General features: G+C 44.7%; 1 protein-coding gene across 2 annotated transcripts; it reads left to right on the top strand.

The window, feature by feature from the left end:
* Positions 1-300320: 300320 nt before the first annotated feature.
* DCDC2 (doublecortin domain containing 2) lies at positions 300321-941731 on the top strand. 2 transcript variants are annotated; one of them, XM_086965151.1, is made up of 10 exons: positions 300321-301817; positions 367964-368015; positions 581478-581554; positions 581677-581808; positions 605669-605815; positions 648595-648649; positions 658567-658768; positions 743193-743293; positions 906279-906689; positions 937838-941731. In XM_086965151.1, exons 1-10 carry the CDS (start codon positions 301516-301518, stop codon positions 937910-937912), a joined length of 1554 nt encoding a protein of 517 aa, XP_086821277.1. In that variant the 5' UTR covers positions 300321-301515; the 3' UTR covers positions 937913-941731. The 2 variants fall into 2 exon arrangements, with proteins under 2 accessions (XP_086821277.1, XP_086821276.1); XM_086965150.1 differs by lacking the exon at positions 937838-941731 and having other exon boundaries at positions 906279-906793.
* The last annotated feature ends 18122 nt before the right edge of the window (positions 941732-959853 follow it).

Below are 959853 nucleotides of genomic sequence, written 5' to 3'. Positions count from 1 at the left end.
TCACTCCGTCAGAAGGACCCTCAAAGAGTGAGGCTGTTAACCTGCAGGACACTCAAAAATATTACAAAGGTCAAGGACTGTGATAGACGATTAATCCTAATGCCACTTTATGGAGGAGATAAATGTTAGTAAATAAATACTCAGATTTGTGTAGCGCAGCTGGCAGATTATCACAGGTGGGGGTATCCAGGAGCTATCTAATTTGTGATTTGCCCAGAATCACAGGATGCGGAGCCAACGCCGAGACTCAAACCTGGACCCTCCGCGAGCCAGGTACGAACATCCAGGTCCTTAAGCCATCTTAGTTACTTATCACCTTTCTTTAAGAAACAATATTTAAAGCCAGCATAAAAATTGCTTTGAAGTTCCAATAGGTAAAAAAATCTACATTTTCATGGGAATTTTAAAAAAGGTATTGAAATAAGGGTGATTTTAAATTCCCTAATGTAAGCAACCGTACCCTCCTTTGTTTCACTTTGACACAGTAGTTCGATTTATTTGGAATTGAATGTAATTGGATAGAAATAGAGTCTGGTACTGAAACCTCTCTGTATAGATGAAGTTCAATTTAAGACAAGATGGTAAATAAATAAATGAATAAATGCTCACCAAGGATGAATTGGCCAAATCTAGTGTTGCAAGTTCTAAACTTTAGAAACAAGCACTGAAGCAGTTGAAGCAGGAAGTAGAGATCTTCATAAGGAATCTATCATCTCTAGGGGCCCCCTAGACCCTGCACATTAAGGTAGGCGAAGGAGTGCAGTAGGGGCATTAAACGAAGCACAACAGCACAAATGGGGAAGTCAGGACTGGAGTATTCGGGAGAACGGGTGTGAGTGTGGCAATCTACCGTCTTTAATCTGAAGAGGGCTTTGCTTATGCAGATTGTCAGCTAAGTACTGCTCTTCTGTGCATTAGAAAGCTCTACTGCACCAAGGAGTTGACTCTTTGACCTGAAGAACCCCGACAATCATCATGGTGTGGTGGTGGTGGATGGTGGAATGTGTGTTGTCTTTGGTGTTAGCTTCTATCAGATGTGTTTTCGGTCGTGTGTGAGTGATGAGAGGTGCATATTGTCTTAGGGCGCTGTGTTGAGCGGTGAAGGATGACAGGTGTGTGAGCGCGAGGCTCGCCCTGGACGTGTTGGCATCTCTGATTGACTCCGCACATTCCATTATTAATAATTTCCAGCTGTGTGATGTGTCAAGTAATGAATGGTCTGACAGCATAGCTACTCGGACCCTGCAGGAGTGGACAGTCTTAGAGTCCATGGTGGGTGAAGAAGCATCACTCAGCATGTTGCACCATGTGGCGACAAGTGGTAAAGCCAGTGCGACAACAGTGAAGCCTGCACAACAGATGCAGGAACTCATGTTTGGGGACTGTGATTTATTGTTTGACACAGGGAAAGTAAGGCAGCAACGGGAGAAAGAGAAAGAAAAGTGGAGAAACGGCGCAGAGGCAGGACACATGCACGGAAATGTATCTGTAACCGTCACCGTGAGATAAAGAGTTAAGTCATTCGAGTCGGAGTTTCTGTGAATCTGCGATGCAGCCAGCGCAGAATTATATATTTAAAAAAAATGCTATTAAAATAGTATTTGCCTTATTTAAGCAGTTTCACCCCCCTTACCAGAAGCACCTTCTTAATGCTTGCAATAGTGTCTGAGAGAGCAGTTCTCATCTTATTCCCAATTCCCAAATAATGTGCAATGCTTATTCTGTTGCTTACAGTTACAGAACACAAAATACATTGAGTTCGTGTCATGTCTATTGAGAAAAATACAGCGCTTGTAATCTTTATTCCAGTTACAGGTTGAGTCTCTATTGATTAGTTCTTCTCGGTATTGGCAGTCCCCTGCAGTTGCTGAATCTCAAGATTATTGGCTGCAGACTTGACTTTGCAGTCTCCCTCTATATATGTGGGTACCAAGTAAAATGAATTAAAAAAAATGCTAAATCAATTATTAAGATGATTTGGGGCACCAGTGTGATGCATATCCAAAACCATCAAGAAGAAGCTGTTTAATCTATCACATATTTTATTTGATAAATGCATGTATCTACCTTTCATATATTTTATATATTGTGTGTGGTTATAATCCCATACAAGCAAGCAGGGGCGTAGCCTCAGGAGGATGTTTGGCGTTGGGAACCCTCCAAATAAATGCATTTTGGGCGTGTTACTTGGGTCTGCTAGCCCTGAGTTTGGTCCACTAATAAGACAAACAGTGACTTTTGGAGAAACAGAGCGAGCGAGAGGGTGAGGGTGACGGAGAGGGCGAGAGAGAGGGAGAGAGAGACAGAGAGGGAGAGAGAGAGAGAGAGAGAGACACACATCTGATGGCCAAATCTCAACACATAAAATCAGCTAACGTGCAATACCGGCTTCCCGGCTTATCCAAACTGTGTTATCCTAGGCAAACATTTTATTCCACAGAGCCTCCTTTTTAGGTCGAAGCCTACCAGACGGTGCAGCTATTTGGTTTGCTCACAACATCGTGGGGAAATTCTGAAAGCTTCTCTGGGAATACATTTCACCTATTGCTTACCATTGTCTTTGTAGTTTGTAACTCACAGTTGCCTGCTTTCTGTTATCTGGTTTTAGTTGCTTTGGGCTGTCCAGCTTCAGTACATCTCTCTCGTGGGCATTCCTTGTTTACTGGATCTTTCCGAGTCCTGCCTCTCTGTAAACAGGGCTTCAAATCTTATCTTGTACATGTACCTGATGCAGATCGCAACATGTGCATATGATGTAAATCGGTCAGTGAGTCACTGCTTTTGTCAGAGAGATCCTTTTGTTACTTGCGGTTTGTAAGATAAAATCCTAACATACAACTGCGAGCTAATAACATTCATCTAATAGGACGGAATGTATGAAGCTCTGTGGTTATACTGAATAAGCAGCTACCTATGTTATGCCATCTATTAATGTAATAACTGCACTTTCACAATTGCTTTATTAACCTTCCTGCTTTCTCAAATTTGCTTGAAAATGCACGATTTTTCTTCTTTTTTTTCAAAATGTTCTTGGGGGGGTAACTCCCCCAAACCCGCCTTTTGGGGTTCGGGCTCGCTCGATGCGCTCGCTCGCTACGGTGCTGTATGCAAATCACTTTGCGCCTCACCACTTTCAAATGTCATCCACCGCCCCTGAGTCACAATCCACCATTGCACCAACTAAAACAAAATTCACTGATTGAATTAACCAATTGAAGGTTTTGCAACATTATTGCAAAATAATGCATTTCGCAGATGCTCCCAAGTCAGTGCTTCGCCACTTCAGCTGTGTGTTCTTTGGCCAGGCTGGGCAGGATGAGCACGGGCTGCAACAGCAGTGGCATTTGAAAGGTGTGTCTGAACCTAGTTCGGACTGGCTATTGAGCAATCAGGTAGTACCTGAATGTCTATTCTGCCAGGTCATTGTGTACGCTGTTTTTTCTGGGGCTTTTAGTGGGTCTGATCGGTGGTCTGCTGGGCCGGTTTTCACTCTTGTTTTCCTTTTCATTAAAACAAACATTGCCTGCATTAAGCTGAAATTCAATCACTTTTCTATTCCTTGAAAAACACTTGCCCAGCATGTCTTTACATGTTGAAACCTGCCACAATTTGCAAACATTGGTCTAATAGGGGCACTTTTATTACTTTTATTTTGGAGCCCAGCCTATTTTCTGCCCCAGTTCAACTCTGGTCTGAGCGGAGAGTTACAGGCAGCATGGTCTCTCCTCGCTGTGAAGTGTTAATTATCCGGCTGGCGAAATCCGGTTTCTGCAGGCGGGGAAAGACAGTACAGAGTAGATACACCCCAGGCCCATCTCAATTTTACAGCCTGAGTCAGCTGAGCTCAGCTCGTCGCGGCACCAGCCCAAGGTAAGCAGTGAACTACTTACAGGCTCAGGTTGTAAATTATATTTAAATGTTCTTATATATTCACCATAGTGAGTCATGACTCACACAGACCTGAGTCGCAGCAGCGACGAGTCTTGCAGCACAGCACCAGAGGCAGTCAGATCTTTTGTAATCATGATCCTCCCTCTGCAAGGATGACTGTGTGACATCTCATCTCCTAATAAATGGTCGCACATGACGAAGAATTAATTGAACTGGCAGGACTGCACGGGAAGTGGTGTGGGCAGCGGCAAACTAAAGAAACATAATTCCACTTCCACCGCAGACCGCCTAACTCAGATAGTGATATCTGTAGTATATTTGTGCTTCCTTCAATATGGCTACTTGGTGTCAGTAGACCTTCATTTGTGTTCCTACCTTCCCAGCCTCCCAGAGTACCTGTGAGTGTTCTAACTTGTATGTGAAAGTTCCAGTCTTGTCAGTTGATGGTCTGGTTAGCTGGCGAGGTGTACTGCTCTGCTGTGCTATCTTAATAAATCTATCTTGTAACCTGAAGACATGTCCTGCTGCCTACCTAACCTACTTACAACAATATCCTGTCAGCAAATGGACACACTGACTATGTGATTATTGTTCAAGTCATGTGATGCTGCTAGGGCCGGTCTAGGCTGAGACTCAGCAGCAGCTGTGATCATAATGAATGCTGCCAATATAATAGGAGAGGGCCCATGTACCAAAGGGACAGGGCTATATATAACTGAAGAAGAATAAATATTCCTTTTGGTGATTTGGTCATATATTTTCTTTTGGAAAAACCTCATACACTCATACTCCACACATGTTACAGCCCAACAGGTCTATAATTGTAGTGCCGAAAATACTCCCATGGTGAGAAAATATACTTTATTAAGGTTTAATACTTTAAAGAATTGTATAATACGATCAGTAAATAATGAATTTGAAAATATTGCCCCACACATAAAAACCATTTCATATTTATAACATTTTCCTAATATGATACATGATTATAAAAAAGTCAGAACAGACAGCAAATATAGCTTCAATAGTTTATACAATCCATTAAAAAGCACTGTAATTGCAAACAAGGAAGAGAGATAAAAAAGAAGTGTTAAAAAAGAAGAGAGACACAAAACATATACGACAATACACTTCTTTAGAGTTCATGGACTAATCCATAAAAGAAATCAGACAGCAGGCATTTCATTTCATAAGGCTTTATTCGGAGCAAAAAACAATGTCCATAAAAGCACACATATAATAGATAAGATTCCATTTACAATTACAATACAATTAGACAGCCAATGTTTAAAAAGAAACATAATATACAGGCGAGGACAGAATAAATATTTAAAAACTCATACTTTTCCTGACATTAATCGCTTTAAGCAGGAAAGTGGCAGTAAAAAAACAGACATCAGGATGCTGCAAGTTAAAGAGCAATTTCTTAGAATCATGTACTGTCCTGACACCAAACTTAACAAAAATAGGTTTTAAAAAAGCTTTGCGGAAATTCCCATACGATTGACACAGCAAAAGAAAGTGCATAGTGCTTTGTGCTGAGATATTGTCACATGGGCAGGGACCAGCAGGGTGCTTGTTCAGGGAAGGGAAAGCAACCAGATTATGCACAATCCCCACCCTTAATCTTGTTAGAACAAACTGGTGAGAAACTCTGGTCACTTGGGTCAAATATGGTTGATAGCCCGCTGTTTCGTTCATACTACTGTAAAACACACAGGTGGATAGATAGCCTTCGTTACAGGTCCGCCTCTCTGATTTACAATTCAAAAAGATGTTCTTCATTTCAGACTTAGAAATGTCTTAGGCCCCATATCTGTCAGTTTTTAAATTAAGGCCATAGAACTCCTGAAAGCTGTTGATAATATATTTAATCCATGGAATCTTTAAATGGTTTTCAACAGTGAGATAATCGTTAATGATGGCTCTGTTTAGGGATGTCTCTTCTTTCAGCCAAATGGAACGCCACAACATTAGTGGTCTCAGGAGAATCAAATCATTTAAATATTGAATTCCGAGTTCTCTATGGACTAAATCATTAGAGGCAGATTTCGGCAGACACAAAAGTCTTTTTAAAAAGACATTCTCCTCCACCTGTAGGCTCCCAGCCGGGGACAAACCCCAAACCCCTGCCCCATAGAGGGCAATGGAGAGACATCTAGACTGAAAGATCTTAAGCATGTCTCTTATCCGTTTGTCCCCTAATTTGGTGGCAAAAGTAAACGCCCCATTGGCACTCCTCATCATCTTAGCCCTAACATTCTTATGCTCACTGACCCAGCTGCAATTCTTAGAAAATGTAATGCCAAGATAGCAAAAATTGTCAACTTTTTGGACCCTTTGTCCTTCTAAATAATAAGAGTGGGGCTTGCTCAGCCCCGGCCCACACTCTATGATATAGGTTTTAGTTTTGTTAATCACAAGTTTTCTACTTTTGATAAACTGTAAAAACCCACCCATCAAGCGTTGAAGGCCTATCGGGGTCCTGGACAGAGGCACGGCATCGTCCGCGTAGAGTAATACCGGGACGTTGATATCATTAACTCTAGGAGCGTCTGCCACTACTGTCTGTAGAACGGTGTCTATTTCATTAATGAAAAGTGTAAAAAGCAAGGGAGCGGGAACACACCCCTGCCTTATACCCCGCCCGATCTTAAATTTGGTGGTACACTCCCCATTAGAACCATATCAAACGCTGGTACGTAGTTTGACATAGAGTCGGCCAAAAAAAAGACAATACCCTCAGGGGCCCCCATTTCAATCCATTTTGCCCAAAGAATTGCATGGTCCACCATGTCAAAGGCGCTGCTCAAATCTGCAAAGCAGAGATAAATAGAGTCCTTTTTGGCCTGGGTGTATTTCCCGATCAAAAGTTCGAGATTTAAACATTGCTCAATCGTCCCACGCCCTTTTCTAAACCCATACTGGCAGTTTGCCAGGATACCGTTGGTTTCTGCCCATTCTTCCAGCCTAACCAAAAGTACCTGGCTCATTATTTTTACTGAGGAATCCAACAAGGAAATGAGACGGTAGTTCTTCACATCCCCCCGATCACCTTTCTTGAATATGGGTATAATAATTGATTCCTCCCAGGTTGGGGGTATCCCATGACAAACAGCTGCATTAAAGACTTTTGCCAACATTGGTCCCCATTCCTCGGGGACTATCTTATAAACATCAATGGGCACCCCATCAGGACCCTGAGCCTTTCCCCCTTTGCTAGCGCTAATGCTGTCTAAAACCTCAGTAATGGTAATATCCAAAGGGACAATGGGCCAACAGTCCTTTCGGTTACCCAGGGCTTTGTCCGAGTCAAAAATAGTAGAAAAGTGAGAAATCCATGTTTCCATATTGACCTTAGATGTTAATTCTGGTACTTTCACATCTTTAAGAAACAGGCAATTAACAGTAGCCCAAAATAATGTACAATTTTTCGTCTCTGTAGCCTGTGTCAATTTATCCCAGGCCTCATGCTGTAACTCCGTCTTCCTTCACTTTACTATTGTCTTATAATTTATTCTAAGCTGGGACACCTGGCTCCTAGCTCTAGGTTTGGCTGCCAGTGCCTCTTTAAGCTCTTTTAGCGCAATAGTACATGCGTGGTCGAACCATCCCCTTCGTTGGTCGGACTTACGCTCAGCTAATTTAGTAAACTTTTTGTCTATAATGGAATTAATTCCGATAAAATGTCGAATAGGATCGACAGTGACGTCAGCATGCTCAAGGATCGCAGTAATTTCTGATAAGCAGCTATTTATAATTGAATCAGACGTCATTCAGCTTTATCCCCTTTCCATCTTAGCCTAGTACCGTTAGGTCTATGGGGTTCGATGTTAACAATAGCACCCAAATCATGTACAGGGTTTTCTTTCCAGAGAGTGGCCTCAATAATAACACAATTATAGTCGCTAAGCATGATATCCACGACCCTAGGGGCCAAACTCCAGGGGATAAGATTAGATGACATACATATAAAATCAATAGTATTTGCCCCCCTACCTGAAAAAGTGGGGATACTCTCACCTAAATGTTCTTCTCATTCGCCAATATTCCATATCATGTGCCGCTAGGAAGTTATTCAGGGATTCCCCGTACTTGCTATGAGGGATATGGAGATCGGCATCCCCAAAACGATTGGTGACCCCACACGTACTTTGGTTGGAGAGGAGACAAACTGCAATATTAAAATCCCCCGCCAAAATAAATTCAAAAACAACATTCGATGCCGGTCCGTCAAACTCAGGCAGTATAGATGTTCCTTATACCTCTGTAATGAGTACTCATACACGAGGTAGAGTGAAGCGTTGTTTCTTTTATTTCTCGTGCGCGTGGTCTCCCGTCTTAGTCTTCCGATTCTCACAGGGGATGTGAGAATCGGAAGACTAAGACGGGCAGTGCAGCTCAGAAAAAGACCAAGACTCCGAGTGGAGCAAGGTCTACAAGAGGCTGTCCTATATATACACAGTCCTGATGAAGACCCGCCCCTGATGCAATAAATCACCGCATCTCTCCCCAGGGTCGAAACGTCAACGCAATCCCTTCTTACTCGAACCAACTATTCAAAATCTGTTAGTAACCAAGATTAAATTGATGTACCTATCAGATGATTGTATATATAGTTGTCGTTGCCAATAAGTATATGAATTAACAATTTTACTTGTTGTTTTAATCGTGTATCATTGCTTGCACAAAATTGATGTGTCATATATGTTTTAATTATGTTTTAGGGACAGCAACTGAAGTAATTTGTGTTTCAAAATATGAGAGTTTATGAGTAAAAATGTACTTTCATTTTTCACTTTGTGGTCAGTGTGTTTGATTGTGCTGATATTAGTATCATTATCTTTGTATCCTGATTAGGGACGAAGTTTAAAAGAAACCCCAGGAGCTCAAGGCGATCTGGTGGCGTGAGTGCTGCGCGCCTCCCTGGGGCAGCTGGGAAGGGTAGTTCGGCGTGTGGTTGCTGCAGCCGTTCCCCTCACGGCGTGGCAAGTAGCGGACAAGCTGTTCCCCTCACGGCTGGCGGTCCGGTAAAATGTTTGGCATATGATTAGTACAAACTTCCTTATTAATTATGCCAGCCTATTGAATGGATTGAGTTATTTCAGTGCGTCGACGCGTTTCGGCGATGTTATTATAAATCGTAATCACTATTTTCAAGAAAGAATATTTCTATGCTTCTCTTTAAAAAAGCCTTTTTCAATATGACTGATCAAACTCATACAGTTATCTTTAAAAGTGGAATCCTTAAGGGTATATGAATCCTTTGCTGGGCCTCATAGCTCCATCCCCACAATGCGGGGCTTCAATTACATATATTCATCTAATGTTCGCAGATAACCGTTTGGAAATATATGTGTCAGGTCTTTCACTAATCGTAATTTGTGTGCAGCAATATTTTAATTCATGGTTTACTGATTGTATGATACAATTTTTTAAGTATTAAATCTTAATAAAATATATTTTCTCACCATTTGAGTATTTGTGACACTAAAATATAGAACTGTTGGGCTGTCACATGTGTGGAGTATGTGTGAATGAGGTTTTCAAAAACAGAATATATGACCAAATCACCAAAGGGAATATTTTTCTTCAACATAATGAATGTAGCCAGCGCAGCTAAGCACCCAGGCCGGAGCGACCCTCTCTATTCTGATGAGTAAACTTTTCAACTGTACCAGGTTGGTACTGCACAGTGTGCAGTCAGTGCAATCACACTCTGCCGGGTCAGCGTGTGGTCTTCTCTGCATGCTCAATGAGTGCTTCTGAGAGGGCAGTGCTCCCGTCTCGCTTCTGTCTGCCTCAACGCTGGTGGTGTCAGGAGGCGCTATGTATTTTTAGTATGGTGATGCAGACCACCACACTAAAATATGTCCATTTAAATCCTGATGCGTGGTTCATGGCAGGGCTGCAGCCATTAGTTTCTATGGATGTGTTCCCTTCAGGCATTACTTGCACTGCATTGTAAAATTACCATACTTGCAAATAGACCCTATTCAGGCGGGAGACTCCTGATTTGTGAAACCAAAAATGGTCTCATTTTGGCTGTATCCCACCTGAAATTGCCTCTCATTCAATAAAAGTAAAATTTTGGAATGTATCCATGAATACAGGGCTTACTACCACAATGTAGGGTCAGAAGTGCTTACCTACATGGGCATGGGCCACAAGTAGCACCCCTCCTGACCAGTTTTCTACCCTCACCACTTGTATTTTGATATCTTAGCCAGAACAAAAATAAGCAAACTCACCTAAAGCCAGTGTTTTTAGGCTTTGTCTGTACATACTTCAAGCAGAAAATATAAATAGAAAACACTTTTAAATATGTTGTATAGCTGCAATATTTATCCATGACTAAAGTAAAGTAAACATCAACAGAAAAGTAATGTTACAAATGAATAAAGAAGATTTTGTTAGCAGTCCTATTTAGTATCACATCCAGGCCAAGGCAGATCTTTAAAACAAAAAATGTATGATATTTTTCTCTTGGAAAGGTGGCAACCCGACGAATAAGGTATGTGGTAGAGGTGGGCGAGCAAATATATTTGGAGGGAGAGAGGAGCCTGAGTCGATCCAAGGGTCTGGGGCGGATCTTATATCCGATGCACAAGCAGAGCCCTAACAAATGTTTGCTGTTGAAATCACACTATGAGCATCCTGTAAAATATGATAAAGTTGCTTCCGAATAAACAATAAATGTATTTCTAGAACATGTGAAGCTTTCACATTAATAAGTTACACTATAGCACTGCACTGAGAAGTACTTACTGAAAGTGATAGTTTTTAAACATAAAGAAGTAGTGCACTAACAGGCAAGACAATTGTTATGTAAACCCTGTAAGTGGCCCAGATTAATGTAGAGCAACATTATGGTCTATTAAATCAAGCACAGATTCCCAACATTCTCATGTGCATCATAGCTGCAGCATTCTACAGACTGGGCTAGTGGTGGAGAAAGCATGTATATAATATAAACAAGGTGCAAGGATACTACATTATCCCCTTTCTTCCATAATGAAAGCAAAAAGGAAGGAACACTGGTCAGAAATAACCAAATAAGTGAGTAAAAGGAAAAAAAACATAAGCAGCACAGAAAATGTGAAGAAATGGAAAAACATACAGAAGAACCTACCCATCCTCCTTTCCATAAATAACAAGAGAAAAGAAAGAACACAGCAATCCTCGTTGCCATAAATAATGTGGTATTCACGTCCACACACGGTAGATGAGGTTAAAGATGTTTATTTGAAGATATATGAATCAAGTGGAACAGCCCCACCAGGAGCATCCAGCATGATGCTCAGCCCAATGACAACTGAAGGCCTCAGCCCACAGATTCCCAACATGCTCATGTGCTTCATAGCTGCAGCATTCTACAGACTAAGCTAGTGGTGGAGAAAGCATGTATATAATATAAACAAGTTGCAAGGATACTACAAAAGTGCTTTTATACACAATGATCACACAATTTCAGCGTTGAAGCTATGATTTATTCAGGTTTTCTGGTTTCACTTTTTACAAATCAGCCAGGAAGTGAGTATCTTTTTGTCTCTTCTTATGTTAAGGATTTGTTTTTACCTCTTTATGCAATTTTTGAGGTTTTTATGTAGCATTAACTCGACCCAAAGGCAAGATTGGAGCGCTTTACATGAGCACCAGGTACATCACACATGGGCACATTCATTGCTTACAGACATTAAGCAATTTACCCAGAATCACAGTATTTTGTGCTGACGGCGAGACATGAAACTGGTTCCCCAGATCCAAAGTCAGCAGCACTGGCCCTAACCAAATCATGAGTAGAAGAAGGAAGGCAGGCAAAAGTCATATGAAAGCTTGGTTCGATACGGGCTTGAGATTTTAACAGGACATCAAGTTGAGCAAGAACTAGGATTCAGGCACAAGCCTGGCCGGAGATTTCAGTGGCTCGCCAACCTCTAGTGTGTGTTTGGCAGAGTGTTGTCTTTGTTTTGAAGTCATACATGTCAACATTTTAGAAAAGGAAAGTGGGATATTTCCCCCACAAAATCAGGAGTACGTTTTTTACCCATTGACTTCTATTGAAGCAGAGGCATTTTTAGTTGAGACACAGCTAAAATATGGCCATATTTGGCTTTAAAAATCAGGAGTCTTCCTTCTGAATTGGGTCTGTGGGCATGTATGTCGAACCAATGGTGGTGGGAGATTTAATTGCATTGCTGACCCCTCCCTGGACATGTAGCATCGCCCCCACCCATCTCACGAAAGTACACGGTGGCAATGGCCTTCAGAGACTGGCCAGGGAGTTAGGCCTGGTAGGCGTCTGTAGAGAGCATAATCCCCAACAAAGGGAATATTCCTCTTACTCAGGTGTGCACAACCTCTTCATGCGGCTGAATGTACTTCTTTGCTGGAGTTCACTGAGTCACAGGTTTCTGCACACAGAATACTTTGCCAAAACAGATTGAGATCATAAACCATTTCCACTTGCTCCCCACTCGCATACCCCTGGCCACCTATCCCCACCTAGCGGCTGTGTATAGAACTTCTTGAAGACCCTGTGTTTGGTGAGCAATTGAAATCCGTTTTCCGAGACAATTTTCCAGAGAACAAAGGAAACATCTCCCCGCCCCTAGTGCAGTCAAATCACTGGCTTAGGGTAAGACCCTTGGAACAGATGGTTTGCCTGTTTAATTTTATTATAAATTCAGCGATATCTTGACACACTGGTTAACTTAGATCTATAATACTGTGTGGGAATGGGAGAGCCCTTACTGCAACATTGCTAGAGGCCCATCTAATACCTCTCTTAAAACCTGGGAAAGATGGGGAACTTGTTTTCTCCTATAGGCCACTCTCCATCCTGAATGTGAATTATAGAAACCTTGGCAAAGTATTGGTTGCTAGACTTCATCCCTACCTACTGGAAATTATGCTGCCAGTCTGGATTCATCCTGACCCTCCGTACCACATTGAACTGTGAACATTGAACATTGAATGTGTTGGACCTAGATTACCCAAGCCTACATAAGGTAGCTTGGCACAGTAGTGGCTACAGCTAACTCAAGGCGTTGGCTAAGTACTTACAAGTCTCACCCACAATTACTCATTGATGAACCACTAAAATAAAGACACAACACCACTGTTTGGAAAAATACTGTTACCTTTTATAAAAATAATATGTCTCTTTGGGTTCAAATTACACAGGTTACAACATTAGTTTCTTTCAGGGGTAAACATTACACTTTTGCTTTGAGAAATTACTTTTCACTCTTCCTGCTGTGGAAAAAGGGCAGTAAACCACATTCTTTTGTCGAAGATTCAGTAATGAATAAAGGTAACTCTTTGGATGATTAAGAGAATCTCATTAGCTTCACACTCTGCAGGGTTACTTTACATTAATACACAAGGTCACAATACTACACCAATAAATTTACAGAAAGGAAGATGCAGACTGACAGTGCAATACGTTTTTAAAGGCTCATTAGCAGGTACATTACCCCACAGCTCTTCAGCACTGCTTAACTCAACAGAATGACCTGGTTGTAGACCTTCACAGCATTACCCACCAGTAATGTGGCTAAAAGGGGGGACACAATAATATTAGCCAGGTACCTCTCACTCTAATTTAAAGGCACACCTAACCAGTAGGGGTTCTACTTCTCCAATTATCAAGAAACTGCATGGGTTTTTACCCAGGAACCCTGTGATTCCCTACACAACTTCCTCCTCTTTCCTCCGTGCCACTTATGGGATATTTTAGTTAGAATTAGGCAGTACACTAGCCCGCTTTCTCCAGTCAGGCTTCCCTGGACAGTTCAGTTAATGGTCCCAGACGCAGCCCCACTGTCCTGTCTCCTTCACCCGGTGCTGATGCCTCCCGTCCCCACACTACCCGGCTTACTTGCAGGATTCTGGACGTGTTGCGAGTGTTTCCTCCACTCGCGCTGCAGCCTGGCAGCAGTCGGCTGTTGGGAAAGGTCGAGGGAGGCTCCCCTGGCCCCAAGGCTCCTTACTGTAACGTCCGCTGTGGCGCTTCTGCCTCCTCAGGATGGGGGAACGGCTACCTGAAGCTCCGACGCGATCGGCTCTCCTCCGGCGGCACTACTCCGCTGGGCATGCGCGGAAGCGCTCGCTCTTCTTCCGCCTCTGCGCGCCTGCTCCCAAGAAGGACGCCGTTCTCCACAGAGACGCTGCTCTGTTTCTTCTGGGCCTGCCCGATCCTAGGCCCCTCCTGCCTCCACAGAAGCGTTTACACGCCGGTCATGCGCGGAAGCGCCTACCTCCTCAATTGACGCGGCCGGTGCCCCCGGGGTCCCGACGCCGATCGGAGCAGCGCCGCTGCTTCTCCTCAGACACTTCTCACTCCGGCCTCACAGGAAGGATGTGCACACACGGCGCCCTCGCTCCTCAGGTCGCCAGGAGGCCACAGTCTCCCGCCTTCACTTCAGTTGCTCCACAACACCGGTAAGCACAGCGCTGGGTATGGACAGTCAGGAATACCCTCAGTTAAGGGTGTTCTGAGTGGATTTACTGGGGCTCTGAGATAGAAGGGTCTTCTTCCTCAAGTAGCTCGATTTCTTTGTCAGTAGTTGTTGTCTTGAGAGAGGGATCGGTCAAAGGTTGAAGGGGGAACAATCCTCTGAAGAAACTGTCAGCCTCAGAGACAAACTAGCTGCTCTCAGTGTGTCCACCTCCTCTCACCACTGCCTCACTCCTCTACTCTGGGGTCAGCACAAAATGGCTGCGGGTCACTGGCCTTATATAGATTGGCCTGAGACCTGCAGAAGTCTCTAGTTGATTCCAGAAAGTTCCCTAATGTTATCCTATGGACCTGTCCTCCAGTAGTGTCCGTTATGGCAGTTGGTGGACACCATTTTAGGTCTCTGGAGATCCCTAGATTTTCAAGGGGCTGACTAGGCCTCACAAGTTATGAGGGAAAAATGGCGTCATCGCCAAGGAACACCTAGCCCCCTGACAGCATTAAAAATTCCTGCTGGACACATGTAAAAATAAAAATAGAAACTCTGGGAGGCTAAGGGGGACAAAAATAAATCATAATGGTTAGAGTCTCCCCAGAAGCAGACAGGTCTAACACGCGTCCCCCCCAGCTGAAAGTGGGGAGAACTACCCAACCCCTTGGGAGTCCTCATCACTAAGGCGGAAATACCTGGATAGACCGTCTGCGTTGGCATGGTCCGCCCCAGGTCGGTGTTCCACCCTAAAGTCCATTCCCTGTAGGGAGATGGACCACCTTAGCAACTTGGGATTCTCCCCCTTCATTTGCATCAGCCAACGAAGGGGGCGATGGTCAGTCTGAACTAGGAAGTGCGAGCCAAACAGGTATGGCCGCAGCTTCTTCAGAGCCCAAACCACCGCAAAGGCTTCTCTCTCAATTGTACTCCACCTCCTTTCCCTGGGGAGTAGCCTTCTGGACAGGAAGACCACGGGTTGATCCAAGCCCTCATCATTTAGCTGCGATAACACTGCCCCAATGCCATGTTCTGACGCATCTGTTTGGACAATGAATTCTCTAGCAAAATCAGGGGCCTTGAGAATGGGAGCGGAACACAATGCTTGTTTCAAGGTCATGAAGGCTCGCTGGCAAGCCTCCGTCCAGACTACCCGTCGGGGTTGCTTCTTAGAAGTAAGTTCAGTGAGGGGTGCCACGATAGTGCCATACCCCTTCACGAAGCGACGGTAGTATCCAGTGAGGCCCAGGAAGGCTCGGACCTCTGTTTGAGTCTTGGGGGGCTCCCAGGCGATGATAGCCTCAATCTTTGCCTGGAGGGGCTGCACCGTCCCTCTGCCCACCAAGTGACCTAGGTACACCACCGACCCCTGTCCGATCTGACACTTGCTGGCCTTGATTGTCAAGCCAGCCTGTTGCAGGGCATGAAGAACAGCTTGCAGATGCTGCAAATGGTCCTCCCAGCTGCTACTGAAGACAGGTATGCAGCAGAAAAAGCTTCCATTCCAGAAAGGACCCTGTTCACCAGCCGCTGAAAAGTGGCAGGGGCATTCTTGAGCCCAAAGGGCATCACACGAAATTGGTAGTGTCCCTGAGGTGTAGAGAAGGCTGACCTTTCCTTCGCCTCCTCGGTAAGGGAAATCTGCCAGTACCCTGAAGTTAGGTCAAAGGTACTTAGGTATTGAGCAGCTCCCAGCCGGTCAATAAGCTCATCCGCCCGTGGGATGGGATGTGCATCAGTTTTGGTTACTGAGTTCAAGCCTCGGTAGTCCACACAGAACCTCAATTCAGGTGTGGTGCCTGGTGGGGCAGCTTTTGGTACCAAAACCACCGGGCTAGACCAAGGGCTTCCAGAAGGTTCAATCACTCCCAGCTCCAGCATCTTGGCGACTTCACTCTTGATGCTGGCCTTCACCTTGTCCGACAGCCGGTAGATTTTAGACTTCACAGGTGGGCTGTCTCCTGTGTCCACGTCATGGGTACACAGGTGGGTCCTACCCGGGACAAGGGAGAACAGAGAAGAAAATTGCTCCAGGATCTGGCGGCAATCACTCTGCTGTTCAGGAGTTAGGGATGGCGAGAGAATTACTCCCTCCACCAACCCATCCTTTTCTTGGGACGAGAGAAGATCAGGGAGAGGTTCACTTTCTTCTTCCTCTGCTCCATCGGTTACCATCATCAAGACAACCTCGGGCCTCTCATGATGTGGCTTGAGGCGATTGGCATGCAGCACCCTGTGGGGCTGCCTCGGGGTCTTAAGATCCACCAAGTAGGTGGACTTCCCCTTCTTCTCCAAAACCTCAAAGGGGCCTGTCCAACGGTCCTGGAGGGCATTTAGCTCTCCAGGTTCCATCACCCACACCTTCTGTCCAGGCTCCAGTTCCACTGGGTGAGCGTTGTGGTCATACCACTCTTTCATAACTGCTTGGCTGGCCTCCAAGTTGTCTGAAGCTTGCTTCCACAACTTAGCCATTTGGCTCCGGAAGGCCAGCATGTAGCTCACCACGTCCTGGGGAAGCTTCCTGGGAGTCCGTTCCCATCCGTCTTTCACCAGGCTGAGAGGTCCCCGTACAGGGTGCCCGTACAAAAGTTCGAAGGGGCTGAAGCCCACTCCCTTTTGCGGCACTTCCCTGTAAGAAAACAAGAGACAGGGTAGGAGGATGTCCCATTTCCTCCGCAGGCTCTCAGGTAGACTCCGTATCATACCTTTCAAGGTTTTGTTAAACCTTTCCACAAGACCATTGGTTTGTGGGTGATAAGGAGTGGTAAACCGATAGGTAACTCCGCACTCCTTCCACATAGCCCGCATGTACGCTGAAAGGAAGTTAGTCCCCCTGTCGGACACAACCTCCTTGGGGAAACCCACTCGGGTGAAGATCCCCATCAGGGCCCTTGCCACCACAGGTGCAGTGATGGTCCTCAGAGGTATTGCCTCTGGGTACCGTGTGGCATGATCCACCAAAACCAGTATGAACCGGTGACCAGCTGAAGTTGGTGGATCCAATGGCCCCACAATGTCGATGCCCACCCTCTCAAAGGGGGTGCTAACGACAGGAAGTGGTTCCAGGGGAGCTTTAAGCTTCACTCCTGTTTTCCCACTAGCTTGGCAGGACACACACGTCCGACAATATGTATCAGACGCCACTTTCATTCGAGGCCAGTAGAAGTGGGGGACAAGCCGGGCAAAGGTCTTGTCCTGTCCTAGATGTCCTGCCAATGGTATCTCATGAGCCAGTTCCAGTAGAAAGGCTCTAAAGCATTGAGGGACCACCAAGGCTCTGGCTGAACCATGGCCAGGTGCCTTGGGCTCACTGTAGAGGAGTCCATCCTCCCAGTAAATCCGGTAGCTCCCTTCAATGTTTCCTGCTGCCTGGGCGTTGGCCTGTTGCCGCAGCCCCTCGAGAGTAGGATACTCTTTCTGAGCTTCACAGAATTCTTCCCGGGAAGGACCTCCCTCCACATGCCATTCAGTAGGGATGGGTAGGTTTTCCAAGGAAGCAACATTCTCCCCTGTGGACTCCAGATCCACCTCCGCAGGTGGTCCATCCGTCTCACGAGGTGGAGATGTCGAGGCAGGGTCCTCCGGCCTCCTGTCCTTCTCCTCTCTGGCAGCCGGCTGGGCCATTGTTCCAGGCTCCCGCATAAGTGAACTCCCCCTTCGGGCAGTCGCTGACCTTGTGCTGACACAAGTCCAGTCAGGGGGTCCCAGCATCTCAGAGTGAGTCTGGTACTCCACCCTCCTCCAAGCATTGTGCTCCATATCATTCCCTAACAGGCAGTCAACAGGCACGGCAGGGCTTACGGCAACTCGAAGTGGACCTGCAACCCCTCCCCACTCAAAGGGAACCTCAGCCACAGGGTAGTGGCCCAATCTGCCGTCAGCCATTACGGCGGGATGGAGTACATCTGGGATGACCTGCTCTGGAGACACCAGCTGACTCCTTACCATCGTCATGCTGGCTCCTGTGTCTCTCAGAGCCTCCCCTCTACGGCCATTGATGGTGACCCACTGCTCATACTTAGTAGTATTAGAGGGCAGTTGGGTCTTTGGAACCATCTCCTTATCTCCCAGGGACACTAAGGTGACACCCACCCGCTCCCCTCCATTAACCAAAGGCATCTCCTCCCCGAGCACTACACTAGTGATTCCCGGGGCTTTTCCTCCAGTGGGAGGGGGTGGTCTTTTTGGGCATCTCACATCTCCTTTATAGTGTCCCACGCCACCACACTCAAAACAATGAACAACCCTTGGCTGCTGGCTCTGGCCAGGGGTAGGGTTGCGAGGGGGGTTACTCTTGGGGATGAATCCTCTGCCCCTTCCTTGCGAAGTATTTTGTGGCCCTTTTGAGAACTCCCTCTTAGTTTCCCCTCCCTCTTTCTTCTGGGGGGCGCCCTGTCCTTGCTTCTGGGAATTCCCCCCAGTCCCCTTAGTCGACACCCGGGTACTAACCCAGATGTCCGCCTCCTCAGCAAGCTTCCTGGGGCTGGTCAGCTTGCTGTCCACCAGGTGCTGTCTTAGTTCGGGAAGACACTTCTCGAGTAGGTGTTCCTTGAGTATGAGGTCATATAGTCCCTCATAGTCTCCTACTTCGCTGCCCCTTACCCAACCCTCCAGGGCCTTCCTGGAGTAGTCCAAGAAATCTACCCAGTTTTGCGTGCCCAGCTTGTAGCTGCCCCGGAACTTTTGCCTATATTTCTCAGGGGTCAACCCAAACTTCCTGAGCAGCGCTGACTTCATAGCCGGGTAGTAGGTCTGTTCACTCTGATCAAGGGCCAACAAAGTATCCCTGCCAGTGGGGGGCATGTATTTGTATAACCCACCTCCCCAGTGGACTTCCAGAATCCCATGGGCCCTCAGCGAGACCTCGTAGGCGGCTAGCCATTTAGCAATGTCGTCACTGGGTACATAACAAGCCATAATATCTTTTGGTAGGTACGGTCTAGGTTCCCTGGTGTTGGTCTGGATATCGCTGCCACCATTCTCTGGTTTGGGGGTTCGTAAATTTAGGGCTTGCAAATCCATCTCTTTGATGGTCCGCTCATGCTCCAACCTCTTTTCCTCCCTCACCATGTCCATCCTGGCTAGTTCTATTCTCATCCTCCTCTCCTCCCTCCTATCTTCTAACTCGGCGTCGGTCAGGCCCCTCTCTGACACACTACTGCCCACTCTGGAAGGTGTTCTAGGACCTGTTACAAGGTTCTCCCCTCCCGCCTGGTACAGTGTTGCGGTCTCCAGGACAGTGTCCTTGTCACTCTCCTCAGGATCTACCTCCTCCCCGGAATGAGCCTCTACCCATGCCCGGATACTGGTCAGCAGCTCAACTTTTCTGGCGCCTTTCTTGAAAAACACCCCCTGCTGCTGACACCATTCCTTCAATTGGGTCACAGTATAATTTTCTAGCTCTTCCACATTTATCTCCATTTCTATTTGGAGTATAAACTGCTACACAGGAGAAATCCACACAGTGACCTGAGGTCAACCTCCACCCACCACCAGTAGTCAATTTAGAAAAATCAAAATTTAAATTAGGAGGGCCGCAGGGAGAAAACTCCAGGTGAGGTCTCGTGGTTGGCACTGTGTTACTAATAAGTGAGTGTAAGTACAAATCCGTTATCCCACCGCTGAAACACCAATTATGTTGGACCTAGATTACCCAAGCCTACATAAGGTAGCTTGGCACAGTAGTGGCTACAGCTAACTCAAGGCGTTGGCTAAGTACTTACAAGTCTCACCCACAGTAACTCAGTGATGAACCACTAAAATAAAGACACAACACCACTGTTTGGAAAAATACCGTTACCTTTTATAAAAATAATATGTCTCTTTGGGTTCAAATTACACAGGTTACAACATTAGTTTCTTTCAGGGGTAAACATTACACTTTTGCTTTGAGAAATTACTTTTCACTCTTCCTGCTGTGGAAAAAGGGCAGTAAACCACATTCTTTTGTCGAAGATTCAGTAATGAATAAAGGTAACTCTTTGGATGATTAAGAGAATCTCATTAGCTTCACACTCTGCAGGGTTACTTTACATTAATACACAAGGTCACAATACTACACCAATAAATTTACAGAAAGGAAGATGCAGACTGACAGTGCAATACGTTTTTAAAGGCTCATTAGCAGGTACATTACCCCACAGCTCTTCAGCACTGCTTAACTCAACAGAATGACCTGGTTGTAGACCTTCACAGCATTACCCACCAGTAATGTGGCTAAAAGGGGGGACACAATAATATTAGCCAGGTACCTCTCACTCTAATTTAAAGGCACACCTAACCAGTAGGGGTTCTACTTCTCCAATTATCAAGAAACTGCATGGGTTTTTACCCAGGAACCCTGTGATTCCCTACACAACTTCCTCCTCTTTCCTCCGTGCCACTTATGGGATATTTTAGTTAGAATTAGGCAGTACACTAGCCCGCTTTCTCCAGTCAGGCTTCCCTGGACAGTTCAGTTAATGGTCCCAGACGCAGCCCCACTGTCCTGTCTCCTTCACCCGGTGCTGATGCCTCCCGTCCCCACACTACCCGGCTTACTTGCAGGATTCTGGACGTGTTGCGAGTGTTTCCTCCACTCGCGCTGCAGCCTGGCAGCAGTCGGCTGTTGGGAAAGGTCGAGGGAGGCTCCCCTGGCCCCAAGGCTCCTTACTGTAACGTCCGCTGTGGCGCTTCTGCCTCCTCAGGATGGGGGAACGGCTACCTGAAGCTCCGACGCGATCGGCTCTCCTCCGGCGGCACTACTCCGCTGGGCATGCGCGGAAGCGCTCGCTCTTCTTCCGCCTCTGCGCGCCTGCTCCCAAGAAGGACGCCGTTCTCCACAGAGACGCTGCTCTGTTTCTTCTGGGCCTGCCCGATCCTAGGCCCCTCCTGCCTCCACAGAAGCGTTTACACGCCGGTCATGCGCGGAAGCGCCTACCTCCTCAATTGACGCGGCCGGTGCCCCCGGGGTCCCGACGCCGATCGGAGCAGCGCCGCTGCTTCTCCTCAGACACTTCTCACTCCGGCCTCACAGGAAGGATGTGCACACACGGCGCCCTCGCTCCTCAGGTCGCCAGGAGGCCACAGTCTCCCGCCTTCACTTCAGTTGCTCCACAACACCGGTAAGCACAGCGCTGGGTATGGACAGTCAGGAATACCCTCAGTTAAGGGTGTTCTGAGTGGATTTACTGGGGCTCTGAGATAGAAGGGTCTTCTTCCTCAAGTAGCTCGATTTCTTTGTCAGTAGTTGTCTTGAGAGAGGGATCGGTCAAAGGTTGAAGGGGGAACAATCCTCTGAAGAAACTGTCAGCCTCAGAGACAAACTAGCTGCTCTCAGTGTGTCCACCTCCTCTCACCACTGCCTCACTCCTCTACTCTGGGGTCAGCACAAAATGGCTGCGGGTCACTGGCCTTATATAGATTGGCCTGAGACCTGCAGAAGTCTCTAGTTGATTCCAGAAAGTTCCCTAATGTTATCCTATGGACCTGTCCTCCAGTAGTGTCCGTTATGGCAGTTGGTGGACACCATTTTAGGTCTCTGGAGATCCCTAGATTTTCAAGGGGCTGACTAGGCCTCACAAGTTATGAGGGAAAAATGGCGTCATCGCCAAGGAACACCTAGCCCCCTGACAGCATTAAAAATTCCTGCTGGACACATGTAAAAATAAAAATAGAAACTCTGGGAGGCTAAGGGGGACAAAAATAAATCATAATGGTTAGAGTCTCCCCAGAAGCAGACAGGTCTAACAGAATGCCAAATGATACATGTACTGCACTCTCCACCCTTAACAAGGCCTGAGGCGAGGGGTGCTAGAGAGCCCGGCAGCAAGATGGCTGCCGCAAAGAGAGGCTCTGCCGGCTGACCTAATTTTCGGGCAATAATGTGTGGCATCAGGGTGCCAAATACTACAAAAATGGACTGATGTCATGCTCCAGCTGAAGCTGGTATATTCCATATAGGTACCCTATATAGGTGCAGGTAACACTGCAACCTTTCACCTATATCCTTCCCTACATTACATACATAACGGTTCTTAGGCACTGACCTTTTACCTAGATACGACACTGGATTCAGAATGCAGGTTTTCCCTAGTTCGAATCTCATACATTATGCATGAGGTGTCTTGGAAACACAGCAGGATGACCATCTCCTGTATAATATCTCTGTATAAAGTTCAGGCCTGACGTCATCGTTTAGGCCGACACAGTAAAACAGCAAGGTAGGACCCCTGGGGAGACCAATGGGTATATATACATCATGTCTTGCTTAGAAAGACAGAGGAGACCATGACTTCCCGGCTGACACACTGACCAGATGCGCTGAGGTTCATGTATGTAGACACTCCAACTCGTAGTGGTCTAACATTCATCGCGGGTTTTTCAACTCAAGACCAGGACAGGGTCCCATATTCACTCATTCTCAGGTAATGGGGTTGACTAGATCCTAGAGGGATTCTTGGCATTAACACCTACATAGATGCTAGGTACATTTAGGTACACCTAGTTAGGGAGACAAAGTAGGAGTACGCATTTTATCATATGTTTTATATATTTGTATGTATTCATGATTATTGCAAAATGGTAGAACTGTAACATCCCTTTACTTTAGTCGTACTGCTAATCATATATCTCTGCTACTGTCTACTGGTTGTTACAGCTCATCTATTCTACACTAGTATAACAACCGTTCAATAAATTCTTATTGAAATGCCCAGACTATTTATTCTGTGTATCACTGAGACCAACTAAGTGAGCATGAGTGACCGAGCGAAAGGTAGTATATTGTTTCCACGATTCTGAGGGATCAGGGATTGCATTGTTCTGAGTTTGCCAGAAACTATTCTCTCCCCGATAGGAGGAGATTCTAGTGGCACTGTGAGCTAGCTGATACAGACAGGCCAACATATCCGGTGGGGATGCACGGAACCAGTCTGTCAACAATCCCACAGTTTATGGTATCCAAACGTGCAGATCCTGTATAGGGTATTGATGAAGCAAGGTTTCACACGCACAGAAACTTACTAGTATTCAACCCTCTTGAAATAACATATAATATATTAATCAACATGTTTTGTCCATTAATATTTGCATTACACTACATATTTAAAAAGCTGGGGAAGCTTGCGTATGTGCTTTTACTAACAGTAACCCGAGTGTCTTAAAATGGCCGCCGTAAACGTGGGAACTTTACTGCACATGCGTCTGCCACATCTACGTGGTGTGACGTATCTGTGCTTTTGGGGGGAAATTCTTGCTTCTGCGCACTAGTGCCAGAAATGGCTGCTTCAAACCTCACATGCTAATGCTTATGATGCTGCTTGTACTAAGCTTGTTCGTTCTGCTTAACTATTAATGCAAAAGTTAAAATAAAGTAATGGGGTTAGAGTAGAAATACGTGGTATACAGTGCATTCATTTATTTTTGTATTCTATTATGTTTCTCTTTGACTTTTTTGATAGCTCGTATTTGGGCCTGAGGGGTATCCTGAAACACCATTTTGAATATACACAGCGCATGTGCCGGGAGAACTGAAAGACCTCGAGCTGTGGCATTGAAACAGTGCCAAGGACTGTTTTACCCGCGATGCCCCTGGGAACCTCACCCCATGACCTGGGAAAAGGAAGACAACTTACAAAGTTGTACAACATTGTATGCTAAAATGAAATGATATTGGTGGGCAGAATAAAGTCATGGGAAAATAAATTGTCGGTGGAAACTTGATCAATATAAGTCAATTGAAATGACCTCATCTTAGTATGGTGTGATGACCTCTCCTGCACTTTCAGACCAATCACTGAAGAGGAACACATAAATTTGCAACATTTAGGGGTGGTACTTTGCCCTGGAAATGGTATAACCAAGTTAGGTTTAGATAGAGAAATTGTCCGACTTGTCAGAATAGCTGACCTGTCGCTGACCCAACGCATGCTATAGGAGATCAAGAGCAGAGGTGCTGGCGGAGCACTCTGTCAGAAAATTTGAGGTGTTTGTGGGGAAATTATCGATTACCCAATCGGGGTACTTTGAATTGGCTTGCTGAGAGAGAGGGGTGTGACGCTGGCATTGCACTTAGCGGAGGTCACCTGTCTTGAACTGTACTTGACTTGACCCGTGGGCACCTGATTAATCGGGAGCCTGGTCTTTTTGCCCCAGCCCGTGGCCAGGATTGTTCCTTGCACCATTCTAAGTAAATATAATCCATGTGGGATGTCTTGTGCTATTTCCCTTTCTCACCCTTCCCAGGTACCAATGTCTAAAGGTGTTACTGTGATTTCTTGCAAACTTTATATCTTATTGATCACATTTCAGTTATGAAATTTATGGTCTCTGTAATTTGGCTGAAGACTCACTTAAACTTGCATAGATAAAGCATTTTAAACTTTCCCTGAGTCTATGGTTATTACAAGAAAGGTAAAACTGTTTGAATACTGCCTGTTTATTCTAACTTCCTATTCAATCACTAGGTCTTATATCAAAGTTGACAAGGATTGGTAAATCATGGTAAAGACAGGCCCGCTAGTTCAAAGTGTGAATGTTTTTGGGACCCAGGTGAGTATGGTAAAATTGAGATAGTTGTCCCGCGCGCTATCAGGTATATAGGAACTACACGACAAAGCAGAAGTTGGAGATGCCAATATTTTAACAGTAGTCACTGTGGTAGCCTTAATATCGCCACACCTGGCCACGGCTTGCATCGCGGAATTGAGCAATGTTAGGGCCTCTCCCCATCCGGTGGCAAGATAGAGGAGCACGTTGGGCTGCGCTCTGCTGCTGGGAGGCTGCAAAAGCCTGGCCATGGCCCGAATCCCAGGGGTACAGGAGATCATGAATCCCATGCTGGCTGGGCCCTCGTACTAGGGTTGCCGATATCCTGGGCTAGATGGCGCAACGTCGAAGTTTGGCCCGCCTGGACTGGAAACTTTTCAAAAAAGTTATGATGCCTTGATCCGCCTGGCGGTTGTGGCCTGAGGCGAGTGAGCTCAATGCACTTGGAGTTCCGTGCGGCTGTCCGATGCCTGGATAGTGCTTGCCTCACCCGTGGCCTCGAGAGGCACCCAATTGATAGTGGCCTACTGAACACCTGTGAACTCCAGAGACGGGGACCACTGTCCGCTGACATCCCAGTGTGACCTGTTCTGGACACGCCCTCAACAGGGGCCTGCTATGCCCTGGTGCAAGAAGTGACGCTTAGGATATCCCCCGAATTCTGAATGGCATGTTGCCCATCTGCCCAGGACAGGTGAGAGCTGGGGACCTGAACACCAGTCTGGACTGAAAGTCTTGAGACAGGTACAGCAGAGGCAGATGCCAGGCCCTCCCCTCTGACATCCAGCACTGGGAATGCTTGTGCTCCCAGTCTGTCCCGGCTGATGTTGGGGTGAGGCAGGGCCCTAGAAAGACAACAGCAGACTGCAAACCCTGTTGTCCACATACAGCTCGCCAGTTAGGACAAAGTGGCAGTCTGTGGTTGTGCTGGGGGAAGCCTAACGGTCTCCTTGCCCTTACTCGCCGACCTCTCTGATGCAGTATCAAACTGCTGCTCTGACCTATGCCCCGGCACCCTTGGAGTATGGGACCAGAGGGTGACTAACTATAGTGCAGATCTCCTCCCCACCACCTGTACATTATGGGGAAACTTGGAGCTCGCCAGTTCAAAACTGACATTCGAGGGGAAGCACCAAACATGCCACACTGACCACAATAGAGACACTGACCCCCCCATGAACTCAAGCCAAACTGTAAATGTACAGGACGGATCACTGAAATAATATCGAGGGACAAAATATCGACTTGCAAAAATATCGTGGACAAAATATCGACAGACAGAATATCGAGTTTGTATCTACAAACAGGTAAGTACAAAAATATCGAGTACAAAATATCGTTTACAAAAATATAGTTTTAAAAAAAATCGACTTTATTAAAAACAGTGTTAAATTAAATTAATATTAAAATTTAATTACTAAAATATACTTAAAAATACTTACATTAACTTATAATAATCAAATAAAAAATGAAATTAATAAAAATAAATTTTTACAATCATATTTGTTAAAACTATATATATAGTAACATACTATAATTAAATAAGATACTATTATATTACCGTACGATAGCAAAAGTGTAAAAAATACTATTCCCACTCCAAAGAGTGCAAGCGTAGGGAAAGCATTGGATAGCGTAGGGGTTAAAATTACTATTCCCACTCCAGTGAGTGCAACAGTAGGGAAAGTGTTGGATAGCGTAGGGGTTTAAATTACTATTCCCACTCCAGTGGGTGAAACAGTAGGGAAAGCGTTGGATAGCGTAGGGGTTAAAATTTCTATTCCCACTCCAGTGAGTGCAACAGTAGGGAAAGGGTTGGATAGCGTAGGGGTTTAAATTACTATTCCCACTCCAGTGGGTGCAACAGTAGGGAAAGCGTTGGATAGTGTAGGGGTTAAAATTACTACTACCACTCCAAAGAGTGCAACAGTAGGGAAAGCGTTGGATAGCGTAGGGGTAAAAATTACTATTCCCACTCCAGTGGGTGCAACAGTAGGGAAAGCGTTGGATAGCGTAGGGGTTTAAATTACTATTCCCACTCCAGTGGGTGCAACAGTAGGGAAAGCGTTGGATAGCGTAGGGGTTAAAATTACTATTCCCACTCCAAAGAGTGCAACAGTAGGGAAAGCGTTGGATAGCGTAGGGGTAAAAATTACTATTCCTACTCCAGTGGGTGCAACAGTAGGGAAAGCGTTGGATAGCGTAGGGGTAAAAATTACTATTCCCACTCCAGTGGGTGCAACAGTAGGGAAAGCGTTGGATAGCGTAGGGGTTAAAATTACTATTCCCACTCCAGTGGGTGCAACAGTAGGGAAAGTGTTGGATAGCGTAGGGGTTAAAATTACTATTCCCACTCCAGAGAATACAACATTAGGGAAAGTAAATACTTCATAAATAATTAAAAAATGTATTATAGAATATCTATTAATAATTAATTAAAAATAAATAATATTTGTATACAATATAATAATTATTATATTAAATTTACTAATTAACAATAATTATTTCTATTGATCACCTATTAATACTAATTAATAAAAATATTTACAATTAATTATTTAATAATGAAAAAGTACTTAACAATTATTTGAAATTAAATAAATATAAATAAATGTAATTAATTAAATATTTATAATTTAATCACTTCCCACCCAATTCCCCTATAAACTCACAACCTGCTACAAAAATAATTTGTTAAAATTTACATAATTACCAATTAATCAATTAATAAAAATTAATTACCAATTAAAATTTAATTAATTAACTATTATAAATTAATTAACTATTAATTTAAATTTACTATCAATAAATACATTTAAATATTTAATTAATTATAATTAAAATACTTCCCACCCTATTCCCCTATAAACCCACAACCCGCTACAGAATTAAATTACGCAATAATTATAAAACAAAAATCATTAATAAAAATTAATTATAACATAAATACACACTTTTCACACATATTATACCATAAAAATACACTATAAAAAAGTAGATATTATTAAAAAATCGATATTTTTTACTATCTATATTTTTAACAGTCGATATTATATCACTTACCTTAAAAACGATATTTTGGTCATCTATATTCTGTCCTGTCGATATTTTGTCCAGTCTATATTTAAAAGTCGATATTTTGTCCAGTCGATATTTTGGAGTCGATATTATGTCTGTGCACCGTACAGGACCTATACATCAAAGAGATGTTGTTAGATATCAGAAATAGTCTCCACACCATCAGTGCCAAAATAGATCTCCTAACCAGTCGCATTGACCTCATAAAGGAGAGAGTAGATGGGCACTATGACCGCCTAGACCAACTAGAGACCCACATATCAGACAGGGAGGACATGCAGACTGCCTTAGATGGACACCTCCTCCAAATGGACAAAATTCTAGAAGTCATACAGCAGAAAAATGAGTATCTAGAAACAAGCTCCAGATGCAACAATCTTTGCATTATTGGGATACCTGAACCCATCGCAATTAAAGACTACGTAGAGCGCTTGCTACGGTAGCTGTTTGGGGATGCCTTATTGCCAATTGCGGAATGAGCTCACCGATCACTTGGCCCTGCCCCCCGGGATCACCAGCACGATTCATAGTTGCAAGATTACTTAATTATAGAGATCGCATCATGGTCCTTCGACTTGCATGTGAGTGCCGCACGCTCCAGTATCAGGGAAACATACTCTCATTCTACCCTATTTCACAATCACAGAACTGGCAGCCTAGTGCAAATTTCTCCCTGCTGAACGAGTACTCCAGAAAGTAGAGGTCATCCACTCATTACTATATATATTCTATATTTATTATAGCTTTATTGCGATTGTTCATCATCAAAGACAGTGGTATCTAACATTGATATATACATACCAACACTTAAAATACACCATTGTAATAGAAAAGATAAACCTTAGTTCTGTACACATCATCATAAATTCATAAATAAATATAAATACAAGTATATTTTAAAAACAGTTCCTTAAAAAGAGATTACATTAGTGAACCAGCATACAGACTTAATTCAACAACAATTGTTTTACAAGGGGATGCGTCATCTTCCAAGCTCAACTCATCCCCCTAAGATAGATCCCATCTTACATTATGTACAACTACTGACCAACCCCCTTTTTGTTGCGTATGGCCCATGCCCAACTTAGAAATTTTGACACTCCAGTCACAACTAGATTGGTAGTGTCTGATTTAAGAATTCTCCTGGCAACCATCACTAATCTTGTGTTCATGAGCAGGCACACTGGTTTAAGCCAGGTTATCCTAGGCAGATGGTAAGCTGGTCATACAAATAGGAAGTGATCTATGTTCTCACTGTGGTCTTGACAGAAAAGGCACTTGTCGCTACCAACGGGGTTTCATTTGCTTGTACAACAGCGTAGCAGCAGTGTGCCTATTCTGAACTGTTGGTAGAGCTTACGATCACGCGGCTTAGTGATAAGATCCCAATATTCTTCCATATTGGCTTTGTCCTTAATGTCGAGGAAAACCCTCATCAGAGACTGGTTTGTATGGGAAGAAATCCTCTTAGTTTTAACCAGCTCCCAATATGCTGCTCAATAGGTCTTCTTAGGCGGAAAATCCGCAACCTCAGGATGTTCCCATAAATTAATCATCCCCATTTCAATCAGCAGGGACCTTATTGCAGTTAACCATGGGATGATCGGCTCAATCTCCTCACTTCCGACAAGGCCTTGGCATACAAGGAGAGTTCCGGAGTAATCCAGAGTCTCCTCCAGAATGCCAATGGTCTATAACGTGCTACATCTTCAATAGCATAACAACCCAAATCAAGGAGAAGGGGTAATAGGGGGGATGATTGTGGTAGACCAACTATAGATCTCATACACTTGTTTTATGCCTTTGAAAGAGGAGCTAGGTTGCTAAAACCCCATATTTCTGCGCCATATACAATGGCTGGACTTACTTTAGTTGGATATAATTTTAATATGGGTGCAATTGGTTTACTTTGGGACAACCTATGTGCCTTGATCAGGGCGCCAGCCAACTGAGCATGTTTTAGCGCCATCATTTCAATTTGGGGCTTCCAGCTTAATTTTTCATTAAATGTAACGCCCAAGTAGGTAAACATATCTGTTTGCTCTAGTAAGGTGCCATCCATGTATATTCTAGCTTTGATGGCCTTGGTCCCATGGAGCACCATAAGCTTTCTCTTTCCTACATCAACCACTAACTCGTGTTCACGGCAGAACACCTCAAAGCGAGACAGTGCCGCCTGCAGCCCTTGTCTCGTTTTGGATATAATCAAGGTGTCGTCAGCGAACATGAGCAGTGGTACTTTTATGCCGGCTAGCGTTGGCACATCAGTTGGGTGATTTACAAAGTACCGGACCACCCCGTTAATAAATAAAGAAAACAAGATGGGGGCCAGCGCACACCCCTGTTGGACCCCTTTCGAAACTTATTGCTATACCCAGCTGAAATATTGATCCAGCATGATGGCAAACCTCACTATTTTACTGACCCCAAAGCGGCAATGAAGGTCTCCCAACAGATAACTAGCTCCAAGATTGGCCCTAAAGCATGACCTGCCTTGCACGATGATAGCCCCTTGAGAGATAATGAATGACCAGCCCCTTGAGGCTGCCTGAGTCAACTTGGCCACCCAGCGGAAGATTCGCTAGTCTCCATACTTTCATTTATCACTTCAACCTTGACTTTCACGTTTGGACCTTGCTGCTGCGAACAATGTAAGATATGATTCAATGTGACTCAGGAACATTCATGGTTGTGCCCACCCGACCTCTGCTAGGTGTCCTTCCACTGCCTGTCAGCAACCCAGTTATACCTCAACTAGATTGTATGACTGGCTCTCTGTTGCCTCACGGGATGATTCCCCATTTATTTCGCTACGGTTTGTGGTTGCTTTGGGGGAGGGTGAATAAAGTCTTTCAGTGGATTTGGAGTTTGAAGTGGGAGGGGGTGGATGTGATGGACTGTTTGCTCTTTCCTGTTTGTTCTCTCTCTTACCCATGCCTGGCGAGATACCACAATACCGCACTGTCCCTAAGGGCTTGCATGCGATGCATCTACCACCCAAAATGCAACACACATTTCCCCCCTAGACAAGGGATAACCACCATATGCTATCTGCCTTGGAACCCCAGCGACCTAAACGATAGGCGGAAAGCCTGGCTGGTACACGCACACCTCAATAAACCTTGCGTGGATATCTGCTTCCTGCAGGAGCTTCACTTAACACCCGCCACTGCTCCCGTCTCCGTGCTGGAGGGATTGCTGAATCCCATGCATCGCTATACTCCAGCTATGCTTGGGCAATGGGCAACAGCCATACTCATTCACAGAAAGTTGCCCTGATGCATGCAACAGACACTAGGCGACAAGGACAGGCGCTATGTTATAGCTGCCGGTGCCTTACATGCACACCCAATCATATTAGTTGCTGTCTATGGACTCAATACCAACAGCCTATAATTTTTCACAGAGGTCTGGTGCCAGTTAGCCACTATGGGCCCTGAAGCCATTATGTGGGGTGGGAACTTCAGTGTGTTGCTTGATCACACTGCAGATCACTCTAGCATCTCCAGAAGGCCCACCCCAGGGCCACAGCATTGCTCCATGGCGAATGAAACACGCTGATAGAATGGAGGGCACCTGCATAACAACTTCTTATGATGCCTCTTCCAGAATAGACTTCTAGCAGCTAACCCACAATACCCTCACCTGGGCCACGAACATAGAGCATTTACAGAGCACCTTATCAGACCATGCCCCTGTCCTGCTAGACATGAGCCCACTGCTGGCCCCCGCATGCCTTCACCTGGTGCTTAGCGCCTAATGCTTTCCATGATCCGGCCTTCCCAGATGAAGTCAGAATTGCGATTATTCACTACTACGCCCAATATGAGGGCTGTGTTGCCTCTCTGCCGATGCTTAGAGAGGCCTTCAAAGTCGTAATCCACGGAGTCTGCATCGCGAAGCAATCAGGAATACTCAAAGTGATATGAGTGCAATTAGGTGCCCTGTAGAGGAAGTCCGCGCAAACAAATTATACTTCTATGCTACACGCAATACAAAGGCCCTAATGCTATTAGAGAGATACTATTTACCTACGATGAGGTAAGCCTGCTACCTCAATCGGGAAGCAACTGTGCAGCGATGTGGGGAGGGCTAACAAACCAGGAAGACACTGGCAGCTATACATAATAAACCCTGGGCTATGTGGTGGAGGTTGTTTACAAACCATGACATTGTTTTATTCTCGCCTTGACAGCGCCACTTTAATGCAATGGCCTGGCCGCTTATCTAGAACCGATACAGCTGTGTGGCTCAACCCAGTCCATTATGGAAGGGCTATGGCCTGGCTTGAGGAGCGAGTTCCGGCCCCGAGCAGACTACCCATCTCCATGGTTGAGAGGATAGTCATTGCTAAAATGTTGTCCTGCCCAAATTCCTATAGCTCTTCCTCAACCTCCCACACCTGCTCACTACACAGTTTCTAAAACGACTTCGCTCAAATCTGCTCTCCTTGGGCTGGGTGGGCAAATAGCTGCAAATTACATGGGAAACACTCACTTTGCCATTACAAGAAGGCGGCCTGAATGCACCTGACATGTGCTTATTTGCATACTGAGTACAAGCCCAATACCTACATTTCGGGCTCTACTCCACTTGGTTCCAGCCCCATATGGCAGAGGAGGCAGGCCAGGCAGCTCTTTCCCCCTTGCCAGTGCACTATATCAACCCTACAAGCCCCCATGCATGGCTATCGATCCAGTGGGGTGTGGGATGGCTTCCACTGATGTGCCAAACTTCCTTGTGTATTTGCTCCCTCTATGCCACTCATGCACAATCACATGCTCCCACCACTACAAGATGAGGGCAACAGAAGGTGAGCCCACCAGCACAATCTCTTCAACTTTGGCCACCTCTGCCCGATGATCACTACCTGCTCTTTTCAGGCAGGTGATGACCCTAGACACTCTGCGCATGATACCCTCCTATGCCACCAGCTTCCTGCTACATGTCACTAGTTACACAGCATGTTCCAACGCCTCCCCCATCCTACATGTGTTGGAACACATCCCCCCTGAAAATCCACAATGCAGGACAACAGTCGGTGTGTGCCACTGTGGCACGCAGGGCATGGGAGCTGGACCTCCATCCTCTTACTACAGACATGCAGTGGCTCTACTCCTGAAGTTAGAGGGTGGCTCTGTCATCTAATTACAGGCTCCAGCTCATTCATTTCAAGTATCTGAACAGACTGTACCACACCCAGTACACATACATATATTGGCCTGTTCGAGGAGGTGAAATACCTGAGTTGTGCTGCCCCACATGCCACATTCCTACACCTTGCCTGGGAGTGCTCGCACATGGCCAGCTATTGGACAGACATCTATGACGACATTGCCCAGATCACCAGTCACTCGCCTGCAAAAGTCCCACTGGTAGGACTCATGGGATATGTTGAGGATATCCCCTTGATGCTTAATACCTCACGGCAATGCTATTACTACTCGCTAAAAGGCGGATGGCCATCCATTGGGGGCAGACAGCCCACGCCAAGGGATGCCGTTTATTATTAGGAGCAGCTCTATCACTATTTGGACCTTCTGCCCCAGCGATCACAACTGAAAGACATTTGGGAATCGCTGATGTCTTACCTGTGACATTGAGACTATGGAGCTGTCTCGGACACAGAGGGGGGTCAGTCAGACAGGGCGATTGCCCGCTCACCTGATGTGGTGCCTTACTCTTGGATCACTTGGCTTCCATGCAGTTGCCAGTGGGATTGGCGAGCTCTGCAACATCCACAGAGTGCATGCCTACTTGAACTGGAAAACGCTGTGAACATATCAATTGGTTTATGCTGAATGTCTTCTACTTTCCCTTTTCCCCTCTAGTCTTTCTTTTCTGTGGTTGGTTTCCCTGTTCATGGTCTTCTAAATACCAATAAACACATTTTAAAAGAAAATAAACAAGCCCTAATGCCCTGGTAATAGCTGTGGAGAAAGCCTTTGATTCCCTGGGTTGGGAATATTTATATATTGTCATGACTTGCATGGGGCAGGGCAGAGGTTACCTCATGTGGGCCAAACGTCTCTATACTGACCCTACCACCCTGGTGACAAGTAAAGGCTACGTCTTGAATGCCTACCATATTGAAAGGGGCACCAGACAGGGATGCCCCATATACCTGGCTCTTTTTGCCTGTTATATGGTTCATATGAATTTATTAGGACTTGGTATTTAGAGCAATAAAACTTCATAATACAGAGACTTAGGGCCTGATTTACATCTTGGCATACGGGTTACTCCATCACAACGGTGCCAGATAACCTGTCTGCTGAAATGTGAATCCCGTTATATCGTATGGGATATATATTTCGGCAGATGGAATATCCATCACTGTTGAGACGAAGCAACCCTTCCACCAAGTTGTAAATCAGTCCCTTAGTCTTCTTATATAAACAGCCAATGTTGTTATTTTGTTTGGCAAGCTCACAGAACCACATCTAAACTACTAACAGAGTTATAGATGTTGTCTGTAACCTCAAACATGCCCACTCTGATTCAGAAGGAATTCTTGGAAACAGATCTTATGCTTTCATTTGTCATTTTCACATGCCCAAGTTGTCACAAAGAAAAGATACGATAATTAATTTTCAAATGATTATTGAAAAGCTCTAATATTTGTAAAAAACATGAACTGCAATTATCAGAAAGATGAGACACATCATTGTTATAAGCATTATTAGAATGATGAAAAATACAAACAATTCAACTATGTTAATTGTTCGTAATGTTACTAAGATTACTCCTATCTATCATTGCTTTCTCTATGCTGAAGAGAGCATTAATGAATGAAACCCCGTCTGAGTGTGCTGGCCTGCACACTTCTCTTGTGTGGCAAGCTTCCTTCTCAGGAAGATTAGGGACTGCATCTCAGGCAGATCACTACAGCTTCCATGATAACCTCAGTGGGAAGTGACCCTCTTACTGACTTTAGCATGGATGCTGTTTTTATTTTGAAACGGCAAGGCTTATGACACTGTGCAAGAGGTACAGAACAATGCCTTTAATTTGTAAGGGGACAAATAGTTGTCTCCTATGAGCAGAAAATAAAACAATGCTTTGTGTTCTAAGTTGTGCGACCCTGGAACTAAATGTGCTGACTACAGGGCGACAATGTGTATCAGAATTAAATGCATTCATGGCACATTTCTAACTTAGGAAAAACATATGAACCCCCGTTATAGAAAGATGCTTGTGTCCGGTCCAGGGAGGACCTGCCTTGGCAGTTCGGTCTGGAATGTTCCCATGGGGCACAGGGTCAAGACTGATTTGCATATGGCTTGGTCCAAACTGGAGTGGGCAAAAGAACAATGGATTTAACCCAGATCTCTTGAATGGTGGAGAATTTTTGAATCATTCAGCATTCCGTCCATCATTTGTTGCAGTTACACCTTTCGCCCTCAGTGGGATAGGTATGCCCAGACGTGGGTCCCTTGCTCACTGTGCCACTGGATTCAAGCTAGCCTGGCTGATGAAGGGTAACATACCCTGAAACCAGTCCCAGGATGCTTCAGGTCCAGGGAGGACCTGGCCTGGCAGTTCGGGCTGGACTGTTCCTATGAGGCACAGGATCAAGACTGATTTGCATATGGCCGGGTCCAAACTGGTGTGGCGTGGTAGGCAAAAGAACAATGGATTTAACCCAGATCGTTTGACTGGGGGAGAATGTTTGCATTGTCAGCATTCCACGCATCATGTGTTTGCTGTAACACTTTTCGCCCTAAGTGGAATGGGTATGCCCATACATCGGTCCCTTGCTCACTGTGCCACTGGATTCAAGCTAGCCTGGCTGAAGAAGGGTGATATACCCTGAAACCGGTCCCAGGATGCTTGTTTCGGGTCCAAGGAGGACCTGGCAATGTGAGAAGTTGGCCTGGTATATGATGTTTACTATTCTAGTGAACACCTTGCACCAGTCCAAACAACCCTTATGGTGATGGTTGTAAAGTCAACCTTATAGACCAGCTATCCTAGTGGTAGCATGGACAAAGCAGTCTTAGGCTAATACTTCAGAGAGCATGTGAAGCCAATTGTTTCACCAATTATAATGCATGGAATACCAAATGAAAGGACACCACACAAGGTATATATCAAATATATATGTATTTATTACTAACACAACCCCTCTGCACTCTTTATGAGGTCAGAGTTCGAGATACAGCACAAGTTACTCAATAAGCATACTATAAGTTGCACAAATACAATTCTGCCCTAGGGGCCTCACGAACCATATACTAAAGAAGTGGTATAAGAACCACTTCAGGAAAGGTGAGTAGGCCTAGGGCCTAGGAAATCACTGGGGCTACGCTGATCAACCAAAGGAAGGGAAGTAGGAGACCCACAGGATGCGTGTGCAGTGTCTAAACACACACGCGAGTTACTATAGAGAATCAATGGGAACATAAAAGTTACAAAGTAGTTGATTTCGGACACTTCCGGGTGGACTACGGGAAAACCCAGTTAAACTAGGACACTTGGATAGTTGTTACCCACAGGAGCACCGGAGTACTCGAGTTACCTCACCCAGGGGAACCGGGTGCATAGGTGTTCTTTCGTTTCGGGTTTCGCCGATCAATCCTATGGAAAGCTGCAAGAAAGTGCTGCAGGCGGCCAGGAGGAAGATGTCCGGATGGATCCAAGGGTGGATCGGAGCAGTGAAGAACCTGAAAGCAGAGGGGACAGAGTCTGGGTCACTAGCCAGTGACCAGGAAGGAACCAGGACGGAACCAGGCGATGTCGAGATGCAACCAGGTGAGGATGTGAAGCTTGTCTCTGCAGCCACGTGGGCCAGGAGGCGTCAACGACGACCAGGAGCTGGATACGGACTGTCCCATGAAGGATCTAGCTGTTGGCGGTGTCGGTATCCGAATTGGACCCAACAAGCCTTGGCAAAGGCAACCCACACAGGAAGAGAAGATCGGCTTCCGTTCAGACCAGCAAGGTCTGGGGAGCTTCCCCTTTACAGGAAAGCAGGAGCCAGCCCAGAGCAACTAGGCAAGTGGTGTTGTTTCAAAAGGATGTCTTCAGGAGGGCCAATAGCCAACGGGCTAGCAACCGTGAAGACACGTTGAGGAGAAATGCAGGCGCAGGCCCCACGCGGCAGTCATGGAGTGTGGAGGGCTGAGCTTTGGTGCACTTACTGCTCGGGGTTGGGGCTTCTCAAACCCCAATGCACAACTTCGAGGACGCTTCAGAAGCTGCACTGTTAGAAAAAAGCAGGTACCGCAGGGTGTCCGGTCCCACATCTCTTGTGTCCGCCACGGGTCTTAGCTTTGAGGTGGATGTGGGTCAGAGTCAGAGAAGTCTGGAAGTCCAGAGGCTGCATCGCTAAGTCTTCGGGATCCGGCTGAAGCGTCGACAAAGCAAACCAGCAAGTTACTGGTGGTGCCTGTTAGCACAGGGTGGTCACTCCTTGACCACAGGGAGATGTCTTCAGTCTTCCAGTCGAAATGGAACGTCGAAGGTCCAAGAGTTTGTTTCAGAGTTTCTTTCCAGGATAAATCTAAAGTCTCTAGACTCAGCTCTTATCTTTATACCACATTAAGGAGCTGGATTACCTGCTAGGTCCCTCCTGTGGGTGGAACCTGGGAAGGGGGTGGTTACACCCCTTTCCCTTTGTCCAGTTTCGTGCCAGAGCTGGGGCTGGAGTGCCCTAGCAACTGGTTTGAACGGAGCTATGCGTGGAGCACCTTGTGTGCCCCAGGCAGTGTCTCATTTCTTTCAACCCACCCTGCCCCAATACACTAAAGTCTGTCTGGGGAGGTGCTAGCCCCTACCAAGGCAGGAAACCTATTGTCCAGGCCTCCCCTGCCGGAGTTTCATCCAGCAGCAGGAGGTTAGACTCGTGGCTGTGGCAGCAGCATCCATTTTGTGATGCTGAGGCTCTGTTTAACTTTAACCGGGTAAAGCTAGAACAACATGTCTTCTCCCTCTAGAAGGGTGGAATGCTACCCCCGCTGCCAGAACTGGTGGGGGGGGGGTAGTATTCTAAAGCATATAACACCTTACACGACATGTTTTGATAAAGCCAAACCAAAGTTAGCAATAACCGCGAGGATTATAATGCACTTAAGAGTATATATATGGTATGGCTATATCATAGAACAGCTATAAGGACATGGTTCGGAAAGCTGCAGACAGGCTCAGCTCATGCTAGAGCACCATCTCACATAAAACCAAGCACTCTGCCTCCAGGATCGTTAAGGCTTGCCATAGGAGTGACTTATAGGTATATATGTGTCTATATATAAGGGTAGATATTGTATGTATGTATGTATGTGTGTTCTTATATAGCGCTCGATTTTACCCTTGGGCATCTCGGCGCTTGCCTTGGGAACCCGTCCTGGTTTTTCCCTGTGAGATCACCCGTGCTGGGCATCCCCAAGGTGAAAGCTAGGCATCCCGCCGCGGGGGGGGGGGCGTTGTGGAGATTAAGCAAGCTTGTTGCCCAGAGCTGCATAGTGTGAACTCGTGCTTAGAGTGGGCACCGAAGCGAGAATTCTCGAGTCCGTGGACAATTGGGTTCAGGACCCTGTCGCGTCGGGAATCGAACCCTGGTCCCGGGTCTGACCTCAGCTTCAGGGTATGCCTCCTCTAACCAGTGAGCCACACTTCTCCACTCCATATTGGAATACTATATCTAAGCAAGGGGAGATTACACGACCTTGCCCAAGCTGAGTGATCAGCCTGGGGTGTCAGGTTGGATGGCCAGCCAGGGGTGGCATAATAAATGCTGCAGCCCCTGGTAGGCCTTGGATGCACCTATGCCCTGGGTATCTATGGTACACTATACAGGGACTCACAAAGGTGACCCAATACTCAATTGGATATGTACCTAAAGTACATGGTATGAATTTAGAGAGAGAACAGCTGGGCTGTGGGTCTGATTAGCAGGCCCACAGCCACACTAAAGTTGAAAATCCAGTGAATCAGGGCAAAAAGTGGGGGTGACCATAGGAAGCAGACCCTACTCTCCTACAGGTAGGCCCAGACATGGGTCCCTTGCTCACTGTGCCACTGGATTCAAGAAAGCCTGGCTGATGAAGGGTAACATACCCTGAAACCAGTCCCAGGATGCTTCTGGTCCAGGGAGGACCTGGCCTGGCAGTTCGGCTGGACTGTTCCTATGAGGCACAGGATCAAGACTGATTTGCATATGGCTCGGTCCAAAGTGGTGTGGCGTGGTAGGCAAAAGAACGATGGATTTAACCCAGATCATTTGACTGGGGGAGAATGTTTGTATTGTCAGCATTCCGTCCATCATTTGTTTGCTTTAACACTCATTGCCCTAAGTAGGATGGGTATGCCCATACGTCGGTCCCTTGCTCACTGTGCCACTGGATTCAAGCTATCCTGGCTGAAGAAGGGTGATATACCCTGAAACCAGTCCCAGGATGCTTGTTTCAGGTCCAGGGAGGACCTGGCCTGGCAGTTCGGTCTGGACTGTTCCCTTGAGGCACAGGGTTAAGACTGATTTGCAAATGGCTGGGTCCAAACTGCGGTGGTGTAGTGGGCAAAAGAACGATAGATTCACACCAGATCTCTTGACTGGGGAGAATGTTTGAATCATTGAGCATTCCGTCCATCATTTGTTGCAGTTACACTTTTCGCCCTAAGTAGGATGGGTATGCCCAGACGTGTATCCATTACTCACTGTACCACTGGATTCAAGCTAGCCTGGCTGATGAAGGGTGACATATCCTGCAACCGGTCCTAGGATGCTTCTGTCCGGTCCTCGGTGAACCTGGCTTGGCAGTTCGGGCTGGACTGTTCCCATGAGGCACAGGGTCAAGACTGATTTGCATATGGCTGGGTCCAAACTGGGGTGGCATAGTGGGCAAAAAAACGATGGATTTAACCCAGATGTCTTGACTGGGGAGAATATTTGAATCATTCAGCATTTCGTCCATCATTTGTTTGCTGTAACATGAATATGTTTAAGGACTTCAGATAAAACAGCAATTGAAGGAGTCCCATGGGTAATGGTGTAGATTGCAGCAAATACTGTAACCCATGTATTACACCCCTCAACAGGGAAAACCATACCAAGTGGAAGGCGCATAGTGAGAATTCTAAATTTATCTTGGAGTCCCATATAGGGAAACACCTCCTCAAGCTAATTTTTTTGTGCCATCCAAAACAGAATTTCATCCGTTTGGTAGGGACTTTACCCAAAATGGCATTACTAGTATTAATAGTAATAGGACTAATTGTAGGCACAGCTACAAAGCTTTCAAGGTTTCAGATTGCTAATGTGTGACATTTTCATATTTTCAGTGTAATTATGAGTGACATTCAAAGACTATGAGTGACACTTTCTCACAAACAAAAATCAGGCAATAAAGACGAGGAAAACCTATAAATATCAGAAATGAAACCCATTTCAGCACTGAGAAACTCTAAGAAGATATTAAAACTGCTGCAAAGCACAAGAAATGGAAGGACACTAGCAGAAGTCTCATAGCTGCTACATTTTTGTATTGCATATGTATGACATTTACATGGTTTTAGTGTACATAGGAATGTCCTTCTGCTGACTAATGTGTTACACAATGAGTGACACTTGTTCGCCAGTAAAACTAAGCAATGAAGTCCCAATAAAAAGCTAAATATTACAAATAGCCATCTTTTGAGCAATGAGAAACACTAGCCTGACTATGCGGTCCATTCTAACATTATTAACACTCATCTGAAGTAGCCCAGCCCAACTCAGTGCATCCTGAGGTTCCGTGAATTCTGAACCTGGGTCATAAAGGTCGTGGTTCTGTTACGAATTTGGTAACAGCGAACCGTAAACAGTGAGTTCAGCAAGTATGAGTGTTTTCATCATGTTACACCAATGGATTCACTGTGTATTTGAAGATTTCGTTCTGAACCATGGGTTCCATTTTGTGCATAGCAGCCATTTTGTGGTTGCCCTCACATAGGCTTATGACTGTGGCTGAACAAGTCTCTGGGACACATGCACCTTAGCTTGAGATTGTGCTGACTTCTGTATGACCTGAACGAACTGACTCCCTTGCCCGAGGCTGACCTCGTTGTGCCAGTTCCTTGTTAGGCAGCTGGTCAGATAGAGATCAAAGGGCAGGACATTGCTGAGTTTATGGTACATGCACACACCCCTCTATCTTACTTCTCATCTGTTTCTGTTCCCTCTTTTTATGACCTGTTTACGATATGGGTTTGTCCAGATTGTGTAAGAAGGTATGTTGGGTTTTTTGCATGCTTGCATAAGCTAGGACTGCCCCTTACTTTTTTACTGAGTCATGTAACCCTAAAACATATATAAGGCCTCTGTTATCTGTATTCCTCAGACTGCCTCATTCAATTGCTAAGGCAGCTGGGTGATGTAGCCTCACTTAATTAAGTTTAATAAAGATGTCTTTTTCATATTTCAGCTTCTGTGCCAAGTTCTTTATTGATATTAGAAAGACCCCTGAGAATGAAAAATTATTATTTCCTCAATCCGAACTCCATTGATACCATCTGCATCAGGCCTCCAGCATCAGACACAGCTAACCCAACCCCGTGTTTAACCCCTACACAATTCCTGCAGGTCTACCCCTGCTCAATGCACTCTGGGGCTTTACATCCTTCAGAGCCAGCCCATCCAGTTTAAAGCAACTCTAGACACATTCACCAGAACAAATTTAGCCCTTTAAAGTTCATTCTAGCCCCGTTAACCCTCAACAGAACCAGCCTGGTCCTGTCCAGTCCCCAACCCAACCTGAACATGCCAGACCTCTGCTGTTCTCTTCATACGTCATAAATATTCACACAACCCTGCCAGTTCAAGCCATTCTAGCTGCATGTACATCCACCAGAACCAGGCAATAAGGTTCCTAACTGGGTGTTCTTTTATTAACCTGACCAGTATATTAATGTCCTAGTATTAAAATCTTAAATCACTTAAAGCCTGTACTTTTCTCTCATGTCAGTGCAGATTTAAAACTGAAAACATAAGTGTAAAGCACATTAAAATGTGCCCCAGGGCTGCTTTAATGATCTGTGGCTGATAAAATAAAGTAAACAAAGGAAGAAAAGCAGTGTTAAAAAGTGAATACGTGCGACTTTGTACAAAATCCAGTTCATCATGTATGGGTCTAACTAAGAAGAATTTTAAAACATGATTCACTGGGAAAGGAGGCGAGCCTACTGGCCTATCCCACTTCACCTTGACCCATTCACAGCACAACTCGCCAGTGATAAGCGCTGCGCCTGGAACTTACTGCCAGGATGAGAGTCAGGGTGTCTTCATCGGGCTGGGTGGGGCTGAGGGTGACAAGCGGTGCTCTGCAGTGATGAATACTGCAGAATACATGACCTCCCTTCCTTTGGCATATAGGGTGATCCGTTGCTGCTGCTAGAGCAGGTTCCGAGCCCTCAGGCAGGCTGAACTTTTATAAGCCTATATTCGTACGGCCAGCCTGGACTTTCAAGGACAGTGGTGCATACTTACACCCAGCCATGCGTGTCACAGGAATGAAGGGAGGACAGGTGATGATGCTGCTATTTTGCTTAGCAAGCAACCAACATGCAACGCTCTGATCATGCCCACTAGACTGTAGCCCCGCCAGTGAGCACCTATGAGCCTGAGAATGCTTACATTCAAGTGGCTGCAGCCTGCATGTTTACGATGCACAGCTCAGCAGTCCAAGTTTTTGGCGAGCTCTTCTCAGAGGCTGCAGCTTTCTTTTTCTTAAAAGCATAATGAGTGTTAAAACAACTTAGCTGGGGCCAGGCTGTTCCTATAGCAACTAGTCACCTTTGCCCAGCCTGGGCCAGGCAATTTTTGCCAGAGGGACCAGCACACAGCAAGCTCTGGCTGAATATAGTATTAATCAATAGAGCAGTATCAAGTGCCTCAAGTCCCTCTGCTAGGAGCTACCAATTAAGTGTGATTAAGCATTTAAGTGTGGTGCTGCGGACACCAGCACTAAAATGCGTTTGACTCACACCTGATGCGTGGTACTTGGCAGGACTGCAGCTAACTGAGCCTGACCAGCTTGAGGATCTCTTGCTAGGGCAGTAGTTAATGTATGCAAATTATACTGCATCAGATGTTGATACAGCCTAACCAAATGGTTCAAGAGAGAAAGTGTATCACGCTGGTTTAATACCCGTGCATTTGGATATGGTGTATAGTGTGCTAAGACTGGCCCGGTTGCCCCATCATTGCTGAGAGGACCTAGTCTGACATTGTTAGCTGTGTGTGGGAGGGTGCCTTGGAACCAAATATGGTGTTCCTGGTAAGTAATGTTTTTTCTTTCTGTTCATAATGTCGATATGCAGCAGGAACTGCAACCTCAATGTATGTGTGAATTGGCGTAGACTGCAGGAAATTCAGCCAGGAATACAAAACTTTACATTTGTATGCTTCATGTGCCTCAACCACAAAGGTAACTTCTCCACTGCCATTAGTGAGCCCATGTCTAGTTAAGTGATTAGTGACAGAATAATTGCGGGTTGGCACATATTTAATGAACGGAATTCAAAGGAAGGAAAATAGTATATGGGATAATCTTTTTAAGAAAACAAGCTTGATAACCTACAAACATATATAGGTGCTTCCTATTAAGCTGACGAGGATAAACCCTTATCATTATGGATGTCTCCGTATAGAGGTAATAAAAGAGACTTCGGCACACACTAGTAAACTATAGAGAAGACCCATTAAATAGGTAACAAACCTTAAACGTTGGTGGTGCCATGTTATACTGTCTATGGCCAATAGTCTGTCTGAGTTCCGCCGACTCTGCGGACATTTGCAAAAACGGTAGTCGGGGGGAGTACAGCCAATATTTCTACTGGGTCAATCACAATGTGCCTTCCAGCTGACGTAACTGTGGCAGGTAAACCTCCACAACATAGAAAATAACCTTTTCTTTTTTGTCCACTTCCTTTTCTGCCATGAACCTGATTGTCCAAGACCTTCCTTTGCTGCTGCTACTATCATGAAGCAAATCAACCCTGTTGCTGCTGAAATCGAAGATACACTTCTTTTTTTTACTTGTTTCTGTCTGAAAATTCTGTGCACTTTTACTCTGGACTCGTGCATTACAAACAATACATTTTCATTTTGTGATGCATATGTATGTAATTTTGCCATCTCAACAAATTTAAAGAAACACACCTGCATTCATTTTTTAGAAATATCGGTTTCAATTCCAATTCAGCTGATTGAGCCAGTGTAAGAAAGTGCCATCTTTCTTGCATGGTATGCCCCCACTTTTTGCTGAATTGCTGATGTACTTTGACTGAGTGTGCCCTGGGCTCCTGTCAATCAGGTACCCAGGGCCTGTGTTCCTTCCCTAAACTGTATTGAAACCTAAACACAATTGGCATCTCTGGCCACAGGTAAGCCCCTGGTAAATGGTACCTAGGTACCCAGGGCATTGTGACCAGAGAAGGCCCCTAAGGGCTGCAGCACTTATTGTGCCACCCTTAGAGGCCCTGTACCCTAACACACACACACTGCCTTTGCAGGCTGAGTGTCTTGGTGCAGAACTAAACAGAGAGTCGACATGGCACACATCCCTTTGTGCCATGCCCACAAACACACTGCCCTGGCATACCTCAGTCACCCCTCCAGCTGGGTGCACTATGCTAGTGGTGTGGGAACCGGTGCATGAGCCCTGTGCCCCTACAGTACCCAGGGCCATTCCTGGGCACTGTAAGTGCAGTGATGCCATTAAGAGTATATGGTCTGGGAGGTTGTCATTACTAACTCCACAGCACCATAATGGCTACACTGAAGACTGAGAAGTTTGGTATCAAACTTCTCAGCACATTAAACCCACACTGATGCCAGTGTTGGATTTAATGTAAAATGCACTACAGAGGGCATCTTAAAGATGCCCCCTGAAACCTAACCAACTCCCAGTGTCTTGACTGCGTGGCTACCGAGGCTGCCACCACCAGACATGTTTCTGGACCTCTGCTCTCGGGGGCCTGAAACAATGCACATTCTGGGATGAGGTGCCAAGCCTCCTACCCCAGGATGGGCAGGGGAAGCTTCAAAGGCATGCCGCCTTTCGTGAGCTTCCCCAGGCCAATTGCTGTAATCAGCAACTGCCCCCCACCGATTCTAACCCCACTCTGGTGGGAAGACAGGCAGGAAACCCTAAGTGAGGAAAGGGGGTGTGCCAGCCTCTGCCAACCCCACCCCTCAGGTACGAGAGACGAGGTGAAGCATAACTACGGGCTTCCGCCATCTTGAGGATGGGGAGCCCTAGCCAATAAGAGACAGGCTCCTGCCCCCCTCCCACAGGAGAGGACCAGGATAGGGGGGGTACTCACCCCAGGACAGGGACCCATTGGTCCCTGCCCTTGCCCCACCTGTAACGCCCCTAAATTTAGTATTTAGGGGCACCCTGAACGTTCCTTCCTCAGATCCCGATTCTGATACAAGAAAGAAGAACAAGAAGAAGAAGACCTGCCGTGTAGCGGCTAACAAGAGGACAACATCACCTGACTTGGCCCGCGCCCTACAGGCCTGTCGATCCTTGAACCTGCTCCTGCTAAATCCTGGCATCTCCTCTGGTCAGCAACCTCGGAAACCCACGAGAACCTGGCTGCCTTGCTCATCTAAAGACTAGGACTCCCACGAGCAAAGGTTCTGCTCAAACAAATCAACAGCAATGGTGACAGCCAGGAACCGCGAATCCAGCACACTCTGCACCCGCCGAGCCCGGCCTGTGCCTGAGTGAACAAAGACCACAAGGACGTCCCCCCGGCGAATGTGACCTGAAATCCAGTGCCCACGGACCCTCCTAGATGCTCCTGATGACGCCTGCAGCCTCACAACAAGGGACCCCTCCAACCGCGACCAGCTGAGGGTAAGATTTCCCTGCACCCAAAGACACCCCTACACTCGGCGCCCCTGCCCCCTGTGCCCAACTCCTGGGTGGCAACCTAATATACAGCTTCCCAACTTACCTCTCGAAGTGGTGGTCACACCTGAAGAATCTCCGTCCCCGAATCTGCAGCCTTTGTTCAACATGCAGCCTTCCCGTTGAAATATATTGTACTCCCGACTGTCCAAAAGCATCCTGTACCCAGTCGCCTGAGTGCCACTGAAAGCGCAGCATCTGTCCTATCCTACTTCCCCACTTGCCCTGTGTAAGTGACCAGGAGCTCAGCTTCCACAGCCGCGTGGCCTGCCTGCTAGCAGCCACCAACGGAAGGCCCCCTATCCTCCATAGGATAACATTGGGCCTACTCACTCTGCACCCGGCTGCCCCTGTGCCGCTGAGGGTGTAATGACTGTACCTACCTGACCATTTAAGACCCTTGAGTCTACCCCAGAACTTTAACTCTGCCAGATGAGTACTTACCCAAGACCGATAACTTGATTTTCTCTATAGGGTAACATTGTCTGGGTTTCACTCAGAATTTCTTCTAAGTGTCGAATTTAGCAAGTTTAAAATATTCACAAAAAATGGTCCGATCAACGAGAACAAATTTTCTCACCTGTTATCAGGAGAGATCCCAGTGCTGGATCTTGGTGCCCAGCACTGACCCTAAAAAGTAATTATAACTGTGACTTACTGTTAACTTGATTTTCCTCCATAGGATTACATTGCTTGGTTTTGACCAAAATGTCTGTGTTGATTTTCAAAACATACAAATATTCCCTAAAAATCGCCTGTGTAATAAAAACGATTTCTTTCAACTGTTTACAGGAAATGCACCAGGGCTGAATCCAGGATCCAGCCTGAGTAAGAAAAACATTTGTAAAGTGATTTTATTGCATTTACTTTAAACTTCCCATTGAGCTCAATGTTATTATAGTGTTAAGTTTATGTTGCATATTGCAACAACTGTAACTATCGCATTTAAAAGTCAACTGCTATTTGAAAGTATTCAATTGCAACATCTCATTCTGAGAAAGTATTTATGATGCCAACTTGTGGTTCTAAAATAAACAACTATTTATTTTTATATACAAAACAACCAGCAGCCCGTCCCGACGTTGTCCGGGTATGAATTGCCGCCGGCCAGTAGTATATTGTTTTGTAGGATTTCGTTTTGATTGCATTTCTTTTCTGTGACAGGCCTGTGAAACGCTCCGATTCACAGTGCACTGCTGATGCACTTAAGAGTGCGCGTTCAGTAGTGTGTGAGCTCGAGTTTCCCTACTTTATTTTTCCTTGCAATATTATATAGCGCGAACTCGACAACATGGCATGAGCACAATTTACATTACAGAAGAACACATTCATAAATGTAACATCTCCCCTTGTCTAGTGCTTTTCCTGCATTTTATTAAATATAAATTTCCTTTTTTTAAGGTGTGGTGTATATGTATTTTTTCACTTATTAATTAAAAGAAACACAGCTGTATTGACACTTAAAAATACAAATTCCAATTTCTTTTGGTGTAGGTGTCTATTATCATGATGAATGCATACATCAAAAATGTAATGGCCATTTTTTGTTTTTTATAACTAATATTTGGACTTTACAAATATGTAATTTAAAAAAAACTTTTTTCTATTTTCTTTCATAAATGTAAGAATATGTATTTCACATTTTCATCATTAACATATTCAATAATCAATGAATTGTAAATGGATAACATTAATGTTAGGAGAAACTCTGTAAAATGTGTAATAATAAATGAGATATTTTTCTCATAACTTTTACTAAAACAAAAATAAAGAATTTCCCACAATAACAGCCTGAGGCTTTTTTGCCCATAACGTGTCTCCTAAGCATATTCCACAGGGTAGCCTCCTCAGGAAGGGGCATCTATTGGCCACAGAGCAGGCACCTCAATGTTTTTTCTTGGGAAGGGTGGGTTTATGTTTGGAAGGGGACATGGACAGATAAGATAAAAAAAATCATGAGGAGAAAGGGTAGGAGGGGTGATAGATGATTGGGTTTGGGAGGTAGAGGGAGCTAGAGTGAGTCATGTGGTGTGTCAGTGTGTTTGGCAGTTGCATGTGGGTTTGTTCTGTATGTTTGGATGTGTGTGTTTTTGGCTGGTGTTTGATACTCCGGTGAGTGTGCACATTTGCTTTTGGTTAGTGTTGTTTTGTGTGTAGGCGTTCTTTTGTCTGAGTGTGTCGCTTCTGACGAGTGTATTGTTTTGATGGTTGGTGTGGTTGTGGTTTTGCAAGTGGTTGTGGTGTCTGTTGGTGTACTGGTGGTTGTGGGTGTGCTGGGGGTTGTGGTGCTTGTGGGTGTGCTGGTGGTTGTGGGTTTTGGTTGTGATGATTGTGAGTGTGAATGTGGTTGTGGGTGTTGTGCTTGGGGTGCCTGTAGGTGTAGTCTCAATAGTGTGTGTATGTTGTGTGTTTGTGTTTCATTGTGTGTTTGTGCTTATGTGTGTGTGTGATTGTGCTGCTTGTGTCTGTTGTAGCACATGCCTGCAAAGCAGTATGTGTGTTTGGGATTGGGGTGGGAGTTTGGATTGGGCTTGAGAAAGGGTCCTGAGTTGGGGCAGAAGATTTTAGTGACACATTCAAAAGTATAACTTACCAGTCTTCACTTCACCAGGGATTCCTGTCAAGCCTTCAGGATGTAGGATCTGCTAGACCTTCTCGTCCCAGGGAAATAGTTGTAAGGAGGGGCTGGGAGAGCCACCACCAGTCCTCTGGACCTTCAGGTGTTGTTTGGAGGCCAGGGAACGTCAAATTTCCCCTGTACGCTCAGCTTGCTTGCGACAGCATTCACTCTGTTAACTATTTTGGCCAACATTAGCCTTTTCTTAGATATAGTTGTATTTTGTACTTGGGCTCCAAACAAATGTGGCTCTATTCTAATTATTTCATCCACCATGACTGACAATTCTCTTTTGGTAAAACATGGATTTCTCCACCCTGCCATTATCAAAAAATAAACTTAAATACATTGTTTAACCCACAAGAATATATATGAAAGAAGCAAAAATAAACAGGAAACAGAGAAAGCAAAAAAAACCTGACTTCACTGAAAAACATTTTCCTTAACAATGTTCTGCTCCATTGGAATGGTAAAGGATCATGGTCTGAAATGGAGTGTGTTTTATAGTGAGGTATACACGTGAATACAGTTAGCCAAAACACATGAGGTTTGTGATCCTAGCATCCATCCAAAAGCCACAGGAATAATACAATGTTGAACGTTTCCCGTGGTAATGTTAGTCAGCAGAGGAGTCCACCTAGTCAACAGCATTGAGCTGCTTAAGCGATGGAAAGCACTCTGTCAATACGGACGGACGATCAGCCAGCCCACATCTAAGTATAGCGGGCAGAAGTCCATCAGCTCGATTGAGTACTTGTAAATGCCGCCAAGTAGAGATGACAGGAGTTCCAGCAATTTCTAAATCAGGACCTTAGTCTTCCTATATAATCAGTATGTTGGTTTGTTTGTTTGGCTAGCTCACAGTACCAGATCTAAACTCTTGATCTTACAGAGTTATATATGTTGTCCGTAACCTCAAACATGACCACTTGATTACCAAGGAATATGAGGAAACATATCTTACCCTTTCATTTGTCACTTTTGCATGCCCAAGGTGTCGCAAAGAAAAGATACAATAATGCATTTTCAAATATTCATTGAAAAGCTCTAGTCTTTGTAAATAAAACATGACCTGCGGTTATCAGAAATATGAGACACATCATTGCTATACGAATTATTAGAATGATGAAAAACACAAGCATTTCAACCATGTTACTTGTTCTTAATGTTACTTAGATTACTCCTTTCTATCACAACTTACTCTATGCTAAAGAGAGCATGTTGGGGAGTACCCACCTGTCAGGTCCATTAGAATGACCCAACTGCATCTTAGTCACAATCACGCTGCACCTTCATTGAGAACTTCAGCAGGAAGCAAACCTTTCACCGACTTCAGCATGGACGCTGTTTCCATAATAAAACGGCAAGCTTATCACACTGTGAGAGAGGTGCAGATCAACATCTTTAATTAGCCGAGGAAGAAATAATCATCTCCTATGAGCAAAAAAATGAAACAATGAAACCTGGAACTAAATGTCTATCATAAGTAAATGTGTGCATGGCACAGTCCCAAATTAGGAAACAGGTGAACTACCATTTGAGAAAGACGCTAAGCAAGAAAGGGGAGCCAAAATGGAGTCTAACTGTAAACTATACAACATGCCATGGAAGTATAGTTGAACCACTGGCCCTCAGGCTCTGGTAGGGCCAATCATGCTGGGGTCTTCCAATGGAAAATAGAACACTTTATATTTCCTTGTATGCAGATGACATGCTTCTCTATCTTCACGGGAGCCCTCAGACATGGATGGTGCCATGTGCTCACAGAGTTTGGCGTATTGTCATTGCTGGTGTAAATTGGACTAAATCATATTTATACACCATTCAAGCTCAAGAAAGTGAAAAAAGCCCACTAGACATAGCAGAAAATGTAATTTAGAGACCCCACACTTTTCGGTATTTAGGAGTTCAAATCTATTGTACAGAAACTAAATTTTTCTAAAATAATATACAACCCATAATCGCTTCACTTTGCCATACAGTAGCATTTTGGCATTCACTTCCACTATCGGGTAATGGTTGTGCCTCACTGGATAAAATGGTGATGCTGCCGCAACTACTGTATTTTTTCTCTACACTCCCGATCTGGGTGCCCTATCACATATTCTGGGAAATCAGCAACATATTATTGTCTCTGCTTTGGGGGACACGATGCCACAGAATTTCACTTACAAAACTTTGGCTCCAAACTACAGAGGGCAGCCTGGCAGTCCCCAACTTTAAGCTATATTATTTGGCTTATATAATCCAAACAGTAGTTCAAGAAGCAAGTTACTCAAACAGGGCAGTAATTACAAACAAATACACATTACAAACAAATAATAATTCATAAAGATTGAAAAAAGAGGAAAAAGAAAAGCAAGAACAGAGGGGACCCATATACAAAATATTTATAAAAAAATATACACATTTATTACAATTAATATACGCTAAAAACAGCTAAGATAATGGCGCTCAATACAATGTGCTGGTACAGAAAGACAATATATATTACAAACCAGACAAGTGGAAAACGGAAACAACATGAAACAAAATACTGTGTCCTTCATTGATTTTCTGGCCACAAGTGCGTCAACGGTGTTTCGACCGCTTTATAAGTATGAGGTCATCTCTGTGGACTGAACTTATCTAAACTTTTAAAAGTGATAACTGGGTTTGGGTATGATTTTTTGTCACTTTGGTCTTGTTTTATTTAGATGAATATTGGCCATTTTCTAAACTGGTGTGGTGTCCTTTTGCACTAAGGGGGTGAGCCAGGGTTATTTTAGCTGTGTAATCCTTTTATCCTAACTAGAGTGAGGGTCCCTACTTGCACAGGGTGCAAACCACTGCCAACTAGAGACCCCAGTTTAACACTCCCTGGTTGCTACCATCTGGAAAGATCTCAGAAGCCAGGTCCTTCTTTCACAGGCATGGAGTTCAATACTGCTGAACTGCCCCAAGATTGTCAGTACAGGGAGAATTGCCTTCCTTCCAGGTAATGAAGGAGATAGTGAAGACAAAATAGGATCCTTTCCGGATGGAACTTGATTTCTGCTCTGCATATCTGTTAGTTGATTCCCTGATCCCCTTCCCAGGAGCTACACTTGATACCCCAGCAGAGTCCAATACATACATTCTCCTTTATAGGGGACATATTTTGCACTGTTCATGACACCCTAGCAGGCAACCCATAGTTCCAGATTACGTTTTTGTTTTTCCTTTCTATCTCAACTCTGTGTTGCTTTCCTTGTTAATGCATAGTGCATATTTACAAATGCAATTATATGTGTAGTTGTACACCATAGTTTTGCACCACGGACTGTGATTCGGCCCGCTGTGCTGGCCGCTTCTTCCTCACGGTTCGCGATACAGCCCGCAGCGCCACCCTCTTTTCTTCAGCCACTTCGCGGTGCAGCGCTGTGGCCCGCTGTTGCCGTTTTGGTGTCACAGGTGCGTCCCATTGCACCTGTTCTCTTTCTGTGTCGAGCACAACGCATAGCTACGCAGCGGCCCGTTTTCTGACAATTTGCATGACAGAAATGCCTCATCTTCGGTTTTGGAACTGCAGCTTCCTATTTTCACATGTTGGGGCACTATATTCTTGCCTTCCTTTCACCGGATATATATTTCTTTCTTCATTTCTTCTTGGGGCCATCTTGCCTTCCCATGATTCCATAGTCTTCTTTCCAGAAGGCCTTGGGAAGTGTCCGATTTAGCAATTCAAGATGGCGGCCTTACTATTCCATTCACTATCCTTTTCCTTATCGAAGATGGTGGTTACATGGGTCCTGTTTGGTCAGTTCCTGTTACTGTTTGGTCACTTCCTGTTTCTGTTTGATCACTTGCTATTCATAGGTATTTAAAGGGCTGAATCCTTAATTTCTTTGCGTTGCAACACTCTTTACTCCTGCTGGTGTGTCCTCGCTCCTGTTGGTATCCTGTGCTCCTGCCTGGTGTATCTATGATTCCTGCTGGTGTTCCTTGTTCCTGATTATAGTCTTCTATTCTGGTTTGGATTGCTTGCCTTCTAATTCCTCTTTACTGGTAGCTTCTTTACTTCCTTTTCATTCCTGGAGTCCCCACTTCCATCAGAGGTGCTTCCCTATGGATTTCTTTCCTCTTGGGACTCATTTTGGAAGGCACGGTCTGCTTTGGCTGTTTTCCTTGTTGGCAGCACCGTGGCTACCAGAAGGGGTCGCCCTTACCTCGGACAGACCAGAACCCTCAGAACCGAAGTCGAGAATCTCTCCAACATGCCAGAACTGGTAGAATACCACAAGTCATGACACATAGACTGTGACCACCCCTACACCATCCTAATTAGACTGACCTGTCACTGGAATAATCTGAAGTCTGTTGGTGGGGAGAATGTTTTTTCTCTATACGGATGATAATGCTGATATATGTTACCCATAGTATGTGGATGGACGTAAAAGTACATGATGTCACAGTGGTAAACATTGTAACTATCTTGCAAAATAATAAAAATTATGTTACGAAATAACTCTATGTCATAGGTACGTTTGCCACTTGGCCGGTTCAATACCGCAATGACTGGTATTCTAATGTCCTCGCCAGAAAAAAAATGAGAAAAATCACCTGAAGCCAGTATTTCTTCCTATTATTAGTACATACTTCAAACAGTAAATGGTAGAAGAAAACACTTTAAAATGTGTTCTACAGCTGCCCTTATGAACCCTCACTGATACAGAGACAGAAAGGGGATGTTAGTGCAGACAATTTCATATACAATTCTACCTAACCTGACCAGTGTTTTTCTCTAAGAAAAATGACAACCCTAGTCTTGCATGATGATTACTGAGGTGCAGTTATCACACACATGCCAACATTGGGGAAGCAGAAAGAGGGAGATTTAAAACAAAAAATCGGAGAGATATAATTTCTCCATTGACTTGAACTGAACTGGCACAATTTCAGGCTAGAGAAAGGTGAATTAAAGCCATTTTCAGCTTAAAATTCAGGAAACTCCTACCTGAATGGGGTCTGTGGGCAATTATGTTATCATGTTATGGGACACAGTGCTTAGCGATGTGATTGATGAATAAGTGGGAAAGATAGGTCCACCGTTTTTAGTTTCGATCAGCTCAGAACGCCCATTTATAGTATTTCTTATAATCACAGTTCACTAAGCTACTTACGGCAGAGGGTTGTTCATTCTCAGATTCTCGTTTATGTTTAGTGTCCTGAACAGGCATAGGTTTGAGGGGGAGATCATCAGTATGGTGTGTCCTGGTGCTCCCATTAATGACACAGACATTTGTGTCTGAATCATGTATCCAACTGATGATCATATGTGCCATGGCTGTATTTATTTAACCCCTGACTCCACAACCCAGCATCAGGATGCATGCATGTCTGTGTTATGCATGTGCCGGTTGGCACACTACATTTCTCTCAACATTAAAGGCATTATTTTTCAAATTTTAAAGATACGCTAACCTATTTTTAGTTCAACCTGCGGTTATCTGGAACTACCAAGCATAGTCTCTGAGCTGTCGCGATGGAGGGGGATTCTGCTTGAGGTTATAGCATCCTGTTTGTAGTCCATGAGCATATCATCATCATCTTTTGGTGGTGTGACACTGTGACTGGTGGGCTAATGCAACGCATTGTCCAAGACCCCCTGCTGTCAAGTTCAGATGGCCTCCCATGGTTTGATCCAACCCGTCTTTATGCCACTGGTGATCATTTTCTTCTTGGGATGACTCTGTTCCAGGTACTCCTCTTGCCACCTTTTGAACAAAGCAGTGTTTTGGGTGCTGGTCTCAAACACTCTTTTGACCGTGATCATGGTGCCTCGCTTGCATGTTACTATCCAATCGCTGTGATTTGCTGACAACCTCTTTGTTGTCGTGCCGTTATCACAGCCAATCTATGGGATCAAGGGGTTCAGAAGACCACATGTCAGTGTGGGGAATTACATAATTGATAGCCCTCCTGGGTTGCAAAGCAACAAAGGACCGTTTTTTGGTACAGTGAGGTATGGATCCTTAGATCCTCAAGAACTGTTGAATGGCCAGTTCAATGTCCCCATTTTGCTACAGACAGATGTGGATCACTTTGATAAGGGTTCTCTAGAGGTTTTCCACCTCTCTGTTGGCTAGAGGCAGCGGAGAGTTATTTTCCCGTGGCTGATTCGAACTGATTTCATATGTAAAGTTATTAGCACTCTGAAACAGTGGTCCATGTTCTGTCTGTGTTCTCCTAGGTAGTGCAAAAGTAATGATGATCTTTTGTAATTTGGCGCATGCATGCTCATAGGCCGTGAATGCCGGGAATGTGGAATGGATGTCTGAGATGCAAGCTTATATCTGCCTTCAGGGAGGGAGCTGAAGTATGCACTGTCATCTTGCCATGGGCCATTTCTGGGACCTTCAGTAATCACTGGTGTGGGTTTGTTGGCATTACTGGATGCTTGAAATTGTTGGTATTCAGCCATCACAGAGTCAACTATGGTATCCACCCAATTGACCTATACTTTTTCACACAGCCTGGCTTTAGTTTTGGAAGCTCCTTGGTGACCTTGATATGCCAGATGTGTCATCCAACATTGATGAGACTGGTAATTGGCAATCCGGTAATTTCTGAGGATTACGTACCTCGTGGTGCCACACAAACAAGAGCATTCATATATATTCTGATGATCAGGATTCATTGAATGAAGGTGGGGGCGTGGCTACCTGGCGATGATAGCAGTCGGGTACTGCTAGAGCTCCGGGACTGTCGGGGGCATTATCCTGATTATCGGCACCCTGGGGCCCCCCGGGGACAAGGCGACGGCCGGGGGAACACTAGCAGAGCCCACCCGTGACTTTGTGATCAGCTGAGGGATGAGGGAGGTCCCGTATAATTCAACGCTGTTCGCGCGGGCCTGTTGGGGAAGTGGCTGAGCTGAAGCCGGGAACCACAGTGGAGGACGAGGCCGACACACCCGAGCTGGAAGAGACCGGAAGTGCCCGGATTGGGGACCATACGGCACAGCAACGTCACCGGTAGAGTCCGGACGCCGACCTGAGAGGTGTAAATACTGACACCGAAAGGCGACGGGTGGATAAATTGCCCAGAGTTGCCGAAGTGAAAGTGAGGAGCGCATCGGCATATCACGCTGCGGAGGCCCACCGCGGGACCGATGCACTGCGTGATGATACCGGCTGAAGGCAAGAGGCTGACGGACTGGGGCAAAGGAGCGGCACAGTAAATACTGACGCCCCCCCCTCGATTTGATTGCTTGCCATCTGCAACGGAGCTGTGGGGGGTCCGGCCAGGTGCGGGGAACCACGGGAGGGACCTATTCCCCCCCCCTCCTCGACACAGCCACAGTTCAGGCCTACCCCACAAGATAGCGGCACCACTGGCCCCATGAAACACAGTGGGATCTGAGAAAGCGTGTTATCAGCGCAGAAGAACTCGAGGCCCGGATCGGGGCGGAACTTTGGGAGGTGAAGTATACGACATCGCAAGAGAGCACAGAGGCCTGAGCCCTGGACCGCGGGGGCCCGGGGGACCCCCTTTCTAAACCGGCATGCAGGACGTCCGGGAGAGGCGGTTTACTCCCCAGTTAGGAACACAATCGGACTAAGGTGGGGATTGTGCAAAAGGACCCCCAAATATCTTAACTGGTAGGGGTGCCGTTTATCCTACCTGAACCCACTGGCCCCGACTGACCGGGGAACCGCCGTGGAGTGCTTTCTGGGACGGATTCCTCACACAAGCTTGATTTCTGGGATGGAGGGCCAGCCCCGGAAACTCCTACAGGACCAACTGCGCGAGGACCACGAATACTGATCACCATGGTCTGCAAGGGAGTGAAAGCGACAGAGAGCTTGGGTGGTCCCACGATGGTTAGACTGCTGGAGGGGGACCCTCTCGGAGGCCTCCGTACAACACCAGGGAGGTGAGCAACAAATGGACAAACTGGACATAATCCTGAAGGAAATACGTGACTCCAGGGTGGCGCTAGAACAGCAGATGGGCACCCTGGCCACGAATTTGTCCCTGTTGAAAGCAGACCACAACCAATTGACAGATAAAGTCAAGGGCCAGGGCCTAGCTATAGCGTACCTTACGCCAGCGGTAGCGGACCATACTACCTCTATCCAGCAGCTCCAGCAACAGGTCACCTCTCTCATGAATCGGGTGGAAGACGCGGAAGGCCGTAATCGCCGCAATAATATCCGCGTCATAGGTCTTCCAAAATGAAGTGAGGGAGCCCATGCCGCAGACTTTATGGAACAATGGTTCCGGGACCATATCACAGCGGAAGGCCTCTCGCCACATTTCTGCATAGAAAGGGCACACAGGATCCCGACTGGACGGCCCAGACCAGGTCGTCCCCCATGCCCTCTCAGTGTGCGGATACTTAATTATTGAGACAGGGATGTGTTGCTGCAGAAGGCGCACCTCTCAGTGTGCGGATACTTAATTATCGAGACAGGGATGTGTTGCTGCAGAAGGCGCAGGAGAAATCCCTCATCCATTACGACAATCAAAGGATCACCCTTTATCCGGACTATACCAACACAGTCCAGAAGCAACGCAACTCGTACATGGAGTCGAAGAGGAAGTTACAAAAGGCCAAGCTTCAGCACGCACTCCTCTTCCCGGCTCGTCTGAAAATTATCCATGGCAGAAAGACACACTTCTTCGAGAGTCCTTCGAATGTCGAGGAGTGGCTGGAGGTGATGGGCATTGATGGGAGTCAGGAGGTCACCCAGGAGTCGGCGAACAGCGAATCGAGGGATAGCCAGGCACGGGACGAGTCGGGGTCCTCGGAACCGAGACGGGAGGCGAGACGACACTGCGTTTCGTGGGAACAACAGAAAGAGGACCAAAGGGACGCCCTGGCGATGGTGGGCACATTTCGGGAAGACTCCGGAAAGAACGCAACGGACTCAGAAGATAGCACTGTCCACTCGGATTCGGACCATAGCGTAATCCTATTCCCTACCGTCAGGCCTCGAGCGGCGGATGACCTGTTGGACAATTGAGAGTGAGGAGGGTCCCGATGGGAGCGGACTAACTGCAAGACAAACGTATTGTATCCTTTACATCTTTGATCTTCCTTTATGACTCAATGTTTTAACACACTGAAGGGGATGGATGTAACTTGAATCGTGTATTTATTGCTGTTTATTGATGGGTAGCCTGTATTTCTTTATCTGGCTCGAGCAGCATCCCCTCCTGTGTGAACGGGGGCCCCCCGCACATCCCCCCTTTTTCCCCTCCCCTCGAGAGAGCACAACTTCACTGAGACTGGGGAAGGGTCCTACCGGGGAGTCAATAAACAGTAAATGGGAGTCAAACCTTTTTCTTTTTGTAGTTTTGCCCTTAGGGACAGTGTACCGTTGAGCCAGCAGTACCCAGTAGGGATGACAAGATGACTGGATTGGTGCTAGGCCACCCCCCCAAAGGCGAATGCACCGGTGTTCGAGATATTTTGTTCCTTGTTCTAATGTTGGGCCCAGCACTGTTGTTATGCTGCGCTGTTTCTGTTCAGTTCTTCAACTGGGAATTGGGGTGGGTAGTCTCCTGGTGGTTAGTAAGCAGGGATCATGTCAAGGGCCTCAGACCATTCCTGAGTTGGACTACGAATGAGTATGGCTGACACTGTAGGATCTTATAGGTTTACTACTTGGAATGTGCGGGTTCTTGGGGCAATACAGAAGCGACATGGGATACATTCCTTCCTACTTAGACACCACATGCAGATCGCTTTCCTTCAGGAATCCCACCTCACTGCATCAGAAGCTCTAAAGCTGGAGAGGTACTATTTACTCTACGACATATTCTGCCTTTTCCAGAGGGGCGACTATTTGGGTCAGACATGGTACGCCGTTTGAGGCTAGAGCGAATGATGGATGAGCAGGGCCGCTTCATACTGGTGAAGGGCACCCTAGATGGTACACTGATAGTGATTGGCTGTATTTATGCCCCAAATTGTGATCAGATCAATTTTTAACGTCGGTAGGCATGGCGCTCGCAGACTGGGCGGGGATCCCCTGGGTCTTATGAGGTTACTGGAACATGGTCCTGGACTTAGGCTGGGACAGATCACACCCCCCGCTACAAATGGCCGGGGTCTCCCGACTGACAGAGTTGTTCCGGACGTGGGTGGAAGGATGGGGCCTGACAGATATTTGGCGAGCCCTACACCCGGAGCTAAAGGAATATTCATATTATTCACATATACACTTGTTGCACACTAGGATCAACAGATTCATGTGTTCTGGGTCATTGGTCTCGAAGGTAGGGAACCCGGAGTATTTAGCCAAAACCTTTTCAGATCACAGACCTCTGTCGTTCAGCCTCCATTGTGGCCGAGTTCGGACCCCGGTTCCTACCTAGCGATTAAACCCACTCCTCCTGGAGGACGGCCCTTCCGGACGACCTTGTCTGATACTCTGAGTAAATATTTTATGGAAAATTGGGACTCCGCCACCTCCAATCTGGTGGTGTGGGGCACCTTGAAGGTTGTGGTGCGGGGTGCGGCAATAGGCCAGCTGGTGGGAGCCCGACAGGAAATTCACCAAAAACTCTGCGGGATAGAAGATCGGTTAAAGACACTCAAAAGGGAAGCGAGTGAAGACCCTGAGAAGAGAGAGGAGTTGCAAAAAGAGAATATATATCATGCCAATACGTTGGAAACGTTGAGGGTCATAGACCACAAAGAATATCTACGCTGACAACATACGGAGGCGGACAGGTCGGGGGCGTTACTGGCCCGCCTAGTGCGAGACCAACTCGACCCTCCGGTGATAACACAAATACGTGCACAATCGGGCGACTTGGTTCGTACACAATTTGAGATCAACAGAGCGTTTCATGACCATCTGAAAATGTTATATGCCCCCTCTGGCCGAGAGGATCCGGACTGAGTGTCCGACTTCCTTTGTGACCTCCCATTCCCGGCTTTGACGGCTGACGCCCAGCAGGAACTAGGAGTGGTCCATCACACAGCGGGAAATACGGGCTGCCATTAAATCCCTTAACCGCAATAAAAACCCGGGTATCGACGGGCTCCCGGGGGAGTTTTATGCGACCTACTCCGACACCCTGGTGCCTGTTCTGGAAAAAGTATACCAGACGACGCTCGAGGAGGGACATTTGCCTGAATCGACGATGCAGGCATTAGTTATCTCTATACCTAAACTTGGCAGGGATACCTTGGATATGACAAATTATAGGCCCCTGTCGATGCTCTCCACGGAGTATAAAATACTTAGCAAGGCAATTGCCTTGCGGCTATAAACTTATCTTCCTACCCTTGTCCATCGCGACCAGTGTGGGTTCCTCCCGGGACGGAGCACCTCCTTGAATACACGGAGGTTGCACGCACTCATGACAACTACACCGTGGGAATACCCCAGGGCTGGCTGCACAGCGCTGGACCTCAGGCAGGCATTTGACTCTTTGTCTCGGTTTATGTTTGCAACCCTGGAAAGGTTCGGGCTCCCAGATTCCTTCTTGGCGTGGATCAGACTGCTTTATACAGATCCTTCGGCTAGGGCGCGCACTGGACGGCATGTCTCCGATATTTATTCAGTACACCGAGGCACCCGGCAGGGCAGCCCCCTGTCCCCACTCTTATTTGTCCTCGCCCTTGAGCCCCTGGCTATTGCCTTGCGTGCAAGGGGTGAGCAGATGGGCATCCCGATTAGAGGTACACATAACCTGATATCAATCTACGCAGATGATATCTTACTATACTTCAAAGACCTGGAGGCGGATCACACTGCTATATACAAGATCTTTAACCGCTTTGAGATTTCGGGTTTGGCTATTAACCCAGACAAGTCGCACAGCTTTTATTTCAGGGACACGCCAAGCCCTGTATCCATGCCTTTTGGAGCCTATCTAATCCCGGTGGCCCAGACTACATTTAAGTACCTGGGGATTCAAGTATATAGGTCGCCGGACGATCAAATTGACGGGAATAATAAAACGAGCTATTACGCGTCTTCGTAATTCTGTGGGCTTCTGGACTTCTCTGCCCTTATCCGTAATGGGCAGAGTTACGATATCCAAGATGGTAATGCTCCCCCGCATGCTGTATTTTTTGTTAATCTCCCTGTAATCCTACCCCAACAAATATTTGATACACTCAATGCACTCTTAATTAGCCTCATCTGGGGTGTCCGTAGGAGACGGATTAGCCTACGAAAGCTGCAACTGGGGACTAGATCGGGGGGACTAGGGGCCCCAGATTTCCGAGGCTATTATTATGCTAGCCAACTCCAGTGGTTTTCCTACTGGACGGCAGGTCGGAATCTCTACGAAATTTACTACACACTGGAGAGGCTGGGACGAGGAGAACTACACGCCCTCCTACTACCAAGGAGCCGAATTTCCACAGATTGTCATCCGCTTTTGCACACGGCTTTGATGTGTTGGCGGAAAGCCCTGGCATACACTTCATCGACTGTATCGTATGCAGCAAACATCCCCCTACTGGGAATCCCAATGCCCCTGAGAGACGGCCAGGATAACGGGAGTGGGCGCCTTTTTTGGTGACGGTAACCTACTAGATCATGACACCTTCTTGCAGGTCATGGGCGCCCCCCAGACTCTACCTGTTACACGCCACTGTCACGCACTACATCAGAACCATCTGGGCGCCACAACGACTCCAACCTGCACAGCATGAACTGGTTCATTTATTATACTACATGGGATCAGAGGGACATTTAGTCCATTGACTATATACCGGGATCAGAACGCATGCATCAGTCTCGTTCACGACACTCAGGAACACCTGGATCCAAGATACAGGCACAATGCTAACAGATAAAGAGTGGCAGATGATTCTGGAACACCCTAGGTGGATTTCACGAGACGTTAAGTTCAGATTTATACAGGTGATGGTCCTGCATAGAGCCTATTTGACCCCCAAAAGGCTACACAAAATGTTTCCGAACTCCCCCCACTGTTGCCCACGTTGTGGAGAGAACGAGGCTGGGTTCCTACATATGGTCTGGAGCTGTACACGCTTACGGGGGTACTGGTCGGAGGTACGCCAGACACTACGGACGGTCACACATTTGCCAGTACCAGAAGAGGCACTGCCCTGCCTAGTGGGGTTTCGTAGGCGACCTAAGTCACTGAAGGCCCAGTTGAAATTCCTTGATCTGGCACTCCTGCTGGCAGTCAGAGCATTAACAATGAGATGGCAATCCCCCAGACCACCGGGGACACCATTATGGCAGGCAGAAGTAGTGAAATGGGGACGAGCAGAGGGGATGGCTCTCTGGAGGGAGGAGGCGCGGGATCAAAGAAAATATCCTATATCACAACATTGGGAGATTATGTTAATGGCGCTGGAAGAAATGGACCTAGTCCCGCCACCCGAGCAGGGAACGCAGGGACAGTGAACACTATAGAGGTCACTCTAGCAAGATCTGTTAGTTCCCGAGTAAACGCACGACTTACTAAGATTCAGCACATGACAGTGTACATATTAGATATAGTCGGTTGGAGTTAGCTCGAGGAGGATTCCGTTACCACCAGGAGGAGGGAGGGATAGACCATGTAAGGGGGTTGGGGGAGGGGGCGGGAAGTTGGGTGTGTTATTTTGTTCTCTTCCTACTGTATTACAGGACAATGTAGCAGATATACTGCTGATTTGTACTAAGAGCCGGAAAGATGTAACATGTTAGAGACATTCAAGGACATTATATTACTCATCACACTGTACGCGTCTCGAGGGATACCCTGAAGCTAAGGGAAGATAAGATTTGGGGAGAAAAACGGAAAAGGTGGTTGATGCACACATATGTTGAAAATGTGACTGTCTTTCTCCTGATTTGCACAGCTATGAATAAAGAGTTGAAAAAAAAAAGAAGGTCTTGAAGGCATGCCATCTATTGGTTGTGCTCAGTAGACAGGATTGTCATCTTGAGAGAGGGATCTAAGGAATTGGCTGTTGCGATGTCATGATGTCAGCAATGGACTTGTCATAGTATTCCGACGTAGATGGACAAAGGCAGTGTGACAAATTGTCTGCTCATTATTGCACCCTGGTCGGTAAGTGACTATGAATTGGTTCTCTGTAGCTGGAGGTCCCACTTTTCAATGCCTGGTGGGGGGTGGTTCCAGCGAATAGTGGCAACAGGGATTTGTAGTCCTTTGTTACCTTAAAGAAATAGCCACAGAGAAAAAGGTGCAAGCCATTTAATAGCTATAGCCTTCTTTGCAATCTACAAGTATCACTTCGGTGTCCGCGAGCACTTAATTGGTGAGAGCGATGGTTTTGATTTGTCTCTTGTGTGGTGTTCCATTAGCAGAGCTCAGAGGCCAATGGGGCTGGCATTGACAATTAACTCTGAATCTTTGAAGGGGTTGAAGAACCCCATTGTGATGTCATGAAGAAGCAGATGCCACTGTTGTTAAGTTTCTCAGTGGTCCACAGATTGTGGCAAGGTTTGGGATGAGCCATCCTCAGTATTTAGATAATACCATGAAGTTGGGGACTTCAGCTGCCGACTCACTAGGGGGTGCTTCTTTGATATGAACACCTAAGAAGGGTCTGTTTGGATGTCATCTCCTGAAAACACATATCTGTAGAATTGCACTCCTTGTTTGAGATATTTAGATGTGCTCCTGTGGAGTGGGAGACCAATGGGGGCTAACCTTTGCTGTGTGGCCCTCAGCCTCATGTGCTCCTGGCATTATGCGTGCAAAGACCTAGATGTCTTGGCTGTGGTTTCTGATGGCATAAAAGCCAGTTAGGCCTTCTTTTATGGTGGTCTGAAACACTTCAGCAGCAGAAGAGACTCCAAAATTCAGCCACTGATAACACCAGAGGCCTACATGGGTTTAGAAGGTCATTATGTAGCAACAGTATTCTCTAAGTACTAGCTAGTGGAATCCTGAGTTCAACTCAAGCTTAGATAACCTTTTGGCTCTGCTAAGGCCAGCAATGTGGTCATCGTTCGTGGGGACGATATGCCTCTCTCTTTTTATGACTTTGTTAGGCAGCTTCATATCAACACAGAGGCAGATTACCCATGGTTGTTTGGACTTGCTAGCAACAAACATGGGTGACACCCATACTGTGGGGCCAGATACTTTTTCTATGATGCCTCACTCTTTGTGTTTATCAAGCTGCACTTCCATTGCAGGATGGAGGTAGAAACATAACTTCTGATGGAGGGGGGCATTGGGCTTGTTGGTTGATACGCCTGCACAGCACCTACAACTAGAGCTGTTGGAGTGCCAAACTGTGGATACTGGCTGCATTATGGTTGTTGCCCTCCATTGCTACATGATCTTTGAACTGTGGGAGCAGTGATGGATGAAGATGTCCAAGTCAGTCTGGTCTTCAGAATGTTCCTCTTCTTTTCTTCTTGTTTTTTTTTTCTCACCTGAGATGAGCCTTATGTTTCACCTTTTTGTATCCCTCATTCATCAGTGGTGCTGGAGGCCTCTGTGTCTCTGTGGAAGTGATTATCTACTGTGTGGGACCATGCGGGCATCAGCAGAGCCCGGGTTCTTGTGTTCCCATTAAGCGGCAGGGTGAGGGCTGAGCTTTTCTATGGAGTGCTCTCTATTTGTTCATGTGTAACTGCACCTCTCTGATGAGCTGTGATGAGCAGGCTTCTGCCACTCAGGAGTAGCCTTACAGCGAGAGAACTTCACACCAAAGGTACAGATACTTGGATCTGCATGGCAAGCATGATGGTCAGAAGGACAGGGCACCATTTTTACCTGTTTGCCTCGACAGACTGGTGTAGTGATATTTAGCTGCCTGAAGGTTGGGGCGAGGCCACGTGGGATCAGGAGCGGGCTTTGTTGTTGCCAGTTTGCTGTGCCCGGGGGCCTCCAATAATGACACAGACAACTGTGTTGGTGGCTGCTATCCAACTGACACTTGTGTGCACTAGAGCTATACTTATTTACCGCCTGATGCCGATTCCCCAGGTCAAGATACTTGCATGCATGTCTGTTTTGCACATGTGCCCGGTGGCACACTACAGTCAGGACATTTGCTAGGATGGACTTCATCATGGTTTTTATAAGATGTCAATAAACAACATAGCCAGTAGTTAATAGGGAATTGCATTGGTGGACTAAATTAGAACCTTCTGTTGGCCTATTGTATGTGGCTGTGTGTGAAATAAGCCAAGGAAGTGACAACACGAAGCTCACTGAAAGTTGCCAGATTTATTTAGTAAACACCTCAGCCCCAGTCAGGAAACTGCCAGGATTTACTCAAATATACACAGAAAAGCAACTTAATATTGTAGGAAAGTTGATTTTTATGAGGTGTGGTTGTGAGACTTCACCATGTAATAATGTCACTATATTTACCAGGTCTAGTTAGGTTTTTTAAAGAAAACCCTGAGCTCAGTCCTGGGTCGCTGTGGCACAGAGCAGTCATGCTTAATCAAATGAACAAATCTACTGGATTTAGAAGTACCAAATCAATCAACAAGTAAGAGACACAATAAAATCTGACACCAATTTATAAAAATAGAATCTATTTTATCTTAATTTGACACCAAAACAACAAAAATCTCTTGAGGGAAACTGGAGATGTGATTTTTGAAAAGTAAGTAAACTTCATTAATTTTAATCTTTTATGTGCAATAAATCATTGCAAGCGGCTTGTAGCCTGCGGGATAAAACATATGTTAGAATTCTTTTAGACAAACCACAGTGAGTTCAGGGTCAATCACATCAACCACTCATGTCCAGTTGGTAGGTATCTGTTGCTGTCAACAGTCTTATGGTCCTCCGTTCCCTTTTTTCTTTTTCTTCAGCCAAGAAGTGGTGCTGATGCTGGGGATGAAGGATGCTGAAGGGATTCTGAATGAATGCAGTGAGTTTTCTAGGGGCCACCCTGGGGTCCAAAAGCTTTAGGAGTTGTCTCTGGCCTCTGGACTTGATGCACCACACTGCAGTACGACAGTTAAGAGCACTGGTCAATTTGTCTCGCAGTTACAGGAGTCTCAGCAGTTCTTTATAGGTGAATAAACTTTCTTCTTTGGGGACTTGGGCGACTTTGGTCACGGGCCAAATGGACTTGGGAGCACCTCATAATGGTCAGGACTTGGTCACCCAGAAGGCACATCATCGTCATTGTTCGTCCTGCAATACTTGACAGCTGGGATCGTGAGGGGTGTCCGCTTCTTTAGTTTGTTCTGGTCCTGAAGCTTAGCAGGGAGCATGCCAGCTAACCCCTGGAGTATTTTTTTCAGCCCTGGTACAAACGTGGAGCTCTTTTCCACAAGTAGTACAGGAAGCACAGTCCTCTTTGCTCAGGTGCAGTCCAGTCTTTGGTGCAGCCTATCTTTGCTGGTTCCAGGGAGCAGTAAGGCAGTCCATCTTCTGTCTTCTTTCCAGTCCAGTAGAGATCTGAGGACTGGGTGCCAGGTGTGCCACTTTTATGCCAACTTTGTATTTGTGGGAAGGGAGTACTCACTAGTCAATGGGTCAACAATTTTCACAGGCCAAGCTTTTCCACTAGACATCACATTGGGTAAGTGTGGCATCAAAATCTCCCAGAAGGCACTATACTGCTCCTTACCAACAAGCCAAACTCTCCCTTTCCTTTGTAATTCTTTAGCCCAACCCATAGGTGTGGTTACCTGGGGGCTACACTCCCCTTGCCAAACCGGTCTGGCAGTGGGTTTTCTTCTCCTTCTGTGATTCCAGCCTATCTGCCTGAACAAAAGAGAAGTCCCTGACTAGAGTGACTTGTATTTGCTCAACAGAGGTGGCTTCCCCTTTGAAGCTCCTCATCTGTTGCTCACACCCCTGTGGCTATCCTCTTAGGAGGAGTTTGCACCTCCTTCTCTCTGGAAAGGTGGTTTGCTTCCTTTCCTGAGAGTCATTCACACCTCTCTACAGGAGAGCAGCTGGCTTTCTCAGGGTCAGCAGTGATCCAGCGCTCCTAATGAAAAACTGTCTCACAAACGCTACCAATCTCCACAATACTCACCATTAACCATGAATCACTACCAAGGCCCATAAACTAACGAGACAATTTTTGAGCGACGGAATCATGTGACCTTATTAATCAGGAGTGTTCATAATCTATTTACATCAATATATACACCTGCAGTTTACCTCTTCTTACCATGGTTTTATATCAATATAACATTTAATTAAGTCACATAAGGCGAATGGATCTAATAATGATAACTAGACCATGAACAAACAAGACCAGCTTGTCACTTCAAAAATCCAATTTATTAGCTTTAATATTTCAAAGAATGAGTATTTTTTATCTAAATCATTATTTTATTAGCATAGAAAGCATCATTCGAGGAAAGGGTTATTAGACTGTCATTTTATAAGTAAATCAATTGACATGAATTTAAGCAAATAAAGTTCCCATTCACTAAATCTATTTCCCTATCTAACTTAGCTTCACCTGTAAAGGAAAGTAAATTCAGCTTAATCTTATGTGCGCCAAAAGTCCAACAGCACGTCATTCAGGAATCGGGAAACAGGCACATCAGCACCCCTCCTGACCATGGGGCCAGGATTTATACCTTTCTATCTAACTAAGTAACTAAATTCTGTATTTCTCCTAAAGTCCAGCCTCATTATTGGCTGAGCTGTGTCAGTCCACCATCGTGTCACTCATTCCTGACCCAGTCCGGGGCACATCATAAGCCCTTATTGTTCTTAAGTTCCATCCTTCTAGCTTCCTCAGAAAAGAAACATTTGACCGAACGTAAAACTTTTACTTCCTAATCTTGGCAGGCGATTCAGGCTCTTTGTCCTTGGTGCTCTCTCCAAGAACACGTACAACTCGACCAAAACAGTTCTGCTTATTATTCCATTGTTTTAGCAAGAAACTCTTTTTTTCTGCATGTGAGTGAAGGCTTCACTCTGGTCAAGTTTTGCATTTTCCAGCACTGCCATTTCTTAGGCCCACTTGAAAACTAGTATTTAAACAAACACAAGACAGTAATTAATTAGAGAATTGAGACCCATTCTGTTACCCTCCCCTTTGCTAAATATTAACCCATTAATTATGTTACCTAGCAAATCACAAATAAGCAGTGTGTATAATAACCTTCTTCTTTCAGGCCTCCAGGATTCTCCATGAGCCTTTGCCACAGAAAAGACACGACAAAACATATGCTCACGAATATAGCAGATGCCATTAATAAAAACAGCCGCATTTAATACTGACAACAACAATAGACAAGGTTAGTTTATTATTTTTCACACACTTGCAAGTGCTACATATAAGCACATTAGTCCCGCGTGTAATGTATGCAGTTTTAAACTAAGTTGATTAGTTATTTCAACACATGCTATTAATACTATTACTTTGATTATGGAAGTTTAACTTTGCGAGCTTGAACTAAATTTCATTCAACATCTCGCTCCATCAACTCCCTCATCTGGTGATTTCTAAATCACCAAACAACACCCAAACATTTTCAGCAAAAATTTTAATCTCATGAATATGTTTTGAACTTTCACCATATTAGTTTTTCTAAAGCTTTGATTCAGCAGTTTGTCTACTACTCTCATATTGAGCTCTACGAAACTCTTCTAGTTCTATTTCCTTCTCCTGTTCTTTTCTGAGCTTATAAATTCTCTTCTTTTCCTTCACAAATTTATTTCTCTTGTGTATCATGCAACTAATTTTTAACATTAGTATCACTATGGCTATAACTATTACAGGATAAAGTATTTTCCCAATGATTGAACTACCAATCTCTTGGAACCAATTTTTAATTGCTGTGAATCTTTTAGCCAAGCGCTCGGTAAAACTGTCATCTTCAACAGGTTCAATTTCAGCATGTAATTCTGTTAAATTCTTTATATACATTTCTATATCCCTACTCTTATTAGGTATAAAGGTACAGCAGTGTTGGACATGTAATATCCCACAAACTCCTCCCTCTTTTGCTAGCAGAATGTCTAACGCAAGACAGTTCTGCATTACCATAGATCTCATGGCAACAAGTTCAGTGTCAACTAATTGAAAACCACTCGCAGTGTCTGTTGACAATCTGTCAACAATTGTAGATACTTTTCTGATTTTATTTGCATTCAGGGTAATACCCACCATAGGTATTATTGCACCAAATATATCACCTATAATTTCTGAAAAACTATCTCTTTTAAATCTACTCAAGTGATTACCAATTCGAATGAACCCTTTGCATTTCTATCTACATGGAATATCTTTGGAAAAACTAAACCAACAAAACAGGTCCCATACCAATGGTCTGGGAGACTGTAATAAGCTTTATTCCCAAAAATGTAATAAATTCCAGGGAAAATTGGATCCTTGCCCCCTTTAAATCCCCAACCCCCTGTAATACGATAGGTGTCTTCACATTGACTTGCCCCCACAAAATAATTGTCATAAAGTGTATTATCTCTTCTAATGCAAAGCTTTCCACTAACAGGTTTATCTATGTTAATAGCAACATTTACATTTCTACCATTGAGCTTTTCATCCTCAACTTGCCAAAACTTAGACTTAACATGCTTTGACAACGCATTCCTTTTGTAAATTGCCCTTCTCTCTTCCACCATGTCTAATAATGACTTCTCCTCCGATCTCAGCTTGCATGTTAGATTATTCTTAAAGGCGTATTCATATATAAGTTCACTAGTCACTAAGAAAAATTCCCTCATCTGTTTCGCAGGTCTCACTTTGTTTAAGCTATTTACAACTTTTAGATTTGCAAAAATTTCATCATAGTCAGAATAATAATATTCTAACCGACCAGTCTCATAAAACAAACTAGCCAATACGCTACAGGTTATGCCATAAGTAAGAGGTAACATATTATAAGTCACCCCCTCTGACACAGAAGACGGCAATTTCATGCAAAGATAACAATCTTTAGCATTCATCACCTTTACATATTCAGTTAAGAGTCTAGAGAAGGTATTACTAGAAAAATCACCAACAGATCTATCTTGGTGGATCTCTGGTTTGTGATCAATAACTCTATTAGTCTTACCTATTACATCATGATTAACTTGTTTAGTCTCAACTTTACTAGTCATATTAGCTTTGTACAATTCTTTGTCAATTCCAAAAGGGAAAATGACAGCTAAAATTAACCAAACCAAAATTATTAAAATCACACAAATAGAAGACATTTTGCAACATCTTCTTAGAATAGAGCATCTTGAATTACTATTAGAGCTAGGCATCTTTACTCGAGACAAGAGCCTTTCAGAAAAAACAAAAATAAAAATTTAAAAATCACTAAACACCCCCCTTATTTACTTTTTTTTTTAAAGAATCCACTAACAGCTTTTCTTCGACCTTACGTCTTACAATGTATTTTTCCAGCTAACACAATTTCTTCGACCTTGTGTCACCTAACACATTTTCTTCGACCATATGTCACCTACAAGTTTCAACCTTAAATGAAAATAAAATCAGTCATTATCACTTGTGTCATCAATATCTTCTTGGCTACTACTGCTTATTTCCACTACTGGTGGTATGATAATATAAGTCCATTCAGGCGACTTATACTTCTGATTAGGCCTTAATGCTCTCTTTGCTCTGCCACTAATTACTTCTATTTTCTTTCCTACTTGATTTTTATTATCTAAATCACTTTTCTGATTTGAAATTTCATTAATCTGTTCTTTCGACTTGTTCACTAATTTGAATTTCAGACCCTCATTTTCATTTGGCCAATTATCTCCTTTTCTTGAGATTTTCTTCTTTGGCTCAGCTTGATTGCATTCAGCTCTCCAAGCTCTTTTTCCGAATTCTCTCACTTTAGATTCTTCATCATCACTTTCATCAGTTTCACTTTCTGAAATTTGAATTCTAGATTCAGGTACTTCTTTACTCGGCAGCTTCACTCTGTTGGGAACATCATCCTTATAGCTGGTACTTGGTAATTCGTCTTCTTCTTCTTCTTCTAGAATTACTTCTAATCCACCAGTTTCAGTATTTTCATTCCTTGTTTCAGAGCTTTCAACCCGCTTTTCAATACTCTCCTGATCTTTATTCTTTTCTTGATCAGACTCTTTTTCTGTTTCTTTGTCTAGCAGATCTTCATCATTTTCAGAGTCTAGTATCACAATTTCTAGATCTTTTTCATTCAATGCCTGATTCGCATTTGAATTTTCCAGATGTCAACTTTCTTGTCGATCTTCATAATCTGGATTTCTTTCAGGTTCTTCTTCAGAATCTGAATCAGTTATTGTATCACCTTCTTTGTCAGAATTTTCAGGTGGTGGTACTCGAATAGTATGACTAGCATGTATCCACCTTTTCAGACCTCTACACTTTACTGCATTTGTTGTAACAAGAATCACTTGTCTTGCTTTTTGCCACCTGGGTACCAGACAATTTCTTCTTCGATGTACCTTTGTCCTCATCCAATCTCCTGGCAATAGATCATGAGCCTGTTCTTTTTCTTTTGTAAGTACCTCAGTTCCCACCTGATGGAACACAGAAGTCACTACGTCAGAAAGATTTCTACAATACTCCATAACTGCACTATCATTAATGCACAGAACTTTTTCAACTGGAACAAATGCTTGTCTTATAACTCTGCCCATGAGAATTTCATGAGGGCTTAAACCAGTTTTCTTATCTGGAGTACTTCTCAAAGACATCAAAACAAGTGGAAGTGCATCAGTCCACTTCATTCCTGTATCCAAACACATTTTAGCAAGCCTATTTTTGATAGTACCATTGACTTGCTCAACAACTCCTGATGCTTCTGGTCTGTAAGCACAGTGTAGCTTTTGTTTTATACCAAGTGCTTCACAAATCATCTGTAACAATCTGTTTTCAAAATGTGTGCCGCGATCAGTCTCAACCGTCACTGGAAAACCATGCCTAGATATGATCTCTCTCAAAAGCAATTTTGCCACAGTAACTGAATCATTGTGACGAGTCGGAAAGGCTTCCACCCATCTTGAAAACAGACAAATTATCACTAAGACATATCTTAATCTGTTATGGGGAGGCATGTCAATGAAATCCATCTGTAACATGGTGAAAGGACCACCCTCCCGTCCTATGGTTCCCAGGCTCATAACTGTTTTTCTGTTCGGATAAATCTGTTGACAGATCAAGCACCTTTGGCAAAAAGATTCTGCTATTATCCTGAATTTTGGATTGTACCACGTTTGTCTGAACAACCTAATCATCGAGTCTCTGCCTAAATGTCCTGGACCATGATACATTCGAGCCATGTCAGCAATCATGCTGTGGTTCTGTAATTCTCAAACCTGACTCGATTTTAGTCTTGCCCTCACGTAGGCCTGTGAAGTAGGCCCAACAAACAAGTGGCCTGGCCTTCTGAGTTCGTGCATATATTAAATTGGGTTTTTCTGACTCTGAATGAACTGCAGAGAGAGTGACCCTTTTCACCTGAAACTGACCTTTTGCAAAACCAGTTTCACTAGCTGATCGTTGTCTGAGTTTTTCAATCACTGTTCAGGACCTCGTTAACCTTTAGTTTCCTTGCACATATCTTATCCTAATCAATATCTAAATTGTTTCTTTCCTTACGACTTTCTTTTCTAAACATGGGTTTTTGCCATGCGTCGTGACTGCCATCTGGTGTTGCCTTTTACGTAGGCCTCAGAAGTTAGTCTGCGAGCAAAGCAGTCTGACCTTTTGTGGGTCATGTATACATTAACTAAGGTTTTCTTCGTGCGCTGGAGTTAATTTCAGAAGCTGGCCTTTCACCTGGAATTGACCCTGCCAAGCCAATTTCTCTGCAAGATCGTTATTCACTTTCCCAATCACCATTCAAGACATTTGTTAACTTTTAAGTTTCTTTACGTTTCTGTTATCTTGCACATTATCTGAAACTACTTTTCTTTACTGTTTCTTCATTTCATGGGTTATGCTTTCAATTAAGGGTTTGTCCGGGCCTTCCAGATTATTATTTAGATATGCCTAAATATTAACTTGTGGGTTGGGACACTGTAAAATGAGCTTTACTGTATGATGCTGTGTGATGTCATGTATTTTCTATTGGTTGAATTTTGGTGCAGGGGCGTGCATTTTAAATGTACCTTTTTGTGTATAAATAGGGATGTCTCGCCTTAGTAAAATTGAGCAGTTTCTTGAGTTGTACACTGTGTTGTATTGTTGGGATTTTTGCTACTAGCTGCAGCTAATACATTTGATCTCTGACGCCACCTAGAAGTATTCCGTGTCTCTGTGTACCAAGGCAAGGGAACCCAGAGGACTTTGGGCGTGTCCCTGGCGCCGCTGGGTATTTGATATCCCAGTTCTTCAGTTGGCGCAGCCAACGTGGGACGACTTCAGTGGTACTGGTCCAAGCCCGAAGATTGCGAGGAGTCACGTGAGGACATTCTGGAGGAGGGCCCCCACTTCATCGACCCCTGAATGTCGACGTGGACCAAAGGTCTTTTCTGCTGGACTTCCCGCTTTCCAACGGCTACGAAGGACTGCTGCCCTGACTGTCGCCTTGTCTTGGACCCTCCGATTGATGTTTGTAAAGCGAGACGATAGACGGCTGTTAGACCTGACATCATTGGCTTGAGTCTCTCCTCCATTTTTTCTGTTTGCCTCTACTGTGTTACGATGTTTTGCTGGTACATGCTTTGGGCGCCGTGTCACTGCTGATCAGTGCCATAGCGCAAGTGCTCCCGCTGTTAAAATGATGTATCTATTGTATCCATGTTTGGCTTATTTGGTTTACTGTCAGTCCCTAGTCTAGTGCACCAGGAGTGCCAGGGCTTGTAAATACCAATGCCGCTCGTGGGCTTGCAGCACGTGTTGTGCCACCCACAGGAGCGGCCTTGTAAAAGAATGTCTACGGGTCGGTCATTGCGAGACCCACGTGCAGTCTTGCACTGTCACGTCGGCTGCGCAGGTATACCTACCTGCCAGCCCTCCAACCTTCCCTTAAATTCATGTTAGTCACCCCTATGGTAGGCCGTGGGCAGGGTGCATTGTAAGTGTAAGGTAGGACAAGCCTGACCAAGTTGGCCTGTCCTGATAGTGAAGTGCCGCCCTCTTAGGGCTTCACTATTGCGAGGTAGCCTGCTCTCCGTTGGATAGAATGGGCCGCCGGGATTATTAACGCTATAATCCTAGCCGGCTCGGGGAGCATGGTGCAATGTCGAGTTTGGTATCCCTGAACTCTGGGTTTAATTACGCATCCGTTGGTGTGGATGGTTTTTGGACTCTGGGTTCGAAAATAGCACTTTTAGAAAGTGTCTATTTTCTTGTCTAACCATATCTGGTCTCTGCTGGTCTTGCGTGTATGTGACAGGAGCTGGGTGGCTCCAAGAGGTCTGGATGAGTCAGTGTGGGATGAGTGGGACATTACGTTGAGAGTAGGGGGAGAGTAGTTGTTGATAGCCTGCCTTGCCTGATACAATGCTGGCTCCACCTCCTGCCGAGCGACTGATGGCTCTGTACCTGCCATGGACGATCCTAGCCCCACCTCCTGCCAGGAGGGCGATAGCTCTGCTCCTGCCAGTGTCAATGCTGGCTCCACCTCCTGCGGGGCGTCTGAGCACCCGGCCCGGCTCAATGAATAGGCCAGGTGCTACTGCCTAGCTCCACCCACCACAGACCCAGGGTGTTGGGAAATCCCCGGCATAGACAAAGGGATCAAAGACGAAAAGGGGTATAAGAGGAGGACCCCTGAACTAGGAAATCAGATCACTTCTGACAAGGAACCCTGTAACCAAGGACAAGAAGCCTGCTGATCTAAAGGACTGCTTACCCCTTCTGCCAGTGTGCTGTTGTTGGGGGAATCCTGCAGTGCTTCTTTATTTTTGCCAAGGAACCAGGAGAGAGGAACTTTGTGTGTACTCTCACGCTTGCTAAGGAAATCTCCAAGGACTGGAAGAGTGCCAGTCTCCTGCCGAAGTCACAGGGCTAAAGGACTTCACCTGCTAAAAAGTGCTATTCGCTGGAAGTGTGAATCCAGCACCTCTGAAAGAGCCAGCAACCACGACGATCGGACGCTGGGCCCGACCGACGCCAGCAGCAACGCCAGTGAGTAGGAGTACGGCTCTAACTCCAGAGGACCTCGTGTCTGCCCCGCTGCTGATCGCATCAACCGTGTGCCCCTCGACGCCGTGAGCGCTGCTCACTCTGTGCAACTGCATCATCGACAACGCCTGCTGAGGCCTGATCGACACCGAAGACGCGACGCCGGATTGCTCGACGCCGCTGATCATCGTGTGCTTCATTTTCCTAAGGTACTGTGTTGTTGGGGGGTCCGTGTGACTCCAGGCCCGACGCAGCGCTCCTCGCGGTCGACGCCGAACCTGTGGATTATCTCTGCCCAGCGTTGTGTAGCTCCCGTGTGAGTTACCCTGTTGCTAAAGAACTGTGTTTCCAAGAAGAAGATTTGCTTGATATAAAAGACTCTTGTGCTAAAGAAGAAACTACCTTTGAACTATCCTTTTTCCTTCCTAAACGTATTTATTCCGATTGTGTACAGTTTTGCCGTTATTTTGGTCTTGTGCTAAGCCTTATATAAAAATACTTATTTTTATAATACTACGGTGTCGTGTCCATTTGTAGTGTATTCACTGTATTACTGTATGTGGTCGTAATTGCTTAACACACAGCCTCTGAGATAAGCCTGTTCTGCTCTGCCAAGCTACCAAGGGGGTGAGCAGGGGTTATCGAAGGGTGTGATCCCCTTGCCCTGACTAGAAAAGGAGTGTCCCTATTTGTCAGAAGTGTATACCTCTGCCAACTAGAGACAGCCGGTTCTAACATTGGCGGCAGCGGTGGGATTTGGACCTTGCATTTATGACCCATATACAGTGATTAGTGTGCGCTACGTAGTGAAAGCAGACCATAACGCAGTCACAATCTGATCCGGAAGGATCCTATTTTTGTTCTCCGCTTTTCTGAAACTTGATTTTCTGAACACTGCCAGTTTCATCATGAGTGACAACGGAGTCACTGCCCCTGCTATCGTTGTTGTTGAAGAGTTCGAGAGGAGTAAGCTAAAAAGATACAAGAAAGATGAGCTGAAACACTTTTGCAACCAGTTTGAAGTTCCTACCACCGGCCTCTCGAGAAAAGATGATTTTTATAAAGCATTACAGGCCTGGTGGGAATCCAGAAATCCCTCTGATGTGGTGGTGGTACCCACAGAGGAAGGGGATGAGGAGGTGCCAGTGAATGGACCTGTGCCCTCTCCCGGAAGCAGTGTTTCCTCCAAAGGTCTTTCCCCCGAAGAAAGAGAAGAAAGGGCGAAAGAGCGAGCTTACAACATGGAGATGGCAAGGCTAAAGATAAATGGGCAGTTGGAGTTAGAAAATGCAAGAGGTAGAAGGGAAGCTGATTTAGAGATCAAAAAGTTGGAGTTTGAACGAGAGAAGTTAGCTTTGGAGCGTGAAGCCAGGTTGAGGGAACTGGATATCCAAGCTAAAAAGTTAGAGTTGAATCCCTCTGGTGGCAGCATTCCATCCGAGCCTGCAGAAAGTAAGTTTTACTTCCCGAAAGATGTGATCAAAGATTACAATAAGAATGAAGATATTGGTCAATGGTTTAAAGCATATGAGTTAGCATTGTTGGCCCACCAGGTCCCTGAGAAGAATTGGGGAGCGGGGTTGTGGGGTCGCTTTGTGAATGAGGGAAGAGATACCCTGTTAGACATGCCTGTTGCGGATAGGATGTCGTATGCTCATATGAAAGATGCTTTAATGTTGCGATATGGTTTAACCCCCGAGCAGTACAGACAAGCTTTTAGAGAATGTAAGAAGTTGCCTGGTACGACGTGGGTTGAATATGTGTCTTATTTTTGCAGAGCCATGGATGGTTGGGTAAAGGGCAGCAAAGTGGAAAGTTATGAAGCTCTCTATGATTTGTTTGCGTGGGAGCACTTGTCTAATAACTGTTTTCCAGAGCTGCGCCAGCACCTGATTGATAGCAAGATATCTAACCCTAGAAAACTTGCTGAGGAGGCGGACCGCTGGGTCAGTACCAGGGTCCACAAGGGTCCAGTGGGAGACTCAGCCAAAGGTGGGCAGGGTCCCCAGCAGAAGAGTGGGGGGGACAAGGGTAAACAGAAGGAGTCTCAGAAAGGGCCCCAAAGTAATCCCCAAGGGAACCAAGGGAAGGGTTCCCAGCCTCCCCCTGAGAAGAAGTCAGGGGCCCCGACGGGTAAACCTGTTCATAGGGGCCCCCTAACCTGCTACGGTTGTGGGCAGGTGGGACACCGGTTTTATGACCCCCAGTGTCCCAAGAAGGATTCGAATGCACCGCCGCGTGCACCCCCTCGTCAGTTGGCAAGTGTAGCCTTGGGAGGGGAGGAGATGGTTGTCCATGGTGGGAGGGGTCCCGCAGAAATGTCCCTGGTCTCACTAGGAGACATGCAAATGGTCCCTCCACCCCCTCTGCCTAGTAACACTAGTAAATATAGGCAGTGGGTGACCATTAATGGCCATAGAGTGGAAGCTCTCAGAGACACCGGAGCGAGTGTGACAGCTGTCAAGTGTCACTTGGTGTCCAGAGAGCAGGTGGTTCCCCACGCATTCTACCCCGTGATAGCTGCCGATAACTCCCAGAAAGAGTGTGAGGTGGCTCAGGTTTCCTTTGAATGGGGGGGAGTTTCAGGTACTCTTCAGGTTGCTGTGAGGCCCGCCATGCCTGTCGACTGTCTCCTGGGCAATGATTTGGAAGACTCCCCTTGGGCTAAGGTGGAGAGAGCGGCGCACTTGAAAATGTTGGGTGTGCCAGAGTGGGTGTGTGCAACCACTCGATCCATGACAGCGAGTAAGGGTGTTGATGGGGTCCCGGAGCCTGGAAGTACGGCCCAGGACCCAGCTGTGAAGAGAAGAGGCAGGAGGCGCGGGAAACCGGCCCCCGTTGTTCCCGTGGTCCAGAAGGAGGTAGACCCTGAGGGGGATGCCCTGGAGCCCACCGGGGAACAAATTGCCGAACTGGGAGATCTGCCCGAGCTGACCCATTGGCAGCAGGATGGTGGTCCCTCCAGGGAGGAATTCTGTGCGGAACAGAAAGAGTGCCCTTCTCTTGTGGGCATGAGGCAGCAGGCCTCAGCCCAATCCTCAGGTGATCAGTCAGGGTCACATTTTGTGTACTGGGAGAACGACCTCCTGTATAGCGAGCCTAAGGCTGCTGAGCCTGGGTCAGCCCGTGTGCTGGTGGTACCCCAGCGCTTCAGAGCCTTCCTACTGGGTTTGGCTCATGACGTACCGTTAGCTGGACATCTGGGGCAGGACAAGACCTATGACAGGCTTGTCACCCATTTCTATTGGCCTCAGATGCGTAGGGATGTAGACATCCATTGCAAGACTTGTCGCACTTGCCAGGCAAGTGGGAAAAGCGGAAGGAAGCAGAAGGCTCCCCTCCAACCTTTTCCGGTGGTCAGCACCCCCTTTGACCGGGTGGGTATTGACATTGTTGGGCCCCTGGACCCCAAGACAGCCCTAGGCAACAGGTTCATCCTGGTCTTGGTGGACCATGCCACAAGGTACCCGGAAGCCATCCCTCTCAGGACAGTGACGGCCCCCGTGGTGGGACGGGCACTGATGGGTGTTTTCTCCCGGATGGGGTTCCCCAGAGAGGTGGTGTCCGACCGAGGCACCAACTTCATTTCGAACTATATGAAGTCTCTGTGGAAGGAGTGTGGGGTAACCTACAAGTTCACCACTCCTTACCACCCGCAAGGAAACGGGCTGGTTGAGAGATTCAACCGGACCCTGAAAGGCATGATTATGGGTCTTGAAGAACCAATGAGGCGGAAATGGGACGTCCTCTTGCCATGCCTGTTGTTTGCTTACCGTGAGGTGCCGCAGAAGGCTCTAGGGTTCAGCCCCTTTGAGCTCTTATACGGTCACCCGGTACGAGGACCTTTGAGTCTGGTCAAGGAAGGCTGGGAGCAATCTCCCAGGAAACCTCCCCAGGATGTATACAGCTACATGCTGGCCTTTCGGAACCAGACTCGGCGCTTCAGAGAACTTGCTCAGGCAAATCTGGAGGCCAACCAGGAGGAGATGAAGCGATGGTACGACCGGAATGCCACTCTGGAAGAACTTCAGCCTGGTCAGGAAGTGTGGGTCATGTCCCCTGTGGAACCTTGTGCGCTCAAGGACAGGTGGACTGGACCGTTTAAGGTTGTGGAGAAGAAGAGCGATGTCACCTACTTGGTGGACTTGAAATCTCCCAGGAACCCCTTGCGGGTCCTGCATGTCAACCGTTTGAAGCCCCACTTAGAAAGGTCCGAAGTGGGCATGCTCTTAGCGACAGATGATGGAACGGAGGAGGAGAGTGAGCCTCTTCCTGACCTCCTGTATGCTAAAGAGCAAGACGGGTCAGTGGATGGTGTGGTCCTCTCTGACACACTGACCCTTGAGCAGAAACAGGATTGTCGCCACCTATTGGGACAATTCCCGGATCTGTTTTCCTTGGTTCCGGGTGTCACGCATTGGTGTGTCCATGACGTTGACACCGGAGACAGCCCTCCTGTGAAGCACAAGGCTTACAGGGTGACTGACAAGGTCAGAGCGTACATTAAGGAGGAGGTCTCCAAAATGTTCGCGTTAGGGGTGATTGAGTCCTCTAGCAGTCCTTGGGCCAGCCCAGTGGTCTTGGTCCCGAAGGCTGCAGCGCCTGGTGCTTCACCAGAACTCCGGTTCTGCGTGGACTACCGAGGGCTCAATTCAGTCACGAAGACTGACGCGCACCCCATCCCCAGAGCTGATGAGCTCATCGATCGGTTGGGGGCTGCCCGGTACCTTAGTACGTTTGACTTAACGTCTGGGTACTGGCAGATCGCCTTGACTGATGGGGCAAAAGAGAGGTCAGCATTCTCCACACCAGATGGGCTATACCAGTTCCGGGTGATGCCCTTTGGGATGAAGAATGCCCCCGCCACCTTCCAGAGGTTGGTCAACCAGGTCTTGGCTGGACTGGAGGAATTCAGCGCCGCCTACCTGGACGACATCGCAGTGTTCAGCGCCAGCTGGGAGGAACACTTGCGCCACCTCCAGGAAGTGTTGTTGGCCCTGCGCGGAGCAGGCCTCACAATCAAGGCCAGTAAGTGCCAGATTGGGCAGGGCTCTGTGGTGTACTTGGGGCACCAAGTAGGGAGCGGTAAGGTGGCCCCCCTGCAACCCAAGATTGATACCATCCTGGCTTGGGCAACGCCCAAAACCCAAACACAGGTGAGAGCCTTCTTAGGACTCACGGGTTACTACAGGAGGTTTGTCAAGGATTACGGTAACATTGTGCACCCCTTGACGTCGCTGACTTCCAGGAAGCAGCCACGAAACGTGATCTGGACTGATGCCTGTCAAACGGCCTTTGACACCCTGAAAACTGCAATGTGCACAGCACCTATACTCCAAGCACCCGACTTTTCGAAAGAATTCATTGTTCAGACGGACGCTTCAAAGCATGGCGTGGGGGCTGTTCTAGCTCAGGTGAATGAAGAGGGCCGAGACTTGCCTGTAGCCTTCATCAGTAGGAGGTTACTTCCCAGGGAAACGAGGTGGAGTGCGATAGAGAGAGAAGCATTTGCTGTGGTCTGGGCACTGAAGAAGCTAAGACCCTACCTATTTGGGACTCACTTCCGGGTTCAGACAGACCACAGGCCCCTCAGATGGTTAATGCAAATGAGGGGTGAGAATCCAAAACTGTTGAGGTGGTCCATTGCTCTACAGGGGATGGACTTTACGGTGGAACACCGCCCTGGTACGGATCACGCCAATGCTGATGGTCTGTCCAGATTTTTCCGCCTTAGTGATGAGGACTCCCTAGGTTAAGGGTAGTTCTCCCCACATTTCAGCTGGAGGGGACACGTGTTAGACCTGACATCATTGGCTTGAGTCTCTCCTCCATTTTTTCTGTTTGCCTCTACTGTGTTACGATGTTTTGCTGGTACATGCTTTGGGCGCCGTGTCACTGCTGATCAGAGCCATAGCGCAAGTGCTCCCGCTGTTAAAATGATGTATCTATTGTATCCATGTTTGGCTTATTTGGTTTGGTCCCCGGTAGCTTGTCTCCTTCCCAGTATAAGAATTGGCTTGGTAGTTTGGTTTGCCCTGTTCCCATCATGCACTGGGACAGGAACAGACCAATTTGCATATAGCCAGGTTCTGAAGCTGGGATGGTGCAGTGAGCTAAAAAACGGTGATGGATCAAGCCCTGATCTCTTGACTGGGTAGGAGTATTCTGCATCATTCAGAAACTCTGTCCATCACCTTTCCCAAATTGATTTTATCCACACTATGTGTGGGAGGGTATACTCAGACGTGAGTCCCTAGCTCATTGCACCATCAGGATTCAAGCAAGCCGGGCCGACGAGGCTGAAATGCCAGAAACCGGTCCCCGGTAGCTTGTCTCCTTCCCAGTATAAGAATTGGCTTGGTAGTTTGGTTTGCCCTGTTCCCATCATGCACTGGGACAGGAACAGACCAATTTGCATATAGCCAGGTTCTGAAGCTGGGATGGTGCAGTGAGCTAAAAAACGGTGATGGATCAAGCCCTGATCTCTTGACTGGGTAGGAGTATTCTGCATCATTCAGAAACTCTGTCCATCACCTTTTCCAAAATTGATTTTATCCACACTATGTGTGGGAGGGTATACTCAGACGTGAGTCCCTAGCTCATTGCACCATCAGGATTCAAGCAAGCCGGGCCGACGAGGCTGAAATGCCAGAAACCGGTCCCCGGTAGCTTGTCTCCTTCCCAGTATAAGAATTGGCTTGGTAGTTTGGTTTGCCCTGTTCCCATCATGCACTGGGACAGGAACAGACCAATTTGCATATAGCCAGGTTCTGAAGCTGGGATGGTGCAGTGAGCTAAAAAACGGTGATGGATCAAGCCCTGATCTCTTGACTGGGTAGGAGTATTCTGCATCATTCAGAAACTCTGTCCATCACCTTTTCCAAAATTGTCGTAATTGCTTAACACACAGCCTCTGAGATAAGCCTGTTCTGCTCTGCCAAGCTACCAAGGGGGTGAGCAGGGGTTATCGAAGGGTGTGATCCCCTTGCCCTGACTAGAAAAGGAGTGTCCCTATTTGTCAGAAGTGTATACCTCTGCCAACTAGAGACAGCCGGTTCTAACAACGGCCTTCTGGTGGCGTGACAGATATTTGGTTAAGTATAAGTGGGTCGCTCCCACGACTTTGTTTGGTTCCTTGGTTTTGATTTGGTTGCTGGAGTACCCAAAGCCAAAGGGCTTGTATATTTACGAGTGTATCATTTTTTGATTCCCTTTGAAGTTTGAAGCCAGACTAGTGAGCAAGATGCCTGGTCTTGGTAAATTTGGTAATTGGTTTGTTTGTGGTAGTAATAGGGATTCCCGATTGGAGGATTCATGTCCGATACCTCCGGTTGGAACTCCAACTTATGAGCTCTATTCTAAACACGGAGTGGGTCCCATTACTTATAATGAAGTATGGGTCCGCTACACGAAAAAAGATGGTGTTTTGCAATGGCCCCCACATGGTAGTTTTGAAACAGAGATTTTAGACAATCTAGAAGTTAGGCTATTTAGGAAGAAAGCCCGGCCGGCAATGTTTGACTCTTTCCGCCTTTGGTGTAAGGAAGCCAAACAGCGAGAAATTAAGCAAGCAAAGAGAGATAGGAAAGATAAGAATATGTCAGTACTACAAGCTGCTAGACAGTTTAAGGAAGATGGAGAAGAGCGTGCGAGTGAAGTCTTAGATAGACAGCGTTGCATGGCCATAGATAAATGTTATCCGGCCTTGCCATCTTCTCCTCCGAAAGTGATGGAAGACCTTGAAAAAGATCCTTTGATGTCTCATTTACTGAGATTGCCTCCTTCCTATGTGCAGGGTGCTACTGCGCCTCTATTACCCCCAGTTGTTCCACCCTTTGTTGTTCAACCTCCTGCTGTTTTTCAGCCACCCGGTGCTCCACAGATGGTTTTGCCTCCTCCTGCGCAACCCATTCTAGGGTCGACTTGCTACCAGCTTTGCCTCAAACTCCTTTGCCTTCTGCTTCTGCATCTTCGACTTCTACTGTTCTTGTTCCTACACCTTCCTTGGCTCAGAATACTTATTCTCCTGTTCTTATGTCTACTTCTTCCCCTTCTGCTCGAAAACGAATGACCGAGACTGTTGTTAATCTGTTGTCACCATTGTTTGGGTCACTGAATATGACCCCTGTTTCGGAACGTAAACAGAGTCGTAGTCAGCTTCCTAGTTCTGAAGAACGGAAAGTGTTGGATTTGTTGGCTTGTAGGTGGATTTTAAATGCTCCGAGGTATGATTTGCCAGCAGTCATGGATGTTTTCTTTCAGTGGGAACCACCTAAGCAAAGGTATGTTTTTGATGTAATGTGCACTTTTCTGCGTCAGGAATGGGAAGATAATGAGTTGGGTCCGATTCCGCAGGATGTGCTCAATGTTCAGTCAGATTTTGCTAAAGGGATGATAGTGAAATCTGATGTTACAAATGCCGTAGAGACAATACTTGCTTTCAGATCTAGACTCTCGCCTCAGACATTGTATGAACCTGATTCCTCTGTTAGGAGGAAAGTGAAACAGTACCCTATGAGAGAAGTTCCTCCTGTATGGAAAGAAGCAGTTCAGGCCAATGTAAATCAGGGTATTGTTGCCGCTCCGGCTCATTTTCAGCGAATATGGGTACATGTCCCTTGGAAGAGAGCAGAGGTCTTGGCTCTTAAGCAGACCTTACCTGACCCTCGTAAGAATCCTGCTGGTTATTACAAGGAGTTGTCCCAGACAGTTGAAGCGTGTATTATGAATTTAGCTGACATCGATATGTTGATGGGTAATGTAGTCCCTCAACCCTTGTGGGCGAAGATTCGTCATGAAAATCATGCTGCTGAATTAGGTGACACCTGGGCGAATATTGTTGCTGCAGATGGTAGTCAGGAGGGAGGTGCTAAACCTGAACCTTTAGTTTCAGAATTACCAGGTAGAATTATTAATTTGATGAAAACAATGATGCCTGCTGTACGAGTGAATTGGGATAAGTTAGCAGCATGTAAGCAAAAGAAAGCCGAGAGTGTATCTGATTTCTTCACTAGGTTTGAAGAGACGTTTATTGATCATAGTGGTCAGGATATGAGTACGGAGGGTGGTCAAAGGTTGTTTGTGGATACGTTTGTCTTTAATTTGCTTCCCGAACTTTCTAATAAGTTAAAAGACTCTGAGAGTTCATGGGCTGTCTCTTCGTCGGCCCAGATATTGGCTACTGCACAATATTACGAGAATAGGGATAAAGATGAGAAGGATAAAGTGGAGAAGAAAACTAAAGAGTTAAAGACGAAAGTTCTTTTGCAGCAAGCTTATCCGCCTCGTCAGAATCAGCCTCAGTTTCAGCAACCTCCACAATTTCAGAGATTGTTACAGAAGCCTGAGCCTTATGTTCAGCGATTCTTTCCTGGCCCTAATCAGTGTGCTTATTGCAGAGAGGAAGGTCATTACAAGAATAGTTGCCCGGCTTTGTTACTGCGTGCGAATGGTGTATCTGGTCAGAGAGGTCGTGGTAGTTTTCAGCAAGCTCCTAGGGGTAGGGGACGTGGTGTGATCCCTCAGAATGAGCGTTCCTCTTCCCTACAGAATTCTGCGAATTATTTTGACAGACAGAATGTTCCGAGTGGTTAGTCTGCCCAGTACTATGTTGAGGATTACTATGTCGAAGGTGAGAGTTCTGGTTATAATGATAACTAGGACAGCCAAGGACAAAGTGAGGGAGTAGTGTCAGTTCCAGTAGATCAGAGTGGACCTTATGTTGAAGTGATTACATCAGGTGTGGCAGAACCTTTTCTTTTGGATACTGGTGTGATGAAGAGTTCTATTATGCACTATAAACTTCCTGGCGCACCTTTGTCTGGCTTGACCAATGTTTCAGTAGGATTTTCAGGCGCCCCAGTTCGTAATCCGGTTTCTAGTCCTTTGTCCCTTTCCATTGGCCCTTGTGAATTGGAAGCTCCACTTATTCTAACGACTGGTTGTGGTGAGAATCTGTGGGGTTTGGACCTGCTGAAAAGATTGTATGCAACATTACATTGTTCTCCTTCAGGAGTACAACTTACCCTCGGTAAGAAAGTGATTTCCCCAATGTATTTGTCTAAGGATTGTTTGCCACTGGAATTGCGTTCGCTTCCTGATACACTTTGGGCTACAGGTCCAAATGATGTTGGTCTTTTGCAGATTCCACCTTATGTTGTCACCCTTAAGTCAAATGCTAGGCTACCTCGTATTCCCCAATACAAGATCTCGAGTGATGGTGAGAGAGCTCTTTTAGCGATTGTCTATGATCTGGTTGAGAAGGGTGTAGTTGAGGAAACAAGAGGTAATGTTTGTAACAGTCCTGTTTTGCCTGTCCTTAAACGTACTGATGCTTCTCAGCCACCTGTGTACCGCTTTGTGATCAACCTTCGAGAGGTAAACAAGATTGTCGTGCCACAGTTTCCTGTGGTGCCTGATATTACTGCTTTGTTGACTTTGATTCCTGCTTTGGCAGCTTGGTTTTCTGTCATCGATTTGAAGAATGCTTTCTTCAGTATTCCTATTGCTGAGGAGAGCAGGGATATTTTTGGCTTCTCATTAGGAGGCCGAAGCTTCCGGTTTAAGAGAGCTCTCCAAGGTTATTGTGAAAGTCCCTCGATCTATAGTCAGGCGTTGAAAACTCAGCTTGACGGTTTTGTGCTACCTGTTGGTGCTACTCTTATTCAGTACGTCGATGATTTGTTGATTACTGCTGATGATGAAAAGATTTGTAAAGAGGCTACTCTTTCTTTGTTGCGATATTTGTCTGACCTTCCTCATAAAGTGTCACCTTCAAAGTTGCAATATTGTCGCCAAGAAGTGACCTACTTAGGTCATCTCTTGTCGAAGGAGGGAAGGAGATTGACCCCAGAACGAATTCAAGCGATTGCGCAAATGAGTGTGCCATCCACACAGAGAGAAGTGCGTGCCTTTTTAGGTATTACATCGTATTATAGACAGCGGATCCCCAATTTTTCACTGTTGGCGAAACCTATGTTAGCATTGACTCTGAAAGATACTCCGCATCCTCTTCCTTGGTCTGACGAATGTCAGAAAAGTTTTTCTGGACTACGCGATGCATTGTGTTTGGCTCCTGTTTTGGGTACTCCAGACTATAGTAAGCCTTTCACGTTGTACGTGCACGAGAGAGAAGGTTGTGCGTTGTCAGTGTTGACACAACCATTTGGGGACAAGCAGTGTCCATGTGCGTATTTTTCAGCAACGCTAGACCCAGTTGCTAAGGCGTTGCGGAGTTGTCTGAGAGCTACAGCTGCAGCGGCTGTTTCTATCCGACAGTCTGCTGGTTTGGTATTGGATAATACGTTGATTGTGATGGTTCCACATGCAGTGGATACCTTATTAAACAGGACTAAGACACAGCACCTTACTAGTGCACGTCTGTCAGGTTACGAGTTGACATTGTTGGCTAATCATGTGCACATTAAAAGATGTAATGTGTTGAATCCAGCTACGTTGTTACCGATCTCTACAGAGACGGATCCTCAGGAACAGCATGATTGTTTTCTTCGTACAGAGGAAGAAACGAAGGCTAGAGTTGACCTGAGGGATACTCCCCTTACGGATGTTGATGGTACCCTATGGGTAGATGGTTCGTGTTTTAAGCTTCCGAATGGTGAAACGACCGCAGCGTATGCTATTACAACTTTACATACAGTTGTTGAGACAGCACGCATACCACAGAACTCTGTGCAAGCAGCAGAGTTGATTGCACTGACTAGAACGTGCGTGTTGTCAGAAGGAAAGCGAGTGAATGTTTACACCGATAGTCAGTATGCTTTTGGTGTTGCCCATAGTTTTGGGCGTTTGTGGACAGAGCGTGGGTTCCTTACTTCACATGGGACAAAAATACAGCATGGGCAGTTGGTGAATAAACTTTTGGAATCTCTCACTCTCCCAAAGCAGATTGCAATTATGAAGTGTAGTGCGCATAAGAAAGTTGTGGACGATGTTGGTCGAGGGAATGCGTTTGCAGATGAAGTTGCGAAGGAAACGGCGAAAGACATGATGAGCCGTATGTATGTTGCAGGCCCAGCTAATTGGGTTATGGCTGGTGGAATGTGCGAAGACACAATAGAAAGTGTGAAAATTATTCAGGCTGAAGCGACTGAGAAAGAAGTGAGTGTTTGGAGAGAGACTAATGGTATGTTGAATTCAACAGGTTGTTGGGTTGAGTTGTCAGAACACCAGCGATGGCTGTTGCCAGATGCGTATGTGCTCCCAGTGGTTACAATGGCTCATGGAATGGCTCACATAAGTTCGAAGGGAATATGCAAGTTGTTGGCTCCAGTTTGGCAGAATGCTGGAATTCCGAAATGTGCAGAGAACGTGGTGAAACATTGTATGATTTGTCTGAAGTAAAATCCTGGTAAGGGAACTCCAACTCCAGCTGGTCATTTTGCTCCTCCGACATATCCGTTTGAGGTGATACAGCTAGATTATATACATATGGAGAGATGCAATAATTTGAAGTATGTCCTTGTGGTTGTTTGTGCCTTTTCCAGGTGGATAGAGGCCTACCCCCTAAAGGATAATACTGCCTTGTCTACAGCAAAGGTTTTGCTGAGAGAGTACTTTCCTAGGTATGGTTTGCCGAGAATTGTATGGTCGGACAATGGGAGTGAATTTATGGGTCAAATCATGAAGAAAGTATGTGCTGGTTTGGGAATAAATCAGAAGTTCCATGCAGCGAATCACCCCCAGTCTGCTGGACTTGTTGAATGTTACAATGGTACCTTGAAGCTGAAATTAGCTAAGGTACAAGCAAGCACTGGTCTTACATGGCCGGATGCCTTGCCGTTGGATCTTTTGTCAACAAGGACGACTGTGCATTCTCGAGTGGGACTTAGTCCATATGAAATTGTTTTTGGTCGTCCTGCGAATGTTTGGGGTGTGCCTCATCCTAAAGAATACAGCAGTATTGAGTACCCTATGTTGGTGGATTACTTACATGACTTGACTGCTAAATTACATGTTCTCCACCAACAGGTCTATGACAGTTTGCGGACAGCTACTACAGATCCAGGGCACAGGATCCAACCTGGTGATTTTATCTTGACGAAGAATTTTCAGCGATCCAAGAATTTGGAACCGAGATGAACTGGTCCCTATTTGGTATTGCTGGTCACTAGAACTGCTGTTAGAGTAGCTGGTAAAAAGAACAGGGTGCCTGCCACCCATACGAAAAAAGTTCCTTTGCCTTTACCGTATGATCAGTGGGTGAGGGATGGTATAGCTGACACAGATTGCAAGAGAGTCCCCACATTTGTGCCCTTTAGTGATGCTCATTTGACATGGACACGGTCAGAATGCGAGGATGATGATGTTCTGCAAGCTGCTGTGCCTCCTCATCTAAAGATTGACACCACCAATCCGGAACTTTTATTTAAGGATCCAACTGTACCTGATAAAGAACGCTACGATTTGAGCACAAGAAAGCCTGTTGCTATGGACAAATAAAACCGAATTTTTCATATAGTGAATTACACCTTGTCAGATCAGGAGACTTTTTTGCTTTTTCCTTTTTCGAGTCACCATCCGGACTCAGCTGCAGGGTCACGGTAGGAAGTTCTTAAGGGGTGAGCCGCGTATTGACACAAGGTCTGTGGTTCAGGGTTGTTAGTGCGATATTGGCGCACACTTAAGTGAAGAAGGAAAATTTCCGTGAGCAGCACGTTAGAGGATGGAGTTTCTTGAGTCTGATAAATGTGTTAGGAAAGTGGATTCTAAAGTCCGAATATGTATATTGATTCGTAGCAAATGTTTTTTAATAATGTGTTTTCTTATGCTTGTGAATATTACGTTAGCTTGTGTGGGTTGGATTTTCTATGCCACACAATTGCCACTTACTTCTACCTCCCAACCTACTCTTTCTTTTTCTACTGTTTCTCCACATGAGTTTCATACGTTACCTGAACATGAACAGACACGAAGATCAGAATTTGTGAACAATTCGTTTATACAGATGTTGCATCAGCATCAGCTAGTCATACATACCACGAATTGTTGGGTGTGTGGTCTTATGCCACATACTACAGATAAGGGAATGCCATATTTGGTTTTGCCTTTTTCGCCCAACGGGTCAGTTTGGGCACTCCAATCAATGTTTATCTATGCGAATGAAGCCTCTCCTGTACGTTCCGTCAAAGATAATGCAAGTAATAATGCCTTGATACGGGGAATAGTTGATATGATTAGAGATATCGATGCGTATAACGCTATCCCTAGAGATGAGGTACGAGCATATGTCGGTTGGAATAAGATGACATATAGTGTTAGCTTGACGGAGAAAGAAAGGCAGCGAAGGTCTCCTCCTATTTGGATTATACCCCACCGAGGTCATCTCTGTTTGCGAGGTAATGGTCAGAATCCGAGAGCTCAGCTTGGTAAGAGTGTGTGTGTTCACACATACGTTTATACGTCCCAGAAATCTCCTCCGTTCGTGCCAGCTAAAGGCACGTATTTTGTTTGTCACGATAGAGCATACACATGGTTGCCATCTGATTTTTCCGGCACATGTTACGTGGCATTTTTGCTTCCCCCTACATACACTGCTGTTTTCGATTACCATAAGACAAGATATGGTAGAGGTATAATCGATGCGAAAGATATTGTCGCACAAGAAGCTGGAGACTTCTTCAAGGGTTTCCTACGCTTTTGGGGTCCTATGGCTAATAGTAGGAATATTCGTCAGCTTACGAGAGTGGTTGAGGCCACTATAAATGAGACTGCAGGTGCCCTTAGCAATATTACAGCTAAGCTTCAAGCGGATCGCCTTATGACATTACAGAACCGTTTTGTTTTAGATATTATACTTGCAGATAGAGGTGGGGTATGCAAATTGATTAGATCTAGTTGCTGCGTTTTCATACCAGATAATGCCCCGACAGTGTACCAAGCCATCTCTAGACCACATAAGATCTCTGAGTCTATTCATGTGGACGAAGGTAACTGGTCGTTGATGGGATGGTTATGGGAATCGCTGTCCAAATGGGGATGGAAGATTCTGATGTTCCTTGGTATGGCGTTAGCTATCCTTTTCTCGTGTTGTTTATGCATCCAGTGTGGTCCCGCCATTTGTAGTCTTTGTGCTACGATCTGTGTGAGAAGACCAGTCCCGAGAGAAGTGAAGGATAATAAGATGATGTTACAGCAACACCTTGATGACCTGATGAGAATAGATATAGACCTAGATTCAGATTGACATGAGTTTAGGTTATTGCCTACGTAATGGCAAAAGGAGGGTCTGTGGTTCTGTAATTCTCAAACCTGACTCCATTTTAGTCTTGCCCTCACGTAGGCCTGTGAAGTAGGCCCAACAAACAAGTGGCCTGGCCTTCTGAGTTTGTGCATATATTAACTTGGGTTTTTCTGGCTCTGAATGAACTGCAGAGAGAGTGACCCTTTTCACCTGAAACTGACCTTTTGCAAAACCAGTTTCACTAGCTGATCGTTGTCTGAGTTTTTCAATTACTGTTCAGGACCTCGTTAACCTTTCGTTTCCTTGCACATATCTTATCCTAATCAATATCTAAATTGTTTCTTTCCTTACGACTTTCTTTTCTAAACATGGGTTTTTGCCATGCGTCGTGACTGCCATCTGGTGTTGCCTTTTACGTAGGCCTCAGAAGTTAGTCTGCGAGCAAAGCAGTCTGACCTTTTGTGGGTCATGTATACATTAACTAAGGTTTTCTTCTTGCGCTGGAGTTAATTTCAGAAGCTGGCCTTTCACCTGGAATTGACCCTGCCAAGCCAATTTCTCTGCAAGATCGTTATCCACTTTCCCAATCACCATTCAAGACATTTGTTAACTTTTAAGTTTCTTTACGTTTCTGTTATCTTGCACATTATCTGAAACTACTTTTCTTTACTGTTTCTTCATTTCATGGGTTACGCATTCAATTAAGGGTTTGTCCGGGCCTTCCATATTATTATTTAGATATGCTCAATATTAACATGTGGGTTGGGACACTGTAAAATGAGCTTTACTGTATGATGCTGTGTGACGTCATGTATTTTGCTATTGGTCGAATTTTGGTGCAGGGGCGTGCATTTTAAATGTACCTTTTTGTGTATAAATAGGGATGTCTCGGGTTAGTAAAATTGAGCAGTTTCTTGAGTTGTAAACTGTGTTGTATTGCTGGGATTTCTGCTACTAGCTGCAGCTAATAAATTTGATCTCGGATGCCACCTAGAAGTATTCTGTGTCTCTGTGTACCAAGGCAAGGGAACCCAGAGGACGTTGGGCGTGTCCCTGGCGCCGCTGTGTATTTGATATCCCAGTTCTTCAATGCAATTTGGCATTACTGGTCTGTCATCTTTGTAAACCCAAATCTCATCCTCTTCTCGCTGTCTGCAACCTGCTTTTAGCCATGTGTCTTTCTCCTCATCAACTGCCTCATCTTGTAAATCCTTCACTCCTTGCCATGTCTCAACTACAGATGTTAGTATAAGTGAGTTCAAAACATGTTCATTGTTTTTCTCCCGATTAATGGACATATTGTTTTTCGCGCAAAAGTTTGCGATTTCATCAGCATACGCATTTCCCTTGGTCATATAATCATTCCCCTTTTTATGGGCTGTACATTTTACTACAGCAATTTTCTCTGGCAGTTGAATGCCATCAATCAACCTTTTTATCAATTTAGCATTTCTGATTGGTGTTCCCGCAGAAGTTAAATAACCTCTTTGAGACCAGAGCTGGCCATAGTCATGGACTATGCCATACCCATACTGACTATCAGTCACTATGGTAATTTTCAATCCTGTTGCTCTTTCACATGCACGAATCAAAGCAATCAATTCTGCTATTTGAGCTGAAGAATTCCTTTGAGACAAGAAGCTTCAACCACATCTGCAACTGTACAGACAGAGTATGCTGCACTCAGCATGCCTTCATCCGTCCTCAAGCATGATCCATCAACAAAGTAAACAAAGTCTGATTCTGACAGCGGAACATCTTTAATATCCTGCCTAGGTTTTGTACAGTATTCTAAAACATCCAGGCATTCATGATCAATGTCACTTTCATTTCTAATTTCTGTCACAACACCATCAGGCAACAATGTAGATGGATTTAGATTCACACATCTTGCAATAGAAACATTATCTGATGCCAGAATAACTTTTTCATATTTTGTTCATTTATTGCTAGTTAAATGTTGAGTCTTGCTTCTAGTGAGAAGAATCTCAACTGAATGGGGCATATATACTTTTACAGGAAACCCCATAATGATCCCTTCACTTTGCTCCAGACTTACACTTGTTGCAGCCACTGCTTTTAAGCAACCTGGCAATGCTTTTGCAACCGGGTCAAGAACTGCTGAGAAGTAAGCAATTGGTTTTCTCAGTTTCCCATGTCTCTGAATCAAAACAGACAATGCACATCCTTCCCTTTCACTGCAATACAGCTCAAATTCCTTCTCATAGTCAGGCATTCCCAACGCCGGAGCTTCACACAAACTCTTTTTTAACTGCTCAAAAGCCTCTACCACAGTTTCTGTTAGTGTAATCGGGTCTTTTATGTCTGCTTTTGTCAGTCTCTACAATGGTTTTGTAATTACTGAAAACCCACTAATCCATTGACGACATAACCAACCATTCCTAGAAACATTCTAACCTGTCTCTGTGTTTTTGGAGGTTGCATTGCTTGAATCATTTTTATTCTATCAATTGTCACTTTTCTGATTCCTTTTGCAATCCTGTGACCAAGATATTTGACTTCTTGTTTGCAAAACTGTAATTTTGCAGGAGACACTTTATGTCCTTCATCAGCCAAATGGTTCAAAAGAGTAATGGTATCTGTCACACAGTTATCTCGTGTTTTTGCAGCTACAAGGAGATCATCAATGTATTGCACCAATGTCGATTTTCCAGGCAAATCTAGATTTTCCAAGGATTTCTTTAACAACTGATTAAAAATAGATGGACTCTCTGTATACCCCTGAGGGATACGACACCATGCTAAGATACGCTCTTGGAATCTGAACGCAAAAATGTGTTGACTTTCTGGATGCAATGGAACTGTAAAGAATGCATTGCATAAATCCATAACTGTATACCATTCTGCATCATGCGGAATCTGATATAAAATCACCGCTGGGTTTGGTACAACTGGGCAACATGGAACAACTATTTGATTAACCTTTCTCAGGTCCTGAACAATTCTGAAAGTTCAGTTTGGCTTTTTGATTCCCATAATCGGTGAATTACAAGGACTGCTCTCAATTTCTTTTAAAACACCTTGTTTTATAAATGTTTTCAATTACAGGAATTACACCCTCAATTGTCTCTGCCTTCATTTTATACTGAGGAATGTTTGGATAATCTGCTCCTTGTTTTACCGTAATTTGTACTGGGTCTACATGTTTAATTAAACCCATTTCATCACCAGATAAATCCCAAATTTTAGAATTGACTTTCTCCTTTAGCTCTCCAGGTAAATCATTTTTGTCAAAAGCAGGAAATAATGTACTTTCTTCTGCTTCAACCATTAACATTGTTAATTTATAAAAGCCATCCTCTTCCGGTGTTTGCAGCTCCATACCATCCGGTGAGCAATATATTTTGCAGTTCATTTTACAAAGGATGTCCCTTCCTAACAAGTTTACTGGACTGCTATCACAAACCACAAATCTATGTTTGTCCTTAAATTTACCAATTTCAACTTTAACTGGTTCTGTTAAATCTGTTTTATCTGTTTATTTGGTACGTCAACTACTCGGATGGTGTCCCCAGAGAGAGGTAGGTTTTCTATTTCCACTGATCTAACAGTAGAACGGGTAGCACCTGTGTCCACTAGAAAAGTGATTTCTACATCATTCACTGTACCATTAACAAATGGACCAGACTGATCTACCTCAAGAGTGGCTCCAAGCACACACTCTTCCTCCTCTCTCAGGCACAGTCATAAGTAATCTTCAGATTCGCTTCCATCACTTTCTTTCAACCAATATTGCTGAGAAACATTTGACACATTCACTCTTGGCGATCTGTTTACCTGCTCACCTCCAGAGAATCCTGTTTCTGTATTGTATCTCTGTATATTAACACAATTAGGAAGAGGCGGTTGTGGAATCTGACTCTGCTGATTCACTACCTGTCGCTGTAGCTGTTGCTGCTGATTAAACTCATTTAACTGTCGCTGTAGCTGTTGCTGCTGATTTATCTCATTCTGCATCTGTGGATTTAATGATTGATTTTTAAAATTTCTGGGCGGATTCTTACACTCGCACTTCCAGTGTCCAATTTCGAAGCAATTAAAACAAGGCAGTTTCTGCTTTAATTCTTCAATATTACCCATTAATTTTAGCTTGTTAAAATTACCCTTAAATTTTCCTTAATTCTGTTGTACATTTTTGTTTTCTAAAGTTGCAATTTGTTGTTCAGCCACTTTTACCTGTACCCACATATCTTTTTCTTTCAGCTTCTTCTGTTTAGCGTCTATCTCATCACTGCAGTATTTTGCTTTTCTCAGAATGTCATCAACTGTGAGAGACTGCCAACCAGCTATTCCTGATCTAATCATCTCACCAATTTCAGGTCTCAAGCCATAAACAAATCTGTAAATAAAATGGCTCATATCCTTCTCACTCAGCTTCTCATAACCACTGTATTGTTTAAATACCAGCAGTAATCTTTCATAAAATGAATGTACTGATTCTTTTGGTTCCTGATTTGTTCTGTCTATTTTAACCCAATCTACTTCTTTTGGGGGAATCTTGTTTCTCAGCCACACAATCACTTTATCGTATAGTTTTGTAACTTCAGGTGAAGGTGCACCTGTTACTTTATCTCGAATAGGTTCTTCTTTGGGCCAATCTATAGAAATGTTACATTCTGTCCAAAGATCTGAAGGAACAACAATGTCAAAGAATCCATCAAGATCAATCCACAGAACTTTTGAGACTTTAACAAATCTGTCTACCTGACGATACCATTCCACAGGTTTTTCTCTCAGACGTGGAAAATCATTTGTAAACAGTAAAATGTCCTGTCTTGACCATGTAACATGAACATACCCTCCACCAGCTATTTCTCTCATAGGAAACTCAGTTGCTATTTCTCCTCTTTCTCTTTTTTCTTACTCTCTTTTCTTTGTCCATTTCACTCTCCATTTACTTAATTCACCTAATCTTTTTTAAAACACTAATAATTCTTTTACATCAATTATCCTTCCTGTGGTGTTCATACTTTCGATATCTTTTTCAGAGAAATCCATTCTGTAATGTTTCTGCAAATTTTTCTGTCAATTCAAATCTATTTCTAATTCAGCAGCCATTTCTTCTAGCTGATCATATTTGGTTTTCGTTATCCATTGTATACTTTTACAAATAAACAATAATTCATCATCCTGATATAGCTTTAAACTGTCAGGTCCAATTGTGCCAATAATCAATTCCTCCAAATCCGCTTTTAATTTTGCAACATCAAGTAATTTAAATTCTGGGGGCTGTGGTGTCTGTGTTAAGTCTGATTTATTTATACTCTTTTCTGGAGTTCCAGAATCAAATCCTGCAACAGATGGAGTCTGACCATTTGAAAAGCTTTGATTAAAAGTTAAGTCTGGCATCTTTTTCTCTCGTATTTAATGGAATTGTCAGAGCTGAATGTCTAATTTCTTTTTGATCAAAAACTGGAAGAACAGGTCCAATAGTTACTGGTACCATTACTGCTTCCATGCCTTTAGTTAACTGCTGTATTAATTCTTCTTTTGATCGGATGTATTCTGCATTTGGTATTTCTGTCCTCATTACATTTCTTGGGATTTCATTCCTCTGAACTGGGGTTTGAACTGAAGTTTCAGCATAATTTCTACTTTCTCCAGATGTGCTAGAATTAGTTCTTGTTTCTACTCTCTCAGGAAATTTTGCATTATTCTGATTTAACCTAAACGGAGTTTCATCATTTTCCCTAGGAGCACTAGGAGAAGTTCCTTGAGGAATTCTCGGGGTAGACCATGAACAAACTGGTTGATAGGGTGGCGGTATTCGGTTTGTTAGCAGCTTGTATTTCGGTAACGCTTGTGAAAAATAAGGCACAAACGTGACACCTTTCTACATTTGCCCTCCGTTGACAAGTTACCTTAAATCTGTCTCCCGCAGTGAGCCAAGTTTAATATTACAATTCATTTGATACCTTTGAGTACTACCTGTGTTAGTTCCAATTCGAAGTTAGCACTTAGTGTGGTACCTAGTGTAACTCCATGTTACCCATTGGGGTATCAGCTTTACTACAGTGCAAGCAGCAATTTCAAGTTTTCACTGTCAGAGTATGCTAAACACAAAAAAAACATGCGTTTCATTTAAATATTTAGCACCCTGCATTGTGGGCTTCAAATGCCTTCCCTAGGGGTGACCAATTAAAATTAAATAAAAGGTTTTGACCTGGCAAAAGTGACTTATTTTTTATGGTGGTCTGCAGTTTGAAGCTGCCCAGCTAAGACTGTAGTGGCAGGCCTATAGTCACATTTTCAGCCCTGCCAACTTTGCCATGTTCATGCATGATGTTCTGTTCCATTCCAGTTTCTTTTCTTTGAATTCTGGAACTCGTAGTCTTGTTTATTCCATTATAAGATAGGACTACAAGAATTCAAAGAAGAAATGCCTTGAGGAGAGAAGTAAATCTGCCATGGACCTGCAAAACATGCCAGGTATGCATTTTCACCTTGTCACACTAGTGGTGGCACAGTCAAGTGCTGCAGTCCACTCATGCCATTTACTTTACTAGCCCTAGGTACCTCTTGTACCACATACTAGGGACTTATAAGTAAGTTAAATTAGCTAATTGTGCACATACGTTGAATGTCAGAGAACATGCACTGCACTGGGGCCTGGACAGCAGGGCCCAGTGCACTACAGAGTCGAAAAACCAGCCCCTAGATCATCAAAATTGGGCAGGACATTGAGGGTTAACCTGCAAAAAAGCCATTTCTCTCCTTGCATTCTAGAAGAAATTGAGGTCATCATGAGCATATTAACCAAGAGGGAGATACTAACCTGAAGGAAGATACCTATAATTCCTTTTTTAACATAGAAAATATAACCATACAATGAATACGAAATATCAGAGTGCACAATAACAATAGACAACTTAATGAAAAACTAGTGCAACAGGAAAGTAATATTGACAACAAAACTGAGAAAACAATGGGATACAGTTATTCGAGGAAAGAAATATTTACAGTGAAAAACTGAGCAAGCACGTAGAACTATAACCTGGAGCTGATTTGTTATAATCTTGCAAAAATACTGCAGCCCGAGTACCCTCCATCAGCAACCACCCTGGATTCTCATGCTCCTTCAGGGGAAATATCAGGCAGAGATAGATTGGCATTCCTCCCATCCTTCACTTCAACACCCTTCCACTGAGCCCAAATTCGCCAATCTTCTGTTTGCGCTGTATTGCTGAAGATCTTTACCACCTTCATTAGTTTGATAAATGTGTCTTTATCCATGGGAGTTCTTCTTTTCAACAAGACATGAACCACCACTTTAAGCTTTGTTGGCCCTATGGCGATTATCATATATCACTTTTCTTTTCTTCTGTAAAGACAGTTCCCTTTCCTCCAATAATCCTCTACATTAACCTACAACCATCTTTTCTACCACTTCATTCTGCCAAATACCAGCTTTGAATCTGTTTTTCTTTGCCTTAAAAGTTCAAAAGGGGTTTTGCTGGCAAAAGGGTGTGTGGGCAGCTGGAATGCAACCAACCACTCCCTCATTTCTCTCATCCATTACAACCCATTCATGCTCACAAGCTGAATTCCTTCTTTGAGTGTGTTATTAAAATGTACAGTATCACCTCTGGGCTCGGTATAGTACAAGGTACATTCGCAATGTCTAATACCAGTCTTCCTCAGAAAATCTGCTTTGTCCCTATTTATCCTCCAAAGAATTTCACAACACTGCTGGTACTAATCTCCAGCATGCCTTTCACCTCTGGACAAGGGGGAGAAAAAGCCTATGAGCACTAACAAGCAAGATATATTCACCTCATCCGACAGCAGACCCAATGTCCAGGACAATTTCTTCCAACGATCTGTCTGGAAGTTTCCTAAAATACATTCTACAATACATACATTGGTGAGTTACTGGTTATTAGCACACACCCTTTAATATCTCTTTCCACCTGGAAGTCAACTCTAGACTGCCAAAGATCTTACCCTAACATTTTCCTTTTTCTTACAAACACATGGGGGTCCTTCATGTCACAATGTTATGATTCTCTCCCTCACCATCTCTGGTAGTACTATCCCAGTTCCACGGAACAGAAAGGAACAGAAAGCCATCCTTCACAGCTAGTTAACCCTTTACCATCCTAAAGGAACCAACTATCTCCTCTGACCTTACTTTTATCTCATCAATCTCATTATCTCTACCAAAATTGTATCTTTCTTTAATTTGTTCTCCCATTCTTCCACTTCCACAACTGATACACATGTTTTTCGTGGCCCACTCCCTTTCCATGCATGCCACGCTTGACTCTTTGTTATTGTATACATACACAAGTCTTGGCAAGTGCTCTGCTGCAAAGTTTCTAATCCCTGGAATGTATAATCCATTAAGTGTGTGTTCCTGAAGAGCTGTAATCAACCTGCAAACCCTTTCAGAGATTGCCTCCAAAATTCCAGAATTTGTTCACTGATTAGTGAATAGTCAAAGCCTCTTTCTATGACTGACAAACTGAGCTCTTAACCATGTAGGAACCTGAAGCTAAAGGTGATCATCACCTCCCCTGTCTTAGTTTTTTGCAACAGCACAGCTCCAAGGGCCATATGCATAATTATTGGAAATAGCGATTACCTAATTGTGATTATCTGTGAATTGCAATTAGGTAATTGTTATTCCTAATGTAGGAAACTCCATGAGTTTCATTTAGCGATTCCTAGTGGTTTGCAAATTGACCTACCTCATGAATATTAATGAGGTAGGTTGCAAGTTGCGACTCATTAGGAATCACTAAAATCACGGGGATGGTCATCAGACCACCATGCCTGTGATTGCTTTTAAATAAATCAATATATATATATATATTTATATATATTTAAATACAGCCCGTTTTCCTTCATTTTTTAAGAGCAGGCAGTGGTCCTCTGAAAAAACGTTTTCTCTACCCATCACCAAGTGGAAGGGGTCTCTTCAGGACCCTTTTGCATTTGTGAGTGGGTTACCACCTACTTGAAGTCAAGGGGGAACGACCTGCCTGTCACCACCCCCTTTTCTGTATCGTTTTTGGCCACTACAGGTGTGGCAGGGTATACTCAGACATGAGTCCCTTGCTCACTGCACCACCAGGATTCAAGCAAGCCGGGCCGACGACGGCTGAAATGCCAGAAACCGGTCCCCGGAAGCTTGTCTCCTTACCAGTGAAGAATTGGCTTGGTAGTTTGGCTTGCCTTGTTCCCATGAGGCACGGGGTCAGGCTAATTTGCATATAGCCAGGTTCTGAACAAGGGTGATGCAGTGAGCTAAAAAACGGTGATGGATTAAGCTCTGATCTCTTGACTGGGTAGGAGTGGTCTGCTTAATTCAGACACTCTGTTCATCACCACCCCCTTTTCTGTATTGTTTTTGGCCACTACAGGTGTGGCAGGGTATACTCAGACATGAGTCCCTTGCTCACTGCACCACCAGGATTCAAGCAAGCCGGGCCGACGACGGCTGAAATGCCAGAAACCGGTCCCCGGAAGCTTGTCTCCTTACCAGTGAAGAATTGGCTTGGTAGTTTGGCTTGCCCTGTTCCCATGAGGCACGGGGTCAGGCTAATTTGCATATAGCCAGGTTCTGAACTGGGGTGATGCAAGGAGCTAAAAAACGGTGATGGATTAAGCCCTGATATCTTGACTGGGTAAGAGTGGTCTGCTTAATTCAGACACTCTGTTCATCACCACCCCCTTTTCTGTATCGTTTTTGGCCACTACAGGTGTGGCAGGGTATACTCAGACATGAGTCCCTTGCTCACTGCACCACCAGGATTCAAGCAAGCCGGGCCGACGACGGCTGAAATGCCAGAAACCGGTCCCCGGAAGCTTGTCTCCTTACCAGTGAAGAATTGGCTTGGTAGTTTGGCTTGCCCTGTTCCCATGAGGCACGGGGTCAGGCTAATTTGCATATAGCCAGGTTCTGAACTGGGGTGATGCAGTGAGCAAAAAAACGGTGATGGATTAAGCCCTGATCACTTGACTGGGTAAGAGTGGTCTGCTTAATTCAGACACTCTGTTCATCACCACCCCCTTTTCTGTATCGTGTTTGGCCACTACAGGTGTGGCAGGGTATACTCAGACATGAGTCCCTTGCTCACTGCACCACCAGGATTCAACCAAGCCGGGCCGACGACGGCTGAAATGCCAGAAACCGGTCCCCGGAAGCTTGTCTCCTTACCAGTGAAGAATTGGCTTGGTAGTTTGGCTTGCCCTCTTCCCATGAGGCACGGGGTCAGGCTAATTTGCATATAGATAGGTTCTGAACTGGGGTGATGCAGTGAGCTAAAAAACGGTGATGGATTAAGCCCTGATCTCTTGACTGGGTAAGAGTGGTCTGCTTAATTCAGACACTCTGTTCATCACCACCCCCTTTTCTGTATCGTTTTTGGCCACTACAGGTGTGGCAGGGTATACTCAGACATGAGTCCCTTGCTCACTGCACCACCAGGATTCAAGCAAGCCGGGCCGACAACGGCTGAAATGCCAGAAACCGGTCCCCGGAAGCTTGTCTCCTTACCAGTGAAGAATTGGCTTGGTAGTTTGTCTTGCCCTGTTCCCATGAGGCACGGGGTCAGGCTAATTTGCATATAGCCAGGTTCTGAACTGGGGTGATGCAGTGAGCTAAAAAACGGTGATGGATTAAGCCCTGATCTCTTGACTGGTAAGAGTGGTCTGCTTAATTCAGACACTCTGTTCATAACCTCCCCCTTTTCTGTATCGTTGTTTCCAGACAGGTCGCTCCCCCACGCGGCGCAGCTCCACCTAACTGCACCCGTGTCGCAGCCCAGCTGCTTCTGCTGAGGAAGTTCGAGGGCCGCCACCACCCGCAGGCTACCACCTGCGCCTCATCTCTGGTGGCCAGTGGTAGGCCTTAGGTTTGCTTTTGCCCACTTCAATTGCGCTCTGTAACTGCATTCTTACACCTTGTTTTGTGACCGTTATTTTGTTTCAGTGCCTGTTTTTCCTGCCTTTGCCTGTGCTTGTTTTGTCTTCTCCCGGTGCCCGTCCCCTGCAGCCGTGCCCCTCTTAGGTCTGCTCTTCCGACTTTAATTGTACTCTGTGACTGTATCTTGTATCCTGCTTGTGACCGTCATTTTGTTTTTTCAATGCTTGTCTCCGGCCTTTGCCCACGCTTGTGCTTGTTTTTCCTTTCTCCTGTGCCCGTTCCCCGCTGCATCTCTGCGTCCCTGCGGCCCCGCCCCCCGCTCCCATTCGTCCGTTCCCCCCTCCCAGCTGCTCCTCCCTCCCACCTGAGATTCTTATGGCGGCCGCTGCGCGGGAGGGAAAGCGACCCTTGACCCTGTTTCCAGGCAGGTCGCTCCCCCACGCTGCGCAGCTCCACCTAACTGCGCCCGTGTCTCAGCCCAGCTGCTTCTGCTGAGGAAGTTCGAGGCACGCCACCACCCGTAGGCTACCATCTGTGCCTTATCTCTGGCGGCCAGTGGTAGGCCTTAGGTTTGCTTTTGCCCGCTTCAATTGTGCTCTGTAACTGCATTCTTACACCTTGTTTTGTGACTGTTATTTTGTTTCAGTGTCTGTTTTTCTTGTCTTTGCCTGTGCTTGTTTTGCCTTCTCCAGGTGCCCGTCCGCCTCCTGTCCTGTCGCCACTACGTCCCCTGCGGCCCCGCCCCCCCGCTTTGGTCTGCTCTTCCCGCTTTAATTGTACTCTGTGACTGTATCTTGTATCCTGTTTGTGACCGTCATTTTGTTTTTTCAGTGCTTGTCTCCTGCCTTTGCCCGCGCTTGTGCTTGTTTTCCTTTCTCCTGTGCCTGTTCGCCGCTGCGTCCCTGCATCCCCGCCCCCCCGCTCCCATTCATCCGTTTCCCCTCTCCCAGCTGCTCCTCCCTCCCACCTCCCATTCTTATGGCGGCCGCTGCGCGGCAGTGAGAGCGACCCTTGACCCTGTTTTTCAGGCAGGTCGCTCCCCCACGTCGCGCAGCTCCACCTAACAGCGCCTGTGTCTCGGCCCAGCTGCTTCTGTCGAGGGAGTTCGAGGCCCGCCACCACCCGCAAGCTACCACCTGCGCCTCATCTCTGGTGGCCAGTGGTAGGCCTTGGGTTTGCTTTTGCCCGCTTCAATTGAGCTCTGTAATTGCATTCTTACACCTTGTTTTGGGACTGTAATTTTGTTTCAGTGCCTGTTTTTCCTGCCTTTGCCTGTGCTTGTTTTGCCTTCTCCCAGTGCCCGTCCGCCTCCTGTCCCCTCGCCGCTGCATCCCCTGGGGCCCCGCTTAGGTCTGCTCTTCCCACTTTAATTGTATTCTGTGACTGTATCTTGTAACTTGCTTTTAACCATCATTTTGTTTTTTTCAGTGCTTGTCTCCTGCCTTTGCCCGCGCTTGTGCTTGTTTTTCCTTTCTCCTGGGCCCGTTCGCCACTGCTTCCCTGCGTCCCGCCTCCGCTCCCATTCGTCCCCTCCCCCCTCCCAGGTGCTCCTCCCACTCACCTCCCATTCTTATGGCGGCCGCCGGGCGGCCGTGCTGCTGCCTGTCTGCGCCCGTCCCGCCTGGACCGCGCCCAGCGCCAGAACCCCTGGTCCCCGCGCTCGCAATGACACCCGACTGAACTATGATGCCAGCATCCTCCATGCACTCAGCACTGGCCGAGAACACACCTGCTACCAGGCCACCCCGAAGCACACCCAAGGACCCTTCTCCTGCCGGAACTGCAGCTTCACCAGCATCCGGCCAGCCAAACCACCAACCAAGATACCCAACTACCTCAACTGCATCCTCCTCAACGCCCGCTCTGCCCGCAAACACACCGTTGAACTCTGGGACCTTCTCGACTCCACCTCGGACGTCGCCTTCCTGACAGAGACCTGGTTGAACCCCATCTCAGCACCCGACATCGTCATAGCCATCCCGGAAGGCTATAAGATCACCCGCAGAGACCGTACCAACGGAGTAGGAGGAGGAATCGCCATCGTCCACAGGAACACTCTCAGAGTCTCGACCAACACTGACAACACCCTCAGCACCGCCGAACACGTGCACTTCCCGATCCACACCGACCCCAACACTACCCTCAGAGGAACCCTCGTCTACAGACCCCCCCGGACCCCGACCGCAGTTCAACAACTCCATCGCCGACTTCATCAGCACGCACGTCCTTGCCTCCACAGACTACATCCTCCTAAGAGACCTGAACTTCCACCTCGAGAATAACAACGATGCCAACTTCACCACCCTGATCGCCAACCTCGCCAACCTGGGACTCAAACAGCTCGTGACAACACCTACCCACACCACCCCCATCTTCACCGCAAGCCCCCGCGTCTCCTTCAACCACACCACCGAACCACAATGGACAGACCACCACTGCATCCACTTCACCTTCAGGAAGTCCACCACGCACCACCGCACTCAACAGAGGCCTCGATGCTGCTGGAGCAAATTCACCGAAGACCAGCTTCCCGCCACCCTCACCCAGAACCCGCCCGCAGACTCCACCGATCCCCACACCATCGCCTGCAACCTCAGACAATGGATCGAAGACTGTGCCAACACCCTCGCCCCGCTCAAGTCACCCTCCAACAGCCACACCAGCAAGAAAGCCACCTGTTTCACCGAAGACCTCCAGGCCTCCAAACAAACATGCAGAAAATTGGAGAAGAACTGGTTCCGCTAACGATCACCGGACATCTACACAGCCCACAAGAACACGACCCGCAGGCACCATCAAATCATCAGAGCAGCCAAGAGGGCCTCCTTCAAAAAACACCTAGATAACAATGCACACAACAGCAAAGAGCTCTTCAACATCATGAAGGAATTCTCCAACCCCAGCTTCAACACCAACGACATCCCGCCTTCGCAAGACCTGTGCGACTCACTGCCCACCTTCTTCCACCGCAAGATCGCCGACATCTACGACAGCTTCAGCGCCAAAACCACCCTGACCACCACCACCCCCACAACCACCACCCACACCAACCACCTGCTATACTGGACCAGTGTCAACGACGAGGACACCAGCAAGATCATGAACACCATTCACTCTGGATCACCATTAGACCCATGCCCTCACCACATCTTCAACAAAGCCAGCACAGCCATCGCACCCCATCTTCGGAGAGTAATCAACATCTCCTTTGAGACAGCAACCTTCCTGTAGAGCTGGAAGCACACTGAGATCAACGCCTTACTCAAGAAACCAAGGCAGACCCCAAGGACCTTCAGAAGCTCTGACCCATCTCCCTGCTTCCGTTCTCGGCGAAGGTCACCGAGAAAATCGTCAACAAACTGACCCGCTACCTCGAGGAGAACAACATCCTGGACCCATCCCAGTCCAGTTTTCGCAGCAACCACAGCACCAAAACCGCCCTCATCTCTGCCACCGATGACATCAGGACCCTGCTTGATAACAGAAACAGCGACCCTCATCCTCCTGGTCCTGTCAGCCGCCTTCGACACAGCAGCCCTCAAAGTTAGACATAATTCCCTGAATTTACTCAACACTTCTTTCACTTGTCTAGCATGCTCTTTACGATTATTGCCAAATACCAAAACATCATCCTGATAGCCTGCCTAGATCACAGGATGTTGTGGTTACAAAGTGAGTACTGTGTCTGAAGGTGGGGTTTCCTTTTCTTGACCAGTTAGATGAGAACATACTTGGCATGTGTGAAGTATGCCAGAGCCTAAACAAAGACAGTGTTCATGAGCCTCTTCAAATATTTAACATGCCAGAATGTATATGAAAAGATAAGGCCTTGTATTTCTTTGCTCAGTTCCCTCGGGCAGCACTCACCAATGAAGAATGAGTGTTACAGAGTTCCTGAAGTCATACCGAAGTGCAGTACCGAAGTAAAAGTTGTCAGCTCTGCGCTAAACTGAATTTTCTCAATGTATACCATACCTCATGTTGTGAAGTCACTCACAGGGCTTGTGCTCAATCAGTGGCGTAGCTAGACCTTTGACTGCCCGTGGCAGCCCCTGCGCTTGCCACCCGGAGGCAGCCATATGTGAGAGCGTGGGGGAGTGCTGACGATTACGCCCAGTCACAGCTGCAGGTAAGGGGGGAGGCCACCGCACCCAAAACTCGGGCCACCAGGGGCGGACTGACCTCCCAAACCCCCATTTAAAGATTTTGTGTCAGACACTCAGAGACTATTGTGACACTCCTTACAGCACAACTGAGAAATCACCTCCAGAGTTGGTGGTTGGGAAAACATATGAACTCGTGCACATGAGACAACATCAACAAATCCACAGAATCATGAAGAGATTCATTTTTCGTCAGAGAGATGATAGCAAGAAAAGACATATGAAAGAGCATGAGGACAGGAGGAGAAGAGCCAAACTGTCTCACTAGCCTTAAGGGAACATGGTAGCAGCCTAGTCAAAAACAACTGACAAGAATCAATCACCTTTTAACTCTCTCCCTTATTGTTCCACTGATATGAAGGGGGGTCTCTGTGTGGAGGGATGGTCACATAATCCATCCGTATGAGTGAACATTTGACCCCAACTGGCAAGTAACAGGAGTTAGATGCTCCAACCGAATAATGTTGATGTTTACTTTCATCTGAATATTTCTACTGAAAGCAGCCAAAATCTCCAGGTGAAAGTCTAAGGCAAAATTATGAATTATCAGGGGGTTGAGGACGGGGCAAGATGGCGGCCGCTTGAGTGGCCGGTGCAGAGCGAGGACGCCAACATTGATGAAACCCACGGTGTAGCGCACAGCAGAGCAAGCCGCTCGATCGCGTAAGGAGAAAGAAAGGCTCATGCATACCTGATCCTGAGGCTCATTCCGGCGCTGGAGAAAAGCAATGTGGATGACTCTCGCCCAATACGGGTCCTCGAGGCAGCTTCTCAGGGTAGCGGTGCAGGCGCTGGAGGCTGTCATTCCCGGCTGCTACGCTCCGAGAGGTGGGCGGAGCCAGCTGCTGAATCGGAATCGGAATCAGCCGCGGAGATTGACGCGGTGCCGGCGGAGCCGGGAGAGAAAATGGAAACAGTGCTTGGAGTGCACTGGGGATTGCAGTTGGACTGATTATCGGCAGTGGAGGTGGCTCCAGGGCGGAATGGCTCCTAAACAAAATCTCAGTTCGAAAACGGGCAATGCCAGAAAAAAAGCGCCTAAAGAGGTGGCTGAGACGGAGATATTGGACGCAGCTCGGGGAGAAGAGTATCCCCCGCAAGATCAGCAAAGGAAGAGGCAGCAGGGAGCCCCCAAGACCTGACTGGCTACCACCTCTGTTTTGGACATGCTGGTTAAGGCGGGTAATTAGAAAGGGCATAAGGATTTGGGAGAGGGTATTCATATGGATGTGCAAAATGCATCAGGAAACTATGTTGTACCCCTCCCGACTCAAGTACCCGTTGAAGGAACTCTGGGTGAAGGTGTTTGTGTAAAGGAGGTGCTACCCAATAGTAGGGAGAACTTGGTTCCGGATTTGGGGACCACTGTGTCCCCCACAGAGGTGGAACAGCCTGCTATAGTTTCAAACTCGTCGACCTCGAGTACTGGGGAGACAAAATCTGTTGGAGTAGCAGGACTACCTGGCTCATTAGAAGTCCCACTAGAACCCCCAGTTGTTGAAATAGAAGATGTAATAAATGGGGCAACAGTGGGAGCCACTGGTGAAAAGGAGAGTGAACCAAGTATGGCCTTCTTCTCTGTTTCTGATGGTGGGGGAGAATGGTCGGAAGAGGAGGAAGAACATAGCTCATGTGAGGAGTCAGATACCAACCCATAGAACGACTTGCCAGCCACCGCTATGAAAGCTAAGAAGGCCGTCTTGGGGCAGGAGCTTGTGCCAAGTGAATTAAGTTGGGACCACTCTTCCACCCAGCCCCTAATAGGCAGTCCCCTATTGGAACAGACACAATTGTCCCTGCTAGAGTCGATACACCAAGAGATTCTAGCACACAGAGAGGAGACGCGCCAGGATAGTCGGAAATCGCAGGCTGCGATGAGGAAAATGCAGGGAGTGGTGCGGAAACTCTTTAAAGCTTGTGCCACCACGGGGGACAGAGTGTCAAACTTGGAGGAGCGAGTGGTGGCAACGGAAACTGAGGTGGCAGAAGCAGTATCCAAGGTCGAGGCTCAACGCTCTCAGGTGACAGATATACAGTGGAAGCTGGAAGAGATGGAGAATAGGCTTCGAAGAAATAACCTGAGAGTTCTAGGAATCCCGGAGGGGGCTGAAGGATCAGACATAAGGGCTTATACCATCAAGCTTTTTCAACAAGCCTTTCCGGAGATGTCTAGCTGGGACTGGCCAAAAGAGCTACAAAGAGTGCACCAAACTCCCTTCAAGTTAAGAAGGAATGCTAAGGAAGGGGACAAACCCAGGGCAGTACTGATTTTTCTTGGTAACTTTGTCTTACGACAGGCGATTGCGTACAAGGCGAGACCGGATGCCAGGAGAAATGTAGATGGGGTATCGTTCTTTGTCCGCCCGGACTTTTGCCACGTGACTGTGGAAAGACGTTGGTGTCTTAGGGGGCTGATAAAACCCTTTCAGGATAGGAAACTTCAAGCCTATTTGATTAACCCAGCACAGTTAAAAGTCATTAATGAAGGGAAGACGATGTATTTTTCCTCAGAAGTCAAGGCTAAGGATTATCTAGATAGCCTAGGCAAATAGATCCAGATAATCTGGCGGACTATTTTATATTACAAATGGTATAAATGTTATAAATTGATGCATCGGTAGGTCACTGGTAGATGTTCTGTGTGTGCAAAACTTTTGAATGTATTTTTTTGTTCTCTCTTTATGGGTTTCTTTGGTCTTTTAGGTACATAAAGGTATTTCTAGCCGTCCTTGCTGTAAACACTGCACTTCCATCACATGCACAGACTAGATCTGTGCGCCTCACAGAGTGGGGGGTGGGGGGCTGAGGTAGGTGGGTTGGGGGGAAGGGGGGGTGGATGGGGGGAGGGGGAGGAGGGGGAGAGGGGGTGTGGAACGATGAAAATGGAAAATGGGAAGATAAAATGCATTATTGTTGTTGTTGGTTTATCCGGACAAAAAGAGCAGATAATTAAAATTAACAGATTCAAGTGACAGGGCTCACAGGGGCGTCAAACCAAAAGTCAGGATGCTAGATATTAGAATCTGCACATTAAATGTGGGCGGCCTAAATGACTGGAGGAAGAGACAAAGACTGGCCCACTTTGTTAAATTTAATAAGATCGATGTGCTCTGTCTCCAGGAGACGCATCTCCCTTGGGCGAAGGGGAACCGTCTGTTCTTAAACGGCTTTGAGCTGGTCGTCTGCTCTTCACAATCTACAATGATCAGGGGGGTCGCCATCTTGGTTAGGAAGTCCTTGGGTGGTGTTAAAAGGGTGAAGGCAGATAGTTACGGGAGATGGGTTATCTCAGAGTTGGAAATTGGTCCTACTTTGTGTGTAATTTATGGTTCTAACGGGGATGACCCAGAGATTTTTGATTTTGTGGAGCTTGAATTAGCCGGCTGGACGGGACCTTTAATAGTTTGCGGAGATCTAAATATCTCAGCTAACTGGGATGATAAAGTAATATATGTAGGTCGAAAACCCAGGGTTTTCAGGGCGATCAAGGCACTTATGGGATCGATGGCTTAGTCGATGTTTGGGGTACCAAGGAACCACAAAACCCTGGCTTTACCTACTTCTCAAACCCAGCCCAGAAGCACTCTAAATTGGACTATCTGTTTATTTCTTCATCAGAAATCAATAGAGTTGCCATCTCTAGGTTACCGAGAGTACTTTCGGATCACAACTCTTTGGTAATCCAGTATAAAAGGGTTGGTGGTGAAAGATTGAGATTCTCTTGGACCTTTGAGAGGAGACTATTGGAAGATCCTAGATTTGTAGCCCATATCAAGAGGTGGTCGGAAGACTTTTTTTCTGCCAATGGATACAGCGCTTCTCGTAATGCAGTATGGGAATCTTTCAAAGCTGCTTTGAGAGGCGAGACTGTTAGTTTTTCAGTAAAATTGAGGAAAGAAGATAGGATGGTGGAAACTCAACTTCTAGAGAGGTTAACAATTATTGAAGAAGAGCATGTTAAGATTATAGCATCAGGTGGGGATGAGAGTAATAGTTATAATGCCCTCCTTGCTACTAAGGCAGAATTACAGAAATTGGTTACCCAGAAGGCGATAGGGGAATATCAGGCTACTAGAACCAACCGTTATGAAACAGGAGAACACGCCGGTAGAGCTCTTGCTCTCCGTTTGAGGCAAGAGAAGTCCAAAAACGTAATTACAAAGATAGTTAAAAGGGGTAAAGAATATACTGAAGCTAAAGAGATTTTACATGTTTTCAGAGATTTCTATCAGAGACTATATGATGAGGAGGCTAGGGATGGAGAACAGCAGGATAGCGTTTACGACTCAGGACCGCGCCTTGATACCTTACTACAAGAAGAACTTGATAAGGATATAACCGAACTGGAGATCAAGACTGCCCTACATGAGTTGGCCTCGGGGAAGGCTGCAGGCCCTGACGGCATTCCCTTGGAGGTCTACAAGAGCATAGAATCTGAAATCATTATTCTGCTAGTAGATCTTTTTAATGGGATTGTTTGCTCTGGGCAGACTCCGGACTCATGAAAAGAGATGAACATCATTATATTCCATAAAAAAGGGAAAGCCAGTGAGAATCCGGGGTCATATAGACCTATCTCGCTTATTAACTCTGATACTAAGCTATATTCTAAGATCTGGGCTTTGAGGTTGGGCAGGATCATAGGCGGTCTCGTTTCCCCCTGGCAGCATGGGTTCATCCCCGGACGTGGCACGACGGATCATACCAGCAGAGCTATAGCTCTGTTTGACGCCTGTGCTGCCACGGGAGGGGGAGATGGCCATGATCCTGCTCGACGCAGAGAAGGCTTTTGACCGGGTGGTCTGGAGCTTTCTCTGGGACATCTTAGCAGGAAGAGGGTTCGGGCAGAAAACCATTAGAGCATTAAGGGCGATGTACCAAGATCCTGTTGCTAGAGTGACGGTTATGGGAGAGAAATTGAATTTGTTTTCTATAAAGAGAGGAACCCGTCAAGGGTGCCCGTGCTCCCCGATTCTTTACTTCCTTTATATCGATCCGCTAATCCAGGCCATATTAGGGTGCCCCAGGTTAAGACCAGTGGTTTTTAATGGATATGAAAATAAAGTTTTAGCATACGCGGATGATATCGCGGTATTCTCGTCCGATCCCCAGCAGGCAATGGAGGTCTTGTCAGATCTGACAAAACAATTTGGTGCTAGTTCAGGGTATTTATTAGATGAAGCGAAGACCCAGATTATTTGCGCGAAAAACATAGGGAAATCGGATCCTAGATTTTTGGACGCAGCTGTATATCTAGGGGTGATAATTAATGCCTCTGTTGATAAAATTGTGGAAGAAAATTATACACCGCCTATTAAAACAATTGAGTCCGATTTGAGAAGGTGGGACGGGCTACATTTATCATTGATTGGGAGAGTGAATGCTGTCAAAATGACAATGTTTCCAAAGGTACTATATTTATTTCGGGCCATACCATTATTTCTCGAGGAGAAAATAATTAAGAACCTAGAATCAATGTTTATTAAATTTATTTGGCAATTTGGGAAGGTAAGGCGGTCCACTAATTTGTTGTCTCTCCCGAAAGAGAGGGGGGGTCTGGCTTTGCCTAACCTAAGATTGTACCATTGGACCTGTCTTCTGACTCAAATGACTGTGCTTTTCCAGTCAGAGACTTATCATAATGACTTAATTATAGAAATTGAGCGTCCCCCTTCTATATTCGAGTTACTGCTAGGAAGAAAGGCGTTGGGTTTAATGTTATGCGAAATTGACCGCAGATTTTATAAGAAGGCGAGGTATAAGATTATTGACGGTGTCTGGCGAGTATGGAAGGCCTGTGGAAAGTTCTGTAACATTCCCAAAATTAATCCATATTTACATATTTATAACTTGAGCTTCCTCTCAGCGATAGAAGCAGATAGGACTTTTAAAGTATGGGGAGGGTTGGGCATTAAAACTTTGTGGCAATTAATGGATGGAGAAGGGATTGTAAGATTTGATGCCCTACAAAATAGTTTTGGAATCCCAGACAACCATTGGTTTGTTTATACCCAACTGGTACGCTCATTGAAGGCTCTGAGACCAAAACCGCCACCTCCTGTTATTAGCCCCCTATTGGATGCACTGACTAGAGGGTGTAAAAAAATTAGGATCCTGTATAACATCCTTATCTCAGAGATCCAAGACGATGTTGATAAGACCGAGGTAGCTTAGGCTAGAAAATTGGGAAACCCAGATATAGATGTTGACCAGGCCCTATTGTTGAATAAAAAGATTTTTAGAGCCACACACTTAAGGGCCCAGCATTACAAAACGGTATTCAACCTGTACTATACCCCGGCGAAATTATTTGCATGGGGGGTCAGGGCTGACGACACGTGTCCAAGGTGTGGTTAAGCAGACCTATTGCATATGTTTTTTAACTGTAACCTTTTAACCCCAGTTAAGAACGAGATTGAAAATTTTTGGGAGGGGCTGCTAGGTCATAAGATCGATCTATCCCCTACTCTAATGATCTTGGGCACGGATTCTAATCTAAAATTGGGGAAAGAGGAAGAAGCACTGACTTTTATATCTGTGGCGGTGCTCAGGCTGCTAATTTCGGCAGGATGGAAGGATGTTGCGGCCCCGTCCTTCCAAATGTGGCTCTCTAGGTTGCTTGGAATTCATAATATTGAGTCCTGCCTGTATGAACAAAAGGGATTAAAAACACAGGACTTTGGAAGAAGGTTCTGGGCCCCTGTCACTGACTGGAGGCAGTCTAAGTTGTAACAGTCTAGATGAAATCCTTCTTTTTTTATGGGCTTTTATCTCCAGGCGTATCTTTTTAAGATCCTACTATTATGAATTGTAAATAAGATGAATTTGGTCCTGTTTTATTTTCTGTCTGAGTATTTATGTATCGCTGCATTATCTATTGTTTGTATATCTGTATTGAGCCTGTTATCTAAGAATTGTTGTTTTTATGTCCAGATTAATTCAATAATGTTTTCTATTCTTGTAACTGCACTTATATTCCCAATAAAAAAAAAAAGAATTATTAGGGGGTTGATCAGTAAAAGATCCCCCTCTAATTCTTCATTTCTTAATGGGCCGTCAGGATCCAACTTGTAATGGGCCAGCTTTTCCCTGACCCAGAAGTACATTTTCAAAGCTTTATTCGACATTTTGTCATAAAAGCATTACCTCCCTAATCATTATACAAATAAATACTACGTCTAAAAATAATCACAGTAAAATACTTATTAAACAATTGACAGTCGAAAACACTTTACAGATAAAATACTTGCTTATTTCATAAAATTTGTTACAACAATGTGAACATGATAGCCATATTTCATTATATCACCTGACCCAGAAGTAATCAGTACTCCTGGAATTGGAAAACTCTGGAGATTGGAGTAACACTAACCAATTTCTTGGTCATTTGGGTAATCAGGGACAAAGGAGGAAATTAGTGCAACCAGTCCATGGATGGGCTTGAGGGTTTGTGAAGCTGAGCAGCTCTGCTCATAGATCTCTCTTGTCAGGATGTAATTAAAATCTACAGCTCAAGCAGATAACTGTAAAAAAAAAAAAATCTTCTAAATGTATTTATAAGAAATGTTATAAGGGGCTACATGTCTCCTTTCAGTGACAATGCACAGGACTTCATAACCTGTGTAAGTGAGCCACTTTATTTAGGAGCCTTTGCTGAGGTGATTCTTTTGCGAGTATATATCTTTATTTGATCAGTTATCATTGTAGATTCTGGGCCTGATTACCAGGCTTGCTTTTGATTGGGTGCGATAAATAGCTGCTGTGGCGAGTTTCTGGGGAATAACATTCGGATTTTGTTTTTTAAAAAAATCTGCATGATACAGTAAATACTTTACGTTTTTCATTGCAAATTTTCAGCAGGGTTGACTTGCCTAGATAAAATGAAGGTTGGATTATTTAATGCATCCGATATAATTTTCAGATGCATTAAATACTTTCACATTCGTAATTGTGACCGAAACAGTAGTTTATGCATGGGTCATAACATTAAAAGGAACTCGTAGTCAGACCCTGTAAATTTATAGAACACTGTGATCTGTGTTCAGGTACAGTTTGTGTTACAGTGGAAGGCAGTGTATAAAGTTAAGAGTTGTGATATAGCAACCCATAATCCAACATGTGCTAGATTGTTGTTGTCCCCCTTGTATGAGATGTGAGCGCATTTTGTTGGATAATGACAACTCTGATAGAATCAAGGGTTTGATAACAGCAGAGGGTGATACATATGTCCACATCACATGTTCTTTGGATGTTTAGGGTTCCCTACATGCTTCAGTGCCTAAAATCTGCTTTTTGGGCGTTTTAGGGTGCCAGTAATGGATGGGTTTGCTCAGTGATGCCAACAGTGTATCCAGCGGTGGCAGAATATTTGTCTTTAAAGCCGTAGTTGTCTCTCACTGTAAAATAAGTGGTATTGGTTCAACATGTTTGGCTTTTGTTCCAGTTACCTATGATTTGCCAAACAGTTACCTGGAACACGTCATGGACATGACAACTACATGTTGGAATGATCAATGCATAGAAATATAGAGCCTTCATAATTTCAGCATTGACGTGGTGGTGCAGATGTTAATGCTGGGCTATGAGTCATGCAGGATTAGTGAATGTAGTGGCATGGAAGGTGTCCATGAAGTGATCATCTGAGCATCCGCCATATTGAAAGATTGGGGATGTTATGTGGTCTTTTGCCTCCCCTTATTGTTACTTACCGATAGTTATTCTGTACAAAACCGGGCCAAAATCAGGTAATTATAAAAATTCGATATAAATTGAGAGCAACAATTGCAAGATTAACTTACCTCGAAAGTAATATAGCGCTATCTATCTGATCAATAATTGATGTTTGAGGTAAATAGAGATGATTTGCCATGTTTTTAAATAATTCAGGGAATTTTTTAACCATCGTCTCTTTGCTCTTTCAGAATCTAGTAAAACGTACCAACGGACAGTAATTTTGTCTGAGAAAGGTAGCAACCGCATGTGCATGTAAACAGGACTTCCTGCTTTTCAAGTTATATTGACCGTGGGATCTGTGAATGATGTACTTCGTAAAAAATGTAAAACGTGCACACGCTGTTTTTATTATTCTCCTTAACACCTTTTTTAAAAAAAATACCAAATGTATCTAAAAGAGGGCGTAAGTAACCCAACACGTTAATCATTCATCACGCATAACAAAGGCACGTTTTACCGAAGTACCTTGCTTGTGTTCTTTTATTTCGTGATCATAGTCGTCGTTGCAAAGCGTATTGCAAATAACTTCATTTTGGTGCAGCTGCATTCTATAAATTGGACACTAGATGGCAGAAATTCAAAACATTTAATACTTATTGAACTATAACACATTCTCTTCCTTGGTACTGTATTCCAGCACTTGTTATCCGAGCATTTTAATCCCACACTCTACAAGCACACTGTTTTGAAATGTGTTTAAATAGATTGACGGAGGAATACCAGGATTTCCCTTCAGGTTTTTTTCATTCATGCATGAGCCTTCACGTAGATGGCTTTTTAGATCCAGCAGTAGCAGCTTTTTAGAACCACAAATCAATGGCATAACGAAACTTGAGGGGGCCACCCTGCAAAACACATGGATGCCTACTCCCCGCTGTCCAGCCCACCACTTTGCCCCACTGGAAATCTGGCATATTTTGATTTGAAACCTCCAACATTTAAATGAAATGCCTCTATATTGCCTTTCTCAAAGTTCTAATGAGAAAGTGGGAAACCTTCTTAGCATATAAGCTACGCCAATTGTAAAAATAATGTCAAAAGCAGATTATTTAACTGAGGCAGCAATCAGAACAATGCCAAGGAGCGGTCCTATTTTCTCAGGAACTGCCTATGGCTGAAGAATAACTATGAAGGGTCTGAATTAGAATTTACATTCATGGACAATAACATGAAACGTTGAAAGACAACACTAACCTGCAATTCCATAAAAACTCGACTGACAATCAGTGGTGGCTAGTGACATTTGAAAGTGGTGGGGTGTAAACGTTCTGTGGGAGAGCACAGTGGCGAGCGAGCACAGCGAGCTTGCCCGAGGAAATAAAGGAGGGTTGGGGGGGTTTCCCGCCTGAAATAATTTTGAAAAAAGAGTGGGTAAATGGTGCATTTTCAAGCAAATTTGAGAAGCAAGAAGGTTAATAAAGCAATTGTGAAAGTGCACTTATTAGATTAATAAAGGGATGTCATATAACAACACAGTTATAAACAGCTTTTAAGGTCAGGCGGGATTTGCACAGGACATAACCCCACAAGCGACCAAAGTCTGCGGAAATATCAGTATCAGTGCTTAATTTGTGCCAGAGCTTTCCGGTGCTTAGCACCAGCACTTATTACTCAGGGACAGGCCTATAAAATACCTGCCAAACCATATGATGGTTGTCTCTCATTTTAGACCTTCATAATCGTGACATCAAACCCCCTGACGTTTCTCACCTGTGCGTAAACTTTAAAAATTCTATGCTGCACCGAGGCTGCCCTCCTTATCATGAGGCACAGACACACACCACCAGAAACTGCGTGGGTCCCTGCCTCAGTGTAACAGCCTGATGACAGGTCGCGTAAACATAGTTGTGCAGCGCTAGTACGATACAAATGACCACTCACGCTTGCAAAACAAATTTAGCCCGTCCCTCGTTGGCGTTGAATCGTCAAGTCAGGTGTCCTGACTTGGACCAATGCAGACTATGTCTACACTTTTCCCTGCCCCAGCATACTGCGCAGCCGCAGCTCAGTTGATCAAAGCAATCAGTGGTACGGACTCGGGCTCTGGACTTTTGAAGCTGCAGCAGGCCTCGCGCTTCGGATTAATTAAAGGCAATGTTATGCCAGTAAGTATTGATTTTGTAACACACTGATAGTGTAAATTAATGGAGCGTAAAATGTACCATGACTATTTTCTGTGAGATCACATGGTGGCAACGTGGGTCAAGCTCACTGTATAAAACTCATTAAAATGACATTCTCATTTGTGTGGGAAAAAGCAGTGACAGTGTGCGTGCCCGCCGCGCTGCAAACTTTCTAAAATTCAATGCCTCACCACAGCTTCCCGCCTTATCATGAGGCACACACACAAACTGCCTGTAACTAACCTGCCCCACATCTTGGCTTCGGGCTCTATTCTTGCATAGCTGTCTTGCCTGGAGGAGTTCAGTCTTTATTCTCCCATAGGCACCAGGCCTCCGTGTCAGGGAGCCTGTGATCTATTCCTTCACAATGGCGCAGCTCGGTCTCTAGTGCCGGGCTATGGTCACTCATAGACGCCTGGCAGTTGTTTGAAGTCAAGACTCTGCCCTCTCATTACCTCCTGGCTTCGAGGCTGGGCTTCGGCCTCCATTCCAGCGAAGGCATCACGCCACGCCAGTGACTGCAGTCCGGGCTCTGGTCTCACATAGCCGCCCGGTAACTAGGTTCGCACATAGCCGCCCGGACCTTGTCTCATACAGCCGCCGGGTCCAGCTCTATGTCTGATGTAGGGCTCTGTTCACCCGCAGCTGCCCAACTCCCACCTGAGAACCGAGAGTCCGAAGAGCAGAGACGTAGCTCCCATTAGCAGGGGCAGCAAGTGCTGTGGCACCTGGACACAGAGGCCTGAGGGTCCTACCTAAGCCATGGTTGTTGCTGGGCTGTATAATTAAAACTGCATCCAGGGCCCTATTTCCATCCTTGCTCGAGGGTCCGTGACGCGCTGGCCACACTACTGCTCATTTGTGCAACAGGTGCAGGCACCCAGGTTCAAGAATGAAGGAGGGTATTTCTCTGTATAAATGGTTGGATTTTACTCTTGGGCACCTTCCCCGCTTCCTTTAAGGACCATTGTACGTCGCTGCACCACTGCTGGTGAGGGTTGCTGGATGTCACAGCTTGAAGGAGACGGGTTAATGAGGGGCGGGAGCTGCCTTGTGGGGCGCACCTGTGAAGACAACCTCTGCCTCACTGAGGCAACCGGGCCTATCTGTAGCAATCTGTCCTTCTCGGGGAAAGCATGGGGAAGAAGGCACACTAACTACCTCCCCCACCCACCCAAGGGGGCACTTCATGGGACCAGAGTCAGTCAGAGCAGAAGGGAAAGGATTCGGCATTTAGCAGTGTCACATGAAGACGAGGGTGGTTGGGGGGTGGGGGTCATTGCTGCAGATGGGACAGTGGTGCACAGAGATTTGACACCAAGCTGCTCGAAGCAGCACAGTCCTGTGAGGTTGTTAACCTGTCAAAAAAGTGTGACATCATGTGCCAAACAACATCTTGTAGACTGCAGTAGAGCCAATATATGCAGCACAGCGTTGATTAAATTATGTGACAAGAAAGGGCAAATGGCGCTGCATTGTGCGGCAGTGCACACAATTTTATGTATGACTACCTCAATTCCAGCTGAAATTTAATTAGAGGCAGTGAGGCACCCTTGGATAATTCTTAGGAAGCTGTTTCATTCACTGATGTGATATGCCATGCTGTGAAGGACCTGCAAGACAGTCAAATGGCAGCACAGAAGGGGGTAGTATCTTAATGGGGTAGTATCTTAAGAGGGAGTTTGGCTGTTACATTCCCCTTCCTTATGTTACTATATCACTGTATCTTATGAAAATATCGAGAATCATCAATTTTCATCTGCGATGAGCCAGACAACAGTGGCAGATTCAGAATTCCTCCATCTGTCCAGAAATAATTCAGATCTGTCTTTTTCTCCACACTGTGTGCACCGGGCTCAGTGAATATTTGCAACAGGCCCTTTAGACATGCCTGCACGGGGCCAGCTGTAGGGCAGAGTGACCATCGACATAGCACTGGATGTTGACTTAGGGGGCAGGGGGATCGGGGGTGCCATTTTCTCAAATATATGATGGAGTTAAAAGCACCTGCTACAGTGTTCCTTGCCGCCAGCAATTTTCTGGCAAAAATAAAACTGTCAATATAACTAGTGATCAATGGAGCTGATGGACAGAGAATCGAGCTTTGTCTAGTGGAAGTTTACTTTTGACTCATCATAAGGTAGCGCAGAGTGTTTATGCTTCAAAGCACGTGCACCATGCAGATCACAATGTGCGTGCCACAAATAGTTCAGTGGGATACTGTTTTCGTGGGGGGGGATCCTTTTATTACTTGCAGTCAATAAGTTAAAATACTAATATAGAATATTGAGCAACTATGTCTACCTGTCACCAAGAGCTGCATGTAGAAATGCATGTGAGAGGGTGCATTAAGGAGATGTGGGACAATAGAGTAAGTAGGTGGAGCCAGAGGTGGAAGTGGGTGGAGCTGAGGAAGTGGGGGTGGCCTCCCCGCAAAATTTGAGGACCTACACTTAATATTTTACAAATTAAGCACTGATCAGTATGACACCAGAGGCTTACCAACTTAAATTGAACACCGGGAAGACAGAGCTCCTTCTCCCGGGCAAGAGCTCCATCCACTGGGGTCCGCACTTCTGGCCGGCAGAGCTTGGCCCTCCCCCCACCCCTGTGGCCTCGGTGAAGAGTCTCGGGGTCACTATTGACTCCGAGCTATCCCTCAAGCCCCAGATAGGGATGGTGGTCTCTTCCTGCATGTATCAGCTGCGCAGGATCAGGAAGGTGGCCTATCTCCTGACTCCCGAAGCCCTGATTCAAGTCATCATGGCTCTTGTCCTCTCCCACCTGGATTTCTCGAACTCTATCTATCACGGTCTGCCTAAGACCTTTCTCCTCAGATTACAGTTCGTCCAGAACCAAGCGGCGAGACTGGCCTTCGGGATCCCGAAATGGCAATCCGCTAATCCTTTCCCCACCAAATTGCATTGGCTTCCTGTCATTTCGAGGGTAGCCTTCAAGATCGGCTGCCTCACCTTCAAATCTTTAACCGGTCCCTGCCCTGCCTTCCTGAAATCCCTTATCAGTCCCTACTGCCCTTCACGCAACCTCAGATCTTCTCACCTCCACCTCCTGGTTGTCCCCTCTATCAAACTCTGCAGATCCGGAGGTCGGAGATTCGCACATTTGGCCCCTAAATTTTGGAACTCTCTCCCTCCCTTGCTTAAATCCTCCAATTCACTCATTCAATTCCGCAAATCGTTAAAAACATGGCTCTTCCCACAATCTAGCTAATCTCCCTTGCCCCCCTCAGCACCAGATCAGCGCCAGGAAACCCACGGTGACAGAGCGCTTTATAAGCTTACCTTAACATAACATAACATAACATAACATAACATAACATACAAAGGAGTAGAAAAACAGCATCTCCAAGCAAAGCCTATCCAACAGAGTACATTGGTCTCCCAAATCTATTCGCGAGCAGTCCGCCCAGTCCAGGATTTTCTTTGCATTAATTTACTGCAATCCTTGAATTTTTATGTGCTACAAGTGCCAGCATTTAAATGTACCTGACATTGCTCTGCCCACAGGTGCAGAACATTTAGGGGAAGGCGGGTAAGGCTATCTTTGATATAATCTGAGAACCAATCACGCTCACCCCACTTGTGGTGCTTCATGATGAAATGGCCGTTGCTTGTTTGAAATTTCACGGCCCTGGGAAAGATGCCTCAGTTTTAATTGTGCTACCAATGCGCATGACAATGGCATTGATTGGTCACCAGCCCCACTCTATACTGGCCCCACACTGAAGACCGCACGTGCAGCCTCGGAGACAACTGCGCACGTACCATTTAATTTTGAAGAGCTGCGGGGCCCCCGTGGTGTGGGGGCCCCTGGAGCGCAGGGGCCCCCACACCACAGGGGCTGCGGGGACATGTTTCACGCCCCTGCCACAAATCAGTAATCTTGTATAAGGTTGGGAAGGAAGGAGCCAAAGTGACAAGAAGGAGAGCATGAGATGGAAGGTGGAAGAGGGAAAGAGGTAAAAATCGTGGTTGGCGGGGGCGAGAATATGGTGCTGTCACTTCCTTTGTAGGTACCTTGGGGCACACAATTCAAAAACGTAGGAACGAAAAAAACAGTAGGCACCAGCTGGATATCAACGAGCAGGGCACAAGTTCATAGAAAAGATAGAGGTGGACTAAGTAACATAGGTACTGTGCAATGATGTCACATGGAGTGACTTCACATGAAATAACGCCAGGGCCTTAGCATCCTTTACTTTGAAGGTAATAGCCTTACCTTACAGTCAAAGTTGAAAAACAAAGTTTGCTATGTAGGATGTTGTAATATAAATATATGTTTATATTGTGCTCATTGGTTACAGTAAAAACCGTAGTGTGAGAGTAAATAAAAAGTATCAGGTGGATTTTTAAAGAGTTGTTTATTGTTTCTGCATTTTTTCCTGATGGTTTGTTTAAGCAACCAGCATGAAAGCACCAAAGCATCACCTTTTCCCTTTGTTAAGGAACAAGGGTGTTTGTGTTGGACAGTTCCCTGCTCATAACCCCCTCATGGTACATTCTCATTGGTAAGGAGGATGGGGCATTAGGGCAGAAACCGTTCTCTTAGGCCACATCAATGCAAATGAGTACATAAAAAAAGTTATATTGAATTGATTAAGCGCCTACTATCCTTCATGAGGTGTCAAAGCACTTTACGGCAAGTATCAATCTACCCGGGAGCCCAAAGTTAGTGGTCAGTCCATTAGTTATTGGGGTTAGTATTGCATTCTCATTCCATGCATTCACACCAATTTGTTTGTTGTACATTAGTGACACACAGATGTGACCATTAGAGGGGCTATGTGAGGAGCAATTGCTTGCTGGAATTAATGAGGTAGGTATGGTTTCGAAAAAGAGCTTAAGATGGATAGGCATGAGATTTAGAGTAACTCATATACAGAAGACAAAAGACACACAGATGATGGACGGAATGCAAAGCAAATCAAACATTCACCTCCAGTCAATAAATCTGGGTTAAATCCATCCTTCTTTTGCTCACCATGCCACCCCATTTTAGATCCAGCCATATGCAAATCAGTCTTTACCCTGTGCCTCAGAGGAACAGTTCAGTCTGAACTGCCAAGCCAGGTCTTCCCTGGACTTGAAACAAGCATCCTGGGACCAGTTACGGGCATCACCCTTCATCGGCCAGGCTAGCTTGAATCCAGTGACAAAGTGAGACTTTGACCCACGTCTTGGCATAACCGGCGCAGTTAGGGTGGGAAAGCAAAAGACACACAGATGATGGACGGAATGCAGAGCAAATCAAACATTCATTCTCAGCGCCTAGACACCCTCAGGCATTCAAGCGCTATACAAATGTTCAAATCAATCAAATCACTCCCAGTCAATAGATCTGGGTTAAATCCATGATTCTTTTGTTCACTATGCCACCCCAGTTTAGACCCAGCCATATGGAAATCAGTCTTGACCCTGTGCCTCATGGGAACAGTCCAGCACAAACTGCCAAGCCAGGTCCTCCCTGTACCCGAAACAAGGATCCTGGGACCGGATTTGGGGCATCACCTTCATCAGCCAGGCTAGTTTGAATCCAGTGACACAGTGAGCCTGGGACCAAGTCTGGGTATACCCGGCACACTGAGGGTGAGAAAGCAAAAGACACACAGATGATGGACGGAATGTAGAGCAAATCACACATTCACCCCGAGCAAAAAAAACATTGGATTTAGGCCCAGATCTCTGTACTGGGGTGAATGTATGACATTGTTCAACTTTCTGTCTATCAATTGTTCTATTTGCATTTGTCACCCCGAGTGGGACAGGTATGCCCAGATGTGGATCCGATTGCTCTCTATGCCACTGGAGTCAAGCTAGCCTGGCTGATGAAGGGTGAAACCCCAAAACCGGTCCTAGGATGCTTGTTTCCAGTCCAGAATGGACCTGTCTTGGCAGTTTCAGGCTGGAATGTTCCCATAGAGAACAGGGTCAAGACCGATTTGCATATGGCTGGGTCTTAACTGGAATTTCGTGGGGAGCAAAACAATGATGAATTTAGGCCCACATCTCTGTACTGGGGTGAATGTATGACATTGTTCAGCATTCTGTCCATCAGTTCTTTTTGCATTTGTATACAGAAGAGACCAAAGGAAGAAAGGGAAGCGGTGGTGCACTGTGGATGGAAGGAAGTAATTCAAAGTTTGATACAAATGTCAATTCGGCTTCTAAGAAATGTAACTTGCACAATCTTTCTAGAGGCACTTAAGAGGTGAAACGGATACTTTCAACAGTAAAAAAAGCCCAGTACTTGTTGTCCCCTTTAATTTCAAAGTACTGTGACAAATAATCACATTTCAGAGAGACCCCTTTTGCATACCTGCTAAAGCAGTATAGTTAATACTATGAAGAATCATTATAGTTTATGCAAAACGTGTGCACTATATAAAAACTATACATATAATATGAAACATATATTATGGAAACACCCATCAACTTTAAATATAACAAAGCAATAGATAAACAGTTTGCAGCAATCATTAGTAGGCTCAGTCCATGTTTCTGACTCATTCAGTACCTTGTTCAGAAGGTACAGACCATTACATCCACCTGAAGAGCACTCCCACGGAACATACACCATGTCCAGCAAAATGAATTTGTCTGAGGTCACCTTCACCTTCCAGCATCCACCCTGCCTCGTAGTTGAGCACACCTGACCTACAGCGCGAGCAATCAATCAATCAATCAATCAATCAAAGCATTTATATAGTGCACTACTCACCCAGAGGGTCTCAAGGCGCTAGGGGAGGGGGGTGCGCTACTGCTCGAACAGTCAGGTCTTGAGTTGCTTCCTGAAGGCGAGGTGGTCCTGGGTCAGGCGGAGGTGGGTCGGAGGGAGTTCCATGTCTTGGCGGCGAGGTAGGAGAAGGACCGTCCCCCTGTGGTGGCTCTTCGGATGCGGAGGACGGCGGCGAAGGCGTGGCCGGTCGATCGAAGCTGGTGTTTGGGAGCGTAGAAGTTGTGGCGGCTGTTGAGGTATCCTGGGCCTTGGTTGTGTAAGGCTTTGTGTGCGTGGGTGAGGAGTCGGAAGGTGATTCTCTTGTTGACCGGGAGCCAGTGCAAGTCTCTCAGGTGTCCGGAGATGTGGCTGCGACGGGGGATGTCCAGGATGAGTCGTGCTGAGGCGTTCTGGATCCGCTGAAGTCTCTTCTGGAGTTTGGCGGTGGTTCCGGCGTAGAGGGAGTTGCCGTAGGCCAGACGGCTGGTGACGAGGGCCTGGGTGTCTGTCTTCCTGGTCTCAGTGGGGATCCACCGGAAGATCTTACGTAGCATGCGCAGGATGTTGAAGCACGACGAGGAGACGGCGTTGACTTGTCTGGTCATGGAGAGGGAGGAGTCCAGGATGAAGCCCAGGTTGCGTGCGTGGTCTGTTGGTTTGGGTGCGCTGCCTAGGGCGGGAGGCCACCAGGAGTCGTCCCAGGCGGAGGGTGAGGATCCCAGGATGAGGACTTCCGTCTTGTCCGAGTTCAGTTTCAGGCGGCTGTTCTTCATCCATTCGGCTACCTCTTTCATCCCTTCGTGAAGGTTGGCTCTGGCGGTGGCGGGGTCGTTGGTGAGGGAGAGAATCAGCTGGGTGTCGTCGGCGTAGGAGATGATGTTGAGGTTGTGCTGGCGTGCGATGTCCGTGAGGGGGCTCCACCAGATTTACTATCACCACCAGATTTACTATCAAGGTGATACCACCAGGTTCAGTTTCTAATACAAGTGACACTTTTCAGCCTCCCCCTGCCTCAAGCTAAGGGGAAAAGGGACATCCTATCCCTAAAATTAGTGAGTGTACTCCATACATCCACATGCACCCGTCTTGTCCCCTGCCAAAGAGAGTAGATATGTTCTGACGCCAATCTCCCAGCCATGTGGTACTGATTACTTTACTGGTACATGATTCTAATTTGTAGAATAAAGCAGAGGCCGTGGCTGAGCCTGTGATCACTGGTGCACTGCAGGGAGGGATGGTGCTCTTGTAGTGGGAGGAATCAAGGCCTGACTGATAGAAATCATGGTTGACTTCTCGGTGGGTATTGGTGAAAGCCATAGAAAGTCTAGGGAAGATGGGGACTGCCCACTGCCATGTTTTGCAGAGTGTTCTCTGATGCTGACTTTGCCTTATTGGAACCCTTACCTATAGGCCGACAACTGAGAATAGAATTAAAGGGAATGAGGGAGAGATTGAGGCTTCTAGGACCACTACCCTTTATTTACCTTGGTGCATGGGCTTCTGGGATGGCAGATACATAAGATTTTGAGGGTGAGCAATCCACATGATGCTGAAGGTGAGGCAGTCACCTTCTTCAGAATGGCCAAGACTGGGCTGGCACAGTTCAAGGACTCACCGTACATTTCCTAAATGTAGGACCATAGCCGCGGGGGTGTTAAGCTTCTGGCGGGTCCTGTCTCCCCCAAAATAAAGCTTGTCCTTCCTAAATGCAACTGGCAGTATGTCAGAGATTGTTTTCATAATAAAATCTTTACTTATGTTAACACTCCTGTGACCAATGAATACATTCAGCATGCAAAGTAAAAGTGAACACCTTTCTCTGCATTCAGAAACAAGCTTCAAACACTTTATTTACTATTCACATGACAAGTAAAAGGGCTCCTGCATGGCCAGCTACAAATATTGGCATGATGTCAAAGATAATCCTAATTCTGCATTATTAACTGTAATGTATGCATTAGTAAAATGCATATTTTATTTGTAATCCCTACCTTTTTGAAATAGGCTTCTCTCTCACCAAAATGTTATTTCACAACTTTTGCAAATTGCCTCTCCTAAAACACCCATCACCTCTGATACATTTCTTAGAAATACCAGGGGCCTTATTACAGTAAGTGTCCTGGGGACACTTTGGTATTATAGAAGAGTCCACAGATTAGATGCTTGAAGGCACCTTCTATAAAACATATCATTCCAGTAGAAATTCTCGCCACTTACATCACACAGGGGCATTCCCTCAATGGCATGGGTGGGTGGCCAAATACAAATGAGGAAATACTTTGCCTTACGGCCTGTTCCATATTACATATGCTGGTGCAGAGGCTTCAGAAGGCTCACTAACTGTGTCCCACATATGGGTGGCACACAGCCACAGCAACCCCAGTGGTCAACCCTTGGTATACGGAGAAGGAGATCCCTGGACTCCCCAGACAACCTCTTGCAGGTTGGCATAGTCGCTCACTGCACTCGCCTGCAAAGGGATCTGTGTCCTGCCTTTGAAATTCAGACAGTGCTACACAGTGAAAAGCAGACTGGTGGTTTCAAAGAGCTGGCCTGTCTTTCATTAATTCACTTTTAACAGTGCAGGAACGAGTTTGAGCATGTTCTGGGAACAATGGATTAAGTATAATAGGGTGCACTGTCCCAGTCTGAGCTGAGTCCAAAAAGGTGGCCCTCTGTGCAGAGCAGGGCGGTGTGCCCAATTTATAATACATTATAATATAATTCAGACATGGCCATATGCAAATCAGCCTTGACCCTGTGCCTCATGGGAACTGTCCAGCCCAAACTGCCAAGACATGTCTTCCCTGGACCGGAATCAAGCATCCTAGGACCGGTTTCTGGCTATCAGCCGTCTTCAACCAGGATAGCTTGACTCCAGTGGTGTGGAGAGCAAGGGACTCACATCTGAGCATACCCGTCCCACTCGGGGTGACAAATGCAAAAACAACACTTGATGGACAAAATGCAGAACAATGTCATACATTCACCCCAGTACAGAGATCTGGGCCTAAGTTCATCGTTTTATTGCACTCCACACCACCCCAGTTCAGACATGGCCATATGCAAATAAGCCTTGACCCTGTGCCTCATGGGAACAGTCCAGCCCGAACTGCCAAGCCATGTTTTCCCTGGACTGGAATCAAGCATCCTAGGATCGGTTTCTGGCTATCAGCTGTCATCAGCCAGGATAGCTTGACTCCAGTGGTGTGGAGAGCATGGAACTCACGTCTGAGCATACCCGTCCCACTCGGGGTGACAAATGCAAAAACAACACTTGATAGGCAGAATGCAGAACAATGTCTTACATTTTTTTTTTTGTATGTTCTTATATAGCGCTCGAATCACCGGGGAGGTATCTCGGGGCTTGCCTTGGAGACCCGTCCTGGCTTTTCCCTGTGAGATAGCCCCTACAGGGCATCCCCAAGGTGAAAGCCAGGCATCCCGCCGCGGGGGGGCCGTTGTGGAGATTAAGCAAGCTTAATGCCCAGAGTTGCAGAGTGTGAACCCATGATTAGGTCAGGCACCGAAGCGAGAATTATCGAGTCCATGGACATTTGAGCTCAAGACCCTGCCGCATCGGGAATTGAATCCTGGTCCCGGGTCTGACCTCTGCTTCAGGGTCTGCCTGCTCTAACCAGTGAGCCACACTTCTCCAATTCTCCACATTCACCCCAGTACAGAGATCTGGACCTAAATCCATCGTTTTTTGGCACTCCACACCACCCCAGTTCAGACATGGCCATATACAAAGTAGCCTTGACCCTGTGCCTCATGGGAACAGTCCAGCCCGAACTGCCAAGCCATGTCTTCCCTGGACCGGAATCAAGCATCCTAGGACCGGCTTCTGGCTATCAGCCGTCATCAGCCAGGATAGCTTGACTCCAGTGGTTTGGAGAGCACGGGACTCACGTCGGAGCATGCCCGTCCCACTCGGGGTGACGAATGCAAAAACAACACTTGATGGAAAGAATGCAGAACAATGTAATAAATTCACCCAAGTACAGAGATCTGGGCCTAAATCCATAGTTTTTTTGCACTCCACACCACCCCAGTTCAGGCATGGCCATATGCAAATCAGCCTTGACCCTGTGCCTCATTGGAACAGTCCAGCCCGAACTGCCCAGCCATGTCTTCCCTGGACTGGAATCAAGCATCCTAGGACCGGTTTCTAGCTATCAGCCGTCATCAGCCAGGATAGCTTGACTCCAGTGGTGTGGAGAGCACGGGACTCACGTCAGAGCATACCCGTCCCACTCGGGGTGACAAAAGCAAAAACAACACTTGATGGGCAGAATGCAGAACAATGTCATACATTCACCCCAGTACAGAGATCTGGGCCTAAATCCATCATTTTTTTGCACTCCACACTACTCCAGTTCAGACATGGCCATATGCAAATCAGCCTTGACCCTGTGCCTCATGGGAACAGTCCAGCCCGAACAGCCAAGCCATGTCTTCCCTGGACCGAAATCAAGCATCCTAGGACCGGTTTCTGGCTATCAGCCATCATCAGCCAGGATAGCTTGACTCCAGTGGTGTGGAGAGCACGGGACTCACGTCTGAGCATACCCGTCCCACTCGGGGTGACAAATGCAAAAACAACACTTGATGGACAGAATGCAGAACAATCAATCAATCAATCAATCAAACAAACTTGTAAAGCGCGCTACTCACCCGTAAGGGTCTCAAGGCGCTGGGAGATGGGGAGTCGCTACTGCTCGAACAGCCAGGCATTGAGTTGTTTCCTGAAGGAGAGATGGTCCTGGGTCAGCCGTAGGTGGGTGGGGAGGGAGTTCCATATCTTGGCCGCCAGGTAGGAGAAGGATCTTCCTCCGGCAGTGGCTTTGCAAACTCGTGGGACTGTGGCGAGGGCGAGGCTGGCGGATCGTAGCTGGCGGGTGGGTGTGTAGAATGTGAGGTGGCTGTTGAGATATTTGGGGCCCAAGTCGTGGAGAGCCTTGTGTGCGTGGGTGAGGTGTCTGAACCTGATCCTCTTGCTGACAGGGAGCCAGTGCAGGTCTTTCAGATGGGCGGAGATGTGGCTGTGACGGGGGATGTCCAGCATGAGTTGTGCCGAGGCGTTCTGTATGCGTTGGAGTCTTTTCTGGAGTTTGGCTGTGGTTCCAGCGTAGAGGGTGTTCCCGTTGTCCAGACGGCTGGTGACGAGGGCCTGGGTGACCATTTTCCTGGTTTCGGTGGGGATTCACCGGCAGATCTTTTGGAGCATGCGCAGGGTGTTGAAACAGGGTGACGAGACGGCGTTGACTTCACTTGGTCATTGTGAGGGAGGAGTCCAGGATGAAGCCCAGGTTGCGTGCATGGTCCGTTGTCTTGGGTGCGGTGCCCAGGGCAGGGGGCTACAAGGATTCGTCCCAGGCAGAAGGGGATGGTCCCAGGATGAGGACTTCCGTCTTGTCTGAGTTCAGTTTCAGAGAGCTGAGCTTCATCCATTCTGCGACGTCTTTCATTCCTTCCTGGAGGCTGGCTCTGGCGGTGGCGAGGTCGTTGGTGAGGGAGAGGATAAGCTGGGTGTCGTCAGCGTAGGAGATGATGTTAAGGTTGTGTTGGTGTGCGATGGCTACGAGGGGGCTCATGTAGACGTTGAAGAGGGTGGGGCTGAGCGAGGATCCTTGCGGGAGGCCGCAGATGACTTCGGTGGCCGCGGAACGGAATGGTGGGAGGCGGACTCCCTGGGTTCTTCCAGCGAGGAACGAGATGATCCACTCCAAGGCGGTTCCTTGGATTCCGGTGTTGCTGAGGCGCTGTATCAGGGTGCGGTGGCATACAGTGTTGAAGGCTGCTGAGAGGTCCAGGAGGATGAGGGCAGCTGTTTCCCCGTTGTCGAGCAGGGACCTGATGTCGTCGGTTGCTGCGATGAGGGCAGTCTTGGTGCTGTGGTTTGCTCAGAAACCAGACTGCGAGGGGTCGAGGGAACCGTTTGTTTCGAGGAAGGTGGAGAGTTGTTTGTTGACGGTCTTCTCGATGACTTTAGCCAGAAAAGGGAGGAGCAAGATGGGGCGGAAGTTCTCGAGATCCGTGGGGTCCGTGGTGGGTTTCTTCAGGAGGGTGCTGAGCTCGGCATGTTTCCAGCTCTCCTGGAAGGTGGCGGATGTGAAGGAGCTGTTGATGATGTCCTGGAGTTGGGCTGCGATGATGTAGTCGGCTTTGTTAAAGATGTGGTGTGGGCATGGGTCAGTAGGGGAGCCTGAGTGGATGGTGTTCATCGTGCGGGTGGTATCTTCTGTGCTGGCCAGGGTCCAGGTGCAGAGGGTGGTGGTTGGGTGTGCTGGTTCGGCAGTTGGGTGCGTGGTCTGTGCGCCAAAGCTGTTGTGTATGTCAGCAATCTTGCGGTGAAAGAACCAAGCGAGTGAGTCGCAGAGGTCTTGTGAGGGTGTGATGTCGTTGTTGCAGGCCCTGGGGTTGGTGAGCTCTTTAACGATGCTGAAGAGTTCCTTGCTGTTGTGGGTGTTGTTGTCCAGTCCTTTTTTGAATGTTGTCCTTTTGGTGGTGCGGATCAGCTGGTGGTGCTTGCGGGTGGCCTTCTTGAGGGCTGTCATGTTTTCTGTTGTTTGGTCGTGGCGCCAGACTTTCTCGAGGGTGCAGCAGGTTTTCTTGGAGTTTTTGAGGTCGTTGGTGAACCATGAGGCTTCTTGCTGCCGGGTCTGCTGGGTGGGTTCCTCAGTGGTGCGAGGTCGTCGGCGCAGTTAGTGAGCCACTGTGTGAGGTTGCGGGCTGCTTCGTTGGGGTCCGTCGTGTTAGTGGGAGGGTTCTGGCTGAGGGAGGTGGTGAGCTGGTCGGCAGTGATCTTGCTCCAGCTTCTGCGGGAAACCTGTTGCGGGTGGTGGTGGGTCGTGGTTCTCCTGAATTCGAAGTGGATGCAGCTGTGGTCTGTCCAGTGTAGTCCGGTGGAGTGGCTGAAGGAGATGTGCTTGCTGGAGGAGAAGATGGGGTCAAGCGTTTGGCCGGCGTAGTGGGTGGGGGTATCCACCAGTTGCTGTAGTCCAAGGTTGGCGAGGTTATCCAGCAGGGTGGTGGTGTTACTGTCATTGTTGTTCTCCAGGTGGAAGAACAATGTCATACATTCACCCCAGTACAGAGATCTGGGCCTAAAACCATTGTTTTTTTGCGCTCCACACCACCCCAGTTCAGAAATGGCCATATGGAAATCAGCCTTGACCCTGTGCCTCTTGGGAACAGTCCAGCTCTAAATGCCAAGCCATGTCTTATCTGGACCGAAATCAAGCATCCTAGGACCGTTTTCTGGCTATCAGCCGTCATCAGCCAGGAAAGCTTGACTCCATTGGTGTGGAGAGCACGGGAATCATGTCTGTGCATACCCGTCCCACTCGGGGTGACAAATGCAAAAACAGCACTTGATGGAAAGAATGCAGAACAATGTCATACATTCACCCCAGTACAGAGATCTGGACCTAAATCTATCGTTTTTTGCACTCCACAACACCCCAGTTCAGACATGGCCATATGCAAATCAGCCTTGACCCTGTGCCTCATGGGAACAGTCCAGCCCGAACTGCCAAGCCATGCCTTCCCTGGATCGGAAACAAGCTTCCGAGGACCGGATTCTGGCATTTCAGCCGTCTTCAGCCCGGCTTGCTTGAATCCAGTGGCAAAGTGAGCAAGGGACTCACGTCTGAGCATACCCTGCCAACATATGGCGAACAAAGTGGTACAAAAGGGGGTGGTGATGGACGGAGCATCTGAACCAATCAAACACTCACACCCAGTCAACAGATCTGTGTTTAATCCATCACCGTTCTTTAGCCCACTCTGCCACCCTAGTTCAGACATGGCCATATGCAAATCAGTCTGATCCTGTGCCTCATAGGAATAGTCCAGCCCGAACTGCCAAGCCATGCCTTCCCTGGACCGGAAACAAGCTTCCGAGGACCAGTTTCTGGCATTTCAGTCGTCTTCAGCCCGGCTTGCTTAAATCCAGTTGCAAAGTGAGCAAGGGACTCACGTCTGAGCATACCCTGCCAACTCATGGCAAACAAAGTGGTACAAAAGGGGGTGGCGATGGACGGAGCATCTGAACCAATCAAACACTCACACCCAGTCAACAGATCTGGGTTTAATCCATCACCGCTCTTTAGCCCACTCTGCCACCCCAGTTCAGACATGGCCATTTGCAAATCAGTCTGACCCTGTGCCTCATGGGAATAGTCCAGCCCGAACTGCCAAGCCATGCCTTCCCTGGACCGGGAACAAGGTTCAGAGGACTGGTTTCTGGTTTTTCAGCCGTCTTCAGCCCGGCATGCTTGAATCCAGTGGCAAAGTGAGCAAGGGACTCACGTCTGAGCATACCCTGCCAACTTATGGCAAACAAAGTGGTACAAAAGGGGGTGGTGATGGACGGAGCATCTGAACCAATCAAACGCTCACACCCAGTCAACATATATGGGTTTATTCCATCACCGTTCTTTAGCCCACTCTGCCACTCGGCCCAGTTCAGACATGGCCATATGCAAATCAGTCTGACCCGGTGCCTCATGGGAACAGTCCAGCCCGAACTGCCAAGCCATGCCTTCCCTGGACCGGAAACAAGCTTCCAAGGACCGTTTTCTGACATTTCAGCCGTCTTCAGCCCGGCTTGCTTGAATCCAGTGGCAAAGTGAGCAAGGGACTCACGTCTGAGCATACCCTGCCAACTTATGGCGAACAAAGTGGTTCAAAAGGGGGTGGTGATGGACGGAGCATCTGAACCAATCAAACACTCACACCCAGTCAACAGATCTTGATTTAATCCATCACCGTTCTTTAGCCCACTCTGCCACCCCAGTTCAGACATGGCCATATGCAAATCAGTCTGACCCTGTGCCTCATGGGAACAGCCCAGCCCGAACTGCCAAGCATTGCCTTGGCTGGACTGGAAACAAGCTTCCGAGGACCGGTTTCTGGCATTTCAGCCGTCTTTAGCCCGGCTTGCTTGAATCCAGTGGCAAAGTGAGCAAGGGACTCATGTCTGAGCATACCCTGCCAACTTAGGGCGAACAAAGTGGTACAAAAGGGGGTGGTGATGGGGTGAGTGTTTGATTTGCTCAAACACTCCGTCCATCATACCCTTTTGTATCGCTTTGTTCGCCCTAAGTTGGCAGGGTATGCTCAGACGTGAGTCCCTTGCTCACTTGGCCACTGGATTCAAGATAGCCTGGCTGATGAGGATTATGAATCCGAAACCGGTCCCAGGATGCTTGTTTCAGGTCCAGGGAAGACATGGCTTGGCAGTTCGGGCTGGACTGTTCCCATGAGGCACAGGGTCAGGCTGATTTGCATATGGTCATGTCTGAACTGGGGTGGCTGAGTGAGCTAAAGAATGGTGATGGATTAAACCCAGATCAGTTGACTGGGGGTGAGTGTATGATTTGCTCAAACACTCCGTCCATCATACTCTTTTGCATCGCTCCTGTATAGCGAGCCAAAGGTTGCTGACTTTGGGTCAGCCTGTATGCTGATGGTACCCCAGCGCTTTGGAGCAGCCTTCCTACTTGGTCTGACTCATGATGTGCCACTGGAAGGGCATTTGGGGCAGAGAAGACCTTTAAAATGGCTTGTCACCTACTTTTACTGGCCCCAAATGTGTAAGACCTCTGACAGTCATTGCAGGACTTGCCAGACTTGCCAGGCAAGTGGAAAGAGTGGGAGGAAATGCAAGGCTCCTCTCCAACCTTTCCCTGTGGTCAGCACCCCCTTTGAGAGGGTGGGTATTGACATTGTGGGGCCTCTGCATCCCAAGATAACCATGGGCAACAGGTTCATCCTGGTCTTGGTGGACCATGCCACCTAGTACTCGAAAGCCATCCCTCTCCGACTGTATCTGCCCTCCATGGAGGGTCATGCATTGATGGGGATTTTCTCACATGTGGGGTTCCCCAATGAGGTGGTGTCGGCATGTGGTACCAACTTCATATCTAAGTACATGAAGTCCCTGTGGCAGGAGTGCGGTGTTACTTACAAATTTACCACTCCTTACCACCCCCAGGGTAATGGCCGGGTTGAGAGATTCAACTGGACCCTGAACGGCATGATTATGGGTCTTGGTGAGCCCACGAGGCATAAGTGTGACGTTCTCTTACCATGCCTTTTGTTTGCTTACAAAGAGGTACCGCAGAAGCCTTTAGCTCAAAGTCCCTTTGAGCTCCTGTATGGGCACCCTATAAGAAGACCTCTAAGTCTGGTCAAAGAAGGCTGGGAGAAAGCTCCCAGTAAACCTCCCCAGGATGTATATTGCTACAACTAGCCCTTGGAGTCACTCCGGTGGCCCAAGGTTCAAGATGCAGGTTCATTCCTTTTTACTTAGGTAGCAGGGTGGCAGCAGAGTAGCAGTCCTTTTTGCAGCAGAGCAGTACAGCAGTCTTTCTGAGTCTTTCACAGGTCCAGAGGTGTACGGAAGAGTTGGATCTCAGGGTCCAATATTTATACTTGGTGCCAGCTTTGAAGTAGGAGGAGGGTTTAGAGGTGTCCACCCCAGGAGTCTTTGGAATTTCCTGCTCCCTGCCCTGGCCCCAGGTTGTCTGGGGCTACAAAAGACTAATGTCAAACCCTTTGAGAGTGTTTTCAGGCAGACACTTTGTGATAGGCAGGTGTGGTAGGTGATAGCTCCTCCCTCTATCAAATCAGAAATTGTCCATCCTGTCAACATCTATGCCCCTTAGTCTAACTGTCTGGAATCAATACTCAACTACAAACTGCAGCTATACCTCGTAATGTGACCCAGGATAATGGCTGCAGGTACAAAAAGGTTAGGACAAGAGAATGCCAACTTTCTAAAAGTAAAGTAAGCATTTTCGGAATTGTGACTTAAAATCTGACTTTACCATTGAAGAGGCTTTTTAATTGCAATTCTTTAGAAGCCAAACTCAACATTTCTATTTGCTCCCAATGAATAGTCATCACTTAATACATGTAATAAGGTAACCCAATGTGCTCTGGTAGAGGTAGGCCTTGCAGTAGTTCAAAAAATGAATTTAAGAGTTTTCACAACCAGGACATGCATATCCAATTTTTTAAATACACTGCACAGTGCATTATGGGCTGCTTAGGGCCTGCCCTACGGGTGACATATGTATTTAAAGGAAAGTTTAGAACTGGCAAAAGCTTTATTTTGCAAGGTTGAAATGGCAGTTTAAAAATGCACACACAGGCTGCAATAGCAGGCCTGGGACATGTTTAAAAGTCTACTTAAAGGGGTGGCACAATCAGTGCTGAAGGCCCACTTGTAGAATTTACAGGCCCTGTGCACATGTAATACTGCTTTACTAGGGACTTGTGGATACATTAAATGTGCCAAGTGGGTGTAAGCCAATGTTACCATGTTTTAGGAAGTGAGCACACACACTTTAGCACTGGTTTGCAATGGTAAAGTGCACAGAGTTCTAAGGCGAACAAAAATGAGATAGAGGTGTAAAGTAAAAAGTGTCGGGGAAGACCACCCTAAGGCTGACAGACCTATTAGTCCCCTCTCTAGTTTTGTAAAATAGAGATTCCCTAGTGAACGAGTGCATATTGCCAATTATCATCAAAATGTCTTTCCTTAGTCCAAAATAAATTACCTTTAAGGATAACCTCAGGCGCTTGACATACATAACATGTGTATTTGTAAAGCACACAATCACCCAGAGGTCTCTTGGCACTGAATAACAGATGTTCATTGTTACCCAATTCAATGATACTCATTTTATCGACCTCAGATGGGTGAAAGGCTGAGTGGACCTGGCAGGATTTGAACCTGTGATCATGAGGTCAAGCACAGGACCCTGCAATGGATGCATTAGTTCATTGAGCCACCAGACAACATCAACACACCTATCGGTGCCTGCATGTATGAAGGTAGTTGCCTGCATGCATGCAACACACACACACACACACTGCAAGCCAAAGACTTCTGTGATGAGACTCATTGCGAAATGAGATCTGATATGTTTTCATTGGCACATGGGATGTCTCACACACTTGACGTTTTTACTCTTTGTATAATGTTTTTCACCCCAGAAATGAACCACAATAACTTCTGGTCCGCTTAAGGGAATTCAAACATGCAAATCAGCAAATTGCCTGTCTGATCTTGGCACATGACCAGGAACAACAGTCGTTGTGTTAAAAACTCGAGAGGATGGCTTTGGCAAAAAACAAAATAACTCTGCTCTCCTTTGGGATCTGTTGGCAACCAATCAAAACGGAACAGTTAGCATAGCAAACACTTTCATAAACAAATCCTCTGGGACAACTTCAACGTGAGCCATGCACATTTACATTGGCCATAAAAGAGTGCTCCAAGGTTAGCCTATCATCTCAGCTGGGTTCAGATGTTACTTCAGCCTATTAGTACTCAATAGGCCATACCGAATAACTAACGATAGGTATCCTGATGCAAGAACTTGCTAATTGATGCAATTCATGCAAGGTGAAACTTCCACTAAACTTAATTCTGCTAGGACGGATACCTCAGAATGAATTAAAGGTTTGCATCAAAGGCATTTTTCTACATTTTTTTTAATACAAAAATAACTTCCTAATTTTTAAAAATGAGATACTCAAAATATAAACCAGTGGTAAGTGTTTGATTCGAAACCGGTAAATATATTAAGGAAATCACAGCATCAATGTCAGTTGATGCATTTCCCCAGACTATTATTTATTTCACAGAGTTTTATATAGCGCGAACTTGACCTGAATCGGGTATCAGAGCGTTTTACATAGCACCGGCTGTATTACATGAGGACGTATTCATTTGTGTTAGGCATGGGGAGATTAAGTGATGTGCCCAGAATCACAGGATGTTCGGCGTCTTTGCCAAGACTCAAACCCAAATCCCCAGATTCGAGGTCGACCGCCCTAGCCCTTAGGCCAACTCTACTATTGTTTTTTTTTTTAAAAATCACACATGATATACATGCAAAGAGGGGGCTTTTGGCCAGTGGGCTTTAACCACTGGTCTGTTAAACTGCCATTCACATTTTGGTTCTGTCCACTTGTTGCGTACTTCATGAGGCAATGGTTCAGCCCATTTAACTCACTGACTCCCTCCTCTGAGTAACTGCAAAAAAGCATGCGTACTTTGCTCCTTTCTCTTTTGTGCCAAACCAATTTCAAGGGGTGCTTTATCTATGTGTCCTGTTAAATTTAAATTCTTATTTTAACAAAATGTTGTTGTTTTATGTACGTTGCACAGCCGTTTTCACTCCCTATTTTGGTTCCACATAGAGACGACAATTCAAAACTGAGCACTATAGTGATAAAATCCAGGGGGCACATCATACATTTGGCGCATTTTCCTTCGTTTGGCTGGGCGCACCTTTTAAAAGGTATGCCCAGCGCAATGAATGAAAATGCGCCACATTGTGATAAATGCAGTGCTCCTATGGCAGCCGCAAACATGGGCAGCACATTCATGTGAACAATGAAGTGGCTGCTTTTAGCAGCCTGCCCATGTTTTCACAGTGCAGGTGGCAGTCTCTCTGCACTTTAACCGAGGATTAGAGATCCCCCTGTAGACAGTCCCCCCCTGCAAGGACATGTCTGGTGGGTTCATGGGACTCCCTTCACCTCCACCAGAGGGCTGCCATCAGGGGGGCGCAGTGATAGTGCGCCACCCTTTTGGTGGCAAACTGTCGGTCCGCATCCTGAGAGCTTCTTTGCCTCTGCGCCTGCGTCTATAATACGGCGAGGGCGCAGAGGCAAACAGATTCCCTCATTTGCCTGGGGCAGGCTCCCATACAAATGAGGGAACGCCCTCTGAAGATAGCGCTGGCTCTTTGTGTGCGCCAGCGCTATCGGTATTTCAGAAAGGCCTGCACAAGTGTCTGTGGCCCCTTCTGTAATACCAAATCGCCACAGGGCACACAAAGCGGGCACAAATGCCCATTGCCCCCCTGGGGCACTATGTATAATATGACTCAGGAGAGTAGTCCTTACCTCCATGCCCATTTATTGAACTCTACCGTGCGGACGCACAGCCAGCAAGTGACCATAGACAGAATTGAATTTTTATTGAAAAGTTTTAAGCTGTTTTGGTTGTTCTGTATGTGTACTGGGGGAGTGCTGGGAGTACAAACTAACAGCTAAAGTGTTTAATTTGTTGATATCTAACAGATGTTGGTGTGGATTTGACTTTAATAAAATGCTGTTGGTTTTTGTAAGTTGCTGGGCCACAGCCGTTTTTGCTCCCTATTTTCGTTTCACCTAGAGGCGCCATTTTGAAATCGAGTGCTTTAGTGTTGGATACCAGGCGAGAAATCCTTACATCCCGGCCCAAATAATGCACTCGCCGGTGCTGCAGAGTCAGGCCAGTGGCAAGCCCATCTGCGTCCGTCCACGCCTGGATTACGTCCAGCAGGAGCAATGCTACCTATATTCGAGCTCAAAAAAGGGGGAAGATCTCTATCAGCAGAGAGTCATTAAAGGGCTACAAGGGGAGTAAATGTTGTGACAGCACTATCAACTTACTAGATAATACTTAGGCATTTATATGTCATCCGCATCACTTCAATATCAAGCCTATGTATGGGCTAGTCTATTTATGGGCAAGTTGAGCATTTAGGTAAAAAGGAAGGGAGAAATTAGGGAAAGTAAACAACTTGGGGAGACACATCGCAGGACCTCATTTGAGAGCAGCCTGCTTAATAAATTTAAGATCATAGAGCCTTTTGAATGACAATATTTTGGGACGTTATGTTTGTTTCTGAAACATAGCTTGGAATGGCACCTGGTCCCGATAATGCCCTAGCCGTAGCTGATGGCCGTTCTATTTTACAATTGAATCGGGGTAACAGAGCGCGAGTTGGGGTTGCTTTGATTTACTGCTCAGCTTTTGTTTGCACAATAAGGAATTTGGAGGGTTTGGATAGGGTCTGGATATGACTGAGGGTCTTATTTTTTTTTACTTGAAGCTATTTGATAATTTTTCATTCTCAGGAGTTTTGGTCTACTGCCCGCCTGAATATTATTCCAACTTTGGAGAGCTGCTTGGTGATGTTCCTTCACTTAGTGCAGAAAAACATACCCACTGATATGATCAAACAGTTTTTTTTATCCAATATACCTTGTTAGTACCGGGAAAGTCTCTAATAGCAACCAAGTCAGTTATACCAACACAGTTTTGGCACAAAATTATTGAGTTAAATTTAGCTGATACTACATATCAAACAGGGATTACTCTGGGTGAAAGCATGGAAGTAGTGGATAATGCCCCAAGAAGATCTTTTAGATAATTTTGGTCCTTTATAACTCTAGCCATATGGAAACAAAATATCATGGGGACATAATCACTATGTGGCAAGCTCTCAAAATATTTCCATGACAATGTGGAGGACATTTACTCCAATTTTGCTAATGGTAAAAGAGATTTGACCTGCGGTCTGAATTCGATGGAGCAGATTAGGAGAGAAGGTGCGGAACTGGGATCCCCTTGCAATGCTGGTATGTTACTTTTTCCCATATTAAAAGTGATGCACCGCGGCGCAGGAGGCTTGTAAATAAGTCTCTGAATGTCTTTGAAAGTATCTTGTTAGGTGATTCAGAATTGGCTATCCTCAATGTGAGGCCAGGGTCTCCCCTTAATCCGTGACCCCCTAGTGTTCTAAAATGTGCTGTTTCAACTTTCAACAAACAGATTAATGCAATGTTATCTATATATATCTGGAATTAGGATTGCCCCTTCCTGGAAAAAATGATTTAGTGGTACTGTTGTGTGCTGGGGATATGGGCACTTTGGGCCGTAGGCTGCCCTACAAGGTAGCGCGGAGGCTGGCAATGCTCAGCGCAGTGACTCAGCCCGACACAGTAGTGTTAGTCGGAAGGGACGTGCACGAGCGCCTGTCCTCCTTTTATTCAACCCCGCAGGCCACGCCTGGCCTGCGGATGTGGGGATGTGTGTGTGCGTGCGGCAACTAGACCGTTGCTAGCATTACATCCCTATCCAACTATATATTTTTTTCCAACAAGGAATGAAAACAGTCCTGAGTTGTAGAACAGTTCAAACAAAGATGCCTAGGTACTTGCGTGTCCCTTTATGACAGCTTCAGGGTCTCAGCAGGCAGGCATAGTCTTTCAGCTTTTGACTCGGTGGTGGGTTGGGCCACAGGTTGTATCTCCGGGCGTTGGCCCTACCACCTTCAGCACCTTGATAAGCGTCTCTGACCGTGACCGGCGGTGTTTGAGACACCGACGCGGATTCAGGCCCCTCCGCATGGCTCTCTGGAGGTGTATTATCTTCTTCCCCGGGAGTCGTTGTCACGTGTGGTACGTTGTCCCTCTCTGCTACCTCCGGGCACTGTCTGGATCCTGGTGGTATGGCCTTGAACCACAAGGCATTTCTTGATACTCCCTCTTCCCCTTTTTGGGCGGTGACCATGGTGACTTTTGTAGATGTTACTGGCCAGGTGCCCGGCTCATATCGAGTTTGGAATTTCCCCCCAGGGCGTCTGTTCCGTATGATCACTCGGGTCCCCGGGCTTAAACTTCCTGGGGTGGCTCTCCTGCACCGGCTGGCTTGCTGGTTTCCTTGTCGTCTCCGTTCCTGTGCTTCTTCGGTGGCAGCTGGAGATAGTGTCCAGCCCGGGGCATTGGGAAGAAGATCTCTCCATGGTCCTTGGAAGATGAGGGTCCATGGGCTACTTTGCGTGGTGCAGTGAGGGGTGCCCCTGTATTCCCGCAGGAATTCGTGTAGTCTCTGCAAGGGGTCGGCCTGTTCCACCATTGCTATCCGGAACACTTTGTTGAGGGTCCGCATGAATCTCTCAACGTCCCCATTTGCCTGGGGCCACTGAGGTGTGATGCGACGGTGCTGGATCCCCCTTTTCCTGAGGAACGTGGCAAATTCAGCCCCTTGGAAGGGTGGTTCGTTGTCACTCCGTATCTCAGACGGATACCCGAACATGGAGAATATCTTTTCCAATGCTGGCCCTACGTGTGTGAATGCAGTGGAAACAACCCTCTCCACTAGTGGGTATTTCGAGTAGGAGTCGATGGCCACTAGCGTGTGTCCTTCCCCCGGGAAGCTCCCAAAATCTATGCTGACCTTGGTCCAGGGAGACGTGCAGGCTTCTTCAATGATCACCGGTGCGGGTCTCTCAGGGTCACTTGTCAACTGGCAGGCCATGCAGTTCCTCACGTATTCCTCCACCATGCTCTCCAGCCCCGGGAACCATACTTTTTCCCTCATGCGCGCCTTCATCTTTGTAGTGCCTTGGTGGCCCCCATGGGCGAGTTGTACTGCACGGTGCCTCAGGCTCTGGGGGATGACCAGACGTGACCCTCTCAATAATACTCCTTCTTCAGTAGCACTTAGTTCATGCCGGACTCGCCACACCTTCGTGAGGGATTCTTTATCTTTAGCGGACCAGGAATTGGGTGGGCGCAGGTAGTCGGCCCACGAGCCTTCTCGAACTGCCTGCAGCGACCTCAGATAGATGTTGTCAGCGGCGGCTGCTTCTTTAATGTCTTCTATCGTCATACTTTGAGGGCATGACGTGAGTGCCACCCACTGGGCATATTCCTCGCAGACGTCGCCCATTGATTCTGGCTCCGGTTGGGAGGGATGGCGCGATAGGTAATCTGCGGGATTCTTGGCCCCTGGGCGGTATATCACTTCCATCTCGTATGGTTGTAGTGTAATTACCCATCGTTCAATGCGAGGTGGCGGGTGTGGAGCTGTTCCCTTGAAGAGGGACACCAAGGGTTGGTGGTCGTGACCATGACAAAGGAGTGTCCTCGTAGATATAGATGAAAATGGCCACAGGCCCATTTAAAAGCGAGGGCCCCCCCTCTCGATCTGGGCATACCTGGTTTCAGTTGGAGTTAGGGCTTTGCTGGCGAAGGCTAACGCCGTCCACTGGCCGGGTTCATGTTCCTGGGTCAAGACCGCGCCGAGGCCCACCGGGCTGGCATCGACGATCACCTCCGAACGTTTCGTGGGGTCAAAGTATGAAAGAGTGGCTTTCTCCAGGAGAGCATCCTTGATTCCCTGGAATGCTTTGTCTTCTTTCGGGCCCCACTGCCATGTGGTATCCGTCTTGGTCAGCGCTCGTAGCGGTTCGCTCCGAGTGGCTAGGCCCGATATGAACCGGCCACAGTAGGTGGCCATGCCGAGGAAACTTCTTATTTCCGTCGGGGACTTCGGCGCTAGGGCGTCTTTATTGGCCTTGGACTTCCTCGGGTCTACCTGGATACCCTCCTGGTTAAAAATGTATCCAAAGAATTCTATAGATGGCTGAAAGAATTGACACTTTTCTTTGTGGAGTGTCGCTCCATGGGTACTCAGTCTCTTTAGGACATCCCGGAGATGTTTGTGGTGTTCTGACGCGGTGGCGGAGTGTATCAGAATGTCATTGCTGACATTTATTACCCCAGGCAGTCCGGCCAGGAGTTCCCTGATGGTGTTCTGGAACACCTCCGCCGCCGAGGAGATGCCGACATTTAAACGCTTGTAGTGTCGGAGGCCAAGATGGGTGCTAAAAGTGGTGATGAACCGACTTTCCTCCGCTAATGGCAGTTGGTGGTATCCAGCGTTTAGATCTATTTTTGAAAACCACTTCGACCCGTTCACGTCAGCAACGATATCGTCCATAGTGGGGGTCAGGTGTCTCTTCCTCCGGATTGCGGCATTCGGTTGCCGCATGTCGATGCACAGGCGGATTTCGCCTGGTTGCTTAGGTTTTTCCACAATGACCATTGGTGACACCCACGGGGTGGGCCCGTGACCTTTTCTATGACGCCTAGGCTTTCCAGTTTTTCAAGTTCTTTCTCCACCAGTGGACGTAGGTGAAATGGTATCCGACGGTGACGCAGGGCAGTGGGAACAACAGATCTATCGATATGTATTTTGATGGGTTCACACTTTATGCAGCCCAGGCCTCGGACAGTTCGGGGAATCGTCCCAATAGTTCATCTACTTGGTGTGCTCTGATGCGATTGGCAAATGCTATTAGTTTTAGGTCTTCAGCTGTGTGACTACTTATCAGAGTGTCGGCCTCTCGGTTGATTATGTGAACTGTCGCCATCACCTCTGACTCGTCGGCCTGGATAGGTATTGTGATTTTTCCTTTGAGGGGTAGCGGTGTGTCCGCTCCATAAGCGAATATCCTCGTTTTGGACGGCAATACCTGGGGCCGCGGGCGTAGCTTCTTGAACTGCTGTAAACCCATTACATTTACCGTGGCGCCTGTGTCAATTATGGCCTTAACTTCATTTCCCGCCATCTGCACAATGCACGTCGGCTGCGGCCGCCGCCGTTGCTTGAGCTCTAGTGCGAACGAGACAATGTAGGCCTCTTCATCCTCCGACTCTGAGTCGTCATACACCGTGGGTAGATATCTCTCTGCCTTCGATGGCGGTGGATCAGCCAGCGACAGTTGTCAAACAGCTTTGGTAGGCGTCCGTGATTTCTTGAGGGTCTTTGACGTGTTCCTTCTGCGGCACACTGTTGCAAAATGGTTTGGAATTCCACAATTTGCGTAGGTTTTGCCCTGGGCTGGGCAGTCCTTAGCCACGTGGGGTTCATGTCCACAATATCCACATCGTGCTCGGGCGGGTCTTTCCGATACTCTTTCTGTGGTGGTCCACGTGGTTGGGTCCGCACCGCATCTGCCCGTTCAGTCTTGACGGTTTCTGCCTTGATTTGAGGTTTGTGGTTTGTGTAGTGCTTGTTCCATCGCGGTGGCCCTGACATTTGAGAGATCGTGAGATCTGGCCAGGATTAGGATATCTTGGTTTACGTAGAATCGATCCTCTCAGCGCCTCGTCTCGACATCCTTGAATAATCTGTCTCCTTATGGCTTTCGGTTGATCCTCGTCGGTACACGAACTGGCTAGCTCCCTGACGCGGGCATAGAATTGGTCCATCGTCGCACCTTCCCTCTGGCGGGCCTGTCCCAACTTGAAGACTTCGAAGTCCAAATTCAGCTGTGGGTCAAAATGGCCGTTGAGGGCAGCAACTGCCGCGTCGTAATTTATCCGCCGCCCCCGTATTGGGCAAGTGTTTGCACAGTCTGAATATTTCATCCCCTGCATAGTGTAATAAGAGCGACCTTTTCACTGCTTTGTCTGTCTCTCTCGTGACCACAAAGTAATTTTCTAGTCTTTCGAGCCATATCTTCCACCTTGGTGATGCTGTGGACGGGTCCTCCGTTTCACTGAATGGGGGTAACACCCCAGTAGCGGCGTGTTGAAACGGGATGTTAATAGTGGCTGCTGGCGCGTCTTTGTCTGCCATGGTGGCAGTTCGTCGGGATGACTTTCTTTTTCTTTTCTTTTGCTCACGATTTTGTTGGGGATTGCGCGCTTTTGCCGACTGTCCTTCTCAGTTGCGCCAGTTCTGTGACACCACGTGGCAGCTGCACGGCTCACCTCAGCTCCGTCGAGCGTCCTACCGGCATCCGTTTGCGTGAGGGCGTTCGGGTTCTGGTTGTGGTCCTTCTCAGAGCTGCGTAGCTGCATGCACTCCCTCCAGGGCGCAGTAGAATACACCCCCGGCCGTTTTCCACATCTCAGGCGCAATGCGTGAGCATTGGCAGGGCGTTTTCCCGCGTCTCATGCGCAATGCGTGAGCATTGGTAGGGCGTTCCGCGGATCCGCGGCTCACGCGAGATGCGTGAGAGATAGCATCCAGTCGCGTCTTCGGCCCGGTGTAGCGCACCACTGCGCCGCGTCTTCCAGGCAGCCACAGGATCCTCCAGGGTCCAGGCGTGAGGAGGCAGGGGTGAGTAGGCAGGCTCAGGCTCCACAACAGATAAGACACGCGGTGGGCACCGCGGAAGGGAGCAGGCTGCTCCGACTCAGCCACCGGTGCACGGGCGAGGGTTGGGCCCCCTCCGCTCGTCGCCAATGTTGTGTGCTGGGGATATGGGCACTTTGGGCCGCAGGCTGGCCTACAAGGTAGCGCGGAGGCTGGCAACGCTCAGCGCAGTGACTCGGCCTGACACAGTAGTGTTAGTCGGAAGTGACGTGCACGAGCCCCCGTCCTCCTTTTATTCAACCCCGCAGGCCACGCCTTGCCTGCGGATGTGGGGATGCGTGTGTGCATGCGGCAACTAGACCATTGCTAGCATTACAGGTACCACTGTTAAAAAAAGAGTCCAGTGCAGATCCACTTAGTATGAGCAATTACAGACCCATTCCCTTCCTTCTAGCTTTGGGTAAAATGCTGAAAAAATTGGAGCGCTCCCAGTAGTCGGAAAGGAAGGGGATCTTACATCAAACATAATAAGGCTTTGGCCCCAGTTTCACCATGGTTGTTGCACTCCTAGAGGTGGCTGACTTTCTCAAGTTTAACCTTGACCAGGTGTGGGAGGAACAGGAGGAAGTAGAAGGTAGGAGGCTTGATATGCTTATACATTTTTGATTCTCTATTCACAGAATAACATGTTATAAGTCCTTCCTTTTTCTCGCTTTGATTATTCTTCTCACGTTCCTTCTTCTTTTTTCAGGTCCCCGTCTTCAGGTGGAAATCCCCAGGAGGCTCGAGGAAAGAAAAGGGACTGTGAGTATCTTGAGGTTGGTATGTTCTGACTTGGATTTGGGATAGCGTCCTCCACCACCCCAAGAATGAAAAGATGGGGGTTCACACACTCCTTAGGGTCTGGTGCAAGGTTAGAAGACTAGAAGTGGATACGTCTTGACCATTTTACCCCCACTCTCATTCAACTTTACCATAAAATAAACAATAGGGGAATTTCCTCTTGCGGGCGAATCAACATAAATGTATCGGAGAGAGCGTCCTGTGTTTAGCCCACTAAGATTCTCTGCCTTATTTTTTAACTCGGATTTCACCCCCATTCTTACCTGGCAATGCCTCTGTATAACTAAATAAACTAAAAAGAAAATGTAGCATCACCCAAACACCCAAAATGCCTCGACCGCTTTGTATCGGAAGTACAAGATGCCCTTTGCTATTGGACGGCTTTCTACCGGTATGCAGTTCGACATGGCAGAAAGAAAAAAAAGAAAAGAAGGGAAAAGGTGCAATGTAAGTAAACTAAGAACATGCATTCTGAAATGGGATTTTCTCTTGCAGTACGTTCACTCTATAGAGTAAGTTAAACAAGACATCTATAGAAAGAAAGAAAATAGTAATGAAGGACAGCCTACCTTTTTGCTGACAGGATTTTGCATTTACAATGTTTATTTGCACATAATGGGGTGTACTTGTTGGTATATGCTTTCATCGAAAACGGGACTGCCATTGTGAGCTCAAAGCGTGTGCTGGTTAATATTCTAAGAGCATAGATGTCATTGTGAAAGCGTTTTTTTACCAGCACTGAAAGGAAGACGAAATGCTGTGTAACCTATTTATTTGGTTAGGGATATCTATCTATCTATCTATCTATCTATCTATCTATCTATCTATCTATCTATCTATCTATCTATCTATCTATCTATCTATCTATCTATCTATCTATCTATCTATCTATCTATCTCCCTCACTCACTCTATCTATCTATCTATCTATCTATCTATCTATCTATCTATCTATCTATCTATCTATCTATCTATCTATCTATCTATCTATCTATCTATCTATCTATCTATCTATCTATCTATCTATCTATCTATCTATCTATCTGTCTGTCTGTCTGTCTGTCTGTCTGTCTGTCTGTCTGTCTTTCTGCCTGTCTGTCTGTCTGCCTGTCTGTCTGTCTGTCTGGCTATCTATCCAGTCACAAAACATAGTTGAAGTTAAGTTATGGTCACAAAAAAACTAAAAAACACTGAAATTCATCAGTCACAATCTCTAACTTGCACAACAGTCAGCCATGCAAACCATAACTAGCACACTGTAAAATAGGTGCCTGTCAGTGGCTGTGAGGGACAAGCTGGAGCACAGGAGGTGTTTTGCACAATGCAACCTAAGGAGCACATTCGGCTTAAGAGAAACAAATGCAGCGCCGAGACACCCTAGGGTATTTGCGCGCTATACAAGTTGCGTAAACATAAACATAAACATAAACAGAATATGCCACCTTCTATTGAACAAACTTGGATGTGTTAATGAAAACCATACTGTGGTGTTTATTTCGTCCATTATGAGAATTTCAAAGTTCTCACATATTGTCAGATTAGCAGACTGAGGCACATGGAGAGTATGATTTGTCCAAGATTATAGTGCCCACACCGCCAGCGCTCCCTCTACCTTGCGCCCCATACCACATCCATACCAAGGAGACTCATGAGACATAATTGTGGGAAACGGTGGTGCAGGTTTATTTTGCATAACAAGTAGCAGATAAGGTGGGTCATCTTACAGGCGATCCAATGCGGCAGCCCCTCGCTGACCCGCATGCCTAATTAGCCATCTTGCACGGTAAGTCGATGCTCTTGACGGTGCAATACGTTAGTACTTTACTACGGTTTACTCCCGCCCCCCCTGTCAGGGCGGAGCGATGAGGCACACCCCCGGTCGGTTCAGGCCCCCCGACCGCCCGAAGGACTAACGGGGCGCCGACGCTGTTTCCTGGGCCCCCTCGGCTCCAGGTTGTTGGCTCGGGCACCCCTACTGTGCCAGGCAGAGGTATTTGACTGTATCCTTATGCCGCAGAGGTACCCTTACTGTCCATCTGCTTCCAGATCGCCCTGTGACTCCGCCTGCAACACAAAACAGACCATTAATTTGTTCACAATTCGCCTGCCGCTCTGCTGCTGGGTCAGGGCCAGGGTGGGAACAGCGCAGAGCAGCCCAGGAAACGCGGCAGAAAAAGACCGAGCAAGCTTGCTCTCCCCATTATAAATCCCGTGAGTCCGCCCCCAGCTTGCACAATCTCGCCACCGATTGGCCGTTCCAAAAAGGGGCGGCTCCCGGGCCGGCATGCTGGTAGTGTTCGCGCGGCATGTGGCACTAAGACGCTGTCTCGCGTTATCTCCCCTTCGTGTCGCGCGGCCAGCGGCAAACAGTCTGCTAAAGTTGGAGATGCAACACTACTTTACTACTTGCTCAGAAGTCCATTAATTTATGACCATATTGCATTTTTATGAATAAAACCATGAGCCTGGGCATTCCTCCTAATCCCAGGTAATATCCAACCCAGTACTTTTTAACCATTCACTTACTAGCAGCTTTAATAATGTTTCTAAGTGCTTCCAATATTTTGAAAACAGACAGGAGAGTAATATGTTTAAAAAGTGATGGTTCAAGAGCACACAATCTGCCAAATGGGGAGGCCGGTATTAGGACTGCATGTCATCTGGTTCCACAGTTTCCAACTAGACCACCAGACCACAACTGCGTTGGTAGGGAATCTGGTGGCAAGGGAAAGAGACTAGACTTCCGAGGAAAATGTCCTTGTCTCAATGTTCCTTATAGCATGTGCTGCCTGATTTGTGTATATTTTTAAGCTATCCCAAAATGTTCATAGAATTGAAAAAGATATATGTAAATTCTGAGAACTTTACTTTGGGTCCTGAAGCAGTCGTTGGTTACAGGGCTGTATCCCATGTAGATACTGAGTTTTACCATTGGTGTGTTAGGGTTGAAGACTATTCGTTCCATTTGGATAACAGAGTTAACTGTTGTTGAAGGCATATTATCTACAATAATATACATTTGGAGTGGGCTTTTCATCTGCCCACGGCTTATCTTTGGTTCACTTTATTGCCAGTCTCACTTGCTTGTGTTTTATTCAATGGCTCTGTTATGTTTGTCCATCCCCTAGAGTGTAGTTTTTGCCAGCCTTTTCGATTGGTTTCTTCCACACCTCACATCAGGAAACTACTGATTTCCTTGTGCTTTCTGCACCATGGGAGTGCATATGTTTTCTTGCTCTCTTCACCTTTCTCAATGTGCTGGTTTCCCACTCACATCCCCTCCTCCACCCCCTGTGCTCTTCCGTTTGCTTTAACCACCCTCCCTGTCCCGCTCTATTTTTTTATAAGCCTCCTCAGTTTCTTCCATGCCCTTCCTGCCACATCACTGCCGCTTGTTGTCTTTTACTGCCCCTTCCCTCTCTTTTTTTATGTGATTTAAAAAAAAAAAGCCTTTTAGGGTGGCTCAGCGGCTGCAATTTGTTACTTGGCCACACATTTCTGCAAATTTTTTTTGGCATACTTATTTTTCTTTTTTTTCAGTCACTGCTCTGAGATTGGTTTCCCTCATCTTCGAACATTAAATTAAAAAAAGAGTCAAAATGGCTGCTGCTTCATGATGTATGCATTCACATATGTAATCACTGTGTAGGCATCGGCTGTAGCATTATGGTGCATAAGAATGCAAGCATGGTAATGCATGTACGTTTATACATCGTCATGCAAAGCTTTTTTTGGCCCATGAGCTTTACTATTGCAATAACTGTTTTGTTTTCTTATTGCCTTTTTTGAGCATGTGAGAAATTGGGTTTTGGTTGAATGGGGGATGGCCCCTGTTTAAGCAACAGCCAAAAACCCCAGTCAGGGTGAACCCCAAAAGCCACTATAATATTATTTTAATAAATTATTTGACACCAAAATGAAACAAAAATCCAATTAGTAGAACCGTAGTTATGAACTTTTAAAATTGAAGGTAAAAACTAACACCTAAAAGATCAAAGTGTCAACCACGGACATCAAGTTGCATGAGACTGGGTCAAAGTTGAAAAATATGGCAGACCACAATAGAGCCTGGGTCAGATACAAGAAGTGGATTGGCCCCGGTTTGTGCTTACCTTAGAACTTAGAAGAAATTTTGAAAAAAATGTTCTGAGAAGGCAAAGTTAAGTGCGGCAAGGCTGCAGACTGTGTCTGTGGAGGCGTCGTCATCGGGGATCTGCTGGACGAAGTCGTGGCCCAGATTTCAACTTTGGTACTTAGCCTTTTTTAATTATTTATTTATTTATGCATTTTGTAGAGCGCACAAATACCCGAAGTTGTCTCGGCGCTGCAGAACAACAAAGCAGAGTGGACAAGATGGATCATTGGTTAAAGAGCCAGGTCTTTATCTGTTTCCTGAAAACAAGCAGAGAAGGGCTAGTCTTAATGTTGGAGGGAAGCCTGTTCCAAAGTTTGGTGGTGGCATGTAGGAATGATCTGTCACCCCATGAAGCCTTTTTTGTCCGTGGAACGGTAAGAAGATTAGTGCTGGATGATCAGAGTTGTCTGGAGGGGATGTAGGGGCAGAGAGACTGCCTGAGAAAATTGGGACCTGTTGAGTGGATAGATTTATAGGCAATGCAGAGCGCCTTGAATTTGGCTCTGCTTCTGATCGGGAGCCAATGGAGCGGGTGAACCATTTTGGAGATTGGTGCAAATTTGGGGGTGCCTGTCAGGAGTCTAGCTGCCGCATTTTGAATTAGCTGGAGTTTATTATGCACTTTTCCTTGTGCATTGATCAGTTGTCCATTGCAGTAATCTACTTTGGCCATTACTAATGTGCTGATCAGTGTTTAAGCAGCTGAGACTGGGAGATAGGGAAGGAGTTTTTTTATAATTTTGATTGAATGAAATGCGGATGAGACTAAAGAATTGGCATGATGCATAAAGGTAAGTTTGGTGTCAAAAATGACTCATAAATTTCTTACTTTAGTGACTGGGAGACGGGGTGGTCCCAGATTGGATGGCCACCAAAGGGCTGACCAGGCCGGGGTCAGATTACCGAAGATCATGACCTCAGTCTTACTAGAATTCAGCCTCAGTGAATTATCTGCCATCCAGGAGCTTATAGCCAGCATTCCATTCTGAAAGTTGGCTGCCACCCTATCACCCTCGTTGTGTATGGCTAACACAAGTTGGGTATCATCAGCGTAGGATGTAAGGGCCAGATTATAGGATTTTATGGCCCTCGCCAAGTCCAGCATATAGATGTTAAATAGTGTTGGACTTAACGAGGATCCTTGAGGGACCCCACATGGGAATGAGAATGGGGGAAATGTGAAACTACCTAGCATAACAGATTGTTAACGATTGGCCAGAAAATACGCTAGCAGAGACCTAGCTCTCTGTCCAATTCCTAATGCAGTGACACGGTCGATCAGAGTGGCATGATCGACCGTGTCAAATGCTGCTGAAAGGTCAAGCAGGACAAGAACCGCAGCTCCTCCGTTATCCATTATTTTCCTAATTTCATCTGAGGCTTTGATAAGTGCGGTTTCTGTGCCATGTCCCTTTCTGAAACCGAATTGCGTATCATCAAATAGTAAATTTTGCTCGATGAACTGGGTTAGTTGAGTGTTCATCACCTTCTCAGCAATTTTTGCTGAGAAGTTGAAATCTGTAGCGTGCCAAGGCTGGAGGCTGTAGCCTATGAGAGTTCCGGAAGGACGGATACCCCTTTGGCGCAGAACAGCTGCACAGGAGTTGCTATTCTGGAGAAGAATGTAGCGGGAGCAACTGGCAAACTTCCATTGAATTTGTAGAAGTTTCTGACTCCCCCTTCCAGACTCCAGGCTGGCTGCAGGGACAATACAGTGGACGCAAGCCCTTTTGTTTGCTGCAGATCAAATGGGGATATGCACAGTTCCCCCCAAACCTGCCAGTTGAAGGCTCATACTGACACACCTAACTCCCCTATTGTGTGCCTTTCTGGTAAGTACTGCCAACTACACCCAGTCATGGGACCCAGGAACAGGCTGCAGGCATCAAATGCTTAGGACAAGAAAATGCTAACTTTCTAAAAGTGGCAGTCTCAGAATTGTGACTCTAAAATCTGATTTTACCATTAAAGAGTGTTTTAAATTACAATTCTTCAGAGAGCAAACTCGACATTCCCACCTGCTCCCAATTGAAAGTTATCAATTGAACATGTGCGCAATCAGGGGAGTGACCGTGGATAACCGCCTAACAATGCAATGCCAAGTAAACAAAGTGGCAGCCATCTGCTTCACCATTCTGCGCTGGTTGAACAAAATTCTCTGGATGCTGCCACCTGACACCCAGAAATCCGTAATTAATGCCTTGATAACTTCTCGGTTGGATTATGGAAATGTACTTTATTTAGGGGCAACCAAGGCAGTAACAAGACATCTCCAACTAGTTCAAAATGCTGCTGCACGCTTGCTATGCAGCAGTCATAGAACTGATCACATCACGGGGCGCCTTCATGATCTCCACTGGCTTAGAGTGGAAAATCGAGTCAAATTTACAGCCTTGAGTTACATGTATAAAATAAAAACAGGCAGTGTACCTAGCTTTTTACAATCTCTTGTTAAAGCCTACATACCTGCACGCTGTCTCCGTTCCTCATCACAAGGCTTCTTTTGTGTGCCCAAATACAGACTTGCAAGAATGGTCGGCAGGTCCTTTTCCTTTTTGGGTGCTAGACTTTGGAATTCCCTTCCTCTCAACATACGCTCAGAGATCAGCTATGTCCGTTTCCGTAGAGCTATTAAGACCTGGCTCTTCAACCAATAATTCCTCAGCTGTCGTTATCCCTTTGCCTTTCTGGTTTACAGTCTTTTTTAGCGCTGGGAAACCCTTGCGGGTAGCTGTCGTGCTCTATAAGCTTAATAAATAAAATAAATAAATAAATAAATATCACTTATTAAATGTAATAAGTTAACCCAATGCTACCCAATGGGGTAGGCAGGCCTTGCAGTAGTGAAAAACAAATGTAAGATTTTTTAACTACCACGACATGTAAAAGTTAAAAGTACATGTCCAAATTTTAAATATACCTCACCCTGTCCTTTTGGGTGTTCAGGTCCCAACCTATGGGTGATAGATGTATTACAAAGGAAGGTTTAGGCCTGACACATGATGTATTTTGCCTGGTCGAAATTGCTGTTTTAAAACTGCACACAAGAGCTACAACGGCTGACCTGAGACATATTTAAAAGGTTACTTAAGTAGGTGGCACAATCAGTGCTGCAGTCCCAATTGTAGCGTGTAATGTACATGCCCTGGGTACGCATAGTGCTACTATACCAGGGATTAACATGTGAATTAAATGTGCCAATTGGGTGTAAGCCAATGTTGCTATCTTTAAAGGAGACATCACAAGAACTTTAGCAGTGGTTAGCAGTGGTAAAGTGTAGAGAGTCTTAAATGCAAAAAAGCAGGTTCTGTAAACAGGAGGGTGATGGCAGAATGTTTGGGGATGATCCTGCAGAAAAGGCCAAGACCAACGGAGCAGCAATGACAAAAAGCAATGGGATATCCAAAAGGAGAGACCTATTGGCTTTGGTAATGCTTGTGTAAAATGATCTAGCAAAAGTGGCAATAGCGAACTGTCAAGACTTCCTCCAGCAGGTGTTGAGGGGTCTGGAACTCTAATGTAGTATGACAGTCATCACACTCAATATACGGCCAGTTGTATCTGATGGTCTGATTGGAGAAGGGGATGAAGCCCCAAATGTGTGCTCTGACTCATAGTGCCGAGCTCCCCAATAAACGTCTTCTGCTGTGTCCACTTCGGCAAAGTGTTCTGGGAAGTGATAATGGAAAGGGCTCCACCCTAGAATAGGGATTATGATTTACATATCAACTCAAGTTGTGCTGACACTTCTATTATGTTATGTGTAATGCACAACTTTAATGATTCTAAGCTGTTCACATCACAGCTGAGCAGGAAGAACAAATGAAAAAAATAACATTGAATTAAGCATCAAGACGAGTGTCGCTCCATAGGCGCGGCAGGTTAGGCCACAATGGCTGAACAGGGGTCATGCAGACGAGATGTTTTGAGGCATGGGCAAACTGGGCTCTAGTCCAGGGCCCCAGCCTTTCAGGGGGTCCCCTGATAAAGCCAGCTCTGCTCTGCAGAGAGTCTTGCACTGATGACCTATACCAATTCTGATACAGATTATTTTAAATACCATTTTCCTGTCATTTGTTTTTATTGTGGGCGATATGTGAGAGTCTATTACAGACATTTTGCAGAGAAATGTGTTTATGTTTCATGTAACATCCATACAAAACATTTTCTTTTAGATCAAAACAGGACCTCACATGTAAGAAATGCGATGGTGTCTCAGAGATTATTTGCAGCAATATTAGTGAGCTACTGTCGTGTTACAATATTGAAAACACACATCAATATCTTTGAATATTTGATGTAAACACATTTAGAATTTGGACGAGTGTGCCTGTTAGTGATCTGTCCAAAGATTGCATGAAAGAGCTGAAATTAAATCATGAATTGAAAACTGTTCCCAAAAGGCGCCCCCACATACGGCCCATGGCCCCAAAATTCTTAAGATGTCCCTGCAAGCAAGATGATTAACTGAGGCAGCCACCGGAGACACCAATGACCCTGATAATCACGCGCGACAAATGTACGCAACCGGACACCGTAGCTTTCGACAGAATGCGGTGTGCGTTACCTCACCACCCCCTTCTGAACCGAGTTTTTGTAATGTTTAATCCATCTGTTCCCGGTTCCTCGCAGCAGGAGGTGCATTCCCGGCGCTTAAGCAAAGATAAACGTGTTCCCTTGGCGTATCGCCCTGTAGTTTGAACTTGCTCCAGAATCAGGCGACTTCATTAAGCACATCAGGGAATACTACGCCATTGTTGTTTGGCCTTGGGACGTGTTGTTGGCAGTATTGGGCGAGGGGAGCTGAAAATATCAATCAGATAAGGATGAACGCCTTTTTTCTGCTGCTTTTTTGTTTCCACGCTTGTCCGCTTGCTATGACAAGACCTGAGTAAACCTTGAACGTGACAGCAGCAAGACCTCAAATTAACTGAAGCCAATAGCAAGTACTTGATTAACCACTGTTTTTTTCCACAAATATAAAAAAAAAAAAAAAAAATTTGTTGCCACACTTTTCATTCCACCATGCAGATTTACGAAGGCTGCTGTCCCTCTTCATTCTAACATACGTCCACATATATGTAGTCCATGTAGATAGATGGGCAACAGGAAGCCCACCAACTGCTGATTTTACTGGTACAATAAACACATCTGTAAGTGTTAAACTCCCCAAATTGCTAGGGGTGTGCAAAGTCTCATATATTTTGCCTCACAAAGTATGTGTAATCCCCCCAGAATTATGGAAACCTTGACACCTATTTACAGTTAGGCAAGACAAGTGCTACCCCATGGAAAATTGTGAAAAACGTTCAAAGTGTTTTTTATTTCGCACTTCTAGAATATTGTGATAAACTATCTTTCAAGATTTGAGCACACACCATAACCTAGATACTATGAGGTCCTTTGCGTGCAGCATGGGTGCGGCTAAGGGATACCCATTTAATAAATTGTAGCTGAACGATTTTACCCAGAGGCTATGTGGTGAACCCAGGTGTGGTATAGATGCAATCAAAGGAGACTGCAGCTTCCTCACACGGTTACAATAGTGAGATCGTAAGACAAAGTTCACCCTGGAGTGTCCTTTGGAAGGTGCAACTTTCTAAATCCAAAACCATCCTCGGAGTTCTACACTAAGTTTATGAGTCCACCCAGGAGTGGTGTAAATGTGATCAAGGTAAAATGTTGGTCCGATTGTACAGATCCAGTGATACACTTAGGAGCAGCGTATTGTGAACAAGGAAGAGTGCAACTTCCCAAATACCAGCAGAACATCGTCGCTGAGGGATATTCAGATCCATCCACAATCAGCGTGGTTGCCTTTAAGTGAAGATATAGTTTCACAAATCCTTGCAATAGTGTATTATGCAGAGACATGTGCTGAGCTCACAGGTGGTGTAGTTGCCATCATCGCAGGGTTCAGTTTACTCAGCTGATTAAAACTGTAATACCCAGTGGCCATGAGGTCCATCAAGGTGTGGCAAACACATGACCAAACGAAGATGCAAATTCCAAAATTCTATCATAGCAATATTAACAACAGATTATGAGTTCACTAAGGAATGTCATGGGTGAAACTGAGGGAAGGTGCAGCTTCATCACTCTATTACAACGTTACCCAGATACTATGAGATCCACTTGGGAGACACATTCATGCAGTTAGAGAAAGTACTGCTTCCCAGATCTTAGCAGACTACAGTTACAATGATGTCAGCCTTGACGTGCTGTCCACACGATTTAACACAGGAACAGAGAGATCCGGCCAGGAGCACCTTGGATGCAAACTAAGGAAGACACAAATTCCTGAATCCTATAATACTATGCCAGAAACTATAATGTCTACCCAGGAGATGGGCAGCTGTGGCCACTGGAAGAGGCTTCCTAAACATTTGCAAGACATCATATCCCATGAACTATGAGGTCCAGCCAGTAGGAGCATAGATGAGACCAAGGGAAACCAATGCTTCTTCACACAATTGGAACTGTGCTATCCAAAGCTTATGAGCCCCAGCTTGGAGTGGCATAGCTTTGATCAAAGGGAAGGTTTATCTTCCTCACAATGTCTCATCAATCACCATGTGTCTCGTTACATGGTCCCCAGATGTAGGTGCAATTCCCCACTCACTGAGTTATCTGTCTAGGGGAATTAATCAAGAGTATGGGTTGAAGCATGAGATTCCCCTTAGTAATCAGGAATAATAAATAATGAGGAATTATCAGTGAATGAAAATTGGGGCAATTGGTTATTTTGGGTCTGATTCTCCCGATCAGTTCTAATTAACCGTCGTAGCTTCCCCTCGAGATTTTGGCTGTTTTGAACAGTCGAAATCTTTGTGGGATACATGGAATATCTGTGGTAGCTCCTCTGATCTCATCATTCCCAATGGGGTCAGTAGAAGAAAGAAAAAGCCTCTGTTAAAAAGAATGTATGAGGTTTACCCGGGAGCGGAGTTAGAGTGACCATTGGGACAAGACAAATGTACAAATCACAAAACAAACATATTAGCCATAGATTGTGGATCCGCCAATGAGTCCCATAGATGCAACCAAGGAAAAGTGAAGCCAGAAACCAGGAGCCTTGTTTTGTGAATCCCAATACAGATGTGGCAAAAATCACCAATTTACAGCTGATAACCTTAACAAAAGCCCTTTCACTCCTTAAACAAAGCATCAAATTGATCTCACTACAGAATGCAGTAATCAAATGCGGTATTTGTAGGAGCATCAATGAAGAAGATCTAGATGCTCTAGACGTCCCAAAGGCAAGCAGCAAGGGTATGTACAAATTTGACATAATTTGATCACATCCCACCCACCTCTGAAGATATTCCATAAACCTCCAGTGCAGCAAACATTAAAATTCAAGAATCTGTGCACCAGTTATAGAGCCTTTGTGGGTAAAGAATACCGGCAAAAGCTGATCGACCACTCTATTTCTAGCTATGCACTCCGTACATGGAGGGTGTCAACCTCAAACTTCACAGCAGCAAGTACGGAGGAAAGCAGTCTTTGAGGAACCTACCCAGCCTATCATCCTACAAAAGAGCTTTGAGGTCACACCTATTTAATATGGCGTTTGACTCTTTCTTTACCCCCACCACTGCACACTTTATTAAAAAAGACAGGACCCTTTCAGTTGAAAGCAAGATTCCACACACTATTTACACCCAGATCAGGGTCAGTAGATCCACTGAAGATATTACCTGATCCAGTTTCGAAAAAATGGAAGTCATGTTCTTGTTTCACATCAACGCACTGCCAGGTAGCCAGAAACCGGTCCTAGGATGCTTGATTCCGGTCCAGTAAAGACATGGCTTGGCAGTTCGGGCTGGACTGTTCCCATGAGGCACAGGGTCAGGGCTGATTTGCATATGGCATGTTTGAACTGGGGTGGTGTGAAGTGCAAAAAAACGATGAATTTAGGCCCAGATCTCTGTACGGGGGTGAATGTATGACATTGCTCTGCATTCTGTCCATCAACTTTTGTTTTTGCAGTAGTCAGAAAGTGTCATGTTGATCATTTTCAATGCAAATAAATAAACAAGTAAATAAATAAATATCTTCATTATATTTGTGAGGGAGCATATGGATCTCTTACCTACTCTATTGGCTAGAGGCCACCAGAGAGTGGTGATTCACTGGTGGACACCTGGGGTTTTTACATTTTGATTTCACAACGAAATCCATGGGTAGTGAGTAACCACTCTAAAGAGGGGCGCACCGCCTTGGTGGATGTAGTTTCCAACAATCAAACCTCTAGGAAGCAGATGCACCCCCAAATTCAAATATGCACGCATAGGTGGCCAATCCATTTCAGTTAAAGCAGCCTCTGCCTGGAATGCTCTCCCCCTTTCTCTCAGAGCCTCGCCAACCATTGCTGTGTTTAAAAAAGATCTCAAGACCCACTTGTTCAATGCCCCTCTCTTGTAGTTCTTCCAGACTTTGTTTCAGTACTTCTGTTCTCAAAATTCACTCACCGCGCCAGGATACCCCGTGGTAACAGAGCGCGCTACAAAAGTTTTAATAAACATAAACATAAACATAAGATGCACCCATCGACTTAGATCAGTACTTGTTGCCACTTGTGCATGCTACAAACGGTAAGGCTGAGTTTTTACAACAGTGGTGTGAGAAAATCCTCTACTCGCATGGATTCCAATGCTGAAGCCTGGCACATTATGCAGCAAATTATAAAACTCCTTTGGTGAAAGACTGAGAAAGATGGATGTTTGCAGCAGCTACCCCTGACGAAGGGCCCGAGTGGCCTGAAATGGATTGGGTTTTTAATAAACTGCTATGATGAACTTCGCGCTTGTACGTGTTCTTGCTTAGAGGTTCGGATGGCCCAACTAGAACATGAGAATCTTTGGAAAATGCATTTCCTTGCATGCAGATTTGAACAGCTTCGAACTGAACAATGTATGGATGATTTTTGGGGAAAAATGAGCATAATGAAAATAATGGATAAATGAAATGATGCAGAGGCGGAATTGGCTGTGCCAGTGATTTGGAGTGAAATGTCACCCCATTATAATGTTGCAAGGAATATCCAGCCATCTCTGTAAACTACACATGCACCCTGAGCAGGGCCTTCCTCTTAACTACCCTGTGATGCCAAATATGCACTAGCTGTATGTCCTTCCTCTCAAGGGTGTTCACTGTTCCTCAGTCATGCAAAATGATTCTTTCTTTATATTAGGGGTGGGCGGAACTCGTGGAGTTTCACTCCGCGGAATGTCGTGGAGTTTCCTAAAAACTCCACAAGATTCTGTGGAGTTCTGCGGGTGGCAGAATTTTGGCACACCGTGCTGCTCGCGCTGAGTGTTAGCACCAGGATCTTATTCTGAACCACATGGCACGCCAGAGGGTGCTGCTTCTCTGCTGCTGCTTGAGTAGAATTTCTACTCGAGTGGCAGCCTTGTTACCGTAAGCGTCAGCTTTCTCAATGTGAATGGTAGCATCTGCCATGACTGCCCGCGTTGCAAAATCTCGCTGGGAGATATTCAAGTGCTCAAAAATATGCTACAGGACGCAAAATCTCACTCGCACTCAGCAATGTTAAATTCACTACCGCTCACGAGGAAAAACTCCCCCATACAGTGGTTAGCGAGTTTTGCCTGAACACCGCGTTCCAAGTGGAGCATGGAGTGGCCAAAACTCCACGAACTCTGCTAATGGAGCGTAGTTTTTCTCACACCCCTAGTTTAGATACCTCCAGCACTTGTTGAATTTTACACCTCCAATGAGTCTGCTATGGGCCTTGACTTGGAGACATCTGCCATCAGCTGTTACTGGTAGAACATCATTAAGCATGAGGGCTCTATTTTTGCAGCCTTTACAATTGTATTTACATATACTTCAGTGCATTCAGGGTCTACCTGCTCAATTGCAATGGCAGAGCAATTATGTGAGAAGTAATCTAGGCGATTTTTAGGGCAAAGGTAATACTCAACAGTGAAAAGATTCTACTGAATGTGCAGAAGGCAATTCTTGATGTACTGTAAAGGATAGGGAGAAAATCTGTGGAATAGCACTAATGACCATGGAATGGTGTCTGAGCATATATATGTGTTTACTGCCATATAGCTTAGCTATTGCTTCTTGCTCTCCTTGAGGGAAACGTCTTTCATAGGCATCAGGCTCCAGATAGAGTATGCAGCCAGTGGCACATATCAATTCTCATTGGCCTGGAGCAGAACCTTTCCCAGCCCACATAGGTTGCCATCCACCAACAGTTAATTAATTCTCTTTGTGATGATCAATGTATGCAATAATTATATCAGCCAGCAAGGTATCTTTCATGACCTGGAAGGATTGCTTTTGTCTCTTTCCACACAACTACTGACCGTCATGTGTCAGAAGTTACCCTGTAGTGGCTTGGTTTAAGTTTACAGGTTGGACAAGAAGGCCCCTCAGCAGGTGACCATCTTGAGAAAAAGTATAGAGCGCAGAAACATTTGGGGGTTAGCGCCAATTTTGCATCTTGCACCTTTTGAGTGCGGGTCATCACACTCTCCGTTGAGAACTAGGTGCAGGTGATTTCTTTTTACATAAGCATAATCTTGAGTGAATTATATAATCTCGTGTGACTCCTGAATACTGGGTTTGCGAATATAGCATAATTTCTATTTTTTCCTCACATATTTTTTGCATGTGAGAGACTGATTTGAGTAGAAAATGCATACTTTAATTACAGTTTTCATGGTGATGACCTCTCAATTCATTTTTGTGTGAAATTCTTACTGAATGACACATCTCGTGGACAATTTTCACTCAGATGACTGACTAATAGCAAAAAAGATACAGGGACTCATTTACAATATTTTGAGGCATGGCAGCTCTGCAAGCATCTAGAAGATACACATTCCTGTCCTTCCAACCAGCGCCGGTGCACAAACAGTAGCTGTGAGCCAGTGCAAAAACCCTAGCGTGCCTGCACTGAAGGGATGATTGGGACACCTTCATGCATAAAAACAATCATTAAATTAATTTTCCTCTTTCTATGCATGCTGCAGAATGCAGCCCAAATAGAAAGAGGAAAAAACGAGGAGAAATAAAAGTATTTCTCCTCCTTGCACTCCTTACGCCTCCCTTGGAGTGGCACAGCATTTTGATGCATTCCCAGGTTTCCAAAATGTTGTAAATCTGGGAATGCGTAAAGTTCCATGGATGTTGCACCGGAATACCCACAGCAACACTCATGGAATGCCCCTTTCAAGCAGAGTTATGCGTGAAAGGGAAACATATTTACAAGGCCATGAAAAGTCACAGAGAATGACTTTACATGGCCTTGTAAATATGGGAAGCCCATTGGCTGCCCGTCTGTCAATATAAGTGACGTACCGGCAGCACAATGGGCTTGTAAATAAGCCCCTGAGTGAGGAAGATGTTTATACATTGGGTGCCTTATTTACAAGCTCATTTCCCTGCCAGTGCGTCACTTTTATTTACGCACCGGCAGCACAATGCGCTTCCCCATATTTACAAGGCATTTATGAGGGGTTTGTAAAACAATATGGACCTAGCTGGTCACAGTCTCCTGGCAGGATACAGATCAGCACAGCAGGGAAGTAGTCCTTCAGATCAGCAGTCCAGCAGTGTGATCCTTGTAGCAGTACAGCAGTTTTTCTTCCTGTCAGAGCATCCACAGTTCCAGAAATGAACTGAAGAGTTGGGGTTTGAGGTCCAATATTTTACCTAGTGCCCTTTCTCTAGAAATTCCCTTTGAAACCCACAGGTATCATGCCTTCCCTGTCCTGGCTTCAGACTAACTACAGGGCTATTTAGCCTTTGGGTGGAGGCAGGACACAGCCTATTCATGTGTAAGTAGGACTGTGCCCAGCTCCACCCTCCCATCCAGCCAGTGATGACCCATCCAGGCACACCAAACCTCTCTATTGTGTGTAGCTGTCTAGGAGGAATACACAAAGCCAAATTGTCAGCTACACCCAGTCATAGAACTCAGAGACAGGCTGCAGGCACCGAATGGCTCAGGCAGGTAAATGGCAAGTGACATTTTCAAAATTGTAATTTAAAATCCGACTTCACCATAGGATTTTCCATTACAATTCCAAAGACACTAAACATGAACTGGTTACCTGTTCCCATTTGGAAATTACAGCTTATTAAATGTAATAAGGTAACTCAAATGCTATCCCATGGGAGAGGTAGACCTTGCATTAGTGAGAAACAAATGTAAGAATTTTTCCCTACCAGGACATGTAAAACTAAAAAGTACATTTCCCACTTTTTAAATACACTGCACCTTGCCCTCTGGGCGGTCCAGGGCCTAACATAGGGGTGACTTATATGTATTAAAAGGAAGGTTTGGGCCTGGCAAAAGGGTTATTTTGCAATGTTGAAATGTCAGTTTAAAAACTGCACACACAGGCTGCAAAACAGGCTTGAGACATGTTTAAAGGGCTACTTAAGGGGTGGCACAATCAATTCTGCAAGCCCACTAGCAGCATTTAATTTACAGGCCCTGGACACATGTAGTGCCACATACTAGGGACTCTCAAGTGAATTAAAAATGCCAATTGGTATAAGCCAATTCTATACGTTACGGAGGAAGCCCAAGCATTTTTGCACTGGTTCTGTGTGACTTTATTTGCATTCCGTGCACCATCCAAACACGTTTTCTAATTGTTTGTTCATTTTCATATTTGTACTCAATATTGTTGGCTTGCAGTTTCTGTCCTCTTCCTCTGCTTCATTACTATGATTGATGCTCGCTCTTTCCTAGTATAGTCCACTGCCTGCTAGTATACAACTATACGTCACAACCCCACCCTTTCTCAGATCTCTCTCTACCTTACAGGGTAATTTACAATGATCTCCATGGTAGGCATCAGGTGTCTTTGTCTGTTGACAGCACAAATAGGGGACCCATATCCACATAGATGTACACTTGACTACACAGTTTGGTGGCCCACAGATCCACTGAACCGCCGGCACTTTGTATGTCTAATCTACCAACTGTGGAGGCTGGCATGTACCGAGGGTGATGGGATGGGGGGACACAATAAATAAATAAAATACACTTACCTTCCTGCACAACACAATGTCCTCCTCCTTCGGTCTTCTCTGAAGGCAGGCTTCAACACGGGACCAAGCCAACTCCTCTAACCAATCCTGATGCTGCTCTCACCAGCATGAGTGGAATTGCAACAGAGGATGGACGGAATGCTGAATGATTCAAACATTCTCACCAGCATGTGAGCCGCACCAGGATTGGAGGGAGCTGCCTCATTCAGTGCTCTCAAGAGTACTGAAGGCCTGCACTTTGTCTAACCCAGCTGTCTTGGACAGCTAGGTTAGAGAAGTTTAAATGCACATTTCTGGCTGGCCATCGCAAGATGGCGGGCCAAAGAGACATGCACATTTTAAAGTGCACAGCTCCCTGCTGCCACCCAGCAGCACTGGCCCTTCCCCAACACCCAGTGCAGGGCGAGTCAGTTGCTGAAAAATAAAACGGTAAAATAAACTTTATTACCATTTTATTTTTCAGATCTTGCCTGGGGCTTTTTTTGTGGGGCGACGCTCCACCGCTCAAATGGAGGAGCCGCCCCTGTCTATCTATTTGCAGTTGTGAAATGATTTTCACTTATACCAGGGAGCAACGTGTTGCACAGAAATGTCAATTTGTGGATTTAACGTTTTGTTCTTCAAGCAGCCCATCCCCTGGAATATTGAGATTGTAGTTTTCTGGTGTCTGGAAGCCCAGCAAGGTTTCTGTGCTGAACTGTCACTAATACCTGCGGGTCGGTCACTGACTACTCTTGTAAAGACTCCCATCATCACAAGAGAATATACTCCGTATGTAGAAGCACAGCAGGTGGTTTGTAGATTAGATTGGGGTAATAGAGCTTTGTAGCAAAACACTAAGAGAGAGTAAGGGTATTTCACTTCAATGTGAGGTGGGAACTCCTAGTCCCCTGTAAGAGATTATAACAAAACAAATGGAGGAGTACCCCCTAAAGGCATAACAGAGAAAGTCTCTGTGCCTAAAGCTTAAGGCTTAATCAAGCACTTGTGCCCAACCTTAAAGTAGGACATAGCATGTGTTTTTGAAGACCCCTCACTCAACAACCTGGTTGGTGACATGCTTCATCATCGGGGTCCCACCCGAAGGCCGAGTGCCAACAGGGTGTGCTACGACACCTGATTACAGTGGAGCGGGTATTTTTTCTCTTTTTATATGTGCAGTGATAAAAAGTGGTAAGTGATTTAAAAAGGGGCCAGGTCTACTCACTTCAAGACTTTGGGGCAGATGTATCAAAAAACCATTTTGCGAGTCCGTAATTGCGATTTTTTGCGAATCACAATTGCGGGATCGCAAAATGGTATGTAAGAAGAATTCTGCGAGAAATTAGCGATTTCTTAAAAATCGCAGAATTATTTGCGATTTTTTTGCGATTTCTAATTTAGCGAATTTCGCAATTTAAGAAATCGCAAAAACGGGAATCATGCAATGCAGGAACAGCCTGATGACATCACAACCAGGAAGTTCCAGTGATTGCTTGCACCTGCTACCCAGAGCCACACCCAGTGGCAGTTGGAAGAGTGTGCTGAGCCAGAGCAGACCTGTTTGGAGAGCAATGGAGTCACAGAAGGCACAGGAGGAAATGGCGTTGGAAAAGAGGAAAAGAAAGCAGAAGTTTTCTGAAAAGGAGCAAGAAGTGCTAATTGAAGAAATGGTGTGTAACCATGAGGACCTGTTTGGCAAAAAAGCATTGAAAGTACCTGACTCCAGGAAAAGAAAAATCTGGCTGGAGATCCAGGAGAAAGTGAACTCTGTAGGAGTCACCACTTGCTCCATTGAGGAAATAAAAAAAAGGTGGTATGACATGAGACTTAGATCCAAAGAAAGACTTGCTGAGAGGATCAAAGAGGCAAACCAAACAGGTGGTGGAACTTCTGCTGTGGACCAACCCACACCCCATGAGGAACATATTGAATCCACACTGTTACCTGAAAGTGTGAGTGGAGTGGCTACCATTGATAGCTCAGAACCCACAGCAACTACACAAGGTAAGATGAATGCAAATTGCATCCATGTATGTGTACAAAGAATGTGTGTGTGTGCTGTGCATGTCAGATAAATAGTAGTCAACTTACACTGTAAAACAAGAAGTGAGCAATGCATTATGGGAGTGGTAGTCCTATTGAGATAGTAACACTCTCAATCATAGTAACTCATGTTATTTTTCAAAGTAGTACTTTGGTATGCTGAAGCAGTGTAGTACAAGTAGCAGTCTGCTATGAAAAAATGTATTTATACATGAACACAAATTCATATTTTGCACTCTACATCCACAGAACATACAAGTGAGTCCAGGACAGAGAATGATTTTGAAATTTCTCCACCTCATGTGACGTCCGAAAATGAAGATGAAGTCACTAATGCCCCTGTGCAACATCTAAACATACAAAGGAAGCGCAGACGTGTTCCACCTATAGAACCAAAGGGACAGGATGAAAATTCTGATGTTGAATCAGTCCCCAATGAGACAGTTACAGTGTCCTCCCAAGACGCACAACAGCAATCCCAAACTCCAAGGAGGGCACGCTCATTCCGTCTGGAGGCATCTAGGAGTAACACAGGACAAAGTGAAGGAGGCATAGTGTTCGCAGGCCTTGAGCAGAACATGCTTCAGGTGCAGCGCCTACAACATAAGGCACTGAGAGCAATTAATAGGCAGCTGCTAAAATCAAACAAAAACCAGGAAAGCATGGCTGCTTCAATTGACAAACTCTGCGTGACACTTGTTAAAACTGTAAAGGCACGAAACAGGGCTGCGCAGGATAGAATGCATACATACACCAAGGCCATCAACAGGCTATGTGCAGTCACCAGCAATTTCACACGTCGCAGTATCAACATGCAGCGAGAATTAAGTGACTGCACACGTGCAGTTGCAAAGAGTGTGGACAAAATGACATTGGTCTTGGAAAGCATGCAAACCACCCACTCAGGTGCAAGCGCTCTCCTCTGCTCTGGAGAAAGCGAGGACAAATCCAGTAGGAGTAGTAGCAACCCTACCCCAACTAACATAATGGTACAACGCAGAATTGGAAGGCGTTCCACTACCGGAGCTGAGCATGAGGCCATGCCTCCACAGGAGCAACATGCTTCCACCCACCAGCGTAAAAAATGACTTTGTGTTCAATAACCTATGCAGCAGAAATGCATTGAGACAGTTTTTTCTTTTCTTTACAACGTATGGACATTTTAGTTTACAAAAATTTGAAGAAATGAGTCTAACATATAGTACAACTGTTTGCATGTTGTGAATTAAAAGAACAATAGCAAACTTCTATTGGTGTTTAGTATTTTTTCTTACCTAAAAAATAATTACGTGTAATCTCTGCCCTTCTTTGACGGCCAGCCATGGCTCCTACTCCTGCCACTGCCAATCTTGGTGGAGGGTTATCATCATCATCAGATGTGTCAGAGTCACTCACTTCAATTTCTGTGCCTTTGCGAATTGCCATGTTATGCAGCATTGCACATGCTGTCACAATTTTGCAACATTTCTCTGGATTGTATTGCAATGCACCTCCAATTTTGTGTATGCATCTGAAACGGCTTTTCATGATTCCAAAAGTACGTTCAATTACCCCATGTGTGGACTGGTGTGCCCTGTTGTACCGTCTTTCACTTGCATTTGCAGGATTTAAGTATGGGGTAAGTATGAAATCACGCACTGCGTAGGCACTATCACCTGCAAGTTAGAGAGAAAAAAGTAACTGTATGTTCCATTCCATATTGATGGATGGATGGATGGATGTTTGCATGTGTATTACTTACCTAGCAGGTATCCATCTCCAAACTGACCAGCACTGAGACGTCTATGAATTGCGCTATGTCTGAAGATGTAAGAGTCATTTGTACTCCCTGGAAACTTTGCTACAATGTCATTGATAATGTTTTTTGCATTGCATATGATCTGGATGTTTAGCGAGTGGTAGATTTTTCTATTCCGAAAAACATATTCTATGGCTGCAGGTGAAGTGATGGCAATATGGGTTCCGTATATGCATCCAATCACATGTGGGAATCTTGCAATTTGATAGAAATCCAACTTTGTTTCCTGTATGGCTTGCTGTGTATTTGAGAAATATATATGATGATGGAGTCTACTTATCATTGCTTCCAGGAAGACATGAAAAAAAACGTGATAGGGCACTCTGAGACACTCCACCAACCTCTGCAATTACAGTTTGAAAGGAGCCAGAAGCCAAAAGGTGCAGTGAGCACAATACATGCACATGTGTTGGTATTGATTGTGTTCTGCCTGTTGGGTGTGCCAAAAAAGGTTCCAATTCATTTATCAGGTCAAGAATGGTGTGAGGATGTAGCCTGTATTTTTCATAGATCTCCTCCTGAGTCTGCTGGAACAGCGTAATGCGTATTCTAAAGATTCTCTCCTGCCTTTGTCTTCTCTGGGCAAGAGCTTGAATGCGCAGCCTCCTGGCAATCAGTTACAGCCCCGCCATTTTGGAGAGAAAGAAAATGCATTCTGGGAGCATTTTTATGTGATTTTTTTTTTTAACACCTGCTTCTACTTGGTGTTAATAGCGATTTCTTAAAATGCGATTTTAGAGAAATCGCAATTTGCGTATTTTTCTTACATATCGATGCGTTTTCTTGCCTTGCGATTTCTTATTTGCGATTTTCGCTAACTTAGGAAAATGCAAAATTAGAAATCGCTATTTATTCTGCGAAAAATCACTTCTCGCACACTAAGAATACGCAAAAATGCGATTTCTTAATATGCGATGCGATTTCTTTGATACATGCCAATTGCACTTTTTCATGTCGCAAACGCTGCGAAATTGCGATTTACAGCATTTGCGACATGCAAAACACTTGATACATCGGCCTCTTTATTCCTGAGTGACTGGACACCCTAATAAAAGAACTGTGACACCTATGTCTAATTAAGTAGACTCCGGTGTTGAAGACGTGTAGTGTTAATAAAATAGCGACGTGTGCTATGTGATTTAAAATATAGGTCATAGGTCTACATGTTTCAACCTCTTGCGATTGTGGGTTTTCGTCAGGACCAATGGAAAAAAGAGGGACCTGGGTGGTACGCACATGCTAAGGCGCGCCCTACCCTAGATCCGTGATAAATGGAAACACAAAATTGTGTCCCTTTACAAAATGTTGTCTTCTCCCCACTCTGGAAGAAAAACTCATAGAGCGGTAAGAATCCGCTTCCATAGACGATACGCCCCGTGGGATCCCACGGGGCGTATCGTCTATGGAACCAAGTAGGTTACCAGTTCGAGGAACAGAAGCCGCAAATTACGCGAGCATCGCCTTTGGAACACGGACGCCCATGAAGCGGATTCGCAAGAGGTTGAAACATGTAGACCTATGACCTATATTTTAAATCACATAGCACACGTCGCTATTTTATTAACACTACACGTCTTCAACACCGGAGTCTACTTAATTAGACATAGGTGTCACAGTTCTTTTATTAGGGTGTCCAGTCACTCAGGAATAAAGTCTTGAAGTGAGTAGACCTGGCCCCTTTTTAAATCACTTACTCCTTTTTATCACTGCACATATAAAAAGAGAAAGAAAACCCGCTCCACTGTAATCAGGTGTCGTAGCACACCTTGTTGGCACTCGGCCTTCGGGGTGGGACCCCGATGATGAAGCATGTCACCAACCAGGTTGGTGAGTGAGGGGTCTTCAAAAAGGACATGCTATGTCCTACTTTAAGGTTGGGCACAAGTGCTTGATTAAGCCTTAAGCTTTAGGCACAGAGACTTTCACTGTTACGACTTTAGGGGGTACTCCTCCATTTGTTTTGTTGTAATAGAGCTTTCACCATTCTGGATGCTGAGATGTTAGATTGCCCCCTTATTCTATAGTGGGTACTACTTCAACCAATTGATTCATCACAATACTTGGAGTGTCTTTACTTCTGCTGCACATCTGCAATATTACATTGACTTCTTCACCTTCCAATTCTTCTATGCAGGATTGTTGATAGGGTTTTCCTGGATTGCTGCACTCCACTTTCAAATTGCCTTTTAGGAGCATATTTATGACTGGGATTGAGTCGCTCTAGTGCCACACAACTTGGTACATGCACAACGCAATCCCAAAATGCACTTTATGAAGCAGCGCAAGGCCACCTTCCGTGGCCCTGAGTGGCTTTATAAATCCAAAGTAACGCAACACAGCACAAATTGCTGCATTGTATTACTCGGCCCTGGGAAGGTGTTCCAAGAGCGTTGAATGGGTGTGCCCACACAACTCCCATGGATGTTGGCGCTTTCACAGATTTACCATTGCTGGGAGACCTGGAAATGTGCCAAAAAGATATGCCTTCTCAGGAGAGGCGTAATGAAGAGAAATATCTTTATTTCGCCTCGTTACTTTTTCTTTCTATGTGTGCTGCTTTCTGCGGTACACATATAGAGGGGAAAATGCCTCAGAGGATTGTTTTTGTGCAGGGAGGTGCCATTCCTCCACAAAAACAATCCTGCATGCAACACAGGCACTTTTACACCACGGTGCAAGGATGCCTACAATGGTGGTAGGCAGCCAAAACGGCGCCAGTACAGGGACAAAGGCAGAAATGCTCCATATTCTTTTTAATACAGGCATTCCTGCCCTTTCTCTGTCACACACCGCAGCAAGGTGACTTTCTCATAAATATGCCTTAGTGTGTGTCTCATCCTTTTTTGCTTCAAATGATTGTGCTAAACTGCCACACTTTTCGAAAATGGTTGAAATTCTTTTACAGATGGAGCGCAGTCATTGCCTTTCACTTTTATCACTGTGACCTTTGACTCTCACTATGACCTTTGACTCTCCTCTGGCTTGAACTTTGGGAAGACCTCTTTCATGTGTGCTGCTCAGTCTTTAGAAATCTCACAATCTCTAGGCTGTTGTTGAGTAGCATGTGTGGCTTCCTCAGGGTTACATGGTACACTTTAGAGGAGGTGCAACCTTGTAAGATTCAAGTTTCTCCCCCTTTCTTCCACGTCTGTTGCTTTGCAAGGGGGATTTCTGATGCAAACAAAGACCACATACTACGAAAAGTACACATGCATTATTGAAAATGTATTCTTTTTATCTTTGCTGTTTACTTTGTACAACTCTTAACGCCAATACATTAGAATGTATCCTTGTTTAGAACATTAAATATGTCATTTATGATGCATAAGATAAAGCTATGTGCAGTTCCCTATGGAATTGTGTCCTCACACCTTTTCTTCCAATGCCAAAAGGGTGCCTCCTTTCAAGTGTGTGGTATCTGGTATTTGCATGCAAGGGATCATTCCTATCTACATATTGTGACCATCTCAAACATTTCTTTGGAACCTCTACTTGTGTATGTTTCATTGGAATGAATTGGTATGAATAGTGACAGGAGTCTGACCTGGATGGCCGGCTGGTATGTTTCTCCTATGACATTTACTTAATAACCATGTTAATCAACTTCTTTACTTTGGTGTTTCATCTTCATTCCTGAGGACCAACGTTGTTACACTGGTGACGAGATGAACTTGGAAGAGCGCAAATTCAGGGAGAAGATATCTCAACATTTGGTCTGCTGTGTGGCACTTTTGCAACCCGTTTGGAGGAGTGACAGATGTAAGGACATTTTGATCTGTGTGCAGCGAGATGCAGCTTGTGGTGTACACAGCCTAACATAAGGATTAGGGTGTTAAGAAAACCAATTTTCAGATAATAGATAAAGGAAACATGAATACGGGCTCACACCCACATATGCTCTTACTGTGTCAGTTGACTGCCCGCGCTTTTCCACGTCAGATTTCCACGGGCTTGTCGGTGTGCTTGAGCACACACACAGATTTCGAGGAGCCAGATTGGTGCCCCCAGTTGTACTGAGGTAGATGTTACTCACAATGGCACATGAAAGTCACTTGAGTATTTCTAAGACTAAGGAGAGGTTAAGAGTGGTCTACTGATGGCCGGGTATGGACATTGATGCTGAGAGGTTAGTTCTGGAGTGTGTTCAGTGTATGTTGAGTGAGAAATTTTTGAAGCCAAGGACGCAACCAATGGTAATGAGGCACCTCCCTAAAGGTCCCTGCGATGAGATTGCTCTTCACATTTTGGGGGGGCCTTCATGATCAAAACGGTACAAAAGGGGGTGGTGATGGACGGAGCATCTGAACCAATCAAACACTCACACCCAGTCAAAAGATCTGGGTTTGATCCATCACCGTTCTTTAGCCCACTTTGCCACCCCAGTTCAGACATGGTTATATGCAAATCAGTCTGACCCTGTGCCTCATGGGAACAGTCCAGCCCGAACTGCCAAGCCATGCCTTCCCTGGACCGGAAACAAGCTTCCGAGGACCGGTTTCTGGCATTCCAGCCGTCTTCAGCCCGGCTTGCTTGAATCCAGTGGCAAAGTGAGCAAGGGACTCACGTCTGAGCATACCCTGCCACACTTATGGCGGCCAAAGCGGTACAAAAGGGGGTGGTGATGGACGGAGCATCTGAACCAATCAAACACTCACACCCAGTCAAAAGATCTGGGTTTGATCCATCACCGTTCTTTAGCCCACTCTGCCACCCCAGTTCAGACATGTCTATATGCAAATCAGTGTGACTCTGTGCCTCATGGGAACAGTCCAGCCCGAACCGCCAAGCCATGCCTTCCCTGGACCAGAAACAAGCTTCCGAGGACCGGTTTCTGGCATTCCAGCCGTCTTCAACCCGGCTTGCTTGAATCCAGTGGCAAAGTGAGCAAGGGACTCACGTCTGAGCATACCCTGCCACACTTATGGCGGCCAAAGCGGTACAAAAGGGGGTGGTGATGGACGGAGCATCTGAACCAATCAAACACTCACACCCAGTCAAAAGATCTGGGTTTGATCCATCACCGTTCTTTAGCCCACTCTGCCACCTCAGTTCAGACATGGCTATATGCAAATCAGTCTGACCCGGTGCCTCATGGGAACAGTCCAGCCCGAACCGCCAAGCCATGCCTTCCCTGGACCGGAAACAAGCTTCAGAGGACCGGTTTCTGGCATTCCAGCCGTCTTCAACCCGGCTTGCTTGAATCCAGTGGCAAAGTGAGCAAGGGACTCACGTCTGAGCATACCCTGCCACACTTATGGCGGCCAAAGCGGTACAAAAGGGGGTGGTGATGGACGGAGCATCTGAACCAATCAAACACTCACACCCAGTCAAAAGATCTGGGTTTGATCCATCACCGTTCTTTAGCCCACTCTGCCACCTCAGTTCAGACATGGCTATATGCAAATCAGTCTGACCCTGTGCCTCATGGGAACAGTCCAGCCCGAACCGCCAAGCCATGCCTTCCCAGGACCGGAAACAAGCTTCCGAGGACCGGTTTCTGGCATTCCAGCCGTCTTCAGCCCGGCTTGCTTGAATCCAGTGGCAAAGTGAGCAAGGGACTCACGTCTGAGCATAACCTGCCACACTTATGGCGGCCAAAGCGGTACAAAAGGGGGTGGTGATGGACGGAGTATCTGAACCAATCAAACACTCACACCCAGTCAAAAGATCTGGGTTTGATCCATCACCGTTCTTTAGCCCACTCTGCCACCCCAGTTCAGACATGGCTATATGCAAATCAGTGTGACTCTGTGCCTCATGGGAACAGTCCAGCCCGAACCGCCAAGCCATGCCTTTCCTGGACCGGAAACAAGCTTCCAAGGACCGGTTTCTGGCATTCCAGCCGTCTTCAACCCAGCTTGCTTGAATCCAGTGGCAAAGTGAGCAAGGGACTCACGTCTGAGCATACCCTGCCACACTTATGGCGGCCAAAGCGGTACAAAAGGGGGTGGTGATGGTGATGGATGGAGCATCTGAACCAATCAAACACTCACACCCAGTCAAAGGATCTGGGTTTGATCCATCACAGTTCCTTAGCCCACTCTGCCACCCCAGTTCAGACATGGCTATATACAATTCAGTGTGACCCTGTGCCTCATGGGAACAGTCCAGCCCGAACTGCCAAGCCATGCCTTCCCTGGACCGGAAACAAGCTTCCGAGGACCGGTTTCTGGCATTCCAGCCGTCTTCAGCCCGGCTTGCTTAAATCCAGTGGCAAAGTGAGCAAGGGACTCACGTCTTAGCATACCCTGCCACACTTACGGCGGCCAAAGCGGTACAAAAGGGGGTGGTGATGGTGATGGATGGAGCATCTGAACCAATCAAACACTCACACCCAGTCAAAGGATCTGGGTTTGATCCATCACCGTTCTTTAGCCCACTCTGCCACCCCAGTTCAGACATGGCTATATACAATTCAGTGTGACCCTGTGCCTCATGGGAACAGTCCAGCCCGAACTGCCAAGCCATGCCTTCCCTGGACCGGAAACAAGCTTCCGAGGACCGGTTTCTGGCATTCCAGCCGTCTTCAGCCCGGCTTGCTTAAATCCAGTGGCAAAGTGAGCAAGGGACTCACGTCTTAGCATACCCTGCCACACTTACGGCGGCCAAAGCGGTACAAAAGGGGGTGGTGATGGACGGAGCATCTGAACCAATCAAACACTCACACCCAGTCAAAAGATCTGGGTTTGATCCATCACCGTTCTTTAGCCCACTCTGCAACCCCAGTTCAGATATGGCTATATGCAAATCAGTCTGACCCTGTGCCTCATGGGAACAGTCCAGCCCGAACCGCCAAGCCATGCCTTCCCTGGACCGGAAACAAGCTTCCGAGGACCGGTTTCTGGCATTCCAGCCGTCTTCAGCCCGGCTTGCTTGAATCCAGTGGCAAAGTGAGCAAGGGACTCACGTCTGAGCATACCCTGCCACACTTATGGCGGCCAAAGCGGTACAAAAGGGGGTGGTGATGGACGGAGCATCTGAACCAATCAAACACTCGCTCCCAGTCAAAACGGTACTTTCTATGGGCTGGTGTTAATTGATTTGTTTTCACGAAGACATAAAATAACTGTTTGAAACCAGACATGTGGTTGCATTATTTTTTGTGTTGCAATTTTTTTTAAATGAAAGATGCAAGGGATACAGCAGGAATCATATGCAATAAGTAACCTGAAGGATTTGCATACAACATTACCTGATAAAGAGTATAGAGAGAACTAAAAAAAGAAGGGGGTGGGGAGTTGGGGCTAGTGAGGGGAGGAAGGGTTGCCTTCCTTAGTCAGGAGGGCACAAATGCTTGGGGGACTGGAGAGAGGAGATACGCAAGAAAGTGTGTGGGTATCATTTGACCTAGGCATAGTAGCAGCGAAAAGATTAATCACCAAAAGGTGGAAAGCACCTGACCCCCCACACATACAGGCATGGAGGCATTCCACTCTTGCTTGGGCTAGGGCAGTGGGTTAGCGATCCGGCGTGAAGAAATCATGGGCCTCAGGAAAATACCCATATCCACCAGTTGGGAGGCAATCCTGGCGACACTGCAACAAGACACGATCTACCTGTCCAGACCATGCATAGATGTGGCCCAGTAGAGTGACTCGGCGCATGCGTCCCACACCCTTACAATCACTTATAAACACTAGAATCGTTGTCTTTTAACAGTGAATTGATTTTCTGGGGTGACCACGTTTCGGTCACCAACCACCACGGCAATAAGCAGGGGCACAATAACCGACACGCACACATGCAGAAACTGTCAGCTGTGGGACGCTACACCAGCTCTTTTCCAAGTTCTGTAACCCAACTACCCCATGTGTTATTCTCCCCCTTTCTTTATTGAACGCACAATATGTCAGACGTACCTACCTTGAGCTGGAAATGGCATAATGTTTACACAATTGAACAGCAAATACTGTAATGTGATATATGCGATGTGGCCAGATAGTTGTAGCATGTACTTGCTGATGCATTATCCTAGCTACTGCGTAACCTTATACAAGGTACATCATATATGTAAGAAACTACGAAAAGAGATGAGGACTGTTGCTACGTGTTTGTAGCAGTATATGTTTTACTTTCTGAAAGTCCAATGGTAAAACCTGCAAAATCAATAAAGATATTAAAAAAAAAGAATGCTATAAAGACCACGGACACAAGGCTGTAGAATCTCAATAGAGTTATTGTTGTGAACTATGGAGCATCTGGCAAGATGGGAAAAGAGGCAGTTGTGTGCACTGCATCGCGTTTGGTGATGCAGTGCACACAACGAAATTCGTTTTATTTATTTATAAGTTTACTTACCTGTTATAGTCCGTAATCCATACATTGCAACCCCCCATCCTGCCGCTCCCCCTCCCTATGTCACTGCCCTGCAGTTACACCTACTACCGGCCGTGGCTGGTAATGCCTTTTTCTTTCGTGCTTCTGATGTAGATTGACCAATCGATTTCCGTTTGAGGGTCATAACTGTCGACGATGCTCGCAAATTCACTGTCTATTTCAGTATTCGAAAGAGCATGAGGGCCCTGGGGGGCCGATTTGAAAAATAAATATTTGACAGAAACCTTCGCAGAGTTTCATGTCGATCAGATGAATGGTGTAGTAATGCATAAAGGACAAACAGACATACTTTCGTTTTTATATATATATATATATATATATATATATATATATATATATATATATATATATATATATATATATATATATATATATATATATATATATATATATATATATATATATATAGATATTATGGAAGGGAGGGTGTGTGGTATCTGGTATTTGAATGCAAGGGATCTTTCCTATCTTTGTAGTGTAACCATCTCAAATATTCCTTTAGAACCTCTACTTGTGTATGTTCCATTGGAATGCATTGGTACGAATAGTAACTGAAGCCTGACCTGGATGGAAGGCTGGGATGTTTCTCCTATGCCATGTACTTAATAAACACATTAATCAACTTCTTCAGTTTGGTGTTTCATCTTCATTCCTTAGGACCTACTTTGTTACAAAGGGCTGCATGAAGCATCATATAGTGGTGTAAACTTGTCATGGTGACCAAGTCTTTCAGTGAGATCCACTCTTTCCCAGCAGTAGGAGCTGTAGCACTTAGCCCACTCCAGACATTTGTCTGTCAAAGACTGTGAACCTGGAAGGGATGCTGTGGCTGGTGAAGTTGTGATCAGAGACAAAGATAGGTCTGGAGAGGATTTTGGTGTTGTTCGAATGATAAGATCACAGAGCCATACCCAGTATGGTCTTTGGTCACCTGTAATTTCTCATCGGCCAGTCTGCCTCCCAGACTTTTATTTCTGACCCCTGTCTGCTAACTCCATTCTTCATTATGCATGGTGTTGTTTGCCTATCCTTCAGCTACAGTCTATATTCCTACCCAGCTATCATGCTAATTTATCCACTTTTTTCCCAGCACCTGTCTCTCTTCACATGAACATTCTGGTTCACTATTATTCAAGGTATGGTACCATCAACATGGCAGTGTAAATCCATCCTATTTATCTGACAGTGGGCATTTACTCTTTTTTTCCAATCGTGAAGAGTCCCAAATATTCTACTTTCCTAGACATTTTCCATTCATAATCATGATATTTTAAAACAATACAAACACCAGATAGTGAGCCTTTATTTCATTCTGAATTCTTCAATCTATCACTGTATACTTACAGAGGTAAACTCCGACGTTTTGTTTTTGATTAATGGCAAACAACGCAATAATTGAGAGGTTAAAATATTAATTTTTGACATTTTTGCAATAACATTTCAACAATGGGGTTACGTTCTATGCCGGTGAAGTGGCATTATGTGAGGACTCATGGTACTCGAACCCAACCACCTCACATGAAAGACGGCCTTTGTTTTCGAAGCCAGTGACAGCCAAACAGGAAGTGTTTGACAGCCAAACAGGAAGTGTTGCTCATGGAGCAGATGGAGGTAAAGCTAACAGTTGTAGCCTGGGTGAGGCAAACACATCCAAGAATGATAATTACAGAGTACCAGGCATTCCATTGTAAACTTTGTTTTACGGTAAATGGGACTCTGAGAGAGATGCCGCAAATGGACAACTCGAACATCAACGCCAATCTCCAGTCCAGGATCTTGCAGTTAAAAACCACCAGCATTCTAAGATTCCGATGACGTATTAAAGAACTCGGAAATGTATGTCAATTATGAGAATGAGAAATAGTAAAATGTGAGATCCGTGTTCATAATGAAGTACGAAGTGGGAAAGAGTGAGTTGAATCCAGTGGCAAAGTGAGCAAGGGACTCACGTCTGAGCATACCCTGCCACACTTATGGCGGCCAAAGCGGTACAAAAGGGGGTGGTGATGGTGATGGATGGAGCATCTGAACCAATCAAACACTCACACCCAGTCAAAGGATCTGGGTTTGATCCATCACAGTTCCTTAGCCCACTCTGCCACCCCAGTTCAGACATGGCTATATACAATTCAGTGTGACCCTGTGCCTCATGGGAACAGTCCAGCCCGAACTGCCAAGCCATGCCTTCCCTGGACCGGAAACAAGCTTCCGAGGACCGGTTTCTGGCATTCCAGCCGTCTTCAGCCCGGCTTGCTTAAATCCAGTGGCAAAGTGAGCAAGGGACTCACGTCTTAGCATACCCTGCCACACTTACGGCGGCCAAAGCGGTACAAAAGGGGGTGGTGATGGACGGAGCATCTGAACCAATCAAACACTCACACCCAGTCAAAAGATCTGGGTTTGATCCATCACCGTTCTTTAGCCCACTCTGCAACCCCAGTTCAGATATGGCTATATGCAAATCAGTCTGACCCTGTGCCTCATGGGAACAGTCCAGCCCGAACCGCCAAGCCATGCCTTCCCTGGACCGGAAACAAGCTTCCGAGGACCGGTTTCTGGCATTCCAGCCGTCTTCAGCCCGGCTTGCTTGAATCCAGTGGCAAAGTGAGCAAGGGACTCACGTCTGAGCATACCCTGCCACACTTATGGCGGCCAAAGCGGTACAAAAGGGGGTGGTGATGGACGGAGCATCTGAACCAATCAAACACTCGCTCCCAGTCAAAACGGTACTTTCTATGGGCTGGTGTTAATTGATTTGTTTTCACGAAGACATAAAATAACTGTTTGAAACCAGACATGTGGTTGCATTATTTTTTGTGTTGCAATTTTTTTTAAATGAAAGATGCAAGGGATACAGCAGGAATCATATGCAATAAGTAACCTGAAGGATTTGCATACAACATTACCTGATAAAGAGTATAGAGAGAACTAAAAAAAGAAGGGGGTGGGGAGTTGGGGCTAGTGAGGGGAGGAAGGGTTGCCTTCCTTAGTCAGGAGGGCACAAATGCTTGGGGGACTGGAGAGAGGAGATACGCAAGAAAGTGTGTGGGTATCATTTGACCTAGGCATAGTAGCAGCGAAAAGATTAATCACCAAAAGGTGGAAAGCACCTGACCCCCCACACATACAGGCATGGAGGCATTCCACTCTTGCTTGGGCTAGGGCAGTGGGTTAGCGATCCGGCGTGAAGAAATCATGGGCCTCAGGAAAATACCCATATCCACCAGTTGGGAGGCAATCCTGCGACACTGCAACAAGACACGATCTACCTGTCCAGACCATGCATAGATGTGGCCCAGTAGAGTGACTCGGCGCATGCGTCCCACACCCTTACAATCACTTATAAACACTAGAATCGTTGTCTTTTAACAGTGAATTGATTTTCTGGGGTGACCACGTTTCGGTCACCAACCACCACGGCAATAAGCAGGGGCACAATAACCGACACGCACACATGCAGAAACTGTCAGCTGTGGGACGCTACACCAGCTCTTTTCCAAGTTCTGTAACCCAACTACCCCATGTGTTATTCTCCCCCTTTCTTTATTGAACGCACAATATGTCAGACGTACCTACCTTGAGCTGGAAATGGCATAATGTTTACACAATTGAACAGCAAATACTGTAATGTGATATATGCGATGTGGCCAGATAGTTGTAGCATGTACTTGCTGATGCATTATCCTAGCTACTGCGTAACCTTATACAAGGTACATCATATATGTAAGAAACTACGAAAAGAGATGAGGACTGTTGCTACGTGTTTGTAGCAGTATATGTTTTACTTTCTGAAAGTCCAATGGTAAAACCTGCAAAATCAATAAAGATATTAAAAAAAAAGAATGCTATAAAGACCACGGACACAAGGCTGTAGAATCTCAATAGAGTTATTGTTGTGAACTATGGAGCATCTGGCAAGATGGGAAAAGAGGCAGTTGTGTGCACTGCATCGCGTTTGGTGATGCAGTGCACACAACGAAATTCGTTTTATTTATTTATAAGTTTACTTACCTGTTATAGTCCGTAATCCATACATTGCAACCCCCCATCCTGCCGCTCCCCCTCCCTATGTCACTGCCCTGCAGTTACACCTACTACCGGCCGTGGCTGGTAATGCCTTTTTCTTTCGTGCTTCTGATGTAGATTGACCAATCGATTTCCGTTTGAGGGTCATAACTGTCGACGATGCTCGCAAATTCACTGTCTATTTCAGTATTCGAAAGAGCATGAGGGCCCTGGGGGGCCGATTTGAAAAATAAATATTTGACAGAAACCTTCGCAGAGTTTCATGTCGATCAGATGAATGGTGTAGTAATGCATAAAGGACAAACAGACATACTTTCGTTTTTATATATATATATATATATATATATATATATATATATATATATATATATATATATATATATATATATATATATATATAGATATATATATATATATATATATATATATATATATATATATATATATATATATATATATATATATAGATATTATGGAAGGGAGGGTGTGTGGTATCTGGTATTTGAATGCAAGGGATCTTTCCTATCTTTGTAGTGTAACCATCTCAAATATTCCTTTAGAACCTCTACTTGTGTATGTTCCATTGGAATGCATTGGTACGAATAGTAACTGAAGCCTGACCTGGATGGAAGGCTGGGATGTTTCTCCTATGCCATGTACTTAATAAACACATTAATCAACTTCTTCAGTTTGGTGTTTCATCTTCATTCCTTAGGACCTACTTTGTTACAAAGGGCTGCATGAAGCATCATATAGTGGTGTAAACTTGTCATGGTGACCAAGTCTTTCAGTGAGATCCACTCTTTCCCAGCAGTAGGAGCTGTAGCACTTAGCCCACTCCAGACATTTGTCTGTCAAAGACTGTGAACCTGGAAGGGATGCTGTGGCTGGTGAAGTTGTGATCAGAGACAAAGATAGGTCTGGAGAGGATTTTGGTGTTGTTCGAATGATAAGATCACAGAGCCATACCCAGTATGGTCTTTGGTCACCTGTAATTTCTCATCGGCCAGTCTGCCTCCCAGACTTTTATTTCTGACCCCTGTCTGCTAACTCCATTCTTCATTATGCATGGTGTTGTTTGCCTATCCTTCAGCTACAGTCTATATTCCTACCCAGCTATCATGCTAATTTATCCACTTTTTTCCCAGCACCTGTCTCTCTTCACATGAACATTCTGGTTCACTATTATTCAAGGTATGGTACCATCAACATGGCAGTGTAAATCCATCCTATTTATCTGACAGTGGGCATTTACTCTTTTTTTCCAATCGTGAAGAGTCCCAAATATTCTACTTTCCTAGACATTTTCCATTCATAATCATGATATTTTAAAACAATACAAACACCAGATAGTGAGCCTTTATTTCATTCTGAATTCTTCAATCTATCACTGTATACTTACAGAGGTAAACTCCGACGTTTTGTTTTTGATTAATGGCAAACAACGCAATAATTGAGAGGTTAAAATATTAATTTTTGACATTTTTGCAATAACATTTCAACAATGGGGTTACGTTCTATGCCGGTGAAGTGGCATTATGTGAGGACTCATGGTACTCGAACCCAACCACCTCACATGAAAGACGGCCTTTGTTTTCGAAGCCAGTGACAGCCAAACAGGAAGTGTTTGACAGCCAAACAGGAAGTGTTGCTCATGGAGCAGATGGAGGTAAAGCTAACAGTTGTAGCCTGGGTGAGGCAAACACATCCAAGAATGATAATTACAGAGTACCAGGCATTCCATTGTAAACTTTGTTTTACGGTAAATGGGACTCTGAGAGAGATGCCGCAAATGGACAACTCGAACATCAACGCCAATCTCCAGTCCAGGATCTTGCAGTTAAAAACCACCAGCATTCTAAGATTCCGATGACGTATTAAAGAACTCGGAAATGTATGTCAATTATGAGAATGAGAAATAGTAAAATGTGAGATCCGTGTTCATAATGAAGTACGAAGTGGGAAAGAGTGAGTTGAATCCAGTGGCAAAGTGAGCAAGGGACTCACGTCTGAGCATACCCTGCCACACTTATGGCGGCCAAAGCGGTACAAAAGGGGGTGGTGATGGTGATGGATGGAGCATCTGAACCAATCAAACACTCACACCCAGTCAAAGGATCTGGGTTTGATCCATCACAGTTCCTTAGCCCACTCTGCCACCCCAGTTCAGACATGGCTATATACAATTCAGTGTGACCCTGTGCCTCATGGGAACAGTCCAGCCCGAACTGCCAAGCCATGCCTTCCCTGGACCGGAAACAAGCTTCCGAGGACCGGTTTCTGGCATTCCAGCCGTCTTCAGCCCGGCTTGCTTAAATCCAGTGGCAAAGTGAGCAAGGGACTCACGTCTTAGCATACCCTGCCACACTTACGGCGGCCAAAGCGGTACAAAAGGGGGTGGTGATGGACGGAGCATCTGAACCAATCAAACACTCACACCCAGTCAAAAGATCTGGGTTTGATCCATCACCGTTCTTTGGCCCACTCTGCAACCCCAGTTCAGATATGGCTATATGCAAATCAGTCTGACCCTGTGCCTCATGGGAACAGTCCAGCCCGAACCGCCAAGCCATGCCTTCCCTGGACCGGAAACAAGCTTCCGAGGACCGGTTTCTGGCATTCCAGCCGTCTTCAGCCCGGCTTGCTTGAATCCAGTGGCAAAGTGAGCAAGGGACTCACGTCTGAGCATACCCTGCCACACTTATGGCGGCCAAAGCGGTACAAAAGGGGGTGGTGATGGACGGAGCATCTGAACCAATCAAACACTCGCTCCCAGTCAAAACGGTACTTTCTATGGGCTGGTGTTAATTGATTTGTTTTCACGAAGACATAAAATAACTGTTTGAAACCAGACATGTGGTTGCATTATTTTTTGTGTTGCAATTTTTTTTAAATGAAAGATGCAAGGGATACAGCAGGAATCATATGCAATAAGTAACCTGAAGGATTTGCATACAACATTACCTGATAAAGAGTATAGAGAGAACTAAAAAAAGAAGGGGGTGGGGAGTTGGGGCTAGTGAGGGGAGGAAGGGTTGCCTTCCTTAGTCAGGAGGGCACAAATGCTTGGGGGTGAAGTGTGGGCGGTTTACCCTCTATGTTGAGCTCCTCTGCACACTGCCCCAGGTGACATTGGTGACCATGGGTGTGAGGTTATGTGGTCTGGAGACCCCGGTGACCCCTCATAGGTGGAACGTTGCCAGATGCTCCTCAATTCACGCCCCCAAAGGTGGGTCGTCCCTCCCTGTACATCCCCAGGGACCTCCCGAGTGGTCACTATCCTCAGGCTCAGGGGGAATAAGGGGGAGCATGCCCCAAAGATGGCAACCTTAGCCACAACAGTAACAGGGGGAGCAACAGTGATGGTGAGAGTCTTGAGGCCATCTGTATTTGCGGGGATACGAGGGTTTGGAGACTGAATGTGTTGTGGGACGTATAGATGGGCTGGGGATGGTGCTAGCCGTAGGGATCGTCCTTTTATACTCCCTTTAATGCAATGTCCATTGGCAGCGATAGGAGTGTATGAAGTTGCCAGTCTGGGTGCAGGCAATAGAGGTTGGGCAAGTGGGTATGTGGGGGGGTGGGACAGAGTTAACGGAATTACTTGGCGGCAGAAGCTATCTTCTGCTCCGGCCTCAGGGTGGGTGGGCGGCCCGTTTGTTGTGGGTCTAGTGGTCTGCTCCTCTTTGTGGCCAGCGGGAGGGGAGAGGATGGAACAGGAGGGAGGGAGGGGATGGAGCTGAGCTGTGGGGGGGAGTAGGGTGTGGTAAGTGGGAGGTCATAGAGATGGGTGTATACTTTTAGAAAATTAAGGGAGAGGAGAGAGCACACTACGCGGGGGATGAGAGAGGGTGTGGTTGCATTCTTAAAAGAACTTATTGATAGTTAGGGCGTGCCTGATAAATTGTTGACTGATAACAATGTGCAGGTGGTATCAAGTGAAAAGGAGGGATTTTTGTCTGAGAAGGGTATTTTGCATGCTAAATATGCTTTGTATCACAGAGAAGCCAATGGTGTTGTGGAGCGCTTTAACATAGTGTTAAAAGAGACAATTTGGATGGCTAAAGACAATTCTGTGGACTGGAGAGAGGAGATACGCAAGAAAGTGTGTGGGTATCATTTGACCCACCCGTTCAGTGACTGGGAAATCACAGTTCGAACTATTCAGGAAACAAAGAGCTAATAGCTTAATTTCACCAGGATCAGTTACTGAGAGGTGTGAAGGGAAGGTGGATAAGATGACTGTGCAAGATAGTAAAGAGATGAAAATGGAAGTGAGAAAGAAACTGTTTGAAGAAAGAAAGTGGGTTAAATTTACTAATGCGAAGGTTAGAGACGGGTTGAGGATTAAATTGCCGGGGAGTTGTCGGAGATTCTCCGAACCCATTCGTGTTGTGAAGCTGTTTAAGCTATCGGTAAGGCTCACTTAGTTTGTACGCTACGCTAGTGTCTGACGAGGTACTCCTCTTTCCCCGGTCCCTGATAACTACACTTTCAGCGAAATGGGGATATCTTGCAGTAGAACTGCAAACACATCTCAGAGTACAATATTTGCATGTCATGGGACGAGGTCGACACCTGATGCAGTGGTTTGCGGCTTTGTTGCGGCAGCACGCAGCAGTAAATTTAACCCCCCTTCCACACAAATGGGAACATGACTTGGGCCGACAACTCACAGATAAAGAATGGGAGCGAGCGTTTGCTAGCCCAATAAAAATCCCTAGAAATGCTAGGTCTAGACAAATTCAATATTACATCACACAAAGAGCGTACCTCACACCAGCCAACATCAAGAGATACTTTCACCGCACCGACTCAGCCTGCCCCTGGTGTGCCACTGTGGACGCGGACTTGGTGCACATTCTTTGGGGCTGCACCAGACTGACTGTGTACAGGGAGGGAGTGGCGAACATGCTCTGCGCCTGTACTGAAAGAGAAATACCTTTCCACTGGCCAACTTATTTGCTGCACATGTTCAGTAGGAGGCGCAGCACCAAAGTCACCTCCAGATTCCTGGACCTAGGCATAGTAGCAGCGAAAAGATTAATCACCAAAAGGTGGAAAGCACCTGACCCCCCACACATACAGGCATGGAGGCATTCCACTCTTGCTTGGGCTAGGGCAGTGGGTTAGCGATCCGGCGTGAAGAAATCATGGGCCTCAGGAAAATACCCATATCCACCAGTTGGGAGGCAATCCTGGCGACACTGCAACAAGACACGATCTACCTGTCCAGACCATGCATAGATGTGGCCCAGTAGAGTGACTCGGCGCATGCGTCCCACACCCTTACAATCACTTATAAACACTAGAATCGTTGTCTTTTAACAGTGAATTGATTTTCTGGGGTGACCACGTTTCGGTCACCAACCACCAAGGCAATAAGCAGGGGCACAATAACCGACACGCACACATGCAGAAACTGTCAGCTGTGGGACGCTACACCAGCTCTTTTCCAAGTTCTGTAACCCAACTACCCCATGTGTTATTCTCCCCCTTTCTTTATTGAACGCACAATATGTCAGACGTACCTACCTTGAGCTGGAAATGGCATAATGTTTACACAATTGAACAGCAAATACTGTAATGTGATATATGCGATGTGGCCAGATAGTTGTAGCATGTACTTGCTGATGCATTATCCTAGCTACTGCGTAACCTTATACAAGGTACATCATATATGTAAGAAACTACGAAAAGAGATGAGGACTGTTGCTACGTGTTTGTAGCAGTATATGTTTTACTTTCTGAAAGTCCAATGGTAAAACCTGCAAAATCAATAAAGATATTAAAAAAAAAGAATGCTATAAAGACCACGGACACAAGGCTGTAGAATCTCAATAGAGTTATTGTTGTGAACTATGGAGCATCTGGCAAGATGGGAAAAGAGGCAGTTGTGTGCACTGCATCGCGTTTGGTGATGCAGTGCACACAACGAAATTCGTTTTATTTATTTATAAGTTTACTTACCTGTTATAGTCCGTAATCCATACATTGCAACCCCCCATCCTGCCGCTCCCCCTCCCTATGTCACTGCCCTGCAGTTACACCTACTACCGGCCGTGGCTGGTAATGCCTTTTTCTTTCGTGCTTCTGATGTAGATTGACCAATCGATTTCCGTTTGAGGGTCATAACTGTCGACAATGCTCGCAAATTCACTGTCTATTTCAGTATTCGAAAGAGCATGAGGGCCCTGGGGGGCCGATTTGAAAAATAAATATTTGACAGAAACCTTCGCAAAGTTTCATGTCGATCAGATGAATGGTGTAGTAATGCATAAAGGACAAACAGACATACTTTCGTTTTTATATATATATATATATATATATATATATATATATATATATATATTACCTACTGGCGGTCGCCAGTAGGTAGTTATAGTTAGGATTTTTTTCAATGTTAAATCTCAAAATTCTATTTGGAATAACTTTGGCACCGGTTGACGAATCTGCCTGAAAATTTCAGGAAAATGGCCTCGTCGAGCTCCGGTCCTTCCCTGAAAGTTTGGCGGGGATACAATAAGCGGGGGCCGAGATAAAAGGGGGGTCCCAAAACGCGTTTTCCCCATGTTAATTTCCATAGGGCGGTCGATTTCACTTTTAGCCCGAACGGCTGAATGGATTTACACCAAACTTGGCAAAATTGTAGGGACTGGTAGCCCGATGTGCCTTTGCTATGTCTCAAGATATGTGCTCCAGTGGATTTTGAGTAATTTAGGTCCAAAAAAATATATATATCTATAGCAGCGCACAGGTGCGCGCACCGGAGTGCGCTCCAGGCGCGACACGCGAGGTGCGCATGGAAAGCTGATTGGCTCTCGGGTGTCTGTAAACATTCCAAACAGTCCAGAGCGGTCGCCATCTTGTGTCTCGGTAAAATCGAGACATAAGAGGTGGCTAAAACAAAGTGGGAACTGAACATAAGGCGTCAGGGATAGACCCCTTTGACCCCCTAGGTTTGATGTGGGGGCTATAAAAGGGCCCCGCGGGGCATTTAAAATATTTTTTTTTTTTTCGTTTTGCGCGGGGGAAGCGCTCGGTGCGCGCACCAGGTAGCGCACCGGGGAGCGTAAAATGAGGGAAAAAGATGACAGAGTTTTAAAAAAATGAAGTTTTCATTTAGAAATTGGAGGTAGTTCTTAAAAGAACTTTTTTTTTTCTTCTTTTTGTTGTTTTATATTTTTTTTGTGTTTTTGGAACTTTTTAAACTTTTTTTGGCTTTTCAAAACAGTTTTATATTTTTTTTGTATTTTTTAGGGGGAGAAACAAAAAAAGGGAATTGAAACTGGCTCAACTGGAGCAAAAAAACAAAAAACCCAAAAAATTATTTCTTTTTGGGGCACTTGTGATTATCACCTGCAAGGACGATGAGCTTAACACTTTGTTCCCCATAGGAGATAAGCTTGCCACAAGCCTTACAAGTAATTTTAAAATCAGCAAATCTTGGCTGAATGCAAGGCATCACCTCAGATGTTTCTGGTTGCGAGGAAGAGGGTTGTTTTCTTTGGGAGGGGGTCCTTGATGACTGGGGGAGGTTACTGGCCAGTTCCCGGAACTCTGCGCGAGAGTAGTTGTTTGGATGCTTTCTTGTCATGTGCCGAATCATGGTATAGTTACCAAAAGAATATTTCTTATTTGGGTTGCCCCGTGAAAGTTCATCATTGCAGATGAGGCAAGTGACTTTGGGCGCATTCACCTTTTTTTGCCCCTCTGGGATTGAAAAAAACTGCCAAATGAAGTGTGGTTTGGGTTTATAAGGTGTGTTTTCTTCAGGCAGCCATCTTCGTCTCCCCTCCTCCTCTTCCTCTTCCTCCTCCTCCTGTTCTTGACCACCAATATAATTTGGAGCTGGTCCTCTTGGTGGTGGTGGTGGTGGTGGTGGCTGAGATGCACCTGCTGCTGCTGCTACTGAAGCCATTTTAAAGTACAAAAAGGTACAGAGAGTTCCAAACAGATCTTCCTCAGTCAAAGGACAAAGTCAGAATAAGGAAAAAAGGTGGGGGCTTTCATCATTTGGAAAACAAAACTGTCCTGAACCAATGAGAAGTGTTATTTTCAGGTCACAAGACCAGGGGCTTCATCATTATGAAACTAAAACTGTTATGAACCAATGAAAAGTGTTATTTTCTGCTCACATGACCCGACGCGCTTACGCTACGCGCACGGGGGCGCGCAGCGTAAGCGCGTCGGAAGTTTACGTTTTGCGATCGTATTCGTTCGAGTACTTCCGGGTGCGCTTACGCCGTGCGTATCACGCGGTCGCGGCTACGCGATACGTCACGATCATGTTTTCGTTTGCGATATTGGCGCTCACAAGACGCTCCCCGGAGCGCGCCCGGGGGCGCTTTTCAGAAATACGCTTTTCGGGGCGCACTCCGGGGCGCGCTCTGGGAGCGCTCCCCCCAAAAAAAAAAAAAAAAAAAATGGGATAATTGTAGAGACAGATAGCCCTATTCTGAAGTGGTTTGTAAAAAAATTAACTTTATAAAAATATGTATTGTGCTACATTGGGCTTAATATATGTTAGAGCCAAAATGTAGCCCAAATGTAGCCCAAAGTAGCCCAATGAAGCCCAAAGATGGCCACCAGAGATCAAAAATTGTAAATGTAGCCCAAAATTCAACTAGATGTAGCACAACTGTAGCCCAATGACAGAATGTACCAGAGTGTTAAAAAGAACAACTAGAGTGCTAACAGTCTTATTTATAAAGTGAAACTTATAGTAAGGAATTAGCATTTAAAAAACCTATGAAATTCACTGAAAAAAACCATAGGTTTCACACCAGTTATAGTTAGGAATTAGCATTTAAAAAACCTATTAAATTCACTGAAAAAAACATAGGTTTCACACCAGTTATAGTTAGCTGGAAATTTTACTGATATAAAACCATTGAAATTCCCACGTTATAGTTAGTCGGACTCACTATAACTTGCGCGTGCAATGCACTGCTGATGACATCACATATTACATCACTCATGACATGGTCAGTGACATCACTCATGACATCACTGATGACACCATCCTTGTGACACAGTGACAGACCTCCTTTCAGTGTAATGTAACCCATGAAACACATATTCAAAAATAGAAACTAATATTTTCAAAAAAGTGGATATACCCATACCAGTTACAACAACCAATTCAGTAATACCACCATCTAATACACATCCACTCATGTGTATGTATATGGGTTATTAGATATTTTTATTAGTATCAGTATGAGTGTCTATATGGTTTGGTGGGGGTATTACTTAGCACATAGATGCATGAGTGACTGACTCTTTGTTTGTATGTGTTTTGAAGACAACATATGTACAGGACTGTATGGGTGGATGAGTGTCTATATGTGTTTGTTAGTGAGTGAATGACTGTCTCACTAGTGTCTTTATCAGTAACTACATATGTTTTAATCTAGTATATATGAATATTGATGTATATAAGTGAGTATATGTGAGAGTAAGAGATTGTAAGAGTTCCTGTTTAAATAAGTATGTGTTTCTATAAGTGATTGTTTAAGAGAATAAATATGTGTAATTTTAAATAGAAGTAAGGTGGAAGTGTGTGTATAACTCTATATTCAAATAAATGGATGTCCAATAGTTTATTTGCACGTGTGAATATGTGTGTGAGTAACTTTTGGATGAATGTCGGTGTGTAACAGGATGTATAGGTGTATCACTTCATATGATGAGTGAGTATATGTATGAGTGACTATATAGAACTGTTGGTGAATGAGTGGATGTGTATATAGATAGTGGAATTACTGAATTGCTTGTTGTAACTGATATAGGTATCTCCATTTTTTTAAAAATTTCAGTTTCTATTTTTGAATATGAGTCTCAAGGGTTACATTATAGTGAAAGGAGGTCTGTCACTATGTCACAAGGATGGTGTCATGAGTGATGTCACTGACCATGTCATGAGTGATGTAATATGTGATGTCATCAGCAGTGCATTGCACGCGCAAGTTATAGTGAGTCCGACTAACTATAACGTGGGAATTTCAATGGTTTTATATCAGTAAAATTTCCAGCTAACTATAACTGGTGTGAAACCTATGTTTTTTTCAGTGAATTTAATAGGTTTTTTAAATGCTAATTCCTAACTATAACTGGTGTGAAACCTATGGTTTTTTTCAGTGAATATATATATATATATATATATATATATATATATATATATATATATATATATATAGATATTATGGAAGGGAGGGTGTGTGGTATCTGGTATTTGAATGCAAGGGATCTTTCCTATCTTTGTAGTGTAACCATCTCAAATATTCCTTTAGAACCTCTACTTGTGTATGTTCCATTGGAATGCATTGGTACGAATAGTAACTGAAGCCTGACCTGGATGGAAGGCTGGGATGTTTCTCCTATGCCATGTACTTAATAAACACATTAATCAACTTCTTCAGTTTGGTGTTTCATCTTCATTCCTTAGGACCTACTTTGTTACAAAGGGCTGCATGAAGCATCATATAGTGGTGTAAACTTGTCATGGTGACCAAGTCTTTCAGTGAGATCCACTCTTTCCCAGCAGTAGGAGCTGTAGCACTTAGCCCACTCCAGACATTTGTCTGTCAAAGACTGTGAACCTGGAAGGGATGCTGTGGCTGGTGAAGTTGTGATCAGAGACAAAGATAGGTCTGGAGAGGATTTTGGTGTTGTTCGAATGATAAGATCACAGAGCCATACCCAGTATGGTCTTTGGTCACCTGTAATTTCTCATCGGCCAGTCTGCCTCCCAGACTTTTATTTCTGACCCCTGTCTGCTAACTCCATTCTTCATTATGCATGGTGTTGTTTGCCTATCCTTCAGCTACAGTCTATATTCCTACCCAGCTATCATGCTAATTTATCCACTTTTTTCCCAGCACCTGTCTCTCTTCACATGAACATTCTGGTTCACTATTATTCAAGGTATGGTACCATCAACATGGCAGTGTAAATCCATCCTATTTATCTGACAGTGGGCATTTACTCTTTTTTTCCAATCGTGAAGAGTCCCAAATATTCTACTTTCCTAGACATTTTCCATTCATAATCATGATATTTTAAAACAATACAAACACCAGATAGTGAGCCTTTATTTCATTCTGAATTCTTCAATCTATCACTGTATACTTACAGAGGTAAACTCCGACGTTTTGTTTTTGATTAATGGCAAACAACGCAATAATTGAGAGGTTAAAATATTAATTTTTGACATTTTTGCAATAACATTTCAACAATGGGGTTACGTTCTATGCCGGTGAAGTGGCATTATGTGAGGACTCATGGTACTCGAACCCAACCACCTCACATGAAAGACGGCCTTTGTTTTCGAAGCCAGTGACAGCCAAACAGGAAGTGTTTGACAGCCAAACAGGAAGTGTTGCTCATGGAGCAGATGGAGGTAAAGCTAACAGTTGTAGCCTGGGTGAGGCAAACACATCCAAGAATGATAATTACAGAGTACCAGGCATTCCATTGTAAACTTTGTTTTACGGTAAATGGGACTCTGAGAGAGATGCCGCAAATGGACAACTCGAACATCAACGCCAATCTCCAGTCCAGGATCTTGCAGTTAAAAACCACCAGCATTCTAAGATTCCGATGACGTATTAAAGAACTCGGAAATGTATGTCAATTATGAGAATGAGAAATAGTAAAATGTGAGATCCGTGTTCATAATGAAGTACGAAGTGGGAAAGAGTGAGTTAACTACAGGGATTAAGAAGATTTGTAATAGAGGCAAAGAAGAAAGTACATTTTAAAATGCAAAGTTTAGGCCTGAAAGTCACGCCTATTGACAAATCGACGAATGGATTGTTGTAAACCAGGACAATTTGTATTTCGTAATTTTAATTTTGGGTGTTTTGTTGTTGAAAGCACATGCACTGGAAAATGTGTCCCTCTGCTGATCAACATATCCATTTGATTGAACGCCTTTCATATAAAAAGGGCGACAAACACAGTAATGGGTTGGTGGTTTGGAGGTCGAACAGAAAGAACACCTCGCAGAAGACCAGCAGAATAACTCACAGCAGCTGACTGACGTACCCAGGCCACGCTCTATTTCTCACTTTTTTCCAGCCTAAGGTCGGCCAATGAGAGGAGGTGGCAGTCTCAAACCTCCAGGAACCTCAGAGTCTTTCCTCCTGCTTACCCGAGTTTACCACTGCAGCCCGGTAATAAAAAAAACCACAATTTTTAGTATGTGTGCATGGGTGTATGTGTGTGACTGTGTGATGTTTGTGTATTAGTGCCTGCATGCTGTGAATAGTGTACGCATGTGTATGTGCTTGTGAATAGTGGGTGTCTGTGTGCATGCTTGTGAAAGTATGGATGTGAGTGAGTGCGCAAATATATAGGTCAGTGTGAGTATTTATATGTGTCTGTGAGGTCTGCCTGGTCCCCCGCCTGTTCAAATTACTGGCTGCCATTGGCTCACCATGTCGCCTTAGACAAGAACCAGCTATATCAAAATCAGCCTTGGTTCTGCTCAAAGAAGAGCCGTCTGGTCCACATTTTCAGGCCAGGCCCCCTCCTAAAAGGCAGCCCAAGACCAGTTTCAGCCTATTCGGGCTACTTAAACGATTTAAAAGGATTGCAGCAAGAATTTACTTCAGACAGAAGAAATATGGTCTAATTTGCCTGCTCTCCATTCTCTAAACTAACACCCATTTCAGAAGAGTGATTTGTTAAGGTACTTTTGTAGATCCATGAACACTTCTTTGATTCATGGCCCAATCTCTCTAGGTCTAAATTTCTAAAGTAAATCATCAGGCTCTCATTGAGAGCCTCTTCAGTTAGCCTTTTGCTCATTCTGTGAGAGTTTTTTTTATTTGAGTGCTACTGATGGAGCTAGGACTCGTAGAAAAGAGACTTGCTCGGAAGCAATCCTCTCATTTAACTCCCTAACATGTTACTAATTAAGCATTGTGTAAAACGAATGCGCACTACATAAAAACGAGGGTTAGTGAAGCTTGCATATGTGTTTACTAATGTGAATAATTCAAACAAATTCCTAAAATGGCTTTAAACGGGAAATCTTAATTGCACATGCGTCAACTGCATCTACGCAATATGACGAGCTGTCGCTTGGAAGGAAATTCTTGTGCATGAGCAGAAGGTATTAATATGGAGTCTTGAAGACTCACATGCTTTGCATCTGCTTGCTTGAAACTAAATTGAGTGAATTTACTAATGCCAATGCGGGGAAAGTATTAATAAGTAAAGGGGATTAGAGTAGAGATGGGTAATATAAAGTGAAATCATTTATTTTTTAAAGTAACATCTGTCTTTCTGACTTTATCACTAGTCCGCATTTGGACCCCTCGTGTATGTCCGAAGTGAGCTGAGTCACATGGGTTTTACGCATGACAACTGAAAATTAGCCCGGAAGAATGACATGTGGGTCAAGAAGAGTACAAGGTAACAGCCTGCCTGAGGCCTGAGAACCGGCAGTGAAGAACCTAAATGAATGAGACCACATGTTCAAATCAAACATTTGTTGCAGATGTAATGTGAATGCGGGTGGGAAATAAAATATGAATAAAAATGAAGGGGATGTGTTTATTAACAAATGGCTAACTGAAAAACGTGATATGTAACCATGGGGTGATGATCTTCCCCCCTCGCTCGAGGAATCAGAATTAGTATTTTTACAATATTGAAACTTTAGTGGGTGGTACAGGAGGAATGAAAAGGTTTAATTGGAGTAGTTTTTAGTTAGTTAGGGTGGAAAATTTGCAGAGATGCTGTGAGATGCTGATGAAGAATCAAATACAGAAACCTCTATCCTAGTGTCATAGAGGGGTGCGACGCAACCGTCGGTGTTAGAGAGGTCATCTGTCACATCCTGAATCCTGTCCTGAAGTCTTTGTCTCCTGAACTATCCCGGGGGCTCTTACCAGCCCTTTGGCCAGGGGCTGGTAAGAGCCCCCGGGATTCAAACCATCCTAGGTAATTATAATTTTGTGAATTTGCAGATGTTCTTTTCTCTCTGTCCTCTCCATTCTGAGCATCAGTCATTGCAAGTTTGAATTATGTGTTGATGATTTTATTTTAATTGAATCTTCTCTCCTATGAGTGACAGTGATCATACTGTACTTTGAAGTGATCATACTGTACTTTGAAGTGGTTCACATGAAATTAATTTAGATAAAGTCTTAAAACTTATCACAGTCTGTGGTTATTTACTTTAAGGTAAAAAGGTTAGAATTACGTTAATTTTCACCATCAACTTGTTCCACTAATGGTCCACCGGCCAGAGGAAATAACTTTTTGATCAGTGAAAGGTTGGTTAAGGGTAAGAAATAGGGGAGGAGCTACGCGCGGATCCAAGATAGACGCGTGAGCACAGGGCTCCCGAGACCCTTTCCGCCTCCCGCATCTATCCTGCTAAATATCCTGATTTGAACGACGGGTCATATTAGCTGATGCCCTGCTGACATATTATCGTTTTTCAGAAATTGATTTGGCCGCTGGGAACCGGTTTCTCTGCGCCTTTGAACTTTGTGGCCTACACCGACGGACCTCCGCGGCCTTGAGTCTCTGAAGTACTCAGGTGGCAATTGAACAACAGCGGCCTTTGAGATCCATCTGTCGCCCCTGTGGTACTTTCGGTTTCGCTTTTGGTTCATCATCCACTGGGATTCACCGTCTGCTGCGACTGTTGATCTCGCTCTACCTTTGTTGGTTGGTGTCTTGGGGAGCCATTCTCACCAGATCTCGAAGGGCCCGGCTGGGCTCGCTAACTGGTATGGCGGGCAGGTCGGATAGTGAGAAGAGAGCCACCAGGGGGACATTCCGAAGAGGTGTAGCCCAGTCTAACACTATTGACCGCTTCGCCCGCCCAAAGGGATCCCCTGGTGGAGTGGGCAAAGTTTCGGAAGAGACTGGAGATGGCTCTCCTGGAATGGAGGACATGACACTGCGGGATGTCATGGGTGCCATTGCCGGCGTTTAGACTTCAACGAGCCAGCAGTATGAGACCCTGGTTTCAAAAATAGACACGGTTGCGATTGAAGTCAACCTTATAAGAACGGACCTTGCGAAAACCAACGAGCGCGTCAAGTCGCTGGACATTAAGACCGCAAGCCTCACGACGGATGTATCGGATCTACAGGCGGAGGTTCGTACTCTCCGATCATCAAATGACTTGTTTGCCCGCTGGCTGGACGATTTTGAAAGCCGTGCCAGGCGTAACAACGTTCGTATCATTGGTGTTCCGGAAAGTTCCTCGGAGATCTCCATGGACCTTTTGGTGGAGGATCTAGTGCTGAACCATCTCGCGCCTAAGGGACTTACAGCCTGATTCATCAAGCTGAAATCGGCTCGCAAAGGGTCAGATTCTGAGAATCTGGCCCTTTGCGAGCGCTATTTTTGCATTTGGGATTCATCATCCCAAATGCAAAAATCGGTAATTGCTAATTCGCTAAATTGCGAGGAATTACATTTAAGGAATCTCTATTTGAGATTCCTTAAATGCAATTCATCAACCATTTTTAAATTGCTAATTCGCAATTTCGGGCCGCTATTTACCGAGAGGTCAGACCTCTCGGTAAATAGCAAAAACTTAAAAAAATGCTTTTAAAAGCATTTTTCTAAGCTGCATGTTGCGCACACACATGTCCTTTGGACATGTGTGTGTGCAACACCTGTGTGAAATTTCATTTGAGGGGTGCTACAGGGTGTCCTGTGGACACCCCTGGCACCCTTCAAATCGCAATCTTATTTGCGATTAGCTAATTGCTAATCGCAAATAAGGAATACTCCCCATTCATTCCTATGGGCCTTTTGGCCCATAGGAATGAATGGCGAGTTATTCCTTATTTGCGATTAGCAATTAGCTAATCGCAAAGAAGGAATTGTAAGGAATCGCATTTTTATTGCATATTCCTACATGAATCCCGTTTTGCGAGTCCTTAATAGCGATTCGCTATGAATCGCTATTAGGGCCTCGCAAAACGGGAGCATGATGAATCAGGCGGTTAGCAACTTTTTCACTGTGGAGCGTGCTCACAGAGTCCCGGGTGGTAGGCCTAAACTGGGCGCCGCGCCGAGGCCTATTATTGCCAGGATTTTTTACTTTCGAGATAGGGATGCTATCCTGCAAGCATCACGTACCAACGGACCTATGAAATTTGATAATGCATCAATCAACTTCTACCCAGATTTCACGCAGGCGGTGCAAAAACAGCGTATGAGCTTCACTGGTGTTAAAAGGCCCCTCAGGGACATGGGACTAAAATATGCCATGCTCTTCCCGGCTCGCTTGAGGATCTAGTACGAGGAGCGTGTGCTTTTCTTTAACCGCCCGGAGGTTGCAAGTGACTGGCTCGACACTTTACCGACACACCGTGATGGACAAGATCGGTCGACGGGTGCCGAAGGTGGCCTGGAGGAACGGGTGGAGTGAGCCCTCACCGGCGGGCCATCTATTTAGATTTTCAGCGGGGGGTTGATTATTATTTTGTGTATGACCTGTTGATTGCTAGGGGGCGGGAGGGCTCGGGATTCTTCCTCCTCTAAGGGGTCTTTCTCTCTCTTTCCGTAGATTAGTTCAATGGGGCGACAGGCACACTGCAAGTTGGGGTGGCTTTCGGGTCTAACGCAAGGGTGCAGGGTGGGGGTGTGTGTTTTGCGGGTTTCCTGGGGGGTGGGGGGGCTTCTTGTCTATTTGTTTATCCCAAGGGTCTGTTTTGCTGCATACTTCCATCACTGTGTCTGTTTTTTTTGGGGGGGGGGGCCTTGCTCATGCTCTGGGAAGGGGGGGTAGGGGGCTACGGGTGCTGAGTTGGAATGTTAACGGTCTGGGTGACAGGATAAAGCGGGGGATTGTCTTACAGTATCTGAAACATCTTTCACCTGATGTAGTATTACTGCAGGAGACACATCTTATAGGAAATGCTTGCCAGGCAATGAACAGAAGGGGATACCGCTTGGTGGCGCATTCAGGATTCACTACTGGATCGAGGGGGCGGGTGTCTTGGTTAGGAGTTCCCTCCCCTTGGAGATAGACGACACTGTGTTAGATGAAAGAGGCCGGTACGTGGCCATTACAGGTCGCTGGGAGGGGAAGATGATCTCTATTCTTTCTGTATATGTCCCACCGGGTTTACAGTCCGTCACATTTGCTGATCTGGGTAGGGTGGTGCTGAATTTCCCACTGGGTATGATGGTGGTTGGTGGGGATTTTAACTCAGTTGTTTGTGGTAGCGAAGATCGTCACCCCCCCCCCCCCCGGACTCTTTTGAGGTCGCAGTTATGGATGAGTGATTTCCTCAATGCATTGGGTTTGGTAGATTGCTGGAGGCACTTACACCCTGGGCAGGCACAATATACTTTCTATTCAGGTGTACACGGAAGTCTCTCTAGGCTCGATTATATCCTATTGCCAGCGGCGCAGATGGTCTCTGTGAGGGAAATTCGCCATCTTGCTCGGGGGATCTCGGATCACTCGCCTCTCTGGCTTACGATAGATGTACAATTAGAAGCCGGAGGCCGTGTTGCCCCAATTAACCCCTGGCACCTACGTCATCCGAAAACAAGGGCTGAGGTAGTTAAGTGTGTAGACCATTACTTTGTGGAGAATGCTGTCCTCTTCGGTTTCCCTGTGGGAGGCCTTTAAGACCGTTGTCCGGGGCCAAGCCCTTTCTCTGATTGCTAGCGCGAGAAAGTGCAAGAATGAGGAAGTGGTGAGACTGGAGACTGAAATTACGTCGTTGGAAGAGGAGTTGGGGTCTGAGGTCACACCTGAGGGTTTGCATGTTTTGGCCCTTAACCCCTTCGAGGCTGATGACGAGCTGGGCTCGTCATGGTGTAGCCTCCTCAAACACTGATGACGAGCCCAGCTCGTCATGAACAATGGGATTTTCAATTCTGCAGCACAGCAGGAGAATACCATGAGCATCGATGGTGTTAAACAAGCAGATTACAAGGCGCTGGTGACAGATGCGGCGAGGATGATGAGTCGTGAGCAACAGGGGCGTTTGTACAATGTCGGAGATAAGGCTGGGAAGTTGATTGCGTGGCTGGATAAGAGAGAAAGGCTGAATCGTGTGGTGCCTGTTGTGGTGCGTGAGGACGGTGAACGGGTCGTGGACCCGGATTGGTATAGTTGCGGTGTTTGCTCAGCACTTTCAGAAGGTTTACTCGCCGGTTTCCGACAGGCCAGAGGAGGATTCACACTTACTACTTAGGGATATCGCGTTGCCTAGCCTCTCGGAGTCTGATAGAGAGCTTATGGAGGTGGATTTTTCTACTGATGAAATAGCGCTCGCTATTCGCTCCCTTCGTTCAGGGAAGGCCTCTGGTCCAAATGGTCTCCCGATAGAGCTGTATAAATTGTGTCCAGATAAAATAGCGCCACACCTTCGCCAAATGTTTCTGGAATCGCGCGATCTTGGGCTTTTTCCCCGAGATCAGAGATTGGCTTCTATTGTAGCTATTCATAAAGATGGGAAGCCTTGTGATCAATGTTCTTCATACCGGCCGATTTCACTCCTGAACGTTGAACCCAAGATTTTGGCGAAACTCCTGTCGAATCGTTTGATCACGGTTATTAGTGATCTGATACACCCAGATCAGTCCGGGTTTATTCCTCACCGGAATACGGCTCTCACTTTACGCCGCCTTCATGGTGTGCTTGCAAGGGCGGGGTCTCTTTGCGAGTCGGCCATCTTGGTTTCGTTGGACCCTCGATGGCCTTCGACACGATTGAATGGCCATATTTGTGGGCGGCACTTGCTAAATTCGGCTTCGGACCTCATTTTATCGGCTGGGTTAAACTCCTTTATGAGCAGCCAATGGCCCAAGTGGTTGTAAACGGTAGGGCTTCGGAGCCTTTCGTCCTTGGCAGAGGCACACGACAGGGATGTCCACTATCACCGCTCCTTTTCTCGCTTGCTCTCGAGCCCCTGGCAGCGTGGCTTAGGTGGGAACCGTCGCTAAAGGGCATTAGGTGGCCTTCTGATTTTGAGGACCGTATATCCCTATACGCGGATGAAATCCTGTTATATCTCACTTCCCCTCGTAAGTCCCTGGGAGTGCTGTTTGACGTATTGCGCTCCTTTGGAAGAAACTCGAGTTTGGCCATCAATTGGTCTAAATCCTGTATCTACCCGCTCACTGCGGAGATGCTACTGTTGCCCCGTTTCTGTCCGATACCAGTATCGCGTGACAGCTTTAAATACTTAGGGATTTATATCTCCCTGGACTCAGCCATACGATATGAGAAGAATCTGCTCCCGCCACTCCACCGGCTTCGATCCGACGTTACAGCATGGTGCGGATTGCCGTTGTCCCCGGTTGGGAGAGCGGCCTTGTTTAAAATGATGTCCCTCCCTCGCTTTTTATATGCCCTTCAGAACACGCTTGACCTGGTGCCTGCAAGCTAATTCCGGGAGATCGAGGGCCTCCAGAGGAAGCTGGTATGGGGCGGGCGACCTCGCATTGCGTTGGCGAAACTGACCCTACCCTGGTACGACGGTGGTATTGCGTTGCCTGACATAAAAAGGTATTACTGGGCGTCGCAACTGAGTGCCATCAACCATGCAATGTATGGCCCGGCCCCTAACCCGGCTTTTGAGATGGATAGATGGCAGCTCCCGGGAGGAGACTATAACAGGGCGCTGTACTCCAGGTCGGCGGGAAAGTATTTAACCGGGCCTACCAGGGTTGCGGTACAAGTGTGGGGCGCGGCGACTGCTGCTACGGGGTGGACAGATCGGCTGACCAGAGCCACTCCGCTTTATGCGGCTGAGAGACTGGGCTGTCTTTGGAGAACGAAGGGGTTTGACAAGTTGGATCTCATAGGGATTAGCAAGGTAGGAGACCTCTGGATCAAGGACAGGATCAAATCCTTTGTGGAACTCCAACAAGAATATAGACTGGGCGATAGGGAGCACTTCCGCTACTTGCAGGTTCGTCACGCACTTGTATCCGTTTTCCCTGTTGGTACTGATGTCCCAGAGTCCTCTCCCTTGGAAGACAGGGTGCTTGACGGGCATGTCCCGGACAGCACCATCTCCCTTATTTATAAAAAGCTGATTAATAATCGCTCAGATCTTCTTGTCCTGCTTCGTGAGGCCTGGACTGGTGATGGGCTGGAGCTGGACGATGAAGATTGGCAGGCTGCGATATCCTCTCCTAAGGAAGTAGCGATCCTGGTGCGTCTCCGACTGGTGCAATTGAAGATCCTACACCGTGTGTATGTTACGGGTCCACCTTTGCTGCGCATGGGTTATTCTCTAGACGGATTGTGTAGGCGCGGCTGTGGTATGCTTGCTACTTTTCTTCATATTCTGTGGGAATGTCCTGATGTGGTGTAGTATTGGAAACGAGTGCATGAGGTTATGGATGAAGTCACGGGTGTTTCGCTTTTGCCGGAGGCCAGGAGATGTCTGTTGAATGTGTGGGAGCCGAATGACTATAGCGTAGCGCAGACTCAATGGGCCACCCTCGGCTACATGATTGCGAAAAGAGACATCGCCCAGCTGTGGGGATCTCCACGTGCACCCCTGGTTTCCACTTGGGAGGACAACATGGACTGGTGCATATTCCGAGAGAAAACTGTGTACATCGCCCGTGTACGACCTAAGAAATGGGGAAGGATATGGGGTCAATGGAACTCGTATCGTGGAGAAATCTGTACCCCCCCCTTTGTAGAAACGACTGGCGTCCTTCAGTCCTCGTGACCGAGCATTCCATACGTACATGTCCTGCTGTATTTCACCTGGTTGTCTGACCCTGACCCCTTCATTCCCCCCTTATGTTTTCATATCCTTTAATAGTTGTCTTCTTAAGTCGCTCCCCCTGCTATTTGAGACAGTCACACACCCTCTACATGTCACCTCTGGATTAGGTTGTTTTGTTTGCTTTTCAAAAAATAATAAAACATGTGAAACCTTTCAATGATCCTCCTTCCATCACAAGAATATCGTCTGGGTGTATTTTATCGCTGCCGGACCCCCGGGTTGCCGGCTGATGAGCTGTGTATTACTTATGGAAGTTGTTGCTAGCTGATACTGACCGGCCCCTGTGGTTGTAGGTCTGTATTTGTATTGCACTGTCGAAATAAAGGTTTTTAAAAAAAAAAAAAAGAGTAAGAAATAATCAATATTAAAGTGTAAAAAATCATAAACTTTGACTACAGCGGTTTACTCAATTTGTGTGTGATTATGGGCCCATGTGAGTATATGGTATTGGAGTATCTGTTGTTGGTATGCCACTGGACCGCTACTGTGATGTAAATGTGAATGTCCAGTATTTGGAAAGCACAAACATTTACCGAGGGTGTCAATGCGCTGGGGGCCGTCTGTAAGATTAAGCAAGCTATTGCCCAGAGTCACATGGTGCTGGGCTGATCTGCTGCCGGAGATCGAACAGTGAGCCCCCAGGTTCCGGAGTCAGCCGCCCTGGGCTCTGTGCCACACCTCTTCCCTGGACACTAGGCCTTTTTAATTGCTGATGTTAATTATAGTACGACGCTGTATCGTCTCTGACATTTAAAGCCTCATTTTCATGCTTGGCTATAGTAAGCGACAATTCTCAAATAGCTTCCTCACATTACAATTTTTTAATCATTTGGAAGGTCGACTGTGCTCTCATTCTCAGGTTTCATCTACACATGCATTTCTCTTTATATTTCAGTTTCATCCATGTGATCTCCATTAAACCGTTTTGTGTATAAAGATTTAAACGCATTTATGAACCAGTGTGATTAAGCATTTTATGCTCATTGGGTGCAGGGGGATGTTCTTGTCATCAAACTCTATTATTAACAGAGCTATAATCCATTTTCGCTAAATAAACTTGCTCAGACTTTAAGCATGCGTTTGAGCAGGTTTCTTCTTTCATTTTGTGGGAATGAGCTGTCATGCTTAGGAGTTGAATACTGAATATTCATAACAACTATACTGCATACTTATTTTCATAATAGACCTTTACTTCCTGGTTATGGTGAGCACTTCCAGGGTAAGAGCATTAGTGGCAGCATTTAATTCCATTGAAATACAAGTTAGGTGCCTGACAATGTGTTATGTTATTGCTGAAGTTTTCCTGCTTTCGTTATAGTTTGCACCTGAATTTGTTCCCACACACACCTTTTTTGGTTTCCTCCATTCTCGGTTTCCAATGGTTAGGGCGCCAACACCATAAGTCCTTTGGACTCTTGTGGGCTCATTTACAAGCTCCTTGCACCACCGGTGCCTCACTTTTTTTTGACGCATCGGCGGCTCAGTGTGCTGCCCCATATTTACAATGCCACGCAAAGCCACCCTGCGTGGCTTTTCGTGGCCTTGTAAATACGGCCCATGTTCACGCATCGCTTCGCGTGAAAGAGGAGTGCCATGGGTGTTGCTGTGGATGTTCCCACGCAACACCCATGGATTCTGTCGCATTCCTAGATTTACAGTATTTCGTAAACCTGGGAGTGCGTCATAACCCTACATCTCCCCAGGGGAGGTGCAAGGAGGCGCAACAAGGAAAAATACTTTTATTTCTCCTCATTTTTTACTCTGTCCATGTGTGCTGCAATCTGCAATCATTGATGGTGTTTTCCTCTTTCTATGTGTGCTGTATTCTGCAGCACACATAGATAGAGGAAAACACCATCAATGATTGTTTTTGTTCAGGAAGGTGTCCCTTCCTGCACAGAAACAATCATAACCGCAACACAGGCACCCTTGCGCCTTGGTGCAAGGCTGCCTGCGTTGGCCCATGGCAGCCAATTGTGCGCCAGAACAAGGGAAAGAACAGGGATGCGTCATATTGTTGTAAATATGATGCATGCCTGTTCTTTTAAAATGACGCAGCTCAGCGCAGCAAAATGGCTTGTGGCACTGCGCAATTTTGTTGTAAGTTAGACCCTTGTTGTTTTGACCTCTGTTATTCTTTAGTGGTTACCTGTCATTTGCTCTGGCATCCAGGGATGTCTGCTTCATATCCTAGTCTGGCCAGTACTCATCGCTGCACCATCTACCAGAGAAATGGGTAAGCCTTTCCCTTCTCTACTTCACGGCTGTATTGGACATACTTCCTATTGTGACCATCCTGCAAAAAGGGGTTGCTTGCAGCATTGAGACGATTCCAACACTAGAAAGTCCAGTCCTGGTTTTCTCCTGCCCTTGTTTTTGCTCTCCTTCCCTGTTGTCCCTAATATCTCTCTGTTGGCGTTTTGTTCAACAACGTTGCATGGCGGAGGGGTTACAGGACAGCAACGGATTGCCAGCAGGTCTGCCTTTTTGGAACCTGACAGTTTGCCAGGCCTAACATGGACCTGTCTGAGAATCCTCCACAAACTATGGCACAAGTCATTTACAAAATCCAGGAGGATCTAGAAATTTCTTGCCAAGATAGGGAATTTCTGTTAACTTTCATTAACCAGATAGTGGTACCAATTTTTACGTCTAGACCTCCGATGACTCTAGGCATCTCCCCAGCAGCTATAGTAGAGCTGCAGAATATGGTCTATTCACCAGTGTGACAGAAACTCATGTTCCCTTCAATTCCTTACCACTAAGCGCCGAAAATGAAGTTTGGAGGTTACCCGCTAATGTACCAAGGATGTTTAGCTCAATGCCAATTCCATTTTCTAGTCCTGCCCACATTGTTTGCAACTAATTCAGGCAATGTAGCTTTTATACTTTTGGTATCTGATTCAAAATGGTATGCCTTGGGCGCCGCCCCCCCCCCATTAATTTGGAATCAGAATGTTTGTTTAAACCATTGAGATCAGTTTTAACCCAGGTTTGCATCCATTTTAGAAAACAACACACCAATCAGGAGGCGTATTTGGGCTCACTAACCTTAAGAGAAGGTCACACCGTCCTTCTGCTTATATCAGTTTTTTTCCACAGTTGGCGTCATAAGCTGGTGGTTGGGTGAAGCAGCAGCAGTCACATTCTGTCATGGACCTTAAAGACAAAGGGGGATATTTACAACATAATTTCGGAGCACAGTGTTATTCCAAAATCGGTAACGTTGTGCTCCAACATTTTTAAAATGCAGGGAAGCGCCATATTTACAAAAATAGGGTGCAGTCCTGTGTTTTCCCTAGCTCTGATGCTAAAAAAGCTGCCTAGCGCCAGCACTGACACCCTTGCGCCATGTTGCAAGGGTTCCTGCACTGCAGGGGCGATTGTGTATATAAACAATCTTAAAAGGCGATTCGCTCTTTCTATGTGTGTTGCAGACTGTAGCACACATGGAAAGAGCAAAATATGAGTAGAAATGACTAATTTCTCCTAATTTCGCCTGTCTAAGACCAGGTATTTCCTGGTCTTAGTTCTTGGCACTGCCCCAGACTTGTAAATATGGTGCAGCATCAAAAAGCAATGGGCATTGCGGCGGAGCGCCCACTGCAACATCCATTGCACGCAGCTTTTACTCCAAGCGAAGAGTGAAAATGGGTCTTATTTACAAGGCGACATAAGTGGCTTAACACCGCTTTGTAAATAAGCAGAAAGAAGATATCGCCACCAGAATGTCACTTTCAGATTTGGGGCATATTTACAAGGGGGTATCGCCAGTTTCATATTTGGGGCATATTTACAAGGGGATATCGTCCCCTTCTGTGGGAGGGATGGTGGCGGACCTTGAGGCCCTTCAATTGTTCCAGCTGGTCTCGGACCCCACTCATAGTGGTGGCCACACTCTGGACCCCTTTTTTTCTAACTTAGAAGGGGTTACAGTTGCCCCCCCGTCCCCCTGACCTGGTCAGACCACTCACTCGTGACCATCCACTGTCCTCTTGACGAAGCCCCACTTAAGGTGCCACTGCGAGCCATGCCCAGACGGCGCTGGAGCAAATTAAAGGCGGAAGATCTCCACCGCCTTCTCACTGACGACCCACTGGGTGCAGTGGAGAACGTGGAGTCTGGTTATGACCATTTCTGCGGATGGGTAACCAGGGCCCTCGACTCCCTTATCCCGATGGTTTCCAGTAAGTGTGGCTCCCGCGCCCCCAGTCCCTGGTATGATGGCAATCTGAGGGCTCTGAAAAGTGTCTGCAGACGTGCAGAGAGAGACTGGAGGAAGAGGTACGACAGCAGCAAAAAAACCCTGTATATGGCTGCGGTCAAGTCTTATCACCGCGCGGTTTGTAGAACTCGGTCTGAATACTACGGTCTGGAGTTTCGCAATAGTGGGAATCCTGTTAAAACCATCTTTAAGGCCCTTAAAGACCTTGTGGCAAGGAAGCCGGCCGGTAACTCCATCAGCTCCAATATTCATTGTGAAGCGCTGGCGGCTTTCTTCCTGGAGAAGGTCCAGACCATATATAGGGCCTTCCCCTCCTCCACTGCTCAAACCAGTATGGGGCCTCCCATCCGGCTGGATCAGGTGGTGCTAGACTCTCTCCCCTCTCTCTCTTTGGAGTCTTACACGGCCTTGGCTCTCCGAGTTAAGTCGGGGTCGCCCGACGACCCGCTCAAGCCACCTATGTTCAGAGACCAGGTTTTTGCTCGCCCGGTTTGCGACTTAATCAACACGTCGCTAGCATCAGGCCAGGTGCCTTTGAAATGGAAGCATGCGGTAGTAATGCCCATTTTGACAAAACCATCTCTCGACCCTACAAAATCGGAGAACTACCGCCCGATTTCGCTTCTCCCGTGGCCAGCCAAACTCGCGGAGGCGCATGTCAACACCGCCCTCACTGGTCATCTGTCGCGTGCCAACATTCTGGACGACACCCAGAATGGTTTTCGGGCTGGCCACAGTACGGAGACAGCACTGTTATCTATGGTCGAGCACCTTCGGGTAGTTCTGGATGCAGGTCAAACGGCGGCGCTTGTTTTGTTAGACCTTAGCGCCGCCTTTGACACGGTCTCCCATGACATTCTCCTGCAACGTCTTGAGGAGATAGGGGTGATCGGCACTGCACACCAGTGGTTCCGTTCGTTTCTCAGGGATCGTTCCTTCTGTGTGGCGTCCCCGCCCTACCAGTCCAAATGTCATCCTCTGTCTCTTGGGGTCCCACAGGGCTCCTCACTGAGCCCCACATTGTTTAACATCTACGTGAGGCCGCTGGCTGAGGTTGTGAAGCTCTGTGGTATGACCATGGTGTCGTACGCAGATGACACCCAGCTAGCGGTCACGATCAGCGGGGACTCTGGGGTGGATGCCCCAAGATTCAGAGAAGGACTCAGGGCGGTGGCTGGTTGGATGACGTCCAACTGTCTCCAACTAAACTCCAAAAAAACGGAGGTGATGATCTTTGGGAAGCGGACGGACCTATGGGGAGATACTTGGTGGCCCTCTGAGCTGGGGCCGACCCCCACTCCGGTTGCGGAGATCAAAAACCTTGGTGTTTGGCTGGACCCTTCCCTCAACTTCGTTGGCCACACCAAAAGGACGGCGGCTTGCTGCTTCGGCATCCTGCGCAATCTGCGCCCTGCCCTTAAATACTTCGATGCCGCAACTCGCCAATTGGTGGTGCAAGCAACGGTTTTGGTGCGGTTGGACTATGCCAGCTCCCTTTTTATAGGATTAAACCAGGCTGAGTTAACTCGACTTCAAAGAGTGCAGAACGCTGCGGCCAGAGCGATCGTAGGTCTTCCTAGGTTTTGCTCGGCCGGTCCATCTTTGCGAGCCTTGCATGGTTACCCGTTAGGCAGCGGATCCACTTTAAAGTTTTGTGCCTTTCCTTCAAAATTCTGAAGGGCCTATCACCTCCCTTACTGCACCAACTTTTGCGCCCTTACATCCAGGGCCGCACTCTGCGCTCGCTAGACCAAGAATTAGCGGTAGCCCCTCGGTTCAAACTCAGTCGGGTGGGGGGCCGCTCTTTTAAGGTGCGGGCAGCCGCACTCTGGAACGCTCTCCCTTTGAAACTCCAGACCTTTGGTGACCTGCTCTCCTTCCGCAAGGCCGCTAAAACTCATTTATTTTCTGAGCTTTGTTAAATCCTTCACTCCCCAATTTCTTAATAATTATTTCTGTTCCCCAGTTGTGTTGTGTTCGCCACCTTGTCGGTGCGCCGGGACGCTCCTTCGCTGGAGCAGCCGTGCGCAATACAAATAGCACTAACATAACATAACATAACATAACAAGAACGTCACTCTTTGTGACGTTCTGATAGCGCTATCCCCTTGTAAATATGCCCCAAATTGATATTGACTACTACCTGCACAGCAATTATTAGTTAATCTCTGTAAATTAATGTCCAATTAAAAAAAAGACGATGTGGAGAAAGAAGGGGAATTGAGAGACGATATTGGAAAACGCCATTGACGGGAACAGCTGAAAAGATTATGGAATCACTGACACTAGTTGAAGGATCTAAGAAAACCCTCACTTAGTAAAAGAAAAAAGGAGACATAAGGCACGATTATGTCTATCGTGACCAGAAAGCCATTTTGTAAAAGCTTGTGCTCAGCTTTTAGGAAACACACTGGATTGTTCCTAAATAACGGACGAGGAATGGACAAAGTAATGGACTCAGACTATCGTGGGGAGACGTGTCCAAGGAAACTATTCTTCTGTTCCTGGCTACTCCAGAAGGACATGTGGAACAGATCAAATTCAGTTTAATCAGTTCGCAATTTGTGCAGCCATTGTGGTTCCCAGACAGGTGGTCCTTACACTTGAATGCACCTGTTTTTTTTTTCAAATATCTTTATTCAGATTTTGCAGCAACTGCATTTTACACCGCACACTCCACCCCCCACCCTCCCGGACAGACAGATAAGTGTGCAATTTTAAAACAAGAGTTATTACACAGCGAAAAAATATACACAATATACAAAAACTTACATGAAGGTGATAGAGCGCGGGCTCACCTGCTCGTTTCACCATAATCACTTGGGCCCATAAAAACATTACACACTTTGAACAGGTAAACCTACGCTTAACCAGATTTGTTTGGACCATTCAGGACTATACCATTTGACTTACCAATCCTAGTCACCAGTACCTAAAGTCCTAAGGGATCAAGGGTGTTAGCATAATAGGCAGTGAATAAACATTTGTACTCATAAAATAACCACAAACTCTGGAAAAGGTTTAAACATTTTATCTATGTCATTTTCTTAAATGACAGGGTCCATACTACATTTTTTGCAACTTGAATAATTAGCAAGAATATATTTAAAGTGAGATAATGTGAAATGTATTATGAGAATTTCAATAAGCATTGAAACATGGGAAAGGGAAGAAAAGGAAAACAGTTCAATGATTTTGTTAACCCCATTTCATATTTACCTAGAATGGTGTGAAGACCAACCCTGGCGACGGGCTGGGATAAAGAACAGGAGACCCCCGATAGTGCAGGTGCCAACAGGATAGAACAGGTGCAGGCCAGAATCAGGACAGGTACGGACCAAATTGGATCAGGACAGGACCACCGCAGGTCAGGACCGGCACCCACAGCTAAAGTGCAACGCCTGCGTCGGCACCCTCTCTGCAGCTAACAGCCGGACCCCGATTCGGTTATCGAATCTTCTGACAGAGTGCTCCGCCAGCACCTATGTTCTCGATCGCCTATTGAGTGCGTTGGGTCAGTGACAGGTCAGCTATTCGGAGAAATCGGACAATCTAACTAGCTAAGCCTACCTTAGATATACAATTTTGCAAGTTGTGTATTCCCACAATCTGATTGGTCAAAAGACGAGGAGAGGTCATCACACCATACCAGTTATGAGGTTACCTCATCCATATATTCAAATTAATGTTTCCTCCCATAACTTTATTTTCCCATGCACTTTTAATCCACCCGGCAGTGAATGTATCAATAACAAATACAATGTATTAACATTTTATAATATTCTCTTCCTCTGGAGAGTTCATCAGGTCAGGTTCTCAGAGTTTTAACAGTCAAGTCTGATGCTGGCATGGGTTCAATGCCATGGCTTGTGGACTCGGGTGAAGTCAGCGCATGTTCATTTCAGAAACCAAGATGGAGCAACATTGATTTTGAATGGTCCAAATACGAGCTAATAGCAAAGTAGAAGAGAAACAGTTTTAGAACAAGAAATAAATTAATGCACTGTATACCACTTATCTCTACTCTATTCCCATTATTTTATTATAACTATTGCATTAGGATTTAGGCAGAATGAACAATTTAATAAAAGCCGCCATGTAAGCATTAGCTTGTGAAAACATAGAGGAGCCATCTTAGTTTTAGTGCACAGAAGCAAAAGTTTCCCACCAAGCGGCGAAATACGTCATGTCACGTGAGTGTGCCATATGCATGCGCAATAGAAAATCCCGCGTTGCGGCGGCCATTTTAGTGCATTTGGATTACAGTTAGTAAAAGCACATAGGCAAGCTTCCCCTAGATACTAGAAATGTTGTGTGGTGCAATTATTAGTAAACAAAACATATTGGTTAGCACATTAATATTATTTCGAGAGGGCTAACTACAAGCAAGTCGCTTTACGTGTGCAACCTTGCTCCATCAAAGGGATACATGATAATATACAGTAGGCAGTTTAGTGAAACAAAAGCAAAGAACCAAGAGAACAAACCTACCTGTCTTGGGGTGTCAATATCTAAATATCTTTTAGTCTTTTAAGCATTTGACTCACTCTATGAAGCCTAGAGTTTGACGCAAAGCTATCAGGGGAGTCCACCTTTTTAGGCTTTTTTTCCACTGTTTCCTACCTTTGCGTTTATATTTGGCAATTTTGACGTTTGCAAAAGCAAGGAATCTGGCTAACCATTGTTGAAACGATGGAGCATTGTTATCCCGCCATGCAGAGGCAAGGCAAAGCCTGAAGACTGGCATTGCAATAAAGATGAGTTCATGGCCTACATTGGGGCTTTCAGGATCTGCGGCCTCCAGTAAGATGCTCCCATTGGATAGTACAATTGTATTGTTTAAAATTGTAGAAAGGAGGTTCCAGGCGGGGAGTTTACTAGAGCATTGTATGCTAGGCGCTGGCGTTTTCCCCTCGTGGGACCGACAGCGGTTGCAGTGCAGGTCTGGCATGAGGCCAATCGCTCCTTCAAGTGGGAAGGGAGGATTACATTGGCTACACCCATCTGGAACGCTGAGCGCCTGGGGAGCTTATGGAAGTCCAAGGGTTTTGATAAATGGGACCTCATTGGGATCTCCCGAGTAGGTGACATGTGGGGTAAGGATGGGGTCCTCCTGTTTGAAACGTTGCAGGAACGATATCAACTGCAAGGGAGCGAGAAGTTTTGCTACCTCCAGATTAGGCACACGTTGCGGGCCAGGATTCCCTGGGACGTAACGCTCGTGGAGACATCCCCCTTAGAGGATCGAGTGTTGGACGGGCATCTTCCAACAAAGAGGATCTCCTTGTTTTATAAAAAACTTGTTAATCATACGGAGGATCCCCTAGTGGTTCTTAGAGACCAATGGACTGCTGATGGATTGATCCTCGAGGATGAGGACTGGAGGGAGGCGGTGGCCTCACCAAGGGTCGTTGCAATTCCAATGAGACTTCGGCTGGTTCAATTGAAGATCCTCCACCGCTGCTATGTTACTGGCCCACGGATGGTGCGAATGGGCTTGGTGAGAGTGACATGTGTATGAGAGGATGTGGGGAGGCTGGAATGTTTTTCCATATCCTGTGGGACTGTGCTCTTCTGACAGGGTATTGGTCCGCTATTCATGACAAGGTGCAGGAGGTGTGGGGGGTGAGTTTAGAGTTGGAGGAGCGGCGGTGCCTCTTGAATTTCTGGGAGCCATCTGACCTCTCTCCCCATGGAAAGGTGTTGGCCACATTGGCGTGCAGGGTGGCTAAGCGTAATATCGCTCAACTGTGGGGGGCGACCCAACCCCCTATGATTGGGAAATGGATGGAAGATTTGGATTGGTGTATGTTTAGGGAACGGGCGGTGTATGTGGCCAGAATAAGACCCAGGAAATGGGGCAAAATCTGGGGGCCATGGAATCAGTATAGGGGCGATATATGTGCTCGTCCAGAGTTGCCAGATGACCCGACACGGTCGGAAGATCCCTGAAACCATTTGTTGTTATCATAGCTGTACATCTTTGATCAGGAGGACGTCTCTATATGCAAAGTGAATTACAATGCAACCCAGTGTATTTATTGTATGTGTTTATGATTTCTTTTTGTGTGCATTAATAAAAAGAAATACAAAAATAAAAAAATTGTAGAAAGGAATTTTTCTATTTCTTGTTTAACCGATTTTAATCCTTCGCAGGTGGAGAAAATATGCATGCAATCAGCACTATAACGTTTACACCTAGGGCAGCATGTGCTCACACTGGACTCCCATTTTTCTATTCTATCTGGTGTGTATTATAAAAAGAAGCATGTTTTAAAAAATTATGCCTGGAGTTTGTTAGACATTAAGGGGCTCATTAGGATGGAGGATTTTGCGCATCCTCCGGGCCGGCGGAAGCCACCGCCGGCCTGGAGGATGCGGAAAATCCTCTGCGGACCCACCAAGACCCACCGCCACATTAGGATGGCTGGTGGGTCCTGATTTCCGTCCGCAGCTTTTCCTCCGTGGTTGGCTTACAACCGCGGCGGAAAAGCTCGGATATGGTGATGGTGTCTCTCAGACACCGTCAGCCAGATTACGATGTGCTGGGAAACATGCTTTTCCGCGGCGGCTTTTCCGCCGTGGAAAAGCATGTGTAACTTCACTGCGGGGGCCCGTTGCGGGCCCCCTAGGTGAAGGGGAGGTGGGGGGTGCACATGGGGGGTACCTATGGAACCTGCCTGCATTTGCGTGCACAAAGCAGCAGGCACCACGCGGTGCCTGCCGCTTTGTGCACGCAAATGCTGTGCATGCATTTTTAACATTGCGGCGGGTGCAGCTTGAAGCTGCACCCGCCGCAATGTTAAAGATATAGGATGTGACCGCCACGCTGGCGGTCACATCCTAATCTGCACAGAGGGAACGCCGCAGCCCATGCGGATGTTCCCTCCTACTCAGGGGTCGCGGATGGACTCAAGTCCGTCCGCGATCCTAATGAGCCCCTAAGATAGTTTGCCACATTTCAAAGGCATAATCAAACTCATTATCCAATATGTCTGCTTTTTCTAGCCATTTCATAGATATTTTTTCCATATCGTCAGGAAACATCGCAATAATGTGTAGGTATATGCCCCCAATCTTATTCCTTATACCAGATACTAGTGTGTTTATTAATTTTATTTTGCCCGTACCCCCCTTCCCACCTGTCTTTCGCGTCAGAAAATCTCTGATTTGGAGGTATTTAAAAAAGTCGCACCAGTCTAATCCAAATTTCTTTTTCAATTCTTCAAAGGAGTGTATCCCCACAGAGGAAAAGAGGCAGCCTACTTGACTAATCCCTGATTCGTACCATTTAAGCATGTAGTTGTCATTAAAAATTGCGGGCAGATCAGGGTTGTTTTTTATAGGTGTGTAGAATGAGAGTCTTCCTATCCCCACCATTTTCCTGATTGTTTTCCATACTTTAAACCTGTTAAATAGTGTTTTAAATTTAACTGTTTTGTGGTAGCTTCTGTGTATATGTCTTCACCAGTACCCACTGCTCTCCCTATCTAGCAACAATTGGAAAGTAGATGGTGTGTATGCATCCCCTTCTCCATTTTCCCCGTTATTCCCCAGCAGTTCCTTGCTGTATAGGAGAACAGTTGCCCAATAATAAGCTTGTAAATTCGGGAGACCTAGCCCGCCACAATCTTTCTGGATGGTAAGGAGCTTCTGGGCACGCCGTGGTTGGGAATATGCCCAGATAAAGCTGGAAAACTTGCGATCAATTGATTTCAGCCAGAATGCCGAAAATTCTAAGCAGATAGCTCTCAGTAGATATAGAATTTTGGGGGAAGAAGACCATATTAATCGCATTTACTCTGCCTATAAGAGAGAGGTGTAAATTATCTAGGTGTTTAAGATCTTTCTGTATTACAGCGGTTATCGGTTTAAATTAACATGGAAAAGGTTTTCGAGATCGGATGTAATACAGATGCCTAGATAAGTTGCTTGTTCCGCCACCCGGTCATACCTCATCACACAATTTTTATTTAGAACAATCTGGGTTTTCCCCTGATTAAGTGCATATCCAGATAGTTCTCCAAATTGCTTTGCCTCTTCCTCTATTGCAGGCATAGCCATATTTGGATCGACTGTTACAATAGCGATATCATCCGCATAGACTAGCATTTTGGTGGGAAAGCATTTTAAAATTACTGGTCTAATTGCTCTATCGTCTTCTAGTCGCCTGATGAATGGATCTATATAGATCGCGAAGAGCAGTGGAGAGCACGGGTAGCCTTGTGTTCCACGCGATATTATTAGCTCTTCTGTTAGACTGCCATTTACCATCACTACGGCCCTAGGATTTACATACAGTTTTTTAACTGCCTGGATCCCAATTCTAGACATTGCAGCCCAGAGGAAGTACCAGGAGACCCTATCAAAAGCTTTTTCTGCGTCACGCAAAACCAGCGCTATAGGGTCCCCTGCCACCTTCATACCATCAAACAAAGTGATTACCTGATGAACGTGGTTAATGGTAGATCTACCAGGACTAAAACTGTGCTGGCTTGGCGAAATTACTTTGAGGATTAAGGGGGCAATTCTATTGGCTAGAACTTTCACATACATTTTTTAATCTGAGCTGAAGAGGGTTAAGGGGCGATATGACCCAAGCTGTTCGGGGGTTTATTTTTTGGGGAAAGATGATTATTTTTGCCCGGGACCAAGAATTCGGTGGGGTGCCTCCTTTAAAGATATGCATGATAAGGTCCACCAGGACCTTTTTAATCTGATTTATGAATAAAGCATAGAATTCTGATGGGATGCATTCTAACCCCGTAGCTTTCCCACCAGGTACATTTTTAATTACCCCTAGGATTTCCCCCTCCCAGGGCAGTTCCTCTAAGCTATTTGCATCCTCTATATCAAACCTAGTAAGCCTGGAGTTATCCAGGTAATCCTCAATGTTTGTCTGATCAGCCTCCCTAGTTCCAGAATATAAGTCTTGATAGAACTGCCAAAAAGCGTATTTTATGAATTTGGGATCCTTTACCCGAGACCCTTGGGGATCCTGAATTTTATGGATTAAGTTTGAGGTGGCCTGTTGTCTCATACGCACTGCTAGCTGTTGTCCAATTTGCTCATTGACTTCATAAACCCTCTCTTTTTGGGCTAGTGCTTTCTTGCTTTTTCAGTAAAGACATTCAATATTTGAGCTTTCGCGATTGCCACTTGATTCTGCAGTTTTACAACTTCTTCTTTCCTGATTAGGCTACTGTCCCTTGTACTGCCTATTAGCTCTTCCTCATCCTTCCTCAGATTGTCTTGCAACCCCTGCATAACTACCCAACCTTGTTTATTAGTTTTTAAAGAGTATTGAATAGTCTCCCCACGGATCCCTGCTTTTAGCGTGTCCCAGATAACTTCAATTGAGGCACTTTCCTCATTATCAGATAGAAAATTTGGGATCCACTCCGTCATATGACTACAGTAATTCTCATCTAAAAGCAGAGATTTCCCGAAGGTCCATGTGTTAGGTATATTATTTCTAGTGTCCACCTCAAGAAAACAAATGAGAGGATTATGATCCGACAGGATCCGGGGAAGTTTTATTATCTGGCATTTGAATTTAATTGAGTTAGAGGTTAAGAAGTAATCTAATCTCGCATGGGTAAGATGTGGGTTGGAAAAGTATGTAAACCCTGGATTGTCAGTATTTGAAGTCTGCCAGCCATCAACCCGGCCACGACTCCAGCACAATTGTTTCAATGCCTTAAAAACCTTGGGTTTACCCCCTGTGTAGTGCCACTTCTCGTTTAGGGTCTAATTGTGAGGCAGATTGATATTGAGATCCCTGCAAATCATTAGTGGCAAAGGCCAATGCATTAATTCATTTGAGATGTCCTCAATAGCAGAGGCCTCATCCTGATTGCTTCCATAGATAGCTAATAGGGTCAGCTTCTGCCCACTCCCATATTGACATTCTGTCATTACCCAACAGCCAAATTCATCAGCTTTAGAATGATTAAAGATTAACCCCTTTCCCCTGGCTAAAATAGCAACCCCCCTTACCCTAGCTCCTTGTAAGGTGGCACATATCAGCCGATATCCTAGAGAATTAATAATATGCCTTTGAGACCCTTCAACAAACAATTTTTGTCCCCCAGGCTTGCAGTGCTACCATCACTGTTTGTCTTTTCTTAACATCATTTACCCCACAAATGTTCATAGATAATATTCTTACTAGACCCATCTCATTGTATTAAAGTGTTCCATGTGATTTACCTTCCCTTCTTTCTCCTTCTTTCTCCACCCCAACATTCCCCATTTTTTTCCTTTTCTGTACCCTTTCCTGTCTGCCCTCCCCACTCCCCACCGTCCACCACCTTTGGAGGTTACCTGGCCGAGCCAGGGGTGTGACATCCGACGTGCAGAGCCCTGCGAGCCCGCTGGCCCCCCCTACACCTATATTTTAACCTATTCCACACATTTATATGAAAGAAGCAAATCTCTTCAGGTAGCAATTATCTCCCCACAAGGGAAAGAAGAAAAAAAAAAAAAAGAGCAACCAAACAGAGAAAAAAAAATACATCAAGCTTGAAAGCAAACCCCGTCGCCCTTTTTTAAAAAGAGAGAAGAGAGAGAAAAGAAGCTCTGATAGAATGACAAGAGCAATACGCCAAATCCAGCCCTTGGAGCCCGTCTAACTGTTGACAACTTATTTTAACTTTAAATAAGGCATGACTTCTTAAGTCAGCTTGTTTTTTTTGCCCCGCCAGTTCCTCAAGATATTTTTGTGCCTGTATTTCGGAGACAAAGCTGCGGATGGCCCCCTTGAAGACTATTTTCAGCCTGGCCAGTGTCTACAAATACACTTCGGCCCCTAGTTTCAGGAATGGATCAAAGAGCTGTTGGAGCCTCCACCTCCTCTCTACAGTGGCGTGGGCGAAATCGGGTCTGGTAAAAAAGGTTATTCCCTCAAATGTTTGTTTCTTTGTTGGCCTGGCAAGGCCAAACAAGGTTTGGTGGAGGATAAAGTTCCCAAAGAATAGAAGCATGGCTCGAGAATGTTGTGATGCGGATGCATGCTTGCCAGGAAACAGGGTAAATCTATGGGCTCTTTGAACCTCCCTGTCCAGGTCCCACAATTGCAGCTCTGGGAAGGCTCCTTTTAGCAAGCAATCATGAATTTCCTAGGATCATCTTTTTCTGCGCCTGCCGGGATCCCTAAGAAGCGGAGGTTGTTGCATCTCTGACGGTTTTCTTTTCCTCCATCTTCCACATCAGGTCTTTTACCAGCCCCTCATGCTAATCGTGCTGTGTCTGAAATGTAGATACATCCTTTTCCAGCTGTTCCGTCCTGCCCTCCACCAAGGACATTCGATCAGCTATGTCGGCACAGGTTTTCCCCATCTTTCTGACAGCTTTTTGGCAGCCATGCGGGATCGTCGGCTATCTGCCTTGACTTAGTCTTGGAAACTTTTTATAGTCTGACAAAGCGGCTTCGCCATGTTCTTTCGCCTTATTGTTGCCACTACCACCACTCACTGGGTTGTTGTTGTTTTTTGGAGTAGCCCCCGAAGCCAAGGAAGGGGTTGGGACCAGTGTGAGGGGGGTGCTGTTATAGTCCCATTCCAGCTCACCAGTACTCTCATTCCTGACAAGTCATTATCTCTTTGCGTCCGGTCACTGTTTCGCTTTTTGTGTAGCCTTTTAGTCCCTGATCCGGATCTATGACTGCCTGGCTGCTATACCATTTCTTGCCTTCTTCCCCGCTTGACAAGGAAATACTACTGTCTGTTATTTCAGATTCCTCAGTTACTGAGAATTCATTGTCCTGGTTGTCTGGCATGGATCTGGCTCCAATCTAAGAGTGATTGGGCATCGTGCAGCACTGGAGGGGGGAGGGTAGTACTACCAGTAGCGCCTTTAGCCGGGGTTATGGAGTTCATTTGTGAGGCAGGACTACTGTGTGTGCTTGCCATATTACTTTTGGAGCCATCAGTTTCCACTGCGAATACAGTGATTGTCTCCACTGAACCATCCCCTGCTTGAGTATCTGAGCCTGCCTTCAGGTCGCCGCAGACAACCTGTTTACTGCTCCTGAGGCCTCCAGCTACTGCAAATCTGCTGGAGATTAAAGATTGAGAATTGTCAGTCTCTTTGGGAAATCTTGTGTTAGTCTTTTTTCCCATGGAGTTAGTGGTTAAATCCTTCTCCTTCTCTTGCAGAGTTTTGCGCATACTTTCCCCTTTCTTGCCCCCTCCTTTGCTTCTTGCACTCATGCTCGAATTCTCCAGCTTCTTACCCAAGCGTGTAGCTACGAGTGAAGTGTCTGGTTAAGCTGCGCCTGGCTGTAAGGATAGAGAAGCGGTCTTGCCCTTGCCTCCTCTCACCCCTTTGCCGGTCATCCTTACTTGGGCAGGCTGCTGGTAGACGTACTGGATCCAACAAAGTATTGCGGTCCTGATACAGCTTCTCAATCCGATGTCGTCTCTGCTCCTGAATCGGGTGCCGTGCAGGGTCCGTAATTGTCTCCTCTGCACCGCATGGAGATCAGCCAGCTTGTTTGACAGCCCTCAGTAGTGCTGGCATGCCAGGAGAGAGCCGCGCAGGTCAAGCCCCATCCAGGAGCACCGAGCGGATGCTGCGTCCTTGCGGCTGGAAAAGATTGCGGCGATGAGGAGCATAGATGAACTTTGCTTGATCGCGGCTTTCAACGCATTGATCACCCAGGTCCCAGTGATCAACGCATTGATCGCGGCTTTCAGCCGCATTCTTCCCTCTGACTTTAGGTGAGTTCATCAATCTCATCTGCTACCTAGAGATTATGTATTTGGCATCTCCGTTCACAGGTCTCAGTTCAAATCTTAATTCGAGGGAAAACTCAGCAGAGCCACCTCACGGCGATGTCAGTCGGTCGCCATCTTGCCTACCCGAATGCACCTGGTTTTAATGCATTTATTTTTATTTTCAGGATTATTCTTTTTGTATGTTAAAGAGTGTGTATGTGTGCATGTGTGTGTGCGTGTGTGCACGTGTGTGCTGTGTGTGTGTTTCCAAATACTAACATCACTTATTAATGTAAGGAACAAGTGGAGAAAGTGATCCCAATAGTAGTAACAGAGCTCAAGTCCCTTTGGTGGTGGTACCATGTCCCACCAGGTCATATTCCACCCTGACACACTTCAAAGTGATACTCCTGCTTCCACAAGAAATGGCAATTGGCCCACCGTGGTTTCTCTGTAGTTAAGGGCACTTGAGAATTAGAATGGCACCAGTCCAATGAAGAGCCTATAGAAAGCAACTTGTGCTTCACCCTATGGACACTAACCCATCATACTAGGCTGCTTCCTATGGCACACATACACTGAACTACATTGTGCTCTGGGAACACTAATCATGCACACTTTTTCTATACTATGAGCACTATCAATCTGCTGCACTGCATCATGAAGACACACGCCCCCCACAATGCCCATGATTACTAACCCACCACTGTATCCTGCAATGCACCCTGGGGCACTAGCCCAAATCATTCAAGGAACTCTAGCCCGCCACAATGCACTATGTAAATTAACTCATTACACTCTCTTACCTCCCAGAAACCCATCCCACTGCATTTTAAGGACTTTTTTCCAAGTTTTTAAAAATCTTTATTTTTGAGTTTTATTTAAAACATATAAATGTAACAATCTTGACACAACCACAGTACTGCTCAATTATAGTGTACATATAGCACAGTATAAGGCACCAAACTTCCATCAGCATAAAATAACTCTGTCATCATGTACATATCAAGGTTCATACTGGGTACCACTTCTGAGGCCCAGTTCCAATTTTAGGGTGTATTCTACTGCCCCCATTTTGGTAATATCAGGTTCCATCATCATCTGCTGTTGTGGCTATGTCGTTAATTAGACTTGCCCATACAGCATATCTCAGGTGCTTTGGCCTCCCTCGCTGCGGCGTAGCGCGGGTTGGCAGCATCCGGGGCAAGGCAAGTATTGCGCCCCTGTCCCATGGACCATTAGCATTTCCTGGCGCAAAATTTTAAAAGAAAAAAAATGAGTAGTACTATTTTATTTCCTTTTTAAATTTTGCACCCCCAAAGAATTTTGCACCAGGGGAAACTGACCCTCTGCCCACCTCCCAGGCTGCACCACTGCTCCCTCTTAATTGTTTTCAATCATACTTCCTCTGCTGTACCCCACTCCGCCATGTCCTTTTCCCAGGCCTTCACGGTGTGAGCTTTACGACTCAGCCAGTGAATGGTGTTTCAGCATTTTGCTAACACTAATCCCAATGCAGCAAAGTTATGTTGTTCTGCAGATTTTAACCCATTGTTGTCACACTCGGCAGACACTGCTTAGGTGTACACTCTAGTGATAAAGTCATCTTGCGTGAGGAGCTGGGACAGGGACACCAGTCGAGCGCTAGGCCCCTCCCACCCTCCCACCCTCGGCCACTACAAAATGGAGCTCATATCCCGGAGGCGCAGCGGACGGACGCAGCGGGCGCGCCGGCGGCGCGCCAAAGGCAAGCCCGTCTTCGCCCGTCCACGCCCGCCCGGGCCCAGGGGCCAGGAACCCTGGCCAACTCACCACCTACTCAGCAACTGCACTTAGGGAACTGCAGCATCCTACCCCTCCGGTTCCACCAGGTGTGTCTGAACGCGCTGCGCTCCTGGACATCTCTAAACATCCACCGGGCCCTCATACCCTAACTGTCCATAGTACCAGCCACTCCCACTCAACAGCGCTCCCACAGGTATCAAGCACTGATACACATCTCCGAGTATTCTACCTTAACACTCGCTCCATGGTGAAACATCAGTTTGACCTATTCCTCTTGCTCACCACGGATAGACCTGATGTATTACTACTCACCGAGACATGGCTCACTCCGGACTCCCATCCTGACATCTTAGCTGCCCTCCCTCCAGACTATTACATCCTCAATGTCAACCGCCCTTTGAATCGCCCTGGAGGCGGAGTCGCGGCTATCATTCATAAAAAGTTCAGATTTCTCACCTCCGCCTCACTTACCCTACCTGGGACAGATAACATAGTCATCAGTCTGGAAACTGGAGGTGGTGCCCTTGCACTTGTACTACTCTATCATCCCCCCCTGTCGATGCCATCCTTTCCTCTATCCTTGAGTGAACAGGTAGCTGACCTGCTTACGCACAACTCGAGAATCGCCATATTTGGCGATTTCAATTATTGGTACGACAGCGACCTTGCAGGGCCTCATGCTACGGAGCTTTTTGAAACCCTGACCAGTCTGAACCTTACACAACACATTACCTTACCTACCCACTCCAAAGGCCATATTCTTGATCACGTCTGGACCCACAACCTTGCCCTGTCCCGCCCCAACATTTCCCTCTGTCTCTGGTCAGATCATCACCTGATTGAGGTTACCATCACCATTAAAGGGAGCATCAAGGCCCCTACCCTTCCTGGTGGACAATGTCGCAAATGGAACTCCTATGATGCCCAGGGGTTTCTCGACTTTGCAGCCAACACCTGCCCCACCATCAACCTAGCATCCGGTATCGATTCTATGGTAGGTGCAATTACCACCTGGCTGCAAGCGGCCAGCGACAAATCTGCCCCTCTCACCAGATTCGCTCACACGAGGTGTGGCAACTCCCACCGCTAGTTTTCTGAGGAACTTAAAGCTCAAAAATTGAAGTTACGCCACCTTGAACGCAAATGGAGACGGGGCTACTCCACGGAGGACCGCGCGGAGTATGTGAAGGCCCGCAATGAATACAAAAGTGCTATCATGAAAGCTAAGGCTTCACATATCTCCGAAAGAATCAACTCAGCCTCTAACAAATCCAAAGAAATCTTTAAAATCATGAATGATTTCTCCTCTGATCAAAGAATTCTTCCCTCCCAGGCTCCAACCCAAGACACTTGCAATGTGCTCAATACTTATTTTGTCCAGAAAATCGCTGACATCAAGAACGCCATCTCTCCGTCCATTCCCTCTAGTTCCTCAGACTCCTCCCCTCTCAACCCCTTCACCTTCACTCAGTTCCCAGCTATTACTCCCAGTACCTTTACCGAGCTTACAACTCGTATCAAATCAGTTTCTCCCAAGGACTGTTGTCCCCCCCGGTCCTTAGGGCAGTTTTCTCAGCTTTACCCGACAGTATTCTCCCCCTCCTGAACACCTCCCTAAGTACTGGTACGGTCCCCTCTGTGTTCAAACAGGCCATACTGGTTCCCCTTCTAAAAAAAGCCGGAGCCGACCCTGCCAACCCCGCCAATTACAGGCCCATCTCCCTTTTACCTTATTCTTCTAAACTGTTGGAGGCCCATGTGACAACCTGTCTATCAGCATTCATAGAAAGCTCTGGTTTCCTGGAACCTAACCAGGCAGGCTTCAGGCCAGCTCATTCTACCGAGGCAGTTATTCTAAAAGTCATCGACACTCTCCGGGAGAATGCCGATAGAGGGTCCCCACAGGCACTTGTTCTTCTGGATCTCTCGGCCGCGTTCGACACGGTGGACCATGACATCCTCCTCCACCGTGTCATCCAGGGCCCTGCACAGGATTGGTTTAAGTCCTTCCTATCTGGCAGAGTGCAAACAGTCCACCTAGGCCCCTTCACTGCAACCCAGGTATCCACCACCTGTGGAGTCCCCCAGGGATCCTCCCTCTCACCTCTACTTTTTAATTTATACCTCCGCCCGCTAATTCACTCACTCAGTAACTGGAACTGCACTGTCCTCAACTACGCAGATGACATGCAGATCATCTTCCCTTTAGACATCCCGGATGCGGCATCTAATTTCCAGGCATTAATGCTGCACATCCAACAATGGATGATTTCTAATCAGCTTAAATTAAATCCGGAAAAAACTGAACTTATCCTGCCTGGCACTAGCTCTGCACACTGGGGACCTCAATTCTGGCCAGCCGAGCTGGGCACTGCCCCTACTCCGTCGAGTGCAGTAAAAAGTCTGGGTGTCACCATTGACAAAGACCTCTCCCTGAAAACCCACGTCGGAGCCATCATCTCTGCTAGCATGTTCCAGCTACGCAAAATTCGAAAAATTTCTCACCTGCTTTCCCACGAGGCCTTGGTGCAAATCGTTATTTCCCTTGTCCTTTCCCGCCTCGACTTCTCCAACTCCCTTTACTGGGGCCTACCCAGGTCCCTGCTCCACCGCCTCCAGGTGGTGCAGAACCAGGCAGCGAGACTTATTTGTAAAGTCCCCAAATGGCAATCTGCTAGACCCCTTCTGGCCCAGCTGCACTGGCTGCCCATTGAACAAAGGGCTGCCTTCAAAATTGGATGCCTAATCTACAAAGCCAGGCATACCAAATGCCCGGCCTTCCTGAAATCCCTCATCAATCCACACTGCCCGACTCGCAACCTCCGTTCTGCCCATCTTCACCTTCTCACCTCCCCAGCGATCAAGTTAAAAAAACTGGGTGGCCGGAGATTCAGCTTCCTGGCACCCAAGCTGTGGAACTCCATCCCCCTACATATCAAAACCTCTGACACCTTGCTGAGTTTCAGGAAAAGCCTAAAGACCTGGCTCTTCTTGAACTCCCACTAGCTCTCTTTCCTACCCCAATTTCAATCATAGCGCCAGGAAACCTCCGGTGTCAGTGCGCTCTACAAATGCAGCCTAACTTTAACCATAAACACTTTCAAAACAACCACCCAATAGTTGGTTAATCCACCACAAGACCATGTCATGTGGATGAATGACACTCCAAGACTTTAACACCGCGGGCAGGAGGGTGTCATTTCCGTTTATATATTTTTTAAAATTTTTAATTAGTCGGGATATTTATGGCGCAATATGTTGAAACTAATTAATTAAAATTAAGCATTGCTCTAGACCTTCCTCAATGCAAACAATCATTTGCCTATTCATCATCCATGATGGGTCCTGGATCTCACCATCCCATTGTTGCTTCACCTCTATGGCATATCTGACTTTAATGCTATTCAGTTTAATGAGACTGGTCCACGACCCTGAACTATAAACAACCTCTAGTTCATCTGAGATAGCTCAGGACATGTGGGAATTCCATCCAGATCTCCCTAGTGTTCCCGCTTGCACGGTAGGCTGCAGGAACTGAACGGCTGTTCCCTCAAAGGCTCCCTAAGCCTCAGGTAAGGCAGAAAATGTACTCCCTTGTTATAAACCCCATAAGACGGCACAACAACATGCTCTCTAATGCATTACTGACGTACCTTGGGATATACATTTACATTTTACAGCCACCAGATCTCAATTTCTCTCAATGGGGGTTTGCACGGGACCTTCTTAACTGCTAGTTCCCATGCAATCCCCACGTGTCCTATCAAGTATGAGTAGCCAGATGGTATGTTCCCCTCTCTCATAAGGGCCACAGGGAAGGATTAGAAGCCAAATTAACTCTGCAGTAACCTTTTTTCCAACTTGTCATCTGGCAAGCTCCACTTCGTTCCATGTTGCAGTTGAATTGTCACATCATATAGTTCCAAATCTGGGACCATAAGCTCCGATGCTCCCTGTCTAGCATACATGTATTTAGTTTAACTCTCCTGTGCTCCCAGCCCATATCAGAGTCATTAATAATCTATCTAGTTCCCTAAAACACTCCCTAGGGATGGCACCCATAGTGTTTTGTAACACATACTAGCATCTGGGCAGGAATACCATTTTGGCCAGCGCCATCACTGACTCTGGAAGTATCCTCCAGAACTAGACCAATGATATCCATCTTTGTTTGATCGTTCACATTTTTTATGCATATAACTTAACCTCAGTGTGAGCATCTTGCAAACCTAGGTATCTGAATGCATCTATCTTCCACCTAAGTCCCAGCTCAGGGAGGCTGTCACAGTCTTAGAGTCTCATTTACAACCCCATTGCGCCGTAGATGCATCACTTTTTTTTTATGCACCGGCAACGCAATGGGCTTGCCCATATTTACACAACCACATAAAGATGCCATGCTTGACTTTTCATGATGTTGTAAATATGGGCCCCTTTTACGCATTATTCTGCATGAAAGGGTGTTGCTATGGGTGTTCCCATGCAACATCCATGGAACTGATGCATTACCTGGTTTACAACGTTTTGTAAAGCTGGGAATATGTAAGAATCGGCGTAGGAGTGGTGCAACAAGGAAAAACACATAAACAGACAGAAAATATTTCAATGTCTTGATCATGTCAGTCTGTGTCACTGCTAGTGCCCCGTTAGTTTTTTTTTATATAACCAGTGTGAGTGGAATGATAGAAATGTACCTGATTTGTGGTCCTTCCAGTTTAAGTGTTGTCTATAGTCCCTAAAATAGAGTCTATGTAGCACATCCCATCTTTCCCCTAGCTTCTTCTTGCATCAGTTTGATATTGCTTTGGAGTCATGTGCAATTGGAACAATTTATTTTCATGCATTCTCAGGACATTCTGGCTTTCCTTCCTCACACTGTAGAGTTGTGACACAAAGGGCCCTACCAATATCATCTCCATTACTTTTTGTTTGTTGCCCCTTGTGTCGGTGAATCCCCAACTATCCTAATAATTTATTGAATGTGTGCCACTCAGGTCTAAATTCTGTAAAGATGCAAGGTTTCGTTTCTAGCTGGTTAACATAGATGGTGCTCTATCAAGTTAGGAGGGGGGAATCGTCCGACAAATATTGGTACAAGTATTGCACCATCTCAACATTTTGGCTAATGGTTCAGCAAGGCAATATACTGTCTAATCTGCTATAGGTGTTATGTGTGGCCAAGAATCCCCTAGCATTGAGTTGGAGCTCTCTCCAAACATTCATACCTCCCCACTCAAACATGACTTCTAGAAGCACATCAGACAACCTGGCTTAGTGTGCAGTCCAGGGAGATATCTATCTTCATCTCCCTCCAGCCACTAAGCATTAAAAGTCAATCACCCAAATCATTGGAACATGTAACCATGGGATCCACAACTCTATGATGTACCACAAGAAGGATTTGTCAATCGGATTCAGACCATATATACTTAGTAAGCATATCTCTCTGCTGGCCAGCAATCTAAATAGTAATACGAACCTTCCCTCCACATCTACATAGGAGTACGGATGCTGGAAGGGTACCCAGGGTGCCACTCATTTTGAGGCTCCCCTGGCATAGCCTGAATATGTGGCTAGGAACAAATGTCCTCTCCTCTTTTGCTTGACCCTTAGCTCCTCTACAACTGTTAGATGCATCTCTTGTAAAAAGTCTATACCTGTAGGCTATTGTTGTAAAAATGTCTGCACCATATATCTTTTGACATAGAGTTTGAGACTGTTGAATGTTCTCCTAACATACTTAATAACTATACTCTTCGTCCCATAGCGGCTTAGGTCTCAATTTACTGCATGTCTGCAAGAACCCATCGATAGGCTTGATCACCTCTGCCTGCTGAAGGTTATGTAAAATCCACATGTGCGGTCTCCTATTTACACCTGGAAAAAATCCCCATTACCCCACCCGACCTTGGGAAAGCAAAATGCACGATGAACTGTTAGTGAAACCCCATTGCAAAAAGTAAACACGAGTAATTAAAAGAGATTAAGGAAATCTTCTACTTTCAGTAAACAGTAATACAGCTAAAATTACAATCCAACTAAATGAGATTTTATCATGGAGGATTATCAGCGGAGTACCCCACCCAGACACTAACACAGCTCAGACGAGAGACCATCCCCAGCATCCCTAAACTAGCTCTGTGGAGCTAATCCACCGCAACAGGGGTGGCGCCTGGTTGACACCAAATGGACCTCCCTCAGATCAACCAACGCCCCTGCACAGTCAACCGTCACAACTTCTAAAGTTGCTTATCCCCATTACTGGTGTCTTCTAACAATGACTAATTCCATATCCAAAGTGCTCCCTGTGAGGAAACTGCTCTTGGTAGCTACAAGTAGTGTGATTTTTCTGGACTCAAAATTACTATGTCTGAACACATGACCTGGTTTTACCAGGTGCAGGTCCACATCCAGTAAAACCCTGGTTAGCGATGGACAAGATCAGTTGCAGAAACACAGCCCAATCCCTCGACTACCACTTCAAGCACCAAGCAGGAAGCATACAATACTCCCTCCAAAGAGACCACTTCACCTCTCGGACTCCTTCTCTACCTTTGCTCAACACTCCCTGGCCTTCACGGTTCCTTTTGCAGATATTTATCATCTGCTTAGGAAAGGTGGTATATATATGTCTCAATCTCTCTGGAAGTGGGGAATACTTGCATTAAAGGACCAGTCATTGTAGGTCCTGCAGGTGGTTCCCCATTCTAGGAAATTAAAATCATGTTTACTCTCAATTCACGGGGAGATACAGGTTGGAGTCCTTAATTCCTGTCGCAATGCCTTTCCTTCTGAGTTGACGAGGAACTCAGAATTGGAGGCCATTGGCATTGATCTTCGCACAATGGGAAATGGATACTCCTGTGCAAATGTACATGGTTTTTTCTGCAGGTAAACTTTTTTTCCCTTCAACAAAGCTCTTCCAGAACACCCCAGCAGCAAATCTTGGGTGAGCGGTTCCCTCCCTATTCTGTAAGGGGCATTGCTCCCAGTGCTTAATTTGTAAAAACATAAGTGCCAGGAGACTTGTTAGGGGGGCACTAAACTCTCACCACCCATTGCCCCTGCCAGTGCTGCCACTGACAGTACCAGCACGTTTGCTAACCATTGTGGTGGTGTGGGTCTCCTCTTGCCCGGGGATCCCTTAAGGGTAGCCCTTGCTCCCACTGTCCCTCACAACAGACTTGAACATACAGTATTGCATTGTCAGAGTGAGACCACAAGAGGCCCACTCCCTTTGACTTAAAGCCTCTGGCCATGCCTGGTCAGATGATGTAGAAGGTTTACATCCGGGTGGTCTTTAATGAGCAGGACCGCTAACCTGCTACATCCCTTCTCAACTTGGTCTTGAAGGTTAAAGTTCATTTGACATGACATTCAAAGTCTTTGAGCCACTGGCTGGGTTGAGGATTGGGTCGAAGTCTGTACCAGTGGTGTTGGGTGCGACTGAGTGGATCACAGTTTGGAGAGCCAGATCGTATGTTGGTACTCAGAGCCCCTTTGGCACCCAGCCTGCACTGGTCTACGGAGCCTCTTTCTACATTGATGCCCTCTTCGTATCGACGCCGCAAAGGTAACACTGGCAAAGAGGGGAGCCGGACTCAAGCTCCCGCCCCTGCACACTGATGAGGACTGGCCGGCAGAACAACGCGGCCCGACAACGGCCCATACCACGCCACCTGCAGCCAAGTGGTCGCTGCCTGCCATGAACCAGGCTCAAACAAGATGCCATCACATACCCGGGCAACAGCTGGATCACCTATTTCATAGCCTCCAACTGCCGGTAAGGCACAGCCCCTGGCCCCGCAGCAAAACCCATGCGCAGCAGCCTTCCCCCAACTGCCTGCCTATGTGGGCCCTGGATACACCGGGCACGCAGCCCATGAAGAGCCACCGTGGTTGACCCCAAATTGGGCAGGTCGCACACCGCATGGTGCTGCTTGAGCCCAAAAGGGGGGAGGAACAGGACAACTTCGCCACAGACCACCAATGGCTCACTCACTTATCGCCACAGCGGCAGCGAGCCCTCTGGAGAGTGTACACAGGAGGCACCAACCGTGAGCACGGCCTACCAACCACGTCACACATATTGAAGAGGAAATGGGAGACAATGCAGATGGCCAGCTCAGGTCTGTGTCTTCACTCAGCATGCGCCTACAGGCATACTACTCCCGTTCAGTGAAGCGGCTGACCCTACGACGGCGTCCCCATGTTGGAAGGCATGGCTGCGCCGATTAGAAAATTACTTTAAAGCTACCAGGGAGATGGACAGGGCTGGCAAGCATTCGCTCCTACTTCACTATGCAGGGGAGGAAGTGTACTTACTATTCAAGCACCTCCCCGGCACTGGGGCCCAACTGACTACGAAGCGGCAGTCGCAGCACTCAATGCGCACTTCATATCCCAACTGAATCCAGACTATGAGAGATTCAAATGGCCCAAGCCAGACAACTGGAAGGGGAGTCTATCGACACCTTCAACACAAGATTGAGGGAGTTGGCGAGCACGCACCTAGTCAACAGAAGGGCCGCGGAGGAGATTTGAGCCCAGCTATACAGGGTGTGCGCCACAAGATCCTACAAAGACTCATCCTGAGGCAGCCGAACATACCCCTAAACGACATACTGGCCATGGCCCGGTCACACAACTTGTCAGCCGCCCAAGCAGGCGAAATGGACCTGCCATTTACGCGCACAACCGAAAAGAGCGCAACCATCAAAACGGAGGGAGCCGACGCCATCACAACGTGGGACAAGAGGAGCAGGCAACGCGACCACCTGCCCCAGACTCCGAGAGGCCAGTGCGGGTACTGTGGGCACATGGAATATCCATCACACAAGGGAAAATGTGCACCTACTGCGGAATTCAGAACCATTTTGCGTCCCTGTGCGCAGGCGGACAGGCCTGCGAAAGGAGAACAGGGGAGCCAGGCCCATGCCCGAACTCGTGAGCCAACTGTCAAGCGTGTCTTTGGCGTCATCCCAATGGGGAAGGAAGAACGCGTGAGCCACCTACCAAGTCGAAGACTCATCCACCGAAGACGACGAAGGAGAAACATACATTGTGTCATTCACGCAGGCACTAAAGAAACATAGAAGGCCACAGCCCACATGCACAGTGAAGATCGCTGGGTCAGAATTAAGCGCGTTAATCGAAACCTGCGCATCAGTAGATGTCATGGGTATCCAACAATATAACCTGCTGAGGCCCAAACCAGAGCTCAAACCATCTAAGACAAAAATATTTGCGTATGGGAGTTATTCACCCCTGCCACTCCAGGGCAAAATGACAGTACCCATACAGTCAGAGGACAATGAAATCACGACCAACATTCACGTCATCAACCAAGAGGCTGAGACTCTACTGAGCAACCATGCAGTGGAGGATCTGGGACTAGTAATATTTGCAAGAAGTGTACAGGCGAACCAAACCAAAGAACTATCAGACCAATTTGCAGGTTTGTTCCAAGGCCTGGGTCGGATCAGGAAGGCACCTGTCAAGTTGCACATTGATATATCAATCAATGTGGGCTAGCTAGTTTAAGGGGAGGGAGTATTTAGGTGACTCAGGTACGTCAGCAAAATAGATGAGGAAAAAGCACTGTTTTCCTTAGAAAGCCCTCACCCACCGACCTAGTCGGTGGCATGCTTCATCATCGGGCCCACCACAGTGGCACCGAATGTGCCCCGGGTGTGCTGCAACGCCAGGTGACTGCGGAGCTGGTATATTGCTGAGTGTGCAGTGAAGGGGTGTGAAGGTGAAGAATTAAAATGCTATCCAGGAGGTCCCAGCACCCGAGGGTTTAGCAATATTTAATGAACTGGGCCTCTGTTAGCAGGTTTAAAAAGGCAAGAGGACGTTTAAAGGAGAGTTACGATGACCTCCGGCGTCCAGTGTGGTCTACATGTTTCAGCCAGTGCCTTTTATTCTAAGCTGGCTTTCCTCAGGACCAAAGAAAAATGTGAAAAAGTGCAAAATTATAATAAACTTAATTTTAAGTGTGTGTTGTTTTTTCTATGTGTTGCGCACGCTAAGGCGCTATAACTGTTAGAGGGGGATTCCCTCAAGCTTTTTCTGTTATTTCTTAGTAAAAAGCCTCATTGACCCATCAGTCACACCTTCGGCAATACAATACCGAAGGATCCCCTCTCACCTCAGACCCCTAGTGGAACAGGAACTGAAAAAACTAGAGGACCAAGGGGTCATCGAGAAGGTCTCTTTACCCACACCGTGGGTCTCCTCCGTGGTGATAGCCAAGAAGCCCAGACATAGACATGCGCCTGCCCAACAAGGCTATAAAGCGCAAACGTCTCATCACACCAACGATGGATGACATAGTGGCTGACATCAACTGGTCTCACTGGTTTTCTAAACTAGACCTGAACGCAGCTTATCATCAGCTAGTTTTAGCCAAAGAGAGCTGCTACATAACAAAGTTCAGGACCCACCTTGGACTATGAAGATACAAACTACTCTACTTCGGGAAATCGTCCCTAGCAGAGGCATCCAGGGCGTACTGAGGGAGATCCTAACTGGCTTACTTGGGTGCTGAATGTGAGTGATGATATCCTCATCCACTCGGACACAGCTGATGAGCACTACTGCCACCTGAGGGCAACACTAAAGGGGCTTCAAGACCATGGTGTTACCCTACACAGGGGAAAGTGCCTCTTTTTCCAGAAGCAAATAGAATTCTTCGGCTACCTGTTTAATCAGGAAGGCATCCAAGTGGACCTGTGGAAGTACCAAACAATCAAAGACGCTCCAGCCCCAGTGACAGTATCCGAAGTACGAAGCTTCCTGGGGATAGCCACATACTGTGGCTGGTTCATCCCGACTTGACTACCATTGCGGAGCCACTCCGCAACCTCTCCTGGGCCGAAGCAATGTGGAAGTGGTTAACTCTGGAAGAAACAGCATTCTAGAGGATCAAGACCGCCCTACTAGACCGCACCACCCTGGTGTACTTTGACCCTGCCAAGCAGACGGAAATACTCATCGACGCAAGCCCCATAGGCCTAGTACTTACCCTAGAGCAAGTACCGAGTAGGTAGGCGGCCCTAGCATATGCCAGCAAGGCGATCTCGCCCACTGTGAGGTGCTATGCACAAATTGAGAGGGCGGCCATGGTCATCAGGTGTGTGTGCTGTCACTTCCAGTTGTACATCTGTGGCCAGCCGTTCAGGGTTATTACCGACCACCAATCCCTAGTGCTGCTGTTCAGAGGGTGTGCACCACACCCACCCCGAGGATCGAACTGTGGGCCATCAGACTCCAGCAGTACGAAATGGAAGTGGCCTACCGCCCCGGCACCAAAAACCCTGCTGACTTCCTCTCAAGACACCCAGCACCCCAAGACGAACAAGGAGATGAGTCGTCGTTGATGCACTGGAAGCCCACCCAAACATGATTTCTATGATCACGTGCCCAAAAGCCCTGACCTTGGAAGACATTACCACGGCCGCAGAAGAAGATCCTGTACTGTCCAAGGTGCGAGCAGCCGTCCAAGGGGGACATTGGCACCAATTCCTGCAATCAGTCAACAACCTGAGAGGGAATGTCTCTTGAAAATGTGGAGAATCAGGAACGAGCTGAGGTGTGTTACCGCTACAACGCATCTTTTACAACGCGTTCCGTTACAACGTGATTTTTACATCGCAAATACCATTACAATGCATGCCATTACAACGCATGGCATTACATAGCAGATGCTATTACAACGCATGGCATTACATCGTAAGTATTGGTAAGTATTTAATTTTTTTTTTATTTTATTTAATATTTTATAATTGATTTAATTATTATTAATTATTTAAAAATATTTATTTCGTTTTTAAATATTATAAATTAAATATATTAATTTAAGTATTTTTTAAAATAAGTATGAGTATAGGAGTATATGTTTTGGGGTACTGATGTATATGTTTTGGGGTGTTTGGGTATTTTTAGGTTTTAGGGCAGTGTTTGGGTTTTGGGGTACAGGGGTGTTTTTAGGTTTTAGGGCAGTGTTTGGGTTTTGGGGTACAGGGGTGTTTTTAGGTTTTAGGGCAGTGTTTGGGTTTTGGGGTACAGGGGTGTTTTTAGGTTTTAGGGCAGTGTTTGGGTTTTGGGGTACAGGGGTGTTTTTAGGTTTTAGGGCAGGGTTTGGGTTTTGGGGTACAGGGGTGTTTTTAGGTTTTAGGGCAGGGTTTGGGTTTTGGGGTACAGGGGTGTTTTTAGGTTTTAGGGCTGGGTTTGGGTTTTGGGGTACAGGGGTGTTTTTAGGTTTTAGGGCTGGGTTTGGGTTTTGGGGTACAGGGGTGTTTTTAGGTTTTAGGGCAGGGTTTGGGTTTTGGGGTACAGGGGTGTTTTTAGGTTTTAGGGCTGGGTTTGGGTTTTGGGGTACAGGGGTGTTTTTAGGTTTTAGGGCTGGGTTTGGGTTTTGGGGTACAGGGGTGTTTTTAGGTTTTAGGGCAGGGGTTGTCTTTTGGGGTACAGGGGTGTTTTTAGGTTTTAGGGCAGGGTTTGTCTTTTGGGGTACAGGGGTGTTTTTAGGTTTTAGGGCAGGGTTTGGGTTTTGGGGTACAGGGGTGTTTTTAGGTTTTAGGGCAGTGTTTGGGTTTTGGGGTACAGGGGTGTTTTTAGGTTTTAGGGCAGGGTTTGGGTTTTGGGGTACAGGGGTGTTTTTAGGTTTTAGGGCAGGGTTTGGGTTTTGGGGTACAGGGGTGTTTTTAGGTTTTAGGGCAGGGTTTGGGTTTTGGGGTACAGGGGTGTTTTTAGGTTTTAGGGCTGGGTTTGTTTTTTGGGGTACAGGGGTATTACGACTTTATATAAATTAAATTAATTAAATTAATTTTATTTAATTTAATTAAAATATTAACTATATTTACAATTATTAATTTAATTGTATTAATAAACGATTATAATTAAATTATATTATTTAAAAATGTTTAATTAATTAAATTCTTTTAATTTTATTAAATATAATTATATTATGTATTTTTTATTACTTAATTAAATTAAAATTATATTTATTGTTATTAATTACATTATATTATTTTCTATTTATAAACTTTTTATATATCATTAATTATATTATTTTAAATATATTACATTAATATCAATTTTAATATTAATTAAATTACTATAATTAAATTAATTACTGTTTTAAAAATGTTATATTATTTTTATTATTTTAAATTAATTTAATTATCTTTATTACATTTTTTTTTAAAAAGATATACTTACCTATACTTACGATGTAATGCCATGCGTTGTAAAAGTATCTGCTATGTAATGCCATGCGTTGTAATGGCATGCATTGTAATGGTATTTGCGATGTAAAAAACGCGTTGTAACGGAACGCGTTGTAATACATCGCGTTGTACTGACACCAATCCCGAGCTGAGCATAACCTTAGAAGGAATTCTTTTAAGAGGGTCCCGGATAGTCATACCGTCCTCTCTACCACATCAAGCAACCCAACTGGCTCACAGAGGACACCAAGGAGTCGAGAGGATAAAGGCCTTAATGTGAGAAAAGGTGTGGTTTCCGGGGTTTGAGATTCAGAGAGAAGAAACCGTGAAGAGATGTCCGGCCTGCCAGTTGACCAGTGCCTCAGAGAGACCAGCACCTGTCCAGACAGAAGAGCAAGGAAAAGCCCCATGGGAGAGAGTGAGCATCGACTTTGGGAGTTTCCTTGACGGGCGGGCGACTGTAGTGATGATCGACAGCTACTCCAAGTATCCCCTAGAACAGGTGGTCAGCTCCACTCCTTTCTCCTGGGTTGCCCCAGTACTTGAGAAGACCTTTGCAATGTTCGGATGCCCAGAGGAGATCAAGAACGACAATGGGCCTCCTTTCCAAGGGAATGAGTTCCATGACTTCATGCAGCACCACGGCATACAACATCACCGCATCACCCCACTATGGCCACAAGCCAAGGGGGAGGTTGAGAGGTTCATGAGGACCCTCAACAAGGCCTTATGGATCACTGTGGTGGAGAATGTAGACCCTCAGCGACATCTACAATCATTCCTCCGGATGTACAGGAGCACCCCCCACAGTACCACCCGATGCACACCATGGGCGCTAATGTTCAATGGAGTCCGCCGAGATACACCCCAAGTCGTCCAGGATGGACCCCGCCTCCATACTGCGAAGAAGATGTACTAGACCGGAGAAAGAATTGGAATCTCGCCGCCAGCAAAACCTGGGGGCAACACCCAGAGAACTATGAAGAGGAGATTCCGTGATCATGAAGGACAGGAGGCTGGGGGGAAAATTCCAGACCAGGTATCAACCGGGCCACAGGTCGTGGTCAACGTAAAAGGGACCATGCTAACAGTGATGAACGGAGGAGAGAAAGTGACACGGAACATTTCCTGGTTCAAAAGAGTGCCTGAAACTCGCTCCATTCTGGAAGCCGACAACACCCAGGACATCGGGGAGCACCACAGAACTGAGGGAGAAGAACCCTCTGTGAGTACTGGGTCACCAGCAACCCCAACTGCACACCGTGAGGTGTACCAGGAGCTGGAACCACCGACCACTGAGAGCTGTGTGATGACGACGACAAACCCCGAGGGATCGGAGTCATGCATTGCTGCCCGGGGTGATCACCCCCGGTACAGGTTAAGAGAGAACCCCAGAACAAGCTCCTGCCTGAAAGTCTGTGCCTGTCAAGTGGTGGAGCGACCAAGATCCAGCAGAAGAAAAAGAGACTGAGTTGGGATTTGATGTAACAAGTGAGCGGTCTAGATGCTACCGGCCGCCGTCGGGTGTGTCGCACTCACGCGATCCCGCCGGCAGACGGAGCGTGGATAATAAAAAGAAGGGGCGTGCCTGCTCGGGGGCAGTCCACACCCACAAGTTTACTGGTGTGTGTGTCCCAATTATTGTGCAGCGCGCCCCAGCATATTTTTCTGCTAGCACAGCACCGCAAAGGTACAACCACCCTTGACACCATGGTGGTGGTGTGGGTCCCCTCCCTTTTATTTAAAGCCTCTGGCCACGCCTAGCCAGAGGATGTAGTGGGTTTACATCGGGTGGTCTTTAATGAGCAGGACTGCTAACTTGCTACAACCATCACACTCTTATAAGTGTGACAATTCAAACTTCTCCAGGCCACCCAAAGCTATAATAAAGGCCTGGGCAGCTGGTATTAGTCATGTTTAATGTTTATTCAGTTATTCAACAACTGTTGTGCTCAACCCAAAATTAGACAATCAGCGCCACCATATGGAGGCCCGTCAAAAGTGCCAGTGTTGATAATTACATGTTGAGCACAGGAAACCACGGCTCAAATTAAGCACTGATGAATCCAATCCTTGGTTGAAGTAAATGTACCACCATTGTCAGGGTCCAATGAGTCAGAGAGCAATTTGTGAATGTCCACAAACGAAACGTACACATTTTTGCACATCCCCAAATTTTCATGTCAAGCCACACCTTGGAATGATCACTTCACCATGCTTGAGTGGCACCTACTACTGCAGACTTCTCTGCACTCATGAGGGAAAAATCCACAGTAGTAAATGTACTCCCGCCAGCCAAGAATCACCTTATGGGTTCTTCGCAGGTTAAAAAGAGCAATTTTCGGTCCTAAGTTTACGTTTACAGGATAACTTTACGTTGTTGCTTTGTATGGACGTTTTTAATATTGTGTAAACATATACATGCAAACATTTTATCGTAATATGATACCTTAGATTTAATTTATGATGATTTATGAGTTTTTATATTCACTTTGACTTGACTAAACGTAGTTAATATTGAGAGGTGCTCTCTGTGACTGGGCAGCTCGGCAAAGCAGTGGACTATTTGTCTTTGGTGAAAATATTTTACGAACACGTCTGACAATAATTTGTAGTATCCGAAAATAGAAATTTCAATCAAGCTTTAAGCTGTTGGACTATATGGTTAATGTCCAGACACTGGGAATTCAACAGAAATCCCTGGCATGGCCCCCTGCCTTCTGGGCTTTGGAGGTGGGACAGTAACATAAACATCTGCTTTGTGTTACTCTTTCGTTCGTTATCTTCGCACGAGCCGTTTGTTTTGGTTCTTGGCACAAGCTAGGCCCCTGCATTCCTGTTTGCACGCTCGCGCGCAGGGCCCGTTGTATACCGTCTCTACTTACCTCTTGAAATACACCACCAACTTAAAATACACCACCAACTAATGCCTTAGTAACGGTACCCTGGGCCCTAACACAAGCAAAGAATACCGACTCTTCTGCTCCACAGTTGGGCAGTAGAAACAGCCGCTCTCTGAGTGAAGTGGGCCCCACAAACTACTGGGCGCTGGTGCCACTGCACCTGCTGTACCAACGATAGCTGTGCCTCTGCGACCAACTAAAGATTCTGTAATCCATGAAGGAAAGCGCTACGATAGCACTGTGACATACTGATTTCTATACAGCCTGCTACACAGCTAGCAATGTCATGATGGAATATTGTAAAAATATAGGATAACATTGGGAAGTATTAGCTTGCACTTCTGTGTTGGTGAACCATGTGTTGCTACTGCTATCTTATGTTGGGTCTTTGTGTCAGAGAAGGATGCATTGTTGCTGTAGGCCTGTGCACTCGATATATGTTATTTGGCATTTGTATAGCGCATGACCTGCTGTTAGTAATTCATTGCAGCGCTTATTCCCGGGGACCTGAGGTTTCCAACCTCAAGAGGCAGATTGATTCGGCTTTTGGAGCTGTGCAGTCAGTGCAGTGAATGACTTTGGGGCTAATTTACAATGAAGTGGGAAGGCACAGTGTTAGCCTCCTTGGCTCCACCACTTCAGAAGCGCAGGGCTGCACCATATTTACAAGAATATGCTGAAGCTCTGCGTTTTCTCCTGCACTGGCGCTAATTCAGCTGCCTAGCACCAATGCAGGCACCCTTGCACCAAAGTACAAGGTTACCTGCATGCATGGGAAGATTGTTTGTTATGTGGGCCTCTTAATGCAGCCCACATAGAAGCTGCAAAACATTAAAAAAAATTGTTGGATTATTTATGGGCAGGAAGGGTCACCTTCCTGCACATAAAGAACCAATGGCAATTTGCTGTTTCAATGTGTGCCTCGTATTTATGACCCCCTTGTAAATTGGGGGGGGGGAGCTTCAAAATCAATGTGTGTTGCAGTGGAATGCCCACCGCAACACCCATTGCTCTCTACTTTCACGCTAAGTGTAACTTGAAACGGGGCCTTATTTACAAGGCAGCGTTGAGCCACATTAAGTGGCTTAACGCTGCCTTGTAAATAAGGCGAAGCCCCTTTTGCCACCACAACGTCACTAAAAGTGACAATGTGGTGGCGAGACAGGCTTGTAAATCTGCCCCTTTGTGTTTAAGTTAGGTGAGTATTTCAGCATTAAATAGTTGGGAGTTTGAAGGCTGAAACCTGGTATTAAGTCGCTGATGATACTGCTTTGTCACTGTGCATACCTAGTGCCTGGCAGATGTGAGTGTGTGGTAGGCAGATGGTTAAAGGAAACACTTTTGGGAGTTGTATAGCCAGTTAGTGGCTTTTTTTTGTTGCTTGTTCAGAATAATTTGATTGAAGTTTTCAAAACGTGACAGAAATAGAAAATGCAGAAAAATATACGATATATCAGTAAATTACAATTAAATGAGTAAGAAAAATTACTAGTAGCAAGCATAAATGAATGAAATACAATAAGGAATAGTCTATAGTCTATCATAGGAAAAACTAAAATCGAGGAAAGAAGGAGGGAGGGGAAGGGAGGAAGGGGCGGGTATATAATATATCATAGTACAATAGACCTGAAAAATAGAGTTACCATTAATTTAACAAAATTGAAGATAGCAATTAATGAATAAAACAATTAACAATGAATAACAAGAATCATAGCATTAAATAGGAATCAATAGGAGACCAAAAAGATTGATAAAAGAGTGAATTATGATTGACGCCTTGTAGAGACAATTGAGCACCTCTTCTTGTAAAGATAATCCAAGACCACCAAGTATGAACTGAAAGAGAAGTAACGTCCTTCCAACAAAAAGTGATTGATTTTAACGCAGCTGAAAGCAAGAAATTAAATAACTTTGCCTCAGCATCATCAAGAGGGTGCGTTAGAACAACTGATTTGCAAATTAACAATTTATAAGAAAGCACATCATGAATAGGCAACATTTTCAATATTATATCCCAAACTTCTGACCAAAATTTCAGAATAACAGGACATTCAAATAACATGTGACGTAATGACCCAAGAGTTGATTTGCAGTGCCAACAGACATCTGATGGAAGCAATTTAGCACGAAACAATCGTAATGGGGTCCATAAGGAATTGAACAAATTGTATGCATTTGTTTGATAGAGTGACACTGGTAACCACCCAGAAATACTATTGGTCCAAATTAATGACCAAGAGTCATCAGATAGAGAAATTGAAAGTTCAGTATTCCAAAAGGCTGAAATTGCATCAGCGTTGGTGCCCATTGAAGTGGTGAATTTTTTATAAAAAACAGAAACTGCCTTAGAGGACGCAGAAACAGCATTGAGGTAAATCATCAAATCAGTTGTTATCGTAGATCGAATACCATTCGGAAAAGAATCTAAAATTGAGTTACACAGAAATTGATATTTCAGCAAATCAGACTCTGGTAGGTTGAAGTGCAATTGAAGCTGAGCAAAGGGAATAAAGGCACCATCAGAAAATACATCTCTAAGATATAAAATGTCTTTTGTAATCCAGGAGGACCAGAAATTTACATTTCTGTTTTATTTTATAAGGGCACTGTGCCATAGGGTTAAATGCACCGTAGAAAGTAAAGGAGAGGCAAAATTAGAATCTAAATCAATAAATAGTAATCTGGATGATTTGATTATGGACGAATAATGTACAACCTTAGAGGTATTAGACATTGTTAATAAGGAGGGCAATGGGAAAGGATCCACAAGTGATTTTTCTATATTAAACCAAATAGGAGGCTTAACAACAGGAGAGGCAGTAAACCATAATGAACTCTGTTTTAATATGAAAGCCTTATGGTACAGATAAAAGTCAGGGAGGGCAAATCCTGCATGGCATTTAGGGATTTTCAATTTTTTGTAAGCAATACGAGGGGGCTTATTGTTCCAAAGACATTGGGACAATAATTTATCAATATCTTTATAAAACTTTAGCGGAAATTGAGTGGGGATCATAGCAAGGGAGTAAAAGATTTTCGGGGCAATATTCATTTTTATAGATTCCATTCTCCCCCATCAGGTGAGGTGGAGGGAAGACCATTTAGAAGTTTTATTTTTGACAAACTCAGATATAAAATTACAATTTACTTTTTAACGTTGCATGCAATGATGATGAAAATAAAATGCCAAGGTACTTCAACTTGGTGTTTTGCCAAATAATATCAGTTGTAGGTAACATATCGGAGGTACAAAGAACATTTAAAGGGAAAAATTCAGTTTTACTAACATTTAATTTATACCCTGAGACGACAGAATATTTGGCAATAATATCTAATAAGGACGTAACAGAAGAAATTGGGTTACTAATAAACAATAAAACATCATCCGCATAAGCTAAAGTTTTAACAGTAACATCTTTAATTGTGATACCCTGGATGTCCCCACAACGACATATGTAATTAAGAAAAGGCTCAATTCCTAATAGGAATAAGAGAGGGAAAAGGGGACAACCCAGCCGTTTACCTCTAAAAAGGGAAAATTGAGTAGAAATTTGGCCATTAATAAACAATCGGGCAGTGGGAGCGTAATATAAAGCAGAAGTCATACGAATAAAAGAGGGACCAAAATTGAATGACAACAAAGTTTTAAATAAAAACTGCCAATGAATTTTATCAAAGGCTTTTTCTGCATCTAAAGCCATAACACCTGGAGGGACAAGAAGGGTAGGGCTCTGTTCAATGACATGTAATAGTGTTCTAGTGTTATTAGCAGAGCATCTATTTTTCATAAAACCAGATTGATCTGGGTGAATAATAGAATGAAGGACAGGAGCTAATCTAGAGGCAAGGATTTTAGCATAAAGTTTACAATCTTGGTTTATTAGGGATATGGGACGGTCATTAGAGACTAGTGTAGGATCTTTATCAGGCTTGGGGAGCACAATAATTAAAGCTTCCGAAAAAGAGCCTGAAATGGTTCCAGAGGAACCAAAATGTGAAAAAAGTTTAAATAAATAAGGTAAAAGATGAGGTTGGAATTCTTTCTAGAATTCAGCAGAGATACCATCAGGACCTGGAGATTTATTCTTTGGGAGTGATTTGATGGCCTTCAGGATCTCATCATTAGTGATTGGCAAATCTAATCCAAGTCTATCGGAAGGAGAAATGTGGGGTAAATCACAAGTGTTTAAAAAAGTATCAAGTAAGGAATTATCACAAAGATCTGGCTTGTTATATAAGTTGGAATAAAAATTAAAAAATTATTGGACAATATCATTATGGGAGATTGCAACCTTACCTTGAGGGCCATGAATGGAAGTTATTTGCGTTTTATCCCTTTTAATGCGCAAGTAGTTTGCGAGGAGTTTCCCAGACCTATTGGAGTTAAAGCGGAATCTAGCGTTTGACTTAGCGAGTTGAACCCCAGCCCTAATACTAAGGATAGCATTAAATTCATATCAAAGTTTTTGTAGTTTAAGTTTGTATTGAGGATCACTGGAAGTAATAAATAATCGCTCAAATTTAGCTATTTGTTTCTCTAGGAGTTTAATATTAGAGTTGAATTGTTTGTTCTCATGAGCCATAATAGAAATTGTAGTACCTCTAATGTAAGCTTTAAGCGCGTCCCATCTATTGACTATAGAAGTAGAATCTTCAGGATTAAACAAAAATTAATCTTGAATAGCTTGTAATAATTTAGGTTTATGAGTGTCATTGAGGACAATACCAGTATTCATACACCATCTAGTTTGTTTAGTGAAAGTGGATGATACATTCAAAACAAAAGATATTAAGGCATGATCTGATATATCAATGGTACCAATGACAGGGTTAGTTGCAAATTGAATAAGAGATGGGGAAAGCAAAAAATCATCAATCCTGGAATGGGAATTATGAGGGTTGGAGAAAAAAGAAAAACATTTGTCAGTGGGAAAGTGTAGCCTCCAAATGTCAGCTAATTTGGTGGTATGAGTAAAAGCTTTAAAAGCATGAAAAACCTTGGGAGGCCGGAATCTGGTAGTAGATAACCTATCTAACAATGGGTCAGAGCAATAACATTAAAATCCCCCCAACGATCAATGGAACTTTACCCAACTTTAAAACTTCAGTAGTAATAGTAGACCAAAACACGGGATCATCCGCCATAGGGCCACAAATATTAAACAAAAAGAAAGTAGAATCATGAAGTTTGATTTTGACTATAATATATCTACCTTCAGAATTTGAAATCTTACTGAGAATTTGACAATGTAATCTGTTCGCAAAGAAAATAGCGACCCCATTTTTCTTACCTTTAGCAGGTGAGGAAACAATAGTATCAACCCATTTTTTATTCATTTACTGTAGGATCTTATCCTCAACATGTGTTTCCTGAACAAAACAAATATCGGCTTTACAACTACCCAGGTAATCCAAAATTTTTGTGCGTTTAATTGGATGTCTCAAACCTTTCACGTTAAGAGAAACAATTTTAATATTATGAATATTAGCCATTAGAAATTAGAAGGAAGGAGAAAAAGGAATCAGAACAAGAAGAAAGAAGAAACAGCCAAGTTAAAATAGCAACTCTAAATATGAGATATGAATAGGAAAAACAGAAAAGAAAGAAGAAGGAACAAACAAGAAACATAAATAGAGACATGGAAACGCACACCCGTTCCACAAGCATGGCCAGAAACCGTTGAAGCCCATGAATATAAGAATATGCAGGTATGTGTCAAGTGAAGTCAAACTAGAAGAACTCAAGTGTTAGGATCATGAGTGTCCATTGATGGTGAGGCTTGTTGTTCAAGAAATAGCCTTAGATCTTCAGGTCGTTGAAAAGATTTGGAAACGTTGTCTTTCCATATTCACATCGTAGAAGGATCAAAAAGTCCATATTTAAATCCAAGGCTCCTCAGCTGCGAGCGATAGGTAGAGAACTCTTTACGAATAGCAACTGTTTCTTTAGCAAAGTCCTGATGAATAAAGATTTTGCTACCATTCACTAATAATGAGGGAATTTCTCTTGCAGCTTTCCTGATGAGAACCAGATGATGATGACGCAGGACCTTGAATATCATTTGCCTGGGTTTAGTATGTCGAGGATTCCGGTGCGAGGGGACTCTATGGGCTTTATCCACCTCAAATTTGTCTGGAAATTTAATGTTCAGAAGACCAGGATGTAAAAGGGTGGCTAGACAACCATTGACCAAAAGACCCTTTTGTGTTGCCCGGCGGTGTCGCCTCTATTACGCACAAAATATTAATCAATGAAGAAGCAGGCGCTGGAGACTGAAAGGCAGGAAACAAGGGTTTATTCTCTCCGGAGGAGAACACATCAATTCGGACAGCAAGTATCGTCACGAGGTGCTCTAACCGCATCTCTGAGGCCTGGCCTCTTATACACAGGTTTATTGCTTTATTACATGAAACACATATTTGTCAATACTTTGATGTACGGAAAGGCATCCTAGGAATCCCCGCTTCAAGCCCGTTCCCACACGTTTACAGTTGAAATCCCCACCCCGGTCACAACAGGTGATGATTATCGCGCAGCTGGACATTCCGCCGATTCACGGAATGTGTGGAGTTGATCGGATCTCATGGGGTGAAGGGTGTTCGATCGACTCGAGGGTCTTTTGATGGGGGGGGAAGCTTCCTACTGTACGGGGGTGTGATAAACAGTATCCGCAGGGCCAGGTGGCGGCCTGGGAACAAGGGAGACAAACGGGCACACAGGAAAAGGGGGTTTGTATTAAAGGACTTGGGACCATGAAAGGGATGAAGGGAGGTGTCGCGCTGGGAACAGGATGGGATTCCGAGGCAGAGCTGCGCTGAAGAGGGGTTTATGACCCAAGGCATGTGAGAACGGGAGGGGGTTGTCAGCGTGCGGGGGATGCCTGCGAGGTTAGGAGGGAGAGAGACGCGCTGGCTATCAGCGAGGGCAGGGAGGCCATGGTGCTTAAAATGGCTGCCGCTTACGCGCACGAATGGGCTCGAAAAGAGCAAGATGGCGCCGATAATGTTGACGTTTGCAGCCTAACTTTTAACAGTCCTCCCTTTTCAACATATCTAGCCAACTTGCCTACTCAATGTCAATTTTCATCAAATTCCTAACCTCAGCATCATATAATGCTCTCATGCGTTCGTTTCCAAAGTCCACAGTCTTAGGGCAAATACAATTTGCACATAATGAACACAGAGGTTGCAGACATTGAATTCCTAAGCATAGACCACATATTACAACTACAGGAATCAGGATAATGGTGAACAGTCTCCAGCCCCAGTTCTTAACGGTGTTCCAGAACCAACCACCAAGCGACCATTCTTCTTGTTCCTGGTGGACTTCTGAAGAGAGTCTGTGAAGATGTTCGATGGCTTTGTACACTGAGGGTGAGTTGTCCGGTATGTATGTACAGCAGCTAGACCCAATGATGCGACATGCTCCACCACGGTCCGCAAGAACCACATCTAGGACAAGGCGGTTCTGGAGGGCCACCAAGCGGACCGCTTGAAGCTCGGCGGTGTTATTAGCAAGGATACCAGCTGTGATGTTCATTGTTGTCTCAACTGCCTGGGTCAGATGTCGGATGGCACGGCTGTTTGCCATCGGGCCCCAGAGTGGAACGAGTCCCTTCATCGCATCGAGGAACTGTGCTCCTGTCGAGTCGGCTTGTTCAATGTCCCTGGCTCGTTTTTGTCTATGATGATTCGCTGGAGCCACATAAGTCGGAGGAAGGATGAAGGAGATGAAACAAGTGCCCCCCCAGCCCTTGGGGAGCCAGGTGTAAGCCTTCGTGCCACAAACGAAATACATATTCGGAGAGGATACAAAGGAAGGCGGATCGGTGGAGTCCAAAGTTCTGGTGAAACGGCAGGCGCTGCGGCCTACCAGCTGTGTCCCAAGCCCTTCTATGCACATGTGGCCTGTGACGTTGATGACTGACAGGGCCACAGTCAGGGTGGCAGCCGTTCGTTTCCGCAGGTAGGAGAAGGTGGGTCTGGTTGGATTGTTGAACACCTGCATTTCAATTCGCTCTTTAGCAGGAATGTCCATGTGGATTGAGTCGTTGGAGGTCTGCGGGCAGAAGTGTGTCTTCGTTTTGTTTCGCCAGACCCCGTGGTAGTAATGCGTTACAGTTTTGCTGGAGGTGGCATTGTCCTTAAAGCTTTCTTGCAGAAGGATCAGCCAAGCAAGGCAGGAGCCGTGAACTGAGAAAGGTGAAGGGATGAATGGTATTGAGTGTCCAGTGGCGTGGGGTAGCAACCCACAGATCCAGCAGTTAGTGGCATTGGTGGCGAGGTTGTGCTGGTGAAGTAGCTGTACGAAAGAGTTATTCCAAAACTCCTTTCGCCTCTCTCTGAGTTGAGGGGAGAGCGAAATCAGATAATGTTCCTTCATGGTGGTAGGCTGAGCAGTGGTCAGGAATGTTTCGTGAGCAGGCGCATTTTCTTCCACAATCCAGAGTGTGGTCATGAGGAGAAAGCAGAAAAGGATTGTGATGAAGAGTGCAATTGTCTTTGAGCTGTGGAGTCTGTCTGCTCTTGGGTCTCTGTAGTGGGTATTTCCTGTTGCTTCCATCATCTTCAAGGTGCTCGGTAGCGGGCAGAACCACAGACTTCGTTTAGCTTCTCTTTGGGGTGACCCTTGGTGGTGTTTAGGTCACCGTTCTGAGATTTAACACAGTTCGTGGTCTACTTAGTCAGAGCTCCCTCCCTTTTGACGCAGGAAATACCCTTCTCTGGATGGTACAGTAGGATTTAGAGGATGTTGAAAGTTCAGGTGGAGGGAGGGGGGTGTGTGAGTAGTCCTTATGGTAGGTCGGAGGAGGAGGGGATGGAGCAGGGCCAGATCGGGAACAGACCAGGGGGACGGAAAATTTTTAGACAGGTGGGTCCATAACCAGGTTCAGAGAGCGGGGACTTTTCGGCACATGTCGATCATAAAGCAGGGGCCTCAGGTCAGCCCTTTCCTTTCATTCTGTCAGAATCAGTGCCTCGTCCTGCGACTCCTTACTGCTGCGGTCTCGCCTTGGCCAATGTCGCTTGATGTTCCACGATCTGCAGTCAGGCCGCGTGCTCCCACATCCGGTCTCTTTCTCCTCCGACAGTGGTACCCTTAAATGAGTTTGAAAAGACAGTCTTTAGAGATTTTGCAGAGGAAGGCAATCACATAAATCTATTTCTCTCCCAACACTAAGCAACTGGGTAAGCATCCGTTACATTGAGGTTTTGCAGCCAACGTATAAATAATTGATGATAGGTTTGCTGGGTTCCCTACAGCTTTCCTTCGTTACTATTTCTTTGGCGTTTTGTTGGTATTACATTCATTGTCGTGGAACGAAGTCTGATACTTATTCATTGCATTTTATCACAGTCACGTCAATTCTTCTGGCAGAGACCCACTTTCCTAGTACGAGTCCTACGAAGCTTATGCCGTTCTTCAGGGCTTTGTATTTTACGAAAAAGTGCAACGTGCTATTCACCATGGTCTGATAGGTATCTTTCTGAGGAATGAACATAGGCTAAACGATTTTTCATTATATCAATGCATCCTATCTTTCGGCTAAACATTTTACTTTCAACAGGGTTTACTTGCAACAAGTTCTTTCATTTTTGACTTAATTCTGACTTCGCAAACATTATTCTAAATTCTACATAGTTTCTTACAACCTGGCTACTTCATTAAAAAACTCGGGGCTTGCGATGACTATTCAACTCATCCTTGGGGTGGGCAAGGTCTAATGGAAAACAACTAGGAATATAGCGAACTGGGGCAAGGGACATTTTTCAAACTCTCGTCCAGGGCAGCTGATACAAAACTGGGGGCATTCTGGGAAAACGGGGATGTCTCGATCACTTTTACTGTTTGGGTATTGAGATAATTTCGGGACGGGGAAGGTCGCGTTTACCAGAGACATTTTTTATCGTGGATGACACTGACAAGTAGTTCCCTCAAAATGGGTCAGATTAGGGAACCTTAGTCGTCTTACCTGTCCCTTTCCTTTCGGCCAATCTAGGTTTCATCAATATTTAGCAGAAAGGGAGAGGTAGTAACGTGGTATCGATGTAATTTTTATTTAAGACAAATTTGCGCAAATACTTGTGGTATTTGGAGCCAATCAGGTGGTGCACCAGGGGTAGTGGTTCGCCAATTAGGTGCCAGTCGCTAGGAAGAGTGAAAGCGTGGAGGAGAGAGAGAGAGAGAGAGAGAGAGATCAACAATAGGCTAAATAGTACACATGTGACATGGAGAGTGGCCGTGTACTATTTAGGCTATTCAGTGCATTACCCAACATGAGACATTTTGGGTTTGTGTTAGAATGTAGAAAGCATGCAATTTGGGACGGAAGAGCATTAGGCCGGGTACATAAGGACATGCATTGAGTTGGGTGTTTTTAGGTGCCATCTTGCAGTGTAGGTCCGCTTCATGTATCGGACATGGCGTGGCTCCAGATCTTTACTATACCCTAGTCGTGATTCCAATGTAACCTGTAGAGGGAGAAAAATGAAGAAAGGGAGGGGGAACAACATTCGAACATATCAAAGGTACGGGCACGAAAGTTCTTTACTTACCACATACTCGTCTTAACCCCTCGGGATATAATCCCTAGGGTCTTGGTTTCTGAAGTCAAGGGGGGCGGGCAGTGTGATAGGTTGTTCATGGGGGGGTCCGAGGGTGGCATTATAGATCGTGTGTAGAGAAACGCTAAAAAGAAATCAGGGGCGCCTAGCGCAAGGTATCCGGTTTGTAGATGTATCTAGCTATCGGGATCCTTAAATCATTCCCAACACTGTGATGTTCTAAGGCATATCAGTTCTTTGGCCAACCCTGTTCCTTAGTACCTTCGAGTACCCTACCTTTATAACATTCTAACATTCACACCACTTCACTTTACCCATTCTCAGAAGTCGAGGTCCTTCTTCATGCGTTAGTTCCTGAGCTTAGTGGCACATTTGGAGGCAGCGTATCATACCTTAGATTCGATCATCAATCCGGGGCCGAACAACCATTTTCTAATAACCTTAAAAAGAGAGCAAAACGGTTGCGCACAGAATAGCCCTCCTGCCAATTCCCACATTTACAAAAGTATGCGATACCTGTTCATAGTTTGGAAAACCTTTATTTGCATAATCGTTCAGTAAGTAAATATGTGAGTGCAATCGTATTTGGCCGGACACGGCGATGGCTGAAGCACATACAGTAGGGGGGCTATTTTGCAGCATTTTAAAAACATTGAAAAACGTCTACTTAGTTATTTGCAAGAAACTAAAAACGTCTATTAATAATTGAGGGATCAGAGGGTATTTATTTCATAAATTGAAACACAATCAGACTAATTGCAATCACATTTCCTAGATGTATACCGTGGGCGTGCGTCATAAGCTACGTCATGTATCGGTTACAATAAATATCATAATAAATCGTACATTGAAATCAACATTTTAACGGGATCCTTTCAAATGTTCACCAAGTGAACCCTCCTCCCTTTTTCGTCAAGTGTACAAAGGTTCACATACATATCTCAGAACATCAAGTCTTGTTAGCTAAAGAACACCACGAGGTGTTCGTAAGTTCCTATTGATACCGGCGCCATTTTGGGCGATGCCGGGTTGGTTGCACCAGAGTCCCTTTCGGCAGTTAAAAAACCTGTGCTAACAGAGGGGCTGGTAATGTGGACCGTCAATCAAAAGGGGAGGGAGGTAGAATCTTCCCTACCGGGTCACGTTGAGGTTCAGCCGGAACTTACTCAAATTCGCTAGTCCACAATGTTTCTGGATGGTTCGGACTGAAGCTGGTGCTGACACGAGAGCACCACCATCTTGTGGCTACGTCGTGATCGTTTCGCTAGTGATCAAGGCAGTTGTTCCCCACCGGAAGCCTGTGGATGCCGAGGACTCCTGGGACTTTGGTAGAATCTTCAAAGCTGTGGGGATGTTGTCGGAGGTGGGGGCTCGTGCCCAGGCGGGCAAGCGCCCGAGTTGCAATACCGGACAAAGTTACTCCAGCGGCCTAGACCCGCCTTCCAGGGGGCCCAGACGCCATCTTGAGACCCTGCAGCAGCCGCCCTTCGTCGTGTCTTCAAGAGTGGCAGAGACTTCTTTGGGGCGAAAAAAAATGGAACACCGTGCCGTTGGAGCAGGACATTGGCTCGGGGCGCTAGGATGCAGCTGTGGCGCCTCTACCTGGGGAGGTGAGGGAGGCTCGTTCGCGCCGCCTCCCTCTCCCAGTGCACCCCACGCCGTTCCTTCGAGTCAGGGGTGTACATGATGACTACCCTACACCCCTGACTCTGCGAGTACTCTGGAGGACCATTGTATGTTCAGTGCTGCGCAAGTATGCCCGTCGGACATTGTATGTTCTGTGCTGCGGAAATAGGTCCGTCGGACATTGTATGTTCTGTGCTGCGCAGGTATATCCGTTGCCCGGCTGGAGGATTTCGGCGCCGGGCCGGGGCTGGGAAACCTCTTACCTGTGGAGGTGGGAGAGGCTCGTTCGCGCTGCCTCTCCCTCCCAGCCCACCCTGCACCAGTTCAGCGGAGGAATTTGCGATGGCCGGACCAGGAGATACGGGGGAGGGGGTCATCTGCATCCGCCCCCTCCCTACTCGTGGCCCGGGGGACGCCGCCCCAGGAAGGAGAGGATGGGAAGACCATTTCATGCCGGGCCCGTGGAGCCTCCTGTACATTCTCGCCGGCGACCTCTTTGGTCTATGGCTGTCGGTAGGCCCCGCCCCACACGCTGTGTGTTTCACCTTCCGGATGGGCCGGACCGTTGACCTGTTACATTTTGGGAACTACCGGAGTGAGCGTAATATGTTCTGTATTGTTCCTATTAGTACAGTTTTACTTTAAAGAATGTTTTACTAGTTTTTCTATTTATCGTTGGTCGTGTGTTATCTTTACCATAATTAAATCTTAAATTATATAACAGAGACTTGACTTCCTTGAGTCCTTTTTCTAACGGGGCGTTGTCTACGCAGGCCTGTAATTGCTTTTGTTTTTCAGAGTGGGGGGGTGGGGGGACAGAGAGTAATCAGTCCCAGAACTCAAACATGTAGTTGAAATCGGTCTGACGAAATCTGTGCCATCGGGCATAATCAAACGTGGTGGTTCTATCCGTCCTATCCGTGTTAGTCTGATTCGTCTTTGTTTCGCGCCTTTTCCCTTTCTGCCGGCCTGTTATTTCTGTCGGCCCTCCGCTCTTACCTATGTTCCGTAGAGTCGGGCATTGGGCTTTCCAGTGCCCGAGTCTTTTACAAAAAGCACATTAGTTTTGCCTTAAGTCTGTTCGTCCTGCGCGTAGTGTCGGGGGGTTACTTTCGGGTCGTTGTGTCTCGGGGTTGTCCTGTCGGTACGTCCCTTTACACTGTTCCCTTTTTGTGTCTAATCCTTGGAACTGTGTTGTCGCTGCCCCTTCCTTTTGCCTACCAGACGCTTGGAAGGTCGCCTGTCGCGTTTCTTTACCTACTCTGACTTCGTCTCTTTCCTCTCGTTGCATTGCTTCTTTGCGCCACATACCGAGACTGTCGAGCATAATAGGCGTTGTCTTGCTACTACGAAGGGCTATTTCTAACGTTTCTATTTTGTCAAGATCGAAGGATCCTACCAGTGGCCACTGTTTCTCTTGATTTGCTTTGGTATACTTGTGCCATAGCTTACTATAGGCTATGGTAATTAATCCATACTTTGTGAACATTTCTTTATTAGGGGTGCCTTCCAGCGGAGCTAGATGGTCCACCTCTAATAAACGGTCCGGGCTGAACCAGCTACCAATCAGTGGGGAGAAGACAGGCATGACGGGTCACAATGGGGACAATAGTCAGCACTACCTATCTTATCACTGTGTGCAAAGACTAGACAGAATATTTCTATTCTACGTTGTTTGCAGGCAGTGAATACCTCAAGAACCAATATAAAAAAAAATGGTCAATGGGGAGAATAAGTAGGCCCGAAAAAAGGTCTGCGTCACCTACCCTTTCGCTATCTGCAAAGAGGGAACCTATTCTTTCCTGTTTGCAGACAGAGAATCTCCAGAAAATAATCTGTAACAGTTAATCAATGGGGGGGGGCAATTAATCAGTGGGGGAGAAAGATAGGTACGACGGGTGCGTTACCTATCCTTCACTGTTTGCAAAGGGAGAGCCGGTTGTTTCTCCGTTTGCCGTCAGCGAAACTCCAAAGAAATCAACAAAGGGTAATACTAGTATTTTTTTACAATCAATCAAACAATTATTTCGTAATTCGTCGTGTCTACACGACCTTACCCGGACCGTATGGACAGTTTCTTGTCTTCCGAATCCAGCGCCCGATCGTCCTCTTTTCTTCGTAATCCTCGCGGCACTCCTGATGGTTCCCAGTCAGGACCGTGGATCCCTCGAGAGAGGTCTGTTCGGAACCAGTGAAGTTCGGATGATCGGCTGTCAGACGAGGGTCTATCGGACAGGGTACCTCCCGATCGTTGCAGTCGTTCACTCTGTCGTCAGGACCTCTCCCACTGGATCCACGAGTCGCTGATGGGCCCCACGTTTGGGACGCCAATTTGTAAAAGGGTGGCTAGACAACCATTGACCAAAAGACCCTTTTGTGTTGCCCGGCGGTGTCACCTCTATTACCCACAAAATATTAATCAATGAAGAAGCAGGCGCTGGAGACTGAAAGGCAGGAAACGAGGGTTTATTCTCTCCGGAGGAGAACACATCAATTCGGACAGCAAGTATCGTCACGAGGTGCTCTAACCGCATCTCTGAGGCCTGGCCTCTTATACACAGGTTTATTGCTTTATTACATGAAACACATATTTGTCAATACTTTGATGTACGGAAAGGCATCCTAGGAATCCCAGCTTCAAGCCCGTTCCCACACGTTTACAGTTGAAATCCCCACCCTAATTCACGGAATGTGTGGAGTTGATCGGATCTCATGGGGTGAAGGGTGTTCGATCGACTCGAGGGTCTTTTGATGGGGGGGGAAGCTTCCTACTGTACGGGGGTGTGATAAACAGTATCCGCAGGGCCAGGTGGCGGCCTGGGAACAAGGGAGACAAACGGGCACACAGGAAAAGGGGGTTTGTATCAAAGGACTTGGGACCATGAAAGGGATGAAGGGAGGTGTCGCGCTGGGAACAGGATGGGATTCCGAGGCAGAGCTGCGCTGAAGAGGGGTTTATGACCCAAGGCATGTGAGAACGGGAGGGGGTTGTCAGCGTGCGGGGGATGCCTGCGAGGTTAGGAGGGAGAGAGACGCGCTGGCTATCAGCGAGGGCAGGGAGGCCATGGTGCTTAAAATGGCTGCCGCTTACGCGCACGAATGGGCTCAAAAAGAGCAAGATGGCGCCGATAATGTTGACGTTTGCAGCCTAACTTTTAACAAGGAAGTAGAGATTCCAGATATAAACTACAGTTAGACCCCTCAACTTCTTCAGGCAGATTAAAAATACGAAGGTTGTATTGCCTATTACGATTTTCCATGTCCAACAGCTGAGCATGCATTGGACCTATTTTAGCCATTAAAGGCGTGAAAGCTTCTATTTTGTTTTTATTATCTTGAATTTTGATAGAAATATTAGAGACCTTCATTGACATAGAGGCCATATCTTTACGGACGTTTTTAACTTCTGAGGCAATAGTATCAGTATTTAGACGCAATGCTTGAATTTCCTCCAAAATTAATGCAAGGAAAGGTTCTGAGGATTCCACCACTTTAGATTTGTTTGGAGGAGGAGAAACTTGCTGCTTCCTTTTATTATTAACTGAATTCTTTGAATCCATTTTGAGGTGAAAAAATTCACAACTAGGCGTGAATAATATACAAATGCGAAAAACAGCCTCAAAATGTGAGATAAATGAGGTAATTATTGAAGAAACCACCAAAAATCTCTTCAAAACTACTGGTGCAGCAGCTAAATTGGACTTTGGGCGTGGCTAGGCCCAAGCCGGGCCCTGTCTTGAATATTACTCCGCCCCCTAAGCACACAAAGCCGGCAGTACCTTTAGGAGAGGCTGGGAGCAGGAACCATGGAGCCAGAAAGAAGACCTCCGCCTTTCAAAATCGTCCAATATTCACCAATACAGGTATGAAATAGCATAAACATGCAAGCGCCGCTATTTTCGCCGACTTTGTGACACAAAACTCGTCGTTAATTAAAAAATCGGGCTGTTGTATTCACGGAGCTTCGGTGGCGGCGGCCATCTTGGTTGACGCGCTCCTAATGTACAGTTTTAAGACGTTCCGTTTTAGGATAGGGTATGATCTGTTTTGGTGGCAGCGATGTGAGCATGTTGCACTATGTATAATGTAATATCAGTGTATTGTTTCGTTCACCACCACCACCACGGATCTACAGAACCGTCCGACCACCTATAGTCAAATGGGGGAAGCTTTCACTTCTGCTGTATGTGCTGTATCTGCTTATACATGGTTCAGAATTATGAGTTTTAAGGTATTTAATGCAACCGATAACATCAGATGTGTTAAATAACTTAACCCTCTGTGAACTACAGCAGATCAAAGCTGCTGAAATTTAACTGGGGAAAAGCATCCAGTATTTACCGTATCATGCAGATTTTGGGGCATTAAACACCCCAATCCTCATGCTATTCCCCACAAACTTGTAATAGGTGTTACTTATCGCACACCAAATCCAAACAATATGTTGTTGCGTCGTGGTCTGTGATCAATTTATGATGTAATCAAATTACTGTGAGTGGTTTTGCACATAAAAGTTTCAATTACGTTAGGATAATATCCCACCACTGCCACCAAATGTTGGAAGCCGGAGTCCCCGTCCCGCACCACCATCACCAAATGCGAGACCCGGGACTCCTCACTCAATGTTAGGCCAAGTAAGGACACCGTTTGAGATAGCCCTGCTCACCCCCTTAGTAGCTTGGCACAAGCAGCCAGGCCTATCTCCATGGCACGAGTGTACAGAATGTGCAACCACGCCCACAGCAACCCCCTGATGACACCACAAATTAACTCCACACGAGTTTGATAAAAATGAGTATAAACTTTATACAAAAAGATATACTATCAGACCACATGCTACAAAAGCCAACATATAATAAAGGGTAATATTTGTTCCGGCTGGCTGGTAGGTTCAAATCCCAGCCACTATTTTCAAAATGCTATGCTGGTGGTAATGCTAGAATCACACATGTTGCAATGGACAAACAATAGTGACTGCGTAACAATACTATCCTGTGCTGGGCATAGAAGAAATATTACAATGCGTAATGATCCACCCCGGTACCTTGCAATGTGAGAAATAATGCAATGCGTACCGCTATAATCATGTACTGCGCAATGAAGGAATAATGCAATGCGTCACACCCCAATCACGTACTTTGCAATTAAGGAATAATGCAATGCGGGGTGCTACAATCCTGTACTTTGCAATGGTGAAATAATGCAATGCAGGGTGCTACAATCCTGTACTTTGCAATGGAGAAATAATGCAATGCGTAGCGCTACAGTCGTGTACTTCGTTATGCAGAACTAATGTCAGGCATCATAAGACAGTCTGGCAGTTCGTTAGCAGCGATATTGGCAATGTGTATTACGACAATCAGCCTCTTCGATAACAGTTGCCCCCACATGTATCAACGATGAAATAAAATACAGCTTCTTACTCTGGCCCCAGTACTGCCACTTCTTTCATCAGTACGGGCCCCAATCTGAGCCGAAGCAAAGGCTCATGCTGTCAGAATGACTGAGAGGCCGAGAGAGTGTCGCTCCGAGCCCACACCCGCCCAGGTAGTGATCCACGTTACCTAGGGCACAGGACCTGTACGCCAGGAGGGGCCACCATAGCAAGGGTAATCGCCTAAGAAGAGTTGGTGACCTGATCATGAGTACTGCTGTTGAAAATTGGCAGCAATCAAAGTTAGCATTTAGCTGAAGCCATCTTGTTTCCGGCAGCCATATTGTCTGCCATGTGCTCACCATGTGCTCTGTCCTTCTTTACTGTCATTTACCCTTGTGCTCTGCTTATGGACTGACTATATTTAGGCTTTGCTATTTGTAACTGTTCATACACATGTTCTAGTCTGTAACTGTCAGGTTAATTTTACCGGAGTCAGCAGACTGCTAGCTTCTCCTTACTGTTGACTGTGCATTTCTGTATGACCATTTATGTACATAAACCCTCCTATGCGTGCTTGTACCGCCTTCTTTTGAGCCCCTGCGTGGGTATAAAAGACTCATGGTCCTTCTACTCAGTGTGCTACTTCATACACTACTGAAGGGTGTTGTGTGAATGTAGTTCCACCTCATGAGGTCTAATAAAACTCTTGTTTTACATTTCAGTTACTGTGCCAACTTCTATTTATTGGTCTGAGGACTTATGTGCAGAGAAGGGCGAACCCCTACCACTTGGAGGCCTGGCTGAGGCACACCTCTATACTACGGCAATCCCATATGCCAGGAGGAGCTGCCCGTACCTCTTTGGCCTAGAGTTTGGCCGTCGCTCCTGACGGAAGGGAATTGTTTTGACTAGTGGGTCAAGCCTGCAGGTCGTAATCTGCACCTGATGAAGTCACTGAGATTCTGGCAAGTACACCCTCGTTGAAGTACCAGTCAGAAGCTGAAGGATCCCACCAGCAACCTCCACCCACCTGCTAGCGGAGCAAAACTCTTGTTTTACATTTCAGTTTTCGTGCCAACTTCTATTTATTGCTCTTAGGACTCATGTGCAGAGAAGGGCGAACCCCTAGCACTGGTACGCCTGGCTGAGGCCCACCTCTACAGATTGGCACCCAACCAGTGGGGCTCATCGGCAACTCGGATGCCCAAAGTAGTGGTCAAATCCAAGGATTGGAATCTCGCTGTGGTCGATCAATGCCCGAGGAGACCCGTGTCTTGGCACCCACAGCGTTTTTCCTCTCTTTCTGATCTGACCCTCCAGGTAGTGTCGGTCCTCGACTGAGATCTCTTCTGTTGCTCACCGTGCAGTGAACATTTGGTCGATACAGGACTTGGCAGTTGTAATCTGGAGACTTGTGATTGGTAAGGTCATTTGATATGACACTTTTGGAATTGTATATGCATTGGCCTATGTTTTGGATTTGGATATATATAAATTGGAATTTATATAGGTAGGTAATATGGAGATTTTTCTCTACTTTTTATAAACTTTGAACAGCACATCGTAATTTAAGTGCCACTTTGCGTATAATGCTGTGTATATTGCACTATTTTTGGCATGCCTGTTCTTAGCACACTTTGTGGAATGTGTTGCTTTTATAGTGGTACCAGTTTGGAACTTGACAGAAATCAACCGGCTCCCCCGGAGGGGACACCGAATAGGGATATGTATATTAAATATGGTATTTCTTCTATAATGTACAGCACGTTATGGAATAAATATACTAGCAAGGATCCTGAGTTGTGTTGGCCTATGCATGGGTCATTTGATCTTCGAAAGGTTCAGTATGTGTAACGATGTATGTTTAAGTGATAGACTAGGCAAGACATGTTTGGACTGTGTACGAATGTGGGAGAAAGAAGTGCGTGAACAAATGAGACGAGAGCAAGCTTTGCTCGATAAGGAACAACGTGAAAGTATTCATGCGAAAGCACTGGAATTGAAAAATAAAGAAATGAAGGAGATAAAGGAGAGAGAGGATGGGGAGTTTCATTTACAGGTAAATGGCCAATACACTATTCGGCGCCCCCTCTATCCTTTCCTCTTTTGCTAGACCGTTCTCCGCCTCCATATACTTTTCCCTCTGCTCCTGCCTGTGACTCTGATAGTGATGATCCTCCAGTGGATCAGGATAAGTTGCGAGAAACTCGCTCTATGCTGACCACTGACCGTGGGGCTGGCCTTAGATCCCCTGCTTGTAAAGCTGCTCGTGATACTATTTCTGCTTCTGATCTTTTAGCTGATGTGCAACACTGGCAGGACAGGGAGCAAATATATTTTACAGAGGTATTTACTATGGAAGTAATTGAACGGTTTAGGAAGTATTCCACAGAGTTAGAGCCTGATGATATAGCAAGGGATTGTAAGCAATTGCGTGACGTTCTTTTTCTCCTCTCCCAAGTGGACGACTTAATTAGACGCCTGGTTAAATTGCGAGCCGATGCATCCCGTTTGCGAGAAGAGCAAAAGGCGGCTGCCGCAGCTGGACATACACTTCAGACCACTAAGTTGCATGCTGATGGTTCCAAAACAGATAAGAATGTGGTAGTTAATGGGAAACCTATGCGGGAAGCCGCACCTTTGTATGTGTCTCCTAAGGGTGCGGGTACAGATGATAATAAGGATTCCACTGATGGGAAGGGTTATTTTGTTTATAATTGGGTTTACACTCCTTGGAGTAGAGCGGATGTAATGGCTCTTAGAGCTGCTTTGCCCGATCTATGGAAAAATCCTGCTGATTTTTATGAGGAAGTTGAAGGAGCCATTAGTTCTTTTACCATGACTCTGTCTGGTATCGATCTGCTCTTGGGTTGATATTACTCCCTGATATGTGCAGAACTATTCGTAGAGTTGATGACCGTACGAATTTTGGGGAAGTTTGGAAGGCATTAGAACAGATTGATGTAGAAAGGGAACCTGCAAAGAAACAGCACCAGATAATTTTAGACCTTCCCAAAGCTATAATAGTTAATTTGAAAACAATCATTCCTCCTAAAAAGAAAGACTGGACTGTATTAGCATCTTTTAGGCAAAAGACAGATAAATCAGTCTCTTACTTCTTCACACGTTTTGAGGAGGCATTCCTCGACTTTAGTGGCCAGTCATTGACAGATGACACAGGCAGGCATCTGTTTGTCAACAAATGTGTTGCGAACATGTTGCCAGGAAAATCTAGTCGCCCTAAGGCCAGCTAGAGTTCATGGACTACCTCTTCCCCAGTTTCTCTTTAAACTATGGCCCAGTATTATGAATGGCAGAAATTGGAAGCTGAGGGTAATGAGGATAAGAAGACTAAGGAATTGAAAACAAAGATATGTTAGCTCAACCTTATGGCCCGCCTTCTAGAGGTGGTGGCAGAGGCGGACGTGTGTCCTATGGTCCGTCTTTTCCTACTTATGCTCGCCCAACTTTGTCTTCTGGTCAGTGTGCGTATTGTAAGAAAATTGGACATTGGGCTGTTGATTGTCCAGCATTGCGTGCTCAGCAGTATCCGCGTGGACAAGGGCAAATGAGAAACCGTCTGGGGTATTCGAGGCCTAGAGGAAGCATGGATGACCGCGCTAGGTTTGATACTGTTATGCATGATCAGAATGCTTTCAATACTTTTGATAGACGGAACCAATATCAAATGTCTGATTATTTACCATCTGATTTAAAAGATTCTGCTTACGCATAGGACTGCCTAGGATGGGGTAAGGAATCAGTTGAAGTTCCAGTAGATCAGAAGGGTCCCTACGTCCAAGCACATGATTTGGGTTCTACTGATCTGTTTCTGGTTGATACAGGAGCTACTCGTAGCACCTTGTCTAAACAATTGGTTCCAAGGGCTCCCCTGGCTGGCTTAACCATTACATCAATAGGTTTTGATGGGACACCTTCCCTTAGCCCACTGTCACAACCACTTGCATTCCATGTTGATAAATTTACTGCTCCATGTCCATTTCCGCTTTCCCCTAACACACTGGACAATCTTGTCTTGTTAAAGAGGACATTGCATTAGCTTCACTCCCTAATACTTTGTGGGCCACTTCGGACACTGATGTAGGGCAAATGGTTATTCCACCAGTACACATTAGGAGGGAACTTCATTGCCGAGATTGCCTCAATACAAAATTTCTCAAGAAGGTGAAGAGGCGCTTGTACTCTTTGGTCATGATGTTTTCAGAGTGGGGGTCTAGGAAGAAGTTCCTTACAGTATTTGTAACAGCCCTATTCTTCCTATTTTGAAAAAACTACTGATACTAGGATCTACAGGTTTATCATTGATTTGCGAGAAGTTAACAAGATCGTAGTGCCACAATACCCGGTAGTTTCTGATATCACGACACTTCTTACTTTGGTTCCTCGGACAGCGACTACCTTCACTGTGATTGATCTGAAGAATGCCTTCTTTTCAATCCCTATTCATCCTGATAGCCGATATTTGTTCGGCTTCACTTTGAATAATCGATCCTATAGATTTTGTAGAGTTCCTCAGGGGTATACAGAGAGTCCTAGTATTTACAGCCAAGCATTGAAACGACAGCTTGATTCTTTCCCTTTGCCTGCAGGGGTGGCTCTCATACCATATATCGATGACATCTTGTTGGCAGCTGATATGCCTGAAAAGTGCGAAAAATGCACTTTGTTCTTGTTTTCCTTTCTTGCTTCGCACCACCACAAAGTGTCATGGAAGAAATTGCAATATTGTAGAACGAAGGTTAACTATTTAGGTCACCTTCTGTCTAAGGAGGGACATGCACTTACACCATATCGTATTCAAGCAATTTTAGACACACCAGTGCCCCGTACTCAGAAAGATGTCCGTGCATTCATTGGTCTTACTTCTTTTTGTATGCAATGGATATTAGGCTTTTCACACATTGTTAAACCTTTGTTGGCGCTTCTGACTAAAGACACTCCAATGCTCCTTCCATGGATGGATGAATGCCAGAATGCTTTTCATCAGTTACGTCAAGCTCTTTGCTCTGCACCAGTGTTAGGCACTCCAGATTACACAAAGGCTTTTACACTCTATGTACACAAGAGAGATGGGTGTGCATTGTCAGTTTTAGTACAGACACACAGTGACAAGCAGCGTCCCTGTGCATATTTTTCAACTGTTCTTGATCCCTGTTGCTCGCGCATTGCCTGGGTGCTTCCGCTCTGTTGCAGCGGCAGCTGTGTCTAAACGTCAGAGTGAAGGGATAGTCTTGTCACATAGATTGTGGTGTTAGTACCCCATGCAGTTGATGCCCTTTTGAACCAAACCAAAACACAGCACTTAACTAGTGCTTGCTTGACAGGATACGAACTGACACTCTTGGCCCCTCACATTACTTTGAAGAGATGTTCAACTTTAAACCCAGCTACCTTGTTGCTGTATCCAGTGACTCAGCCTCAGCCTCAGTCACAGGAGTCTCATGATTGTATATTCCTTACTGAGGAACAGACAAAGGGTTGCGTTGATTTACAAGATACGCCCCGCTCAAACGTAGATGGGGAACTATGGGTTGATGGGTCTTGTTTGAAGTTACCAGATGGCACAACCTCTGCTGCATATGCAATTACAACACATCAGACGATAGTGGAGACAGCTCGTATACCACAGAAGTCAGCTCAAGCAGCTGAGTTAATAGCTTGGACACGAGAGTGTGAACTTAGTACTGACTTGTGTTTGAACATCTTTACAGATAGCAGCTATGCTTTTGGAGTGGCTCATGATTTTGGCCTACTCTGGAAGGAAAGAGGTTTTCTTACATCCCACGGGATGCAAATAATGCATGGGGAATTGGTGCATAATCTTTTGACTGCCCTAACATACCTGAAGAAAATAGCCATTGTTAAATGTAGTGCACATAAGAAAGTGACTAATAAGACAGAACAAGACAACGCCTTTGCAGATCACATAGCCCGTGAGACTGCGATGCACCAAAGCACTACATCCATGTACGTAGTGAGGTCACAGGCTGAAAGTTGGCATGATGCTGGACAAGAAGTGTTAGACATACAGAGATCTGATTCTGTGAAAGATTTTGAGCAATGGTCTAAGGAGGGAACTTTGGATGATGAGGGCTGTTGGCGAAATAATGTAATGAATTATGGAAAATGCCTATAGCTTATTTACAACCTATGGTTCATATGGCACATGGGCCGGCACATATTGGAGCCTCCACAATAATGAAATTCCTCACGCAGGTTTGGGAGCATACAGAAATTGCCGGAACGGCTAAAAAGACAGTACAGACCTGCTTTATTTGTTTGCAGCCCAATCCTGGTAAAGGGACACAAACTCCTACAGGAGTGTTTGCTACACCAACCACACCTTTTGAAGTTTTGCAAATGGATTATATCCAACTTGAACGCTGTAACAACTTAAAGTAAGTTCTAGTGGTGGTATATGCTTTCAGTAAATGGATAGAGGCATACCCTACAAAGGATTATACAGCTCTCACCACAGCTAAGGTGCTTTTGAAAGAATTGTTTCCTACATTTGGTGTTCGCAAACTTTTATGGAGTGATAACGGCCCCATTTTATTGAGCAAGTTGTCGAGTACGTCCTGAAAGGATTAGGGATCAAACAAAAGTTTCATGCAGTCTTCCATCCACAATCAGCAGGGCTAGTGGAGAGATATAATGCTACCCTAAAGTTGAAGATAGTGAAAATACAGGCTTCTACGTCTTTGAAATGGCCTGATACGCTACACTTGGCATTGCTGTCCATTAGATCAGTGCCACACTCACGATCTGGACTTATACTATATGAGGTGGTATTTGGAAGAACTATTAACATTTGGGGAATTCCTAAGCCACGCCCCATACATGATGTACCATGCATTTTGATGAGTGACTGCCTATCACAGCTGACTGACAGTTTGATTTCTATTCATCAACAGGTTCGAGAAGCTCTTCCTGACAGGTCCACAGGTGAGGCCCATGAACTCCGGCCATGTGACCACGTGATGGTTAGAGTCTTCGAAAGGTCGAGCAGCTTGGAGCCCAGGTGGTGAGGACCGGAGCAGGTACTCCTAGCCACGAGGACTGCTGTTCGAGTGACCAACAGAAAGAACTGGGTGCACACCACCCACTGTAAGAAGATGCCATCTACCTTGGTGGAACTCGCTGCGCTGAGCGATCATCGAGAGATTCTGGATACGAAGAAAGGCCAAGCCATATCACCTGACGAACCTGAGGAAGTCTTCCTGGACCACACAATCCCTGGTGTATCTTGATACCAACTGAGACCCCAGAAAGAGCCTGCATTGTTGAAAAAGACTGGTTGAGCTACCGTCCTGGGTTTGTGAAAGGGAGCTGATGTGGCAAGGTAAGAAACCAACAGCTGCCCAGGACTTTAGAGCTCCAACAATTATTTCAGCAACAAAGCTATCATGTCTGTGGGGTAATCAACTGTTGCCAAGATTTGTAACAAAAAAGACCATATGCTTTGCAGGATTTGTTATCATTGTGGTTGCTATGGCAGTGATAACTTTGGGTGTCGAGGAAGTGGTTCCTGCTCGGCGACTGCTGATTGCCAGTACTTCAGTACCAGCTGAACACCATTACTTTACTCTTCCATATCATGAGCAAAAGCATAGACAATCTTATTTAAACAACACGTTTATTCAGATGTTACATCATACTCACAATGCTACGAACACTACTGACTGTTGGGTGTGTGGGATGATACCTTCTAACCAGAAAAAGGGAGGACCACCTTTCATTCCTCTTCCCTTCTCCCACAATGGTTCTTGTCAAACCTGGTTTGCACTTTTAATTGCCTGCGAAAGAGCTAACATTACTAGAATGACTGTAGGGAGAATAAACTATCATCTCAATAAAGTGTGTTACCCAGATGAAGATGGTTATCCCCAAGCTGAAGGGACTAAATGGAAATGGGAGGAGTATTGACCTGGAAATAGTTCTACACCTTATGCCTTCCCAAATATGCGAACTATCAAGGGTAATAGACCATTTGTAATATCTGTTACTAGAGCCTGAGCAGACTTGTGCATAAGCAGTGTTGGGAAAATTCCAGTAGGAAGAAGTGAGTGTACACTGGTTTTGACCATTGAAGGTGCAAATAACAGCAGTTTCACATCTTCACATAACACCTACTTTGTCTGCGGTAACAAGGGATATTACCATCTACCTGTTGGATGGTCCGGAGTATGCTATGTTGTGGAAAAAGGGTATGGCAATGACCTTTTTCAAGATTTGCCCGGCGCTAATCGCCTTTGTACCATTCAATTTATCAAGCAATGAGGCAGGCGCCGGAGACCAGAAGGCAGGAAACAGAAGTTTTATTCCGACGGAGCAGAACACATCAGATCAGACAACAAGGTATCGTCTCGAGGTGCTCTCTCAGCCTCTCTGAGGCCTGGCCTCTTATACCCTGGTTTATGACATGTGAGCATTCTTTATTGCATAAAAGACTCTTTAAACTTACGCAATGACATCCCCATAATCCTCGTGATAAACCCGCCCCCACATATATCCACAATAGAGGTTCTCACCCTGCTGATAACAGGAGGGGGTTATCACGCGGTTGAGTGTTCCGCCGATTCTTAGGATGTGTGCGCCTGATCGTATCCCATGGGGTGGGGAGGCCATGATCAATAGTGGGTCCTTTGAAGAGGGGTGACTCCATACAATAAGGGGCAGTAAACGGTATCTCCCGGCTTAGGCGATGGCCTCGGACCTGTGTGGTCAGTCGGACTCGGGGGAAGGGGTCATCAAAGGAGGGGTATTCATGCCGCGTGGACAATCAAGCGCGGAGGGATGGTTTATCAACAGAGGGGTTTTCATGGAAGGAGAGGAGGTGCTGGTCAGGCGCGGGCTTGACTCCCAAGGACAGGGTTATCCTGGAGGAGAAGGGTTATGCTCATGTGAGGGAGGGAGGGGGAGCCAGGGTGCGCGGAGGATGCTTGCAGGGTCAGAGGAGCGTGCTGGCGATCGATCGTGGACAGGGAGACCATGATACCTAAAATGGCTGTTGTGCTCGTTGTTCGTGGGTGACAAGCTGGCGCAGATGATGTTCAGCTCGTAAACTAAAATTCCACAGTCCTCCCTTTCAACATGTCTCGCCAACTTGTCAGTTCGGATTTATCCCCATAAGGCCACGTATTTCTACTTCATAGAGGGGGCTCATGTGCTCATTTCGAAAGTCCAAAGTCTTTGGGCACATACAGTTGGAAACAAGGCCGAATAAAGATGGCAGACATTGGATACCCAAACAACACCCACATAATATCACAACAGGTATCAGTATGAAGGAAAACAACTTCCAACCCCAGTCCTTCAAAGTGTCCCAAAACCAGCTCCCAAGCGACCATCCTTCTTGTTCTTGGTGAACCTCCGAGGAAAGTCTGTGGAGGTGCTCAATTGCTTTGTAGACTGAAGGCGAGTTATCTGGCACGTAGGTGCAGCAGCTAGATCCGATGATGCGGCATGCTCCTCCTCGATCGGCTAGAACCACATCTAGAACAAGGCGGTTTTGAAGGGCCACAAGGCGGACCGCCTGAAGCTCAGCCGTGTTGTTAGCGAGGATGCCAGCCGTGATGGTGATCGTTGTTTCTACTGCCTGGGTCAGGTGTCGGATAGCGCGGCTGTTTGCCATTGGGCCCCACAGGGGAACGAGTCCCTTTGCTGCATCCAAGAACTGTGCTCCAGTGGAGTCGGCTTGTCCAATGTCATCTGCACGCCTCTGCCGGTGATGGTTAGCAGGGGCTACATACGTGGGGGGGAGAACGAAGGCAATGTAGCAGATACCCTTCCAGCCTTTCGGGAGCCAGGTGTAAGCTTTGGTGCCACACACAAAGTACATATTTGGAGAAGCAACAAAGGAAGGGGGATCAACTGAGTCCAATGTTCTGATAATTCGGCAGGAACTGTGACCCACCAGCTGTGTTCCCTGGCCTTCGAGACACACAAGACCTGTGACATTGATAACAGACAGAGCCACAGTCAGAGTGGCGGTAGTTTGTTTTTGCAGACAGATGAGAGAAGGTGGATCTAGCTGGGTTGTGGAGCACCTGTACTTCGACACGTTCTTTGGCTGGAATGTCTTTAAGGAAGGTGGCGCCCGTGAGCGCAGGACCCAGGGGAGCAGAGGTCTTTTCGGTTTTGTTCAGCCAAAACCCAGAGTAGAAGCGCGACTCTGTCTGACCGGAAGTGGCGTTATCCTTGTGGCTCTCTTGCATGAGGATCAACCAGGCAAGGCAGGAGCCGTGAACTGAGAAAGGAGAAGGGATGAAGGGGATGGAGTGTCCAGTGGCATGCGGGAGCAACCCGCAGATCCAGCAGTTCGTAGCATTTGCAGCAAGGTTGTGTTGGTGCAACAGTTGCACGAAGGAATTGTTCCAGAATTCCCTGCGCCTTTCTCGGAGCTGAGGCGACAGGGAGATCAGGTGATGCTCTTTCATGGGGGTCGGTTGTGCAGTGGGCAGCAATGCCTGATGAGCCGGTGTGCTTTCCTCCAGGATCCAGAAGGAGGTCATGAGGAGGAGGCAAAAGAGGAAGACAATAAAGAGGGCGATTGTCTTCGATTTGTGCAAATTGTCAGTCTTTGGGTTCCTATAGTGGGTATTTCCTGTTGCTTCCATCATCTTCTGATCTGGCGCTTCCATCATCTTCAAGGTGCTCGGTAGCGGGCAGAACCACAGACTTCGTTTAGCTTCTCTCCCGGTAACCCTTGGTTGTGTTTAGGTCACCGTTCTGAGATTCAACTAAGTCCGTGGCCTACTTAGCCGAAGCTCCCTCCTTTCGACACAGGAAATACCCTTCTCTAGTTGGCACAGTGGGATCAGAGAATTTTGCAAGTTCAAGTGCCTCAGTATCGGGATAACAGTTCAATGTTGGTCGATCTTTGTTCAGGAGCTCTTCTTGGGTGTTGACGTTGTCTGTCGTGGCCAGGGTCGAGGAGATCTTCCTGCAGTGGTGTGCGTGCAGCCAGTGCCGCTTCCCCTCCACTCGAAGCGCTGTCCGGGTGGTGATAAGCACTTGCCAGGGGCCCGTCCACCGGGGTTCCAGGCTCTTGGTCCGTTGGAAATTTCGGACTAGAATGAAGTCCCCCGGTTGAATGTCGTGGCCTGGGCCCCTGGAAGCATCGGGGATGGCCTGCTGCACCTGTTGATGAATGACAGACAATGTTTTAGTTAACTTGCACAAATAATCAGACAGTAGGACGTCCGGGACGTCATGAATGGAAGTCGGTTTGGGGGCAGTCCAGAGGTTCATCGGTCGCCCGAATACAACCTCGTAGGGAGTCAAATGGTGTTTGGTGGGAGTGGAGCGCATCGATAGCAAAGCCAGTGGGAGGGCATCCGGCCATTTAAGTCCGGTGGTGGCCACTGTTTTTGACAATTTCAACTTCAGTGTGGCATTATGGCGCTCCACCAGGCCAGCGGATTGGGGGTGGAAGACCGCATGAAATCTCTGTTTCACCCCCAACCCCTTTAGGATTAGTTGGATAACCTCAGCTAAGAAGTGGGGGCCATTGTCGCTCCACAAAATTCGACAAAGGCCGTAGCGAGGAAAGAATTCTTTCAGTAGTACTTTAGCAGTAGTCATGGCAGTGTTGTCACGGGTTGGGTAGGCCTCTACCCATTTGCTGAAGGCACATACAATGACTAGTACATACTTCAAGCCTTGGCATCTCTCTAGCTGGATGTAGTCCATCTGAAGGACCTCAAAGGGGTGATTGGGGATCCCAAACCCTCCCCGGGGTACCACAGTTCCTTTCCCGGGGTTGTGTTGTAGACAGATAAGGCACTGCTGGACTAGGCGTCTGGCTGAGTCGGGGATTTTGTCGTTGTGCCAGACTTTGGAAATGAGTTCGATCATGGGTGCAGATCCTATGTGTCCGGGGGAATGAGCCATTGTCAGTATGGGGATCAGGTATGAGTCAGGCAGCAACCATTTGTTTGCATCTTTTGTTCGCCAGCAGCCCTCATCATCCTTCAAACCCACCCCTGCCCATTTAGTCAGTTCGTGAGGGGTGCTGGTCGACTGGATGTCTCTGATCATTTCCCTTGCGTCAGTCCATTTCTCTGCTTGTGACCTGGTCACATACATGCGTGTCACCGTCCTATTCTCAGCTGTGGTTCGTGCAGTGATGTCGGCCAGTGCATTCCCTTGTCCGACCAAGTCTGTCACCTTCTTGTGTGCCTGGCATTTGATCACTGCTAGTCGTTTGGGGAGGAGAACCGCTTCAATCAGGGCAGAAACCAGATCTCCGTGAAGGATGGGGGTGCCGTGGGACGTCAGGAATCCCCTTTCCCTCCACAGGAGCCCAAAATGGTGAACCACCCCGAAGGCATACTGGCTGTCTGTATATACGTTCGCGGTGGTCCCTGTGGCTATGATGCATGCTCGTGTGAGGGCTATCAGCTCCGCTGCCTGTGCAGATCGTTGTGTGATGCGGGCTGTCTCAACTACTGTTCGGGCTGTCGTTACTGCATAGGCAGCTGAAGTGGTGCCATCGGGGAGTTTGATGCATGAGCCGTCTACCCATAGCTCTCCATCGGGGTCTGTGAAAGCAGTGTCTCGGAGGTCAACTCTACTCCTAGTTTGTTCGTCCGTGAGGGTTACACAGTCGTGTATGGGAGGCACGTCGGGGTCATTTTCAGGCAGGGGCAACAGTGTGGCAGGATTCAAAGTCGTGCATCTCTCTAGTGTGATGTGGGGTGCAAGTAGCGTCAATTCGTACCCTGTCAGTCGTGCGCTAGTCAGGTGTTGAGTCTTGGTTTGGTTCAGAAGGGTGTCGACAGCATGGGGTACTAACACGGTGAGAGAGTTTGAAAGTACGATTCCTTCGCTCTGACGGAGAGAGGAGGCAGCTACCGCTCGAAGGCAGGCAGGCAAAGCTCTGGCTACAGGATCAAGAGTGGCGGAGAAGTAGGCACAAGGGCGCTGCTTTGGACCTATAGACTGAGTCAGGACAGACAATGCACACCCCTCCCTTTCGTGGGTGAAGAGGGAGAAGGGTTTGGAGTAATCCGGGGTTCCCAGGACGGGCGCTGAACAGAGGGCATCTCGTAATTCCTTAAAGGATGCTTGACACTCAGGGGTCCAAGGGAGCGGGAAGGAGGCATCTTTGGTCAATAGGGCAAGTAGGGGTTTCACAATGAGGCTGAAATTAGGTAACCACTGTCTGCAAAAAGAGGTTAGGCCAACCAAAGAGCGGACTTGCTTTTGTGTTTTTGGGACGGGGGTGTCTAGGATGGTTTGGATTCGGTCAGGTGTGAGTTTCCTCCCTTCTTTGAACAGGAGATGGCCTAGGTATGTCACTTGTGGCTGGCAGAACTGTAATTTCTTTTTGGAAACTTTATGGCCATTTTCTGCAAGAAAGTGTAGGAGTTGGACAGTGGCTGTGATTGCAAGTGGGGTGGTGTCGGCCGCCAAAAGGATATCATCGACATATTGGATCAACACCACTCCATCCGGTAGCTGGACGGCGTCCAGCTGTCTTTTGAGGGCCTGGCTGTAAATACTGGGACTTTCAGTGTACCCCTGGGGAGCTCTACAAAATCGGTACGAGCGGGATTTCAGGGTGAAGCCGAAGAGATAACGGCTGTCCGGATGGATGGGGATAGAGAAAAACGCATTCTTGAGGTCGATAACAGTGAAGGTGGTGGCAGTGGACGGGATGAGGGTCAGGATGGTGGTGATATCTGAGACTACGGGGTATTGGGGTACAACCACTTTGTTAATTTCTCGCAGGTCGATGATGAAGCGGTACGCTTTCTCATCTCCCTCGCCTTGCTTCTTGACAATGGGTAGGATAGGGCTGTTGCAGACATTGCTAACCACTTCTTCGACCACTCCTGCATCCACCAGAGACTGAATGATCGCTACCAGTGCCTTCTCACCCTCGGGCGATATCCGATACTGCGGGAGTTTCGGGAGCATAACGTCCTGTCTCACAGTTATATGAATAGGGTCAATCATCATTCGTCCCACATCAGAGTCATTTTTGGCCCATAGGTACGGAGGCAGGGTATCAAGCAAGGACAGGTCAGCATCAGTTATGGAGCACATGTGTCGTGCAGGGCAAGATTTGGGTATGTCTGGGTTATCGTACAGGATGACTCGGACTCCATCCGGGGAACACCTAATGGTAGCTCGAAAATGCTTCAGTAAGTCAATGCCCATAATGGCGTCAGGGGAGTTGGAGGAGAGCAGAAAGGTTGTGTCAGTGGTGTTGCTTTCTAGGTCAAAGGTGACAGGTACGGACAGGGGGTTAGTGGAGGGCGTCCCATCGAAACCTATCGATGTAATGTGTGAGCCAGACAAGGGTGCCCTTGGAATCAGTCGTTTCGATAACACACTACGTGTCGCCCCAGTGTCTACCAAAAATGGAGACTCTGTACCCAGGACCTTAGCAGTGACATAAGGACCTTGCTGGTCAACACAGAGCTCGACTGGATCCCTCCCTTGCCCCTGGCAGTCCTATGCAAAATCGGGGGCATTCTCGCCGTCGGATAGTTGATACTGGTTCTGTCGGGGACGGTCAAATGTGTTCGGTCTCCCTGATCTGTCATTGTTAGTGTCGTTTGTGTGCCCTCGTCCTTGTCCCCTATTTCTCGGTCCACCCGCTACATCCTTGGGGTCCCTGTTCCTGGTCATTTCTAGCAGAACCGGACACTGGGATTTCCAATGGCCGAATCCTTTACAGAAGGCACATTGGTCATCGCTAATGTCTCTTCGTCCAGTGTGGGGTGTTGGGGTGTGATCTTTAGGAGGTGGATTTCTAGGGATGGTCGATTGGTAGTTCCCCCTTTGGGGTTCCGGTCCGACCGCTATACCTTGTATCTGGGCTATCATTACCCTTTCTTTCAAATCTTTCTTCTTTTTCTCGGACGCCCTATCATTCTCATTTTTCTGGTGCTCGTAATACTGAGCCATCTGAAGGATAGCTGCGGGTTTGGAGGACCCCCAACTACTCTCACTCGTCTGCAGTTTTTGGGAGACCTCTTGTGATAGGCCCTTCACATAGTTTTGTACAAACAGGTGTTGTCCGGTTGCGGTGGTCATGTCTTGGCCACTGTAGTCGGAGAACACTGTCTCGAATCGGGAGAAGTATTCTGATACATCTTCCTGGGGTTTCTGACGACAGGCCGTGACTATCGACCAATCTACCTTTTTCTCTGGGATCAGTGTCTTTAATTTCTGGACTAATTTGTCTGGGAGTTCTAATATGTCCTTTACTGGTTTCCTTCCAGGCTCTCGCTGTCTATCTAGTTCACTGAGTTGGTTCCAGGTATGCCCAAACAGATCTGTGTGGTCAGCCTTCCGGATTTGCTTCCACACGTCAGCTGGCAGGCATAACCCGAAAAACAAGTCAATGTCCGCTAAAGTCATTATCGTCGAACCCAAGGCTGTGGCCAATTCGGTATAGAATGCGGTCGGGTTCTTTCTTAAATCGGGCAGAGTTTGCCTAAAAGTTAGGATATCTTGTCGGTCCCATGGTTGGTAAACCCAATTGTACACAACCCTCCCTTTTGCATCTGCGTGATTAATATCATCGTTTGTTCCCAGACCACGTGGCGGAATCCAGTAAGGGGCCGCTTCTCTGATGGGCATCATAGTATTGGCTACCTCCACTGAGGTCGTTTCAGGGACTGTAACCTTGGCTTCTGGTTTTTGTTCCATGAGGTGGCGGAAGACCTCAAGCATTTGCATGAAGAGCTCCGTCGCCTCACATTCAGTCCCATCTCCAACATCGACCTTCCTATATAGCGTTGTCAGGTTAGCAGGGCCCTTACTTTGATACCTATCCTCATATGCGTTCAGGGTGTGGTAGCTGAAGCGCAAAATGAAATGCCGTCTATGGCTGTCGGCATGCGAGTTATACATGTTCATTGTGTATTCTTCAACCTATTTGGTCTGGCTGGTGGGTGCTTGCTAGCCTCGAGGTCATCAGGTGGTGCTGCTAATGTGGCTGGTGCGGAGGCCGTGAGGGCTGGTGCACTAGCGCTAAGGTCGTTCTCGTTCGCACTCAGGGCCTGTAGGTGTTGTTGGCAGGGGGAATACGGAGGGGGCATGTAGATGATTGGGGGACCTAGTAGTAACTCATCGTTCGCCCGCTGTTTGGAGGGCAATTCAGGGTAGAGAGCAGAGGGGGTCCTAACGGGACATTGACCTGTCGATCCTGATTCTTGGTTTTGTGTAGCTTCCTTTCTTGCTTTTATTTCTTCTTCTAGTTGCTTAGCGGCTAGGTGGGCTGCCTTTCGTAATTCTTTCCCTATTTTTGCTTCTTCTCTTTTTCTTCGCTGTTCCGTTTCTTTGCGCCACATGCCGATACTATCGAGCATAGTGGGCGTAGTCTTATTTTTCTGGAGCGCTATTTCTAATGCTTTTATTTTATGATCATCAAAGGAACCTATCAGTGGCCACTGACTTTTGTGGTCCGTTTTTGTGTATTATGCCATAACCTAGTATAGGCAATAGCGACTAGTCCATGCTTAGTGAACATGTCCTTATTAGGGGTGCCCTCCAGTGGAGCTGGATTGTTCATCTCTAATAAGCGGTCCGGGCTGAACAGGCTACCAATCAGTGGGGAGAAGATAGGCATGACGGGTTACAACGGGGACAAAGGTCTGCACTACCTATCTTATCACGGCGGGCAAAGACTAGACAGAATATTTCTATTCTCCGTTGTTTGCCGGCGGTGAATACCTCAAAAGAACCAATATCGAACAATCAATGTTCGATCAATCAAACAATCAGTGGGGAGAATAAGTGGGTACGAAGTGTTAAAGGTTTGTGTTACCCACTCTTTCTCTACCTGCAAAGAGAGACCTTGTTCTTCCCTGTTTGCAGACAGAGAATCTCCAGACAACAATCCACGAACGGCAGTTCGGGAAAACAGTGGGGGAGGAAGATAAGCACGACGGATTACAATGGGGACAAAAGTCTGCGTTACCTATCCTTCACTGCTTGCAAAGAGAGAGCCTGTTGTTTCTCCGTTTGCAGACGGTGAATCTCCAGAGGGATCAACAAAAGAGTAATACTAGTATTATCCAAATCTAACAATCATTTTCTCAATTTGTCGTGTTTACACGACCTTACCCGGACCGCATGGACGGTTTCCTGTCTTCCGAATCCAGCGCCCGATCGTCCTCTCTTCATGGGCGAATTTTGCGGATCTCGCGTTCGCGAATTTTGCGGATTTGCGGATTCGCAATCTGCAAAATCCGCGAATTCCCGCGAATTTGTGGATTTTTTTTTTTTTTGTGTTCGCCCGTGTTTCTGCCAGTTCGCGAGGGTTTTTACAATTTCGCAATTTGCGAACTTACCTGTCGGGTCGCAAGTTTTGCGAACTTGTTGTTTCTACATGTCCAGCCTGTTTGGGACACTCTTCTTCATCACTGCCACTCTCTGTCACCACTGCCACTCTCTGACTACTCATACCACCCTCTGGCCCACCCATGCCACCCTCTGTTTCATCACCACACCCTCTGGTTGTCCAGTGTACATTATTTTCGGCAAAGCAAAGCACACCTTCCCTGCCTCAAGTGACCTGAATTAATTTGGGGCTGATTAATGTGTCACAGAATATTTTTTTAGCTGGCACCTGCTTCCTTAGTGCGCCCTGATTAGTGATCTTTTGCACTTGCTAAGTGCTTTCATTGTTGCAAAATTAGTTACAACACCTGCCCTGCCCCAACTGACAATAATGAATTAGGGGCTAATTAATGTGTCACTGAAAGAATTTAAAGTTCCAGCCTGGCACCTGCTTGTCTGCTCCTTTAGCTGTAAATCAGGACCTTTGTGGCATACAGTTAAGGTCAGAGCAGGGTCACACAATAGTTGCAAGCAGGCAACCGAATTCTGGAGGGCCCCCTCAGGAAGCACTACAAAGAATCGTTACAAATCATGAGGTTGACCTTTTGCACCTGCTCATTGCTTTTGCTTTTGCTGAAATCGTTTTTCGGTTTTTTTCGCGCTATTCGCGGGGCGCGGCGTCGTGCGAAACCGACCGCGGAAGCCGCCAATTCGTGCGAATGAGCATTTTATTTTTTTGCGGCTTGTTGTTTCGCGAGTTTTTTTGCAGTATTCGCGAGCCGCTTGCAGCGCAACACGCGAATTTACCCCAAGGTCGAGTACGGGCGCGGCCATTTTGTTTGCGTGACGTATTTCCGTTTCCGCCCGCTATGTATAATCTCGCGCAGTAAGCGCATTGCGAGTAGAGGTTCGCACGAGATCGCGCGGGAAATCTAGAGGTTCGCACGAGATCGCGAGGAAAATCTCGCGCGAACTTACTTTCGCGCTCGTGAACGGGCGCCGGCCATCTTGTTTTTCATTCATTTCCTGTGTCTGGGCATGGTGTTTAATCCTCTTGGTATCTTTGCCATCCTTTGCTTGTTTTCAGTTTTTTTTTTACGATTTTGCTTCTTATCTATCCCTCTCTTTTCCTAGCTGTATATTTTTGTCTTTTCTGCTATTTTTCTTTACTTTTAAACTACTTTTTTAAACTCTTTTCTTTTCTTCTTCCCTATCCTATTCTTTCTTAATTTTCTACTTCTTCCTACCTTACCTGCCCAGACCATGGTCAAGCCAGGCGCCGTGAAGCTGCCCAGGCACTTGAGGGCCGCAGCGGCGGCGGGGAGTAGTGCTGGACCCAGTGGCAGGACAGCATGCGGGAGATTGAGGGGGGAGCAGGTGACGCGACGGGAGATATTCAGCCCGGAGGAAGTGGGCGCGCTGGTCTACTTCGTCCAGCGCCGCCTGCCCAGGACCATCGCGGGAGGCGGCAGGATCGCGGCCGGCGGCTACAACATGCGGGAGCGCCGGAAGCGGTGGGAGAAGGTGTGCTGGGCCATATCCCACCTCTACGGGGTCCAGCGCACCTACAGCCAGGTCACCCATCGCTGGACGGACCTCCTGGACCGCGAGCGCGACCTGCTGGACCAGCTCGGCTTGGAGATCCCCGGGCTTGGTGAGTAGTAGTAGCCATTTAATCACTCACTACTATGATGTTTTCTCCTGCTCTGTGTTGTTGTATTGCAAATATTTGTTTTTTACATGGAGCAAGCCAATAATGCCGCTGATGACGATTACATTGTAGTTAAATTATATTTCAAAATCTTCTGTGCATTTCAGGTGCACTGCTCTCCTTCTCAGTGGCGTTGCTACTATGCTTATTTGTTTTCTATTTCGTGGTCTCATTGGCCTGAGTAACTATTATGTATGAGTGTACTTTACAGAACTGCGTAATGCTAGACACTAGGGGGGCAGATTACATTTACAAGCCCCTTGCGCCACGTTTACGTTGCCTTGCGTGACGCAACAGCGGCGTAAACGTGCCGCATCCCTGCGAGTCATTTACAGCATGACGCATCTAGGGAGATGCGTCACGTTATAAAGCCATGGGCCTGCACCACAATGGGTGCGTTCCTAGTACGCAGGGTGGGCGGTCCAGCGGCTGTGCGCCTCGCAAAATTGCCTGCGTGAAATGTACAAGATTTAACGCAGGCACTTCTGCGACGCTGCTACGTCAATTCAATTCCTTATGTCTGCTCGAAGCAGGCGAAAGGACTGACACAGCATGTTAAGTATTGGGTGGCCCTGAGCATTACTGGAGTTGCATTGCGTTGGCGACGTGACTCCAGCGATGCGCCGCTCTTACGTGACGAGATGCGTCACGCAAGTGCCTACCCTTGCGCCAGGGCGCGCCGCATTGTAAATGAGGCACATCTGCCGTGTCGCAAGGGTAGTTTTGCGTGACGCATTTGATCTGGCGCATCTCTGGAGATGCGCCAGAACGCGTAAGTAAGTATGCCCCTAAGGGGCAGAATTGCAATTACCGTCGCATCCCTGCAAAGTAGCAGGGATGCGCCATTAATTGTGCGGCCCGCTACCACCACCAAACATGGTGCGCCGTATTTGCAATGCGGCGCACCATGGGCCCAAAACGCCACCGAAGCTTTACTGCTGGAGTTGCGTCGCAACGATGGCGCAGCTCCATCAATGCTCTGGGGTACCCTATCTCCCCAATGCTGGGTCAAGCCGTACGTCTGCTTCAAGCAGGTGCAGGGTTTGTGTGACGCATCATTGTCCTAAAGGTGACTGATTGATATTTTGTAGATTTCCCTCAGCCACTATTAGGATGTGTTCCAGCGCAGGAATGCCCTCCCTTGCGCCGGAACGCACCCTGATGGCGCAGGGCTTTATAACGGGATGCATCTCCCAAATGCGTCACGTTGTTATAATATTATACGCCGCACCATGGCGCCCTTTTTTGTTTAGCTGCTGCGTCACAAAAGTCACGCAAGAACGGCGCAAAAGAGCCGCAAGGGCTTAAATCTGCCCCTTCCTTTGTAACCCTGACAATAAGAAAAATAGTGGCGGTGGATTGATAGTTTGACTATTTAAATGACTGGTAATGTAGCAGGCAACTGTTAGTGTTGTCACTGATCTGACTGAAATCACAATGGAGTTTGTCTGTCACTTTGCGTCTTGCCTGCGGACTGCGGACTGCCAGTCCTAGGTGAACGTTTCAGTACTTTGTTTAGTGAGTTACGTGACTTTCGAAGTCACAGGTCCGCAAATAAATGAAAAGTAACCATAATCAATATAATTTCGCGGAAATATTTTGTTATTGTTCTTTTGAAATGTTTGATTTGGTTGACATTGACAAGCAACAATCATCCATGTTTTCTGTTCTTTCTTTCATGTTGTACGTCAGCTCCCCCCAGGGGCGAGAGGAGGACACAGGAGCAGCAGGCGGCGGATGCTGTTCAACAGGGCCAGGATCGGGCAGGCGAGGGCTCCTCTGCTGGCCCCAGTAAGTTTTCATTTTAGACTAGTACCTATTTTTCCTAGCGTTCCTCATTTGACTTTTTTCAAAATTGTCTTTGCTCTTCTTGTAGACTGTATCTAAATTCTTATCCTGCCTCTACTATGACTCCCTGTGGTATTACTAGATTATTCTTATTAGTCTGTCTGTGTAGCTAACTAAGATTGCACGGTTGGCGAAACTCCCATGATTCTAGTCAGCAATAGCTCTATCAACTTAGTGCAGTCCTCTGGGATTGTCCATAATGTCTTTTGAAGTGTTCTATCTGGACTCATGCTTGCAAAAATTGCAAAACCTTTCGCTCAGTCACTCTAGTCTGGACCAAAAAACACAGATTGTATTTAAGTTTAAAAGCTTTATTAAAAGTAAACACATTTATCAAAATGAAGTCATAATAAAACTAAACGTTTAACTGATAATGGAAAAGTGGTTAGTGCTGACGATTAATTGAAGACATTTCTTGTGGTCGAGCCGAGCTCTCACCTGGTTTCAACTTGATCTTGTTGTTAGAAGTCCATCTTCTGTCTGTGTGGAGAAAAATGGTGCGTGTTAAAAAAACAGCCTTCATCAGTTGTGCCAAAAAGTGCAGCAAGACAACCTTCCCTGGAAAAAGGGACATTTTTTTTAACTTTAACGTAGACAGTCACAAATTACATTGTTTTCACATGTCTTCATTCCTAGACCAAATACTAGTGACTAGTGAGTGCTTTATTCTAACATTGTTAAATGTACTTTGTAGGTGGAACATCTGGTGGCGGGGCCAGTGTGGAGGTGGTGGTGCTCGACACGGAGGCGGAGGCCGATTCTTCAGGGGAGGAGGCGGCGGCGGCGGCTGTGAGAGTTGAGACGGTGGTGGTGGCGGCCAGAGGTAAGCTCTTATATATTCCTTACTTATTGAGATTGAAGACTAGCTGGGAAGGCAAGAATATGAGATGCATGGCTGGGTGAATGATGAAGCAATGATGGGTGGAAGGACAACAGCCTGGGTGGGTGACACAGAAACTGTATGTGTCCATATACCTGGATCATGCTACTATCTGACTCTTAGATAGCATATGTGTATCTAGAGCAGGGGTACTCCTAGTACGGCCAGCGGGCCGGTGGTGGCCCGGCAAGCCTTCCTTGGCGGTGCGCAGACCTTGCAGACAATCACTGCTCCCCCGGCCCCCACAGAGCAGAGGCTTTTTTGTATTTCACCTGTTAGCGCCCCTGCATCTCCACTCTGACAATCACTGCTCCCCCGGCCCCCACAGAGCAGAGTGGAGATGCAAGGCCACAAAGAGGTGAAATAGAACAAAGCCTCTGCTCTGTGGGGCCGGGCAAGCAGTGATTGTCAGGGTGGAGAAGCAGGGGCGCTAAAACAAACAAAGCCTCAATAATATGTTAATGGTCTTTTAAAGACCTGTTAAGTACTTTGGTGTTGTTGTCTGTGTGTGCGCGTTGAGGAAGCGGTCTCAACCCGGGCTGAAGGCTGACACAGATAGACACACACACAGTGATGACAGAGGGGGAGGGAGAGGGAGGGCAGGAGGGAGAGAGAGATGGAGGGAGGGCAGGAGGGAGAGCAGGAGGGAGAGAGATGTATGTAAATGCTGGGTCTGGTGGCTCAGTGGATGAGGGCATCTGCTGCAGGGACCTGTGTGCAACCTCATGGTCACAAGTTATCGTTTTGCTTTAGCCCCGCCCCCTCTGACTCCGCCCCCACCAGTGCGCCCCTCGGCCCCAAACTACACTGTAAATGTAGCCCCTGAGAGAAAGTTTGTGAGTACCCATGATCTAGGGAGAGTAGACGGTCAGTGGATGAACTAAGTGTAACTTTGAAGAGCATGTAACACTGCACCCGCACGTCCGTTCCAGTGTAGGAAAGGCAAGGAAAAGAACTTTTAATTTTGTCCAAATACTACCATAAATAGTAGCAGTAGTTTGTATTGCAAGCACTGCATAGATCCGGTTATTATGGTGGCCACTCCCTACCTCTCTTAATAAGTTTAGTAGTACTCAGTCATTCATGTGTGGATGTATCACTGGTCACTCAATAAAAAGCAAAGCACCTAAAGTCATCCCATATATAAGCAAAAACATCCCATGTGAAGTGATAGATAATCAGATTATTTATCTTCTTCAATTTTCCATTTCTAGTACTCATTTCCACTGTAGGGTGAAAGTTAAATTAATTAAGCAGTAGCCCTTGAGTTGTAACAGAGTATTCTCAGTGCCACCCGTAATAGAAAAGTAAGAGCTTCACCACCTGCATGTACTGGACGGGTACAGTAACGCAACGGCAACGCAAGTCTAGGTCACTCCTCATGGCGTGCGTCTCTTTTTCTCGGGTGCAAGTTTACTGCGCTGGCATTATGCCGGCTTGCAGAAAATAACGTACCAATTTTCCAAAACAAGAGATAAGAAGAAGAATAAGACTGGTGTACTTTCATAGTCGACTCCAATGGAAGTCCACAGTGCTCGTAGAATTTGTTCCTTAAACTCCCACTAATGTTAGAGCAAGGATGAAGAAGTATGAGGTTAGATAGATACTGGCCTCAATAGTTATGTAATGCGCTTGCAAGTTGCTAGTTGTACTGCAACACAAATTTCTGCTGAATGATTGAGTTAATCTTAAAGAGCATTGGTTACAGACTATGTCTTTCTTTCTTCATATAGGTTCTCCTTCCAAACGAACAAGGAGGAAGGAGCTGGCTAGAGCGGCCCGGCAACGGAGGATCGAGGCCACTGTTGCGGAATATCGGCGGCTGGTGGCCCTGGAGGACGTGGAAAGTGTGCAGTCGACAACTACAACAACGTCGTCTGCATCGGCCTCCGTGGCCCCACGGGCTGCCACCCAGCACAGTGGTCCACCCAGACTGAGCCGGGCTGCCAAAGGCAAACGCCACCGCCGAGCAGCAAGGCCAACAGCTGCCTCTCACAGGCATTGCACCTGCAAGGCAGTGAAGGCACGCCTGCGCCGCACTACCCTGATGGTGTCCCGCCTTCAGCAGGAGCTCGCCTTGCTCCGCGAGGAGCATGATGCCCTGGCCCAAAAAGTTAACAGCATCCACCCATAGTGTCCCTTGCCCCTTTTTTAGAGACTTTTGGGGGGTGGGAATTGGGAGTTGGGTTTTTGGGGACTTTTGAAGGACAATCGTTGGGGTTAGGGAGGGTCTTGCGGGAGATTATTTTGTTAGGGATATAAATATACTTTTTCAAACTTTATCTGAGCATACCTGTTTTTTACTGCTTGCCTGGTGGGTGGGGGTTTAACGTTGACTGTTTTCCTGAAAGTTTAGTTCCATTTTCTTCCTTTAAGTGTAAATGCCCAAATGTTTTCAACACTAAGTGCCTCTCACAGACTAAGTGAAGTGAATCCAAGAGTCCTAGGACTTTAGTAGTACTACCTTCAGTCTCTCGTCTCTAGTACTAATACTCCATTATACCCCCAAACCACCAAACGCTTATCTTACCTGTAATTTGTGTTTGAAAGTAGGGCTAGACCCAGGGCTGGCTCCACGGGAAACACCGAATAACGTTGGCAATCTTGGTCGGATAAAATTTCCTCATAGCGGTGGTACTAGTGGTGTGACACAGTGGCAGTTGCATGCCTATGAAAAAAAAGAAAATGAAATCTGGTTTGTCCTCCTGAGCAATTCAACGGTACAACTGAGAATATAGCAGGTGACACAAGTACAGTAGAGCAGTGCCACATTGTAGCCTAACAAATGGTAAAGTATAACTACTAATTCGGTTGAAGTTCTTTCACATTAGCAATGGTTCTTTGTCAAGCAGAGTAAGAATATATCATCGACAACTGTGGAAAGAAAGAATGCGACAGTACAGGGCCTGTGTGGAATTATTGATAACGATATTCAACATAAGGTCTCTGTAGCCAGATACCCGAGAGCCTTGCTGGTCACTATAAATCCATTCACAACAACACTCAATGGGGTTGGTCTGGAAGGTGTCAGGTTTACTCCCCGTGATCCAGTCGATGCAAATATGGTTCCACCTCCAAATGTCACCAACACCCAGAAGTGTAAACACAGGGTGTTCGAGCCATTAGGCGGGGGAGAAAAATAACAAACTAAAATAAAAAATGTGGGATGGGTAAAGGTAGGGTCAGCAGGGAAAGGATACCTGTAACAGAAGACAAGACAGGCATCAGTGAAGTGCTGTCCTAACATACAAGGGTACTCTCATATAGTCTCACTAAATAACCAAGGAAGTAGACAAGTACCTGAGCACCAAGAAAACATGACCTTGGATAGGAAATACTATAGCCCTTCTGCCACAATCTGTGAGGAAGGCCTAAGAAACACATAAACATATAGTTAACGAACACACTCCTGTCGCACCAAACACACTCGCGTTATACTAAGACATCAAACCCACTACTCACAACATACCACAAACTTGGTAGAGGACTCAATGTACAAAGGGGGTTCCAAATAGTCAAAGCAAAGATGTATGGTCCAACAAAAAGGAAGAGGGAAACGGTAGTGTGTAGGAAGCAAGAACTACAACACTGCGCTCTCTAAGTAATGACCCAGTAGAGAATCTTTGGTGAAGGTCAAACAGAAAAACGTAGTTGCGACCACCACTGAATTCTGCCAACAACACACCCCACGGTGCACTACACAAAGAGAACTGGGGTAGCCTGTAGTTACCTCACTACATGCCCAGTTATGGAGGTCCTTTGAAATACACAGTTATACAACGGAGACGCGTAGTTGTCCTTACTACCGCGCTCCGTTTTAATAGTACAAAAACGATCCCCGATGTGAACGCTAACACGTGGTATAGACCGCCACTGTGCTCCGCCACACACAATTCAACCAAACAGGAATTCATCAAAGGTAGAATTCTGTTAGAAAACAGTCACAGAACCTCCCTTAACAATCCGTTCAGGCAGTAATCAGCTGACCGCACGGGCGGCCGAAGAGTTTAGAGCGGCTTTACCTGAAGACGCGTGAAGTCCGTCTACCGCCAAGGACAGAACACGGAAGCGCTCCCCACTGAGCCTCAGGGGGGGGGGGGGAAGGTGATAGTCCACAGGAGACACGATAGAAAAGCATGCAGAGCGTCCGCTCTCATGCCGGTGCAGAACAGAAACCAGAATAACGCGCAACAGGAAGCGCGTCTGTTCCCCAGATAAACTTCCTGCAAGTCTCCCGCCTACTCATGGGAAATGTAGTTTCATAGTACGGTAGGCGCTTAGGGGCTGCGTAACCTGACAGAAGGTATAGTAGATAGAAAAGGAGAAATTGCTTTTTTTCTAGGTGTCCCCTCACTCACCAGGGTTGCCCCTTGGTGACATGCTTCATCATTGGGGCCATCCCAGTCCTCTACGGCCTGGGGCGTGCTGCGACTTGCGAATTACGTAGGAGCACTTACAAATGACTATGTGTGGTGCAGATGTGATAGTGGAGTGGACTAAGTGATGTGTTAAGGGATCAATTTAGAAGCCTAGAGAGAGCCAAGAAATGCAGTCACAGTCAGAGAAAAAGGCAAGGGATACTGTATCTATGTGGTTGTAGTGGTCCTGTTGGAAGTGGTAAGTAAGTTGCCTGCAGAAAAAAAATCCTCCTATTAGCGGCACTCCTCCATTGCAGCCGACGCTTCGTCCATCGATGTTGGTCACCAGAAGACACCCTGTAAAAAAAAGCACAGCATAGACAAACAATTGAACATAAACAATTCTTTGGGTACAAACCTATCCATCAATCTTTGAAAGTGCATGCACTACTGCATGCATGTCAGTGAAAAGTAAGTAGTACATTCGACAACTGTGGAAGAAAGAATGCAACAGTAAAGGGCCTATGTGTAAATTATTGATAACGATATTCAACATAAGGTCTCTGTAGCCAGATACCCGAGAGCCTTGCTGGTCACTATAAATCCATTCACAACAACACTCAGTGGGGTTGGTCTGGAAGGTATAGTAGATAGAAAAGGAGAAATTGCTTTTTTTCTAGGTGTCCCCTCACTCACCAGGGTTGCCCCTTGGTGACATGCTTCATCATTCTGCGACTTGCGAATTACGTAGGAGCACTTACAAATGACTATGTGTGGTGCAGATGTGATAGTGGAGTGGACTAAGTGATGTGTTAAGGGATCAATGTAGAAGCCGAGAGAGAGCCAAGAAATGCAGTCACAGTCAGAGAAAAAGGCAAGGGATACTGTATCTATGTGGTTGTAGTGGTCCTGTTGGAAGTGGTAAGTAAGTTGCCTGCAGAAAAAAAATCCTCCTATTAGCGGCACTCCTCCATTGCAGCCGACGCTTCGTCCATCGATGTTGGTCACCAGAAGACACCCTGTCCACTGCCTGCCTGATGCTGAATTGTGGCTCGCTACTGTGAAGCCTGACTCCATCCTTTTTTCCCCATTGCAGAGACTGAAACCCGGCCTGTAATTATTCAACGAAAAACAGGAAGTGATATAATATTACAACACCACTGATAAATAAATATAAGGTATGTAGGCTGTGGAGTGCAAAAAGTCACAATTTGTTTTTCCTAGTAGACAGTACAATATTTTTGAAAGTGCGTACTCTGAGTCACCTTTTGAAGGATAAATAAGTATGGGCAAATTAATGTAGCGGATCTTGCCCCTCAAGCTAGGTGTACTGTAAACTGTGTTTTAGAACAAAATTAGATCTTCCTAGCAGTGCTCCCACCCAGACCCTTACTAAAGCCAGTCGCAAAAATGTAGAAGACCCCCAATCAAATCTCAAAAAACGAGGCCTAGCAGAAAACTGGTGACAAAACTTACTTTGAAAGTAAAAGTAGGCCGAAGTACCCTAATTACCCATTACCCACCGTGGATTGCATTCAAACCACTTGCAAGCAACCAAGCAAAAGTAGCCATAGCCAGCATCGCTCCAAGACTCGAAATCCCCCCCACTCAAACACATGCAATAGAAATACTGCTAACCCTAACGAACCCTAAGTTAAGAATAGTGGCAAAGGCTTTCTTTAACTATGCCAAATCCCCCCTTTCCCACCATGGATTTTCTTCAAATGACTTGCAACCAAAATTACACATTCTCACGAGTGCTCTAAGACCCCAGAACTCAGTTGGAAAAATCTAGAACACCCCGAAACACATGCAATCCTGCTGCTAGGGCTAACCCTAACGAACCCTAAGTTACAAAAAGTGCCAAAACTAAAGGCTTTTCCGCGCGGATTTTGTCCCAACCACTTCTACCCGGTATTAGACCTTCCCAGGAATGCCCCAAGACCCGGCAACCCACCCGCCAAGAAGCGTAACATCCCCAAACAGGCCAAAAGCAAAATCTCATACTTGCAATATTTCTGGGCCTTCGGTCCAAACGCGCTGCGTAGCTAGGCCATAAGTCGGGGTTGGCACGACGGATTTCCTGAAAAGCAAATGCAATCAAGATTAGAGTGTCCCAGCAGTGCTCCCGGACCACGAAACTCACCCGCAAACAGACGGAACCCCCCCTAAGAGCACCTCAAAGGCAAGCAAGTCATCAAAAACACAAAAAAAATTCCGCCTGGGATTTGGTCCAAAACACTTTTATCCGGTATTAGAGCTTCCCAGCAATGGCCCCAGAGCCGTCAACCCAGGAGAAAACGAGTAGAAGACCCCCAAACAGCCAAAGAGCAAAAGTACAAAAATGGGGACTTAGTCAATTTTTCACAAATTTCCCAAATCACTCCGCGCGCGCTCTGCAGCTAGGCCCTAAGTCCCCTCTGCCACCATGGATTTGCTTCAAACCTCTTGCAAAGTAAAGTATATATAGCCAGCAGTGCTCCCAGACCACGAAACTCACCCACAAACACCAGGAAGCCCCCCAAACAGGCCCCCGAAAACGCTACATAGAGCAAAATGTCAGAAATAGCCAAAAAAAAATCGGCCTGGATTTTGTCCCAACCACTTCTACCCGGTATTAGACCTTCCCAGGAATGCCCCAAGACCCGTCAACCCACCCGCCAAGAAGCATAACACCCCCAAACAGGCCAAAAGCAAAATCTCATACTTGCAATATTTCTGGGCCTTCGGTCCAAACGCGCTGCGTAGCTAGGCCATAAGTCGGGGTTGGCACGACGGATTTCCTGAAAAGCAAATGCAATCAAGATTAGAGTGTCCCAGCAGTGCTCCCAGACCACGAAACTCACCCACAAACACCAGGAAGCCCCCCAAACAGGCCCCCGAAAACGCTACATAGAGCAAAATGTCAGAAATAGCCAAAATAAAATCGGCCTGGATTTTGTCCCAACCACTTCTACCCGGTATTAGACCTTCCCAGGAATGCCCCAAGACCCGTCAACCCACCCGCCAAGAAGCATAACACCCCCAAACAGGCCAAAAGCAAAATCTCATACTTGCAATATTTCTGGGCCTTCGGTCCAAACGCGCTGCGTAGCTAGGCCATAAGTCGGGGTTGGCACGACGGATTTCCTGAAAAGCAAATGCAATCAAGATTAGAGTGTCCCAGCAGTGCTCCCAGACCACGAAACTCACCCACAAACACCAGGAAGCCCCCCAAACAGGCCCCCGAAAACGCTACATAGAGCACAATGTCAGAAATAGCCAAAAACAAATCGGCCTGGATTTTGTCCCAACCACTTCTACCCGGTATTAGACCTTCCCAGGAATGCCCCAAGACCCGTCAACCCACCCGCCAAGAAGCATAACACCCCCAAACAGGCCAAAAGCAAAATCTCATACTTGCAATATTTCTGGGCCTTCGGTCCAAACGCGCTGCGTAGCTAGGCCATAAGTCGGGGTTGGCACGACGGATTTCCTGAAAAGCAAATGCAATCAAGATTAGAGTGTCCCAGCAGTGCTCCCAGACCACGAAACTCACCCACAAACACCAGGAAGCCCCCCAAACAGGCCCCCGAAAACGCTACATAGAGCAAAATGTCAGAAATAGCCAAAAAAAATCGGCCTGGATTTTGTCCCAACCACTTCTACCCGGTATTAGACCTTCCCAGGAATGCCCCAAGACCCGTCAACCCACCCGCCAAGAAGCATAACACCCCCAAACAGGCCAAAAGCAAAATCTCATACTTGCAATATTTCTGGGCCTTCGGTCCAAACGCGCTGCGTAGCTAGGCCATAAGTCGGGGTTGGCACGACGGATTTCCTGAAAAGCAAATGCAATCAAGATTAGAGTGTCCCAGCAGTGCTCCCAGACCACGAAACTCACCCACAACAGACGGAACCCCCCCTAAGAGCACCTCAAAGGCAAGCAAGTCATCAAAAACACAAAAAAATTTCCGCCTCGGATTTGGTCCAAACCACTTTTAGTGCTTCCCAGCAATGGCCCCAGACCCGTCAACTCACCTGCAAAGAGGTAGAACAACACCCCCACAAGTGCTGAGTCTTTCTTCATTGGGCGTAAACCAGCCCTCTGCTTTGATGGAAATAGGAGTCTGGAGGAGGAGGATAGAGGAGCATGTTCTTCTGAACTTGTGAACCTGAGGAATGCAGACTGCGGCACCTTCAAATAAATTAGCAAACAAGTGAAGACAGTTCTGCTGATGGGCTTGTTTTTGTGATTATCTGATTAAAGTTTGAATTATATTAACTGTGCACAACAAAGAAAGACAGACACACAGGAATAAAAGTGAATAAGGATGAAAAAGAAAGTTATTGATTCGTTGTCTCATTTTCAGGGCTCGAAGTCGGTATCACGGTCCAGGAATAAGAATAAGGCTTCGTCATCATACTCTGCAAATTCAGGCAGGGTGAGCTCAGTGTCACCTGACAGAGTAGAAATTCCCTCATCTATGTTGCTGGCCACCTCCTCTTCATCCGGCACGCTCTCTCGTACTCTGAAATCTGGTGGTATGAGGTGCTGATTCATCTTGATCATTGTTAACCTCTCCACATTTTTGGGCGAGAGGCGGCTCCGTTTGGGAGTTACAATCCCACCAGCCGCACTGAAAACCCGTTCAGAAGACACGCTTGCGAGTGGGCAAGACAAGTAGTTTAAAGCCAGGTTGGTGAGCTGTGGCCACAATTCTTTTTTCCCATGCCAATACGCCAATGGGTCAGAATTAACATAGACCTCTGTTGAGTCATTCAGATAGTCCTTCACCATCGACTCAAGGTCCTCATCCAAGGTGCCTCCACTTTGCTTAGCTCTTGCTGTGCCTCTGACCTTTTGAGAACCAAACCCACGCAGAGCTAGCCAATCCTCTTCAGCCTCCAATGTTTCTGTTGTCTTTCGTGCAGATGATCCGGTTGCCGGTGTCTTTAACGGCTGAGAGGTCACTTGTGCCACAGCCACAGGTGCAGAAGTGGATTGTTTTGACTGGGGATGGCCTGCTGATGTACTGCCATTTCCTTCAATTTCCAGCCGTTCTGTTTCAAACTTCTTGGCTGACAAGGCTAGCCAACGTTTGTACTTTAGAACATGTTCATCATCAAAAGGAAAGAATGCTTGGCCTGCCAGCGCCTTTTTGTAGCGTGGATCCAGAATAGTAGCACAAATGTAATGCTGTTCTGAGTGGATCTTTTTAAGACGTTCATCACCTTGTAGGAGCTCTAATAATTGCTCGGCCAGAAGCAAAGAGTCTTGGTTTTTATCTTTTCTAAACACAGAACACACCTCCTTCAGTTGGTCCTCCAGCATGTACAACAATGGGATAGCTTTTCCCAAATTAGAGTCCTCCTTGCTGACTGCACGCGTGAAGAACTCAAAAGGACGAAGCATGCGTGTCAGGCTTTCAACTATGTTCCATTGCGGCCCACCCATCCTCAGCTCCTCTGCACCCTCTTTAAGGAAATATTGATCGAGTTCCGTATACTGCTCATACAGACGCTCAAGCATGTAGAAGGTTGAGTTCCAACGTGTTACCACCTCCTGGATGAGTGCTTTCACTGGCATTTGATGTTGATATAGCAGGCTCCTCAGCTGCTTCCGGGCCTTAAAAGAATGGCTGAAATGCTTGCACATTTTTCGGCAGGTGTCCAATACACCGTACGCTGCACTGCCTTTATTACCCAAGAATTTTTGGACAACCAGGTTTATACAGTGCGCCAAACACGGCACTCTGAAATAGTAACCGTCCCTCATGGCCTTAACTATATTGGAGCCATTGTCCGTGGAAACATAACCAACCTTGCGTTTTAGTGGGGACAGACAGTTAAGGACCTTTGTGTTAAAGACATCCAAAATGTTTTCTGCTGTGTGACGTTTCTCCAAACCAAACATGGCTAGTGTTGCATGTTTCCGAGCACCTTTAAAAACAATGTTAGTGTCAACACCTGAGTTTAGCTTTGCTTTAGCCCCTGAAAAAGAGACCCAGTGTGCAGTGATGCACATGTAATCAGCGCCTGCGCCACTGGTCCACATGTCTGTTGTCAGATGTATAGTGTGAACAGCACTCTTCTGCAAAGCTGCCCCAATCACCTTCAGAACATCTTCATGTAGTGCTGGAACCGCAACTCGTGCAAAATAGAACCGGCTAGGAACCTTCCATTTAGGGCAGAGCGCTGTCACTAATTCTAGAAAACCAACCCCTTCTACAAAAGAAAAAGGGAGAAGGTCCAGAGCTAGCATTTTAGCCAGCTTAGTGTTATACAGACGGGTCATTGGGTGGTTGCGTTCATATTGCGCTTCTGTAAACAACATCTTTTTAATGTTGCCCTGGACCAAGGATTTACGGGATGATGATGATCTCTTCGACCCAGTTACGCTCGCTGATGAACTTTTCCGCATTGATGTCTCACTCTCTCCCACACTCTTAGTGTGGCTCCCATGGGGTGTGCTGCTGACAGGGGAACTGGGTGTAAGTGAAGTGTTTGAATCGTCTTCTACCTCCTCGTCATCACCAGATGAAAAAACAACGTTTTCATTGCGTGCAATTGCGGCTTCCTTGATCGTGTGTAGGTGCGCAAACCATTGGACATCGTGCGTTCTCCTAAGATGACCTCTCTGGCCTCCGGTACCATAGTTGGAACCCAACTTACCACGACTAACTCGAAGCTTACAAATGCTACAAATGGCTACGTTTTCATTTTTTGGGCAAACACTAAAGAAGTCCCAAACTGGAGACTTGAAATGTCTTCGGGGGCCGGAGGAGGCGGCGATACTGGTGGTGGTGGTCCTGCTGCTAATGCCAGATGAAGTGGAGGATGTGGATTGCCGAACTTCAGTACGTTTTGCACTTTCACCACCACGAATTGAGGTCGAGGACGAGGTGGGTACCTTCTTGCGAAGAAATATGGAAGCGGTAGGTTTTGGTGTACTACTTAACTCCAAATCTAATGATTCCATTTCCATTGCCTCCTCGCCGACATCATCATCACGCTCAGCAGCTTCTCGGGATAGGGTCAAAATGTCTCTTTGCTGCATGCCCGGTGGGGCTGCAGTGACCTTTGTGATGACTGGCTCGTCGTCATCGTGAGAGGCTTCATCACCAGCAGTATCTGTCACTTCTTGTTGAGCCTCATCACACTCCATAGGTTTGAGTTTTTGGACGACCTTCCTTTTACGCTTAGGTACCGGTGTCAGATCATGGTGTGCCTCACTCTCAGGCTGCCGTGGTGGTACCCATTCGTCATCCAGATCATCAGAAGGCGGTGGGCTTGAAGAAGATGTAGACACCCCCCTTGATCTTTTCCTTGCTAGGGATGTGGAAGACAATGAATGATCATCAGGAAGAGTGGCTTCCAATGATACCTCGGCTTCATTGTCGATTTCCTGATGTGCCCCTACTTCGGGAGGAACAACTATTGTGGGCACTTGTGAACCTCCATGCACCTTTGCTTGCGCATCTCCTTTTGCTGCCTCTCCTTCCACATGTACTTGGGCGTGTACTTGCACATGGTGTTGTTGTTGCGGCTGTGTTGATTCAGGGACATTGCTGCTACTTTCTTGCGATGAGCCAACATCACTGGTCGATGGTGATTGGAGAAGTACACTGACTGCCTCTGAAGCACTCAAGGGCTTTGACTTAAGTTGGCGTGGTGGTGGAGGCACTGAACCCAATGGAGCAGGGGTGCTGCTCCCAGCTTGGTCCCCAGCAGAACCTGCTGCAGCAGGCGTACTTTTTTTTTGCTCCCAAAAAACGTGGCGGGTGGCACACCAGCCTCCTTGGTACCTTGCTTCTTCTGCTCCTTACTAGCAACTTTCTTGCTAGAGGAGCTACGGAGAACTTTCTTTGGGGGCGGGGCCATCTTCTTCAGAGCAGGTCAGACAGCAGGCCGCAGTTGCACGAATTGTAGAGTTGTCTGAGGCCAGACGTGACGTCGCGTGACGTTATGCTGCACACACACACCGCTGCAGGACTTCTTCCTGGCACTGGTGGTTCTCTTGAGTCTTGTGCACCTAAATAAAATGGAAGACAGAGGAACATCAGTTCAGTTATAGAGCACAAAAAAAATCGAAAAACACTGCAAAATCAGCACAATCCCAATCCATCCATGCCCTCCATAATGTTTAAATTCAAGACAACCCACAGAAAGACTAGGCCCATGCAAGACTCACTAGTACCCCTGGGCATAAATAAAGGTTGAAAAGTAGGCAAAATGGTTGGAGGCCTAACAACAAAGCCTGCATTCAAAATGGCCACTTGCCTGCCAGCACATGGCCAGTGCCTGTAGCTGCACTCAAAATGGCCACCAGCCACATGGCATGTCCCTCCCCATGAACACCCCCAAAAATCGAAAAACACTGCAAAATAAGCACAATCCCATTCCATCCATGGCCTCCATGATGTTTAAATTCAAGACAACCCACAGAAAGACTAGGCCCATGCAAGACTCACTACCCCTGGGCATAAATAAAGGTTGAAAAGTAGGCAAAATGGTTGGAGGCCTAACAACAAAGCCTGCATTCAAAATGGCCACTTGCCTGCCAGCACATGGCCAGTGCCTGTAGCTGCACTCAAAATGGCCACCAGCCACATGGCATGTCCCTCCCCATGAACACCCCCAAAAATCGAAAAACACTGCAAAATCAGCACAATCCCATTCCATCCATGCCCTCCATGATGTTTAAATTCAAGACACCCCACAGAAAGACTAGGCCCATGCACCACTCACTACCCCTGGTCAAGGCCCCAACAACAGGTCAAAAATCGAAAAACACAGAAAAATCAGCACAATCCCATTCAATCCATGCCCTCCATGATGTTTAAGTTGAAGACAGCCCACAGAAAGACTAGGCCCATGCTAGACTCAAATACCCCTGGTGAAAAGGCCACAAGTACAGGCCCAAAAAACGAAAATCACTGAAAAATCTGCACAATCCCATTCAATCCATGCCCTCCATGATGTTTAAGTTGAAGACAGCCCACAGAAAGACTAGGCCCATGCTAGACTCAAATACCCCTGGTGAAAAGGCCACAAGTACAGGCCCAAAAAACGAAAATCACTGAAAAATCTGCACAATCCCATTCCATCCATGGCCTCCATGATGTTTAAATTCAAGACAACCCACAGAAAGACTAGGCCCATGCAAGACTCACTACCCCTGGGCATAAAAAAAGGTTGAAAAGTAGGCAAAATGGTTGGAGGCCTAACAACAAAGCCTGCATTCAAAATGGCCACTTGCCTGCCAGCACATGGCCAGTGCCTGTAGCTGCACTCAAAATGGCCACCAGCCACATGGCATGTCCCTCCCCATGAACACCCCCAAAAATCGAAAAACACTGCAAAATCAGCACAATCCCATTCCATCCATGGCCTCCATGATGTTTAAATTCAAGACAACCCACAGAAAGACTAGGCCCATGCAAGACTCACTACCCCTGGGCATAAATAAAGGTTGAAAAGTAGGCAAAATGGTTGGAGGCCTAACAACAAAGCCTGCATTCAAAATGGCCACTTGCCTGCCAGCACATGGCCAGTGCCTGTAGCTGCACTCAAAATGGCCACCAGCCACATGGCATGTCCCTCCCCATGAACACCCCCAAAAATCGAAAAACACTGCAAAATCAGCACAATCCCATTCCATCCATGCCCTCTATGATGTTTAAATTCAAGACACCCCACAGAAAGACTAGGCCCATGCACCACTCACTACCCCTGGTCAAGGCCCCAACAACAGGTCAAAAATCGAAAAACACAGAAAAATCAGCACAATCCCATTCAATCCATGCCCTCCATGATGTTTAAGTTGAAGACAGCCCACAGAAAGACTAGGCCCATGCTAGACTCAAATACCCCTGGTGAAAAGGCCACAAGTACAGGCCCAAAAAACAAAAATCACTGAAAAATCTGCACAATCCCATTCCATCCATGGCCTCCATGATGTTTAAATTCAAGACAACCCACAGAAAGACTAGGCCCATGCAAGACTCCCTACCCCTGGGCATAAATAAAGGTTGAAAAGTAGGCAAAATGGTTGGAGGCCTAACAACAAAGCCTGCATTCAAAATGGCCACTTGCCTGCCAGCACATGGCCAGTGCCTGTAGCTGCACTCAAAATGGCCACCAGCCACATGGCATGTCCCTCCCCATGAACACCCCCAAAAATCGAAAAACACTGCAAAATCAGCACAATCCCATTCCATCCATGGCCTACATGATGTTTAAATTCAAGACAGCCCACAGAAAGACTAGGCCCATGCACCACTCACTACCCCTGGTCAAGGCCCCAACAACAGGTCAAAAATCGAAAAACACAGAAAAATCAGCACAATCCCATTCCATCCATGCCCTCCATGATGTTTAAATTCAAGACACCCCACAGAAAGACTAGGCCCATGCAACACTCACTACCCCTGGTGAAAAGGCCACAAGTACAGCCCAAAAAAACGAAAATCACTGAAAAATAAGCACAATCCCAAGCCATCCAGCCCCTCCATGATGTTTAAATTCAAGACACCCCACAGAAAGACTCAGTCCACCCACCACTGAGTACCCCTGGGCAAAAGGCCCCAAAACAGCCCAAAAATCGAAAATTCCAAAATTTTAATTGCAGCAACTGTATTGCCCCAAACAAACTTACTTGTAAAATTTCTAATCCAACAGTGATCCAAAGAAAGTCAAAAAGGCCTCAAATCCAAATATCCAGCAGCATCCACAAAAAGTAATCCTTCCAGCTGCACATCCAAATGAAAAGTGACCAGGAGATGGACAAAGCACTGGGAGGAGCCTGCTGAACAGGAACAGGAAGTTGAAGACTATGGGGCACTTCCTTCCTCCCACCCCCCTGCACCCCTCCCCAAAATGGACTCCTCGCTAAAAAAGTGCAGGCAAATGTCAAACTAAGGAGTTATTCACATAAAAATCATCATTTCTAGAAGGTTTATGCTGCTTGCTGGTGGATTTCTTGTGCAGAATTGCAAATTTATATTTTCGCTCGCCGCATCTCAAATCTCGCAATTGCGAAGTACCGCGAGACGTGATCTCGCCGTACTCGCGTTGACAAACTATCGCTGGCAAGCCGCGATGACGTAATCGCGCTCGCCAATTCCCGCGGGATCACACAGCAAGATCCAAAATGGCGCAGCACTCGCAAACTATCGAAAAAAACAACTCGGCAAACGATGATAAACGCCGCGCGCCGACAAAATTGTATCACCAACGCCGCGCGCCGCCAAAAAAATCCGCTGCGTGCGAATTTGCGGATTTTGCGGGAAATCCGCAAATCTCGCGGATTGCGGATTTCCCGAAAATCCGCAAAATCCGCGAGCGTAACGGATTTTCCGCCCATGCTTAGTTCGTGATGTTCGTGGCACTCCTGATGGTTCCCAGTCAGGACCGTAGATCACTCGAGAGAGGTCTGTTCGGAACTAGTGAAGGTCGGATGATCGGCTGTCAGACGAGGGTCTATCGGACACGAGCTCTCCCGATCGTTGCAGTCGTTCACTCTGTCGTCGGGACCTCTCCCACTGGATCCACGTGTCGCTGATGGGCCCCACGCTTTGGGACGCCAATTGTGGAAAAAGGGTATGGCAATGACCTTTTTCAAGATTTGCCCGGCGCTAACCGCCTTTGTACCATTCAATTTATCAAGCAATGAGGCAGGCGCCGGAGACCAGAAGGCAGGAAACAGAAGTTTTATTCCGACGGAGCAGAACACATCAGATCAGACAACAAGGTATCGTCTCGAGGTGCTCTCTCAGCCTCTCTGAGGCCTGGCCTCTTATACCCTGGTTTATGACATGTGAGCATTCTTTATTGCATAAAAGACTCTTTAAACTTACGAAATGACATCCCATAATCCTCGTGATAAACCCGCCCCCACATATATCCACAATAGAGGTTCTCACCCTGCTGATAACAGGAGGGGGTTATCACGCGGTTGAGTGTTCCGCCGATTCTTAGGATGTGTGCGCCTGATCGTATCCCATGGGGTGGGGAGGTCATGATCAATAGTGGGTCCTTTGAAGAGGGGTGACTCCATACAATAAGGGGCAGTAAACGGTATCTCCCGGCTTAGGCGATGGCCTCGGACCTGTGTGGTCAGTCGGACTCGGGGGAAGGGGTCATCAAAGGAGGGGTATTCATGCCGCGTGGACAATCAAGCGCGGAGGGATGGTTTATCAACAGAGGGGTATTCATGGAAGGAGAGGAGGTGCTGGTCAGGCGCGGGCTTGACTCCCAAGGACAGGGTCATGCTGGAGGAGAAGGGTTATGCTCATGTGAGGGAGGGAGGGGGAGCCAGGGTGCGCGGAGGATGCTTGCAGGGTCAGAGGAGCGTGCTGGCGATCGATCGTGGACAGGGAGACCATGATACCTAAAATGGCTGTTATGCACGTTGTTCGTGGGTGACAAGCTGGCGCAGATGATGTTCAGCTCGTAAACTAAAATTCCACAATGTGTCCTTTCTTTTACCTCCTGTGTTCTTGGCACCTGCATCATATCACAAAGACTATCGACTGTTTAATGATATCTCTAAGAACAGATATAAGAGGACAATAAGCACTGAGGAAGTGGACCAGACTGACACTGCATTACAACAAAATGATGATTTTAATTTGGGCCTGTTCTTCTTTGTTGGTGCTGCACTAAACAGCAGGAAAATCAGACGATTGACTCGTGTTGTGGAAGCTGTTACTAACCAGACATCCATGGCACTTGGGAACATTACAGAGGAACTACAAATTGCAAGGATTGTGGTGCTTCAAAATTGTATGGTCCTAGATGTGATTTTGACTGATCGAGGTGGTGCATGTCGCATCATCAGGAGTAGTTGCTATGTCTACATTCCAGATCATTCCCCTTCAGTTTTTGATGCAGTCTCCAAACTGCACAAAATTGCTGCTGAAATCCACCCAGACTCTGGCACGTGGACTTATGCCAGCTGGTTCTGGACATTGTTTGTCACCTGGGGCTGGAAGCTATTAACCATCCTGTGTATAATACTTGTAATTTTATTTACATGCTGTGTATGTATACAATGTGGTCCAATGCTTTGCTCCGTCTGTATCACTGCCAGTACACCTGCTAAACAGAATGGTGTGAAAATGAATACCCAGCATATGCTAAATAAGGAAATTGATAATATGATGCGGATTCACATACAATATGTACATTCAGATTATCCTAAATCATAAATGTCTTCAGCTAATGTTAAAAGGGTCATCTGTTGAAAATTGGCAGCGATCAAAGTTAGCATTTCACTGAAGCCATCTTGTTTCCGGCAGCCATATTGTCTGCCATGTGCTCACCATGTGCTCTGTCGTTTTTTATTGTCATTTACCCTTGTGCTCTACTTATGGACTGGCTATATTTAGGCTTTGCTACTCTGCACATGTGCAGAAGGAACTGTAACTGTTTATACACATGTTCTAGTCTGTAACTGTCAGGTTATTTTTACCGTAGTCAGCAAACTGCTAGCTCCTCCATACTGTTGACTGTGCATTTCTGTATGACCATTTATGTATGTAAACTCTCCTATGTGTGCTTGTACCACCTTCTTTTGAGCCCCTGAGTGGGTATAAAAGACCCATGGTCCGTCTACTCAGTGTGCTACTTCATGCACTACCGAAGGGTGTTGAGTGAATGTAGTTCCACCTCATGAGGTCTAATAAAACTCTTGTTTTAAATTTCAGTTTCTGTGCCAACTCTATTTATTGGTCTGAGGACTTATGTGCAGAGAAAGGCGAACCCCTAGGACTTGTGGGCCTGTCTGAGGCCCACCTCTACACTGCGTCAATCCCATATGCCAGGAGGAGCTGCCAGTACCTCTTTGGCCAAGAGTTTGGGCCGTCGCCCCTGACTGAAGGGAATTGCTTTGAACAGTGGGTCAAGCCTGCACGTCGTAATCTGCACCTGATGAAGTCACTGAGGTTCACTGAGATGCCGCCAAGTACATTACAACCTCGCTGAAGTACAAGTCAGAAGCTGAAGGATTCCACCAGCAACCCCCGCCCACCTGCTAGCAGAGTAAATTTTGCAACCGACTAGCGGTAAGAGCTCCAAATCACTACAAACCAGCTGGCAACGCTGCTCAACAGGAAGAGCCAATGCCGCCGGGTGCTGACATGTCCATCATGAGCAGCCTGACTTTGCCGTACAGGATCTGGGCTGGGGGTCGCCAGAGGAGAGGGCCCTTGCTGCACCGCTAAACATGTTCGTACCGCCAGAGCAGGTAAGACTGAAACTGGGCCATGGGCCATTTGTGGTCCAGGGGGACCTGTGTCTAATGGTACAGTGGCAACCTAGACACTTGACTAAATTTCTACAAGGCCAGAAGGGGGAGCTCTTGTGTACGGCTTAATAATTTGCATTCTCTGATGCAGACACCAGTGAATGGGGAATAACCCTGAACACGTTACATGAAGGAGGGTGACACAGGGGTTTGCCTGACAACTACTAGAGCTCCGGCCTCAAGTGGGATTGTAATATTGCATTTGAATCTCGCATCTCTTTCCCTGTGCAGAGTTAGAAATGATATACTACTTTTCTTATGAAAATAAGTATTTGGCTGCACATTGATTTATTGGTCATACTGCTTCAATTTTGAGTTATGTGTCATGTTCACTCACCTGTACCAACATTCCCCTCGAAAGAGAGAGCCTTGACGGCTCGACCACAGCTACTACTGAGAGTCAAGTGCAGGAGGGTTACTTAGCTCAGTTGAGCGGGATCCATAGTAGGTCAGGCCCTGGGACATCAGGAGTAAAATGCCTTCCTGCACAAAACAATCCTGCAGCTGGGCGCAAAGGTGCCTGACTTGGCACTGGGCAGCACACAGTGTTCTAGTGCTAGGAAGGAGCAGAAGTGTGTTATAGATTTTGTGACAAATCTCAGTAGGTCAAACCTGTCGATATTTATCAGGCAAAAATGCCCGATATAGATAGGAACATGTGGAGTTTTTGTGCTTGTAGCACCAAAAACTCCATGTTATTCCCCAAAACGAATTAATGGGTGGCATTTATCGCTCCTGATAAATTCCTGCATGGCAGAGTTGGATTTTATCAGGTCCCATCAATATTACACATTGATTGGGCCTCTCGTAGTGAGGACCTAAATGTTTCTACAAAATAAAATATAGCCTGATATTTTCTGATAGCATCAATTCAAGCTTAACACAATCACACACACACAAACACACACACGAGAGCGCACACACCTACCTACCGAACACGAAAGGCACAGAAGCAGTACAGAATGGATCGAACCATGGCGGCTGAGGCCAATCCAAAGAGGCATTTTCATCTTTCTTGTGAATGCATCATGCATACAAAGCGAAAGTAGGGAGGAGAAACATGATTTTTCTCCTCATTTGCCATCCTCTATGAGGCTCATTATTTTGCAAAATATCCCAGATTTACAAACCTTTGTATAGCTGCAATTGTATCAAAACCATGGGTGGATGCCGGGAAACGCCCATTAGGGTTGGCTTTAGCATTGGTGGCACCTGGTGCGACAATCTTTGTGGCCCCCATCAAACTTTTTTTGTTTGTTGAACATATGTATGTGAATATTGTGTAGATATAAGTGCATGTATGGAATCCTCCGCGTACACATTTGGCTGTGTTTGAGAGTGTGTGTGTGGGGACAGTGGTGTAGTTTGGTTGCCATGGGCCCTAGTGCAAGCAAAGTAAATGGTTCAAAACTTACTACCATTCTCATACACACACTATTGTATTGTATTTCCACTGCCTTCATTGCATTTCTACAAGTCAAAGCCATAACCTTAAAAAGCATTACCAAAGCCAATATGTTTGGCCATTGTAAGGTGCATGTATACAAAGACATACACACACTACTTCTCTCACGTAGGTACAACCCTTACGCTGCACTCACACAGGCATACACCTCATTCTGCATTCACACAGGCACAACTTTCAACATGTGACCACTTACCAAGTTCTCACAAAAGACAATGTTAAACCTGCATTCACACACTCACAATGCATTCATGAAACATAGTGGGTAAGCTGCACTCACACAAACACACTGCTCAGGCACAGGTACACTGCTCACTAGAAAGGAGCAGAGTTGTGACAGATGATGGCATAGGATGCATGTCCACTAGTGCAATTCAAAGATGTTGAAGGAAGCCACACCGAAGCCTGAATGTCCACTGAGGTTATCTGGTCTCCCATCAGCCACACTATGACTAGCACCGAAGACTACGTGAGTCTGATCTTTGTGAACATTTGCAGGGAAGAGTTTTGGAATAAAAAAGCCTCACTTGCCTTCTAAAAATCAAAGTGGGGGGTTTCTTTGTAAGAAGAAAAACAAGAAGAAGAAAAGAAAAACACTAAAACAAAACATGGCAAACAAATGGGGAGGGCATGTGATTCAATAATTTTTTTTAAGTAAAGCCTTTAAACTGGTCTGCCATCTTGGAACAGTTAAAAATGATAGAGTATAGACAATACAGTTTCAAGATGGTGGCATGCTTTTGAAGTTTGCAGCAGTGATGCCTGGGGTGTTCTACATAAGAAATGTGTGATCCTGTAGCAAAGGCAGGGGAGTTGCTAGTACTTTAATCACCCAATTAGCACTAGTCTGCAGTTGCAGCTGAACTACTGGAGGATGAACTAAAGGAAATATTTCCTGAGGTCGATCTCCTTTGAACGCAGAGTAATACAGAGTCAGCAGGTAAAGTGCTATTACTCAAACTACCTGACATCCTAATGATCAGTGGTTGTCTACTCAGCGGAGACAAACATTGGCAGCAAGGCCAGTGGCTGAAGAGGACCACTGCCCAGTTGCATGTATGCTGTTCTGAAGGGCTGAAGCAATATGTGTGTGACACTCTTTCAGATGAACAATTTAGATGGGATTACCAAAAGCCTGTTTTCTCTAGGCGGGATTATGTATTACATTTGAGGTACCATGAGGCTGGTGAGACAGCCAAAACAGTCTTTTGGTCAGACATAAAACACACAGTAATAGATAGAGTACAGGGAGTGCAGCAGGTCCTTGGCTCACATACATAAGATATAGAGCACTGGTCAAGAGCATCACAATCTTTCCTGAAAGGGAACAATTGTGGTACTGCAGAACCATTGCAAGTATCCTTCAAAGACAAGGAACAAGTGTGAGACTGCAGTGACAGCTAGTGCAAACATTCTTCAAAGACATCGAACTAGTGTGGCACTGGGCAGTACCATTTACCGCCTCCCTGAGATACAATGAAGAAGCAGCATTTTAGATTTGGTACAAGTGTAAGGAACAAGTCAAGCAAACTTGATTCACACACAGACCAAGATTTCCACACACACAAAACATGTGCATGCTTCCCTTAGACCCACAGAACATATATTGATCGGGCCAGGAACAATGCAAGCTTCCCCAGCATGCACAGAAGATGGACAGTATTTACAGCAGCAGTCCAAGCCTGTGTGTAAGTACATACAGAACATGTACAGCATTTGGCAACAGAATAAATCCCCCCTCACACACAGCATAAACACTATATAGTCAGCAGCAAAGCAAGCTGATATCCACACATACAAAATAGATATGACATTGGGGTATTAGGACAAAATATTGAGTAAACAATTGATGCAGAAGTATCACTTTTTAATATCGTGATCCTCAAATATCATGATGAAGGAATATCGTTGACAAGAATATCGATTTTCTAAGGTAAGTAATATTGATGTAAAAAATCTATGTTTTTAATATAGTTTACAAAAATATCTATGCTGTTAATATCAATGTTAAAAATATCTATGTTGTTATTATTGTTTACAAAAATATTGCTGTTAATAATATTGTTTTAATTATCTTTATGTATTTTAGGATATGTTTTATTTGTATACGTCATAAATTCCTTGTAAAATTAATGTTTTTTGATAACATTTGTAAATGTTTTTTTTTATTTATTGTAGTTATTTATTGTAATTTTTAGTGTTGTAGTAGCTTGTACAGGTTGTAGGGGTACAGGATGGGAAGTAAATTAATTATAATTAAGGCTCCCTGTTTTCCATTTTAACAGATTTTTACAGATAAATACAGACTGAAAACAATGTGCTTTCTGTCTTCATTTATTTTTAAAAGTGGATACATACAGAAAATTGTACTTCTTTTAAGTGACTCTTCGTGCTCTCTTTCATGAATTATAGCCCAACAACTGAGCAGATGGATAGCATGGGAAATTAAAAAATAGGATGAAATTTCTTTAAATAACTGAATGTGTCAACATACATTTGTGGTATAATTCTAATATTTACCAGTGGATGTACTGTTATATAATATTTGGCAGCTTAAATAGCTCAAACACCTCATACCTCAAAGTATGAGTGCGCGTCTATCGGTTAAATAAATATGGAAATGTACAGTTTTACAACTTTATTTATATGTAAACATAAAATAAATATGGATAAATACAGATAAAATGGTCAAAAAAGAAATATGTGTAAATACAGACAGAAATGTTAAAAAAATAAATACCATAAAACCGGAGCCCTAATTATAATTAGTAATGATACATGTTTAATTATTATTAATTATTTGATTGATAATTTAATATGTACATTTTGTAATTAATGTTTTTTTAAAGTTATGCTTTAGGTGCTGTTTGGGGGGTTCATAGAGGTGCAGGCTGGGAAATAAATATTTACAGTAATAAAATATGTATTTGTAATTGTTAATTATTTAATTGATAATTAATTATGTAGATTGTGGAATTAATTTATTTTTTGTTATGTTTTAGGTGCAGGTTGTGGGGTGTCTAGGGGTACAGGGTGGGAAATAAATGAATTATATTGAATTAATAATTATTTTTTAATCATTTAATTGATCATTAATTATATAAATTGTGTAATTAGTTAATTTTTTTAGATATGTTGTAGGTGCAGGTTGTAGGGTTTGTAGGGGTCCAGGGTGGGAAGTAAATTAATTATAATTAATTAATTATTAGCTATTTGTTATTCATTGTTTTATTGGTAAATACTCATGTAAATGGTATAATTATTATAATTTTTAATATATATTGTCGGTGTGAGTTGTATTTTTAGGGCATCAGGGTGCGAGGTTAATTAAAAATTAATTTATTGATAACTAATTATTACTTTATTATTAATTATTGAATTGATAATTATGTTATTTGGGAAATTGTCATATTTATTAAGTTATATATTAGGCATGTGTTTACTTTGTAGAGGAATAGAGTAGAAAGTTATTTAAGCAATTTTAAATTAAAAAATATGTATTCATTTATAAAAAAAAATTGTTAATTATTTAACATGTTAATTCTGGTTTTCTTTGTTTATTTACATTACATTTTAATAATTGGCTTTTATGTTTGTGGGAATATAGTATTTTAATTATATTAATAATGTTTGTTTTAATTGATAATTATTAAAAAAATCATTATTTATGTTATTTTTTATTAAAATGTAGACATTTATTTTTAAATGTAGAATTTTATATTTTTGGGCATTAGTGTAAAATGATATTGTTTTGATATTTTTGTTCTTATCCTTATATGTATGGAAAAATAATATTTTTGGGGTCGATATTTTGACATGATATTTTTGTATCACAATATTTTTTGTTTCGATATTGTGTCAGAGAACTGACACTGGAAGAGGCATCTAAGCTTACTTCAGGCACAGACTACCTTGAGTAAAGTATAGAGGTGGGTGAGCCACTGGAGGTTAGAGCCAGATACAAAGAAAAAAAAAAGCCACGCAGTGCATGACTTCTTTTTTGATCTCTGCATGAAGCAGACAGCTATGGCCGAATAGTACACTCTGCATTTACAATTGTGAGCATGTGCAATGTTTGGCCATCCAGTGAACGTGAAATGATACCTGTGCAGTGCCCCTCAGGTGCTTCATTGGATTCTGCTGCTTAAAATCTGACTCCTGCAGCTGAGGGAATGGGAAAGAGGTAACAATTTTCAGACAGGTGGTGCTGCCTTCAAGTTTACATCACTGAGGCCAGATTTACTACCTACTCATGCAGCACAGTTCTGCAGATGTAAATGCTGTGCTGTGTGAAAAAGAGAGAGACGGATAGCGCCATATTTACAAAATTATGGCACTCTCCTCCCATTTCCTTAGAGCCAGCGCTGAAATCAGTTAGCATGCGCCACTTAGACACCTTTGCGCCATAGTGCAAGGGTGTCTATGTGAGTCTAGCATAGGTTTTGTACTTGATGGATAGGCTTCCAAGACAAAATACTATGCTTAGACTTTAACCCTTTTCCCTCTTTGTATGTGTGTCTGAAAAGGAAGGAGAAATGAAAGCATTTTTTTCCTTGCACCTACTTCAAAAGGGCGCAGTATTATGATGGTACACCCTGTCTGCTTTATTTAGTAAATAGGGGTTGGAGTCAAAAACCTTGGTTTGTTGCATGGGAATGTCCATTCACCACCTTTGGTATGCTTCCTTGGTGCTAAGTAATGCAAAGCAGTTCTACGCTGCTCAACGTTACTTTCACATTATTTCCATAGCCCTGGAAAGTAAATTGGAAAAAAAAACGATTTTGCGCCAATGTGCATCACTTTTATGATGCAGACAAAGTATAAAAACGTGGTAATTCTCCCCTGAGTTGGTAGTGATACTGAAACATCCAAGTATCAAGCAAAGAAAATGTGTTGTAAATTACTCTTGTTCATTCAGCAGAAGAGTGTTATGGGTGTGGTATGAAGTTGGTGTTATATTTAGCAGTACAAATATCTTACTAAAGAATGGTATGGTAGCACACTGTAATTTACAGACCACGCATTTTTCATTTAAATGACCCTTAAATATGCACAGACACACAGTTCTATTGGTAGTGTGTGGAAATTGGGTTTCAGCTAATATTTATCATTTGTTGATCACTAAGTGGAGTGCCTTCATGTGTTTTGACCCTGTTAAAATCTTAGGACCTGATTAAGACTTTGGCGGTCCTGCGCCAGTTTTGTGCAGACACAGAACTGCCAAAGCCATGCAAAGACTGCCCGCCTGATTATGAGTTGAACTCATGCAGCAAGACAGTCCTTTTGCCTTTTCCAAAGTGGTGCCCTGAAAAAAGGCACCACAATAGGAACAGCAAAAATGTTCCAGCACGGCATGGACTGTGAAATCCGTACCGTGCAGGAACTGGGGGGTCTAAGCAAACAGGCAATGCACCCCCCATGGCGGGCTCACAGGCATGAAAACGTTGGGGGTGGAGGACCTCGAAATATCCAGGGATGAACTGCACCCCTGCTTTTCTCAATGCAGGCATGCATTCCGCTCGGAATGCATGCTTGCATTGTGAACTATACGAATTCGACCGAATAGGGTTCGGTCGCATCGTACTAGCAGGGCCGTATCCGACCACAGCAGGTCTGTCGGTTACGGCTCCTGACCGATGTCGGACGGACCTGAGTCCGTCCGACATCAGAATAGGCCTCTTAGGGGCTGATTCCGATCCTGGAAAAACGCTGTACAAACCGTGGTATGGAGCGTTTTCTCCATACAACTCGTACTTGTAAGGAGGCCCCTACAACCTAGGAAGTACGATCCGTACAAATAGACGCACTCCATACAAATTGTAAAAAAGACCATACAACTCGTATATACAAGCGATTCCGATTCGGACTGCTCTGTACGCGACGTTCCCATGTATTCCCGGCAGCAGTTTACAACCCGGCAAGTACGATTCGTACAAACGGCATGCGGTACGGCTCTTTTTTTACAAGAGCCAAAAAGTGCGGGAAAAGCCTTGTACGCCCCTAAAACAGTACGAGACAGACCCCTCCATGTACGCGTCGTACACCCCATGAATACAGGGGTACGGTGCGTATGCACAGTGCGTACGGATGACACGGAAAGTGGGGTACGGTGCGTACATACGCGATGAAGGGGTACTGGTCGTGTACGCACCGTACAAGCACCGTACCCCAAAATCACCTGTGTACGAACCGTACCCCAAAATCTCGTATGTACCCACCGTACCCCAAAATCGGCCGTGTACGCATCGTACCCCAAAATCGCGTATGTACGCACCGTACCCCAAAATCGGCCGTGTACGCACCATACTCCAAAATCGCGTATGTACACACCGTACCCCAAAATCGGCCGTGTACGAACCGTACCCCAAAATCGCATATGTACGCACCGTACCCCAAAATCGGCCGTGTACGCACCGTACCCCAAAATCGCGTATGTACGCACCGTACCCCAAAATCGGCCGTGTACGAACCGTACCCCAAAATCGCGTATATACACACCGTACCCCAAAATCGCGTATGTACGGTGTGTAAATGCGCGATGTTGGGGTACAGTGCGTACACAGGCGATTTTGAGGTACGGTGTGTACATACGTGATTTTTGGGGTTATTCATGAAGAAACATTTAAGTAAAATGTTACTACATTCTTGAATACTTAGATATACCTAAGGTCAGTATAAATGAAAAAGAATATATACGTTTATAAGCATTTCTAACTTAACATGGGCAGACATGGACGCCGAGTGCTTCCATTTGCCTTTTATTTAAATGTGACATTTTGTTTTAGGCCTACACGTTATTTCTATAAGTTACTTGCATTAATTTGCATTTATAAAAACACTCTGTCAGTACTGACTAAGAAAATGCTCATAATACTGTGAAGAAATGTTGCATCCTATGGAAAATAATGAAATCAGAAAATTGTATCAATAATGTAATGCTACAGAGTGAATTATATTTCTGCATTATAATTAGGGCTCCCGGTTTTATGGTATTTATTTTTGGGCCATTTCCGTCTGTATTTATCCATATTTATTTTTGGGCCATTTTATCTGTATTTATCCATATTTATTTTGTGTTTGCGTATAAATAAAGTTGTAAAACTGTACATTTCCATATCTATTTAACTGACAGACGTGCACTTATACTTTGATGTCTGTTGTGTTTTAGCTATTTAAGCTGCCAAATATTACACAATACATACACTGGTAGATATTAGCACTATACCATAAATATATGTTAACATATTGTGTTATTTCAAGACATTTCATCCTGTTTTTTAATGTTACATGCTGTCCATATGCTCAGCTGCTGGCCTATAATTCATGAAAGAAAGCACAGAGAGTCCCCTAAAAGAAGAACAATTTTCTGTATTTATCCACTTTTAAAGATAAATGCAGGCAGACAACACATTGTTTTCTGTCTGTATTTATCTGTAAAAATCTGTAAAAACTGAAAACCAGGAGCCTTAATTATAATGCCCCGTGAGGACTGTGCACCAGACGAATTCTCCATAAAATTCTTAGGTAGTGGAATAATGTCTCAGAGAGTAATGTACAAAGACACTCACAGTACTTACTGCACGACACAAACAAGTCCTGCAAGAATACTGTTGCAGAGAGCAATACCATTGAAAATCAGGTGGCCGAATAATAACAATGATCAGAAAATAATGTGCCCACTGGAAATCCCACAAAACCGAAACATATATTCCCTTTAATAATATTGTCCTAAATATTAAGATTGACCAACTGTGATACATATGATTGTCCCAAGTCTGTAATGGCACAGAAAAGCTAAAACCGGTGGAATTATAGGCATCCGAACAATAGCAGTGGTTCGATTAATTTTAAATATTTTCCCCAGCCAAATTTCATTCCAGAAAGACATGTTTTGCGGTGCCTGGCTATGTTGGAATGTTCTCTGTCTGGTACATGCAGCCTCCCTGGAGTTGCTTAGATAAGAGGATGGAGAAGACGAATGCTTGTACCGGTGGGAGTGTTTGCATTGCCCCCCGCTTGCGGCCTTCCGTTCACACCTCTCTCCTGGCGTTGCCTGTTGCTCAGGTGACATGGCCCTCCTGGGTCAGAGGGGAGGGAGGAGGCGACGCAGAGCCGTCACCTGCCCTGCTTCTACCCGCGGAGTAGGTCCGTGGAGTGCTGCCGGAGAAGCCTCCGTCAAGCTCTCCTGCTCGAGCGGCAGCCTCGAGGGGGTTGCTACGGAGACGGAAAAAATAACAAAAGTTTCTCAGGGAGCTGCTCCCCGAGCAACAGCCCGCGCCTCCTTCCCCCAGCAGAGGCAGGCACAGGACGGAGCCGGGGAGAGGCACACGCTGAGCACCTCCCGGAGCCGCCTGACCGAGACCAGCACCTGCCGTGCCAGCACCGCGCCCGGGCAAACCTCCCCTGCGCCCGCCTATCAGGACCTGCCCCAGCACCCGTCCGCGCGGCCACTATTCTGGACCTCTCGCCTGCCCTACTTTTTAAAGATGCCTCTCCCGGGCTGCCATCACCTTCGCGGCCCCCGCGCCTGCCTGTAAATCCGGGGAGCGTTGACTTTTTTCTTTTGTTTTAATTGATTTTCCAAATCACGTTTACAAGTCAAGCTTTTGGCTGCTCTTCTGTGGATGTGAACTCTTCAAGACAAAAACGAATAAAGCTTTTTGGATGGATGGATTTAGGAAACCCTAGAAAAGGAACTCAAACTAGACAGTCCATCTTCCTTAATGGTCATCTTTCCAATCAAACCACCCTTTACGAAAAATATATTTATTATCTTTCAACGGTGGTGTGTTTTTCCCGTTTCCAGTGAGAGCAGTGAGGAACGCATCTCTTTATTTATTGTTTTTATACTTTATTTTTAATATTGATTAACACTTCTCGCTGGTTCTCCCTAGTTCCGCCTGGCAACCCTAACTAACCAGGTGCTTACCGTTTAGATCTGCCCATCTGTTTACATGCAGTTTGGTTTAATTTCTTTTATTTTTGTGAAGATTTCCAGCGGCAGCTTGGATTTTGCCCTCAACCATTATTGGAATTTCTTTATGATTACAGCAACATTGAAATAAACAGATGTTTCCTTACTGACTATAGCACCTTTACCCTAGTACTGTCAGTTCAGTAAGTGCATTAAACAGCTTCTACTTGCTAAGTCACAATTTCAAAGGTGCTGCACACCTGTGCGTCTGCTGCCTGATCACTTCCCTTTTCTCTAAAGTTGCTCTCAATCTTCTCCCCAAAAGGATCCCACTGCCTTGTGTCTACAGGTGGAATATTAAAGGCAGGCTAAATAGACTTGGCTTAGAGATGGCCATGAATGGTGGGACCCGCGCCCCTAGTCTGTCGCAGCAGCCAGCAGTGAAGAGTGTGACAGTATACCGCAACGGAGACCCCTTCTACCGTGGCCGCCGTATGCTCATCCACGAGAAAAAGGTGGGCAGCTTCGAAGTCTTCCTGCGGGAGCTATCCGGTGGAGTTGGGGGCCCTTTCGGTGGGGCCGTGAGGAATATCTACACTCCCCGCGCTGGACACCGCGTCAAGTCACTGGAGGACCTGCAATCTGGCGAGCACTATGTGGCGGGTGGTGGCGAGTGCTTTAAGAAGATTGAGTGAGTCGATTTACTGAAAAAAAATAACATGATTGGTGTGATATACAGCTCCCTACTGTATTGGTGTTATAAACTAAATGTATGCCATGTCTTGCCACTGCAGTTCTTTGTTCTATTTTATATCCTACCATACTATGCTATACCAGAGCCCAAACCATGCTAACTTCCTCTATCCAACTTTATCCAATATTCCAATATGAGACTCTAACTTAACAGACTCAGCCTTGCTTTTTCAGGGTATATCATAGCCAATCAACAAGGAGCATTCATAGGCTATAATTATGTATTTCTCTCCAGTAGGGAACAATATCTTGGTTAAATTACAGTCACCCTTCGCGCAATTGCCAATCCTACACCCCTTAAAAAAATATTTCAATTATAGATGGCAAGTTCTTTTTCTCATTGGTTGTATTTCCCTCAGAGTATCTTTCAAATGATGGTTTTCTTAACGCGAGCATGCCATTTTTGTAAGTCATAACGTAAGTGCTTCTTGTATCATTCCACCTTGGTGAGCAAACTCAGGTAATACCGGGTTTACCAGGATTTCTAATGGGGAAGACAGTAGACACTTTTAGATAGAATAACTTATGGAATCTTTTAGTGTCTTAAAAAGATATCGCAATATATAATTTTGGAGGTGTTCATGTAACAAACCCAAAAGACGACGGAATCTGAAGTCGCTCAATGGGCTTGACTTCAGTCAATGTCCAGGTCTGCTACAAATCAGTAGCCAAGCAAGGGTATTATGGGCCCTTATGCAAGCAAGGACAGTGGGTCCCAAGCTATTGTTTGGTTGTCAAAAACAGATATAAGTGGGATGCGGTGGTCCTCTTAAATCACTGGGGTTGGTGCCACTGGACCTGCTGGACTGTTGATAGCTACGCTACGCCCCTGCTTTAAAGTCCTTTGCATCATCATGAATGCGTCCAAGGAAAGTCACAATGATATAGGAGCAGATCCAGGAGTCAGTGTTTAACTGGTGCAAATAACATGTGAAAAACAGTGCACAAGCGGTTATATATGGCCAAAATGGATTCAAACTGTTTGCTCCCACAATTCCCATATAAAAATGACCATGTGTGGAAACACATTAGCTACCCAGCACTAATGTTATTTGCCCTGATGTAATAGTGCGCTGGTTATGATTCCATGAGTCTCAGTTGTGTAATTTGTAGTTGATTCACGGACCCACATAAAGAGCTAGGGCCATATGTATGAACACATTTTCCCATAGACACAGAATGGGTAAAACCCTTTGATACATCTGGCCCATAGTGTCCTGTTAACACATGCACTGAGTGAACCAAAGTAACTTTCTGTCAGGAAAAAAACAACTTCCCCCCACTGCTTCAGACAGAAAACTGTTTCTGGCATTCAATTTGTTGGGTTGCACTGCAAAATTGTTATTGTTTATTCGGTTTCGAATTCATTCATTCATTCATCCATTCATTCATTCATGTAAGTATTCATTCGTTTATTAATCTATCAATTACTGTTAATTAAGTTAAAGAAAAACAGTTGGCACAGAAAAGTTGCTGGGGGGATGGGGGAGGTACGTGCTTGGTATTGGGTAGGTGTCATTTTGCAGATGTGTTGAGACTCAATGTGTGTGATATTCTGCTTAGTGTACCGAAATGAGCTGCTTCAGTGCGTTAACAGATCCACTGATCTGGCCATCATATTTTGATTTATAGTTGGCACTTTCACTTTTTAGAATGACAGAGTACATTAAAGAACAATAATGCGAGTACAATGCACGGTTGATTTACATCTTCAGCTTCTGCCCATCTTCCATGTGCAGTGGTGTTGTAACGAAAATTAGAGTTTTTAAAATTGTCCTCCCAAAACGAAATATTGACCACTATGATATCATGAAGATAAGTTTATAAAGGTTAACATAGATTTATTACTATTAATGGCAAATACATGTACCTTGAAATGGTGCATGTATATGTATATTCGACTTACATAGATGTGGAGTTAAGAGCAACAAATATATACATACACACAGATATATTCACTTAAAAAATCTATCTATCTATCTATCTATCTATCTATCTATCTATCTATCTATCTATCTATCTATCTATCTATCTATCTATCTATCTATCTATTGCCCTCACTCAATCTATCTATCTATCTATCTATCTATCTATCTATCTATCTATCTATCTATCTATCTATCTATCTATCTATCTATCTATCTATCTATCTATCTATCTATCTATACACAATTTTCTTTTGCCTGTGATACTTTGGCAGGACGATATCTATGCCCTCACTCAATCTATCTATCTATCTATCTATCTATCTATCTATCTATCTATCTATCTATCTATCTATCTATCTATCTATCTATCTATCTATCTATCTATCTATCTATCTATCTATCTATCTATCTATCTATCTATCTATCGCCCTCACTCTATCTATCTATCTATCTATCTATCTATCTATCTATCTATCTATCTATCTATCTATCTATCTATCTATCTATCTATCTATCTATCTATCTATCTATCTATCTATTGCCCTCACTCAATCTATCTATCTATCTATCTATCTATCTATCTATCTATCTATCTATCTATCTATCTATCTATCTATCTATCTATCTATCTATCTATCTATCTATCTATCTATCTATCTATCTATCTATCTATACACAATTTTCTTTTGCCTGTGATACTTTGGCAGGACGATATTTTTCAACTATATATTTTGACATACAGCTGCGTGAGTTCCATGTGATAAGTTCCACCTTGATATGCTTCCATAGGTCATAGGTCAACGTTTCTGATAAACTCTTGTGGCTGGGTTTCTATGACTGCTTCTGCTTAAAGTACATGAGCTGGGGGTGGGGTTATAATAACTGTTAAAAACTGCTAAACGCATCTCAGATTTCCTTCATAAATGCTACCCTGTTCCAGTTTAATGAAGCTCAAAATGTGTCTAAATCAGAAGGATAAAAAAGGCGGTGTTGGCTGTTTAAGGGCTCAAACTCGTGACCTGCCCGCCACGCCATGTGTCAGCGACAGGGACTTCACTCCACCAAGCAATCGTGAGAGCTCACAGAAATCTGTTTCTGACAGGGAGCTAACTGGAGAGGTCTTGTAGCATGACTGATCTTGTCTCTTCTATTTGTCTGAAAGTAAGTAGCACCGCAGCGTTTCCTTGTCGCTCTAATCTTTTAATCAGGCATGAAGGGAGCCTTGCATATATATAGTATTGCAAGAAAAGGCTGAAGTTTTCACAGATGGTTTGTGATTGGCCGAGTGCAGAGGTATTTGATGAAAACATTGCACTTACGTGGTGGCCAGTGGTTAATTTGTAAAAAAATAAGTGCCAGGGCTCTCGTCAGGAGGAAGCTTGCAGCAGCCCTTTTCTCCTGTTAGCACTGCCTAAACCAGAACCAACTACTAACCATGAAAGTGGGGAGAGGACGTGGCCTAATGGCCAGAGCTGCTGACTTTGGAGCTGGGGAACCAGGTTCGAGTGCCGGCATCAGTTCAACATCTGTGATTCTGGGCAAATCACTACCATAAATTAATGTGTGCTTAACTGGTGGTCATGAAAAGCACTGGTTTTGATGATTAAGTGCCGGTGCTGAGCACCGGAAAACACAGGCTCAAACTAAGCACTGGTGGTAGACCATGGATAACTTGATATGAGAGTAAACATTTAATAGTCTGAAGGGGTAGCCTTCCTGTGGTCCCATTTGCAATCTGCTCAGTAGTGGATCTGTTGAAATGTATGCCAATATCCCGGGTATTGTATTGATAAATTTGCCCACCGCAAATGGGAAGGAAACTTCTAGTTATAGATCCAAGCATTCTGTGAATTGATCAATCATATCCTTTATGTCATTTTAACATTCTCTAATGGGGATCTTAGAATGGCGTTGACATACCAAAGGACCCAACTCGTCACCTACCCCTCTTGAATTAGACATGCCAGTTACTGAACTGTTAGGTATAGGTAGGGCTACCAAAATTGTGTGGCAGGAAAGGTATGTTTTTTGGTGATTGGTTGACTTATTTATACACCAAGAAAAGAAACATTATGCAGCATAATGTGGAATAATTTGTGGCTGCATTGTTTTATTATTTTAATACATATTAACACAGTTTGGGCAATGATTTCAACTAAATATAGCAATAAGCGTTAACTTGTACAAAGTGCCTGGCACTGAGCAAAAACATGTGGCACCGTTTTTGGTAAATTTTGATCAATTTGAACTAGAAACAATTATTTTTTGTTAAAATCTGCAAATCATGCTGCAGGCAGTGGATTATGTAGCAAAAGCAGAAAATCCAAAATAATGCAGAAACGCCACAGCCACTGAATCACATAATTCCAGTGGCCTTAGCCAGAGGCATGAAAGTGCCATGAGTAATACATGAGTGTCCTTAGCCAGCTAGTGTCTCCATGCCTCTAATATTGTTTTTTACTGACATGTTCGAAAGAGCAACGGATCTAAATTTCGATTGTGCAAAACATGAAAGCATCACATTTTGCATGTCCTCGTTGTTTTGTCCAGATAATCAGATTCCCTTAATTTAACATGGTTTAAATTAATTAAACTCAGCCACGTGGTGGCCAGTTGTAGAGTTTCTGAGGTCAACTTTGCTAGGGGCAAAGTTTTATACTAAAGTCCTGCTAAGAGGAAGACAGAGCACAAACAAAGAAGGCGGTGAACAACGAGGCAGCTGGGAAATTACATACATCGGAGGGCGTGTGGTGAGATTGCAGAACAGTGGGAGCAATGGAAGAGAGAGGTGGAGCCTTGTGAATAAGAGTGTGCACATTTTCAACTTCATCCGTGTAATTGGGCGAAATTGAAACATTTTAGCTTCATGAAGTTAGGTCGAGTTTTCCATCTTTACTGTAGTCAAGGTTTTTTATCATCATCTGTTCACAGTGGCTGAAAGTCACTCAGGACTTGTGCGTGCAAGGAATTGCCGCCTGCTGTCAACCATGCAGTGCTTAATTTGATCTGGTGGTTTCCGGTGCTATGTACCGGCACATAATTGTCCACACAGACACTTATGACAGTCTGCCACATGGTAGCTTTGTTTGACTAATTTAGAGCTAAGAACAATCACAGTTGTTTATAATTCAGTATACATTAAAAAGGACTGATACCTACCGACCAAGTCATTCTTAAAGCTTTGGGGACCTGTAATAGTCTGAATTGTCACACTTGTAGGAGCGTGATTTTATTTATTTATTATTTTAAAAGTTTTATATAGTGCGAACAAGACCCATGAGGGTATCGAAGAGCTTTACAGGTGAGCGAAAAAGAGAGGAGACCTAAAAATCAAACAACAGGGTGGTCGGAAGTGCTAGGGCATGGAAACTCTATGTCGACATGTGGCATACATAATCATAAACAGTCTAAGGCATGGAGAATAAAGGAACAAGAATAACTGGAGCATGTTACAAAGTCACAAAGGGGGAGCTGGGGTAAAACTGAGAATGCAATGAGTTCAAAAGTACAAAAGTGCATCTGATCAATTACAATAAAAGACAGGTAAAAACAGAGAGGAGACGAGTCTTTGAGTTCGTCTTAGGCAAGGGGACTCTAGGGCAAGAATGTGTTCATCAGAAGCGCTTTAACTTCCTTTTTGAAAATAATAGTAGAAGGGATCGTCCTGATTTACGGAGGCAGGGAGTTAGTTCCAGACTCTCTGGGCGATACCCGAGAAGGCTCGATCATACGTTTTAGTTTTGCAGAATTTCTGTGGCTTCAGCAGAAGGGTGCTGGCACTTCTGGAGGACCTGCAGCCACCAGATAGTACAAGTATTTGTGTGAGGTATAGTGGGGTGTTGTAGTGATGGTTAGTAGTTGTGTTGGTAATGTCATTGGCAGCGCTGGCAGGGGTAATGTGTGGTACATGCTGTGGTGGCCTCCTCAAGAGGGCCCTGACATTTATATTTTTACAAATTAAGCCCTGGTTAAACTGCATGTTCTACGTCAAATAAGTTGTTACAGAAATGTTATTGTAGATCATCTAATGTTATTCAAGGTATTATTTTTTGGATTCTTCTAAGTGGGTTTTCATAATTCATAATTCATAATGGGATTTATTCATAAAAGAAGTGTTCATACAAAGACCGCTTCCAAAATGACAGCTATGTTACAAAATAAAATGAAAAGGCATATATTTATATATGTGCGTATATGTGTTAGTGCGAAACAAGGTACCAAATCGCTTTGGAGGGTGCTACAGTTTTTTAAATTGAAGACAATTCCAGCATCCTCAAAACATCGAGTTGTGACTTTATGCTGACAGCCTTTGAGATTCTTTGATACTTCTGCCCACTTTGATACTTCTGCCCACTTTAGTAAGAAATCTTACACCCCAGGCTGTCCCTGTTAGAGGTTTCAAAGACCAGTGGCAAATACTGATATTGTCAAGCAAAATTGATCATTCACAAGCGAGAAACTCCATTCAAGTCCACAGGGAGTGCACGCATGGTCAGGTGGAAAGCTGCATTTCAAGGTGTGAAACTCAAGCCCAGAGCTTCGGAATAGAATTTCTTATCTATTGCCAGTAGCGTAGCTAGCTCTAAGGGTGCCCGTGGCGGTCTCAGCGTTTGTGGCCCGCGGCGACCACAGTGAAGAGCGAGGGGGGGACGGGCGAATATTTTATCAATTTTCCGCTCCCCGGTGGCAAAAACATTGAGGAGTGGGGAGGGAGTGGGGAGGGAGGGGGCGGTGGGGGACAGCTGCCTCCCCAAGATGGCAGGTGATAGCGGAGGAGGCCCCCGCCCCCAAAACTCGTGCCGCCCAGGTACAAGGTATACATATATATATATCACATTTGGGAAATGGAGTGGCTAGACTTATGTATTACACCTTCACCATAGTCCAGAGCTGTTACATTACTAGGCTTCACATGGTCCAGTATGTGGAGAGGTACACTGGTATGTTTGCTTTTGGACCATCAACCGTCAGGGGAAAATTTACTAGATTCTCATGGAGTGCAGTGCGGCAGCTGCAAATGCTGCACTACGTGAGCAGGTGAGAGCAGGAGAGCACCATATTTACAAAAATATAGCTTTCTCCTCCCCTCTACCTAGCGCCGGTGCAGAAATATGCTGCCATGCACCACGGACACACCCTTGCACCATAGTGCAAGGTTGTCTGCTTGAGTCTAACATACGTTTTGTACTCGAAGGATACCCATCTAGTACAAAATACCATGCTTTGACTAACTTTAAACTTTCTCCCACTTTGTATGTATAATGTACAGTGCAAGACACATACAAAGTCAGAAAAGAAAGGAGAAATGAAAGCCTTTCTCCTCCATAGTGCCTATTTGAAATGGGCGATATTTTCTCATTCTAAATGCTGTCTACTTTTTTAAGTAAGTAGGGCTTAGCGCCAGAAACCTTGGGTGGTTGCATCTGAACACCCATGCACCAGCCATGGTACGTCCCCCTGGCGCTAAGTAATTCAAAGCAGCTTTATGCACTGCTTTGTGTTAGCTACGAGTGATTTTCCAATGCCAACAAGCTTAGCGCTGGAAAGTAAATGAGTAAAAAACGATGTAGCTTCAATTTGCGTCACTTTTGTGACACAAACACGGACTAAAACTTAATAAATATACCCTACAAACTGCATTTTACAGACAAATGGCGCAAAGAGAGTCATGAGCTGAAAATAGCCATACCAGGATGCTCTTGATTCAGAAAGGATATGGTTGAAGAAAAAAAGGGTGGAAGTGCTGTGGGATTTTTATGTCATGGCATGAATGCAGAAATGGTGCACGAACATCTGAGAGAAACAGGTGCCCTCTTGAATATTTTAAAACTGGTGTTGGGACTATCAAATTTGCAGGCGATCTTCGCAGAGACGATAGAAAATTGATAAGGAAAGCTGTGCTAATGATAATTGTGTGTTAAACTTGTCTAAAGTGTACAGGACCATCACAGATGATTCTATGAAGAGAAACTGTCATAAAATAGACAGATGAATAGGCCAGACCTCAAACTAGTAATGGTGTCAACCTGAAACGGCGCTATTTTAGACCAATAGAGTTCTGCATGCAATGACGTTTGGGAAGAGCCAGAATCAAGAGACCAGCAGTAGCAGAGTCAATACATACTAATGCAAGGCCTAACTTTTAGGAGACTTGCTTAAAATGGTACTTCAAACACTTAAACCACATAAATTGTCCACCCACGGACAAGAAAGTAAAAAGAAGAAAAATAGGACCCCGACTGATCTCACACTAATGAAATATCTCCACATACATAACACACAGACAATTCTTCACTTCAGCCAAAGCCTAGTACCATGCCAACACATCAGTGACGCTGCAGACAAAAGCAAAACCCTCTTCACAACAATGCGATGACCCTCAGGTTTCCATCTTGTTTTCTTCATCTTCAACAGCTACATGGAGCTCATAGGTATTCTACTTACTGATGACAGCATGTGAATTCCCTAATATCCAGATGACATACAACTATATCTGAAACTCTCCTCTACTCAAGATATCCAGTGCATTAAACACTACTTTCACCTCAACCATACCTGAATCTCCAGCCCTTACCAAGAGATTGAACTCACTAGAACAGAATTCCTGCAATTTACCAAGAACAAGCAATAACTATTCCACTAATGGCTCAACAGCACAAACCAACTTTCATATAATGGCAGGCCACTTGGATTAAATTTGCACATCAATCTCACCCTCAGGAATGCAACATCAAGTAAACCAAGACGCCCTAGTAGCAACTCGCTCGACTAAGGAAAGTGAAACCATTCGTCCAAAAAGCAACTGAAGAATTGCTATGCAAGCCATCATGCTCCTTCTTCTAGATGGACACAGTGCCCTGCTCCAAGGCCCACTGTAACCACACCGGCACCATCTGAAAACTCTGCTGCATCATCTACACATCCATCATACCGGACCTCCCTGCTTATCTGTGTCACAAGCACATCTTTTTCGATGTCTCTCGACACACCTGCAGCCAGAACACCATTAGGCTGGTTTTTAACCCCTTCAGTGCTGATGACAAAGCCAGCTCGTCATGGGCTTTTCCTGCCCTGTGCTTATGACGAGCTGGCTTTGTCATGTAAAGTGGGATTTAGTGAATGGCAGCACCCAGCGGGAAAACCCCTAGCAGCCAAGGTGTTAAAGACATGCTAAAAAGAACAAAAACAAGGCAATAGACCTTCTCTATCTATACACCACTCAATAACATCTTTGTATCCTTCATCAGTGCCCAAACCATGCTCAGATGTAGCGAAGAGTTGGAGTCGCAAATCTTTACAGATCAATATATTATGATTAGAGCTCCCGGTTTTACGGTATTTCTTTTTTTGACATTTCCGTCTGTATTTATCCATATTTATTTTTCGGGCATTTTATCTGTATTTATCAACATTTATTTTTGCCACAAGCTGAAGGCAACACTGCAGCTAGTATTTTTCCACATTTATTTAATTTGACAATGCACACATGCACTCAGTTGTTATTGGTCGACAAAATGGATTCATCTGAAAGCTTTGCCATTCGCAGAATGTTCCAAATACGCTTAAAAGTGCTATCACAAGCCATTTGTCTCAGAGCCTTGCAGTCTCTGTCATAGAGTGCTACATCCTTTCCCCCACTGAACTCTGAACACCGTACTGCCCCAATGAGAGAACTCACACCGCCTTCAGCTACAACCCAATTGTGCCCACTATCAACACCTGGAAGCAACTCAATTCAAACTATGCACTAGACAAGAGTAATTTGCTGCCTGAAAAAAGTAACAACATTCTGGAAAAAACAAAGACTGATGGGGAGTACAACTTAAAGCTTTTACACTCATTACTCAGAGAGCTAAGGACATGAAAAGAAAAGTAGCGCTTCACTGGTAAACTCTGTAAGGTGGCGCTAATGTGTTTAAGTGTGAATAAAACCAATCTGGCCACTTGCGACTACTCTGTCTTGTTTTATTTAGTTATGTATTTATTGTTCGTATTATAAAACCTTTTATCTCTCCTCCTAAAGTCGCGTTTTGGAACAGAATAATTTCAGAAAAAGACATTTGCAAGAAAAGGGTTTTCTCTTTTTTTGGATCCATTTCACTGGGGAACCAAGAAAGAACAGTCACAGTTTTCTGCAAGTGAGGAGGAGCGCAATAGAAAGAGAGGGAATAAGAGCAAGAAAGTGGGGGAGAATCAGAAGTAGACACTGTCCTTGCCTTGTCCGGGCAAGAAGGAAGAAACAGCAACGGTTATGGGCTATGCAGTCCGGTCACAAACTCTGCGAATACTCTAGTCAGTGGCGTAGCAAGGCTTTGCCGAGTTTGTGGTCGGACTGTTCTTTCAGCAAATGTACCCAGTGTACAGCTCTCAGGCCCGGCCACAAACTTGACAATCACTACACTGACGTAGCTAGGCTGTGCAGCCTCAGGGAGCTGGCATCAGATTCCTACTTTTGCAACCCCCAAAACTGCATACGCCACAGACTCCAGCCCCCCCTCCCCCAGCACTTACATTTGTTTTGAAATGGCTGGCCAGAGCTCACTCGAGAGGCAGAGCGGAGCCCCGGACATGGCTGGGGCAGCTAACAAAAGGCCGACAGGAGTTCAAAAAGACCCCTCATTGGAAGAAATTTCCAGCAAAACTGAAGCTGGTGTTTCGCGTTACTGTAGGCAGCTACAGCCCTAGAATCAGGAAGAGGGTGTGGCGAGGCAACTCTGCTGGAGCACAGCAGCGCCTCAAAATGTGCTAGTATTTTCCCGTTTTTACATATAAATACAGATAAAGGAAAACTTGTTTTCCGTCTGTATTTATATGTAAAAATCTATATATAGCTACATAGGGCCCGATTCACAAAAGTAATCTGAGACAAAATCCTAACTTTACGACTTTCGGTATTCACAAAAGTGCATATAGCCCTTTGTGAATACAGAAAGTCGTAAAGTTAGGATTTTGTCTCAGTTAAACTAAAGTTTTTGTCTTAAGTTAACCAAAATTTAAGTTTAACTGAGACAAAATCCTAACTTTACGTCTTTCTGTATTCACAAAGGGCATTTAGGAGTAGTAAAGTTATGATTCCTAACTTTACTACTCCTAAATGCACCTTGTGAATACTGAAAGTCATAAAGATAGGATTTTGTCTCAGATTACTTTTGTGAATCGGGCCCATAGAGCTGTTTCTCCCACCTACAGCACATCACCACTCTCACACTCTTCTCTGAACCCAAACCTGATTAGTGTAGGGACATGTAACACTATCAACAGACAAATTCCTGTATCTACCTTAATTTGTGGCATGGTCAAAGCCTGCTTTTCATATTGTTGCTCCTAGACCTCCAGACCATGCCAGATAGAATAGACATAAGTAAAATCCTTTTTATGACAATACCAATGAAACGTAATTATTAATATTATAAAATGGGGTTGAAGGGGCTGTGAAAAATGACAAAACTCAAGTGTCTGACATATATCAGCCATATTTTGAGTTTTAAAACTTTAATCCTTGACCGGCAATTAAAGCCAGGAGGAAAAAAGTTATTATCACACTTGAGATGGGTGGCTATAAATATAATATTGCCCAGGAGAGACTCCTTTATTCAAATTGTCTACAAATGCCTGGCAGTATTGACACAGTGACTCACTGCTTCTTTGCTAAGACCCACTACCCCCGAGATAGTGCCGGGTGGATTATGTTTTTCAAACAGAATAAGTAAGTTTCAGATTTCCCTTATTGCGATTGCAGACTCCTGACACTATTTATTCTGAGGCCATTTCTCATTCTAAGGCCAGTGCATGTGAGTAGACTGTCTCTAATCTTTTTTTATTTCTCTGGTGCTTAGGCAATGGAAACTCATGTGTTCCTGTCAACCTTCTGATGGTCTCAGCCTAGGATTGCTTTGTCTAGCTATCATAGAGTATCTGATCTAAGTTAACATCAAATAACCCTGGGGCATATTTACAAGCCTCTTATGCAGCTAGTGCGTCCCTTTTTTCCAATGTTAAACCCAGTGTCTAAATTGCCTCTTTAGCTGCTGCTTATTTATACAATGATTCATATATGTGCCTTGATATGAGCTCAAGATGTTTGCTACTCAGCTCTTGGAAATCCCAATGTCAGGTTTTTCCAAAGTGGAGATAGACAACCGTGTGGGGTCTGAGCTCATCCGCATACCTGAAGGTTCTCCCACCTATTTCCATATTGTCCATTGCTGGAGCTCCAGTCTTCTTTTGTTAGTAAATGGTACCTCAGAGGAATTCTCCTGACTGTGGGGTGTGATATCATCAAAATAGCTATGACCTCCAAGCCGTGCAAGTCGTTGCCATTTTTCATATAACAGCCGCACTAGTACACCGACAATATTCTTCTTGTAAACTACCTCTTTCATTCCACGTTTACCTTATCTCGAGGATATCTCAGCTATGTCCCAAACCCTTTCATTGCTGAGTGCTCTTCCGCCATGTACTAATCCTGTTTACCTGTCCTTCTGTTCAACATGGTCTGAGTTACCCCAACCTTTTTTAAAGAAACTACTGTTGTCAAATTGAAAAAAACATCTTTGAATGTTGGCAGTAACCTGGACTATGAATTCAGTATCTCTTGAAATCACTGTTAGACCTGGCAGCCTTGGCGTGGTTTCCCCCTATCTTTTTGCCTCTACCTCCTGTACTTTTGATGCTGTGCTGGATTTCGTTTATGCTGGTTTAGATGCTTTGGACACTCTGCCACTGCTAATCAGTGTCAGAGTGTAAGTGCTCCCTGTGTAAATTGTTATTGTGATTGGATATACATGATTGGCATATTTGTATCACCAAGAAGTCCCTAGTAAAGTGCCCTGGGTGTGCCAGGGCTGGTGATGACAAATGCTACTAGTGGGCCTGCAGCACTGATTGTGCCACCCACATTAGTAGCCCTAAAATGGTGTCTCAGGCCTGCCACCACAGTGCCTGTGTGCAGTCTATGAACTGCCATGTCCTCCTGGTCAGTGTCCCCACTGACCAGGCCTAACCCTTCCCTTTCTGTGCACATTGGTCACCCCTATGGAAGGCCCAGGGTACCCCTCTGGGCACGGTGCAGTGTATGTGAAAGGTAGAGCATGTACTAGTGCAGGTGACAAGCTCTGGTAGTGAATGGCTGCCATTTTCGTTTTTCACTATTGTAAGGCTACCTTGCCCATAGGCTATCATGGGGAATGCTGGCTACAGTGGCTACCAGCATATCTTCCCATAGGAGCAAGGTAGGACATAAAAGTCTGGTATCCCTGAACTCAGAATTGTGTTTGAGAACAGCACTATGAGAAAGTTGCTGTTCTCTTGTCTGACCTTTCTGTGTGCCTTGGCCTGTTTGTGAATTGACTGTCTGGTTTGAGAGTGACAGAGGCTGGGGAGCCCCCAGGAGGCTGGCTGGGTCAGCCCTGGACTGAATGACTGCATTTGCAACTTGAGTGGTGGGAGGAGATAGCACCTGGGCCTGAATAGGGCTGTGCCTGCCTTCCACAATGCTGGCTCCACCTCCTGCTGGGCAGCTGACAACCCTGCCCCTCACTCTGAAAGGAAAGGAGAAGCCAGGAAAACAAAGTGCTCAAGGAACACCCAGAAATGGTGCAGACCGGGCTCAGGGCCCACTTGCACAAAGAGAACAAAGACTTTTAGGGGTAGAAGTACAGGACCCCTGACAACAGAAAACTAGATCATCCTGGAATCAAGAAGGAACCTCTGCCAAGGAGAAAGCTGAAACTGAAGAAGGAAGACTGTCCTGTTTTTGCTCTGATGGACTGACCTGCTGTTGCTTTGCTGCTAAGGAGAGGGGAAGGACTTTGCTTTGTGCTGTGTCCCCTTGCTTGAAGGAATCTCCAAGGGCCTGAGAAGAGCTGGCTCCCTGTTATGAAGTCCCAGGAACAAAAGGACTTTTCCCCCAGCGTCCCTGAACTCTACTGAGAGAGTTCTGTCCTTCCTGGAGTGTGTGGCCCCTGTGTGGTGCCTCTAGGAGTTGTACCTGTGTTAGGAAGCTGGAAACCAAGCTTTTAAAGACTTTCTGCAAGTTTTGTTGCGTCGCTCGCTTGCGGATCGCATCCCTGACAGTGCGAGGAAATTCCCGCCACTACAAAGGTCGAGATCGTCGCAGCGCCTGTTGCCGCTGCCAGAGCCATCGCATCCTTCTTTTTTTTTCACCAGACCAGTGCGGGAAGATTACCATTGCTGCGAGTGTCATCGCAGAGCCTGTTGTCGCTCGGTGAGATCGTCGCACCGCTTGATTGCAGACCGCATCACGTCGCTGCGAATGTCGTCGCAGAAGCTATCGCATCGAGGAGCTGCGAGAGGAAGATCACCGCTGGTCCGCGCATCGTCGCCCCGGAGAACGTCGCAACTCCAAAGATCATCTTTGCGAGAGAAAACTTCCTACGGAACCTACGCACCGGAATCCATACAAGTCGGCCTTCTTCCCCATACAGACCACGCCCGCTGCTGCAGCAGGGCTGTCGCATCGCCTCCCCAGGGTCTCAGGAGCAACGCATAGCTTGTTTTCCACTGCACCAGCTTCTGCTTTGGAACTTTGTGGCTTTTAAAAGGTACTGTTGGCAAAACGTCACGCAACTGTGAACTTTTCACGCAACTGTGGTTTATTTTATCACAACCTTAAGAACTCTTTTGTAACCATATTCTTGAACTGTGTATGTTGGATTTTTGTCGTTTTGGTCTTGTGTAGTTTAGATTAAATCCCTTTATTTTTCTAAACTGTTGTGGAGTCGGTTTGTGGTGTTTTCACTGTGTTACTGTTAGTGTTGGTAAAAATACTTTACACATTGCTTTTGGATAAGCCTGACTGCTTGTGCCAAGCTACCAAGGGAGTGAGCAGAGGTTATCTAAAGAGTGTTTCCTCCTTACCCTGACTAGAAGCAATGGTCCCTATTTGGAGAGTGGTACCTACCTCTACCAACTAGAGACCCCCAGTTCTAACAATCACCCTGAAAGGAACTGGACCCCACTCCACCACTGGTACCCCCTCCCTCATTCCTTCTGTTGTCTGGCCCCCACCCCAGCAACTGAGAACTTTTGATTCTCTTTTTTTGTGCTTCACTCTGGAAATACCTGTGCTCTTTAATGGAGTACAAACATAGCAACTTTTCTCCACTACTGAAAACGTCATTCTTCCTTTTGATCTGCCAGGCATAATCTTCAGCTTTGTGCTGTTGCATGGACAAACAGAATGTTAGATGTCTGTAGTGCTCTGTAAGCCACCATGAATTAAGTTCGGAACCCCCTCACAGCTCCTGCTCTCTTCCTTACCTCTTTTTTCATACTTTTTATCATTAGATACTGCTGCTGTTCAAAGCAATAACCATTAAATATAAGCTTTATTGCCACTAGGTTAAAATTCAAATGGGCAATTACATTGATTTCTGTATTTTTTCCACTCCTGGGTTGGGTTCCATGCTGGTGAAAATGCCAAGGGCATTGGGCGGAAAAATGGCAGGCCAGTGGCTGGCAGAATGCCCTTGAAGACTGTGCTGCAGAAGGGCCATGACATCCTCTCCACTTATCATCTATAGAAATCCAGTCGGCTCCTCTTACATCAGCTTCCAGCTGCCGCTTTGTGATGGGAGGTGTCAAATGAATAGCGGAGCCACCTGAGAAACCACAATTCAACCCAGGTTTCCACCCGAGAGGCAGATTCAGCGGCATGGTGTTCGTCCTTTATCTTAGAAGAAACCCAGAGTGGTGCAGATCAAGACAGTGTTTTGCTCCATATTCTCAGTCTTGGAAGGCACTTCTTTGTTGAAAGTGCACCTGTAATTCAGATCTTGCCGCCTCTTTTGAAAGGATTGTAGAGAGAAAGAATTTAAAAAAAACTCTATGCCACACACATTTGTAGTGCATGCAAAATTGCACAATTGCGGATAATGTACATGCAGTTAGACCTTCACATATGGAACTGATGTACTCACAATGATGTGAAGCCACAAATCACAAGAGATTATGATCATGAAAAATGATGCTTTTAATGCACAATAAAAGGCTACCCCTGTTGCTGTCAGTGGTCCTGCCTGAGCCATGTTGTGCAAAGGAGCATCTCTGAGCTCTCTGCCTCCTGCAGGCTAGATGTCAGAAAGCAAGGCAAGACAAGTCTCCTCCCCTCACCCCCAACACCGAAACATCTTAAACGATTTAATTCCCTAAGCACTTGGGTTCAGTGCTGTCAACCTGTGCATAGATTAAACCATCAACAAATAAGGGAGGTCAAAGACTTTTAGTTGCATTTAGGCCTCTTCTACTGAGGGAAACAATATTCAGGGTACTCGCAGCATCCTGTGGCAGCATCCTAGCATGCTCTGCCACCGCCTAGGCAGAGGCGACATATCTCACTCACGCGAAGCCCCAAGACCCACCAAGGAGTTGGTGGACATTGTCCACTAGAGATCAGCTTTTGGGAGTTGGGCTCATTTCTTCTGAATGTATTAGAGCTGAGATCTCAGCACAAAACACAAAATGTCCAGCAGAGTGAAAATTGCAAATGTTTGGAATAGACTTTTCTCCTTGCTGTACTTTATGTCTATATTTACAAAGATTTATGTAGCACTGACCATGTCGCGCTTTGGCCTCCTAACAATATTTTGTTACACAAAGCTCTATAATGGCTATTAAGTGTGGTTTGGGGAAAGTATAGGATAACATTGATATGGGGAAGTCAGGATTTGTTGTATGTCGAAGGCCAAAGGTCTGGCTGGCTATGATTGGAACCAGGACCGGCTTTAGCACTGGTGCGCCTGGTGCAACAATCTTTTTTGGTGCCCCCTACCCGTGACCTCCTCCTCGGACTCCCTCACTACCACCCAGCAAACGTGACCCTTATCTCTCCATAGCCCTTCACATACATTTCATTTGTTTTAAGGCACTGGTTTAGCCGGGTTTTACTATCCACTCAGCTGTTCACAAACAATACAGCTCTGATCTTTGCAGCAGGCATATTAACCCTCTGCACAACTTTATGGCGAGTCAATACTGCTGTGGAACATTAATCTCAAGAGTTATCTTGACATTTTTATTGCTGCCTGAAAACTGGATGCACAAGGAGCTCTGCAGCAGGTGCTTTTAAATCATAAGGTATTGCTAAACACAGCACCCCCGTGAGATCAGTGCCACCCCCCCAAGTTGCGCGCAGTGCAACCGCACCAGTCGCTCCTCCCTAAAGCCAGATGACTGTTTTCTAAACTGCATATAATTTGGTTCCAGGGGAAGAATCTTGCCCCAGCACCAACATTTATCTTCCCTTAGCAATGCATGTTGGGCTGCATGTATGTTGGATGACATCATTTCTTGATTGCTTTCTTTTGACCCGAGTGCCCATAGGCGTTCTGTCCACTTTTTCCAGTACAATCATACAAATTTGTAAAGTTAGTTACAATAACAATGGTCAGAGTCTATTGATTCAGAAAACAATAAATGTTAAACAAGCAATCGATCAGGTATAGAGCAAATTAAAGTTATATCCAGAGTGTGCGTATATTATTTATTCATTAATTCCAGCACAGTATTTGACAGGTACCTGGTTCAATTCAATGGGTACCTGAGCATAGGGAATGTCATTACATGCAGACAAAAGAAGTATACTTGTTCAATTTGTGTCATTGAATCTTATACACGTTAGTGGGCATTTAGTCTCATATGATTATACCACTTAGGAGCATCAATTAGAGAGATAGAACAGACATTTTACATCATTTGTCTACATAAATGTCGCGCTCAAAGTGATAGAGGTAGGGAGACAGTTAGGTAGGATAGGTGTGATGGGAAACACGTGAGGACTGGGTAAAGGTGGTTGTGACTAGAAGCAATCACAGTGGGATAAAAATAAACCCTTTACAGTCTGTAGTTAGATCTGAAGTTCCAAATATCCACATATACATAGGAATCGTGTTATTCTGTTGATTAATCCTATGATTGGCGAGCGGTTGTGATCAGGTCTACGTTTCGACCCCCAGGTTAAAGGGTAGGTTTGATCCTCAAATTGGGGTCTTCATCAGGACAGGAGAAAACTGGAGCGCCTAAGAATAACAATTTTAATTGAGTGTATCATATTTCTAAAGAAGCTAAAAAACACACTAAGGGAGCATATCAAAAGTGGGGAATGGCTTACTTTAGCAGGGGCCCTTACGTGGCCATTGTAGTAGGACCATCAAGGGTTCCTTTCTATTGGAGTGGGTATCCCGCCTTCATCTGAAAGGGGAATAATTAGTTACTAGCACAGATAGTTGTAGGCGTGGAGCACGCATTACTCGTCTAAAAAATCTTAAGGGGGTACTTACTGGGAATGTGAGCCTTCCATCCAAGGGGTTGTTTCTCTAATCCAGCCAAATCAGCGTTTGTGCGGACATAGTTCACGCACCACACGCGGTTCTGGAGGGGGAGGAATGTAACAAAGTCTCGTGTTAATGCCAATCGCCTAGGATTGGGAGAAGCATACTTTTATTGTTTTAGTTTTTTAGGATTTTTAAGAAAGCGGTCTTAAGATCAGTCCTTTAATTAAAAGAAAAGATCCCATCATAGTGAATTGGCGCTACAATATAGCGCTGGAGTGACCGCCAGATTGGTTACTGGCATTTACGCTTAGGAATTGTCTCAAATCTTAAAAGAAGAGATCCCATCATAATGAATTGATGGAGTGACCGCCAGATTAGTTACTGGCATTTACGCATAGGAATTGTCTCAAATCTTAAAAGAAGAGGTCCCATTATAATGAATTGGCGCTACATCGTGGCGCTAGGCATGGCATATTGCTGGCATTTACGGATAAGTACTGTCTTAGTCAAAAAGGGTAAAGCGCTGTTATGCAGCGCGCAACACATCTCTGCAACCGCTGGGGCTACATCGTGGCGCTAGGCATGGCATATTGCTGGCATTTACGGATAAGTACTGTCTTAGTCAAAAAGGGTAAAGCGCTGTTATGCAGCGCGCAACACATCTCTGCAACCGCTGGGGCCGCGTCGAGGATAGATAGTTACTTCAAGAATGTATGCGAAGCTCACCGTTAGTTAAGACAGCAGAGGCTGTCTGCAAGATGCTCCGTGCTCGCTTGCCGGTCAGGTCTGCGCCGCGAGGTGCAGCCGCCGGATACTTCCCAGGGGCTCGACTGCTAGGGGCCAATCAGAGCGTCTTGGTATTCAGGGAGCGTGTCTGAAGTCCCGCTGTAGGCTATTCACGTTAGGGGCCATGTAAAGGTTGTGTAGTGCTGTAAACGGACAGAACAGTCCCTCTAATCACTACTGCTTACTGGCGAAATGAAATTGGGCCCGATCTTTAGATCTTTATAATGAGGTTGGGTTAGAGCAAAACAGCGCTACGTACACTTTGAAGACTGTCAGAAAATGCGATAATAGCAACAAAAAACAATTCTAATCGCATGCTTGTGTTATTTATAAGGTACTGACATAAGTATCACATATTATGTACAAACGCATCGTTTCATTAGGGCCACATAGTTAAACCCTTTGAGAAGAATACCCAACTCCTTGTAACAATGGACATTGTGTCACTCTACACGAGTATCCCTCAACTACCAGCCTTGACTACAATACAAAGAGCATTATCTACCAGGCCCCAACCAGCGGAGGTACCCACAGAATTCCTGATTGATCTTCTGGAGATCGTGATGACGAAAAATTTCTTTATATTTCAGGACAAATACTACATGCAATGCAAGGGAGTGGCAATGGGGGCAGCTTTTGCTCCTGACCTAGCCATTATATATATGAGTGAATTTGAGCAGAATTACATCCTCTCATCGCATAATCCGTTTGCCAACAAAATCAAGGAATATCGTAGGTACATCGACGATATCATAATGATTTGGAATGGACAGAAGGAGGATCTGGATGAATTTACCCAATGGTTGAACACCCAATCAAATGATATCCAATTTACCAGCAGCAGCAGCAACCACTCAATTGACTTTTTAGACATTAGCATCAAGGAACACGAAGGACTACTATATACTACACTCTATAGGAAGCAGTCCGAACGCAACACATTGCTAAGATACTCAAGCCACCATACCAGGGCCCTAAGAGATAACCTTCCCTTCGGACAATTCCTCCGGATCCGGAGGAACTGTACCATGAAAGATGACTACTTTGCAGAGTCGGATGACCTTATCTCTCGACTAATCAATAGAGGATATCCTAAGAGACTGGTGAAGAGAGCCCGGAAGAGAGCTTGGTTCAGCGACAGAGCAACCCTACTTATACCCAAAGAGCGCAGATCTCCTGAAGACAAGATGATCTGTGTAACCACATAATGCAGCAAGAGCAATGAGATCCGTAAGGCAATTAACAAACATTGGCACGGGAGGAGCCAAGATGGCGGACGGACAAGACGTCTGAGCTCCCGGCTCCGCAGCCCGTCTGCTGTTTACATGACATCCTGATCTTTAATCCTGCCTACGGCGCGAGCAAATGTAATCACGAATGCGCTGATACTTTCCGCATTCCTCTGATGTCCCCGCCGGCTTTTTTGGTCGAGGATTTATAGAGTTTGCCGACTTTGGACTTTGCCCACGCACTCTGGCCCGACCACCGCCACCGGACACCGCTGATCACGTACGGTGAGACGACCTGGGGCAGGACCGGCGTCTGGGGAAATGTTACCAGCGGTCAGAGCGGTATCCATTTTAGAGCGCCTACCACCCGCATTGCTATACAGCCGCGGGCTCTCACATCGTGCGAGCCCCGTATTGCGAGCAGTATCTCTTCTTGCCTTAAATGTTATCCCTCCGCCCTATGGAGTCGCCCTCCCCCCTCCGATGTGGGCTGCCTGCAGAGATGGTGACGGCGCCGGTCTACCTCGCCGAAAAGACGGAAGCCTCCATATCCCTGACGCAAGCTGCCCTGCCTACTGTCGAGCTGGAGGGTGCCCCGGTGGCGCCTTTGCATACTGCTGCCATGCTGAAGCGGGGAGCTGACCTGACCTGTGGTGATATCCTTCTAGCCCTGGAAGACTTGAGGGCGACATGGTGGCAAAACACTCGAGAACTGGAGCGGAAGATTGATGTCGCTATGCCATCCAGGGAACTACTGCGGTTGTCTGACCCCCCAATGCCTCTCATTCCCTTCGAGGTGGATACAATGTGGCGACAGGGGGATACTGTGGAACGTCCTCTCCATGGCTACAGTGTCGAGTGTTCTTTTACTGACAAAGCTGCAGATACAAAGTTCCCTTCCACTCTAAAAGCTGAGACTCTGCCTCTGCAAGTGTTGCCACGGCTTCCTCAACATCTCCGGAGTGTGTGCCGTTCTGTGGGAAAAAATGTGTTTGTCACTTTGGACATGGTGATGGTCGATGATTGGGAACTCTCGCTTCCTCTTCTTCTGCTTCTTCTATGCCGGGAGCGGCCATCTTGCTCCTTTGTTCTGCCTGAAGTACATTCCCAGCGGTGGCCATGCTTGGAGGGGTTTCAGCGTTCAGGCCAGGGCTGATGTTGCCTCCCTTGATGATCCTGCCTGACCGCCTGGCATGACCCGGACTAGAATGCTTGTCGATGTCTTTGATGTGCCACATGCGTGTAATCCGCTATTGTAGATTGCGGGGGTGGATATGTGGGGCCACCTAAGATTGGGCCAGGGCTGGGCGATTTCCTTTAGTGTGCTGTACGTATTGGCGGGCGGGGACTAGGATGGGACTGCTTTTTATCGGATTTATTCGCACATTTGGAACTGAGTCTTCCCACCTGCTGTTTTGCTTGCTACTTCAGTTGTGCTGATGATAATTAGGGTGGGGGATGCGTACGGGGCTGGTGGTGACCGGGAGTATGTTATACTTTCCTCCTCCTGCCTTTTCTGGGAGTCGGAGACTGGGATGTTCTTTCCCACTCTCCAGACTCTCTTTCCCACTTGGGGTTCTTTTGGGGCGACAGGCATGCCTATTGGGGGGGGGTGGGCCGTGGCCTTCCGCTGGTATGCAGGGTGGGGGGATGGGATGTGTTCTATGTCTTTTCTTTGTCTCTATGGCCCTCTTTCTCTTTCTTTCTCTCCTCTTCTTCGGTTTCTTTCTCTTCTATGTTTCCTTGGGGTCGGGGTTCAGTGTTAGTAGGGAGCTTATTGTGTTCCATCATTCTGTGGTATAGCGTTTGCTCTTAGTTCCTGGATGGTGGCCACTTGTTTCCTTACAAATGCCTTCCTCTATAACGCCTCCTTCTGGGTGCTCCTTGAACGGTGATGTCTATCCTGGTCAGTGATTAGCTTCGACTCTTTTCGTAGTTTACTACATGTACTCGACAAAATCATAAAATTAAACCTTTTCCTATCCTGACATTATTGTTCTATGTTCTACCTGACACTTCTCACTCAGAGATTGCTTTAACGGCGTTCTGCCCTATTGTTTTTTTTCTTTTATCCTTTTCTAATATGTCATAGCGGCCGGCCTCGAGGGGTTGTAGGCAGACGCTGTGTATTGTGCATTTAACAAAATAAAGGTTTAAAAAAAAAAAAAAACCAAAAAAAAAAAAACAAACATTGGCACATCATAGCGGAGACAATAGAAACACCCAACCCTCCGATGCATGCATTTAAAAGAGCTAAAAGTGTGAGAGACTATGTTGTCCGTTCATTACTCCACACCCCTCCGGCACCAAGTATACAGACCATGTGGAATCTCCCCACTATAGTGGGTAATTACAAATGCACCAAATGCAAAGCCTGTGCGATGTGCATGGAAACGAAGGCAATCACACATAACAACCTGACAATCCACCTGAAGACATTAACCAACTGCAACAGCCAGGGAGTGATTTATGCCATTTTCTGCCCATGTGGGCAGATATACATAGGTAAAAACCAAGCAAAGGGTGAAAAACCGGATACTACAACACTGCAGCAGGATAAGGTGTCAAACTACAGGAGCACCCCTAGTTGAACACTGCATGGCATTGTCCCACACACCGGAATCCCTCCGATGGGTGGTCATCGAGAAGATCACACTTGGTACCCGGGGTGGAGACCTAGACTCGGTCATGAATTTACGTGAATGCAAGTGGATGCAAACGTTTGATTCTGTCCAAAATGGTTTGAATGAACAGGATGCAACTTTCTCTCAAATGGCATTACTCAGCTAACAGGCGCAGTATAGGCAAAAATGTGGACTTTAGCTGTTTACTAGAACACTTGTTTTCCCTATGCTCAGGGGTTGAAAGTCTTTTTCTATAAAGACCGGCTGACTAATATTATCTGTTGTGTATCATCTATGATTGCTCTTATGTTAAACATATGACAACGTCTTTTCTTTAAACGTTTAACTATGTGGCCCTAATGAAACGATGCGTTTGTACATAATATGTGATACTTATGTCAGTACCTTATAAATAACACAAGCATGCGATTAGAATTGTTTTTTGTTGCTATTATCGCATTTTCTGACAGTCTTCAAAGTGTACGTAGCGCTGTTTTGCTCTAACCCAACCTCATTATAAAGATCTAAAGATCGGGCCCAATTTCATTTCGCCAGTAAGCAGTAGTGATTAGAGGGACTGTTCTGTCCGTTTACAGCACTACACAACCTTTACATGGCCCCTAACGTGAATAGCCTACAGCGGGACTTCAGACACGCTCCCTGAATACCAAGACGCTCTGATTGGCCCCTAGCAGTCGAGCCCCTGGGAAGTATCCGGCGGCTGCACCTCGCGGCGCAGACCTGACCGGCAAGCGAGCACGGAGCATCTTGCAGACAGCCTCTGCTGTCTTAACTAACGGTGAGCTTCGCATACATTCTTGAAGTAACTATCTATCCTCGACGCGGCCCCAGCGGTTGCAGAGATGTGTTGCGCGCTGCATAACAGCGCTTTACCCTTTTTGACTAAGACAGTACTTATCCGTAAATGCCAGCAATATGCCATGCCTAGCGCCACGATGTAGCCCCAGCGGTTGCAGAGATGTGTTGCGCGCTGCATAACAGCGCTTTACCCTTTTTGACTAAGACAGTACTTATCCGTAAATGCCAGCAATATGCCATGCCTAGCGCCACGATGTAGCGCCAATTCATTATAATGGGACCTCTTCTTTTAAGATTTGAGACAATTCCTATGCGTAAATGCCAGTAACTAATCTGGCGGTCACTCCATCAATTCATTATGATGGGATCTCTTCTTTTAAGATTTGAGACAATTCCTAAGTGTAAATGCCAGTAACCAATCTGGCGGTCACTCCAGCGCTATATTGTAGCGCCAATTCACTATGATGGGATCTTTTCTTTTAATTAAAGGACTGATCTTAAGACCGCTTTCTTAAAAATCCTAAAAAACTAAAACAATAAAAGTATGCTTCTCCCAATCCTAGGCGATTGGCATTAACACAAGACTTTGTTACATTCCTCCCCCTCCAGAACCGCGTGTGGTGCGTGAACTATGTCCGCACAAACGCTGATTTGGCTGGATTAGAGAAACAACCCCTTGGATGGAAGGCTCACATTCCCAGTAAGTACCCCCTTAAGATTTTTTAGACGAGTAATGCGTGCTCCACGCCTACAACTATCTGTGCTAGTAACTAATTATTCCCCTTTCAGATGAAGGCGGGATACCCACTCCAATAGAAAGGAACCCTTGAAGGTCCTGCTACAATGGCCACGTAAGGGCCCCTGCTAAAGTAAGCCATTCCCCACTTTTGATATGCTCCCTTAGTGTGTTTTTTAGCTTCTTTAGAAATATGATACACTCAATTAAAATTGTTATTCTTAGGCGCTCCAGTTTTCTCCTGTCCTGATGAAGACCCCAATTTGAGGATCAAACCTACCCTTTAACCTGGGGGTCGAAACGTAGACCTGATCACAACCGCTCGCCAATCATAGGATTAATCAACAGAATAACACGATTCCTATGTATATGTGGATATTTGGAACTTCAGATCTAACTACAGACTGTAAAGGGTTTATTTTTATCCCACTGTGATTGCTTCTAGTCACAACCACCTTTACCCAGTCCTCACGTGTTTCCCATCACACCTATCCTACCTAACTGTCTCCCTACCTCTATCACTTTGAGCGCGACATTTATGTAGACAAATGATGTAAAATGTCTGTTCTATCTCTCTAATTGATGCTCCTAAGTGGTATAATCATATGAGACTAAATGCCCACTAACGTGTATAAGATTCAATGACACAAATTGAACAAGTATACTTCTTTTGTCTGCATGTAAGGACATTCCCTATGCTCAGGTACCCATTGAATTGAACCAGGTACCTGTCAAATACTGTGCTGGAATTAATGAATAAATAATATACGCACACTCTGGATATAACTTTAATTTGCTCTATACCTGATCGATTGCTTGTTTAACATTTATTGTTTTCTGAATCAATAGACTCTGACCATTGTTATTGTAACTAACTTTACTGACCCAGGTCAGAGGTTTCTTAGGGTGTACCCCATTGAAACCTACTACTCTATGTGCAAGAGCTGTCTTGCGAGGGTTTCTCTTCAATTTTTTGCTTAGAATTATACTGTTTTAATTGAGGGTTATATCATGTTTGAGTCTGAAACCCTCTCTTATAGTGAAGACCATATCAGAGATCTTATTGGGGGGGACGCTGGGTCCACCTTCCTTTCAACCAATACCACCACTGTTGATTTTTCGCTTAACGAAAAACTTAATAAACTAGAACGTCTAGAAAAGAAATTAGTACGCACCAAACTACATGGCCATCTTCTTACAGGGTACCTCAGAGCTAATGTAATTCCAACAGGCCTACAGGTTCGCAATGAACCAGCAATATTTGTGGACAATCCGAAGTTTAAGGAAGGGTTCAGCTTTGTAGCGAATAACTGTTCTCGCCACTGGATGGTGCTAGGGGTGGAGACAGCACGCGACCAGGTTGAACAGTTAACCAAAGAAATCACTGATTTAAGAGCTGAAATAACAAGCCACTCAGCATTTGCAAGTGCCAAGGAAACACTAGAGAGATTGAACAAAACTCTCAAAGACTTTGACGTCGAATCTCAAAATAAAAAACTTGAGAAATTGGCAAAAGACATTCAGTATTACAACAAAAAAAGAACATATCCCTATTTGGCTGAAGATTACTTCAAGCAAGATAATCAGGGCCGCTTTTTCAATAGAGGAAGAGGAGGGTACAGAGGTGGCCAGCGCGGGGGCAGAAGGTACACGAATTTCTCTGACTCTTCGTACAGTGGAAGCAGTGACAACGAGGGAGCAGGAACCAGTGGGAACTATCAGAATCAAGACCAGTGGTACCAATCACCCCAAGACCCACAGAGCAGACAACAGCCTTTTTTAGAAGACAGCTCTTGGAGGCCCCCTCGAGGGAGAGGAGGCGGATGGAACAGATGCCCGACCAGAGGCCAAAACCAGGAAAACCCCAGGAATTGGGACGACTCATGACAGCAGGGATACAGCAACAAGCAAGTGAGATTCCAACCGGACAACCACGGGGAGATAAACACCAGGAGGAAAACCTACCGTTGGTGAACAGAGAGAACCCCATCATGAATCTATCCTGCCAAACGCTGTCACAGGAACAGACGAAGATTATGAGCAAGGGCCTATCATTCGTCCCCACGTCCCATGCGAATCTGTTCAACTTGAAAACAGAATTAACAAAATTCTTCCGCAAGATAAGACTCAAAAGCTTCTTCATGCACAAAACCCCCTTTTCGGATAGATCATTCACCGGCTTAAGACCACCTTCCACCTTTACTCCTTACACAGCAATGACTGATCACCGGATCCTGACCTATGAGAATCTGGTCCTCAGGGATGTCCTCAAGACCTGTAACAACAAACAATACGTGAAACACAACGTTACCAAGAAAGAGCGAGCAGCCCTGGAAGAACTCAGGGACAATAGAACGTTGGTTATCAAACCTGCTGATAAGGGGGGAGCGATAGTCATTATGGATGTTGATGACTACAGACAAGAGATTAACTCCCAACTAAGTGACAGGACAAGCTACCGGCCGGTAGCCGCAAACCCCACAACGGAGATTCGTCGCCAAATCCAACTGCTTACCGAAAAAGGCAAGGAGATTGGCTTCCTGACTGAAAAAGAATATGCCTTCTTAAACGTGGACCAACCTCGTACCCCGACCATCTATGTACTACCAAAGGTTCACAAGAACCCCACCAAACCACCGGGAAGACCTATTATTTCAGGGTGTGGATCCCTCCTAGAACCACTCTGTAAATATGTTGACGTTTTTCTGAAACCCTTGGCAGAGGCAACCCCAACCTACTTGAGGGACACCATGCAGGTCATCAACCTCATGGACCAACAACCCTTTGAGAAGAATACCCAACTCCTTGTAACAATGGACATCGTGTCACTCTACACGAGTATCCCTCAACTACCAGCCTTGACTACAATACAAAGAGCATTATCTACCAGGCCCCAACCAGCGGAGGTACCCACAGAATTCCTGATTGATCTTCTGGAGATCGTGATGACGAAAAATTTCTTTATATTTCAGGACAAATACTACATGCAATGCAAGGGAGTGGCAATGGGGGCAGCTTTTGCTCCTGACCTAGCCATTATATATATGAGTGAATTTGAGCAGAATTACATCCTCTCATCGCATAATCCGTTTGCCAACAAAATCAAGGAATATCGTAGGTACATCGACGATATCATAATGATTTGGAATGGACAGAAGGAGGATCTGGATGAATTTACCCAATGGTTGAACACCCAATCAAATGATATCCAATTTACCAGCAGCAGCAGCAACCACTCAATTGACTTTTTAGACATTAGCATCAAGGAACACGAAGGACTACTATATACTACACTCTATAGGAAGCAGTCCGAACGCAACACATTGCTAAGATACTCAAGCCACCATACCAGGGCCCTAAGAGATAACCTTCCCTTCGGACAATTCCTCCGGATCCGGAGGAACTGTACCATGAAAGATGACTACTTTGCAGAGTCGGATGACCTTATCTCTCGACTAATCAATAGAGGATATCCTAAGAGACTGGTGAAGAGAGCCCGGAAGAGAGCTTGGTTCAGCGACAGAGCAACCCTACTTATACCCAAAGAGCGCAGATCTCCTGAAGACAAGATGATCTGTGTAACCACATATTGCAGCAAGAGCAATGAGATCCGTAAGGCAATTAACAAACATTGGCACATCATAGCGGAGACAATAGAAACACCCAACCCTCCGATGCATGCATTTAAAAGAGCTAAAAGTGTGAGAGACTATGTTGTCCGTTCATTACTCCACACCCCTCCGGCACCAAGTATACAGACCATGTGGAATCTCCCCACTATAGTGGGTAATTACAAATGCACCAAATGCAAAGCCTGTGCGATGTGCATGGAAACGAAGGCAATCACACATAACAACCTGACAATCCACCTGAAGACATTAACCAACTGCAACAGCCAGGGAGTGATTTATGCCATTTTCTGCCCATGTGGGCAGATATACATAGGTCAAACCAAGCAAAGGGTGAAAAACCGGATACTACAACACTGCAGCAGGATAAGGTGTCAAACTACAGGAGCACCCCTAGTTGAACACTGCATGGCATTGTCCCACACACCGGAATCCCTCCGATGGGTGGTCATCGAGAAGATCACACTTGGTACCCGGGGAGATCTAGACTCGGTCATGAATTTACGTGAATGCAAGTGGATGCAAACGTTTGATTCTGTCCAAAATGGTTTGAATGAACAGGATGCAACTTTCTCTCAAATGGCATTACTCAGCTAACAGGCGCAGTATAGGCAAAAATGTGGACTTTAGCTGTTTACTAGAACACTTGTTTTCCCTATTCTCAGGGGTTGAAAGTCTTTTTCTATAAAGACCGGCTGACTAATATTATCTGTTGTGTATCATCTATGATTGCTCTTATGTTAAACATATGACAACGTCTTTTCTTTAAACGTTTAACTATGTGGCCCTAATGAAACGATGCGTTTGTACATAATATGTGATACTTATGTCAGTACCTTATAAATAACACAAGCATGCGATTAGAATTGTTTTTTGTTGCTATTATCGCATTTTCTGACAGTCTTCAAAGTGTACGTAGCGCTGTTTTGCTCTAACCCAACCTCATTATAAAGATCTAAAGATCGGGCCCAATTTCATTTCGCCAGTAAGCAGTAGTGATTAGAGGGACTGTTCTGTCCGTTTACAGCACTACACAACCTTTACATGGCCCCTAACGTGAATAGCCTACAGCGGGACTTCAGACACGCTCCCTGAATACCAAGACGCTCTGATTGGCCCCTAGCAGTCGAGCCCCTGGGAAGTATCCGGCGGCTGCACCTCGCGGCGCAGACCTGACCGGCAAGCGAGCACGGAGCATCTTGCAGACAGCCTCTGCTGTCTTAACTAACGGTGAGCTTCGCATACATTCTTGAAGTAACTATCTATCCTCGACGCGGCCCCAGCGGTTGCAGAGATGTGTTGCGCGCTGCATAACAGCGCTTTACCCTTTTTGACTAAGACAGTACTTATCCGTAAATGCCAGCAATATGCCATGCCTAGCGCCACGATGTAGCCCCAGCGGTTGCAGAGATGTGTTGCGCGCTGCATAACAGCGCTTTACCCTTTTTGACTAAGACAGTACTTATCCGTAAATGCCAGCAATATGCCATGCCTAGCGCCACGATGTAGCGCCAATTCATTATAATGGGACCTCTTCTTTTAAGATTTGAGACAATTCCTATGCGTAAATGCCAGTAACTAATCTGGCGGTCACTCCATCAATTCATTATGATGGGATCTCTTCTTTTAAGATTTGAGACAATTCCTAAGCGTAAATGCCAGTAACCAATCTGGCGGTCACTCCAGCGCTATATTGTAGCGCCAATTCACTATGATGGGATCTTTTCTTTTAATTAAAGGACTGATCTTAAGACCGCTTTCTTAAAAATCCTAAAAAACTAAAACAATAAAAGTATGCTTCTCCCAATCCTAGGCGATTGGCATTAACACAAGACTTTGTTACATTCCTCCCCCTCCAGAACCGCGTGTGGTGCGTGAACTATGTCCGCACAAACGCTGATTTGGCTGGATTAGAGAAACAACCCCTTGGATGGAAGGCTCACATTCCCAGTAAGTACCCCCTTAAGATTTTTTAGACGAGTAATGCGTGCTCCACGCCTACAACTATCTGTGCTAGTAACTAATTATTCCCCTTTCAGATGAAGGCGGGATACCCACTCCAATAGAAAGGAACCCTTGATGGTCCTACTACAATGGCCACGTAAGGGCCCCTGCTAAAGTAAGCCATTCCCCACTTTTGATATGCTCCCTTAGTGTGTTTTTTAGCTTCTTTAGAAATATGATACACTCAATTAAAATTGTTATTCTTAGGCGCTCCAGTTTTCTCCTGTCCTGATGAAGACCCCAATTTGAGGATCAAACCTACCCTTTAACCTGGGGGTCGAAACGTAGACCTGATCACAACCGCTCGCCAATCATAGGATTAATCAACAGAATAACACGATTCCTATGTATATGTGGATATTTGGAACTTCAGATCTAACTACAGACTGTAAAGGGTTTATTTTTATCCCACTGTGATTGCTTCTAGTCACAACCACCTTTACCCAGTCCTCACGTGTTTCCCATCACACCTATCCTACCTAACTGTCTCCCTACCTCTATCACTTTGAGCGCGACATTTATGTAGACAAATGATGTAAAATGTCTGTTCTATCTCTCTAATTGATGCTCCTAAGTGGTATAATCATATGAGACTAAATGCCCACTAACGTGTATAAGATTCAATGACACAAATTGAACAAGTATACTTCTTTTGTCTGCATGTAATGACATTCCCTATGCTCAGGTACCCATTGAATTGAACCAGGTACCTGTCAAATACTGTGCTGGAATTAATGAATAAATAATATACGCACACTCTGGATATAACTTTAATTTGCTCTATACCTGATCGATTGCTTGTTTAACATTTATTGTTTTCTGAATCAATAGACTCTGACCATTGTTATTGTAACTAACTTTACTGACCCAGGTCAGAGGTTTCTTAGGGTGTACCCCATTGAAACCTACTAATACAAATTTGTAAAGCGCACTACTCACCCTCTAGGGTCTCAAGGCGCTGGGAGGAGGGGGCAGTCTATACTGGTCGAACAACCAGGACTTGAGTTGTTTCCTGAAGGAGAGGTGACCTTATGTACAGTGCAGAGGATCATAACAGGCGCTTGGAGACCGTTAAGCAGCTGCATGGTATGTTTCGCGTGTCCTCACTCCCCTAGGTCCAGAAAGGACGTCTGCACTAGTTGCAACCAGTCAGACAGCTTTTAAGGAGCCTGTGTCTAATAGATTGCAAGTGTCCATAGATAAATTAGATTTTAATATAATCAGGGCGACTGGAATTATGCAGCAGGGGAGGACCAAATTATGCAGCAGGATTAACTGCATTATGTGGCACATTTTGTGATAGTACTACCAAATTATGTTGTCATTGCTACACGGTAACCTGCGCCAAGGTGTCAACTCAATAGTGCCAGTCCGACACCCAAATACAGCAATAAACAACAGAAAGATGACCAGTCATCCTATGTCAAGAACCTTCCACTGCGAAGTCACACATGTTCCCTCGTTTTAGTAACTTTTGTTCTGTGTGAGGTAGAAACAATTTATTTAGCAAAATCTGCAGATTATGCAGATGATGATGGATAATGTGGCAAATGCGGCGAATCCATATTTATGCAGAGAATGCTGTTGGCGCAAAATGGCATGATTCCAATGGCCCTGGGTTTAATGTCATTTTATGAAACATGGACAGTTAGCGTTATAGACTACTGCATACTTATGGGTAGAAACTCAGGTTTGATCATGATCAATGTTTTTGCTAATTAGGACCTCATTATAAGTGGTACTCTAAATTGTGCTGGCAACAGGCGCTACTAGCCGAATCATGATTATAATATCCATGGTAACTACGGGTCAGGTGTGGTGTATTTTACCCAGAGACTTCAGCTGCTGAATGTCTGCAGCTGAAGACTATTGGTGTAGAAACACCAATTCCTGCATTATTCCCAAATTCCATAATCAGGCCGTGCCCTGCCAGAGTTAACAATACCCCTCAATCAGAAACAGTCGGGAGAAGGGGGGGACGCATGACTAGTAGTGCGGCCATTACTGGAACTGGGACTGTTAAAATTAAGGACTGAATTTAGAAAGACTGAGAATCAACATCAGTGCATGCCAATTCCATAATCTCATTTTTACACTCAAATTTGTGTGTTTAGTATTGTGCTGGAATCGCCCCATGCAGTCACTTTAAAAACCTACAAGATACCTTGTGCGTGACAGCATGGTATATAATAGTGAAGTGTGTGGATACACGCGTGTTGTATGATGTGGTGACTATATACTTCTGCTCAAATTTTGGGTATGGTTTAAAATTCAGCGAGTGAAAAATGAATAGAGTTGAGTGAGGTCTGACATCCAATTTCCAGGAAGAAGGCAAACACACCACTATCTTAAACCAAGCCTGGGTCTTTTGCACACGTGTTTCGGCTGTCTTGCAATTATGTTCCTCTTAGGGTCTCAGAGTGCCACCGTCTTAATTCTCTTTATGCTGGCGATCCCTCATTGTATGCTGGGTGTGATGACATTACCCTCCGGTTTAGGATTAGGGCTCAGCACAGAGGCAGATTTTGGAGATATACTCTGAATTTAAACATGACTAAGGCTTAATGTGTTTCCTGTCTGTATCTATTTTTAAAAGTGGAAAAATACTGAAAATGGTACTTCTTGTGAGAGACTCTCTGGCTGTCTTTCATGAATTCCAGGCAACAACTGAGCAGATAGACAGCATGGAGAGTTTAAAAACACATGCATAATGTAGGATGGGTTATCCTTAAATACAATCATATTTTAACATAAACTTGTAGGATAGTGCTACATGCACCCGTGAGTGTAGTTTTTTGTTATATGTGGCTCCTTAATTTGTTAAGACATGACAAGAATCCATGTATGAATGCACATCCACAAGTTAAATAAATGTGGAAATACGCCATTTTATTGCTCCATTTGTTCTCAAATCATAAATTCAGATCTAGGATGAAATGTAAGAGTTCTCTTGAATGATTGCTTGTCTCATTAATTCACATAGGCCCTAATTCCAACAGAACTGCCAGGGGGTGTGGTGCTGTCTGTGTTCAGCCTGGTCAAGAAGTGAGATCTAATACTGGGTTTGTGGCTTATGGTCAATAATGGATAAGTGATTAATGAGTGGTCCATTCACAATGGGGCTTCCACTATTGGTTTTGTAGCACCAATGTTATGAGCAAATACTAAAATCAAACATAGTCCAGACATCCATGCTTTTTACTATCCTGACAGTACTTTATTTTAGGGTTAGTCCACTCTCAAACTGAAATTAACGGATGTCGCAATTGTCTTGGCTATTTTGTGTATCCCTAATCCTCGTTACCAATATCCTAGCAACAAGGCATCACGTGATGTGTGTGGTAAATTGCTACAGTGATGATAGAGTTATTAAGGCTTACTGTGTGGCAGGTGACAATAGTCATGATGGTTTGTATGTTAATATATGCCTGACCTCCGAACAATTCAGATCAAATGAGCCTTGTAGCAACACTTAACCTCCGCTTTTAGTTTCTCTTTTTTTGTGAAGGATCTTGCAACTTTTGGATAGGACCAGTGTATAATTTTGCTACATTCACTGTGATTCTTTCACTCCAGGTTGTCAGTCGGTCCTTGCATGTATGTAACCTATGTTTGACAGATGTAATAACTTCTGTCAATACAGAGCTGTAGAGGGAACACAGGAAACAGGTCGCCCTCCTCTCAATTCATCAAGTACACACAAGACCTGTTCCCTAAGGCTTGTCAAATATCAAATGTGGACGTAGAAATATTTTCTTTATATCTACGTTGATCACTCCTTCATGCTTTACAAGGTAGTGTCGCACCACTTCATTTGCCTTCTTTTTATACAATGGTGTCTTTTGTCAAATGACAGTAATACCCCATCAATTTTTAGATGACGGGCAACCATGGTATATATCCCCAAAAAAACACACACCCATAAATGTGTTTTAATATTTCAGAAATAGTGAAAAAAGCAAAATGGCACCTCACGTGCGCCTCACAAGTCGAGCTTGCTGATTGGTACTCACCAGCTATGCTCACTTTTATCATCATTGGCAACCATTTTGCTAAAACTTATAAGTGTCCCCAAAAAAGTGATCAAATGATTAAAAAAAATAAAACACACCCTATGTGTTTTTGCGACTACCGAAAACAAAACAAGACCCAATGCAATATAAAACTGAAATAAGACGCACAGATTACCAATTTTATTCTTTTCTTGTGCGCTTAATCAGGAATTTAAAACCGATTGCATACATGCAAACCACCTCTTTTCTTAGCCAACATGTTTCATCGCCATTAAATCTTTCAGGCAATTTCGTCAGGGCAGGGTCATTCGTCGTTACTGTTAGACACTGGTGCAATTTTCTTAAAATGACTGTCAAATGACAAAACAACACAATGGCCAGGTTACCAGAACACACAATGTCTCACAACCCCTTTTGAAAAAAAGGGGGGAACGGCATACACACATCACTCAAGGGCGCTTCATTACCACAAGGGAGCCAGGGTCAGTCGTACCAGCTCTCCTTATTGTTAGGGGAAATCCTGTTGTGAGATCCTCCCTTCAAGGGCATATCCTACATTAGGTTCCTAGATGTAGAGATGTACAAGTATTAGTGCAAACATCATCCTACACCATTACATACTCCTTCAAGGTCGTCTCTACCTATTCTGTAAAGACTCCCTCAACTTCCTATGTGATAGTAATTATCCTCTATCTTTACCATCAAGGAGGATATTACAACTTCATTAGTCAGTTTCTCCTCTCGCACAAGAAAAGAATAAAATTGGTAATCTGTGCGTCTTATTTCAGTTTTATATTGCATTGGGTCTTGTTTTGTTTTCGGTAGTCGCAAAAACACATAGGGTGTGTGTTTTTTTTAATCATTTGATCACTTTTTTGGGGACACTTAAAAGTTTTAGCAAAATGGTTGCAGATGATGATAAAAGTGAGCATAGCTGGTGAGTACCAATCAGCAAGCTCGACTGGTGGTGCGCACGTGAGGTGCCATTTTGCCTTTTTCACTATTTTTGAAATATTAAAACACATTTATGGGTGTGTGTTTGTATGGGTATATATACCATGGTTTCCCGTCTCCTAAAAATTGATGGGGTATGACTGTCATTTGACAAAAGACACCATTGTATAAATAGAAGGCAAATGAAGTGGTGCAACACTACCTTGTAAAGCATGAAGTAGTGATCAGTGTAGATATAAAGAAAATAATTCTACGTCCACATTTGATATTTGACAAGCCTTAGGGAACAGGTCTTGTGTGTACTAGATGTAATAACTTACCTGGATGCAGGACTGAACTAGTAATCAGTCACTATCAAGTCGCTGTCCAAGTCTTTTCTTAGTTATGTCTGCCATTGGCTTCACATGGTATGATGTCAATATTGTAATGTTACCACAATGTGAAGAACTGTGCATACAAGTCATTACATCCTATCCATGAAATCCCTCATAGCAAAAGGGAAGTTACAGGTTTGCCCTTTTTTCAAAGACAAGTATCAGTCCTTTACTCATCTTTAGAAATTATTTAAGTTTGTATCTTTTGAAATTTAACATCCAAACACCTGGAACTATGTGTAGGCATACTTTTCTGTTGGGAATTATTTGTATGAGGACTTAGAAGCGCATTTGAGGTGGTGGTTGCAGATTAGAGGCTACATGTTATATTTTCTGGTGTAGGTGGTTTTCTTTATGTAATGCTTATTTTGCTGTGTGCTGTATTTTGCACGAGGCTCTCAGCGCCATCTATACTGACGCATGATGTCTGCCACTGGAACAGCTGCCGCCTGGCTGCCTAGCCTTCTTTTCAAGTTCCCTGTGTCCAGATGCAGGCAGTAAGTCAAGTGAGGACAATACATCTGGGATGCTTGTGAAAGCCTGACAAGAGAATTGCCCACTCATTATTTACCCAAGTTGTTTGACACAGAGGAATAAACACCACTGACAATCTCTAATACAGGATAGATTGAGGGATCAATGCATATTCCACAAGTCTTCCTAAAAGGATGGGTTCAGGGAGACAAAGCTCTTTTTGTACTGAACATTGTAGCTTAGGTCCTCTTAGAACCACCCCTGAATATAGCACCGCCAGGTGAGGTGTTGTGCAGGACCATTGTGTCTGACACTGTACCGGCAACTTTGGCAACTTTGGCAACTTTGGAAAGGGACGGCTTTCACAGGTCTTTTGTCTTGCATAATATTCAACGTGTTCAATTTCGAGAGTTCTGTAGTTTTGATGTGATTTACCAATGCCTGGAGATTGGGTTGAGGACTGTAAGCAGGCCAAACCCGACGGGCATTTATAGTGATCCTTCCTGCATTATTCTGAGGCTCTGTGTGAGCAGCTGCTAAGGTGTGAACCCTGAATACTGAAATCAGAATATCAAGGGATGTAGATATAGGTGTCAAAATATCGATATATACATGTATGTATAATATATATATGTGTATATATATATATATATATATATATATATATATATATATATATATATATATATATATATATATATATATATATATATATATGTGTATATATATATACATGCAAATATTATATATGTTTATATATAGATTTGTATATATATATGTGTGTATATATAGAGATATTTAGTTTGAAGGTATGTAACATTAGGAATGGTAAATCTATACTTCCCTATATGAACCTACCTTTCGATATTTTGACCATTGATATTCTGTACACTATATCTTGGATGTCAATATTCTGAGGGTCGATATTCAGTAGTACAGCTGCTGCTGGTGGATTAAAACCTCCAGAAACCAATTACACAGGGCAACTCTGTGCAAATCACACATAAAAGACACATTTTCTGGCTTGTGGGCAAGGCCTGTAGGGATCCTCTGACGGTTGACCTGGTGAGATTGGAGAGCTGCTCTCATGCAGTGACTGAGAAAGTGCCACGATGACTAAGTTCATTTTTCGACCAAATCAGCTACTTATAGTGGAAACAAGTAAAAGTAAGTAAAAAGAGACACTTGCTATTGTGTCAGACTGTGATGCATTACGAGCTAACAGATGAATTTCTCAAAATCACGCACTTCAACAAGAAACTTCATCGAGAAAAGTCACCATTTGGCGGAGAAAGGAACTAGATTGACCCTACCAGTTTATGTTCCCTGAAAGTGTTACCATAGAACATTTTTATTTATATTTTTTGTTTTTCCCTAACCTCTTTATTGTTTTATTTAATTGAATAAATAGTACATCATTAGAAATATTATTTTCCATATATTGTCATCACACATTTTCTTTTACTACTTTTCCACCCACACACGGTGGACTGAACCCTGAGCCCAAGTGTCTTTATGACCAGGATTCCAACTGAAAGAAAAGGAATCCTTGGCTATAAATGAATAGCTGGCCACCAAAACCCTTGTATATATCTGTATATATGAAATTGTTTGCACTGTATATATCTTTCACCTTTTGAGCACCAAACACACTTGTCACTCAATTGCACCTTGCCACTTATGCTGACAGTCTACCTATGTATTGTATGACATCATTGAATGTCCTAATTCTGATAAAAAGATACAATACAAACCAGTCGCTCTTATGACTTATTTGCTAAGTACTAATTTCTGAAGACAGTGTGTAGAGGAGAGCTTCCGTCCTAGATTGCATTTACTAGCATTGTCAAAAGTAATTTTGTTTTACCCAACAGAACCGCTTCTTTGTTTGACCATTAATTACCCAGGTTCTGAGGGACACAGGGTTACCCCTTTTTCTTTAACCCCTTATCCATGCCAGCCATCTCGGCCTGGTTCACCTCTCCAGCAGGTCTCCAGTAGGTGTTTGTTCCAGGGATTCTTTTGGGAGTAGGCGCCTGCTTTGTTTCACCTTCTGATGTTAGGCGGACCTTGCCAACAAGGTGCTCACCTCCTCCTCTGAGACTATTTTGCCCCGGTAGGCATGGCATCTGTTTTGGCGAGTACAGAATGCATCAATCCTCCATCATCCTTCTCTGTGTCACAGCTCTCTCCTCCAGTGGCTGATTATTCTGGTCGTATCAGGCTGACCCATCTCCATCTCACTGGTTGTTTTTGGTTGGAGCCAGGTGCATGTAGCAGGGAAAATTATACATTTATTGAGGATATCGGTTAGAACCTTACAGTGGTATAACTGGCATCAGGGCCCTTCAGGCCACACACCCCATTTTCAGAAGCATTTAATGCCACTAAAAACTTTCATATCTTTATCACTTTGTCTAACTTTGTGTTCATTTTTAAGACAGATAGCATATATTTTATATGCTGTCATGAACTAATCCTTTTAGCTTTTTCTGTATTCTAGTTCGGTTTTAACAATGATCTATTTTCCTACTTTCTTTGAGTTACATTTTTATTGATTTGCTTTTGCTAAGAGTCAGCAAGGTCTTCAATTTCTTTCCACAAGTGATCAGACCTGATCCTTTGAATGCTAATTTCACCCATTGCTTTGATAATCTGCTTTGAGCTCGAGTTCCTGCCCAAGGCGACTTGCAACCTCGCCTGGTCTCCAAGAGCTTAGCACAAATATTATGTACAATTAACAGGCAACAATTACCTTGCTTAATGGAGTCTCTTGGGGATAGCACCACACTTTCTGTTGAAGGCATTTTGAGAGAGTACCAAATGTACTCCTCTGTGCTGATGATAGTTCTGTGTGTGCACAATACAGCGCAAGCGTCCCTTGCATAAGGCATCACCATGGAGGCTATATACTCCCTTCCATTCCAGTAGAAAAATACACAATGCTGCCTGCATTTATGTTCATCACTCACACGTTTGCAATGTGAAGAGAATTTCTGTACTTACCTTAATGTCAGGTACCCCCAAATGTCTCAGCAGGGACCTGTGCAGAGCGTGTTAGGTCGATTGAAATAAACCTTTCCTTAACGTATAATAATGGTAGTACAGTTAAATAGGTTTTGCATGCATTAATGCCGGTTAGTTATTAATTTGAGGGTTTTGTGCAGTGCTGACCATTGGCTTTGACATGTGACCTATTGAAGGCACCATGATACAGTGTTCTTGTAGATGATTGCTTAGCGTATAGTAAAGCAGCAAGTGGTTAAGCCATATATAAATGTGTTAGCAAGATGTGCTGATATATAATTAACAGGGACCCTAAGGCGGGACTAAGATTCATTAGGTGGGGGAGGGTACCTTAGGAGAGGTTTGAGGGCCAGCCACACTAGTGGGAGGTAGATGCATAAAGTAGTTTGATCTGTAACCTATGTGGTGCACCAATCTAGCATTCTTAGATCGATGGAATGTACAGCATCCTCACAGGTATGGTAAGGTTACGATGTGAGATTAGTTCACAACTAAGCATGGGCGAATTTTGCGAATCTGGCGTTTGCGAATTTTGCAAATTTGCGAGCTCGCAATCCGCAAAATCCGCGAATTCTCGCGAATTTGCGGATTTTTTTTTGTGTGTTCGCAAGGATTTCTGCCAGTTCGCGAGGGCTTTGTACCAGTTCGCAATTGCGAACTTACATGTCGGCTCGCAACGGTCGCGATTATGTTGTTTCTACGTCTGGTTCATCATCAAAGGTTCCCAGCACCCTCTGTTTCACCCCTGCCACCCTCTGTTTCACCCATGCCACCCTCTGGTACATCAATGCCACCCTCTGGTTCATCATCACTGTAGATTATGGGGGGAAAAAGCAAGCACACCTGCCCTGCTTCAACTGACATGAATTAATTTGGGGTTGATTTATTAATGTGTCACTGTTTTAAAATTCCAGTCTGGCACCTGCTTCCTTATCTGTAATTTGCTTTCTGTTGCAGTGCAATTTTTTTTCCAGGACCTTTGTGGCCTACTTGTAGCTATTCTATGAGCCTGCTGTGAGGGTCAGAGCAGGGTCATACAATTGTTGCAACTAGCAACTGAACTCTGGAGGGGCCCCAGTCAGGAAGCACTACAGGGAATGGTTACTAATGATGAGTTTGAACTTTTGCACCTGCTGAATGCTTTCACTTTTGCAAAACTCGTTTTTCTGCAGAACAGCATTACAGCAACTGTAATGCCCCAAACAAGCTTACTTGTGAAAGTTGATTTCTAATCCAAAAGTGATCCAAAGAAAGTCAAAAGGCCTCAAATCCAAAAAAGTGCAGGAAAATGTCAACCTGAGGAGTTATTCTGATAAAAATCATCATTTTCAGAAGGTCTATGCTGCTTGCTAGTAGATTTCTTGTGCAGAATTGCAATTTTTGTAATTTTGCGAGTGCGAGATTGTTGCTGCCCGCTGCACCTACATGTTCGCAATTGCGAACTTACACCGCACGGCGCAAAATTGTATCACCAAGAAAAAAAATCCGCTGCGTGCGAATTTGCGGTAAATTCCCGAGCGTTCGCGGATTGCGAATTTACCGAAAATCCGCAAAATCCGCGAGCGGAACGGATTTTCCGCCCATGCTTATTCACAACACCTCGCCCTCACTAGTCCCATATAGAAAAAAGTGATATGTTGATTGTTTGAATCAATCTCAGTCATCGCTTTTTACACATGGCTGCATTCCAGTCCATTGTTTTCCTGCCCAGTAGGCACTCCAAATATAGATCAGGCATACACAAGCAACTTCAGAGCAGCTTTGGTCTATTAGGGGCTCTTGAGTAAGGTGCAATAGCACAGGGAGTAAGATGCCCACATCTGGGCAAATCTGTTCAAATTGGGTCCTCTCAGATACAAATTCAAAAGTGATTGGTAAAATACTTGAATTAAACTTGCCAATGGTTGCGACTTGGGGCTGCATTCCAGTTGATTGCGTTCTTTAACCCTTATACCACTCCAGACACAAACCAACCATGTGCAAACCATTCTTGGACCTGCACCAATAAGAACAGATAAGCCCAAGCTGCTAGACCAGGTTCCCACTAACCTTGAACACAAACAACCATAGACTGGTTTTAGTCTGTTGTGGGCTCATCAGTCAGGTCCAGCTTAAGTTTAATGGAAGAGTGAGCAGCAGACCCAAGTATGGCCATACTCGTCACACTTAGATCATGCCAATTAATTAGACAAACAAAAACAAATGATCAGTGAATTCCTTGAACTAATCTCAGCCACTGGTAATTAGTTGGGGACCTATTCCAGTTCTTGTTTTTTTGCCAACTATGCCCTGCTCTATACATAGACGAGCCATATGCAAATCCGTCTTGGCCCTGCTCCAGGTCCCCAACACTTTGCAGCATCTGCATTGTTTCCATCATTCTATGTGTAGGACAACAAGAGTAAATGACCTAATCTAGTCCAAGCAATGGGGAGGTTGGTACATCTGTCATACAACCACTGTTCTCACATTAGTCTTGCTGGCATGAATGTCTTGCAACATGTAGATGGCGGTAGTAGTTAGTGGAGGTATTTACTTTCTGTTGACTTGCACAACAGGGCTGTGGGATCATTATCACAATAGAAGCAAATGATGGAGAACAATGGTTGTCCATCCAACCACTTCCCCGAAGTATGTAAGCATGCATGGGAGGGCTTGACATTTACCATACTTGCAGGATTCCCATAAGGATGTAATGGGGCATGGGAAGTCTACTTTCTTTATCATTAGGTACCCTGGTAACGGTTGTCCTGCAGTCAGAGTTAATCTCACATGTTTTTCTTTCTCTGGATCAGCCTTTGGTATAGAATCATACCTAAAGCATTGCCCATCGTCTGGTGATATTGTGTGTCACGTATGCTGCTGCTGTTTCCAATGTATTGAAACAGAAGGTGTCCATCTTCTGTAAATATGTTGGTGGTCTGCCTAAACCCACACCTCTTCTTTTTATGAATTTCTAAAGTTATTTAAACAAACTTCTTTTAACTTGCAAAAGTCTGCATGCCTGTATACCTCAGCTGAAATGACACTTTCATATGCTCCAGTTACATATGACGCTTGTTTAGTGATTTATTAATTTTACTTATAAATATATATATGTATATATGTCAAATGAGCATAAAGCACTGGCTTTTGTTGGATCAGAGTAGTAGTCAGTGTTGCCTCGTTTAACCAATCACTCTTCCTAAAGATCCCATTATAAGATTAACAGTCTATCAGAGTCCCTCTCACTAGTTGAGGAGTGAGAGATTAGAGCAATGCAGCTCCTGAGTACATGCTCAGGACGGGTGAGAGAATCTGGAAACCTATTTACCTTTTGCCCCCTTCACAGGAAGTACTGGGAGCAAAGCCTTGGGGGTAGGAGAGATAACATTACGCGTATTGCATAGCAGCTGGATGGTGACTGGATGTACCTGGTTGTTAATATGCATGATGCATACATGTGAAAGGAGAATGTTTGCATGGAGCGGCCCTGAATCTGGATGGCGACATGGGGCAACAGATCTAGGAATAGGTCCGTAAGTGGGCAACAGGTCGGGAGCACCACACTTAGGGGCTGATTTAGATCTCAGCAGACGGGTTACTCTGTCACAACGGTGGCGGATATCCCATCCTCCGAAATATAAATCCCATAGGATATAATGGGATTTATAGTTTGGCAGACAGAATATCTGTCACTGTTGTGACAGAGTAACCTGTCCACCTAGATCTCCATCGGCCCCTAGGACACCACTGGTTATACTTCCGATCTAACTTATGTGGCATGGTGGCTTGGCAAGGACTCGTAGCTGGGCATAGATTTACTATGGCTGTGTGCCAACGCAAAGTGATGCAAATAGCGAAAAGTAAAGCATGTGTATTTATTTTCCAATACAAATGTATTTTGCACTAGAAAGTTGTCCTTTTCTCAGCAAAAAAAGCCCTTTGCGCTCCTTTGCATTGCTATGAGCCGCTTTACTTCAGGGGGCGTTACTATCATTGCCAACATCAAAAGGTTTTGGGCGAAAGCTTGATCAATTAAGAGAACCTACCAGGCTTTTTGTCACAAACTAATGTCATCTTGTAGCAGGCTTTACTCTTCTTAAAAAAAAAACTGCACACTACACTTGTGCTGAAGTTTAGCGCGCACATGCAATGTCCGGGGTTCTTCTGGGTTTATTTAGACATAAGAATTTGAACAGGAAGGCTATGTATGATTCCAGGAGAAATCCTAAGCTACACTGCACACACTCTTCTCTGCACCTTGGTGCAAGCCTTCATGTTGCAAAAACAAAGCCTAATTAGAGTACTAACTCAGGGGATTCCAGCGGTAGCAGGCCTATCGTACAATATATGGCTCTGCACTGTGTTTCCCACTTTGCACAACGCAGTACAGCAAATTTGGTTGCTGTGTGGCATTGTAGGAAAAATGAGTAAACCTTCCCTCTAGAGAGTTCTGGGTGTCTTGAAAGTGCATGCTTGGTAGGAACTCTTGTATGGGATTAAGGAGGCAAAGCTTTTCAGGCCAAACATTTAAGGCCATTGGTGGAGCACGGGCATTTGAACCTCAATCTCTAGGTGAAATCATCAAACAGAATCCCCACCGGTTGTATGGACCTTTGGATGTCAACATAAAGCACTGAGAGGGAGCTAACATCGGAAATACATTTCAAATACAGTGAACCCAATAGGCTTCACAATGACGACAGTGAGGATGATATTCCAACCATAAAGGTTTATTTTCAAGTTATTAGTCAATCATCAAACAGCAAATTTGGCAGTGGTTCAAAAAGCATATTAAGTCAGCCAAAATATTATTGTGCTGAAGTATTCTAAATGTAAGTATTATAGAAATTAACAATATGTAAAGAATGCAAAATATCCAAATAATGTGTTCTGTTAGAAATGGGATTTCTGGTTGACTAGGGAAAGCGCCTAAGCCAGGCAGATGCCACCACTCTAGTCAGGGCAAGGGAGTTACACATCAAAGATAACCCCTGCTCACCTCCTTGGTAGCTTGGCAGAGCAGTCAGGCTTATCCCAGAGGCAATATGTAAAGCGTTTGTGCAACACACTCACACAGCAGCGACTCATTAGGCAAACCACAAAAGAAACCCCACACTAGGTTATATAAAAAAATAGCCACTGAATTGCTCATAAAACACCTCAGAGCATAATCACATACATACACCGTGTCACCTGGCACTAGGTACTACTTTACAGAAGATTATATACATTCAACATATCACCATTAGTGAAAGAAACCAGTAACCACTGGTAAAGGTGCTCTTAGCACCACACATTAGGCATAAATATCCTGTCATCACCTTTGACCTGGTAAGGAGCATAATGCATACATCATCATTAGTAGCAGTGTGCTACAGTAATCAGGGCGCACATGGGTGCTCAGCATAGCACCTTATGCCTTAGAAGCGAAAGCAGTGCACCAAAGTAAACACCTGCAAAGTGCACACCTTTATACAACCCCTATCAAGGGGCAAGCTGCTACATAGGGGTGCCCTGGTGCCCCGTCCTGGGCTCGCCCCGAAAAATGCTCCTTTTCTGTACAAGGCCTCCAAACTGGCCCCCCTAGCTGCTGATGCAGCAGAAAGAACGTTTGCAATGCAAGGGGGGTGGGGTGCAACTCACCCTTGTCTCCTTCACTGGAGAATGGCCCCCGATGCTGCACTACGTATGCAGCTGCCCACAATCATGCGGCGCAGCTCCGGCCGTGCATAAATGTGGAGCAATCCTGCTCAGGGACCTCCGCCGAGGCTTCACCCCGAGATGCCCACAATACCGCAATGAAGAACGAATGAGGGAGGCATCCGTATTGCTTCTGCACGGCGGGAGCCTTCCTCTCCTCAACGGCTGGTCACCTTCTCTCTGCCAGGCTTGTCTCCCTAGCATACCACAGGAAAGTTCCGGTCTGGTCTCGCTGGTCAACACAGCGACGTCTCGCCCCATCGGCCGCTCATTTCCTGGGATGCGGTCCCCTTCAGCTCCGCCCAACAACTAGGCAACCTTCGCGGCCCTGCACTGCCTGGCTTCTGGGAGCTCGCCTCGCTCAAGGTGGAAGACGGGAAGAGGCAGGGGGGAAGAACCTGTAAGGCTCCAGTTCTCTCTCTCTCTGGCCACCTGCAGACAGGCTCGGAGGCCAGCCGGGTTCACTACAGCGACACTGGAGGCCCGCCCACAACCAGGCACAACCTTGCCTGACTTCCTGTCTTAAGCATCACAGGGCGAAGTCTCTGTTGATTCTGCAGCCCCCTTTGCACGGCGTGGCAGCACCCGTTCTCGGTAGGCTGGTGCACCCGCCCAAGGCTCAGGGAGATGGCAGCAGAGGCGCACAGTACATGAGCCCCCACTCCGAGTAACCGGCTCCGTAAGCCCGTGAAAGCAATGTGCCCTGCTCCAGGGCAGAGACTAAGTAGTCCCAAGCTCCTTCCCTGCACTCAGCCCCAGGAGCAGAGATCGTGGAGCGCTTTACCAGCGCTAAGCCCAAAAGTCACAATTGGCAGAGCTGGGCCCAGGCAGGCCAGCTCACTGGGCCCTCTAGCAGAGGGGAAGTCCTTTGTGGCGGTTCCTCCTGGCGCCCAGCAGTCCTTCCTTCAGATGCGAGTAAGTACTACTTTACATGGGGTAACAGTCCCAATACTTATACAACATGTCTTCTTTGTTCTGCCCTAGCACAGGGCTTGGGACCCAGTTCAAACCAGTTCTGGGGTGCACTTAACAAGTGTACAACAGTCCCCATTGACAGTGTAGGTCCTGACTCCATACACACCGCAGGGAGGCTGAGACAGCATTGTACAAGGCAGGCACAGACCTATTCAGGGTCAGGGGCTGCTCCTCCCCCTACTCCAAATACAGATAAGGCCCATTCAGCCTAGTGCTGACTCACCCTGCCCCTTTGGAGCCACTGCACCTCCCCAGTCTCTGTCACTCCAGAGCCAGACATGCAATGCACATCAGGCAGGCACAAAGACACATAGCACACAGAAAGGCCAACTTCTAAAAGTGGCATTTCTAATAGTGATAATAAATCTGTGAACATCATTACACAGCATTTATTACTACTATTCGAAACATACCAAACTCGATCACACCACTTCTTTCATACAAGGAATTACCATTAAAACCCATATCAGGGAATCCCCAATGCATTTCTATGAGAGGGCAGCCTCACAGTAGTGAGAAACCAAAAATGGCTATTTGTCACTACCAGGACATGCCACACAGTTAAGGCACATGTCCGACCTTTTATCTACAGCGCACCCTGCCCACAGGGATAGCTAGGGCCTACGTTAGGAGTGACTGATATGTAGAAAAAGGAGAGTCACAGAAGTGGCACCCATTTTATGTGTCACATCACAGCGGCAGTAAACTGCGAGCGCATGCCCTGCAATGGCAGAGGCCTGAGACAGGTTTGAAAGGCTCCTTTGGTGGGTGGAGCAAGCAGCGCTGCAAGCCCACCAGTAGCATTTAATTTACTGGCCCTGGGTATATGAGATACCACTTTACAAGGGACTGATAGGTAAATTAAATACGCCAAACAAGTGTAGACTAATCTTACCACGTTTACCATGGAGAGCATATGCACTTTAAACTTGACAGCAGTGATAAAGTGCTCAGAGTCCTAAAACCACCAACACCAGGCCAGGAAAAAATACTAGGAGGAAGGCAAAAAGTTCAGGGATGACCCTGCAAAAAGGGCCAAGTTCAACATGTTCCATAAAGAAAACCACACTGTCTTAGTAGAAGCTCAGAGGGAAATGAAAGAGTGTCTAGCATCAAGCTACAGAAAGGTCGGTTCAATTACGACTTTGGCATTCGGACCTCCATTACACCACCGTGGTCGCCAGGGAACCGCTGTTCCCTGGTGGTGGCATGGTGGTCAGGGGCTACGGAATATTCTGGTGGTGCCGCTGTGGCACCGCCATGCATATTAAAAGTTTCAGGACTGCCGTTGATGTCATGGAGGTATTTCCTCCATGAAAAGGCTGGCATTCCTGAAACAAAGGGGGCCCTAAAGGGCCCCATGTTGCCCATGTGCATGGGGATGCATGCAGGGAGGCACAAAAAAGTGCCTCCACGTGTGCATGCACCCCAGATACTGCACAGCATTGACAGATGTTTAGAATAGCTTCAGGCAATTAGCGACCTGTCCCTTATTATAATTTGGAGAGGATGTGTTGACATAGTAGATAATATAAGCATACAAGATTTGCACTAGTGGAGCCAAGTATGAGTAGAAGAGGCATAAAGAAAGAATAGACCCAAAGTGAGATGAAACGAGTCTGTGACTGGAATGAGCCCAGCTTCACTCAGGTGGAACTACTGCAAACACACAGATTCATAGCCTCAAAAATCTGAATTATCCAAATGGCTTAAATCACAAACTATACGACACATGGAGTTTTCATACTTTAACATCATGTGTTATAGGGCCAGATGTAGGTCGCCAAATACCGGTCGGTAACGGCCGATTTCGCCTGTTACCGACCGGTATTTGGGATTTGACATGTAGGGGGCCTCATATTTACAGAATCGGTATATTTACCGATTCGGTAAATTTACAGAATCGGTAAAATACTGAATCAGTAAATTTACAGATTCTGTAAATCCATATGTAGGTGGCACTGTAATCAGTGCCACAGGCCCTTACCAAATCGTTATTTACCATGGAATACTATTCCATGGTAAATAACGAATTCGAGTGTACATGTACACCTGTGCATGTACACCTGTGCCATGTGGCACATAGACATGCCCTAAGGGCATGTATGTGTGTCACATGGCACACAAGCCAGAAACAGGGGTGAAACAGGGTGTCAAAGTGACACCCTGTCCCCCTTATAAAATCGATAAAATTACTGATTCTGTAATTACCGAATCGGTATTTGCTATGGAATCCTATGGGCTTCAAGGCCCATAGGAATCAATGGCAAATACAGATTCGGTAATTACCGAATAGGTAATTACCGAATCTTACCGATTCGTTATTTTTACCGAGTATTTTACCTACATCGCAATTACCGAATAGTGAATACCGAATCGGTAAAATTCGGTATTTACCATTCAGTAATTTGCTATTACCTACATCTGGGCCATAGTGTTTAGTTTGGTTGAATCAAATGCAGCTCAACCTGATTGCTAAAACACATACCAGATCCCACATGAATCAGTAATGTCACTTGAGGATTTAGTCCATTCACTGATTATATGCTGATTTGTAAACGATACTGCTAGGTCCACCGAAGAGAACAAACAATAAAGCAAGCACCTGAAGGCATGTGAATGAATACAAAATATGGTATGCTGGGTTGCTAGGGAAGAGCTGGGTTGCTGGGAAAGAGACCGACGAGTTGAGTGCTCCCTTCCTGGAAACTGCTGGGTTAGAAAGTTAGGGCCTTATTTAAAAGATTTTGCCATAGGACAGCGCTGCAGGCCTTCCTGCTGAACTACCCTACGGCAAAAGAAGAGGACAGGAATGTGCTGTATCTATCAGATACAGCGCATTCCTGTCCTTTTCCCTGCAGTGGCGCACATTGACCTGCAATGCACTGACGCAGGCACCTGTGCTCCATGGTGCAAGGGTGCCTGCGTTGCAAGGATGATTGTTTTTGTGCAGGAAGGAAATACTTCCTGAACAAAAACAATCACAAGAGGCTTTTTCCTCTTTCTATGTGTGCTGCATTTCATTGAAAAATCAAAAACAAGGAGAAACAATAGGTATTTGTCCTTGTTGCGCCGCCCTTACGCCTCCCCTGGGTAGGCATATGCTTTTGGCACTGCCTCAGGGATACGATTACTCGTAAATCTGGGGCAGTGTCAAAAGCCATGGGAATGCCCCCAGCAACACCCATTACATGCCCCTTTAACACCATCGATGCGGTGCAGATTTACGCTGTCCGCTGACCGCAAACGGAAACCTATGCGTTCATGACGAGCTCAGCTCGTCATGAGTGTACAAGAGGTGTACCTCATGACGAGCTGAGCTCGTCATGAGCATCGAAGGGGTTAAAGCAGAAAACTGTGTTAAAGGTAACGATATTCACAAGGCCTCATTAAGCCACGCAAAGTGGTTTAGTGCTGCCTGGTAAATATGGTGCAGGCCCCTGCGCCAACGCAGCGTCGCAAAAAGTGACGCTCCAGTGGCGCAGTCACACGGTAAATGAGGCCCTTCGTGTGTATTCAGTCGATACTGTAAAGCCCTGAAAGTCATGCAAATTAGGCCTCAGGGTGAGTAGATGATACAGAGACGGGTTAAATAGGCACCCAACTCAAGGGGAATACAGGTTAGGTGTACACACAAGAAAAAAGATAACATTGAACATGAGTTGTGGCTGTGGCTGGGACCACATTTATTAACAAACAGACCATAGATATCGTTTATGGGTGGTGCCAGCTTGATCACATATAGGCCTGAGGGCTACCTCAACTGCTTGCCAAGAGGTCTGAAGAAATCCACAAACATACATAAGGTTACTCCAGCTCTGGCCTGGGGAGCCCTCTGCTGCTCACAGTTGCAGCTTTTGCCACTCTTGCTTGGGATATGGAACTAGGCACTAGCCTGTGGCTGGCATTTCCACCAGGGAGTATCAGGAAAAAATAAGTGCTGGCCAAATATTCTTGTTAAACAGTGATGAGGGTAAAGCCTTAAGACAAACCTTTCTTCCTCTGATTCCAGTATTTTTTGATGATTTATTTTGACAGATATCTCCATAATTTCGAAGACGACTTCTCTCTTGGAAAGAACCAGGTTGCCGGAGACTGCAATTGAAACAATGTATGCTCTCTCTCTCTCTCTCTCTCTCTCTCTCTCTCTCTCTCACTATCTCTGTTGCCTATCACATTCACTTGCACATCTTTTTCTGTTTCGCTCTCTCATTTTCTCATTCAACTGCTTTATAAGTGGATCTCTCTTTCTCTCTCTCTCTCTCTCTCTCTCTCTCTCTCTCTCTCTCTCTCTCTTTCTTTCACTCTCTCGCTCACATTTCTATCTCCGTCTATATATTTCTCTCTTCCTCTGTTCTTGTCTCCTTTTGGCTGCAGTGTCCATGAATGTGAAGATGCTTCCATGGATCTGCCTAGGGGTACTTTTGAAAATAAAGGATTTGTTCATCAGAAGTGCAGCACGTGTTTGGGATACAGATGTAGTGCTTAGCCTCCAGTTACTTACACTGCATAAATTAAAATTTTCTGCTAGATTATTTGTGACCTCAAACCGTTCTCGATTCCCTTGTTCTAATTGGTTCATTTTCACATTTCAGCCATTTGCAACTATACATTTCGTTATAAGTCTAGCATCGCTGCTGAGGGAGCAATTAGAAGAGAGGCCTTCCTATCTAGACGCCTCTGGCCATGCAATAAAATCCCCTTATAATGAGCTCTTTCTCAGTGTGTACAAAAGAGTTGAGGATTATGTGACCTTGTTATGTGATGGTGATAGAAGTTCGTGGTTTGCATTGAAAAAGTTCCAGGAAACATTACAGGTTTCAAATTCGCCTGCTCTCCTCCCTGTTTGATTGAACGGTCTGCCCTGATGCCAGTGTCTTATATTCTGAAGGTAGCAAAGGTCCCCACTTGCTGATTTTAGTCCTGTGGAGCGTAGACTAGTAAATCCACCTCGCCCAGGGTAGTGTGTTGTACTTGCATCAGTGGCGTCATGAAAAATGATGGGGCTAACCCGCAAAATGTGGAGAGGGGCCCCTGAGTCTCCAATGCCTCACAGAGATTCAGTGGCCAGAAGCCAGGTCTGGTAGTAGCTTAGTGGAACAATGCGTCCGCTGTAGGGGCCTGTGTTCGACTTCATGGTTACAGGTTCAAATCTGAGCAGATCCACTCAGCCTTTTATCCTTCTAAGGTCGATAAATGAGTAACATTGAGTTGGATAACAATAAGCATCTGTTCTTCAGCACCAAGATACTCTTGATGCTGAAGAACAGCACCTTCTGGGTGAACATGCGCTTTTACAAAGACACATGTTAAGGTTAAGGCCTTGGCCGCTTGGGGGCTTCGTGAAGGATTGTGGGCTTTTTGGAGTGTTGGGACCCCGTATGCTGCAGGGTTCTGCGTTGCGTCCCTGGCTTATAGGCTATATATCCTCCCAAAGCATATTACCTGCACAATGTATTTAAAACATCAGTAACCTGGCAGGAAACCTACAGACCCATGAGAGACTGTTACAGGCAAGTTTTATTCTGTAGCACGTTAAATATATGGATTGAAGGTAACCTTTTTCCTTTTACTGTAAGATGGAAGAGTGATCTTAGAAGCAAATTGGTCTTAGAAGCAAATGCTGCCCTGGACTGACAAATGTAATGCCAGCTCCCATAATGAGGCATAGGGTCAAGACTGATTTGCATATGGGCATGTCTGAACTGGGGTGACTTGGTGAGCAAAATAACGATGGATTAAACCCAGATCTGTGACTGGGGGTGAATGTTTCGCCATTGTGCAACATTCCGTCCATCATCTTGTGTGTTTTGCAGCTCCCATAATGAACCAGAACAAGTGAGTTGGGCACTGTGAATTACTATTTGAGAGGTAAGGAAGCAAATGTTGATACAATTGGATACAGTGCAGCATTTTTACTTCCGGCTCTCCCGCATTACACAGTATTTCTATGGAGGAGCAAAACCGGACAGCACATAGCAACCCACTGGCAAATCTCCCCCTTACCAATGCCCTATTGAATTATTAGAAATCACTGTGCCACTGGATTCAAGTCAAGTCAAGTCAAGTCAAAGAATCTTTATTCGGTGATTAAAAAACACCATAAAAGCCCACACATATATACATAGTAAAAAGTCATTAAACATTTCAAGGTTCTTTGTACAGAGAATTAACAGAACATAAATACAACAATGTAACCGTGTATAACACTTAAAAGGGTTAAAATTAAAAACATTTCAATCTTCTCCTCTAGTAAGCCTTAAACGGAGTGCTACCTTAATAAAATTCATAATGCTACACAGTATTAAGGGTTCCGCGGCTTTCTGTAAAAATACTAGTGCCTCCCTAGCGTGGACCAATTTAGCTTTTTTTAAAAGGTTTACAAGGAATCTGCGTCTGGGCATTGAGTAAAAAGGGCAGAGTAAAACAAAGTGAAGGGAGTCCTGCGGAGACCTGTTGTCGCAGCCGCAGGGCCCCTTCTGTTCAATTGATGTAGCAAATCCCGCTGGTGATGCCAACATAAATGGGAGTAGGTTCAATCTGAAACGGCACATCAAGAACCTATCCTGTGCATTATACATGAGGTACAAGTATGGCTCCATACCCTCCACGCTCTTCACTAGGTGATGGGCCCTCACTGTCTTTTTGCACCCTTCAGCCTCATCTCTGCGTAGGTTTTCCCGCTCTAGAAAAATTCTCCCTACTTGCAGTTTGTTCTGGGCTACAATAGTTGCAGGGTGAGTAAAGAGGTTCCCAAAGCCTAGCTCCTCTAGGGTGTTCTTCACATAAAGGAGCCAGGGGATGCGCATACACTTGTCCCTCTCTAAGCAGTCCGATAAGATTTCTCTACTAAGTGTCGCATCCGGATTGACCCAGATTTTTATCCAAGCAATAATGGGCCTCAGTTTTATCAGATCTTCTATATATGGTCTCCCTAACTCCCTGTGGGCAATCAATCCAGCAGTACTTTGGGGTGCCCTCAAGAGTGATTTCAAATATTTATTTTCTTCTCGTTGGATTCTAGTGGTATTGACAAAGCCCCATACTTCTGCCCCATAAATTACCTTGGAGCATGATACAGAGCTGTACAAGTTTATCACCTGTTCCGGGGACCATCTTCCTAGCCTCCTGCCATAGCTAGCTATTGCCCCGTTAGATGCAATCATTTTATCACAACGTTCCTCCACCAAGGAATCAAACCGCAAGGCACCATCAAATGTTACACCAAGGTAGGGAAACGTTTTGACCTCTTCTACAATGTGACTCCCTATTGTATATGTGAATTTAGAGGTAGTTTTTTTCCCCGCCAGGAGCACATAAGATTTACTCAGGTTAACAGAGAGGTCCAGGGCACCCATGAACTTAACAAATCCATCAATCAAGATTTGTAAGCTCCTTGGTGTGCGTGCAATCAATACTGCGTCATCTGCATAAAGCAGAACAGGAATATGACGCGACCCAACCCTTGGGCAATCTGCCTTCAGACCTAGCAGAAACTGCTCCAGATTATTGATATAAAGGGAAAACAAAAAGGGGGCAAGAATGCAGCCTTGTCGGACTCCACTCATACATGGAAAAGAGCTAGTCAGTCCCCCCTCCCTATTGAATCGGACCTTAGCAGTGGTGTCACTGTGCAGTTCCCTCAGTATATTAATTAGGCCACTCTCTATCCCCATACTAAACATCATACCCCACAATTTCTCCCTATTGACGTGGTCGAATGCCGCTGCCAAATCCATGAAACCCATGTAAACGGATTCATCACTAGCCATGGTATACTTGGCAGTCAGCATATAAAGGTTCAGGCATTGGTCACTAGTGGACCTCCCTGCCCTGAATCCGTATTGAGTGTCCGAGAAGATGTTTTTTTCTTCGGTCCACTCGGACAGTCTATTAAGAATTGCCCTCCCCAAAAGTTTTGCTGACACGTCGATCAGGGAGATCGGGCGGTAACACTTTGGGTCATCCCTGTTGCCCTTCTTAAAAATCGGCACAATTACCGCCGTGGACCAAGACGGGGGCAGGCCACAGGTAATAGCAGTGTTAATGACCCTTGTCATTAGGGGGGCCCAGAGTTCAATGTTACTCAGAAACAAATCTGGGGGGATTCCGTCAGGCCCCGGAGCTTTATTTTTGGTCAGGCCCTCAATCCCTGCAGTGATCTCCTTAATAGAGAATTCTACCAATGGAGCCTCAGATGGAATAGCCGATAGCTCTGCAATAGAGCCAGGCTCATGATTATACAGGCTCCTATAGTGGGTGACCCACTGCTCTGGGAGGATGTTAGCCCCTATGTCCGGGATATCTTTTTCCTGGAAAGTTGGGTTATTAATTATTTTCCAGAAGCCTGCTAGATCCTTTCTTTCCCCTGCTTCTCGTAAGTCTGCCCACGCTTCCGCCTGCAAGGCGAGTTTCCTCCTCTTAATCTCCTTTTTATAATTTTCTCTACACACCTTAACTTTATGGGGAACCCTTGGTTTAGTTTTAAGGCAGCTTTTCAGCTCCAGGTCTAAAGACGGTGTATGACTCTACCGGTGACTGTGTACTTATATCGTGCCTGTGTGAATAGATGTTGTTGTAAACGGAGTACATTGAGAACAGATTGACAACAAGTAAAAGACAAAAGCTATATCAAATCCCATCAGACCACCCCTGTGGTGGATTTTACGTCATGTGGGACTTGACTAATCATACCTTCCGACCATATAGTGCCAGCATAGGTATGAATAACAGTAATGTAATTATAATGTACATCCTGAAGTGATGTTTAAATAGAAAGGTGCAGTGCTAAAGTGACAGTGATAGATAAAATTGACTACACAAACTTATTGGGACGTTTAGAAAAAAGTCCATGTGTCAAGGATTAAAAACACGCCAAGTAGTATGACTACCCAGTGGCGCAGTGCAGAACGGTCGACATGTTTCAGCCAAAGGGGGGATTGCCCCGGCTTTCTTCAGGACCTAGAACATAAAGTGGCTACTGCAACTGTATTAAAGAGAAAAGTACTAAGAATGTACTACAAAAACGTTAATTGTCTACCAGGAACTTAGATACTTAAGTGTCCACTGGAGGGAGAGCAAACGTCTTCTTCCTATCAAAAACAAGAAAACAGAAAAAACACATTGACAAACAGCATTGGCTTGTACACAAACAACCACACGAGTGCACAGAGACCGTTTCGCCACCCCTGCAAGAATAATTTACATTCTGCGTTTATAAGAAGCATACTAGCTTAATCACCCCAAGGCATTTCCTTGAAGTGGTACTCACCCAGCTTTGTGTGGGTGAGGACCTCACCTCACCCGGCGACCGCTCGGGAGTATGAGGCCCCGCTCTAAAGTGTAGAGAAAGAGGGCACAGTGAGCACACAACTTTACTGTACCCAATCCAATGGCTCTACACATATAACCCAACAGACGTGTGATAGTGGCCCAACTACCAAACCCGGGTACCTGACACCACCAAGAACAAAAACAACAACATACTGTGCAAAGAGACCGCACATCTTCCGATGTTACTCATGCCTCAGGACATAGTATAAACACTCATGTGCGGCTCCAAATAGTTTCTCCTTAGAAAATAAATATAAACTACAAACTTTACTCAAGACCACAGTGCATTGGTATAAGTGAAGGGTACTGGCAGGTGCCCGTGGAAATATGTCATAGACAATCCTCAAACAGAAGCTCATTTAGCTATTGAGGAACCTGAAACAATGGAGTCCCCACCTCAAGCCAGAGTATTAATGTTATGTTATGTTATGTTATAAACCGTTTTGTAGCGCGCTCTGTTACTGGTGAGTATCCTGGCGCGGGGGAAAGGATCAGAACGGCAGATAACAAGACAGCGAAGTGTCCTCCTAGCCTGCACTCGTGAATAGGTGAGTTTTCAGATGTTTTTTAAAAGCAGTCACTGTCGGCATGGAGCGTAGATGGAAAGGGAGGGCATTCCAGGCCCGAGCCACCACAACCGACAGTGACTGACCACCCAGTCTGGCTCGTTTGAAACGGGGAAGAAACAGTTTAAACAGAGAGGCAGATCTCAAGGTGCGTGCCGGAATGTACCTTGTGAATCTTTTTTTCAAGTACGAGGGGCCTTGGTCATGAATTGCACGAAACGCCAGCACCAAAGATTTAAACCGAATACGTTGTGCTACGGGAAGCCAGTGAAGCGAGCGCAACTCCGTGCGGACGCTCTTCCACCTGGGGATGTTAAATAATAGGCGTACAGCCGCATTCTGAATAATTTGGAGGCGTTTGACCAGGTATGCCGGAATGCCACTAAACAGTGCATTCGCGTAATCGAGGCGAGCCAGTATGAGCGCTCTGGCAACCGACTCTCTGGCCTCCCTGGGGAGCAGGGGGAAGAATTTACGGAGCATTTTCAGAGTAGCAAAGCAGGTGCCGGTGAGTTTTTTGATGTGGTACTCAAATCTGAGATCCTCCGTAAACCAAATGCCCAAATTTTTTGCAGGTCTCCCCATCTCTGTTGGGCAAGGAATGTTAGAGGGCCAGAGTGTGCTCTTAAATGAGGGGGGGAAGGAGCCGTAAAAGAGCACCTCGGACTTGTCCTCATTGCACTTCAGCTGGGCCTGTGTTAACCAGCGAAATACTGAGGACAGACACAGGTGAACTGTAGATGTGTCCAGATTATCATCTGGCCAGGTAAACAGCAATTGGGTGTCATCAGCATACCCTAAAATTTTAGCCCCGAACTGTTCAGCTAGAAATACCAGAGGTGTAATGTACACATTGAACAGTAAGGGGCTAAGTGTGGACCCCTGCGGGACCCCTGTAAGCAAAGGTCTTTGCTCCGAAGCATGCGGAGGCATCCAGACCTGCTGGGTCCTATCAGATAAAAAAGAAGATAGCCATTCCAGCACCACTCCCCCAATACCAATGTCAGACAGCCGACCGAGAAGGAGATCATAGGGGACAGTATCGAAAGCGGCAGAGAGGTCCAATAAAATTAGGACCGCTCTGCCACCTCCATCTAGACACTCCCGAATGGCCTCGGTCATCTCCACCAGGGCCGTCTCGGTGCTATACGCAGCCCTGAAGCCCGATTGGGCCGGGTGGAGGGCATTAGATGTTTCAACAAAGCTCTCCACTTGTTGAAGAGCTGCCTTCTCACAGATTTTCGTGAGAGCAGGCAGAAGGGAGATGGGCCGATAGTTTCCCGGGACCGACACATCTAGTCCTGGTTTCTTCAGGAGTGGAAGGAGTTTGGCGTGTTTCCAAACCTGGGGAACCACACCTACGGCCAGGGAAAGGTTCACCAATTGCGTAATCTCACTGCAAACAGTCTCCGCCACCTCCGAGAGCACTCGGGCAGGGCATGGGTCGACCGGAGAGCCCGATTTAAGGGACTGAAGAAGATGAAGAACATCATCTTCCGTAACCTGTACGAAGGTGGTAAGTTGGTGCCCAGGGAATGAGGGAGAGGGTGAACTGGGGCCAGCTACAGAGCGATCGACAGGAAGTGCCTCTAAAAGGCCCTGCTGGATCTTCGCTATTTTGGTTATAAAAAAAGTGGACAGCTCCTCACACCATTGTGCAGAGGACGGGAGGGGCATAGCTTCCGCAACAGGGGACACAAAGCTTTTGACGATCGCAAAGATCTCTCTGCTGTTGTTATTGGCCTTGTTAATGCGCCCAGCGTAATAGTGACCTTTTGCGTCCCTAATGGCTCCATAATAGCTTTTTTGAGCAAGTCGAAGGGCGGATTTAGCCTCGGGGCTGTACTCTCTCCTCCATAAGCGTTCTAATTTCTTACAGCCCTGTTTCAACTCTCTTAATTCTGGGGAAAACCAGGGTTGGGAGGGCGCGCGTCTGGCTCTGGTCAGCACAGTTTGTTTAGTAGAGGCAGTCGCCGCCTGCTCTATCCATTCATTAAACTCCCCCACCGCATCGTCCAAACATCCCTTGAGATGTGGACGAGTGTTAGACAGGGCAAGTCTGAACGCAGGTAAATTAATTTTTTGACGATGACATGTAGGGGGCGGGGGGCTGGGCTCTGCCAACTCCCAGCTGAACCTGACCAAGTCATGATCAGACCAGGATGTTTTTTCCACAGACACTGGCTGGATGGGGAAGTTCGTACACACCAGGTCAAGTAGATGGCCACCCACGTGCGTAGGACCAGACACCCATTGTACTAACTGGGCAAGCTCAAGAATTTCCCCAAGCCTACGAGCTTCGGAGGAATCAGGGGTATCCATGTGAACATTTAGGTCCCCGACCAAAAGAAACTTAGGAAAACCTAAGGCCCGTGGGACTAAGTATTCCTCTAAGGAATTGAGGAATTGGGTGGCCGGGCCCGGGGGCCTGTAAATCAAAGATCCACCTAAGGTAAAATGGGGAGAGGTTTTGATGGAGAAATGGAGAGCCTCACCCCCTAGATTCTCAGTCAGAGGCTCAGTTTCGAAGCTCCATCCCTCCTTGAACACCACTGCTAGTCCGCCCCCTCTACCCAGGGGGCGGTCCGCTCTAGCTATCTTGAACCCCCTGGGGATCGCAAGTTCAACACTAGGAGCGGAGGTACAAGTCAACCAAGTCTCCGTGAGGAACAGCAGCTCCAGTTGGCCGTCCGAAAGTAGTTCAAAGATATCAGCCGCATGCTTAACCGCCGATCTTGCATTAATCAGTCCCGCCCTGATGTTAGTAGTGGTGGCGTTGCTGACTGAACGTGGGGGGGGGAAAGGGTTGGGGCTGAAATGCACACGTAGTACATCTGCCCAGAGCATTGGCTAGGTTTGCGCGCGTGCAAGGCAAGCCGTTGCTATGAGGGGCAAGTCTCAGGAGATCAGCGCGCGAGTATTGCAGCGTCGCTGAGCTAGTCAGCACCAAAGGAGGCCGGGCAGGGTGACTGGCCCTGGGCCCGTCCGGGGCACGGACGGGCACAGACGGGCCCTCCTTTGGCACTCCTTCGGCGCGCAGACGGCGTGCCCGCTGCGCGCGACCGCTGCGCGCGACCGCTGCGCGCTCGAGGGCACATCGCTATTTAAAGCCCAAGCCCCTCCCCGAGCTGGACTGCTAACTCGAGTCCAGCCGGGAACCGGGACTACCAAAATGGCGCCCGACCTGGCCCTCCACTTCAATCGGCACTGGCAAGCCGCGGTGGACCGGGGCCCAGGGGGACCGGTAAAAAGCACACGCACACAGCGGTACAGCAGGTAGGGGTTTAAAAACACAAACAGCGCAATTTGGCAATCAATTGGAGGTGTATTAAGAGGATACCAGGCCAAACTTGTTCCTTCTAATTCTATTTCTTCAGCATTCATGAAGATATCCGATCTCATATGCAGGGACTAGCAGGTACTAAATAGAACCAAACAGGGCTGAATGGTGGCTCACCTCTCCGTCGGTGCCCCCGGATTTGCGACGAGCGGAAGTGGAGGTGTTAGTAAGACCGCCCTATCTTCTTAAATAGCCTCCAGAGTCATACACCGTCTTTAGACCTGGTCTGCTCTGTTATGTGTATTGTAATCTTGATAATAGGGGTATGAGCAGACAGGTCGTTAAATATTCCCCTCGACCCTCCACACACATTTTTGTTTTCATAGTATTTAGAGCAACTTTTCAGTTGCGGGTCGATTTGATATGGATGCAAACGCAGTTTTGTTTGCACATTCACAGCTCACCCAACAAAATTGTGTGTGTTGCACCCTCTGCCTACCTTTCCTGACACCCAAGGAAGACAGCACCATCTGTGTAAAGTAGATTAGAAAAAAAGATATATATATATAAATAAAAATTATTCGTAGTGGGGCTCAGCCACGTTCCATCTAACTACGTCTAAATTATAATATAGACCCCTGGTAAGTATCAGTGCCGGTCACAGATACCTTCGGTTTTTCCTTTCTAAAAATAGTTGGCTGTGGAGTCACCTCAGTAAGCGTGTCCCCTAGTTCACCAGACACCTACACACGCCAGGAGGCACTTTTCACTCAGTACAGGTGCCCTCTCATTTAAAATGATCCATGAATAAAACTGTTGGGGCGTTGCTAATACGCAATGATAATGATGGAGGAACACCATCAATCCCATAATGCATCGTTCGTTTCCTTTACTGAAAGATGCACGTCTGGACTTTAGAATACAACAATTGTCAGTTGGACACGGTTGTGAGCCAGGTCCTGCCGTACTTGTCCGTAATGACTTAATATGTAAGCTCTTAGTGTTCAGGGCATTGCCAATATGCTTTGATATTGATGGAGTAACACCGTCAATCCCCTGATACATCATTTTTTTCCCGTACCGAATGATGCACGTTTGAAATTAAAATACACCTGTCAGCTTGACATGGTTGTGAGCCGGGGACCCGTTGTACTCACTCGCTATGATTAGGTATGCATACAACGGCGGTATGCAGTATGCTATAACTATGCCTTTTTTCCTACCACGCATGCGCTAAAGAACAGTGGTTTCGAGTTACTACGCATGCGCGTAGAAGCGGTGGTTTCCGGCGTACTTCCGGGATTCTCTCGATCCTTACACAACAATACGCGCAGACGAGTTAACGGAGGCTATTTAAGAAGATAGGGCGGTCTTACTAACACCTCCACTTCCGCTCGTCGCAAATCCAGGGGCACCGACGGAGAGGTGAGCCACCATTCAGCCCTGTTTGGTTCTATTTAGTACCTGCTAGTCCCTGCATATGAGATCGGATATCTTCATGAATGCTGAAGAAATAGAATTAGAAGGAACAAGTTTGGCCTGGTATCCTCTTAATACTCTGGCTTGAGGTGGGGACTGCATTGTTTCAGGTTCCTCAATAGCTAAATGAGCTTCTGTTTGAGGATTGCCTATGACATATTTCCACGGGCACCTGCCAGTACCCTTCACTTATACCAATGCACTGTGGTCTTGAGTAAAGTTTGTAGTTTATATTTATTTTCTAAGGAGAAACTATTTGGAGCCGCACATGAGTGTTTATACTATGTCCTGAGGCATGAGTAACATCGGAAGATGTGCGGTCTCTTTGCACAGTATGTTGTTGTTTTTGTTCTTGGTGGTGTCAGGTACCCGGGTTTGGTAGTTGGGCCACTATCACACGTCTGTTGGGTTATATGTGTAGAGCCATTGGATTGGGTACAGTAAAGTTGTGTGCTCACTGTGCCCTCTTTCTCTACACTTTAGAGCGGGGCCTCATACTCCCGAGCGGTCGCCGGGTGAGGTGAGGTCTTCACCCACACAAAGCTGGGTGAGTACCACTTCAAGGAAATGCCTTGGGGTGATTAAGCTAGTATGCTTCTTATAAACGCAGAATGTAAATTATTCTTGCAGGGGTGGCGAAACGGTCTCTGTGCACTCGTGTGGTTGTTTGTGTACAAGCCAATGCTGTTTGTCAATGTGTTTTTTCTGTTTTCTTGTTTTTGATAGGAAGAAGACGTTTGCTCTCCCTCCAGTGGACACTTAAGTATCTAAGTTCCTGGTAGACAATTAACGTTTTTGTAGTACATTCTTAGTACTTTTCTCTTTAATACAGTTGCAGTAGCCACTTTATGTTCTAGGTCCTGAAGAAAGCCGGGGCAATCCCCCCTTTGGCTGAAACATGTCGACCGTTCTGCACTGCGCCACTGGGTAGTCATACTACTTGGCGTGTTTTTAATCCTTGACACATGGACTTTTTTCTAAACGTCCCAATAAGTTTGTGTAGTCAATTTTATCTATCACTGTAACTTTAGCACTGCACCTTTCTATTTAAACATCACTTCAGGATGTACATTATAATTACATTACTGTTATTCATACCTATGCTGGCACTATATGGTCGGAAGGTATGATTAGTCAAGTCCCACATGACGTAAAATCCACCACAGGGGTGGTCTGATGGGATTTGATATAGCTTTTGTCTTTTACTTGTTGTCAATCTGTTCTCAATGTACTCCGTTTACAACAACATCTATTCACACAGGCACGATATAAGTACACAGTCACCGGTAGAGTCATACACCGTCTTTAGACCTGGTCTGCTCTGTTATGTGTATTGTAATCTTGATAATAGGGGTATGAGCAGACAGGTCGTTAAATATTCCCCTCGACCCTCCACACACATTTTTGTTTTCATAGCTTTTCAGCTCCCTCAAAGCTTTGGAGCAGTCTTTGTCGAATCATCGAGGGTTCCCGTGGTTCTTTAGTGGAACACTGGTCTTTAGTAAACCATCGACCAGATTAGCGATCTGGTCGAAAGCTTCCATTATCCTCGATCCGTGGACTTCTGTGTCTAAACAGTCATTGATGGCAAGTTTGCCCGCGTCCACCAGGTCCTTGTAGAACTTTTCCCCATCCATTTTGGCCCATTTTAATCTCCTGCCCTGGTCTGTTGCCCTCTCAGTAAAAGTGCGTTGGACTCTAATACTTGAGCCCACCCTGTACAACAGCTCCAAGACAAGAGGGTTATGGTCACTAAAGCCACTCCATTCAATCCCTGCACTGGTTATCTTATTTACCAGGGATCTAGAGACCAGGATATAGTCTATGAAAGATGAGCATCCTCTACCCTTAAATGTAGGGGGGAGTGTGCCATCCTCCTGCGTCCCTACCATGTTAATGGTGTGTTCAAGGTCATACTTAAGCCGGAACGTTCTAAAGGCTGAACCTAACGGCGTATGAGAGAAGTGCGGTCCCTTCTCCATGGGGCATTGGGACCAGTCTGTATTTATTTGGACCAAAACCGGGCACAGGTGGCAATTATAATCTCCCGTAACCACCAACCCATGTGAGTGCCCCTTTTTTTGGTCTGTTATGTCCTGGCCCAGCCTATGATCTAATTCAGTAACAAGAGAGATGTTGGATCCCGCTGTCTCATTGTTGTAAATATTTACTACAACAAATCTGAGCCCCTTCCCAGAGAACCTGACTGCCTGAATCCTGTGGGAATTCCAGTCAAGACAAGTGCAACTGCCCGGAAGGCCCAGATCTATATAAATAGCTAAACCTCCCATGGCTCTCCCTGATCTTGATTTTTGAGCGGGTACAAAGAAACACTTGTACCCTTGCAAATGAAAGTTATTCTCCTGGGCCCAGGTCTCCTGCAGACAAATTACATGGAATTTTCTGATATAGTCAAGCCACTCATTGTTATTAAATTTTCCAGCCAGACCAGCTATATTCCATGAAATAATTCTTAGTGCCTCACCCCCCTGAACCCCTCCTCCCTGGGGCCCTCTTTGTGATTCATACCCTGGCTTTTCCATATCCGGCCCCTGTGCCCCTCCTATACATGCAATATCTGCAGCCCTAGGTTCATCCAGCACATGCATCCGGGCACAACTCGATGACATTTGCTTTGCCTCAGGGCTGTGCTTCTCCGGCTCATCATTCAGAACCCCTATACCCCCTACTCCCCATGTACCATTATCTGTTTGTCAATCTACCCCCTCAAGGCCCTCTAGGCAATGAAACCGATTAAATGTATGGAGAGGTGGCTCTGGGTGGTTAAATAATGGCCTGGGGTTGAACTTGTGGTGAACACCCCTCCGACCCACCCTTTCCCAGTTGCCATATGATCGGGTCGCGTGTGCAGGGGCAGGGATGGGGGAAAGAAGAAGGACACATGGAGTGTTTGGATTGTTGACACCTGTGATCTGTTCTTTCCCTGGCATATGTGAGCGACAGTTCCAGCGTCCCTGAAGCTCACCAATATGCAATCCCCTATGATGGATTTGCGTGTTCTCCCCACCCAAGGCACCCTTCTAACCATTATGATTTCATTGCTTAAGTGTACTGGTAAGGGTCTATTCAGATTTAACCACTTAATTACCCTGCTTTTTAAGGCACAGAAATCCTCAGCTTCACCCACCTCTAGCGGTGGAACACCCGCCATGACTACTGTAAAGTCATTTGCCTCTGGTGGTAGATTGGGTCTACGTGGCCTGGGGGGAAGCTTCATTAGTGGAGTTGGTGCAACACTATCTATGGGCTGTGCTGGAGGAGCAGAGTTTGCAGGGGGGGGTAGATCCTATGGGGTTAGATGGCTTCTTTGGGGCAAGGTTATTCCTCTGAGTTTGTGGTGGGGCGGCCGCAATTGCAACCTGTGAGGGGGCAAGATGCGTAACGCTTTTTGGGGGCTGTTTCGGGGCTGTTGGGGTGGCAGTAGGCTTAGGGACCCATTCATGAGAATTGGCCGGGATTTTCATACTACTTAGTGTAGCCTCAAGAATGGTTAGTCTGATTTCCACCTTTTTGATGCTTTCACTAATTGGTAACAAAAGTGACCTGAGCAGGAATTCCAAGTTACCCAGCGGGGCAACAGAAAGGGGGGCATTAACAATATTGCTAGCAGTCTCTTTAGTCAGGGCGGGGGCCAAACCATCCTGTGCAGCAGGTTTAGGATGTAAGTCATCCACTGTTGTCACAGTCAGTATGGGGGGTTTAAATGACTTCCCAAACTCAGAATGGGGGGTCTTGGGTTTGTTTTTTCCCTGGGCACACCTCGTCTTCCTCCTACGTTTGTTTGGGGGGGGGCCCGAATACCCCTTGTGCTGCAGCTAGCTTGGGTTTGGCTTTCCTGGGTTTCGATGCAGGAGGAGGTTGAGAGATTAGATCAATCGTCCCCCTGCTTGGGCTTGTGCTACTCACTGGGGTTGAGCTCATAGGTAACGTTGGGGGCGTTTTTGTACAATCCCTAAGCAGGATCGGGACATCTTCAATTAGGGTCAAATCTTCGCTGGGTGTGGGGGGATAATCTCCTAGAGGTCTACTTTTCAAATTATCTATAGAGCGTCTCCGCTCAGCCATGAGCCGGTTTAGTGTGCTCTCCTTGTCCACATCTCCCCCAGCCCGAGGGAAGTAATTCTCTAGAGTCTTATTTTTTGCTCCTCCCTGCCTTATGGGGGTACATTCCCTTGCCGGGGATGGCATGGCGTCTTAGAGTGTGATAGTAGCTATAGGACAATTTATCAGCTTGTTGTGCTAGGGACTTGATGGCAAAAGGCAGAACCAAGAGAGTAGGCCCAGCCCAGCCTACTCCGGCCTGTGACGGCCTTGGACGGTCCCGCCCTTGTCCCGGGCTTCTCCCGGCCCGCTCCCGCGAAGCGGTAACCCTAGGGACTATTATTCGCTATGCCGTTCTGTGATAGGTTGATAGGCGGGGGGGCGTGGCCAGCGGGGAGAGCAGCCCAGGTGTTACGAGTTGGGCGCGCAGGGACTCCTGGACACTGGAGTCCCTGCCTGGAAGCTCGCAGCCCCGCCGACTCACTTGCCTGCCCCGCACTTTCCTCATCCAAGGTCCAGGCACTCGGTCACAGTTCAGGGTGTTTCACAAGCGCTGCGGGACCCGCGAAGCGGGTCCAGCGAGGCGCTAGGCGACTCCTTTACAACGAGCAGGACACAGCAATCCGCAGACTTCTAACGAGCAAAGGTCAGTTCCACACGGCTCCCAAAGGGTCCCAGTAAGCAGTGGGACGGGTCCGGTTTTACTCAGTATCCTGGCTGAAGAGGGGTGACACACCGAAACCGGTCCTAGGATGCTTGTTTCCGGTCCAGGGAGGACCTGGCTTGGCAGTTCGGGCACAGGGTCAAGGCTGATTTGCATATGGCCAGGTCTAAACTAGGGTGGCATGGTGAGCAAAAGAAAGATGGATTTTATGATGGATTTAACCATGATCTCTTGACTGGGGGTGAATGTTTTGATTTGTTCTGCATATTGTCCATCAATTGTGTGTCTTTTATTAATAGAAAGATAACTTCAGTTGGGTATTATATTATCTGAAAATACCAAAGAAATCAACAGTTTGACCATGTTCCCTCATTTGCTTTAGAATCAAAGTAGATAACTCGACAAAGGGACAGGTGCACTTTATCCATACTAGAGACCACCAGTGCACAGTGCATGCAGTTGCGTAGCTAGGGGTTAGGGCGGTCCGCCCCGGGCGGCACTGTTTTTCAGGGTGGCGGAGGTGAGCAAGTCATGTCTGTCGACTACCACCATCCCCCTGCCCCCTGAGAACAAGTCGCCCATCGGACGCCTCCCTCCCTGAACAAGTCGCCCGCTGGTTGCCACCCCCGCCCTACTCCTACCGGCACCTGGCGGCAAACTTAAGGGCCGCCCCGGGTGGCAGTAGGTCTAGCTACGCCACTGAGTGCATGTGAGATCTCAGGCCAGAGTAATGCGATTCTCGCCAGCATAGTATTTCTGTCTCGTCAAGACCTGTTCAGCCAATTAGACAACGTCTGTATGTCAGAATATTAACTAAAACGTTGTGGTGCCAAAATATCATAACCAAAATATCAATTTTCAGAATATTGTGAATGTAAGCATAAAAAACATAGGTTTTATAATGCTAACTCCACATATACGTACCTTGAAAAGATATACTTATAATCAAGATATCTCCTGTATGTGGAGTTAGAAAAGTTTATCAATGCTTACCTTTATATGCCCACTTCACAATCATTGTTGTAATTGGTATTTTGATGGCAATATATTGACTGGATGACATTTTAATAACTCGATATGCCCGCAAAATACCTAGGCAGCTTTCCACATGTTCTGCTAATTACAGTAACACATCTTTCTCTTATTTCCAGCTATTTGGAAATTGGACACGTGAAGAAAAAGCCAGTGGATCTTTATTCTCAGGTAATGCATGTTGGGTTGATTTTTTTAGTCCTGGGCATTTCTTTTTCATTTCATGTGGGAAAAGCAGCCATTTTCTTGTATCTTTATCATTGCCTTTGTTAATTTTGTGAACATTACTGGCCAATCTGCACATACAGTTGTTAAAAAAGTTGTTTAGTCTATCAAGTATTATAACTGCATATCAATGTTTACTGCTGCCTACTATAGATCGCATTGGTTTGTGTGAATATTATGTATTTTGGTCTCCTCTGGGTTCCTTTATGGTCACTCTAGGGATTTTGCATTTTTCATCTGTTTGTTTGTTTCCACTTTTTTTCAATTTAGACAGAAATTGAGCTCATGTAGATAATTTCCCGAGAAATGTGAGAGTCAATTTTGATTCAAAAAGGCTCAATGGAAAATTCCTAATTTTCCATTTAACCATATTTCCCTCCTACCTATATTTTATTTTTGTACTTGCTGTGTGCTGATTATCAAATACTAATGTGAAGTAACTAGTGATATCTAATATTAAATTCAGAATTGCATGTACATCTTTGTCTTAGCACCTTTACGTAAGGGCCGGTATGTTATACTTACAGTTATATCGATATTTTCTTATGATCTGCCATTTAGATTACCAGTCGTTACTCTGAGAAATGTAAGTTTTTTTTGTTCAAGGGTCTTGTATAGGTTGAGACATGTTGGAAATACATAAATACAATAGAAAAGAAGCATTAGCAAACGCCAAATGTCTGCTTCTTTTCTATTGTATTTATGTATTTCCAATATGTCTCAACCTATACAAGACCCTTGAACTGTAAAGAGTTTTGTCACTTAAGAAAGAAGAACTCCCCCTTTTTCAGAGCTACCATTTCATTAAGCCCAGAAACTTTAAAATCTGCTGAGAAGTGGTTAGAAATTTTTTCTAAGGTTTTAATCAGCCTGATTTTTATGGTGTGTTAGAACATCAAAGTAGTGACGTTTGACACGGAGGGGGTCTCTACAGTTTCCAGACTCAATCCCATGTCAATAAGTGGCTAATGCACTACGGATGAGTCAACTGGGTAAAACCCCTGGTCTCTAGGCGTCTTTAAGGATAATATCCTCCTACGTGCTCCGCTGCTAATGTAAAGAGGGGTTTAATCCAGTCGGGGTTCATGGATTTATCAAGCGCGTTTGATACCATGAATCTATTCAAACTGTGGTCATTGATGGAAACCACGGGGTGGAAAAACCATTAGTCATGTTGTTGAGGAGGTTGCACTAGAACTCGTCTGCTAGGGTTTGTTTTGGTACTAATGGGGAATAGACAAATAAAGTAGGCCTGTCAAGAGGGGTTAGACATGAATGTGTGCTAGTGCCTTTATTTTTTTTTTTAACTGTCTACATTTTTTGGCCTGGAAAATAATTTTATCGCTAGTGGATTAGTTTAGTCAGAGCTAGGAGTTGCCCCGTACCTGTTCTACTCTACGTGGACGGTGCTATACTGCTTTCAAGGATGGCTAACAGCCTTCAATCACTGCTAGATCCTTTGCTTTTTTTATGAATGAATTAGATCTGAAAATTAATCAAACAAGATATTTTGTTATGATTTTGGCCTAAAAGCCACCAAGGCCAGTATCCATTATTGGCAATTCAGTGTTTGGGAGAGTCACCCGTTTCACATATCTGGGTTTGCCATTCACATCAGTCCTTGATTGGAGGCATTTGTTAACTATTAGAACTCAGCTATTATGGATTTCCTCGGCAGAAGTTCACAGATTTGTGGTCAAGCAGGGAGACAAACCACTTAAAGAAATATTGGAGATATACCAGTCAAAATGTTTCTCAGTGGGATTTTATGGAGCTGGAGTTTAGAGGCACTCAAACGCAGAGCCCCTGCAGAGGGTCGACAATGATTGTATCCACCCCCTCCTGGCAGTACCAAAATCCTGCCCTACTTCTATTTGTCATTCTGAGAATGAATTAGTGTACATTAACAATTTAATAAAAATTGGCCTAATATTGTTATGGGTCTCAAGTTGAGCAAAATGTGAAACAGCCTTTTGCAAGGTGATAATTAAGGGCTATTTGATAATGTGAAAGCAATGCCCCAGCTGATGTAAGTTAAACAGACTTTTGATGTATTGGGAATACTTGAATTATTGTACCAGCCAGAATGTATTGACAGCACAACTAAATTGAGAGTGAAAATCAGTTTTTTTGAGTATTTAGATACCGAGCGTGCATTGAAAGAACATTCCAAGTCTGCTGTAATGTACCATCTAGCCCTGTGAACTACCCCCAGGAATTGAGTTTTATCTAGCATTTACTCTAAATGTACAAACTTGATTTTATCGAATGCACCTTAGACTGAACATATTACATTTTCTATTTGCTTTCCCTGTTACAAGTACCTAGTTTCAAAATATTCCTATTTGCCTATGTAAAATTGTATTAGAGCAAAATACTTTCGCACACTTTGTATAGCTTTCCCCGAAATCGGTTCCTTGTTCCTCTATTTAATGCTCTAAATATTAGAAAGTGTTGTGCAGCCATTCTTTTAATCCTATACAGCTGTATTGCTGAAATTAGTTTTATCCAGTCGTCATGAAAATTAGAAACATTATGGCATTGATAGGACAGTGGTTGTTAAGAATTATTGAGTCGAAGTGGTGCATTACTTAGTTTGGTTATTGCTCTTGAACCTAGTGCATGTAATAATGTGCTTTTATGGCTTATTCTTGGCTGAATACATGGGCCTATTATCAAGGACTGGTGTTAAAATTATCGCCGTTTTATCGGCAGGAAACTGCCGATAAAACGGCGATAATGGGCTTGACAATACGCACTTGTTAATTCCCATAGAAGCCTATGTTCTGATGTTAACATGGGCTTCTATGGGAATTAACAAGGGCGTATTATCAAGCCCATAATCCCCGTTTTATCTGCAGTTTCCTGCCGATAAAACGGCAGAACTTCAGAAATGATGCCCCTTTTGTACTACTGTCTGCGAATCGGTCTGTGTTAGAAATGGGGTTATCAAGTTGACAGTGGTCTGCACCTTGTCCAAGTAGGGACCATTCTTCCTTGTCAGAATGAGGAAGTTACCCTTCTAAACTAACCCCTGCTAACCCCCTTGGTAGCTTGGAATGAGCAGTCAGGCTTGTCTCAGAGGGAATGCATAAAGCATTTGCACATAATTCACAGTAATATAGTGAAAACACTACAAAAGGACACCACACAATGTTTAGGTGAATAGCTATTATTTATCTGTGTAAAACAAGACAAAAACGATAAAAATCCAACATACAGTCATTCAATATCAATAATCATCAATAGACTTGAGAAATAGTTCCTTGAAGTGGATAGCTCCATTCGGAGCTACCATGGTGGTGTGAACCAACAAATCTCCTGGTTCCGGCTGTCCGCGGTTATGCGGCCCGGCTGCGGTGTCGGAAGACCCTCAAACAGTACCTGTTGTTCTGACCGAGCGTGGCTGTGCGGACCGACTGCGATGGAAGTCGAGGCTGCAGTGTGAATGGAACGGTGTAGCATGCAGTGCCCTCAAGTCGCAGTGCAGGCAGCGGCTCGGTGGCAGTAGTCCTTTGGCATCGGTGAGAACAGGGCTGCGGTGCAAAGTGGGGCGGTGCTGACAGTCACAGTGCAGGCCACGGTGTCCGTTGATGCTCAGGGTCCGAAAGGGCTAGCGTCGGTGGGCTGAGACTGCAGTGTAGGATGGGGCGTTGCTTCGTGCAACTTATGAGCGGTGCCCCTAACCATGATGCAGGCAGCGGCGGCAATGTCAGCTTGCAGTATCGCCGTTGGTTAGACCGCGCCAGCAGAGTGAACTGAGGAGGTGCAGAGTGCGGTGCCCAGAGGTTGGGATGCAAGCAACAGCTCGGTGGCGGTAGTGGACTTCGTCGTCGATGAGACCAGTATTGCGCTGCGAAGTGCGTTGGCACACTCTGCAGTGCCTTCAGGTCATTGAACAGCTGGCGGTCTTGGTGACGGCATCAGATTGTGGGTTCCCTCTGTGGCAACTGAAACACGCGGTGCCAGAGGCGATACCCAGAGGAAGGCAAAGTATTTGCTGTTCCTGAAATTTCTTGAACAGGGGCCACGCTCTACTTCAAGCCCTTGGAGATACTTGCATAAAGAAGTTTTGTAGAAAGTTCAGTCCAGTTCTTTCACTGCCCAAGACAGAAGCAACCACTATAGGAAACAAAGCATTCAGCAAAGCGGCAGTTCCTCCTTACAGCTTCTTGGGCTCTGCTCCTTGGTAGGTTTCTTGATCCCAAAGAGTTCTAAAGACCTGGGTCAGGACCTCAAAATTTATACCACATTTCCCTTTGAAGTTGTTTAACTGGCATACATAAACCAGTTCTGCCTGGCTCGGGCCAGGCTCACTCCAGGATGGAGAGACAGCTTTGTGAAAGGCAGACACTGTCCATTCAGGTGCAAGCAACAACTCCTCCCACTTCTCTAAATGCAGCCAGGTCTATTCAGCATGGATATGAGGCACAGAGGAAAGGCAGGACACACCTCAACCCTCCCCCCCCTTGTGTCTGTCTAGTGTGAATACACATTCCCTGCTCCTGTCACACTGAACCCAGACAGGGAATACACAAATGGCAGAATCACTAGGGATTGTTAAGCCAGAAAATGCCCACCTTCTAAAAGCAGTATTTTCAAACACACAATAGAAAAATTATCTTTACTAAAAGATGAATCTTTACATTCTGAGCTCAGGTAGCCTAAACTCCAGCTCTCTATCGTGTCCCAATGGGAAGTTATGCTTGTCAGGTGTTACAAGGCAACATCCATGTTAACCTATAAGACAGATAGCCTTGCAATAAGGAAAAAGAAAGTGCAAAGCACTTCGCTTAAAGGACATGTATCGCACACCAGTACATGTCCTACCTTTCACATACACTGCACACTGCCAATGGAGGTACCTTGGCCTAACTTAGAGGTGCCTTTCATGTAAGAAAAGGGAAGGTTTGGGCCAGGCAAGTGGGTGCACTTGCCAGGCCGACATGGAAGTAAAAACTGCTGGCAGACACAGCAATGGCAGGTCTGAGACACATATGAAAAGACGACTTCTGTTGTAGGTACAACCAGTGCTGCAGGCCCACTAGTATCATTTGATTTACTGACCATGGGTATACACAGTGCACTGAACTAGGGACTTACTAGTAAATTACATATCCCAATCATGGAAATGCCAATCCATAAAGACAATTTACAGTGGTAGCACTTGCACATTAGCACAGAATAGCAGTGAAAAAGTGCACAGAGACACTAAACCAGCAAAAACGACGTCCAGCACACCATAAACTAGGAGATCAAAAAGCAAAAAGACAGGGAAAACACGCCAAAAGATAGCAGGTATAACAGTCCGTTTCTGACCACAAATATGATTTGTACACATGTTTTGGGCTTGGCCCTTTCTGCAGGGTCGCCCCCAGACTTTTTGCGTTCCACCTCCTATTTTTGCCAAATTCATTTTGCTGGCCTTAGGATTCTGTGCACTTTACCACTGCTAACTGATTGTGCCCTCTCCTTAAAAGGTTGAATTGGCTTATACCCAGTTGGCATATTTAATTTACTTGTACATCCCTAGTAAAGTGGCACTACCTGAGCCCAGGGCCTGTAAATTAAAAACTACCAGTGGGCCTGCACAAAAAGAACAATTGATGGACAGAATGCTGCACAATGTCAAACAGTCACCCCAGTACAGAGATCTGGGCCTAAATCAATAGTTTTTTTTCTCCCCATGCCATGCCCTGCAACTGGTCCTAGGATGCTTGTTTCCGGTCCAGGGTGGACCTAGCTTGACAGTTGGGGCTGGACTGTTCCCATAAGGAACAGCGTCTAGACTGATTTGCATATGGCTGGGTCCAAACTGGGGTGGCGTGGTGAGCCGAAGAACAATGGATTAAAACCAGATATTTGTGACTGGGGGTGAATGTTTGTATTGTTCAGCATTCTGTCTATCATTTGCTCCTTTTGCATTTTTGCGCCCTAAGTGGGAAGGGTATGCCCAGATGTGGGTCCCATGCTCACTGCACCACTGGATTCAAGCTAGCCTGGCTGATGAGAGGTGATGCCCCGAAACTTTTCTCAGGATGCTTGTTTCCGGTCCAGGGAGGGGGTGGCTTAGAAGTTCGGGCTGGACTGTTCCCATAAGGAACAGGGTCAAGACTGATTTGCATATGGCTGTGTCCAAACTGGGGTGGCATGGTGAGCAAAAGAACAATGGATTAAACTCAGATCTTTGTGACTAGGGGTGAATGTTTGCATTGTTCAGCATTACGTCCATCATCTGCTCCTTTTGCACTAGTGGGCCTGCAGCACTGATTGTGCCACCCATTTAAGTAGTCAAAAAAGTTATGTGTAGGGAGCTACCCTTTCTGTCAGGAAAAGGACTGGGTCAATAACTCTAAGAAAAAACAGGGTGCCTTTTCCTGATTGTTATGCCTTGTAGGTATGCCGCTCCTGCTGGAGGTGGCAACCTATGTGTGAACAGGAATCGTGCAGTCTTATTTAGGTTACCAAATTTACAACCTGAATTAACAACCTTTCAGTGTTATACGGGACCACATATAAAGCATAGAAAGCATAGAAATGTTTAAAATTTGTAGTGCATTTATTCAAAAGAATTTTTTGTTTAAAAAGTCATGGTATTACAAAACTGTTGCATTAAAAACTCGTTACATGGTATATATTCAATGTATATAAACAATATTAATAACACATTTCTTAAAAGACAATATCATTTATTTTTAAAAAAAAGTTCTCCTTTATACAGTATTGTTTCCAAAAAACATATTTGTAAAAAGATAATAAAACACAAATGTTAGGAACAAAAATGTCGACGCGGCGTTTCGGTGCCCCTGATGTTCTTGCAGCTTCTTCAGGACTTGTTCCCTGATTGGTCACATCTACAAAGACATATATCATAATATGTTTCATTAGGTCCCATCTACTAGTTTCAGTTACATATACTCAATACAACATTTGATAAACCTAACATTTGGTAACCTCTAAGGTCTCTTATGCACATCCCAACTTAAGATTTGTTACAACGCTGTTGTTATACTTTCTACATTTATCTATAAATTGATTAACTTCTAGGCTTGGTGGTGGTATGGTGATATTCTTTTACACCAGTAGTAGATGACTAACTCTGTTTCATATTTCCTCTGCTGGACAGTCCCTTATCCCACTCCTTTCTGAGATCTTACTGTCGGTCATTTACATATAACCCTGAGGTCTGGAATAGGATTCATTTCCCTTTTGCTCTGTGGTGATCTTTCAATTGTATCCCACTGTCGGTCATTTAAATGTAACCCTGAGGTCTGGAATGAGATTTCTTTCCCTTTTCCTCCCAACCAGTTTAGTTATCCAACTTACCCAGGTGGTATTCCCTGGACCCTTTTGATCCTATGAGTCTGTTTAGCATCTGCTCATATTTTCGTTCCCTTTAGCTATATGGGATTTCCTCTCAATCAATGTTCTTAGTTTTTCCTTGGAGACTTTGGAAATTAACCACTTCAGTACTATAAAGTAAAGAGAAAACATTTATATATCTTCACTTTTTTCCTTTTTATGACTAACTCCTGTTCAGTCTAAAAGTTAAATATATGCTCCTCACCGGTTTTTATTTCCAATTCTTACTTTAGTTGTAAGGAGGATGCCTCTGGGAGCTCCCTTTCTTATGGGTTGGATACTTCACGCCCCTGCTCCGTCTAAGGATGGGATAATCTTTGTTAATGTATCTGGATTGCTCCTTAATTTCACCTGAATTATCACCTTCCTATTCTTTTCCTTACCTTATTGGATATTTTGGAGTTACCATTAGTTTACTTCACTCATGGGGATGTTGATCTTTAGGTAGATGCCTTTTGACTTGGCTTGTATTTCTAGGAAGGGATAAATTTTAAGGCTGAGTTAGAACAGTCTGTTTCCTTTAAAGAAACATTTTTCTCCTAGCAGCGCTAGCATAACCCTATTTTTACTTACTTGGTGAAGGGAGCTGAGCTGCGTGGCGTCCTCCTTGCCTCTTGAGTCTTTTCCATATAATGAAACTACCTTGTGTCTGGTATTTATACTGTCACAGATTGGTTCATTGTTTGACTAATCATTGACACCTGGTTACTGTTTGTAGGTGCAGGTACAAGGTGACCCGATTGTGGCCGCCATCTTGTAGTGGGTTAAAACCCTATTTCTCTATTTGCTTTTTTTTTTTTTTTTTTTTTTTTACATAGATTATTTCTGTTCTATCTCTCTGTGCATTTTATTGGTTTCCTCAATGTATACCTCCTTCTACCTATTTACCGGACTCTGCTAAGTTTTTCCGCTGTTAACTTCATATGTTATTTTTCTTATTTAAGTGTCATGTTCGTACCGCGTTTATTTTACGCTGGGTCATCGCTTGCTATTTTTTCTATTTTAGCGAGCACACCTCCTTCACACGTTTATAGATCGAAGGGTTTAGAACCTGATTAAACTCCGCTCATACTGCGAGCGCCATTTTGGATTGGGAGTACTCGTGATTTTCTAAACTCCATAGTGGTTATCTGTTTTGGTCCCTTGTTTTCACTCGAATGTTATGAGTTATGGTATTTTATGTTTGGTCCTCGCCTGCTATTATTTCTAATTTAGCAAGCACATATCCTTGGCATGTTTATAACCCGATGAGTTTACGACCTGATTGTGTTCCGCTCATACTATGAGCGCCATTTTGGATTGGGAGTACTCGTGATTTACTGAACCCCTTAGTAGTTATGTGTTTGGGTCCATTATTATCACTAGAATCACATCGCCTGCTGTTATTTCTAATTTAGCGAGCACACATCATTCGCACGTTTATAACTTGATCAGTTTACAACCTAATTGAAAACCGCTTATACTGTGAGCGCCATTTTAGATTGGGAGTACTCGTGATTTACTCAGCCCCTTAGTAGTTATGTGTTTGGGGCCATTATTATAATTAGAATATTATGAGTCCTGTTGTTTGTGAGGGCTCCTTATTCCTGTTTATGCACATGGCAAAATTGCCCACATTGCGTATACTAACACCTAATGGTCTCCGCCATTTTAGAATGGGAACCGGGGACCCTTTTCGGTATTTCAATTTAAATAGTCCCGTCTATCTCTCATTATAACTATGTATTAGGATCTCCTACTCATTATTGTGCAAAGCATTTTTTTGGGGCAAACAATTTTTTGACCTGGTAAACCTACTTTTTTAAAAATACTTTTTTAAAAAAAACTTTTAGACAGCTTATTACGACCCTCTTAGTTATAGAATTATTATTTATGTGTTCGACATCATCTGTATACACAGGTACACAATCTATCGTCCAAACTTTTCTAAAGTGGATCAAGGATCCCATGTTTCAAGGTGTGTACGCTTTGTTGTTTACACTGCTGCTTAAGAGTCTATCCATACATATTACCCTATTCCTACCTTACCTATGCCTGTTTTTTAGGTTTTCTCTAATACTTATTTACAGTCCAAAGTTTTACTACAGTATTCTCTCCCAGTCTTCTTTGTTGTTCAGACCTATTTTATGGGAGTTGAACTTGGACATGTAGTATTGTTCTCTTTGTCTTCGTTTTTTAGTTAAGTCTCCTCCTCTTTTATTTATCCTGACTTGTTCCACCACACACCATCGTATGTCTTCCACTGTGTGGCCCCTTTCTATCCAATGGGCTACCAGGGGAGCTGTCAATTTCTTGGTACGGATGGCTGACTTGTGTTCTGTTATCCTTGTCCTGATTTCTCGTTGGGTTTCTCCTATGTATACTTTGCCACAGGGGCAATTGATCATATATATAACATTGCTGGTTCTGCAATTAAATAGATCCTTGTGTATGTGTGTTGTTTTACCAATGGTAATATTTGGACCTGGTATTATAAGAGGGCAATTTTTACAATTACCGCAAGCATAGTTGCCTGTTGGATTTGACCCATCTAAGGTCCTAATGGAGTTCCTTCTCATCTTATCCGGGTACGTTTTAACTAAACAGTTTCTTATTGTGCGGTTTCTCCTGAAGGCAAATATCGGTTTGGGGATTGGTGTTTCGCCTGGATCATTTAGCAGCTTCCAATTACTGTTAATACAGTTTTTCAATTTATTGGATACACACGAGAAGTTTGTAACAAATACAATAGGTTTTGTTTCATTGTTAGGTCTGGTTTTTGGTTCAAACAGACTTTCCCTGTTGTAATATTTTGCCCGTTTGTAGGCTTGTTTAATCATTTTCTTCGGATAACCTCTGTCGGCAAACTTTTTCATTAGGATATTTGCATGTGTATCATATTCTTTCATAGTGGTACAGTTTCGCCGGACCCTTAGGAATTGCCCGAATGGTATGTTATTTTTTTGGGTAGCCGGATGGTGACTGTTAAAGTGGAGCATTGTGTTGCGGTCTGTCGGTTTTGTGAAAAGTTCCACTCCTAAGACCCCCTCCATGTTTTTTATTTTGATGTCTAGCACTTTAAACAAGTCTCAGACCTGCCATTGCAGAGCCTGTTTGTGCAGTTTAGAACTGCCATTTTATCTTTGCAAAATACATCTTTAGCCAGGATGAAACCTTCCTTTTTAATACATCTAAGTCACTCCTGGAGTAGGTTCTGCACAGCCCAGAGGGTAGGGTGCAATTTATTTAAAACATTGGACAAGTACTTTTAAGATGTACATGTCCTGATAGTTAAAAACTCCTAAAGTTGTTTCTCAGTACTGCAAGGCCTACCTCTCCCACAGGATAACATTAGAGTTACCTTGTTATATTTTATAGGTGTAATTTCCAAATGAGGCCAGGTAAATTCATCACGTTTGGTATCTTTCAGACTGAAAAAGACATATTAAATTCAGGTGTAGTCAGATTTTTAATCACAGTTTTGAAAATGCCACTTTTAGAAAGTTGGAATTTTCCTGCATTAGCCATTTATTGCCTCTAGCCAGTTCCTGGGTCACCTGGCAGGGTGTACCTGACAGTTCAGCTTTGAATATTCCTCCTAGACAGCCGTACTCAATTGAGAGATTATATGTACCTGGATGGGCTAGCACTGGCAGGATTGGGGGAGGAACTGGGCACAGGGCCACTTACGGTTGCAATTGAATTCATAGAAAAACCATTTAATGGAATCCATTACTGAGAAACCATTTAATCTAAACCTTTCAATGAAAATTTTCAGAATGAATGTCATTTACCTTTTTGAAGAAACCAATTCATAGAATGTATTTTTGGTCGAAATTTGTTTGAATGCTTATTTTCTTAAATGTAAATACAATGGTTGCAGACCTTACTTTCAAAAACAGATTTGTCAGAGATATTTATTTCAGTGCTTTACTTCAGGGGACATTATTTCATATTTATATCTTTTACACTGTCAAACAATTACTTTGGCTGCTTTTAATTTGCTGAACCATCACCACCCATAAAAACCATCCATCCTCACAACCCCTCAACACCACCTATTTCCGATCCCTAAAAAACCACACCAGACCTAAACTACACTCATCCGTGAAGCCTAAAAGTTATTTCTACCCTAAACATCCACCGACTCTGAACTATAAAATCACTCACTACCCCTAACTCTACCCATTCCTGAACCCTAAAAAAACCTTTCTACACCTAACTCCTCTCATCCCACATCACTTAATATGAGTCAGCACACCCAAACTCCACCCATCCCCAAACCTTAAAAATTCCTCACCACCCTTACCAGCCATCCATGACTCATAACAACTTCTAATCACTCTAAAGTTCTCATCCCTGAACCCTACTTACCCTTTTCATCATCTACATTCCACTCACTCATGAATCCTTAAAAACCACTGAGACTCCAATTCATCCCGAACACAAAAAACTCTTCACCACAACAGATGCTACCCATAATTGAACCTTAAAAACACGCACCAGCTCTAAACTCCACCCCTCCTTGCAGGATGCTGGGGACTTCATAGGGAAACCTCTAGAAGCTTTCCCCACTACAAAGGCACAACTGGCTATGAAGATTGGACCTTAGACACCAACTCATAAGTACACTTGTACTTGTACACATGTGGATACTCGTACAGAAAGAAGGACTGCTGTGCTGCTGAAAGGACTGCCACTCTGCTGGACTGCTAATCTGAAGGAACTGCTTCCCTGCTATGCTGACCTGATGTCCTCTTGCCCAGATAGGAAGAACTGGACCTGTAACTTCTTCTTGAACCCAGGACTGTGTGAATCCAAGGGCTAGTCTACTGGCCTCCTGATCTGAGCCTCAGGTACATAAAAGGCTCCCTTAACATCCTGCACTAGCCCCTTTACCAAGCTGCAGCGAGTTCCTGATCCACAAGTTGTACACCTCAGGTTCTGGACCTTTGTGTGGTTTATGTTCGCTGAATTCAAGTTGTTGGGCACTTCGCAACCACTAGCGAGGCCATTGGCACCCAAACCTTGCCGTTTGCACCGAAATTCAGTGCAAAGCTTCGTCAGCCCGACTCGTCACACTGCACCATCGACCTCTCATGGGCAGCGTCAACGCGAAGCTCCAGCAACGCCCGCTTGCACACCTTTCGTGCTCTTCACACTACACTGCTAGCTACCCTCAAAGCTCTCCCTCCTTCCTTGCGGCCCCCTCCAATCCGAACAGAACTCTTGACATGGACTTTGAGAAGTTAAACTTCAGTGGACCTAATCTGGTGACTGTATTTTACCCGCAATCTATCGCAGTCAGCCTGAAACTATGACTTTTACCCAGTCTAGCACAACCAGATATCGCCGGTTGGCGCTTTATGCTTTTAGGCACTATTTTAACCGAAAAAACTTTCAAAATTCATAACTCCAGTTCTACTGATTGGATTTTTCACATTTTCATCTAGTTTTATTTTTTAGATTTTGCTCTATTATTCTAACGAAGTGTGGGGTCCTTTTGGAGGGTGTTTTCACTGTGTTACTGTAATGTATTGCACAAATACCTTACACATTGCATGTAAGTCAAGCCTGATTTCTCTGTGACAAGCTACCAGATGGGCGCGCACAGGTTAATTTGGGGTTTGCTTGTGCCTTACCCTGACAAGGATTGTGATTGCTGCTTGGCCAGAGAGCAAGCACTAGTCACCCAGTAACTACATTTCTTACATTACGACAATTAGTCTTTTTTGAATTTCCCCATTTCCCCATTTCCACAAACAGCTGAGAAAGCAGTTTCTCATGATTTCTGCCCCACCCATTTGTGTTTCGTGAAAAGGTCTCATGAATTCTTTAACACTCGTGTGGCAATGCACAGTCTATTTGAAGGCAATAAAAATGTCCCATAAGGAGGCTTTCTGTTGGATTTATTCCTTGAAAGAAGTGCTTAAATCGCATACAAAAGCTGGATCACTCTTTAAATCCTACTGCAAATAATTCCACAAAGGGAAGTGACATGCCATGTCGAATCTTTTCTGTGTCAGTCATTCAGCTTCTAAGCTTTATATATACTCAACCACTGGGCCATGTTGAAAAGAAAGGGAAGAGCGTAACGTGGAGTCTTTGTGTGCCTTGCTGTTTGTTTAACGAGCTGAAAACAGAGAAGCAAAGGTTTAACCAGCTGAAAACAGAGAAGCAAAGAACCAAACTTCCCGTCGTTTGAGCCGCAAAATAGGTTGGAAAGGATTAATGATTAGTGACGAATATGGTTAAATAATGGAGGGATTCTAAAATGCGTTGAAAACGTACCTGGCAATTATACGCATAACAAAAGCAGATAATTTAGAGTATTCCTCCTATAATTCGCTTCTCAAAGTGTGGCGCAAAATTAGTTCCACTTCAACTTTCACCAACTGAGAAGATGCTAATAATTAGTAGTTTCAGTGCCGAAAAAACAGTACAAATACCGTCAGCGCAATTTGGAAATAAAGCCAAGCTGTAAAATGTCACCAATCACAGAACGTGTGATGCTCCACTCCAACCCTCAGCAAAACGACGACACCTGTGCCTAAATGACGATGATTGGTGCTTTCATCACTACTGCTGCTAGACGTATCGCCATTGGAGAGCTCCACTTCAGGAAGAAATTCCACCCAAAATGGTGGATGGTTACACAGTCTCATTCCAGGGTATGTCAATGATCAATTTGAGAAACTATTCGGTGTCTATATATGAGATCTTTTGTCAGCATTGTGGGGTAAGCCTTTAGGAGTAACTTGGAGGCCCCACTGATATCTGTTCCCACCATGACATGAGTGACAAAAGAGGTTACAGACTGCCTATTCACACAACTCTGTTTTATTTTTCTATATCAGAGCACTAGTTTTCAGTGAGATGTTTGTCTGTATTCTTCGGGGAAATGCTCATCTTTGAAATGTCTTGCTTCCCTCTTGACATCCATTCGAACACCCACAAGGAACTCTTGACCACAGTTTAAAGACTATTGATCTAGAACTAAACTTTTGGGTGTAAAAAGAAGGGAGGAAATATTAGAATTTTGCAGGAGAACAGCACAAATCATAGAAGAGAGTTTTGCAGATTAATACGCATATTGAATGTGCAATGACATAACAGGACTCAGCCTGGTCGGAGTTCGCAGAGTGACCAAAAAGTGGAAGAGTGCGTTAGGTTGTGCGGGTGGTGCTGATTTTTAGAGCTGGGTATTTGTCCTGCACTGGAAAATTAGCGTGCACATCTTCATGTGCAGCGCAAGAGGACGCTGCTTCTTTCTACCACTCAAGTAGATATTCTCCTCGAGTGCCAGCTTCCTCAACGCAAACAGAAGGTTTCTCAACGCTAGCGGATGCAGCCATCGGCGACCTCCCGTGTTCGGAACTCTTGGCAGGAGGTGGTCTGGAGTAAGATTTTCCTTGCTCACGTTTGCCAACTTAACGTTACTGAGTGCGAGCGAGGAAAAATCTCAGTATCGTGGAGCAGAGTTTTTCAGAACTCCGTGGAGCAGGGAGTGCAGTAAACTCAGCAAACTCTGCAAATTGAGCCGAGTTCACAACCCAGGCCTAAAAAGGACACCATATGGAGTGATTTTGCAACACTATCGCACTCCTTATAAAACCTACACTTTACAGGTTCAGATCTTGATATCCTCAACTCTTCCAAGGATTATCATAAATCTGAACTAAATAATACACTTCAAACAATGGTTATTCTTAGTGACAAGAGAAAAAACGGATAATGGCAACATTTCTCCCCAGAGTTCAAGTATTATCAACATTTGTTTACATAGAGTATTATAGTCAAGCTACATTTTTAGTTCTTGGCTACAGGCGGTTTTAACTGACTGCTGGCAGACCAATTGTTTCTAACACTTACCATATGCTTAGATTGAGGTTTGGGTCAACCCCTTGCTCATTAATGGATAGCTTTGCTGTTTATCTTAGATGTCTGATTTTGATTTCATGTCTTTCCTCCTTACTCTAGTGTTTGTCAGGCCCAGGATGAGTTTGGTCTCACAGTGTTTTGATTGGTTGAGTTGTATCCTTCCAATGCCGACTCGATGGGGTACCTTTTTTATTTTACCTTCAGCACTACATGAGGTTGCATGTATTCTTTGCTCTCTGCCCAGCTTGCTCTCCTTCCCCCTCACACTCTCTTTTTACTCCCCATCTCATTTCCTGCTTCCCGCTCCCCACTTCCACCCTTGCCCTATAATCTTTACCATTCCTCTCTCCTCACCCCCATGCTTCCCATCCTAAACCCCATGTTCGCTTCCCATCTCAAGTATTATTTTTGTATTATCTTATTTTGCTTGCAGCACTCCATGGAGTGCATGTTACCTTGCTCTCTTCCTCGCCTGTTGCTCTGCACCCACTGTGCTCTCTTTTCAATTCCGTCTCCTTCCGCTCTTTTCAATGCTACCAGTCTTGCTTTCTGCTTTAAATAATGTTTTTTTTTTGTGCCCCATGCACCACTTTTTCACTACCTTGCCCCTCCTCCACTCCCTGTACCACCCGCTTCCAATTAAAATTTTCCAAAAATTATATTTATTTCTTTTTTTATGTGGGAGCAGTAGCTGCAAAATGCAACCAGGCCCCTTGCTTTCTTTTTTTGCTCTCATTCATTCTTTGTTTTTCATTTTTTTGCTTTTAATTCACTGTTCTAAATTGGCAATCCACAATATTTGAACAGTAAACTAAAAATGGATACCTTGTGTTACTACACATGCACATGCATGCGTCATGACATATGTGCCCGCATCCATCACAATACATTGATATGCATGGTCTGATATCTTGGAATGGCTTCTCTTTAATAGAAAAAAGCCATTGCAAAATTGCCAGCCATCAGTACTCAACTTGTAACATAATTAAGTGAACGAGCCCAAAGATTTTCTCAGAAGCCCGCGGCTGGCACTATTGAAGGTTGGTTATCAAATACCAAGTCTGAGAAGTTTTGATTCCACCTCATGCCTCTTTATTGCACCCCTAGCCATTCCCTGTCCCTTTAACTCATCCTTTCAAGATTCTGCTTTCCCCCTTTCTCGTGTTTTGTGGTATATCTCTTCCTCTTTCTTCAGTTTTGTGGGTTTTTCACTTTGCATCTCCGTTTCACCCAGAGAAGAAAAAGGTGCTGGTTCCCAAAAATGAATGCCAGTGGGCCTCATGTGTTGTCCTTGCATGCGAAAGGTAATAAACAAGCATTGGTTAAACCAATAGCGAGCCCTATCACAGCTGAGACACATTGGCTTTCCCAATGCTTGTTCTTCTAGTATCTATATTGCCCATCGCCTGCCTGGGTGATCAACGTCCAGCCATAATTGTGCAATGTTTGCACTCTGAGGCTTCCGGTGAGGCAGGGCAGGCTGAGGCCACCTGTTTTGAAGGACCCCATTAGCATTGCTGACTACACATTGGTAGACTGGTTTACAGTCTCATAGGACCCCAAATATCAACTAGTCTGATCAAAATTGACATTTGGAGTTTATCTACTGTATTATTCTTTCACCCCGGCCTTCCATACAGTGAACGCAAGTGCACTAGGGCCACATTGTTTTATTTCAAGCAATTGGGTTAAACATTATACCGGAAAGACGTGGGTGTTCTGTCTCAGGATAATTATGTATGTCAATACCATGTGCATAAAACAACTCTTCCACTTGTCTTTGGTGCACATGCAAACGTGGCCTTGCAGAGGGTACCTCAAGTGGTCAGATGCCCCTTCATATGTTTGACACCACCCTGAAGGATTTTCATCTAACACAACATGTGTTATAGTCCCTGGAGCAGGACAGAGGGCAAATACCATTTCACGCCAATGTGATGTGTTATAAACGTGCCCTAATCCCCAGTAAGGGCATGAGGGGGAGTTTGATGCACCTTTAGGATTCCCAGAGACAGATTGTGCTGTGAGGCAAGCACCTTTATCTTTGCCTAGGACGGGGCTTGCTGCAAAACATCACAGTTGCTGTCCTCCTCCCTGCGAATGCTTCCTTTCAATCATCACTTCTTTGCTTTTCCATCATGTGAGAAGTTGGCCTGATATATGATGTTTCCAATTCTGGAACCACCTTGTATCAGTCCAAACAATCCCTTATGGTGTCTGGTTGTAAGTCAACCTTGTTAGACGAGCTATCCTAGGGGTAGCATGGACTAAGCAGCCTTAAAGGCTTAACTTAAGAGGTCGTGTTAAGCGAGCTGTTTTACCACATACAATCCTGTAATATCAAATGAAAGGACACCACACAAGTATATATTAAATATATGTGTTTATTTCTAAAATAATCCCCAGTACTCTTTATGAGCAAAGGGGCACAAGCGTTAAATCAAAAGCACAGTATAACATACAAAGTTGCACAATTATGGATGAGGGCGGGTGGCCACTCAAACCATATATTAAAAAAGTGGTATAAGAGATACCAATCGAACAGTGGTAAGGCCTAGGGCCTAGAGAATCGCCGGGAGCAGTCTGGACTAGCAATGCTGAAGTCGGGAAAAGCCCGCGGGATTCGGGTGCAGCACGTAAAGTGCGGCTTGCACCAATGCAATGTCAATGGTGCATGAAAGTTACACAAAGAGAGTTTAAAGATACTTCCGCTGAACCTAGAGGAACAAAACTTAAGACACAGACCCTACAGGTGTGTACCAGTGTGGGAACACCGGCGTTGCAATGTTACCTCACCCACAGGAAGCGGGTGCATAGGGTCGAAGTGGCGTCGGGTTTTGACACGCAGGCTCTTGGTGCTTGGAGCTGAAGATGCTGCAGGCGATGGGAAGCAGAAGTGTCCGGTGTGATCAAAGGGTGGATCGAAGTCGAGAAGTATCTGAAAGCAGAGGGGACAGAGTCTGGGTCACTCAGCAGTGACCAGGGTGGAACCAGGACGGAACCAGGCAATGTCGGGCGCAATCAGATGGTTGTTGAGGAGCTTCTCTCTGCTGTCACGTGGGCTCTGGGGCTTCTGCGATGTCCAGGAGCAAGTCACAATCTGTTCCACGCAGGCTCTCGCCGTCAGCGCTGTCTGCTTCAAGATTGGAGCAAACAACACTTGGCAAAAGCAATCCACGCGGAACCGGGAGATTGCTTCTCACTCACACCAGGAGGGTCAGAGCGGGTGCTCCTTTTCACAGGAGCTGGTGCAAATCTGAAGCAACCAGAAAAGCAAGTCGGTTTAAGGTTTTCGTTGGCACAGGGGCCACAAGCCAGCTGGCAAGTGACCAGGCCAACGCATCGAGCCAACACAAGCAGAAGGGCCCCACGCAGCACTCGTCGAGTGTGGAGGGGGTAGCTTCGGTGCAAGAGTAGCTCAGGGTTGGGGCTTCTCAAACCCCGGTGCAGAGCTTTGAGGGTCACTCGTGGGCTGCACGGTCAGCGTCTCGTGGCCTTTTCAAGATGGCGTGCCCCACGCTTCCCGTCGCCTCCACGGGTCTCAGCTCTGCAGGGACTGTGGATCGGGCTGGAGGAAGGCAGGCAAGCTTGATCTTGTTGATCTCTGTTGCTCGAGTTCCGGCGGGAACTGCAACAAAGCAAGGGTCGAGGTGCTAGATGGTGCCTGTTTGCACAGGGTGGTCACTCCTTGACCACAAGGGAGATTCTTCAGTCTTCTACGTTGAGTAGGATGTCGAAGGGTCCAGAGTTTCATTTCTTATGTTTCTTCAGGATAATCTGAGTTGCATTGGCACTGCTCCCACTCTTATTCGAATCTGGTGGGCTGGATTACCTGCTAGGTCCCCTCCTATGGGTGGGACCCAGGAAGGGGGTGGATACACCCCTTTCCTTTGATCCAGGCTGCGCTGGGACTGGGGCTGGTGTGCCCCAGAACCGGTTTGGCCGGATTATGCAAGGGGCAGCCTTGTGCTCCCCAGGCAGTGTCTGGTTTCTTTCAAACCTCCCTGCTACAATCCACTATCTCCTGTCTGGGGTGGTGTAACACCGCCCTGCAACAGGAAACCCTTTGTCCAGGCCACCATCTGCTGAGTTTCGGTCAGCAGCAGGAGGCCAGACCAGTGTCTGTGGCAGAGGCATCCATTTTGTGGATCTGAGGCTCTTTTAAAATCAACCGCGTTTCAGCAAAGTAACATGTCTTCTCCCTCTAGAGGGGTGGAATGCTACCCCCGTCGCCAGAACTGGCGAGGGGGTAGTGTTCCAATTCGTATGACACCTTACACGACATGTTTTGATAAAGCCAAACCAAAGTTGCTATATAACCGCGAGGATTATAAGGCACTTAATAGTACATGGTATGGCATTATCCCGGAACAGCTTAGGGAGTTGTTCCAGACAGCTGCAGACAGGCTCAGCTCATGCCAGAGCTCCATCTCACATTAAACCATGCACTCTGCCTCCAGGATCGATAAGGCCTTCCATAGGAGTGGCTCACAGGTTTATATGTGTCCAGATATAGGTTTAGATATAGGTATACAATATCTAAGCAAGGGGTGATTACACCCACTTGCCCCAGCTGAGTGATCAGCCAGTTGTGTCAATTTAAGAACCAGCCAGGGGTGGCAAAAGATATGCTGCAGCCCCTGGTAGGCCTTGGTGGCACCTATGCCCTGAGCACCTATAGTGCATGGTACAGGGGCTGACAAGGAGTCCATTTCCAATTGTGGTATGTACCTAGGGTACATGGAATCCATTTTACAGAGAGAGCAGATAGCCTTGGGCCCTTATTAGCAGGTAACCAGGCCAACTAAGTCGAAAACCAGCTAAACACAAGGCAAAAAATCTGGGGTAACCATAGTCAGGTAGCCACGTTCCTACACATCACCACTCTCCTATAGCACCAGTCATAGAAAACTGTGCCCAAATTCCATTCCCTACCATCCTACAGGGCTTTTTAGTAGACACTTCTCGGCTAGCATTTACCATTCCTACCTCCTCTTCAGTAGCCTTTCAAGGATGTCAGGGGCCCTGGTGCAAGCAAGAAAAATTGCCCCTTTGCTGTTGGGTAGTCAGTATAGCAATTATCAGATTGAAATGGGCCCTCAGGACTCTGTTAACTGAAGCCACTACACCTGCTGCACCAATGAAAGGTACGCCCCTGCTCCTTTTTAATCTGTTCCTTATCTGTCTGAACTGGTCAACTCCTCTATTGCTTCCAGTGCCACTACTGTTTTAACCCCTTAGCTGCGGCGGCTATTCAGCTGCAGTGCTAGACACAACACAAGACACATACATCTAGGGGGAGGGGGGCCGCGCGGCGCTCCCGTACTCGTGACGGAACCGCTCCGTCACGAGCCTTGGGTGTCCTGTGCTTGTGACGGAACGGTTCCGTCACCGCCCGCCCGCTCAATAGAACGTCCAGCGCAGGCGCGGATTTCGCGCCGTGCAGGCGCAGCGAGCGGGCCATGATGGAACCGTTCCATCACCAGCACAGCCCACCCGAGGCTCGTGACGGAACGGTTCCATCACTAGCACGCAAGGGTTTAATCAACACTTGTGTTTTAGCTTTCCTTGCCATGGTGTCTCTTCTACCGTTGAGTTAGTCATACTGTGGTTGGATTTTCTTTCTTTTCTTGGGAAAACAGCACAGTTTTCTGTACTCTTGTGCACTTCCATGGAAACAGCTATCTTTGTCACAAGGGTTGGCAAATTTTATTTATAAAGTTTCATAGCCTCCTATTCCTCTTTGTCTATATGACAAGACTGGAAGCATTATCTGTCACAGCAGCAGCCTGGTGTTAAGGTTCCCCTATGACCCTAACACAGTGGCTGCTGTGAGACCGCCACAGCCCCACTATTTGTGTGTACTTCAGCCTGCTCCTCGTGACCCACACACAGAAACAGCAAGTAGCCTATGTAGTGCACCAGTTGGAGGAATTAGCCTCCTCTCGCTTGAGGGAGTCTTTCTACACTGGGGGATTTTTATGGGTCGAAAATATGCTCTCAAGTTTCTTAGAATTATTCATAGAATCCTTTTTAGGATGGCCAAACCAACATGCGCACTTAGATTTCTCCAACCCAGCTGTGTTGGACAGCCGGGTGTAGTGAGCATCAGACCAGCCTGCTTAGGCCAATCCCAGCACTTCTCACCTGCTAGGTATAGCATGAGAGCAGGATCGGGATTGGGTAGGATCCTGTGCTGTGTGGTCCTTGGACTGCCAGGAAGAGAGGAACACCGAGGTGCCCGGCAGAGGCAGATAGTATTTTTTTTTATGTATTATTATTTCCCTACCCCCAACACTCTTTCCCATGTAGCCCCACCACTTTAGATTGGCGGCAGCCACCACTGTCCTTAACCCTATCTCTGGGGAGGATTCTTCACTAGAGAACTATGGATACAGGTAAATAGCTTTTCCTTACTCCGTAGATGTTAGTGTGAATTGGGAGGAGAATAGGAGGAGGGCTACAAGAAAAGAGCAATAGTTTCAAATGGTGGATGAAACAGAAAAGCGCGTAAAAAGGTACTCATGTTTGACAGGAAGTGAAATGTTAAAAATCACAGACTCCTTAGGTAGATCTTGCGATTCCACGTTTCACTGTTTTGCAAACTGTTTATTTCTCTTTGTAAGCATTTTTACAAGACGCACTTGAACAAAATGTTGGGTTTGACGATTAAACCACAGTTGACATAACACTAATTTGTCACCATATATTATTAGATTAGAAGTTTCTCCCATAATGTGTTTTATTGTATCTAAAATGCAATACATAAAAAAAATACACTTTTATCAAAGTAGGAAGGCACACTGAACTATTCATGTGTTATTTTGAACTCATATTTAACTCCTTGGCAAACAAAACACCTGTGGCAAACTGATATCTCACAGCAACAAAAGCTCACCAAGGAGATCACGGCCGCTAAAATTAGCTTTGTTTTTCCACTCTGTTTATACATCACAGTGTTTGCCAACTTGACATTCTCTTCTGTTAATTACAGCCTTCACATTGCATCAGTGCATGGGCCGTCCTACGCTCCCAACCACCCACCTTCTTGCTTTGTATGGACTATAGGAAATAGTTCGAAAAGTTGACGGCAACACACAAAGCCGTGGAACCACTTTCCTTGTGGCATGCTGCTTATTACTTGCTGGTGTCAGTTTTCTTGTAGAGCAATTGCGATGTGCATACTTGGTGCACACAGAGGAGCGCAACATAGAACTATTTTGTAACAAAGGCGTTCTTTAGTTCTGGCCTTTTATACAGCTTTCGGTTCTCCCCTGCCGATTGTTTTAAATTTGTTAAACATTTATCTATAATGTACATACATTTAGAGGCATTTGGTCAGTGGGCTTCGTCCATAGGTTGTTAAATTGTCATTCACATTTTACTTTGGCCCACTATAACATGGGGCAATGGGTCAACCAGCTTTACTCATTGGCTCCCTTCACCTTGTCTGACTGATATGATTGGCCGCAGTTATGCATATCTTTTTTATCTTTTTAATTTTTTGGCATATGCTTTGTAATAAAAATAAAAAAAGTTAAAACCATATCACAAGTTTGAAATGGCCAGAACTTCTGGCTTTGCCTATGCTTGTTTCAATTCAGTATTTAGGAATGCCTCCAAAAATTTACAATGAAACATTCACTTTTCCATCTGTGATTCAGCTTAAAAAGTTTGTAGTATTTAGTAAGTTTTACAGAGACAACTGGTTGGCTAAACCAACTTGTTTTCGATTGCCTTAACTGGGTTATAAACCCACCACACATTAAAGTATTGGCACATATTAATTAACCTCATGCTACACACTGGGGGACAGAGTTATCATTATTTCTTGCAGCACAGCAAGCTATCTTCCTGTGCTGTGTGAAGGGTAACAGGCTGGAATGCACTGTATTTAACATGATACGGCACATTCCAGTTCTTTCCTTGCACTCACTCACAATGTACTGCCTAGCACCAGTGCAAGCACCCAGGAGTCATGTTGCAAGGGTGCCTGCATTTCAGACAGGAAGGAAGACCTTCCTGCACAAAAACAATCCTCTGAGGCATTTCCCTCTTTCTATGTGTGCTGCACACATAGAAAGAGGAAAAACAAAGAGAAATAAAGATATTTCTCCTCGTTACGCCTCGCTTGTGGAGGCGTAGCATTGTGACACATTCCCAGATCTACCAGTAATGGTAAATCTGGGAATGCACCATGATTCATGGGTGCATGCGTGGGAACACCCACCTCCACCCTTGGTACACATGCCAGGGGCAGAGTAACACAACGCAGCGACCTGCGTTGCGTTGCGTTACTCTACATTTAGCAAGCCACACAGGGTCGCGCAACTTGGCTTTGTGCGGCTTGATAAATCTGACGTTGATATATCTGACTTAGCAATTGCGTCGCCCTTATGCCCTTTTGTGTGGCACAAGGGCGATGCAACCCAATGATAAATCTGCCTTTGGGTGTGATTTTTGTGCCTATGTTTGGATGCTCACTCATGCTTTTGCGTAGTACAGGATTATTTCCAGCTCATATCAAGCAAACGTGGTATACTATAGACTACTGGGCTGAGGAGCAACACAACCCATTAAAAATCACACAATGATACACAATAGTCGTCTGATCCAGACTCTGGTATTGACCATCTAGATGCCTGGATTAGTCAAGCCCTAGAGGCTCTGGCTCCACTTAAATCTATTAAAACCTACAGGGCTACACCTTCTGCACCATGGTACTCCAACGAGCTTCGTCAGAAAAAGGCCGCATGCAAATCTTTCGAACGCTTATGGAGGCAGAACTATTCCCTGGATAGTAAAACCATCTATAAGACAGCCCTCAAAGAATACCTCAGAATGATCGAGGAGCACAAAAGGGACTACCTGGCTTCCAGAATTAAACACGCTAATAACGGTGCCAGGGAGATCTTCAGCATAGTTAGGTCCTTTACAGACCCCAACGCGCTGACTCGGATTCAGCCTGCCTCCCAGTCTTTGTGCGATAAACTCTCACAATTCTTTGAGGAAAAAATAGAGACCATCTATTCCACTTTCCCAATTTCCTCCAGTGAAGGCCCGAAAGAGGAATCCACTTCTCACATGCCCCAGTCCCCCTCGCTGACTGACTTTTCAGTCATCTCCGAAGCCGACTCTATGGCAGAACTACTCAAATGTAAGTCTGGCTCGCCCAATGACCCTTGGCCAGCCAAACAATACAAGAAATATGCTCCCCTGCTCAATCCCTACTTGAACCATATCTGGAACGAATCCCTAAGAATGGGCTGCTTTCCCGCCAAATGGAAACATGCCTCCCTGATTCCCATTTTGAAAAAAACAAATTTGGACCCTGACAACCCCAGTAACTACAGGCCGATTTCTCTTCTGCCTGCCCCAGCTAAGATCCTAGAAAAACTGGTACATTCCCAGCTGGCGAATTACATCGAAACCAATGGGCTCCTACATGACTCTCAGCACGGCTTTCGGTCAGGCCACAGCACGGAGTCAGCCCTTGTTGAAATGGCTGACTCGGTGAGATGGTCGCTGGACCGGGGGTCGAGGGCGGTGTTAGTGCTGCTAGATCTTTCAGCGGCATTTGACACCGTCTCTCATAAGATCCTGCTGAGAAGACTGGGAGACCTAGGCATTGGCGGAACGGTTCTTAAGTGGCTCGCTTCTTACCTATGTGACCACACACAGCAGGTATATACCTCTCCTTACACCTCCTCAGCTAGACCACTCAAATGGGGAGTCCCCCAGGGCTCATCCCTGAGCCCGCTTTTGTTTAATGTCTATTTTACCCCCCTAGCTAAATTGATTGCGCGAACTGGGATTAAATCCACCTCCTATGCTGATGATATTCAGTTACTTTTTACCTTTGAGACTCCCTCCGCTTCTGCCTTTGATCCGCTGAAATCCTGTCTCAGAGACCTCTCTAGTTGGATGGACTCTAATTCCCTCCGACTCAATGCTGGAAAGACAGAGATCCTGTTTTTTAACTCTCCATCCCCTTTGGATTCCAATCTGTGGTGGCCAGCTGACCTGAGCCAAGCCCCCACGCCCAAAGACTCGGTGAGAAACTTGGGAGTGCGCTGGGACAATCAGCTTAGTTTTAACGCTCAGGTCCAAACAGTAGCAGCATCCTGTTTCGCAAAGATCAAGACGATTAACCGGCTTATCAACTATCTGCCGGCAGACTGCCGTAAGACTGTGGTACATGCACATATAACATCTCACCTTGATTACGCCAACGCACCATATCTTGGTATCACAGCAGGCCTTTGCCACAAATTACAGACTGTCCAAAATGCTGCCGCCCGGCTGGTCGAGAGAATCCCAGCCAGACAACACATCTCTCCCCTCCTCCGAAAACTACATTGGCTACCGATAGCCAAGAGATGTGTATTCAAGGCCATGACGCTGGCCTTTCGTGCTTCCAAGGGCAATGGCTCAGCCCACTTGAAAAGCACTCTGAAGCCGTACGTCAAGGCCAGGACATTACGTTCTAACTCCCTTCTTCTCCTGGAAACCCCAAGATTCAAACGTTCTCGTACTGGAGGGAAAACCTTCGAGGTCTGTGCCACTCAGTGCTGGAACAAGCTTCCGATTACTCTACGCGCATGTCAAACTGAAGTGGCATTCCGAAGGTCACTAAAGACCCACCTTTTTTCCTCATAAGGTTATCCTCTTTTTCCTACCCTCACTGTCTCCAAGTTTTACCAGCGCCGGGACACCCCGTTGGGGCAGCTGTGCGCTTTACAAAACACACAAATAAATAAATAGTAATTCAGTTATACTCTGAAGCTTTGCTCCGTACTGAGGGAGGTCCATTACCACCTCATCTCCTTTGTCGTTATATTTGATCTTGTCTATCCTGGGCATTCTGCTGCTTGAGTTACATGTGCTAAACAATTAATGAAAATGTTGAACATGCATGGTTCATATGACGCATGTTTGGTTTATAATATTAGAAACCTATGAGAATATGTTTGCAATCTTCTACCTAATTGCTGACTGCTTCATTATAACGTTACCTTGTTATTAATTTCCATGAGTTTCAAGAAGGTTGATACGTATGCAGTTTGTTTTATTCGCTATTCGAAAAAACTCTGGGGCATATTATCAAGAAAGGGCCTTACATTATCGCCGCTTTTATCGGCAGGAAAATGCAGATTAAGCGGATAAACCAAATAGACACCTTGTTTGCTTACCACCTACCCTTAAGATACGAGTACAAATAGGGACAGCTGTTCTGTAAGTGGCAATCTTTTGAATGGGTCTCTTCTACCTCTTACCTATGGGACATTCTGGGGCAGTTCCGAGTACAGAGTCCAAGGCAAGAAGTGGTCAGTCACCCGCGAGCCAATGCGTACAGAGCTTGCGGAGAGGCACAGCGGTTCAGGGTAGTTAGATGTCTCAGAATGCTCTGGTGCCTGGACACGGCTGTAATCAGCTGTTATGAAGTTTGCAGATGGCGGTGCTGTGATGTTGTGGGGTCCATCCTCTTATGGCCCTTGTGATTAGTGGAGGTAAGAAGGTTCACCAACGAGTATAGAGGTTCAGTGGCGCTAAAGGTTGATATTTGTTCAGTGACCATGTCTGATTTAGACGCAGTCTGTAAGAAGCTCAACAAGAAAATGAAACTTAGAAGACTGTCCTCTTCTTCCCAAGAAACTCAAGCTATATATACATATATAAGGATAATATTATTATTAGGATAATATTTAAGGACAGTGATTATGAAGAGAGTGAAAGGGTTAATTACTTTATTGCTGTCAGGTAACCTTTTTCACACCTATAAAAAAACCATTGTACTCTTCTTCCCAATTTATCTCTCTGACTCTGACACAGAGAGGTGCTGCATGTGTAGATAAGGGGCATTTTGGGAAAAGGGATGGCACTATTTTTTGTTCTTCCTTAAATGAAAATTAATTGGGTTAGGTAATAGTGGTTCCTCTTCCTGGAGGTGAACATAATTTCACATCAAGGAATAGTAAAGAAGCAACCCAGGTACTCTACACTCATTCAACAAATGTTACCAACACCTTTCATCTTCTTAGAAGAGTACTCAATTGCACACAGATGCGTTGCGGGTTGTGCCTATTGGTTTACATAGCCTGAAAGCCATTTGCAAATTTTCATCCATTGAGGTATGGCTATAAATATTTATTTGAAGTTGGAAGAATGTCCTATGCTAATAAAATATGGCAACGCGTGGACATTTTTGCAATTTTCTGTTTTGAAACTGTGTTGTAAAGATCCCACTGTTCTGAAGCAGCCAATAATCTTTGGCATAATTCTTTATCCAGTGTGAGTATGCATTTTGTTGGACAATGGGACTAAACAGAATCCAAGATATATGGGTCAAGAATTCCCAGAGTTGGGTTTGATTTCTTATCCTCCAGTATACTGCTGACTATTCTTTGATATGCTGAAAGCCCCTACAGCCAATCGAATGCAATCTAATGTGGTATAGTATCCCACAAAGGACCTGTAAGCAATTGTATATTAGTCTTTCTTAAATACTAGTGTTTTTCTAGAATTTTATTAAGTTTCAGAAGTAAGTTTCAGATGTAGGTGTCACCACTTACCTCCTTGTTCGTAGTTCAAAGTAAATATGAAATTTGGTGCAAAATCTCTTTGTGCTGATTTCACATTCCAGGTCGAGCTGAAACTGTCACAGGTGTTATGCAATACAAATACATCCAAATAGCGCCTGGGGAAAGTTGTACAGAGAAAATGAGTCTAAAATTATAATCAATACTGTTTTGCAGTCAGTACAAGCAAAAACTCTGTTATTCGACGTTCCAAACCATGAACCTGAGAATCAGGCAGTTAAACCACCCAAGTAATAAGGAGATCTTAATGAATGTAACATGTTGGACCTGGCCATCTCTCCATGGTTATCCCCAAATGTTTTGCTCCCTCCACCTATTTTCTAAACTATTTGTTGACTTTAGAACTCTAGGCACTTTACCACTGCTAACCAGTGCTAAAGTGCAAGTGTTCTCTCCAGTAAAACATGGCATGATTGGTCTACACCTGATTGGCATATTTAGTTTACTTGAATGTCCCTTGTAAAGTGATATCCCAGATAACCAGGGTCAGGTATAAATTAAATGCTAGTAGTGGGGCCTGCAGCACTTGGGCCTGCAGCACTGCATGTGCCTCCTAAAGAAGTAGCCTTTGAAACCTGTCTCAGACCTGCCACTTCAGGGCCTGCATGTGCAGTTTACTCCCACTTTGACTGGGCATTTAAACTGCTTGCCAGGCCTCAAACTCCTCTGTTATTACCCATGGGTCACCCCTAAGGTAGCTTCTAGATAGCCCTATGGTCAGGGTGCTTTGTAAGTAAAAAGTAGGGCATGTGCCTTTATGTGTGACATGTCCTAGTAGTAACGAACAGCCTATTTTGTTTCTCACTGTTCTGAGTCCTCCTCCTCTCATAAGCTAACATTGGAAATTCCCTTATATATACTTTTAAGTGGTAATTCCTGATCTCAAAGTAGTATCACTGGCATGTTTGGTATGTTCAGAATGATGGTGCTAAATCCTGCTTACTGGTGAAGTTGGATTTTACAGTACTATTTTAATAATTACACTTTTTTTAACCCCTTCCATGCTCATGACGAGCTCAGCTCGTCATGAGGCACGGTTGAGCTGTGCTGATGACGAGCTGAGCTCGTCATGAACAGTGGGGTTCATCCAGGATCAGCACAGGAGGGGAAAACACCTAGCAGCCAAGGTGTTAAGTGGGCATTTCCCTGTGCTTATGACTCTTTGTGCTTTGCAGCTTAACTCCACTTGATGTCTGTGCCTAGGTGACAGCTACTCTTGTGCATACTTTCCAGACATCCATCACACAGGAAGGGATGGGTGTGACAGGGATTACATTGGCATTAATTTCATTCTGATGCTCTTCCTGGGCTGGGAGCTGGAGGGTTCGTTCACACTTTACAATTGTATTGGTTGTCTCCTGCCCACACACATAGGGCTGATTTACCCCCTACTGAAGTCTGGAGCCAGGGTTGCATTGAAAGGGATTATTGCACACTTCTAAAGGTTTCCCTTGAAGTTCTGCCTTGAACAACAACATATTGGAGTATAAGTAAAGGGGCTCTGACCCCATGATTTTAGACACTGCGTGGGACTTGTAACCAGACGTTGCTGGCTCCTCATTCTGCACATTACCAGATGAATGGTTGGCTGCCAGGAGGACCAGCCATTAGGACTACCCACTTTGTTGTGCTGGCCTGCTGCCTGTTGGGATGCTGGAGGGACTGCCACTCTGCTCAAGACCTTCATGTGATGGTCTGCCTGCTACTTCCCGTGTTCCCCCCAAGTGTTCTCCAAGTAGCTCATCGAGTAATGAGCGCTGGGTACTGCGCATGGCTTTTGCCTTGTGTCTACACTTCTGATCCCAAAGGACAGCGCATGGTGAGCGCTCCTCTTTTAAATCAGCATGGTTGAAGCAATGTATTTGGTTCCAAATATATGACCTGGAAGGTGTGTGCATCATTGGGAGGAAGTCTTCTGCCAGCACATGCCGAGTGCTGCTTATATCCCCCAGCAGCACGGATTTAAGACTTCTGATCATACAAGGAGGCTGGTGTTTGTTCCTGGTACAGCCCTCAGCAAGGGGACCGCAATGTATAGTGCCTGGTGGGAGAGGTGCCGTCCAGTGACACCATCTCCCTCTCTGGGGATACATTCGCTGGCTCTATGTAAACTTCCACAGTGGGGCCCCTTCAGCGGGGAAGCCACCGTGTTGGAGAGGAGGCATGCCCGAAGGTTGGGATGGCCATCTTAACTGTCAGGATCGAGCTCCTGCCTGATCCTGGAGAGGGCTCTTACTGCCCTGTCCTTAGCAGTGTTCCTGCGGCCATCAGGAGTTGAACCGCTGGGGAAAGACCTCCAGGGACATGGGTCCCGACCTCTGCTGTTTCCCAAAGGGAAGATACTGGGACAAGGGTGGCCATATGTGCTTCTTTTATGGTGTTTATTTGCTCCCGACTCTGTGGAGGGTCCTGGTGGAGCTGCACACGCAACATGCGTTACCAGCGTTTGCGGCACTGGTTTTCTTCCCCCATCCCAAGGTCACGGCCTGGTGGCCTCGGAGGTGCATTAAATAAAAGGGGAATTATTTCGGCCACGAAGTAGGGATTGAACCGCCAGGTGGATTGCCAATGCCTCACTGAGCCCCAGTCTCTTGGTGAGCCCACAGAGAAATTACCCCTAATTGCTACAAAGAGCGCAGGTGCTCCTGTACTGCTTTTGGTTGCCTTAGTCCATTAAAATGCTTGTTCCTTCGCTCTGTAGTTATATATTGTGGTTCAGGTGTTTTGCTTCTAAGCAAAGTTACAATACTTGTACTGATGTGGTGATTCATCTAACTTTTCTCAATCTGCTGCATTTCATGCCGTGATGATTTCTAATGTATATCATTTTGATTCTTGCATTTTCATGATAATGAGTACTAGCTCAGGGTTTGCATAGTATGCACAGTGTGATTCATGTCATTTTGTTCTATGTTATGTACAATATACTATATATTTTTATATAATCCTGTGTGGAGTCTCTTTTGTGATGTGTTCATTGTGTTTCTGTGTGAGTGTGTTGTGCAAACACTTTAAACATTGCCTCTGATGATAAGCCTTATTGCTCTGTGCCAAACTACCAGAGGGTGAGCACAGGTAATCTTTGGTGTGTAACTTACTTGCCCTGTCTAGCGTGGTGGGCTCTGCCTGGCTTAGGTGCATACTTTAGCCAACCAGAAACCCCATTTCTAACATGACAGTATTAGTCTTGGGTGATTTTATCAGCCCATATTTCCAGTTAACCCTTTCGGTGCTCATGAGGAGCTCAGCTCGTCATGAGGCATGGTGCTCGTGTGCTCATGACGAGCTGAGCTCGTCATGACCACACCCAATTTCATTATGGCCCAGCACAGCAGAGGAATTTCCTGCGCAGCCAAGGTGTTAAGTCTCTGAGACGGCAGTGGCTATGGTTGAGTAAGGTCTCTAAGTCTGCCTTCCATATGTGGGATTTCCGCTTGTGGAAGCTTCACAGACTTAGCAAAAATATCTTTAATCAATTGCATCAGGCCTAAGTTTGTAGCTGTAGTGAAAGGAAGGATAGCTAATTAGTGTGCAACTTATACAGATAATTGAGTGCATCAAGCTATGCTACCAACATTAGAACCCTTCCCAATGCATACATAACACATTTATAAAGAAAGGGCTCATCTCCTGTGGTACGTCAGGTTTCATTGGCTTCGCACACCATTAAAGGACACATATATTTAACGAGTGCCCGATCATTGGCAGATTTGTACATAAAACATGTTTTAAAATGCACTCATTGACACATTCTTTCCCAACATATTATTCTGGGTACATCCCCATACCCTCAAACTCATTCAAAAGAGCTCTGGTACATTTGGTAGGCTCAGTACAATTTAGGGCAAGTATCGTATTACATACACCCCATAATCTTCAAAAGTTATGTCAGCACCCTAATATAGGTGGATCCAAAAGAGACACTTGTGTTGTATTTTTTTATTAATGAGACAGTTGTAATGTCATTTTGGGGATGCCAATTATTGTGATTTCTTCCTGGTTAAGGTGAAGTCACATCTTTTCATGTGACGATTCAGGAGCAAATGTCATATGATGTCACTTCCTTTGATGTCAACAATGCCAAAGGGTGTGTGATGTCTCTTCCACTACCCCTGGCATTTTAGGCGAAACGTCGACCATGATGTTCTCGTCACTTTCCTGGAAGGTGTATGAATTCTCATATGAAAACCCTAAGTACATGGCCTGGACGGAAAGTGATTTCAGTGTCATTAAGTTAGGGAGCGAGCAGAACGTTTACAAGGAACTTGCTAATCTGTTAAATAAAACAGTGGCCGTATCTGAAGGAGACAACGCAGAGTTGTAAATCACATAAATTATAGAAGGCAAAAGCTTTATTGAAGAGTATCTGAGTTATTTGTGAGGGCTTCCTATAATGGCATGCTTGTACATGTTTCTGGAGCTGCTTGTAATTCAAAGACAATGTCCACTGAGCTTGGCAATTTGCTCCCTACGATATGAAAGTTTAAGGAGACACCCTTATTGTCGAAAAGGGAATGCGTATAAGGTCAGTTGAAAAAAGAAAAATGTCCCTTTCCCTGGTTATGGAGTATAGATCAGACTGTAGGGACAGTCCTACTACTGTATAACCTACTTGAGGTATAGTTTAATATGAGGCACCCCACATGGTAACAAATTTACAAATAAGACTAGAAGATGTAAATAAATGATACAGGTATCACAGTATTTCCACAAGATTTCAACAAAGTTTTGTATAGAAAAAAGCAAGAGGTTAAATAATCATATACTAGAATTATGTTGATTAAAATTATCACATTTATTGTAATTATATTAACAGAAAATTCATACATTCATTAACATTTGATAAAAACAAATCATTACATTCAATTTATTAAAACATGAGAAAGAAATACATTTGATTAAAAGGAAAAAAAGCACAATAACTGTCGACGCGGCGTTTCGGTGAACTGGCTTGAACACCTTCGCTCCCTACACCTCTGATAAAGCCAGAATCCTCTGATATTCCAGATGCCGCTCTCTGAATAAGACTTACAACCTGTGCTGCACTGCAGTACAAAAGAACTAATCGAGATGCACTCTAAACTCTCTCCAGAATGTGCAGTATCTTCAAGCCTCACTCCTTGGGTTCGTATTTATTATCCGTCTTCCAAGCAGTGACATGACACTCAGTTTAAAGGCAGTGGTGGTGAAAATCATTTATCGAGCACTGAGAAAGAGTCTTAGCAGCATTATAGGCCCCCGGGCAAAGCCGTGCCGGGGCACTGCCTACACAACCACTCACAGGAATAAAAATGTTTAATGGAAAATGTTTTACATTCTGGTCTGCAAGGGGCCCCTATGCTTGTGGGGCCCCTGGGCAACTGCCCAGCGGGCCGATGCGTTAATGCGGCACTGGTCATAAGCGCTGAAACATCTACTCTAGTCCAGCTCCACACACTGTATCTCTGATCAGAAGAGACAAAGTCGTCAGTCCCAATGTTTATGCTGTGTTCTCAGAAAAAAACACTAGTCTGTTACATTGGGAATGGTCCTGGTCCCAGAAACCTATTAGCAGGTATAACTAGCAGCCTATCAGGATATAAAAGCATATCAGACATAAAAATGTGTGCGGACCTGCCCCTTTCACCGGAAAAAAAAGGATAACTGTAGTAACATTATCATCATCATCATAAATAACTTTATTTCAGCATAGCCATAAAAGTAGACAATAAGGGAAACAGCCTCAACAGCGACTCCGGAACTACGAGTTCCGGAGTCATGCAAGTCAGACGACTTGCCCAAACAACGACTTAGCCTTAACCATGTATGTGTGTGGCTAAGTAGGTCTAGTGTTAGTGAAGGGCGGAGTTCAAGAAGTGTCGGACAGGAACAGGTAAAACGAGGGTGGAGGGGGGTTTGTGTTAGTTTCTTGAAGGTGGCGGGTTCGTGTTAGTTTTTAAGGGGGTGGGAGGGGTTCGAGTTTGTTTTTTAGGGGGTGGCAGGGGTTGAGTTAGTTTTTAAGGGGTAGGGGGCTCAAGTTAGTTTTAAGGGGTGGGGGTTTTGGTTAGTTTTTAGGGTGTGGGAAGGGTTTGAGTTAGTTTTGAGGGGGTGAGGGAGTTTGAGTTAGTTTTTAGGGGGTGGGAGGGGTTCGATTAGTTTTTAGGGGGCGGGGTTCGAGGTTATTTATAGGGGTGGGAGGGGTAAAGGTTAGTTTTTAAGTGGTGGGGGTTTGGGGTAGTTTTAAGGAGGTTGGGGGTGTATTTAGGGTTCAAGGGGAGAAGGAGGGTGTCTAAACTCAGCCACAGATAGCTGTTTACCATGCATGCCTTTACCACGAAAAATCATGGTAAAGGAATGCGTGGTAAAGCTAGTTATGGGTAAGATGCGGTCGTAGTAGAGACTGTGTTGTCAGGTAGGCATTGTAAAGGAACTCCTTGTTCCGACATACAACCAGACAATAAATATTCATATTTCTTACACACAGTACCACCCACAGTAATAACAGGTAATCACATTAAACAGCTTATTTATGACCATTTCAGGAAACAATCACTTTTCACTTAAAATACTCCCATTACAAATGATATTCCCTATAAAATATAGTTAAAAGTCATGATATAAGTCTACACAATCAATTAAAACCTTTAAGAACCTTTGACATTATTTAGCTGCAATGTCAGCCCTCCTTTTCACACACATCAGGCCCAAGAATTTGGCAATGGCACATACACACAACGAAGATGGATCTGTACTTAAAATTCTTAATGCTACAAGGTAGCTGGCAGTGCCTAGCTGTCTACAAACGGGTGCAATCCAAGCAGACTGGAGCTTAGCATACAAAGGGCAAAGAAATAACACATTCGGAATTGACTCTATTTATCCTTCACAGAATGTACAATCCACACTATCAGCACCCTTCCATTTTACAGTAGACACCTTTATAGGGAGTGTGCCCACACAAAACTGATGATAGAGCTTTCTATCAAGCGGGACAGTTAGCAAATCCCAATACTTCTCATACCTGTGAGCCGGCCTAAAATTTGAAAATTCGCTAGTAAGTGAGGCATTCCTAACTCTCCCCTTTTCCTTCTGTAGTATGTAGGCCCACATTTCTTTTCATAACATGCTTCAGTGGAATTCTTCCAATCTCATTGTGGACACCAAGCTCGCCAAGGCCAATCACTGTTTTGCTGAGATCAACCATGGTACTTTGTTTGATTCATCCAATTTGATCATTTCAAACAATGCCGCTGCATAATGCGCTAACTCCGGAGTAACTCAAATCCTACGCCAGAACAATAAGGGGCGCAACTGGGTTTTCAAGGCTACCTTTTTCATGCCAACATCCATGAGTAAAGGCAACAAAGGTGTGTTCACTAGGAGGGCAACCATCCCTCTAGCATAGTTATACTCGGATAACATTGTAATACAGCACATTCAGCTGTACCTGACCATAAACAAATGTAGGGCTGATACATCCCTTAGACTTGCTGGACTGTATCCTGTAACAAAGGGCCCTAGCACAGACTGAAAACCAATTAAAAAGAGCTAAACACATAGTGATCATTACACTGGCAGGTCACTACTAGATCCCCTTTTATCTAAAGAAATTGGGGGAAAGGTGTTTAGGAGTCTTTAACAATATACATTGATTATAAAAGGTTATATATAACTTTTATTTATAACTATAGATGAACAAAGTGCTTATAGTGGAACAATATGTTTATAAACATTTACTAATCAGTACCATTTTTAGAAAGCATAATTGGGAGTTATGCAAAGCTGAGCTTGACTGATGCAAAGCTCTACCTTATCTTTATGACATTCACCGAACTGACCCAGCCCTTGAAAGTTAATGCACCTGGTAGAGATCTGTGTCGCATGTTCAGATCTGAGCAATGATGAGTAAACCTTTCTTTCTGAAGTGAAGACAATGATTATCGTGAGAAATAAATGAATAATGCCTACTAATAAAGTCACCAAGCCTATTAATATTTTTATTTGGTAAGATACTTGGAGAGCAATTGTTTCAATATATAATCGGTGGACAGCTTTGAAACTATCATGTTTACAAGATTCAGGGGAGTAAAATCAGTGGAGCAATTAAGAGAAAAATAACAGCCATTGATCAAGAACTGGGGATATCAGACAGTGATGAGCATGGTACCCTTTTGTCCATAGCAACTTGCCCACAACTGATGCAGCCACTAAGAGGAATAATAAAGCAGACCCGAGAAATGAAGATTCAGGTTAAAAAATGTAATTTGAGACAAAACTGGAATTGCACTTCTTCACAGCCTTGCTGATTGGTCAATCCATGTTGCCCAGGCTGTTCTACAGTTCCAATCCAAATGTGGATCTTTGGACTTGTTACCCCTGTCTATAATTTTTTAAGAAAATGTTAACAACAATAAGGTGTGTTGATTCCCGTGACAAAAGTAAAAATCAGTCCTATAGCAAAACGTTTGTATTAAGTCTGAAGCTTCAGAAGGGATTTCAGTAAGTAACCTGTGGGAGTCAATAGCCATTAAGGCAACTGCATGATTATCTAAAAAACACAGAAATTCTGTGAAAAAAACAAAGATAAAGTTAAAATGAAGTTATGGTTAGAATTAGTTATTAGATCTTAAAGTATGTTTTACAAAACTCTGAAATTCACTTGAAAACCGACTGTTAGAATTCAATCATAGTTACCAGTAAAAACTGAAAAACCACTGAAATGCACTAGTTATGGTTAGCTTCACAATCCATAGCTCACACAACAGCCATGCAAAGCATAAGTCCCACTTACTATGTATGGCTTAAGTCCCACTTCCTATGTAAAGCTTATGACCTCACATAATTTATAGCAATAAATACCAACACCCTAAAAGCAGCATAATTAAATAACAGTACATGAACAATTCAATAAGTAATACTATATTCAGAAATCTGTCATTTGTAGTGTTTATGGTAACGTGATACATGATCTCTCTTGGAAGATGGGCTAGGCCATTCGCAATTGCATCTGTCATATCAAGGGTGAGGCCCAGAGCATAACATTTGGTGTGTGCAGATGAGAATGGCTTCAGGGCCTACCATTAAATGTGTCCCTCACATCTCAGATCTTGATCTAGGACTGTTTTCCTTGTGTAGGTACCATCTGTTTAAGGCTTATTGATAATTCAGTTAGCTGCATAATTTCTGTTTCTCGGCACTTCAAGGTTTACTTTTTCCTGAGTGATACAGGCCAACAAATTCAAACTTTAAGTCTTATATGTTATGCAGCAGACCGTGGTGTGACACATATCTTTACTTGGTTGACCTTCCATTTCGTCAAGAAGTTGTTCCAGCAACCCTTTTGAAACTGCCTTCAAAAAAGTTAGGAAGGTATTTCGTAGAAGAGCATTAACTTATGTCCCTCCAACTTGAAATACTGATGTCCAGAAGGTCTAGATAGATTTTATCCCAGTGAAAAGGATTCCTTCCTTTTTTGTGCTCTTGTGTTTGCAATTGGTACACAACAACAGCGGCTGGTATAGGTAAGCACTGTGGGGTGGGGCGTGGAGATGTCTACACGCAACAGAATAGGATTTATCTATTTACTTAATTTCCCCTATTCCGTCTTCTGTCGACTACCCCCCTACCGCCCCGGCCCCGCCCCACTCTGCTTACCTGCACCGGCCGCTGCTGGTGCACAAATCACACCCACCGAATAAAGAACTATGGAACAGGGGGATACTGCACAGTCAAAACTGGTTATATATTTATATTGGGAGAACATTGTACTTAGGACACCCTTGACTGCACAATGCACAATGACAGTAGTATCATCTCTCCGCGTCAGGTTGACCCTCCCCACGTTAGTCCATGCTAGGTTAACAGGGAAATACATCCGGCTGAGTGGCCATCATTGCAATCAGGGAACAAAGGGTAGCAAGGGGCTACACTTGTATGAGGTTGTCATCCTTGAAATTCATTACCTGTTTTTTTTTTTAATAGGAACTTTTAAAATGAGGGAAGACACACATATCTATTGTGTGGAAAAGGCAGCAAGTTAGAATTTCCCCAAAGCATATTTTTCAAAGTACTTTTACAAAACCATGTGCCTCAAAGGCTACATTTGATATTTATTGAGATGTGTGTAATCTGACTATTTTCAGCACTGTGTATAGTAAAACTCTTATAATTTAGCCACAATAATAATCTAACACTGGGAATTTAACGGTCTCCTTAGTTTTTAATTGCTTAAAGTATTAAATGTGATTGAGGAGTTGTGGCAATTTGCGTTCTGTACCCGTGGTTTGTTCTGTGATTTGTACAATTTGCACTAACACTCCACGGGTGAAGGACAAGCAGTATGGAAGGCAATGTAAGCTTCTCAATAAAATAGCAAGTGAGATGATGCTGCTGCCCTATCGGGAAGCTATGTGTTGCTCCCAAGTGGTGTTGCTGTTACCATGGTTTTGGGACCTGAGGGACCCTACTGTGTCAGTGGCCAATGTGCTTCAGTCCCTTTGAGGAAGGTGTCCTTCACTCAACGCTGTTTCTAATTATTGCATTCGTTTGACGAAGATAACCAACGTACATTGTTTAACCCGGAAAATCTGAAAGATAGATTTACTATTAATTGGTGCCCAAGCAAACGGATGTAGTACAGCAGTATCTCAAGATACATGTTTTTCCAAATTACATTTTCTGTGCGCACCGGTGCTCTATTAATTGTACAATCAATTGGCTTGCACCTTCCACTGAGATGGTGTGGTACACAAATCTGACAGTAACGCGCAGTTGTATTCTGTATCAGTCCACACTTCTTTTTTCAAACAGACTTTTTATGTTTCACACAAACAGCTTGGGTAATATGCATATTCTTTCATGTTTGTGGGCCGCTACCTTGGATGTGTTCACAACTGTTTTCTTCCTCTTTCATAGAACTGTAGACCTGATGTATGAAGCCCTTTCTCAAACTTGTAGGGGCAAAATCAGTTGCATTGCAAAATGTACAATCGGACAAGGTCGCAAAACCTCCTACATCTTACATGGTCAGGAGGCTTTTTGTGGTCTCTTGTGAATGCTGGGGGGGGGAGGGACAGAAGTTCACCATTCATTATTTCATATTACAATATTCTCAGGGACACTGGCTGCTTTCTGGCTACTACTTGTTAGCGTGAAAGAAAGGACACTGGTGGGGACAAGCAGTGCTCCCCTGGACCAATGCATGCCCCCCATGAGGCTGCTAAACACGATTCCCAAAGGGCAAGATGTCCTAAGAAGGACAGTGTGCTGTTTGCAAAATTGTTAACACCCCAAGTCAGGTGTTGGTAACTGATCATAGGTTTGCAATTGCAATTTGGGATGCAAACCAATGATACATTAAATTGCAACTCATACATAGGAGAGGGCTGCCCCTTTGTGGTTCATAATAGGTTACATAGCAATATTCTGGACATTTTTGCCATCATTAGATGGGGCCCAGGTGGAGAAACAACTGGATACATCCCAGTCAGATGAGGTATTCGCCAGGGACGCGTCCTAGCGCCCACTATATTTCTGTTATTCATTAATAGGTGTATTGCCAATCTCTTGGTTTGCCTGAACGACTTCCCTATAATGGCTGGGTCCCGTGTCTGCTCTTTGCAGATGACAACCTTTGCTTTCTAAAACACTGGAGAGCTTAGAAACCCTCCTGGGGAAGTTTAGCTTATTCTGAAAGGTCCACAGCCTAGAAATAAACCACAAGAAAACAAAATTCATGTAATTCAGCTATCAGAAGAAAATCAGGGGGACGGTAGTCCCAGAGGGAGACAGCCTTGAAAGGGTCCATGAATTCGAGTATCTTGGTGTGAGACTCAGCGGCTCCCACAATCGGATGGCCTAGATTGAAAAAAACACATTGACTCTCAAACATAGAGCCGGATGTATGGTAAGGTTTGCTTATAGGGCAGCTTCATACCAAATCTTTTCAGCATTAAAAATGTACAAGGTCCAAGCATGTGGGGCAGCTCTATATGGAACTGACTTGTGGGGCTACTGTAAACTAGATTCCCTTGTTAGAAGTGAAACTGCCTTCATTAAATCCCTGCTGAGGCTACCAAAAAGTGCCTCACTATTACCACTGAGGCTTGACTTAATTCTTAGACAAATCTCAGATACAGCCTCCCTTAAAGCTATATTATACTGGATTAGGCTCTGAGCTAAAGAGGATTAAAGACAATCTGCTGGAGATGGTAGTCATTCACCCTGCTTCTACGATCCCCTGGGTTTCCCCTGTAAACACCTGTTTGACCAGGTTAAGGTTAAATGAATATTGGCTGGACCCTTCTTCAATATCTAAAAGTGCGAGATGTGGTTAAACAGTGCTATTTGAACACTATTATTTGTAATAGAATGTCGACTGTACCCCCTGGTAGCCTGACTGACTTCTAACTGTCCACAAATGTGCATCTCAATTTGAGGAATTCGTGGACTATGTGAAAGCTCCACTTACAAGATCCCTGTTCATTAAATTTAGGCCACAGATCTTGTCGAATGCATCGTTTACCTGCTCTTTGAGCAAAAATAATGATATTCGCTAAAACTTATGTCCGCATATGTTCCTCTTTGTCGAGTCCTCCAGTTAGACAATGGACACACTGCCTTAAGAATCTGTAAGTCAGATAATAGATGCAACGTTGTTTATTCAGTCTCACATTTTTTACTTTCAGTTTGTCAAAGGTTGGGAAAAATATTTCATTTTAATGATGATTTTTAATTTCTTAAATGTTTTAGTGATTTTAGAGCCCACTTGATGTTTGTACTATGCATTTTATGTTTACAAACATTAGATGGTGCCTGAATATCTCTGAAATAGTATGCACTGCTGGACATCACGGCTGGCATATCTGTCCCTCTTAGATCTTTTCTGTATTTTCCTTTTGAGGTTTTTTGCCTTTCTGGAATTTGTCATAGCAAAGAGACACTCTAGTGTGTCATATCGTAAACAGATGCAACATGTAATTAAACTATTTAAAATTGGTTGCTTGTAATTAATTGTGTATTTGTACTCCTGAAAATTGTCGCAGTATGGAGCTGCCCCATTGTGCTCTATTGTATCCTGGTGCAATATGACTTTAACACATTTTTATCCCGCTTATACAGTGAAAGCAGCGATGTGTCACTTCTCTGTGCGCACTCCCTGCAACATTCCTGATGCGTCATATTTAATGTGTGACGCATCATGTCGCAAGGAGTTACCGGTACGTCAGTATTTCTGACGTATCTGTAAGCGCAAAAGTGACGCGTTGCTGGAGTGTGTCACAAAAGTGACACAACTCCAGCAATGCGTCGTTTCACATGGGGAAAGCCCCATGTGAAAGGGCCTGCGTCAGTCTTACACCTACTGTGAGGCAGGCGCAAGATTTTGACGCAACGGCGTCCTAAAAGTGATGCAGTGAAATCTCATAGATTTCACTGCGTCACTTCTACGACCCTTCCTTAGGTCAATACGCTCCCCTTGCATACATTATACCTGGCGCAGGTATAATGTGGCGCAGGGGTTTTCAAAGTGACGAATCTACCTAGATGCGTCACTTTGTAAATATGGCGTAACAAGGCGCATTTTTTACGCCACTGGTGCGTCACAAAAAGTGACGCACCGGCAGCGTAAAAGTGACGCAAAGCCTCATAAATGAGGCCCTGTGTCTTTTTTAATCAACATGCATATTGCCTGTATTTTATCTATGATTCTTTGCTACGGTGTATTTTTATGGTTCTCTGGCCCGAAAAAAAGTTGTTTGATGAAAAGGTTGCAAAGCTTTGCAACACAGAAAGTAACTCTAGCACATTGTGACTGACCAGGTGTAATCCACAGGACGTAGTATGTACCAGTGTTTTTAAACAGGCACCTAGTTACCACCTGTAGTTAAAGTATGGATGGTCTCTGGGCCATAGAAATAATAGGATGTCTTTTTGAAGAGAAGACCAAATACTAATCAGGGACGCTACACGACAAAAGATGTTGCACTGACAGTGATTAGTAGTATGTATTAACTACTAAATTGGGCTAACAAAAAAGTAGATGGACAGCCCTTCACTACCACATGCATAGGAGTACTCCTATGATGAGAAGACCATGACTCTGGCATAAAAATCCAATGTGCTATCTCAGCCACTTACGTGAGGTGCCCCCTTTTTTACAGTAATCACCGCTGTTCACTGCTACAATTGCGAGCACTCATAACTGAACCAGATGGTGATTGCTCTAATACACTTGTTGTTTGAGTGATGGACAAACGGTTGCGAATATAGGGCCTGATTCACAAAGGGCTTCCACACTCATAGCAGAGGCCCAGCAGTCGTAGGATGGTCTCCATCTCGGGTCAGAAGCTCCCTAATGAGATTCCACCCATGTACGGAGACACTCCAACAACTGCGGGCTCCTCCTCCGCGAGTGCGGAGGCCCTTTGTGAAGCCGACCCATAGTGTAATAAGCTGGGTGGGGGATCAGGGGTTTTTCTTTGGTTGACGAGATTATGGAACCTGCCAATCCATAATGTCTATGACATTATGGAAATGGTCAATGTGTTCTTCAGGCATTATGAAAACTATCAATGTGTGCATTCTAGCACTTTATGAAATGTCACAAAGTACTCACATTGGAGCATTTTAGTAGCTTATTCTCTTCAGGCTATGGTAATAGAGAAATGTAAATGTTTGAATACAGTGGTATTATGAAAAGTGACAGGCTGGAATGACTTTGGTTTTATAGAGTCTGACAACCTGTGCATGCTGGGGCATCATTGAATTTAACACTGCGCTTCTCCAGCCATCATGAAACTGACATTAGATGCATACTTGAGTGTTCTATGGCAAATGGAAACGTCCTCCTGCTGACAAAATAATGAAACACTGAAATGTCTGAATTCAGAGGCATTCTGGAAATGGAAATATTAGAGATTTCTAGATGTTGGCAGTGTGTGCCTTTTGGAACAATGGTAAAACTGTACCTGTATGAATATCGTAAATTGAAGAAAACGTCTCTCTCTCCTAACATGGTAAGAATAGAAAGTGCCAATTTTTGCATATAGGGACATTTCTGGAATTGCAGAGCCTGCGTTCATATGAATTATGGAAACTGGTAAATGTGTGATGTATGTTAATTGGTATATTTTGAAAACTGGCAATGCCCACTAACTGGGGCATTGCTGAACCTGGCAATTTATGCTATTAGTGACATTATAAAACTGGCAATTTGTGCTACATGGAATGTGATGGGAATTTAAAAAAAATGTTTGGTTATTAGGGAAATTGCAAGTGTATGTTTATGTATGAAATATGGCATGTGCACGCTAGAGCATTATTAAAACTGGAAACATGCATTCAGGAGTGGCATAAGGCCAGCGGAGGCTGGCACGGATCGGAGGTGATGGGCGGGTGGAGGGGAGGAGGTGTAAAACAAGCATTTGCAATGCAATCGGTCTCGCCTTTGGGACCTTATATGTATTTAGCTATGCAGCACATTAGCCTGGGTGCTGAAACATCTACTGTTCTTTAACATGGAGGGAAAGTAAGCACCAAATTGTGTGACATGCCAGGTATGGGAACACATGGAGAGAAATATTGCCTTTCAGCAGGAAATGGTAAAGTCCAAAGGTCTGTTTTTAATATAAAGGGCCTTTGGTGGTCATATCACTGAAAATGCAAGATTTGGAAAAAAAATATTGTCTACAGGTGCTCGTGGAGGACAATAGACAATTCCTGTGGACTGGAATCTAGAGAATGCTAAAGTGATTCTGGTATTTTACTGACCTCTGCTGGTTGTGTTCTATCAAGAAAGTTAAATAGAGGCAGTTGCCATAGCCAGAAACATAGAAAAAAGAAAGTCCCTCAGCAGAAAGCAATTCTGGTAGGTTACTGATCTCTGCTGGTCGTTTTCTATCAAGACAGTTAAATAGAGGCAATTGAACTGAAAAAAAATCCCTAAGCGGAAGCAGACAAGTACTAGGGCTGATCTCCAGAGCCCACAAAGTACATACACATATAAGCATATACTAAAGTATATAAGTATATACTAAAGTATATACAAGAGGTCTTGAATGCTCGACCTAAAAAGAAAAAAAAATACGTACCTTGTCGCTGTGTCTCTCCTCTGCGTCAGGCCAGTACCGGAAGCACCCATCTCTCCAAAGCCAATCACAATGCTGCAAAGCAGCGTTGTGATTGGTCTGAGTGCAGTGGTTCAGATCTCAGCAAGGGAATGGGAGCCTGGGCATGTTTTCCACCCAGGCTGTAATGCAGCCTGAGGGAAGAACATGACTGCTTGGCCGGCTCCAGACTGCCTGCCAAATAGTCATGCGCACTTGCAGTGCCACCACGCCTCCCCCTGTTCCTCTGTCCTCAGAACAGCCCCGCCCAACCCGCCCACAAAGCTGTAGTAGCAGGAAAAAATAAAATGATAATAACCTCGAGTTTTATTTCCCCTTTATTTCACTGCTGTAAAACAGTGGGGTCACGCTCCTCTGCCTCAGTGGAGGACTCGCCACTGCATAAGGCATCGAATTGTGCGCATACCGGAGCTTAAACCTGTCAACGTGAACTAACTGGGAAAAAATATAAAAATCTGCAGTTTCTGACCCTCAATCCTTTATGGAAACTGAAATCCTGGAAATAGTTGACCATTTTCAAGGCTGTGAATGTGTACAACCTTAGCCATTAGCGACATTAGCAAGATCTCCTTGCTACACAATTATGGGAATTGAAAAGCTGTCATGATGGAAACTGGCAATGTGCCTTTATTAGGTTTTGTTTGTTTTACAATGGTGCTGGATTAATACAAGTGAGGTCTTGGGACTCTAGTGACTGCCAGTGTTCACCCTTGGACAGTGCTCCAGTTTTCCAAACTGTAGAAATTCAGATACTTGCCATCACAAGTGAATGAAAGATTAGGTTAAATCCTGCAAGTGTGAAATAAGCGTAGTCTTTTGAAAAACAACAAGGATTAAGGTCTATCTCATCTTCAGTTTAGCTCCTAAACTGCTGTTTAGTGAATTACTCACACAGTTCCATCGTGGAGCCATCTATACGATGTTGAAGAACATATGGCTGCTCGTGGATATGACATGACACAATTTTGGGCATGTTTTCAAGTCTTACACCATAACGAACTTCAACAAGTCTACTGGCTCCAGCACATTCTGCATAATGTGAAAAATGCACTCATGAAGTACTGCTGATTTCAAACAAGGGTGCATGCATTCCACAACACTTGCCATACAAGATGAACTCCAGCATTTTCAGGTTCCTTTTATACATTGGCTATGGCCCTTTTGCCTGGCATCCTGATTTTCTGCCAGGCGTGATATAAGCTTGAGGTAGTTGTAACATACCCTTTCACCATCACTCTTTTGAAATTCCCTGTGTTCTGTGTCATTTCAAGGGTAATCATAGGGTCTCCATAAGACTCTATGGGCCTGATTGTTTATGAGTTGAGGCGTTATTTTTCTCCTCTGATATCTAATGATACCACGGGGTACGTTATTTATCAGGTGTGATAAATAACACCTATTTTGTGTTTATGGGTAATTACATGTGGATTTTGGTGTACAAGGCACCAAAATCCACATGATATGATAATGACTGTATGTTTTCCCCCGTTAATTTTTGGTAGGTCCTGCCGAAATTTAACAAATGTGGGTTATTTTACAAATCCAATAATTATCGGATTTGTTAAATAAAACCAAACTCGTAACTCTGTCCCATGCATAAACATCGATTTACGCACGGGACAGAATTTACAAAGCCACTCTTAATTTAATTAGGCCCGTTGGTTAATATGGTCAACCCCACAATGATTGGGACTGAGAAACATGCTTTAAGTCTAATCATGAAGCTATAGATAATCAAGGTATGGTATATTTTTGCAGGACTAATATGCGCTCTAAAAGACTTGTGGTTTTCTGTCTTTAATAGTTTGGCCAATAGAAAGGAAAATGTGTCACTGATGATTCTTGTCTCGTGTGTCCTCTTTAATTCAAATAGAGATTTGTTCTTCAAACACCAGGTCAAGCACAGGAGCAATGGTGGTGAACCTATTGATAGAAGGATAGGGGGCAGAGTTCATGATAGGCAATAAGGCTGTGGTTAGTGCCAAACCTTGAATACAAGAGTCAATTGGAAAACATCTAGTTTCTCGTAGATCTGGTGTAACGTGCCCACTATAGTCAATTCACTAGAGTCTGCTAGAGTGTGGCTATAATTGTTTACCCTACAGTGCAACAAGACATGTACTGCAAATCAAAAGTTGATTTTCATCATGAAAAACCTTACAGCACTTCTCCCAAGCTTCTCTAATTGTATTTGCCATTCTGAACAGGGGGTCCCATATATCACAGAAAAGATTAACATGGCCCAACTTTTACTTTGGCATTCTAATGGTCACAAAAGGACGGGGGTCTGAATAAAGCGCTACTCAGGGATTGTTTGACCTTAGATCATACTTTAGAGATGCCATGGTTGGCATCGTAAAAAAATGTTGTGAAGAGGAAGGATCTCACTGGATGGCGCAGCAAAACACTACAGACACCAGTCAACCAGACTTCACAAAGGGATATTGATTGACCAAACCCCTTGAGGCCAAATCCAGTGAGATCCTTCCTCTTTCCCTTTTCTTCTTCTTTTCCTTTTTCTTCTTTCTTCTTTCTTGTCTTCTGTCCTCTTTCCTTTTCTCTTTCGCCTTTATCGTTCTGTTTTTTAAATAATGATGCCACTCATGGGTTCCTATGATTCCCTAATGCCACTTTGTTTCTTGATTTTTATTCTTGTTTTACGAGATATGAGTTGTGGCAATTTATTGGCTATTATTTCATATTCTGATGAGTTTGTGGATCTTTCCTTATTTTTCATATTGGTATCATTATGAACTGTACCTAACTGTTTTTATCTTCTTAAAATGTTAATAAAACTATTGAACTTAAAAAAAACATGTTGTGAAGAGATTGGCCCCCCGAATCTCTTTAACAAACCTGATTACTGTAGAATGCTTGCAAAGAGCAAGCAGAAATATCTTGTACATGTAAAGGCACAGAGGAAAAGAAGAGACATTGAGAGTATAAAGACATCTGTTGCCTCTTATGCTGCAATGCGTTCCAAGAGGGTTGAAATTTTTACCTGACCCTTGATCAGAACTTTCAGCAATGCTTTGTTTTGATCAGATTCAGGGTCAATCTTTTGCCTTTGATGGTGAGTTATCTCTCAAATTGCCATTATTTCTCAGGTCTCTCCCGTGCCCCTGTGATAGTGTTTCCTCCCAAACAAATCTGCATATTGTATTTTTCTGTCCGTTTTTTGATTTGGCTAGAAGAAAATTGGCCCTCCCCCTTTTTTTAAATGTTTAATGTAAGACAGTGTAGACCAGCCCTATTATTCCTGCAACAATTGAATAATCTGTTGCTCTGCAGTGCTATGGCTTCTTCTATATGGCAAAGTTTTAAAAAGTTGGAAAAGTGTGATGCTGGATCTCGTCTAAATGAAATGCTGTTTTGAATGGTTTAAGCTTTTAATTCTTCACATTTTTTTTACTGGGATGGCTTATTCTTTTTTGTGATTTTATGTATTAAAATACTTTTATTTTACCGAAGAGTGACAGATAAAGTTTTTTTTTCTGACTGACTGATTTTCATTACAGACTTGCTCATATTTAGTCCTTCCCAGTCAAAGACATATACAATTGACATGACTTCAAATTATATCAATTATACCTTCTCATACACATTCTAGATTTTAGGAACCAGATTTTTTGACCTGGAACAGAGAGAAAGTGCTTTGAAATAAGCATACCTCATTGGGTCGCTGAATGTGAGAGATGGCATGAGCAAAATGTGGCATTGCAGCACATTGTGTACTACCTTTCAAAGCAGTCTGAATCCAGTCCAAGGTGCAGTTATTAAGTCAACCTCTCAAAAGTGGTGTAGCTACGTCTCCCCAATGATGATGTCAAAGGTTGCTGACAGATTAAGGGAAATCAGGGCTCTGACCACACTGTCATCTGTCACCTGTCTAGGTTGTCCACAGTTGCCTCTAATGCCAATTGTGTTTTCATGCCTGGTTTGAACTACACTTGAAACATGGGTAGGAGTCTGTTTTCAATGTAATATTGCAGCATCTAGAGAGTAAATTTATTTTCTATCGATTGTCAGATATTATAAAGACTTGGGAAAGAGAGATAATTCATAGAATGCAGACTGCCCATTATTTGTTTTATTAGGGTAATAATAATGGCTTTCTTAAACTGGTCTGGAATTAGACCTATTGATAATGAGAGCTTAACCAATTTTTCAGGACTCGAGTTTCAGTGTTAGCAATCAAAGTCGAGGGCATAAATCCCTGACAGAAAGATTACAGCAGAATTTACATTCTTTGAACTCTTAACCTTTTGGCTGAGAATCAGAGCTCCAAACCACTCTGCCATGAGTGGAGGTCTCTTGAACTGGGTTAAAATATAGTTATGAAATAACCTAGAAAATAGAATTAATCGATACTCCACAGTTGACTACAAGTTGTCTTCTTCCATTACCAAAAGCTGTGGTTGTATCTGTTTGCAAAACTCAAGCTGTAGACCTCGCGAGTGAGCCCGTCACAGAGCATCCATTTCATCCACCCCTCTTTATAACCTAAAGGCAAACTGTCAATTAGCAGGTTTTAACATTTAGACTAAAATGATAGCTCTCAGAGTAGTGAGCAAAACCACTATCTGCTTGAAATCTAGAGTGAGTAGTTATAAAATGTAGGCAGGTGTATGTGTTGTCTTCGAAGCTATGAAAAACAGACTTCTAGAAGTTCAGTAGTCTGGTTGATTAAATGACAGAGGTTGCAAATCAGTCACATGGGCCGCAGTGCTTAATTTGAGCCAGTATTTGCAGGAGGGCCCACCAGCACTTATTTATCCAGACCAACACTATCTTCCCCATGAGACTTTAATCCAGAGCAGGAAAGAGGAAAACACAAAAAGAAGGAGAATGAGAGAATATTTATTTTTATTTATTTATTGAGTATATGATTTGGAACTCCTTAGAGATCCACATATAATAAAGTAACAAAAGAGCAGTATGAAAGTAAAACAACTTATTAAAACAGATTGTTATTAACATGGTTTTACAAATTTTCGTGCAAATTATTTAATACAATTCTAAAAAGCATTTAAAAAAGTTAAAAATTCTATTGCAAAAAATTTCATTGGGAGGACAGAAAATTGCATCAATGAGAGATCTTGCCGATAAAATACCCAATTGCATACAAACTGGTCTCACCCACAGACGACAACCATTAGTGCAGGACAAACTAACAAAACATGTACGGTGTCTTGGACTGAATTATTGCAGAAAGTGCAAAAGTTGGGTATACCGTACCATTTGGCCAACAACTTATTCAAAGGAAGGAGATCCTGCCTTAAAAGTAGCCAAAAACGGCGCAAACCATGGGGCATATTCCAGGAGACATACGGTTGTAATTGTCTAAACAGGTAAGAATTAACAACTTGAGTAACCCCCTTCTTAAGTGTAATAGAGTTGCAGTCCCTTTCGAAGCTGAACTTCCATGTTGCCTGTTTTAATGTAGATTTTAGCTGATGCACAGAAAGGTCAGAGAGGGTTGCTTCCTCCAGATCCAAGAGTGTAATAGCCTTCCTAAAGTTCTTTATGAGTAACAAATACTCTTTTAGGGGGCCCATTAGCTCTTTTTTAATGAGAGATCTTAATGTGGCTGGATTTCCTTTAATCAAGCAGGCGACCCAGCGAATAACTCCTGCCAAACCCTGTGCCCAGCTACTTCTTAATCCAAATTCTAATCGAAGGGATGCTGCAGTGCAACTGTTATTGACAGAAATTAGGTTTCTCAAGAGGGAACCCTCAATGGTGTCCAAAAAGCCCCATTCACCTAAATCGATAAGTTCTATGCCGTAGAGCAAAGTCGCAGGGATTTTTGCCCAGAATGCTTCTAGAAGATGCATAAAGTGTCTTTTACCGGTTGATTTATATAAGGCTCTCAGCCCATTTCCCTGCGACTTTGCTCTGCGGGAACTATTATCTATATGGGGTTTATTACTCAAGTTGCTACTAACTATTTTACCTAAAAAAACATATGATTTTACACTTTCCAATTTTTGACCTCCCAGCTCCCAACTAATGTGACCTAATTTCAGTTTTTTCTTCCCCTCCAAACACATTACCTTGCTCTTAGAAATGTTTATTTTCAGATAGTGTGCTTCGGAGAATAAGTGTAGGGCATGCAGACGATTATTAAGGCATTTTGGGGTAAGGTCTAGAACTAGTATGTCATCTGCATACATTAAACAGGAAATGTAAGTGTCACCCAAGCGCGGAGCAATTCCTTCACTGAGGGATATAGTGCGGGGGAGGTCACTAACATAAAGGGAGAACAAAAGGGGAGCTAGTAGGCAGCCCTGTTTGAGACCATTGGCAGAGGGGATAGGCCGGGACAAACCCCTTTCTCCCCCAATAGTACTCTACACCATGTATTATCATGCAAATCCTGTACCAAGTGTAGAAGCCTAGGTGGCATTCCGAGAGCAGATAGTTTTTTCCACAGCAATCGACGATTGACCTTATCGAATGCTGTGGAAAAATCTATAAATACCACATAAACTCTCCCTTTTCTGGCTCTGATATATTTATCGGTTATTACCTGGAGGGCTGTTAAATTATCCATAGTACCATGGTTCTTCCTGAAACCGGTCTGCTCAAGTGGGAGTATGTTTGCGTGATCCACCCAATCATTTATACGCTTCAGCAAACATCTTGTAAAGACCTTGCCGATTGCATCCAACAATGCAATCTGGCGGTAGTTTTGAGGGGACAAGCGATCACCCTTTTTAAACAATGGAACTAGGATGCTGCCCTTCCAGGAAGGTAGAACCTTGCCTCCCAATAGGCAAATGTGGAATACAGGACAAAGTAATTTACTCCATTTGGCACCACTTTGCTTTAGTATAGAAATGGGCAATTCGTCGGGGCCCATTGCCCCAGAGCGCGGCATTTCTCTGATGGCTAGATCTATGTATTTTTCTAAGAATGGTACCAGCGGCAAACTAGTCTCCTCTGGCCATACTTGTGGAGCCACAGAGCTGTTACTTGCATAAAGATTAGAAACAAATTCAATCCATATTTGTTCCTCAATTGGGATGGGTGAAGGTCTTGTTCTCAATCCACACCCCTCGCCTATAAGAGACCAGAACTGCCTCATTTCCCCATTAATAGAGGCTTCTCTTATTTTTATCCAAATGGCATCCTCTTTTTCTTTACGTATTGTGAATGATAACCTCCTCTTTTTCCTTTTTAATAATGATATTTTTCGTGCTATATCAACAGATCTAACTAAATATTGAGCCCTTACTAATTTGTTAATTTCTTTTTTTTTTTAGTTCACAAAAATTTTTTATTGAGAGAGATGAGCAAGCATTACAGACATGAGCATATATCATGCATGGTTCCTGCATCAACAAGAGCAAGTACACAAGTATACGAGCATAACAAAAACAAAGGAGGGGTAAATTAAATTAAGATAATCTGAAATAAATCAATAAGCAAATCAAAACATATCGTAAGGAAAGAAAGATAACACAGGCAGTGCATCAGTACATTTTCAAGGATACAGTCATAGGTGGAGCAAGATGACCACGTAAGTCAATGAGGTCAGCCGTTTGGACAGGTAGGCAAACCGGACTATGGACAGGGTGTACATGTGCATTTGTTAATTTCTATATTAAGCAATCTCAGGGGGCTTGGGAATATTCTAGCAGACTTTTTCTTATTGGAGTTTTTAGCCACCGCTATTACTGCCTTCATGAACAAAGAAAAATTTTCAGTTTCCAAACCGTGCCAGGAAGGAAGATCATGTATTGCTGCATCGAGCATTCCCTCCAAATTTCGTTGAGCTCTTACATTCCAATGACACCTTCCTGATTTAACGCCAAAATTTACCCATTCACTATTTAGAGACCAAGAAGGAAGAAAGAGGAAGACAAAGATAGTTAAAGAGCGACAAATGGGGTAAGCAAGGATGAAAAAGAGTAGTAGAGTTATATAAAGGAGCAGGGACTGCCTGGTGGTGGATTAAAGAGGCAGGTGGAATCAAGACTACGCAGCCTTGGTATGCAGCACCCAACCCTTCAATTGCACCGGCTATGGGCTTCTAAATAAAATGTAGGGCCCTGGCACATTCTTTTACAAGTTATGTACTGATGGCACAGCAAAAGGAAAGCAATAAAATAATAGATTTTTCTTTCCCAAACCTAATAATTTTGTACTTAAAAAAAAAAACTTATTTAAGAATCGGTCATATTTGTGAATGACTTTTGTATTTGGAATTTGGCTGGGAATACTTCCCAAAAGCCTCACTTCAGGTTCGATACACATGACTTAGATGATGAGAATTAGCCATTTCAGTGTACCTTTCTTCTTTGATCTATTTAAACAACCATTTTTGTTACCCTTATTACAGATATGCTGTTAACACTCAAATGAATTGTAATTTAAAATCATCTTTAATGGCGAGGTTGCATTTTAAGGTAAAATTTGCCCTGCGGTTTATTCACCAATGTATTCGCACTCCTTATTTCAGCTGCGTTGCACAAAAAGCCATTTCTAAGGGTATATTGCCCAGTCTTGATCCCCAAACTGTGATTTGGGAAATGTAATTTTACTCTGGTAAATGGCAGTTGCAAAAATGAGAAATGTCATCAGTATTAACGAATTTCTAGATAAAGGTGGGGTTGCTGGCTGTCTGGAGTGAATTTCCCTTCAAAACGATGTGAGTACACACAAGTTCATATGTTTGTCATTCTGCACATACCCCTTGCAACTAGTTTTCCACCATGGAAATTCATACAGATGTTCACTTGTCAAGGGACAGGATAAGCATGTTTCCAGAGTGTGAATGGGAAGAGAACACCCTCAGAATCATTTGGAGTGTAGGAGAGGTGGCTCCATCATGGTGGAAAAATAAATTTGGGAATCCAGATTTACATCAAATGTATGCATCTGACTTTCTACGTTGTGTAAATTCTGCATCCACATGTTATAAGAATATGAGAACTGTTTCTACTACTGGCGAGTTGAGATTTTCTACCAATCTTTTAAAATTCCCAAAGTAGTCATTATCCTGTAGGCACACATGTCTCACTTTTTGTGCAAGCACTTTGTGAATGGCTGCGCTTTTGTGAGCTAAACAAGCGTATGATTTAAGGCAGGCTGTGTCCCTTTTTCCCATTGTCAATTTTTCAAGTTCTCTAAAGATGTATCAGTTATTATCATGAAAAAATATTTTAGAAATAAAGCAATCTATGCTCCAATGACATAGAAAGGTTGCTAAGGAGCAATATGTAAGCAAAGAAACAGGCCTCCTTGTTTAACGCCCATATAGCCCAGCCGCTCCGCCTCTCCATAATCTCCTTCAGCATAATCTGTTTCCGCCGCCGCCTCATTAACTTGCAACAAAGTATATATCCATGACTGTGAAAAACCCATGATGATTTTACAAATAAGAAAGCAGTTTGCACAGAAGCGAATTATTAGCTACATTATTTCACTTATCTCTCAGTAACACACATTGCACATTTGTTCTGTTATACATTGTCTTCCCCTACTATGAACATCTATCCTTGTGTGCGTCTGCATTCACAAATGTAAAACTGAGAACAAAGAAAAAAAGAAAGTAGAGGAAAATTAACTCGGATAATGTTTCCATAGCTTTAAACATTATCAGATACTTTTAATGTCCTGATTACATTATCTGCAATGAAAAATTCACTTTTGATACTTACACTCCACATTAGCCTCTTTTGATGATATTGAGCTCCAGGGAGCGTTCAGTAGGCTTAAGCACCTGCTGCAGAGTTTTCTGAAGAATCTGTAGGTCACATGTTCAAAACTCATAAGATCTATCACAGCTTCATTTCTACCTATTAAAAAGTGGAGCCAGATGTATCAAGCTAATCAATTCTCACTGATAACTTTATAGGACTGAGAGAATGCACATAAGGGTCCCCCGAAAACGAATTTTATCTGCCCAGTTATCTTTTCCAGGTATGCAAATAATTCAGAAGATAGATCTAAAAATGCTTGAAAATATTTTGTTTGCACTTTTCACTGTATCGTATAAGAAGAACATTTGATAGGGGAGGAGAAACGTTTGATTACCCTCTTTAAAATGCCCATGCAGGAGGTTTGAGGATCACAGTATGTGTTCCGTCACTTGTACAGGCTTGAATATTGATGGAAGACAAAGATGATCAAATGGCAAATACACATTAATTGTAAGAAATAGTTCTGTCAGAATAATCCACAATTAGAGGAGAGGATTGGGAAGAGGATGTGGCTTACTGACTAAAGAGGCCCACCTTGAAGCTAGACAACCAGTTTTGAGTCTGGCCGGAGGCTTAAATAGCTTGTAATTCTGGGCAAATCACTTAATCTTGCTGTGCCTAAAAAAAAAAATGAATGTAATATATGTAATTTAACCTTTTTGGTGCTGCGTACGGCCCCCAGCCGTCCTACGTGACGGTGGGTGTGTGCGGAGGATGGCCAGGGGCCCTCCGAATCCCCCCCAACTGATTAAATTGCCCGCACCGCAGTCAACAGGTTAATCTAACTGGTGCTCATGTAAAGTGCTCTGATACCTTTGGGTGGAGTTTGCACTGTATAAAACTGCACAACAAAAAAGGGGTAATGGCTAGCTATTTAAAAGTCATAAATAAAAGATTATTTGCCACATATCAGGTTATTTTCTTTCAAAGTGATTGATTCATCAGTATTTTACCTGACATTCTTTCCATGTTATTCCCCCAAACGTATTTGCCTTCATCCATCCTGTTGCTGAATTTGTTTTTGTTGGCTGTTTCTGTGCACTTTACCACTGCTAAACCTGTGCTAAAGTGTGTGGGCTTGCACCTTCACAAATGGTAAATTTGGCCTATACCTAATTGACACATTTACTTGTAGGTTCCTTGAAAATGGTACTACATGGTAATCCACTTATATTACATGTACCCAAGGCCTGTAAATTAAATGCTACGAGGGCGCCTACAGCACTCAATGTGCCACCTACTTAAGTAGCACTTTAAAATGATGTATCAGGCCTGCTACTGCGGTCTTTAGTACAGTTTTAAACTGGCATTGCTCTCTGGCAAAATAACCCTTTTGCCTGGCCTAAACCTTCCTTTATAACACTTACAAGTCACCCCTAATGTAGGTTCTAAAATCTCATAGGGAAGGATGCATTGTATTTAAATAGTAAGACATATATGTTTAAGTTTTACAGGTCCCGGCAATGAAAAACTTCTAAAGTCATTTTATACTGTTGTAAGGCCTTGCTCTCCTATTGACTAACACAGGGGTTAACTTACTACATTTAACAAATGTTAACTTTAGATCAGGAGCAGATATCAAAATGCTGTTTACACTCAAATGAAATGTAATTTAAAACCTCTTTCTTGGTGAAGTTCGATTTTAAGTTAAAATTTTGAAAATGCCACTTTTAGAAAGTTTCAGAAAAGGGGGTGGTGATGAACAGAGTGTCTGAATTAAGCAGACCACTCTTACCCAGTCCAAAGATCAGGGCTTGATCCATCACCGTTATTTATCTCACTGCACCATCCCAGCTCAGAACATGACTATATGCAAATCAGTCTGTCCCTGGCCCAGTGCATCATGGGAACAGGGCAGACTAAACTACCAAGCCAATTCTTCACCAGAAAGGAGACAAGCTACCGGGGACCGGTTTCTGGCATTTCAGCCGTCTTCGGCCCGGCTTGCTTGAATCCTGATGGTGCAGTGAGAAAGGGACTCATGTCTGAGTATACCCTGCCACACCTATAGTGGCCAAAAACGATTCAGAAAAGGGGGTGGTGATGAACAGAGTGTCTGAATTAAGCAGACCACTCTTACCCAGTCCAAAGATCAGGGCTTGATCCATCACCGTAATTTATCTCACTGCACCATCCCAACTCAGAACATGGCTATATGCAAATCAGTCTGTCCCTGGCCCAGTGCATCATGGGAACAGGGCAGACTAAACTACCAAGCCAATTCTTCACCAAAAAGGAGACAAGCTACCGGGGACCGGTTTCTGGCATTTCAGCCGTCTTCGGCCCGGCTTGCTTGAATCCTGATGGTGCAGTGAGAAAGGGACTCATGTCTGAGTATACCCTGCCACACCTATAGTGGCCAAAAACGATTCAGAAAAGGGGGTGGTGATGAACAGAGTGTCTGAATTAATCAGACCACTCTTACCCAGTCCAAAGATCAGGGCTTGATCCATCACCGTTATTTATCTCATTGCACCATCCCAGCTCAGTACATGGCTATATGCAAATCAGTCTGTCCCTGCCCCAGTGCATCATGGGAACAGGGCGGACTAAACTACCAAGCCAATTCTTCACCAGAAAGGAGACAAGCTACCGGGGACCGGTTTCTGGCATTTCAGCCGTCTTCGGCCCGGCTTGCTTGAATCCTGATGGTGCAGTGAGAAAGGGACTCATGTCTGAGTATACCCTGCCACACCTATAGTGGCCAAAAACTTTAGAAAGTTTACATTTTCTTGTCCCAACTAACTGTGTCTTTCTGCCTGTGTCCTGACTCACATGACTGTGGATGACTCGGCTGTTATGGTTTATGTATTGCTTCCAGACAGTAACACAAAAGAGGCTTAGGTGTGGATAGGATTGGCCTTCCTGAGAGGTTGACTGAGGAGGAGCTGCACCCAGCCCCACTTATACTTCAAAAACTTTGCTTACATCATTATATTGTGTGATACATCATGACAAGCGCTTCTTGCTTTAGAGAGCTTCTCTGCCTATTTTCACATCTGTGATCTGTGTTTCTCCACTTCTGTTCATCCAACATGCTCACATCTTTGTATATCTTTGTACATGGAATCTGTGTTCTCAACAGGGAAAAAGGCAACTGTCTTGTCGCAGTATGTTTTATTGTCCTATTGTTGCAAGGCATTTTTCCTATTTTGTCATGCTACTCTAGACCAGAAATCCATTGCATATTCTCCCACAAAGCAATTAAAACACTGGAGAAGACCGGTGTCATGTGTGTAGTATTATGGCATCCTCTAGTGCTAAACACCAGGTTTTTTCTTTGCTCAGAAGAAAAGTGGGCACCCTCATGTCTCACTATATATTCCGGGAATCCTTCCCTTTCAGAAACATCCATCATGAATAGTTTTACCCTTGTTATGGTCATATTCATCAAAATCATGACGTTGGACTATTCAAAATAACGATCCACCATCATAATGGGATATTTTCCTGGAATAATATATATATCCACACCAATCTTCTGCCAAGCTTTTTCAGGAAACTCACACAGCATTACCTAAGCTACCTGAATTTTTTGGGATTCACCACCCATGAAGCATGGTATGCAATCCCCAACAAACGGTTGTATTTGGTAATCTATCATGGGCCTCCACAAATCACCAGTAGCCTTCCTAGCTTATCGCTCAGTTCCTTGGGACTACTGGCTTGTCTACTCCATATGATATTCTAATTGCTTCTACCTGCTCCGACCATACCATTGCATAGGTTTCCATCAATATATTTCCCCTTCCAAAATTCTCCAATCTTTGATCAGGTAATCTCAGCATCCTGTATCATCTTGTCCTTCCACTCCTCTTCACTTAGGACAACCTTCCCTAGCACTAACTGATACGACTGGCCAATATTCTACTTCCATTGCGGCCTTGCCTTCTGCCAGCAGCTAGGGAAGCAAGTCCATATTTACAGTTTGACATCCTGGCACTTTCGCCATATAAAAATAAAATTCAGGCAAAAAGTATATTTATTAATGCAAACGTGCTGTAGTTATATTAGCGCCCTAGGTTGAAAAGATGATCACCAGTGGTTTGTGATCATGCACATTTCAAATTTTGTGCCCCACACAAATGCTTTAAAATGCTTTACTGCCCACCTGCATGCAAGGACTTCTTTCCCTATCTAAGAATAGAAACTCTCCACACTCTTAAAGGCACGTGTGGGAAACACAACCACCAGTTCTAACCCAACCCATTTTTTTCAATCAGAACAGCCACATCTGTATGCACTGACATTGCTAACTACTATTGTTCAATCTATCGTGTCATAGGGTCTGATTCACAAAGGTAAACTTACACTTTTTTGTATGTTTACATTTGTTTTGGAATTCACAAACTCCGATTTAGCAGTACATTTACAAATGCGGACGCTCCACAGTCTAGGAAGAGAACTCTGTGCATAGAAAGATACCACAAGCCTGTCTTTTATGTGCAGAATTTGATTGTGGAGCCTTTGCTGTCATGAAGTTACTATTAAATTGGAGTTTGAGAATTCCAAATCAAATGTAAACTTACACAGAGTGTAAGTTTATCTTCGTGAATCAGGCCCATAAAGTTTAAGGGCAATAGCATGAATGACATTCTTGTTCACTTCATGAGCTATGTAATTCCATTTCACTGTCCACTCAAGTTTCACATCTGATGTCCTTTCCTCATATCGTTTTCCCTAAATACACCACCTCTTCTCTTGTGAAGTTGCACTTCTCAGCCCCTTTTTTCATCCAGCATTGCACAGGGTGCACAAATAATCTCTGCATCAAGCGTTGAAATACTGCAGATGTAGAGGCCAACCCAGAAGGCATCCTAATAAATTGGTATAACCCTCTGGTGTAACAAATGGGGTCAGATGCTTTGATTGTGGATATAAGTTACTCTGGAAGCATACATTATACTGATCCAGCACAGTAAATGTGTTCTTTATCTTAATAGTAGCTAGCTTATCATTTATATTTTGGAATGGGTGTTTAACAATCAAAATACACTTGTTAATGTCTTAAGTCAATACACATCCTTACTTCACTTGACCATTTAGATGCTTCTAGGTGTTCTATTGTTCCACTACTGTTTAACGTTTGCAACTCCTTTGTTAATGCCCTCTTAATGCAAATAGTGCACCTCTCACACGGCTTGGCACTACCTATTAGTACGATATGATGAGATAGGGAAACAGTCAGAACAATTAAGGCTCAGCCACGCGTGCTCTGACAATGCAAGCACTTCCATACTTGCCTTAACTACTCCTATGCCTTAACCATGCATATGCATGATTAAGGCCATGCAAGATCAGCTGCTGCTGGGTGGAAGCAGGAAGGATTAGGAGAGCCGGAGGTTGGGGAAGTTTTTAGTGCTTAGGGGAGTGCGGGTGGTTTTTAGGGCTTAGGGTGGCAGGGAAGTTTTTATGGCTAGACGGGAGCGAGTTGGTTTTAAGGAGGGAGGGGGTAGTTTTAGATGTTAAGGCAGGGTAATGGGGGCCGTTTTAGCGTTTAGGGTGGGTGGCAGGGATTGCGGTCGTTTTTGGGGCTTAGGGGAGGGCAGGGTAGATTTTAGGACTCGGACGGGTGGAGGTTGGTTTCAGGAAGAAGGGGGTAGTTTTAGGACTCAGGGTGGGTGCAGGGGTCGGGGGTGTAAGACTTCCAGTCAAGTCTTAACCAGGGATATGTCTTTGCCATACTTGGCTTAACAACGTATATTTCATTGTAAAGAAATGCATGGTAAAGGCATATGCGTATTTAAGACATATAGTTGAGACCACGTGGAACCGGCATGCACGGTTCCATCACCCAACCGATGTAATAACACTGAAGAAAACCTAATTCCTTACAGAAAACTTCCAGAAACTCCTGTTTTCACTTAACCAGCTCCTCCATTCCCCTTACCAGATTTTTTTCCTGGTGATTGGAATTTCATACCACACCAAGCTTTATTTGCTCTTTCCTTCTCAACAAGTTTCTTACCTTTTATTAAACCATAAATTGCACAGTTTGCTTCCCTTAAATATTATGAATGTTTCACATCCAACTGAAATTGGCAGCTTGGCACACTTCTGTAATTTTCAACACTACCCCTTCCAATGTATTAAATGTCTGCGTATCTATCAATGTGTAAACTGAACAAGAGTCTGCCCATATTGAACTTCCTTCTCAGCCAGTCTGACCTGTGCTCTAGGTGTTCTGTAGCAACCTATCACATTGTGTATTCTTGTGTTAATGCTCACTGCCAGTACTTCTTCCTCACTGCTGCATTCTTTCCTCTCAACCATTATAGCATTCACACTCTTGGAATTACTTAAATCTGTATGTATTACAATAATTCAGTGCTGGACAACTATTTGATGTGATTAACTGCTTCAAGCTTCAACCACTGATACCTTTGAGATTTTCATTCACGCTCACATTACTTTCTTTTGTTTTTCAGTTAATTCAATACAGCGCAATATTCACGTGTTTCACTCTTTGCAACCACATGCACACCAGTAGTTGCTGAACCATCGTCGTACTTCTTATATACATCTTCACTTAAAAAATACTTTGATGTGTGTTTTTCCTTACATTCTGCAATTTGAACAGTTTTGTCCACAAAGAATTAACTAACTCTTCATTATCAACTGGATCTCTATTTCTTTTTTGTATAAATCTTACACATCACTGCGTGTAATCCATTCACACATTGTTCAATTGTCTCTCCTGATAACTGCTCTCTCAAAAAGAATTTGTCTCTCTGCTACAGTATTAACAAATGCTTTGAAATTATCTTCAGTCCCTTTCATCTGCATCATCATCATCAGTATTTTACAAGTCCATATCATCTTCTCCATGGCCACCCCTGTGCAGGTAGCTGTTTCAATGCCGGTCTGCACTCTACACTCTACACTCCCACCCAAGTTACTGCATACTAGCATCAACTTCCTTTTGTAACAAAAATATTTCCCCTGCCCACCACACCTTCGAGATCGGTTTCAAATGCATCTACAGTCTTCCCATGCAGAGTGGGCTCTCCCGGGTTTTCAAGATATGTGGGTAGTGGTACCACAAATTACGTGTTGCAGTAAGAAAGGATGTTTGTTGTCTTCTATGCAGGCAGCTATCAAAATACAAAAGTGGACCCCACTATCAGAGGAGCAAGCAACACAAGATACTGAAATAACTAAAGTGGTCATCATTGTCCTGGATGCACAACAAAATAAGTTAAAATGTTTAAATTGATAATTGTGGTTTAATCCAGCTAAGATCAGGAAAACATGCCCACCCACTCAACTAGCATGCTTCAGTCAGACTACATTTAGGGACAGACTACGAAGACATTTAGTGGTGGAAAGCCTGCGCTTCATGAAATCACAGGGTTTGTGACCACTAAATTGCTTTTACAAATGTGCTATACCCATTTTGTGATTCAGTAACTGTTTTGGTCTACACCTACCATAATCTCTGGTACAGCCACACTATTACAATGCAGGAAGTCAAGTGGAACTTGTTGGACTGCGGGGTCGCCTGCTCTGTAATATTGAACTCTGTGAGAGGAATACCAAACTGTCTCACCTCCAGGAACGCGTCCCTTTTCAGCCAAGCCACCGGACACCAACCTAACACAGTGTGACACTTCAACCTGCATTGTGCATACTGACTCGGAGACTGTTTCAAGGGACTCCTGTATATCTAAAACAATGTTTAAAAGTGTTTCACCCCACATGGTCTCTTTGGTTTTCAGGCAACTTTTGCTTATCCCCCAAAAGGTTTAGAGGCAGTAATTTTGCTGCAGCCTCAAGCTTAATTTCATGGCCTCCGTATAGGCCTCAAAGACATGTAAGTTCTTTCGTTTAGGAAGGCCCTGGCAACTTAAATTACTTTCTATTTACCAGCTAGAAAGTGCTGTTTATAAACTGAACGGGATGAAAAGGAAGACGTACGGCAAGAATGTATGGGCACCAATTTCAAATTGGATTTCATTTTCTTCTTTTGTATGATTGATTATCTTTCACATTCATAATGTTACTTATGTATTTTTAAGATATTGTTTGTAAAGATTATTTCTTCTGTCCCGGAATGCGGGAATCTCAATTCTTATATTTATTTTTATTTCAATATGCTTTTTTGTGTTATCTTTCTGTATTTCTTTATAACTGTCGGTTGACACAAAATATTAAAAAATAATAAAAAAAGAAGGAAGGTCCTAAAATAAAGCTTTGATTAAACTTTAAAAACGAATGCCTAATTGCCCTATATATACATTTTATAAGCTATATAAAAGAACCTGATTGATTGAATGATTGAGACCAAGTCTGGCACATAGCTGGCCCCACAAAGACCTTCCAATCACGCCTCCTCTTTGCCACTGTTATTCCCCAAAGACCACCATACAATTCTCCCTTGCTGGTTTGCTAGTAACACAGAGATTAATTTACAAAAGGATTGCTCTGGTATTAAAGCTTACTTACAAATGTCAAAAGTCCATCTACCTGTTTTTTTTAAGTATATGGCAAGGGATGAGACCATGGGTACTCAAAAGGAACAGCAAGAGTAGGGGGATGGTTTGGGACTCTGAACAGAAAGTTGCCTTATGAATTGAGCCCAACATGTGAAAATCTAAGTAAATCAGGAATGGAAAAAACTACATGTGAATTTTCACATTTCATTTTGTGAATCAGGCTTATGATCCTTACCAGTGTATCACTCACCGTAGGCCTTTCAATCAACAATCCATACTTCAACATAGTTAATGATGAAGTGTGCTAAGTCAACAGTAAGTCTTGTAAGGCGGCAGATTTGCTGTCTTACAAGACAAATGCAATACATTAACAATAATATTCTTTTTTTTATTCCGAACTCGGGCACTCTCTTCCCTACCTGCTCCTCACGTTGCCCAGTTGCAATGTAGCTTAGCTCTCGCTACAACTCAAAATGTGGTTGGTATTTTTAAAGGGGCTTCTAGCACAATATAACATTTTTAAAAATGTCCTGCAAAATATTGTGTAAACCATATTGCTACCACAGTATTGTGAAGGTAAGTTTATATAGGTAAGAGACATTGTCAACCCCACACCCCCTACTTTCGCAGCTATAGCAGGGGTGGAGTACATGATGGGCCTGTTCTCTCCGCAACTCAGTAGACAGAGACTCACAAACAATGTGAAAGGGTTGAGTGAGTGAAATGACGGATGGATAGGTGTATGAGTGAAACAATAGATGGGTGAGGAAAAGGGTGGATACATGAGTTAAACAATGGATGTAAGGATGGAAAAGTGAAATAATGGATGGATTGTGAAAGAAGATGAATGATGAATAAAAGGGTGGATGGATGAGTGAAAGAATGAATAGATAAGTTACCGGGAGGGTTAATGGATCGATGGATGATTGAAAGCGAGGGTGAGTGGATGTATGGTGAGTGAGTGGCTGGATGGATGAGTGAAAGGGTAAATGGATGGATGGATGAGTGGATGAGTGGATGGGTGGACGTGTGGAAGGATGAGTGAAAGGGTGGGTGAGTGAAAGGGAGGATGGGTGAATGGAGTGAAAGTATAGATGAATAGATGGATGAGTGAAAGGGTGAATGTATGGATGAACTTCTGAAAGGTAGGATGGCTCAATGGATAGATAGATGGATGATGGATAGGTTGGATGGATACGTTTGGAGATGGATAGATAGGTTGGATATGGCTGGGTACACGGATGGAGGGATAGACATAATGGTGAAAGATTGAATGAATAACATAACGTAAAGATGAAATTGTGTTTATCAGCAGGTGGATGGAAGGATGAACGGATGGAAGAGACAAGGGGGCTCTTCTAGGGAGGGAGCTAACTACCTGCTTCTTTCGCTTGGTGCCATAAGAGCTTTGGTTTGAAGTGGGGGAGTATTTTATTTTTTGGTTACTCCCTCGAGTATCCTGTATTTGAGGCATTCATTTCTAGCTGCGCGTACCACCACGAGGTTCTGCAGGTTGATGTTTTTTGGCATGCAAACAACGACTGAAATAGCTACTATTCTCAAACATTCTACAGTCTGGGCCTGCAACAAAAATTGACTCCCCGTGTACCTGTGGCGGCGTCCCACTGGCTACGGATGAGCACACGCCGGAGGTTTTAAACATCAAAGGCAGGCCCGAAGTCATTTCTTGAGTGACCGTGCACTGTAGCGTGACGCCATCTCCTCCTGCAAGCAACAAGCAATTTAATTAATTATTAAACACGCACATTTCAACTTGGTTATCATTCACCCTGCGCCACGGCTTCGCCGCCTGTAAACAATTTGCGCTAATTCCCGTAGTACTGACACATTTAGAAATATTCGACTTTTCCTGTTTGCTCACTTTGAGTTAATCATTTCTAACGGACTGATTCATTCTGCTGTCACCGAGAGGTCTGGCTTGTGGGTGAAACACGATACGTTTTGTTGATTTACGTGACAGGGTGTAATTGTGGCGTTTGCTCTGAATGCCCAGAGCGAGTAAGAGTTTGGTCAAACATTTGTAGGATGTATGCCGGGTCCGCCATGTTAGGTAAACAAATGGAGCTGCTTGGGGTTGGTCGGGGTTGGTATCATTAGTTCCACAATATGTTGTTGATAATTCCTTACACACACATGTATTTATTTATTTATTTGAAAGTTTTAATACAGCGCGAACAAGACTCATCGGTGTAGCAGAGCGCTGTACATTGAGGTTGAGAAGTACAGAAATTGTCACATTCAATGATAATTGACAGCAATAATCGCTTAATCTGCATTTAAAGCACAACCACCTATATTTTACTAGTGTCAGTGAAAATGGATGTGGTTGAACAAAAGATGTTCTTGAAAACTAGTATAATTACAAACCTGCATTCACACATTTATCAGTAGAAGGCAGAAGTCAAATCCCATGCTAATTTCATAGAGCAGTTCGAACTCTCTAGAAAAATAAACTGGGCCCATCGTCTCAAGGTGCGTTTAATTAACGTTTACCTCATTAAATGATTGAACCGCTTACCTGCTGAGTCTGGTTGAATGCTTTGTTTGTGACTTCCACACCTAAATAACTCTAGCGGCCAAAACCATAACAGCAGAGTCGCTGTGAGCACTGTGGCATGTGCGTCCATTGTTAAATGAAGGGAGGGACGTCATGGCCCTGTTTAGGCTCCAAATCTCGTGAGGTATGCATCTGTGCCCACAGTCGTAGACCGTGTCAAATAGTATCATACACTCTACTCGTCTGCATGCCGAACTCACCAAGAGTCTACAATTCTAAGGTTGATAGAAGCGCCAATAGTGCCATCAGCCGAAAACCAAAAAAGAAATGTTATTCCCAGCTTGTAGTACACCTCCTTAAACTTATCTCCCACCCTGTACTAACCTAACCATGATTCCCACACCCACCGTTACTTGTAAAAGAAGGTGCATGCTGATAATTGCAAGAGTTTGTATGTTTTTATCTGAACGGGTAGGGAATGTGATACTGAAATAATGTGGCAATTGCTCTTTCATTCAGTTTTTTGTGGGTAGGTAAAGTGTCTGATATTGAGGACTTGAATTGTTGTTTTGCTATTATGGTTATGAGGTGTTATTGTATGGTATAACAGTATATGATAGTACCTAGGGAAACCATGGCTGCAATACCAGATGATGTACATTTTGTAATGTGGTGGTTTATGTATGAAAACATATTTAGCGTTGGTTAGAGTCTACGGAAGTGGTATAAACCTTAGCTTAAGAATTACATATCCTTTGAGGTTTTGTGCTGTAGTCACCATTAGACCACATTGACTATAGCCTCCTTTTTATTTCAGTTTATGATTAGTATCGATCATAGGGGCATATTAACAAGAGCTTTATCTCCACTTTTTTGGCTTTAAAAGCCAAAAAAGCGGAGATAATAGTATCGCTGTATCTACAAGATGATGCTTACATGCATTAGCGCAAATTAGCAGGCTTTTCCCCGATGCCGCAGTCTTCATATCTAATGAAATGCAAAGTGGGCGTCACTGGGCGTACCTCACACAGGGGGACTTGTAAAATATCGCTACATGCACATTGCAATGTTTACAAGGCGGCCCACAGCATTTTAGCAAATGTTAGCGCCAAAAAATAACGTCTGTTAAAATCCTGACTAATGTATGTGTAACATGGGAGGTGGATTATTGTGTCACGACCACAGGGTCGTATCATCAAGCATATTGCCATTTTGTAGGGAACATCAATGAAAAACAAGCGATGTTTCCTGCAAAACGGCGATTTCCCCAGCTATTGCTGGAATTTATATCGCCATTGCGCTATGCGTTGTTAATACAGCGCAAGCATGGCGATAAATTTCAGCGATAGCTGGCGTTAACAAAAACCGCTCTAAGCACGGTCAGCGGTAATTAACGCTTACTCTTGTTGATATGCCCCATAATGTCTAAGACCGGCGATGAATGTGACTAGTAATATTTGCAAACAACTGGGCTAGGTAGGAACAGGTGGATGTACCAACGCATACAAAATGGCCTCAAGGTGCGTACTTTGTACATGATTGTTGTTCATACAACTTGTCAGCATGCAGCACACTGGTGCAGGAGCACCCAGCACTTGATTTTTGCTTAATAACTAAAAAGTGGCTAGAAAAATTGTTTCCAATTAAAAAAGGTGCTAAATTGAGCTAAAGAACTACACACCTGTAGAACAACACATACTGTCATATATCAGTTTGTGCCGAAAGTTGCATATCGAAAGTCCCATATTATTTGGAAAAATCACTGCATTATGGATCACTATTATATCTTTTTGCCAATCGGCACTGTTAGACCTGACATCATTGGCTTGAGTCTCTCCTCCATTTTTCTGGTTGCCTCTACTGTTTTACGATGTTTTGCTGGTATATGCTTTGGGCGCCGTGTCACTGCTGATCAGTGCCATAGCGCAAGTGCTCCCTATGTTAAAATGATGTATCTATTGTATCCATGTTTGGCTTATTTGGTTTACTGTCAGTCCCTAGTCTAGTGCACCAGGAGTGCCGGGGCTTGTAAATACAAATGCCGCTCGTGGGCCTGCAGCACGTGTTGTGCCACCCACAGGAGCGGCCTCGTAAAAGAATGTCTACGGGTCGGTCATTGCGAGACCCACGTGCAGTCTTGCACTGTCACGCCGGCTGCGCAGGTATACCTACTTGCCAGCCCCTCAAACCTTCCCTTAACTTCATGTTAGTCACCCCTATGGTAGGCCCGTGGGCCGGGTGCATTGTAAGTGTAAGGTAGGACAAGCCTGACCAAGTTGGCATGTCCTGATAGTGAAGTGCCGCCATCTTCGTGCTTCACTATTGCGAGGTAGCCTGCTCTCCGTTGGATAGAATGGGCCGCCGGGATTATTAATGCTATGATCCTAGCTGGCTCGGAGAGTACGGTGCAATGTCGAGTTTGGTATCCCTGAACTCGGGGTTTAATTACGCATCCGTTGGTGTGGATGGTTTTTGGACTCTGGGTTCGAAAGTAGTACTTTTAGAAAGTGTCTATTTTCTTGTCTAACCATATCTGGTCTCTGCTGGTCTTACGTGTGTGTGACAGGAGCTGAGTGGCTCCAAGAGGTCTGGATGAGTCAGTGTGGGATGAGTGGGACATTTACGTTGAGAGTAGGGGGAGAGTAGTTGTTGATAGCCTGCCTTGCCTGATACAATGCTGGCTCCACCTCCTGCCAAGCGACTGATGGCTCTGTGCCTGCCATGGACGATCCTAGCCCCACCTCCTGCCAGGAGGGCGATAGCTCTGCTCCTGCCAGTATCAATGCTGGCTCCACCTCCTGCGGGGCGTCTGAGGACCCGGCCCGGCTCAATGAATAGGCCAGGTGCTACTGCCTAGCTCCACCCACCGCAGACCCAGGGTGTTGGGAAACCCCCGGCATAGACAAAGGGATCAAAGACGAAAAGGGGTATAAGAGAAGGACCCCTGAACTAGGAAATCAGATCACTTCTGACAAGGAACCCTGTAACCAAGGACAAGAAGCCTGCTGATCTAAAGGACTGCCTACCCCTTCTGCCAGTGTGCTGTTGTTGGGGGAATCCTGCAGTGCTTCTTTATTTTTGCCAAGGAACCAGGAGAGAGGAACTGTGTGTGTTCTCTCACGCTTGCTAAGAAAATCTCCAAGGACTGGAAGAGTGCCAGTCTCCTGCTGAAGTCACAGGGCTAAAGGACTTCATCTGCTAAAAGTGCTATTTGCTGGAAGTGTGAATCCAGCACCTCTGAAAGGACCAGCAATCACGACGATCGGACGCTGGGCCCGACCGACGCCAGCAGCAACGCCAGTGAGTGGGAGTACGGCTCTAACTCCAGAGGACCTCGTGTCTGCCCCGCTGCTGATCGCATCAACCGTGTGCCCTTCGACGCCGTGAGCGCTGCTCACTCTGTGCAACTGCATCATCGACAACGCCTGCTGAGGCCTGAGCGACACCGAAGAGGCGACGCCGGATTGCTCGACGCCACTGATCATCGTGTGCTTCATTTTCCTAAGGTACTGTGTTGTTGGGGGTCCGTGTGACTCCTGGCCCGACGTAGCGCTCCTCGCGGTCGACGCCGAACCTGTGGATTATCTTTGCCCCGGCGTTGTGTAGCTCCCGTGTGAGTTACTCTGTTGCTAAGAACTGTGTTTCCAAGAAGAAGATTTGCTTGATACTAAAGACTTTTTTGTGCTAAAGAAGAAACTACCTTTGAACTATCCTTTTTCCTTCCTGAACGTATTTATTCCGATTGTGTACAGTTTTGCCGTTATTTGGTCTTGTGCTAAGTCTTATATAAAAATACTTATTTTTATAATACTACAGTGTCGTGTCCATTTGTAGCGTATTCACCGTATTACTGTACGTGGTCGTAATTGCTTAACACACAGCCTCTGAGATAAGCCTGTTCTGCTCTGCCAAGCTACCGAGGGGGTGAGCAGGGGTTATCGAAGGGTGTGATCCCCTTGCCCTGACTAGAAAAGGAGTGTCCCTATTTGTCAGAAGTGCATACCTCTGCCAACTAGAGACAGCCGGTTCTAACATTGGTGGCAGCGGTGGGATTTGGACCTTGCATTTATGACCCATGTACAGTGATTAGTGTGCGCTACGTAGTGAAAGCAGACCATAACGCAGTCACAATCTGATTCGGAAGGATCCTATTTTTGTTCTCCGCTTTTCTGAAACTTGATTTTCTGAACACTGCCAGTTTTAACCATGAGTGACAACGGAGTCACTGCCCCTGCTATCGTTGTTGTGGAAGAGTTCGAGAGGAGTAAGCTAAAGAAATACAAGAAAGATGAGCTGAAACACTTTTGCAACCAGTTTGAAGTTCCTACCACCGGCCTCTCGAGAAAAGATGATTTTTATAAAGCATTGCAGGCCTGGTGGGAGTCCAGAAATCCCTCTGATGTGGTGGTGGTACCCACAGAGGAAGGGGATGAGGAGGTGCCAGTGAATGGACCTGTGCCCTCTCCCGGAAGCAGTGTTTCCTCCAAAGGTCTTTCCCCTGAAGAAAGAGAAGAAAGGGCGAAAGAGCGAGCTTACAACATGGAGATGGCAAGGCTAAAAATAAATGGGCAGTTGTAGTTAGAAAATGCAAGAGGTAGAAGGGAAGCTGATTTAGAGATCAAAAAGTTGGAGTTTGAACGAGAGAAGTTAGCTTTGGAGCGTGAAGCCAGGTTGAGGGAACTGGATATCCAAGCTAAAAAGTTAGAGTTGAATCCCTCTGGTGGCAGCATTCCATCCGAGCCTGCAGAAAGTAAGTTTTACTTCCCGAAAGATGTGATCAAAGATTACAATAAGAATGAAGATATTGGTCAATGGTTTAAAGCATATGAGTTAGCATTGTTGGCCCACCAGGTCCCTGAGAAGAATTGGGGAGCGGGGTTGTGGGGTCGCTTTGTGAATGAGGGAAGAGATACCCTGTTAGACATGCCTGTTGCGGATAGGATGTCGTATGCTCATATAAAAGATGCTTTAATGTTGCGATATGGTTTAACCCCCGAGCAGTACAGACAAGCTTTTAGAGAATGTAAGAAGTTGCCTGGTACGACGTGGGTTGAATATGTGTCTTATTTTTGCAGAGCCATGGATGGTTGGGTAAAGGGCAGCAAAGTGGAAAGTTATGAAGCTCTTTATGATTTGTTTGCGTGGGAGCACTTGTCTAATAACTGTTTTCCAGAGCTGCGCCAGCACCTGATTGATAGCAAGATATCTAACCCTAGAAAACTTGCTGAGGAGGCAGACCGCTGGGTCAGTACCAGGGTCCACAAGGGTCCAGTGGGAGACTCAGCCAAAGGTGGGCAGGGTCCCCAGCAGAAGAGTGGGGGGGACAAGGGTAAACAGAAGGAGTCTCAGAAAGGGCCCCAAAGTAATCCCCAAGGGAACCAAGGGAAAGGTTCCCAGCCTCCCCCTGAGAAGAAGCCAGGGGCCCCGACGGGTAAACCTGTTCATAGGGGCCCCCTAACCTGCTACGGTTGTGGGCAGGTGGGACACCGGTTTTATGACCCCCAGTGTCCCAAAAAGGATTCGAATGCACCGCCGCGTGCACCCCCTCGTCAGTTGGCAAGTGTAGCCTTGGGAGGGGAGGAGATGGTTGTCCATGGTGGGAGGGGTCCCGCAGAAATGTCCCTGGTCTCGCTAGGAGACATGCAAATGGTCCCTCCACCCCCTCTGCCTAGTAACACTAGTAAATATAGGCAGTGGGTGACCATTAATGGCCATAGAGTGGAAGCTCTCAGAGACACCGGAGCGAGTGTGACAGCTGTCAAGTGTCACTTGGTGTCCAGAGAGCAGGTGGTTCCCCACGCATTCTACCCCGTGATAGCTGCCGATAACTCCCAGAAAGAGTGTGAGGTGGCTCAGGTTTCCTTTGAATGGGGGGGAGTTTCAGGTACTCTTCAGGTTGCTGTGAGGCCCGCCATGCCTGTCGATTGTCTCCTGGGCAATGATTTGGAAGACTCCCCTTGGGCTAAGGTGGAGCGAGCGGCGCACTTGAAAATGTTGGGTGTGCCAGAGTGGGTGTGTGCAACCACTCGATCCATGACAGCGAGTAAGGGTGTTGATGGGGTCCCGGAGCCTGAAAGTACGGCCCAGGACCCAGCTGTGAAGAGAAGAGGCAGGAGGCGCGGGAAACCGGCCCTCGTTGTTCCCGTGGTCCAGGAGGAGGTAGACCCTGAGGGGGATGCCCTGGAGCCCACAGGGGAACAAATTGCCGAACTGGGAGATCTGCCCGAGCTGACCCACTGGCAGCAGGATGGTGGTCCCTCCAGGGAGGAATTCTGTGCGGAGCAGAAGGTGTGCCCTTCTCTTGTGGGCATGAGGCAGCAGGCCTCAGCCCAATCCTCAGGTGATCAGTCAGGGTCACATTTTGTGTACTGGGAGAACGACCTCCTGTATAGCGAGCCTAAGGCTGCTGAGCCTGGGTCAGCCCGTGTGCTGGTGGTACCCCAGCGCTTCAGAGCCTTCCTACTGGGTTTGGCTCATGACGTACCGTTAGCTGGACCTCTGGGGCAGGACAAGACCTATGACAGGCTTGTCACCCATTTTTATTGGCCTCAGATGCGTAGGGATGCAGACATCCATTGCAAGACTTGTCGCACTTGCCAGGCAAGTGGGAAAAGCGGAAGGAAGCAGAAGGCTCCCCTCCAACCTTTTCCGGTGGTCAGCACCCCCTTTGACCGGGTGGGTATTGACATTGTTGGGCCCCTGGACCCCAAGACAGCCCTGGGCAACAGGTTCATCCTGGTCTTGGTGGACCATGCCACGAGGTACCCGGAAGCCATCCCTCTCAGGACAGTGACGGCCCCCGTGGTGGGACGGGCACTGATGGGTGTTTTCTCCCGGATGGGGTTCCCCAGAGAGGTGGTGTCCGACCGAGGAACCAACTTCATTTCGAACTATAGGAAGTCTCTGTGGAAGGAGTGTGGGGTAACCTACAAGTTCACCACTCCTTACCACCCTCAAGGAAATGGGCTGGTTGAGAGATTCAACCGGACCCTGAAAGGCATGATTATGGGTCTTGAAGAACCAATGAGGCGGAAATGGGACGTCCTCTTGCCATGCCTGTTGTTTGCTTACCGTGAGGTGCCGCAGAAGGCTCTAGGGTTCAGCCCCTTTGAGCTCTTATACGGTCACCCGGTAAGAGGACCTTTGAGTCTGGTCAAGGAAGGCTGGGAGCAATCTCCCAGGAAACCTCCCCAGGATGTATACAGCTACATGCTGGCCTTTCGGAACCAGACTCGGCGCTTCAGAGAACTTGCTCAGGCAAATCTGGAGGCCAGCCAGGAGGAGATGAAGCGATGGTGCGACCGGAATGCCACTCTGGTTGAGCTTCAGCCTGGTCAGGAAGTGTGGGTCATGTCCCCTGTGGAACCTTGTGCGCTCAAGGACAGGTGGACTGGACCGTTTAAGGTTGTGGAGAAGAAGAGCGATGTCACCTACCTGGTGGACTTGAAATCTCCCAGGAACCCCTTGCGGGTCCTGCATGTCAACCGTTTGAAGCCCCACTTAGAAAGGTCCGAAGTGGGCATGCTCCTAGCTACAGATGATGGAACGGAGGAGGAGAGTGAGCCTCTTCCTGACCTCCTGTATGCTAAAGAGCAAGACGGGTCAGTGGATGGTGTGGTCCTCTCTGACACACTGACCCTTGAGCAGACACAGGATTGTCACCAACTGTTGGGGCAATTCCCGGATCTGTTTTCCTTGGTTCCGGGTGTCACGCATTGGTGTGTCCATGACGTTGACACCGGAGACAGCCCTCCTGTGAAGCACAAGGCTTACAGGGTGACTGACAAGGTCCGAGCGTACATTAACCACTTGGATGCTATGCATCTTCTGGTGCTTCAATGTAATTTCCATTGAAATCAATGGAAACTCCATGACGAGTTACCCTTGTCATTAGCGCTGAAGGGGTTAAGGAGGAGGTCTCCAAAATGTTCGCGTTAGGGGTGATTGAGTCCTCTAGCAGTCCTTGGGCCAGCCCAGTGGTCTTGGTCCCGAAGGCTGCAGCGCCTGGTGCTTCACCGGAACTCCGGTTCTGCGTGGACTACCGAGGGCTCAATTCAGTCACGAAGACTGACGCGCACCCCATCCCCAGAGCTGATGAGCTCATCGATCGGTTGGGGGCTGCCCGGTACCTTAGTACGTTCGATTTAACGTCTGGGTACTGGCAGATCGCCTTGACTGATGGGGCAAAAGAGAGGTCAGCATTCTCCACACCAGATGGGCTATACCAGTTCCGGGTGATGCCTTTTGGGATGAAGAATGCCCCTGCCACCTTCCAGAGGTTGGTCAACCAGGTCTTGGCTGGACTGGAGGAATTCAGTGCCGCCTACCTGGACGACATCGCAGTGTTCAGCGCCAGCTGGGAGGAACACTTGCGCCACCTCCAGGAAGTGTTGTTGGCCCTGCGCGGAGCAGGCCTCACAATCAAAGCCAGTAAGTGCCAGATTGGGCAGGGTTCTGTGGTGTACTTGGGGCACCAAGTAGGGAGCGGTAAGGTGGCCCCCCTGCAACCCAAGATTGATACCATCCTGGCTTGGGCCCCGCCCAAAACCCAAACGCAGGTGAGAGCCTTCTTAGGACTCACGGGTTATTACAGGAGGTTTGTCAAGGATTACGGCAACATTGTGCACCCCTTGACTTCGCTGACTTCCAGGAAGCAGCCACGAAACGTGATCTGGACTGATGCCTGTCAAACGGCCTTTGACACCCTGAAAACTGCAATGTGCACAGCACCTATACTCCAGGCACCCGACTTTTCGAAAGAATTCATTGTTCAGACGGACGCTTCAGAGCATGGCGTGGGGGCTGTTCTAGCTCAGGTGAATGAAGAGGGCCGAGACTTGCCTGTAGCCTTCATCAGTAGGAGGTTACTTCCCAGGGAAACGAGGTGGAGTGCGATAGAGAGAGAAGCATTTGCTGTGGTCTGGGCGCTGAAGAAGCTAAGACCCTACCTGTTTGGGACTCACTTCCGAGTTCAGACAGACCACAGGCCCCTCAGATGGTTGATGCAAATGAGGGGTGAGAATCCAAAACTGTTGAGGTGGTCCATTGCTCTACAGGGGATGGACTTTACGGTGGAACACCGCCCTGGTACCGATCACGCCAATGCTGATGGTCTGTCCAGATTTTTCCGCCTTAGTGATGAGGACTCCCTAGGTTAAGGGTAGTTCTCCCCACATTTCAGCTGGAGGGGACACGTGTTAGACCTGACATCATTGGCTTGAGTCTCTCCTCCATTTTTCTGGTTGCCTCTACTGTTTTACGATGTTTTGCTGGTATATGCTTTGGGCGCCGTGTCACTGCTGATCAGTGCCATAGCGCAAGTGCTCCCTATGTTAAAATGATGTATCTATTGTATCCATGTTTGGCTTATTTGGTTTACTGTCAGTCCCTAGTCTAGTGCACCAGGAGTGCCGGGGCTTGTAAATACAAATGCCGCTCGTGGGCCTGCAGCACGTGTTGTGCCACCCACAGGAGCGGCCTCGTAAAAGAATGTCTACGGGTCGGTCATTGCGAGACCCACGTGCAGTCTTGCACTGTCACGCCGGCTGCGCAGGTATACCTACTTGCCAGCCCCTCCAACCTTCCCTTAACTTCATGTTAGTCACCCCTATGGTAGGCCCGTGGGCCGGGTGCATTGTAAGTGTAAGGTAGGACAAGCCTGACCAAGTTGGCATGTCCTGATAGTGAAGTGCCGCCATCTTCGTGCTTCACTATTGCGAGGTAGCCTGCTCTCCGTTGGATAGAATGGGCCGCCGGGATTATTAATGCTATGATCCTAGCTGGCTCGGAGAGTACGGTGCAATGTCGAGTTTGGTATCCCTGAACTCGGGGTTTAATTACGCATCCGTTGGTGTGGATGGTTTTTGGACTCTGGGTTCGAAAGTAGTACTTTTAGAAAGTGTCTATTTTCTTGTCTAACCATATCTGGTCTCTGCTGGTCTTACGTGTGTGTGACAGGAGCTGGGTGGCTCCAAGAGGTCTGGATGAGTCAGTGTGAGATGAGTGGGACATTTACGTTGAGAGTAGGGGGAGAGTAGTTGTTGATAGCCTGCCTTGCCTGATACAATGCTGGCTCCACCTCCTGCCAAGCGACTGATGGCTCTGTGCCTGCCATGGACGATCCTAGCCCCACCTCCTGCCAGGAGGGCGATAGCTCTGCTCCTGCCAGTATCAATGCTGGCTCCACCTCCTGCGGGGCGTCTGAGGACCCGGCCCGGCTCAATGAATAGGCCAGGTGCTACTGCCTAGCTCCGCCCACCGCAGATCCAGGGTGTTGGGAAACCCCCGGCATAGACAAAGGGATCAAAGACGAAAAGGGGTGTAAGAGAAGGACCCCTGAACTAGGAAATCAGATCACTTCTGACAAGGAACCCTGTAACCAAGGACAAGAAGCCTGCTGATCTAAAGGACTGCCTACCCCTTCTGCCAGTGTGCTGTTGTTGGGGGAATCCTGCAGTGCTTCTTTATTTTTGCCAAGGAACCAGGAGAGAGGAACTGTGTGTGTACTCTCACGCTTGCTAAGAAAATCTCCAAGGACTGGAAGAGTGCCAGTCTCCTGCTGAAGTCACAGGGCTAAAGGACTTCATCTGCTAAAAGTGCTATTTGCTGGAAGTGTGAATCCAGCACCTCTGAAAGGACCAGCAATCACGACGATCGGACGCTGGGCCCGACCGACGCCAGCAGCAACGCCAGTGAGTGGGAGTACGGCTCTAACTCCAGAGGACCTCGTGTCTGCCCCGCTGCTGATCGCATCAACCGTGTGCCCTTCGACGCCGTGAGCGCTACTCACTCTGTGCAACTGCATCATCGACAACGCCTGCTGAGGCCTGAGCGACACCGAAGAGGCGACGCCGGATTGCTCGACGCCGCTGATCATCGTGTGCTTCATTTTCCTAAGGTACTGTGTTGTTGGGGGTCCGTGTGACTCCAGGCCCGACGTAGCGCTCCTCGCGGTCGACGCCGAACCTGTGGATTATCTTTGCCCCGGCGTTGTGTAGCTCCCGTGTGAGTTACTCTGTTGCTAAGAACTGTGTTTCCAAGAAGAAGATTTGCTTGATACTAAAGACTTTTTTGTGCTAAAGAAGAAACTACCTTTGAACTATCCTTTTTCCTTCCTGAACGTATTTATTCCGATTGTGTACAGTTTTGCCGTTATTTGGTCTTGTGCTAAGTCTTATATAAAAATACTTATTTTTATAATACTACAGTGTCGTGTCCATTTGTAGCGTATTCACCGTATTACTGTACGTGGTCGTAATTGCTTAACACACAGCCTCTGAGATAAGCCTGTTCTGCTCTGCCAAGCTACCGAGGGGGTGAGCAGGGGTTATCGAAGGGTGTGATCCCCTTGCCCTGACTAGAAAAGGAGTGTCCCTATTTGTCAGAAGTGCATACCTCTGCCAACTAGAGACAGCCGGTTCTAACAGGCACACAATGGGGCACAATGAAACAACTATTTAAAGGTTGTTTCTTCTTTGTTTAAATTTGGTTAAGTGGTTGAGGGAAAAATTATTAAGAGTGCAAAAATGAAACAATGCTTCATTGTCAATTTGGGGCACAAAGCCAGGTAAAGAGTAGAAGAAAATCTAAGGAGAAGAATGAACAGGACCTAGGGCAAGGAGGAGGAAGAACTAAGATGAATGGGGGTAAGTTGGAAAAAAAGGAGTGCAAGAATGATTGTGAAGAGGCATTTGAATGAGGAAGAGGAAGATGAGTTAAAGGAGGGACGAGGTAGAGCAAAAGAGACAGCAACTGCTGGAGCAGGAGAAACCACCACTGTTGTTGTGTATTTGCTTGATGTCCATGAGGCATTCCTAGGGGCAATAAATAATGGTCTGCTTTAAGGGTAAATGAAGTCCAGGTAGCCATAGAGTAGATTGTAAAAGATGGTTTATTAAGACTTAGTTACAGGGTATCAAGATGGCAAGTCGGTGAGTATATAGAGATAGCCTCACCAGGAGCAGCCTCCCTGCTGCTCAACCTGCATGCTTAAACTGACACTTAGCACCTCACTAGGCAGCCAAACATTCCATGACATCACCAAGCATTCAGCATTCCACTGCATCACCAAGCACACATCCTGGCTGAGCAGGAAGGTGTACCTAAGTAAAGAGTGTATGGCAACACCCGAGACACAAAATGATATATGTTACTGCAACCTTACTGCTGACTCTAAAGGGCATCTAATACCAGCTTCTGGGGCTGATTTAATATATTGTTCTCGATCAGGGTGACGGAGTAAACTACTCCATAACCCTGACGCACTGCCAGCCTGCCAAACTTAGAAATGTCAGTCAGCCCTACGGACATTTCTACCATTTACAGGAACCGCCATCAACGCAATGCTGTGAATGTATTGGAACTTTGAAAATACGGCTCATCAGTGTTTGTGTATGATGGCCCGCAACCATACTTAGTGATGATTATTTTTTTTTAAGGGTGAAAAAAATAAAAAACTTTATTTTTTCAGCAGAATAAACAATACTTCCCCCCCCCCAACATTGGCATCAAGGTATAGAAAAAACATGTGTACGCAGTTCACACCCCCAGCACGGCTTCAACAGTTGCAGATAAAACAGGAGATGCAAGAATCAGATCCACGGGATACAGTGCAAGTACAGAGAAACTGACATAAGGAATATGTGCGTAGTCATCAGGGTAGTACCCCAGCCCCTACTCACCCTCCCCATCCCCCGCCACCCCTTCCTCAGGTTCGGATTCCTCGGACGAGAACAATGCAGCACTAGTAGCATCAGAGTCGCTGGCAGTCGACCCCCCCGCACACATCATACGCCATGCAAGCAAGTCCTCCTGTAGCCGCTCATCCCTGCGCGTATGTTGCATGTGCGTTTCTTCAGCCAATGTCCATTCCCCCACATCCCGAAGCAATAATGTCATATCTGGCGCCCTTTGTCCCATCCAGGTTATAGCCACCCGCCGTCTAGCCAGCACTAAGAGCAGCTGCAGCATTTTATATGATAGGTTCCTCTGCTTAGGTTTGGGGACTAGGGCTAACAAGCAATGGATCGGGGACAGGTCAAGGCGCAGTCCCGTGACTCTCCGGATGTAGGCTACCACAACCCTCCAGAAGTCCCCGACTAGTGGGCACTCCCAAGCTAAATGGAGAAATCCGGCTCCTACTGAACAACACCGAGGACAGGCATCCGATTTGTCCGGCGCAATGCGGCGCAGAGCAACTGGGGTTACGTAAGTGCGGTGCATGAAATTAAAATGGATTAATTTAAAACGTGCGTTACACGAAACCTTCTTGGTGAGCGTCCCAATCCGCCCCCGCTGTCCCGGGTCCAAGGCAACCCCTAAGTCTGCCTCCCACGCCGCCCAGGACGGAGACAACGGAGGCGCCGAGTCGCTTCTCATCGCTGTATATAAAAGCGTTATCAATCGCCGTCCCGCGCCGCACGATAGCACGATATTCAAAGTATGGGACACCTGGGGTGCCTCAGGGAACTGTGGCCACGTCGCTCTCGCCATGTTCCGCAGGCCTCCATAGTGAAGGTATTGGCCCCCAGTAAGACTGAAGGCCTCGATGGCTCTCTCCAGGGTCGCAAAGGACTCGTCCGGGTATAAGTCTGCCAATGTGTCGCAGCCACCCTCACGCCATTCCCGAAACGACATGTGCTCCTCCATTATAGTGACCGGTGCCAATAACCATATCGGCAGCTCCCTATGAAAAGGGGCCCGTCTCAGCACTCTCTCCACCACCCGCTGCCAGATCCCCGCAGTATGCCGAACAATGTACGGCAGGTTGCCATCCGCTCCTCTGCCACGCATCAGAGCCAATTGCAACGCCCTCTCATCTACGCTACCAGCCTAGAGTCGCAATTCCCAATTGTCCGCGAACCAGCGCGCAGCCGGTATAAGTTGGGCCGCGTAATAGTAGAGATCAAAGCGTGGGGCCTCCAAGCCCCCCTCCTCCCAGCGTCTGACCATCGTACGCAGCGCAACTCTGCTGCGTCTGCCTGCCCAGAGCAGGGAGGTAAGCATCATATTAAGCTTGTTGAAAATTCGAGGAGGAAGAGGACAGAGGGTATTCTGTAGGATATACAATATTCTAGGCAGCATCACCATCTTTGAGACGGCCAATCGTCCCATGAGTGAGAGTGGCAGCGTATTCCAAAAGGATACAGATTGTTGTATTGAACTGAGCACACGGTCGGCGTTGCGGGCCAGCAATTGTTCATCAGAGACAGCCACCTGAATGCCCAAATAGCGGAAGGCCTCCATCTCCCACCGCAGCCCCAGGGGCGGGAAACCCACACGAGGGTCTTCACCGCATCCCGCAAGGGGAAAGATCAGGGATTTCTCAGGATTAAGACGCAGCCCCGAAGCTGCACCAAAGCGATCCAAGTGGTGTAACAGGATCGGCAGCGACTCCCGCGGGGAGGTCAGGTAGAACAACGCATCGTCCGCATAAAGCGAAACCAGGTGTACCACATCCCCCACTCGTATTCCCCAGGGCGCCATCTCCGTGCGCAGTGTCACTGCAAGGGGCTCAATCGCCAGAGCGAACAGGAGCGGTGACAGGGGACACCCCTGACGGGTGCCCCTGCCCAACCGCCACTCCTCCGAGCGGGCCGCTCCGAGCCTGACCCTGGCCGTAGGCGCACTGTAAAGGATACGAATCCATTTGCAGAAAAGGGGTCCCATCCCCGCTAACCGAAGCACCTCCAATAGGTACCCCCAGCTAACTGTATCGAAGGCTTTAGCCAGGTCTATCGAGACCAGGACCTGAGGACCCTCCCTATCACGCACCTCATGTAGAATGTGGTTCAGACGCCGAAGATTCATGGCGGTGTTGCGGCCCGGAATGAACCCGCACTGATCATGGTGAACCAGGTGCGTCATATGTGGGGCCAGCCGGGTGGCCAAAATCTTAGTAAGAATTTTGGCGTCGGTATTGATTAAAGTGATCGGCCGGTAGGCCGCAGGATCACAGTCATCCCCACCCGGTTTCAGGAGCATGCAGACCTCACCCTGCTGCATGGTGGGCGGGAGCGCGGCTCGCACCATTGCTTCATGGTAAACCTGCAAGAGATGGGGCGCGAGGGTATCAACAAACGCCTGGTAAAACTCACTTAGTGATGATTATTAAAAGTATATTGAACTTGATATGCATAATATAGAGATTTTATTTTTTGCTGCTGAGGTCCTACTTTGACCTTTGTTAAAATACACCTTGGAAATTCCCAGAACAAAATTCAGGTGAAAAGACAATACGATCCAAAACCTAAAAAAAGATGTAAATTACGTTTAGCTGTATAATTATAATTCCTCCACTCAAGTTCATCTGCTTGCGATCTCTGATGGAATCACAGATGGCATCAGAAAGAATACCATCAATGACATCACAGAATTGATCACATATGGATGTTTCTTTCAATGTCTTGAAGGTGGTTATGCATTTGTGCTCATGTACAATAGTTGAAACAGAAAATAAAGAGGAATGGCCGGTCATAAAATGCTTCTTTGAAAAACATTGGAAGAAAGCAGTAGGCTAACATATCAAAATAGTAAAGTCCGAAAGTGTCCAGCTGTAACTGTTGGAACGCTTTGACCCGAAATGTGTTCCATTGTAGGATCAGTCGAATACAAGTAATGTCTGACAGGGCTCATAACTTTGAAGGACACAGAGGCCTCAAGTGCCAGAGGTTGTATGATAATTCCGAGGTGCAGGGTTGACAAGCCTTTCTGATTTTTTTTACTCTGGAAGCCAGATTTACAATGTGAATTCGTGTTTCCGCACTGATTCCCTCCTATCTTTTTTCCTTTCTCATGCCCTGTCCTGAACATATTATATAGGGTTAAAATGTGTGTGTGGAAAGGAACTCCGAAGTACGGTTGCCCTGTATTCTGTTTTTAGAGGATGCGCAAGGAAATCAGGCTAAATAAGTAATAACAATGGGTGGTAGAAGTGGTAAAATCTTTAGGGCATATTATCAAGGGGGCTTATCTCCGCTTTTTTGGCTTTAAAAGCCAAGAAAGCAGAGATAATTTTATCTCCCTATTACCTAGCTGTCGCTAACACCAGTTAGCGACAGCTAGTAGGAGATAGCGACCATCTTGGGCCCTGCTTTGCATGTCAGTGATATTTATCACTAATGACATGCAAAGTGGGCGTGCACAAGATGTTAGCGACTGGAAACAGTCGCTAACATCGCTATCTCCTATTACCAACTTTTGGAGGTATTCACACTAAGCGCGAATATCTCCAAAAGCTAACACCTACCCCTGAGCAGTCCTTAGCCATGTTATCCAATGGTAGGTGGATAACATGGCTAAGAGCATTAGCTCGGTAATGCATGAATATCGCTGACTTTTCAGCGATATTCATGCCTTTCGGCCAATTTTTATCGCTTAGGAGATAAACCTTGATAATAGCAAGGTTCCTAAGCGATAAAAATCGCCGCAGCTCGGCGATAAAAATATCGCAGCTAAACCAACATAGCGATAATTATCGCTAGTTGTTGGTAATATACCCCTTTATTTTATGTCCATTGAAGGAAAGCAGTTGATTTGCATCCAATTATAAAATTACGTCAAACTGAATTCCACCGGAGCTCCTGAAATACTTCTTCCAATTTAATGTGTTGGAAGAATTTGATTATAGAAGTGGTGGACAGTCTGTTGATTTTGCCAAATGTGAATTAGCAACGCCATGTCGAATTTATCAACAACTGTGAGAGGGCTAGTTATCAAAGTTGTCGACATTTGATGGCGATTGGAACCAAGTTGACAATACCAGGGCCTTTCCAGGGCAACACAGGTCTGATTGTGCACTGTTATTGGATAAGATGTCTGCACCAAAATGTGTTTATTAGGTTTGGCCCGAAGACAGCTTTAGCTGTCCTGTCAACCTCATATTTTCCCAAAAATATCAAACAAAAATACATACAAATATAGGAGGTCTCAAGCAACACTCTTTCCTCATTGATCTGTTCACATTTCACTCAAATTTTGCTACTTCCCTCCAGAACACAAAATATACGGCAACAGGCTAGCCTACTTCATCCATTCAGTGCTTTCACTTAGAGCTATCTTTCCAGATGTATACATATTTGATAAAAAAACAAACAACCTCCAAGATTAGAATGTTTTAGACACTTGTACTTCTCAGTGTCTGCTAATCCCTCTATATAGTAGGGTGACATGAACTATTTCCATTACACCTAAGACAGTTATTATTTATAACTAGCAATGTTGACTCGTCACTAGAAACCGGCTTTCGTATATTCATTTGTCCTATAGAAAACCAGGTCAAGTCATTAGAGAAGCAACTGTGTATATGGAGATTTCTAGGGTAAAGCCAAACACCCTCAGAATTGTGATAGACATTTCAAGTACTTGCATCTGACTTGAGAGGGATATCTTGTAGTTAGTTATACAAGATACTTAAGCTTCATGAAAGAATTTCCAGACTTTTTCTAAATCGAGAATGACCTCTAGTAACCACTTGAGGAACTGCAGCTTTGTAAATATCTGTACGTGAATAAAATACAATTTCCTTGAATATCTTTATGTATTCTGTTGCACCAATGACATGTTGCGTCATCCAACCATGGTACAAAAGGGGGTGGTGATGGACGGAGCATCTGAATCAATCAAACACTCACACCCAGTCAAAAGATCTGGGTTTAATCCATCACCGTTCTTTAGCCCACTCTGCCACCCCAGTTCAGACATGGCCATATGAAAATCAGTCTGACCCAGTGCCTCATGGGAACAGTCCAGCCCGAACTGCCAAGCCATGTCTTCCCTGGACCGGAAACAAGCTTCCGAGGACCGGTTTCTGGCATTCCAGCCGTCTTCAGCCCGGCTTGCTTGAATCCAGTGGCAAAGTGAGCAAGGGACTCACATCTGAGCATACCCTGCCACACTTATGGCGGCCAAAAGCAGTACAAAAGGGGGTGGTGATGGACGGAGCATCTGAATCAATCAAACACTCACACCCAGTCAAAAGATCTGGGTTTAATCCATCACCGTTCTTTAGCCCACTCTGCCACCCCGGTTCAGACATGGCCATATGCAAATCAGTCTGACCCAGTGCCTCATGGGAACAGTCCAGCCCGAACTTCCAAGCCATGTCTTCCCTGGACCGGAAACAAGCTTCCGAGGACCGGTTTCTGGCATTCCAGCCGTCTTCAGCCCGGCTTGCTTGAATCCAGTGGCAAAGTGAGCAAGGGACTCACGTCTCAGCATCCCCTGCCACACTTATGGCGTCCAAAAGCGGTACAAAAGGGGGTGGTGATGGACGGAGCATCTGAATCAATCAAACACTCACACCCAGTCAAAAGATCTGGGTTTAATCCATCACTGTTCTTTAGCCCACTCTGCCACCCCAGTTCAGACATGGCCATATGCAAATCAGTCTGACCCAGTGCCTCATGGGAACAGTCCAGCCCGAACTGCCAAGCCATGTCTTCCCTGGACCGGAAACAAGCTTCCGAGGACCGGGTTCTGGTGTTCCAGCCGTCTTCAGCCCGGCTTGCTTGAATCCAGTGGCAAAGTGAGCAAGGGACTCACGTCTGAGCATACCCTGCCACACTTATGGGGGCCAAAAGCGGTACAAAAGGGGGTGGTGATGGACGGAGCATCTGAATCAATCAAACACTCACACCCAGTCAAAAGATCTGGGTTTAATCCATCACCGTTCTTTAGCCCACTCTGCCACCCCGGTTCAGACATGGCCATATGCAAATCAGTCTGACCCAGTGCCTCATGGGAACAGTCCAGCCCGAACTGCCAAGCCATGTCTTCCCTGGACCGGAAACAAGCTTCCGAGGACCGGTTTCTGGCATTCCAGCCATCTTCAGCCCGGCTTGCTTGAATCCAGTGGCAAAGTGAGCAAGGGACTCACGTCTGAGCATACCCTGCCACACTTATGGCGGCCAAAAGCGGTACAAAAGGGGGTGGTGATGGACGGAGCATCTGAATCAATCAAACACTCACACGCAGTCAAAAGATCTGGGTTTAATCCATCACTGTTCTTTAGCCCACTCTGCCATCCCAGTTCAGACATGGCCATATGCAAATCAGTCTGACCCAGTGCCTCATGGGAACAGTCCAGCCCGAACTGCCAAGCCATGTCTTCCCTTGACCGGAAACAAGCTTCCGAGGACCAGTTTCTGGCATTCCAGCCATCTTCAGCCCGGCTTGCTTGAATCCATTGGCAAAGTGAGCAAGGGACTCACGTCTGAGCATACCCTGCCACACTTATGGCGGCCAAAAGCGGTACAAAAGGGGGTGGTGATGGACAGAGCATCTGAATCAATCAAACACTCACACCCAGTCAAAAGATTTGGGTTTAATCCATCACCGTTCTTTAGCCCACTCTGCCACCCCAGTTCAGACATGGCCATATGCAAATCAGTCTGACCCAGTGCCTCATGGGAACAGTCCAGCCCGAACTGCCAAGCCATGTCTTCCCTGTACCGGAAACAAGCTTCCGAGGACCGGTTTCTGGCATTCCAGCCGTCTTCAGCCTGGCTTGCTTGAATCCAGTGGCAAAGTGAGCACATGACTCGCGTCTGAGCATACCCTGCCACACTTATGGCAGCCAAAAGCGGTACAAAAGGGGGTGGTGATGGACGGAGCATCTGAATCAATCAAACACTCACACCCAGTCAAAAGATCTGGGTTTAATCCATCACCGTTCTTTAGCCCACTCTGCCACCCCAGTTCAGACATGGCCATATGCAAATCAGTCTGACCCAGTGCCTCATGGGAACAGTCCAGCCCGAACTGCAAAGCCATGTCTTCCCTGGACCGGAAAAAAGCTTCCGAGGACCGGTTTCTGGCATTCCAACCGTCTTCAGCCCGGCTTGCTTGAATCCAGTGGCAAAGTGAGCAAGGGACTCACGTCTGAGCATACCCTGCCACACTTATGGCGGCCAAAAGTGGTACAAAAGGGGGTTGTGATGGACGGAGCATCTGAATCAATCAAACACTCACACCCAGTCAAAAGATCTGGGTTTAGTCCATCACCATTCTTTAGCCCACTCTGCCACCCCGGTTCAGACATGGCCATATGCAAATCAGTCTGACCCAGTGCCTCATGGGAACAGTCCAGCCCGAACTGCCAAGCCATGTCTTCCCTGGTCCGGAAACAAGCTTCCGAGGACCGGTTTCTGGCATTCCAGCCGTCTTCAGCCCGGCTTGCTTGAATCCAGTGGCAAAGTGAGCAAGGGACTCACGTCTGAGCATACCCTGCCACACTTATGGCGGCCAAAAGCAGTACAAAAGGGGGGGGTGATGGACGGAGCATCTGAATCAATCAAACACTCACACCCAGTCAAAAGATCTGGGTTTAATCCATCACCGTTCTTTAGCCCACTCTGCCACCCCAGTTCAGACATGGCCATATGCAAATCAGTCTGACCCAGTGCCTCATGGGAACAGTCCAGCCCGAACTGCCAAGCCATGTCTTCCCTGGACCGGAAACAAGCTTCCGAGGACCGGTTTCTGGCATTCCAGCCGTCTTCAGCCTGGCTTGCTTGAATCCAGTGGCAAAGTGAGCACATGACTCACGTCTGAGCATACCCTGCCACACGTATGGCAGCCAAAAGCGGTACAAAAGGGGGTGGTGATGGACGGAGCATCTGAATCAATCAAACACTCACACCCAGTCAAAAGATCTGGGTTTAATCCATCACCGTTCTTTAGCCCACTCTGCCACCCCAGTTCAGACATGGCCATATGCAAATCAGTCTGACCCAGTGCCTCATGGGAACAGTCCAGCCCGAACTGCCAAGCCATGTCTTCCCTGGACCGGAAAAAAGCTTCCGAGGACCGGTTTCTGGCATTCCAACCGTCTTCAGCCCGGCTTGCTTGAATCCAGTGGCAAAGTGAGCAAGGGACTCAATTCTGAGCATACCCTGCCACACTTATGGCGGCCAAAAGTGGTACAAAAGGGGGTTGTGATGGACGGAGCATCTGAATCAATCAAACACTCACACCCAGTCAAAAGATCTGGGTTTAGTCCATCACCATTCTTTAGCCCACTCTGCCACCCCGGTTCAGACATGGCCATATGCAAATCAGTCTGACCCAGTGCCTCATGGGAACAGTCCAGCCCGAACTGCCAAGCCATGTCTTCCCTGGTCCAGAAACAAGCTTCCGAGGACCGGTTTCTGGCATTCCAGCCGTCTTCAGCCCGGCTTGCTTGAATCCAGTGGCAAAGTGAGCAAGGGACTCACGTCTGAGCATACCCTGCCACACTTATGGCGTCCAAAAGCGGTACAAAAGGGGGTGGTGATGGACGGAGCATCTGAATCAATCAAACACTCACACCCAGTCAAAAGATCTGGGTTTAATCCATCACTGTTCTTTAGCCCACTCTGCCACCCCAGTTCAGACATGGCCATATGCAAATCAGTCTGACCTAGTGCCTCATGGGAACAGTCCAGCCCGAACTGCCAAGCCATGTCTTCCCTGGACCGGAAACAAGCTTCCGAGGACCGGGTTCTGGCGTTCCAGCCGTCTTCAGCCCGGCTTGCTTGAATCCAGTGGCAAAGTGAGCAAGGGACTCACGTCTGAGCATACCCTGCCACACTTATGGGGGCCAAAAGCGGTACAAAAGGGGGTGGTGATGGACGGAGCATCTGAATCAATCAAACACTCACACCCAGTCAAAAGATCTGGGTTTAATCCATCACCGTTCTTTAGCCCACTCTGCCACCCCGGTTCAGACATGGCCATATGCAAATCAGTCTGACCCAGTGCCTCATGGGAACAGTCCAGCCCGAACTGCCAAGCCATGTCTTCCCTGGACCGGAAACAAGCTTCCGAGGACCGGTTTCTGGCATTCCAGCCGTCTTCAGCCCGGCTTGCTTGAATCCAGTGGCAAAGTGAGCACATGACTCGCGTCTGAGCATACCCTGCCACACTTATGGCAGCCAAAAGCGGTACAAAAGGGGGTGGTGATGGACGGAGCATCTGAATCAATCAAACACTCACACCCAGTCAAAAGATCTGGGTTTAATCCATCACCGTTCTTTAGCCCACTCTGCCACCCCAGTTCAGACATGGCCATATGCAAATCAGTCTGACCCAGTGCCTCATGGGAACAGTCCAGCCCGAACTGCAAAGCCATGTCTTCCCTGGACCGGAAAAAAGCTTCCGAGGACCGGTTTCTGGCATTCCAACCGTCTTCAGCCCGGCTTGCTTGAATCCAGTGGCAAAGTGAGCAAGGGACTCACGTCTGAGCATACCCTGCCACACTTATGGCGGCCAAAAGTGGTACAAAAGGGGGTTGTGATGGACGGAGCATCTGAATCAATCAAACACTCACACCCAGTCAAAAGATCTGGGTTTAGTCCATCACCATTCTTTAGCCCACTCTGCCACCCCGGTTCAGACATGGCCATATGCAAATCAGTCTGACCCAGTGCCTCATGGGAACAGTCCAGCCCGAACTGCCAAGCCATGTCTTCCCTGGTCCGGAAACAAGCTTCCGAGGACCGGTTTCTGGCATTCCAGCCGTCTTCAGCCCGGCTTGCTTGAATCCAGTGGCAAAGTGAGCAAGGGACTCACGTCTGAGCATACCCTGCCACACTTATGGCGGCCAAAAGCAGTACAAAAGGGGGGGGTGATGGACGGAGCATCTGAATCAATCAAACACTCACACCCAGTCAAAAGATCTGGGTTTAATCCATCACCGTTCTTTAGCCCACTCTGCCACCCCAGTTCAGACATGGCCATATGCAAATCAGTCTGACCCAGTGCCTCATGGGAACAGTCCAGCCCGAACTGCCAAGCCATGTCTTCCCTGGACCGGAAACAAGCTTCCGAGGACCGGTTTCTGGCATTCCAGCCGTCTTCAGCCTGGCTTGCTTGAATCCAGTGGCAAAGTGAGCACATGACTCACGTCTGAGCATACCCTGCCACACGTATGGCAGCCAAAAGCGGTACAAAAGGGGGTGGTGATGGACGGAGCATCTGAATCAATCAAACACTCACACCCAGTCAAAAGATCTGGGTTTAATCCATCACCGTTCTTTAGCCCACTCTGCCACCCCAGTTCAGACATGGCCATATGCAAATCAGTCTGACCCAGTGCCTCATGGGAACAGTCCAGCCCGAACTGCCAAGCCATGTCTTCCCTGGACCGGAAAAAAGCTTCCGAGGACCGGTTTCTGGCATTCCAACCGTCTTCAGCCCGGCTTGCTTGAATCCAGTGGCAAAGTGAGCAAGGGACTCAATTCTGAGCATACCCTGCCACACTTATGGCGGCCAAAAGTGGTACAAAAGGGGGTTGTGATGGACGGAGCATCTGAATCAATCAAACACTCACACCCAGTCAAAAGATCTGGGTTTAGTCCATCACCATTCTTTAGCCCACTCTGCCACCCCGGTTCAGACATGGCCATATGCAAATCAGTCTGACCCAGTGCCTCATGGGAACAATCCAGCCCGAACTGCCAAGCCATGTCTTCCCTGGTCCAGAAACAAGCTTCCGAGGACCGGTTTCTGGCATTCCAGCCGTCTTCAGCCCGGCTTGCTTGAATCCAGTGGCAAAGTGAGCAAGGGACTCACGTCTGAGCATACCCTGCCACACTTATGGCGTCCAAAAGCGGTACAAAAGGGGGTGGTGATGGACGGAGCATCTGAATCAATCAAACACTCACACCCAGTCAAAGGATCTGGGTTTAATCCATCACCGTTCTTTAGCCCACTCTGCCACCCCGGTTCAGACATGGCCATATGCAAATCAGTCTGACCCAGTGCCTCATGGGAACAGTCCAGCCCGAACTGCCAAGCCATGTCTTCCCTGGACCGGAAACAAGCTTCCGAGGACCGGTTTCTGGCATTCCAGCCGTCTTCAGCCCGGCTTGCTTGAATCCAGTGGCAAAGTGAGCAAGGGACTCACGTCTGAGCATACCCTGCCACACTTATGGCGGCCAAAAGCGGTACAAAAGGGGGTGGTGATGGACGGAGCATCTGAATCAATCAAACACTCACACCCAGTCAAAAGATCTGGGTTTAATCCATCACTGTTCTTTAGCCCACTCTGCCACCCCAGTTCAGACATGGCCATATGCAAATCAGTCTGACCCAGTGCCTCATGGGAACAGTCCAGCCCGAACTGCCAAGCCATGTCTTCCCTTGACCGGAAACAAGCTTCCGAGGACCGGTTTCTGGCATTCCATCCGTCTTCAGCCCGGCTTGCTTGAATCCAGTGGCAAAGTGAGCAAGGGACTCCCGTCTGAGCATACCCTGCCACACTTATGGCGGCCAAAAGCGGTACAAAAGGGAGTGGTGATGGACGGAGCATCTGAATCAATCAAACACTCACACCCAGTCAAAAGATCTGGGTTTAATCCATCATTGTTCTTTAGCCCACTCTGCCACCCCAGTTCAGACATGGTCATATGCAAATCAGTCTGACCCAGTGCCTCATGGGAACAGTCCAGCCCGAACTGCCAAGCCATGTCTTCCCTGGACGGGAAACAAGCTTCCAAGGACCGGTTTCTGGCATTCCAGCCGTCTTCAGCCCGGCTTGCTTGAATCCAGTGGCAAAGCGAGCACGGGACTCACGTCTGAGCATACCCTGCCACACTTATGGCAGCCAAAAGCGGTACAAAAGGGGGTGGTGATGGACGGAGCATCTGAATCAATCAAACACTCACACCCAGTCAAAAGATCTGGGTTTAATCCATCACCGTTCTTTAGCCCACTCTGCCACCCCAGTTCAGACATGGCCATATGCAAATCAGTCTGACCCAGTGCCTCATGGGAACAGTCCAGCCCGAACTGCCAAGCCATGTCTTCCCTGGACCGGAAAAAAGCTTCCGAGGACCGGTTTCTGGCATTCCAACCGCCTTCAGCCCGGCTTGCTTGAATCCAGTGGCAAAGTGAGCAAGGGACTCACGTCTGAGCATACCCTGCCACACTTATGGCGGCCAAAAGAGGTACAAAAGGGGGTAGTGATGGACGGAGCATCTGAATCAATCAAACACTCACACCCAGTCAAAAGGTCTGGGTTTAATCCATCACCGCTCTTTAGCCCACTCTGCCACCCCAGTTCAGACATGGCCATATGCAAATCAGTCTGACCCAGTGCCTCATGGGAACAGTCCAGCCCGAACTGCCAAGCCATGTCTTCCCTGGACCGGAAACAAGCTTCCGAGGACCGGTTTCTGGCATTCCAGCCGTCTTCAGCCCGGCTTGCTTGAATCCAGTGGCAAAGTGAGCAAGGGACTCACGTCTGAGCATACCCTGCCACACTTATGGTGGCCAAAAGCGGTTCAAAAGGGGGTGGTGATGGACGGAGCATCTGAATCAATCAAACACTCACGCCCAGTCAAAAGATCTGGGTTTAATTCATCACCGTTCTTTAGCCCACTCTGCCACCCCAGTTCAGACATGGCCACATGCAAATCAGTCTGGCACAGTGCCTCATGGGAACAGTCCAGCCCGATTGATTCAGATGCTCCGTCCATCACCACCACCACCACCACCACCACCACTTCCGAGGTTTCCGGTCCATTCCCTGGACTGGAAACCTCGGAAGCTTGTTTCCAGTCCAGGGAAGACATGGCTTGGCAGTTCGGGCTGGACTGTTCCCATGAGGCACAGGGTCAGACTGATTTGCATATAGCCATGTCTGAACCGGGATGGCAGAGTGGGCTAAAGAACGGTGATGGATTAAACCCAGATCTTTTGACTGGGTATGAGTGTTTGATTGATTCAGATGCTCCGTCCATCACCACCCCCTTTTGTACCGCGTCATCCAACCATAGCATACCGCACAGGGGAGTGGGCTTTAATATAAGAGACAGTGATTAGTGCCGCATATGCATAGCGCCTCTCAAAAACCACTTTTCTAATAATAAGGTTGTAGGAAATTGAATTTATCAGCGACTGCTAGTGCCTTATACTAGACTGTTCTCACAAGGGTTTTATAGTGATCAAAACATTGATTGAAGGTTGCCAGTCTGGTTCTTTCAAGAAACAAATCATAATAAAAATATGCACATATAAAGAATTAGTCAACAATTTTTATCCATTACACTGCTCAATTGCTATTCACATTTTGGTCCCTCCCATTGCATCACACACAGTAGGTGAATGGACTAGTCCACTTCATCCATTGAGTATATTTACTTCAAGTCGACTTTTGAGTTGCATGCTCCTTTAAATCCACCCACATATAGACACATAGCTACTTAAAGGCACTTGTGCTTACCAGTAGGAATGTGCAAAACTCATGTATATTTTGGGCGCAAATACGCAAAAGTTTCACAAAATGATTCTGTTTTACGCGTAATTATGTAAAATGTATATCTGCCATTTGTGTCCGATAACATGAATTTGTATGTCAAGTTTTGTCACAATTGCGCATTTAAACAAATGCATCGCAAACAAAAGCCACTCGCGTTCTGTTGTTCCCTTGTGTTTACTGTAAAATGTTACCGCAAATGGCACACAATTACCCAAGGTGGTGTTATGGTGTAAATCCAGAAATTTGCTCTAACAAACATAACGTGAAATCTCTGAAATTGCGCAATTACTCTAGCCAACGTAAATTTTGCCCAGGCCTACTTACTGACACTGAATCTATGCCTGGGGATTTGCTGTCCGTTTGATCGACTCCCCAGTGGAACTGTATGATTGGTGCTTCTAGCTTCGGAAGAACAGGGTGTTGGGTTTATAACAATGAAAGGTTCAATAAATATGATGTTATCTTATGTTCTTTTCCTTTCCTGACTGATGCTGAACACTGTCTTGTACAAACAATTGCGCACAACAAATAGGCATTTCACACTCTTTCCAACCAACAGAAAGCGGATAGACCTACAACACTGAAACCTGTTGCGTCCAGGTCATTCCTGGAGTATTAAAAGCCTGCTAGACAAACTGAAGAGAGGAGCCGCCCTCAAGACAGCCAAACAATATAATGCCTTCAAGAGGCCCATCTCCTGGGGAACAAATACCCCTTCAACATATAGTATGATTTTGACCATATGTTTCATGCTGGATTTGACAGGGCTTCCATGCGATGGCCGTCCTACTGCAGAACAGGTTCCCTTTTACACATACATAGAAATGGCATGATGACCACGGGCAATATATATTACAGTTACCAGGTCTATGGGCTCATTTTCAGTGTCACTCCTTTTATTGGCTGTTTTTCTGGCCAATGCAAAAAAATTGCTTTAGATCACAGTAGATAAAGTTATTGTAGAGCTAGAGACCCAAAACCAGCAAGTTCAAAACCAGGTATTCCACTGCAGCATTGAATATCACTCTACTAGAATATAGCAGCTTCTGCTGGAGAAGTAAGGAACACCTTGATGTCCTTTCAGAGCATACTCTTGTAATGGGGGAATACGGCCTCTAGACATCTTGACTGGCTGTACAAGCAGAGGGACGCACTCAAACATATCACCACAATCTGCTCTGCAAATGGCATACTAGTTGCCGGCAAACAGGTAGTGTGGGAATTTAGAGTCCATTACTCCTGTCTCTAGCAGAGCGCACAGTGATCAGTATAATTGCATTGGATTAGATCATTCATGATCTACCAGCACCAGCTCTCTCAAGGACACTGAGGACGCAGCTGGAGGCAAGCATTACAGAGGGAGAACTAACAGAAAACCTTTCATAGTTTTGGGGGAGGGGGATATATCTGGGCCCCAAGAGGTTAATGATTGAGGTCTTCTCACTGCCTCTCACTCCATAACGGCCATCAGGGCAAAATTGAATGTAACTGTGGAGAGCAGTACATTACTTCATGATCTCTGGCTTGCTGTCATGATCCCCAAGTCGAGAGCCCCACCAGATGGTTGTATGTTGGAACAAATTTGTTCCTCAACAACCAAACCCATAAACCATGCAGTCTGTACTACAACCGCGTCTCAATCATTAATTTTTTTACCACACATTCTTTTACCACAAATCTTCGTGGAAAAGGAATGCATGGTAAACCCACCCCCTAAAATCTAAACCGAATCCCTCCCACTCCCTAAAAACTACCCCTTACCCCCCACCTACCCCCCTAAAAAACTTACGCAAACCCCCAACCTCCTAAAAACTAACACTAACCCCTCCCACACTCCTAAAACTAACACAAACCCCTCCCACCCCCTAAAAACTAACAGAAAGCCCTCCCACCCCTAAAAACCATCGCAAACCCACATCCCCTAAAAACTAATATGAACTCCCCCACTCCCTTTAAACTAACTCAAACCCCTTGCACCCCCTAAAAACTAACACACACACCTCTGACCCCTAAAAATGAGCCCAAACCCCTAAAAACGAATATGAACCCCCACCCCCTTAAAACTAACTCGAACCCCTCCCACCCCCTAAAAACTAACACATACTCCTCTCACCCTGTAAAAATGATCACAACCCCAAACCCTAAAATCTAACACGAACCCCACACACTCACCCCCTAAAAACTAACACAACCCCCCACTACCTAAAATCTACCTTGAACCCCACCCACCCCCTAAAAGCAAACACCCAAGCTCCCCCACCTCAACCCCTCTTACCTGTCCTATCCCTCCGATGCTCCACTCAACCTCTCCCATCCCAAACACTAGACCGTCTTAGCCTGAACCACAAACATGCGTGGTTCAGGCTGTCGTTGTTAGGGCAATTCGTTTTTTGTCTTGCGTGACTCCAGAACTCGTTGATCCAGAGTCGTTGTTCAGGATGTACAGTATAGTCCTTTCTCCCTCATTCATGTTGAGGTGGAACTGAAAGTCAAGTTCATAGCAACCAGGTTTCTGACAGTAATTGGTGTGCAGCAATTGGTCCCACTGGAGGCTTGTTTGTAACAGCGCTAGGGGGGTGAGTCGTAGGGGGGGGGGGGCATGAAGAAAAATTTTAAATAAACACATGTCTGCCATGTGCCGCCGCCGGCTCCTCTCCCTCTTCACCCACTTCCAAGGCAGGAAGCAGGAAGCATCGGGCTCCTAGCTTCCCGATAACCAATTACAACGCTGCAATGCAGCGTTGTGATTGGTCTGAGCACAGTGGATCAGCGCTCAGCCAGAGAATGGGATGCTAGGCTTGTTCGCCATGCCGGCTGTAATGCTGCCTGCATGTAGCACATGAAAAGTGCGCATGGCGGTTTGACCAGCCCGAGACGGCTGGCCAAAATGTCCTGCACAGAAGTGCAGTGGGCAAACCACTCCACCCCTGCCTTACTCTGTAAGCAGAGCAGCCCAGCCCCTACCCAGATGAGTAAGCGGAAAAATAAAATGATAATAACAATGAGTTATTATTATTTTATTTTTTCATCTTTGACCTGCTCATTGAGGCAACGCTCCTCCGCCTTACTTGAGGAACCGCCACTGATTTGCCAATGGCACCCAATGTAGGTTTATACCGGGAGGCTGCACATAACATAATATCCAAAGACTTTAGAGTGCCCTGGCACTGACTAGACATTTCCAAGGCCCACTAGCGCTTCTCATGGTCAATTTCAAAAAGGCCTTTGATCGCTTGAAATTACTTATTGGCGAGCTTCAATAAAGCCATCTTTGGAGATAATTAATTGCGTCATGACCACCTCCGACCTATGGGCCAATTTTTGGGTAGGTGCCCAACTCTCTGACAAATTCCTGATAGAGGTCCAAAGCAGGGATGCTCTCTCACCTCTACTGTTCACCCTGGACTTAGAGGCTCTTGTAGTGTGGCTTCGAATAGATGCGCTAATCCAGGGCTTTCAATGGATGGACAAGATCTTGGAAAGAGCCTCACTATACACAGATGGCCTGCTGGTATTTCTTCAGTATCCAGCAGATTCTCAACCGCAGGTACTCCATATCCTTAAAACATTCAGGGAATTCACCGACCTCACTGTATCTAAATCACACATTTATCCTATCAGGACAAACCCGTTTAACTTCACCTAGGGCTCCCGCCTGCAGATATTGAGCGATTACTTAAAATACTTAGGAGTATACATCATGGAGAATGAAGAGAGGGCTTAGGAAAAAAACTTATTGCACTAAGAACCCAGAATGCAGACAGATATAGCATTCTGGTCTTCTCTCTCTCTCTCTCTCTCTCTCTCTCTCTCTCTCGTAGAACTGCCCCATCTTTAAAATGGTTTCACTGACACAACTCCTCCATCAACTGCAACAGTACCTGCATTAAATCCCAAATGCCTTCTTCACTCAACTCACAGCTACTATACACTCCTTCATAATGGCAGGAGGGGCACTCATATTTCAACGAGCAAATGCTGCAAGTGACCATACGATAGGAGCTTAGACACGGCAGATGTACATTCCTCCTATACAGCGACATATCTCTCACTGACAGACTTCTAGTTACACTCCTCTCAGTTGGACCCGGCGTTTACGACTGAAAGATGGGTAAAGGTTGACATCCATTTTTTCCACTATCTATACTGAGCTCACCCTCTTGTGTCATCGCCACTGGTGATGAGATGGGTTCTGGACCTCTGGCCAGCGACTCTCAAACACTTGGGGTCACACAGTCGTCTCACTCAGGAGATGCTGCTGTGTATGTACACCATCTAACATGATGTGATCTCCCTTCAGGGATTATGGGATGGTAAGTCCACCCTGATAGACGTAATAAATGGGACACAGATGGTTTCCAATTGTACACCCACGCACTTCCTTAGGCATACATAAACAGCAATTTAGCGTAAACGTCAACTTCGTTATGCCTTGCATCCGCCCCGAACATAACCCTTTGGAGATCCGCCTCCTCACAGGGCAGAGTCAACCCAGAGTCTCTCTCATTTAATGAACCTTTATGAACAATTCACCTAACACTTTTGGTCTTTTATGGATGGCTTGGGAGAAGAACCTTGGTGACCTCTCTGAGGAGAAGTGGTGCGATGCCAGAAAAGCCATGCAGTTATGGGCGATCCATCTGCAGATACTACACAGAATATATATCACCTGCACCGATTGTAGTTCTTTTGTAGGGCCCCTTCCCCTGTCTGCATCGGGTGTCTGTCGGCAGGTGGTGACTTCCTTCACATCCTGCCCCTCTATCCAACTATTCTGGGGTGGAGTGATGAGGACAATGAATGAGGAATTAGACCATCCATTACAGACTAAACCCACACACACACACTGCTGCACCTCACTGATGAGCTGGATCTCAGTAAATATCAGTTAACTTCCCTCCACATGTGTCTTATAGTGGCAATGAGGTACATTGCAAGGGACAGGGGCAACACGACCTGCCAGTCATTAGAGCAGTGGGCTAGGTAACTAGACCAGTGCATGATACTGGAACTGCTGGTATGCGAATCTAGATCTGGTTGAGTTGGTGGGAATACAGGGCATTCATCCATATGAGAGGGAAGATGTTTGCGACAGCTACCAAGTCGAGACCTGAGGGTATATTTTTCTGAAATGGGGTCTCAAATTGCACCTACCTCATGAATAATAATGAGGAAGGTAATTTGCGACCCCATCAGGAATCGCAAAGTGTCTGAGACACTGTTGTAAATTCCATTTTACTAGTCAAAAATTGCAAGTTGCAAAATAACGCAATTTACAAGTCGCAAATTAGAAGGGTTGTACATCTGGCCCTATATTAGATGCAAAATTAAAAGGGGAGGCTCAGCAACACTCAGTGGAGATCGCTAGCAAAAACATCTGAAATGGATGCCACAGAATAGAAAACAACGCTTTTTTCTCTAGTACCGTTTTCAGATACTCTTGCCTGTGTTTAATGCTAGGCAAACAACCATTGGCAAAGACAGTGGGCGTAATGTTGGACAGCGTGTATGTGCCGATCCATATACACATATCAACCATTTGGGTTTGCCAATTCCTGCTTATTTTAAGCATTTGGCAAATATTGCCCCTGCCCAAAAAGGTATTGATTAGCTTGGCAGTGAGAGGGCCATTGCAGTCACGCTCAGATAACTCTGTTTGAGGAATCTCCTGGGGTCACAAGTGCACTTTCTTGCAGGTAAGTTGATCCGAAATTCATTGGCGTGGAACAGTGACAGAGATGGCTAGAGGTCAGAATAATAATGAATCCTATTTTGGGCAGGGAGCTCTGCACTTGTCTGTCTACCATATGTCATGTTGTGAGCATCAGCCGTTGCACTTTTAGAATTTTCTTTTACTTTCTGCTTCATGTCAGCACATTTTCTTTTTTGTATTATGCTTAGGATTTTTCTCTGGTGTACTACATTTATTTTCCCACTATTCTTTATGTATAGCAAAAAACATTGCTAGCCTTCTCATTACCTGATCCTTGCTTGAATGTATGCTGCTCTGAGATATACCATACCATATCACGTTGATTAGCGCATATGCCTACATACGGCCTCTTCAATGCACTATGGTCAAAGAAAAAATAGTTCTTGAACACTTAGGGGCAGATGTATCAAGATACCATTTTGCACTTCTCAAATAGCGATTGTTAAGGAATCGCTATTTGAGAAGTGGAAAATGGTATGTATGTAGAATTTCGCTATTTATTAGCGATTCCTTAGAATTCCTTAATTGCGATTAGCAAATTGCTAATCGCAATTAAGGAATAATTTCCCATTCATTTCTATGGGCCAGGAGGCCCATAGGAATGAATGTAAAATTATACTCAATTTGCGATTAGCAATTAGTTAATCGCAAATTGAGAATAATTTCAAGGGTGCAAGGGTGTCTTAAGGACACCCTGCTGCACCCCTGAATTTGATATGTGTACGCATATGGCGCACATATATGCCCTAAGGGCATGTATGAGCGTCATATGGCACCTTTAGAATTTAAAAAAAGTGCTTTTTGAAAAGAATTCGCAAGTTACCACCAACTTCAAGTTGATGGTAATTTGCGAATTCTTAGTCAAAAATCGCAACACTGAAATGCTTGATACATTTCAAATATTAAATCGCAATTTGCCATTTCTTAAAAGCCTCGCAATGTTAAGGAATCGCTAAATTAGAGATTCCTTAATATTGCGAGGCTTTTTGAATGATACATTCCAAATCCCGTTTTTTTTGTCGCAAACGCTGCTATTTTCCGAATCGCAGCGTTTGCGACAAAAAAAACGGATGATACATCAGCCCCATAGAGGCTTTAGTGGCCTTGTTCCACATTTTTGCCTCAATTTTAGCAGAGAATTCACGATATCAAGCAGTGAAAAAACATTTGTACGGCGGTAATGTGTATTATTTTTACTGTGCTACTCATTTAACAACTCTCCCTCACTGGGTCTACTTCCAATGTGTGTTACTTGGGTTTCTTTTGAGTTCCACTACAAACTTCAGGGCGAAGCTGATCCTGCCCTTTAATTCTTGCCTGCCTCTTTTAGCCGCCCAGGTAAACTTTCAAACATAGAAAAGGACTCTTGGTAACTATGAATTGGATAGATATAAGTGCTTATAATAAGACATAGGGGCATGTTTACAAGCCGCTTATGCCACCAGAGCGTCACTTTTTCTGATTCTCCTGTGGCGTTGTGCCATTCTCCATATTTACAAGGAGGCACTTAACGTGGCTTAACGCCACCTTGTATATATGCCCCTTTCCGCAGCAGTTCGTTGGGGCAAAGGGGCGGGCAATGGGTGTTGCTCTGGACGTTTCACCACAACACCCATTGCTTTTTGGTGCTGCCCCAGATTTATTAGGCTGGGGCAGCGCCAACAACTAAGGCCAGGTAAGACCTGGTCTTAGGATGGAGATACGAGGAGAAGTTATTAATTTCTCTTAGTTTTTTTTTTTTACTTTAAAGAGAAAGTCTCCATGAATTATTGTTTATGTGCAGAAAGGTGTCCCTTCCTGCACATAAACAATGTCCCCTGCAGGGCAGGCATCGTTGCAACATGGCGGCAGGTGCTAGGCAGCTTTTTTATCACAAGAAGTAGGAGAAACGCAGAGGTGTGCCAGATTTTTGTGAATACGGCGCATCTCTACATTTTGAAAATGTCAGAGTGCGCATTGCCAAATTTCGAGTAACATTGTGCTTCGGCATTTTCTTGTAAATATCTCCCATAGTCTATAATACTTAAGCTCATGGCATAGACCAGTTTAACGCATTGTACATAACTATAGGACTTCACTACAAAACACCACACACCAATCATCACTCTGAGACCCAAATGTATTCATTTTTCACACAGTGCAATGCAGCATTCATGTTTGTTATGCTGTGTCGTGATTGACCAAGGGGGATAACACAGTGCAGCTATAAACACTGGCTTGCTGCTGTTGTCATTGCGTGTCCTACTCCTCAAACAAAGGCATCTTTTGCAACACACAGCCTCGCACTATGGTGTAGACAGGTCTGTGCACAACTTAGTATAGTATTTGCAAGGCCGGACTGGCCGTTGCGGGCACCGGGCAATCCCCCGGTGCACCGCAAGGGTGGGGGCCGGTTTTGAGCCCCTGGGGGCCGTTTTTGTTACCGGACAGTTTTTGCAGCATAGCTGCAAAATCGGCCCTGTAGCAAAATCGACTGAAAACCGGCCCCGGCAAAGAGCTCGGTCACACCCCCAACCTCCCCTTGGGGGGCCGGCCGAGCACTTTGCCAGGTCCGGTTTTGGTTTATCTCAGCCACAGGGAATCCCTTGGGCCACATCCAAATCCATAATGTTTTGCCTACTGTGTCACCTCATTTTGGAACCAACCATATTCAAATGAACTTTGACCATGCTCCTCATGGGAACAGTTTGCCTGAACTGCCAATCCAGGTCCCCCATGCCCTGAAACACAAGCAGCACAAGACCTGTTTTGCCCTTATTAGGGCTCATCAGCCCGGTATAACTTGGTTGGATTGGCACAGTGTACCAAGAGTCAACGTCTGGGCATACCCGACGCATATAGGGCTTAAAATGCAAAATGCAACACAGTAATGGATGGAATGCTTGAATTAATCTCAGCTCTAGCAGTCTTTCAAGCTGAATCCCAATCCATTGTTTTTTCCCCCCATGTCACCTCAGTTTGGACCCAGCCATATGCAAATCAGTCTTAACCCTTCTCTTCATGGGAACAGTCCAGTTCCAACTGCCAATCGAGGTCTCCCTCGTATGGAGGCATTTGTACCACCTTTGGGTGCTGAACTGCTTTACGTGACCTCTTTGAAAATCTGGGTTTGTGTGTTGAAATCTGTGGGTGTTTACGTAAAGCAGAACAAAAAGTTTTTGCGGTATGTAAAGAGCACCTTTAAAATGCAAAAAAACTTTTGAGCTTGATAGAAAATACCATGTGGTGCTTTGCACCACTTTACATCACACTAGCACCTCCATAATGCCTTAGTAAACCATTGCCTGTGTTTTCTAGTAATGAATCTTTAAGCTTCTGGAGGAAGTGCTCAAGGTGGAGGCAAATCTACTATTTGGAATTCCCTTCAATCAAGGAAACTAGATGACTTTCCATTACAACACAACTCTAACTCAGACTCATAACTCTTATGTTTCCACTGTGGTAGCTACATGGAGCTGATTCATTCAACTATTGTGTGAGCGCAGCATGCAAGAAGCAACAAGTATTGGCAAAGCCAACAGGTCTCTCCTTGCAAGCGCAAATATTTTTTGGGGACAATTAATTTTTTTGACAACTTTTTCTGGACCTATTTTGTTTTAAATGTTTTGGAGTCTGCCTAAACTGTGCCAACTGACACAGAGAGGGACATACGCATTGTTGTTAAACTAGATTTGCATGTAGATAAAGTGCTGGGCATGCACAAGAGCTACTTTGAACATATGCCCTTTTTAGCCATTTGAGTGTAAAGAATTTTGTCTTGGAGAACATTCAAAAAAATGTGAATAACATAGCCATAGCAAAATATGATACAAGAGACAAAAAAAAGAACTTGTACAATAATGATGATGGGAAGAGTGTTATGTCTGCTGCCCTGGATATGTTTCTGGTATTGTGCAAGTGGAACATAGAATGTTGGTGTGTGCCGCCTGTGGTGAGTGGAGCGTGTAACGGAATGTATGGAAGGAAGAGTGCGGAGACAGTTGGAAGGTGTACGGGTCTTTCTTTCGACAGTTGCCTATAACCATACTACCAATAATGAGTCTTGCTGATGAAACAAAGTTGCCGGCATTTTTTCCACATAACCCACTAGTGACGAGTTGACGGATTTCCACATTGTGTAGGTCTGCCAACTTCCTCAAAGTGGAACTAAGGAACAAGCAGCGACAAACATGTTTCTCAAGTGGTCCTACACTACAAGCATTGGGCATGGCGAAACAGGCAGCTGTTGATAATTCCTGCAGCGCTTTTCTTTCAGTGGCATTTTCATTTAGCGTTAGATACCATTTTCCCATTGTACGCATTGTATTCCTCAAATGCTTGCCTAACATGACACCTTTTTGTTGACTGGCCTTGTCTAGAAGTAACAGGCAAGCAACATGTTCTTATGGTAGCATACAGCTTATAGTTCTGTAAATTTCTAATCTTACTTTATTGCAAGCAAAACACTTAACTCTGACAAAAACAGTTTTTTTCTTTACTTTATTGTCAAATTCCATTCATTCATTGCATCTCTCTTCCACCACCATTTCTACAATTCCCTGGAGAGCCACCTATACTCTGGAGAGATTGGTTTAGAGCTTTCAACACATTTCTAGGGGCAATTGATGGTTTTAAGTTTAAACCAGGTAGAACTCGGTGGATTTTGGAACATTCTGGGGAGATGGAGGGTGAAAATAGTTTTGCGTATTTACCACCAATCCTAAGTGATGTGGATGACAAAGAACTTGATGAATATGATGGGGGGGGGGTGAAATGCTCAGAGAATCCCTTTTCCAAACTGCCTAGCTTTTTAGTGTTGAGGCATAATTTTTATTTTCCAGGGAACAACATGTCACAGAAATTGTGGATATGTATGTGGTGGTATTAAGAGTCCTTGCTGGAAAGTGTGACTCATTTGCAATTGTAATTATAATTGCATTTATATAGCTCTTACTAGCCCTGATGAGGCATTGAAGCGTTTTTCGGCAAGTAGCACACTACTCCAGAACAAAAGGGTTTGTGGTGGATTAGGGAAATATACGTTTTTCATTTGAGCAGTGGACATGTGAGTATCTTAGTTTGGTTGACTAAGATAAAGGAGGAATAGAGGAGGGGAGAATCTAGATAGTGTTATTTGGGAGATCATATTAGAATAGGTTTTGGATGAGTCAAAAAAGAGATAGAGGAGGGTAGATTCTAGAAAGGGTTATTAGGGAGATCATAGTTCTAAAATGAGGTTTGGTATAAGTCAAAGGAGGGATGCAGGAGGGAAGAGTATAGGAAGTGTTTTTTTTTTAGATCATAGCAGTAGACTGATGTTTGGGGTGAATCAAGGAGGGATTAAGAAGGTAAGAGTCGATCTATAGTTATTATCAGTGCTTATGTTTTGTTAGAGACTTAATAGCGGCAGTATGTCTTCACTTTTTAACTGTCACATGACACATTACGTCACTGTGAGGGGGTGTTCCCTTCTAACTTTGCATTTAAAAAAAGCATTGTGTCTTCATTACATGTTGCAGCGTGATCAAGGGCATAATTTGCCAGAAACGCGTAGCTGCTTTCTGTGTATCAAATAAAATCTTTCTGATGCTGAATTCCCGTGGTCCGTCTTCCTTCTGTTTGCTGGCGTGCAAGCTTAAGACGCCGAGAGATTCGGAGGAGTTACGTGGTGAATATATATATATATATATATATATATATATATATATATATATATATATATATATATATATATATATATATATATATATTACCACAGCTTCTTCTTTCTACGGTTAGTAGACCAAAGACACAGCACAGCAACAGAGAATTTTCTTCGCGTTTTTTATTTACACACCAGTGCAAAAAAGAAAGTGCATCAAATGGACGGTCTACGCGTTTCGGCTCCTGCCTTCCACTGTTCCACTGGACCATATATATATATATATATATATATATATATATATATATATATACCCAAAAAGAAACAGCGTTCCTTCAAAGACGCAGCCCGGGCCACACCAAACATGCTTGAAAAGATTCTTTATTTCAAGACTGGCATTACTCGTTTCGAGTCCTACGACCCTTAATCATATGATCCTTGCTGTTTCGTCAGTGGGTTTGTTCGTTCTTAAGTAACGTGACTACTAAGACATCAAAGAGGGACTCCGTCCATTCTCCCAGTTAAAGGTGCAGTTCATAATTGTTCTTTAAATCACCATTTGTCGGTAATGCAGCAAAGGTAAGTACAAGCTTTTCTCTAAGGTTTCCTTTAAACCCCCAAGGTGGCACTATATCCATGTATTCCTTTGTTGCAAATTACATGTTAATCCATTGCATTACATGTGGGGACTTCAATTCCCAAAATGCATCGTAATTGCACCTTTTCTATTTCCTGTTGGTCTTCGAGGTCGATTTTGGCAAAACCGCACTTATATAATTGCAATTGAGTGCAACATTTGCTTCAAAGGATAATACCATAACTCCGTTGCAATATACTTAAGTAATGTCTTGCTACCACTGAATCATTAAAACAGCCATAGTTCGTCTTTCTACGTCATTACCCAAAGCACGAAGTGCACAGGAAAATTCCTCTCGAAAATCCTAGCTGCTGACAAGTTCATTCCCTAAGTTTTTATAAGTTTTATTTTATTTCCGTAAATATTTGAACAGTGAAGCACTTATAGATACAATTGTTGAGATCATATTTACATATTATGGTAGATAAATAAATAGAGATCAATAATCATCTAATCAAATAACATATATGTATACTATGCGGTGACCTGTATACATATTAAGCATAAATGTATACATGTGTTAAATGGACCTAAAGAATATCTGTATATTTTTAGACCATGAGTAGTATACATTTTGTACCAAGAAATGCACATATCTAACTACATACATCTAATCAAATTATACATATTTATTTACATGTACAGGCATATGCTGTTTATTTGTGTTTGAGTGTGGTGGTCATGTAGGAAAGAGCTAGCTCTTGAGTAGTCTCCCGAAGATAAGATAGTTAACTGTGACTCCTATGTTTGGGTGTAATAAATTCCATAGTTTGGCTGCTTGAATAAAAGAAGATGTATCACCCTTGTTTATTTTCTTTGTATGCTGGGGGTTTGAGGCGAGGTTCCAATCTTGAGCAGAGGTTCCATTGTTGTATGTATTTGGTGATTTTATTCTTGAGAAAAAGTGGTTCTCTTCCATGCATTGCTTTGTGGGCAATACAAAGAAGTTTGAAGGTGGATTTTCTGGCAACCAATGTAGAGCCCTCAAGGCAATGGAGATGTGGGCTTGCAGCTTTACACGTTGGAGTAGTCAAGCAGTAGAGTCAAGAATTCATTGTAGAACTTTAATAGTTGATCAAGATAATCCACAGTAGAGGCCATGGGCATAATCAAGTTTAGACAGTACAAGAGTGATAGTAGCCTTGACCTTGTGGGTAAATCCCAGGTGTGGGAAGATGCGTAGCAGAGTTTTCATGGTTAGGAAGCTTGATCTTACTAACTTATCCTTTTGGGCATTCGTTGATAATTTGGAATCCATGGTTATTCCAAGGTTTCTTACTACCTTGGATACTTTAGGAGGTAGTCCCAGATAGTGAGGCTGGGAGCAGAGTGGTCATAATTTTTCCATTCACCACATGCGAGTATTTCTGTTTTGGAAGCATTCAGTTTGAGGTGGCTCCATATGTTTTAACCCTGCTCGCCTCACCTGTAACTTCAGCTTGGCAGCATATGAAAGCACCTTCTCCTTCAAAGCTTTTCACATGCACGTAATTCCATTGAAATTCACATCCTAAAATCGCGAATTCACTCTATATCGGCTCGAACTACGTTTGCAATTTCAAACCTCTCTGTCAGTGGCTTATGCAACTGCATTATAAGCCCTGCATAAGGGTTGTTTGGGCCTCAAGTATCCTGGTTACATAATTAGCACAACACACCACACAAAATAGCGCTACGGTCAGTGTTAATAATGAAACCAATACCGAGAGGAAAAGTCTGTGAAATGCGTGACCCAGTTGCGATCATCATCAGCCCCCTCTATGTTGGTTTCGTAGAGTCTTTGGATTGTAGTGTTATGGTCAACTGTTCGAAGGTAGCTGAAAGGTCCAAGAGAAATAGTGCAGCAATCCTGTTATGGTCTACGGTGTTTTTAAGGTCATCCTAGATGCCAATGAGGGCAGATGCTGTGCCGCTTTCTGGACAGAATACTGTTTGGAAGACAGAATGTATGGAGTTATAGTCAATAAATTGTGAAATCTGGGTGATTGCTGCTCCCTTTATCAGTTTGTCCAGCACAGGTCCATTTGTAATTGGCCTGTAGCTGTCAGGGTCATGCGGGTCCAGGTTTCTTTTCTTTAATAATGGATGTATGTATCCCTTTTTAAGTCTTCTGGAAAGATTCCTGTAGTTAATGAATTATTAATGCTTTTTCTTACTGGTGTGGCAGCAGAGGTAGATAGAAGAATGTCTTGAAGATTTATGGTGGACAAGGGTTAGAAGGGCAGCCGGCTGACCTGATTACTTTGACCAGAGCCATAAATTTAGGTCACCAAGGATGCATTAGGTAGGAGTGTAGTGTCATAAGGTTTGAAACTGAGTCAAGAAATGTGTCTGGGAATGTTGCATTACTAGGTGGTGGTCTGTAAAGAAGGAGGAAGTTGGTGTAGGGTTGTATCTGGACATGTTGCCAGCTTTTGTGAGTTTAGTTGTTTCCTTGAATATAACAGCTAGTCCACCTAACATGTTGCTGAAGATAAATCAAAGAAGGGCATTTGAGCATGACTTTGAATAAAAAATGATTGAGAGAATTGTACTGGTGGCCAGCTCTGCATACTCTGATAATGAATGTTACAGATCCCCAGGCAGAGTTTGAGAAAAATCTAATATAGATCCAACGTATATCTTGTTAAAATACTGCACTCCCCTTGGGTCTTAATCCTGTTGTCTTAGTGGCCACGAGGGGAGTGCAGTATTTTTTACAAGACATACGTTGGATCTACGGACCACACATAAAAATCGATTTTAAAAACAAACGAAAGGCACAAGGATGATTCTTATCAACTATAAAGAAAGCATAAGTGATTAAGGAACTGCCATGCAAAATGAAGAATGACGGAAAGTGGATAATAAGCAAACGCATAAACCCAACAACTGAGGAGAGCGAAACCAGAAATGAGATTTGAGAGAACATAATAATTTTGTCTTGATAAAGATGGGAATATAAGTGTAAAACATCGAAACGCGTCGACTCATCTGCAGGCACAATCTAAGGATCAACATAGACTTGTAGATGCATAACAGATCAATGTATCACTAGCTGTGTTTTAAAGTTATAGTTCCACATGTTGTGCAATAGTAAATTACAAGGTGTTTTGTCTTACATATGTTGTTGTCTCTGTTATGCTGGTCATAACAGTATTTGTAATTTGAGCTGATCAATTTCCCTTTGTATTGTATGAATTGTTTTTTAAAGTGTTATTTTGATCATAATTGTGATTTGATATATTTTTTAGGTTTTAAAGTAAAAATATTTTTAATAAAATACTATTTGACTGCACAAATTGAATATGGTATTTCACAATCAATAATTTGACGAATTGTGGGGGTGTTTAAATATGTAAAAGGCATAGTGTAATCATTGTGCATTTAAAACATATTTCTGGTCAAGGGGATTAGCTCTTTTCTTGTTGAAAGTACCTCCTTTCCCTTGATACTAAAACATTTTGAACAAGTTTAGATATTTTGGGGAATTACTGCGGTAAACTGTTTCCACCCATTATTAGGGCAAGCCTCACTGGCAGGAAGAGATATGTCAAATATTTTGTTCCGCGGTACTGGGACCTCTTCCGATAGAACTGCACATTCATAACCACAACTTTTAAAAAATCCTCTCCGGAGTAGAAGGCTTTAAGTGGCCCTCTAAGATGCAAATTAACTATTTCTTGATAGTCCCCCATGTTGGTTATTTATCCAGGAACAAATTTGCACCGCCTTTCTCGGATCGAAAGAGTAATGCACAAGGCCCTTGAAGATTAAGGTGTGTACTCTCAAATCCTGGTGTTACGCAAGCGTACTTTACCTGGTGTTACAAAAAATCAACAAACTAAATCACAAAGGATACTCAATGCTGAGGTGTCCCTTGCAGCCGGTCACAGGAGTATAGAAGGAGCTAGCAGGATACAAGACAAATCTTGATTGTCTCCCTGTAGAAATCAGTGTGAAGTACAAATCCTAGCTGCCAACCCACAGGGTGTCACTCACTGTGTGACACACGATATCGGCTCCCATCACACGGTCACCCGTTAAGGCGCCAATATCACATGGTGGTAGAGAAAACGAGCTGAAAACCACTGTAAATAGTGGTTTTCAGCTCGTTTTCAGAGGCTTTGAACTGCAGACATGCATTAAGGTCATAAGCACCAGCCTTAGTAATCTATTTTTGGGGGGAGAAGGGGGCTTGGTTCAAAAGTGCCTCTTAGGTACTTCTTGACACGAATTCCTACCTCCTCCTCACACTTAGATTTTTGTTCAGGTTGGCAGGTATGACAAATGTTTGTCCATTATTTTCTGATGACACTACGCGTAGGTATTAATCCATTCCCAATACAAAATCAGCCCATGCTGGCCAACAGCAGGTGTAAGTTTTTTGGTATCTTAAGGTTCAGTGTGGAACCACATTGTTTTAACCCTGCTCGCCTCACCTGTAACTTCAGCTTGGCAGCATATGAAAGCACCTTCTCCTGCAAAGCTTTTTCATATACACGTAATTCCATTCAAATTCACATCCTAAAATCGCGAATTCACTCTATATTGTCTCGAGCTACGTTTGCAAGTTCAAACCTCCCTGTCAGCGGCCATGCAAACTGCATCAGAAGCCCTGCATAATGGTTGTTGGGCCTTAAGTATCCTGGTTACATAATTAGCACAACACACCACACAAAACAGCGCTACGCTCGGTGTTAATAAAGAAACCAATACCGAGAGGAATAGTCTGTGAAGTGCGTGGATTATGTGTGAGAACAATAAACGGGCCTCTGGTTTCCACACTTCCTGTGCTCGGCTGTAGAATATAATTAATTGGTGTTGTGGCCGACAGAGGTTTCAGATAGTCTAAGGCTTTGGACCTTATGTTACTGTAGCCAGTTGTTTTGTCTGCTGTCCTATTTGCTTACTGCAGACTTGCTTTGAGTGAGCAGGAATTAGCCGGGTGTCCAGTTATACAAACAGTCTGTGTTTTTTATAAACACCAAATAAAGGAAAATGATACAACTACACACCCAAAAAGAATTTGTAGTTTTCTTGTCATGACAACTACATTCTGTTTTCATTGCCTTTCTTCTTACAAAACTTATCCCGTTCTTCAGCAGCTAAAAAATCAGCAGTCCAGGTTCGAGTAATATATACTGCTTGTGTGGTGTGAAAGAAATCAGAGACTTGAGAAATCTCATAGAAGTCAAACACGTATTAAGTACAAAAATAGCAAGCAAGCTTCAAAGTGCAATTTGGCATTTCATTGGTTCTGCGGTCCACCATCTGTCTAATCAGTTAAAGCATGTAATGCTAAATCTATAAATTTGAGTGCTACCTTTATAAATCTTGTTCTAAATGCAGTAATTGGAGGACAGGCCATGTGATCAAACAGAAACGTCAGAAAGACTGTTAGACCTGGCACCATTGGCGTGGGTCTCCCTTCCATTTTTGCTGTTACCTCATGTGTTTTTGCTGGTGTTAGATGCTTTGGGCACTGTGCCACTGCTTCCACTGCCACAGTGCAAGTGCTCCCTATTGTACATTAATGTATGAATTGGTGATTCCATATTTGACTGGTTTGGTTTACCTGTCAGAACCTAGTACAGTGCACCAGGAGTGCAAAAGGCTTGTAAACCAAATGCGGCTGGTGGGTTTGCAGCACTGGATGTGCCACCCACAGAAGTGGCCTGTAAAAATGTGTCTAAGGTCTGCCATTGCAGTGCCTATGTGCAGTCTGGTACTGCTATGTTGACTGGGCACGTGCACCCACTTGCCAGTCCCTAAACCTTCCCTTTTCTTCATATCAGATACCCCTTTGGTAGGCCCAAGGGCAGGGTGCATTGTAAGTATAAGGTAGGACATGCTCTTGTTTGTGTGGCATGTCCTAATAGTAAATTACAGCCATTTTCGTTTTTCACTATTGCAAGGCTACCTGTTCTCCATTGGCCACAATGGGCAGTTAGATTATTACATCTTATAATCCTAACTGACTCAGGGAACATGGTAGTAATTCGAGTTTAGTATGCCTGAACTCAGAATGATAAAATACATCTTTTAGTGAAGTTGATTTTAACATTCTGTGTTTGAAAATACCACTTTTAGAAAGTAGGTATTTTCTTGTCTAACTATCCAAGCCTGCCTCTGCTAGGTTATGTATTCCTTGTCTGGAGCTTGAGTGACAGGGCTGGGGAATTCCAGGAGACAGAATGAGTCAGCCCAGTGGTGAATAGAGAGATGTGCATCTAGATGGGAAACAGCCATTACAACGCGGGCTTTACACAGCGCTAACATTACAACGCAGTAATCACAATGCAAGTCGTTACAACGACTTGCGCTGGAAGGCGCTATATACTAAGGAATAGCATGATTTACTATTGCAACACCTTCCCTACTGTTACGTGGGCTGGAGTGGGAATAGTAAATTATACTATTCTTAAATCCAGCACCTCCAGCGCAAGTCGTTGGAACGACTTGTGTTGTGATGGCTGCGTCGTAATGGTAGCGCGGTGTTAAAGCCCGAGTTGTAATGACATACATCCCATCTAGATAGGAGGGAGGAGTTGCACCTGGGTCCTGAATAGGGCTGTGCCTTTCCTCCACAATAATGCTGGCTCCACGTCCTGTGGTGTGGCTGATGTCTCTGCCCTGCACTGTGAAAGAAGAGAAGGAATCATGTCAACAAAGTGCTCCAGGGCTGTGCTTTCCCTCCACAATGCTGGCTCCACCTCCTGTGGGGCATCTGATGTTTCTGCCCTGCACAGTGAAAGGAAAGAAGGAGTCATGTCAACAGAGTGCTCCAGAACTGGTTTGGAGTGGGCAAAGGCCCCGGTGCCCTCAGAGGACAGAGGATTTTGGGGCATAAATATTGGGACCCTGATCCCAAGAAATTAGATCACTTTTAGACAACAAGAAGAAATCTTTGTGGAGGAGTGGAACCAGAAGAAACTGAGGAGAGACTATCCCTAAGCTGAAGTGCTGCTTGGGGGATTGGCCTGTAGTGGTTGCCTGACTGCCAAAGAGGGGAGAAAGGGACTTTGCGTACTTTCATCAACTTGTAAGGATCTCCAAGGGCTTGGAGCAGAGCTTGCCTCCTTCTGAAGTCTCAGGGACAACAGACTTCAACCCTCAGCTTTCCAGATTTCCTTGGGAAGTGCCTTCTGCTGTTTTGGGCCTTCTGAGGGACTGCGTGTCACAAGGAGCTGGAAGACTCAAGAGGATGAAGCGTGTCGCCAGTGCTGCTGCTGCCGTCGCATCCTGGATGTCGCTGCTGTAGCTGTCGTATTGCACCGCATCGAGAGAAGCATCTCGCAACAAAGAGGAAGCATGTCCCTGTCGCTGCTGCTGCCGTCACATCTTGGATGTCGCCGCTGTAGCTGTCATATTGCACTGCATCAAGAGAAGCATCTCGCAGTGAAGGAGAAGAGTGTCGCCATCGCTGCTGCTGCTGCCGTCGCATCTTGGATGTTGCCGTTGTAGCTATCGTATTGCACCGCATCAAGAAAAGCTCCTCGCATCAACAGAGAAGCGTGCCGCCATTGGAGCTGCTGTCGTCGCATCTTGGATGTCGCCGCTGTAGTTGTTGCATTGTTTGGAAGTGTCTCGCAACGTCGGAGAAGAGTGTTGCAGCCAAAGCTGTTGTCGTTGCATCGCGGAACAAGGGTGTCGCCGCTGCAGCTGACGCATCGAATCGAGACTTCTCCCATCATCGGAGCAGCGTGCCACATCTGGAAGATCTTCACAACTTTATTTCTTTGCACCGGACACTTTAAAGTATCGCATTTTAAGAACTGATTAGAACTAAGCTAAAACTACCCTTTTAAGTACAGTATTGTGGATTTTTATTGTTTGTGGTCTTGTGATAAGTCTATATAAAGAATACTTATTTTTTTATATAAAACCTGTGTGGTGTCCATCCGTAGTGTTGTCACTTGATTACTGTATGTGGTCACAAATGCTTTACACACTGCCTCTGAGATTAGCCTGTCTGCTCGTGCCAAGCTACCAAGGGGGTGAGCAGGGGATATTTTAGGAGTGTATCTCCTTACCCTGACTAGAGGCAAGGGTCTGTATTTTTCACAAGTACCTACCTGTGCCAACTAGAGACCCCCAAATCTAACACAGACCTAACAGGCTGGTGCCAGGCCCAACAACTAAGGGAGTAGGTGGAAAATGTAAATACCCCCCAATTAAGCCATACCTCTACTCACACAGAGCACATGAGGAGAGAAAACCCGACCCTCCTTAGGAGAGTTAACTGTACCCTTTGATCTTCCATCCATAAGTCCATTCATACAATCATCTTCTTATGAATCCACACATCAATACATCAGTGAATTCATCTATACATAATTAAACTGATCCATCCTTTCACTCTTCCCCTTCTTTCCATTTATCATCCTTCCATTCATTCATTCTTTCCCCTATCAATAATTTCACGGTTCCATCCAACCTTTCATGTTTTATTTATTTTATTTTTATTTTTTATTTTATTTATAAAGTTTTATATAGCGTGAACCAGATCCCGAAGGATATCAGAGCACTTTACATGAGGATCAATTGAATCACAAGTTACATATTACATCCAAGCATAGTAAAACACAGGAATAGAGACAATGTAACAATATCATTACAAGCAGTAGTTTAGAAGTGCACACAGCGTTTGGAGAAACTTCTGTTTACCTCTCCGAAGAGACTCCTGAGCTGTGTAACCTTCCTCACACGGAGAGCGCTGACAGCTTAACCTATTGAATCACAATGGGAGCTTGGGGGTGGCATTCAAAGAATGTCCATCCCCGGGCAACTATTTCTATGCCGCTCCTGACATTTTTATTGGCTCTGTGGGCGCGCTAATTGATTGTAAACGATGGCGGAAGCGCAATTCGTTGCTTCACCCTTCAATCCTACCCATCACCTTTTCTTCCTTATACTTCCTTATATTCGTTCATGTTCCCTTCCTTTCCCCTCTCCTTTCTTCTTTTTACCTACCGTTATATGTCTCTCATCATACTTTTATTTTTACGTTTCTCTCGCATGATTCATTTTATTATCTGTCCCTTTTTCTGTTTTCCCATTTTCATAATTTCTTATTCTCTATTTCCTTTGCTGTGCATTTCCTACCACACCCCTCTGCCATGGTATGGCTTGACTGTTTTATTGATGAGTGCTTTGCAGGCCTGCAGACTGTAAAGATCCATAACCAACTAACTAATGTTTTGTGGACCCCAGTCATCAGCTGATGGGCCCAGTGGTGGCCCCGCTTAAGCTGCTTAAGTGGGGGGTTCCTTATGCCAATACCAACATCCTGTGGAAAAAGGCTGACTTCACTAAATCTGCAGCTCTTGCTTCATGGTACCAACATCGGAATGAGGCTACACTTATCTTATACTACTGAAATAGCACTACCAGTCTGGACTAAGTTACTACAACTTATTTGAGCAGTCAGGGTACATGTGCAATACACAACACGGGCTAAGAAGATGTCAGTGGGAGACTGGCAAATCAAGCAATAACAATATCAGTCATTAGGGATTTTGCTTAGATGAAAACAAGGGTACCACTAGGGCAGGAGCATTGAAAGCTTACCTAATACAAGGAACAGGGCAGGTGTTGCCAGTAGCAGTGCAAGACTGATGTGTTTGTATAAGAGAGGTTCAGAAGCAGCAGGTGCAGACGTAGGCCAAACATTTCCAGCATACACAGACCAGTCACAGCACATGCAGCAGTGTCCTTCCTCACACAAGAGCAGTGCCTAATTTAAGCTGGTGGTTGCTACCAGCACTCATTTTTGGGAACAGCACTTATTTTTCTTCATCAGTCATTTCCCAAGTGCAGGAGAGGGAAAACACACAAACAGGAGATAAGGATGAAGAGGAAGACGGAAAAATTGTCACCAAGGGAGAAAGTGGGAACCTGCAAGCGTGGGATGATAGGGCAAGAAGTCTCTGGTGGTGGAATAAAGAGGTCTAAGGTGGATTCAAGACTACACAGCATTTCTCTTCCGTGTGCTGACATTTAATAGCCCCTGCCACAGGCCTCTGAGCAGCGCTTTGGGCACTGGCACTCATTATTTTACAAATTAAACACTGACTAACAGTTGCATAATCATCAACAGTTCAAATTTGCCACACGTACCTAGGATAGGTGTGTGTGTGTGTGCATGTCTGTGTGTTTTCCATGCCCAATTTGCCCCCGCCGCTATACACAGCCCACCAGCTTCCACCTATGCAGGATCCAGCAGAGCAAAGGATGTACAGATCAGAAGGGAGAGGGAAAGAAATTAGAACAAAGCCCACAGGTCAGATCCTCTGCACGAACAATCATCAGATCGAGAGAACGGGTACGCAAAATTCTCAGAGATCGTAGGGAATACAGAAGACATGAATCCTGTAACGTTGTGGCACTAAACATTCCTGAAGAGGTACTGCCTTGGGAGAATAAATCTAACAAGAAGAGTGATATACCCGATAATCCCATTCGAGGAGTTCTCTTCCCACCAAAAACGAGTGGAAGTGCAAATCTATATATGCCCCAAAATATTGGGATTCAAAATGAAAAAAAATATCTCGAGAACCACCCTGATTAGTATGAAAAAGAAAATGGTGGAATAAAGTAATAGGCCCAAAGATAAACTTCTGTTCTAAATATCAAGTTATATCCATCAAAATGCTGTGTCTACAATCTGTGATACAAATGTGTAACAATTAGTACATTTTATTACACTGTTTTTAATTATATATTTGTGTTTTTATACTACATTTTATTGAAGGATGAGGTGTATTGATGTGGTTTCTATATATGGAGCTTAAGATATTTTTATTATGATAGAATTACAGAAAGAATATTTTGTATTAGAAAGTATTCATTTTAAATAAATGAGACATCTTTACATATAACTGTGTTCTGTGTTTAGACAGTGGATTGATTGGAATCAAAGATAAATTGGTACGCAAACATCCAAAATCAGTTTAAATGATTGGTAGTAAGAGTGAGTGACACAGAAGGGACCCCTGCTTGTTTTTATTATCAGACCCACATGTTCCCTTTATGTTGCAAGGCAGTAACAGGCATTAGGTGAAATTGGAAGAAAAAAAACAGACTACATACACATGCCTCTGTACAACAGAAAACAATGGAAATTGGGAGTAACATGTAGCACACCAAGCTCATTCACTGGATAAAGTTGGAGAATGGGTATCACAGGCCAGACACACAGCTCCTGCCTTCATCCAGTAGTCCGTAAATAAAGAGTTACAGAAGCTGGGGTAGCCGGTGATTTAAGATGATGATATGAGAATCAGAGCAGGTGGGTTTAAGACATTGGACCACATTCCACTGAAAGTGACTCTGTTTTGGTGATATATCTCCTTACCAGAAATAATTCTGAAGAACGAGCTCCCCTTGTCACTGGGTGGCCTAACATAGGAAGTTTTACATCTAGTAGCACAGTTGAGAGGGCCTTTTACAAACAAGAACACCTATTTTGCAAACTGCTTCTGCATCTAATTAAGCGATTTGCCAGATTAAGTTGTAGGCTAATATATCATCTTTTTGAAATGTGGTGGCTTAATGCAGCACCGTTTCAACAAATATAATAATAATAATAATAATACTGTATTTGTAAAGCGCAAGCTACCCGTAGGTTTCCCGGCGCTGGGGGCCGTCGGGAAGATTTAGCAAGCTATTGCCCAGAGTCACATGGTGCTGGGCAGACGCCGGCCACCGGTGATCGAACCGTGATCCCCAGCGTCCGGCATCATTCGCACTGGCCGCTGCACCACACCTCTTCCACACATACACCTCACTGTCCATGCAGATCAATGGAAGTTGGCAAGAATGATCAGACCTAAGCAGAAGCTAGCACTTCAAAACAACACACACATTATGCAAGTGGTGACTTGAAATACATGTTGCACTGTACACTAGCTCCTAATGCCACACATAACAACACTGAAACTTAGCTTACTGGAAAACTGACCAGTGGACCAATGTTGAGTCAAGAGATTCCTGCACTGACAGCCTAAGAATGATCCAGGATTATAGAAACTCTACCCATTTCATTACTCATTGACAACATTTCTGTAGTGTAACCAAAAATGAAAGTACCTAAATATGCGTCACTGTGAGTTAGTGTAAGTATCCAGGTTTACATATGGCAATCGGTACATGCCTTTAGCCTGTTTTTGGCCACCACAGTGTTGACAGATCTGAAAACTGAGTTAGCACAGAGAACTCAGTCATTCATATTCCTGAAGTTGATACAATGAGTATTACTGAGTTGGGAATTAATATTAGCCATGATGTGAATCTCTTGCGATAACTCCGTTTTTGATATCTACTATATAAATAGCGATTATTGAAAATAATTCTGAAAGTAAAATGACTATATGTATTTACTTCTCAGTCAAATAAAACAAAAAAGACATGTACAGAGTTCACTGGTATTAACTAAGTACCATTGATCATGTTTCTCAACAACAGGTCTATATATCTGCCAACTTGACATAGAAAAAAATTATGAACCAATTGCATGTGCCATACGTATTACGGGAGTGGCAGAGTTCAGCGTGCTGTATATTCACTGCTTTGAGCTACATACCCTTTGGTAATGCTGTACAAATTAGCCTATGAGGTGTGAGGTCATTTTCGCCTTACTGTGCTCTTATTTCCTTCCCTAATTTGGATTCCAGTGCACACATCTTTGAGAATCAGACAACAGGAGGTTATCTATTAAATAAAAACCATCCTACAAGATCTAAAAGTGACTCAGATAATAAGGCAGTCTTGATCATTACTTAATTGCCTTAGATATACCATAGTACACCCAGTTAAAACAATTTAAACTCTCCGAAATGAAGACGTCACAGATAAAACATGACAATAATAAGACACCTCGGAAGTCTTCTAGTTCTAACAATGAATTACTGAAAGTGTTCTAGAAGAATATTTCCATTTCAGCATGCATGCTTATCTTAGACTGTTATAAACTAACAGAATTTCTTCTCATCGCTCTTTATTACGTAGTCAATTTTGTCTGAGTAATTTCAATTCAAGAATTAGCTTATGCTGATCAAGGATTGAGTAATGGCGTGTTTTCCAACCATATACATTTAGGATGAAGTTTTGTTTTGCTGTTTTATCACACAAGACCAATATCTATGGCTAATATGGTGCATTTCTCATTATCCTGATGAAGGCCTCTCGGTTCAAAGCGGCTGAAACTAATTTATCACTATTCATATGGGAAGAATTGGGAAAAACCTATAGGTCTGGCCGTGGTAAGCTGATGCAATGGACATTTCATTATTTGCATTGAAAGCAACTGCCACAAAAATAAAAAGAAGAAAGAAGAAAACATACTCCCACCTAAACCAAGTCGCCACATGATTGCAATACATTACATTTTTTAACAAATTAACCATTGCATATAAATATAGCAGAACACTAAGGGTACTTTTATCAGGCAAGAGTGCTTAACCCCTTCGATGCTGGTGACGGAACCATTCCGTCATCAGTCACGGTTGAGCTGTGCTGATGACGGAATGGTTCCGTCACGACCACACCCTGTTCTGGAATGTGCAGCACGGGAGGGAAATCGGGGCCGCACGCAAGGTGTTAAAACAGAATCTGTTTATAATTTTAATGTAAACACAATTAATATTCCTTGCTAGGAAGTCAGAAGGACATGTTTTCAGGTCTTCGTGTGAACAGGACGGATGTTCCATGCTTTTTCATTGGGTCCCTCCTGGCACCTGTCATCAAGATCCAGGATTCGCTATATAATGGAGCGCTCAAGGTGTTTTCGAATGCCAGGGTGCCAAGTAATTAGTCAGCTAGTCTTGAGTGTAGGGATCTTAATGCAGAGGGAAGTGCAAGGGTTTAGTTAAACTGCCTCTTGGGGGACATAATAATTATTTACTGTGTCCCCAAATTTAAGAGTAAAAGGGGAGTGAGGATTAATTCGACCTATCAGGAAAGGTCAACGTGTTTCTGCAATTTAAACTGCAATTCTTCACACATAATTTTTGTCTTCGAGTATTTCACCCATCCACTTTATAAATATACATATCCCACACTACTATTGTTAAGTTGTAGTTTACATACAATGCAGTTATACTTTATTACTATTCAAAGCATCATTCCTGTTTGTAAAAAGAAAAAAATATTTCCAGTCTTGGGGAGTTGCTTCTCTACACTTGTAAAGCCACATCTTTTTTGGTATAAGCTTTCGAACTGTTCCAGATCCTGGGAAACCTTTAAACATAACTCTGTCCAGTGGTGCATTAAATGTGCCTAATGTACCATATTTTGTCACTTGGAGGGTATAGGGAGTGGGTACGTCCCTAGCATAGTTTCTCGTCTCCTTCCTATAGTCTGTCAGAGGCGTCACCTTCTCCATCTGTGGTTGCCTCTGTGTTCCCTTGCTAATTATTCTGTTCATTCTTTCCACTTGCCCAATGTCTCAATATCTCCGTCCATAACTCGGATATCGGACGCTTGAGAAGGCCTGTACAGGCCTGTTCCCATGTTTGTATTGGGGGGCCTTTCAGCTCTTTCCAGTTTATTCTGATTTGTCTATGAGCCAAAACTTGATCCATGTCTATGAATCTAGAGCCGACTTTCTTTGCCTTCGGTCGGGGAAACAATCCCATTAGGCACACATCAACTGTGCACTCAAGCTGTCTGCCCAGAGTCAGTTTTACCTGGGCCAGTACCACTCTCCAGTATTCCTGCAGTAGCTCACATCCCCACGTCATGTGTGTGAACCCCACATCTTGCTGCCCGCATCTAGAGCATTCTCTTGTTTACCCTCCATGCACAGCATTCAGCCTATGAAGTGTGAGATAAACCCTATGCACGTAATTGAATTGGATGAGTTTTAGAGCAGCATTCCTAGAGAGATGATCATTCTTGATTTGCTTGAGGTATAAATACGATAAAAGTTCAAAATCACACCCTGATGAAGTCCACAGATAGTTGGCTGCTGGCTGTTTTATGTAATTCCTGGGAGAAATAAAGATTACCTTGGATGCAATTTGGATGAAATTGACTTATTCGCTGTCGAAACTGTTTTTTGCCGTGCACTTCACATTCATGTTTTAAAGTATATTTAAATGTTTACATTTTTGGTAGTAATATATATTTTAGCAGAGGTTCATGGTTTTGCAGGGAAAAAGGTTGGCAACATATTGGAATTATAATATTTGTTAAAGTAATTGTTAATATTATATAATTGACTAGCAGCCCGTCCCGACGTTGTCCGGGAGCAATTAGGCTTCAGGGCCCCCGCCCGCCCCGACGTTGTCCGTGGGTCCCCCAGAGCCTTCCTCCATATATTGCAGTATTATACCTCTATGTTTACTTTGTACGCTTTTGTAACCTGCACACATAACTTTTTCATCCTGTAATGCACTGTTTGGCTCACTCTTTAATGCTCCGTTTGCTTCCTCTTGCTACCTGCACACGTCACTTTTTCCTCCTATACCTCTATGTTTACTTTCTACGCTTTTGTAACCTGCACACGTAACTTTTTCCTCCTGTAATGCACCATTTGGCTCACTTTTTTAATGCTCCGTTTGCCTCCTCTTGCTACCTGCACACGTCACTTTTTCCGCCTATGCCTCTATGTTTACTTTCTACGCTTTTGTAACCTGGACACATAACTTTTTCCTCCTGTAATGCACCGTTTGGCTCACTTTTGTAATGCTCCGTTTGCTTCCTCTTGCTCACGATGTACACTTTTGTAACCTGCACACGTAACTTTTTCCTCCTGTAATGCACCGTTTAGCTCACTTTTGTAATGCTCCGTTTGCTTCCTCTTGCTCACGATTTTCATTTTTGCTTCATTTTTCCGCCGCTCACCGCTCCTAAATAAATAAATAAATAACCTACCTCATCCGCCGCTCACCGCTCCTCACCGCCTGTCCGCCGCTCCTCACCGCCAGTCCGCCGCTCCTCACCGCCTGTCCGCCGCTCCTCACCGCTCCTCCCCACGCCATGTCCTCCGGTCCTCCTCGCTCTCCTGGACGCCGCTCCACCCCGCACTCTTCATGTTGGGCACCCACGTCGCGGCCGGCGCTTTTTCCAAGGGACTACTTTTTTTTCTGTAAAGTTTTTTAAATAACGTATATTTATTACGTTTATATAGCCTATGTCCATCTGTACACCCTGACGATTACAACGATGTATCGGGTGTGTGGATTGGCGCTGTGGTTCCAGAGTTTACCCGCCTCAAAGGTTCAAAGTTCTTCCTTTATAATAGTAGTATAGATTATTGAATAATTGATAATTACTTATGTTTTTTCGTTGTTTGAAATGTTATGGATATTATTAGTTACATTTCACAATTTAGTGTTAACTGTTTTTATAAATAATGCTGGTACCAGTTATTTTTTAAATCTAATTAAAATGTTTGTATTAAAGAAATATTGAAATAACATTGTTAATTTTATTATTTAAATGATTATTTTTGGTGTTCCTGTTTTCTTGTGGTAGGTAAGTGAATTTTTTTCAAATTTTAAGTTTTTAATTTTGCATTATAAATTTGACCTCTAAGGATAAAGGCCTTAGGCTCAGATCGAAAAGCATGGACATTTCACTAGTAGCATCTAATGTTGTCAAAGCAAACCTGGGTTAGATTATAAATTATCTTATTAACTCAAGATTACTCATCCTCGGAGGTTATCACCTCTTTTGAAACAGTAAACAGTTACAATAAATGTTTTTTCACAGGTACAATCAAATGCTAAGATACCATTAGCCCAGGCTGGTTTGATAAGGAATGTAGAGTCTGCTAATCAAAACCTGATAGACGCCTTTAATTATAGGCCGAGAAATCAGAATATTATATCTAAAGCGAGATCCTACTATAAGTTTACCATCAAAAAGCACAAAATGTCTCTGAAGGAGAAACTTGAAATGGACTTCTTAGTTGCTATAAATAAAAGAACTCTAAACTATTCTGGGCCATTGACAATGATAAACGACAGCCAACACACATACGTGACATTCTGGGCTCAAATATTAGTGCCCAGAATTGGGTTGACCATTTAAAGCATATTTATTTCTTTGGTGAACAATTGGTTCCTGAGTCTGATGAATCCCATCACTTTTTTCATTAACAATCAGGTTCAGCCTTGAGGAGGTCATGAAAGCCAATTCCACTAGCCCCTCTAAATAAAGCTCTGGGCCCGGATAGGGCTCCCATGGATATGTGCAAAGAAAATACTACTGCACTGACTCTTGTGGCATCCTGTAAGATTCTTAGACTCCTGTCAGCAGGCCATTATAGTACCAATCTTTAAAAAGGGTTTAAGACAGGATTTCACTTTTAGATTCTACGTTAAGGGGGCAGGCCGGATGATTTTACATAGTATGGAGGACTGGGACAAGCGGAATGAGATCCTAAGCAGGGCCCAATGCAGATCTAGTAAAGGCCTGCTGGAGCAGGAACAATGTCTTAATCTTAGCCTAATAGCAGAAAAATACACAATTACAAAGAAAGGATTGTTATATTTCTTCTCTGGGCTTCCATTTGGAGTAATAGCTCTTTTAATTGTGAATTTGTAGTGGATTGTTTGTCCTTAGATCATGGCTTAAGAACACCCTTGTTGAATTATATAAAAGAAACAGCAGAAGTAATTGGAAGACCAAAGCTATTCTCTCAATAGCATGATATTCTATTGGGGGACATCGGAAATATTAAAGACTTGTTTCTGAGCAGGGCACCGTTTGACAGAGAAGGCTGCAAGACTATGGAGGTATGCTAATGATGCAAGGGACAGGTCATTGATAACAAACGTTTGTGTAGGAACCATATGATGTAATTTAAGTTTTCCTGTTGGCCAATTGATGCTAAGTCCATTCTGCTTTGCCCTTGTAATGAGTCACCCCTCAAACACTGGATTACTTTATGTTCTTTTGTCAGTTTTATAAGGAAGTTAGAAGGACATTTTTATTACCATTCTTAAAGAACATTGGGTTTAGTCAATATAGACCTGCACTTTATTATCAAATTCTCCCATATCATGATGGTTGTTACTCTGTGGGAGCTTTTCTGAAAAATGCACATTATTGGCATGCGTCTACTGCTTTTTAGATACAATGCACTGGTCTTCTAATCTTCTTTTGAGAGTACTTTTCATCTGCTATTCGGATGACATGGATTTCACTGCGACCCCAAATAGGGGGAGTGTTTTTATGGGGAACTGAAGAGTTGCACTATTTTAATGTCATGGGGCTCATTACGATGTCATGTGGAATAACTCATCCCCCGACGCCGTCTCGGTCATGGGACAAACCGACATCTGGTCGTCAGTCCTGGCCCCCCATTAGGATGCTACCAAACACTGTTCGGTCGCATTCCTATATTTCACTAAAGGAGCATGCATTCCAGCCGTAACCGGCTATAATGCATGCTCCCATAGTAAAATGGGAGCTGCAGTTCATCCTAGCACCCCGTGGCAGGCACCTCAAGGTACCTGCCACAAGGTGCAGGGATCAACAGGGGACACCATAGGTGCCCTCTTGGCCTCCAACCGGAGGCCGTGCATCAAAGGGGGCCCTGCTGGGAGCCCCCAAAAACACTTTCCGGCATGGTTTCCATGTCATACAGACCGGCATGAGAACCATGCTGGAAGCCGTCATCATAATCACAAGTGCGGAAAGGCCCGCCCCTAAGATTACTGATGGAATTCTCCGAGCCCGTGAGAAACAAGCCGGAATGAGCGGTCCGTTTCCTTTCTGATCTCCTCCATTGCGATGAGGCAATTCAAGTCCATCCACCTAGCAGCCTCTGCAAAGCAGAGGCATAGGAATGAGGCCATGTGGGACATATTCTGGGACAATCTAAAGCGCTGTTTTATTTACATATGAGATGATGGTAAATCCATAATATTCGATGATCTTCATTAGCGGTCGCATGTAAAAATTAAACAAAGTTGACTCTAGGAGGAGCCCTGCGGCACTCCTTGTTTCAGTGGAAGATCTTCTGACTGGTAGGGTTTTTTGTGACACCTGAAATGTGTGCCCCTGCAAAAAAGAGACAATCCAGCTCAGCGCTTTATGGCCCACACAACAGTTACAAAGTCTTTAGATCACGATGCGGTGGGTCACTGTCGAATGCGGCACTGAGATCCAGTAATAGCAGTGCCACAGATCCGCCTGCATCCAACATCTGACATACATACTCTGTTGCCAGCAACAAGGCTCACTCAGTGCTGTAGGAGGGCTAAAAACCCAATTTTGTCTTGTGCAGTAAGTCATGGCTCTCTACAAAGCTTAAAAGCTACAACATTGTATTTTTCTTTTTTTTGTAGTATATAATATGCATTTAATTTGTATTTGGTTTTAGGTATTTACATATTTTGTATGAAATGATTAGGAGGTGGAGCATTTCTATTAGTTCTCTCCAAAATCCTAAATTTTCAGTACTGTTGGTGTGCAACCCTTTCCCTACTGTATTGTAAATCTAACACCAACATTGTCTAAAACAGGGCTGGTCCTAAGACTTTTGGGGCCTGGGCAGAAAGGGAATGTGTGGGGCCCTTCTAATTTACATACAGTGTGAAATCACAGGAAATGACATTACAGGAAGTCCCATCAATTGACTATCGTGGAGGGGCTTTGGATGAAGCAATTTTCTTAGTGCGCATGACAGTAAAACAATAAAACATAAATATTAAAACTAATAAAAAAAGTATACTTATTTTTAAGTTCTATATATGGAAATACTTTATATTAGTTCTTCGGTACAAGTCCTGCTTCCCAGTTGTCATATTAGCAAATGCTGGCAACCTCTGTATAGTGGTTGTTCCCAGAGTCAGTGCTGTGGCATACCACTGGGATGGGCTGCCCTAGGTTTTCCAGCTCATCTATTTGTGTTGTAGCACCTATTGATTATCCAGCTTGCCTATACCAATACCTTGGCAAGCAAAAAAAGTTGGAAATTTGGCATCCAGCCTGAGCTTGCAGTAGGATCCAGGAGAAACATCTAAAATGAAGAACAATCCTGCACACTGCCACTCTGCTTTGATAGGCATCAGAGCACTGGGCCATGGCTGTGAGCTCCAGGCGAGAGGAGGCAAGGTAAATTGTTCTTTCCCAATACTCTCTGGTCACTGACTGTTGCTTGTAGTTAATGAATTATTGATGATTTTTCTTACTGGTGTGGCAGCAGAGATAGTTATAAGAATGTTCTTGAAGAAATATGGTGGATAAGGTTTAGAAGAGCAGCCGGCTGGCCTGCTTGCTTTGGCCAGAGTCATATGTTTAGGTCACCAAGGATGCATTATGGTGGAGTGTAATGTCATAAAGTTTGAAACTGAGTCTAGAAATGTGTCTGGGTGTTACTGTGGGTTCTCAAGCTAAGATTGTAGCAGCCACAGCATCAACATCTAAGGCAACTACATCTAAGCAGGCAGTCACTTCTGGGCCCAATGTGTAATTTTAGATGGTTCATTTTAAAATTAAAATTGTAATCATGTTTTGTAATTTAAAATGTATACTTTTATGATTCTCTGTTTGAATCGAATAACGTTTTTGAACCGAACCGTGTCTGGGTGGTGGTCTGTAAAGTAGGAGGACGTTGGTGTCGGGTTGCATCTAGTAACGAGGGCCTCACAAACTTGTATGGACATGTTTTCAGCTTTTGTGAGAGTAATTGTTTCCTTGAATATAACAGCTAGTCCAGCTCCCAACACAGGAGCCATGTTGCTGAAGATAAATAAGGAAGGGCATTTGGGCATGACTTTGAATAAAAATAGATTTAGAGAATTGTACTGGTGGCCAACAATGGAAAATGATGTGGAAATGATGGGTGGCAAGTGTGTGATGTTGGCTGCCAATGATATGGGGTGGGAATATGTCACTCTGACAGTGAATGTTACAGATCCCCAAGTCAGAGTTTTTAGAAATGTTGAGGATAGATTTTCTTGGCTCATTTCTAATGTTACCTGCTGTTCAATGTTTTGCCTTAGTTTTAGATGATTAATTGTCTAAATGGCTGCAAGTAAAATGTGTTTATGAGTCAAGTACAAAAAGTATCACCACATTCCTTATGGATGTGTTTATCAGGGAAGGATTTCCTTCTGTTTTGGTATATGCTAATGGGTAGCAGATGACATCACTAGAAATGCAGAGATTTTTTAACGGAGGCTGGTATCAAACATGGGAAATGTAGCTTATATCATCTACAGGGGAATGGTCAAGTTGAGAGGGCTAATCGTATGGCAAATGAATGTGTACTTGGTGCAGTGTTTAAGAGGGTTTATGTGACTGAAGCTGCATGTGCCATCTTGTGGTCTATCCGCAACACCCTACACAGTGTTACAAGAGTCTAACATTTCAGAGCTTTTTGAGGTAGACATACAAAGGTTTGATTAGGTTTTGGATGAATGACTTGGCCAAACATAAGGGTATGGTTAGGATCATCCATGGAGAAGAAACTGATTAATGTTCTCACTTTGGTATACTCCTTACTCAAGCACAAAATAAGAAAAGAGTTTATACTAGCAATTGCACCAAAGCTAGAGTGTTTAAGAGAGGTGAGTTGGCTTTAGTTAAATTACCAGAGTAGAGCATTACAGGGAGAAGTTAAGTTCACTCTGCTGTGTCAAATTGAAGAAGTGAGTGAGATTGGGTCTGCTGTGAGGCTTATTAATGACCAATAATGGAACTGTTCAAGGGGGATCAAGGAAGCCCCTAAGTATGTTTCTGTGTCTGGTGTGGGAACGGAAGGCGATGAAACAGCTTAGTTTGGTGTTCACCAGCTACATGATGTAATCACCAGTAATATGATAACACAGTCAGTTCTTGTAGTCACTTGCAAAATTGTATTTGTGTCAGTAAACTGCTAGTTAAATTTCAAGATGTCTTTGTGTGTTGGTGCCATATATTGCATTGTTTTGTTTCAGCTGGGGTGTTGCATTCTTGTGAAAGATTCAAGAGCTTTAGTATTTACATTTTTGGTTTAAGTATTTGTAATCTGTTTCTAAATCTTGTGTGTTTATATTTATTTAGTTTCCTTACTGCTTCGAGGTCACTGAAGGTGGAAGGTGTGTGGTGTCTGCTCTCATAGATGTGTTTCTGGCAGTGTGTGAGTGGAATATAGAATGTTGTTATATTAGGCGTGTGCTGAGTGGAGACTGGAACAGAATGTGTGGAGAGCAGAGTGGGGAGACACATGGAAGGTGTATGGGTCTTTCCTCTGACAGCTGCCAGTAAAATTGTACTATCAATAGACTGTTGCCAATGAAAAGAACTTGCCTGCATTTTTTCCCGCATACTGCAAAAAGCCTCATTAAAAAATCCAATGCATAACATTCCTCAGCGGTCTTAGGTGATTGTATAAGTAAGTGTAGAAAATATCTGTATGCTATTGATATAATCAAAATATTTTATAATATTAAAAATTAAACTGCAAAACACATTAAAACATCTTCAATGAATAACAAAAAAAATCATGGAATAATCACATTCAAATGCATTAGTCAGCTCAAAGGCAAGTCCACTTAGAATTCATTGATTTTTTTGATTTGCAGGTGCTAAAAGAAGGAACTTCATTGCCCAATCAATTGATTGCATGAGTAGACAATCACATCTCAGTGTATGTAATGTATTTTGCACCTATGAGACGCCTAAATGAAAGATCTGCTTCAGTGTCTGAGGAGTCAGAGACCTTGTGACGCTGAATATATCTACGCAGAAGAGGTCCGGCATGGACAGTATCTGATTATCAATATGAATGTAGTTGATGGTGAATGTTTATCCCATCTGCCTTCAAGTTCAACGCCTATATCAATCCACTAGAAGAGTAAATTAGAAAACTGCTGGGTATTTGAACCACGAGCTGATAATTTCCATATTTTTGTTCAAAATCATGGTACTATCCAACTATTCTAATAGAGATCTTGGTTTTCTCACAGACATTGGCTGAGCCTTAGGTGACTGAAGTAAATTCTATGAAGGCCCCAAAGTAGAACTTGTTTAAAAAATGTTTTGAAAGTCACAGATCCACTGTTAACATTGCCAGCAGCCAGTTCTGCAACATTTTGAACAACTTTAGATATTTTGTGGAATTACTGCAGTGAACAGTTTCACCCATTATTATCGCAGGCCTCCTCTGGCACGAAGAGATATTTAAAATATTTTGTGCGGCAATACTGGGATCTTTTCCAATAGAACTGCGCATTCCTACTGCCCCCCAACTTTTAAAAATCCTCTCGGAGTAGATGACTTTCAAGAGTCCCTCAAAGAAGCAAATTAACTATTTGCACACTCAAGTAGTGCTTACAAAACAAAAGCAAATCTGCAGTCATATCCTCTAAAAAAGAGAAGTTCACCAGGCATAGACATTGAAACACCTAGATGTTTACTTCAATGAGACTTTCTTGATAGTCCTCCATGCTGATTATTTATTCAGAAACAATTTGCACCACCTTTCTCGGATTGGAACAGTAATGCACAAGGCCCTTGAAGATTAAGATGTGCACTCTCAACTCCCGGTGTGACGCAAATGTACTTTACTTACCTGGTGTTACAATAAATCAAAAAAATAAATTACAAAGGGTGCACAATGCTGAGGTTTCCCTTGCAGCTGGTAACAGGAGTATAGAAGAGTTGGCAGGATACAAGAAAAATCTTCATTGTCTTCCGGAAGAAATCAGAGTGAAGTACAAATCATACCTGCCAACTCGCACGGTGCCACCGCATGACACATGATATTGGCTACCATCACACGGTCACCCTTTAAGGCGCCAATATCACATGGTGGCAATTTTTCAGCTCGTTTTCCGAAGATTTGAACTGCTGACGTGCATTAAGTAGGGTGACCAACCGTCCATAAATTTCACGGACCGTCCGTAAAATGGACCTCACGTCCGTTGTCCGTGAGGATCCCTTTACGGATGCCTTTTGTCCGTAAATTTGGCCTTGGAGGGAGCATCACTGCTCCCCTGTGAGAAGCTTCAGCCCCCTGATGGGGCCGCCTCGCACTCTTCCTAGAGCACAAGAACAGCCCCACCCTGCCCATTGTCATTCTGTATGTGGCTGATGATTGCCACATACAGAATGACAGTGAGGCAGTCTGGTTTGTTGTGGTGGCCTCCTCCTGCCTCAATGTACAGTAGGGAATTTTGTAAGAAAGATAAAAGGTTAAACACCCATGCTGCAACGTGAGAATACAGTTAACATAAAGACGCCTGTGAAACAAGTAAAGATCTATATCATATTCAACAAAGCCATGTTTGTTGCTTTTTTATTTTAAGCAATAAACAACCATTGACAAAGCCAATAGTCCTGGTTTGTTGTTGGTGTAATAATACTTGCCGTATTATATATCTGGATGCAATGACCAAAACAGCATAATACCTATTGGGCGGAACACTATGCTAAGCACAGATTTTTAGTGTAGATGTTTTAAGCCATGCTCTTAATTACATCGAACACCCCCTTTGAAGACACCCCCTCAGTTTTTTTACCTCACTTAAAGTCCTGGAAACACCATCATGTCACAGTCACCTCACGTCCTGGCAGTTTGCATCATGCATGACTCATGACTTCTAAGTTTTCAGGGGCATAGTAAACCCTCAACCACTGCACCCCTTGCTTTCGTAAACTATAGCAAGGGTGAAGTTCTTGATGGGCCTCTTCAGCTCATAATGTGAAAAGTTGGGTAAGTAAATAAGTGAAGTAATGGGTGAATGGCTGGATGGATTAGTGAAAGGATGAATGATAGGGTGAATGGATACGTAATGAAAAAGGATGGATTGATGAGAGAAAAGGTAAATAGATGGCGGTATGGGTGGAAGGGTAGATAGGTGAGTGAATGGGTGGATGGATGAGTGAAAGGATGGATGGATTGATGGATGAGTGAAAGGATGGATGGATTGATGAATTGATAAGTGAATGGATGGATGGATAAGTAAAAGAGTGGATGTAAGGATTGATGAGTGAGTGAAAGGTGGTAGACAGACAAAAGGATGGATAGCTGAGTGAAGAAGTGAAAGGATAGAAGGATTTGATTTGATTTTTAAATTTATAGAGCGCAACAAATGCCGGGAGGCTTCTTGGTGCTAGGACTCAGCAACGTGTCGGGCTAGCATGTGAGTGAACATTAGAGGTCAGATTGGAATAGCCATGTTTTTACTGCCTTCCTGAATGTTTTGAGGTCTGCGTGTTTTTAATTGCTAATGGGAGAAGATTTCAGGATTTGGCAGACCTCAGCAGGAAACTCCTACCTCCCTATCATCCTTGTTTGAACCTAGAGATTTGCAGCAGTTTTTGTTGTGAAGATCTGAGGTTTCTAGACGGAGCGTAATATTTTATGCGCGATGTCAAGTACGAGGGGCCTTTTCCCTGAACTGCTTTGAAGGTGATGCACAAAGCTTTAAATACTATTCTTTTCTTAACTGGCAGCCAGTGCAATGTATCTAGCTCCCGGGAAACTGACTCATGTTTAGGGAAATTCAAAATCAGTCTTGCTGCTGCATTTTGCAGTCGTTGTAGCTTTTTCAAGAATTGAGTTTGGATCCCCCAATAAATTGCGTTGCCATAATCCAACCTGGAGATGGCAAGGGCAGTTACCACTGTTTTTAGAGCCTCAGGAGGAATGAAGGCGCGGATCTTCCTAATCATTTTGAGGATAGCCCAGAAACGGGAAGTAAGGCAGTTAATTTGCCTGTCAAACGTCAGCCTACAGTCAAAAGTAATACCAAGGTTTTTTTGCCTTTGAGACTAGTGGAGAACATTCGCCCAGCTCTGAAGGCCACCAGTTCGAAGACCAGGCCATGGGGTTGGCACCCAGCAGCAATAGCTTGGTCTTGCTGCCGTTAAGTTTAAGACAATTGGATTGCATCCAAGAGTTAACATGACGCATGCAGTTATTAAAGCGATCAGCAGTCTCCTCCACTTTATTGGTTACTGAGACGACTACCTGCGTGTCATAAGCATATGACACTACAGAGAACCCATACTGTTTCATCAGAGTGGCCAAAAGTGTCAAGTGAATGTTAAATAACTTAGGGCATAAAGACAAGCCCTGCGGTACTCCACATTGCAGATTAAAAGTTTGAGAGCTGGATTCATTAAGTTTGACTCTAAAGGATCTCTCAGTGAGGTAAGATGTTAAAAGAGTCGTGGCAGAATCTTGAATGCCCATATCAGACAATTTGAAGATTAAGATGTCATGATTAACGGTGTTGAAGGCTGCCAACAGATCTAACAATATCAGGGCTGCCTTCCCGCCTTCATCCAGTGTCTTCATAAGCTCTTCGTATGCAGTGATTAAGGCAGTTTCGGTTCCGTAGCCCTCTCTAAACCCAAATTGTGAATGGTCGAGTAAATTATTGGTGGAGACATAAGTCGAAAGCTGGATGTTCAGCAGTTTCTCCAGAACCTTAGAAAAAACTGGATTCTGGAGATTGGTCGATAATTATTGGGTTCGCAGGGTCCAGATGAAATTTTTTCAGCAATGGTAGTACAGAAGCTGTCTTCCATGCTTCAGGAAACTTCCTGTGAAGTATGATCTCAGAGAATAGCTCAATTAATTGTTCACTGAGGATATCTGGAAAAAGATGGAGAATTTTTGGGGGACACGGATCAGACGGTGCCCCAGATTTAGTGCCTAATATAGTTTCAGTGATCTGTTCTCTGGTTGGCGGTGAGAAGGAGAATCCAGAAGAACTCGGGGCAAGGTCACTCCTACTAGGGGGTGAATCGTTGGAGAGATTGGAAAAAGTTCTGTAGACCAGCTCCACCTTGTCCACAAAAGCCTGGCCAAGAATGTTGCAAAAGTCTGGAATGTTATCACATTAGATTTTGGACAGCATTTTTGCTAATTTTCTGACGGTAGAAAAGAGCTCTTTACTTGAGTTTTTAGAAGCCAAGATTTTCGTAGTAAAATAGTTACTTTTTTCCTCTGTGATCAGTTTTTTATAGGTGGCTGGTGGCTAGTGCCTATGCGTAATCCTTTTTCAAATCTTTACTATAGTTTTGTCTCCATTGTTTTTCTGTTCTCCTACAGAGCTGTTTTTGTTTCCTTAGTCTATCGGAAAACCATGGCTTGGAAGGTTTATTCCTTCTTGAAACAGTGTTTTTTTGAGGGGCTTTGGTGTTGGTTGCATTGGTAATTCAAGAGGTTATATTCTGTACTGCCAAATCGATTTTAACCTGTAGATTAGGTTTATTTGTCAGTATAGATGCCTGAATGTGGTCAGAGTCAATTTTTGCTCAATCTCGGTAGGTGTGTGCCGCTGATAGATTAATCCCTGTCTTCGCCTGAGGTGCGGCCTTGATGGTAAACACAATGGCTTTATGATCTGACCATACCACTGGTAAGACCTCCTTTATTTTGATGTTGGGGCTGGAGGTAAAAAGGCCGTCCAGTGTATGTCCAGTGCTCTCTTTGACCATTTGCTCCATCCGTAGACTTGACATGGTGTCAAAAAGTCCAGCGTTCTTAGAGTCCAGAACGTTCTCTAAGTGGTGATTGAAATCGCCTAATATGGTAGAATGTGCATAATTGATGCTGGTTTCTAGATAAGGAGTGAGTTTGTCCACCAGAGGGGTCTGAACTCTGGGTGGATAGTAAATTAATATACCATTCCAAGAGTCATTAGGACTGAGTTGTATCTGAAAAGATAGCAATTCGCAGTCCTTTGTGGTCCCTAATGAAGATGTTGTTATAGATATACCATCTTTAAAAATGATGGCTAGTCCGCCTCCTCTTTTGTTATTTCTATCTGCTCTAATGATCTGGAAACCAATAGGGAATGCTTGTAATAAATCTGGGTCAGATGCATCATTGGCCCAAGTTTAAATTACAAAAACTAATACAAGTGATGGCTTTCTAACATCTCAGCCATCTCTAAATTGTGTTTGATTAGAGAGTGTGAGTTGAGTAACATGGATTTTATTTATCTGTCAATTTCTAACTGTTTTACTGTTTTACTTTGGTATGGATGAGAGAATGGATGGATGGATGAATGAAAGGATGGATGAATAATAGGGTCAATGGATGGATTAATGAATGGATAGTAGATGGGTGGGTGGAAGGATGAATGATTAAATAAGGGAAAGGGTGATGGAGAGAGAAAGAGAGGATGAATGACTGAAAGGGTGAATTAGTGGAAGGCCAAGTGACTGGGTGGATGATTGAGTAAGTGAAAGAATGGCTGGATGGGTGAAAGGGTAAATCCCTGGATGGATGAGTGAATAGATGGATGGGTGGAAGAGTGGATGGATGAGTGTAAGGATGGATGGGGTGAAAGGGTAGATGGATGGATACTGGACGGATGAGTGAAAGGGTGGATGGAAGGATGGATGAGTGAAATGATGGATGGAAGGATACATGGTGGATAGGTTTGCAAATGGTTGAATGTGTTTGGATATAGATGGGAACACAGATGGAAGGACAGAATGAATGGTGAAAGACTGAATGATGGATGAAAGAATAACATCTTATAGCACCCATTATATTAAGTAACATTTCCTATACATTGACTTTCACATTTATGTGATTCATTGTCTCTATATAGTGTGTGTGTGTGTGTGTGTGTGTGTGTGATGTATCGCACTCTGACACCCTGCCCTACATACTTGGGATGAGTAGCACTATAAAAGAAATTAAATACGCATGAGAGTCAGTCTATGTGAAGACGAGAGGTACCATTAGAGGGAGTGGTGGCAAGGCCGAACTGTCCGGATCGGGGATCGGGTGTTTCCCTTGGAGGCTCAAAAGGGGGGTGGGGCGGTTTAGTTACTGGGGGCTGCCACTGCAAAGTTCCTTGTATATCCAGTAGTTTTCAATCATCAACAAAAGCGGCCTCACATATACAGGTGTGGTTCACCATTGCCTGGTGACTAATGTACCTGCTGGAGCGAGATGCGAGTTTTGAATCGTCTAAGGTAGCAAGCTGAGGGCATACTGAAAAACCGTGAAGTGCAAGATTGACTCAACCTAATATACATTTATTTTGACTTGTACTTAAGTGGTTGTCTATTTACTTACTTATATACTATTGTGTGACATCCTCTGATGTGTTCAGAAAACGTACCTTTTGTACCGATGATATGTCCTGAATTTTGACCTCCTGTCCTGAATTTTTGTACTGAATTTTGACCCATGTCCTAAATTTTTACACTCACCGTCCTGAATTTGCACCCATGCCAGTTGGTCACCCTAGCATTAAGGTGAGTGAAAATACTGCAGGACATCAGCACCAGCCGCAGCAGGCTCTTTTTTTTGGAGGAGCCTTGGGGGCGAGGTTGAAAAGTGCCTCTTAGGAACTTCTGGGCTAAAGTTCCTCTCCCCTCCAAGGCACCACGCCCTCCTCACACTGTAAGATTTGTATTCAGGTTGCCAGATATGACAAATGTATGTCTATTATTTTCTAATGAGACTACGCGTAGGTATGAATCCATTCTCAAAACAAAATCAGCCCATGCTGGGCAGCAACAGTTGTGAGGTCCCTAGACAAAAACCTGTGTACTCAGAGACACTTCCGGTTGACAAGGATTGTCCGGTGAGTTTACTGATTTTCTTTAGACTGCTTGACAAAAGTGTTAGGTGCTGGTAAGTTTATTGGTATCTTAAGGCTCAAGTCACCACATTGTTTTAACCTTGCTCACCTCACCGGTAACTTCAGCTTGGCAGCACCCGAAATCACCTCCTGCAAAACCATTTCCATTACATATAATTCCATTCCCTCTATATTGGCTCGAACTAAGTTTGCAATTTCAAACCTCTCTGTCCGCGGCCTATGCAAACTGCCTTATAAGCCCTGCATGAGGGTTGTTGGGCCTTAGGTTTCCTGGTTACATAATTAGCACAACACACCACACAAAACAGCGCTACCGCTAGTGTTGATAATGAAACCAATACCGAGTCTGTGAAATGCGTGGATTATGTGTGAAAACAATAAGCGGGCCTCTGGTTTCCACACTTCCTGTGCTCGGCCGTAGAATAGAACAACTAATTGGTGTTGTGGCTGACAGAGGTTTCAGATAGTCTGAGGCTTTAGACCTTATGTTACTGTAGCCAGTTGCTTTGTCTGCTGTCCTATTTCCTTACCGCAGACTTGCTTTGAGGGTTTTGTGTGAGCAAGAATTAGCCGGGTATCCAGGTATACAAACAGACAGTCTGTTTTTTTTATTAACGCTAAATAAAGGAAAATGATACAACGCCCACAAAGAATTTGTAATTTTCCTGTCATGACTACTACACCTATTCATTGCTTCTCTTCTCATTACAAAACATATGCCGTTCTGCAGCAGATAAACAATCAGCGGTCCTGGTTCAAGTAATTTATACTGCTTGGGTGGTATGAAAGAAATCAGAGACTTGAGTAATCTCCTCGAAGTCAAACACGTATTAAGTACAAACATAGCAAGCAAGCTTCAAAGTGCAATTTGGCGTTCCAGTGGTCCACCGTCTGATCAGTTTGAGCATGTAATGCTAAATTCTATACATTTTAGTGCTACCTTTATAAATGTTGTTCTCAATGCAGTAATTGGAGGACAGGACATGTGATTGAACAGAAATGTCAGACAGACCTAACAGGGTCGTGCCAGGCCCAACAACTAAGGGAGTAGCCAGAAAATGTAAATACCACCCAATTAAACCATACCTCTACTCACACCGAGCACTTGAGGAGAGCAAACCCGACCCTCCTTAGGAGAGTTAACTGTACCCTTTGATAGTCCATCTATCCATCCATCCATTTATACAATCATCCTAATATGAATCCACACATCAACACGTCAATGTATTCCTCTATCCACCATTTTACTGATCCGTCCTTTCACTCTTCCCCATCTGTCCATTTTTCATCCTTCCTTTAATTCACTCTTTCGTCTATCAATAATTTTACTGTCCCATCCAATCTTTCATTTTGTTCATTAATTCGTTGCTTCACCCTTCAATCCTACCATTCGCCTTTTCTTCTTTATATTCTTTCATGTTTCCTTCCTTTCACGTTTCCTTTCTTCTTTTTAGCTACCCATTTTATGTCTCTCATCAATACCTTTTTTTTTACATTTCTCTCGCATGATCACTTTTACTACCAGTCCCTCTCTCTGTGTTTTCCCATTTCCATAATTACTTATTCTCTGTTTCCTTTGCTGTGCATATTAGCCCACCTACCACACCCCTCTGCCACAGTATTGCTTGACTGTTTTATTTATGAGCGCTTTGCAGGCCTGCAAACTGAAAAGGTCCATAAACAACTAATTACAGTTTAGTGAACCCCATTCATCAGGTGATGGGCCCAGTGGCTGCCCCTGCTTAAGCTGCTTAAGTGGGGGGTTCCCTGCGCCAATATCAACAACCAATTGCAAAAGGCTGACTTCCCTAAATCTGCAACTCTTGCATCGTGGTACAAACAATGGAATGAGGCTAGACTTTTTTGAGCCATCAGGGTGAAAATTACAAAAAACAATTTGATGGACAGAATGTAGATCAATGTCTTACATTCACCCCAGTACAAGGATCTGGGCCTAAATCCATCGTTTTTTGCACGCCACACCACCCTGGGTCAGATAATGGCTTTATGCAAATCAGCTCTGACCCTGTGCCCCATGGGAACAGTCCAGTCCGAATTACAACAGCCATATCTTTTCCAGACCGGAATCAAGCATCCGAGGACCGGACCGGTTTCGAGGTAACACCTCTCATCAGCCCGGCTAGCTTGACTCCAGTTGTGTGGAGTCTCTGGGACCCACGTCTGAGCTACCCCAGTACACTCAGGGAGAAAATTACAAAAAACAATTTGATGGACAGAATGTAGATCAATGTCTTACATTCACCCCAGTACAAGGATCTGGGCCTAAATCCATCATTTTTTGCACTCCACACCACCCTGGGTCAGATAATGGCTTTATGCAAATCAGCTCTGACCCTGTGCCCCATGGGAACAGTCCAGTCCGAACTACAACAGCCATATCTTTCCCAGACCGGAATCAAGCATCCGAGGACCGGACCGGTTTCGAGGTAACACCTCTCATCAACCCGGCTAGCTTGACTCCAGTGGTGTGGAGGCTCTGGGACCCACGTCTGAGCTACCCCAGTAAACTCAGGGAGAAAATTACAAAAAACAAACGTGCAGGGTAAACGTGCAGTGTACAGCACTGGCTAAGGAGATGCCAGTGGTAGACTGACAGACCAAGCATTAACAATATCAGTCGTTTTGGATTTTTCTTAGAAGAAAATATTTTTTATGAAGCCTTATTAACACTGTGCAAGGGTACCTCTAGGACAGGACCATTGAAAGCTTACCCAATACAAGGAACACGGCGGGTGTTGCCAACAGCAGTATAAGACTCACTTGCTTGTAAAGAAGAGGTTCAGAAGCAGCAAGTGCAGACGTAGGCCAAACCTTTCCAGCATACACAGACCAGTCACAACACATGCAGCAGTGTCCTTCCTCACACAAATGCAGTGCCTAATTTAAGCTAGTGGTTGCCGGTGGGGGCTACCAGCACTCATTTTTGGGGAACACCACTTATTTTTCTTTATCAATCATTTCCCAAGTGCAGGAGAGGGAAAACCTACAAATGGTGAATAAGGATGAAGAGGAAGACGGAAAAACTGTCACCAAGGGAAAAAGTGGGAACCTGCAAGAGTGGGATGAAAGGGCAAGAAGTGTCTGGTGGTGGATTAAAGAGGCAGGACTACACAACGTTTCTCTTCCATGTGCTGACATTTAACACCCCCTGCCGCTGGCCTCTGAGCAGCGATTTGGGCACAGGCACTCACTTTTTTACAAGTTAAGTGCTGGAGAACAGTTATAAAATGGTCAACAGTTCAAACTTGCCTCATGTACCTAGGATAGGTGTGTGTGTGTGTGTACATGTCTGTGTGTTTTCCATAGCCCAATTTTCCCCCTGCCGCCATACAAAGCCCACCAGCTCCCTCCTATGCAGGATCAGGCAAAGCAGAGTACGTACAGATCAGAAGTGAGAGGGAAAGAAATTAGAACTAAGCTCACAAGTCAGACCCTCTACACGAACAATCACCTGATCGAGAGGACGGGCACGAAAAATTCTCAGAGAACCTAGGGAATACTGAAGACAAGAACATGCAACATTGTGGCACTAAACATTCCTGAATAGAAGGAGAGAGGTGCTGCCATGAGAGAATAAATCTAACAAAAATAGTGATATACTCGTTAAACCCATTGGAGGAGTTGTCTTCCCGCCAAAAATGAGTGGAAGTGAGAATCAATATATACCCCAAAATATTGGAATGAAAAGGATAAAAAATTAAAAAATAATATCTCGAGAACCATTCAGAATAGTCTGAAAAAGAAGGTGGTGGAATAAAGTAATAGGCCTAAAGATAAACTTCTGTTCTAAATATCTTTTCCTGATGCCTAAAGGTGGAGGTTTCAAGTTATATCCACCGAAACGCGGCGTCGACAATCTGTGCTACGAATGTGCAACAATTAGTAAATTTCATGATATTTCTTTTTAATTATATTTTTGTGTTTTTATACTAAATTTTATTGATTGATGAAGTGTATTGATGATGTTTCTATGTATGGAGCTTAAGGTATTTTTATTATGATATAATTACAGAAAGAATATTTTGTATTAGAAAGTATTTATTTTAAATAAATGAGACATCCTTACATATAATTGTGTTCATTGTTTAGACAGTGGAGTGATTGGAATCCAAGATTTATTGGTAGCCAACCATCCAAAATCAGTTCAAAGGATTGATAGTAAGAGTGAGTGACACAAAAGGGACCCTTACTTGTTTTTATTATCAGACCCATATGTTGCCTTTATGCTGCCTGGCAGTAACGGCATTAGGCCAAATTGGAAAACAAAACAGAAGATAGATACACATACCTCTCTGTACAACAGAAAGCAGTGGAAATGAGGAGTAACATGTAGCAAACCACGCTCATTCGCTGGAGAAAGTTGGAAAATAAGTATCACAGGCCGGACACACAGCTCCTGCCCCCATCCAGGAGTCTGTATATGGAGAGTTACAGAAACTGGTGGTAGCCGGTGGTTTAAGATGAAGATATGAGAAGCAGAGCAGGTGGGTTTAAGACATTGGTCCACAATCCACTGAAAGTGACTCTGCTTTGGTGCTATATCTTCTTAACCGCAGTAGTTCTGTATAATGAGTTACCCTTGTCACTGGCTGGCCTAACACAGGGAGCTTCACTACTAGTAGCACAGTTGAGGACCCTCTACAAACAAGAATGACTATTGTGCAAACTACTTCTGCATCTGATTTACGATGGGCAAGATAAAGTCATAGGCTAATAAACCATCTCTTTGAAGTACGGTGGCTCAATGCAGCACCATTTCAACAAATGTCCACTTCACTGTCCATGCAGATCAATGGAAGTTGGCAGGAATCATCAAACCTAGGCAGAAGCTGGCACTTCTAAGCAACAGACAGAATCATTGCAAGTGGTGACCTCAAATAAATGTTGTACTGTACACTAGCTCCTAATGCCAATCATAACAACACTGAAACTTAGCTTACTGTAAAAGTGACCAGTGGACCAATGTTTAGTCAAGAGAGTAATGCAATGATGCCCATAGAATGATTCAGGATTACAGAAACCCTTCCCATTTCATTACTCACGGACAACATTTCTGTAGTGCTACCAACGATGAAAGTACCTATATATGTCAATGTGAGTTAGTGTAAGTGTCCAGGTTTCTATATGGCACTCGATACAGGCATTTAGCCTGTTTTTAGGCGACCACAGTGTTTACAGATATGAAAACTGAGTTGTCACAGTGAACTCAGCCATTCATACTCCTGAAGTTGATAACATGAGTATTACTGAGTTGGCAATTAATATTAACTATGATGTGAATTGAATTTTTGGTATCCACTATATAAATACCGCTTATTGAAAATAATTCTGAAAGTAAAATGACTAAATATAATTACTTATCAGTCAAATCAAACAAAACAGACCGTTCACTGGTATTAATTAAGTGCAGGTCTTCCTGTTTCTCAACAACAGATCTATATTTCTGCCTACTTGACAAAATATAATTTATGAAACAATTGCATGTGCCATAAATATGTGGGGAGTGGCAGGATACATTTTGCTGTGTATTCACTGTTTTGAGCTTCACACCCTTTGGTAATGCTGTATAAATGAGACTATGAGGTTTGAGGAACTTTTTATCTAACTGAGCTCTTATTTGCACCCCTAACTTGAATTACGGTGAACAAAAGCTTAGAGAATCAGGCAATAGGAGGTTATATTTAAACTAAAAAACATCCTAAAAGATCTAAAGTTGACACAGATAAGCAGACACAGTCATAACTTAATTGTCTTAGATTTACCACAATAACCCCAGGTTGAAAATGTAAAACTCTCCAAAATAAATATGTCACTGATAAACCCTGACAATAATAATACACCACTAAAGTCTTCTAGTTCTAACAATGAATTACAGCAGGTTTTCCAGAAGATCCTTCCCATTTCAGCATGCATGTTCAGGTTAGACTGTTATAAACTACTAGAATTTCTTCTCATCGCTCTTTATTTTAAAGTAAATGTTGTGTGCTTAGTTTTTTATTCAACAATTGGTTTATGCTGATCAAGGATTGAGCAATGACTTGCTTTCCAAGCATATACATTTGGGATGAAGCTTTGTTTTACTATTATATCATACAAGACCAATATCCATGGGTAATATGGTGCATTTCTCGTCTTCCAGATAAAGGCCTCTTGGTCCCAAGTGGCTGAAACTAATTTATCACTAATCATATGAAAAGCATGGGCAAAACTAATAGGTCAGGCCGTGGTAAGCTGGTGCAGTTAATTTTTTTTGTATTGCATTGTAAGCAACTGCCCAAAAAAATAAAAGAAGAAAACATACTGCCACTTAAACCTAGTCACCAAGGGCCATATGTAGGTAGGCCGTTACCGATCGGTAACGGCCGAAAATACCGATTTTGGGCCCTTACCGATCGGTATACAGCCATCGAGATGTAGGGCAAAGAAAAAAGTCAAAATCGGAGCGAAAACCGATTCGGAATGAGTACCGAATGGAAAAGAATCCGATACGTACATACCGAAAATCGGATATGTAACGAATCGGTAACACACCGAATCGGATGCAAACACCGATTCGGTCCATGTACCGAATCGGTAGTGACACCGATTCGGAAAATAACCGATTCGGTCCATGTACCGAATCGGTAGTGACACCGAATCGGAAATTATCCGAATCGGTCCATGTACCGATTCGGTAGTGACACCGATTCGGAAATTATCCGAATCGGTCCATGTACCGAATCGGTAGTGACACCGAATCGGAATCAAGCCGATTCGGTCCATGTACCGAATCGGTAGATACACCGATTCGGACATAAGCCGAATCGGAGAACCTACCGATTCGTTTGAATCACCGATCGGGAAATTCCCCGAATCGGACAGATGGGGAGATGTAGGGAGGCACAGAAACACCGATTTCGGCTCAAAATCGGTAGAATTCACTCGGTATTTACCATGGATTACAATCAGGTGGTAACCAACTCCAACCCATAAAAACAGCCCCAAAATGCATTGCAACTTGCAGGATGGCAGCTTTTTATGTCATTGCGAGGCGGCTACGGCTACAGCAGGAAGGACAGAGGGAATGGCAAAGAAATGAACAGGTCTACAGACAGAGGATAACCCTGTTCATGCTCACAGAGGCAGAGATCCTACAGAGATACAGGCTGGACTCTGACACCATTCTTGAGCTCATCAGGGACCTGAAACCATTGTTGGACCACCCCACCCCAAGGGCACACGCCATTCCAGCACACGTCCATGTGCTATGCAGCCTACACCTGCTTGCGTCTGGCAGCTATCAAAGTGGAGTTGCAGCGGCAGGAGGGGTGACCCAGAGCAGGCTGTCAAGGTTCTTCCACACATTCCTTGACGCCATGATACACAGGATGGACCAATACATCTCTTTCCCTGCAACCCACGCAGAACTGCTACAAACTAAAGCTGACTTCTACCAGATGGCACATTTTCCCCAAATCATTGGCTGCATAGATGGCACGCACATTCCGATTTGCCCACCAGCGGACACAGAATACATATACCGCAATCGGAAGTCTACGCACACCATCAACGTGCAGGTGATCTGCAATGCGAAGTGCACCATCACAGACCTGGTAGCAAAATTCCCAGGGAGTACCCACGACTTCTATATTTTCCAACAGAGCGGCATCTATGCACGGCTGATGGCTGGCGAATTTGGTGAAGGATACCTCCTAGGTGAGACACATCATCAGACCCCCATAACACAAAGTAGCTAGGTGTAATACATGTATGCATGTGTGTAATGTTACCCCTTTCCCTACCAGGCGACAGTGCATATGCCCTCCGCTCATTCATACTCACCCCCTACCTCAACCCCTCCACACCCAGCCAAAGGAGGTATAACCGGGCCCACAAAAGCACAAGGAATGTCGTCGAACGGACCTTTGGCATCTGGAAAAGTAGATTCAGATGCCTGCACAAGAGTGGAGGTGCAAGGCAGTATACCCCCATCACCTGCTGCAAGATCATAGCTGTATGTGCAATGTTACACAACCTTGCGGTGAAGAAGGGCACTGAGGTGGAGTTGTCTGACTACGAGGACCATGACGACGACGAAGCTGTGCCACTAACACAGCCCGCTGGGGTGTCTACGCCAAGTGATGGCAGATACAGACGTGAGGAGATTACAGAAAACTATTTCTGAGTGAGTACAGATGCACAGACAGGTAAATGGTTGTGGTGAAAAGCAAATTTTAATACTGTTGCAACACAGTTACTGCACTGATGTGCAACAAAAAAAAATGTAATAGCTAAGAAAACAAAAGTCTAAGGTCCAGGTTGCCTCACCCGCCCTTGCAAGCCTACTTCTTTGAGCGCTTGGCAGCCCCACTGGGGTGTCCCTCACCCCCTTCAGAATGTCCTGCAGCTTCTGCGGAGCGCCTGGTGCTCCTGCGCGGCTCTGACGCAGCGCTGGCCGGGCTGCTGCGGCTGCTGCTGTCCCCAGCATCCCCAAGGTCCAGGGCAGGATTTGCGGCAGTGTTTGAGATAATCATGGCCTCCTTTGCTGTAGTGATGCGGGCCATTCCCCTGGTTATCTCGGCGGTGTTTTGGGTGAGACTTGACTCCATATTGGCACCGCGCTGACAGAGTTGCGCCATTGCAGCAGCAAGGCGGCTTATGGAGTGGTTTTGCACGCGGGCATCCCGCCTGCGCGAGAGCTCATGCTCCTCTAGTCTGCCGCATAACTGGGTAATGGCAGTGGTTAGCCTGCCTAGACCTGCTGCTACCTCCTTGTTGGTATCTACAAAGGCCTTGAAACCTTTCACCATCTCCCCCATCTGCAGGTTGTGCTGCTGGAGCTGGCGTTGGCAGGCCATGATGGACTTCGCCTGCTGCCTTTGGATTTTCACCATATTCCCTTCAAGGCCCAGGAAGACACTGCCCTCCGGTGCTGGCGCTGCAGTGCTGGGAATGGCACGGCGCCGGGTACTGCTGCTGCCGGCCTGCTGAGTGGGCTGGGGTGCCACTGGTGTGGGTGTGGTGCTGGCCTGGGCCTGAGCCCCTGCTCCCAGGATAGGGTTTACTGGAGCCACAGCCATAATCGTGGCAGGAGCTGGTGTAGGTGGATGGTGGTCCCTTGTCGGGGAGTTCTCTGGGGAGAACAGCAAGGGGGGTGTGCTCGGCATTTGTGGGGAGTGAAGTAAATCATAGTCAATTGCCAGGTCTCCCTCAATACCCAGCCCAATGGTGTTGTCCTCCTCCTCCTCGGCATCCTGACTCGTGCTAGGCCCTGCGACTGCACTGGTAGTTGGTGCTGCTGCCTCTGTTGCCTGTGGTCCTCCGCCTGATGGTGCCCCTAGGTATAAAGAAGCATTTGTAAATTGAGTGCCGATGTATTACAGTCAGTACAATTAAAGCATTCCACATGTCCTTGCATCTCCTTAGAATGTGTTCCACTGTTTCCTATCTTGTGATTCTGCACTGCCATATTTTGCTAACTTCTGCTGACTACATATACCATGATGCTTGTCTCTTGTATGTTGGTTACAGTACTGGGCTGGGGTTTGGCTGTGCATTGTGTCTAATGGGGAGGTGTCTGGTAGGGTGTGTCATGATGCGCATGCTTCTTACCTGTAGCTGTAGCTCTGGCTGAGCTGTCCAGGGTCCCAATTCCGGTCACGCTCTCCCTCTCAATGGTGCTGGACACCAGTTCCTCCAGCTCTGTGAGGGGTGGCGCCGGGTTCCTGCCTCCACCTGTCACTCCAGCTTGCCTCTGGATCTCAGCCATCTTACGTTTGGTCAGGCTGCGGATATCGTAGAAGCGCTTCTTCAGCTCATCAAGGGACCTGGGGGTGACACCTACAGCATTGACCTTTTCGGCGATTTCACTCCAGAGCCTCCTCTTGGTGCTCTCCGGCACAGTGAGGGACAGCTTCCCGAATAGCTGCCTGTGCACCCTCACCACCTCCTCAACCAACACCTGCAGCTCGATGCTGCTGAACTTTGGCTTCCTCTTCTGGCTGGACTTCTGGCTCTCACTGGGGTTTGCCATCTTGCTCTGAACAGTTCTCTACCTCCTACTCCCACTGCTGCTAACTGTGAGTGTTCAGCTTAGGCTGGCTCTCCAGAAAGTTCTTAATTAGCTGCACCTGCCAGGGTTGCCACTCCCTGTTTGGGTGGGGGAGGGGGGATCCACCTCATTGGCTGAATCGGCTTTTACCGAATCGGCTTTTACCGAATCGGATTTTACCGAATCGGATTTTAACGAATCGGTAAAATCCGATTCGGATTTTACCGATTCGGTTTCTTCAATGCATTCCTATGGGCTTTTTGCCCATGGGTGTGTTTTCATACCTCCGATTCGGTAATTGCCGAATCGGATTTTACCGACTCGGCTATTTCCGATTCGGTGGTAGCCGATTCGGCTATTTCCGATTCGGTGGTAGCCGATTCGGTACTTTCCGATTCGGTCCGTGCCGAATCGGTACGTAGCGATTCACATTACCGATGCCGACCGATTCGGTATTATTTCGCTGTTTGTTTGCTACATCTTGTTTTCCGATTTCAGAATACCGATTCGGCCCGCCTCTGTATTTTGAATTCGGAAAATCCCTTTTACCTACATCGGGCCCCAAGAGTGCAATAAATTAGATTTTTTTAACGAATGAACAATTGCATATAAACATAGTGGAACTGTACAGGTGCTTCTTATCAGGCATGAGTGCTTAAAACAGAAACTATTTTTAAATTTATTGTAAACTCAATTAATATTCCTTGCTAAGAAGTCCGAAAGACAGGAGAGATGTGCCATGCTTTTTCATTGGGTCCCTCCTAGCACCTGTAATCAATATCCAGGTGTAAGCTACTACCTATATAAGGAAGCTCACAAGGTGTTCTTCAATGCCAGGGTTATATTGGTTTACAAATATTTAGTCAGCAAGTCTTGAGTCTAGGGATCTTAATGCAGAGGGAAGTGCAAGGGTTTATTTAAATTGCCTTTTGGTGGACAAAATAATCTTTACTGTGTCCCCACTGGTAAGATTAAAAGGGGAGTGGGGATTAATTCGACTCACCAGCAGAGGTCTACCTGTTTCTGTCCTAAGATCACCCTCACATGAGGTGTAGGGACTTTCATCATGACCATTGACCCTCTCTGTTGTGAAATGTGAAAAGGTGAAGACATTTTGCCAATGGGTGGTTTGTAGATGTATCTGCTGGGTCAGTACCTTAGCCCCAAGTCTAATGACGTTTCGACAAAACATTGAGGGCCTCATTTATGAGAATTGACGCATCGCTGCATGAAAGCAGCGATGCTTCACTTCTCAGTGCGCACTCCTTGAGACATACCTGATGCGTCATATTTACTGTATGACGCATCATGTCGCAAGGAGTTACAGATACGTCAGTATTTCTGACGTATCTGTATGGCGCAAAAGTGAAGCATTGCTTTGCTGGAGTGTGTCACAAAAGTGACGCAACCCCAGCAATGTGTCCTTTCACATGGGTAAAGCTCCAGGTGAAAGGGCTTGCGTCAGTCTTATGCCTGCTGTGAGGCAGGTGTAAGATTTTGACACATTTGAGTCGTAGAAGTGGCGCAGTGTAATCTGGTAGATTTCACTGCGTCACTCCTATGACCCTTTCTTGCGTGGGAACAACCCCCCTGCATACATTATACCTGGCGCAGGTATAATGTAGCGCAGGGGTTTACAAAGTGACTTATCTACCTAGATGCGTCACTTTGTAAATGTGGCGCAACAAGGCACATTTTTTACACTGCTGGTGCGTCACAAAAAGTGACGCACCAGTGGTGCAAAAGTGACGCAAGTGCTCATAAATGAGCCCCTGAGTTTTTAATGATACAAGCATATCATGCCAAAAATATCATATAATTAGTTCAGAAATATACTGTTACAGAATATCGTTGTCAAAAATATTGTTTCTTTGCTATATCATTTTATTTCAAATAACATTGTTTTATTTAATATTGTTTATTTAAATATTGGATCAAAAAATATTGCTTTTGTCTACCTTAATAGATATTAGTTAAAATATGAATGTTAGGTATTAGTATTCTTAGTATAATTGTAAATCATTTTTATAATATACTTTGTATTTTAAAATGATGAACATTTTAATTAATTTAATTTATAACGTATTTTGTTGTAGAATCTTAATAATGTAATAGCAGGTTAGGGGAATATGAAGCAAAGTCATTTAAATTACAATTAGTTTCATGATAGTGTTAATTATTCTAATGTAAATTAAACATTTAATTGATTTATAACAATTTAAATTGTATAATAGTTATTTTATGTATTACAGTTGTTATTTTTAAAGTGTGCTTATATTTTAAAATTTTATTTTGATTTTGATTATTGGCATGTTGATTTTTGTTGCAGAATAGAGTGGGAAGTTTTTTAAAGTACTAATCATTTTATAATAATATTAATTCGTTTTTAAATGTTTATTGTAAATTGATACTTGTATAGCGCACTACTCACCCGCAAGGGTCTCAAGGCACTAGTACGAATACCGATGTAGAACCCATCCTGGCTTTCCCTGTGAGGTGTCCACTCCTGGGCACCCCCAAGGTGGAGGCCAGGCATCCTTAGCGTTGTGGGGGCCGTTGTGGAGATTAAGCAAGCTATTGCCCAGAGTTGCAGAGTGGGACTCCATGATTGGAATAGGCACCGAGGCGAGAATTATCAGGTCCGTGGAAGTTTTGAGCCCAAGACCCGCCGAGGCGGTGAATTGAACCCTGGTCCCGGGCTAGACCTCTGCATCAGGGTCTGCCGCTCTAAGCATTGAGCCACACTTTTATTAAATATAGAATTGATTAATATGATTTATGTTTTTAATTGTTGCTTTTTTGAATTGTACAGTATATTTGAATGCTTTTGTTTTTTTGTAATTTATGTTTTAGTAGCGGATTGTTGGTTTTGCAGAAGAATAGTGTTGGAATTAATAAAGTACAAATAGTTGTATTTTTATACTAATTACTTTTCAATTAATTCATCTTGTGATTGATTAATATGTAAATAGTTTTATTTGGTAATTGTTCTATTAATTTATTCTTTTTCAAATGTTACAGTATATTTAAATGATTACATTTTTGGTAGTAATATATATTATGGTAGAGGTTATTCATTTTGCAAGCAAAAATGGTTGGAAATGTATTGGAATTATATTATATGTTAAATTAATTGTTAATAACATAATTGATTCATTGAATAATTGATGATTACTTATGTTTTTTCATTGTTGGAAAAGTTATGTACATTATTAATTTAACTTAACAATTAGGAGCCTGATTACGATGACGGTGCAACTGCCACTGACAGCCTGATTCCCGCCCTCCATATTAGGATGGCAGGCGGTTGGTGGCCGGTCGGAGATACCGACTTCCACGGAGCCCGTCGGCCCATCGGAGGGACTTGTATTTCCTACAACAGTAGCGATTCCTGCCAGGCAGACAGGTCACTTTAGATTACGACGTTCCTTCCCGTCGGTCGTTTCATGGTGGTTTAACCCCCATGAAAGGCAGGCAGAAAGGGTCATTTGGGGCCTGTAGCAGGCCCCCCTTGCCTCCTGGCCCTCAGTCATGGGCCCTGGAACGCACCCTTCATATCCCTACATCATGTGGCAGGCACCGCATGGTGCCTGCCACATAGTGCAGGGATATGAAAGAAGTGTATTTTTTGTACGACAGCATGTGCTGCAGCTCGCACTTGAAGGCAGTCGCATTGTAATTACCTTCCCCGATATATGGTGGCGGTCAGACTTTCGTCCAACCGCCATTAATAATGAGGCCCTTAGTGTTAACTTTTTTAAATAATAATGTTGGTACAATGTATTGTTTTTAATTTAATTAAAATGTTTGATGTGTTAATGTAATATTGAAATAATATTGTTGTTTTTATTATTTAAATCATTGTTTTTGGTGTTCCTGTTTTCTTGTGGTAGGAAAGTAAATTGTATTAAATTTATTTTAAGTTTTTTATGTTGTATTATAAATTTAGCCACTAAGGATAAATGCCTTAGACTCAGATGGAAGAGGTTAGGCATTTCACTATTATCATCTAATGTTGTGAAATCAAACTTGGGTTTGATTATGAATTATCTCTTAACTCAAGATTACCCACCCTCGGATGTTGTTACCTCCTTTGAAACATTAAACAATGACATTTGGGGACTCATTGCGAAGTTGGTCAGAAAGCATTCTGACCGAATCGTTGTCAAAATAGTTTCCGACCGACTCGGGTTCGAGGAGTCTGACCGACCTAGTACGATACTACCGAACACCGTTGGGTCGGACTCTCATAGACTTCAATGGGAACCTGTGTTCCAACCGACAACACAGGCTCCCATTGATTAAAGGGGTAGTTGCGGCAAACTTTGCACCTTGTGGCGGGCACCCCATTGTGCTTGCCAATTGTGCATGGTTGGAAAGAGGTGTCCCATGGGTACCCCCACAGGCCCCAAACGGAGGCCTCCAGGTGAAATGGGGGGCCCGCTACGGGCCCCCAAACTAAGTTTACGGACCGACCAACTTTGAAAGGCTGTCTGAATCCGACATCATTATACACGGGCCATAGACCTGTGCATTTCCGCTCCGACCGACTCGGAGTGCCCGAATGCCAGTCGGAACAGATTCGGACAGACCAAACGGTAACTTCCTATCGTACTCGGTCGGAAGTGTTTCCGAGTCGGTCGGAAACATAGGTTCGGACACGAGTTAGGAAAATCCGAATCCCATTCAGAGCCTTTCCGACTGACATTGTAATGAGGCCCTAAATCTTTTCTCACAACTATAATCAAACACTCAGATACCATTAGCCCAGGCTAGTTTGGTAAGGCATGTAGAGCCCCTATTCAAAACCTGAGAGACGCCCTTAACTCTAGGCAGAGAGATCAGAATATTATATCCAAAGCAATATCCCACTATAAGTTTACCATCAATAAATGCAAGATGGCTCTCAAGGAAGAATCTTGGAATGCACTTGTTAGTTTTTATGTTTGGAAATTAAAGAACAGGATAGGAATTAGCTCACTGTAAACTGACAAAAGACTTTAATGTGCATCCTCTATTACCCGAACTCTGCTCCACATAAAATGAAGGAACATAGTTTTGAGGCCTAAAACAGTGTACTAAGGCAGTGGTTCCCAAACTTTTTACTCCTGACGACCCCCAGTAAGTCACTACTGGAAGCCGGGGACCCCCAAGCAATTTGTACTATTTAAATTTTAAATATTAATACAGAAGTCCGTGAAAAATACAAAAAACAAGTGCACACCAAACAAATACTCTAAAAGCTAAAGATTTGATTATTTTACATTGGCAAAAATCAGCAAAAATGTAAAGATTTTAATGGGAAGGTTGGTGCTGCACCTCAGCGACTAACTTTTCAATGTTTGCTTTTATTTTGCAGTATGAGCCTCCTGCTTCTGGCAGGGCTGTACTGGAAACCCAAGGCAGCCCTGGCAAATGTTCTCAGAACAGTCCCTCCACTGTCCGCACCAAGTGTAGCAAGTGAGCCTGACCACTACAAAGGGAGCTTTGGGGGGGCTGTCCCCCCCCACCCCCAAGAAAATTTGGAAAAATTGTGCATTTCACATACATTTGTCATTATATATTGAATTGTAATAGCTTTTAAAGCATAGTAAATGATGTGTTGAAATGTTAGATTTGAAATGCTTCGATACGCTTGATGTGGATTTTGATGTATGTATTGGAGGCGGAAAGTATTATGTTCGTGGACGACATAGCATACAGCAAATGTGTTGTTTTTGCCAAAGTTTGAGGTTTTGCAGTGCAGCATTGGTAAGCAAATGTAGTGGGAGCCACACTCGCTACACCACCAGGGACACCCCTGACTTCGTAGGATTCTCTGAGTAGCGAGTGAGTCTAGGCCCAAATAGCACTGCTTCCTCATCACCAAAATGGGCGAATTCTGATAGTGAAGAACTAGCTGTCTCTGCATTGTGTTTTGGGGCCTTTCCTGTAATGTATGATAGGCTTAGCCACACAAATGGATTACCATTTTTAAAGAAAGAAGTGTGGTAATGCTAGTCAGTAGAATCCAGAACTTTTCATCAAAGAAATGTGAAGACATTTTTTGATTTTAGGCAGTCTGATGTTTGCAGGACAGTCTGGCTAAGAAAGCTATTTAGATCCCTCTAAGTTAAACCACCCTGGACTCCCCTATGTCTTTAGTTTTAGAAAATGTCTGGCTTTAGTAGGGTTCCCTGGGTGGCAGCCAAGCCCAGGCTAAAATACCACTTTTTTTTTACAACTTTGTTTGTTCCTGAATGCAGGGAAGATGGTGACGTGAGCACAGCAAAACTTTTTAGAAGAAAAATATGATTTCTTGCACAGCATTTTCTTCCATTTAAAAAACAAAAATGCTAATTTTTGACTATTTTCTTTGTTCCTGCCATGTAAATTCAGAAACCCTGGATACCTATAGAATGTTCAAGATGGAAAAAAGAGGCAAGTTTGGTGTGGAAACATTTGTGGGATAAGTCATGGTGTGTTCTCTCTGCTCTTCTCTGTCACAACAGGTTCCCTGCTATTCCTTCTATCATCAATTTCGAACACATATGAGTAATAGCCGCATATGGCTCCATGTCATGAGGGACGATACATTCCAGTCCTCGAATTCCCTTTTCACAAACCATTGGACTTTATTCACAAAGAAATCGCTCTGGCTTAATCTTGGCCTACTACTGAATTCCAGGAACAAACCAAGTGACCATCTGGCCTACTCCTGGAATTTAGAATCAGGCCAGGAGCATTGCAAGAGTAAGTCACATATATCTACAGCAACATCTTTGTGGATTGGGCTCAATGTTTTGAGATATTTTAGCCCGTTTGGTTCTAGTTGAAATGAACCAGAACTGCAAGTACCAGAATGTACAAGTTTATTAAAGTAACGTTCAAGACGTGTCCTTTGTGACACTGAGTCATCAGATGAGGTTTTACCTGATGCCATAAAAACTCTCCACACATTGTTCTCTAAAGCTAAACAGCCCCTACCGCCAATCCTCAAATAAAATAAGTGTTTCAAAGGCTGCCACTGAGAAGCGACTGATGTGTGCGACGTGTAGGACACCTACTGGTGGCAAAGTGGAAATGCATTTGTGTTGAAATGTTAGATTAGAAATGCTACGATGCGCTTCATGTGGATTTTGATTTATGTATTGGAGGCGGAAAGTATTATGTTCGTGGACAACATAGCACACAGCAGCTCTCGCCCATTTTTGATCACTCAGGAAAAATGTTGCGCCTGGAATGCATGTTGGAGCCCAGTGGCTTAGAAAAGGGTTCTTGGGCCCCACTGCAAGCAGGGAATTCGAGATACTTTATCTGCTGTTTTAGTAGTGAAATACAACACATTTCAAGGTACACTGGGTCCCTAAGGTCTCTGAGCCCTGGTGCCACTGAACCTGAGTGCTGGATGTTCCAGGACTGGATTTCCCTGGTTCCTTTGGTAACAACACCCACAGACTCTAGAATTTGTGGGCATTCTTAGTGTTTTTTCCGTACTCTTACTGATGAAAATAGTCAAAGATTTACTCCTACCAAGTGCAGGAGTAAATCATTTCCCAGCATGGGTAAGGAAATGGTAGCCCCCCGAAAGTAGTGGGAAGAGTTTGTCCATAGTGACATTATTTTTCAATTACTGAAAAACAAATTGAAAAATGTCATTACACAAATCAATCACATTTCAGAAGCTGTAATTGCACACTGCGTATAGTTTAAACAACATAAATACACTATAACTTTCCTATCTAGTGGATCGTGTGACTGGCACTGCTTTCCACACTCACTTTGTGAAACTTTGGTAAATTTCAAAAACTTCTAGGACCCATGCAGGCCGCCTTGTAAGCGTTTGAAACATGATCTACACTACGCCTCCCTTGCTCTTTTTCCAAAGGTTAACAAAGGCCATCAACCAAACCTCCAAGCATATCAGAGTACACATTTGTCCATTTATTCTACTTATGCAAGGGCAGTCCTTCGTTTGTTTGAATTTGGGACTCCCAACCCAAACTCACATAGCAGAATACGTGGGGTAATTAATGCATTTGCTAGAAATAAAGTCACAAAATATGTTACCTTCCTACAGTAAACTTTATGAATATGTTTTGTTTGGTATGGATACAAGTAATCTACAAACTATTGCCTTTATGAATGGCAAAAGACCTTTCATCAAGCATACTGAAGGAAGTGACCCGAAATGGTATACACCCGTTACAACGAAACTTTTACAACGCACTACCATTACAACGCGGGCATTACAACGCAAACCATTACAACGCATTGCACTGGGGGGCGCTCTAGGATAGGGAATAAGTTTAATTTTCTATCCAACACCTTCCCTAGTGTCCACGGGGACTGGTGTTGGAATAGAAAATTAAACTTTTCACTATCCAACACCTCAAAGCGCTATGCGTTGTAATGGACTGCGATGTAAAAACCGCGTTGTAAAGGGATGCGTGGTAAAAGTATGCGTTGTAACGTCATACATCCCCCGAAATGGGCCACCCGGGTCACTCGCGACCACCTCTCCGCCTTCTCAGAAATGAAGAGTCGGGATGACAGTGGAGAATACAATTCTAACACTTTATTAGTAAGTACACTTCAGTGGAGTCCAGTCTGACCAGCCTCATGGGATGGCTGTCGAGGGACTGACTTTAGAACACTTAGTAACACAAAATAAGCTTCCCAACACATCCCAAGTCCCGGCCCTGGTCGAAAAATACCGCTTAGGCGGAGGCTGAACAAAGAATGCGCAGAAGGATGAGCTACCACCTGCAGAATAGGTAAACGTGATCAGGCTCCCCAGGTCATCTTCCTTGGTCTCAGCTCTCTTTAGTGTGGGAGCATAACTATGACCAGTGATAGGCATGCGAAAGCAGAATAAACTATTCATTTAGTACATCTGGATTTCAACCTTGAATATGATAAGATGGAACAACTGAACAGCAGCTTTCTGGCAAGCAGAGAGGGACACAGAGGCCAGGTTTAGATCACAGCATAACATGGCGGTTACGTGACAAAAAATGACATCTTAGATGCTAACTTTAGCCTGCATGATGTTAGAAGGAACTGGTCACACACATTTGCAATAGCGATCAATTATAAAATAGCTACATGAATGCTAACATAACACAGTATACGGTATAGAGGATATGGCAATGACGCGTTCACGTCTATGCCCCTATTTATAAAAAGCGCGATAAAGAATAAAGAGTGATAAATACCAATATTCCAGAGAATCATTAGAAAATTGTGACTGATCTATACTCACTCCATCTCATCACTGGGGTCTTGAAAGGGCCTTTTTAGGGTGATCAAATTTCTTCTGATTGCTCGCTTGCTCACTCACTCACTCATTCACTCACTCACTCACTCACTCATTCACTCGTGTACTCGCTCACTCACTCACTCAGTCGCTCACTCAGGTGCTGGTTTATGTTTGTGAATCTTCAGCTTTCATTCATATTAGGAACCCATGAAACAAAAAGGCCAAACAGCAAACAAGTAGGTTTACGACAAGTGTTAGAACTGAAAACCCAGGTGATGCACATTAAGGGAATACAAAATAAAGGCAAACCCCCATGCACAATATTCAATGCATACGCTTTAGTAAATCTGGCCATACAGATGCCTAACAGCCTTCATCATTAAGAACATTTTCTTAAAACAATTCTAATAGGCCAAAGACACACGGCGTGATGACGTCAGATCTCACAACATGTATGTGACTCCATATCTTCACATCTTCAGGTAGTCTGTGACCATCAAGCAGCACCAGACTTGTCACATTTGTGATGCTCAGTATGACTAGTTGAGGCATTGATGCTGAGGTGCCAATGGCATGTTCTTGATATCTTATGTGTAAAGAGTCTCTCCTGATAGGACCTGTACCCCGGTTTGCAGAGCAGATAACACCATATGTCCAAAAGGGGTTATGGCATTAGGGACTTCAGGGCTTCCCACAGGATTTTTAAATGCCCTAAAATAGAGACAGAGAGGCTGTCACCCTTGTTGAGATGGTGGGTCCTACCCTGAGCTTAATTTATAAAAGAATAAGTTCTGTGGGCGGCACAAACTCTTCTCAGAAGCAGGGCAGTACAGCACAGCTGCTAAATGTCGAGGTTGCTGAATACGAAAACTGTGTATAGTCTTGATTTCGCCATATGCCTATTTATCCACCAACATACTCTCTCTAACCCTTTGTCTCACTTTTCCAGGTTCCGTTCCCCCCTTGTTTTCACCCTTTGTCACTATTTTTCTGTCTTTGTCTTTCTCCTTCTTTCCCCTCAGCTGTTTTTCTCTCTTGTTCTTGGTCAAAGTCTTATGATTAATAATATGCCCCGGTCTCCAAACAGAGCGTTGGTGGGCCCCACAAGCAAACACTGGCTCAAATTAAGCACTGGCGCCACAGCTTCCCTTCTGCCGCTATAATCCTTGGTCACTGAGTTTAGAAAAGGACACTGACAACTGATGCCGAAGATTTTAACCGGAATACGTACAGCATGTTATCACTTGCTGAATATGCGCCAGAGAAAGTAATTTTTTTACACTTATTTAGCTTTATGAACACAAGAATATCATGGCAAAAAGACTGGGGAAAATCAGTAGTCAAGAAAAACACAGTCTACAATTGATGATACTGGTAATGCTTTGATAATAAATATATTAAGGAGGATTTGCATTAATTTATAGGATACTTTAAAAACAGAGATTGAATGTAAGCAAATGTCTACGTTGAGAAGCTTAACTTCACCGCAATCTTCCCAGTGGAGGTAATGTGATCGGGGCTCTAAACCTGTTAGAATAGAAGAAAATTATCAGATAAAACCCTGGCAGTTAAATGTGTATGACTGATAGACAAAAATCTAGAGAGTTTTCTCAGTTATTGTTTCCTGTAATTTGTTCTTATTCAATCACATTTTAATCTTAATCAGGCATGATATATATATGCATAAGCCCTGAACCATGTTGGTAACCTCTTCTTCATGGGAGACAATTGTATATACAAAATTCAACTCACGAAGGGCTAACCAATGAGATGAAAGCAGCTAATACTTTCAAATGCGAGCAGTCAATGCGCCAGTTGTACCAAGCTGCCCATGAAAAAGAGGTGTGAGACCTCGAAACGCGTCGGCAAACAAATGAAAAACGGAGGACTGAGGCGGATCGAAGTGTGAAGCCGAAGGGCGGCGACCCGTCGTGTGCCTTCTCAAAGCTTTCGGGCCATTGCACAAAAAAAAAAATATATATATATATATTCAATCGCGCTTGCTCCTGCTGTAACTTCCTGCCGGATTCACAAAGAAGACAAGGCAGACCCAATTTGGTGCTTTGATTTTATTTTTCAGACACCACCAAAGCCCTCACGACGCGTTTCGGCAGATCCCTGCCTTGATCACATGACAGCATCATCGTGAAGCACACCTCTATTTAAAGTGCAAGTGCTACATTAGTATTACAATAGACATAAAAGACATATTTGACTTTACGTAGTCTTTCTTACTTTTCAATGTACATCACAATTGAATTTGATTATCATGAATGTAAAATACCAGATTTATAAACGGGTAATAAAATCCCGTTTTGATAAAGTCAGGGTAAAAAAGAATTATGCTTGTAAAATACATTTTGATGACACAAAATTCTTGTAAAATACTTATTCGGAACACTTTACAGCATAAGTAGGTCAAAATGGTAGTGAAATACATGGTTTTTGTATTGTTATTGCATAAATGCTTTTTGTATTCTGGGCCATCATCATATACCAACCTATGCCTTCATTCCTTTACCCTTTATTTCACTAGGGAATTTCCCCCCATAATCCTATGTCTATTGACTAATATTCGTGATATGCTTCTACTTAAAGAAACCCAATATAACACCCTATTGGTGTATTATGTGAATATAAAGTGCTAAACAGTGCAAAAGAATATACAACCCAAATTAAACAGGAACACCTTCCCTATGTGTGTTTCCCTATATCTATAATTTCTAAGACTTTGTGCAATATTCAGAATTTCATTCTAACAGTAACTTTCGGTACGGTTTCCACAGATAAATCTTGTAAATATCATTTTCTAGTATTCTAGACATGATTCCCACAATCGGTTAAAACAACTTTTCTGCTTTAAAACAGTATGTTAAAAAACCAATTCATGTCATCACTATAAAATTTACTATATACAAAAGGAATATGTACATGGAAACACATATATAAATAAATAATCAATAAATACAAGTTTTAGTTAAATGATTTGTATCTCCTCTAAAATGAAGCAGAAATGTTTATTATTGTCAAAATTAGCAAACTAGCCCAATCTTTACGATCCTTTAATTGGAACACATATTATTAATTGTCTGGATTCTTAAGTGGTGTGGCTACGTGTATCATGTGGGTATTATCCCCTATCAACATCTCTAGATATAGCTGAAATATATGTATGAAAGAGATTTAATCAACTTGTTTAGATGAGTCTACGTTACTCTAGGCACGTATAAAGATCTTCCCCCATGTTCAAACCGTTCGGTTGTTTACTATCTAATAGTAAAATATAATGGGTCTCTAGGCGCCGTAGCATCCACTCTATATCCCCGCCCCTTCTTTGTATGGGGACACTATCGATCATATAGTATTTGAGATCATTGGGCTTCCCTCCATGATGTTCCTTGAAGTGGCGGGCCACCGGGTAACTAGGGTCGTTGTTATTGATTGCCCTAATATGCTGAAGTATTCGCTGATGTCCCGGCAGTTTGGTACTTCCAACATATCTAAGCTTGCAGCTGCATTCCAAGACATACACAACACATTCACTTTTGCATGTCAAGTGCTGTCTAATCAATTGAGGCTTTAAACTAAAAGCTGTTACAAACTCTTTCCTATTGGTACCATATTTGCAAGCTTTACAGCTAATACATTTAAAGAACCCCTTTCTTCCCGTTAACCATTCTGTGGTAGTTCTACATTCGGGACTACTTGTTACTAGCACATCTGCCATTGATGTAGATTTTCTAAATGTAATGGCTGGGTGAGCTGGAAGAGAGCTGCCAATGATCGGGTCATCCTGTATTATATGCCAGTTGTTTTTAATTATTTTACGTAAGGCTTTATGTTGGCGATTGTAGGTAAGTATTAATCTAGGTGCTTCTTCTCTTGTTGATGTCGTATCCTGTTGGGATTTAGGGAGTGCATTAGCAACTTCTAAAAGTTCTTCCCTTGCCTTCATCCTAGATTTTTTAATTGCACTATTAATGGTCTTTACACTGTATCCCCGAGCCATAAACCTTAACTTGCTCTCTTCCTGTACTTTAACAAGCTCCACCTCACTACTGCAGATTCTGCGCAATCTTAACATCTCCCCATAGGGGATGCTGTGTATGAGATGAGACGGATGCGCACTACTAGCATGCAGTAGGGTGTTACCAGAGGTTTCTTTTCTGAACAGGGTGGTACATATTTTAAGATTTTCTATTTTGACTAGGACATATATAAACATAATATTAATAAAATATTAACAATATTTAAACCGTAGGATAGCGGAAAGTGTAAAATTGACTATAACCACTCCATTAAGTGCAACAGTAGAGAAAGCGTTGGATAGCGTAGGGGTTAAAATTACTATTCCCACTCCAGAGAGTGCAACAGTAGGGAAAGCGTTGGATAGCGGAGAGGTAAAAATTACTATTCCCACTCGACAGAGTGCAACAGTAAGGAAAGCGTTGGATAGCGTAGGGCTAAAAATTACTATTCCCACTCCAAAGAGTGCAACAGTAGGGAAAGCATTGGATAGCGTAGCGGTAAAAATTACTATTCCCACTCCAGAGAGTGCAACAGTAGGGAAAGTGTTGGATAGCGTATGGGTAAAAAATGTACTATTCCCACTCCAAAGAGTGCAACAGTAGGCAAAGCGTTGGATAGCGAGAGGGTTAAATTACTATTCCCACTCCAGAGAGTGCAACAGTAGGGAAAGCATTGGATAGCGTAGCGGTAAAAATTACTATTCCCACTCCAGAGAGTGCAACAGTAGGGAAAGTGTTGGATAGCGTATGGGTAAAAATTACTATTCCCAGTCCAGTGAGTGCAACAGTAGGGAAAGCGTTGGATAGCGTAGGGGTAAAAAATGTACTATTCCCACTCCAAAGAGTGCAACAGTAGGCAAAGCGTTGGATAGCGAGAGGGTTAAATTACTATTCCCACTCCAGAGAGTGCAACAGTAGGGAAAGCGTTGGATAGCGTAGGGGTAAAAATTACTATTCACACTCCAGAGAATGCAACAGTATAGAAAGTGTTGGATAGCGTAGGGGTAAAAATTACTATTCCCACTCCAGAGAGTGCAACAGTAGGGAAAGCGTTGGATAGCGGAGGGGTAAAAATTACTATTCCCACTCCACAGAGTGCAACAGTAGGCAAAGCGTTGGATAGCGTCGGGGTTAAAATTACTATTCCCACTCCAAAGAGTACAACAGTAGGGAAAGCATTGGATAGCGTAGGGGTAAAATATTACTATTCCCACTCCAGCGAGTGCAACAGTAGGGAAAGTGTTGGATAGCGTAGGGGTAAAAATTACTATTCCCACTCCAAAGAGTGCAACAGTAGGGAAAGCGTTGGATAGCGTAGGGGTAAAAATTACTATTCCCACTCCACAGAGTGCAACAGTATAGAAAGTGTTGGATAGAGTAGAGGTAAAAGTTACTATTCCCACTCTAGAGAGTGCAACAGTAGGGAAAGTGTTGGATAGCGTAAAGGTAAAAATTACTATTACCACTCCAGAGAGTGCAACAGTAGGGAAAGCGTTGGATAGCGTAGGTGTAAAAATTACTATTCCCACTCCACAGAGTGCAACAGTATGCAAAGCGTTTGATAGCGTAGGGGTAAAAATTACTATTCCCACTCCAAAGAGTGCAACAGTAGGGAAAGTGTTGGATAGCGTAGGAGTAAAAATTACCATTCCCACTCCAGTGAGTGCAACAGTAGGGAAAGCGTTAGATAGCATAGGGGTAAAAATTTCTATTGCCACTTAAAAGAATGCAACAGTAGGGAAAGCATTGGATAGCGGGAGAATTAAACTTACTATTTCCACTCCAAAGAGTGCAACAGTAGGGAAAGCGTTGGACGCGTAGAGGTAAAAATTACTATTCACACTCCAGAGAGTGCAACAGTAGAGAAAGTAAATACTTCATATATGAATACAAATAAATTAAATATTAATAGCAAATACAAATTAAATAACAATAATTAACAATTTTATATAATATAATAATTAATCAATTAAAAATACAAAAAAATAATTATTATAAATAATTACCTATTAATACAAATTATTTACCAATTAACAATTAATTAATTAACAATTACACATTTATTAAAAATTACAACAAAACAAAACCAATAAATAAATAACAATATTTATTTATTCACAATTAAATTACTTCCCACCCTATTCCCCTATAAACCCACAACCCACTACAGAAAATAAATTAATAAAATTAATATGATTAACAATTAAACTATTAATTAAAATTAATTATCAATTATCTTTTAATGATTTACCAATTAAAAATGTATATATCAATTAATTCCAAATAAATACCAAACAATAAATTAAAAATGTAATTAATTATAATTAATTTACTTCCCACCTTTTTTCCTATAAACCCACAACCTGCTACAGAAAATACATTAAGACAATTTACATAATTATCAATTAATCAATTAATTAAAAATAATTACCAATTATATTTTATTTAATTACCAAAAATGTTTTTAATATCAATTAATTCTAAATAAATACCAATAAATACATTTAAACATTTAAATAATTATATTTAAATTTCTTCCCACCCTATTCCCCTATAAACACACAACCCACTAAAAAAAAGCATTAATACAATTTAAATAATTATCAATTAATCAATTAATTAAAATGAATTACAAATCATATTTTAATTAATTACCAATTAAAAGTTTAAATATAAATTAATTCAAAATAAATACCAATAAACACATTTAAAGATTTAAATAATTAAATTTAAATTACTTCCCACCCTATTCCCCTATAAACCCGCAACCCGCTACAGAGAATACATTCATAAAATTAACATAATTATCAATTAATCAATTAATTTAAATAATTAACAATTATATTTTAATTAATTACCAATTAATTATCAATTAACAATTATTGCTAAATAATTACCAATAAATACATTTGCATATCTAATTAATTATAATTAAATTACTTCCCACCCTATTCCCCTATTAACCTACAACCCGCTACAGAAAATACATTAATAAAAGTAACATAATTATCAATTAATCAATTAATTTAAATAATTAACAATTATACTTTAATTAATTACCAATTATTTATCAATTAACAAATAATTCTAAAGAAATACCAATAAATAAATTAACATATTTAATTAATTATAATTAAATTACTTCCCACCCTATTCCCCTATAAACCCACAACCCGCTACAGAATTATATTATGCAAAAATTGAATACCATAAAATTAAATTATTAAAATAAATTATCAAATAAATATACACTTTCACACATACTAAAATAAAAAATACCTTAAAAAATGTATATTAACTTACCTCAAATTCAATATTTTTGTTGTCTATATTCTGTCATTCTATATTTTTGTTGTCTATATTCTGTCCATTCGATATTTTGTCCATTCTATATTTTTTGATTCGATATTTATGCTATGCTATTAGATATTTTTGTAGTCTATATTCTGTCCATTCTATATTTTTAACCCGATATTAATGTAACTCGATATTAAAAACTCGATGTTTTGACTGTTTACCTAGTGATAGTAACCATAAGTAGACATATTCATTGGTTAATATAGTTTTGGTTATTTTCCAACCATAAACACTCTAGCATACGTTTTTAAGGGAATTTCCAGGATTTAGTACTCATAGATTTAGTGTTAATTTTCTGTTCCCTGCCGTGAATATGTATTCATCGCAATGACTATAGTGGTGAAAATGAGTTTCCGGAGAACATGCGAAGAATGTAGTACCTATTTGTGGGTTGTCATAAAACCATCAGATAAAATTTGTTTACTTGATACCCCTGATAAAAAATAGAAAATAACAATTACCTGTTTACTGTCACAGCGTTTCTTCCATCTTCTTTTCGTCCTGGCTCTTGGCAGCACACAGGCTCCCCATAGGCAATCACAAAACTGCTGTCACCAACATGACAGCAGCGTTGTGATTGGTCTGAGCAGTATGTTTGGCCTCTCAGACAGTGCCTGGGAGCCTTGGGACTGTTCTTCACCTAGCTGTGAAACACAGCCAGGTGGAGATGCTAAGTGCGCATGACTGTTTGGTCAGCCCGAGTATGCTGGCCAAACTGTCATGCGCACTTATGGTTCATAAACCACTCCTCCGTCCTGTGACCCCACCCCCACCCTGCCCTAACATAGCCCGTAGCCAGTACGAAAAAAATACCTTGATAATAATGTTGGTATTATCATTTTCTTTGTTCTTTTTCTACTGCTCTGAGAGCAGTGGAGTGACACTCCTCCTCCTTAGCGGAGGAGCCGCCGTTGCCATAAAAATCCGCACCCTGAGGTCCCTTCTAATATTCGTGAGACATTTAAGGTAGTGTTACCCTACTTGAAAACAGAAATAACATTTTTTATGTTGTACTTAACTGGTGCTGCTTCCTCGTTTATTGCACTGAAATATTAGTGTATAGCCTGAAATAATACTCTGTCCATATTAATATCAATTGATATTATTACAATTATTTGCAGGCCCGATACTCATGCTTCGGCTACGAATTACTCTTGAGAAAAATACAAATATATGTAGATCACTGCAGTCATATACTAATGTTGATATTTTAGCAATTCCCGCTGTGAAAAACCAAAACATAGGAAGCCAGTTCACAAGCTATGTATACAAGACTTAGTACTACACAAGTGCTTTTTTACGCTTTCTTTCATGCCGTTGCGAATCAGCCTCAAATGTCCGACTCCCTGTTAGCAAAAGTGCAAAGTGGACATGGTCCTCTCCAATCGTACTAGTGGTATGTAAACATTTCCTGAATATTCCCCTTTTAGAGGTTTTGGTGCCATTTTTAAAATGTATGTAAGAGTACCACATGAGAGCTACTTCACATACCCCCAAAATACCTTTATGAAGCCGCCGCAGTAAAATGGAAATCTTATAGGGCCCAACATTCATCTGTTGTTGCCCACTCACTAGGCAAATGAAATCCCTCTACTCACGACTCAAATGAAAATATACGAAACAATGAGGGGCAGATTTACAAGCCCCTTGCGCCACTTTTGCGTCACTTTTAACAAGGGAAAAGTGACGCAAAAGTGGTGCAAGGGGCTTGTAAATCTACCCCTGAGTTCTTAACTTTGACATTTGTGCTTAACAGATCTGTGCTTGCTTTGTTTCAGTTTTTACCAGATTATCTTTTCCCCTGTACCATGGACATTTTTTTCTTCAAAGTCATAGTCACTGAACCTCCTGGGTGGATGATTCAACATTCGCATGGCCTTTTCTTAACCCACACTGTTCTCTTGGGTGAGACATATTTTTGGCTCTTAATGGACCTGAGCGATATGTTTAACAAAAGACCTTTGTGTTGAGTTTGGCTGTGTTTACCCTGTCTGGTAACAAGTTAAGAATGTGATATCTGAAACCGTATAATTAGTTTGGGTGGCAACCCAATGATTTATGCAGAGCAGGCATTGTTATCTTTAGATATGTTGTCATCACAACTACCCAGTCCTTACTCCATTGGGCACTGGTAGAAATGCAAGGATGTGTCTCTGACTTAGAATAAAGACAGCGTAGTGGTACATGAATGCAAACAAGATGGAAATATAGCATGACCAATTCACAAAGATTTTGCTGTGAGTACATATCACTTACTCTCGTAGTACCTCTGGTTTACTACTGAAGGCAAGCTGTAAACCAGGAATACGCCTAGCTTACTCCTGAAATGCTATCCAAGAGTAACCTACGGCAAATTATTACAGATGGGTCCCATGGACTTTGTCGTGTAATGAAATAAAAAACGGTATTTGTTTTTTATTATTTAAATTTCGAAAACACAACGGACTGTCACAGAAAGTACAGGAATCATAGGTATACTCGCTTTCAGGTACCTGTAGGTAGAAATAATTACTATTAAACCAGTTAATTTAAAACAAATAACATTTGTCAAAGATATTGTCATTAAAATCAGAATGTACAGTATAATTGTGTTCCTGGTTGTTTCCTTCACCCTAAAAATTTGAACATTTTTACCATTCCCACTTAGATTTCATAGCAAACTCTTTTGTGTCCTCCATATTAGGCCTTGGCACAGTGTCAATTACGCAGGAGTAATCCGAGAAATTCTTTAATTCTGTGTTTACTCTTTATCATGGAATTACCGATAGTTATGCAATTACTGTATTGTCTGCATGCGATAGTTGCCGTTTCTGGGCAGGGAAATAAATTACCAGAACTCTGTCGGACCACTGGCGTAATGAAACTTGAGGGGGCCCCCCTGTAAAGTACGTAGAGGGGCCCCCTCCGGACTCAATCAGGAGCTCTCCAGCCAGAGTATTGTGCAGAACGGTACCCATGGAGCTTGGGGCCCGTCCCACACCACAGGGGCTGCGGGGGCCTGTGTTACGCCACTGTGTCGGATTAAAAGTCACTGGATCAGTGGCCATCGCACATTTAACATGCTGTGCTGTGCAGCAGGCCCTGACTGGCCATAGCGGGCATCGGGCAATCCCCCGGTGCGCCGCATAGTTGGGGGCCGGCTCAGTGGGGAAGGGGGGCCGGCCGAGCACTTTGCCAGGGTCGGTTGTGGTTCCCAGTCCGGCCCTGCTGTCCAGTAGTGTGGGACGTGCTGGTTGTTGCTTCTGGACAGGGACTCCATTTCCCAGAACTCTATCAGCCTCACAGTCACTGGCAGAAGAGCAATTGCACATTTAACGTGCCTGCTGATCCTCCGTGTGGGGTGCACTAGTTGCTGTTTCTGGGCAGTGACTCCAATTCCCAGGGCTCGTCAGCTTTACAGTCACCGGAGGAGGGACCTTCACACTTTTAACTCACACAGCTGACAAGCAGTGAGGGGTGAACGGCTTTCTGCTTGTGGCCAGAGACTGCAATTCCCATAACTCTGTCGGCCTCACAGTCAAAGGAGGAGAGTCCATCACGTATGTAATGCGCACTGCTGACCCGCAGCGGAGGTTGTTGTTTCAGGGCAGGGACTCCAATAGAGAGAACTCTATCGACATCACAGTCACTGGAGGAGGGGCATCGCACATTTGACATGCCCTGCTGACCTACAGCGAGGGATGCACCTGGGTAAAGACAGGGCCAAGACTGGCCCATCTGCTTCCGATCCAGACTGAAGTGGGCCTCACCTCTTTCACCTGCCTAAAGGCACTGTGGGGGATATTGACAACAAAATGCCGGAGCGTAGTGTTACGCCAAATTTGGCAATGCCACACTCTTATATTTCAAAATGCAGGGATATTCTGTATTAAACAAAGATACAGTGCACCCTTGTGTTTCCTCTAGTGCTAAAAAAGCTGCCTAGCACCGGCGCAGGCACCCTTGCACTAAGTTGCAAGGGTGCCTGCGCTGCAGGGGTTATTGTTTATGTGCAGGAAGGGTATGCGACGTTTACAACGCAACCGTTACAATGCCGTTCCATTACGACGCGGTCATAACAACGAAAGTTGTTACAACGAATTGGGCTGGGGGGCGCTCAAGGATAGTAAATCATTTAATTTACTATCCCAACACCTTTCCTACTATCCACGGGGACTGGTGTTGGAATAGTACATTTTTTTTTTAATTTGCGCCCCCCCCCAACGCAAGTCGTTGTAACGACTTGCGTTGTTACAACCGCGTTGTAATGGAATGCGTTGTAAAAGTGTGCGTGGTAATGACGTACATCCGCAGGAAGGGACAGCTTCCTGCACATAAACAATCAATAATGGCAATTTGCTATTTCTATGTGTGCTGCAAATGCAGGACACATAGAAAGAGCAACAAAGGAGGAGAAATTAATAATTTCTCCTTGTATCGCCATTCTTAGATCAGGTTTGACCTGGCCTTAGTTTTTGGTGCTGCCCTAGCCTTATAAATGGGGGGCAGCCTCAAAAAGCAATGGATGTTGCAGAGGACTGCGGCAGCAAGGGGCATATTTACAAGGTGGCATTAAGCCACATTAAGTGGCTTAGTGCCACCTTCTAAATATAGGGAATGGCGCAATATCCCACGGGTATACTGCCTCTTACCCCCACACTCTAGCAAGACCAGGTAGACAATATAGGGCTGGGGGCCATCTAAAGGGATTAACCCAGTGATGTTTTTAGTTGATGAATCTCACGAGGAGGGACAAGGGTTTTGAAGATCCAGCATACAGGACCCAACCAATAATGCAAAACAAATCAGTATGTTGTTCCGAAGGGTAATGAAGGGAAAAGGAGGGAAAGGAGATGGGTGTGAAGTCCAGGCACTAAATAGAGAGTGTGTAGTAGCACTGGGAGTGCTCCAATAAGGAGCAAGGGACCTCAGAGACCCCAAGGGGTGTCATGCTTCATCATAGGGCTGCTCCTTGTTGGACGGGCGATGCAATGCCCAACGGGCCCCGCGGGTGGGCTCTTTGCCGTAGTTCTTTTCTGGTTCCCGTCGTGAAGCTAGGTATTATGAGGGAGCTTGTGGGTCATGAGTAGAAGTGAAAGAAACTGTTTGTGATCTGAAAATGGCTACAAAAGACTCCAAGGGTAATTTTATTCGCTGGCTTCTTGTGCTATATGTTAAATACGACTGTTAAATCGTGGACTGAAGGGGGGAGATTATACCTGCTTTGGTCTAGAGACATGTGTGTAGTGTGTGAATGGTCGACATGTTTCTTGCCCAATAGTGTCCAGACTGATCTAGGCAATTCTTCAGGAACTAAGATACATCTACTACTCGTAGGGGAAGGCTATTCCTGAGTTTTGTACAAAAGTCACTTCCCCTGTAGTCTGGATTCAAAGGTAATCCCAAAAGTTTAAAAGTATGAGAGCTCAAAATTGGTCTACCTTCTTGTGGACAGGCGCCTAATTGAGGAATATGACTGCCCAAACCGTGGAATGCCAGGGTAATCGCTAATTAAGCGATTGAGGAAACTTGACTGAAGTTTCCTGTCTGTACAGGACCTACCTGCACCTGGCTCTCATTCGATGAGGTTTTTGGTTGATGTCCATCAGTCAATACTAAAAATTTTCATTACATGGAAAGCTTTCTGTATCCCGAGCTCCTGGCCATCAAGGCGAAAAAGAAAGTGATCATACTGCCGAAATGTATGACTAACAAGGCTCCTCGCATCTCCAATCTGAGTTGCGGAGTGGAGCCAAATATTATCGGCGAGACTTCATTTACCACTGTTTGAGAACATGATTTCTAGATTATAATTCCTGGTCAAGAAATCTTTTGAAGACTGTTTTAAAAGGATCAGTGCTATCAAAAATGTATTGTTGACTGCCTCCCTGACAACAGCGAAACTCTGCATTCTGCGAAACTGGAGGTCTCCTGACAGTCTGACTATAGCAGATTAGATGGAGACAATGGGTATGCTGGATTCCTTGGAGAAGTGATCTATAAACTGAACAATTGGATTTTGGCATTTGAAGCTGTCAGATCACGTTTCCTTGACATTTTAGTGACACTGTGAAGAGCTCTGAGGACTACAGTGGGTGGAAGGTATCTGGGATTGTGTTTCCTGATATGGTACTTTAGCACATACACCACCAATGGGGGCTCACTTTAAAGGGCTGTTTTATGCTCACACATATATATGTCTGCCTTGAAAGATGAAGCAGATCCCCAAAATGGTACAAGCATGGGTAAATCGATTCACAGTCATTGTACCGCATTGCTATCGATCTTCTGCCTGATGCCACACCTCATGTTGTAGTTTTAGGAAATGTACCCCCATTACAGAAGGGGTTCAGGGAATATTACTTTCAATTGAAAAAAAGGTTACGCATTGATTAGGGAAATATGTTCTTGGGGTCCGTCTAACCCAACATATCAACATGGCTAGAAGAGTTGGATAGATAGAATCTTATCAAAAATGTCTTGATGGTGATTGTGTTGTGGTAAATTTCAGTCGACTGAAGTGGCAGCCCGGATATTGACACCACCAGCTTTAATGATTCCTTGTAAATGATCTCGGTGTTACAGTTTGGGTTTTTTCTTTACAAACCCGGCTCAGTACTTGCTTCTCTCATTCCCCTCTTTGGCTACACTGCATTTACTTGGAGATGTCAAGATTCACCCATATGAGGGAATATAATATAGGTCCAATTTGAAATTCAGATGCAGTAACAGTAATGCTCTGTATTTGGAACACACCAGAAGGAGGAAACAGTCTTCTTCATCAATTGGATTTGGGACTTTTTGCTTGACAATATATGATATATGTACAAGTAGTGTATACTACGTGAAAAGGCAATATAGTCCTGCACAAGATACAATAAAAAATCCTTAAAAAACAAATTGCCATATAGAATACCTAGTGGGTTTTGTATCTTGTGCATGACTATATTGCCTTTTTACGTAGTATACACTACTTGTACATATATCAAATTTATTTATATATGCACTCACATTGTATTACTTAATCAACATTGTCTCTACAGTTAAGTGAGAACAGAAGGGAACTTTTCTCTGTCCTGAGAAGATGCCTTGAGATTCGAAACATGTTGACATATACAGGAGGGATCGCTCATTAAAGCAGTATACCTCTGACCCACGCTTTTAACAGTACCAGCTCGAAGGAATATAAACTTTTCTAGTCTGCAGGATCTAGGTATTTTTTAAATCAGTGCTTCCACGTAGTCGTAGGTCGTAGCACGTCCCGTCCCGTAGCGGGGCGGGAAGACCTCTATGTTGAAGCATGACACCAAGGGCCCTTTTGGCGTGTGAGGGGTATTTAAAGAAACACTATGTACTTCCAACCACTGTAGGAAATGCACATGACCTGTGAGTACATTATTTCCGTAATCTATCTAAGGGTGAATCTATATGTTTTTGAAACATTTCTAGAGGAGGACCTATCCACCTCCAGTGTTCCTTTTGGACACTACCTCTTTACTCCCCTCTTTTTTCTTCGGGGTTTCAAATTAGTCTTCTCATTAGAGGATGTTCATGATGGTATCTATTGTTCATTGAACAAAATAAAACCTGAGGTCCTGATGGGATTCCGCCTGATCTTTACCTTGGTAAGCCTGAGGGTGGACCCCTTTACATACTCAAACTTTAAATGCAGCTGTTAAAGAGGGGTCCTGTCATCATGGTCCAAGTCAGTTATCATTGTAGATTTTAAGAGGGTAACAAAGAGGACCCTCAGTACTTTCAAACAATCATACTTATTAACTCTATTGTAAAGGTCTTAGGGCTGGTGGTGCTTAATAGATACGCTTATCGGGCTGAGGAGAATCATATCCTATTTGACCTGCAAAATGGGTTTAGACCTGGTATGGGTTCAATTGATCAGTAGCTGAATACGTGTACTTTATTATCAATCAGTATACACTAGTCAAACCTGGCGTTATCCATATGATCTTTATGGATTTTACATAGGGACAAATTGTGGAACATGCTCTTGTCCATGAAGGTGGACCCAGCCATTGTTTAATATCTGTGTGGTTTACCCATGAACATATCCAAGGTTATATGAAACAACAATGAAGGCTCCTATGCTGAGGATTTTTGGATATAAGGGGGAGGGGTTCACCAAGGGTGTATATTGGTCCCATTTTCGTCCACTTTATGTAAAAATTATCTATAAAAAACACCTGGTAAATAATGGTTTGGACTTTTCCCTTTGCCCCCTCTCAGTATTACTTTATGTAAATGATACTGTTATTCTTGCCAGAACTGTATTAGATCTGAAAAAGCTCCTGGATTTGTTTGTAGCTTTCATGGATGGCCGGGACCTAGGACCTAGTCTTTTGTGAAAGTGGCTGGCCCCAGTCCCACCAGGCCCAGGGTATTTGTGTTCAAGGGCATGCATTAGCCAGAGTCAACTCTTTATATTATTTGGTAGTCTAGTCTGATTTGCGGCACATGCTCCCCATTGATTAATACTAAGAAAAATTAGTTTATGAGGTCCATTGTATCAGGTGACATGTATATCTGTAGTTACTTATGACAGTGATATTTGGGGTTATATTAACTCTTATACTCTTCAGATAGTTGAAAATAAATACCTCAAATGCCTTTTGAGGGGTTCCCAGTGAACCCCTCGTATATAGTACACCAATAGTTGAGTTAAGTTATCTATCTGCCACATTTGATTTCTATCCCCTTTTAAAAGGAATTATAATTTGGTTAAGGCCAGAGATGATACTAAATCGGGAGGAATTACGGGATTGTTTAGCTCTTTGATAATTCACAGTAGATTCCTTAGCAAAGTTTTTAAAAGATTTCCTTTTCCTCAATGAGTCACAGTGATTTGTTTGACTGCAGTGAGTTGATCAGGAAATCTGACCTAGAGTGGACCCAGAAGACCGTACATCTCTGTGTCTGACGGTTAGGAAAGGCCAGGAAGTATCTAAACCTTCGTTTAATGCGTGTATTCTCTTACAAACAGTATAGCTCATGAAACCCTACCTTACTGTCGTGAGCATTAGCACCCATCGTTTTTTTCACTCTGTTTTGGCTGATCTTACTTCATTGGTTGTTAGCAGTTCTCAAATGGTCGGAATGAAGTAAAATAATGTGGACCCTTATTGCTGCGACCAAGTGTCTTCACAAGTCACAATCCATTTTGTTATGTTTTGTGGTTTTTATGTCCAGGCACATAATGCTTTAACTGATTCTGCACAACTGTGATGTTTTTACAATTATCTAAATAATGATTTTTATCTATTATTCTATCTCATGTTTTTTATCTACTGCTGTTAAAATAAGGTGGTCTTTTGACAAATGATTTTAGATTAGTAGTGTTAGGTATTTATGTGATCCCTGTGATTTTATATTTCTCTTCCAGGGGATCCTCATCAAAGTCATAAGCATTAGAATATTCCCGCCCATGCGCGGGACCCCGGAAACACTATATTATATGTGCCCCACATATATATATACATATATATATATAAATAATATATATATAAAAACAAGCAATAGCAGCCAAATCACATTAGAGCTGAAAATGCTGTGAAGAATTTCCACCATACATGTATAATAAGCATTAGAAACATGAGAAACAACACCAAAGATTGTTTAGAAATTGTTTTAATGCTCAAAAAGCAGTAGAAATTCTTATAACTCACTGGAAGCATAGGAAGCTCCCAGGCTGCATTGCAAACACACAGTCTAAAAAGACTGAAAAGCTAACCTGTAGCTGAATAGCAATAAACTGACACCGTGCCTTTAAGGCACTCATGAACCCCAGTATCCCATCATGCCCCAGGGGTGACAGTTAGGTCAGTTGTTCTTTCCGGCTCCTTCAGTGAAGGACCCTGGTTACACAGCTCCACTATTTTTCTGATTTTTGACAGAAAAATTGCTTCTTTTTGACAACTTTTGCTCTTACTTCGACGTCTTACATCTAGTCAAGTAAGATACTGCTTGTTTTCAGCAGTTTGGTGAGCATTTTCCTCTGAAAATGCCTTCACTCTTTGATAAATGCCCTTCTTGTGGCAACAAGAAGGCCAAATCAGACAGCCACGACGTCTGTATCCTTTGCCTGCCTTAAGATCATGATCCAGGCACCTGTCCTCATTGTGAGAACCTGTCAGGAAGGACTCTCAAGGACAGGGAGAGAATTCGAATTTATGGCCTGGCTCACAGAGCTTCGAGAGGGAGATCTCCAGTGAAGAAGGGCTCCAAGAAGACTCATGCCTCTTCAAAAAAGAAGTCTTCACACCCTTCAACTTCAGCGTCGAGCTCAGCGCTGAGAAAAGATCCACAGGTGGAGTTTTCCTCTTCGAAACTTCTGTCGACGGCGGGCTCGCCGTCGAGAAGAAGACCAGGTACGTCGACGACGTCGAAAGAACCAGCTCCGTCGTCAAAATCCCCTCCGCCGTCGTCAACCGGGCAGCGATCGGCGTCGAGGAAGGCTACTCCGCCGCCGTCAACCGGGCGACGGTCGGCGTCGAGATCCATTACCCCTCCGCCGTCGTCAACCAGGCGACGACCGGCGTCGAGGGAGGTCACTTCGCCGTCGTCCACCAGGCGACGACCGGCGTCGAGAAGTGTGACCCCTCCGCCGTCGACAGTACCTCGTCGATCGGCGTCGAGGACGCTGTCTCCGTCAGTGCAGCAGCAGCGCTCGGCATCGAGGGTGCCCAATACCCCTCCGCCGTCGTCGCACAGGCATTCGACGTCGAGGCAGCGATCTCCGTCGACGGCTGGCCATCGCCGTTCGACGTCGAGGCAGAAAGCTCCGTCGACGACAGGACGAGGTCGTTCGACGTCGAGAGAGAAGCTTCCGTCGACGACAGGACATCGTCGTTTGACGTCGAGGCAGAGGTCCCCGTCGACGGCCGGACACCGCCGTTCGACGTAGAAGCAGAGGGCTCCGTCGACGGCTACTCATCGCCGCTCGATGTCGAGAGACTACAGAACCTCTCATGGACATTCGAGGTCGAGAATGTTTGATCCTCCGACTCCTCGAAGGCGTTCGACTGCGAGAAAGGAACGCTCGATGTCGAGACACTCGGATACGATCATGGTGACAGCATCTGCTTCTCACCATTCATCTTATCGGTCCTCTGGCTCCTCTACTGAGCATTCAAGGTCCAGAAGCCCTATACACAGAACTCCGGAGCGTCGTCCAGATCCTTCGGCAGGGCGCATCAGGCTGTCACCTAGATGGTACAGATCCTTGGACCATTGGCAAGACGCTGGGCCTACCAAGCGTATGCAGGAGTATGCCAGTCCAGACCACAGGTCTCCTCTCCAAGACCTGGTGGAGGAGATGGACAAGCGTAGCCCTCCCAGGCGCACATCCCCTGTGGCGCTGCCCTCCAAAGCGCCAAGAAGATCCCGTTCTCCTACAAGGGAACCTAGACTGGAAGGTCGGAGAAGGTCTCGATCTCCTACAAGGGAACCTAGACTGGAAGATCGGAAAAGGTCTCGATCTCCTCGGGGCAGATCTCCTGTGCGATCGCCTGCCAGATCCCCCAGGGCATCCCGATCCCCAAGAAGGGAACATCGGACAAGAGATCGGGTCAGATCTCGCTCCCCTAGACGGGAGGAGCGTTCAAGGAGGTCGCGGGAGCGAAGACTCAGTACTCACCATAGACATAGACGTACTCCGTCTACTTCCTCAACTTCTTCTACCAGATCGTCCAAGAGGGACTACTCCCCGACTTTGACGGACAGTCCAACATCCAGGTCCTCCCCAGTGGATGATATTGGCACGTATCTGGATGTTCTGCAGAGAGGTGCGCTTAAACTGAACATCGAAATGTCTGTCCCTCAAGTAACGACGACAGTCATTTTTGACACCTTACACAAGAAGGCCATCTCCAGACCTCTGCTGCCTTTGGTACCAGGGATTATGGACCCTGTCAAGGAGGTTTTCCTAACCCCAGCAGCAATCAGAGCAGTCCCGGCACGCATTCAGAAGAAGTACAAACCGGCGGCTTCTGACCCGGTGTTTGTGAAATCTGACCCTCCAGCAGACTCTGTCATCGTGGCAGCGGCGAGGAAGACACATGCGGTTGCTGGTTCATCTTCAGTCCCGCCAGATAAGGACAGCAAAACCCAAGACTCCTGGGGTCGGAAGGTTTGCAACTCTGCTGCTTCCACTCTTAAGGTCGCCAGTGCAGCTGCGCTCCTGGGTCAGTATGACAGAGCCTTATGGGACTCGATGGAAATATTCAAAGCCAAGCTACCGAAAGAGGACCAGCAAGACTTTGAAGAAACTGTTACGGAGGGATGTCTGGTGGCAAACCAGATGATAAGCACGGCCGCGGATGGGGCGGTGCTTTCGGCTCATTCCTATTCCCATGGAGTTTGTGCCAGAAGATCGGCCTGGTTGCGCCTTACAGGTCTAAAACCGGATGCTCAGCATCGGATTCTAAATCTTCCCTTTTCGGGTTCCGCTCTCTTCGGTGAACATGCGGACGAAGAGATGACCCGAATGAAGACTGAGCTGGACACGGTGAAGGCAGTGGGCTTGGAGAAGAAAAAGGAATTTAAGCGCCGCTTCAAGACCAACAGGGGGAGAGGGGCTCAACAGAGGGTTCAAACCCCTCAGTGGTCCCAAAACAAAACTCAAGGGAAACCCCAGTTTCGTGGCAAGCCCAGCAGAGGAAGGGGAGGTCACCAACAGTCCTCCAACACCACGAGAGGAGGAAAGGCCTGAACAGTGGCTTCCTCTGACGCCGTTGCCCACTCCAGTGGGAGGAAGTGCTTCACAACACCTGGCAGAGTGGGTCAGCATCACAAGAGATCAGTGGGTGCTGAATATACTGCGCAATGGATACAGGATACGTTTCCGTGCTCTTCCAAAGAGCGTCCCTCCGAAGAGCTCTTGCCCTCACCAACTAAGCTTGCTCCGACGAGAGGTAAAAATCCTGCTGCAAAAAAGAGCGATAGAGGAAGTTCCTCTCGCTCTAAGAGGAAAAGGAGTTTACTCCAGATATTTCCTTGTCCCCAAAAAAGATCAGGAGGACAAGTTCAGACCCATACTCGACCTACGACTCCTAAACAAGGTTATCGTCAAGGAAAAGTTCCGCATGTTGGCGCTTCACCAAATATGTCCTCATCTACAAACCGGAGATTGGATGTGTTCGGTTGATCTACAAGATGCGTACTTTCACATCCCGATTGCGCAACAACATCGCAAGTACCTAAGGTTTGTTGTGGGAAACAAGCATTACCAGTACAAGGTGTTACCCTTCGGTCTCAAGTCCGCACCACGAGTCTTCACCAAATGCATGGCAGTGGTGGCGGCTTTTCTTCACAAGAAGGGTCTCTTCATTTACCCATATCTGGACGACTGGCTCCTAAAGGGTCCATCTCCGGTACGGGTAACACAAGATCTGCATCTGTGCCTGCACCAGCTTCACAGGCTCGGCCTCCATGTGAACCTGGAGAAGTCAGTCCAGCGGCCTACGCAATCCATCCACTACCTAGGCTCCGTTCTGGACACAAGCGTGGGAAAAGCGTTTCCTTCGGAGGAGAGACTTTCTTCCATGAACCTGAAATGTGGGATTCTGCTAGAGTCTCGGCCTCCAACAGCACGACAAGTAGCGTCGCTACTGGGTTCCATGGCGTCCTGCATCTTTCTCATCCCAAACGCCAGGCTGAGAATGCGTCCTCTACAACAGGCTCTGGAGGATCAGTGGGACCAGGCAACAGGACGTTGGGAGGACCGAATCCATCTTTCCCAGACGACAAAAGAGTCCATCAGATGGTGGACTCGGAGACACAATGTGATGGTGGGAGTGCCGTTTCACCAGCCCATTCCATCCCAATCTATAGTGACGGATGCCTCCCTGCAAGGCTGGGGAGCACACATGGGTCCGCTTCAGATTCAGGGCCAGTGGTCTGCGCAGGAGCAGACCACATCAACATGCTGGAACTCAGAGCAGTATTCCTGGCTCTCAAAGGTTTCCTGCCAGCGATTACATCCAACTCAGTCCTGGTTCAGACGGACAATACGACAACCATGTTCTATCTGAACAAGCAAGGAGGCACAAAATCTCGCCCACTGCCTCGAGATGCTCAAGCAATATGGCATTGGCTTCTCGCTCGAGGTCTCACAGTAGTGGCGGTGCATCTTCCGGGCGAGTTGAACGTCAAAGCAGACGCACTCAGCAGGCACTTCGAAGATCAGCCAGACTGGGTGCTAAGCGAGGAAGTAGTGGAAGAGCTTTTTCGTTGCTGGGGACGTCCATCCATAGACTTGTTTGCAGACGACGAAAACACCAAGTGCCACGCCTTCGCGTCCAGGTTCCACAGGCCAGGGACGCAGGGGAACGCTCTTCTGTTGGATTGGGCAGGGATGTTCGCATACGCGTTTCCTCCCCTGGCTCTGATTCCGAGAGTGGTTTCCAAGCTCCTCAGGACGAACATGGAAATGATCCTGATTGATCCAGACTGGCCTCGGCAGTGGTGGTATCCGGACCTTCTACATCTGTCTGTGTGTCCACACAAACGACTCCCTTGCAGACCGGACCTGTTGAGCAAAATGAACGGGAGGATAATGCATCCCAACCTCCCCTCATTGAACCTAACAGCATGGCTCCTGAGGTCCTGCAATACGGACATTTGAACCTGCCTCCAGAATGCATGAACATTTTAAAGGAGGCTAAGAGACCGTCCACGAGAGCATCTTATGCCTTCAAGTGGAAAAGGTTTTACTTGTGGTGTAGGGATCATCATTTGGATCCGATTAAGGGGCAGGAGGACGTCATCTTACCATACCTCCTTTCCCTCGCAACAGCTGGTTTAAAGTACGCTTCCATTCGAGTGCATTTGTCAGCTATTGTGGCTTACAGGAAGTCACCTGACCAGGTGTCTTTCTTTCAGGTTCCAGTGGTCAAGGATTTCCTCCAGGGATTGAAGAAAGTTTATCCCCCTGTGCAAAATCCTTCTCCTCCGTGGGAATTAAACCTAGTTCTATCAAGGTTAATGTCTCCACCTTTCGAGGCCATCCACAAGGCTTCCTCACAACATCTCTCTTGGAAGGCAGCTTTTTTGGTGGCAATTACCTCTGCGCGCAGAGTCAGTGAGATACAAGCGCTCTGTGCAAAGGAACCTTATACTGTATTCCACCATAACAGAGTAGTCCTAAGGGCTCACCCATCCTTCTTGCCTAAGGTCATCTCTGATTTTCATATAAATCAGTCGATTTCCCTCCCTTCCTTTTTTCCAAATCCTACGACCCCGGCCGAGCGGTCACTTCACTCCTTAGATCTTAAAAGAGTGCTTAAGTTTTATTTGGAAAAGACTAAAGGGATTAGGAAAACGGACCAACTGTTTGTGAACTATGGTGCAATGAGAACTGGCTTTCCAGCAGCAAAGAGGTCCATTTCCAGGTGGATTGTCTCTTGCATTAAGTTGGCCTATCAACTAGCAGGAAAACCTTTGTTGATGTCTCCAAAAGCGCATTCCACTAGAGGGAAGGCGGCTACAGTGGCTTTCTTGCATGACGTTCCCATGTCAGAAATATGCAAGGCTGCAACCTGGAAATCAGTGCATACCTTTACGAGGCATTACTGCCTCGAATCTGATTACAGGACCGATACTCAAGTAGGGCAAGCCTCCTTGAGGAATCTGTTTGGGTAGTCTGTTTGTCTACTCAAGCTTCTTGATGAGATTTCTGTCTTATCTTTCCTTTGCCCGCAGGGATGAGGAGAGGCTCGCTATTCTATTCTAATGCTTATGACTATTGATGAGGATCCCCTGGAAGAGAAGGATTAGTTACTTACCTGTAATCCTAGTTCTCTTCCAGGGGTATCCTCATCAAAGTCATAAGCAACCCTCTCGCCTCCCCGGGCAAAGGATACTCTTTAATAAGGAGATATTGTTAACCTATGTGTTATTGGGTTTGTTTTCAGTCTCCGAAAAGAACAACTGACCTAACTGTCACCCCTGGGGCATGATGGGATACTGGGGGTCATGAGTGCCTTAAAGGCACGGTGTCAGTTTATTGCTATTCAGCTACAGGTTAGCTTTTCAGTCTTTTTAGACTGTGTGTTTGCAATGCAGCCTGGGAGCTTCCTATGCTTCCAGTGAGTTATAAGAATTTCTACTGCTTTTTGAGCATTAAAACAATTTCTAAACAATCTTTGGTGTTGTTTCTCATGTTTCTAATGCTTATTATACATGTATGGTGGAAATTCTTCACAGCATTTTCAGCTCTAATGTGATTTGGCTGCTATTGCTTGTTTTTATATATATATTATATATATATATATATATATATATATATATATATATATATATATATATGTATATATATATATATATATATATATATATATATATATATATATATATATATATATATATATATATATATATATATATATATATATATGTGGGGCACATATAATATAGTGTTTCCGGGGTCCCGCGCATGGGCGGGAATATTCTAATGCTTATGACTTTGATGAGGATACCCCTGGAAGAGAACTAGGATTACAGGTAAGTAACTAATCCTTATTGAATGATGATTCTATTTGATTCTTTATTGCCTATATTTGTAGATGCGGCTGCTATAACTATATAGTCTTCCGATTAATGATTTTATTATAGCAGTTTTATTGATTCATGTGATCCTTATGGATTTGCATAATTAATAATTAATAAAGATTGCTATCTATAGCTATTGTCTGTACCACAAGTACACACCCTACAGACTCACTTAATAACCAATAAGCTCCAAAATCATCGAATATGGCAAACATAATTAATTATTTTTTGTTGTTACATTAAGATTTGTTTCCTTGTATGATTGATTATATATTGATTCTTGTATCTCAAGTGGCATCTCAAATTGAAATGCTGCTGCTCTAGCCTTGCTTCTAATGAGCTCCTTCTTTGGTTTTAATCTTAAGAAGGAAATTTGAACAAAAAGAGACAGTTTATATTCTAGAGCTATTTTGGAAACACTAAGAGGGCATATTGTATTCTTTGCTTTGGAGACATTATCATTTTGTACAATATTTCTTACTTCAGAGGGTGGCCTTCAACTTTATTGCATTCAGTAAAGAAATGTACACAGTGGAATACTCTCAGCTAATGAAGGTACTGCTGAGGTTCCAAATTTGCGTCATATATGACACTGCAGAGTTGAAAATCTAGCACTTACAATTCATAGCTTGCGGGATCACTTCACAAAGACTTAGCTATACTGGTTCTTTTAGACCCGTCTGCCACTTTTGACACCATCTCCCATGTCATTTTGTTACAGCGGCTCTGGGAGATGGGGGTCCGAGGGAAGGCCCTGGACTGGTTTAAAAATTATCTAAAGGACCGCTCAACCACCGTGCATCGAGGTTCATTGGCTGTGTGTAGCAGACCAGTATGTATTGGAGTTCCCTGGGATCAATCTTGAGCCCTATGCTGTTCAATCTGTATGTCACCCCATTGGCCAAGATTATCAGGTCCTACGGGTTTGAGGTTGTCTCGTATGCAGACGATATCCAGCTGCTGTCCACATTTGGCCCTGACCCTTCTAACACAATGGTCCAGCTTAAAAAATGTATGACCCACATTGACAGCTAGATTGGCCAAAAGAAATTACAGTTAAACAACAGCAAAACCGGGATCATTGGTCATGCAGCTGGTGGCCCCAGACACTCGGCCCCTGTTCATCACCAAAACAAACTGTCTGTAATCTGGAAATTACCATCAACAATAGGCTTTCCATGAAAGCCCATGTGAACCGAGTACTGGGCACCTGCTATGCCATCCTACGGAAATTACGAAAACATTTCAAGTGGCTAGCGATTAAAACCCGGAAGCCACTGGTGCAGGGCCTTATTGTAGGGTCGCATGGACTACGGAAATGCCTTATTGGCCTCTATAAACGAAGACCTTTTCTCCTAATTACAGATTCTGCAGAACATCCAGCCAGATTAAGTAGTGTGGCTCACTGGTTAGAGGAGGCAGACCTGGAAGCAGAGGTCAGCCGGGGACCAGGGTTCCATTCCCGGCTCGGCGGGGTCTTGAGTCCTAAAATGTCCATGGACTCAACAATTCTCGCTCCGGTGCCTACTCGATTCACGGGCTCACACTCTGCTACTCTGGGCAATAGCTTGCTTAATCTCCACAAGGGCCCCTCGCGGCGGGATGCCTGGCTTTCACCTTGCGGATACCCTGCCAGGGTTATCTCACAAGGGAATACCAGGACGGGTTCCCTAAGCAAGCGCTTAGAAACCGCTCGGTGATTTGCGCTATATAAATTCCTGTACATTTACATTAATCTTGGATCTGCCTCCTAGATCGCCGTCCGGTCCCAATTTAAAACACCTCCACTGGCTTCCAATTAGGAAGAGAGGGCAGTATAAAATCATGTGTTTAACACATAAAAGCTTCTATAGCAGGGGCCCTTGTTATCTTGGAAAAACACGGATAAAATATCAGCCCACCAGAACCCTGAGATCTAGCTCTAACCCTCTTTTCATTCCTCTTTGAGTTTGCACTGTGTGCAATGGTGGCCGCTCTTTTTCCTATCTTGCACCCCACCTCTGGAATGAGCTTCCTCCCTACCTCTCATCCATCCCAGACTACTGACGCTTCTGAAGAGAATTAGAGATCTGTGCGCTATACAAGACTCTCTGACTTTGACTTAGCTATGAGTAAGAGTGACTTACCGTTCTAGTACTCAAGAATTAGAGGGATTTGATTCACAAAGATTTTCCTGTGAGTTCATGTCACTTACTCTTGTAGTACTCCTGGCAAACTCCTGAACACTAAGAGTAAGCCAACAGTGTTATTGGTTTACTCCTGAAATTCAGAAGTGTGCCTAGACTACAAGGGCAAGTCAGAACAAAATGTACGTGAATCAGGCCCATTGAGTTTTCCAGAAGTAATACACAAATAAGTCACCTCAAAATCTTTGGGAATCAGTCCCATGGTGACTAAAGCACTGTTATGATTGCTTAAAATAAATGATGGACCATAAAGAAGCAGTGAACTAGTGGCTGATGCACAAAGGTTTTTCTGTGACTTACTCTCCTGTTACTCCTGCCTTATTCTTGATTTCCAGGAGTAAGTCTTGATTGAACTAGGAGTACTCTCTGCTTTTTCCTGGAAATCTGTAGAAAGCAAAGGTTACTAAAAGAGTAAGTCAAACCTGTAAAAAGCAAAATCTTTGTGACTCAGGCTCACTGTGTTAAATTTATTTAGTCCATTGGTAACAGAATTTGGTCTCTGTTTCTGTTGAAGTAAGTGAGCTAGCAAAATTAGGCACTTTATTATTGCCCCTAAGTAATTATACTGTTTAGCATGATCTAACTTGAGTTTGGCCTTGTGCAAAGCATATTTGGACTGGCTGAAGCTGAAAGCAATACTTGTTTTTATAGTTAAATATCCTTTTTTTCAATATTCAAGGCTTTTTTTCCGAAGTTTAATATAGCGTGTACTCGACCCGAAATTGGGCATCAGAGCACTTTACATGAGCACCAGTTGCGTTACATGAGGTCACATTTGTTTTTGTTAGGCACAGGGAGATTAAGTGATTTGCCCAGGATCAGAGGATCAGAGGATGTTGAGCGTCCACTTGAACCTGGTTCCACAGATTTGAGGTCGACTGCCCTAGCCGTTAGGCTACATCCTCTCCATTTGTTTTTAGCTTTCACTGTGGTCTGCTATGAATAATGCTTAATAAAAAGCGATCATGCTACCAGTTGACTTCCTTTTTTAATCATTTTTTGATACTTATTTGTAGAGTTAATCAAATAAAGAACTTGTGGCAAAGTCTTGTAAATCTGCACACTTTTAGAAATGTCTATTTGCATGCCACTTGGAGCTGAAGTGTTAGAAGACCTAATTCCACAAATCTGTCTAGTAACTTCTGCCCAGATCATATTCCGCCTTGCTGTCACCCAGGTGGATGCTGTTGAAAATTTGGCTCCAGATGTTAAGTGGCATAAATGATTATTCCTTTTCCATGTTTCGTGCCATTTACTCATATGCTAGGTCATTTTATGTGTTGCTGAACTTTAGGCTGCATAAGGATTCCCCTGTGTCCTTGCAGTCAGTTCCTCACTGAAAACTGAGACACTGTTTTTTATAATATCTGTAAGAAATTCGAGTTTTAGTTCAAGGGTGTATACCGCCTCAAATATTAATCACAATCCTTGTCAGAGTGAACAACAAAAGTCACTAAATAAATCTGTGCTTAACTCTATCGTAGCTTGGCACTAAAACATTTAGGCTCAACTCAGAGGAAATGTATAAAGTATTTATAGAGTACTCCATCAGTACTAAAGTGAAAAAAACACCACAATAAGACTCCCTAACCAATTTAGAAAGATTTAGTAAATATTAATAAATACAATGATACCAAAATGTCAAAACTCCCTTCAGTAGTAAGAGAGTTATTAGGGTTTAGTTTCAGGTAAAAATAGCCCTAAAAGGAACAAAGTGCCAATTGTGAGAATCTGGTAAAGTCTGACTGAGAAAAAGTCATGAGTTCAGGTCAACCACAAGGGAGCGAATGGCTGGACACAGAACCAGGTTCGGCCACTGGATGTTTTACCTTCTCAGACTGTGTGAACTGTCTGACTCAATCCTGCGGGACTCAGAATCGCTCTGTGTTGTATCCAGCAAGACTTTTAGTCAGGAACTACACAGATTTGTGGGACTCAGTGTCACTTGATGCTAGACCTGGTGAAGCCTTTTGGCGAGGAGCTGTGTGGGGCTGCTATGCGGGATTCTGCATTGCTCTGTGTTGGATCCAGTGAGTCTTCAAGTTGGGAACAGTGTAGCACAGCTCTGCTGTTGCTTGGTGTCATATCTAGTGAAGCCTTTGGTTAAAAGCAGCATATTTCTGCACGGCTCTGCATTGCTCTGTGTCAGATTTGGTGAAGCCTTCAGTTAAGCAGGTAGAAGTGCACTCTGACTCCAGTCAAGCATCCAGAACCTCAATAACAGCATTTGGGAACCATCAACCTCTCTGAAAGAGGCCAGTAGAGGGGACTAGGTCAGTTTCCGTTGGGCCTAGCCAGTTAGGAAGCAAGAAATGCCTCTGGAACTTGTTGTGTTCTTGTTGTTCTCACAAGATGTCAGCCAACTGACCATCGGAGTCACCTCTGGGATTATGGGTTCAAAGAAAGCAGGACCAGTTTTCTTTCAGGCTTCAGACCGCAGGGCAGTCCATCTTCTGAGTTTTCACAGGTGCAGGAGTGTTCTAATTTCAGGTTCTTGGAATGCCAGTTTTATGTCCTGTGCCAGGCTGTGGGTGAGCCCTTTGTCTAACTCTGAAAATGGATCTGGTCAGTTCTTCCCTTTCTCCTTAGTTGCGCTCTAGCCTGACCAGTGAAACAAAGGGCAGGCAGGCCCAGGTGTGAGCTGCATCTGCCAGTAACAGGGTAGGCTTCTTCTGAATTCAGGAAGGACTGGGTACAGCCTCAAAGCTACCCTTTGAAATTCAATCAGGGCAGGGACAGAGCTCCTTCCCAGACATCCTATCAGGAAGACCCTCATCTCTCCAAACCCAACTCCTTTGTCTACTGTCTGAAAGGAATACACATCACACTCAAGGAGAGCAATTACCAGTCAGGTGATCCTAGACACCGGCAAAAAGGAACATGTGGCTTAGGCTTGAAAAAGGCAACTTTCTAAAAGTGACATTTTCAAAATATTAATGAAAAATCCGACATGACCATTAGGTTGGAATTTAAATTCCTAATTCAAAGAGTCCTCAAACCATTTTCCTTGCTACACACAAACTGAAGTTATACATTGTGAGGAGTTATAATGTAGCCAAATGCTATTCCAAGGGACAGCCAGCCATGCTACCGTGAAAAATGACTTTTGTGAGGTTTTTCACTGCCTGGGCATGTAAAATTTAAGTACATATGTCCTAATTTTAAATACCATGCACTCTTTTCTTCGGGCGTTATGACCTGCCCCAAGGAGAGACTAATAAGTTTTATAAAGGAAAGTTTAGGCCCTGCAAAAGGTTTTCTTGCCAGGTCGAAATAGCAGTTTAAAGCTGTACTACAGCCTACAAAGGCTTGATACATGTGTTTCAGTGCTACTTTAGTGGGTGGTACAATGAGTGCTGCAGCCCACTTGTAGCACTTAATTTATAGACATACATATAGTACCATATACTAAAGACCAGGGGGGTTGGCATTAATGGTCGAAATGGGCGTTGCCCTCCCACCTTTTGGGAGAAAGAAAAAGAGGATGAAAAACAGCACTGGGCAGCTTAAAATAAAATTTACATTTGAAATCTGTTTGAATATTTGTTTTTCTGAGGGGTAAGTGACAATGTCTGAATGAATGGCCTGTGACGATCCTACACTTGGCCCGGCGAGGTCTTGCTCGCCCTGCAAGCATAAGCTTGAAATGTAACGTCAATAGTGGTGGGAGTGGCGATTGTTCATTTCGAGATTCAAAATTCAATTTGGACATTCTTTGCAATGGCCCAGGGCGTGTCGGAGCTAAAGTAAATGGCCAGGGGCTGGGGAGGTCTAACAAACGAAAGGCTGGGCGTGTCACTGCTGGCCTCTGCAACTGCTGTTTCTCACTTTGATTGGCGTGTCGGGGCCTACTGAAGGAAAAGCCACGTCTTAGCAGCGTGTACGTGTGTTTCGAATCGAAGAAAATAACCAAACTGCAGATTTTAGTAAATCAATGGCCCAAGACAGCACGCTAGTTGTCTCACCCTGCGGAGCATTTTGGATTACTGCTTGGGCCTTCCAAGCTCTCTGTCCTGCCAGCCTTGAATGACTGAAGTGCCAGCCAGTTCAAAAAAGACGAGCCACAGAGCCAGGGCAGCTAAAATGCACCTCTAGCCCACCCCTCTGACTCACCCTGAAAATAAAAGTATGTTTTATTACAGTATGTAATGTTTATTGTGCTGCATAATTTGTTTTAAATAAAGGAGTGTGCAGAGTTTGAGTAAATGAAAGTTAATTGAATGTTCATGTTATTTCTACTAAGCCTCCTTTCAAGGATAAGTCGCCTTTCCTGTCCTGCTAGCCAGCCAGCCTTTTCCCAGGTGTTTAGTCTCTTCTATGGCTTCTGCTACCTCCAGCAGAGGTCTTAGCATAATACAGATAAGTAAAATGAGCTAATTAAAATAAATGAATCTGCCTGGTCAGCGCGAAAAACATGCATTATTCTTTTAAATCCAAATGAAACAGGAATCCCAATTTTAAATAAACATAAGTAAGCACTTGGGGGCAGATTTATGTTGGACTTGCGCCACGTTTGCGTCACGCAACGGCGGCGTAAATGTGGCGCATCCCTGCGACCCATTTACAACGTGACGCATCTAGGCATATGCGTCACGTTGTAAAGCCCTGCACCACATGTGGGCGTTCCGGCGCAGGGTGGGCGTTCCGGGGCAGGTGCGCCTCGCAAAAGTGGCTGAGTGAAATCTACAAGATTTCACTCAGTCACTTTTAGGCCAATGCTTCGTCAATACCCTGCGCCTGTTTGAAGCAGGCGTAAGGCTTGGCGCAGCATTGGGCAGATAGGGCACCCCCGAGCCTTGCTGGAGCTGCGTCGCGCTTGCGACGCAACTCCAGCAATGTGCCACCTTTACGGCACAGATGCGTCACGCATCTGTGCCATTTTTGCCCCATGGTGCACCGCATTGTAAATGCGGCGCACCATGGGTGGCGGAGCTGCGGCGCACAATAACTGGCGCATCCCTGGGGATGCGCCAGTTATTGTAAATCTGCTCCTTGGCATGCATATTGTGTCATAAGATAAGAAGCGTAAGTGGCTGAGGTTTTTAACTCGTCATGTGTTCATGGTCACTGAACTGGAGTCCATCTACTACTACTAGTCTGTGAGGTAGTGTTGTGATTTAGGTGAGCACGACCTGTCCAGTATGGATTTGTGGCTGACGCAGTATTTTGAGCTTGGTATGCGAGTATGCAACATGTTTGAAATGCGTGCAAAGAAAGCTTTATGTGTATGTACATGTAGTGGGGTTTGCTATCAGGTTAAGTGTTTCTTTGTGTGAGTTTTTGGCTGTTACGGTGCATACACATTTGAATTTATTCGATGTGTAGGTTTCTGTGGGTCACAGGTGCAGGGTTTCAGCTCCACCATTGAACACATCACTGTGCACAAACAGTTGAGTAGCCAAAAGAAGACTGCAAGGTAAAAGTAACATCTTACGGTTGTCTTGCTCGCACAATAAAAATATGAACAATCCGATAATTTTCAAAACTGTATTTATACTGCGATGCCAATCTCTTGTTAATCAGAAAACCGTGTACTTTAACATTGGATTTCGGCATCTCAGTGATGTAAATTAATATTGGAGTCATAGCTATTGGTTGTTATTCACTGTTGAAAGCATGCTCAAAACTATATGTGAATGATAGAGGTGAAAAATCAGCTGCAATTCCACAGAAATTCTTTATTGGTTCAAAGGCTTCATATGGCCGGGATACCCGTCACCCCCTCCCAACACAATCCTCAATGATGGGAGACGAACGCAGTTCTGAACTTTTGGAAGGCGGGAGGGAGTTACCCTCCCGGCCGTATTTATTAAAATATGAAACAAAATTAAAACATTAAATAAAAGTTTCATATCATGTACAATTTTCATTTATTACATTTCGAAGAAGACATGTTCAATGGCTAACCTTAACAAATCTCTAATACAAAGGTTTTCCTAGCCGAGTCCAACACCCTGCAAATGCATACTTTCTAAATTAAAATTGTACATCCTAGCATTACGGGCCAACGGCAAGGTCGCAACCGGTGTCAGATCCCTACTACCAAAACTCTCGTCCTCACGGTGTGAGTGGCGCATGTGCAGAGGACTGTACCCTCTGTGCCAACTCCAATTTCCCTTGTCTTGTTGGGGGCCCCCCATTTAAACTCGACGCCATCTTAAAGGTCTTCCGAGGACCTGTGTGAGGTGTCTGTAAGAAGGCAGCGTGGACTCCCCCTCCCACCCCACACTGTCTATCACATCCGCCGTCGCGGATATCCGGGCCCCGGGAAATTCGTAGGAGGAGCATATAGCCGCCTCCTCCCCTGGAAGGGGTCTATGGCCGTCTTCCCCTAGGCGACCCACACTTAGTGGGTGCCGCCTCCCCGTGGGAGGGGCCAATGGCCGCCTCCCCCCAGGCGCTCCCATCCATAGTGGGTGGCGCCCCCCTCTAGGGACCTTGAAATTACTGCTCACCGATCATGACCTTACCGCCCGACCAAAAAATAAATACGACATTGATTACCTACTAAGGGAAAAAACATCATCTTGTCTACTTGCATGTTTTGTCTATGCTACAAGAAAATTAGTACCTTCAGACAGAAATTATATCATTAAACTAGATCTTCATACATCGCAACACCTGAGGGAAGAAGATGTTTATCAAAGAAAAAAGACTTTATTGCAGAAAAAACATTGCCATAAGGGGCTGGTGGGTGGGTCAAAATTGCTCCTTGTTCAGTCGAGGGCTCACTAGCAACGAGTGGGTGCAGCTTCCAAGCACAGGAACAAGAGGATGCTTCCTTGGATTCCCGCTCTCTTTATTCCTCGTCGGGAGGGCGTGAACCCTCCGCCGGTACGCCTACTGGGCGTGGCCATCGGTGTAGGTGTCTAGGACAACCCCTCTTGGGCGGGAAAAGGCGCGCCGCGGCTACGCCGCTTTGGGCATACCAGCCGGGACACGCCCCCCGCCCAAGATGGTCTCCCGGGAGGATCTGGTTCCCCTACCATACGTTCGGGGGGACCGAATGGTCGCCCCTTTCCATATGGCCGGGATACCCGTCACCCCCTCCCAACACAATCCCCAGTGATGGGAGACGAACGCAGTTCTGAACTTTTGGAAGGCGGGAGGGAGTTACCCTCCTGGCCGTATTTATTAAAATATGAAACAAAATTAAAACATTAAATAAAAGTTTCATATCATGTACAATTTTCATTTATTACATTTCGATGAAGACATGTTCAATGGCTAACCTTAACAAATCTCTAATGCAAAGGTTTTCCTAGCCGAGTCTAACATCCTGCAAATGCATACTTTCTAAATTAAAATTGTACATCCTAGCATTACGGGCCAACGGCAAGGTCGCAACCGGTGTCAGATCCCTACTACCAAAACTCTCGCCCTCATGGTGTGAGTGGCGCATGCGCAGAGGACTGTACCCTCTGTGCCAACTCCAATTTCCCTTGTCTTGTTGGGGGCCCCCCATTTAAACTCGACGCCATCTTAAAGGTCATCCGAGGACCCGTGTGAGGTGTCTGTAAGAAGGCAGCGTGGACTCCCCCTCCCACCCCACACTGTCTATCACATCCGCCGTCGCGGATATCCGGGCCCTGGGAAATTCGTAGGAGGAGCATATAGCCGCCTCCTCCCCTGGAAGGGGTCTATGGCCGTCTTCCCCTAGGCGACCCATACTTAGTGGGTGCCGCCTCCCCATGGGAGGGGTCAATGGCCGCCTCCCCCCAGGCGCTCCCATCCATAGTGGGTGGCGCCCCCCTCTAGGGACCTTGAAATTACTGCTCACCGATCATGACCTTACCGCCACAGGCCGGATAGTTGACCGGCTATCCGCCCCCCCCACAAACTCCTCCTAAAGGTCATGCTTTCTTAAACCCCTTAGCCATGCTATGAAGTCTCCTATGAGTAAGACATTCCCCTCCCGGGACAAGTGAACCCCATCCTCGAGATACATGTGATCACCCCGAATACACCCATGCGGAATACTGTGCAACTGCGCTGAGCGAAACAACCTACCAATTTTGTTGTTGACCTTTTTTACTGAATGGTTCAGTGCTGACACCGAAAGGCCCCCCCCGCCATACTTTCCTGGGAATCATATGGGACCATGCAATCGTGCACCCCGGGATCCTTTTCGCCAGCCAGCTAACAGTGGACAAAACTCGCTCGAGTAATACTCGCCTACCGAGTGTCACCATGTCGTTGCCCCCCAGGTGTACTATGATTACAGACGGCGGTGACCCCTGCCGCCCTAAGAGTCCCTCGACAAAAGATTCGAACTGGTCAATACAGAGCCCGCCCCTTCCGTGGAAGGTCACTCTGTACCCGTATTCCCCAGCTGCCTGAGTCGCGTCACCTGCTTTGAATACGTCCCCGGCCCGCCTCACGTATGAGTGGCCCACGACCCACACCACTTTCTCCTCAGCCGGTGATATCTGACCGCTGGTCCCCAGGTGCCAGGTCGACTGCAAATTCCGCCCCGCATAACATGCTCGCGAAACTGTAAATCAAACAGAAGACAAGAAGTGTGAGTGCATGTAACTTGACTTCACAACATGTGCAACCGCACATACCTTTTGAAACAATTCGAGGACCATCGTCCCAACAGTTTCACCTCCTCAGCACTCTGACCCCTGGCTGTAGCCTCAGTAGCAGCCCCTATCCTGAAGGAGTGGGTCCCAAAATCGCCCGGGTCCAAGCCCGCCGCTGCGATTGCCAATGTTAGCACCCTCTGAAACTGAAACCTCGTCAGTGGGGTGGCATCGATGTGCCTCAACAGACTCTCACCCCATGTATCCGCCCTCAGCGCCAGATATTCCTCAATGCACTTTACCGGGCACATGGGGGACCCTTGCATGCGCTGGACCACAACACTGTCTCCCATAGCTGTCTGGTCAGTCTTGGATTTAGCTATTGTAACCACCATTGAATCACCCCTAATCAGGATGTGATTCCTACACAGACCTCCCTCCACATCGTTCTTATTCTTTGCTACCAGTTCGCTCACCCGCATAGCCCCATGGAATGCTAATGCAAAAGCGGCCCAGAACAGAACTGCCTCGAATTGGGAGGAACACGTTGTGGGTAGTATCGCCATGAGCAGGGACAACCTCTCTAACCCAATCGGGCGCCTCTCGTCTACTCTCCGACCCTCAAGGCGCTGCCAGCCCCGAAGGGCTTTCTTTGCCAAAAAGGAAGATGTTGGGTCCTTGACGCCATGCACCTGCGCCATTAATTAAATGGCCGCCCGATGCCTATTGGCCGTTGCCACTGATCGGCCTTCCCTATGTAATGCTACCATAAACCTCAGGAAGCAATCCTCCTGACCCCATGTCTGTTCCCCTGCCGGACCCAAAAATGCACAATAGGAACGAAAGGCTCCTTCGTATGCCTTCCTTGTCCTGGGGGCTAGGCTTGCTGCCACGAGGTCTTGTAATCCGTGGCACCGAGTAGCCAGAGTACTTCGGGGAATGGTGCCGCCGCTAGGTCCGCAGAAGGTAGATAACCCCTGAACGCCTGCATATGTGAACGAGAGAGTGCATCAGCAGCATGATTCAGTACCCCCGGCACATGCTTTGCCCTGAATTGTACATTTAGTCTCATGCAAATTAGTACAATTTCTTTCAGCAATCTCAATATCCACTTGCAGCGTGCTGCCTGATTATTTATACATTCAACAACAGTCAGACTGTCAGACCAAAATACCACCGAGCGATCTCTGAACTCGTCTGGCCATGCCCTCAGAGCCACAAATATAGGGAATAGCTCGAGGAAACCAATGTTACTTGTGAGGCCGCTGGTGTGCCACCATGTCGGCCATGTTTGCGCCGACCATCGATTGCCGAAAATGGCGCCAAATCCCACGCTCCCTGCTGAGTCAGTCCACAAACCTAGCTCGTCCGAAGACACTGGCGGCTTGTTCCACACTACTCGACCGTTGAAGTCCGCCAGGAATGCTAACCAAATGCGCATGTCCTGGCGAACCTCTGCAGACAGTCTCGTGCGGTGGTGTCCTTCTTTGAGACCGACCATAGCCTGTGCAATAGAGCGTGAAAAGGGGCGGGCCATTGGTATCACCCTCAGGGCAAAGTTAAGCTGACCCACTGCCTGTTGTAACTGATGCAGGGTCACTTTCTCCTTACTAAGGCACAGTTCCAGGGAAGCCCTAAATTTCGCTATTTTCCCTACTGGCAAACGGAAACATCCCTCCACGGAATCGAGCTCAATTCCCAGAAACTCGAGTGAAGTAGATGGTCCCACCGTCTTACCTGGTGCTAATGGCACCCCAAATTCCCTCATGAGGATGCAAAACTCCTGTAGCGCCTGTGCACATGTTGTGTCGCCGGCTGCCCCCAAGAACAGAAAATCATCTAAGTAATGCATAACATGGCTATGCCCAGTGGCCTCAGGGAACGCCCTCTCCAAAAAACAGCTGAATTTCTCAAAATAGGCACAAGAGATGGAGCAACCCATTGGCATGCATCTATCCATGTAGTAACGTCCTTGGAACACAAAGCCTAACAGACGCTGGTCCTGTGGGTGTACCGGGAGCAACCGGAACGCCGACTCGATATCTGACTTCGCCATCAGCGCTCCGGGCCCCAGGCGATTCAACATGGTGACGGCATCATCGAAGGATGCGTACCGCACCGAACAAACTTCTGAGTCAATTGCTTCGTTCACCGAGAGACCCTTCGGTGCTGACAAGTTATGGATCATCCTAAACTCCCCTGGGTCTTTTTTGGGGACTACTCCCAACGGGGAACAGATAAAATTCGCCACTGGAGGGTGCTGATATGGGCCCGACACCCGGCCTAGTAAAACCTCTTTTCCAATCTTCTTCTCTACCACCGCTGGATTATGCCGAGCCGATAATTGGTTTCTACAAAATGATTCCCCACGAAAATCCCCCGCCGGGATGCGGAAACCATATAAGAATCTGTTCCTCAGCACCCCAGCGGAGACATGATCAGGGTATTTGTTTAGCCAGGGGGTTATTGCCATGATATCAACGGGGGTAGGTAACGGTACACGGTGACCCTCCTCAGTCTTGTTTGGACCCTCCCTTACCTCCCGACCCGCCATTTTTGGATCTGCACGAACTTTCCGGGTGCGAGGAATTCCCACAACCCGCACATGCATGCCTGAACTTACATGTCCCTTGCGGTCTGGAGCAGTTGCCCCTATTAAAGCTCCAACAGACCCCCCGCTTTCCCCCATCCCCCCGGACCTTGATTGGTGATCGCCACCGGCGCCCGCTCGAAAGGGCACCGCGGGCTGTTGGCGGGAAAACCCCGACCCATTCCCACCTGGCGAGGACGTCTTCGTCGCGCCCGGCAGGAGCTGCTTCTGCCAAGAAATTGAGTCGAGACAATCCCACGTCCGAGATGAATCGAACTCCTTGGCTTTACGGAACTTCATGTCGTAACCCATCCATTCATTACCTTCATATGTTTCATAAAAATCCATTATTCGTGCCTGGTAGCAAGACAATTCAGGCAAAACCTCGGGCTTACGTTCCCCAATAATTGCAGTAAACATCGCAAAGGCCTTGGCCCAATTTGTTATTGTTTCATCCACCCTGAATCCCGCCATCTTGGCTCGCCAGACACTCGGGTGCCACAAATCTTTCTGCGTTTTAGCATACTCCATCTCGCGATGGTCAGTTAACAGAGAAAACATATTAACATACTTGTCTGCCCAAATTAACTCTTTCGTGGCCAACGGGATATGTTGAACCACTTACTCCCGTCTTGAGGGCAATGAGCCCCCCCCGCAAGTGGCAATGCCTGCTTACCCAGTTCGGTTGATGTTCCTGCTGTTTTTTCCACGCCAGCTGCCGGTCCTTCCGAGGCTACCTGTGGGGGGACAAGAGGGAGATTCGCCTTTGCGGCATCTCGCGACTGCCGCAACTGCTGCATTAGTAACCTGGCCTCTGCGGCCGTGTCTCCAGGTGCCGTAGCACCCCCCGTTTTCTTGCCGAGCCATGCGGCCAACTGGGCGGCCAATTCAGGCGGCATGTCCTCCTCGCTAGCGGGCGTAATCACAACCGGTATTGGCTGACCCGCGTCTGGGAGTACCGGGGCCTCGACCGGAATGGCAGGGCTCACCGGGGGTACCTCGGGGACGGGGACCTCCCCCCCTGGGGCCCTATTCCTGACCCGCTTCCCCCTACCCTCCGGGACAACACCCGGCAATGCCGGGCCTATTACCTTCTTTGGTTTACCCGTATTGTTCATCGCAGCCATCTGCTTCTTCATGTTCGCCATATCTCATCCTACATTTCGTTCCATCTTCGTCATTCTGTTAACCAACATTCGGAGCATCTGGTCAGTCTCGGACTTCTTTCCTGCCTTCTTGCCAGACATTCTCTTCGAGTATTCACTCTAAGATGGTCAGAAACGGTCCTAGGTCTCTTAGCCTTGAAGTCGCTGAAAGAGAAACACAAGAATTACAAATTCTCAAAATTGCTCCTTGTTCCGTCGAGGGCTCACAAGCAACGAGTGGGTGCAGCTTCCAAGCACAGGAACAAGAGGATGCTTCCTTGGATTCCCGCTCTCTTTATTCCTCGTCGGGGGGGGTAAACCCTCCGCCGGTACGCCTACTGGGCGTGGCCATCGGTGTAGGTGTCTAGGACAACCCCTCTTGGGCGGGAAAAGGCGCGCCCCGGCTACGCCGCTTTGGGCATACCAGTCGGGACACGCCCCCCGCCCAAGATGGTCTCCCGGGAGGATCTGGGTCCCCTACCATACGTTCGGGGGGACCGAGTGGTCGCCCCTTTCCAGAAACCTTTTGTTTCTAGGACTGCAGCATGTAGCTCAAAAACTTTTGATGGCAAGTCTTGTCGTGTGTGCATTTGATTACTCTGTCTACACACCGCTGCATGCCTGTGTGTTTCGGCTTCATTGTGCGTGCATAGTGACTTGAGCTTAATGCAGCACACATAGAAGTTGTAAAACGTCATTTTTTTGTGGATTGTTTATGTGCAGGAAGGGTCACCTTCCTGCACATAAACAATCAATGGCAACTTGCTGTTTCTATGTATGCTGCACAACGCAGCACACATGGAAACAGCAAAAACGTGGGGAAAAAAAGCATTTCTCCTTGTTTCGCCTGTTTAAGACCAGGTTTTCCCTGTTCTTAATTTTGGCGCTGCCTCCTATTTACAGCACCCTTGGGCAGCGTCAAAATCATTAGGTGTTACTGTGGAATGCCCACCACAACACCCATTGCCCACCCATTTCTCGCCAAGTACAGCGGGAAAGGGTGCCTTATTTACGAGGCAGGGTTAAGCTACATTAAGTGGTTTAATGGTGCCTTGTAAATAAGGCGATGCCCCTATCGCTACCACAACGTCACTAAAAGTGATGATGTGGAGGTCATAGGGGTTTGTAAATATGCCCCTTACTCTCTGATTAAGAATGTTTTGGAAAAGTAAGACCTCTGCACAAACCCCTTGTCAGTGCAGGGATTATAATTTTGGGGTGCACAGACTTTAACTACTGGAACTAACAGATTATGGTAGTGTAAGCACCAAAATCTGTGTTTTCCCCATTTTTGGGGAAACCCCAGAATTGGCGCTAATTATTGTACCCAATAAATTAGGTAAACATAGGTATCAGGCTTTATCTATTATGATAAATGTGATACACCTATCCGGACAATCACAATTTTGTTTTTTACGTTTGCAAACTTCACGAAGTTTTGCACAGTTTTACAGAAACACATATTTACAAACGCCTCTGCTCAGTGTTGGTTTGTTGCAAAAATGTTTCTGCAAGAGTATTCACGCACAAATATTTTTTTATGCGTGAATTTTCTCCTGCAGGGTACTTAGGGAAATGATGCTAAATTTACAAGCTGAATGAAGAACATGATTTGCCAACTTCACCTAGCTACCATGTAAAATAGGAAAGCTTTGTTCACCTCAGTTGTATGTAAAAGACCAAAATGGTGGTTTGTTTACGGAAACAAGAAATCATCATCCCTGATGGAAATTTTCTTTCCTAACTTGGGGAAAATTGTTTTTCCATGTCCACTATACATGTGGCGAATGATGGTCATCATCAAGTTAGCGATAAATTAGCATGACTTTACAAGGGCATTTTCATGCCATTTTTACTGGAGCCTCTCTTCCACGGAGGTGTTTCTGGTGTAGAGTTGATGGAAGCTCCACCCTCAGAAACATACAATTTTCCCACATCTAAATGGGGTAGATGAACTGAGAGCTAAGATGACAGAACATTCATCAATTTCATCCAGATGTCCAACTACAGCCCTCTTCTAAATGAGGGCATAAGTCACTGTTGAACATGCATACAATACATTTATATGAATGCATTATGGCACTTCAATGCGAATAATTTACACATGAATTACCCATCTATAGCCCTCATCACCAGTGGCCAGGAACATGGTGAAATATTTATCGTACATGAGAATATCAGACTTAGAATTTATCAGGTGCGATAACAATTCCAGTTTTTTGAGGACAAACAAGCTGTTGTGCTTACCACACCACATTCTGCATAGCTTGTTCAATTCTAGCCTTTACCCAATAAATATCAGCAAATTTGACCTGCTACTATTGATCAGAAAATCCTTAATTGTGATACGTGAAGTAACAGTAGTTACCAAACATATTGTCATTACCCAGGCCACTCGTAATGAAGACTAGTATGTTCACATGATTAGCTGTCACATTTGTGTAGTTCACCCTTGGTTTGTTTTCCTTAATCATATCATAGCAATGTGATGTGTAAAGTGCAGATAGAAAAGTTCCAAAGACAAGTTATATTGTGTATGAAGTTCTTCAATATACTGGTATATTCTTTTATATACAGGTATATTCATACAGCACTATCTAGATTGTGTTTATAATGTGGTTACTGATAGCTGTTGTGGGTATTTAACGTTTTACTTTATTGTTGTTTTGTCAATAGCTTTCAAATGAAGATGTAAGTATAACGTGGCTGCCACTTTTTCCTGTGGTGTCTAGATTTTTGTTACTTTATGTAGAAGGGTCTATTCAGCACTTGTGATATCTCTTGAATCTGAGCAGAAGGCTTAGGAAAGGTTCCTCATTCAAACATGCGCAATGTTCAGTGAGCCACATTGCTTTAAAGTAGTAAAAGTACAGTAAAAAGTACAGTACAGCACAGTACAATAAAATAATACTGACACCGAAACAAAATCCCTCCTGTCCATGAAAAACTGTGAATCTTCAAATAATCTGAGAAGATTGGCACGACCAGGTCCCCGGAAGTACGCAAAGTCCTGCTGACACATGCAGAAAATTATCTATTTTTTTACCAGTGCTAAACAACTGTCCATCATTAGGCAGATGAAGACACTGGACTTCCCCGTCAAGGCTATCCTGAGGACCTGACATTGGCCCTTGTGTGAAAAGTTGGTCTTGAGTTGCATTGTTGTGTTGTCTTCTTCATAACTGGCCATACTGTAAGACAAAATTACAAATTGTCCCTACCGTAAGACGTCATCAGATGAATCAAGAATGCAGTGCCTACTTGCACAAACCGTTCACCCGAAGGAAATCGGGACAGTGATTACAGGCAAAACAAATTTTCTTTTTAACAAGTGTACAGAGATAGATTGACTAGATTGCTCCGGACAGGTCTGAGTGGAAAAGAAGACTCACAAGCAACTTTATTTGTCAGTTCTTGAAATGAAAAGGTCCATTATGGGTGGCCAGCTTAAACAGCATACCACTGGAGCTAAATCAGTCAGGGGGGCACTTGCTTCACTCCTGTAGATGGTGTCCCATAAACTGGCTGCATTTTAGATGCCCCCAGGTTGCAAACTCTAATGAGTGAAAGGCTGAGTGCAAGGTATCACTCAGGCTTATTTCCAGGTGCTTTATGCTCTGGAATGGCAGGCAATTCGGTGAGACAGGTTTGTTCACTTGGTCAGGCACAGTGTCTGCAAAAGGCAAGTCCTTGTGACACTTTGGGGCAGATTTATGTCGGACTTGCGCCGCCGTTGCGTCACGCAACGGTGGCATAAACGTTGCGCATCCCTGCGACCCATTTACAACGTGACGCATCTAGGCAGATGCGTCACGTTGTAAAGCCCTGCACCACATGTGGGCGTTCCGGCGCAGGGTGGGCGTTCCGGGGCAGGTGCGCCTCGCAAAAGTGGCTGAATGAAGCAGGCGTAAGTCTTGACGCAGCATTGGACAGATAGGAGACCCCCGAGCCTTGCTGGAGCTGCGTCGCGCTTGCGACGCAACTCCAGCAATGCGCCGCCTTTACGGCACAGATGCGTCATGCATCTGTGCCGTTTTTGCCCCATGGTGCGCCGCATTGTAAATGCGGCGCACCATGGGTGGCGGAGCTGCGGCGCACAATAACTGGCGCATCCCTGGGGATGCGCCAGTTATTGTAAATCTGCCCTTTTATTTTTTGTGTGCTTTGGGCATTGACCAAACAGTAAATGGTGGAATTTCAGGTCTTACAGTCCCAGAGGGAGGGTAAAGTAGCTTTAAAGGGCCAAGCCCTGAGGGCTGAGGGACCTCCCAGTTTATATTCAGTGTAAAAAGGCAGTTCATGGGTGACCGATAATAGGTGCCCTTTAAGCTAACACTTCTCGGAAATCTTGGGCACGTGAGCTGGGGGTCCTCCCATGCAGTGTTTTATGGATGACTCCCTGTGTTTTGAATTGGTTGAATTGGTGACTGGTAGCCATTGAAGGATCTTTAAGGCTGCAGTGATGTGCTCAACAGCCTGAAGATGAGGCGTACAGCGTGTTTTTTTTCCCTTCTTTCTACTTTACAAATGTGTTTTTCCGGTGTGAGCCCAGAGGTTGCCACAAGAAAGGATTAGTGCGGTCTGGTGGTGAAGCATTAGCATAGACCCAATTCGCTTTTCTATAAAACTTTTGCAGAGTTTTACAGATGTGCTTTGAGGATGTAGGGCTCAGTGTTGTTTTTTAATAGCAAAGACCTAGCTTTTCAAGCAGTATTTAAACTTAGAATATAAGAGCCTCGCCCTAACAGTCTCCAGTGTAAAAATCTCATAAGTTTGCAGATCACGTGATAACTGGCAGAATGAATACAATCCCTTGGATGAAAGATTACTAAAGAAATTTAATTTATATATGAAAAAACCTAATCTAAAGAAGGCTACTAAGATTTTTTTTGAAAGCAATCATTGTCAACTTGTTTTGCCCTGGATTCTTTTACATTTTCAGTAAGTAGCATTTCCAAGTGCTGAATAGACTACATAGTGAATGCTATCATTTTTTATATTATTTTAATTTAAAAAGCCATTGAATAATCCAAATATAATCAACATTCTACCTTAAAAGTGCTTGCTCCTTTCAAACGGCTTCACAGTGCTTACCAAAAAGCCACATGCAGTGCAGTATTACATCTGATATTTGGGGTTATATGCCCTTTAGAGGAGTTTCTTAAAATCTGTACTCATGCAAGTGAGCTTTGTTCGTGAGTACTTTTCGTACAAAGGTAATTTGAAATGTAGACGCTTAAAAGAAGCTCATGTTTCGGCTAATAAAACTGCGGTACTGCCTGTAACAGGTGATCATGGATCTTAGATTCTTGAAATTTTTTGAAAATTTAGCTTCTCCTAAAACATAAATATATTTGAAACAGTATTTTAAACGCTAACATAGAGACATGTGGTTTGCATGATTGATATAGAGTATATTAGACAGCTAGCATTTAGCTTTAGTTCCATGTAGCTCTGCAGCCTTGTATGTCTCTGCAACAAATTTTCTAATATCTGTGTTTCCTCCTCAGAAGCCCTCAAAATTTACTAATGATTTACTTTCTTAAAAGACGTCCAAGGGTAGTGCACATACAGGTGCTTATTTACAAGACCTTTACACCGTTGGTGTGTCACTTTTAATATGGGAAAAAATGACGTAACAGCGGCGCAAGGGGCGTGTAAATAAGCCCCACAATTATTACACTCTTCATATCACGTTGTCATTTCCCTCCATTCTTCTCCTGGGAGCTATCAACAGTGATGTGGTGTGAGAGTATGAATATAGCATGGTAGGACATGAGTTATGGTTTACGCAGTTAACCAGAACAGGGAAATTTCAGTTTCTTTTCTCGGTAGTCTTAATGTCACTTTGGTTGTGTTTCCTTAAGGGAAAGTTTGAGGTTTTTACGCCTGCGTGGTCATTTATTATGAGCAGAGGCAACCCTAAATTACATTTTACAGACATTTTTTTTTCACTGAAAGTAATTTTTGTTTTGTTTCCTTTCTAATATTCACAATCCTTATGAGAGTTGGAGACTAAGGGGGTTATTCACAAGCCCTTTGCGCTGCTGGTACGTCACTTTTTCCCATAATAAAAGTGAAGCACCGGATAGCGAAAGGGGCTTGTAATTAAGCCCCTACGAATGTCGGGCCTCATATACTATATTTGTATGCACAGCAGCGCAGCAAGCCTTTGCTGTTCGCAGTGCGTCAAAATAAAAGGGCAGGAATGCGCTGTATCTACAAGATAAGACACATTCCTGTTCTTCTTTCCTGCGCCGGTGCACAAACAGCAGCTGTATGTCAACACAGACACCCTTGTGCCATGGTGCATGGGTGTCTGCATTGCAGGGATGATTGTTGTTGTGGAAGAACGGACACCATCCTGCACACAACTAATCACTAATGGCGTTTTGCTCCTTCTACGTGCGCTGCAGAATGCATTCTTGCAGCCCACATAGAAAGAGCAAAAAACTGGAAGAAATAAAAGTATTTCTCCTCATTGCGTCACTGGTACACCTCCCCTGGGGAGGCATAGGATTCTGACGTATTCCCAGGTTTACAGCACTCTAAATCTGGGAATGTATCAGGTTCCAGGGATGTTGCGTGGGAACACTCACAGCAAACACCCATGGAACGCATCTTTCAACCAGAGTAATGCATGACAGGGGCCCCTATTTACAAGGCCATGAAAAGTCCCACAGGGTGACTTTACGTGGCCTTTTAAATATGGTCCGTTGCATCAACAAAAGTGATGTACCGGTGGCACAATGGGCTTGTAAATAAAAACAATTGCGAGAGGTGTTTCCTCTTTCAATGTGTGCTGCACATAGAAAAAGGAAAAACAAGAAGAAGTAAAGGTAATACTTCTCATTGCACCTTTCTTACACCTTCCCTAGGGAGGCGTAGAAAACTGACGCATCCACAGGTTTACGAAACCTTGTAAATCTAGGAATGCGTCAGGTTCCATGGATGTTGCATGGCAACACCCATGAAATGCCCCTTTCACGCAGAGTAATGCTTGAAAGTGGTCTATATTTACAAGGTCATGAAAAATCATGCAGGGTGGCTTTACGTGGCCTTGTAAATATGGACAGGCACACTGCGCTGCCGGTGCGTCAAAAAAAGTGACGCACCGGCGGTGCAATAGGCTTGTAAACAGGCCCATTTGTGTGTTCACCATCAGGCTTGTGGTAAACTTAGTAAAGTAGTCAAAATGGGATTTCCCATCAGGTGAGGACTCAACCTTAATTGCATTGAACTGCTGAAAATTCTTGAGCTAGGGTGCCCAACACAGCTATTATTTTCCCAAAGCACTGCTCATGACTTTAGGAATAAATGGTCATTGAGCCTAGAACAAAATTCTGTGACAATAAACATACCAGAGGCGGAGAGCTTGGGCCTTGTCCAGGCCCTGGGTTCAACCTGCTTACTCCAAGTGGAGACTGGCCATGACCTTTGGCCAGGCACTGCATTATAATTCGGAGTGCTCCATCTTCCTTTTGTCCACACTAGTTCTAGACAGCTCTACTTATAGAAGTAAGGTCCCAGTGCGGTGACTTTCCTATAATTAAGCCCTGGGCTTCAGTCCTCAGCAGCTGGTGGCGGGAAGGGAGGGTTAAGGGTGGGTTGCTCACCATAGCTGGCACACTTCAATGGTTTTTATGTTTTGGTAGTGTAGTTATGTTACAGACATTAGTTAAACATTTAGAAGTACTCGTTTATTTCATTAGTTTATTTTAATAAGCACTAATTTAAAATATACTATTGCTCTCATGTCCCTTGTTTTAGATTTCATTTGTCATCAACTGCTTACAAAGTATTTACTGAATATTTCATAAAGAATGACCCTTCTAAACAAAATCACTCTCAACTAAATATGTTTCATGGAAAAAAGTAACCATAACATTACAACATATCAGTAGTTCAACAAAGCACATTTACAGCTCAACATTTAACATGGCAAAGTGTTCTAACAACTTCTATAAAGCATGCATTTTTTACGCTGGCTCAACTAGAGTACTGAATTTATAATGTAATAAAAGACCCATTATCATAGAAAAACAAATTATTAGAGACTTATTTATGAGAATCAAAATAATCAAAAACCCATTTAGACGAAAAACATAAATGGAAGTAAAGTTTGGTCAAACAAAATAGGAAAAGAATCTAGAGACAGTTAATACTAAATTACTTAAAACAAATAAAACTACTTTCGAAATAGTAAATAGTTGTGGGCCACATGTTGAATATAACAACAACTTCATACATTTCTTTAAAGGCAAAATAATTGCATGTTTTTTAGAGTATTTTTTCAAAGAAGGGAAGTTATATAAAAAAGTTCTAAAAAAGTATTTAGAATCGTGGTTGTCCTTTTTCAGTTACTATCATAACACTGTAAAGGGCAGAGAAAATAAAAGAAGATGAATGATGTAAAAGGAGGAGAAAAAGTGGTAAGGAGACAAGGGCAAAGCAAGGCATGTTAGAGAAAGGGATAAAATAAGGGAACGTGGATATTAAAGCAGGCCTACTTACAAAAAAGGAAAAAGGGTTAGAGGGGGAGTTGGAAGTGTGCCTACCCACAGAAAAAAAGAACATAAGGGGTAGGGAGGATCGAGGAAGAGGCTGAAAAAAGTAATGGCAGTGTTGTGAAATATTGAAAGAGGTGGTATGCACACCGTTTTTCACTAGAAAGTCATTTTTTTAGTCCATATATGTTTTGCCAAATTATACATTTTGCGTGCATTGTAAAATAGTCATACAGAGAAATGGGCTCTGGGCAAAACCTCCAAGAATACCCATTCAAGAAAAAAAAGTAAAACCTAAACATCACCCACTAACAGGACATAGTAAAGGAAGGAGTGTGAAGGGAAATTGGATATATGCAGTCAGGGCCGTACTGGGACTACAAACCAGACCTGGGGGATGGGAGGATGCGAGGGGGGGTGCTAGTGTGAAGCACTGCTACCGCTTCTGTTACAGGGGGCTGATATTACAGCACGACTACAAAACTGGCCCCCGGTAACAACAAAAACGGCACCCACTACTCCAAAACCGGCCCCCCCTTCCAGTGTACTGGGATAACGCCTCATGCCGGCTATGGCCCAGTCTGGACATGTATGCAGTCCTTGTGGAAACAACAATAGAGAGAACCAAGTTCACAAATAATGACATTCTCTACATTAAAAATAAACTAAATATAGGGAACTAAAATCTAAGAATCGGTTTCTGGCAAATGATTGATACCATCCAATCTCGAAGACTCTGATTAAACAGGTTAGTTGAATGGGGTTCTCACAACTGAAGAACCGGGTTTTCAAATACCCAGCGGCGCCAGGGACACGCCCAAAGTCCTCTGGGTTCCCTTGCCTTGGTATACAGAGACACGGAATACTTCTAGGTGGCATCAGAGATCAAATTTATTAGCTGCAGCTAGTAGCAGAAATCCCAGCAATACAACACGGTGTACAACTCAAGAAACTGCTCAATTTCACTAAGGTGAGACATCCCTATTTATACACAAAAAGGTACATTTAAAATGCACGCCCCTGCACCAAAATTCAACCAATAGAAAATACATGACATCACACATCATCATACAGTAAAGCTCATTTTACAGTGTCCCAACCCACAAGTTAATATTTAGGCATATCTAAATAATAATCTGGAAGGCCCAAACAAACCCTTAATTGGAAGCGTAACCCATGAAATGAAGAAACAGTAAAGAAAAGTAGTTTCACATAATGTGCAATATAACAGAAACGTAAAGAAACTTAAAAGTTAACAAATGTCTTGAATGGTGATTGGGAAAGTAAATAACGACCTTGCAGGGAAATTGGCTTGGCAGGGTCAATTCCAGGTGAAAGACCAGCTTCTGAAATTAACTGCAGCGCACAAAGAAATCCTTAGTTAATGTATATATATATATGAAATAGCAATAGGTCAGACTGCTTTGCTCACAGACTAACTTCTGAGGCCTACATAAAAGGCAACACCAGATGGCAGTCACGACGCATGGCAAAAGCCCATGTTTTAGAAAAGAAAGTCTTAAGGAAAGAAACAATTTAGATATTGTTTAGGATAAGATATGTGCAAGGAAACTAAAGGTTAACGAGGTCCTGAACAGTGATTGAAAAACTCAGACAACAATCAGCTAGTGAAACTGGTTTTGCAAAAGGTCAGTTTCAGGTGAAAAGGGTTACTCTCTCTGCAGTTCATTCAGAGTCAGAAAAACCCAAATTAATATATGCACGAACTCAGAAGGCTAGGCCACTTGTTCTTTGGGCCTACTTCGCTGGCCTACGTGAGGGCAAGACTAAAATACAGTCAGGTTTGAGAATTACAGAACCACAGACCCTCCTTTTGCCATTACGTAGGCAATAACCTAAGATGTTGCTGTAACATCATCTTATTATCCTTCACTTCTCTCGGGACTGGTCTTCTCACACAGATCGTAGCACAAAGACTACAAATGGTGGGACCACACTGGATGCATAAACAACACGAGAAAAGGATAGCTAAAGCCATACCAAGGAACATCAGAATCTTCCATCCCCATTTGGACAACGACTCCCTTAACCATCCCATCAACGACCAGTCTCCTTCGTCCACATGAATAGACTCAGAGATCTTATGTAGTCTAGAGATGGCTTGGTACCTCGGTGGGGTACAATCCAAATAGGAGGAGACCTTCGCTGCCTTTCTTTCTCCGTCAAGCTAACACTATATGTCATCTTATTCCAACCGACATATGCTCGTACCTCATCTCTAGGGATAGCGTTATATGCATCGATATCTCTAATCATATCAACTATACCCCGTATCAAGGCATTATTACTTGCATTGTCTTTGACGGAACGTACAGGAGAGGCTTCATTCGCATAGATAAACATTGATTGGAGTGCCCAAACTGACCCATTAGGCGAAAAAGGCAAAACCAAATATGGCATTCCCTTATCAGTAGTATGTGGCATAAGACCACACACCCAACAATTCGTGGTATTTATGACTAGCTGATGCTGATGCAACATCTGTATAAACGAATTGTTCACAAATTCTGATCTTCGTGTCTGTTCATGTTCAGGTAACGTATGAAACTCAAAAAGAAAGCATAGGTTGAGAAGTTGGTGCAGACGTCAATTGTGTAGAAGGAACAAACCAGAATATAGTAGCTAATAGAATACATAAAAGTATTAAAATAGATAAAGCTATACCACACTTGGAGAACAACATTCTATAATATCGGTTTTCCATCTCTTACCTTTTATCGTCATTCCTCAATACAATCTTCATTTTCTAATGTTGCTCACGCAATCTTGACAGAGTACTTCAGCTGTGATTATTAGCAGGTCGTAGGGACACCGCAAGTCCTGCAGACCTATTGCCACTACTCAGGTCACAAACTGAACCGTTGGTACTCCTACGTGACCCTGCAACTGGCAAATGGTAACCAATCAAAAATTTAACAGAAAACCATAATACAATTTCAGAAAAAGCAAGAGAAAAAAAAAAAAAAGTCAAATGCAAAATACTCGAAGAAATTGTCTCTTTTTGATCTCAGTGTGGAAAAAAATAATGTTCAAAGTCTCTTTATTTACTCCGAGATCGGAGGTTGTAACGTGATTTAGACGGCACAGTTTGGTCTGTAAACAAAAGTTCAGGTTTGGTAGTGCCCAATCTCAAACGTGGAGGAACAGCTTCTTGCAGCACATTGTCATCCTCGCGTTCTGACCGTGTTCATGTCAAATGAGCATCACTAAATGGAACAAATCTAGGAATTTTTTCACATTCAGAATCGGCTATACCTCCCCTCACCCACTTGTCATATGGTAAGGGCAATGGAACTTTTTTGCAATGGGTGGCATGCACCCAGTTTTTCTTGCCAGCTACTCTAACAGCAGTTCGAGTCACTAACGCGGTCCAGTCCACCTCGGCTCCAAATTCTTTGTTCGTTGAAAATTCTTCGTGAGAATATAATCGCCGGGTTGAATTGTGTGTCCTGGATACGCAGTTGCTGTCGGTAGACTGTCATAGACCTGTTGGTGAACACGTAATTTAGCAGTCAAGTCATGTAAGTAATCCACCAACATAGGGTACTCAATACTGCTGTATTCTTTAGGACGAGGCACACCCCAAACATTGGCCGGACGACCAAACACAATTTCATATGGACCAAGTCCCACTCGAGAATGCACAGTCGTCCTTGTTGACAAAAGAGCCAACGGCAAGGCATCCGGCGATGTAAGACCAGTGCTCGCTTGTACCTTAGCTAATTTCAGCTTCAAGGTACCATTGTAACATTCAACAAGTCCAGCAGACTGGGGGTGATTCGCTGCATGGAACTTCTGATTTATTCCCAATCCAGCACATACTTTCTTCATGATTTGACCCACAAATTCACTCCCATTGTCCGACCATACAATTCTCGGCAAACCATACCTAGGCAAGTACTCTCTCAGCAAAACCTTGGCTGTAGACAAGGCAGTATTATCCTTTAGGGGGTAGGCCTCTATCCACCTGGAAAAGGCACAAACAACCACAAGGACATACTTCAAATTGTTGCATCTCTCCATATGAATATAATCTAGCTGTATCACCTCAAACGGATACGTCGGAGGAGCAAAATGACCAGCTGGAGTTGGAGTTCCCTTACCAGGATTATACTTCAGACAAATCATACAATGTTTCACCACGTTCTCTGCACATTTCGGAATTCCAGCATTCTGCCAAACTGGAGCCAACAACTTGCATATTCCCTTCGAACTTATGTGAGCCATTCCATGAGCCATTGTAACTACTGGGAGCACATACGCATCTGGCAACAGCCATCGCTGGTGTTCTGACAACTCAACCCAACAACCTGTCGAATCCAACATACCCGTAGTTTCTCTCAAAACACTCACTTCTTTCTCAGTCGCTTCAGCCTGAATCATTTTCACACTTTCTATTGTGTCTTCACACATTCCACCAGCCATAACCCAATTAGCTGGGCCTGCAACATACATACGGCTCATCATGTCTTTCGCCATGTCTTTCGCCGTTTCCTTCACAACTTCATCCGCAAACGCATTCCCTCGACCAACATCGTCCACAACTTTCTTATGCGCACTACACTCCACAATTGCAATCTGCTTTGAGAGAGTGAGAGATTCCAAAAGTTAATTCACCAACTGCCCATGCTGTATTTTGGTTCCGTGTGAAGTAAGGAACCCACGCTCTCTCCACAAATGCCCAAAACTATGGGCAACTCCAAACGCATACTGGCTATCAGTGTAAACATTCACTCGCTTTCCTTCTGACAACACACACACTCTAGTCAGTGCAATCAATTCTGCTGCCTGTGCAGAATTCTGTGGTATGCGTGCTGTCTCAACAACTGTATGTAAAGTTGTAATAGCATATGCTGCAGTCGTTTCACCATTCGGAAGCTTAAAACACGAACCATCTACCCATAGGGTACCATCAACATCCATAAGGGAAGTATCCCTGAGGTCAACTCTAGCTTTCGTTTCTTCCTCTGTACGAAGAAAACAATCATGCTGTTCCTGAGGATCCGTCTCTGTAGAGATCGGTAACAACGTAGCTGGATTCAGCACATTACATCTTTTAATGTGCACATGACTAGCCAACAATGTCAACTCGTAACCTGACAGACGTGCACTAGTAAGGTGCTGTGTCTTAGTCCTGTTTAATAAGGTATCCACTGCATGTGGGGCCATCACAATCAACGTATTGTCCAATACCAAACCAGCAGACTGTCGGATAGAAACAGCCGCTGCAGCTGTAGCTCTCAGACAACTCGGCAACGCCTTAGCAACTGGGTCTACCGTAGAGGAGAAATACGCACATGGACGCTGCTTGTCCCCAAATGGTTGTGTCAACACTGACAACGCACAACCTTCTCTCTCGTGCACGTACAACGTGAAAGGCTTACTATAGTCTGGAGTACCCAACACAGGAGCCGGACACAATGCATCGCGTAGTTCAGAAAAACTTTTCTGACATTCGTCAGACCAAGGAAGAGGATGCGGAGTATCTTTCAGAGTCAATGCTAACAGAGGTTTCGCCAACAGTGAAAAATTGGGGATCCACTGTCTACAATACGATGTAATACCTAAAAAGGCACGCACTTCTCTCTGTGTGGATGGTACATTCATTTGCGCAATTGCTTGAATTCGTGCTGGGGTCAATCTCCTTCCCTCCTTCGACAAGAGATGACCTAAGTAGGTCACTTCTTGGCGACAATATTGCAACTTTGAAGGTGACACTTTATGATGAAGGTCAGACAAATACCGCAACTAAGAAAGAGTAGCCTCTTTACAAATCTTTTCATCATCAGCAGTAATCAACAAATCATCAACGTACTGAATAAGAGTAGCACCAACAGGTAACACAAAACCCTCAAGCTGAGTTTTCAACGCCTGACTATAGATGGAGGGACTTTCACAATAACCTTGGGGAGCTCTCTTAAACCGGAAGCTTCGGCCTCCGAATGAGAAGCCAAAAATATCCCTACTCTCCTCAGCAATAGGAATACTGAAGAAAGCATTCTTCAAATCGATGACAGAAAACCAAGCTGCCGAAGCAGGAATCAAAGTCAACAAAGCAGTGATATCAGGTACCACAGGAAACTGTGGCAAGACTATCTTATTTACCTCTCGGAGGTCGATCACAAACCGGTACACAGGTGGCTGAGAAGCATCAGTACGTTTAAGGACAGGCAAAACAGGACTGTTACAAACATTACCTCTCGTTTCCTCAACTACACCCTTCTCAACCAGATCATAAACAATCGCTAAAAGAGCTCTCTCACCATCACTCGAGATCTTGTATTGGGGAATACGAGGTAGCCTAGCATTTGACTTAAGGGTGACAACATAAGGTGGAATCTGCAAAAGGCCAACATCATTTGGACCTGTAGCCCAAAGTGTATCAGGAAGCGAACGCAATTCCAGTGGCAAACAATCCTTAGACAAATACATTGGGGAAATCACTTTCTTACCGAGGGTAAGTTGTACTCCTGAAGGAGAACAATGCAATGTCGCATATAATCTTTTCAGCAAGTCCAAACCCAACAGATTCTCACCACAACCAGTCGTTACAATAAGTGGAGCTTCCAATTCACAAGGGCCAATCGAAAGGGACAAAGGACTAGAAACCGGATTACGAACTGAGGCGCCTGAAAATCCTACTGAAACATTGGTCAAGCCAGACAAAGGTGCGCCAGGAAGTTTAGAGTGCATAATAGAACTCTTCATCGCACCAGTATCCAAAAGAAAAGGTTCTACCACACCTGATTTAATCACTTCAACATAAGGTCCACTCTGGTCTACTGGAACTGACACTACTCCCTCACTTTGTCCTTGGCTGTCCTAGTTATCATTATAACCAGAACTCTCACCTTCGACATAGTAATCCTCAACATAATACTGGGCAGACTGACCACTCGGAACATTCTGTCTGTCAAAATAATTCGCAGAATTCTGTAGGGAAGAGGAACGATCATTCTGGGGAAACACACCACGTCCCCTACCCCTAGGAGCTTGCTGAAAACTACCACAACCTCTCCTACCAGATACACCATTCGCACGCTGTGCCGGGCAACTATTCTTGTGATGACGTTCCTCTCTGCAATAAGCACACTGATTAGGGCCAGGAAAGAATCGCTGAACATAAGGCTCTGGCTTCTGTAACAATCTCTGAAATTGTGGAGGTTGCTGAAACTGAGGCTGATTCTGACGAGGCGGATAAGCTTGCTGCAAAAGAACTTTCGTCTTTAACTTCTTAGTTTTCTTCTCCACTTTATCCTTTTCATCTTTATCCCTATTCTCGTAATATTGTGCAGTAGCCAATATCTGGGCCGACGAAGAGAGAGCCCATGAACTCTCAGAGTCCTTTAACTTATTAGAAAGTTCGGGAAGCAAATTAAAGACAAATTTATCCACAAACAACCTTTGACCACCCTCCTTACTCATATCCTGGCCACTATGATCAATAAACGTCTCTTCAAACCTAGTGAACCTAGTGAAGAAATCAGATACACTCTCGTCTTTCTTCTGCTTACATGATGCTAACTTATCCCAATTCACTCGTAAAGCGGGCATCATCGTTTTCATCAGATTAATAATTCTACCTGGTAATTCTGAAACTAGAGGTTCAGGTTTAGCACCTCCCTCCTGCACCATCTGCAGCAACAATATTCGCCCAGGTATCACCTAGTTCAGCAGCATGATTCTAATGACGAATCTTCGCCCACAAGGGTTGAGGGACTACATTACCCATCAACATATCGATGTCAGCTAAATTCATAATACACGCTTCAACTGTCTGGGACAACTCCTTGTAATAACCAGCAGGATTCTTACGAGGGTCAGATAAGGTCTGCTTAAGAGCCAAGACCTCTGCTCTCTTCCAAGGGACATGTACCCATACTCGCTGAAAATGAGCCGGAGCGGCCTGAATACCCTGATTTACATTAGCCTGGACTGCTTCTTTCCATACCGGAGGAACTTCTCTCATAGGGTACTGTTTCACTTTCCTCCTAACAGAGGAATCAGGTTCATACAATGTCTGAGGCGAAAGTCTAGATCTGAAAGAAAGTATCATCTCTACAGCATCTGTAACATCAGATTCCACTATCATCCCTTTGGCAAAATCTGACTGAACATCAAGCACATCCTGCGGAATCTGACCCAACTCATTATCTTCCCATTCCTGACGCAGAAAAGTACACATTACATCAAAAACATACCTTTGCTTAGGCGGTTCCCACTGAAAGAAAACATCCATAACTGCTGGCAAATCATACCTCGGAGCATTTAAAATCCACCTACGAACCAACAAATCCAACACTGTCCGTTCTTCAGAACTAGAAAGCTGACTACGACTCTGTTTATGTTCCGAAACAGGGGTCATATTCAGTGACCCAAACAATGGTGACAACAAATTAGAAACAGTTTCTGTCATTTGTTTTCGAACAGAAGGAGAAGAAGCAGACATAAGAACAGGAGAATAAGCATTCTGAGGCAAGGAAGGTGTAGGGACAACAACAGTAGAAATCGAAGATGCAGAAGCGGAAGGCAAAGGAGTTTGAGGCAAAGCTGATAGCAAGGCTGGCGACCCTAGAATGGGTTGCGCAGGAGAAGGCAAAACCATCTGTGGAGCACCAGGTGGCTGAACAACAGCAGGAGGTTGAACAACAAAGGGTGGAACAACCGGGGGTAATAGAGGCGCAGTAGCACCCTGCACATAGGGAGGAGGCAATCTCAGTAAATGAGAGATCAAAGGATCTTTTTCAGGGTCTTCCATCACTTTCGGAGGAGAAGACGGCAAGGCCGGATAACATTTATCTATGGCCATGCAACACTGTCTATCTAAGACTTCACTCGCACGCTCTTCTCCATCTTCCTTAAACTGTCTAGCAGCTTGTAGTACTGACATATTTTTATCTTTCCTATCTCTCTTTGCTTGCTTAATTTCTCTCAGTTTGGCTTCCTTACGCCAAAGGCGGAAAGAGTCAAACATTGCCGGCCGGGCTTTCTTCCTAAATAGCTTAACTTCTAGATTGTCTAAAATCTCTGTTTCAAAACTACCATGTGGGGGACATCGTAAAACACCATCCTTTTTAGTGTAGCGGACCCATACTTCATTATAAGTAATAGGGCCAACTCCGTGTTTTGAGTAAAAATCATGAGTCGGAGTTCCAACCGGAGGTATCGGACATGAATCCTCCAATCGGGAATCCCTGTTACTACCACAAACAAACCAATTACAAAATTTACCAAGACCAGGCATCCTGCTCACTAGGCTGGTTTCAAACTTCAAAGGGAATTTAAAAAAATGATACACTCGTAAATATACAAGCCCTTCGGCTTTGGGTACTTCAGCAACCAAATCAAAACCAAGGAACCAGACAAAGTTGTGGGAGCGACCCACTTATACTTAACCAAATATCTGTCACGCCACCAGAAGACCGTCTATCGTCTCGCTTTACAAACATCAATTGGAGGGTCCAAGACAAGGCGACAGTCAGGGCAGCAGTCCTTCGTAGCCATTGGAAAGCGGGAAACCTCACAGAAATGACCCTTGGTCCACGTCGACATGCAGGGGTCGATGAAGTGGGGGCACTCCTCCAGAATTTCCTCACGTGGCTCCTCGCAATCTTTGGGCTTGGACCGGTACCACTGAAGTCGCCCCACGTTGGGCGCCAACTGAAGAACCGGGTTTTCAAATACCCAGCGGCGCCAGGGACACGCCCAAAGTCCTCTGGGTTCCCTTGCCTTGGTATACAGAGACACGGAATACTTCTAGGTGGCGTCAGAGATCAAATTTATTAGCTGCAGCTAGTAGCAGAAATCCCAGCAATACAACACGGTGTACAACTCAAGAAACTGCTCAATTTTACTAAGGCGAGACATCCCTATTTATATACAAAAAGGTACATTTAAAATGCACGCGCCTGCACCAAAATTCAACCAATAGAAAATACATGACATCACACAGCATCATACAGTAAAGCTCATTTTACAGTGTCCCAACCCACAAGTTAATATTTAGGCATATCTAAATAATAATCTGGAAGGCCCAAACAAACCCTTAATTGGAAGCGCAACCCATGAAATGAAGAAACAGTAAAGAAAAGTAGTTTCAGATAATGTGCAAGATAACAGAAACGCAAAGAAACTTAAAAGTTAACAAATGTCTTGAATGGTGATTTGGAAAGTAAATAACGATCTTGCAGGGAAATTGGCTTGGCAGGGTCTATTCCAGGTGAAAGGCCAGCTTCTGAAATTAACTGCAACGCACGAAGAAATCCTTAGTTAATGTGTATATATATATATATATATATATATATATATATATATATATATATATATATATATAAATATATATATGATCCACAATAGGTCAGACTGCTTTGCTCACAGACTAACTTCTGAGGCCTACATAAAAGGCAACACCAGATGGCAGTCACGACGCATGGCAAAAGCCCATGTTTTAGAAAAGAAAGTCTTAAGGAAAGAAACAATTTAGATATTGTTTAGGATAAGATATGTGCAAGGAAACTAAAGGTTAACGAGGTCCTGAACAGTGATTGAAAAACTCAGACAACGATCAGCTAGTGAAACTGGTTTTGCAAAAGGTCAGTTTCAGGTGAAAAGGGTTACTCTCTCTGCAGTTCATTCAGAGTCAGAAAAACCCAAATTAATATATGCACGAACTCAGAAGGCAAGGCCACTTGTTCGTTGGGCCTACTTCACTGGCCTACGTGAGGGCAAGACTAAAATTCAGTCAGGTTTGAGAATTACAGAACCACACAACTGGTATTCTATAAATGTATTTTTTCAATACGTTCATATATTTCACATAGAAGAGTCTTTTTACATTGTTGATCTTTCCTGCTACCGATGTTTTCAGTGTGTAGTGCTCAGATGTAAATGTCAAGCATTCACTCTGCTTCCACAAGCTGGATTTGTCAAACCGCTCCCGCTTGCTTGGAAGCAGTGTTTTCATCTCTTTCCCTTCGCACGGACATGTGGGCAGGGAAAGAGATGAAAGTATTGCTCTTTCACACAGGGAGCTGCATTTCCAACAGCTTCCTGTGTGCGAGAGCAATTCCAGCTCCTGCAGAAGGCTAGGAGCTGGCTGGAACCGTGGAGGCCTTGAGGCTCCTCCTGCGCTCCACAACATGCAGACTGGTTGGAACCAGGGCACCCAGAGAGACATGGAAGGGCCCCGGGATGGGGTCCCTGGGGCCAAAACTGGCCCGGGAAAGGGGACCAGGTGACCACCCTCCCACATTAAAGATTGGCTGGGCCCCAGGGATGGTGTCCCCGAGGCTAGGGTGCTGCTCGACTCCCCTCCCCTTCTAGTAATTAGCTGGGCCTCCCCCGCCCACTTTAGTAGTATGCAAAGGTCTTCCTTTTTTTGCCAGGATGATCAACAGCTTACCAAAAGACCCCCCCAGTGTGTTTCCTATGGATTTATGACACGTTCTTCCTGCTGAGGAATATGAGGACATCTCCACCAAACAAGGAAACACTTACTTCATATAGCTAAGAGGAAGTACCCTTGTTTGGTGGAGATTTACCTCTTTGTTTTCTTGTTGTTCTCTCTATAGGAGGATTCATGTTACCACAGATTTCTGGATAAAGTTGCAGAAGGAAAAATCACATTACCAAAATGCACACAAGGTCACCAGAGACATTTCCTTGTGGTCCTTTAGACAGATGTAGTGTAGAAAACGCACTGCACATTTACCCAATGTGGTAGCAGTTACTAGTTAACCAGAAGAAAGTACCCCACTTGAGTAGATATTTTGTGCAAAACGGTGGACTCTCGTTGGGTAAAGAGGCAGGTGCAGTTCCATTGTGGCTCAGTCACTCACACAGCTACTGACACAGACACTTAGACACCCTTTCACAGACTCTGGCACTCAACACGCCCACTGACAGACCCACTCAGAACCTGATACACCCACTCACAGACCCACTCAGACACTTAGGCACCCACTCTCACACTGCTCACAGCCCTACTCAGACACTTTCACATAAACTCATAGACCCACTCAGACACTCATTTACCCACTCACAGAGTGACTCAGACATGTGCACCCACTCACAGATCCAGTCAGACACTCATGTACCCACTTACAGAACGACTCATACTCTCTAACTCCCACTCACAGACCTACTCAGAGACTCACACAGCTACTCATAGATCCACTCAGAAACATACACACACACACACTAACAGACCACTCAGAGACTCACACCCACTCCAGACCCATTCAGAGACTAATCATACCCACTCACAGACTCGGTCACACAAGCACTCACAGGCTGACTCACACACTCATGGAGGCACTCACAAACCCACTTAGACCCTTTTTCACCAACTCACAGACCCACTCAGACACTTACTCACGGACTCATAAAGCAACTCACAAACCCACTCACAGACCCATACAGCCACTCACACCCACAAAATCAGTCACACACCCAGTCACAGACCCATGCAGGCACTCACACATCAACTCCCTGACACACACTCTCCAAGTTAACAGGTAATACATTTTTTTTTAAACCTTAGAAATTCACAAATCAAACAAAGGTTACAGGGACAATATAGTTAGGAATTAACATTAAAAAACCTTAGAAATTCACTAAAAAAACAAAGATTACAGGGACATTATATTTAGGAAATAGAATTAAAAAAACTTTAGAAATGGACTGAAAAAAACAAAGGTTACAGGGACATTATAGTGAGGCTCATATTTAACTTGTACAAAACCATAGCAATTTAGCAGTTATAGTTACCTGAGCTAACTATAACTTACGCCCCTGCAATGCACTGCATATGACCTCTCATATTGTATTGTATTGTATTGTAATTGCATTTATATATTGCTTACTACCTCTGACGAGGTGTCAAAGCTCTTTCTCGGCGAGTAGCACACAACTCCAGAAACCATAAAGGATTAGTGGTGAATTAGTATAGTAAAATATGAAAGTAATTTGAGTGGTGAATATGTTAGTCAGTTATTTGGATTGAGAAGGATAGTAGGGGGCTAGAGGAGAGAATAAAGTTTGCATTTATATAGCGCTTGCTTTCTCTGATGACATGGTTAGTGACATCACTGATGACATATCAAATGACATCAGTAATTTCAAATTGAATACATGAGATCGATAGTGACAAGTCTCTAAATTGTTGTAGATTACTGTTAAAGGGGATATAATCTACCAAATACATCCATTCTGTCTTCATATCTATATTTGAAGTCATCATGGATATATGAACCACATGGCAAATTAGACCTCTTTGTAGTGTAGAAACACAAACACACATACCCACGCACACAAACACACACACACACACCCATATATGTATGCACACAAAATATATACATGCATATACATGCACTTCGTATAAGGGCGCTTTCTGTTTTGCTAATAACTTTGGAGCCATTTGACAACTTTTCACAAAACTTTCCAAAACAAGGTTAATCTACCCCAGCTCCTTCCTGCAAAGTTTCGGGGTGATCTGTCAAATGGAGGTTGAGAAAAGGGGGGAACCAAATCACTTTTCCCCCAATTCTTTTTAATAGGAAAACGTAGGCAATGATACAGGACTGATACAGGACAGATGGCTAAACAGAATTGCAACACATTTTGCAGAAAGCTAGATCTTAACTTTTTTTTGTGATTTGGTGTAATTTTATTCTGCCATTTTAGAGAAACTGGTTCAAACTGTATAGGTATCTGTCAATAAAATCGTGCAGTATGACGGGACACTGGCTGGCATGACCAATTAAACTGTTTTATTTTGAAGCACAGTCTTGTGGGACACATTGTGCCACTGGAGGCAACCTATCCCCAACCTATAAACCATAATAATGGTGAAAACAGTATTGGGTTGTTTTTGCTCTGGTTCAGGAAGGACCTGGCCTGGCTGTTCGAACTGGACTGTTCCCATTGGAGAAGGTTCAAGACTGATTTGCATATGGCTGGGACCAAACTTAGGTGGAAGGTTCTACAAAATAATAATGGATGGAGATGTGTCCCCAAGACATTACCAGTGGCTGTTATAAACTCAAGCATTCTGTCCATCAGTTATTCTATACTACAGTGTGATGCTATTAATGAAAGGAGCATCAACCAACAAGACATGGAGCAACGTATGCAAATCATCCTAATCTCAGCTCACATTGCTAAACAAATGTCTCATTTAATAAAGATATCATTAAACTGTAGGTGCATCTCTTCCTTTTTGGGCATGGTTGATCCTTACCTGGAGGCCTGCACACTACCTCAGGCTGCTCAACCGACAATTGAAATTTGGGGATGAGGCACAAGCACATGGTTCCTAAGTCATAGGGCCTTTATTTGTATGTTTTCCGAGAAGGCTTATCTTTATGCTCTTTAAAGAAACTCCAGATAATAGCATCATTGGCTTTGTATGTAGTCCTCCTGAATTATGTCTGTTTATTAATACACCTCATCTCTTGCTTTTCTGTGCAGCCATGCCTTTAAAATATATTCAAGATGGTGGAGTCCCATACGAAGAATAGCATTTAAAAGTAGTATGGATTGAAATAAATTGTTCTTAACTTCTAATGATTTTGATTCACGTCCTCTTACACGCATAGTGTGAATGTCTTTCGTGGTTTGGTTAACACAGCTCTAATTACTCAAATGTAAAGAGTCGGGCAGAGGTAGACGAACTGTGGAGACCTTGTTGGTGTTCTGGGCATGTCTGAATAGAGGGTATATGTTTAACAAAGGATGTTTAAAAAAAGAAGGCAGGTCCTAGGGAATTTTCCACACAGTAGTGCCTTCTACCAGGAAGTGTAGAGAATTCAAAAAAACACTGTCACAAGAAAAGTGTTACTATTGTTATTATATACTACACTGCGAAAAAATGTTGCATGTGAACATTTTTATATTTTTCTGATCTATTCCAGGTGAAGCCTGTGAGCCACAGTAGAATCAACGTATCAGCACGCTTCCGGAAACCAATTCAAGAGCCCTGCACTATATTGTGAGTATATAGAGCATCTGATATCAGTTATGAAGAACAACAACATTGTAATTACTGCATCACTGTGGTGAATTAAATTATGTGTACACAGTTTTTAATGACACAACTTGCCTTTTCCACAGCGTGATTGCTAATGGAGACATTTTGAACCCAGCAGTGCGTTTGTTGATTCCCCGCAAATCTGTAAACCAATGGGATCATATCCTTGCTTTGGTAACTGACAAAGTACACCTCAGAACTGGTGCTGTTCACAGGTATGATATTCTTTGAAGTAAGTGGTCTATGTGTTATCTTATTTGCAGTTAATATTGCAAGGATCAACATGGGCTTTCAATTAAGAAGTTACCAGCATTATGGGAGTTGTAGACCTTCTTTGACTTAATTATTTGTACCAATAAATGAAATTTGAAACAAATAAATTAACACCACTATTTTTGAGAAATTAAAAAATGATACGCTAAAATAGTTTTGTGAAAAGGAATCATGTACAAAACCCCCAAAAAGAGGAAGTTGGGGAAGAAGAGAAACAGATTGGGAGAGTAGAGAAGGGTAAAGAAACCAGAAGGGGTGATTGTCGGATGTAAAAAGGAGGATACAACAAGGCAACTGTATCATAAAAACAGCAAAAAATGGAGAAAAGAAGAAGATGTGGACTGAACTGGAAGAGTAGAATGAGCCAGCAGGAAGAAAAAAGGTTATCTGGAGATATCTTCTATTCTTGTCAAAAACAGAAGACAGTCCAAATGTAGATTCAAATCAAATGATTTAAGCCAATGTACTTTTCATTGTGAACGCTCATTGCTAAACTATTTGCATTTGAACAATTTGGTTCACATTAAATATATTTCAAGCTTACAGACTAATGACATAGATTAAAATCAGTCAGACTGAACTCGATTACAATGGTTTGCAGAAGAAAAAAGACTAACTACAGAATGGCAATTATGATGGCAAGGAGTTCCTGAACTCTTCTTGAACCAGGATTGTAAGAAACTAAGAAAGACCCCCATTGGCGTCCTTTTATAGACCCCTTATAACTTCCTGTGTTTATTCACACTTACACTGAGTTCCAAAATAATTTCATTCCAAAGTATGTATTTAAACTCTGGCTCCTTGCAAAGGTATTCTAGGTTAGTCTGTAAGTATCAGATACAATTGTATTAGCCTCTTCATAAAAAATCTAGCAATGCCTAGGTTATAGGCGCCACTTGATTTGCATTTTCTAACAAATGAGATAGATATGATTTGGATGACCAGTAGCAGTCCATCCATTTTTAGAGCTAAATTCACAAAGCTTTTGCAGTGTCTCATTCTTAAATTACACCTGGCTTACTCTTGAATTTCAGAAGCAAGCCAGGCTTATGCATACCTTGTTTCACTTATTGTATTGTATTGTAATTTTATTTAAATAGCGCTAACTACCCCTGACGAGGCATCAAAGTGCTTTTTTGGGGAGTAGCACGCTACTCCGGAACCTATAAAGGATGAGTGATGAATTAGTATAGTGAAATATAAAAGTAATTTGAGTGGATGGATATAGCTTATGGAAAGACTATTGCTAATGGAGCAAAACCAGAGATAGATAAAGGATGTTTGTAATTTATATGCTCGTATTTGCTTAATTATTATGCCCTGCTGCTGTGAGTAACTTGCTCTTCCACTAGCTCTCTGGTTATACCAGATTCACCACTTGCAGAGAGGTGACCATTGAAATGTCTAGTTCCTAAAAATAATCTTCTTGCTAGCGCTTTCACAGTAGAAATCGGGGCCCTATTCACATCATCTCCTCACAGGAGCTCAAATATTCTTGGGAACAATTATAAACACACATAATCCAGACTAATGTGAAATAAACATTGTAAGAATTTTTTCTAAGGACCGCAATATCCTGTCAAAATCACACATGTTTATGTGTGTGTGTGTGTGTGTGTGTGGGTGTGTGGGTGTGTGTGTGTGTGTATTTATTGAACAGATATAGTTTGAAGTTCAATGACTTTTCTGTGTGAAGCCATACCCACTGGCAGTTTTACAAGGTTAAGTTTGATTTCCTTAGGAGCACTATCTTACATTTGCTACAATGTGGGATGGCTGAATTTTCCATTGCCTGCCTTCGGGTATCAGGTTCCACAAGTAAAGCACTGATTACATCTCCAGATCATTCCCTCTGAATAAAGATACAGGGAAGATACAGGGATAAAACAGTATAAAAATGCAAGTGAAGTAGGTTTGCATTGCATGTATAAGGTTGGGATGCTGGTCTGTGGAATCAAAATTAGTGGAATTAGTTTGCTTGATATCACGAACTGCACACAAATTAAATTTCATGTTTCAAAAAACCTTTTCCTCACTGTTTGAACAGTCTGTAAATGTATTTCTAGCAATCCTACCACCTCATTAAAATGTGGGCAGCAACCCACCTTTTAAGTCCAGCAATCAAACTTCCACAAGTACTGCCAAATGTGCTGCTTCTGCCACTGCCTGTGCAATCCTGCCACTAGTGTTACACTTAGCAAGCTATAAAATGTGTTGCTTAATAAAGTAACTTCCTAACTTGAATAGTGATTGTTAACATTCAGAGGCATAGGATTTTTTTGGTGGCTTCGGCTCAAGAGACATATCTAAAGAAACATCCCATCCATAGATTAATCCTAAGAGCGGAAAGGTTTTAAGGCATTGGCAGAGTGGGCTCTGGCCCAGGGCCCCCGGTTTTCAGGGGCTTCTCGAAGGGCCTTCTCAACTGTATGCCTGAGCCAGCTGTTCTCTGCAGACACCCCTGCACTGATGACTTTGTATGATCCTTAAATGTAGCTTGCTTTAAATACAGTGTTCTTTTAATTTATTTTAGTAAGATTGAGGGAGTCATTAGAAATATTTTGCAGGAAAATATTCTGCTTTTGTTTCTTAAAGCAGTGCAACGTTCATAAAAATATTTAGCTTAAATCGAAACAGTACATTGCGTATGAGAAATATAAGGGGGTCACACCGATTATTTTCAATGCCATTAATGAGCTGCTGTTGTATCCCACTATTGTATATGTCACTATACTGCCTTATAGCACACTTATTCTGACTATTAGTTGTAAACATATGTAGAACTTTCATTTTCATCCAATGTGTGGCACAAAGATATGTATTTTTCTTGATATATAACATCTCAAATACTTTGTTTCAGCACATTTTAAAATTAATACAGCTGGCAAATGGTCTCTACTGTCATAAGAGCTTCCTAAACAAGTTATTTCTGAGAGCACCTTCCTCTACAAGTTCACTTTTGTAATAATATATTCCTACAAGGAAAGAAATACAGTCTTGTGCAGGGTCTACATTCCACTTTGAAGCGCAGTTTCCTGCAGCTTTGCTCTATTTTTTGAAACGCTCTCACTTGTGTGAGGGAAGCTTGCTTGGTGTCTTTTAATGTGTGGAAAGAGCTGTGTGTGTGTCGGTGAAGATAGTTTGCAGTGCTGCTGCCCAAACTGTATCTGTGAGAGTGAGTCTGCACCTGCTTCTGCCTATCCTGAGTGAGGGATGCTTGAACTCTTGGTGCATCTTCCTTGTTTTAGGACATATGCACATGTTACTGGTCTGTTATTCCCATGAAGGGAGCTTGAAACTGTTATGCCTCCTTTGGTTGGTAAAATTATTATCAGAAACAGTGGTTCTTGTGGAATAATACAACAAGCTATTCTGATGTAGGAATGCACAATCGTAATGGGAAGGGTTCGGGTAATGTCAAAAGGAGAAGTGACCGCATACATCTTTGTTTTTTTGTCAGTCAAATATTCTTTATTTTGGCATAGGCCATAAAAGAAGCAGCAAGAATATAACATTTACCAAACATTTAAAATCGTTAAAACCCAAAAACAAGGAACAAGGGGACCTTACTCATATGGAACCAGGGTAGTCAAATTATTATCAGAAACAGTGGTTCTTGTGGAATAGTATAACAATCTATACTGATGTGGGTATGCACAATCACAATGGGAAGGGTCAGGGTAATGTCAAAAGGAGAAGAGACCAAATACACCTTTGTTTTACTTTGTCACAATAGTTTTTTTTTAATTGAATATATACAAAAAGAGATATGGACATTAGTGCGAGGTGTCCCCAGTGAAACTGAAACCTAAAACATTAGTGATATATTTGTGACAATTGTGCTAGGTTTCCAAAGTGTTATAAAGTCGACCATTTTAAAAATGTACATAGAATAGACCACAACTATATACAATGATACACGTTGGTTAATGGTTTGCTTTAGTTCTGTGTCGACGACGTTTCCTGCTACAGGTATTTGTAAGAAATTGAAGTATTAGTTGTGAGGGGTGACAACCCACTTCAAATAATAATCACAGTCCCTGTCAGGGTGAAAGACAAAAATCACTTAATAAATGTGTGCTTAACCCTTTGGTAGTTTGGCAGAAAGTAGTCAAGCTTAAAATAAAGACAATGTGTTAAAGTATTAATGCAGTGCTCAAACACTGATAATGTGAAACATAAGAAAAGTGCCAAACAAATTTAGAAAAATAGAGAATATTTTCATAAATAAAATCACACCAATAGAACAACGTTCCAATAAGTAGAACCGCATGTATCATTTTTAAAAATGAAAAATAGCGCTAAAAAGCACAAAAAGGCATCTGATTGCATTAGACCTGGCCAAACTCAAAAGTTAAGTTAGACCACAATGAAACATCAGTCAGATACTGGAACCAAGTTTGTCTCTGTAGAAAGTTTACCTTCTGACTTAGAAATATTTCTGGATGAAAACTGGTCGTCGACGAGACGTTGGTGGGGCAAGCTGCAAACCAAATCCGAAGCAGGGGTCGAAGATGGTGGGTTAGTGGAGAGTGGGACCCTGGCTCAGTCGTTGAGAAAGGCGGGAAAGTTCCAAGCAGGTGAAGTCCACGTGGGTGCCCAGGAAGGCCTCAACGATGATGGGTTGCTGCTTGCCATCGGTCCGATGAAGTTCTCCACATTTAGACTTAAAACGTTTCTGAAAGCCAGATCTCCTTCAGTGGGGAAAACCAGTAACATGAATCCAACTGATGATTCGATGTCGACAACTTCAACTCAACGGTGGCCCTGGTCTCCCACCTGTTGCCTGGAGAAAAAGTTGGCAAAAAATATTTATGTTTCAGTTTCTGTTTAAAGGAAGAGCAGAACCAATATACCACTGGTTAACAGGAGTAAAGCATGCAGAGTCCTATGGCCAACAAAAATGGTTACAGTAAAAAAGGCACAAATCTGGGGAAATCTAACAGTTTAACTATGATGCAATTTTAACCCCTGACAAAGGGCGCAATTCAGTTTGAAATGCATAGTGGTTTCGGGAGCTAAGCATTTGCAACAAAAAAATGGGGAAAGCCCCATGTGAAAGGGCTTGCGTCAATCTTACGCCTGCTGTGAGGCAGGCGCAAGATTTTGACGCAACAGCATCCTAAATGTGACGCAGTGAAATCTCATAGATTTCACTGCGTCACTATTACGAGGCTTTTTGCGGGGGAACGCCCCCTCTGCATACATTACAGGTATAATGTGGCGCAGGGGTTTAAAAAGTGACGCATCTACCTAGATGCGTCACTTTTTAAAAATATGGCGCAACAAGGCGCATATTTTACGCCGCTGGTGCGTCACAAAAAGTGACGCACCGGCGACGCAAAACTGACGCAAGGCCTCATAAATAAGGGCCCTGAACTTTTAGCATTTCATCCTCCAGTCAGTTGGGTCTCGATATGTCTGAACAGTGAGTTAAATCTGAGCCAGGCAGTTTTGACTGATAGCATGAAACTAAAAAAGGCTTCCAGTATTCCATGACTCAGCTACGTTAAATCCTCATTGTCCAAACTTGGTCACTCTGAGCATTATAGTTTGCCTGAGCAGATTGTTCGAAAGGGATCTATTGTAGGTTAAAAGGCGATTTTTAACTGCTGCACAAGTCAATAGAGAGATGAAGAAGATGAGTAAACCTAGCGTACATGCCCATACCACCTTGTGCTTGTTAGTAACCCACGTCATCCGTTTCTTTTTTGGACATTTTTGGCTTAACCTTACCAGCAGAATCGGCGGGTTGGCACTGAGTTGATAAGCTAGGCCATGGGTACTCACAAACTTTCACTCGGGGGCCAAATTTACAGTGTGGTTTGTGTCCGAGGGCCGCACCGGTGGGGGCGGCGTCAGTGGGGAAGGGGGCGGGGTCAGTGGGGAAGGGGGCGGGGCTAGAGCAACAAAAAAACTGCAACCATGAGGTTGATCACAGGTCCCTGCAGCGGACGCCTTCGTCCACTGAGCCACCAGACACAGCATACACACATCTCTCTCTCTCTGTCTCCCTCCCTCTCTTTCTCACTCTCCCTCCCTCTCTCTCTCTCTCTCTCTCTCTCTCTCTCTCTCTCCCTCCCTCCCTCTCCCTCCCTCCCTCTGTCTCTCTCACTCTGTCTCTCTCACTCTGTCTCTCTCACTCTGTCTCTCTCACTCTGTCTCTCTCACTCTGTCTCACTCACTCTGTCTCACTCTCTCTCTTTGACTGTCTCACTCCCTCACTCTGTTTCCCTCTCGCTCACTCTGTTTCCCTCTCGCTCACTCTGTTTCCCTCTCGCTCACTCTATTTCCCTCTCGCTCACTCTATTTTCCTCTCCCTCACTCTATTTCCCTCTCCCTCACTCTATTTCTCTCTCCCTCACTCTATTTCTCTCTCCCTTACTCTGTCTCCCTCTCTCTCCTTCTCTCTCCCTCATTCCCTCTGTCTCCCTCGCTCTCCTTCCCTCTCCCTCTCTCTGAGGTCTCCCTCTCTCTGAGGTCTCCCTCTCTCTGAGGTCTCCCTCTCTCTGAGGCCTCCCTCTGTTTGCCTCCCTCTCTCTGCCTCCCTCCCTCCCTCTCCCTCCCTTTACCTCCCACTACCTCCCTCCTTCTCCCTCTGCCTCCCTCTCCCCCTCCCTCTGTCTCCGTGCCTTTCCCTCCCTCAGTCTCCCTCCCTTTCCCTCTCACCCTTGCTCTCCCTCCCTATCCCTGCCTTTCCCTACCTCCTTCTCGCTCTCCCTCCCTTTGACTCCCTCCCTCCGTCTTCCTACCTTTCCCTTCCTCCCTCTCCTTCACTTCATATGGTCTTGGTACTCTGGGGTGCCTTGCAATATCCTTTTAATGCAAATCACAGGGTACTTTATTTCTTATAATATATGGTGACTCCATCACCCTTCCCACACACTGCTTAAAGTCCTTGGGTTGTTGCACTTTCATATGAAATCGATAGTATGTTTGCTGACCTGATGAATAAAAGTCACACCTGTACCACAAAATTAAACACACCAAAGGGCAGTTAGACTTTTTTGCAAAAAGATATTGGAATCAGTTTAATACATGTCAGATTTTTTAAAAATGTTGTAGTGCAGAAGCAATATGCATGGACAGAAACAGAGATGATATATTTTTCCAACATTTCCTAATGCATGCATGCAAAAAAAATATATATATGTTGCCATAAATGTCTCCGTTCTACAGATCATCGTTCATTCAGAAAATGCGAGGTTTCGTTTTTGCATGTTTAAATTGCAGCTTTAATAGTGCTCCATGTCCTCCCTTTCACCTTTGCCGCTGGCTCTGGCAGCGGGCGTGATGTCGGAGCTCAGCTGTAATAAGGCATTACAGTTGATCAGCTATGTCAGTTCTTTTTCACAGGCGACTAGAGATGTCACAAGTCGCCTACCGTATGGAAATCAGAGACACGCTTTAATATAGGGATTCCAGTCTCTCCTATATTATAAACGCCCTTTTAATGTTATACTAATGTTGTACAAAATGAGCGGGCGCATTAAAATCCACCCCCTGCCCCTCCCATCTTCCCCCTGAAATCTGCTCATCATAAATAAAGTGCAGGTTCTGAAATACGGCTGGCGAGTTATTATTCAACATTAAATGTGCTCGTCAAAATGCTGCCTGATGTGATCCGAAAGTGGGCCCTGTCACAAAGATAGCACCAAGTAGAACCACTGACCTTTTGCAGGAATACACTCACTTCTTTGTAGGGTACTGCAGTGGGTCTACATTAGCCAGTGCACAGAGGGTGCACAACTTCAGCCAATGGTGAGTGGGGTTGCGTTACAGCTGACAGGCTGAGGTACTTCAATTTGTATGAGAGAAAATTTATTTGCGTACCTAAACCCCAATTTTGTGGGTTATAGACGTGGCTGATCGCTAGTCAAAAAGGTTACTTTGCTTGTAAGCTGAATTTAAATACTAAAACATCCTTAACTATCAGATTAGGCAAGCACTAGTTAACGAACTGGTGGTTGAATATAATGCAAAAACACCCAAGGGCAACAACAGTACCTTCTCGCTCCAACAGATGTTTCAACAACTGCTCTTATTTTTCAGGAGTAAGGTTCAGAGCTTCATCTCTGCGAACAGCTCTCCCCGAGAATTAGGGATGAATTGTAATTACACCAAACGCAAAGGGCGAGCTGTCCCCATAGACAGCCATCCATCACACCGCAGATTCCCACAGGGACACAGAGGTCAAACATTGGTCACGGGCCTTACTCTGTCCCAGGTGGGACAGTGGCACCACATTACTGAAAATGCTGAAATAGCATTGGGTAGGGTCGGCTTTAGCGTTAGTGGCCTCCCATTGCGAGAGCCTTTGTTGCCCCCCCTTCCCGCCTTCTCTAAGGATGCCTTCACTATTTCCTTTCAGTGCTTCCCCTCATTTCTTTATAGCCACCCTCTCGCAGTGAATTGTTATTATTGTGATGCCCATTCTAATGTAGGCTCACAGAGCGCTTTACATAAAACGCTCATTATTCAGTCAATGAATCCTACAAGAGAGTAAATCCTTCTCCTTCCCTTTCCCTCCCATTCGCTTCTTTCCCTCCGTGTCTGCCTCCCTTTCTCTCCCGCCCTCCCTCCCCCTCTCTCCCTCTGTCTCCTCACCCTTGCTGTGTGTGCCCAGGCTGTGACAGCTTCCAGGCGCAGGCCCACACACACACACAGCCGCACCCGAGCTCTTGACAGATCCTTAATAGACGATTAGCATGTTAATTATGCCTTGATCACCTCTCAGCGCCCCTGCAGCCCCACTCGGACTACGGCGGGAATCGCCCGTCCCCCACAGAGCAGCAGAGTTGCCGAGTGGCGCTCTGGTTGCAGACAGACTTAAAAAAAAAAAAACTCGGGTACGATATTTACAAGGTCCGCAGGCCGCCAGGGAAGGCTTGCCGGGCCGCCACTGGCCCGCGGGCCGTACTATGAGTACCCCTGAGCTAGGCCCTTGCAGCTGTGATTCTTTTTCTGATCAAGTTATCCTGCACGTTACCATGTTTTGTTATCACTACAACATGCTCTGGATACTGTTCTTGTTTCCTAACTTGAGAGGGCTCCAATTAACCCAAATGAGACCCGCTTTAACTTTTTTGCAACTACGGTCCAATTATTTTGTATGTTTACAATGTGGCTAGTTTTTACTGGGTGCGTTGAGGCTCAGAAGATGCAGACACTTCTCAATTGAATGATGGCTGCAGAGAACAAACATACTTACCATTCTGGTAGTCAGTATTATTAGCTGAGAGTTTTAGACACAATCAGTTTTTGAGAAATGAAATTAAAAATAAGGAATCGTGGGGCATATTACCAAGCAATAGCGACAAAAATTTACCGCGAGCTGCGGCGATTTTTACCGCAAATAAACCTTGGTATTACCAAGGTTTATCGCAAATGCGATAAAAATCGACGCAATGCATGAATATCGCTGAAAAGTCCGCGATATTCATGCATTACCGAGCTAATGCTCTTAGCCATGTTATCCACCTCCCATTGGATAACATGGCTAAGAACTGCTTAGGGCAGGTGTTAGCTTTTGGAGATATTCGCGCTTAGCGCGAATATCTCCAAAAGTTGGTAATAGGAGATAGCGATGTTAGCGACTGTTTTCAGTCTCTAACATCTTGGCACGCCCACTTTGCATGTCATTAGTGATAAATATCACTGACATGCAAAGTGGGGCCCAAGATGGTCGCTATCTCCTACTAGCTGTTGCTAACTGGTGTTAGCGACAGCTAGGTAATAGGGAGATAATTTTATCTCCGCTTTCTTGGCTTTTAAAGCCAAAAAAGCGGAGATAAACCCCCTTGATAATATGCCCCGATATTATTCTTCAGAAAACACATTAAAAAAATAATCAGTTTAGGAATGATTGGACTATATATAATAGGAGAAATGTCGCTTAGCGACATTTCTCCTATTATTTTGCTCTGTAACGCCCACTTTGCATTTCATTAGAGATGCAAAACTGAGCATTGTTGAAAGGCTCGCTAAATCAGCAAAACACGCGATAGCGTGTCTTTGCTGATAAGGCGATGAAATCATTGCCGCTTTTCGGCCGAAAACGGCTGCAAAAGCGGCGATAATTTCATATCGCCTCCTTGATAATATGCGCCCCAGTTCCCCAGATTCGAGGTCGACCGCCCTAACCGTTAGGCCAACTCCTCTCCCATACTAATAATATCTGCAAAAGAAGCTAAAAATCTCATATGACCGTAAACAATATTCAGCAGATGTCAACCAAGAAAACGTTTGTGTATCATGAAGAAAGCCACTACTTGAATTCCTCAGTTTTGTGTGCATGATTAATCATAACAAGCTTTGTGCAGAGTGTTTCTTAGCAATAAGACCTCTTTTAATTGTGGTTTACTATTAACCATATTAATTTAGTGAGTGTTGCGCCATAGAGGGAACCTTTTTTTGCTGGTCAGAGTTGCCAGTGTTCTTTAATATGTAACAAGTTAACAGATACATTTGTAATAATAGTTCTAGCCCGCTTGACTGGGAGGTCTGTTCCCGTCAGTCTTTGCTGCTTCAGTATTTAATAGCTTCCTACACATTATTGGAGATCTCATGTGAGACAGAACCCTTACGTCATTCATGAATATTTATCATACTTAGAATGGATTCATACATCAAGTTCTTTGTTTGTCATCTTGTTTCTTTTTCTTACCAGTACCAGAAAACTTGGCAGTTTCATCCAGCAAGGCCATGGTTGAATTTTATTTTATAGTAATATTTTGGAATATATATAGTGCTTTCCAACACTTACAACTCCAAAGTGCTGTTCGGTGATAGAGTAAAAGGCTACTTGGTTTCTTGTACTTGAGTGGTAGAGTGTGAGTTTTTCATATGTTCTATGTCGGAGCATTGTTGGTGCTGTGCATACGATTCAGCGGTAATGCTCCAATCTTATAACAGCCAGCTTGTAGCTGTGCCTAAACATGGTGTTTGGAAATGGAGGCAGAACCCAAGGAAACAGTACAGACAGCACAGTACTGGGTCTATAGGGTCGACCTAGAATCACTGCAGGCAAAACCCAAGGTATTTATTTAAAGGTAGAGGACAAGCACTTTATCACTGGTTAGCAGGAGTAAAGTGTGCGGAGTCCTATGGCCAACAAAAACAGGTTCGATAAAAAAGACAAAAATCGGAGGGGATTGCATGCAAATGATGGTCATTTCCATCACGTATACCTTAAAAAAATTATCAACACAACAAAAACATAACAGGGCAACGCACAACATATCAGTCAAACAGAATGCAAAGCAGCACCCGCTGTACATGGTCAGTGACGGCTACCGCCCCTCTCCCTGTATACCCACATCAACCCAGAACACATCGACACGGAACATGATTTGTCTTTGGAAGGCGGGGGATCGCAAGACCCCCCTGCCGTATTTATTAAGATACAAAATATTAAAATTGTTAAACAAAATATAAAAATGTTTATGCAAAAATATTCAGGAACATTTAGATACATTCATATCGACAAGTGTGATCGGCTAGCCTTAACAAGATTCTAATACAGCTTGTTTCCTAACCGAATCTAACATCCTCATGTGAAAATTTTTGCATACTAACATTTATGGCGATATGGCAAGGTCGCTAACCGGTGTCAGGTCTTACAAGCTGCACCCTTACCGCAGGTGCGCATGCGCAGCCGGGCCCGTTAATTACCCGGTCCACCCCTGCAGCCGAGCCCGTTAATTACTCGGTCCACCCATGCCGCAGAGCCCGTTAATTACTCGGTCCACCCATGCAGCCGATCCCGTTAATTACTCGGTCCACCCCGTGAACTCCATTTAACCACTGAAGGAGGGCCCTAACTTGCGTGACCAGTTATTTATTTTATTTTATTTATTTATTTTATTTTTGACATTTATAAAGCGCGAACAAATACCCCCAGGCGTCTCGGCGCTAAACAATTCACAAACTTCAAGTAAGTGTTAAAAAACTGGTAAAGGAATTGATGAATGTTATTGGTCAAACAGCCACGTCTTTAGCTGTTTGCGGAACTGAGGAAGTGAAGGGCTCAGCCTGATGTTTTGAGGCAGAGTGTTCCATAATTTGGGTGCTGCCACTAAAAAGCGGCGGTCACCCCAAGACACTGTTTTGGATTGTGGGATCACTAACTGGTTTAGGGTGGTAGAACGAAGCTGTCTACAAGGTGTGTAGGGTTTCACTTGGTCCTTCAGAAAGTGAGGTCCTTGATTGTTGAGTGCCTTATACACTATACAAAGTGATTTAAACTTAATTCTGTTCCGAATCGTCAGCCAGTGGTATTCCTTAATAGTTTCGGATATGGCCTCAAATTTGGGCTTTCCAGAGAGCAGGCGTGCTGCGGCGTTCTGGATTGACTGTAACTTCATCGTGACCCTGACCTGGGCGTTAAGGAATAGGCCGTTACAATAATCGAGGGTCGATAGAACTAAGGAGCTGACCAAAGTTTTGGTCGCTGCCTCTGGGAGGAAGGGGCTAATTTTTCTAATCATTCTAAGCTTGTAGTGGGCTGTGGTTGCTACTTTATTTACGTGATCCATAAAATTGAGACCATCGTCAAAAGTAACTCCCAAATTCCTAACCTTAGCTGTCGGCGTGGTAGGTGTTCTGAAGGCTGGTGGCCACCAGCATGATGACCAAGCTGGTGAGAGGGGTCCAAAAATAACTCTCTCAGTTTTTTCTGAGTTCAGCTTGAGGCAATTTGTTGCCATCCAATCTCCGATTTCCAGCATTCCATTTTGGAGGCCTTGTGCCACCTTTCCTCCGTCACCTTTGATGGCCTGTACCAATTGCGTGTCGTCCGCATAGGAGGTTAGGCTCATCCCATGTGCTTTGATAACATTAGCAAGGTCCGACACATAGATGTTAAATAGTGTCGGACTGAGGGATGAGCCTTGGGGAACCCCACATGGCAGCGAGAGTTGTGCAGATTGGTAAGGTCCCAAGGTGACCGCTTGTGTTCTGTCAGCCAAAAAGGATGCAAGCAGGTCTCTGGCAGAGTGACAGATGCCCAGCCTTCCGACACGGTCGACCAAGATCTTATGGTCGACCGTGTCGAAAGCTGCAGATAGATCAAGTAGTACTAGAATTGCTGTCCCGCCTTGGTCCCGAATTGCTCTGACGTCGTCTGCGGCTTTAATCAGGGCAGTTTCGGTCCCGTGATATTTCCGGAAGCCGAATTGTGTGTCGTCCAGCAATCGGTGTTTCTCAATGTATTCCGATAGTTGAGAATTCATGGCCTTTTCGGCCACTTTATCTAAAAAAGGGAGACTAGCAATAGGCCTGTAGTTTTTTAATTCGTTTTTGTCAAGGCTTGGTTTCTTTAGTAGGGGTTTCAATAAGGTATTTTTTAGCGAGTTAGGATATGTTCCGGATAGCAGTATGGAGTTACAGACTTGTGTAAGCACTGAAATGATGGAGTCCATCACTGGTGGGAGGACTGAAAAAGGACAGGGATCAAGAGCGGATCCTGTTTTAATTGTTGAGACAACGGTCCTTATGTAATCACTTGTAAGTGCTTGAAAGCCGGTGAAAACAGTTGTCGGAGGTATACTGGGGGAGGTAGCGTTTACTGTGAATGCTTTGGAGGTAAAGGCTTGGTATATGTCATCCACCTTAGTAAAAAATAATTTAGCCAAGGCGTCGCACATTGCTTGTGATGGGGGAGGAGTAAGATCGGTGGCATTGCCTGACAGAGTCTTAGTGATCTCATATAATTGCCTGCTTGAGTTTTTGGCTTTGTAGATTTGTTCAGAATAAAATAGTTTTTGCCCCTGAAGTTCTAGGAGGGGCCAGTGACCCCTCCTCCCCCTGGGCGGACACCTCCAAATGATGATGCCGCCCCCTCAGACCTTAAAATAGCTGCTCACCGGTCATGACCTTACCGCCACAGGCCAGCATTGTTACCCAACGATCTGGCCTCCCCCTTCCTACTCCTAAGAAAGGTCATGTTCACCTTGCAAATCCCTCTAGCCATGCTAATATGTTGTTCGACCAGAGGACATTCCCAGCCTCAGTCAAGTGCACCCCGTCCCGCAGGTAGAAATGCTCCCTCCAAATACACCCGTGAGGAATCGTCTGCAACCGGGGGCTCGAAATAACTTGTCCAGCTGTGTGTTGATCCTCTTTACCGAGTGATTCAACGCCTTGACAGAGTCCCCCCCTCGCCACTGCCAACGAGGAATAAGATGCAACCAGACTACCGAGCAACCCACGCATGTTCTAGACACCCACACCGCTGTGGATATGATTTCGTCTATCAGGATGCGTCTCCCTAGTTTGGTCAAATCGTTCTCCCCCAGGTGAAGTATCACCACTGACGGGGGAGCGGGTTGCTGAGATAATAATTCCATGAAGTAGTCCTTGAACTGTCTAATGCCTAGGCCTCCCCTCCCGAAGAAGGAAACGGAGAACGCTCTTTCCTCAGCCCTTCTCGCGCCGAACGTAAGAGTGGCCCACAATCCAAGTCACCAATGTCCGTTGATCTTCTTGTTGCTTGTGTTGCGAAGCTGATGTTTCTTGCCGACATTCGGCGAGTTCCTCTCCCGCGTGACAGGTTCGAGAAACTGTAATACCAAGAGATACCAAGCGTGAGCCTCTGTTCATCACAACATGTCAATACGTACCTAACGTTTGTAACACTCAGAAGACCATCTCCCAATCCTTTTAACCTTTTCGACTGGGAGTCCCCTTACAACTGCCTCAGTTGCTGCCCCAATTCTGAAAGAATGGGTGCCAAATTCCGTGGGATCCAGGCCTGCTTTTGCAACCGCCAGCTCCAGGACTCTCCTAAACTGATACCTGGTCAATGGTGTACCATCCGTGTGACACAATAGTGCCCCCCAAGCGTACCCACCCTCTGCCTTCTAAAAGCCTCTACATGCGAGACTGGGCCACAAGGGTTGGTCCGAGCCCGGTGAAGCACTATGGTATCCCCCCTTCCCTCCTGGTCGGTTTTCGATCTTTGAATTGTCACCCACATTGTATCATCCTGGATCACCACACAGGCCACTTGAAGGCCGCCCATTTTGTCACTCTTTGACGCAGCTACCAGCTCGCCTATCCTTAGAGCTCCATAGAACGCTAGTGTGAACGCCGCTTTGAAAAGCATCACCTCCCATGTTGAGCTACAGACGCCCTGGAGTGCTAACAACAGGGCTGTGAGCCTTACCAGCCCAATCGGCTTTCTCGAATCTGTCGAGTGTCCCTGTATGCGACGCCAGCCCCTCAACGCCTTGCGCACTACAAAAGTGTTCGTAGGGTCCCTTATGCCCTTGGCTTGTGCGAAGAAGGAAACTGCCGCCCTGTGCCTGCTTGCAGCTGCCACTGAGCGCCCTTCCCTGTGCATCAACTCTAGGTATGCAGCAAAACTGTCCTTCTGTGCCCAGCTAGCCTCCCAATTGTGCCCTAAGAAAGTACAGTAAGACAAGAACGCCCCTTCGTATGCTGTCTTGGTCCTGGGGGCTAAGCTGGATGCCACGAGGTACGGTAGTCTGGGGCACCAATCCGCCAGAGAGCAACCGGAAAAGGTGCTGGCGATGGGTCTGCTGCTGGAAGCTGCTCCCTGAATACCTGCATTTTAAAGCGAGAAAGGGCGTCAGCTGCATTGTTGAGAATGCCTGGCACATGTTTAGCTCTGAACGTCACATTCCATTTCAAACATTGTAGCACAATCTCCTTTACCAGGCGCAGTATGAATGGCCACCGTGCCGCTTGCTGGTTAATGCATTCTACCACGCTCATGTTATCTGACCAGAACACTACCGATTGATTGTTAAGGTGCTCCGGCCAGACCATCAGTGCTACCCATATCGGGAATAGTTCCAGGAATCCGATGTTGGTGGTCAATCCCCATGACCCCCATTCCTCAGGCCATTTCTGGCCGACCCACTTGGTCCCCAGGATGGCGCCAAAGCCCACGCTACCAGCAGCGTCTGTCCATAAGCCCAACTCTGCTGATGTTGTGGGGGGGGCCATGCCACACTATCCTGCCATTGAAGTACTCCAGGAATGCCGTCCATATCCCCATATCCTGGCGAACCTCGGCTGACAACCTAGTGCGGTGATGTTTCTCTCTCAAACCCTTCATGGCTTGGGCGATCGACCGAGAGAAGGGGCGTGCCATAGGGATGACTCGCAATGCAAAGTTCAATTGACCCACCATCTCCTTGAGCTGCTGCAAGGTAACCTTATCCTTGAGTAGGCACTGGCGCAGGGCCGCCTTGAACTTAAACACTTTGTCTTTGGGTAACCTGAAGCACCCTTCCAATGAATCAATTTCGATACCCAAAAATTCCAAACAGGTGGACGGGCCAACCATCTTCCCAGGCGCAAGCGGAACCCCGAAAGCCCGTATGAGCACGCGAAATTCCTGCAATGCCCAGGCACACTCCCGAGTCCCCGCCGCTCCCAGGAAAAGGAAGTCGTCCAAATAATGCATGACCTGTTCGTGGCCCGTGGACTGTCTCATGACCCACTCTAAGAAAGAGCTAAAAGTCTCAAAGTATGCACAAGAAATCGAACAACCCATAGGCATGCATTTGTCCATGTAAAATTTGCCATCAAAAGCGAAACCAAGGAGGTAGTGGTCCAAAGGATGCACCGGTAACAGACGAAAGGCAGACTTAATGTCCGATTTAGCCATGAGAGTGCCCTGGCCCAGCCCCAGCAATAGCTCCACTGCTTGGTCAAAAGAAGCGTACTTCACACTACAAATACCCTTGTCTATCGCATCATTCAAGGACGCCCCTCTTGGTGCCGATAAGTTGTGAATCAGTCTAAACTCGCCCTTCTCCTTCTTGGGGACTATACCCAATGGTGAACACACAAAGTCGGGCACTGGGACCTCCAGAAATGGCCCAGCTATCCTGCCCATGGACAACTCCTTTTGAATCTTAGCAATCACTACTGCAGGATTATGCTGTACTGATAACTGATTCCTACAATGTGCTCTGCCTCTGTATCCCCCTGCCGGGATCGGGAAACCTTGGGAGAAACCTTCCTGTAGTAGGGCAGCCGCAGCCTGGTCTGGGTATCTGTTCAACCATGGGATCATTGCCAGGACATTAATGGGGGAGGGGCCAACCGTGCATTCTACGCTATTCTGGTTTCTTTCCCCCTCTCTGATACTGATTACCATTTCTCGATCTGCATGTTGTCTCGGGATGGGAGGTGTGAACGCAGATTGCGCAGGCATGCCTGAATCTACATGTGCCGGCCGGCCTCGTACAGGAGCGCTTATTAAAGTCCCAACACGCACCCTTCCTTTCCCCGCCGCCCCCCCTATTCTTCCCCGGGAACTCATTCCCCAGTGCTGCACGAAAGGGCTGCTGGGGTTTAGCAGGGAACACACTGGGTACACTAGTAGGCTGGGCAGGGGCCGTGTTCCCCGAGAACTGCTTATGCCACGACAGCGAGTCAACCTTGTCCCATGCCAATGACAAGTCAAATTCCTTAGCTTTCCTGAAATTTACATCATATTCCTTCCATGCCTCCCCAGGGTACTGCTCGCTCCACCCTGCAATCCTGCTCTGATAGCAAGCCATTGCCGCCTGTACATTAGGAAAGCGTTCAACAGTGATAGCCATAAGGATGGAGAAGGCCCTGATCCAATTGCCCAGAGTTTCCTCCACCCTAAACTTCGCACACTGTACTCTCCATTCACTAGGGTGCATCCATTCGTTAAGCATTTTGACATTCTCCATTTCCCTGTTGTCCAATAACAGAGAGAAAATATAAATATACTTTCCCGCCCAAATCATTTCTTTCACCGCCCGAGAAACATGTTGCGCTAAATCTTCACTCCTAGACGGGATCGTGCCGTCCCCTAAGAGAGGCAGGGCCACCTCTTTACCATTACCGGACACTGGGGCCGGTCCCGCGTCCCTTCCATTCGGTCGAGCGGCATCCATACCTGCAGAAGAAGGAGAAACGGAGCCCGCAGCCCCACTCGCAACTGTTGCTGGCCTAATCTTTTCCACCATCTTGGCCGCCTCAGCGGCATGATCTAGCGTTGAGGGCATCATACCCCCCTTCTGCAGCAAAGGAAGTAAAGCCGCTACCTGCGCAGTTAGCTCGGGTGGGATTGGAGCTTCAGAATCTTGTACTGCTACTGGCACCGCCGTCGGGGGGGCCTATGGGTGCAGGCACGGGAGGCAACAGAAGTGGGCAAACAGGGGCAGGCAGAGCAGACCCGACAGGAGGGGCCCCTGATGGCAAGGCAGGAGCCGGTGCCATGGGAGCCGGGACTACCGGCTCGGGGTAGTGGGAACAGCCACAGGTGCAGGAGCGGGTGCACCGGGCCTCGATCTCTTGGTCTTGCTCCTTTTAGGCGAGGAGTCAGAATCCCCATCAGGCAAAGGCGCAGCAATCTGCCGCTTGGGTCTACCGCATGGGCCTGTGATATCATCAATCCTCTCCATCACGCGAGCCTCTAGGCTATCAACCTTATCCAATCTCTTATCCATGGCATTCATTTTACGCATCATGGCCTGCAACATCATCTCCATTTTTGTCGTCTTAGCACCCTTAGCTCCCGGCATTTTGTCTACTGACCGACTCGCTTACTGCTCGGATTCGCAACCCGTGCACCCTGTACCTTCACCAGAAGGAGGATACGCAGGGGGCTATAAGCACCACGCAACTGCGACCGCAACACCGGCTATTCCGATTGTTAGGGGTGGCCAAACTCTAACGTAGACCCACCCGGCGGCAACACGAAGCAATGAAATGCGAGCCCCCCGCTCTCCTCTTACCGTCAACGTCCTGCGTGTGCTAGGTCCCGTACTCCACACATCCACTGAACACCGGTATACCAGGTGAACGCTTCGGCACGTACGATCCATGTTCCGTCTGTCTGCTTCTAATGTCGCGCTACCACACACTCCAGCAGCAGTCCTTGACCTGAAAGATAAGAACCGAAAATTAGGAGCCCCTAACGACCTCCTTTATTCCTGGGGACGCGGGGAGAGGGCAGGCCGTCCCCTCCCCCCGCCCCTCGACGCCCACCCTTTTGACCCGGAAGACTGCACCACATCTTCCGGATCAGGGATTGGGCGCCGGCCGACCAGTGGTGTGGCGCACACCTCCCGCGTAATCATTGGACGCCGGGAGATTACGCCCCCACACCACCGGGAGGCAAGGGGATGGGGATCGCCGCACCGCCATGCGGGCGGGGGAGCCAAGGCCCCCCCTTTCAAAAACACAAAAATAGCACAATACAGTAGTGCAGTACAATAACATGGAAGCACAAAAAAGAATCATCACCAAAAAAGGCAACGCAAATATCCTTTCTGGGTACACAACACACTTTCAAACACATAGGAATACTCTCCTGTAATGATGGAAGCACGACCTCCATTGCAGCAGGTCAATTCCAATAGAGGCCTGCTTGCTAAACACCCATATATCAAGCTGTGGTCCACTGTCCTCTTGCTTTACCTCTTCTTTCCTGGTTGGTCTATCCTCTTCTGCCCTCTTCATTAAACCACTCAGCATTTTTCTGGCACGACACTCACTGTAACAAGAACGATTTTAAAAACTAGTTATAGATTTGACAATTTGCTTAACATGAACTGCAGGCATTCAGCAGAAGGCCAGTTGCAGTGGTGAAAATAGAGATGTGGTGGGTGAGGGATTCACAGGCCCTCCTCCCACATTGGCCACCATTGTCACAAGTGTGGGGGTAGAGGGCCCAGACCCAGAGAACCATGACTGATGCTTGCTGAATAACACTGAGAAAAGGTAGAGGAAATAATTTACCTTCCTGAATATCCAATGACCCAAATACAGCTGGGCTGGGGCTTGGCACAAGAATACTCCTCAAATGTGGCTTTCCCCATGTCTGGGGGCCCAAACTGCAGGCTTCAGTCCCACGACTAGTACCACACATAACAGCTGCTAAAAACCTGCTGTGCGGTTTGCTGTTGTGATGATTGGAGATAGACTCTTTTCCTTCTGGTTGCTCAGCATGTGATGCAGAGGATGTTAAAACACAAACAAATAGGCAAAATCTGATCACTCACAAAGGCTATTCTATGGGCTGACCCAAAATGGGACTCGCACTTCAAACTGAGCAATTGCTGAAGGGGACTGATCCGTTGCCCCCCTCTGTTTGCTGTACAGTGGGCTTATCCAAAATGTGAATGGCTGGCACTCCAGCAGAGTAACGTCTTAAGGCGCTTAACTTCAAGTGCCTCTAAGCATTATTTTATGTTTTAATTATTCTAAATGATAAACGACTAACAGATAACTGTAGCTATGTCTAAGCTATACCAAAAAAGAAAAAAAAATGTTTTTCAGAAAGATAACCAATTACACTTTCACTCCATATTCGTAAAATACATTGGTTATGGAGTGAAACGGAGGCTTTGAACGGCTGTAAGATGTCATTCATAGTGGATAAATCATTGTCCTAATAATGGGTTTGTTGAAAATGTGCATAATTGACCATAGTATGCTTTTGTGTATGGATACAATATAAATTTAACAAATCCTGCGTGGTCAGGCTTTTGTGCTGTGCTGATGATATTAGCTATACTGGAAAATAAAAAACTGGGGCCCGGACTTACTAAGATTTTACTTCAGGGTTGCGTCACTTTTGTGGCACAGCCATGGTGCAAACATTTTTGGGGCATTTACTAGACCACTCAAAGTCGATTTGCGTGGCCTTGCGTGGTTTTATAAATACAAAGTAACACAAGGAAGCGCATAGTGCTGCCTTTCATTACTCTGCATTGGGTAGGCGTTACATGGGTGGAGTATGTGTGATTCCATTGATCCACCCATGGATTTTGATGCAAACCCAGATTTACAGAAATGTTTGTAAACCTGTGTTTGTGCCAAAATGGTGCACCTACCCAACAGGGGCGTAACAAGGAGAAATATGTATGTATGTATGTGTGTTCTTATATAGCGCTCGACTTACCCTTAGGCATCTCGGCGCTTGCATTGGGAACCCGTCCTGGCTTTTCCCTGTGAGATAACCCATACTGGGCATCCCCAGGGTGAAAGCCAGGCATTCCGCCGCGAGGGGGCCGTAGTGGAGATTAAGCAAGCTATTGCCCAGAGTTGCAGAGTGTGAACCCGAGATTTGAGTAGGCACCGAAGTGAGAATTATCAAGTCTGTGGACACTTGGGTTCAGACCCTGCCGCGTCAGGAATTGAACCCTGGTCCCGGGTCTGACCTCTGCTTGTATTTCTTCTTAATACTTCCTTTTTCCATGTGAGATGCATTCTGCAGCGCACATAGAAAGAGGAATATTCATCTAAGGATTGTTTTTGTTCAGGGAAGTAACCCCTCATGCACACAAACCATCCTACCATAGCTCAGACACCCTTGCATTAAGGCGCAAGCATGTCTGAATTTGAGCTAGGCAGCCACAAGTGTGCCAGTACTTAGAGCAGAGGTCTTCAATCTGTGGGGCGCGACCCCCAGGGGGGTCGTGGAGTCCTTGGAAGGGGATCGCAGATTCTGTCAGAGCATGCAGATCCTGGCGTTGGGCTGATTGAGGGTGCTCACGACAGAGGCCTAATTCACACCGAGGTGTGAAAAACATCAAAGCCTCATTAACAAGTAAAAGGTCTTTTAAAGACCTGTGAGGTACTCAGGTGTGGCTGTGTGTGTGTCCCTGAAGCTGTTTCAGCCGGGCTCACGTACACAAGCTGGGGGGGGGGGCTGTAGTGTAGCCCTTTGAGTTCAATGGACGTTGTGCGCCTGGAGCTGTGGGTCCCGTGACACTTCCCTTAAATCATTGATTCAAGTCCCAGGAGCCCTCATACCTGGCGCCTGTGCGGGAGAAATGTGCCTGAGAGTCTGTTCTTCATGGTGAGATGTTATTACAGCCTATCTGCCCCCTCCCCCCCCCGCCCCCAGCAGGGAGGCACAGAGATGCCCTCCCATGAGCGGGAAAGAAGGAAGAAGACGCAGAGAGATACTGACCCTCCCCCACCCCCCACCCCCCATGAGAGAGGCACAGAAAAGGTGGGTGGATTAATGATGGGTGGATGGATGGATGAAAGGGTGGACTGATGAAGGATGGATGGATGGATGTGTGAAAAGGTGGGTGGATGAATGATGAGTGGATGAATGAAAGGGTGGATGGATGGATGAAAGGGTGGATAGATGAAGGATGGATAGATGGAAGGATGAAAGGGTAGATGGATGAAGGATGGATGTATGGATGGATAAAAGTTGCATGGATGAATGGTGGATGGATGTGTGTAAAGATGGGTGGATGAATGATGGGTGAAAGGGTGGACGGATGAAGGATGGATGTATGGATGGAAGGATGAAAGAGTGGATGGATGAAGGATAGATGTATGGATGGAAGGATGAAAGGGTGGAAGGATGAAGGATGGATGTATGGATGGATAAAAGGTTGCATGGATGAATGATGCATGGATGGATGTCTGAAAAGGTGGGGGGATGAATGATGGGTGGATGGATGGAAGGATGAAAGGGTGGATGGATGAAGGATGGATGTATGGATGGATAAAAAGTTGCATGGATGAATGATGGATATATGTGTGAAAAGGTGGGTGGATGAATGATGAGTGGATGGATGGATGGATGGATGGGTAAAGGATGGATGTATGGATGGAAGGATGAAAGGGTGGATGGATGGATGTAAGGATGAAGGATGGATGGATGTGTGAAAAGGTGGGTGGATGAATGATGAGTGGATGGCTGAAAGGGTGGATGGATGGATGAAAGGGTGGATGGATGAAAGATGGATAGATGGAAGGATGAAAGGTTGCATGGATGAAGGATGGATGGATGGATGTGTGAAAGATAGGTGGATGAATGATGGGTGAATGGATGGATGAAAGGATGGATGGATGAAGGATGGATGTAAGGATGAAAGGGTGTATGGATGAAGGATACATGTATGGATGGAAGGATGAAAGGGTAGAAGGATGAAGGATGGATGGATGGATGGAAGGATGAAATGGTGGATGGATGGATGAAGGATGGATGTATGGATGGATAGAAGATTGCATGGATGAAGGATGCATGGATGAATGTGTGAAAAGGTGGGGGGTGAATGATGGGTGGATGGATGGATGAAAAGGTGGGTGGATGGATGGATGAAAGGGTGGATGGACGAAGGATGGATGTATGGATGGAAGGATGAAAGGGTGGATGGATGAAGGATTGATGTATAGATGGATAAAAGGTTGCATGGATGAATGATGGATGGATGTGTAAAAATGTGGGTGGATGAATGATGGGTGGTTGGATGAAAGGGTGGATGGGTAAAGGATGGATGTATGGATGGAAGGATGAAAGGGTGGATGGATGAAGGATGGATGTATGGATGAAAGGATGAAAGGGAAAGGGTGGATGGATGAAGGATGGATGGATGTGTGAAAGTGTGGGTGGATGAATGATGGATGGATGGATGTGATGAGGTCTAACAGGCGCATTTATGGTTGTCAAAAGTTGATGATGAGGACTACCAGCTTCTAGAAACTTTTGTCGGAAGGGGGTCCTTACGCCTAAAAAGGTTTTACAAGGGGGTCTCGGCATCAAAAAGTTTGACGACCTCTGACTTGGAGGAATCTGAACAGTGCAATGTATTTGTAAATATGGTAGTATTCAGCACTCTTCCATCCATGCAACACAGCACCACAACTTACCTTGCTGCTCTGCCTTGAGTGAATTATTGGTAAATATCCCCATAGTTCGTAAGAAACGTAGTTAATTTTTGGGGCTTACACTTTAGTAGGTATGGCTTGCAGTTTTTGTTATATAAATTAATATTTACTGTTTCAACACTTAACTGTTTGTGATTTGTATTTTTTCAGACTTTACACACTGGAAGGGAAGCTTGTACAACATGGATCAGAACTAGAAAATGGACAGTTCTATGTTGCAGTTGGTAGAGACAAATTAAAGAAGTTGCCCTATGGTGACCTTATTTTCAGCAAGTCTTCCATGAGAAGACCTCATGGGTAAGCGTGAAAATACTTTATGATGTGTAAGCAAATTTGAATATGTCTTATGAGTTTGTATGAAAGTCAAGAGCCAAAAGTCATTACTAATATCCTTGTACATGTCAGTCTCTTTTACATTGTATTTCATGATTAGGCCTATGTATAGATCTCCCCCCCCAAATGCAAGATATGTGCAGATGTAATTATGTGGTTTATATGCAAATCTGGGAAGGACTGAGTGGAGCGGCTGGAAAAAGGGTAATACAATAAAGAGGAGGGATTAAGGGAAGAGTAAAGAGGGGTTTAGGGAAGGTTAATGAGGGGTTTAGGGATGGACATATACCCTCCTACACCCAAAAGAGTAAGCCCATTGCTATTCACAAGCTGCCCTTCTATAGTTACTACAGCCAAAAAGGAACCAAAACTGTCATGAATATACTCAAGTTCAGAGCTGGCATAAGTCCAGCACTGGCCAATTACTGGTACTGTAACACCCTCCTATAAAAATAATGCAAAATAAATCTAATTATTGACACTATTTAAAAATATAAATACACTTTGGGGCCGATTCCAATCCTGGAATAAAAACTTCCGTACGATTTTCATCAGGAGCCATCGCCATACGATTCGTACCCGTCCATCCGAGTCGCGTAGTACGATCCGTATTCCGTCAATCCGTCCGAATCGTCGTGATCCGTACGTATTGCAAGGCTGAAACAGTGAAACGTACGACTCATACACATGCTGTACGACCCGACGAGTACGATCCAGACCTGGGTATGAGGACGCGATTCGTACGGTCCACGTTAGGTAAAGGGCGATTCGTACCGAAAAGCACACAATCACTTACACACCGTACGGTGCGTACACCCCATGATATCAGGGGTACGGAGCGTACCCCTGCGATCTTGGGGTGTACGCACCATTCCCCGCGATCACTGGGTGTACGCACCGTACACCCAGCGAACATGGGGTACGGTGCGTACACCCCGTGATCGCAGGGGTACACACCATACCCCTGCGATCATGGGGTGTAAGCACTATACCCGGGGGGGGGGCGTTCCGTACCTGTTTCGGGGCGAACTCTGCTTTTACGGCTGTTTTCAGCTCCCGTAGAAAAAGGGTCGTACGGTGCGTACCCGACACAAATCGTACTTGCCGGGTTGGAAATAGCAGCCGCGAACCGTACAGATGTCGCATACAAAGGGAGATTTGTACGGAGACTCGAGTCGTACGGCCTTTGTATGATTCGTACAGAGTCCTGCTCCTGGTACGAATCGTACTTCGTCGTACGTACGGGGGACGTTGCAGGGTATGATTTGTACGGGAAAAACGCTTCGAACGGTTATTCGGAGCGGTTTTTCCCGAATCGGAATCGACCTCTTTATGTCATGTTAAAAATTTGTCTCAAAAGCATAATTATTATTTTAAGATCTTTCATTACCCTTTATTAAACGTAAATATTAATGTATTTTTAATATTTATTAAACATAATAAAGTTACTTTTATTTCATTCTATATATCACTTTTGCTATGTTTATTAAATCATATATATTTTTTAATTTTAGGTGGGGAATTGTTTTTAATTTAATTCTCATAAAAATATTTTTTGAGATGTTCAAAATAATTAGATGTATAATTTTAAAATTAAGTTATTAATGCCTTAACATTTTTCTATCTATTTTTCTACTTCAATAAAAAATATAGAACTATTTTACTAGTATTCAACATAAATTGTTTTTTTTTTTTAAAGGTTTTGTAAACGTTTAAAGTTTTCTCTTACTTTGTCATGAGGAGATCTCCACCAGGATTGTGGAGGCTTCTATCAAGTGTGCAGATGTAAATTACAGTCATAAAGTCACTACTAGTAGGAAATTAACAGTCACCCTGTATTTCAGGAGGTGGGTACATGTAAGCCTAAACTTTTGAGTAACTTTACACTCATAAATGGTGAACACACAAAAGTAGTAAACTTACTAAAAACTGCAGGATTACATTTACTTGCAGTAAATATACAGATGTAGATTCACCTTTGTGAAGAGGGTCATTAGTCTCTGCCATTCACCTTTGGTGGCCCCAACTGTTCTATAGTTCTATCAACAAAGGTCAGCTTTGGAGAACGTGCTCCTCACAGAAGACAGTTTGTCTATTTGCTTACAAGACCCTGAATACTCTTTCTTTTAAATCCTTCTTTTGGCTGCAAGACATAAAAGAGCAATAAATCGTAGTATAACACATTAAAATCAATCAAGCATACACCAAAAGAAAGTGATAAAACATGCTTTTGATAAACATGCATCATAAAATATTCGATAAAATCGATGAAGCCAAAATATTTCATAAACTTGGTAAAAAGAGTCCCTGATTACAGTTCATGCATTCATCACAGATGAAAATTGGGCAGCTAGTATTTATTGTTATGTATGAGCACTGCACTTAGTGGGTGCATTACTTGCACCTGATTCCAAGTTGCTTCCACAAGAGTGAGGAATTATGCACGATATTGCATGTATTCACCCAGGCAAGGGGTGCACAAACATACATTATGCTCAATGTGCACATGCAATTCTCAGTACTTTTCACACATTGAAAATTATGAGGGCAGACTCCTACATCAGATGCAATTTGTGACTGAATTGTAATCCCATTTTTAGCATAAAACTGAAATTTGCATCCTCCACTGGATTACTGGCAAAACCGTAACCAGAGAAAAAAAGCCTCATTTCAAATTTTAGAGTTTGCAGTGAACTGAAACTCTTCCAATTTCTGTAGTAAACTATGCATTCACAGCGCAATCCACCAGCTGAATTTTCTTCATCCGAGTGATATTTTTATGGAAGAAATTCAGCCAGTGGATTGCACTGCATATTTAGACCTTCTTTCAGAAACTGGAGGATAGTCATTCCCCTCCAAACTCTAGCAGAGGCCATAAAAGGATTTCAGCATATTGGATATAGTTCACTACTCCTGATATCTTTTTTACTTCCTAGAAAGAGATTGCATATTTTGGCTTTTAACTTTAGTCTTAGTACTGATTTCCTGCTCATATGAATCTAAGAAGACAGACAAGGTGTTTAAGTGACCCTCAAGCAATATTTTAAAATGTAATCTGATATACATATCTCATGCAGCTACATTGAACCACATTCACGAAATCAATTAGTTGAGTTATTTTCTTACACATTGTGCCTTAAAATTACATAATGTATAAAATAAATCATAATCATAATCAACTCAACTCAAAATCCTTTATTCGATTTTACTCATCTATACTACTATTATACACACACCCGATACATCGTTGTAATCGTCAGGGTGTGCAGTTGTACATAGGCTATATAAACGTAATAAATATATGTTATTTAAAAAATGTACCAAAAAAAAGTAGTCCCTTGTAAGAAGCGCCGCGACGTGCGTGCCCGACGTGAGGAGCGCGGGAAGAAGCAGCGTCCAGGAGCGCGATGAGAATTGGCGGACATGGTGCGGGGAGGACCGGTGAGGAGGGGCGGACAGGCGATGAGGAACGGCGGACAGGCGGTGAGGAGTGGCGGACAGGCAGGGAGGAGCGGTGAGCGGCGGATGAGGTAGGTTATTTATTTATTTATTTAGGAGCGGTGAGCGGCGGAAAAATGAAGCAAAAATGAAAATCGTGAGCAAGAGGAAGCAAACGGAGCTTTACAAATGTAAGCCAAACGGTGCATTACAAGAGGAAAAAGTTACGTGTGCAGGTTACAAAAGCGTACATCGCGAGCAAGAGGAAGCAAACGGAGCATTACAAAAGTGAGCCAAACGGTGCATTACAGGAGGAAAAAGTTACGTGTGCAGGTTACAAAAGCGTAGAAAGTAAACATAGAGGTATAGGAGGAAAAAGTGACGTGTGCAGTTAGCAAGAGGAAGCAAACGGAGCATTAAAAAAGTGAGCCAAACGGTGCACTACAGGAGGAAAAAGTTAAGTGTGCAGGTTACAAAAGCGTAGAAAGTAAACATATAGGTATAGGAGGAAAAAGTGACGTGTGCAGGTAGCAAGAGGAAGCAAACGGAGCATTAAAAAAGTGAGCCAAACGGTGCATTACATGAGGAAAAAGTTACGTGTGCAGGTTACAAAAGCGTACAAAGTAAACATAGAGGTATAATACTGCAATATATGGAGGAAGCCTCCGGGGGACCCACGGACAACATCGGGGCGGGCGGAGGCCCTCCTGAAGCCTAATTGCTCCCGGACAACGTCGTGACGGGCTGCTAGTAAGATCATAAAAGTGTTTACAGTCACAGTTTATAAAAGACATAGCAAAAATGATCATAAACCCAGGTTATAGACTTAATGCAAACAATCAATATATCATAAAATCTAATTCATTAATATAAATAAAATAAAAACATGATAAGCCATCCTGCTATATCTTAAGGGCCCAACTGCTTTCTCTTTTTGGGACATGCCCAGAGAAATGAGGCTAGAGAAAAACAGACATAAGAGGTTTGCAAGGATTTGAGGAAAAACAGAGCTACACTGCAAAATTACAATTTTTGACTCTTGCAAATTGGTACAATAAATTTGTGTCGTTCTTGACAATAAAAAACACAAAAAAACAAAATGTAGAGCTCATTTTGTGGGGACTTGTTGTCACAAGGACATACTGAGAGATCGGAATGTTTATATTGCTTCCCTGGGAAAACCTATCATCAACGAGATAATATTTAAGCAAAATCTCAGTAAATTGTATTTGTGGTGTGAGTGTGACATCAGCCCGATACAGAAAACTTCCCTCCATCAACACTGTTGTTAGTTCATACAGACAAGCCGTCTGGGTGTGGGAGTTTTTTTCATTTCTCAGATATTGGCCCTCAAAATGAATATCTCAACCAGTTTTTGCTTAGACATGGACTTACAAGTAGAGGGGTCTTTAAAAAGGCGGCTTAAACCAATGGCCGAGATTTCCAACTCCACATACTCTAGCCACTTAACCCTACTGTAATTATCTGACTTTAGAATGAGTGTTATCAAGTTGTGTGTGAGAGGAACTGTCACCCTGCGCCAGATAGAATGCCACAGTAAGAGTGGTGTCATTTTAATTGTGTCAATGATGTATGGTAAAGCCAATTCCATATGTAAGACATAGTTTGAATATGACTGTGGAACGGAAGTAAAAGACTTAAAAAAATTGCTCTCTATGGACTGCAGAGTATCACAGGGAGCCATCCCCCATATAGCTGTACCATATACTGCTACCGCCTTAGTTTTAGCATGATGCATTTTTTTAATTGGGATCAGAAGTTTGACTCCCACCTTTTTAAAGAATGTTTTCCGTGCCATAAGGTTTCTCTGCATGCCCAGTGCTCTTCCCTCTAGAAATTTAGACCATGATTGGTTTCTATCAAAAGGACTCCTAAATAGGGGAAAGAGTCGACCACCTTAATCTTACCGGAGTCCATAAAAAAAGAAGGTCTGTTGTGTCCCACCCTCCTCAATGATAATAAAAGATTTGCTCTGGTTGACCTTTAAATCTAATGATCCATGAAAGTTGCATAGGCAGATATAAGATACAGGAGCCCCCTCCCTGTTCTTGCCATCAATACGGCGTTGTTCGCATATGCTAGCATTGGTAACCGCTGATGGTTACCAAGTACAGGGACGTCCAAGGCTGCACCCTCGAGATGTTTTCCCACACCATTGGTGTAGATAGAAAATAAAAATGGTGCCAGGATGCAGCCTTGTCTTACCCCTCTCATGATCTTAAATGAGTGGTTACACTCCCCATCCCTCTTATAGCGGACTGAGGAGGAGGCATCAGAATACAACTGCCTGATGAAGTCAACTAAATCCTGATCTATTTCCATCTCCTACATTATATGCCAGAGTTTAACCTCATAGATGCTATTAAACATTCCTCCCAAGTGCTGCGCTGTCCATTGGAACTAGTGCTGAATGGACGTCCAATGGTCGTGGGCAGCACTGGGGAGGTAGTGCTGCCGTCGGCCAATGCACCGAGGCAGCACTTAAGGGGCTAGGGTGGGACACGCAGTCGAAAGCTGGGGATAAGTTCATGAAGGCAAGATAGATCTTCCCATCATTGGCTCCGACATATCTATCAATGATCAATGACAGATTCACACATTTGTCTTTTGTTCCTTTTCCCTCCTGGAATCCATATTGGGACTCCATTAAGCTGATTCGCCCATGCCTCTAGTCTCATTAAATTAGGCGGCCCATATGTTTGCCCGTCGTATCGATCAGCGAGATCGGTCGAACATTTTTGGGATTATTTTTGTCTCCCTTTTTATGAATGGGGATGATAATACTTGTTTTCCTATACTTAGGGGTGCCCACTGTGGCGATGTTATTAAAAACATTAGTTAAAAAGGAAACTCATATATCCATGTTCTCAAGGAAGAGATCCAGTGGGACACCATTGGGCCCCGGTGCTTTTCCATTGCTGCATGCCTCAATCCCATTTCTGAATTCATTATAATTAAATGAAAGATAAATCTCAGAGGTAAAGGTTACTGATGGTGATACGTAATCATTTGGGGAGAAAATGCATTTGAAATGAGCCACACAATCCTCCTCCCCCACATTAACATCAAGGACTGGGTCATTTGGAGTTATAAAATGCGGGCCATTTATTATTTCCCAGAACTCCTTCTAGTTGCCTGAGGCCGAGGCCTGCTCTAAATTAGCCCAGATTTGTATTTTTAGTTCATTTTCCCTGTTTTTACTCACTGCCTCATATTCCCTTCTAAGTATAGAAATTTGTGACATATTTCTAGGCTTGACCCCTAAGCTCTTTTTTTTTTGGGAACAAATAGAATCAAAAGAGCCCTTCCCCCTTTTCAGCTTGTTAGTGCTGTTCTTGACAAGTGATGTCCTTCTACATTCTAAAAAGTCTACAAAGGAAGATACCACAGACTGGGGGTTGATGTCAAGATCTAAACAAGTACTAATGGTGAGAAGGGCACTCCTGATAATTTTTGTTATGACCTTTTTTTTATCAATTTTTGGCCACTTCAGTTGGTATCCATTTCGCCTTGCTAATATTGGTTGACCAATTATCTGAGGGTTTGTCGCAGACTTCTGGATACATTTAATTTCACACATTAAAATCGCATGATCACTAAAAATATCGAATTCATTAGTTACTTTACTACACCTGATATTTAAAGGATTTGAAACCAGTATAAAGTCAATAGTTGATTCCTGGTGAACCCTACGAAACATTGGCAATAGGGTATCCTTACTAGAGGCTAAGTTGTTGACCATAACCATATTTCTTATTGATTAAGGTATTGAGAGAGTTTCCATAAGTATTATGCGAAAAGTGATGGACAGGATTGCCCCTCATATCCCCCACACCACAAACCCTCTTTAAATTGTGTTTGCACGGATGTAGATTAAAGTCTACCAACCAAAAGGGCCTGCAACCCGCCCCAAGCCAACCTCCTTGGCGATCTTTGTGGCGGCAACCGCCAGGTTGCGCTGAACTGACAGTTGGTTCTTACACGAGGGGGCCCCCCGAAAATCACCCGCCGGGATCCTGAAGCCATATGAGAAGCCATCTCGCAGGATCCCGGCGGACTCATGATCAGGGTATTTGTTCAGCCACGGGGTCAAAGCCAGGATATCTACGGGCGATGGTGTTGACTTCCGCGGTGCCGTATCAATCCTGCTTTGTACCCCCTTTACCTCCAGTACCATTGGCTCTGGATCGGCAGCTAGTTTCGGGGTGTGAGGTGTTCCCACAACTAGAGCACGCATGCCTGAACCTACACGTTCCTTGCGGCCTGCTACACGTCCCCTTATTGAAACCCCAACACACTCCTCGCTTATTTTCGTTCCCGTCCGATCTGGGCTGAGACTCCCCCCCGTAGTTTGGTCGAAAGGGCTGAGGCTGTTTCTGTGTAAAGGCCCTGGAGCTGTTTGTGCTCGACCCTGAACCACTTGCTGATCCCGGCAAGAGCTGAGCATGCCACGATACAGTATCCAAACAATCCCAAGTCAGTGTTTCATTAAACTCTTTCGCTTTTCTAAAAGCCATGTCATACCCTTTCCATTCTTCTCCTCCATACTTCTCCATCGGTGGTCCGGGCATGTTGGAATAGGAATACGTGATAGCAAGGGCACATTTGTCTGATGATTATATTGTTGATAAATAGTCGATATTTGATTGGGGAAATAACTAGGCATAATGTCGCGTGGAGAATGTTTTTACTCATGTTGAAATATATACACAAACCTTTGACAATAAGTGACGACGCACCTTCACAATTGGTTGGAGGTGTTTTTGTGATTAAGTCTTGTATAGAATATAACCATTCAGCAAAAGAGGTGACACTAATGCTTTGTGATAAATTGACTAACTTCATGCAATGATGATAGATGATGTACGAGACGTTTCCCACAGCTTGCACTGACCCTGGTTTACTTAGAAAATGGCACTGACAAGTGTGATTAGAGTATATACACAAAAAATGGCCCAAAATTAATTTAATTGCTGAACCAATTCTATTGAAATAGATGCTATACTAAAATGTCTCTTGACAAAAGGATAATGTGAATGCAGGCACTTTGTACATATGAAATACTGAATGCTTCATGTGACAATTTGAATTTCTCAATGCTGCATCAATTGTGTTTTAATGTGGGCACTGTAATGTTGCAACTTTTAGATATGTATATGTTGTCTTTCGTGGCACTTATAGTGTCATTTTTGTATGTCTTTTTTCTAAACTCACAGCCCTGAAGAAGTTCTGGTCACAGAACGAAACGCGTTGGCTGGTGTCTTGTCTATAAGTGGATCATTAAAAGAACATTGAATTTTGTACATCACGACTCAGCGTCTATATAAGAGGATATTTGAAAGATTTAAAAGTCTCCCATGATCGGAGGAGACCCACCCTTTTAGCGGTGCTTTTTCATTCAGGACAAAAAAAAAACTTCTCATGGAAGCTCGTGATCCTGCTCTGGTAGCAAGCCAGGTCACTCAACCGTTCCGGTGTTCGTTCAGCGATAATCGCTACAAAAATAGAAAAGGCCCTGATCCAATTCATCATGGACTCTTCGACCCTGAATTCTGCCATTTTTGCCCGCCATACACTGGGGTGCCATAAATCCTTCTGAGTCTTGGTATATTCTAACTCACGGTGATCAGTCAACAATGAAAACATGTTTATATATTTATTAGCCCACACCAGTTCCTTAGTGGCTATGGGAATATGTTGAGCCAAGTTTTCCCGCCTTGAGTGTACCGCGCTCTCCCCCATCATTGGGATTGATCTCTTACCGGCTTCCGCCGCACCTCCAGCCGTGTCCGTCGACTTATTCTGGTTTTCGACAACGACCACCTTTGCCACCTGTGGAGAAATAGAAGGCACGTTCGCTGTCCCAGCACCCCATGTCTGCCTTAGCTGCTCTATAATCAGCCTAGCTTCATCGGCCGGGTCTTCCACAGCCGCGGATCCCTCTGCTCCCTTCTTCAACCAGAGTAACACAGCCGCCAATTGAAGCGCTAGTTCGGGAGGCATTTGGTTGTCATCCAGCGGTGTGATAACCACAGGGATTGGCAATCCCCCATCCGGTGTGGGTACCGGCTGGACGCTGGAGCTACTGGGACCAGTGGGACCTCCATCGGGACTGGGGCCTCGCTCGGAACCGTTTCCCCTTCCTCTTTTTCCCCTTATCCCCCCGGGGTAATGTTTGGCAAAGCAGGCCCCACGATCCTCTTTGGCCGCCCTGAGGGGCCCGCTTGGGCCTCCACTTGTTTCCGGAGGGCCGCTAAGCCACGACCCAGCTGATCTACTTTACCGAATTTTCTGTCCATCGCTGACACTTGGTTCACCAATGTGCGCAGCATTCGTTCCATCTCGGAGCTCTTTCCACTCTTCTTGCCAGGCATGTCTGCGTACAGCTTTTACCTCTGCCTGTTATCCAGCCGTGACTCGAACCCCAGCTACGCCTTGACGACTGAAACAGAAAAAACAAGATTACACGTTCAAAAAACTGCAGAGTGTTCCCTTGAGGGCTCACGAGCGACGAGTGGTGCAGCCTTCAGAGAGCAGGAACAAGAGGACGCTTCCCTGGATTCCTGCGCCTTTTATCCAGCAGCCGGAAGGCGGGGCCGTGACCCCATCCCGCCCATAGGTACCCGGATTTCCGGGCGGGTGTTTAGGACAACCCTTTTTAGGCGGCGGGGCGTGCTCCGACCACGCCGCTATGGGCATACCGGCCGGACACGCCCCCCGCCCGCAACGGTTTCCCGGGGGATTGGGGCACCCATCCATTCGTTCGGGGTGACCGAGTGGTCTCCCCTTTCCAAATGTTATGGGCTGCCTTTTTTTTAAATAAAAACAGTTGCCTTGTCAATAGCACAATTCACTTTATCCACGATGAAAATTATTATTATTAAAATGTATTAAAAGCCATTGATCTCGGCTCGTAAACTCTAAGATCATGAGATGAAAATTTGGGGAAGTTCCTTCCATCATCTTTACTTTTACTGATAGTGTATTTGGAATTACGTTGATTACCCCCCCCCCCCCTTTGCTCTTCCAGATGGTGACGGAGTGGCTCCTATCTGGAAAGAACGGTAACCATTTACAAAGATATCTTCTATGACCCAGGTCTCCTGTACACAGGTGATGTCATGGTCCTGCCACAGACTGAGCCATTGGGCATCCCCAAGTTTGTTTACAAGACCTGCAACAATCCAGGATGCTATTCTTATTACCTCTGACAGCTTTCTTATGGTGTTACTAGGGGTTACAGTCACTTCTCCATTAATTTCATTTGTGAGACTTGTTTTGGGAGGTACCACCTGCCTCATCTCTCTGCTCTCGGGAAGTCAATCGCACTGATCTAACCCTGAAAGGGGGGAAAATCTATTCTCCAACGGGATGCCCTGGTTGCTCATTTCATTCAAATTTCCTAGGTTTTTCATAATATGAAGTGACGGTCCCAACACAGGAATTAAAAATGCCCTATAAAAATAAACTAGCAAAACTGCGATAATCTGCGTTCCAACGGGAGGAAATCTGGGCAAATGATCAAAAATAAATCTTACACCATAGGAATTATTAAAATTAATCACAATGCAATCACCAAAAGAAGTTTTCTGGGATGCGCACAAGCACCCTGCCCTTCTGGCCATAATGATTTGATTCGCTAGGTATGAGACCCAACTACTAGGGCCCGCTACATAACAATTCAGCCAATGAAGGGACTTGTCTATCATCTGCAAAGTAGTTTCCGCATGACCCTCCCTCAGAGGTGGGACATTTCTCAGTACTATTACTAATGGTATTGCTGCCGGGGGAATATGGACAGGGTGGTTCTCACTATTCATATACTGTCTTTGATTAACCGCTTTATCACCACCCCCCTTTGATCCAGTTGGGGATTAGTAAAAAGGAGTAAGCCTAGTGGAAGCTGCAGCCAAGGGTAAATTCTGCTGGTCCTTTCTGGATCCTAGAGTTTCACCTTGTGTGTTATTAATATTATTAGTAATCAGTGCAGCTCCCTTCGTTGTATGGAGAGCCGACCCCACTGTGGACATGATGGTCCAGAAGACTGGTGAGAGACATGGCTATCTGACTCCGGGCTAGGGAATGTAACTATGGAAGGAGTAGCCTGTATTTGTGCCTTCACCCCCTCTGTTGCATTGGCCTGGGATCTATAATCATGGGTGCTGTGCAATCTGGAGCCAACCTCCAGTAATGCCAACCTTTCTTCTATTCTAGTTAGTTTATGCAAGACAGGGTTCAATAAAACGGAAACCATAGTCTCTATCCATTTAAAAAAAGTCCTCCTCATGTGATTTTATAAGGTATAGCGAGAGTGTCAGTGACCCTCAAATTGACAGGCTGTAATTGGCCTGCATCCAGATCGTCTGTCCTAGATCGTTTCCCAGGACAGGATCCTTTTGAAAGTTTTTGCTTGGTGGGGCTGCCACCCCTTCTTCTCTTGACTGGGGGTCCACTTTGACCAGGGTCCAGCTGAGGTGGTACTGACTTGGCCCGGGTCACTATAGTACCAGGTGGTATCGCTCCGGGGGAGGCAGAAGGGGCAGGAGGGACAATAGAAATATCAATGGCCGAGTTGGAGGCCAGCTGCTTTGGCGAACTCACTAATGGAAGCACTAGTGGAAGCACTGTACTGTCAGTATTAGATGTGCTAGCGATACCAAGGGAGGAACACTTTTGTAGGATGTCCAAAGACAGCTGTCACTCCATCAATTCTATTTCATGCGATAAGACAGTCTCATCCCTCGTGAGAAAAGTGTCCAATGTACCTATAACACCACCCCCTGGCTTCTCTTTTGTTCCTTTCCATTTTCTCATTTTGGGAAATGAAGTCAAAAGTCAAAAAGTATAGACAATGAACATAGTACCTTCAAGGTTTGTTGCCTTTTATGGAGCGGGCCTAGCCCAGCCTCCTTCTGGCTCAAACGGGCATGCTGTGGGAGCCCTGGCCTTCTTTAGTGTGCCTTTAGTGTGCCTCCTGGCGTGTATGGTGATAGGTATGGCGTGCGCGCCGCTAGGGCTGGTGTAGTCCTCAGGTCTCATGGCACCAGTAGAGAAGGTGTGGGCGGTAAAGGAGACCAGTTCCGAGTGCTGGTGGGCGTTCTGGCCGGAGAACAGTAGACAGTTAGATGAGAAAAAGAGAGAAAGAGCTCCCGCACGGGAGCCCTGGCCTTCTTTAATGCACCTTGATGCCGAAAGCTAGAGCCGCAGCGGCTCCGCACAACATCTCCACACAGACACTTTACATACTGCCTGAGTGTGCCTGACGGGACAAATGGAGCACTCCGACTGTATTCCACAGTCTTCCCTCCCGGGGGTCTCAGTTCACTCCTTGTTGCGGCCACAGTTCTCGCTTTTGCGACTGAGCTCACTCTCTGTATGTCACGGAAATGCTGCTCCTGCAGGTTCCCTATTGGGCCCTACCTTGGACCCCTGCCTTGGTTTTTACAGTGGATACGGTGAGCGGCGGCACACTCATTAGTGCCCACGGACGCTCACACTCTCCCTCTGACCGCTCCAACACTCAGCTCTGCCGCCACCACTCAGCCTGACTTCTGCATAAGCTCCGCCGCATTCCTGACCCTCAAGCAATATTTTCAAATGTAATCTAATATACATATCTCATGCATCTACATTGGACCACAATAACAAAAACAATAAGTTTGAGTTATTTTCTTACACATTGTGCCTTCAAATTACATAATGTTTAAAATAAATCATAATCATACAGATGATACTAAAGGAAAAGATGAAATCAACACATTTGATCCATCATATTTGGACTAGGAGCCCGATTATAAGTTTGGTGGATTTATGCGCATGGATAGCGCCTGGCTGGAAATAATGTTTTCGGTCAGTATGTCAGAGAATAAATCTGGGTATTACAAGTTACTTTTCATCGAAGGTGGAACAACTGTGAAAATCTGATGTTTTCCTGGTGAAAGCAGGTGGTAAATGGGAGTGGTAGGTGGCGGTGTGTGTTTGCGGATGGGGAGAGCGAGTTGTGAGCTTAGCCAAGATCAGAAAAGATAGTAGTGTAGAAAGGAGGAACCTTGAAAGCTCTTTCTGTTGCTTAGAAGAGTGTTTGGTGGGGGCAAGGTTGCAATTGCAGCCTAAGCCTTTAGCAATTTTACCAACTCGATGGCTGTTAAAATTGGTTCTGATGTTCCTACACCCATGAAATCAGGGTGTGGAAACACTGTGTCACTGGGGATACCGTTCATAATCTGGGCATACATTTCCTCCAAATTGGAGCACCAGCTCTTTGTAGAGTTGCAATGCCTGTCATGACTTAATCACAAAATATTGACCTCAAAGAAAGCCCCAGAAACTTTAGGAAAACGATGAGCTCAGTTAGATTCACAGACACCACACTGGAAACTAATAAGGTTGTTCACGTCTAGGTCCCTTGTTTAATGACATTCTGCATGCGTGATGTAGGCACTGTTCCCTTTCCATCTTTAGACATCATGATGCCAGTTGCTTCAAATGTGATGGATATGGATCCTCTCCTCTCCTCTCACAAATACCATTAGGTAGAATCAGATTCGATGTGTGTTTTAACTTTTTATGTATATTCGCTGCCCAAATAAAAAATAAATGCATTGGTGAATTTATAAACATATTTGTAGTACTATCTTACTTTGATTAAAGAGTCGTCCTAAACTTTGAGGCCATATTTGATAAACTTTCCATAATGAAAAAAGGCGTATCTATGTTCCACTATTTTGTTGCTAATGCAGCCTCGGAGTAAAACCCTAAGCAGGCAAATTTTCCCTTGAAAGCAAATACACATGTATAATGCTATGAATAGACAAATATCTAGTATTTTCCTTATTTTTTGTTTGCAGGTCAGGGCATATTGTATCTCACAAAAAAAATGCATTTTACAGAATTTACAGGCATCAGATCTGATTTTTAAATAACAGAAATGCAGATGTCCTCCTCCTATATTTTAACTCATTCTTTTTGTTAATTTGGTTTATACAAATTTGACACACCTATTTCATTACCCCTTCAGAAAATCTGTGTTGTAAAGCACACCTTTACCACATGGGACACCTTGGTGTTGAATAACAGGTGTTTGTTTTTCCCAGCTCATTGGCACTAATTTTGACAACATCAGAAGAATGAAAAGCTGAGTAGACCCACCTGAATTCGAACCTTTGCCAATGAGGCCAAACACAGATTTCTGGAGTGGATACATTTAAAAATCCCATTATACACTTTTCTGCTTGTTTCATTGTAGTTCTTTTTATTACTATAATCTATGCTTCCATATGTTTTCTATTTCTTCCTACATTCTATGAAATTCAAATTGTTCAGACCACTTTATACACTTTTCACTTAACTTATGCCTTTTTAATCAAGGTGCAAGCTAGGTATTTCCAAAAACTATTGCAAGTGCCTTTCAAAATCTTTGGAGACTTTCTAACATCTGCTTTGTAGCAATCAAAAAATTGGGTTGCATATCCTTGACTTTAGTGGTCTTTTTCACAATTTCACCTGATGAACTTCAAACCTCTTCTCAGTTACACCCAAACCACTCATGCATCTGTTACATACTATTTGCCTAAATTAAAGGTACATAACTTAGGCATTAAAAATGTCCACCTGCTTAATTTACACATCTTTGGCTGTGTCAATCACCTAAATTGCTTGTGGGTAAATTTAGAACTTTATCGACCATCAAGTTGTAACTCTTAAGAAAAGGTTTATGGATAAGCTCCAAGTTGTTGTCCCCCAAATCCTACAGGAACACTTCAGCTAGCAGGTATCAACTCATCGAACCACGTTGGCTGCGCTGAGATACCATGATCGTGATCATGGTTAGCGTGGAAACTTCATTTGATTATAGATCAATGTGCCTTTGTAGGAATCAATGTTACAGTGAAACTTACAGCAGCTGCTTTCCTCTTTTAAGAGTTTAAGTCAGTTCTCAAAAATAAAGTCCAAGTCACAAATGTCTGTTAGGAAATATCGGATATCTGCTGCCTTAGGGTTGTTCCTGTACTCATTTACTCTTGGAAATCTATGACAGTCATTAATTTCTAGGAGAAGTCTTCCTTCACCAAATTTACATGTGCCTACTTTCAGCTGGGTGGAAAATGTGCAAGAGTAAAACCTGAGGAAATGTAATATTTTCTCTTGTATATTATAATGCAATTTTATGCTCTTCCTGTCTTTTTCCGTATAGAAGTTACTTGCTTTTCCCTGTCGCAGGACTACATTTGGCTGCGTTTCCACTTAGGGAAACTTCCTCTGGGCCATATGTGGATACCCCAAAAACTATGAGATTTGCATCTTGCAAAGCCACTCTCCCTGCAGTGCCCACCAAAAGCACAAAATTACAGTCCTGAGTCTGTGAATCAGAATGTGAAATTTATTTTCATAACTGCTTATTTTTACCTGTGTCTATGTGAAAAGTGAAAATTACAGTGTCCTGCTTATGGCACTGCATCGGACCTTACGGTCAATAAATGAAGTATAGGATGCAGTTCTAAAGGGATGGCGCTGGTGTTGGAAATTGAACTAGCACTAAAAATGGCTGCCTGGAGTTACCAACATTTAAGTCATCGTAGCTCACAAACAGCAGTTATCTGTAAAATATTTCAGTGGTTAATCTATACACAAGACTAGGGTACTCAATGGATTAATGGTTCCCAGTGTAACAGGGAGTAGCTCTGGATTAAGGATATAGTGATATTTCTAGAACTGTGAGGCATAAAGGAGATTTTCCAACACTTCAGATATCAGGGAAGCCAGCCTTCGGTGCATCCCACTGGTTTAGGCTTGAAGGTAAAATCCCTTTGTCTCACTAAGTCATTTGATCCCAAGGAATTGCTAGTTCATCAACAGGCATAGTCTTTCAATGATCCACATGTCTCCAAACTGTAGGTGATGCAGACATCAGAAGACTGAACACACTCATCAAGGTGCAACTCCTCATGACTGTATGCCAGCATAACATCTTTGATCAGTCCACCAGGTGGAAATATATCAGTCTGGCCTAGTGCTGGTCTCCTCTACTGGGCAGTTAGCAGCTTTTCATCCAGGCATCATACAGTGGCGCAGGTTCTCCAGTGTGACAGATTTAGTCCCACACAAGCCAATAATTTCCAGACTCTTCATTGTCATGTGTATCTCACAGCACATACTGTAGATCTTTCTATGAAGACCTATAGATACAAAATACTAGAGGTCCAGTATTGATGCAAAACTGTTTGTCTTCTTTCAAACCGTTGGGCAATCATAATGTACCATTTGTTTTCAAGCTATATTTCCAACCATCCAGTTCAGAGCACATTTCTTAGACTTGAGCGGGCAGGGTTAAAAGGATGTGGATTAGAAAGACATAGTGCAGAGTTCTTCATACAAGGGTCTCCGGTTTCACAACAACTCCATGTGCTATTTGAGGGGGAAGACTGCAGAGGGACATCAATCACATCTGCTGCGGATAGTCTTGCCCACATCGTAGAACAATTCTGGACAGTGGATGGTTCTGATGAAATTGGCTGGCCTCACAGAATGTGAATGTGGATATGCACAGCCTTCTCAGGCTTTTCTTAACAGTACTGCAACTGTTTTTAAGTCCATGTAAACCTTTACCATCAACATGCAAAATTAGGAAGTGAGAGCCATTTGCCAATTCAATAGGCAAACTAGCCCTTGAGTGTACCATTTTCCTAGTTGTGGGTGATTTGAAATTTGGTCTGAGATACTGTCTCTCACAGTTAACCTGCTCTCTCTCATGGAAGTAGTCAGTATTGGTGGGTTCATGGTGGTTCAACCCGCATGTTTTTACTGGTAAACATCATTTACACTGATGTTTACACATTGCATGCCATTACAACGCAGTTGTTACAATGACTTGCTGTAGGGGGCAGTTGCAGAGACTGGAGTTGGATTAGTAAATTATACTATTCCAACATCCAGTGCCCCCCCTACAGCAAGTCACTGTAATGACTTGTGTTGTATTGGTATGCTATGTAACAAGGCAGTTGTTGTAATTGCCGCGTTATAATGGCAGGCATTCTAAACGTCTTCAGTGTAACATGGCCTTTTCTTGGAGTAGGTCTTCCATAGGCAGGGACTATACATACTGGTATTCTGCCACTTTTACCTTACCTGTACCATCCCTTGTGGATTTCGACTCAAAAGGACTGCAGGGACATCTCTCAGGTATCATTGGCTTGTTCTACCAGGCGAATATAGGCCCTAAAGTGGAGGAGATTCTGTCACTTGTATCAAAGTAAGAAGTACCACCCACTATCATCTTAGCCCAAATATTTTCTGCCATACTTGCTTCTCCTATAGCAATACACAAGTGGTATACCCAAATCACCTTCGTATACCTGGGTATGAACCACTAACACATGAAAGAAAAAATAAGTGCGGAGGAATTAATATCTCATTTTCTTTTATCATAGGGAACACTCAATTACCCTATCATCAGTCTACAGTCCTCAAAAATATATTTTTTCTTTCATGTGATACTTGCTTCCCCTGGCATGCACCAACCTCAGGTACTTTTCTGTCAGAGTAAAAATTGCCATCATATCATAGTATGAAAGAGAGACAAGAGCTCTTGTATGTTTGTGCATATGTATGTATGTAGTCGGTATGTGAAATATTTTGTTTCCGTTTTTTCAGGACAGAGAGCTGGAATCATACTGCCCTGGTTGTCTTGATGATGTTATCTTTGAATGTGAGGTCTCTCTTTTGGGCGAATCTAAGTAATGTTGCATTATCTATCAGCTAAATAGTAAAGTGTCTAGGTTCATGTCAGACAGTGAAGCGTGGATCTGTGTTATTCGAGTAATAGGTGAAGAGGAGTAGGAAATCAGTATTTCTTGGGTGAGCTTCAGATACATGTTTGACACCTAATCCTGAACTAGTTCAAAGCCACTTTTCAGTCAATTATTGTCATTGTTTGAAGAGACTTTAGGGAGAGTTGAGTGTTTTTGATAACTATGTCCCAGAGAGTTTCCATGCACATTGAAGATGAAAGTACAGAAAAAAGAACCTTGGGGTACTTCACAGGAGACAAGGAGTTTCTTCAATCTGGCAGTTCCTATCTGTATGAAGTGCTGGCAGTTGGTGAGATGGGGGTTACCCATTGCAGGTCTCTGTTAGAGAAACTCATGTAAATTGTATTTATGTGTCGCCTACTGGCCCTGACGAGGCATTGGGGCACTTTGCAGCAAGTAACACGCTACTCCAGAATCTAAGGTCAGAGAGGAGAACTTAGTAGAATAGTAAATTAATTTGGTTTCCACGAGGATTAGTGTGGTAAGTGTGTTAAGTTAATGTTGAGACCTCGTCCATTTACTGTATTGTTCTGAAATGGATGGAACAATTGAAGTGGATTATTAAAGGGAAGAAGAGAGCTATTGAGAGTGGTGGAACTATGCTCCTGTTAGTTGATTGAATTGGATCAAGGAGGAAGGAGTTTGGAAAGGGTGTGTCAGAGTCTATAGCAGTTGGAGAGGTATGGGATGAGTCAGAGAGAGGAGCTATGGGCAGAGGCTGAAAGAGATTCACCCTACCCAAATAAGTAGAATTTATACAAATATGAATTGACATAAATACACATCAAAATATATACATTATATAGCAATATGCATACATGCATACAAATATAAACGCATTATATATAGGCAAGTTTATATACAAGACACAAACTCCACTATATAAACATTTACATGTACATAATGTAGTAATATTTACATGCTCAGAAATTCCCTTATGTGTTGTTTATAAATACACATATAGGTTTTATTTATCTAAATAAATTGTAAAACACTACTTGTGCCTTAAGTGTAATCATATTTATACACTGTGACTTATATGTATTGTCATAGAAAAAATACAAACCCATAGACACACAGTCATTTATGTGCATGTTATCTGCATAATATGACATACCAATAAATATTAAGTAGATATACATGTTTACTGAACTTTTCTCAATGTATGTATATATGTTTAAAAGCAATACATGTATACAGACAAACCCACATAACTAACAATATACATATAATTATATGTATAGAAATATACATGCACACATGTATGTACAATGAATTGATCCCTAAATTTACTCATCTGTACGTACGTGTACTATGGGTATTTCTAAGTTGTGAGTCACAGCTTGATGGTCGACTGTGTCAAAGGCTGCAGAGGGTTTAAGCGGGATCTCGGAGTGATGTTTCTGTCATTGTTAACTACTTTGAGGGTACCTGCTAAATGCTGCTTCAGGGTAAGAAGCTGGATTGGTGGCCCTGTAGAAAATATTTCATGCTGATTTGCTCCTGCATTTGGAGAGTGTCAATGATGTGGCAGGAGTTGTCAAGATCATCTGGGTAAAGTTGAGTTTCTTCACAAAGGGAAGAACAGTTCCATCTGAGGTCCTCCACAAGTATTGCTTCTCCTCATAGAGTTTTGACAATTGATGGTGAGAGAATGTCATCGGTTTTTGAGGTGGCGGTGAGGATGCACTGGATGTTTAGCAACTTCTTTGTGTGAGAGAACATTGAAGGCTATCCACTTGAGGGTTAAGTGGGAGGTAGAATGATTTTTGCACATTTGGAAAATATGGTCTAGTTATTTAAAAACCCTAGAACCTCTGACCAAAGTACTAGCTGAAAGCCAACTTACCAGGTTGAGACAGGGGAGTCAATGTACTGTTAATCCTGGACTCCTTATGCATTACATGAGCATAGCACATTCCAGACAGTAATCAATCCTGTGAAACAACAGGATTATTTGTTTATTAGTGAGTTCGGAAACACCTTTCACCATCGATGGCCACATTAGAAACCACACCTTCTAAAGGCTTTATTAAAACTAATGTCCTAATCTAGTGCTGATAATCTTTATAGTAATAACTATAAAAAAGAACACAGTATTGGTAGTGATAGCAATTACATCATTGTCACGGTTTTTAAATATTGGCTGATCTACTCATCCTAAATTCAATACAGTGAGTAATGGTAAAACTCTATTGCTCAGTGCTGACAAACCTTTTTGGGTGAATGTTCACTTTACAAATACACATTATTATACACATTTTATATTATAGGAAATTTCTACTGCCCTTATATGCTTACCATGACAATATAGTCTATCTGATATTCAGGAGTTAATATTTTAGTGGGGTGTAATTTATAACCTCGATATTCTGATTCTAATATAACTGATGCCAATTTTGTGTTTTTGAACTGGGACCTGATTTTATTTTGTCTTGTCAGTGAAGAAGTGATACATCACTTGGCACTTATAGATTTACTGAGGAATTAGAGGATCTGGGAGGGGATTCATGCAGAACTTGACAGCCTTGAAGAGTAGTTTGTTTCTATTAGCCGCTTGGCTTAGTAGTTCTATAGAATGTGGCCTTGGTAGAGGTAATCAGAGTTTTGTATCCAGAGCTGAGCTGTATGAGAAGTTCTCTTAGTGGATTATCAAGCAATTCCTATAAGGACTCATCAGTACTTTCCTGTCAAAATCAAAGGCAGTGCCTATTTCAGTCATTATTTAGAAAACATCACATGGGACTTATTTCATGTCAGAGCTATCATCCAACAGGTATGCAGGCTCTGAATTTCACTTTTTCATTTCCAGTATAAAGTTAATTTAAATCATAATCCTTCTTCAGTGCCAACTCATGAATACTGACACACAGAGCTTCAATATCAATGTCAATAAAAAATTCTGGACAGGAAGAATTTCCGTCATACATATATTCTTAACCCGTTCTGTGCTTATGATGGAATCACATCATCATGAGCACCTTCTAAACATTTACGTTGTTTTTGTTGAAGTTTCAATCCCAATCTATTTGAGGTGTCTCCTCAGGATGCCGTCATCCACCTCCCACACCGCCATGGTGTTGAAGTATCCAATCTCCAATGTGTATTCCAATGCAGTTAAGGGACCAGGTAAAAACCTCAACTAGCGCGGATAAATTACAGTTTGTATTTAGCAGCGGCAGGATACCTCCGTACTTCTCAGCCCAATGTAACCCCTCGTAGGGGGGTCCGAAAAACCTCAACTTGCCCGTTTAAATTACCATCCTTCTTAAGCTATCAGAGTTCTCCATATCCTTCAGTTCAATACCTACACACGTCTATAATGTGTCAAACCCCATTTGAGTGCATAGCATGGCTCTTTCCAAGCACTGTAGATCCCCTCAGCGCTGCTTGCTGTGAGGTCGCTCCCCAGCCTCCCTGGAGACCTGGTATCGTTGTGCTGCATCTGTGCTGCTTTCAAGCTTCGTTTTTACTCTGTAATAGGCGCTGCTTCGCCTCGCTCCTGACATAGTTGAATTGTATTGCTGAGTATTCCTTCACTTGCACTGTTGCGCATTGACCGCTGCTTCGCCTCACTTGTGTTTACATTCAGTCAAGTGTGCTTGTTTGACGATATTGCGCTGAGCGCTGCTTAGCCCTGCCTCCGCTGCTATCACCAGAGCCTTAAGTGCGCGTTTACCCCCAGCGCTGTGCTCTGCCCTCCCCCACGCTGCCATTTTGTTTATTGTGTTGTTGTTGGTCTGCGTCCTCGTGAGCCCGCCCCGCCTCCCAGCTGAGACGCCCTCGCCCCTCCCCCTCCACTATCCATATATGACAGGAGTTCCCACGCGCAGCGTTTACGCGCAGCAACCGCGCCCAACCCGCGCCGAAGGTGCGCCAAAGGTAAGCCCGTCTACGCCCGTCCGCGCCTGGACCGCGCCCAGCGCCAGTCCCCCTGCCCCTCGCGCTGCCCAGCCCTCCCGCATCACCTACGATGCCGCCACCCTCCTAGCCCTTAACCCCGGTCGCGCCCCCAACTGCGTCCAAGCCGCTCCTGGACACACCCATGGACCTTTCTCTTGCTACTCCTGCAAATTCAGCGGCACCGACAACATCTCCGCTACGACCACACCACAGATCCCCGACCCCAACCACCTACAATGCATCCTTCTCAACACCCGCTCGGTCCACAGACACGCCATTGACCTATGGAATCTACTAGACACCATCTCTCCAGACGTCGCCTTCCTAACAGAAACATGTATGAACGCCTCCTCCGCCCCTGACATCACCATTGCCATCCCTGAAGATTATAAGATCATACGCAAGGACCGTACCGGCCACACAGGAGGAGGAATCGCTATCGTCCATAAGAAATCAATCCGCATCTCAACCAGCTCTGACGCCAACCTCGCCAACTCCGAACACCTTCACTTCCAGATCCACATCGACCCCAAGACCACACTCAGAGGCACCCTCCTCTACAGACCACCAGGACCCCGCGCAAAATTCAGTGAAGACATCACGGACTTCATCACTCCACACGCGATCCCCTCCAAAGACTACATCCTTCTGGGAGACCTCAACTTTCACCTTGAAAAGATCAACGACCGCAACACCACCACCCTCTTGGACAACCTCGGACTTAAACAACTGGTCACTTCCCCCACCCACATCGCAGGTCACACACTCGACCCTATCTTCACCTCCAGCAAACATATCTCCTTCAGCCACACTACGGATCTCCTCTGGACTGACCACAGCTGCGTTCACTTCACCTACAACAAGCCAAAACCCATCTACCACCTCCAACCAACTCTGCAAAGAAACTGGAACAAAATCACCATCGACCAGATCTCCTCATCGCTCCTTCTAAACACCCCAGCCCACTCTTCTAACCCAGACCAAGCCGCCACCAACTTCACCCTATGGTTATCCAACACCGCCGACACCTTAGCACCACTGAAAAAACGTCAAAGCAAACCTGGCAACAAGAAGGCCTCATGGTTCAACGATGATCTTAAGAAGTCCAAGAAACTCTGCCGCTCCCTTGAAAAGGCCTGGAAAAAAGACCCAACCACTAGCACCAAGGACGCCTTCAAAAACGCCACCCGCACACACCACCAACTAATCCGAAAGGCCAAGAAAGCAGCATTCAAGGATCGACTTGACAACAACGCCCACAACAGCAAGGAACTTTTCAACATCGTCAAGGAATTTTCCAATCCCTCGGCCAACTCCAACGACATCACCCCCTCTCAAGCCCTCTGCGACTCCCTAGCCTCATTCTTCCACAACAAGATTGCAGACATCCACAACAGCTTCGTCAACCAACCCGGAGACCAACCCACCCAACCACATGCTGAACATTCTCCCCCCGTGAACACCCTTAACGACTGGAACCCAATCTCCACTGAGGACACCATCCGCTTGATGAACTCCATCCACTCAGGATCCCCCACAGACCCATGTCCTCACCACATCTTCAACAAAGCAGACTCCGTCATAGCACCGCACCTTCGAGACGTCATCAACTGCTCCTTCACCTCTGCTACCTTCCCGGAAAGCTGGAAACACGCTGAACTCACCGCCCTTCTAAAAAAAACCACAGCGGACCCCACCGAACTCAAAAATTACCGCCCCATCTCACTTCTTCCATTCCCGGCCAAAGTAATCGAGAAAGCTGTCAACAACCAGCTCGCCGCTTTCCTCGAAGCCAACAAATCCCTCGACTCCTCACAATCTGGCTTCCGAGCAAAACATAGCACTGAGACCGCTCTCATCGCAGCAACAGACGACATTCGAACTCTACTGGACAATGGAGACACAGTCGCCCTCATCCTCCTCGACCTCTCTGCAGCATTCGACACAGTCTGCCACAGCACCCTTTTACAACGCCTCAGTAACATCGGAATACAAGGAAAAGCACTTGAATGGATCACCTCGTTCCTCACCGGAAGAACCCAGAGAGTCCGCCTTCCACCATTCAAGTCCGAGGCCACTGAAGTCATCTGTGGCGTACCACAAGGATCCTCACTCAGCCCCACCCTCTTCAACGTATACATGAGCCCCCTCGAGACCATCGCCCGCCAACACAACCTCAACATCATCTCTTACGCGGATGACACTCAACTAATCCTCTCTCTCACCAATGACCCCAGCACCGCCAAAACTAACCTACACGAAGGAATGAAAGAAGTTGCCGAATGGATGAAACTCAGCCGTCTGAAACTGAACTCTGATAAAACAGAAGTCCTCATATTAGGTACATCCCCCTCTGCATGGGACGACTCTTGGTGGCTGGAAGCCCTTGGAAAAGCACCCATCCCGACTGAACACGCACGGAACCTAGGCGTCATCCTGGATTCCTCACTCTCAATGAACAGACAAGTCAGCGCCGTATCCTCATCCTGCTTCAACATTCTTCGCATGCTCAAAAAAACATTTCGCTGGATCCCCACCGAAACCAGGAAAACAGTCACCCATGCTCTGGTAACGAGCCGACTGGACTACGGAAACACCCTCTACGCAGGTACCACCGCTAAACTCCAGAAGAAACTCCAACGAATCCAAAACGCCTCAGCCAGGATCATATTAGACATCCCGCGCAACGAACACATCTCTGGTCATCTGAAAGACCTCCACTGGCTACCCGTCAATAAGAGAATCACTTTCCGACTGCTAACCCACGCACACAAATCACTCTACGACATCGGACCAGAATGCCTCAACTCACGACTGTCCTTCTACACCCCCTCCCGCCAACTACGTTCTTCCAGCCAAGCCCTCGCCACTGTACCTCGCATCAACAAGACCACCATGGGAGGCAGATCCTTCTCATACCTGGCCGCTAAAACATGGAACTCACTCCCTACTTACCTTTGCCTTACCCAGAACCACCTAGCATTCAGAAAGCAACTTAAAACGTGGATATTTGACAAATAATCCTCCTCCCCTTCCTAAGCGCCTTGAGACCCTCTGGGTATGTAGTGCGCTATATAAATTCTGACTTGACTTGACTTGACCTTTTGAGCCCATCCACAAAGCCGCCATGTTGATGAAAGGCAGTATCTTGCTGCCTAAATACCCTCTTTGTTTGAATTCATTCTACATACACATCACAAATACACTCAAAAAGTGCTGATGAAGTTAGCAAACCAATAGTTATTTCTAGATTTGTTCTGAACCTATCACATTTAGCTGTGAAATCCCTCATTCCATTTTGGTGAAAAATTGCCAAAAATGTTACATCTCTATCTTTCTTACACAAACACACATATACACAAAATCAAAACCACACACACACTGTAACAAAATAACATACTTCTTTCTTCACCTTGAACTTTAGGGGGAAATATTGTGGCTTCCAAGTGTAAACTTCTGCTGTCAAATTTGCAAACAAGTCACATTAAATACAGTGCATAAAATAGCTTAATCTGATGAATTTGAGATGCTTGTATTTCCATTCAGTGCTCAAAGACATGGCCTTTGCCTTAACCATCATGCTAGCCCTTGAACTTAGCAAGTTACAAAACCTTCAGTATGCATCACTATATATAGTTCTGAAATATTCTTTGCAATGTTCTTCCTAATGTCCAGTGTTTTGTAGTTAATGGAAAACGAGGCACCACGTTGATATGGCATGTGATCTCAGGTACTTCATTGACTAATTAGTTTAGTTACATTTGTTGATTGTGCATTATAATTTAATTAGACCTGGTTGAGTAGCTTCAAAGACTTCCATTAATATTCTACATTGATCTGCATCATATCTTGCTCATACGTTACATTCTCTAACTGTGATCATCATTCTATATTGATGTACTTTCTTTCAATAATCTCGGAATATAGTAATTGACAAAGTGCATTGTAATGGTTGTATGGAATTACCACCTACGATAAAATCAGCTGGGGAAATTACTGTTTTTCAAAATATTTTATTTAGAATTTTGGGCATTAGGTACATACACAATGCAGTGAGGTTTCAGTAATTAGACATCCTCACAGTATTTTACATATGTTGACAGTTAACAAAAGTGTCATACCTCCGGTTGGTATGCCTACAAAATCCTTGCAATACATGAATCAGCTCTCCAAACAATTATCATCAGCTAGCCATTCAAGGCCTACATACTGCATTATATAGCATACAATAGTAAAGAATTATTATAAACCACTTTGACTAGATAAGTATGCTCCACACATCCATAAGGTGTGATGTTTTCAGGAGACAGGAAGCAGAGACTCTTGATTGTGCATTACACATACCTAATTCTTTGAGCCATTCCTTAAAATGACTTGTTAATGTTCGACTGGGAACATTAAGGCTCTCATAATCCCTGGGACCCTCGTAAAAGAGTCTTACCAGATGAACTACTACCGTGCGCTTGGCCCTGATACCCTCAATTCTAGATCACCCTAATTACTTGTATTAACGGCTACCAGACGCGCCGTGGACCTGTCTTCAAGCACTCATTCAGGTTTCACGTAGCCGGTGACTGGTTACCGGACATACAGCTGAACCACCTCCTGAATGGATCCCGCATAAGATCATCAGATCTCCACTAAGGAGCGATCGTCCAACACGACGCACTTTGGAACCGATACCACGTCCTCAATTGAGGCAGTCCAGGCTTGCAAATTCAGGCAATGCAATGTTAGTCTGATGATGATCCTTTATTTTTAATAGGATCGAAACACCGTCGACAGTTTATGTAGTCACACACTAGTTTCCCACTGTGTTACCCAATTGTGTTTACTACAGGAGTACAGCTAGGCTGATCTATTATTTTTACTAGCGTCTCACTATTTCTAAATTGCCTGCAAAATACCCTACCCTTGTAAATCCTCGTTTTGTCTTGCCTTGTTTTATGTACTGGATACAGGACTGTATCCCACTGTATTATTGTTCACTTCTATTTGTTTAAACCTTGCCATTGATTAAACCAGTGTCCGGCTGGAAACATTTTTCATTATAGCGCAGATTGTTGCCTATAAATCATTTAAGTGTTTCCTAATTGTTTTCAGTCAAGGACCTTTGTTGCTTGATAATTTCTTAAACCAAGGCAGTGACCATCTCCCCCAGTTTATGTCAACTCTTTCCTTGCCCAACAGCATAGTTACTGCGACCCTGTGTGATTGAGGGATTTTTTTCACTTAAAGAGTGCAACAAACGGATCTAACTCCAAACTATTCGATGTCATTGTATTTACTGTCTCATTAACTCATGACCACATGTCACTAATTGGAGGAAATTTCCAGGACAAATGCATGAAGCCTACATCAGATGTAGCATTAAGCAAAAGTTTGAGTACTCAACTGTGCCATACTGTATCATACCAGTGGGACTCTAATAAGCTCTGTTAAGCAAATTGATGTCTATTAACTTATATTTTCCATTGGAGGAAACCTTGAATGTATGCTGATAATAGAAAGACCACTGGCTTTCCGATATTTTGTATCCCAGATTCTTGATCAATTTATACCTAACCTGGCTGTAACAGGCACCGGACAGTTCACCGGTGGGCGTGAGGGGTGGGGGCTGGTTTTGTGCCGACTGGGACAACTTTTGTCTCTGGGGGCCGGTTTTGCAGAAGTTCAAAGGGCTGGAAGCATTCCCCTTTAGATCCATATCTAAGCACGTCTATCAGGCCACTATGTAGGTCTGTCATAAAAGAAACAAGTGACTGGTCCACCCCCAATGACTCCAGCTCAGTCCTGAGCATATCTATGTTAACACATTCAAAGGCTGAGCTGAGGTCCATAAAGGCCAAGTGGACTGAACGCCCCTTTGCCCTGTTGTATTTAAATATTAAGAGGTGCAGATGTAAGTTCTGCTCAACTGTGTTTTGCATGGGCCTGAACCCGTATTGCAGGAGTCAGATTTACTACTCCCACTCCCACATAAGCAACAGTAGGGAAGGGCTGGGCTTTGGTAGGGTCAAATTTACTCTTCCCACTCCAATCGAACCAAAGGCAGAGACAGTATTGGACTTTATAGAGATTAGATTTACTATTATTTACTATTCCGTCTCCAATGTATACGACAATAGAGAGAGTATGGAGGGGCTAGAATTACTATTCCTACTCCATTGTGAGCAACTGTAGGGAAAGTGATGTACTTTGGAAAATTTACTATTTCACACTAATATGAGCAACAGTAGTGAAAGTGTTGAGTTAGAAGAGGGTCAGATTTACTATTTTCACTGCAACACAAGCAAATGCAGGGAAAGTATTGGACTTTGCAGACGTTAAATTTGCTATTCCTCCTCCAATCTAAGAAAAAGTAGGGAAAGAGGTGGACTTTGAAGGGTTCATATTTACTATTTCATCTCATTAATGTTTTTCAAAAAACATTTAAATATAGAACAAAATATTTTTTTTACATATTTAAAATAAACAAATATTCATAAAATGAATCAATTAAATTAAATTCTAAAAATGTATTGTTAAGATTACTATTAAATAAAAAAACTATGGAAAAATATATATATATGAAATAAATACACTCTACGCTACACTAACTAAAAAAATACAAACAATTGAAATTAATAAAAAAAATTGAAAGAATAAACACTATTAAAAAAAGAAATTGAAATTAAAGCACTTGACACATGTAAAATTCATTTAAACAATTTTATAACTAAATACACGTTACGCTTAACAACCAATCAGCAATTTACTTAAAACAGCAAATAATTTAATAACAATTAAACAATACATTTACATAAAGAATTTTCAAGTAATAAATCAAGGTATATAAAAAAGAAATTATAAATTAAAAACAATCATTTAAACTTTATATTTAACTTTTCACCTTGAACTGTTACACACCGAACAACCTGCTACTAAATTAAACATTTATTATTAGATTTAAAAAATAAATCACATTAAATCACAAACTACACTAAAAAATAAATACAAAAATGATTATAATAGTGATAGTATATGATACAATAAGTAATATTTATCAAATTAATTAATATATTTTATACATCTAATATATAGAAAATTATATTATATACAGCGATATTTTAAAAAAACATTATGTAATTAAAAAACAATATTCTTGCCATCTGTAGTCTGTACCACAATATATCTGAGTTGAAAATATTTTTGACTTAACCATTTGTGTATTTCAGTATTTTGTCCACAATATTCTGGTAAATCTCCCTCTTATTGGGGTTGCGCAGCTCTGTCGAGTTAACAATACACTCCTGACCGTCTCAGTGCAGCAAATTATGTTGCTCCAACGTTTTCAAGGATCCCTCACTAGACCGCACCACTATTGTCAAGGAGATTTGGCCCACTAGTGGTGCTATCTCACATAACCCATCAATGCCACAGCTGGCTTTAAAGTGCCATAGAATGTGCCGGAACGTGCCCAGCTAGTCGACTGCTGTAGTGGTTGCGTCAAGTGCTGCAGGATATCTCCAATGTAGGTATGTGTATTTCTTCTGCAGCAGTCCAGGACCCAGCTAAGTGCACCATATTCCCCAGACAGCCAGTCATGTCAGGATAAAAGATACCCTTCACTACTAATTCTTAAGTCCTGTGTTTTGCAATGACCACAGTTTGGAAAGATGCTCACCCTCAAGCATATTCTAATGGAATAATGTGGCGTCCAGGGATGATGACGGGTGGGACCAGGAATGCCTGCATCTTTGCTCCTGCATGGTCATGATTGTCCAACCTCGCAAAGCCATGCATATCATGCTCTTGCATCTCAGTAGCTCACCTTGATCACATTGCAGGGCTCCATGGAGTCCGGCTGTCCCGGATTTCTATCCTGGTTGCTTGCACAATATACCGCTGGCAAAAGTTCTCAGTGGGGCACTGCTTGTCCGTAAGTGCCTCAGCAGCTGAGATTCTCATGGTGTCTGCAAGGGATACACAGGCCATGAGAGCAGGTGAAACAGCCTGAGCCCCTCAGCTCAGGCCTCCTGCAGCGGGGGGAACTGCCAAACCCACCACTGCATTCTCTACTTACCCCGTATAATGGAACAGTAGACCTGACTGTGTCTAGGATGATGCTCTAGCGCTCAAAGGCACATTTTCCATCACTATTCACTTGGAAGTTGGATTCTGGAACAATTTGTTCCTGCAGTGTGAGCTATTCTTTGAAAGGTTGCTACCTGGTCTGTTCTGAGGAAGATGCCTGCTTGAATTGTGTGGAGGGTATCTAAACGTTGATATACACAAATTTTGGGCGCGCCAACTTAGCACTTGATCTTCAAGCCTGAATTTATATAGGTCTGTTTTCTGCAAACTGGATCATAGTTGACACACTTTCTTTTTCTTACACTCACCCGCAAACTTATTCACTATTATCACTAAGCACTATCACTGCGCTGATCTGTGGAGCACCTATTTGCATTTGGGAAACAGCCTTTACTCTGAAGTTTTTCTAGTACATGTTCCACGCATGTTTTAGATCGTACAGACTGTTAGCACGCAAATCTTTACATCCCAATACAAAACCACGCATTTTAGGATAATTAAACAAGCATTTGCAATGCAATCGGTCTCGCATTTGTTTGTGTTAGAGCGTTTGGCATTGCAAATGGCAATGTTTTTTTTTACCCATGTGTTATGGAGTGTATGTATGTGCTGTGGAATTATGTGGGTTGTATTAGTTATTTGTGGAATTGTGTGGCTTGGAATTGCGTGTTGTGGAGTGATAGAAGTGGAGTGGATTTGTGTAGTGGAATTATGTGGCATGGTGTGATGTGAAATTATGTGGTTGGTAATTACATGGTATTAATTGTACTGGAATTATGTGGACTGCGATTGTGTGTTATGTAGTGTAATTAAGTGGAATGGCATTTTGTGGAGTGGTATGCACTAGAGTTTAATTATGTAGTGTGCTGTTTAATTTTGTGGCATGTAGTGGGATTGTGGGTTGTGGATTGGATGTATGTGGTGTGTTGTGACATTGTGTTGTTGAGTTGAATTATCTGGTTTTGTGTTGAATTATGAGGTATGGATTGGAAATGTATGGTGTTGAAAAGTGTGGGCTGGAACTGTGTGGAAAGATTTGCCTTTTTGGAGATTGCTACTATCGATTCAAGCTCTCAAATGAAGGTTAATGCAAATGAGAAATTAAACATTGATCAAATGTTGGCATCTATGCATAAATAAAGGGGATTTGCATACCTGGTGGTATGGGCATTAGGCCGGTGCAAAATATGGCTAGGATGGACCATAAACCTGGTATATAACAGTTGCACAGCTCATGGCTGAAGGCAGCTGGTATTTCCACGTATGTTCTAGTAACTCATGTTCTGCATGGGACAGGCTATTGCTTCATGGGCAGCCCGCATCCCTAGACAATTGCAGGATTGGGGGCAGGTGCAGATGGTGGTCCGCAAGTTTCCAACACGTTTCTGATTTCAGCATAGAGGCCCAGTAGAATAGTAGCGGCTCTGTACTCAAGAGGCATTTAAACCACACACTCTGACATGCCATGTCAACTGAAGGCCGGGGAAGTGGAAGAATACCCATACAGTAGATACAGCATGTCTTGAGAGATTGCCCATGCGCGCTACCTAGGCAAGACCTAAAAAGGACGAGATCTCCCTGAGCCCACTCCTTTCCTCTGTAATTTGCCTGCAAATTATTTTATTTCCTCCTATTTAACAATAAGGGTTTTCATGATGATCCCAGGAATACAGCCTACCACCCTGCAGCACAAGCTTTTCAAAGCAGAAAAGCACCGAAAAAAGCATATTTTCTCTTCTGCTCCTTAAAGGTGGCCACTTCAACCAGCAGCAGACATATCAATTAAGCACCAGACGCTGCCTAGGACAAATAGAGTTTTATCTGGTCATGCTTTAGTACATCTTCGGTTTTGTCTTTTCCTTCTAATCTGTTGTGTACAGGAAAACTGATAATACAGGTGTAGGCAAAATCGCTGCTAAAACACCAGCGGAAGGGGTGGGGGAGGTATACAGTAAGCTAGATAACGATTAGGTAAATATAAAGAGCTAAATATATGCGTAGGGGTCAGAAGAAAATCGGTCATGAATGAAGTGAGAGATTTTCTACATGCACACACTTTGTTCTAAGAAACAAAATCCTGAGAGTTTGACAGCAGCTAAATTTCAAGAGAACATATCAATGGGTACAAGTGCAGTAGGGTAAATTACTAACGATTACTAAATGAACATACACCAAAAAAACAGCAATTGTGAAGTAAATATACGGTAATTAAAAAATACAATAGAATTACGGTAGGATGACAGCAACAATAAATCATACAATAAAAGAACCAATAAAACAGCACATTGTTCGCTGTATTGAAGGTCTGTGTAAACCAGTCTTTTTAAGTGCTTTACCTACATTTACAAAACCAAATCTATTAGTGCAGCCCCATCTTTTGGAAAACCTGGCAAGTAACTAACTATTTAAAACAAGTTTGTGATGCAGTAGCCACACTAGATGGGCCTGCTGGTCAGTGAAACTGTCATAAACCTCAGATTTCTAGGTTTTCAACTGAGGTGTTATAGATTTCATACTAATTACTGCGAACACATATTCTAAAATTATTAACTAGTTTTGTTAACAATAGTGTGGCAGTCTGTAGTACTACAGCACTGGAATAAGTTGTAATTATCCAAAGCAATTATGCTCACATCACCAGCTCCAAATATTGAAAAGTAGAGTTAGCCCTGATGGAACTTGTATCCTATGAGGGGCATGGAGATCACTTCAAAAAGTGTGTGTATCAACATAGCTATCATAAAATAGTAAAATTCCCCTAAGTACCAAAACATTTAACTTTGCTTTTGTGGGCAGTGACAAGATTTTCTTGTCATGCTCAACAAACATATCTCCTATAACAATAAAAAAAAAATGCCACAGAATATAAAAAACTGCAACTGCTAAATTCCTTTAACTGGTTTTCTTAAGTACTCACACCTGCAAGCCCGGTTGACCAGGATCGTCATGCAAACGTGAAAACAATTTACACAATTGTAATACTTTTACCCCGGGTTAACAATGTCATTTCCATCTACCAATAGGTTATATAGTCGTTGTTTCTATAGGACTGATATATGTTGGCTCAGTATCGGCCAGGCGAAACCAACAAAGGGAAGTAAGTGGCTTTGAACAAAATGTAATGCAAGATTCAGGCGACCAGTTTTCAAACGCTAAACACGGAAACCAGAATAAAATTCCTCTCTCCACCTCGGGGTCTTTCAAGACCTGACCATGAACGCCAAAAACCGCTAGACTTTAAACTTGCTACAGTAATTTCTCTGTGGAGTTTTCCCATGCAAACACTGCTAGGTGGAAGCTGATTGAGAGGTGTGTAGATAGTCATAATATACACACTATATCTACTCGACTTCTCAATACAATGTGTGTTCTCCGTGTTTTTATTTTTAGAATTGTCAAGAAAACTTACACATTTTACAGTAGTTCAGAAGAACAGTCAGGTGGATTCCTGGCTATTTTCAAACCGTACATTTTTACTCTTCAGTTTACGGACTTTCATTTGCATTATTAGATTACTGGCGCCAAGGCCATTTCTGTAATTGAGTTACTGTTTTATACTTCGCTACCACTGCTTGCAGATGTGCCTACACATTACCAGTCCTTCATGCATTCTGTTGTGATTCAAAACTAAGTGTGCCTACCACCACCAAAGGACAGGGGCGCTTCAAAAGAGGACATCCGGAGAGGCTACTTACTTGAAAATCTGTACTCATCCTCCCGTCTTCTGATCTCTAACTCTACAAAGAGAGGATGGAAATAGGATATATATAAATAGAATATATTATTTAGAGTTTAACTACCCAACCTCATGCCCTCTTAAAGAAAGAAGCATGTATATTTAAGCTCCTCCTTTGTCCAGGACAACACTATTTAAAGCTTTTATGAGGCAGCTTCCTTTCGGGTCAATGGCTCAGCTTGAACTCCTCATATTCCTTTTATTTCAGTTCATGCTATCGCAAATCTGTGAATGGTCAAATGCCCCCCCCCCCCCAAAAAAAAACTGTATTCACGTTGCTGAAACTAAGCAGCAGACAGAGCTAAGAGCCACAAAAACAGACACGCTACAGAACATCCGTGTATTTTTGTCAAGTGGAAGACTGGACGGGAATAACATTTTAAAAGTAAGTAGAGTGTTAACGATAATGTACTCCTAGTGAGTTTAACATGGCTTTCCTCAAAAATCCATAGGTCAAATGCACTACGGAAGGAGCAACAGTCTTTTTTTAATTAATTTTTTTAACTATCAGCAGCAACTTTCAAATGATCACAGAAAGTAAACTGAATAGGGAAATAGGATCAGTCGGACACGTCGAGTCTGTCGTGGCAAATATGCTAATTAATTTGAGTATACTATTTTAATTTTAAATAGAGGCCTTATGCTTTCTGATTTTTTTTGCATTACTAGTGTTTTTACTTTTCTATATGGTTTGCAATGCGATTGATATACTACGTTGCATCCACTACTAGCAAGGAACTTATTTACATTCACTAATTTCACTTCTGAATGAAAATAATGCTATATTCCTAATGAAACTCCCAAAATATTCCTCTAATGTTTATTAATAGTTTATTTAAATCAACTATCCTTCTAGAATGATTACAATCCTGAAGAAGCTCGTTCCTACTGGGGTTGCGGTTGTTACACAGTTCTCGTGATACTCGATCCACCTCCCTTATTTAGAATGACCCCCCCATGTACATGGAGTGCGCCAGCCTTCAAAAAACGGACCTTGAATCCCAACCTGGGGATCTCAAAACGTCAGCCTCGCCCCCCCACCCCCCTCCCACTCCGCACCCGCCCACTCCCACCCCAGTGCTTCTCCTTCCCTCCTTTTATCACTGACTAAAGAAACGAGGGGGCTGGTTGAAATTCTGCACTTGAGACGCCACGTGAGCGCTCGTGCCGATTCAGCCACATGCACCAGCATCCTTCCACCCGCTCACGCTGCACCCACTGCTTGGTGTAGGCTCCCCTATTCCCACGTGCACCCAATTTATTAAACCCCACTCGTAAGACGCAGCGGGGCCATAGAGTGCCAACCATACGAGCTCCTTTGTCAGGAATCAAAGTTGGTGCCTGTTGTGGGCACGGTGCCAGTTGTAGGTGGCACAGCGCCTGTGCCCACCGCTCTAGTTTCACGTCTGTACTGACACACGAATAAGCAGATGTGCTGCACTGTAATGGCCTTTAATTTAAGAGCGGTACAGATGGCATTAACTCGGGCTCCCTGGCATTAGGAACGAGCCGGCCTGCAGTGAACACACCTCGCTGGACAGTTCAGGTGGCATCACCTCCATGTTATGTAAAGTGCCGAATAAAGGGGCAGGGTGGCACCAGCTCTCTCCGTGTCCTGCTCCCAGCGCACTTATCGCACTACTGAGGGGGCTGAAAGGTTCCTTTTGAACCATTTCACAAGCACTGCAATACATACATTGTCGCCCCTAAGGTGCATGGGGTTGTATGCAGTTTACTCGACATTCTCGAATGCAGTATTTTAAAAAACCATGCTCAAAAACATGTGTCCTACTTAAGGCGAATACCCGATTCTGCCCCAAACTTGCAGTTATCTACTCAACAGAGAACCATTGTTTACATTAGATCATTTAAGCACACCGCGTAATTCATGCATGCGATACACATCATTTTTAACACACAGCACTATACATGCATGGGTTTATACATCATTTGTGCAAACAACAGTATTCATGCATGGGTTTTTTTAGTGTACCACATCCCGCGTAAGCTAAGAAAATGTAATTGTGAATACAGGCACCGAGGATGTGATGAATATTAAATACAGGTCAGCTTGAGCGTACGCCTCACGAGAACGGAAGTGCAGCATGTATGCCGTAAACGAGGGGGTGCACGGACGCTCTTACATGGAAGGCCCACACTTAATTTTAATCCGGACACGATATTATGCTATTGGCTGATTAGCGCTGGTGCCTGAACTGCATTCCTTATCAGACGGCTACGTTCAACAATGCTCTCTCTCTTTTAGCCGCCCCCCCCCCTCCGTTACACCCGCACAAAAGATCCACAGAAAATATAATCTCAGAAATGGCTTACTGCCTCCGAATCTCCAAATCCATGCATGTACAAATTATCGTACATGGAGGTTTAACAGCCCAAAACACGGCGTAATGCAAAACCAGTTTAAAGCTACAGCTCCGCTGCCAAATGTCTCCACCCCCTCGAAAGAACTCTTCTGGAAACCTCCTTCCAATTCAACGCACAGCAGCAAGCACGCGCACGTATATTACGAGCGCAGGCGAGAGAGGCGGGCTCTGCTTTGAAAGGCAGGAAAGTTCTTTTGAACCTGCGAGGTTCCGGGAGATGCCCCGCCTCTGAGCCAGGCTCGCGGTGATGTAGCTTGTCCGGAGCGGGCACCTTAGAGGCAGAGGGGTGTGGGTAGCGGAGAGCCCAGAAGAAAGCAGGGATCCCGGGAGTGCTGGCGTTCTCGGGAGACAGCAGGAGGAGAGAAATCCGGTGATGCGATGGAATGAAGGAGCCAACGACAAAAGAGCCCAGTAAGTGGTGCGGAATGTGTGTGTGTGTGTGTGTGTGTGCGTGTGTGTGTGCGTGTGTGTGCGTGGGCGTGTGTGTATGCAGTGTGTGTGTGCCTGCGTGTGTGTGTGCGCGCGCGCGTGATTGTAAGAGGCTGTAAATGTGGAGAAAGATGTGCACGGCTGGGGGGAGGGGGGGGCTGGGCGTGCGCGGCCACGATGTGCAATCTGCGCTCGTACCCAGATCTAAGTCCCTTGAGGCCCGACTCCACAGCAATAGGTCTCGAACGAGACCTAAAAAGGGGACTTTGGGGTCTCCCCCAAAAAATATATCATTTTAAATGACTAACAAATGTGTAAACGACAAATGGACTTAAAAACATGTATTGACTTAATGTATACATTTTTAACAGTAGGTGGGAGTGTTACGTTCTGATAGAATTTTTCAGAGGCAGTAAGCATGGTAAAAGTATGCGTGGTAGTGGAATGTGTGGTGAAGGTGTTTGTATTGTGAATGAATTTAAATGCGTGGTAGTGGTATGCGTTGTGAAATGTGCGATGTAAAGACGTGCCAGGTGAAAGAAGGCTTGGTAATGCCATAGAACCTTTGCGCATATATATATATATATATATATATATATATATATATATATATATATATATATATATATATATATATATATATCTCCTGCTCCTGGGTCTGCCACACAAATAAGGGAACACTCGAACAGCTGCCAAAGGTATGACCCTTAACCTTTTATTCCCTGGTAGAGATTGCACTCGCACGCAGACAGGATAGCAGTACCTTCGTCATGCCTGTGTGGCAGACCCAGGAGCAGGAGATTAACACGGCAGCCTAGCCGTGAGGTGAACACCACCCTGTGTAATACGGGGGCCACAGGAAAGGGGGGCTTATCCAGAGCTTGGACTCCTAAAAGAGCAGCGGTTAAGAAATTGCGTCCATCAAAGGGAAATAAGGACTTCAACTCCCATAACGCAGTGAGCACGATATGGCTCAATAAATCAGCGTGTGGGAGTGTGCACGTAACCTCCGTCGCTAAGCCTCTGAGAAAGAATTAATTGAAACCCGTCAGGCATGACGAAGGTACTGCTATCCTGTCTGCGTGCTAGTGCAATCTGTACCAGTGAATAAAAAGTTAAGGGTCATACCTTTGGCAGCTGTTCGAGTGTTCCCTTATTTTTGTGGCAGACCCAGGAGCAGGAGATTAACACGGCAGCCCAGCCGTGAGGTGAACACCACCCTGTGTAATACGGGGGCCACGGGAAAGAAATTCTACCTACCCTGAAGTGGAGCAGCTGTCGCGGATAAGGATTGAAGGCGCACTTGGGGGCTCATCCAGAGCTTGGACTCCTAAAAGAGCAGCAGTCAAGAAAGTGCGTCCATCAAAGGGAAATAAGGACTTCAACTCCCATAACGCAGTGAGCAGGATATGGCTCAATAAATCAGCGAGGGGGAGTGTGCATGTAACCTCCGTCGCTAAGCCTCTGAGGAAGAATTAATTGAAACGCATCAGGCATGACGAAGGTACTGCTATCCTGTCTGCGTGCGAGTGCAATCTGTACCAGTGAATAAAAGGTTAAAGGTCATACCTTTGGCAGCTGTTCGAGTGTTCCCTTATTTGTGTGGCAGACCCAGGAGCAGGATATATATATATATATATATATATATATATATATATATATATATATATATATATATATATATATATATATATATATATATATATATATATATATATATATATATATATATATATATATATATTCACGCTCCAAAGTCCCACCTCAAACCGCTGAACTCCAAGGGCGGGTGCTGCCATATGCGAGGGTGAGGTCTCGCAATAAATGTACGCTCTGTTCCACGAGGAATTGGAGCACTCTCGGGGTAAAAGCAATTTATTAAAAGCAGTCCTCCAGATGCATTTCGACATGGTGCCTTCGTCAGTGTATGAACTGCTTAGTCTGTGATACCTTGTGTCCCATTGGCTTATATTTCAAAACCCCAGGTCTCATTGGATGGTTCGAAGCCAATGGAAGGACTGCAACCCTTCCTGGATGTTCCTGGCTGTGGCGTGTTACCATACTTACGTTGGTATTCTGGTCTAGTAGATTTTGCGTTTTGACCTGTATGGCAACTATTGATCAAGCCCGATAGGCCGATATAATGCACAAGTGTAGCGTAACACGCTCAAAATGCCGCTCCGGTATGCAGTCCCTGTTGGCCCCACATTAGGGGCGGTGTATACTTCATACACAAGGTTCCCCCTCCATCGCCAGCCGCTGGAAGGATAATGCTGCAGGCGTCTCTCATATTGATTGGCGTCCCTGGGCTTGTATAGCTCACGACCTGGCTTGTCAGCAGAATAGTCCAAACAGCGGCGGTTCGAGCGGTTACATTGAATTCACGCTCCAAAGTCCCACCTCAAACCGCTGAACTCCAAGGGCAGGTGCTGCCATATGCGAGGGTGAGGTCTCGCAATAAATGTACGCTCTGTTCCACAAGGAATTGAAGCACTCTCTGGGTAAAAGCAATTTATTAAAAGCAGTCCTCCAGATGCATTTCGGCATGGTGCCTTCGTCAGTGTATGAACTGCTTAGTCTGTGATACCTTGTGTCCCATTGGCTTATATTTCAAAACCCCAGTTCTCATTGGATGGTTCGAAGCCAATGGAAGGACTGCAACCCTTCCTGGATGTTCCCGGCTGTGGCGTGTTACCGTACTTACGTTGGCATTCTGGTCTAGTAGATTTTGCGTTTTGACCTGTATGGCAACTATTGATCAAGCCCGATAGGCCGATAGAATGCACAAGTGTAGCGTAACACGCTCGAAATGCCGCTTCGGTATGCAGTCCCTGTTGGCCCCACATTAGGGGCGGTGTATTCTTCTTACACAAGGTTCCCCCTCCATCGCCAGCCGCTGGAAGGATAATGCTGCAGGCGTCTCTCATATTGATTGGCGTCCCTGGGCTTGTATAGCCCACGACCTGGCTGGTCAGCAGAATAGTCCAAACAGCGGCGGTTCGAGCGGTTACATTGAATTCACGCTCCAAAGTCCCACCTCATACCGCTGAACTCCAAGGGCGGGTGCTGCCATATGCGAGGGTGAGGTCTCGCAATAAATGTACGCTCTGTTCCACAAGGAATTGAAGCACTCTCGGGGTAAAAGCAATTTATTAAAAGCAGTCCTCCAGATGCATTTCGGCAGGGTGCCTTCGTCAGTGTATGAACTGCTTAGTCTGTGATACCTTGTTTCCCATTGGCTTATATTTCAAACCCCCAGTTCTCATTGGATGGTTCGAAGCCAATGGAAGGACTGCAACCCTTCCTGGATGTTCCCGGCTGTGGCGTGTTACCGTACTTACGTTGGCATTCTGGTCTAGTAGATTTTGCGTTTTGACCTGTATGGCAACTATTGATGAAGCCCGATAGGCCGATAGAATGCACAAGTGTAGCGTAACACGCTCGAAATGCCGCTTCGGTATGCAGTCCCTGTTGGCCCCACATTAGGGGCGGTGTATTCTTCTTACACAAGGTTCCCCCTCCATCGCCAGCCGCTGGAAGGATAATGCTGCAGGCGTCTCTCATATTGATTGGCGTCCCTGGGCTTGTATAGCCCACGACCTGGCTGGTCAGCAGAATATTCCAAACAGCGGCGGTTCGAGCGGTTACATTGAATTCACGCTCCAAAGTCCCACCTCAAACCGCTGAACTCCAAGGGCGGGTGCTGCCATATGCGAGGGTGAGGTCTCGCAATAAATGTACGCTCTGTTCCACAAGGAATTGAAGCACTCTCGGGGTAAAAGCAATTTATTAAAAGCAGTCCTCCAGATGCATATCGGCATGGTGACTTTGTCAGTGTATGAACTGCTTAGTCTGTGATACCTTGTGTCCCATTGGCTTATATTTCAAAACCACAGTTCTCATTGGATGGTTCGAAGCCAATGGAAGGACTGCAACCCTTCCTGGATGTTCCCGGCTGTGGCGTGTTACAGTACTTACGTTGGCATTCTGGTCTAGTAGATTTTGCGTTTTGACCTGTATGGCAAATATTGATCAAGCCCGTTAGGCCGATAGAATGCCAAAGTGTAGCGTAACACGCTCGAAATGCCGCTTTTAATAGATTGCTTTTACCCCGAGAGTGCTTCAATTCCTTGTGGAACAGAGCGTATATATATATATGTATATATATATATATATATATATATATATATATATACATGTACACCAAATACCTCCAAAATTCTGAAGTAAACCAGGACACACGGAGTTCGTTGCAAAATTTAATGGCAGAGTGAAAAAGTGCGACGCGTTTCGCCGATAAGGCTTGCTCACGCTCGTCTAACAAACAATGACGGCCATTTTTAAAGTGCTGAAAACACACCCCCAGTGTAAACATATCTTCACCAAGGTATTGCAGGGCTGCCATATTGTACTAATGTTGATAACACTGATTACTGTCCCACATGATGTACAATAATGCATAGTATAATACTGGGGCTGAAAATGTGAGTTATTACATGTTGCACAACAATTACCCGCATGAGCGCGACAATAACGCTGCGTACAATTTTGTTTTGAATGTTGTCATGTAAAACACCAAATCAATTCGTGAGGCGTTAAACATGATTGAACAAATGCATATAAAAATTAAATGCAAGTATATTAGACATACACATCTCGTCTAAGTTCTGACACGAAAATTGCGATCACGTGTTACCTTTCAGCACGTAATCTAAGCGTTCATTTGATGCTGTAACGCTGACACATGCAATGCCTCATTTGATTGGATCCCGTTGCTGGGAAACGAGATATCAACAATCCACTGGTTGTACCCGTGTAACCAACTGAACAAAGCCCAAGTGGGCATGTGCTGTCGGTAAACATCACAAAAATGTTATGCCTGCACAAAGTACTCGCCCGAGTGGGCTATTGCCAAAGTAAATTAACAAACCGAAATATGAATATAAATTAAACTGGTGCCGCCCCAGTGGGCTATAATAAGTCTCTGTTCATTCAAAAGTTGGTTGAGTTTTTGTTCAGAAAAAGTCCCAGCCCAAGTGGGCATGTATAACATACATCCAAATTGTGTCCCATTGGAAACAGTGTTCAGGTTCAAATAAATTCATTGTATCCAGCAGTACCCCACACGACCTGTGAAAAAAATTTATCTATAAAATTAAACTGTTAACATTTAAAATGATTAAAATACAGACATGCAATGTGATGACTATTCATGTACTGGTGATTAAAGGAATGCTAATGTAGTACATAGGTTGCACTTCTTTCACAGTTCTGAGGTGAGTACTTAACAGTATTTTCCAAAGAACTGCTGTTTTCCTGATTCTACTTGTTTACCCACGTTCCCAGAAATACCAGGCTGCCCTTATTTTCTGAAATTTGGATGTTGGGCATGTAGTTAGTGAAAAAGATGATTCTATTTGACTGATTTGATCGAAACATGACACCAGCTACTAGAGTGCTTTCAGAATGGGGCCATCTTGGTGGATGCTCTCTGTCAACCCTTGCAAGGACAATTTCTGTTCTCAATTTAATAATCTCCTGGTAATGGAAGAGAATGAGTCATATAGAAGTAAGTGGATTCATTTTTACTGCCATAAAATGTAATACTTTTGGTCAATAGGCTGCACTCCTTTTCTGAAATCACTTGAAACTTATACCTATCATTAGTGAGACTACAAGAGTATGTGCTCAGATCAATCACACAAGTGTAAGCTCCCTCAATCTTCAACATTATTAACTGCTAATAATATTTTGAAACAGTTATCACATGACTTTATAATGGGAAAGACCTATAATCTAAAGGTTGCAAAGCTACTAGGGGGTAAGAATGTTTTTTAGTTTTGTTCAGAGAAGCTTCTTTAGATGCATCAAGGTGTTCACCACACATTAAATGGAAAGCATTTAAAATTCACCTTCTTTGATAACTGTTTAGATCTTTTTGTTTTGCAGCCCGAAAGCCTCTTCTCTTCCACCAATCAATGGATCTAGAAAGTACAAGGAGGGTGTAAGTAGACCATTTATATACATATTTTTTAATCTGTGTTATTTCATATCACAAAAAACTAAAATTGCTCTCAGGATTATCCACTTCACATTGGGTAGGGTTGTTCTTTTTTGTGTAGAGCAGTGTAGGAAAGTGGGTGATTAGTAGGTGGAGGTATTCACCCTCAGCTAGTAATAATACCAGTCACTAGTAGGCCCAGTCAAGTCTCAGCAAATAAAACCTTCACAACAATTAGTAGCTTAGCATACAAGCAGTTTGGCTTAATGTAGGATACTAGTATATGTAAAGCATTTAATATCACCAAAACAGTAAATAAGTAAAGGTCACAACAGAATGAAAATCCAGCACCACTTTATAAACATAGAGAATATTTGTATCCTCAAAACAACACTGAAATGACAAAACTCTGATGTAGGAAACTGGAGTTATGAATTTACAAAGATTAAATAAAAATTGTGCATTCTAGTTAACCCTGGGCGTAGTGTGCGTAGTGGGGCTACGCGAAGCTACGCAAAGTGGGCGAGAAACTACGCCCACCTGCGCACTTCGCGGAGCCCCACTACGCACCGCATGCCCCTCTCCAGAACATAGCTAAATTAAATTAAATGGGCAAAGATAAATACATAAAATACACTTACCTTGTCCGCGGCGTCCCGGGTCTCCCTCTGCTCGTTCACGGCGCCGTCTTCTGACTTCGCGAGAAATGCACATGTGCGGCCGCCCGCGCATGCGCATTGGTTAGAAGACGGCGCCGTGAATGAGCAGAGGGAGCCCCGGGACGCCACGAACAAGGTAAGTGTATTTTATGTATTTATCTTTCCCCATTTAATTTAATTTAGCTATGTTCGGGAGAGCGGGAGGGAGGCGGGTGGCGGGCAACTTCGCTACGCCCAAGGAGTGGGCGTAGTGTTGCCTACTTCACCTACTTTGCAAAGGGCAAAGTAGGCGACACTACGCCCACTTCGTGGGCGTAGCGAAGTTGCCCGCCCAGGCTTAATTTTAGTGCCAAAAAGCTTAAAGCACCACTTGCAGCTATCTGGTCACACTGGACCGGGACAAAGTCAAAGTTTTAAGCTGACCGTGATGGAGCATGGGTCAGATAGGCTGAGGGCTAGATCCCTGTCAAACGATTACCTTCGGACTTAGGGGTATATTTACAATGGGATAGTGCCACCAGAGCTTCACTTTTAACATCGTTCTGGTGTCGCTAGGCCCTTCTCCATATTTACAAAGCAGCGCTAACCTACTATGAGTGGCTTAATGCCACCTTGTAAATATGGCCCCTTTGCTTGAAAGGGGCATAGAATGGGTGTTGCTGTGGGCATTCCACCGCAACACCCATTGCATTTTGAGGTTGGCCCAGATTTACAAGGATGTGTAAATCTGAGGCAGCGTCAAAAACTAACATAAGGGGGTAAAGTTAGAACAAAAGTGCACCGGGTTATGTGCCTGGTAGAAAAAGGGGAGGAAAACTCAATAACTAATGACTGAAAACACTCTAGTGTTGATTTATTGTGATATTTTATTTTTGTAACATCTTTTTTTCTTAGCAATTGTTTTTCTTAATTCATTATACGTGCAAATTGTTATAGGTAAAAAAGACAAAACATGTGCAAATGGTGTAAGACTGGACAACTTGATTGATTATTAAAAAATACAGAAGTGCATTCCTTTTCAACGCGTTTCGGCGTGAGCCTTCTTCAGGAAGTCTGTATTTATGCACCAATATCTGCTGGCGAATAAAGCACAAGCGGATGTGAGTGTACTGTCGTTTGATAAAAGAAACAGTCCACCTGCTGGTATGTAGTTGTCTTGAAAGTATTCAAGACAACCTTCAGGCGGACCCGGCTGACGGACGATCAGGATACGGACGGACCCTTAGAATTTGAGATGGAGTCCTCCCTGGATCCATGAGGGTGCACACGTTACCTGCATTAAACTAGTGTCTTCTGATCAATGGTACCATACACCTTCATATAGTTAATATATTGGAGCGAACACCACGCAAATCTACCGATAAAATCAGTGAACATAGAAGCTCCGTTCGTTCACGCATCAATAGACCACCGCCAGATAGAATACTTTCAAGACAACTACATACCAGCAGGTGGACTGTTTCTTTTATCAAACGACAGTACACTCACATCCGCTTGTGCTTTATTCGCCAGCAGATATTGGTGCATAAATACAGACTTCCTGAAGAAGGCTCACGCCGAAACGCGTTGAAAAGGAATGCACTTCTGTATTTTTTAATAATCAATCAAGTTGTCCAGTCTTACACCATTTGCACATGTTTTGTCTTTTTTACCTATAACAATTTGCACGTATAATGAATTAAGAAAAACAATTGCTAAGAAAAAAAGATGTTACAAAAATAAAATATCACAATAAATCAACACTAGAGTGTTTTCAGTCATTAGTTATTGAGTTTTCCTCCCCTTTTTCTACCAGGCACATAACCCGGTGCACTTTTGTTCTAACTTTACCCCCTTATGCTGTTTCCTTGCCAGGGTTCATTCGATTAGGCAGGGGCCCCTTACTTTCCTAAGCTAGCGTCAAAAACTAACACCATGCAATAGCATGCATTAGAAATGCGCAACGAGGAGACATACTTTTATTTCTCCTCATTTTTGCTTTTACTACATGTGCTGCATTCTGCTGCAGACATGGAAAGAGTAAAACACCATTCCTGCACACAAACCATCATTAAATAATGACGATTTGCCACTCCTATGTGTGTTGCAGAATGCAGCGCACATAGAAGTAGCACCTCACCATTATTGATTGTTTCTGTGCAGGAAGGGACAGCTTCCTGCACATAATCAAATATTCCCTGGAAAAGTCAAAGAGGTGTTTTAGTGCAATAATTACTTTTCAATGTGCTTCTTTCCCTGTTCTTTTGGCATTGGAGGGCTTTTCTTTGTGAGGTTATGCATTATGCATACCACTTGCTCGCTGTCCAACATTTGACAACACAAAAGCACTAAAATACCTTTTGCCACCATACAAAGTACTTAGACCTCGCAACTCAACTCTTCTGTTCATGGAACCGTGATCCAGGATTCAATTATGTCAGACTCCTCATCTGGTCTCTAGGGATATTTACATCAAATCTACTTGGGAAGTTTGTTTGCTTGTGAGAAGACTTTTGGCTTTTTGGAATTGTGTCTGTGAGAATGTCCTGTGTGCCCAAAAGAAGCTGCTAACTTGTGCTGACTACCCAGTTAATATGGAGGGTTGGGATCCTGAAACGAGCTACACTCAGTTGTCTGGGACAGCCTGGTTCCTCCGCGGGACAACCTCCAAACCTTTCCTGTTAGGTCCTTAGAGAAAACAACTTGCAATAACTGTGTTATCGCTAAAAAGACATGTTCATCGAGTTAACTGGATTTGCCAAAACAAGTCCATTTTCTAAGGCATCATCACAGATTGTGAAACTCTCAAAGCAGCACAGAGCTTGTCATGATAAATACCTACAGTTAGGCCCTGTAGCATTGCGGGTGCTGAAGTCCTCTCATATCTCTTTTATTTTTTTCAAATTCGAGTTTTTTATTAAAAACATTTTTGGTTTGGGCCCTTGCATTTCATATAATGATATAACTTGAGATACTTTCATCACAAATTAAAAAGCGGATATGAAACATTTACTGATCTTAAAAACAGGCTATAAAAAATGTTGTGAAAAAAGCCACACCATGGAAACATAATGTGCAGGAAAAAACATCCATTCCATGCAGAGCCGCTACATAATTTAAGGTAGCACAGAAAGAAAAAATAATATGTAGAGAACACTGCTGTAGTCTTCCTCCTTTTTATTATTTTCAGGGCATCGTGGAGGAAAGTAAATGCCCTGGTAATTGTGTTAGACCTTTGGTGTCCTAAAACAATACTATAATTTCATTCTCCTTACATATAACACTGACAATGATGAATCTCTGTAGCCATTTTCCGTGTATCTTATCACATCTTGGATACATTAAAATGAAGTTTTCAAACATTTCATTTGCTTCAAGAACATTTTTATCCTTTTGCCACTCTCCAACTGCTTTGGTCGAGCCTTCCCTCTCTAGTTATTGTTTATTTCTGCCATGAACAAAACCATGTCTTATTTTTGAAATGTACAAAAAATAGAACATTCATTTTCTTTTTCTCCTGAAGCAAAATTGCAGCTGTTGAATTTCACGTTTTAAAAGACTAGCTTTGTAAATGCTTGTTATCTCTGAAATACTTTTCTGCATTGAAAGAAAAGGGCAGACACCTGAAACAAGATTGCTGGAAATATTTGCAGTTAGATAGGTAAAGACATTAAAGCAAGTAACTGTCAGGTTGCCCTAAACTTGTGCAAGGATCCAACTAAAGCAAAGCTCTTTTCTGTTTATCAACGGTCCCACCAGTGACCACATACACTGGGAAGTGAAGGTCAGTGAGAGAAGCAGGGACAAGGGAATGTGATAGGAGAGATAACAGAGACAAAGGACTCCACACTCTGCCACATCAATTCTGCATCAAGAAGCAGGCTGTAGAGGATCTCTACAAAGGAAGAGCTATCCTAAGTAACTTGTCATCAGAATACTAAACGAAACTGGAATCAGGAATGGATATAAGTTTGCAGTATATCTGTATAACCAACTCCCTTTTCTTAAAAATGAAATAGGAATTTCCTGAAAAATAAACATCTGTCAATATAAATATCACAGAAATACATGTGCATCTCTTACTGTGTTTAGAATAACTACCCCAAGATTCGTCACTGTACACTGTTTTGTGGAATATGAGGATAGCTTCTATTTGGCTTTTGCAGAACTGCAAAATAAGGAATACCATTAGTATCCTATTATACCCTAGAACTCTTAACCCCTGTGTTTAGAGGGCAGATACAACTAACAGAGTCAAAAGAGTCCACATTAATATGCAAGCAATAACTCAAAAGATACTTTTCTTTATACATGACTTCAAGATACTTCACTGTAATTCTAAATAGCCATTGATTAGTCTATTAGGAAGCAACAGGTCTTGCAAACTAAAATCTGAGATCTGTGAAGCGAGGTCCTGCCTGTAACAAGATCCTAGCATAAGGCACTATCAAAGGATGTTCTGAAACACAAGGAAATTCATACCTAAGGATACAAGATGACCACCTTCTCTACAGACATATAAGAGTTCATGGCCGGTTGAGAATTGTAGTTCACTTGCAGTGAACTGCTTCACAGTCTGCACGTAAAAACCTGAATTCAGTCAGAGCTAGCATTCAGCGATGACTGCCAACCATTACCTCACGGAAACACACTCAGTGTGAGTAGCTTCAAAGTGCTGATTTACTGCAGAGAGAACCCACTAACCAGTAACTTCACCTTCCTGATGACAGTTACTTCACGGTATCGTTGTCATAGGACGACTAGCCGCATGTCATACTGTCATGTAGCACAGTCTGATGACAATCTACCACTCTTACCAGAATGGGGTTCTGACAGTATTTGGGCAAATACTATAAGCAGAGCAAAATACTGGAGGGAAGGGGGCATGAGATGACGAGGGATAGGAGATAACCTAGGGGCCATACTTATCATCATCACCATTTGCGATTTCTAAATAGCGATTTTTAAGGAATCGCTATTTAGAAATCGCAAAATGGTATGTATGTAGAAAATCGCAATTTTTTAGCGATATCAATTATTCCTTATTTGTGAATTCGCAATTTGCGAATTTGCAAATAAGGAATCATTTCCTATTCATTTCTATGGGCCAGGAGGCCCATAGAAATGACTGTGAAAAAATTCTCAATTTGCGAATTTGCAATTAGCTAATCGCAATTTGAGAATTATTTCAAGGGTGCAGGGGTGAGTCAAGGACACCCTGCTGCACCCCTGAAAATTACATGTGTGTGCATATGGCGCACATACATGCCCAATGGGCATGTATGTGCGTCATATGCCACCCTCACAAATGCACAATTGTGCATATTTACAAGAAATCGCAAATTACCACCAACTACCAGTTGGTGGTAATTTGCGATTTCTAAACCTGAATTCGCAATTTTGAAAAGCTTCATACTTAGCATTTAAGGAATCGCAAAATTGCGATTCATTAAATGCTTAAGCAAAATAAGGAATCGCAATTTTTTGCGATTCCTTATTTTGCTAATTTTTCATACATTTCAAAATCCGAAAAAAGGCTGTTTGCGATTCGCTAAGGCCGAAATTCTGCGAATAACGAATCGCAAAAGGCTTTTATACATATGGCCCCAGGTCTTTATAGTCTTGTCACTGGCAGTTGTCTCTGAGCTCGGGTTTTTCAGAGTAGGAATATCACAGTCTGGTGTTCTCAAACATGTAAGCACACCCTATTACAGAAGTATGTATAAATTGTATTAGTCCAATAAACAACCATAAATATGTAATTATAGTGTCTGAGGTACAACGCATGTTTTTCCTAACTGGTTGGCAAATGGCAGGCCACAGGGAACCTAAGCCACAGATTGAAGAGGGAAATTGGTTTAACAAACATATGAAAGATCATTGCTAGGCCCATGGACAGCAAGACTGCCTCCAGCAATAGCTGTAGGTTACAAAGACTCTGATGTAGCTGCTTCTGTCACACACATGCATGTGGTTAGCAGCAGATATTAAAGATATATGAGGTAATGCTTTTGGGCATCAGTACTTGGTTTTCCTAACCTGCCCCAGACAACACTGAGTTCAATTTGATGGCAGGAATATCAATACATTTTACAGGTTTTGATCAAAAGCATTTTGTTAGAGTAACACTCCTGGAAGTAAATGGTCAGAAAGGCAAAAGCATAATGCCAAAGGCAAAACAAAAACAATATCTGTATATTGTGGTAAAACAAGTAGTGCGAGGGAGGAGGAATTTATGAATGAACTAGGATGCCAATAGGTAAAGCCAGTTCAATGTGGGAATTTGCCTGGCACTGTCCCAGGGACTAGTATTCTAGGAAGCACTGTTGCCTACAGTGACCCGGAAATCTCAAACCCATTCACCTCTATTCTGCCTAGCTGTCTTGGTGCCTCAGCTGCCCCAGCTGCCACAGACCAGTCCACCCTCACTTTGCAGGAATATGGTTCCCAATCCTCTTCTTCGACATTCCCAGTCCCATTCTGAGACCCCAAGCTTTTTTGCTTATTCCAGACACATACTCCGGGCTATATTGAAATGGAGTATATTTTTGACAGTATGCCAATCTAATATAGAGTGAGTTTTCCTGTCCATTTGCTTTGACAGGAATGTGTTTATGCATCTAATACATGCTCCATATAGCTGTACTCCATATGTGTTAAGAGTTTAGCGCTTAAATCCTGCATATATGTTTTAGCACGCCTCAATGAACTAGCTACTCTATGATAGGACCATTGTGTTTCCTGCACAGGGCCGGTTTATTTTACAGAATTTTAAACTCCTGAAAGGTCTATGAAACTACTACTAGTTGGGTTGGTTGATATTAATTGCAAACAATAATATTCTGTATGGAGTACAATTCCTATGAACTTTGACATAGTATTATTAGAGCTCCAATGTCATCAGATATGTTTAGCAAATTAAATAAGCTAAACTTTAGCATCAACGAAACTTAAAATAACCCCCAAAGTAAACAGGAGGAACGAAATAGCTAAAAAAAACACATCACTAATTAATGGCTGAACTATTGACCCACACTATTTTTTCAGAACCAAAGTAAGGGGTCGATTAGGATCGCCGACGGACTTGAGTCCGTCCGCGACCCCTGAGGAGGAGTGATCGTCCGCATGGGCTGCGGCGTTACCTCCGTGCAGATTAGAATGTGACCGCCAGGGTGGCGGTCACATCCTCTATCTTTAACATATCGCATTTGCATGCACAAAGCGGCAGGCACTGCGCGGTGCCTGCTGCTTTGTGCACGCAAATGCAGGGGGGCACCATAGGTACCCCCCATGTGCACCCCCCACCCCCCTTCACCCAGGGGGCCCGCAACGGGCCCCCGAAGTGAAACTCCGTATGCTTTTCCACGGCAGAAAAGCCGCCGCGGAAAAGCATGACATTTACATCATCCTAATATGGCTGGCGGTGTCTGAGAGACACCGGCAGCCATGGTATAGCTTTTCCGACGCAGTCGGAAGGCGACCGCGGCGGAAAAGCTGCGGACAGAATCCCAGACCCACCGCCATCCTAATATGGCGGTGGGTCCTTTGAGGCTCCGCAGAGGATTTTCCGCATCGTCCGGGCCGGCGGTGGCTTCCGCCGGCCCAGAGGATGTGGAAAATCCTCCATCGTAATCGACCCCTAAATCTGTATTCTGCAGAGGTGGGTTGGAGCGGCTGCACTCACAGTGACAGGCTCCTGAGAGGAGATAGATTGTTCAGAATAGGATTGCTAATCTATCCCACTGAGAAAGCAGATCACTACTGTGGTGAAGTAGTAGGGCTCTAGAAGAAGAAGAGGTATTCAACTTTCTTCATAGTAGACATGCCTCAGCCATCAATGCATCTTCAGGGCAGGTCCACAATGAATATTTCTTTAAAAGCATTTCCTTACGGGTTCAACTGCATCATAACTTTTGCTCATGCTCTGAGTCAAAGTCTGATAGTGACAAATAGGTCCTGGTCTCAAAACATAAGATCTAGTGCCCACCACCTGCACAAATTAAGTACTGCTGACAACAAACTGTGCCAGAACTTCTATTGTGGTGATGGTGACATCCTTGAAAGAGCAAACCAGAGAAGAATAGAGTGTTTTTGAATGGCTCTGCCATGTAAGTAAGACACACCCTCTCTTATGTGTAGAAGACTGTTTTGGGTACAACTGTTGCAGACAAGGCTTTTGTAAACGAGGCATGTACTGCTCTGGGTGATGCTTGATTCATTTATCAGACCTTCATCCTTTCCTATTGGCTAAAGAACTCACAAGCAAGCAGTTCATAAACTGACAACCATTTTGTTTATCATGGATTCAAGGAGAAAGAAACTGCGTTCCAAGAGTTCTTTCTCATCTTTCGGATTCTATTTGAAGATCACTCCAAAAACACTGATGTATATTCAGATCTTTGGGGCATATTACCAACAACTAGCAATAATTATCGCTATGTTGGTTTAGCGGCGATTCTTTTATCGCAGAGCTGCGGCGATTTTTATCGCTTAGGAACCTTGCTATTATCAAGGTATATCTCCTAAGCGATAAAAATCGGCCGAAATGCATGAACATCGCTGAAAAATCAGTGATATTCATGCATTACCGAGCTAATGCTCTTAGCCATGTTATCCACCTCCCATTGGATAACATGGCTAAGAACTGCTCAGGGCAGGTGTTAGCTTTTGGAGATTTTCACGCTTAGCGCGAATATCTCCAAAAGTTGGTAATAGGAGATAGCGATGTTAGCAACTGTTTCCAGTTGCTAACATCTTGGCACGCCCACTTTGCATATCATTAGTGATAAATATCACTGACATGCAAAGCGGGGCCCAAGATGGTCGCTATCTCCTACTAGCTGTCGCTAACTGGTGTTAGCGACAGCTAGGTAATAGGGAGATCATTTTATCTCCGCTTTCTTGGCTTTTAAAGCCAAAAAAGCGGAGATAAACCCCCTTGATAATATGCCCCTTTGTTCTTTATTCATTCTCATATCCAAATTCATAAAGTTAGATTAGGCCAACCAACGTGTTCTGTTCCTTAAAGAAACTTCCTCAGGGCACCTATAATAGAAAGTCGTGTATGTGGAATGCAGAGTTTCATCCATAGGTCAAAAAGAGTGTAAAGGCATGGTTGCCAAATCCAAGTTGTAGAACGTGTGTAGGTTGGAGTATGGGAATGTATCGAATTCATACCACATCTACCTTTGTATATTAGTGTATATGTTTAAAGAAACAAGATGGTTGTTTTTAGTCTCACTTTAAAGGCGAATTTTATCCATATTTTTCTTTTCTTTTCAGGTGACTGATCGACAGTCTAAATCTACTGAAGGATACACTGACTCTGCAGATGCCTTACTATCCCCTCAGCCTCTGAAGAGAAAAGTGGGGAAACAGAGGGCAGCCAGTCAAGAAGAAACGCTGTTTCCCAATAAACCTGTCAAAGTAACACACAGCACCAGAGCGGAGAACTCAAACTCTGTCTTTATTTATCCAGAGAACGGTAAGGGCGTGGCTGATGCATTATTTAATTCATCCTAGTAGGTGGCATACATTGATGGAGGCAACGGAAATTAATATAACATACATCTTAAAATTTCTAATAATATGTTCAGTTTATGCTGGGCACACATTTTAAAGTGAAACACGCTGTTTAATTTGTGTGACTATGAGGTTGTCACTAGCTAGCCCTATGGCTGCCCGTGGCGGCCTCTGCTTTTGCTGCCCAAGGCGGGTCCATGAAGAGCGGGGGGAATGGGTGCTGGTGAGTTTAGGCAGAGTTTGGCTCCCCTCAACTGCTGTGGGGGGGGTGTAGGGAGAGCGATTGTCGCCCTTTGAGACAGCAGGTAAGAGCAGGAGGAGGCCGCTCCCCCCAAAGCTTGTGCCGCCTGGGGCGGACCGCCCCCTCCCCATCCCCCCTTGCTACGCCACTGTTGTCACTGGTTTTCTGAATACAAACATATTAGTTGGTTGGTATCATTCAGCTAATGGGACATTTTTAACCAAAGCACTTTATGTGGTTTTAAACAATGTATGTATTTATATGTATATATGTATGTACTAGGCCTGGGTGGAGTTCGAGTGACCAAAAAACTCTGCTGCACTATTCAGAGTTTCACACGTGGCAGAGTGCATTAGGTCACATTGTTCGTGCTGATTTTTAGCACCTGGTGTTTGTCCCTCGGAGGAAAATCAGCCTGAATGGCACCATGCACAGTGCAAGAGGACGTTGCTTCTTTCTGACGCTCGAGTAGACTCAAGCAGCAGCTTCCTCAACGTGAATAGAAGGTTTCTCAATGCAAGCAGTTGCGACCATCCGCAACTGCCCACATTTAGAAATCTTACAGGGAGGTAGTCTGGAGTAAGATGGTCCTCGCTTGCAAAAAACTCTGCAGGGCTATGCACAACTTAACGTTGGTGAGAATGGAAAAAACTGCTTTGCGGGCGGATATTTTCTGAACTTCACGGGCTACACGAAGTGAGAAAAACTCTGCAAACACCGCAAGCGGAGTGGAATTTCACACCCTAGTATGTACCAGTCTTTCTATAGCACAAAACTAGCCGGCTGGCAGCAGAGCACTATACCAATGGCAAGCCAAAGTAGGGATGCCTCGGAGAAGGGGACAGAGAGGTGAGGTAGAGCTAGTGGAAGCTGTAACATTTTTGTAACTTATTTGCTTTTCTTTTTGTGCAGCTATTATACTACCAAATAGTATTCAATGTATCGACCTTGATGGGTTAGTTTGAATACTCTAACCTGGTGATAGCTTAAACATCTCAGCAGCGAGCATTTAACGCAAAGAGTAATCTTACCACCTAAAAAGATCTTAATGTAAGAAAATAACATTAACATGCAAAACAGAGAGAAACATTTAGAAGAGCTTCAACTAACAGAAATAGAATGAATGGTTTTTAAATTTTAGGTAGCACTGTATTCTTTATTGTGTTGCGAAAATGGTGCAGGTGTTCCCACTTACAGAATAGTGAATACAAGTTTGTTGCAGAGGCCAATGGCTATGCAGAGCAAGAATTGGCAAAGCCAATAGATCACAGCTTTTGGCCCAGTGCTTTTTGCTGATGGCGTGCAGCATATGCAAAAATAAAAAAGATAGAAGGAGGACTTATCACGCAGGGATCATCACGCAAGCACACACCTAAGTTGTGATGCTGGTGTCATTATCTTTTTTTAAAAAATATTTACACATCCAATAAAAAATGGCATTTTATTAACATAAAATAACTTTATACAACGCGAAGCAGCCTAGTACAAACTGGCAGGTACCAACACTCCAGAAAAAAAATAAGAAAACATTTTATGTATTCGACTGTGATGGATGTGGAAGCTGCAGAGGAGTTGGTGAGGAGTAGGACGAGGGAGCATTGGAGGTGTACGAAAACGCTTTGTGGAATATTTAGTAGCCCATCAGCATTAAGCAGTTGCCAGGCCCTCTATCACACATGGAAGTTAAAACATTTTAAGTAATGGACCTGCAGGAGTAGAGGAGCAATAGGAAGAGGGGGTTGGTGTGGGTAAAGAGAAAGCAATGGGGGTGGAAATTTGAGGGGGAAAGGGGCCAATGTGAGAGCAATAAAACACACACATTCTCATGCAGTGCCTAATTAAATAGAAAAAGTAGTTCCCTAAATGTGAGCAGTGGAAGGATACAAGTCAGCTAATTATAAGGATGGTAAAGAGGTTATGCTTAAAGGGAGTTAAGAACTAAGAAGAGGAGCATAACACTACGATCACATAATCCCCACTCTGATTAAACTAGAGTTGCTCCATTCACAGGCGGAAACTAAAATACTTGTCATGAACTATCAAGATGAGGAAAGAAATACACCGCAGGGCGCTACACTACTACTGATACTGCCCAAAACTCAAGAAGGAAGTCTCCCATGATCGATCCTTTTTGGGGATTGCAACCAGATCTGGAACTCCTTGACTCCTGAGATATGCACTAATCCGTCTTTAAAGAGCTTCAATATGTGAAAAAATTGATAGCACTACTTCTAGATAGATACCTATGCTCCTCCGGACATTATATCACCTCCCAAATGCACATTATCTCTTACATAATCTAATATTATTCCATGGAAACTGGCGAGAACAACAAACATCCAAACAATATGTAGGTTTTCTCTCACTACCATCCAGCCCGACTTATGGAAAGCCTATTCTCATGGCAGGAATCCCTGTTATCTGTAGTGTTAGAATCAAATGTTGCTGAAATGGTGTCTTAATCATTGTGGGGTATCACAGTTCTCTTCAATCCACTACAGGAGTCGTACGGGTAGAAACTTATCTAGAGAATTGTCTCCACATTGGGAATTGGACAGAATGCATGCAGATGAGAGTATTCCCAGTTTGGAGGAAGTGTGCCAGAGGGTAGGCAACTCGGTAGCTGTTAGTAAAAGTGCATATGACGATCTCAAGAATGTGAAAGAAGGGAACTTTCTGTTTTATGATCTGGTGAGGATTAAGAGAATGCAACCCCAAGCAATGGGAAGTCAGCATTTTACCCCAACACAAGTGTGGTGAAAGTATCCAAACATGCTAGTTTGGTCAAGAGTGACAGGCGGTGGAGCAAGCGAAGTGCAGACTTAGTTAAGGATGAGTTTGCTGTCAAGTTGCAAGATGCTACGAGGGTTACAAGTGAATATTCGCTGGATGTTGACGTGGATGCTAGGGGCTTGAGGCAAAGTGGAGATAATGCTTCTATGAATGTTGCTGTTTCCCCCACTATGTCTTCTGAAATGACAATGGAGATTGGGGTGCATTGTCTTTTTGTGAAATCTCAGACAATGACAATGGAGATTGGGGTGCATTGTCTTTTTGTGAAATCTCAGAACTGCTTCCAGTGACATCATCAAGGCAGAGTATTAGTTTGGGGAGGGCTAGACCTAGCAGAAATGCCGAAACTCCCAAGTACTTAAGAGATTATGTTTCATCTTGAACAGGTGGACTTACTAGACTAGTTCATGCATTGAATTTATGTATTTTTGTATGATGCAATAGGAACAAATATAAAAGGTTGTACCGTAATAAATGTAAACACAAACTTTTTTCTAACCCCCAATGATTTTTTGTGCCCAATAATGACACATCTGAGAATGAGGCACTAATGGCTATGCCTCTTTACCTCAGTTTTCTGACGTTTTCATAGGATACAATGGTTCTTTGCTGTATTAGTTAGCCGTTCTCAAACAAGACCATTTGAACAGGGCAATGCTTCATTATGTCTTCAAGACCAGCTCCATGTTATAGGATTTTTTACATCCCTTACATGAGCCTACTGGGCTGCATTAATTTATATTACCACTCTCACTTCATCCCGGCGGTTTTATATCAAATTAGAGGAGGCTTTGTACAGAAGAACTTGGCTGTTTTTTTCTAGACATTCCAAGACACCACCTACTAAGGCTGAGTAGAATGGAGACATATTAGCAGACATCACTAACTTTAGTGGGGCAAACAAGAACGCAGTTGGTCTAAAGCAGTATGTAAAACAGCCTGACTACAGAGACACTAGGAAGCCAGAGGAATTAAAGAAGTTTCTGGATTCATTGGAATCACCAGCAATAGTAATGGCTCGACCGAAACCTCTAAAGGAAGCTCAAACTACTAGGCCATCCTCTTCAAGAGCTGAACTGCTGGTACACAATGAAAGAACAAGGCTGGAAACTGTCACATGAAATTCAGTAAGTGGAGGAAGGCTCAGAGAGGGTTTCAAGAGGCAAATCTACATCACCACTCAAAGACTCCTAAACAATGCTTTGTATTTGCATTGTAGGGTTTGAGTGTTTTACTGACAATAACCTAATGACACTAACAAAACTGTAGACTTCCATAGCAGCACTTTTTTCTTTAATTTCTTTACTATTCTCTTGTTACAAGATCAGTTGGTCTGAATGTGAAGTGTTTGCACTAACGAGGAAGATGGATGCTACCACATCTAGCCATTTTGGACAATTGAGTATTGAAAATATGGACCGAGATTATCTGAACCTAGAAATACAAAAAGCAATATATGAATTGTTGGTATGGTCTAAATGACATATTTCTATGTCTGTCAGGTTTCAAATTATAAAACTTAAAGTCGCCCCTAGATTCAACTACATTTTGCACCCACTAAGAAATCCTCCAGATTTCTTAAAATTAATTGCAGAAAAGATAATTGCTTTTGTGTGAGGACGTTAAGCGTAGCTTAACCCCTTCGACGCTGATGACGAGCTCAGCTCGTCATGAAGTACATCTCTCGTACGCTCATGACGAGCTGAGCTCGTCATGAACCGCAGGATTTTTAAAAGTTCAGTGGGAAAATGCGCCGCACAGATAGTGTTAAAAGCTATGAAATCATGTGTCTCCATATCTATGGGTGGGTGGGAATCTAAGACTGCAGCGTATAGAACTGTATTGAGTTGCACATTAGTGAGCACCTGTGCTTCCCTGCTACCGTTCCCAAGAGAGGTCTGTGTGGGTACACATAGAGAGAAACATCTGCCTTTCAGACAGGGTGGGGGCTGTGGGGAAATCCCCCATGCTTTAGCATGTGGACAGAGTTCATAAGAAACTAGGGATAAATAGCAGAATACATGCATGTGCTCCATATAGCAGAATGGGCAATCTTTATTGGAGGTAAAAACTACATTGGAAAAGATGGATGGCCAGAGTTATTCTGATAACTGATATGCTACTACCTGATGGTGTCATAACATAATTTGATACACTGAAACAGGATTTCTAACTCCTCTTGTCTTAATAGTACCATCAATAGTCACTCAGCCTTAATCAGGTGATGAACACACACCAGACTATGCTCCATTTCTCAGCCATCTTTCAATACTAGTCCCAAACACTCTTTTTCAAGTGTTTTGTTTTACAGTATATGCAAGAGATTTTATAGCATCCCTGGAGCAGGCCATGCCCTCTAAATGTGTTAGCTATGCAAACCTTACCCTACTAGGCGACTTTACCATACACCTGGGCAAGGTGGATGACCCTCTGTCCATACACTTTATTGAAACCTTAGCTATATTTCACCTTACACAAGCTGATACTGGTCCAACGCATAGGACAGATCATGCCATTGATAGCATCCTGCCTAATGTAGCGGTACAACGGGAGAGCCTAGATCAGTTGGTCTTATCATTTTCTACTCACGTTTTCTTGGCCTTTCGCAAACCCTAAGGAAAGTAGATCATCCCCAAAGGAGCAAGGGAAAAGAGCGTGGAAAAGATATATTTACCAGACCTCAAGGAAATCCTGAATGAGTCTAGGCCAGTGCTGTCAGGCATGATTAAAGATATCAATACCTGCCTCATGAAAGCAGCAGACACAGTGGCTCTCGTAAGGGAGTTACAGCCTGATCGGCCCGCTGGTTTTCTCAGGAACTGGCCCTAGAGAGAACATTGTGTGAAAAGCTGGAGAGACCTTGGCATCACCACTAGCAGGAGACCGACAAAATAAGATACAAACTTGCCCTTAACGCATATCACAAAAACATAAAACAATCATGTTGCACCTTCTATTCGTAATGCAGTAAAGAGACCAACAATAATGGGAAGATCACAAGATCACGGCCCGCTACCTGAGACCAATAAAGTCTTATGCTCAAAACTGACTTCTGAAAGTGACTTCTTTTATGATAAAATCTCCAAAATGTAGGCAAACTTGGTGGTTTTTAACAATCTGAATCATGTTCCAGGGTCTGGAGACATATCTGGGCCAACAGCAGAAATAAAGCTGAAACGTTTACTACCACCCACGATAGAGGAGTTGAAGACACAGTTTGCAAACTGCAGATCTGGGTCCCCTGATGACTCATTTCCACCACACATCCTGAAGGCTTTTGCAGATAATTTTGCTCCCACTTACATTGTTTAATTCTCTGTCTCACTTCAAAGAGGATGTATGGTCATCCTGCTGGTGGCCAGACTCATTAGGAGCCTGTCCCACCCCCACCTCCTCAGCAAAAAATCTGGGGGTTATGATGGACCTTGCCCTTGACATGAGTAAGCAGGTCAGCCGAACCATCTCCACCTGCTGGGGCATTATCCATGTCCTGAGGAGGATTAGGCATTACCTATCCTTACAGGCAAGGAAACAGCTTGCTGTTGCCCTTATCGGCTCCAGAATGGACTACTGTAATGTGCTGTATGCGTGCATGAAAAAGAGCCTACTGCAGCGCTTACAGGTAGTCCAGAATGCCGCTGCAAGGTTTGTGTTGGATCTTCCCAGGCGCACCTCAGCCACAGCGGCTAGAAAGCTGCTACATTGGCTACCTGTCGAGGCGCGCATTCATTTTAAGACCTTATGCATGACATACAGGGCTCTGGCTAGAAATAGTCCCACTGGTGTGGGATCTATCCTGTCCCGCTACACCCCCGTTAGGGATCTGCGATCTTCCGGCAGGCTCCTGCTATCTGCCCCCCGTTTCAGGAGAGTAAAATGGGGTGGCAGGGCCTTCTCCACCTTAGCGCCCAAGTGGTGGAATGCTCCCCCTCTGGAAATAAGATCGGTACCCACCTTTCAGGCATTCAAAAGGGCCTTAAAAACACAACTTTTTGTGCAAGCGTATCTGCAGTGATGTAGGATTTCTCTTTTGATCTGTTTTGTTAGGCGCCTTGATGCCTTCGGGTTATTGTTTTGCGCGTTATAAATTGTATTCATTCATTCTGGTGTTATAGCAGACTCTCGGAAAAGGGCAGACATAATTCCCCTTCTCATAAGGCATACTTGGACCTTGAGGTGCTAGTGAACTTCAGACCAGTCTCACAACTATCAGCGGCGTCAAGATTTTGGAAAATGCAGTGTACTGCTAGCTCACAACTTTTCTCTTCAATCTGGATTCAAAGCACGACAGAGCACTGATATATCACTACTGGAGGTCTGGGAATCCATTAAGACTAGCCTTGATTCAGGACTCAATGTTGCACTGGTGTTGTTGGACCTTTCAGCAGCATTTGGCATAATCGAACACAACATCTTGCTACATAGGTTGGAACACCTGGGTGTGACTAGATCAGCCTTAGTCTGGCTAGGCTCCATTATGCAGAAATGAAAGCAGGTAGTCTAAAGGAAGCCCTTTTCCTCCAGAGCTAAACCTTTGAAATGAGGGTCCCTCTGGGCTCTTCCCTGAGCCCCACTCTTTTTTATAGATATATGACCACAGTGGTATTTCTGGTTGAGTCCTTCGGCATTGATGTCACATCATACCTGTAGGATAGGCAGCCCTTGCTCACATACGAAGGTGACTCGGCGATCGCAAAATAAATGTTTGCACTCTGCATGAAGACATTTCTTGACTGGCTCAGGGCAAACAAATTGCAATGCAACCCAGATAAAACTGATATCTTGCTGTCTGAGTTGGACTCTCTCCGAGGATGAACAGGAGCTTGGTTCAACAGCATCCCCCTTTTGCCCCCCCCCCCCCCCCGCCCCCCCAATGGTGGTGAAAATAAATCTGGATATTATGTTTAACTTCCAACTTGCCTGAAGAGCCCAGGTTTCAGCTGTAGTGAAATGAATTTGGATTCTTCATATGCTCAGGACATTCCTGAACCTCCTTCTTCATGAAGCACAGATCACAGTGGTCAGGCTTCGGATTTTACTAAGGCCGGAGTTGATCAATCTTCTGTTCCTGTGTATTAGACTTGATATCTTGGCATGGTTTGCCCTGACTTTTTGCTTCTACCTCCTGAATTTTTTAACTGTGTGATGGACTTCGTTTTAGCTAGCTTAGATGCTTTGGACACTTTGCCACTGCTGATCAGTGTCAAAGTGCAGTGATCCCTGTATAAATTGTAATTATGATTGGTTAGCCATAATTGGCATATTTGGTTTACTGGTAAGTCTCTAGCAGAGTGCACTGAGTGTGCCAGGGCCTGTGCCAGGGCCTGTAAATCAAAAGCACTCATTGTACACATGATTGGCCCTGTGAACCTGTCTCAGACCTACCACCTTTGTGTATGCGCATGCAATTTGTAATCCCTCGGTGTGGCCCCATGTACCCCCTTGGGTGTATGTGAATGGTAGGACATGTACTGGTGTGTTTTACATGTCCTGATTAGGGGTGAGCGGAATTTGCGTAATCGCGTTACGCAAATCTCTGCGAAATGGTAAAAAATCTCTGCGAACACGAAGAAATTCCGCGAACACGCAGAATTGCTTATTCGCAATTCTTTTTTCCTCTTCGCAATTGCTGTTTGCATGCTCGGGGGAAGTAGCTCGCAAACAAGCATTTTGAGAACACGAACAAGAAAAAACTTTCGCAAAGTCTGGAACGCAGAATTTTGAGGCAATTTCGCATTCTCCGCGGAACGCGAAATTACTCAAATTCCTCAAGCCGAATGGAATTTACCGCCCAAGCCTAGTTCTGAAAATGAAATGCTGCCGATTTCGCTTTTCACTATTGAAAGGCTTCCTGCCTCATAGGATAGCATGGGAGCCGCATTGTAACAACTTACAAGTGTAATCCTTCATGGGGACAAGATCAAGGAATGGAGTTTAGGCTCTCTGAACACATTTTTTAGTGAAGATGGGTTTTAAATTGTGTGTTTGAAAATGCCACTTTTAGAAGTGGGCATTTTCTTGTTTAACCATTCTGTGTGCTTCTGCCTGTGTGTGTATTCACTGTATTGTTTTGGAGTGACAGGAGCTGGGGATGTGCATTTGCTCTAGACAGTCCCAAAGAGGAGTCAAGGTGCGTAATGCATTTCCTGGGTGACTCTTCTATCTTTTCTTTAATAACTTTATTCAGAAGTATACAATACATCTATAAAAGCATTTTCACAAAACATACCTAAGTATTCAATTCATACCGTTAGAAGAAGATATAAACATAAGCAGAGCTACATTATCCACACAGGCTAAAATAATTAAACAAATAATTACCAATTTTCAGTCAAAGTAAAAAATGTATAAAAAAAGTATTACAGTTATTGAAGTGCACTGGTACAATGATGAAATATGTTACACATTGTGTACCACGTTCTCTTAGTCACACAGATCATTCTACCAAGACACTTTAGGTATAAATGCGTTTTACCCCCTTTTAGACTCTATCTGATGACATTTTCTTCCTTGCATAAAAAACGGCCCATAAAAAAGAAGACATTCAACAATAAATCTCCAACGTAGGGAATGATTGCAGAAATAGATATGCAGTGTGCACTTTGTACAACCTAATGGTCTAATCATCGGTAATACATATTGTTTCCTAAATTGACTAAAAAATGTACAGAACAAAACCACATGCATGGTATTCTGGGATATCGTTATGTCGCATGGGCAGTTTGTCAATTTTATTGACCAATCAATCATTCATATTTGGGAAACTGGTTAATAGATTAAATATATCCAATCTTAAACGAGTCAAAACGAACCTGTGTCGTGAATTTAAAACAGTTCAAAGATAAGGTTGCAGATTAAAAGTAGTTAAGAACAATAGATTTTTGTAACCGCTGGATTTAGGGGCTTCAATCGTCAATCTAAGACTTTCCAAATGTGTCATTCCTTTCTTTTTTAGAGGATTTCTACTGATAGACTCTAGCATTTCAGGGTTCTCAAAGTATTCAGGGTGGCCCATGTCATGAAGGTATCACTGTCTATAGGCCAACCAGGGGATTCTTGGAGATTCATAGGGCTGAATAGATATGGGCTGTATTTAGTGTAGTGGGAGGAGTTTCACTAGCACCTGCAATGATTGTGTCTCCTGTGCTCATGTAGTGAAAGTGGACCAGAGAAGACAGAAGTGGTTCTAAGAGACCCTTGCCACAAAAAGAACAAAGAGAAACTGGGGTGTAAGTATTGGACCTTAACCCCCAATAAATTAGATCACTTCTGGGCTCAAGAGGAACCTCTGCCAAGGAGAAGAGCTGGAGAGCTGTAAGGAGGAGTAATGCCCCTTTGCTGTGTTGGTTTGCTGGGTTGGCTTGCAATTGCTGCTTCTGCCAATGAGAGGACAAAGACTTGACCTTTGCTGTGAACCTGCTTGATGAAGAATCTACAAGGGATTGTGTGTACTTACCTCCTGTTCTGAAGTTTCAGGGCCAGAGAGACTTCACCTGCAGCCACTGACCCCCACCTGGACTACTATGTGGACTCCTGATTTCATAAGGACACAAATTCCAGTTCCTGGTCCCTGAGAATCATCTGGTTGGTGCTGCAAAACAAGAAAAACAACTCAGATGCTGTCAGCGTCACCACTAGGGATGCCATGACCTGCACCGAGGCCAGGGGCACTGCTCATGAAGTGCATGATGCACCGCCCCGCCTGCACCTCAGTTCCAACACCCTTCGGTGCCTGCAGTTATCGGCCTTCCCAACGCCAGCACTCGTAACAACTCCGTCACTGCCAGCGCCAGCATCATGTTCAAAGAAGCACACATAAAGTATGGATCTTTTAAAAACCTACATCAATGGGACAAGTCATCCACTCACAGCTTTGTGTCACTGCTGTATGCTGGAGATATTTTGTGCTTAAATGTGACGCAGTCCACATTGTAAGGTAGTGCTCTCACTAGAACAATATTGGATAAAGGTCTGGGGAGAAAAAGTTGAATTTGATACTAATATCCCCCTTTCTGCAGAATTATGTATGTTACATGGCACCTCTCACATTCCAGATACTTTGCACATTAGGTATTTTTCTATCACACTGGCAGAAGCCAAAGTGGGCATCCTGTGACTGAATGGTGGTGACTTAGAAGATGTGGTTATTGGGCTTGTTAACTGTAGTTACAAATGAAAGATACATTTAGTGCCTGAATGACTAAATGTTTAAATTTGAAGTGATTGGGTAGGTCTTTTGTGTCCTAGTACTGATTGTGGATATGCACGCACACATGTCTTTTCTAACAGGCAGTATATTGATAATATGTCCAGTTTAAAGAAATTGAATGTGAAACAGAATAATTAAAATATAAAGTAAGGGTCAGATTTACTAATGGTTTTCAGTATCACAGAGTGATGGCGAGTGATGCAAAGTGTCACAAAGTGTTGCATTGCTATTTGTTTTCTAACACTAAAGATAGTTTGCACTAGAATGGTGCCCTTTTTCTCAGCATAAAAAGTGATTTGTCACTTTGCAACAAGGAGTGTCACAGGGACATTACTTGGCCCCAGTACAAATATTATACAAAACTGGGCACACTCAATTCATCACCAAGGTGTGAGCCTATGCATTGCACCAGGGAGCCAAACTAGAATGACACTGCAGAGAATGAAGGTAGCAGCAGGCCAATTTTAGTAGATATGGCTCTGCCCTTTGTTTCGCCCCTTTTACAACATAGCACAGAGAATGTGGTTGCTGCGCTACATTGTGTAAAAAATTGGTAAACCTGGCCCCCCATCCCCAATTTTACACTCTACATGTGTGCTCCAAAAGAGAAATTGGGCAAATATACATGAAAATATCACACCGTGGAGTCGCATGCAATTTTGCTGCACTGAGCTGTGTCAAAATGCAGAGATGCGCCGTATTGACAAGAATACGGCGCATCCCTGTGCTCACCCCTGCACCGGTGCTAAAAAAGTTGCCAAGCACCAATGCAGGTACAGGGATGATTGTGTTTGTGCAGGAAGGGACACCTTCCTGCACAAAAGCAATTATTAATGGTGTTTTGCTCTGTCTATGTGTGCTGCCGAATGGAAAAAACCTGGAGAAATAAAATAGTTTTTCCTTGTTGCACCACATTAATGGAGTTAGTTTTTGGCGCTGCCTCATATTTACAGAGCTTTGTAAATCTGGAGCAATCTCAAAAAGCCATGAGTGTTGCTGGGTATGCCCAAAGTAACACCCATTGCATGTCCCTTTGCCACAGAAAACTGCATTGCAGAGGGTCATATTTACAAGGCTGTGTTAAGTTACACTTAGTGGCTTAGCGTGGCCTTGTAAATGTGGGCTAGCACAGAGCGCCAATGGAGCATCAAACAAAGTGATTCTCCGGTGGCACTAGGGGCTTGTAAATATGCCCCATAGTATGAATTGCTGTAGTCTTCAATACATCAAAGGAATATGCTTCATATGTAACACCGGGTAATGCACTGAACCATAATGGACTTGACAACTGGGGCACAGCCGCTCATGAGGACACTCCAGGGAGCGATCCATGCATGCCAGTTCAGTGCTAGTCTGGGTGTTAATTTGTCATGGGTACCTCAATAATGGATGGCTTGGAGAATAGGGAAAGCTTCCTTCTAGGTAGGATAGTCTTTCATTCTTACATTTGGTGTGGTACAGTCTGAAACTTTTTTCCAACACCTGCATGTCAGGATATTTTCAGAACCGCTGAGATGTAGAGATCAGTCTGTTTATTTATTATATGACTGTACATTGGATATTTTTTTATCACCATCACTCTCCCACACGTGTGCATGGTGTACAATTGGATATTCGCCAGCATCTGGTGTATTATGCCTGATTACACTGACGATAGGCTGGTAGTCGATATTGAGTTGGTGCAAGTGCAGGTTGATAAAAAAGCTTGATATTTTGATAAAACCCTTTCCCGAGTGGTTTCTGTGAACTGACTGTAGTGCATCCACTGTTTCCCCAGGCCTTTGGCTGCATTTAAAATGTACTAGAAATTTCACAAACTCAAAGTTTGTGGGTATTCAAAAACTTTATTCTAAATCATCTCCATCCTGAAAATACCTAGAAAAGTACTCCACTCAAAGGCAGGTGATGGATCCCACTCCAAAGTAGGTAGTGGAAGGGACTATCTCCACAAGTCTTTGGGGTAAGAGAAGGGGTTCCTCTTTGGGGAAACGTATTTAGATGGAGAAAATACAAGTATTGTTGCACAAATACCATTGCATTTCTACATGTGCCGTTTTAGAGTTTGTTCAGGCATAAACACGGAGGGGTAGACTTACTAAGATTTTACACAGTGTTTGCATCACAAAATGATGCAAATCAGCATTAATTTTCCGATTTACGAAGGTTAGCGCTGGAAAAACATGAAAGTAATGCAAATCAGTGCATAGCTCTGTTTTGATTTACTTCGCGTCAATGGGGGCGTACCATGGGTGGAGCATGGGCGTTCCTATGCAACCACCCAAGGTTTTTCACGCTAAACACAATTTACTAAATAAAGTAGACAGGGTTTTACATCAGAAAACTGTGCCCTTTTTTAACCACATCCATGCGGCGCAGATTTCCCCCCGGTGCAAGGCCCTAATAAAAACGGGCGTGGTCATGACGGAACGGTTCCGTCATGAGCACAGCTCGACCGATGCTCATGACGGAACCGTTCCGTCATGAGCATCGAAGGGGTTAAGTAGGCACAAGGAAGGAGAAATGCTTTTATTTCTCCTTCCTTTTCCGACTTTGTACATGTGCTGCACTTTACAGCACACATACAAAGAGGGAAAATGGTTTATATGCAAATAATTTAGTATTGGAAGAGTATCCTTCTAGTGCAAAACCTATGTTAGACTCACGGAGACACCCTTGCACCTTGCATCATGGCGCAAAGGTGTCTGCAAGGCACACTGCACCTGATTTCAGCACCGGCGCTAGGGAAGGGGAGGAGAGTGCCTTCTTTCAGTAAATTTGGTGCTCTCTCCGTCGCTCGTTTTCACGCAGCACAGTTCAGAATAGCATTTGCGGCTGTTGCACTGTGCTGCGTGAAAAAGTGGTAAATCTACCCAGAGAGTCCTTCGCATAGGCGTAACTGGGCATTCGGATGCACTTGTGTCAGGATGTAACACACATGGTGTAGATTTACAAATGTCCTGGTAAAACAGCCTCCTCCTCTCCCACCACATAAAATGTAAGCAGTCAAGAAGCACACAAGCCATACGGCCACTTCTCATAGCCACTGCTGGTGGGAATGGTCACTGATATACTTCTGTCTGGACTCTTTTAATCGACTATTTACTGCTGTTTACACCCTCTCAAGGTCTCCACACAGTACACTGCAACTCCTTTTGTATTATTGTTTTATGAATTTAGCACGTAATTAGGTTTTGAAGTGCAAATTAATGTTACACGAATAGATTAAGATAAAGTGCTTGATGTGCACATGCAGATCTTGGTGGAGAGAGACACTGAAATGCCTCAAAACTACAGAACATTTTTTGCTAGGAATAATTTGGGTCGTTGTAATGGCTCAGTGTGGTAAACGCGTGTTGCTGCCACCTGCAGGTCACGAGTTTGAATCCCCGCAAGAACAATCCAGACTTCCATGTTACAAAGGCTGGTGACAAAAATACCATTAAATTAAAAAATGGTCAATAATAACACCGGTTGTTCACTGGTTGTATAGATGGCGGTAATGTAGCATAAAGTGCACTATGTAGCAAACTAGTTATTATTAGATGACTCGTTGTCAACGAGCGGGCACTATATTGAGGCCTACATAGGCTAATGTGACTTTTCTGAAGTTTAAACAATAGGACATCAATATGTTTTGATCAATTAAAGCAAACATGAAGTTCTGTTGGTTGGTCATTTCAACCTCAGAAAATATTTTGCATTGCATTCTCAACAAATTATTAAATAACACAAAATCACTTTTTGGTATTCTTCGGTGAAATGATCTATAAATCGTGTGTAGGCTAAGGCGCACCAGGCTTACAACGAAGAAGTAAAAAAAGGGAAAATACGCACTTTAAAAGAACTCAAAACTCATCTTTTGAAGGAACACTGTATCCACCATAGATACTGACCTGCCCTCCACCTGCACCTTGGCATCCATTAAAAAGAAACTCAATTTACCCTCTTTTGACGCTAAGTCAAACCGGTCTCAGTCATTCCTTATCCTCTTGTACAGCACGTCATCGTCTCTTAGGAAATTTTTATACATGCATACATACAGACAACCTCCCGTGGATGGGTGTATGCTGTGAGAATATTGAAGTTACTATCGTACAGATGCTCCGTGGACTCATCTGAACGGTTAGTATTAACATGCAGTTGCTGTTTTAACACCTCAGGGCATGAACATGAACCCTCCTGCCCTCAGTGTATGCTACAAACACTACACGCTGAAATTGCGGCTTTATAAAACATCGTATATAAATAATATTATGCAGCGAAAAACTAGAGCTGCAAAATCTAAAGGGCAGTTCTCGTAGCTGTCTGAAGATGGCACTGTGTACTCATTCTCCAGAATACTTTTGCGGCACAGGAGAACATTAAAGTAGACAGTGCCATATTTCGTCAAGGAAACAGCTCATTTCCGCCTGTTATCCAAGATGTAATGCAGGACATGGCCATGACTGATAAAGCCCAATGTGAATTACATCTTTACTGCTCCATTTGAACACCATCCTGATTGGTAATCTGTACCGGTGCACTGTGAAGCAATGGTCGGGACGGAACAGAGTCCTAAAATGCACCAACAGTAAAAATAAATATAAATAGAACTTTTGGCTACATAATCACGCTCACCTTAAACAACGCGAATGGTAAAGAAGGGAAAATAGTGTTGCTCGGATATGAATTCACCTTAAAGAAATGAAGGGGCATATTATCAAGGGGGTTTATCTCAGCTTTTTTGGCTTTAAAAGCCAAGAAAGCGGAGATAAAATTATCTCCCTATTACCTAGCTGTCGCTAACACCAGTTAGCGACAGCTAGTAGGAGATAGCGACCATCTTGGGCCCCGCTTTGCATGTCAGTGATATTTATCACTAATGACATGCAAAGTGGGCGTGCCAAGATGTTAGCGACTGGAAACAGTCGCTAACATCGCTATCTCCTATTACCAACTTTAGCGCGAATATCTCCAAAAGCTAACACCTGCCCTGAGCAGTTCTTAGCCATGTTATCCAATGGTAGGTGGATAACATGGCTAAGAGCATTAGCTCGGTAATGCATGAATATCGCAGACTTTTCAGCGATATTCATGCATTTCGGCCGATTTTTATCGCTTAGGAGATAAACCTTGATAATAGCAAGGTTCCTAAGTGATAAAAATCGCCGCAGCTCGGCGATAAAAATATCGCCGCTAAACCAACATAGCGATAATTATCGCTAGTTGTTGGTAATATGCCCCGAAAAGACAAAGATTCGTTTGGCAAAATAGGAACAAGTTGGTTTAATTAAACGCCGCAGGAGAGTCTTGGCAGAATTCGTCTGATGAAAGTCTCTTTGTGTACAATGTTTTGGCTTACATTATATACATCTGTGAGATACAATAAAGTAATGTCTGCATTCCTGAAAAAGCATCTCAGTCATACATTTTCAAGTTTGGGCATCTGATAAGGACACAGATGTCTCTCAACCTCGGGGAGAGCGAATGTGGGCCAGTGTGTATGTGTCCAGATGTCCGACATGAAGAGCGTGTGATCAATATGTGTGGTGTGCATGTCATGGCCTGTGTTCCTATCTACATGTGGTATCTAGCATTGTGGTATTTTTGGGTGATGTGAACCTTTGGCCAAACATGTTTTTTTGTGGACAACTACCTTGGACCTGTTTGTGGTGCAACTATCTAAATGTCTGGGTTTTCCCTGTGCGTGTGTTTGTCTATGGGTTAAGAGAGAACCCACATGTGACCTGTTATTCGATAAGCGTGGGGTGTGGGTCACAGTACCTACCTGACCGCGTATCTCTGACTCGCAGTTGATGGGGTGGTCACCTTGGGCAAATCCGAAAGCAATGATATGAGTTCATTTGAACTCTTGAAAATAACATGGCAGTCACTGGGGTCATTTTTATCAACATTCTCCACATTGCGTACACAGTTGTCACAGCATACATCGATATTGTCTTTACTGACATTGGCATAGTTATGCATTCCTAGATCATGGTGTACAGCAACATTGTTTTTACTCTTGACAACATTGTCATTCGTGCATGGATTATGGCATACATTGACATAGTTACTGCTGTTATAAACACAGTTGTACTGGCACAGGTGATGACTTATGTTGGTTGAAAATGCAGTTACTGGTATTGCTGTTGTCAGGTCTGTAGTTGACATGATATTTATCAACATCGTATTTACCCATTCCAACACTAGCTAATGAAACACAATCCTGGTATTGTGTTTTTACATATAAAACTGGATCAATTGCTTTAAAAATATTTTGAACAAAAAATATTTTTTTTATTGAAGCCTGCTCTCTTCACAAACAATACACCATTTTAGATCAGCAGGGAAATTAATGTAAGTTGGGCGAAGACACAGATTTTTAGGTTTCACCTATGCAGCGCGCTTGCGCTGAATAGGAGGGCCTTTAGCCGTGCCCATGCTCATTTTCAAGCACACACTCGTGCTTGTGGCGGCAGCCACCTTGCGGGAGCGAGCAGGTGCGCGCCACAAGCATGAGTTTAGTGCTTGAAAATAAGCTGACTGCTCTACCAAGCGTGCGCGCCTCTCTCCTCGCCCACACGTTCCGGCCACTCACTCGTTCTGCCTTCTTTATCTCGCGCTTCTTGTTTGTTTTTGTCTCCTTACTCTAGGCGAACCATTGCTCTTCTCTAGCTTTATTTCCATCCCTGTCTTTTCACTTTCTCCATTCCTCCCTACGATCGAACCTCTCACTCCATTCATTTTCATTTTTCTCACTGCTTTCATTTAAATTCTCTCATTTTGCTCTCTTCCATCCCCCTGCTTTTATAACACTTTCTCTTCCTTTGTATCATTCTCCCATCTCTCACCTTCCCTCTTTCTAATTTCGCCCCCAACCCTCTTCCCATGCTTCCACTGTTCTTTTATTATTTCTCTCCTCCCTCTGATTTCCCTCTGATTTCTCCCTCTCCAATCCCTGTCTGTCTTCCCTCTTTCCCTTCCTCCCTATCTCCTTTCCACCGCCCTCATGTCTACTTCCCTCTGTAACCTCTTCGATTTCCACAACTTTCCCTACTTCCCTAACCCCCACACCCGTCCCTCCCCATGTGCTATTTTTCCTTTCACTATTACCGCCTCCAAAACCCTCTTCCCCTACCACCACTTCAATCTTCTTTCTTCCCCACTACCACATCTTCCCCTTCTCATTTCACTCTACACTTTCTCACCCCTCGTACCCACCTACCTCCAACCTGTATTTTTCATCCCTCAAACTTCACCCCTTTCTCCCTGGCCCTACATTTTGTACTTTCGCTTCTCGCACACTATGCCTCTCTCTCGCGCGCGCCTCCCTCCCGCCTGTCCGGGTTTGGAACGATGACGCCGCTTGGCTGGTGGATTCCCCTTTGAAACTAGAGACTGGATTACGGGCCACACTTACCACATCTCCTTTTATCGGAGGATAAAACACAGCTGTGCTCAGGAAGGGGCCACCCCTTACCTTGCCAATCACTTTGAACAGTTTAAGTGGGCAGATGAGAGCACCGAGTAAGTACAGAAAAGTCACTAAAATTGGGCCTTGAAAAGGTGGTTTTGCATTACAAAAAAGGTAGGTGTTGGACCTAAAAAAGTGTGCGCTGGGTCTAGGAAGGTAGGTGTTTTTTTGTCAATGTCCGGATCCTGGCAAGACAATATAGAACAAGCATTTGCAATGCAATATGTCTCGCAGTTAGGCAAGTTTGAGCTATTGGCATTGTAAATGGCTATGCCTTTTATTATGGTATTGGTTTTAAAAACATGAATGACATTGTCATTTACAATGGCAATAGCTTAAACTCGCGTAAATGCGAGACCTATTGCATTGCAAATGCCTGTTTCTTTAGTTCGTGCAGCAGGCCTCTAGGTATGGCAGTGCTGTGGTTTTATTGAGCCAATGAAAGAACACATATTTTCAATCTCTGACTAGCTGTTGGCCCTCCTGCATCTTAAATGTAGTGCTTCTGGTTTTATGGTATTTTTTTTTAACATTTACATCTGTATTTATCCATATTTATTTTTGGGCCATTTTATTTGTATTTATCCATATCTATTTGTGTCCTAAGCAAAAGAAGACGCTGCATCTAGTATTTTTCCACATTTATTTAAATAGACATGCACACTGGCACTCGGTTGTTATAAGTTGTTAGAGCTGTTTTTGAAATTGTAGCCTCTGCTAAGTGCACTTTACATATTGGGAGCAAATGTCTTCCCAGTCCTCTAAGGAAAGATGTGTGAATTAGTGGTATTGATTAGGTCTCGGGTGCACAATTGTCTGGCAAAAATTCAAAGCATTGCTCCCTTTTTTACTCACATTTTACAAGCCATCACAGAGAGTGTCTGCTTGAAGAAAATCTGGTCAGACTTAGTGTGCGCTAGAAGAAGACCTACCCCAACGAGGCATTGTAAATCAACAAAATACATAAAGAATCCTTCATATTTATATATACAGAACAGTGTTCTGATATGGACACTACAAATAATTCCTCAAAATAAAGGAATACCATGCAAAGCACATATAGTACACTATGGACAAGACGTATGACCCTTACAATTTGTGACTCGCAAAATGAAATGTACAACAGTGTCTCAGTCACTGTTTGCGATTCCTAATGGGGTTGCAAATTGCATGCCTCATTAATATTCATGAGGCAGATACAATTTGCAACCCCATTGGGAATGGCTAGCACTCCCTGGGATGGTGGCTTGCTGGGGTGAGCAGACCACCATGTCTGTGACTGCTTTTGAAATAAGCAATTTTGTTTTAAAAAATGCATCCCTTTTCCTTAAATGAAAATGGGATGCATTTAAAAAAGAAAAATGAAACATTTCTGTTTAATTTTTTAAGAGTAGGCAGTGGTCTGTGGGACCCCTGCCTGCTCTTAAAAAATATTTTTGCATCCATTCACAAAGGGGACAGGATCCCCTGGGGACCCCTTCCGTTTGCGACTGGCTTACCACCTACTTGAAGAAGGTAGTAAACTGTGAGTGTTTTGCTACCGCAATTGCAGTTGCAATACAATCATACATTGAAGTGTAAGTCACTATTAGGAAGGGACATCCTTGGTTCACCCCTACCTAATAGCGAGTCACAAACCCTACTTTGCGAGTCAGTAATAGGTTACAGAGTCGAAAAATAGGGTTTGTACATGGGGCAGACCAATTTTGCAGTCGCAAACGGGCCGATTTCCCATTTGCGACCACAAAAAAACAGTCGTACATCTGGCCCCATACCACTATTTAGAATATATTGTTTTATATGTTATTTAGAATAGCAGTTTTTGCGTTTTACAGATCTTGAGCTGCATTGTGACCCGAGTGGACCCGAAATTCTTGGTACTCTAATTCTATTTCTGATTTCACTGGGGTTGGAATCGTGCTGTTTTCTGGTGGGTTTGGGGACCAATGACTGTTTGTTACTGTTTGTGACCGCTGAAACAGGAGTTGTGGTTTCAGGTCACTGAGTTGTTCAGAATGAACTCCGACTCAGAGGTGGTTGAATCAGACAGCAGACAAATCATAGGACAACATGGCTTCCACACAGTATATTCTTATAATTCCTACAAAACCAGCTAGTGAATACAAAGAGGTTCAAATCGTGAGTGCATGTGAATGAAACCCTAACAGATGTACACAGGCTTTCTGCTGATAGCTGTTGGAGGCACGTCTGCCCCCATCGACCTCCTTCCTCCTCCCATATATAAAAAATAAACAAAAAAGTTGCTAAAAGTGCAGCTGATGTCCTGGAGTATGTGTTCACACATCTTATTGGACATGGACTGCTTGCAATGCTCCAACAATTTACCTTCGTAAGCAACTGCGGCCCGGGGTGCTGTAGAGTCTCTTCAGACATGGCGCTCCCAGCTGCACTTGTTCACCCCACTCCAGTGCGGCAGCTTGAGGACAGCACTTTCTGATTTCTTTCCGCAGCCCCTGTGCACCTCAGAAACAGATTTTACAGAGTTGTACAGAGGCAGCAGGAGCATTTGTTTTGTCAGTATTTTTCCATTTCCATATATAAATACAAAGAACAAAACGTTTTCTGTCTTTATGCATGTGTAAAAATCTGTTGAAATGGAAAACTGGGAGCCTTTCCTAAAAGTCACATGGGACATTTAGTTGCCCTCTAACATGGAGAGGCACATTCTTGAAAACACCCCACTATCCAGAAGTAATTCCACCTTAATTTAATTTGTTATTTTTATAGAGAAATCCTAACCACACGCAAAGTATGTGTGTGGGGTGGAGCAGAGCTGCATTCTTCCACAATATTTTCTCAGTGATCTACAGTTATATCGACCACAAAATGTTGACCACCAACATATTATCAAGGAAAGTATATGGTTAAAATAGGGCATCTGTACTACTCTATATCATACATGCCAACATACATGATTCAAGCAAGAGACTCCTGATTGTTAAAGCAGAAAAAAATGTTTTTTTTAGCTGTTTCCACTGAAAATGTACTCTGTTTCAACATTGGTCAAAGGGGAAAATAAACTCCACAATTTCATTTACCTGTTTTGAAACGTTTGTATGTAATCTCTATATGCATACCTTGATAATATTTTGGTAGTGAATACTGTGGAGCTGATGTATATGCTGGGCAACATTACTGACCTCAATGTATTGTGTTGTACAACCAGGGTTGGGGGGATTATCTGAAAGAAAAGTTATACTAAGCGGCCTTAAGGAGCATTTATTCTCCATCAATCTCTTAGCACTAACAGAGATTTCCGTATGTTAAAAAGCGAGCTTGCCCAAGACGTTTAAGACAGCGTGAGATGGGAATAAATCTAGGGCTTGTGATGTTTGTTTTCATAAATGTTCAGTTCTTTTGACAAAGAAAGAATTCCATATTTCAGCCTGTTAGAAATTGGGTTTTTGTTTGGCAGAGGTATGCACCCTGTTGAAGCAGGAACCTGAATTCTAGTCAGGGAAAGTGTAGTACACACTTAAAGTTTACCAGTGCACACCCTCTAGTTTAGCCTGACTGCTCGGTGCCAAGCAACTAAAGAATATACACACAAACACACACACACACGAACACACCCTTTTAGAAAAATAGTCAATATTTATCTACGTAAAACAAGACCAAAACAACAAAAATCCAACATGCACAACTCAATATATGAATTTTGCACGATTAAATCAAAATGCAGTGCTTAGAAGTCAATTCCTCCAAATAGGGATATCTGGTCACGCTTGATCAGGGCAAACGTACAAGTTCAGTAGAACCACGATGGAGCGCAGGCCGGATACAGGTGTCATGCAGACCCGCTGACAGTACCATGAATGTGTCGAAGCTCGGGACGATGCATTGAACAAAGGAGGGGATGTGTCACTGTCGAAGCTGATGCATCATTTCCGAAGTTGGGCAACGTCGTTGAGGTGTTCATGTTAATAGCACTGTGCATCAGGCTGAGGCGTCAATGTCGAACAGCAGGGCTGTATCTGTTGGCTTGAAGCCCCGCAGGGCTGAGAATGCGTCGGGGATGGTATATCACAGAGGTCAGCGATGCAGTGTCCAATACTCATGCAGCAGTGCTGATTGGGCGGCACTGTGTCGGCAAACTCAGGGTTGTTGTGTTGTGCAGTCGGTGAGTGGTGTCCACAGCTTCGATACAGGCAGCGGTGTACATCGATATCAAAAAGAAGTTCGCCGGTTCCAATCAACAATTCGGTGTCGATGCGTTGGTTGCTTGGGTTGCAGTAGCAAACATTCACTTCCAAGGGCTTAGTACTGGATTTGGCATCACTTGGCAGAGCAGAGAAGCCCAGGTGCAGGTAGCAAGATGCAGGTGAAGTCTTTAATATCCCTGAGACTTCAGAGAAAGAGGCAAGCCCTTGGAGAACATTTAGGGATGCAGGATGTACAGAGTGAAGCCCAGTCCTCTCACTCCCAGGCAAGAAGCAGCCGGCAACATGCCAATTCAGCAAAGCAAGCAGCAAAGAGGCAGTCCATCCAGGTAGCACAACAGTTGTTCTTCCTGGTAGAAATGTACTCAGTTACAGAAGTGTTCTAAGTATATGGTTTCCGAGGTCCAGTATTTATACCCATTTTAGCCTTTTAAGTAGGGAGACTCCAAAGAAAGGTCTTTGTAGTGCAAAATACCCTGCTCTTCCTTGCCATGACTCCAGACACACTACAGAATGATATGCAACTCTTTGTGTGGGGACAGGCACAGACCTATTCAGGTGCAAGTGTCAGCTTCTCCAATCTAGCTCAGGAAGATGCATAAGCCTAGCGATGGGCCATCAGAATATTCAAGACACACCTCAGCTCTGTTTTGAGGGAATGCACAAAACCTAGCTGTCACCCAACCCAGATGTGTATTCCAGAAACAGGCAGAGGCACAGACTTGTTAAAGTAAAAAATGCCAACTTTCTAAAAGTGCAAAAAGACACGTGCTGAAGTGCCACTCAGTCGTACTGCGTGATGCAGGAATTGATTCTTACAGTTAACAAACAGACATCTTGTACTCCATTTTTAGTTCAAATTTTAATCCAACTTTTTGTAGTAATATTAGTTCAAAACTTTATCCATGATTTACATTCACTGAGCCGACAGCGTCATTCCACTATTATTTCAATTTTTCAAATGCCCACAGCTTGCCCATCCAAGGATAAACTGCGACATGTAGGAATGAACAGTTCATGATGGGTCGTCTCATGTAATTCCACCCACTGCATTTCGGGCTACAATGCCCTTCATCAGGGGTAAATGAAAAAATTGTAAAAACAACATCTAAAACATATTTTCAAAGCAAAATTTCCATAACATTTGCTTGTAAAGAATATCCTCTGTATTTTACCCTTAGTCAAACCCATCCTCAAAGTGTGTGAACCCTCATGAAACCAGCCTTGTGTGAACCTAGTATTACTGTTCCTTTAACACCCATGCAGAATAAACAACAAAAACTGCGAACCCCGAAAACCGAGTTTACTCCAAACCACGAACATTAGTAAACATAATAGTGCCAAACTAATAATAAAACCCCTTTTAACCTGCTGCACAACCCACTGTGTTAAAAAAAAAAGAAAACGAGTTCGACGCTCAAAATAAAAGTTAAATATAAATAAATAAACTGAGCTGGGTGTCCCTAAAGCGGGCGCCGCACTCTTGATACAAATATAATAAAATAGCATCCGCCATTGTCCCCATAAGTGCCCATCAAAAAAAAGTGCTGACCCCTTAGATAAAGCTGACTATGTAACGAGCCTAGCAAAAGGTCCAGTCGTCATGGGCGGTAACAAATGGTGACAAGGCGGTAACAAGAAGGGACTAACAAGCATCATAAGGAATCAGAAGCCAGCATATACAAAGGACAATGACATCAACCAATGAAAAGTATGAGCGGAGAGTGGGCAAGGCTTTTACAGCATACTCAATTACTGCATGCCTCGCAGAGCGGGCAGAGCATGCGCTGCAAAAAGCACCAGCACTCTCCTTGAAAATGAAACAGAGCGCCCACGAGGCGATAAAGCCCCCTACAGTTCCAGGGCAAAGACTGGACCCATGCAGGCCAGCTCTCAGGGCCCGCCAGAAGGGAGGCAGTCCCTCGTGGCTGTTCGTCCTGAGGCACAGCAGCAGCAGGTCTCCCCAGTAGCACAGGGAAGCACAAAAAGCACAACACTACATGGGGTCACAGCCCCAAATATTATACAACCTTTTCCTTTGTCTGCCCTTGGCATAGGGCTTGGGGGAACCAGCCTGAACTGGTTCTGTTTTTTTTTTAGCATTCTGTTTACAGGGCTCCTCTTCCCCATTGTCAGGTGGGGGCTCGGTCATCAGATCACCACAGGGGGCTGGAGCCAGCATTCACCCAGGCAGGCACAGACCTATTCAGGGTCAGGGAACTACTACTCCACTAGTCCAAATGCAGCTCTCCCATTTAGCCTAGCGCTGACTCACCCTGCCCTCCCTGCTGTCTCACCCTGCCCTCCCTGGAGCCTCACACACCTCACCAGCCCCTGTCACTCCAAAGCCAGACATGCAATCCACATCAGGCAGGCAGACACATATCACACATAAATGCCAATTTCTAAAAGTAACATTTCTAAAACAGTGATAAAAAATCTGCACACAGCATTGCGCAGCATTTATTATTACCATTCCAAATATACCAAACTTGACCATGCTGCTCCTCTCATATCAGGAATTACCACTGAAACATTTACCAGGGAATCCCAATGCATTCCAATGGGAGGTCACCCTCCCAGCAGCGAGAAACCAAAGTTGCTGTTTGTCAATTCCAGGACATGTCACACAGTTAAGGTACATGTCCTACCTTCTACCTACAATGCACCCTGCCCATAGGGCTAGCTAGGGCCTACCTTAGGGGTGACTGACATGCAGAAAAAGGGGGGGGGTCACAGACAGGGCACACACTTTAAGTGCCACGTCACAGCGGCAGTAACCCAGCACGTGCAGGCCCTGCAATGGCAGAGGCCTGAGACAGGGTTGAAAAAGCCTCTGGGTATCTCAGATACCCCTTTACATGGGACTGACAGGTAAATTAAATTTGCCAAACAGGTGTAGACCATCTTACCATGTTTACCACAGAGAGCACACACTTTACGCTGGACAGAGTACTAAAACCACCAACACCATGTCAGAAAAAAGGCCACGAGGAAGGCAAAAAGTTCTGGGATCACCCTGCAAAAAGGGCCAAGTCCAACAACATTTAATCCAAAAATGTAACTTACTTTTGGATTTTGTGAATAGACAAAACATAGTAAACTTACTCAAAAGTGTAAATTACTCAATAATGTATGCCCCTCTTCAGTTTGGTGGAGCCATGGGTTACGCTTTTGAAGTAAATTTACACTCTTATTTTGTGAGTAGCCAAAAAGGTAGTAAGGTTACTCAACTGTGTAAATTACTCAAAAAGTATAAGTTGCCTTTGTGAATGAGGCCCCATGAGTCTTAGTTATAGTTGAACAGATGCCTGACTTCACCCAAAAGGGAAGGATGTTCGGTTTACCTTCTTAAACGGGCACTGATGTAAATGGCACTCTAAATATGGCTGGCGGGACATCCTCCACATTTTGGCCCTAGTTCAGCTTCAAATGCAAAAACAACAGTTGATGGACAGAATGCAGAACAATGTCATACATTCACCCCAGTACAGAGATCTGGGCCTAAATCCATCGTTTTTTTGCTCACCACACCTCCCCAGTTCAGACATGGCCATATGCAAATCAGCCTTGACCCTGTGCCTCCTGGGAACAGTCCAGTCCGAACTGCCAAGCCATGTCTTCCCTGGATCAGAATCAAGCATCCTAGGACCAGAAAACGGCTTGGCAGTTCGGGCTGGACTGTTCCCAGGAGGCACAGGGTCAAGGCTGATTTGCATATGGCCATGTCTAAACTGGGGTGGTGTGGTGAGCAAAACAACGATGGATTTAGGCCAGATCTCTGTACTGGGGTGAATGTATGACATTGTTCTGCATTCTGTCCATCAACTGTTGTTTTTGCCTAGTTCAGCTTCAGACAAACACTAAGTAAGGCCCTTTTTAGGAAAAGTTTAAGGTCCATAACTTGATGTATATTTCTCTTGTAGATGTGAGGCTCTGAGCTTTGATTTACTTCCACTGGTGCTGCTAGAGCTACAAGTTTAAAGAAACTTTTACCTACAGCAACATACTCATTTCAGTCATTTATTTTGCTAACATATTCCCCCACTGCCAATTCCACTTCCTTACAGGCTGTCACATTCCACTACAAAGTTCTTTCAAATCATTTTCAGGCTGTCACTTACCGTTACAATTATTCTCATTTCCTTTCAGATCATCACATTTCTTTAGAGGCATTTCAATTCCCTCTCGATATAACAAATTCTCTTTCTGTTAGTTCTGCTCACTGACAGCCTGTCACTTTCCCTGCGAGACTCTAATTTCCATTTCTAGTCAGGTTACTGCATTTTCATAATCCTTTTGTTAATCTGAGATATGTGTATTTGTGTAGAGCACAAGCTCCCATTATGACGGCACTCTATTGCTTTCTGCCATCCACTGGTACTTCCGGGTTGGTTCAGAAGTTTTAATGGGAGAGCAGAGTGATTCAGCTTGTGAAGGATGTGACGTCATCAGTGTGAATGGGACTGTGCTTATCTTCGGTAAATGCACAAAGTTATGTGACATATGTATGAATAAATCGTGGTGTTTGATGAAAGAGAGTGCTGCTCCAAATACCTATAGAACAGTTGCCATGTCCAATGCCCCACAGATGTTTGTAGGTCAATTGGTGGTTACAGGTGCTTTGAGTGCAATGGCTGTCACGTTTTATTCCTCCATGGTGTCTTTTATATTTGCTCCCACATCACATTCGCCCACAGGCACTCAGTCCTATTTCCTCTCAGTGTTCGGTTGAGTTTCAGGTGCTGAACTGATTCTCCCTGCCATCAAGGCTTATCAACAGACTACATTGAATCTTAGTTCAAAACGTTCGCCTCACTTAAAAAGAAATCCTGCAGCATATCAGCATTACATTTTTTGAAACAATATATTTTCCAGAATATGGCCATTTACTAATAACCACCCCTCTGGAAAAAATGTTTTGATGAGTTGCGTTTAGCCAACCACATGCAACACTTTGCATTCTGGGACATGTAGTCCACATTTTCTAATAGGATGCTGGAGTTTCTTTTCTCAATGACAAGTGGCAGCCAGGTGATTGATTCGCCATTATAGAAATTTGTTATTCAGTGCCCAACTTACTTTGCTTAATATATTTTCAAACGTGTTGTGCGATGTGAACAAGTATTCTAGTCATCGTTTCACCGACGCATCACAGCACTCTGGCAAGTTTTTTGCCCTTTCTTACCGGTGCGTAAAACTGGAGACGGTATAGAGAAAGAAAGCAAATAGGGGTCAGAAGGCTGCAAGAGGGGGTGTAGGCAGATCAAGTTAAATCGCGTAACACAGGGACCAGGGAGCCGCTAGAAAATGTAAATACCCCCCACACACTTTGAATCAAAGCACCGATGGCACCAAACAAGCGAAGCAAGTGAGTCTGCCCCCTTGTCTCTGCTATCCAAGCATCTAACCATTCATCCTTTCATCTTTACATTCTCGTCCATTAATTCTTCCATCCATTCATCCATCCTTTCACCTATCCACCCTTTCACACATCCTTTCACCATCCATGCTTTCACCCATTCACCCACTCATGCTTTCCCATACATTCTTTCACCAATCCATGGTTTTATCTGTCTTTTCCCCCCTACAAATCATTTCCCCCATTCCCCCTTTCATCCATTCTTTCAGCCACACATCCATCCATTCACCCACCTACCTACCCTTTTCTCATTCTTTCATCCACCCATGCATCCCTTCACCCACCCACCCTGTCTCTGATCCTTTCATCCATTAGTCAATGCTTTATTTTAATATTTCATCCTTCTTTCCATTGTCTAACCACCCATCTTTCTTTAGCGTAATTCATGAGCTTCGGTCTGGCAGTTATAGGCTTTTCAGTAAGAAAACTTTATTTGGTTAGTTAGTTATAACCATAAAAGTGTACCGTATACTTAAAATTACTATTAAAACAGTTAAAGGCAGAAGAGCCTCATAAAGAACTTCCCCCAGCTGTAGCTGCTCAGCGGATGGTTCAAGACTCACTTGCACAGGCCCCTGCAGTCCTTGTGGCACAGGTCCCTTCAGGGAGCCCCAGTCCCTCTAGGGGATCCCATTCAGCCAAGGCCCAAAAAATTCTGTGAAACAGAAAAAACTTAGGTGCCCCTCATCATATTTTGCCGAAGGGGTGGCATCATTTTGTGTCACCTAACTGCCGATTTAGCAACATATTTACAGGAATTGTGGTGCAGGGCAGCACAGACCGTTACCTTGCTGCGCTGCCCTGCTTCACAGGGAAAAGGCAGGAATGCGCCATATTTATCCTATACAGTGGATTCCTGTTCTTTCCCCCTATGCTGGCGGCATTTTGGCAGACGAGCGTCAGTGTCTGCATTACAGGCAGGATTGTTTTTGTGCAGGAAGGGGCACCTGCACAAAACAATCCATAGAGGCGTTTTCCTCTTTCTATGTGCAGCACACAAAGAAAGAGGAACAAATGAGGAGAAAATACCATATTTCTCTTCGTTATGCCTCACCTGGGAAGGTGTAAGAATTAAACATATTCTCAGGCTTACAAATCTTTGTAATCTGGGAATGCATCAAAACCATGGGAGTTGCATGGGAACATCCACGTCAATTCCCATGGAGGGCCTCGCTTGAGCAGAGTAAGGCAACACCGCGATTTGAGCTACGTTATATTACTCCATATTTGTGAAGTCATTCAAAGTCACGCAAAGTGACTTTGCATGGATTCATAAATATGACTGAGAGGTTTGTGTCGTGCATTTACCACATTGCATGGTGCAAGCATGAGGCAAAGTCCTCATAAACATACCTCATAGTCTATTCAGCCTGAGCAGCTCTAGCCAGCATTATGCAATCCTGCCTCTAATATGCAGGAAGATGTATGACAGCCATCTCAGATTCATCTTAAGAAGATCATCAATAGAAAAAAGTGAATAAGGAGTTTTGTTTTAGCATGTATTGTATTAATCTACATATTTACATGTAAGATTTGTATGATTCGAAAGAGCACTGATGAAGCAATCAAATAAACATAAATATGATTTCAAAACAATTTGACATTTCTACTTGCGCGACCTTGCTTTGGTTTTGTTTCAATATACAGATGCCTACTGGATGGGATGAATACACCTGACAAGAAAAACTTTTCAGTTGGTGCTGATTAGATCATATTACTTTGCTGCAGAGAAACACACTATCCTTTAGTTAGCAGAAGAAACATTTGCACAGGGCTTTCTTGAGATGCTCAATGAAAGCGTTGCTTCTGCCAGGATTCTAAAGATAATAATTTTCTTTTGAAATAATATGTAACAGAATTGAGTGGGTGCTGCGGCACCTGTCACACCTCTACTTCTAGCACTGGCTGAAGCTACTGGTCAGAGCACATGCTCAGCCTCACGTGAGCATGGGCACGAATACAGCACACCTAAAGTGAGGGTGAGCCAAAGCTTGTGGTCTGTGGTGTGCTTAATAAGGGAGTCAACAGCCCTACCCTGAACACCTAAATATTTGATGGGCCGGTGTTATGTGGTCACATTATAGGCTGGTTAGAAACACCACGATTTTACATGCTCACGTTTTTAAGTTGCCTTCTTTTCTTTAACACAATGACATTTGACACACATTCGTTGGCAATCCTGTGTAGGATAATATTCTCTGAACTACCTTTGCATATATTTCTACTACGTAGGCTCATTAACAAATTCCTTGAACATTCTTTACAAGGCCTAAGTTTATTACACAAAATGTTGTTATTGGCTGATCTGCCGCAGTGTTATCGTAATAGAATAAACAATAGCCGTCTGTCTAGGGCTTCGGCATGGCAACATGGATGATGTTTATTATATAAATGACATCACTCCTCTGTTTAGACTGAGGAGCATTTTGCAGGCACTGAGAGGTCGTATAATGCGAAATGTCAGTCCAGCTGATTTCTTTGTACCTCTTGTGTGGTATGCTGCCTAGCTCTCTGCCAAGATGGGCAGCCTGATGTCACTTACCCACAGCAAACAGGGAGTTGTTAGATCACCTTACAGGGATCTGGCAGATTCATTCACCCTGGGCACACTTGGTTAGGATGCGCTAGGTAGGATTACAATATATTACAGTACTTCTATGCAAGCATATCTTCTCTGTAATAACAAAATGGTCAAACCGTTTGCCTTCTTCACCATTCTTGTTATGTTGACAACATTGTTCTGTTTCCTTCTATTGATTATTGCAGCGTACATATTTTATTCAATGTTAGACCTGGCACCATTGGCGTGAGACTCCCTTCTATTTTTGCTGTTGTCTCCTCTGTTTTTGCTAGTATTAGATGCTCTGGGCGCTGTGCCACTGCCATTCAGTGCCACAGCGCAAATGCTCCCTGTGTAAATAGGCTTGTGAATTGTTATATCCCTGAATGGCTTATTTGGTTAACCTGTTAGTCCCTAGTAGCGTGGACTGTGTGCCCAGGGCTGGTAACCCAAATGCTGCTGGTGGGCTTGCAGCGCTGGTTTGCGCCACCCACAGAAGTAGCTTGTAAAGTGTATCTCAGGCCTGCCACTACAGTGTCTGCGCGCAGTCCAGAACTGCCATCTTGGCTGTGAAGTGCCCGCACTTCCCAGCCCCTGACCCTTCCCTTAGCCTCATGTCAGTCACCCCTATGGTAGGTGCATTGTGTGCATAAGGTAGGACATGGCTTGATGTGTGTAGCATGTCCTGGTAGTGAATCCCCCTCCATTTTGTTTTTCACTGCTGCAAGGCTACCTGTTCTCCATAGGCTAGAATGGGCAGACTGGCTATTACATCCTATAGTCCTATCTGACTCAGGGAACATGGTAGACAATCAAATTTAGTATGCCTGAGCTCATAATAATAAAATGCATCTTTTAGTGAAGTTGGTTTTAATATTCTGTGTTTGAAAATACCACTTATAGGAAGTAGGTATTTTCTTGCCTAAGCCTCCAGTGTGCTCTGCTGTTATGTGTATTGGCTGTCTGGGTTTAGAGGGGTAAGGCAGGCTAAGTCAGACCTGGGTTGAATAGAGAGATCTGCATTGAGTACTGGGAAGGGGTAGTCCTGAATAGGGCTGTGCCTGGCAAGGTGAATGCTGGCTCCGCGTCCTACTGTGCGTCTGATGGCAGACCCCCTCTTTCTGAAAGGAAGACTGCAGCCTGGTAAACAAAGTGCTCCAGGCCTGAGCAGAACTGGTTCTGGCTGGGTTTAGCAACTAGAGACTTCTGAAAACAAAGACTTTTGGGGTATAAATATCTGTGCCCAAACCCCTACATATTGTATTGCTCCTGGATGTCAAGAGGAACCTCTGCCCGTGTTACTGAAGGAATCTGCAGGGGAGGACTGTCCCTGTGCTTGTGTGCTGTTTCTTGGCCTGCAGTAATTCCCCTTGGACTTGGAAGAAGAGGGAAAAGGACTTTTATTTTTGCTAAAGCAATCACCCAAGGGCTAGAAGAGAGCAAGCCTCCTGCTGGAGTCACAGGCACATCTGACTCCGACACCAGCCTCCTGATTCCTCCCAGTGAGGATTTCTATCTGCAGGTGAGGCCCCTCCGAGTTCCAGGGCCTCTAGTCCTACTACAGAGAAAAGAGAGCTGAAAATCGTCGCTAACATCTGTGGCGAGCCGCTGCAGCTGAAGAGCGTAAGAAAAATCCACGCGCCGTAGCCGCTGAGCATTCGCAAACCAAAGCTTGCGGGCCCCAAAGTGCTCTCTAACCTCAGAGATCATCGCATCGCACGTTTGCTGGCTTTTCGAAGGCTCGCTGACCCCGGATCATCGCAGTGCAGATGCCGTGCGTCCGCCATTTTCCTCGCATCGCACCCGGATCGTCGCTTCCTCGCGGAGCGCCATTTTCTTTCATCGCAACTAGATCGCACACGCAACAGGATCAGCGCATCATCCTCCCTCACGGCAAGGATTCAACACATCGCTGGCCTAGCGTGAGGAAACCTGTCGCTTTGTCCCGAATGCACCCGCAAACCGGCGCATCATCTTCCCTTGTGGCCAGGATTCAACGCATTGCCGGCCTAGCGTGGGGAACATCATCGCTACAGCTCCTTTGCGACCTTTTCTTTGTTTTGCAACGAAATTCAGGTACTTTGTGAGTAAAAGGGTCGCAGAGACCCCTGATTTGAACTGAACCCGATTTGAACACTTTGAACTCTTTTTCCATCCTTTCAAGAGTAACCCCCTTTTTCAGTATTGTGGCTTTTTACCGTTATTGGCCTTGTGTTAAGTCTATATATAAAGATACTTATTTTTTATAACTACTTGTGTGGTGTCCCTTTGTAGTGTCCTTCACTGTGTTACTGTGTATGATCATAAATGCTTTACACACTGCCTCTGAGATAAGCCTAACTATTCGTGCTACGTTACCACAGGGTTTAGCAGGGGTTATCAAAGGGTGTAGCCCCCTTACTCTGACTTAGGAAGAAGGGTCCCTGCTTGGACTGTGGCCAGCCCTGCCAACTAGAGACCCCCATTTCTAACATTGGTGGTCAGCGGGGAGGATCTTGACTTGCATTTGTGATCGCATACAGTAATTATAGTGTACACTACTAATGAGTGCAGGCCATAACGCAACCACATACATTTTTGAGATTTTTGATTCAATTTTTGAGTGATATCGCTAGGTATTTCTACAATGGGCAAGCCCAGATCCAATGCCTCGGAGGATCTCTCCTGGGAAGAAGAGAGAATAGATACCTACAATGCCTAGCACCTCAAGCTCTTTTGCAAAAAGTTCACAGTCCCTATCACAGGCCTCACTAAGAGAGAGGAGTTTTACAAAGCCCTGAAGGCCTGGCTAAAAGCCAGGGAGGCTCCTAAGAATGTGGGAGGGCCTGGGGAGGAGGGTGAGAATGTGGGAGAGCAGCAGGTGGAAGTGGTAGATTTGGTTGGTGAAAAAGCGCTGTCTAGCCCGGGCAGAAGTGTGTACTCGAGGGGTCTGTCTCCAGAGGAGATGGAGGACAGGGAGAGAGATAGGAGACATAATATGGAGATGGCTAGGCTCAAGATGGAAGGTCAGAGGGACCTAGAGAACAAGAAGTTAGAATGTGAGATGATGAAGATGAAGTTTGAACATTAGAGAGTATTGAGGGAGTTGGAGATCAAGGCCAAGAGTGTAGAGATCTCCCCTTCTGGTGGCAGCATACCGGTAGTACATAATGAGAGTAGAGTGTACATCCCCAAAGAGGTTATTAAGGATTTCCACAAAAGTGGAGATATTGGACAATGGTTTGCAGCGGTGTCCCACCGGGTCCCTGAGAAGGATTGGGGAGCGGGGTAGTGGGGACGCTTTGTTAGTGAGGAGAGGGATACCTTGTTGGACCTACTCCAAGAAAGTAGAATGGTTTATGCCTACATGAAGGAGGCTTTGATGACCCGCTATGGTTTAACCCCTGAAATGTATAGGCAGAGGTTTAGGACCTGCAAGAAGTTAGAGGGTACCACATGGGTTGATTATAAGTCTTTTTTTTGCAGAGCAATGGAGTGCTGGGTAAAAGGTAGCAAAGTAGAAACCTTTGAGCAACTGCATGATTTAATTGCCTGGGAGCATTTATCTAGTAACTGTTTTCCTGGGCTACGCCAGCACCTGATTGATTGCAAGCTAACTAACCCTAGGAAGCTTGCTGAGGAGGTGGACCGCTGGGTGAGCACCAGGGTTCGCAAGGGTCCAGTGTGAGACTTCGCCAGAGGTGGGCAGGGTCCCCAGCAGAGAAGTGGGGGGGGACAGGGGTAAACCAAGGGAATTTTCAAGAGGGCCCCAAAGTAATCCCCAAGGGAACCAAGCAGTGGTTTTCCAGCCTCCCCAGGAACAGAGGTCAGGTCCCCCGACAGGTAGGCCTGTTCAGAGGGGGCCCCCTAATTGGTTGCTTGGTTGATAACTAGTTCATGGTTGCTGTCTTTGGAAGTGTAATGAGAAATCCTCTTTCAAAGTGAAGTTGTATTTTCAATTACAATTTTGAAAAGTCCAGTTTTAGAAAGATGGCATTTTCCTGCCTTAGCCATTTAGTGGCCTCAGCCTGTCTCTGAGTGACATGACAAGGTGTAGCAGACAGTTGGGCTGATTGCATTCGTCCCAGACAGCCACCCACAATGGAGAGCTTAGATGTGCCTGGATGGGCCATCATTGGCAGAATAGGAGGGGGGAGCTGGGCACAACCTTACTTTCACTGGAATAGGCTGGGTCCTTCCTCTACACAATATGCTGCATACCCCTGTAATTAGTGTGGAGCCGGGGCAGGGAAGGCAGGAAGCCTGTGCACTTCAAAAATATTTTCTAGAAGCTTCTCCTACCTTCCAGGGGAAGGACACCAGGTATAAATATTGGACATCAGACACCACCTCTTTGGTACACTCCTGAACCTATGGATACTTTGCCAGGAAGATCTGCTGTGCTACAGTAAGGACTGCTATTCTGCTGGACTGCTGCTCTGGATGAACTGTTGGCCTGCCGTGCTGACCTGCTGCCCTCCTTCCTTGGTGAGAAGGACTGGACCTGATCCTGTTTGACCCAGGACCACAGAGTTCCTCCAAGGGTTAGTTGTCAGACCTCCTGACTACAACCTCAAGGATAGAAGGCTCCAACAACCAGAATTCACAACACAAGCCCTCATCAATGTGATCCTCAACGAGCATGCAGAACCTCGCATTGTATCTCCCAAGCTCCTCAGAAACAACACATCTCTTCAGCTGTGCGAAATATCCTCAGTGCGAGACCTTGCAACACTTTGTAACCAGGACCTAAGGTACACAGTTCTGCCGGCTACCTAGATCCCTGTAGCAGGTTCACTATCCATCACAGTCTGCTTGAACTTGGGACTTTGTCCTGGCCTGGTGCGATCAAATATCCACAGTTGGCGCTTTGAGATTTTTGGCCCTATTTTCTAAAAAATCTTTATTATTGCATATCTCAGGATCTACAGATTGGATTTTTGCCATTTTGGTCTTCTTTTATTTATTAGACAATAATCTATTTCTCTAAATCTGGGGTGGAATCCCCTTATGGTGTGTTTTCACTGTGTTACTGTTTAATGTGTTGCACAAATACTTTACAGAATGCCTGTAAATTAAGCTCCGTGCCAATCTACCATAGGGTTGAGCTCAGGTTAATTTGGAGTTTGCTTTTGCCTTCACCATGACAAGGATTGTGATTTCTTTTGAATAGGGTTTTACCCCCCACTATCTGAATCCAAATCTCTAACAGAATCCTAAGCAGCTGCAAATCCAAAATGCCCAGGCTAATGCAATAAAATTGAATCAAAACCTGTGTGTTGACTCTTGATATTCTTCCATTCCCTTGCATTACAGTGCTGTACTGTGTATTCATTGTAGGTTGTAGGAATGGTGCCTTTTGAGACAGACTTTGCATGATTGCTTGGTGTTCTGATAACTTGTGTAATTTCCAGGTTGAGCTACACTCAGCTGCAACTGAGACTCTGCACTTGTGGGCAGCAACTGTTGCGTTCTTTAGTTTTAGTTTTGTGGCGCTACGTCATATTCCAGAGAGGGACTAACCTGTCAGTGGGAGCTGTGCATGTCCCACGTGAAAAGAAAACATGGTTGTTGTTTACATTAAAGTTGACTAGATTAGAGCACAGAAAGCTGTGTCAGGGGATAAAGACTGATACACTGTCTTGATCGCCTGGAAGGGTATTCAAATGTCAGCCAATTATGTTACATGCTAGGGTATGTCAAGCAGTGAATCTAGAGGACTAATCCTGCTGCACTGTCTTCAAAGTACTCATGTTTGAGGGACTCTATTGAGTGTGCTATTCAAATGGAAGTGACCATGAGAAACTGGGTTGAGCAGAAAATATCTTATGGGTACTCTAAAAAATTATGTCAATGAAAGATGAGTCATTTTCTGCTTAAACCAGTCTATTGCTTGCGTCAAACATGATTTTTTGTATCCCTGGTAAGCTCTGATGGACAATTTTCCCATGTGATACAGCCAAAGTACATTTCTTGTAATATGCGTTATAAGAAGCAATGTTCAGAAAAATCAATCATGCACATTTTGTTTGTGAACGATCTTGTAATTTCACCCACCTCTTAGAACAGACAAACATCCTTACAAGACACTCCTACACACCCTTTATGGAGACATTAAATCTCAAATGTTAACATATGTTCCAATACAACATGGTTCGGAAAAGGCTACTCTGCATAAAGCACAGGGCTATTGGGTGTAAGGAGATATATCACAGGAGAATATTTGGCAGGTTGATGACTGAGTCAGCAAAAGCTTATCTCGCGTGTCTATGCGATAGTTAAATTGTAATGAGAAGATGAATACAGGTATCATTAGAGGGTGGGTGGAATTCCATTCTGCTTGCGGAATTGGTGGAATTTTGTGCCTCCGTGTTAATCTTGTAACACAGAGTTCCAGCCAAGTTCCACCAATCACCATGTAGCAGAATCTTTTCTCATGAACTGCTCCAAAACTGTAAGCTTGGAAGCAAGATTTAGCTCCCCCTAGTGCAATTTTCGGTCACTAGGAGGACATCCAGGAGATTTTTCTAACGCGGGTGGTAGCAACTGTTTGTGGTCAGAAGTCTGCTGCTCGAGTAGAAAATATACTCGAGCGGCAGGTAAATCAACAAGAATAGCTGCGCACTCTGGCTCACCGTGTTGTGCTGTTTGTGCTAATTTTTCAGCACAGTAGATGCTACCGGCACTAAATCACATCGCGAGCAGAGCGATGTGCCAGTTTCCTCCTGTTGGCGGAACTCTGAGGAATCTCTCAGAGTTTTAATGTAACTTGCAGAATTCTGTGGAGTCAAATTGTATGGGTTCCGCCCACCCCTAGGTATGATATCATAACGCGGGAGCAGTTGATGGTTGTAATTTTGGAGTGGCACGAGAAGTAAATGATGAGTAGAGAATTTATGGATTTTTGGTGTGGAATCGATTACTTTAATATAATTGAGGAACATTTGGTGAGGGGGCTGGATTTGGTTCCACTGATGGAGTTGATAATTTGGAACTCGCCTGTAGGCACCAATTATGGAAAGTATGATGAAAAACAGACTATATAGCAAGTGCATTTGTGGATGACCATAGACAGAGCTGTGGACCATAGAGTAAGTTGTTTTATGGCAAATTAACCTAATAATAAGGTACGCAAGTGTGCAAGCTACACATTGTCTCCTGTAGTTGTTGCTCGCAAACCATGGCATAAGTTAGCATTAAATATTACCAGCACATTAGACATTTGGAAGTCAGCGGTAGATTGATACTGGAACTTTGAAAGTGCAGTTCCAGAAACATTGTCATAAAACCGATAGGAGCGGTGACAACAAAGTGCGTGATTGGGTTCATAAGGAGTGTATTTGCTGACGGAGGTAACTACTGAGGTAGTGATTGAATGTGGCACAAATTTGCTCTGCACAAATGTGTTAGCTTCTTTAAAGCTGTGTTGAAAACATGACACAACGGCATTGCTTCACCTACAAGCCATTTGACTTGTTCATAAAATTAACAGAAAGGTGTAGGAGACATTAGGAGAAATTAGCAGTGAGTAGAATTCAATTTAAAAACTCTTTAATGAGTGTTCATTGATGGGTAGGAGCAGAAGAGGCTTAGAATTGACTGTTTACGATAAAATCAAGTGCACTTCTCAAATTCTACAAATTATTTCCTGTGAAGACTGATCCAGAATCTGTTAACAATTATTTTAGGTAGCTCATTCATGTACCAGTAAATCATACTTTCATAGAACTAAACTAAAAACTGCCGGAGAAGTGTGGCTCACTGGTTAGAAGCGGCAGACCCCGAAGCAGAGATCAGGCCCGGGACCAGGGTTCAATTCCCGATGCGGCAGGGTTTTGGGCTCAATGTCCGCGGACTCGATAATTCTCTCGCCTTGGCGCCTACTCTAATGATGGGTCCCGCGCTGCAACTCTGGGTAATAGCTTGCTTAATCTCCACAACGGCCCCTACAATGCTGGGATGCATGGCTTCACCTTGGGGGTGCCCAGGAGGGGCATCTCATAGGGAGAGCCAGTAAGGTTTCCACAGCGTTATACAGCGCCGGGACGCCCCGTTGCTGGGGCAATTGTTCGCTTTACAAGTAGACTACATTTTTCACAGTTGGTCTACATTTTGTACTGATCTCCTGAACTCTAGGATCAAGAATTGCATCACATATGTTCACTCAGAGTCACAATAGCTTAGGAGATTTCTCCTCCAGCTCACATTTTCAGTGACCTACTTACTCATTGGAATAACTCGTCCTTGATTCAAGTTAACTGAATTGTAGGGGCTGTAAGTAGATAACGGACCTATTCTGTACATTGGTTTTCAACATGGCCCCGAATTTCCGCAAATGGCTCCAATAATTTAGTTTGTCGTGAATCCCGATAATTAATATTGATTGAATAAACAAATGTTGAGATAGGGTTGTGCAAAATTACTGAAAACATTTTGCAGAGGTAACAAACCCTGTGTAGTTGCAAAATGTATCACACCCACAAGACGTTCGATCGAATAAACAGATAAATTGTACTACAAAAGTTAGGTCTTGCAGTTTTTTCTCACGCACAGCACTGCACTTTTTACTTTACTCCTACTAAATAATTACTACGTTGGCAAAACCCAACTTTGGAAAATCCGTACACCTCTGAAGGTTTGGCGCATAAGCTTCATGTGACATCACACCAAGTATGCAATGCAGAATGAAATGCAATGCAGCAAGAAACCTTGCTGCACTGAGTGAAAGAAAGAGTGCAGGAATGCGCTGTATCTATTAAGCTATAGGTATTCCTGCCCTCTGCCTGCATAGGCGCACACATGGCTGCCTAGCGCCAATGCAGGCACTCTTCCATGGCGCACCACTTAAGGACACTATTTGCCCTAAAGAAGCACCATATAGACCCTACACTGGAAGCAGTGGCTATCCTTCTGGATGTGTCCAAAGCCTTCAGTACCCTGGAATGGGAGTACCTCTTTGCTGTCTTACAACGTATGGGTATCCCACAACCTCTGTAAACTGAATATGACTGCTGCACATGTCCCGACCTCTAGGATATGACTGGGCGGCTTTTTGTCAGAGCCATTCTCAACTGAGTGTGGTACAAGGCAAGGCTGTCCACTGTCCCTCATACTATATGCACTCAACGCGGAACCGTTGGTGTGTGCAATCCGACAAATACATGGGAAAAGAGGGCTTGCCTTTTCATCCCAAAATATAATAGTTTCGCTCTATGCGGATGACATAACGTTATACCTGGCAAATCCAGCACGCAACCTAAGCCCTGTCATATGAAAATTCACTCTCTTTCTGGCAGTCTCAGGGATAGAGATAAATTGCAATAAATCTACTACATTACTGCTCAACCTCGCTACGATCCCGAAAACAGTAGACTTCTCTCTGAAACTTTAACTTGAGCCATAAGTTCAATCAAATACTTGTGGATGGACCAGGATAAAGAAATGTTCATCAGAGACAGTTACTGCACCGTCATGGTCCATATTGAGGAACAGGTCCACCGCTGGGCAACTGTTCCGCTCTCCATAATGGGGCGGATTGCTCTCAACAAAATGGTCATACTACCCAAACTACTTTACCTGTTCATTAACTTTCCCATATCATTGAACAAGCACTTCTTCAAGACTCTCAAATCACATCTGGCAACAACAGCCTGGGTGGGTCGACAGCACCAAGTACGCTGGAAATGGCTGGTGCTGCCATAAGACAGAAGAAGCTTGGATGCCCCTGATTCTGAATGCTATTATCTGTGCTGCAAGAGCAATTGGCACACTTCTGGCACAACCTTCTCCGTACATGGCACTCATTGCATTACAACGTGATAGCGTACACCCCACCCCACTGGAGGCACTCTTGGGCCAGACTCCAATATCTAAACAAGCAGAGATAGACACAGTAGCTAACACACAAGTAGCCTTGATAAAGATCCCGAAATGGCTAAACTTCCTGATCCTCTATTCACCTAAACAATCGCTCACTCAATTCCAGGTGATAACCCTCACTTGATAACAGCCCACTACTCCAGCGGATCAATAAATGGGTAAGAAAAACGATGACCTCTATCCAGAGGGCTCATTTATTGCCTGCCCAACTGAGGCAGATGGCACTGCACCGTCCCCACTGGATATCTGTACAGATTACTGCCTTTGCGCTGCATGTAGAGATGGCTTTTCATCCTACCTCCAAGAACCACCGGTATCCACCACACGATCGATGTTCCTGGCTGTCCCACTGATCAGACAAAGGGTGACAAAATTATACTACTTTATCCAAACACAGGTCTTGATGTCCGTATTAAACACCCGAGAACAATGGAATGCTGATTTGGAAACTGCAATATCAGATGTCGAATGGACGGATTGCTGTGGACACCTAGGGAACTTTCCCAGAAAGGTAGATTGTGCGACATTCACTTAAAATATCTACACAAGATATACCATACTCCCCAAAAACGTGTTTCACTTAAATTAAGAGAGGACTCCTGCTGTTTACAATGTGGGTTGGCAGGGGCGATCTTTATTATCCTCGGATGGCACTGCTGCAAGGTGGCTGAATACTGTAGCGACATAGGCAGACTACTCCCGGATATGATCAAAATCTACTACACCATGATATCATCCACAAATCGCCCCAAAAGATATTTGGACCCCTCTGCAGTCCTACCATCTAAACTATAACCTAGAGCAAGAGGAAAGATCCTGGGTGGGTGGCATGGCTGGGGGCGCATGCATGATATTCCCATGAGTCGTGTGGGGTGGGCATGCTTGAGACTTGAAGCTGGCCCATGTGACCAACTGCTGGTAGTCTTCGACCGGCCCCTGGTGGATACTCGCACTGGATGGACAGACCCCACCTCCCAGAAAGACTGACTGATAACCACTGAGAACCCAATCATATGGATACCTAATGTGCCCTGTATACATTACTATGTTATGCTGTTATGGTATGGTTTTGATGATCGTTTTCTTTTGTTTAACCTGTATAACTACTAAATACCAATTTGAAAAAAAGTGTTTATGATCTTCAATGAACATCCGCCATTGTGCCTCAAATTGGAATAATATTGGGCTGAATGAAACTCTTAAGTGTAAAGCAATCTTATAGAGTCAGTGACTCACAATAGAGAAAAGAATATGGCTTGCGCAAGACCGAGGCAGTGATATAAATATTGGAGAATTATATGAGCTGACACTATGGTGTAATATGAGCACTAAAGAATCTGAACTAACAGTCTAGTCTTTTTTACACCTAAAAAAATAACAGTAAATAATTATTTTATTATTTAAAAAGTTAAACTTATTTTGGTTAAAAAATAACTATGAAACTTTTTTTAAATGGCAAATACATTTTAAATTATTGTTTCTTATATTTATGAATTAAAGTATTAAATAGAAATGCATGTATTACATAGTACACATTCAAGTTGAGGAGTTAACGTGCTGAAGAATTTTATTAGTTCTAGGTTAAAAAAATATATATATATTGTGTATTTATATTTTACATTACTATTATTTTTTAAAATAATAAACTTTCTTAATTTTCCACATAACTTCCCAAAGAGAGATCTCGTCCATGATATGAAAGGTTGAGGACACTTAAGTCTGAAACCCAAGTTTAAAGATCACAAATTAGCGTGTGAGAAATAAACATTTTACTGAGTCATGATGCTTTCATACCTCTTTTAGCCAATTGCAATACAATTTTACAGACCATTCTCCCAGCTCCTTCTTGCATTTTGTATTAAATAATTGCCCATGAGTGGCATAAACTCCTTTAATAAAATGCAAAATGTGCCTTTAGCAGCCACAAAAAACGTTGTCACTGCAGAGATTTCATATGCGAAATTAACAATTTAATTACAAATTATGTTCCTTTAAAATTGGACAGCTGTTAAAAGGACACATCACTGACGTTTGTCAGAATGCAAAGTAATTATAAATGTGCCCCTGAACACCAGATTGTCCTCGTAGTAGGCTCTCATATCTGCCAGAACTAATAATACAATATCTGAAATAAGCCACGGGTATGGCCAGTTATCTGTGATTCAAGAAAACAAAATGAGCGCACATTCAGTGTGACATTTCAGGCGCCCAGCTGCAGCCTACCACATTGTTAAATAGTTGAATAGATTCGAGACCTTTAATATATTCCCCCGTCTCGAGATTGCCATCACTGGAATTCATTTGCATTTTTTTGGACCGAATCATCATTCAGAATTTGATATTTATTCTTCTAATGCTCAGTGAAACCTTAAACCAAGGGTGTCAGGGCTTAAACGGCCCTGGCAGCGATAGCGACACCGCGCATGTTCAACGAGGCAAGGCAAATTAATCGTGTGCGTTTTTTTTTTATTTAAAAACAGACAAGTCAGTAGCTCACCTCTTCTTAGTTGGTGTTCTGCGCTGGGAAGATAATAGCCGAAAAAGATATGAGCCTTTTTTTCCCAAGAGAGGCTATTAAGAAGAGAAAATCACGAGGTGATGGATTTTTACAGTTTCTAATGTAAAATTAGGACTTTTGCTTATCTCTGTTACTTTCTAATATCGAATATTTTTTAAGGGATTTGAAAATGCTGTAGGTCTTGGCGTGGTTTGTTCTGGCACCAGTTTTATCTTATTTTTGAAGCTTTATAAAATGAAAGGATTTGCCGCCTTTGGGAACAAAAGCAGCAGAGCATATGAGGAGGCCACTAAACATTCAGAGATCAAAGTTCACCTCTTTGACACAGCGTATAAGAAAAAGAAGGAAAAAGAGCAGCCCATAAAAACGGCTCATGCTGCACATATAACTCAGTGGTTCTTTTTTTTTTTACTTTTGCTTTGTGCTCATAGCTGTAGTGCTAACTCACAGAAGCACACTGCCAGTGCCCTTTGGTCACTGGTTTGGACTGCTGTGTGGAGCAATATTGTCTGGAATTTCTGAGAGCAGTGCTGCCTCCCAGAGGCCCCCGCGCGCTGTCTGCCTCCTTTCTCTTTAATGCAAAGGCTACTCCCTGTGGGAATAGAGCAAGTGCGGATCTTCAATTAGCCAATGGCTGTGGAGACCAATCTCGCTTGAGCTGCTGGAGGCAGCGTCTGATTTGCTTCCCCACGGTGTCATGGCAGCAATTTGGAAATGCAATAATAAATGTCCACTTTGAGAAATTGCCTCCCGCCCCTTTGGCATGGGAATGTTTTATGGCTAGAACAATGTCCACCCATACAGATGTTGTGGAGACACGTTTCTATTGCTGTTCTTTTTCTTATCAGCTTTGGTAAAAAAAAAAAAAAATGTTAACGCAAAGCAATTAATATCTGTCAGTGAAAATAAATTACACTTTTTATAGCATCTGACATTTACCCAACTGCTGTTTGAATGTGCCATAATTATGCATCAAGCTATATAATTCAGGCGCATGGCTTGACAGTGTTTTATGTGCATGTCTGGACTGGTAAATCACTTCTGTGTAAAAGATGCTTCTTCTAAGACCAGGCCATTGAAGAAGACACTTGGAAGTTAGGACTTCTAAAAGGCTATGGGCAAAGTTCCAAGACAGTCCTTGGACTTGTAGTGATATTTCCGTGTTCAAAGAATATAATAAATGCACCCCAACCAGACAGGGAAGAAAAACAAAAGAAAATTAAACTGCCCCACGGTGGGGCGAGGAGCGAGCCTGGGAAGCGCGGGCACAAAGAGGCCGCTTCCCGTGCTCCCCAGGCTCTTAAACCCCTCGTAGCCGTGGCCCCGCCCCCTCGGCCCGGAAGTGCCCAACTACTTCCGGGGCAGGGGCGGGGGCAAGCCACCACGAAGGGACCGGGGAAATATGGGAGGGGCCGGGCCCCGCCATGCGTGCGTGGGGGCCGATTGGCCCCCCCTTTTCTGATACGCGGTGACAACGTGGTGGGTATTCATCAACATAACCATTGACTGTTCTCATCCTTTTTCCAAACATAAGGTCAGTCATGAAAATGGATTAAGAACATGTGCTAAATAATCATGAGGTGTGCCCTTCAGTATGGGCTGGGTAGAACTGAGGCATCTCCCCGACAGAAGAGACCAACAGCAGGGTATGTTTGTGTCCCACTCACTTCCTTCAACCATCCAACTTGACTAGTTCGAGGCCTGGGGAGGGGCAAGCTGCCTCCTCTTCCTTCTTCTCCTCCTCCTCCTCCTCCTCTGCCTTACCGAAGGACTATAGTGATGATTGTATTTTACCTTGCCGGACTTGCCAAAGAGCCATAGGTAGAATTATGTGCACCCCGTCCTATACCTGTGACCTTTTCTAAATCAGGAGGGACCAGTTGCCCCTTTGGCATTTTTGGGGATCAAACATGGCTCCTTACCTCCAGCGCCAAAGACCTTGACTCACACTCCGTGCCCATGGTCCGTGGGCTCAGGGACTATGGGTATTTGGTTTGGGTTTTGGCAATAGCGCACGCTGCCCAGAGCTCTCTGCACTTGGTACCAAGATGAGAGCAGCTACGTTTGTGGGCAGTGCTCCTGAGCACATGGAATTTATTCCCAGAGGTTACACCCTGCACCTCAGGAAGTGTGCAGCTACCTCTTCCACTGCAGTGCTACATTGTTCCGTGCACCACCCTTGCCTCCCTGCTGCCAGCCGCATCTCTCCTTTTAGATCCTGGCTGCATCTCCTGGATTAACCTCTACCCTCACATATGCACCTATGGTTCTGTCCACCAGTAACTGCATAGATGGTGGCCACAAATCCCTAACCTTGTTCCTTGTTGGGGGGGGCTGGGCAGGGGCGCCATCAGTGTGCCTCTGTGTGTGTGTTTGTGTGGCAGGTCGAAGCAGGGCTTCTGAGCCCTGTTTATATCCTTGTAAGGGTTATGTTCCTCTGAGCCCTTACTGTTCCTCTTGATACAACTGTTTTGTCAGTCTATAAAATGAGGCCACAAAAACAGTACCTTGCCGCCCAGCCGTATAGTGTAATGGTGAAACGTATCTTTGGTCTTCCTGTTCCAGACTCTGGGTCTGCTACATTTAACTTTCCTGCTTGACTATGCCTAATTCACATTTTTTTAATTACAGTTTCCTCTTACTGCCTGGATAGTACTGCCTACTACTGTGTCATTATAGATGGGTTTCTATTTTAGGTGAAACTTGTTCGGGAACTTTTTGGAGGCTTAGCTTCCAAAGGTACTCCAAGTTAAGGTCAGGTCCGGTTTAGTATAGTTTGGGCAGCATTTCGTAGAACTATGGTTCTTCTAGGATTCCTTTGATTATGTTATTTTTTATTAGTTCTTAACTCTATTTCAACATGGGAATTCATTTTTACATGATACTAAAGGTTTGAAAAGGGATTGTTTGGTGGCGCTAGAGGGCACACAGCAAGATGGCCGCGCCTCTGTGAGGCTCTGCTCGCCCAACATCCGCTACATCACGCGTCGGTGAAGCTGCCTGAAGCACAGGGGGGAATTGTACAATCCTGCTGTGCCTATCGCTGTGTTTCCTGCCCCTCAAATCCCTACCTGTGCCGAAGGAAACGCGACTCCGGATCTGACCTGCGCTGCGCACATAGAGGATGGCGGCTGGTGGAGTCCGGTAGGCCGCTGGGCGAGGAGGCGGTCTGGGCTCTGACTTGTGCGGCGAAGAGGTGGTGGCGGTCCTTGATTGGTGCGTGCGATGACCCTCTGACTGGGGGGCCCTCCGGCGCCATGAGAAGACCTGCGTCCCGTGTGGCTGGGGACGTCGGCGGTCGGGGCTGGTGTGCGGTGGCGTCCGGACTCTGCGGCCCGCACATAGGCCCGCCTCGCGCTGCGGCAGGAGCGGCTGCGGCGCGACCCCAGCGGGGGCAACAGGAGCGATTGCTGGGGATCTGGAGCCCGCCTGGCAGAGCGGGTGACTCGTGACGAGACGGGAGGCCTTCTGAAGCTGCTGCCTGCGAACTTGGGCATTGCACGCCTGAGTGCCCTCTTGACTGAAAACATTCAGATTCGCATTAAAAATAATGTGAGAAAGGCTAAAGTATTTTATTCTGAATTTGTGTTAAATATGTATACACTGTATGTAGTGTGTGGCCTCAGGTCATGCCCTACACCCAGATATTGCTAAGCACATTCAGAGAATCTGTAATCAAGGGAGTTGAGTGCAGGGCATGAAATGAGTGTCACTCAAGGCCTAGGGGCATATTTACAAACAATTAAATCAAAAAGATACACCACAAAGGTCTGACTGTGTTCAGGGAAGTGTGTTTCTCATCCTGGTGTGGATGCACACAGTTTTTGCTTAAATACCCCTCATACACCAAAAGGACGGACTCTGAATTGTGGGGGTTACGTACAGCCTTATCGAGGCACAATGGTCGTTATATTGATGAGCTCTACAGATGTACTATCTGTTCTGAACATATGAATTATTGTTACACAAGATAATTTATTTCGGAGTCAGCTGTCCCATCGGGTTTATTTTTTCCCTTTTGAGGATATCTAACGAACAGTACAGACTGGGACACAACCTCATGCAAGTAATTACAAAAGGTATTGACTTGAGGTTATGGAATATATGAAATTTTGAGTGGCATTTCCGACTCTTCATGTATTACCTGTAACAATCTAATACTTGGTTTTACTCAAGAATTCGATACAGAGGATTCTCCATTGTTTTATCAAGAATTCTCTGGCGTTTAATCACCCGTTTTCTATATCAATATCGGGTGAAGATTCTTTGTATCTTGGATTATTGTGACCTACTTAGACCATTGACTCCGTATATCTAGATCTCACGATACAGTATATAAGCCCTGACGAAGTACCATCAGTACGAAACGCCTTGGCTGATGCTGAGGTTTGTAAAAAAAAGGAGATTCCGAACAATAAAGTATTTCCAAAGACTTCTGGAGACTGACTGAACCTTATTTACTTTGTTGTGCACCGTCCTTTTTGGATAAAACATTGGCATCTGTGAAAACAGTGGAGCTAAAGTGTGGCAAGCTCCGGACGTGTGTTGCACTACTCTTGGATGGACTTATGAGAACTTAGAAATTGAGGTGCCTTACTAGGGTCAGCTGCACTGTTTTTTGTTGTAATTCATTTTTTAGAAAGTCATTCTTATCATGGTTGCTCCAAAGAAAGTGCAAGAGAAGTGTTCATAGAAGTGCTCATGTGCATAGTGATCAGAAAGGGAAAACATTAATGATAATAAAAAAAATAATCTATTTATTATAATTTTCACCAATGGCTTAGAAAACTCAAATTAGCCACAGTCAATACCCTGTTTGAAGAGATTAATTCCTTCACTAGATGCCAACAGTCCTTATTTCTAAAAGGGTGGTAGCTGAATCATAACACACCGCACATGGGGATGTATATATTCAATACAGGCTAAAAACGTATTGTTAATATTTCGACCCGACTGCTGCATGAGGTGAGTAAAGCCCTTGGATGAAGGTCTTCATCAGGACGGTAAAAAAGGAACGATAGGGCAACCTAAATAGGTGCAGCCGCTCCGTTGGTGGGTGAAGGGGCTCAACCTAGATACACCCTTTTCTCACAGTCAAAGGCTTATGATTTAATCAGTACACCAATTCAAGCTCACCATAAACAGCTGATTGGAAGGATTCAGCTTAGTCAGTAGCAGATTCCCAAATTAAAAGTCCATTGATGAAAAAGATGGTAAGAGCAGGCCTTTTTGCTCCTTATGCAGAAACTAATTCCTGCGTGCCAGCAAAGTAACAATCCAATCAGAATGATTTCTCTCTGGGTAATCTGGCCCCAACTGTCAATTCGGAAGTTTTGATGTCCCAGACAGAAATCAATGGACTTTGAATTTGGTAGCCTACCCAAACTGTGACATATTTGTATTTAAAAAGAAGGTTTAGGTGAGGCAAAACGTTAATTTTGCTAGGACTAAATGGCAGTTTAAAACTGCATACTTTGGCCGAAATGGGAGGCCTGGGTCATTTTTAAAAGGGCTATTTAAGTGGGTGGCACAATCAGTGCTGCAGGCCCACTAGTAGCATTTAAATTAGATACCATGGATACATGTATTACCACTTTACTAGGGGCTTACAAGTAAATTTAATGTGCCAATTGGGTGTAGGCCAATTTCACCATGTGTAAAGGAGAGAACACACACTTTAGCACTGGTCAGCAGTGGCAGTGGTACAGTGCACAGAGTCCTAAGGCCACCAAAAACGAGATCAAAAATCAAATGGAGGTGTATGGCAAATGGGGAAAGACCATCCTAAGACTGACAGGACTACCAGCAATTTATTTAAATTTGAGTGAAAATAATTATTTTCCAAAAGAATGGTGTCTGGAGGTTTTTAGTTACTAAGGTATAGATCATTTACAGCAATTTTGTCTCTAATAAAAACATTTCAAACAATTGCACAACCCCCTCCTGAAGAAAGAGGCAAAGTTGCAGGGGTCATGCCCATTTTCTTATATATGGTGCATTAGACAGATGTTTTCTGTGACACTGATGCACACCATATAGCATCTGATAAGAATGGAGCGAAAACTGAATTCCATTCATATTCCTGAGTGCTCCCTGGATTTGACACTGAACATTAATTTGATATGGATTATTTGGATAAAAAAGAGAGAATGTTAAAATCCTCAAGCAAAATAATTAAATAGAATTATCTAGAAAACTCATGCATACATGTCCCAGTTTTTAAGCACTTTTGCATGCTTCAGTCTACTTGTATAGTACTTACACTGTCTATCTTAAAGAGGGTGAGCAGCATCCAGGACTCTAAGACGGGAGGCCATCTGAGCCCTTTATCATTAAACGTAAGCTGTTTTTCTACAAAGAGTAGACCTGACAAATCCAGAAAGTATACCCCTTCTCCAGGACTGGAGTGGCCTAGCATGTACCCTTTCTATAACATAAATATTCCAAGAGCAGAATCACTATAAAGAAAAAATATATATAAATACAAATAACCCCACTGATTTGGGGACAATTATTAGTGAAATCTCTAGGCCACACCTGGTGCAGGCTCAGTAAGGCTCAGTAAGGAAATCAGATGTTAGATTCAAGAGACCAAGCAGTAGTGAATGTGTACCTCTAGAGGGTGGAATGATCTAGAAAGTAACATCAGTCTCACTTGCCCAGAGGACCACTTGTGCAGATGCAGGTTCAGATGTATGAAATGATTTTGCGGTGGCAAATCCTGCAGTTCACAAAATCACAAGGTTTGCCAGTGTAAAATCCCTTTGTGTAATGTACAGTACTCATTCTAAGAGTTAGAAATAAATTCTCAACTCAGAAAATGGGCCTGTGACCCACACCGAATCACAATTTGGAAGGGGTATGAAGTAGCATCCTTTCCCAACTGCAAATTGGTAGGGTATCATTCAATGATTTGTGATCGCAATTCCAGGCGCAATACCATTGACAAGTTACTGACTCCTCAAAGAAGGTAGTAAATGATCTACAGGGATCTCTTCCCTTTCGGGAACGAGGGTGACAGTGTTAGAGGGAGATAACTGCCTGCTCCCCATTAAGATTTCCAAAATATCATTAAAAAAATGTAAGTAGCACCTACCTATTCCATTAAGAAACATTAACTGCATTAAAAGGAAAAAAATACTTTCCATTTTGGAATACAGTCTCAGGGTTGGTGATCTGCTTTCCCTAGCAGACTGCGGGGCATATTATCAAGACTGGGTGATAAAATTATCGCCGCTTTATCGGCAGGAAACTGCCGCTAAAGTGGCGATAATGGGCTTGATAATATGCCCTAGAGAATTCCCACAGAAGCCCAGGTTAGATGTTTAATTTTATCGCCCAGTCTTGATAATATGGCCCTGCCTTCCTTACGATGGCAACCTATAACAGGAGGCCACAAATTGCAACCTGCCTATTGAATATTCACCACGAAGGCCATTCTGTGACACCCTGCAATTTATTACTTTGTGAAATAACTTATTAGTGTATAGGTTGTTCCAAAATCCAATTCTATTCGCAAAAATTCATTGTACAAATTACCACTTTTTGGGGGAATAGAAAAGTAGTACATCTGGTCTATAATCACTTCCTCACCTGTTGCTATTGGAATGAGCTTGCCTATGCTTGCAAAAACAGCGACATCCCTCCGATACTAGGAATGATGAGAATAAGAGAGGATGTAAAAAACGGGACCTCATAAAGACTAGAACAGAATAATAGCTGGATGTGTGTAACAATCTACTGAGCAATGGGTTGGCAAGTAAACACAAAAACAAACACACAGAATCCCAGTTAACTCTGAGTCACTCACGCACTCACTCACTCGCTCGCTCACTCACTCGCTCGCTCACTTGCTCACTCTATTAAAAAACACAGTATAAAATTAACTGCCATATACCACTCCAATCAATTGTTGTGTGGCATTAATCTTTCTCGGAGTCATTTTTCATTCTGTGACCAGGCAATATTTCTTCAAACTTGCAGTAATTTCCAGGTTTTTCTGGACCTCAACCATCTAAGCAGAGATGGATTGAGAAAATGATATTACAGATGTGTAATCAAATTAAATAAGTCCCACCTTTTAATTGGCTGGGCACAGTGACTGCCAGCAACCAGCAGCGTAATCATCAGAAAGCAGTTCTTGAATTCACTTGGACTCTTGGCACTGAAGGCTGGTGGAGATCAATATGGCCAGGTGTGCACATGTAGCAATGTACTTGGGCCCTGATTTTCTAAGATTTCATGGAACATAGCAAAGCAAGGAAGGTTGTTGTGCTTCGTTGCATGAGAGGGAGAGAGCAGAACTGTACCATAGTTTCAAATATATGGAGAAGTTAATCTTTATCTGTGCTGGTGCACGCTTGGCTGCCAGTGCCAACACATACACCCTTGCTCCATGGCATGCGGGTGCCCGTGTTAGGGTGAGGATAGTTTTTGTGCAGTAAGGCATACCTTCCTGAGTAAAATCTCTCCTTTGAGCATAATTCCTCTTTGCATGTGTTTTGCAGAATGTAGCATGCATGCACAGAAGAAGTAACAGATAGAAATAGAGATAATGTTCTTCTTTGTGTTAGCCTCAGGATGAGTTGAGTTTAAAGCAGTTTTTTTTATCCATGTAGCAACATCAGACATGCAGGTGGTGAAGTTGGTCGGGTGTTCAGAGTTTTGTTACAGTGGATGAGCTGGGTGTTTTCGGCATAGGATTTACCATTGATGGTGTGTGCACAAATGCTGCTGGTGAGTGGGGCCATGTCAGTGTTGAACAGTGTGGAACTTAACCAGGATCACTTTGGTACTCCGCAGATGAGGTTGGCGTTGGCTTAGGAGTAAGGAGTCAGATGACCGACTTGGCATGGCCTGAAAAGAAGGAGCAGATCCAGCGGAGCATGGGTCCTTGAAAGTTAACTGTGAGCAAGTGTTGATAGCGGAAGGGGTAGGAGGCAGTGTTGAAGGTGGAAGACAGATGCAGCTGTAGGAGGATAGCAGTGCCTCCTCTGCCCATGATCAGTCAGATGTCATCTGTGGTGGCGATGGGAGCGGTCTCAGTGTTGTGATTGGATATGAACCTGATCCGGATTGAGTGATGTCAAGGAGGTGGTTGTCACTGAGGTGAGCGATTAGACATTTGTTTATGATCTTCTCCGTGGCTTTCACTCGGAAGGGTAGCAGGGAGATGGGTTAGTAGTTGTGAAGCATTTATGGTCCTGCTGAGCATGTCTTGAGGAGGGGGAGAACTGCTGGATGTTTCTAGTCATCTGGGAAAGTGGCTGTGTTGATTGAATTGTTCACAATTTGGGTGAGAGGTGTGCTGGTAGGGTCCAGACCTATAGTGAAGATGTGATGAGGGCAGGTGTCAGAGGGTGCTCTGGAGTGTATGGATCGCAATGGTCTCTGATGATGTTTGAGTGTTGATGGTGGGGCCAGTTGTCAAGGTGTTTGGCTGTGTGTTGGAGGTGATGAGGTTGGCTGTAAGGGTGAAGAAGCCTGGTTGGGACTCAAAGTTGTCATAGATGTTGTTAATCCTGATACTGAAGAATAGGTACAGTTGGGTGAAGAGTGTAGCTGGGAGCAATGTTGGTGGAGCTTGCTGCCAGAGAGGTGGAGTATTTCACAACAGCAAAGATTTTCTGGCAGTGTTGGTGCTGCTTTCAATGTTCTCTGAGAGAGATGAGAGTTTCATGACTGATTTGTAGATGGTATCGTCTGTAGATACTCTTGTCGGTATCATCCTAGCTTAGTCTTCAACGTTGTTGTAGTTGCTTTCAGTGCCGTTTGGTGATTTGGAGCTATCTTTTTTATCACACTGTTTATGGACTGGTTCTCATGTCCTTGGTTGTCTTGCATGGGGCTAGAAAGTCTGTGCAGGAGGTGATCCGGTTGGAGATGTCTCTGGGGAGGTCAGTGATGTGTGAGGTGCCACTCATGATGTAGCTGAAGGTGATGTGTAGTTTGAAAGTCAGGTTTTCTATGTTGCTGTTGGTGTTTACTGAGGTAATGGGGCACTGAATGTGGTATTTAAAGATGATGGCGAGGCTGCATCAATGTCTGCTAATCCTATCCTGCCTTTTGTTCTAGTATCCGTGGAGGATAGTTGTGGCTATGTTAGGAGCCGATGTGTGAATCAACCTGGGTTCTGTCAGGTAGAGCAGGTCCAGTAAGTTGTTGTACAGCAGGACCCGGATTCTGAGGTTGAGTGGGTGTTGAGGAGGAAGAGGCAGGATAGGGAGGGGCAGGGATGGGGGTCGGGTGATCAGTGCTTAATTTGAGCCAGTGGTTTCTGGTGCTGAGCACCAGCATGTAATCTTCCACACCAGCACTTTTCATGAGCACCAGTTAATGACACATTTATTTATGGGGAGATTAAGTATTTTGTCCAGAATCACAGGATGTTGAGCCGACGCCGATTTTCGGACCTCACTCCTCAGCTCCAAAGTTGGCAGCTCTAGCAATTACACAACGCCCTCTCCCCACATTCATGGTTAGTAGTTGGCTCTGTTATAGGTGGCAATAGTAGGAGAAATGGTCTGGTGCAATCTGCCTCCTAACGAAAGCCCAGGAACATATTCTTTTACAAATTAACCACTAGGTGATCATGGCCATGTGTGATGTGTGTGTTGAGTGTAGTGCAGGATGGGGTGGCGTGGTGGCAGTTGGAACAGTAGAGAGCACCTTTGGTGTCTGTCAGTGTGGCTCAGCAGCAGCACTGTGAAGTGCATTTGTGGATAAATGCGAGGAGGGAAGTGGAGTAGTGCAGTGAGTGGGAGGGCATTTAAGAGCCTTGGCACATGGCATGAAGCAGACAGTGACAGATGGGGTTGCCTTCGGTGTACCTTCTGTGTGCCAGCTGCAAATTCACACTTTGGCCACCAGTAAATGGGAGTGGGAGTGGAGAGGAAGATTCAAGGGCAGTGGCCAGGCCAAAGCTTGTGCAAAAAGGGAGTGCGGCACAGGAGAAGGGTGCAAATGAGCTCGAAAGGACGACAAATGAGTAGGTCAGTGAAAGTGGCAAGAAAGGGAATGAGAAATGCACATAAGGTGGTAAAGAAAGCTCAAAATGCAGAAACGAATGACAGTAAATGAGTGAGAAAAAGCTCGAAAAGTGTGAAAGAAAAAGTAAGAAAGCACAAAACAGTGGCCAAGAAAAGCACAAAAAATGCCACAAAGAATCAACAAGGATGTGTGAGAAAAGCCCAAAAAAGGTGGCAGAGAATAAATGAGGGAGAGTGAGAAGGCACAAGAGGGACAAAGAAAAGTGGGAATGCACAGAAAAGCGGCAAAGAAAAGCACACAAAAAAATCAAAGGATGAAACGAGAGTGAGCAAGAAAAGCCTGAAAGGAACAAAGAGGGATAGAGAATGGCACAGAAAAACATCAAAGAAATAATGAGAAAGGCACAGAATGTGTCAGTGAGGGGAACACAGAAAGAGCACTGAAAGAGTGGTCACGAAGCGAGTGAGAGGGGTGTTCAAGGCAGGGAACCTCATGGTAGTGCTGGAGCTGGGCATGAAAGTTGTGGGCCTGTTCGGTGGACTGGGTACAGGAAAGGGCGGAGGTGCAAGGCAGGGGCTTGACTTTGTTAATTTCATCTAATTTCTGATTGTAATTGTGAAGTCCCTTTAAAGTTCATCAGGTTACTGATCACTGCCCACCAGCAGTCCTCTCAAAGATAAAAACCTCCACCCTCTTTCTACTGTCTGGGAGTAATACACATCTCGCTACAGGAGAGCGTTCAGCAGAAATGTGGCACTGAATAAGGCCTTTTGGTATTAGGCAGGAAAATTGCAACTCTCTAGAAGTGTAATTTCCAAATAGTAATTTAAAATCAGACTTGACCATTAACCCCTTCTATGCTCATGACGAGCTCAGCTCGTCATGAGTTACGCCTCTCGTACACTCATGACGAGCTGAGCTCGTCATGTAACGCGGGTTTTTCAAAAACCCAGCGCACAGCGGGAAAACCGCTAGCGCGCAAGGTGTTAAGTTAGATTTTAAATTGTCATTAAAATCAGTGCTTAAATTACTTCTGTAACTGCTACCAATCTGAATTTATCATTTACTAAATGTAACAATGCAGCCCAAAGTTTCCCTGTGGAAGTAGGCAGCCTTGCTACAGTGAAAATAGTTTTTGGTGACAATTCACTGTAAGGACACATTCCACATCAACTGCTAGATGCCCTACCTTTAAATATCATACATACCGTCTTTATGTGCAACAAAGCCTAACTAAGGTGACTTATTAATATTTAAAACCAAAATTTAGGCCTATCAAAGGGGTTATTTTGATAGGTCTGATTTCCAGTTTAAAATTGCCACAGGCATGTTACTTGTGTGTAGCTGCCAGGCTGTGCCTGACAGTAGTCTTTCAAGTGCAGTGTAGTCTGCATATGTGTGCACACCTGTGTACACATGTGTTCACGTGTAATCGGCCCAGTGCCCCTAACCCCAGTTCTGTCACAGTGGCCTTATCTTAACCCCTTCGCCGCAGGGCTTATTCGCGTGCGGGGAAGAGGGGAGCCGCGCGCGGCGCCACGGTGCTGGTGACGAGCTCAGCTCGTCATGCTGCACAGTCGAGCTGTGGTCGACTCCGCCCACTCAATGGAACACCATGCAGAGGAGGGAAATTAGCCTTGCGTGGGCGTTCCACAGCCGTTATGACGAGCTCAGCTCGTCATGAGCACAGCTCCACTGTGCCTCATGATGAGCTGAGCTCATCATGAGCATCGAAAAGGTTAAATGCCAAACACTGGTAGTAAACATGAGAAGCCCAATTACCAGGAAATTACAGTGAGTGAAAATCAGGAAGAGGACTCACTGACAGTAAAGCCCAAGGGCCCGATTCACAGAATGAACTTAAGACTCAATCCTAAACTTACTACTGTTTTGGTATTCACAGATTGCACTTAATACTTTTGGCATTCACAGAATGAACTTACTACTTTTGGCATTCACAGAATGCACTTACTACTTTTGGTATTCACAGAATGAACTTACTCATTTCGGTATTCACAGAAGTTAGGACTCCTAACTTTAGGACTCCTAAAGGCCTTCTGTGAATACCGAAAGTCTTAAAATTAGGATGTTTCTCAATTTAGTAGTAGTAAAGTTAGGACTACTAACTTTAGGACTCCTAAAGGCCTTCTGTGAATACCGAAAGTCTTAAAATTAGGATTGTTCTCAATTTAGGAGTGCTAAAGTTAGGAGTCCTAACTTTACTACTTCTAAATTGAGAAACATCCTAATTTTAAGACTTTGGGTATTCACAGAAGGCATTTAGGAGTCCTAAAATTAGGAGTCCGAACTTCTGTGAATACCGAAATGAGTAAGTTCATTCTGTGAAGACCAAAAGTAGTAAGTGCAATCTGTGAATACCAAAACAGTAATAAGTTTAGGATTGAGTCTTAAATTAATTCTGTGAATCAGGCCCCAAGTGTCTGGAACTCATCTGAACAAGTTTTGTGGTGCTCACCAGGTGTGTGTGCCTTGCTATGCCTAGGAAAGGTTGGTTACTTAAAAAACAGGTCTTCAGATTCTTGTGGAATTCAAGAAGAGAGGTGGAGGCTCTGATGTGAAATGGGAGATCATTCTATGCTTTAATAACTTTGCAAAGGAATGCCCAATCTCCTGATCTGGTTCTGTGTATGTGTGGGATGTGTGTGTGTAGGAGTCCTGCAAAGAAGAGGTGTCTGAGTGGTTGGTGGAAGGAGATGCAATGTTAGTTTAGGTGGGGCCTAAGATGTGTAGTGCCTTCAATGTGTGTGTGAAGAGTTTGAAATTAGCACATTTGTGTATCAGCACTGTTAGAAATGGGATTCCTGGTTGGCTGAGGTATGCACCCAGCCCAGGCAGAACCCACCACTCTTGTCAGCGTTAGGTAAATGCACACTCAAAGATAAACTGTGGTCACCCTCTGGCAGCTTGACATAGAGCAGTTAGGCTTATTTAAAGAGGCAATGTGTAAAGTATTTGTGCAACACATTTACACAGTGACACAATGAATACAGCACAAAAGACTTCAAACAGGTTTAGACAAATAGAGAATATTTATCTGAAGAAAATAAGTACTTAGAAGTCAAAATAATTAAAAGGTTACTTGAGGTCACGCTAGACCAGGGTAAGTCCAAAGTTCAGCCTGCCAGCAGGCCAGCTACAGGGCTCATGTACGTCCCGCTGACAAAGTACCTTGGATGGAGCAAAGTGTCGAAGTGAGGAATCAAAGGGGTGCCACGTCATCAGCAATCCAAAGATGGAAGCGAGCATTGGCGTTGGTCCACACCGTTGATGGAAGGTTTGCGATGCAGGAGAGCACATGCACTTTAGCACTGGTCAGCAGTGATAAAGTGCTCAGAGTCCTAAAGCCAAAGAAAAAGAGGTCAGCACAATAGGAAGAGGAAGGCAAACATTTTGGGGTGACCCTGCAACAATGGGCATTTCCAACATGCAGCCAGTGGAGCTCCCTGTGGTGTGGTGTGATATAAGTTCTGTGTGAGAGGTGGACGATGAGGCTGGCTGCCAAGTTATCGATGGTTGCACTCTATGTGATGATCCTGGCATAGACGTTGTTCCCGTGGTCCAGCTTGCTAGCTACTAGGATATGAGTGGTTGCTTTTATAGTTTTCCTTGGTAGTCATTTGAAGGATCTTCGTCAGCATCTCCAAGGTGTGGAAGCAGGATTCAGTGATAGCACTGACTTGTGTGGTCATGTTGAGTTTGCTGTTGATGACAATTCTGAGGTTCCTAGCAATGGTGATGGGTTTGGCTGACCACCAGTTAGAGTCACTACTTCTGTCTTGTCGGTGTTGACTTGAGCCCATTGGCATCTATCCACTTAGTGACTTTGATCACGTAGACCGTGAACTTGTTTGTTGGTTTGGTCTTGTCCGGGAGGGAGAGTATGTGTTGCATGTCATCAGCGTAGAAGAGGATGTTTATGTATATGCTGACGTCACTGACCAGAGGGTTCATGTATTGAAGAGTGTGAGGATAAGTGATGAACCTTTAGGCACTGATGATGTATATGAGTTTGCAGGCTTCCAAGGAGTAAGGTGCCAGGCTGACAGCTGCGTTCTGTCCTTTTTGAAGGAGCAGATATACCGTAGAGCTGAGGAGTAAGGTCCCAGGCTGAGAGCTTGTGTTCTATCCATTAGGAGCAGATCCAGTGGAGATGCCAATATCGTGCAGCCACTGGACGAGGAAGATACATAACACCTTGTCCGTAGGAGTCTGAGTTATTTAATGGATATGTTAAATACCAATTCTGAGTTACCCAAGACAAATGGAGATATATATGCTCAAATGGAGCTTCTTACATCAAATTACTCAAGTATCAGAAATTACCAGAAATGTTTTACTTTGGCGGGAATTCCCTACCAAAGTTAACCTGGGGGAAAAGTGTGTGTGGGTGGGGGTTCCATAATGGCTGCAGCACCCAAAATCCCAACAGGAGTTATTGCACATATGGTAATCTAGAAGGACACTCATAATCAGGGCCTAATTGAGCTGCTCACTTCCTATGTGCTTGGTTTCTGCCCATGAATGAGTAGTGAACCATGCTGCAAGCTCCTGTTATTTAACATCCTGCTTCTCTTTAGTACCTTTATATCCTTTCAAAAGTGATGGACGCTGATCTCTGTAGAAACCCTGTCCCACTCTCCTGCAAATTAGGGATTCCTATTTTAGTTTGTATAATCCTTTTTTGCAGTGTCTAGCATCTTTAGCTACCCACTATCTCACGACAATGCATCCTGTCTTACAACTATGTTTTGTGTTTGGCAAAGCATTTGCAGGGCTGATTCCCAGCGAACCTGCATTACCTGATTTACAGCCATGCAGTCACTTGAAGATCACAAGGATCCCTCCATAATAGCCTTACGCAAGTGTAAGAAATTAGGTTACTAAGTTGGAAGTGGGATGACCCCACCAACTCAATAAACACAATGGGGCTTATTTACGTGCTCTCTGCGCCGCTGGAACATCACTTTTTGTGACGCTCCGGCGGCGCAGATTGCAAAATCATATCTATGAGGCTATGAACTATGTGTGGCTTTGGATGGCCTCATAGATATGAGTAAGGCAACGCAGAGCAAATCGCTGCATTGCCTAACTCTGCTCTCAGGAGGCATTTCATGGACATCGCAATGGGTTTTTCTACACAACATCCATGGATTTTGACGCTGGCCCAGATTTCAAAGTTGATGTAAACCTCTGGAAGAGCCAAACCCTTACGTCTCCCAAGGTGAGGCATATCGAGGAGAAATATCTTTATTTCTTCTCGTTTTTTCCTCTTTCTTTGCGTGTTGCATTGTGCAGCACCAAAAGAAAGATGAAAACAGGAATGCACCATATTGCATAAATATGATGCATTGCTGCCCTTTCACTTTGATGTAGGGCAGCGCAGCAACTCACTTGCTATGTTGCCGTATGCCAAATAACCCTAAATGCGGGCCCATATATTTAGGTGAACAAAGTTCTGCTCAACCCCTTGTAGCTAAGGTACAAGCAGCAGCCAATCCTCAGACAAGAGAATAAATATAATAAAAACTGTGAAAAGAGGAAACAACCAATAGAAAAATACAAATGAAAGAGAGGGAAAGATATGAAGGCAGAACATGCAGATAAAACCATCAGATCTAGAAATGGACAGACTAGGAGACCAAAATTCTGAGGCATGTTTGAAATAAGCATGTTACATTTTAAAATGTAAATATGTTTGAGGTGCCATCGGGTCAACTGTACCCATTACAAATTCATGTGTAATTTGGTTATAACTACCTTCAACAATAGTGAGATATACTACTGGGTTTGTGTACGTTCTACCAATGTCAATATATAAAGAGATAAGCAAACATCTCATTTAAAATGAGCAAATTACCACTTTCATAAGGAAAGCTGAAAGATTACTTTTGCAGTGGGTAATCTGGGATTTTAATAGATTTTTTAATGATTAGCAAGATAGCAAAAAATGTTCCAGTTGTATCATACTATATTTTCCAATTTCTCTTTAACATTTTTAAATTAGTTTTTAATATATCTTGGGGGTGAGATCTTATCATCAGAAAAATACACTGTGCATTACTTTAGTTTTAATTTTTTTTGTTTTGAACCGAGGAAGATAATATTAACTGCACAAGTTTTAAAGTCACAGAATGGCGAATTAACATTAGGCTAATGGAATGTTTTTAAACTACCCTGAGAATGGCATTATTATTACTGGGGAAATTCAGCTTTATTGAACGTGGAAAAATTTCCCTTGTAAATACATCTACTAACATATCCAGAGATTTTGTTTATTTTGTAGAAAATAATAGAAGAGGCAGGAAAAACATAAAACTATTTCGTCCCCTTTATCCTTGACAGCAATCTCTGAGATTTAATGAGCCAAAGGTTTTTACATTTTGTTTTTAATTTGATTTAGCATTTTTATGAGACAGCCTCCGTGGTAAATCACATTAAAAATGTTTATGGCTACATTAACTTTCTTGCTTACATACAGAGCCTACAGTTAATAAATGCCTCGGATTTCCATAAAATATTCAGAGCAGGCCATTACTACAATGATGTTTTTATCCCTACTGCTAAACTTCAATCAGTTTCAGATTTGAAATGCATTAAACAACTGTGCATAATCTGGTAATTTGTGTTGCAATGCAGTTTTATGTGTGGCACAGACAGGAAAGGAAGCTTATGCAAGGGGCATTAATTGCTATGCTTAATTATTTAAAATGTATTGATTTCTTGCTAGTCATTAAAATTTGTATTTCATTCACCGTTTAATACATTCAAGTAATTTTCTTGTTTATTGGAGTGTAAGAGCTATTGCAGTCAGGCTAAACTGAAATACTGGGAGCATTAGCCTCTGAAACAGTCTTTCGAATGCAGCTTGCCTTCAGACCATAATTATAGGAGTGACATATCAGACAATCATGTGAATTTTGTGATGCCTCCATAGCACAACAGCAATGGTCATATATGTAATATGCACACCAAAAAATGAAGCCACACTTATTCCTATAGTAAGACTCATTCACTCACAAACAATGATTTGATATTCGTGTCTAGATATCCAGGCATAATTCACATCTAAGACATGTGTAACACACAACTGTTCACAGAAAATTCTTTGAGGATCATGCCTAAAAATTCAGGTGTAATTCACATTTAACAAAGCAGTAAGTCTCAACTACTCACCGGGAATACATTGTGGCCCATTCTTAGGCATTCAGGTGTAATTCACATGAAAGCTAGGATTAGATCAACACTACTCTCTTAAAATACATGTGACCACTATCTGGATAGTCACTTGTAATTCACATCTAAGAAAGGAGTAAGTCAGAACTACTCACAGCAAAAAGCTTTGTGCATTGGACACATTGTTTTTGCGGGTATTACAGCTGGGCCACAGTATGTGCCAATCGTGATTGACGGACAGTCTAAGCTGTAATTTATTGTCAAAGTTCAGCAATGAGAATAGGAAACATAAGTGTAAAAGGAGATTTACAATATGTTTACCTGCATAAGTATTGTTATGTCAGTGATAGGTCAAGGGACCAATTTGTTTCAATTGTTGTTGCAGGAAGTCCTGAAGTATGAGCTGCGTAAAAGAGTTAGGACCACATATATGAAGCATCTTACAGGTTACAAATGGATCAACAAGCTGATTGCGACCGGTAAAATGCCTTTTGCCATGTACAAAAGGCAAAATGTGACTCAGTAACTTGTTGCCGAATCGTATTTTGCTTTTGTGATTCAGTTTAAGGTTGGGGCGTGTTTAGGGCAATGGTATGTATGAATGTTTTGCGACCAGAAAGCGGTCACAAAACATTCATAATTTACCGACTCCATACAGGAGGTGGTAACCCATTCGTAAATGGTAAGTTTGTTAATGTGGGTGAAAACATTTTTTAGGAGCAGGCAGTGGTCCTAGGGACCACTGCCTGCTCTTAAAAAATGAAAAGAAAAGTTTTCTTATTTCGTTTTACAAAAAAGAATATTGCTTTATTTAAAAAGCAATTACAGACCCTGTAATGTTGTAGCGGATCTAAAAGTGGGAGGGGAATGGAAAATGGAACGGGAGTTCATGAAGGGCACAGAGGTATCGTAGCCACGAAGAGAGCGCTGTGGGAGCGAGTCTGGTTCCCTGCACTCGATCAGATGGTTGAACACACCCTGAAAGACTGCCCACAGTGTCAGCTAGTAAGTCGAGAGGATCCACCTGCGCCTCTACAAATGTCAGAATTGCTGGACGGCGTCTTGCAACATGTGGCGGTAGATTACTTTGGCCCATTGCAATCTGGCAAGAATATCCTGGTCATAATGGATGAGTACTCACGCTTTCCAATTGCACACCTCATACCATTAACCAAAGCTGCCACTACTATACCCGTGTTGGATGACGTTTTTGCAGCCTGGAGCATACCAAAACTAGTCAAAACAGACAATGGCCCACCGTTCAGTGGGCAAGACTTTGCTGCTTTTGCCAACCACTTGAATTTCAGACACAGGAAGATCACCCCCCTGTGGCCACAGACCAATGGAATGGTAGAAAGATTTATGCCCACTCTAAAGAAAACCATTTAGCAAGCAGAACTTTCAAAGTGTGATGTTCAAGTGACTTTAAGTGAGGTGTTACGAGCCTATCGAACCACACCCATACCACCACAGGTAGATGTCCTGCAACTTTAATGTTGGGTCGCACAGTGCGCACTAGAATACCGGCCTGGGAAGACCTTGCTAGTGTTATTCATCAAGACTCTGATCACAAAGAATCAGTAGCACGAGACAGACTGAAAAAGGAGAAGATGAAAGAATACGCGACAGTCGAAGAAAAACTGCGCAGTCATCCATCCAGGAAAGGGACTGGGTGCTGGTGCGGCAAGAGCAACAGAGAAAAGCAGACTGTCGATATCATCCTTGCCTGCTGTTAGTATCAAAACAAAAAGTGATCATGATCACGGCCGCGTCAGAAGACAAGAGGATCACTAGGCGTGTGGAGCACTTCCAGAATTGCACGCCAACTGTCTGAGAAACACTAACTGTGCCTATCAGTGCTTTTTTGCTCTCAATTTTTTTATTATTTATTTATTTATTGTGGTTTTTATTCCGCTTCACATGACAGTGTTGAAAGACATTAAACAATTATTCCGTGCACATATAAAGAAGCTCTCTCGTTCTCCCATGTGAGGGTGGGGCAATTGTCATGCGCCCAAAGGTGTGACGTCATCTTTGTGAGGCAGACTGCACTACAGCTAGACAGAAAGAGGGGGGTAAGCTTACAGAGGGCTAAGCATAATACTGCTACTGAGCTGGTACATAGATGACGGCAACAGCTGGGATATACACAGGGGAACCGAGCAATCGGTCCGTTCACCTTCTGATGTCAAAACTATTTTCTGAATGGGAAATGCGGTGACTCCTGGAGATGCCATATTTAATCTTCATTGTGAGGAGCGCCCAACATAGTGACTCCTGGAGATGCCATATTTAATCTTCATTGTGAGGAGCGCCCAACATAGTGACTCCTGGAGATGCCATATTTAATCTTCGCTGTGCGAAGCGCCCAACACAGTGACCATTGGAGACGCCATATTTAATCTTCACTGTGCGCAAGCGCCCAACACACCACTGGAGACGCCATATGTAATCTTCACTGTGCACGAGCGCCCAACACACTGGCACACAGGATATTTGTGAACTATGATCCATGATACCTTACCCTCCCCCCCTTTTGACCATTGAGATAGTTGGTCAGTGTTAATTTAGATTTCTACCAGGTGAATACCGCAGTCACACAGCATGTCCGTAGGCCAATGTATCAACGCTGATCATAGCACAATACCGCGTTGTCACCCAGAGAACAGTCTTCAATATCAAACCTTCATTCAATCCTTTTTTCTTATATATGTCACTTTCTTGGTTTTGTCACTTTCCTTTGGTGCTCACAAACTGCTTCTGTACTACAGTGCAACAGGCTGAAATACTGTGAATTCAGGCCTTATGAAAAGATGGCTGCACAGTTGATGACCATTAGATGTTCATTAAAGTAGGCAGTCACCCCATGAAAATCAGAACTTGAAGTAAGAGCGCCTGCTATGGGACAGTTTGCGTAACATTCTGTGAAAGTGCGTGTTCAGATTAGCCACTCTTTGAAGAAAGGTACTGAGCACCAGTGTCCATGCCAGGCAAGCAGGTACTGTTTTGGTGCCTAACAATGCTTTGAAAGGGAACGCACCTGAGTTAGCAAGCGATTATCGGACTTCCACTTCTCCTGGTGAAGAGGAGCAGGTGACTCAGGATGTAGTCCACCGGCCACAGCGAACTCATAGAAGTCCTGTTCGCCTCATTGAAGAACTGTAACTATGTTGTTTTCTTTTGTTTACTCTGACATGCACGGACACCTCTGAAATGTTTCAAGTTATTTAAGAAGGGGGAGACGTAATGTTGTAGCTGGGCCGGTCACTAGGACTGGCACCACATATCTAAAAGTGGGAGGGGAATGGAAAACGGAACGGGAAGAGTCAAGCAACAGAAAGAATCAGGGAATGTAAGAGTGAGGACGCTGTGTAAATAAAGCTCCCACTGAATACCGAACCAATGTCGTCTGTGTACTGATTGCAATACTGCAAACCCCAGCAGGCCACCGTCCCTGTCTATGTAGCCATTCCTAATGGGTTTGCAAATTGCGACCTGCCTCATGCATATTAATGAGGCAGGTCAATTTGCGACCAATTTGGGAATCGCTAAATGTGTCCCAGACACATTAGTACATTTGATTTTGAGAGTCTCTAATTATGAGTCCCAAAAAATCTCAATCAGAGACTCCGAAATCAAATGGTCGTACATCTGGCCCTTAGTCCACAAAAGGAAGGGGTTTACTGAAACCTTCGCGTTAAATGGTAGCCAGTGAGGCATTTTCCATATTTTTTTTAAATGCTAGCAGCAGCCATGCCTAAAATCGTCAATTACATACTGTTTAAAAAGGGTTTCAATCATCGTCATATGTGTCGCTGGTATCACACTTTTTTGTACACCTAAGTTCCATTCAGGAGTGCACAAAGGGGTCATATTTACAAGCCCTATTGCCACAGGAACGTCACTTTTAACGGCATTCCTGTGGCCATAGGGGGTTCAGCTTATTAAGAAAGCGCAGTTAAGCCACTTTACATGGCTTAACACCGCCTTGTAAATAAGGCTCCCATTAAGGCTATACTTAGCATGAAAGGGGTGGGCAATGGGTGTTGCGGTGGAGTTTCCGCTGCAGCACCCATTGATTTTGACGCTACCCCCTATTTACAAGGGTGGCGTAAATAGGAGGCTGCGCCAAAACTAAGACCAGGAAAAGCCTGGTCTCACGAAGCCAATACAAGAAGAAATGCTTTATTTCTCCTCGTTTTTGCTGTTTCTGTGTGCCTGCATTTTGCAGCACACATAGAAGCAGCAAAACGTCATGCATGATGTTTATGTGCAGGAAGGTGACCATTCCTGCACACAATCATTAAAAAATTACAATATACAATTTCTATATGTGTTGCACAATGCAGCACTCATAGAAGTTTCAATTCGTCATTTGTGATTCTTTATGTGCAAGAAGGCACACCTTTCTGCACATAAACAACCATGCCCTCAACGTAGGCACCCATGAACTATGGTGCAAGGGTGCCTGCATTGGCACTAGGCAGCTTAATTTAGCACCAGCGCTAGGGAAAATGCAGGGATGTTTTGTAAGTTTGTAAATACGGCTCACGCCTGCGTTTTCGGAATGGCAGACCGCGGCGCTAGTATTTTTTGTTTAACGCCACGCTCTGACATTCCCTTGAAAATATGCCCCAAAGTTTGGTAATCTCTCCTCTGCTAAGAAACTCAATAAAGTGACTTAGTAAGAGGAGGGCTGGGGGCGGCGGCCTCGCCGCTCTTACATGCAGTCTCGGGCGGACATCTCTCCCCTCTCCCCCCTCCCCCACTCCTAAAGGCAGTCTCGGGCAGACATCAGCCCCTCCTCCTGCTTTTTAATTGGCCGCCGCGGGGAGGCAAACCAAAAGGAGATCTCGCCAGCACAAATCCCCCCCTCACTCTTCACTCCGGCCGCCATGGGACAGCAAACACAGGGACCGCCAAGGGTGGCCACAGGGCTAGCTACGCCACTGACTCCATACTCCATGATCGAAAAGCATACTTTATTAGCAGTAGTGCTAAAAATATAAACAACTCAACAGCAGGGTCAGTTTTTTCAAGTATTAGGCCGCAATTCTAAGTCAGATGGAGCAAAAGTAATGCGGAATAGGTTTTCCCTGCCTGATTTTCTGTCAGCTCTTTCAACTAGGAACATTTGCATTTGGCTTTGGCTGCAGCAGCCAAGCCTTGTTCCCATTTTTGACTGCCTGCCTGAAACAACCTTCCCCTACTCAGCCCGCCCCTCTCTCACTTCATGGCCATCTACTGTAGAACCCTCTTTTACCCCTTCTAACTATCAATTTACTTTCAAGGAAAGTCCATCATGTCAACAGATTTCCTATATCATGGGAGTAGATGGGTGGTGAAGGAGCCTGCAAATTTACCTTTGCTGTGCACTAAGGGGCTTATTTACAAGCGCCGCCGGTGCGCCACATTTTGTGTTGCACCGGAGGCCAATTTTTCTACCCCATATTTACAAGGAGAGGAAAAGCCACCCTGCATGGCTTTTCCTGTCCTTGAAAATATGGCCCCTTCACGCGCAGCACATTGCGTGAAAGCGGTGTTCCATGGATGTTGCTATGGGTGTTCCCACGCAATACCCATGGAATCTAACACATTTCCAGATTTGCAAGAAATCATAAACCTGGAAATGCATCTGAATGCTATGCCTCTCCAGGGGAGGCGTAGGGAGTTGCAAAGAATAGAAATTTATTAATTTCTCCTTGTTTTGTTTACTTAATCTATGTTTGCTGCATTCTGCAGCACACAGAGAACAAGAAAATCAGTTCTTATGATTGTTTATGTGCAGGAAGGTGTCCCTTCCTGTACATAAACAATCCTCCCCATGACGCAGGCATCCTTGCACCATGGTGCAGGGTGGCCTCCGTCTGTGCATGGCAGCCCATGGTGCACCAGCGCAGGGGAGAGCAAAGGGATCTGTCATAACCTTGTAGATAAGACGCATCCCTGTGCTTTGAAAGTGCAGCAGGGTGGCTCAGCCAAAGGGCTTGCATTGCTGCGCTGCGGCACTTTCTTGTAAATGAGTCCCCAAACCTGCACCAGTACTGTGCAATTATAAGTTAAGCCCCATGGAATGGTGCAGCACCATGTGGGGCCGAAGTTACCAGTCATAAAACCACACGAAATTCCCACGTTTCTATGGTTTAACACATACATTTAACACCTGCTCTAAGAATGTTTTTCTGTTCTAATTTACTTATCCCACTATTAGGTACCCATTCTTAGCGCTTTGGTGAGTACAAGCTGCAGAAGATGAATAATGAAATGATAATAATTACGATGACTATTAAATGCTTGTTCAAATGAAGTTATGGTGACTAGGAACATGGAGCTGCTTAATTTCAGTGCAATCTCCCCACTCTACGTCAGCAGAATCATTGTACTGTAAGGCTTATCACAGGGCACACACTTTGCACCTTTATGTAACCAGTAATATAACTCAGTGAGTTAAACGTTTTCTTTTGACATCTGTGTGAATTCCTGTAGGACTGACACAAAGACAATAAAATAAATATTTGTTTGTGGGGTAGTATTAATACACGATATTTACAATAGTGCAAAATGTGTAATATCACACTAAAACTGGAGTTAGAATATATTTTCTTAATGTAAAGCTTTATGATAGTTGATAACGCATCATTCATTAATAAAATTGTAGGTACTTGTTCTGTTTGTAACCGAGGCAACATTACAGTCAAGTATGATTCATCCTAGAACACTGTTAATTCACAATCCAAGAAGGAGAAATTCTTATCTCTCGCGTTTCTAGGTAATCCTTAAGATTGTCCTATTTTATGGGCATTTTCTTGTGCCATTGATATTATTCAAGAATTGGCAAAGTCAATTGGCCTGGCATTGGCAGGCTGGTGCAATGGCTACATTGTTTTAATTGCACATGCTGCAAAAGAAATAAAAGAGAAAATGTGCATGCAATTGAAATTTACATTAAAAAAAAAGCCATTCTATATATAACTTTAGTAGAACAACACCGGTTCTTCTTTGCAGGCTGGTGTACTTAAAACAGGTGTAGAAACACTTTATAATTTTTATGCACATCACAGGAAAATATGATTCTTCTTGACACAAAAAGTTATTACTAGCTTTGAATTACTCTAACCTGGAGGCATAATTTAAACACACAAGAATGAGTAAGAAAATAAAATACGATAGAAACTGAAAGAAAAAAGGCAAATGTAAGGTATCACATTGGCCCACCAGACCAACCACTAAAGTCCACTTCATTTTAACTGGATATGCACCTGTGATCTGGCAGAAGATGTCACTCATGGTGCAAGAAAGCCAGTGGCTGAAGTTTGCTGAGCCCTTGCCCCATGCTGCAGCGGTCGAAAGTAAAATATGAATAGAAGTTGAACAGACTAATGACTGAATAGAACTCACAGATCCATTATATCTGTATGTTGGAAGATGGATTATTACTAGGGGTAGGTATACATCTACAACTAGCAATGAGGCCACTAACGCAATATAAGGTCCAATCAAGGTCTCAATACATTAGTCCCTTGCTCAACCCATGGTAGATCGCTGCTAGCAGGCGGGCTTAACTCAGGAGACAGGTGTGTGAAGCATTTAAAAACACCAAAAGTTAAATAAGTAATACACAACACAATAAAAATCCACAACCAATTAATAAGGCTAAGAAATATTGGTATGATTAAAATGGCAAATGACACCAAAACAACAAAAGTCTAATATCGGGAGCCGGGGAAATGAATTTTTAAAGACTAAACACTTTGAAGTGCTTAAAAACATATAGCACCAACTTGGGACATCTGGTCACGATTGGCTGAGACAAAGTCAAAGTTTGAGGCAGACCGCAATGGAGCCTGGTTGGATACACTAAGTGTAAGGCCTTGTTTAAAATTTTACCTTCGCACTTAGAAACTTTTCTGGAAATGTTTTCTTTTGTCGTCCAGCGAGGCACCTCTTCAGGAGGGAATTTGGGTCAATGACGGCAATTTGGCTCAGCTTGAAGCCTCAGTGAAATCCTGGAAGTCTTGAATACCGGAGCTTTCAGCATGACAAACCTGAATTCTTGGCTAGGTTACGGTTCGACATCGGCAGCCTGACTCTCGTTGACTGGTGAGTCACCTTATGATGCTTTTTCTACGAGTTGCTCCAAATTCTGGAACTTCATCCTGAAGTTCCTCATCAGGCTTCAAAGTGTCCAATACACAAATCAAAGGGTCAAGAAGCTCTGAGATGGTCATTGAAAGTTTGGGACTACAGTTCCCACAATGCACCTGATATGTCCTTAAACGTCCACTGAATGCGCGCCAGCCTGGGGACGTCTTGGGGGAGATGGTGCAGGTGTGCTCTGTTCACTTGTTACTTTCAGGGAGTCCACTCTTTAATCCTTTTTGAAGCAAGGCAAAGTCCTCAGGGCTGTAGTTCCCAGTGTACAGCAGGAGCAGTCCTTCAGAGTGCAATCATTTGGGGTGCAGAGCAGGGTTCCAACAAGGCAGTCCTTCTTCTCCTTGTAGTTCAGGTAGCAGATCTGAGATGCTATGCAGCTCTCACATATTTATCCAAAGTTCTGGGTAACAATTGGGTGGGCACTACTGTACAGTGGGGTGCAGGTGCCACCCAAAAGCATGCCAGCTTCCTCTAATGTGCAACATTTTCTTGTCCTACAAAGCACTGTACTTTAAAATTCAAGATCGAGAATGTCTCTCCCTGGGAGAAAGATCTAGCTAAGCCAACCTACTGGTGTGGCTCATTTCCCTTAACACTCCCTTCCAGGCCTACTGCAAATTCCATTCCTGGGGCTCCCAGATTGTTTTTCCCAGTCCCCTTCCTGGCCTGTTCTTTGCAGCTACAGAGCTCCCCCACCAGATAATCAAAGCTCTCTGCAGGCCACTTATCACCTCATCAAAGCAGTTTGGGTAAGTCTGTCAAGATTGGCCAATCAAGGAAGACTGCTAAAAGTCTGGATTTTGGCTCACAGAAAATAACGTTCTATAACGTCTTTTCTGTATTAGTTATGATACATTCAACAGTGACAAGTTATTGGATTTATCATTACCAATCTCTTAAATCCTTGAAATATTAATTTAGCTCACTCCTATCAATAGTTACACTGTATTACAATATCCCCGTGTTAGCCCATTGAGCTAAAATGCTACAATGAAGAAAAACGAATTTGCTCGTTTTCCCCACATCAGGGCATATAAAACATATTTGAAAATGTCCCTGCTTATTTTTACATAGCACCCTACCTTTTTACATAGAAACCTACCCTGGCGCACCTAGGGTAGACCTTAGATGTGACTTATATGTAAAAATAAGGTAGTTTAATACTTTGGAAGAACGTTTGGATCCAAAGTCGAACTTGCATATACTTTAAATTTAAAAGCAGCTTGCAAGCAGGGCTGACTTCTAAAATGACAGCAGGCATCACAGCAGTGCATTCATAAGTGCCTCAAAGCTACAGGGCCTCCAAACCTACATGCCCTACCATATACTAGGGATATACAGGTAGGTTGCCTGTGCCAATTTTAATTGCACTTAATTACCATATACCTTTTAAATCAGAGCACTGGCCCTGGGCCTCGTTAGCAGAGCCCATGGTGCAATCAGAGTCAGCTACCACCAGTGTCAGTCAAACAAGCATTTATTTATTTATTTATTTGCATACTTGTACCGCGCTAGGAATCGACTCCCGGAGGAGTATCTCCGCGCCTTTGGCATCATCTGAGAGCAAAAAGGGGCCCAGTAATTTGTCCTTTCTCCCTAGACGAATAGCCTAGTAGTGAAAGAGGAAAGTTTTTGATTTTTTCCTAAAAGGAAAATGTTCTTTGCATAGTCTGATTTCCATAGGGAGATCATTCCACAACTTCGGCCGGCTACTGATAAGGCCCTTCCCCCTTGTCTTGTCTTCTTGAACCTGGGGACACATAACAATTCTTGATCTCCTGATCTCAGAGATCTGGAGGGAACGTATGGATTGAATTTTTTAGTCAAGTACTCTGGACCTTTACCTGTGAGGCACTTGTGGATAATGCAGCAAGTTTTAAACATCACCCTCTGTTTCACTGAGAGCCAGTGAAGTTTGGTTAACAGGGGTTTCGAAGGAGTACGGGCCGGGACGTTGAGGACAAGGCGTGCAGCAGTGTTTTGCACAACCTGTAATCTTGCGATAGTCCCCTCATCGGCGGCTAGCAGTAGACCATTACAATAATCCAGTCTACTCAACACGAGCGACTGTACCAGTGTTCTTCTGGTGGTATCAGGTAACAGGGGGAATACCTTCCGAAGAAGCCCAATAACATGGAAGCAGGAGCCGACCACCTGATTGGCGTGTTGTTTGAGGGCGAGCTCCTGATTCAGTTTTACTCCCAGATCTTTCACAACCAGTTTGGGCTCGGGGACTGGGCCTAGATCTTGAGGCCACCAGTCAGGAGTCCACAGGCGTTTAGCTTCCCCGAAGAGCATCATATTGCAATGCAATAGGTCTCGCATTAGGAAAGTTAGAGCTATTGGTCTTGTAAATGTACATTTTTTTTATTTATGTGTTTGTTTTGAAAATAGCTAAACTAATAGCTTTGTCATTTACAATGCCAATAGTTATAACTTTCACAAATGTGACACCTATAGCATTTGTAATGCAACATGTTTTGTATTTACATGACTTAGATATATGGATATTACAAATAACAATGGCTTTTAATTTTTTTAAATAAATAATACTGAAATAAAAGTGATTGTAATTTATAATGGCAATAACTTAAACTTTTGTAAATAACTTTTGTGAAGATTATGTTCAGTGTATTTTATTGTGACGAAAATCGAAGAACAGACGTGAAATAGTAACATCTTTTTGTGACATTTGTAATAAAGTTTGAAACATTGAGAGAACATATTTGAACCAGTTGTTGTTGAATGGTTGCACAGATTGATGCAGTGATGGCGCGGAGTGATGCTGTGGTGGTGCTGAGTGATGCTGTGGTGGTGCTGAGTGATGCTGTGGTGGTGCTGAGTGATGCTGTGGTGGTGCTGAGTGATGCTGTGGTGGTTCTGAGTGGTGCTGTGGTGGTGCTGAGTGGTGCTGTGGTGGTGCTGAGTGGTGGTGCTGAGTGGTGCTGTGGTGGTGCTGAGTGATAATGTGGTGGTGCTGAGTGATAATGTGGTGGTGCTGTGGTGGTGCTGAGTGGTGCTGTTGTGGTGCTGAGTGATGCTGTGGTGGTGCTAAGTGATGCTGGTGTTGCGCTGAGTGATGCTGTGGTGGAGCGGAGTGGTGCTGTGGTGGTGCTGAGTGGTGCTGTGGGGGTGCTGAGTGGCGCTGTGGTGGTGCTGAGTGGTGCTGTGGTGGTGCTGAGTGGTGCTGTGATGGTGCTGAGTGATGCTGTGGTGGTGCTGAGTGATGCTGTGGTGGCGCTGAGTGATGCTGTGGTGGTGCTGAGTGATGCTGTGGTGGTGCTGAGTGATGCTGTGGTGGTGCTGAGTGGTGCTGTGGTGGTGCTGAATGGTGCTGAGTGATGCTGTGGTGGTGCTGAGTGATGCTGTGGTAGTGCTGAGTGATGCAGGGGTAGTGCTAAGTGATGCTGTGGTAGTGCTGAGTGATGCTGTGGTGGCGCTGAGTGGCGCTGTGGTGGTGCTGAGTGGTGCTGTGGTGCTGCTGAGTGGTGCTGTGATGGTGCTGAGTGATGCTGTGGTAGTGCTGAGTGATGCTGTGGTGGCGCTGAGTGATGCTGTGGTAGTGCTGAGTAATGCTGTGGTGGTGCTGAGTGATGCTGTGGTGGTGCTGAGTGGTGCTGTGGTGGTGATGAGTGGTGCTGAGTGATGCTGTAGTGGTGCTGAGTGATGCTGTGGTAGTGCTGAGTGATGCTGTGGTAGTGCTGAGTGATAAGGTGGTGGTGCAGAGGGAAGAAAGGCACAACAAGTTTAAGCTATTGACATTGCAAATGCCAATGTCTTTTATTTTGTTTTCCTTTTTAAAACATAAATAAAAGGCTTTTTCATTTACAATGCCAATAGCTTAAACTTGCGTAAATGCAAGACCAATTGCATTACAGGAAGTAGGGGGCAAGGCAAGAGTAAAAAGGATAGAGAAAGTTGGGAAGGATAGAGAAAGATGGTGAAGGGGTGAATAAAGAAAGAGGAGCAGCATGGGCGCAACAGAAGGAAGGGCGACTTGGATGCTACCAAGTACTAAAGGACGTCTGTTAAATGTTGGTCTAATGTCCTTGGTGATGAAGTAGCCCGCCTTCCTGGTCCCCCTAGGCAGACTGTGTACAGCCTTTTGTGGTGCTGGGATGCTAAGAATAGCAGCCTGTGCTACTGGGATAGATTTGAAAAGTCAATCACTGGGGAGCTGAGAAGGGGGGATTACGGCAGTGTGGGGAGACCGAACACCGCAGGCATCTCGGATCCACACACGAAGCATACCTTACAGCAGGCGGGGGTGCGCAGAGGGGGAGACAGGTGCTGGAGGGAAACTAAGCAACAGCGACAACGAAAGGGAAATGGGGAAGACAAACAAAGAGAAAAAGCAAAGAAAGAGAGGGGAAAATAGGTTAAAGGAGAGGGAGAGAGGCAAAGTGCGGGAGGCAAACAAAGAAAGGGGGCAAAAAAAAGAAACAATGGGCGACAGCTGCTTGGCGCCACTATTATTCTTACCTTGAGGTCCTAGAAATCCGTTCCCCGGCCAACCATTTACAGAAAGAAAAATAAAAAAATACAATTAGAACCAGTGAGGGGTGCGGCAGAAACGGATAGCACAAGTGAAAGGGAGGAGCGTGTAGTTGTAGCAGTGCGCGAAAAGTGGGCATGAGAAACAATGAAACCCGCACTTCCATGAACTGGGAAAACTGAAATTAACTAAAACCGGGAGCGGTGGAACAGGAGGTGCAATGAACGAGCGGTGGAGAGAAGGGGGCAGGATGTGAGGAGGAATGAGCAGGCTCCCGTTATCTTCGCCATCTTCGCTGCAGTTTGTGAAAGGGGCAGTAAATACGATATGTCTGTGCCTCGTGTGAAGTCGCACTTTGGAATTGAAATAAAGATGTCAAAAAACGCCACTGGCGAGCAACAACACAAGTCCCCCCCCTTCCCAACTTTGAAGTTCGTGTCTAGTTGAACCCCTAGCTGGTATTCTATCTCGTGACCTCTCACTCACGCATAGGTCAGCTGCGAGAGTTGAAATCACAGAGACAAGTTACCATGGCAGGACACCCCAGGGGAATTCATGCGCTACCTTGAATGCCCCAGTTGGCTATCTTCAGAAGGATATGACCACCCATGTTTTGGCAGCATTGAAAGCAGCTTTCTACAAAGCTCCCCACCCTCGCATTTAATGTCGTCAACCAGATATATGCTCTGGACGCCTACTAGGCCGACCTTGCATCTGCAGGCCTCGGGTTACGTTCGCACAGATGTTACCAGCGCCTGCCTCAGAGAGCGAGGCCATCAATCGAGCCAGGCCGAAAGAAGCCTCATAAAATGGGGTCCTGTCCTCACTCGACCCCGGGGGTTTGGGTGCCCAGATCTGCTTCCCCTTGAGCACCCACTCAGTGGAAACTAGAAATATATGTGTGCCCTTTCACATTTTACGAGGTGAGGTGGGAAACAGTGAGTCGGAACAGGGTTCACAGCCAAGGAACAGCCAGCCAGAGCAAAACAGTCCAAGAAAACCTTGAGATAAGGGGGCAGACACAACACGAGAGTCGTGCAACATAAACCATAAGGAATGGGAAAAAACGAGAATTACAAGAGTCAGGGGTTGGCAGCGCATTGAAGGAGTCTCGGATCCAGAGCGGCTGTCCCGGCCGGGACCATGGAGAAGACGGTTGTGCTCATAACAGGCTGCTCGTCCGGGATAGGGTTCGGCCTAGCGGTCCGCCTGGCCTCCGACAGCGCCGGGGCGTTCAAAGGTAAAGGTGCTATGTGAGCAAGCTCTGTGGGTGGCAAAACGTGACGCAGCATGGGTGCCATAGGTCCTAATGCAAGCCAGGAAAATGAACCCTTCTGACCTCCCGTGAGTAGGATGGCAGAAATGAGCCCGATATACTCCCAGACCCTGGCACCACTGTACCTGCTGCACTGATAGCATAGCCCTGGTGGCAAACTTCAAACAGCAATTGTGCTTGCCCTGGCCTGTACTGTCGTGTCATACCTGCCCTGTTATGTTATTAGCATCTGTGTAGCACACACTCTGTCTTTGGCGTGCCTTGCGGGCATCTTGGCGCTTTCCGTAGTCTGGGGAAGACTTTCCAAATGAATCTGAGGGATAAAACAGTTCTGAGAGGTCCGTGGTATCCCTTAGATTCGGCTGCGAAAATAGGCTGTCCGCACTGTGAAGGGGTGTCTATGTTCATATGTTAGGAGTTAGCTGAATGTGTGTACATCGGGATTCGGGAGTGTGGCGTGTATGTTCTTGTGTTTGAAAGTTGAGCTCGGGAGCTGTACTACATACATCATTACGCAGCTTCTAAGACGGGTCCCTTCTGTGGCACCAGATAGGTAGGACGTTCCTCCCACCCCACACACGGCATTTTCATATAGCATGTCCTCTGGTGACAGGGGGGACGGTTCTCATAGTCAGAATTATCCTCTGGTGCCGTGTCCAGCCTCGTCTGGCCTGCTCTCGCGTGCGCATAGAAGCTGAGTGTACTTACGTCTGAGGTGACGCAGAGCGCGCCACACGATGACGTGGCTCCCGCACCTCTGCGCGTGGAACGGGTGTCTTGATTGCACAGGCATCCGCCCCTCTAGCAAGAACTTGCAGACCTGACCGTCCAAAATGCAGGTGCAATGTTACCGCTGTGCAGGCACGCCGGCGTGTGTGTCCATCCATACGCGCACCACATGATTTACAGCTAGACGCAGCTGTCTACACCGAAGGCAATTTATTAATTGTGTCCATGCTTTGAAGAAATATGTAATTAAACTTTTTGGCAAATATTACCGACCCGGTGGTTATAACATATACCATTACAAAATTCCAAGGACACCCCAAGTCCACTTGAAAGTGATACTTCAATTCTATACTAGTTTGGCCTAAAGGCAAGCAATTATAATAATAATAGTACTCAAGGCCTAATGTGTTTTGGGGTTTCAAGCAGCCGCCAGGCAGTGCAAGCTCATACAACAACAACAACCGTCAATGCCAAATTAAAAATACGAATTAACCATTTGCCACTGTAGTTCCCTACAACAACTCCTGTGCATGCACTGATACTCATTTTTTTGGGACTGGTACTTTTGTTTTCCCATTAGGCTTTGACCCAGAGCAAAAGAGATCAAATAAAACGCAAAAGGGGAAAGATGGAAGGGGACAAAGACTGAAAACACAGCGATAACGAAAGAAAGCAATGTTATAAAAATGCGAGACAAGGCCTGGCGGCCGTGAAAGTGAAAGTACCGCCGGCCGTGGGCAGTGAATAATTAGGGGAGGAGAAATGCCTGAGGCCGAGCGCACGCTGGGGGAAGCTTCAGGGGAAGCAACAGATGGCTGGCTTTGATGTGGTGATGGCAGGCAGGCAGGCGGATAGAAGCGCGTGCACGGGGCACATGCACTTCTCAAAATCCACATTTTTTGAGAGCCTAGTTTAGCTCTTAGTTTAGCCCCAATAGGTTTCGAGTTATAAATAACTCGACCTAAAAATGGGGGTGATCAGGGCAAAAAGGATGACTGTCCTACAATGTAGATATACATTTATTTTTATTGAATTTGTTTGATTACCATGGCTGATGAGACAGATGCAGCAGCCTCTAAGCCAGACCAAAGATCCCGTATTGCTAGGGGATTTGTGCCTGATTAGTTTAGGAGGATTACATCTCACAGTGGAAAATGAAGAATCTAAATTGTATTATACAAAGTATAGCATTTTGTGCATTCAAACTGTTATATAGTTTCATTGTAAGGTACATATTTTAGGTTAATGATTCTTTCTTGTTATAATGTGTACCAGAGTTTTAGCTGGCAACCCTACATTGAAAACTTGGGGCAACGTTTGAGAGCCTGCTGAAATAGCAGACTTCAAGTCCTGCCAGAGGTGCATCACATCCTTTCCCCTCCCTCTTGTCACTGGGCCAGCAAAAATGATCTCCAGAAGTGAGACCAACACTGGGATTGAGAAGGGAACAGTGCAGGCCAAGCCCAAGTGTTTCAAAGACAAATACGAGTTCTGAAACAGAGGGTGTGGTTAGCACCATCATGAAGCACAATAGGAAGACAGTGGCAGTCATTGTGGACTCCAGTGCATAAATGCTAGGAGGTGCACAGTTCCCTCCTCTACATGGTGCCCAGTCAGTAGAACTAACCTAGTCTCAAGGTGCTTTGTCGGACAGTACAAGGTGCTGCAATGCATTCTCTGTTCTCCAGCACCCAGCTCAGGCATTCCCATACTATTGCTACGTAGATGCTGAGAATCTCTCGAGGGCCCCGCACAAGAAAACAAAAAACAGTACAATTTCAGCAGTGATTAAGAGCTTGTTGAAATTGGGGTCATCATATTGTGACTGTTCTCTGGAGGTTTTTGAGGGAATATGCAGCTGAGATAATTACCCTGATAACAGTTGATGTACCTTTGTTAAAAAATGAGCAGAATAAAATCTGAGAAGAGAAGTTGCATTTCTATGCACAGTCGTGTGGGTGGGTAATAGAAGTCCACTCATGGCTTTAAGATTTGTACCATTAGAGGGAATGGTTACCCAAAGATATGTACTCTTTAGCAGTGAGCATAGTTTATAAATAGATGGGATCCTTTTCCCTAAAGAAAGTATCTCAGTGCTCATTCCTTGCCTAAAGAGTTTCTTTGTGTGATGTGGGAGAAGCAGAAACCTTGCATCACATAATGACAGGGAAGGGGGTCTATGTGGTCTGTCATGACTGGTCCCCTGATTGTATGGAGTGTGCATGAGACCTCTTGAGTACATTTACAGTAAGTTACCTTTGTTGTGGTTCCTCTTAGTTTTATGTAGCACCTGAGGTCGTAGGTTACTCTCTAGGAATAAGTGATAGTGCTGCTTTCTACCACTTCTTGCTGCATGCCCCATTCTCCCTGTAGAGTTCTTTGAAAACCCAAGTGCAACTATCTGTCTTTGAATACACACCTTTTTGAATGCACCTACAAAGATCCTTTGGTGCTCAGTAATCATGGACCAAGCCTGTATTATCGGGGCAGCCTGAAGCCTGACAGGAGCAACAGCTTAACAATGACTATGGCCGAAGGCAAAGCCAAGGACTGCACACCTTAGCTACAGAAGTGAGCTGCTGTCCTTCCTCTGCATCATGTGTCTTGTTCTGCTGGATAGAGAAGATTCCAGCTACAGCACTCAATTGGCCATAGGTCATTTGGATTCCAGTCCACTTGAGCAACACATTCTGTATGGATAGATGAGATAGAGCTGTGGCACAACAGAAAGGAAAACTGCTATTTATCATGAATTTCTACCCCTAGATTACGGTGGCTTCAACTTCTGGAGATAAATATCATTGTCCCAGATTGTCATTGATGGGGTTGTTGTCAACAGAGTTGGCGTCGAAAACCGGAACATCTTTGGTAATTTTGTAGACTATGCCGGCGGCAATTGTTCGACAATCGGTGTGTCCTGAACGTCAAAGCTGGTGCCATTGAAGATGATCTGGACGTTGTCGATGTTGTGGATGTCGATGGGGTCGACTCTGGTATCGATGATGTCATCAGCAGCTTCATCGTGGAGTATGGTGTCACAGGTGACAATGGTAATGGTGTCAGGGGTGGATCGCTCTTCACTGCCGCTGATGGTGAAATCACTGGTGGAGGCAGAAAATCAATTAGAAGGCTCTGAGGGGCTGTTTTTGTTTTTTGTTTGCACAGACTTGTGTTAATGATTTTTTGAATGTTTTTCTGAGTAAACTTCAGTACCTTTATGTGAGGATGGGGTCGCTGGCATTTTAGATTCTCGATCAAGTTTTATGGAAGTGCTTGGAGGAACACTTTTCATGGTATCATCCCCTGAAGAGAGGGCATCCAACCCGAGAAGGAGGTCATTTCTTTTTTTTTCAACAAATAAAGTGCTGCCTTTCAGAGTTTTTGTAGGAAAAGTATTACAAATGTCACAGTGTGAAGGCTTGTGTTTATGATAAAAGAAATAAAGAATTGTGTCATAACAGTCATCAGAATCGACCTTATCCAGCCACATTTAGAGCAGGCCTTAAAATTAGATTTTTTTCTCACTATTAGTCTTGGTGACAGTTAGTAAATGAAAAGGTCTCCCTGGCCCAGAAAATAAAGAATTTCCCTTAAAGAATCCTAGAGTAGGTTGCAAACTGAGAATAGGTCTGGTTCAGACTGATGGCAGACCTGAAAAGCAACAGTATAAGGTCACTGAAAGTTTAGAGCAGAGTTCTGCTTGGGGACACCCGCACACAATTTGCAGTAGAAATGAACCCCGAGCGGAATTTGCGTAGTTCTGCTACGCGGAACTCCACAAAGTGACAAAAAAACTCCACCAAGCTACGCGTAGTTCCGCGAGTGGCAGATTGGGTTACCTTGCGCATTTTGCACTGATTTTTAGTGCCGGGTGTTTCTCCTGCACTGTAAAATCAGCGCAAACAGCATCTCGCACAGTGCAAGATGGCACTTCTTCTTTCTGCCTCTCGAGTAGAAGTTCTACTTGAGCAGCAGCTTCCTCAAAGCGAACTGAAGGTTTCTCAACACTAGCGGTATCAACCATCTGCGACCGCCCACATTGAGAAATCTCGCAGCGAAGTGGTCTAGCATTGGATTTTACTTGCTCGTGCTCGGCAACTTACCCAACTTACGAACGCGAGCGAGGAAACAACTCCACTGCGCAGACTGGAGTGTTTTGGAACACCGCGAGGTCAGCCGAGTACGAACAACTCTGCAAACTCTGCAAATGGAGCAGAGTTCACGGCTCAGGATTAGTAGAAATCTAAGCTATGGTGTCCTCTAGGAGGAGTAGCAGAGCTGGCACGTCCACGTTAGTGGCTGAAGTGTGACTTGCTTCAAATGAGGTGGATGTGATCCTAAACAAACACTGTTGTTGAGGCCTATGGCCATTGTAACTCTGTGTACTGCTATTTAAGATTACTGGGGGATTCACAGCCTGACAACAGGGAATTATTAAAGAACATGAATATATGAAAGAGACCAACACTGTAGATGTGGTGTAGAGTAGAGTGGGATAGAGATGGGTGACATATTGTGGTGCAGAGTAGAGTGGATTGGCATAAGGTAGAGTGGCATAGAGTCGAGTGGTGTTACATAGAGTGGACTAGCGTTTAGTAGAGTGGCATAAAGTGGTGTGGCATACAGTCAAATTTTATAGAGTAGAGTGGCATAGAGTGGAGTAGAGTGGCTTAGACTGGAGTGGTGCAGAGAAGTGTGATGTAGAGGAGTGAGGCATAGAGTAGAGTGGAGCAGAGTGGAGTGGTGTAGGGCAGAGTGGTGTAGAGTGGCATAGAGTGGAGTAGAGTGGCTTAGACTGGAGTGGTGCAGAGAAGTGTGATGTAGAGGAGTGAGGCATAGAGTAGAGTGGAGCAGAGTGGAGTGGTGTAGGGCAGAGTGGTGTAGAGTGGCATAGAGTAGAGTGCTGTAGACTAGAGTGGTGTAGAATGCAGCGGCATAGAGTGTAGTGAGGTAGAGTGAAGTGGTATAGAGTAGTGTGGTGTAGAAAGGCATAGAGTAGAGTAGCTTAGAATGGAGTGGAGACGCATAAAGTGGCGTAGAGTTGAGTGGAGTAGCAAAAAGTGGCGTACAGTAGAGCACCATAGAGTAAATTGGCTTAGAGTTGAGTGGCATAGAGTGGAGTGGCATAGAGTTGAGCTTCATAAAGTAGAGCAGCATAGAGTGGATTGAAGTAGAGTGTAGTGGCGTAGAGTGGTGTAGAGTAGAGTGAAGTGGAGTGGAGTGGTGTAGGATAGAGTGACATAGAGTGAAGTGGCGTGGAGTAGGATTGCATAGAATAGAGTGGCAAGAGCAGAGCAGGGTGACTTAAAGTGGTGTGGAGTAGAGTGGTATAGAGTGGCCTAGATTGGAGTGGCTTAGAGTAGAGTGGCATAGTGTAGACTGCAGTGGCATAGAGTGCTGTAGAGTGGGGTTGTGTGGAGTGGAGTGGTGTAGAGTTGAGTGGAGTGGCGTAGAGTTGACTGGAGTGGAGTGCCATAGAGTACAGAGGCATGCCTGGGGAATCACACGCCCACAATGTGAGGTAGAAATCTAAGCAATGGTGGCCTCTAGGAGGAGTAGGCCTATAGGGGGAGTAGTTAAGCTGGCATGTCCACATTATTGGCTGAAGTTTGACTTGCTTCAAATGAGGTGGATGTGATACTAAACAAACACTGGTGTTCAGGCCAATGATCATTTTAACACTGTTTACTGCTATTTACGATTACTGGGGATTTCCAGCCTGACAACAGGATAAGATTGAAGCATGTGAATTTATGAAAGATGCCAAATCTGTAGAAGTGGCACAGAGTACAGTGGGGTAGAGTTGAGTGACATAGAGTGGAGTTGTGTAGATGGACTGATGTAGGGTAGAATGGCATAGAGTTGAGTGGTGTGATGTAGAGTGGAGTTGCATGGTGTATAGTGGAGAGGCATGCAGTAAAGTGACATACAGTTCAATTGTATAAAATAGAGTGGCACACAGTAGAGTGGAATAGAGTAGAGTGACGTAGCATGGTGTGGAGTGGCGTAGATTAGAATTGTGTAGAATAGAGTGGCAAAGAGTAGAGCAGGTGGCATATAGTGGTGTGGAGTGGAGTAGAGTGGTGTGGAGCAGAGTGGTCTAGAGTGGAGTGACATGCAGTGGTGTGGAGTGGCGTAGATTACAGTGGCACAGAGTGGAGTGGAGTGAAGTGACGTAGAGTGAAGTAAGAAGTAATACATTTATGCATGATTAATTACAACTGTTGCATTCAGTACAGAGTTACATTTAATAAAACAATTAAAAGGGTTAAGATTAAAACAAGCCTTTGTGTTGAAATTAAAAGACATAACGTTTTTCATTTTGTAGTAGCACTACGGTCACGGGATTGCAGGCCAATTGAAGGCTTTATATGAACTGCATAATTTTGAAACCAGTGGAGCAGACAATTTCAGATATCTGCTGTTGTCTTAAAAGGTCTCTACTATTGGCCGCAAGAGCTTCCCAGTCTCTGTGCTGTCAGGTCAAAGAATTTTGTAAGACGACAGTTTAGCTGCACTAAGGAGGGATTAAAACACATAATCACTGCCTGTCTGCAGGTCCTTGCTCCGTGCTGCCTGAAGAGGGGTTTTAACAGGCTTTTCCGTATGTTGTCTAACTTCCTGCATATGCATATATTATGAATCAAAGTCTCAGTGTCATTCGCACACAAACGGCACAAATGATCAGCCCCTCTAAGAGGTGCTTAGAGTAGAGTGATATACCATAGACTGCAGTGGCATAGAAAGGAGTGGGGTAGAGTGTTGTAGAGTGGCAATGTGTGGAGTGGAGAGGTGTAGAGTCGAGTGGGGTGGCGTAGAGTAGAGTGGAGTAGAATGGTGTCCCATTGAGTAGCGTGGCATATAGTAGAGTGGCATAGAGTTGAGTGGCATAGTGCACCATAGAATGACATTTTGTGGCGAGGAGTGGCATAGAGTAGAGTGGTGTGGAGTAGAGTGACATAGAGTGGAGGAGGATGGAGTAGAGTAGCTTAGAGTGTAATGGAGTGACATAGATTGGAGTGACATAGATTAGAGTGGCATAGAGTAGAGTGTCATGTGTAGAGTGGAATGGCGTAGAGTGGTTTGGAGTGGCATGCAGTAGAATGGCATTAAGTGCAGTGGCGTAGAGTAGGGTGGCGTAGGGTTGAGTGGAGTGGCATAGAGTAGAGTGATGTAGAGTAGATTAATGTAGAGCAGAGTGGTGTAGAGTGCAGTGACAAAGAGTGCTTTAGGGAGGCATTGTGTGGAGTGGTGTTGCGTGGAATGGCATAGAGTAGAGTGGAGCAGAATACAATAGAGTGCTGTGGAATGGAGTAGCATAAAGTGGAGTGTCGTAGAGTGGAGTGGAGTGGGGGAGAGTACAATGGAGTGGCGATGAGTAGAGTGGAGTGCCGCAGAGTGGAGTGACCTAACGTGGCATATAGTGGCTTTGGGTTGAGCAGCATAGAGTAGAATGGAGTGGCATAAAGTAAAGTGGCGTAGAGTGTAGTGGTAGAGTAGAGTAGTACTGTTTTGGGTGTAAGTAATTAAAGGATCAATAGAGGTAGCAGATAGGGTGAAAGCAAAATAATTTAGAAGCTGTATGCCTGTGTTGAAACTAGGAAAGCACATGTGCTGTGCAGGCAAGACCTAAAAATCCCATTTCAGGCAACCATCCTGTCACAGTACAGCATTGTATGCAGCTAGTTTGCGCCATGGACTGTTACCCACCTCCAGTGTCTTCTTGCCCATCTTCACTGCAAACCCCCCGTTTTCCCCCTCCAGCGGCTCCATTATAATATATTGGTTCCCATTAATTACTCAACAGCGTTTACTACCCGATGCAGCAGAAAACATTAGACAAGATTTGAAAGCCGCAGAAGCTAAAAAAAACAGATTACAGCTAAGGTAGAGACCAGAGGCAGATGCCTCCCGTCTAACATCCCTCAAGAGCGAGCCGGAAGGAGGGTCTGTTTTTAATTCCTAATATTATGAGGTATGAGGGACGAGGGGGCTAGGAGGAGGCCTGTAACCTAGGTATTGACGCTATCGACTTTGTCATATGTCCAGAATCTTGCTAAGAAATTCAGAAAGAGACGTGGCAGAGATACGAAGTGGCAACTCTAACAAATACGTATCCGATTGACATGGGTGTAATATGGAAACCCATTTTTTAGGTCTTAGGAAATTGCGAAATACCGTTAAAAACGTTACTAAAAAAACATTGGAAACAAATGCGTCTCCCCGCTGATAACTGAGTTACAGTTCTTCAATTCTGCCACAAGGTGCCAGGAGCGTTCTTTGTTTTAATCACACCCAATTTTGTTTGCAGATGACAGCATTTTCAAGGCTGGCGATGAGAGATCTGAAACATGGGGAGCCACAGAAGTTCAGGAAGACGAAAATACACAAGTGGAGGTTCCGGTTGATCAGGTACACGACAAATACTGTTGAAAGTGCGCCACTGCGGCCCAGTCAAAGTGAACGTCTTCGATAGGCACTTCTTCATCTTTATTGGTGCGACTGTGCACATGGTGTTATTTTGTTGTATAGTTCTTTCGCTGCCTCGAAGCACTTTGGGGTATATTTACAATAACTGGCACATCCCTGCAAATAAGCAGGGATGCGCCAGTTATTGTGCGCCACAGCTGCGCCATCATGGATGCGCCGCTTTTACAATGCGGCGCACCATGGGGCAAAAACGGCACAGATGCGTGACGCATCTGTGCCGTTAAAGTGAAGCATTCCTGGAGTTGCGTTGCAAGTGTGACGCAGCTCCAGCAATGCTCTGGGGGCCCTATCTAGTTAATGCTGCGTCAATCCTTACGCCTGCTTCAAGCAGGCACAGGGCTTTGACGCAGCATGGCCTTAAAAGTGACTGAGTGAATCAGCCACTTTTAGGAGGCGTTCCTGCGCTGGAAAGCCACCCCATGCACAGGAACGCCTACATGTGGCGCATCTCCCAGATGCGTCACGCTGTAAGTACCCCCGCACCATGGAGCAGGATTTGCGCCACCGATGGGTCACAAAAGTGACGCAACGGCGGCATTAATGAGGCGCAAGGGGCTTGTAAATCTACCCCTTTGTTGTTTATTACATTCTTAGAAACTTTGGGGCATATTTATGTTATGTTATGTTATGTTAACCCTTTCGCTGCTAATGACGGAACGTTTCCGTCATGAGCATCGGTCGAGCTGTGCTCATGACGGAACCGTTCCGTCATGACCACACCCATTTGCATGGGGGCCCAACACAGGAGGAAATTATCCATCGCAAGGATGAGGTTAATATTTATTTCTTAAGCGCTCGTACGCCCGTGGGCTTCATGGCGCTATTGGAATGGAAAACACAACACAATGCTCTATAGGACACTCCACACACTACTCTATGGGTAAGCCTTTACAATAACTAGCGCATTCCTGCAAATCAGCAGGGATGCGCCAGTTATTGTGCGCCACAACTCCGCCATCATGGATGCGCCGCATTTACAATGCGGTGCACCATGGTGCAAAAATGGCACAGATGCGTGACGCATCTGTGCCAGAAAAGTGACGCATTGCTGAAGTTGCGCCGCAAGCGCGACGCAGCTCCAGCAATGCTCTGGGGGTCCTATCTAGTTAATGCTGCGTCAATCCTTACGCCTGCTTAAGGCAGGCGCATGGTTTTGACGCAGCATGGGCCTAAAAGTGACTGAGTGAAATCTTGTAGATTTCACTCAGCCACTTTTAGGAGGCGTTCCTGCGCCGGAACGCCTCCCCCCCCCTGCACAGGAACGCCTACATGTGGCGCAGGGCATTACAACGTGACCCATCTCCCAGATGCGACACCTTGTAAGTACTTGTAAGTACCCCCGCACCATGGAGCAGGATTTGCGCCACCGTTGCCGTGACGCAAAAGTGATGCAACGGCGTCGTAAATGAGGCGCGAGGGGCTTGTAAATCTGCCCCTGTTTTCTTTGTTTATAAGTTGGAAACCTTGAATAGTTTCTTTTTGTGTATGTCGTAACGCAGCATAGTAAAAATGAACTCATGTAGTTTAATTTGTTTCCTACTTTTTCTATGGCTATACACCTGCGGAGTTATTTCTCGCGAGTGTTAGTGGTGCATTACATTCGCGATCATTGTTGGTAAATATAGATTTCTATATCAATTCACACACACATTTAAAGGTTTGTTATGATACAGTGAAAACTGATAAAGTCCTGAAATTTACAAGTGGATTTCAAGGCTTTTTTGGATGAGTGCTCGTTGAAACATAACTGACTTCTAAATCTTTTTTTCCAGTGAATTTCAAGTTGCACTCACCTGCCTTGTTTACACTGCACTGTTATGTCGTGGCTATTAATTGGCAGCGCCCCGACATGCGATACTGCTGCTTGTTATGCAGTCCAGGCATTCCATACTGCCACGTGGTGTAGGCCCCAAATAAAAGACACAAACTCATGGATTCGTGGTAGTGTGTGCTCGTCCAGCTGGGAACTCCCTTCCCAACCTTTCGCCACGCCTATTTATTCGGCTCCGCCCACATAGCGTGGGCACGATCACCAGGTTAACTGTTGCGGGGGTCAGCCTCTGGACACCCCCAGCATTGAACACACAATATGCTCGACTTGCAACAAATATCGCGATGAGCGATATAACATTCCTCTCATAAATAAATAAAACAAACAACAACATGGTATACAGAAGCATATGTTGCAGGGATAAAACACTCAAATCAATAATACACATTTAGTGCCCCACACTGTCATCATGGCTTCAGTACATGCATTTACTTATCTAACAGAGATAGTCCTTCAATCGACTGGAAGGATCCGTGTTCTTCCTGAGTCCATACTGTATTCGACCTTGTCCGCCTCTTGTTCAGGACCCACACCCAGGGGTTTGAGGCTTCGGTGAGTTCTCCTAACAGGGTAGCTAGTAAGGACAGATCTTTGATGAATCTACTGCAGTAGTTGACCATCCCCAGAAAATTGCGCAACTACGTGATGTTGGTGGGAGCTGGGGCCTCTTTGATGTCTCTCACTTTTTCCGGGTCAGGAGAAACATCTTCCGTGGAAAAAACATACCCAAAGAACGACAGCCTCTGTTGGAGAAATTCACATTTGTCCCTCTGTAGTGTGAGCTCCGAATCCTGTATCCTTTGGAGTACTTGTCTCAGTCTTGTGTTGTGTTCTGGGATGGAATTGGTGTTGATTAGAATATGGTCACTGACGTTAACTACCCCTGGTAGGTCAGCAAGGAGCTCCTTGATGGTGTTCTGGAACACCTCAGCTGCGCTGGATATTCCAAAGCTCAGCCTCTGGTACCTTCTCAATCCAACATGTGTAGAGAATGTGGTGATCTATCGGGATGGTTCGTCTAGGGCTACTTGATGGTACCCAGCCCGAAGATCGAGCTTTGGAAACCAGCTGGCTCTACTTAATTCGCCGATCAAGTCATCAATGTTCGGAGTTAAATTTCTTTCCCTTTTGATTGCCTCATTGGGAAGTCTCATGTCGCCACAGATCCTTACCGCCCCAGGCTGCTTAGATTTTCTCGCAACCACTGTCGGTGACACACAGGGGGTCGGGTCGGGCTTAGCACCTTTTCAATAATTAGTGCCTCTTCCAGCTTTGCCAGATCCTTTTCTACTAGCGACCTCAGATTAAAAGCGACTCTCCTGGGACAAAGGGCGACCGGTTGCATGGATGGATCGATGTGTAGATGTATTTGCTTGTCTTTTAGGCATCCAATGCCCTTGAACACCTTTGGAAACTCATCCAGTATTTGATGTATTCTTTCTCAATGTACTCCGAAGGCGAAGGTAACTATTCCCAGTGCTTCGGCCGACTTACATTCAATGCGCCTCCTTCGTCATGTACATCAAGACTTCCTCCTCCTGGTGATCATACGCAATAGTGGTCTTAAACTTGCCTCTGATGGCCAGTTGCTTTGTCTGACCATATGCAAACACTTAGACTTTAGCAGGGACCAACAGCGGAGCAGATGACATTTTCTCATACATATCATTGGACATGATTTTTATGGTGGCCCCGGTGTCTATTATTGCAATTGAGGAGCAGCCACCTACAAAAACTTGGCACTGGGGTAAAGTTTTAGACACCGATCCTATCGTGAACATTGAGTGGACGGTGTGTTCTTCTCACTCATACTCATCCATTTAGCTGCTACATTCCTGGGTCTCTGGGATCATATTGACGTTTGATCTCATGACCCAACCTTTACTGGAGCAACACATTTTCATGAAGTGGTTCATTTTTCCACAAGCTGTGCACTTATTTCCTCTTGCTGGGCACTCCGCTGGTCGATGAGACTGGACCCCACAGTGCCGACATGTTTTTGCCCTGGTGCTTCTCGCTGACTTGATAGTGCTATGGCATTTTTGGCGACTGCATTCACTAGTTCAGTCTTAATGGGGGATTGAAGATCAGCCTCCATATGTGCCGCTCATGCTTTTGAGAGTTCCTTTGTCCTCCCTAAGGTGAGTATGTCTGCTAGCGACTTTCCGGATGCGCTCCCTCGAACTTCACTGAGGCGCATCCCTGAATTATCTGGCCCCTTATCTCTTCCGTCTCATTCTGAAAGCCACAGGTGCTTGCTAGCTCTTTTAGACATGCATGGAACACATCTAGTAACTCCTCGGGCTGCTATCTCACCTGCCTGAATACAAATCGTTCATAATCTTGATTTGTCATAGTCTCAAAGTGCACATTGAGGGCCTCAATTAGTGTGATGTGAGTTTTGGGTGCACCCTCTGCCACCGTCTTGGATATCTTGTAGACTTCTCTCCCTCCCAGATGCAATAACATGGCACATTTCTGCTCATTGTCTACTTTTGTAGCTTCAAAAAAGAGGAGTACCTGCTCTACCCACACCTTCCATCTCGGGGTTTGAGCTGACAATGCCCTTTCCACCACAAAAGGTTTTATTGTTGGGAGGGTCGGCATGATGTGCTCACCCACAACACTGTGTCTCTGACTTGGACCTGGCAATGGAGCGGAGTCACTGCTCTGAAAGCTGTATATGATCTGTTTCCCCCCGTGAACTATACTGAATCAATTGTCACTCACAGTTAGTTGCATCTGGAGGGTCTGAATATTAGCCTGGGCAAGTTGTATGGGTGCATCAGCTGAATGCACACAGTCTCTTGGCCACTCGCAGACAACGTGCAGGCCACAGCATGCCTTGTGCAGTCAGGCATCGCTGAGATGCAGCACAAGCACCGCCCACGTAGAACCCTGTGTGCGGCTGCCGCAATACGCCACATGGGGTCAAACCACCCACGTCACCAAATGTTATGTCATGGCTATTAATCGACAGTGCCCCGACATGTGATACTGCCGCTTGTTAACCACACTCCAGGCATTCCATACTGCCACATGATGTAGGCCCCGAATAAAAGACACGCAATCATGGATTCGTGGTAGTGTGTGCTCACCCTGCGCCCACATGGCGTGGGGTCGACCTCCAAGTTAACACGTTGCCAGGCTGAGCCTTTTGACACCCCCGGCATTGAACACACAATGCGCTTCACTCGCAACAAATATTGCGATATAACATGCACACAGTCTTAGGCGAGACCTTAACTCCAGCTACCGGCAGTGGCACGTGGCAGGGTTGGTAGTAGTTCCTTACTGGGCCTGCACTAGGCTTAATTTGTTAACTGCCAAATTTCGTGTAGATTCACCAAACCAAACCTAGTTTGGTTGAAACTTGTATTGTCCCCTCTTTATGTCTGTCCCCTTGAAGGATTCTTCAAAAATTGGAATTACTGAGGGAAAGCTACATCTGATAAATATCTTCCAGTTTTCGTGCTGATTCAATAAGCTGTACCAAATATATTAGCAAATAAACACTTAATTGTCCCCCCTTTAAATGTATTTGCCCCCTTTGATTGACCTGCATGAAAATGAATAAAGAAAAAGCCATATTTCACACAGGGCAATGAAATGCTGGCAAAGAATTAGTAATTAAAAAATGTTTGATCCCCCCCCCCCTCTTTAACTTTAAATTCTCACACTTGGATCTGCGCCTGAAAGAAATTCACTGGGTGTAATCGGTTAACTGCCTGCCACATTTGACATGGATTCATTAAACAACACTAAAATTTAAAGCAGTTGACCGTTTTATTGCAGCCACATTAACTTAGTCCCCCCTTGGTAGACTTTCACAAAGCTTGAAATACCAACAGAACACCAGTCCTTCCTTGTTTTTTCCAAATTTTGTTAACATTTGTCACCCCGTGCCAATGTTATTAGCAAATGAGCACATTTTTGGTTATCCTTTTTTAACCCCTTTGATGCTTGTGACGGAACCATTCCGTCATGCCTCACGGTTGAGCTGTGCGGATGACGGAATGGTTCCGTCACGACCACGCCCGCAAATGGAATGTTCACCGGGGGAGAATCGGCACCGCACGCAAGGTGTTAATTGAGGGCACTCTTAGTGGACCTGCACTAATTTGGAAATACCAAACGAAGCCTAAACATACCATATTTATTAAAGAGTTGGGTCGTCCTTAAGCCACTCTTAAGTTGAATCTATCAAGCCATACAAAGCCACCTTGCGTGGCCCTGTGTGGCTTGATAAATCTAGAGTAACGCAACGCATAGCAAATTGCTGCATTGCATCACTCTGCTACAGGGAGGCGTTCCAGGGGTGGAGTGTGGGAATTCCCATGCACCACCCATGGATTTTGGCGCATTCCCAGATTTTCCAATACTGGTAGACCCTGGAATGCGTCAAAATATCATTTTTTTCTCCTAGTTATTTCCTCTTTCTTTGTGTCCTCCATTCTTTTTGGTACTTGTTTTGAAAAGTGAAGGGCCTCACCTACAAGATAATGATGCAGTGTGGCGAGCAAGCCATTTAGCTGCGCAGTGCTGCATCCTTTTTAAAGCACAGGGATGCATCATATTAACAACAATATGATGCATCTCTGTGCTTTCCCCTGTGCTGGGGCACAATTGGCTGCCATGCACCAGGGCAGGCTCCCTGGGTTCATTTTGCAAGGGGGCCTGCAATGCGGGGATGATTCTTTTTGTGCAGGAAGGGGCACCTTCTTGCACAAAAACAATCATTAATGGCATGTGCCTCTTTCTATGCATGGTGCAGAATGCAGCACACTTAGGGCCCGATGTAGGTGGCCATTTACCGGCCGGTAACGGCCGATTTCGGCCGTTACAGACCGGTAAATGGGTTTTTGGATCTAGGGGGCCAATTTTACCGATTCTGTAAATTTACCGATTCGGTAAATTTACCGAATCGGTAAAATACCGAATCTGTATTTTTACTGATTCGGTAACTTCTAGATGTAGGTGAGACTCTTCTGAGTCCCAAAGGCCTTTCAGATTCGGTATTTTACCACCCAGTCCAATTGGGTGGTAAAATACTGAATCCAGGTGTGCATGCACATGTGTGCATGCACACCTATGCCATGTGACAGACAGACATGCCCTTAGGGCATGTCTGTGTGCCACATGGCACACATGCCTGTATTTGGGGTGCTAGAGGGTGTCAAAGTGACACCCCCTACACCCTTGCTGGAATCGGTATTTACCGAATCGGTAAATACCGATTCGGTAATGCCCATTGATTCCTAGGGGCTTCAATGCCCATAGGAATCAATGGGCATTACCGAATCGGTATTTACAGAATCGGTAAATACCGAATCTTAACGATTCGGTATTTACCGATTCTGTAATATCTACACCCCCCCCCCCTCTATTTTACCACTTCTTAAATACCGAATCAGTAAAATTCGGTATTTAAGAAGTGGTAAAATTACCTACATCTAGCCCATAGAAAGGAAAAACTAAGAGAAATAAAAATATTTCTCCTAGTTGCGCTATTTCTATGCCTCCAATAGGAAGGCGAGGATTCTGACCTATTCCCAGTTTTGTAAAATGTTATAAATCTGGGAATGCACCACATTCCATGGATGTTGCCTAGGAGCACTTGAGCTACACCCATGGAACGCCCCTTTCACGCAGAGTAATGTGTGAAAGGGGCCCATATTTGCAAGGCCATGAAAAGTCACGCTGGGTGACTTTACATGGCCTTGTAACTAAGCCCATTGCGTCGCAAGAGCATAAAAAAAAGTGACGCATCCGCGGCGTAATGGACTTGTAAATAAGCCCCGAAATATATTAATCTACAGGCTGTGAACACCAGTATATGTTCTCAATGGTAGCGTGTACACATGTGCATATGTGCAATTGCAGTTCTAATGTGCCATGACGTGGTAGGTAGCAGCACTTTCCTAGGCATCACACCATGGCAACAAAGTGGCTCACATTTGTTTCCATGAGCCAAGAGTCAGGATAAGATCAATGACCTGCTATTTGATGGCAGGGTCATCTGTAGCTCCTTCACAGCTTGGTTACATTCCCTTTTCAGGAAGGGCAGCTTCTCATGGAAGGCTCTGGCTGTGACTTTTCGTACGATTATCTCTTGTTTCAGTGTCTTATCGCTTATCCCAAGCTACAAGGTGACCTGGTTTGTCAACTGTAACAAAACGAGCACCGGCTTTATCTATTTTTTGGGGAGGAGCGATCTAAATACATTTTACAGGCGTTCCGGGCCATTAGGAGAGACCGAGTAGGTTGAGAGGCGGCGAGGCTCGCTGTTTGAAATACTGACAGCGAGTGAAGTCTGCCTATCCTTTTGAGCCCATGTAGCGGTTCATATACACTAAAACTATACAACGCCTGAGGAATAACAGGAGTTGGATGGGTAAACCGTGAGTTATCCCGAGGAGAGTACAAATTGTTATTTAACCTCACTTTTCATTTCCTAACGGTGTTGGCAGGCCTTAGCGTGCTTGGACCCCCGTAGGATAGGTTTTTTATGTTTGTGACCAGTCACCTTTTGGTATCTCTGGACAAAAATTCAAATATCCAGTGACCACACCAATTTTAATGTGAACAACTGGCCTCTAATAAAGTCTGTTAAGGCACGGTTGTGATCTTTTAAACACACACTCTTTGCACTGATCACCACTTTCTCACATACCTGCTCCGCTGCACTTGCAGGCGTGGTAGCACACAGGTGGGGATAGTCAGCCCCCCTGTGAACAAACCCAATGATGAAGCATGTCACCTCTAGGGTGAGTGAGGGTTCTTTTAGGAAATAATTAACTTTCCCCCCCCCCCCTTTTTTTTTTTTTCCTTTTGTATAATTGACCATTCACTTTTAGGGTAGTTTATATACCTTGTTTTTGTTGAGATACAGTGTTTTTCACAGGTGTTCTTAGGGCGCTCTTTTGTTGATAACAGTCATTTAAATAAGGGGTACGAGAGTAGCCGCCTTTCCCTTCCTCTCTTGTTGTATATATATACCAAAAAGAATTAAGCCACAGTTATTTCTTGGGGACTGGCAGCTCTTCGATAAAGCTAGAGATATTATGTCGATTGATAGATAAATCAGTAGATCAAGATAGGGACAGCGCCATAGATAGATCCATTGATTGGTAGACAGAGAAGTAAGGAATAAACGAAGGAAGGAAGGATAGATGAAGGATGGATGCTTGGATGGATAGATGGATGGATGCATGGATGGATAGATGGATGGATGGATGGGTGGATGGTTAGGTGATGGATGATGAGTGGATGGATAGATGGTGGATGATGAGTGTTAATCAATCAATCAATCACATAATTTGTATAGCGCACTGCTCAGCCGGAGTGGTCTCAAGGCGCTGGGGGGGGGGGGGGGGGGGGGGGGGGGAGGGGACCGTCACTGCTCGAAAAGCCAGGTCTTGAGTTGCTTCCTGAAGGAGAGATGGTCCTGGGTCATCCGAAGGTGGATGGGGAGGGAGTTCCATGTCTTGGCCGCCAGGTAGGAGAAGGATCTTCCTCCGGCGGTGGCTCTGCGGATGCGTGGTGCAGCGGCGCGGGCGAGGCTGGTCGATCGTAGCTGGCGGGTGGGCGTGTGGAAAGTCAGGCGGTTGTTGAGGTACTTGGGGCCCAGGTTGTGGAGAGCCTTGTGTGCGTGGGTGAGGAGTCTGAAAATGATCCTCTTGCTGATGGGGAGCCAGTGCAGGTCTCTCAGGTGGACGGAGATGGGGTTGTGTCGGGGGATGTCCAGGATGAGTCATGCGGATGCGTTCTGTATGCGCTGGAGTCTTTTCTGTAGTTTGGCTGTGGTTCCCGCGTAGAGGGTGTTCCGGTAGTCCAGTTGGCTGGTGACGAGTGCCTGGGTGACTGTCTTTCTGGTTTCGGTGGGAATCTATCTGAAGATCTTGCAGAGAATGCGCAGGGTGTTGAAGCACGATGATGAAACTGCGTTGACTTGTCTGGTCATCGAGAGGGAGGAGTCCAGGATGAAGCCCAGGTTACGTGCGTGGTCCTTTGGCTTGGGAGTGGTGCCCAGGGCAGGGGGCCACCAGGAGTCGTGAAGGCTGGCTCTGGCGGTGACGGGGTCGTTGGTGAGGGAGAGGATCAGCTGGGTGTCGTCGGCGTAGGAGATGATGTTGAGGTTGTGTTGGCGTGCGATGGCTGCGAGAGGGCCCATGTAGACGTTGAAGAGGGTTGGGCTGAGTGATGATCCTTGTGGTACGCCGCAGATGACATCGGTGGCCTCGGATCTGAAAGGGGGGAGGCGGACTCTCTGGGTTCTTCCGCCGAGGAACGAGATGATCCACTCCAGTGCCTTCTCTTGGATTCCGATCTTGCTGAGGCGCTGTACTAGGGTGCGGTGGCAGACAGTGTTGAACGCTGCAGAGATGTCCAGGAGGATGAGGGCCACTGTTTCCCCGTTGTCCAGCAGGGATCTGATTTCATCGGTGGCTGCGATCAGGCCGGTCTCGGTGCTGTGGTTGGCTCGGAAACCGGACTGCGAGGGGTCGAGGGATCCATTTGTCTCGAGGAAGGCGGTGAGCTGTCTGTTGACTGTCTTTTCAATGACTTTGGCAGGAAAAGGGAGGAGCGAGATGGGGCGGAAGTTCTTGAGGTCGGTGGGGTCCGCTGTCGGTTTCTTCAGGAGGGCGCTGAGCTCGGCATGCTTCCAGCTCTCCGGGAATGTGGCGGTGTTGAAGGAGATGTTGATGATGTCCCGGAGTTGGGGTGCAATGATGGAGTCGGCCTTGTTGAAGACGTGGTGTGGGCAGGGGTCGGTTGGGGATCCGGAGTGAATGGTGTTCATCGTGCGGGTGGTGTCTTCGGTGCTGACCGGGGTCCAGGCGCAGAGGGTGGTGGTGGGGGGCGCTGGTTCGGTAGTTTGGTGCGTGGTAGGTGCGCCGAAGCTGTTGTGTATGTCGGCGATCTTGCGGTGGAAGAAGGAGGGGAGTGAGTCGCAGAGGTCTTGCGAGGGGGTGATGTCGTTGTTTCCAGCGCTGGTGTTGGAGAACTCTTTGACGATGCTGAAGAGTTCCTTGCTGTTGTGGGTGTTGTTGTCCAGTCGTTCTTTGAATGTTGTTCTTTTGGTGGTGCGGATCAGCTGGTGGTGTTTGCGGGTGGCGTTCTTGAGGGCAGTCATGTTTTCTGTGGTCTGGTCGTTGCGCCAGGCTTTCTCGAGGGTGCAGCAGTTCTTCTTGGAGTTTTTGAGTTCGTTGGTGAACCAAGAGACTTTCTTGCTGCCGGGTCTGCTGGGGGGGGGTTCTTCTGTGGTGCAAGGTCATCTGCGCAGTTGGTGAGCCACTGCGTGAAGATGCGGGCTGCTTCGTTGGGGTCCGTTGTGCTGGTGGGAGGGTTCTGGCTGAGGGACGTGGTGAGCTGGTCGGCGGTGATCTTGCTCCAGCTCCTTCGGGGAGCCTGTTGTGGGTGGTGGTGAGTCGTGGTTCTTCTGAAGCTGAAGTGGACGCAGCTGTGATCAGTCCAGTGTAGTCCGGTGGAGTGGCTGAAGGAGATGTGTTTGCTTGAGGAGAAGACGGGGTCAAGCGTGTGGCCGGCGTAGTGGGTGGGGGTGTTCACCAGTTGCTTGAGTCCGAGGTTGGCGAAGTCGTCCAGGAGGGTGGTGGTGTTGCTGTCGTTGTTGTTCTCCAGGTGGAAGTTGAGGTCCCCTAGGAGGATGTAGTCAGCAGAGGGGAGGGTGTGCGGGCTGATGAAGTCTGCGATGTCTTCGCTGAATTGTGTACGTGGTCCCGGGGGTCTGTAGATGAGGGTGCCTCTGAGGGTGGTCTTGGGGTTGGTGTGTATCTGGAAGTGGAGGTGTTCGGCGGCGGTGAAGGTATCGTCGGAGTTGGTCGTGATGCGGATGGTGTTCCTGTGGACGATGGCGATGCCTCCTCCGGTCTGGTTGACGCGATCCCTCCGGGTGATCTTGTAGCCTTCCGGGATGGCTATGGCGATGTCGGGGGCTGAGGAGGCGTTCATCCATGTTTCTGTGAGGAAGGCGATGTCTGGTGATGTTGTGTCGAGCAGGTTCCAGAGTTCGACAGCGTGCCTGTGGATGGAGCGGGTGTTGAGCAGGATGCACTTGAGGTGGTTGTTGCCGGTGTCTGGCTTGGCGGGTGCGGTGCAGGTCCGGAGGCAGGTGAACTTGCAGGCTTGGCAGGTGAAGGGTCCGTGGGTGCGTTTCGGGGTGGCTCGGTAGCAGGCAGGGTTCCTGTTGGGTTTGAGTGCGTAGAGGGTTACGGCGTCGTAGGTCCGTCGTGTGGGCTGGCATCCTCGGGGGTCAGGGGGCCAGGAAATGGGGATCTCTAGTTGGCAATGGTTTGCACCTTTGCCCAAATAGGGACCCTAGCTTCTAGTCAGGGAAAGGGGTGTACACTCCTAAAATAAACACTGCTCATCCCCTCGGTACCTTGGCATGAGCAGACAGGCTTATCTCAGAGGCAGTGGGTAAAGCATTTGTAAACACATACAGTAATACAGTGAAAACATTACAAATGGACACCACACCAGTTTAGAAAAATAAGTAATCTTCACTAGACTTAACACAAGACCAAACAACAAAAATCCACAATACAATCTCAAGAATATGACTTTAAATTGGTAGAATTAGCTTAGTTTAATGTAGATGGTAAATGCAACACTTTACTGTCAAAGTACCTTGGATGTGTCACAGAAAACAAACAAAAGGTTTGCCGGGAAGGTGATGCGTCGGTTCCTTGCTTCGGGGGAGGTGAGGTGTCGGTTCCTTACTGCAGCGCAGGGTAGGTGATGCGTCCGTTTGTTACCGGAGAGGAGGCGATATATTGGTTTCTTACTGCGTTCTGGTTATGATGCAACAAGATAGCGCTGCGATGCGACGAGCCGGTGCGATGCGACAAAATGGCGTCTTTTGATGAGATGTGACAACTTGGAAGTGATGCGTGCACGCCCGACGGCCTTGCGGTGAAATCAATGAACTTTTGAGCCGTGACAAGCCCTGTGACACGTTTCTCTGGCGATGCGACGGCGTCCTCAGCGGCGGCGGCACGCTTCTACTGTGATGCAGTATCAAACAATGTGGTCGCAGCAGTTTGAGCAACTATTCATACATATGTAGTAGAACAAAAACACAACACAAATTGAAATGTGGTCATTAGATCCACCTCCGTGTCTTTGTATTGTTCAAGAAAATCAGATGCAGTACAAATCAAAGTATCTAAAAATATGAGTCTTAGATATGCTCAATCGGACAAGAGTGCGAAAGATTCTTATATATGCAGTGTACAGGGTGCCATGGAAAGAAAGGAGGATGGGGATACAGTGTTCACGTGTGGGTCGGGGACAAGGAAAAGCCGTGGTGACATATATACATCAGTATAATTTGCTGTATACATTTCCATACATGATCAAAATGTTCCCATTAAAATACATAACTCCGCAGGACCCTGAATTTATCTTGTGTGGTCTCACTAGAGTTTTTATTTGGAATGTAGTTGACGTTTCGACCCTTCAGTTCAGGATAAGTAGTGGTTCTTGAGGTGGGGTCTTCATCGGGACTAGGGGAGCACCTGTGGGAGACAAACGGTGTGTGAGGGGGTATTTTTACAAAGGTGTATGTGCTTTATTAAGTGGATAGGGTATGAATACCCACGTGTAGAACGAACGGGGGACCAAATCCGCCGTATTCACTAACGGCCTCATAATATGAGCCTGTTTCTGACTATTCTGCCCGGTTGTTAACTGTAGAATTCGACTCTGCCCTCCTTAGATGTGTAGATGTTAGTCTCTTGAATACTGTGGAAAACTGCTTTCCAAAACAGTCTTCCGAGATTTAGACTTTGTTCTTCCTTTCAGAAAACAAGGGATTACTCCCAGGACCTGCGAGCCGACCGTGCCACAGGCTGACCATTCATATGCCTCCATCTCATTTCCAGGAGATTCACATCCTGATGCTCATCTATTAGCTACTTTAATTCAATTGAAGTAAGCATTGAACCTTGTCCAATCATATACCTACCGAGACAATTGTGATTTATCTCATATCCTACTCAAGGCAACCTTTGTTTCCCCTCTCTCATTAGGAGCTTTTTCCCAGCCCTACACCCATACCCAATAAGGCAGATTTGGTCCCCCGTTTATTCTACACGTAGATATTCATAACCTATCCACTTTATAAAGCACATACACCTTTGTTAATATTCCCCCTCACACACCGTTTGTCTCCCACAGGTGCTCCCCTAGTCCTGATGAAGAACCCACCTCAAGGACCACTACTTACCCTGAACTGAGGGGTCGAAACGTCGACTACATTCCAAATACAAACTCTAGTGTCACCCCGAGTGGGATGGTGTGCTCAGACGTGAGTCCCATGCTCTCCACACCACTGGAGTCAAGCTATCCTGGCTGAAGACGGATGATAGCCTGAAACCGGTCCTAGGATGCTTGATTCCGGTCCAGGAAAGACATGGCTTGGCAGTTTGGGTTGGACTGTTCCCATGAGGCACAGGGTCAAGGCTGATTTGCATGTGGCCATGTCTGAACTGGGATGGTGTGGAGTACATAAAACGATGGATTTAGGCCCAGATCTCTGTACTGGGGTGAATGTATGACATTGTTCTGCATTCTGTCCATCAACTGTTGTTTTTGCATTTGTCACCCCGAGTGGGATGGGTATGCTCAGACGTGAGTCCCATGCTCTCCACACCACTGGAGTCAAGCTATCCTGGCTGAAGACGGCTGATAGCCAGAAACCGGTCCTAGGATGCTTGATTCCGGTCCAGGAAACACATGGCTTGGCAGTTCGGGTTGGACTGTTCCCATGAGGCACAGGGTCAAGGCTGATTTGCATATGGCCATGTCTGAACTGGGATGGTGTGGAGTGCAAAAAAACGATGGATTTAGGCCCAGATCTCTGTACTGGGGTGAATGTATGACATTGTTCTGCATTCTGTCCATCAACTGTTGTTTTTGCATTTGTCACCCCGAGTGGGATGGGTATGCTCAGACGTGAGTCCCATGCTCTCCACACCACTGGAGTCAAGCTATCCTGGCTGAAGACGGCTGATAGGCAGAAACTGGTCCTAGGATGCTTGATTCCGGTCCAGGAAAGACATGGCTTGGCAGTTCGGGCTGGACTGTTCCCATGAGGCAAAGGGTCAAGGCTGATTTGCATTTGGCCATGTCTGAACTGGGATGGTGTGGAGTGCAAAAAAACGATGGATTTAGGCCCAGATCTCTGTACTGGGGTGAATGTATGACATTGTTCTGCATTCTGTCCATCAACTGTTGTTTTTGCATTTACCACACAAGATAAATTCAGGGTCCCGCGGAGTTATGTATTTTAATGGGAACATTTTGATCATGTATTGAAACGTATACAGCAAATTATACAGGATGTATATATGTCAGCACTACTTTTCCTTGTCCCCGACCCACACGTGAACACTGTATCGCCATCCTCCTTTCTTTCCATGTCACCCTGAGCACTGTATATATAAGAATCTTTCGCACTCTTGTCCGATTGAGCATATGTAAGACTCCTATTTTTAGATGCTTTGATTTGTACTGCATCTGATTTTCTTGAACAATACAAAGACACAGAGGTGGATCTAATGACCACATTTCAATTTGTGTTGTGTTTTTGTGCTACTACAAATGTATGAATAGTTGCTCAAACTCCAGCGACCACATTGTTTAATACTGTATTTGTTTGACCCTGGTCAGGTAGTATATATGGGTTACCCCCCTTTATATACAACTCTCCTGTGATGCGACACGGTTCGTCTGCAATGCGACGGCGAACAGCTTCGGCTGCGACACGCTTCTTCCTCGTTGCGTCGCACATCTAGCTCCCAGCGACATGCCCAAAACAACAGCAGGCACCTAACTGCAGGTAGAATTCCCAGGAAGGGAATTCAGGGGGAGCTGTTGGTGAAGTCTTTGTGGCCCTGAGACTTCAGAACAGGAGGCAAGCTCAACGTCAAGCCCTTGGAGATCTTCCTCAAGATAGTAAAAATACACACATAATTAAATTTTCTCCTTTCCTTGGCAATAAGTATCCACTGCAGGCCAACCCCAAACAGCAAACAGCAAAGGGGCAGTCTCCTCCTTCAGCTTCCTTGATTTCTCTCCTAGGCAAAGGGTTTGTCTTGATTCCCAGAAGTGATCCAAAGTTCTGGGGTCTGTGCCCAATATTTATACTACTAAATCCTTTGTTCTCTCTCTTGCAGGCAGAGAGTGTCTGAACCTAGTCAAAACCAGTTCTGTCCTCCCTGATGCAGCTTCCTGGCAGGAGGTGGAGACAGCATTGTTGAAAGCAGACCTGCCCCAGGTAGCTGAAAGGAAATCTCCTCCCCCTATTCTCTATTCTATGAAGGCTCAGGCAAGTAAAAGGACATCTCCTCCCGTACTCTATTCAATGCAGGGCCTATTCAGCCCAGCCCTGACCCATCAGACTGCTGGAGCCAAGGCCCTCTCCAGCCCCCTGGCACTCACGAACCAGACATGGAATATACAAACCTAGCAGAGCATACTGGATGGTTAGGCAAGAAAATACCTACTTTCTAAAAGAGGTATTTTCAAACACAGAATGAAAAAATCACCCACACTAAAAGATGTATTTTACCATTCTGAGTTCAGGCATACTAAACTTGAATTTCTACCTTGTTCCCTGGGCCAGTTAGGATTATAAGATGTTATAATCAAACTTGCCCATTTTGGCCTATGGGAACAGGTAGCCTTGCAATAGTGAAAAACGAAATTGGCTGTAGTTCACTATCAGGACATGCCACGCACACCAGGGCATGTCCTACCTTTTAAATGCAATGCACCCTGCCCATAGGGGTGACTAACATGTAGAAAAGGGAAGGTTTAGGGACTGGCAAGTGGGTGCACTTGCCAAGTCGACATGGCAGTCCCAGACTGCACACAGGCTCTGCAATGGCAGGCCTGAGCTACACTTTACAAGGCTGCTTCTGTGGGTGGCGCAACCAATGCTGCAAGCCCACCAGCAGCATTTGATCTACAGGCCCTGGGCACACATGGTGCACTGCACTAGGGTCTGACAAGTAAATCAAATAATCCAATCATGGAGTCACTAATCCATTACAACAGTTTACAAGAGGGAGCACTTGCACTTTGGCACTGAATAGCAGTGGCAAAGTGCCCAAAGCATCTAGACCAGCACAAACATAGCAAAAACACAGGAGGCAACAGCAAAAAAATGGAAGGGAGACCCACGCCAATGGTGTCAGGTCTAACACGTGTCCCCTCCAGCTTAAATGTGTGGAGAACTACCCACCCCTTGGGAGTTCTCTTCACTAAGGCGAAAAGATCTGGACAGACCATCAGCATTGGCGTGTTCTGTACCAGGGCGGTGTTCCACCATGAAGTCCATTCCCTGTAGTGAAATTGACCACCTCAACAGCTTTGGGTTCTCACCCCTCATCTGCATCAACCATCTGAGGGGGCTGTGGTCTGTCTGACCCGGAAGTGAGTCCTAAAAAAGTATGCTCTCAACTTCTTCAGTGCCCAGACCACAGCAAATGACTCATGCTCAATTGCACTCCACCTCTGTTCCCGTGGAAGTAACCTCCTACTGATGAAGGTTACAGATTGGCCTAGGCCCTCCTCATTCATCTGTGAAAGTACAGCCCCTACAGCATGCTCTGAAGAGTCTCTCTGCACAATGAACTCTTTAGAGAAGTTGGGCACCTAAAGCACAGGCACCGTGCACATGGCAGTCTTCATGGCATCAAAAGCTTTCTGACAGGTGTCAGTCCAGTTCACTTTCTTGGGCTGCTTCCTGGAAGTCTGTTCTGTCACGAGTGCAACAATGCTGCTGTACCCCTTGACAAACCTCCTGTAGTACCCTGTGAGCCCTAAAAGGCTCTTATCTCTGTCTGGGTCTTGGGGGGTTCTGAAGCCAGGTTGGTATCGATCTTGGGCTGTAGGGGCCTCACCTGGCCCCTCCCAACCTGGTGTCCCAAGTACAACAAGGAACCCTGCCCAATCTGGCACTTATTAACCTTGATCGTGAGGCCTGCTCTCCGCAGCGCCATCAACACTTCCCAGAGATGGCTCATAAGCGCGTCCCAACTGGCGCTGAACACTGCGATGTCATGCAGGTAGGCGGCACTAAAATCTTCCAGTCCAGCCAACACCTGGTTGACCAACCTCTGAAAGGTGGCAGGGGCATTCTTCATCCCAAAAGGCATAAACCCAGAATTGGTAGTGTCCATCTGGTGTGGAGAATGCTGACCTCTCCTTTGACCCATCAGTTAAGGTGATCTGCCAGTACCCAGATGGTAAATCAAACGTACTGAGGTACCATTCAGCCCCAACCGATCAATGCGCTCATCAGCTCTGGGGATGGGGTGCGCGTCAGTCCTGGTGATTAAATTGAGCCCTCGGTAATCCACACAGAACCGGAGTTTTGGCATGGCACCCGGTGCAGCAGCCCTTGGGACCAAGACCACTGGGCTGGCCCAAGGACTGTTTGAGGACTCAATCACCCCTAATGCAAACATCTTGGAGACTTCATCCTTGATGCAAGCTCTCACCCTGTCAGTCACTCTGTAAGTTTTGTGCTTTGCAGGAGGACTGCCCCCAGTGTCCACATCATGGACGCACCAATCACTGACACTGGGAGGCAGGGAGAACAGATCAGGAAACTGTTCCAACAGTTGGCGACAGTCATCTTGCTGCTCAGGGGTTAGGGCGGAAGAGAGGTTTACACCATCCACTGACCCATCTTGCTCTTTTGCAGACAGGAGGTCAAGAAGAGGCTCAGTCTCCTCCTCCATTCCATCATCTGTTGCTAGGAGCAATTCCACTTTGGACCTCTCCAAGTGGTGCTTCAGGCGGTTCACATGTAGACCCGCAAAGGGTTCCTAGGAGACCGCAAGTCCACCAAGTAGGTGACATCACTCTTGCACTCCACCTCAAATGGTCCGGTCAACTTATCTTGGAGCGCAAAACGCTGCACGGGGGACATGACCCACACCTTATGTCCAGGCTGAAACTTGATCAGAGTGGCATTCTGATCATACAGCTGTTTCATTTCCTTCTGGATGGCTTCCAGATTCGCCTGTGCGAGTTGTCTGAAACGCCTAGTTTGGTTTCTGAAGGCCAGCATGTAGCTATATACATCCTGGGAGGTTTACTGGGAGCTTTCTCCCAGTCTTCTTTAACCAAACTCAGAGGTCCTCTTACAGGGTGACCATACAGCAGTTCAAAGGGACTGAACCCTAAGGACTTCTGTGGGACTTCTCTGTAAGCAAACAGATAGCATGGCAAGAGGATGTCCCACTTACGTCTCATAGGTTCCTCTAGACCCATAATCATGCCTTTTAGGGTCCGGTTGAATCTCTCAAACAGCCCATTTTCTTGGGGGTGTTAAGGAGTGGGGATCTTCTAGGTTACACCACACTCCTGCCACAGGGACTTCATATACTTGGATATGAAGTTGGTATCACGGTCTGACACCACCTCTCTGGGGAACCCCACACAGGAGAAAATTCCCATCAATGCACGACCCACCATAGGGGACGTCACAGTCCGGAGATGGATGGCTTACGGGTACCGGATGTCATGGTCCACCAGGATGAACCTGTTGCCCATGGCTGTCTTGGGATCCAGTGGCCCCACAATGTCACTCCTTCAAAGGGGGTGCTGACCACACAGAAAGTCTGGAGAGGAGTCGTTTGCTTCTTCCTACTCTTACCACTTGCCTGGCAAGTCTGACAGGGCCTGCAGTGTGTATCTGAACTCTGCACATTTGGGGCCAATAAAAGTGGGTCACAAGCCTTTCAAAGGTCTTCTCTTTCCCCAAATGTCCTGCTAAAGGTAGATCATGAGCCAAACCTAGTAGGAAGGCTCTGAAGCGCTGGGGTGCCACCAGCACACAGGCTGACCCAGGCTCAGCAACCTCAGGCTCGCTATACAGGAGACCATTCTCCCAGTAGATGCAATGTGATTCAGACTGATCACCTGCTGCCTGGTTTGTGGCCTGTTGCTGCAAACCCACAAGAGAACGGCACTTCTGCTTCTCACAGAACTCTTCCCTGGAGGCTCCTCCTTCCTGCTGCCAATGGGTCAGCTCAGGCAGGTCCCCCAGTTTAGCTACTTGCTCCCCCGTAGGTTCCAGGGCATCCCCCTCAAGGTCTACCTCCTCCTGGACCGTGGGAACTGTGGGGGCCGGTTTCCCATGCCCCTGCCTCTTTTTTTTAAGGCAGGCACCCGGGCTACTATCTCAGGCTACAGGTCCTCTTGAATACCCTTACTGGCTGCCACTGACCGAGTGGTCACACACGCCCCCTCTGTCAAACCCAATATCTCTAAATGAGCTCTTTGCTCCACCTTAGCCCAAGGGGAGCTTTCCAAATCATTGCCTAGCAGACAGTCAACAGGCATGGCTGGCCTCAAAGCTACTTGAAAGGAACCTGAGACACCCCCTCCCTCAAAGGGAACCCGGGCCAGCTTGCAGAGGCTCTCTAAGTTGTTAGCGGCAACTACACAGTAAAAAAGCATGGGGGATCACCTGCTCTTCAAACTTCAGCTATCAACTGACAGCTGTCACACTGGCTTTGGTGTCTCTCAGAGCCTCCACCCTCTTGCCATTGATGATCACCCACTGCCTGTATGTCTTAGTGTTATCAGGCAGCTGGGTCCTGGGGACATTCTCACTGTCTCCTAAAGAGACTAGGGACATCTCTGCTGGACCCCAACCACCTTGGGCACCCATCTTCCCTTATCTACCAGACAATTATAGGAAGACCCTTGTGCAGACCATGGTGATAAGTAGACTAGACTACTGCAACGGGCTCCTGATACAAGCCAACGAGGATGCCATAAACCGCCTACAGGTAGTCCAGAACACAGCGGCAAGACTGATTCTGAATGCCCCTCCAAGAACCCCCTCCAAGCCTCTGCTGAGAGAACTTCACTGGCTACCGATACGACAACGCATCAAATTTAAAATTTGTTGCACTGTCCACAAATGCCTATTCGGGAATGCCCCCAACTATCTGACTCAAAAACTACACCTCTACAAACCAGACAGATCCCTACGATCAAGCAACCAACTGCTGATAAAAACCCCTCTTGTAAAAAAAACCAGACAGGGTGGCCGAGCCTTCTCCTTGGTGGGGCCGACCCTATGGAATAACTTACCCTTCAGCATCAGGCAAATTTCCAACCACTCCGCCTTCAGAAAAAAATTAAAAACCAACCTGTTCTTAGAAGAATAACTGAACTATCAGCCTACTACTTTACAGCTCATCTGCAATATCCCCTCCCTCTACATCTTGCGAGCAAAGCGCGGAGATACCCCGTACGGGGTCGATTCTTGCGCTATACAAGAAATTAAATAAATAAAATAAATATCTCCTCTCCCAGGGCTACACTAGGTATCTGTGGCGCGGTGCACCAGTAAGTGCTGTTTTACCTTTGTTGGGGCATAGAGGCTCCCAGAAGAAGAAGATCCTACACATCTTCTGGGACCCCTCTGAACAGACCTATCTGTCGGGCCCCTGACCTCTTCTCAGGGGGAGGCTGGGAACTCCTTCCTTGGTTGCCTTGGTGATTACTTTGGAGCCCTTTCTAGAACTCCCTATGTTTACACTTGTCCCCCCCACTCTTCTACTGGGGACCCTGCCCACCTTTGGCGAAGTCTCCCGCATGACCCTTTTGGACCCAGGTACTAACCCAGTGGTCCGCCTCATTAGCAAGCTTCCTAGGGTTAGTCAGATTGCTATCAATCAGGTGCTGGCATAGCTCTGGAAAACAATTACTGGACAAGTGCTCCCATGCAAACAAATCATAGAGTGCCTGATAATCATTCACTTTGCTAACCTTCACCCAACCATCCAATGTGCTGCAAAAAAAGTCACATATTCCACTCAAGTACTTCACTCCAGTTTCTTACAATTTCTAAACCTTTGTCTATAAAGCTCTGGGGTTAACCCATACCTGGTCATTAAGGCTTTCTACATGTAGACATAGGAGTTCTGGTCCTCAGAGGGCAAGTCTAACAAGGTGTCCCACCCATCACTGAGAAAACGCCCCCACAACCCCACTCCCCAATCCTTCTCGGACCCAGTGGGAGGTCATAGCTACTTCATAGGCCTTAAACCATTGCCCAATATCTTCATGCTTGTGAAAATCCTTAATTACATCCTTGGGGATAAATTCTCTTGTTTCTACACGCACAGATGGTGTGCTGCCACCAGAGGGAGTAATTTCTAAGCTTTTGGCTTTCAGCTCTAACTCCCTCAACATTCTCTCATGCTCTAAATGCATTCTCTTTTCTTCCAAGGCTAACTTCTTATTTTCCAGTTCTTTCAGACCACCCATTTTGAGCTTGGCTAGCTCCATCCTATGCATCCTATCACTCTCCCTGTCCTCAGCTCTTCTGGGGACAGGCCCTTTGAAGAACACTGATGCCTGCCCTGGAAAGTGCTTTCTCCCCGTTCAGGCCCAATGGCCCATCTAGCTGACCATCTGTATGCTCTGCCTCCTCCCTAGGCTCTTCAGGATGCTCAATAGCGCCTAGGGAGGAGGCAGAGCATACAGATGGCCCATCTAGCTGACCATCTGTATGCTCTGCCTCCTCCCTAGGCTCTTCAGGATGCTCAATAGCTTTCATAAAGTCCCGATTATAGAAGCTATTATCGGCAAGACACCTATCAGAATAGGAGATATTTATAAAACTCTAATCTCATTGCTACCAGATGATCTGGATAGACATAGTCTCAAATGGCAAAATAAACTAAATATCACTATAGACGGCGTACAATCAGCATTTCAATTCTCTCAAACATCACTAATATCTACGAAATTACAGGCTCAATATTATAAGACTTTCTTTCAACTTTATTACACACCATCTCAGATTGCCAAATGGAGTATGGGTAAAGGTACGAATTGTCCAAAATGTGCTACACATGCCGCCGATATAGTACACATATTTGCCATATGCCCTTCACTAACTATTATCAGATCAGAAATTTCTAAATGCCTTTCTGAAATTTTTCAAAGTCCAGTCGTTATCACGACAACAGAAATAATGCTGGGATTAGAACAAGGTCTCAGATCCAGGGAAACACAGGGCTTGATATCCATATCTATGGCCATCTTTAGGATCTGTCTGGCAACTGGATGGCTGGATCCAACTCCTCCTCTATTTTCACAGTGGCGATCAAGATTACTAGCTAGCTATAGCCTAGAAATAGCTATATACAGGAGGAAGGGGATACACAAGAAAAAAAGGGGTCTCGAGATATGGGGCCCCCTAATTAATTGGCTGCAAAATAACGAATAATGATAGGCCGCAAGTTACTTATAAGTCGTGTGAAACTAACATGACTTAATAATATGCAAACGAATGGACGAATGAGTATGGAAATAGAAAATAAATATCCCTAACTTTTATAATTTATTCATCTAATAATCTAGCTACTTTTCTTTTCTTCTCCTCTCCCTTTTGTCTATAATAATGTGCTAGTATGTCCTTCATTACTTGTTATCATATTAAGTAAGAACCAGTGAAATAAGTGCATATAATTATGTTTTCGTAATGAAATTCTTGACCAAAAAAAGTTTATAAGCTGGCTGGGCATGGGTGGGGAGGGACAAAGGGTGGGAAGGGACTAATGTCAAAATGTACTGAATAAAGAACTGTTAAAAAAAAAAGGATGCTCAATAGCATTTCTAGCTTCCAACCAGGCCCTCAGTGCCTTTTGGAACTCCTTGTTCCTGGTGAGGCCTTTCACTTATATTTTAAATCTTCTACAGAAGGTCTTAAGCTGTGGTGCCGTGTAGGTATCAAACCTCTCTTCTTCAAATTGCAGATCCATAGATGCGTTGGATGCTGCTTTGGTCATGGTGACAAGAATTTGCAGTTTTTAGCAAAAATAGAAGTCCCAAGGAAAAAAATTCTACTAAAAATGTATGTGGTTGCGTTATGTTCTGCACTCACTAGTAGTGTACACCAATATGTATATGTATATGCGTCACAAATGCAAGTCCAAATCCTCACCGCTGACCACCAATGTTAGAAATGGGGATCTCTAGTTGGCAATGGTTTGCAACTTTGTCCAAAAAGGGACCCTTGCTTCTACTCAGGGAAAGGGGGTACACTTCTAAAATAACCCATGCTCACCCTCTTGGTAACTTAGCATGAGCAGACAGGCTTATCTCAGAGGCAGTGTGTAAAGCATTTGTGAACACATACAGTAAGACAGTGAAAACACTACAAATGGACACCACACCCGTTTAGTAAAATAAGTAATCTTAACTAGACTTAACATAAGAACAAACAACAAAAATCCACAATACAATCTCAAGAATATGACTTTAACATGGTAGAAATAGCTTAGTTCAATGTAGATGGTAAATGCAACACTTTACTCTCAAAGTACCTTGGATATGTCATGCAAAACAAACAAAAGGGTCGCAGGGAAGGTGATGCGTCGGTTTCTTGCTTCGGGTGAGGTGATGTGTCGGTTCCTTATTGCAGCGCAGGGGAGGTGATGCGTCAGTTCCTACCGGAGAGGAGGTGATGCGTCGGTTTTTACTGTGTTCCGGTTCCGATGCAACCAGATGGAGCATCGATGGAATGCGATGATCCGGTGCAATGCAACAAAATGGTGTCTCTTGACGTGATGCGACAACTTGGAAGTGATTAGTGCACGCCCAACGGCCATGCAGCGAAATCAATGAACTTTGGAGCCGCGACATGCCCTGCGAGACGCTTCTCCAGTGATGCAATGGCGATCTCTGCGGCGGTGGCACGCTTCTGTGTTGATGCGACGCACTTCATCTGCGATGAGACGGTGAACAGCTGCGGTGACAGTACGCTTCTTCAGCAATGCGACAGCAACTGCTGCGGCGGCGACACGCTTCTTCCTCGTTGTGTTGCGCTTCCAGCGACAATCATTCTGCAGAGGGCCCAAAACAACAGCAGGCACCTCACTACAGGTACATGAAAAGAAATAAGGGCTTGGACAGCACACCTCTTATCACTTTCTAGTTATACAGACATAAATGACATCCATGGGTATAAGTAACCCCATTTAGCTCAAGTATAGAGACATTTACAACAACAATGGTCCAAAACATAAGGATCCAAAATGTATAATAATCCTGAAAGTCTTTAATCCAAAAATCACTTTAAAAAAAACTCCCAGCACACGACTTGCAGACACGTGTTTCGTCTTATCAAAAATACTTTTTCAAGGCAATAGTAAAGTGTATGTCCTAGAAATTTGGACGGTGTAAGGACCAAGCCTGGTCACAAATACAGTAAGAAATTCACAGGACATCACCCTGTAATTGGGGTCTTTACAAAGTTCAGTAATGACGCATGGATTGATAAACAGTATTATAAATATGTTTCAATTCGACGATCCAATGTAGAAGTAAACACTCCTTTTATAATATCAAAGTGGCGAAATCACCAAAATTGCTCACGGGCCAGCACGTAACAGTATTATGCTCCCATGTGTTGCAAACAAGGTAACCTCCCAGCTGACAAATGTTTCAAAAACCGGTCACAACCATGATAAGTCCTGACCTTTTGGGTAGTATAGCCCACAAAGATTCTACCTCCTTCGGAGTCCGGACTCACTGCAGGTAGAATTCCCAGCAAGGGAATTCAGGGGGAGCTGGTGGTGAAGTCTTTGTGGCCCTGAGACTTCAGAACAGGAGACAAGCTCAACTTCAAGCCCTTGGAGATCTTCGTCGAGATAGTAAAAGTACAGACAAAGTTCCTTTTTCTTCTTTCCTTGGGAATAAGTAACCACTGCAGGCCAACCCTAAACAGCAAACAGCACCGGGGCAGTCTCCTCCTTCAGCTTCCTTAGTTTCTCTCCTTGGCTAAGGGTTTGTCTTGATTCCCAGAAGTGATCTAAAGTTCTGGGGTCTAGTCCCCAATATTTATACTACTAAATCCTGTATTCTCTGAAGGCAGATAGTGTCTGTACCTAGTCAAAACCAGTTCTGTCCTCCCTGGTGCAGCTTCCTGGCAGGAGGTGGAGACAGCATTGTTGAAATCAGACCTGGCCCAGATAGCTGAAAGGAAAACCCCCCCCCCCCCTACTCTCTATTCTATGAAGGCTCAGGCATTGAAAGGAAATCTCCTCCCCCTACTCTCTATTCTATGAAGGCTCAGGCAAGTGAAAGAAAATCTCCTCCCCTTTCTCCCTATTCAATGCAGGGCCTATTCAGCCCAACCCTGACCACCCATCAGACTGATGGAGCCGAGGCCTGCTCCAGCCCCTGTCACTCACAAACCAGACATAGAATACACAAACCTAGCAGAGGATTACTGGATGGTTAGGCAAGAAAATATGTACTTTCTAAAAGTGGTATTTTCAAAAACAGAATGTAAAAATCACCCACACTAAAAGATGTATTTTACCATTCTGAGTTCAGGCATACTAAACTGGAATTTCTACCTTGTTCCCTGGGTCAGTTAGGATTATAAGATGTTATAATCAAACCGCCCACTCTGGCTTATGGGAACAGGCAGCCTTGCAATAGTGAAAAACGAAATAGGCTGTAATTCACTATCAGGACATGCTGTAGTGTAGTTCCTATATTCCCAATAGGTTCTGCGCATTGGAATAATATATCCTATAGATGTGACGTAGGACTTATGTCTACTAGGTCTCTATCGAATATATTAGACTTAATTGTGAGTGCCAGCTAGCTCAGAGGTCACTAGAAACTTTCTTGAATTCATAAGAAGGGATTTATTTTATGACAACCCCATAAACATGACAACTTTGTTTCCCAAGATAAAACTGATCTTCAGAGTCGTGGAAACAATAGATGATATTTTACTCAGTCATTTGTGCATGCTTTGTTTAACCAGAGGTGCAGAGAAATAGAGAGACAGGCGTTTTCAATAAAAGTATTTATTGAACAGTCTTCTTTCTCATGCAGAAGAAATGAACTGCTACAATCATAAGACTTGTTGCATAGTATAATGCGTACAGTAAGAAGAGTAGGATAAAATAATACTGTAAAAGCATTGTATGGTTCCTAGACCATAGATAAATACATACATAAATATCAAAGGCTAAAAAGTACTCAACTGGTGCTTCTAAAATATGCCTACCCCGATGTACCTAACCAAAGTCTAGTACGAGGGAAGAAGTAAGTGAGGTGTAGCATAAATGTAGTATTCTTTTTGCCAAGAATCTATCCAAGATTTCTCTTAGGGTCTAATCAGCACCGTACCTTGGTTTAGAATGAAGGAGGTCAGTCTCAGGACTCTATTTCCCAACAACCTGCAAGAGTAGCTTGGAAACACTGGAGCTGGATTTCTCAGCCAGACAAAAGACAGCGTCTCTCTCAGTGAGTCTGCTGGAGGGTCGGCTTCCTTCGGCACTTGCTCTAGCAGGATGCATCGGGCAAGTAAATAGTCGAACTGCTCTAAACCACCGTGTATTGGCTAAGGCAAGTGTGGGCATATTTATACCTTGAAGATGCCGAGTTTGACGTAAAGTTGGACATAATAACGTCATCATAGAGTCTCAGTTCTTTGAAAACTCCCTGAGTACTTGGACAAATCAATATTCAAGCAAGGGGAAGTCCCTAACTGCTGAAGCTGAGTTTTTCAAGAAATCGCTGTGGATTTTCGGAACTAGTGGAAGTAGCCATGCGTTATTTGGACTGCATGAGCTATGTCTAAATATGGTTATGATTTCTATGCCTATATAAGGATATGGTGATTTATACCTATATAAGGGCATGAATAGGGAAAATTACACTAGGGTCCTAAAATGCTATACAACAATGCCACACATACCAGGACATGTCCTACCTTTCACATACAATGCACCCTGCCCATAGGGGCGACTAACATGTAGAAAAGGGAAGGTTTAGGGACTGGCAAGTGGGTGCACTTGCAAGTCGACTTGGCAGTCCCATACTGCACACAGGCCCTGCAATGGCAGGCCTGAGCCACATTATACAAGGCTGCTTCTGTGGGTGGCACAACCAGTGCTGCAAGCCCACCCGCAGCATTCGATCTACAGGCCCTGGGCACACATGGTGTACTGTACTAGGGTCTGACAAGTAAATCAAATAATCCAATCATGGAGTCACTAATTCATTACAACTATTTACAATATGGAGCACTTGCACTTTGGCACTTTGGCACTGACCACGCCAATGGTGCCAGGTCTATCTATGAGTAGATGGATAGATGCATGGATGGATTCATGGATGGCTGAATGAACGGATGGATGATTGGTGGTTGAGTGGCTGGATGTATCTCTTACAGCATGTGCTTTATGATGCAAAAAGTTTATAGGCGCTAGTTTTACTATATATTTCTAACCATAATCAAAGGAGGAGGTAATTAGTATGAATTTCTGAAGAGAATAGTCTTTTCTTACAATTATCAAAATCTCACCTCACACATGGGAGAGTCACATATCATGCAAGATTCGTTTATGACACAATTAAAGGCAGGGGTATTTTTTTGATGTCTTGAAGATCCATCATCGTCAGTGCAATGATTCTGTGAGTATTTTTTTTATCATGCATTCATTCAGGAAGTGGTTCGAGTGTACAGTCTTAGACAAAAACTCGATCGTAAGTAATTCTCTAACAGGACACATACAGTTAGAAGTGCATCTACCTTATGTTTATCAAGGAGCTCAATTTATAGTAGCATGTCACGTACAATGCTTCTCTTAAAAGGATTGGTATGGGTCAGTGATAAAGGAAATTGTGTCAAATAAAGTTTAGACCATAAAATGATGAAAACCACACTAAGGCACATTTAAACATAAAGAAATGTATTAGCTGCAGCACATATTGGGTTAAACATCACTCCCAGGGTTACAGTTCACATCTGCTGAATTAATAATTAAAACAATCATGGTCTGATAGCAGCACAACACTATTAAAATATATAAAAAATTGTTGAATTAATTTGGTAAAAGGTTTCAAGTTAGTTAAAACACTAGTTTTATTAGCCACAGTACTTGACAAAGTAACATACTGGCTTGTATAGAGGGCTTTGTCCTGCTGTCTTCTGATTGAGAGGATTTCATGACCACTCTTGTCTCGGAGGCTGAGAGATGGATCAGATCTGTACCCATCACATTACATTGTTGACATAATAGTTAAGGATGAATGCAGATTATTCTAAAGACCATTTGAGAGTGTAGGGGTACATCACAATATAAGGTGCTGCCTTATTTTTGTCCTGAGGAAGACCCTGTGAAATTATTTTGCATATCAGTGAGTTGGTAGTGATTATTGAATTGGTCCACCAAGCCCCATAGTGGGGATATGCTACTTAAAATTGAAAAACATGGGTCTAATTTATACATTTTTCACGCAACGCAGTACAGCAAGCCACCTTGCAGTACTGCGCTGCGTGAAAGCAGGACCATCCTAAGTATGTGGGGGGGGGGGGATAGCTTTGAATTATTGATCCAGTTTCTGCTGTTTCATGCCATATTTGGCCTTTGCACAGACACACTGTTCCAAATTCCAAATCTGATTGCATCTAATATTCAGGCATATAGACTTTTTTGCAATATTATAATCCAGCAGCAGCTCACTAATATCATTTCAAATAATCACTGTGATCCCCTCGTGTTTCTCATATGTAATTCCCTGTTTTGATCTAAAACAGGCTTTTTTATGGCTATAGCATGGTCATATCACTCACAATAAAAAATAAAAATAAAGGAAAACAGTATTTAAAACAATCAGTTTAAGAATTGTTCAAGGTCATCAGGGCAACATTTTTATACAGAACAGAACTGACTTCATCAGGGGCCCTTGAAAGGCTGGGGCCCAGGGCCAGAGCTCACTTTGCCCATGTATTAAACTGTCTATGCGGGAAAGGGCAGGAATGCGCTGTATTTAGCATTGTGCAGTGCATTCTTGTCTTTTCCTGGCGCACACTGTGCTGCCTGACGCCAATACAGACACCCTTGCACCATGGTGCATGGTGCGGCAGAATGCAGCACACATAGAAAGAGGAAACAACAAGGATAAATATAGATATTTGTCTTTATTATGCCTCACCTAGGAAGGCGTAGCATTTTTACACATTCACAGGTTGACCAGTACTAGTAAATGTAGGAATGTGCCAAAATCCATGAGTGGATGCATGGGTCCACCCATGCTCCACCCATGGAACACCTCCCTTGGGCAGAGTAACGCCATGCAGTGATTTGTGCCACATTGCATTACTCTAGATTTATCAAGCTACGCAAGGCGGCCTTGCTTGGCTTGATAAATCGAATTTAGTAGTTTCATCACCCATGCGCCCCCTTGCATGGCACAAGGGACATGCAACTGAATGATAAAAAGGTCACTAAAATGTCCCTGTTGCCCAGTGAGTTTTCTTCCTACAAACTATGGGGAAAATAGCATTGGTCACTCAGCCCTATATAGGGTGGTGCATTGTCAATGTGACTTTGTAGCCCAATGGCAATGTGTCACCAGATCAAGGGGTTCTGCCAGCAGAGCTGTGTGAGATTCTGCCAGCAGAGCCATGCGAGATTCTGCCAGCAGAGCCGTGTGAGATTCTCATTGGTTTCCTCACCTCTAAGTAGGACAGCACAACTATGAGTTTGGCTGGGACAGAGTAACAACAATTAAAGGTGGTACTCCTGTTCCATCAAATTCTAAATTACCCCTTCATTCCGTTTACCTCATGTTAAGTCAGTCTTTTGTGGTTTGTGGAACTCATGTTCAGCATTGAAATCCTTGTATAAAGCAGTGATATTGTCCTGGCAACAGACCTGCGCCTGGAGGTGCGTCTTCAGCAGTCGCACAAAAGTGGGACAAGGCCAGCAGCTATGACATGGGGTGGATGGTAGGCATGCAAATTGGTGCAGTTTTTCCCCTCAGCGTTTGTGAAGTTCTTTGTAAAACTTTACAAGCTTAGCAGAGTTGTAAGCTTTTACACTTTCCTATATTTACATTTCCTACATTTGGTATGATTTTGTCAACAAGTTATTATGAAAAAAAGTACATTTGTAGTGAAAACTTGAAATGGTTTCCAATCTGTCCTGTATTACAACGCACCCCTTTTTGATAGTGTATGGTCTTTTAGGACTATGAGACTCCCCGAATAAAAAATAGACTGAAGAAACCAACAGCGGACCCCACCGACCTCAAGAACTACCGCCCCATCTCGCTCCTCCCGTTTCCAGCCAAAGTCATCGAGAAGACCGTCACCAAGCAGATGGCCGCCTTCCTCGAAACGAACGGATCCCTCGACCCCTCACAGTCTGGCTTCCGAGCCAACCACAGCACCGAGACCGCCCTCATCGCCGCCACCGATGACATCCGAGCCCTGATGGACAATGGAGAAACAGCGGCCCTCATCCTCCTGGACCTCTCCGCGGCATTCGACACGGTCTGCCACCGCACCCTAGTACGGCGCCTCGGCAACATCGGAATCCAGGACAAGGCGCTGGAATGGATCATCTCCTTCCTCGACGGAAGAACACAGAGAGTCCGCCTACCACCGTACAAGTCAGAGGCCTCCGAAATCATCTGCGGCGTCCCTCAAGGATCATCTCTGAGCCCCACCCTCTTCAACGTCTACATGAGCCCCCTCGCGGCCATCGTACGCAAACACAACCTCAGCATAATCTCCTACGCCGACGACACCCAGCTGATCCTCTCCCTGACCAACGACCCCACCGCCGCCAGAGCCAACCTGCACGAAGGGATGAAAGAGGTAGCCGAGTGGATGACGACCAGCCGCCTGAAACTGAACTCGGACAAGACGGAGGTCCTCATCCTGGGCCCCTCACCCTCCGCCTGGGACGACTCCTGGTGGCCTCCCGCCCTGGGCACCGCACCCAAACCGACAGACCACGCACGCAACCTGGGCTTCATCCTGGACTCCTCCCTCTCCTTGACCAGGCAAGTCAACAACGTCTCCTCGGCGTGCTTCAACATCCTACGCATGCTACGAAAGATCTTCTGGTGGATCCCCACCGAGACCAGGAAGACCGTCACCCAGGCCCTCGTCACCAGCCGACTGGACTACGGCAACGCCCTCTACGCCGGTACCACCGCCAAGCTCCAGAAGAGACTCCAGCGGATCCAGAACGCCTCAGCCAGACTCATCCTCGACATCCCACGAACCAGCCACATCTCCGGACATCTGAGAGACCTTCACTGGCTCCCCGTCAACAAAAGAATCACCTTCCGCCTCCTCACCCACGCACACAAAGCCCTACACGACCAAGGCCCGAGCTACCTCAACAGCCGAGTCAACTTCTACGCTCCCAAACGCCACCTCCGATCAGCCAACCACGCCCTCGCCGCCGTCCCCCGCATCCGAAGAGCGACTACAGGAGGAAGGTCCTTCTCCTACCTGGCCGCCAAGACCTGGAACTCCCTCCCTCCCGACCTGCGCCTGACCCAAGACCACCTCTCCTTCAGGAAGAAGCTGAAGACCTGGCTGTTCGAGCAGTAGCGGCACCCCCCCCCCCCCCCCCAGCGCCTTGAGACCCTACGGGTATGTAGCGCGCTTTATAAGTGTCATTGATTGATTGATTGATGGGCCACAGCGACTCATGCTGAGGCCGTGGCAACTTTGTTGGCTGCCAAAAAGAGATGACCTATCGCAGGGAGCTGCTTTGGGATTCTCAGTAATTGCTTGGATTGGGGGAGTCTACTTCAAAAACATCATGGTGATGGAAAGAATTCTTGAATTAATCTAATCCACTGTAAATAGCTCTGATCTGCATTCCAGGCCGTTGTTTTGCATCCATTATATCATTCTAAACAAAGCATTGCCATATGCAAATCAGTCTTGGTCCTGCTCCAGCAGGAACAATCCAGCATGAACCGGCAGGCTAGGCCCCCTCCAGACGGGAAAACAAACAACCCTACCCTAGACTGGTTTGGATCCACTTATGAAATGAAAAAGGTTATGCCTAAAGCGCACTCCCACTCCAATGGAGCATCCTGGCGTTGTTCCAAAAACCATCTACTAACAACCCCTGCTAAACAAGATTGCAAGGGAAGGACAAAAAAGAAAAGGAAAAACAGAGCTCTTAAAAAAATGGCCAAACAACTCATTCGGCAACTAGAATTGCCAAGTTTTAAAACACTTTCTAAAAACTGCCTCTATCTCAGCCAATCTCAAGGAAAGAGGAGGCAGATTTCAGTCTATAGCTCCTAAAACAGAAAGCGATCTTCCTCCTCTTGTTTTAAACCTAAAATGGGAATTCAAAGGATTTTTAATTAGCTATTCTTAAAGTCCTCTCAGTATTCTGGCATGTAAACCGGTCAGAAAGGTATTTTGGGCCTGTTTGATGATGGGCTCTGAAAACTCTACATAAGGATTTAAATGAAATTTATTTATATACCAGAAACCAATGGAGTGACCTCAGCCCCTCAGACATAGAACTCCTGCAAGGGACCTTGAGCACCAATCTCGAAGCGTATTGTGTACCACTTGTAACTTATAGATTAGATATTTTCATGGCCCAAGATAGAGACCATTTCAGTAATCAATCCTCGAGGTAATGAGAGCATGTACTGGCATTTTCTAGCTGCTAACGGAAGAATAAAAAATTACTTTTCAAATTATTTGATTAGAGAGAAACAAATTCCAGACACTGCCAGAATTTGTGGACGAAAAGATAAATCACAATCGAATTTTACCCCTGTAGTGTCTTGCTTATAATAATGACAGACACTTACTTAGATTCAACAGGAGCTTTATTATGCGCTTCCTTTCTCAACCCTGTCCCTACTCTATCTAATCCCTTCCTACCGTTACTCCTCCTCTTCCTCTGGCCCCCTAGCTCCACCCACACCCAACTACTAGACTGCACATTCTTACATCTCCCCCTTTGTTAACAAATAAAACAAACTGACTTGATCATAGTTCCTCTATCAGTCGTACAGGTCGTTGAATGTCTCGTCGAGGTCTGAGGTCCACACCTCCACCTTCAGAATAAGCCTCTGCTTGAGTTTCAGGTCTCTGCACTGCAGCTGCACGATCAGGCCTCTCAGTATTCTGTTGTTCAATTGTCTTATTGAGAGCCTCTTTCATAGCTGGAGTACACTGTTGGAAATGCGATACATTTCTGGTGATCCGTTTGTTCTCGGACTCTGCAGTCACCATCGTGCCTTTCTGTTGAGTGATCAGCAACGGTTCAGCTCTGAATTTGCAGTCTGTCTTTCTCTGCTGTTCCTGCTTGACCACTACGCAGTCTCCCTCATGAAGGGATGGAGATTTGGCTCTTCACCGAGCATCAGCGTAGGACTTAATTTTGTTCTTGCCTGCCTGATCAGCCACCACTACCTCCTGATGGGCACATGCAGGTGACACTGGTTGCAGGGCTCCTTTCCAGGTAGCGATCCGCGTTCTGATTGGTCACCCTAACATAGGTGTGGCAGGAAACTTTCCTGTGGTGGCATGGGGTGTCGTTCAATACGCTCTCAGGACCTCATTGAGAGCCACTTGGAAGTCTTTTTTGTCTACGGTGGCTTGTTGAAAAGTCTTTTTTAAAGTTGCCATAAACCTCTCTATGGTGCCATTGGCCTGAGGCCATAGAGGAGTGATTTTTCTATGCCTAAAGTTGAGGTGCTTCGCAAACTCCCCAAACTCATGTCCGTTAAAAGGAGGGCCATTGTCTGTCTTGAGTTCCTTAGGCACGCCCCAGGCAGCAAACACTTCATCCAATACGGCAATGGTGCTAGTGGCACTGGTGGATGCTACAAACTGTGCAATCGGATATCTCGAATATTCCTCCATTATTGCCAGGACATATTTGCCTGACTGAAGGGGTCCATAGAAGTCCATGGCAAGTTCCTGCAATACCCCACTGGGTAATTTGGTCATTTGTAGAGGAGCTGGAGGATTTCCGTGGCTGACCAGTTGGCACTGGGGGCAGTCCTTTAGTGTGAGCTCCACCATTGGATCAAGCATCGGAAACCACACTCGCTCTCTGAGTGCTCTTTTTGGCCCGACCACTCCACGGTGATCTTCGTGGGCCAAATTGATGACGCCCTGCCGCAGCTGTCTCGGGATGACAATCTGTTGATCTCTCAGTAAGAGCCCTTCCGAGGTAGCAGATAGTTCTTCACTTACATGCCTGAAAGCCTGCATCTCTTGGTGGATCTGAGGGTCTTGCCCTTCCTCCTCGCTGTCATGTCTCCACCTATTGGTCCGCAGTCGACGCATCACCTTTTGAAGGATGTCATCTTACCTGGTGGCCTCACATATTGCTTCTAATGGAACTGCCGGTGGCATGGCGTGATCCACTACAAAATGGATGTACTCTTCCCCTAATGATGGACTTGAGGCCTGAGATGGTTGAGGGTGCCTCGACATACAATCAGCAGGATTCGCTGATTTTCCCGGCTTGTGTATTATTGTGTAGGTATACTCCTGCAGACGCAAACCCCAGCGCTCAATTCGAGGTGGCATCTTGGCTCTGGGATTTCCAAAGATGGTGACGAGCGCCTGATGATCAGTCACCATGGTAAAATGCTTGCCATAAATAAAAACATGAAAGTGCTCGCATGCCCATACAACCGCAAGACTTTCCTTCTCGGGTTGGGAATACGCCTTTTCCGTGTCCGATAAACTGCGGCTGGCATAAGCCACAATATGTCTCTGGTCTGTCTCATTGTCAAACTGAGCCAGTATTGCACCCAGTCCCACCGGGCTGGCATCAACAGTTATTTCTGTGTGTCTCTTGGGGCTGAAGTAGGCCAGGTTGTCCGCTGACTCAACAGCTCGTTTGATTTCTTGAAACGCCCGCTCACACTGGGGGGTCAAGACGAATGGCTGTCCTTGTTTTGTAAGAGCCTGTAGCGGGTGACTTATGGTGGCGTAATCCTTTATGTATCTGGCGCAGTAGCTCGCCATGCCCAGAAAAGATCGAATGTCACTCACGTCTTGCGGACTCTTGGTATCATTTAGTGCTATCACTTTCTCTGGATCGGGCTTCATCCCGGCTCCAGAGAACACATGTCCAAAGAATTTAAGAGTGGATTGATGGAACTCGCACTTGTCCTTGTTGAGGGTAAGATTGGCTTCTAGAAGGGCATGACACACTCGATCCAATGCTGTGTCATGTTCCTGGACATTCGAACAATAGACTAAGATATCATCGCTATAGTTCAGTGTCTTCGGTATGTGCTGGATGGTCTGACGGATGGCTTCTTGGAAAATTTCCGCAGCAGAAGAAATACCAAAACTGAGCCGTTTGTATCGAAATAACCCCAAGTGAGTGGCAAATGTGATATAGCGCGGTTTTTCATGCAGTTCCAGCTGATGGTATCCTTTATTTAGGTCGAGTTTTGAAAAAACCCTTGCGCCATTTAATCATGAGATCATGTCACTCAAGTGAGGTCCTGGATGACGCTCCCTTTCGATGGCAGTGTTGGGGAGCCTCATATCCACACATAGGCGCACCTTTTCGGGTGTCCCTTTCTTTGGCACGATGACCACAGGTGACACCCATGGTGTTGGACCGTCTGTTCGTTCAATAATGTCTGTTTGTAATAGCTCTTGAATTTCATCCTCCACTGCTTGTTGAAGGTGAAAAGGTACCCGCCTGAGATGTTGCGCTACAGGGTGTACTTGCTCATTAATATGTAGTCGAATCTGACATTTGTTCATCTTTCCAAGCCCAGTGAATAACTTGGGGAACTTATGTATAATGTCTGGATCATCGCTGACTCTGTATAAAATCTCAACTAGCCGAAGGCGCTCCGCGGTGGGTAGACTGAGGAGACAGTCAGCTTCCGGACCTTCGATTACATGAATGTATGCCGGCACTGAGGTGGTTTTGTGTTTGAGTGTCGTTGCAAACTTCCCCCGACAGGGAAGAGGCTTCTTTGACATCCACGTGAATACTCTGACATATGCCGGGCTCAAGGGGGGTGGTGGCTTCATTTTGTTGTACTCAGTCACAGGGATATAATTCAGTGACGCCCCACTGTTCAATACAAATTTGGTAGCGTGCGTTCCCACACAGATATCCAGTCTGGGATATTTCTTCAACTGATCTGGATCAGCTACCATGCTGACATACTCATCCGTGTATTCTGATTCCAGAGATGCTGATCTGGACTCTCTAGACGGTGACCTTCTCATCCATTGTGACTTGCGAGAGTCTCTGCTGGAGTGCGAAGAACCGGAGGATGATTTGGGCCAATCCTGTACTGCTTTCGCATGATCTCGCCTTGTGTCAGGGCGAGAAGACCTGGTTGTTTCATTCATTTTTTCTTTACGATATTCTCCACACATTGCCTCAAAGGGATTTCGTCTCCCACACTTCCGACACTGCTGACCCATTGCAGGACAGCCATCTGTGTGTGGGAAGTCATATCCACACCTATAGCACTTTCGAGGGCGATCTCATTTCTTATCTCCTCGGCCAGACTCTTAGCATCCGCGCCTAGCGTACTGATGACGGGATGACTGTCTGGATCTTCGCTGTCGATCTCTCGAGTGTCTGCAGGAGTTATTGGCTTGCACACAACATGCTTGTTCTTGCCTTTCACCACGTCCTGTTTCCATTCTTTTGGCATGCTCCTCTGCTTGGTCATGCACTCGAGTCATTTCTTCAATCCGTCGAGATTATGGCTCTTCCGTAGTAGCCGTCTTCTGAGCGTCTCTGATTGACAGCCATAAATTATTCGCAATCTGATGGCGGCTTCCGTTGAAAACGTGTTGAACTCACAATATCGAGACAGTCGGTGTAGCCTCGCTATGAATGTGCTCATCAATTCCTCCGTTTCTTGACGAGCTTGTTGAAACATGTACCGTTCATAATCCAAATTTCTTTTGTGTAAAAACTTCTTGTTTAAAGCATCTCGCACCTTGTCATATGTTCCTGTGTCTGTTGCCGGCAATTCCTTGATCAACTTGCTAACTTCTTTCCCAACAAGATTGCGCAGTGCGATCAGTTTGTCCTCATCTCCCGTGACTCTTGATCCCTTAATATAGTCCTCAAAGTCCTTGAACCACTTCCTCCTCCAGCTATCGGAGTCAATGGTTCTGGGGAGGCAGATGTGACACCCCAGTTGTGATTGGCGTGGTCGCTGCTGCACCTCCATTGTTCCGGTGCGGTGAAGTTGACATTGTGTTTTGTCCCTTTTTGTTCCTTTGCACATGCTTGTCGATATCACTCTTGTGGTTACTTATGCTTGTTTGTGTTTCACTCTCGTATTTGCTCGTGCTTGTTTGTTATTTAACTCTTGTATTGGCTCGTGCTTGTTTGTTATTTCACTCTTGTATTTGCTCGTGTTATTTCACTCTTGTATTTACTCGTGCTTGTTTGTTATTTCACTCTTGTACTTGCTCGTGCTTGTTTGTTATTTCACTCTTGTATTGGCTTGTGCTTGTTTGTTATTTCACTATTGCACTTACTCGTACTTGTGGATTCTTGGCACTGCCTGACCTCAAAATGGCTGTCCACAGACTTCACATAGGGGATGTCTCTCTGGCCTCCTGACTCTAAGATGGCCGCCGGTCTGGAAATCTCGTCCTCCACGAGATTTGGATTCATTCACTCTTCAGGCTCACATGGATTTACTCGGCACTCACCGGCAGCCGGTTTTTCATTCAGGATTGCCTCCTCAATGCCTCAGACGCTCCTTGGACACCGGAGCAACCAGGTAGGATCGGGGTGGGTTCCCGACCTTGTTTCTTCGTGTGCCGTTTTGCACACATCCGGGGTGAACTCCCGATTTTGGCGCGTACCGGCGCTTTTATTCTCAGGCACTTCCAGCGCTCGACCGCGCTGATTTATCAGGGCTCCACGCGACCTCTCGCGGAGCAGGGGCAAATACCGCTGGCCTTTCACCTTTGGCGGCGGCTTCAGCAGGGGCACACGTGTCGCGACGGCGACTGCTTCTTGTGCGCTGCTCGGGACAGGACACTTCTTTTCAGGGGTTATGGGGTGGCAGACTGCACCATCCCACTCTCGTCGCCAGCTGTAGTGTCTTGCTTATAATAATGACAGACACTTACTTAGATTCAACAGGAGCTTTATTATGTGCTTCCTCTCTCATCCCTGTCCCTACTCTATCTAACCCCTTCCTGCCGTTCCTGTACGTTAACCATACATTTACTATCTTTTCTAGCATTTTTGCAGGAAGCAAGGAAATAGGTCTGAAATTAGATAAAATATTGGGATCTGCTGACAGCTTTTTCAGCATAGGTGTAACCACGGCCAATTTCCAATTATCAGGTACTAAGGCAGCAGATAATGAGTAATTTTAAATGGAATTTAAAAAGGGATTAACAAAGTCAATAGCCTTTCTCAGAATTATCAGAGGGCAAGGATCAGTGGGAGAGCCAGATTTACAAAGCTGTAGAGACATTTTTAAAATTAGGCTGAGATGTTAGAACTCGATGTGCAGCAACCAGAGAACCTTGCAACACTACTGACTGAACCTTATTAGTAGCAAGCGCCAATTGAATCGATTTAATCTTCTGCTAAAAAATTGAGATAGACTCACACAGGGTTTGTGCAAGACGAATTTTAATAGTAGAAGCTTTGGGTTGAAGAAAACTGTTGTATGGTCTTTTTTTGTCTTCCTCCTTTCCACCCCCTCTTTGTTCTGTCTGGGGATATTTAGAATGCTGTATTATGTCACAGAATGTGGTGTGACTCTTGTTAGCCAGTTGACTCCAGGCTGAGCAGAAGGAAGCTGCTTCTGATGGGGCTTTCTTACCAACTTACTTACTGGCCTACCTACCACCCTGGCGACCAACTTCATCACCTCTGTAACTGTATCCTGAATTAATATACGTTCTGGAACCACTCCCTGCCTCCTGTGGATTTCATACTTCAAAAAAAACCCTATGCAATCTGATAGAGCTCCTTTGGAGCATTCGCTGCGGATTCAATTTGCAAGGTAAAATAAGCTTTTTTGGCTTCCTTTATCAGTTTATGGTAACATTTTATAGCTAATGTATACCTAAACTTGGCCTCTGAACAATAATGTGACCTTCATTTTCTTTCAATCTGTTTATAGGCTAATTTGTCATTGGCAAAGAAAGCTGAGAAACAACGAGCACATGGAATGAGACATTCAGTTCATTCATTCATTCAAATTCCTTTATTCGGTATTTAAAAAGATACCATTAAAGTGCATAGCAAATACATACATACAATTTATATAAAAACAGTTACAAAATTATTAAAAATTTCATATATATCTACAAAAAGGTACAGTTTGTCATTTTCAGGTAATGGGGGTTTCCGTCTGCGTTCAAGTGGAGTCTACAGTTCATTGACTGCAGACTGGAGATAGATCATCTATGGCATTAGTGATGCCGTCATTAAGCAATTCCAGGTCATTAATTAACTCCCCAGTAAAAGTAAGGGGATTGCACCAGTTGATTACAGAGTCTGGAACATGAACCCTTTCCCCACTGATGCAAGCCAGCACCCTCCTTGACTGTAGGTCTGCTAATGACTCTAGATGGCTCTGCCTCCAAATCGAAAGGAGTCAACATGACCTGATCGGACCTGAGCTCTAAGAGAGCCAGATTGTAAAGAAGGGTAGTGCAAATATTAAATCCAGAGTGCGACCGTCTGAATATGTAGAACCTACAACCCCTGCGAAAGATAAAAAAAACCTGTAAGAATGTCAATTAAAGTCTTTGCATCTTGATTGTTTGTGTCATCCATATGGCAATTGAAGTCTCCTAGCACTGTAAAAGTTAAATAGGAGCAAGTGAGGAGTAAGAGCATTTCCTAATGAGTCCAAACACTTTAAACTTGATCCAGGAGGATGATACACAAAAACCCGAGCAAAAGAGCATGATTGACTCCTCTTTAAACAAAAACCAAGGGACTCACCAAACTGTCTACAATAGATATTGAACAATTAAACGAGTAAAAAAAAAAGATGACTAAGCCACTTCCTCTAGTTTCCTATCTATAACAATGAAGGATAGAATACCCGACAGAGATAGCAGTTGCAACATCATGGTTAGAAAATCCCTTAAGCCACATTTTAGCAATAAACATAACGTCTAAGTTATGATCTGCAAGTACATCATCAATTTGCAGAGCATGCTTGGTAAGAGAATCTACATTCATGAATCCTCCTCAGAAACTGATATTATCGCTTTTTTCCACACAATGTTGTGCTACTTTACTCATCTCCTAATTAAAAACTAGTTTACATTTTAGGTTGTATCAGGAGATATAAATTGAAATCTGTGGCACTTGAGAATGGGACCCACACGTGGGCATCGAACCACAAGGTGATGGAAGGAATGCTTGAATTAATCCCAATCAGAGTGAAGCAGGTCTTGGGTTGCTGCTTGTGATCCGGTTTAGGGAGGACCTGGCCTGGCAGTTCAGGGTGAGCTGTTTCTATTGGAGCAGGGTCAACACTGATTTGCATATTGCTGGGTCCCAACTGAGGGTGCATGGTGTGCAAAATAACAATAGATTGGGATGCTGCCTGAGTTATTGCCATTGACTGAAATTAAGTTAAACATTCCATCGTTTACTTTTTTGTATTCTTGGGTTGGGGTGGCACAAATGGGATGCACATCTGCAGGGAGCAGTGTTTAATTTGTAAAAACGTAAGTGCTTGGGGCTCTTGTCAGGAGGCTACTGCAGCTTGTTCCACCAATTTGTCCTGCCAGCGCTGCCAATGAGCGCACCAACACAACTACCAGGCATTCCACTCCTACAAATATGACAACTCAGTCTATTCCAGGCCGCCCAACGCCACAAGAATGCAGCAGGTATTAATCATTTTTTATGTATATTGTATATTTAAATACAAACTCAGATGGCCAGCTCCACCAGGATGCGGACTGTCACTAGTGCTGGTGTTGAGAATAAAGTGTTGGGGGCGAGCACCAGAAATCACCAGCTCAAATTAAGCACTGGAAGGGAGTCAGTGAAGATGGCGATCATACCTGTAGAGCCATTGAATTCAAGGGGAAATAAACCACTGGGTCACAAACTCGACAAACTCATGAATTATATAGGGATGATTGTAGAGAAAAAGAGAGAGCTAGCAGTTGGTATTAGATGTAACAATATTGACCTGTAGTGTTTTGACTCGTCAGCTTGTCCCTAGATGTCCTGTAGATAATAATAATAATAAAGACATTTATAGAGCATATGGATAAGAGTACGCCATCTCGGCGTGTCCCCGCGCCAAAAAAAGAGAGAGGAAAAAAAAATAAATGATGATCTCTTGGATAAAACTGGGCCGCAGTTGTAACCTTCCTGTCTTTCCAAGTTCCCTACACTGCATTTTAGGTTGATTACAGGTGCACCCAAGAATTTTCCACAACCTGGATTATGTTGCCTACTCATTCAGAAAAGGAAGACAATTTGTTCTGTCTTTGCCCTTAGCCTTTATCTGCGTGGGTGTGCAGAGCCCTTTCAGAATCTAAAGATGAATTCTGAATTGACCCATGGGGCCACCTTGCATTCAGAAACAATAGCAATTGGATCTAGGTCTCCTGAATACTCACATTTAAAGTTGACCCCAATATTTGGAGCCAGCGTGGACTGCAGGGTTGCTGCTCTGCCCTTAATGGTGGCAAGCCTGCCTTCCGCCCTCGTCACCCTTTCAGCGGTGTTACAGAGATCCTGGCAGAACAGGAACAGGTCAAGGCTCAATTCTCCTATCTTGCCCTCCAGGGATATTCTAGAGTCCCTTATGGCCTGAAGGATAGACGGGGTAGAGTCCGGGAGGGTGCCCGTACCCTGAGGCCCCTCTTCATGGCCTTCCAGTTTGTCTGCTATGGACTTGGTGAATTAGTCAATCTTACCCTAGTTTGGGGTCATCACATTGTACTTGCCCATAGTGTTTAGCAAAATCTCTTGGCCCAGTCATGCGTAGTCCAGGTTGTCCGTGGAGGTTAAATATGGAGCAGCTCTCTCACTGGGTGCCACAGCCCCCCTCTAAGGCAACAAGTCAATCAAGCCTCACAGCTACTCACGCCCGATGCCACTCCTTCTAGTCACTGAGCAGCCCTCCAGCCAGTCACGACATCTGGGGCCCCACACTGCTTTCCCCCAGGGAGGACGTGGAGGCAAGGGGTAAGGAAAAGAAGATCCTCATCACCTCAGTGATGCCACTTAAGATTGTCCCAAAATCTGTGGTCCTGCTTGTAGCACCCCTCTCTGTGGAGAAGTGTGGCTCACTGGTTAGAGGAGGCAGACCCGGACGCTGAGATCAGACCCGGGACAAGGGTTCAATTCCCGACGCGGCAGGAAATTGAGCCCAAAATGTACACGGACTTGGTAATTCTCGCTTCGGTGCCTACTCGAATCACAGGTTCACACTCTGCAACTCTGGGCAATAGCTTGCTTAATCTCCACTAGGGCCCCCCGCGGCGGGATGCCTGGCTTTCACCTTGGGGATACCCAGTAGGGGCTATCTCACAGGGAAAAACCAGGACGGGTTCCCAATGGAAAGCGCTTTGAGACCTGGCGGTGATATTGCGCTATATAAAAACCCATCCATCCATCCATCCATCTCAGGCAAGCCTATCACGAGCCATCCAAATCAGTGCCCAGCGCAGAGTGGGCCTTCGCGGGGCCTCCAACCTTAGATGCCTGCGGCATCTGCAAAGGGGGCACAGTTCAGGATGTTTAACTCTCTCCCAGAGGGCCGCCAGTCAATGGGAGGGCCGCCCCCGCACTCCTCACTATGAGGCCTCTGTATTTCCGGACTGCGGTGTGCGGAGAAGGCTGCTACTGCATTCTAAGTGTGAGCCACTCAGCAGGAGGAAAAAGCAACCTGTGCTCCTTCATTCCACAGGAGCGAGCACCGACCCTATTGCGAGAAGGGGACCCTCGAAATCAATTCCCACTGGCCCCCTCCACCAGGTGATCAGTTGGCTGGTCCTCGCACTACTCTGCAGGCTGGCTCTGCCGTCAGGTCTTCCCACTGCAGCGGAAGCAACAGAAAAGGACCGGCTCCTTCCCGGTGGCGACAGCGGATCGTCACCCATGTCTCAAAAGTAAACTGTGGTGGCAGAGCGCAGGATAGTGACATGATATGGGGTCCTGCGGTGGAGCTCGGAAAGTTGCACCCACCAGTTTGGCTGATAATCACGATCCCCTTGACCCTACTCCCTGCTCTCCTATACGCGGACGATGCTGTACTCATCGCACGCACAGGGGTATGCCTCCAAAAACTGCTAGATGCATTTGGGACCTTTATGGACCGGCTTGACCTGAGGGTTAATGCCTTTAAATCGCACACTATGGTCGTAGGTGCACAAGGGAAAAGGGTCAAGAGAGGAATAAAAACCTTTTCTTGTAAAGGGGAGATAGTTTCGGGAGCCCCCGTGTTCCCCTACCTGGGAGTCCTCTTTGACAGCAGGGGCACCTGGGGCCCACAGATACGTGCAAAAAGCCTAGCGGTCACAAGAACATCCATGGCCATCCTAGGTTTTGCTAAAAGGCTGGGTCATAGACCTATGAAGGCCATCATCCAGGTTTATAACAGTAAATCCCTTCCTGTGGCTTTGTATGGTGCCTCCTTATGGGGTTATGTCCGCCTAGACAAAATCCAGGTAGCCGGGAACAGTTTTTTACGCTCAGTCCTGTCCCTCCCCCAATCCTCCCCGGTTTTTTCCATACATATGGAACTTGGCATGGATATTATTCAGGATAAACTTAGACTGGCTCCATTAACATATTGGCTTAAGACTTGGTTAAATCCTGAATTATCGTTAAACCATATGATCATGAGGGATGTGATGAGTTTGGAATACAGTCACAGAATACCATGGCTGGCGTACTTGCACAAATCTTTTAATGAACTTGGACGCTTAGACTTATTCACCTCTCCCTCTTGTATCACAAAGCAGGATGTGAGCCTCATAAAAAAACAGTTTATGTCTAGGGCATACATGTTGCGAGAAGTTGAATTATCAAAACCATCTGTCCGAAAGCATTACTTTTCACTCCAGTCACTTGCAATTGAGCCTTATTTATGTTTTGTCACAAACCCTTTCCGCAGATTTTTGTTAACAAGATTTAGATTTAACATTATTCATTTTTATTTGGGCAATTTTAACACCTGGACGAAACCTGAGTTAGCACCCCCTTGCACCTGTGACAATTTTTCTGTTCAAGACAGTTTACATTTTGTTATGTTTTGCGATTTCTTCTCTGCGCAAAGGAAAAAATACCTGCTACCAGTCCTAAGAGAAGCGGGCTTCTCCCAGGTGAGACCAGCCATGCTATATTTAAAATCACTGGGCAACATCTGTATCACTTTCGCCATGGCCAATTTCCCTGTGGCAGCAACCAGAGCCAGAAGGAGCATGAATTTGGAAAACTGATGTACATAACGTGTTTTTTAAATATTTTAATGTATCCACTTTGCCAAATTAACTTGTTTACAAATGAAACTGTTTAATTCGTTTTTAATTGTAAATAATACTGTTTTTATGTACTTTGTATGATTTTATCAAATCGAATAAAGTTAATTTGACTGACTGACTGACCCTACACCCTATTTATGGAAATACAGGAAGATAAATTCTGGGCATTGGATAGGAGGAGAAAATATAGATTGGGGCACCTGTGCGTTGGGGTACGGAAACCACAGAAAATGATGTATACAAGGTGTGAGGTAACATGGGAAGGAGAAAGCATATTGGAACAAGTAGGAAATGAAAGCAAGAAGCTTTGACAACCACTAAACATTATGATGCACCTTATAACCTTAGAGGCTCTATACATGAAGAGATACTCAACTGGGGGTTTACTCCTGGTAATCAAGCTCTTCTTCACACAAGCCTTCTTACTCACAGGGGAAATTGAGGAACACTGTCATGGAAGATTCCTCAAATGTACATAGGGAGAATCAGTTGGGTGCAGGTAAAAAGGCTTGACCCGCATAAATATAGATAATGTGCCACCAACCATTACTTGTGTCATGGCCTAGTCATGCGGACAGTAGACCCCCAGAACTAAAGAAGTACCGCCTATGGTTTACCCCTGTCGAACAACACAGCTAGCACCTGCTAGCAAGCAAAATCGAATAACATATAGAACACCTGTAAAAAGGGTTTGTGATGTGTTGCCTGCACTGGAAACAGAAAATAAGGAGCAGGATGGCACAAGATTACTGTGTGCAAGTACCATTGATCCTTGTTCAGATTTCTGGACACACATTATAAGGACAGGCATTCTGAATATTCCCCTGGGGGAGCTAAACATGAATTGGGTCTTGTGTGCCATCGGATGAAGAAACTGTATATTGTGGAGGTAAATGATCTGGTGAAGGAGGTGTGGGTCTGTGCCTGGAAGTGCAGGGATGTGTGAGAAAGTTTCAGATCAGTCTGCAGAAGTCCATGCTCTGTGCGGCCTTCGATTCAAAACTGTGATAGGTTCGTGTACTGTTGTGCAAGTGTGATCTCTTGCTGTGTAAAACGTATGAATAAAATGAATGGCTGTGATATAGGTGTACACCTATAAATATCACCTCTGTGCAAAGGGTACCCATCTGTAATCAATCCCTTTCAGTACAGGTTATAAATGGGTAATTAACCTATTTAATAGAGGTCATTTGCCTTTTCAGTTTTATTGCCAGTTATAATCCCTTTTCAGTTGAAGTGATATACTTATATTTAAATTGAATAGAGGAGATTATAGATAATTAGATGTTGGCAGTATGTGAGGACTGTCAGGTAATTTTCTAATTCTATAGATGCTGCTATATCATAGATTGTTCTTAATCATCAGTTTATATTGCATTCATACAGCGCCAGAGAATGCTGTATGCCTGTTACCAGCCTCTTTAGTATGGGACCCAGAAGCAGGAGGTTTGGTTTATGAGGCCTATTGGAAGAAACATGCTGGGAAATGCAAAGGCAAAAAATATAGCACATGTACAGGAATAAGTGGCGATAAGCTGTACAAGAAAAGCAACTACCATATATAACATAGGTAGGCGCTTTTGGGAACTATGGGAATGTGCCTGTTAACAAAACACAAACACGTTGTGATGGTGACAAGGGTAGTGTCCAACCTGGTGACATCAGAGCCCTGATATTATCATCTTCTCAGGGAGGGATGAGATTGCCACTGCTGAAGCATGCCCACGCCGAGCACAACCCTTGTCATCATTGAACCTTTCTCGTGTTGTGCTGATTGACTGCTTAGAGACAGAGCAGGAATGTGCCTTTTGACAGGAAGTAAAAATAGCAAAGCAAATGAATAATGTCCGTGAAAATGAGTGTGCCAGCAGGAAATGAGTGCAGGAAATGAGTAATTAAACAAATTGAGCAAATGCAAATACACTTGCTATTTTTTGTTCTTTTTTCTCCTTAGAGAAAGTATTTATTCTGGACCCCAGCTAATTTTAAGGTTGTTTCCTTCTTTGTTTTGGTCATGGACAGATATTTACACCCTGCCAGTGGCGGTAGTCTGGGAACGGGGTGTCGGGGCAGAGTGGAGGTTTAAAAAAAAGAATAAGGAAATAAACTTACTTTTTAAATACCCGCCATCTCTTCATCGTGTTGTCACTCTTCTTTGCAAGGTCTGAACCAAGAAGCACCCAGGCTCCCCACAGCCAATCACAATGCTGCAATGCAGTGTAGTGATTGGTCTGGGAACCTGTGCATGTTCCTCACCAGGCTGTTCATTACGCTCTGGTGTGGACAATGCAAAGTGCACATGATTGTTTGGCCGTCCCAAGACAGCCGTCAGAGCAGTCATGCGCACTTGGAGTGTGCAAACCAATCCTCTCCCTGTGAGTGAGGCCCTCATTTTCATGGCAACATGTGCACCAGAGCTATCAGTATCAAAGAAGAGGATGCCCAAGGGCTGCACCCACTTCACCTAGAAAAGGGAAAATATTGGCGATATTATGGCAACATGCACCACTCGCTTGGAGAGTTTTAAAGTCGAACCATCACTTAGAAAGGTTTGGATATCCTTCACTCATGATCTAAATAAGGAATTCACAAGGCAATGTAACTGCCGCAAAGTAGGAAGATCAGTGGGGGCTGCGTGGTTCACCAACAATCTAAGGAAATAAAAAAATCAACTGAATAAACTTGACTCCAGGCCAGTTGACTCCAGGCTGAGCAGAAGGAAGCTGCTTCTGATGGGGCTTTCTTACCAACTTACTTACTGGCCTACCTACCACCCTGGCGACCAACTTCATCACCTCTGTAACTGTATCCTGAATTAATATACGTTCTGGAACCACTCCCTGCCTCCTGTGGATTTCATACTTCAAAAAAAACCCTATGCAATCTGATAGAGCTCCTTTGGAGCATTCGCTGCGGATTCAATTTGCAAGGTAAAATAAGCTTTTTTGGCTTCCTTTATCAGTTTATGGTAACATTTTATAGCTAATGTATACCTAAACTTGGCCTCTGAACAATAATGTGACCTTCATTTTCTTTCAATCTGTTTATAGGCTAATTTGTCATTGGCAAAGAAAGCTGAGAAACAACGAGCACATGGAATGAGACATTCAGTTCATTCATTCATTCAAATTCCTTTATTCGGTATTTAAAAAGATACCATTAAAGTGCATAGCAAATACATACATACAATTTATATAAAAACAGTTAAAAAATTATTAAAAATTTCATATATATCTACAAAAAGGTACAGTTTGTCATTTTCAGGTAATGGGGGTTTCCGTCTGCGTTCAAGTGGAGTCTACAGTTCATTGACTGCAGACTGGAGATAGATCATCTATGGCACTAGTGATGCCGTCATTAAGCAGTTCCAGGTCATTAATTAACTCCCCAGTAAAAGTAAGGGGATTGCACCAGTTGATTACAGAGTCTGGAACATGAACCCTTTCCCCACGGATGCAAGCCAGCACCCTCCTTGACTGTAGGTCTGCTAATGACTCTAGATGGCTCTGCCTCCAAATCGAAAGGAGTCAACATGACCTGATCGGACCTGAGCTCTAAGAGAGCCAGATTGTAAAGAAGGGTAGTGCAAATATTAAATCCAGAGTGCGACCGTCTGAATATGTAGAACCTACAACCCCTGCGAAAGATAAAAAAAACCTGTAAGAATGTCAATTAAAGTCTTTGCATCTTGATTGTTTGTGTCATCCATATGGCAATTGAAGTCTCCTAGCACTGTAAAAGTTAAATAGGAGCAAGTGAGGAGTAAGAGCATTTCCTAATGAGTCCAAACACTTTAAACTTGATCCAGGAGGATGATACACAAAAACCCGAGCAAAAGAGCATGATTGACTCCTCTTTAAACAAAAACCAAGGGACTCGCCAAACTGTCTACAATAGATATTGAACAATTAAACGAGTAAAAAAAAAAGATGACTAAGCCACTTCCTCTAGTTTCCTATCTATAACAATGAAGGATAGAATACCCGACAGAGATAGCAGTTGCAACATCATGGTTAGAAAATCCCTTAAGCCACATTTTAGCAATAAACATAACGTCTAAGTTATGATCTGCAAGTACATCATCAATTTGCAGAGCATGCTTGGTAAGAGAATCTACATTCATGAATCCTCCTCAGAAACTGATATTATCGCTTTTTTCCACACAATGTTGTGCTACTTTACTCATCTCCTAATTAAAAACTAGTTTACATTTTAGGTTGTATCAGGAGATATAAATTGAAATCTGTGGCACTTGAGAATGGGACCCACACGTGAGCATCGAACCACAAGGTGATGGAAGGAATGCTTGAATTAATCCCAATCAGAGTGAAGCAGGTCTTGGGTTGCTGCTTGTGATCCGGTTTAGGGAGGACCTGGCCTGGCAGTTCAGGGTGAGCTGTTTCTATTGGAGCAGGGTCAACACTGATTTGCATATTGCTGGGTCCCAACTGAGGGTGCATGGTGTGCAAAATAACAATAGATTGGGATGCTGCCTGAGTTATTGCCATTGACTGAAATTAAGTTAAACATTCCATCGTTTACTTTTTTGTATTCTTGGGTTGGGGTGGCACAAATGGGATGCACATCTGCAGGAAGCAGTGTTTAATTTGTAAAAACGTAAGTGCTTGGGGCTCTTGTCAGGAGGCTACTGCAGCTTGTTCCACCAATTTGTCCTGCCAGCGCTGCCAATGAGCGCACCAACACAACTACCAGGCATTCCACTCCTACAAATATGACAACTCAGTCTATTCCAGGCCGCCCAACGCCACAAGAATGCAGCAGGTATTAATCATTTTTTATGTATATTGTATATTTAAATACAAACTCAGATGGCCAGCTCCACCAGGATGCGGACTGTCACTAGTGCTGGTGTTGAGAATAAAGTGTTGGGGGCGAGCACCAGAAATCACCAGCTCAAATTAAGCACTGGAAGGGAGTCAGTGAAGATGGCGATCATACCTGTAGAGCCATTGAATTCAAGGGGAAATAAACCACTGGGTCACAAACTCGACAAACTCATGAATTATATAGGGATGATTGTAGAGAAAAAGAGAGAGCTAGCAGTTGGTATTAGATGTAACAATATTGACCTGTAGTGTTTTGACTCGTCAGCTTGTCCCTAGATGTCCTGTAGATAATAATAATAATAAAGACATTTATAGAGCATATGGATAAGAGTACGCCATCTCGGCGTGTCCCCGCGCCAAAAAAAGAGAGAGGAAAAAAAAATAAATGATGATCTCTTGGATAAAACTGGGCCGCAGTTGTAACCTTCCTGTCTTTCCAAGTTGCCTACACTGCATTTTAGGTTGATTACAGGTGCACCCAAGAATTTTCCACAACCTGGATTATGTTGCCTACTCATTCAGAAAAGGAAGACAATTTGTTCTGTCTTTGCCCTTAGCCTTTATCTGCGTGGGTGTGCAGAGCCCTTTCAGAATCTAAAGATGAATTCTGAATTGACCCATGGGGCCACCTTGCATTCAGAAACAACAGCAATTGGATCTAGGTCTCCTGAATACTCACATTTAAAGTTGACCCCAATATTTGGAGCCAGCGTGGACTGCAGGGTTGCTGCTCTGCCCTTAATGGTGGCAAGCCTGCCCTCCGCCCTCGTCACCCTTTCAGCGGTGTTACAGAGATCCTGGCAGAACAGGAACAGGTCAAGGCTCAATTCTCCTATCTTGCCCTCCAGGGATATTCTAGAGTCCCTTATGGCCTGAAGGATAGACGGGGTAGAGTCCGGGAGGGTGCCCGTACCCTGAGGCCCCTCTTCATGGCCTTCCAGTTTGTCTGCTATGGACTTGGTGAATTAGTCAATCTTACCCTAGTTTGGGGTCATCACATTGTACTTGCCCATAGTGTTTAGCAAAATCTCTTGGCCCAGTCATGCGTAGTCCAGGTTGTCCGTGGAGGTTAAATATGGAGCAGCTCTCTCACTGGGTGCCACAGCCCCCCTCTAAGGCAACAAGTCAATCAAGCCTCACAGCTACTCACGCCCGATGCCACTCCTTCTAGTCACTGAGCAGCCCTCCAGCCAGTCACGACATCTGGGGCCCCACACTGCTTTCCCCCAGGGAGGACGTGGAGGCAAGGGGTAAGGAAAAGAAGATCCTCATCACCTCAGTGATGCCACTTAAGATTGTCCCAAAATCTGTGGTCCTGCTTGTAGCACCCCTCTCTGTGGAGAAGTGTGGCTCACTGGTTAGAGGAGGCAGACCCGGACGCTGAGATCAGACCCGGGACAAGGGTTCAATTCCCGACGCGGCAGGAAATTGAGCCCAAAATGTACACGGACTTGGTAATTCTCGCTTCGGTGCCTACTCGAATCACAGGTTCACACTCTGCAACTCTGGGCAATAGCTTGCTTAATCTCCACTAGGGCCCCCCGCGGCGGGATGCCTGGCTTTCACCTTGGGGATACCCAGTAGGGGCTATCTCACAGGGAAAAACCAGGACGGGTTCCCAATGGAAAGCGCTTTGAGACCTGGCGGTGATATTGCGCTATATAAAAACCCATCCATCCATCCATCCATCCATCTCAGGCAAGCCTATCACGAGCCATCCAAATCAGTGCCCAGCGCAGAGTGGGCCTTCGCGGGGCCTCCAACCTTAGATGCCTGCGGCATCTGCAAAGGGGGCACAGTTCAGGATGTTTAACTCTCTCCCAGAGGGCCGCCAGTCAATGGGAGGGCCGCCCCCGCACTCCTCACTATGAGGCCTCTGTATTTCCGGACTGCGGTGTGCGGAGAAGGCTGCTACTGCATTCTAAGTGTGAGCCACTCAGCAGGAGGAAAAAGCAACCTGTGCTCCTTCATTCCACAGGAGCGAGCACCGACCCTATTGCGAGAAGGGGACCCTCGAAATCAATTCCCACTGGCCCCCTCCACCAGGTGATCAGTTGGCTGGTCCTCGCACTACTCTGCAGGCTGGCTCTGCCGTCAGGTCTTCCCACTGCAGCGGAAGCAACAGAAAAGGACCGGCTCCTTCCCGGTGGCGACAGCGGATCGTCACCCATGTCTCAAAAGTAAACTGTGGTGGCAGAGCGCAGGATAGTGACATGATATGGGGTCCTGCGGTGGAGCTCGGAAAGTTGCACCCACCAGTTTGGCTGATAATCACGATCCCCTTGACCCTACTCCCTGCTCTCCTATACGCGGACGATGCTGTACTCATCGCACGCACAGGGGTATGCCTCCAAAAACTGCTAGATGCATTTGGGACCTTTATGGACCGGCTTGACCTGAGGGTTAATGCCTCTAAATCGCACACTATGGTCGTAGGTGCACAAGGGAAAAGGGTCAAGAGAGGAATAAAAACCTTTTCTTGTAAAGGGGAGATAGTTTCGGGAGCCCCCGTGTTCCCCTACCTGGGAGTCCTCTTTGACAGCAGGGGCACCTGGGGCCCACAGATACGTGCAAAAAGCCTAGCGGTCACAAGAACATCCATGGCCATCCTAGGTTTTGCTAAAAGGCTGGGTCATAGACCTATGAAGGCCATCATCCAGGTTTATAACAGTAAATCCCTTCCTGTGGCTTTGTATGGTGCCTCCTTATGGGGTTATGTCCGCCTAGACAAAATCCAGGTAGCCGGGAACAGTTTTTTACGCTCAGTCCTGTCCCTCCCCCAATCCTCCCCGGTTTTTTCCATACATATGGAACTTGGCATGGATATTATTCAGGATAAACTTAGACTGGCTCCATTAACATATTGGCTTAAGACTTGGTTAAATCCTGAATTATCGTTAAACCATATGATCATGAGGGATGTGATGAGTTTGGAATACAGTCACAGAATACCATGGCTGGCGTACTTGCACAAATCTTTTAATGAACTTGGACGCTTAGACTTATTCACCTCTCCCTCTTGTATCACAAAGCAGGATGTGAGCCTCATAAAAAAACAGTTTATGTCTAGGGCATACATGTTGCGAGAAGTTGAATTATCAAAACCATCTGTCCGAAAGCATTACTTTTCACTCCAGTCACTTGCAATTGAGCCTTATTTATGTTTTGTCATAAACCCTTTCCGCAGATTTTTGTTAACAAGATTTAGATTTAACATTATTCATTTTTATTTGGGCAATTTTAACACCTGGACGAAACCTGAGTTAGCACCCCCTTGCACCTGTGACAATTTTTCTGTTCAAGACAGTTTACATTTTGTTATGTTTTGCGATTTCTTCTCTGCGCAAAGGAAAAAATACCTGCTACCAGTCCTAAGAGAAGCGGGCTTCTCCCAGGTGAGACCAGCCATGCTATATTTAAAATCACTGGGCAACATCTGTATCACTTTCGCCATGGCCAATTTCCCTGTGGCAGCAACCAGAGCCAGAAGGAGCATGAATTTGGAAAACTGATGTACATAACGTGTTTTTTAAATATTTTAATGTATCCACTTTGCCAAATTAACTTGTTTACAAATGAAACTGTTTAATTCGTTTTTAATTGTAAATAATACTGTTTTTATGTACTTTGTATGATTTTATCAAATCGAATAAAGTTAATTTGACTGACTGACTGACCCTACACCCTATTTATGGAAATACAGGAAGATAAATTCTGGGCATTGGATAGGAGGAGAAAATATAGATTGGGGCACCTGTGCGTTGGGGTACGGAAACCACAGAAAATGATGTATACAAGGTGTGAGGTAACATGGGAAGGAGAAAGCATATTGGAACAAGTAGGAAATGAAAGCAAGAAGCTTTGACAACCACTAAACATTATGATGCACCTTATAACCTTAGAGGCTCTATACATGAAGAGATACTCAACTGGGGGTTTACTCCTGGTAATCAAGCTCTTCTTCACACAAGCCTTCTTACTCACAGGGGAAATTGAGGAACACTGTCATGGAAGATTCCTCAAATGTACATAGGGAGAATCAGTTGGGTGCAGGTAAAAAGGCTTGACCCGCATAAATATAGATAATGTGCCACCAACCATTACTTGTGTCATGGCCTAGTCATGCGGACAGTAGACCCCCAGAACTAAAGAAGTACCGCCTATGGTTTACCCCTGTCGAACAACACAGCTAGCACCTGCTAGCAAGCAAAATCGAATAACATATAGAACACCTGTAAAAAGGGTTTGTGATGTGTTGCCTGCACTGGAAACAGAAAATAAGGAGCAGGATGGCACAAGATTACTGTGTGCAAGTACCATTGATCCTTGTTCAGATTTCTGGACACACATTATAAGGACAGGCATTCTGAATATTCCCCTGGGGGAGCTAAACATGAATTGGGTCTTGTGTGCCATCGGATGAAGAAACTGTATATTGTGGAGGTAAATGATCTGGTGAAGGAGGTGTGGGTCTGTGCCTGGAAGTGCAGGGATGTGTGAGAAAGTTTCAGATCAGTCTGCAGAAGTCCATGCTCTGTGCGGCCTTCGATTCAAAACTGTGATAGGTTCGTGTACTGTTGTGCAAGTGTGATCTCTTGCTGTGTAAAACGTATGAATAAAATGAATGGCTGTGATATAGGTGTACACCTATAAATATCACCTCTGTGCAAAGGGTACCCATCTGTAATCAATCCCTTTCAGTACAGGTTATAAATGGGTAATTAACCTATTTAATAGAGGTCATTTGCGTTTTCAGTTTTATTGCCAGTTATAATCCCTTTTCAGTTGAAGTGATATACTTATATTTAAATTGAATAGAGGAGATTACAGATAATTAGATGTTGGCAGTATGTGAGGACTGTCAGGTAATTTTCTAATTCTATAGATGCTGCTATATCATAGATTGTTCTTAATCATCAGTTTATATTGCATTCATACAGCGCCAGAGAATGCTGTATGCCTGTTACCAGCCTCTTTAGTATGGGACCCAGAAGCAGGAGGTTTGGTTTATGAGGCCTATTGGAAGAAACATGCTGGGAAATGCAAAGGCAAAAAATATAGCACATGTACAGGAATAAGTGGCGATAAGCTGTACAAGAAAAGCAACTACCATATATAACATAGGTAGGCGCTTTTGGGAACTATGGGAATGTGCCTGTTAACAAAACACAAACACGTTGTGATGGTGACAAGGGTAGTGTCCAACCTGGTGACATCAGAGCCCTGATATTATCATCTTCTCAGGGAGGGATGAGATTGCCACTGCTGAAGCATGCCCACGCCGAGCACAACCCTTGTCATCATTGAACCTTTCTCGTGTTGTGCTGATTGAGTGCTTAGAGACAGAGCAGGAATGTGCCTTTTGACAGGAAGTAAAAATAGCAAAGCAAATGAATAATGTCCGTGAAAATGAGTGTGCCAGCAGGAAATGAGTGCAGGAAATGAGTAATTAAACAAATTGAGCAAATGCAAATACACTTGCTATTTTTTGTTCTTTTTTCTCCTTAGAGAAAGTATTTATTCTGGACCCCAGCTAATTTTAAGGTTGTTTCCTTCTTTGTTTTGGTCATGGACAGATATTTACACCCTGCCAGTGGCGGTAGTCTGGGAACGGGGTGTCGGGGCAGAGTGGAGGTTTAAAAAAAAGAATAAGGAAATAAACTTACTTTTTAAATACCCGCCATCTCTTCATCGTGTTGTCACTCTTCTTTGCAAGGTCTGAACCAAGAAGCACCCAGGCTCCCCACAGCCAATCACAATGCTGCAATGCAGTGTAGTGATTGGTCTGGGAACCTGTGCATGTTCCTCACCAGGCTGTTCATTACGCTCTGGTGTGGACAATGCAAAGTGCACATGATTGTTTGGCCGTCCCAAGACAGCCGTCAGAGCAGTCATGCGCACTTGGAGTGTGCAAACCAATCCTCTCCCTGTGAGTGAGGCCCTCATTTTCATGGCAACATGTGCACCAGAGCTATCAGTATCAAAGAAGAGGATGCCCAAGGGCTGCACCCACTTCACCTAGAAAAGGGAAAATATTGGCGATATTATGGCAACATGCACCACTCGCTTGGAGAGTTTTAAAGTCGAACCATCACTTAGAAAGGTTTGGATATCCTTCACTCATGATCTAAATAAGGAATTCACAAGGCAATGTAACTGCCGCAAAGTAGGAAGATCAGTGGGGGCTGCGTGGTTCACCAACAATCTAAGGAAATAAAAAAATCAACTGAATAAACTTTTAAGACAATTACGAACCCGAAGCTCAGATTCTTCACAGGATATTCTGTCCTTAATATCTAAATCAAGAAAAAAACTAAAAAGGGATATCAAGGCGGCTAAGAAAGACTTTAGAAAACTTTTCTGGGCAAAACTCCACTATGCCAGCAAACAAAGAGACTCCAAGCTCTTCTGGTTATCAAATGGCAAGAACCGCCATCTTAACTCGGAAATAATGGGGGATACCTGGAGAGCGCATATTGAACATACATACAACGCTATTCCACCTATTAACATTACAAAACATGGAGGCTCAAAAGCAGAAACAGCCAATGACACACTAAAGTTAGAACCACCAGATTTCACCCCTGAGATTTCACAAGAGCAGGTCCTCAATATCATAAGAAATGTAAGGCCTAAGGGAGTCCCAGGGCCCAACGGTCTGCAAAATGCATTATTCCGGCATGACCCCTCATTTTGGTCTGGTATACTTACCCAGCTTTTTACACACGTGCTAGCATCAGGCACAATCCCTGACTCCTGTCGAGGATGCATCTTAAACCCCATATATAAATCGGGTTCACGCTCAGACCCTGCTTACTATAGAATGATAGCACTAATTGACGTTGAGGCTAAGATTTATGCTTCAAATCTGCTAGTAGATTGGGTGATCCGAACAAACCTGATCCCAAACACACAAACCTGATTCCGGGCAGGAACGGGCACTCTTACTAACATTTCTGCGGTTACACTCCTAGTCAAAAAAGCATTCACAAAATCAAGAACTCTGTACTCGTGCTTTATCGATCTTAAAGCAGCGTTCGATAAAGTACCAAGAGCTAGTTTATGGGACAAAATGCGCAATTGGGGGGCACCTACCAAACTTCTGGAGGCGATAATCAACCTTTACTCAGACACGTGGGTACAAGTGCGGATAGGAGGCGGGCGCAGCATAACAAGCAAGATTCCAACCAAAAACGGATCAAAACAGGGGTGCGTACTGGCCCCCTGCCTATTCAATATCTACACTGCCGACTTTGAGAAGCACCTCCAACAAGTTCGAACTGACCCCCCAATACTGGGTAACACGTCAATCACCAGCCTCCAATACGCAGACGATATTGTTCTCCTATCACAAACACCGATCAGTCTGCAGTGATCAATGACCCAACTAGGAATATACATGATTACAATCTTTCACAAAAGAGAGTTTCCCAGAGAACCAGAAAGGACTGGGTATCAAACAGTATCAAAAGAAATTCCTTTCTGTGTTATTAGCTTTCAATATGTGGCCAACAGGCCTACACACTAATCTCACTTTAATAGTGTTCAAACTTGACCTTCTTTTTGTGACCCAAAGGCCTACACATTGATCTTACTTTACTTGTGATCAAATCTGACTCGGATAATTATATCTGCGCAAACACTGGAATTTTTTGTCTCTCAAAAATAGAATATTTTTATTATTCATAAGATTAAAATCACAATAATCACATTTATAACATCAGACTTCCGCAAGAAATAAGTTCAAAATTAATCCTGCTCTAATACTTATGATAATTCCTGTTCTAATTCTACTAAAAAATAAAACAATTGTTATACAGTTTAAAATTCATACATTAAAAATGCTTTACTTCATAACAGTTAGTTGAAGGGAGTCCTTTGTCGACGTGTTTCGGTGTGTTATGTTGTTATTACACCTTCTTCAGGACAGACTTATATTTAAAAACACATGATCGTCAATCTAAAAATAAATACATTCAATTAATAACTTGTAACTAATTGAGGACAAGATACATTATTTCCAGTTTTATGCATGCTTTTTACCGAGTCACTTTATTGTATCATTTAGTTTTAATATCTGTAGGGCATACTTACTTAGATTATTTTGCCATCAGACTTCTTATTTAAGAATTCCACACAAATGAGGATGGATTAATTCTGAATCCTCTTCGCGGGTGGGATAGGTATCTGGTAACCTATATTTATCTAAAAGAGTAAGATACCCGAATTAATAGTCCCCTCGTCTAGTATCCATATCACAAGCTAAAGGGGAAAATTATCCTGTTCAGCACTTACTTAAAATCGGGAGAATGATCTCTCTTGTGTCTGACGTATATCTTAAGTCTTTAAATCTGCGCAAGGTCTCTCATGGCTGTTAACGTAGGTTTAACCTATAGGAGAACATTTTATACATTTATCTCTCTATTTATACATGTTAGGGTCTATGGGCTTTTCAATCTTAAGACAAAACCGAACATACCTTTTTAATATCGTTTATATGATCCCTTTTTGGGGTTCAAAGGCTGAATTTCAATTCGTGTTGGGTATTTCTTCGCTTTAATCCCTCATACAATTGTTCACAAATACTTTCCTCACAAGGTTACCTGGATGTAAGAAAAATTCTAAGTCTTAATTTTTAAATGAGGTTGATTTCTCAGATCAAAGTATTTGTCAATGGTTTCAAGGCTTACGGCAGGTGATATATTGTTCAATGTTATTCAATGAGACAATATTCTCATGTAATATTCCTGTGATGTTAAATACTTTGGAGTGCTACTGCTGCGCGTATAGTATTAATTTACGATAAAGCTTTGTATTTAACCAACCTCGAACATTATTATAAATAGATTTATTTTGTTTCTATCTGGTTTGCGGTAGACATGAACTGAGGATCTTTCCATATGCCCTTCGCATGTCCCCTTGATTGTATTACGCTAGTCTCCGTTCAAGATAATCTAAGTTATCTATTTGTTAGGCTACCCTCGACATTTGAATTTAAGAGTACTCCTTAAGTCTACAATCAATTCCGCCCGAGTCCGTACTAAATTCTCGGTCCCGCTTACCTCGTCTTAATCATAGCCGGAGCTGCCGACACGACCTCTCTCCCGTGGGTGGAATGAGAGAGCACGCCAGCTGCCGGGTTTATATACTAGTACCCTCTACCCGTAATTAGATAATTAGTCACAATTAATCAATTGCGTACGCTTTTTGTACTTAGACCTTACGTACACACAAAGAGTTCCAGTACACTCGGGAATTGCGGACATATTCTTTTATAAACTAAATCATAGATGTGCCTATTAATTTGTTTTATGGTATATTAGCTTTATTTAAAAGATTTGTTGCTCTACATCTAAAGGGTTAACCCTTATAGTTACGTGAGTTTATAACCTATTTCGTCACACAGGAGCCTCCATTTTAGTAGTTTGTTTATAGTCGGAGGACTACTTGTGAGTTGAAAGAACTACAAAACTCCATTTTAGTAGTTTGTTAAGCACGGGCACGGTCATATTTCTTTTATGGACTAAATAATTGTTGTGCCTCTTAACTTGTATTGCGATGTGTCGGCTTAATTTTAAGAGGGTTATCACTCTACATCGAAGAAAAGTTAACTGGTTATTGTTTCGAGAGATGATGACCTGTTTCATCACGCAAAATCGTCCATTTTGGTAGTTTATTTATATTTGGAGGACTGCTTGTGGATTAAGGAACTACATCTCACCATTTTTAGTAGAATCTTCACCATGGGCGCAAGGCTCGTTAATTTAGAGCATCAATTTCGGAATTATATTCTGCTATTTCACGCTCCACGATTAGCTAGTTGGTTAATTTGGAGCATCAATTTAGGAATTATATTCTACTATTTCACGCTCCGAGACTGGCTAGTTGGTATATATACTTAGCTAAAGCGTTATATACATGATTACAGCCCAATTAACAATAAACCTCAAGAAAACCAAGGTGCTATGCTTTTCTAAACATCGGAAAACAGGGCCAAAAGGCAAATCCATCTGGAATCTAGATGACAAACCAATATCCCAGGTGGATTCGTATAAATATCTTGGGTTCCAACTCAATCACAATCTCAATTTGAACCAACAGCTATACCAAGGAAAAACAAAAGCGAAACAACTCCACTACGCCTTTAAAACCCTAGAGACGAAGTTTAAAGGATGTTCAACTGGTCACCTGCTAAAGGTATTTGCAGCAAAATTCACTCCAACTATATCATATGGGTCAGAATTGATGAAAAGATGCAGCCCCTTTAACCAAGCCCTGTCGAGTCTTTTTAAGAATCTGTTCTCAATACTCAGGTACATCTCCCAGTCACTGATACGACTGGAATATGGGCTTAAAAACCAGAAACCAGCCCGCCAAGGAGCGATGGCCAAATATTACTGGCGGATGAGGCAAGCAGAGGAAAATACCTTAGCCCACTCTTGCTGGGTAGAAATTGAACAGCAAGCAAGGCAAAATAACTCTATTGTCACTGTATTAAAAGAATCACTCGCAGACCTACACCTTGAAGAGGCCTGGCACACAATCCCTTCCTACTCTGTGTTCAGAAATGCTGTGAACACTGCAACCAAACAAATTTCTCTGTTAACGGACAAAACTGCCTTTGCAACAAAAAAAAACACGCATGGGCAGTGAATCAATCTTATTAGATGCTGAAACCACGACAATATCTGTCAGAAAACTTCACACAGCACAAAAAAGCATTGTCTGACGATGCTACGGTTTGGGCACTTCCCCACGAAGGACTTGACCCCGAAATTGAAGCGTACATGGCCGACAAAAGACTGTGTGGACAGGGAGAAGAGACATTACTAGACCTCCTATGCATCTGCCCTTCGCTTCTAGAAACTCGCAAAACTGTGCTTCGCGATCTTCAGGAAAACCAGTTAAGGACGTGCAGAGCAGCTGTCATTGATTGCCTTGGAGGTTCGTCAATCCAACTGTCCTGCAAGGCCATTACGTTTTGGGAAATGGCAGCCAAAGCACTAGATAATACACAAGAATCAGCCTGAGTGCCTCTCACAATACTGACTGGCCCCTTCTCACCCGCTCCTGCAAAATTCTCTGACCTCTCCTCAATGAATATCCTAGCACTTTTAATAAAGTTATATTTCCTATCTCAATTGCTGATGAGGATTGACTAATGACGACACAATGTTTTTATCTTTGGCACTTTTCGAACTATCCCCTTTTAACCCCTCCCCTGCTGATGACGGAACCGCTCCGTCATCAGCCGCGGTGGCACTGTGCTGATGACTGAGCGGTTCCATCATGGCCCGCCCGACGCGCCTGCGCGGCGCGGATTCTGCGCCTGTGCTCAGCGTTCTATTGAGCGGGCGGGGCCATGACGGAACCGCTCCGTCACAAGCACAGCGCAACCGACGCTGGTGACGGAGCACCAGCATGCGCCCGCCGCTCGGCCGCCCCCCCCCCTTAGCACTGGGGTTAATCATTTTGTATAACGTGCTTTTACAATCGTTTACGATTTTTAACGAAATCAAATAAAAGTATTATCGACTGACTCTCCCTGTGACCCTAGCCCCGCCCTTCCCTAACCCATCACCATAGCAAAGAAAAATAGAATGATAAGAACAAGGTTAATATAATTTTCTTTTTTCTGCTCTTTGAGCAGTGGGGCGACTCCCCTCCGTCTTTGCAGCGGAGCTACCCCTGCACCCTGCCTTTGTCAGAAGTAATTTTCTGACATTGAGCGAAAGGGTCGGACACTGCTTTAAAATGCAGCCACTAACATGTAAGTTTGTAGGTGGGCACAAATTTACAGGGCATTCTAATTCTGAAACTCCCACTCCTCTGTCCGGGGAGTAGATTAATTCTCACTGTGTAAGTCGTTTTACAAATGCAAAACATTCTATTGAGAATTCCAAAGTGTGTTGCTTTTATAAACGTGTTGAGTGCATGTCCAAACCATATTTTGATATCGATCAAAGTTACTGCAATTTTCAAATGGAGATAGGCACAGTCGTAACAGTGAATTATGTCGGTATTAGTGTTGTGAGTGTTTTATAAGGGTAATACTCAGAGTGTAGTGTTTGGAGGTGGTAGTAGAGTGCAGCAGAACATGTGATATTTTATTGAGCTAAGGAGACAGAAGGGAATTGAAGATTAGCAGTGTACCAGGTGTTTTATAGCCCCAGGGGTGACAGACAGGTGGGGCTCTATTGGAACAAGTCAGCAGGTGAAAAAGCTGAATATGGGATAATTGAATTTCAAAATGGAGGAGGAGGAAATGGCAGCATTGATGCCTGATGATTTAGGAACAGATGACGAGGGGGCTGAAGGGTGTGGTGGGACCAAAAGAGTGGTTTTCATATAGGAGAGAGAGCAGGATGGAGGTCAGGGATACCAAAAGAATAGCTAATATTTTTACTAGAAAAGAGGTGGCAGGAGTGAGGTTGGGAGAGTATCAATCAATAGTTGAGCAGTGGGTGACAATTTGTTATAATTATGTTGGAGAGGAAGGGACAGAATCAGAACAGTGTGCTAAGAAACCTAATCTTTCTTGGGGAAATGTTGTAGCAGAGGTATTGGTGGGCAGCAAATGAAGATTTATTTTTAGGGGATGCTGCAGGGGGAAAATGGAGGAGGGAGCTAGGAGAACACAATACTTCTGTGAACAAAAAGGGAACAAGAGGATCCTGCAGTGGTGCCCCTAGAAAACAGATGCATATTGTGAATACGGTGCACTTTTCCTATTTGCGCCATGGCACACCTTTCAAAAGGTGTGTTGAGCGCCAGCAAGGACTGTGCACCATATTACAAAGAGTGCATTCAAGTGAAATATGGAACAGCGGTTTACAAAGGTTCTCTGTGTTGCACAGTACAGGTGGCAACCCACCTGCGCTTTCAAGGGAGAGGCGAGATCCCATTGCATGTGGGTGAAGGGAGTAACTGCATCCGGCTGCTAGTGGGTATCTGGATTCCATGGCACCCCATTTGCCCCTTCCAGAGGACTGCCTTTAGGAGGTGCAATGAAAGTGCATCACCATTTTTTTGGCGCACATTCTGTGTGCCTCCTAACGAAATGTTTGCCTCTGCACCTGCGTCCATAATACAGCATGGTTGCCGATGCAAAGTGATGCCCTCATTCGCATGGCAACATGTGCACCAGAGCTATCAGTATCATAGAAGAGGATGCACAAGGGCTGCACTCCCCTCTGTAATACTATTGTGCCCTGGGGGGCATACAAAGTGGGTACACGTGCCCATTGCGCTCCTGGGTCCCCAGGATTCTTTCTTAGTGGTAAATTATGGAATGTCAACACAGTATCCAGAGCATGGCATTTAGACTTGCTAAGTGGGTTCTGGGTAACCCTGGGCGAAGAACTACGCTCCGTTCACGGAGTTTGCGGAGTTTCGGCAACTCCGTGCTCCGCAGAGAACGCAAAGTTGTTGAATACTCCGCAAACTGTTGCGTAGCGTAGTTCTCGCGCGCTCAATAGCATTTTCGCGTGCGCGAGGATGCTTGTCGGTAAGATCGAGTTGCCGAACACGCAGAAACTGCAATCTGGCACAGAATAACTCGCGAACACATTAATAGTGACCGGAAATAAGGGGACGCTAGCGGGCGGGACAAACCTCATGGGTAACTTCACGCGCTACACATCCCGAGCATGCAGGCAATCAATCAATCAATCAGGATATTTGTATAGCGCTCTACTCACCCAGAGGGTCTCAAGGCGCTTGGGGGAGGGGGGTCCGCTACTGCTCGAACAGCCATGTCTTGAGTTGCTTCCTGAAGCAGAGGTGGTCTTGGGTCAGGCGGAAGTGGATGGGGAGGGAGTTCCAAGTCTTGGCTGCCAGGTAGGAGAAGGATCTTCCTCCCATGGTGGATCTTCGGATGCGTGGCACGGCGGCGAGGGCGTGGCTGGTCCATCGTAGCTGGCGGGTGGGAGTGTAGAAGGTCAGGTGGTTGTTGAGGTACCTGGGGCCCAGGTCGTGGAGGGCCTTGTGTGCGTGGGTGAGGAGTTGGAACGTGATTCTCTTGCTGACGGGGAGCCAGTGAAGGTCTCTCAGGTGTCCGGAGATGTGGCTGTGTCGGGGGATGTCCAAGATGAGTCGTGCGGAGGCGTTCTGGATGTGTTAGAGTCTTGTCTGGAGTTTGGCTGTGGTTCCGGTATAGAGGGTGTTTCCGTAGTCCAGTCGGCTAGTGACGAGTGCCTGTGTGACCTTCTTCCTGGTTTCGGTGGCGAGCCATCGGAAGATCTTTCGGAGCATGCGTAGGATGTTGAAGCATGATGATGAGACGGCGTTGACTTGTCTGGTAATCGAGAGGGAGGAGTCCAGGATGAAGCCCAGGTTGCGTGCGTGGTCCGTTGGTTTGGGTGCGCTCCCCAGGGCAGGGGGCCACCAGGAGTCGTCCCAGGCAGAGGGTGATGATCCAAGGATGAGGACTTCCGTCTTGTCTGAGTTCAGTTTCAGGCGGCTGTTCCTCATCCACTCGACTACGTGTAGGTTGGTTCTGGCGGTTCCTGGGTCGTTGGTGAGGGAGAGGATCAGCTGGGTGTCGTCGGCTTAGGAGATGATGTTGAGGTTGTGTTGGCGTACGATGGCTGCGAGGGGGCTCATGTAGACGTTGAAGAGGGTGGGGCTGAGTGATGATCCTTGTGGTACGCCGCATATGACTTCGGTGGCCTTGGATCTGTACGGGGGGAGGCGGACTCTCTGGGTTCTTCCGGTGAGGAACGAGATGATCCACTCAAGTGCCTTCTCTTGATTCCGATGTTGCTGAGGCGCTGCACTAGGGTGCGGTGGCAGACCGTATCGAATGCTGCGGAGAGGTCCTGGAGGATGAGGGCCGCTGTTTATCAGTTGTCGAGCAGGGCTCGGATGTTGTCAGTGGCTGTGATGAGGGCGGTCTAGGTGCTGTGGTTGGCGCAGAAGCCGGACTGCGAGTGGTCGAGGCTGGTTGGGCGAGCGCAATTGGTGATCCACTGTGTGAGGTTGTTGGATGCTTGGTTGGGGTCCATTGAGCTGGCGGGAGGGTTCTGGCTCAGTGAAGTGGTGAGCTGGTCGGTGGTGATCTTGTTCCGGTTCCTGCGGGGAACCTGTTGCCGGTGGTGGTTAGTCGTGGTTTTTCTGAAGCTGAAGTGGACGCAGCTGTGGTCTGTCCAGTGGAGTCCGGTGGAGTGGCTGAAGGAGATGTACTTGCTGGAGGAGAAGACTGGGTCAAGCGTGTGTCCGGCGTAGTGGGTGGGGGTGTTCACCAGTTGCATGAGACCAAGGTTGTCCAGCAGGGTGGTGGTGGTGTTGTCGTTGTTGTTCTCCGGGTGGAAGTTGAGGTCCCCTAGGGGGATGTAGTCAGCGGAGGCGAGGACGTGCGGGCTGATGAAGTCTGCGATGTCTTCGCTGAATTGTGTGCGAGTTCCTGGGGGTCTGTAGATGAGGGTGCCTCTGAGTGTGGTCTTGGGGTCGGTGTGTATCTGGAAGTGAAGATGTTAAGTGGCTGTGAGGGTGTCGTCTGAGTTGGTCGTGATGCGGATGGTGTTCTTGTGGACGATGGCGATGCCTCCTCCTGTCTCATTGACGCGGTCTCTCCGGGTGATCTTGTATCCGTCCGGGATGGCGACGGCGATGTCGGGCGCTGAAGAGGCGTTCATCCATGTTTCCGTGAGGAAGGCGACGTCTGGAGATGTGGTGTCGAGCAGGTTCCAGAGTTCCACGGCGCTCCCGAAGATGAAAAATGGCTCGCGAACGGGTCAAGCAAGCTACTACGCATGCTCGCGGAGCTATGCGTAGTTCGCGGAGTGCAAGTGCATCTTCGCGTAGCTCGCGGAGTGCGGCTACGCGAACTACGCCCAGGCTTAGTTCTGGGCGCAGGGCATAAATAAATGCTGTGCCATGCATCCATTTATCTGGCTCCTAGAGCCTTCTGTGACAAATCCTCCAGGCATGTCCAGCATGCCCTGGGTACAGAGCATATCTTTCGGGCAAACTCTGTTTGCAATCGCCATCACTAAAGCTTCAAGTTATGAATGATTCTTGGCACAGGGAATAGCCTTTGGACATGTCCTATGTCCTGACCCTTGCACTTAAAGACCTCTGGTTATGGGCATTGGTTGTGCACAGTGAGCTGTGGGCACTGCAGGAAGACTAAGAATCTGATTCCACTGATCAGATACAGTTACTTCAGTGATGCCACTGATGATTTCAAAGATGATGGCAATCAGTTGAACACATTGTCAATACACTGATTTATTTGGAAGGCTGCTACACCCCCTTTAATATGAGGTTCTACGAATGGCTATAATCAGAAATTAGGCACTGTTTCTTTTGTCAGCAGACACATGAGGAGAGCAAAAATCATGTGACTGGTTATATGATACGCAATGTCAGCAAAGATCACATTGATGATTTTTACTAATGAAATCTCTGTATTTACATACTAAACAGTGACTAATTTGAGACGTGGTTGGGCCCGCCAGCACTTTTTGGGGAAACCAGGTCTCATTTTCAATCATTAGACTTTGACCCAGAACAAGAGAAAAAGGGGAAAAGAAGGAGGAATGATAAGAAGTAAAAACAATGGCAAAAGGAAAAAAACAAGGATGAAAAGGAACAGCGTGATGTAGTGGCAGCGATCGTATATTGGTTGGTGAAAAAGCCACGAAGTGAAAGTAAGACTGAACAGCCTTGATATTCAGCAACCCCAACATTCAGCAGCAGTGCCAGCAGTCTTCTTTGAAAAATGTGGACGACTGCACTTATTGTTTTACAAATTTAGGACTTATAATAAAGCAGCATAAATATTCATAGATAATAATTGTTGTTTGACGGCTGTACTGCCGCTTTTAGCCCCCATATTTCCGTATAATCGATATCTATTAAAGCAAGGTTTTATTTCCACGGCAAACAGATGGTTAAGAGAGGTATGTGTGACTTTTTCAAATTGAATTTATCATTGCGCGAGAAGTACTTGCCCTTGCAGACCACTTCTGTTTCACCTAAAGAGGAGGCCAGGTTCATAGTGGAGTTTTTTTACGAACTGTTTATTTTCTGTAGGTGAGGTCACCCCCACCCCCACCACCCCCAGAGTGTTTTTTGTACTCCTAAAGATGGTAAGAGAATGGGAGAGCTGTCAAATGGTCCCCTTCTCCACCACCCACTGTTTTCTGGTGTTGAATAGGGCCAGTATGGCTGTTAGCTATCAGGAAAAATATCAGCTAAACAGTCTCCCAATGACATCAGAAAAACATCAGCCTCTTCTGTATTTTGTTTTACTATAATTCACTTATTTATCCCTTTTACATCTCATACCTTTTACTGTATGTTCATCATAACTCTACTATTATTGTAATTTGCATTCCTTCATATTCTTTACCCAAATAAAATTCTTTTGAACTGAAAAGAAGACTGGGAGCCACGAGATGACACTAGAAGGTTGTGTTACCTATTACTTGCTTCTCTCGTCTTCATCTGGCATAACCATTAGGTGGATATGTTAGATGATTCTGGAACTGAAGTGAGGGGCCAACTCATACACTACTCACCTGCACTTGGGCAAGGACAGGGAGTTAGCTAGTAGTGAGGTGGGGACACCTACCAAAGGATGCATGCTCTAATGCCCTTGATTCAAGGCAAGTTGGCCTTTCTGAATCCTACTGGTCCTGGAGACATGGGGCCTGATTCACAAAGGTAATCGTACACTTTTGTGCAAGTTTATGTTTTTTTTTTAATTCACAAAGCAACTTTACGAGTATTATTTTTAGGACTGCCTATCTTTTTATCGGCAGATTCTGAGTTACGAGTGCGGAATAAAGATACTACTCATAAAATTCCTTTGTGAATTGCAAAATATTGTAAAATTGTAAACGTACACACCACTGTTAATTTACCTTGTGAATCAGGATCATGAGGTCAGCTGATTTTTCAATAACTTCCCAGTTGCCAGGTGTTGACCAGGAAGTGTAGGAGGGAGAGCCATGTAGGCCTCAATTTTTTATTCAACCCAAGTTCACGTCATGTAGGAGATAGAGATGAGATAGAGGCATCTGGTCTCACTGGGTCCCTGGCCACAACGATGATCGTAGTGATTTTCACCTCTCCTGTCCTTTTCTGTTGAATCTCATGATTTATGAGGTAAATCAACTTACCTGTCAGAAAATTCTATTTCTGCAAAGAAAAGGATGGAAGTAATTTGGAAAATATTTTACTTTTACTTTGAGGTTTGAAAACTGTGGGTGGCACTGTACAGAACAAAACCCTCTTAACCAATCAGATTTCGTTTTTCAGACACATCTCAGTTGATAAACCAAGTCTTAATTCCGATAGTCAGTCAGTCAATAGATCTTTATTCGACCATCAACTGGTTATAAAAGCACCAGAATAAATACAAAGTTCATATTCAAATTATAACAAATTCAATAGTTAAAAAGCTAAAATCACAACAACACGGATATCACAATTAAAAACAGACCAGTTAACATCGGATAGGATTTTCTGAGTTTCATAGCAGCAATTACAAAGCTAAGTGTTGCATGTCAAATTTCTGGGGATGCAAGGGATTGTAAAAAGCGTAAACCCTTCTTATATGAGGTAAAGTGACTGTGCAAAAGTACTGGATGTAAAAATTGAGATCTTATCGGGCCATACAATGTGCTAAACAGCATAATGTGCGGAGTGGACTGAGTGGAGACTGTGTGTCACATGGATGCTTCGTGCCCAAGAAGACCCTAGAGCTGTCCAAAGGAAAGGCAACTAAATGATGAATCAAATTTAGTCTTAACATTGCCAGAAAAAATCTGTGCTGCTGATCTCCTATCCAAGTTAAATATCAATCAATTCCGGGACCATTAAAAATGTGCATACAATTTATGGTAGCACTTGAGGTTAGAGACTTTTCAATTCTACTTTCTTCTCTAAAAGAGGCAAAAGCCTCTTTAACCCTTCCTTTTGTCTGAGGACCAATGCCTTCTGTGGAGACAAAAAGGGCTCTCAGATCCAGAGTGTAGAAAAACTTTTTTTATGTATGGAACCATGGAATGGCATTCATGTTGTCTAGGTTTAAACAGGTACTCAGAACTTCCCTAGAAAAACTGGCCCTGCCAGTGCTCCATAATTTTACCAATAATACCCATAATAATAAAAGGGCTATACAAGTAGGATCTTCCAAAAATCTCATCCCTACTTCAGTATGTGTAATATAATTTGGGGTGGATTTTGGTAAACTTAAGTCTACCTAAAAACGTATTCTCTGCTATCTGAAACTTTCTTGGGACTGTAAAACCCCACACTCCTGCCCCGTACGAGCCAAGAGATCGTTACTTACTTTTGTATAGTTGATGCATCTCCCTAATTGGGTTATGTCCCAGTCCTTTAGCAAACCTCAAAATTGCATCAACAGCTAGCTCCATCTTTTGCGATCTTTGACTATTTAGACTTTCCCAGGACCCATTAGTATCAATAAGGAGACCTAAGTAATTAAAAGTAGATACCTTTCCTATTTGGGTCCCTCCTAAGTTAAAACACATGGTTTCGTGCTTTTGGGACCACGGGTCATTATAAAAGATTTCTGGTGATTTACCTTAAGATTTAGGTTATTCATACAATTATTAAAACCCTTTAATAAGCTTTGTAAACCATTAGCAGTTTGCCCCAGGAGAACTGCGTCATCCGCATATGAAAGAACCGGGACTACATGGGAGCCGATTCTCCGGATGTTTTTACTACAAACCCCTAAAAAAGTATCAAGGGAGTTAATGGAGAAGAATAATAAAAAAGGAGCCAGAATGCATCCCTGCTTCACTCCTCTGTTCACTCTTATGGGATTTATGTTATCCCCATTCAATATTTAATGCACTTTAATGGGTGTGTAACAATGTATGCACTTAATCAAATCCAGCAGGGAAGAATCCACACCCGCCTGATCCATTAGGATCCACAATTTCTTTCTATCAACTAAGTCAAATTGCACAAGAGAGGTCCATATACGCCCTGTGAAGGCGCCTCTCCTTGCATTGACATACTTCCCCCAGAAGAAATTTAAATTTAGGGATTTCTCTACAGTCCCTAAACAGGGGTGAAAACCATATTGGATAGGTGAAAAAATGGAATTGGAGTCTGCCCAATCCTCCAATTTTCCTAGAACAACCAGCCCCAAGATTTTAGCTGTGCTATCTAATAATGATATTGGGCGGTAGCAAGTTGGTGAATTCTGGTCGGCCTTTTTAAAAGTTGGAATAATTATAGCCTCACTCCAGTCCTCAACTAAATTTCCCCTCACTGTTGCCCTCAAAACATTCACTGAGAGAGTGGCCCCAAAATCAATATTATATTTAAAAAGACCTACTGGGACCCCATCAGGACCTGGGGCCTTGCCACTCGCTGCAGCGACAGTGGGAAGAATAATAAGGCCAACTAACCAGTCCTCCTTTATTACCAGGGGGTCTGGCCTTCTCTCTTTATCGTCAGCAATTCCCTCTTTCTCTGGGTTAAAAACAGTAGAGAAGTGGTTAAACTAATCTTGTTCAAGGATATGGCTCTCAATGCCATTAAGGGGGTTGTCTGTAAAAAAAAAGGCAGATTTACAACCTCCCAAAATAGTTTGTTGTTTCTCAGGTTGGCTGCTATTTCTAGGTCTTCCCAGGCCTTGGTTCTATTCTCCTGTCTCCTCTTCTCCAGGGTTAACCCATATTTTTTCCTGGCTGCCCTAATATCTTCTGAGTTTCGAGGGACTTTGTTGGTGGTTTGTTTCAACACTTTTAGAGGTGCTGTACAGTCAGGACTAAACCAGGAGGCAGCAGCGGTGCGTCCATTGGGGCGTAGGGGCGTAGCCCCACAAGCCCCACAAGCCCCATGGACGTGCTGCTGCATTAATAAAATAAACTGGTGACTGACTGTTGTTTAAAAACAAAGTTCGTGCGAGCGCCGCTGGAAATCCGGGAAGCACCCGAGTTATCCAGGAGTGGGGAGTGCAGGGGGGCTGGTCTGGTCTGCTGCGCAGCTTGAGTGGCTGTTCACGACCACGTGACACACTCAGCTGCAGCAGCAGACAGCCAGCCAAGGTATCTACGAGCGCGCAAGTGATGCGTGGGCAGAAACTTGCCCACGCATGCGCATCAGTGTTCCCCCATAGGGGGGTGCTTTTTTAAGCTGGCCGCAGCCCCTGGCTTTACGAAGGCGACACAGGGCGAGCATCCATAAGCCCCCCTAGCCAATCCTGGCGCTGATTTCTGCGCCAGGATTGGCCGGTCACCGCAGGGCAATCCATTATTGGATGCCGTTCATGGGTGGTGCACACAACACTGCATAATGGCCAATCACTGTGTGTGACTTCATGTAGTCATGCAGTGATTGGCCATTTTGCGGTGCGCGGGGTCGTGAAATACAACAGTGATAAATGCGCACCACATCCATTTCCTTTAATGTCGTTGACAACCGAGGGCAATTATGTGCAGTTTCATGTAACTATTGTGAGTGACGGGCCTGCAATGAAAATCGTTTACTTTTTAATGTCAGGTAAGACTAGAGCTCAACACTTTGCAAAAATGATAGAGGGCCGACCTTTCGTTAGTCCTTTGATGAATATGTTATTGCCGATTTGCCGTGTTTAGAGGGGTCCAGCAATGTAACCCCCGATTTCAAAGGGTTGTTAAGCTGCATGTGTATTCTAGTTTCTTTGCGATCTAGTTTCTTTGCGATCCTAGTCTTGAGCAATTTATCCGTGATTTTCCGCTAATAAGTGGCTTTGCTGCAGCAAGTGTTTACTCTTTGCGTAGCTCTGCCCCAAACACCAGCTGTTGTAATTTAGCCAAGAGATATTTTTTCTATGAAAATATGCACTTATCAGGGAAAATGAGTGAAGAAAAAGAGGGTCCTTTTAAACCCTGTCCTGTGTCTGTGTGGAAATAAACACAAAAACCTTTAGTAAGATGTAATGATTGTTAAAGCAGCGCTTTTCTGCATTAAGTAACAGTCAAGAATGGCTGCCCACTTCATGGAGCCACTGCACCCTGCTTGCCATTTTACACCATATTCCCCTTCTTATACCCAGAGGGAGGAGCTCCGATAGGGAACACAGCAGAGGGCTGGGAGGGAAATGTGGAGGGGGTCTCTCCTTAATGACTGGGATGCAGGCCAGCATGAGCTGAGTAAAAGTGATGCCCTCTGTCTGCAAAAGTGCCACCTGCTTGAAGTGCACCAGTGGAAAGGCCTATAATAGTGAACCCCAGGGCCTGAAACTGCAGGGTCCTGCTCAATCAAATGAACAGAGGGACAGCCGAGAATGCAGCAGTGGGGAGGCCCTTTTCATATACTCAGGGCAGATTCGTTGCCATTAACGAGGTAGAAACAAAAGACAGAACAGAACTATACAGACGTACTCTCCACACGGCAGGTTAGACACGTGTAGAGTGGACGCAAATTACACTAGAGCAGGATAGGAGAGCATGTGAATTTCACAAAGGTAGTCCTAGGGTACATTTCAAATGGGACATAGTGCATTTTCCCTAGGCAGGGCGAAAGAACATTTAACAGACAGGACAGAGGGGCACTTCACATGGACAGGACAGAGGGGCACTTCACACAAATAGGGCATATGTGACCGCCACACAAGCAGGACAGATGTATAATGCAGAGAGGCAGGTTAGATACCTATTTTACGTGGATGACAAGTGGATACACACTTGACACTAGCAGGGCAGAAACCCATGTTACACAGGGCCATTTTAAGCAAGCATGCCATGTTTCATGCAGGCATCATATGGCACATTTTACACAGGCAAGGCAAATATACCTTTCACCCTTATGGCACAGATGCATCTGTGGAGGGTTGAGGCAGTGGCCACAGATGTCCCCTGACAGGGAGTGCTCTGGTAAAACTAGGGATTACGTGGAGGAAACTAGAGTGAGAGAACTGAGGGAAAGGGTGTGGGTAGTGATCTAGTGTAGTAACGGTGGTCGAGTGCAGATGGTGGGAGAGTTTAGGTACTGACAGGTATGCGAATGGTAGTACATTTCTTTAACAGTGGTAGTTTGTAGGGATAGCAGGGTATGATATAATATAGTGACCAACGTGAAGTGTAGGAAAGTGGTAGTGTGTAGTGTGTGAGGAGGGGTAGAAGGTAGTGAAAGTAGTTCAGTGCCGTGACTGTAATGTGTGTGTGTGTAACAGGCACTGAGGACTGACAGAACACTGTCAAGAGACCAGGCAAGGTGGAAGGATCAAAATACACTGTCTAGCCCATCGGTACCTAGAAGTGTGTCTCTGCCAGAGTTCTGGCAGCCTGCAGGGACCACAGTGTGTGCAGACATGCCCCAGAGCAATCAGTGAGCTTGCAGTGGAGCTGGGAACTTTTCACTGCCACAACAGTCCTCTGCTTCATAGCAGCATGTATTTTATTTTTACAGCACATCAACTTGATAAAAAAGAAGAATCTGGAAAGCCAAGAGTAGAGGGCCAATCAAGTGCCTGTTTCAATGTCCTAGTTCTAATACAGTCCATGCCAAGTACTAGCAGAATCCACACAACTTAAAGCTCCGGTGATAGCAAAACGCTGTTGGCCAAAAGAACGTGTATTTTTTTTGCTAGCATTGCATCCAAAGCCAGAACAAGCTGCAGCATATTCTTTGCTCACCACACGCTCCTCGGACATAGTGACATACGACTGAACAAGCCACTCTTGGAAACAAGACTGAGAGCGAGGATGAGCTAGTTCTGGAAATGCCTCTCTTCCCTGCTGTTTGTTTCATGTTTGCAGAGGGGGCAGAGGGCAAGAGAGACCTACTGGAGGGTCATTGCTCAGTAATAACAGACCTTTTGAAACGGTGGGTGGACCAATAAAAAAAAAAGAAAGAAAAACAAAAAGCAGCCCCTACTGCCGAGATCTGAACAGTCTGGCTTGAATTGTACTTGGTATTTAAAAATCTGCCGATCAGAAGAGAAATGAACACTTCTGTCTGTGTGTCCGCTGAGCGACTACTCCAAGCAATACAGAATATGGCAACAGGAAACACAATGCCGCACAAACTAAAACCACAATTCCAACTTTAAATCTTAGCTCCGTCCTGTTTCGCGTGTCAAATTGTTTTGCAGTGGTCACTACTTAGCTGAAAATATAACCTAGTAACAAATAAAAGAACTTGTTAAAAGAGACTCAAACTCGCACAAAAGGAACCCACAAGGGAAACATCAAAGACGCCGAAGAGAGGAGAAGAAAAGAAACAAGAGGCGTGCACGTAGGCTGAGCCTTTACATACCGGAGTACTTGTAGTGCTGATAACCAGCCATTGGGCTACTTGCTGATAAAATCGAAGGCACTTAATGGTGAAACATGAAAGCAGGTACCATGCTGATAAAAGAAAGGCACAAAATTTACATGCTTGTTTTTAATCACGCTCTAAATCGAAAGTCGGGAGAACAGCTGTGCTAACGGAGAGCCTTCCCATGTTCTCCGTTAGCAGAAACAAAAAATGAAATAAGGTGCAGAAAGAAGCAGCCTAAATGCACATACGTGGAGGGCTACAAATAATGGGGTGCTGCTCTGTGGGAGTAACTATTGTGAGTGACAGGCCTGCAATGAAAATCGTTTTCTTTTTAATGTCAGGTAAGACTAGAGCTCAACACTTTGCAATGATGAGAGAGGGCCGACCTTCCGTTAGTCCTTTGACGAATATGTTATTGCCGATTTGCCGTGTTTAGAGGGGTCCAGCAATGTAACCCCCGATTTCAAAGGGTTGTTAAGCTGCATGTGTATTCTAGTTTCTTTGCGATCTAGTTTCTTTGCGATCCTAGTCTTGAGCAATTTATCCGTGATTTTCCGCTAATAAGTGGCTTTGCTGCAGCAAGTGTTTACTCTTTGTGTAGCTCTGCTTTGGCTCCGTTAATAATGGCTGCGGTTAGTGTTACACGGGCGCGTGAGGTGTGACATGTGAAGTTCCCCTTCTCTCATTGCTGCGCACCCAACAGTGAGTCATATCTGGAACTATGCCAGCAAACCCTGTCCCTGGGCAACTCCACTGGGCGAGGAAGTGACTGTCCACAAAGGAATGGTGTACCACGTGGGCCCTTCGCAGCTGGGCACTTGCTACCGATATCTGTTACTGTTAACCTGAATTGTATTGTAGCAGAGCTGAGGCAGCCTTTTATACTTGATCTTGGTATATCTCGTCTCAGTAGGATGAAAGGCTGGTTCTGTCCTGCATGAATGTAAACCTGTAAAGAGCAGTTTTTGCACAGATTTTAAAAACTAGTTTATAACTTGCACCATACAATCTACTATAAGTGCAACAAGCATCGAGAGCGTTTGGTTTATGCTGCGAAATATGTAAATCATGTATTGCGTGACCACATCAGTGTTATACAACATGACTGTACCTGTCTGTCCCCACTGTGGCTTCCAATGCAAATAAAAGTGAAACCTCTCTAGAATGTTGTCATAATGCGGCATTTTTATGCATAATAATGCAAGGGGAAAATGGGAGACGCCAGTGACTTTCAAGTAAACATTAGCTCATAGCAAAGGTCTATTTTAATGAGAGAGACCGATTCAAAATATAATTTATCCCGTGTTCAGCTTACACAAGCATGGCTTGTTTAGCTTGTGCTAGTTCCTCATCAAAGGCTAGCCTGCACTCATACATTTACCCATGTGTAATATATCCTGAGAAGGTAAAACTCTTACTCCATGGGCCGGGTATGGGCGTTCTGCTGCGGGATACTCTTGGAATGTTGTGAACTTCCACCAGCGCAATGCTGTGTGGGTACTCTCAAACCTTTTACCCATCACATCCTGCAAACTGACTGCTTTGTACTCCAGTTAAGGGCAACGGTAAATACATTTCCAAGGTGGGAATGGGAAGGGACCCCCTGCAAAACTGGTGGAGGGGAAATGGTTTCTGTATGGGGTGCAGATGGGGTAAATTTCCCTGTAGAAGAGCAGCCGCATGAATGTAGTAATTTCCCTCTTCACAACATTGTGTACAATTAATATTGTCATATTTGTGTACTCGAATTGCATTTATATTGCGCTTAGTACCCCAGACGATGCATTGGAACTCTTAACGGGTAGTAGCACTCTACTCTGGTACCCAAGACCAGTGGTTAATAAAGTGGTTATTTGTATATTGTTTTCCTATGCTTTTATACGGCCAAAGAGACCTCAAGGTGTTGTCTATGTGGTTAAGTTGCATCTCTGTTATGCATGGATAATGGTATCCTGTAGATAGTGGGGTAGTGGGAAGTATTTTGATCTCTTATGTGAGGTTCGGATGCTTGCTCTAGTCATCTTGTGGTGAACTTGTAGATGTGCCTGTTCAGAGAAATGTAGGAGAGAGTCATATTTTCAGTTTAATTACATTAGAAGGCCACCAATCAATGCACACACCAATTAATATTGTACCTATCGCACTATGCTGCACTTTACCTTTTAAAGATAATGCGTTAAAGTGCAGCATGCCACCATTGATAACATTCCAATCCAACACGCATATCTCCAACAAACACCACATGCTTCCACTCCAAAACACATGCCTAAAACACATTGCCATTTACAGTGCCATTATCTCTAACTCAAACAAACCCGAGTCCTAATGCTTGTTTACCCTTGGTACAGCATAGCAAGGTGTGTGAAGGAGTTAAATACTCTGAGTGGGGATGTAGTACTTTTACTTTTTACAACCCTCCTGATTTGCTGCACAGAGGCCTCTGTCCCATCCTGACCCCTTTGTAATTGTGACCTTAAAAGCTTTGCAATTCAAGCTATTTAGTATAACCGAGTAAGTGGCATGACATTTGGGAAGGTGATTTATCACAAGAGCTTCTTGTGTTGCACTGCTGCAATATATATGCGGAATGACACCCCGTCTGGTGCTGGCACGTGGTGGCTGGAGGGCCACACTACACCCCGACTGCTACTGTCACATGTACTGGAGCGGCTGAAGGGCCACACTACACCCTGACACCCCCTCAGATGCTGGCACGTGTACTGCAGCGGCTGACGGGCCACACTACACTTCGTCAGCCCTTTATGGCAGCAAGCTGTACTGCAGCGGTTGTAAAGGTCATCCCACTATCCATGGCGGCCTCCTGCAGGAATGGCATGTGTACTGACACCTGCATTAATATGGCTGCAATGACCAGACACTTCTCTACCCCCCTCCTTAATCGGGGCAGCACTTGCCCTGCAGCAGCTGCACCACACTCCGGTGAACACATTGCTGCAGTGGCTGCACAGGTCACAGCATTCTCCCTCCGCCCTCCATCGAGGGCACATCTAATGCTGCAGCTGCTAAGGCCAGACTACCCATGCCACCCACTTCAGGGCTGACACATGCACTGCAGTGCCGGCCGGAATCGGCCACCTGCCCTGGCTCCTGTACTGCAGAGGCACCATATCCTACAAAGAGCACTCTTCAGTTTGTCGCCCTCTGTGTGGCACTGATGCTGCCAGACGCTGCTTCGTCCAGTCACACCTGCGTTGCCATGCACCATCATCTGCTCTAAAAACAACGTAAAAGGAAGCTTCACTGTGTGCTCCTCGACACCCGGGGCTGGCGGGTGTCGCAGCGGCGGCTGCTGACAGCTTGAATTTACATTGTCAAGTCCTCCTATGCCAGGCAATGCCCCCTGAGCATCCACGCCTTCCAGTGCTCCGAGCTGGCATCGCTCCACCCTTTCTACCCTTTCACTTCTTCTGGGAGCCAGCCCTGCTGAGACCCTTGAAATCAAAACCTGAAACTGTGGGAATTTCTTTAGCGCCAGTAACCCACCACCTATAATGATCTGACCTGACCTTCTTTCTAAAAACAGATTCACATTGCCCCTCACTCCAATGCCAGTGCTTCGCCAGAGAGTGCCACTATTGTCCACACGTAGAGGAGAAAACTTTCCCATCAATTCGGCCTATTAATTTCTCTCACTTTCTCTGACAAAGATCTCACAAGCAGTAAATGAAAATTTAACAGTCACATTAGAAAACATATAAGAAAACCTTGCTCCGTTTTCTATCGCTTTTATATATCTAACAAAAAAGCTCAACTATTTATAACTACCATAATCTTCTACACCCCATTTCTATATCGAAAAAGGTTACATAGTAAAACAGCAGGGTTGTAAATAAGTGTTATGTTATGAGCATTAGAATTGGCCATTTCTGCCTCACAGATGTTTCGGTAGTACATGCTTGGCTTTCTTCACAGTTTGGGCTTTCCACAGACAAAAGCCACAGTAGTCAATTGTTTTTTGATGTGTCTATGGACCTATAGATTTGTTCTGTGTTGTCCTTAGTGACTGTACCTGTTGGATTAAAGGACCATTACAGTATTGCAGTTGAGTTTCCACCGCCTCTTTGCAGTTTATATTTTGGGTGGTTGAGGGTGTGAGTGAGCTGTAGAACTTTTACATTTATGTCATTCACTGAGGTTGAGCAATTGTCTACTGTTCAGTCAGTTGTGTGTGGGATGCTGAATTCAGCACCAGAGCATAATAGGATGGAATGTATGAAGCTCTGTGGTTATACTGAATAAGCAGCTACCTATGTTATGCCATCTATTAATGTAATAACTGCACTTTCACAATTGCTTTATTAACCTTCCTGCTTTCTCAAATTTGCTTGAAAATGCACGATTTTTCTTCTTTTTTCCAAAATTTTCTAGGGGGGGATTATCCCCCCAAACCCCCCTTTTGGGGTTCGGGCTCGCTCGCTACGCTCCCTCGCTACGGTGCTGTATGCTGATCACTTTGCGCCCCACCACTTTCAAATGTCACCCACCGCCCCTGCCAGGAGGTGCTGTGGGTGTTCTACCTTTATTACGCGGTCATTACTTCGTATTACCATTACTACGCATATTTTAGTTAGCAGATGCCATTACTTAGCATGCATTTATCAAGCATGTCCCATTTCTTAGCATGCACTTACTATGCATAATGGAGTTACTCTGCAAATTAAGGTTTTGGGGTACAGGGGTATTTTTAGGGGTCAGGGTGGGTTAGGGTTATGGGGTGTAGGGGGTATTTTTTAGGGTTCGGTGCATTTAAGGTTTTGGGGTGCTGGAGTATTTTTGGGGTTCAGAGTGTGTTTAGGTTTTGGGGTGCTGCAGTATTTTTAGGGTCAGGGTACGTTAAGGTTTTGGGGTGCATGGGGTATTTTGAGGGTTTTGGGTGCGTTTAAGGTTTTGGGGGGCTGAGGTATTTTTGGGGTTCAGGGTGCGTTTAGGTTTTGGGGTACAGGGTTATTTTTAAGGGTCAGGGTGGGTTAGGGTTTTTGGGTGTAGGCGGTATTCTTAGGGTTCAGAGTGGTATCATCAGAAGTAACATCATATATTCGTGCTGGGGCGTTCTTTCGATGACTTAGTAGAATGCAATTCAGATGCCACAATTTTGCTATTTTTTATAAAACCCCTCCAGAATCTTCTCTGTGGCAATGTCCGATTGTCAAAGTAGCTATTTAACATGTTATTGTTCTTATTGCAAAAATGCTAAATATCCTCTCTCTGCATTCCAAAAAATGACACAAATGTGTCTATTTTTAATTTATTATGTGATAAACTTCTCCTATAGGAATCTATTAGGAATCAAATACGTTAGGAATACTTTTTGTTTTTTGCAGTGCAGTTGTTGACTCGTACAAAAAAATCATGCTTACAAAACGGATATAATAAATAGCTTGAGGTTAATTCCGCAAACTATCCAACTAAAGGTTTATAAAGCAAAATAAAGAAACAAATACAATTAAGAGCTAGTTGAAAATATTTGCCTTATGTCTACTATTCAATACATATGATCTTTGTCTGCTGGTAAGATATGGTACTGATGGCATCATGGTTTAATGCTTGCAGCTGTGTTGGAAAGAGAAATTGGATGGTAAAGCTGCATTACAAAGATTATTCATTTTATTTGTGAGCAAAGTTCAAGAGCGGATACATTGAAATCGATAGCAATAATGGACAACTCTCTTAGTATAACCACTCCTTAAATTCCCCATGGCTTTGCCGGCCCTTCCCTCCCTCGCATTCACTTCACTCCCCTCATTTCCCCTCCCTCTCCTGGAAGATTAGGCACAAGTTTGCTTGTTCCATAATTCCTTAATCATGAAAAAATCACAGAGTAATCAACAAGCTGATCCATCTTGCACAGGTAACCCTTTCACCAGAACCTAACGTTTGTTTACAGTGGTGTAGTAAAAATATATTCCATGGTTCTCATTTTTAGTTTGTGGGAGTGGTTAGTCGTGTTTACACTGCTAAAACTGCTAGGCAGAAAGTTCATCATAGGTCATATTAGCACCTATTTGTACAATAGCCAGTGCTGCTTTGGGGACGAAATAGACTTATGTCTTTATGCCCATGCCTGCTCGCTCAAAAGAGTTTCCTGGTTATCCAAGGCACTGTCTTTCCACAAATACTCCATAAGGGTGATTAAGTCTACCTCACTCAGTAATCAACCCCTTGATTGAATGTTTAAATTGCAGGTTTTGCAGATGGGCATTAAATGGGAATGTCTAATTCCTGCATGGGGAAATAAAGGAAATTGTTAAAGATTATGAATCAAAGAAAATTGTAACATTTTGAGAACAAATGGGAGCATGATTAGAAAAACCGACCTTCAAATAGGGAAAGTGCGCAGAAACCCTTTTTTTCCAAAATATCCACTGGGTTTTAGCCAGCATCAAGTGCTGTCAGGTAGTGAGATGTTAAAGATTTAAGATTTCTATTTACTGAAAGTGAAATATGAGTTTTAAGAATGGAACCTCAGTCGACTGGCTGTGGGATTCAACAGTTTTTGCCAGAGGGAAAATAGCGACATGTTTGCGTGGGCCCAATCTTAAAACAGACTGGCAGTTCTAGGAAATACTTCTGCGTTTTAAAGGCCAAGCTTTTTCATGAAGAAATTGTGTTGTATAATTTCTTTTCTGTCATAGAAGATTAGGTGACTTCTCAAAATGACATATTGCAGAAACACAAGCAGCAAAACCTCTATCATGAAAATATCTTTTAAATCTGCTTTACTGTACTGAGTTGAAAAATGGTTTTTAGGGAGACCTTTTAGTCTAGTTTGTCAATAATACGCTTGTAATACTGAAAGACTCCTTTTTTTTAGTTTTTCTCATATATTGCCAAATTTGACACATGCAACTATGTGAACATTTACACGTCAATTTATGTAATAGAGCTTGCAAAAAATATATTCTGCTCTAAGTGATATTTCACCTGATTGTGTCGAATTTTAGGAATCAAGCCCCAGGCAATTTCCAAACTGTTACAAGGTTTGCGAATTGAGCCCCCCTAAAAATTCACACAGCAAAAGTCTTTGATAATACTGGCCTTAATTTTCTTTTCCTTGTTTGCCCTTGGACAAAGTAGCTGTTCGTGGGCCAATGAATGGCTGCAAAATATGCATTCAGCTTCCATTAGAAATGTGTTTTCTTTTTAGAAATGTCCTAAATATGCTGTCTGTTAGATGTAGGGATCTCTAGTTGGCACAGGTAGGTACATGTGACAAATAGGGACCCTTGCCTCTAGACAGGGTAAGGGGGTACACTCCTAAAATAACCTCTCCTCACACCCTTGGTAGCTTGGCATGAGCAGACAGGCTAGATGGACACCACATAGGTTTTATATAAAAGATAAGTATTCTTTATATAGATTTACCACAAGACCACAAACGACAAAAATCCACAATGCTGTACTTAGAATGGTAGAATTAGCTTACTTCCCTGTAGTTCTTAGAATGCAACACTTTGAGTCAATGTACCTTAAGATGCGACATGAAGGGCAACAAAAGTGTTGCAACAATGGAAATGCGCAAAGATCCTGTGCAAAGAAATAAAGATGGCTCTTTCTCCTTGATGCAATACGCTTCCCGGTAATGCGGCGGGGTCTGCTGCGACGTCAATCCTCTCCCCGGCGATGCGAGATGTTTGACACGATGCGAGCCATAACAGGCCCTCCGACACGCTTCCCAGTGATGCAGTGGCATCTGCTGCAATGTCGATCCTCTCTCATGGTGATGCGAGTAGCTTCCACAATGATGCGAGCAACGACATGCCCTGGGACACACTTCCCAGTGATGCACCGGCGTCTGCTGCGATATCGATCCTCTTCTCCGGCGATGAGCTGCAACAGGTCCTGTAACACGCTTCTCGGTGATGCGGCAGCGTCTGCTGCAACGTCGATCATCTCCTCCGGCAATGCGAGGCGCTTCGTGTTGTGAAGAGGCAGTTCTGCGACACGCTTCTTGATCTTGAGTCGAACTTCCAGCTCCTTGAGACATGCAAGTCCCCCAAAAAGTCCAACACAACTGCAGGCACTTCATGAGAATTCTTGAGGAGCTGGTGGGTGAATTCTGTCGTCCGTGAGACTTCAGCAGGAGGCAAGCTCTGTTCCAAGCCCTTGGAGATCCTTACACAAGTTGATGAAAGTACACACAAAGTTCCACTCTCCTTTCTTTGGCAGTCAGGCAACCACTGCAGGCCAATCCCCCAAGCAGCATATCAGCTTAGGGATAATCTCTCCTCAGTTTCTTTAGGTTCCTCTCCTCAGCAAAGGTTTCTTCTTGTTTGTCCAAAAGTGATCTAAATTTTTGGGATCAGGGTCCCAATACTTAAACCCCAAAACCCTTTGTCCTCTGATGGCAGAGGGGCCTTTGCCTAGTCCAACCCAGTTCTGGAGCACTCTGCTTATATCACTTCTTCTTTCCTTTCACAGTGCGGAGCAGAGACATCAGACGCTCCACAGGAGGTGGAGCCAGCATTGTGGAGGTAAGGCACAGCCCTGGAGCACTCTGTTGACATGACTCCTTCTCTCCTTTCACGGTGCAAGGCAGAGACATCAGACGCACCACAGGAGGTGGAGTCAGCATTGTGGAGGGAAGGCACAGCCCCATTCAGGTCCCATGTGCAACTCCTCCCTCCCATCTAGAAGCAGACCTCTCTATTCGCCACTGGGTTGACTCATCCTGTCTCCTGTAATCCCCCATCCCTGTCACTCAAACTCCAGACAAGGAACACACAACCTAGCAGAGGCAGGCTTCAAAGTTAGACACGAAAATACCTACTTTCTAAAAGTGGTAATTTCAAACACAGAATGGTAAAATCAACTTCACTAAAATATGTATTTTATCTTTCTGAGTTCAGGCATACTAAACTCGAATTTCTACCATGTTCCTTTAGTCAGTTAGGATTATAAGATGTACTAAACAGGTAGCCTTGCAATAGTGAAAAACGAAAATGGCTGTAATTCACTATTAAGGCATGCCGAACTCACCAGGGCTTGTCCTACCGTAGACTTACAATACACCCTGTCCTTGGGCCTACCATAGGGGTGTCTGATATGAAGAAAAGGGAAGATTTAGGGACTGGCAAGTGGGTGCATGTGCTCAGTCAACATGGCAGTACCAGACTGCACACAGGCTCTGCATTGGAAGACCTTAGACACATATTTACAGGCTGCTTCTGTGGGTGGCACAATCAGTGCTGCAAGCCCACCAGTAGCATTTGGTTTACAAGCCCTGGGCACTCCTGGTGCACTGTACTAGTGTCTGACAGGTATACTAAACCAGCCAATCATGGAATCACTAATTCATGCATTAATTTACAATAGGGAACACTCGCACAGTGGCACTGGACGGCAGTGGCACAGTGCCCAAGCATTTAACACCAGAAAAACACAGGCAACAGCGAAAATGGAAAGGAGACCCACGCCAATGGTGCCAGATCTAACACTTTCGAACTACATCATCTGGTCCCCCTCATTGTGCTGCTTTCAGAGCTTCCCCTTATATGTTGTCTCAAAGTCATAGAATTGTCAGATGCTATGTGTCCTTAGTGGCACTTTGTCTATTTGTGTACATTGGCGTGAGACCGTGAGAAATATTTTGCATCATTTTCATAGAGGTCACTGATTATTTCAGTTTTTTTGACAGAGTATTGCGTGCAAAGACTGATGTCCGCCCGCCATCGTAACGGTGATGGGACCGACCGCCAGACGTGTGCCGGTCCCACCTACCCGATTAGGGTGCCCTTTTACCATTGCGGATGGTGCTGCTTGCTGCAGCACCATCCACAATGGTAAAAGAGCATGCACAGCATTTCTCTGCAGCACGTGGCAGGCACCACGTGGTGCCTGCCACTTGGTACAGGGAACTACAAGGGGTACCCACCCCCAAGTGCACCCCCCACACCCCTCACCACCCAAAGGACCCGCAATGGGCCCCCACAGCCAGTCCACGCCAGCCTTTCCATGGCGGCATCGGCGCCATGGAAAGGCCAGTTTCCGCTCACATCCTAATATGGATATCGTTACCTGGTAGGCACCGCCACCATATTAGTGGTCAAGTCCGCCCGGCCGGCAATCGTAAAAATTGCTGACCGGCGGAAAAGCGTCTGCTGCACTTTGCGTCTGCCATGATACCCCCGCCATTATAAAATGGCGGGGGGAAAATCAGGTTATGATGGTGGGCGGATTGCCACCGATCCTTCCGCCATCCTAATGGCCCCCTAAGTGTTTGGCTATTTACCCTCTTGCTTTGACTTCACATTACACTTTTTTGTTTTCCATCAACTCGAAATTAACTTTTTTGTTTAAAACTTGAAGACTTCCCCCCAAAAAATATTTAATGGAAGAGGATGCCATTCCACTCTCAGCTAAGGAAATATCTAGCTGTCTTCTGTTGAATTCAGTGTCACATGGATCAGTTTTCTGTATAGGAATCATATTAATGTCAAATACATTGAGTTATTTTATCAATTTCGGGGAGTAGCGGGGAGCAGCTGCTACCCCAGGCTACGCCAACTGTGTCATGGACTGTGCATAGTCAATTTGAAAATATTCTTTTACAAATCTTTATGGTCTTACTCGACAGCGCAGCTGTTGCCAGGCAATTATGTGGGCATCACTAGAGAGGGGATCTGGCTTCGTCAACTTGTTGGGAGCAAGGAGTGCATGTTCTGATTGGGAAGACTGTATGCTTCCACAAAAAAGTGGACATTTTGTTTATTTTTCCATTTTCCATCTTCCTGAACTTGAACTTTCAGGGGCACACACATAACACTGCAACTATATTAAAGTGTCTGAGATAGTGGAGTGGTGTGGCTCACTGGTGTGGAGTGGTGTGGCTCACTGGTTAGAGGCGGCAGACCCGGGAGCAGAGGACGGCCCGGGACCCGGGTTCAATTCCCGACGCGGCAGGGTCGTGGACCAGGGTCAGCAGACTCGATAATTCTCACCTCGGTGCCTACTCTAACCATAGATCACACTTGGCAACTCTGGGCATTAGCTTGCCTCATCTCCACAATGGACCTTGGAGATACCCAGTAGAGACCATCTCACATGGAAAGCCAGGACGGGTTCCCCAGCGGTCTATTGCGCAGAGATACTCTTTCGGGAGTCATTTCTAGCGCGTTAGAAACCCGCAAATTACATTAAATAAAGTAAATAGCTAGACAATTTTTGGGGGAGGTGGGTTCTGGCGGAAAAAAGATGGGATGAGGACAGTCATAATCCTACATGGATGTTTATATCTGGTTAACAGTACAACTGTCACATACCTTTTAAACTACACCAAAAGCATTCTAGAGTTCTTTGTTTCCATACAAATACACATCTTTTTCTATGCTAGTTGGTTGTAATATTTCAACTTACCATATAACATCCCTTTAAAGTCAGACCTGTTGGCATTGCCAATGCTTGTTTAAGGTATTTAAAAAATACATTCTGAATTTTGTCGTGGGTCCACAAACCCTGTATCAAAACCTACAGCTGTTTTTGTTTTTGTGGCTCATACCAGTGCCACTATGTGCCTCTCAATTAATTACTATTTGTTAAATCATTCCTGGTCGTAATGGAAACTATTCTGTAAATCTAGATCTGGGGACACTGTTTTCAAATTTAAGCGAGCACTGAGCCGCTGTATGGATACCACAAGTGAATTGGGGCTCATCAATTGAGTGGCATGTAGTGGCACAGGTAGAGATCGGCTGATCTCACAAAGAGATGGTTTTTGTGGTCCTGAGGAGAACCCCAAGATTAAATGAGGGGTTCGAAAAAACACAGGGCCCGATTCACAAAGGGTCTCCACACTCATGGCGAGGGCTGCAGTCATTGGGGAGTCTCCGCACTTAGGGGAAAATCCTCGAATGAGAATTCTCATTGCGGGCATTCCGCCCGAGTGTGGAGAGTGCCCCACGACTGCGGGTCTTACACCAAGATTGTGGAGAACCTTTGTGAATCAGGCACTGTGTTTTTCGCTACCAGGACATGCAAAACGTAAAAGTACATGTCCAACATTGTAGATACAGTGCACCCTGCCTTCTTGGCTGTTTAGGGCATACCCTAGGGTTGACTTAAATATATTAATAAGGAAGGTTTAGGTCTGGCAAAAAGTCTATTTTACAAAGGTCGAAATGGCAGTTTTAAACTACACACACAAGCTGAAATGGCAGGCCTGAGACACGTTTAAAGGGCTGCTTAAGTGGGTGGCACAATCAGTGCTGCAGGCTCACTAGTAGCATTTAATTCACAGGCACTTGTGACAGGCATTATCATTTTACTAGGGACGTTCAAGTAAATAAAATTGTCCATTTGGCTGTTATCTAGTTCTACAACGTTTTAAGGAGGGAGCACAAGCACTTTAACACAGCTTAGCAGTGGTAAAGTGTACAGAGTCCTAAAAGCCAACAAAACGGCTTCAGAAAACAGGAGGGTGAAGGCAAAAAAGTTTCAGGATGACCCTGCAGAAAGTGGCAAGTCTAGCAATGATGAAAGTTACCTTTCTTTGTCTGAAACTCCTGAAGGGTAATTTTGATTAGCCTAATAGGAGGTGCCCCTGTGAGCGCTTAATCTCAATGAGAACTAGAAGCAATGGCTTAGGCCTGGTTATAGGATGAGCTAGGGGTGAGGTATGTGGCACCTACCAGCAATAAGAGCAGCTGCGAGGGTTCAGGATTTTAGTTTACCTCAGAGTGGCAAGGGAGAGTCATGCCCATTCTTTGATAACTGTAAGGAGAGACCTGGGAAGGGGAAACTCGCATTGGGAGGTGGATGTGGTCTTGGAACCAGTTTGGTATAGCGTAGGGGGAGGGCACCGCTAATATGCTGAAGCACACTCCTGACCGGCACTTCAGCTCCCTCCAAAGGAAGAAGGTCTCTGCCATCTTGAATTCCTCTAAGAGTAGTGCACTCTGGGATAGTTTGCAGTAAGGTATACATGAAATGCTGTGAAATGGGTGGAGTTGACCCATGGAACTCTACCCTCATTGGTGGGGACTGTCCAGGGTTACGACCACCCACTGGTTACTGAACTGTACGGAAATTGACCTCAGCACAAGCTCCTCAGAACACTTTCTGGACCTGCAGAAGAACTAAAGAGCACCAAACCTCTTGTCGGAAATATTGTGTGGAGACCTGAAGGACTGGACCTGCTAACACCTCCTAGCTATGCCAAGCTGACCAGTAGCAACTGGAACTGGTCTGGGCCATGCTGTTGGCTCCTGCAGTGAGTCTAAGAGGAACTTCCCCAAAATGTCTGAAAAGTTCTGAACTTAAAACGTTTTGGACTTCCAATACCTCCAGGGTGTCAACTGGACCTCGGGCAAAGTGTCTGATTTTGATGCGACTTTTCCATATGCTGCATGCCCCACTGGAGGATTTTTAGATCCATGAAAAGATTAAATCTGAAGGTAGAAATCATGACCCGGTGAAGGTTCAAAAAGTATCCACCTGACTCAACAACTTGGCCGGCTGTGAAATGTGAATTTTTCCCACTTGGAACATTACCAGCCAAAACCAATGGCTTCATCAGGATCGCCTCCAGATGCTATATGGGTTTCAAGATAACTTTGTTGGCTTCAGCCTGCATTCCTGCCCAAGTGAAGGATTTTGACTTCCATTTCAGTGACTAATTTCAGAGGTAAAATCTCTGACCAGTATGAACCTGCTTAGTGTATCCAACTCGTACCCCATTGTGGTTGGCCTAATATTGCACTTTGATTCTGGTCACCCGTGAACAGTACTTCTCAATGGCGCTTTACCTTTTCAAGAAGCTTTTTCTCTTAAATCTTTAAAAATTCATATTAATGATTTACCTTATTGGATTTTTGACATTTTGATATCATTATGTTTATCATATTTTACTCCATTTTTATAAATTGGTGTGCGATTTTTATGTATTTTGTTTTGTCTTTTTGGATGGTTTAGTACATTAAACAACGTAAACATTAGTAGTAGGTAAATTTACATTTAATTTACACCTGTTTTCTCTGTGCCATAGCTACCAGGGGTTGAGGTCAAGTTTAAATCACTGAAACCTTTGCCTGGACATAACAGGTTAATGTCTTTATTACTTGTGCTGGATTACCATCCACCCCAACCAATAACTCACCTTCTTAACAAGAGGCTGCTGGAACAGTTCATAGTTTTCTTGTAGGGCAGTGCACCACTATGTCTCAGGATTGCTGCTGCACCCTTTGTGGGTCATGCGTGATTGATTCATACTATTGAATTTGAAAAATGCAAATCAAATAAGTTAGAAAGAGTATATTATGTACAGTTTATTTTCTGTTCATATTTGTGTAGTGTGAAATCATGTGGGAAGTACTGAGGGCCTGAACATGAGTAGAATGCCAGGAAACCATGCAGTTGTTAAAGGAAGAAAGGAAAGCAGATGAGTTCTAGTGTGTCTGGGGGATAATGATGCTCCTTTAGGATATGTGAATTGAAGTGCTTCCAAAATTACAGGAAGGTTGGATCTATTCTGATGTCAATGAAGATACTCTTCCAGTTCCCAGGTAGATAGAGAAACTCCCTATTTTGTTCTTTCCTTCTTTCTTCTAATTTGTAGTGTTGGAAGTGATAAAATACAAAAGACAAATGGTTCAAAAAATCTTTCAATGTTTACGTTGATTAAACAGGGCCAGTGGATAGGGAGGTGGAAAGAGGACAGAGGGTATAAAGGATTTTTCAGATGGAAGCAGTGAAAGATTCTTTCTGACAAAGAACATGTACAGCATATCCGCAAAGCACACTTTTATTTAACAGAGATCTTCAGGTCAGAAAGATGCAAGATTACTTCGACATCACATCCAGCACAGTCAGTAGAGGTGATAAAACACTATGACCCAGATTCTCAAAAATGCTGCACTGCATTGCGTGACAGGGAGGAAGCAGGAGACCGCCATATCTACAGAGAAATGGCTCTCTCCTCCCCTTGCCCTAGAGCTGTCGCAGATTTTAGCTGCTGTGCGCCATGCACACTCCTTAGTGCCATAGTGCTGTAATGGAAGGGTATACTTCCAGTACAAAATACTATGCTTAGAAACACTTTTCCTATGTTGTATGTGTGCTGCAAAGTGCAGCAAAGTGCAGCACACAAACAAAGTAGGGAAAAATGAGAAATAAAAACATTTATCCTTTTAATGCCTTCTTTCAAATGGTGTTAACTTTTGGGGCTAAACACTGTCTACTATTGTTTGTAGATAGGGTATGAGTGCAAAGGCATGGGTGGCTGGATAGGAACGCCCATGTACCACCCATGTTACTCCCCCTTGCTGCCAAGTAACACATAGCAGTGCTTTGCAGTGCTTTCAGGGTAGTTTCAAGCACAAAACTAGTTTTGTACTGGAAATTACAAAAAAACATTTTGTGCTATTAAGCATCACATTTGTGACGCTAACCCAGCGCAAAATGTTTGTGAATCTACCTTTGCTACTCCAAATTATATACGTCAGTTTGTTCGCCCAATCAAGGCCATACTGGCCATTAAGCCGTTCTGGCATTTTCCTGGTAGGCTGCGAGGTATGGGGCTGCTTTCAAAGCAACATGAGCTGCCACTGCACAGCTATGCCCTCAAGGCCACGTTCTAGTCAGGGCTTCCTGAATTGTGAGCTGGTTTAAACACTTTTGCCAGGACTGATTTTAATTTGCAGTCTGGTTCGGGATCCCTTTCATCATAGTAGTAAAAAGAGTCATTTTCCCTCATACTTTGCTCTTTTGAGCAGACAGTACTGCAAAACTTTACATAATTCTCCCCTTATACACAGGACTGAGCAATCATCCCCTTCAGCATATGTACTTGCTGACAATGCTCGTGGGTCACACTGAGTCAAGATTTCTTTATCTGCAATGATACTGCAGATAAACCCCCAAGTCAGATATATTGCATAAATATTCAGCTCATACATACTAGTTACAGAAATGCAGAATAGATTTGAGTCTTGGAATCTACCACTGAGTACAACAGTTTGCATTGTTGTAGCATGAACCTGGCCAGAAGGAAGCAGAATGCTGTACAGGTAACTGTAATCAAAAAGGTCCACCTCAAACAAAGAGGTTAGTGCGTATCTTGATGACCTTGGGATACACACATGTGGTTAAAATACCCCTCACACACCAAAAGGGCCCTTGGTGTCATGCTTCATCATAGGGGTCTTCCCGCCCGGCTGCCGGACGGGGCAGTGCTGCGACAAGCGACTACGCTGGAGCACCTTTTTAATTGTGGGTGCTATGTGAGTGAATGGAGTGAGTGTCAGTGGGGTCAGGGGTGATAGGCAAGTGATGTTAAAAAATACCTGGCCTAGTGATACAAAAAACTATTTAATAAGCACTGGCTGGTATTGTTAAAAAACGTGGTGTCGGAAAGAGTAAGCGGGTTTATGAGCTTACTTTCCTGTGTGGGTCGACATGTTTCGGGGCGACCTGCCCCTTCGTCAGGACCGGGGTAAAAGATCCCCCTGTCACTCACTAGTGTGTCGCCACGGTGGGTCTTATTTTTACAAAAAAGTGAAAATAAAGGGATCAATGTGTATGTATATATATTTTATATTACTAGATACACATCCCTAGCTATGAAGTAAAGTACTCATGTAGTATGCTCTTTACGATGAGGAACAGTGCCTCATGGGCCAGCGCTAGATCCGAGGGTATAATAGGGGTCCAATCAACCCCCAGCCTCGTTGTGCTTCCTCCTCCGTCCGTGGCCTCCGTGGAAAAGGGTCAGAGGCTAGCATACAGTCAATGAGTGATGGGAGAGCTGGGAGAGGTGGGGCGTCAATGTAGAAACACAGTATAGCAAGCTAGCATAGATTTCAATTTGAAATCTTCTTGAGCAGATTTACTGTTGCTGTTATTGATTGTTCAGGAATGTAAAGTAAGATTGATCCAATCACGTTACCTGAGCAATTTATCACAGGAATGAAAAGAGAATCTCTCTTTCTCTCTCTCGGTGTCTGCTGGCATTGGCAATCAATATAACCTTGTGTTATCAAGGTGATGTTAGTGTTTAATCATAACCAGCTTGTTGTTTATGTGGCTCATCTATTACTTTGAAACTACATTGCATTGTAGTTGCAACTGCTTCATTTGCTGGATGCAGCAATTGATGAATGAGCATCTGGTGGAAAGCAGTAAAGCTGCAGGCTTTTCAGTATTGACATTGCAGTGTTTAGGTGCTGAGACTTTTTTTTAGGTCTGACATTAGCCAAGACCTTTTGATTTTATATACAAAAATCGAGCTGGGCTCCTGACTCCTGTCCCAGGAGTCTTATTTTATGAGCTTGCTGAAAACCATGGGGCATATTTACATGCCCCTATCGCCACCACAGCATCACTTTTCGTGACGTTGTGGTGGCGATAGGAACTGCCTTATTTACAAGGCAGTTTTAAGCCACTTAACGTGGCTTACCGCTGCCTTATAAATACGGCCCCCTTTCACTCTGTATGTAGCGTGAAAGGGGAAGGCAATGGGTGTTGTGGTGGGCATTCCCCTGCAACACCCATTGATTTTGACACTGCCTCCTATTTATAAGGGCAGCGTAAATAGGAGGCCGTGCCAAAATTAAGACCAGGGAAAACCTGGTCTCAAACAGGCGAAATGAGGAGAAATGCTTTATTTCTCCATGTTTTTGCTGTTTCCATGTGTGCTGACTTGTGCAGCACACACAGAAACTGCACATTTCCTATGATTGTTTATGTGCAGGAAGAAACCCCTTCCTGCACATAATCAAACATTTAAAAAATAATCAGTTTTGCAACTTCTGTGTGTGCTGCATTAAGCAGAAGGTACAAAACGTTTTCAAGATTGTTTATGTGCAGGAAGGGACTTTTGAGATTTGCCAAGCCATGCAAAGCCACCTTGCGTGGTACGTCGTAGCTTGGTAAATCTGGAGTAACGCTTGGCAGCGCAAGCATTACTCTGCACCAGGGAGACATTCCATGGGTGGAGCATGGGTGTTCCCACGCATCCACCCATGGATTCTGAGGCATTCCCAGATTTACCAATACTGGTATACCTGGTAATGTGTCAGAATGCTATGCCTCCCAAGGGGAGGCATAATGAGGAAACATATCTTTATTTCTCCAGTTTTTTTTCTTTTTCAACATGTGCTATATTCTGTATTCTACAGCACACGCACAAGGAGAAAAAAACCTCATAGTATTGTTTTTGTGCAGGAAGGTGTCCCCTTCCTGCACAAAAGATCCTGCCTGTAATGTAGACATCTTTACACCATGGTTTAAGGGTGCCTGCAGTGGGGCTAGGCAACAGTTTGTGCACCAGTACAGGTAGAGAGCAGGAATGCAGTGTATAATGTCAAAAATGAAACATTCATGCCTTTTCACGTATTGCAGTGAAATAAGGCAGCTTTCTACATTGGGTGAAATGTTGATAAATATGGTTCAAAGTTTATTGGACCACCCAATGATAAATGTACATAATCAGGGTTTCTTTTGCATTGTGCGCTCAACTGAAACCTTCAGGTTTTGTTGCCTCATCATACTGCTTTTCCAGTTTAAGCTGGTCAGATCAAACATGCCACACTTTACAACTGAGAACTAAAAACAGTAATTCTCCTTTTGTAGATTTCCGACTTGACTATGGAAAAATATTATACCTGAAGTCCTGACGATTAAAATGCAGATCATCCTGGATGTTCTGACTAACCTAGAGACCAATAGAACCAGTCCTGAACATGCCACTCCATTAATGAAACATTTTATCGACTCATAATCAAAGTTAGAGTCTGCTTTAAAGAACTGTGTAGCCCACCTGGCAATTTACAAAATCAATTTCCCATTTATAAAGAAAATACTGAAACGTTGTCAAACTACTAGAGCTTTCTGCCCAAGTTCCAAATGACTTTTGAACTTCCAACTTTGTTGACAGAGAAGACTCAAAAGGAACGCATACTCTGTGCTGGTGCCAAATCCCTGGAATTCTTTCAGGTTTGCTCAGAGGTCTGAGTTTGTTACACAGTTGTAGGAGTATACTAAAAGACAAACTGCATTTTAAGTAGGTTTAATAGTACAACAGTACTACTACTTAGGTAGTACGAAATGCTATTCATGATCCTTCATGTAGAGATTATGCATCTCAGTATCTTCCTGTGCAGGGATCGCCACCCCTACTGTGGAGTCTCTGCACATGTAAGTATACATTTTAGTAGTAAATGTGAAAGGAACAAGGCAGAGATGCTGGAAAATGGGGAATGCTTACTACTGAAGGGTTTGGGTTATGAGAGGATTAAGGAGGGGTTAAAGAAGGGTTAGGGAGAGGCTTAGAGAGGGATGCACACCCCCCCCCCCACAAAAGAGTATTGTATTCACAGACTGTACTTCTAAAGTTACTGCAGTCATAAGAGACCTAAATCATTTGCAAATGTACTTAGCTGCCGTAAGTCCAGTCCCACACCGGCTAACCACTGCTACCACAACACCCTCCCATGGAAAATATTTGAGGTAGGGATTTAAAATAAATAAATGCTATCAGAAATAATGTTAATTTATATTATTTAACACCTTCAGCGCGGCGCGAATTCTCGCGCTGTGCTGAAGGTTTTAATGAGCCAACGGGCTCGTGACGGAACGGTTCCGTCATGAGCACAGCTCAACCGATGCTCATGACGGAACTGTTCCGTCATGAGCATCAAAGGGGTTAAAATATCTAAACATATAAACAAATGTAATTTAATGTTAAAGGATCTAAAAATAAAACTTCGTTTATTTTAATGTAACATAATTTAATAATATTTAGTGAATAGAAAATATTGTAACCAATTTTTATTACAATATAACTCGATTAATTTTTTATTAATTCTATGTCACTATTAATCATTATTAATATATATTAATAATATATGTATTTTAATCTTTACATGGAAATGATTTAAATCTTAAAAATCTGAAAAAATTATTTTAATTGAATATAGATTGAAAATATTTACATTTTAAATTTAAATTAAGTTAAATGTGCTGTAACATTTTGTATTTTGCTCTACATTTGAAATAAATATATAGAATTATTTTACATTAATATTTAACAAATAAATATCTACAATTTTTTCAGGTTTTTTTTTACACTGTACTATAGTGCGATCTCCACCACCCTACTTGCAACTAAGACCATTCGTACTCCACCATTCCATGGCCAACAAAATTATTGTAAAACATTGAACCTCCAACACAGTGAAATTATATTGCAAAAGCCTTTTGTTCTCGTTGTTGATCTTCGTTCTCTGTCTGACCACCTAGGAGCATTGCATATTATCAACAAACACTATCTAAATATGCTCGCTCATGAGATTCCACTGTGTCTTTGGTGAACATTCTATTAATAATTCATGCTATACAAGTAAAGCTAAAACTTTGACAAGGAGAAATTCAGCATAAATAAAAACTATCCAACCCATCATCTGTTTCAAACATGATCACTCCTTCCAAAGCTCTGTGCTCGACCCGTATCAATTTATTATAGACAAAATTGATAACATTTTGCATTCCATGCAGATAAGTCTACCTATTGCCAACAGCCCAATAAGTCCTATCTGGCTAAACCCAAAATCGTGTTGTCATAACACTCTCATCCATGAACCGATCATCTTATCCAAAATTATGACCACTACGTCAGGCCCCTCTATTTATACTTCCACTACTTGAATTATGAAATACTCTAAAACTATTATAAGCCCTATAATTCAGAATCTATGTAATTGGCCTGTTAAATCAGATATGGTTCTTTACATTAGGAAGACTCCTAAAAAGACCCTGAGAAGACGTCACCATTTTGTCCAGCTTCCATCTGATATTGCTTTTATTTTTCCATCCACAGTCTCTGAAGGCCTGTTGAATGACCCATTCTCGCTTCCTAAAAGCTGCCCAGGCTGGATTTAGACCCCATAGTATGGAGATTGCTTGCCAGCTGTAGATGATCTTAGCTTATCCTTAGAAGATGACGTAGCTGCCACTCTGGTCCCCTCAAGGGCCTCTCCATAGAGTTCAATACTATCATCTACTCATTGACTTAGATTGTATCTTGCAGATAAGTGTGAAAGATGTGGCCTTGAACTCACTCCAGTATTTTGACTCTGATTGTTAGCAATCATATTCTCTATCACCTTTGAAATCCATATCCAGTGTGATCACTTATGATTTTCCACAGGGTTTTGCTCTTAGTCCCACAATTTTAGAATTTATCTTGTCCCTTTAGCTGCCTGAGATTCCTGAATTTGCTCTTTTTCCATGTTCTTCTTTGCTTACACAGACAACTTCCAACCTATTGTGTATAGGAAGGGTGAGCTGACTGCTATTCAACAAGCTCTTAAATCTTGCTTATTTACAATTGCCAATTTTCTGCATGTTCTGTATGAACACTTATGGGAAACAGTACTTTATCATTGTTTACAGTAAAAGACTGGAATGTCCTTTTGTATCTGTGATGCATTCATGAATGTCTTATCTTTAGCAAAATGTTTAATAGCTTGCTGTTCAACATCTCTTTTGTTTAGTCCCCCTCCCAACATAAAGGTCTGTCAGCATCAAAATGGCCTATTCCCATGTATTCATCATCCTCTTCATCATCATCATCAACATCATCAAATAGGCCTTCCTGGTAGATTTCTCTTGGCTGACATGCCCATGAAGATAGCCAGTGGTCCCATACAATAAATAAATAGACTGGTGTTTCACCTGCCCACTTGATAGCTACTTTAGGGGGTGGTAATTATGAAGACTGCTCAGATGAGCCAGGAAAGCAAGCAGACATTTTTTGGTGGACTCCCCCACTTCCTATTGAGATTTCAGGGAAGACAACAATACTGTATCAACAAATCTATATTAGTTACAGTCCAGTGTATACAAAATGAAAAGCAGTTATTCTAGGATACTGAGAGCATTAGTGCAGGCAGATAATACAATGGTAAATCTGAAAAGAGTACCTTAGACTATGTAAAGAGCTTCTAACAAAATGCTAGATTATTGTCTGCTCTATTGTGGAAAGGTGCCCTTGCCCGCATACCTCGCCATGGAATATGCAGTGTGGGAAACCCTCGATTTGACAGATGTCCATGTCATCCTTCAGAAGTTTTTCCCTTTATTTTTTGCAGATTTTTAAAGGGCACAACATTGACTGCAAGGCATAGGCGCACTCTACAAGAGAATTAGACATTCCTCTGTTTTAGGCATATGGAGATTAAGGGCCTGATTTAGAGTTTGGTGGACAGGGTACTCTGTTGTAGACAACATGGACTACCCTGTCCATCAAACCTTCTGTCCACCCCCCTCATTTAGAGTCAGCGATCCAAAGTATTTGTTCAATGGAGCAGTGTTGGCTACGCCAATGACATACTTTTTCTGATGGCCCCACAGATTTAGAGCCATCAGAGGCAGAACTTTACACCACCAGCTGTGTTTAGGGTAGACAGTGTAAAGTCTTTTTTTCGTGGTCCATCACAGCCAGGAAAAACCTAGTCGTAAACAATAGGAAGAAAAACAATAATGACCCCCAGGAATGGATTGACGACAAACCCGCTAATGGCGGAGTCCTCCAGGAGATGTTCTCTCAAGGGGAGTAGTGAGAGATCCTGCGAACGGAAGGTGGCAGCCCATAACGTGTGCACAGAGCCGCTGTGCTGACCCTGTGTGGTATGTGCATCGCGTAATTAGACTTACTGCCAATCCTGAAGATGAGTCCCGCTCCTCCTAGCTGAATTTTAAAGTGCGGTATCCCGGTTTGGCTTCTTGTATTGAAGTGAAGATTACCTCAGTCCTCCCACTGGGCTGCGTTTGCCGATGCTCCTGACGTAAATTACGATGGAGACCAATGACGTGCATACAGAGAAGATGTGAAGATTCAGTGAGGTATGTATGCTGGGACAAGAAGGCTTTTCGGCAACCTTGAAGCAAAGTCTCTCTCCTCCTGGCTGCATGGTGAAGTGAGGTGTTTCGGCCTGACTTCTTCTTATGACGAGACGTTCTGTGCTGCCGGACTGTGATTTTTTTACATCATCCGTGTAGTCCTAAAGCTCTGAAATACTTCTAATTTTGCCACAATCACCTGCCAGACCCACGCATGCGATCCAGGACCCCTGCTTAATCACAATATTGACTTGCCATACCAGTCCTCTTTTCCAATAGAGAACTCAAGTTCATAAAAGAGGAAAAACCTATTGTTTGAAAATAAGTAAAGTACGTCTTTTTCAACATTAACAAGGTCTGGCATATCAACGGTCCGTGTTTACCCCCTGGACGGATAGTCCTGTGCCTGCACTGCCATGAAAAAATCATGGACAATAAACAACGACACTGGTTCTGTTGGGTTTATTGATACTAGGATTGCTACTAAGATTTAGGCTTTATGACGTCCTCAACTATACAGAGTGTACTGTCAACTATTGGCCTGACGGATGTGGGGTCCAATGCTATGGCCTTTATCTCTCTTCTTTACTGACATGATGTCTATTTGCCAGTAGTGAATGAGTTAAGAAGGCTGTTGATTATCTGCCCCTCTACAAGTGTGTTAAGCAGGAGTCCTCTTGTAGGGATTTGCCCTAGACGGAAACACATATGAAAGGCTAACCACCATAGGACTGCCTCACACTCTTGGAGGTTAGTATATACCATTACTGGCCACTCCTGACTGATGCCTCAGCAGATGGTATGATCTTCATTGGTAAACATATTTGGCAAAGAAGATAGCCATATCAGGAATCCGGAAACACAAAAGATTATAAAGAGTTGGATCATTGCCTGCCACATCCACTTATTGGGCCTGAAGAGTTATGATCACATCAATACTCTCTCTTGCCCTATCTACGCGTATCAATGCTCACCGATCACCACATAGTATACATCAGTTGTGCGATTGTACTTACGCATCAGAAGATTGGCACATAAGACCTGTGATGCCTTCTGGCAAGGCGTCTAGTAAACCTGCCAGACAAATCCACTTTTCAGAAGCTTTAAACCAGGGCTATCCCACCTCATACACAAAGGGTGCCATTCCTTCGACTCATAAACTATCTATCCCTACGCTGGCAACCTCGACAGACTCTACCATTGAACGGATACTCCAGGACATCTCTGCTGTGGGCCGTCGGTTGGAGGGCATGGAGACCTCAGTATCCACCCTCACGACTGAGACTAAATCTATCCATACAGATATTGCTGGATTCCAGAGCCAGATGGATGGTATAACTGCGCGGATGGTAGCGGTAGAGAACCGCCTTGATGTTATACCAGATCAAGACCAATAGCTTCTCTTCCTCAGGAACAAAGTAGTGGACCTAGAAGATAAAAGCTGTTGAGACAACATCTGCTTTTTTGGCTTTCCGGGAAAAAATAGAAGGCTCGGATGCCAAATCCTTTCTTAGAGATGCTCTTCCAGAGCTCACAGGTCTTACTTTTGACGCACCATTGGAGATGCAGAGAGCCCATCGCATTGGATCACCAAACACAGGGAAAAATATGCAGCCACGCCCGCTCATCGTCTGCTTCCTTCATGATGATCAGGCCCGTCATTTGATCATTGTGGCTCGTACCCATGTCCCGTATGCATGCGAAGTTCATGAGATCACAATGCCATGGATTTCTCAAAAGAAATTGACAGTCACAAAGCTTTCCTTTCTCTTAGACCCCGCCTGGAGCAGCTTGATATCAAGTATGGTCTCTTTGAGTCTGCACAACTGCGGATCACCAAAGATGGGATACCCAAGCAGTTCTTTAATCCAGAGTACCTTTGTCATCTTTTGGATAGTCTTTTAGTAGGGGACGAGACCCAGATTAACCTGTTTGCCCCCTGGGAGATCGAGCACAGGTCCTTCAGGCAGTGGCTGCCCTCACACAGGAAAGAGAGAGAGACAAATCATACTCTCCTCTTAAACCCCTTTCATCAGAGGAGGGTGTGTCCTGAACTGTGTCAATTGATTGACCTCCCTACATTAATGAGAAGTTGGAAGTTCGCTGTCTTGATGCCCACTAAAGAATACGATTGAGAATAGGCACTTCAGGCAGTGGCTGCCCTTACATAGTAAAGAGACGGAGACAAATCATGCTCTCCTCTAACGTCCCCCTTCATCCAAGGAGTGTGTGCCTTGAACTTTGGCTGAGTGTTTTACCTTCCTACATTGAAGACTTGATTGAAGTTCACTGCCTTTTTGCCTGCCGAAGACGCCGATTGGATGAGTACCTGAATAGTTGCTCCCTTTGTTATGCATAATTGCTTTATAATATACCTATTTTACCCTATTCCCTTTTCCAAAATATATCACTGACAACATTTAATTGTCCTCACAGATTTTTCCAAAGCCTGTTTGCATGTACTTTCGGTACTGTACATTTTATATGACATGAATTAGGATGGCTGGCTAGTATGTACTTGAATTTCAGCTTACTTGTTATGCATTATATGCTCTATAATGTTCTTCCTCTTTTGATCCCTTCTTGCATCATTACCTCCCTTCTTTCTCTTTTTAACTAGTATTTATGATATTATTTAACTATGAAAATATTTAACTATGATAATTTTTAAATATGATAATATTTAACTGTGATAATACTCAACTATGATAATATTTAGCTGCCATTACGATATCATGCAAAGTTTGTTTGATTGTACTCTGCATATGAAAAAATGAATGAATGAATGAAAAGACATCTGTAGAGCGCATGGCTACCCGGGAGTGTCCCAGCGCTGAGAACCAATACGGAGGAGTAAGTAAGTAAGTATTTATTTGTTGATTAATTAAAATCATTACAAACAAGAATAGATAAAAGCAACCTACATAAACAAACATATACTATGCACAAAGTTATTATCATCTTAAAATGATCATCTAAAATTGTATTAATACAGTCAATTCCATAATAATATTTAAATGTTTACACACTGATTAAATTACAGGTATTAACTAGAGTACAATATATTAGCAGCAATCACTGATATAGCAGCATTTAACTAAAGTGACAAGTGTTAGCAGTAGGAAATACTAGTATAAATACATTTTTTGCTGTTTTCCATTTGCAATGTAAAGTGCAATGTGCATAACTATAGTAAATTATACTAATAGACCCTTCAACTGGCATACATTTTGATTTAAACAATTCTTAAAATAAGTTTCTTTAATTATTTTGGATCACGATAAATAGTTATTTACTTGTTCTTCGTCTTTGAGTTTCTTCTCAGCAATAATAATAAACTTAACAAAGTGATAAATAAGTTTTATATTGGCCCCACTCAAACAGGTAATAATTGCTTGCCTGCATGTTCTAATTCCTAGTTCATTAAAAATTGGTTTTAGGATCAACTTCCGAGCCTCTGCCAAAGCTGGACATAAGGTTACAATGTGTGTTAGTGTTTCCTCCCTTTGACTACAAAGCCTGCAAATGCTCGATACCCATTGATTTTCCCATTTTGGTATACCATCCTTTGTCGGATATCTTCCCAGCCTTAAATACATTAATTTATTCTTGAGCCTAGGTTTTAAATGATAAGACAAGTAAGATTGAGGTGACAGCCTACCGAAAGAGTTAGCAACTGTCCAGAAATGACTTATTTTCCTTAATTCCTCCTTGTCCGCTATAGTCGTTAATAATGCGGCCATTTGATTAATTTCTTTCTTAAAAATTATCCTGCTCCTCATTTCATCAGCCAAATTAGAGCAGTCAAAATTACTTATGCATTCATTAAAATGCAGCTGCCAATTTTTTGAATATTCCCCTTCTGAGATTTCAAGCCAGCTTAACTTTGCCAGTGAACCTTCCTCTGAACGCACTAATGTTAAAAGAGACTTCAAGAATGTAGATTGACGCGCAAGGAGATTGGTTTTTCAAACCAAATTCCAGTCTTATGTTTGCTCGACTAATATATTTGGGGATTTTAAAAACAGTTTTATATATTCTAATCTCTATATCGTCGAGCACTTTCGCGTCTTTGCCCCTAAAGATGAATGAGCAATATTCCAAAGATGGCATTAATTTTGCTCGCATCACCTTTATCAGATGGTCGTAATTGGGGCATAATAGTTTGTCTCTTAATTTTCTAAAAGTAAATGCAAGTGAGCAACCCCTGGCTTCAAGATTGTTAAAATGCTGTCTAAAAATCAAACCATCGTCAAACGTGATTCCAAGGTATTTATATAATTTCACATTTTCAATTGACATACCGTTAATATTCCACTCTTTAATCCTAGGCTTCCCTTTTCCCATAGTCATTATCTTTGTCTTTTTTATATTAATTGTCAGACCATTTTGTGTAACATAACCATTAAAAGAGTTAATTAACCTTTTTAATCCTATTTCTGTTTGGCTCATTAAAATCGTGTCATCTGCATATTGCATATATTTGATTTCCTGACCATGAATAAAAGGCGAATATGAATTCATATTTTTAAAGTGGGCTGGTAAGTCAGCCATAAAAAGATTAAAAAGGCAAGGAGCCAAAACACACCCCTGTTTGTAGCTAAACGTTGGGTCATATGTTTACCATCGCCTATTTTGATTTGCACCCAGGTGTTGAAGTATAACAGTATAATCATTTGTAATAGAGACTCTGGAATACCCCAATTCCGTAGCTTCCTCCAAAGAATGTTTTGTGGTACTGAATCGAAAGCGGCTTTTAAATCAATAAAACAAACATATAATCTTTGCTTCCTACTTTTGTCTCTCTCACCTAATAACGTTAATAAAATAAAATTCGTATGGGTTGATTCGCCCCTTCTAAACCCAGTTTGAAATTTAGGAATCAGCTCCTCCTGTGAGGCCCAAGTCTCTAACTCATCCAGCAAGCAACTAGCAAATATTTTTGCCTCTACATCAGTGAGTGTAATTAAACGGTAATTAGCCGGATTATCCTGAGCGCCACATTTGTAAATCGGCTGTATATTACTCCCGTGCCAGGATAACGGAAGAAGACCTGATTTAAGAATTTCATTAAATAAAAGTATTAATAACTCCGGCCAATTACTCACTTCAGCCTTAAATATTGCATTCGGGATACCGTTTGGACCCGGTGCTCTGTTGGATTTGATCCTTTTTATTGCCTTTTTTACTTTGTTGAGCGACCAGGGTTCCATATCCACTCTACAATGAGGAGGAGAGATGCCACCCCCACTCCCCCTATCTTTTACTTTATGCATGTCAACTAAACTATTATTACTATATTTATCATTTTCTAAATATTCTGTATCAATTTTTTCATTAAAAAAGCTCACCCAACTCACTTCATCAACATTAGCACTGCTACCTCTATTATTACCATTCTCAATGTCATTAATGATGCTCCAGAATAACCGAAGGTCTTTGGATTTACATGCGTGATGGACTTTTGCCCAAGTTGATTCATAATAGGCTTGTTTTGCTATCCATATTTCCTTCTTGTATCTCTGTTTTAACTCTCTAATTTTACATGATAGATTGAGACGCGGTAGCCTGTTATTATTCCTGTGAAGTAATCTTATTTCTTTATTAAGTTTTCTTTTTTGATAAACTAAGTGGAAAGAATACCATCCTGGTCTCATGGGGTTTAGTGTTATACCCTTACAGGGCTCCTCTCTCTCAAATTTAGCTACTAATTTATCACACAAATGGGACCAAAGCTCAACCATAGACTGCCCTTCAGCATAAGCAGAATGCGTATCCTGAATTAAACAGCCAAGAACGCCCAAGATTTTATCCTCAGTTTTTCCATTCCAAATTAACCTTTTAAGATTAAAGGCTGTTGCAGCTTTTATCATAGTCCTAGTTTCTGGCAGATACTCCGGATCAATGTCAAGGAGAATGACTTGTGGATTGTGATCGCTTTCAATCCTTGGGACAATCTCGTAATTTTTTACTAAATTATATAATTTCTCAGACAGTATAGTATAGTCTATTACAGACGAACATTCAGCTTTGTTAAATGTGGAAATATTATCTGAATCATGCAAAATCTTTAGGTTGTATTTTTTAAACTCATATTCTGTCCATTGAGCTAACCGTTTTAAGTCAAGAGTCTGTCCATTAAAAGGATCAAAGTGCATATTAAAATCACCTGAAATAATAAATACTGAATCCACATGCTCATAATATAAAGTTTTTACCATTCCCCATAGCAGGATGATTTGAGAAGATCTAACTTTCTTTTTACAACTTAAATACACATTTAACAAGATAATTGAGTGACTGGCTATTAGTTTAACACACTGGAGCCATTTTACATGGAGATCAATTTCAAAGTGAGATGCTTTAAGATTTGTAGAAATATATATAGAAAGACCACCACGTGGGCGACCTGAGTTGGCCTCATGTGTTGCATTATTACAGTATTCAATATAGCCGATAAGGGGTTCATTAGACGTCGACCAGGTTTCCTGCAACATTATTATACTGGAAGCTTTCAGGAAATCCATTACCCCTTGTTCTTCAATTAGCGATTTTAAGCCATTGGTGTTCCAGGAACAAAGAGACAGAGTATTTGAACTGCATCAATCCTTCTTTTCAAGATTTTGCTTAGTTAATATTCCTGGGAGCCAACTCCAATTGTCTTGTAACTCTGGGACTTTCTTCGATGCTTCACAGGTTCGCAAACCAGATTGGCTACTCCTTATCTTAATGCGGTATGCTATGTTTAATTCCTTAGATGCGCCTGATGCATTTTTTTAAACTCTAACCTGTTCTATTCTTGCTGTTTTTCTATTATCTCGTTTTTGACTAGCCATACATATTTTATTCTCATCACTTTTTTGCTGCATTGCATCAAGGGGCACATTTGGAATCAACACCATTGGATAACAAGATGCTTGTGGTCGCCAAACTTTAATACCCCATTTCTCAAATGCGCTAACATTTGCCATTATTTTGACCGCAATGTCCCTGTTTAGTCAAGTTGTAATTGTTATCTCTTTACCGGAGAGTACATCTTCTTTCTTAAATTCCACTGCTTCCAGATCCGTAGTTACCACATCTTTAAGATCTGTAATAACACGTAGTAATTTCAAAATATTACCACGGTTTAAAATATCGTGCTGGCCTCTAGATATATATTGGGGGCTGAACGCTACTTTCCTTGTTTCGGGCGACAGGTTTAAATACTCAGTATTCTCTTTCTCCATAATAACAGGGGGGCATATATTTTCCATAACTGGCGACCCATCTCTTTCCGTCAGCAAATTCCCTTCTTCGACTTCCTTGATTAATCGCTCTTGTGTCCCTAAATGGGCCCCTTGATTAGTTCTATTATCACCTTGCTGGACAGTGTGATTTGCTAGTATCTGATTAACAATGTTGTTTTGAGCTCCTTGGTCGACCACTAGTTCATTACTTGATTTACGACTTAATTCAATCCCTAGATCATTACTCAGGCTTGTTAAATGACTGTTAGACTTAGCCAATATGGAGGAGAGCGGACCTTAAAGAAACAGAAGAGTCTTGAGATGTTTACGGAAGATCAGGTGATTTGTGATTGTGCGCAGGTGAAGTGGCAGGGAGTTCCAGAGCTTGGCAGCATTGTAGGAGAAAAGCCGTCTGCCACTTCTGGCCTTCTTTACTCTGGGAACCTCAGCCAGGTGCAGTTCATCTGATCGACGCTCTCTGTTTGCTTTGTATGGGTGTATGAATGTTGAGTTAATGGAGGGGCCTGTCCCTGACAAAGTTTGATGCGCGAAACACAAAGTTTTGAATCTGATGCGTTCTTGCACTGGAAGCCAGTGGAGGGAGGGTATTGACGGTTTTGCTGATTGCTTATTAGGTGCTCCTGTCAGAAGTCTAGCGGCGCTGTTTTGGACTATCTAGAGCTTAGAGATAACTGAGGAGGGAGCGCCCAGATACAGTGCGTTTCCGTAGTCCACCCTGGAAAGTATAAGGGATTGAACCAATACCTTTTTTGCTAGAGGGGGGAGAAGAGGGAGGATTTTACGGGCCATTTTGAGCAGGGCAAAGCAGGTTGCTGCTGTCTTCCTGGCCTGTGTCCTAAAATTCAGTCCCTTATCCAGCCAGATGCCCAGGCTCTTGATCTAAGTTTTTGGAGCTGGTGGGGGACCCATGCCCGTGGGCCCCATCAGGCTGGGGTTGAAGCTAAAGGGGATTCCCCAGCAGCATGATCTCCATTTTTCCACCTTTCAATTTGAGTTGGGATGTGTCCATCCACCTCAAGATGTCTTCTAGGCAGGTGTGGAGATTGTTAGTTTTGTGGTCTGCCTGGTTGAGAGCGACCACCAGTTGGGTATCGTCCGCATAGGTCACTATGCAGATATCTGAGGGGGCTACTGTGGCTGCCAGTGGGGCCATATACACGTTAAAAAGGGTATGGCTAAGCGAGGAGCCCTGGGGGACTCCGCTTGTTAAGGGGGTGGGTTTGGATAGGACATTCTCCTCGAAAACCTGAAAGGTTCTTCCTTCTAGAAAGGAGTGCAGCCATTTAAGTACGGTGCCTGTGACTCCTATATTCCTCAGACGGTGGATTAGGGTCTTGTGGTTCACCGTATCGAACTCTGCGCCTAGATCGAGGAGAATGATAGCTGTGGACCCTCCTGAATCAAGGATTTTTCTGCTTTCTTCTACCACTGCCAGCAGGGCCGTTTCGGTGCTCTGGCGAGGTCGAAACCCCGTTTGGGAGAAGTGGAGCAGATTGTGGGTTTCAAGGAATTTTGAGAGGATTTGAGTGACATATTTTTTTGTCACTCTACTTATTCCTGGCAGGAGAGATATTGGGCGGTAGATGCCCAGTTCTTCTGGGTTAAGGTTAAGTTTTTTAAGTAAGGCCTTGACCATGGCCCTTTTTCAGCTATTGGGGACCTTTCCTGTAGCTAATGATGCGTTAATCAGGTTCATTATGTTGGGGGCTAATATGGGCACTGCATGTTTCATGATATTAAGTGGTGCTGGGTCTGTGGACAGAGGGGGAAGTTCTCTAGAATGGGTACGGGGTTTTGTGGGTCTGGGTTGATCTGAGTTTCAGCTTCTTCATCCTTCTGTGGTAGGGATGCAAGGATTAATTGTACCTTGGTGTTGAAGAAGCTTGTTAATTTATTGCATCTTTTTCCAGATGGGTTGGGCGCGATACGAGGAGAGGGTGTTTTAAGTCATTTTTTAATGATGGTGAAGGTTTCTCTGGGTGAGTTGGAGGCCGTTAAAATCTTATCCTCATAGTAAGAGGCTTCGGCTTTTGTAGTTTCTGCCTTATACGTAGGGATAGCAGCTCTGTATTCTGCTTTTTTATGGAAGGAAATCTTTCCTCCATTGCCTTCCTTGATCTTGCATTGCTGTTTTAAAGTCCGAAGATCGGGGGAGAACCAAGGTGAGTTGTGAGACCCATCAGACTTACTTATTCTGATCTTTGTAAGGACTGAGACAAGCGATTGCTCTATCCAGTTTGAGAAGTCTTCATTGGCTGTAGATGGGCAGGGGTTGGGTCTAGGTTTGGTTCATTCTAGTTCTTGAATCCATTTCTCTAAGGGGAGTTTGGACCAGGGGTGGCCTAGGGTCCATGTAGGTTGAAGGTGGGGTTTGGTGCATTGGGGGGACCAAGAGAGGGCAACCAGGAAGTGGTCTGACCAAGGGAGGGAGTAGAGTCAGACTCTTGTAGTTCCTCTAGACTCAAGAACACCGGGTCTCGGAGGTGACCTTTCTCATGGGTGGCATGTGTGATTTTTTTGTGTCAGTTGGAGCGCTGAGAGGTCCCTTGTCAGCTCATTTGCGTTAGTTGCTAGTTTATCGTCAAAGTGGAGATTGAAATCTCCGAGGAGCGTGAAATTAGGGGCGGAGCTTGCTAAGTTGGCTACAGCCTCCAATAGAGATTGGCTGAAGGATCCTATTGCTCCTGGGGGGCGATAGGTAAATGTTAGGAGGGGCGAGAGTTAGAGGATAAAGTGGGCATTATCGCAATCTGTGATTGGGTTCCCAAGCAGCCAGCAGGAGAATTGATCCTTGTGGATAACGGCTATCCCACCCCCTTTGCCTATTGTGCAATCGACCCTCTGCATTACAAAGCCCTGGGGGAGTGCTTGATTGATGTTGGGGTCGGATCAGATGTTAAGCCAAGTTTCTGTGAGAAACAGCACATCTGGGTCTAAATATTTGAGAAGCTCCAGATCTCTATTGTTTGTTTGATAATTTCATATGACACAGACCTTTCTCTTCTTCTCCCTCCCTCTCCTCTGATCTCCTCCTCTCCATTAATACTGCACTCTTACAAAGCTTGTCTATTTCCCCATCCCTTCAACTTTAACCCGATCTTTATATCATGGTTCGAATACTCGAACACTTGAATACTCAAGTACTCTCATACTCTCAACCTCAATAGTTTTAATATAGTTGCACAGATGTGTTCATTCCAATTGACTTTTTCACCAGATGGGTCTCCTCCGACGCGCGCAGCCTGAAAGTTTAGACCCGCCGAGAGCAGTCATATACGCCTAGTGCTGCCCTATTCCTGCACAGCACACCTGCCCCTTCTCTCTTTCTTTTCCTTATCTATCCTCCAGTTTCTCTAAAATCCCGCTTTTTCTCCTTCTTACTTATCCTCCTGGGTACATACAGGTGACTCTCTTATTTCCCCTTCACAACCCTCCAATCTCCTAGGAATTATCTGAGAGGGTTATTCCCCTTATCCTTGATCTTTCTCCTTGCCCTGAACTTGCTTTCTTTTACCCCTTTCCTTTTTTTCAACTCCTTTCCCTTGCATAGACTTTCCCTTTATTTCTACCCACCTTTTCCCCTGATACCCCCTTACCTGTGCATCTTTTACCTCTATATTCTACTTCCTTTCTTTCTTTCCCTCCATAATCTAACACCTCTCATTCCTTCCATCAGCTTTTCCTTAAAAACCAACCTCTTTCAATTTTCAATGCACACATGCCAGCAAACATTTCTCCTCCCTCTCATCCACTACGAAATATCTTGTGGAATGTCAATGGTCTTACAGATTATATTAAACATAAGAAAGTACTCTCTTATCTGCAAATGAAAAGAGCTGATACTGCTCTTCTGCAAAAGACTCACTTGGATGCTTTGGAATCATCGAAGTTACGACGAGAATGGGTGGGAAATGTCATTCATTGCGGATTGACAACACGATCTCTTTCTAAGGAGGGTCAGCCACGGAAATGTGGAATGGCTATCCTCTTGCCCAAATCCTTACCCGTCACAATTGTTGATATGTCTTTGCTAAGTTAAAAATTGGAGATTGGATCCTATGTGTTGGCTCTGTATATGCTACGACGGGAGTTAAACACTCCTATCTTCTCAGCTTGAATCGCTTGTTAGTGGAACTTGGGGAATCCAGCTATGTCATTAGTGGGGACTGGAATGTTGCCCACAACCCAGTTTTAGATAGAACAGGTCCCTTGGATAGATGCAATGAGGGAGACAGAGCCTAACTGTGAGACATAACATTGGACCATGGCCTGGTTGATAAGTGGTGCCTTTCTCATCCCTCAGATCAGGCATATACCTTCCTCATTTCTGCTCATTGCATGCAGTCTAGGAAAGATTATTTTCTTATATCCCATTCAGTACTTGCAATCACTAGTGAATCCCATATTTTGAAAGATGCTGTCTCTGATCATTCGCCGGTTCATTTTGCCCTAGACGTAGGTTTAATCTCCCCAGGCCGTAAACCATGGCTTATAAACATTCAGAGATAATGTTAACCCCAGGATAAATCCCAACTAAGTTCTCATCTCTCTGACTACTTAATCAATAATAAATCATCAGTTACCTCCTGTAGGAACTTTTGGGTGACTGCAAAAGCAACTATTAGTTGACAACTGATGAGAGATGCAGCTGAGGCCAAGAAGTCGGCATCCCTTGGTCGCATTGAACGCGAGGATCAAATTATCTCTCTCAGACGCCTATATTCATCCCATCCCACGGTATTCAACCGCCGAAGCCTAGGGTTAGCCAGAATGGCTCTCAACAATTTATACACTTCCAAAGCTGAGTAACACTCTTCAGTGTCTAAAAGGCAGACATAATGAACAAGGGGAGAAAGCAGGCTGCTTCCTTGCAGCACAGCTGAAACACCTTGAGCCAGCCATGGCTATCCCTGCAAAATGGACGTAAACAGGTGTGATTCTTACTAAACCATAAGAAATCGTAAATACTTTTGCATCTTTTTATGGAAAACTTTACACCCTTGAGACTCCGGCACTTGAAGATCAATTGGCTGCCTAATTTGTGCAATAAATAAAAGTCTTAGATACAGATGCTGCATATGAAATACATCTCTATTCAAGGAACTAAAAGAAACACCCTCCCCACTTTGCGTACCATAGTGAGTCCGGACAACTGTGCTCCAAACTACATTACCCGTATTTACAATATAAAGCGTAGACAGTATATACAATGAACACCAATTGGATATTGGAATACCAGATCTCAGAACTTAGTGTGTTTAAGTAGGATCTGGAAAGCCCATCACTGCAGGGGGTCCTTTTTGCAGCTTATATTGATGAGGTGTGCCGGCATCTATACCTAATTGCCCTGTGGGGGTGAAAGTAACAGTGCCTCGGCTCCCATCCCACAGGGGGAAGCCTCTGGGGCCACTGACCCATCCTGTAGTCCCGGGGTAGCAATGGGTTCATCTGCCCTTGAGAGAAGATAAGATTTGAGGGGGCCTCATACATCGTGGTCTGGAGGTAAATGGGAGCAGTTCAGCATAATAAAGTGAGTGTTCCTGCCATGTTGTAAGGTCGTGTATCTATTCTTTAAATTTAGGGGCCCTGCCCCTACCCCACCTACACGCCAATCTGCATTTAGCTATCAGGGGGCCTAGGGCAAAAACTTCTTGCATCTAGTGTCTATATTGTATGTGTAACCTAGTAGAGCGATGTCTGGTGAAGCCTGTAGCGGCACATCTATCATTGTTGACAGACCCGCAAACACTTGCAGCTAGTACTGTTGAATAGCCGGGCCTAGTCAGGCTAGATAGAGAAAGTCTGCTCCCTCTCCCCCACATCTGGCGCACTGATCATCCTCCCTAAGTTTGTATTTCTGAAGCCTGGCCCGGGTGTAGTAGAGCCTGTTCAGGAATTGGTAATGTATGAGCCTCAACCGACTGCTGGCTGTTATAGCCTCCATCTGTTTGCAGCAAAATCACCACTGGGCATCTGTTATGTGGTTCAGGAGGTCTACATCCCTTTCATACTGGGCCCTAAAAGCCTGAGGGGTAGGTGTGGTTTGCGCATGGCGGTATATGAGCGAGGTGACATGTCGGCGGAGAACTGACTATATCAGAGCCTGTAGGGTAATCAGCGTGGGTGGTACTAGGGGGAATGCAGGCCTGGCAGCTTTAACTAAGTCTGACATACATGAAAATGTCCATTGTCGTGGGTGTGTGCGCGCTGAAGAATTGGTCCCTAGACCACAATGTGCCATCTGTGTACATGTCTCAACACGTAGTATAGCTTAATTTCTCTAACATCGTACGGCATTCTCTTTCATATGTGACTTGAAATGAGAGATGGTACTCGAGTGGCATTTTGGGAGAGTAAAGCATGGGTGCTACAAGTCTGGTGGTAAGTTTCTTCCAGGCTGCAACGGTGCAGTTTACAGTGGTAGGATCACATTCTCATTCCCAGCAGGAGGTGTACAGGAAACCCGAAAGAGGAATGAGGGCCATAAAGCCTTCTTCCACCGCTAAGTGAGGCATAAAGGGTGGTGGATGGAACCAGTATATGGCAAAGTGGGCTTGGGCACAGTAAAAAGAAAACTCAAAGTTAGGGACTTCATATCTCCCTTGTGAGAAGGGTAAAACTAATGTATCCAGGGCGAGTCGGGCATGTTTGCCGCCCCAGACTAGGCGTATGATTTGTGTTTTTAGTGCATTAAAGAAATGCTTGCCAGGGAGATACGGTATGTTAGTAAAGAGGTAGAGAAACTTTGGTAATAGTACCATTTTAGCTAAGGAAACCCTCCCAGCCATGGAGAGGGGCATTGATAACCATCTCGTGATTGAGTCTGTCACTCTGTCTAGTGCCACTCCATAATTGGCTCATATTAATTCTTCTCTATTTCTGGTAACTGTGATACCAAGGTATTTTACCTCCTCAGTCCGCCATGTAAGGGGGTAGGCTAAAGGGTTCTTGATTGTTGTGGGGTGAGTGGTAAAACTGCAGACTTTGCCCAATTGACACTAATACCTGAAATGGCTCCAAACTTTGTGACCTCACGTAGTATGAGGTTTAGGTTTTCCTGTGGGTTCTTAATATAAAGGATGACATCATCCACATAGAGTGATATTATGATGAGCTGTCAGGATTGGAAGATTAGTGCTCTTTCCTTGTGGTGCAGCTGAATTTTCGCTGCTATTGCCAGGGCGAAAAGGTTAGGGGATAAGGGGCAACCCTGGTGAGTACTTCTAGTAATACCAAAACTGGGGGAGCGTGCGCCATTAAGGAGGACCGTAGCTGTGGGCTATTGATACAGCAGTTCTATCCCCCCAAGGAACACTGGGGGCATGTTCATATGGCGCAAAGTGCCCAGGAGATAGTCCCGCTCAACGGAATCGAACGCCTTTGTGGATTGCAGGAAAAAGGAAAACGCTGAGCTGGCAGGATCCATGTCTTGCAATACAGTGAGGAGGGTCTGGAGGTTATGGGATGTAGCTCTATTGGGGACAAACCCAGACTTATCTGGAAGGACTAGCCATTCCATTAACAAAGCCAGTCTGTTGGAGAGGACTTTTGCCAGAATTTTGGTGTTACAATTTATGAGGGAAAGGGGGCGGTAGGAGTCACACTGAGTAGGGGGCTTGTCAGGTTTAAGGAGTTACATGATCAGGGCTTCTCACATGGTAGGGGGAAGGCGGCCCTCCTCCCGGGCTTCATAGAATACTGGCTTAAGTATGAGAGCAAGTTGCGCCTGGAAGGTCTTGTAACATTCAGTGGGGAGTCCGTCCAAGCCTGGTGCACGTCCTAATTTCATTTGCATAATAGTGGTAATTTCGTCTAATTCTAGTACGGCACTAAGGAACGCGCGTTGAGTATCGCCCAGCCATGCGAGGGCTGTGTCCTCAAAGTATGAGGGGAGGTCCAGCGGCGTTCCCCTATGTGTATTGTAAAAGGATTTATAGTATGTCAAAAAAGTATGGAGCTGTCCCGGAGTATGTCGGTGTACTTCACGTTCAGGCTCATGGTTTTCTGTGACATGAGTGGAAAACCTAGACTGTCTGACCAAGTTTGCTAGGACCTTTCCTAGGCAATCCCCCTCCCCATACACATAGGCTATATGGTATTTGCCCCGGAATCTACATTCACGCTCAGCCGTATCTGTAAAATCTGTCAGCTTGACCCGTAGTTGAGACCTAACCGTGTCCCCCCCCCCCAGTCCTATTGCTTATTTGGCGTTCCAGTGTTTTAATATCTTTCTCCGACCAGTTACATTTGTTGCGAATATCTTTAAGGATGCCCCCGCCTTTAGCAATGCAAGAACCTCGAACCGTCACTTTAAAGGCCTCCCAAACTGTGGTGAGGCTCGGCACAGATTCCACATTGCGTTCAAAGTAGTCTTGAATTTCCTGATCAAGTTCAGTCCGGAATACTGTATCTAAGAGGTGAAGTGGGTTAAGCCGCCAGCTAATGTAAGGGGAGGGGTCTATAGGGAGCTTCAGTACCATAGCCACGGGGGAGTAATCAGAAAATGTCCTGGCCATATGGGTGGCCGCGTCTATCCAACAAGACATATCCTGTGACACAAACCAATAGACCAATCGGGACCAAGAGCAGTGGACAGCTGAATAGTGCATACCTTCCCTGAGTGATGGGTTCATATGTTGCCACACATCCAGGAGACAATTTTCTGCTACAGTATCTGCCAGCTGTCTTTGCATGGCTGAGTAGTGTAGTGTGGTATGGTTGGATCTGTCCATTGCTGGCAATATGGCTATGTTAAAGTCTCCAACCCAGAGGAGATAAGTGTAGCCTACGGAAAGAATTTTGTCCCAGAGAGAATTAAAAAATTTAGGGTTTTCTACATTAGGTATAAAGAAAAGGCTATGCTGTTCCTAAGTAATATGAGTCAGAAGGAAGGGAATCAAAACCAACCCGACCAGAGTGGTCCAAAGTTGGGAATCCATTTATTGGATTATAATGTCCTCACACACCCCGCAGGGTGTCATGCTTCATCATTGGGCTGCTCCTCGTCGGGTCGGCAGTGCAATACACCACGAGCTTTCTATAGTGGGGGCACTTTAGCAGGGATCTTTTTCCAACAGCCAGACGGTGAAGTGGGGGTGAGGGGCCAAGTATGTGTAGATGCATATTATTTGAGTGAATCTAAAATAGGGGTGGGAGTACCAGCGACAGCAACTTTTAATCAATAGGTCTCCAACCCTAAGTAAAAATAATAAATAAGGCGTTTGGCTAAGCTTGTGTCTTAGATTAAACCTACTTATTGGTGACCGGTCAACATGTTTCTTGCTCAGTGTATAGTTGTTGGACTTGGCCCTTAAGGCAGGTTCACCCCTAATCTTTTTGCTTTAGATCTGTGATCTGTATGGATGATTTTCTGGTCTGTGCGCACTTTTTCCCTGTGTCCCAGAGTAAAGTGCGTGCATGTAGTTAGGCTGGCCTGCTCTCCCATAGGAATGCATGGGGAATGTCTGTGTCCCTGGTAGTTCCTGATGCGTGGGGAGTGCAAGCTCGAATTTGGTATGTGCGAGCTCGTGAGAATGAATGCTTCACAACGGTGTATGTGGCATGTGTGTGTCATGTGTAGCAATGCCACTTCTAGGACTTGGCATATTAATGTAAAATATGCCTGCCGTGTGATTGGCTGGAGCTGGCTGGTGAGCCTGGCTCCAGGAAGGCTGGATGGGTCTGCCCGGTGGTGAGTAGGAGATTAGCATGTTGATGGCTTGGGAGGAGTGCACCTGGTACCTGATGGGCCTGGACTTTCCCCACACAATGCTGGCTCCACCCCCTGTAGTGCGACTGATGTCCCTAGCCCTGCCAGTGAATGAAATGGGTGGTTGAGCTATCAAGGGTACTTCAAAACCAGCTGCAACTGGTTTCTCCCCCACCCTGCACCATGAGACAAAGGGTTTTACAGTATAAGAAGGGGCTGTGTCCCCATACAATTTGGTTCTTCTTTTGGATCCTTGCCAGAGGGGGCTGCTGCTGCTGCTGGGGCCAAGAGGACCGCCACTTGGCTGTCTCCCTGCCTGGAGACCCAGTGAGCTGGCTCTGGCCCTGCCTTGCCCCCCTGCCTGCCTCCAGACCTTGCTGGAGCTTTGCTGTGCCTGGAAGCTCTTTTATTTGATTTATAGCGCTAGGAGCGCTTTACTTGTGCCCCAGCGCTCAATAGCGCTTTGCTTTGCCTTCTAGCGCTCCATGCGCTTTATTTTGACGCTAGCCGGTGCCCACCCGGCATTGCCCGCTTGGATTGCCGATTTGTGGCGCATAGCGAGTGCCCACCTCGCTTTATACTTTTATTTAAAAGCCGGAGCCCACCCGGCATTGCCCCGTTCTTGGATATTGTAATAATCACGAGGGAGCCCACTCCTCGGATACTGTGAGCCCGCCTGCCTGTCTGAAGCGACCCGGAAGTGCTCGTCTGCCCGGCCAATCACAGCGCGGCCCCTAGGAGGCCGACCGGAAGTCCCGCCCTCAGCGCCGCAGCGCGAGCAGGAGTCTTCACCGGTCCCCCGTGTGCAGAGGGAGACCGGCAACCTTCCCCCGCCGCTGCCGAGAAGCAGAGAGCCGGTGAGTGGAGCGCTAACGTGCAGAACCGGGGAGGAGGGCGTCTGGGCACATTGCCGGTGCCCGCCCCTCCCCGTCAGTGTAAAGAGCCGGTGAGGCTCTTGGGGGCCTTCCTGTTTGCGAGCCTTGCGAGGCTCAGTTGGTTATTTGATTTCCAAGCCTGAGAGGCTCCGTGGGGCATTATTTAAGTTTGATTCCCCCTTGAGGGACTCCAACGTTCCGCCCTAATTATACTTACGAGCCCTGAGGCTCGAGGGGGGCATTTGTTTTAAGAGCCCACGAGGCTCCTGGGCCCCATTGTCCTTTTAAGCCCCAGGAGACTCGAGGGTCCAGATCCTTGAGCTGAGAGAGGCTCTGGGGGCATTTCATTTGTTTAGAGCGCTGAAGCTCCTAGGTGCCAGTCACCTGTGTTCTTGAGCCCACGTGGCTCCAACGTTTGCCCAGCTGTGTTCACAACTGTCCAGCACTTAGTGGACAGTTGCTACGTTTAGGCTTGTGGTTTGTGCTGCCTGCGCAGACCCCCTGACATTGAGACTCAGGGCATTCAGCCCCTTGCGAGGCCAGTTGGCCTGAGGGACAATTCTAATGGTGTGCTATGTGCACCCTGCGCATTGTAATTTACTGGTGTATGTGATTCTTGCGCAAATGTTCTACCTGCACCTCTGAATGTGTGTTAATGCCTCATGTGCAATTGTTTATGTTATTACCTTTGCTAAAAGTGACCTGCTTAGGTATTTTATGTTTATCCCCTTTGCTAAAAGTGACCTGCTTAGAGGATTGTTGATGTCCCATTACCTTTGCTAAAAGTGACCTGCTTAGGTATTTTATGTTTATCTCCTTTGCTAAATGTGACCTGCTTAGGTGATTGTTTAGGTTTCCTTCCCTTTGCTGAAAGTGACCTGCTTAGGTGATGGTATTCCTTCCTTGGGTCCTGATGATAAGGTCCTATTTTCCTGCGTGATTTTCCTACAGTGTTTAGGGTTGCGTAGGAGGCATTTACTCTTTACCAGTGATTACTGGTTGTGTGCTACATGTACTATTTTGGTGACAGTCATTATATGTTTTTGTGCTAAGTGTATACCTACAAGTATTATTTCTAACAAGTGCCTACCCCTGACAGTGGTCCATGTGGCCCTGTCCTGTACATAATCCCTTGTAAATTCTGCCCGTGCCTGTTGGCACATTGTAAAGTTTGTGTGTTATCTAATGTGTTTTTACTATAATACAAAGGCTATTTTTTATATAACCTTGTGTGGAGTTTCCTTTGTGGTTGGCCTTGGGTGTTGTTGCTGGGGTGCGTGCGCAAATACTTAACTCATACCGCCTCCAAGTTTAGCCTTGCTGCTCGCGCCACGTTACCTAGAGGGTGAGCAGGGGTTATCTTGGCGTGTAACTCCCTTGCCCTGACTTAGGAGTGGTGGTCTCTGACTGACTTTGGCGTGAGCCCTGGCCAGCCAGGGACCCCGTTTCTAACAATAGTCTACAGACGATTTATCAGTACCAAAAAATGAAAACTATCTACAACTCAGAAATGGTGACGTGGATGCATACTCATATCAACCATACAACTAACTAGTTTTTCACCTGGTAGTACTAGAACTACCCAATGATTAGGACTAACCAGGCTTCAACAGTACCCGGTAGGCTGTACATGAGGAGGTTCTCATGTAGTGTGTGCCAGTAGCATGCCGTCTCAGGACCTACCCACTCCTACCGAGTCTGGGTCTGGTCTGCAACAACTGGACTGCCTGAGGCGATTTCTGGGTCCACTTCCCTGGGCGTTAGAACCCTTGCCAATAGTGGACTATCTTCTTATTTGGGGATGACGTAAGGGAGTGATGTCGGGACTGTATGGTGCTTTAACTAATCACTTATGCCCACAACCTCTTCTTAAACCTCTTCGCGAGAAATAGCAGGAGCGCTTACACCTAACCATAGAAGAAGATGTCTGGCTAGGCGTATTGTAAGCCCTAGACAAGGGTACTCAGGAAGCGTTTTTGAAATTCTTTCTTTTCAAAACTTTACATGACTTCTATTGGGTACCTTTGAAATTACAAAGAGCAGGATTATTACCACACTCTAAGTGCTGGAGGTGTCCTGGAGTTAACTGCGACCTTCCTCATATACCCTGCTAATGTCCTTCCATACAGTGTTTTCGGGCATCCCATGAACGCGTAATATATCGACTGCAAGATCAGGAGGAAGTGTTCCAACAAGTATGGGCTCCTTTTCTCCCAGATTCCTGAATGTTTTCTTTTTTTTGCCTCGCCCCTTCCCCCATTTCATCTTTTCTCCTTCTCCTCTCCTCCTCTTCTGTCTTCCTCTTCCCCTCTCTTTTTCTTTCTTCTTTTTCTCCCCATCCCTTCCTCTATTCTCTTTTCTCTAATTGTGCATGCACCTTTCCCCTTCATCTTCCCCTCCTATTTTCTTCCCCTTTCCTTCATTCTCCCCCCCCATTTTCCTCTTCCTTTCGTTCTCTCTTTCTCCACATAAGGAGACAGTATCCCTCCTCTTTAATTAATTTATTTATGTGTTTATTTATTTACTTACAACTTTTTATGACCTTCCATCATACTCAATGTTCATCATATCCTACAAATTCAATATTCTGTAGGTCCAAATTTGTTCCCCCTATCTATGATCCATTTCGTCTAATTTCTTCTGTGGTTGTGAGCAATGAGAATTATGGATTTCTAAGCATACTATGACAATATCCTTCTCTTCCACTATTTGCTCCTTGTCTTCTATCTGTTTCCTTCTTTTCTCTTCCCCCTCCTATTCTGGTAGTTTTCTCTCCTTTATAGCACACTAATGTCTGTATCGACAATAGACTCTTGTGGGTCCATATTGTTGTGCAGCACTTTTATATATCTTTTTGTCTTTAATTTTTCAATAAAGAATTACGAAACAGAAGAAAAATCAATTGAGAACTACAGAGTTAGGTAGCGGTTTTATTTAGGCCTTCCTTGAGGTAGCAGAAGTTGATCATGGTTTTGAAGCTTTTTAGACCAATCAGAACAAATGTTATTGTTATTAAATATGGTTATTTATGAACCATCATATTTCTTTTAATAAAGAAATGCTGAATTTGCAATATACTGCTAGAAGTAATTTTGTCTGCCTCCAGAAATTGGCAATATATCACTGTTGGTGGTTATCCCCATTCACAACCCATAACTGGATTACCTTCCTTTCATCAATATGGCTCACCGTTGTCTTTATTGTAATTAGAAAAAAGAAGAAGTAATCTAAAACATGTGTCCAAACAATGCATTTTGAATAAGGACACATTGCAAGATGATAATTGGAATGTATCCACTGATATTGCTTGTCAAAAGCATTGTACCCAATATATATATTTCCACAGGCAATCTTCCTCATTTCGAAGCAGATTGAGGCGGCACGGCGGGGTTTTCGTAAACACCATTTATTAAAATTTTCGGTCATGACGCGTTTCGGAAGTGATCCTTTTTCAAATGCCCTCTTTGTACTTAAAGTGCCTCTGTTGCTTCAATTCCCCAGTAAGTCTTTATATAGTGTCCAATTCACTGAAGTAGTGTTTGGATCCCGGTAAGACGTTGCATGGAGTCACGACGCTTCCTCTTTGGGACTTCGTCTCCCAGCATGCAGTGTTGCCATCACGCTGTTTGTGGACTCCACTCCTTGGCAGGATTCTTGTTTCCAATTGGAATTCCAATGGCAGCGTTTACCAGGTAGGGGTTTTGCGCAATTGTTCTGGGCTCCCTGGTGTTAGTAACCCTCACTCCCAGCCTCACATTTACTTTCACGGTGCAGTCGGGGATGTTGATGAAGTAACAGCACCCCTCCATCAAAGTAGGGACCACCATTTGCCAGCGTTTCTCACATATATATATATATATAGTTCTTAGTTGGTTTTCAGCAATGATATTGATTATTTATATTTTAAAACATTCTATATATTTCTATGTTTTATTATTATTCTGAATTGCTGATACAACTTTATCTGTATATATGTGCAAAATGTGGGGTAAATACCTATGAGGAAAATGTGCCATTTTAAAAATCCCCACTCGCAAGTATCTCACATTATGTGAGTATGATTGTTGAGTATTTTTTCTATGGTTACTCTGTAATGGCACTTTGCACTTTAAAAATGGGGAGTCTGCCCCTGACGGTGTCATGTGATCAAGGCCTCGTTAGGCCGAAACGCGTCATGGCGGAGTGGTGTTGGGCTTAATAAAATAACACGCACCATCATTGGGTTTGCCTCATCTTTTTTACGGCTGGATGTGCTGTTTTGGACGACAACGTACTGCATATATATATATATATATATATATATATATATATATATATATATATATATATATATATATATATATATATATATATATAACATATATTTCTTGAAAACACATTGTTTGTCAACAATTATTACAAGGCACAAGGACATTAATAGAACATGCACAAAGCCGGAGAGATGGCAACCCTAGCTTTGATATCATTCCACAGATTTATGAATCTGTCGTATTGTGAAGCCACAAGTTAGCTTTTGGTGGGCTTCACGATGAGCTGTTTGCTTGTGCTTTATCTTAAAACAAGTGTCTGGATCCAAATCATATTGTCTCTGGCACTTGTTCCCCAATTTCTTTCCTTTCTCTTCCGTTTGCACTCCCTGTATTGTCATTTCTTTTTTAAAGCATTCAGGAGTCTTGTTGTGCTGAGGGACTGAATGACCCTGGGGGCTTTATTTTCTAAGGCTATTAAAGATAGCAACTGAAACAAAAATGCATTTCGGTAAATACAAATCTAATCAGAAAGATTGTATTAATTTTACAGACCTCGTGGGAGATTCCTATTATCTGATATTAGTCTCCTGACACTAACCAGCACTCCTAGAAATATTTAGCATCTACACATTGTTTCTTGGAATGTCATTATGCTGAAAGGTATACATTTTGCATTTGCTTACATGTTTAGCACAGATTTTTAATCATTACAATGATATAAGGATGTGAAAAAACTTAACTTAAACAGTTTATTTTTCCAAGTATCCAAATACGTGTGGCCTTTAATAACCCAGACATGGATTGCCTGCTGTCCAAGGCAGACAAATTCAGTATTCTAATATACATACCATACACTAGATAGGTCATGTAATTATATATATATATATATATAAATATATATACATTCACTGAAGAAAAAAAAGATTAAGGTAATATTAAAAGAAATCTTAGAAATTCTCTGAAAAAAACTAAGGTTAGAGTAACATTATAGTTAGGTGAATGTCAATGACAACATTAATGTTTTGAACTAAAATAAACCCCAAAATTCACCAGTTACAGCAGCTAACTATAACTTGCACCCTGCCATGCACTGCGTATGACCTCACATACTACATTACTCATGACATGTTCTATGACATCATTTATGACATCACTAATGGCATCTTAAATGATATAATTGATGACATCACTGATGACCTCACTGATGACAACACCGTTGGTGTCATCCAAGCTTCGTTTTTTCACATATTGCTCAATAAATTCGTATGGGATTAGAGGCCTGAAAGTAAGCACAAAATAGTTCATCACGGATACAACTCTCTTAGGTGTAGAAAGCCTGGATTATTTGCAACATTGACCCTATACCATACACTTGAGATTAACAATCTTAGAGTGTATCCCAGACATATATGGGAAACCCTCATTACATATGGTGTTCAATCTGAATACAACTGTTCAGAGATAGTCATGTTCCTTAAAATACTGAATATGAGTTCCAAAAAGAATGTCCCACTAGAGATAGCTTTTATCTGTATTGAGCCCTTGACTTTCACCGAGCCTACATTGAGAAATGAAGTTGATATGAGTAGAGTAGTGGGTACTGTAAACATTATACACTCCCTGGAGAAAGTTTACTCTGTGCCACACTGTTCTAGACAGTGAAACTCTCTTGTGAACTAAACTTCAGAGTACATAATCTATTCAACACGTGACAAAAAAAGACACTGTTCACTTAAAATAAGCAACGTCTGAGAGTGCTAAAGATTATACTTTCTGCAGCCTTTATACTGTGGTGAAAACTTTACAGATAAACCGTCTTCTGAAGCAATAACATGCATATGTATATAGCTTAATACCTGGAGCACACATTCTTCTGTGTTACGTAGAAATTGTCATGCTAAGTCAATTTTGCCTAATAACTTACGGCTGCTTACAATACTTAGGCCCAGATTTACTAAGTTCTCATGCAGTGCAGCAGCCGTAAATGCTGTGCTGCGTGAGAAGAGAGCAGGAGAGCACCAAATTTATTGAAATTAGGCACTCTCCTCCTCTCTCCCTATCCTCGACACTAAAATCAGCTGCCCAGCGCCTCAGAGACACTTTTGTGCCATTGTGCAAGGGTGTCTTCGTGAGTCTAGCATAACTATTGTAAAGGAAGCGTAGCCTTCCAGTACAAACTACCATGCTTAGACTAACTTTAGCCCTTTCCCTTTTTTGTATGTGTGCTGTAAAGTGCAGCACACATACACAGTCGGAAAAGGAAGGAGAAATTAAAGCATTTCTCCTTCCTTGCTCCTACTTTAAAAGGGTGCAGTTTCCTGATGCTAAACCCTGTCTGCTTTGTTAGTAAATTGGGTTTAGCGTCAGAAGCTTTGGGTTGTTGCATGGGGATGCCTGTTCTCCACCCCCTTGGCACTAAGTAATGCAAAGCAGCGCTATCCACTGCTTTGCATTACTTTCACATTATTTCCAGCACTAAACACATTTAGCGCTGGAAAGTAAATCTGATAAAAAGATTTTGCGCCGATTTGAGTCACCTTTGTGATGCGATCACAGCGTAAAATCTTAGTAAATCCCTCCTTAGTATGTTGTATGTAGAATATTTGCCCTGTTGCAAATGTTTTCTACAGAGTCTAAAACATTGTGTGGAACAGGTGAGGGGGGCGGCAGGGTCCCACTCCCAAAGCCATTATAGGCTTCGGGTCGTCCATTCCAATGGCTAAAACTTCCAAAAAAGAGGAGTGGACCGCAAGGCCCCATCCTTGAGCCTCAGTACACCCTGGGGCACCCAATCCCCAGGGCCCTATGTATTTTCAAGGGAAGGAGGGCAAGTGGACCCCATCCCTTGGGGATTTTTTTTAATTAAATGGGAGGGCCACATGGCCCTCCTCAGAAGCCTTTTTCAGCACCCGGGGCCCACATTACTAAAAGATGGGTGCACACCCAGGTCACCCATCTTACACTTTTTGACATGCACCAAGAGCCCTCAACTCTCCCAACTGCAGGGAGCAGCTACTTATGTTTCAGCCCTCCGGGCGAGAGCAAACATAGAGGGAGATTCACAAATGCTCTCTCCAAGCGAAAGCAAGCAAGGTTTCCTGCCCATGCTAATGCAGGCAGGGAAACTACTATGTCCATGGAAAGGGCTTCCTGGGATATAACTAGTGAGCTGGGCCCCGGGGTATGGGACTCTCTGGCCATTAATGGGTCAGGGATTGAGGATATGCGCTCCCCTCCTTTCTAATACGTTTAGTGGCACCGGGGCCTGTAGATGCTTGGTGAGGCAGCGCGCCCACCCTCCTTTTTACACAAACTTCAGCCTGTGATGGGTTGGGGATGGGGGCTGCATGGTCCCCTCCCCTTTTTAAATAATTTAGGCCACGTGGGGGGACCCCAGGGCCTGTGATAGCTCGGAGATGGGGGCTGCACACTCCCCTTCCACACACCATTTTGTTTTTACAATCCTGCAGAAGTCCCATGGGATTGCAGTAATTTTTGCAGATTCTTTTTTTTTTTTTGGTCCTGGAAGTGTCCCTCTGGCTTAACCCGTTCCGTGCTCGTGACGGAACCACGTCGTCATGAGCCACGGGTGGGCTGTGCTAGTGACGGAGTGTTTCCATCACGCCGCGGCCGCTCCAACTAGGCTGACTCAATGCCGCGTCTGCGTGGCTGAATTAATGAGCAATTCAGAAAAGGGGGTGGTGATGGACAGAGTATCTGAATTAAACAGAACACTCATACCCAGTCAACAGATCAGGGCTTGATCCATCACTGTTTTTTAGCTCACTGCACTATCCCAGCTCAGGACCTGGCTATATGCAAATTAGTCTGTCCCTGCCCCAGTGCATCATGGGAACAGGGCAGACCAAACTACCAAGCCAATTCTTATACTGGGAAGGAAACAAGCTTCCGGGGACCGGTTTCTGGCATTACAGCCGTCTTCAGCCCGGCTTGCTTGAATCCTGATGGTGCAATGAGCAAGGGACTCACATCTGAGTATACCCTTCCAAGCTTATGGTGGACAAAACGATTCAGAAAAGGGGGTGGTGATGGACAGAGTATCTGAATTAAACAGAACACTCATACCCAGTCAACAGATCAGGGCTTGATCCATCACCGTTTTTTAGCTCACTGCACCATCCCAGCTCAGAACCTGGCTATATGCAAATTAGTCTGTCCCTGGCCCAGTGCATCATGGGAACAGGGCAGACCAAACTACCAAGCCAATTCTTATACTGGGAAGGAAACAAGATTCCGGGGACCGGTTTCTGGCATTACAGCCGTCTTCGGCCCAGCTTGCTTGAATCCTGATGGTGCACTGAGCAAGGGACTCACATCTGAGTATACCCTTCCACGCTTATGGTGAACAAAACGATTCAGAAAAGGGGGTGGTAATGGACAGAGTATCTGAATTAAACAGAACACTCATACCCAGTCAACAGATCAGGGCTTGATCCATCACCGTTTTTTAGCTCACTGCAACATCCCAGCTCAGAACCTGGCTATATGCAAATTAGTCTGTCCCTGGCCCAGTGCATCATGGGAACAGGGCAGACCAAACTACCAAGCCAATTCTTATACTGGGAAGGAAACAAGCTTCCGGGGACCGGTTTCTGGCATTACAGCCGTCTTCGGCCCGGCTTGCTTGAATCCTGATGGTGCTGATTCCAATGGCTGGCGGACTAGGTCCACCCGCCATCGTAGCAGTGTTTGGGACCGCCTGCCAGACATTTGGTTGTCCCACCAACGCGAGTAGGAAGCACCCGCCATACCGGAAGGCGCATCCTGGGCTTTTCACATTGAGGGCGTTGCTGCTGGCTGCAGCACCGCAGGCAATTGAAAAGTGCGTGCACAGCATTTCCCTGCACTGCCACTTAGTGCATGGAAATGAGAGGGGTATCATGGATACCCACAGTGCAGCAACACCCCTCCCCACAAGGGGGGCCCATAACAGGCCCCCAAACCCAATCCTTGCCATGGAAAGGCCTTCCCAAACCCACATCCTGATCTGGTGGACGGTGCCATTTTAGGGGCCCTGCACCGTCCGCCAGGAAATCAGTGCGATTGCCTTCAGTGGAAAAGCGGCAGATGGACTTTGCGACTTCCGCGATACCCACCACCATCCTAATTTGGCGGTGGGTAATGAGCTTGGTGATGGCGAAAGGACTGCCATCGCCGCCTCAGCGGTGACGGTCCTTCCGCCATCATAATGACCCCCTAAGTCTCTGAGTCCTTTAATGGCTGCCAGCAACCTTTTTCTCAAGTTGCTGGCAGGTAATCAGAGTGTTCAATAGTCAGGAGCCTGACTCTCACAGGTCCAAATTGGCCCAACGGAATAAAGCTCCCTGGGCCAATCAAAACACTCTATTTTTTTAAATAGTGTTTGAGGGACTCACCCGAGAGCCCTTCAAACCCAACTGTCTAGATATCTATATTTTTTCAACCTTAATTTCTCAAATCTACTTAACAGATTTATACCAAATCACAACAAGCACAATCTGTGTACCAAGATCTAGCTTCCTGACAAATTTGGTGTAGTTCCATTCTTCTTAATGAAGTCTACAGAAAATGCATAGGAATTTTTGTCTCAGCCCCCACTTGATGGCTCACCCGGAGCTTTGCATGCACAAAGTAGTCAAAAAGGTAGCTACTTTTTAGAAAGCTATGTGGTGCCAAAGTTAGTAGCAATACAAAAACCTCTTTTCCTATGGAACAGCTGACCTAACTATTACAACCCAGAGGCGACCTCCACTGAGTGATATCTATATATATATATATATATATATATATATATATATATATATATATATATATATATATATATATATAGATATATATAGATATAGATATATATTACCTACTAGCGGTCGCCAGTAGGTAGTTATAGTTAGGACCTAGTTTCCATAGGAAAGCGTTTTTTGTTTCCCTAATAACTTTGGCGTCATTTGACAAATCTTTGCAAAATTTTCAAAACTAGTGGGGCGCTCCGTTCAGCTCCTGTCTTGAAAGTTTCAGGGTGATTCGTCAAGTGGGGGGTGCAAAAAAAGGGGGTCCCAAAACACGTTTTCCCTATCTTAATTTTCATAGGAAACTTTAGACAATGCTACAGCACAACGGAATTACACTAAATTTGGCAAAAAGGTAGGTCGTGGTCCAGAAGGCGACCTATTTTTAAAATGGTGTAAAACCGTTCAGTAGTTCCTGAGAAATTAGAAAAAGAATGGGTTTGATATCTGTCCTCCTTAGGAAACTTTAGACAAAGCTACAGCCCGAACAACTGAACGGAATTGCACCAAATTTGGCAAAAAGGTAGCCCTTGGTTCAGTAGTTCTTGAGAAATTAGAGAAAGAAAGTTTTGATATCTATGGCCGCGGTGTGTTCACGAACCCTCCGGGCATGAGCTTTACTGTGATTTGCTGTTAACACTCCAAACCAGGAAGTGTTGGCAGCCATCTTGTGACTCGGTAGAACCGAGTCACAAGAAAACAGAAAAAAGAGGTTAAAAAAACAATAAAAGGGGGCAGGGTAGAAACACCCTTGACCCCCTAGGCCTGCTCAGGGGGTCCCACAAGGACCCCCAGGGCCAAAAAAGCATAGTTTTTATAATTTCATCAGAAATCATGATAAGGTTGGGAATCCCGCTGAAAATATTAAGAAAACAGAGGCAATGCCCCTTTTTACACCTCTCTGCAACGCAGCTCTGTGGCGCTTACTGGAGATACCTGGTGGGCTAGTTGGACCCCAGGGACCCTCAGGATTCAAGGGGACTTAATCCCCCAACTTAAAAATCTCCATGGGGCGTGTTTGGACAGTGGTGAAGGCAGGAGGTGGGGCCCAATGTGACAAGTGTGCAAACACGCTCCGTGCGGGTGTTAAGTTGTGAGGTTAAGTCCCATTGCAGAGGTGTAAAAAGGGTTGTGGCCTCAGACTACTTCTCTGCAACTCAGCTCTGTGGCACCTACTGGAGGTACCTGGTGGGCTAGTTGGCTACCAGGGACCCTCAGGATTCAAGGGGACTTAATCCCCCAACTTAAAATGCGCCACGGGGTACGTGTACACCCTTGTCATATCAGGCCCCACCCCCTCCCTTCACCACTGGGCAAACGGGCCCTCTGATGCATTGTAAGTTGAGGGATTGAGTCCCATTGAGTCCTGAGGGTCCCTTTGGTCCAACTTGCCCACCTGTGCAAACGTGCTAGGGGGCACGTTTGCACAGTAATGCAGGGAGGGGCCTGATATAAGAAGTTAGCAATCCTGCTGTGTGGGACTTACTGGTGGCACTAAAAGGGATAGTTGGCCCCTAAGTTAGACGTTGGGGGCAAACTACTCCTCTTGTTACCTCCAGTAAATCCCACACAGTAGGATTGCTAAGAGTGTGTTTCAGAGGCCACGCTCACCTTTCTCCACCACTCTGGAAACGCAATGCTATAGTTAGAAATTAGCATTTAAAAACCCTTTGAAATTCACTGAAAAAAACATAGGTTTCAGTGACATTATAGTTAGAAATTAGCATTTAAAACTATTGAAATTCACTGAAGAAAACCATAGGTTTCAGGCTTGTTATAGTTAGGAATTAGCATTTAAAACCTTAGAAATTCACTGAAAAAACCATAGGTTTCAGGGATGTTATAGTTAGTTGGACATTTCACTCGTACAAAACCATAGAAATTCCGCCGTTATAGTTAGTTCAGCTATCTATAACTCACATTCCTGCAATGCGCTGCTGATGGCATCACATATTACATTATTCCTGACAATGTCAGTGACATTACTGATGACATCTCAAGTGACATTACTGATGACATCATCCATGTGATTATCTGACACGCCACCTCACACTCTAATATAACCTTTAATACACCCACTGTAAAATACAGACTACCATTTTCAAAACCATCGACACACCAATACCAGGTATTACATATGCACTCATTGATTCCTAGGACTACACACACATCCACTCATCCACCCATACAATCACTCATACATGCAGTTCTCATAAATTTAATACTATCATATGCACTCATACACCTATACAGACACTCACACACAGCCACTCATCTATGGAGTTACTCACACACCTAGTCAGTCATACTAAGAATCAATCACATTCCCATTTATTCACCAATATGGTTATACAGACACTACCTCACTTATTCATACAGATGCTAACGCATACTTACTCTCTCATATATTCACTGATACAAGTACACACTCATCCATACAGCCACTCTCGCAATCACTGACTCTCACGTATACTCATTTATATACTCCAACTCTCACATACACTGCCTTTTACATATGTAGTTACTTGGACATGTACCACTGAGAATCCATTCACTCACCAACATATCTATACACACACTCACCCACCCATACAGCTGTTTCCACATGCACTCTTCAACCCACACACCCAGTGAAACAACCACTCAAACATCTATGCACCCACCTCACACACCTCACACCCACCCACACAGACACTCAGTCTCCTATACAAATACTCAGGCAACCAATCAATAACACATATAGACACTCATGTAGCTACTGACCAACCCATGCAGCAGCTTACGCAAAAACAGACAGACTGATACAGACATTCACACAGTTTAGTCACTAACCCATGCATTCAGTAGGACACATTTAATCACTCACTTATACAGTCAGTCACACACCTACTAAATCCTCCATCCAGACACTTATACACCCACTCATTCTTCAATACACCTTGGCGTATATATAAAACATATTTAAACTTTACAGAAACAAACAGTCACTGGATGATGTTATCAGTGATGTAATTCGAGATGTCATCACTGATGTCATCAGTGGTTGCACTGACCATGTAATGAAATATGTGACGTCATCAGCAGTGCACTGCAGGGGCGCGAGTTATAGTTAGCTGAACTAACTATACCGGCGGAATTTCTCTGGTTTTGTACGAGTGAAATTTCCAACTAACTATAACATCCCTGATGTTATAGTCAGTGAATTTCTAAGTTTTTTTAAATGCTAATTTCTAACTATAATGTGCTTGAAACCTATTGTTTTTCCCAGTGAATTTCAATGCTTTTTTAAATGCAAATTTCTAACTATAACATCCCTGAAAGCTATGTTTTTTCAGTGAATTTCATATTATATATATTCGTTAATGGAGGGGTTTGGTTACATATTTTCATGCTAGCCAGAAGCATGTCAAGAGGCCCTGCTCTGCAAGTTGGCTGGAGAACTGCTGGCTCCTGCGTTTGTAACGCTCTTTCTTCACCCGAGGTATCAGATTTTCTCAAGCCCGCCTCAGCAAGTAGGAGATACAAGGGCTGCTGCTAAATGCAGCTTGTGACTTCACGAGGGGTTTTATTCTCTGCAATTTAAACCCGCAGCCCGGTGGACACTAACTTCAAGAGGCTTGAGCGTAAGGGGACCAGAGGAAGCACTTCTTTACATACGGCAACCAGGACACTTTCATCCAGTCACCCGTGTTTCCCCTGCACAGCGCCAGTTGAGAAGGGAGGTTTGTCATCGAATCCAGCTCTGCGCAACTTCCACCCAGGCAAGATGAACTCTGGGAGATGTAGTGTGCACTGCATTACATCGTGAGGGGCAAGCACATGACTAGGAGCACTGAGTGCTCCCACCAATCGGAGGGATGCAGGACTATTTTAAACATGGGTAGGACATCATCCTGGCATTACAGTGGCACCTGAGGAATGCTAAATCAGCCGAAATGCATCGTGCCCGACAGCTGTTCTGTAGTGTAGTTCCTATATTCCCAATAGGCTCCGCGCATTGGAATAATATATCCTATAGATTAGACGTAGGACTGAGGTCAACTAGGTCTCTATCGAATATATTAAACTTAATAGTGAGTGCCAACTAGCTCGGAGGTCACTAAAAACGTTCTCGAATTAACAAGAAGGGATTAGTTTCTGACAACCGCATAAACATGACAACTTTGTTTCCCAAGAATAAGAAATATATCTCTAGAGTCTTAAAAACAATAGATAAGTATTTCACTCAGTCACTCGTGCATGCTTTGTTTTTATAGAGTTGTAGAGAAATAGAGAGACGGGCATTTTCAATAAAAAGTTTTATTGAACAGTCTTCTTTCTCATGCAAGAAAAGTGAACTTCTACAATCATTAAGCAGACTGCAAAGTATAATGTGTACAGCGAGAATAGTATTATAAAATAATACTGTAAAAGCATTGTATGGTTTCTAAACCATATACAAATACATACATGAATAACAATGGCTAAAAATACTCACCTGGTGCTTCTAAAATACGCCTACCCTAATGTACCTACCCTAAGTCTAGTATACGGGAAGAAGTAAGTATTGTGTAGCATAGGTTTAGCTTTCTTAGCCAAGAATCTATCCAAGATTTCTCTAGGTTCTAATCAGCTCCATACCTTTAGTTAGAATGAAGGAGGTCTGGTATCTCTCTGTCTCGGGACTCGATTTCCCAACACCCCGCAGGGGGAGCTTGGAAACAGTGGAGCTGGATTCTCGCAAAGAGAAATGCAGCCTCTCGATCAGTGCGTCAGCTGGAGGGTCGGCTTCCTTCGGCACTTGCTGCAGCGAGCTGCATCGGGCAAGTAGCTAGTCAAACTGCTCCGAACCACAGTGTCTTGCTAGAGCGAATGAAGGCATATTTATACCTTGAAGGTGTCTAGTTTCATGTAAAGTCGGGCATAAAAAACATCAGGAAAGAACCCCTAGGGAATAATTGTTCTTTGCAAAGTACATGAGTTCTTGGATAAATCAATATTCAAGGAAGGGGAAGTTCCCTAACTGCTTAAGCCGATTTTCCAAGAAATCGTTGAGACGTTTGGTACGGGTGGAAGTAGCCATGCCTGTATTTGGTCTGCATGGGCTATGTCTAAATAAGGGATTGATTTCTATGCCTATATTAAGGCAATGTGAATTGTACCTATTTAAGGGCATAAATCAGGAAAATTCACTCGCAGCCTTAAAACGCCACACAACAGTTCTAATAAAGGGCTTCCGAGGAGAATTTCCCTGTGTGGCCACTTTCCTTTCAGCAATGGAGGGGTTTGGTTACATATTTTCACACTAGCCAGAAGCATGTCAAGAGGCCCCTCTCTACAAGTTGGCTGGAGAACAGCTGGCTTCTGCGTTTGTAATGCTCTTTCTTCACCCAGGGTATCGGATTTTCTACAGCCCGCCTCAGCAAGTAGGAGATACAAGGGCTGCTGCTAAATGCAGCTTGTGACTTCACAAGGGGTTTTATTCACTGCAATTTAAACCCGCAGCCCGGTGGACACTAACTTCAAGAGACTCGAGCATAAAGGGACCCGAGGAAGCACTTTTTTACATACGGCAACCAGGACACTTTCATCCAGTCACCCGCGTTTCCCCTGCACAGCAGCAGTTGAGAAGGGAGGTTTGTCATCGAATCCAGCTCCGTGCAACTTCCACCCAGGCAAGATGAACTCTGGGAGATGTAGTGTGCAAAGCATTACATTGTGAGTGACGAACACATGACTAGGAGCACTGAGTGCTCTCACCAATTGGAGGGGTGCAGGACTATTTTAAACACGGGTGGGACAGCATCCTGGCATTACAGCAGCACCTGAGGAAGGCTAAACCAGCCAAAATGCATAGTGCTTGACAGCTGTTCTAAAAAAGGGCTACCGACGAGAATTTCCCCTTGTGGCCTCTTTCCTTTCCGCCATGGATGGGTTTGATTACATATATATGTATAGAAGAAAACATGGCACTACCTAAACATGGCGACCATATGCCTGCAAAAAAATTTACATTTTAAGAATGTTAACAACCGCGTATCATTTTAACAGAACATTATGTCCCTGATTACAAGTGCAGGTCTAAATTTGGATTCCTATGCAAATTGGAATTACAAGTTGTGTGAGGATTTTCCCTAATATTCCAAGCAGGTCAAACCTGACAGAGTGCATTGGGGGCGAGGGGGAGGGGAGGGGAGGGGGGAGGCTCGTAAGAAAGTCAAAACATGTGCAACTTGGTGTGTTAAATACTGATTCTGCTTGTTATGTCTCATTTGAAGGGGCACAACTTGTAATAGGCAATATTTATCACACCTTTTAATTTTCGATCCCCATGGTTTCGACTTTAAAAGGTGCAATAATAATTGCCATTTCAGGCAAGCACTCGTAATGAGTGCTTGCCTGAAAAGGGTTTCAATACCTGTTCTAAGTACGCAAAGTTCTAAGACGCACTCATAGTGCGTCTTTGAACTTTGCGTACTTAGAACAGCTATTGAAACCCTTTTTAGTTTTAATATACATCACAGAAAATATTTGTATTAGTGCAAAGAAGAATATGTATTGATTTTAACTACTTTATACATAGTATGATCATAAATAGATGACTACAAAATGTAAAACAATAAAGAATGAAATGAAAATACTTTTGGCAAAGTAAAGTACTGAACTACATTGATCAGGAGAATATGCTGTCACTCACAGTGAAAGAGAGCCAGTGGCTGAAGGGGGCTGGCCCTCTGCCACCCATTCTCTATATCTTAGACAGAGACAAACTCTGTGTGATAGTAATGTAGATCTTTGCATGAAGAGGGCTGGCCGCAGGCCCCTCTAGGTATTAATAAATTCTTAAATGTTTTGTGAATTCTTTTGATTACATAAAGCTGTGTCTAGGTGATAACTAAAATGGTGAGAAGAGAACAGAATATCACAGGTTTTGGTTTGACAGAGACTTCTAAGAGACCAGAGAGTTATCAAATGCACAGACTGTTGTCAGTAAGGGGTGTTTTAACGCAATTCTATCTTGCCATAATTCGCCTGTAAATTTCTCTTCTGTAGCAACTCTTGGCAATAAAAAGTCAATTTTTTCTTCAAAAATATTTTTGGGGGTATGTGATTTTAAAAATGTTCCTGACATTTGTGAAGTTCTGTACACACGTTCTCGAATTCATAAAGCCTTGTAAATTCATATATCTGTAATTTCCACAAAAGAGCCTTAAATCCTTGCTTAGAATACAGCGGCTGCCTATGTCCTGCCGGATTGAAGCCATAGTTCAAATTTGGACAAATTCTTAATTTAGCATGTACAAGGTGAGTGGAAAGGGGCGACCACTCGGTCCCCCCGCACGTATGGCAGAGTACCACGATCCCCCCGGGAAGCCATCTTGGGCGGGAAGCGAGTCTCGGCTGGTATGCCCGAAGCGGCGTAGCCGGGGCGCGCTTTTTCCCGCCCTAGAGTGGGCTGGCCTAGACACTGACGCGGCTGGCCACGCCCTCCGGGCAGGCAGGGGCGGGTTTACGCCCGCCCTGAAGACGGATAAAAGGCGACGCAAGACCGGAAGGCATCCTCTTGTTCCTGTGCTCTGAAGCTGCACCTCCTCGCTGCACGTGAGCTCGAGACGGAACGAAGAGCCAATTTTGAGCGTTGTAATCTTTCTTTTGTCTTACAGATACTCGGTCGGAGAAATGCCCAAGAAAGGCGGAAAGAGAATGACGACTGAACAGATGCTTCGGGTCCTCATGAAGGAGATGACCGAGCTGAAGAAGCGGGTGGCGGAGAGAGAGGGGGAAGGGGGGCCGGAACGTCCTTCGGCTGGAGCAGCCCCAGGAGGGAGAGCCAAGAGGCCAAGGAGGGGACCAGCTGGGGGAGACGTCCCGGTTCCCTGTACCCCGCTCGAAGCGCCAGCCCCAGTACCCGTGGAGGGGAATCCGATTCCCGTGGTGGTCACCCCGGTGTCCAATGAAGATATGCCGCCCGAGCTGGCAGCACAACTTGCAGCGTGGTTGGGCGAAAGTAGTGAGGGCGCCACGGCTGTCGACGCGCAGGCGCTGATGAAGCAATTGCGCGAGAAACGGGATGCAGCCAAGGTGTCCGCGCCGGCTGCTGTAGTTGACAAGCCACAAGGGACGATTACGACTGCAGAGGCAGCGTCCGGTGCAGGTAAGCGGCCATTGCCGATTGCGAGGGACGAGTCAGCGCCCTCTCGTAGAGAAAGGTTGGGTCAACATGTGCCTTTGGCAATTAAAGAGAAGATTTGGGCGGGGGAATACGTGAACATCTTCTCGTTGCTTGTTGATCATTATGAGGTGGAGCATGTTAAGGGCCAGAAAGACCTCATGCATCCGAGTGTTTGGCGCGCAAAAATGGCCGCCTTTAAAGTGAATGAGAATATTGGCAATTGGGGCAAAGCATGGGGGATTTTTACGTCGATCTTGGGGGAACGTAGGCCCGAGTTGCTTTCCGAGTTGCCGACCTATCAGTCGCGAATCATGGGGTACTCAACGTCACACCAGGGTAACCATTGGTTCTGCTACGATAATCTTTTTAGAAAGGCTAAAGAGCATAATAAAAGCTTGACCTGGGATTGTTATGATTCTTTGACATGGGATAAAATGAAGGAGACAGGAATGTTGAAGATACCATTGGTAGGGAGTAATGTTGGCGAATCCTCCCGGCAATATGCGGGGACGCCCTTTCGATCAGGTACGGGTACCGACGAGTCATCGAGACCTGCCGGCAATACAGGGAAAAGGGGGTTCTGCTGGAATTTCAACAGAGGTAAATGTACTAGGCCCCAGGGATCGTGTAAATTTAAACACGAATGTAGTGGGTGCGGGTCGTCCCATCCTGAGTCCACGTGCAGAGCCAAAACGGGTGATAACGGGGGTAGAGGAGGCGCCAAACAGGTCTAACATAGTCCGAGGGGCGCCTTTACCTACCCCGATTGATACCTTGGCGATGATTCCCTGGCTCAGTGAATACCCGGATCGTACTTCTGCTGGGGTGCTGCGGAACGGGTTTTCGTATGGTTTCCGCATCCCGGTAGGGGACTTTCAGGGTGTGGAGAAGTGTAAAAATCAACTGTCGGTCCTGCAGCATACGTCCGTGGTACAGGACAAGATCCACAAAGAGGTTACTCGAGGTCGGGTTGCCGGCCCGTTTAGTGTCCCCCCGGTACAGGGTTTTGTGTGTTCTCCTTTAGGGGTGGTCCCCAAGAAGGACCCGGGTGAGTTCCGACTGATTCATAATTTATCAGCTCCACGTGGTCTTTCTGTAAACGATGCAATAGACCCAGAAGTGTGTTCGGTGCGGTACGCATCCTTCGATGAGGCCGTAGCCATTTTGAATCGCCTGGGGCCCGGGGCGCTGATGGCGAAGTCAGATATCGAGTCAGCGTTCCGATTGCTCCCGGTACACCCAGACGACCAGCGTCTCCTGGGTTTCATGTTTCAGGGTCATTATTACATGGATAGGTGTATGCCGATGGGGTGCTCTATATCTTGTGCCTATTTCGAGAAATTCAGTAGTTTTCTACAATGGGTCTTCACAAAGAGGACGTGTTTCCAACATGTAATGCATTACCTTGATGATTTTCTGTTCCTTGGGGCAGCCGGGGATCTCGAATGTGGCCAGGCCTTGGCCGAATTTTGTGTGCTAATGAAGCAGTTTGGTGTGCCATTGGCACCAGGTAAGACGGTGGGTCCTGCGACTTGCCTCGAGTTTCTGGGGATCGAGTTAGACTCCAATGAGGGTTGTTTTCGTTTACCAGCTGACAAAGTGTGGAAGTTCAGGGCAGCCCTGCAAATGTGTATAAATCAATCTAAAGTTACGCTGCATCAATTACAGCAGTTGGTGGGACAGTTGAATTTTGCCCTGAGGGTTATACCGATGGCCCGCCCTTTTTCCCCTTCAATTGCCCAAGCTATGGTCGGCCTAAAGGAGGGGCATCATCGCACGAGACTATCGGCTGAGGTCCGCCAGGACATGCGCATTTGGTTAGCATTTCTGGCGGATTTTAATGGTCGAGTCATCTGGAACAAACCGGCCGTGTCCTCTGAAGAGCTGGGGCTATGGACAGATTCGGCAGGTAGCATAGGTTTTGGTGCCATCTTCGGCACAAAATGGTCGGCACAAAGGTGGCCGGCATGGTGGCATGACAATGGACTGACAAGTAATATTGCCTTCCTGGAACTTTTCCCCATTTTAGTGGCCCTGAGAACTTGGCCCGAAGGGTTGAAAGATCACTCTGTGGTATTTTGGTCTGACAATATGACCGTGGTCGAGTGCATCAATAGCCAGGCAGCACGATGTAAACTGATTTTAAGACTGCTCAAAGAAATTGTTTTACTGTGTATGCAACTGAATGTGCTATTTAGAGCAAAACATGTCCCGGGGGTAATGAATCAGGCGGCTGATGCACTGTCTCGTTTTCATATGCAGGCTTTCTCGGGTTTCCTTCCCACAGCGGACCCAGAGCCGGCACCCTTTCCCGAAGCTCTCTGGTCTCTCGGTGCCCCGAACTTCGTCACCTCGTGGGAGAGAGCCTAGCACCAAGGACGAGGAAGGCTTATGAAGGGGCGTTTCGGTCCTATTTAGCCTTTTTGGGGACTGATAGAGAGGGGCTTTGGGGCCACGAGGAATGGGTAGTGAATTTTCTGATGTCTTTACGCAAGGCTGGGAAATCGGTGGCTACGGCCCAGAGGCATCGTGCTGCCATTTCCTTTGTTGCCAGGGCTCATAGTATCCAGGACCCGACAGCGTCTTTCGTTGTACAGAAAGCGCTGCGTGGGTGGCAACGCCTTGAGGGTCGCAGAGTAGACGAGAGGCGCCCGATAGGTTTGGATAGGTTGGCCCAGTTGTTGGCCACACTCCCTGCCACATGTTCATCTCAGTTTGAGACGGTGTCGTTCCGAGCCGCTTTTACGCTGGCATTTCACGGAGCGATGCGGGTGAGCGAACTGGTGGCAAGGAACAAACAGGATGTGACAGGGGGTTTGTGCCAGGAACACGTTCGGATCAGAGGAGAGACAATGACTGTCTCCTTTGTCAGGTCCAAGACCGATCAAGGTGGGATGGGGGACTGCATAATCATACGCAGGATTCCCGGGTCCTCCATGTGTCCGGTACAGTGTTTAGAAGACTACCTAGCACGAAGGGTGGCATCATGGGGGGGACCTTGTTGAGACACGCGGACGCCACCCCACTGACGAAATTTCAGTTTCAGCGGGTGCTTGCGATGTCAATTGCCGCTGCGGGCTTGAACCCGGGCGAGTTTGGGACCCATTCCTTTCGGATAGGGGCTGCTACGGAAGCTACAGCTAGGGGTCTTAATGTTGAACAAGTGAAACGAGTGGGGCGTTGGTCCTCCAAGTGTTATAAGAGGTATGTGCGGTTGCACATGTTGTGAAGCTGTAACGATGTACTCACGCTTCTTGTTTTTGTTTCGTTTTCAGTTGCGCAAGCCTACGAGGCGGGGCGGACTATGCAGTCGACCCAACACCGGGCCAGCGGTCAGACATCACCGGCTGTGAAAGAGGAGGTGTGGGTCGTGGGCCACTCATACGTGAGGCGTGCCGCGGACGTATTCAAAGCAGGTGACATGATTCACGTAGCTGGGGAATACGGGTACAGTGTGTCCTTCTACGGAAGAGGCGGACTCTGTATTGACCAGTTTCAAGCATTTTTCGAGGGTTTGTTAGGGCGGACGAGGTCACCGCCGTCTATAGTCATAGTACATCTAGGGGGCAATGATTTGGTCACCACCGGTAGACGACTTCTCCTGGAGGCAATGCTTTCCACTGTAAGTTGGTTGGCGAGGAGAGTTCCGGGGTGCACAATTGCGTGGTCCCATATGATCCCACGAAAGGTGTGGCGAGGGGCTCTTTCTGTTCCTGCTTTGAATCACTCTGTGAGAAAGCTTAATAACAAAATGAGTAGGTTGTTCCGTTCCAGGACATTGCATTCTATTTCGCATGGCTGTATTAATGATGACAGTATGTATTTGGGGGATGGTGTGCATTTGTCTCGGGTGGGGAATGAGTTACTCATAGGAGACTTCTTAGCATGGTTAAAAACGTTAAAACATGACCTTTAGGTAGGAGCTTTGTGGGGGGTCCGGATAGCCGGTCAACTATCCGGCCTGTGGCGGTAAGGTCAAGATCGGTGAGCACTAATTGGAAGATCCCTATGAGTGGGCGTCACCCAACACGGATGGGAGCGCTCGGGAGAGGTGGCCATTGGCCCCTCAACGGGGAGGCGGTCCCTTCTAAGGATGGGTCGCCGAAAGAAAAGGAAAGGCGGTCAAGGCCCCTTCCTGTGTAGGAGGGGTTACAGCCCCCTCCTGGGGAATTTCCCGGGGCCAGTGACGTCTGCGACGGCAGATGTGGTAAGTTGTGCGGGGTTTGGGGGGGGGTCTACGCTACCTTCTAGATACCTCACACGAGTCCTCGAACGACCTTTAAGTGGCGTCGAGTTTTATTGGTGCCCCCGTCAAGTCAAGGGAAATTGGTAGTTGCACTTGAGGTACGCCTCAGTGCTGTCGCCCCTCACAAGTGGGGGGGGGTATTTCTGGTTAGGGATCTTGACACCGGTTACGACCTTGCCGTTGGCCCTTAAACGTTAGGATGTACAATTTCATAATTTCAAGTAAATGTTTGTAGGATGTTAGTTCGGCTAGGAGAACCTCTGTATTAGAGAATCTGTTAAGGTTAGCCAAACATCGCAATGTGGTAATGAAATTGTACATTAATATGAAACTGATGATTTAATGTTTTAATTTTGTTTTAATAAATACGGCCGGGAGGGTCACTCCCTCCCTCTTCCAAAAACTTCAAGAACTGTTTCCTGTTTCCCTCCTTTGGGGATTGTGTTGAGAGGGGGTGGCGGGTATCTCAGCCATATGGAAAGGGGCGACCACTCGGTCCCCCCGCACGTATGGCAGAGTACCACGATCCCCCCGGGAAGCCATCTTGGGCGGGAAGCGAGTCTCGGCTGGTATGCCCGAAGCGGCGTAGCCGGGGCGCGCTTTTTCCCGCCCTAGAGTGGGCTGGCCTAGACACTGACGCGGCTGGCCACGCCCTCCGGGCAGGCAGGGGCGGGTTTACGCCCGCCCTGAAGACGGATAAAAGGCGACGCAAGACCGGAAGGCATCCTCTTGTTCCTGTGCTCTGAAGCTGCACCTCCTCGCTGCACGTGAGCTCGAGACGGAACGAAGAGCCAATTTTGACCCACCCACCAGCCCCTGAAGACAGCTAGTTGGTTTTGAATAAAAGTTGATGGATAATTCTAATTTCGTTCACAGGTTGTGGTATTATCATGTTGATTTTGAATGTGTAATAAAGAATGGTCTATTTCATTTATGTTTTGTGATTAAAGAAATTCGGCTTTAGTGTTCATGTATAAGCATGCTTTTGATACGGTCATAGTAGCCGATGTATTTTAGTTGAGTAGGTTTGTTAGCATTGTCGTATTTATTTTGGTCGGGCGGTAAGGTCATGATCGGTGAGCACTAATTGGAAGATCCCTATGAGTGGGCGTCACCCAACACGGATGGGAGCGCTCGGGAGAGGTGGCCATTGGCCCCTCAACGGGGAGGCGGTCCCTTCTAAGGATGGGTCGCCGAAAGAAAAGGAAAGGCGGTCAAGGCCCCTTCCTGTGTAGGAGGGGTTACAGCCCCCTCCTGGGGAATTTCCCGGGGCCAGTGACGTCTGCGACGGCAGATGTGGTAAGTTGTGCGGGGTTTGGGGGGGGGTCTACGCTACCTTCTAGATACCTCACACGAGTCCTCGAACGACCTTTAAGTGGCGTCGAGTTTTATTGGTGCCCCCGTCAAGTCAAGGGAAATTGGTAGTTGCACTTGAGGTACGCCTCAGTGCTGTCGCCCCTCACAAGTGGGGGGGGTATTTCTGGTTAGGGATCTTGACACCGGTTACGACCTTGCCGTTGGCCCTTAAACGTTAGGATGTACAATTTCATAATTTCAAGTAAATGTTTGTCGGATGTTAGTTCGGCTAAGAGAACCTCTGTATTAGAGAATCTGTTAAGGTTAGCCAAACATCGCAATGTGGTAATGAAATTGTACATTAATATGAAACTGATGATTTAATGTTTTAATTTTGTTTTAATAAATACGGCCGGGAGGGTCACTCCCTCCCTCTTCCAAAAACTTCAAGAACTGTTTCCTGTTTCCCTCCTTTGGGGATTGTGTTGAGAGGGGGTGGCGGGTATCTCAGCCATATTGCTTTGTGATTCCATATACCCAGTCAAAGCCCTAATGTGCAAACCCCCAAATCTAAAAAATGCACTATTCATCATCATCTTCATTATTGTTTAATTCAGCATCACTATTCCAATAGAAATAGAGCAAGTAGAAGTATAATAAGTAATTGATTTTTCGTCATCAGAAAACATTGCATGAATACATACAAATAAAATGTTTACCAATATGTCCTTAGAAACATTGCATGTTTTAAAAAACTTTCCCACACCATAAATTATTACAGTTGATGGTAACATTTAATGATCGAGATTTGCAGTTCTACACAGGAACGGATTTAGGGCAGTGCTGGTGGTGCAGTTGGTGGGGGTGGGGGGTGCTGTATTTAAAAATAACTCAAGGGTTTAAAAGCATGTGAACTTCCTTGTGCGCCCAGCAGTTTCAGGCAACAATAAAAATGTCAAGATAACTATGGTGATTAATGTTACTGCTAGTGAGAGATCGGAAGTTTGTTTAGTGGCAGTTTTGACTCATCATAGGTAGCACAGAGGAATAATGTGCCTGCTGCACAGAACGCACCATCCAGATCACAAAACGAAGACCCTAATTTTGATGTTGGGTGGACCACTATCGACAAACCGTCGGTGTTGGTTCACCCTACATCCAGGCTATCAGTCCAACTGCCGGATTACATGGTCGGAGCGATGATGTCGAGGGAAGGACTGCCGCCTCCGGCAGGCTCAAGGAGTCCTTTGGGACGGAGGTCGGACTCTTATCCCTACCATGAGATTGGTGCCTGCGCAGGCACCACCTTAGGGATTAGGACGTCCCTTTCCAATTTCCTTTTCATCGCGGTCCCACTGCCATGGAAAGACAGCCAGAAGGGTACTGCTAAGTGAACTGCTAAGTGGCCATGGGGACACATGTGGTGCCCCCCCAAACATCCATGCTCTGTCTGGCAATTACCACATGGTGCCTGGCACAATGTGAATGGATGTTTAAAAAATGCTTTTTTCTAGTGTGGTTTGTGCTGTGGCCCTACACTGCGGTCTTATCGTAATTTGGCAGGTGGGACCACAGACTCCTTATCTGGTGTTCTCATTCACACTGCAATGGCTGTCAGACACTCATCTGACTACCATCGTAACAAGGCCCTGAGTGTGAGTCAACTATGAGTAGTGCTGTAAAAAAAATTACATATATGTCAGAGAAAGAATATGGAGAGATGAGGAGCACTGTTGAATGGTGGTAACAAGGGAATTAGTAGAGAAAGAGATGAAATGTAAATGTAAATGTGTTTGTATTTATATAGCACCTTCTACCCAGCGGTCTCGTAGCGCTGTATTCATACCGCTGTGGAACCCTTACTGGCTTTCCTGTGAGATGTCACTCCTGGGTACCCCCAAGGTGAAGCCAGGCATCCAAGCGCTGCTGGGGCCGTTGTGGAGATTAAGCAAGCTATTGCCCAGAGTCACAGAGTGGGACCCATGATTAGACTAGGCACCGAGGCGAGAATTATCAGGTCTGGGGAGATTGAGTCCAAGAGCCGCCAAGGTGGGAATTGAACCCTGGTCCCGGGCCAGACCTCTGCATCAGGGTTTGCCACTCTAACCATTGAGCCATGCTTCTCCAAATATGGTATAACAAAAACAACTGTCACACTGGGCGACACCTGTGCTAAAACTGGCCCTGGTTCTACAGTTATCTAATTACTGCTCTCACAACAAGGCTTTTAAAGAGAATGAGGATTCACCAAATGTTATGAATACAGACTCAAGATTTCATTAAAGACACAAAGGCTAACATTATGCATTGATCTTTTAATTGCCACTCCTGCAGCGCCTTTAAAGAACTTTACAACAATAAAACTTAGATCCAAAACTAGAACACCACAATCCATAAATATTCCCCACATAGAAAACTATTCCTCCTTTTTCCCCGTATTCTTGTCTCCTCCATGAATTGTCACTATGCAGCTTATCTTCTTCATCCTTTTTTTTGTGCATCTCAGAATAGCAAACAAGTTATTACCATATGAAATGCTATGATCCAGCACTCCCCACAAAAAAGTAAATAGCAAACAAGTATAGCAAAAATTAGAATCTGTTCAGCAGGTCTTGTTTTAAAATGTTCTTTATTCTTATTCTTCAAGCACCTGTTGTGAGGTCACAACACATTTCAGGCAGCGGATTCAGGAAATAGGAAGAGGAGAATTCACATGCACTCGCCGCGGTTAAGTGGGTGCAGCACTTCCTTGAACCGGAGCCCTCTGTGAAAAGAAAAAGGTGCAAAGATTGAGAGGGATTGACGCCACACATACTGGATGGGGAGCACGCATTAAATTTGAATTTCTCTAATACGGGGTGGGGAATCTTTAAATACATTTGAGGTGGCTATCCCTGTGCACAAACTGAAGGATTGGACAAAAATATCCTTATGAGTAACTGTCGAGTGTAGACAAACCATACAGGAAGGATACTATACTATATGGAAACAGATAAGGTGCTGTCCTAAAAGAACAATATAAAATCGTGGGAAAAGATAGAACTACCAATATAGATTGAATCACAACTTTGTCGCCCTTAAGAAGTCCTTATGGACGAAACGCGTTGGCTACGATCGCTTGAAGAATAAGAATAAAGAACATTTAAAAAAAAGACCTGCTGAACGGATTCTAATTTTTGTTATACTTGTTTGCTATTTAATTTTTTGTGGGGAGTGCTGGATCATTGCATTTCATTGGAATTTGTGGGTATATTCCCTTGGAAGCTTAGGGGTATTGAGCTTCAGGTCCTTAGCACCCAGACCCTATGATTAGTTAGACTAGATTATTGATAGGTGCAGTCATTATTGCCTTATTCCCTGGGTTCTTTTTTTGTTGAAGTTATTACCATATACCCATCACTTTGTATGTATCACCTGCAGATTTAAAATGTGTTCTTGTATTAATAATTTACACATACATAATTCTGTCCCTCCACTTCTTCCCTTTAATATTTTTTCTCTATGCTTCTTTTTTTCTTTCTTTAAGGGAAATGGTGGTTGGGATTATGTTAGCCTTTGTGTATTTAATACAATCTTGATTCTCTATTTGTAACATTTGGAGAATCGGCATTTCATTTCAAGACCGGATGCTAACATTATGCATGTTGAAAGCCCTTCAACTCCACATTTGCCATATGCTTTACAAGTCTAAAGTAATTCTTTGCAAAGGTACTTGCATTTGACCAATCAGCTGCTTTCAGAATTTCATCCCGTCTCCACCACAAAAAAAGCTTTACTTGCCATTGCACCTCTTAATGAATGTGCTATATATAGTTGTACATCTATTCCTGCTTGATCCATTAACCATTAAATTAATCTGGGCAGTAGTAGAATTACTCACTGCACTATGTGGCTTAACATAGGATATCAACAATTGATTCTCCCTTTCTCTTCTGTATTCCATCATTCTGTTCTCATAAGCACTCAGGTGTTCTTCTACACATAACTTCTTACTATCAGGGAACCTTGGATAAAAGACTAACTCAGACATATGGCCTGATTACGAGTTTGGCATTCTTGGAATGGGCTGCCACCCCAGCGCCCCCCTCCAAGACTGTCAACATGATAATCAGTCCGCCCGCCGGATTACAAGTTGTAATCCTGGCGGGCAGTCCTGCGGTGGCATTCCCACAGTGGTGCCTTTCTATGGCTCATAGGAGAGCCTTAGAAAGGCACTGCCATAGGAGCACAACAGCCCATTCCTGCATGGACAGAAAAGCACAATGTTGTGCATTTCTGTCCATGCAGGAACAGGGGGTGCAAAAATAAAGGGGGGCACTACCCATGCCCCTTTATGCACCTCCATACACAGAGGCAACAGTGGTCCCTGTAGGGTTCCCTTAGTTTCCTCACCACCACCCTTTTCATGCGGGTCCTTTGCCATCAAAACGGTTGCAGTGAAGAAACTCATATTATTCTTAGCAGGGCCACAGATCAGGGATCCCCAGCAGTTTCAACGGTCCTTTGATGGTCCCACTGCTGTAGTTGTAATACGGCGGAGGGACCCCCAAACTCGTAATTAGGCCTATAGTCTTTGTTCTTTTCCAAATTTCAAAATACAACCATTTTGTGTATAAATTTTGTTAGTCTCCCCCAATGCTTTAATATATGATACCCTTCTACAAGATATTAAACATAGCAAAGATGCTAACTTTACTAAAGGTTTTTTCAAATCAAAATCTTTAATTACTGGCTAGGATTCAAATAAAGACAACACAATATGCACATTCCATAAAACATTACACATTGCTCTAGGTGGCCTTCTCAACTTCATACTCTTCAACACTATACATATCCTAGTGTTTCTTCTCACTGATTTGCCATTTACTTGAACATGTCCAGCTGAAATTGCTGATCTATAACAAATCATTGTTTTAGAACTCAAACCTTTTTCAAATTGCTCTACCAGAAAATAAACCACCTCTATGACAGAAGCCATCACAGGATCCAAATTCCTCTCCATGCACCAACAAGATCACATTCTCCTTATATCTTCTTTTTCCTGGTGCCCAAGACTCCGCAAGTAATTCAACTGCCCGGCTCTAAAGTCCTTTGAAGCATTCAGATCTCCTGACACTTTCCATACAAGAAGGTTCAACACCTTGCCCTGCACTAAAGGATGCTCTTCTCATTCTTCATTCCTCAGCAAACCTTCAGTTGCTGGAATCATAAACGGTATTGCACATGCTAATTCCATCACTGATGGAAACCACACTTGAGACACCCAAAATGGTATAACCAACACTAACTTCCATTCTCACTTTCAAAAGAACCCTCTGAATCATTGCAGACAGAGGAAAGGCATAGGCTCTCATCCTCCTCCAAATCTGCTGAAATGCATCCACTGCAGATGCCCCTGGATGTGGTATCCAGCTGAAATATTCCTCCAATTGGAATGTCAGTCTGCTTGCAAAAAGATCCACCTGCAAAGGACCCCAATTTTTCTCTATTTTGCAGAAATTCCAGTGGTCTAGCTTCCAATCGCTGTAATACCTTATAGTCCATGAATTCCAATCTGCTATCATATGCAATTGCCCTGTTAAGTACTCTGACTTCCCCTTTATCCTGTGTTCCAAACACAACTATCAAATTATTTTGCTAACTCCGACAAACCACAGGACCTGCTCTCTCTTAGTCAATCGATATAGGCTACAGCTGACACATCGTCCATCTTCATCAGCACAGTTTGACCTTTCAAAATCTCCTTGAAGCATTTCAAAGCATATAATTCTGCTCCTAACTCCAAACTATTTGTGTGCCTCATCCTCTTCTTTTCTGTCTATATTCCACCTGTCTGTTGCTCCCCTAACCATGCCCCCAGTCTCTCAAGCTGGCTTATTTTTCCAAAACAATGTCCTGAACACATGCAAATATGGCCTTATCATTCCATGCTTCCATATTATGTAATCACCAATTTAATTGCTCCCTTGCTTCCTGATTCAGTGCTACTCTTACTACATACCAGAGACTTTTCCTCACAGTATTTTCTTTTATTCTCTGTAATGCATAATAATGTAAAGGACTTGGTGGCCCTTCTTGTACATAAGAAATACTTAAATAATAACAATTTGCTTCTTCTATGTGTGCTGCAGAATGCAGCAAACATAGAAGTAAAAATTGGCACTGTAAAAATGACAAAAAAATAAAATTACCAGCGGCTGCTGCTGATTTGAAGAGTCCGTCTCTCTCGTCTTCTTTGGCGTGGGGATCACTGCGCAGAGAGTGGAAACTGTATATATATATATATATATATATATATATATATATATATATATATATATATATATATATATATATATTCTCCAATCCTGTCGATCTGTGCTAGAAAACAGGCGCTGACTCCATGGGGTCTTGTTTCAGAAACAAGTTTATTTTCTTTTTAGTGCTCAGATTGACGCGTTTCGACGGATACAACCGTCTTGCTCACAACAAAGAATAGCATTACGTCAGTGTTTTTAAACATGTCAAGTGCTCATTGGATCATGTGATGGTTTACCTGTAGTCATGACAACCAGTTTGCCGAGGTCACTGGAAATTTACAGCGTTACATTTTACTTTGCCACAGTTGTTATGTTTTTGCTTTACTTATTGTTTCCGCTGCACATTTTTACATCAACTCAGAATAAAAGACAATTAAATCGCATTGTCGATTACTAGCGCACAATTAATTCTATCATTGCTAACATTTACTTTTGCACAAATATCAACCGTTTGTACTTTTTTTCGGTTCATGTACATTTATAATTTTTGAAAATTTTTGAAAACGTAATAGGTTTATATAATTTGTACCGCATTACATATACTGTGTCATTATGGATTATTGTCCGATTATATATATATGTTCCACCAATGACCCTTCCGGTCCAAGAAGGCACACAGCACTCTCCCCACCTCCGGCATGCGTGCCTTTCTGTCGCACGCGCTTACATCCTTCTTCATATCATTTCCATGTCGACGCGTTTCATGGCGGGAATGCCTCTTCATCAGGACTCTGCATAGGAAATGGTGGAGCATGGTACTGCAAAATAATTTTCTTGTAAATATGCCCCACTGTGCCTTGGCATTAGGCGATACAATGTACCATATGAGTTATTACTCCATATGGTGTACATTTGAGGGGTATGAGGTATAAAAGGAGTATAAGGTAAGGGAGACATATGTTTTTTTCTCATATTCCAATCAGTGGAAAGTGCAACCAAGTGGAGCATGACTTTGTATGCTATTCTGTGTTAGGGGAGGAAAATGGGAAGTGAATGTTTGTTTTTGTCAGACCACCAATGGGTAGAACCTGATATCAAACATTTAATATTGAACTACAGTAAGCATTGTGTCAAAGACAAACACAGAGAGAGGTGATTAAAAGTTGAACAAGCGTATGCATTAACATTATTAAGTAATTAAAAAACACACTTCATACTCCAACATTTCATATTTGGTACTTTTCTTTTCAGGAGCAGCATTTAAAAGAGGAATAGTGTTCTCTGCAGGGAATATTTATGGACTTTGGTGTTATAGTTCTAGATTTAAATGTTATTATTGTAAAGCTTTTTAAAGGTGCTGCAGGAATGCAATGCAATTAAAATATTAATGCATGATGTTAGCCTCTGGTTTTGAAATGAAATTCATGTTATAGTTTAAAAAGATCACAAAAAACATAAAGTGCATCATTGTCTGAGGACAACAGCCATCATTAAACACAATGTCATTAAGTCCATAACAGCCAAACTTTTGTGTGTACTTAGTGAGTTATCAGACTATTGTATAATTGAGGCCGGCCTATTTCAATACATGAATTTTTAATGTACTTCAGCTTCGGGCAATCATTTATACAATTCATTTTAAAATAATTTCCTAGTTAATTTCACACTAACTCTTGACTGTATAGACAGCCATAGATGAAAAGATAAAAGGTTAGTAGTATCCTCCAGGTATTGTATGCCATGTTCTTGATGGCAGATAACATGTAGAGTCACCTGTGATAAGTCTAGAAATTTCTGACAAAACTAGTTCGAGGCATATGAGCTGCAGATTGTACTCTTAGCATTAGATCGCTACCTGGTATTTGGCTCGGATGATTGCATGTTGTTGTTGTCTTGGAAGAAGTCTTTGTAGTCACGCAGTTCCGCTCCGGTTCGAAAATCTACTTTTCAAAGACTTCAACGCGCAAAACTTTCTAAAAACAAACTTTAACTTCAATATACAAAGACTCAACCTCATCACTTCGATTCCAGTCGTAGACGAGGGCCGTCGGGCCTACCCACGTGGTGAGGCCTACACCTCATGGAAAGGACACCATTCAAAAGATGCCCCGAGTGTGGAGCAAAATTTCCACACAGCGACCATCACAAGGTGTGTAACCTATGTTTATCTCCGGAGCACGACGAGTCGAGCTGCACAGCTTGTGCGTCCTTTCGATCCAAGAAGACCATTCGAGATCGGAGGGCCCGTCAACATGACATGCAGAGATCAGCTCCGGAACTGTTGGATATCTTCGACGAAGGTCCATGTGTCCCCTAGGAAGATTCCGATGATCTCCAGATCGTCTCTGAGGCAGACGACTCCGATGACTCCATACAATCAGGTCAACGCGTGAGTATGACTGCCCCTACCCCAGCCCCAACACCTAAACCAAAGGCTAAGGCCAAAACTCCGCTTCAGGGCCCAGTCGAGACCGAGACATTGCTTCTAAAGCCCCACCATCAAACCTGGCTCAGATGAAAATATTAAAGCCTTCCGGTAGCTCCATACCGAGCAAACCGCACGTGCTGATACGACCAGCTCCCTCGGCACCGAAACCGAAAGAGACCCAGAATCCGTTGACTCCTAAAGACAATACGGCACCGAAACCAATGAAACCTGCTTCCACCCCAAAATCTTCGAAGCCAAAACCCACAAAAACTGTTTCAGATGCCTCAAAACCCTCGAACCAGGCCTCGACTCTGAAAACAATACCTTCGTGCTGAAAAGTACACCACAGGACTATACAACAACTCCTAAGGCTAAAGACAAGCAGAAATCAGACCCAAAGCCGAAAAAAATCGGCGCCGAAAGCAATTTCTGAAGAAGAAGAGCTTTTTAGACCTGATCCTTTGCAAAAGAGGATATACATAGACCCAGAAACAGGACATGTTTCCACCACACCACACAGGAAGAGGAAGTCAGATACAGCACCTACACCTCCAGTGCCTGTCAAGAAGAAGGACTCTACCACATCTCCTATGCACCCTTCCTCTCCTGTATCTCCCTCTCCTGCTCTCCCTTTAAACATTTCACCTAAAAATTCTGCTCTTCATTCTCCACAACATACACCTCCTCAGGATGCTGATGATGATCAGTATAGCATGGGGGAGGGAAAGACCCAGATGACCCTTTTCCCTACTCAAAAGGTTCACCGGACTGGGAGTATCCAAACCCCCAGGATATACCAGATATTCCTGACCCACAAATATATCCATCTAAACCTTCTCCTCCAGAAGACAATATTGTGTTTGGACACTTGATTGATAGGGCTGCCATCTATCACAAGGTCACCATGCATTCAGATGAGGCAGAAGAGGACTTTTTACTAGACACTTTTGAACATTCCCAAAGGTCTGTGCAAAAACTGCCAATGATTAAAGGAGTTACTAAACATGCCCCGGAATTGTTTAAAGATCCTGTACAGGCTGAAATCATAAACCCAAGGATAGAAAAAAAGTACAGAACAGCTCCTGGGGATCCTGCTTACATTAAGGAACAGCTACCCTTAGACTCCCTAGTAGTTTCAAACGCTAGGAAAAGAGCAAATTCACAAACATCAGGAGAAGCACCACCTCCTGATAAAGAATCCAAAATCATAGATGCTTCATGGAAAAGAATAGCTGCCCAAGCTAGTAATGCATGGCGCATTGCTAACACACAGGCCCTTCTCGCAAGATATGACAGGGCTCACTATGATCAGCTAGAGAAGCTATTACAACATCTACCTGATCAATGTAAGGCACAAGCAGATGACCTCATACAAGAGAGTAAGCTTATATCTAACGCCTCCATTAAACGCGCACTAGATGTATCAGACACTGCATCCAGGGCAATAAACACCTTAGACGTCACGCGTGGCTACGTATTTCAGGATTTAAGGAAGAGGTACAGACTACTATCTTAAATCAACCATTCAACCAACACCAGTTGTTTGGTCCAGAAGTACACGGCTCTTGAAAAAATAAAAAAAGACACTGACACAGCCAAGTCTATGGGAGCTTTGCAGTCCACCCAAGCAAGAGGCTCTTTTCGTCGTTCCTTTTCCAGAGGAGGCTCCTAACAAGCTGAAGCAGACAATTCAGCTTCCTTTAAAACTAATACACAAGCATCCTCTAATAAAGGACACTTTAGAGGGGGCTACAGAGGTAATAACAATAAGGGTAGAGGTCGACGTAACAACAACAATCGATCCTCTTCCACCACTAAACAGTGACTTCCTTCAGCTCCCCAAGGAGCATACCACTCCTGTAGGGGGGAGATTAATACAGTTCTTACCTGTCTGGAATTCCATCACAACAGACAAGTGGGTAAGACAGATTATCCAGTATGGTTACTGCCTTTAGCTTACAGCTACCCCTCCAAATATGCCAGCCAGACAGCGTCCAATGTCCACAGAACATCTAACACTGCTCCAACAAGAGGTTCTCTCATTGCTACAAAAAGATGCAATAGAGCTAGTTCCATTACAACATCAAGGAAATGGGGTCTATTCACTCTACTTCCTAATACCCAAAAAGGATGGGACACTAAGACCAATTCTAGATTTGAGGCCTCTCAATCTGTGTATACACTCAGATCATTTTCACATGATCACTTTACAACAAGTGCTCCAATTATTGCAACAAGGCGATTTCCTTACTACATTAGACCTCAAAGACGCCTACTTTCACATTCCCATACATCCTTCCCACAGGAAGTATCTCAGGTGTGTGCTAGAAGGACAACACTATCAATTCAAAGTCCTTCCTTTAGGTGTAACAATAGCACCAAGAGTGTTCACAAAGTGCTTAGCAGTAGTAGCAGCACATCTCAGAAGACAACATATCCATGTCTTCTTATACTTAGACAATTGGCTCATAAAGACAAAGTCATTCAACCAGTGTGTTCAACACACATCTCACACAATTCAGACACTGCACAACTCGGAGTTTACAATAAACCACACCAAGTCAGATCTACAGCCCTCTCATGTACATCAATACCTAGGGGCTACCATAAACACAATACAGCTCTAGCTTATCCCAGTCCAGCCAGGATACAGAGCATTCAAGGTTTCAAAACCTGCACTCTCTCCCAGCCAGAGTGTTCATGTAACTAATAGGCAGGGTGGCATCTTGCATTTTTATTGTACCATATGCAAGACTGCAAATGCGTCCATTGCAGGAATGTCTAGCACATCAGGGGAATCAGGCACAAGGACAACTGACAGACCTGGTGTTGGTGGACAGCCATACACATCGCTCTCTGCAGTGGTGGAACACCAAAAACTTGTCCAGAGGGCGGCCGTTCCTCGAGCCTGTTCCACACATAGTACTGACAACAGACGCATCCCTGACAGGATGGGAAGCACATCTGCTCCACCACACAGCTCAGGGAAGATGGACTGCTCAGCAAAAGGTGCTTCACATCAATCAACTAGAGTTGCTGGCGATTTTCCTGGCACTACAGTCCTTCCAAGTATACATACAGAACAAAGCTGTCTTAATCCGGACAGACAACATGACAGCCATGTACTACATACAGAAACAAGGAGGCACACATTCCCTGCAACTGTCCCAGCTCACAAAAACATTTGGAGATGGGCCATTCCACAAAAGATATATCTGCTTGCAGAACACCATCCAGGAGTTCACAATCAGTTAGCCGATCTGTTAAGTCGACAGACACAATAGATTCACAAATGGGAACTACATCTGCAAGTTCTTCAACAATTCTTTCACAAGTGGGGTCTTCCAGACATAGATCTGTTTGCCACACATGAAAACGCAAAATGCCCAACCATCGCCGCCAGGTTTCCACACCCGTTGTCCAAGGGCAATGCGATATGGATGAACTGGTCAGGCAGATTTGCGTACGCTTTTCTGCCAACCCCACTAATACCACTAGTGGTACGCAAGCTCAGACAACAGTCTCTCAAACTGATCCTGGTAGCTCCCACATGGGCATGCCAACCGTGGTTCACCACACTGCTAGAACTCTCTCTAGTTACACACCAAAAACTGTCTCTTACACCATCGATGCTAACGCAGAACCATGGAGACCTCAGACATCCAGATCCAAATCAACTGAATCTGGCGATCTGGCTCCTGAAGTCTTAGAGTTTGGTTACCCTAACCTGCCACCAGACTGTATGAATATCATTAAAGAAGCCAGAAGACCTACTACTAGAGCTTGCTATGCTACTAAATGGAAAAGATTTGCCATTTACTGCAATAATAATCAGATTGATCCTTTAGATGCTTCCATCCAAAATATTATCTGTTACCTTCTCCATTTACAAAGATGTAATCTAGCTTATTCATCTATACGTTTACATCTTGCAGCCATTACCGCATATCTGCAAAACAGACAACATATGTCGTTGTTTAGAGTACCAGCAATAAAAAGCTTTTATGGAACGATTAAAAAGAATTATTCCTCCTAGGTTACCACCCTCTCCAGGGTGGAACCTAAACATTCTTCTTACAAGGCTCATGGGACCCCTTTTGATTCTTTACACAAATGTGAACTACAATTTCTCACATGGAAAACAGCTTTCCTCGTTGCTATTATCTCTCTGAGAAGAGTTAGTGAAATTCAAGCTTTCACTATACAAGAACCTTTCTTACAATTACACCGTAACAAAGGAGTTCTAAGAACTAATCCTAAATTCCTTCCTAAAGTAATTACTCCTTTTCATCTAAACCAATCAGTTGAGTTACCAGTGTTTTTTCAAAATCCAGACTCGGTAGCAGAAAGAGCTTTACACACACTAGATGTCAAAAGAGCTCTTCTCCATTATATAGATAGGACCAAGTCCTTTCGCAAAACAGTGCAACTATTTGTAGTCTTCTCTCCACCACATAAAGGCAATCCCATTTCAAAATCAGGCATTGCAAGGTGGATTGTTAAATGTATACAAATATGCTATCACAAAGCAAAACGCACATTAACAGGTTCTCCTAGAGTGCACTCCACACGCAAACTAGGAGCCTCCATGGCTTTCATAGGAAACATTCCCCTGGAAGACAGATGCAAGGCAGCAACATGGTCTACAACACACACCTTCACTAAACACTATTGTGTTGATGTGCAAGCCAAGCAGCAAGCTGCAGTAGGCCAAGCTGTCCTTAAAACTCTCTTTCAAACTACTGCAACAAACATGGGTGACCACCGCCGGGGGAGACACTGCTGTACAATAAGTGTACTATCTGCAGCTCATATGCCTCGAACGGAAAATGCTTCTTACCAGTATTCATCTGTTCTTGGCATGTAGAGCTGCAGAGTTGTACACGCACTCCCGCCTCCCCGGGACCTGTGTCTGTTCCAGTTTTATCTTAAATAGATATACACGCATGGACATACTTTCTTCTTTCTACTAACTCCATCATTTCCCATCATGGCGAAAAACAATCTAAGGATGGAGCCGATGCTCACTATCGTCCAAGGGAGGAGTCACCTATCTCGTGACTACAAAGACTTCTTCCAAGACGACAACAGCATGCAATTAGCCGAGCCCAACACCAGGTGGCGATCTAATGCTAAGTGTACAACTCTGCAGCTCTACATACCAAGAACAGATGCATACTGGTAAGTAGCATTTTCCTTTTCTTCTGTCTGAAAAACACCATTGACATAACTACAAACAGCTGCTCCATAAGCAGCAACTGATACCCACTTGGCCCTATGAATTGATTTGACGTATTGCATTGGTCTGTTTCTACTTGACACCTTCCCATTTGGCTAAGACCTCACCTTTGTACTCAAGTCCATATGTAAAAAACAATTTAAATTTACAAATGGTCTTATCTATGCCCATATCTCTTAAAATTACCCACAATTTAAACTTGTTAGCCTATCAATGTGAGGGTTTTATGAATGCTAAATATATTGATCAATAGTGGCAGTCAATAATAATGTTCTTTTTAACTGTCATCACTGGCACCAGGCAGCCACAATGGCCCCAGTGCATGAAAAGTACAGGAATGCGTCGTATTATGTTAAATGTGGTGCATTTCTACCCGTTCCCTTTCAACCAGCGAAATTCAGGAAGGTGGTTTGCTGTGCTGCGCTGCATGAAAGCAGCATAAAAATGCAGCTGAAAACTCAAATCCCAAAGCTCCAATAAAGACAAAACTGAAAACAGCCCAGACTAATGTGAAATAAGTACGTTGATCGTGACAACATGCTTATGCAATCGCACTTTCTTGCACAGCACTTTTTCTCTTTTAATTTTTCTGCAAAGTAAATATGTATATTTCGACTATTTTCTTAGTTTCCTCTGTGGAATCTCCAAACAGTGGAAACATTTAGGATCCCCAGGATATTGAAAAAAATTATGTGGATAAAATTTGAGGAAATAAAGTTATGATGGTTTAAGCGCCAATTAACAAAACATCTAAAAAAGGATTTAGAACTAAGGGTGTGAAAGGCTTAGGGGTCCATTAGGATGTCGGGCGATCGCCACCGTCCGCATGGCGGTGGCGAACCACCCTACATCCTTCCCCACCCGCCACCCATTTCCCCCCACCATATTAGTATGGCGGAGGATAACTAGTCCGCCGCTTTTCCGTCCAGTCAACAAGTCAACCAGGAGTAAAAGGGTTTAATATGGTGGCTGTGTCTGCTAGACAGCGCCATCCATATTAGCATGGGAGCGGGAACATGCCTTTCCGTGGCGGCGTTGCCGCCACAGAAAGTCATGCGGAATTCACTTACGGGGGCCCGTTGGGGGCCCCCAGGGTATTGGGGATGTGGAGGGTGCACATGGGGGGTACCTATGGTACCCCCCTGCATTGTCATGGACATGGTGGCAGGCACCTCGCAGTGCCTGTCACCTTGCGCATGACAATGCACACAGTGCATTCCCAGCATTGTGGCAGCGGTACTGTGATCACCGCCCGTCCCTATAATGGGAATGGAAGATGCCACCACCACAGTGGCGGTGGCATCCTAATCGCCGGTGCGGGACCGCCGCACCACTGGTGTCTGGTCCCAGCACTGCTAGGGTGGCAGGCTGACGAAAGTCCGCCCGCCATCCTAATGGGCCCCTTAGTATCCAATAGGTTAAAAAGTGAAATGGGATTTCACTATTTACGTAATAGGCTTTAAAATAGCCTTAAATCAGTTTTCCTTCAGTGAGCAGTTTCAACCTCAGGTATTGGCAAAAAGTTCCACTGGATTTTTGAACATTGAAAGTGCACATTTGGTATGACTCTCAGGACCGATGTTCAGAAGACTTGGCTGTCCAGTAAGACTAGAGTTATAAGCCCTCAAACAGTGACTCTTCCTATTAAAGCTAGGCTGCACTCAACTATAAAATAGTATTTTATGTACAAATTTCTTATACTTTACGTTTGACTCCATCTGACTCTGATTGATTTTTTCCACAAAATGGGCCCTTCAGAATTCAGAATGTCATCTCCTTGATGGAGGGGCAGATCATTCAAATCTCTAAAGAGTTCTGTAATGTTAGATTAGCAAAAGAGCCCTAGAACAAGTAATTCACAGACGGAGATGGGATCCCTGGGGCCTAATTAGGCTCCAGGAGGGGTCCATGTTGCCACCAGTCCCTTTTTTAATGTCTGCCCTGGGGGATGGGGAGCAAGGGCCTCTCAGAGGTTGGTAGAGGGGGGCCAAGCCTCCCTCAAAAGAAATAACCTACCTTTGCTTCCCTGGCTGTGGCTCTACCCATGGGGTGTTATACAGACATGCAGGAGCTTGCACTTCTCTCCTAGTGAAGAATGCAGCACACATAGAACAAGCATTTGCAATGCAATAGGTCTCGCATTAGGAAAGTTTGAGCTATTGGTACTGTAAATGACAAATTTTTTATTTATGTGTTGGTTTTGAAAATAGCGAAATTAATAGCTTTGTCATTTACAATGCCAATAGTTATACCTTTCGCAAATGTGACACCTATAGCATTTGTAATGCAATATGTGTTGTATTTACGTGACCTACATGTATTGATATTACAAATAAAAATGGCTTTTAATTTTTTTAAGAATTAATACTTAAATAAAAGTTATTGTAATTTATAATGGCAATAGCTTTTGTAAATATTTAACGATTATGTTCATTGTATTTTATTGTGACGGAAATCCAAGAACAGAAGTGAAATATTAACATCTTTTTGTGACATTTGTAATAAAGCTTGAAACATTGAGAGAACATATTTGAACCAGTTGTTGTTGAATGGTTGCACATATTGATGCTGTGGTGGCGCTCAGTGATGTTGTGGTGGTGACGAGTGATGCTGTGGCATTCAGTGATGCTGTGGTAGCGCATAGTGATGTTGTGGTGGCCCTGAGTGATGCTGTGGTGGCCGAGAGTGATGCTGTAGTGATGCGCTAGCTAGATAGAGTGAGTGCGATAGATAGAGTAAGTGCGATAGATAGATAGAGGGAGGGCGATAGATAGATAGACAGATAAAGTGAATTTATGTTGCATTGAGTAGAGTGTAAGTATGAGGTGTGCAATTATGTTGCATATAATTATGTGGCACTGAGTGGTATTTGGAGTGTATGTTCCATTACAGAGTGTGTGAGGGTGCAGAGTGTGTGAGGGTGCAGAGTGTGAGAGGGTGCAGAGTGTGTGAGGGTGCAGAGTGTGTGAGGGTGCAGAGTGTGTGAGGGTGCAGAGTGTGTGAGGGTGCAGAGTGTGTGAGGGTGCGGCGTGTGAGGGTGCGGCGTGTGAGGCTGCGGCGTGTGAGGGTGTGGCGTGTGAGGGTCCAGTGTGTGTGAGGGTGCAGTGTGTGTGAGGGTGCAGTGTGTGTGAGGGTGCAGTGTGTGTGAGGGTGCAGTGTGTGTGAGGGTGCAGTGTGTGTGAGGGTGCAGTGTGTGTGAAGGTGTGGTGTGTGAGGGTGCAGTGTGTGTCAGGGTGCAGTGTGTGTCAGGGTGCAGTGTGTGTGTGCAGGTGCAGTGTGTGTGTTCGGGTGCGGTGTGTTCGGGTGCGGTGTGTTCGGGTGCGGTGTGTTCGGGTGCGGTGTGTTCGGGTGCGGTGTGTTCGGGTGCGGGGTGTTCGGGTGCGGGGTGTGAGGGTGCGGGGTGTGAGGGTGCGGTGTGTGCGGGGTGTGAGGGTGTGGCATGTGAGGGTGCAGTGTGTGTGAGGGTGCAGTGTGTGTGTATGGGTGCGTTGTGTGAGGGTGCGGTGTGTGTGTGGGTGCGGTGTGTGTGGGTGCGGTGTGTGAGGGTGCGGTGTGTGTGAGGGTGCGGTGTGTGTGAGGGTGCGGTGTGTGTGAGGGTGTGGTGTGTGTGGGGGGGGCGGTGTGTGAGGGTGCGGTGTGTGAGGGTGCAGTGTGAGGGTGCAGTGTGTGAGGGTGCAGTGTGTGAGGGTGCAGTGTGTGAGGGTGCAGTGTGTGAGGGTGCAGTGTGTGTGAGGGTGTGTGAGGGTGCAGTGTGTGTGAGGGTGTGTGTGAGGGTGTGGTGTGTGTGAGGGTGTGGTGTGTGTGAGGGTGTGGTGTGAGGGTGCAGTGTGTGTGAGGGTGCAGTGTGTGTGAGGGTGCAGTGTGGCTATAGACATGATCTATCAGCCATAAACAGGACCAGGCAGCTGTGCTCAGATCTTAAAGGGAGCAAACTTTCCAATGAATGAAAAAAATAACAAATAAGCTGTGTGTGAGGGTGCAGTGTGTGTGAGGGTGCATAGTGTGTGAGGCGCAGAGTGTGTGAGGGCGCAGAGTGTGTGAGGGCGCAGAGTGTGTGAGGGTGCGGCGTGTGAGGGTGCGGCGTGTGAGGGTGCGGCGTGTGAGGGTGCGGCGTGTGAGGGTCCAGTGTTTGTGAGGGTGCAGTGTGTGTGAGGGTGCAGTGTGTGTGAGGGTGCAGTGTGTGTGAGGGTGCAGTGTGTGTGAGGGTGCAGTGTGTGTGAGGGTGCAGTGTGTGTGAAGGTGTGGTGTGTGAGGGTGCAGTGTGTGTCAGGGTGCAGTGTGTGTCAGGGTGCAGTGTGTGTGTGCAGGTGCAGTGTGTGTGTTCGGGTGCGGTGTGTTCGGGTGCGGTGTGTTCGGGTGCGGTGTGTTCGGGTGCGGTGTGTTCGGGTGCGGGGTGTGAGGGTGCGGGGTGTGAGGGTGCGGTGTGTGCGGGGTGTGAGGGTGTGGCATGTGAGGGTGCAGTGTGTGTGAGGGTGCAGTGTGTGTGTATGGGTGCGTTGTGTGAGGGTGCGGTGTGTGTGTGGGTGCGGTGTGTGTGGGTGCGGTGTGTGAGGGTGCGGTGTGTGTGAGGGTGCGGTGAGGGTGCGGTGTGTGTGGGGGGGGGCGGTGTGTGAGGGTGCGGTGTGTGAGGGTGCAGTGTGAGGGTGCAGTGTGTGAGGGTGCAGTGTGTGAGGGTGCAGTGTGTGTGAGGGTGTGTGAGGGTGCAGTGTGTGTGAGGGTGTGTGTGAGGGTGTGGTGTGTGTGAGGGTGTGGTGTGTGTGAGGGTGTGGTGTGAGGGTGCAGTGTGTGTGAGGGTGCAGTGTGTGTGAGGGTGCAGTGTGGCTATAGACATGATCTATCAGCCATAAACAGGACCAGGCAGCTGTGCTCAGATCTTAAAGGGAGCAAACTTTCCAATGAATGAAAAAAATAACAAATAAGCTGTGTGTGAGGGTGCAGTGTGTGTGAGGGTGCATAGTGTGTGAGGCGCAGAGTGTGTGAGGGCGCAGAGTGTGTGAGGGCGCAGAGTGTGTGTGGGTGCGGTGTGTGTGGGTGCGGTGTGTGTGGGTGCGGTGTGTGTGGGTTCGGTGTGTGTGTGGGTGCGGTGTGTGTGTGCGGTGTGTGTGTGTGTGTGTGGGTGTGGGTGCGGTGTGTGTGTGGTGTGTGAGTGTGCAGTGTGTGAGTGTTCAATGTGTGTGAGGGTGCGGTGTGTAAGGGTGCGGTATGTGAGGCTGCGGTGTGTGAAGGTGCAGTGTGTGTGTGAGGATGCAGTTTGTGCGTGAGGGAATAGTGTGTGCGAGGGTGCGGTGTGTGAGGGTGCATGGTCTGTGAGGGTGCAGTGTGTGTGAGGGTGCAGTGTGTGTAAGGTTGCGGTGTGTAAGTGTGCGGTGTGTGAGGGTGCGGTGTGTGTGAGGGTGCAGTGTGGCTACAGACATGATCTATTAGCCATAAACAGGACCAGGCAGCTGTGTTCAGATCTTAAAGGGAGTAAACTTTCTAATAAATGAAGAAAATAACAGATAAGCTGTGTGTGAGGTTGCAGAGTGTGTGAGGGTGCAGAGTGTGTGTGTGTGAGGGTGCAGAGTATGTGTGTGGGTGCGGTGTGTGTGTGGGTGCGGTGTGTGTGTGGGTGTGGTGTGTGTGTGTGGGTACAGTGTGTGCAGTGTGGGTGTGGGTGGGTGTGGGTGGGTGTGGGTCAAACTCACATGTGCTTCTAAAGCAATTATGTGGCTCTAAAAATCTTTACGCTTTGATATGGATGCAGACTGCCTTTTGTCTCATTCACTATGAGCCCACGCTGTCCTGCAAACATACTGCAAGAGTGAAACCCATCACTTACATGTTGTGAAGCTATATGAAGACATGAATGCGAACCAGCCACAGCAAGATAATCATCTACAGGGGAGAGACCGGAGTGTGAGTGCTACCGTTCAAGATATACCCAACTAAATACACAACTGTGACCAAGAAGATGCCAAGTTGCATTGCTGAACGACGCCGGTCTAAAGATGTTTCCTACATTTTTTCAATGTGGTCAGACATTGTCATTGAGCAGTTCAAGAAACAGGGGAGTGTCTCGTTTTTTTCAAGGCATAAATGCCCAGAAAATAGTTCTCTATGATTTTGGTTGGTTTTTATTATGAGGATCATGGTTCAAGCCTGATGTAACAGGAAATGCAGCCGACACATGTTTCGCCCAAAGTGGCTGGCACACCCAGGTCTTTCTCAAAGCAAAATATCAGAAATAACAGTGTTTCAGTCTTAGTTTAGTCTTCACAGCACATGAAAATATAAAGATCTCTACGCTTGTCATAGAGCAGGAGGGGCTGGTCAACAGAGGCTCAGGTGACCCTACCTGTTGGCAGCGGGTGGTTCAGCGTTAGAGATACTAATCTTTCAGCGATTCTAATGAATCAGTTATCATTACAGTAAGTAAACACACTGTTACACAACTGCTGGGGTGAAAAACAGGTGTGGCACAGGCATGTGATTACCCTACGAGTCAGTGTTCTAATAACAGTGCTGTGCACAGTGTGAGTTTTACAGGTTCTCTTAAACATATGTACATTTTAAGTGTGATGAATCCGCACGGGGAGATTCCAAGGTACGGAATGTTACCACCCGTGCTCCGTGTTATTCCCAGGACTTCCGGTCGTGATCCATGGCAGACTAGGAGGGATGGGTTCAGAAGCTGTCTGTCTCCATGGCGCCTCAGACACAGTGCTGCGCTGGTGCCTTGAAGAAGGATGCTCTCCTTGCAGGCACTACTTAAGATCAGACCTTCTGTCCCCGTGTCTGCCAGCCCGCAACCTTGGTGACTAGCGCGAGGCCGTACGGGCAGCAAGAGATGCTACGGTGCCTGTGCCCAGTGACACTGCCCTGCCTAGCACAACATTCGCACTCGTACACGGAGGCGAGAGAGTGGGGCTAAATGCCCGCAGTGCTGCAATGAGCAAAACCGTAATTTGGACAAAGTCACAGCTCGACAGGACTCTATGTTCAGTTTAGGTCACAGGGCAGCAGAGTCCAGAAAACGTCACTGAGTCCTGAGCGTAGAGCAGTTAAGGCGGCTGGCTTCTTTCAGGGCAAGGGGCCTTTCAAGCGGCCTCATTATCTGAGGGAATATAAACTGGTGCCACAGCTCTCTCTATAATATCCCCACACTGGACACCGCGTCAGGGGAAGCCTGTCCTCCCCAAAGTGTGACTTAGCTCCGCAGGGTTCCCCGCTCTAGTCGGCTAATGACATCGACACTCGTTAGGCCCCCTGGAGGGCTCGTCATCTACATCTTCATGTGTAGGTAGACTTCTGATGTGCGGGCGGGAGCATCGACTTCATCGGCGTGACGTGTACTCTAAGGTCATCTGTGACGTCGATATGGAGAGCTGTTTCGAAATGGGGTTTACCTTACCTTTGGAAACGAGCATTTGACGTCAAGGAACACTGACCCACGTATGGAAAAGTCAATGTTTTAGCAGCTGCAGTGGAAAGATAAGAGCCGCTGTTGCTGCCGGCGATATCGACAGTAATGACACGTTTTTGACGCAAAGGAAGTTAAATCGGAGAGAAAAGTTTCTTTAGAGATTGAACTCCCCTCGGAGATGCTGACTTCCACCCCGCCCTTTCTTTTTGCTGGTGGCAGCTTTGTTTTTTTCTATATTTATACAGCGGGAACTCGACCCGGAGTTATCGGAGAGCCTACATGAGCACCAGTTACACAGGGACACATTCGGGGAGAAGCTGAGTAGACGCCGAGCTCAAACCTGGTTCAACAGCTTCGAAGTCGGCAGCTCTGGCCGTAAGGCAGCCTCTCCCCATGGCAGTCTCGGAAAGGAACCTCGCTTCACATACCAGCCAACGGGACAGGCGATAACGCCTTCAAAATGTGGGGCCTGCGACACGTGTGTCCCTCAGCCAGAAAAAAATGGGATCCTCCTATTCTGAAAGACTACCCAAAATAAAATGCCAACAAATGCAATTCCTTTTCCATCCATAGTAACTTCAAAAACATCTTTGCAACCTAGCGCACTTATACTTATTCAAAAACAGCAAGTAGTGCGACGTAAAACACAGACAACTAATGCACCCCAGAAGAGAAAAATGCATAAATAACTAAATAAATAAATACCGCAAATCACCGCCGTCACTCTGCCGGCCTGCGACCAGGAAGTCAGGCAGGCCGGCGCGACAACAGGAAACAGGAAGTAGGAGGGCGGGAGCCTACCCCGCCTCCCACGGAAGAGCCGCGATTGGACGGGGCCGTGTTTGGAGCACCGGAGCAGGCAGGAGCCTACCCTGCGCCCCGGTGCCGAAGGAGGGAAGAAGAGTCATGCTGCCGGGCCCTGCAGCTGAGAAGAGCCGCCCCACGAAGGAAGCCGGTGAGTGGGTTGCTGACCGGGGGGGGGAGCATGTGCGCGGGCGGGGGTGGGCGGGCTTTGTATGTATGTGTGCGTGCGTGTGACTGTGGGGGAGGTGTGTGTGTGTGAGCGAGTGTCTGTGTGCCTGTATGTGTGTGCCTGCGTGTGCATGCGCTCGCCTGTGTGTGCGTGCGTGCCTGCAGAGGGGTGGGGGCTGCCTGCCTGCGTCTGTGTGAGCAAGGGCTGTGAGTTACTCTGCGCATGCGCGGGAACTCTGCGCATGCGCGGGTCAGACACGCGCTCCCGCGGTGAAAACTGCGAAGGAAGACGCTCGTGTCAGATTGGTGTCCACATTCCTAATAACGGGCCTAACGGGCCACAATAGGTCTGAAGCAGACACCTTCAATGCTCACGCATTGAGGGTAGGTCTGCTCGACCTAAAAAGCAAAAATGAGGAGAAATAAAATAATGTCTCCTTGTGAGCTATTCTAACGCCTGCTCTTGCATGAGCTGCTCTTACACCTCCTTGTAAATTTGGGGCAGCATCAAAAAGCAACTGATGTTGCGATGAAACTCTCACAGCAACAATCATTGTATGCCCCTTTCATGTAAATGATGGGGAAACATCCTTTACCACGCAGTGCTTTTACAACGCAGGTTTTACAACGAAATCCATTACAACGCATTGCACTGGGGGCGCTCTAGGATAAGTAATAGTTTAATTTACTATCCAACACCTTCCCTACTATCCAGGGGGACTGGAGTTGGAATAGTAAATTAAACTATTCACTATCCAGCACCCCCCAAAGCAATGCATTGTAATGGCTTGCGTTGTAAAACTTGTGTTGTAAAAGCATGCGTGGTAAAAGCATGCGTTGTAACAACGTACATCCAAATGATGCGTGTTAAGGGTCCATATTTACAAGGAAGCATCAAGCCACAAAAAGTGGATTAACAGCACTTTGAAAATATGGAGAAGGGGATAATGCCACAACAGCGTTGCTAAAAGTGACGTTCTGGTGGCGTGATTCCCTTGTACATATTCTCCTAAATATCATATACATTGCATGATTGTTTTACACTATCCAGTGTACTTTGAATGGGGATCTAAGTGTTTGTCATAAGGTTGTGCCATGAGAATTGTTGTACACGAAATTGCAGATCTTGATTGTGGTTACCAGAAGCAATACGGTTGCTTTCCACTGCCTCTTTGAAGTACTTTTTTTAGGAAATACACAAAATTAATTATAAAACTCATAGACAACATTGACTAAAACTGATGCAGAGCCTTGATCTCAATTCAAATGTATACATCCTACACACACATATATATATATATATGGCAACACTTACCAGAATATGCGGGAGACCAAACCTAATTACATACTGTATGCAAATGCTATTACCATCCTGAGGTTGCAGATATATAACATTTGGAGCAAAGAACCATTCCAATTCACTTAGGCTAACAAATGCTATTAGCATAATAATTTATTTGTTGTGGGATGTGTATGTCACTGCTAGCGTTGGAAAATTATAAAGCCAAGACTTCAACAAGCGGAGAATGATAAATGTCTTTATATCAGAGGATTGCCATTAACTTGGTATTCCTTAAAGAGTAAACACATTGGACCTGATTCACAAAGGTTCTCGACACTTGGGGTGGAGACCCTTCAGTCGTGGGGTAGTCTCCATACTTGGGCGGCATCTCTGCAATAAGAATTCTCATTGCAGAGATTCTGCGCCAAGTCCAGCGACTTCCCACGACTGACCTTCGTGAATCCAACCCACAATTGGCAGCATATTGGTTGTTGTACTTTTGAATACTGTACTAGCAAATGCAGAGCAATTTAGCAAGAGGGTATTAGAAATCACAAAAATGTCTTTGTATAACTTTGTATTTGGTTTTGTGCTCAACCTTGGGTGTTTGTTGTGCAAGAGCTTGATTTTTTTCTGATGAGACTCTGTAGAAATCCATTTTAAAATACATTTCTTGTTTCTTCAGAGAGCAGCAGAAACGGTGGAAGAAGAAAATGGCCTATTAGAAGAAGAGACAAATGAGCTAGTTGCGAATGATGAAGAGGACAATGCTGAGGAATTAGTGGAAGATGGCGAGGATCAAGTTGCTTTTGAAGAGGAGAAAGAAGATGTAGAAGAGGCTGAAGAGGAAGAAAGTGAACTGAGAGACACTGAGGTTATTAATGGAGAGGAAGCAGATGAGGAAATACTACAAGATCATTTTGAGGATGCAGACAATGAGGAGGAAAACCTGGATGATCAAGAAGAAGAGGAACCTGACCACTTGCACTCAGAGCTAAATGAAGGTAGTGGAGATGAAGAGGAGCCCAGAATCACCCAAAATGGTTTTCATCCAGATGAAGAAAACTTCGATGAAACAAAAGACAACGAAAGTGAGGTATGGAAAGACTTTGAAATCTCAGACCATATATTTATAGGTCAGGGTCACCAATCACAAACTATAAATAACTATTAAAAGATGAGATAAGACAATAGCAGGACAAAAAAAAAAAAAAAAACGTTACTATTCCCCAAAGCAGACTACATTTCCCAGTCATTCGTGCTACCTCACTGTACACCTTTCAATCTCAGCGCCTTGATATCCTTTTGGGATGAATGTTGCGCTTTATGAGCACTATTAACATTAACATTAACATTAACAAAACTAAAATATTTCTGTGACCAGTTGCACTATTTTTAAAAGAGCACAAGGAGGTTCTAAATATTTCTATCTGTCTCAAGGGTGAAGGAAGTGTGTGATAAAGCAGGCAGAAATAGACAGATGTTGGTTTCTCACAGCTAGTCAATAATATGAGTTAATGGTACTCACATGGCTCTTAGCCTGAGCCATATCGAATAGACAATTAAGAGGATAGTGATTAATAACTAATGGTATTGATAGGCTCCAACTTCAAGCGTGTAACACTTATTTTCTCATGACCCACTAAAGTCAGTCAGTTGTAAGAAAGCTTTCACTGAGGGCCTACAAAATAAGTTACAGATTGCATTCTTACCAGTTTGATAGGCTCCCCTGCTCCCAATATTCCCCTGAATCTGCTACTTGACTTGTATTTTCTTCCACTAAGGACCTTGATGACTTTCAAATGCCCTATCAAAAATGGCCTGAATCAAGAACAAGTGCACTCTATGAATGGTAAAATCAACTGAAAGCCATGAATGACCAGTCCACGAGTGTAACATTGCTTTTAGCACCTGACTAACAACCACAAACCCTCTAACACCCTTGTTGCAGTCTGTGCTGCACTTTGGCATTACGCCTCATGGTTACGAGTCAAGATGTTTGTTCTCTACAGATGATATTGCACTTGAATAGTTACTGTTTGATTTAGCAAAATTCATCTAAAGTAGTAGTGTGCAAAATGATAATTAGACTTATATAAAATTACACATGTGAGACACGTCCACACAGGTGTGCAAACCATGCCATGCCAAAGTCAACGGTAACAGAATATACTTAAAATAAATTAAAAAAACACATGACTTCCGGGCGTGACTCAGTGTTCAGAATTTCTAGTTTCCTTGAAAGTCCTAATGAGAGCCCATTTGAAGCTTCAAGCCCATTCTGGGTTTCAGGAGGTTAAATGCATTGTCTTGAATGTCACCTTCTGCCACTCTGTGTGCATGGATTATAGAAATGTTAGTGGACTTCTTCCGTATGAATAGGGAAAAAGGTGTGGGTGACTTACTGTCCATCTGGCTGCTCTCCCTAGATAGTGCTTGGGTCTTGGAAGCCAGCAGGCCAGTCTCTGTGCTTGGTGGTATAGAAAGCTCTGCCAGGTTCCCAGGTCAGAGAACTGCTGTTCACACACCTGTGGTCCACCTGAGTAACAGCAGTGTGGGCTCCCATTCTTTGCTTAGAAGAAAAGGCATGACTGGGCCCTGGGACAGAGCTTTGGTGGGTCTTGGGTGAGGACCCCGAGAAGTGTGGCTCAATGGTTAGAGGAGGTAGACCATGAAGCAGAGGTCAGACCCGGGACCAGGATTCACTTCCCGACGCGGCAGGGTCTTGAGCCTAAAATGTCCACGGACTCAATAATTCTCGCTTCGGTGCCTGCTCGAATCACGGGTTCACACTCTGCAACTCTGGGCAATAGCTTGCTTAATCTCCACTATGGCCCCCGCGGCGGGATGCCTGGCTTTCACCTTGGGAGTGCCCAATATGGGTTATCTCACAGGGAAAAACCAGGACGGGTTCCCAAAGCAAGCGCTTAGAGACCGTTGGTGATAATGCGCTATATAAATATAAATTACAATTACAATTACCCCGGAATATGAGGTCTGTGTCTCAGAGTGTCCAGGATGGGCTTCTACAGGCCAAGGTAGAGCCCTCCTGCTTCGTCTGCATAAACATCTCTGAATGGGCCCACGGTCATGACTCTGGCGAGACCATTGTCAAAAGGCACCTTCCTGCACAAAAATAATCCTGGTAAGATTTGTCCTCCATCTCTGTGTACTGCAGAATGCAGCGTGCATGGAAATCAGAAAAAAGTAGGAGAAATAGTTATTTAAAAGTTTTGGTGCATCCCTAGGTTTACAGGGTTTAGTAAATCTGGGGAAGCACCAAAATCCATGGGTGTTGCGTGGGAACACCCTCCAAAATGCCTCCCTAGCACAGAGTAAGTCAACGCAGTGATTTGTGCTGCCTTGTCTTTTTGGGCCCCATGTCAGAGCTCTGTCTGGCCCTGGACTGCAGCAATGTGTCCAGGATGGGGTCCCGGAGGCCTATGTAGATCTCCCTTATTTGGCTGAATTAAAAAGATCTGATTGAGGATTGGGTCAGAACTCTGGCTTAGCCTGGTGTGTAATTTCCCAACCCTGTGTTTAATTTCCTGGCCTGTCTTGTCACAAGGTGCCTGAAACGAGATCCCGCAGGCCCTGTTAAGAACTCTGACTGAGCCCCGGGTCCCAACTCGGAATGTTCCTCAAGTGGAAGCCTACAAACCTGGGCTCGACTCTCCTGCTCATCTTGTTGCAAATATGTAGGTGAAAAAACTGTATATGTGTCAAATGTATGTACTAAATCAAAAAACATATGAACTAAAAGACATATAAAGATCCTGGAGCTGCTGATTGAAAGAGCAAGAAGATGTAGGTGGCTCACATAAAGAGAACCTCATTGAAAGAATAGTTCATGTGAGTTAAGAAAAGAAGATGTAGTGTTCATAAAAGATGATACTCAAAAAAGTCACAACTCTCACAAACTGTTCCACTGTAAAATGTCATGGTTTCATCAGAAGTTGTCAGGAAATGGGGTTACAATGTAATGATTTTGCTCTTGCTTGTCTAGCAGTACAAATGTCATCCCCATTCAAGAAAAATGTATGCATTACTTCTAAGAAGGAATGTGGTAAGATTTCATGCCTAACTAATAGATTACCAAAGTTTGATAAATATGTACAGAATTGTGAGCTTAATTTTGTAGAATTGACATAAATGTTAATATTCAATATTACAGTTGGAGTACAACATAGAATGTGACATTTAAACACACCCATATTTATCAAACTTTCACGCAACCCAACGCAGCAAGACAACTTGTTGTGCTGTGCTGCATGAAAGGGCAGGAATGCACCATATTTAACATTATACAGCACATTCCTGTCCTTTCCTTGAGCTGGCACACAATTTGCTTCCTAGTGCCAATGCAGGCACACTTGTGTCATGGTGCAAGGGTACCTGCATTGTAGGCAGGATTGTTTTTGAGCAGTAAGAGACACCTTCCTGCACAGAAACAATCCTCAGAGGCATTTTTATTTTTCTATGTGTATTACAGAATTCACCACACATTAGAAAGTGGAAAAAACAAGGATATTTTTCCACGTTACACCTCACCTGGGGAGACATATCATTTGATGCATTCCCAGGTCTACCACTAATAGGAAATCGGGGAATGCACCAAAATCCATGGGTGGATGTTGGGAACACCCACGCTCGACCCATGGAATGCCTTCCTGGGGCGGAGTAACCCAAAGCAGCGATTTGCGCTGCCTTGCGTTACGCAGGTTTTATCAAGTCTTGCAGTGCCATGCAAAGTGGCCTTGCGTGGCTTGACAAATCTCACTTAGGTTTTGTGTCTCCCTTGCGTCTCCTTGCATGGTGCAAGGTCATTGCAAACCTTGATAAATCTGGCCCATAGTGTGAAAAATGTGTTAAATGTTAATGTTGATTTTAAGTTCTATTGGTATAGGTAAGTGTAATATTAAATTACAATATGTATTATTGAGACATTCACTGTATGAAAGAGTATGCATTAGAATGTTTTGTAATTTACATACACATAATCAGTACAACTCACATTATTGTATACTAATCAAAAAAATAACCAAATCTTACACCTCACCGGTCATTCATAGTTGGAAGATCCAGAAATGCAGTAAGAAATAGGCAATGTTAAACTGATAGGTAGTTACTGGAGGGTGTACTCTCTCTATTCAGTTTGTGATTCATGTTTCTATAAAGGCATCTTGAAGAGTAGTTGCACTCTAGAACAATCCAGAGTTGTTGTTGGAAACAAGATTGATTTGATGCTGATGGACAGCAATAATAACGCAGAATGTGCCGCTCTATGGTGGTACAAGAGTAGCCAAATTCTTTGTCATCTAATTAGTGATGCACATGAATGGATGAACAAGATCCCACTTTCCCTACCTGTGATCTAGTGAAACCACAGCCAAGGGAACAATTTGGGTAGAAACAGCATGAAAAAAGACCATGTTGTGCTTAACTCTAGTCGGGCACTGTGAAGGTACGTGAGAGGTGTAGGATAAGTTGCAGGGCCCAAGGCCACTAGTGAAATAGTACTACTCTTAATGATACTTCACTTAGCCTGTGGGGATCCTGCTTCTAGCTCTTAATGCCTGGCACTTGGTGCAACCCATTTCAGGGATATTGACAGGTAGGTAGTTTTCCTGAGGCTTACACCTGTCAAACAAAAACACACGCACCATAAGTCGAGCTCAAGGTGAACAGAAACCTTCCACTGAGTAGAAGGTAAAAGCTTTCTTGATCTGGATTTTTATTTTTAATACAGACCATGAAAGCGGGGCCTCGCGATCCTTCTGACTTTTTGGGTTTCAAGCAGAAGGTGTCAGAAAAGCTACCAAAGGGATAACTGGCTTATGAGAGCCAAGCATTCAAAGTGATGGCACTTTTTGATCCTTCTATGATGGCTCTTCCAGTCATTGTGAATAGGAATTCACCATTGTTTCTTCACCCACTAATAGGAAAAATGAGCTGGATTTAGGCCGTCTTCAGAAAGGTTAGTTTTACCCTACTGAGGATGTACTGTAGCAGCAGTAATCCAACTCAGTACGAGATGAGCCCCAGATGTCGTCGATTGGTGCATCTCCTTGACTGAGGAGCTTATGTGGTGAATCTGTGGGATTATTACTCAACACTTCTAAGTCAGAATCCTCCCTGAACTGTAATGATACAGCACAGCTGTGGAGCCTCAGTTACATTGGAGTAACCAGTCTCTGGACCAGTGCATAGAGTCTATCGCTTGGGTCTGAAGCTCCGATCCATCAGCCTTAATGCAATGCATGTTTGTTATGTACCGGGTGCCTAAACATATGTAGATGACCTGATTGTGGTTCGGAGTTTCGTAAGTAGTAGAGCAGCTAATTTTCTGTGATCTACTAAAAGTCATCCTCTAAAACAAGTTTTTGTCTCTGTCCATGGGAAACACCCCCGTCTAAATTACGTGTTGGCAAAATATCGCCATTCACGTTTAATTTTAAAAGCTGATGCAGCCAATGAATAAACATAGGTGTGCCAACTCAATGAACCATGTCACCAGCCAAGCAGGCCTAATTTATATTTTGCACAGCCCTAATCTAAATTTCAGGAACAGTTGTCAATATTTGTGATTAATTCATTTGACCAAAAGAAGATGAGTATCTTTAAACTATTCAGGCCACGTTTTATAGTTCAGTAAACCTTTTTTTAGTGAATTGAGTAGGAATTATTTAGAGTTGGACATTTTTGGACTTCAGGATTAATCTGCAAAACACTTGGTTGGTACAGGGAGATCAATATTTAACTAATGAGAAATAATAAACATAACAACAAAATACAGCGCAAAATTCATCAATCAGATTTACCAGGTTACTAAAAGCTCACAAATGATTTGAAGAATCCTGAAATATAAGTACACTGTGATACTCTTACCCACACAACTCCACAATTTAATTTGTACCACTTCCCTCTTGGACTTTACAGGATTGCACATATAAAATTATCATCTCCATAATTATCATTAAGGGTCACACACCACTGGCCCCATTATAATTCTATTCACACACATGTGGGTGCATTTTATACACATTTCTATAGCTGCCTTCCCACCCACCATGATTCTCCTATGCATTACTGCTATACGATATAGCAGTTTACTGAGCCAAAATAACCTCTTTAATGAGTTGCAAAAGTATCTCCAACTAATGGGGTTTTACAACAGGTTTGAACCACAAAAAGGAGAGGGTTTAAAAAAGGCATTTCCCTCATCTTTATGAGTCACAGAGGAATTTATCTATGGCTTATGACCTCAACTGCGGTCACAAACGATTGAAAAGTTACCCTCTCTTAAGATGGGGTAGTATCTTTATTAAAAGTTAAACTTTAGGCAACTCCATACCATGCGGCAAAAGCCCCAGTCCCCACTGCCAAACTAGGGTATATGTCAGAAGGGTAAATTTACATTTATCTTAGTAGTCAAAAATGTCTTCACATTGACCTTGAGCATGGTAATATATATCCTATTAGAACATTGGAAGCTCCATTGAAAACAATGGAGTGCTCCAGGTTTATAATGGCTGGTATAAGCCCGAAGCTCCAACATTCCAATGTTTATTTGTTCACAGCTCTAGCTGTGAACAAAGGCTTCAGGGAGCCTGAGGGGATTTAAATCCCCTCGCACTCCCTACAGTCTTTGTTTTATTTGTTAGAACATTCTGTCCTCTTGTGGCAGAATGTTCTAATAGCCTTATAGTCCTTCGTAGCAGGGCTATACCGGCTTTTAAAGTCCTGCTGCCTTGTTAAAGTTCCTCACCTTCGGCTCGGGCATTTACCGCAGCAGCGGGCCTTTAATATGCCAGTATAGCCCACTACGGCGGGCTATAAGGCTGTGGTAATTGCTGTACAAGCTATTCCTAGTGTCAGACTCAAATTTAGTACTGGGTATATTGTGATTTAATCTATTTTGCAACCCCGTAATAGGCATACATTCGAGGGCATCAATTCACCAAAATGCCAGGGGTAGCAGAAGTGACATTGCACACACTTTGATGTGAATGATATCACAGTAAGTTACATCATATAGCTTTCAACATATTTTAACCTTGAGTTCCTAGAAACACATGCAGGGTACTCCAATAAACTAGCCCATTTCACTTCTGTAATCTTTTGCCCTCAGTCTGTCTCCCAGCAGTTCTTAACTGTATCAAACCCCTTCACATTGACAAGAAGCATTTTTATATATATTATAGTAATAGCCTTACAACCTATTCCCAGTGTCAGTCTCAAATGTAGTGCTGGATATATTGTGGTTTCATCTCTTTTGCAACCCCATAATAGGCGCAAACTCATTGACATCCATTCACCAAAATGCACGGAGTAGCAGTGATATTGCATACCCTTTGATGTGAATGACATCACAGGTACTTACATCATATGACCTTTGACCCTTGATCTTCCCAGGAAATTATATCACATGAGCTTAAGCTGGATGACGTCACAACAACTGATATCACTGAATTTCCATACTGTATGATTAATATAATTTACAACACAACACAGGAAATTGTTATTTGAGACATCACCTGTATTAGGTCGTTGACATGATATGCCTGGGGTGCATTACTAATTTCTCTTCGTATTACATGAAAAATTATGTGTATGTATGAAAAGGATTCAGCACCATAAAACACTGAACAGCAATGGGAACCTAAATTATTTATTCCACAAACTATCATAATTTAATAGTTTCCCTAGTATATACTGCAATGAGAAATGTATTGATAAATTACAGGGAGAAGAGAAAAAATATTTAAAAACCAGTAATAGTTATGTCACATGTATTAATTGATATTGCCCAGATATTGAAAACTATTTTCTTGGCTTAAGCTATTTGTAATTGGTAATACATTTTGATTTATGTTCTGTTCCAGGGCACTATCACCCATGCGTGGTATTATTCACACACATAATTTTTCATGTATTCACAAAAATGAAACATGGTAATAACTTGTTTGAAACATATATTTCTTAGCTCATTTTCTATTGGATCTGAATCATGTGCATTGCATTACTAAATGTATTCTACAAAGCCCAAAGGTAGTGTCCTGGTCCCAGTGGAAGCTGCAGAAATTAAAAAGTGCTCATCAAGACATTGTTTATCTTCTGTTTTTATAGTGGTGGCTTGTGATCTTGAAAGTGTAGAGGTTATGATTCTCTTTTAGGAGGAATAAAGGAGGGTTCTCCCACCAAGAAAAGTTTGAACACAATGGGTTCAAATCATGCATTTTCAATACTAATTTTCACATAAATTTACTAAAAAGACAAAGGCGCTGAAAGGGCAATTATTAAACATTCAGCTTTAATGGTATCCCAAGCCGATAAAACCAGATGCTCCCCAGGAGGTTACCCCATTTTTTTCAAAATGTGCTATGCGTGCTGTATACATGTAAACTTGCAGCCACTGTTTGAGACAAGCATTTTGTCATGGGTGTCCCCATGCTATGGGTGCCAGTGAAAGGCAAAATTACACACAATTTGTAGGTGCTGAAATGCTACCATTAGTGTTATCCAAATGCCATAGGTGACCTTGACATCGAAAATGTCTTCTAGTATGTCAGGGGTAGCATTTTGTCATGATTGCACCCCACTTCCCCTCTTTTGCCACGGTTGTCATTTATACCAAATATTACCTCCAATGTGGCAGCACCAGCATTTTGCCACAGGGCCCCCCTGTGCCAAGGGTTACCTCTGTTACATCAGTGGCAGTAATTTACAATAGTTGAGCACAAAGCCAACAATTGACCTCTGTATGCCCACATTTTGCCATGTGTGTCCCAAATGCCAAGCCCTACCTCTAGTAGTGCAGTGCCATTGTTTTGTCAAATGTGCCTATCATGCTAAAAGTTGCCACCAGCATGCCAGGGCCAGCATTTTGCAGTGGGTCCTCTTTAAGACAGGATTTACCTGTAGACTGTCAAGTCCAATGCAGAGTCACAAGCATTAAACCAAATTCTCAATTCTGCTCACTTACTTTCACTCACTCATACACACTCACTCTTACTCGCTCTGACTCAGTCTCACTCACTTTCCCACTGACTCGCTCACACTTACACATACTTTTTCTCCCACGTATTATCATGCTTACTGCCGTTCACTCATTCTCACTGTGACTTACATTCCTATTTTCTGGCACTCATTCTTACTCACTTTCTAATAGCGAATAATATATTTCAGGACTAGCTGCACCTTTGTTCTTGACCCTGATTTTTGCCACCTCTGAAGCTGGTGGTCACAAAGTCAGTGCCAGGGTCGCTAGGGAGCTGCCACCCCTGGCAGCTCCTAAATGACATGTAAGCGCAGATTTCAGTCTATGTGTCCAAGTGCCTTGAAGTTTACTCTTGGAATGTGGAAGCGCAAAAGGCGAGGCGCCGGCAAGATAGTCGCACTTAAGTGCAGCTCCACCCGGCTGATCTTCCATCCTCCCAAACTCAGCTGCATATCGAGGCATCCAAGCACCTGCCCTGTTTCCCTGACTGGAGAGGCACCCCTGCTGTAGTTGGGGGCCTTTGGAGCTGTTGGAGAGCTCTGTATTGTGATATTTTGGCGGAGACGGTCCCGATCGACTCGAGGCTAAGATGGCCGCCACCGGGGGCGATGAGCCACAGACTGAGCACTGGCAGGGGCTCTGTGGTGACGAGAGTGCAGGGTGGCACAGCCTCTACCCCCGATCCTGTATTGCCGGCGGCTGCTGGTGCCTACCTCCCCTGCGGGCTCCCTGTGACTGTCCGGCTTGGCCCATAGCTGCTGAACGCCTCTAGTTCCTGTGCCGGCGGCCTGCGGGTCGGCGGCGGTGTGTATGAACCCCGCGGGGAGGCTGACGGATCCTGCAGAGCACACCTGTGGACCTGACTGGTGGCTATGGTGCCTCATCATCGCCCGCCATGGGCAGCTGTAGGTGTGGGGCAGTCCAGGCCTTGGTCCGCGACCGCGGAAGTGGGAGTGGGCCTGGGCTGTGGGTTCTGGCCCCCCGGCTGTGGCCTGCGTGCGCGCCGCACACAGAATTGGCGGCCTGGGCCTCTTTGCCGGTGCAGATCGAGTGGGGAAGAGAGACCTCTGGCTTGGTGACTCCTGGCATTGTGGATCGGCCCCTCTGCTCCTTGAACTGCTCCCCTGCATCTTGACGAAGCTGCTGTGATAAGTGGGGTATAGCGTAACCAGCGCTTACGTCTGAGGTCCTGTGGGGAGGTGTGGCCTGATGGGTCATAGTTGCCCCTGGAGTGGGGCGCCCGGAGCTGCTTAGGCCTTGCCACCCATCAACGCGGCTGTGGGAAGAGGGTTCGATCCTGTGTCGAAAATTGGTGGCATGTAGCAGGGAACAGGCTCTCTGGCTATGAAGCCCGTTTGTATACCTCAGATCCCACACCCTGATGATATGACCTAGCGTGGCTTTGTTTGTTGGGTCATACTAACTGCACACTGTGAGAGTACCAGGGGAAGGCCCTATTGCTCACACCTAGTTCATTTTGCCAGGGACCCTACCCCATTCTTATTGACTGACAAGCGGTGCCACTGGGGTTCCGGGGAGGAGTTGCTTTCTGATAGGAGCACCATCGGGTCAGATACTGTTGAACTGTCTCTGGGGGTCGCATATGTTTTAAGTTTTTTGGCGCTGGCTTGATCCTGATAGTCAACGTCACTGGGAAGGCATAGTTCCCAGTCTTATAAGGAACGCTTGCTGTACTGTTTGACCTTTGCATTACGCCTACTGTTAGGTACTGTATTTGAGGAAGCTGCACTACTACGGTAGGGGTTGCTTGGCTCCTGCAATCTCCATCACTACTCATGGGGAAGCCTGACAAATCACAGACCCGCCTCACGTTTGAGGCATGAAAATCAGGCAGGGTTCTTCAAAAGGCGGCTTCTGAGGCTGATGGACAGGGAGAGGGCCCGCCTAGTTTGGAGTCTACTCTGATGGCAATGCAAAAGAGTCTCCAGGCTATTGAGGGTAGTATGTCCACTATAAACCATAGACTGGACCATATGTCTTCTCAATTAGAAAAGCAGAATGCGAGAACGTCACAAGCAAGACCCTCATTATGGAAAAGGTTTTAGCCCTCATACAGGCCAAGAATGAGTACTTGAAGGCCAGGTCTAGAAGGAATAATATTCGACTTGCGGGCCTTCCATAATCAACTAATACTAGCAAAATGGAGCACTTCATTTAGTCTCTCATTAAAGAAATATTTGCCCCCGAGCAGCTGTCCTCTATATTTATAGTGGAGCGGGCCCACTGCTCCATGGCAGCGCGACAGGTCCCTGGGGCTCCTTCCCGTCCAATTATAGTCTGGCTGCTGAACTACAGGGACCAGGATGTCATCTTGCGGCTGGCCAGGGAGAAGGGCAACATATGTCATCAGGGGAACACATTGTCCTTCTTTCCTGACTTTACAGTCGCAGTTCAATCTGTGCGGCGTGAGTTTGGGCAGTCAAAAAATTCCTCCAGTCCGAAAACATACAATACGCCATGTTGTACACCGCACGCCTCTGCGTGGGAGTGGAGGGTAACTTCAAAATCTTCTCAACCCCTAAGGCGGCGATAGAGCATGCAAAGGAATTAAAGAGGCACCAACGTGAGACTGAAACCGAACGGGGAGAGGAGGACTGATGATGATACGGGAATCTGCGGTTGAGGTATTGTGTGAGTCCTCATGCTGCTGGGCTTCATAGGTTTTTTTTGGGGAAAGACTCTCGCTTCTTGATTCTTATGTGCACAGGACAAATATTGCAATTTCATATGCATGTTAGATTGGATGTTTTTAGTTAAGTATCTGTTTTTTGATGGTAACACAGGTAAATGAACTGATCAGCCACCTCCTACACAGTGGGAAGACAGTAGTACTCTGACGCCCCCTACATGGGAGTTCCCCACACATTGCTATTTTTTATTGTGTTTTCTGGGGCTTGTTTACTTTTGACATGGATGGCTTTGGCAAGTTCAGTGCGCCGAAGTGGGTGGGAGGCTTAAGGGGGGGTGTTGGCACTTGTGCAATGTATCTTACGTAACCCTGTAGGACCTGATTTCGGGATTGGGTCTCATCTTGCTACGGAATGGCTGGACCACATGCAACATGGGTGGTGAGCTCCAGTTTGTAACCTGGAATGTACGTGGTCTCAACCCGAAAAAAATCCGCACTGCATTAGCATCTCTAGATAGGTGGAATGTTCAGGTGGCCTTGTTGCAGGAGACGCATCTGACCTCGCTAACTGAGAAAAATGTGGGTACCCTATGGCCTGAAGTTAGAATGACATCTTCATACTCATCCTATTCCCGGGGGTAATGACTCTTGTTAAGAAGGGCACACCATACCAAGTTCAAGGCATGGACAGGGATGACCAGGGTCGGCTGGCGATTGTACATGGTATGCTTGGTGGGACGAGTGTTCTCTTGGTGAATGTGTATGGTCCGAATGTGGATGAGGCCTCTTTTTTTGCTGATGTCTGGAGCAGTATATCTGCCTTCCCTAGTGCTGAGATCTTGTGGGGGGGCTTTTAACACGTGCTTGGACATTAATGAGGGTAGGGAGGGGATGGGGGCCTTGTGACACAGACAGTCCATGGATACACTGGTGGGGCTATTGGATGCTGGGTACTTGCATGATGTTTGGCGCTTGCGACACCCGGGGGTAAGGGAGAGCACTTTTGTCTCTACTGTGCGTGCATGTGTCATTGTCCCGTTTGGACTATTGGTAGATGTCAGAGGCGGCCTGTATGTGGGCTGTGGAGGTTAAACACTTGGCCAAAACTATTTTAGATCATTCGCCTGTTTTTCTGGAGTTGCAGGTGCTGGGGGGAGCGAAGACCCCCATTTGCGTACCATTCTCTCTATCGGATCAGGTATTTAGGCACTCAGTTGGAGAAGCTATTCATAATTATATTCGGGAAAATATGGGAACAGTGGATAGCGCTGGTGTTCTTTGGGATGCGTTTAAAGTGACTATTCGGGGGGTTTGGATCAGAGCGCAGTCCGGGGTTCTCAAAGATTTGCACCGGAGAATCAGGAAACTTGCGGAGGACATAGCTGCTCTCGAACGGGACAATGATAGATACCCAGACACTGCCCAATTGGCTGCAATTCGAGAGCTAGTGTCGGAACTTAATGACACTGTTGACCAAATAATGGAACATAGATCACGAAGATGCACAGCTCGCTATTATGGGGAGCGGGGGCGACCAAGCCACTCACTAGCATAGAAGTAGGCGGCTCCTCACAGGCAGGCCTACATCACTGAGTTAAGGGACGAGGCAGGGGAGGCACACTTCGTAAACTCGGCTATCATTGGGGTGGTATTCGATTTCTATTCTCAATTGTACCGGGGAGCGTGTTCATCCATCTTTATGCGAGATCCATTATTACCTTGATGATGTGGCATTGGGCTGGCTATCCCACAATCAACGGGAGCACCTCACACAGCTGTTCGAAGTGGAAATGATATCCCTTCCAACTTGCAAGGCAGCAGGCCTTGATGGCCTCCTCAGTGAGTTCTATAAGGCTTATGCCGATGATCTAGCGCTGCGGCTGTTGGAGTTTTTCACGGAGGTGTATGACTCCGGCAAGCTGCCTCCCTCCCTTACGGAGGCCTTAATAGTAATGCTTTTGAAACCTGATAAAGCGGCAAATGCCTGTGATTCATATAGACCCCTCTCTATTATTAATATAGATGCCAAGATTCTGGCTAAAATGATTGCCACTAGGCTTCAGGCCCTGGTCCCCAACTTTGTCCTGCTGGACCAGTCATGTTTTGTGCCATCTAGATCCACAACACACAAACTACGCACTACTTTCTTTACACTGCACTATTTCCATGTCGTGGGTGTGCTGCTCGATTCTGCTAAGGCATTTGACTCCCTCCCATGGGAGTATATGTTCACCATTTTGCTGCGCATGGGCATACCTCCATTCTTTTTAGAATGGGTACGTCTCCTGTATGATGCACTGGTGGCGAGAGTTTGGATCAACGGCTGGGTCTCTGAAGTATTTCCCTTTAACCACTGCACGCGGCAGGGATGCCCGCTGTCACCAGTTCTGTTCACGTTGGCTTTGGAGCCGCTGGCCTGTAAGCTGCGGCAGTGCCACGCCCCGGCTGCACTGCGGTTCCATCAGCAACCCTTAATGGTGTAATTAAATGCTGATGACATGATGCTCTATGCGAGCGAGTCGGCCACATATTTGCCACAACTATTACTTGAATATTTTCGGTTTGAGCGATTTTCGGATTTGGGCGTTAACTGGGCTAAATCCACTGTGTTCCCTCTGACGGTTGGCACTCAAGAGCATGAAATGGACCTCCCATTGCAATGGTCGAATAACCCTGTGAAATATTTGGGCGTATGGCTTCATAGAAACCCTCATGTGGTCAACTCTGCTAATTATGGTCGGGCCATGGATAAGATCATGGACCAAGCTACAAGATGGGCTAAGCTACCTCTCTCACTTGCAGATCACATTGCGATCATCAAAATGACGTTTCTGCCCAAGCTGTTGTACTTGTTTGTAAACATCCCTATCCGATTAAATGTTGCGCTGTTTAGTACACAGCAGGCGGTCTTGCTCGCGTTCGTCTGGAGAGGTGGAAAGCCCCGGTGTAGCTGGAAGGTTTTGACATTGCCATTTGAGCATGGTGGTTTTGAGGCCCCAGATTTCACTTTTGGTACTTTCCACAGAGGATTTAGCGCCACACCCCAATCGAAGCTGACTCAATCCTTCCTGTACCCCTGGCTGCAGCAGCTCTGATTGGTGGGGTGGGTGGCCCGCGGGATAAAATCAGCCCCGTCCACTGTACAGCATGGGCATGGCAGACATTAGCAAAAAGGGCAGGGTGGATTATCTCTACGCTCCCAAACTGCAGATCGCTGCACACCCAGATATAACGGCTGCACGAGAACCAACTGCCTTGCCAGTGCTGGGTAAGGTAGGGATCAAATGTCTAGGAGATCTGTACACTCAGCGCCAGTTTCGGGCGCTCTCGGATTTACAGAACCGGCATGGCGCAGACCTAATGCTGGGATTTACCTATGTACTGGTGCGACAAGCAATCCGTGATATTTACCCGGGGTTCCCGTCCGAGCCGCTTACTCTGCGAGCACTGCAGGCAGTGTTGGCGGGGGGAGGAACAGGGGGCATAATCACGAAGTTATATAACGCATATCTTTGGGAGACTGAGCTAGCGGAGTCCCCCTCATACATTCGTTGGGCGGTGGTAGTGGGTACTTCTATGACACTGGTTGAATGGAAATTCTGTTGTGACTTGACAGGACGGTTAACGGCGAATGGTAATCTCCGAATTATCCATTTCAAATACTTGCATCAGCTCTACTATACTCCTCTTCAGCTACGACGATTTGACCTTAGAGGCAGTGTGCGCTGTGTGTGTTGTGGGCATAATGACGCAGATTTCCTGAACCTAGCCTGGCAGTGTGAAAGAATAGCTGAGTTCTGGGCAAGGGTTATGCAAGTACTTACGGACGTTGTGATGGAACCTGTTGCATGTGTACCCCCTGTGTGTCTGTTGGGGTGGGTTCGTAAGCTTAAACCTTGTAACAGGAGATTGGTTGCCATTTCCACATTGTTTGCAAAACAAGCGGTTTCAAAGCGGCGCAGGGGGGGGGGGGGCTAAGGCTGCGCCCACAGTAAAACAGTGGATCCGAGACTTGCTGTATTCTAGAGACCAGTTGGACACCTATGCGGAGGAACTTCCGGAGACATCTCGTCCTGAGGATTTCTGGGCTTCCTTTATGGAGTATCTCCTAAGTAAACCAGAATTATGTTAAGTTACTGTACGTGTTGCCAGGCTGTATGTGGAGGGCGAAGAGACTTTCAGAACATATGTTGCATGTCATTTTGAGAGGCTACTCAGGACTTATTGTAATGCTATGCCAAGTGCCGGGGGGGGGGGCGGGAATAGCGAGGAGAGTTTGTTTATGTTGGATTGTGTTCTGTAAAAAGAAAACGGCTTGTATCGAAATCCTTTGGAGGTGTAATGATGCTGGAATACCACACTTCAAGTTGAGGTGACTGCTATTGTACTGCTTACAAGCTGATTAATAAAGATATTAAAAAAATAAGTGTATTGATGGAATGCAAAGTATTTGTTGTACAGTGTCAAATGTGCTAAATGTCTCTGCTTCATACAATACCTCTTTTGTGTTAACTTCTTCTTGCACCCAGATCTTAAACAAATGTTGCACTATGCTCCGGCATTTCAAGTACTAAGATACTGTCCAATGGGAGGCCAGGGAAATATGCCAACCTATTCTTTACATATCTAAGTACATTACCCAATAGTGGTGGGCCATATCAATTAGGAATTAAACTTTTCACTTCTGGGATGAATCTCCCAAATTGGATTTTGTCATGGATATAAGTTTCAACACGTTTAAAATGTATAGGTTTTCGCATGCTTTAGTGTGAGTAGTCATAAAGCTACCCACTGAAGTTGCACTGCAAGATAATAGCATTCAAATTCAGAGTCTCGCAGCCCTCATTTAGTAATTGATATTAATTTCGAGATCACTATTCTTTCTGTCATCTCTCAATATTAGTGGACACATTAGTAGACAGGTAAGTCTTTGAAAAACTGCCTAGGCAGTCTAACAGGAATGTTGGCAAAAAGGTATAAGTGAGGTAGGCACCCACCTTTTATGAGGGCTTCTCTAATAGTGAGAGGAATTATCAAATTGATAGTGAGTTGCATATACTTAACGTGGTCCATTCAAGTTTGCCTACTATTATGTGAACTCATATTTGATATATTCTGATTTCCAATAAATAAATGTATCAGCGGTCCACTAGATTTGTCCACTATGTGAAACCAAGCAAATTTGCTGGTTGTTAACTTTCAATGGGTAGCGTTATGATTTATTCCAACTTACTTTTAATCCAGACACCCTTGCAAAGTCTTTATAAATGAAGATAGCATAAGGGAGCCCTCCCATCATCTGCATATCGAAATATGTTGTCAGCATAGAGGAAAACAATTGTGTTTTGTGCAATTGAGAATCCCTTTGTGGTATGGGCTTCTACGAATACGCTATATAAGGGCTTCATCGCCAAGTTGAAGAATTAAAGTAAGAAGAAAAGCCCTTTCGTGTTCCCCTCCTTACCTTCCAGCTGTCTGATAAAGTTCCGCTTATCCTCACCCTTGCAGCAGTATACGGGTACAGCAACTTTATCCACTGTATGAAGTATGCCCCCAAGTGCGCATGTTTCAAATTGGCATAAATGTATCTGACTTTTTTTTGTGTGGAAGGATTCAATGGCCCTACTAATTTCGGATAGTGAATGCAAGTATAAATGTCTATATAAACTCGCACATTTTGTATGAATGCAATTGTGTGCCATCTATGTTTTTTTATTGCTGTCACCTGCTGTCATTCAGTGTCCTGTTTTAGCAGAACGGCTAATGCAAAAAGAACTGATGGGCTGTATCCTGACTCTGCATCAGACGTCCCAATGCTTCTTTCATTTCTTTTTTTATACCCATCTTGAGAGTCTTGACCATATCTACCAATCCCAAGCCTCATTTGTATTGCTATAGAACATCACCTTTCATATGAGGCCTGATTAGCAGAGCATTTTCTTAACTTACAGATAGGAGTTCTGCTAATTTTGCTTTGCATTGGTATTATCTGCACAGATATGTATAAAAGCATGTTCAAATGGCACTGCTCCTTATTTCTTGCAATATAGGACCATGATCCCCTTAATTTAGTACCTCCACGATAACTGGCCTAGGTATGGCCCATGGAGGTAAAGAAGGTATCAGTGCCCTTTGGACCCCTTTGACTGCAAAGAATCTGTACAGCCTTTTATTTGTCACAATATAAAGAGCAAATTCTTCAAGAGGAGCTCCATCTATGGTTCTTCTGCACTTTCCAATAGGCCTACCATGAAGATGTTTTGGTGTCATGGTCTACCTTTGCTGGCCTTGCCTGTATATTCCACATATCTCACTCTTACCTCCAGTTCCAATATTCTTTTATCCACAGTGACCACTTATGGTTTAGTTCTGACTGCTGGATTGCCTTGGCCCCAGGTTCATTGTCTTGTCTGTCAATTTTGTATTGCTCAGGTCTCAACAAATGGACCTCAGTCACCACTGAGTCCATTTTACTTTCTATGGCTGCTCTGCTCTGGTGGATGGCTTAAAATATGATGTCAAACTTACCTTCACCATTCAACGATATGGCTGCATCAGCTTGTATTTCGGGTGTAATCTGTGCAGGAGATTCCATGTTTAGTAATTGATGATACCTAGAGTGTCTGTGGTTAACCTTTTGATTTGCCACTTCTGATGCTAGGCTGGCAAGGGGGATGACCAAAGTGAGGAGGGAGTGCATCAAGTTAATTGTCCAAATTCTGAAATATCGTTGCTTAGTTACTGTTCGATATGGTAAGGATATGTGCAGATGAGCACACTAAATCCTCCTTGGCTGTAAGCCAGTAGCCTCACCTCCCTGGTCTACCTTTCTTGTTCCAACATAGCCTAACTCCCTATTCATTTACCAGACACTACGTAGAAAAGAGTCTGATCAGGGCAGACCACCTGGCAGCAACTTAAAAGTTTCCTGCATGAACTATCTTTGGTGGGATGACAAGGCTTCCTTCTGCACCACAGGCTTCTATTGGTTTCTTTTCTGGGGAATTGTTATCGCTGAGAGGACACAAGTGATTTTCACTCTACCAGGTAGGGGCATCAATGCTGCAACAGTCATTCCTCTGAAATTTCCTAAGCTGGCTAACTTTTCCCAAGAGGGTCTTCTCTGGTCTGAAGCATCACCTCTTCTCGTGGATAGTACTTGTGGCACAGGCACAAACAAATGTAGGATGAGGCACTGTCTCCCCCAATATGGTCACATTGTCCCTGCCACTGAGCAGCCATGATATGGCGATCTAAAACAATATTATCTCAATGTCCTTGCCCAATTACTCGTTGTATGGCAATAGTGCCACCTCCAGGGATACACACTTGTGCTCTGCTGGTCTATCCATGAAGTAGATCTGCCATGATTTCAAGAAGAATAAAAGCCATCACGGCAGCCATTGTGAGACCCATCGTGGGTGATGATTTCCCTCCATGAGTGGTGCCCATGCTTCAACCAATTAGTACATAGTTGTAATACAAATTACATCCCTGTTTACAAACCAGTGAGTGTGCAACTTGCACATTCCTGGTTTGTGAATGCAATAGTATATCATACCACTTTGTTGTTGTTCTTCTTTCATCTGCTATAAACATCCTCCTTTTCACTTTACAGTAGTTGTCCCTTTCCTTTTGTTTGTTCTTGATTGAAGCTACTATTCCTGCTGGTGTTCAGTGAAGTATGGTCAAACTGTATCTATTCTCCAGTTTGAGTTACAATCCTTCATTATTGAAAGTAACTTTTATTGGCTGGCTTCTCCTCTTTTTGGAATTGATGGAGTCCTTCCGCTTCTGAAAAAGGCGAATGCAGGCCCTGCTGAATTATCCAATTTTAGACTAATTTCTTTACTTCCGATCTATTCCAAAATTCTGAAAAAACACATAAATCTTCCAACTAATCCAGTTTGTAGAATCCTCTTATTTCTTACACTCCTCTCAATCCAGTGTTAGAGCCAGTTTTTTGATTGAGACAACTCTTCTTGGAGTCACAGAAATGCTGCGACCCGCCTGGACTGTGGGTGGACACGGTAGCCCTCATATTATTAGATCTGAGCGCCGCACTCGACAGTGTTGCACAGTGTGTTGATAGAATCCCTACAGTCCCTTGGCATTTCTGGTCTAGCTCTTGCATGGCTTACTTCTTTTCTCTTTTCTCCTAAAGCCACTTCTAAAATCTACTCCTCTCCTTACGGGGTACCCCAGGGCTCTATCCTCAGCCCATTACTTTTCAATGTCTATATTAGACCTTTAGCAACAATTGCTGAGGAGGCCAGGCTGGCCTTCTTTTCTTATGCGGATAACACCCAAATCGTCTTCTCCCTTTCTCCTGAGAAGATGTTAGAACCATCAGTTCTTCAGCTTGAGGAAAATTGTATCTTGAATGCAAGCTAATTTACTCAAAGTTAATGGTGAGAAGACTGAGGTCCTGATTTTGGGGAAAAAATAAGAATCTTTGGGGCCCTCAGCACTGGCCGATGAAATGGGTGCCATACCCCAGCCTACCCACCAAGTCCGCAATTTGGGATTTATTATTGATGATCAATGATCAATGAGACAGCAAACAGTGAAGGTGGCAGCCACCTGTTTTACCATTTTAATATGGCTGAAAACAATCATCTGGATGCTACCCTGTTCCACCCAAAGGACCGTAGTCCAAGCACTTGTGACTTCAAGATTAGACTTCGGTAACATCTCTATTTAGGGGCCAACAAGAAAGTGTTATAGAAACTACAGGTAGTGCAGAAATATGCTGCCAGGTTACTTTGTCATATCCCCAAATCTGCTTCTATCTCTGGCGCCTTGCAAGGGCTTCATGGGCTAAGGGTCGCTAACCGCGTTAAATTCAATGCCTTGACCTTCATGTTTAAGATCAAGTCTGGAACTGCCCCACAATATCTGCAAGATCTGGTTCATCTGTGTCAATCTCCATGTCTGTTACCCTCCACTACTCAGGGAAAATATTTGGTTCCAAGGGTTAAGCTCTCATGGATGGGTGGTCGGTCAATTTGCCTGTCTGGGCCCAACCCTTTGGAACTCTCTCCCCATGCCACTCAGGATTGAAACACTATATGTGAACTTCCGTAAATGCCCAAAGACGTGGTTGTGCAATCAGTAAATTCTAGTTCTCTGTTCTTTCAGGCTGGCGCTGGGAAACCCTTTTTGGGTAGCTATGCGCCTTACAAAATCCATATACCATAACATATATATTGCAAAACCTGATCCTTCAGGGTGTGCCTAGCCATGTATTATCACACACTTTTGCTAACACCTATCCACCTGTGACCCTCTGTGTGCACACAAGTGAATGTTGACTGTACACAATTCCCCTGCACTGAATTTTCCTACAGCAATAGGTTGCCAATGTAACTTGACAGGTCATGTAACAATATAATTTGCACATTGTGCACCCTCCGGCACATACCCTTGTGGTGCTGGTCAGTGACAGCAGCCACCTCTACTCCTAGAACTGTCCTTAAACCATAAAAATAATACAAGTTCTAAGATGGTCATGAAGGTCATGTTGCCTCAAAAACCAAATTAAATGCCATACACTGCCAAAATCAATTCCACTACCCCCTTCAGAAACTCTGGTCTAACTTCCTACACAGGTTAGGATCTCCCCACTGACGGCGGAGGACTGGCCTACAATTTTGGCCAACTTGGTAAAAAACAAACTTATCCCATCACTATCTCAAACCAAATTCTTTATAGTGCACTGTTTATACTAGACACTAATGAAACTTTTTAGATTAGGCCTACTGACTCAGAAGCTTGTTGGTCCTGTAAAGAATCCCGAATGCATGTTCTTCACATGCAAATGTTTGACCACATATTGAAAGATAATTACCTGCCAACTAGTAGGATCTTTGAAACAAATGTTACTAGACTTTTTCTCTTTAATGGGGGGTATGTCGTCTTCCATAACTACAACAGATCTGCCTAATGTGAATCTAGCCCTTCTTGACCTCCTTCTAACCATCACTCTTAAAGTCATTCTCCATGACTTCTAATCTTTGAACCATATTTCATACCAAACATGGGCTTATGTCATAAATCTCACAAACTCACACAAAGACCTGTCAAAATCTCCTGGGATTCCCATAACCTCAAAAAAACGCTGGATACTTTTCTGAAACTGCTTACAGCTTCTGATCCCTCAATACTCCTCTAATCTATGTTGCCTACCATCAACTATATCGAACCTAGGTAACAGACGAGGAATGTTTCTTTAACGCCACCTTTATGGATCGTTTCGTTATGGGGCGAATCCGCCCGGCGTTGCGGGCTTCTCTGCCTGGTTTTCCCATTGAACCAGATTTGTTCGCCCCTCTCTCCATGGTCATTGAGAGTCAGAGAGGGATACATCTCGTATCTTTGCCATGTAAGGCAAGCTCTGGAAAGACGACTTATGGCGCCCCATCACAGACGACCAATGGGTCAAGTGTTGCACAGTAACGAAAGACGTCTCTTTAAATAGCCGGCAAAAACTGCTTCATTTTTTATTTCTGCTTAGAATGTACATCACCTCGGCAAGATCCTACAGACTTGACCCGGACAGATCGCACAACTGTCATAAATACAATGCTCCATATGCTGACTTCGCCCATCTTAAATGGACATGTCCCAAGATACAACCATACTGGGAGGCTGTACACAAGACACAAAGGGAATTCGCACTACACTGTGGCCGCAAAACAGTTCCCACACTACAAATTTGGCTGAACAGCCTAGTGTTTTGCAACACAAAAAGTAAAATGTATTCCATCACGATGCCTCGATCCTCACATCCCAAAGATATCTAGGGGCCAGTTAGGGCTTATACAGCGGCTGAACACCTAGCTACTGGCTCCCAACTCGAACAGGGCATAGTCCCAACCGAAGTGGGAAATGCAGCTGATGTACCACAATCACCTGTTTAAAAATGTATTTTTTGCTAACTATTGAAGTTGTTATTCCTGTTTATTTATTTATTTATTTATTTATTTTTTTTTTTTGGTGCAAGACGTTTATTAAGTACCGTTAAGTGTACACAGCATACTGCCACAACCCGGAGGCCGGCTGCCATAACAGAAGTCGCCAATCAAGGAAGAAAAAAATGGTCAAATAACAATCAGCCGTTGCAGAACTGCATACCAGCACAGTAATGAATTAACAGTACAGGCAGAAGTAAAGCATATAAATTCGTCTCACTTTTGTATTTTTGATAACCAGTAAAGAAAAAGAGAACATAACAAACTCCAAGCATGTGCACCACTGTTAGGAAACATATTGGGGGGGGGACACCGCGTGGGGACCCTGTGGTCTAAGGGCAGCTACAGTTCATGGTAGAGCGTAGACATCCGAGGGGGGGGAGCTGTGGGAGGGGGGTGGGTTAAAGGACAACATAGAGGGATTAAAGTGCAGTTTCAATCACGAGGCACAGTGAGCTGTGGACCATCCCGCAACACCCCATCAAGTCCGCCTCTCCATCCCCAGAACAACAACCGCAGCTCACAGTTCATCATCATTTGAAGATTCCGTTATCAGGTAACATTGCAGCGGGGCCCAGATATCAGTGGGCCTGGACGAGAGCGGTAGCAACTCTGCATACGTGTGAAGTTGTTCCTGACAATATACCAGGTCACTCACCCACTCCTTAAATTTGGGTGCCCTTCCCCTGCCCCACCGACAGGCCACCCTACGTTTGGCCAATAACAAGGCCAGCGCCACATACTTGCGGTGAGCTGCCTGCAGAGGTTCCACATACCCCAACAGAGCCATCACAGGAGTCGGTGTTACCTCAGTGTTTATCATTGTAGAAAGGGCCTGAAATACCTGGTCCCAGTACTGAAGTATTCGGGCACACCCCCAAGCAAGATGCAGAAAATCAGCCCCAGGGGCCCCACACCTGTCACAGGTATCATCATCCCGCAATCCAAATCTGTGTAAGCGAGCCGGGGTGTAGTATAATCTATGCACAAATTTGTAGTGAATGATCCTATACCTGCTGCTGGACGATATACGTTCCGTCTGTTGCAGGCAGAACTCCCATTGTTTATCAGTGAGGGGGGTAGGCAGTTCCCGATCCCATTTTGCCTTGGCAGGAAGTGTAGTGTACTCAATGTTGGCCCGTATGGATCTATAGAGCGTAGACACCAGTTTGCGGGGGTTCTCGAATTGTAGGATGTGCTGCAGGGGAAGTAGGACAGGTGGTTCGTGCGGAAAGTCTGGTGTGAGGGCTTGTAGCCCATGCCGCAGGCGCAGGTAGTAAAATATCTCCAGAAGAGTAGGGTGTATGCCTCCAAATAGGTGGTCTCTGGTGCGGAATGTGCCATTATTATACAAGTCTCCCCACGTGTGTACATGAATTTTGATCAGTAGTTTCCGGAAGCCAGTTTCCTGCAGCAGTGGCAATTGTGGGTGGTATGTCAGGGGAAGAAGTGGGGCATAAAGTAATTGCAGTCCCAGCATGTCACCAATGCGCACCCAGGCCGTAACAGTGCTAGACAGAGTGTTAGGGGTCTTATCCCTACCTTCCACAATGGTGTACAGTGCTCCCTCTATAGGCGTGGGGTGTGCTAGCCAATGCTCCGCAGCCAGTTGCGGCATGTACCTAGGCTGTCTCACCCAGAAATAGGCGTAATGCGCCTGCGCTGCCCGAAAGTATAGTTCGAAATCAGGCACTCCGAATCCACCCCGCACATAGGGCCTAGTCAGTACCTCCCACTTGAGCCTGGGTTGTCTCCCACCCCACACTAATTTAAGCTTTTCCGATCTAAGCCTTTTAAAGAAGTATGCACCAGGGTGGAAGGGTATGTTGAGGAACAGATAAAGCAATTTCGGAAGCACAATCATTTTAACCAGAGAGGCCCTCCCCGCCATGGAAAGGGGCAGCGTTATCCACCGCGAAACCTGGTCGCTGATCTTGCTGATGGCCGTACCATAGTTTGCCCTCATGAGTGCCTCCCTATCCTTCTCGACGTGAATACCTAGGTACTTAAAGTCACCCTCAGTCCAAGTAAGCGGGTACTCCAGTGGGAATGCATGTGTGGAAGCAGTGAGGGGGAAGATACAAGATTTGGCCCAGTTTATCTGCACTCCTGCGAGGGCCCCGAACCTAATGAATTCCCTAAGCAATGGGTGTAGGTTATCACGTGGATGTCGAACATACAGTGTGATGTCGTCTGCGTACATGGATATGAGGATTTGTCTCTGGAAGCACCTAAGCGCGCTGTCCTTGTAGTGCTGTCGCAGTTTAGCAGCTAAGGGTTCCGTGGCAATGGCAAAAAGGAGGGGGGACAGGGGGCACCCCTGCCTGGTCCCTCTGGAGACCTCGAATTCCGGAGAGAGCTGCCCATTAATAGGGACCCTGGCTGTGGGGCGTGTATACAATAGCTTTATCCAGGAAATGAAGATGGCCGGAAACCCCATGCGACTCAACACCTTAAAGACATAATCCCACTCCAGTGAGTCGAACGCCTTGGTGGCATCTAAAAAGATGGCCGCCATGGGCAAGTCCTCATGTACGGAGTCATACACTGAGAAGAAGGTGCGTAGGTTGTGGGACGTAGCCCTTCCCGGGACGAAGCCCGCTTGATCTGGAAGGATAAGGTTTGGCAGCAACAGACTAATTCGTGTGGCAATAAGTTTAGCCAGTATCTTTACATCGCACGTTAGCAACGAGAGGGGCCTGTATGAGTCACAGTGCGAAGCAGACTTCCCCGGCTTAAGTAGTGAGATGATCAGCGCAGTCCTCATGGATGCAGGGAGATGACCCACTTCCAGAGCATCCTCGTACACCTCCCGTAGTATCGGGGCCATGAATTCTATGTATGTTTTGTAAAATTCGACAGGAATGCCATCGAGTCCCATGGCCTTACCTGACTGCATACTCATGATCGCCTCTCTGACCTCATCAATTTCAAACGGGGCACTCAAAAAGGCCCTCTGAGAGTCACTCAGCCACCCAAGCGCCACGTCTGTGAGGTAGTCGTCTAGAGACGGCCCGCCCGCCCCCTTGGAGGTGTATAAAGTACTATAATGGTTGACAAATTCATTAAGTATCTGCGTGGAGTCCCGGAGCAGAAGCCCCTCGGCAGTTTCCAATTCTAGAATGACAGTAGGCGTCCGCATAAGCCTAACTGTAGCGGCCAACGCCTTCCCGGGCCTCTCACCTTCCCCGTATTTCCGCGCCACCCAATACTTATGCCTAAACTTCGCCTCGTGCGCAGCTTCATCCGAATATTCAGTAATCAAGTCTCTTATCTCCGCAAGCGTGTCGCTAGTAGGGCGTGTGCGGAGGGCCTCTTCCGCCCGTCCCAGCCTGGCCTCCAAAGCCTTCAATCGATTCAGGATAGCTTTAAGCACCCCAGAGCCCTTTGCAATACAGAAACCACGCAGTGTGACCTTAAAGGCATCCCAGATAGTCTCAACATCTTTCACAGAGCCCTTATTTCTTTTAAAGAAATCCAAGCATTCCTCACGAAGCGCCTTCTTAAACTCCTCATCTAAAAGCATCGCAGCCTGCATGCGCCACGCTGTAACAGGGGGGCCTAACTCTGCCCCTCGCAGGGCAATATGTACTGGGGCATGATCAGAATATGTTCTGGGGAGGTGTCGTGCACAAGTCAGTGAGGCATAGAGGTGGGTGGTCAGAAAAAAGTAATCAAGCCTAGCCCAGGATTTAGCCTGTGCCGTAAAATGCGTACCTTCCCTCGTCGGCCCGCAGTGTGCGCGCCAGGCATCTACAAGGTGGTTCTCTTCTAAAATGGCGCGCAGTACCTCTCGCCCTTTCGTGTAGTGGTGCGGAGCTTGGTGTGAGCGGTCTAGGGTCGGGTTAACAGCAACATTGAAATCCCCCCCCCATATTATGTGTTGCGACCCAGTTTCTAATATCGCAGCCCAAAGCGTTTCAAAATATTGCGGGTCATCCACATTAGGCCCATAACAACATGCAAGGGTCACTGTCACACGCCCCAATCTACCCCACACCAGACAATATCTCCCCTGTGTATCCGCCTTCGAGCCAGCCATATGAAAGGGAGTAGCTTTCTTCACCAATATCACAGTACCTCGGGCATAGGAGGAATACGACGAGAACGCAGTACATGAAGCCCATCTATTACCAAAGGCGTGCGTCTTGTGGGGTGCAAAGTGTGTTTCCTGTAGAAAGGCTATATGTACACTATGTCGATCTAAGTAGCCCAAAATGTGCCTCCTCTTCCGATGGTCCCCCAACCCCCGCACATTCCAAGTAAGAACATTCAGACAAGTGTCCCCCATCCTGAGAGTCTACCACATAACAGCAAAATCGATATGAACTGACGTTCCCTACAGCCATCAATATTCACGTCATATAGCAGCCTGGTCGACCACACTGAGCGGTCTAAGGTCCCCCCCTCCAAAGCAATTCCAATGTACCATCCCACCCCGCAGTAGGCAGATGGTCGAAGAGTCAGAAGTGCACATGCCAGACAACAAAACCAAACCTTAAACTCAGTACAAACCCAGGTGTCCGACTCAATAAGTCGCAAATTATATAGTTCAACAAGCATGCCCCAGTGTTCGGCAGGCCATTTCACCGACAACCCCACCCCTCCTTTACACAAAGACACAAGGAAAGGAGCAGTCTGCAACAACACAAGTATCCGGGGGCACAGGCCCAACTCGTTGAAAGTGAGATTCATAGTCCAGTCAATCACAAGCGTACCACCTGTAGAACATCCCCCTCCCCCCTCCCACTGAAGCGCCCCCAACTCGCCAGTACCCGGTGCCCACCCCCTCCCTTAACAAGCCCACAACAACACAACATCAAAAGTGCATTTAGCAAGTCCTGTGGGGTACACCCGCTCGGGGTTCCAGAGGTGCACCGTCGTCCACCCCCACCTCTCCTCTCCGCGATCACCTCCATTCTTACCGTCTCTGTCCAGGCGAGGGAGAGAGCATGGGGGGGTGGGGGCCTGGCATGCAACTGGACCTGCGGGTCCACCCAGCCGTAGTCACCTGGGGGGTAATCGCAAGGGCTTTAATCCAAGGGAGTATTTGAGATTAACCAGTAGATGCGGAGAGTCACAAATCCCATTCATTCCGCTCCAGAGTCGTGTCCGCCTTCCGCCTGAGCAGCCCTCCTGTCTCGTTTAGGCAGAGTTTTAATGTAGTCTTCGACTTGTTGCAGATTCAAGAAGAAGTGTTGCGTGCCCTGGTGGGTCACTCGCAGCTTGGCGGGATAAAGTAAAGCATAGTCAATATTCAGCCCTCTCAGTTTCCTCTTTACAGCCAGAAATTTTCTGCGTTGTTCCTGGACTACCGGGGTAAAGTCCGGGTAGATGGAAAAGGACACTCCCTCATAGGCAAGATTCTGGTTCGCTCTGGCCGCTTTCAACGCCGCATCCCGGTCACGATAATTTAGCAGCCGTGCAATAATGGGCCTAGGCGGGGCGCCCGGCTGAGGTTGGGGTCCAAGGGAGCGATGGGCACGTTCCACTATAAACTGTTTGGAGAGGGCCTCTTCCCCCACCGTGGCCATTAATAGTCGTTCAACATAGAGCTCCATCCGCCCCGTGTTTGTGGATTCCGGAACACCCGTGATTCGTACGTTGTTCCGCCTGCTCCTTGCCTCCAATTCTTCGTTCTTGGCGGCTATCACCCTTAGCACATTGTCCATGCGAGAGAGCCTTGTTGCATGTGTTGTCGTGGTATCTTCGGTTTCGGATATCCGGCGCTCGGCCTCCGTTAGCCGCTCTTCATGTATATCCATTTTTTGGACGATACCGTCCATTCGAGCGGAGCGCCTGTCCATCTTGTCCACCACTGTGGCAAACCCCTGTCTCATCTCTTGTAGCATCGTGGCGATCTCGGGGACCAGGGGGGCCACCTCCGCTGCCGGGCTCCGCGGTTGAGTGCTCTCCCCCGTCTGCTTAGTCCCTTTCTTTTGCGTTGCTGGTTCAAATTGCAGCTTGGGCTGTCGTGTGTCCGGTTTCCCCATGCCGGGACAGCAGAGAGCGTACCGCGGGTCCGAGCTGCACTTTTAGGGGTTCCACGAGCAGGTGGCACCCAGAAGCGGTCGAGACCCGACGTTCAGTAATCGAGCGATGCTCGTCTCAGTTCAAAATGCGCCAAAGGGTTGGTAGCCAGTATAGAAATCCACCCGGGTAGGCAGCAATCCTCTGTTGGGGCCAAGGAGTACGGGCTCCTGTGAAGTTGGCGCGCGTGGCGTTTCGCGGCCTACACGCCACGTGTCAGTCCGGGGCGTCGCATGAACTCCAGTGCCGCCGCCAGCGAGGACCCAGCCCGGGGCCTCCGCCGCTCCAGATTCACCTCGCTCTAACTCCGCCACCGCAGGTCGTAGGATCACCAAACTCGGACAGAGTGTGCAGCAGTGGTACATCTTCCCCCCAGTCGTGTTTCAGGCGGGTGGATGCAGATTTAAAGGATTAAAGCAGGATAGGAATGCCAGGCGGCCGGAGCCACACTAAAGTGCAGCCATTCAGCTCGTGCGCCCTCTAGCGCCCCTGTTATTCCTGTTTATATGCATATGTTTGTCATTGCCTTATTTACCGAAGGGCTAAGTGTTGGGCTGCTGGGAGGGGACAGCCCTCTCTTGCTGACGTGGCATTGCCACCAGGACTGTATTTTCACAAGCATCCATAATTTCTCTTCCTTTCCTTTTTGTTTCTTGACATTTTTGGCTCTTATATGGTCAACATCCTTGCATTGTCTAATTAGTACAACAATGACAGTGAACGCTCATGTTTGTATTGTTGTAACGTATGAAAATGGTAAATAAAGTAAAAAAAAAAAAACTTTATCGAACCTAAACACTGACCACATGATTTTTCTCTCATTTACTCACTGTCCCTTCTCTCTTTTCTCCCTATACTACCTTCTGACAATGATTGCTGATTGTTGATGTGGTTTCCCTCTTTGACATATTATGTTTAATGATTGTGACCTTATTTTCAAGTATCAACAAGCTTGGCTACTCATGAATATCATCTGTTTACGAGCGTCTATATTTGTGGTAGACATAATTAAGAGTGTACTTTTCTAGAAAACCCCAAAAATATTTTGGAAAAAAAAAGAATGGCGCAATTGCCGCTACATGTAAAGCTCTGAAGTTTGATTTTCATCAGGCTCTGTCTTAGTATAAGTCCTCACCTCCTCCTACAGACCTAGCCAATCCCACTTTAACACTCTCACATAACCCACAGTAAAAATGCCTTCAGGCCAAATTCTCTAAATGATGATGCTACTTGTCTTCAACAGGTCCACGATCTCCATTCCCCCAGTAGCTGCTAGAATGGTAACAGGCCCTCAAAAAACCTTTTTACTTTATGGCCAATGTTTGATACTTAAGCACAATGGTCTTCTGCATATGAATCATTGGCATAGTCTGACTCTCTGGAACATCTTTGTTTCATGGCCAGTGTTTTCCGAATTGAACAACCGCATTGATGCAGAGACCTAGAAGTGAAGGGCCATTGCCAATGACTAACGGTCTCAAGTCCCCGGCCGAATTTTAAATAATCGTGGGAAGTTGTTTAACTCCCCGTACAAGCCTATGCTGATCTAATCTAACAGCAGGTTTGTACCAAAATAATAAGACTACCGAACATGGTATGATAAGGGGCTGATGAACCTTGGCACTTATGCATATTGCTTTGCACATCGTAAAAGTAGTTTCCTAGAAATTCATGAAATTGGTCATAGGTGACTCTGCGGTTAATTTGCGCCCGGTGAAACCTGGTGCCTCATCACGTTTTTACCGGTTTGCCGATTAATTATAGGAGAGGAAAAAAAATAAGTTTGGGTCCTGATGGAAGGTGGTTCCATTGTTTTAAACCCACCGAAATGCGTCAACGCTTTGTTTTGTCATTACATTTGTAATATATGGAACAACATTCTGACACAAGAACTGATGGTTTGCACTATGTTGAGTTAATGTATTTTTACAAATTAATGCATTTAATGACAAATGTGATTGTCTTTTCGAAGTCCTTTCCGATTTTTAGACTATGAATTTTGTATGTTCCATGTTTTTAGCAACTGTTTATTTGATGTATTTGTGACAAAGCACTCTTTTATTAAATTGTATTTTTAGGTGTTTCGATATCCTGTCAATTTCTCCACCTGTGACTTATGGTTGGATGTATGTGAGCATATGTGGAGTGTCTGTTAATTGATGTACCCAAAGGGAATTATATACTTGACATTGAGTATTGGCCAGTGCTACATAACAGGGAAGACACATCTCTGCTTCATCCACCTTCTGTCCTCAGTGTCAGTGTCCTGACTATCAGAACACTCTGAACAAACCACACATCATCAATTTGGTCTACAGTTCATCATAACATTTACCCTTCCAGGAAGACATTCAGACATGCCCAAATCCATACCTATAAAGTGTATATCCACAAAGCACATACTTAATAGGGGGAGCACAATGAGGATATCAACCTGTGCAGTCCTCAGACTCACAGTTTCATTTTGAACATCATTAGTTTTCATAAGCAACATAGCTCGATGTAACAATATGTCTGATTGTTTCAATAATTTTAATTACTGTTTGTTGACAAACATTGAAAACTGAAATATCCGTATTTTTTCCAAACAGGTTGAAGAAGATGAACAAAGAGAAACATCATCAAAACTGGAGGAAAGCCCCCGAGATGGTGGCAAAAATGACTAAGTAGCTGTGACTTAGAAGTAACCAGGAAACTGACAATCAGGAGAAAAAAAGGCTTGCTATACTTGAACTTTTAGGTCCTATACAGCTGATATTGTGTGATTGAAGAATAGCATGTAAAGATATGGCCGCATATACTACCTAGAGAGTTTAAAATATATGACTGTTGTAAAGAGGAAATACAACAGCAGATAAAGACTGGTTATCCCAATTTAAAAAAAAGTGCATCTTTTCAAACATTTTAAGAAGCTGTGAGATTGAAGAAGTATGAAGATAATTTTGCTACTGCTGTATGAATGTAATATTAACTGTTTTAAACGATCTACTCTATAGTAGATAAGAGGAGCAGGTAAGAATTCGGAATCATTTGTTGATCCGCATCTTATTAAACAGCCTGATCACTGTGGTACCACTACTGTGCTCCACTTACACTGCTGTACATTATCTTTGACTGTGTTTCATGATTTGGCCTATACGTATTTACTATCTTAAGAATTATTTTGACATTAATAACATGTAAACTAAATTCTATGTGCCACCACTTTCTCCAAGGCCCCCCATGCAGGAACATTGTCTTCAAGTCTTGAATAAAAATAAATCTGCATTCTGGTCCAGGTTAGGTTGTTATGAATAACATAGAATTTGAATGCTTAGAAGCCAAACTCTACTCTTTGTAAGACTTGAGATCAAATGAAAAATGTAATTGAAAACCATACAAAAATACTTTAAATACATTTTCTGCAAATGAGCATTCTGCGATTGATTTTCAAATAGAATGCCGATTTCTACTAGGCTATATAGAACCATGAAAGCATGTGATATTTCCCTAAATGAAGATTTAGGCAAGCCAGTTGTAATGGATCATGAATTTAATTTATATTAATGTTATTTTTTTTTAATGAATGTAAAAAACCTGCTGGACATAGTGCACAATCAACAGAGCATAGGGGTGGATGGCAGTCAAGAGTGAGTTGGTCCACGCCATTTGCCTTTGTCAATGCATCTTCTAAAGTAGTGGCGCTGCTGTAGAATAAAAGATATCAAATGTAGGAAAATCAAGGCAAGCTCCAAGCAGCCACAAATGAGTGTGGCTCTCCAATAGACTTACTCTTTCCTTGACCACTCCTCCTGATTCATGTATTTCTTTATCCTTCTCAATGTTTGTGTCAGCAGTCTACAAGTAGTAGCTGCAACCTTTCTTCAAGAAAACATCCATACTCAGCTACTTATTATTATTTGGCCCATTACCATGGGCTCCTTGTTGAAAGGGCAATTTTTTCTTAAATTGTTCATACCTCCCTCCCCATTGATTTGAATATAAATATAAATTCTTCTTGGATGATTCCAATGGGATACGGTTCTAGAATATCCTCAAAATATCCAAGTATATATTTGCCATGTGCTTTCCTATGCTAATGAAGGTAAACAAAACATAATGCTTACTAATTCAAATATCAACTGCGTATGTTTTTTTAAACAAATCCCACGTAAGCGGCTACTATGACTATAATACGTACCTAAAGCACCATTCATGCCTAGAAGTTTAATGTTTATATTTTGTATTTTGATACAATGTACAAGTGGGCCAAAGGAAGAAGTAGCTTCCTGCTTGACAAACATATGTCTAATCCCTGAGTAAATCTTGTTTGAGGTGATATTTTTTTACAGAAATCAGTTTTGACAGCAGGAAAATGTACATCTGAGGAACAGCTACACTGCGTGTACCTTAAACCTAACAGTCTTTATTCGGGGTTAATTTCTCACCAGTCCAAAGGATGGAGCAAGGAAGGTTTATTAAAGTAATTTCGTTTTTTAACTCTTATTTCCTCTAACATTTCCATTAGTTAAGTGTGTGCACTAATATAGGGTTTCTTTGTAAAGTTACTCCATCCCACCAAATAGGCTGGAGGTATTGGCACAGCACAAGCCTTGTGAACATGTCAGTTTAATGATATAGGTACAGTAGGGACTATTACTTAAATTCACAATTAACTGATCTGTTTTTCACACATTGATATTTTCCAGTGAAAATTCCACAGGCTATCTACTGATTCCAATAGCTGCATTGTTTTTAAAAGGTTAGTCCTTGTTTACATTATGACATATGCGGTACTGGTGTATGCTCACTACTTTTTAGTTGATGCATTCCTCATGTGCTTGATTTTCAACACGCTCTAAAACCTACACTGGTCTCGCATGTGTGCCCTTGACACCTCCATATTCTCATTACATTTTCTCATGTAAGTACCCGGCCATCGCTGTCTGATCAACATGTTTCAGTCAGACTGGGCATGCCTTACTGTCCTGAGGTACAATGTCAGGCATGCAGCCTACTGACGGCCTTCACCTCTTCCATATTATTGAGGCAGGGGCTTGTCTCTATAGTTACAGCATTCAAAAACCTCCAGCCGAATTCACATCCAGGACTGTCACTAGTCCCTCACCACCAGTGCCTGATGACGTGGTGTTCAACAAATATATTGATATTTCAATTTCAGTGTCAATCTTTTAATGTAGTTGAGTGATCTTGTCAGCACTCTGCTATAAGAAGAAGGTTTTTAATACGTGTATACATTATGATTATTCCTTGAGTATTTTACAAGAAAAGAACGTTCAGTAGTTTACAGTTCGAAACAGTTTCTTAACCTTAGAGTAGTGTTTGATTTTTTCATCATAAGCACACTTTCTGCTTCTGCCAATCAAAATTATTTAATTTACATTTACATTCCCTTTCTGTTTGACAATATTGCATACAAGTCATTCAGTGTTTAATAGATTTTTAACATCTGATCGTTGCTGGACTATGACACATGTAATTCTTGAATGCTTGTGATATATAACATTAACCGCCTAGTAGCTTCTTTCCACAGTTTTGTTTTGCAATCCAAAAAATAAAGTAATCATTGTTGGATTTGTTATTTCACCTGTGAATAGTATATAAAGTTGTTTTACTTTGCATGCAGTGTTCTGTAACAAACAAAGGGGCAGTTGCCCACTACAGAGAGTTAGGACCAGATGTTTAAATAAAGTGCTATATATTTTTAAACAAAAAAGTTTTAAAAGGACATGCTGCATAGACTGTATATGTAAGATACATCTATGTAGCCTGTGTAAGGGACACCTTTATAACATACCACAAAATGTTAACTTTGAACTATTTGGTATGAAGAAAAAACTAATGGACTTCTCTAAACTGTTATCCATGATACAAGCAAGGGAAAACATACATTCTAATTGGAATATACAATTATATGTGTATTATTAAGTGGCATATTTGAATGTAAACAATGAATGTTCCATCTATTTCATTAACTAATCACTGCAACATTTAAAAAACGTTTGTATTCATAATCAAAATTATTGCATATATTTATTGTCAGCACCTGTGTTTTGTTAATGTTCTTGAATCCCTTTAATTTGAAATTTCCAGTCTCTAGAACAGAAAGTAAAAACAAAATAGAAGCCTTCAAAATTATTTTTATCTACTTAGAGCAGCATAAACATATATAGACACATTCCTCGGCAAATAACTATTGTTTAGACTATTGTTTGAAAGAATCAGTTGCCTCATCTGGTAGTTCCTGAATCGAGGCTTTTTTGAAAGGGGTAGAAACATAAGCAAAGGAAAGCCAGCGATATATTCACAAACACTTTAACTTTGTACTAGTTTATTTTTCTAAGGCAATAATTTAATACCAATGTACTTTGCAAACCAGAATATGAATATAACTAAAATGTATTTTACAAATAGTCTTATGCATTGTTATAAAATGATATTATTTTTATTTATTTGTAAAAATAAATGTTTATGCCCATTATTAAGTTTCATGCGTACGTTAATACTTGATCACCTGTGTGTTTTTGTATATCAAAGAGATGGTATATTTAGTATTTGAGGAGCATGTTCCTGTTGCAAAGAATTTAAAAGGATGAAAGAGTTATCGTTGTAAGCAATGCGGGTGGACGTCAGTCTTTATTTTAAATATCTAGAATTCCTGCAGAGAACTAAAATATTTCCCCAAGGAGACAATACTTCATTTAGAATAAAGACACACACACACACACACACTTCACATGTTTGTTTCTTTATCAACTACAAAATTTGTATGTTTTAAAATTGACTGAACTATGCGAGATGGCCTTACTTTCATTTTTCTTTAATATTTATGAGACATTAAAGGAAGCAAAAAATAATTTTAAAGAGTGGAAGTTTGCAGCTAAAAGCAGCCCCAGAAAGTTTTTTCAATACCAGTTTCATGTGTTCCTGAGCTAGAAAGCATAGAGAGAAAATCTTACAGTTCAGGTTTTCTTGACTCCTACTACCTTGCGACTAAAGTTCTTATGTGATCTTTGAGCAAGAAAATATCACACCGACCTCTCAAGAAACCATAAAGGAGTAATATTATTAAAATAACATAAACGTAACGAAAGGAGATACATTGACATTGTAATAACAACCATAATTTACCTAGGGTGTTGGTATGGCATTCAAGTGAGGGGTGCAGTCATGAAATCCATGCGGCACAGCTTTCATAGACTAGGCATGCTGCTGGTCATATGTATGGACAATGACATCATGTACCCAAATACAGCCATCTTATCATGAACCCCCATCCTCAGTGATCAAGTCCAGTCTTGAGTGCTCTAATCTATAGCACAGGTCTGACCTCAAATACACAAGCACAGTCATAAATGCCAAGTCGCAGCCACAAATGGACAGGCACAATCTTCATACGCTCAATAAAAGCCTCAAAGCTCAAACTAAAGCCATTACAGTGCTTAATTTGTGCTGGTGGTTTCCGGTGCTCATCACCGGTTCTTAATTTACAGGGCTGTTGCTATAGCTTTCCTTCACATGAGCAGCGGCAGTGCTTTTCAAAGATGAATGCCACACCCGTGGTGTGCAGAAGTGACTGCAACTGCGTGTATCTCGCTGCCTGGGGCAGCCTCTTGAGCACTCTGTTGCTGGGTGCTGAGCTGGACGGGGCTGCTGGACTTCAGTGTGAATCTGTCAGTGAGTGCCTCTCTTTCTGCCTCCTCTAGTACCAGGCCTCTTTGGTCATCAAAGAAAGCCTTTTTCTTGAATGCTTATTGTTAGTGACCATTAGAGACAAAGGGATGCCTGGTAAAGAGAACAATTGTTTTTCTCTACACAGGAGGGTCCCATGAAAAAAGTTCAGCACATTAAAAGGGTGGCGTGTGTTTGTCGCCAGTACAGACTTTTGAAGATTCAATTTTTAATGTGGTGTCTGTAAATATACTTCCATTCACACACAACGTTATTTTGGTAAATGCATTAGAGCAAAAACAAACACGTTTTTTTCTGAGACTATGCATACTTTGCCAGGGAGTGTCTTGTGGAAGATGAATCATAAATCAACCCCGCATTCGACAGCGCTGGTGACGAGATTCTGTGATAAAACTTTGAGCCCCGGCACTTATTTTTACAAATTAAGTACGGAGCCATCATTTGCCCTGGAACAGCCTCACAAGCACAGGTGTAATGTAAAATACTAAGGCATAACAACTGTACGCACATGCACAAATATCAAGTTCGAAAAACAAATGTTTGCACTGATTGTCTCCAAAATTATAACACCACTCCAGAATGTGCACACATCACTCCCAAGATACCAGTGAGATGTTCTTGGAATCAGCATCATTTGAAATCGACTGTCTATGGGGGCATATTATTTCAATGTCCCATTGTTGCCAAAATGATGGAGTGATTCAACCCATAACGCCAGATTGGAATTGTAAGTGCATAGGCTAATTTGACTGATGCAGGAATGAATGAAAGAGTATTTATATAGTGCCAGACTACCCGGAGGCCCCGTAGCGCTTCAGAACCAAGAGTGACAATTCAGTGAAGACATTAGTTGAAGAGATGTGTCTTCAGGTGTTTGCGGGAGACAGTCAGGCTACGTATCTCTCTTAAAGACTGGGGAAGGGCGTTCCACAATTTAGCCGCTAGATGTGAGAAGGAACAGCCCCCCATCTTGCTTTCTTTATCTTTCTAGTGGAGGCTAAAAATTGGTTCCTAGATCGGAGCGACCTAGATGGTAGGTAGAGTGGTATTAATGGGTGGAGAATTTTAGGGCCTGTTTTCCAAATGGCTTTATGAGCTATGCACAGTGTTTTAAATTGAATTCTAGCATTCATTGGCAGCCAATGTAGCTGACGAAGAGCTTGTTTGGCCGATTGTCTCCTAGGGACTTGGAGGAGTAGTCTGGCTGCACTGTTTTGTACCACTTGCAATTTGTTAATGGTGGACAGAGGAGCTCCCAGGTATAGTGAGTTCCCATAATCGAGCCGGGAAAGAATTAAGGCCTGAATCATGATTCTTCGTGCTACAATGTATGGTACATTCTGTTAAAGTTGCTGCCTGTATTGCAGGAAGGGCGACAATTTGACAGAAAGCAGCTTAGTGCAGCATTCCCCTGCTGCCAGGCGGCATACCTCTCCTCCTGCTTCATCCCCTTCAAGCTAAGTACAGCAGTATTGAGCTTGGTTTCAATTTTAAAGAACAGTTATAAGGCAGTAGAGAGGTTTATTTTACCAGTTTATTGAAAGGTGCACAGATAATACCCACTAAGGCAGGGTAAAGTGTTTATTTAAAAAAAGGAAGAAAAAAAAAAACATCCTTGCCCAAATCAACAGACCTTGCCTTCAGCAAGACTAGACACACTAGATTACAGCAAACCAGTTCAGGAATCTCAGTTTTTGTGCAGGTCACAGGTGGCAACATATGATAAAAATCCAAAATACATGAATACTAGATTTAAAAACCCTTTCATTAGATTTCCGGCCACTTGTCTGCTCTTAGCAACAATTAAGCCCCCGCCAGGCTGGCGGTAGTCACCACCGGCCTGAAGGGGGCGATCCGCCCGCCATCCCTGCTACAATGACCCCCCGCCATATTAACATGGCTGGGGGGTCCGCGGCGGACGGAAAGACCGTCCGCCACTTTTCCGCCCAGGTCGCCTTGCGACCGGGGCGGAAAAGGGTTTATATGGTGGCGTTGTCTATCAGACACCGCAGCTATATCAGGATGGGCTTTGTCAGATGCCTTTCCGTGGCAGCAATGCCGCAACGGAAAAGCTTGCGGTCTTCACTTTGGGGGCCTGTTGCAGGCCCCCATGATGAAGGCGAGGTGGGGGGTGCACATGGGCGGTACCTGTGGTACCCCCCCCTGCATTTGCATACACAATGCGGCAGGCACCGCACGGTGGCTTCCGCTTTGTGTATGCAAATGCATAACAAGCATTTCCAACATTGCGGCGGGTGCTGGTGTAAACACCGCCCGCTGCAATGTTAAACATGCATGATGCGCCCGCCACTGTGGCGGGCGCAACCTAATACCCCCCACGGGACCCTCGCCCTTATGGCAGGCGGTCCCTTCACCCGATGGGATGGCGGGCGGACTAAGTCCGGCCGTCATCCTAATGACCCCCTTAGTCTTTCAACAGCCAAATGACTTGTGCATCATAGATTCCACCTTTTCATAAACAAATAGAGCACTTGCAGTGATGCTGTAAGCAGGCATTGCAACTCCCAGCAATCCTGCTCTTACGTTAGGTGGCTAAATACCTTGCACCACATATATCCAACATTGATTAAACACTATGGGGGCTAATATGCTGGTGGACGGACAAAGTCCGCACACCATCGCAAGGGAGCCAGGGACCGACCAACAATGTTGCGGCAATCCCGCCATTGGCATTAGGATGCGCCTGCCATACTGGCGGGCGCATCCTGGGCCTTTTATATTGCGGGTGGATCTGCTGGCTGCAGACCCACTCGCAATGTAAAAGTACTGTGCACAGCATTGCCATGCACTACATGGCAGGCACCACATGGTGCCTACCACGTAGTGCATTGCAATGAGGGGGGTACTATAGGTACCCCCCATGTGCACCCCCCCACACCACCAACACCCTGGGGGCCTGCAACAGGCCCCCAACAGCAAAAATGCATTCCTTTCTATGGCAGCAACGCCGCCATGGAAAGGCTGCTCTCCGCTTGCATCGTGATATGGATGGCAGTGTCTGCAATCATGCCCCTTTTCCGCCCGATCGACGAGTCGACCATCGGAGAAGCTGCTGACGGTCTTTCCATCCGCCCCGGACCCCCCAGGAATACTAATTCGGTGGAGGGTCTTTCAGGTACGGATGGTTAGCGGATCGTCCCCGCCGGGCCAGCGGTGCCTACTGCCAGCCTAGTGGGGGCCATCCAACCGACATCCTAATGAGCCCCTCAGGGTCTTAGTTACAAGCCCCTTGCGCTGACGGCACATCACTTTTTGAAACAGACAGGCGCCGCATTTTTCTGCCCAAAATTTACAAGGACATGTAAAGCCACCCAGCATGGCTTTTCGTGCCCTTCTAACTATGGCCCCTTTTCACACATCATGCTGTGTGAAAGGCGCGTGCTGTGGGTGATTCTGTGGGTGCTTCCACGTAACACCCATGGCTTCTGCTACATTCCCAGATTTACAAAATTTCATAAACCTGGGAATGCGTCAGAATGCTACGCCTCCACAGGGGAGGCGTAGGGAGGTGCAATGAGGAGAAATGTTTTCCTTTCTCCTCGTTTTTTTCCTCTTTCCATGCGTGCTTCATTCTGTAGTACAAATCACAATAAGAAATCACCTCTTGTGATTGTTTTTGTGCAGGAAGGGACACATTCCTGCACAAAAACAATCTCCTCTGTAACGCAGAAACCCTTGCATCATGGTGCAAGGGTGCCTTCGTTGGCACATGGCAGCCAATTGTGCGCCAGCACAGAGGAAAGCACAGGGATGCAACATATTATTGTAACTCAGCGTGGTGCATCCAAATGGCTTGCGGTGCCTTGCTGAGTCACTTTCCTTGTAGATAAGGCCCTTAGAAGCTTATGTTGCATGATAAGCTGTCACGTACAATTCAGCAATTGGCACACAGCTTTGTAACCATCAAAAGGAAAATCCCATACACACTTAAAATCATCGAAAAAGACAGAGCACATATTCATATCCCTTTAAGAAAACCATATCTGATTTTTACTTCATCTCCATCATGGTTTATTCACACTGGCTGTTAGCCAAATCATCATATATGCTTTTCACAAACTCACACATGGATTTTAACTTCGTCACTATCCCCCCACCCACACACACATAAGTTGGGTTCACAGTCAGGTCACAACAGAAGCAGCTTCTCTCATCCATAGGCTTTTCTTGGCAATACACTGATTGTGCTGGGCTGCAGGCCCCGAGGCAAGGTAATGCATATGGAAAATGGAAAAGTCTGTGTGCTACTCCATCAGATTAGAAAATGGTAATCAGCCAGAAAGGAATTTCATACATTCTAATCATAGATGAGCCACTTAATCCTCACTCAATATGGGGAGTTAGAAACATTTGCCAGGCATTCATTAGGCGTAACATACCTCAAATCTGATAATCAAGGACACTTCTTTAATATCTGATTCTGTGCAAGGTTCAGCCAGGTTGTGAAATAAGTGTTTGGAAACCCAGAACATGATAACACACTTAGGGCCTTATTTATGAGGCCATGCGTCAGTTTTGCGCTGCTGTTGCTTCACTTTTTGTGATGCAACGGTAGCGTAAAAAAATGCCCCCTTTTGCGTTCTACTTACAAAGTGACACATCTAAGCAGATGCGTCACTTTGTAAACCCCTGCAACACATTATACCTGCGTCAGGTATAATTTATGCAGGGGGGGCGTTCCCACGCAAGTAAGCCTCGTAGAAGTGACGCAGTGAAATCTATATGTTTTCACTGCGTCACTTCTAGGATGCCATTGCGTCAATATCTTACGCCTGCCTCACAGCAGGCGTAGGACTGATGCAGGCCCTTTCACATGGGGTTTGCCCCATGTGAAAGGACACATTGCTGGGGTTGCGTCACTTTTGTGACACACTCCAGCAATGCGTCATTTTTGCACCTAAAGATACGTCAGAAACACTGACGTATCTGTAACTCCTTGCGACATGATGCGTCATACTGTAAATATGACGCATCCAGCATGTCGCAAGGAGGGCGCAATGAAAAGTGACGCATCTCTGTTTTCACACAGCGATGTGTCACTTTTCATAAATGAGGCCCACAATGACCAAATTAAGCACGTTCAGGCGGTGCCATTAAAATTCAGGTCACTTTGGCTCTTGGTACCTACATGGAGCATGTCAATAGCAGTAAGTGTACAGTAGGCTTCTAAAGGAAATAATCGGGGTTCTTGGCACTAACTATTCTAGGCTGCACTGGCAGGTGGGACATTGTATGGTCAGGGAGGTACTGAGCACCTGAAAGCAATTGGAGGCAGTGTATTTTCTAAAAGGTAAGACTCATTGGAGACTCCAAAGGTATGCCATATTAATGTGGCATTAGTAAACCTCACAGCTCAGACAAGAAGACAAAGACGGCCAGATACTTGCTAAACAAACTTGGTTTTCCAGCAAATGGGGAGCTGCACCTAGGTGGTAAGGTAGGTGCTGTTTTGGGACCACTTCCTAGAACAGAGTAAAAATGGTAATTCAATTTCTATGGAAACATTTGGCATTTCCATATTTTAGGGTTGCACAGGTACATTTAAGCACACACATTATTCCACTTTGCAACCTTCACACGCCTTTGCCACTTGCTGGCATTTTGGAAATATCCTCTTCAGAGTTTTGCACTGCGCTGCCCAGCACTGCGAATTAGCCTCAACAGATTGTGGTTTCAGACTGATGGGTTTCCACTCAATACAGACAGGAAAAGAGGCAGAATGTTGGGAAAAGCTTGCAGTTTCAGCCCCGCATAGACTTGGTTTTGGGTGGAGGTGGCATAACTGTTATCTCTGTTGAGACATTACACAGCTCTAATTGGATATGAAACATATCTTTAAAGGGCCTATGTTTTGAAGGTGGGCCATACCCACTTGAGCAATGCACTGATGCTATGTGGCACAAGAATGTACTCCCCACCTTTTTAAAACTTGACTGAAAAGGCAATAACTACAGGGCAGTAAATGGCTCCCCTGGTTGGGTGATCTTTGCTGTAAACTTGGGACCCAGTCACATATGCATGCTTAACACCTGGAATCACACCTTGGTTCTGCCTAGCATAGTACTCATTTGTCACTTAATATAACTCCCCCATCAGGCAAGTGCTCGCTTTGAACTGTAAAATGGACAGTCTTACAGCTACAGCCCTCTGTCCATGTAAATAACAGATGCATTGCCAAATCCTACACACAAAATCACAAATTATACTCCGTACACTATGGAGTATATCAAGCAGAACAGGGATTAACGGTGGGAACAGTAATTTCAACTCTATCTCTATGAGACCTTTTAGAAAGTAAATGAATAGTTAAACAGCACACAAACATGGATTTGGGCTTACCACAAGCCATTGGCACATCTATACGTATGCTACTTTGAGACGTTTTTGCCTGTTGGGTGTATTATACCATTAGTTACTAGTGAATAATGAAGCTCGACCTGTTAATTAGACACAGATTCATAGTGACATCAAGCCCATTCAAATACTTTGGGGCATATTATCAAGTCAGGCGATAAAACAGCGATAAGGGGCTTGATAATATGCTCTATGGAATTCCAATTGAAGCCCATGTTAGATGGGAAGGACATCTAACATGGGCTTCAATTGGAATTCCATAGAGCATATTATCAAGCCCATTATCGCAGTTTTAGCTGCAGTTTTCTGCCGCTAAAGCAGCGATAATTTTATCGCCTGTCTTGATAATATGCCCCTTTATTCGGTCATTACGGCCATAAAAGTGCAAGTGTAAAAATTACATAAGGTTCAATTGATGCCAGCAATAATACAGTTTTGAACAAGATTTGGGTATTATGCTAAAACCAGCATCTTGATGTAGGTATTTAAAACAGTAATTTGAAAGGAAAAAAACAAAGGGTAAACGTTCTAGATAATATTAGGTTAAAACCCCTCACAGGATTTATAAAAAAGTGCAAATGCAAAATACTACAAGAGTACAATGCAGCAAGTTTAGCAATAATTCATTCATAGCTTGGCTGTAAAGAAACCAACAAATTGCTCCGACTAACTAAACGAATATAAACAATTTAAAGAAAGAATATAAAGGATACAAAATTGTTAAAAACAAGTTAAAAATAGTATCAAATAGTTCTAGGGAACATGCTTTATCTCGTCTTTAGTGCATGACGCCTGATGATCCACATTTTCCCTAGAAATGTTGCCACAGCACAAGCTATTAATGGCCTGGAGTTTTTACGAAATGCTTCTTGATGACAGAGTCCCCATGAGCCTACATACAGGTGCTACCCATTTGGATCTCGAGATAATGTATAAAGGACACACAAAGAGGATGTGTTTATACCGTCTCCAGTGTCCCGGGGCAAACCAGACATGCTGTACAACCTCCGAAGATTGTTGCCAAGCCACTGTGAAAGAATTCACAGGGAGGCAGCCGAATCTAAATTGTATGTAGAGCTTCCTATCTTGTGGTGTCGAAGTTACCTCCATGTACTGTTCGTATACACCGAGCCACTTAAACTCCATAAACTATAGTGATACTTGGCCAGCATTGGGTTGGGAAACAGTTGTCTGCCCCAGCCAATTCCAATTGTGGGACTTTGCAATTTTTCTATAAAGGCAAAAGGCTAAGATCGGACACATCCCACAAGGTTCTCAGGCCTATAGCAGAGGGCAGTGCCTTTGGCTTTGGTAGACCACCCTACTTTTTTGAAACACAATCAAGTTTGTAAAAATCTTCGAAGGTTATAGCATAGTAAATAAGCTCAGGTGTTTGTTTGAGTCGTAAACAGAAGAGAAGGGGGCGAATCCTTGCTTTGTCCACTATAGTTGTTCTAACCATATCCAATCTTAAAGGGATGAGTGGAATATTCTGGAGAAGAGAGCGTTAAGATCTTAAGAACTTATTTTCTGTGTGTAAAAGGCCTTCAAGATTGTCAAACCCCCAGATTTTCGCTGCCCCATACAAGCAGAGGTTACTAGCTTCTGATCATGTATTTGAAGTGGAGCTGCTATTGGTCTCATTTGGGAGGCCCTGTGCTCTTTAATCAGTGCCCCTGAGGTTTTCTTCTGCTGTAAATTCCTCTTGGTAATATGGTACTTCCATGCCATTGACACTAAGAGAGTCACCCCCAGATAGTCAAAAGTGGACACTCGCCCCCATGTCAATTTACCTTTAAACGATTTGTGGGGGTCCAACGTCAGCAGCTTAGTTTTCGAGGTATTAATCTTGAGGCCTCTCTGATTACAGAAGGCCACGAAACGATCAAGAACGAGTTGAAGACAACTGGGGGTCTTGAAGACTACTAATGTGTCATCCGCAAATAATAAGATTGTTACTTTTCTACCCCCCAATTGTTGGGGATATCAGCGGGGACTTCCTTCAGATGCTTTACCACCCCATTGATGAATAGTGAGAACAGGGTGTAAGCCAAGACACATCCTTGGCAGACCCCCTAACGACTTTGATTGGTTCAGTCAGTTGCCCTTGATCCCCCCAACAAACCCTTGCGTAGGTATCCTCATGCAGCCGAACAACCAACGTAAGAAGCTCCGATGGTAGCCCAGATTCCTGCAGTACCTGCCATAGTTTGGATCTTGGAATAAGGTCAAAGGTCGACTTTAAGTCAATAAAAGCAATATAAAGACTGGTGGTCAACCGCCAAGCATGGCGGACGTGAGCTAGCGGAGCTCCGAGCCAGGCCCTGACACAACAGCAATAATCCTGGTAACCACTGGCCATCTGCGTTTAACAAGCAGCACACTGAACGACAGGAATGTTGGGGTGTGCAGCATTCCTCAAAAGTACATTTCTGAGCCCAACTTCTCCATGAAATGGCCGGCGTTGCCCAGAGCTAATCAACGATTGTGGATGGAGGAGCCTGGTGGCGCTGGCGTGGATTGTACCCCATGTGTTGCCGGTGGTGCGGAGATATTTCCTAAAGTGCCCAGCGAACCTGATTCCTACTGATTCTGGCAACTGGAGAATCAAATAAGAAAAGTGCAAGGAAAACAGAACTTGCCAGGTACGGGAAGCTCAGCAAAATCTAACATGGCAGGCAGAAGTGACTAAGGGACACAGGAGAAGAAGCGACCGGCAGGGGACGCTTGAGCGGGGCTGGAACTTTTTCCCCCAGCGATACTCTGGGACTATGGGAATATCGGGAGATCCGGGGGTGCTCTAGCTGCCTGGAGCCCGGTGGGAAGACAACGAGGCGTCTCTTAGGGAAATGATAACTGCGTCACGCCCGGCCATTCGTGAAGGTCCCGATATGAAGGAACGGACTGTGAAGGCACCCCACCGGGACTTGATCGGTGAGCACGCTTAAGAGAAAGACATGCAAGAGTACTGAGGGACTGCCGCAGCACAGAAGGAAAGCGACAGCTGTGTTGTCCTGTTTCCATTACGAACCCCTCAGTCAGACCAAGGGAACAACATCTACTGCAGGGACAATGAAAGGGAACATAGAACTGTACCAGGCGAGCATGTTCCTGTGACCATACTGCTTTGTGCAGATCATGGATGGGCATGGGCGGATCAGATTTTTGAAGAGTGCTGCACAGTATGCAACATGGAGTAACTTCTTAATCATACTGGGGCGGCAACAGGAAGGCATACACTAACGCACTCATTACAGGGGCCCCGTCGGCCGTAGGTATCAGCTGTAAGAGGAGGTTTGCAAAGCACAGCATTGATGTGAAACGAAGGGCCCTGTACGTTCCAGCGGATGCAGTTGCTGTTGGATCTGAGGCAGCTGAACAGTGAGGAACGGGTTGGTGCGCTGACTGAAGGGATACCCAGATAGTGGCGCAACTCCTACGATATTAATACAGAGCACCGTAATTACCCTGTGAAAGTAAAAGGCTGGCAAGAGTCTTGAACAGTGGACCTTCCTTCATACCTGCGGTCTGGAGTTACGGTGCAGTGGTGAGTCGGGCTAAATGGAGAAGAGGGCACAAGGTTATACCTGGCATTGAAGGCGTTGGCTCCGGCAAGGATCCTATTAGGGCGAAATACAGTGACGCCCGCTTGTGTCGAGTGGGTAGTGTTACAGTGAAAAAATGAAGGCATCCTCTATCCTTGGTCATTCCTATAATGGGGCGTCTCAAAACCAAACAGCCGGAGCCCCACCTCATGAAGGGACGGATGGCACTATACAGGGCACTCCGATGCATAATCCTGACCTGGACGTGGTGCCGCCTACATAGCCAAGTCGCAATGATGATAAGTTGGACTTGATCTTAAAGAAAATAAGGGACTCACGCACAGCCATAGAAGCTCAAATAGGTACATTGACTACCAGCTTTACCTTGCTGAAGGTGAACCACGCAAAACTGGCCGACATGGTCAAATCTAATAAAATAGCCCTTGACGACAGCAAACAATACACACCTCCCAGATAGAACAATTACAGCAGCAATTGGAAGGATTGCTGGGTAGAGTGAATGACGCAGTAGGAAGATCTCGCCGCAATAATGTCCGCATATTGGGAATACCGGAAAAGAGCAAGGGGTCTAATCCCACTCAAATTGTCGAAAAATGGCTACGAGAACAAGTGGCAACGGTGGGCCTCACGGAACACTATAGCACAGAACGGGCTCACAGAGTACCACCCAGGCCTCCTCCCCAGGTGCACCGCCCAGGCCACTTATAGCGCGGATATTGAACTATATAGATTGGGATACGATACTGCATGCTGCTAGGCATAATGCTCCAATAAAATTTGAAAACAAAATAATTTCTCTCTACCCGGATTTCACCATGGGGGTCCAGAAGGCAAGAGCCACATTCCAGGAAATTAAAAAGAAACTCCGGATCCAAAATTTGAAATATGCTTTGTTGTTCCCAGCCCGTTTAAAGGTTATTTATGATCAAAAATCCTTGTTCCTTGACAACCCAGAAGAGACAGCGGACTGGGTAGAAATTACTTTAACACCGCCTGCGTGACAGCATCCTTCCCAGACAAGACGACGGCAGCATTCCCAACCACAACGTATTAGGAGACAGAGAATGGATAAAAGGTGACAAACCTGACCTGGCTCTAGTGTAAATCCCATGCAGGAGCAGATTTCAGATAGCCAAAGAGACGCTCTCCTGACAGCGGTGTCACTGGCAGAACACAATGCTCAATCCGTTGCAGAAACTGTGAACTCTTCCGAAGGTGCCAATGCCCACTCGGTCTCCGAGTGTAGTATGCCGCTGTTTCCCTTGGTTACCCCGCAGACTGTCAATGATACTTGGGTTGAATGCTGCGATTTTCGTCTTTTGGCTTGTTGATGAGTATGAAATACCCTATAATTTGATACCGGATGGTCTTGTTATTCATTGTAATTGTACTCTGATAGGGCTTGCGCTGGAGCTCTGCAGATGTCAAAAATTGAGTATAGTGTGAAGTACGTTAAGAGGCTGGTGGTTGCAGCTACCCCTATGGAAAATGCACCAGGTTATAGAACATTCAGAGTTCCTGTTGAACTGTTTTTTTCATGGTTTTGTCCTCTAGTGTTTTATGGGAGAACCTAGTATTGGGAGTTTTCACAGGGTATGCATTTTATGGTCGGTACACAGGGACCTGTGTCCCTAATAGGTCGCTATATGGAGAGGAATGAAGCAGTCTAATAAGTATACATACACATCCTGGAATGTAAGGGGCATGGGCTTCATTCATAAGAGGCACAGAATTTTGACACAGTTAAATCGTAGGAAGGCACATATAATGTTCCTCCAAGAATCCCATTTAATGCATCCGGAAGCCATTAAGTTCCAAAAGAAATAGAGGGGACAGTTATTGTTCACATCCTACTCTGCATTTGCTTGTGGGGGCTGCGATATGAATCAGAAATGGCACCCCCTTCACATTATCAGAGCAAAGGGTAGACTCCAATGATAGGTATGTGCTCCTACATGGTCTGTTAGATGGGGGACACATAGTGATAAGGAGTGTTTGAGCTCCAAATACAGAGCAGGGAAAATTTCTCGAGATACTTAGCAATGTGTTGGTGCGCTGGGAGGAATACTAATGGGTTTTGGGAGGTGATTTTAATGCAGTGATGGATATTAAACTGGACAGGTCACACCCCCCACTTCAGGGCACGGGGTGCAGAAAGCAGGCATATGCCCTTAAGACCTTGGCAAAGAGTTGGTCCGTAGGAGATGCATGGCGCATGGTGCACCCCACTGATAAAGAATATTCTTTCTCTTCGGCACTGCATGGGCTGCATACCAGTATAGATAGAATATTCTGTTTGCTGAATCTACTTATAAATGTTACAGATACTATTTATTTAGGGAAAACCTACTCGGATCATAATCCATTAGAAGTCGCACTGTTATGGGGGAAAGTTCCAACACCAATACCAACCTGGAGGTTGCACCCCCCGCTGTTGGAAGACCCGGTGTTCCATAGTGCCATTTCTACTGCCATCGTCAATTATTTCACTGGCAACACAGGCACCGTTAGCACATGTCAAATTGAATGGGGTGCCTTTAAAACTGTGATACAGGGGTGGCAATTAGCACAAGGGTGGGGGTGCGCATTGTTTTACTTGAAAAACTCAAAGAAGTGGAATATAGGCTGGGTAAGTTGGAACAGGAGGCAGCACCAAGCGACTCATGTCAGGATGTGCTACAAGAGACACGCATAACACACGCTGAACTTCTAGAAGAACTTCCGTTTATAAACACAGAAACAGCATGGAATTGCAGATACAGCGGGTTCACTACTTGCTAGAATTATTAAAGATGCACCATCAGTGTCTCCTATAATTGAAATCGACACTCCACATGGAGCTGTAATACGCACTCAATTAAAAATAAACACTGCCTTTAAAAACTGTTACGAAAAATTGTATGCAGCACCAGAAGAGGTTGGTGACAGTGAATACGAGTCATTCTTTGAGGGGCTGCAGCTCCCACAGTTGCTAAATGATCTCAAACCAGACCTGCAAGGGCCTATAATTAGCATGGAAATAAGAGCAGCAGTAAATAGGGGATGTTGGACGGAGTGTTTGAGCAAATCAAACACTCACCTCCAGTCAACTGATCTGGGTTTAATCCATCACCATTGTTTAGCTCACTCCACCACCCCAGTTCAGACATGGCCATATGCAAATCAGTCTGACCCTGTGCCTCCTGGGAACAGTCCAACCCGAACTGCCAAGCCATGTCTTCCCTGGACCGGAAACAAGTACCCTGGGACCGGTTTCGGATTCATAATCCTCATCAGCCAGGCTATCTTGAATCCAGTGGTAGAGTGAGCAAGGGACCCACGTCTGGGCATATCCTGCCAACTTAGGGCGAACAAAGCGATACCAAAGGGGATGATGGACGGAGCGTTTGAGCAAATCAAACACTAACCCCCAGTCAACTGATCTGGGATTAAACCATCACCATTTTTCAGTTCACTCCACCACCCCAGTTTAGACATGGCCATATGCAAATCAGTCTGACCCTGTGCCTCATGGGAACAGTCCAAACCGAACTGCCAAGCAATGTCTTCCCTGGACCGGAAACAAGCATCCTCGGACCGGTTTCGGATTAATAATCCTCATCAGCCAGGCTATCTTGAATCCAGTGGTAGAGTTTTTGTTTTTTGTTTTGTTTTTGTGTTTCGATTTATATAGCGCACTTTAACCCAGGGGTCCCAAGGCGCTTGCATAGGGAACCCGTCCTGGTATTCCCCTGTGAGATATCCCAGCCAGGTATCCACAAGGTGAAAGCCAGGCATCCCGCCACGAGGGGCCGTAGTGGAGATTAAGCAAGCTATTGCCCAGAGTCGCAGAGTGTGACCCCGTGAGTCGAGTAGGCACCGGGGCGAGAATTGTCGACTCCGTGGAATTTTTTTGAGCCCGAGACCCGCCGAGGCGGGGAATCGAACCCTGGTCCACAGCCGATCTCAGCTTCCGGGTCTGCCGCCTCTAACCACTGAGCCACGCTTCTCCACACCACTGAGCCACGCTTCTCCACACCACTGAGCCACGCTTCTCCAGAGTGAACAAGAGACCCACTTCTGGGAATACCCTGCCAATTTAGGGCGAACAAAGCGATTCCAAAGGGGATGATGGACGGAGCGTTTGAGCAAATCAAACACTCACCCCCAGTCAACTGATCTGGGTTTAATCCATCACTATTCTTTAGCTCACCCCACCACCCCAGTTTAGACATGGCCATATGCAAATCAGTCTGACCCTGTGCCTCATGGGAACAGTCCAGCCAGAACTGCCAAGCCATGTCTTCCCTGGACCGGAAACAAGCATCCTGGGACCGGTTTCAGATTCATAATCCTCATCAGCCAGGCTATCTTGAATCCAGTGGTAGAGTGAGCAAAGGACTCCCATCTGGGCATACCCTGTCAACTTAGGGTGAACAAAGCGATACCAAAGGGGATGATGGATTGCCTATAGAAATCTTTGCACCATATTCTGAATTATTAGTCCCCCAACTACAGAGATTGTATCAGGCTTCATTGGACGCCGGTTTACTTCCAATCAATACATTGCAAGCAACAGTGGTTTTGCTCCCAAAGCTGGGTAGGGACAGTAAAGACATGGCAGCCTATTGACCCCTCCCACTCCTCAATACAGTTTATAAGATTCTGAGTAAATCGTTGGCATGTAGAATTCTGTAGTTTATCCCTTGATTGCTGCACACTGATCAGTGTGCATTTTTGCTGGGTAGGTGCACGGCTCTTAATATTAGGAGACTCCACCAGGTGATGTCTCATACACCTGCAGCCCCCTAGACTTACGTCAAGCATTTGACTCACTGCAATGGTGCTATATGTTATGTACTCTCCCAAAGCTCGGAATCCCAGAGGAATTCGTGAATTGGGTCCAGCTGCTGTATACGAACCTCACGGCGCTTGCACGTACGGTTGTTCAAAACTCACAACAATACACAATAGCAAAGGGTACTAGACAAGGTTGCCAGCTTTCACCTTTAATATTCATCTTAGCTTTGTAGCCTCTACTTCTTAAACTTCGTACTATGACAGGACATATAGGGATACGAATGGGAAGAGAGACTCACGTTTTCTCGGCATATGCGGATGACCTCATATTATACTTCAATAACTTGAATGAGGATTATGAGCCAAAACCCACAATTTTTAATGTGTTTCTGCAGCTTTCAGGTCTTTCCATAAATGAAAACAATCATATGTATATTTTTTTACTGACACAGCAAGGGCTGAACCAATTTCCTTTGGACACTGGACATTTCAAATAAAGACAGTTACTTTCAGATATCTGGGCATCCAGATATACAGGGAGACGGAAAGTATTTTAGATGGCAATCTAAACCGAGCTATTGCGGCGCTTAGGGCGCAAATAGGATTCTGGACCTCCCTGCCCATATCGGTGCCGGGACGAGTAGCCATTTCCAAAATGGTGATGCTCCCTAGGCTGTTATATTATTTCACCAATCTACCTATCATTATTCCAACACAGGTTTTTAAGCTGTTAGACTCCCTCCTCATAGAATGAATATGGGGTGTGAGACGTAGATGGATAGGACTCGCTAAATTACTATTGGATACAAAACAAGGGGGACTGGGAGTTCCAGACCTGAGGGCTTATACTGTTATGAAGGCCAATTGCAATGGTTGGCATACTGTATTGTAGGCCGCAATTTACAAGAAATTGCTATGGATCGCCATGCTTGGGAGAGAGGGGAAATACATGCACTGTTGCTACCGAACAGCAACATTTCTCAGACAATGCCGCCCCTGTTAAGGACTGCATTGTTATATCGGAAAAAGGCAACGCATTACACAAAGACACTGTCACCTTATGCTCCTAATATCCCCTTACTGGGACTCCCCTTGCTGACAGGGACGGTAACTCTTCGGCACATAGCGGCATGGGCGGAGACAGGTGTGACCACAGTTGGCATGTTTTTTACGAAGGGTACCTTGATGAACCACGATACATTTGTGAGGGAACAGGGAGTGCCGAACATAATATTTCTGCTCCATGCAAATATTTCTCGCTATATCCGATCTGCCTGGGCCCCAGAGGGAGCAGAACCTCCAACACACGAATTAACCCATATGCAATACTTGATGGGCAACGGTAGTCACTTGACAACATGGTAATATCCGGGGAATTCGGACGCACACTTTGGTATCACTTCAGACCACCCGTGACAAATGGAACACGGATATAGGCCGTGTACTCATTGATAAAGAATGGGGAACACTGTTGGAATACCCCAGAAAGGTATCTAGAAATCCAAAATTTTACTTCATACAGCTCATGATCGTCCACCTCGCTTATTTGACCCCGCACAAACTAAGCTTAATGTTTCCGGACACAGCGGATACTTGCCCCCGATGCCACTCCTCAAATGCAGCGTTACTACATATGTTATGGGACTGCCTGAGACTGACCCATTACTGGTCATCCATACAAAGAATAGTAAGTAGTGTTGCTCCGGTACGGAACAGTGTTTCATTGGAATATTGTCTATTGGGATTGGGTCCAAAAGGAAAGAAGGGAAGCCCTGTCCGCAAATTTGCGAATCTCGCTTTGATATTAGCTAAAAGAAATATCACTATGAGATGGAAGACTGCAAAATCACCTTCGGTATTAGATTGGTATAATGAAATGGTTCGAACGGGTAGGGCAGAAGGCGCTGAACTGAAGTGGGAGGAACAGAGGGGTTTAAAGAAGACACCAATTTCACTGGAATGGAACCCGATGCTGGAAGAATTTACAGCTATAGATGTACAGGCACAATAGTAGGACACATATATACGTCATGGGACGCTCATAACACTGTGATGGGCAAAACGCGGGATTGTGTACACCCCTTACATAATGCAAAGGTTGTGGAATGTAACTGTGTTATTATGTACAAATGGTTATACTGTAGTGCTGACTGTTAAGCATATATAACATTGCAAAACTGAGTATGTATGGGGTG

This window comes from Lissotriton vulgaris, chromosome 4_1 (assembly GCF_964263255.1).
Source record: "Lissotriton vulgaris chromosome 4_1, aLisVul1.2, whole genome shotgun sequence".
Classification (NCBI taxonomy): domain Eukaryota; kingdom Metazoa; phylum Chordata; class Amphibia; order Caudata; family Salamandridae; genus Lissotriton; species Lissotriton vulgaris.
This window is presented reverse-complemented; position numbering and strand designations above follow the sequence as displayed.

What these genes read in the sequence shown, in the direction of transcription:
- DCDC2 (XM_086965150.1), top strand. Translation starts at nt 301,516, where the DNA reads ATGGCCATGAATGGTGGGACCCGCGCCCCTAGTCTGTCGCAGCAGCCA. An exon ending in CAGTGGATCTTTATTCTCAG is followed by an intron (nt 368,016 to 581,477) that starts GTAATGCATGTT and finishes GATCTATTCCAG; the next exon opens with GTGAAGCCTGTGAGCCACAG. An exon ending in TCCATGAGAAGACCTCATGG is followed by an intron (nt 605,816 to 648,594) that starts GTAAGCGTGAAA and finishes TTTGTTTTGCAG; the next exon opens with CCCGAAAGCCTCTTCTCTTC.